We start from the raw sequence: 966,388 nt of genomic DNA on the forward strand, positions 1-966,388 counted from the left end.
TCCAGGGAAGCATTCCAGTCCCAGGGCAAGTGGAGAAAGTGGCCCACAGACATGTTTAGGGCAAGTTTGCCCGGACCACGACCGCGCAGGCCGGCGCCGGAGGGTCTTCAGTGTAAGAGGGCAGGGGGCTGGGGTTGCGTGCGCAGGGAAGACGTGGAGTCCCGGCAGGCAGGCGGCTGGCCGCGAGCACATTCCCCTGTCCTCCCTCTGCGCCAGCCCCGCGGCGTGGGAAGCTCCTCCCAGGCCTTTCCTTCCTCCTCCTCCTCCTCCTCCTCCTGCTCCGCGGCCGCGGGCGAAGGGTGAACGCTGCGGTATTTTGTCCCGAGCGGTGACCCCTCCTCTCAGGCGGGCTGCGGCCGCGGCGGCCGCCGTGCCCTGCCTGTGGCGGCGGCGCCTGTGGCGGCCGGAGGCTTAGGAGAGGCCCAGGCCAGCCCGGCGGCCTGGACGCCGCGAGAGGTGGAGGCCGGGCCGCCGTCGCGCGCTGCTGCAGCCGAAGAGGCGGACGCTGGGAAGCTGGGGGAGGCTCCTCACACCTCCCGCCCTCCGGCCGCCCCGCTGGCCCTGCAGCCGCCGCCACCGCCGCCACCGCCACCGCCACCGCCACCGCCGCCACGGGCTCCCGCCCCGGGCCTGGCAGCCCCGGCCGGGGACGGGGCGCGACGTCCGCGCCCAGAGCCTCCGGAGATGGCGGGCGGGCACTGCGGCGGCTTCGCCGCGGCGGCGGCGGGCAGCGGCGAGATCGTGCAGCTGAATGTGGGGGGCACCAGGTGAGTCGGCGGGGCGGGGCGGGGCGGGGGCTGGGAGCGGGATGCTGCGGGCACAGGTGGGGAACGCGGGGCGCCGCGGGTCCCGAGCCGGGGTTGTCTGTGCTCTGGAAGGGCCTCCCGGGGTGGCCGAGAGCCGGGCGCGCGTGGCCGAGCCGCTGCCTGCTGCGAAAGCCAGCCCCTGAGCCCCTCCCTCTTTCCAGGGTGCGAGGCACCTAGGTGGCCCGCCTTAGCTAATCCCCGGGCGCATTTGAGGAATTTTAACGGGGTCGAAGCCCGGCCTGATGGTGTGGCTGTTGGTGGAGAACCTGCCTCCCTTAGCCGTCCGGCTGGAAGCTGTCGGTTTGCTCGGGCCTGTTTGTCAGGCGTTGCATTTCGGTAGCGGGCGTGCGGTGGGTTTGCAGGACGTCGTTTACTTATTGCCGGTGTCTCGGCGCGGGCGTGGACGGCCGCGTGCAACTTCGGGGGCCTTGGGTCCAGAAACCGCAGCGCGAAGCTTCTTCCAGGAAGCTTTGGATACGGGCTCGGTGCGGCGCCCCGGAGTAAACACGCTGCGCTTTCGCTGTCTCTCTGCCTTCCACTCCCTCTCTGTGCCTTACACCAAGCTTGTCGGCGGAGGGGTGGGGGTGGTGAATGATATTGTCGGTGGATTTGCTACGACGAATGAGTCACTGCTTTGAGAAAAGGCCGTTTGCCAGCTGTTGGAAGGGAGTACCCGGTAGTGGAGTGCCCAGCGTGGTAGGAGATCCGCAGGGAAGAGCTCTGGAATGTGGTGTGCGAGTATTTTGCAGCGCCTAGGAGAGTCTGGATGGTTTCTGCAAGTGAGACTTGTAGCCAGTGCTTTTATTTATATATGCATTTGAAAGGTAGAGGCAGAGGTCTTTCATCTGCCTAACCATTATTTTTTTTAAATGCAAAATGGCAAGTGTTCCATCGTGATAAAAAGGAGCACTGTACTTTAACCCTGAGCATGTGATGGCTCCAGAATGCTAGAGAATTCAACACAAGCCAACAGTGACGGCCCACTCTGCCTCCTTCCTTTCCTCATCCTCTTCCCCCAAAGCAAAACCTTTAAGAGGGTGAGAAAGTAAATTATTGCCAGTATATTAATACCAGTCTCACAGAGAAGAGTTATATTTGCTAATGTAAGAAATAATTTTTCCCGGAAGCCATGGGGAAAATATTGCAGGTAACTTATGGGTGCAGAAATGGAATACCCAGCAATAGTAGACTTTCCATGTGTTAATGCCAAAGAGTAGCAATCTGTCATTTGAAATCCCAACGTTAGTTTCTAATTACTAGTGATTGTTCCTGTTTTCAGGCATTAGAAAGGCAGCTTAGGACTAGGATAAAAATTAAGCAGTAAGGGTAGGTGTTTAGCCTAGCAATTAAGATGCCAATACCTGGATTCAAGCCCTAGGTGCTGTTTCTGATTCCAGCTTCCTGCTCTCATAGCCCCCTGGGAAGCAGCAGGTGATGACTCAAGTGGTGGTCCCTGCCACTCAGGGGAGACTTGGATTTAGTCCCCGATTTCACCTTTGACCCACCCTAGGCCCAATTGCTGTGGGCATTTAGGGAGTGAACCAACAGGTGGGAGCTCTTTCAGTATGTCAAGTAATTAGATAAAAATATAAAAAATTAAGTGGTATTGTTATTTACTGTGTATTGACAGTGGATAGCTTAATACTGAGTGGGACTCTTGTTCTTAATACTGTGATTGGCAGTCATGTTCTGAAATAACAGAAATGAAAAGTCAAGCAAAAATATTAGGATAAAATGGTTTTTAAAGGAATGACGTGGCCTATAAGAAACAGAACTTCTGACACTAAGTGTTCTAGGAATGTTTTCTAGGTTTCCTTTAACTCGTAGACTCGCAGCATTTTAGAACTAGAAGAGATCTAGAAGTCATCTCTGTACAAAATGAAAATTAACATGGTCACTTAAAAGTCAGTGTAAGAGAAAAGAGACTGAATGTCATGGAAGCTGAGGAATTGTGACTGGGAGAACCACATAGGTGTAGACTTCAAGCTCTGAAGGAGAGGGTGGAACTCACAAGGGGGAGTTTATTGGAAGCAGAGAGCATTGTGTTTTTCTGAGTTTTTTTTCTCCCCCCAAGAGAAAAATAAGGTCTTTTTTACTTTTTTCAAGAGAAAGATGAAAATGGACATAGAGAAATTATAGAAATTTCCAACTTTATTATCATTTGATACTGTGATTCAGAAAGATGAGGATTCATTTAGCATTGTTCCTTACACAACGAAAATGGTAACATGAGAGAGACGCAGTATGACTCGATTTGTGATTAAGTCTGTTTAGCTGAGTATGATTTTAGGCCTCCTATGAAGGGTCTCAGGCCAGGACCAGCCAGTGGGGGCTCATGGAGAAAGCTCTGGGGTCAGTTAGCTTCAGTTCCTAGGGTAAAGCTGTCACTAGATCAGCAACCTTGAGCAAAGGATTTCTTGATGCTTAGTTTCCTAAAGTGTAAAATGAAAATAATAGTACCATCCTTATAGGACTTATATATGTTTTTGAAGTAAAATGTGAAATGCAAGGGTTAATGTTACTATAAATGGTAATATTATAGAATAAATAGTTTTGTAAAAGATTTATTTGTAAAGCAGAGTTGGAGAGGGAGAGACAGTGAAAGATTTTCCATCTGCTGGTTCATTCTCCAATGGCTGCAGCAACTTCGTCTGGGTTAGTTGGAAGCCAGGAGCCAGGAACTCCATCAGGGCCTCTCATGTTGGTGGCAGTGGCCCAAGGACTTGGGTATGTTTTGTTGCTTTCCCAGGCACATGAGTAAGGAGCTGGCTCAGAAGTGGAACAGCCAGAACTGAAAGCAGCGCTCCCATGGGATGCTGGTGTTGCAGGCGGCAGCTTAAGGCACTGCACCACAGTGCTGGCCCAGAATAAATAATTTTAATTAGATTACTCCCAGGTTGATTGAGTAGAAGGCAAGTAGCATGGAGTAGAACAGTAGATTGCTAATGTCTTCAGCAGCTTTTTGTTGCTGAGACCAGATTCATGTGACCTCTTTTATTAGTAGACCAGGGGTATGAGATGACAAAAAGATGACTCATATGTGCAAAAGATTATGCTTTTCACGTTATCATATTTCCTAGTTTTCATGAAGTTACATTTGAAACTAGTTTTAGGGCTTTTTAAAAATTGTCTTTTTCCTTTTATTTAGAAAAGAAAAATTGGTGAAATAACCGTGTAGCCTCTAGGCCTAAAAAGTCAAGATTACTAAGTCTACCTCAAAATACTGATTAAAGTTGAAATTGCAGTGCAACTTTAAACAGACTTGTGCAGTTTTCTGTGTAACATAAAATTTGAATTATTAGGAAACTAATTTGCTGGGTAAGCAATAAATATGAAAGGGCCAAAGTTATAAATTATCCTTATTTGGAATTAATTTGATGGCCTCCAAAACTGAATCTTTGTCACAATGGATATTGGATTCTTGAGGATTTTCTTTTATTTCTTTGACCAAGTGAGTCTTCTGTGACTAATGGTAATCTGATCTTTATTTTTTCTAAAGGATCTGTTAAGAAATATGCTTAGGAAAATTTGCCATGTTTTCCTGAATAAACTGTAGGCTCTTAATCAGATTAATGGACATAGGAACTGTTTAAAAATGATTATTTATAACCTATGAAACTAGTTGAAAGTTAACTTCTCTGTGTTCTTTGTAATACACCTTATTCTGGTTTATATGTAGGTATGTCCTTCGTAAAGAAATGATTTTACCATCGTTCCTACCGTAGTTCAGTGGGAGAATGCTTTCTTTACGGATTAGTAGAGTGTGGGTAGGAGGAAGTGGAGATAATCTTTTAATTGTCAATGAGAAACAGGTTTTGCTAATAGTGGAAAATTGCAGGTAGAGAATGGGAATAATGCTGTAAGACAACATTTTATGGAGCAATTCCTGTGACCAACACAGAGGTGATATTACTCAGTAGTTTGTAAAGTGGGTAATTTAGTGATGTCTTTTTTTTTTTAAGATTTATTTATTTATTGAAAGGCAGAGTTGGGGTTGGGGAGAGGAGAGAGAGAGATCTTCCAACTGTTGGTTCGCTTCCCAAATGGCCACGATGGTTGGAGCTGGGCTGATATGAAGCCAGGAGCTTCTTCTGTGTCCCCAACATGGGTTTAAGGGCCCAAGAACTTGGGCCATTTTCTGCTGTTTTCCCAGGCACATTAGCAGAGAGTTGGATTGAAAGTGAAGCAGCCGAGACTCCAACTGGCACTCATACAGAATGCTGGCACTGCAGGCAGTGGCTTTACCCACTAAGCCACAGCCAGGGCCCTGTGACATCTGTTTATCAGCCGTAACTGACTCTATTGTAGCCATAAAAGGCCTGCAAATTATACAGAGGAATCACTGTTTCAGTTGTGTTCAAAACACTGAAATTGAGTACAGTGGTTGGTTATTTTATTAAGCCTTATTTTCAACAGTTACTGTGTACCTGCTAGGTGATAAGCACTATTGTTGGCAAGTCTTCCCCCCGCCCCTATTTATATAAAATGCATTCCTGGTAAGTGTACAGGTGTTTAAGGAATCAAACGTATATCAAGAGATGTGAGTATTTGGTTCCTCAGGTGCTTGGGTGGATGTGCAAAGTTGATAGGTGAGTTGTATCTCTAACACTATTCGTGTCTCAGGGATCACCATGGTTTTCAACCTGGCTGTAGTCTGCAGCTGTTTATTACGCCACTTGGAAGACAGAGAAGGGAAATAGAGGAAATTTGTTGTTGTTTTTTTTTGACAGGCAGAGTTAGCGAGAGAGACAGAGAGAAAGGTCTTCCTTCTGTTGGTTCACCCCCCAAATGGCTGCTACAGCCGGCGAGCTGCGCTGATCTGAAGCCAGGAGCCAGATGCCTCTTCCTGGTCTCCCATGCGGGTGCAGGGCCCAAGCACTTGGGCCATCCTCCACTGCCTTCCCGGGCCACAGCAGGGAGCTGGACTGGAAGAAGAGCAACCAGGACAGAATCTGGTGCCCCAACCGGGACTAGAACCCGGGGTGCTGGTGCCACAGGCGGAGGATTAGCCAAGTGAGCCACAGCGCCGGCCAATAGAGGAAATTTTAAGGTTAGGCTGGATTGAACAAACAGTAAACAAACAATTTGTACTCTTCTGGTAATTCCAGGATACTGATTGAGGTGATGGCAAAGGATAGAAAGGTGATGTACTATTTGCCTATACAAGCTGGGAAACATCGTAAGCCATTTTGGCTGATGCTTGCCTTTGTTTCCCAAAGATAGCATGTGGCAACCAGTGACGCTATTCAGTCACCTTGTGTAGTTGAAGTATGGAAGAGTAATGAAAGTTTAGAAACTGCATGTAGTGCTAGGAAATGAATGTAGGGTGAAGGTAGAGATCTGCTGGGCTGTCTTCTGTGTGAGGTATCATTGTACTTCAATGTCACGTATTAAATGAAATATTCAGAGACCTGACTCTTCCTTTCTTTGTCTTGGAAGTTTGCATCATTTATTGGTGTACTGTGTTAAATATTCCCTAGAATTGGGATCGTGTTGCAGATAACCTCAAAATCGTGATTTTGCCAAGTCCTTTTTATTTATTTATTTATTTGTATTTGACAGGTAGAGTTAGAGACAGAGAGAAAGGTCTTCCTTCTGTTGGTTCACCCCCCAAATGGCCACTACGGCTGGTGCACTGCGCCAATCCGAAGCCAGGAGCCAGGTGCCTGGTCTCCCATGCGGGTATTGGGGCCCAAGCACTTGGGCCATCCTCCACTACCCTCCTGGGCCACAGCAGAGACCTGGACTGGAAGAGGAGCCACCGGGACTAGAACCCAGCGCCCATATGGGATGTCAGTGCGGCAGGCAGAGGATTAACTAAGTGAGCCATGGCGTTGGCCCGCTGAGTCCTTTTTTTAATGAGTGAATGCAACAGTTGCAAATAGCCCAGACTATATATGTAAAGAAAGTGGGTGTTAAATGTGTAATTTACAGTGGAATTACTGTGAGTTCAGAAGGAGCTAATACAGGTGTAGGATAGAGTATTTGAAGTTGTTTCAGAAAAGGTAAATCTGAGTGTATCAAGAAAGATGGGTGGGACTTGATTTATTGGACACATGGGACAGTCCATCTGGGGTGAAGAAAGAAAAATGGTGGAGAGCATGAATTGTTTTGTGGGATATAAGTAAATGCTGTCTTATTATCAGGGAAAACAAGGTTTATGTGGGAAGAAATGAAGTAGGACCTGAAGATAATCTTGAATGATATGCCGAGAAATTGAGACTTGATGTAATGGGATAGTTGTTGATTCTTTGGCAAACTGGCTTGCTGGAAGGTCGTGTTTTAGGAGCATTTTATGGTAGAGAATTTTTTATTTTGTTTAGAGTCACTTAAATCTTAATGATCAATTGAAAGTAGCAAAATTTAAAAATATTAAGTGAAATATAATCAATGATAGCTATACCCATGTAGCAGCTTGCAAATCATTAGACTTATTTTATTTATTTGAAAGAGTTAGACTTGCAAATCATGAGACTTATTTTATTTATTTGAAAGCATTAGAGGGAGAGACAGAGAAATCTTCCATCTGCTGATTCACTCCCCAAATGGCTGTAATGCCCAGGTCTGGGCCAGATTGAAGCCAGGAGCCAGGAGCCTCCTCTGGGTTTGTCATGTGGGTGTGGGGACCTGAGGACCTGGACCATCCTCTATTGGTTTCCCAGGCGCATTAGCAAAGTGGAGCAGCTGGGACTCTAACTGGCACCCACATGGGCTGCCAGCATTGCAGGCCGTAGCTTTACCCGCTACACCACAGTGCCAGCCCCTTAGCCAGCTTATTAAAGCAAATTAACAAATACTGAGATTTCAAATCATGTTCTTGTTTATAATACCAGATCATTTTCAATTACAGATTTAGTACCTCAAGACAAACTCTTATGTGGATTCCAGATTCTTTTTTTTCCAGGTATTTCTTCTAATTCTTTAGTAAATTTTAACACATTTGATTGTTTACCAAAATTATAATTTTGCTTGTCGTTAAATTAACATTTGTATTTTTTGAGTAAAAAAATTGTCAATTTTTTAAAAATATAGAGATGATGTGGTTTTTTGACATTTGAATAAAGAATTAGGACATTCATTCATGCTCATATCTTAAAAACTAACTCTAGATTATTAATGACTTATAGTTTACTGAGTGGAAGAATTTCGACACTTCGAGATGAAACTGGTGCTGTGAGTATATGTTGATATATTTCTAAATTGTATCAGTTAATGCTTACAATGTTTGATCCTTAGTTTAATAGTGACTTAGAAGATAGGAGAGCTGTTATTTTAATACACATTTCTTGTGGTACACTGAGTGTTTGCATAATTATGGAAGAGAATCTAGGGAATACTACCTAGAGCAGTTTTTAAGTATTTATGCTTAGGGTTGGTAGGATATGAGCTTACATTGGCAGTGGAGGCAACAACAGTTCTTTAACAAAATAATTGAACATTTTAAAAAATGACTTATCTATGTATTTGAAAGGCAGAGTTACAGAGAGAGGTCTTCAATCTACTGGTTCAGTCCCCAGATGGCTACAAGGGCTGGAGCTGGGCCAATGGAAGCCAAGAGCCTGCCTCCAGGTCTCCCACGTGGGTGCAGGGGCCCAAGGATCTGGGCTATCTTCCACTGCCTTCCCAGGCCACAGCAGGGAGCTGGATGGGAAGTAGAGCAGCCAGGACTGAATCAGTACCTATATGGAATGCCAGCACTGTAGGCAGCGGCTTTACCCACTGTGCCACAACGCTGGCCCCAATAATTGAAATTTTAAAGTAAATATACAAATATAAATGTTTTTATATTAGAATGGTAAAAAGTTGCAAATTAGGAGACTCCTACAATTTGTTATTTTGGTGAATGACCTTAAGAACTTATGTAGCAGTGGTGCAGTGACAGAAGTGAAGAACTGTAGCATTTCACTGTAAAAAACCTGGCTAATGCCCTTAAATGGCGGTTGCAATGTGCATAACAGCCAAATGAGTAAATTACTGGCATTAATGGTAGTAGAAGCTCCCCAAAGCAAAAAGGCATTATTTTGAAGGTACCAGGTGTTAATTCGTTGTGGTGAGATTTGCAGATGAAATATGACTGTAAAAGCAGATATGCCCGTATGATATTATTCAGAAATCTTCAGTAATAAGATCTCCAGAATATGTGATGTGAATTCATCTTCTGATTGGCTCTGTTAAAAACAAAAGCAGGCACCTCATTGATTGTACATACATAGTTGATTGCAACATAGTTTTATTATTAGCTACTGCTTCCCATTCGGATCCACTAACATATTTTAAAAGATGTTCAGTTTTCTAACTAGATCTCTTGTGACTGTGACTGATTAAAAATAGCGTTGGTATACATTGCTGTAAAGGTTTTGAGTCATGTTTGTCACATTTTTAAGCATTTTCTTTTTCTTGTATTTGCTGTACTTGTTATTCTTTAAAAATGTGTCTGTCTTGTTACCCCTCCACAGTCCTTGAGGAAATTGAGGTGGTGAAGTGTAAATGCCACAGTGTTAGGAGAGTAATATTCTTCTAGTTTTTGTGCCAGCAGGCTGTATTTATTTCTCTTGATTTCCACTGTGTGCATTAGTCTGCCTTGTTTTAATGATTTGCGTGTGAATTACAAATTATATAAGTCAAAATCACTGTCACCAGTGATGATTTGACAATATAAGAAAATATCTCAAAGTAATCAGTGAATTCTAGAATATTTTAGATAGAAATGTTTCTTCAAGTATTACTTTTTCCAGAGGTATCCATAAGGAGATGCAACTGTCCATTTAACAATGGCTTTTCAGAGGTAGAAGACACTGCCGCATTAAATACATACAATATTAACTGCATTCCAGTTTTAAAGGTATGAAAGAGTGAAATCAAGGCAGTCCAGCATTTTAATAATTCATTCCTGAGTACTGTTACAGAGAGTGGATAAGGAGCTTTAAGATAACATGGAGTAACACAAGTCTCCATCTGCAGATATTTATTGACAGAGATCCAGCAGCATTTGCACCCATCTTAAATTTTCTTCGGACAAAAGAACTAGACCTAAGGTAAGAAATGAATTCTTTTTAAAGTAAATTCTTTCTCATAGTCTTGGTTTCTGGTATATTTTATGAAGAAAAAGGATTCTTTTGCCTAAGACTATTGTTGATTAAAAGTTTCCTTAAGCTCTCATAGGTACAGGCTACCATCATCTCTCCCTTTGGAGTACACTGATGCTTTCTGACCTACTGCCCAGCCTTCATTCTTGCATCCTTCCTGTCACATCCTTTCCTTTCCCCATTGTAGCCACAAACTGTCTTCTAAAAATATAAATCTGATGAGGTTACTATTCTGCCTAAAAGCTTTATTTAATGCTATTTTGGATTTCCTCCTGTTTTTCCATATTCTGGTCCTTGCTTAATTTTTCTTACCTCCAAACTTGGGTTAAACCTGGTATGTCTTTACTGTTTTCAACTGATACTGTTACTACCACAGTATTCATTATTCTTACTCCTGTTTTATAGTCTATCTTGATTAGACTTTAAATCCCAAAAAGGCACACTATTCATTATAAATCTAGCACTGAGCTTAATGCGTAGAAGTTCATTGCATGATTTTTGTGTGTGGAATAATGAACGATCATTTAGTTATTTAATCATCTTAACTTGGGTTTTTGTTATGAAGCTATAATTTGTATTTTGTTATCTCCTATATTGTTGAACTTTGACTAAGGATCTGTAGATCCTTATGGATATAGCTTTTAAAAATCTAGTTTATTCTAGCTGCTTCTTTATAATACTGTATGAATGTTGTCTTGTGTTCACTAGAAAGTAAGTTCCTTGAGAACAGTTTTTGGTATGGTCTGTTCTTTGTATTAAAATAGTATTAAAACAGTGCATAGAATCTATACGTAGTGGGTGTTTGCAGGATGAATAAAAGTTTTTTTGGCCTGGTTTTGGTTGGGGAATACATATGTTACTACCTTTTGACTAAAATCATTTTGACCCATCTTGTTTGATAAAAGAAGCCTTAGTTTATTTATTTCCAGTGCCTATGTGACTAATCCGTGAGTACATCACCCATAGAAGGCAGAACTAGTTTAAATATCTGTGTTTACTGACTGCTTTTCTGACAGATTACTTCCATTTTTATTAAGGAGATCTAGCAAAGGTAAATTCTCTGAATGGTACCTTCTCAAAGAAAATGGAAAAGAATAATACTACTAATAGTAAAAACCAAGTAACTGTTCTGAATCTGTTCTTTGCATGAGATTCTTGTATTGCCCTTATCACATGCATTATAATTACCATATTTGCTTGCTTGTCCTCCTCTGGGAATATTGTTTGTGCCCTGAGCCGCCTTATAGCTGGCCAGTGCTGTTCCACTGTTAACACAAAGGGTTTTGAAGTGGAATAAGAAAGTTTATAAGCATACTTATGTTAAACTAGTCATAACCACTTAAACAAGTCATAATCAAATTCATAAGTAATATAATTTAATATTGAAGTTGCATGTCTGTATTAAGGCTAGGAAGTATTTTTAGAGGAAGAATGGATTATAATTCTAAAATGGATCATTAGTATTGTAAATTCTGAGCTTAATTTTACTTTTTATTTTTATATTACTCAACTGTATAGCCATTTTGTAACTTTATCTTCATCTGGATAACTTAGGCCTTCCTAAGCCTGGCCTTTTTTTTTTTTTTTTTCTATTCTGTTTTTAATTTTTTCAACAAATATTGATCACCTAACTGTCTTCTGTAAGTACTGGGCTAGGCATTGTGTGAAGTATACCAAAATAGAACAGAAGTAGATTATGCTTGCAGGGAGCTTGTAGTATAATTGGGGACGTTAAAATGTATAGAAATAATGATAAAAAGTTAAGGCAATTAAAGTCACAAAAGAATGCTTGCTGCCTTATCAGATACTTCTTGGTAATTTGTACTATATATATAGAGCTCTAATCTCATTTAATAAATCATCTGTATGCCACTAGGTTTAAGTAGGTAACAAAATGTGTTCACGTGCAGCTTTTAATTAGACTTTTTCAAATAATTAACAGTATTATAAATAAAGACCATGAAGAGAAAAGTAAGTCTTATAAGTCCTAAGATTGTGTTCATATTAGGAACCTAGTATTTTTTCCATTAGTTTCAAGGATAATCCAAGTTGCTAGTGTTAAAGAATTAACATCATTTGTTTCTTCACAGGGGAGTGAGTATCAACGTTCTGAGGCATGAAGCTGAGTTCTATGGAATCACTCCGTTAGGTACGTGTTCTCTCAGTGGTCTGGTACATTTGGCCCTTGGTTCACTGAACTTGCGCAGATAAAATGTGCTTTCTGTCAGGTCCACATTTTTGGTGAATTCAGTGCCTAGTTTTTGTGGATTTTCATAGTAAAAAGATGTTGTCAACTCCGATGTGTTAACTTAAACATTTTCCTTTTCTTTCCTTATCCTCTAACTAGAGAAAATAAAAATGGAGTACTATTTTTCTGTTTGCATGTACTCTTGACAAGTTTGCTTTGAAATGTTTTCAGTAAGAAGGCTTCTCTTATGTGAAGAATTGGAGCGCTCATCTTGTGGCAGTGTCCTTTTTCACGGTTACTTGCCTCCACCAGGTATTTCTGCTTTATTTCGTCTTTTTAAAAAAAATCTTCATTTAAGCCAGTACAAACTTACAGTTAGGAAACTATTCCTAGAGGGCTTGATTTTCCATGGCCTACTGCTTGCCAGCCACTGTTTTATAGTGCTGGTTGTCAAGACCCTTTTTGTAAAGCTCAAGAGCTCTACAGAGAAATGCAGTGTCACGTCAGCCCCACTGTGGTTAATAAGAAGAGTTCTACCTTTACCTATGTTATAGTAGGCTCGTGAACAGGATTTCATTCTTAAAATGGCTCCCTGCCAAATAAAAGATATTTGGAAGATTGGGGAAACTCCTTCCCATAGCAGTTCCATTAGTACCTAGTATCTAGTACCTAACACATAGTAAATGTATCATGAATGTAAAAACTTGCTGACAGACTGAATGAATCCATTAAGTTAAATATAGAGCTAGGTGAAAATGGAACATCATATGATAAATCTTAATCTTATCAATAATGACATCAAATTTGTTGAATTAGTGTTTCATTTTTTAACTGAATTACATGCAATAAATTGCTGTATTGGAAGATTTTATCTATAATGTTTACATTTTTATGTTTCTTTTTAAAATTTAATAGTTTTAGTTTTTGAAGATGAACTTGGAAATTTTTTCTTCCATTTTATTCTAGGTATTCCTAGTCGTAAAATAAACAACACAGGTAGATCCTCTGCTGATTCTAGGAATGGACTAAACTCCTCAGAAGGTGAAGCCCGGGGAAATGGCACACAGCCTGTTCTTTCTGGAACTGGAGAAGAGACTGTTAGGTTAGGTAAGCAGAGATCACATAAATAGGAAAAGAAAAATATCTGTGTTTTTACTTCTAGATAACATTGAGTAATTGTTTTTAAAGATATGTTTTGCCATTTTTTGATTTATTTATTTGAAAGGCAGAGTTATGGAGAGAGAGAGAGATAGAGAGAGAGAGAGAGAATATCTTCTATCTGCTGGTTAACTCCCCAGGTGGCTGCAACAGCCAAGGCTGGGCCAGTCCAAAGCTAGGATCCCAGAGCTTCATCTGGTTCTCCAACATGGGTGCAGGTGTCCAAGCATTTGGCCCATCCTCCCTTGTCTTCCAAGGCACATTAGCAAGGAGGTGGATCCAAAGTGGAGCAGCTGGTTCCTGAACTGCTGCTCATATGGGATGCTGGCACTACAGGTGGTAGCTTTACCCACTATACCATAAGGCTGGCCTTTCCTTGTATCTTTTAAAATCAGATTGATCATTTGTAGCAAAAACCTGATTTAACATGTAATTTTTATTTAAAATATTTTGTGATTCTCCATTTGCTCTGAATGATTAGTTGAGGGATTGACACTTTTTCTGCCAAGCTAGCAAATATTTTAGGCTTTGTGGGTCATATAGTCAGTCTCTCAGAACTATTCAGCTTTGCTATTGCTATTGTATTATGAAAATGTAGTGGATGATATGTAAATAAATTGTCATGGCTATTAACCAAAACAGACAGAAGGCTGGAATTGGCCTGAGGGCCATAATTTGCCATTCTCTATTTTAGAATGGAAAATATTTCTGTTTTTAAAATCAACAGGATTTCCTGTGGATCCACGAAAGGTGCTAATAGTAGCTGGCCATCATAACTGGATTGTAGCTGCATATGCCCATTTTGCTGTATGTTACAGGTACTGTATAATTAATGACTATGTTCATTTTAAGGGTAGTTTTCAATAATTTTGATTTTATGAAGTTAGACTGAATGGCAGTTTTAATCATATTTTTCCCCTACATTTTTTTTACCTATTTTTGTATCACCTGATTGAAATTTGGTTTGCTTTTGTTTTCACAGCTGATGTGGTAATATTGGTGAAGGCCTTAATGTCTTAAATATGCTCCAGATGTATGAACTGTAATGTTACTCAGATGTATTAAATGTTACTCCTTCTTGCTTGTATTTGGCTTTTGAGTAATTTAACTGGTGTCTTAAGTGAATTTAGGCAGGATTGTGAATATGAGTGCCTTGATTTTTCTCTCTGTTGGTTCAGTTTTGTACTATATAGTAAAGGAGAGCAGTTGTGTTGGTTGCAGCGACCACATTGTTGGGACTGTGGTGGTGAAGCAAGATAGCTGTGGGCAGCAGTGGTGTAGTTTAGTATCTATACTGGGTGAGATTTAAACAGTAGTTTTGTTTTGCTAATTCTTAACATTCAGAAACTAAAAGGTAATGAAAAAGTGTGGTGATCAGTTGTTTTTTTTTTTAAGTCGGGGAAAGGGTAGACGTTAGTTCCAAATCATTGTATGCAGTGAGAAATGGTAATGATAAGGAATTGTACATAAGCACAAAACTGGATAGAATTATCTAGTGTAGATTATGATTCCCTCTAATTTAATTGCAGAAAAATCGAAGACTACATTTTTAAAATCACTGTTGTATTTGGTTAAAAAATACAGCTACAGTAGGTTAAAAAAACACAGAAAAGTCTTCTAAAGTTTATAAATGTGATTTAATCTCAGGTATGTTTTCAAAATCTGTTTATGAAAGGGCTGCTATTTAATGTTAGATGTGTATTTTCATCATAATGGTGAGTACATGCAGACTTTATATTTTCAGTGTTTGTGGATTTTTTTTTTATTTATTTATTTTGACAGGCAGAGTTAGACAGTGAGAGAGAGAGACAGAGAGAAAGGTCTTCCTTCCATTGGTTCACCCCCCCCCCCAGATGGCTGCTATGGCTGGCGCGCTGTGCCGATCCAAAGCCAGGAGCCAGGTGCTTCCTCCTGGTCTCCTATGTGGGTGCATGTCCCAAGCACTTGGGCCATCCTCCACTGCCTTCCCGGGCCACAGCTGGACTGGAAAAGGAGCATCCTGGACAGGATCCGGTGCCCCAACCGGGACTAGAACCTGGGGTGCCGGTGCCACAGGCAGAGGATTAGCCAAGTGAGCCACAGCGCTGGCCCGTTTGTGGATTTTTTTTTTTAAAGCTTTTATTTAATGAATGCAAATTTCATAGATAAAACTTTAGGAATATAGTGGTTCTCCCCCCACCCCCATACCTACCCTCCCACTCTGGTCCCACCTCCTACTCCCTCTCCTATCCCATTCTTCATTAAGATTCACTTTTAATTAACTTTATATACAGAACACCAACTCTATACTAAGTAAAGATTTCAACAGCTTACATCCAGTCACACACACAGCATATAAAGTATTGTTTGAGAACAAGTTTTGCAGTTAATTCTCATAGTACAACTCATTAAAGGCTGGAGGTCCTACATGGGGAATAAGTGCACAGTGACTTCTGTTGTTCATTTAACAATTAACATTCTTATATATGATGTCAGTGATCACTCAAGGCTCTTGCCGTGAGCCTCTTGCTATGACCATACATTCTGTCAGTGTTTAGACAAGGCCATAAACAAAGTGGAAGTTCTCTCTTCCCTTCATAGAAATGTACATAGAAAGGTACATCCTTCTTTGATAGCCCCTTCTTACCAGGGTCTCACTCACAGAGATTCTTCATGTAGGATATATTTTGCCACATTGTCTTGGCTTTCCATACCTGAAATGCTCTCATGGGCTTTTAAGCCTTAGGGGCTGATTCTGAGGTCAGTGTTATTTAAAGTGATTGTCATTCTTCCAAGTCTGCTGTGTGGACTGCTTCCCGTGTTGGACATTCCCTCCTTTTTAATTCTATTACTATTACCAGGCACTTGATGCTATTTATATGATCCACTTAATCCTATTTGTATGTTCACTTTTACACTTAATATGGTTACTTTAACAATTAAGAAGGCGTTTTTACCACCAATTTTAATGGGATTTGGAGTCCCATGACAAGTTTTTAAACTGTACCCTTAGAAGTAAGTTTGTAGGAATGTATGCAGAACTATGCAGCTTTACAGTTACAAACTTCCTCGTCCTTCTCTTATTCCCCCTCTTATTTTTTACTGAGATCTATTTTCAATTGACATTATATACATACGATTAACTCTAAAGAGTTGCATATATAGTATGAAGAGAAAAAATAAAGTGTTCCTCAGCAGTCAAGATGAGGGCTGTTTAAGTCATTGTTTCTCAAAGTGTCAATTTCACTTCTACAGCTTTTGTTTTAGGTGCTTGCTCTGTTCTCACAGATCAGGGAGAATATACAGTATTTGTCCCTTTGGGACTGGCTTATTTCACTAAGTATGAAGTTTTCCAGATTGATCCATTTTGTTGCAAATGACTGGATTTCATTTTTTTTTTTACTGCTGTGTAGTATTCCATAGTGTACATATACCATAATTTCTTTATCCAGTTTTTGGTTGATGGACATTTAGGTTAATTCCATGACTTAGCTTTTGTGATTTGAGCTGCAATAAACATGGAGGTGCAGATAGCTTTTTTTGTTTACTGATTTCATTTCCCTTGGGTAAATACCCAGGAGTGGGTTGGCTGGGTCATAGGGTAGGTCTATATTCAAATTTCTGAAGTATCTCCATACTGGCTTTACCAGTTTACATTCCCACCAACAATGGATTAGGGTACCTTTTTCCCCACATCCTTGGCAGCATTTCTTGTTTGTTGATTTCTGTATGAAAGCCATTCTAACTAAGGTGAGGTGAAACCTCATTGTAGTTTTCATTTGCATTTCCCTGACAGCTAGTGATCCTAAACATTTTTTCGTGTGTCTGTTGCCCATTTGGATTTCATCTTTTGAAAAATGTCAAAGTCCTTTGCCCATCTCTTAACTAGGATATTAATTTTGTTGTTGTGGAGTTTCTTGATCTCTTTGTAAATTCTGGTTTTTAATTTGTAGATTCTGGTTGTTAATCCTTTAACGCTGCGTAGTTTTCAAATTTCTCCCATTCTGTCAGTTTGTTCTTAACTTTCCTGTTTCTTTTGCCGTACAGAAGTGTCTCAATTTGAAGTAATCCCATTTGTTAATTTTGGCTTTGACTGCCTTTGCTTCTGGGGTCTTTTCCAAGAACTGTTTGCCTGTGCCAATGTCTTGAGGCTTCCCCAGTGTTTTCAGTTTGGTGTTGGGTTGTAAATTTAGATCTTTAATCCATGTTGAGTGGATTTTTGTGTAATGTGTAAGGTAGGGGTCTTGTGTCATACTTCTGCATGTGGAAATCCAGTTTTCCCAGCACCATTTGTTGAAGAGACTGTGCTTTTTCCAGGGAATGGTTTTAGCTCCTTGGTCAAATATAAGTTGGCTGTAGATGTTTGGATTGATTTTTGGTGTTTCTATTCTGTTCCATTGGTCTATACATGTATTTTTGTATAAGTACCAGGATGTTTTTATTATAACCGCCCTGTAGTATGTCTTGAAATCTGGTATTGTGATGTCTCCGGCTTTGTTTTTGTTGTACAAGATTGCTTTAGCTATTTGAGGTCTCCTGTGCCTTCATATGAATTTCAATACCATTTTTTTCTAGATCTGAGAAGGATGTCTTTGGTATTTTGATTGGTAACACATTGAATCTGTAAATTGCTTTTGGGAGAATGGACATTTTGATGATATTGATTCTTCCAATCCATGAACATGCAAGATTTTTCTCTTTTTATATCTTCTATTTCTTTCTTTAATGCTTTGTAATTCTTATTGTAGAGATCTTTTACATCCTTGGTTAAATTTATTCCAAGGATGATTTTTTTTTTTTTTTTGTAGCTGTTGTGAATGGGATTGATCTTTAGAAATTCTTTCTCAGGCATGGCATTGTCTGTGTATACAAGGGCTGTTGATTTTTGTGTATTGACTTTATATCCTGCTACTTTAACTAACTCTTCTATGAGTTCTAATAGTCTCTTACTGGAATCTTTTGGATCCCCTATATATATAAAATCATGTCATCTGCAAATAGGGATAATTTGACTTTCTTCTTCCCAATTTGTATCCCTTTGATTTCTTTTTCTTGCGTAATGGCTCTGGTTGAAACTTCTAGGACTATGTTGAATAGCAATGGTGAGAGTGGGCATCCATGTCTGATACCAGATCTCAGTGGAAATGCTTCTAGGTTTTGCCCATTCAGTAGGATGCTGGCTGTGGATTTGTCATAAATTGCCTTGTGTTGAGCAATGTTCCTTCTAAACCCAGTAGTTTTCATTGGTGTTGTATTTTGTCAAATGCTTTCTCTGCATCTGTTGAGATGATCATACGGTTTTTGTCCTTCAATTTCTTAATGTGATGTATCACATTGATTTGCAAATCCATCCCTGTATACCAGGGATAAATCCTACTTGGTCCAGATGAATGATCTTTTTGTTGTGTTGTTGGCTTCGGTTGGCCAGAATTTTGTTGAGGATATTTACGTATATGTTCATCAGGGATATTGTTCTGTCATTTTATTTCTCTGTTGCATCTTTTCCGGGTTTAGGAATTAAGGTGATGCTGGCTTCACAGGAAGAATTTGGGAAGATTCCCTCCCTTACAGTAGTTTTGAACAACTTGAGAAGAATTGGAGTTAGTTCTTTAAATGTCTGGTAGAATTCAGCAGTGAAGCCATCTGATCCTGGCCTTTTCTTTGCTGGGAGAGCCTTTCTTACTGATTCAATTTATGTCTTGATCATGGGTCTGTTTAGGTTTTCTGTGTCTTTATGGCTCAATTTAGATAGGTTGTATGTGTCCATTTCTTCTAGGTTTCCTAGTTTGTTGGCATATAGCTCTTTGTAGTGGTTTCTGATGATTCTTTTTATTTCTGTGATGTCTGTTACATTTTTTTTTTTTTTTTTGACAGGCAGAGTGGACAGTGAGAGAGAGAGACAGAGAGAAAGGTCTTCCTTTGCTGTTGGTTCACCCTCCAATGGCCGCCGCGGCAGGCGCGCCGCGGCCGGCGCACCGCGCTGATCCGGTGGCAGGAGCCAGGAGCCAGGTGCTTTTCCTGGTCTCCCATGGGGTGCAGGGCCCAAGCACCTGGGCCATCCTCCACTGTACTTCCCTGGCCACAGCAGAGAGCTGGCCTGGAAGAGGGGCAACCGGGACAGAATCCGGTGCCCCGACCGGGACTAGAACCCGGTGTGCCGGCGCCGCTAGGCGGAGGATTAGCCTAGTGAGCCGCGGTGCCGGCCCTATTTTCTTTTTCTTTAATTTTATTGATTTGGGTCTTCTCTCTCCTTGTTTTGGTTAGCTGCTCATTGGTTTGTCAGTTTTGTTTATTTTTCAAAACACCAGCTCTTCGTTTTACTGATCTTTTGTATTGTTTCAATTTTGATTTCTTCTTTAATTTTGAACCATCTACTAGCTTTGGATTTGGTTTGCTGTTGTTTTTCTAGGTCCTTGAAGTACATAGATACATTTATTTGGTGCCTTTCCAGTTTCTTGATGTAGGTGCCAATTGCTATAAACTTTCCTCTTAACACTGCTTTTGCTGTATCCCACAAATTTTGGTATGTTGTGTTGTCTTCATTTGTTTCCAGAGACTTTTTATTTCTCTTCTGATTTCTTCTATGACCCACTGATCATTCAAAAACATGTTGTTCATTCTCCATGTGTTTGCATATGATGTAGAGATTCTTGAGTTGTTGATTTCCACCTTCATTGCATTGTATTCCAAGAAGATATATGATATGATTTCAGTTTTTTTTTTTTTTTTTAATTTGCTGAGACTTGCTTTATGGCCTAGCATATGGTCAATCCTAGAGAAAGTTCCATGCAGTGGAGAAAAATGTGCATACTCTGTGGCTGTAGGGTGGGAGGTTCTGTAGATATCTGCTAGGTCTATTTGGTCTTGGTGTTAATTAACTCTGTTGGTTCCTTGTTGATTTTCTGTCTGGTTGATCTGTCCATTGCTGAAAGTGGGGCATTGAAGTCCCCTGTTACTATTGTGTTTGAGTCTGTATCTCTCTTTATTCTGTTAACAATTCTTTTAAATAGCTAGGTGCCCTGTAATTAGATGCATATACATTGATAATAGTTGCATTTTCCTGTTGAATTGATCCTTTAATCATTATATAGTGTCCTTCTTTGTCTCTTTTAATAGTTTTTGTTAGCCTTTTGTCTAATACTAGGATGGCCACATTTTTTCTTTTTCTTTTTCTTTTTTTTTTTTTTTGTTTTTGTTTTTGTTTTTGGTTTCTCTTAGTATGGATTATCTTTTTTCCATCCTTTCACTTTTAGTCTGTGAGCATCTTTGTTGGTGAGGTATGTTTCTTGTAGGCAGCATGTAGATGGGTTTTCTTTTTTAATCCATTCAGCTAGTCTGTGTCTTGTAATTGGAGAGTTGAGACCATTAACATTCAGTGTGACTATTGTTAACTACCGACTTTGTCCTGCCATGTTTCTGTGAATAGCTCTGTTTTTGTGTTTTTGGATTTCATTTGTACTTTTGCTGGGTCATTGTCTGTGTTCATCTTTTATAGTGATGGTCCTGTTTCTGTGTGTAGCACATCCTTGAGCATCTTTTGTTGGGCTGGACAAATAGTTACAAATTCTTTCAATTTCTGTTTGTTGTGGAAGATCCTTATTTCTCCATTCATAAATGAGAGTTTTGCAGGGTACAGTATTCTGGATTGACAGCTCTTTTCTCTTAGTACTTGGAATATGTCTTGCCATTGTCTCCTTGCCTGCAGTGTATGAGATGAGAATCCAAAGTGAGTCTAATTGGGTTTCCTCTGAATGTGATTTGTGGTTTCTCTCCTGCACATCTTAAGATCTGTTCTTTGTGTTTCACATAGGTGAATTTTGCTACAATGTAAGTGGTGAAGTTCTTTTCTGGTCCTGTCTATTGGGAGTTCTGTGTATTTCTTGTTCCTGGATGTCTCTTTCTCTTTCCAGATTGTGGAAGTTATCTGTTATTATTTCATTAAGAAGGTCTTCTAATCCTTTCTTTCCACCCCTTCCAGAATTCCTAGAATCAGTAAATTGGGTCATCTTATAAATCTCCAACCATGATTTTTAATTTTCTGATTTCTCCTTCTTGTTTTGGCCTTTTTGTATTTCCAGAAATTTGTGTCCTAGTTCTGATTCTTTCTTCTGTCTCCTCTATTCTATTGTTAAGACTTTCCATTACATTTTTTATTTGTTCTACTGAATTCTTGATTTCCAGTATTTCATTCTGGCTTCTCTTTAAAATCTCAGTTTCTTGGGAGTGCTTTTCATTTAGATCATGAATTTGGTTATGATTGCTTCTAAGTTAACTATTAATTTTCTGAATTCCTTTTCTGGCATATCCTTGATCTGTTCTTCTTCAGCCTCCATTATTGAAGAATTGTATTGTTCCTTTGGGGAGTTCATAGATTTTTCCTATTCTCACTCAGGATTTTTCCTTTATTCTTTGACATTTGTGGATGATTTAATTTTTAATTGTGGCTTTGAGCCTGTGGTGCGATTTCCCTATGCTATGTGCTGCTATGTGTCTGTGCGTTGCAAGTGGAAGCACACATCTCTGCCTCCTGGAGTACTGTATACTTCTAGATCATGATGGAGGCAGTACCAGAGCTTTGGTGCACTAAGTGCCACCTACAGGCTCACTTCTCACTGGTATGTCAAACAAACTCAGGTTTTCACTGTTCAGGACTACTCTTTGTTTGTAACGGTTGAGTGGTGGGGAGGAAATCACTCTGGAATGTGATTTTCGTTCCTGGGTGGGGGGGTGCTGTGAGGTAGCCCCCGCAATTAATTGGTTTGTACGGAGGAGGCAAATGTGGTAGACCCCTGCTTACACTTGAAACTAAACCATAAATATGACTTCTCCTGCGGGTTGCAGGTTCTGTGGGGAGAGGAGGAGACATAAATGGACCGTGTCGTGCCCAACCTCTCTGCTCACTCCCATACAATTTCTCCTTCTTCCCACTTGGAACTTCAAACACAGTTCACCAAGCTTTCCCACCTGTCACTATCTGCAGCTCCATGGACTTGTGACCTCTCACCTGGTTCACTGGGGTGGGTGGGTGCCAACCTCCCTGCTGGGTCTTCACCACTTCTCCTTCCCCTTTGCTCCCTTACTGTTATCTGAGCAGTCTCTGGTGGACTCCAGGGCTACTCTGTGTAAACTTCTCATGATTCCGTAACCAGCTTGTATCCCCTCTGCTTACTAACTTCCCCTGCACGACTTGGAATGTCCTTTTGCTATACTACTATCTTGGATTTTTAATATTATAACATAGTATAGAAATGACTTTGTTTTTGGAGGGGCGGTAGGGATGACTTAAGTAAGACTAACTTACTGTAGGAATTTTTTTGAGTATTATTTTGAAATTAACATCTTAGGATGTAAATTGAAGGCAGACTTCACTTTAAATATTATATACAAGCCGGCACCGCGGCTCACTAGGCTAATCCTCCGCCTTGCGGCGCTGGCACACCAGGTTCTAGTCCCGGTCGGGTCGCCGGATTCTGTCCCGATTGCCCCTCTTCCAGGCCAGCTCTCTGCTGTGGCCAGGGAGTGCAGTGGAGGATGGCCCGAGTCCTTGGGCCCTGCACCCCATGGGAGACCAGGAGAAACACCTGGCTCCTGCCATCAGATCAGTGCAGCACGCCGGCCACGGCGGCCATTGGAGGGTGAACCAACGGCAAAGGAAGTCCTTTCTCTCTGTCTCTCTCTCTCACTGTCCACTCTGCCTGTAAAAAAATAAAAATAAAAAATAAAAATAAAAAAATAAAAAAATATTATATACAAATATTTATTGATAAGAGGAGATTCTGGGAGAGTTGTAAGATTATAAGTTATCCAAGTGTAACTGCAGAATATACCTTTTGTTATCGCACAGTAGTGAAGATTGCTACTTGTCAGAGACACATGGTGTTGCACAATATTACACACATTGTGTATCACACATTATGAAGAGGAATGTAGGTAGATTTCCCATCTTGTTTGCTTTTGATCGCCATCTTTCTTTGCTTTCAGAGTGTCAGAGATAGCAGTGTGCAGAGTGACCAAGGGGAAGAATGAGTATGTACTAGACTGCGTCGTGCATAGTTAAATCATCCAGTGCAATGGAAATAGATTTCAATAGAAAGGAAAATATTGACTTTATTTTAGAGTGTAAGCTTTTGCAAATTGGTTTTCCCTCAAGTTTTTATATCAGGAAATTAAAAATCTTAACAAGAGTAACACAGAGAATGCCTGAGTGTTCTTCACGTAGAGTCACAGATTTTCTACAGTTAGGTTTTATTTGTTTTAAGATTTACTTATTGGACAGAATGATAGAGAGGGAGAGATGACAGACATCTTTATCTTACAGGTTCATTCCCGCAATGGCCTCTATAGCCAGAGCTGCTCCAGGCTAAAGCCAGGAGCCAGAAATCCATCCTGGTGTTCTCATATGGGTGTCAGGGACTCAGGTACTTCGGCTATCTTCTGCTGCCTCCCAGGCACTTCAGCAGGAAGATAGATCCAAACAGAGTAGTCAGGACTCAAACTAACTGTCCAGTATCAGATGCCAGCATCATAAGCAGCAACTTAACCTATTGTGCCACAATGCTGGCCCCTAGGTTTTATTTTTATATCCCCTCTTCTTAGTTGGGTTTATGACGGTGTTACCTTCACAGGATAGTTTTGTAAATTGCTCCCCTCTTGCAGCTTATATTTCACTCTAGATCTTTATTTGGAATTGACTTTTTTTGGAATTTACTTATGAGATAAGAGATTTAAGAATTTATCTTGTTTTCTTCCAAATGGGTGGGTAATTATGTTCTGATAATTTATCATGAAAGTAATTCTAACTGAATTCCGCAGCCTCCTTTATCTTGCTGTGTGTAGTTGTGTATAGCTGTTTTGGGACTTCTGTGTTCTTTATTTCAATAGAAGTTGAGTTTCAGGATGTTTATAGTAAGTTTCAGGATTTCACAGGCATATCCTCTTTATAGAATTTCTTTGGGGTCTTAGCTAAACAAAGAATTCATTCTTTTCCACACTGTCTTGACTCCAGAATGTTAGTTTACTAGGCTGTTGTAAAAAGGAGTGCTAAGACCTTAGCTTATTACATTTTGTTTCTCTTTTTACATATTTTAAATCTTATGTTGTATGGGAAAAAAGTAAATGTTTCTTTTTACTTAATTATAATTTAAAAACAAGTAAATTCACATAGTTTATTAATAATTAAGTCTTGTAATTGTTACATAGCCACTCTTCAATATGCTATCCTGATTATTTACCCTTCTCTGGATCTTACAATACCCTCATTTACTGTGGAGATAAACAACTTAGACATGTGATCATTGTGAAAGATTAGATTACATATGGTTTCCTTATTTATATTCTCAAATTAATGAGTGGAAGATCACATCGTGCACTTCATTAAATTCAGCATTTCTTCATTGACCTGTCCTGTGTCTGCATCTACAAAGCAGCATGTTTCATTGTTCTTGAAGAATTGACAATCCCTGCTTTGTGCTCAGTCTCAGAGTCCCTAAATGCATCTATATTGCATTTCTATTTCCAAATTTGTATTCTAACACATCCCATCTGGTGCCTAAAGATGATAGTTACACATGGTACAGTGCTTAAGAAACATTAATATGTCTTTCTCAGTGTTGCTTTGAAGGAAATCAGTAATTCTCCAACTAAGAAGATGGAACTGTGTATTTTTATGAATTATAGTTACATTACTATGCATAGTTAAATGAAACTGAAATGTTTTTATTTAGGTCGTTAGGTGACCATTATTTATGAATATATAAGTTTGATTTTTTTTTTTGCAGTGAGTTTGTCAGATAATATGTAAAGGAATGCTTTTTTTCCTCCATCTCTCCCTTGGAAAGCACAAAAAAAGCTTTACAATTTTGTTTGTCGTATTTTTTGAGAGCAACTTTAAAAACAGTTTTTTCATAGTTTAACTCACTATCACACAACTGTTCACATTTTAAATGTATGAAGTCATACTATATAATTAAGTCTGAAAGACTTGAATTTACATGGGTATAAATATTAAAAATTGGCAGGTATATTTATCAGAGAACTTAGATATTATAGAATATTAGCTTTTATATATGGGACATCAGTACTCCTATAAAGTTTTGGGTTTAGATCCTTAGAAACCAATCCTCAGAGAGGTTTTCAAAGCCACCATCCTTTATTCATGAGGTTGTTGGGAGGTGTTGGAATGCATGTGGCCCACTCCCTTGTCTTGGGTTGCCTGGATAGACAAAGTGTCATCTGAAGTACAACCACCAATGGATTCCATGCATGTGGTTTCTATTAATACTAATAACTGAAAGACTAACAACTGAAAATGACTCTGAATGACTTCTCCTACCCATAAAAAATGACCATAATGTTGTTCTTGTGTATGAAGAAACATGAAAAATGCAACCATGTTTTTAAAGTGATTAGAGGGACTTTCTTAAATTATTTTTTGGAGAAATAGAACTCTTACATCTTTATTTCTTTTTTTTTTAAGATTTATTTTAAAAGAGGGAGAGGAAGGAGGGGGGAGAGAGCTCTTTCATCCGCTTGTTCATTCACTAGATGGCCACAAAGGCCAGTGCTGGGCCAGGCCGAAGTCAAGATCTTCATTTGGGTCTCCCCTGTGGGTGACAGGCCTCAAACACCTGGGCTATCTACTGCTGCTTTTCCCAGGCCAGTGGCAGGTAGCTGGATTGGAAGAGGAGCACCAGGTCACGAACTGGCACCCATATGGGATTTCAGCATCATAGGCAGCGGCTTAAACTTCTATGCCACAATGCTGGCCCCAAACTATTATTTTTTAAGTCATTATTTGTCCTATGTATGTAAACATAAAATACACCAGGGATAATACTCTGACTTCATAAATTATGTATCAGCAGAATTTTATATATGATGAAGATGGATAGATAGCTATATTTTAGGGCAGGGGAGGTACAGTGATTAGTATTGTTTAATTGGTAGTGAGTCTACCTTATGTGTTTGTTTTTTCTTAACAGAATCAAAGAATCTTCAGGATGGCAACAGGTGTTTACAAGCCCATATTTGGATTGGACAATTGAACGAGTAGCTTTAAATGCAAAAGTGGTTGGAGGTCCACATGGAGACAAAGACAAAATGGTTGCTGTTGCCTCAGAGAGTAGCATCATCCTGTGGAGTGTGCAAGATGGTGGAAGTGGAAGTGAGATTGGTAGGAAGAGTCTTGTCTATGTTGCATTGTACTGGTCAGAAAATATTTTGAAGTTTAAGAGACAGTGATCCTAAATACAAAAACTAACCTGGATTATAAGCTAGAGCTGCTGCAGGGTCTAGTAATAATGAGACTACCCCGTGTGAGAGGAATGAGCTGATAAAGGGGGGAAAAATCGATGATTTAGAAAGAGGGAATCATTTTTCACCATGTTGTTCCAACTGAAACCTGGTTCAATGTGAGAATGTTGCTCTTCCCGAATCCCACTCAGTGTGGCTGCTTTTTCTTCACCTGTCTTGGGTCACTGGGCCTTAGGTGGGGCAAATAACTCTTCTCATCATTGTTGCTTCTAGACCAGAAATTAAGTTTTGTGACCCTTAATGATCTTAAAAAATTTTCTTCAGAGTCTATGTGTAGGGTTTTGTTTTGTTTTGGTGGTCTTTCTTTTTCTTTCTTGCTTTTTTTTTTTTTTTTTTTTTTGATTTATTTATTTAAAAGAGTTAGATCTTCGATTTGCTGGCCGCAATGGCCAAAGTTGGGCTGATCTGAAGACGGGAGCGTCTTCTGGGTCTCCCATTTGGGTGTAGGGGCCCAAGGACTTGGACCGTCTTCTGCTGCTGCTTTCCCAGGTACATTAGCAGGGAGTTGGATCAGAAATAGAGCAGCCAGGACTTGAACCAGCACCCATATGGGATGCCAGCCCTGCAGGCTGCAGCTTTACCCACTATGCCACAGCGCTGGCCCCTATGTGTAGGTTTTTATCTATTGTTATTTACCATGTTAGAAATGAAACTAAATGTTTTCTAAATACTTCTCAATTTAAAAATTATAATAAATCTATTGCATGATAACATTAAAAAAGTAATAAAATATAACTAACTGACTTTTCCAGCAAAAAAATGGACCTAAGGGATACCTGTAACTGTAGGCATCCCCACCACCACCTGAAATCCCTCTCCTATTCCTCTCCTCCTTTCTCCCTTAAGACTATTTCCAGTTAGGTCACTGAAGCACTATTTTCTAGTTTTGGGTTTTTTTTTTTTTTTTTCATTCTTCTTATCAAATTTCACTGATCTGTCTATAATGATTTTTGCTCTGTTTCTGCAATATTCAATCTATAGTTAATCCTATCTAGTGAATTTTGTTTGAAATGTTAAAATTGACTTGGATTATATTTATAGTTTTTCCCTACTAGAATTTCCTTTTACTCATTATGCATACTTTAGTGAATCAAGCATAATCATCATAACTTTTTATTGAAGTTTTTGTCTTCTAATTCCAGTATCTCAGTCACCTCATTTTTAACTTTTAGATCACATTTTCTTCATGTTTAGAAAGTTGTGGCTTTTTGGTTTTTGAGGATTTTTGGTTTTGTTTTTGTTCATTTTATTTGAAATGCAGAAAGACAGGGGCAGACAGAGAGAAAGATCTCCCATTTTGCTGGTTCATTCTTCAAATACTTCTAACAGCTGAGACTGGGCAGAGCCAAAACCAGGAGCATGGAACTTGATCTGTGTTTCTCATGTAGGTGGCAGGGATCCAAGTACTTGAGTCATCACCTTTTACCTTCCAGGGTAAAAGTAGCAGGAAGCTGGAATCAAAAGCACAGCTGAGACTTGAACTACACAATCTGCTATGGGATGCAGGCATCCGAGGCAGTAAGTTTAACTGCTGCACCAAACACCTTCTCCTAGATTATTTTGATTAGGTTTTAGAGTTTTGCATGATGCATTATGTAGGGGTTGTGGATAGTGTCGCCTTCCTTTAAAAGATAAGAGTTCTGTCACGGCAGATAAATTACTAGAGAATCATCTTGATCCTGTTAGACTTGTTTTAATGCTTTGTTGGGGTAGGTAAACTCTTACAGTTTTATTTCTAATTTGAAGGCATGGTTCCTTCACAAGGGTGTGTTTTTTACGCCCACAGTGCTGCCCTTCTGGTGTCTCAACTGAATTCCTGAGGTGTTCAGGAAGAGCTCTGTACTTTATTGACCTGGGGCTCCTGTTTTCTTGTGTCCCTGGGGAATTCTCATCCTATTCAGGTACAGCTGGGCCTCAGCTAAGGTCTCAGAGACATTCTCACGCAATTTTGTACCACTCTCATCGCCAGCCTGGCACAGTTCCCTCTTCCTTATGCCTTGCCTACAAATTCTAGCCTCCAAATCATTGCCTTCTCACTTCAGGGAAACCATCAGTCTTCACTTAGGTGTTGTTTCCCTGTGATGAAACCATCAGTGTTCACTTAGGTTTTGCTGTGACGGAAAGTATCCTTAAGCAGAAAGCCAGAGCAGATGTGGGGCTTATCTTGTTTACATTTTCCATCTTTAAAGCCCTCTGCTGCCTGTTGTCCTTACCTAACAACAGTTGCCTGCTGTGTTTAATCCAGTTTGTTGTTTTAAATCAGCAAGTAATTTGCCACCACTTACTCCATTATGGTTAGCAGCAAAAGACCTCCCTAATAACTTTAGAAAAAGATTTTTTAGCATTAAACGTTTTTAAATTGTATCACATGGTAATTTACAGAATGGAAATACGCTATGATTTTTTTCCCTTTTTCCAGTTGCTATTTGTGATATACCAGTAAACGAAGGAGATTCCTTGCTTTGTTTTCAAAGACTAACTTGTTGGGTAGCTATGTTATGAGATGGTGCAGTACTAATTTGTTCGTGGCCTTAAAAGAAGCCATCTGTTGTTAAAAATTTTCTTCAGAATTTGACACCATCCAAAGAAATTGTTAGAGCTGGTAAGTCTATAGTAGAGCTCTCCCAGAGGCAGAACTCCCTTCCTTATAACTTATGTAAGTCAGTGCTGCTGGACTGCTGCTGCAATAAGCAATATTTTACTGAGAAGGCCCTTTAAGACAGGAACTTAATCATTACTTAGACTGTGTCTTCCCTGTGGATAGTAGTCAGGATGGTTGAGCCTAAGCAGGAGTGACACATGAAGCTTCGGGAGGCCATTCAGAATGTCTTCCTTGATTTCCCAGAACCTCATCCTTCTTCACTTAATCCATGTAGTTGGTTTCTTGCTGTTTCTGACTTTTTCACAGCCTATAGTACTGAATATTGTTGGCCACACGTGCTGTGAAAAATTATTTGGCATCAAAATTAAAGTACTGGTATCTAGGAATCCTTAAAATTGTATACAGTATGAAATAATAACTTTTAAAGTGGCAGGTTTCTCTCTTAATTCTCCTCAAAGGGCTTAGCTTTTTGTATGCGTTTCATTTTGCTTTTGCATTTTGGTTGACAATTTGGGCTGAGATAATGTGTTCATGTGCATGTTTATATAAATATCCATACATATATATAAGGAGGAAACATTTCTAGCAGTACTTACCAGTCTTTTTTTGTTTTAAAAATTTTGTCTAGTATACATCGTTTTTCTTTCTGCTAGATGCCTGGCTTTCTTAAGATTGGTTAAGAATTTTGAAGGTAGCATTCTGCCACTGGGATTGTATATAGAAAAACAAAAAGAAAACTTAGCACTGGGATAAGATTCAGAATAAGTCAGTTATCTTTTGTGTCTTGTTCTATTAGAGCATACTGTAGTTGGTTTTAGCTGTAGTTTTACATTTAATTTTTTTTCCACATGTGTTCTTCAAGGCCTTTTATATCTTTGTTTTCTTCAGCTAAATTGTAACTTTTCATATTAGCACAGGTGCTTCTTAGGAAACATACCAATCAACCTGATACTTGAAATAGCTAAAAATCTACCCAAGACAGTATTTTATAGGTGAGTTATTGTTTCAGCATAATTAGAAAAACAGAAATTTCCCATGCAATGTTTTTCAGATAAGTAAATTGTAACATATTTAAGTTGAGTATGATCATTGAGACACTTAGTTTGGACTCTTTTGTAGGTAAGATATGTAAAGGGTAAAGAATAATTAGTTTGATTAAAAATGTTGACTTTTAAAAATGTAGAAAGGTAGCAAACAAAGGTACTTTGAGAGCCAGTATTCCAATCCAGTCTCCTGACTGCTAGTGACTCTGCTGAAGAGAAAGAACCATGTGGGGCCGTAAATGTCATAGCGAGAGAAGCTAGAATTCTCTTCTTAGGCATTCTTGAGTCTTTTGCCCTTAATATGGGATGTTTGCCCCTTTACAGCTTCCATCATCTACACTCCCTCGTCCCTTTTCTCAGGTTTCTTGGGTTTGCCTGATCCCAATCCTCCAATTTGCTGAATTCTTATTTACCCTCTTAGAACCCAACTCAGGTTGCTTCTTTGCTAAGATGTAATCTCAAACCCCTTTCCTACTCTTTAAATACCCTGTTCATTCTTCTGTTGTGTTTGCATTTTATAATTGGTGGTTTGTAATTTTTTTCTCTAATAAACTAAGTTCCTAGTTACATACTGTCTTCCCATGCTTTTAAATAGAAGGCTTAATATAGTGCCTTTTGGATTGATTGAGATTACAATGTTGGGAAACAAAGGGTATAAAGTAAACCCCTGAGTAAAAGGCTTGAATGTTTTTGAGTATAATGTGATTTCTTTTTTTTCCTTTCCGCTTATTTTTAGACACATCCTAGATAGATAAGATTGCCAAATCTATGTCTTCAGATTAGCAGTATATGAACATACTACACTGCATGTAAATCTCCCAAGGATTTTATGAAAATGCAGTAGGTTTTCTGATGTAATGGGTCTGGCATGGATCCCAAGATTCTTTTCAGTTTATTAGTACTTTGTTCATTTAAAAACTACCAGCTTATTGTGATGCTAGAATAGGATTGGGGACTGCAGCTTCACATAACAAGGTATCATACTCGTACTGTTATGAGATTGCTTGGGACAGACTCTTCCCTGCCTTGGATTTCATAAGCTGCTTAATGAGCTTCCCCATTTCTGGTCTGCAAAGTGTCTGGCACATAATTAGTGAAAATGAGAATCGGTTTAAATTAGTAACTTTTATGATGTCTTTAATCCAGATTTTGATTAATTCCAAAGGTGGTGACTGACTAACCTCTTTGTTTTTTCATTTAAGGAGTGTTCAGCCTTGGCGTTCCTGTAGATGCTCTCTTCTTTATTGGTAACCAGTTGGTGGCTACAAGTCACACAGGGAAAGTGGGAGTGTGGAATGCTGTCACTCAGCACTGGCAGGTTAGTGTTTTGTTTTGTTTTTTTTTAAAGGTTTATTTATTTTTTACTTGAGAGTCAGAGTTACACAGAGGAGAGGCAGAGAGAGAGAGAGAGAGAGAGGTCTTCCATCCGATGGTTTACTCCCCAATTGGCTGCAATGGCCGGAACTGCGCTGATCCGAAGCCAGGAGCCAGGAGCTTCCTCCAGGTCTCCCATACGGGTGCAGGGGCCCAACGATTTGGGCCATCCTCCACTGCTATCCCAGCCATAGCAGAGAGCTGGGTTGGAAGTGGAGCAGCCAGGACTTGAACCGGTGCCCATATGGGATGCCGCCACTTCAGGCCAGGGCATTAACCCACTGTGCCACAGCGCCGGCCCCGGCAGGTTAGTTTTAATTAAAGCACATTACAGAGGTAAAGATACTTCTGAAACTTATGCTGCTTATGCGTCTTTGATTCCTAAAGAATAGTGGTTTTGGTTTTGAATATACAGAATATTGAATATATTTAGTGGTAAATTGTTTCTAGACACAAATGTGACTGTTTTCCAGAAGTTTGTTACTGTTGTTTGACATTTCTTCATTTCCTTGAAATGTTTTAAATCTCATGTTTTGGGCACAGTAGTCAAGGAACATTTTACTTCTTGAGTGGAATCACAGTCTGTGTAATTTCGAAAAGATAGCCAGCTAAACACACACAAGTTCTTGTGAGGAATAGGAGGTAAGACTTAGACAATGTTAATACCTGATTCTGAAGAAAAGAGGAAAACTAAGAACAGTCAATGTAGAGTGACATCATCAGATTCATATTTTGGAAAGATAATAGTGGTGTCTACATGAAAAGTGGACTGGAGATTAGGGGAGTCTACTATAGCAGACTTCAACAAAAGAAACAGCTTCACCAAGAGAAAGATCATCCTATCTGCTGGTTTACTCCCCAAATGGCTATAATGGCTGGAGCTGAGCTGATCCGAAGCCAGAAGCTTCTTCCAGGTCTCCCACACAGGTGCAGGGGCCCAAGCACTTGGCCCTTCTTCCACTGCATTCCCAGGCCATAGCAGAGAGCTGGATTGGAAGTGGGACAGACAGGACTTGAACTGGTGCCCATGTGGGTGCCGGACTGCGGTTGGCAGCTTAACCAGCTATGCCACAGCGCCAGCCTCTCAAAGATGAGTTTGAGATTTATTTCAGAGACTTCCTAAAATGACAGGACTGGTATCTGATGTGGAGAATTAGATAAATATGTAGCTTTGGACTTTTGAGTTTTAACAATCAAGTGGCTGATGGTATTTTGGTTCGATAGAGAACATAGGAAGAGAAACAGATATGCTGGTGAGTAGGGTGAAGAATAATTAGTTTGATTAAAAATGTTGACGTTTGTGATTTTGGCATCCAAGTACAGGTTTGGGGATATAATTGAGAGAACTCCTTTGGAATTTAGAAAAGTAGAAATGTTTAGAAACAGAGACTTGTAATACAGTAGTTAGGTGATAATTTCAAAAAATGAGAATTGGTTAGAATTTTCAGTTGAGATTGTATTGAGAAGGAAAGAAAAGCCAAAGGTAAAGCTGTGGGGGAACATCAGTATTTCAGGGGCCAACGTAGAAAACCAAGAACCAGAAGGATACATGTGATATGATTGAGAAGGTCCATGGGTTTGGCATTAGGGCATCATTTGAAAATGTGTATTAATTAGATTGTGTTGGGAAACCTACATTATAGGAATTGATATCAGAACTAGAGACCACACATTCAGAGTTAGGTTCAGTACTAGGGACAGCAGCAAGAGATTTCTGACTTGTTTCAGGACTGGAGTTTTAATAAAAGCGATAAGAACGTATATAGATGGCAAGGTAACTGAAATTGTAAGATCAAGAAGTGATAGTAAGGAAGTGCTAGAGGCAAGTTAAAGAAAATCATGACTTAATGTGAAGCGAGAATTGCTGGCAAAAGTTAAGTAGTTGGGGCCAGACATTGCTTTTAAGGTTTTAGAGCTGCAGCAGTTTTCAGCGATGTAGTCAGTTTAAATCACCCGTTGAATTCACTTAAAGACGAAAGGAAGCTGCAAGGGACATCAGTATAAATGTTTAGATGCCAGGAGAATAATGGAGAATTGGATAAAAGTAAGCTGATCCAGGTGCCCAGAGCCTCAGCAGAGGTGATTGGCTGACCTGAGTGACAGCAGGGCAGAGTTATGATAGGTGACTATGCGGTGTGATGGACTTGGGCTGGCGGGAGTATTTTTGAGATCTTGAGTTTCTGAGACACAACAGAAATCATGAGAGGATAAAGGGATTATAATCTGGGAAAAATAGGTTTTATTTATAATGAAGATATTGAAGTCATGCTTATGAAAAACAAAATATTAGAGTGGCCTTTCACATAGGCATAGCAGAAGGCATCGTAGTGGTTGCCTATATAAAAATAATGGGCCAAGGAATGTGGGAAGGACTGGTCTAGATGTATCTAGTGTTCAGGTAGAGGAAGCTGATCATAAGGGGTCTTTTGCTGGTGACAGTTCTATAATGGAGGGTATGATTTGTAATAACTTGCCAAAGTTCTGCTCTTAGATGGGTTACTAGGTCAAGTCTGAGCTTTTAGCTGCTAGACAAATCCACTCTGCCTGTGCTATAAAAATGCTGAAGTCCATCTGGGCTCCTCAAGGCACATGCTTCATTATTACCTTCTTTTGAATTTTTATCTTACATATGAAAGTTAGGGTTTTCAAAGTGGATACTTTTAGTCTCATGCATAACCCAATACTTCTTCCTTGGTATATGCATGAATTGAAAACTGTATCTGACAAAGTAGATTTGCTACACATTTCAAGAAGACCTTGGGAAAATTGAGCATTCGTGTAGCAAACAAGCCTTATAGCCTAGCTAGATGAATTTCCTTGTAGTGTAGTGCAGAGAGGGTAAGTGATGTCTCAGCATCTGATCTGCAAATCTCAACAGACAGTGGTGACCAGAGGCTGCCTCTTATGACTTGTGGCACTGCTTCATTAGGTTCTGATTTGGCCCTTAGCAGCAGTTCTGTCCATAAATAACACAGACAAGACAACCCTTGTAAATCTGGACTCTGATTGTATTATCAAGATTGATGATGAGGTATACAAACCACTAAAGAGAGAATAAGCAAACGTGTGTATGTTTAAGCCAAAAAGCTGCTGTGAAATTTTTGTTGTATAGCAGTTTCTCAAGTCAGTTTCAGTGAAACACGAAAATTTCAGTGAAACACGAAAATTTTGCATCAGCATTGTGTCTGCTTTAGGTAAGAGAAAAAAGTTAAATGTTTCAGTTTCTTGTTTTTATTTAATCCTCCAGCGCACACCAAATTGTCTTCAAAAAAAAAAAGTAATGCGAAGGAATTAATTCATGTTGTCAAATAGGTAACCTAAGCTTAGTTTCTTAACTTGTAGGCATGACTTCCCAAACTGTTCAAGTTTAAATGCAGACTTACACTGGAAATCTAGATACTATGCATTTCATTCTCATGTAAAAGTTTGGGAAGTTAGTCCTGCTTCCTAAAGGGTTGGGGAATTCTCCCTGTTCTTTCTGAGGACTAGAGACACTCGGGCAGTGTTACTGTCTGAGTTACTGCCTAGCCTCCACGTCAACAGTAGAGTTTGAGGATGAAATACTGGCTCTAGCAGCAAGGATTCAGAATGAGTTTGTATGATCTGTTGGGCTGGCCTGGATAAGAATTGGAGAGGTTTTTTTATTTAACTTGTCTGCTTTTCTTTGTAAGGTACCTGTAGCAGGCTTTTTTATTTTGGTTTGGTAATGAGTTTATAACCCCCCCTCATGTAGGAATAAAGTGGACTTTGGAGTCTTTGTCCCACATTTTTTTTGGGGGGAAAAACTGTCCTTAGCATTTACAGGAAGATAGTGAAAGTAACTGACATGTAAAAATACTGTTCAAAATTAGAAAGCAGTACGTATTTGTTTAGCATGAATAGTAGCAGTTGAACCTGCTGCAAAAATCTGGAGATTTAGGTCTGCCTCCGCTTCCAAGAAGATGGGGGAAATTTTGCTCCGTTTTTGATGTGTGGTGGTGGTAGTAACTAAGGGAACCCATCCCTTAGAAACTGAAACAAAAGTATTCAAATTAGCAAAAATTTATGAATGAGTGTCAGAACTCAGATTGAGTTGCTGATCTAGGATTATTTATGTTTCTTGATGCAGATAGAAAACCACATGGGAGACTTTCACAGGAAAAGGCACACTTTTTACTGAAAGGGAGCTTGTAACATTCCCAAATTCATAAACTGCGCCTGGAAGCAAATGAGAAGTTCATCTTCACAAAACATTTTATCTTTTCCTTACAACTTGGAAATGATTGAACAATTAGAAAGCTATTACAGAGGGACCAGCGCCGTGGCTCACTTGGTTAATCCTCCACCTGCGGCGCCGGCATCCCATATGGGCGCCAGGTTCTAGTCCCAGGTGCTCCTCTTCCAGTCCAGCTCTCTGCTGTGGCCCGAGAGGGCAGTGGAGGATGGCTCAGTGTCTGGGCCCCTGCACCTGCATGGGAGACCAGGAGGAAGCACCTGGCTCCTGGCTTCGGATCCGCACAGCGCCGGCTGTAGCGGCCATCTGGGGAGTGAACCAACAGAAGGAAGACCTTTCTCTCTCTCTCTCTCACACTAACTCTGTCAGATAAAAAAAAAGAAAAGCTATTATAGAGTGAATTTCCAAAGTCATTAAAGAGGTAGAGTAAGGAGTAGACTGTAATGTAGGAATAGGAACAGTCAGAAAGAAGAAATTGAGGCTGGGGGCTCTGGTTCATGTCCCAGCTGCTCCACTTGCTATCCAGCTCTCTGCTAATGGCCTAGTAAAAGCAGTGGAAAATGGCCCAAATGCTTGGGCCGCTGCCAATCTTTTTTTAAAAAATATATTTCCATTTTATTGAAAAGGCAGAAACTCAGAAACAGACACATAGGCTGATAAATATTTTCCATCCACTGATTCAGTCCCCAAATGCCTGCAATAGCCAGGGCTGGGCCAGATAGAAGTCAAAAGCCTGGAACTCCAGCCAGCTCTCCCACATAGGGGGTGAAGACCCAATCATCTTGCTGCTTCCCAGGGTATGCATTAGCAGGAAGCTGGAATCAAAAGTGGAGCTGGGGACTCAAGAGACAGGCATCCCAAGAGGTATAATCAGAACTGCTGCAGCAAGCCGGCGCCGTGGCTCAATAGGCTAATCCTCCACCTTGCGGCGCCGGCACACCGGGTTCTAGTCCCGGTTGGGGCGCCGGATTCTGTCCCGGTTGCCCCTCTTCCAGGCCAGCTCTCTGCTATGGCCAGGGAGTGCAGTGGAGGATGGCCCAGGTGCTTGGGCCCTGCACCCCATGGGAGACCAGGAAAAGCACCTGGCTCCTGGCTCCTGCCATCGGATCAGCGCGGTGCGCCGGCTGCAGCGGCGGCCATTGGAGGGTGATCCAACGGCAAAGGAAGACCTTTCTCTCTCTGTCTCTCTCTCTCACTGTCCACTCTGCCTGTAAAAAAAAAAAAAAAAAAAAAAAAAAAAAAAAAAAGAACTGCTGCAGCGAACACCTTCCCTGTCCCAGTCCTCCCGCCCTCCTGCTGTGATGGTTCTAGAGTAGCAGTTGAAGCTTTCCCATAGTGCTGGAGGAATTAGGAGCGTGTACATGACCTGCTTAAGAGAAGTCATTATTTTCAGATTTTACCCAGCTTTTGTTTTAAATTAGAACGAATGTAAATACTTAGTCCACACTTGATGTGTTGTCGGGCATTCTCTTTCCCCTTCATCCGCCTCACTCACAGCTGGCTTTGTCAAGCTTCACCTCTCTGAACCCTTCTTTGGTCTTTGCTCTCTTTCCCCTCTGACATTGAGATAACAGTCCTTCTGCCCTCTCCCTAGAATGGGAATCTAGTGATCATGAACAGGAGAAGGAAAGCATCTGTCTAAATACAGAAAGCAAAGTACTCTTGTAGCAAATATCACTTGAAAAAATTTAAAAGGAGCTGCACTAACGGCTCTTCACGCTTCCCTGGGGCATGAATGTGCATGTATATGTGCGCCTATGCTCTAAAAGTTCATTTTCTAACTAAAACTCAATGTTGGTTGTTTATCAGAAGACTCAATTTTCTAGAAAATCGAGTGGAAAATAGAAATTATAAATGTTTCTAACATCTAATAATTTCACATCAGGTTCAAGATGTTGTTCCTATAACTAGCTATGACACTGCTGGGTCATTCCTTCTACTGGGATGTAATAATGGATCAATATATTACATAGGTAAGTTTCTAGCGACTTAATAAGCTCCTATTTGATAGGATTTTTAAATGAGAAAAAAATGTTTTAAAGTAGATTGTTTTAGTATGATTTACATCTTGGAAACTTTTTTAGATATGCAGAAGTTCCCTTTGCGGATGAAGGACAATGATCTTCTGGTGACGGAACTGTATCATGACCCCTCAAATGATGCTATCACTGCTCTCAGTGTTTACCTCACACCCAAAACAAGTTAGTGCTTCACGAGTTGTTACCGATTTTTGAAGTGTTTGAGAATGTGTTTATATACATTACTTTGTTAAGTGACTTGGTAAAACTAATCAGATCCTTTATTTTTAACTGCCTAGTGCCTAGGATTTCATCTCTATTAGTCTAAAATTTATCCTGCAGTCAAATATGACCAGTAAACAAGCATAATTTAGGTGGGAAATTAAAACTGCCTTCACTTAAAAATCAGGCTTTTAATTTTTTTTTTTTTACCAAGAAAAAGCAAAACTATTCTGTATTGGAAAATAAGCTTATTTCTCTGGAAATTTTTAAATTTGAGGAAAGGATATATGATTTGGAAGTTTAATATAAATTTCATTGCCTTTCAGAAGCCACTGCTATCAGGTTAACAGAATAGTTCTGTAAAGTGTTAAGAATTTTTGTATTCTAGAGTGAAAAATAAACAAATGGGAAACTTAAAATTTTTCTACAGTGAAAAGATTTCAAAGAAATACTGGTATCCATCCAGTAGTACTAACAGGTTTAAGTGTGTCACTTGTACAAAATCATTATTACACTGAATTTATTAGAGGAAATCATAATCTCTAGTATGAAAGAAAGTATATATAAATGCATTTGGTTTAAATTATACAAGATTTTATCTGTATTGCTCTAGGACAGGGGTTAGTAAACCATGAATTGCTGGCCAAGCCAGATTAACAGTTTTGTATAATGTCTTTGGCTGCTTTTATGCCACAGAGACAGTTGAGAGGTTGTGACAGATTATCATGCAAAGTTTAAAATATATGACCTCTGCTTCTTCATATAAAGTTTGCTGACCCCTGCTCTAGAGTGAGGCATGGATTTATTTTTGCAATTTAAAAATGTAGATTAAAAATGAGAAAGTTCTAGAAAGCAAAAGCACATCTTTTGTAGTGGCAAGAACACTTTACTCAGGTGATATGACGTGTTTTCCATGATTTTTTAAATGTGTGTGGAAGAGTAACCGAGAAAAAGGGATACACAGCTTCCATCCATTTGTTCGCTCCCCAGATGCCTGCAGTAGGGGTTGAAGCAAGCTGAAGTCAGGACCCAGGCACTCTGTCTAGGTTTTCCACATGGGTGGCAGGGACTCGAGCATTTGGGACATGATCTGCTGCTGCCTTCAGGCACTAGCAGTAAACTGGATTGGAAGCAGAATGGCTAGGACTTGAACCAGGCACTGTGATAGAAGATGCAGGCGTCCCAACCAGCATCTTAATCTGCTTCACCACAGTGCCTGCCCTGGAGACTTTCTGATCAAGTAGTAATAACTGGAAACGTGAAGGGTTTACAATGCTTTGTAAAAATACAGATTATTGAGCTTCATCCTATCTTTAAATTTGTGGTGGTGGTGGGGTCTTAAAAAATCCATAGCTGAACCTGATATGATTAGCTTTATGTAATTGAAGCATCATATTTAAGTATGATGTAAGCAATGTAATGTGTGTGTATATATGTCCATAGTTCAGTGTCTTGAAGCTGTTAAACAGTATTATACTTGATTATAATTTAGTATTTTGCAAAAGTAAAACAAACGGTCATTCTAATCTAGAAGTAATTCAGAATATTGCTTTAAGAATACTGTTGTTTAATGGTATTCTTGGTGTGGCATATTTATTAATTCCTTCACCATGCATTGAGTCCATACTATGTGAGGCAGTCTGTAGGGTGGATAAATTTGAGTGTGGGTCACATAGAAATAGACATGCAAATAAGTGCAGAATGGGCTTTGTAGAATTGTATCAGGAAGGAGGTGAGTAATGCTAACTCAGAACGAAGGTTAGAAAGGGGCTGACAAAGAAAATAACTTTTTGAGATGGCCAGAGAAATCTCAATATTTCTTTGTTCAGCTGGATTTGGGGCTGACAGAACATTTTATTATAGGAGAGCTTTTTTTTAATCCTTACCTAACATTTCACCTTTCAACTTTTGACCTTATGTAGGCGTCAGTGGTAACTGGATCGAGATTGCGTATGGTACGAGCTCTGGAGCAGTGCGAGTGATTGTCCAGCACCCAGAGACAGTTGGATCAGGTCCTCAGCTTTTTCAGACTTTCACAGTTCATCGAAGTCCTGTTACAAAAATCATGCTGTCAGAGAAGCATCTCGTATCAGGTAATGTGATTCTGTTAGTACTGGTAAGGGCTCCACCTTATATAAAACCTTGTCCTGTGTGCCATCTTTTATATTCCTGCAGATTTATAAAAGCAGTGTTTTATGTAAGAAAAATATTAAAAGAAATGGTAGAAAAGCTTAACTCAAGAAATCCTATGATTCTTTTTAAAGATACAGTTTTTCCCAGTTTTAATATACATTAGTTTATTGGATCTTTTATTATCATTTTGTTCTTATGGCTTACCTTATTTATTTTTCATAAACCTGTTAAAGATTTAGAGAAATTTTCCAATGTTGAATTTTAATGTAAATCTTGTTGATTATCTTAAGATGTAATACTAAAGCTATAGGTTTATATATGTGTTTTGATATTTGATTATCTTGTAGACATTCTACTAATTAGAATTTTCATATTTGAAGAAAATAATATTTTTGTAGATTTCTAGTTCCTTATAGTCATAAAAAGTATTTTTAAATTTAGATAGCTAAAAGATAGTAGTTTTCAAGTTTGTTCTGATAAGGTAAAATTCATTGCATATGATAGATGCTTTTTCAAAGGCTTTGCAATAATTGAATTGTGAGGCAGGTTTATCAGTAGAGCTTGCTTTTTTGAAGAGTCTTACATTAACTCTTGTAGAACATGTGCTGCCCAGCTTAAGGTTTTTATAAAGATTTTCCTATCTTAGTTTTATTTACATGAAGACTGTCTAAAAGGTATGCGTCTTTAACTGTTAGTCTGATTAAACACCAAGTGAGGCTGAAATATCTTATTCAAGGGGGAATGATTATATTTTCATTGAACATCTAGTTGTTTGGGATATAATCACAGTTATGTTTTCCTGAAAAAATTTCTTGAGTCTTTCATATATGAGATTGTCCGAGAGCTCTTTCTTAGACTCTGAGGTGTTGTGACTCCAAGATTTTTCCTTCTGCTTGTGCCCTTCCAGAAAGTTCCAAACTTGTACATCTAGTGTACCTGGCCACACTAGAATTTTTGATGGCTGAAGAACCCCCTCAGTGCACAGTATCATTTACTCATGCTGAGTATCTGAGTCAGCCTTGATTCTCCCCTTCCCTCCCCTCCCTCGTGTATATAATCTGTCAGTCTTTTAGGCCTTGCTAGAGTCTATGTCACAAATGTGATCACTTCTCATTGCTGCCTCCCCAATAAGAGGGTACTTCAGAAGGTCACGATATGATGAAAAACATACATAGATTTCAGTTTTTTAACACCAAAACCAGTGCGTTCTTGTACTGCAGTCTTCATCATTTCTCTTCTAAATTACTATAGTAGTCTTGCAACCCATTTTTTAATTTTGCCTTTAAATGGTACGTGTTCTGCAGAGCATTCCAAAGTATCTTTTAGTAATACAAACCATATGATTCCCACTTTGCATAGTATTTAGAATAAAATTTTACCATAGTCTCTGATTCTTCCTGTTATGGATCCCACCTTTGAAATCTTTTCCCAACTCCCTACACCACTTGTTGCTCATGACACTTTAACCTACTGGCTTTTCTTTCGTAAAAATCTCTCAGAACTTTTGCTCTTATTCTTTTCATTGTTTAGCCACTTGGCTAACCCTCTATCCAATAGTTGTTTCCTCTGACACCCTCTCTATTTGATTTCTTCATTGACTCCTCACTTGATCATTTATGTGTTTGCTTACTTATCATCTATCAATCACTTTGTTCTAGATAAGATCTCCCACCCCACTCTCTCTTCTCAATATTTAGCATAGTTCTTGGCACATAAAAGATACTGAGTAAATGTTGTATAAAGTAAAGCATTTTGATCCTATAGGCAAACACTATTTTGCAGAAGTGACAGTGTTAAAGGTTTCAATACTAATTACTATTATTTTGATGATAATAATGTTATTGTAGGATGTGATGCCAAGGAACATTTGTATTAACATCAGATAGTCCATGTAGGTTTGAAGTTTTTCAGTTTGCCAAGAAAAAGATCCAGTGTAACCAAAAATCTGAAGTATTATCTATTCTCAGTTATATAATTCTGCCACCTGGTGGATATCAACATATATGAACATATAATGACATTTTTCCTATAGTGTTTATTTTAAACCTTAAATAAAAACTTTAGATAACTAATGTAAACAAAACTGCCCAACTGAATCAACCAAAGTACCTAAATTATTTTTCTGTATTTTAGTAAGCTTACCATAAAACAGAGATTCCATTTCTAACAGAGTATGTGTTCAGAAAGAAACCAGGAGTTTGGGATGTATACCTACTTACTGCTGTTCCCAGTAAAACATAAAACTACTTGGAGTATGTTTCTTAAATACAGACTTATTTTATATAAAAATAATGCTCAGCTTTACTGCATAATCTGGATTTTCCTTAAAGTAACTATAAGATATTTCACTAATGTCATTTATGTCGATAATTATTCAATTACTTTGGATGTAGGTTGTTTAATAATTGATTTACATAAGCTGAAAGAATTTCGGTGGTTGGTTAAAAAAGAAAAAACCCAAAACTGATTAACTTTTTTTTTTCCCCATTTAAAAAATATTTTTCTGCTGGTTGATTCCCCAGATGGCCATAACAGCTGGAGTGCGGCTGAGCCAGGCCAAAGCCAAGAACCCCAAATTCCAGCCAGATCTCCCACAATGGTGGCAGAGAGGTCCAACTACTTGGGCCATTTTTCACTGCTTTTCCAGGCCCAACAGCAGAGAGCTGGGTCAGAAGCAGAGCAGCTGGAATTTAAATCAGTTCTCTGATACGGGATACTGTCATCACAGGTGATGGCTTATCCCACTGTACCAAATACTGGCCCCCAGACTTAATTTCAACATCTTCTTAGTCTTTTTATAAAAAAACAAACAAACAAAAACCCTGCTGTAAGTTTAAATCCTGCTATTTTTATAAGGATCCATAGATTTACTTATGTACCTTGTATTTCCAACCAGACATACTTTATTCAGCTTATGGTTATTCAGCTTATGGTTTTGGTCCCATTTTTGTTACAGAGGCACAAATAATGTACTACAGGTTGAACATCCCTAAACCAAAAATAAAATAAATCCCAAAGTTCCAGACTTTGGGAATCAAGAATGCTCAACCAATAAAGGCTGTGGAAAAACCCCAGGATCTGAAGCACTTCCACTGCCAAATGGAACAACCTGTATGATGTGTTAATGTACCTCATGGTGAAAACAGCTCGACTGTGTTTATGAAAGTGATTTTGATTGTGCCTTTATTGTCTAACAGCTCTCTCGTGTTCTCTGTCTCCCATAGTCTGTGCAGATAATAACCATGTCCGGACATGGACAGTTACACGATTCAGAGGAATGATCTCTACTCAGCCAGGTTCTACTCCCTTAGCATCATTCAAAATATTGTCTCTGGAGGAGACAGAAAGCCATGGTAGCTACTCTTCTGGAAATGACATAGGTAGGTTAGATTAATTTGGGGCAGTTAAAATGTAAAGTGATTTTTAAACAAATTTTTAATTTTGAAATTCATAACTTTCTGGAAAAGTATTATGGTACTTTTTATTGTTTAATATGAACAATATTCATCTTATTGGTGTTTGTTTAAATAATGTCCTCTCCATTATTTTCTCCACTTTTGTTCATAACTGCACATTTGAAACCTGAAAATATTTTTCTTTTGCTGATAATTAACTGAAAATAAAAGTTGAAGCTAGAAGAAAGAGCTTATTTTCTGATTTCAGCAAAAGGTACATAAAGTTAGTTTGTATGGCATCCATACATGTGCAGTCATCAAGAGATTATTTCCATTACCCCAGAGCCCATTTGAAAGAATCTCTGCTATATATGTAGTTGTATCTCACTATCTTTACAATCAATCTATAGGACTTGGTTTGTTAATATACCTTTCTGTTCATCTGTATAAGCAGAAGTTATAGCATGAAGTACATTAGAAATAATTGTCATGAAAATACTGAACTTATATTCATCTAGAATTCACCCATAGTAAAGATTTCAAGATAATTATGTTTAAAAACTGTAAGCTACATTTAGGAAAAAAAAGTGTTTGATGATTTTATGCATGATGCTAGGAATTGCCACTTTGTGTTTTTATTTATTCATCAAGTACTCATTGAGTACTTTAGCTCCAACATTAATATTAACTTACAGTGTAGTCAGTAGGGGAAATAAAAAGAAAACAATTGTTTTGCACACTATGCTCAAGGACATAGGGCAGAAAAGCACCCAAGAGATAGCACTAAGATCTATGCTAACCTTCTTCACAACTATGGGGGGTTATATTATCCCAACTTAGTATTTTTAATTAATTTTATTTATTTGAGAGAGAGAATGATCTCCCATCCACCTGAGCCATCAGCCCTGCTTCCCCCCAAGGGTATACTTCAACAGGAAGCGGGAATTGGGACAACAGCAAAGCTGGGACTCAAACCAGGCACTCCAATATCAGGGCCCATCCTCCCAGGCCTCACTTAACAGTGATGGAAACCGACGTTAAGACAGAACACTTCTGAAGTCCTAGTTTATGAGCTCTCATGTAGAGGATGGTGGATATGGATGATTTTAGAAAGGATAGAGACCAAGAGAACCTAACAAGTTTGGAGAATGTCAAGAAGCTCACTGCCTGCTGCATTACAGGGTATGTGGATAAGAATATCTGGACATGAGTCTAGGTGGATAGGCAAGGACAAGGTCACGGAGCGTCTCAAACTAAGGAATTTAGATTCCATCTTGTTAAGTAATGAGTTTCTAAGGAAATTTGAAAGTGATACTGGATTTACATTATATACATTTCATTCTCGAATGTGCAAAAAGACAGCAAGCAATGAAACAAACAAAAAAACCAGGAAGAAGCAATTAATTATCTAGTAAGGAGGAATCATTCAGTAAGACATGGGACAGAAGAGAAGCCTGGAGTCTTTGGAAATGGAGTTATGATGTTATTAACTGAAATATAGAAAGAGGGACTTTCTCAAAAGAAGAGGAAATCAGACTTGTAGATTTACAGTGAATGGGCCTATGGACAACATTCTTTGGTGTGAAGGTTGTACCTTTTGAGGAAGTCATGTTTACAAGTTATCAGCATATAAGAAACAGGGATTTGTACTGGGAAAGCATATATAATGTGAACACAAATGTTTAGAAAGAGGCCTTTAAATTGTGAGATTCAGTCAAAGAAGGCAGGAAGATTTTTTCTTTCCTCTTTATAGTACTGTTTTTAAAGAATCTCCTAAGGAATAGACCTCAGTGAAACTGGAGAGTTCAGGTTCAGGAGGGTAGTATGGGTATAATCTAGATCACAATGAAATATTCCACATGGAAGGTGAGCATGAAAGGAAGTAGTGGTGGAGATACTTGGAAGATAAAGAAATTATTTGATTTATTAAGCAGGTGTGATTCATTAAGATGAACATCATCATCTTATGAACAGTAAATGGAATTATTTTAGGTAAAGAATATAAGAAAGAATTACTAAAATGTGTGCTATAAGTTTTGCATGATAATACTTTTTCTTTACATTGTTGTTTGCAATCTTTCTAAAATATAATAGACTATTTGCATGCCTTCCCAAGTACACTAAAGAGAAAATAATGCAATCTTTGAAAACGTTGCAAGGTATAACTCAGTCTCAAAATGTCTTTGGACATCTGATTCTTATTTTTATAACCAGTTACCCTATAAGAAATCTTAAAAATTTGCATCTGTTAATCTAGTTAATGAAAGCTTATGATTGTATTTTAAAACTGGTGGCTGTTCAAAAAAGTAATACATTCCTTTTTTTTTGGAGTTAGAAGAATCCAGGCAGTCCTCCCAACTAGCAGATGTTTCAGTGCACATTCATGTAGTACTGTTACTGTACAGCCTTGGGCAAATTACAGCCCTAGTGCAGAAAACGTCTAACAGCTCTTGTACCATTGGATTTTATAACTGATTTTTATTTGGAATGTAGTGCCATATTAGACATGAGAAAATTTTTTATTGCTTTCTATGTATAACAAATTTTAATTAGCTGCTTTTGAAATTTTCTGTTTGCTGACCTAGGTCCCTTTGGAGAGAGAGATGATCAACAGGTGTTTATCCAGAAAGTTGTTCCCATCACCAACAAGCTATTTGTGAGACTCTCATCGACTGGGAAAAGGTACTTATGTTCTGAAATCACTTACTGTCCTATAAAACACATGGCAATTCGTGGTGGCTACAGTGATATCAAAAGGCAAACAACCTATTGAGAAGTCCATTCTCATCTGATTGTTTTAACCTAAGATATACATACTGCTTATTCTCTAGCATCTATTTAAGACTCTTAACAATGCTGTGGACAGTTAGGAAGGACTAGGGATAAATATTTCCCAACCCTCCCATACAAATCTGTATGGTATACACATCTCTCAAGTAAGACATATTACAGATTTTCTGACACTTAGTATTACCTCTTGAAATAAAAACCATGAAACAACTACAAGCTGATAAATAGTAACTACAGTTTGCATAATCTTCACGTCATACAGTAAAATACCCATGTTTAATTTCATAATACCTCTTTGATGAACTTTAATATGGAGATAAATTCTCTTTGACAGTAAGGAGCTCTGTCTTCATACATTCTCTTCAGTACTCAGTGTGAATGCCCCCTCCGCCATCTTCCAGTATATGGCACTGCAGTATGCCTCCGCTTTTGTTCAGTTACATGAAGAGCATAGTGAAGCTGATGACAGACTGAGGAACTAAATTCTAATTTTGGTACTTGTATGTAAATTAAACTTAAGTTCCTTGTTTCCTGTGTTCTAGTTACCTTGTAAAATGAGATTTAATTGTTTTGGCAGGATGTCATAGGATAAAATGAGTTAAAAATATAACAAAACTTCTTGCATAGTCTGTCACTACACTAGAAGTTCAGTAGCAGTTGATTTTGTCTTCCTTTTGCACTGAATGAAATTTAGAATTTATATCCTTAACCAGATTGTTTTTAAAGGGAAGAAATGGTAAAGCCTCAAAGTTGCATTGATGTCAAATAAGTGAAAAGTAAAATTCTTGCAATCATTGAAAAGATTACTGATTTTCACTTCAATGTTAGTGATGCTATTGGTGTTTCTAAGATTGCTCAGGTATCTTTTCTTCAACATGACTCATGAGTTAATATTTTAGTGAACAAACCCTTTGAAATTCTCTTTTCATCAGAATTCACTGCATATAGTCATTAGCAACTATTAAATGAATTATTGACTTTATAGTATACTGAAGTTTGACGTTTTTTAAAAGAAATTATATTAGGAGCCTATAATGAAGACACCAAATAGTTAATCTCAAGAAATGCTATAAATTTCTATGATTTCATGGACTTTTCATAGTGAAAAAGCTGCTGAATGTTCATTAAAACTGGTCTTGTCACATCCTTTATCATCTCTCACCATTGTTCAATTCTAATATTTCAAACAAGAGCAGTATGTTATAATTTCTGTATTTATGATTCTAGAACAAAAGCTGTAGATATAAAAATAACAAGCAGAAATTACTTAATAGAATTCAGTAGAAAATCAGTCTTTAATGAATCTGTTTTGAATTAAAGTTTTTGGTTTACAGACAGTTCAGGCTTTTAATAGTAAGAAATGAAATTATTGAAAATGAGCTAGAAAAAAAATTGTACAGGAAAGAGAATTCTAAGGCTTCCATTCCAACATGGGGGAAAAAGAGTAAAATCAGATTCTTTCATGTACATATAAATGTTGATTTGTTTTAAACTGGAAATATAGGTGTTTCTTAGAACCATCATAAGTCAATTTATAAATATTAAAATTAAATGTAATTCACTACATGAAACATACAGAAAAATTATCTTAATAGTGCAGGAAATTTGACAAATTCAATACTCACGATTTTAAAAAATCCTAGTAATAATCATTTAAAACCTTATATGCAATATGAAATACTAAGTTTTTCCCTTGAGATCAGCAATAAGCCTAGGATACCTTATGACTCAGCCATGGAGCTTCAAACAGTTCATGGAGAGGTGTGCATTGTCACTCAGCAGGTAAAGCCACCACTTGGGACGCCCTCATGCTGTATCTGAGTTCCTGCTTCAAGTTATGGCTACTGCAATGCTCTGATCCAGCTTCCTGTTAATGTGCCTGGGAGGCAGATGATAACCCAAGTATTTGGGTTCCTGCCACCATGCAGGGGGACCTGGATGGAGTTCCTGGCTCCTGTCTTCAGCTTGGTCCAGCCCAGGTGTTGTGGGCATTTTATCTCTTTCAAATAAATACATTTTTTAAGTTAAAATTTACAAAAAAAGAGTTAGAGGTCTACCCTCTGCCAGTTTATTTCCCAAATGGCCACGATAGCCAGGGCTGCACCAGGCTGAAGGTAGAACGCTGGAACTCCATCCTGGTCTCCCATGGGAGTGGCTGGGAACCAACCGCTTGGTCCTCCTGCTGTTTTCCCACACGCATTAGCGGGGAGCAGATCTGAAGTGAAATAGGGCCCCTGTGGGATGCCAGCATCACAGGCAGCTGCTTTGCTGCTCAACAGCAGTCACACGGCTGGGCTTCATTTTCTATTCCTATGATGTTTCTCACATTTAGGTGGACTATATTTTCTCTTCCTCCATTTTTCTAACTGCATTTGCCTGTTAACTTTTTTTCTTAGTTTAAGTCCCCTCAACTGGGATAAATAATTCAGTCAAGTACAGTTCATTCACTGCTTATGACTTTGGGAAAGTGATTTACTGACATCCACTGATCTCCCCGTTCATCAGTATAGATAATTGTCCTTTCATCTTTTATGATAATAAGTGAAACAGTTAAAAATGCTCTGAAAACCTTGTCTGTTAATACAGTGGAAGATGCAGTTTCTTCATAGAGCTCTATACTTTTTCTGGTTTTAGATTTTTAAAATTTACATGTAAATTTTCATTGATTTTTTTCAGGATCTAATATGATGTCTGTGCTCTCTTCAGTTTCTTAGCTTCCTTTTAAAGAATTGTTCATGCCCATCAAGGGTTGTTCTGCTTTTAAGGTTAACTTCAACTGTTTGCCTGTATTTGAATTATTTATTTATTTACTTATTTTTTTGAATTACTGTTTTTTGGACTCCAGAAATCCACCCGATTTTGTCCTTAGCTTGCCTTGACTCCTTTAAGTCTGTTTTAGTTGAGGATTCAGCTATAATTTTGTAAGAAATTAATGTCTGATTTGTAAAGTGGTATCTGTTCCCTTGGTTTCTAACTATGCAGTATCTTTTGCAGAATATGTGAGATCCAAGCTGTTGACTGTACTACAATATCCGCATTTACAGTGAGAGAATGTGAAGGATCCAGTAGGATGGGCTCAAGGCCACGGCGCTACTTGTTCACAGGCCATACAAATGGCAGCATTCAGATGTGGGATCTGACCACTGCTATGGATATGGTTAGCAAAAGTGAAGATAAGGGTACGTTCCTTTATGGGATGACCTTGGGCAGGGTAAGCTGTTGAAGTAAGTCATTAAATGAGTGTATGTTTTCCTAAGATGTAGGTGGTCCAACTGAAGAAGAGCTACTCAAATTACTGGACCAGTGTGATCTCAGCACTTCTCGCTGTGCTACTCCTAACATCAGTCCAGCAACTTCTGTGGTTCAGCATAGCCGCCTCCGAGAATCAAATTCTAGGTAGGTTAAAGGGTTGGGTATTACATAAGTTGAATCAGTTGCTTTTAGGAAAATTAACTGAAATGATAGATGATCCAAAAAGCCATATTTTTCAAAGACTTTTTTTTTTAACTCAGGCTTTATATTGACATTCAATTGCATCTTTAAAATTTGACTCAAATTTCTCATCTGTATGCCTGTCAGGTTCTTTTTATAGAAAAATATTTCTTTTAATTTTTGTAAATTGCTGCCAACTTGAATGCCTATTTGACACAGAATTCAAGGAAAACTAGGAAAATACATGACAGCTTAGGTGGTATGTGCTCCTGTTGACTCAGACAATATTAAAGTGATTGCTTTATCAGGGCTAGTCTTATATTTAGATATTAAGTACTTTTACCACAGTGATTTAGCACATTTTTTTTTAATTATGTTGACAAAAAAAAATCTTAAATCTAAGGAACCAGAAGTAAAATACTGATTTATATTCATTTCCTGTTTTAAATATTTTCCCTGCCTCAGCTCTTCATGTGTGAATATATGAACAGTATTAAATATGAGGTCTTCAAAAAGTTTATAGAAATGTATAATATGAAAAGTATAGATGAATTTCAAAAATTCTTATACCAAAATTATCTTTCAGTTCTATTTTCCATTAACCTTTAAAGTGTACTTATGTGTGTATATACATATATACACACAAAATACACAGTACTTGATAAGCATAATTTTATAGAGAAATATGGATTTAAAACACTTTTTATGTTTATATTGGTAGTATGATTAATGATCCATGCTCCTGAAAAATTGCAGCATGAAATCTTAACTGTAATTTTAAAAACTGTATTTCAGTCTTCAGCTTCAGCACCATGAAACCATCCATGAAGCAGCTACTTATGGTTCCATGAGGCCTTACAGAGAGAGTCCTTTGTTAGCAAGGGCAAGAAGGACTGAGAGCTTTCACAGTTATAGAGACTTCCAGACTATTAATTTGAACAGAAATATAGAAAGAGCTGTCCCTGAAAATGGTAACTTGGGCCCGATACAGGCTGAAGTGAAGGGGGCACCAGGGGAATGCAATGTAGCTGAGAGAAAGTCTCCTGGAACAGAAATTAAAAGTTGGAGAGAATCGGATAGTGGATTGGAAGCACCTAAAATAGCTGAAGGGTTTTCAGAACCCAAGAAAAGGTCATCAGAAGATGAAAATGAGAACAAAGTGGAGTTAAGGAAGAAAGGAGGATTTGAAGGGGGAGGATTCCTTGGGAAAAAGAAAGTTCCCCATCTGGCATCGTCACCAAGCACTTCTGATGGAGGAACAGACTCACCAGGTACTGCGTCCCCATCTCCCACAAAGACCACTCCCTCTCCTCGGCATAAAAAAAGTGACTCTTCAGGTCAGGAATACAGCTTGTGAAACTCTCCAAAGGAATTCTTTTGCAGAATTTACATGGAAGTTGTAACTACCCTGGATTTCAGTACATTAATTTTTACACTAAAACTTCACAACATTGGACTTCATTTAGTATCTTTTTAACAGAATTCCCTGGAATAAAGAGATAGAATAACCATGTCTCTTTTAAAGTTTTGGAAATGTTTTTTGGCTTTAGTTTTACATTTAACCGATCATTTGTAAAACAGGAGTCCATTTAGCATTTAACTGTTCTTTGTTGGTTTTGGAAACAGGACCATGTCTTGATAGGATGATGCCCACATAGATGAGTGTCACCTTGGGGCATGAGAACCAACAGACTGCATTCCTGTCCTTGGTTATGCCTGAGACTTGTCTTGCAATGTTATCTTAAGTGAATCACAAAGTTGTCTTTTGGAACATGGCCTCTCTACCCTTACTGTGATTGAAAAGTGTTTACCAGATATTTGATGAGGTGCTATGTGTGTGAAAAAATAAAATCATGTAATTCAAAAACACTATAGACACTGAATACCAGACTCCACTGTATAGTTAGTCCTTTAGGATGATTTTATTTAACTGTGGGTCATTTTCTGATTATTGTTGTTGGGAGTTCTTAAATCTTAGCAAGCATTACCAATATTAGATGTCAAAAGTTTAAATAAACTTGAAAGAAAGTTGGAGCAATTTGTGTGTTTGAAGAGGTGAAATAAAAATAATGATCAAGGGCAAAGCTTTGTGTGCTTAGAAGGAAAAACTGGACCATTACTGATCAGCTGTGTTTTGGAAGCTACCATGTGTACTTTTTTCAGTGTTAATAATCAAGATAATGGTGACCATTTTGTTGCATTCATGGATTTTTTGGTTAAAGGTTTTGGCTGCTGTAAAAAGTGTTATTTTGATTTTTAAGAGCAGAAGAATTTTTTATACTTTTCCCATTTAATTTTCAAGTTTCTGCAAATAATATTGTAAATTTAAAGCATTAAGCATTTATTGGTGAATAATGTATATAGTCCCATTCCAAGAAATATGAGTGAGTGAAGTTGAAATAAATTCTTTGAAGTTTACTGTATTGCTAGTGGTTTCTGACAGTTTTATTATATTTATTTACCAATTAAGCCAAATAAAAATGATTCAGACAACATGTTTTCAGTTACCTTGTTTAAAGTTCACCTCCTACAGGCACAGGTATTTGGTGCAGTGGTTGGGGCACCTGCATCTCTTATCAGAGTGCCTGGGCTTGAGTTCCAGCTCTGCTTCCAATTCTAGCTTCTGCTAATGTGCCGAAGCTTCCCCCATAATATGCATTGAGCTCCAGGCTCCTAGCTTCCTCTATTGCAGCAGTGAACCAACTGGTAGAAGGTCTGTATTTCTCTCTGCCTTTCAAATAAGTAAAGTTTACCTATATAGGTTTATTTCTTTGCTCCCTCCCCATGCCAGGAGAAAGAAGGGCAGGGAGAACTTGATATGTATGAAAACTAAAGCTAAATCATCAATGAAAGAAATTCTTAGGCTAAACAATATCAAAATCACTAAGAATTTGAATTATCCTTTTTATATCCCTCCTCATTATTATAGTTAAATGCAAGTTGGGTGGGCAAGAAAATTAAAGGAAAAAATGGGGTATTTACCCACAATAAAATACCATTAAACAGATTCTGATGGGCCTATTGAGGCACAGTGGGCTAAGCCACTGCCTGTGATGCTAGCACGCCATATGGGCACTGGTTGGAATCGAATGCTCCACTTCTGATCCAGCTCCCTGCTAATGCACCTGAGAAGGCAGCACAAGATGGTCCAATTACTTGGACCACTCACCCATGTGGAAGACTAGGTGGAATTCCTGTTTCCTGGTTTCAGCCCTTGCTATTGTGGCCATTTGGCAAGTGAACCAGCAAATGGAAGATATCTGTCTCTCCTTCTCTGCAACTCTTTCAAATAAATTTTAAAAAATATAATTGTAGAGTAAAATCCCATAAAAAGGCAACTGCCTATATGACACCATCTGTTGTACCACAAGTCAAATCTTGTTTCCTTCACCTGGGAGTTTGAACATTGTTAGAGCAGAGGCTTGAGTCTACTCTGGCACTTAATTATGTAACCTAAAGAAGAGTGTTCTACACCATGGCTAAATTTTTTATACCTCCCTCAAGCTGATTGTGACAAAGGAAGGACAAAAAAACAAAATTATTATGTATGCTCGATGACAAAAACCAATCTTATTATGAAAAGTTTCAAATAATTTTGTGCTTGTTTTCAAGTTTTGTACTGTTACACCACTAAAATAAGTATCATTATCTTCATTTCACAGATAAGATCACTGAGACCCACAGAGGATAAATAACTTAGCCAGGCACAAGGCTCGTTGGTTATTGAGCCAACTTTTGAACCCAGGTCTTCCTGTTTTAAGAGCTAGTGGTCTTGTCCCTGGCTTTCTCATCCAGACTTCATTATCAGAATTGCCTGAGGGTAGAAACACTGAGTTGCCCAGGCCCAATTCCAGTCCCATAGAATTTAAATCTTTGGTGGCTGGGAGTCATATTTTGGAGAAAATGTACCACAATTAATTATAATGTACTTTGGGAATTGAGGAATTATCCAGAACATTGTTTTCTTAAATGGGTGCACTTTTATCATTATTTATTGCATGACGCAGGGCTGTTACTTTCATAGATGCATTAAAACCCACCTTCCCCACGGACACCAAATCATCAAACCTGGCTCACATTTAAATATTTATTAAACCATCTAATTTACATATTTGTGCATTGAAAACTCATTCATAGGTAACAAAACTAAGTTTCTTATTACTGAATTATTCTACCGTCCCTGTTTGATTTATAAGTTTAAGGATGTCTACATGATTTTTACATCATCGTAAGGTACTATAACAGATTCATGTTTAGGTCCTCCATTTAGTGGAAATTACAATAGATCATTTATAAACTCTTACTGTGGTTTATAAAAATGTGCTCTTAATAAATAGTTAACTATTACAACAAGAAATGGAGTTCTTGAGAATTTGACATAGAAATGATTAGACACAGACCAGGAGATTTATAAGATTTTAAGGGTTCACAGAGAACTGCTGGAAGTTTTGATGTGTAAGGGAGAAGTCCTAGGTCAGGAAAAGAGTGCCTGTGCATAACGTAGTGCTCCTGTACCTCATGTGTTTCAGGTTGTTTTACCTCACATGTTCTCAGGGTTACCAACACCTGGAACTTTTACAAGTACTGATGCCTCAGCTGCACCCCAGATCAGTTGAATCACAGTCCGTAGGTTTGTGTCCACACAAATAGATGGTTGGTGTACAATACCACTTAAAATATCAAAACAAAATTTTAGCATTCTCTTCAATAAATACAAGTAATGGGGTTCCAAGGTGGCAGAATAGTGACAGGATGATCCAATTTATGCAGGATGAACTAATAGTTAAAAAAGGAGAGTACACTCAGGATAAAGCTGCAGGAGAGGCATGGTGGAAGACCCTGCCAGAGCAGTGCAGGTGGTCTGGACCCGTACTGAGAGAGCAAAACACAACAGAAGACCCTGCAGACTCAGATCTGGGGAGGAGGACATCCTCCCCAGCAAGCCAGGTGAGGGGGGCTCCAAGGGCCCATGGTGCTACCGATACAATGGGAGGGAGGGAGGGAGGGAGGGCTTTAGTGAACTGCTTTTGGAGTTCTACATGAATCCCCTACAACAGCAGGCAACTGATCACCCAGAGGCATGATTTAAATTAAAAAAGGTGGCAGCACCACGTCTCTCTCCCTCCCCCTGTCTCTGCTGCTGTGGAGACCTGTGGCCAGGTCTGGGAGGAGCTGATGCCATTTTTGGAAACAGGCAGGTGGCAGCCACCCTACCCCCTGTTAAACTGCACCCAACAATAGGGTCACCCTCCACCCAGCAGTTCAGGGGAAGCCAAGGAGGAGGGCCTCCATTGTGCCAGTTGCATGGCAATGGGAGGGGAGGGGAAGTGCCACCTGTGGGACTTTCCTACCCACCCAGCACAACTGATAACCACAGACCTATCCAGAGAGAAAAACCCACCTTCCCCACTGACACCAAATCTGGTTGGGGAAGGACCACAGAGAGACAGTGGCTCTGGGAACACCTTAGTTTCCTTATAGCCAGGACTGAAGACTGGCTAGTGGGGCAAAGAGGCCCCACTGGCACCCCATGACCTGGAGAGCCCTGGGAGCTGAGTCTAAGAAAACAGTGACTCCATAAGAGGAGGCAGAGCATGGCTGGCTTCTGGGCAACAATAGAGCGCTTCTCTGTACTCTCCGAACTCCTCAGTTGCCTATAGCAGCTCCTAGCGAAAGGAACCGTGCTCACAGGAAAGACTCCATAAATCAGATGTACAGTTCATAAAGCAGTGCAAGATGAGTGCTGAGCACACTGGAGACTAACACCTGGGCGTTCCTTGGCTGGGAAGAGAAGAGCTGGTGGCACCAACAGAGGTGCCATTCCTTTCAATCCAGTTAATCAGAGGAGAGCTGCCATGCCCTACTGGAGTCTTTCTTACCCTGGATACTTGCCCTACCCTGGAACACTGAAAAGAGCAACCTGGCCACACCCACCACACACCTCTGGGTATTCACTGGAAGTGTAGATGACCCACTAAGCCACAGAGACATAAATCAAAGATAAGAGCCATCAGACAACAAAAATTCAACAATGCCAAAAAATAAAGGCAAAAATTCAAAAGAACAAGGAAGACACTATGGGCCTCCCAAAAGAATATAACAACATTTCACCATTACATTATGAAGATTAAGAGATTGAGGAAATGTCAGAAATGGGATTCAAAAAACTACTCAAATTACTCAAAGCAATCAGAAGCAAATTCACCAACAAAGAAAACTACATATGGCATGAATGAAAAATTTTCCCATTAAATTGAGACCTTAAAGGAGAAACCACAATGAAATACTAGAAATGAAGAATTTAATAGAACAAATAAAAATACAGTGGAAAGTTTAACAACAGAGTTCATGAGTCAGTCGGAAGAAAGAATATCTGAGCTAGAACACAAATCTAAATTTTACAGTCAGACCAAAAACAATAAGAAATTAGAAAACTAAAAAAACACTGTTGGAGTTCTACAGGATACTATCAAATGACACAGCATGCAGGTTTTAGGAGTCACTGAAGGCATAGAAAGAGAGAGGATTTTAGAAGACCTTTTTAGTGAAATAATAAGGAAGTTTCCCTAATTTGGAGAAAGTAAGGGACATCCAAGTACAGGAAGCACATAGAACTCCCAAAAGACATGACCAAAAAAGATGTTGACCACAACACATTGTAGTCAAACTCTCCACAGTATAACATAAAGAAAAGATTCTAAAATGTGCAAGAGACAAATGCCAGATTACTTTCAGAGGATCTCCAATCCGACTCACAGTGGACTTCTCATCAGAAACCCTACAGGCTAGGAGAGAATGGCAAGATATATTCCAAGTCTTAAGAGAAAAAAAATAAAACTGTTAACCCAGAATACTGTATCCTACGAACCTCTCATTTAGGAATGAAGGTGAAATAAAGACCTTCTAAAACAAACAGAAATTGAAAGAATTTGTCACCACCCACCCAACCCTATTAAAGATGCTTAAGGATGTGGTGCACACAGAAACATGGTCATCACTATGAAAGAAGGTGAAGACAGAAAATCTTCCAGTAAAAGTACTAAGGAAATCCAAAATAAAAAATAGGAATATTTATTGGAAAAATGGCAGGACAAGATTGTTACTTATCAATAGTCACTTTGAATGTAAATGGCCTCAGCTCTCCAGTTAAAAGACACAGACTGGCTGAATGGATTAAAAATAAAACCTATCTATTTGCTGCCTACAAGAAACATCTCACCAAGAAAGATACCCACAGATTGAAAGTGAAAGGTTGAAAAAAGATATTCCATGCTAACAGAATCCAAAAAAGAGCTGGTGTAGCCATTCCAATATATGACAAAATAGTATTTAACATAAAAACAGTTAAAAGAGACAAAGAAGGGCCCTATGTAATGATTAAGGGATCAATTCAACAGAAGAAGTGACTATTATAAACATATGCACCTAATTACAGGGCACCTGGCTATTTAGAAGAAATGTCAAGGGATCTAAAGGGAGACAGACTCCAATACAACAGTAATGGGGGACTTCAATACCCTGCTTTCAGCAATGGAAGATGAACAAGACAAAACCAGCAAAGAAACAACAGAATTTATTAACACTATAGACCAAATTAACTTAACAGATATCTACAGAACTTTCCAACCTACAGACACAAAATACACATTATTTTTACCAGTGCATGGAACTTTCTCTAGGATTGAACACATACTAGGCCATAAAGCAAGCCTCAGCAAATTCAAAAAAACCAAATCATACCATGCATCATCTCTGACCAAATGGAATGAAGTTGGAAATAACAACTTGGGAATCTCTAGAACCGATGCAAACACATGGAAACTAAACAACATGCTCCTGAATGAACAGCAAATCATTGAAGAAATCAAGAGAAATCAAAAAATTTCTTGAAATGAAGACAACAATATAACATATCAAAACTTATGGATACAGCAAAAGCAGTATTAAGAGGAAAGTTTATAGCAATTGGTGCCTATATCAAGAAACTGGAAAGGCACCAAATAAATGAGTAATCAGTGCATTGCAAGGACCTAGAAAAACAACAGCAAACCAAACTCAAAACTAGTAGGAGAAAAGAAATTTTTAAAATTAAAGAATAAACAAAATCAAAAGCAAAAAAAAAAAAAAAAAAACAATGCAAATAATCAGCAAAATTAAGAGCTGGTTTTTTGAAAAAAATAAACAAAATTGACATTCCATTGGGCCAACTAACCAAAGAATCTAGAGAAGACCCAAATCAATAAAATTAGATATGACAAAGGAAATGTAACAAGAGACACCACAGAAATAAGAATCATTATCAGAAATTATGATAAAGAGCTGCCAAAAAAAAAAAAACCCAAAAAACAAGAAACCTAGAAGCCATGGATGGATTCCTGTCACATACAATCTACCTAAATTGAGCCACGAAGACATAGAAAACCTAAACAGACCCTTAAACAAGACAGAAACTGAGTCAGTAATAAAGCATCAAAAACAACAGAAGAAGCCCAGAACCAGATGGCTTCACTGAAGAACTAACTCCAATTTTTCTCAAGCAATTCAAAACAACTGAAAGGGAGGGAATCCTCCCAAATTATTTCTATGAAGCCATCATCACCTTAATTCCTAAACCTTAAAAAGATACAATAGAGAAAGGGAACTACAGACCAATTTCCGTGATAAACATAGATGCAAAAATCCTCAACACAATACTAGCCAATCAACTCCAACAACACATTAGAAAGATCATTCACTTGGTCCAAGTGGTACTTATCCTTGGTATGCAGGGATGGTTCCACATTTGCCAATCAATCAATGCGATAAATCACATTAATAAATTAAAGAAAAAAGCCATATGATTATCTCAATAATGTAGAGAAAGCATTTGATAAAATACAGCATCCTTTCATGCTGAAAACCTTAAGCAAACTGGGTTGGAAGGAGCATTCCTCAACAAAATCAAGGCCATTTATGACAAACCCATGGCCAGCATCCTATTGAATGGTGAAAAGCTGGAAGCATTCCCACTGAGCTCTGAAACCAAATAAGGCTCCCCACTCTCACCATTGCTATTCAATATAATCCTGGAAGTTTTATCCAGAGCCATCAGGGAAGAAAAAGAAATTGAAGGGATTAAATTGGGAAGGAGGAAGTCAAACTATCCTTATTTGTAGATGATATGATTATATATACAGGGGACCCAAAGGACTCCACTAGGAGACTACTGGAACTCATAGAAGAGTTTGGTAAAGTAGCAGGATATAAAATCCACACACAAACATCAACAACCTTTGTATACACAGGCAATGCCACAGCTGAAAAAGAACTAAGATCAATCCCATTCGCAATAGCTACAAAAAAGATCAAATACTTTGGAACAAATTTAATCAAGGATTTCAAAGATCTCTACGATGAGAATTATAAAATATTGAAGAAACAGAAAATACAAAAAAATGGAAAAATCTTCCATGTTTATGGATTGGAAGAATCAATATCATCAAAATGTCCGTTATTTCAAAAATAATTTACAGCTTCAATGAAATACCAATGAAACTACCAAAGATATTCTCAGATCTAGAAAAAATGATGCTGAAATTCAATTTGAAACAAAGAGATCTTGGATAGCTAAGGCAATCTTATACAACAAAAACAAAGCCAGAGGCATCACAATACCATATTTCTTTTTTTTAAACTTTTATTTAATGAATATAAAATTCCAAAGTACAGCTTATGGGTTACAATGGCTTCCCCCACCATAACTTCCCTCCCACCCACAACACTCCCCTTTCCCTCTTCCTCCCCCCTTCCATTCACATCAAGATTCATTTTCAATTCTCTTTATAACAGAAGATCAGTTTAGCATACATTAAGTAAAGATTTCAACAGTTTGCACCCACATAGAAACACAAAGTGAAAAATATTGTTTGAGTACTAGTTATAGCATTAAATCACAATGTACAGCACATTAAGGACAGAGATTCTACATGAGGAGTAAGTGCACAGTGACTCCTGTTGTTGACTTAACAATTTGACGCTCTTGTTTATGGCCTCAGTAATCACCCTAGGCTCTTGTCATGAGTTGCCAAGGCTATGGAAGCCTTTTGAGTTCACCAACTCTGATCATATTTAGACAAGGTCGTAGTCAAAGTGGAAGTTCTCTCCTCCCTTCAGAGAAAGGTACCTCCTTCTTTGATGACCTGTTCTTTTCACTGGGATCTCACTTGCAGAGATCTTTCATGTAGGGTTTGTGGGTTTGGTTTTTTTTTTTTTTTTTTTTTTTTTTTTTTTTTTTTTTTTTTTTTTTTGCCAGAGTGTTTTGGCTTTCCATGCCTGTAATACTCTCATGGGCTTTTCAGCCATATCCGCATGCCTTAAGGGCTGATTCTGAGGCCAGAGTGCTGGTTAGGACATCTGCCATTCTATGGGTCTGCTGTGTATCTCACTTCCCATGTTGGATCCTTCTCTCCCTTTTTTATTCTATCAGCTAGTATTAGTAGACAGTAGTCTTGTTTATGTGCTCCCTTTGGCTCTTAGTCCTATCATTATGATCAACTGTGAACGGAAATTGATCACCAGGACTAGTGAGATGGCACTGGTACATGCCACCTTGATGGGATTGAATTGGAATCCCTTGGTATCTTTCTAACTCTACCGTTTGAGGTAAGTTAGCTTGAGCATGTCCCAAATTGCACATCTCTTCCCTCTCTTATTCCCACTCTTATATTTAACAGCAATCACTTTTCAGTTAAGTTTCAACACTTGAGAATAACTGTGTATTGATTACAGTATTCAACCAAAAGTATTAAGTAGAACAAACAAAAAATAATACTAAGAGGGATAACGTATTAAGTTGTTCATCAACAGTCAGGGAAAGGGCTGATCAAGTCACCGTTTCTCATAGTGTTCATTTCACTTTAACAGGTTTCTTTTTTGGTGCTCAGTTAGTTGTCACCAATCAGGGAGAACATATGGTATTTGTCCCTTTGGGACTGGCTTATTTCACCCAGCATAATGCTTTCGAAATTCCTAACAGTGATCACTTTTCAGTTAAAACTTAAACACCTAAGAATAATTGTGTGTTAATTACAGAGTTCAACCAATAGTACTAGAACAAAAAAAAATTACTGAAATGGATAAAGTATTACATTGTACATCAACCGTCAGGACAAGAGCTGATCAAGTCACTGTTTCTCATAGTGTCAATTTCACTTCAACAAATTTCCCCTTTGGTGCTCAGTTAGTTGTCACCGATCAGGGAGAACATATGATATTTGTCCCTTTGGGACTGGCTTAATTCACTCAGCATGATGTTTTCCAAATTCCTCCATCTTGTTGCAACTGACCGGGTTTCATTGTTTTTGACTGCTGTATAGTATTGTATAGAGTACGTGTCCCATAATTTCTTTATCCAGTCTACCGTTGATGGGCATTTGGGTTGGTTCCAGGACTTAGCTATTGTGAATTGAGCTGCAATAAACATTAAGGTGCAGACAGCTTTTTTGTTTGCCAATTTCATTTCTTTTGGGTAAATTCCAAGGAGTGGGATGGCTGGGTTGAATGGTAGGGTTATAGTCAGGTTTCTGAGGAATCTCCAGACTGACTTCCATAGTGGCTTCACCAGTTTGCATTCCCACCAACAGTGGGTTAGTGTCCCTTTTTCCCCACATCCTCACCAGCATCTATTGTTGGTAGATTTCTGTATGTGAGCCATTCTAACCGGGGTGAGGTGAAACCTCATTGTGGTTTTGATTTGCATTTTCCTAATTGCTAGTGATCTTGAACATTTTTTCATGTGTCTGTTGGCCATTTGGATTTCCTCTTTTGAAAAATGTCTATTGAGGTCCTTGGCCCATCTCTTAAGTGGGTTGTTTGTTTTGATCTTGTGGAGTTTCTTGATCTCTTTGTAGATTCTGGTTATTAACCCTTTATCTGTTGCATAGTTTGCAAATATTTTTTCCCATTCTGTCAGTTGCCTCTTCACTTTCCTGACTGCTTCTTTTGAAGTACAGAAACTTCTCAATTTGATGCAATCCCAAATTTTGGTTTTGACTGCCTGTGCTTCTGGGGTATTTTCCAAGAAGTCTTTGCCGGTACCTATATCTTGCAGGTTTTTTCCAATGCTCTCTAGTAATTTGATGGTGTTGGGTCGTAGATTTAAGTCTTTAATCCATGTTGAGTGAATTTTTGTGTAAGGTGAAAGGTAAGGGGTCTTGCTTCATGGTTCTGCACATGGAAATCCAGTTTTCCCAGCACCATTTATTGAATAGACTGTCCTTACTCCAGGGATTGGTTTTGGATCCTTGATCAAATATGAGTTGGCTGTAGATGTTTGGATTGATTTCTGGTGTTTCAATTCTGTTCCATTGGTCTATCCATCTGTTTCTGTTCCAATACCATGTTTTGATTACAACTGCCCTGTAGTATGTCCTGAAATCTGGTATTGTGATGCCTCCGGCTTTGTTTTTGTTGTACAAGATTGCTTTAGCTATTCGAGGTCTCCTGTGTCTCCAAATGGATTTCAACATCATTTTTTCTAGATCTGAGAAGATGGTCTTCGGTATCTTGATTGGTATCTCATTGAATCTGTAAATTTCTTTTGGGAGAATGGACATTTTGATGATATTGATTCTTCCAATCCATGAGCATGGAAGATTTTTCCATTTTTTGGTATCCTCTTCTATTTCTTTCTTTAAGGTTTTGTAATTTTCATTGTAGAGATCTTTAACGTCCTTGGTTAAGTTTATTCCAAGGTATTTGATTGTTTTTGTAGCTATTGTGAATGGGATTGATCTTAGAAGTTCTTCCTCAGCCGTGATATTGCCTGTGTATACAAAGGCTGTTGATTTTTGTGCATGATTTTATATCCTGCTACTTTGCCAAACTCTTCTATGAGTTCCAATTGTCTCTTAGTAGAATTCTTTGGGTCCCCTAAGTAAAGAATCATATCGTCTGCAAAGAGGGATAGTTTGACTTCTTCCTTCCCAATTTGTATCCCTTTAATTTCTTTTTCTTGACTAATAGCTCTGGCTAGAACTTCCAGAACTATATTGAATAGCAGTGGTGAGAGTGGGCATCCGTCTGGTACCAGATCTCAGTGGAAATGCTTCCAACTTTTCCCCATTCAATATGATGTTGGCCGTGGGTTTTTCATAGATTGCTTTGATTGTATTGAGGAATGTTCCTTCCATACCCAGTTTGCTTAGAGTTTTCATCATGAAAAGGTGTTGAATTTTATCAAATGCTTTCTTGGCGTCTGTTGAGATAATCATATGGTTTTTCTTCTGCAGTCTGTTAATGTGGTGTATCACATTGATTGATTTGTGAATGCTGACCCATCCCTGCATACCAGGGATAAATCCCACTTGGTCTGGATGAATGATCTTTCTGATGTATTGTTGCATTCTATTGGCGAGAATTTTATTGAGGATTTTTGCATCTATGTTCATCAGGGATATTGGTCTGTAATTCTCTTTCAGTGCTGCATCATTTTCCGGCTTAGGAATTAAGGTGATGCTGGCTTCATAGAAAGAATTTGGGAGGATTCCCTCTTTTTCGATTGTTCTGAATAGTTTGAGAAGAAATGGGATTAGTTCTTCTTTAAATATCTGGTAGAATTCAGCAGTGAATCCATCTGGTCCTGGGCTTTTCTTTGTTGGGAGGGCCTTTATTACTGTTTCAATTTCTGTCTCAGTTATGGGTCTGTTTAGGTTTTCTATGTCTTCCTGGTTCAATTTTGGTAGGTTTCATGTGTCCAGGAATCTATCCATTTCTGATAGGTTTCCCTGTTTGCTGGCATACAGGTCCTTGTAGTAATTTCTGATGATTCTTTTTATTTCTGTGGTGTCTGTTGTTACGTTTCCTTTTTCATCTCTGATTTTATTGATTTGGGTCTTTTCTCTTCTTTTTTTAGTTAGTTGGGCCAATGGGGTATCAATTTTGTTTATTTTTTCAAAAAACCAGCTCCTTGTTTGGCTGATTTTTTGTAATTTTTTTTTTGATTCAATTCTGTTGATTTCTTCTCTGATTTTAATTATTTCTCTTCTCCTACTAGATTTGGGTCTGGTTTGCTGCAGTTTTTCTAGGTCCTTGAGGTGCGCTGAAAGCTCATTTATTTGGTACCTTTCCAATTTCTTGATATAGGCACCTATTGCTATAAATTTGCTTCTCAATACTGCTTTTGCTGTATCCCATAAGTTTTGATATGTTGTGTTGTTATCTTCATTTACTTCCAGAAAGTTTTTGATTTCTCTTTTGATTTCTTCAATGACCCAGTGTTCATTCAGGAGCATGTTGTTCAGTCTCCATGTGTTTGCATACTTTCTGGGGTTTCCTGAGTTGCTAATTTCCAGCTTCATTCCACTGTGGTCTGAGAAGCTGCATGGTATGATTCTAATTCTTTTAAATTTGCTGAGACTTGCTTTATGGCCTAGTATGTGATCAATCCTAGAGAAGGTTCCATGCACTGCTGAGAAGAATGTGAAGTCTTTAGATGTAGGATTGAAAGTTCTGTAGATATCTGTTAGATCCATTTGGGCAATAGTGTCAATTAAATCTGCTGTTTCCTTGTTGATCTTCTGTCCGGATGATCTGTCTATTTCTGAGAGTGGAGTATTGAAGTCCCCCAGTACTATTGTATTGGCATCTAAATCTCCCTTTAAGTCCCTTAACATATCTTTTAAATACCAGTGCCCTGTAATTAGGTGCATATACATTTATAATAGTTACATCTTCTTGTTGAATTGAACCCTTAATCATTATATAGTGTCCCTCTTTGTCTCTCTTAACAGTTTTTGTATTAAAGTTTATTTTGTCTGATATTAATATGGCTACACCTGCTTTTTTTTGGTTTCTGTTGGCATGGAATATCTTTTTCCAACCTTTCACTTTCAGTCTGCATGCATCTTTGTTAGAGAGATGTGTTTCTTGTAGGCAACAAATAGTTGGGTGTTGTTCTTTGAGCCAATCAGCTAATCGGTGTCTTTTAAGTGAAGAATTCAGACCATTAATGTTTAATGTGACTATTGATACATAGTGACTTTGCCCTGCCATTTTTCCGGAGATATTTTCTAGTATATGCTTTGAGCTTCCCATGCTCTTTTACTGGTAGGTGTTCATCCTTTACCTTCTTTCATATTGCTGGCCGCGTTTCTGTGTTTCTGAGTGTAGCACATCTTTAAGCATCTTTTGCAGGGCTGGACGAGTGGCCACAAAGTCTTTCAATTTCTGTTTGCTATGAAAGGTCTTTATTTCACCTTCATTCACAAATGAGAGCTTGGCAGGATATAATATTCTGGGCTGGCAGTTTTTCTCTCTTAGCACCTGTGCTATGTCTCGCCATTCCCTCCTAGCCTGTAGTGTTTCTGATGAGAAGTCTGCTGTGAGTCTGATTGGAGATCCTCTGAGAGTAATCTGACGTTTCTCTCTTGCACATTTTAGGATCTTTTCTTTATGTTTCACTGTTGTAAGTTTAATTACCACGTGTCGTGGTGAGGATCTCTTTTGGTCATGTTTATTGGGGGTTCTATTAGCTTCCTGTACTAGGATGTCTCTGTCCTTCTCCAAACCTGGAAAGTTCTCTGCTAGTATCTCACTAAAGAGGCCTTCTAATCCTTTCTCTCTCTCCATGCCTTCAGGAACTCCTAGAACTCGAATGTTGATTTTTTAAATAGTATCCTGTAGATTCCCAACAATATTTTTTAGATTTCTAATTTCCTCTTCTTTTCTTTGGTTTGACTGTATGTTTTCCTGTGCTCTGTCTTCTAAGTCCGATATTCTCTCTTCTGCTTCACCCATTCTGTTTGTAAGGCTTTCTAATGTGTTTGTCATTTGATCTATTGAGCTCTTCATTTCATTTTGATTTCTCTTCACTATCACACTTTCCTGTTCTACTAGTTTCTGCGTTTCATTTTGATTCTTCCTTAAAATTTCATTTTCACAAGAGAGATTTTCAATCCTGTCCATTAAGGATTTCTGTAGTTCAAGGATTTGCTTTTGAAAACTTCTAAATGTTCTTATCATAAATTTTTTGAAATCCGTATCTTGCATTTCTTCTATCTCATCATCTTCATAATCTTGGCTTGGTGTGTTTTGTTTATTTGGAGGCATCATAGTGTCATCGTTGATCTTGTTCCCTCGATTTCTGTGTTTGTTGCTTGGCATAGTTAATTCTTCTTTCGTCACTGTGCTTTTTTTTTTTAATTTTTTTTTTATACTATGTCCGTGTTAAGTGGACTGCCTGCTGTTGGAGGAGCCTTGGAGGCTTGAGATGGGTGTGGCCTGAGAGCTCTGCTTGGTTCTTCCTGGTTACGGGTGTGCAAAGGTGACACCCTCAGGTTATGTGTGGTAAATCTCTCTCTATATATATATATTTATTTATTTATTTATTTTATTTATTTATTCAGGGGGTAAGTAATACCGCACAGCATGGCTGTGCAGAATTGATGGTATTTAGCTTCCAGTCTCTGGCTTCTACCCAAAGAGTCTGTGTAGGCTCCGTTTCTCCTCTGGACTCCCACTGGGTTGCCTAGGCTACTGAATTGTAGTGACTCAGTTCCTTAGCTCTCCCTTGTTTTTATGTAAATCCAGAGAGGGGGCCTGCTCTTTGTCTCTTGCAAACTCTTCAAGCCTTGCAGCCTAGCAACCTTTGCAAGGTTGGCGGAGAGAGAAACCCCCAACCTTTTTTTTCCCTTCTTTCCGGTAGTGAGTCTGCTGCACTTTCCGGCTCCCCTCTAGATTCTGACCCCCGTTTCCCCGCCAATGTCTCGGGTTATTGAGCTCACCTCCCCTTCCAGCACCGATGTGTGGACTCGGAGCCCTGGACGTCCCAACTCTCCCCGCTGGCATCTGTGTGACATGCACTCCCCTTCCTGCACTGGCGTGCAGACCCTGAGGCTCCCGCGGCTCCTGCGGCTCGGCTTCCGCGCGGTGGGCGACCTTGTTCTCCCAGTAGGTCCTCCTTTTCAAAGCCACTCGATCCAGGAGAGTTTCCTCTGCAATATTTTCCTGGTTCTTTTTCTGAGGCTACCGTAACTCCCCTTTTATTAAACTAAATTTTCCCGGACTATCGGTGCGCGCCCTCACTATTCTGCCATCTTGGCTCCGCCCACGGATCTATATATCCTTCCTGTGATCTTTTGGTGAGAGATTTCCTTCATTTAACCTTCTTTCATATTGATGACTGTGTTTCTGTGTTTCTGTGTGTAACACATCTTTAAGCATCTTTTGCAGGGCTGGACGAATGGCCACAAAGTCTTTCAATTTCTGTTTGTTGTGAAAGGTCTTTATTTCACCTTCATTCACAAATGAGAGCTTAGCAGGATATAATATTCTGGGCTGGCAGTTTTTCTCTCTTAGCACCTGTGCTATGTCTCGCCATTCCCTCCTAGCCTGTAGTGTTTCTGATGAGAAGTCTGCTGTGAGTCTGATTGGAGATCCTCTGAGAGTAATCTGACGTTTCTCTCTTGCACATTTTAGGATCTTTTCTTTATGTTTCACTGTGGTGAGTTTAATTACCACGTGTCATGGTGAGGATCTCTTTTGGTCATGTTTATTGGGGGTTCTATTAGCTTCCTGTACTAGGATGTCTCTGTCCTTCTCCAAACCTGGGAAATTTTCTGCTAATATCTCACTAAAAAGGCCTTCTAATCCTTTCTCCCTCTCCATGCCTTCAGGAACTCCTAGAACCCAAATGTTGGGTTTTGTAATAGTATCCTGTAGATTCCCAACAATATTTTTTAGATTTCTAATTTCCTCTTCTTTTCTTTGGTTTGACTGTATGTTTTCCTGTGCTCTGTCTTCTAAGTCTGATATTCTCTCTTCTGCTTCACCCATTCTGTTTGTAAGGCTCTCTAATGTGTTTGTAATTTGATCTATTGAATTCTTCATTTCATTATGACTTCTCGTCACTATCACAATTTCATTTTCTACTAGTTGTTTCATTTCATTTTGATTCCTCCTTAATATTTCATTTTCATGAGAGAGATTTTCTATCTTGTCCATTAAGGATTTCTGTAGTTCGAGAATTTATTTTTGAGAACTTCTTAATGTTCTTATCAATTTTTTGAGATCTGCTTCTTGCATTTCTTCTATCCCATCATCTTCATAATCTTGAATTGGGGTGTCTTTCATTTGGGGGTGTCATAGTGTCTTCCTTGTTCTTGTTACCTTGGCTTTTGCATTTGTTTGGCATATTGGAGATATTCTTTGGTTTTTTCTCGTTATACTGTGACTCTAGATTAAGAAGACTGTCTGCTTTTGATGGATCCTTAGAGGCTGTGATGGGTGTGGCCAGAGAGCTCTGGTTCTACAGGGTTAAGGGTGTGCCAAAGGTGATTCACCCTGATTGTTTTCTTGCTCGCTCTCATTCTCTCTTTCTCTCTCTCTCTCTCTCTCTTTTTTTTTTTTTTTGACTCAGTTGGGAAGTAATTCCACACAGCTGAGTGGAATTGAGAGTAGTTGATGTATGAAATCTGGCCCCTGTGGGTATTGGTTTGCTTGCCAGAGTCAGGTTTTTCTGCTTGGCTAATACAGGGCACCCGCTTTACATATGCAAAATGGCGTGCGCTGCTTTACTTACTTAAAATGGCACCTGCCCTTTGTCTTGCTCGGCTTTATAAGGTGAGTGCAGAGAGAGGCTAAATGTCCGTGCTGGTTCCCCTTATTTATTCGATTTTTTTCTCTCCTCCAGCCAGCCTGGTGAACTTTCCCCAGTGTGCTTTCAGGCCTCATTCTCTGCAGGCTCTTTCTGCCTTTCCCCGCCAATGTCTCAAGTTACCGAGAGGTTTTTGTCTCACCTCCCCTTCCAGCACTGGTGCACAGACTCTGCAGCTCCGGTGGCTCCAGCGGCTCCGGCAGCTCCTGTGGCTCAGCTTCCACGTGGTGGGTGACCTTGCTCTCCCCATAGGTCCTCCGAGTCACAGCCACTAGATCCAGAAGAGTTTCCTCTGCAATTTTTCCCTGATCCTTTTCCTGAGGCTACCATAACTCCACTTTTATTAAACTAAATTTTCCCGGACTATCGGTGTGCGCCCTCACTATTCCGCCATCTTGGCTCCGCCCCACAATACCATATTTCATGATATACTACATGAGTTATAATCAAAATAGCCTGGTACTGGTACAAAAACAGATGGATAGATCAATGGAACAGAATAGAAACACCAGAAATCAATCCAAGCATTTAAAACCAACTTATATTTGACCAAGGAGCTAACACCATTCTCTGGACCAAGGACAGTCTCTTCAACAAATGGTGCTGGGAAAACTGAATTTCCACATGCTGAAGTATGAAGCAGGGCCCTTACCTTACACAAAAATCCATTCAAAATGGATTAAAGACCTACATCTATGACCCAATACCATCAAATTACTAGAGAGCATTGGGGAAGCCTGCAAGACATTGGCACAGGCAAAGAGTTCCTGGAAAAAGACTCCAGAGGCACAGGCAATAAAAACCAAAATTAAAAAATTGGATTACATTAAATTGAGAAGCTTCTGTACCACAAAAGAAACAGGAAAGTAAAGAGGCAATGGACAGATTGGAGAAATTATTTGAAAATCATGTAACTGATAAAGGTTTGATAACAAGAATATATAAAGTGATCAAAAAAACTCAACAACAGCAAAAGAAACAACCAAATCAAGAAATGGGCAAAGGATTTAAATAGATATTTCTCAAAAAAGGAAATCCAAATGGCCAACAGACACATGAAAAGAATGCTCAGGATCATTAGCCATCAGGGAAATACAAATCAAACCACAACGCAGTTTAACCTCACCCCAGTTAGAATGGCTTTCATAAGAAATAGATCTCCCCATGAGTGAGATCTCAGTGGAAAGAAGGGGCCATCAAAGAAGGAGGTACCTTTCTCTGAAGGGGGGAGAGAACTTTCACTTTGATTATGGCCTTGTCTAAATAAGGATGGAGTTTGTGAACTCAAGAGGCTTTCAAAGTCTTGTCAGCTCATGACAAGAGCCTTGGGTGATTACTGACGTCATAAATAAGAGTGTCAATTGTTGAATCAACAACAGGAGTCATTGTGCTCTTGCTCCCCATGTACCCCATGTAGGATCTATGTCCTTAATGTGTTGTACTATGAGAATTAATGGTAAAATTAATCTTCAAACAGTACTTTATACTTTGTGTGTCTTTGTGGGTGCAAACTGTTGAAATCTTTACACAGTATAGAGTTGATCTTCTGTATATAAAGATAATTAAAATCTAATCTTAAGAATGGGATGGTAGAGGGAGTAGGAGATGGGATGGTTTGCAGGCGGGAGGGTATTATGGGGGGAAGAAATGCTATAATCCAAAAGTTGTACTTTTGAAATTTATGTTTATTAAATAAAAAAGTTTTCTATTAAAAAAAAGAATGGCTTTCATACAGAAATCAACAAACAACCAATGCTTAAGAGGTTGTGGGGAAAAAAGTTACCCTAATCCACTGTTGGTGGGAATGCAAACTGGTAAAACCACTGTGGAAGACAGTTTGGAGATACCTCAGAAATTTGAATATAGACCTACCATATGACCCAGCCATCCCACTCCTCAGAATTTACTCAAATGAAATGAAATCAGCAAATAAAAGAGTCATCTGCACCTCCATGTTTATTATAGCTCAATTAAATCTAAGACATAGAATCAACCTAAATGCCTGCCAATGGAAGACTGGATAAAGAAGCTATGGGATATGTTCTCTATGGAAAACTACACAGTGGTTTAAAAAAATGAAATTTATACATTTGCAACAAAATGCATAAATCTGGAAAACATCATACTTAGTGAAATAATCCAGTTCCAAAGGGACAAATACCATATTTTCCCCCAATCCATGATAATGAACACAGCACCTAAAAGGAAACCTGTGGAAGTGAAATTGACACTATGAGAAGAAATGACTTGAATAGCGCTTTTTTTGACTGCTGAGGAACAGTTTTTTATTTCATTTTTTTTCATTCTTTTTTTTCTTCTACTTAATACCATTGGTTGACCTCTTTATTTAACATAGAATTGATCATAGGTATATTAAGTCAATTGAAAATAGATCCCAGTTAAAAATAAGAGTGGAAATGAAAGAGGGAGGAGCTGTACAGTTTTTCACACATTCCCATGGACTTACCCCTAAGGGTAAAGCTAAAAACTTGACTTGGGACTCCAAATCCCATTAATCTGGATGGTAGTAATCCCATTTTATGTGATAAAGTGATCATATTAAATGTGGAATTGATCATATAGATAGGATTAAGTGTCAAATGGAAAACATAAATAAGACCAATTGTCTAATAATAACAATAGAAAGAATTAAAAAGAAAAGTTCCAACATGAGAAGCAATCTATACAGCAGACTCATAGAATGACAAATGCCCTAAACAGCACTCTGACCTCAGAATCAGCCCCTTAAGGCCTTTGAGTCTGGCTGAAAAGCCCATGAGAGCATTTCAGGCATGGAAAGCCAAGACATAGTGGCAAAAAATGTTTTGCATGAAGGATCTTTGTAAGTGATACCCCAGTGGAAAGAAGGAGTCATCACAGAAGGATGACTTTTCTCTGAAGGGAGGAGAGAACTTCCACATTGCATATGGCCCTGTGTAAATAATGTCAGAGTTTGTGGACTCAAAAGGCTTCCATAGCCTTGGCAGCTCATGTCAAGAGCCCCAGGTGGTCACTGACATTAAAAATGAGTGTTAATTATTAAATCAACAACAGGAGTCACTGTGCACTTACTCCCCATGTAGGACCTCTGTCCTTAATGAGTTGTACTATGAGAAATAACTAAAACTCACTCTCAATCTGTACTTTATACCTGGTATGTATGTGTGGGTGCAAACTGTTGAAATCTTGACTTAGTATAGAGTTGGTCTTTTGTATATAAAGTTAATTAAAAAATGAACCTTAATGAAGGATGGTATGGGAGAGGGAGTAGGAGGTGGTACGAGGGTGGGGATGGGAGGCCGGGAATGGGGGAAGAACCACTGTATTACTAAAAGCTGTACCTATGAAATTTGTATTCATTAAATAAAAGGCTTATAAAAAAGAATCAATATCATCAAAATGTCCATACTACCAAAAGCAATTTACAGATTCAATGTGATACCAATCAAAATACCAAGAACATTCTTCTCAGATACAGAAAAAATGATGCTGAAATTCATATAGAAACACAGGAGACGCGGAATAGCTGAAGCAATTTTATACAACAAAAACAAAGTCAGAAGCATCACAATACCAGATTTCATGACATACAACATGGCAGTTATAATCAAAACAGCCTGATACTGGTACAAAAACAGATGGATAGACCAATGGAACAGAATAGAGACACCAGGACTCAATCCAAATGTCTACAACCAACTTATCTTTGACAAAAGCTAAAATCAATCTGTGGAGCAAGGACAGTCTCTTCAACAAATGGTGCTGGGAAATTGGATCTCCACATGCAGAAGTATGAAGCAAGACCCCTCACATCTTACACAAAAATCCACTCAAAATGGATTAAAGACCTAAATCTATGACCCGATACCATCAAATTATTAGAGAACACTGGGGAAGCCCTGCAGGACACTAACACAGGCAAAGGGCTCTAGGAAAAGATCCCAGAGACACAGGCAATCAAAGCAAGAATTGACCAATGGGATTACATCAAATTGAGAAGATCTGCACTGCAAAAGAAAACATTCAGCAAAGAGGCAATCAACAAAATGGGATAAATTATTTGCGAACTATACAACTTATCTGATAAAAGATTAATAACCAGAATATATAAAGAAATCAAGAAATTCAACAACAAAATAAACTACTCAGTTATTAAATGGGTAAAAGACTTAAAGAGATATTTTTCAAAAGAGAAAGTCCAAATGGTCAACAGACACATAAAATTATTCTAAGGATCACTAGCCATCAGGGAAATGCTAATAAAAAAATACCACAATGAGGTTTTATCTCATCCCTGTTAGAATGACTTTCATACAGAAATCAACAAGCAACCAATGCTGGAGAGGTTGTGGGGAAAAAGGTACCCTAATCCACTGTTGGTGTGAATGTAAACTGGTATAGCCACTGTTGATGACAGTATGGAGATACTTCAGAAATGTGATTATAGACCTACCATATGTCTCAGCCATCCTACTCCTGGGAAATTTCCCAAAGGTAATGAAATCAGCATATGAAAAATTATCTGCACCTCCATGTTTATTGCACCTCAATTTACAATATCTAAGACATGGAATCAACCCAAATGCCCATCGACTGAAGACTGGATAAAGAAATTATGGGATATATACACCATGGAATACTACACAGTGGTACATAAAATCCAGTCATTTGCAACAAAATGGCTGAAACTGGAAAATGTCACACTTAGTGAAATATTCCAGTCCCAAAGGGACAAATACCGTATATTCTCCCTGATCTATGCTCTATTGAGCATCTAAAGTACAGTCTGTAGAAGTGAGAAGCAATGGCTTTGAACAGCCCTTGTCTTGACTTTTGAGGAACAGGTTTTTTTTTTTTTTTCATACTATTTGTTGAACTCTTTACTCAACATAGAGGTAATCATATGTGTATAAAGTTAATTGAAAATAGATCTTAGTAATAATAAGAGCGTGAATAGAGAGGGAGGAGGAAGGGTGGTGGGGGAGTAGATGGAGGGCGGACACCATGGGAAGAATCATCATGTTCCTAAAGTTGTAGTTGTGAAATGTATGAAGTTTGTAACTGTAAAACTGTATTGTTCTGCATACATTCCTACAGACTTACTTCTAAGGGTACAGTTTTTAAACTTGCCATGGCACCCCAAATCCCCTTAAGCTGGGTAGTAAAAATAGCATTTTAAATGTTAAAGTGGGGGGGCAGTGCTGGGGTGTAGGGCATAAAGTTGCTTCCTGTGGTGCCAGCATCCTATATGGGCACCAGTTCGAGTCCTGGCAGCTCTACTTCCGATCCAGCTCTCTGATATGGCCTGGGAAAGGAGTAGAAGATGGCCCAAGTCCTTGGGGCACTGCACCTCCGTGGGAAACCCAGAAACAGCTCCTGGCTCTTATCTTTGTATTGACCCGCTCCAGCTGGTTGCAGCCACTTGTGGAGTTAACCAGTGAATAGAATACCTCTCTTTCTCTCTGCCTCTTTGTAACTCTGCCTTTCAAATAAATAAATAAATAAATATTTAAAAAAAAAATTTAAAGTGAGCATATGGATAGGATTAAGTGTTAATGTGATCATATAAATAGGATTAAGTGTTTGGTAATCATAATAGAATTAAAAAGGAGTGAATGCTCCAACATGGTAAACAGTCCATACAGCAGACTCACAGAATGACAACTGCCTTAAGTAACACTCTGACCTCAGAATCAAGCCTTTAAGGCTTTCAGATCTGGCTGAAAATCCCATGAGAACATTTCAGGCGTTGAAAGTCAAGACACTGTTGCAAAAACTGTCCTACATGAAGGACCTCTGTGGGTGAGACCCTAGTGGAAAGAAGTAGTCATCAAAGAAGGATGTACTTTTCTCTGAAGGGAAAAGTACATTGTTTATGGCTTTGTCGAAATACTGAAAGGGTTTCTGGATTCCAAAGGCTTCCATAGCCTTGGCAGCTCATGTTAAGAGCCTTGGGTAGGGCTGGCACTGAGTGTAGTGGGTAAAGCCACTGCCTACAGTGCTGGCATCCCATGTGGGCACCTGTTTGAGTCCCAGCTGCTCCACTTCTGATCCAGCTCTCTGCTGTGGCCTGGGAAAGCAGTAGAAGATGGCCCAATTGCTTGGGCCCCTGCACCCACGTGGGAGACCTAGAAGAGGCTCCTGGCTCCTGATCAGTGCAGCTCTGGCCATTGCCACCAATTGGGGAGTGAAGCAGCAGATGGAAGACTTCCTCACCAACCTCCCTCCCTCCTCCCTCCCTCCCTCCCTCCCTCCCTCTACTCTTTCAAGTGAATAAATAAATTAAAAAAAAAAAGAGCCTCGAGTGATCACTGATGTCATACACAAGAGTGTTAATTGTTAAATTAATATAAAAGCATCACTGTTCACTAACTTACCAAGCAGGACCTCTGTCCTCTAAGAATTGGATTATGAGAGTTAATCATAAAATTTGTTCTTGAAGATTTACTTCATTTTAGTCTATTTAGTGCAGGATATTCTTATGTCTCATAAGCTATATTTATGTCTAAGTGCTTACAAAGGATGTATCATTCTTGGGTCTTTCTTCAAAGTTAATTAAGTTGCTCAAAAAAAAAAAAAAGAATGTTCAAAAATGAAAAAAATATAAATTAAACCTCAGAAAGGTTTACTTTTACGGATTTAAAAAGTATTTTTTCCTTATTATAAAAATAAGCCTTCTGGTTTTCTATTGCACAGTAGGCAAACAATAATTAACAGTAAAATGCTGTATGTTTCTAAATAGCTAGAGAAAAGACTTTGGAATGTTCACACTGCAAAGAAATCTTGAATATATGAGGTAATGGATTCTAATCATCCTAATGTGATCATTAAAATGTACGCATATATCAAAATGTTACATTGTGCCCCATAAATCTGTACAATTATTGTGTCAATCAAAACAAATAATCTAAAAAATATACAAGTAAGGTTAGGAGAGCATTGCAGGAGGTGATGTTCTGAGCAGAAGCTATAGGGCCTCTGTATACTCCACACTTTGGAATTAAAATGTGAGTGATTCACCTAATTGAATTATTATAATAACTACTTCAATGTCGAATTAGATGCTTAAGTGGAGACTGATCTCCCTGGCAGTTTTCTACCCATGGTATTCTTTTACAGTTTTATAATGTTCTTTAAATAACATAGAATGATAAGCATATCTGATTATCTTTTCAAAAATAAGGATGAGTTCTGATAGAACAAAGACATAAGCCTCAGCCATTCTTGCTCATTGCCCAAGAGACAGATAAACATTGGAATGTATTCCTTGCCCTTGAATCCCAATTGGGTCTCATACCCTTTGCCTATATACCCCATCCTGCATTATTTTCAAGGTTCCCAAGGCCCTGCCCAGTTCCAGGAATTCACCTCTGCCTGCTGCCCCCTACCTACCTCACCCCCATCCCTAGCCCTCCTAAAATATAAAAAGGCCCAACCCTGGGGGTCAGGGCCTTCTGCACGTGTTCCGTTAATGTGCACACACGCAATTGGTCATCCTCCTCTACGAACTTATTTTCTCTGAATAAATTCAGTCTGGCTGTAAATTTGTACACTGCCTCCTCTCTGTTCTGCACCTCTTTTCCTAACATCTATGGTAACAAGCTCAGTTTCAACTCGACCAGTGACTCACATTTAAGGAAGAGTCCATCAAGGATAAGCTTCCAAGTGTGTGACTAAAAAGACCACCTGCTCTAGCTCTTAAATAGCACATGTGAGGCGGGCATTCAGCCTTGAACAAAGCTCACTTGTGTCAGCTTAACAACTAATTTACCCAGAATCAATAAACGGGCAAACGAAAAAAACTAAATTAATTAGCCAATCCTGGGTTTCCACATCAGAAAGTATATAAGTTTTGGCGAAAACATACCTATATATCATAATTTGCACAGCCACTGCCAAATGTGCATTACAGATGTGTTTGCTTACAGGAGTTATAACAAAGAGGCAGAACATGCGCTTAATACTGGCCACTCATTATTCATTTAACTAACAGCATCACTGCCAAACAAAGCCAAGGGAAAAATACAGTATTTCTACATTTTCCACAAAATAAGCATAGCAGATCAAGTATTTTTACATCAATATTATCCCTCATTTCAGACAATCAGAATAACAACATTTCTCAAATTTCCACTAGAGAGGAACTATTTCCAAAACAATCCTCTTTTTTTAAGGGACCACGGAATAACAAACAATGATTTTTCAGCATTTATGATGTGTCAGCCAATAACTCAGGAGCACTGGGGCGTGAGCCTGCTTCCCTCACAGATGAGTGTCGGTGAACGTGGTGTGTTCTTTCGTGACCGAGCTGAAACCTTTGATAGCATTCATCAGGTCCTCTTCATCCACATACTGGAAAAGAAGCCAATCATCAGTGGTTACAATCTTGGCTACACAGAGTAGCTGCTGTCAATGGATATTTCTATCACTTTGATTTAAAAGGTACTTAGTATTTATTAAAGGCTTGAAAACCTGTGCTCAACACTGACAGAGTTCTTGCCTTAAATTTATGCTATTGAAAGAATCACATCACAAAGCACACATGAACTATAGACTAACCCAAAAATGTATGTGATTTGATTTCATTAACCTTTCTAAGTCTCAGTTTTCCTCTTCTGTGTAGTGGGGAGATCACACAACATATCTATATGAACAGGTGGCTTGCCAAGTACTAGCACCTCAAAAACTCTTATTGAATCCCTTTGCCCACTGCCTATTACTAGTACTGTAAAAACCAAGTAGAAATGACAACATCAGTAGTTACAGATTGGAGTTGTGTAGTCAGATGATCTTTTTAAGATCCCAACTCTAGGGATACAATACTTCTTAGCTATGTGTCCCTTGGGTAAATTGTTACTGTCTCTGTTCCTCAGTTCCTTCTGTAAAAATAATGATGACAATAGAACCTACCTCATAGAGTTATGAAGATTAAGGGATGTAATCAATCCAAGCTCATGTTGTGTTATGTTAAAATATCAAATTGCCAATTTCCATGTTAAATACAATTGGCAATTATTCATATTTCAAGAAATGATTAATAAAATGCTTAAATAATTGTCATTGAAAAAGTTTAGAACTAAAATGGAATCTAAGAATTTAATAGTTATAAAAACATCAAGCAGGCTTATGATTTTTAAACATACATTATATATACATATAATTATATATAAAATTCTAAACATCCATGAAAGACTGTACATTTTCATTTTTGATGGTGACAGGGTACTTGGAGCCAAATATTTCCTTTTGTTATTTGCCATTAGTCAAGAAGGGCTTTGTGGCAGTCAACTTTTCAGTGAAAGCAAAGTGAGAACTTGGGAGAGAGATGAGTGGGAGGCTAAGGGCTAAAGAAGCCAGCGGTTAAAAGAAGTAGAGATGAATAATTCAGCCTCAGAGGAAAATACAGAGCAGCTAAATTCCTAGTTGGCTGTCTACTTATGAGCCAGTTCATGGGACTGGTTCTCCAACAGACATCTAGATAGATAGCATAATGACAAAGTTTGGTGGCTGGTAAAAATTCTAGCGTTTAAGCCATCTTAGCCACTAGGAGGTTAGATAATGACACAGTTACCTTTGAAAGAGTCAGAGATTTGTACCCAGTGGACTGAAATTATGCAAAAAAGAGGCTCATAAATAGTAACAATGTAATTTATCATGATCTTTCTGAGTTTCTTGAAAAGGAATCATTTTAACCTGTTAAGAAAACACTCTTGGGGCCAGCGCTATGGCTCAGCGGGTTAAAGTGCTGGCCTGAAGCGCCAGCATCCCATATGGGCACTGGTTCTAGTCCCGGCTGCTCCTCTTCCCATCCAGCTCTCTGCTGTGGCCTGGGAAAGCAGTGGAAGATGGCCCAAGTCCTTGGGCCCCTGCACCTGTATGCGAGACCTGGAAGAAGCTCCTGGCTTCTGACTTCAGATCGGCACAGCTCTGGCCATTGCAGCCATCTGGGGAGTGAACCAATGGATGGAAGATCTCTCTCTCTGTCTCTGCCTCTCTCTGTAACTCTGTCTTTAAAATAAAGAAAATAAATCTAAAGAAAGAAAGAAACTCTCTCCACTCAAGAAAAGCAACCTTGGAGTCATTGCTGACACCAACTCGTGTTTCCATAGGACACATCTGCAGTCTTTACCAAACTTGCATGATGTTGGCAAAATGCTTGACTGTTGTGTAGGGCTCACTGTTTCTAAGCTACATAAACTTTCTCTGGAAAGCGTCAACTAAGCATAAAGGTTGCTTAGAATTCCATCAGCCTATATGAGTTTCCATACTTAAGTGGTCACTTGAAGTCTGTCAAAAAGATGGAATCGACTTTTACCAGAATCAGTTCAAAAGTTAACTTTCATACAGGATTAACGCTGAGGACTTATTCTGACTTCTGATCGTTGGATGTGAATTTTGCTTTGTTTCTGAAAATTGTCACCTGCAGTTCTATTCTGGTCTGGTCATCCCTGTGGTGGTGGTTAATAATCCAAGCACCTGTATCCTTCCTTATGATATGAGCCCCTGAGACTAACTTTCAATTCTGAATGACCTACCCTCTGAATCACGATTCCATTCTTGTAAATATTAATAAATGTTAAGCACCGTTTGTTCAAAAAATACTCTTTTCTTCTCCAACAGTAAATCAGTTGTGGGGGGGGAGGGAAATGCACTTTTTTTTCTTTTTTTTAGTAAAACAGGTACTTGTATTTCATGCCTTGTTTTAGGCTAGTTCGAATGTTTCCAGTCCCCTTCTGCCTCAGGTTATTGAAGCATATCCCACCTTGCTTTGTTAATTCATCTATCTGTTTTCTGAGCTTCTGCCATATGTGTGCCAGAACCAGGCAAGGTTTCAGGCAACTGTAGTATTAAACAAGTCCATTCCAACAGTACCGGGTGAGTGAGCGCCCAGAGGGACACACCAAGTGCCACAGGGCGGCACTGAATGAAATGCAGGACGTTTCCTGCCATGGCTTTATCCATATCCCCCTGGGATAGTGCATCACGGATCCGCAATAGGAAATCAACTTACCAGTCCACTGCTGTGGCCCATGATGGTTTCCCAGAGCGAGTCATCGATCACAACTTTCTTGTCCTGAAGGTCCAGGAGCTGGCTGACGCTGCGGTGGAGAGAGCCCTGGGAACAGGTTCGGCTGACTTGGCTTTGACTGGGGATCCGCAGTACAGACAAGCTGCGGTTGCTCCGGATACTCACAGGGGTCCCCGACCGGGGAATTTTGGTATCAGCTAATCCCTGAAAAGAAAGTTCCTCCTGGTGATTAACAGAGAAAACAGACTTGAACTATGACAGAGAACTACTGTGTCTCACACACGGTCGACAGAGAGCATGACTGAAGTTCTACAAAACTTAATGTCTGTGCACTTGTGAACACTCTAGCCTTGGACTCTTGGTGAGGGTGAGCTGATGCATCGACACGTGTGTCAGAGCTCCTGCCCTGGTGCTCTGGCTATCGTTTCTTGGAGGCGGGAGTGGGGGCGATACTTGCTGCTGTGCCAAAGATGTAGTGAGGGGTGCAGGTTGGTCAACAAGTTACTCTCGTCTTGTGAATCAGCATTTCCCAGAGCAGTCAAAGGGAACAGCTACAGAGTTCTTTCCTGGGTGCCCAATAGGTTGGCATGGTCTGTCTTTCACTTTAGAAACCCTGGATATCTGTGGGGAAATGGATACTTCCCTCCATCATCCCTTGTTATAAGGATTCCAGCCTCCAGTTGAAATTAGGTCTTATTTTAACATTAACATCAGAAAGATGAGGTGGGTGTTGTGGTGCAGCAGGTTAAGCTGCTGCTGGGATGCCCCCGCTCCATATCTGAGTATCAGTTAAAGTCCTGGCTGTTCTGCTCCCAGTGCAGTTTCTTGTGAAAGAATTCTGGGAGGCAGCAGGCGATGACGCAACTGCTTGGATCCTGTCACCCATGTGGGAGACCTGGATGGAGTTTGAGGTCCGGGTTTCAACATGGCCCAGTCCTGGCTGTTAAAAGTATTGAGAAGTGAACAAATGGATGGAAGATACTCCCTCCCCCTGCTCAGCCTTTCAAGTAAATAAGAATAAATTTTTTTTTAGAAAACTTTTATTTAAAAAATGAAATCCGGTCATTTGCAACAAAATGGAGGAATCTGGAAAACATCGTGCTGAGTGAAATAAGCCAGTCCCAGGGGGACAAATATCATATGTTCTCCCTGATCAGTGACAACTAACTGAGCACTTAAAAGGAAACCTGTTGAAGTGAAATGGACACTGAGAAACAATGACTTGATCAGCCCTTGTCTTGACTGTTAAGGAATAACTTACTATTTTCTTCCATTTAGTATTTTTTTTATTCTACTTGATACCATTGGTTGAACTCTTTAACTAACACACAATTATTCTTAGGTGTTTAAATTTAACTGAAAAGTGATCACTGTTAAATATAAGAGTGGGAATAAGAGAGGGAAGAGATGTACAATTTAGCACATGCTCAATTGGACTTACCCCTAATGATTCCGCTGGGATCTCATTCACAGAGATCTTTCATTTAGGGTGGTTTTTTTTTTTTTTTTTTTTTTTTTTTTGCCAGAGTGTCTTGGCTTTCCATGCCTGCAATACTCTCATGGGCTTTTTAGCCAGGTCTGAATGCCTTAAGGGCTGATTCTGAGGCCAGAGTGCTATTTAGGACATCTGCCATTCTATGAGTCTGCTGTGTATCTCGCCCCCTATGTTGGATCGTTCTCTCATTTTTAATTCTATCAGTTAGTATTAGCAGACACTAGTCTTGTTTATGTGATCCCTTTGACTCTTAGACCTATCAGTATGATCAATTATGAACTGAAATTGATCACTTTGACTAGTGAGATGGCATTGAAGAGTAAACTTTTTAAAAAATCAGAAAGATAAAATCACTCCTTGATTTGAACCTAGAATGTGCTATGTGATAGAATGTAGCTCTCGGAATGTCTGAAGGTTCTGATTCTGCAGCTCCAGGCAATGCAAACCTCCCCATTTTCACTAGGCAGTCCACATGCATGCAAAAGCTCATGCATTCATGCAGCACACAGAGGTACCTCAACGTGCATGGTGTAACTTTTTAGTGTGACGTTGCTTGACACATCAGATATATCAGCCACAGAATCAAACTGAGAATAAAAGGGGGGCTGTCAGTTCATGTCTGAAACACTTTTAAATAAATTCTTTGTACTTTTCCAATTACAACATAATTATTCTCATACTTTAAAATTTTAAAACCCTAACCCTAACCCTTAACCCTATATATATATATATATATATCTATATATCTGTTTGTATATGTAATATAAACATAAAAGCAGGATACATAAATGACATAAGTAGATGATAGATAATAGAACACTTTTGCAAGTAAAACTTACATGGTTTGGGGAAATTAATTGCTTAGTAGTCTAAGGTGAGTACCAGTGGTATTATTTATTTAGTATTACAGGAGAATGAAAGGATCTTCCAATCATAACTGAACTGCAAGTAAAACCTGCACTTGAACTTAACTGTGGAGTAGTGTACAGGGTGACTGTGAAAAACGTTCATAAAATACAAAATACTCTTGTGTTCCCTTTTGCCCATGCTCACAATTTGTTGTTCAGAGGGGAGCCTTAAATCCTTTGGCCAGGTAGTGTGTGATGTTCCAGGGGTCCCTCACCTGTTCAGAGGGCTGGGGTGCTTCGGGTTCACAGCAGCACTGTAACCAGATCCTGACAGGTGAGAGGCACAGTGATCTTGAGGTGCGGTAGATTAGTGTCTCACTGAGCCACCCAAGGGAAAAGAAAGCCGGTGTGGGGGAACTGAGCAGCTGGATCCAGCTCGTCCCTGTGTAGACCCTGCCCCTTGACGCTGAGTAGATCAGGAGCCTGTGGTCACCAACAGAGATGCTTCATCTGTTGGCCTAATGCAAACCAGGCTCCTACAGCCTGCCCGATTTCTTCTTGTGGTCTCCAACTTTATAAGAGCAACTTGGCTTTAAAATATTTTTAAACAACAACAGAAGAAGACGTCAATACATTTTCTCTACTGGGTAAGATCAAACTGAGAGTCAATGGATTCTGGGGAAAACTTCCCACTGGTCTGGTCCACCCCAGCTTTCACCGCTGCCAACCTGCACCTCCCAGGCTTGGGAGGGGCAGTCTCACTGCAGAGAGAAGCCAGTGCTCTGGGCCAAGAGCGCCCAGCAGCCATTCCTTCTCCTCCTTACCCCTCACTCAGTCTTGCCATGCAGCAAGAGCTGGTCTTTTGGGGGTCACCCTGGTTTTCCGTGACGGTAAAGGCTGTAAAGGAGACAGGTGCACCAGTCCTTTTGTCTACTTGTCCCAGGAGTCTCTGTCTGCCCTATACCCTTTCAGCACTGTAGCATCTAATCAGTGGCCACACCCCACCCCAAACCTGTTTCTATTGGTGTTCAAGCTGTACACACTGCTTACAAGGCATGGTATTGAATTTTTAATTCACTACATGGCATCACTCAAATCCCCATGGATATCAGACTTGCTGAAATGCTGGCTAAAATGGTAGAGTCTTGAGTTTCTTTTCAGACCTGTAGGTACCGCAACTATGTGATCCTGATGCAGAGAGTTCAGGGCCCTCCCTTGGACAAAACAAAGCTTAACAAGACTCATTAAAACCCGATGATGGGTTACATCCAGAATAACATCCCAGTTCCACAGAAAGGCTGCGTTGTTTCTTGATTTCTAAGTTAACCACATACAGAAGATGCAACCATCCTCATCAGGATTATGATGCATGGGCACCTGCCTAGAGGGAGGCGGTCAGGGGACAGGGCAGGAAGATTTAGCACCAGTGAGTTCTGGACACTATTGGCGTGTGGCTAAGTTTTTTCTGGAACCATGCTCCATGCTACAAAGTAGATGTTCCCAGCAGTGCTTGGGAAGGTACCTTCCACTTTCTGCATGCACTCAACAGGACCTGGAGGTCAGTGGACTCATCAGCCAGGCTAAACAAATGTCCCCTGCTGTCTTCACACATCCATGGCTTCTCTCCAGCAGCCCAGCAGCCTTTGCTTAAAGAGCTTGGTCTCTTCAAAGAAAGTTACCCTTCAACAAGGGGTGATTTGGAAGTATCTGCTCTTCCCTGAGCTTCTCATGTCTGTGAACTAAACAGGAGCAAAAGGGAGCTCGTGGCTGGAACAGACCATTCAGTATCCACCTCTTCAAGGAAGACCTTTGTGGAGTACCTATCATGAGCCAGGCACTGCTGTAGCTGCTGGGACACAAGAGTCAATGGCCCACAAGATCCCTGCCCTCAGGGAGCTTATATTCTGTATCAGAAGAGTCAAATGTATCTGACATAGTGTCATGTGGTGGTAAGTGCTTTGGAATAAAACAAAATGTGGGTTCAAGGACTAGGGAATTGTATTTCACATAGCAGGGGAGGTGGCATTGATGTAAAGATTGAGCAAAGCTGAAGTGTGAGCCCAAGTGGGCAGAAGTAGCAAAGGCCCTGTAAGAGGAGCTGTTTGATGGGCTGAAGGGGGGAGAAGGCTCATGGGAATGAGGGGGTGGGCAGGGAAGAAGAGTGGCTGCACTATGAGCCGAGGTCCAGGCTGTGCAGGCTTTGCTACCTCACCACCCCCAAGTCAGCACCCCATTGCCTGGTCCACCACGCCACAGAGCATGGCCCTCAGAGGATGTCTGCACTACATGTGGCTACCAGCTCACACAGACCTCTGTGCACAACGGAAAAAAGATGCTCCCCTCAGGTAGATGCAGCCCTTGGGGTACACAGCTAGAGCAGCAGACTGGTGCCTGGTAAGTATTAGAAACTGGAGCCTTGGGGAAGGCATTTGGTGTAGCAGCTAAGACACTGTGTGGGACATCCACATCCCATGGCAGAGAACTTGGGTTTAAGCCCTGGCTCTGCCCCAATTCCAGGTCCCTGCCAGTGTGCATCATGGAAGGCAGTGGATGATGGCTCAAGGACTTAGGTTCCTAAGTACTTGAATGGTAGACACAGATTCAGTTCCCAAACCCTGGTTTTAGCCTGGCCCAGATCTGGCTGTTGTGGGTGTTTGGGAAGTAAACCAATATATGGAACAGCTATTTGGAAAAAATAAATAAATAAAAGGACAAAAGGGAAGAAGGGAGGGAGGGAAGGAAGGATGGAAGAGAAACCACAGCATTTTCTCCTTCAGGTAGACACAGCTGCAAGTCAGTGTACCATGGAATCCAGTCACCTTTTACCCCTCCAAAAGTGCCCCGTGTAAGCTCCTTCCTGTACCACTCCAGCTGGGGTCACCACCCTGACCTTTGCCTGATATCCTGTCTTGGGAACAGGTTGTGTGGAGCTATCAGGAGCTGTTTGTCCCACAGTGAGGGCCCCTACTGGAACCAGAATTCTCTGGATGACTCATCCTGGGCAGTGATGGTTTCCAGAGCTTCTCAGGTAGGTCTAACGCACAGCCAAAGTGGAGAAAGCTCCAGTAGGGTTAGCTTCCCTTACTGCCTGCATGTAGTCACACAGAACCATCATCTACATCCTTGTTGCTAACATTATGGAAATATTTCCCTTAAAGAAAAACGAGTCCAGTTGGCAGGTATCGTAGACATGGCCTCAAACAACCAAATGTAGGTCCAGAATATTTTATAAAAAGCTTTGTTCCTTTGTTGTCATCATTATTCCTTAAATAATACAGGCTAACAATTGTTTTAAGCATTGCAAGCAATCTAGGGAAGATTGACGTCTACAGGAGGATGCAGGTGGTTATATGCAAATAGTAAGCCATTGTATACGAAGGGCATGAGCATACAGGGATTTGGGTATCAGAAGGCGGTGCTTGAACCAATGTCCCTCAAATACCAGGCAACAACTAGGACTCAACCTGGTGACCAGGACACAGGGCCATGCCTTTACCGACATACCATGTGGGGTTCACCCGGTGGGTAGACACTCAGTGCAGACATCCTTTTCTGAACAGGCACCAAGGGGGGTCTCTCTCTGATGTATGGTTCTCTGTGGATCTTCCTTTGCAGTATCAGGGACAGAAAAATGGCCAACAAGATCAAGCCCAGCACCGCCATGAGCACAATGAACCACAGCTCACTGTAGAACTCTGTGACTTTGCTCTCCGAGCCTCTCTTTTCTCCAGGAGTTGTGAGAACCAGGCCTGCAAAATCCAGAGAAAGCAAAGGGAAACGTTATCAGGCCAGAAAGTGACTGTGTAATGTCTGTTGTTTGGGAATGAATTGGGAGGGAGTTGAAAGCAGTTTGTCTCGTGGTCACTGCTGGCGCTTGAGTGCAGGCTGGGGTAATGGGGCAGTGTTTTGCTGGGTTGGAACAAGAAGCTTCCAGACCTCACTGGCACTCTTGGCCTTGCTATTCAGGGTGCTCATCATCACTGCCGTGGCAAGTCCTGGGAAAGATGACAGTCTCCACTGTCATCTTCGGTTGTTTAGGAACAATTTTTTTTAAAGGTTTGTTTATTTATTTGAAAGGCAGAGTTACAGAGAGGCAGAGCAGAGGCAGAGAGAGAGAGAGAGAGAGAGAGAGGTCTTCCATCTGCTGATTCACTCCCCAGATGGCTGCAACGGATGGAGCCGTGCCCATCTGAAGCCAGGAGCTTTCTCAGGGTCTCTCATGTGGGTGTAGAGACGCAAGTACTTGGGCCATCTTCAACTGCTTTTCCAGGCCATAGAGCAGCCGGGACTTGAACCAGTGTCCATATGGGATTCCGGCAGTGCAGGCAGCGGCTTTACCCACTATGCCAAAGTGCCGGCCCCCAGAAGCAATGTTTAAAAGGGGTTCCAAGGTTGCCTGTTTCATACCATGTGCCCTGGGAGCAAAGTCCTTTTTTGTGCAGTGGGCTGTCCTACAGGACAGGAGCCCTTAATGTGACTGCTACATAGTCACATACATGGCTAATACTGTGGATATCCTAAGTCCCTCATTTCACATCACAGCTTTGTTTGTGAGATGATTTGTGCAAACTGGATTTTGAATCATCAGATCTCTGTTTCCATTGCATTAACAGCCTTAATTGTTAACGTTCACTAACAAGGGGCCTTTATATTTCTTGTCCCATGGCCTCTGTGGACAACAAAGAGCTCTGCAAACCTTCACTCGCGTGTGCTGGGAGAGCTGTGCATGGAAATTCTTCAGCAATGGGATGGCTTACCCTGGATTTGCATCCTTGTGTGGCAAGCTGATGAGATTCTCAGCACATGAGACTCATGCAAGTAGCTCCCATTTTATGAGCTTTTACCTGCTCTGAGCCAGGCCCTATGTGAAGGACTTCCCAGGCATGAAGAAAAGGCAGTGGCAGGATTGTGGGGGACACTGGAACAAGCCAGGGCAGGTAGGAAAAGTCTTAAAGGGGTCACTGTGGAACAGCACATGCCATCAGCTGGACAAACAGTGTTCAAGGGGTCTGGAAGCTCAGCTTCTGCCCACATGCTAGCTGCAGCCAGGGAAAAACCTGTGGGTCTGACTCAGCTGCTACCCAGGCTGGCACAGAGCCATGAGCCAGAGAGCTGCCCGTTGAAAGCAAATGCAGAGGCAGAAGGACAGATAGATGCAGTCCCAAATGCCTGTTCTCTCAGCACACAATCCTTCCCCTTTCCAGCACCTCAAGACATTCACACTCGGGGAAAGGGTTAAATGGAAAGAGTTCAGAAATGGGGTGAAGCTATTTCAGGAAGGGGAAACGGTGACTGAAACTAAACCCTGACCTGGGAGGGGAGGACTACTTTTTGGTAGCCCTAATATTCTACTCAGATCAGCTCTGTGGAAAAAAAGGAAAACAAGCACTGACTCACTGGGCCTCTGCGTCCTCATCTCCAAAAGGAAAGGTTGGAGTTCAAGCTCTGATTAGCTCCAGAGTAGGTCAGACTGTCCTATGTTAAGAATCAGTGTTGTTCAATTCAAAACAAAGAAGGGGTGGGCGTTGGACCTAGCTGTCAAGATGCCTGTGTTCCATACAGAGGACCTGGGGGTGGAATCTGCCTCCATGTCCTCACTCTAGCCCCCTGCTAATGCCAGCTCAAGATACTGCCTTCCTCTACCCATGTGGGAGATCTGGAGTGAGTCTCTGCTCCTGGCTGCAGCCCCCGTTGGGGGCTGGTGCAGCCACGAGGGGAGAAAACCTGCCAATGGAGGTCGCTCACTCTCTGTTTCTCACATAGATGAAGAAATGTTAAAAACACAAGCAAAAAGCTTAGGGTTACGTTTCCTCTGTGGCTGACGCAGGGCAGGAACTCTGAAAACTGATGCAGTGGGCCCAGTAGGCCCCTTGCTCAGAAACGCACAGGAGAGCAGAGGGCAGGCCTGCTCCAGAGAGCAGCAAGGGCAACAGCCCTAGGAACAGTGAGGGGGAAGCGAGCGCACTGCCGCTTTCCTGCTTGGAGGCTGCCTTCAGGCAAAGAGCAGGAGCATTTTGAAAGGGGTATTACAAAAATTAAAACTGACGATGGCTGTCAGGTGGGCAGCACACCTTGGAACGTGCACGGTCCTCAGCGTCCCTCCCCTCTGCTCTGCCCAGGGCCCAGCCTCCAGACAGGACAGCCACTTTTCACAGTTGGCTCCTCTGCCACGGAACCTCAGTTCCTACTCATGAGGCCACCGGGGATTTCTCCTCTTTCAGGAAGTGCTTGAAATCAGGGTGGGGTTTCTGCATCCTTTTGAAGCCCTGTTCACCTTCAGGGACCCCACCACGCATCCAGTGGGAGGTTCATGGTCAGGGGTTGGACTCCAGTGGCTGAGCCTCCATGCTGGAGAAAAGCCCAGTGCACAGCTGGAGCCAGAGTGGGCCCCTCGCTGACGGCTGTAGGAGGAGGTATTGTTCAGTGTGTGGCTCTGGGCCCCTGTGTCAGGACCGCCAGGCTCCCTGATCCGAAACCTCTGCCTGGGGACTAGGAAACTGTATGACAAACAAGCGCATTGAGGAGATTCTGAGACTTCCCTAAATTGGAGGAAGATCGCTACAAGGTCCTGGGTGAGGAGACAATTGGAAAAGCAGGCCTGGGGCAGGCATTTGGCACACTGGTTAAGATACTGCTTATGAAGCTCTCCTCTCAGATTGCAGCGCTTGGGCTGGAGTCCTGGCTCCGCTTCTGATTCCAGCTTCCTGCGAGTCGGCACCTTGAGAGGTAGCAGGTGATAGTTCAAGTTCTTGGGTCCCTGCCACCACATGGAAGACCCAGATTGTGTTCTGGGCTCCTGACTTCAGCCTGGCCCAGCCCTAGACTACTGTGGGCATTTAGGGAGTGAACCAAGAGATGGAAGATTCTCTCTCTTTCTCTTTGACTTTCAAATAAAATGAAAATAAATAACAAAACAAATAAATACAATTGATGAAGGATTATGTTGAAGGTTAAAAAAGAAAAAGGGAAATTAACAACCATGTCAAGTTCTCATCCTAGCAACACACTGTGGAGCATTCCAGGGTGAGTTTCTGTGCCCCTCAGAGCTCGGTTCACCCACTTGCATAAACACTGCAGCGCCAAAGAGCTCCAGGGGGAGTCTTTCCTATCCCACCCAGCTGCTATTAAATAAAATCGGATGCATGATGTGGGGGGAATTCTGTTGGTTCTAAGAACTTTTATATGGCATTCAAACAGGCAAACTCAGGAATCATGGGATAGTAGTTTATTATTTTTACACATTGAAGCTTTTCTTGATAACCGTATGTATGTTGCAGAATTTTAGGACATGTTTCCTTTACAAAAGCATTGTATATAAATGGGATATAGCATTATTTTCTGGAATTTAAAATAGGGTATCAGAGGGCTTGTGCTATGAGGTAGCAGGTAAGGCTGCTGCCTGCAATGCCGGCATCTCATATGGGTGCTGGTTTGAGTCCCGGCTGCTCTACATCCAATCCAGCTGTTTGCTCTGGCCTGAGAAATCAGTAGAAGATGGCCCAAGTCCATGGGGCCCTGCACCCACGTGGGAGACCTGGAGGAGGCTCCTGGCTCATGGCATCAGATCAACCCAACTTGAGCCATTGCGGCCATTTGGGGAGTGAACAGGAGATGGAAGACCTCTCTCTCTCTCACTCACTCCCTAGAAATCAACTTTTTCTGTACACAAAGTCATACAGCGCCATCCTGACAGGATATTTGGTTAGAAGAGTTTAGCCAGCTCCCTGTGGCTTCCCTCTATCTACTGTCTGATGAGTTGGCATCTTAAGAGTGGATTCCAGCTCCTTACGTAATGCAAGTTCCAGTTAGTCTTACTACAGTTCCTTCCATAATCTATGCTACTATATCGGCACAAGCACATACAAACAAACCCATGTATGGGTCTTGAGAAGAACGAGTTTAGAGCTGCACTAAAGGTAATACAAGTATGAGTTAGAAGCTTACCAAATCCAGTAGATGTATCATATTGGATCATTGGCGTCTTAACGCTTCCTTCATCTGTAGTGCAGGTGACCTGGAAAAAGAAAGCTGAACAACAGGAACAACTGGTAAAGGACTTGGGCATTCGGTACTTATAAACAGGGGACCTACTTTCAAAACAGCATTAAAAATTCTGTAAATAGGATTCCAGATCAAGATGTTAGGATTTTACCAAATACGAAAACTCATTGCTCATTAAAGATTGTCAGAAAAAAAGCTACAACTAATATAACTAATAACATGTCTGTAGTAATAATAAAGAGAGCACTTATATAGTAAAGGAAAGAATTCACACACAAATTAGGTCTTACTTTGCATATGGTCTAAATTTGTCCTTTAAAACTGACACACGGACCTTCCATCGAGTGATCAGTTTCTTACTGCATAGGAGAGCTCCAAAGGGATGTTGGAAGGTACATGGTCTGAATTCCTTTTTCAATAGCCAGGACCTGGAGGGAAGTGGCTCTTGAAAAACCACACAGATGGTTGGAGGCCTGGCCAGGTAGAGCCTGGATCTTCCAATTGTCAGACCATCTTCCCATTGCAACAAGCTGCCAGGTGACCAAGGACTGTGACCATGAAAATGGGTAGCCGATTTGTGCTGAGACTTATTGTTAAGTTCCAAATACTCACAGGTGAAATGCTGGCGCATTTACTTCTACCCTTTGCCAAAATAAATAGTATTTTCAAGTAAACTGAAAAATGCCCACTAATTAATTCAGCATATAATTTCAGATTGCTTAAAATGGCTGATGAATTCAATGTATAGTCTAGATTGCTTAAAATGGCTGGGTATCTATTGGTCCTGTGACCACACTACTTACTAGAAAATACTTAACATGAGTGAAATTTTTCCTCATTTCAATTGAAAGGAACACGTAATTAATCAGGGAGAAGAAGTCTGGTCTTATGGGTGGTGGAAGGCTGTCCTTTCAGAAGCTGATATTGAGGGACACCTATTTCCTCTGATGGTTGGAGAAGGTCTGTGTCTTATTGGGTGAGGGGCTCTGTTTGGAGCTGGGGATTGAGCAAGATCCTGGAAGTCCCTACCAGAGTGTTATTTTAAGATACTCATTGATTGTGTGGGTGCCACTTCTCTCAGGGCCACCATCTGCCCTTGGATCTTGGTCTTGTTCCTTCCTGGGGACAGATTGGTCAGCTGGAGGCGGCTCCACTTTGAGGCTGTAGGGTAGCAAGCCGCTCATGGGAAGGAAGACCTTGTTTACTCTGAGTAGTAATTTTTCCACGGGAAGTGGCCACTTAAACCAAGACATTTTCACCATGCACACCCCCTGATCAACTTTCAGATTTATTGTCTCAACTTTCAGATTTATTGACAAGCCACAGAGGCCCTTTCACACGAGAAATGTGAATGAGAAACTAACTTTTGTCCGCTGTCCTTGGTATGTACAGGGTGGTGTCCACGCCGCTGTACACACGCTGGCCTCCGTCGGTTAACACATACTCCCTCAGCGGGCCATGCAGAAGGAAGGTGCCGCTCCAGTTCACCCACACCATAGACAGATTGCTCTCCACCGAGAATGGGGCTCGGTACTGAGGCACTGTTGGGAGAAAGTTGTGTGTTTTCATTATGGTAAAACTGCTCAGTGGGTGCACATATGTGCTTTTCTGGAAATTCATATGAACCAAACCAAACCAAACTAAAGCAAAACCCCAAACCCCCATGCTGTTGGACACCTTCACTTTGCCCTAAGTGTTACAACACAACCAGGATTGGCAATGAGAATTTTTGTGAAATGCTTTTTCAGCAATTTTGCACCTGCTTTCCGAAAGAAAAAAAAAATCAATAGAGTGGTGTTTTATAAATAAAACTATTAACATAAAGTAGAGCTGCTCACTGACATAACCCTGGAGCTCATATTTTATTGCATTTTCCTTCTTTTTAACAGGAAAACTATCCTTAACACTATTAACTACAGTAGATAGCTATTTTTCATATCGAAGCAATATTTATTGCTACAAGCCCCAAAGACTAGATGAAGTTAATGTTTTGTTTTTTTTTTTTTTTTCCCCAAACCAAACTACTTAGATGGTGAATTATGTCCTTTTGGCACCCATTTATTTTTAAAGCTTTTTCGTGAACTGTTTGTTTTCTAAGATAGTTAAAAAGCCTTGCAAACAGCAATTTGAGTATAATAATTCATTGCCCCAACTAATCAATCAACAGCATAGTACGTTAGTACATAATCAAGCTCAGGTCCCCTAAATATTATATCAGATATAGAACAACTCTGCATGTCTCTTACCAATATGTTCCCTTCTCATTTGCAACTCCTTAATAAAACAAAGGAAAACCAAAATTCTTAGCTGAGACTCCTCATTAAATGGAATTACTGGAGAAACAAGTGAAGGGATCCCACATCATCTTGTCAAGTCAGAAGAGATTTATTTCATGAGATCTCATTTTCTCCAAAATAATCAATACATTTATAAAAGCATTAAGATCCATCTAAACACCCAGTGGGCTTTTAAGACAGGAGTAAGTGGTAAGAATAAATTGAATATCACTTTCTTCTTTTAAAAAATAATAAATTCATCTGTTGCTTATGTTGGGACATGTAACAAAGAGTAATTATGCTTTTCCAATCATAAGATTCAACCATAAGAACATATTTGATTTGTATCTTTTGAAATAAGACATTTTCATAGAAGCATAAAAATAAATTTCTGTAAATACAGAATCAGGAGTTAGCAAGCATTTAAATTTCTCTGCTTTCTTTTTTTAAATATTTTTTTTTATTTATTTGAAAGACAGAGTTACAGAGAGAGGTAAATACAGAAAAAGGTCCTCTATCCGCTGGCTCACTCCCCAACTGGCCACAATGGCTGGAGCTTCGCCCATCTGAAGCCAGGAGCCAGGAGCTTCTTTCGGTCTCCCATGTGAGTGCCAGGGCCTAAGGACTTGGGCCATCTTCCACTGCTTTCCCAGGACATAGCAGAGAGCTGGATTGGAAGTGAAACAACCGGGACTAGAACCTTTGCCCATATGGGATGCTGGTGCTTCAGGCCAGGGCTTTAAGCCACTGCACCACAGCGCTGTCCCCTCTCTGCTTCCTAACACTAATCCTGCCTAATATCACAATGAAATTCATTTCTGTTTTTGTTTATGGCTTCCCTCTAACATCTTCCTTTAATTTCCCATAGAATATACAGTAGGTTTCCACTCCTCCTATATAACATAAGAGTGCAAGTAAGAGAAAGCTTGTAAATAGCAAGAAAAATAGGAGTCTTGGAGAATCTGGAGAACTTCCTGAGGAAGAAGTAAGCAATCAAAATAATCAAGAATAAGGGAGTGATGTGATCTCGCTCCAGGGTGCTGAGAAAATGGGAAGAGCTATTGTGCCCCTGGCACTTGGCAAACCTGATCGCATTTAATCCTCAAAGCAATCCAGTAAGGATGGGTTCAGGGAGGACAAAGGTCTTGCCTCATTTCAGAGGCTGGTAGGAGACCAAAGCCCTGCACCAAGGCCTGCTTATCGCTGACGGCAGAGTTGCTGTGTCACAGTCAGTGTACATTCATCTAAACGAGCACAATTTAGCAGCCAATCTTGTGGCATAGCAGGTCAAACTGCCACCTGCGATGCCAGCATCCCATATGAGCACCAGCTGTAGTCTCTGCAGCTCCACTTCGGATTCAGCTCCCAGCTGGGAAAGCAGCAGAAGATGGGACAACGCTTGGGCTTGTGCCACCCACATGGGAGACCTGGCTAGAGTTCCTGGCTCTGGGTTTTTCCAGGACCCTCCTAGTCTTCTGCGGAGTAAACCAGTGGATGGGAGATCTTTCTCTCTTTCTCTGTAACTCTGCCTTTCAAATAAATAAATAAATACTTTTAAAAAAGGTAATACTGAAAATTTACAACTTTTTTGGTAATTTCACTACATTTTACTATCATCCATGCACTTAAGCTTATTTACACTTATTGTATCTAGATGCTGGAGATATATGATTTGTGACTACCCTGGTCTTCCCCACCCCTTGCTTAGTGCTGCCTTGCTGTTAACCTGAAATCAGCAATGCAGGGGCTGTTTACACCATGGGTATTGGCAGGCACTTTAGATCAGGACGTTATTTTCTCAAGGAAGGCCAGTGGTGGCCCACACACGTCACTTCTGCTCTTCCACTGAAGAAGGGGTAATTCAGGCAGAGGGGCCAGGAGGTGTTGCTACTGCTGTTCCATACCCACTGCTGAGTAGTCATGTGATCACCTCCACAGAACACCGCAGAAGTTTCTAAATTATCTCTGGCTTGTCTGCTCTGCTCCTGCCTTCTCTCTTCCAGGGTGCATACTGAGTGATAAGTAGCTTAGTGACGGGAGTCTGGCCTTGAGCTGAAGCAGCTCCCATCCTGTATCAGAGTGCCTGACATCAACTTCCAATCTCAGCTTCTGACCTAGATTCCTGATAATGGACCCTGGGAGGCAGCAGGTTATGGCATAAGTACCTGGATTCCTGCCACCTATGTGGGAGACCAGGATTGGGTTCCCAGCACCTGGCTTCAGTCTGGCCCAGCCCTGGGCATCTGGGAGTGAACCAGCAGATAGGAGTGTCTTTTTCCCCTCAAATATTTTTTGAAAAATTTCTTTTTTAATTTTTTTAATAATTTTTAAAATTTATTTAGTAAATATAAATTTCCAAAGTACAGTTTATGGATTACAATGGCTTTCCCCCCCATAATTTCCCTCCCACTTGCACCCCTCCCCTCTCCTGCTCCCTCTCCCATTCCATTCACATCAGGATTCATTTTCAATTGTCTTTATATACAGAAGATCGATTTAGTATATATTAAGTAAATATTTCATCAGTTTGCACCCACAAAGAAACACAAAGTGTAAAATACTGTTTCAGTACTAGTTATAGCATTACTTCACATTGGACAACACATTAAGGACAGATCCCACATGAGAAGTAAGTACACAGTGACTCCTGTTGTTGACCTAACAATTTGACACTCTTATTTATGGCGTCAGTAATCTCCCTAGGCTCCAGTCATGAGTTCCCAAGGCTATGGAAGTTCTCTCCTCCCTTCAGAGAAAGGTACCTCCTTCTTTGATGGCCCCGTTCTTTTTGTTCTAGTACTATTGGTTGAACTCTGTAATTAACACACAATTATTCTTAGGTGTTTAAATTTTAACTGAAAAGTGATCCCTGTTAAATATAAGAGTGGGAATAAGAGAGGGAGGAGATGTACAATTTGGGACATGCTCAATCGGACTTGCCCCAAATGGTGGAGTTAGAAATGTGCCAGGGGATTCCAATACAATCCCATCAAGGTTGCATGTACCAATGCCATCTCACTAGTCCATTTGATCAATTTCAGTTCTCAATTGATCATACTGATAGGTCTAAGAGTCAAAGGGATCACACAAACAAGACTAGTGTCTGCTAATACTAACTGATAGAATCAAAAAGGGAGAGAACAATCCATCATGGGAAGCGGGATACACAGCAGACTCGTAGAAAAATTTCTTAAAGTGCCATGCAAGGTATTTTAAAAAGCCTTTTTATAATTGGCCATTGCTTGTATTCTTTTCATATCTGTGGATCCAATAGTGAGAATAAGGGATCCTTTTCTCATTAAGTGATTGTCTAACTGTTAGTGACTTCAGTTTTTAAAGAACAGAGAAGAAAGAAATCTTAAATAAATTTATATAAGAAATCTTAAATAATATAATAAATCATATATTAATTATATTATTTATTATATAATAAATTATTTATTATTTGTTATTTCAGCATAGGAAAAACAGTTATCTGACAGAAGCTGAGCTTTATGACTAAAAAGAGAATTGGTTATAACCCATAAACCTCATATACCTGTTCTCTGGCCTTCTGGAAAATGCCCACAAAAAAAAAACCCCGGAAATAATTAACAAAAGCAGCTTAAGAATGTATTGTGAAGGGAATTACAAAATTAACCAGTAGACATTATGAACCATTGCAATTTGCTTTGATTATAGTATGGGAGACAGAGAGTACTGCTTGAATAGTGCCATCCACAAACAGGAGAGGGTTCATATGTACTCACTCATTCATTAAACATTTGGGGAGCCTCATATGCTGTGCCCTGGAGTGGACCCAGCCAAGAGAAAGTGAGAAGCCAAGACTACAGGGGAATGATGGTTGAGGGGAAAGACGCAAGCTCCGTTAGGAGCCTGTCACCTTTAGCTGGCTGTAAGACCAGAGGAAGGTGTACAATAGGAGGCTGGGGGCAGGGGTCTGCATTTCAGAGCACAGGACGTGGGTGGGAGATGACCCTTTGGGGCTCAGCCTTGGGAACTGAAGCATTGGGATAAATGAACCGACTTGAAGAGGGTGGAGAGAAGAATGCAAAGAAGGGAAGTGGAGAGGAAAGACTGGCACAGGAAGCTAGGATTGTAGGTTGAAGAACTTGGGATCAAACAGCAAGCTGCTTTAAAATGAATATTCAAAGAGGAAGGAAAATAGAAGGAGTTTGTCATAGAAATGAGACTAACATCACTTTTCAGAATATTATTTATTTGAGAGACACGGAAAGAGACCCGGTAGAGACAGGAAGCGACAGCTCTCATCTATAATTCACTCTCCAAATGCCCTCAATTGCTGGCCCTGAAGTCAGGAACCAGCTTTCTCAAGTGGGTGTCAGGAGCTCAGTTGCTTGCACCATCTCTGCTGTCCCCCATGCTCTGCATCGGCAGGGAAGCTGGAATCAGGAGTGGGAGCTGGGGATCAAGCGTAGGCACCCCAGTTTGGGACAGAGGTATCCCAATCCTGTCATAACCACTAGGCCAAATGTCCATCTCGAGAAAATCACTTTACAAAAAAGGATTGAAGGTTCAACTGCATTGAATGATCCTGAGACGTCAATGACGGTGAGTACTGGAGAAAAATGCCTACCCGATTTGTCAATAGGGAGGTCAAGGGCACAAATAGGAAGAGATTTTCATCCAGTGGTGAGGAAGTTAGGGTGCACATGGGAAGACAGAAAATGGGCAAGGCACACATAGACTACTCTCTAGGCAAGTTTTGCTGTGAAGGAGCAGAGAACACAACAGGTAATAACTGCATGTTTGCTTTAAGGTCAAACAGAACCAACTTTGAATCTAAGAAGGACACGCTGAAGGTAAGGAGAGCCAAAGGTGACTTACTGAAGGGTGTGGTATCTACAGTCCAGAAAGCAGGTGTATTTCGTATTTCACACAGAAAGTACCAGGATCACCCTTTCTTGTGGCAGGTATAGGTTTGTTTGTCTGGGTGGGAAGGGAAGAAAATTACTGATTTCTGACTCTTCTTTTTTCTGATGAATTACAAAGTAAGGAATTTGTGAAGAATAAATGCTGAGGTGGGTAGGCTTGATTGAGGGCATGCGGGGAGACAGGGTGAGAGGTAGGAGGGTGGAGTGGTTTGTCTTTATTTTTAGACATATTTGTTCGAAAGGTAGAGAGAGAGAGAGAGACAGAGAGAGAGACAGAGAGACAGGGAGAGAAATCTTCCATATGCTGCTTCACTCTATAAATATTCACAATGACCAGGGCTGGGCCAGGCCAAAGCCAGGAACCAGGAACTCCATCCTGGTCTTCCATGTGGAAGGCCCAAGTACATTGGCTATCATCTGTTGTTTTTCCCCAGGCATATCAGCATGGAGCTGGATTGGAAGCAGAGCACCTGGGACTAAATTTGGGATGCTAAACTCTCAAGCAATGGCTTAATTTGCTGAGCCACAATGCCTAGGACTGATAGAGAAGGTTTGAAGTCTGAATTGCAGAGAGACAGAAGAGAATTGTCCAGAGAAACGTAGTAGTTCTGAGGGTGCAGCCAAGCCTGGTAATCTTGGGTTAGGTGCAACTTTGCTTATTAGACATGGAAAGTGGCCAAGTGATTTCAGATGGGGCCTCAGGTCAGGGCCAACTCATTGTCTATGTCCAGATCCTGGTCTATGTGAAAGGTATTCTGGAATTGTAACACACAGTTCATGCACCTGCCTCTATTTTTTCCTTCTGTAAATTTATGTAATAATAATAACTACTCATAGGATTTAGGTCAGGATCTCTTGTTAAATGCTTCAACAGTGCCAAGAGTAAGCCAAGTCCCCTTTAACTAAACCTGTTACAACATTCTGTCATGTCATTGCTCAGACATATTTAGCAACCTGCAAGAGGTATTGGACTTTAGTGAATGCATAATGTGTAATTTGAAAAGTTTGATAATATTCACTGTGCTACATAATATTTTAAGTGAGATTATAATCTGATATAATTTTGGAGGGCGGAAGAAAATTTGTGTCAAATATCCAAAGATTTCAAATATTAAAATATTTGATGTGATAAATTTTGTTTCCAAATATTTAAATATAATAAGATAGACATAGAAACCAAGATTCTTCCCACTGCATTTATCAATTTGGAAGTGCCAAAACCATTTTTTTTCTTTGTTCACAAAGATTATTTTCTAATTACATTTATCAAAGGGAAATACTAAAACTAACCAAAATGTCCAAATAATTCATGCATGAAATATTATACAGCTATTAAACCTGGTTGGTAAAGAGCTTTTTAATGCCATGGGAAATGCAAATAAAATAATATCAAGTATGAAAATTAGACTACAAAATTTTAATTATAGGGGCCAGTGTTGTGGCTTAGCGGATAAGGCACCACCTGTGATGTCGCCATCCCTGCTCCACTTCCAGTCTAGCTCCCTGCTAATGGCCTGGGGAAAGCAGAGGATGACCCAAGTGTTTGGGCCCCTGCCATCCACATGGGTGACCTGGATGAAGCTTTTGAATCCTGGCTTTGGACTGGCCCAATGCTGGCTGTTGGGGTCATCTGGGGAGCAAACCAGCAGATGGAACATCTCCCTCTCTGCCCTCTCTCTCTCTCTCTCTCTCTCTCTTTCTCCCCCTCCTTCTCTCTCTCCCCACTCTCTCCCTGTAACTCTTTAAAAAAATTTCAATTATAGTGTGATCTCAGCCACATAATAAAATATGCCTAAAAGAAGACATTGAAGAAATTGATTATGTCAAAATATAAAGGGTCGTTGCCTCTGAGTGGTGAGATTATTGGCAGAACTGGCTTCTCAGCTCAACTTGTCTAGTTGCACAGCCCCCCACACAGAAGAGTCCTAGGTTTATTCTGATGTTCTGCTGTTGCTGTTTCAGGGTTCTTAATGGTTTTTGAACAAACGACCTCATATTTCTATTTTCCAGTAGCCTCCACAAACAATATAGCTAATGCTGATAAGTACTTACTTTATTCTTAATACTTTCTATATTTGTCATTCATAAACAATAGATAAATATCTTATAAAATTTTAAAAGAAGTTAATTTGTAAAAATGTGAAGAGGCCCCTAGATAATTAGCAGATTGGCCCTTTCTGCACTCAATTGCCCTTTCACTTTTCCTGATGGGCCATGGCTCAATGCTTTTGGAAAATGCCAGAGGTTGTATAATGTAATTTGAAAAGAAAATGGAATGACAAATCTTATTTTAAAAAGTGCTCTATGAGAGGCCAGCATTGTGGCACTTTGGTTAAGCCTCCTCATAATGCTGGCATCCCATAAAGGGCACTGGTTCAAGTCCTGGCTGCTCCACTTCTCATCCAGCTCTGTGATAATGCACCTGGGAAAACAGAAGATGGCCCAAGTGCCCGGGCACCTACCACCCACAATTAGTTCCTGGCTCTTGGATTCAGTCTGGCCTAACCCTGGCGGTGGTAGCATTTGGGGAGCAAAAGAGCAGATGAAAGATCTCTCTCCCTTTCTTTCTCTGTACATCTGCATTTCAAATAAGTAAGTAAGTAAGTAAGTAAGATGGTGTTTGGCATTATATATTGTGATGCCTGGCTTCAAGCCCTGGCTCTATCTCTGATTCCAGCTTCCTGGTGGTGCACACTCTGAGAGGCAGCAGGTCGTGGCTCAATTACTTGGGTGCCTGCTGTCCATGTGGGAGGTCCAGAACAAGATACTGGTTTCAGCTTGGTTCAACTTTGACTCTTCTAGACATTTGGGGAATGAACCACCGAATCAAAGCTCCCTGTCAGTCTGTCTCTGTACTTCAAATAAAATTAATTCACTGATTAAAACTTTAAAAATGTTCCATTTTCTTTTCTTCCTATTCATTAACTTCCTCTAGCTTGGTTTTTGCTCTATCTGCCCTTGATCTCCATGTTATTAAATTCCATAGACATTTTTGTCCAACAGTCCTCTTTATAGATGATGTCTTAGTGCCAATCAATGTAACGGAATAGTCACTCCAGCCTTTCAAAAAAGTGACTTCCCCTGGATTTCATGGCAAGCCTCTTCAGGCTGCTCTCTGGCTTCTGGCAGAAGCCCTTTCTACTTACGTTCTTTGTGCGTGACGAAGCTGATCCATTCAGAAGCTGTGCTGCCCACCTCGTTGTGTGCTACCACTCTCAGCTTGTAGGTGGTATAGGGCTGGAGACCCCCAAGGCTGGCCTGCTGGTCTGGCCCAGCATACTTTGTCTCTGCTTGACTGGGAGTACAGGGCAGGGCTGAATCAGAAGGGCATGCCGCATAGAGTTGGAGCTCATAGCTAGAATGAGAATGAACATTCAAGAAGACGGGCAACAGAATTAGTCTAACCCCTCTTTTTACAACTGGTTTCATTCTGTGAGGAGAGATGTTGTTTTCAGGGAACAACAAGGTCTTCAGAATTTCCATTTAGGGGAACCTGCTTACAGAAACAGTTTCTTCAGTGCTGTCGAGCAGGAGCAAGAGACGCAACCAGAGAAATGCTAAGGAAGCCAACATCTGTATGGGCATCACTCTCCACCAGCCACTAGCAACTCTGCTTGTCGGCACAGGTAAGACGTGAAGTAGCTTCTTTATTCTAACAGTGGTTCATCTCAACATTCAGAATTAGATCCAGGAAACTCTGGTTTAACCACGGAGGCTTCTAACTGTTTCAGCTAAGAGCCAGGAGGTGGAGCACATTCATCCAGTGAATGCACACACATACTGCATTGTCTTATTTAAATACGATCCTAAACTATCATTAGTGAATTTTATGACTTGAGCCCTTTGCAGGTAGTAGTACCACTCAAATTAATTTATTTTGATTTAAATGTTTGTTCAATCAGCAAGTCCTTCTTGGGGGTGTGCTGGGTGACTCTACCTATGTCATGCCTTGCTTTGCCTTATTCATTACCTTTGAGTGACACCATTGGGGGACAGCGGGGGGCTCCACTGGAAAGAGGCCATCCTTGAGGCCAGCGTCTGGATCTGGGGAGAGGACAATCCTGAGGGTGGGGCAGGATGAGTTCTCAGCTCAGCCGTGGGCCCTGTGCTGCAGCAGTTGAAGCAGGTGCAGGCCTCCAGCCCAATGGAGTAAGTTGTGAAGGGCTTCAGGCCATGGAGAGTCTGCTGGGTGGCTAGGCCTTCAGACAGCTGCAGGAGGAAAAAGAGGACTAGATGAGGCAGTGTCCCAAGGCAAGGACAACGGAGACATATTTATCAAGACTCCCACCTCCACCTCCTCTCTATGAACAGAGTTCCGTGCCAGGTGCTCTGGGAGATGCACCAGGGTATTTAGCGTAGTATTTACTCTTAAGGAATTTCCACTCCAGCTGGGGAGGTGTGATTTGCACAGGGGAAGAAAATGTTTAAATTTAGAGCAGTTTAAAAAGTTAGAGGCTACAGAATAGAAATCACAAAACACAATATCACCCCATGACCTCAGACAGATATTAGAAATGGCACAGAAACTATTGATCAATTTCTATGACTCTCAGAACATTGTCTTTTCACAAAACAAAATGCACATTTGAATTATATGTCTATTCACCATTTACTAAGGTAAACTTAGATTCTGCTATGGTTACCTGCATGTCATTTCTGTGAAAAAAAAATCCCATCTCATTGTGGTGCAGCAAGTTAAACCACTTCTTGGGATTTCCACATCCCTTATCAGAGTGCAGGTTCTAGCTCTGACCACTCTGCTTCCTTTCCAGATTCCTACTAAGGAATCTTGGGAGGTAGCAGATGATGGTTCAAGTTCTTCAGACCCTGCCACCCACATGTGAGACCCCAATAGTATTCTGGGCTCCAGGACTAAGCCTGACCCCTGGCTGTTGTGGGCATTTGGGAAGTGAAAAGTATGGAATCGCCCCGCCTCCCCTTCTTTCCTACCCTCCTTCCCTCCCTCCCTCCCTCCCTCCCTCCCTCCCTCCCTCCCTCCCTCTTTCTCTCTGTTGCTCTGCTTTTTAAGTATAAGAAAATAAATACATGTATAAACATTTTTAAAAAGTCCCTTCGGATCAGTGTAGAGTTAGGTATAGCTATTTTAGAGCATGAAAACTCATTAATTCCTCTAATGGTGCTGATTTTTACAAAATATCATAGTCTCTCAATAATCTTTGTAGTAGTATATACTTTTATACTTTGAGCTTCTTTGGAGCAAAGTTGTGACTTCATTGTGGTTTTATTACATAATCTTTGGAAAAGAACTGTTCAGAAACTTGGAATTAATCTTCACACATTGACATAAATAACACATAATTAGGAAGAGCTATTGGTTATTTTAGAAAATGCATACAATGCAGTCCAAATATAAATTATTTTGGTTTATTAATATTATCATTTCATGAGAATGGCTAATCAAGGGTTGATTATATTTACATCATCTATATTTATTGAATACAAAGGCCTCTAGGAAATATGCTAATATCAACATTTAATACAACTTTCGTTATAGGTGAGTCATCTTTTGAAGTTGTATTTTAATGCCTGGCACTCTGGCCTCAGAAGACTTCTCCATACTTGTCCAAATTGCTCCCTAAATTGGTCTAAATAATATATATAATGTAATGCTGAGATCTGCACAACCCCTGATGGAGTTTGTGTGCACAGAGTATTATTATCTCCACTTATTCATAACAAATGTGAGGGTAGCATAGGATGTACCATGGACAAGAAACTTCAGTCCACTGTCTCTTCATCTCTGCGTTTAAATAACACAGAATTGGTCAAGTGGATTATTAATATTTCTTACAGCAAGTGCCTTGGCTAAAATATAGTGTGAAAGATGATTTGCCTTGAACCATCTCTCCTGGTTCCCCACGATGCCCCAACCATGTTAATAAACAGACAATGGAGCCAGAGCTATGCTTACTGGGCCATCCTGCTATTTCTTCCAAAGGACTAGAACCTTCTAGAATTCACGAGAAGAGAGACTGAACTTTTAATGTGTTGTCAGAGATTTTTACATGTCAAAATGAGGATTCCAAGAATAGTCTTCTATTTAGTCTTTTTCATGTTAACATTTACAGACACCAAAAATGATCATCTGTGGGTCCTATATTATGTGCCACCACTCTGTTAAGTGCTTGGCCTACATTACCTAATTCAAATCAAATTCATTTGATTTGCTTAACCCTACAGTCTTGGGTTTCTTACATTTGTGGCATTTTTAATACACCATCTGCATTTCACTCACTGAGAGCTTGCAGTTTCTGTGTTCCCTAACAACTCACCTTTTTCCCAAGGATCTTTGTGCTACCAAGGTCAGTGTGGGCGGGTGACTGAGAACAGAAGAGATAAGGATCAAGAAGAAGAAAATGCAGGGCTTGCGCTGCAGTGCAGGAGGCTTAGCCCAGTCTCTGCCTTCAGCACTGGCATCCCATATGAATGCTGGTTTGTGTCCCTGCTGCTCATCTTCTGATCCAGCTCTCTGGTATAGCCTGGGAAAGTAGTAGAAGATGTCCCAGGGGCTTGGGCCCCTGCATCCATGTAGGAGACTTGAAGAGGGTCCTGGCTCCTGGCTACAATTGGCCCAGTTCTGGCCGTTGTGGCCATCTCGTGTGTGAACCAGTGGATAGAAGACCTTTCTCTCTGTCTCCCTCTCTCTATCTCTGTAACTCTACCTCTCAAGTAAATAAATAAAAAAATAAATAAATAAAAGAAGAAAAAGCAGCTTACCATGCTACTGATCATAGAAGATAAACCAACACTAAATTTTTTACCCCAGAATCCTCTGCTACTCACCACAGTCTGGGTCCCACTGGTGTTGCTGAAGAGCCTGTAGAGGCTGATCACCCCATTGGGCTTCTTGGGAGCACTGATGTTGATCACTGCGTGCGTAGACGATACTGTGTGGACCTCGGGGGCTCTGAGACCTTCTGGCGGGGCAGGCCCTGTTCTACACCATGTCCAGTTACTGGGAGCTTTTCCTGCTGAGTTCACTGCCCAGACCTCCAAAGGAAAATCAACAAGACCAGTCAAAAGCAAGATAGTCTCAGGCTGCAAAGACGCTGACAACCCATAGCAGCCAAACACAACAGAAAGAGAGAATCATTGATCTAGCAACTTGGTACTCACAAAAGGCAGTGGGTTCTTCTTGTTTTTTTGTTTTGTTTTGTTGTTTGTTTGTCTTTTGTCTTTGGCTATGTGCACATAAAAAAGGGCTATTTAGGACTTCTGAATGCAGCATGTTGAATTAAGCCTAGTGAAAAACTACTCATCCTTGTGTGGGAAGTGGAGTGATTTTGTCAGCTTCTGCAAACTGGTTGGATGTGCAGACTACACAAAACTCAGCAATTCTCAAACATTGTCCCCACCAAATCTGCATGAAAATTAAATTTCCTTTCATCAAGGAGGGAATAAACATATGGAAGGATGCATAATCTTATTTATCAAGAACTATTTGTATAATTAAACACGAATATCCTAAAAGGTTGCCTTAGGTCATCATTTGCATGAGTAAGTAATTTGTAGAATGTCAGGAACAATAGACAGAGTAGATGGATGTCTGAGTGTATAGGGTTAAATTAGGCCCAATAATGGCCAACTACACAGTGATCAATCAGAATGATAGATCTAAATGGCAATACAAGAAGACTGTCTGTGTGTTTAGGAGTAGGGGAATCCCTTAGTAAGCTTTCATGTGTAAGTCTAACTTCACAACACTTTTTTCTCATTGAGTGTCTTCTATACTATATATATGTGTATATATATATATATATGTGTGTGTGTATATAATATGTGTATGATGTAACATATATTATATGCACGTATATATTTAAAAATTTTGCTCTGAGCTTTTAAAGATGTCTGGAAAACTGGTTTGATTTTATAGCATACACATTCTAGGCATGAAGTATTAAAAAAGCACATATCGCATTATGAGCTATTTAGAAGAAAACCATCACAGAATACTTTACAGTGAGACAGTTTAGTTTTGTTCTTTCCCTATTTTACATCAGTAATATCTTCAAGTTAGAAAGCGTTGGAAAAATTTTTAACAGTTAGTCAACTCCTATCAGTGCTTCTATTCCATCCCCTCTTTTTTTTTTTTTTTTTTGCCTGATTCCTTGGTAAAATTTCTCACATTGAATTGTTTATAGGTTTCTGTCAAATGTACATTTCCAGCCTCTAGCTGACAAGATCACCAAGGGTCTGATTTTTAAAAGAGACAAATAACCTATTTATATAGCCACACCTGCTCTTTGGAGAGTTCAGATTTATCCTTTCAATATTTGTACAATAATCACTACATCTGCTGAAGCTCTACACTTTATACAGAGCATTTTTAAATGGCTTAGTTAGACCTCAAAAGGGCAATCTGGTAAAGTGAGTGCAGCCCGGACTATCTGCCCACTTTTACAGGTGAGAAAATTGAGGCTCAAAAACTTTGACTATCTTGTTGAAGGTGACCGCAGTTAGAAGAACCGAAACTAGCATTCTGCTCTCCAGCACTCTGTCCAGTGAAATACGCTTTTGACTCTGTGTGTCATCCATATGCAAACCTAAGATATGCAGGATCAGGAAAACTGAATCACTTGTCCATAGGTGAATACCCGTGATTCCGGATTAGCTTGCACGGATGGATAGACACTGTCTTGGCTGAGTGGGGTCCATTTCGACAGCACAGGAAGGAAAGAGCAAGCAACTGTGCTAGCAGTGGAAAAGGCGGGCTAGAGTCTAGGCAAGAATCCAACTGAACTGCTACGGCAGTTCCTTCTGACATGGCCACTGTCAGTCTTCCAATAAGGAGAGTAGGTATAGGAAGCTATTGATGATGAGGAAGGGTCCTGGGCTCCTCACTCTGCTATAGGGCAACCCCAAATATCTTTCCATGGGGTGAGATGGGGACACATTTTATTACACGATGAGTGGCGAGGTTTAAAAAGACACTATTTTGGGCAATGGGATATAAAGTGTAAATGTTGATATCAAATTCTTTGCCAAGAGCAGGTCTTTGGTAAGTGATTTAAGAGCATGTAGAATTTCAATTGAGCACACAATGGATGGAAGCAAAATGAGGAGAAAAGTGCCACAGGTACAATAAAAGAAAAATCCAGCATGCTGCCAATTAGTTACTGGGCACCAATAGGAGATAGCAGGAGCACAGGCATGGGGTACTGGAAGAAACGAGATGAAATAAGAGTACTTCATAGACGGTATCCAGGACTGTTCTGGTCTAGGCTTATGAACATTAACTTTCTTTCATTTTCGGTGAGATGTAGAATCATAAATACTGTTAAGGCTTTCTAATGCTGGTGCTGGAAAAGGTACTAAATTTTATGACTTCCTCTATCGTAAGGGCTTTTGTTAGGTGGGGTCTAGTTCCCAAATATGTTGTGCTCTATGATATTTAGAAAGAGTCGGGCCTCAGTATTATGTATATAGTGTTTTGTTGCATTTCTTCAAAAATAGTCTGGTAAAAACTTGACAATATAACATTCTCCTTCAATCATTGGGAATATATAGAAGACCTAGTGTCTTTTGTCTTTGACAGGAGACTTTCATATTAAATTACTCTTTCTCCTAGATTTTCTTTTTAGTATTCAACCAATTTGAGATCAAAATGGCATTCATATAAATCAACATGCTTATGCAAAGTAGGATCAGCCTATTTACATGAACTCCTGTGAAAATGAAAGCAGTCACAATGAAGAGAAAGCTGACGAAGATAATGAAACATTATGGATCTCACACAGCTTGTACCACAGGCAAAGTCTCTGTATTATCAAACCACCCGGAGTAAAGGAAAACAGAAACTGCAGGACAATCTTTTCTTCTTCTCTTTCTTTCTCTCTTCATTGCCATAATAAAATCTTTTACCCAAAAACCACTGTGGATTTTTGTCTATGCCCAGCTAAGAAAGAGAGAAAGGTTCAGAACAAAACCACTAACAGCTTATGCTTATGGTTTCTACTGAGAAACAATGCTCCAAGACTTAAATCCATCTTTATAGGGAGGAGAAATAGGAAGCAGGGATTTTGCATGGGAAGTTTGGGGCAGTATGTCCTTTCAGTTTTAATGAGCCAATACAAGAATCAAGAAATGAAATATCTTATAAGCAAAGAGCTGCTTACGTTATGCATCTCTACTTACTTCTGTCTACCTGCTGGGGCTCAGAATAGGATACCCCAAAGTATAATGCATTGGTTTGTGACGACTCTGAGTAAAGGACTTTGGAAGGGCTCAGGAGTGAGGCTTCTCTGACCTTTTCCTGCTCTCCTGTGGCTCCTCCTTCTAACTCACCTGAAACGAATCATAGAAGTCACAACTCCTCTCACCCAAGGCAGCTGATAGGAACTGTAACCCCTGTTTCCCTTAAAGCCAGACATAACACTTGGAAAGACGGCTCTCTGGCTTTCTCCCATTTCCTTTGAAACCTTCCTTCCAGAGTGGTCCTGCCCCAAACCTGAGAGAAAGGAATACTGCACAGAAAGGCCAAGAAGAATCTGGACAGAACTTGCTGGGTTTGTCTTGTCAGTCTATTAGGATTAGATGATATACTTTGTTCTAGTCACATTTCTACATATTATCCATTTCTCATTGAATCTGTGCACAGAACTAGCTTTTCCTAGGCCTTTGAATCTTCATTTCTGAAAGCTCCCAGTCACACAAAACCTGTTAAATAACTTCGTTATGCTTATCTATTGTTAACCTGTCTTCTATGGTAGGACCCTCATGCTGGGTGATGAAAACACTATACTACATCTTCCTGCCCCTACATATCATATGTATCATCTAGGTTATCTGTCTATCTTTCTATCACTTATCTACAGCATCTATCTATCGTCTATTTGTATCTCCCATCTCTATTTATGTATCTATCATCTATATATTTGTACTATCTCAGTCAATTATCTATTATTTATTTATAATGTATTACCTATCTACCTACCTTTTATCAAACTGACGAGCCAATCCATCTGGTTTATACCTCAAGATTCCCTAACATGATCATTGAGAGCATCAATATAGTGCCTGGGCTGCTCACAGAAAGGAAGAGTTTTTGGGGAGAAGAGAAAAAAGTATGACTCATAAACCTAAAGGCTGGGAGAAGAAAAAATAGGATATTCTTCATCTTTGATTTATTCAGAATATATGTCTACAGCATCCAGAGTGAGCATATTAATTCTTTTATATAAAAAAATTAAAGATGACTAAGGTTTCCAGAGAAATGCTTATTGTCTGGTCTGGTAAACACTTGCACACATGACTATGACCGTAAGAGTCAGGAATTTCTGGGGCTGGCATTGTGGCATAGTGGGGAAAGCTGCCTTGTGATATTGGCATTACACATGTGTACCAGTTTGCCTCCCAGCTGCTTCACCTCTGATCCAGCTCCCTGCTAATGCATCTGGGAGAGCAGTGGAAGACAGCCCAGGTACTGGGGTCCCTGCATCCATGTGGGAGACCCAGATGAAGCTCTAGCTTCATTGCAGCCACTTGGGAAGTGAACAAGTGGATGAAAAATATATCGCTCTCTTGGTCTTCCCCTCACTGTCTGTAACTCTGATTTTCAAATAAATAAATAATCTTTAAAAAAAAGTCAGAAGAGCAGTTAAAAATGAAAACAAAATCCAGTTGGAATGCCCAGCTTCTGACTTTGGCCTGGGCTAGCTCTGGCCGTTGCAGTCATTTGGGGAGTGAACCAGTGAATGGAAGGTCTCTCTCTTTCTCTCTGGGTTTTTGTATGTGTGTGTCTTTCCTCATCTCTCTCTGTAACTCTGCTTTTCAACTAAATAAATAACTCTTTTTTACCATTTACTTGTTCTTTTTTTAGAAAACTTTTATTTAATAAATATAAATTTCAAAAGTACAACTTGTGGATTATAGCGTTTCTTCCTCCCGTAACATCCTCCTACCCGCAAACCATCCAATCTCCTTCTCCCTCTCCCATCCCATTCTTCATTAAGATTTATTTTTAATTATCTTTATATACAGAAGATCAACTTAGTATATACTAAGTAAAGATTTCAACAGTTTGCACCCACCCAGACACACAGAGTATAAAGTACTGTTTGAATACTAGTTTTCCCATTGACTCTCATAGTACAACTCATTAAGGACAGAGATCCTGCATGGGAAGTTAAGTGCACAGTGACTGCTGTTGTTAATTTAACAACTGACACTCTTATTTATGACGTCAGTAATCACCCGAGGCTCTTGTCATGAGCTGCCAAGGCTATGGAAGCCTCTTGAGTTCACAAACTCCAACCATAAGAAATCTTTTTTAAAACGATGAGAACAATTTAACGCTGATGACGATAGGGTGTTTTCTTCCCTAAGGTTTTGCCAGTGACCATGAAAGAGTTACAGAGTAAGATATCACAGAAAACACAGATGAACTACTTTGCGAAAATGTAAAATAAAATGTTTAACTACAAAATTCTAGAGTTGACTAGCAAAATAGTAGATTAATATGCCATTTTACATTTCTATAATGTATTTTTAACCTCACTAGTGACTGTTACCATCTTTGCACTTGTTATCTGATAAAAAATAAAAGTGTTCTTTTATTTATTCCTTCTTCCCTCAAGACTAATTACTGTATTTTGCCTTAAAAATGTTTAGTTTCACGAAGTGTCAACATCTGCCACTAAGCTGCCATAATCATACTGCTGTAAAACCAATGAATTTAATCATTTGTCCTCCCTTGAAAACTGTTTCCTAGACATCTGGGAAGGGTAGGCTCTTGGTGCAGTGGTTAAGACACCACTTGGTACACTCACATCCTACATCAGAGTGCCTAGGTTTGAGTTCTGGCTCTGCTTCTGATTTCAGCTTCCTGCTAATAATCATCCCAGGAAGCAGCAAGTGATGGCTCAAGTCCTCGTGTCCCTGCCACTCATGTGGGAGACCTGGGCTGAGCTATTGGCCCCGGCTTTGGCCTGGTACAGCCCTGGCAGTTTCAGGAATTTGAGGGAGTGAATCAGTAGATGACAGACCTCTCTGTCTCTCTCTACCTTTTAAATAACTCAATAGGGAAATCTTATTCAAAATATATTCATTGGCCTTGAGCACCAAAGTCATTTTGGGAACCTCCATCAGAATTTCTGGTGTGGGGACCTTGGAAATTGCTCTTTCAACCCATGAGGTACCTTAAAAAGTTTTAATAAAAAGATGTTTATTTTGGTGAAAAAAATTTTGAAATTTATGCATATCCATCTTATATAATCTCTTTGAAGACTTCTCCTTTGCATGGATTTAATTTAAAAATTTTAATTCCATATAATTTTAAATTTCCATCTTTCCAAAATAATTTTTAGTTCCATTTTCCACAAGCAAAGCTTGTTGAAGTATCTTTGTTTTGTCAGGGGCTTCTTGTGCCCAATATTGTTTGAGAAACACAAAGGGTTGTTCTCTGCAGAACCAAATACAGAAATGCAAGCACCGGACATTCCCAATTCCCATCCCCATGTGTCTATGGGGAGTTGTATTCTGTATTACTTTTGTCATTACCTTCAGTCATTCAGATAAACACAATAAGCAAAGCTCTTTGAGTATGTTCCAGTTGCAGTAGTCATAGAATTTGCCACTGCGTGCATCACACTGCCCAACAGAACCCCATGTCATTGACTTGGGAGGGCCTCCAATGCCTTCCAGTTTCTGCTCCAGGCGTCATTTTCTGAAACTCTGAGAATTCTAGAGCTTGGTGGACCCACGTTTTCCCTGCAGCTCAGATGAACATGATTTTCAGTACGCCCAGTTCCTCTCAGCCTAACAGTTTTCCTTCTAATTTTATCCCAGAAGGAAAGAGTCATGGAATGCTATTTGTAAAGGAGAAAGCGAAGGGGCTACTACTTTGCGTAGGATGGTAGGAGGGGCACTGTGACTGCTGCTAACTTTTTTTTTTTTTTTGACAGGCAGAGTGGACAGTGAGAGAGAGAGACAGAGAGAAAGGTCTTCCTTTTGCCGTTGGTTCACCCTCCAATGGCCGCCACGGCCGGCGCCGCGCTGATCCGATGGCAGGAGCCAGGAGCCAGGTGCTTTTCCTGGTCTCCCATGGGGTGCAGGGCCCAAGCACCTGGGCCATCCTCCACTGCACTCCCTGGCCACAGCAGAGAGCTGGCCTGGAAGAGGGGCAACCGGGACAGAATCCGGCGCCCCAACCGGGACTAGAACCCGTGTGCCGGCGCCGCTAGGCAGAGGATTAGCCTAGTGAGCCGCGGCGCCGGCCATGCTGCTAACTTCTCACACAGTAATGGGCCTTCAGGCACTGACACCATTGTGCTCATCATTTTTTTTAAGCACAGTCTCCACACCTGACTGTGGGTTTCACTTCAATGGTCTCACATCTTTCTGCAATAACCCTTCCTTAGGATAGTCTTACTGGAAGTGAAATTTTCATGTAAATTTCAAGGGAGGTGAGTCTTTTTGTGCTTTTGCTTTTATAAGAAAAACATCTCCTAATGGTTTAAAAATACACATATTTTATAATCCTTTTGGCTGAGCAAATGCTTTAAGTCTTGTCAAAACCGAAGGAATCAGTGATGTTTCTCATGCCACCAGCATCCAGCTGATGTTGATTTGTTCATGTATTTGTTATCTTTTTCCCTATAAATATGGAATACATGAATAAGCAAATTCAGCCAGTGGGCTTTTACGAAAGTCTCTAATCTGTGGACTTGTAATGTAAGTGATCCTGACTGTCCTTACCCTTGGAACAACTTGAGATTTTGCTTTGTTCCTGGGCATCTTATTATAAGAGTTACATTCTATATAGCTGTGAACTTCCAGAGGATTAAGAGAGAGATTCTGAACTCTCTGCAACTTCTGTGAGATTCGATACCAAGCATCCTGTGGAATAATGTCATTTTCTTTTTCAAAAAAATTTCAACAAATCTGAGTACCAATTCACAACAAGTAACATGAAGGAAGACAACATCACTGGTAATAAAAACTGGAGGAAGTGACTGCGTGTTTAGTGACTTTCCACATCAGAAATAAACAAAATACCAACCTGAACACTCATGCCAATAATGAATAAGTAGAGTAAACAGGTTGCATGTTAACAGGCAAACAATTAAATGATTTGTTTCCTAGGGGCATGCAATGAGATTGTTATCTTATTCCCACGAGGGAGACAAAGAGATATTAAAAAGGTCTTTCCAATACCTGTATTGGCCAAGGCCAACAGCTAATTCAATAGATTCGATCAAAATCACCGCTTCTTTCACTGCTCCTGATTTATGACTTTGGCTGTGGTTAGTCATCACTCACTGCAGTTTGCTCTCCAGCGCTCATAAATTATGCCTCATAAATAAAAAGATACAATCAAGGAAATCATATCAATTCATCTACAATGCTGGAGTGCTTTTTTTCCCTTGGCGAGCACACTAATGCCTTTTTAAAGAGTGGCTGCTCGTTGGTTTTTGAATAGATCTGACCCGAGATACGCCAAAATGGGCTTTGCCAGATCTGTGGTTAGAGAGATCCATAGCTGAAAAAAAAGCAACAAACCTGACATTGCATGATTACAAGATTACTGGATCTCATGAGCAGCCCGTGGCCTCCATTCATGAAGGAGTAACTTCCCGAAGGGCACTGTCTCACTGACCTCTACCTACCTATCTGGTTTCCTTTCATCCTCAAGTGGACTTTTTCAGCACCATTTTGGTTTGCGTGGCACTTGGCTGATGATGTTAAGTCCCTGTATTCTAGGTTCCCTTCATTATAAGGCGTTGCCTCAAACAAGATGGATGATTTTAACTGGATTCTGGGACCCAGTGGGAAAATGATACAGCAGGACGTTGCCTTCCAAGGTGCAAACCTATTAAGGAAATGACAAGACATCTCCCTTGCTGGAAAACAGTGTCTTCTGTCACTACCGTCTTGCTCTTTGGAGTCGTTCAATCAACATGAATCAGACTATTTCTAAAATAGGAGGAAGGGGAAACTGGCTTAAATATACTGAAGTTTTGGTGGTAATGCCCTTGTAATCATGAATAATGAAAGTCTGGGATTTCTCTCGTGCTATTGTTTTTTCCCTTGCTTAGATCTGCCCTTCCTGCAATGGAAGGTGGCCCATCCAGTCCTCGTGGAGGATGTCTAAAGGTACCATGGACACGTGTAAATGTAACAGTGGGACACGTGTTCCATCTATGCAACTTGGAAAGAGGTAAGGCCAGCCTTCCAAAGCAGTTACGGAATTTGAAGGCCCAGACTCTCTACTGGTTTCTCTGCAAGGCCTGTAGGAAATATGCTAATATTCCTTTATAAGCTGGGAAGGGCTGGATGTACCTTGCAAGTGTTTGCGTCGTTGCCCTTGGCTTGTCGTACTGCCCAGCGAAGACTGGCTGTGTCTCTGGTGTCAGGCAGAAAATGTGACAGTGGAAGTGATCCCACACCTCGCGGCATCCGTTCCTGATGCCATGTACATGCTTTAAATGTTACATATTACACAAAGGCAGGTACTGCTCACATACCTTCCACCCTGTTAAAAAAATGGTGTTCACTACATCCTAACTGATAGTGCACGTTTTCTCCACAATCAGTTGCCAGGTGAGCTAAGATCACAACCACCAACAATGATTAATACCTCCAGGAATGCAGCATCAGTAGCTAGATAAGACTATTATTCGTGAGTTCAACAGACATTGATTGAGTCATTCCTATACATCAGACAACTGTCCTACGAGCTGGGGATACGGCAGTGAACAAGGCTGGAGTTGACATCCTGGTGGGGAGAGGCAGTCGTGAAACAGACACAGTAAAACACAAATAGAACAGATGAAGAGGGGCAGGCATGTGGCTCAGCAGTGAAGTCACCACTTGGGATGCCTGTGTCCCATATCTGAGTGTCAGTTCGTGTTCTGCCTATTCCATTTCCCTTCCAACTTCCTGCTAATGCACACCCTGGGAGGAAGCAGATCACAACTCAAATACTGAGACCCTTCCATCCATGTGGAAGACCTGGATGGAATTCTGGTCTCCTGGCTCTAACCTGGCCCAGTCCTATCTGTTTCAGGCATTTAGTAAGTGAATCAGCAAACAGAAGACTCTTTCTTGCTCTCGCTCTTTCTGTCTCTCTCTCCAGACACACACACACACACACACACACACATCTTTATCTCTATCTCTCTATATTTCAAATAAAATGAAAATAAATATTTAAAAAAATTTAATAAAACAATGAATGATATACCCTACAAAGGGAATGATTTCTATGTAGGGTGATGTATACAGGGTGATAGAGAATGGTAGGCTTGCACAGGAGGTTTTCTCAGGAGGTGATAGTCAAATGGAGATGCAATTGGCAGGAGGTCACTGTATAAAGATCTGGGTGAAGAACATTTTGTACAAAAAGAAGAACACGTGCAAAGGACCTGGGGCAAGGTTCTGAATGAGACTGATTTGGTTGGCTGTGGTGAGTAAGGGTCAAAGAATGATGAGACAAAGACAGAAGGAGACAATGAAAGGCCTCATGGACCCAGGACCCAGAGAGGAGTCTGCATTTTACAGGAAACTAAGGGAGGATTCCCAATAGGGGAATGACTTCATTTGATTTCATTTTAAAGAGATAGCTATATATTGAATATTTCCTATGTATTACTATACAGGATTAAATTTAACTTTATGTACAAGTGCCAATGGCCTAGCCTTTAAATGAACTTACTAAAAGTTCTCAGCAACCCTGAGATACATCCTTTCACCCCAGTTTTACAGATGAAAAAACAGGCTTAGTGAGTTTGAACCACTTGCTGGGTGACTTGGTCACTCGCTGTTCCAGAGCCAGTAAGTCAACAACCAAGATGGCAGCTCCAGTTGTCTTCCCAGGGCCATGGTCTGTGCTCGCCATGGAAGTGACTTGGAGAAGCTGTTACTCAGCACAACCGGAGCTGGGTATGGGGTCAAAGTGCAGACCCGAGTTCTGACTCTGCTGCTTTTGGACTGGGTAACTTGCTGAATCATCCAGGTTTGGCAATCCTCAACTCACAACTATTCTGAGGCTTACACACAGTAACGTTTGTGTATGTTACTGAGGAATGGAGTTTGGGATGCATACACTTACGGATCTGTCATCATGGTTTTCAAAGCCTTCGATCTACACACACATGCGATTGGAGGCAACTGGGAAATAACACTCAGGAGCACAGTCTTTGGAACCTGAATCTCCAAGTTCAAATGTGAGTCCTTCACATCTCAGCTCTATACCCCCGGGCTTGTTACCTCATTTCACAATGTCTCAAATTTCTCTTCTGTTATACAGTATTAGTAATACCAGCTCAAATGGTTGTTAACAGACTAAATTAATGCACACATATAAAGCTCTTAACATGGCTCTTAGTACATAGCAGCCACTAAATAGATAACTGATTATTAGTATATTATTTGAGTGAAAAGACAAGAGAGTGACTTGACAGAGAGTAATTTTGCAACTCATGTCTGGGTTCCACTTAGATAGTATGAATCAATAAGAGGTTGGAAAACCTTTACAACACTCTGAGTTTACCCACAACTCTCTCTGTGTCTTCCTTCTAAGCTCTTCTTCCCCCACAGTATGGAGGGTTGGAATAGAGGAAAGCCTGACTTTTCAGAGATATTGTTTCTACATTCAATTTGTTCACTGGATAGGTTGTCTTATTTGTCTTATTATTAATCAAGATTTCTTCAAAAAGTCCCCAAGCATGAGCACAAGAAAACAATTGGAGCAATTCAATCGATATTTCAGAAAAAAGAATTTTATTTCTAGTACCCATTACAAATATGCCTGTAGGCATCAGGGAGAGAAGTGCATAGTTTCTGAGATGTTGAGATGTTTATATGTGTCTTAGTAATGACCAGATCCATCAACAGATGGATAAATCAATAACAAGACGAAATCTCAGCCATCTTCTTAAAGATCTGAATTGAAGGCACCTGATTTACTTAGATGTGTTAATTCTGTTTCCACTTGTAGGCTGGATTGCTTCCTGCAGACCAAGACAATTACTTAGAATATAATGGAAATATACCATTGGTTCAAGTACTGAAGTGCAACCTGCCTTAAATCTTCAGAATTATTATCAGTACTCCCAGTGTGGGAGCCCAAAGCTTGTCAGGTGATCCCTTAACCCAGAGAGCATTCTACTGGGGAAAGTAGCTCCTGACAGAGGCATGGGGGATGCCTCGTGTTTTTCCCCTAGCCACTCTAGGCCTTTCTCTGGGATACTCCATACCCCAAAGGCTCACTTTTTCAGACAACCCCACCTGGAACATTTTCTCTGACTTCGTTCCAGTTGGGTTTGAACAAAGGGAGAAGAAATTTCAAGGACTTAATTCTCATGCTTCTTCCCCTATGAAACACTGTTGGCCAGTGTTGTGTTCCTTCTGGGTGGTCCAGCTTCTTCCATGGACTCATGAGGCTCTAAAGAGGCTAGCTTCCGGCCATTGCTGTTCCCTGGGTACATTAGCATCCCTCAGTGATTCTCTTGATTCTTCCCACATCTCCATAAGTAGCCTCTTCCTTAAATCCTCTTCCAATTCCCTTTTGAGTATGCCACATCTCAGGGCCCCTGACTGGTGCAGTGGAGAACAGGTTGAAGCATTCACACAGGTACCCAGGACAGTGGGTGGCAGAAAGAGGTCTTTGACCATAAGGATGGAGATCTGGAAGGGCATTGTTTTTCTTTTTATGGAATTGAAGACAAAGAGAGACAGTGCCTCCTCATGTCTCTGGGGAATGATTTTGATGCAGTTTTTTAAGTATTGAGAGGCCACCTGTGCTGCACAAACTCCATCTGGCCAGAGTAGTTGGGGAGTGGTCTCGGAGGCTGGTGTGGCACTAATGGTGTCCCTGAAGAGAAGGAGGCCCTGTCTTCCTCCCTGGGCCTGCTTTGCCATCACTTACAACTTTCAAACATCTATGATCAGAGCTGCATTTTTAGGACTATGTAATTCATGGGCATGTTTCTTTGTCTTGACAACTAAACTCTAGATCCTTCTGCCTCAGTTCTACTAACTAGGTGTACATTTGGAACACGACAGGTGTTTAGTTATGGCAGGCTATTATATTCTCAGTAGGATAAAGGAAAATAAGTAAAGCCCATCTCTTCCTTGCCTGCATGCTTTCAAGGGCTCTAAGATTCAGATGGCTTTGGCACCTTGACTTTTGTGGTCATCTCAGCTGACAGGAACCATTTGTGAAGAGCCATGGAGGCAGCTGGAATTACCCTCTTCTACTTTCAGTGGGAGAAAATTCTCCAGTGTTTCACATTTTATTCCTAGCAAACAAGCATCCAACATGGAGCTAGGAGGCTCATTATGGGCTTCGGTGAAATATCAATCTGGGCCCACGTATGTGAGGGTGGGAAGCAAATCGTCTTCGGGTAGATCACTTGTCTGGAAGGCCCCAAGCAGGTGGGCAACATTTGCAACTTAGGAGAAGCGCCCTCAGGGATTCCAGGAGAGAAAGAGCAAGAACCCAGACAAACAGAGCATGCCGCTGACTCCAAGGGTAGATGCAACATTCTGTGAAATAAAACACCTGATCACAAAACATGATTTGACCCCTGGCCTAGTGGCAGACTTCTGTTTTCTATTCCTGGGCATGTTCTGAGGGCCTTAAGTCTAAGCTGGGCACTCAGGCCCTCAAAGTTTTCGAATGCACTGGCTGAGTGTGCTGCCTGAGTCAGACAATATCAATAAATCATTTAAAACCGTGAGCTGTGGGAATTGGGGATGGAGGGAGCTTAGTTCTTGTGGGAGAAAGTAACCAAACAAAAGCCTTCGTGCTGGTCAGAAATACGTTAGTGAGATTAATACCTAATTAAATGCAAGTCCAAAACCAAACAGAAAACATGCTCAGTAAGTTTTCTGTAAATGTGATATAGAAACTGCTTAGGAAGGGGACAGGGTGATGGGGATAGAAATAGAAGACAAGCAACCTGAAGCAAGTAGCAAGTGACAGAAGAGTAGAATCAAACCATCAGAGCTGGCAGGGGTTTTAGTTATGGGTATATGGGTGAATTATTTTTTTCCTAGGAGAGACTGCAATCATGAGGAGGGTTGAACTGCCTTATTGAAGGGCTGGCTTGTGTTTGGAGCAATTGTGCTTTTGATTAGAGGTTGTTACATTATATTTGTATGGATGATTTGTTACAGAAAAATTCTCTTATTCTGTCATTTTTCCCCTCTTGGAAGAAACTAACTCTTTTCTTTAACTACTGGGGGGCCATGGTTGATAAGGCAGTGGCATAGATCTACTACACAGCAGACACTCAAGACTTCTTCATCCTCCTACTCCACCCACTTTTAACGAGAAAAGTGAGGTTTTGAGAAATGAAGGATCTTGTCCAAGCTATGTGATCCTAACTCAATTTATTCACCTGGAAAACAGGAAAGTTTTGAGCATTCAAAGGGAAAAAGCATAGGAGCTGTAAGTATTTCATAGGTTTAGGGTATTTGTCAGTAGGGTGGTGTGTACTGCACTGTAGCAGCTCTTGCTATTAGAGCATTCCCCACAGATGTCAGGAGCCTTGACTGTATGGGGTAGCCCTGAAACCAGGGCTGCTCAAACATGTTTCTCCATCCTCTGGGTTCAGAGGAAGGGGTGTGGTGCAATAGCATCAGCCAGAGTCCTGCTCCTGGTCGGCTTACGAATTTTGGGAGAGAGAAGTCCTCTTTCCGCTATAAGGTGGGGTGGTGCTATGCTTTGAGTGCATCCCACAAAGGTTTGTGTGCAGACACTTGGTGCCCAGGATGGTAGTGTTGAGGTGGTGGAGTCTTTAAGAGGTGGGGCCTGGAGCAAGGTCATGGGGCATCGCCCTCGGAAGAGATCAATGCCGGTAGTGCAGAATGAGTGAGTTACCTTGACAGTGGGTTGTTAGAAAGTGAGGCTCCCCGGCTGGCGTCGCGGCTCACTAGGCTAATCCTCCGCCTAGCAGCGCCTGCACACCGGGTTCTAGTCCCGGTCGGGGCGCCGGATTCTGTCCCGGTTGCCCCTCTTCCAGGCCAGCTCTCTGCTGTGGCCAGGGAGTGCAGTGGAGGATGGCCCAGGTGCTTGGGCCCTGTACCCCATGGGAGACCAGGAAAAGCACCTGGCTCCTGGCTCCTGCCACCGGATCAGCGCGGTGCGCTGGCCGCAGCGCGCCGGCCGCGGCGGCCATTGGAGGGTGAACCAACGGCAAAGGAAGACCTTTCTCTCTGTCTCTCTCTCTCACTGTCCACTCTGCCTGTCAAAAAATAAAAAAATAAATAAAAAAAAAGAAAGTGAGGCTCCCATATGTGCTTGGCCATTTCTGCACAGGGCCATTTCCTTTTCTAATTCTTGACCCTCTTGTGATACAGCTAGGAAAGCCCTCCACAAGAGGCTGAACTAATGGGGCTGCTCAATCTTGGATTTAAAAAGCCCTAAGTTGCCTAGCCTCAGATATTTTGTTGTAGCAATAGAAAACAGAGCAAAATGCAGGGTTACATAACCACGTAACTAACATCTAACAACTAGGATTGCATTTGTTGAACAGTTTCCTACATGAGGGACTGTCCTAGGTGAGTTCACACATTCATGAACTCATTTAACTTCAAAGCAAGTCTATGAGTTCAGAACTATTCCTATCCTTATTTGAAGGACAAGGAAACAAAGGCACAGAGAGAATTTGAATCTAGGAGTGCCAGTAGTGATTTTCTCTGATTTCTAGGAACAGCCTATGCAGAATGAAGCCAAATAGAGACAAGCTGAGATGAGAGAGGGAGGGAGGGAGGGAGGGAATGAATGATGCCAACATCGACATTTGCATCTCAAGATTCAAAGGCCTGGTGTTCATCCTTTTTCCATGACTTCAAGGAATTCCTCTATTCTCCATATCAGACATATGAGTAGAAATAGAGGGAATTATTACTATTATTCTGTTTCATTTTGTGTAAGTTGGTTTTCTATTACTTTTAACACAATAGTCATGACACGTTATTGAAGGTGTGAGTTTCTCAAGGACACTTATGGAATTCTCATATATAGTAAATGAAAAAATAGGTTTGTTACTTATTTACATTTATATTGTATATATTTATAATTTGAAAATAAACTTAATGGCGAATAAACTAAGCTGGGTTCCAGTAAAAGACAACATTGCTGATATTCCTACATGTCCTTTTTGGAGATGGCAACTGTACTATTATTTTTTGCCTGAAGTTGATTGCACATACTCACTTGCATCAGCACAACTTCAAGCTAAAAACTAGTAGAACATCCTGCTGTTGGGAGTCAGAATTTATTCTGTCAGATTTTGTAACTAGTAGATTGCAAAGGCCATCAAGAGAAGATGTTTGATTAGAATTTCTAAAAATAGTATGCTGTAGCTTACCTCTACTTAGCCCATAGAATCTACAACTGGGGGCTGGCACTGTGGCATAATGGGTTATGCTGCCATCTGTGATGTCGGCATCCCATACAAGTGCTGGTTCAAGTCACGGCTGTTCTACTCCTGATCCAGCTCCCTACTAATATGCCTGGAAAAGCAGTGGAACATGGTCCAAGTCCTTGGGCCCTGAACCCAAGTGGGAGACCAGGAGGAAGCTCCTGACTCCTGGCTTTGGCCTGGCCCAGCCCTGGCCATTGTGGCCATTTGGGGAGTGAACCAGTGGATGGAAGACTTCTCTCTCCCTTTCTTTCTGTAATCTACCTTTCAAATAAAAAATAATAAATCTTTTTTTTTTCTTTTAAAGAATCTACAACTGGAGGGAGCTCCTTTAGGTGAGTGTGATGGGCTAAATGTTCATATTCCCTGATTTATATGCTGAACCTAGTTCCTGTGGCGACAACAGGGGGTGAGGGAGCTTTGGGGAGGAGACTGCATGAATGGGTTTAGCATCCTTATAAAATGAAAAAGGGACTACAGTGACCTCCCTCTCTTCCTTCCACACTTCCCTTCTATCTGTCTTATGAAGGGACAATGAGAAGACAGCTGTCCACACACGAGCAAGTGAACCCTCACCATACACTTGCTCTGCACTTGCCTTGATCTTAGACTTCTCAGCCGTCAGAACTGTCACAAACAAGTTGAAGTCACCCAACCTGGGGTATTCTGTCATGATAACAATGATAATAAAGACAGGCCCAAAGACATAAATTTGCTCAAGGATTCAGCGTAGTGAATAGAAGCTGCTGTCTCTTCTTGCCCATTCTCGCTTGTCATCTACAGTTGGAAAGGCTTTCACAGGGATTGGCATGGGGAAATCCTCATGGTACCCTCCTGTGGACCCCAGCAGCTGCCTTTGGCAGATGGAGTGGGGATCCCCTTCCACGTCTCTCTCGCCACCCTTTCTTCTGTCCTCCATGCGGGAACAGTGTGGTCAGATGGCTGCCTGTGTGGCCTCCCACAGCACCGGCCTCCCCCACGATTGGCCCCCCTGCAGCCGTGAGTCACGGGGTTTCCTCTGGGGCTGACCTGCAGCTTCTCAGTCACCCAGCCATCAGCCACCAAAATCTTCAGAGGCCCTGAGTGTGCGTGGGTGCTTCTCGCAAAAATCTGTCAAAGCAGAGAAGTTTCATGAAAACTAATTAAGTCACTGACAGCATGATTCAGTGAAAGGGGGAGCTGGCAGGCCCTGGCAAACTCCGTGGTGAGTCATTGCCTTAAGCGAGAGTATGAATATGAATGCACAATTACTGTGAGCTACTCATTAGCCTCAGTTCACTCCCCGGAGGTCAACGGTGAAATGTCTTATGGAGTAGACTCACACCCAGGCCCCTCTCCAAGCCTGTGGGCAGACAATTGTCTTAATTTGCTGGCTGAATAATTAGGAACTGCCCCATATAGAACCTGGAGGTTTCTAGGGTACATATTAGGACAGCCCCGTTTTGAAAGGATTGGAGACAGAAAGGAGTATTGTCTGCATGGAAAATCCTATTGGATTTGTAAACATTCTGCTGCACCGAATATGCCTGTAATCTCTGCTTAAGGAAAAGCTCTGGGCACAGGAAGAGTTTTGTTTTGATAGAAGCATCTCATTTTTGTATGAAACATGCACTACAGAGTTGCCTGGGCATTAGATTTTTGGTAAACTGAATGGTATTTGGAATCTCAGAGCACGTTTGCTTTCTTATGGGACTCTGCGCTACTTGGCTCTACGCAGCAACCCATCCTCATGAAACAGACAAAGACACTTTCTAATTTTTGCTATTAATACCTTAGGCCTTTCTGGATTTAGTGAAGCTGATTCTTTAGAGTTTGATCCTTCAGATCACTGGCCAACTGATCTGATGAATTAATTTAGACTAGGGAATGCTGTCTTGTTCTTCTCACATAACTAAATGTTAGCAGCTGCCTTCAACGACTTCACAGAAACACAGAAATGAATATAGTGATGTCAGGCAGCACAGGGCAGTGGTGTTGGGCCACCTCTGACACCCTCAGGGTGCACCAGCTATGGCCACCTACTCAACCACAGAGTGCCACTGCCCTTCTAGTGAAAATTTTGCCAGCTCTGGGAAGTCACCCAGTTCTTCATTTGAGCTCCCTACAAACACGTGGATTACCCCAAAAGCAGGATCTGCAGAAGGGTGAAGTCACCGTCAGACACCGAATGAACAGATGTGTGTAGGACAAGGAACTTCCTTTTTCCAAGGTGACTTGGAGATGAATTGACCCTCAAGTGGATATGAGAGCAATGCACATTCATGTCAAAGAGAAGATGCTCTTTTATTAAAGGGGAATAGATTGTGTGTCTGGCATTGTGGCACAGCCATTTAAACTGTTGCTTATGATACCAGCCTCCCATGTGGGAGCACCAGTTTGAATTCTGTTCTGATTCTGATCCAGCTTTCTGCTGATGTGCCTAGGAAGGCAGCTGAAGGTAGCCCAAGTGTCTGGGCCTCTGCTAGCCATGTGGGAGACCAGGATGGAGTGCCAGGCTCCTGGCTGTGGCCTGGCCAATCTTGGTGTTGCAGCCATTTGGGGAGTGACAAACGGAATAGAATTCTCAATCTCCCTTTCTCTCTCTCTCTCTCTCTCTCTGTTGCTCTGCTTTTCAAATAAATAAATCGCAAAAAAGACAGAGAAATGAATCAGCTTAATATATAACATCCTAAATGATATATGTATGGTTCTCAGGGTCCATATAGATCCAGCACTTATAAAAGCTAAATAAGCCCAATATTTTAATTTGCTTATTTTGGCATTAATTCTGTACTTTTCTTTTTCCTTTTTTTTTTTTTTTTTTTTGACAAGCAGAGTTAGACAGTGAGAGAAAGAGAGACAGACAGACAGAGAGTTATAGACAGTGAGAGAGAGAGAGACAGAGAGAAAGGTCTTCTTCCATTTGTTCACTCCCCTAATGGCTGCCACGGCCAGCGCTGCACCGATCCGAAGCCAGGAGCCAGGTGCTTCCTCCCGGTCTCCCATGCGGGTGCAGGGCCCAAGCACTTGGGCCATCCTCCACTGCACTCCCTGGCCACAGCAGAGAGCTGGACTGGAAGAGGGGCAACCGGGACTAGTACCCGGCACCCCAACCAGGACTAGAACCCCGGGGTGCCGGCGCCACAGGTGGAGGATTAGCCAATTGAGCCACGGTGCCGGCCAACTCTGTATTTTTCAGTGTCACTCTCTGGGGTGGACATGGTGCACAGCAGTCCCCTGAGGGCAAACTTTGTGACACAGAGGTTATGCTATCACTTGGGATTCCCAGATCTCATTTTAGAGTCCCTAGGATGAAACCCCGTCTCTGCTTCCCATCCCTCTCCATGCTAGTGTGCAACCTGGGAAGCAGCTGTTGACAGCTCAAGTGCTTGAGTTCTTGCTATCCATGTGGGAGACCCCAATGAAGTTCTAGGCTCCTGTCTTTGGCCTGGCCCAGCCCTGGCTATTGGAACCATTTATGGAGTGACCCAGCAAATGGAAGATTTCTCTATCTCCATCTCCTTCTTTCTCTGTCATTCTACCTACCTTTCAAATAAATAAAGTTTAAATGAAAGATGCCACATGGAACGCCTACATTCCACACTGGAATGCCTGCTTTGGAGTCCTGGTGATCCCAGTTTCCTGCTAAAGCACACCATGTAAAACAGTCGTGATAGCTCAGTGATTGGGGCTTGATCTCCCTTGTGGCAGAGCTGGATGGAGTCCTGGTCTCCTGGCTTCAGTCTGGCCCAGCCCTTACTGTTGCAGATACTTGGGGAATTAATCAGTGGTTGAATGATCTCTCTCTCTACCTGTCTGTCTCTATCTCTGCTTGCCTTTCATATTAAAAAAGAAAATAAATAAATTTTAAAAACATCATTTTCCATAAAAACTGGGTCTTTGGGCTGATAGGCTAGATTTGTGTTTTTTCTTGGGATTGGTTGATAAATGCAAATTTGTGATCAATTTGTTATAAAAATCAAATTAAAATTCTCATTTAGGTGTGAAACATACGAAGGAGGAATATGCTGTATAGCTGACAGTAAAGTGCTAAAAGAGACAACCCGGCCTGAGATTCTCTATTTGCCCCTCTCTGAAATGTGCCTCCCTTGATTCCTGGTTGCCCTTTGCCCCTGGGCTGAAATCATACTGGAGATAAGACATGTGCTTGGAGTTTACTACTCTAAAAATCCACAGATCATGAAGCCAATATTTAACCCAATGACAAAACCTCATGCCAAAGAAGCCACAACACTGGCTTACTTTTATTATCTTAAGGTACTTTCCTTTTGTTTAATTTGGGGCCAAAGATTTCATGTTGATTCCATCTAGATCTCTCACAAAGGTATGCTTTATTCATAAGGGAGACCACATCAGTGAGAACAGATGGGTCTTTGGTAACTTGACAGACTTCAGTAAAGATAAGGAGAAAGGAAGAAGAGACAGCCATACAGGTCCTGGCTGTTTCTAACAGTGTTCTGTTTCCAACTGTGCATCAAAAGATGTTTTATTCCTTCATGTCATGAACCACAGGCCTCATCCTAAACTCTGGGGGGCCTGAGAGGAAGTTTTAAAATATTTTTTTCTAGATTTTAGAACTATAATTAAAATGTAAATACTGTATTATTTCACAATATCTCAAGCATGACCTGGTTAACTATCTTGTAATAAAACATAACATATATGCATAAAACATATATTCATATTTAAGTGGGATAAGTAAATGCTAGTCAGAAGTCTGTTTAGATTGGGCTTTATTGACAAATGAGTTGTGCCAAACCAAGAAAAATCTTTTAATATAAAGAGATTATTAGATTTGGAATGACAAAGAGGCATTATGGATTTATATTTGTGTATTTCCCTGAACCATTCAAAAATTATTTATTTATTTAAAATATTTATTTATTTATTTGAAAGGCAGAGTTAGGGAGAGAGTCAGACAGATAGACAGACAGACATACCTTCCATCTGCTGGTGCACTCCCCAAACGGCCACAAAGACTCGAGTTGGGCCAGGCGGAAGCCAGAAGCCAGCAGCTTCTTCTGAGTCTCCCATGTGGGTGCAGGGGCCCAAGCACTTGTGCCACCTTCTACCACTTTCCCAGACCATTAGCAGGAAGCCAGAGCAGAAGTGGAGCAGTTGGGACTCTAACAGGTACCCATAAGAGATGCTGGTGCTGCAGGCCATGGCTTAACCTGCTACACCACAGCCTGGCTCCTCAAGAATCTATTTATATATTCAGTCCTGGCTAACTTTATTGGTTACTTTATCCCATACATTATTGCTCTAAAACATACTCTTTTCATGCTTACAATGTTACCTCTAACCATTATACTCCTGGTGACTTTGTGATTTTATTGTTTCTTGTTATGATAAGCTTTTTAAGGCTCAGTTTCCCTTTTCAGAACATTTCTCTAAGCATTGTTTCTGGTGCTTAATGCTTGTATCAATCAACAAGTTTCCTCTGACTGCAAGCAAGAGGAGCAAACCCTGAATTAAGCAGAGGAGGCTTTTTTTTTTAATAGTTTTTTTTCTTTTTTTTTTTTTTTTGACAGGCAGAGTGGACAGTGAGAGAGAGAGACAGAGAGAAAGGTCTTCCTTTTTGCCGTTGGTTCACCCTCCAATGGCTGCTGCGGCTGGCATGCTGCGGCCGGCGCACGGCGCTGATCCGAAGCCAGGAGCCAGATGCTTCTTCTGGTCTCCCATGGGGTGCAGGGCCCAAGCACTTGGGCCATCCTCCACTGCACTCCTGGGCCACAGCAGAGAGCTGGCCTGGAAGAGGGGCAACCAGGACAGAATCCGGCGCCCCGACCGAGACTAGAACCTGGTGTGCCGGTGCCACTAGGCGGAGGATTAGCCTAGTGAGCCACGGCGCGGCTGCAGAAGAGGTTTTATTGGGAGTATATGGATTCAAAAGGACAACTGGAGATGAATGAGAAAAATTTTTAGATTGAGGTAAAATAGTGATTTATTTATTTTTAAAAATTTATTTGGAAGACACAGAGAGAGATGTTCCATCTGCTGGTTTACTCCCTAAACGCTGGCAAGAGCTGGGTTTTAACCTGGATGAATTCAGGACACTGGAGCTCAATCCAGGTCTCTCACATGGGTGACAGGAACCCAAATACTTTGAGCTATCACCTGCTGATGCCCAGGGTGTGCATTAGCAGGATCTGGAATCACTAATGAAGATGGGACTAGAACCTAGACACGCAGATATGGGACACAGGTATCCTAAGTGGTGCCAAATACATGATCTTGAGCGATGGATGGTTTGTCAAGATTTCTCACCTCTGCCTTTTAAAATTCTGAGTCACTCTGCTGAAGATTAGGTCCAAGTGAGACTTAGGGGCTAAATGTGGCTCATGTGTCACCCATCCACACCCCCTCCCCATCCTGTCCCCCTGCCAAGCTCTCGGCTGACAGACAGCCTGACTTGTGGGCTAAAACACTCATTGAACCTGAGCAAAAGGTGAGGGAACCACTGAGAGTGGGGGATGGGGGAATGAGGAGATTGCTTTTATAGGAAGAACGCAAACTGATTTTGAAGGGAAACAACCCAAGAGATGTCTTCTATGGATTTTAAAGTATTTTCAGAATATTATTTCAAATATTACTCTTAATTACTGGCTTTGAAAGGATATTCAAAATTCCAATTTTTAGGCCAGCCTCATCCAAAACATACTTCTTTTTCAAGCACAGATTGACAGATTGGTTGTGTTCCTCTAGACTCTTCTCAACACTCCATAGCTTTCTGGAGTGCAAAAGCCAGAGGTATTTGCTATGAGACTTTATTTTATTCTGTGTTGCTATAATTAATAAGTTATTTCAAAGTGACTTTAAAAAAAAACCTTAATTTTCTAATTATATTATTACTATTACTACTATTATTTATGTTATTTACTTGAGAGGCAGAGAGACAGAAAAGTCCCATCTACAGATTCACTCCCCAAACCCCTACAATGGCTTCTGGTTGATGCTAAAACCAGGAGCCAGGAACTCCATATGGGTCTTCCACATGGATGGCCAGGACCCAACCACCTGCTGTTTCCCAGGGTGTGCATTAGTAGGAAGCTAGAATCCAGGGTGGAGCTGGCACTTGAACCTAGGCTCTCTAATATGGATGCAGTCATTCCAAGTAGCATGTTAACCGCCATGACAAATGCCTGTATACCAAAGTGATCTTTAACAAGGAGTGACTCCTACCAAGGCAACATTGACAGAGGGATGCTCCATAGTGGAAATCACTTCATTAATAAGTAATGCAAGTATGTCACATGGAATCTACAGAGGAAACACAAGCATGCATAATACCGCTCAAGACAATTAAAGAAACAAGGAACATGGTCTTTCCTTCCTCGTTTACTGCTTAAAAATTGCTAAGGGATATTATTACCCTCCTTAAGCCCCACATTTCTTTAAGTGGCTTTTCAAATTGCAAGCAGTTTTTCCAGGCAGGTGCTGCTGGGTGCATACGATCAATCTCAGCCTGAATTGTTCATAATAGATATTTCTTACCTGATACTCATACTCTGTGAAAGGCAACAGTTCAAAATCCAAAAAGGAGCTTGTGCTTCCATTATAGGTTAGCACAGGCTTGGCTTTTCCAGGCTGAGTGGCTATTTGTCTCCTGTACAATTCATAGTACAACACTTTCCCATTGGGCTCAAGTGGTCCTGTCCACCATAGGGAAATAATGGGCTGGAAGCCTCCTGGAGCCGTCTGCACCTCCAGATGTGGAGGCAGCTGCATGACAGGTGCAATCTCAGGGGTCTGCGTAGATGTCCAGTCACTTGATGCACAGCCCTGGGCAGTGCAGGCTTGAATGCGTACCTCATACCTTCAGGACACAAGGCAGAATTTACAGATCAGCACCAAAACTGATTTTCATGGGATGAATCTTTAAAAAGACAAAGCGTATTTTTTAAAGACATATATTTACATTTATTCTTATCTATAACTAACCCTTTTAAAGAATCATAACATCATACTTCCATGGAAGTTTTTAAGCATTTTAAATCCTCCTGGCTTTCTAAACCAAAAGGAAAAGATTCCTGTCTGTTTCAAAGGAGTGGGCATAATTCTTTCCCAAATAAGACTGTATAGCATAAACAAATGCCCAAGCTTCTCTCCAGCATGAGAATTCTGGTCTCTGCAGAATTACTTCACACAGCAATGAGGAATGCACACCTTGGGTATCTGCATCACGCTGAGCAGTCCCGGACTCCTCTTACCTCTGCAGATAGGAATGTTCCCAGGTCAGGGAGAAACATCACGGAGTGAAGGTGTCAGCAGTAATAAATCCCTTCACCTGATACCCGACATCTTAAAACAGGTGCTCTTATGCCACACAAAGACCTTTAGGGGCCAAAGTTAACCCAGCTCCTCACTAGATTATCCATCATGGAGACACCTTATCACCATCCAGTTAAACTCAACCAATCAATTATGTGCTGCCTCATAGCTGGTCCCCGCCACTTGGGAAGGTCTATTTACATATCAGGGACTTTTCCTTTCCAACAAAAGGGGCTTTTGTTAGGACTAAGTGCCTGTGGTGCCAATGACCACTTTTTTTCTTTGTTCTCAGTCTCTGCTGATTTTATGACATCCTAACTGTCCCTCAATCATCAAGCACCCTTTATCTTCCTTTCTTCTTCATTTCTTTTGGTTCCAGCCTTTTCTTGCTTTTTTACCTTCCCTCCTTGCTCATCTAACCACTGTTGTTTTTTTTTCCTCTCACTGTTTTCTGTTTCACTTTTTGGCTTCTTGATCATAACTGTCTTTTCCTTTGTGACTTCTTTCATGTCTCTTTTTTTCTCCTCTTTGCCCTCTCCTTGTGTGCCCACCTCCTCCTCGATGGCACCCTTAATTTATTGGTGAACTAATCCATAGCTGGCAGGGCAGTTCTGACTCATAAGCCATTCTGTAAAGTCAGTCTTGATTTTTCTGCATAGGGATGGCTCATTTTCTGGATTGATGGTAGTAGTTTTAAATCCTGGGTCAGATTACTTCTGCCACTTACGACATTCCCAGGCTACTTCTTACCACTAATCAGCTAGGGGTGCCCAAAGGAAGACACAGAAATTGTTAGTATTTAGTAAACATGAACAGGCTAGGAGAAAAAAAAAAAAAGAAACAAACTAAAAAACAACATGAGCCCCAACTGCACATAGAAATGATATCTTGTTTTGCGTTATCAGTGTCACTTACTGCCTCAATCAGAGTTGATAATGTAGAGATCTTGGTGCACCCTTTAATATCACTGCTAAGTTTATCAAATGAATTGAACTGGTATTTTTTTTTCTCCCTAGCCTGGGGAAAGTGCCTTTCTCATCTCTAGAAAATATTTTTATTTTCTAGAAATCTTCTTGAATAAGAGTTTCAAGGGGGATCAAATTGATATGATTTTTGAAACAGGTCAAGAAGAAACTAGTATAAAATGTAGCTCTGCAGCCAGAGTGGACTTTTTATGCCTTGAATTAGTGTAAGATAAAAGCCAGCTCACATAGCATGTGGATTAGCTATGGGTGATACCTGAGGAAGTTTTAATTACTGTTTAATATTTAATTCGACCCTAAATAACAGTAATGAGTAGATGCATAAGACCATAAATGTTTCATTTAAACAGCACTATATATCAGAGATAATTACAGGAAGGATCAAATCTACATATCAGTAGATAACAATAATCACTGGATTTTACCTGTGCTGCTTGGAAATCAACATTCTTTCAGCCTTTAATTTTTTAAGTGGCTCCGCTCATTTTACTAAATTTTAAGCATAAAACGTCTTTTATTACTCTTCTCTCTGCAGATGTAAGTTACTTAAAATGTGATGGGGAAAAATGCCAAGCCATTCTTTAAGCTAGGGGAAGAGGGCTGAGGGTAAGATTCCTTTGTGTGGAAAGCAATTCACTTCCACGCATGTTCCAGAGCCCAGATGGAACCTTGAAGAAAACATGAGCTAGCAACATGGCACCATGTGAGAAACCAGGAAAGCAGGGTTCAGGGAGTCCTGTGGGGGCCGAGGAGCCTCATTGTTCCTGGAAGAAGTGCTGGGTTGACAAGAGGGACTCTTCCCTCTCAGACACATTTTGTTTCAGTCCAATCAAGTCTGGCTGATAATAGCTCTCATTGATTGGCATACTTTTTGTACTTTAAATTAGTACTTCATTTGCTTACAGCTTGGGTCAGATTGACCCTACTGGGCTTCTCAGAACTATCCAAGGGCTGCAGGTGTTCAAGAAAAAACAGATTTAGGGAACTGACACCAGCTCTGCACTAATTGTCCCAATACTGCAATGAGCCAATGTTTCTGAAACACTGACTCTGCAAACATTGCTTACAGGATTCTTTTTTTTTTTCCTTTTTTTAAACTTTTATTTAATGAATATAAATTTCCAAAGTACAGCTTATGGATTACAATGGCTTCCCTCCCATAACGTCCCTCCCACCCACAACCCTCCCCTTTCCCACTCCCTCTCCCCTTCCATTCACATCAAGATTCATTTTCGATTCTCTTTATATACTCTGTAGAGATTATGCAAGCAACCACTATGGATGGGTAAGTGGCTGGAGGTTGGGGATATCATGCATCTTATGTTTACAGTCATCAGTAGAACTGATAGAGGGTTTACCCAGTAGCAAGGACAGTAACTTGCTTTCAGAACAACACCCAGACAGCTACCTACCTGTGAAATGGCTTCAGTTGCTTTACTACAAATGACTGTGCACCAAAAGAATTATGAGTTGTGTTTATGTGCACAGTTTTTGTTTCTCTTTCAAACAGCTCCCGGATGAACAGGGTATAGTTGACGATATCACCATTTGCCCTAATGGGAGGGTCCCAATTCACTAAGATCTCCTGAGGTCCCCTTGCCTGCAGTTTTGGACGTTCCATCCCAGAGGGTGCTGAGGGGCTAGTTCGATCTTTGACAAGCGAACTCAAGATCCCTCCTTGGCCGTTGTTGGCAGTCACTGTGTAGCCATACTCCACACCTGGAGTGAGAGTAAAATCATGATAGCGAGTCTCTAGGCCACTATATACAAGGGTTCCATCCCGCCTAAGTTCGTAACTTCTGATCTGGCCATTTGGGCTTCTTGGAGGTTTCCAGGTGATTTCTATCGATTCTGAGCCTGTGACTTGCAATGTTGGGGGATCCATGTCCTCTGGTGGGGCCTCCATGGTCCTGGCAGAGTTTGGCTCACTTGCTGTGCAACCTCCATTGGTGCAGGCTACAAGAGAGAAATTGTATTGAGTATAAGGCTGCAGGTGGGAAACCAGTAGGGATAGGCCTTGCCCAGCAAGGTACTCCCTCCCATCACATCTAAGCAAGTATTCAGTGACCTTTCCATTCTGAATTGATGGTGGTGACCAAGATGCATTTATCTGACTGGCACTGATGGTCCAAAGAATTGGAGGGCTGACTCCTGAAGGGGCAGCCTCCAGAGTCGTGATGTTGCTGGGTTTGCTGGTGGAGCAGCCTCCGCTCGTGCAAGCGAGGACTGCATAACTGTAGGTAGAAAAAGGAAGCAGGTCTTCATCAGTGTAATTCAATGTCACGGCATCAAAGCTGAAAGGATGCAGCACAGCATTCCTTTGAAGCCTGTAGGACTGCAGGATACCATTCGAGTGCTCTGGAGGAGTCCAGGAAATCAGTAGTTTTGGGGGGCTCACAGATATGTAGGAGATCTCAGGTGGAGAGAGTCCTTCTGGGGGTGCTTGCAACGTCCTTACTGCACTCCAGGAGCTACAGGTATGCCCTGCTGAATTCCAAGTGCAGATCTTGTACTCACACTGTATCCATGGCTGCAAACCTGTGTCCTCATAGAGAAACGGATTCCTTTCAGTATTATATTCTGTGAAAACAATTTTCTCATCGGCCTGCATTGTCTGATTCCCCCAAGCTTTCTCCTTGAAGCATCTGCGAATCACTTCATAGCGAATTATGTTTCCATTTGGGTTAACAGGCTTGGACCAGCGCAGCACCACGCTGGTGGATGTCACAGCCTGCACCGTAGGAGCCAACTGGGCATCTGGAGCGGCTTGCTGGGTCCACAGAGGCTGGGGCACTGAGTGTGCACAGCCTGCACTGGTGCACGCCTCCAGGGTTAGTGTGTAGAGCGTGAAAGGAGCCAGGCGGCGGAAAAGAAACTGGCGATTCAAGCCCGAGTACTCCAGCAGACCATCACTGAAGATGCTGTATGTCTGGAGGAAGAATAGAAGAGAGGGAACAGTTCATGGCACACGATGCCTTGGTGTGGCTTTAGTCCATTTTGAACCTCTCACCCCATGCCCTGCCCCTGTTCCCTATCTTGATGTCCCTAACTGAGAAGAAGTATTTGATACTAATTTTGAGACTGCTGTCTTTTCCATCTTGCATAGGGTCCTAGGAAGAGGAACAATGTTTTTCTTTGCCTTTCAAAAAAAAAAAATGGTTGGACACTATATGAAAGTATTTATCTAAAAACTCAGGGCTTTTGAATCTGATTCTTTGACTTAAATAGTACTCATGAGTTTTCCTCTACTTTGATTTTGTTGAAGCAGAGAATTAAATTCAAACCTGCTACCTTATGGGTCCTTCATGCTTCTGATTTCATCCTGACTAGTGTGAACAGGATCTATCTACACTGTCTATCTTCTCTGGCCTTTTCTGGGGAATGGAATTTAATGCTGAATCATTTATTGTTACGGGTTGCTGAGGCTGACAATGTGTGTGGATATACATTACATGTATAGATAACATATATACATACATGTATATAGGAGGGAGCCCCAGGAGTTTATGGGAAGGACACATTAACTTTTGATTCCAGTTTTCCATGAACATTTTGAAACATCCTTGTATATCCACATATATAAACTTCAAGGACTAACAGATGGAAAATATACTTCTCTTGCATCCTATAGAAGAATTGATTGCTGCTTTGTTGCGAAGTATTTTTTTGCTCTGGGGACAACCACCAAACATCCCTTAAACAGATGTAGAGTAAGTTCCATCTCTGTATTATTCATTGCTTTTTTGGAAAGACAGGACACAACTTAATTTGGATGAAGATGATTTGGAGCTCTGGTTTCCCCCGCTTTTCCCTCTCACAGCATCCGGGAGACAGGACACACGCCTGTGGATGACTCCCTGCCGTGGCTCCTCTCAGAAGACAGGCACACTGCAGAATCCCTTGGAAACACATCTAGCACAGAACGTTCCCTATGTGGGAGGCTCCTCGGGAAGCTTAACTTAGACTGGATTGTTAATATATTGTAATATTATTTAGGATTAAATATACCAGACTTCTAGAAATTGATTTATATTAGATTACTGTAGTTTGGTGTGCTTTTCTTAGAGGGGTTCCTGGGGAGGTGTGAGGGGTATATTTTCTGAAGGGAGGTTATACCACATAATCAATTTGTAAGCATCTGTGACTCCCTGGCACCCCTTGCTGCCCCTCATATTCACTTGACAGATCTAAATAGCATTAAAGTCAGCTCTCCCTCTACACCCAGGCTCTGAATTGGTTTGGAGGAAAAAAAAAAAAAAACACACTCAAACAGGCTGACTGGTCTCTTTTTAAATTTCTTCTTACTGTAGTTTTTAAATAGGCGATTGCCAATTTGTAATCCTATTCTATTCTCCCATGTGTTTGCTCTCTCGTTTTCCAAGGTGATTATTTCATATCTTCTCCTTTCCCCACTAATTGCCAACACCCTCTTCCCTCCCTCACAGTGGGATGTTGACATAACCACCGATTTCATGGAGAAACAGAAGCTGGTGGAAATGAATGTTTTCATATTATATATTATTACCACTATTTTCATGTGAATCTGGACTTACACTATTTTCCTTTCTTCCTTTCCCTACAGATGAGGCATCTCTGCCTGTATTAAAGCCCTGTACCATTCCCTTCCTCCCTCCTAAAGACTTCCTGTCCATAATTATTGCCCCTGCCCTCTGCATCACTGATTCATCTCCTTTTACTGCTTATTTCCCTTTGTTTCTAAAAGTATTCTCATATCCTTCATTGATCTATTAAAGTTATTTATATTTTTGTTTGAGAAGCAGTAAGAGAAATAGAGCTCTCGTTTGCTGGTTCACTCCCCAAATGCCTGGAATGGCTGGACTGACCCAAAGCCAGGAGTTGGGGACTCAAAGCAGGTCTTCCAGGTGGGTAGAAGGAACCCACTACACAAGCTTTTGTTGCCTCTCAGGGTGCACAATAGCAGGAAGCTGGAATCAGGAGCTGGAGGTGGTGCGGAACCCAGGCATTCTAAGGTGGGACCTGCCATTTTCAACTGCAAGTCCAGACACCTGGCCTTTTCATTGATTTTTAAATAAAACTGCTGGATACACCACAGTCCTCTAGCTGCTGCCCCATTTCTCTGCTTTGGCTTCCCTGTAAGCTGCTTCAATGAGTTGCCATCCATGTTCTCTCACTTGGCATTCTCTCCTCAAGCCATCCCGCCCACCATTCTATCACCCGATCCTTTTGTCTAGATCACAGTGATCTCTTTCCCAAATCCAGGTCACTGCCTTATTTATCCCAGCAGCACTGGGCATATTTTCTTTTCACTTTTTGGGATACTCCGCCCTCCCCCCCCCACCCCTTTTCCTTCTCCGTCACTTGCCTCTTTCCATCTCCCTTGCTTGTTCTCTTCTTCCTCTTGACCTCCAAGTTCCAGTCTGTCCCAGGGCTTGGCTACAGTTTCTCCATGACTGATGTCTTCCAGCCAGGTGGGTATAAATACCGTCTATCTCACAATGATTCCCAATAGGTATCTCAGTGATAGCCTCTTGCAGGCCATCCAACTGCCTATTTGATCCATCAAACCTGTTCATCCTCCAACCTTTTTTTCCTAGTTAATGGCTCAAGGCCACATTCCACAAGTCATCTTGACATGTTCCTTTTCTTTCATATTTCTAAATACATCTCCAATTCACCCCTATTTCTCAGCTTCCCAATTGCCACTCCCATGTGAGCCATCATCAATTCTACCCTGAATTCTTCAGTGGCTTCCAAATTCTATTTGTCTCTTTCTAGACCATTTTCCATACAGCAGTCAAAATAATTTTTTTAAAAACATTTGATCATGTAATTCGTTTGCTTAAAGACTTCACTAATTTTTCATTGCCCTTGGAACAAATTCCAAACTCTGGCGCTGCCCTCAAGGTTGGGCACAACCTGCCTTCGACTGGTCTCTTCTAGTGCCAGCTTTCTCTCCCCTGCTGTGCATCATCCACACTAGCTTTCTTCCCTTTCCTTGAGTACATCAAGTTCATTCCTGGCTTCAGGCCTTGCACTTGATGTTCACTTTGTCTGGAACATTTTGTTCTCATATCTTGACATGACTAACTCTGTCTTGTCATTCAGGGCTCAGCTCAAATGTCAACTCAATTCAAATGATTATCCATTCTAAAATAGCCTGAGCAGGCATAATTACATTATTCTATTTAATTTTCTTTATAGCATTCACCACTCTCTGAAATGTCCTTGTTTATTTACAAGCTTATCATTTGCCCCACCATTCATATACTCCCACACACTTATTCATACACACATAAGGTCTGTGACAGAAGAGACCTTGCCTGTCTTGTTCACTTGAATAGGTGCATGGAACTTAGTAGAAGCTCAATAAATATTTGGTGAGATGTAAATGAAGGTATGAGGAGTCAATATTCCTCTTGTCAATCATACTAGGAAGAAGCAGACGCTGAGATGGGACAAAACACAAGGAGGAGCGTTGGTGGATGTGAGCGGAGGGGCTCTTTTCCCAGATCAGGGCTCTAGGGCTGTGATTTGATATTTTAAAAATTTAAATTACTGATTTGAAAAGCAGAGAGACAGAACGAGACAGACAGAAAGACAGGTCTTCCTTCTTGTCTCTCCTCAAATGTCCAGGAGCTAGGAACTCAATCCAGGTCACCCATGTGGATGGCAAGGACCACCCACCCAAGTCATCACCAGTTGCCTTCCAAGGTATTAGTAGGGAGCTGGTATTGAAAGTGAAGCCTGAACTCAAATCTAGGCTCTTCTATATGAGATGCAGGTTTGGATTTCAAGGTCATGGATCCTAAGGTGCAAGTCTCTTGCCCCAGGGTTGGGGCATTCTGGCCTCTGGCTCAGGGAGGCAGCCTGGTGGACAGAGCTTGCCTCCACTTCTCCAGGCAGGGTGGCAGGCAGCCCACATAAGGGTAGATGTGGGCTTGTGAAGTCTGGTTACCGTAAGCACTGCCATGCCTCTCACAGGTCGTTCAGGGAAACGCTTAGCAAAAGGAGTAGTTTAGGCTTAACTGTGCTGATTGGGATTAACATGGGAGTCTTTGCCATCTTAATAAGGATTGAGAGAGGGGCAGGAAGAGACTACAGCAGCTGCAGGTTGGAGATTCTGCAGTCCCAGAGGGAGACCACGGGGAAGGTCTAAAGAGTGGCCCAAGGCCAGAAGAGGCTGGGGCTGAGGCACAGCAGAGACTGACAGGTGAGTTTCCACACCTCAGTTGAACGTCAGAAAGGGAGTGCAGAGCTAGCTTTCCTGCAAGTGATGGTTCAAAGCATCAGATGTGGGCGACAAATGGAGATGCAACTTCCTTTGTACTCACAGGCTGATGAAGCCTGGGATATAGGTGTGACACTGAGAAGACTCTTCCTCATGGCCACCTAAGCGGGTGGGGCAGTTAGCAGACGTGTTGTCTTGCTTAGAGAGCTCTGTTCAAAGGGCCAACCATGCAAGGATTATGCAGATAACTGAGGAGGATGATTGAGGAGCCAGTAAGAACACAGACATTTAAAGTTCAGTGCTGGTCTGAATTTCTGCCTTCAAATCCCAACCTGATCATTTACAATGTGAGCTTGGGCTGTTATTTAGCCTTTACATGCTTCAATAGGGCTGATGGGAGGTTTGCATGAGATAATCCACGGAGAGCATTCAGCCCAGTGTTGGATTCATAGGAAGCAAAGCACACACACATCCAAGATAGTTTTGTTCTGATCTATGATTAAGAGCCTGGAGGGGCCATCAGAGAGAATTAAACGGGCTGTGAAGGGAGTTTTCCCACAGTGACCTGATGGCATGTCAGGACTCATCTATTTATCGGAAGAACACCAAACATGATTTAATGTGCATGGTAGACATTACCTTAATCACCCCATTGGTTCTCATAGGCTCTGACCACTGTAGTAGCAATGCCCGGCCGTTCTCTTTCTGTTCCACTGTCAAGTTGCTCAGTCCTCTTGGCGAAGACTCTAGGGTTTGAATCAGAGTCCAGGGGCTTGAAACTTCTCCTGCGCTGTTGGCGGCCACAATACCGATGTAGTATGTTGTGAATGGTTCTAACCCAAACAGGTGGGCTTGATGGCTTGTTCCCTGTAAGAAAGTTGACAGATTAGGTTTCTTTTAGGAACTGACAATAATTACTAGGGGGTCGTTCTCTAAACTGCATAGCCAAAAGTACTTCAGTACCATAAATTCTATAGCAGAGTCTCACGTGTTTATTTTCTTGTTGACATCTGATTATAAGCTTTGACATATGTATTGTACGATTTCAGACACCTAGAAATTGGATCAGATAGGATCCTTGCCTTCTCAGAATTGTAACCCATGGGATGTGATATATGAACCTGAAACATCATTCTTGAAGTCAGCTCATGGTGAAAGCAGGTGGTACAAATTTGCATGTCAGAGACTGGGATAACTGCTTACCAAGTGTATCTTAAGGGTTTGGAGATTTAACCTGAACCACCCTAATTCTCTAATCCCCAATATTATTTATTATGAGTAACACTCTCTCCATTTGCCCAATTTCCTAGTGTGTATTTATACCTTACAAAGTCAACAAAACAAACACAAGAAAACAGTAACAAGTCAATTGAACTACACATGTACAAATATGCTTACAAAAGTCTATTATTAATATAAATATAAAATATTCTCATTTATTGAAAGTACTGTAAGTTAAACCATGAAATGTACCTGGTGCAATTGTTACATAGCTCTGATTATTTAATCATTATTTAAAAGAAAATAAAAAGGAGTAGCAGAATTTTTTTTTTCTGCTTGGAGAGCATCATTGAACATATTTTACATAACTAAACTGGAGCTAAGAATCCTGTTGTTTTGAAAGGCTCTAGGGCACTGTTATCTCATCTGGAGTGGATGGATGTGTCTGTTCAACATAGAAGTATGTCTGGAAATAGGGTAGCAGTGTGCGTTTAAGTAAATGCATGAGAGCGCACACACACACACCATTGTGTATCATCACCATTGGACGCAAATAATCATGAGGAAATTTTGACTGAGCTCATAGAATATTTACACGTAATGATGTTGTCTACCTGTGATAGAGTCTCCCATTGTCTTCTTGGAGAAAAAAGGAGGAAAAATGTGTGGTTGGGAGGAAGGAGGAAGATATTTATAAAGAACAACAAAGTGATACATAAAGAAATTTGCCATCATTTGGGGCTATCCAAACATCATATAAAATATATAAAATCTAAAACAAGGGGCAAAAATCAAACTGAACTATTTTCAAGTAAACTGGTTAAACAAAACCCACAACACTGTAGAAATAATTTTCAGCACTATCTTCTCTTATTCTTGGTAATAAATTTCAACCGTGTTAATGTTCCCTATTATGTGTTAAACATAGGAGGAGAAAATACAATTTTCTTTATGAATCAAAGACTTGTAAAGTCCATTTTCCTATTTCAGTAAGTTCCATTATGCTATTACATGCTAACCTCTTGAAATCTTTTAATATTTAAACATTTGCTAAGCGACCAGACTCTGAAACAAATTTTACAGAAATACTAATTTCTCTTTTTTAAAATATTAAAAGTTGGATCATAAATATTTAAAAACTTATTTCTGCACAACATTGGATTGGTCTTTTAGATAAATACAGCACAGAAATAGAATGACCATAATGAATATTAAATCTGAAGATGCCACAAGTTCCGATTACAAACATTCTTTTCTGATAAATGATTCCTTTTCTTTGGAAATAAGGCAAACATGGGCAAGATTAATAATGCAAAAAAGAATCATTCTTTGTTCGGAATATTCAGTAATAGATGCCCAAAATGCATACACTCCAAAGCAAATAGTAATCACCTCTAACCGATTATATATTTAAAAAAAGGTAGGCTATTGGGGGACATTTAGAGATGGCTTTTGTCATAAGAAACACGAAAAACATGTGGACTATAAAGCAAAAACATATGTATATTGTCAATGGCAGCACCTGCTCAATTACAGTTTATTTCAGAGCTGAGAATTCCATTCAGCCCCTAGATGGCAATGCTATCAAACGCTTTTGGTAACATGAGTACTTAATGATTAACAACCAGCATTCTGTCATCCAACACACTCCAGGCAACCATTAAAAAAATAACAAAACTGATTTCATTATAGATTCTTTTAATAAACATTTATGGCTCAGCTCCTTGAAAGCAAGAGTATTCAAAATGTGCGGGCTGAAAACCTCCACTGCAGAATGTGGAAACATGACCTGGTGGTCCCAAGTGGAAGTTCCTGCGTGTATGGCACAGGAAAGGGTTAGAGGTATGTTTCTGCAAAGGGTGCTGTTTTACTTAATCTGGTCTGTGTTTATATGTTTTTAAAGAATGGAAATAACCACATAGTGGGATGCAAGGAATTTCTTTATCATAGTATTGCACTGAGGTAAAGTTTTCATATTACATCAATTTGTTATTTCTAAAAAGCTACCAAAAAATCACATGTACACATATACATACACACCCCTTAAACAGAATTCATTAATAACTTTGCTTTTTGTCAACGATTAGTAAAGGCCATATGCAAAAAAGGTGAAGAAAATGTAAAAATTGCACGACAGTCCTTACCAATTAATTCAGCGACATTTTAGGAAATAGTCTACATTATTGTCTCCTGAATAGATTTCTAACACCAAAGTTCCTTATTTTGGAATCCTTCTGCAAGATCTGGACACAGTTTACTCTTTGGACTGGGTTGCATCTTGTTCATTTATTCAGTTATTTGCTATTTTCTTTAAACATGGAGTATCTGCTTGAGCACTGCAGATCTTCTGTGCTTCATATTCAGTTTCTTCCTTTGGACATACAGCTTTCTGTCCCACTGACTAGGGAAAGTGATCATGGAAACCATTTTTCTCCCTTTCTCTCAGGTGCCTCCTCTCTCCTTCTTTACTTCCTTCCTCTTTGGCCCTGCCTACCACTCTTTCCCTCACTCCCTTTTTGCTATGGAAATTATCTTAATTCAACTCTGTTACTTCTTTGTCTTTATCATCATTATTTTCATATTGCTTTCCTTTGCTCTTCCAATATCCTGAATCTTTTTATCCCGGATTCTGGGCTATCAACATGAACTTGCTTCCATTTTTGTCTCTGTCCATTGTACGTCCATGTCCATCTCCTATTCAGATTTTTTAATTCTAGAAGTACATTAGTTCTTTTTTGGTTAAGAAGAAATACTTTAATAGGGATAATCTAGTCCCTGCAATTTAAAACTTCCAATGAGATTTAGCCATATATATATATATATATATATATATGCGTGAGGATCAGAGGCTGGATACAAATCAGTGCATCATTTTCAGAGACAAAAAGCAAGAATCTCTGGAACAATCTGCTAGTTGAGGATCTACTGGCAATTTAAACTACATTTTCACTTTCTATTCCTAGGGACACATGAAACTACCTGGAGTCTTCAGCTGTCTGACAATTTTACACCATTTTCTCTGATTATTTTTGATGACTTGAAGTGCCCCAAAGGTGGCCATGGGGTCAATAGGTTTATGTAGGTTGAAAATGATCAAAAATTAGCATTGATCTGTAGCTGTCAATAAAAGACTGGTGGGGATACTCCCTGCACAAATGTTTAAACTGCATAAAGCTACCTAACTTAGTCATCTTTGAGTCTATTGATCTGATGATCCAGCAGTTTCCAGAGCTTTCCCTTTGGTCTTTGTGGTGCATTTTCACTAAACCCACTTAGGAATCTTTTCAATTGGCTCCCAGGAATAAACTAAAACAGGGAAGTGTAGGCACAATGTTTTCATCAACAGGATGTTGTGTGTGCTTCTTACATACTGGAAAGAGTTAATCTTCCTGGTCACCATCAACCTCACTCCAAGCCAATTGGATTTCTCTTGCTCTTTTGCCTTTCATTTACTATTCTGCCTATTCTGGGCTCCTCACTCTAAATTGGATGAGTTTTGGATTATAAATCCTTACCAGGTGGTAAGGTTTCTTTTGCATCCTTACTTATCATGAATGTCAAGGACTAGAGAGTAAGGGACATCAAAAGTTTGCTTTTTTTTTTTTTTTAAAGATTTATTTATTTATTTGAAAGTCAGAGTTACACAGAGAGAGGAGAGGCAGAGAGAGAGAGAGAGGTCTTCCATCCAATGGTTCATTCCCCAATTGGATGTAATGGTCAGAGCTGAGCTGATCCAAAGCCAGGAGCCAGGAGCTTCTTCCAGGTCTCCTACGCAGGTGCAGGGGCCCAAGGACTTGGGCCATCTTCTACTGCTTTCCCAGGCCATAGCGGAGAGCTGGATTGGAAGTGGAGCAGCTGGGACTAGAACTGGTGCCCATATGGGATGCCGGCGCTTCAGGCCAGGGTGTTAACCCACTGTGCCACAGTGCTGGCCCCAAGTTTGTCCTTTTTTGCACAGAGAGAGTTTCAGAGGAATGTAAATATATCAACTTCTGAATTCTTTAGTTGAACAATTCAGATACTTTATCATTTTATACAAGGGTTCTTCAAAAAATTCATGGAAAATGTGTAGTATGAAAAAATTATGTATAAATTGCAAAACTTCATGAATTGAAATTTTAATTCTTCTTTCCATGATTTTTTTGGAAGTACTCACATTTTACCTTGTCATAATAATAAAAGAAAGGAATGGTCATAGATAACAGCACAATTTTTCTAGCTCAGGTTATAAATAAAGCATAACAAGTAGTTTAAGTTCTCATTTACCATTTTCTAAAACCAATAGTTTTGGAAGGAGTGCATCTAGCCAACTGGATGACTTTTACAGACTGAAATGCCAACAATTCAACACAAAATATTTTTCTAGATTTCTGAAAGCCAGATAATTTGAAGCATGAGTTCTGCCGGGCCAATTCTCCTTTCCATTTATAAAGTTAATTTTTGAGTTCCTTAAAGATTAATCAAGATATTTATGTCTAGTACTGATTTTGCAACAATCAAATCAGTCCTGATTTGATTTAGTCTCTTCAGAAATTACCTCTTTGCTACCCACTAGCCAAATATCAAACTTGAACACTTATCCATGGCAAATAAGCATGAGAAAGCCTGAAAATATTAACACTGTAAGAACATTTTCAGGGATTTCACTTGCAGACTTCTCTACCCACATATTTCCAAGCGGCTAAAACAAAGACGTTTATCAACAGCACACACGTAGAGACATAGAGGCAGAGTTGCTCTGTAATCAGAGATTCACAGTCCAGCAAAGGTAGAACAGAATATCCTTCAGGTTCATGGCCCATTGTTTTATATGCTTCAAATATGTGTATTTCCTTGGTGGCAGCACTAAGTGATGTGACAGAGCTGCCCAAACAGTTAGTGGAAACATTCAGCATTGTAGGTCTACAGTTCTGCCCAATTCTTTAAACATTTCTGAGCACCTTGTTCATAAGAGACTTTGTAAAGTTGCAGTGGGGACACACAATAGATAACACAGGCTCTTGACTCTGAGAAGTTTATAATCTAATAGCACAGATCAATTATGGGTGTAGATATACACAATTCAATGTGTGGCAGTACTACAGCTGAGTGCCAGGGACATACTGAGGGGCTTTGAATATTTCTAATTTGGAATGGAGGAGGTGAGGATTTGGGGGGATTTAATGGAGAGGAGGCATTTGATCTAAGCCAGCTTGAAGGATGTAGAATTTGAGTAGATGAACATAGGTGCGGGATTGGCAGAAAGAACAGAAGGAAGAAACTGCAGGGTATGCTTGAGAAAAAGCTGGTGGTTTAATGTACCTGCACTGTGGTACATTAGGTGTAGGGGAACAGTGGAATGAAGGCAGGGAAGGGTAAGATTTTGTGTTGGGGTTGAGGAGGACTGTAAATGTCATGCCAAAGTTTTGGGATGGTATTTGTTAGAAAACAATAGTTAACATCAGGCAAAAAGTTTTAAGAACTAATTGTATTCAAAGAGCTCTACAATGCCATTTGAAGGAATAATGGAGGAACTTTGGAATTTTGCCCTATTGTGTTGTAGATCATGGTCAGTGACCAATGGAATAATAAATCCACGAAGAATTAATTAATTCACTCATTGAATTACTATTTAGCCGATAAGTATAGATTACCATTTGCACAAGGTAATAGGAGAGTATGTTGTTAGGAATCAAATTTTTAAAAAAAATCTTTAGTGAATATTTTATGTATTTCAAAGTTTGTAATTATTTTTTAGACATTAGTGCTTTTGTTTTGCTCTCGGTTGAGCAGGTGATTATAATCACTGAACTGAATTAAAACCAATTATAGCACCCTCTGTCCTGACCTACCACCAGAACCACATTTATCTGAACTGTGTTGTTCCTGATTGTGGGGACATGTTTATGTGGAGCCATCCACACCCTTGCCCTAGTCTCTTGTACAGATCAATAGCTACAAGACAGCTGGAAAAGGTTAAGGATACCACTGATGACTGAGAGACAGAATGAGACTGACTCAAAGATGCATACGTGTGTGAAAACATACTTATCTCTGGGTTGTAACGAATGTCATAGAACTTAATTTGAATGATTTCAAGAAAGTATAAATGCATAACCCCTCTTCAGAGAATGATGATGTGTGTAATTATAATTGATTAGTCAGAGCCATTCATTGTAACAATTGTAAATTTCCGACTTAAAATGTTCTGCTTGGGGTATTCACATGTGCACTTTATGCCTATACTTGAACAAATGCACTCAGAAAAGAAGAATGATATGTGAAAAGGAGAAGTATTTTTTTTTCTCTCATTGGAGGACACCATTCATTTGTAGTGAGGGGCAAATGTAAAAGGAAGAGTCCATTCACAGACATTTTCTTAAAAGACAAATTGGCTGTATCAATTCAATCTATAAAGCAAAGCTAAAGTTCTTGCAAAATGAACGATGAGACCTCAGTTACCATAAAAACATTGGGGGGGAAGAAAGAATGGCTTTGAAATGGCTCATTTTTCAATGGAGAAGAGGAAAAAAATTAAATTTGTGGTAATTAAATTTTAAAGTGGCAAATCAGTCACACTAAATATTAAAAAGCAGCACTTCTGATCTATCAAAATTAAAAATGTGCATACTCTGTGACCCAGCAATTCCACTCTGATAATGTATTTTATAGAAATACAGTGAAACAGTACTAAAATACATGTAAAGGAAGTTCATCCCAGCCATCGTGTTGTGGTTGCTCAATATATGATTAAACATAGATTTATTTGGGGCTTTCTATATATGAGACACCCTCTGAAGCTCTGAGGAAACAGTGGAAAGCAAGTGCAAAAAGAGTACTTCTCTATTCAGTTTTGTGTTACAATAAGGAGAAATCGACAATACAGTTGTGTAAGCAAAGACAGAGACTTTAAGGAAGGGAATAAGTTGAATGATGCACTAATTGGTGTTGGGGTTTACATAGTGGGAAGAGTGGGTGAGATTCTTGGTTTAACAAGGGGAGTAAGGAAGATCCTTGAGAAAGTTACACTTAGACAATTATGCAGAAGAAACCAACCACGTGAAGGATTTGGATGTGGGGGGACTTGGGGGAAGAGCAAGAGCAGATGCTCTAAGGTTGGAACAATTTGGTATTTTGTTGACAGAAAGGAGCTAGCATGACTGAGGCCCATGAGTGAGAGGGAAAGGGCATAAGGCAATGCCAAAATCATGGACAGGAGCCAGCTGGGCTAGATCTCACAGGCTAAGGGAAAGTACTGGAGTCTTATTCCAAACTCAATAGAAAATTATTAAAGGCCATTAAGTAGAGAGTAGTGTCACTTGGGTATTAAAGAGATCATTCTGGCTGTAAGTGAAGAATATATATAAGTGATTGTATTAATTTGCTCTGGCTGCTGTAACAAACACTACAGACTGGTGGCTTCAAATGCAGGTTACTTTTTTGTAGTTCCAGAGGGTGGAAGTTCAAGATCAAGGTGCCTTTAGGATTGGTTTTGATCAAGACCTCTTTACCTGGCCTATAAAAAGTGACTTCTCATTGTGTCCCCACATGGCCTCCTCTCTGCCAACATAAAGAGAGAAAGATACATCTCAAGTGTCTCTACCTTTTCTTAGAGTGACCCTAGTCCTATCGGATCAGGGCTCCACTCTTAAGAACTTTCTAACCTCAATTACCTCTCCCTATCTCTAAATACAGTCACATTGGTGGTTAGGACTCGAACATATGAATCTTGGAGTAAACAATTCAGTCCATGACAAGGGTAAAGAGAGGGAGCCAGACACATTAGTAGCATTTTTAAACTCTCCAGGGAGGAGTGATAGTAGCTAAGATTGTAATGGTGGGCTGGTGCCGCGGCTCACTAGGCTAATCCTCTGCCTGCAGCGCCGGCACTCCAGGTTCTATTCCCAGTTGGGGTGCCGGATTCTGTCCCAGTTGCACTTCTTCCAGTCCAGCTCTCTGCTGTGGCCCAGGAAGGCAGTGCAGGATGGCCTAAATCCTTAGGCTCTGCACCCACATGGGAGACCAGGAGGAAGCACCTGGCTCCTGGCTTCGGATCGGCGCAGTGCACTGGCCGTGGCAGCCATTTGGGGGGTGAACCAACGGAAGGAAGACCTTTGTCTCTCTCTCTCTCACTGTCTAACTCTGCCTGTCCAAAAAAAAAAAAAAAAAAAAAAAAAAAAAAGATTGTAATGGTGGTAAGGATGGAACTAAGTGGACAGAATTATAATTTGGAAATTGACAGAATTATGATGGATGGAATAAAGAAGGTGGAGAAAAGAACAAGAATAAAGAGGACTCAAGTTTTAGCCTTGAGATGGAGGGAAGTAGTGGTACCATGCACTGAGATGTGGGAGCCTGGGAGAGGACACGATTGTTAAGTTGGAGATGCCAAAGGACAAATCTATGAATCTATAGTTCTGAGTGGATACTGAATTAGTAATATACATTTGAAAATCATTGGACATGTCCCCCGAATACAGTCTCACATCTCTACTACATCTCAGACTTAACAACTCTCCATAAGATCTTCCTCTGTATTTATCTCTTTAAAGACTTATTTATTTGAAAGGCAAAGTCACAAAGCAAGAAGAGACAGAAGGAAATCTCATCCATTGGTTCACTCTACCAAATGGCTGCAATGGCTTGGACTGGACCAGGCCAAAGCCAGAAGCCAGGAACTCCAACAAGGCCTCTCACATGGGTGGCAGGGGCAATCACTTGGACCATGATCTGTTGCTTTCTCAAGCACGTTAACAGGGAGTTGGATTGGTAGCAGGGCAGCTAGGACTCAAATTGGCACTCTGATATGGAATTGTGGCATGGCAAGTGCTTTCACCAACTGCAATACAGACCCATTCCCTGCCACAAGATCTCTTGATATTCCCTTTTGTGTAGTTGTATTGAAGACTAGAGTGTACAGTGGATCTCTGAAGAAATAGTCTAAGAGAATTATAAAAGAGAGGGTAGCTTAAGCAGAGGAGAGGGCCCAAGACCAAACTCAGTGGCAGAAGCAGGGTAAAGCTGAACACAACAGCAGAAGAGGACTCAATAGAGGCTGAGACATGAGCAGGAGAAGGGGAAGGAAATCAGTAGAGAGAATGTGACCTCATGGAAACTGATAGAAGTGGGTATTTCAGGAAAGGAGGTGTGGTTAGCAATGTCAAAGTAGACTGAAGTATTAAGCAAGAGGTCCAAAGAAAGACCTTTGATTTGGTGGCAAGTGGTCTTGATAAAAGCCTTGCAGCAGAGTGATAGGAACAGAACTCTGACACTGCCTGGGCTGGGGAGAGAACCACGTGTGGAAGCAGAAACAGTGAATATTAATATTTGAGAAGCTTGGCCATAAAAAGGGAACAGGGGCATGGAATGCTGTCTGGAGAGTCTACAGAGCCATACTCAACACACAATGGGAGATACAAGGGCAGATTTTCATCTTGACCGGAGTTCTTCAACAATGAGGTAGAGATTGATGGTGTGGGAGAGAAAAGTAAAATATTTTGAAAACTCAGGGCTTCCTTCTCACTTGCATGTGTAGAACAGGTTCACCAAAGATTCCTGCATGGCAAATGGATATGTGTAGGCTCAGACCTCTGCCAATTAACTCCAAAGTAGCTGTAGCCCCTGCAATAACTCAATGTGTTTTACCCAGAGCTATCACCATTGTATGCTTAGCTCTTGGCATAAATTTGTAACAACAGTTTTATCAAAAAGTGAAGTGGTATATAAACTTACTGTATCTATAAGGATTACAGTAATTCTTCCATTTTATTTTTTAAACTTTTAATGCAATTACTACTTTTGATAAACTGTGCTTCTGAGTGAAGAATATTCAATGAAAAGATCCTGCCTCTCTCCCTAAACCCAGCCATCTAGTTCTCATTCTCTTGGATGACAAAACTTACTAGTTTGCCATTTTCTCATGTACCCTTCCTAAAACAGGTCACTTTTTGAATAAAGATTTTTCTCCTACTATATATGCCTGCTGTAAAGTACTTTGCATGCATTATCTCATTTTTATCTTCACATGAAGCTATGAGGTTGTTGGTATTACTACAGGTAAGGAAATTGAGGCTCAGGGTCACATTGTTGGCAAGCTGCAGGGGTATGATTTTATTCCTGTACCATACTGAATTAAAATACATTTGTTAATTTTTTTTTTTTTTTTTTTTTTTTTTTTTTTTTTGTTGTTGTTGTTGTTGACAGGCAGAGTTAGACATTGAGAGAGAGAGACAGAGAGAAAGGTCTTCCTTCCACTGGTTTACCCCCCAAATGGCCACTACGGCCAGGGCCCTGCACCAGTCTGAAGCCAGGAGCCAGATGCTTTGTCCTGGTCTCCCATGCGGGTGCAGGGCCCAAGCACTTGGGCTATCCTCCACTGCTTTCCTGGGCCACAGCAGAGAGCTGGACTGGAAGAGGCGCAACCGGGGACAGAATCTGGTGCCCCAACCGGGACTAGAACCCAGTGTGCCGGCGCCGCAGGCGGAGGATTAGCCTAGTGAGCTGTGGCGCCGGCCATGTTAACTTGTTTTAATGTTTTGGTCTTAGGAAGAATCCTGTTTCTTGAAAACACTTGAAGATCCCAAAGAGCTTTTGTTTTTGCAATTTCTATCTACCAATATTTACCAACTACAAAATTATAGTTGGGAGGTAGGCATTTTTTACAAGGGTTTAAGATCCTGTGTGTTCTGCTCACACCCTGTACGTGAATGCCAGTGTTTAGTCCTGCATCTGCTTCTGATCCAACTTCCTGTTATTGCATATCCTGGGAAGTAGCAGGTGATGGCTGCCATCAACATGAGAGACCCAGATGCAGTTTCATGCTCCTGACTTTGGCCTGGCCCAACACCAGCTGTTGAGGGCATTTGGGCAGTAAAGTAGTAGATGCAAGATGTCTTTCTTCCTGTCTGTCTCTGTGTCTCTCTACCTTTCAAATAAGTGAAAATAAATAAATACAAATGTTGGAAATTTTAAAAAATAGAATGTTGAGAAATTTTTAAAGATAAAGAATACAGAAGCACCTATTCTACTAAGCAGTCCAGTGATAACATCTTCGCGTGTCATGTAGCCTTTGGAAAATCCTTCTGTAACCTGTAAGAATATAAGAGTGAAAAAAATACACGATGTCATAATTTTAGTACAAACATGGTTTTGATGGCAGATCCCTAGCTTCTGACCCTAGGACTTCATGAACTTTGGGAACCAAGTAGCTATCCTATTACCCCACAATTCCAATTAAAGATCAATCAAATATTTGTTTGAATGTAGAAGTTTTATACTTGCAACTCTCGTATAATATTTATGCTCATGTATAAATAAGGCCTATTAGTATTATTCTTAATTAGGATTTAACCTACAGTCAATAGGACCCAGATAACCTGGACAAGATACAATAATCCATCAACACTAGAATTGCAACTGACTGCCAGGCTCCTGATTCTTATGTACACTGCCTTTTCATCTGAAAATAAAATAATCTGTGCAAGGTAAGGTATCCAAAATACCTCTGTCAGAAGCATTGCTACCTGTGAGAGAGAATGCATTTGAATTTACTAATAGCTCCACCTTAATTAAGCGATGGCTTTTCCACTGTATGTTTGCCGGTTCCCTTGTTTGTGCCTTTATTTCAAGGAAACTGTTTGCATTAGGGCTATGTTTTAATCTTTCTTTGCCTCAGTTTGCTCATGTGTAAAATGGAAACAGTAATATTACTTACCTTTTTGTGTTGTGTAAACTTTATTTAGCCTGACATGGTCATAATAAGTATTAAATGCTAGCTTTTATTACTATTATCCTAGGCATTTGGGAGATGTTTCCTCACATTATATATTTGGTAAATATTTCTAGAATATATGAATGATAAATGGATAAATGTAAAGCAATGAACAACTCACAAGTTATTTTCAGCACCTAGTAACCTGGCTGTATAGATGATATATACAATAGCATTTAAAAAAAAAAAAAGCCATAGCATTATACAGAAAAAAGCTTATCTTTAAGTTTACAGGCACTATCCTTGCAAATGTTTGTTGTGAAAACCTATTAGGTATTGAATAAATATACATGTTAAATACTTGACTGAAAAGGAAATTCTGTCAATTTGCTCTTTAGAAATTTATCTACATAGATAAAGAGGGGATAAAACAGTCTGATTTTTCACTTTTATCTATGTAGCATATAATATGATAAAGCTATTGTTTTCTTCTATATGCTGATATTGAACATGGACAGAAAAAGATGAAAATTCCTTTTGTCAATGATGAATAAAGTGATTCGGTAGTATAGGAAATTAGCATAGAGAGGTTGGTGCTGTGAACCCCCCAAATGGCACTTTCCAGAGGGCCTGGAGCAGAAGGATGCCAGACACTCATTCATCACCCATGAACAAGCTTATCTATAGAAACAAAAAAAGTGAGCAACTTTATGACAATAAATGAAAAAATGTAGATTAAATGGGCAACTCTAGAAAAATGAACAAAATGGATGTAATAATAGATACATCAACTTTTTTTTTTTTTTTTTTTTGACAGGCAGAGTGGACGGTGAGAGAGAGAGAGAGGAAGGTCTTCCTTTTTCTGTTGGTTCACCCTCCAATGGCCGCTGTGGCCGGCGGACCGCACTGATCTGAAGCCCAGAGCCAGGTGCTTCTCCTGGTCTCCCATGCGGGTGCAGGGCCCAAGGACTTGGGCCATCTTCCACTGTACTCCCGGGCCACAGCAGAGAGCTGGACTGGAAGAGGAGCGACCAGGACAGAACCGGTGCCCCAATTGGGACTAGAACCCAGTGTGCCAGCGCCACAGGTGGAGGATTAGCCTATTGAGCTGCGGCGCTAGCCTAGATACATCAACTTTAAAACAGTACAGAGTAAAGCCTGGTGACAACAGTAATCAGTCCCCTCTGAAAGGCTTGGGACCAGATAGTTTTATCAGTAAAGCTTGCTATTATTGCTTTTAATTTAAATCTGTGAATAACAGATTAATATTATATACAAAGTGCTCCAGAAAATGGGAAAATTAGGCAAGATACAAAACTCATTTTATTGCATTAGAATAATATCAAATTAGATAAGAATATCATAAGAAATGTATATTTTAGATAAAATCATTTAGGTGACTAGATGAAAAAATCATAACAGTAGCAAATACTATCTAACAATCTACTTTTTAATCACATTCTTTTTTAAGAAGATTTTTTTATTTTATTTGAGAGTAGAGTTACAGACAGAGAGAGGGCCAGAGAGAAAGGTCTTCCATCTGCAGGTTCACTCCCCAGATGGCCACAATGGCTGGAGCTGAGCCAATCTGAAGCTGGGAGCCAGAAGCATCTTCTGGGTATCCCACTTGGGCCATCTTCTACTGCTTTCCCAGCGTAGAACTGGATTGGAAGTGGAGCAGCTGGGACTTGAACCAGCACCCAAATGGGATTCCAGTACCACAGGAGGAGGCTTAGCCCACTATGCCATAGCACCAGCCCCACCAGTGTATTTAAAATTGATATTATTTTCACCTTAGTCTTTTCAGCTACTACCACCAAATACCATAGACTAGGTGCCTTAAAAACAACAGAAAATAATTGCTCACATTTTAGAAACTGGAAAGTTTAAGATCGAGATGGCAACAGATTTGGTGTGTTGTGAGTACTCACTTCTTGGTTCATATCTTCTCACTAGGTCTTCACATTGTGGACAGGATAAGGGAGACCTTCAAGAACTCTATTAAAAGGTCATCACGAGGGCTGTGCCTTCATGACCTAATCACTTACCAAAGGCCCTACCTACTAATACCATCTCATTGTGGGGTAGGATTTCAACATAGAAATTGGGAGGAACATACATCAACATTTGGTCTAAAGCGATGACTGTAGGATTTAGTCCTTACAAAAGTCAATTTACATTTGATCACCACAATGGACTCAAAAAATTCAGTATACACTCAAGATAAAATTTCTTAACCAAATGAAAATAGAAGGAATTATCCTTAGGCTGACAAACAGCACTAACTGAAATCATATAGCAAAATCACACTCAGTGATAAAACTTTAGAAGTCTTCCTAATTGTAAGACAAACAAGTAAGGCAGATGCTCATTATTGAACTGGTAATTCTATGCAATGCAAGAGGAATGGAGGGTATGAGGAAAGATTATTAGATCTCACCAAATATCCATTTATTTTCCCCTCAATTTCCCAGCTTCTGTACAGCTACATGGGGGTTATGTGACTAACTCTTGTCGATGGCATATGGACAGAAAGGATGTAAGCTATAGTCAGGTCTGGACCTTAGAAATGTCTTGGAAAACTCCAGAATACTCTTCTCCTACCACCCTTTGGCACTGATACAAGATGGAGAAGGGTAGCTAAATTCCACTTTGACTTCTCCCACTTTTATAAGGTGAAGTATTATATTTTGGAGTTGTATTTGCTAACTACATCCCATCCCGTCCTATCCCATCCCATCCTATCCCATCCCATCCCATCCCATCCTATCCCATCCCATGACACCCTATCCTATCCTAACACAAGGTTGGGTTTTTAAGCATGAAGCACATGGTTGTTGACTACCTAAATGGTTCAAAGTATCTTAAAAATAAACTGTTATAGAGTTTGGTACTGTTAGGATCAAACACAGAAATCAATTAAATTTTCCAGGAACAAAGATGATAACCAGATTCCAACATTTATGATCCATGTTAGAGGAAAGCTTGGAATTGGCAGACTCAATATTCTATTCAAGAATGTTCAGTTACAGGAAACTGATGCATTTTGACTGGTTTTAGAAAAAATAGGGGGCAGCAAAGGATAGAAGCCAAGCATATACAAGACAAAAGTTCATGGAAAAGGCATGTTATGCAGAAACTATGCATGGAGTAGCAAATTTTTTGCAGTCAAAATAATTTTTGGTTCCATTTTCCATGAGCCTTTTGAAGTACCCTGCATGGCATGGGCTCTTCAATATGGGGATCTGCTAGAACTTGAAGTTTCTCTCTGCCTCTCAAGGGCTGCATGATGTTTGTCTTCCTTTTCTCTTAAGTTGCTTTCTCTCTGGACTCATTGCCCAGCGTGGATACCAATTCCCAGTCTAAAGAACTTTCCAGCCTTAGGACTCATAAGTGTCTGACCACTGTCTTTGTGCATCTTCATAAAGAGAGGATATGACTAGTTTTTAGCTAGGTTGTGTATTTTCTGGCTTGGGGCTGTTACTGAATAGTAGAATCCACTTATAGAGACTGATGCTCCCTACATCTCCTTATTCAGCATACATTGGACATGGTGGCAGATCTCAGTGATGGGGTGCCATGGGATCCTAGAATACTTCCAATGCGACCCCCTACCTTTGTTCCTTTTATTTAAAAAATGTTAATTTAAAAGACACAGAGTAAGAAAGGACACAGACAGAGCTCCTATCTACTAGTTCACTACCCAAATGCTGGCAACAGGCATGGTTAAACTAGGCCAAATCCAGCAGTCCAGAGCTCAGTCTGTCTCCCATGTGGGTGGCAGAGATCCAAGTACTTGCGTCATCACCTAGAGCCTCCCAGAGTGTGTATTAACAGGAAGCTAGAACTGGGAGTGGAGCTGGGACTCAAATCCAGGTCTTTGATTTGAGATGTGGGTGTCCCAAGCACTGTCTTAATCACTATGCCAAATGTTTGTTCCTATATTTTTGATATTTGATGACAACATGGTTAAAGATTGTGGAAAGACCTTATTTCTTGGGCTTGGTGAAAGCTGTTTATTGATTTTATCATTACTTTTAGTTTTGAAAAAGGCCTGAATCCTCTATTTCAAGTAAATACTACAGAATCAGATAATTTATTAAGATCTGAGTTGGCTGGCGCCGTGGCTCACTAGGCTAATCTTCTGCCTGTGGTGCTGGCACACCCGGCACCCAGTTGGGGTGCTGGGTTCTAGTCCCGGTTGCTCCTCTTCCAGTCCAGCTCTCTGCTGTGGCCCAGGAGGGCAGTGGAGGACGGCCCAAGTGCTTGGGTCCCTGCACCCACGTGGGAGACCAGGAGGAAGCACCTGGCTCCTGGCTTTGGATCGGTGCAGCGCTGGCCATAGCGGCCATTATGGGGTGAACCAATGGAAGGAAAACCTTTCTCTCTGTCTCTCTCACTGTCTATAACTCTCTCTCTGTCTCTCCCTCTCACTGTCTAACTCTGCCTGGCCAAAAAAAAAAAAAAAAAATAAATAAATAAAATAAAATCTGAGTGGGGCTCCTCTCCCTATTTTCTGTAATCCCATTTCTATTAGAACTTATGAGGCCTACGTCCTGCTTTCAAAGTGTTATTCTCTACCTCCAATCACACAGCATGAAGGAGAGGAAAGCATGGTACTTCAAGCAGAAATAGCTAGCTGTCCATCTCTGAACTTCTGACTGTCTTCCAACACCTCTTACCTACTGACTCTCCTAGGTTCTATTTCATTGGCAGTCAAGTAGAAGAATCAAGTCCTAACTTTTATCACATGAAAGTTAGGGCAATGCCCAGAGCCCAGAGCTGCTCAGGAAGCACGTGTGAAGAACTCCCCCAGGCTGCCTCTCTGCACACATGCCCTGCCACGGCAGACACTGCCCCTGTTCAGTCACACAGGGCATCCTGGCTTCACAACTCCCAGGTCCCATTTACAGCATACTCTGCAAAGAGGCCTTATTTTGCTCACGAACTGCCCTTTTCTCAGAATAGACTTCTGTGCCTGGTAACTCCTGATCCTCCTTAGAAACACAAACGTAATGTCACCTCCATTTGGAAGTGTCTTGACTTTTCACAGACACTTGGTTTTCCTTCCTGCTCTTTATGTTCATAGCAGCTTGGCATTACAAGGATCTGGTTACCTGCCTTTTCTCCTTACCAGACCTTGAACTCTTAGAGGACGGGGACTAAGGATACAAAATGTGTTTGGCACCATATGGGTGCTCAATAGATGTCTGCTGAATGAATAAATTATCTTTTATTTAAATACATTATCCTATTGACAATATGCTAGCTGTTTAAAAATTTTTTTCATGGCATATACCTAATTTTTTTGAATCCAGGGTTCTATATATTTAAAAAGTATTTTTTAAAATAGAAAACTATTTTACATATTCCTAGAAAAAATGCTTCTACTATCACTTAGAAATTTTAAATTAAATTTGTTAATATACTTCTTTAGAATTGCATGGAGCTAACTTTTTTTTAAAAATGATATATTAAGCGTTCTACCTTTTTGTGTATATAAGAACTTAATTTTAATGCCAAATCATAGTACAATCTTTTTGAAGACATTTTTAGTGGCAATTAAACTCAACATGTGTAGTAGCAACAGCACCCATAACTCAACTGAGTTGACAACAGTATGATCATCATTGATCAAGTTTGTGCAGGCACAGGAAATAACAAGTGTGTAATGACTGTCACCTACAGCAATTGTAATATTGTTAGACACACACAATTTTAGAGGTGGAGAAATGTGAGAACCTGTTCATCATAAAAATCAATGAGATTTCACTTCCAGTTCTAGAGCACCTTTCTGAACAGAAAATGGTCCCTTATTGTGAAAAGCCAGTGCATAACTTGTACTTCATTTGCTTTACCAAAGTGAACTGATTTGGGTCATAACACTAGTTAAAGGGCAACCGTGACACACACAACACCCTTGTGTAGTGGGACTGGCAATGACCCAAAGTCAATATCAGGCCTAAGACCACCCAAATAATGAAGTGAGGGTGGTAATAAATGGAACACTGAGGATTGGGCTATGTACACACAACAGTTCTGAAAGACACAACTGGCCACTGACTGCAGTCAGAGACTGATGCTGTTCTTCTCAAAACTCTTCCTGGCATAGGTTCTCCATACTTTTAATTCTTTTCCTAAATAATATATTAAAGGATTATATCAGTGAGTTATTTTCAAGGTCATTATATCAAATTGTTTATCTTAAAACAATTGCAGGAAACAGACATCATTACCACCCATCACTTTCAAATAAAGAAACTGAGAAAAAGGTAGCTGAAGCAAATTAGGCACAGCCATATAAATAACGGGGGAAAGCAGAATTTGGTTGGCGGCATTCTGATGACAGAGTCTAACACTCATGATTTTTAACCTGTAGAAGGCAGAAGTCCTTAGATGTCATTCCTTGGCATAGGATACACCCACATCTCCTCTTTAAGAACCAAGGAAGGCTTCCTTCTACTCTTTCACCTTGACCTGTCTACTGTTCTGTTTGGAGATTCAGGCCAAATGGTAATCTCACGAGAAATACAAGGTTTACTTTTCAAAGAAAAATGACTAACAGTTTGGCTGTGAGTTAGGAAAAGCAGGCCTTATGAGATGACATTACAATGGCTGCCAAGACTAAGGGAAAAGCTATTGCAAAGACAGACCATTAAAAAACTTCCACAATTCACTTATCCCTGGCTCCAAAGGGGTTAACTGGTTATCCACAATTGGAACCCAACAGGCTGGGCAGATGTTGATGGCACACTTAAGCAGTTGTGGCATGATATTGAGTTGTTGCTTTGAAAATATTTTAATATAATAGGATTTAAATTTTCCCCTTTTCTTTGGATTTTTCAGTTAATATTGGAATTAAATTAAAGCATTAAGTCAACCAGCTTAGTGCAAAGCAAATTATGCCAGGTTCAGCACTGAGGGTTTCGTTATGGAATATGTATTGACTCAAGCTTATTAACTTGCAAATCCTCTAGTTTTAGATTGTGATCTATTGATTATCTGCTTTTATTTGCGTTTTAAATGAATAAACAAAAAGAAATGATCACGGTTTAGTCATTACACCTTAAGAGAAAATATAGTTAAGCTAAGCATACTTAATTAAACAATAAAAACAACTTTTATTTGTTCTGAGGGCTAGAAGTTGAGGTTTTTGTTTTCATGGAGACAGATCAAAGATTGTTTTTAATTTTGCACAATCATTTTAAATAGACATTTGGAAAAATCAGAAAATGATTTCTCACTGAGTATACAAAGTACACTATGAATTTGGTATTTTGAACGCATTATTGTTTTGGAGTCTATTTCACTTGTTTTACTTTAGCAAAGAGGCAAAAGTGATCTCCTGTCTCATGTGCAGGAGAAAAATTCCCAAGAAGCCTGGGACAACACCTGGGATGAAAGGCAATTTCTCAGAGTCTAGACACTGTAATTAAATCAGGAGTCAACTTAGAAGACTTGAATTCAAGTTCTGGCTTCTTCCTTCCCATTGGTGGGACTTCAGGCCAATTATTTACCTCTTCTGAGTCTCAGTTTCAAACTGTTAAGCTATTTCTCATGGGGTTGTATGAGGACTGAACAATGGCACACAGTAGACTCTCAAGAACCTGATCCTTGTTACTGGCAGCAGCTAAGGATACATGAAAGTCTGCTGATCCCCTAGTCCCGTTGTTTCAATTTAGTTTTGTGCTTTGTTTAAAGTTTTTAGCAGAGAAAAGTGTTCATATTGGAATTTCTGCAGGTTAAACTCATAGCCAGATATTTTACTTCAAATCTTTTAAAAAATTTTATCTGAGAGGCAGAGATACACACACACACACACACACATTCACATGAGGGTGGGAAAGAGAGGAGGAGGAAAGAGAGGAAGAGAGGAAGAGAGGGAGAGAGGAAGAGTGGGAGAGAGGAAGAGTGGGAGAGAGGGAGAGTAGGAGAGAGGGAGAGTAGGAGAGAGGGAGAGTGGGAGAAAGGGAGAGAGGGAGAAAGGAAAAGAGGGAGAGAGGGAGAGAGGGAGAGAGGGAGGGGAGAGAGAGAGAGAGAGAGAGAGAGAGAGAGACACCAGTATAAGTTATCTCCCATCCGATAGTTCATTCCCCAGATGCCCACAATAGCCGAGCAAAAGCCAAGATCCTGGAATTCAGTCCAGGTTGCCAGTAAGGGTAGCAGGGACCCAAGCACTTGAGTCATCACCTGCTGCCTCCCAGAATGTGCATCAGCAGGACACTGGATCAGAAACAAAGGAGCCAGGATTCAAATCCATGCATTCTGGTGTGGGATGCAAGCAGCAAGCATCTCAAACATATCTTAACTCTAGACCAAACACCTGCTCCTTCTCTACTATTATTCTAGCATGGTTTTAGGCACTAAAGAATATGGGAAAAAAAAAAACACAAAGCCTGAAAATTCTGCATTTTATGAACAGCAGTCTATTAGGAATGTCAGACTCAGATTCATGAAACCACCATACACAAATATGGAAATAAAACAACAAAGGTGTGTGCTTAATAAATCTACATAAGTTTAAGAAATCACAAAATATCCCACAGAAAAGGTAGACTTTAAATATCAATATATCTGTAGGAAATGTACGAGATAGTATAGAAGCATTATATAATTCAGTGCAAGATTTAAACAATTAAAATAGCTTAAAGGGGTTGGCATTATGTCAGAGTGGATTAAGTCACAGCTTGCAATGCTGGCATCTCATATGGGAGCCAGTTTGAGTTCCAGCTGTTCCACTTCTGATTCTAGCTCCCTGTTAATGCACCTGGGAAAGTTGTGAAAGATGCCCCAACCACCTGGGCTTCTGACCCCCGTGTAGGAGACCAAGAAGGAGTTCCCCAACTCCTGGTTTCAGCTTGGCCCAGCCTTGGCCATTGCAGTTCTTTTGGGAGTAAACCAGCAGATGGAAAATGTCTCTCTCTGTCTCTTCTCTCTAACTCTGCCTTTCAAAAAAATATAATCTTTTCAAAATACCAAAACCATCAACTTAAAACTTACAGAATCTTAGATTCAGAAGGGAATTTACAGGTAGCAACTTGACTTTCAAGTCTTGTATAGAAACCCCAGAAGGTAGCAGGTGGGGTGTGGAAGGAACACATCCTTTGAAACACAACAAGAAGTAAAGACCAACTTGTTAACGTTATACTTACTGTAACTGCAACTCTGGAATTCTCTGATTGAAAGAATTAGGGAAGAAATGCTTCCATAGCAGTTCCATTGAACTGCACGTGGAAAATTAAGCTTGATATTTGTGTTACTTTATGCTACTAGGCAATCAGACAAGAAATAGAGAGAAAAAGAGCTTAGAGTAGTGGCTGGGGTGGTTGATAAGAGAAAATAGGAATCTTGTTGCATAGTGGAGCTTGGGAAACTGCCCCTCCTCTTCCTTTTGTGGTACCCTTTCCAGGTTACTGGGGAACAGGGCGAGCTTATGAAGAGAAGACCACCAAGGACCACCAAGATCCTTTCTGAATGAGTTTGGTTGATTTTGCCAGCCACTTAATCCCAGTTTGCTAGGGAGTTAAGAGAGAGAAGTCATAATTATTAAGGAACTACTGGTTTCTTAGCTATTGCACAATTCTCTAGACTCTGTTTCTGCTTTTTGTTATATTGTATATATGAATTTACATACTATTGAATATATGATGTGTTGGGGTTGTGGCATTTACTATTTATTCTGGGAGCTACAGATAATCAAAATGAGAGTATGAAAAAAAAAAACAGAGAAATATTAGAACCATTAGAACCATAGAACAACTCCTGGGTTCGAAGATGGGTATAGCTATTGTGAGAGATCTATTTCTTTTTTTTTACAGTGAATGAGTCCTACTTTGGCTACTTGGAATGTGGGGCATTTTTGTAGACTATATGGGAAGAAAAGGAAGGATATTAGGTACTCATGGGGATGGACTGGTACTCAAGGAGGACTTGGCATGTGAAGGTTATGGAATCAAATAACAGATCTGAAAATTGGGAAAATGTCTGCAGTACACAATTCACCTGATGGCTGTGTCTTACATTCCCAAGCAATGAAGCATTTATGTCCTGTGCAGAGGTGTCAAACAGGTGGTGATGACTGGATATTACCTTTCAGAATCCTGGACCAGAAGTGACTGCACATGCTGATGGCTTATAGGGTTGAACTGGTCATACAGGGAACAAATCCAGACTCCGGAGCCTAGAATCTGAGTTTGCATCCTCATTTCAGATTTGATTTTTCTCCTAGTCATCTGCATGCTTCCTTTCCTCCTTTAAGGTTATGCTCCAGTGCATCTTCTCATGAGATTTTCCCTGGTCTTCTTATATTAGGTAACACCTTCCTTCTACCGGCAGGCCAAACCCCTGTTCTCATCCCCTAGGTTAGCCAACACAGCATTCCATGGCTGGCCAACACAGCTCCTCTTATCCCCTATTTCACTTTCTTCTCCACTGGCTTCATCTTATATTTTTTATAAAATTGCCATATTCATTGTTATCATCTCCCCACTAGAAGGAAAGCTTTAAGAGGAAAGGATTTTTTGTGGCTTATTCACTGCCATATACCCACTTGTCATATACTCATACTATTGTCTACACATATTGACTTGATGAGCGGATGGATGAATGAATAAATTAATTTCTAGACCACTTTTAAAAGTGATTCCTGTTAAATATAAGAGTGGGAATAAGAGAGGGAGGAGATGTACAATTTGGGACATGCTCAATCAGACTTGCCCCAAATGGTGGAGTTAGAAACATGCCAGGGGATTCTAATACAATCCCATCAAGGTGGCATGTACCAATGCCATCTCACTAGTCCAAGTGATCAATTTCAGTTCACAGTTGATCACACTAATAGGTCTAAGAGTCAAAGGGATCACACAAACAAGACTAGTGTCTGCTAATACTAACTGATAGAATCAAAAAGGGAGAGAATGATCCATCATGGGAAGCGGGATACACAGCAGACTCATAGAATGGCAGATGTCCTAAATAGGACTCTGGCTTCAGAATCAGCCCTTAAGGCATTCGGATATGGCCGAAGAGCCCATGAGAGTATTTTAGGCATGGAAAGCCAAGGCACTCTGGCAAACAAACACACAAACAAACAAACAAAAAAAAACAAAAAAACAAACAAACAAACAAAAAACAAACCTAAATGAAAGATCTCCGTAAGTGAGATCCCAGTGGAAAGAACGGGGCCATCAAAGAAGGAGGTACCTTTCTCTGAAGGGAGGAGAGAACTTCCACTTTGACTATGACCCTGTCAGAATAAGATTGAAGTTGGCGAACTCAAAAGGCTTCCATAGCCTTGGCAACTCATGACTAGAGCCTAGGGAGATTACTGATGCCATAAACAAGAGCGTCAAATTGTTAAGTCAACAACAGCAGTCACTTTGTACTTACTTCTCATATGGGATCTGTCCTTAATGTGTTGTCCAATGTGAAGTAATGCTATAACTAGTACTGAAACAGTATTTTACACTTTGTGTTTCTGTGTGGGTGCAAACTGATGATATCTTTATTTAATATATACTAAATCGATCTTCTGTATATAAAGATAATTGAAAATGAATCTTGATGTGAATGGAATGGGAGAGTGAGTGGGAGATGGGAGTGGTGTGAGTGGGAGGGAAATTATGGGAAGGGAGCCATTGTAATCCATAAACTGTACTTTGGAAAATTATATTTACTAAATAAAAAAAATAAAAAAATTTCTAGACCAGTCTCTAAAAAGGGTATGGGAACTTTTAGCATGGAGGAGCTGTCAATGCTCACTTCATTTCTTTGCTTTTAGGTTATAGTTATATAATTGATGGCTCCATGCTAAAGGGGCTTATGGGTTATATTGTCTGGCTTTATGAAAACTGTTTTGGAGAGTGGGCACTGGCCTAGTGGTTAATCCAACAGTTGAGACACTCACGTTCCACTTTGGAGCGCCTGGTGTTATACCAGCCTCTGGCTTCTGATCTAGCTTCCTCCTAATGCACACCTTGGAAGGCAGCAGTGATGACTCAAGTAGTTGGATTCCATCCACCCCATGTGGGAGACCTGGATTGTGTTCCTGACTCCTGGTTTCACCCTTGGCACAGCTCCAGGTGTCTTGTACATTTGGGGAGTGAAACAATGGACAGGATCTCTGTCTCCCTTTCTCTCTGCATGTCAAAAAATAAATAAAAAAAGGATACTGTTTTTGGAAACATAGGTGACCTTCAAAATTCCTGAAAGAATTAAAATTCATGGTTCAAATATAACCCTGATTTTACACATATAAATGAAGAACAAACAAATGGCCAGCATGATACTTATTTTCTCTCATCAGCCACAGTATGAGTTATAAACACTAATTATCCAGTCATATTAACTGAGATGGACAAAAAGTTTTGAAATTATCAAGAATACTACTTAGAAAATAGATTGACTTCCAGCATTAATAATGATGAATCTTTCAGTAAGTGCATATTATACTTGCAGGTACTACTGATAGTTTTGGCTCATTAGTAATCAAATATTTTATTGATAACTTTATATCTATTACCTTTAAAATGTCAATTTTCATACTATAAGTAAAGTTCTTAACTAGTAAATATTTTAAAATTTATAAATAAATAAATATACATCTAGTGGAGAAACGTGCTCCAAAAATCATTACTTATGGAAGTCCACATTATAGTCTGAAGCCCACTAAGTTGTATTAACATTCTTTTTCAGCAAAGCTATTATTAAGAAGAAAAACAAAGAATTTTTCCTTTTGAAAAAAAATGAGTGTGATTACTATGTTATGATGAATAAAGCTCTGAAATGAGGACAAGTCACTCACCTACGTTGCTGCCTTGTAGTGGATAAAGCCCAGGAAAACTTTTTGGAAGATAAATACTTGAAGATAACTTAAAAAAAAAAAACTCATTCCCTCGACTAATTTCCTAGTGGGAAGAGCTGACTGTTATTGGTAAGAATGATACTAGTTGTCAGTGCCTGATGGACCTCTGAAGACAAAAGCCCTACAAAATGTGCATGTCACAAAATCATACTAAACCTCTATTATGCACTTGGGCTGTTTTAACCAGTTATACTGTTATTTTTTTTTTATTACTTCTTTTGACTATTGCTCAGGTTGAAGGATTTGATTTAAATTCTCTGTTAAGCTTAAAGACTAGATTGAAGAAGACCAATGCAAATACAAGTGGTTTCAGTAAGATATAAAATATTTACATTGCCTTTCACTGCCGTGTTACTTACAAAATTGGAAATAATCAGTTACAGTGCTAAAGACTGTGTGCTGGGAGGGGAGCAGGGAGCCACAGGTACACAGGGACCTACTTGTCCCCAGCAGGTGCTGTCCAGTTATCATGGTGACTATCATCTTCACAACTGTGCAAGTGCATCTTTCATTGTGGGTGACTAGAAACAGATGAAGAGGAACTGAAAAATGGAACGATTTTCCTCATCTCGTGTCTCTTCGATAACTAGGCAGACTATAGTGCATGAAAGATGAGTGATGCCTAATTCAAACCAAAGCATGCAGCTACCATCTGGGCCTTTTAAAAGTAGGACACAGGAAATGCTCAAATGTATCCCCCAACAGGGTGCAATATTACAGCAGCACAAAGACAACTACAGTGAACTATGGCTACTTCCACACTTGCAATCATTCTGGTACAAGAAGGGGCAAGGATTTTCCAAAGACCTTTGCTCTAGTGCCTTGCAATTGCTCACACAGTTGGTTCTCAGATGGTTCCTGTCTCAGCAGTTATTATGTGACATTAGATGTACCAATAGAGGGTGTGTTCCTTGTGAAAAGAAAGGGGCTCTGCCCGTTCTAGATGGGCCACTGAATTTGAGGGCTCAAAACTGAAAACATTCCTTAGACTAAAAACACCAAGTAGCCATTTCCTTTCATGAACACTGACTGATGAAAAAATAATTGACTTTAAAGTGATGGATTCAGTGGAATCGCTTCTTTCTGGTGCTGCTTCATGTAGACTCTTAATTTTCTGAATGAGAATTACCAGGTTATTCTAAAATTGGAAAACAAAGAACATTAAAACTATATTTTTGGATCTCTGATGGCCAAAGTTCAAAATTTTCTTCTTTTGGAAACCTCAATCATCTTCTAGCCTGCAAAAGTGTGCACTCTATCAGACTGTGTGGTAAAGTAACTGTCACATTGATTTGCAAACCCTCGAGCCCTCACTTTCATCTGCTGATGTACATTTTACAATGAGAGAGAGAAAGAGAGAACCGAACCTTATTTATAGGAATTAATGGCAGGCATATAGAACTGTATAATCTTTGAATGGCCACAAAATGAAAATGCATGAATTAACACATTTAATTCATACATTTCAATGGAATTGTAATTATATAGATAGAGTGTTTCTTAATCCCCTGTTAAGTTCTTCAATATTTGCAAAAGTGAGTATTCATGAGATCAAGTACATTCAGCAGCTTCTCATTTGCTGAGCTAGAGCCTGGAGATGAAGAGAGAGGCTCCCATATGACAAATAAGAAAGGGAAATACATTTCTGGAAAATGTGGCATCAGAACACCCTAATGATGCTAATGATTGCTGGAGGAATTTAACACTCTCTGCCAAACAAAGTCTGAGGAAATACAAGGGAGAGTTTGAAAATAATTTTAGCTTGAATATTCATTCAAAAGGGATCTTTCCATTTACACGTCCTTGCTTCAGTTGAAATTCCAGATACACACAAGAGGAAAATTCCTCCAGATTTTTTTCTGGAATTCATCAAAGATTTTTTTTTTTTGGTGGTGGTGGGGTTCTCTTCATGAATCACTTTTTGTTTTACTCTTTGCTCAGAATTCTTATGAGCCAATCTAACCATTCAATTTATCCTGCCTATTTTGTAATGGATAAATAGCACATACTGTTAATTGGCCACCTGGGGTTCAAAGAGGGACAATATGGAGATGCTGTCTGAACACCATGATGTGCTGACAACGTACTGACCACACTCTATTTCACAAGATTTAAAATCAAGCTTCCTCACCCTAGTCACACCTCCCTCCCCTCGCTCCATTCTTAACTGTCTGTGAGGCTAATATAATTTTTTAAGTGATTTATTTCTACCAGATGTGATCATCCAGCCATGGGGAACTGGATGCACAATGTCCCCTAGCAACTTTAATTTCTGGATATAATAAGCATATATCCCACTAATAAATAATTATTGCTCAGTTAAGGAAAAGATGCCAGGGCTTGTGGTTTGATGACCAGGTAGTTCTGGGCAGAAAGGACAAGGAGACAGACCCTCATGAGGCCCTTACTATGCTTGACCTAATGGTGCTAATTATTATTTCTAAAATGTGGTAGGCCATGCATGAAGAAAATTATGCACAATTTAATATACATGAAATATTTAGGAAGCTACTTTTAGATGTATAGTTAGTTTCTTATAAACCAGAAATCAAATTAGATAAGAAAGATGACAGCATATGTCCAGGAATAGGGCAAAGTCTATAGGATAAAATCCCAAGAGTTATATACCCTGCACCTTGCCAACCTCCCCACCTCCCAATCCCCACCACACACCCACAATAGTTTTCTCACTGGTTCTTTTATCATCTCAAGGGCCAGTCCTGGTTGTGTGTCCTATTGCCCCTTTGCTGTGATTGACACTCTGTTTTTAAGCTTGATGAGTTGACCCCAGGCCATGTCAATGACCTCAAGATAGTGATGACATCACAGGGGTACCTGATGGGGGTCAGGCTGTAGACCACCATTGTCTGAGACTAAATTAGACATCTCCAGCACACTGTTGTCTTTGGGGTGTTATTTTACCATTTCTTTTAAAAATCCTTATGTATTTTCATATTTTTAAAGGAGAGAGAAAGAGAGATCTTTCATTCACTGGTTCACTTTTCAAATGCCCACAAGAGCCAGGGCTGGGTTAGGTTGAAGTCAGGAGGCCAGAAATCAATCCAAGTTTCCCACATGGGTGACAGGACATCAACTTCTTGGGTTATCACCTGCTGCTTCCCAGGTTCATTGGCAGGAAGCTGGGTTGGAAGCTGAAGTGGAACTTAATCCTAGGTATGTTCTAAGTAGCAGCTTACCCAGCTGTGCCCCAACATCTGCTCCTGGGGTAATATTTCAAATGACTTTAGTATCTCAAGGCAGCTTCAGAGAAGGAATCTCCGCTATTCTTCACTCCTAGTGGCCTGCCTCTTGGTCTGTCTTGTGTCTTCCTTCACCACAGCTATACCCAGATGCGGGTCAGCTTTCAGGGGACTATTGTGCTACTAACAGATTTTGCTAGGGAGCACAGGCTTTGGGAAAAGGTTTTTGGGAACAAAGGGGGACCAAGAAAAGAGGAAACGTTTTCTTTTCCTGTTATTTTTGTTTTGTGTTGTTTTGGTTTACACTTTGTATTTCCAGATAGGACCCTATCAACATAAGACACACAACAAGCTCATGTCCTGAAGTCCTTTCCGAAGGTCAGTGTCATCACGATGTACTGAGTGCTGGCTTAGTTCCTGTCTCTCTGTGAGGTGCTGCCTCTCTGAGGGGTGACATCACGCAGGAACTGCTCAGGTCACACAAGGAAAAGCAGTTGGCACCAATCTCTAATCCATGCTTCCTGACCCCAGACCACCTACTCAACAGTTTGCTAGGCATGTGATGGGAATATTTTGATACTTAAAAGAAATCAGTTCTTTTAATATCAGCCCACAGAGACACACTATTGAAATGTCACCCTCTGTCCCTCCTGAAGCAGACTTGTCGCCAGATGATTTAAAAGCAGATGTTTGGACGCTAGTGTTGCGGCATAGCTGGTTAAGTCACTGCCAACAACACCGGTATCCATACGAGTGCTGGTTTGAGTCCTGTCTTCTTACTTCCAATCCAGTTCCTTGTTAATGTGCGTGGACAGCAGGGAAAGACAGCCCAAGTACCTGCGCCCCTGCAACTCATGTGGCAGACCCAGATGGAATTCCTGGCTCCTAGCTTTGGCCTGGCCCAGCCCCAGCCATTGTGTCCATTTGGAGAGTAAGCCAGTAGATGGAAGATCACTCTCTCTGTCTTCTCGCTCTGTAATTCTACGAGCACTCATATGGGATGCCAGCACCGCAGGCAGAGGATTAACTAAGTGAGCTACTGCACAGGCCCCAAATCCTATTATGATTTAAAGCACAAATCTCTCCCCAAAGACTTCCCTGAGCCTTTCTAGTCCAATTGCTCCTTCAAATCCTTGACTCTCATAATCTGCTCCCCTCCTTTGCACCAGGCAAGGAGTGCTATCAAGTTACACAGAATCTCTTTGTCCTACTGAATCATGACTTCTGGTTTTTACTGACATTTAGTTTTTCATAAATAACATTTTGTTCCCCTAACTCAAGGGGCAGCATTCGACACTAGAAAGGATGGACGTTAGAATCAGAGAAATCTGCAACTGTATCATAGCTAGGTGTGGGATCTTAGGCATGTGCATTTCCTCTGAGTTTCCATTTCCTAACTAACAAATTGAAGGCAATACTACTCCATAGGGAGGTCTTTAAGATGAAATTGGCTGGTATGTGTAGCAGAGTATGCCCATAGCACATTTTATGTAGAAAGTCTTCAGCTTAAAAGTTAAAACTGCAACGTATAATCAATTCTTCCTCAATTTATCCGTGAACATACAGATATTTTAAGCTAAATATAAAAAATGAAAAATCTGGAATGGTAATATGGTTTAGGTAGGTACTAGAAATAAAATGCAAATCACCCCTTGCTCATTAAAGATTTTAACAGTCACTCACTCATGTATTCATTGCTCAAATGGCTCAAAGTGGCATTTTCTAGGTGCTAGAAATAAGGTAACAGAGTAAACAAACACTGGTGGGAGAGACAGACAGTAGACCTGATGCGTAAGGAAAACAATGCGATTGATTAAGTTTTCAGGAGAAAAATCAGGCAGGGAGAGTGATAGAAAGGGTGTGTGGGGAGAAGCTTAGGGCACTGTCCTGAGGTCAGCCAGGTGAGGCTTCAGGGAGGCTGGAAGGAAGTGTGGGAGGCGGCCCTGGGGACAGCGAGGGTAGGAGCTTTCCAGGCAGAAAATGCCCTGCTCAACAGCTCCCTGCCCTGACCCCTGTCCTACAAGGAAATAATAACATAACTGGTCTTCATTAATATTCATGCATGCATGCAGATAGGACATGGTTTCGGTTTTCTGTTTGTTATTTCTTTCTTTTTTGGGTTAAAGGGAAAATTCAACCCTGGACTTCCTCCTTTGCAGAAAGGGAGAAGAGAGAGGACATAAAAGGCCCATACCAGGGGCAGCACTATGGCACAGAGGGTTAAGCCACCACCTGCAGTGTCTGCATCCACATGAGAGATGGTTCCAGGCCCAGCTGCTCCACTTCCCATCCAGCTCCCTGCGAATGTGCCTGGGAAAGCAGTGGAAGATGGCCCAAATACCTGGGTCCCTACCACCCATGTGGGAGACCCCGATGGAGTTCCAGGCTTCTTGGCTTTGGCCTGGCCCAGCCCTGGCCATGTGGCCATTTGGGGAGTGAGCCAATAGATGGAAGATTTCTTTCCCCTTTTCTCTATAACACTGTCTCTCAAATAAGTAAATCTTTTCTAAAAAGATAAATCTCTACTAGCAATTACAAATAGTCTTCCTTCAAATTTTATGTCTCATTATAATATACTTTTCCCCCAACTATTACCTTAATAAACTGTTTACAACATCTCAGAAGGCTAAAAGGTTGGAGGGATTGTACAATTTAATAAATTTGTGTTTATTTATCTTACTCATTTGAAAGGCCGAGATACACCAAGGAAGCCAGAGACAGAAAGAGATCATCTGTCTGCTGGTTCATTCTGAAACACTCACAGTAGCAGAACTGAACTGAAAAAAGGAGCCTGTAACTGAATCCAGGACTCCCACAAGTGTGACAGGGCTTCAGGTTCTTGATCATCACCTGCTGCCTCCCAGGTTGTGCATCAGCAGGAGGCTGGAATCAGAAGCAGAGCTGGGGCTCAGAGCCCGGGTCTCTGATGTGGATGCCAGCGTCCCAAGCAGCATTTTTAACCACTACACCAAACATCTGCTCCATATTATTCAGTTTTTAGATACTAAAACACTAGTATTCTTTTTTTTAATAGACAGACAGAGTTAGTGAGAGAGACAGAGAGAAAGGTCTTCCTTCCGTTGGTTTACTCCCCAAATGGCCGCTATGGCCGGAGCTGTGCCGATCCGAAGCCAGGGGCCAGGTGCTTCCTCTTGGTCTCTCAGGTAGGTGCAGGCGCCCAAGCACTTGGGCCATCCTCCACTGCCTTCCCGGCCACAGCAGAGAGCTGGACTGAAAGAGGAGCAACTGGGACTAGAACTCAGCACCCATATGGGATGCCAGTGCCACAGGTAGAGGATTAACCAAGTAAGCCACAGTGCCAGCCCCAACACCTGTATTCTTATGACTGACATGGAATATTTTCAAGTGCCAGAGTTTTTCCAGTATTGTCTAAAGATACTTTGAACAATTTGCAGAAAATGGAATTAAAAGAGAAGTTGATTTTTGTGTAAAATGTTTTGAAATCCATGCAAATGAATGGTCTTCAGAGAGTTCAGGGACAATGTATATTATGAAAAAAACCCACTCAAGGATTTCAAAATGTTTTACATGAAATAAACTTGTCTTTTCATTCCATTTTTCCATGAACATTCTGAAGTCATTTGGTAGGTGTGAAAACATCATCAGGGTTCAAGTCTTACTCAGATGCTCATAATTTTTTTCTGTTATTCTGGAAGCTTTGTGACTATCTTGAGTAATCTTCTTCTTAATATTCTGCCCCAAACTGCATAAATTGCTCATTTGAAAATATGGCAGAAACTGTCCCGGTGAGGAAGATAAAGGAGTCTGTCCTTTGTGTCCAACAACAGAAACAGCTACAGAGGTCAACTTCCATCTTTTAGTTAAGCGCTGGTTAACAATGCACTAGTTAACAAGCTCTCCGCTTCTGCGTCTGTCTGAGGGCTGAGGTCTAAGATATGTGCACAGGCACACAAAGTATTGTGAAGCTTCGTTTAGAAAACACTGCTGTCCGTGGCACACGAGAGAATTAGAATAAAGCACTGGACAGGGCTGTTCTCCCTGGAAAACTTCCAGAGGAGACCATGCTTTTGACATTACAGAGATAAGGAAGAGAGTTTTCAAGACACTTTCTATTTCCATACGAGTTCTTTTGTATGCTGGGTTGCCTGCCATTATGTTTATGTAATTCTGACAGTGTTCTTAATGACACACTAACAGATTGTAAAACACGCTGCTGGCATTTACTTGTTTTTTATATTTTTAAAACAATGTCCTTCATGTAACAGTAGTTAAGCGCGGCAGAAGGACATCATTAGAGCCATGGTTAAACTGTAATTTACACCATTAGGAAGGCAGGAGCAATTTTTATTGCCTGGCAATTTTCTTGCTGAAATATTTGGACCATATGGCTCAATTTGTGTAATAACCTTAATTTCTGCACCCTTCAGGTCTGCCTCCATCTCCCACGGAATGGTAAAATGCGCTTTAGCAGAAAAGGCAACTGTCTATACTTAGAGAGTTGAGATTAATAACATGTCACGTCCTGTTTTTGGTGAAGGAATTCGAACAGCAGCCAGATGGTATCTCTACAAATAACTGTCAGGGGTCTTGATCTAATCAATACAATGTATTAATACATCTCCCTTTGCTGTTTCTCGAGGGGCCGGTGCACAACATCTGGAAAGAGTGGGGGGGCCGCCAAGTCGAAAGCCGATTCTTTTCAGAATCAAACTGAGCCCAATTAATTTTTCATGTATCCTTGATAACTGTTTCATAATGAGCTATGCGTCTTGACGGATTTGGGGTTGGCAGAGCACGCTGCCCCTGCTTTCCATCCCCATTCAGTCCGCTTATAGAAACCAACCCATTAATCAAGCTATCTGGCATAAAACCTGAATCTCAGCTCAGCAAGAGATCAATAACCATCCTAAAAAAACACAGACCCAGCCACTAATGGGCACAGGTATCCAGCCATGACATTAGTAATTGCTTTAGCAAAAATAAAACTCTGTATCATAATCACCCAATAGGAACTTAGACGATAAAATTCATTACTTGTGTCTTGTCAAAAAGTAACATTTACATCTGTTAAAAATATACTGTAATTTTACTATCTAGACATAATCATTATCTTTCAGAGTTAGACAATGCACCTTTCTGAATGGATTGAAACTCTCTGATTTTGTAATGTGAATATTTAATAATCCAAGTATCATATAAAATGTTTAAAAATGAGTTATTACACTTATTTTAAATTCAGAGTACCTAAGGGGCTCCTTAACGCAATCTTTAGCCTGGCCACAGATGACACACAGTGAGCCAGCTCTTCTTAACTCTGGTGTGATGTCAGAAACCTCAGATCCCCTTATATTCTTCGCTTGGCTTAGTGGCAAGATTTACAATTCAACTCATAAATTCTCACCACTTTCCCAAGTGCATGGTTTCATCTCAAATCCTCACTCTTTTATCAAATTCAAGCTACTTATCTTACTTTTCAGTTAGCAAATCTGTTTTGGCTTGGCAGGGATTTTTGCAATTTGGTTCCTTCTGAAAGAAAGACCCAAAGACTTTGTCTGTGGAGAGGAAGTCAGAGCCAAGGTGGAGAGATGGAGGAAACCCATTTACTGCTCGGTAAAACATCCCTTATTGGCTCTTCGACAACAGGTGGAAACCTGTTTGGTCCCTATGAGAGTCTGAGATTTTGATCAGAAAAAATTCCTGGGAAATGCTGCCAAAAAGATAGTCATTCATTGGCTGATCATCTGATCAAACCCTGCCAGGATGATAGAAAGGTCTAAAGAATCATCCAGGAACTTTAAGGCGATGTCGCATTCATCTTTTCTGACAGCATGACTAAGAATCATGATGCCAGTGTTTGTTATGTCAGTTTACAGTTCCATAGGATGAGTGCTGGGGTGGGGTTGGGGGATGACTTAGGACCCTTCTAGGCATTTTTAAGTATTTATAAGTACAGCCAATGACTGCACAATCAAGTAACTGCTCATTATGTTGTAATTTGTCTCTTTTCTTATTCTCCTCCAAGAATACACACGTCTCAGACAGAAGAGATTATTTCTCCTTTGTTTGTATCTATGTAATTTCTGGGTAAGGGGATTCTCAAAAGAGAAAGATGATGAGCAACTGATTAGTGGGAGAGTCTCATAATATTTCTTGGTTTTGATTTTGACATTACATTTGATATATCTTGGTCCTCGGTTGCAAATTACTTGCAATTTTCATATATTCATGAAACTTCGGAGAAGCAATAGCTCAGGTTTTCAACTTTCATTTTGTTTGGTGATGTCCAGTGCAGATAAACAGAAAACACCCTGACAACGGAGCCTTTGCATGGGGCTGCATAACATCAGGCAACAATACTATTTAACAATAGAAAAACATAACAAAATGAGATCTCAGATTTGGGATCCAAAACACACGACATACAGAATATTCAATATGTTTGATTCATTGTCAAAATATTTAAACTATAAAATTTAAATGTTGTGTGACAAAGAGAGAAGACAGATGCTGTTCTGGGGCCTCCGGGTTCTTAGACGGGGTCAACAATGTTAGCAATTCCAGCTAGTAATATCCAGGTAAAGCACTAACAAGATGTTTCACCTTAAAAATTATATTGAGATAAAAAGATTCATTTGCAAACCCATCACATATGTAGTCACAGGTGGTGGGTGTGGGTCATTGCATTTGGATTAAAAAGCAAATGTCTCTCTCTACATGAGAGGTCACCAGCTTGTTCAAGGCAAAGTCTTTTCACTGTTCAGTATAATTAGAATATTCTAACAGTGGTTTCAGTAATTTAAAAATCACAGTATTGTTGTAATATTTTTCTAGGCTTCAGGAGCTCACAATTGTTTGGCCCAATCAAATCTGGGAACACTAGAGAAGTTATCACCCATCAAGGTAATTACTTTCAAGTTGAAATAATTACTCTATCAATGTTAATGGTCTTTCAACTTCAATAAAGCACTCACCTGCCGATAATCACAGCTAACCTCTTGCTCTAATGCAATTCCCTCTCTATTTAGGAGGTTATATTACAGCCGTTACAGTGGTCACTTGTCCTGAACAGCTGCTGAATTTCACTTTGATCGGCTGTGAACCATAAAAAAATTGGTCATCTGTGTATGATTTCCCCCTCACCCATAAGCCCTTGCAGAGCTAAGAAGATGATCTCTTGGCTGTAATAGGGTACTTCAGGGGCGGCCATCTTGTCTCTGGCAGTGGCTACTTTCCACTTGTGACAAGAGCAGAGTAGTTCAATTAACTTCTGCCCTTCACTGCCATTTACAGCTTGCTGTCTCTGCTAAATGGCATGTATTCTAAATTTATGACCTAGACCTGTTGGTGTGTGGACTAGTTCGTTTTTCTTTCATATATTTTTGACAAGGTTCTGTGGGCTTCCTGGCTATCTCAGTAGGCTCCTTGTAACTTGGTTAAAGGCCAGAAAATATCAGCATACCTAACCTACAGGTTAAACGGTCTCCCTACCAATTGCCCCTCGTGTTTTGATGATAGGCTACCATTTGGCATAGGTGAAGTATAGGTACACGCAATTTGGAAGAATCTGTATGATTTGAGAAGCAGGTGTGTGCATGTGTGTGTGGCCAAAGACCTCTTGCTCTGCAATTATGATCTCAGATATGAGGGAATGGGCAGAGTCCTGTGAGTAGGCCGGTAAGCAGAGCTCCATGGAGAGTGGAAATCTGAGGAAAGAGGGCTCTTAAAGGGGCAGATGTGATACGTTACTCTAGAGAGACAAAAAAAAGTATGTTCTTGCTCCAGGGAACTTTGAAAAGAAATAGAATCTAATTCTGCACTTGGGGAATGACTTGGAAATTGACTGTGTAACAGGAGGAAACATTTCAACACGCAAGCTCAAAATTTGTTGCAAGCTGGGAAACACCTAAAATATAAAAACAAAGTTTTTCACTCGTGATCAAATTAGTACAATTGCCTTATACACACCACAACTTCATCTACATATGTTAATTTCTTGGTTTCTATTATTTCAAATAACAGGGTCTCTGATGTTTTACAGTCTTTATATTGCCACTTATAGAGCTTTATACATGCATTAGTTTATTGGCCATTTCAAGAGCCCCGTGAACTACGTAACACTTTAGTTCAGACTTGACTATAAAAGACAGATGAATGATAGGGCATGCTCATTCCAGAAACAGAAGACAACTTGTGTGAAGACCCTCATGTGGACTTCAAGCAAAAGGATTCAAGACATAGTTTGGGGGCCAGCACTGTGGCACAATGGGTTAAGCTGCTGCCTGTAATGCCAGCATCCAAATGGGTGCTGGTTTGAGTCCTGGCTGCTCCACTTCCCATCCAGCTCAATGCGTATATGCCAGGGAAAGCAGTGGAAGATGGTCCAAGTCCTTGGCCCTTGTATCCACATGGGAGACCCATATGAAGCTCCTGGTTCCTGGTTTTGGCCTGGCCCAGCCCCAGCTTTTGTGGCTATTTGGAAAGTGAATCAATGGGTAGGAGACTCTCTCTCTCTCTCTCTCTTACTTTTCCAATAAATAAAATAAATCTTTAAAAAAGGACACAGTTTGAAAGTAGAATTGATAGGATATAGTGAAGAATTGGATGTGGAAGTAAGGAAGAGGAAGTGCTGAAAGATTATCAGGATTGAACAACTAGAAAGATAATGGAACCATTTAATTATATAACAGGATGTAAATTGGGACCATATTCATCTTGAGGAATAACAGCTTAGAAAAACCAAGATAATTCTGGAACTGCTAGACATATCACTGCAGGATTTCTGGAAGGAATCACTTCTATGCTTTCAAGCCCCATCTTCCTCTGATTCATATAAACAACTCATATAAGAGAACATCTGAATTTATGAAAAGCAAATCAAAATGAGAATTTGGCAGAGAAATGAGATCTTTGATTATCTCCTTCCCACTTAGGCAAGAGATGGGGGTTTCTCCATGCCCTGTCTCAAGGCATATAGGAGATACCCAAGAGAACCACTTGAAGTAATTGGGGGTGTCACAAGGAAAGTGAGGTCAGTTTACAGGAGGCTTCTTACTAAACTGGAGATTTAAGAGCAACTTTGAAGAAGCCACGAGGTGGAGAAATGTCTTGTGAGATCCATATGTTATCTCAGAACGCTGGGAAGATGGCTTAACTCCAAAGCTGATACCTGCTTCTTATTCAATGGTTTGGAAGTTGGGAGAATGGCTGAGTCTCACTCAGCATGGTAAGTCATGAAGAGAAGATACAACTGAACAAGTTATTGTTTTTCTGATTGATACATACGTCTTCTGCAGGCCTTGTGAATTCTAAGAAAGAAATGGGTTTTTGTCAGTGGGGTAGGACTTGAGACAAACTGCTTGTCTAGAAGAGGGGACCCCAGAAATAAGAAGGATTATGGGGTAGACCCCTAGGGCAGCAATGGATAGGCATATACTGAATCACCCATAGAGTTTATTGTCTGCTGTGAAGCATGGGATTTTTGATGTTAATATAATACACAAAGAAAAGCCCATGAGGCACTTGCACCACAGAAAACAATGATACATGGATTAGAACTAAATTATTGAACAAAGCTCTTTCCTTTTTGTCTAATTTTCTCCTTTCTTTGCCATGATTTGGGAAAATCAGTTAGAGGAAACTGAAGAAGAAGAAAAATGAATTTCTCTTTCTTCCCACTATATTTCTCTAAACACAAACCAGACTTTGATTTAGATTGGACTTAAAAAATATACCTGAAATAGTCTTGATTACCAGCATTGAGTTGGTTCTTGAACTCAAAGTGATTGGAAAATTACTTATGGGACCTGCCTTAGATTTTGTTGGTTGGTGAGCAAGGGATGGAGCTTTTTGGAATAAAATAGCTGAAGAAAAATAAAGCTCTTTCAACAAAGTAGTTCAATGGAATTCAAAAAGACTTACACAGCTTTTGTGCCCAATGATATAGAGCACAAAGTGGATCTCCAAGATGTATTCAAGACTGGTAGGGTATTATTAGAAAAAGGAATCAAGATTATTTAAGGCTAGCAGATGAAAAGTGAATGTCAAACCAAATACATTGTTATAATAAAAAAATGAGTTTCACTAACAAGAATTCATTGCTTTGTGTGTCATCTACCTATCCATGCTTTATATTTTTATATAACACAAAGAATGACACAGTTATAACAGATGAAAATCTTAGCTTTTAGCACTGATACAAAGAATATGGTAATTGTATTTGTTACCATTTTTTCACATTACAAAGACAGTGATGAAAGGAGAACTTGTGGAGAACCATATCACCTAGGGCATTTCTGTTGCCTAACAAATGGGTCTGCGAAGGGAAGGCTGAGAACCCATTGCTTTTTAAGAACTACAACTAAGTTAAGAGCTTATGTAAAGAGCAGTAATATCTTATGCTATAACAAGCCAAAATGAAGATGGGATTCAAAATAAATTCATCAATTTACTCACGAACTCTCCATAACATGCCAATTTTGAAGTATGTCATATATATATAATATGTATATTGCTATTTATCTACTTAGTAGAAAGGGATTGGATACAATCACATGAGGAAATTTTGAATATCTCTTCCTTGACATTTGAAAGGGAATCTGGCAACTAGAATCTAGAAACTAGAGTTTGTTGTTCTGGATTTTATTTCCAGATTAGAAGCCAACTTTTAGTGACCCATATAATTTGCTTACTCCTCAGCACCTTATGCTTGATTCTACACACAGGATGAAGTACCATCAGTCTTTCAGGGCATGGGGCAAACGTATGATCTGGGCTTGATGTTTTATAACAGTGTGGGGTAAGCAAGGATATATTCAGAACACAGACTAACAGGTAAGCCACCTTTGCCTTTAAATCCCAAGTTATTTCTGCCAGTGCGATGGCAGGTGCCAGTGAGAAAAAGCAAACAAACCCGAATGGTGGTAGCAGTATCGCCAGCCTCGCCAGGAGTGTTCCCTGTAAATACCACCATGGAACTCTTGCATGCCAAGCAAGGCTAAATACAGCTTCTCTCCTGACACTGCACAATTCATCACAGAGCTAATTGGGAAGGGAGTTTAAGGACTTCTAACTAAAGCCTATTTTCATTACTGGAGGGTTTTGGTCTGAAGAGACCCTAAGAATCTTGATGGCTCTCTCTTCTTCTTAGAAGGACCTACTTCGACCCAAAGGAGATAACTTTTCAAGAGGTTGAGAGAGAAGCTAGTGATGCATTAAAACCCACACTCTTTCCATTTTTTGTCACCTGCTGCCTCTGCTGCTGCTGCTGTTGCTCCTGCCAACACATACGCTTCTCACCCCCATGGAGGGCCCCCACTGCCAGTTCTCCATCCACTGCCACCACCAGCAGGATTCATGCCTCCATTGCACCTGTTTTATGTGGCTCTCCCAGCAACATCCACCTGTCTATAAACAACTCTGAGGGGAGCTTGTGATGGCACCACATCATAGGCAATTTATTGGTGGCCCCTTGTGCAGAGATGAGATCCCAATAAACAGGGGACTAAGTGCGGGATATTAAGAATACCTCCTGCAAGTCTTAAAGATTAAATCGCAATGCTGCAATCATGGGGCTGAACCCCACACATCCATAACTGAAAGTCTATTTCCTTTGCTCTGAGAATTTCAGCCAGAATAATCAATGAACAAAAGCATGAAACATTTCCTAGAGAAGGCACAGAAAAAAAGGAGATAGTGAAGCCATTTAGCCATTGTAGAAATTAGAGTTATAGAAAGTAGATCCAGGCAGATATTTAGAGAGATATTTAAAAAGGAGTCATGGAAACATGAGCAGCAAAAACTCAGCAGCAAGAAGCTTCAAAATGCAAAATTCCCAGCAGGGATAGCCCTTGCCTCAGACTGCACTCTTATCTTCCCCACAGCCTCTGTTCTACTGAAAGGCCTGGTCTCGCAGTAGACTTAACAGCTCAGTTAAGTATAGTATTGAATATTGGCATATTGCATGTAGTACTCAATGACTATTTGCCAAGTTTGACTGAATTGTCAATAGAGTGTTTTCCACCCTGAGGGCCCACTTCACCAGAGTAGACAAGTCATGCTCTTCCGAACAGGAAAGGATAGAAGGAGTGGTTTGACTCAGATAAAATGAACAATCTTCCCTGAGGAGAAGTGTAGCATACTGGAGAAGCAGGAGAATCTTTTTCCTTAGACATCTTTCAGAAGGGTTGCACGCAGTCTCTACACGGGGAATGTTTGAAGGGTTCAAAATTCAAAGACAATAGTTTTTCTGATACACACAGGAGAGGTCTTCAAGAGTTAATGGAAGGGGCTGGTGCTGTGGTGCAGCGGGTTAACGCCCTGGCCTGAAGTGCCGGCATCCCATTTGAGCGCCAGTTCTAGTCTCGGCTGCTCCTCTTCCGATCTAGCTCTTTGCTATGGCCTGGGAAAGCAGTGGAAGATGGCCTGGGTGCTTGAGCCCCTGCACCCATGTGGGAGACCTGGAGGAAGCTCCTGGCTCCTGGCTTTGGATAGACGCAATTCTGGCCGTTGCAGCCATCTGGGGAGTGAACCAACAGATGGAAAATCTTCTCTCTGTCTCTACCTCTTTCTGTAACTCTGTCTTTCACATAAATAAAATAAATCTTTTTAAAAAAGTTAATGGAAAACGTGTATTATAAAAAACCAAGCATGGATTTAAAAACTGTTTCACCAAAATGTATTTTTTAACTCCATTTCCCACAGACTTTTCAAAGCACCCTCAAATACATGTTGAGAAATAGGATTTAGAAGAAAAATTAGTTCTTGGTTGTGCTGACCATTTTCTTCAGCATTGTAAGGAATGATCTTTAGAAAAACGAAAGAGTATGGCAGGACTAGGTTGAAAATGCAAACTGTCAGGGAAGGCCCCCACACAAAGGGCCCTGTGACTCTTTCAGTACTGGGCTGTAGGGTTACCTTGCTTCTAGGAACTTTTTAGTGTGATAAAAGCAGAGCCTAGCAGATTAAATAAAGGATAGAGTTCATGGACTCATCAGATACTTTAAATCTTGTGTTTTACAATAAAACCAGCTATAAAGAGATGACTTGTAAGGTCTTCCACAAGGGAATTCCAACAGAACTGTTTGGGGAGATTAAATGATTAGGTTCATACCCCTGGAAACCATATTTTAATAGATCCGAGGTTTAATCATTGCAACTCTGGTGCTTTCAATAAAAGTATATTTAAATTAAGGTGTCTTATTCAGAAAGCTATTATCAAGGGTGTTTCTACATTTTCACAAAAAAATTTTCCTTTAAGGACGAAAGTTTTAACATGAGTTCCAAGGAAATGGTAAGAATCAGCAAGTTTTCCTGTACATCAACTAAGAAAGATCTTCTACACCAGAGAACACAGCTTCTAATGTTTACAATAAAAGATCTAGAAGCAGTAACACAAGAGATCCTGGTATATAAAGGTAATTTATAACAAAAGCAAAGTAAAAATTCCAAAATAAATAAAAAATGATTTATTTCATATTATCCTTTCATTCATGTATTGCTTATTTTTAATCATATGAGAAAAATTAAACCTGAGGGTGATAAAACATTGTATTTTATTTATTTAAAAGGATTTTTCTAGATTTCACTAAAATATATCTTCTCAGTATTATTTAGCTATACTGACAAATGTTATACTCTGTAAGATAACCTTAATGTAAATTAGACTTCCTAGATTTTTGAAGCATACATAATTGATTTTTTATAAAAAATGCATCATGCTGCCTATTCCTTTTCTTATTAATGAGAATTTTTCATATTTAATAATTTCTCACATTTTGAAACTCATACAAGAGGTCTTCAAAAAGTTTATGGAAATTGCATGTTATCTTTTACTTATATTTATCTACCAACTTTTAAAAACACCATTGTATTTATTTCATTCTTTGTTTGTTTGTTTGTTTGTTTCTTTTTTTGACAGGCAGAGTGGACAGTGAGAGAGAGAGACAGAGAGAAAGGTCTTCCTTTTTCCGTTGGTTCACTCCCCCAATGGCCACTGCGGCTGGCGCACCGTGCTGATCTGAAGCCAGGAGCCAGGTGCTTCTCCTGGTCTCCCATGCGGGTATAGGGCCCAAGCACCTGCGCCGTCCTCCACTGCACTCCCGGGCCACAGCAGAGAGCTGGACTGGAAGAGGAGCAACCAGGACAGAATCTGGCGCCCCGACCGGGACTAGAACCCGGGGTGCTGGCGCCACAGGCAGGGGATTAGCCTATTGAGCTGCGGCGCCGGCCTATTTCATTCTTTACACCACAAAATTTGAGGCCTTCCCACCAATCTTCTAGAACAACCTCCTAAAGTTTTGTCTAATGTTTTTGCTACTGAACCTTATTCCCTTTTTACTGTGGCCTAAGACTAATAGGAGGAGTTTGGCATGCAACTCCCAACATAGCAGATCTTTGAGGCTGTAAACCACCACTTTTCTTATTTTTCTTTGAGAGAAATTCTCATCTATGCAATATTATAAAAGAGAACATTGTCTGAGACAAGGACCATCATGTTTCTGTTTCTCCCATAGAACACCAGCCTAGACTGGGCATGAAGAAAGCTCTCAGGAGAAACCAGATAAACCAAACTAAGTTATTTTAAGGATTAGAGCGGGCCAATGTATGACTTTTTATAGTGTTTGCGGCTTTAATACTAGACACACACACATACATATACACATATATATGTATATGTATGCTTTGAGAAAGTAGAAAATTAATATTCTTATTTTATCTGAACCTCATCTTCATAAGGTATAGAGGGACACACTGAATTATTCCCATTGAATGTATATGGAAAGATGGGATGGAAATGAGTCAAAGAAAGATTCACTTATATGCCAGAGGTAATTCAAAATAATTGTAGTCCTCAAACAAGTCCCCAGTGTTCCTCATACCCAGTTGAGCATCTTAGCCCTAGGACCACTTTGCTTCTTTACATAGGTGAGAGACTTTCATATATTTAAGCCCCAAGTGAAGAAAAATGACATCAGTTAAGAAAATGAGTTTTACATATTAACCAGACAACGTGAATCTTGGCGAATTTTTTGCTAAGGACTTACCATCACCGTGAAAGCATGCATAGTGGAGCTGTGAAATGTTGGGTCATCTGGTCTCTCTTGGTAGACTACACGGTACTTGGAGATAACACCATTGGGAGATTCTGGCTTTGTCCAGTTCAGCAGCACTGAATGAGCACTGGTGGGTTGGGCCCACGGGGCTGGCAGATCTTGTGGTGGGGCTTCCAGAGTCTGCACTGATGACCACGGACTCTGTACTGTGCCCTTGGAGTTCTGGGCACTGACCCGGTATTCATAGAGTGTGAAAGGTCTCAGGGTATCTGAAGCATCCGTCACCTCCAGGGCTCCTTCTGACCACACAAACAAAAGACTTTCTTCTTTAATGCCAGCACGACGTCTGAAAGAAAACCAGGCAGGCAACCAGTCACAGCGCACCCTTCAAAACAGGTTTGTAGGTGGAGTGAGAAAGCGCTTTCTGGAAGAATTTGTTAATAAACCCAACTTCTCAACTATTCTCCTTGGTGTCACGATGAATAAAACCAGGTGGAAGAAGAAACCAGAAGCCTGATCCAATATTATTTTTAAATACTTGATTGTAAATAAATATATATATTTAATCAATTATATAAGAATGCATATGCTTCACAGAAAAAAAGAAAGTGCATAAGAAATGTAATATATCTAAAAAGAAAACATCACCCAAATCACATTTTGTTGTATTACCTTTCAGATTTTTTTCCTTAAAAAAACAAAACGCATACAAGGAAACAAGCATTATTTAAATTTTTTAAATAAAAATATATATTAAGCACTATTAATGTATTTCTATGTATTTTCTGAATTTTTGTATATATGTTTAGGTCTGTGTGTGCAATGCACATGTGACTGTATTGGGATTTATTTTTTTGCCCAACTGGAACCATATAATATATAATTATTAGAAGCTATTTATTGTGAGTCTATACTCTTTTATAGTAAATGGATTGCAGTAAGGGTTCCAGTTTAAGTCTGCCTGTATCCATGCTAATTAGCAAGCTTTCAAACTAATTTTGAACTTGGCAATATGACATTCATGGGACAACAGCAACTGGGATGACTGGAGAGACTTGAAAAGTGTTTGCACATTGAGGCTAGCCTTCGTGTTGCTGTTGGGACAGCAGAATCACCATGGAGAAAGCCTAGGCTAGCATATTGGAAGATGAGGAAGTGATCAAAAAGCCTACAGTTCTTATTCTCTTTGACATAATATAATGCTATTTTGCATTTACTTCTAGGATGATCAGAAAGTGTTCTAAATTGACTTCCCACATGTTGCTGGCATCCTCCTCATTTGAATTTTCTCTTCTCTCCTAAAATCATAACTCTTCAAATTCAGGAATTTTTTTCCTATACCTGTTGTTTTATACCAACAAACCTTTAGTAAGCATTTACTAGACATCAGGTCTTGTATCAGAATCTGGGCCAAGAGAGGAAAATAAAGAAGCTCACAGCTGAATGGAATAGAGTCATACTAAAATAACATATATAATAGGAATTTTCCTTAGAGATTTCTAAAGGGCAAAATCAAATTCCATTTAGATACCACCTCCAAACCTGACACAATGCTAAAGATGTTCTTTGAACTGCCTGGGAATGGAATTGCTTAGTTCCCATCTTCAGATTTTGTTAATATCAAATTAAGGCCCATGTATACTCTCTTGGTACTGCATATATAACATTAAAGATCTGTTATAGAAACGGAATTGTTGGTGGTTAGAAGGGCCCCCGATATCTGTGTTTTATCATGAACCATTCTTTGTTCATCTAGAAGTAAACTACTATCCAAATCTGAGAGAAGTTCCTGTGGCACTGGTGGGTAGAATATCTCTGTATTCCCAGCTTCTGAGCTCAGCAGTTGTTCCATAATTGTTTGCAAATGAATGACTCTGACAATTCTACAACTTTTGTTTTCATCTGTACATTTTTGTCTCATCTGTACAATGATGAGTTCCTATCAGGGTAGTCATCTAGGTTGGGGAAGGATGAAACCAAGAGATGGAGGACCCTCCTCCTTCAGCTCATTCTGCAGTTGAGAAGAGAGTGATGAGAAAAATCAATATTTTCCAGTCTGTTAGGAGCATTTAATTAACATACTCTTCAGATGCTGGAAAATTCACATGCTGCCATATCAGATTATCCAGCTCCAGCAAATCCTAAAGGGTTATTAAGAGAAGGGAAACGACAACGCCTTTCACAAAAAGGCAGTGAATGTAAAATCTCTGGCTTTGTGTTTTTGATGATTCTCAAGTTGATAAATGACTATGACCTCAGTATGAGCAATGACAAGCTTCCTGTGGGAGGCCGTGGAGGCCTCACAGATACCTCTCAGTGACCTGCAATTACGGTTCGGCAACCCATCTCATTAGTGCTGCTCCTCGCATGGACCAGATTCTACACTCAGTGTCGGTTTGCAGGGTTTGGCCTTTGTGCTTGCGGCACATATCAGGTACCAGGTGTGTCATTGAGGGGGATCCATTCTAATGAGAGCCACAGGGCTCACAGCCAAGGACTCCTCTCAGTGACTCTTTAAAAGGTGTTTACTAGGAATATAATACAGCAAACAAACCTATGAAATCCTACGAGGAAAATAACATTTTCTGCTTTGGTTTCAACCCTTCTATGACAATTCAGTTGATGTTTATTTAAACTCATGTATTCTCAAATTGAGATGTAGTCAGTCATGGTTTTCACAAAACCGGCATTTTTCTGAAAATGTGAATGGGTAAAACACTGTTTAGGAGATTAAGTATTATGTTAGCCTAAAGTTTATCCACCAAAGCTGAAAGGATGCAGCCTGGTTAGGTATATCTTACCACTATTGAATACTTAATAAATTAATATAACAGAGAAGTAAATGTTCCATTGGCAAGGCTAAAAATTCAAATCTGTTGTATCTGAATACATTTTGAGTAGAAATGGTTGAGTAGAACACAATTATTCCTAATCTATTTAAGATTTAGGCTTCAACTGTTCATTTAACTGGACGCATTTCCTCCTGAGTACTCTGTGTTTAGAGAAATCACATTTTCAGTTCTCTCAGAATAGCCAAATGGTTATTCTTTGCTTCAGCTCATTTGGGAGATACTTCAGTAATGCATATTTCCAACTGGAGTTAATTTAATGTTGCCTAACACTAAGAGGAAAACAAAAATAAGTATGAAAACCAGGAACTCTGTATTTTAAAAGCCACTGATACTTAATGCTGTCTCAACTTATGTAAGTGTTCCTGACTCTCCCTTTCTCCCTCCATTTGTTACTACTTATCTTCAAAAACAATTAAAACAAAATCCTCAAATCTAATGCACTTTTTGTAACAATTTTAAGATTTTGGGGGCCAGCACTGTGGCATAGTGGGTGAAGCCACTGCCTGCAGTGCCAGCATCCCATATGGGCACTGGTTCAGGTCCCAGCTGATCCACAGCCAATCTAGCTCTCTGCTATGTCCTGGGAAGGCTGTGGAGGATGGACCAAGTCCTTGGACCCCTGCACCCACATGGGAGGCTCGTGGCTCCTGGTTATGGATGGGCACAGCTCTGGCTATCGCAGCTGTCTAGGGAGTGAACCAGTGGATGGAAAACCTCTCTCTATCTCTCTGCTTCTGCCTCTCTGTGACTCTATCTTTCAAATAAATAAAATAAATTTTAAGAGAAAAGATTGTGAAGCTGCTACCCCTCATCCCATGAAGGGTTTGAGAATACTCTGAATTTAAATAAATAGCCAGAAACACCTGTCATCAAAGAAAATAGGTTGCACATCCTGGCTGCCATTTAGTTCAATGGCCTTGGACAACCTTGAGTGTTGTCTTCCAGTTTCCAGTTCATTTTGTAAATTGAAGTTATTAACCTCAAAGGGTATAACAAACCTCCCAGAATTCTTGTAAGAATTAAATCAAATAATTCACATGAAATTCACTTGATAAGATATAGTGTGTAATACAAGTGAAGTTATCATAGAAATGATGGCCAATGTTGAGATTTTGAAGACACATCTGCCAGTTCTATAAAGACTACATTGAACAGGCAGCCACTGAGAACAAATGCAGATCCTGAACGAGGTTGCTGGTAGAAGAATGGAAGCATGACCAATTTGTAGAATGTTTTGAGAAAGTGGAACCATTAAGCTTTGTGGCATGAGTGGATGCTCTGGTGTTGGGGGAAGAGGCATCAAAGATCTTCAAAAAGCTTTAACATTTAATCCCTTTAGAACTCCTTTTAGAACTCCTTAGTGATTTGACATGCAACTGGCTTATGCTTAGCATTCAAGACTCACTTTTGGAGATTTATATTTCCATTTTGTTTTCCAGTGCTATAATCAAATGCTTGCCTATTGTTCCTTTATATGCCATGATATTTCATGCTTCTGGTATCTCTTAATTCTGTTCTGCAATGTCTCTCCCTATCCTTTTTCCTATTTTCTTCCTTCCTCTAACCTCACTCCAATTCACCTTTTATAACTTTACCCCAAGTCACATTTTCTAGAAAGTCTTCCCCTTGTCATCTTTGAAACAGTTGTAAGCTCTTTATTTATTCACTTGTTACACTGCATTGTGATATATTGTCCTTTTTTCCCATCTGTAAGGCTATACTATAAGTTCATTGAAGGCAAAGATCCCATCTTAGTATTTTCTGAGGCAGTGACTAACTGGTTGACAAGAAGAATCTAAGTGTCTCCTTGACACCTGATTTTTTCAGAGTTTTTTGTTATTAAACTAGTGTCTTTCACCTCTCAACCTGAGAAGTTTGGTTGTTATGATAGTGCAAATAGGACTCTGAAATCCACATTTACTTTGTCAGCTGGGTCTATTATGGGCTCTGCCGATGGGGGTGGGAAAGAGAGGGAGAGAGAGAAAGAGAGAGAGAGGGAGGGAGGGAGGAAGGGAGGGAGGGGGAGAGGGAGAGGAAGAGGAAGAGAAAGAGGGAGAAATTGATTTTCCATTTTTCACCTTCTATTGCATTTTTTGTTTGTATGTATAGCCTGTCTTACATCTCTTTCTCCATCGGTAATGGGGCCAGGCCCTTATAGATCCTTTTATCTTCCTCAGTGGATATGTACATACAAGGCTGTATGTCTACTTATCTGTCTACCTATCTACCCACCCACCATCTATTTCTTTTTTTTTTTTTTTTTAAGATTTTATTTATCTGAAAGACAGAGTTACAGAGAGAGGTAGAGACAGAAAGAGAGGTCTTCCATCTGCTGGTTCACTCCCCCAGATAGCTGCAACGGCCAGAGCTGCACCAATCTGAAGCCAGGAGGACTTGGGCCGTCTTCTAATGCTTTCCCAGGCCATAGCAGAGAGCTGGAGTGGAAGTGGAGCAGTCAGGACTAGAACCGGCGCACATATGGGCTGCCAGTGCTTCAGGCCAGGGTGTTGACCTGCTCTGCCACAGAGCCGGTCCCCCACCATCTATTTCAATATCTATACCTTAACCTGTCTTTCACACAACACAAATTGAATTACACCAATATTTGTTTGCCTTTGATTCAGTGTTCATTTTTTCTGTTAACTCCATCTGTGTAATTGTCTATTTTATGAAATTATTATTTTTGTATCCCTGCTTGAATGCCCTTCCATACAAAATTCTTCAAAATCACCTCAGATTGTATTCTTTAAAATCTTACTGAAGGTGTGGGCAATTGGAGCAGCAGTTGATGCTACTTGGACTGATTTCATGCCATGTTGGCGTGCTTGGGTTCTAGAACCAGCTGCACTGGTGATTCCTGCTACCTAATAATGCAAACCCTGGGAGGCAGTGGTGATTGCTCAAGGTCTTGAGTTCCTGCCTCCCATATGGCAGATGGAGTCCCAGGCTCTTAGCTGCAGCCTGGCCCAGCCCTGGCTGTTGCAGCAATTTGGTGGGTGAACCAGCAGATGGAAGATCTTTGTCTGTCTTTCAAATAAAGTCAAAAGAAGTTAATAAAAAATTTTTAAAAACGCTTACTGAATGCTGAGAGTGTTCATTTTTCCCCCTATTTTACAGTGTTTACAGCATTTTTGTGTATATTTTTGTCTCTTAGTACCCATTGTTCAAATCATTTTGCCTATTTAAGGAGAAAATTGATGAGAACAATAAACTCTACACAATTTTGTCTCCAGTAAAATAGGAGCTCCTAGTGCTAGGATATCATTTTTGTTACATGTAAAGTCCTAAAACAGCGTCTTTAATGGAGTTAGAAGATGGAAGTGAAGAGAGTTTTGGCATATGCAAGATGGTAGGTGAAGGGAAAGGAGGGATACTGAAGAATCCTTCTGCCAACCAAACTCACTGGGAGGAGGTGGCAAATGCTTCAGATGGCCCGCCCTGTGCCCTGTCAACAAACAAGTTGCAAAACACTAACTTAGATATTGTTCTTCATAATCAAAAACCTGTCTAGGAAATCCCCTTTCCTGTGATTGACACATGCTCAACAACACGGTCTAAAACAACAGGTAGACCAAGCTAAAGTAATCCAGTCACTGGTTGTCCTCAATAGGTTATTTTGTTTTGTGTTGGAAGTCCTGAAGAGCATCTCTCTTTATTAGGACAGACAGTTTTTAATAGGATGCTATAAAAGACAATGTTTAAACAATAGAAGAGACTGATGGAGGGGAAAATGATTTGGGTGGTGGGTGAGAAAAGAGAGACCAGCGTTTTCAAAATGAGCTTGACAAGTTGGCTTCCTGCATTTTCATGAAAATATCTGCATAGGCCAATCCCTGTCTTTGGTTTGAGCTAAATGCATTTCCTTTGGTGGTGATGGAAGACAGAGGAGGCAGATGATGAAGCACAAATTACATGCCAGAGCCTTCTTAGAAATACTGCAGGCGTGGGGCTGTGACTATATGAGAGGGCTGTGTAGGCTGAGGATGAAAAAGAACTGTGTGTCTCCATTCTATTTCCGGCCTTACAAATTTCTGATTTTTTTTTTGCAGCTATCTAAGAAAAATTTGATATTGTTGTTGTCTAAGCACATTTAAACTTCAGCTGAAGTAACTGCCAAGTGATTCATGCCCATGTAGGTGAATATAACGATTGTATCTGGAGCCCCAGTGCGCCATTTTCATTTCACTTTAAATAAAAAACAAAATGTATCTATGTCAGTCAGTGCCCTTCTGGTGTACTCAGAGGTATCAAACAGGCTACAATTATGATTGTGAAGTGATTGTGTCACATTGGAGGAAGGTTTATTGCTTTTGAGTCTGCTAGGCAGTAACACATTCTGTTTCATATTACTCTTTATATCATTGTTTGGCTGTGACTAGAATAATCAAATGCCATCAAATGCTGTCAAATTCAATTTACAGTATTTTTCATTGAAGCGGGCTTTCTGCATTATATTTCCTGTTTTTCCTCTCTCTATAGCTGCCATGGAATAGTCCCTGCAATCACCAGCTTTATTTACAAAACCAACAGAGTGAAGCCACGTCCTGGTCTCTAACAGATACTTTATTTCCCTTTATTCAGGATAGGAATTTGATGTGGTTTTCTCATACAATTAGCATTAAGTAGATGAAAGAAAACTATTTCAACAGGATGGGCATTTTAGAGCCTGCACTAATGTACTCAGCATAAAATGTAAATTCACATTAGCCATTTTTACACGTTCATGTGTATTTGAATCAGAAATATTATTCTTCAAATTAATGTTTGCTGAGAAGAAATTTGGCCTGCTCATTTTCAGTAATGGCATTTACATTTACAGAACGCGACAGTGCTTTCTCCTTTCACCATTTTCCTATAGTGTCTCAGCGCGTGTGTTGCTGAATGGATCAGAATCAAAGGGTTCCAACATTGGAAGTGGTTAGAGGAGGCTGAACTAAGTTTCCCTGTGAGTCCAACAAGAGAAGGCATGGGAGACACTAACAAGGACGGTCTCCACTCCGGCCTACAAGATGGCCCTACCCATTCTTGATACACCAGGCTCTGTGGGCTCCGAGGTCTCTGCTTTCTATCTGATCTCATCCAAACATGTGGTGTAGGTGTGGCATTTTTTTCATCATGTATGCAAGTTTCCAGCAGCAGCAGTCTTAGTCCTCACTAGTTGGTACTTCGAAAAATAGTAACATACTAATGCCCATTCATGCCCTTCAGGAAATAAAAAAATGTATTGGATTCTACAATCCTGGAATAGGTAACATTTGTAAATCACTTAAAATAATAAGCACAGTCCATCTTACCTGTGAATAAAGTAGCTGATGATGACTCCATTTGGTTTTTTAGGTGGCTTCCATTTAACCTCCACGCAGGCTGACCCCAGTGCTGTAAGAACAGGAGAATTCAGGTCCTTTGGGGCTGCTTCAGATGTTTTGGCAAACACCCCACTGCTAACTCCACAACTTCCTTGAGAAAAAAATGAGATGTTTAGTAATTTTATTAAACAAGCAAAATCAGTTACATATGCATACCTTCTGTATGCATAATCTGTATGCAAAATCATTTTGTCTGACAATTTGTGTACATGTTTATTTATTTAGTTCAGACCAGTGCTATACATACTTCTAGCTTTTTGGACATCTACATAGTGAATTGCTTGTGTAAAATCCATCAATTAAATACATATTTATATACTTGCCTAAACTGAAGTTACTCAAGTTTATCGCATTCTTATGAGAAGGTGATCATATATGTCAATTTCACAAATGTGTGTATTACCTACGCAGTTGGTATTAGTAGTATTTTAATGACATTTTATTTTTGCTAATATTGAAACCAATGACTGCTCTTGAAACACACAGGAATAACTTAATTTGAAGTATATTTTTACTTCATAGCAGTTTCAGGGATATGGAGATGCAAAAGTTGACTTGGCATTTAAATCATGAAAAATCAATTTAAAGTCATTTCCATGTTGATCCGCTGAGGACCAGATCATGGAAAGTGATACCCTTCAAACAAAAAGTGCCATGGTCTGGTTTGGAGACAGAAGTGGAAGCACTGACTCACAATTTTTGATATGAATGCAGAACAGCAAAATGGCAGACCTCTAGTCCTCCCCAGCTCCATGGGAACTAGCACTTATTTGGAAACCAAAGTTCCTAAGGACATGTAGAGCAGGAGTTTCAACTACATATAGAGTATAAGATTAGTAAAATAATCTAAGGTTAAGTAAGCTATTTTGTATCCCTATAGGAATTACATCTTTTCCTCATTTAGCACCTATATAATTATATCAATCATCACATACAAGGGTACTCAAAAAGCTCATGGAAAACAGAATTAAAAGATAAGTTTATTTTATGGCAAAATTTCTTTGGAATGTGTGCATTTTTTTTTTACAATATGTGTTTCCATGAACTTTTTGAATACCCCTCATATATATCATATCTATGCATATATATTAATATATCTGTCCATATTAATTTCTGTTTAACATGGAATGGAAAGAAAACAATGTGCAGCTCTCTTGATTGTCATTGTCAGGTTTTCTCTCATAAATCTCAGTTTAAATGTAATCAATTATCCATTTGGAGGGATGAAGGCAATGGAGAGGCTCTTCCTTAAGACAGCATGTGTTGATGTTGATTTCACCGATCACTAGCCTAAGCCATGAAACTCAAGGTGACAATGTATTTACAAGAAATAGGGTTCAAGAAAGCACTGTAAAATTTGTCAGATTCATTGGATGTAATTCAACTTTAAAATAATTTCTCCATTTCCCTTCTTGAAAACAATTTAAATAAAACTAAGGAGAATACATTTTCTATGAAATTTTTGTAATACTCATTTTGTTTTATATTACTGATGACCTATATGTGAGCTAGGTGTTTTTCTTTTAAAGGGTCTTATAAAACAAGACTTTGCAAAACCACCATTTTAATATATTTAAATATTCATGATTTAATGTGCAGAAATGCATAATGCTTCACTCGAAGCCAGGCTTTGATTTTTCTGGGTAAACAGTCCACTACAAATAAGAAATGAAATGTTAGTCTTTGTATTTGTACTGAGAATCTATTCCTTTTTAATGAAAAATTTTTATGAAATACTTTTTCATAAAAGCCAAGGCCAAATGACTGAAAGACTTTCACCGTTCTGACAAGCTTGTATTCTTATCTCATACTGGGTGAATGGAGCCAAATTTTCCAGGAGGGTGGACTGACGATGACCAATGGAGAAGGTCACAGGACTGACATTTCCATCATTGAGTAAGACATTGTACTCCACGGGAATCTGTGGGATGAGAATCCCTAGAGAGAGAGAGCAAAAGAGAGACAGAGAAAGAGAGAGATGTATGTTTGTTATACAGAATAAAAATGTTTGTCCTTTAAGACCCATGTATATTCATAATTTTGTAAAAAAAAAGGCAGATTATTGCTTAAAATAGTGATTAAAATCTGCATGAAACTTGAATTGGAAAGTGTTAGAATGTATATTTCAAAAGTATGAAATGTGCATCACCTATTTTCAAAAAAAAGTATAACAGTTTTATTCAAAGGTATACTGCTTTGGCAAATAAAAATGAAGGCACATTTCACTTAAAAAATATGAGGCAAATAGAAATGGCGTTATATATTTTTCCTAGGCATACTTGCTCTTAAAGTACATAAAAACACAACACCAGTTTTGCTTGTGACAATAATTTTTCTGTAGAGCATTGTGTATGCATCCTTTCTGACACAGATCCTTGACATAATAGCCCATAAAATATCCAAATCAGAGTCACCTAGAGAATCCCCCATGCATTAATTATTGAGTCAGGACAGTCCACTCTGTCAGTGAGACTTATAGACCTTAAGTACACATGAAATTTTGGTCCAATAATTATCATTTTTCACAATTGCTTCCAAAAGAAAAGAGCTCTTGTTTTAGCCTCTTCACAATCTAGTCATATAATTAAACACCTATTAAGTTTTACTTAATTCAAGTAAATACTTTACTTGTTCACAAACAACAAGCATACTTTGCAAAGAAGAGAACAAGAGTTTTAAATGAAGAATATAATGGACTTTCCTGATAAATTTTTTCATTGATCTGAGAATGTATAACACTTATGGGCTTAGCTACCTACCTTTGCTATACTTAAATAAACTTGCCTTTATTATTGAAACAGTGAGATGTACCACTGAGAAAACAGTATAGGACTCAATAACCCAAGGGAGTTGAGCTCTAAAGAATGAAATCTGGTGTTGCTTTTTGTAGAAGTAGGCCAAATGATCAGGGCATAGAAAAATGACTACAATTTCAGGATGCTCAAAATCGTGTGTATGATGGAGTCTGCGAAGGGCCAATCAATTGATTCATTTGTAAAGGTGTTAGATTGTGCTGAATTTGATACTTCAGACTGAGAATTTTTATTTGAAATTGAGAGCATCCTAGTTAAGCTATGTATTACACTTTCCTAACAGCTTAAACTATTATCTTTCTATTGATACCTAAATTCTTATTTCTGGTTTTGAATCTCGCATGCATTCCAGATTTGTATTTTTAACAGCCTACTAGATATTTCTACAAGAATCTTCCACATAGACCTCAATCTCTACAGATACAAACCAGAATTAGTTACATTTTACATTCCCTAAACCTTTTTCCCCCAAATTTTCTCTTCTCATTCAGTTGTCAATAACACCATGCTCATATTTCCCTATACTGGAGGCCTTAGTGTAAGACTGTTAGAGTAGATCATGTTTTCTTAATTCCCTAACTCGTGACCATTATACTTTATCAATTATTTCTTCAAATAATTTTTAGCTTTATATATATATAGTCAGCAACAAGGAGATATTGAGAGAATTAACAGGAACCAACTCATTGGAGGAAGATATCACTGCTGGGAGGTAAACAGCGGATGAAAAACATGATAGGCAGGAGTAGTTGAAACTACAATCGTTGAAGGAGTAACACCAATAAAATCATTTCACTGCGTTCCTGTGCTATCCCAGGCACCACACATTTTCTCCTTCAAAGCCTCAAGAATACAAACTTCATAAAGTTAGGGACTTTGTCCTACTTTCTCCTGCAGTTCCAGTGCCTAGGATTTAGCACAAAGTCACAGTTTAATAAAGGGAAACAGATGGAATGAATCAATTAACCCTTAGGACAACACTGGAAGAAAAATATTACTAGACTTTTTTGAAAAAGATACAAAAACAAAGACTCAGCAAATGTAAGTAACTTGTTCGATATTGAATATTGATTAATTTTGTATCAGGCCCAACTGATACTAAATATGCTTTCATATGCTTTCTATTGATACGGGTTGTTGGATTAGGACAAGTGGGGAACTTGATAAGACAGTTTGGAGAGATGCATGCAGATGGACAGAATAGGTCTTGGCAACTTATTTGATTCAGGGAAGTAAATGATTGACCATCAGACTTGTCATTAAGGGTGTGAGCAGATTAGAAGTGGATTTTTCTTGTTCTGAAGACCAAGTTTCCGAACCTGGACATTGTTGGCTCATGTCAAAGGCTATTCAGAGACAAACAGCATAGTCTCTCTTTGGAATATCACTTTGAGTTGCAAAATTTGGGAAATGCATAATTTCCCTATCTGAGCAAGGAAAACCAGTAGAATTCTACTTTTCTTCATTCAAGAAACTGGATGTGAGTTTTTCTTCCTAAAACACTGCAAAAATTAAAGGAAAAAAAGAAAAGAAGGAAGGAGGAGGGAGGGTGAGAAGAATCATTATATGCTTAAAATTGTGTATATGAAAAACATAAAATCTGTTCTCTCTATATAAATAAAGAAAGAAATTTTAAAAAGAATTTTAGGAGATATTCTTCAAAACCAAGTTTTCAACCACCAAACTCGGAATGTTTTTACTGCTCTCAATAAGAATGCTGTAATTAAAATAAAGTTTGAGAGTTGCATGAAGATAATTGATTATGCCTACAGAGATCATTTGAAACTCAGTTCATTAATGGGTAAGAAAAACCCAAGTATTATATTTGAGGTAAACTATGGAGCAATATAATCAGCCCTCCCCCTGACCCACAATTTCACTAAAAATGTTCTTGGGAGAGTGTCTTGTAGTAAGAGATTGGAAATGAGTCTGGGACCTTCTCAGTTTACAACTGACCTTACAAAGAAAATTTGCTTATGGAAATTGTCATCCAGAGTTTCTTGGAATGTCATAGCATTCCACTCCACATTTTGGGCATTTCTCCTGTTATCCTTAGTTCATAAAACAGTGGGGAAAAATTACTGCTTGCATCCACATATTTAAGATAAAATGGAGAAAGGAAGAACTGCCTGAACAGTGAACTTATTAGGGTTAGCTTGTTTCAGCTCTCTCTTATATCTTGAAATAGAATAGCATATCACTCAGAAGCCAATGAGATTAGCAGAAAACATTTTCCCAAATGAAAAGTTGTATAACATAGTATCTTTTAGAGTAAAACACACTTTGCTGCACAATGCAAAATTTGCATGAATTTTAAGAGAAAAAGCAAGATCTTGATGAAATCTCCAGTTTATGGTGATTGCTGTAGGCTCTGTTTTCAGTCCTCTTTGCTCCTGGTACAGACACGTTTGACAAACACACATTTATGAAAAACATGCCGACATCTAGCTGAACTGGACAAACCACAGGGTGCAGTGAGAGATATCAAGACCTTCCTCTGCTCTTATTTCCCAAATGGCCACTGGCAAGGGACGTGACATCTATGAATGCCACTTTCTTCATTTGTAAAATGATGATTGTAAAGAGTTGTGAGGACTGTAGTAGAAAAACAGACTAATACTTTCCTGTAACATTGAAAGTGGTTAAGAAATGATAGACATTTTTACAAAACAAAAGGGAGAGGGTCAACATAAAATAAAACATAACGCCCACAGTTTCCATGTGCCCTCAAACACTTATACACCCATTTTTCAAAACAGTTGCTATTTCAGTTACAACTATATATTATATTCATTCAACTCAATGTCTTAAACTTTTCAAAAACTTATTTACATTTAATTTGAAGGTCATCGTGGTATGGGATTGTGGGGTTGTGGAGTGGGCCTGGCTGGCCAGGTAGAAGCCAGAACCCATAGCTCAATCCAGTCTCCCAGAGGAGTTTGGCAGGAACTCACATAGTTATCTTCTGCTTCCTCCCATGGTGTACATTAGCAGGAGGCTGGGTTAGAAGTGGAGGAGTTAGGACTTGAACCAGCCACTCTGATTGGGATGATGGCTTCTCAAGAGGCAACTTAATCGCTGTGCCAAATTCCTGTCTTTTAAGTAAATGTCTTTACAATATTTTGTTTTCTAATTTTTAAAATTAATATCTCCTATGAAGATACTAGATGACTCATTCTCAGCAGTAATTTGGAATGTTCTTCCAAATTATCTGAGGCTGTTTCCCTTCAGTCTGTACCTACTGGTCTACTTCCAAGCTTTGAAGCCTTCGAAAGAAAACATTTCCTATAAAAAGGACAGGACTCCCCAAGTCAGAGAACAAAAGGGCACTTTCACTATGTTTCAAATATAGACATAATCTTCATCTAGGTTTAAACACAGCTAGCCAAAGCATGAACCTGGAGAATGTATTTTTCACATCTTGGTTAATCAGCAATAAATGTCCTTTACATCCACCTACGAGGTGTTGAAACAGAAAATGCTCCTGGAAGCTGCAAACATGTCAAACATTGACATGCAGTTAGGAAAGAAGGCCTCCTCCACTGTCATCATTTACAGGGCTGTGACATGAAAGTCTCTGGTGTTCCTGCAAACCCTACACCATCTGCAATGAGTCTGAAATGACTGAGCCCCCTGGTATTCTGATGACTAAATGAAATGAAATGGGCATATTTGTTAGAGTCAGCTGGGAAGCCACACGACTTGGTTAGTTCCCGAGTTCATAAATTTATGTCAGAGCAAGAGGAGCACAGGAAGCTCAAGTGAACCAATTTACCCTAAGTGCAAATGGCAGTTTTGTTATTTGGTGTCAAAGTTACCAGTCGCACAATGACAAGCTGCCATAACACATTTTCTTGTTCACTAAAGAACAAGGGTTTCGTTGGTTAATATTCCTTGCAATGCTCCTTTTCATAATTTACAACAACTAGATGCTGATAGGTTATTTAACATTTATGAAGTTAAGATGTAATCAGAAAAACCCTGATTATCTTTACAAATAAAAAAGTTAAATTATTCAACTTTTTTTTTCTCGGTGGCTTCATTTCACAGCAGGTGCATACTTTACAATGGGACAAGTCAATCAAATAATCCTTTTTAAAAATCTTTTTTTAGGAGCTGGAGCAGGAACAATCCTGAGAGGAAAACTATTCATTTGGTTTGATAGCCTCATTTGCTTTAAAACATGGGTTGTGCTTAACATACTGTTTTTAACAAATTGGTTTAAATTCTCCTCTGTATCAGTAGGGTGTCTTGATTATACCCCTTCGGGGTACAGAAGTGAAACAAACCTTCTTGAACACGTTCAAAACAATTGTACAGAAATTTGAAATAGGCTGTATAATACTTCTCCCTTATTAGTTAGGAGAGACAATATTTCATCCCTCTTTGGCATTTTTGGTATGTACAGAGATATGCCTTGCCGCTTAGTGGGGCTCAGGAAACAATTTCATGTCAGCTAAAGGGACAGAGCAATCAACTTTCTAAAAGGCAAATGAATTACATCCATGAAGGTTTGAGTTAGAAATGAAATGCCCCTGCAGGGATAGTGAATGGATTGCCCTAGAATTACATTGTTCTCATTCATATTTCCTGCATCTGTAGGATAATTATTTTTTAACTTCTGAACTGGATCATAGATGGACCTCAAAGAATAATTTTCTTTCTGCATTGTTGGGGTAGAAAAGTGATGAGCACATATAGATCAGTGGCATTGACCACTGGGTTTGAAGTCAGATCCTTGTGGGTTGGATTTCACATCTGCTTGACGACTGGCCTAGATAGAATAGTGCAGATGGTTTATACTGACTTTTTCTGCTAGCAAATTGGGGAAAACAACTGGACAAGCTTGAGCTACTATGGGCATTAAATGAGATGTGTTAATCTCTCAGCAAAATGCCTAGAGTATATTAGACCTCAATAATGTAAGCTTTATTTATTATTATGCAAAATAAAATACTAATCATGAAAGTGAGTTTCACATTTTCTTTTTCACATTTTCTTCGGAAACTTATTACTGTGTTACTTGGTTATTGTACTTAGGAATACCGAAGCAGTTGTCAATGTCAAAGCATCCCAGTTAATGCAACATGAATGTTTTAGAATGCTGAATGCCAATTTTGACTTTAAATGGGTAGTACCTGATCTAATACCCTGCAGTGTACAAGCTAACTGGATGCCAAGATGCCTAATGTCCATTGAGAGACAATATTGTGGCTAGCTAACCTTTAATCGAAACGTGATTAATAAAAAGCATTTCTATAACTGAGCAATATTAATTAAAGTGAGTTCTCAGCAGAAGAATTGTTGCCTTTTTTTTCTTTAAGTGACTAAGAGATAAATGTGAAAGGAAAAGCACCAGTATTTTGGTATTGTGCATTAAACCTAAATAACTCATCATCCTTCATGAGAAAAAGTATGCGTTAGTGCGATGACATTGTTAATTAGAACATGATTAAGGGCTAGGATAGTTCGAAATAGAGTCATCATCTTGATAAATTGGAAACACTCATTATTATCTTCCGAGTTTAAATAATTTTGAATGTTTGGATTCTTAAACAGCAGGGATATCTATCTCCATTCTTTTACGGAGCAAGCCATTTAAGTTCCATGAAGCATTTGCTTCCTAATTTTCTGTAATTCTTTACCCATTAAGGTGACATATATTCTTCACTCTCTTTAATATAAGTTTTTGTAAACCCTATTCCAAGACTCAGGCTGGTTAAAGGTGAGAAGGACTGTTGAGAAATAATTGACCTTGATTTATATGCTGCCTGTGGATCTGAACAACAAAGGTGGTCATCTATTCCATGCTCATAGAAGGTCTCACCATGCCACCTTTTACTCTACCTAGCACCAGTGCAAGGTAGGCATTAACATCTCCTTTAGCATGGAAAGCCAAGACACTGTGGCAAAAAATGACTTAAATGAAAAGATCTCTGTATGTGAGATCCCAGTGGAAAGAACGGGCCATTAAAGGAGGTACCTTTCTCTGAAGGGAAGAGAGAACTTCCACTTTGATTAGGGCCTTGTCTAAATAAGGATGGAGTTTGTGAACTCAAGAGGCTTCCATAGCCTTGGCAGCTCATCAGAAGAACCTCATGTGATTACTAACATCATAAATAAGAGTGTCAATTTTTAAATCAACAACAGGAGTCACTGTGCACTTACTCCCCATGTAGGATCTCTGTCCTTAATGTGTTGTACTATGTGAATTAATGGTAAAACTAGTATTCAAACAGTACTTTATACTTTGTTTGTGTGGGTGCAATCTGTTAAAATCTTTACTTAGTATATACTAAGTTGATCTTCTATATATAAAGGTAATTAAAATGAATCTTAATGGAGAATGGGATGGGAAAGGGAGTAGGAGATGGGATGGTTTGCGGGTGGGAGGGTGGTTATGGGGGGGAAAGTTGTACTTTTGAAATTTATAGTTATTAAATAAAAATTTTCTAAAAAAATCCCCTTTAATAGATGAGAAATCTGAATTTTAGAGAGATTGTATTGTTTTCCTTGGGCCACAGGTCAATTAAAGAGTAAGGCCCATTCCATATATGAACCAAAATTTTTCCGGAAGGTGAGCAAACTACATCAATAAGACAACATATAATCTTTGGAAAATGTGTATGTACCTGTTTGTCTTTAAATAAAGAATGTGTATGTGTGTGTGGTATGTATGTAGTGTTCAGCTAATGTGGAGGGAGGGTTGAGTTTTAACAGGAAATCAACTGTTCAAACAATTTTAAACAATAAAAAAATCAAAATTTATTAAGACTTGTCTGTATGATACATTGTGCAAGCTTACCATTTTCTTCCTCCATTAATTCAGAAAGCATTTTATGAAGATATGTCAATTAGCTATCATCTGATTTGTAGGTACAAATGATACACAAAAGAGTCAAAATGTTGATTTTTTTAAAGACTTGGAGTATTTGGCAATACTACTCCTGATATTTATCAAGCAATAATTCAGTCTAGTATGCCAGGATTTGGTTGGGAGGTAAGAGAATATTTACAAGCCTTTCAATACTGTCTTTGTAAAAATTTGACAAATGACTCCACCTCTTCTCCCCTCTAACTACAATCTTCCTGCAGCTGGAATCTGGTTTTGTTAAGTCACCCCTACTCCTTCTGGACTTCGGGATGGGCAGGTGAAGATTTCTGGTAACTAATTCCTTCATGGTGTAGGAGATAATGGTTGCCAGGTGGATATTTTCCCTTCAGAGACTCACCAGTTTCCACAATGAATTCTTCTGGTTTTGACATACCCAATAAAGTATTCTCCCATTTGTCTTTCACCAGTGCGTAAGCTTGTTTTTTGGCCCTCTGGGCTTGCAATTCAAAATGTACAGTTGATCTATCATAACTCTGAGAAACTTTAGGTAATAGATGAAAAGTTGGATTTGGATGTGAGAGTTAAGCCAAAGACAGCCAAAGACAGGAAGGAATTGGTCTTAAGAGGCAGTAGTAGAGGACAGACTTGGATTTGAATCCAGGCTCTATTGTGGGACCTTAGATATGTAGTATGACTTCTTCAGGACTCAAGTTTCTTAACTTAACATGAGGATAAAGATATTACCTATCTCTTAGGTTTTCCATAAAAATTGCTTGAAGGCCGAAAAGTGATTACTAAATTGTACATAGTAAGAATTTAACAAATGACAAATACAATAATCAATCTGAAGGTATGTACACGACATTCGCATTCAGTTTCACTTTACTTTTCTCTTGGACATTGTCCCACATTTCCTATACCTTACCCTTTTTACTAGTAGGATTTATAAGCATGAACTAAGGCATGGCTTATTGATAGCATTGGAATAATAATTTGATAGCTGAAAATCCAGCTAATTGTCTGGATAATTTTCTGCTGCCAAGCAATCACACACTTTTTTTTCTGTTTTTATCCCAGCATCTTACCTAACATTATTTTATTCATACTGAACACAAAGCAAAATGTGCATGAAAAAATTCAATCAGTTTAACTACTATTTTGGCTTTGTATATTCAAGAGAAACTGGCTTGATTCATATTTTCAGATAATTATTATAAATGACCAGTTCTGCTTGGTGTGTGTAATACATGGGTCCTAAACTTGGTAGCACATCAAAGTCATGTGCGGGAGCTTTAATAATACCTAAATTCCTTGGCTTCATTCCAGGAGAGTTTTGTTCAGTGAATTTGGGGTTGAAAAGCTGTCTTCACACAAGTTTTCTAAACTGTTCAATATTCACCAAGATTTGGGAATTACAGGGGTGGGTTGTTTTGCCCACTCCCCAGCTCTGCCTAGGATGCAGTCATTTTGTAATGGGAGAAAGAATTATAAATACCTAGACAACTCTGGATTGTGAACAAATAAATGACCTCCACTTCTAACAAGTTTGTTTTCTTTCTGTTTAAAATATATAGTTGTGACTATTTAGGAACAGAAAAATGTTTTTATTATCCAAATCAAAACACAGCATGAGGTACTTTCCAATAAAATCAGCTGTAGATTATACACAAGTCAAAATCATCTGGCTGTTTACTGAGTTCAAAATCCTTCTAGGCACCAGGAAAACAGTTTAATTTAAGATTTTAATCTTTCCATATATTACAGGGTTTCTGTAATGGATTTTGCGCGCCTGAAACTAAAAGATTGACAGGTCTGGATATTATAGATTTATTAACCATTGGTTAAATGGTCAGAGTTGGTGTGTATGCATTTCTACAATATCTCTAAGCTCAACTAGCATGAACAATTTCTACAAAGCCTGAGGTAGGCAAGAGTTAAGGTTATGTTAAACAAGCAAAAGTTGCATTTGATTCTGCAATGAAACTTTCCTAAATGAAAAACACATTAAGCATAGAAATGTGATGTGGAATCTAAAGAAAAAGTGACATGATGTTGGGAAATTCTAAAGAAGTCTCAGTAATTTACTAACCCGACTGGGCAATAAGCAGTTCTGTGATTTTGAAAATGCCAGGTTTAGGACCCAGCAAATATTGGAGCAAATAAATTTTTAAAATGAGTAATTGAAAGCAAAGATTTGTTTTTAAAACACTAATGATCACCATTTATAGAATAATATACAGAACCAGGAAATGAATGCTAATTATATGAATGACTTAATTTAATCTTTGCGACAGCACGATCTGTGGGATACTTCTATTACTTCCATTTTACAGGTGAAGAAAAATGAGACCTAAAGAGATTGAACTGGCTGTTGAAGGTCAGTTATATAGGTGGTACTACTGAAATATGAAGCTTGGCTTTCTTAGTCATCTTATTTGGGGTATGTTAAAAGAAAGATATTTCCAGATCTGCATGGAGCAAGCAGAGAGTCCTCAATCTAGCAGAGGCTATTTGTATGTGCAATGATGTTACAGTAATAGATAATTTGATAGACTGTGACACTTCCTAGGCTCATGGCAAGGAAATCATCACCTTAGCTCAGACTGGATTTTCTCTTATTGTTCTTCAAGAATCTGGGTTGTAGAAGACCCTGGTCAGAATCTGAGAAATCTCCAGTTAATTTGCTGAATCTGGTCTCAGATCGGCTCAATCCAGTCTCACTTTACTTTGCAATGCCAAAACACAGCTGCACTATAAAAATGTCAGGGAGAAATATGCTGAAAGGTCACAAGATAGCAATGCTTTCCCATGAAAGTGAAAATCAATTCTACAAAGGGGGCTCTAAGTTTGTATATCTCTCATGGCAGATTTGTCACTTCCTCCATTGAAATTAAGGACAGAGTTCAAGAGTATTTATGCTCCTAAAACTTAGATATAGTTGATAGTACTTTATAACACATGCTGTCACTGATGATTAGTTATTCCATTATGTGCTGTTTAATTTAACATGCTTTATATTTATTTTAAAACAAAAGTGGATAGAATAATATATATTTCATATCTTAGGGAAATACTTTGTTTTTTGCTTATAAAGCTTGCGGTAAGGTTTCTCATGTAAACATGAGCCAAAAAGACCTTTTAAGCTTTGATTTTATTTATTCTTAAAACTACTTATTTGGAAGGCAGAGTGACAATGAAAGAGAGAAAAAGATCTTCCATCTGCTGGTTCACTCCCCAAACAGCCAAAACAGCCAAGTCTGGACCAGGCCAAAGCCAGGAGCCAGGAACCTCATCCTGGTTTCCCACAGAGGTAGCAGGATTCTAAGTGCTTGGAGTTGTGGCACAGTACATTAAGCTTAAACTTGCAATGCTGCCACCCTATATCAGCATACCAGTTTGAATTCTGGCTGCTCTGTTTTCAAACCAAGTACCTGCTAACATATCTGGAAAGGCAGTGGAGAATGGCCCTAGTACTTGGACCCCTGCCACCCATGTGGGTATTAGGGATGGAGTTCCTGGCTCCCAGACTCAGCCTGGCCCAGTCCTGGCCATTGTGGCCCCCTAGGAAGTAAACCAGTGGACGGAAGATCTCTTCCTCTCTATTACTCTGCCTTTCAAATAAATCAATCTTTAAAAAAAAAAAAAACACCTCTTTATTTGAAAGATAGAGTAAGAAGATTTCACTGTAATTTTTACTCCACAGTGTTAACACAATCAGGTGTTACATGAAGATAATGCTTCTATCAAAAAACAGTATTGCACATAACCATAAGACCAACCCAACACTGACTCCATGACTCCATGGGGGCAACAAAGCCTAGAGAGGCAAAAATTCGGCCACCATAACTGGTCACAATGCAAGGTGTATGGGCAGAGGGAATTATTGCCTTTCCCAATTCACCAGTAACTGGAAAATACAGAGGGAATAAACAGAGCCAGTGGCTCAGTCTAAGAAGTCTTGGGGAAACAAATGTCTAAGGTAATTGTGTCCTGTATGACTTGCCTTGGGTATACAAGAAGGCAGATTTTTAGGCTCTGATATTTGATAAAGAGCATTGCTTCAATAGTAAGGTATGCAAGAGTACAAAAAGTTCATGAGGGCAGGGGATGGTATTGTGATATAGTGGATTAAGTGGGTTAAACCGTTGCCTGTGATGCTGGCATCCCATATGGGTGCTGGTTTGAATCCAGGCTGCTCCACTTCCCATCCAGCTCCTTGATAATGGCCTAGAAAAGCAATGGAAGATGGCCCACGTGCTTAGGCCCCTGCAGCCATGTGGGGGACTTAGACGAAGCTCCTAGCTCTTGGCTTTAGCCTGGCCTGGCCCTGTAATGGCCATTTGGGGAATGAACCAGCAGATGGATTTCTCTCTCTCTCTCTCTCTCTCTCTCTAACTCTTCCTTTCAAATAAATAATCTTTAAAAACAAAGTTTATGGGGAAATGGAATTAAAATATAAATTTATTTGGGTCAAAGATATTGAAATCCATAGATAAGTTTTCATAGGACCCATTTTCCATGAACTTTTTGAAGACCTGTAATGACAATATATCTATGTATGTACATCTCTATCTATATGTATATATATATATATAAATATATGTATTTATGTATTTAGACACTGTGGTTTGGATTATTCTGTTCATATTTATCCCAAAGACAAACTACTTCTGATTACTAACTTCACATTTCCATTCTTATTTTCAATTAAGTTCCTTTAAAATATTTTACACACATGCTTACATACACCTAGGCTTTCTCACTCACACACACACACTCACACACACACACATACGTTTTAGTTCTTTACCTGGTGCCGTCCATGCTGCAAATATGGAGTAAGGCCCAGTTACTGTGACATTATGTGGAGGATGGATTTCTTCTGGTGTCCATGCAGGTGTTTGGATAACGTAGTCCTTGCTAGTACTGCTGCCACCTCCAGTTTTGGCTTCTAACTTGTAAATGTATCTGTATGTAAAAAGAAAGAACTGTGAAAAGGCCATGTACAGGAAACCTGAATGATGAGCAATGATTTTTCTATCCATCAGTCTTACCTTTGTGACAAATTGTAAATTCCTTTATCTCTGTCCTGAAACTTGGACTGGGTAGTCTTTTCAGCATTCTCACTAGACCACCACTATTTTTGCCACTCCTGACTTTATGCTTAAACCTCTAGTAATCCCTAACTTTTCTCAAAGAGTTCAGAAATGATTCAGAGTGTCTGATAGACTGTGGAAGGTTTGAATGAATCTCTTCCAATTTTTTTTGATCTTTTCCATTTTTAAATGGGTTAGAGTTCAGGGTTTATGTTTAGAGAAAGCTATTTCTAAACAGATCTGCTATACTCTACAATAAAACTAAGTTAATCTCTATTCTCTATAATGAAATATCAGTTGATATATTTTGTCTCTGCTGAGAAATGAATGGAAATGAATTGCAATTATTTGAAACTTTCCCCCTTAAAAGTACTTATGTCTGTATATATAGTGTAACAAATATAGAAATTATTATACAAGAAGAAAAGTTAGTATAAAACAAAATTCTTTATATCTCTTATTGCTGGCTTAGGAAGGCATTTTTTGGAAAAGATAATCTGATAATTTTTAAAAGGTTAACATGCTGCATATATGATATAATTAAAATTTTTCTAGCTTTCATGTAAAACAGAAGACTATTTACATATTTAAGAAATTTCATGTAGTGTGAAAAAGAAACAATTTGGATAGTGAATTTGGAATTAATTAAATAACATTTCAGGCAGACACGAATTTTTTTCAACCCTGAAAACTCTGAACCACTTACAGGATGATTGGTACAGTCTCCATTAGTTTACCTGCTGTTTGGCTTCAGATTTCTATCAGTGAAATTCTGCTCTTTGCTGCCACCCAGGAAAACCACAATTCCATTTCGATTCAATTGATACTGAGAAATGAGACCATTGGGCTTTTCTGGTGGAGTCCAATATAATTCCACTGTTGTAGAATTGATGATGATGTGTCGAGGTGTCACCCAAACTCCTGGAAAAGATAATACAACAAGGTTTTATTGTTAGTGCAAAATAAACACCTCACCAGTGTCATACCATCACCCATGAGTTACGACATTTTTATCTGTTGATCAAAAAATTTCACTACGAGCAAAAAACACCACAATTTACTTTGTAGATAAAATATGTAACTGGGTGTACATTTGTGATTTATTATTTTATTTTTGAATTGCCATTAGCTAGTGAATGTCCGATAACTAGTGGTAGAAAATTTCTGCATCTTGTCTATAATATTGAGTGTAATTTATTTATTTTGTTATGTTTTTTAAGCTTATTTGAGAGGCACAGAGACACAAAGAGAAAGAGAGAGAGCTCTCATTTGCTGGTTCACTCCCCAACTGCCTGCAACACCTAGGGCTAAGCTATGGCTGGGCCTGGGAAGCAGGAATTCAATCCAGGTCTCCCACATGTGTAGCAGGAATCACTGGAGCCATCAGTGATAACTTCCACAGTGTACATCAGCAGGAAAGTCGAGTCAGAGGCAGAGTGGGGAGTCAAACCCAGGCACTCCTAACCTGTGGACCAAACATCTATTTCTTCTGAGTGTACCTGAAATCAAGGGCTCAGAGATTATCCAGGGTTTTTAAACTTTGATACCACCCATCTGCAATAAGTAGACATTGGCATCAATTATTATTTGCCTGAATTACACAATTCAACAAGTAAGCCTACTTTCCCTTTACCACTTTACCATGTGCTATGCTTGTATTCTTCCTGTTTCTCTCTGTTCCTTTTGGCCTAATTTGCTGACTTCTCTTCCCTTCCTATACCTCAAACTGATGTGGTGCCTCTGAAACCTAAGCCTGTCCTCTTTTCTTCCCTCTACCTCCTTTCCTCTTTTCCACACCCACTTCCTGCATGATTTCCACTCGGTCTTAGCTTTTAGGAACCATCTGTATACTGATGACTCCCAAATGACCTTCTCTCCCAATACTCAGAAGCCAACTATTTACTACACATCTCCATTTGGGCAACTATATAAAAAACTTCAAATATGGCACTTTTGATTTTTCTGCCTTCAATTGATGTATCTCTGAATCTTATTCATGTATCCATTTTGTTAGGCAATACACATAACAATAACTATTCTTCAGACTGTCATATATCTTTCCCCCAAATATATTCTGTCATTAAATCCTGCAGATCCTGTAAGTTGCTTACATCTTCACTGTCACATTTTTCTCTCTCTCGGACTTCTGTCCTAGCCTCTAAACTGGTCTGCATCCTTTCAATTTTGGCCTTCTCTATTTCACTGTGAGCTCTATAAAAGTATTTATGAAGTGTGGGGCAGGCATGTGGTACAGCAGTTAAGTTCCTGCTTGGGATGCAGTGTCCAGTGTCAGAGTGCCTGGTTCAAGTCCAGTGTCTCTACTTCTGGTCCAGCTTCCTGCTAATTCTCACCCCGAAGGGCAGTAGGTGATAGCTCAGGTACTTGGCTCTCTGTTACCCATGTGGGAGACCTGGATAGAGTTCCAGGCTCCTGGCTTTGGCCTGGCCCAGCCCTGGCTTTTGCAAGCATTTGGGGATTTCATTAGCAGATGGATGATCTCTCTCATCTCTGTTTCTCACTCACTCCCTCTTCTCCTTTTCTCTTTCCTATCACCCCCTCCTCTTTGTTTCTCCGCCTTTCTAATAAAATGAAAAAGCATGTACTTTTAAAAGTGTGTAAAATGTGAATGGGAGCCAGTATAATCCCTGTGAACCATGTAGCCCTTTTGTACTTATTCATTCAACAGAACCCTAATTCTTGGGGATGGCCTGCATGTTCCCACGTATTTTTGGCTCCAGCCCAGCATCTTCTCCACATTTAGAAAATGCCAACCAGGTCAGATTCCTTCTAACCTGAGGATGCTGCAAGTCCTTTCCTATCTCTGGGACTTGCCTCTGCCTGGAACACATTTGTTCCTGACCTCCTGATATTTTTGCATTTTATTCTCCTAGTCACTTACTGTGACACCACTGTATCAGGCTTTCTTTGACTTCTCTCCCCAAGCTTGAACTCGAGTGTTATCTAAAAGAGTCCCAGCTTAGCTCCTCTCTATCAAATCTCCTTTCCTGCATATCGCTCATGGAAATATAGCCATCTTTTTTCTTTGAGATGTTATTTCTATGTTGTTATGACTGCATGGTTCCTTTCTCCCTCCTGCTTCAATGCAGAGGAATCTTCTCTGCCTTACTTGTCACTGTGTCCCTATATTGCCTTACAAGTGACAGATGAACATGTTCATTGCAAAGATGATGCCTACAAAATATTATGTAGGAATTTCTAGGAAATATAAAGACATCTAATATGTGTCTCATTATTTCAAGGAGTTCACTCATCTGTGTGAAAAAATGTACACGGAAATACTATAATTCAAGGTCAAATGTGCAAACCTGCTGATAGAGAACCTGGCATTGAGAAGGATCAAGTGCACCACTTTGTGTTGTCAACTAGTTGTGCTCTGCATAGACACTGGAACTCTCTTCTGGAGATTTAAAAAGCTGATTTCAATGCTAGATTCCCTGTATCAGAAGCTTTGGGTTGACTGCACATCCTATATAAGTTACTTTATAAAGGGTAGGATTTTAACATTTTGAGAAGAAAAATTTTTAGGACATAAAACTGTAGTTTATTTAACACCACCCTGAAGGAATACAGGTAGCTTTCAAAATATATCAAAGTTAAAAATTTTTTTCAGGTACAAAGTATTCCTCAGAAGAAAGTAGTTCATTTTATTCTGAAAGTTTGCTCTTTGGTAGATATTTGGAAAAACCCAAAAATCATGGTATTTATTTGCCTGGGTTTCTCTGCAAGCATCTACTAGAAGACTCAATCAAAGCATCAGAGATCTGACTTAATATTAATTTGTTGATTCAAGAGATAAAATATAAAGCTTTCATTCATAATCTACTTTCTGCAGTCTTGTCTTTCTCACCTTGAAGTATGTATTAAAAATCACCAAGGGGCTGGAAAGCCGTTGCTTAGCTACCAATTTGAACCAATCAAGGCAGCCTGTGGATATGGAGGAGCTAATGAAAGACTTTTGGATTTGTTTCAAGTTTTAAATAAAAGTTGAATTTCACATTTATATGGGCTGGAAAAAAACTCTGTTAAAGCTAGGGGTAACCCTGTGTCCATGGGTTTGATTGATAAGAGGAAGTTCAAATGTGCAAGTAACAAGAAATACCGTGCAAGAACTTGTATAGCAAATACGTAGACACTGTTGTCTTGGACATTCTTGGAAATTCAAGAAATCAAAAGTAAGTCCTAGTTTGGTGAATGGTTTTAATGAGTGCCTGGTAGAGAATGTGTCCCTTTTCCCACAAGTCCAAGTGTCTGGTGGCAACACAAGGCCTTTTCAGCATAATTTCAGCAGAGTTGAAGTAGTTCAAGGGATAAAATGGGTGATAGTGAGGAAAATGACCTAAGAGGAAGGAGTGGGGATAAATTAGCTAAGAAATCTAAGAGGGAAAGGTCCAAAGGTAAACTTGCTGGATCTCATGATGCAATGACTAGCAGAGAAAGAACATACGTACTGGGTTTGTTTTACATTTATCTCAAGTTCCTTGCAATATTATTAATTTCTCAAGTTACCACAAATATCCATTCTAGTTGAAATATCCCAACATTTATTTTGTTTATTTTATTTATTGAAATGGAGGAGAGAGGGAAGTTGGGAGGGAGGGAGAGAGAGGAAGAGAGAGAGAGAGAGCATACGTAGTTCTATCAATTGTTTCACTTCCCAAATACCCACAACGACTAGGGCTGGGCCAGGTTGAAGCCAGGACCTGGGAACTCAATCCAGGTCTCACAGAAAGGTGGCAGGGACCTAAGCACTTGAGACATCATCTGTTGCCTCTCAGGCAGGGTGTGTATTAGCCGGAATGTGGAATCAGGAAGGGAGTCAGGATTTGAACCCAGGCACCTGATGTGGGATGTGAGATCCCAGGCAGCATCTTCTCTGTAATGTTAAATGCCTCCTCCAACCCCAACATTTATGATGGAGTGGCTTTCTCCTGGAATCTGGTGATGGAAAACAGTTTTGCATCATCCAACATCAGGAATGCATTATGTTCCAGAATATTTACTATTAATTAATTAGAAAAAGTATTTCTATGTCACATTTTACCTGACTTTGTGACAATTTCTGTTTCGGGCACAGTGTATGTGAGGATTAAGACATATACTTACCCTTGAAGAAGTTCCTAGAATCATGATAAACAAAGATGAGAGACAGAAAGTTATACTCTGATCCAATAAATGCCTTAAGAGAAGGAAGTATAGTGATTAACAGAGCCCTTAAACTTCTGCCTTGACACAAACTGGGGGCTGAAATGGGGGAGTGGGAGGAAGTGGGTGGTCATCGTGGAAAATTTCCAGAAGGGGAGACATGCCAGCCAGGATTTCAACAAGCAGGAATGGGCTCTATTAGGACATAGGGGAAGGTTAGCATGTGGCAACCTGAGAGTTGAGAGATGGGGAAGTACACTGGGACTGCAAGTAGCTCAGCATGGCTGATATTGGACGTGGATTTTGGGGGAAGATTGAAAAAGTTGACAGATTGCTAGAGTTTAAAACTCAGGGGATCTATTTTTCTTTGCTAAGAAGATCTGGGTTTATGTTTTTTTTCTGGAAGGATACAGAATTTTTTATAGAGATGACTAATAAGAAATATTCCTATCTTGGCAAAAAGATTTGGGATAGGAGATAGGAGACAGGAAAAATGACTAGAGGCAGAGAACTTACTTAGAAGGATCCAGAGAAATTATAAAGATCTTAACTAAAGCAGTAGCAGAAGGGATGAAAAGAAATGTTTTTTCTTTAAGTAAGATTTAAAATGAATATTTTTTTTGCTGAATTGCATACTACAACCTAAAGAGAAGAATTAAGAATGTCAAGGTTTTTTTTTTTTCTTAATATTTATTTATTTGAAAGTCAGAGTTACAGAGACAGAGAGACAGAGACAGAGAGAGAGAGAGAGAGAGAGAGTTTTTTCATCTGCTGGTTCACTATCCAGATGGCCTCAATGGCCAGAGCCAGGCCAGACTGAAGCCAGGAGTCAGGAGCTTCATCTGGGTCTCCCACATGAGCGGCAGGGATCTAAACATTTGAGTCAGTTTCCACTGCCTTTCCCAGACCATTAGCAAGGAGCTGGATTGGAAGTGGCACAGTTGGGACATGAACTGGTTCCCAGATGGGATGCCGGCATGGCAGGCAGCGGCTTTACCAGCCATTTCACAATGCTGGGTCCAAGAATGTCAAGTTTTGAACTTACGTGATATGTGGATGGTGGCACTTGAGAGAGTGAGACAGGAAGACTAGTTGGAGAATGGGGAGGGAATGGAGGGATTACTTAAGTTTTAGAGTGCTAAGGTTGAAGTATCTGGAAAACACCCAAATACAGATATTTAGTAGGCTAGTGGAGTCAATGGCCTTCGATTCACAAGGGTGGCTTTGGTGAGAGCTTTAGAATTGGTTCTGAGCCTTCATTAGGTGATAAAGCCAGTATTTGAAGAATCTGGTGTCTCTAGTGCCAAGAGTAGAGAGAGTATCCAAGGTAGCATCCAGGATCAAAAAAGGGCAGAGGAAGAGGACTCTGGCATGAAACTGAGCAAGATTCTTCTTCATTTCCTTCTCTGTTTAAACATCATTGGTAACAGAGGAAACGTACTAGCAATTTTGCATGATTTAACTCTAAAATGAATCAGAACATTTTAGTGAAGCAAGTTCTAAAAAATTAGAGAGTGATAATTCAGTTTCAACTTTCCTCACTATTTGACTATTAGTACAGTTTTCCATGGGGATGCAACAGTAGAGAACTGTGTTCAGCTTACCACCCAGATTGCCATGTGTGTGAACTTTTCTTCTAGGTTGAAAATAAAGAGACAAAACTGAAAAGAGCTGAGGGTGGCTATAAACAAACACATCTTCTAATTCTCTCCATATCCACTTGGACACTCAAACATGTGAACTTCAAACTGTGTTTGATTTACTTTGAAACTATAGTTTACAATTAGTTGTATCTGGGTTAGTCATTTTAAAGGATCCTTGCATTTGTTTCTACTTTTTGGTGAAACAGCAGTATTTAATGTTACTGCTGATTGGTCACTTCCAATCCCCAAGCTAGGCATTCAAACTACATTTATTTCATGTACAGATTATATGGCATTTGTGTAGCCAAAAGATGGATCCAAATCCACATTTGATCCACAGAGGAAAGGCCCATTTAGTTTATTGTTTCTTTGCATAGTTATTTCTGTTAAAGTATATGAAATTTGAAAAAAAAATTGAAGACATTTCTCATATCACACTTTCCTACACTGTTGAAAGCTTTAATTTCTGAGTCATAAAATCTGAGCCCTTTCAAGAAATGTTGCTGGGAAAATTGGAAAAATAGAGGCATATCTTCAAAGAATTTAAAGATATGGATGTGGTAGGTAAACTGGAATAAGAGATCCGGTTATTTTATTAGGCTTGAATCTCAGCCAAAACTGGTTGATAGATCCTTTAGAATTTATCCATTATCATCAAAGTATCCATTTGATAGTTTACCTTTCCAAAAAATCTACTGCTGGTTTCTTCCTTTCAAAGGAACACTAAGCTTTTTGACATGAAACATTCTTTATATAGAAAACATCATTAGTGAATTCCTGGTGAGGAGCCATATGCCCCATATGTGGAATTTTCCATTTTATTCCCCATTTACTGGTAGGAAGTTCAGGTCTAATATTCTGAGGTACAACAATCCCTTTCATTAGAAGAGTAATGGACAAGTAGTTCAGAACTCTACCATGGTCATTAACATTGTATATCTCTTTAGAAACTTACTCATGCCTCAATTTCCCCACGCACAAAACAGGGTGACAGTTATAAGTTAACAAAATAAGTAGTTGATCACTAGCAGGAGCAACTGAGCACAGTTTTCTTCTGAAAGTAAATGACATCACCCATCCCCCTTTCCAGACCGCGGGGGTACCACTGTGATCATCTGGGTGTGTGAAATTACACATTTTTTCTATGCATTTATTTACCATTAGAAATAAACGTCATTTTCTCAATTTGTTTTTGTACACAAAATATATGTATATAAATTAAAATGGTGTATAACTGCCTTTTTTTACATACAGATCATCTCATTCTTTTGAATGGGTACATGGAATTCTGCAACGAGAGACTACCTGAGTTTACTTAGCAATTCCCTACATGTGGGTATTTAAATGGTTCCCAATGTTTTGTCATTCACTGAAAAACAGTTCAAAAAATACTAAAAAAATTTTTTTTCCTTGTATAGCCTGGAAGTTTCTGCCTTAGATACTGACAATAGAGTTGCTGCATCATGGGAAATTAGCATTTTAAATTTAAAAAGGCGATTTGCTTTTCAAGGTGATAGTCTAACTGCATTCCCTCAAACTGTGTTTGACTGTACTTGTCATCCACTGTTCATTGGTCAAAATCCTGGTCCCTTGTGGTCCATCTCAGAAGCAATCCACTCTATAAAACCTTTCTTGTCCATGGTGGGTTAAACATCTCTTCCTCCTGAGACTAATCGGTACACCTGATTCGTTTCTTCTTTTTGTATTCCCTTCCGCCCAATATTGCATCTTTGCTTAGAGACCTGCAGACCTATCACTTCCACTTGATTGTAAATTCTCAAGGACAGTAGATATCATGGTCAATTTCTGCAGTGAGCACAGTGCTCCAGATTGACTTCTGAGTTTTCGAGGAATTTCACATCCAGCTCTATAATTCCTGTCCACAGAAAAGCAAATTCAGAAGGCTTCAAGAAAATGAAGAATAAATGTTCCTTAACCAAGACTGATGAATGGGAATCTAGAATACCATTTTATTTCATACCTGTTAATTTTCTTCCTTCTTCTTTGTTAGCTTTGACAGAGTTCATCAAGTTCATTTCAACGTGCCATATGAAAATTTCTCCCCCAAATCATGGCTAAGTTTTCCTTACCTTGAGGGGCTGCCTGCAGTGTCTGACCTAGAAAAGGCGCGGTTGAAGTGCATCCAGCAGATGTACAAGCCGTGAGTGTGAAGCTGTAGTTGGTGTATGGCTGGAGACCTAGAAAGAGCAAGCAAGAAACAAAGTACATCTAGAGAGGATTATTTATTATCAATCAAGCACCAGAAGCAACATGCAGGGCTGGAGATATGATATCCAAAAATTTCAAGTACTCTTTAATGAACGTATGAACTTCACAGTTCATGTATTGAGAGACGTTTCCTTTAGCACTGATAAAAAATAATGGATTCTCAGCCTTAGAAGAGACCTTAGAATTCACATCAGCCATCCTTCTCCTGACTCCCTGACATATGTTGTCACTCAGGAGGGCCCTGCCTCTGGGAATGGAGCTGTCTGTCTCCCAAGGCACCCACCATATCGTTAGAGAGCTCTGGAGTACTTCTTCCTTTGTTTCAAAGTCCTTCCTTATGCTGTGGTGAAAGCTTTCTATCACTTCCACCCGTGGGGACACAGAGAACAAATCTAATTTCTTTTCCACATGACAGTGCTTCAAATATTTGTAGACAGGTATCAAATCCCCTTTGAGTCTTCTCCTCTCCAAACTAACCATCCCAGTTTCTGGAATGGCTTTTCATGTGAATAGGGACAGAAAAAAAAAATCAAAAGAAGGTTAGATTCAACAGTTTCTAGCCCCAAGCCATATTTGGCTATATAAAAACCATCCCCCACTCTCTTTAAATTTTGTACTTCTTCACTGTTTGTGCCCTAGATGTACCATCTCACAATTTGGGGGGCTATGTTGGTTTTGTCTTTACCTATAGATCAAGGATAATTCGATGAGAAGTGTTTATTGTTTCTTTTGCATTCAGAATATGCTACAGCATGGTGATCGCTCAATAAGATCTCAAGGCAAAAAGAATGACTTACTTCATTTACCATAGGTGTTGCATATTGTAAAATTTCACCACTCCATGGCTGATGACCTTGGACAAGTTACTTAGCTTCTCTTTGCCTTGGTCTATTGATCTGTAAAATGGGGAATCATCATAGCATGCAGCTTATATGCGAAGATGAAATGGGACACTCAGAGTAGTATTTTATTTTAGCAGATGCAACATTAAGACACAGCAGCATTCAATGAGAAGTGGATGGAGACTTGCCATCTCTTCCCTTGATTCTTGAGAAAGTTCAAAGGATTCTTTAAAATGTTCTTGTTTTTCTTTAAAGAATAGGACTTAGTTTATATGTTCAATAATTGGCTCTGTTATAGCATGAATCCAGTAGTTACTTATATCTCATTAATTCTGAACTGCATATTCACATATTTTATTTTTTTTCAAGGGTGACTCTTCCTCTAGACAAGTTCACATGCTAGCCTGTCATTTATGCAGATTTCTGCTCAAAAGCTCCATAATTTGTGAAGAGTTTGACTACTGTCTCCAAACAATCCACCTACCACTTCCAATTCCCCACGTGACTTTCTTCTTTCCTAGCTTTCTTTGCTGATGTTTGACCATTTTTTCTCTATTGGTTTGTTTCCCTCTCTATGATGTAAGCTTTGAAGGAAGAAGAACTTTGTTCCCCTTACTTCTCTATCCTCTGACTAGCGACAGGCACAACATAGGTGCTTGTTAAATGAAGGAAGAAATTAAGGATGTGATTCACTTAGCATGAGGCACAAGTGCAGGTTGTGCTACAGCAGCAAGGTGGTGCAGCTGGCAATGCTCCAGGATTCAGCCTCTGAGCCCCTTTGTGTTTCCTTATCAGTTTAGTGATAAGATGCAGGTACTTATTTGATTATAATCTTCCATTTGGTTGCTATGGGGGATTTACATAATTTTGATATTTACCCGATTTACAGATGAGGAATATGACTAAAGATCTAAGCTAGACCCAAGTCACATATGTTTGATAAAAGCTTATAGGAAAATGCTAAGATTATAAAATATACAGCTCAAAAGAAAATGGAAGCGAACATCCAACAATGAAAGTCAGAGGTTGCAGTGGCAAAGTGATGCAGCTAATCCTCCTTACTCCTACTGTGAAAGGGGGGTGTTGGCCATCTGATACCTCTCCACCTGAGTATCTCACTTTCTGTTTTAGAAGAGGTAACTTAGAGTGCTTTATTTGTTCTTTACCCCCTATTGTGCCTATATTCTCTGTTCAATGTGGAATACTGCTTGAAGAAGGCCAACTCCACGAAAGTATTCCAAGAGGATGGCAAAACTAGGAGGCTGTGGTGTCTAATCTGACCGAAACTAATCTGACCAAACAGGTCTTTCCACGGGATTCCAAATGTGTCTCTGCCCACAAGCATCTATTTCATTGAACCAACGATTCTTCTCTAGTTGCAGAATAATGATAAAATAGTCATCAAAGTTACTGTAATTTATGAGTTATACAAATTTTTTAGTTTCTTTTTCTGAAACCCGGATCTAAGCATGACTGGTAAAAGTGAAGCGAAATTTACAGGCAATTTGTACTCCAGAGATTTTTTTGTGGAACACTCAGACAAAAAAAAAAATGGCCTCAATTTTCTTTCTCATTTTGTGTTCTGGCTGGCCTGGTTTCAGCATGCAGTGACTGTTGAAGGAAATTTCAGGATGGCGATTAGGGAAAGTTGAGAAAACTTATCACAGAGGTATATGAAGGCTGATTGAGGACCGAGAGTATTTGTAATGAGGATAGTGGCTTAAAGGAAAGTTAATGTGTAAAAACTGACACTGTCATTTCTTCACAACATCTTTCTGAAGTTGTAACATCTTTCTGAGTTGAGTGACATCTTTTTTGCACACAGCCTAGGACTCTAGCACGCAGCTGTTGGGAGGTGATGCAGGGTAGAACAGCTAGCCCCTTAGGCATTTTTGAAAGGCTGAGGAAGGGGTGCCCAAAGGAGACTTACAGGTGTTTAAAGTACCTCACCTATCAGAGGATGGGGTAGGCTGGTGGAGGGCATCTACTTCTTTTGAAGCTATTAGAGTACCAGATTCAAGGCAGGGGAAGGATGGACATCTGAGCACTGAGCAAAACGCCTTGGTCAGGAATTCGGAAGACTTCAAACAGAATTGTCAAACCAAGGAAGAGACATGGTGAACTGAGGAACAGAGACGTAGATGAAAGAACGACAATGATAAGAGTGGGAGTGGTGGGTTTAGTCTAATTCACGGGAAATGTGTTCTCAAAAACTTGTGTTGAGGGGCGAGCATTGCAGTATAGTGAGTTAAGCTGTCGTCTGTGTCATCCTCATCCCATATTAGAGTTCCAGTCTGGGTCTCAGCTTCCCATCCAGCTCCCTGCTAATGCACCTGGGTGGCAGCAGGTGATGGCTGAAGTACTTGGGCCCCTGTAACCATTATAGGAGATCCAGAGGAAGGTCCTAACTCCTGGCTTCAGCTTGGCCAGCCCCAGCTATTGTGAGCATTTGGGGAATAAGCCAGCGGATGGAGATATGCCTCTTTCTCTGTCACTCTTTCTTTTAAATAGATGAAAATAAAAAGAAATATTAAAAAAAGAACTTGTTTCTATAGTTGAAATGTGAGCATATTAGCCAGTTGAAAGGGCCATTTGAGGCAAAACATGAACGTAATCTTAAGGCTCATTTCAACTCATGTTTGCATGTGTGTTTCATGTGAACTCTATCTGCCTTACTTTTTTTTTTTTTTTTTTGACAGGCAGAGTGGACAGTGAGAGAGAGAGACAGAGAGAAACGTCTTCCTTTGCCATTGGTTCACCCTCCAATGGCCACCGCGGCCGGCGTGCTGTGGCTGGCGCACCGCGCTGATCCGATGGCAGGAGCCAGGTACTTATCCTGGTCTCCCATGGGGTGCAGGGCCCAAGCACTTGGGCCATCCTCCACTGCACTTCCCTGGCCACAGCAGAGAGCTGGCCTGGAAGAGGGGCAACCGGGACAGAATCTGGCGCCCCGACCAGGACTAGAACCCGGTGTGCCGGCGCCGCAAGGCAGAGGATTAGCCTAGTGAGCCGCGGCACCGGCCTATCTGCCTTACTTTCAAAGGTCCATTCCTCCTGCTTTTCATAGCAAGACTCACACTTTCCTCAGTGAAGCCAGCGTTTTGGCCACTCTTAGATTCTGGGCTTTATTTAGAGTTGACTACCAATTGAGGAGTGTACATATGACCCAGTCCTGGACCCTGATCCATAGTGCTAGTGCGTGTTAGCAGTTCTGGACTCAGTGTGGAACATAATTCAGGCCAATGAAAGCCACACAAATGCTTTCATTTTAAAAATTGCTGTTGGTTCCCTTTTCACCTTACAGAGTCTGAAAATGGAATGGAACTCAGAGATGAGAAGAAATCATGTCCTGAGAGCTTTTTAATGAGTCTTGCACTTGACTTGTTACCTGCATGAATCAATAAACACCCATTTGTCAAGTGTATTTGCTTGCAAGAAAAGTGTTCTATATCATACAGTTCTTTGATCCTACATGAGAAGAAGGATACACAGCAGACTCATAGAATGGCAAAAGCCCTAAACAGCACTCTGGCCTCAGAATCAGCCCTTAAGGCATTCAGATCTGGCTAAAAAGCCCACGAGAGTTTCACAGGCATTGAAAGCCCAGACATTGTGGCAAAAACAAAAAAACAAAAACCAAACAACAACAACAACAACAACAAAAAACAGAACAAACCTAAATGAAAGATCTCTGTGAGATCTCAGTGGAAAGAATGGGCCATCATTGGGATCCGCAAGAAGGGAAGGCCTATACTTCCAGGAATGGAGAGTGCCTACCCGCACTTCTGGGGAAGTTAATGCAAGGTGTCCTTCGGATCATTGGTTGCTATTCTCACCCTGACTTGTATACTACAGTGTCTGTTTAAGTGTTTACAGCAGGTGATAATGGAATGAACCGAGGCCTTCAGCAACCAGGCAGTCAACCAGATGCTTCTCCATCCTTACATGCCTGTCCCTGCGGAGCCCCAAGATACCCCCAGTGGGCCCCTGTAGACGACGTCCCCAGTCAGCAGGAAGTAGCCAGAGAGACTCGTCACCCCCTTTCCTATCATCAAAAGGTCGGGATGGTAGCTTTGGGATCTGCAAGGAGGGAAGGCCTACAATTCTGGGAATGGAGAGTCCCTACCTGCACTTCTAGGGGAGAAAAGTCCTTGTCAAGGTCCTCGCGGGTGCCTAAAGGTCAACCAGTGAGGATCAGACCTGCCTCGACCTTTAACCCCCATGCCCTGTATCTATAAAAGGAGCCCTCCCAACCTCTGATGTGCGACTCCCCCTGCCTCCCCCCGACCTCTGTTGGGACCAGGGAACCTCGCCTGGGAGCAGAATCCCAATAAAAGCTTGTGAATAATTGATTCGTCCACCTGGGAAGATTTGTTACGTGCCAGACACCTTGCATTGGTAATTTACAAACAGGAGTTAGATTTATAAAAAAGCTATTAAAACTGCTATATGGGTCTATTATGTTATATGTGTATACATATTGTATGTCTACATGGGAAAATTTATTAAGAGTTTTATTTTAATTGGCTTTTAGATAAGATTGCCCATAAATTTAAGGTGCTAAAATTAATCAAAGATACATTTTAATTTGTGTGACCTGAATCTATGTATCATATGTTTTAAACTTGTTGGTAGAAAGAAACTAAAAACATTCTACATGCTTATGCTTAAATTTGCTGGTTAAACAAGCTACACCATGTTAGATATTTAAGAGATGTTTCCAAATATATGTGTTCTTAATATTTATGGAAGGCATTGGACCTTCTGGTAAATGTTTTCTTAAGTTGTTATCTAATGGTTAAAACTGTTTCCTAAGTTTTCATTTGATATTGCTATTGTCAGTAAGCAATCTGCAACTGGCATCCTCATTTCTCTAGTCTAAGCCCAACTTGTTCTCTCATTTCTCTATTCTCTTCAAGGTAGGAAACTAATTCTATTATGAATGAATCTCCAAGATGCAAAATTTGATTTTAGATCTTATAAAAGAGATGGTTAACATTTTTCTGTAATAGCTTAGCTAAAATGAAAGCTTAAATTATAATTCCGCAGCTAGATTTACTTTGCCATCAGCGAAGTAAACAGTAAACAGGAAAAACCTCCCTTTCAGACCAAAGGGAAAGAAAGTTTTAAAGTGAGAATATAGTTTTTCTCATGGGCATTGTCTACCTTAGAAAAACTACTACAGAACATGCCTGTGACTGTAGGCTTCCAGTTTAGGCCCCAAAGATTAGAGATGGGACTTGAGCACCCCCTAGACTTGCATCCTCTGGTCTGCTTTAACAAAAACCAGGAGGAAGAGAAAGCTAGACATCAGAAATGTAGAGACAAGTGGCAGGCCTAATAATTGCTGTTCTGTACAATGATCTGCCTTCAAGGAGACCCAACAGGCCAGTCCACTGCAGTGGCTTTCAATGTGGTAAGCCTGGGCTTCAGCAGAAGTCAGCTTGTGATGATCCCTGGCAGCTCTGTCAGCCTAGAGTTGGATCACTGGAAATAGACCTGCCCTGGAGTCGAAGGACGCCCAGGTCAGAGCCACAGATCTTATTGGCTCTAAGCTGAAAAGCCCTTCACTCAGCCCAGCTTCCAAAGTGACCACTACAGCTGAGGGGACAGCCAACCAGGGTCAGCAACACTGCAGGCAGAGCTGTAAATTTCCTGTTAGAGATGCCACCTGCCTTTACCTGGCTAGCTCTCCTCCCAGGCTAGCTAGGTAATGGAAGTCAACAGGGTGCTTTCCCAAGGAGGTTCACACCTCCCTTAGGATGTACGCTATGTGAAGAGATAGATAGGTCTGGGCCTCTTAACTTACAAGGCCTAAAACCCACCTTATTATCAAGCCCCTTCTGTCAGGTTCTATTTGCCTCTCAGAAAACTTAGTTGTAGCTTAGATAGCACTTTTCTTAGCTCCTCTAATAATGACTCTGTCCTTTGTTCTAGACCCTGTTTAGCCCACTCCTGGGCCTCATTCCTTTGTAACCATAGCCTCTACTCTACCACCAATGGCTCTACTCCCAACCTGTGTGTACTGATGGTCCTCTCCCCCACTTAATGTTGTATGATTGTTCAGAATTTCTCTACAGACAAACCCCTCTACCTGCCAAAGATGAGTGGCTTTTCTTCCAGTCTTGGCTGGGATCACCTTTAAACCACATCCAGCAAACCGTCCCCACAAGGTTCCAGAGACCACCCCCCCCCCCATTTCCTCTCCTCTATGAAATCCTTTCATTACCTGGCTAATGCTACTCTTAGGATCATTGGTTGCTATTCTCATCCTGTTTTTATACTACAGTGTCTGTTTAAGTGTTTACAGCAGGTTGTAATGGAACAAATGAAGGCCTTCAGCAACCAGGCCGTCAACCAAATGCTGCTACAGGGATATACTCTGCTCCCCACCCAGGAGACAGTGGCTTGAGACATCGCCCCCATGCCAGCGAAGAGTACCTTGTCGCCCCATGTCAGCAGGAAGTAGCTCTAAAGACAGATCATCATCCCTCTACCCCTCCTGGACTTTTGGGACTAATGTAATCCCATACAAATCCTGCTTTATAAAAAACAAAAGGGGGGAATGTTAGGAAACTGGCACAGTTTTATCTATGGCATGATCTATTCCCTGATTTTCATCCCAAGCTCTAGCCCCTGCCCCCATTGCTGGAAGCCAGGTGGCCACATGGCCCAGCTACCTGTGCTAGGCTCTACCCCCATCCTAATGGGATTCACTGCTCCTGCTTCCCTGCCGCCCTCAGGCAAAGTTTTAAAGGGGCCTGTCCCTGAACGCGTGGCTCTCTCTTCCTCTGGTCTCTTGGCTCTCTCTCAGCTCCTCTCTGCTCTCTCCTTTCTCTCAGCTCCTCTCATCTCTCTTCTCTCTCTTCTCTCCTTGCTAGCTTCCCTCCTCTCTGTTTCTCTCTTATACTCTCTTTCTCTTTCTTTCCCTTTGCTGCCCCTTCACTCTTGTCTATTGGGTATTCCCCAATAAACCCTTTCCCTTAAAAAAAAAAAAAAAAGAACGGGCCATCAAAGAAAGCAGTAGCTTTCTCTGAAGGGAAGAGAGAACTTCCACTTTGAATATGGCCTTGTCTATATAAGATCAGAGTTGGTGAACTCAAGAGGCTTCCATAGCCTTGGCAGCGCATGACAAGAGCCCCTGGTGACTATTGACATCATAAATAAGAGTATCAATTGTTAAATCAACAACAGGAGTCACTGTGCACTTACTCCCCATGTAGGACCTCTGCCCTTAACATGTTGTACTATGCAAACTAATGGTAAAACTACTACTCAAACAGTACTTTATACTTTGTGTGTCTGTGTGGGTGCAGTCTGTTGAAATCTTTACTTAGTATATACTAAGTTGATCTTCTGTATATAAAGATAATTGGAAATGAATCTTGATGTGAATGGGATGGGAGAGGGACAGTGAGAGGGAGATGGGATGGTTGTGGGTGAGAGGGAGGTTATGGGGGAAAAGCTGCTATAATTCAAAAGTTGTACTTTGGAAATTTATATTTATTAAATAGAAGTTAAAAAGAAAAAAATCATACAATTCTTAAATTATGGCTGTCACCTGTCTAGACATAGGTTAGGAATCTTGTATGTTGCATATGGGGACTATAAGCAGCTGGTTCAGGTTGCAGATTCCACATCATAAATACCTGGAACCAGAAACCAGAAATGCTTCACATTTGAGAGGTGGTTTTTTTGTTTTGTTTTGTTTTAGATTTTGTAATGTTTGCATAGACTTTGCCAGTTGAGTATCCCTAATCCGAAAGTCCAGAGTCCATATTTCAGCTTAAGAAATTTAAGATTTTAAAACACTTTGAATTTTATATTTTTGGACTAAGGACACTCAACCTGTATTATCTCATCTGAGGTGAGTGTCCCATACACAAGCTAGACTGAGTTACAAGATAACAGGAGAGAGAATTAGCAGCAACATGAACAATCCATTATTTATGTGAAGAGGTTTTTACCTTGACTATCACTAGAACAGGAATTGTTACGACTTCCTAAGTAGGAAAACAGGCTCAAAGAATTAACTAGCCACACAGTGAATGAACATTCAGGTTGGGATGAGGCAAACCCATGGTTTGAACACTAAGTCCCACGGTCTTACCACCACACAGAACTACAACTAAAGACACTGAAATTACTCAGTGACTGCCTACCCTCTGAAGATTAAAAAAGCATCTGAAAGATGTTAAGTAGGAGAAATCATTTTTTAAATTAGCATCATTTTTAATTGACAAGTCATAATTACATAAACTGCAGCTGATCTTATAATTAAAGACATGTTGAAAGATTTAGCTCAAAATCAAGTCAATACAAAAACAAAGTAAAAAAACTTAGGATTCTTTCACTTCACTTTTGCTCTTCTTTCATGGGATTCTACACTAATCAAAGATAATTTCTGAGAATTGAAGTTGTTCAATTACATAAATAACACACTAGCTAACATGCATTGAGCTTTTACTTTGAGGGCATGCTCTTTTTTGCACTTCCGTGAGCAATAATACAATCAGTACCTACACTAATTCTATAGGGTGGACAACATTATCTGTTCACTTGACAGATAGGGTAGACACAGAGAGTTGGAGGAACTTGTCTATGATCTGATTATAGAGATAAGAAAGGGTGAGGCCAGGGTTGGAACTTTTGCATTTGGACTATTAAAAAAACAATCCAAGTAGGAATAAATACATTACTATTTTCATTTTGAATATTATCATGAGTCATGTATTTAGGTAGTACAGAACAGCTGCTAAGAGAGGAGTCTGGAGTTAGACTACTGGGCTCTGATATTTACCTACTGACTAACCATGACCATAGGCAAATTTCTGTCCTCCTAGTGCTTAAATTTCCATACCTAGAAAAGGTGGGAATGACAGTGCAGGTTGCTTAAAGAGGTTCAGAAAAACTTAATGGAAGGCAACATCTAAATCTAATATTCTCTATGCTCTGTTTTTCAGGATATGTATTGTTCATATTGTTATAGAATTGCATTACTAATAAGCTTGGCTCAAATTACCTACAGGGAAAGCATCAACTACCATCACACACAGATGATTTACATGAACTGGATGACCTTTCATATATATGACTCTTTAAAATTCAATAAAATCAACACATATCAACTGGAATTTCCTGTCATTTTAAGTAAGCCCCTATTGGTAGTCCTTAAAATGAGATATATATGAAATATTAGCAACAGGCAATGAAAAGGTCACACCAATTGAAAACTACTCATGAATTGATCAGGATGAGAAGAGGGAAATAAAGTGATGTCTCAAAGGAACCATTCCAACTGTAACTTAATCCTAAAGTCGAAGAGTCGAAGGAGAAAAGAAAACATCATTCAAGTGCTCAGCATCGAATTAAAAGAGTGGGAAAGAGCAGTTACAGAGCAGAGAAAGGCAAATGCATGGAGTAAAGCCAAGTATTTAACATTTCAGTACAGTGACGATTACTGGGGCTGCAAATTACCTGAATTTCCCTACAGGGAATCATGTTCTCTTTTAAAGAAAAGAGGCATAATATAACCAAACTCATTACAATTACACTTGCAAGTAACATTACTTCAAGAGTAAATGCACGTTAAAAAGGGGTTGCTAAAAATCTGCCTACGGCTCATAAAAATATGATTTGGAAAACAAAATGCATGTCCATGTAAGTTATGTTTGGTGAACTCTGTAAAGAGCAGCTTGCCTCTAATTTTAATCTTCAGATAAATAGCCAGGAAAAGGTATTTTGTTCATTATAATTTCAGATAACAAGGGCTACTTTAGAGCATTCAGCTAATTATTCCATAGTATCATCTGTTATTTTCTAAATAATTACTAAATTGTCCTAAAGAATATGTAAATTCCATGAGTTCTTTGATCAGCATAGTTGTTTTATGGTTATTTTAAAAATTTTTTGTTAGAGGTTGTCATTTTGGTATACTGGGTTAAGCTACTGCTACAAAGCTGCATACCTTATCATAGCACTGGTTCATGTCTTGGCTCCTCCACTTCTGATCTAGCCCCAGCTAATGCACCTGAGAAAGCAGTGGAGGCTGGCCCAAGTGGTTGGGTACCCACCACTCACGTGGGAGATCCAGATGCAGTTCCTGGTACTTAGTATCAGCCTGGCCAGTCACAGCCATTGTAGCCATTTGGGGAATAAAACAGCAGATGGAAGATCTGTGTCTCACGCTGTGCAACCTCTCCCCACCCCATCACTCCACTTTTCACATGAATAAACAAACAAACAAACAACACTTTTTAAAAAACAAGATTTTGTTGGGTGACTATCAAGTATTATAAATAATCATATAACCAACCTGGCACCAGTTCACTCAAACTCTGTGTTTGGCCTGGCCCACCTGGCTGCCACATCTAGTCCCCGCTGCAGGAATAGTGAAGGACTCCTCCTTTTCCCTCACTTGCCTAGGATCTCACTAAATGATGCTCTCCGGAACATCTCTGCTCATGGAGATTCTCAAGAATTTCCAGCATGCACTGACAGCGCTGACTGTGATGAGTAGAGCTACATCAGGATTCTACTTTAGATTAATCTGATTATAAATAAAAATCTAGATGTCCAAAACTGATGTAGCAAGGCATCATGGAATTACTTTAGAGACATCAAAGGTACAATTAAATTATGATTTGTTTTACATAATTTGATTAAGAGATATTTCAGGAGGTATATACTAAAGTCTCCCTTTGCGATGATCCAAGATGGCTCACTAGGGTTTACCAACACTAACTTAAGCTGCTTTGTGATATGAAGAAAACAAATGAGGGGCTGGTGCCGTGGCTCACTTGGTTAATCCTCCACCTGTGGCGCCGGCATCCCAGGTGGGCGCCAGGTTCTAGTCCCTGTTGCTCCTCTTCCAGTCCAGCTCTCTGTTGTGGCCCAGGAGGGCAGCGGAGGATGGCCCAGGTGCTTGGGCCCCTGCACCCACATGGGAGACAAGGAGAAAGCACCTGGCTCCTGATTTCGTATCGGCTCAGTACCAGCTGTGGCGGCCATTTGGGGGGTGAACCAACAGAATGAAGACCTTTCTCTCTATGTCTCTCTCTCACTGTCTATAACTACCTGTCAGAAAAAAAAAAAAAAAAAAAAAAAGGAAGAATTGCATATCCATGGGTTTGACTGATGGAAATTTTTGACAAAGAAGCCAAAAAAATGAAACAAAACAAAACATAAACAACAACAAAAAACCAATGAGGACTCTGTAGGACAAGAGGAAGAAAGACAGAGACCCTGCTGTAGCCAGGCTCACAGGAGAGCCAGCTGCCAACCATGAGCTGCCATCTTCCCACCTCAAGGTATGAAGAAATTTCCACGTACCCCACCACTCACGGTTTTGGCTGAAAGGAAATTCTACAGTCAGCCACTTACTTTTACTTCAGCCTGGAGATCTGATTGAGGTCTGAGCAACTGCCAGGTGGCAGCAGGGAAGCCACCTTGGTTTTCTTTCCTCCTCTCCCCAACCTGCACAAAACACTGGACTCAGCATTAAAAACCTGCCCAGCATGCCTCTATTCTACTCCTACCAGAACCACAGTCAGAGTCAGGGTAATGTATGGGGCAAAGGACAGATCTCCTGCATCCTGCAACTATGAGAATTTGGGCATTAGCCCCAGAGCTATGCTCACACACTTTACATGAGCCAGGGGATTTCGCCTAGACTTCTGGTGGCTAACACCAGAAGCTGTCCATAAAATATCTGTGCCTATCCTGGGAGATCTGGGTAATGACCCCACTATATCCTGTAATACCAGGAATGTAACAATTCATCCTGAGTTTCTTAGTGCCATGGCAATGTAGGTTCAGATTACATCCCGCAGTTCTAGGACTAGAGCTATTGGTATTGTAGCCACAGCATCAGTTGGACTCCCCTATCAGGATCTGAGGAATGGTCCATCAATCACACAGCATTTGGTACCACAGGTCCCAGCATCACTCAGCACTAAGAACAAGGCCCTGGCTATCACATTCACCAGGGAGACTAATACTGAGCTAACTGTGAGCCAAATATACAAACTCAGGGAAACTCTTATTCATCTCAAAGCTATACTTCTATCCCTATGAAATGCAGCAGTCTAGATTACCGGATCATTTAAAGACACAGCTGACATTGATTAAGAAAAAGAAATTGCTGTTGGGCTCACTTAGAACCAAAGCCAAAGCAATAAACCAAGTGATACCCTGCATTCCAGCTAAACTATAAACTCTTTTCCAATAAAATTTACTCCATAAAGAAGGGACGAATACACCAGAAGGCAGAAATCAATGTAGGGACACAGGAGACACGAAGTAGTGAGGTAGCATTATCCCTCAAAAAGGAACACAATAATTCTTCAGAATTAGATTCTGAAATGAAGGAAATCTATGAAATGACAGATACAAAATTCAAAATAATGATGGTAAGGAAGCTCAATAAGATGTAAGAGTATACAGATGGACAGATTGGAGAAATGAAGAAATCAATGAGTGACATGGATGAAAACATTACTAAGGAGATAGAACTCATTAAGAGGAACTCATTTTGGAGATGAAATCTTCAATCAGTGAAATAAAAAATACAATTGACAGCTTTAGCAGCAGAACAGACCAAGCTGAAGAAAGAATTTCTGACCTCAAGGGCAAGAATTTTGAAATAACCCAATGAGACAAAAATATAAAGAAAAGAATTAAAAAGAATAAAGAGGGTCTACATGAAATATGGGATACCATTAAACAACCAATAGTCCTATTATAGGTATTCCTGAAAGAGAAGAAGGAGGTATTGAGAACCTGCTAAATGAATTAATAGTTGAAAATTTCCCAGGTCTTTAAAACAAAATGGACATCCAGATACAAGAAGCTCAAAGAACCATAAGCAGACTCAAACAAAATATATCTTCTCCAAGCCATATTGTTGTCAAACTGTAAAAAGTTAAAGACAAGGAAAGAATCCTAAAGACAGTAAGAGAAAAGATCAAGTTATATGTAAAGTAAAACAGATGAGATTAATATCAGACTTCTCAACAGAAACCCTACAGGCTAGAAGAAAGTAGGCTAATATATTCAAGGTCTTTAAAAAAAAAACTTCCAACCAAGAATATTATATCCAGCAAAGCTATCCTTTCAAAGTGAATGAGAAATAAAGAGTTTTCCAGAGAAGCAAAAACGGAGAATTCATCATCACCAGACCAACCTAACAAGAAATTCTGAAAGTGTCTTGCATTAGAAGTAAACATGAAAATACATGTCACCACCAAATTTATGAACAGAGTAGGTAAAATCATTTTCCAATTGACAAAATGATAGGCCCTAGTTCTTATCTATCAATACTAATTTGTAAATGGATTAAATTCCTTAATCAAAAGGCTTAGTCTGGCTGGCTGGATTAATAACCAGGACCCCACTATATGCTGCCTACAAGAAGCTTACTTTACAAACAAAGATACACAGACTGAAAGTGAAAAGTTGAAAAAATGATATACTAGACAAATGGGAACCAAAAGAGAGAAGGTATAGCCATCTTGTTATCAGATAAAACAATAAAACAGACTTTAAGTCAAAACTGTAAAAAGATATAAAGAAGGACATTCTATTTTGATAAAAGGTTCTATTCAGCAAGAAGAAACAACATAAATATATATGCATCCAACACAAGACCACCCACATATATACAGCAAATACTTTTAGACCTTAAGGGAGAGATAGACTCCAATACAATAATAGTGGGTGACTCCAACACCCCACTCTCATTTATGGACAGGCATACAGACAGAAATAAAGATACATCAGAGTTGAAACATATTATTGAACAAATGGACCCAACAGACATTTACAGGACATTTCACCCAACAGCTACAGACTACACATTCTTCTTATCTGCACATGGAAATTTTCTAGAATAGACCACATCGTAGGCTACAATTCAAGTCTCAGCAAATTTAGAAGACTGAAATCATTTGATGTATCTTCTCAGACCATAAAGGTATAAAGCTAGAAATCAACAAGAACAATAAAACACTCACAAATATTTTAAAATTAAACAACATGCTACTGAATGGTCAATGGGTTATTGAACAAATTAAAAAGGAAATCAAAAACTTTTTTGAAATAAATGAAAATTAAAATACAACATATCAAAATGTGTGGAATACAGCAAAAGCAGTATTAAGAGGTAAGTTTAGGGGTCAGTGCCATGACCCAGTAAGTTAATCCTCTGCCTGTGGCTCCGGCATCCCATATTGGCGCTGGTTCTAGTCCTGGCTGCTCCACTTCAAGTCTAGCTCTCTGCTATGGTCTGGGAAAGCAGTAGAAGATAGGTCAAGTCCTTGGGCCCCTGCACCTGCATGGGAGACCAGAAAAAAGTGCCTGGCTCCTGGCTTCGGATCGGCACAGCTCCAACCGTTGTGGCCATCTGGGGAGTGAATCAACGGATGGAAGACCTTTTTCTCTGTCTCTCCCTCTCACTGTCTGTAACCCTAACTCTCTCTCAAAAAAAAAAAAAAAAAAAAAAAAAAAAAAAAGGAAAAAAAGAGGGAAGTTTATAGCACTAAGTGCTTACATTCAAAAAAAGAGAAATGTCTGAAGATAAAGATCTAATGATGCACCTTGAAGACTTAGAAAACCAAGAACAAACCAAACCCCAAATCAGCAGGATGAGAGAAATGATAAGGATCAGAGCAGAAATAAATGTAATTGAAACAAAAAAATACAAAAGATCAACCAAACAAAGAGGTTTTTTTTTTTTTTTGAGAAGATAAACAAATTATGTAAACCTCCAGCCAGAGTAAAAATAAAAAAAAAAAAGAGAAAAAAACTCAAATAACTAAAATCAGTGATGAAAGAAGCGGACATTGCAAATGATACCACTGAAATACAAAGATCATAAGAAACTACTATGAAGAAGTATATGTTGATAACCTGGAAAACCTCAAAGAAATGGATAAATTTCAAGATTCATATAACCTACCAAGATGAACTCTAGAAGATACAGACAATCTCAACAGACCTGCAACAAGCAATGAGATTGAAACAATGAACAAAATTATTCCATCAAGGTAAAGTCTGAGACCTGATGGCTTTATTGCTGAATTCTATAAAACATTCAAAGAGGAAGTAACTCCAATATTCTTCAAACTATTCCAAAATGTTGAATGGGATGGAACTCTGCCTAACTCTTTTTATGAGGCCAGCATTACTTTGTTTTTTTTTTTTTTTTAAAGTTTCTACAATATTATTCCAATTTTATTACATCTATGTGTATTGTTTGTGTGTGGATATTGTATAAAACAGATTTGATGCCTACACACAAAATTTTCTACATTTTCAACAATGAATATGTGGGTATATTGTTTTTATATTATTTGGGTATATTGTATTCATACTATTCTTTTTTTTTTTTTTAACTTTTATTTAATGAATATACGTTTCCAAAGTACGAATAATGGATTACTATGGCTTCCCCCCCATACCGTCCCTCCCACCCACAACCCTCCCCTTTCCTACTCCCTCTCCCCTTCCATTCACATCAAGATTCATTTTCGATTATCTTAATATACAGAAGATCAGCTTAGTATACATTAAGTAAGGATTTCAACAGTTTGCTCCCACACAGAAACATAAAGTGAAAAATAATAGATGATTTTTTTTTAATGATGATGAAATCAGATCAGACCTATTGTCATGTTTAATCCCAGTGAGAGTCAAGTTGGGAGTTGATAGTTTCTTTTCTTTTCTTTTCTTTTCTTTTCTTTTTTTTTTTTTTTAACAGAGGATCAGTTTAGTATGCATTAAGTAAAGATTTCAACAGTTTGCACCCCCATAGAAACACAAAGTGAAATATATTATTTGAGTACTCGTTATAGCATTAAATCTCAATGCACAGCACATTAAGGACAGAGATCCTACATGAGGAGTGAGTGCACAGTGACTCCTGTTGTTGACTTTACCAATTGACACTCCTGTCTATGGCATCAGTAATCTCCCTATGCTCCAGTCATGAGTTTCCAAGGCTATGGAAGCCCTCTGAGTTCTCCGACTCTTATCTTGTTTAGACAAGGTCATAGTCAAAGTGGAGGTTCTCTCCTCCCTTCAGAGAAAGGTACCTCCTTCTTTGAAGACCTGTTCTTTCCACTGAGATCTCACTCACAGAGATCTTTTGCCAGAGTGTCTTGGCTTTCCATGCCTGAAATACTCTCATGGGCTTTTCAGCCAGATCTGAATGCCTTTAGGGCTGATTCTGAGGCCAGAGTGCTATTTAGGACATCTGCCATTCTATGAGTCTGCTGAGTATCTCACTTCCCATGTTGGATCACTCTCCCCTTTATTTATTCTATCGGTTAGTGTTAGCAGGTACTAGACTTGCTTATGTGCTCCCTTTGACTCTTAGTCCTTTCATTATGATCAATTGCGAACTGAAATTGATCACTTGGACTAGTGAGATGGCATTGGTACATGCCACCTTGATGGGATTAAATTGGAGTCCCCTGGTATGTTTCTAACTCTACCATTTGGGGCAAGTCAGCTTGAGCATGTCCCAAATTATATATCTCTTCCCTCTCTTATTCCTACTCTTATGTTTAACAGGGATCACATTTCAGTTAAATTTCAACACTTAAGAATAACTGTGTATTAATTACAGAATTAAACCAGTCCTATTAAGTAGAACAGACAAAAAAACTACTAAGAGGGATAATGTATTAAGTTGTTCATTAACAGTCAGGGCTATGCTGATCAAGTCACCATTTCCCATAGTGTCCATTCCACTTCAGGAGTTTTCCTTTTTGGTGTTCAGTCAGTTGTCACCGATCAGGGAGAACATATGGTATTTGTCCCTTTGGGACTGGCTTATTTCACTCAGCATGATGTGTTCCAGATTCCTCCATTTTGTTGCAAATGACTGGATTTCGTTGTTTCTTACTGCGGTATAGTATTCTAAAGAGTACATATCCCATAATTTCTTTATCCAGTCTACCGTTGATGGGCATTTAGGTTGGTTCCAGGTCTTAGCTATTGTGAATTGAGCTGCAATAAACATTAGGCTGCAGACCGCTTTTTTGTTTGCCAATTTAAATTCCTTTGGGTAGATTCCAAGGAGTGGGATGGCTGGGTCGAACGGTAGGGTTATCTTCAGGTTTCTGAGGAATCTCCAGACTGACTTCCATAGTGGCTTGACCAGTTTGCATTCCCACCAACAGTGGGTTAGTGTCCCTTTTTCCCCACATCCTCGCCAGCATCTGTTGTTGGTAGATTTCTGAATGTGAGCCATTCTAACCGGGGTGAGGTGGAACCTCATTGTGGTTTTGATTTGCATTTCTCTGATTGCTAATGACCTTGAACATTTTTTCATGTGCCTGTTGGACATTTGGATTTCCTCTTTTGAAAAATGTCTATTGAGGTCCTTGGCCCATCTCTTAATTGGGTTGTTGGTTTTGTTTTTGTGGAGTTTCTTGATCTCTTTGTAGATTCTGGTTATTAACCCTTTATCTGTTGCATAGTTTGCAAATATTTTTTCCCATTCTGACGGTTGTCTCTTCACTCTCCTGACTGTTTCTTTTGCAGTACAGAAACTTCTCAATTTGATGCAATCCCAATAGTTAATTTTGGCTTTGACTGCCTGTGCCTCCCGGGTCTTTTCCAGAAACTCTTTGCCTGTGCCAATATCTTGAAGGGTTTCTCCAATGTTCTCTAGTAACTTGATGGTGTCAGGTCGTAGATTTAGGTCTTTAATCCATGTTGAGTGGATTTTTGTGTAAGGTGTAAGGTAGGGGTCTTGCTTCATGATTCTGCACGTGGAAATCCAATTTTCCCAGCACCATTTATTGAATAGACTGTCCTTGCTCAAGGAATTAGTTTTAGATCCTTGATCAAATATAAGTTGGCTGTAGATGTTTGGGTTGATTTCTGGTATTTCAATTCTGTTCCATTGGTCTATCCATCTGTTTCTGTACCAGTACCATGCTGTTTTGATTACAACTGCCCTGTAGTATGTCCTGAAATCTGGTATTGTGATGCCTCCGGCTTTGTTTTTGTTGTACAAGATTGCTTTAGCTATTCGAGGTCTCTTGTGCCTCCATATAAATTTCAGCACCAATTTTTCCAGATCTGAGAAGAAGGTCTTCGGTATCTTGATTGGTATTGCATTGAATCTATAAATTGCTTTTGGGAGAATGGACATTTTGATGATATTGATTCTTCCAATCCATGAGCATGGAAGATTTTTCCATTTCTTGGTATCCTCTTCTATTTCTTTCTTTAAGGTTTTGTAATTTTCATCGTAGAGATCTTTAACGTCCTTGGTTAAGTTTATTCCAAGGTATTTGATTGTTTTTGTAGCTATTGTGAATGGGATTGATCTTAGAAGTTCTTCCTCAGCCATGGCATTGTCTGTGTATACAAAGGCTGTTGATTTTTGTGCATTGATTTTATACCCTGCTACTTTGCCAAACTCTTCTATGAGTTCCAATAGTCTCTTGGTAGAGTTCTTTGGGTCCCCTAAATACAGAATCATGTCATCTGCAAAGAGGGATAGTTTGAGTTCTTCCTTCCCAATTTGTATCCCTTTAATTTCTTTTTCTTGCCTAATAGCTCTGGCTAGAACCTCCAGAACTATATTGAATAGCAGTGGTGAGAGTGGACATTCCTGTCTGGTCCCAGATCTCAGTGGAAATGCTTCCAACTTTTCCCCATTCAATAGGATGTTGGCTGTGGGTTTTTCATAGATTGCTTTGATTGTATTGAGGAATGTTCCTTCCAAACCCAGTTTGCTTAGAGTTTTCATCATGAACGGGTGTTGTATTTTATCAAATGCTTTCTCGGCATCTATTGAGAGAATCATATGGTTTTTCTTCTGCAGTCTGTTAATGTGGTGTATCACATTGATTGTCTTGCGCACATTAAACCATCCCTGCATACCAGGGATAAATCCCACTTGGTCTGGGTGGATGATCTTTCTGATGTGTTGTTGCATTCTATTGGCGAGAATTTTATTGAAGATTTTTGCATCTATGTTCATCAGGGATATTGGTCTGTAATTCTCTTTCAGTGCTGCATCTTTTTCCGGCTTAGGGATTAAGGTGAGAGGCCAGCATTACTTTGATACTACAACCAAAGACATGAGACAAAAACTACAGACCTATATCCTTACTGAGTATAGATGCAAATATTCTCAACAAAACAGTAGCAAATCAAATCTAAAACCACATCAAAATGATCAAATGGACACAATCAAGTGGGATTCACCCCAGAAATGCAAAGGTGGTTCAACATTTGCAAATCAATAAATGTCATAAATCATATCAATAGAATAAAGAACAAAAACCATATGGTCATCTTGATAGATGCAGAGAAAATATTTGATAAGATTCACTATCCCTTCCTGTTAAAAAAATAAAAAAAAAAAACCTCCACAAATTAGGTATAAAAGTAAAAATCCTCAAAATTATAAAGGCTATGTATGACAAGCCAACAGCCAATATCACACTGAATGGGAAAGAGCTGAAGGGATTTCCCTTCAGATCTGGAACAAGACAAGGATATCTAGTTGTTCTACTCTCATTCAATATAGTACTGGAAGTTTTAGTGACAGCAGTTACAGAGGAGAAAAGGCACCAAAATTGGAAAAGTGAAAGTCAAATTCTGCATTTTTGCAGATGCCATGATGTTGCACATGGAAAAACCTAAACACTCTACCAAAAATCTGTTAGAATTAGATTGATAAACCAATTCAGTAAAATTTCAGGTTACAAAATAAACATACAATAGTTTTTATATGCTAATGATAGAATCACAGAAAGAGAAGTCAAGAAAGAAACCCCATTTACAGTAGCCATCAAAAAGTCAAATGTTTAGAAATAAACTTAACCAAAAAAGTGAAAGATCCTTACAATGAAAACTGTAAAACGTTGATGAAAGAAATCATCAAGGACACACACACACACACACACACACACAAAAAGAAAAAAAAAAAAAAAAAGGAAAGCTATTCCTTGCTCATGGATTGAAAGAATCAATATCATTAAAATGTCTATACTACCTAAAGCAATCTATGGATTCAATGCAATCTCTATCAAAATACTAATGACATTCTTTACAGAACTAGAAAAACAATCCTAAAAATTATGTGTAATCACAAAAGACCCAGAATACACAAAGCAATCTTGGACAAGAAAAATCAAGCAGATGGCATCACAATACCTGACTGCAAAGCATACTACATAGCTCAAGTAACTGTTTTTAAAGATTTATTTCTTTGAAAGACAGAGTTACAGAGAGAGAGAGAGAGAATTTTCCATCTGTTGATTCACTCCCCAAATGGCCACAAAGACTAGGCTGGGCCAGGCTGAAGTCAGGAGCCAGGAGCTTTTCTAGGTCTCCCATGTGGGTGCAGGGGCTCAAGGACCAAGGACTTGGGCCATTCTCCATTGCTCCCCCAGGCTTATTAGCAGATAGCTGGATTGGAAGTAGAATAGGTGGGATTCAAACTGGTGCCCATATTGAATGCCAGCACCACAGGCCATGGCTTAACCCCTATGCCACAGATCCAGCTCTAAGTAATAATAATTAAAACAGCATGGTACTGGCATAAAAACATATACACAGATCAATGGAATAGAATAGAGAGTCCAGAGATCTCTTACATGCAACCTACTGGTTTTTGACAAAAGTGCTCATATCATACAGTGGATTAAGGATAGTCTATTAAACAAATGGTGCTGGCATAACTGGATTTATATATATATGAGAATGGTTTAGATCCAAAACTCTCACCATATACAAAAATCAAATCAAGATGCATCCAAGACCTAAATTTAAGACCTGAGACAATGAAGTTGCTGGAAGAAAATGTAGGGGAAATACTCCAAGACACTGGTGTCAGGGACTACTTCTTAGACAAGACTCTCAAAACACAGGCAACAAAAGCAAAACTAAACAAATTGGACTATATCAAACTCAGAAGCTTTTGTACAGCAAAGGAAATAGAGTGAAGGCACATCAAACAGAATGGGAAAAATATTTGCAAACCACCTATCTGACAAAAGATATATCACATTATATTAGCAACTTAAAAATCTCAACAACAAAAATCTACCAAGCCAATTGAGAAATGGGCAAAGGACTTCAATAGATAGTCCTCAAAAGAGGAAATACAAATGGCCAACAAATATATGAAAAAATTCTCAGCATCAGTAGTCATCAGGGAAATGCAAATCAAAACCACAATGAGATATCGCCTCACCCCTGTCAGAGTGAATAAAATCCAAAACACAGAGAGTAACGAATGCTGGTGAGCATATGGACAAAGGGTACACTTAAACACTGTTGGTGGGGAAGTAAATTAGGGCAGCTACTGTGAAAACAGTGTGGAGATTCATTAAAAATCTAGAAACAGACTTGCCATATGATCCAGGAATCCCACTACTGGGTATATTCCCAAAAGACTTGAACATAATATATCAGAGATACCTACACCACCACGTTCATAAGAGTATTGAATACCTTAGCCAGAATTTGGAATCAAGCAAGGTATCAATCATCAGATGAATAGATATAGAAAATGTGGTATATGTATATATGTTATATATATACATATATGTATTATATATATATGTGTGTATAATATATACACAATGGAATATTATTCATCTATAAAAAAGAATGAAATTCTACCATTTGCAGCAAAATGGATACAACTGAAGGACATCTGATTAAGTGAAATAAGTCAGACCCAGAAAGACAAATACCACATGTTCTCTCTTAAATATGGAAGCAAAAATTAAAAAAAAAAAAGAGAGAAAGAAAAAAAGAAATATATGTATACCAGTATTGCTGCAAATATAGTTTGGTAAAACTTTTATACTTTTGTCAAACCACTGGGTAAGAAAGTTATACTACTACAGTTTAATTATCTGCGATTACTTTCAATTTACTATATATGAGGAAATGATCATTTTTCCATTCAATTATTGCTTATAGCTGTTGTCTATCTTTCCACTAAACTAGGGTCTGTTTGCTTTTTCCTTGTTAAACTTCTCATTTGGCAAAGTAATAAGCCTTTCTACTGTAATGTAAATGTAAAACATGTTATCTCAAAATCTATTAAAAAATAAAAGAAAGGGAGAATGAAGGAGAGTAGGAGGGATTGAGAGAGGAAGGAAGGAGATATAAACATAAAAAAATTTTCACTTTCATATTTCCTGTTTGTGTCTCACCCTTAACTTACAGTCATTCTCAATGCCCTATGATAGTAGAAACAAAATGTAATTATATTCAAAATGTTCAAATGCATTTTCCACAAAGAATGTAAAATTGAATTGATGTAAAAAATCATAAAATTAAATTTATTTGATATTTGGAAAAAATAAGCTCTCCCTTTGTTTGATGGTTCCATACATCACAGCCTCAACAGCTCCAGGTTCTACTGAGCCCAGCCAGTCTCTTGCCCTCCATGATAAGACATTGCTATTGTTCTTCATATTAATGCTCCAAAAGTTCAGTGCACGTCTCATAATGCATCGACATCAAAATATCCAAATAAAGGGCCTCTCAAGTTACAAATACCAATGAGATAACTTGATGAATTTCAGTTCTCACTATTTGCTACAAGCTAATTTGCATTCTTAATTCTGTATTTTATGTGAAATTCTAGGCTAGAGGTTAGAAACCCCTCTCCATTATCCTAGTGATAAGATTCATCCCAAGAAACAATTACTAAATGAATTATTTCTTTGGCAGACTCTCTTTCTAAATATAGATTGACATTAGAACTATTTACTATAAGGTTGTCTCTAAGGCAAAAACACATTCTCTTGATTTTAGTAAGAATATTTTCATAAATATTCTTCTATAGAATTCAGGATTGTATTAGATTGAGCCACTTCTCTGAATTTTCAAAAAGGGTTTTCTTCTCTCAAAACAAAATGAGGGATGAATGCTTGGTGCAGTGGCCATAACACTGCTTTTGAGTCCTGCCTCTTCTCCAGATTGCAGCTTCCACCTGATGTGCACCCTGGGAGGCAGAAGGGATGGCCCAAGTACATCAGTGCCCTTCCACCCATGTGGGAGACCCTGGCTGGCTTCAGCCTGCCTCAGCCCTAGCTGTTTGAGACATTTGGGAAGTGAACCAGAGGAAGACTTCTCTCTGTCTGTATCTGTCGCTCTCAAATATAAGAAAAAATTAAAATAAAAAAATTTAAAACTTTTTAAAAATACAAACAAAACCTGGTATCAGGTGGCAGCAAAGTCTGATGTTACTATATACATGATGATGAGGAAAAGGACCTTGCAGAGACAAGGCATTGGCTAGACCTGTTGGGAAAGCGGAGTTAGTGACTGCCCAGGTACAGGGCCTTGGGATAGCTGATATTTTAGAGGAAATGACTTTTCTTTAAATATTAGTGTCTAGACAACATTGATTATAATTTTTTCGCATTGGTATTGATCACTAAGTAGGTGTAGAAAAAGGCTATATTTTTTTTCTTTTGGCCGGTAGTCAGGCACAAAGTTTTCCTGAGTTGGGAAAATAAAAATAACACTGTCATATCTATTTTCACAGGCCCACTGCTTGGTGGGCAGGAGTTAGGTAATAGATGGGAAAATGCAGCTGAGATTTTACTCAATGGCAGAGGAAGACCCTGGAGCTGCTCTGAAGACATTGTCACACCCTGGGTGTTTTTTTTCTATTTCAGCTAAGGAAATGTCACCATTATATTCCCACTGTTGGAGACCAGGGCTGGCTTCATAGTTGTGATCTGTACAGCCAAGCAAGCTCCCATGCGTGGAACTACCCCACACTTACTTCAGTGCTCTGCTTTCACCTTCTGGAAATTCTTACAGATTTTTGAATAAGGAGACCTGGATTTTCATTTGTGTCGGCCCTACTAATTATGTAGATTATGCTGCCTGAGATTTAGATGTGTTCAATGGTAGGATTTTCTTTTATTTCCAATCAAAATGAAATATAATCACTTAGACACTATAGCTTACTATTTAATATTTATTCATTCAATAAATATTTTTGAGTATGTTAAGTACTATGACAAATAATAGGGAAGCATGGCAAACAAAAGTTAATGTCTCTGAACTTAAAACACTTAACCTGCTAGTCAGAAACAAAGAAAAAGGATTATACAAAAAACTAACACCATGAGAGCAAAGATGTGATGGAAGCACACAGTAGAACTAAGTAAAAGTAAAATCCCTTTCACATCTTGTTGTATTGATAGTTTAACCACGTTGTCTCTTGTTTCTTTTTCGAAAGTCCTATATAAATGATATGTTTCAACATAAAATTATTAGTACATTTGCTGTTGCTGCAGCCAACACTGTTGGGGTTATGCTATTTGGCACACAGGGTTTTCATTAACTTCTAAGATGATAGGAAATGAAGGTAAATTGTTCTCTTTGCTAATTTAGTGCTGGTGAATCTTCATTTAAGTGAAATGCAATGATGGGCAACTTTTAATTAATTACTTTGCAAACAATTTCCCCAGATTTAAAAGACACAGAGACTCTTATCATACCTGCTGCTAAAGAGGACATGATTAATTCATTTTTTTTCCTAAGGGTCCTGCTAAATTAGTTAATCCTTTTACCTTCTCCTCTATCCCTAAGCCCAATTAGGAGGACCATGGATGATGTCCTGGTAACCCAAAGCTAAACAATGCAGTAACTGACATCCAGATTGTTCTATACAGGACACTGGATGCATTTAGTAAGAAATGATATAGAAAGGTCTTTTATTGACAAGCTGCCATGTGCTGTTTGCATTAGTGAATATGAGAAGACGATGGCTGCTACTCCTTTGTCCCCATGGTATTCAGCTCAGTGAGATAGCAGAAAATGCTTCAGTTTACTTAAAGCATTGATAACACCTCTAAATAATTAACCGAGGACTTCCTGTCTTCAATTACTTAATGCTTTTTTTAACATCTTGAGAGGATTATAAGCAATTTATGGATTTCACATGATGAGTGCATTCGCCACTATTCCCACAAAGCATTTACGGGATCATGTTTCTAAAGCTTTGAGGTAATTAAAAATAAGCATGGAGACAATGGGGCTGAAGCAAGGTGCTGGCTTTCCCTTCTGTCATTTCTAAGGACCTAGATTTTCAGTCTCCAGGACGACTAGTGCTACAGCTTCATTAGTGCTGTGTTGCTTAGGGAATGCCAAGGTTTTGGAAATGATGAGAAAATCAAAACATTTATCCTAGGGAATTCAGCAGCTTTTCGATCAAACATTTACGATGCAATGTGCAATAAATCTGATTATTCTAGTTCATTCCATGAACTCAATAGAACATTCACTCATGTCATAAAATACTTCCATACTGCATTTGGTCAGTCAGCTAACCATGGAACCAAATTTTCCCTGGCAGATAAACTGCATAATACTATATAGATCTTGGGTTTTAGATTATCTAATGCCTAACACCATTCCTGCTCCACAGAAACTGCATTTAGAAGGCTCTGTAGTTGATACGGATTTCCTCATTCAACAAAACACTTCCTCTTTAGTTCTCTATCACCCTAGTGAAATATTTGCGATATCTTTTAAAAATGGAACGGAGAGATGACCAAATGGCTTCTAAAGGCTTTTCCTACTTTATGATTTTGTAAATATTATAATTATGTGGGAAAACTTTAAAATATCTATTCTAAAAAATGAGGATTCCTAGTATCAAGGTGTATATACGAAATCCTCTCTGACTTGGAAATAATGATTTAAAATGAAAATTAAAGAAAAAACTGGTACAATAAAGGTATTTTAAAAATCGTTGCAATTAATTACTTTATAATTAATGAGGTCACAAATCCTATTAGTTTGCACCTTACAACTGAATTTGATTTGGTGGCATGTGAATGTTGGTTTCTAAAAAGATGTAAACCAAGATAGCTGGCCAACACAATTCAAAGCAAATGCTGGTAAAATAGATAAGTACTATAAGAGGACACATTTCTTTGGTTTGTATCTCAATTTATTAGGAAGGGTTTACTGCTACAAAGTCTTAGTGCACCCTTAGCTTGGCTTTTAAAACTCTGTAATTAGCATCCCATTGTCTATTTCAAATTACTCTTTTGATTTCAAAAGATTCCACTGTATCCTGTCTAGGCTTCTGTTGTCATAATTTCTTTGCTTCTCAGTCTTCTCTATTGCTGAGAGCATCTTTAGAGCAGAGACCTTATTTTGCAGTCTTTAACGTGCTATCCTGAACACAGGAAGCAGGAACATTCCTTTTTGGAGTGAAACAGTATTCTGATTTCTGAAAGCTTTGGACACCTGGAGTAGGTCAGTTTTCTTCCTCATGTTCCAAGGTGGTTGTAAAAACATCCCACACTTACAGCAATATGATGAGAATCCAATAAGTCACAGTGCAATGGTTCTTTAAAATGGTCAAGCACTGTACAAAGGGATGGTTTTATTATGTGAAATAACATTGTTTCAATCACTTGGGATGGTTTTCACTTCAAGTGAAATCATACAGAAGGAACTCATTTGACCATTTGAATTGATGAGGGCTTTCCCCAGCCCTGTTACTATTGATTTAGTTCAGGCTCTCCAGATGGGGACTGCAATGTGCTAGTCCACAATACTCATAGACATTAAGCACCTTCTGTAAGCTTACAGCTCTTTTGGAAAAACACTGGAGGTTCTGTCAATGCCTGCTGACTGTGTGGCATGAAAGTGTGCAGTTTACAAGTAAAAGAGGAGTAGCTTATTTTTCCTATGTGTATAGAGTAATCTTGATTGCCTGGAAAAATTGGGCATATTTTCCCAGGTCTTTCTGCATATCTGTGTGTGTCTTGTTCGCTGTGTTATCAATGTCCTTGCAATGTTTGAGATCTAACAGAAGAAGCTCATTCACTTGAGGAGGTCTTGGAAGGACGTGGCTTGACAATAAGGAGACAGTGAAAGTTTGTGAAATCCTGCCCTAATCTCAGAATGTAAGTTTAGACAACTATTTGTGATAGTCAGTAGACTCCCAATAATGAACTAAATTGTTGAAACTCTTAAAGTACTCATTTCTGTAAAACAGGTAATTCTTGCAGCCCCATAGATTTGTTACGAGAATCACATATTAAATGCATTTATGCCCCCAATTTTTACTTAATGTCTCTTGATGAGTTAAGTGCTATGCTAGGAGCTAGAAGTACAGCATTGAACAAAGTAGAAAAGTCCCTGTTCTCTTGGCATCTACATTTGAGAGTGGTTTGTTGTGGGTATCAAAACACAAAAAGCAAACCCCAAGGTGTTCAGGCAGTGAGAAGTCTATGACAAGAATAAAGCGAGGTGATGGGATGGTGGTGTAGGGAAGCCACTCTATCTGCATGCGTCAGAAAGTGCAACCTCTTCAGAATTAAACCATATCAATTATGAAGGGAATCACACTAGTAATTACCGAACATTCTACTATTATACTGCACTACTCTTAAAACTAATAATGCTATGGTAAATAATATAAATAACACAATTACTATTAATTATTATTAATAACAACAACAAAGTGTTCACAGGCAGTCAACCGTCAACTAGGTCTTTGTATTAATTACTGAATTAGAAGACAAATGTTAGCTGCTGGCTGATTTTCCCTGCCTTCCTGTACATTCTTGGCTATCCTAGTGCCATTATCTATGAGTATATCCTCAGGGAATGAAAATGCATCTTACTGTTCATTTGGGAAAAAAAAAGTTAATACTGATGCAAAAACCCCACACATAATGCATATGAAAGCCAAATATAAATTATTTCTGAAGTTATCTGCTGTTGTGGCTTATTGCTGCCAGTGTGGGCTCTTCTATTAGCATGGATAAGTGGGACCTGACCATATGTCAAGAGAACACGTCCTTTGGAAGTGACCTCATATATCAAACACACACCCCTGGGATGCTCTGCCCCCCTAACCGCAGTGACAGACTCCTCCGGTAGGTTTTCCTTTTTTTCACCTGTGACCGTATGTTGCCTCCTGTCAGCGGTGTCAGTGTAGATGAGACCTTCCCCAACCTGCCTGAGCTGGTACTCTTTAATGACGCCGTTTGGTTTCTCAGGGACACTCCAGCTCAGATGCAAAGCCTCTGCACTTGGTGCTGTGATTCTGGGTGGCAGGATGCTCTCTGGAACTCCTTGGGTAGTGGCTGCAACCACCTGAGAACACAGGAATTAAACAGCAATTTTTTATAATAGTACACCAGGTATCCTGATCAATGAGAATGTCACTTTTGTTTTAAAATGTTGTTGTCTGGCCTGGCATATCATTAGCTGGGGCTTTGAGAAGCAGTCCCCTTTTTTATTCTTTCCCTCCCATTCTATTTAAACAATGAAATCTGACCTTGAATATATTACATAAGTCTCAGACTACCATTTATCACAACAGGTTCAACAACAATTTTGACGGCAGAGTGCAGCCCTCAGTTTAAACAAGTAAAATCTGGCTGGCAGACTGTCTTACTAGAGAACTCTTGCTAACTCTCTTCCATATGGCCCATCAGTGTCTTTGCATTTTAACAGCCTGATTTTGTACATTTTAAGCGCCAGTAAATATGGAGCAAAATCCACATCTGAACTAGCTTGCATATAATGTGCTTTGAATAGTATAAATGGGCAGACTTTTCTGTACCCCTCCTGTGATACTTGGGATGACTTTATATTGTCTGCCAGTGTTCTAGAAAAACAATCAAGTGAGAAGAAAACAATGATAAAGCAATCCATTATTTAGTCGATATTATCAAACTATGACTTTTGGGTAAAAACTGGCTGAATTTTTTTTTATAAAAATAACCCTGATTTTACTTTTTAACCAATTATTTTGGTATTTGCTGAGCATGAGCTGTCAATGTGAAAGGCACAGAACTGTTATAGGACCATTCAGAACATAACTTTTGATTGGCCCAGTTGGCTGCCATCTGTCTAAACGGTGGCCAGCTCAGAGATGTTTCTGGGAGTGTGTTAAACAAAAAGTTGCACACATGTTCTGTGGCTGATCACTTTCAATGATCACGTTTTATTTGGATGGTTCTTGAAGATGCTGCTCTCCCAAGGTTTCAGCCACATAACAGAATCAGAGCTGTTCTTTCTGAGTGCTTTTCCAGGACTATTTCTGATGATGTAGGCTTCAATGAGATGGTTTTTCTTTATTTCCCTCTTTAATTGTCTGCTTGTTTCTTCCCAGTCTCCCTGTTGGGTTCTTCTTTAGTCTTCATTTCTGAGCATTCCCCAACACTTGTCATCCACAGTATTAAGTTTTTGTCTTGCTCTCTACTCTCTTTTGATGAACATATTTACCTTCATTGCTTCAAATGTTCATCCGGATCTTATTGTCAACTCCAGATCCTTTTTAACCCAGTTTCTGATGACATATTTTCAGTTAACGTACCAAATAAATATTTGCTTCCAACACTCTGTTAGCAGCCCTCTTTAAATATTTTTTAAGATTTAAAAAATACAATTTTGTTCTTTCATAAAATTTTATTTGAGAGAGAGAGAAACAGAGAGGGAGGGAGGGAGGGAGGGAGCCAGGGAGGGAGGGAGAACAAACTTTCATTCATTGGCACAAACGCTTGTAATAGTTGGGACTGAGCCAGGACAAATCAGGAGCTGGAAACTCAGTTTGGGTCTCCTCCATGGGGGGAAGGAACCTAACTACTACAGCCAGCACTCGTTACCTCATATTAGCAGGAAGCTGGAACTGGGAGCAGATCTGGGACTGGAACCACGTATTCTGATACGGGCTGTGGGTATCCCAAGTAGCATCTTAATTGCTAAGTCGAACACCTGCCACCTAATATTATTCTTTTCATATTTTCCTCTTTTTTATTTGCTCACAGAGAGGCACCACTATCCACAAATTCCTCATACTTATATCTTTTTAAAAAATTCCCAAGTCTTCCCTTTTATTCTAGATTTTGTCCCCTGATATCTATTGCTCCTTTGTGATATCCTCCATTCTGATTCCTAGAGCTGGACTTCAGGTCTTCATTATTTCCTACCAAAGCTTTTCAGAGGCCTTGGAATCATTGATTTTCTATTCCAGGCTCTTTTGCCCTGTGTTTCAAACAGCAGGCGATTTTTGTTGAAATGGTGTTTAAAAACAAACCCCTTTCAGTTGAAGGATGGTTTGGGAATTTTTATGGATTTATAAAAGATTACTGGCTTAGTTCTTTCTTTGATGCTATGACAAAACACCTGAGACTAGGTAATTTATAAAGAAAAGAGATTTGCTTTGGCTCACGGTTCTAGAAGCTGGGAAGTCAAGATCAGGCTGCTGCAAGTGGTCAGAGCTGCAAGCCGCTTCAACTCCTGACAGAAATGGGGAGGGCATTGCATGTGAAAGACAAAACACTAGGGCAGCCTCACTTCATTGGAACTCTCTCTTGTAGTAACTAATCCAGCCCTCTGAGACAACTGGTTTGCTCAGGTTTGTGAGGCCAATCCCTATGAATGAGATGCCTCTTAGTGGCCCAATCACCTCTAAATTGGGGACCAAACCTCAGCATGCGTTAGGGTGGGGACAAATGAGATCCAAACAAGGCAATTACGCTAAAAGCATAGTTGGGTGGGGGAAGAATATGGAAGAAAACATTATCTTGGTTCAAGATCTTATTTGTTTTTTATTAATATATTTCCCTTATGGTGAGCTCTCCTGTCAAGCCTAAATATTAACATCCAATGAAAGGAACACATAAACACCCTCCTTACCTCTACTGAAGGGGCACATTGTTTTCTGCTATTAGAAAAATCACTTGCAAGCTGAATGCTCAAGCAGTCTTCGCATTGGACTCTTTCTAAGGTTGAGGCAAACTCCCCTTACCTGGTTACTGGTGGCACAGCCAGCAACTGTGCAAGCTTTCAGTTGGTATGAATATTCCCGAAAGGGCTGAATTCCCTGTGTATCAGAGAAGCTCAGTGATGTTCCCCGAAAGCATTCGATCCCATTTCGGAGAAGAATGTAGTAAATAATAGGACCTAAGTAAGCAGAGAAATGCTGTACTTCAGTGTCTTATCTAACTATTAACTGTTTGCAAACCACTTACATGTCTTTGTGTTCTGATGGAATGGCATACTGCAGCATTATTTAATTTTAATTTGCTATTAGATGGTTTGCTCAAGCAGTTCTTAATTATTCTATTATGGCAGAGACAGACCCTTGACATACATTATCAGAGTCATTTATGTTTATTTCTTTTCATGGCCAGATTTACTTTCAATATTCAAACTATTTTGCCTTCCGTGAACATGCTTGGTTTATCTGAAAGCAGTTCACATGCAAGCTCAGATTCGGTCCATTTTTAAAAAAAATTTTATTTAGGCTAAAAATGTATCAGGGTAACACCATGAAGTGTGTGACTGGTTGGCACATAGCTGAGTTCCCTCAATCATCCATATTTTCTAGTGGTTGGATGTATGCCAGTTGAATGCAGAATATACTCATTTCAATTCTTTTATGGATTTTTAAGACTATATGTTTCTATGTTTCCAGTAGCTTAATACCATTTGGTTGTATAGGTCTCCTCCAATTTAAGACAATTGTATCTTCAGGGTCGCCCATTTTAGTCCATCGGGGAGGACTCACTCCTTGAGGCACATCTTCTGGTGTGCGGGCTCTAACAGCTTTGCTGTATCCTCGCCCATAGCTGTTCCAAGCAGAAATCCTATACTCATACACTGTGTAGGGCTCCAGGTTCACATCTGGGGAGACAGACAGCAGGTAGTAAAGTTTTTGTTACTTTAATTTTTTTACCATCATATTAAGAAGGAATTTCGAGACCTTTAAACTTTTTTTTATTTGACAGGTAGAGTTATAGATAGTGAGAGAGAGAGACAGAGGGAAAGGTCTTCCTTTTCCGTTGGTTTACTCCCCAAATGGCCGCCACGGCTGGCGCTGCGCCGATCCGAAGCCAGGAGCCAGGTGCTGCCTCCTGGTCTCCAATGTGGGTGCAGGGGCCCAAGCACTTGGGCCATCCTCCACTGCCTTCCCGGGCCACAGCAGAGAGCTGAAATATACTGGTTGCCCCTCTTCCAGTCCAGCTCTCTGCTGTAGTCTGGGAAGGCAGTGGAGGATGGCCCAAATCCTTGGGCCCTGCACCCCATGGGAGACCAGGAGAAGCACTTGGCTCCTGGCTTCAGATCAGCGCACCGGCTGCAGCGGCCATTGTGGGGTGAACCAATGGAAAAGGAAGACCTTTCTCTCTGTCTCTCTTTCTCTCACTGTCCACTCTGCCTGCTTAAAAAAAAAAAAAAAAAAAAAATTAAAAAAAATAGAGAAATATAGATACATTAAAGAAATGCTTGGAAAATAAAACATTTAGACGTGTAATTAGATGTCAATGCTTTAACAAGCTCATGTTCCCTTTCTTTCTGATAGGATTTCCAACATTCTTTTATTGTTTTATTATAAATTTTATCAAGTGTTACTTTCCACTATTTTGTTAATATTACTTAATTAAGGCATCACATGAATTTTAATGTATTCGTTATAAGAAGCAGGATTTAGAAATTATCTTATCATGATTTCATATTAGTGAATAAAAATACATTCATGTTCCACTAACTAGCTATTTCTTTCTCTCTTCTACCAAAACCAAAAACAACCAACCTAATTAAAACAACAAAACCAAACCTGCTGACTTTTTCAGATTGGCAAATATTTTATTAGATACTAATTCATGAGATTCAACTATGGCCCCAAAGTCTTAGATCCATTTTAGGCTTTGATAATGTAAGAAGAATGAATGCTACAAATTTCCTCCAAAAGATTACCAGAAAGTTTTGATTTTTATTTAAATTTCTTATTAATTTAATTTCCTAATTTATTTTGTTGGGTTTGTAGTATTTCTGTATTTGTTTATTTTTGTGTAGTGGTTTCTGGCTATCACACCAAGGATTGGACGCACAGTTTCCTCTCCTTGGCTGTCTGGCTATTGCTCTATCTATGTTAGGTGTGGAGTTCTCAGCCTATCCAGTAGAGTTATCTGAGCTAGATTCTTTCTACATGCATCTTCTTACATCACACTGCACTATTGTATAGAATTAGGAAGAAAATAAAATGCAAAAATTATGTAGCAGAACCTCATAAACCATGAGTCACTTTACAAATACAGAGGATTATTTCTGCCTCCATTTTCATAGGTTAAGAGGCTATCTGCCATTTTTTGCCTGAGATGATGATCCGGGGGTCTCCAGACTTCCCTTTATTCCTGATTACAGACCTCCTGATTAAAAACTATAGTTCTCAGTTTTTTTTGCAACATGATGTGGTCACTTCATCCAGATGTCAACATTCTAGGGAACATGGAAGAGATGTGAACAGTGACTGCACCGTTTTTTAAAGGAGTTTTTAAATTTATTATTGGAAAAGAAGAGTCACACACAAACACAGAGAGCTAAACTAAGAGAGGGAGGGAGGAGGGAGGGGGAGGGGGGAGGGAGGGGGAGGGAGGGAAGGAGGGAGAGACAGAGAGAGAGAGAGAGGAGAGAGAGAGAGGGAATATGAGAGATATCTTCCCTCCACTGGTTTACTCCTTAAATGACTACAACAGCTGGAGCTGGGCCAGGCTGAAGCCAGGAACCATACAGGTACATATAGGCCTTCCACATGTGTGGTTAGAACCCAAGCACTTGGACTATTGTACTCTGCCTTTCAGGCACATTAGCAAGAAGCTGAGTGGAGGACCCAGGACTCAGATCTGTACTCTGATATGGGATTTTAAAGATTTTATTCATAGTAACTTCTAGTAGGCAAAGTGATCTGAAATATGGACCTAAAGGCTCTCATAATTTTACATCAGAGGGTAGAAACATCTCTTCATTTCTGGAGAGGGTTACTGCAAGTATGTCTTGAAAGTACTTCAAAATCTTGACCTTGATTACAAGGAACAAATAAAAATAGAGAAATCTGTAGATGGAAACCCAATAATTTGAAGCTGACAGTCCATGGATTACATCTGTAAAGCAGGAAAGATTGAAAACTCAGAAAATTGTCCTTTATCCTGACACCTTCCTAGTTAAATTCATTGCAATAAATACATTTCTTGCTTGTATACAGTGAGTTAAATCCAAATAATGAAGGGATGGTACACAAAGAGAACTCATTCATGGGGATATTTCCACTTGACAGGGGTGATGAGACAAGTGTCCCAAGCACAGCACACTTGGCAGAAGTGGCGAATTGTGTAATGTACCACAGAAGCCCAGAGGCGAGTGGGCGTCTGACATGAGAAACAAGGAGAACCTGGACCTTCAGCTTGAGAACAATGCTAAACGACATCCCAGGTGGGAGGGACAGCTTGAGAAAAGTTTGGAGCCTTAGCCTGTCCAGAATATGTCACTTAGATGTATTCTTTGTGACTAGATTATAAATGACACACACACACACACACACACACACACACCCCACCAGAAACACATTCTGTACGGATTTAAGGAGATAGACGTACTTAAACTTGGCAGAGTTTCTGAGCTCAGAGCTAAGAACCAGCATTCTGCATATATTCAGTAGGGCAAGAGTGCTTAGAATTTGATGCTTTGAATAACTGTGAAGGTTATTGTTTTTTTTTTTTTTAAATAAGATTTTACTTACTTATTTGAGAGGTAGAGTTACAGACAGAGAGAGCAAGAGACAGAGAAAGGTGTTCCCTCTGCTGGTTCAATTCGAAGCCAGGAACCATGAGCTTCTTCTGGGTCTCCCACATGGGTACAGGGTCCCAAGCTCTTGGGCCATCTTCTACTGCTTTCCTAGGCCACAGCAGAGAGCTGGATGGGAAGAGGAGCAGCTGGTACATGAACCAGTGCCCACATGGGATCCCAGTGCCACAGGTAAAGGCTTAGCCTTCTATGCCACAATGCCAGCCCCAAAGCCATTGTTGTTAAGATAAATGTTCTTCTTGGGGAAATATCACATCTGGATTTACCTCCTCCTTAGGATGAGGCTGACAGATTTTGTTAGCAACCAGACGAGTTCCACCCTTCCTTCTGCCTGCCTGCATGTATAGCAATGTTCATCCATTGCATTCATTTAAAGTTGCCTTCAAACTTAGGAGAAAGAAAATTAAATTCATAATTAATTCACTAGATATATCAGAAAAAACCATATAACCTATGTTCTTTACTCTCTAGAGATTTCTTTAAAATAGTATGCATCTTTTTTTAAACAGACTTTGGGGACAGAACCTTTGGCACAGTGGGTTAAGTCACTGCTTCAGATGTCTGTGTTCCCTATCAGGGTGCCTGGTTCTAGTCCCAACCTGTTTCTTATTAATATGCACCCTGGAAGACAGCAATTGATGGTTCAAGTACTTGGGTCCCTGATTCCCATGTTGGAGACCCAGATGGAGTTCCTGGTTCTGGCTTCTGGCTTCAGCCTATACCAGTCCTGGTGGTTGTGGGTGTTTAGGGGAGTGAATTAGGTGATGGAAGGTTCTGTCTTAAATACTTATGTTTTTGGGATCAGTTTTATGGCATAGCATGTAAAACCACTGCCTATGAGGCTGGCATCCCATATGGGCACCAGTTCCTGTCCTGGCTATCCCGCTTCTGATCCAGCTCTCTGCTAATGGCCTGAAAAGGCAGTGGAAAAAGGTTCTAATGTTTGGGCTTCTGCCGTCCACGTGGGAGATCGGATGAAGCTCCTGGCTCCTGGGTTTGGCCAGATCCAGCACTAGCGATCACCTGGGGAGTGAAGTATCAGATGAAGATCTCTTTCCCTCTCTCTCTTTCACTCTTTCAAATAACTAAATAAATCTTTTAAAATATATTTATTTACTTATTTGAAAGGCAGAGTGGCAGAGAGAGGGAGACACAGTCACATAGAGGAAGACAGAGAGAAATTTTCAATCTGCTGGTTCACTCCCCAAATGGCTACAATGGCCAGGGTTGGATCAGGCTCATGCTAGGAACTGGGAACTCCATCTGGGTCTCCCACATGGGTAACAGGGACCCAAGTACTTAGGCCGTCATCTGCTGCTTTCCCAGGTGCATTAGCAGGGAGATGGATGAGCAGCAGAGCAGCATGGGCTCCAACTGGCGCTCTGATGCAGGATGCAGGTGTCACAAGTGGTGGCTATGCCGCAATACCACCCCCTTCTCCCTGCTTTCTTCCCTGACCGCTGTTGTCTGGTCTTTCAAATAAATAAAAATGTAAAACAAAGAAAGTAATTACCTTGTAACCAGCCGGCCCACAAGTATGATGGAATTTATGATATTCGACTAAGGAGGGATGATGTCAGAGTGAAATAAACTTGCTTCAGCAACTCTCATTCGCCTCGTAGGCAGAGCAGATGACTCACTTTCTGTTTGTTACCTGTGATGGAGTAGGTGTTCACACTAGCCGTGTGCACAGTCTCCTCAGCAGACGAACACGTTTCTTCATGTGACAGCTTCCCTGTGGAGTTGTGAGAACCTCGTACCACGGTGCAAATGTGCCTGGTCAGGTTGAAGTCACATCTGCCACAATGTGCTGTGGCTTGCACAGACGCTGGGCAGAGAGCCCTGCACTCCACGGTTTCCTAAGTCAGGTGGAAGGGGGAAGGGGAAAGAGAAGAGGACTTCAAAGTTCCATTTAGACATACACAGGGGAGATCTTAATTCTTTCAAATAAATTTGTTTTTCAAGTAGTTGCTAATAAAGGTATACCTCAAAAATTTGTACAAAGACACGAAGGCAGTTTGAATACTAGAAAGAGCAGCTACTTTGAAATGACATCAATTGGAATTGAAATCCTAGTTTTCAACTTCCTAGCTCTGTGAACTTGAGCAAGTCACTTATGCTCCTAAGCCTCAGCTTCTTCAGTGGGAAAAACAGAAATTAAATTTACAATGAAGGTTGCTATTGAATCAAGTGTGAAATAAATGCTTTGTGACAAAACACATAAATACTTGAAATTTAGCATATACCACAAACAACAACAGCAGTTACTATTACATACTGTTACTCTGACAACATACCAGGTAATTCAAAATGTTCATGAAAAATGCATGCTATAGGAAACTGTGTTTGTGGGATCCAGTGCTGTGATGTAGAAGGTTAAGCCTCTGCCTGCAGTGCTAGCATCCCAGATGAGTGCTGGTTCATGTCCTGGCTGCTCCACTTCCAATCTAGCTCCCTGCTAATCTGCCTGGGAAAGCAGTGGAAGGTGGCCCAAGTAATTGGGTCCCTGCACCCACATGAAAGACCAAAAAGCTCCTGGTTCCTGGCTTCAGATTGGCCCAGCTCTGGTTATTGTGGCCATATTGGAAGTGAACCAACAGATAGAAGATCTCTCTCTCTCCTTCTTTCTCTGTATTTCTGCCTTTCAAATAAGTAAATAATTATTTTTTAATAAGCAACTATGTGTGGATTTTAATGTTGTTTTGAACCAAAATAAACTTTTAATTGAATTTTCCACAAACTTTTTTAAGTACCATAGCTGGTTTCTCCAAAACCATGGCATTTTAGATAAAATAAAGGCTGTGACATTTGAAAAGTTGTACTCCCTGTGCTGACTGGAAAATTGGATCCATAAGAAATATTGCTCACCCAGGTTTCAGAAAATCTAAATATTTCATAAATATCATTATAATTATTTCTATTTATAATTTCTACAATTCTATTTTTTTTTATTTTTGACAGATAGAGTTAGAGAGAGAGAGAGACAGAGAGAAAGGTCTTCCTTCTGTTGGTTCACCCCCCAAATGGCCGTTATGGCCGGAGCTACGCCAATCCACAGCCAGGAGCCAGGTGCTTCCTCTTGGTCTCCCAAACAGGTGCAGGAGCCAAAGCACTTGGGCCACCCTCCACTGCCCTCCCAGGCCACAGTAGAGAGCTGGACTGGAAGAGGAGCAACTGGGACTAGAACCCGGCGCCCATATGGGATGCTGGCGCCGCAGGTGGAGGATTAACCTAGTGAGCCATGGTGCCTGCCCCTAATTCTATATTTCTATAATTATTTCTATTTATAAATTTTTCGCTGATGAGTATCTAGATTGTTTTATAGTCATTAGTAAATACTAATATGCTCTAATAAGGGGAAATTAAATACTTAGTCATCTCAGATTATAGGAACTATAAATAAGGTAATGTTCACATGATACATAGATCTACTTTGCTTGATTTTATGCATGATGTATTTAAATATTTTTTGCTCTTAAAAATTGATTTCTGTTCAACTTTCTTGCATAAAATAAATTATTTTCAACAAGTTAATAAAAATAAAGCTGCTTCAAAAAACATAGTGGGACTTGCACATAAAAATAGAAAAGAGTACATTTGCATTTGTCTCCATACCCTCTTAAAGCCCAAGAAAATGAGTTAAATATGAGGAGTGCAAGGAAATAGGAAGGAAAATAACATATAGGACAGCACAAAGAGCTTTGGAAGCTGGGAAGTAGATGGATATGTCAGAGACAACACCATGGGCTTAGCAACCTCCATCTCTCCCTCTTCTCCCAAGGAGCATGGGATCTTCAAGCCTGTCTACCAGAGAGGCCCCCTGACCAGACACACCCACGTGCACAGGGTACAGAAAGGATGGAGTCTGGACTCAGGTACGCTCCTTCAATGCACAGTTACCTACTCTCTCTTGCATTGTGATCCGAGGGCTGTTCGTAAGGCATCACGATAGGAGGGATGTAGATGGCTGAGATGCTGCTTGTGGAGGGCTGCCTAACTCACACTGGACATTATGTGAAAATCTAAAATGTGGGGCTGGGATAATGGCGTAGCAGGCAAAGCCGCCACCTGCAACACCGGCATCCCCTATGGGTGCCGATTCATGTCCCGCTGTTCCAGTTCCAATTAGCTCCCTGCTAATGGCCTAGAAAAAGCAGCAAAAGATGGCCCAGGTGATTGGGCCCTGCCACTCATGTGGGAGACCTGAAAGAAGCTCCTGGCTCCTGGCTTTGGCCTAGCTCAGCACTGACCATTGCAGCCATCTGGGGAGAGAAACAGTGGATGAAAGACCTCTTTGTCTCTATCTCTCTCTCGCCCTCTCTCTGGAACTCTTTAAAATAAAGAAATAAATCTTTTTAAAAAAGAAAGAAAAATTAAAAAGCAAATTCTCTTAAAAGAAGGCAATTTTAAGCATTCTCATCACAAAGAAATAAAAAAAAAACACAAAAGAAAGAAAAGAAAAAGAGAAAATAGTAACCATGTGAGGAGATAGAGATGCTAAATAGTTTAAATGTGGAGTTCACTTTTCAATACATACATATATCATACCTGGATAGGCAGGTGTATGTGCATATGTGCAACTTAAATATGGTTAGATTTTACTAGCAATGTAATTCTTTGACAAAAAGCCATTTGGCCACATAATTACCCTACTGTGCTCCCCAGTAATGGACAGGCCAGCTTATGTTCATCAAGCTTTCAATCAGCCTCCAAAGAAAAAATTTTAAAACATAGAAAAAATAACTCAGAGGAAATAGAAACAAAGCAGAGAAAACAAGAAAACTAAAACAGTACCAAATGAGACAATTCAAGAAATCAAGTCAATGTTAAAAGAGCAACATGATCAGATGCTAAAACAGGGTATTTCATGAAAGTATGTATAGTATTTCAAAGCAGGATGCTATGAAAAACTAACAATCAACAAACAAGAAAGAGCCCTTAAAATACAAATTTGATGGCTGAAATGAAAAAAAACAGAAAAGGTAAGGGATAAAGTGAAGGAATATTTTATTAAGCTGAAAAAAAAATGAAGAATAGGTGAAGTACCGCAAAAAGGAAAAAAAAAAACATGAAAAGGTCATTCATTGTAGGAAGTCTAATACACAACTAATTGGTAAAAATAGATAAAAGGGAGCAAATTAGCCATGAAATAATAAAATAACACCTCCTAGGATGGAAGACCATGAGACAGAGGCTGAAAAAGTTCATAAAAACACATCAATAACAAAAACAACATCCACATAGAGGCATATTTTTATGACATTTTAGAAAAGATAAGAAAAATATCTTAAAATGTTTCACAGGAAAAATAACAAGGCTACTTACAAAGAAACAGGGGTCAACAAGCAGAAATGTCTTAAAAACTCTGATTGAGAATGACTTTTTTTTTTGAGTGAACATGACTTTTAATGAATTGCCTATCAAGCCAACTTACTGATCTAATGGAAGAGTAGAATAACAATAATTTCAAATATTAGCTTCTCAAAAAAATTCTACCTTCCAAGCACCTATTCCTAGGAAGGTAGTTTTCCATAAGGAGGGAAACTTGGAGTCCAAAATATAGAAGAATCAACACCAGAAAGGGTTGAAGGAAGTCTGAGTTGATAGCCCTGGAGATTGCTGGACCAATTAGGTAGAAATACTACAGTGATCCCATCCAGACAGTAGCAAAGATGGAAGTCTCTCTAGAGAGAGAGATCTTCAGGAAACAAAACAGAATCCATAGATTGAACTTTACTGCAATTCACTACTTGATTCAGCCCAGAGAAATATTACCTGCCTCATCATAATTTAATCAACCTTATGTGTTATCTTATTTATTGCTATGAAGTGCTTGCTGTGGGCTTAACAATTTCAACAGAGTTAGTTCACATCCTAAAGTGTATGACATCCACACAACAAAGATTGTGAGTTTCCTTATTCAGCAAGCATGCTTCCACTGTGTACAGTCAAGACGCTCAGTACTGGCTACCTTGCAACGACAAACTTTTACATAGCAGATGTTTGTTTTTTAAATGTCAATAATCCTTTCCTAAAAAAATAATGGATTTCTGGAGTCCTGGGTCATGTTTAAGGCATAGAAGCATCATAGCATATAAACATAAGTGAATAGATCCATAAGCCTATTTACTTTTGTGGTTGACAGGGCATGTGCTCGTCTTGCAGTGTCTGAAGGAAAATGTTCTAAACATAGCTAAGTGAATTTGCTGGGTCTAAGAACTCTATCGAATGAAAATAGCAGATTGTGATTGGAGGGGGCCAAAGGGAAGAAGCAGGAATCTCTCTCCTTCTCCATCCACAGTACCAGGAGGTATAAAATGGCACCTTGCAGAGACCCCGGATGACCTGTGCAGGCACGTTCAGCACACAGACTTTCAGTCCTGTGCTAATCTGAAGTGTTAGGTGAAGCTTCCCCGAGAACGGCTAATCATTATTAATTCCTTTAGAATTCATTGCAATAACATCAATCATAGCAAACTCATTCGGTATTAATATGGATGTAATGTGAAAATGAATAATGCACACAGGAGTTTTTATATTCCTATTTTAGAAAAATAGTTATGAACAATGTATTTCTCTTTCCATTGTCAAATCAGCACCTCCGAGAGGTTTTCTATCAATTACCTTCATCACCATTCCAGTTGAAATCTTGTCAGAGCAAACATATTTCAAAGGATTATATCCAACTCCATTACAGCATTTCTGGCTCTTTGGAATAAGTTCAGTCTCACAGCATTTTGCTGGCACTGGGTCATTCTTTTTAACATGTGCTTTAGACTCTCCACTGGAAGCTGAGCAGCATATGGTATCTGACACATTCACATAATCCTGCCCACAACAGAACATCCCTGCAACAATAAAATGTTATATATGAATATGAAATAAAAAAAGGGAGAAAACTGAGGCTGCTATAAAGTGTAGAATAAAAATGTCACACTCGGCCAGTTGCCACACTGGTGCAATACCTAAGGTGGAATTTGCCCACCAAGGTGATTTAAACGTGCAGTGAGCGTCCTTCTTAGCAAGAGCACGAGATGCTAATTAGGAAAAGAACACACAAGTGGAAGTGTTGGGAAATCATTCAGCTGGGCCAAACTTCACCCATGCTCCATAAAAAGAGATTGGGTTTCTGTCATGAAACCTGTTTGCCCAATTTGGGATGATAGCATCTTACTGCAGAAGATGGGTAGTTAAATGTTTGAGAGAAAGAAAGCTTGAGCAACATGCAAGGGAGAATAGATCCTGCCCCTCCCGCCCCTCCCACCCCAACCCCGCCACCACGCATGGGCTCTGGGATAAGAGGTCAGGGATAATGGGGAGATAGAGCCATTCTAGAACTGGAAACCCCACAGTAGAAGCCTTGCAAGGCTTTGCCTAGCTTTTTCTGGGGGACACAGATTTGCCTTTTACCGATGCAGCAGTGGCGGTAACCATTCTTTCTTCACGAGACAGATTTGGCATTCAAAACCAGCTGAGCATGTTCCCTGATAAGGCGCACCAACCAGCCAGTGACTTTTGAGCTTTGCTCAGTTCTAGACCTATCAGTACATATGGCTGAGAGGTTGGAAGCAGCAGCAGAAAGACCTTGCTGGGAGGATCATGAATGCTCACATCTCAATGAAAGACACATGTGCCGGAGAATGCCGACTGACTCTTTTTCTTCCCCATATCAAATTCAGTTTAGTTGCCTGTGTTCACATCATTTGGATATTGCCATAGAAGCGACACAGCAGAAATTTAGACATAAAAGCATGAATAAATAAACAATACTCTAGAGTCAGATTAAGCTAGAAATTAAGGTGCCTATACGCCATGTCACAGTGCTATCATATTAGAATTTATATCCAGTTATATAGCAGCATAATGTGATGAATTATTTATTTTAATTCAAATTTTGTTTATTTATTATTAGTCTCTACTGATAACATAGAGAACTTCAAATTCAAAGTGCCCTGGGGTCCTGAATTGTTTAATCTGGTTCCGTACAAACACCTATATTATAAAAAAACACTCCTAATAACAGACCAAAGAATTTTTAGTGCCTTTTAAAAAAATCATTGAAAATAGAGTGTGGTTTGGCACCAGCCTCAAGGAAGACGTTTATTCATAGGTGGCTCCAAAGAAACTTTTCTTTGATCATTCAATTAAGAAGAAAAAAAACAAATTAAAAAGAATTTATCTGTGATTAATGATACATACTGATCATCACAGATTTTTGACATGCAGTATTTATCTAAACATGACAACTCTTTAAGATAATTGTCTCAAAAGTAACTGTTTTATTAATTATTTTAGTTGTTTCAGTATTTTCTGGAAGAGTTCCCTCAAATGTACTCAGGGCTATCTCATAATCTGAGTCCTGATGATGGTGGGTAAATGTATGTGTACACACACACAGGCACACACACATACACAGAGAGTAAAAGCAAAACCCCACAGCTTCAAATTTTATAATGTTTGTACATTTCTCTACTGCCTTCTGGTTCTTTACTGTCATTTTTTTCTCTAGCAATTTTCTTAAAAGAATTCATGTTTCCATTTTAAAGAGCAATCAAACTCTGAAACCTGGCCCTCTCAGGAACAGAATATTTTCTCTTCCTCTACTCTCAAATTATTTCACGGTTGTACCATGCTTTAAGTAGAAAATCAAAATGCAAACACTGACCCAATTCAAAACTCCTAATCAGTCATCTGATCGCTCTGAGGGACTTTTGACAGGTCAATGAAAATTTTGACAATGAACTGCTTTTATTCCAGAAAAAGAAAGGATGCCTTCTTTCACAAAGAGCCTCATCTTTGTTTTACTGAATTGAAATTTTCAGCCAAGATTTCACCCACATAACAAGAAGTGACTCCCTTTCTAGTTTCTTTAGTAAACCATTACTTCTTTAATTATTATCAACCTTGTTCCAGCGTGATAAATTGCTAATTACTTAATACCCTAATCAGCGTTCATTCTTTGCACAGATAAACTGTGACAGTGCCATTAATTTAAATAGTAATTTCACTTAATGGCCAGAACGGCACACCAGATTTTTATGCAGCATTTTCTGAAGACTGCATCCATCACTGCGATATTCTGACATAAAGATGTCTGACGTGCACTAACTCACTTAGGGAGAGCAGATGTTGCAGAGCAGAGTTTGGTAGTAATTCCCATAGTGCATCACTTCAGCATGAATGAGCTGCAAATTCAGAGACAGACAATCTTCCGAAACTGCATTGCAATAACTTTTGACCCCTACCTAATTCATCACATGTAGCACTTGACTTTTGCACTTTGACACATAGAGTGCACGATTTTAAATATGCCCAAAGAAAAACAAAATAGGTCACGCATTATTGACAGACTGTCCATTCTTCCAGAGGCTCTTCATTAAATTTGTACAAAGGTAGAGAGCTTCTTTGAATAAGATGCAGGTGTTGTTAAAGTGGTCCTGTACACAGTGAATTAGTGGACGTGAAGTTTTCAGATCAAACAGAACATATTGCCTTTCCATATGGCATATATATCTAATGAATGCCTTCCATTGCATTGGATATAACTGAGAAAATTGTGGAGGAAAGAATTTTATGCTCACAACCTTATTACTACTTCAAGTATGTTACCAACATTTCTTTAATGTCCATAACCGAGAAGGAAACATTTATGAACATATTTACCTGATGAATTTCTAAATAGTTAAATCCACAAAGCTTTTACTCTGTGTTTTTTTTTTTTTTCTAAAAGAAGACCAGGAAATATGCACCACACTTTTGAGAGAAAAAGAGTACTAAAATAAAAAAAAAGAATGGAATATGACAAATCATTGTGGAATTCTAGAACTGATGGTGGGGATGACATTTTAACACAGAGAATTTTATATTTTAGGCCTAGAAGAAATAGGGGGAAAAATTTGTTTGTGATTACTCATTCTTAGGACAAATGAAAAGTTAGTGGGTAGAGAATGAAAGAAAAAAATCCAGGTTTGCCTTTACCAGTAGATGGCTCTGTGACCACCACCACAAAACAGAATGAAGGGGCCGACTAGATATGTTCCCCAAGTGCTTCCAATATATTGAATAGCACTTATAGGTTACATTTTCTATAAAAATATCATTATGTTATATGGATTTATATATATATATATATATATATATATATATTATATGGAAATCTCCCTAGGAGGTATTCTTTCAGTGTAGCTCTTGCGCCATGGATTTCTGTTCTTCTTCCCTCTTTGCCAAGCTCCCTGCATCTATTTTACAAAACATCCATTTTACTGGTGGTAATCGTTCATTCCACTGAAGTCAGAGCCCACAACCTGGAGACTCAGTGTTTTGTTCAGAAGCAATTTCAACCTCGAGTTTCATACCAAAAGCTGCATGGACAAAACTCATAATAGAAATAAGGGAATTTATCCCAAAGGAATAGCATGGTCAGTTTCCCATAGCTAATAGGAAACCGTGTCCTCTTTGAATGAATGAGAGGCTTTAATTTTCACCTTTTAATTTAAGAGATATAATCAAGTCCAACTCAAGATTAACGGCATAAACAATAAAAACCATATAAGCAAACACTAAGAAGAAAATGAGTAATAGAGGTTTAAAATATATTCCAAGAAAATGGTGAAGAATACAGATCCACCGGAATGGCAAGCATGACTTTCATCCCGAGATACCTGCACAGCACTCCTACACAACTCATCTGCCCAGAGAGAGCACTAAAAACATAAACGCTACCCCAGCACTTCTGTTCCAACAGCATCTGTTAATTCACTCCATTTATAAAATACATATTGACAAAGACAACTGAACTGGGACCAGGGAGATTTGATTTGGTGTGAGAAAGTCAATTCAATGTGATTTTGTTAAAGGGCTCCTGCAGGCAAATAAAAGAGTTTAAGTAATAAAGTACATAAAGAGATGTTTTACGAGCCAGCCTTGTCTCGTGGCAGGCACACAATGCCAGGCAGGGAGAGAGGCCAGGCTTAGGAACAATGTTCTGAAGGCCAAACACTTGTGTAGCAGGTTTGATGTGTTGCTAGGCTGAGGAGAAAGAGGGGCACATGGCTAGTCTGGGAGGTCATTAAGGTCACAGTCATTGGGGTGACAGGAGCAACCGAGTGGAGACAGGGAAAGGACATGTGGAATCTATTTTCACTGGAACCTGCAGAGAGGTCAAAAGAATAAATACGGATGTTTCGATTGTTTTCCTTTTTGAAGCAAAGTGTCATTCCTTCAGTCCACCGTGATCCCCAGCATTATGTTGGTGCAGGTGCACAGCCTCATGGGAAACTCTAGAGCTCATCTTGGAAGTTGAGGAACGGCACAGTTTTAAAAATGTTGGACCACGCAGGGCATCATGTTAAATTAGGAAGTGATCCAGAAACTAGGGTTCATGGGTGGACTTCAAGGGTGTATAAAGTTGCAGGCACATTTCTGTGTCATTCTGTATATTTTTATGCAAAGTGAGGGTTTATAACTTTCAAAAGATTTTAAAGTGAAGAAGATGGAGAACCATCGCCCTAATGGACTGTGATCTCTGCTCCCCTTCTTAGAGCCCATGCATTTTACTTTATGGCAACGGTGCTCTGACTTCTTTCTCTTTCTTTTTCCTTCACATTTTTTCTATCTCAATATAACAAAACCATTGTGCTTTTGGAGTATCCAAACAGAATCTTAGCCATTTTCATAGTCACATATCACCAAGAACATCTCAGATATAGTCCCTGCACAATGCACATTTATTAAATGAAGGAATATGGCTACCGGCAAATAAAAAAAAAAAAACAGATGAACAAAGACACTAACATTAGACACGTGGCTATTTTAAAACTCTGACATATTCTAGCATAGGGGAGGCAATGTGTTTGCATCACCTCCAATACTATTTTCAGCTACTTTAACAGAGAAGAAGGTACTGATAGTCGCAGTATAGGTTAGCTAATGGCCATGATTTTCATCAGCGGGTCTCAATTTTAGTTTTAGGGTTCCCTTATACTTTTACAAATTATTGAGGACCCAAAATAACTTTTATTTATATAACTCAAAGCTCTGATTTTTATTGTTAGAATTTAAGATAAAGTTTTAATATATATATTTATTAATTTGCATAAAACAATAAAGCATAATACATTAACATACTTAGGAAAAATAAATATTTTCCAAATGAAAAAATTAGTGAGAAGAATGACACTATTTTACATTCTTGTAGGCCTCTTTAACTCCTCATTTAATAGAAGGCAACTGAATCCTATTTGTTTCTGCACTTGATCTGTTGCAATACCACATGCCGTGAAACCTCTGAGAACTCCATGGTAGCCTCATGAGAGACTGAGTTAGCAAGATAGACCTTAAGAACCATTGCCTTAGAGCCCAGCACTGATACACAGCACATCTTCTAATTTTCTCAAACAGGTATGGTATGTAATCACCGGCAGATTCTATGCTGTCTCTCTGCACCCCCAATCATTCGTTAAACCTTTGCAGCATTATGATTATGTTACATTGGGGCTGCTCATCATATTTAATGAACATCGATTCAGTTTGAGTCGGGGAGCATCCAGGGCTTGTCCATGTACAGACACTTCCAGACATTAACAGCATAGACTCTATAGCCATTTGGGTGGAGTTAGAATTCCTTCTTAGCCACATAAGCAAGAGATTCATGGGCAAATCTCCCAATCATCCTTACTGGCAACAGACATCTGATTTCTAGTCAGTGGAAAGTTAATAATAAAAATATTTGCTATTTTTAGGCCTCATTAATGAAAAAAAACTTCTACACTTGTTATTCCATGCTCTTTTCCCTCTGGCAACAGGAATGGACCCAACAGCTACTTACTGAAACATCTGCATGAGTTTGGGGCCCTCAGTTCTGTTCAATCTATAACATTCCATTCTTGGTCCACAAAACTCATGTCCTTCTTACATTCAACATAAAGCCTTTCCATGCTGAAAACTTCCAAAGACTTAGTCCAGCATTAACAGAAGTTTAAACTCGGAAGTCTTATGTTAGGGGTGATGCATTAATAGTGAGTGTTTGATCTGATAATGGCATCTGAGAGGTGGGTCTGGTAGGAGAGCTTAAGTCGTCGGGATGTGAAATGTTATAGAATAGAGTGAAACCAAGCATTGTGTAGTTCTTGCGAGAGAGGTGGTTATTTAAGCTGAGTTCAGTAGTACTCCTGTCTCTGCTTCTGGGATCACCTCTTGATAGTTCCTGTGTACCAACTCTGTCATTGCCAGCTTCCACCAGAATCAAGAGTAATGGAGATACCCACCCTGAACTGTGAACCTTCACGCTGTAAACTGATATACGCTCTCTCCTTTGCCAGAAGTTCATCTCGGGTATTTAGTTAAAATAATGAAAAGATGTTTAACACACTACTCTGTTATGACTACACTCAAGCTGGTGTTGTGGTGTGGCAGGAAAAGCCAATGCCTGGGGCACCAGCATCCCATATGAGTGCCAGTTTGAGTCCTGGCTGCTCCACTTCTGATCCAGCTCCCTGCTAATGGCTGGGAAAGCAGTGGATGATGGTCCAAATGTCTGGGCCCCTGCACCCACATGGGAGACCTGGAAGAAGCTCCTGGCTTCTGGCTTCTGGCTTCAGCCTGGTCCAGCCCCTGGCCGTTGCAGTCTTTTGGGCAGTGAACCAGCAGATAGGAGACTTCTCTCTCTGCCTCTGCTTCTCTCTCTCTGTAACTGCCTTTCAAATAAGTAAATAAATATTTAAGAAAAAAGACTAGAATCCATGGGGAAGTTTCTGAAGGGACTGTGCATCTATACTGGACTCTTAGCCGTGTTATAATGCAATGCATCACTCACTTTCAAAGAAGATTCTAGCAGGTTGGTTTTTGTTGTCTGTGTACTTATTTTTGGTTATTTGGCTGTTACATCTGACAAAGTAAACTTTCTTGTTACCTTATAATACAGTTTCATATACTCTGTGCTATCCATTGGAGTCAATCCTTGAATTTCTGAGGTCAAAAAATCCTAATTAAAACCTACTCCTTTATCCATTGTCACCATTGCCAGGAAGGTTGATAAAAATCAAGAATATGACATGAGAATATCAAACATTTATGCATATGTTATAATCTTCCTCTAAATGTATCATATTGAGATACATTTAGAAATTAAGAAAGTATAGATTCAGTATGGACTCAAATGGATGATTTATAAATTCACAGAAACATACTTATCAGTTTTCAAAAGATAAAATAAGAAACACAGGGTTTTTTTGTTTGTCTGTTTGTTTGTTTGGCTCAAAGAGGGATCTGAATCTTTCCCACAATGAAAGGATAGAAATTAAATTGTGAATAACTCAGTTTAGCATGGCTTACTTATTTAAGGAACATCACAATGCTGAGTCTAGTATTTTCAGTAAGACAGACTAAGATAATTTTTTTTTTGCTTGATTTACTTTTTGCTTGATTGGTGTTGTGTGAAGCCCTCTTCTTAATAGTTTTCATCAGAATTTTATACAGAAGAGAGGAATATCATGTTCTTATATGTGGTATTTATGAATAACACTATAATAATCCATTTAAATAATTGTGAGTTACGTCATGCACAACTCTTTGATGACTTCGTAAAAGAGAATAAACTATGGGAGGGCAGTAGAGAATTCACAGTCCCTTCCGTCAAGATATGGTGATGTCCTGCAATCACATTTAAAGAGGAGTTGGAGTTCCTGTACGTGTTAGTTGGAGGAGTGGATTTACACAAAAGCTAATGAAGCTTGGGCTTCAGGGTCCATTGCTCAAATGAGCCCCTACTGTATCAAACACGGTTATGTATTTTTACAAAATTTGCAAAAGTATAATATTTAAACATAATTTGCATTGGCCATTCCACCCTCTCTGGCCTCTTTAACTTGCTCTTTGCCCTATAGGCCTTCATATTCATTAAAGGATAGTGAAAATGGCTATTTTTGAAATCTAACTAAAGAAAATTTTGGTCTTGGAAATAATTAATTTGGGTCCAGTAGATATATTTTGTGGTTTCAGTCACTTCCATATAAATGTTAAGGCTTGAATATGCCAATTTAGCTGCAATTTAGAAAGATTAAAATCATGAGAAATTATATATTCCTAATATGAAGCCTAAAAAGGGATGCTTTAAGGAAATAAAAACATATAGAAAAAGTAATAATTGAGACAAAAACTATAAAAATGAAAAAATATAATAAATTAGAATTATTTTGACATCAAGAAGAGGATCATTATAAAATAAACTTCGGATCATACTCAAAATGGTAAACTATTAAAAGAAAATGATGGATTTAGACTTGAAGCAATACATATGTAATCTGATTATTTTATATTATAAATTATTAAGAAAGGTAATTTAAAAATACATTGGGAAAAATTACACTGCTTGCTGATTTGCATACAAAATAGTGACATCAATGATAACACACAACTCAAATTCAGTCATAGAAAAAGGATTTCCACAAAACACAGAATCCTGATGTGAACTCAACAAATAGTTAAGACAAGTCACTACAAATCACTTTAAGAAAACTTAAAATTCCCAGAAATCTTAGAAAAACCTTCAGAAAAGATTTCTCCAAAGTTGACAATATTAATATTGCAATTAATATTATAATAATGAGTCATGAAGCTTAAAAATTTTTCTAATCTTACATAATTTAAAAACATAATTTTGATTAATCAATCACTCGAGAAAAGAGAAGCTCCTCTTTCTGTTCTCTCTTAATTATAGTGCATAGCCATTGTCATTTGAAGACGTTATCAGGTACACACCAAGCATGCAGAGGGTAAATGGAAGTCAGGAATTACAAAATATAATTTTTCATACTAGTAGTATTTTTATTTTTCTATAGTAGATTTATAATTTTTATAATTAATTTTCCTCATTTTTAAAGTGAGGTTAATAGTACCTATTTTGTAAGATTGTTGTAAAGATTAATTGAGGTAACAAGATACAAAACTTTGCACACAGCACCTGTTAATAAGTGTTCAATAACAATTACTTCTATAAATATTAGTACTAGTTTCATATGTATAAATAGAATAAGAGTAGAACTGTAATATAAGCATATTATTATAATTTTGCATACTAATAGTTTTTGAATGGAAATCTTTTTATCCACAACAAATGCATCAGGTATACACAAAATATGGGAGATTACTTTTTTTTTTTTTTTTTGCTGTACAATGTGTTTCTGACTGTGTTGGATACAATGAACGTGAACTTTAACTATTCGTTGTAGTTCTAGGGCAAATTTCTCACCCTCTGCTCAGATTGTCTTATCTACTGAAGATAGAAAAGGCCCCTTACCTGGAAGGTGACTGTACAGCACACCCTCTTCTTCTCCACCACAGCACTCTAAATCTTTGCTCACAATCTGTCCGCCACAGCACTGCTGGCCATGGCCATCATGGAGCCTCCCAGCACAGCAAATCTGGTTTCCTGAGGTGGAGTATGGCATTCTGCCACAGCAGGAGTCACCGATGCCAACAGAAACCCGATTGTGCTGTTCATCTGGACAGCATACTTCACCTGTCAAGTCAGGACAATAACAATCATTACAAGAATTAAAAAAATATGCTATGACTCACAATTAAGTTTTATTGTAACCATCTTGCAGATGCCAACTGATGGACAGAATTAGTGAAACAGAATAATGTCATGGAGTTGCAAAAATTTCAACACAACCCAAAATTGTTGTGTTAAACATAGAAACATGCATGTCTGCTCATTCACATATGCCAGTTTAGAAGTAAGTCTATGTTGCCTACTTCCTCTCTTCTAATAAATGTGCATGTTAAGTCTGGTAATGCAGACCATGCAGCAGGATAGGAAAAAATGCCAACGAATACATTCTTGTTTAGTGTGATTTTTTTTAAAGGATAATAGATTCATTGATAAACTACTGACAAATTTACATGGCCTATGATTAGAGTTTCCTTAATAGACTACATTTGTTTCACCAAGCCAAACAAAATACTTTCAATGGGAAGATCCATTTAGTGAAAGGAGATAAAAATACCATGTTCAAGTCATATCTCTGGAAGTCTGGATATCCTATAGGTTAGGTGGCAACAACATCATGAGTTGCTTACCAAATGATATAAAAAATACTGGACAGCAGCTGCTATTGTGGGGCAGTGGATGAAGCAGCCACCTGCAGCACTGGCATCTGATATGACAGCTGTTCAAGTCCGGCTGCTACCTTTCCAATCCAGCTCCCTCACAATGCTCCTGGGAAAGTAGCGGAAGATGGCTCAAGTATTTGGGCCTCTGCCACCCACATGGGATACCCAGATACAGTGCCAAGCTCCTGGCTTTGGACTGGCCAAACCCTGGTAGTTGTGGCCATTTGGGGAGTGAACCAGCAGATGGGAGATCTCTCTCTGTCTCTGTCTCTTCCTTTTTCAAATAAATGAATAAATCTTTAAAAAATATTGGACAACGGCCGGCGCCGCAGCTCACTAGGCTAATCCTCCACCTAGCGGCGCCGGCACACCGGGTTCTAGTCCCGGTCGGGGCGACGGATTCTGTCCCGGTTGCCCCTCTTCCAGGCCAGCTCTCTGCTGTGGCCAGGGAGCTGGAGTGGAGGATGGCCCAGGTGCTTGGGCCCTGCACCCCATGGGAGACCAGGAAAAGCACCTGGCTCCTGGCTCCTGCCATCGGATCAGCGCGGTGCGCCGGCCACAGTGCGCCGGCTGTGGTGGCCATTGGAGGGTGAACCAAAGGCAAAGGAAGACCTTTCTCTCTGTCTCTCTCTCTCTCTCACTGTCAACTCTGCCTGTCAAAAAAATTTTAAAAAAATTAAAAATAAAAAAATAAAAAAAATTGGACAATATTTAACTATGAATTGATGTAAAAAAGCATGTAATAATAGGACAGGAATTCTTAACAGCTATCCCTGAGGTCTTTCCTCTCTATATTCATTAGTCAAAACCCTATCCTTTAGATGAAATGGACAAATAATTAAAACACACAGCCTACTACGACTGAATCATTATGAATAGAAAATCTTAACAGATCTATAACTAGTAGAAGATTTGTTCATTAATCAGCACCCTCCTAACAAAGCACTAGCCCAGATGGTCAATTTTATCAAACATTTAAAGAAAAATTGACAACAATCCTTCTCATACTCTTTTAAGGGGAGGCGGTACTTCTTAATTCAATCTATGAGGCAAGGATTATTCTGAAACCAAAATCTGAAAAATACACTAAAAATAAAGAAAACTACACACCAATATCACTTATGCTACCAAATCTTCAACAAAATATTAGCAAACTGAATTCAATAGCACACTAAAAGGATTATACCACAGGAGCAAGTAGGATTTATTCTTGGAATGCAAGGGTGGGTCAACATGGGTAAGTCAATGTAATACAGCATATTAACAGAAGGAACAAAAAACAAACAAAACATGGCCATTTCAGTTATGAGGAAAAGCAATTCAGGGCTGGTGTTTGGTGTAGTGGGTAAAGCCACTGCCTGCAATGCAGGCATCCCATATAGGTGCTGGTTTGAGACCCAGCTGCTCCACTTTCAATCCAGCTCCCTGTTAAGGTTGTCTGGGAAAGTTAGCAGAGGATGGTCCAAGTCCATTGGCCCTCCCACCCATGTAGAAGACCTGGAGGAAGCTCCTGGCTCCTGCCTTCAGCCTGGCCCTGCCCTGCACATTGTGGCCATTTAGGGAGTAAACCAGGGGATGGAAGATTCTCTCTCTCTCCCTCTCTCTCTTTCTCTCTCTCTAACTCTACCTTTCAAATAAATAAATAAATCTTACTGAAAAAAGGTAATCCTTTTCATTATAAAAATACTAAACAAAATAGGTACAGAAGGAAATCACTTTAAGATAATAAACGATAGAGCCAGCATTGTGGCACAGCGGGTTAAAGCCCTGGTCTGAAGTGCCAATATCCCATATGGGCGCTGGTTCAAGTCCTGGCTGCCTCACTTCCAATCCAGCTTTCTGCTATGGCCTGGGAAAGCAGTAGAAGATGACCCAAGTCCTTGGGCCCCTGCACGCACGTGGGAGACCCGGAAGAAACTCCTGGCTCCTGGCTTCGGATCGGCTCAGCTCTGGCTGTTGCAGCCATCTGGGGAGTGAACCAGTGGATGGAAGACCTCTCTCGTTGTCTCTACCTCTCTCTGTAACTCTTTCAAATAAATAAAATAAATCTTTTTTTAAAAGATAATAAATATGGAAAAAATAATATGAAAAAACCTACATTAACAGAATAGTCATCAGTGAAAGAGAAAGGTTTTCTCTAAGACTAGGAGGAAGATGTTAGCTTTCACCACTTCATTTCTTTCTTTCTTTCTTTTTTTTTTGACAGGCAGAGTGGACAGTGAGAGAGAGAGACAGAGAAAAAGTCTTCCTTTACTGTTGGTTCACCCTCCAGTGGCCGCTGCAGCCAGCGCATTGCACTGATCCAAAGCCAGGAGCCAGTGTTTCTCCTGGTCTCCCATGCAGGTGCAAGGCCCAAGCACTTGGGCCATCTTCCACTGCCTTCCCGGGCCACAGCAGAGAGCTGGACTGGAAGAGGGGCAATTGGGACAGGATCCAGCACCCCGACCGGGACTAGAACCCGCTGTGCCGGCACTGCAGGCAGAGGATTAGCCTATTGAGCTGCGGCGCCGGCCATTTACCACTTCATTTCAACATAGTACTGGATGTTACAGCTATAGCAATTAGGCAACAAAAAGAAATAAAATGCCTCCATATTGCAAGTAAAAAAAATAAAATTATTGGTGTTCTCAGAAAACATGATATCATACACAGAAAACACTGATAAAATGAATAAAAGAATTCAGCAAAGTTGCAGGATAATCACAAAAAAATCAGATGCTGTTCCATGCATAGGAATTATTCATCTGAGAATGAAATTATGGAAATGATTCCATTTAAAATAGCATAAAAAATAAAATACTTAAAAATGAACTCAAGGAAGTAAAACACAGGTATACTGAAAAATATTGCTGAAAGAAACCAAAGGAGACATAACTAGATGGAAAAAAGAATCTACATTCACGAATTGGCAGACAGTATTATTAAAATATCTACACCACCCACAATGATATGTGGATTCAATGCAATCTTTATCAAGATCTTGATGTTTCGCAGAAACAAACAAAATCCTAAAAGTCATGTATAATCTCAAAGTATCCCAAATAACCAAATAATTTTGAAACAGAATGAAGTTGGAGACCTAATACCTCCTGATTAAAAAACAAAATAAAATAAGCAAAACAAAAAAAGGAAAAAATTACAGTAAAAAAGGAAAAATTACAGTAATCAAAGCATTGTGGTACTGGTACCAAGACAGACATATAGATCCATGGAATAAGTTAGTAATAAAATCTCATGCATTTGGTCAAATAATTTTCAGCAAGGTTTCCTAGACCATGTGATAGGCAAAGGACAATTTATTAAACAAATAGCATTGAGGAAACTGGATAGCTATATGCTAACGAATTAATTGAACCCTTATCTATATACTACAACAATTAACCCAAGACTAGTCATAAAAACTAAAATTTAAAACTCTTAGAAGAAAAACGAGGGAGGGGCCGGCACTCTGGTGTAGTGGGCTAAGTGTCTGCCTGCAGCATCAGCATCCCATATGGGCATCAGTTCATGTCTTGGATGCTCCTCTTCTGATCCAGCTCCATGCTAAGCCTTGGAAAACAGTAAAAGATGGCCCAAATTCTTGGGCCCTGCACCTGCATGGGAGACTGGGAAGAAGCTTCTGGCTCCTGGCTTTAGATAGGTCCAGCTCCAGCCATTGTGGATGGAAGACCTCTCTCTCTGTCTCTCCACCTCTCTGTCTGTAACTCTGCCTCTCAAATAAATAAATAAATAAATAAAAAGAAAAAAGAGGAGAAACTTCATGATGTTACATTTGTCAATAATTATTTTGATATGACAACAAAGGCAATAAAAGAAAAAAAAAGATGAATCGGACTTCAAAATTTAAAACTTCCACGTATCCAAAAACAAAATCAACAGAATAAAAAGGCAACTAATGGGAGAAAATACTTGGAAATTATATTTCTGATGAGAGATTATTGTTCAGAATGTGCAAAGAATATTTTTGGGGCCAGTGCTGTGATACAGCAGGTAAAACTGCCATCTATAACACTGGCATCCCATAAAGGTGCTGGTTTGTCACCTGGCTGTTCCACCTTTGAACCTATTCTCTGCTAATCACCTGGAAATGAAGCCAAAGATGGCCTGACACCCATGTGGGAGACCTGGATGAAGCTCCTGGCTTTGGCCTGGTTGTTGCAGCCATTTGGGGAGTAAACCAGCAGATAGAAGACTTCTCTCTCTCTCTCTCCCTCCCTCCCTCCCTCCCTCCCTCCCTCCCTCCCTCCCTCTCTCTGTGTCTCTGTAACACTTTCAAATAAACAAATAAATGTCTTAAAATTATTAAAAAAAACTTTTTTGGTAATAAAAATATCTTCTTTTTAAATAGACAAAGGACTGGGATAGAATTTTTTTTTCCAAAGAAGAAATGCAGGTGGTCAGTAGGGAAGTGAAAACATGCTCAATATTATAAGCCTTAGGGAAATACAAACCAAAATCATATGACATATCACCTCACACCTATGTGAAAAGGTATAAGAACAAAGAAAATAACAAATGTTAGCAAGGATATGGAGACATATGAACTTTTGCATGTTGTTACTGGGATATAAAATTGTATAGGTGTCGTGGAAGAGAGTATGGCAGTTCCTCAAAAATTAAACAGAGGATTATCATATGATACAGCAAATCTATTTCTGAATATATACTCAAAGCAACTGGGGGTGGGCACTGTGGTGCAGTGGGTTAACTTGTTGTTTGAAATACTTATATCTCGTATCAGAGTGCTGATTTCAGTCCCAGATACACTGCACTTGTGATCCAGCTAATGGCCCTGTGAGGAACTGGATAATGGCCTAAGTAATTGGATTTGTGCCACCCTTTTGGGAGACCTGGATGGAATTTCTAGCCCCTGGCTTTGACCTGGCCCAGCTCTGGCTATTGCAGTCACTTAGGGAGTGAACCAATAGATGGAAGTACTTTCTGTCTGCCTCTCTGTCTCTCAGTGTCTCTGTCTTTCCCTCTCTGTGTGGCTCTCTGCCTTTCAAATAAATAACTAACTCTTAAAAAAAAAAGAATTGAAAGCAGTAGCTTGAAGAAACATGTGTATACACAAGGTCTCAATTAGATTCTTCATAGCAATCAAAAGGAAGAGTCCATTGAAGAACAGATAAAGAAATGTGGTCTATACATGCAGAGGAATATTATTCAGCCTTATAAAGGAATGGGATACTGGCACGCACTGCAACATGGAGGAACCTTAAGAATATTATGCTAAGTGGAAGAAGCCAGTCACAAAAAGATAAGTATTGCAGGATTCCAACTATATGAGTAACCAAGAAGTCAAATTTGCAGAGACACAAAGTAAAATAGTGATTGCCAGGGTTTGAGGGTAGGAGTTCACGGGGGAGTTAATGCTTAATGGGGATGGAGTTTCAGATAAGGGAAGATAAAAGAGTTCTGAAGATGGCTAGTGGTGATGGTTGCACAACAATGTGAATAAACTCAATGCCACTAACTGTGCATTTAAAATGGCTAAAATGGTGAATTTTATGTCATGTATATTTTACAGTAATAAAAATGTCCAGTTCCATAAACAGGCAAAACATAAATCCATGCCTGGTCTCAGACACTATTTAAATACCATCTGCCAAGAGTACTTTGGTCTCAGTAAAGGTAAAGAAGGTATCATAGCTACCCAGAGAGCGGAAGTTAGTGTAGCAAATTGTTGCTGGCTAAATGACAAGAGCTTACTGAGAACTTAGATACTTTGACTCAGAAAATTAAAACAGAGATGGCACAGCAGTGGCATAGCAGCTTACACCATTGTTTATGACACTGACATCCCATGTTGCAAGTTTGGGTCCTACTGCTCTGCTTCCGATCCAGCTTGCTGCTAATGTGCCTGAGAAGGCAGTGGAGGTGGCTCAAGTCCTTGGGCCTCTACCACCCATGTGGGAGACCAAGATGGAGCTTTTGTCTGGTCTAGACATGACTATGGCAGCCATTTGGGGAGGGAACCAGCAGATGGAAGATCTCTTTCTTTGTCTCTCTCTTTCTGTAGCTCTGCCTTTCAAATACATAGAGTAAATAAGCCTTTTAAAAAAAGAAAAATGAAAAAAAGACCAGGCCAAATTATCAGCTTTTTATGTTAAGCAATTAGATAAATCAAGAATAAAGATGCCTCTATGTCTGGTCTGCGCAATGGCAACCATCACTATTGTAAGGAAAACAGACACTGAGAGAACCCTTGCTCTGTCTTAGCTAGAAAGATTAGAATTTAAAATAAAAGCATAAAGAGGACAAATGTCGACAGACCAACATGTCTCCCTGAATGTAGCTGCTCTGGTTGATTTGTGACCATCCTTAACCCAAGGAAAGCATTTCTATATTGTCGCTCCCCCTCTTCGCGGGGGAACGACACTAAACCCTGCCTAGGTTTCCTATCTGAGTCACGGCACCATTATGTCGCTCCCCCTCTTCATGGAGGAACGACACTAAACCCTGCCTAGGCTTCATATCCAAGTCACGGCACCATTATGTCACTCCCCCTCTTCGCGGAGGAATGACACAAGACCCTGCGCTATTCTTTTGTCTGCTCGGCCCTCCCCGGGTTTGCTGCTGGTTCTTCCCGGGTTGGCTACCGACCCTTCCACCTCCGTGGAAGGGCGGTTCCCCCTGCCACTTTCCCCACTTCCGCGGGGGAGCGGCACACCGCCGGCCGGCTCTCTCGGGGGCTGCTCAGATGTTCCTCAGGTGTTCCCCTTAGATGTTCCTGGTGCATGCCGTCTCTCTCCTCCTTTATAGTCCTCTTCCACCAATCCCAACTCTGCTACCCACACGCCGAGTATGCTGCTCTCCTCCAATCAGGAGCAGGATCAGCTCCTGCAGGTCATCACTCAAGTTGGCGAGAGCTGCGTAGAAGCTGTTTACTCCTCTCCCAGCACCATATTGTGGGAGAGCAGATGCATAGAATAAGTCTTAATTCCAGTAACTTAGTCTAGTCCGAGTTGCTCCCCACAGTTCCCCCTTTCTTTTTATTTTTTGGCGTTGATACGCGCCTGTCTTCGGTGCTCCGCGGCACACTCTGCCCTGCTTGCTAGAGTTGCCCACAGGTGCTCACAAGCCCTACCAATCAGGCAAACCGAATCCGGGTCCTCTCTTCACCATGTTGTGAGGAGGTTTTTAGGCGCTGATGCGTGCCTGTGTTCGGTGCCCTGCAGCGCATGCTCTGCTCTGCTAGAACTGCCTGCAGGTGCTTACAAGCCCTACCAATCAGGCAAACCGAATCCGAGCCCTCTCATTGCCGTCTTGTAGGGGGAATTATTGGTGTTGATAATGTGCCTGTCTTCGGTGACCTGCGGCGCATAAGCTGCTAGCCGCCAGCAGGTGCTTATCATCTTGCTAATCAGGCAGACCGAATCCAAGCTCTCTCATTGCCGTGTTGTGGGGAGGCCTTATTTTTCTCTATTTCTCTACCTCCGGGCATTCCTATCTCTCCTATTTTACTTCTATCTGCCAGCATTCCTATTTCTCTCATTTTACTTCTAAACTTCTGTTTCTCTTATCCCCGAGGCTTCCCGGCGCCTGCCCCGAGGCTGCTTCTCGGCGCCTCGCCCCGCGGCGGCTTCCCGGCTCTGTGCTTCTCTTATCTGCGCGGCTTCCCAGCTTCTCCTGCACTCTGTGGTCTCTGTGCCCTTCGTGCCTGCACCATGGCCTCCGCACCAGCCCCGCATTCCCTATCTACTCACGCCCCATGCACTCTCCCCACTAGTGCCCCGCGCGCTCTCTCTGCACGCTGCGGCTTCCGCGAATCACACAGCCTAGCTCACGTTTCCGCCACCGGTTTTCAGTCTAAGTTCCCCAGGCTAACCTGACGAAATGCAACCTATAGCTTACATCTGCGCCTTTCGGTTTGGCTTCCCGTCTTTTGCTCCCCGGGCTAATCTGATGGATTCCAACCTAGGTTACGCGTCTCCGCCTCTGGTTTTAGCTTTTTGCCTTTTGCTCCCCGGGCTGACTTGACGAATTCCAATCTAGCTTACGTCTCCGCCTCGGCCTGCCCCCGCGGCTTCATCCTCCCTAACATATTTTTCTCTACCTGGTATGTTTCCTAACTTTTCTTCCAACAACATTCCCCTCTCATTTCTCCTGGCTTCTCCCCACAGTCCGTATCCAAGTCTGTTTGTTCTAGCTTTCGCTTTCACTTTTAATCTCGTAGCTTCCCCGCCATAGTCCACATCTGAGTCTATGTTTCCTCCAGCTTTCACTTTCGCTTTCAATCCTAACTTCTTCCGGCACTTTTTCCATCCGGCTTTTCCCTAGGCTCTTTCTAATCTCTCTCCGGTATTTTCCCACTTTTTCCCGTTTCTTCCCTCCTAGGTTTCCCTATCCGAGTCACGGCACCATTATGTCACTCCCCCTCTTCGCGGAGGAATGACACAAGACCCTGCGCTATTCTTTTGTCTGCTCGGCCCTCCCCGGGTTTGCTGCTGGTTCTTCCCGGGTTGGCTACCGACCCTTCCACCTCCGTGGAAGGGCGGTTCCCCCTGCCACTTTCCCCACTTCCGCGGGGGAGCGGCACACCGCCGGCCGGCTCTCTCGGGGGCTGCTCAGATGTTCCTCAGGTGTTCCCCTTAGATGTTCCTGGTGCATGCCGTCTCTCTCCTCCTTTATAGTCCTCTTCCACCAATCCCAACTCTGCTACCCACACGCCGAGTATGCTGCTCTCCTCCAATCAGGAGCAGGATCAGCTCCTGCAGGTCATCACTCAAGTTGGCGAGAGCTGCGTAGAAGCTGTTTACTCCTCTCCCAGCACCATATTGTGGGAGAGCAGATGCATAGAATAAGTCTTAATTCCAGTAACTTAGTCTAATCCGAGTTGCTCCCCACACTATATAGTTATACAAACAGAAGGTTTTATATTTGTTATGGTTTGAATGTCCCCTCCCAAATTCATGTTGAAATGTGACAGTCATGGCAGCACTGTTCAGAGGTGAGACCTTTGGGAAGTGATGGGACCTTTATCAGGGCAGTGAATTGGTTGTAGGATGAGTTTGCCCTGACTTCCTCTCTCATAGGTGCTCACTTCCACTTTCCATGATGGGATAAAGCATACTGAAGCCCCTCACCAGATCTGTGCTATGCTCTTGGAACTCCCAGCCTCCAGAACAGTGAGCCAATAAAACTTCTGATGTGTACAAATACCTAGCCTGTATTATGCTATTATCACAGCAGAAAATGGACAAAGTCGGTGTCTAATTGATAGTGAAGTGCATCATCTATCCTAAACCCTACTACTTTTCTTTTATGCCTTCCTACAAATAACCAAAATGTCATAGTGTGAGAAATTTCAAATCTGCTTTTGGATTTCTTTGCCCTCTGTTGAATCAAAGACACTTTTTTTTTTTTTTTGTACAGTAATTCTAACCTAGTACATCTGTTCAGAGGAGGTTGACTTCATAAATGAGATACCAGCATTAAATGGTGGACCCGGAAACCTCTTTCTACAACTCCCAGAAGAATCTCTGTCATGGGGCTGACACTGTTAAACAGCCACTTGCTATGCCAGCATTGAATATCTGAACACTTATTTGAGAACTGGCAGCTTGGCGTCCAATGCAGCTCCCTGCTAATGTGCCCGGGAAAGCAGCAGAAGACGGCCCAAGTGCTCAGGTCCGTGCCACCCACATGGGAGACCTGGATGGAATTACTGCTTCCTGAATTCAGTCTGGCCCATTCCCAGATACTGCAATGATTTGGGAAGTGAACTAACAGATGAAAGCTTTCTCTCACTCTCTCTGCCTTTCAAATAAATAATAAATAAATCTTCTGAAAAAAAGAATCCTCATCAATAATTTAGTGATGGCAAAGATGGATTACCCACTACCTGGTGCCTCCATGACCAAAACCAGACATGGAATCTTAATCCAAAAGCCTCTACAGTAAAAACAGTTGAGATATGAAATTCACAAAGAAAGCTAAGCCTTTGAAAGTCTCTAACAATTTGGCTATGTCCTTCTTGAAACGGACCCCAAATTAATCTTTTATTAATGTAAGAAAAAAAGGAGCTATGGAATAACTGTGATCTACTGTATCCAACTATCTTTGGAAAGAAGTCATTATCTCATAATACCTTTTTCATTCCATCAAAATGATAAATGGCTTGTGTACCACTTTGAGTAATATTTAGAAGGCTATTAACAACATTGTACTTCCTCACTCCTCTGTAGTTCCTGATCCTTATACTGTCCTATCTCCAACAAGATTTTACTCTTACACAATTAAGCCATGATCTTCTGTTATGCTCCCCAACAATCCCTTTATTTTTCAACAGTAGTAGCATGTAAAAGACACTAGGGCCTAGATTCTCAACCTCGGCTTTGTACACAATGGAAAGTCTCTTTCTTCTCAAAGCTTGGAAGCTATTCATGACTTTCCATTGCCAATTGCCAAAACCCACCATAGAAGATTGCTGTGATTTACAGTATCAAAAAGAACCAATGAGGATCCTTGTTCTCACAGGATTTCAATGGTAGTTAGAGTCCCCTTAATGTAACACAATGAAAATGGAAACACCTGAGTCCTTGATCTGAAATAATTCATAAAAAAATCATCTTTTGTCATTTAAAGGAGGTCCATTGACCCTCCATATTCTATGCTCCCCAATTACTATAAATCTTTCTGTTTGTCCATGAAAGATTGGATAAGCTTTGGGGATTCTACCTCAGCAGCTCAATGAACACCAAAGACATTATTCTTCTAGTAATTACTAGTTTAAGTTAGTGAAGGTCAGACACCTAAGAAGGGAAAAAATGGATGAGAAGCCAGACAATTTGACCCCAGAACTCATGATCTCACCCACTCACTATTGAACATTAAACTAGCAAAGCACTATGCAGAATTTGTTCTTTGATTAGGATGTGATCATGTAAAATATTACCTGAAATATGGAGTCTAGTTTATGACTAAGACATTTTTGCTTCTTTTTTAAAAATAAGGATTTTTATTGTAATTTTAATGAAGATATATTTGATTTCTTGTGTTCTATCAACATACCAGAAAAATACACTAAATCACACATACAAAGTCATCTCATTGTTAGATAACCCACTATCTCTAAGGATTGAACCCAATATTTAATCATGATAATTCAAATCTTGACTAGTTGAATGTCTTGGCTATGTTCCTATGTCCCACTTTCCCTATTTATAAAGCAGAAGTAGAATTCTAAGGCATTCTCAGCCATAACACGGTGGCAAAAAACAATCTAAATGAAAGATCCTGGTGAACAAGACCCCAGCAGAAGGAACAGGCCTTCAAGGAGGGAGGCACCTTTCTCTGAAAGGAGGAAGGAACCTCCACTGTGATACAGCCTTGACTAAACAAGTTCAGAGTCAGTGAACTCAAGGGGCTTTCATAGCCTAGACAGCTCATAGCAAGAGTCTCGGGTGATTGCTGACATCATAAATAAGAGTGCCAATTGCTAAATCAACAACAGGAGTCACTGGGTACATGCTCCCCACGTAGGATCTCTGTCCTTAATGTGTTTTACTATGAAACTTAAAAACAACACTACTAGTCGAACAATACCCTATACCTTGTGCGGTTGTGTGAGTACAGCCTGTTGAAATCCTTGCTTAGTATATACTAAGTTGATCTTCAGTATATGAAGGTAATTGAAAATGAAACTCGATGAAGGGCGGGATGGGAGAGGGAGTGGGAGAGGGGAGAGCCACGGGAGGGAGGGAGGTGGGGGGGAGCCACAACAATACAAAAGTTGCACTTTGTAAATTCACATTTATTAAATAAAAAAAAACTATATAACAAACAAAAAAAAAAGAAAAAAGAAGAACTTAATACTTTACCCTTTTAGTATTTTTTATGTTCTACTTAAAACTATTGGTTGAACTCTGTAATTAATACACAATTACTCTCAGGTGTTTAATTAATGCTATAACTAGTACTCAAATAGTATTTTACACTTTGTGTTTCTCTGTGGGTGCAAACTGTTGAAATCTTTACTTAATATATGCTAAATTGATCTTCTGTATATAAAGATAATTGAAAATTAATCTTGATGTGAATGGGAGGGGAGAGGGAGTGGGAGAGGGGAGTGTTGTGGGTGGGAGGGAAGTTATGGGGGGGGGGAAGCTATTGTAATCCATAAGCTGTACTTTGGAAATTTATGTTCATTAAATAAAATAAAAAAAGAATTTTAAGGCATTCTCTTTTTATTTTAACTTAATTTAAGGAATATCATTAGGAAAATTAGTATTTCTTATGTGTACAAGCCTATGAATTTTAACAGAAGAATATTCATATAATCAGGATACAAGAGTTTCAACACTTCAAAAATGTCCTTATACTATCTCTTTTTTTAATTTTTTGACATGCAGAGTTAGACAGTGAGAGAGAGAGAAAGGTCTTCCTTTTTCCATTCATTCACCCCACAAATGGCTGCCATGGCTGGCTCACTGAAGCCGGTGCACTGTGCTGATCCAAAGCCAGGAGCCAGGTACTTATCCTTGTCTCCCATGGGGTGCAGGGCCCAAGCACTTGGGCCATCCTCCACTGCCTTCCCGGGCCACAGCAGAGGGCTGGACTGGAAGAGGAGCAACTGGGACAGAATCCGGCACCCCAACCGGGACTAGAACCCAGGGTGCCAGCGTTGCAGGCAGAGGATTAGCCTAGTGAGCCATGGCGCCAGCCCTTATGCTATCTCTTTATAAAGAGTCACACTTTCTTGCCACTCATTACCCTAGACAATCATCAATTTGCTCTTCATGACCTTAGCTTGTCTTTTGTAGTTGTCATTTAAAAGCAATCCCATAGTCGGTAGTTTTTTTGAGACAGTTTTCTTTCACTTGGTATAATGATATCAAACCAAGATGAGTCTGTCAATGCTCATCAAGAGATCAAAATACTGAATGTACTGTCCTGGTGTTTTCCAGAAAGTTTATTGTCAGGTCGCCAAGAAAGTAGTCAGGAGAAATGCTGAAATCTGACACCCCAATCAGGGATCTGAACAAAGTTTTTTAGGAGTCAGAAGGGCTTTGAATCAGGCCAGCATAGTGCTACCGTGCTTTCCTCCTAAGAAAGCAGGAATTCAAAAACTGTGTGATTAGACTCACTGTTAAAGTACAAGATTGAGGAACTTTCAGGAAAAGAATGGGAAACATGATGAGAGATTGTTGAGTTTGAGGCATTAGGGGCAAACACAGAAAAAGGGTTAGTCTGATCCATAAAGGGGCAATCTTTTATTGATAATATATTTTGGATACTTATCAGCATTTTGTTTTTTACTGCTTAGTTGTAGTCCTTTATACAAGAATTGTTCCGGGGCTGGCACTGTGACGCAGTAGGTTAACGCCCTGGCCTGAAGTGCCGCATCCCATATGGGTGCCAGTTCTAGTCCCAGCTGCTCTTCTTCCCATCCAACTCTCTGCTATGGCCTGGGTAGCAGTAGAAGATGGCCCAAGTCCTTGGGCCCCTGCACCCGCATGGGAGACCTGGTTTCAGATTGGTGCAGCTCTGGTTGTTGCGGTCATCTGGGGAGTGAACCAGTGGATGGAAGACCTTTCTCTGTCTCTACTTCTCTCTGTAACTCTTTCAAATAAATCTTTAAAAAAAAAAAAAAAACAAAACACAATTGTTCCATTTGCTCATTAGGGCCATTCCGAATGTTTCCAGGTTTTGGGATTAATGACCAGAGGTATTATAAACATTAGTGCTAGTAGGTTTTTGTATAACTTAATGATCTGGGGTAGGCAGGCAGCTAGATAGGCCTGTGGAGCTGGAAGTACCTGCAAGCTACACCTCCCCACCTCCAGTGTAGTCTTATCCTTCTCCTTGGAAGGAATAGGGGGATGGGGTGGAGGGGTGGGAGATGTGCATCTACTTCATCCCGGATCTAAGGGAGGAATGCCTTAAAAATATGGATATTGAACTCTATAAGCTTTACATGGAACTTGTGGATGTGCCAAATAATTCCCAGGGCGCTTCACACCTATACAGGCATCACTCCTGACCTCACAAATGAGGTCAACAACTGGGAGAGACTCTCCCTCTCTTTCCCTCTCCCTTCCTCCCTTCCTCCCTTCCTCCCTTCCTCCCTTCCTCCCTTCCTCCCTTCCTCCCTTCCTCCCTTCCTCCCTTCCTCCCTCCCTCCCTCTCTCTCTTTCTCTCTCTCTCTCTTCTCTGGAAGACCCCAGTTGGAGGTGCTGTGAGGGTGCTCCTTCTCCCTCTCCCTCTCACTCCCCCCCACCCCTCCTGCTTTTGAACAATCTTCTGTCCCATTCATGATAAACATTTCTCTGTGTGGGGCAACCCACACTCTTGTGTGTGTGTATGCATGCTCACTTTCTCACCTTTGGAATAAAACTGTCATCACATTGTGTACTTTATACATGTCTGAACGTAGTAGGTTAGTCTGGGGTAGAATTAATGAACACTCATGCCTACATCACTAAGATTCATTTCTCTAAGCTAGTTACCAAGGAGTGGTTGAGGCATCCCCAGTTTTCTCTCAAGATATGGATTCCCAGAATTCAGAGGAGAGCTTGCTTAGCCAAATGTTTTTGAAAGGACCCTGGGGGCCAGTGCTGTGGCACAGTAGGCTAATCCTCCGCCTGCAGTGCCGGCATGCCATATGGGCGAAGGTGCTAGTTGAGGCTGCCCCTCTTCCAATCCAGCTCTCTGTGATGGCCTGGGAAAGCACTGGAGGATGGCCCAGGTGCTTGGGCCCCTGCATCCACATGGGAGACCGGGAGGAAGCACCTGGCTCCTGCTTTGGATTGGTGCAGCTCCAGTCATTGTGGCCATCTGGGGAGTGAACCAGCGATTGGAAGACCTCTCTCTTTCCCTCTACTGTCTGTAACTCTATCTCTCAAATAAATAAATACAATCTAAAAAAAAAAAAAAAGAAAAAGAAAGGACTCTGTAAATGGTATCTTTAAAGTAAAGGGAATTTAGTGAATTTTCCATGTTGATGCTATCAGAGGCCTATAAGGAGGAATGAGCTTATTGTCAACAGTGAAGTTCCTGGTTTGTTCCATTCACCTGGGTAAAAGGATTCTCCTATTTAGTCTGAAAAGTACACCGTGTTCTTCATTGCAAAGTTGAACATAAACAAATGTGTTGCACGGTCTAGGGCAGCATCAATTAATTAAACATCTCAGAACAAAATGGCCTTAGAGGAGTGTACATGTCTATGTTGGGGGAAACCAACAATTTTTTTAGTCTTTTTTTGAGTAAAACAAATGCTAATTGATGTACTATTTGAGTCAAATTTCCCTGAATCCTTCAGAATCTTATTCAGTTCCTGACAGAAGAAAAAGCTTCATAAAAAGATATGTGTATTATATCAATGAGAAATAAAACTGATTTTTTTCCTCAAAAAAACAGGCTATTAAACATAAAATACAAGGACCAGTCACCTTCTCATTAACCTCTCAAAATGAATCTATTTCAAGTCTGGCTTGAAAATGTTTTCTCTCTAAAAGCTATCATGCAGTCTAACAGTTAATTGTTATTCTTATCAAAGAATGACCCACATTAACATCTAGTGGGGGGCATTAGCATATTTATAAAAAATTGAGGGATGAACACTCTTGTCTCTGCTGTTCTTTGTTATGGGGTGCTAGGGAGAAAAGTTACTAGGAAAAACTGAAGTAAATATTAGTAAGCAATATTGTGGACTCATCTTTACACATCTCATCCCTGAACTGGCAGAGTACTGATAGGGTTTTAATTGCATTGAGATACAAGATGGTTTGAAGTCACTATGCTTTCTTGCTTGATGTAAACAGCCTTAAACTAGTTAACAAAAAGCCAGAGCTGAGGACAAAGTCACAAGATAATCTCTTCATTTTGGTATACTGAGATTAATGATTGGAGTAAAACACTCTCTTTGATTATTCCAGGAGACTGTATTTTTTCCCTCTTGACACCATGGTAGGAGTTTTCTAATACTGTGAAAAATGAACTACTTAAAAAAGAATTCAAATGTGAGGTTTGTACCGCAGTTTACTAGACATTTTAATGCTTCATTTCTAAGTGAGCATGAACAGGAGAAGACTTCCAAAAAATAACTGGAACAATGAATTACAGATAAGTTTATTTTGGTGGGAAAATTTTGAAATCTATGCACAGTTTTTTCATAATATGCATTTCCATGGACTTTCTAGAGACTTTTTATATATGTCTGGCTGGCAATGAAGAGTTCAAAAATTTCTTTTTAAAGGGTTTTTTATAATATCAATAAATGATTTACGGACTTCCATGGCTTATTTTCACATTGAGGGACAAGTGTTAAATTTTATTTTAAAATAGTAGTACATTTTGATCTTACTTCTCAGTCAGATCCTTAGTTCTCAGTGTTAGGATTCCAAAGTGACAGTCAAATCTCCCAAGTGAACAGTAGTCATATATTTGAACAAGAAATTCTGATTAATTTTAAGAGACAGAAAATATTTTTCAGATCCTTAAGAGTTTGTGGTAAATCAAAATCAAACACTTTAATGACTTATAAATTAAAACATCATTATTTAGTTCTCTGCTAGACTTCCAGAACAGCTGGGCCTCTATTGTCTACCAGTATGAACAATGGTAAAAGCTGCACAAGGAATATCCATTTTATCTCTTTAACTATAATCTTTAAGATTATTGTTTTCAGGGGAAAGGATGATAGGAACCATAGATGAACCTCCACAAATTATTTTGAGAGTAAAGCATTGACTACATTTGATTAATTGCTAGCACTGTTAGCTTTACTATAAGGAAGTGGATCCTTTTCTATAAAATTGCTACTTCCAACAATGTATTTTTGTTGCAGAACAACCCTCCAAACTAGTCGGAGGTGTTGTTTTAGAACCCCAAACCTGGGTCCCCTAGCCTGAAGTGCAGAGTGCCAATCACTATCATCAGGGTGGCAGAAAAAAAGCAGGTGTTCATTACAAAGTATAAGTAAGGAGTAAGGAGCTGGGCTGCTATTGGTTAATTCCGGGGCTCCCTGAAGGGTGAAGGTCTTAAATACTGAAACTGGGGCTGAGAGGTGCATGTTCAGATGGTGTCCAAGTTCCTGATCGGTCAGTGGTGCTCATGACCTTCCTTGGATTGGTCAGTGATGCTGTGTTCTTTAAGGGAATTTTTATGATGGCCGAGTGGGCTTCAGTTGGTCTAGGGGATTACATGTAAGTGGTAGTTACCTTCTGCCTCAGACCTGGAATTTCCCTGTCAAGACCTGGAATTCCACTAAACAAACCTTTCTGAACACTGGCCAACACGGTTGTATCTATTGGAGAAGCAAATGATTTCTTGAATCTGGTGATTAGAACTTTGTCAGGCCAGCTGTATCATTCTCCGAATTCAGCAAATTCCTCTTGACAAAGGACAGGCACGGACCTACCTTTACATTATAGGGTTTTTATTCTCAGTTTCTTACTTGGAGTATCTGATTAATTTGGAATTATTCAATTATGAAAACTTTTTTTTTTTTTTTTTTTTTTTTTTTTTTTGCTGGGGAATCTAGTACAATGGTAGATTTTTTTCTATGAGTTATCAGGGAAAATGATACTAGTTATTTCCCTTGAACATGCTTGCAAAGTATATTCAAGGTATATATTGAATATACTTGTAAAGCATATTAACTACACCTTCCTTTTTTGCTGCAGCATTTTGAAAAAGAGACACTGGGTAAGATGATTTCTCATTTCACATAGCTTGGATTGGATATACTTTTCCAGGATTAAAAAGTAACTGGTCATCTTAGAAATAAAAAACTTTGGAAGTCTAGAACAGTCCTTTAAAAAAAGTTAACACAAAAACTTGTGGGTGCTGGTGTAATGGCACAGAGAGTTAGGCAACACTGGTGTCTCATGGGGTCATCGGTTTGAATCCTGGCCACTCCACTTCCCATCCAGCTCCCTGCTAATGCAGCTGGGAAAGCAGCCAAAGATGGACCAAGCACTTGGGTCCCTGGTACCCACTTGAGAGACCCTGATGGAGTTCCAGGCTCCTGGCTTTAGCCAGGCCCAGCCCTGGCCATTGCAGCCATTTGGGGAGTAAATCAGCAGATGGAAGATTTCCGTCTGTCTCTCTTGCTCACTCTCTCCTTCTCTCTCTATAACTCTGCCTTGAAATAAATAAAATAAATCTTTTAAAACAAAAAAAACCAAGAAACTTGTTAATACTTGCTTTCATGTTCTAGTTAAAGAGGCAGTAAAGTACTCAAAAGAACAGAGTTTGGAGAGACACTCCTATGGTAGCATTTCCGTTCTTCCTCTGAAGGGCACCTCTTTGAATCAGAATATGTTATTGATACTGGTTCCTAACCTATGAACCTCAGACAAAATGCCAATTTCCTAGGTTGTGAACACAATTATGTGTAAAACATTCAATGGACCCAGCCAGAGTCTTGATATTTTATAAATGCCATTCAGTATTAGCCTATTCTTAATTAGATTCACTGGGTGTTGTTTTACATGGTTGGAGTTTGGAGAAACATTGGTAATTCAATAGGCCAAAAGACAGGAAAAAAAAGGGTGGAAAAATCTCTGCTGCTCTTTACTGCACTCTTCCTTTCTCTGTTACAGAATTGTGACAGGAGATGGCAGTGGACTGGGACTCCTAGATAAATGAGATTTCCGCTTAGACTCCACCCAGGAACAATGCATTTGCAGTTGGCAATATAAATGGAGGAAGTGAAGGAATGTTTCATGGAGTGGAACAATGCAGATTTGGTGGTGAAAATATTTAGCTATGTGAATAAAAGAAAGATAGAAAATAAAGGGAATTAATCAGTTCTCCAGGTATATTTCCATTTGCAGTAGCTATAGAAAGCTATGCATTCCTTTTCTTTTAGTAATACCTAGTTATAGCTCAACAAAGCTAAAAGACGAAATGATACTCAAAGCAGGCAACTGGCTATGTTCTTGTGGTTCAACTGTGGGAGAAGCACTTGATATTATTCACTGACTTGAGTCACACTATTGTCTTTTCAGTTTCCCCAAATTGTTGGGAACTCCTGGAAATGACTCTCACCTGGCTGGATTCTGGCATAATACCCAAAGCAGCAGTGATGATCTGGTTGTGCCTCTCGAATTCGGCCACCACAGCACACTCCAGTTGAATTGAAAATGAATGGGATGTACTTCTCTTCACAGCAGCCGTATCCAGGCTGGAGGTCATACAGAACTCCACTACAACACACCTGAAAGTTTGAAAACAGTTTTAAAGAAATATTTAATTTAATTAAATAATTTAATATTTAGATTGATTAAGAGTATTAGGTCACTTTATCCCAAAGTGGTATGCTTATTTTCTCATAATGCTTTTTTCTGAGATATTATTCAGATTACATCGATTTGACAAAATGCATTTTTCAACATCAAATTCCATAAGCTACTTGATACAATGCAGCTTCACTTTTTAGCCTTTAGCCATGCTTTGTGTTCTTTTATAATATTCTATAAATATGAATTATCTTTTGAATGTCAATGCTTCCAATGTAACAATGTTTAGAATTGCAAATGAACAATTTCCTTCATATGTATGTTTTTATTTTAATGATTGTTTAATTTGAAAACACCACATCTACAGAAACTGTCTCTCATTGATCCTTCTTTATTTTTTTAAATAAATTGCATTTTCTTTATAACTTATATGATCACTTATTTATGAACTCAATCTTCAGACAAAGCAATCTCAATATCCAACATTTACATTTGTGTATATATATATATGTATATGTGTGTATATATATATAAATATATCTCGCAGGCCACCACATTAAAAAAGGAAATTTATATGGAAATTAATTTTGAAAAGCCCTTTTAACTCTGTGTTTCTCCAGGAGCTGTGGAAGAAATTATGTGCTTGAACAATCAAATAATTATTTGCATGCTCACTTGAGGTCTGAGAGACTGACACACGCTGTACAGACAACAAATCAAACATTGAATAGTTGCTGAAACATAGCCTTAGAACCTATATTTGGGATAAGTTACATAATTAGATAGATGCCTCCAGTGGCATGCAAAATAAATTGTTATTTAAGTGGTGTGTTTTCTTTTCGTTCCTTGGTACCTCCAGTGTATACTGCATTTGAATCAAGTTCAACACAGAAGTGTAGAATGTAGAGTCTCTAAGTCTTCCACAGCACCACCAACTTAGTACTTCATTTTCAAAAATCATCTAAGGCTGGTGCTGCGGCTCACTAGGCTAATCCTCCACCCGCAGCGCCGGCATTCTGGGTTCTAGTCCCGGTTGGGGCACCAGATTCTGTCCCTGGTTGCGCCTCTTCCAGTCCAGCTCTCTGCTGTGGCCCAGGAGTGCAGTGGAGGATGGCCCAAGTACTTGGGCCCTGCACCCCATGGGAGACAAGAAGTACCTGGCTCCTGGCTTCGGATCAGCGCGGTGCGCCCGCCACAGCGAGCTGGCCGCAGCGGCCATTGTGGGGTAAACCAACGGAAAAGGAAGACCTTTCTCTCTGTCTCTCTCTCTCACTAACTCTGCCTGTCAAAAAAAAAGTCATCTAAAAGCAAAAATTTTGACTTTTCAATTCAAAGTCTATCCTTGTGGTTTCTTAAACCAATTTAAATGAATTTCTTTTGTGGGGTTTAGGTAATAGCAATGAGGATCCAAAGTTTGTCTAATTTCAGGGATACAGTGGGTGATTCCTTCCTCCAATACCATATTCTGAGTGAAAAGCTGATTTTGAAGAGTTAGGCAAAAAGTCGCCTTTATGTATTTATTTCAGGTTTAGGAAAGTATCTTCATCTGGTTTTATATCAGGGACCTAAAATCTTGTAACCTGTTGTGTAATCTTGAAGTATTTGTTAAAGTCCCATTTGTGTAATAGTGTGCTGCTGTACATTTAAGCGATCTGGGTTTTTTCCTTCAGCAAGCTATCTAGTACATATTCTCTTTTGAAATTATCCCTCAAATATCTATTTAGTGATGGGCATTAGGATAGTTTCACTTCTATCCTTTCATTATCAATGCATTGTCAGGTTCCTTCCTTCAGCTATGGGAACCATGTGTTAGAAACATTTTCAAGCAATTACTTCTTTTAGGAGGTCTCCCAAGAAACAAACTAGTTCCTAGTCCTCTAATTCAGTCTTCAAAGTTAGTTGTCTCCAGATACATGAATGGAAATTTCAGTAACTTGCGAGCTGACTCACAGGAAACTCATCTTTACACAGGTGGCCATTCCTTACTAGAAGGTTTGCAAAGCAATTTTTTAATCTTAGGATGCTCTTAGTGTGTTGCCTGGACCAGTGGAGGACACATCATATGGGAACATGTTAATAAAATAGAAATGCTTGTGTTTCTGATCTATTGTATTAGAATCTCTGGGGGTAGGACCTGGGCAATCTGTTTTTTAAGAAGCCTACAAGTCTGATCTCCACTGGGATTTGAGGACCATGGTCATAACCACAGGGTAAAGTTGTTGTAAGAATTTTGGGTCAATTTAGACTGAATATATCAAGCTTTAGGCAAATATGCTCTATTATACTCTATTAATATTTTTCTTCACCATAAGATAGGTATATTTTAATTTAATATTGACCTTTCAGGAGCATTTATCCTTGGATGGTTTTAAAATAAACTAATATTGAGACTTTATCTTTCCTGGTTTTATTCTATTTTGCTTCAATTTCACCACTGCTAGTTTACAGGTAAAACTGTTATCAAATCCATTATACAAACTTAAACTATTATGTTATGTTTTGGGCCAGGATCAGTTTTTATTTTGCAGAAACACATTGTTTCTGCACAGGACAAACTTTAAATCATTGACTCTCATACCGGTACAATTCTCTACTTGCCAGGTTCACATTAGCAAATCCACATTAAAATGATAGAAGCAAAAATTGTAAAAATCCTTAAACAATTACAGTATAAATTTTGTATTTTTCCCAGCGTCTTTTCAAGTTTTCTTTCTCTTTCATGGAAAATATTTTTCATAGGCCCAAATTCCCATACTTTACCTTTCAGAAATTCTAAATTTAATTTTATTTCAGAAAAGTATGTTCATCATATATAAGTGCATATATAAGGATACAAAATGATGTAAAACGTAAGCATAATGACAATTTTGGAGACTCAGTGTCCAAAAGGAAGTACAGTTGGTAACTGTTCTCCATGCTTTTCTTAGATGATAACTTTTAACCATAGTAATTTGTGTTTTGATCCACATTTTTTCAAAAACTCACTTTTAAAATTACTGTGTTCTTTTGCAGTGAGTTTTATCAATTTAAGACTAGCTTAGTCATTGAATGTATGATGTGGTTGACAAATAGGAACATTATTTCATGATATGAAATCTTACCTGCAAACTAAGGATTTCCTGCATAGTTTGTCAATAAAAGCCATTTACAAACTCCTCTGTCTGGCTACATTATTGATCTGATTCCTAAACAGCAACTAATAAGAACATTAATCTACAAATGACCATAATTCTAAAATATTTCTGACAAAAGTGTAGTTCACAGTTACTCATCAGTGTCAGGTAAACAAACACCTATTTGTCGCTGAATGGATTTTTTGGTAAAGAAATTTCATCACTCAATCAATTGCAAATTTGGGAGGTTCCTTATCATTTTAATAAACTCATATTTCCCATGAATATAATGAAAAATGAGGTGGCCAAAATGCTCTTGATGAGAGGAATTTTATAAACATCCTTCTTTTTCTCCATAAGGTCTTCATGAAAGGGTAGTAGAAATAGCAGGAAGCACCATGCTGTAAGAAGTAAGTTATTTGACCTTGAGTTCTTAGTGAGAAAAACACAATTTCTTCTCTGAACAGTTTTTAAAAAAATTTACCTTAGTTTCAGGAGAATAGCAAATGTGTCCACATATATCTAAAGGTTTCTGACACTCTACTGCTTTGCATAGCTCTGCGTTATGGTCCTCCATTAACTTCTGGGTTTGAGAGCATGAAAACAATGTTTTTCTTAAGATATCATATCCAAGAATGATGCCATTTGGCTTCCCTGGAGATACCCAATCAATGTGAAGGGATCTGCAACAGAGAGAGTAATCAATACTTCTGAAAAAGATAAAATTTTACATTCCTATCATCAGCCTCATCTCCTTTTGAATTAATCTCCCAGATTGTTCAGGTCTATTCTATCAATAATTTCTTGACTTAAAAGTGTTCAGCAGGGGCAGGCATTTAGCTTAGCAGTTAAGGCACTGGTTAAGATGCCCATGTCCTATATTAGAGTGCCCAGTTTTAAGTTGCTGTGGCTCCTGACTCCAGCTTCCCGGTTACGTGAACCTTGGGAGACAGGGGTGATGACCCAAGAAATTGGGTTTCCTACCATCCACTTGGGAGACCTGGATTGTGTTCCTGGCTCTCAGCTTCAGGCCAGCTGAGCACAGGCTACTGTGGGCATTTTTGGAACAAACCAGTGATGGGAGCTTCTCTTTCTCTCTGTTTCTCTCTGCCTCTCAAAAAATGAAGTAGCATAAATAGATACTAACAAAGATAAAGGGGCTTATGAAAGTTTGTGGAAAGTAGAATTAAAAATGTGCATTTCCTAGGAATTTTTGTATGTGTGTCTGTATGTACATACACATAGATTTGTATATATTCTAAGCTATTTCTGACACAGGTAGAGTTTACAGTCATATATGTTGCTACCATGTGTTTGAGAATCAATCAAAACTGTTTCAGCTTTTGGGAGATAACACCTGAGATAAGTCCAGTGGACTCTCACTTTGAGTTTCAGAGATAATAAGAAAGTGCCATCCTTTGTGGCTAATCAACAGAACATTTGGTTTGTTAGGCAAAGACAAGACACAAATTAAACATCACTTGTTAGATAGGGTGAAAATTAGAATGTGTGGCAAGCTTAATCCCTACCTCTACCTACCTTCTCCTTTGCCTTAACTCGGCTAGGGCCAGTGATGTGAACTAATGATAGCTACTCAAAGAGATGCACTGGAAGACTGCTAGGGTTTCCCATGAAAGTGCCTAGGGATTTTTGCTTTCTTGACACAACTGTCACTTTCCCCTTTCCTCTTTCTCTCTGCTTAACATGTCTGCAACTTCAGCAGCAATCTTGAAGTCACATGAGAAAGGCAGTAGGCATCACAAAGATGGCACTATGCTATCTGGTCTTGCTGAATCACTGTCAACAACCATCTACTTCTAGAAGAATTTACCTAAGTCTCTGTTGCTGGTGGGTTTTGTTATTTGCAACTTAAGTAAATGTGCAAATTCATAAATTCTAATTTTACTGTCATCAAATGTATTTTATTTCAATATATATTAAGTTTTGACTCAATTTAGATTTCTCCAACAGCTTTTTAACTAATATGGTAAGATATATTTGTGATCAGAAATACAGGAATTGGAGATTCCCATAACAAATACTTTAATATCATTTCATTCTTAAATACAATTTTTGATGTTAAAAATTTAAGTCACAATTTCATTTTAAACCCAAGTGTGTGTGTGTGGTGGGTATTTCTGAGGCTAGGAGAGTTTGATATATACAATGAGGGTATAGCTTCTGACGAACCTGTTACTGCATTTTCAGTCACCTATTCACATTTCATTTGCTATAGTGAATGAGTTCCTATCACAGACTGTTCAGAAAGAAGTAAACCCTAAACAAAATGATTTACTCACAGAACTTTAATTTTGCACTTAGGGTTCCTTGCCAGAAAATCTTGCCTAGATCATACATTTTTACTCTCTTTTTAGTATTTTCATAGTAATCTCTAAAAGCAGGTAGTAGGTAAGGATTTTTAATAAAGTTTCTTATAAAGATTTGAATGTGGTATGTTCTTGCAACATTGGCATAGCAAGGGAAAACATCTCTGCAAAGCACAAAGCAATTGTCAAAATGATTATTTTTTGTTTACTGTTTTTTAAAAAGAGTGGAACTCTGACATTCACATGAATTCCTTTTTTCATCACTCTAGAATTTTCAGCCACCACAATTAATCAATCAATCACACATAGTTATAGGACTATTTTTTTTTTACCTATAAAACATTCTAGTGGATACTTTGGAGAAAAACACACACCAGTCTTGTCCCTATACTTCAAATATCTCAAAATAATTTCCATCGACTACTTTTCTACTTTTCTATAAAACAATATTTTATTTTAATGAGAAATATAACTTTGTAGAACAAATTACTGGATCCTATCAGAATTTCAAGTGACATCACATATTAGGAATTCAATTAAGCCCAAACATTTACATTAAAAACAGCAGTCAAGATAAACCTTGACATTTTAATAGACTGCTAAAATTATTTCATTTTTCTTGGGGTACAAATATAACAATTCAGTAATAAGACTATAGACAGAAAATTGTCACCTATGAGAGAACAGTTTCATAGATGATTTGTATAGTGATTATTATTCTAAAGTCTTTATCTAACTCTCAGAGTTAATTCCATATTCTATAAATACCTCTTTTGTATTCATTTGTAATCAACTGCGGAAAAGACTACATTTAAGTGATATTCAAGAGTGTGACATCCACAAAAGTTGGTGAACTAAAGTGTAAAAAATACAATTTATGGCATCATGCCATTGTGACTTCTTTTTATTGTGCAATGTAACTACTGAGAGAGTATCTAAATCTTTAGTGCAAAATGAATGATTTTGCTTTTGAAAGTTTTAATTATTTGCACAAGTAAATGTTCAAGGAAGAACAGTATATTTAGCACCTGTAAATCTCTCAGTAGATTCAACTGGAGGAACACTGAAAATTCTTTTGGTTTCTGACTTGAAAATGAAAGATATCTCTGAGAAACATGTGCCATTATTAGCTGAATTAATGGTTCCACTGCTTTGATGTTTAAGAGTAAAATAGAAGGAACATTCTTTTATTTTTACTTTTTAAATAGATTTATTTATTTACTTGAAAGGAAGTTACAGAGATAGAGATAGAGGTGGAGGTGGAGGTAGGGGTGGACGTCGATACAGAAATTGAGATGGAGACAGAGACGGAGACAGAGACAGAGACAGAGACAGAGATAGAGATAGTTGATCCTTACCAAATGGCTGCAATGGCCAGGGCTGGGCCAGGCCAAAGCCAGAAGCCTGTAATTCCATTTGGGTCTACCAAAGTGGGTGATAGGGCCCAAGCATTTTCCACTGCTTTCTCAGGTGCATTAAAAGGAGCTAGATCAGAAGTGGAGCAGCTGGGACTTGAACTGGTGCTCATTTGGGATGCTGGAATTGCAAGTGGTGGCTTAACCTGGTATACCACAACACCATCCCCAGAAGGAACAATCATAAACCCTAGGAATGCGGGTTAAATCCTGGGGAATACAACCTGAAGTTTTTGTTGTTGTTGTTGTTAGAGATCTGTACAAATCATAGACTCATATATAAATATACTATGAAATTTCAAGTGGATCTTTTTGGTAGATTTGTTCCTGAAATAATTACTAGAGTTTATTTAGCTCTCAGAGCACTAGAGACTGGTATTTATGCTATCATGCTAAAGCTTCTGATAAAAGCTATCTGTCTATACACATTTTGCTCCATGAACTCATTACGTGTTCAGTCATTCCAGTTGGAGTCAATTCTTTTAAAATCTATCATAATGTTTGTAAAATTGCTGTCCTTGTGTCATTTCTATTTCTTCTGTCCCTACCACATACCATTACAAACACTATCACAGCAGTCATCCTTTCCAATTGTCACTTCAAGAAGTGCAAGACACTAAGGGAGCTAGAAAGAGGAACAAGAAAATAATTTATCTCCTGCTTTTATACAGGAGAAGGCTAAAAATATTACAGGTCAGAAAGAATTATTATGATGAATTAGGGGTTCAAACTGCCATTATAACATTTTATTCTGGTATAACCATTTTGTCAAAATGTTCCTGTTTGGCCAAAGAAGTGAGAAACATCCATATATATCTTCATGGGTTAATCTAAATTAACATAGATTAAATAGCTTCAGATTCCCTGATCATATTTACATAGGTTTTTTTTAGTTCTCTTTAATTTGGTCACTTTTGTGAATTATTGATGTAGCACTCAAGTTATTTGATAGTATTCTGATAATTGTTATAAAAAATAACCAGGATACTTTCAATAAACATAGGACAAAATAAACATATTATGGCCAAAATTTCATTCATTGCTCTCAAGTCATCAAATATTTCATTATCCCACCAGGATGTTAAAAGTTTTAATAGGTAATAAATCAAAAAGCAAAACACATGTCCTTGAGTCATACAGTATATAAAATATACATACATGGAGCATGCGGAATGTTATAGAACAGAGTGAAACCAAGCATTGTGTAGTTCAGGCTACAAGTACTATGAGCACACACAAGTGAAAATCACTATGTTATAGACTAACCAAGGAAAGTGTCTTGGGAGAAGTGGGAGTGAATTTGGATTTGTGAATAAGGTCTTGTCCTAAGATTAATTTTTGGCAAGGCATAGATGAGTGAGGTTTCTTATGAGTCAAGTGTAGATTGTGAAAGACAGCTAGGCTTGAACTACCAGGGCAGTACATGGCTCAAGACAGTAGCCTTCTGGTATGAGGGAGCTCCAGTAGGGACAGTCCTTGGGATATTATGTTCTGTTGACATCAAGGAAATTAACTATAGAAAGCCACACTAGCTGTCAGGGAATTTGGCTATGTGGAGTTCCTCATGGGGACCTTTCAAGGTAAGTGTATGATGGAGAAAGCACCACTTGCTGTTCAGAAGGCTATGATTGTTACCCAGTGATGACAGTGAAATCATAACATTGGGAGGAGCATTTTAGGATGAAAGAGAATGGGAGAAAAATAGTAAGAAGGAAGAAAAGAGCAAGCTATAATCAAGTTAGGATGAGCAAAAAAAAAAAGCTACCAGTTAGAATGTCCATCCTATACCACAGGGCCTAGGTTTGAATCCTGGTTCCACTCCCAATTCCAGGTTCTTGCTAAAGTGTACCCTGGGAGGCAGCAGATGTCTCCCTACCAATCATATGCGGGACGCAGAATGAATTCCTGGCTCCTGCTTTGGTCTGACCCAGCCTCAGCCATTATAGGTATTTGGGAGAGTGAATCAGTGGATAGGTGCCTCTGCTGAGTTCTGCATTAAAATCAATCAATCTTAATCTCTCTCTTCTTCTCTCTTCCTCTCTTTCCCTTCCCTTCCCTTCCCGTGTATCAAATAAATAAAATAAATATCTTGATAGAGATGGAATATATTTCTAAATATTTGATCATGAGTCTTATTACCAAAGTGAGATTCATAACTAAAAATAATTTGAAAGTCATGAGATGTTCCTAAGAGGTATTCAAGAGTTGAGGGAAGGACAGCCGAAAGAGTATGTGTAAGACAATAAGTAGTATATAAGAAAGCACATTTGCTTTCTTCTTTGGGTCTAATTGAATCCAGACCACTCCAAGAACTAGTGATATAATCTAAACTGTTGAAAACATGAACTGGGTGGTGGTGGCAGAAATGGAGAGTAGCAACGTATGTGAGAAGATGCTCCAATGAAAAGACAAAGGCAGTGCATGAACTTTTCAAATTAAAGAAAATTCAAGGATACTTGTCCTTGATAATATGCAGAATGGTGGTGTATTTGCAAAAATGGATGTCAAAAATGATGAATTAGATGACAGTTAACTATTGAGATGCAAGGTAATTGGAGTGATGCTGGATAGCACAACAGAAAATCAATTAGCTACTGCTATATGGGACTAGAATTCAGGTAGAAAACTGGGCCAGAGGTCTTTGAGATTCAGTATGAGTAAAACCATACAAACGTTTGAAGTATCTGCACAGCAGGAGAGTCATTCTGTTGAGGATACCAGGATTAATGAGTGGTTTTACAATGGAAACAATACAAGAAACCAATGAATGTGGAGACAGCCTGGGACAAAAGTGCCAAGCAAAATCAAAATGAATTAGGGGAAAGTGCTGAGAGGCACTCAAAGCCACCTCAGGGCCCAAGGAGGAAGAGAAGGTAGAAAGAGTTTGAGAGAGAAGAGAAGGGGAGGAAACAGATGACAGAGTCAAGAGTGAGCTTTGCATTATGCAAGGTTGCCTTCAATAGACGAGTTTGGTAACCAGAACCTGTTGGCCACCAAAGCCATATTTCCTAAAAGCCAAGGTAGTCATAGGACTATTCACTGGATCTGCACAATAACACTAAATGTACTCCAAATTCTCTGCCAGGGGTTCTTCCCATGTTCTTTAAAAATCTTTAATTTTGCTTTATTCTCTAAAAATGTAAACAGAAAAGTCTGTTTCAAAGTAAGAGTTGTCTCCACTTGTCCATCTTGGAGATGGAGTGAGTGAGCTTAGAATACGATAAACAAAAAGGTGATTTGTCATTCTACCTACAGTACAATGGATTCCCTACTAACCAGGCAAACAAACAGAAAATATGCCCTTAAACTTTTTTTAAAAATAAAATTGCAAAATTATTACTTCAGTTTAAATTGTCATTTACTGGAAAAAAAAATCAGGAGGCGAAATCCAAGAACAGATCTCCTGATCATATAATGTCAGTGTATTGAAAATAGGAGCCCTGTGGTTTTAAACCTGGTGAGCCAAAAAGGGGAAAATATAAGTCCTGACCTCTTGCGCCATACTTTATACAAAATTAAGTAATTTGAAAATATAGGGGAGTTTATGAATTATGTTACTGAGTTCATCTTAATTTACAGAAATTTAGTTTATCCTGCTGTCATAATTTGGTATATAAAAATATCACTGATGTCATTCTGTATCTTGAGGCAAATTGCAAAACAATTATTTGTGAGTGTTACAAAGACATTATACCACAAACTCTCATAAATAACACAGGCCCAACTGATCTGGAACTGAAAAAACTGCCATGGTTCCAATTAAAGGCAATAAAAGACATGATCTGCATTCTCTGGTCCCCCCCCCCCCCCAGGCCTCATGCCTGGAAACCATCCATTTTGGAATACTATCAGTAATGTAATAAAACCTCTTTCTTGTTTATGTTCTTCTCTTAGATTTCCCCTTATGGAGACTAAATAAGTAAACTTCACAGACAGCTCTGTACTCAGGGAAGCTGTCAGCTTTGGTGTCTGTCATATTCCAATCAAAGCTGGAGTCAGCCAGCCATCTTCATCCAGCACAGTCTCTACATTCTCAAGGACCAGAATTAATGAATTAGCTATTGATTAAATTCCACTCTAGCAAATCCACCAAGGCAAATAAATGAACTAACCAGGGCACGTGTAGGCCATGGCCAGACAAGTCCGGGCTATCGATCAGTAGTTAGTATTCTTTGGGGATATAGAAGCAGCTGATGATAATATGACAAGGAAAACACACAGTAGAAGCAGAGTTTGTTTCTGCACAAGGAGCTGATAAAGGTAGAAGGGTCCACCTGATCTTTCTACATTTGTGTGCTGTGGCATCTCTGGTTTATATATAATGGGAACAACATGTGTAAGCCCTAGTACTACACACAATGTTGTGAAATGCAAGGCATAAATTATGGCTAAAGACAAGGATGAGTTGATGCACTCTATGCATATAATCAAACAGGCTGGTATGCAATCTGCATATGTTAGTAAAATATCTGAGAGATAAATTTTACTATTTCATGTTACCAAAAGCAAGCAAAGAATCTAAGAAATGTGTCTTAGAAACTAAATGATTTTTAAATACTAGTGAAGTAAATCAAGCCTACTGATAATTTTCTAGAAGGATTTCTTGTTTGATTTTGCATGTTGCTAATACAAAAGAGATTTTTTAAACCAAAATAGAAACATAATTAACAAGTATACATTGCCAGAAGTATAATGAGATTACACAAACAATAACACACACACAGGAGGCTAAGTGCTTTGGTGTTGGTGTAATTTTGATAAATAGCTTGGCAGTTTAAACCTGCTTGTTAGAACCTCGCCTTTGCACAATGCCACTCTGCTACAATGGATCATTTTAAAACAAGAAAGATTTTACATGCCAATATTTTTTTGTAAATTATTTATATCATGTTCTCTGACTGGGAGGGTCAGAGGAGGAATGTGGCCAAAGGCATTGAAATAAATAAAAAAAAAATTTGGCGGAGATGGACTCCCTATGCTGGCTATTATGGGGTGAGCCTGTTACAACTCATGTCTCCCACTGATCACAACCAAGAGTGAACAAATGACAGAAAGTAGCGATGTGAGAACTCTGAAAAGTGAACACTGGCGGGCAGATCAGAATGGAAGCTAAATTTCGAGAATGAATGTTATAGGGTAAGTTTCCATTTCTCTCCCCTTTCTTTATATCTTTGTTTAAAAAATAATTTTATTTATTTGAGAGGCAGACACTGGTGTGCTTCCCCAAATACCTGCAATAGCCAGGGATGGGCTAGGCTAAAGCTGGGAGCAGGGAGCTCAATCCAGGTCTCCCATGTGTGTGGCAGGGACCCAAATACTTGAGCCATCACCTGCTGCCTCCCAGGGTGGGCGAGAGCCAAAAGCTGGAATTGGGAACAGAGCTGGGACTTGAACCCAGGCACTTTGATATGGGTTGTGGGTGTCCCAAAGTAGCAACTTAGCCACTGTGCCAAATGCCTGCCACTGAAGAATCTTTTAATTTGGTTCTGAGCTATTTCCTTGGCATCTTCCTTGGCTATTTTCTCCACTCTTTTTATTCTGTCCTTTCTTTATGGAATTCTAATTCTTCAAATACTGAATTTTCCAGATATTTTATAATTTTCATTTTTTCCTTTTTTCACATTTTTGACTTTCTCTCATTCAGAGACATTCCTTTAAATTTTCTTTCAAAATTTCGATTCCGCTTTCATACTTCCAGTTTCCATGAGGTTTTCCCCATTTTGATTACCCTTTTTATTCAGTTATTCTGTTTCTCTTTTATGGATAGAGAACTCCTTTTATTTGGCTGGCATTGTATCTGATGATGTAGAATCATTTCTTCTGTTTATTTTAGTCTCTTTTTTCTCTTTAAGAGGAAAGTACTCACCTTTCCACCTTCCAAGAAAACAACTAGAACCTTAAAGATGGGAGGGACTTGTGGATTGGCGCCACTCACCACTGGTTGAGTAGGTGCCAAACAGTTTCCTGTTGGGTGATCCCCACATGCTAATATCTGGAGGTATTTTATTTGGGTTCATTTGTTCTTATCCAGTGAAGAATGTTCAGTTTCCCATCCAGAGGCATTTGTGACAGTCTATTTGGTTTTTGAAATGGAGTTAGAAAAAGTAACCAAGGGTTCCTCCATCAGACTGCGGTCTCGTTTAACCACTGTCTCACCTCAGCCTCTCAGCTGCCCTGTGCCTCGCAGCCCTGACTTCTAAGTATTGGGTACAGTTTCTGTGGGGAGCAGCCCGGACTGGACTGAGTTACTGGAATTAAGACTTATTCTATGCATCTGCTCTCCCACAATATGGCGCTGGGAGAGAAGTAAACAGCTTCCGCACAGCTGCCTCCAGTTCAACCAATAAACTGTAGGACTTGCTCCTGATTGGAGAGCAGCGTACTCGGCGTGTGGGCAGCCGAGTTGGGATTGGTGGAGGAGGACTATAAAGGAGGAGAGAGACGGCATGCACCAGGAACATCTAAGAGGAACATCTAAGGGGAACACCTGTGCAGCCCCCGAGAAGAGCCGGCCGGCGGTGTGCCGCTCCCCTGCGGAAGTGGGGAATGTGGCAGGGGGAACCGCCCTTCCACGGAGGTGGAAGGGACAGTAGCCAACCCGGGAAGAACCAGCAGCAAACCCGGGGAGGGCCGAGCAGACGAAAGAACAGCGCAGGGTCCTGTGTTGCTCCTCCATGAAGAGGGGGAGCGACATAATGGTGCCGTGACTCGGATATGAAGCCTAGGCAGGGCTTAGTGTCGTTCCTCCACGAAGAGGGGGAGCGACATAATGGTGCCGTGACTCGGATATGAAGCCTAGGCAGGGTCCTGTGTCGTTCCTCCACGAAGAGGGGGAGCGACATAATGGTGCCGTGACTCGGATAGGAAACCTAGGACGGATAGGAAACTTAGGAGGAAAGAAGCAGGAAAATACCGGAGAGAGAGACTAGCAAAGAGCCTAGGTGCCGGAAGAAGCTATTGAAAGCCTAGGCAGAGACTCGGATATGGACTGTGAGAAAGAAGTTAGGATTTAAAGTGAAAGCAAGAAGAAACTTAGACTCAGATACGGACTGCAGGTTGAAAGTGAAAGTGAAACCTATAAGAAACTTAGACTTGGATACGGACTGTGGGGAGAGGCCAGGAGAAATGAGGGAGGAATATTGTTGGAAGAAAACTTAGGGAAACACACCGGGTAGAGAAAAATGTTAGGGAGGATGAAGCCGCGAGTGCAGGCCAAGCCATCTTGGAATTCTTCAAGTCACCCCGGGGAGCAAGAGGCGAAGATCTGGAACCAGAGGCAGAGACGTGGGCCGCCAGGATTCGCCAGGTTAGTCCGGGGAACTTGGACTGAATGCCGGTAGTGGCGGAAACATTCGCGGAAGCCGCCACGTGCAGAGAGAGCACGGGGCGTGAACAGATAGGAAACGCGAGGCTGGCGCAAGGCCGTGGTGCGGGCGCGAAGTGCGTGGAGACCGCGGAGCGTGCGCGCAGAGCCGGGAACCCGCCGGCGGGGCGAGGCGCCGGGAAGCCGCGCAGAGCCGTGTAGCTGCCGCGGGGTGAGGTGCCGAGAAGCAGCCTCGGGCGGGCGCCGGGAAACCGCGAGGATAAGAGAAACAGAAGTTTAGAAGTAAAATGAGAGAAATAGGAATGCTGGAAGATAGAAGTAAAATGGGAGAAATAGGAATGCCCGGAGATAGAGAAATAGAGAAATAGAAAGGCCTCCCCTCAACATGGCAATGAGAAAGCTTGGATTCGGTCTGCCTGATTAAGTGAGGCGATGAGCACCTGCGGCGGCTAGCAGCTTATGCGCCGCAGGTCACCGAAGACAGGCACGAATTAACATCAGTAAGGCCTCCCCACAATACAATTAGGAGGCTTGGATTCGGTCTGCCTGATTAGGCGATAAGCACCAGCAGGCAGCTCGACCAGAGTATGAGCTGCAGGTCACCGAAGATAGGCACGAACCAACACTAATAAGTCTCCCCCACAATACGGCAATGAGAAGGCTTGGATTCGGTTTGCCTGATTGTTAGGGCTTGTAAGCCCCTGCAGGCAGAGCAGAGCATGTGCTGCAGGGCACCGAACACAGGCACGCATCAGCGCCTAAAAACCTCCTCACAACATGGCGAAGAGAGGACCCGGATTCGGTTTGCCTGATTGATAGGACTTGTAAGAACCTGTGGCAACTCTAGCAAGCAGAGCAGAGTGTGTGCCACGGGGCACCGAAGACAGGCGTGTATCAACGCCAAAAAATAAAAAGAAAGGGGGATCTGTGGGGAGCAACCCGGACTAGACTAAGTTACTCGAATTAAGACTTATTCTATGCACCTGCTCTCCCACAATATGGCGCTGGGAGAGGAGAAAACAGCTTCTACCCAGCTGCCTCCAGTTCAACCAATAAACAGTAGGACTTGCTCCTGATTGGAGGAGAGCAGCGTACTCGGCGTGTGGGCAGCCGAGTTGGGATTGGCGGAGGAGGACTATAAAGGAGGAGAGAGACGGCATGTACCAGGAACATCTAAGGGGAACATCTAGCTGAAGGAACACCTGTGCAGCCCCCGAGAAGAGCCGGCCGGCGGTGTGCCGCTCCCCTGCGGAAGTGGGGAATGTGGCCAGGGGGAACTGCCCTTCCACGGAGGTGGAAGGGATAGTAGCCAACCCGGGAAGAACCAGCAGCAAACCCGGGGAGGGCCAAGCAGACAAAAGAACAGCGCAGGGTCCTGTGTTGCTCCTCCACGAAGAGGGGGAGCGACATAATGGTGCCGTGACTCGGATATGAAGCCTAGGCAGGGCTTAGTGTCATTCCTCCACGAAGAGGGGGAGCGACATAATGGTGCCGTGACTCGGATATGAAGCCTAGGCAGGGTCCTGTGTCGTTCCTCCATGAAGAGGGGGAGCGACAAGTTTCTACAGATGATAAATCTCTAATCTGCAGGAGAAAAAGTGATCTCTGGATGCATAGGTAAAAGTAAGGGACTCCAGCTTCCAGTCACCTTTTTTAGAATTCCAGCTAAACTTGTAAGTTCAGTTTGAACCCTACCTCCCCCACTCCCCATTTGCACAGTTCTTAAAGTTTCTAAGTACTCAATCTTTCAGATTTTGTGCAAATAAATTATCTTATTTCATCTCATTATTCCTTTCTGATAATATTTCAGTTACAAATTTCTCTACATGATAGTTTACCTCTCGCTAACAAATACTCTCCCCAAACTGTACTGAACTCTCTCTTCTGTTGTCATTTCCTCTTTCATTTTCCTTGTTCTTGTTGTATAACACACTATCAAGTGTTTTGGTTTTAATTTGACATATTTGGGTAAAAGCAATCTTGAACCACGAGAATCTTCTTAAAAGAAAAAAAACATACTAGAGAAGCAGACACATTTGTTTAATTTCTTATAAATCTTAGAGTTTATTTTTAGCTACATACAAAGATATGACCTAAAACCCAGTGTCTTATGCTCACCTGGCCTTGATTCCTGAGGATGCTAGCCAATAAGAATTTTTTTAAAGATTTATTTTATTTAATTTGAAAGACAGAGTTACAGAGACAGGTAGAGACAGAGAGAGAGGTCTTCCTCTCCCAAATGGCCGCAATGTCTGGAGCTGCATCAATCTGAAGCCAGGAGCCAGGAGCTTCCTCTGGGTCTCCCATGTGGGTACAGGGGTCCAAGGACTTGGGCCATCTTATACTGCTTTCCCAGGCCATAGCAAAGAGATGGATCAGAAGAGGAGCAGCTAGGACTAGAACCAGCACCCATATGGGATGCTGATGCCTCAGGCCAGGGCTTTAACCCACTATGCCACAGCGCGGGCCCAAACTAACAAGAATTTGAAAACATTCATCCACTAACCAGAATTCTTCCTTGAGTTTTTCAAGACTGAATTCAAAACATTATATATTTCATGATGCCTTCCCTGATAAGCCTGGGTAGAGTTGGGGTTTTCTCTACGAGCTATTCTTGCACATTGTAAACTTCAGTAGTGTTTTCCACATTGTTCTATAAATGGTTATTTAGGGAAAATGGAACTTGGCAAATTTGGAATCATGCATCACAATCTTTTGTATTACTTTCTTCCTTCTGTATTAATAAACATATGTGCTGGAAGAAAAAAAAAACAGAAATATCTCTGGTGCCACAAAACTTCATATCCCCCTACACAGCAGGCAATCCTGTGGGTAGCTAAAAAGAAATCTATTGAGAAGATTATCAGTTAATTTGCACATCAAAAATTAGATCAGTGTCTATCATGTGTTTAATAGAATATATACTGAAGAAGACAAAATTTGATTTTTGCCAGGAATAGCTAAGAACCCAGTTATTTGAGCTTTTCTAATTATTTTATTCACTAATTGCTAAAATAATACAGGTATTTTTGAGCTGATCTTTAAGAGACCTAAAAGTTTTAATACATTATAGAAGAATCCTTCAGAATGGAAGCATTTTATAATGGGTTGATGTCTTCAGTTACTCTCTGTGTGTGTGTGTGTGTTTTATATATATATATGTGTGTACGTAAAGGGTGATTAATTTGGCTCTGGTAAAAGCATGATATGGGATCACTTAGATTTCTTTCTCTAGCTTAAACTTGATGTAGGAGGATGAATATTTATTTCACTTTTGGCTTTGGAAATTAAATTAAATATTATCATTATTATCATCATCACCCTGTGATAAACTATAAAGGAAATCACTTTCAAATGATGGTCATTTCTAAGCAACCAAAGGATACCAATGTGTAAAGGGATTCTACTAGGAAAGCGATAAAAGTGGTCGTGGTTATCCAAAGAATACAATTTATTTTATAGTTATCTTGAGCTATAATGCAATCTGTTATATATAAATAAAAATTTTCGAAGAGATTGTTAGAAGGCAGTGTCATTCTAATTAAAAGGATATTTTGCTTCACAAAAAGATTCATAAAGGGATACATTTAAATAAGGGAACACTCTTGTGCCTTCAAATATTTGTTCAAGATGAGTAAATTAGGGAAGTAAGTCTGGACAACCAGGAAAATGATGATTAAGTGTTAGTGGATGTCAGTGAAGGCTAACACATCTAAGAAACAATATAAAAATTTGATTTACAAATACAGCAATTTATGAATTGAGATCGTCATCACTGAGAGGGTATCTTCATTTTTTTATTTTCATTTCTGATGATCAGAGTTCTTTAGAGTAACTGACAGAAAAAAAAATCATGTACCTTGATGTGATATTACGAATTGTGGGTGCTAGTATATCGCTTGGAGTATCTTCTACAGTGGTGATTTGAGTTCCATTGCTTTTCACACAGGCATACTTTGTGCAGACTTCAACCTGTAAACGTGAGTTTAGAAACCAATAAATCCAACTGTTTTCAAAATGAAGACTGACAATAGATTGAATCCCACCTACCCTCATTTCATATGAATCTCATATATTTCTCTACAGCCTCTTGGGATCTAATAAATATTCATTTTTGATGTGAATTGACTCCAGGGGGATGAGCTCGGAGTGCAGAACCAGGTTCAGGACAACGGTGTAGTGATTAGAATGGTGATATTTTGTCTCTGGTTCTAACCATATTAATCTACTCAGAGCACAGTCAAGGAATGGAAGATGCTCAAGTGACAGCTTGCAAGCATAATAGGTTATCACTGCATACTGCTCTCTAGATCTATAACCAAGGAGTGTAATGATGATATCGCCTGGAAGTCTTGACATTTTACAACAAATGGCCTAAATGCTAATGTCTAATGGAAGAAAAATGAAGCCCAGAGAAGCCTTCCAATATGGCTGAGCTATTTTATATCCATTTGCTCCAGCTGCAATTGTATTTTTACCTTAATCACAGCAGAAAATCATCATTCACCCCTTTAATTCTGCCACCTACTCTGAATAAAAACTGAGGAGGATGGAATAACTAAAGATTAGAAATGGGGTTCATCAAGCATTTATAACACAAAAGGAACACATTCAGCAAGAGGGAGAAGAGATGAATACTCAGAAGACTGCTGGTGGAACATTACAAAAGTGACATCGTCCTGCTCTCAATGATAGGATAAACCGAAGAGCAGCTGTACTTTTTACAGTGCTAATTTAATTTCACCATCTAACACAAAAATGGAGGAGGGGAGCTAGATGCTGATGACTCTTGAACAATGATTCCAAGCTTTGAACTGAAGTAGTTCTCTGAGTTTTACAATATTGTTTGAAGAAAGACAAGTATCATTTTCCTTGTATTTAGCAGATACACCATTTTATTCCTAGGGCAGTGTGTACCTTGCACCTGAATGGGAGCTGAGGCACACATATGTTCATAATACTCTAGGTTCTATGATTTGTTTTATTTTTTGATCTCATGTAATCTTTTAAGGGAATATTTAGTAGATATTCAAAGAGTATCAAGGCCCTTCATTCTGAGTGTGCCTAATTAAATGTGAAATGACCTAAAGGCAGATGAACTTGAAATATAACTGTGTATTAGAATTAGAGGCAATGAACTTTATATATATTAGAAAATACTAGACTATATGATACCCAATGCATCAGAACCAATTCAATGAATTTATTATATACCTAATATGTATACAAATAATTTTATGGACTCTTTACAGTTTCATTTTAATAAGTTTGCAAACAGAGGGGACACAGAAATTAGGAAATAAGATGATCTGGTAGGATTTGGGATATCTGATTTGGGCTTTACCACACTTTATTGCCCTCTAGTATAAACATTAAACTTAATTTTAAGATTTAAACTACTTAGGCATATTTAATATTTCTCCAGAAAGCTTTTCTCTATATTTTAGAGAAATGTAACAACATTCTTCTTCCTTACTAACATAATATTTCAAGTCTATATATTAGGGGGCACATTTCTAGTGTTGTAACTATATGTATGACATGTGAATGGGACATAAATATAAGAATTTACTATATTTATACTAAAAGATATTACATTGAATAAAAATTAAAACTACTATGTATTTATTTATTTATTTGACAGGTAGAGCTGTAGACAGTGAGTGAGAGAGAGACAAAGGTCTTCCCTCTGTTGGTGCACTCCCCAAATGGCTGCTACAGCCGGCGCTGCACCGATCTGAAGCCAGGAACCAGGTGTTTCTTTCTGGTCTTCCATGTGGGTGCAGGGGCCCAAGCACTTGAGCCATCCTCCACTGCCCTCCTGGGCCACAGCAGAGAGCTGGACTGGAAGAAGAGCAACCGGAACTAGAACCGGCGCTCAAATGGGATGCTGGTGCCTCAGGAGGAGGATTAACCAAGTGAGCCACAGTGCCAGCCTCTACTATTTATTTTCAAAAGGGATATATAAAGCCCTTTGCTGAAAAAGTTAGACACTTGAGGGCATATGTGTCTTAAAATCAATAGCTGCTTTACTGATAAGATTAGCATTGAGAACCTGTAAAGTATTGGGTATCCCAATTTAATAATTACTATAAATCAAGTCAAATCATTTTTGACATAATTAAAAACTACCAAAAATTGACATTCAAATTTCAAGAAATGCAACAGGATCTATCAACTGTAGCAATCTCTGACTTCAAATAGCTTCACAAATCATGGTTATCAGGAATAAGAACATCTCAAGCACTAACAATAAAATTCAAGCAGTGGGTTCTACTTTGGCATTTTGTCTGTTTCCTCGCCCCCTCCCCAACCTGATCATGATACAGCCCACTATAGACTCAAACCAGTAGGATTGGTGGAAACCTTTCCCCCAGACCAGCCTGAAACATTCTAAAGTCGACTCTTGCTCCAACGTTAGAATGCTGAGCTGCACATATGCTTCAGAACAGCCACTGTGTTTGCTTCCAGGTTGTTTTGAGTTTTACTAAAGCAAATGAATAAGCTGCCTTTTGAGAACTCAGGCTGTTTTCTCCACTTGGGCTCCAAAGAGGGAAACACAATAAATCCTCCATTACCTTTCTATACTAATCTTATCCACACAGCTATCTCTATTTTTAGCATGATTTTTATTTTATAATTTGACCTATAGCTAATTTAATACATGGAATAAAAATCAGGAGCATAAACATCAGTCCACAGGTTTCATCCTAAGATAATTCAGACAGGTTAATGGAAAAAATGGAATGCAATGAAAAATAACCACCATGCTGGTCTTCCTTTATTAAGCATGTAGATTGGCATACACATGTAAACACCATGTTTTATTAGGAAGCCAAGTATAAATATATATTTTTATTAAGAAGCCAAAAAATTATATGCTTTCTTGACTATGATTCAAGAGTAGGGGTGCCTAAGAATTGTTTGCAGTCACATGATCATGTATATTTCACCCTCAAATGTGAGAAAACAAGTTTGGTTGTTAAATGGACAAAATCAATGAAGAGCTTCTATAGTCAAATACAGGTTCTGTGCTTCATGTTTTCTGAAAATTATTTATGGTAGTCATGAATTCTAAAAGTGGTATAGTTTATTTAAAATTTCACTAAATTGCCTTCCCCACAAATTTGGAGCTTCTGAAATACTGCTTTTATCACTCATTTAGCCTATCTATATTTTAGCATTCTAATGAGATTCAATTCCTTGAGGAATTCAAGTCCTTGCTTTCTATGCCCTAGTATTCCTTATATTTTTTTTGCCACCTTTCAGGTCAATAGACCCTGAACAGATCTCTGAGCTGGCATTCAGGTGGTCAATACGCTTTCTAAAATGATGTGTTAATTTATCACATAATTGCATATTTCTCCAGGGCAGAGTGCACTGGCCACAAAAGGTTGTCAAAGAGATCCAAGGGCAAAGAAGTTTAAATACAACTGCTCTCACATGGGTGGGAGATGTTGCAAATTTGTTGAATGATGAATAGATGTGATTGCACTTGTATTACTCTCTTCCTCAGACAACAGCTTTAATATTTTGTCCATCATTTTTTCATTTATGTTTCCTGTTGCATTTAGAATCACAGAATCCTGGAGCAGATAGAATGTTTTAAGCTGTCCAGTCCATCGCTTTACAAAGAGAAATTTGGCACCAAGTGAGGTTCTGTAACTCCCTGAAGGTACTAAATTAGCAAATAGCAGAAATGGGAATAGAAAAATCATCTCCACATACATAGGCTGGCTCTGGTTTTGATATCAGTGAAAGGCCTCGAAAAATGCAAACTGCTCAGCAAGATTTATTTAGAATATGTAATTAGCTTAATTTTACCAGTGAAAATGTCACCCCCATCCTCACCACCATTATTTTCCATATTACCATTATCCTTTCTCCAGAGACTCATGTGTTTGCCTACAGCAAACAGATTCAATTCTGATCAATTTCCATCTTTGCTCTCCCTTTGCCCACCAAATAAATAATCTGTAACCAAGACAGAAAGTTTCCACTTAGAGACATGGCTTGGCATGTTTTATTTAACATATCCATAAGCTTAACCATCAAAAAACAATGTTCTAACCTGAATGTCATAGATAGTGAAGGGAGACAGGCCTCTCAGAATAAATGACCCAGGCACATCCATTCCAGTCTTGTAGAGCTGATTATTTACATAGACAGAATACTCAGTGACAACACCATTTGGGTTTGAAGGAGATGTCCAGATGACACGTACAGCTGTACTGTTGATGATGACAACCTCTGGAGGAGGCATGCCCTGAGGCTCTGGAATTAAAGGAAGAAACTGAATAAACTCCAGCTGGCTCTGAAAAAGCACTTGTTAAACTAAATGCAGATTAGTATTTAGGTTTAGCAAAGGGTTCCTTGCTTATCTGGCTTTCCTCTGATGAAGTTATCACAGTCTGTAGTCCTCTGTAAATTGGCTTATTATTCTCTCAGTTAGAAACCATACGAATTGGTAGTGAAATGCTTTATATCACCAGCATAGTGTTAATCTTCAATACTATGTGACCAGTGGGATATGATGATAAATTATTCACTCATCTGCATTACTAACACATATCTATTATTTGTCTTTTTTCCCATCCCTTCACTCCATACCTCCCAGGTCGGGGACAGGGAGGGAAGGAAAAAAAATTTGCTCCTTAAGCAAAAAATAAAACTCAAATACATTGAGGCTGGTGGAACGTGAAAAATCATTTGATGTTACTAACTTGTAACTCAAGCAATATGAAGCAATAATGCAATATTGTCATTATGTAAATGATTTTGAATGTTGATTACCATAGGTAATGATGAAATCTAACATTAGAAAAAAATCTTGCTTAGCGTTAAATTACACAATTATTCAAGCATGTCAGAAATAACTACGCGAAGACCTATTTTTATCATAGGAACCCATCTTAACTAGTTGAAATATTGTCCTTGCGATTCATCCTATTTTATAAACAAAAGGTGTTGACCTTTGGCACCTCAAAGGGAAATGGGTTCCCCACTTAAAGAGCTCTGCTAATGACCTGGAACACTTGCTTGGGAGGTAATGATATTATAATGTTTATAATGAGACTTTATAAAGCCAAAAAGATTAGAAAGACCATTCCAAATACATTTCAGATTCACAAGTTGCTTCCCTTGCTTCCTCCCCCTTGCTAACTGGCTTGGAAATGAGTCATTGGCAATTTTTCTCAGAGGATGAACTTCCACCTACCACTTCTGGTGACTCAGAACCCCCCCCCCCCCACACACACACACCACCACCATGCTTGACTGTTGTTTTGAAAAGCATACTGTTTCTGAGAGCTAATCTTAGAGAAAAATTTCAAAATGTCACCATGTATTGATGTGAATTTAGCTCCAAACTAAGCATACATTGAAAAGCACAGGAACAAATTGGGCTAATATCCCATTATGAGAGCCTTGTGCTGCTCTCAATGGGACCACTTATTGATCTGCTACTTGATGACAGCGAGCACTTAAGCATTTTAGTTCCAACCCCCTTCCCACCCACACCGGAAATTTCATAATGGAGGGATGACTGATCTCAGCCTCAGTAAGAATCAATCAATTTCACTCACATCTCTGAAGGCCAGCATCCCTCAGAGTCTGGACTCACCTCCATCGCAAGTGGTTGCATTCAGTACTGCACTGTGGATGCTGTGTACTCCATTGAAGACAGAGAGAAATATCCAGTACTCTGTGTTTGGATTTAAGTGGCCAATGACATGAGAGCTGACATCCCGCAGGAGTCTGAGTGATTCGTTTGAGGTAGCAGAACTCCAGAAGAGTGTGTAATATTCAACATCACCTTGAAGGTCCTGAAAAGCTGTAACAATAATCACAAGACATTGTAGATGTGGCTCATCTAAAGGGGCCTAAGGGGAAAAGACAGAGAGCAACTCTGTCATTAGCTATTTCTAGAATAGGAAAAAAGAAAGCTTATGGAACTTTGCTTTGGAAAGGTTAAAGAAGTTTCTAGGGTGGGCATTTGGCCTGGTGGCTAAAATGCTGGTTAGGATGCCTGTGTCTCACATTGGAGAAGGTGAGTTCCTCACCTGGCTCCAATTCTTGACTCCAGTTTCCCATGAAGACATACCCAGGGAGGCAATGGTCATGGTTCAAGTAGTTGGATACCTGTACTGTTTCCATTCCCAACTTTGCCCAGGTCTAGTCTAGACCAATGTGGGCACTTAAGGAGTGAACAAATAGATAGGAGCTCCCTATCTGAATCCCCGTCTCTGTTTCTCTTCTCTGCCCTCATCTCTGTATCTCTGATTGTCCAATAAATAAATAAAATTTAAGCTAAGTGAAAAGGTTTCGGAATCTTCATTGTGATGGTGTAGATGATGGCAGTTTTTCTTTAACAATTTATCTCATAATTAATTGCATAGCATCATATATAGGAACATAAACATTTAAATCTTTTTTTTCTTTTATTTGACAGATAGAGTTAGACAATGAGAAAGAGAGAGACAGAGAGAAAGGTCTTCCTTCCCTTGGTTCACCCCCCAAATGGTTGCTACGGCTGGAGCTATGTGCATCCAAAGCCAGGATCCAGGTGCTTCCTCCTGGTCTCCCATGCTGGTACAGGAGCCCAAGCACCTGGGCCATCCTCCACTGCCTTCCCAGGCCACAGCAGAGAGCTGGACTGGAAGAGGAGCAATCGGGACTAGAACCCAGTGCCCATATGGGATGCCGATGCCACAGGCGGAGGATTAACCAAGTGAGCCTCGGCGCCGGCCCTAAACATTTAAATCAGTTAAATAATTTCATTATGCTATTTATAATTATTCAAAAATCTTAAATCTTTGAAAACTCATGCAAACAAGGTACATAAAGTAAAAATGTGTAATACATGGAACAATTTATATTCATAAGTGACATAATCCTGGATAGAATTCTATATTAGTACAAATAAGGATATTTCTTGACATTGGTACTCAAGGCCTTTCTTTAACTTAGTAAACAATTCATAAATGGAAACTGCAGTGGTGCTTAGGCTATAGGATGATATTTAAATTGCTATTAAGGCTCTCATCCTTTTCTCCTAGTCAAATACATTTCCACAATGTAGGCAAGCTCTTAAAAGATGCCAAAATCAATTAGTAACTCTGCCAAAAATATATTTTACCAATTCATCAACAAATCTATTATTTTTCCTACTTTTCTAACCAATTTACTTTTTCCACATTTTCCTAACTTTTGCTGTGGAATAATTACTGTAAGTAGAGTCCTTGATTAGGATATGAGCAAAGAAGCCTCACAAATTAGCTACAAGTGATCAATCTCCTCAATTCTGATTACATCTTCCCTTTTGTTTCCTGTTGCTTATACTTTATTCTGTGCTCCTGTGAACCTCTCATCATCCCATTTTGGTTTATCTTATTTTACTTCTGTGTTTTATATTAACTATCACATATTAAAGAAAGCACCACATTTGTCTCTTGGGGATTAACTTGTTTCACTAAGCATAATGGTCTCTAGTTGCATCCATTTTATTGAAAAAAAAAAAAAAACCCAGATTTTATTATTTTTGTGGCTGAGTAGTATTCCATCTCATAAATATACTACATTTTCTTTTTCCAGGCTTCAATTGATGGACATCTGGGTTAATTCTATATCCTAGCTATTGAGAATTGAGTTGCAATAAACCTGAGGGTACAAATAACTCTTTCATATGTTGATTTCATTTCCTTTGGGTAAATTTCCAGGAGTGAGATGGCTAGGTTATATGTTAGGTTTATTTTCAAATTTCTGAGGAATCTCCATATTGTCTTCCATAATGGGTGTACTAGTTCACATCCCCACCAACAGTGCATTGGGGTACCTTTTCCTTCATTCTTTGTACTAAACCCTGCTTCTCATTATCTGTTCGTAATATTGATTTAAAAAGAAGACATCAAGCAAGCATATGCTTTAAGCAGGAGCTAATATACAGTTCTACTTACATCAATTTCATGTTTAAAGACCTTATGTGGAATCATTACCTTGGTTTGTGTTACAATGGGGATGAAGTGCTAGAGATTGTCAAATTATGCATCAAAGCATCTCGGCAGGGATGGGTGTTTTACCTAGTAGTTAAGATGATAGTTAGAACACTGCATGCCATGTTGGAATGCCTGGGCATGATTCCAGGCTCTGTTCCTCTCTTCAGCTTCCCACTGGATGTAGACCCTGGGAGGCAGTAGTGATAGTTGAAGTAAGTGGGTTCCTGCCACCCAAATGGGAGGTCTGGATTGAGTTCCTGGCTGCAGGTTTTGACTGCTGTGGCAATTTGGGATGGAAGCTCTCTGACTCCCTACTTGTCAAAGAAATAAACACATAGATAGCAAATAAAAAGGTGTTTAGATTTTAAAAAGGAAAGCTTAGTAGCACTCTGTGAGAATGAAGAGGGAAAGATGGCATTTCTCTTATGGCTATCGAAGTGCTGTTTCTGTAAAATTGGAGACCCCAGTATATATATGGCTATATAAAATATTACAGTTTTGAGAACTAATGACTTTAAGGGCCCTTTCCTATGGTTTGGCTATGGTTTGAGTATGTCTCCCAAATATTCGTGTGTTGGAGCTCTGGTCCCCCAGCACGGCAGTATTAGGAAGTGGTAGAACCTTTGGGAGACCAGGGCTAGTGTAAGGTAAGTAAATCATTGGGGGAGCTGCCCTTTGAAAGCAATAATGCAGTTATTATAGGACTCCTGTTGGCTCCTAAAGAGCATCTTGGTATAAAAAGTGCAAGGCTGACCTCTGAATAACTCTGGCTTCCTGCCTCCATGTAAGCTTTCCCTCTTACATGTGATCCTGTGATAATGCCATCTGCCATGCTGTGGGATAGCCAGGAGACACTCACCAGAGTCCCAACAGCCTGCATATGGTAAGCTCATAAACCTCATTCCTTTAGAAAGTATCCATCTCAGGTATTTGGTTATAGCAACATAAAATGGACTGGTATGCTCCTTTACATGAAGATTTTAAGGGTCTGGCATAGCATAAATGCTAAGTGTTCATTTTTATTTTTTCCTAAGCACATTACTGCTTTCATTTTATTTCTAACAATCCTTAAAAGGGGGTAGGATCCTAGCAAATTTGGAAGAGTTTGTATTAACAGACTTTAAGAATTAATTTGGAGAGCCAGTGCTGTAACGTGTTAGGTTAATCCACTGCCTGCAGCGCTGGCATCCTATATGGACGCCGGTCCTAATCCTGGCTGTTTCTCTTCAATCCAGCTTGCTGCTATGGCCTGGGAAAGCAGCAGAAGATGGCCCAAATCCTTAGGCTCCTTCTCTCATGTAGGAGACTCGGAGGAAGCTCCTGGGTCCTGGCTTCGGATGGGCCCAGTTCCGGCCATTGTGGCCATTTGGGGAGTGAACCAGCAGATGAAAGATCTCTCCCCTTCTTTCTCTCCCTCTCACTGTCTGTAACTCTAACTCTCAGTTAAATAAATAAAAATCTTTTTAAAAAAGAATTAATTAGGAAACCTCTGGAGACTAAGATTTTCTTTCTCTGATATCACAAAATATAAACACATTTAAAAATGAGATATTATTGTCAGGAACAGCTATTCATATCATTTAATATTTTCCTCATTGATAATGTTAGTTCAGTACAGTAAAGTCATTGTTGTTTTCTGTGCAAAAGTTCTTTCTATCATTAGAACTGTTTTGGGGGTTGGCGCTGTGTTACAGTAGGTAAAGCCGCTGCCTGTAGTGCCAGCATCCCATATAGGTGCTGGTTTGAGTCCCAGCTAATCCACTTCCAATCCAGCTCTCTACTATAGCCTGGGAAAGCAGTAGAAGACAGACCAAGTCTTTGGGTTCCTGCACCTGCATGGGAGACCTGGAAGGAGATACTGGCTGCTGGCTTTGGATCAGCTCAGCTCTGGCCATTGAGCCCATTTTGGGAGCAAACAAGCTGATGGAAGAATTCTCTCTCTCTGTCTCTTCTTCTCTGTAACTCTGCCTTTCAAATAAATAAATAAATAAGTCTTTTAAAAGAGAACTGTATTCAACAGTTTGCACCCACGCAGATGAGAGGGTATGGGAGATGGGATGGTTGCAGGTGGGAGGGAGGTTATGGGGGGAAAAGCTGCTATAATCCAAAAGTTGTACTTTCGAAATTTATATTTATTAAATAAAAGTTAAAAAAGAGAACTGTTTTCTACTGATTCAAAATTTTGTTACTCGTTAACTGTGGCTTCTGCAGTATGATGGGAAGTATTCTACCCTTGAAGTCTATGCTGTATTTTAGTTTAAGTGAGCAGGCTGATTATAAAGTCAAGCCCTTAAGATTCAATATTAATGAAGTGCTTTCAAATTCTACTTACGAATATAAATGGATTTTTCTTGGATTATTACATGTGCCTAATATCTCTTCCATCAACTTCCAATTAACATATCTATGTAGATACACTACATATATTAGGACTTACTACTAGTTCAAGATGAACAAATATCACATATCAATCTCCAGATGCACATTCTTTATCATGCACTGAATGCCAACCTTTTTGAAGTGGAACAAAACAAACTGTCCCCAAAAGCATAGGAAAAGATGATAATCCAGTTCCATGGTTTACGTCTTACTGTGTGACATACAGCAAGGCTCTTGTAACCAGAGACAGGCAGTACCTCCAGGCAACAAGGGCCAGATCTCTGCCCTATCCTGCCCTGCTCTTTGCCAACACCTGTTTCAACACTTCTTCATTCCTGTGGATGTTACAGGCCAAAAGAAAACAACAGAAGCACATGTATCCTTGTATTCCCAATCATTGCATGAGAAAAGTTCTGGCCAGCACATGCATAGGAATATGCTTTTTCATTGTTCAGATAAGAGTCCTTAAACTTCAACGGGCTGTTCCGAAGTCACTGAACCAGCTAAGAAACAGAAGATACATCCTTAGTTCAACAGACCAGCACAAAATTAAAAGCTGCTGACCTTGAATTTACCTCTGAGAGAGGAAAGCTGTTAAAACTGAAATAGCTGGAATGAGGAGGCAAGTAAATTTCATCTTCCCTACCTATTAAGAAAAGCTGGGTTAAATGTATTTCTATTTTCTAAAAGACGAAAACATGCTACAAACTTGTCCATAGCATAATAGAAACATTGTCTAGCACCTTCAAAAGCAGATGTGTGTATATGAGAATGTGTATGTGTGTTACTTCTACGAGAATGAAATGAAGGTTTCATGCAATGTTGAGAAGTACTTCCCAAAACAACAAGGGGGACGTGTTTTAATGAAAAAGAAGCCTTTCTGAAATGGGTGCCTGGAAGCATAAACAACAAACACACACATGTGTGGGGAGCAACTCGGACTAGACTGTTACTGGAATTAAGACTTATTCTATGCATCTGCTCTCCCACAATATGGCGCTGGGAGAGGAGAAAACAGCTTCTACGCAGCTGCCTCTTGCCAACTTGAGTAATGACCTCCAGGAGCTGATCCTGCTCCTGATTGGAGGAGAGCAGCGTACTCGGTGTGTGGGCAGCCGAGTTAGGATTGGCGGAGGAGGACTATAAAGGAGGAGAGAGACGGCATGCACCAGGAACATCTAAGGGGAACATCTGAAGGAACACCTGTGCAGCCCCCGAAAGAGCCGGCCAGCGGTGTGCCGCTCCCCCGCGGAAGTGGGGAAAGTGGCAGGGGGAACCGCCCTTCCACGGAGGTGGAAGGGTCGGTAGCCAACCCGGGAAGAACCAGCAGCAAACCCGGGGAGGGCCGAGCAGACGAAAGAACAGCGCAGGGTCCTGTGTCGTTCCTCCACGAAGAGGGGGAGCGACACACATGAAGACAGAGATGTACAGGGATCCACCTTACATAGGACAGGAAAGCAAGGAAATTCAAAAAGCAATGGCAGAATAAAAATCTGCACTGAAGGCAACAAGGAGCAGAGCTAAAAAATGCCCAAAATAAAATAATGAAAAGAAAAATGACCACGAGGAAACCAGTGAGAGTCAAAATTAGAGACAATGAGGACAGAGAATGGAAAAAAATAAGAATAGAAATATTTAAGAATTGATGATAAATACTGACTCTTTAAAGAAAATAGTTATATCAAAACAATTTTTATAACAACAATCATAATAATTTATAAACCAAACTCTGAAAATGGCAGGTAAGAAAGGCAAGGAAAATAACAGCATATGAAATTATAGAGTACACGTAAAATTAAAAAACAAGGAAAAATAGATAAAGACATCACCAGCCACAAATAGCATTAGTAACATAAAATAGCACTTATATTTTAAAATATATTACAAAAGATAACCACTGTGGCAAAGACTCTGAGAACTCACCAATACTAATGCTGTTCTCATTTTTAATTAGCTACACTTTGTTGTCAGGGCCTCTTGCAGCTGATTGAGGTCATGTGATCAGTTTGTGCCATTTTTGGAATGAGGCGGCAAGGAACAATTGGTCATTTCTGTCTCTAGTTTTCCCACTCAGGGGAGGACTCCAATGCCTGAGGGGAGGGCAGGCCCACTAGATTGGAGGAGTTTAGGTGCATAAATGACCCACATCAATTTAGAACAGGATAAGAATGCAGTTATAGTTCAGGTTTTTGTGTTTGTCCCATTAAATACAATAGAAAACACTGGAAGAGTTATGGGAATGGAAATTTTCAAGCTTGTTTCATTTGAGGCTTCTTGAGTTTGAAATGGTTTTGTGGCAACTAGGTGAATGTGGAACTCACAGCATGAACATGTGAGCTAGAGCTATATAATTGGGAGTTAAGGCATGAATACTGGCTTGCATTTGAAGCAATGGGAAGGAATGGAGATTTCATGGGATATGTAGTAAATATACATGGATTGGGAAATATCTTCTCAGATATTCTCAACCTGCTACATGTAACCACATTTTGTGGACCACATAAATATGAGCAGGTATTGCTGAAACTAGCATAAGAGGTCAGCCTCTAAGAGTTGAAGGTCATACCCTGTGGACATGAGTGTTGCTATTAAACACTATTTTAGGTGTTGTTCTTCATTCATTGGTCAGACATGTGGTCTAAGCTGGGGCAAATTCTTACATGTAGAACATGCCTCTCTCTTTTTGAACAGATGCTCAATAACTTAAAACAGTTGGTAGATGGTATATTAGTCTGCTCAGGTTGCCATAACAAAATACTGCAGACTAAGTGGCTTGAGTAATGAAACTGAGCTCTTATAGTCTGGAGGCTGCAGGTTGGTCAAGGCCCATGATCAAAGTGCTGGCAAATTTGTTTTCAGGTATGGGGTCTCTCCCTGGATTATAGACATCTGCCTTGCTGAGTCTTCATATGGCTTGTTCTCTGCATGGGGGGGGGGGAGGGAAAGGGAAAGAAAAGGAGGGAGAGGGAGAGAGGGAGGGGGAAGGAGGGAGGAAGAGGGAGAAGAAGGAGGGGGAGAGATCAAGAGCAAGCTCTGGTGCCTCTTCTTACAAGGACACTTCCCTTTGGAATTAAGGCCCCCGGGCCTTTTTGACCTCCTCTGACCCTGATATCTTCCTGAGAAGTTCCATGTCCAGTACAGCTACACTGGGACTTAAAGCCTCAGCACACGGATTTTGAGGGGACACAAACATTTGAGCTGCAACAGATGGGTGGGTGGAAAGCTCTCCTGCAACATCACTTAGATTATGCTCCTTCCATACTCTTGGATAAACTTTTTTGGAGATTATTTTCAATGTCAGTTATATACTCTAGATCTTTTGCATCAAGCTCAGAGGTCAGCAAACATTTGACATGAGTCAAATCTGGCCCATCATCCAGTTGTTACAACCTCAGAGTGAGGACCAATTTCTCCATTTTCAAATGGTTGGGGGAAATTTTTTTTTAAAATAGTCATTTGTGATGTGAAAATTCTATGAAAATCAAATCTTGCTGTTCTTAATAAAGTTTTAGTTGGGGGCAGCACTGTGGCTCACTTGGTTAATCTTCTGCCTGCGGTGCCAGCATCCCATATGGGAGCCGGGTTCTAGTCCGGTTGCTCCTCTTCCAGTCCAGCTCTCTGCTGTGGCCCGGGAGGGTAGGGGAGGATGGCCCAAGTGCTTGGGCCCCTGCACCTGCATGGGAGACCGGAAAGAGACGCCTGGCTCCTGGCTTCGGGTTGGTGCAGTTCTGGCGGTAGTGGTCATTTGCGGGGTGAACCAGCAGAAGGAAGACCTTTCTCTCTCTCTCTCTCTCTCTCTCTCTCTCTCTCTCTCTCTCTCTCTCTCACTGTCTATAGCTCTACCTGTCAAATAAATTAAAAAAACATAAAGTTTTAGTGGAACACAACCATGCTTATCTAAGAATTATCTTTTCCTTCATGTTTACCACAATTGTAAGGTTGGGTAGCTTTTTTCAGAGCAAAATCTAAAGTATTTCCTATGCATCCTTCTGCAGAAAAGTTTGTTGTCCTGATCTAGATCAACTCCAGCAAATTCTTCCATTCAATAGGAATTTGTCTAGTACTGAATTCTTCAGTCATCTCTCATTAACAGGCTCATTGGGAGGTAATTTTCTCCAAATGTAAAACCTGAAGGACCCTATTAAGATAATTTTATGATAGAAAGGTTGGTCTTGCGCACAGATTCTCCAAATTAGAGTGTAATTTTCCAGTTTCTGTGGTGTAGAGCTCTGTGGCATCAACCAGCAGTTCCAGAAAACCTGAGCTGATCGAAACTGCCCGAGAACATCCTTTACTCTGCCTGAGGGTAATATTGCTAACTCGAAGAAAGGGGCAGTGATCCAAGTCAGCCTCCTTAGTTTTCCCAAGAAAACATCTCGTGTCTTCTCTAGAGTTTATGCAACAGTCATTAATAAGTAACTGCTCTTTTATAAATCCCTATCTACCTTCATCTCTCATTGTGTTCCAGCTCCTACCAGTGGACTGCCAGAGAAAACTGTATTTAGAGATTCCATAATAGTAGTATCAATTATTGATCATTCTATATTAGGCTACAAATGCAGGATAATTTCTGTCTTTTAAGTGAATTCATATGGAATTGTGTTAGCTAAGCTGCTGTAAGCAAGAATCCCCAAAATGCAATGATTTAAATAAAATCAGTGCTAATTTATATCTCACATAATAGCCTCAAAGTGAATGGAACAGATTGCAGTCCAGGTGTTCATTCAAGAACCCAAGTTCTCCTGTGGACTTGGAGGTCACTCATGCCTGAATAGTTAATGCAGAACATGGCCACACCCACATTCTCCATGAGGGGAGGGGAAAGGAAAAACAGACAGGCACACACCCAATGTGTGAGCTAAGCCCCCCAAAGACACTCACGTCTTCATGTTCTGTTATTGGAATTTCACACAGCCATACTGTTCACAAGAGAGGCCAACAAATATTATTTCTAGATTGGAGGACAAGGCCATCAGTAACAGGACAAGGGAGAGAATTGATACTGTCCAGTAGGTAGTAGTGTCTATGTTTATGAGTAAATATATACCAAAGTCCACCTTTTGAGAAGCCAGGTAGTTATTTAAAAAAAAAAAAAAAAAAAAAAAAAAAAGATTAATTGGGGCTGGCGCTGTAGCGCAGTGGGTTAACACCCTGGCCTGAAGTGCAAGCATCCCATATGGGCACCAGTCGAGACCTGGCTGATCCACTTCCAATCCAGCTCTCCCTATGGCCTGGGAAAGCAGTAGAAGATGGCCCAAGTCCTTGGGCCCCTGCACCTGTGTGGGAGACCTCCAAGAAGCTCTTGGCTCCTGGCTTCAGATTGGCGCAGCTCTGGCTGTTGTGGCCAGTTGGGGAGTGAAGCATCGAATCAAAGACCTCTCTCTCTCTCTCTCTCTGCCTCTCCTCTGTCACTCTGCCTTTCAAATAAATAAATAAATCTTTAAAAAGATTAGTTAATTAATTTGAAAGGCAGAGCGACAGAGACTTCCGCCCTCCGGTTCTCTGCCTAAATGGCCATCCCAGCCAGAGCAGGGCCAGACTGCAGCCCGAGCCAGGAGCTCCATTTTGGGTCTCCCACATGGGTGGCAGGAGTCCAAGTCCTTGGGCCCTCTTTCACTGCCTTCCCAGTGCCTTAGCAGAAAGTTGGATTGGAAGCGGAGCAGCCAGGTCTCAAACCAGCACTCCTATATAGGATACCAGTGTTGCGAGGGCCTGGCCTGCTGTTCCACAAGGTAAGTTCCTATACATTTTTAGGTATCTTTGACTTACTAGTCATGCTTGTATATACTTGTCATGCAAAATAATATCCTAATAGTATGTTAAATTTGGCTTCCCTTTTTTTTTTAACTTTCATAAGATGAATGCTGTTGAACACGCCATACCCATTTTAGAAGAACACCTTACACCAATACCAAACGAGGATTTAAACACATACTAGTTTATTTAACATTCATTATGACACTTTAGGACAGTTATTATTATTCCCATATTTCACACTGGGAAACTGGGATTTAGTGAGCTTAAGTGGCTCGTTTTAGGTCATAGTTCTAGAAAATATTGGACCTGGAAATTTAATTTAAATCCTCCTTATCCCCAAATTTATTTTATTTTATTTTATTTTATTTTGTTTTATTTTATTTTATTTTAATTTATTTGACAGGAAGAGTGAACAGTGAGAGAGAGACAGAGAGAAAGGTCTTCCTTTTCCATTGGTTCACCCTCCAATGGCCGCTGTGGCCGGCGTGCTGCGGCCGGCACACCACGCTGATCCGAAGGCAGGAGCCAGGTGCTTCTCCTGGTCTCCCATGTGGGTGCAGGGCCCAAGCACTTGGGCCATCCTCCACTGCACTCCCAGGCCACAGCAGAGAGCTGGACTGGAAGAGGGGCAACCAGGACAGAATCCAGCACCCCAACCAGGACTAGAACCCGGTGTGCCTGTGCCACAGGTGGAGGATTAGCCTATTGAGCTGTGGCGCCGGCCCCCCAAATTTATTTATTTTTATTTTCTTTATTTTTTTGACAGGCAGAGTGGACAGTGAGAGAGAGAGAGAGAGAGAGAGACAGAGAGACAGAGAGAAAGGTCTTCCTTTGCCGTTGGTTCACCCTCCAATGGCTGCCGCGGCTGGTGCGCTGCGGCCAGCGCACCGCGCTGATCCGAAGGCAGAAGCCAGGTGCTTCTCCTGGTCTCCCATGGGGTGCAGGGCCCAAGCACTTGGGCCATCCTCCACTGCACTCCCTGGCCACAGCAGAGAGCTGGCCTGGAAGAGGGGCAACCGGGACAGAATCTGGTGCCCCAACTGGGACTAGAACCTGGTGTGCCGGTGCCGCAAGGCGGAGGATTAGCCTATTGAGCCGCGGCGCCGGCCCCAAATTTATTTTTAAAATAATTTCTTCATATGGCTTCACACAGTTTTGTTATAGAAAACTTGAAGTAACGTGGAACTATGAAAATACATGGAATCGAATCAGCAACAGAACCGGGGTATGAAAGAAGACTCAGGAAAGAACTCTGATGATGTCCTTATTTAGAGATGAGCAGAACTGGTTGGTGAAATATGAGAGTAACGAATAGCAGAGGAGCACGTCAGGCCGTGAGCCATCATTCACAGTGAACGAAGAAACAGGGTGGTTTGAGAAGAGAGCACAGGGCTGGGTCATTATACTTTAATTAATGATATGAAGAGGAGAACATCGGTGGAGCACATGGATTACAACAGGTGCACAAGTGAGTGAGCGAGAAGGTTGTGGAAAAGGTTGGCACGTCTGTGAGTATTTGATAAGTGGATGTTGGGTAAGAGAGCAGAGGAATAAGGCAAGACAACAGAGGTGGGTGCTTTTTTTTAAAGAGGTGGAATTTATATGTATTTCCACCTAAAAATAAATTCAGACAATGTCAGGATTTCTTCTAGCTATAAAATCTGGAAGTTGCTGAGTAGTGTCAGGATGAGACACACACTTTTTCTGTACACTGGAACTTCTTTTTTTTGACAGGCAGAGTGGACAGTGAGAGAGAGAGACAGAGAGAAAGGTCTTCCTTTTTTCCCTTGGTTCACCCTCCAATGGCCGCTGCGGCTGGCATGCTGCGGCTGGCGCACCACGCTGATCCGATGGCAGGAGCCAGGTGCTTCTCCTGGTCTCCCATGGGGTGTAGGGCCCAAGCACTTGGGCCATCCTCCACTGCACTCCCTGGCCACAGCAGAGAGCTGGCCTGGAAGAGGGGCAACCGGGACAGAATCCGGCGCCCCGACCGGGACTAGAATCTGGTGTGCCGGCGCCGCAAGGCGGAGGATTCGCCTAGTGAGCCGCAGCGCCGGCTGAACTTACTCTCTTAACAGTGACAAATTCATGCTTTATAAATTTTCCAGTGAATTCACTGAGATATTATAATGCAGCAGTCAAGTCATTTGTGTTTCCAGTGTCCAGGTCAAACAAAAGAAAACAACATGTGAGAAATATTTGTGGGAGGAAGGAAGGAAGGAAGGAAAGAAAGAAAAGAGGAAGGAAGGAATAAGGACATTTGGAAGAGAAAAGGAGTGAAGATGAGAGAAAAAGAGGAAAGGCAGACAAACAAGATTCTACAACACAAGAGATGCACTGCCAAGAATGGCACAAGCTCTTGACAGACTCAAATGAAGCACATTTGGATGATTTTCATTTCCTTTTTTCCAACACTGTCCCACCTCTTCCAGTGTTTTTTTTTTGTTGTTGTTGTTGTTGTTAATTTCTAATTAGTTTTTAACAGATTCAATGTGCTGTGTAGCTACAATTCTAAGAACATACTGATATTACCTTCCTCCCTTTCCCCCCAATTCCTCCCACCCTCCTTCCTTCGTCCTTTTTTAAATTTTTTGAGATATCATATTTTAAATTTATATTACAGTAAATAGGCTTAATATTTCCCCCAATAAGAAGTCCAAAAAGTAAAAAGTAAAATGACACTAGTTTAGTGGGATTATGGACAACTGTGAAAAATAATTGAATGGAAAAATGACCACTTCACCCATATGCAGTAAATTTTAAAGTAATCAGTGTTTTCTTATATTTTTCTGGTTATCACAGACCTATTAGTGGGTCAGTCTCAGAGGGTGTGATGCCTCTATATTGTACTCTCTTCTCATGAGCATTTTCTTATTTGTTTTTACTTTACAGTGAGCAAAGTGGGAAAGACACTACAAAATTTTTCTTGATAAAATGTTAATAGTCATTATGGCTAAATGCATGAGAAATAGAAAATCTGACGCTTAAGCCCTAAGTTTGGGTTTAGTAGCTGTTACTTACTAAATGTAACCTTCCCTAAGTAATAGGTTCTATTTTCTTTGGGTTTTCTGAAGATTATCTGAATAACTATTGAAGTGAGAGTGTTATATATCTCTTCTTATAGATATGTGAATTTAAAAATATTATTTATTTTTATTTATTTAAAGTGGGAGGAGGAGATATATACTTCTGCTGGTTCATTCCTCAAATGCTAGTGAGGATGGGCCAGGTAGAAGCCCGGAGCCTGAAATTCATTCCAAGTCTCCCACATGGGTGGCAGGAACCCAACTACTTGAACCATCAGCTGCTGCCTCCCAGGGTGTACATTAGCAGAAAGCTGGAATCGGAAGTGGAGCCTGACTTGAACCCAGACTCCAATGTGGGATATAGGTGTACCAAGTGTCTTAGTCCACCAAATGCCTACCCCAGTGATTCTTTTAGCACCAACATAATCTATATTCAATTTACTTTATTGATATGAATCTTTCTATTCATCTATCACACAAAGCCAAGGTTAGAACTTCATATCTCTATTGGGACCAGGAAGATGGGGATGAGGTACCTGTCCAAAGAGGCAACTACACTCAGTGCAAGCTGATTTTTCCTTCCAGAAATGTGGGAATCATTTCATGCAATCATTTGATATGTCAAGGAATTCATAAACTATCATCTTTTTGCGGAATTTTCTGATTGTTAAATGTTGAAAAAATAGGGTTTTCAAATAATACAGGGAAAAATGATGCATGGAGAACAGAGAAAGAAAATATGGTTGCTGTGTATCCAGGGGGTGATGTGAGGTACAGGGCCTCTTTCACCCCACATTGCAGCACCTGCATGATGCTAATGCTAAGACCTGGCCCTTCTGACGTTCACCAACTCACTGTCAATCTGTGACTGCTTAAAGTTTCCTAGAAACAGTTTGCTACAAAAATGAGGTACACATGAGGAAGGTTCTAGTAAGCAATGTGCTTTTAAAGAACAATTTTGGGGTTTTTGAAAAGCAACTTTAAGAAGCAACTATTTCTAAATTTACTGATGATTTTCAACTACAAGGTAGTTTCCATCTTCAGTTTTGTGCCTTTTAGCATATTAGATTATGTGTCAAAGTTTCCCCACCAATCTGGAAAACAATTTAAAGTTGAAACAAAAATAGGTGGCCTTTTCACAGAGAAATGGCTGGGTAATTTACTTAAGATAGCAGGTTGCACAAAGAAAATGATAATGCAACAAGCTTTTGCAGATCTGACCCTCTTCTGAGAGTTAACCTTTGTGCTCACAAATAGTTATCTGAAAAATTTCTAAGGTATGAATGGAAATAACAGCAGATTGTATTACCTACATCCTGAAGGTCAGAGGTTCAGATTACTGAGGTAATGAAACTTCAGTGAGCTGCTTCAAATCTATTAGGTTTGTCAGTTTTTATAAGCACCCTGACTTCAGGCATGCAATTATAACATAAAGAACCTATCTTGGCAAAAATTCAGCAGCCAGATCTTAACCCAACTATTCAAATGTCAGATGATGGGAGAGGGGCTACTTCTGGGAGTGGGTGTTTAAGATGAATCAATTGGTGAGGTGGAGGAGGGAGAGGTGTGAAAATATATTTTACATACAAATACATCTCCAGAGAGAAAACTGTACTTTTCCCAGAGATGGTGACCAGAACCATGAATTAACTTACATTCCTGTATGAAGATGGTTTGTGGGGGTCCCAATTCAGGTGCCACAGAGCATTAAAAACCTGCAAACTTACAAAAACCAGAGGGTGATGGTTTTTGGTAAAAGATAGATGACCATAAGCAGTGCTGATTTTCATTTACAATTAATGTGACCTAAGACAGGTGACAGAATATTGGGCCAAATTCAGTCGTGTATCCTGAAAGAGCATTTCTCCTCTCAGGCTGTAAAAAACAAGGCTGGATCGAAATCATCTGCCCAACCAGTAGTACACTTACATCTTTTTATTTTTAATTTTTTTAATTTTTAATTTTTAATTTTTTATTTTTTGACAGGCAGAGTTAGAGAGCGAGACAGAGAGAAAGCTCTTCCTTTTTTCTGTTGGTTCACCCCCTAAATGGCCGCCACAGCTGGCATGCTGCGCTGATCCGATGGCAGGAGCCAGGTGCTTTCTCCTGGTCTCCCATGCGGGTGCAGGGCCCAAGGACTTGGGTTATCCTCCACTGCACTCCTGGGCCATAGCAGAGAGCTGGCCTGGAAGAGGGGCAACCGGGACAGATTCGGCACCTCAACCGGGATTAGAACCTGGGGTGCCGGCGCCGTAGGCGGAGGATCAGCCAAGTGAGCCACGGTGCCGGCCCCTTACATCTTTTTATATAACAGTAGATGGTTACCTTACTGCATACATTTCTCCGTCAAACAAAATGCTTCAGTCAGTCCTTTCCAAACCAGGTATTTCTCAATATTTGATCATATGCTAACAGGTTTTGATTCAGTTAACTGCCCGATCTCAAGTAATACCTCTGAGAACAAGTACAGCATGTATTGCTGTGGTAGAGTCAGAATATTTTTTCTAGTGGTCGTAATGGATCACCACAAATTAGCAGATGCTAAATGCTACCCTACTGACCAAGTAGCTCTGAAATTTCAGCAATGACAGCTTCTAAAGTTGAAGGGACCCGTTAGATCTGCCCCTGAGCTCAACCAGATGCTATAATGAAGCGTTCTGAGTGAGGCCAGGCCCAGTTCTGCTTTATTGAAGCCAGTCTTTGTTTTTTGATTTCAAAGTGGAATTTTGCCCACAATCAGCACTGAAGGTGATTCGTTTAGAAAGATCTTCCACATTATTACAATGCTATTAAATAGTTCTTGCTAATGAGTGATGAGTTTAAGATATGAGGGGACAGAGTTGTAGGGAGGAAGGTGCACAATATGACACTGTATCAGATTCATTTGATACAGATATTTCTACCACAACTTCTGGAAACTATGCTTTCCATGCAAAGAAATGGACAAAGGGAGACAGGCCTGGGAAGGGTGGAGGAGAGAGGGTTTGCCACCCAGGAATGGCACAGGGACTTCGGTGACTCAGCTTGTTTGAAAAATAGTGGCCATTTTTACTTCACTTGAATAGTAGTAGTCACCGGGCAAGTACAGACCTGCGATGCCGACTTACTTGGTTTATCCCACGTCACGAGGATGGCTGTATGGTTAAGAGCGCCTGCAGTGAGGTTGGCTCCTCTCTCCGGAAGGCCAGCTAGTGTCGTCACAGTCGCTTCTTGGCTGGCAGTAAAACCCACACTGTTGTGTACAAAGAGCTTATACTCATACGTTGTAAACCTAAAATGTTGGTTTGGAAAAGAAAGTACAGAAATTTCTATTTTACAGAAAACCAAATATAGCAATTCCTTTTTCTTCACCAAACGCAGTATTTCCTCTCCACCCCCACAGGGCTGTTTCCTGCTTTCCCCTAGAAAAACATCATTTGCTTTCTCCTTCCTTACACAAAACACACCATTATCTTTTGTAACTCTGGCCTGAATCGAAGGGTAAGGAAAACATTTTATTAGGAATGCTAAGCAAATATTGCCGTTTAAAACAAATGCGGTTTCTCATTTTTCTCATGCTTATTGTTTTCAGAAGTGGTGCGGATTACAGCTCAATTCAAAGACGCAATTACGCATCTGGCAAGCTGCCAGCTTTCTCGCTGAATTCGATCCAGACGGTTTTACGCTCTTCTTTTGGGAAACTCATTCATTTTCAAATTTTCAAATATCAGAATCCCTCATCACTATTTCTTCTCATACCTGTGCTCCTTTCCCATAATCTCATTGTCAGACAGATAAACCTCTAAATGAAATTGCAACTGTGACTAAAATGTACAACATTCTTCCTGCTAAGAGTTTTGCTCCAGCGAGCTGTACTTTGCGAAGACATTACTGGAGGAAGTGCTGTGGAGAGTGAATATTACTTTGCAGAGGGACAAAAGTGGGCAAGGAGATGCGATATGAACGGGACTTTCCAAGTCATATCATAAATCTGGGACAAAGGAAAGCCACCGATTCTTCGGCCTTTTGCTCTTTCAGGCATCAAACTATCGGGGCTTCCTTGTTTGGTTCAAAACTACACGGGTAGGAAAACACTACTTACAGACACGGTCAGGCTATGATGGGCAATGGCCTAGACAGAGACACTTGATTTAACATACCATGCAACCCATGCCCATCCTGGGGCCTCCAGGACTGGGCAACACTGTCCACAGATCATCACCTTTCTTGGGTGTATTAGATGATTAAGTATCTCTGATGCCCTCAACGCAAGGCCCCACATTCTTTTTCTCAATACTTTACAACCTCTGCCACTCACCATGAAAAGGAGATGGATACCATTGACCACAGCCATGTCCACATTCTCAGTCTTCGGTTATCACATGGGTAGAAGTCTGCATGTGTCACCCTGTTTCCCACTCATGGCCCAGATGTATTCTTGCAAGGCTCTGCCTCATAGTTAGGGGAGTTACTTTGCTATATATTGTAACTATAGGCAAAGACTTAGTGACATTTGGAGGTCATTTATCTATTTCTCTTACTAAGAGCTAGCATCAGATCTTCGACATTTCGACATCTCTCGGCTTCACTGTCTCTTTTTCAGGTGTGATAATTACCTTTTTTTTTTCTTTTTTTTCCTGCTGTAGTGGGTTGAGTTGTGAGTTGTGTCTCTCCTCTCCCCCAGATACATTTCCCAGACCTAACCTTTGTTCCCTTTGAACATGAGCTTACTTGAGAATAAAGTCCTTGCAGATTTAATCAAGTTGAGACGGGGGCTTTAAATCCAATGACTAAGAAAAGACGGGACTTTTGATGGAGACAACAGACACACAAAGGGAGATGATACCATGAAAAATAGAGGAAGAAATTGGAGTGATGCTGGCATAAGCCACAGAACAGCTGGAGCCACAAGAAGTTAAGGGACAACAAAAGACTGTTCAGAGCCTTGATGGTCTGGCCCTGGAGCAAACCCGATTTGGGACCTTTTCATCTCTAGATCTGGGAAAATATACATTTCGGTATTTTACGAACCCAGTTTGTGATATATTATTATAGTAGCCCTAGGAAACTAGTACCTATGCTGTTTGGTTAAGTACTAAATAGTTCATGTGAACAAGACAACTGAAAAAAAATAATATATCAGGCATTTCTACATTTTTAACCTATTCATTATGATAACCCCATAAGATGATATTATAATACCTATTTGGAAAATAAGGCTCAGAGTTAAATAACTTGTCCAACTCATGGGGCCAATAAGTAGGAGAGTTAGGATTCAGATACAGATGGTCTTATTCCAGAGACTGCCCTTTTACCACAAGGCTATATTGCCAACATAATAATAATGATAATAATAATAATAATAATACTAGTAATAACAATCACAGTGATGATCTGCAGTTTCTGTACTTGGATGACGTCATGTCACTGGGTTTGACCTTTGAGTTCTTTTTCTAGCAGAGGGGACAGATTTCTGCTTACACATCCAAACAGTCCAGCCGAATCTGCTTTGCAACTGCTAGAATGAATATGAAGGATGGTGCGTCGGGGTTAAGAGGGGAGTGAGTGTGTGGCAATGGAATGAACTGAAGCTAATGGCTCCCATGGGCATTGAACCCATGACCTTGGTTTCATTAGCTCGCTCCCTGGGTAAAATGCTTATAATTATATTTTATTTCATAAAATGGCTTAAAAGAAATCTAGCTATAATTTTGGATGCCTAATCTCTTCTATAATATTTGAATTTTTCTTCTACATATCTATGCTATTATGCAAATAATAATCTTTATGGCTTTGAAGTGATACCATTTTTGATGCTCTTTTTGACAAGTCAAATCACAGCATCAGGTGGCACTAAAATAGTTAATTGTAAACAAATTATATAGGACTGGCCCAGTTCTTAGGGTACTCTAAGAGAGTTCATGGTAATTCAGAGATGGTGAAATAAATTTTCCCAGAAGAAATTGGCCATATTGATAGATGCCATTAGGTTGCCTATTTCCTAAATCATACTCAAATTTAGAGTAAGTGGTGGGTTTAAAGTTTATCTTACTTTAATAAAATGTGTTATATTTTACAATTTAAAAATGACACTCTGAAAACTTAAGGGGGTTTGCCTAAATTTGTACAGCTAGTTAATAGCTAGCTGAGTCTCTAGAGTCTTAATTCCTAATATTAAATTCTTTCCACTATTTATTATTTTACTTAAGAAATTAGCAGGCATTTCATGGTTATGCCAAATATATATCTTTAGCATTTTCTTAAATTTTCATTACATTTTTAAGGAAATGAGATCTTGAATTCTCTTAAATGAAAGACTAAAATATATTCCTTTATTTAATAAGGATATATACCTGTGATTTGTCTCTATATGCATTGGTTTCTATTCCAGCATGTCATATAAAAAATGATGTATTAATTGACTTGGTGTGCTTTTTCTGCTCTCTCCATTTACATTGCTTTTAAAATGGACTTAAGTGGGAACTGGCACTAAACGTAGCAGGTTAAGCTACCACCTGTGATGCTGGCATCTCATATGGCCACTGGTTTGAGACCTGGCTACTCCACTTCTGATCCAACTCCCTGCTAACACACCTGGGAAAGCAGTGGAATATGATGCAACTGCTTGAGTCCCTGCCACCCACATGGAAGACCAGGAAGCTCTTGGCTCCTGGACTTGGCCTGGTCCAGCCTTAGCCTTTATAGCCATTTGAGGAGTGAACCAGCAGATGGAAGATCTCTCTCTCTTTCTGTAATTATGTCTTTCAAATTAATAAAAATCAATATTTAAAAAAAATTTAAAAGTGGACTTAAGTTTTGATTATTGATATAAAATAGAACATTCCATTAATCAAATGTGTTTGAAAGAAAATACTATATTAATTTACATTATATGACAATGCTTATGGATCTCAGTTAATATCTTCCCTAAATACTATTGTGTTTCCTAGGTGCACTTAGAAAAATGTTCCATTTCAAAATCTGTAGGAAACAGTTTTTGAAAACTTCAAAGTAGGAGGGGCGGAGCCAAGATGGCGGAATAGTGAGGGCGCGCACCGATAGTCCGGGAAAATTTAGTTTAATAAAAGGGGAGTTACGGTAGCCTCAGAAAAAAGAACCAGGAAAATATTGCAGACAAAACTCTTCTGGATCCAGTGGGCGTGAATCGGAGGACCTACTGGGAGAACAAGGTCGCCCACCGCGCGCGAAAGCCGAACCGCAGGACGGAGCCGCGGGACTGAGCCGCGGAAGCCGAGCCGAGGGACGGAGCTGCGCAAGCTGCAGGGTCTGCGCGCAAGTGCTCGAAGGGGAGTGCAACAGCAGGGAGACTTGGGAAGTCCAGGGCTCCGAGTCCACACATCGGCGCTGGAAGGGGAGCAGACCTGCGTGGAGAGCGTGGGAGCCCACAGTTCGGGACATCAGCGGCAGACTCAACACACCAGCGCTGGAACGCGAGGTGAGCCGAACCTCAATAACCCGAGACACCGGCAGGCAAGCGGAGAGAGGAGACTAGAGGGAACGACCCCCGGGGCGGGGGGGACTTCACCAAGCTAACTGGAAGAGAGAGAGAGGGGAAAAAAAAAAAGGTGACTGGTATGGACACGGGTTTCTCTCTCTCCGCTCACCTCTCAAGGGCGAGCAAGACAAAGAGCAGGCGCCATCTTGGACATACGTCATAAGCAGAGCGACCTCAGGTCTGCACCGGCCCTGAGCCTAGCAGTAAAACCTGACTCTGGGTGGGGTGAATTAACAGGAGATTAGGACTTAGTAAATTTATGGTGCTACTGAACTGAGACTGTGAAAAAAGAGACGGGGGGGGGGGGGGGGGGAGAGAACTCACGGAATTCACGTGAGCACTCTCCAGAGACGCTACAATTCCGTAACTTTGGCAACCCAGTGGGAGACTGAAGGAGAATTTGAGCCCACTCTAAGGGCCGAACAGATTCCCTGTGTGGTCCTTGGGAAAGAGCTTCTGATCTCTGGCTCCTGTGGGTATATCATTTGCCTGCTAACTACCTCCAACTTTGTTCAGCTGTGCAGAATAACTTCCCTGTTGAATCAAAAAAAAAAAAAAGAGAGAGAGAGAGAGAGAGAGAGAGGTTTACCACGCCTAACCTGGGAGTGTCACCTTTGGCACACCAAACAGAGCTCTCAGGCCACACCCATCTCAAGCCCTAAGGCTCCATCAAAAACAGATAGTCCACTTAATCTAGAGTCATAGTATAACAAGAAAAAGCACCACAGTGAAGAAACCAAATATCTCCAATATGACAAATAACAAACGCAAAAACCAAGGTAATAAAAACAAGGAAGTCACCATGAAGCCCTCAAATGAAAAAGACACCCCAATTCAAGATTATGAGGATGATGACATAGAAGAAATGCAAGAAGCAGATCTCAAAAAATTGATAAGAACATTAAGAAGTTCTCAAAAACAAATTCTTGAACCACAGAAATCCTTAATGGACAAGATAGAAAATCTCTCTCGTGAAAATGAAATATTAAGGAGGAATCAAAATGAAACGAAACAACTAGTACAACAGGAAACTGGGATAGTGACTGAAGTGAAGAATTCAATAGATCAAATGAAAAACACAATAGAGAGCCTTACAAACAGAATGGGAGAAGCAGAAGAGAGAATTTCGGACTTAGAAGACAGAGAACAGGAAAGGATACAGTCAGACCAAAGAAAAGAAGAGGAAATTAGAAATCTGAAACATATTGTCGGGAATCTTCAGGATACTATTAAAAAACCCAACATTCGGGTTCTAGGAGTTCCTGAAGGCATGGAGAGGGAGAAAGGATTAGAAGGCCTTTTTAGTGAGATATTAGCAGAAAATTTCCCAGGTTTGGAGAAGGACAGAGAAATCCTAGTACAGGAAGCTCACAGAACCCCTAATAAACACGACCAAAAGAGACCCTCACCACGGCACGTTGTAATTAAACTCTCCACAGTGAAACATAAAGAAAAGATCCTAAAATGTGCAAGAGAGAAACGTCAGATTACTCTCAGAGGATCTCCAATCAGACTCACAGCTGACTTCTCATCAGAAACTCTACAAGCTAGGAGGGAATGGCAAGATATAGCCCAGGTACTAAGAGAGAACAACTGCCAGCCCAGAATATTATACCCTGCAAAGCTATCATTTGTGAATGAAGGTGAAATAAAGACTTTTCATAACAAACAGAAATTGAAAGAATTTGTTGCCACTCGTCCAGCCCTACAAAAGATGCTTAAAGATGTGTTACACACAGAAACAAAGAAACACGGTCATCAATATGAAAGAAGGTAAAGGAAGGAAACCAAGGAAGGAAAGCTCACAGCAAAAGATCACAGGGAATTCAAAGCATATATTAGAACTTATCTTTGGCAAATGGCAGGGCAAAGTTACCACTTATCATTAGTCACATTGAACGTGAATGGCCTGAACTGTCCAGTTAAAAGACACCGTTTGGCTGATTGGGTTAAAAAACAAAACCCATCTATTTGCTGCTTACAAGAAACACATCTTTCCAACAAAGATCCATACAGACTGAAAGTGAAAGGCTGGAAAAAGATATACCATGCCAACAGAAATGAAAAAAGAGCAGGCGTAGCCATCTTAATATCAGACACCATAAACTTTACCACAAAAACCATTAAGAGAGACAAAGAGGGACACTACATAATGATTAAGGGATCAATTCAACAGGAAGATATAACAATTATCAATGTATATGCACCTAACTACAGGGCACCGGTTTATCTAAAAGATTTGTTAACGGACTTAAAGGGAGACTTAGACCCCAATACAATAGTACTGGGGGACTTCAATACTCCACTCTCAGAAATAGACAGATCAATAGGACAGAAGATCAACAAGGAGACAGTAGATTTAAACGACACTATAGCCCAAATGGATCTAACAGATATATACAGAACTTTCAATCCTACAGCTAAAGATTATACATTCTTCTCAGCAGTACATGGAACCTTCTCTAGGATTGACCACATACTAGGCCATAAAGCAAGTCTCAGCAAATTCAAAAGAATTAGAATCATACCATGCAGCTTCTCAGACCATAAAGGAATGAAGTTGGAAATGAACAACTCAGGAATCCCTAGAGCATACGCAAACACATGGAGATTGAACAACATGCTCCTGAATGAACAATGGGTCATAGAAGAAATCAAAAGAGAAATCAAAAACTTTCTGGAAGTAAATGAGGATAACAGCACAACATACCAAAACTTATGGGACGCAGCAAAAGCAGTGTTAAGAGGAAAGTTTATATCAATAGGTGCCTACATCAAGAAATTGGAAAGGCACCAAATAGATGAGCTTTCTATTCACCTCAAGGATCTAGAAAACCTACAGCAAACCAGACCCAAATCTAGTAGGAGAAGAGAAATAATTAAAATCAGAGAAGAAATCAACAGGATTGAATCAAGAAAAACATTACAAAAAATCAGCCAAACGAGGAGCTGGTTTTTTGAAAAAATAAACAAAATTGACACCCCATAGGCCCAACTAACTAAAAAAAGAAGAGAAAAGACCCAAATCAATAAAATCAGAGATGAAAAAGGAAATGTAACAACAGACACCACAGAAATAAAAAGAATCATCAGAAATTACTACAAGGACTTGTATGCCAGCAAACAGGGAAACCTACCAGAAATGGATAGATTCCTGGACACATGCAACCTACCTAAATTGAACCAGGAAGACATCGAAAACCTAAACAGACCCATAACTGAGACAGAAATTGAAACAGTAATAAAGGCCCTCCCAACAAAGAAAAGCCCAGGACCAGATGGATTCACTGCTGAATTCTACCAGACATTTAAAGAAGAACTAACTCCAATTCTTCTCAAACTATTCAGAACAATTGAAGAAGAGGGAATCCTCCCAAATTCTTTCTATGAAGCCAGCATCACCTTAATTCCTAAGCCGGGAAAAGATGCAGCACTGAAAGAGAATTACAGACCAATATCCCTGATGAACATAGATGCAAAAATCCTCAATAAAATTCTCGCCAATAGAATGCAACAACACATCAGAAAGATCATCCACCCAGACCAAGTGGGATTTATCCCTGGTATGCAGGGATGGTTTAATGTGCGCAAGACAATCAATGTGATACACCACATTAACAGACTGCAGAAGAAAAACCATATGATTCTCTCAATAGATGCCGAGAAAGCATTTGATAAAATACAACACCCGTTCATGATGAAAACTCTAAGCAAACTGGGTTTGGAAGGAACATTCCTCAATACAATCAAAGCAATCTATGAAAAACCCACAGCCAACATCCTATTGAATGGGGAAAAGTTGGAAGCATTTCCACTGAGATCTGGGACCAGACAGGGATGTCCACTCTCACCACTGCTATTCAATATAGTTCTGGAGGTTCTAGCCAGAGCTATTAGGCAAGAAAAAGAAATTAAAGGGATACAAATTGGGAAGGAAGAACTCAAACTATCCCTCTTTGCAGATGACATGATTCTTTATTTAGGGGACCCAAAGAACTCTACCAAGAGACTATTGGAACTCATAGAAGAGTTTGGCAAAGTAGCAGGGTATAAAATCAATGCACAAAAATCAACAGCCTTTGTATACACAGACAATGCCATGGCTGAGGAAGAAATTCTAAGATCAATCCCATTCACAATAGCTACAAAAACAATCAAATACCTTGGAATAAACTTAACCAAGGACGTTAAAGATCTCTACGATGAAAATTACAAAACCTTAAAGAAAGAAATAGAAGAGGATACCAAGAAATGGAAAAATCTGCCATGCTCATGGATTGGAAGAATCAATATCATCAAAATGTCCATTCTCCCAAAAGCAATTTATAGATTCAATGCAATACCAATCAAGATACCGAAGACCTTCTTCTCAGATCTGGAAAAATTGGTGCTGAAATTTATATGGAGGCACAAGAGACCTCGAATAGCTAAAGCAATCTTGTACAACAAAAACAAAGCCGGAGGCATCACAATACCAGATTTCAGGACATACTACAGGGCAGTTGTAATCAAAACAGCATGGTACTGGTACAGAAACAGAAGGATAGACCAATGGAACAGAATTGAAATACCAGAAATCAACCCAAACATCTACAGCCAACTTATATTTGATCAAGGATCTAAAACTAATTCCTTGAGCAAGGACAGTCTATTCAATAAATGGTGCTGGGAAAATTGGATTTCCACGTGCAGAATCATGAAGCAAGACCCCTACCTTACACCTTACACAAAAATCCACTCAACATGGATTAAAGACCTAAATCTACGACCTGACACCATCAAGTTACTAGAGAACATTGGAGAAACCCTTCAAGATATTGGCACAGGCAAAGAGTTTCTGGAAAAGACCCGGGAGGCACAGGCAGTCAAAGCCAAAATTAACTATTGGGATTGCATCAAATTGAGAAGTTTCTGTACTGCAAAAGAAACAGTCAGGAGAGTGAAGAGACAACCGTCAGAATGGGAAAAAATATTTGCAAACTATGCAACAGATAAAGGGTTAATAACCAGAATCTACAAAGAGATCAAGAAACTCCACAAAAACAAAACCAACAACCCACTTAAGAGATGGGCCAAGGACCTCAATAGACATTTTTCAAAAGAGGAAATCCAAATGGCCAACAGGCACATGAAAAAATGTTCAAGGTCATTAGCAATCAGAGAAATGCAAATCAAAACCACAATGAGGTTCCACCTCACCCCGGTTAGAATGGCTCACATACAGAAATCTACCAACAACAGATGCTGGCGAGGATGTGGGGAAAAAGGGACACTAACCCACTGTTGGTGGGAATGCAAACTGGTTAAGCCACTATGGAAATCAGTCTGGAGATTCCTCAGAAACCTGAAGATAACCCTACCGTTCGACCCAGCCATCCCACTCCTTGGAATTTACCCAAAGGAATTTAAATTGGCAAACAAAAAAGCAGTCTGCAGCCTAATGTTTATTGCAGCACAATTCACAATAGCTAAGACCTGGAACCAACCTAAATGCCCATCAACGGTAGACTGGATAAAGAAATTATGGGATATGTACTCTTTAGAATACTATACTGCAGTAAGAAACAACGAAATCCAGTCATTTGCAACAAAATGGAGGAATCTGGAACACATCATGCTGAGTGAAATAAGCCAGTCCCAAAGGGACAAATACCATATGTTCTCCCTGATCGGTGACAACTGACTGAACACCAAAATGGAAACTTGTTGAAGTGAAAGGGACACTATGGGAAACGGTGACTTGATCAGCATAGCCCTGACTGTTAATGAACAACTTAATACATTATCCCTCTTAGTAGTTTTTTTGTCTGTTCTACTTAATATGACTGATTCAATTCTGTAATTAATACACAGTTATTCTTAAGTGTTGAAATTTAACTGAAATGTGATCCCTGTTAAACATAAGAGTAGGAATAAGAGAGGGAAGAGATATATAATTTGGGACATGCTCAAGCTGACTTGCCCCAAATGGTAGAGTTAGAAACATACCAGGGGACTCCAATTTAATCCCATCAAGGTGGCATGTACCAATGCCATCTCACTAGTCCAAGTGATCAATTTCAGTTCGCAATTGATCATAATGAAAGGACTAAGAGTCAAAGGGAGCACATAAGCAAGTCTAGTACCTGCTAACACTAACCGATAGAATAAATAAAGGGGAGAGTGATCCAACATGGGAAGTGAGATACTCAGCAGACTCATAGAATGGCAGATGCCCTAAATAGCACTCTGGCCTCAGAATCAGCCCTAAAGGCATTCAGATCTGGCTGAAAAGCCCATGAGAGTATTTCAGGCATGGAAAGCCAAGACACTCTGGCAAAAGATCTCTGTGAGTGAGATCTCAGTGGAAAGAACAGGTCTTCAAAGAAGGAGGTACCTTTCTCTGAAGGGAGGAGAGAACCTCCACTTTGACTATGACCTTGTCTAAACAAGATAAGAGTCGGAGAACTCAAGGGGCTTCCATAGCCTTGGAAACTCATGACTGGAGCATAGGGAGATTACTGATGCCATAGACAGGAGTGTCAATTGGTAAAGTCAACAACAGGAGTCACTGTGCACTTACTCCTCATGTAGGATCTCTGTCCTTAATGTGCTGTGCATTGAGATTTAATGCTATAATGAGTACTCAAATAATATATTTCACTTTGTGTTTCTATGGGGGTGCAAACTGTTGAAATCTTTACTTAATGCATACTAAACTGATCCTCTGTAAAAAAAAAAAAAAAAAAAAAGAAAAGAAAAGAAAAGAAAAGAAACTATCAACTCCCAACTTGACTCTCACTGGGATTAAACATGACAATAGGTCTGATCTGATTTCATCATCATTAAAAAAAATCATCTATTATTTTTCACTTTATGTTTCTGTGTGGGAGCAAACTGTTGAAATCCTTACTTAATGTATACTAAGCTGATCTTCTGTATATTAAGATAATCGAAAATGAATCTTGATGTGAATGGAAGGGGAGAGGGAGTGGGAAAGGGGAGGGTTGTGGGTGGGACGGTATGGGGGGGAAGCCATAGTAATCCATTATTCGTACTTTGGAAACGTATATTCATTAAATAAAAGTTAAAAAAAAAAAAAAAAAAAAGAAAACTTCAAAGTAAATGAATACTTACGTTGAATCTATAATGTAGCCAGTTAAATCAATTGTAAACCTATTTAGGATTATTGGGCTACTGCAGGAGTCATTCCCTAAATGATTCATTTATTTGGGTCTATCCTCCAGTCTTCTTCACCCCTAGCATATGGTAACATTTGTTGTGTTATATACACAACTGTGGTGTTTTTCTTTTTAAAAGATAATATATTAAAATCTTGTTTATGGAACAATTCTCATTTCAAAGTTTAGTTGCTATTACCCAGAGGAATTGGAAAGCTAGATTTTCTTTAGATGATGCAAGTTTTAATTTTTTTATTTACTGAATAGGTAAATGTATAAGAGCATGAAGATGATTCATAGTTACTAAAGCAGTCGTTATCAGGTCACATGTAATTGGTAGGCTAGTGACCCAAGAGTCTATCTGTCCAATAGAGAAATGATCCCTACTGAAATTTAGCAAAGCGCTTTTTAAAAAAAATTGAAAAAATTATATTGCTCTTTCATATCTGAGACACCACCATTCATTCAAAAATATCTATCGAATATTAACAATATACCATATGATAAACAGAATAAACCTGATGTTTATGGAGTAATATCAGATGAATTAATTTTTACAGAATACTGTTTTTGAATAACATCCAAAATGTTAATTCACTTGTCCTTTTTCATTTCCTTTTTGAATGCACTTTGGAGAGAGCATCTAGTGTAACCTTATCTAATCAGGGGAGTCTTCACAGAGGAGGGGACATTTGGGCTAGGTCTTGATGACAAGTGGTATTTGGTGCAGTGAAGGCGCTTGTCCAGTGAAAGACATTTATTCTAGCACAGAATGAGTGAAGGCTTGTATCTTAAAAGGGTCTGATGTGTTTGGAGAACCAATAAAATTCTTTAGTGCAGCTGCAGAATGCCTCAGGTTATTTTCATCAGAATTAAAAATGTGTCAACTTTATTGATGTCCTAACAGAATTCATGTGTCAATATTGTCACCAATATAAATCATGCTTCTGAAAATGCAGGCTATTTAGTTGCTTCTTCCACTAACTCTTCCTCATATCTGTCACAATCCAAAGTGTGCTTTGGGACATCACACAAGCCAGGATTTGAGAAATGTTGTGTAGTATACTCCTTCTTACACTTCAATCCTTTTTCTGAATAAATAAGCAAATTAATGATAATGCAAATTGTTTCCATTGCTTAAATATGCAGTTCTTAGAATTTTCCATTAGTGGCTGGTGTCTATTCTTTCAGTCTTATATTGATTCTAAAAATAATAGTGAAGATTTTTGCTTTTGTAATTGAAGAGTGATGTTCTTGACACTTAAAAGTTTTTATGACTTTTTTTAGATTCTATGTGAAAGCTGCAACTGTTATTATGTTTCAGTGTCCATTCCTACACTACCAGAATGTCATATATGAAATAATTCTGCTGTAATTTCCATCTTTGTTTTATTATCTCACCAACATTAGACAGAAACACAAAGAAAACAGGTTTTTTTTTCTTTAAGAAAACACCAGAATAAAGAAGCCTCCTGTGACAAAATGCATCCTTCCAGATTTAAAGGCTCATTTTTCATGAAGTAACATTTCATATGATGACACTTAGAAAAAGGAATATATGTAGTAAATTCAGGACAATAAAATAAAATCCCAGTGGAGAAAAAGCAACTGTGACTCTATCAACTTAATCTGAATGTGATATAGAGACACTTTCATGCACTTTGAATCAGGGAACACTGCTAAGAGATGGCACACCAGTGTTGACAGAAGTTGGCTTTCATTCCTGGATCCAACTTTTAATCACACTTTGATAGTAAGGAAGTGTGGGGAGCAACGGGGAGCAACTTGGACTAGACTGTTACTGGAATTAAGACTTATTCTATGCATCTGCTCTCCCACAATATGGCGCTGGGAGAGGAGGAAACAGCTTCTACACAGCTGCCTCCAGTTCAACCAATAAGCAGCAGGAGCTGATCCTGATTGGAGGAGAGCAGCGTACTCGGCGTGTGGGTAGCAGAGTTGGGATTGGCAGAAGAGGACTATAAAGGAGGAGAGAGACAACATGCACCAGGAACATCTATCTGAAGGAACACCTGTGCAGCCCCCGAGAGAGCCGGCCGGCGGTGTGCCGCTCCCCCGCGGAACTGGGGAATGTGGCAGGGGGAACTGCCCTTCCACGGAGGTGGGAGGGACGGTAGCCAACCCGGGAAGAACCAGCAGCAAACCCGGGGAGGGCCGAGCAGACAAAAGAACAGCGCAGGGTCCTGTGTCGTTCCTCCGCGAAGAAGGGGAGCGACATAATGGTGCCGTGACTCAGATATGAAGCCTAGGCAGGGTTTAGTGTCGTTCCTCCATGAAGAGGGGGAGCGACATAATGGTGCCGTGACTCGGATATGAAGCCTAGGCAGGGTTTAGTGTCGTTCCTCCACGAAGAGGGGGAGTGACAAGGAAGAAACTGAAGGGATCTTCCTCATCTCAGTAGTCATTGGAGAAAGTCTTCCTTCCAGGCATCCTTTCTGGGCAGAGGTAACAATTTTTTACTTAGTAGTTACAACTCAAATCCACTTATATTATAGGAATACATAGCATGGAACTGGCCTAGCTTTTCCACAGGGCAGAGAAAAAAAATTTATCAGCATACAATTAATCATTGAAGAGCCCATGAGAGTATTTCAGGCATGGAAAACCAAGACATTCTGGCAAAAAAAAAAAAAAAAACAACAACAACAACGACAACAACAAACCTAAATGAAAGATCTCTACGAGTGAGATCCCAGTGGAGAGAACGGGGTCATCAAAGAAGGAGGTACCTTTCTCTGAAGGGAGCAGAGAACTTCCACTTTGACTAAGACCCTGTCTAAATAAGATCAAAGTCAGCGAACTCAAAAGGCTTCCATAGCCTTGGCAACTCATGACTAGAGCCTAGGGAGATTACTGATGCCATAAACAAGAGCGTCAAATTGTTAAGTCAACAACAGGAGTCACTATGTACTTACTCCTCATGTGGGATCTGTCCTTAATGTGTTGTCCAATGTGAAGTAATGCTATAACTAGTACTGCAACAGTATTTTACACTTTGTGTTTCTGTGTGGGTGCAAACTGATGAAATCTTTACTTGATGTATACTGAATTGATCTTCTGTATATAAAGAGAATTGAAAATGAATCTTGATGTGAATGGAATGGGAAAGGGAGTGGGAGATGGGAGGGGTGTGAGTGGGAGGGAAATTATGGGGGAGAGAAAGCCATTGTAATCCATAAACTGTACTTTGGAAATTTATATTTACTAAATAAAAGTTAAAAAAAAAATAAAAAAAAAAAACAAAAATAAAAAATATTCAGAAAAAAAATTGTGTCTGTACTACACATGAGTAGATGCTTCCCTTTGTCACTATTTTCTAAACAATACAGTATAACAACTACTTATGTAGTATTTACATTGTATTAGGTGTTATAAGTAATTTGGAGATGATTTAAAGTACACAGGAAGACGTGCATAGGTTTCATGCAAATACTAACCATTTTATAGAGGGGACTGAAGCATCTGCTGATTTGGTATCCATGAGAGACTTGTGGATACAAGGGAGGGCTGTGGACGCCAAAGGGAAGGGCCATTAAAGACACGTAAGCATGTGCTGAAAGCTCACCCTCATCCCTCTTCTCAATTTGCAGAACTGCTGGCCAGCCCCTCACAACGCCAAGGTGGGCCATGGCAACATCTGACCAATAAAGATCACTTCCTTAAACAGAGAAACCATGCTGCCCTCTAGGAGATAAGTTCCCAGCGTTTTCCCTGATTTATGAGTAGCTCCCATGGGCTACAGAGACACTTACGTTTTTGTGCTTACCAAGGGGTAGGGAAAAGGGGGAAAAGGACTTTCTCACAATAGGAAGCTCATGGTGTTTACTTTGAATGTTAAGAAGAAATGAAAGAAGGTACAAAGAACATCTTTGCTACTGCTACTAGAAATCAACAAATGCCTATAACATTCAACATTATGAGGCTAGTCAAAACTTCCTTTCAGCACAATTTTGTGTATACACAGTTCCTTTCTAGAAGCAGCTCTCCTAGGTATAAACTCTGACTCTTCCCTTCCATTAATTTGTGGAGTTTTAACTTCATTTTTTCCTTAATCTCAGATTTGAACCTCTCAAGAATCCTTGAGGTTGGGTGGGGATGGGAGGTGGACATTGGAATTGTGGTTAAAGTGTGACTTGGGACACTCATATTGCGTATCAGAGTGCCTGGGTTTGAATCTTGCCTCTGCTTCCACTCATATGGGAGATCTTGATGAATTCCTGGTTCCTGGCTTTGACCTGGCCCAGGCCTGGTTGTTGTGGACATTAGGGGAGTGAACCAGTAGATGGAAGATTTCTCTCTTTTTGTCTCTCTGCTTTTCACTTACAATGAAAATAAGTAAAGACAAAGAAAAAGAAAAGAATCTTTAGAGGAGTCACTAATATTTCAAACTAAGTTTCTGATCATACTAGTTCTTTAATATATTTTTCTTCTTCAAAGGAATAAAATCAATTTTCTGAGACTTTGTATTTCTGTTGAATGTCTTGTGGCTAAACTTAGAATGAGTCATGTTAAATAGTTTCTGCTCATTTTGGATATTTTTATATTTAATGCACTCAGAGTTAACACATCATAGAAAGCCACTTTTCTAATTGATTTTCCTAGACAGAATTGTGATGATTGCAATTAATATGCAAATCACACTCTGTGTGGAGGCAAGGATGAGAGAGCTCCTCCACCAAACTGAAGTATTGGAATGAGAGGACTAAGTTACATTCACCCTTTCTCCTTTACTTTTTACTTATTTATTTGAGAGGCAGAGTTATAGAAAAGCATAAAAGTGCTCCCATCTGCTGGTTCATTCCCCAAATGCTTACAACAATTTGGGCCAGGCCAGGCCAAAAAAGCAGGAACCAGGAACTCAATACAGATCTCCCACATGAGTGGCAGGGCCCCAACAACTTGAACCATCACTGCCGATTCCCAGGGTCTGCATCAGTGGGAAAGTGGAGTCAGGAGCCAGATTCAGGAATCAAATCCAGGGGCAGGGGCCAGGTGTCACAGTGGGTCAAGCTCCTACTTCAGATGTCCACATCCAATTTCAGAGTGGCAGTTTATGTCCTGGATACTCAGCTACTAATCCTGGTCCCTGCAAAGGCACTTGGGAAAACAGCAGGCAATAGTTCAACTATTTGAGTTCTTGCCACCCACATGGAGACCTGAATGGAGTTCTGCACTCTTGGCTTCAGACAGGCCAAGCTCTGGCTGTTGTGGCCATTTGGATAGTGACTCAGCAGATGGATGATATCTCTGTCACTCTGCCTTTCAAAAAAATAAATACAAAAAAAAAAAAAAAAAAAAAGAAGGAAAAAGGACTCATACCCAGGTTCTCTGATATGCGTCATAGGCATCTTAAGTGCCTGCCCTTGCATTCATCTCTTGTTCCTATCACAGTGCCTCTGCATAAGTAAATAAAAGTAAATTGATGAATAAATGAACTTCTTCAACGGAAGAGATAAGCATACAGGGAAGCTGAAGTAAGAATAATGATGAATGGAAAATACATGACAATTGTATAATGACCATGATAAATTTGACTGAACAATAAGGATTTACTAATAACTGACCTTTGTTGACTTAGAAAGGTGGCAATTTCACATGGTTCATGCTGTTGCTAGGTCAGATTTATGTGCCGCCCCCCTCCAGAGAATCTTACAATATCTATAATGTTCTTCCTCAATCCCTTAAGATGGGCGGGAGAATTTTCCTTAGTTTTGCTCATTCCCCAAAGAGAGTAACACTACAGTTCATGTTCTTAAGGCACAGAGAAATCAAATACTCAACCTTTTACTGAGTTAACGTATTTTTTCATTTAATGAGTATTCAGGATCCTAGTGTATGCCAGGCACTATGGTTGGAACTGAAGGAAAAAGGAAAGCAAAACTCCTGCCTTGTGGTAGATCTGATTTATAAAGTAGTGTCCAGAGAAGTAGTCAGGCCTGTACATTACAATGATGAGAGATAGTTAAAGAACCGGTTATGAAAATCCATTAAAAGGAAGCTGCTTCAGACCAGGGAGACAATGAGTAGGAAAGCCTTCCTGGAGAAAGAAACATCTAGAACAAAATTTGAGCGATAATGCAGTCAGACAATGGGGTGTACAAAATATCACAGGTTGGAGGTGTGGAATGTATTGCAGATGTGGCTTGGACACAGAGGCCCCAGGAAGGGAGCTGTGGGAGACAAGGCTAGGATTATAAACAAGGTTAGAGGACCCTGACTAAGTTGTGGGTTTAGATACAAACTGACTTGATGGGAAAGTTACTGAAAAGTAAGAATTTTTCACACAATAGCATTCATGTTGTTAGCAATTCAATTACATTACTTAGACTCATGGAGATTTAGACGTTGTTTAATTCCATCCAATCACTTCATTTTTATGAGCAACAAAAATGAAGCCCAGAGAAGGGTAGTCATTTGTCTGAGGTCACAAAGCCAGTTCTCCAGCACAGCATGAAACAGAACTCAGATTGGCTAATATTCTCCTGAATTACTTTTTCACTTCTTTGAATTCTATATTAAATTCTTTCGCACCCCAATCCTGTTTACTAAATATTTTTTGTGGACTGAATCAATGACTTATGGCCAATTACTTTACAGAAATGGTAGCAATAGCAAGGATTTTCCAAATGCCCAGGAACTTCCTAGGTTTCATATGTGTTCAATATTTCCAAATTCCTCTGTTAAATTTCATGTCTGGATAGAGCTGTGGCACAGGCAATAGGTGAAGGCTCAAACATCTACAAGTTTGACTTCAAAAGGCTTATTGTAAGCACGCAGTTAAGATAGCAAACATTAAACATGCTGACTGTTACAGTTCCATGATTAATGCCACAGATAATAACCAAACATGTTCTATTGCATAACTGATAACAAGCTCACACAATGAAGACACTAAGATACTTTGAACTATTCAACATGCCCAAAACTAAATGCCAGCATTTGTTTTTATAGTTTTTGTAATCTCACCTGCTAAGACCCTTATCTTCATAAAACCACTGAGTTCCTGAATAAATATTGTGCCACAGATTTAAATCTTCTGGGGGATTTGATGCAAGTGGTTGCCGGGTTTTACGTCTCAGAAGCTCATATCTAAAGCAAAAGACAAGCAGGAACATCAGGATTATCTCAACTAATGTTATTACCAAAATTCAGGTTGTTTTGTGGTATGTGGTATGACGTATGTGTGCAAACATAACAATTCCATCTTAAGTTTTCAATTATGAGGGCTTTTCCAGATAAACTTTTTTTTTCTGGCTCAAGTTTCATATATTGAATTATTTTAAAACAATCAGCTACATTCACATTTTACCATTATCAGCCAGAATGATAACATTTTAGATTCCTTCTATGTCAGATTTGCCAAATATTTATTGCCAGTTTCACACAAAGTAGAAATACAAAAACCTTATCGAGTTAATGATTTCTTAAGACTTCTACCATCAATACTTAATAAACAATGATAACACTGTATTATCAACTCTACAGTCTTGGCTAACCATCAAGTTCAAGTGGTTTCAAAGCCCTTTCAGGATCACAACTCCTTCCTTTCATCTTATCTCTCTCCCTGATCACATTATTTACAAATGTTCCAGTCATAAAGCCATGCTGTAGAAGTTTGTTGTGTTCACTTTAGAATTTTGGAACATATTTGTGTGAATGATCAGGGTAGAATATGCATCAGGTTTGCCCAACAGAATACAAATATATTTGGAGAATCAAGAGAAGGATTTGGTAGAGTCCAGAGGGGAAGGGATTGCTGTTGCCAGAGTTGTTAGTTCTTCTCATTAGCACGGTGGTTTGTCTGCCTTGATGTGCAATGATGGTTCCATGTCATGCTGTAAAATGTAATACTCTCTGGAAGTTACTGGCTGAGGCAGATACAGGAAGGAATTAGCTTAATGCTCAGGTGTGAGTAAAAGCCTCCTTCCCTACTCTTAAAGAGGTAAAGACCAAGGCAAAATTCAAAAGCCTGGTTACCTTCTCTTACCTCAAATTCGGTCCGTTTGGCTTGGATGGTGGCTGCCAGGAAACCCCAACGTAGGATTCGCTTAGCGGAATCACAGACAGTGGGCTCACATCCTGAGGCAGGGTGGGGTGGGTGGTTACGTAAGTAGGTAGGCTCTCTGTGCACCCTCCTAGGTACCCGTTACCCCCCGAGCAAGCAACAATGGTGACAGAATAATTAGTGAAAGGAATCAGGGGAGTAACAACTTGGCTTAAGACTGAGGCTGTAACATTGGTTACTGTGACGTGTGGGTCTGGCATGCGGATCTCATAGCTAAGCATGTCCCCATTCTGGATGAGTGGAGCTTCCCAAGTGACCTGGAATGAGAGAGAAACTGAGAATCAGTGTGAGAACGCAGGCACAGTATAACGGAAGCCTGCAGGATCTAGAATTCTGTGCTGTTTCCTTTGCAGCAGGTACATTCAATGCGCTTACTCTCAACTGAGCCATTGTACGAAACGGTCATGACGGGGCTGGGATCAATTAGCAGGGCACCAGGACTCCAACGAAATGCTGTTTCCTGGGTTTGGCTTGCAGTCTTGGTACCTTCCAGCTCTGTCAGACGAATGCACACCTTAGTGATTCATCTCCCCTGCAGGTGTTCCGAGGAACACAGAGCAAACACATGGAAGAAATTCACACATCCACATGCATCAATAGGGCAGCCGCAGGTTTTGATTGTTTTCTTGTGTATAACTCAATTAAGTAGAATATCAGAACTCCTTGCTTTGCACTGTTAGGGTGCATGCTAAATAAGCTGCTTTTGGGAGGTGTGTGGGGGAAGAGAAATCACCACGTGCTTTTTCTGACACGGTACAATTCAGTTTCTGACTCTTATACGGAACTGAGCAAGTATAGCAATAATAGCACATCCCATTTTCAGATATATGTATATAAAGCTCTTAAAAAGGTAAGCAAAGGCAGATCATGAACATCAGAAAAGAAGAGAATTTTGTCACGGATGCTGTAATGTCTCAAGTTTCTTTACTTTGCTGCTAAGTTTTGCAAGAGCATAGTAGTAATATAGTCATGTTCTTGCAGAGAGGCTATTAAAAAATCACTATCCTGTTTTACCTCTTTTATTGTTGCCTTGCTGTGTCCCTTAAATAAATATATACCTCACAGTATGTGTTTTATTTTCTATGTAGACTATAAACTTCCTCTGTAAAAAAAGTTACTTATTTTTGTTTATTTGAAGGACAGAATGACACAGAGAGGAGAGAGAGAGAGAGAGAATGAATCTTTTTTCTGCTGGTTCACTCTTCAAATGCCTCCAACAGTCAGAGCTGGACCAGGCCTGCAACTCCATCTGAGTCTCCTACATGGCTGGTGGGGACCCCAGTACATGAGCCATCATCAGCTGCCTCCCAGGGTTCACATTAACAAGAAGCTGAATCAGAAGCAGAGAAGTCAGGACTCAAACCAAGCACACTGATATGGGATGCAGGTGTCCCAGGCGGCAGTTTAACCAGCTGTGTCACAACACTTGCTCTGACTGTCGGCTTTATGACAGCGGAACCTAAAATGCATGTTCACTTTGGGCCTTGCACACAGAAGTACTGTTGAGTAAGCAGTTGTAGTTATAACTTGTTAGGCTATATTTCTCCTTAGAATACAGTTATTTTGAAACATTAAACAATAGATTTCAACAAAGTTATTTACTGATATCCAAATTTATAACTACATATAAAATTAAAGTCACAAAGGAATCATAGAAAAATTACCATTGAAAAGAACTGACCAAAAATTCTATCTTAAATCAAGAGGTAGTTTCCTTTAGAAGCATAACCTGAGATTTTTTCAGAATATTTTTAGTAATAGGCGGTGACAAAGTGAGCTCTCAGCACATGTGAGTTGGGCAGTATTGCTTGTTGATTCTCATGGTAATTTATAATTCACAAGGGGTCAATATTGACCCAACTGTTGTTATGTGGCCTGAAACTATTGTTAATCTTGAAAGCTTCCTGTAGAGTTCCAGGAAGGGAATTTTGTGAGGAAAGAAATTTCAAATGTGTTTCTTATGAGCAAAGAGGATTTGTCTCAATACAGAAATTGTTCCAGAAATCCAAAGCAAGAAACATCATAGAGCACACATAGGTTTCTATTCATTATTGCAAAGGTACAATGGTCTTCTTGGCCTTGAAAAACAAGTCAAGGTCAAGCTCAGGGTGTTCCCTGGTCCTACAGCATGAATGAGAAAAGAAGAGCTATTATAGCTAACTTCCACTTGACTGAACTAGGAATTCACAACTTCTTTGCCTCTCAAATCAGAATATTCAGGTTCAGGTCAGAGCTTGGCAACACTTGAAAGAATTAAAACTTAGGAAATAGTCTGTGTTACTAGTTGAGCTAACAGCGAATTGATTTGGAACTTGGTATTGAGGCTGAGAAAAAGCATTCATGAGATAAAACTTGAATAAGATATCTACCAGCAGAGATTAAGGGATTTGATGTAATGACTCTGGAGACAGTCATTTGAAGATCTAAAAAGCCTATTTCCTCCTCTAAAAATGTTTACATCTAGAAATTAGCTGTTTTTCTCATTTTTAAAAAGGTTATAAGATTAGAAAAATATCTTTTTGATAGCAGTGAATTAGAAGAAACAAATCTACTTATACAGAAAAATTTCAGGAATATATAAAACAATATTTTATAGCAATATGGAGAAAGACACTTTCATTAATGTCAGTAGGCTAAGAAAAATGGTTGTCTAATTAGATCACCCTCCTGAAAATATCCTGGAGCCATTATTAAAAATAAATTATTAAAAATAAAAATTAAAAAATTTTAAGGAGCCAGTTAACTAAATATTATATTCTTTTCTTTCCTGTACTTTCAACTGTACTTAGTATAGGTGTGGCCAAAATGCATGATTCAAAATGTTCAGTTTAATTCCCTATGACCTTTTACATATCCATGAAATATAGCGAGGATTATGAAATATTATTGTAGCTTCTTGGCCTGAAAGGCAAGAAATGTGTTCCTTAGTAATTAATTTTACAACAAAACTTATTTTTTAAATTTTTTTTAGTTTATTTTACAGATAGAGTTATACAGTGAGAGAGAGAAAGGTCTTCCTTCCATTGATTCACTCCCCAAATGGCTGCTACAACAGGAGCTACGCTGATCCAAAGCCAGGAGCCAGGTGCTTCCTTCTGGTCTCCCATGCAGGTACAGGGACCTAAGCCCTTGGGCCATCCTCCACTGCCCTCCCAGGCCACAGCAGAGAGCTAGACTTGAAAAGGAGCAACCGGGACTAGAACCAGAGCCCACATGGAATGCTGGCACAGCAGGCAGAGGATTAACCAAGTCAGTCACGGCACCTGCCCAACAAAACTTATTTTTTAAAATGTAGCCATCTTCACTTTATTTCTTTCTTTTTTCTTTTAAGATTTATTTATTTATTTGAAAGGCAGAGTTACAGAGAGGTAGAGGCAGAGAGAGATTCCATCTATTGGTTCACTCCCCAAATGGCCACAATGTCTGGAGCTGGGCTGATCCAAAGGCAGGAGCCAGGAGCTTCTTCTGGGTGTCCCACATGGATGCAGGGCCCCAAGGACTTGGGCCATCTTCTACTGCTTTCCTAGACCATAGCAGAGAGCTGGATTGGAAGTGGAGCAGCCAGGACTCAAACCAGTACCTATATGGGATGTGGGCTTGCAGGCACCAGCTTTACCTGCTATGCCACAGTGCCAGCCCTTCTCTCTTTTAACTAAATAAAATAAATCTTTAAAAATGAGTTTTGGGGGTTAGCACTGTGGCATAGCAGGTAAAGCTGCTGCCTGCAGTGCCCACGTCCTATATGGGCACTGGTTTGAATCCTGGGTGCTCCACTTCTGATCCAGTTCTCTGCTATGGCATGGGAAAATAGTGGAAGGTGGACCAAGTTCTTGGGTTCCTGCACCCATGTGGGAGACCGGGAAGAAGCTTCAGGCTCCTGGTTTCAGATCAGCACAGCCCCAGCTGTTATGGCCATTTGAGGAGTGAACCAGTGGATGGAATATCTTTCTCACTGTCTCTCCCTCTCTCTGTAACTCTACCTTTCAAATAAATAAATAAATATTAAAAAGGAAGGAAGGGTGGGTTATACAGAGAGATGGAGGGACAGACAGTGAGCTTTTCCATCAAGTTCATTCCCAAATGGCCACAACATCTGAGTCTGGTCCAGGCTGAAGCCAGGGGCCAGGAGCCAGGAGCTTCTTTCAGGTCTCTCACGTGGGTGCATGGCTATCCTCTGCTGCCTTCTCAGGCACATTAGCAGTGACCTGGATCAGAGGTGGAGCACTTGAACTGGACTTGAACCGGACTTGAACTGGAGCCCATATAGGATGCTGGGGTCTCAGGCGGCAGCTTTACCCACTATGCCACCACTCTAGCCCCCATCAAAACTTTTAATAGAATTACAGTTTTATAGTGGAAATAAAATGTTTATTTCATAGATAACTTGCTTAACATGATTTTTTGAGTGGTTCTTAATATTTAGATCTCCATTTCTTTGTTTGGTTATATTTTCATAAAATAGGACAAGTAGATAACTGATTAGAGAGCCACCGACTTTTGCCAACCCTTTCAGATCCTTAAAGAATTGTTCTAGAAAATCATGGCACCATCAGAATTCCACATTATTAAACAGAAACTTAGAGGTATAGGTTAGTTGATTAGCTTTAGGCTCAGAAAGAGCAACACATATAAACATTGTTAACTGACTGACTTCCTGCTTGAATTCCATCAAACTGTATTTAAGAAGTTTATAAGTAAATAAGAGTACCAAGGTATTTCAAAAAGTTTGTATAGCATCATGGCTTAAGCCTGCTGCTTGTGATACCAGCATCCCATATCAGAGCACTAGGTTGAGTCCTGGCTACTCTACTTCTGATCCAGCTCCCAGCAAAGTTTCTGGGAAAGCAACAGAATACGGCCTGTGTTCTCAGGACCCTGCAACCCATGTGGGAAGCAAGGGTGAAGTTACAAACTCCTGGCTTCAGCCTGGCCCAACTCCAGCCATTGTAGCCATTTGGAGAGTAAACCAGCTGATGGGGATCTTTTTCTCTCTCCTTCTGTCTTTTCCTGTCACTCTTCCTTTCAATAAATGGTGCTGGGAAAACTGGATTCCCACGTGCAGAAGCATGAAGCAAGACCCCTACCTTACACCTTACACAAAAATCCACTCAACATGGATTAAAGACCTAAATCTATGACCGGACACCATCAAATTATTAGAGAACATTGGAGAAACACTGCAAGATATCGGAACCGGCAAAGACTTCTTGGAAAAGACCTCAGAGGCACAGTCAAAGCCAAAATTAACTATTGGGATTGCATCAAATTGAGAAGTTTCTGTACTGCAAAAGAAATAGTCAAGAAAGTGAAGAGGCAACCAACAGAATGGTAAAAAATATTTGCAAAGTGGAAGTTCTTCCTTCAGAGAAAGGTACCTCCTTCTTTGATGGCCCGTTCTTTCTACTGGGATCTCACTCACAAAGACCTTTCATTTAGGTCCTTTTTTTTTTTTTTTTTTTTTTTTCCATAATGTCTTGGCTTTCCATGCCTAAAATACTCTCATGGGCTCTTCAGCCAGATCCGAGTGCCTTAAGGGCTGATTCTGAGGCCAGAGTGCTGTTTAGATCATCTGCCACTCTATGAGTCTTCTGTGTATCCCACTTCCCATGTTGGATCATTGTTCTCTCTCTTTTTTATTCTATCAGTTAGTATTCGCACGTGGGTGGCAGAGACCCAAGCATTCAGACCTGCTTTCCCAAGTACATCAGCAGGGAGCTGGATGGGAAGTGGAGCGGCTGGCATTGAAACTGTGTTCATGTTAGGAGTCAACGTCACAGGCCGAGGTTTAACCCATGGCACCACAATAGCGGTCCCAGTAAAGAAATCTTGAAAAAATGTTTCTAGACAGATAGAACCAGAAGATAAGTATTCTTTTTTGCACAAAAAGCTTTGAAATCCACACAAGCTTTTCAAAATATTAATTTCCCATGAACTTTTTGAAGACCCTTCTGGATGTATGAAGGTGATCTAATGTGCTGAGAATGGACTGAGGATATTGGTCCTTCATATTTATGTCAGCTATGCCACTGAAATTGGGTGGCTCTGAGGAAAATATGTAACATCTCCAGGCTTTGGGCTCCTCACACCTATTGTGGAGACACAATCCTGGCTTCATGTTTAGACATTCCACTGCTTAATTCTAAGACAGCTTCATCAATCGAAGATACAATGCACCACAGGGAAAGAACATGTGTAAATATTTAGTTTGATAGAGCAGTTCCTCTTAGCAACTGACTCCTTGGCAAAACTCATACAGAAAATGATTTACAACAAATGGCTCTTAAAATGAATATTTGCCTTCAAAATATCCTCCTTTTCTCATTATTAATGTAAATTTTAATTTTAGATGTCTTGCTTGTATTTCTCAATCAGGCACAGTACAAACATGAGAGAAGGAAAAATCAGCAATGCCTCTCTGATTCCTCCCTCCACAGCCCCTTCTTAAGGAGAGGAAGTTACTGCTTGGCATCTATTCTTCCACACCTTCGAATGCTCATACAAATAAGGCAGAAATTTTGATACACTTGCAAGTTTTTTTTCTTTCTTTTTACTTTCTGTAAACAGAAAAAGTGTATTTCATATCTGGTATGTTACAACTGGTATTTAGCCTTAACCATAGTTTATGGACACACTTGATCATATTTTATTTGCTTTAATATGAAATTATTTTCATGAAAAAATTATTTAGTTATTACCTATTGGCATTATCTCACTGCTAAAAACAGTATTTGAAGATGTATGCAATACATACCATTGTATTTATTTAGCACTGGATAGATTACCAAGGAGTACAGTGCAAAAAGTAAATATGTGTTTCACTTTGATCTTTACCAAGAGATTCCTTTCTGAAAAAGTTGAGGTAATTCACATTATCACAAACAAGGCATGTGTCCATGATCTGTATTCCCACAAACTCTCGATATTACTACTGTTAATTTTTACCAAAGTACTTATTTCTGACTTTTTATTCTTTTTTAAGCCTCCTCAAAAGTAATCAAGTTATTTCATAACAATGTATAATTATCTTTTTTCAAATTTTCATTACATTATTTTCATCTTATTTGAGAGAAAGAGTGCGCGAGAGAGACAGAAACAAACAGCAAAGATTTCCTGTCTGCTGTCTGTCTCCCACATGGGAGGCAGGGACCCAAGTACTTAAGCCATCACTGCTGCCTCCCAGGGTTTGTATTAGCAGGAAGCAGAGCAGTGAAGACTTGAATCAAGCACTCTGATCCAAGATGCAAGCATCCCAAGCAGGAACTTATCACTGCCACATTCCCACACCCTTTTACTTTAAAATCACTGAGTTCCTTCTTTTAATTTAGAAAGGGACCCCTCATCTTTAAATTGCATAAAATTCTCATTTGTTTTCTTCCACACTTTCTATTTTTTTAACATGAACATTTTAATTCTTTGAAAATTAGTTTTGACAGAGGGATCTATTTTTGGGTCCTTAAACACGAATAGCTAGATAGACCAGTATCATTTTATCAATAAACCACCTTTTCCCAGTGTGATAAATGCCACATCTACAATAAGTTTCCACAAGACTTGTGTCTAGGTCTAAACTCTTGAGTCTCTTCCATGTTCTACTACATGTCAATATCATATTGTTGGAATATAGTGCCTTTAGACAAGTTTTGTGTACTACAGAAAATATAATGCCACATTTTTTTTCTAGAACTTTTTTTTTTACCATTTAGTCTTCTGTTTATATTTTAAAATAATTTTGTCCAGTTTGAAAAGCAAAAGAAAACAAAAATGTTACTGGCATCCTGATTTGAACAGTCAGGTTTATTTGGCAATTTTAGAAGGATTGATTTTTTTGTTGTTGCTGTTGATGGAATAAATCCTTCTGTCCAGGACAATGGCCTAGTCCCCATTTGTTGCAGTATAAAGTACAGAACTGCATGGATGCCGGAACCAAATTGCTTGACTATGATTCTAATTCTTATTCCTTATGTAATTCAACCTCTCAATTCTCAGCTTTCCTTCTGTGAAATGGAGATAACAATACCACTTATCTGACAGGGTTGCAGTAAAGATCAAATGAGAGCAATTTTTTTGGAACAATGTATACATTCAATAAATATTACTTGCCATTGTTGTTTTATTTCCTCCATAAGATATTTGTATTTTTTATTTGTGAGTTGATTTAAGCAGCCGTCAAAAATTAGTCCATCTTTAAAAACTGATGAGAATTATGATGAAGACTCAACTCCTTTTACTTTGGTTTGTCGCAAAGCCCACACACGAGTGGCACTACATGCAGACAGCAGAGCCAAAGCACACAGGGACATGGTCTAGGTGGCACTCTCCCTCCTCCTGGTGCTGAGGCTGGTGAGTTCAGCTGCCTGAGCTGGGTGAGGACCCTCTTGCAAAACAGGAGCTGGGGACTGCAGGTTTGCTTCATTTATCCTGCTTAAACTGTGAGAAAGTTGGCAAAGGCATCAGGTTTAGAAAATGCAAGACCACTATAATAGAAGCTTTCTGCAGCAGTACTGTTGTAGAAGTTTCTCTACATTTTACTTCTTATCACTCCTCAATTCTACTCAGACACTCAGTGCAGTGACATGCACACTAAATCTACCCAACTTAAATATCTTCTTACCTTGAATTCTTTTCAGAAATCACTGCTGAATTTACAAGTCCAGTTTCTGCATCTATTGACCAATGGGCTTTCTCCTTTAATGGACTGATAAAGGAAGTGTGTTGATAGATTTCCTTAGGTTGAACCATCCTCCTTAACTTTCTGGAATCAAATCTAATTTGTCCTGGTGTATCATCTTTCAATAAATTGCTTAATTTGGGTAATATCATCTTTGGAAGTTCTAGACTGATATGCAAATGTGACAATCGTCTTTAGTTTTACTGGACTATATTTTTCAGAGTACTGTTACCAACTTTATAGAAAAAAAAGTGCACAGCTTTCACTTTTCCAGTTGACACAACCTCTCTGGCATCACACATATATTTTCTTTGTAATCAAATAAGATTTTCAGAATATGATTGATTTTTGCTGCTGCACTCTCTAATCTTCCTTTTTTTTTTTTTTTTAAAGATTTGTTTATTTATTTGAAAATCAGACTTACAGAGAAGGAGAGGCAGAGAGAGAGACAGAATCTTTGACTGCTAGTCCACTCCCCAAATGGCCACAATGGTCAGCACTAGGCCAGGCCAAAACCAGGAGCCAGGAGTTTCATCTGTGTCTCCCACACAGGTACAAAAGCCCAAGGACGTGGGCCATTTTCCACTGCCCTCACAGGCACATTAGCAGGGAGCTGGATCAGAAGTGGAATAGCTGGGACTTGAAGTGGTGCCCATATGGGATGGAGGTGTTGCAGGTGGTGGCTTCACTCACTATGCTACAGCACCGACCCCAAATTTTCCTTTCTTATTGCTTAAATCTACACCAAGTCATTTTATCTCTTTTTATACGTATTAATGTTACTTTGGATTTGTTTGCTTGTTGACCTAAAGATGTGTAGTTTCTCTCGCTTTCCCTTTTAGACTGTAATTCTTGCGTCATTGTATAAAGAGCACGGAACAGAGGAAGTAGGTGGAATACTAGCTCCACTATCCCCTCCCTATCAGCGAGTATTCATTATTCCTCCTAACCTGATTCGTTCTTTCCCTCCAAGTCTTTGTCACTTTCAGGCATATAAGATGCTGATTTGTTTGTGTTCTATCTAAAATGTAAGCTCTAGCATGCCAGGGACTTTATTTTGATCTCTATTGTAACCCCAGTGGCCAAAAGAAGCATTCGTGACGATTGTGTCAATGTCACTAAATGGTAGCACTGAAACTGCTACTGATGTTGCTAATCTTATTAACAATTTTCTTCATTTAATATATACTTGGAACAGCTTTTCATGTGAAATGATGAATAAATTTCATAACCAAGGCATTGATGACTATCCTTCTGTTATTCCTCATAAATCTTTTATTTATTTATTTAACAGAGTTAGTGATAGAGAGAGAGAGACAGAGAGATAGGTCTTCCTTCCGTTGGTTCACTCCCCAAATGATCGGTACAGCCGGAGCTACACCAATCCGAAGCTAGGAGCCAGGTACTTCTTCCTGGTCTTCGATGCAGGTGCAGGCGCACAAGCACTTGGGCCATCCTCTACTGCCCTCCAGGGCCACAGCAGAGAGCTGGACTGGAAGAGGAGCAATCAGGACTAGAACCTGGCTTCCATATGGGATGCCAGAGCCGCAGGCGGAGGATTAACCAAGTGAGCCAAGGTGCTGGCACCCTCATAAATCTTTCATTTTGACTTTTAAATCTTGTACTCTGCAAAGAGAAGTCTTTGTTTTGCATCATATACCTCCACTTACCAGGTAAGCTGTATCACAAGAACATGTGCTCTGGTAAAGTATTAAGATCTTTCTAAGCGCCAGCTCTGTGATTAATCCTCCGCTTGCAGCGCCAGCATCCCTCTCACTGTCTGTAACTCTACCTCTCAAATAAATAAATAAAATAAAATAAAAGATCTTTCTAAATATCATATGAGCCAATAGAACTACAGCATACCTATGTGATTTTCATTCTATTAAAATACACGTCATCAAATACTAGATTCAGTTGAATATTCCTGCTGTTTCTCTTCATTGACAACTTTTTTGTTTCATGGTTATAAACTAATAATCATTTTTGTGCATTTAAAAAAAGTCACTAGTATACAATGGCCTTATATTTCAAGTACTTTCTGAGAGACTTTTAAATTTCTGACCTAAGATTACTCCCGCTTTGTGGGCGTGAGATGACAGCCTGTGAGAATCACTCCTTTGGCCAAGCTAATGTAAACTTCTCATGCAAGTTGTCTAGTCATGCCTATTGCTTTCTTGCTGGATATTACAAAGGAGGGCAAAAAAATGAAAAACAGGCCAGAAACTTGTTCTAGACACTTTTTTTTTTTTTTTTTGACAGGCAGGGTGGACAGTGAGAGACAGAGAGAAAGGTCTTTCTTTTGCCGTTGGTTTACCCTCCAATGGCCGCTGCGGCTGGCATGCTGCAGCCGGCGCACCACGCTGATCCGATGGCAGGAGCCAGGAACTTATCCTGGTCTCCCATGGGGTGCAGGGCCCAAGGACTTGGGCCATCCTCCACTGCACTCCCTGGCCACAGCAGAGAGCTGGCCTGGAAGAGGGGCAACCGGGACAGAATCTGGCACCCCGACCGGTACTAGAACCTGGTGTGCCGGTGCCGCAATGCGGAGGATTAGCCTAGTGAGCCGTGGCGCCGGCCTGTTCTAGACACTTTTGATCACTGTCTATATATGCTGAATCAAAGAGCATTGTGCACTGAGTTATTATTCTTCCAAAACTACTTGCTTTTTTCTAGATCTGCTTTAATCAGCATTGCATAATTATAATATTTTTGTTAGAATTCAGAACAGAGTGTGTTATGTGGCTTTGTCTGTGTGAAGGCACTGGGTTTGTTATTTTACATCCTATTGATTGGTTCTGCTACCAAAGTTTTCCAGAATTCCCCAGGGATTGACAAGAAGTCTCCTCTGGAATGATGAATAACTCTAGATTTGTTTGGATTTTTTGTTTTTAGTTTTGTTTTTACTTTGATTGAAGCTTAAGACTTCCTAATTCATATCACATGTGATGAATTGTAGATCTTATAATTAGAAAATAATTTCCTTTTAGTGTTTTAATAACATAAGTCTATGTTCTTTTGTTATTTCTATCCAATAGGTGTGCTGCTTTCACTGTCTCATCCTGAAATGAATAAAGATTTTTTTCATTTTCAATTATCTTTATATACAGAAGATCAATTTAGTATATACTAAGTAAAGATTTCAACAGTTTGCACCCACACAGAAACACAAAGTATAAAGGAAAAATAGCTTTTAGTTTGTAGCGTAAATTAAATTTCCTCAACAATTTATACTATTTAGCATCACCTAGTGTTCACTTTTGGTGAGGAAGAGAGAATACACAACATAGATCCAAGTAGTAATTTCAACAGATGAACTTTGCTGTTATGCAAATGTCCTTTGTTTTGTGCTCTGGTGAGCAAGCTACTGCACCAATGCTTTTGGCAGTCGTACAAGACTGAATCCATGGAAGCATGTGTGTATTTACACAAAAGAGGCTTCTAAGCTACAAAACTCCCTCCTGTTTGGTTATACTAATTTCCCTTGAATGAAGTTTGTATGCCAGCCAAAACAATGGTAGTTATCCTGTTCTCTAGAGTTCATTCCCAATAGAATGAGGTGAATAATTGAACACTTTCTAGATAACCCAGGATTGTGGTATTTTTTATTTCCCTCCCTGTCACTTAAATTCTTTGATTATTAAAAAATGCCAGAGTCTTAGTCATTGGAACTTTTGCTAATATGCTAATCCATTCCTCCATATTTTCCCATCTCGTCTCATTTTCTGATCTATTTAAATCTGACGTGGTGGTTAAGCTAAGCATCCCATTGTGGCATTCAAAATACTTCAGGTGTGCAAGGCAAATGGAAGCATCTCGACAATATAATTAGGGGGATACAGGGAGGAATGAAAAACTGACATCGAAGTCAAGATAGTTTGGGCCAAAGGCCAAAACCCAGTTTCTCCAGTGAATGCCTAAAACAACAAATGCATTCGTTTTGTCAGTAGATGGCTCTGTTCAACACAGAGTCAAACCAGGGTCCATTCCTTCAGTGTGCAAAAGGAAAGAGCACTCTGGATCTTACCCTGGCTGCATCGGGTCCAAGAACATGCACTGCAGGTGGCTGTACTCCAGCGGGTCGTGAGGGTCTCGTGGTGACTTCCGCCCAAGCACTGCTGTTGGTGCCTCCATTCATAGTGCTCATCAGCACTCGATATTCATATTGTGTCCATGGGTTAAGAGAAGGAGTCTTGTCAATAAACCTCATGGAATGATTTCTTGGGAGAGTAACCAGGGTGGTAACTTCTTCCTTCCCTTTGAGTCTTCTCTCAATTGTGAAGTTCTCCACCAAGCCGTTGGGGTGGGTGGGGGGTTGCCAAGCTATAATCACCGATGTCGGAGTATCAGAGAACAGTTCCGGACTCGGGATGCCTTCTGGTGCCCCTGGGAGTGTCCACACAGTCTGGGACTCTGGTGAGAGGGAACACCCTCTGGCTGTACAGGCTTCCACTTGAAACGTATAGGCTGTATATGGCAGTAAATGAAGCACTGTTGCACTGGTGACATTCCCAGGAGCCCTCAAGCACAGATGGCCACGTTGGTAAATGCTATAGTGGGTAATGACCCCATTGCATTGCAGAGGCTGCTGCCAGGTGACCAACATTGTCCTCGACTTTATGTCCAGAAGAATCGGAGGGTCTATAGGCCCAGGTTCTATAAAGGAGAAGAAATCCAAGAAGTCACTCCCGTAGCTCCTCAAAATACAGCTGAAACAAGTGACAGGTCTCCTCGTACAGCATGGAGACCGAACAGTTGGCAAAGGTCAGTGGGTAAACAAATAGCCTACCATCAAGGCAAGGACCATAGCTGCTGGCTGCTTTGCTCATTCATCTTTGTGAAATACTTGTTGAATATTACTGAGTCAAAATTGCCACTTTCTTTTCTAAGGTGACTATTGCTAACAAGCAAAACCTTCACAAAGATTTTTGGAAATAAAGGTATTAGAAGAGAAACAGACAAGGAGGCTTTTAAACCCAAGTTCTGGCTTCTGCTACAATTTTTTCTGAAAGCCCCAGTAACTAATTATAATCAATAACACTATCATAACAAACCTGCGTATTTTACAGCCCAGTAAAATCCTTCGGCATCTCTCATTATATATTCCATATTATACTTGGTTCTGTTTATCATTCTAATCCATGTTTTGCAATTTATCTACTCCCTGTTAATATTATAGGTGATTTTTTACTGTGACTGTGACAGAAGCTGCCGATTTAGCTCTTTCACCTACTGATAAATAAACAATGCACAGATCTGACCTTTAGGTTAACAGGTTTTATGCTTGCTCCACTCAGCACTCTAACTGATTCAATTATCATAAAGGTTCAGGAGGCCCCATGAATACTGAAAAAGGCCCACCATATGCCTGCATAGGTGTTGTGGAACAGCAAATATTCTGCAGCCCTCCAGAGAAATTCCTTAATTGTAAATAATTTCACCAGGCGACACAATCAAGTCACCTTGAATGCAAGCCCCTCTGCCTGCGGAGGCAAAGTGTTATTTAAGCTTTACTGGGCTGCATTAAATTCTGCAATTTGAAGGGCTGTTAAGTTTTTCAATTGAAATTTCATTTAAAATGCAGGTGCTTTTTATTATATTGAGGCTTTACTGCTCTCTAGGTACAAGCAAGAACATGGTGCAATAACACAAATCTGGCTCAATCACTGATCAGTAACAGCTGTAATTCCAGAACATTTAGCATTCTTATAAACCACGGGCTGAAATCTATAAATTGCTACAACAGATCAAGAAAATACTGTGGCCCCCTTTTCTGCCCACAGGAGTTTTGACATTTATGAGATTTTTCTGTGAACACTGGGTTTTATTGAAAATCTTTACAAAAAGATATACTTGGATTTAGTAATTGTTTAAAGCAGCCTTGATGATGTGAGTGTGTGGACGAGACTCAGGGTTACCTCCAAGGCTTGCGTTTTAAACGCAGGATATGGCTTTGCGAAGTCAGCGTCCACATTAATAGTTCGTTAGCGGAACATGCTTTCACACAACAGGATTCACGTGTTGGTCACCCACTGGACTGGCGGAAGAAGCACACTTGTGGAGGAGGAAGATGCTACAGTGCACTGACCCTGAAATCAAGCCATTTCTGACAATTTGCTAATGTACCCAATTTGAAGAGAGAAATCCTAAAAGAACAGTGATTTAACGGAATTTTCCATTTTAGTCTGTTGTGAGCTATTATTGTAAAGCCTTCTTCAAACCACTGTGACTTTTTTTCTTTTGCTCTCTGGTATACAGTAGCAGCAATAGCAGCAGCAATTATTAGATCAAAATGGGGATATAGCTCCTTTTCTTATTTATACTTGTCACCTAGATTTGGCTATTTCTCCGAGAAAAGCTAGTGCGAGACTTGTAAGATATCAATGTTGTTTTGAAATCGAAAAAAAGTAAATCCTCTGAGATCGGGGTTCATAAAATCAACGGTGGAGATTCAAGTCTTTAATGTCTAACCCATCTCACCTTCTTTCCCCCAAAAAGAACAACATACACTTATAAATCAAAATCTTTCCTATTAGATTTTCATCAGGGTCTTGCATAATTATTCCTCATATGTGAACTATCAAACTGTGAGCTTCTTCTGGGAAAAGAAACAACACGGGTGCAGTTTGTTCTCTGCAGTGAGGGGGATAAGCCTTTTATTTCTCCTGAATACGATAGTGTGATAGGTGAACCTCCATGATAATGAGATGAACTTGCACTTCAAATCCTCACAAACACAGTCTTGCCTTAAAGATGATCTCTTATCCTCGGGAAGAAGAGATGTTCAATTTCAATTTCATGATCCCCCCACCCCCAACCCTGCTTAAAAGCCGGCATACATTTTATTAGCTTCCCACTCCGGCTGGGTACACTCCCTGCTCTTGTTGCAAAAGGCTCCTTCAACTCGTGATTCAGGCCAGGAGCCTGAAAGCAGCTTAATTAGCTCCTTTGGCTAGGGAAGTGTTAAAACCTGACTCCTGGCACTCTTTCAATTTAGTGCTTTAAAATGATAAGCCGAATCATCTAATTCTATATACAAATCAACTGGCCTGCTACTGCATGGTTGAAAGGGTCACCACAATTATGTAAAACATGAGTAATAACTATAATTGGGGTAGTTTGCTAATACAATAAAAAGCTCTGAACATGAGAAAAGTTATGCTCACAGCAGTAGCTATCACTTTCTAAAGTAAGAATTCATGGATGAAATGACATGAAAAAGATGGTTATAAAATTTTAATGGAATGATAAAAGGCAAAAGTCAGCCTCTCAGCTGAATTCTTAAAATCCCTATATATCACAATCAGCTCCTTAACTGTAAAATCAATGTGGAGTATAACATGTTGTCAATGCGGCTGTCACTGGAGGGGAGACTGGGAAGTATGACAGGCACACAGCTCAGCTGGCCAGTGATGAAAACACAAGTGTACAGCCTTCTCCGTGGGTGTAATTGTTTAGAGAACTCCCTCATGGAGCTGGGAACGGGAGCAGCCTTTCTGCTCCGATCACAGCTTCATATTTCAGATCATTTCATTACAGCATTAATAACAGAAAGCCGTTTCAATTTTGGCAAATGAAATTATCTTTTATGGGAAACTATTTTGCTCATGAGCTTCAAAAGTTCAGCCCCAGCCTAAAACAGAGCAGTAATTTGATAACACCAGGGTCTGTTTACTTCTACACGCAGGTGAGTATATTGCAGAGTATGTGTACACAGGGGTGTGTGTGTGTCTGTATAAACAGTCCGACTCCCAATTTGAATGTGTATATAAGGGGGCTTCAAAAAGCACGTGGAAAGTGGAGTTCAAAGAATTTTGTTTTGGTATAAAAATGTTTGAAATCAATGCAGATCAGGGTTCTTCAAAAAGTTCATGATTGCATATTTTGCATAAACTATGCATAGATTTCATTTTTTTCTGCATCAAAATAAACATCTTTCAGTTCTATCTTTCGATGAAACTTTTGAAGCTCTCCTAACTTTCAGCGGTTTTTGTGGGTCTTCTACATTTGTTTGCTATTAGAATTATGCGTGATTGATCAGTTTTCCTGTTATGTTCTCAGTCTTGCCCCGAGCAACTTTTTACCATTCTAATTAAAAGCTCACTCAGTGAGTTTTAAAGGCTCATTTCAGTAATATTAACTCCATAAATTTACCAATGAATTAAAAATCATAGTGGCACATATAATTATATAAAATGATCCTTTATATGTTAATTGTTAATGAAGCCTTTTGATTATACAGTACTGATATGTTTAGCAAAAGAATAGAGCAATGGACACTGTCTTCTCTATAATCATGAATTCTTTTATCAATTTATTATTTAGGCCCCCAGCTACTTTCCCAAAGAATTTCTGACAGCTCAAAATAAAAGAACCAAATGTAAGAGGATTGATAAAATAAAGGAATATTAATCTTATGGTAACGAAGAGAGTACAAGAGTTGTGTCCCAAAACAGATGTTAAGAACATGCATAGCAGTTTTGCACAAAAATGCACCTTCAGCTTTTTGACAACTGATAAAAAAGCAAATGGACCGTGTAACATAGGCACCATTCTTTAACGTGAGGAATTGCGGAGGCGAGAAAGATGTTGGGATTGAGAGGATCCTGCTGGGTGGTCTACAAGGAGGAGAACCAACCTCAGAAACACGTTTCTCCTCTAGGAGGGCGGTAGAGGATGGGGCAGGAAGTAGGTTTTCACTTCTAGAACTGGGACATAGTGTGAGGTGAGCAGCAGCGAATGTTTCCTTCAACGTTAGGGGCAGAAAATAAAACATACTCATGAGGGAATTCTTAGAAGGCAGAAAAAAGTCCTAAGACATTACGCATCATCATATTCACCTCTTGTATTTAGACAAAGCTTCATCAGAATTTTTCCAAACATGGTCCATACACTCTAGTTACAGAGGTCATAGCTATGCTGCCACAGTAGGTTTTGCAGACCCCGAACAGCCCTTTCTCTCTTTGTACTTATTTTATCTGCTTGGAAAAGAGGAGTTTCAGCTACATTGTCAAAGTGAGTAAGAAAACATAATGAAAAGAACCTTTGTGTTATTTTAGCATTACAGAATGTTCTTTTATGGGCAGGTGCTATATAAAATCCTATAGGAAATGGCTATAGGATATTGGGAATCACCTATATTTCTTGTTAATAGTAAGCAGCTAGCAGACTTTAGATTTGAGACTCTCTAAGTTTCTGCCATCTACTATAATGGATGGCAATTAGCACTGGGTCATTGTCTTTGGTCTGCTAAGATTTTTAAAATACTGACAGTTTCATTTTTTTCTCTAAGTTAAAAAACAAAAATAGTTTGCTAAAGCATTTAGTGAATGGTCAGCAGATAGCCTTTTCTGGTTAAATGAAAGAACAGAAACACAGTTACTGTCCAAATGTCTTGCTTGTAACAGGCACCCAATCAAATAAGAAATAATCAGAAGGTGGCTATCATAGATTTATTTTTTGTTCATTTCTTAAACTAGACATAGGAAAGGCTGAGGAAATCTTGATTGTTTATTATTTGAATTTTTCAGTGCCTGGATATAAAGAACACAGAAACAGGGAGCTTTATGTGCCCACGTGAAATGCAAAAGCTCAGAAGAGAAATGAAGGCAAGACAGAACTTTTCATCAGTCCATTCATTCTTCCAAAAAATTTTCTGTTGGTCACTTTAGCTTGAATACATAATAAAATTTTAGGGCATAAAATAACACAAAATCATAACATTTTCTCTTATTAATTACAAAAATGTACAAATTTGGGAGAATTTATGTGACAGAAAAAGTATGTAATGACAAATGCAGAAAATTTGCTCTCAAATTCAGTGGATAAAATATGTTACTTTTGATCGTGGATTTTCTGTTAATGTAAGTGTAGATAATCACAAAACTATTTGAAATGATAAACATGTCAGCATTCAGATGATAATATTTAAAGCTACCAGGAAAGGTATTTGGAATGGAGAAAGCACCTTCATTTTAAAATGTTCCTATTTTCCTCTTGCATAGAACTCTCTTATCATAAGGATTCTTACTGAGACTTTAATTCTGAATACAAATTGTAACAAGATATTTGTAAAGTAATAATAGTTTTAACATTTAACATTTAAATACTCTTAAGAGCACATGTACACTTTTTCAAATCACTTGGAAATACCTACTCTGGAATGATCTTGATCAATTTATCAAAATTCACACCACATTTTTACTTCCCCTCCTCACAATGAGGATTCAGAGTGCTTTACTCTCATTATAGGCTGTAAGAATAAGAACAGAAAACGCTTTCCTCTTGGGTTCCCTTTCTGTGTCCCACCCCACACCCCTCATTTTGAAGAGCACATGGTTTGGGGCTAGCAGAGGGCTCTCTGATTAGAGCATTTGTAAACGAGCCAAGACAGCCAACGCTGAATCAAAGCGACAGCCAGCAGCCTGCCTCTGACTACAGCAAAGGACGAGGGTCACTTTGGGGATTTCCCTCCAATACTTTTGCTTCTCACCCTAGGCCTCCTAGTGTCATACCCAGAGGCTGGAACTAGTGACGCAGCACCCTAAAAGCCTTCTCTGTGTCTCAAGTATCAGTGGCTGCTTCCTACAGTGACTGATTTTCTAGACCAATGGTGATAAAGTAAATTTCGAATTTTCAATGAAAGTGAACTCCAAATATGTCTATTTCCTTACCTGGTCTTGTCCCCTGAGGCAGGATATTCTGGCACTGCACTTAGTGGGCAGTGCCTTTCCTGCAGACTTACCCTTATAGGTGGCTCAGCTCTGTGGCCTCTAACTGCAGTTTTACCAGGTATGCCCCTTGCCAGACAAAGGATGCCGCAAGGGAAGAAAAACGTCAGATTTGTCCTTGTCAGTTTCATTCCTGGTATACAGCAGGTACTCAGTTGATGTTTGCTTGGTTGATTTTCATGGATTTACATAAACTCTTTCGAATCAGTATTTCCACTGAAACTTTCAAGGCACCTGCTGTGTATCAGATTCTACATCAGGTACTGGTGATGCCAAGATAGGTAAGACAGAGCTCTGGTCTTGAGAATTTCTAATTCAGAAGGGCATACTGACCATGCACAAGTAATTACAAACCCAAATTTGAAGAAAGCAATGCAAAGGGAAGGCTTCCCAGGGGAGGTGACATGTGAGCTGGGGCTTGATGAGTGGGTAGAATTTTGACAGCCAGTGAAAGAAGGCTGATCTGCTCAATCTAGGTTTCAACTGACATTGCAAAGTCTTTCCATCTTATTCCAAAGAACCTCTTGTTTGTAAACTGCAATGGGAATCTCAGGGGTGAATGAAGACTGCTGAGGGTGGAAAGTAAAGCAGGGCCTAGATTATAAGATAATTTCCCTCATTGCTGCATCTGCTGTTCAGAGTACAATTTAAAAAGTGGGGAAAATAGCAAGATCTAATCCCATACATTAATACAGAATGCGAATAGTACTTAAAATCTCATTATGTCCTTGGTAAGGTATGTCTTCTTATCTTTTAGCATGCTCTAGTCAGAACTCATGAATAATCAGTCTGCTAGCAAAGTAACAAATGAATGAAAAAATCTGTAACTAAGCCTGAAGAATCAACTGTTCAAATCCCATCAATGTTATTTAATAATGCCTCTTTATAGTGGTTGAGAACATAAAGGTGAAATTTTAAACTCCAAGGTTAAGGAAATGATCAAATTTTTAAAAATATGACAACTAATATACTTTGGAGTCAATTAACCTTTGTTTGGTTTTTTATTTTATTTTTTTGGAGGGAGCAAAGTGATTTTTAGAAAACAATTTTAACTTCATTAGTTGATCTCATTGCTTGTCTATATCCTATATGTTTGTCATTAAAATGATTGAAATCACCAACTCTTTCACATTCAATCTTATTACCTAGAAAACACTGAGAAAAACAGATTACTCGACCTTTACTGGTCTAAGTTATCCAAAATTTTTAGGAAAAGTTGGTTCAAAAACATACACCCTTTCTACCAGCTACAATTTCTGCATTCACATACCTACCATACATGAGATAATCATAAATGAGCATGAGAGAGAACAATAATATAACCATGAGTGGCAGTTATTTCTGTTTTAAAGATATCAAAAATTTCAGTTGCTACGCAAGTGCCTTCATTTTCTTAATCATACACTCCCAAGTTTAACACAATCGTAATGCATTTTTACAAGCTTCAGACATGGCAGAGGCTTGGACTGCTTGCTGCACATAAAAAAGTCGCGTGTTGTTTGTGTTTATCTGGTTGCAAATAGTTGAACACTACACTGACCAAGTTGGCTGGAACAAACATCTTTTATTAACACACGTTTAACAGGATTTAAAATATTCATAGGAAATGTGCATTATTATTATTTGGCATCAGCACACTAGATTTTTAAAAATGCATGGAACTGAATATCGGTGGCACACCAATGTAAATGACAAATTATTTGAAAAAAAAAATCTATTAAAATTCCTCACAGCCCTTTTCTCCGTCCAGGAGAACTTCTCTCGGCACCTGAGCATTTGTGTCTCTGCTGTAGCTCATTTCCTGTCTAGGTTTCTCTTTCTGGTTTCAGCTGTGTCACAGGCTTGATGAAAATCACTGTCTTGAAATATCACACTAAAAATATTGCCATTGGTGACCTATTTTGGCACTAGGAAGTTTGAGCGTGTGGCTGATGCAGAAAGGTGCCTGTTGATGATATGAAATTTAAATGTGGGCATGAGGTGACTTCTCTGTTTCAGTCTGTAAGATGATATGTGGAATTTCTACATTGAAAATTGCACTTTGGTGAGCAGGAGGTGCTGGTCAGGATCAAGTATGACGTGCAATTCTGGCGTGAGCTGTCAGCATGGGTGGTTTTATAAGCAATGCTTTGTAGTCTTGACAGAAAAACTGCTTGTGCCCAATGCCAATCACTCAGTCTTTGTCAACTCAATTGCACATCCTTTCAGAGATGGAATCCATCTCCACTGACATCCAAAATATAGAGTACACTGTCACCACATCTCAGGGGTGAGCACGTGGCGGTAAGTTAACCTGGAGGGTCACAGGGCCAGCTTCCGGCTCCTTGCTAATGTGTCCAGCCTCACAGAGCCCGTGCAAAGCAGCGGAAGGAAGAGTTCCTCATTTCAGGCAAAGGATTTAAACAAAAATCATGGCAGAGTTTGATACCTACCAAACACATAAGATTAAGTGTAACTAAATCTTATGTGAGGAAAATGAAGGGTTAATACCACTCACTTCAGACACAGGCCTTTCAAAGACATAAAGATGGCAGGGCTCTGTGCATTAAAATTCTGACTGCACACAGTCTGAGATAGGAGATGGGAGGTAAGTTTTCTGAACAAAGGATGCTGTGCTAATTGGCACTTGGCAACATTTTTGGATTTTGCTTTTTTATATGCCATCTTCCTGCTCGAAGACAAGGAGGTCGTGGCCAACATTCCGTAAGGATTGTGGGCTGATTGCCTCTGAATATTCCATTTTTTTTTTCTGGGGGAATAGAAATGTTTGTGGGGAAAAAAAAGGAAAGTCATTTATTTCTTCCTCCAATCTGACACTCTATTGAGCCATCATTTCTGCAGTAGGGGAATAATTATTTCTAGATGATCTTTAGTGAGTGTCATCAAGTATGCTGTTCCATCTAAGAAGGAGATTTAAACTTCAGTTATTTTTCAAAAAATGTTTCTTCAAAATTCTATTGTGAATGCAAACTCTTCAGTTCATAAATCTGAACGCCGTTGGTGACCATGGCATCAGGTTCCCCGGAGTGTACGTAATGCTCCCCTAAAAGACAGCGCATCAGTGCTTTGCAGGGCCTTGGGTGCCGTTTATTGTACTGCGCTGATAATTTACTAAATGGTACCCTTGAGACTAAAAACACTGCATTTGCCCTTGTAAAGTACCTAACTTGCTCCCAGGGAGTGATTATCAATTGGGAGAAGTGGATTAAGTATTATAGATTATTGTTCATAATGATTTTTTAAAATAAAACTTTAAAGAAAGTGGCTTATTCTAATTCGCTCTCATCTGATGTCTTATCTTCAATAAAATAATACAATTAAAGGTAGTAGAGAAATAAAATGATCTAATACACAAATGCTGTTGTCTCAGAGATTGTACCTTTGTATTAATATCTAGACTTTTCAAAGTCACTCAAGTCCTCATTGGATATAGAGCCAGAATGGCAATTGGCCAAAATAGCAGCATCTCCCAAGAAGACTGTGATTAAAAGACTTGACAAGATTAACCCTAAAAACCTCACTGTTCAAAGATACAGTGTCCTCATTCACTCTCTATGGCCTGATTTAATTGCCAACTTTTCTAAAAAAAGAGCTTCCATGTATATGCTTCCATAGACATAATTTGTATAAAACCACACATAGCCATGTGTTTCTCAAATACAGCCTAGTAAAAACATAATATATGCAAAAGAACATTTTTAGTAAATACTAGACAACCAGTTGCATATAGCAATCTAAATCTGCTCTTTATAATTCATACAGAATCACTATTATCAGAGTATACTTCTTTATCTTGGAGATTGTCTTTTGGGTATGAGTAAAAGTACAACAGACTCCATTTCCAAGAAAATGAATATGGATGCTCTAAGTATACTCATAAATTAAGGTTCATATTTCATTTCCCCAACTTCCAGAAGTCCTCCAAAGCAGAGAACCTCAGTCACAGAGCAGAGGATGACAACCTTTCTGTTTCAGGGCATGGAAGAATACTCTGCAGGACAGGTTGAGGCCAAGCCATGTGGATGGCAAACTACTTCAGCCTGTCTCAAACTCTTCTCTGAAAGCCCACAGTTTTCTTCTCCTGGAGTGATCTGACTGCCCTGAGGGTCTCTGTTGCCCCAGGAAAGATCAGTGTTCCTAAATGATGAGAAATGAGAGAGGCTCATTTCTTTGCTCTGAAAAAATTGAAGACATTTAAGATGCTCTAATGTAGAAGACATTTGGTTGTGTATTGTTCAGACCACTTACTGTCCTCTGCGGTCATGAACGAGATCCAAGAACTATGTGCACTGCCAAATCCATTGGAGGCAACCAACCGAAACTCATACTCTGTGTACGGCTGAAGATCTCTCACTTCATAGCTTAACGATGCAGAAGGACTGGAAAATAACCTACATGGGGAAGGAATGTTAATAGGGAAGTGTTAGATATTCAAAGAAATAACAGTAAAACATGATTGCAAGAAATTTCAGAAAATAACATGCATTTAAGCATTGCAATTTTATTTCCTCAACTTCTTTCAAATAAGTGGCCATTTGGCTGAAGGTTTGTAATCCTGTGTTTGTATGAGCTGTACATTCTACTAGTATACAGACTGACTGTCATGTACAATTTGTAGAATAGGTCGTTGTAATTTTTTAGCCACAGTGAAGATAACTTTCTGTTGGTTTCAGGTTCATGTTCATGAAAAGTTTTGTGTGAAGAACTCTTACTCTAAATGAACTCTACTATATAAATGAAATCTAGAGAATATACTCTGTCTCTATAAATGAAAACAGAATTTTTTTGCGAAGCAAATAATTGTCATTTAGCTTGTTTGCTTGTTCTTGTTCATTTGGACTTCTAATAGGTAACCAGTACTTGTTGTACATAAGAACTAACCAAGTCTTTAAAAATTTTCTGTGTGAGTTGTGTAACACAGCTGATGGGAGGGCAGACAAAGTAGAATACTCACTCTAACAATCTGTGGGTGGAGGAGCCAGGCCTCATCTGGAGTTGGTATCTGGGAGAGCCGGGAGCGTTGTTCCGAGCTGGTGTAGACCAGACAACCTGAAGACTGGTTGGAGTGGCAGATGAAAGCCTGGGAGGCAGCACGCCATCTGGAGCTGTCAAAAAACACAGATGAATTAGAGCAGAGAAAACTGTGGAGAACATATGCTGGATGGAGTCGAAATGCTCCATATACTGGAAAAACTGTTCCTCAGGATCAACAACAATGTTCAACATGGTCCATTTAATTTAACATTTTCATTCCTGAACTACTCTACTTCCTTATTGTTCACCACAACACAATGACATTGGTAGTTTCTTCTTAAAAGCCAGCCCCCCACGCAGCAAGACAGATGAATATTCAACACATTCCCACCTGTACTTGTTTGTCTAATGGAAAACATGGAGGGAAATTCGTGACGCAAATATTAAAATACCTTTTTAATTTAACTATTTGTGTAAAAGATGGAGCAAATGAACACTGGAGCAATCCAGATCTGATATCCCTTCCATCAGTATCACCCACGGTCATCTTAGCAACACCACTATGCTTGACCGTGGTTGGCTTTGTTTCCTTTTGGAGGAAGGGAAGCTTGCTAACAAGGTATGCTTTTGGAAGGATAAATACAAATAAGTGGCTGAAAACAGCATAAGTCAGCCTTAATTCTCAGTCATGAAAGTACTAAAACAAATTTGCTTTACCTCAAATGTTTTATACAGTTTTCACTCTCATAGTGCCTCTGCCCATATTCAAATGAATTGTATATTAAAGTATACATGTCCCTTTTTTTTCTGGTATAAGTTGAAACTCTTGGAAAAATCCAACCTGAATTCAGTACACTGGCTTGATATAATCTAGTGGGGAAATGTATTTGAATGTTCTAGAAGGCCTAACAGGAATGAATGACATTAAAGTGTATGCTACTCAATTGACAAGATGACCCTGGTTATCAACTAATTAATTTTTCCAGCAGATAAAATGGGAATGAACCTATCATATCAGTGTTTATTTCAAAGCTAGCTAGAAACTCAAAACAAAATTAAGCAAAGCTCTGTGGCTTTAGAAAAATGTTGTGACTCTGTTCCCAGGTTTTCTGATATTTATACAATAAAGATTTTTCCCTTGTAGGATTGGTGTGAAATCAGAAGTTATTTAAATTAAGCACCTTACTTAGAGCCTGACAATTGCTAATTTAATTGTTTCTGTTACTACTGTATTGTAGCAACCTGAACTTCCCTTTGCACGATTTGATCATCAACACGATTTGTTGGGAACAGTCTGATGAGTCTAAAGTAAGTTCCTCCTAATGACCACACAGTACTTAAAACCATCACTGAAGAAGGAAAAATGATGAAACTCATGAAAACAAATGAGAGATCAGGGTCCATTTTAAACATTATTTTATATGTGACCTTGTGTGGTATGTGGCTTTAAAATACTCCATAAATCAGGAGAAGCTGCATGTGAGTAATGAGGCTGTTGAGTGACCAGTGATGAGAGAGGAAGCGTTAGAATGCACATTTCTTCAATCTGTTGTAAGGGTTTTGAGGTCAATAATTCATTCATTTGCCAAATAAACATTTACTGAGGCTCCCCTCTGGGCTAGGTCCTATTCTTCATATGGAAGAATAACAGATCTGGGTAAAGTAGTCACTGTCCCCACCCCATTGGAGCTTACATTTAAGTAGAGGGAGCCAATAATAAACAAACAACTAACAGAACATGTTAAAGGATATGAGACATTGATAAGTAACCTGGACAAAATAAAGCAGTGTAGAGGAATGGAAAGGGATAAAGAGCACACAATTTTAGTTACTAGACAACAATTTGGATTGGGCAGGAAGATTATAGAAAGGACAAGTGGTTAGCAGACATCTCAGCCAAGAGCCTGATGGCATGGGGGCCATGATCATTTCTGGAGGGACAGCAATCCAGCCAGCCAGAGCAGGAAATGCAGAAGCTGCAGGAGGGGAAAGTGCTGCTTGTGTTTGAGAACTGGTAGAAAGGCCTGAGTGGCTGGAGCAGTCTGAGGAAGGAGGGATGGAAAAGAAAGGAGTCTGGACAGACAGGCAGGGTCAGCATCAAGAGGGACCTTGGAGTCACAGAAAGGACTTTGGATTTCATTATCCAATGGGTGGGAGCCACTTCAAGGTTCGAAAAAAGGAAATGATGTGGTCTGGTTCTAAACTCATAATGACCTGTGCTAATTGGGGTCAGTGGTGGGGTGTGTATGGCTAACAGATGGTAAGGTAGTTAGATGAGGCCAGTGTTTGCAGTCTAAAGTCTCAGGGGAGTGGTGATGTCATTACTGAGATGAGGAATACTTAGGAAGGGACCGAGTGCTCTATTTTGCCCATGTGACATAAAAGACGTGTTATAAATTTTTAGTGGTGATAGAGGACTAAGTTTCAGACAAGAATTTGGATAGGCGTTTTGAGCCAACTTGTACTATGATATTTAAAGGCTGGGGTTTGATGAAATCAACTAGAGACTAGAGATAGTGAGTTTATAAAGAGATCTTAGAACAGAGCCCTGGAATCTACCAAAATTTTAAGAGGCCTCTATAACAAAGAGATGGAGAAGAAACAGTCATACTGGGTAGGGGAACAACAAAGAGAAGATGCACACTGGAAGCCAAGCAAAGAAAGTACTTCAAAAAGGAAGGATTGAGCAACAACTTCCAGTGGGATGGGGGAATATAAGATCAACAGAATAAGGCTGGGAGTTCAATTGCACGTGGCCAAGTAGAACTGTTGGGTGACATTGCCAAGAACAGATGTAGCGCAGTACCAGGCATGGTGGCCTGATCAGACAGGGTTGAAAAAAGAATGAGGGGAGGATTGAGTGGATCTAGGAAGCATACACAATTCTTTTGAGGGCTTTTAAAGTTTTTGTAGAGTTATTTATTTATTTGAAAGGCAGAGCAACAGAGAGGGAAAAATGGGGTTGAAGGAGATCAATCTTTCATCCACTGGTTCAATGCCCACAACAGCTGAAGCTGGGCCAGGCTAAAGGCAAGGACAGGGACCAGAAACTCCATCCTGGTCTTACAGATGGGTGACAGGGGCCCAAGTACTTGGGCCATCATCTGATGCCTTTCAGATGCATTAGCAGGGAGCTAGATGGGAAGTGGAAAGTCTGGGACTCCAGTTGGCACTCCACTCTGATTATTATACAGTATCTCAATTAGAAGCTTAACCTTCTTCTCCTTAAGGCCTACTCCTTAAAGGAATTTTTCCTGCTGGAGAATAGAAAATGGGGCAGCAGCTAGAGAAGTTTCTAATATGAAAAGAAGGTTCTTTTTGAAGACTGGGATTCATAGCATAGATGTGGGCTCATTGGCAGGATCCAGTAGAGGTTGGGGGAAATGATAATGTAGCAGAAGAAAGAATAATTACTGAAAAAACTCCTTGGGTGGGGAAAAGGAGGCAAGACAGTGTGCACGTGATCTGAAGGGAAAGCCAACGCACACTGCAGCAGACAGAGGCCCCCACTGTGTGGGAGTGAATGCAGAATTAAGTGAATGTAGAGTTAAGATGCAACCAAGTGGGTAGATTGGTCATGGGATAATAGCAAAGATAGCTTCTGATGATGTGAATTTTCTTGCTGAGCAAAATACAAGCAAAGGCATCAGCTCAGGGCCACAATGTGCAGGTGAATTGCTTGCCTGCCAGGAGTGGAAGTGGGATGAATAGTCAAAAACGCCCTGACTAGGAAATGCAGTACAATTGCTGTCCAGGACCAACCATCCAACAACTTAACTCTAAATCTTTGGTTTGGAGGACATTTACTGCTAAAGATTTTTAAACTGCTATCTTATCTGGGAACACAGTTTTAATGATGCAGATTTCTTATTTGATGTATCTACTTCAATTGTGTTATAGTAAGTGTAGAAATACAGAAAATGCAGTACAAAAACATAGGCAAAAAGTAAAGTGCCCATATGAATGTATAAGATATAAAACCGTGCTCTTTATTTATCTTTCGGTCTAGTTTTTCTTCATTAAGGAGTATAATGTCACCGACAATCCAAATTAGTTCTCAGAGTCAATATGAAAAAAAGTTTCTAATGTGTACTAAAAATATTAATTTTAAATAATTTTTTTCTTACTTAAAAGTAGAGAGGGATAGAAGGAGAGAAGGGGATTTGGAGAGAGACAGACAGAAAGGCAGATAAATAGAAAAAAGGAATTTTTTTTCATTTGGGTTCATTCCCCAAATGACTACAAGCCCGGGCTGGACCAGGCAGAAGCTGGAAATCCCAAACTTAATTCAGGTCTCCCATCTGGATGGCAGTGACCCAAGTACTTGAGCCATCATCTGCTGTCACCCCGGTACACATTATCAGGAAGCTCGGAAGCAGTCCCGGGGACTCAGGTCCAGGTACTCTGATATGGGATGAGACTAGGCAGCTTAACTGCTGGCCAAATGCCTGCCCTCTGATTTTTTTAAACTGTGTTAATAACTGCCTAACCATATTATTAAGAAAGGAGGCTGGCGCCGTAGCTCACTTGGCTAATTCTCCGCCTGCGGCGCCAGCACCCCGGGTTCTAGTCCCCGTCGGGGTGCCAGATTCTGTCCCAGTTGCTCCTCTTCCAGTCCAGCTCTCTGCTGTGGCCCAGGAAGGCAGTGGAGGATGGCCCAAGTGCTTGGGCCCTGCACCTGCATGGGAGACCAGGAGGAAGCACCTGGCTCCTGGCTTTGGATCGCCACAGTGCTCTGGCTGTAGCGGCCATTTGGGGGGTAAACCAATGGAAGGAAGACCTTTCTCTCTGTCTCTCTCTCTCTAAGTCTGCCTGTCAAAAAAAAAAAAAAAAAAAAAAGGAAGGAGAGGGTTGTGCAAAAGTTGGCTTCAAAATAATAATAAGGTAACAAAACAATACACTGTGTTAAATGGGACACACTTTGATTATATAAAATTGAAGAATATATCTGAACAGAGTGATAATCTGAAATTATTTATGTGTAACTGCTACTCATTCTGTATGCTTTCAGTAACACTGAATTCTGGAAACCTTTCTTTCCCCTCTCTTTAACCCCTTTTATCCTAGATCAACTCTCTAGAGGCTCCTTAGCACCAGAGCAATAACTGGGATTCAGCTATAATTCCACCCCTGGTTTCTTAACCGAAGAGCCCTGTATCTATCAGTGTGATATATTGTCTCCAAGATGCTCTGTTGCTCAAAAAGCTTCTCTCAAGTTTAATATGACCCTCACGGGGCAAACACTCCACAGACAACCTCCTGAATCAACACATCTTGTCCAGTAAATACTAATTCTACATGGCACCTGGATAAAACAGCTCCCTCCATCTATAAATTCAACAGAAGGGAGTTTTTAATAAAATTTCAAATGTAACCTTCTTTCCAAGGCAAAATTAATACAAAACATTAAACAATAAATTAAATCACTGACTAGTCATTGCACTAGTCTAGCTGGTATCATTTTTTGAATATATGATTTTGTTAAACTTTTAAGCAACGTACGCAGTGGATTCTTTGCTATCTTAAAAAAAAAAAGAAAAAAGAAACAGAAAATGACTTATGCATGCACCAAAACTTCACTTTGTGCAGATTTACAGAACTCTGGGGGTGAGCTGTATAAAGCAAAAGAGAGGCTTTTTTCCCCATGTAGCTGGTGACTATCAACACATGGGGACCAAGAAAGTTTGAGGAAGAAAATTATTCATTGCACTTCCCTTATGCATCAATGTCTTTCTCAGGGGGAACACTCCAGTTGGTTAATATTGCACTGTGTGTTTTGCATGTATGTTGAATAAAATGCTGCATTAAAATATGAAAGAAGTCTTTAATGTTTTGTCTTAAATTCAAGTCCATGATAAGAAACACTGAATACCACTGTACAAGGTTCTTGCTGGTGGTGGGGAAAGGGCAGAATACGTTCAAAGAGGGGTAACAGAATCGATTTTATACTCGACAGGTAAGGCACGATGATAATAATTATTAAAAAAGATAGTATATAGAGCACAAAAGAGATACAAATGCCTTAGGGATTCAGAAGTTAAACTCTCTTCCAAGGGTGCACTGGGCCTTGCCTGTCAGAGGATTACAGCTTGCAGAAGTAGTGCCTTGGGGCAGTAGTAGATGGTTCGGCCAGGTTAATCCTGATCTGAACCTCATTCCAGTGCTTTGAGCTCCCATCAACTCTTCCTTGGCGCACTCCATGCAGATGTGATGTTTCTTGCTAGGTTCACTTGGAAGTTGTCTGCTGTTCACCCGTAACTCCTGCCTTACTTCAGAGCTTAGATTTTTAACATCCTCATTTAGGTTTCTTTTCTAACATCAGAGGAACCATCGGCTTTTATCTATATGCCTCTGTACTGCATCACTGAATAGCCTGGCGCATATTCAAAAGTCTTGTATTACACATTTCCCCATCATTTTCTGAAACAGTTACATATGAACAAGGGTTTTAAATTCTAGTTTCCAGAATGGAAAATTAAAGTTCAGACACATATATTGAGTCATTGAGTCATGAACAAATTGAAAACAGAAGGCAAGACTTGATTTCCAGTCACTAAACCATATGTCATTTAAAAAGATATTAATTATGAGGAATATGCAGATGTGCTAACAAATGGACAGTCAACCTTGAGCACAAGGATGCACAGACAGAGCTGCGTGAATAGTAACAAGTAGGTTAAAACAGTTTGAATGCTCTCAAATAGTCTCTCCGAAGAGCTTTTTCAACACATACTGTGTGTCAGGTTCTTCAAATAATTATTTCCAATCCTCAGATTGACACTCCAAAATTGTAGTGTTATCTCTTTGTAATATACATGAAGAAGCAAGGCTCAGAAAAATCAAATATTTTATCTCAAATCACATAACTGGTTACTGGCAGAGTGAATGAGGATTCAGTTTAAGATTCTGTTAGGTTCAAAGTCATGGTGCTCTTAATTCTACAACGTGAAACCACTGGTTATAATAAGTGATTTATAATGTAGAAATAAATATAAAAGCAAACCAGTTATAATATTAAACAGATAAGTTTCAATAAAGGTTGGATTTATTTTCTCTGCAAGTCATATTTGTAAGTCGTACTTTCAGGGTTTATTTCTTTATCCCAGCAGGGACTCTGCCTCTTTCTGATTCCACAAGGAACCTCACACACAACCACCAGGGCTAATTTGCCCATTCCCAGGATTAGTCAAAATGAACAGAAATTCATCAAAATGAAAAATGGAGAAGTCTTCATGTTAGTAAGAGAAATACGCTTTTAAAATGTAACTTATCTATAGGTATATCACTGAATTGATCTTTGACCATAGTGCTTCAAAAAGAAAACAAGTCATCAACTTTATTCTCTCACAACATAAAGGACTCTTGCCTAAAAATACCCCAGACAGGTGACTTCTGAGTTTCTGCTTCTGCACACTAGTGGTGGGGAAACAGTTACCCACTTTTCCAGTTGCTGCATCACATTATTGGATGCTTCTCATCACTGGAAAACTCTTTCTGATGTAGAACTAAAAAGTATATCACTCCTATAAAACTTACAGCACTTTTTTTTTGTCTATATAGGGTCCCTCTGAGTCAAATGGGTGTTGATCATCTGAATAATTAGCAGGAGGTAACTGCAATGTGGTAGGCACAAATTGGGACTATCCTAGGCAGCACTTGCACGTGGCTGGCCGCACTACAAACACTGCACCCACTAGGATCATATCTGAGCCCCACTAATCTCTATCACTAACATTCATAGGACAGAGCTTCTGATCTTTTTAAGCACTTGCCTTCTTCTTGACTAAATTTCCCCATATCAGATTAAACATCTCTTCACCTTCCAACACGTTTTTAAGAAACATGAGATCTCAACCAAGATCCAGACGTGTTAACAGATTGGGATGTATTCCATTTGGATTATATCCCTATAAAAAACAAGATGCCGGCCGGCGCCATGGCTCACTAGGCTAATCCTCTGCCTTGCGGCGCCGGCACACCGGGTTCTAGTCCTGGTCGGGGCACTGGATTCTGTCCTGGTTGCCCCTCTTCCAGGCCAGCTCTCTGCTGTGGCCAGGGAGTACAGTGGAGGATGGCCCAAGTGCTTGGGCCCTGCACCCCATGGGAGACCAGGATAAGTACTTGGCTCCTGCCATCGGATCAGTGCAGTGCGCCAGCAGCAGCACGCCGGCCACAGCGGCCATTGGAGGGTGAACCAACGGCAAAAGAAAGACCTTTGTCTCTCTCTCTCACTGTCCACTCTGCCTGTCAAAACAAACAAACAAACAAACAAAAACAACAACAACAAAAAAAACAAACCATGATGCCTTATTCTAAAGGGTGTCTTGTGCATTCATTCAGACTAGACCACAACCCAGGGAGACACTGCTTTTTCTACCTTCAAGAGATGCATCTGAAATCTCGCTAAGTATCTTAATTTTGGCTTGCCTTCTCTTGGAATTCATCAAGCTCACTGGGTTTGGCTATACAGGTGGTTCAAAAATGGTTATTTGCATAGTTAAAAGTGCCATATCACTATTAAACTATTTACTCTCTAAGTTTAAGAGAGTCCATGATCAAAGATCAATTCAGTGGTGTATCTATAGATAAATTATATTTTAAAAGTACATCTATATGTCTCTTACTCCTCCATGCTTGATTTCATTGAATTTCTGTTCATGTTGGCTAATTCCTGAGAATTCACACCAGTAGTTGTATGTGAGGTTCCTTTTGGAATGAGGTTCCTTGTGGAATGCTGTGCTACAGAAATTATGCATGGCTGGTCTTAAAGGAATGTTAAGACAATAATTAAGGAAATATCAGAGTGCTCAACACGGTTTCATTTTTGGAAGATGTCCTGTAAAAATAGATGGATAAATGAAAAAAGAATGGAGATATGAGTAAGTTGGTAAAAGGAAGACCTACAAAAAGCAGTATTTCACCTATGACCCTAACAATTGTTAGGATCCAGCTCATATTTCCTATCTGCAAATAAATTACAAAGAAAAGGAATGTTTTTCAGCAAAAATGAGATTAATCACTTAGAGGCAATATCAAATTAAATCTGAAATACAGCTTTAGGATACATTCATTGTGTTATTTGGTTCTCTCAATGTCCTATTTCACTAATGTAAAAACTCAGCTTAGAAATGGCTCAGCAGCATGTCTGATGTCAATGGCAAGTAAATGGCAGTCTAAGGTTTCACACGTCTCTTGTTTGCAAGAGCATAGTTCGTCTCTTAACATCAATTTGAATCTTAAATTTCAGTCTAGCCATTGTTTTTTACCATAATGCACCAAAATGATGCTAATATAAGTCATTTGAGAACACAAATTGTGCTTTTTATTTTTGTAAAATTTAGAGTACTTAACTAATGTGGTAGTTCATTAGTCATGTAATAAACAAATGATAAAATGTACTTCCTTCAGAGCTAAATGGAACCCCTTTTTAAAATTATACATTTTTCTAATTGTTAATATATTACATGTTTATGATGCAAAATTTGAAGGTTACTAAATAGATGAGAATTATCCATAATTGCACTAATAAGAGATAGCCATTGTTAAGCTATTAATCTCTCCATTTTCTATATAAGTGTATATATTTAATTTTTAAAGAAATTAAGCTGAATACTAATCTATTATGAAGTAAAATCTGATTGTCATTATATTATGAGAATTTCCAATACTGTTAAATGCTTTCTGTCATATAACTTTTAAAAATAATTTCCTGTAATGTTTTCACAGGTGTAAAACATTCACTTTACAAAGCTGATATTGATAGATATAGAATGATATTGGTTAAGTATTATAAATAATATCCTGATTATTCTAATAAATACATCTTTAGTATGCTTTTTGGACTTGTTAGTTGAATAGAGATGAATGTTATAATATTACTAGTTGATAAACTGATTTTAAGCAAGTTGAATTTATACTTCTATTACTAATACACAAATAGCCCATTTCCTAGTTTCCTTATGAAAATGGAATATTTTTATATTTGTATGTACTTTTTTACTTTATGTACATACATATTTATGTATGTATGCACATACATAGTTTGAACCTACATAATTATAATATATATATAATGCAACTATCATTAGATACAAAATTATATATTATAAATGTAGAACATTATTGCATATAGTTTATATAAAATATATATAACATCATTTATGGAGTCATCATATATTTAAAAGTCATCAATAATATTTTTGGTATTATTCTATGATTCCTGGGAATATAGTCATGAACAAATTCAAACTGGTTGATCAAGAAGAGCAAGCTGACCAAATGAAAAATGGTGGCAGTAAAAAGATTCATATTTGTCAAGGGCTGAGACAAGGGAAGATGAACTCAGGAAGTAGGGGATGTACAGAGAATTTTTAGGGAAGTGAAACTATTTATTAAGATGTTATAATAATAGATGTATGTCAGGATATGTCCATCCAACCCACAGAGTATACAATACCATAAATGTACCTTAATGGACTTTGAGTGGATAATGATGTGTCAATATGTGTTCATCAGTTATTGCAAATGCACCACATGTGGGGAATGTCAGTCATGGAAGAGGTTGTACATGTATAGGGTCAAAGAGTATATGGGAACTCTCTGTACCTTCTGCCCAATTTTGCTGTGACTCTAAAATTTGCCCCCCAAAATGAAGTCTGTTAACATTAAAAAAAGAAATAGAAGCATTTCTAACATATGAGGGTACAGAATGAGGAGGTAATTAGCAGGGGACTGGGGCAAAGCTGGTATTGTAGTGTTAGAGAGGGAAGGTCTGTCTTATGAGGTTGTATTTGAGCAGAGATGTACACATCTCTGGGGTCACCACAACTCAGGCTGGTCTAAGGCAGGAGTGTGCTTGACATGAAGCAGTGTCCTTAAATACAGGGAATGAGGCAGAAACTGGAAGGGAAAGAGTGCATGAGGAACTGGGTTTAGAACACACGTGGTAATACAAAACAGGAGAGAGGGATTTCAAACTTGGCTTCTAAGTTTCTAGTCTGGCCAACTGAGGGTCACTTTTTTTTTTTTTTTTTTTTGGTCTGAGATGTGTCTAATAGGGGAGGCAGAGTTGGTAGGGAAAGGATTAAGAATTTTGTTTCCAAAATGCCTAATGTGTTTTCAGAAGGCTGTTGGATATTTGTACCTGGAGTTCTTGAGACTCTTTGGAGCTGAGTATATAAATAAGGGAAATGTCAGTCTATAGACAATAATTAAAGCCCAAAGACTATGATAGCAATATACTGCAAACCATTAGGCTTAGTGAAATAAGCCAGTCCCCAAAAGAAAAATACCATATGCTTTCTCTGATCTGGGGTAACTAATAGACCACCTAAAAGGTAATCTACAGGAGTGAGATTGACATTTTGAGATTCAATGATTTTTGGCAGCCCTTCTCTCAGCTGTAGAGTGTTTTTTCTTCATACTATTTGTTGAACTCTATGTAGTGTAGCGCTAACCTTATGGGTATAAAGTCAACTGAAAACAGATCTTGGTAAAAATTAAGAATGGGAATGGGAGAGGGAAGAGGACAAAGGGTGGGAGTGTGGGCAGAAGGGCGCACAGGGGGGAAGTATGACTGTGTTCCTGAATATACAGGAAATACATGAAATTTGTGTACCTTAAATAAAATTAAAAATAAAATCTGCTTAGTGGCCATTTGACATTTCTGTTTCCAACGTAATTGTTCATGCATTTTGTCCAACAAAAATGATTTTTCATCTTTGATAAGCTTTTTATTCTGTCACATAATCCTAAACATTTCATACTGTTGCCACTTTCATATTTGAAAGTACATTTAAATGTACTAACTGAATTATCTGGTTATCAATTTCTTATAATATTTTTTAGGTAGAGTAATTGAATAACAAAATAAGCTTGTCTGTAAATTGGTAGAGCCAATTCACCTACGTTCAAATTCTCATTCTCTTATAGAGCAAACAGCTTAACCTATATGTGCCTCAGTTTCCTTGTTAAAGAATGAAGGAGAAAAGTGGTACATACTTCATAGAGTTGAGTTGGGAGGACTAGACAAACTAATATATTAAGTAGTATATACTACATATACAACACAATAAGTGCGTATGATAAGAATTATTAAGTATTCGACATTGTCATGATCTTCAACTTCCTCCAATATCTAGCATACGTTCCTAGTATGACTATTACATCATAATCACCATCATGGTTTATTCCAACTATCTCTCCTTAAGTACCTATCACCAAGTTACTTAATGTCTCCCACTAATACAAACAAATAAACAAATGAAACATTATTGCTGGGTTACACTGAAATTACTAGTAGTTGCAAATTTCTAATTATTAAAAAAATAAGATCCAGCATTTTGGAGCCAACATCACAAGTTCAGTGTCGACAACCCAGCCCATTTTGTAACTAGGGGCTAACAGCTTCACTGATGACTCCAAGATTCTTTACATAATGGTGAGGATTGCATATATGATAGCAATTCAAAATGTTGGAGAACCGTATGTTCATAGTTCATTTTAAGTTACTTGAGTACTATTCGGTACATCAGGGTTTGTTGTTTCTCTTTGTAACTTTTTTTTTTTTTTGGGACAGGCAGAGTTAGACAGTGAGAGAGAGAGAGAGAGAGAGAGAGAGAGAGAGAGGTCTTCCTTCTGTTGGTTCACCCCCCAAATGGCTGCTATGGCCGGCATGCTGCGCCTATCCGAAGCCAGGAGCCAGGTGCTTCCTCCTGGTCTCTCATGCGGGTGCAGGAACCAAGCACTTGGGCCATCCTCCACTGCCTTCCCGGGCCACAGCAGAGAGCTGGACTGGAAGAGGGGCAACCGGGACTAGGGACTAGGACCCGGAGTGCCAGTGCCGCAGGCGGAGGATTAGCCTAGTGAGCTGTGGCGCCAGCCAATTTGTAACTTTTTTTCTAGCTGTGATTTTAGTGAGCCCTCTCTAGATACATTGTTTGTGATAGTAATATTTATGAGAGAGCACTGTCTAATCCTATATTATTTTGTGAACAATTTTAATTCACAATGTTTAGAAGATGGATGCTCTGATGATATTCATTATAGAGCTTAAGTTACCTAGCCGTTTAAATTTTGATCAGTTCAGTAACAAATTTTTTCCTCATCAATTAGATGGGTCATAAAATCAAATGACCATCACATTTTAGGCATAACTGCTATATTAGTATTTTGAAGGTCTTTTTACTTATATTTTGCTATTAACATTCAATCTAGATACTATCAAATATTTCTAAAACATTAACAATTTATATTCAAAATTTCTCTTAAATATATTTTCTATGATTTTCAGCTTACAAATGAACAGGATTAGAGAGATTAAATACACTCAGTCTGGGGTTAAATTAGGGTACTATGGTTTAGAGGCAAAATTTCATTCTGAGAAGATAACACAGCAGTGTCTACAACCTTCAGTTCTGTAGGGAATCTACTTTGTCAGTTCCAGAAACTTCTAGCTCACTACCTCAGATAGTTGTAGATAACCAGGTAACTAGAGTGAGTTCAGCAAATATTTTTTTGTGAATGAAAGTTGAATAAGTTTTGAAGTTCTGGCAAGGAGTTTAACTTTGTCATGTTAAGAGTTATTAAATAAATTAGTGATTCTTACTATTTTTATTAACTGCTCTTTGACAAATGCCAACACTTTGATGCTCATTTGTAAAGATAATACACTAAAACACCAAAGTTAATACTGAGTAGTTAACATATTCAAGGCTGATTGCTTTGTATATATTGTAACATTTCATCCTCACAATAGTTTTACATATAAAGTGGGAGAGAGGACATGAAGGAAACTGAAGTTTGATGAGACTAATGATTTGCACAGAAACACACAGCTGATAAGCAGTTGAACTGCTATTGAAATCCAGCAACTGCCACAGAACCCCAGGTCCAAAGCATTTTGCTATGCAGTGCTAGCAAAAGTGACCTGGCCAAACTAGACCTTTCCCCTGCATAAGTACAGATACGGTTTTTCTCTTCCTGTGAGCCCACAGGAGTCTATACACACCAACCTGGAGTGTGGTGACTGCTTTCAAGAATGGAGAAATAGCGCAACTAAGAGATTTGTATGGAAGCAAGATACTTATAAGGATACAAAAAAAAAAAAGTATGATTTATGAGCTTGCTTGAGAGAAGAGGTTTAAAGAAATTTTCTCTTTTTTAGTCTCTCTCCCTGTGTGTGCGTTTAGTAGTTTTTCTGTCTCTTATCAAGCCTCCTTTGGCTTCAAGCTCCTAGAAAGGGCTCCATAGTAAAACAGAAATATATGAAACAAGAACTGTGAATTTTTAGGGCTCCAAGCTATGGAAATGATGCATTCTCAAAGTTGTCACTAATGAAGTAAATGAGCATTTAGAACAAAAGCTCTAAGAAGAAAGACTATGCAGAAAATGAAAATGTTGTTAAAAAATCCATTATTTACTTCTTATTTCAGAGACAAAATGAAACATCTTCGAGAACATTCCTGAATAAAACCTGAAGTTGGTGCACTTTTCTCTGGTCTTTCACTGACTGATTTGGGTCTACACTTTTAAAGGAGACCTAAAACATCATCATTATTTCAATGGTGTGAATATTCATCAGTCAATATTGGTACAAATATTTGTCAAAATTTCTATGACACCCAGTGGGCAAATCTCACCTAGCTCTAGTAATTATTCTTCCTGAAAGCAAAAATGGCCCCTATGTTCTCTAAGAATGTTTAATTAGAATGGAAAAGAGGCAAGGATTTCCCCAGTTACAGTATATAATAGGAGTAATAGAGAAAGGGGAGGGCAGGGGTGGGTCAAGGGCACCAGAATAAAAGACAGAGCTGAATACTAATTGCTATTGACCATTCTGAGAAGTAAAAGATTCCACTTCACATTAGCATCCTTAGGAACAAGGCAAGACACATCTACCTCAGCCTTCCTTTGTGGTGTGAGATTAAAGAGTTGCTTACAATTACTCCAGGAGACAATGTCAGTGAATTTGTTCACCAGGAAACATCAGACAGACTGAAGTCATCCTCTGTTAATTTTGAAATTCCCCAAAGCTGTGAATGATGTAGCTCAGAGTACTCAGGAAAAACAGGATTTTGAATTTCATTAGATACACTGTTTGCTCAACTCGAATGTGGAACTGTCACTTTGTCAGACTAATTGGAGGCCCTGAAGTTGGTGGTCATAATGCCCAGAAGAATTCTCCTTTTTATTATATCTCTAACTATCAACCAAATTCATTCTGTTTCCTTCCAGAGACTTCCTGGATTTAGATATGCTATTCCCAGACATGTGAATTCCTCATAGAATCCCTAACTCGATTTCTTAGTATTTCCATTATTTTTAATATCATTGTATTCACCCAATTAATTTCCAGGCAGCAAGGATTAAATTTTTTTTCTTTGAGTATCTGATTCGGTGAGCCCTTTGTATATCTACAATTGGCAAAAATAATTAAAAACATACACAAACAAAAATATTACTCAATTAATTCTATCCTATGTTTACATCAAATATTGTTCCTTTGCTTCATTTTCAATAGTTCTCTGAAGAACTTAACCTTTGTAAAATTAAATAGATATGCTTAGTAAGGTTAATAAATAATTTTAACAATGAGTAAATTCCAGCTGGGGTCAAAGCCACTCTCTTTAGAAAAAGTGAATTAAATTAACCCTTGTTGAATTCATCTAGCAAGAACAATAGCAAGGGGCTGGCGCCTTGGCTCACTTGGCTAATCCTCTGCCTGCGGTGCTGGAATCCCATATGGGCGCCGGGTTCTAGTTCCGGTTGCTCCTCTTCCAGTCCAGCTCTCTGCTGTGGTCCGGGAGGGCAGTGGAGGATGCCCAAACGCTTGGGCCCTGCACCCGCATGGGAGACCTGGAAGAAGCACCTGGCTCCTGGCTTCAGATCGGTGTAGCTCCGGCCTTAGTGGCCATTTGGGGGGTGAACCAACAGAAGGAAGACCTTTCTGTCTCTTCCTCTTAATGTCTGTAACTCTATCTGTCAAATAAATAAATAAATAAATAAATCTTAAAAAAAAAAAGAATAGCAAAAGAAAAAAAATCACTTATGTGGTAAAGAAAATAAAGTTTCATATTTTAGAGCTGGACTCTTTATCTATGATGTCATTGAGTCTACTATTCTAGGAAAGAATCAAGTACCTGGATATTATATGATCTTTGAATAGCTAACACAATTGTATTCATTTTATGACTGAGGAATCAGACGGAATTAGTCATAAAAGTTATCTTAACAATGGAATTGGATCTAATATTCAAGTTGATTAATCACTTACTCAACTATTAGCTGGATTTAGCCTTAAAATTCTGTTTCTATAAGGGGTTTTACCTCCCATCCGAAATGCATATGCTGACCTTCAGATAATGGGATCTTTTGAAGTGATTAGGTCATGGGGGCAGAGCCCTTATGACTGGGCTTAGTGTCCTTGGAAGAGACCAAGAGATGCCTTTGCCTCTTCTGCCACATGGGTTAGAGTGAGACGACGGCTGTCCATGAGGGAGCATTTCCTAACCAGATGTTGAATCTGCTCATAACTTAATCCTGGACTTCTCAGCCTCCAGAACGAGCATCTCTGTTCTCCGCAAGCTGCCCAGCCTATGGCATTTCGTTACAGTAGTCTGAATGGACGAAGACAGTATCTCTTTCTGCAAGAGGCCATTAATTCCAGATTCTCTATTAGCAAAACACTAGTCATTAACAATTTAAATGAAATTAAATCAATGAAGTGATTTCGGCTTATAAGCAATTCTATCAGTTTTGCCTGAATGAAGAAAGCACCCCATAATTCCCAAACTATGTAATTGGATATATATCCAATTATATACATATATATATATATGTACCCATATACATATATATATATATGTATATATATATATATGAAATTCATTCTGGAATGTGGACAGTTGGCTATTTTTTAAATGATTATTTGGTCTATTGCATAGGCATGACGGAGTTTTCTTTCACTTAAAAGTTTAGTTATAATGCTTCCTGTATTCAGGAATCTAAACTCTAAAAAGTGGAGTGCTGACCTGTTGCTGTTTAACCTTCTCACACACGGGGGAAGGAAACGTCTGTGTGATGCAATGCCCGTTATTGTGTGTACAGCAGCATGCTGTTTGCATTTCAAGCATTATCATTCTTAATCTCCTCAGTGTCAACCCTAAGAGATGGTTCCTATTATTTCTTCCTGTTTCACAAGTGTAAAAGCTGAGGCAAAATATGATCATATCACTTGTTCAAGGTCATTTGGCTAGTAGGAGGGGAAATTAAGGTGTGATTTTAAAATCCGTGTTCTGAATCAGTAGTATAATTTGCTCACGTGGGCATGAGCCGTGGTAGGTATGTATGTGAGTGTTACAGGTAAACAGGACAGATAGAATGTGGCACTTTCAAGGATATCACTTCTGTCCTCTGGACTATGGTTTTATCCTCCCAAGCAACATCTCTTCTCATATTTTATCAGCAAGTAAGAATTTGCAAATGTTACCTTTCCCCCAAGAAAGTAAACATCGACAAAAAGCTAAAAGTTAACCTTAGATGATCAATAATATTTTGCTTGACTATAAAGCCTAGTGACAGAAGAAATGGAAATTTAATCCTTTTTGTGACAACCCCTCAAATATATTTAAATCTTACAGATTTTAAAGTGGTTTGTATGTATTCACTAGTTTCACAATAAGACAGTATCTGGCCATGTCACTGTCAGACACAGTAACAGAATTACTGTATGTTTTATTAAAAACCTATTTTTTTTCTTTCTCTCATTCTCCCTTTTTATCTAAAACCTAATTTAGTTGTTGTTCCCTTAGGTACAAAGTACACAGTTCATAATTCATTTGAAATAAAATGTCAGTTTAGATTCTTGCTCTTCTTTGATAAATGAGGAAAAAAACCCATGTACATTTCAATTTCTTCAATGCCAGAACTATCAGGAACAACCCCCTGTTGTGCTTCTCAAAGACTGTGGTGTTAAATTAAACATCAAGATTCAGAAACTGTGAGGAAGGATATTTCCAAGACACAGAGAACAAATACATGAGTCAGGGCGAGACAGTTAATGCTTTTCCAACCAGTCAAGTGATACCTCCTAAAGAGTGTCTTTGATCCTCAAATTATTCCTCAGTTATAATTTAATATAGCCCAACCAGTCTGCTGTTTTCTTACAATTGCTTTTAAGAGAGCTGTTGGGATTATCAAGACAAATGTTTATGGTTTTGTTTAATTTTCAACCCAATAGTCCCAATCTAATAGTTCTGCATGTTTTGTACTGTGTATATGTATCTATCATGCTATATTGTGCTTTATATTCTTTGAGCAAATAGTTGAGCACCTGTTGATGTACCAGATGATCTCTGTGGACTCACATCCTTTACCCTGAGTCTAAGCCCATCGGAAGGTTCTGTGATTATAAATCTCTTTTTTCAACGAACAAACAGGCTATCCCCAAGCTCACATACTCAGTAAAGAAGATGCAGGGGGCAGTAGGTGGTGGATAAGCTGAATTGTGAGAATGTGACAGCTAGGTAATCAATGTGTTTGTAAAGTCAACCATGTGAACAAGATTCAAATCTTCTGTGGTCATGAACTCAGCTTCAGATTTTGGAGAGGGGCATGTTCTTCTTTTTTGATGGCCCTAAGGACACAGGTATTTACTCCTAAGATCTTTCCAGAGAATGAGTTCTTTACATATTCACACTGTTCATACTGCTGGGTCCTAGAACATTCCACTAGTGAATGAGTGCTCTCACCTGATTGTGGGTTCTTAATCTGTTCATAGAAAACTGGTTTTATATAGGAATAAAAGGGTTCGTTCCACTCATTCATCAGGTTCTACAAATATGGATTTTCTTGCTTTTTTCTTTTAATGAGGTTCTTTATCCAAAACTAATAAGATTAGATACATTAAATCTCTTTTGCAGTAGTGTAAATTATGTAGACTCAGAGGATCACATCTATTCATTTCTGTTGTGATATAAAGAGCATTAACAAGGAACTGAATTTTAATATAGACACATTATTGTTAGTAGCTAACAATAATGACACCATCGTTATTCACCAATATTTTGGGGGTAAATGTATTTTAACAAGTTCTACTGAAATTTTCTGTCCCACAATTACACAAAAGCTTCTGCAACAGCTAATCAAATCTGAAAATCTAAATTCTCTATTGCAAGCCAAAGAAAGAAATATGTATTATAATGCACATGTCACTTCAGAGCTAAAAGTACATTTTTTTTTTCAGAAAAGCTATCATTCTTTTCTCTTAAATAGTTACAAATGAGGTCTATTTCAACATTCCTTTCCTTTAATTAAGTTTATTATCATACTTCATGTGAAAATATGGAAGAAATTGGTGGGAAAATAAGCACATAAAACCATCCTGGGAAAAGATGGATATACATTTATACACTGAACGTACACTATGTAATGTTGTTTCTGCCTAATGCAACTTTGTAAGCTTGTAAGATTATCTGCTTGGCCTCAATATTTTTCTCTCAGATCATGTAACTAACTGGGGTTAATTTGCTGGTCCATTTGTAACAGTTTCTTTTCTTTTTGTAATTTTTATTTATTTATATGAAAGGCAGAGACAGCAAAAGAGCTCCCTCCCATTACTGGTTCACTCCCCAAATGCCAGCACCAGTTGGGAAGTAGTACCCAGAGCCAGGGCCTCAGACTAAAGGTCTCCCACATGGGTAGCAGGATCCCAATCACTTGAGCCTTTACCACTACCCCCAGAGGATCTGCATTAGCATGAAGATGGAGTTAGGAGCCCAAAAATATTTAACCCAGGCACTCCAATATGGGATGTGGACATCTTAACTCCATCTTTACCACTAGGCCAAATATTTGCTCCATGCAACAATTTTTGAACACCTAATAACTCAACTGAACAATACCTTTGAAATATTTGACACTGCTCTAGGGACAAACCATCTCTTCAGACCCTCATTCAGGCCCACCAGGTCTGTGCCAAAAGAGGAAACGAATGGTTCATGGAATGTGTTTCAAATAAGCAAAAGCATGCAAGGGCTGGAATTAGGCTTGTGTAGTCAGTCTCCAAGTCTGAAAGTACTCTCTGCTTTTTCTCCTTGCTAGACCTTGATGTACTAGTTGCAAGCCAAACTCTTCCTCAACTTCCTCATTTGTAAGTAGGGATAATTATAGCACTTTCCTCTTGGAGTTCCTGAGAAGCAAATGAGTTAGTATATGAAAGACTGCAACAGTAAGTGCTAGCTTGGTATGTGTGATCACTACATGGAAAAGCTCTTTTTAACAAATCAAAGATTACATGATCTTAATTGTACTTTTCCAACTTGAGCATGCATGTATGCAAATGACAGGAGGAGGGTGGGAGATCCATGAAATCAAAGATTGCCTAATCTCACCTTCAAAAATTTCAGATTTAGTAGGTTGAGGGTGGGGCTCAGAAATCTCCTTTTCTGTCGGGGACCACGCAGCATGTGACCTCTTAGTTGAGAGACAGGGCTGGACAGGCCAGACCTGATAGTACTGATAACGCAATCTTGTGTGACCTTGTGCCTTAAGGCCTTGTAACCTCTCCCCTACTTGCATTAGCATTGCAGCTACAAGATAAGCCCCTCCTCCTTCCCCCTCCCGATACCCTGCCTCGATGATATATAAGTGTGTGGTTGAAAAATAAAGTCGCAGCTTGATCGGCACCTGTCTTGCTGCCATCCTTGTGTCTCCTGTCCCTTTCATTTCTCCTTCTAGGTGCTCGGCCCCAGTTGCTGTCCCGCGGGACGGGACAACTGGCGCCCAACGTGGGGCTCGAGTGCGGCCCTTGGGGTTCGAGTGCCTGTAAGATTGGAGGAACGCCGCCTTCCAGGAGGAAAACTTGGATCCAAGTGATTGTGCGACCGGCTTGGAACTGCCCACCCGAGATCATCAGCATCGGTCGACGCTGCGGAGTGAAGACGGCGCAAGGTAAGTGACAGCCATGGGACAGGCATTATCGTCACGGGAAATGTTCATTTCAGGTCTCAGGGAGGCCCTCAAGACACGAGGAGTTCGGGTTAAAAATAAGGATCTAAAGGCATTTTTTGAGTACCAGGGTCACTCTCAGAAGGTAATGCCCAGGCAGATGCTGCTACAAGGCTTACCTTCCCCACAACTGTGGGATCAGTGCAGGAAGCTCAGAACTCAGAAGGTAATGCCCAGAGAGATGCTGCTACAAGGCTTACCTTCCCCACAACTGTGGGATCAGTGCAGAAAGCTCAGAACTCAGAAGGTAATGCCCAGACAGATGCTGCTACAAGGCTTACCTTCCCCATAATTGTGGGATCAGTACAGGAAGCTCAAAACTTGCATAGGTTGCATCACTTAAATGCTCAATCTCTCCGTTTGTTTTGTAAAATTTCACGAGAACAGGCTCATGAAATAGTCAAAAGATGCCCCTCATGTGTTACAAGCCAACCTGTACCGCATTTGGGAGTCAATCCGCGTGGTCTTCTCCCTAATCAACTGTGGCAAATGGATGTCACACACTTCCCAAAATTTGGCAAACTAAAGTATCTCCATGTCTCTATAGACACCTATAGTGGCTTTGTCTTTGCCTCCCCCCACACAGGAGAAGCTGCTAAGGATGTTATCTCGCACCTTATCACAGCTCTTTCTGTACTGGGAAAACCTGTTAAGATTAAGACAGACAATGGTCCTGCTTATGTCAGCACTAAGTTTAAACAATTTTGTGAGGCGCTCCATATTAACCACATTACAGGAATTCCCTACAATCCACAGGGACAGGGAATCGTTGAAAGAGCCCATCAAACACTAAAAACTTGGCTCACTCGGCTTGAAGCCACTTCCTTGTCTTTTGCCTCTCCCCGCGACCGATTGAATCATGCGCTCTTTGTGCTAAACTTCCTGACCTTGGATAATAATAATCATTCAGCTGCGGACCGTCATTGGCACCCTTCCCCTGATACGGCTCCGCCTATGGTAATGTGGCGAGACCCCCTCACCAGTAGCTGGCACGGCCCAGATCCAGTACTCATTTGGGGACGTGGCTCAGCCTGCATCCTGGACCAAAAACAATCGGCACCAAGATGGCTACCTGAAAGATTAATTAAACAAGTTAATCCACCAATTCCTACAAATAATGATGTTGTTCCAGAGCCTGTACTTGGCCCTGAGAACGCCTTTTCTTTATACCCACAAGAATGAAACGACCTGGCTGGACGCTACTGGGACTCATTACAGGACTCCTTATTATTGTTGGAATTGTTGCCATTGTTGCTATTTGTGTATCTTATCTTCTCTCTATTCTCTCCTCCCCTGCTACATTTCCTGAGGGCTCACTGATTAACCCCTCCAAAGGGCCCTAATACAATGGCCCTCAGCCTTGCTCTCCTGATGATGGCAATCTACACCATCCATTGGGCTCCACCAGTCTTTACAGGGCTTGACAACCCTCAGGGCATTCAAAAATACCTTCAACAGCATCACCCTTGTACCTGCTCAGGGGGCATAATAGATCCACAGGACTAGGAATCGCGGTCCACAAATATAGAGAATTGTCCCAACAACTTATTAATGACGTGCAGACCCTATCCACCACCATTCAGGACCTTCAAGATCAAATTGATTCCCTAGCGGAAGTGGTTCTACAAAATCGTAGAGGCTTAGACTTGCTTACTGCTGAACGGGGAGGTATTTGCTTGGCTTTACAGGAAAAATGCTGTTTTTATGCTAACAAGTCCGGCATTGTTCGTGATAAAATCAAGACACTTCAAGAAGATCTGGAGCGTCGTCGATGTGCCATGGCTGAAAATCCCTTTTGGACTGGATGGAATGGACTGCTTCCCTATTTGCTACCGCTTTTAGGCCCCATTGTTGGGTTGCTTGTTGTGCTATCTATAGGTCCTTGTCTCCTCAATAGGCTGATGACCTTTATCAGACAACAAGTAGATAATTTAGCAGCCAGACCAATTCAAATACATTACCAAAGTCTGGCCATGGAAGATCCCATGGAAAACGTTATCTCTCTCTCTGGCCGGTGAAGTCTGGCCAGTGAGGTCACAGTCCCTCCAACAACTGACTCTCCCCTTCGGTCTGCTGCTGCCCCAGTCGGGAGCCCAGGAAGGGCCCCAGGCCTATCAATAAAATGAGCAGTAAGCCAATGACGGGCACCTTCCCGGAACCTCACCCACCTAAGACAGGAGTCCTTGGGGACTGGCAAGGATATCCAATGACGGGTAAGAGGTGATGGAGCCCCGGGTCGATTCCTAAGACAGGCACTGCTCACTCATCATGCTTGGCCTAACCGGTAGCCATTTCTGTTTAATTGATAAGAAAGGGGGATATGTCGGGGACCACGCAGCATGTGACCTCTTAGTTGAGAGACAGGGCTGGACAGGCCAGACCTGATAGTACTGATAACGCAATCTTGTGTGACCTTGTGCCTTAAGGCCTTGTAACCTCTCCCCTACTTGCATTAGCATTGCAGCTACAAGATAAGCCCCTCCTCCTTCCCCCTCCCGATACCCTGCCTCGATGATATATAAGTGTGTGGTTGAAAAATAAAGTCGCAGCTTGATCGGCACCTGTCTTGCTGCCATCCTTGTGTCTCCTGTCCCTTTCATTTCTCCTTCTAGGTGCTCGGCCCCAGTTGCTGTCCCGCGGGACGGGACACTTTTCTAGCAAGTTCCCAGAACATGCTAAGGCTGGCAGATACATCAGCATATTCTGTGGAGTTGTATTTATGAAAACCTAGAAGAGAAAATCTTCTAAGATCTAATAGGCAGCAAATCTGGGAATCCAGAATAAAGATGTAACTTGAGGAAACACATTTTAAAAAACTACAGATGAGGCATAAACAGTCACAAGGTGCTAATAAAAATTCCCTAGAGAGTGGGGCCACTGTTGTGGTATAGTGGGTTAAGCCACCACCTGTGATGCCAGCATTGCATATAGGCCCTGGTTCATGTCTGGATGTTCCACTTCCAATCCAGCTCCCTGCTAATGGTTTGGGAAAGCAGCAGAAGGTGGCCAAAGAGGTTGGGCTCCTGCATCCATCTGGAAGACATGGAAGAGGTTCCTGGCTCTTGGACCTGGATGTTGTGGTCATTTGGAGTGTGAAACAGCAGATCCTTTCTTCTCTCTCTCTCTCTCTCTCTCTCTCTCTCTCTCTCTCTCTTCCCCCTCTGTAATTCTGCCTTTCAAATAAATTAATTTAAAAATTCTCTAAAGACAAGAGACTAAGGTTGTAGTTACATGGAACCCCTCAGAGCAGATTTCTGGGAAAGAATCAAAGAGCAGAGGAAATTGAGCTGGCAGCATCTTCACAGTGGAGCCAATTAGTGCTCCTCAGTTTGTGAAACGTCAGGAATGTTGAGCTTCTGGCGGCGCAGGCAGGACTCTGTGCCATTCTGGAAGACCGTGAGCAGCATGTCATCTTCCTTACACTGGAAAGGCCCGTGGCCCTGAGCATGGAACTTGTATATTCAAAGACAAATTGAGCAAGTGGAACTACACCACCTATTTTGCCCTCAGGACTTCTGCATCTCAAGTTTAAATATGAATGGAGTCATAGACAAAGTCATAGAATAATTTTGCTCTGAGGTATTTTAAAGATGATCTAGTTCAGTGTTTTCCCAACTTGAGTATGCAAGGAGGAGGGCGGGAGATCTATGAAAGCAAAGATCGCCTAATCTCACCTTCAAAAATTTCAGATTTAGTAGGTTGAAGGCGGGGTTCAGGAATTTCCCTTTCTAGCAAATTCCCAGAACATGCTAAGGCTTGCAATCAGGGATGACACCGTGAGAACCACTCATCTGGTTCATGTCTGCCATTTTTAAGATAAGAATCCTACATTGTAGCCACATAAAGTGACTGAAGGGAGATGAAACAGATAATTAGTGCAAGAGTTGTGGCTAAAACCCAGTGTTCTGAGATCTGCAAATAGAGAAGATTCTTGCTGTCTAGATGACTGCTGAATGAGAAGCACCTTCACAATGGATTCATCAATTTTGTAGGTATAAACTAATAATCTCATTCCCCATCTGGTTTGCTTCTTGAGGATCCCTCATCTGAAAGCTGAGACAAAAGTCAGCACCTATATTGAGCTGCCGAATTTTGGGATGATTTTCAACAAGTTATGAAGCTGCTCTAAATGTCTCTACTCTTTTCCTTTCTTTCCAGCATCTTGTGGTTTAAATGCCTTTATTTTCAAGCAGCTAAAAGCCTAGTTTATAGAGGCTGAAATTAGGAATGAGGATAATTGCTCCTGTATTAGAAAAGACAAGGGAAAGTGCTTATTTTAGGCAGCATTGAATTCAAGGGGTCAAATGATGTCACTAAAATACAGTCTACCTTCTTCTCTAGGATCTGCTCTCTGGTGAGTAGATCTATGGTATATTAGAAATGTCAGCATCACCACTTGTGAGCTCTTAGCCATTATTAAGTAAAACCAGAGTCACTGGAACACAGCACTGCTATATTGCAATAACTGATCTGATAATTGAGACAGCTATTAAGTATCTAATGGGTAAGTAGCATATACAGCATTGGTACATGGGATGATTCATGTCCTGGGTGGGACAAAATAGGATGGTGCAAAATTTCACCACACTACATAGAATGGTACTTTAAACATACAAATTATAATTATTGACTTATGGAATTTCCTTTTTTGTTTTGTTTTGGACCTTGGTCAACCATGAGTACCTGAAATTATGAACAATGAAACCACAGACAAGGGCGGGGGGCAACTTTGGTAACTATTATTAAATTTCTGCTGTATACCTGAGCCAAAATAAATGGTGAGAGAGATACAGAAAGAAAGAAGGAGAGAGAAAACAGAAGAGGAGGAGTTAGAGGAGAAGCAGGGAGAGAGAGGGAAAGGGAGAGGGAGAGGGAGAGAGAATCAGTTATAACTCTTCTATAGCCATTCATCCATTCATTCTATCTGTATTAGTTTGCTTTTCAACACTGTAACAGAATACCTTTTCTCTTTGGAAGTTCAGGTTTTCAGCTTTGGAAGTTCAGGTTCTGGCCTGACAAGAACAGTGGTAGCTTATACAGAAGAAGAATCACATGGCAGGCCAAGGAGCAGAGCCCAGCTTGGTTCTTACAACCTGCCCTCCCTCCTTGTAAGAACTACATTCTTAGGGCACATTCCCAAAGACCCAAGATCCCTCACTAGGCCAACCCCTAAATATCAAAGGGATTAAGTTTCTTCCCTGTTAGTACAATTAAGGTATGACTTTGGGGCTTAACATCTTGCATAAGTCTGAAAGCCAGATCATGTTCAAACCATGGTACTATCCTTGCTTGGAAATTATACTCAAGTGGATAAGAGGGGATCCCTACATGAAATACTTAAATAAAAGGAGGCAGCATAGGTTCCAAAATAACCATGAGAATACGAGGAGGAAGGATGATCTCAAAAAGCATCTGCTAGATTTCCTCCCATTTATAGTTTACTTTGTCCTAAGTTAATTACTAACCGTGACCATCATAGTCGGTTATAGCGAATAAGCCCACTCTTGTAATAATCTATTCTTCATCAAGTGTTTATAGGGCTAGACCCTTTAGACTTCAGTTGGTCTATACCCTTTTAACATTTTATAGATATACAACTGAGATTTTCTTGATGAAAAGAGATTGACAATACAGTCTCTAAGAATTTAAGCTATCTCAAGAATTGTCTCACTTTTGTAAGAGTATTTATGTAGGCAGGTAAATGCTTACAAAATTTTATGCAAGTCAGGCATAAAGTCTGTCTAAGATAAAAGAAGGAAAAAGAAAAGAATAAGATATTATTTTAAGAAATAATGCACAAATTTCTTTAGGGCGGCATAAAAATTCGAGTATATTCAAGTTGCTTTCAAACTGCAAAGCCAGTTAAGACAGACATGACTTCTTTTAAACCTTAAAGTTATAAACCTTTCTTCTAAGATAAAAAAATGGAAAGGAGACTTGTACTTACTCTTTTAAAAATACAATTTTTTAATATCAATTGGAACTGAAAGGAGCAATACTTCTCACTCCTGTCCTCTGGTAAAGCAGGAAAAATGTGATTCTAGTTATTATTATTATTATGTTTTTGGTCTCTGCCTTGCCCCAGGATGCTCTAAAGAGAGCACTGGATTGTATGTGGGGTGTGTGTATGTTTCTGTATAAACCACATGAGAGTATGCAAATGTGGAAAGCCGGCAGCCCTTTGCTGGAGGCTTCTGGACTCCATGGTAAGTGTGCTTCAAAGTTCCCTTCCTTCTTCTCCATGGCTCAGAAGTTATTCCCTTTCTACAGTGTTTTTATAAGCAGGAAGTTCATTGTCAAGATGGTGAATGTGAACAGGGAAGAAAATTCCCCAAATCACACAACAGCAACTTATCTCCGTCTTTGTGATATGTAATTTTACAGACAGACACACGTACATAAATGCACACAGCAGGGTAAGCAATCAACTCCAAAAAATGAAGGCGAAAATTTTCACAAAAACTTTGGGGCACATGTTTACGACAGTCATAAACACTTCGGTTCCAGTCTCGTAACATGCTTGGAAGAAGGTGTGGGCTAAACTAAATGGCCTGCTATGTGTTTTCAAAAGTACAGTATTTATTTTATTAAGAAGTTAAAAAGCTTTTATTTGGTGAATCCACCTGCTTTATTACCTTCCATGGGGTTGATTTTTCCAGAGGAAAAATAGCAGCACATTTGGAAGATATATACTGAAGTAAAACATTATGCACAACTATGCTAAAGATTCATATGAACTGGAGGTACTATAAATAGTGTAGCTGTTAATATACTGAAGGTAAAGACAGACCATCTGTGTGTGGGGTGCAGTGCTGTTGTTTTAAAGGAGCCCGTTCCTCACCGTCCTGTATCTTCATTGTGGCTTTTACATTATAAAAAGCAATTAATCTCCTCTGTGCTTTTCCTCTATGAATACAATAATATACCATCTTAGTGTACTATTTCATTTTCCAACACACAGTGTTTTTTTTTTTTTTTTTTTTTACTTCTATTCCTTTGTTGAAGAAATCCTCTGGCCACTGGCATGCTGAAGTTTCTACTTATATTTGTAAGTAAATCAGAGGGGACATGGAGAGGATGAAACCAGAGAACCCTGGCTGATGGGCACTGTGTTTGCACATGGCAAGCAGAAGTCCACATCAGCACCTTCTATTGTTTACAAATAAATAAAAAGAACCTCAAGCTTATAATGACAGGAAGATGCAAGTATTAATTAACCTGATTCTATCAGTCATATTGTATACATTTATTGAAATCTCATATTGTACTCTAAAAATATGTGAAATTATTGTTAGTCAAAAAAATTTCAAATGTTTAAGGAGATAGACATGTTAACTAATCTTATTATCATTTCATGTCACACACATGTATCAAATGATCACATGCTACTCCATAATATATACAATTCAAATAATTAAATAAAAATAATTTTAGAAATTAGTTGTCATTTTTGTCCCTTTAAAAAATAAACAATAGCCAAAAAAATCACATTGTCTGAACTGTTAACTTTTCTATTGAGTGAATGTGAAACAAAGTTTAAATTCCAAAATTTAACTTTTAAAAAATAATGTATTTGAAGACAATCAGAAAAATATTTTTATAAATTTCAAATTCCCTCTTTTTGCTACTTTAACAACATTATGAAAGTATTTATGAATAAAATATATAGACAACAAATAAAAATAATCATAAAATTGTATTCAAAAAGTCACTCAATATGAATACAGAAGGGAATTCTATTAAGAAAAAACTGTGGCATTGTGGCACAGCAGGTTAAGCCGATGCTTATGGCACTGGCATCCCATAGGAACACTGGTTCCTGTCCTGGCTGTTCTACTCCTTGCTAATGTGCCTAGGAAATTAACAGAAGACAGCCCAAATGCTTGGGCCTGTGGCACCCACAGGGGAGCCACGGATGGAGTTTTGGGCTCCCGGCTTCAGCCTGACACAGCTCTGGTCATTGAGGCCATTTGGGGAGTGAACTAGTGGATGGAAGATCTCTTTCCCATTCTCTCCCTCTCTTTGTAACTCTGCCTTTCAAATAAATAAATACAACTTTAAAAAAGAAAAAAAAAGTGTTGCTTTTCTGCCCATTGAAATCTCTAGTCAGTCAATGGGAATTTGACATAGAAACCATTTACTAGTTAGGATCCAGATGTCATGAGGTGGGAAAGGGATAGGAAAGCTATTTTAAGAGGAAATCTACTTCCCATCCTTCCTGATTAATTTATCGTCCAACACACATTGTGCTACCCCTTGGTGGGGTTCCTGGTCGGGCCAGATTGATGTTTGCATTCTAAGGGTGCAAGCACGGGGATGCCATCAGATGAAAACGTGAAAAACACTCGTTTTCCACTCGCTTTCTGTACACAGCATTTTCCAGCTTACAAGGGCCAAAAGAAAAAAAAGTCTCAATTGGAAAATGGAACAGCAAGTGGCTGAGCACTAAATGATCCCCAAGACAGGACTGAGTTAAGCACCTCACATGTATTGTATTGAGTCCTCCAAACAGGTGTCAATCAAGTTGGAATTACCACTCAGCAAGTGTCATGAACGAACAAACTGTGGTTCCGTTATAGTTGTGGATTTCCTCAGAGTCCCGCAGCCAGCGAGTGAAACAGGTGGAATGAAATCTGTCTTAGGAGTGGGCATTTAGCCTCACAATTAAGCTGCCTGGTTCCCCTATCAGAGTGCCCAGGTTTGATTTCTGATTCTGGTTCTTGACTCCAGTTTCCTGATTATGAAGACTCTGGAAGGCTGCAGTTGTGGTTCAAGAAATTGGATTCTTGCCACATATCGTAGAGGCCTGGCCTGCATTCCAGAATCCTGCATCCAGCTCAGAGCCCAGGAGGTAACTGGGAAGCGAACTAGCAGATGGGAGCTCTCAATCGTGTCTCTTTCAACTAATTTTTTAAAGAAATGTTTTTAAGAAATTTATTTATTTATTTGAAAGGCAGAGTTACAGAAAGAGACAAGAGAGACAGAGACAGAGAGAAAGAGAGAGAGAGACTGATTTTCCATCCACTTGTTCACCACCCAAATGGCCACAATGGCTGGGGCTGGGCCAGGCTGAAGCCAGGAGCTTCTTCTGGGTCTCCCACCTGGGTAGCAAGGGCACTGAGCATTTGGGCCATCCTCTGCTGCTTTCCCGGGTACATTAGCACATCTAAAAGGAACCATTCACCACTATTTTGCCTCTGTCAGTTTCTGATTTTATGATAACACATTTAGGAAAACACACAGGTTCCTCAAGCTGAGTACTTTTTTGTGAAGTTTGTAAATCATACCAATTCTCATCAATTTAAAGAGATAAATAACAAGTTACTTGCTGTTAGAGAATAACTGGATTAAGTCTACAAACTAGAGTGGCTCTGAGTTCCTTTTACCGCTTCGGCAGAGCAGTCCAGCAAAAGATAAACAGAATAAAATTATTCCTTTTGGGAAAAATATAAAACTTTCACAAAAAATCTGTCTCCAGTTCGTCAGTATGGAATTTGTCACTAATCATTTTAAACTATGCCCTTTTATGCTTCTTCTGTCTCTCTTAGCTTTCTGAGTAGTTCTTTGATGTAACAAAGACAGTTTCAGACAAGATTTCAGTTCAACTGGAAAAAAAGGTTTAAGTCTGGAGGCAAAATGCAGTGTATTTAAAATTTATATACTTTATAATGCCTTTGTTCTGAACTTGAAGATCCTGCAAAACTTCTAAGCTTCTTTGCCTTCCTCCTCTAAGCTCATTTGTTCTTCCTTTGCTTATTATCATGCAACTGTTACTTTAACTAGTGGTTCCATCATTTAACTACATGCACAGTCATGGCTGACCCTTTCTGATCAATTGCCAATCCATACAGGTTTGACTGATAAAAGAGCCAATTAGATTTAAGCAAATTAAGGGACATCACCAATGTCAACCACTTATTAAACTGAATGCTGAATTCCATGCATACAAAACACTAATGCACTGGGCCCCATTAAGCGTTGAAATCCTAACCCCATTAGTAACTCCAGACCTTGAAGGGATAAAGGCCACAGGAAAGTTTCATATTTATGGATTAACATTTGGATTCCATTTTTATTTTTTTAATTCTTTTCCTAGAACTCTTGAACCTGTACCATAATGCTATTCAAGAGCTCAGATTAAATATATTCGTCACTTCTATGAGTACCTTCATGCTAAATATGAGCATTATGCTATTACAAATAACCCACAAACATAGTAATTGTAGAAATAAAAAAAAAGCCTGAGTGCATAGAGGTAGGTGAGGATGTGCTATATAATTGGAAAAAATAAGAAACTCTTCCAGCTGTGCAAATCATATTTAAAATGAATCCTTAAAATTTTTATCACTGTCTGTCCATACACTGAGCTATTGGTTACATCAACTCCCTTGCTTTAATTGTTATCTTCCAACAACTTGAGTTCATATTTTGTAATCATATTTTATTCTCATCAGAAAAAGAGTTAGCTAATAAAAATATGAAACTTCATAGCCATCAACTAAGTGATGATGTATCATGGAAAAATCCTTCATACCTGTCCCCTTCTCTCTTCTTTCTATATTCCTATATAAACTAAGGAATTTTCATCCTATGCTTATCTGCAAAAAGTAACAGCTATGAGGGAGAGAAAGAATAATGAATTGGCAAAACTTGAGAGTATTTCCAAACTCCAATACTCTTGCCCACTTTACGGTATGGACTGCCAATTATATCTGCACAGCCACGGTATCCCTATATTGAATCACGATGTACACAGAAGGTCTCATTTTCACAGCTGGTACTAAATATGTTTGCTCAGGTAGAGATGAGGACAGGGCAGGCCTTGGCAATGATAAGCTTGCAATGTAAAACCAGTAATTAAGCTATCTTGACAGATTTATTGATTCACTCATTCACCAATTATTCATCATGCACCTACCGTGTTTCATTTTGGCCTAAAAAGTGAAGATAAAAACATGAATAAGAAATAATCTGTTGTGTAAGATCTTATAAATAGTGATTGTGACAGTCAGATTAAACAGGCAATTTCAGAATAATATGATTGTTCTCTGGGAGACAAAAGGGCCCTATTACAAGGCATGAGCTTCTGATGGAATGATTTCTAAGATGAAACTTGGTCAGATCAGAGGCATAAAGGGGGGATTTTCAGACTATATAGATAGCAAATATTTCACCAAGAAAAAAAAACAGAATTTGTGTTTTGTCCAAATTTTCTATTATTATGTTTTTAAACCATACTGAAACACAAACACAGCTAAGGGTGTTATCATTAAAAATCTTGCATAATCTGGCATGGAAAGATGCTAAGAATTCAACACCACCAAAGAAGAGATCTAATATTGAAATCAAGGAAATGGCAATAATGATAACCATCCAAATATAATGGAAAAATAAATAGCACACAGAACCTTCTCCATCCATAGGTTGGTTCGCTTCTGCATATCGGTTCATTTATTATTCATTTCAGTTTGAAACACAGTTCACTGGATAAAGGCATGGAAGATTTCTTTAATAACTCTCAGTACTAATTTAATTCTACTTAAACACACATATTCTAGTGAATGCCACATGCTTTTCGGCATGATTTTTATGTGTAAATCAGGATAATATGTTTTCAGGTCATTAAGTAAAAGGAAGCATGAACTAAAACCTATTTAATCAATGAGGTATCACCTTTAAACTGCCACAAGGTCATAAAAAAGATAATTTCAAAGCGATCAGTTTCCTAATTGTAATCAACAACAATCTAATGATGAAAGAAAGTAGGGCCTAATGTCTATAATAAACTTGAGCAAACCTGTGTCTATCTTTAAAGACATTTACTAGCTCTTTTGGTGAAGGTCCATCTCTGAAATTCTGAATTTCGAAGTACATTAAGTGAATGATTGAATCAGGCCCCAAGAGTCTGGGCTGAAAAGCATTATGGTAATGACACATATAAGCATTGACGGAGTAGAGATGATGATAAGCCTCAGTAACACTTCCCCTCTATTCTATGGTGTCAATATAAAACAATGTTCTGGCTCCTTCCCACCAGCACAGTATTAACCCTTCTACTGACAGACATATCCGTGTAGTGTGAATTGAGTTAACAATAGGAGTTGGCTATTTTTAACTAAATCATCATATACACATACATAACAGCACATGATTACATCACACATTGCTAAATATATGAACAGTTAAGTTATTTTATGGATGTATCGTAAATTACTATAAATCATAAACCATCCCTAAACCAATGTAAATGTCATAAAGTGAATATATAATTTATTAAACATCCCCTATATCCTGTTAAGAAGGTATTTTTATGCAAATGAAAATCTCCACTACATCAATGTGCTGTCTAAGTGTTGTCTAAGTATTGTGTTAAGAGGTTGCTTGAGATGCGCATGTTCCTTATCAGAGTTCCTGGATCTGAGTCTGGCTCCACTTTGGATTCCAGCTTCCTGCTACTGCACACCTTGGGAGGTGTCAGTGATGGCTCGAGTAATAGGGTTCCTGCCACACCCAGGAGAAATCTGGAGTGAGTTCCTGGCTCCCAGTTTTAGCCCAGCCTGATCCCGGTCATTGAGCATTTGGAGAATGAACCAGTGTAAGGAATTTCTTTATCACTGTCTCTGCCTCTCAAATAAATAAAGAAAAAAATTTCAAATCCCCATTATAGCACTTATTACTTTTTCATTTATAAATATGAATAAAGGTTAATATATACTAAAATTTAGAGTCATCACAATTATCTATCACTTTCAGCATGTGGGTTAGAATGAAAAATAAAGATCTGGACACCTAGGTTTTCTTTTTTCTTTGGTTCGTTTTGTATTATGTTTTGGTCTCAGTTTTTAAATGAGCATCTATATAAATTCAATTCATAAATTTTTATTATTGGTTTATGTCATGCGTAATTAACTTGAGTAGATCAGCCCCCAAAGTCCTTTTTAAGCATTCTTTCCTTCTTAAGTCAGGTGGGATCTGCCATTTAGAGTTTCAAGTGGTTTAGTAAACATCCATTCATGAATTCTAATAATGTCAAAAAAGGTAGACAAAATTGAGTGGTTTTCATAATATTCCAGGAAATGGATCTTTTCTTGGGCAGGAGGTGTTCCATGCACAGCACAGATTACCCCTTCCTTTTCTCCAGGTATTAGGTATTTGATGCTGTTTAACTCTTTGCAATGGGAAGGAGATTCATCCTGTTCAACAGCCTGCTGATTACAAGGTAGCCACATTCTCCCTGAGGCCAGAGCACACTGGTTTCTGCAAGCTGGACGACAAGGCAAGCAATGGATATCCTAGAACCTTCTCCTTTGGTATTTGCAGGAAACATCCAATCCTGAACACTCAATTGATAATCAGGCTCTTACTATTTTGTCACATCTGAGCTGCTCAAGGATCATTTATACCAAGTTGAGAGAATTTTCTTTTTAGCAGTTAGTTCCCAGAAATTGTTAAAGCAAGGTTGGAACTGATTACGATCAAAGTAATGGCAATTTTGAATGAGTCAGGTTAATTTTTAATGCAAATATTTAAAGTAAAAATGTTCATACTGTATCACATTTCAAAAATGAAAGTGGCACAGATGAAAGGCAATCATTGTGATATAGAATTTAAAGATATTTTTGCAGTGGTTTCAGTAGATTTTTCCTATCCTGTCTATTACCTGCACATTGACCTTTTCTGCTGATTAGAAAGGCTTATGTATACATCGAACTGCTTCTGTAAAAAACCAGGAATGACAACCATTTGCAATAGAAAACTAAAGCTCGAACTTAAAATATACAACTTGAATCTAAGTGAAGTCTCAAGCAAAAACTATTTCCCAACCTTTTTTTTTTTTTTTTTATTTGACAGGTAGAGTTATAGACAGTGAGAGACAGAGAGAAAGGTCTTCCTTCCACTGGTTCACTCCCCTAATGGCCGCTATGGCCGGCACTGCGCCGATCTGAAGCCAGGAGCCGATGCTTCCTACCGGTCTCCCACGCGGGTGCAGGACCCAAGCACCTGGGCCACCCTCCACTGCCTTCCCGGGCCACAGCAGAGAGCTGGACTGGAAGAGGAGCAATTGGGACTTGTACCCGGCACCCCAACGGGGACTAGAACCTGGGGTGCTGGCGCTGCAGGCGGAGGATTAACCAAGTGAGCCACTGCACCGGCCCTCCCAATCTTCTTAACATGCAGAAAGCCAGAAATATAAATGCACGTGTGTGCAGCCTATATATATACAAACACGGTGGGGGATGAAAGAAGTCTTAATAAAACAAGAAAAGAATGTCAATAAAAGCATCACCACAAAACACAACAACTACCAAAACAACCAGAAATGCAATTAAGCCTCTAAGTCCTAAAAATATTAATTCCAACAATAAACAAGATGTTCAATGAAGACTTAGTTCTAGGGCATTTATATAAAATTAAATAGCTGACATTTTTCATAGACTTACCCCCCGGAGGCATTGCAATCTTTATAGGATCGCTTATCAAGCTGCCTTGGCTGTTTGAAACATTCACTTGTACAGTGTAGTTAGTAAAAGGAACCAGTCCATCAATGAGCACCCAAATGTTGGTCTCCTCACTGCTGTGCATAATTCTTGTGCCCCTTAAAAGGGTGTAGTTGCCACCTGCTGATTAAAAAAAATATTAAAATTAGTACATATTCAAGGATTCATGCCTACTATTATTTAATCATCTTCTTGGATTCCCAAATATACTCTACTAAGTAAAACTATAAACTTTGCTTCCTAGGAGACATTCCTTTGCATACTCTTGATTTTACAACCTTGTGAACAAAATGGTACATGGGTCAACATGTCCGACTCATTCAGCACGACAGTCAAAATAAGTTGATCAATATTGTAAGATAGAATAGTCCTGTATAAAGTGGTAGACTTTGATACATGTGTCATGTATTCCCTATATCATCATTGGAAGTATTCTCTGCCCTTTTTGCCTGGGAGTTAGGTTGCTTTTTTTTCTGTCCAATGCTGCTTCAAATCAGAATTGGTCAGAGCATCCTGAGAAGCAACTGGGTTAGGAGCTAATCAGAACATCTATTTTTTTTTTTTTTTAGCTCTATGGGAAAATGCAGAAGTTATTTGGCTGTCTAAAGACTCACCTTCAAGGTCTGCTCAGCCAGGTCCCAACACCACTATCCTTTCAAAGATTTAGCAAATCCATCCTCAAATCTCAACACATCTAGGATACAGGAAAATTCTGCTGGTAACAGTGTTTCTCTCTCTCTCTCTAACACCACTTGGTTATGTTCAAGGTTAAGAAGACTTAGAATTAGTGTTAAAATAAGGGCTCCAACTGAAAATTGTAACTTTTCTTTCACTTTCAACATAAGACACTTTCCTGAAAAGTTTATATGAGGCAATTTCTGAAAAACAACTTCTTAATTTTAATCAAATTTCAGAAATGTAATTATTTTAATTTTAAAAAAGATTTATTTTTATTTATTTGAAAGACAGAATTGCAGAGAGAGGGAGAGACAGAGAGAGAGAAAAAGAGGTCTTCCATCTGTGGTTTACTCCTCAAATGGCTGTAACAGCTGGAGCTCAGCTGATTGGAAGCCAGGAGCTTCTTCTGGGTCTCCCATATGGGTGCAGGGGTCGACGGACCTGGGCCATCCTCCTCTGCTTTCTCTCTCAGCATTAGCAGGGAGCTGGTTCAGAAGTGGAGCAGCTGGGACTCAAACCAGCGCTCATTTGGGATGCCAGTACAGCAGGCTGGGGCTTTAATCCACTGTACCACAGCACTGGCCTGAGTTATTTTAATTTTTATAGGTTTATTTATTTACTTAAAAAACAGAAGGAGAAATAGAGAGAGAGACACAGAGAGATTGTCTATTGGTTCACTTCCCTAAATGATTGGAACAGCAGGGTCTGGGCCAGGTAGAAGTCAGGAGCCAGGAATTCCATCCTAACCTCCCACAATTTGACAGGGGCCTAAGTACTTGAGCCATCCTCTGTTGCTTTCCCAGGGACATTAGCAGGAAGCCTGACCCAAAGCTGAGCAGCTAGGACTCTAACCAGCACTCCAACATAGGGTGCAGGTGTCGCAAGTGGCAGCCTAACCCATCACACTACAAAGCCTGCCCCTATAATTATTTTTAGAATACAAGAAAAAAGAACTAATAATACCAAGATTCACTTAAGATGACCTTTATTTGGAAAAATGCTTTTTTTATGAAATGTATGCTTAATACTTTCTATACAAATTCTGCTTATGTAGGCCAATGTTTGAAAACAACAACACAGGGTATTGGATTTCAAAGGCAAAAGCAAACTTACCTGCAAGATCTCTAGACACTGATACCATATTTATTGATTCAATGTTTAAAAAGTAAAAGATGGGCACACATTAAAGCAGTCTTTCACTGCAAATAAATTTTAATGGTTGTAATTTTTACCAAAATATATTTTAACATAGTTGCATAGCAAAATATAGTACAAAGTAAAGAACATAAATTTGATGGTCAGAGTCCTGCATTTGATTACATCTTTGCATTTTTTGGTAATGTGCTCTTTGTTAAGCTACTTAATAACACGAACCTCTAGCTTATTCATCTGTGATCTGAGAATGATAATATCAATGTTGCAATATTACTGTAAAAGCTAAATGAGATCATCTGTTTACCATATTAAGCATTTAATACTTGCTCAGTCACAGAAGCTAGGAACCATATAACTGTGTTGTGATCCATACAACTGATATATTCCAGACAAACATTTAGAATTGGAAATTAACTAAGAATTATACACCTTGTGTTTTCTCAGTAGTAGGTATCTACATGTCACTATGAACTAATAATGTATTATTAATCAAAATTGTAAGCCTTTCTAATTAACAAACAAGGCTGGGGCTGGCACTGTGGCGCAGTGAGTTAAAGCCACAGCCTGCAGCTCCAGCATCCCATATGGTTCAAGTCCCGGCTGCTCCTCTTCCAATCCAGCTCTTTGCTAATGGCCTGGGAAAGCAGTAGAAGATGGCCCAAGTCCTTGGACCCCTGCACCCACAGGGGAGACCTGGAAGAAGCTCCTTACTTCTGGCTTCGGATCAGCTCAGCTCTGGCCATTGCGGTCATTTGGGGAGTGAACCAGCAGAACGGAAAGACCTCTCTCTCTCTCTGACTCTACCTCTCTCTGTAACTCTTTCAAATAAATAAAATAATTCTTTAAAAAAACAAACAAGGCTAATTATTCCTCAAGTTACACTTTAAACTCTGAAATTAATGAAGATAAAATAATATTAAAGATTGTCTTATACCTAGTTATGACATGGCCACTTTCATGAAATGTAGTTTAAGCAGACAAAAACTTTAAAATGCTTTTATAATAATTTGTGGATAGAGAAATAGCTCAAAATTTTATTTCTGCAAAACACATAGTTGTAAGTATTTTCCATGATCTGAAGAAGTCTCTAGTAACATACAATAATTTATTGCTTGGGTCTTAAAATTGGCACATTCAAAGGAGTAGTTTATTCCAAAGGGAATAAATGGTACTTCTGAGCTAAAACATGGGAATAATAACTTCTATTAATTTAAAGCCAGATAAGGACATATTCATAGCTTGAAGAATTATTTCAAGGTCTTAAAATGGAAATACATAATGTTCTCCTATATATGTATAACCCCAGATTAGTAAGAAGTTCTAAAATCTGCAAAACAGCCTTTGATAAGTTCTTAGGCATTGAAAAGATATTTTAAATTTATACTATTTTGGCTTTCATAGGTTCCTTAGAGCTAGTCAGCTTGATTCAGTGGAAGGATATTGAGCTCCAACTGCATGCAAGCAGGAGATTTTGCAAGGTGCAAATGAGAATACGCCCCAAATGTATATGACTTGGTTCCGGCACTCAAGAAACCTAGTTATGATTAAATATGAGTCCCTTCTAATCATTTTCTGAGAACAATTACATTGTTAGCATCTGAGATCTCTCTATGTTCCCAGGATACTTAGCTTCTTGGTAGCATTTTCAGCTAGAGTTGAAACAACTGCTGCTGTTGTCATATGCCCAACTGTAAAATTTCTAAAAGGTCAGCTTATCCTACAGAGACGCAGGCAGCTGCTCAACTGGCTCTGAAGTGGTACAACAGTGCACACCGTATATAAGGTACAAAACTGTAAAATGGTGAAAATCCGAAAATGAAGACATGGGAACTTATTTTTACAAATTTTCAGCCCAGTGCTAATATAAGGCCAGGGAGTAAACATTATGATTATGAATTAGGCAAAGTTTTCTTTCTTGCATTTTGTTTGTTTTTGAAGCAAATTTTGCACTGTAAAACAAACACAATTGCTAGCTTGGAAAATGGCATGACAGGTAGAAATATATTAAGTATCACTTTATTCTAAGTTTTCCAGATAACAACATTAATACATGGTAATTATACAATTAGTTGTAACATTAAGTTCTAGTTATAGAACAATGATTACTCAGTAATTATAAGAAGTATATAATTACTCAATAATTATGAGAAGTGTGCAATTACATAACCATTTTGCTCAGCTCAGAAAAGAACTCATAGGTCTCCTGGAAGCATGCAGCTGGGTGAGGCCAATGTTCTCTCACCTCCACAGAGTTCAACTCAGATTTGCAGCAACTGACAGAATTTCAACCCTCAATGACATTCCAGCATCTCCAGATTCAAAACCAAAGCTGGATCCATAGATTGCACCTTTACTCTTCCTGCACCCTCCCCATCGTTCATCTCTTCCTTTAAATTTTACCAATTGGGGTTTCTAGGGATGGGGGAAAGGTTCTTAAACTGCAAGTCTTCAGATTCCCTCTCTGCAAAGGGTTATGCTTTACCACTTTTCACAGCATACATTTTGTTTTCAGTGGGCTGGAAAATGCAGCCCAGGTGACTCAGCCTCAAAAATAAAGCTAGAAAAATGCTGAAGTGATAAGCATTTCCTATCGCAGGTCACCAGTCGTGTCTGGTCCACCTAACTTTCATCCTATTTGTGAGTCTAAATGGATGGTGCAGGTCTGTTTCAGTTTCTGTGTTCTGGAACCACACTTCCCCACTCTCCCGGTCCCATATTCAGCTTCAGAGATTTTCAGTTCAGTTCCTCTTGTCCACCCTCTGCAGCTTGGTCTGACTTTGGAAATCGCACTAAGCTCTGCAGAATGGGGTGGTCTACACTGGCACCCCAGGTTTCACCTACATCCTCATCACTGGAGTGTACGTCAACAAACAGTCACATGTCTGGATTCCATCTCAGATCTAGGGAAGGAGAATATCAAAAGGGCAGGGACAGGAATCACTGGATGACTCTCCTTCAGTATGCTGAAATTTGAAAACTATCGATTTAGGGGTTGTTTAATCTATATCCACGTAGGTCTTAAAGCAATGATCAAAATTCATTTCTGCTGCTTCTAAAAGTAACTAGATCACATTTGACATCCTTATTAATGATGCCTTTAGACTCTAGCTTTGGGCTATAAAATATTTACTCCATCAGTAGAATAATGCATTCAAAAGTCAGTGTAGAGCTGGTATTTAAACCAGATCTGTCTTGGCAGACTACAAAAATATCATACAGTTGTTAGATGCATAAAAACATTTTTAAAAATGAGTAATCTCATTGCACGTCTGAGATCAATAACTTCAGATTATGATTTAAATATATTCTTTCTCTCTCTCTCTATCTCTGAGCTGAAGAGGGAAAAGGATTCTTTGTATATTGGCCAACATCACACATCAAAAGAAAAAAGTAAGTTTTATATAGATCATGTAAAAATTTTAAATAAACTCCTTACTGCTGTTTCAGTGTATTCTACATTCTAAAGGGTTTTTGAAGAGGTTAATTTATTCAGTCTCACTGTCCTATTTTATTTTGAAGAAAAAAATGTTAAATGCAGAAATAGCCAAACAAAACTACATATAGCCCACAGATTTGACTCCAAAAGAATCTTTCCTTGAGCTTTCAAATATGATGTTCAACCAAAATGTTCACAGCATTAATGCCCATTTTAAAAGGTAAAAATTTTGTTTTATTTTTAAAGATTCATATTTGTTTGAAAGGCAGAGTTGCAGAAAGGGCGGAAGAGACAGAGAGAGAAAGGTCATCCATCTCCTGGTTTACTTTGCAAATAACTGCAATGGTTAGGGCTGGGTGAGATGGAACCCGGAAGCCTGGAACTCCATCAGGGTCTCCTACATATGTGCAGGGGCCCAACAAATTGGACCATTCTCCACTGCATTCCCAGGTGCAATAGCAGGGAGCTAGCTCAGAAGTGGAGAAGCCAGATTTAAACTGGAGCTCTTCTGGGGACGCTGGGGTCACAGGCAGCAGCTTAACCCTCTGCACCACAATGCTGGCCCCCAAATTTTATTTTAATATACTTATTTGTTGAATATTAGGGTATTTTCCATGCAATTATTTTTAAGTAAAAATCAGCATAAATAGATATTTTCACATATATGATTCAAGGATGCATAAATGATTGCTGTCCCAGGAATACATCCTACAGGGCTCTCTAGATTGAAATAACATATGTGGGTTTCCTTTCCCATTCTTGTTATAATCATTGTCACAAGAATTTTAATGCACCATATATTCCATAATTTTTTTTCCTCTGTGCTGTACTGCTCTGACCTTTTCAATATTCTATAATTTGACTGGCTGGCCATTTCAGTTCTCTCTTTTTTACAGCCTTATTAACTTCTGGGAAAGAGGTGAAATGAACAGCCAATCAGAATACCTAATATTGCAAAGGTCAGAGTAGTCCTATACAGTATCATCACACATGGAATACTGTATGCCAGGCATTAACATCCTGATATCTTATTCATGTGACAAAGATTGTAACAAGAACAGAAAATGGCACAACATGAATCCGTTCTCATGACAAAGATTATAATGAGAAATGACAGCGAACAAACCAAACTGATTCTTGTTACCTTGTGAGGATTTTACATGTCAGACCTGGTCCTGCTTTGAGTTAGCCTTTTTCTGAATCCAATTACACCTTGTGGTAGAAAAGGTGTTAACTAATTTTACCACTTCTTGCTGTAAAAAGCAAATGCTCTATTGTCCCTGTATTGAGGATTCCACTCAGTGTTGCTCAGACCCATCTCAGTATCACAAAATTCTACCAATACTAAAATCGGAAAGACATCAAATGGGACACTGCAGACAAGGATGAAGAGGTAAATCAGCACTCTAATGATAGCCAAAAATTGTAGGGTATTTGAGGTATCTTAAATTAATTTATTCGTCTTTAAGATATCATTTTATACACACACACACACACACACACACACATATTATCAAAGCAGCAAGAATGCTCTCCATCTTCCATCATTCTAAGAGATCTCAAGTTGGTGAGCATTTGTAAGGTTCCAGATATTTCATTAAATATACAGTCAAGGGGATCTGTTCCTAGCCATCAGTCTTTGCCAGTGCAGATATTGGTGTATGCCTGCATGGATGTTTCCTCCACAGAGGCTTTGAAAGAGAAGGACATAAGTAGCCTGTGAACCACTGAGTCCTCTGGAAAGGATAGTGCTCTATTAGTGCACCATCTTTCTCTTCCTTACTGTCACAATGGTAATAGTGATTTTAAGTCATTGTCATCTAGTAAAAGCAGTATTTCTTTGACTCCCCTTGATTTTTGGTTTTCTTTATTTATTTGAGAGTCAGAGAGAGAGAGAGAGATGCAGAGGGGCAGACAGAGAGAGCTCCAATCTGCTGGTTCACGCTCCAAATGTTTGCAAATGGCTGGGCTAGGTCAGGTTGAAGATGGGAGCTGGCAACTCAATCTAGTCTCCCATGGGGGGTGGCAGGGATCCAGTTACTTGATCCATCATTGTGGCCTCCCAGGATCTGCAGTTGCAGGAAGCTAGTGACTTCACTTTAAATCTGGCATTTTGCTAAGATCACAATTGCAGTTTGGGAAATTAACAGAGTATTTCATAGAATATTTCATCAACTCTCCAAAAGACCCTTCAGAATTATTTGCCTGGAGTGCACTCATGCAGGAGCCAGGACAGCTCTCTTCACACTGAGGATCTTTGGGTTTAATCTGCTTTGACTTCTTTAAATATGTGAATAAGAGTATGCCTAGCGTATACATAGCTGTCTGACTGTTTCAAATCAGTTTCTTAAGTCATTTGGTGCATTTTTTAACAATAAACTTTATTCTCTGTACCACGGTCAGATGTTCCTAAATGGATTTGATTTTGTTAACATCAGGAAGGAATGATAGGGCAGAGGGATATGCAAAATCTCTATGTCTTCTGCTCAACATTGCTGTGAACCTACAATTGCTCTAAAACATAAAGTCCATTTCAAAAGAAACAAGTGTGCACTCAAGCACACATGCATATATAGGGTAACTTCAGAGATCTATTGTTAACTGTGTCAAATTCATCACCCAGGTTGTAATCTGAAATGTAAGATTTCTTTTTCTACTTTGACCTGTTTTTCACCATTTGGGAAAACTGTTGATTTTCCAAATGAACAAACTGTTGCCATTATCTCTCCCAGATAGGGGTGTTTGGGCACCTGAGCTGCCATAGGAAGCGACCTCTAGCTTCCAAACCAAAAAGTGGACACGAACACGACTATTTTATCACTAGAAAATGTTTCCATCCAGAGATCTGGTAGAGTTTTACTAAACGCAGAACACACAGAGACCTTGGTGCTCCTGTGAGCAAATGGATAAATCAGCTCTCATGACGGATCCCAGATCACTGCCCGTTCTTCATTTAATGAAATACTTAAGTTCTTTTATTACTGGGAAACACATACTTGAGACCATCCCTTCTTGGAAGAACAACCACTTGGGGAAGACAGTGCTGGGGTGAAAACTATTTCAGCTTGGCTGTTGTCTTCTTCTTCTTTTTTACTTATTTATTATTTAAATTTTTTTTGACAGGCAGAATGGACAGTGAGAGAGAGAGAGAGACAGAGAGAAAGGTCTTCTATTCCGTTGGTTCACCCCCCAATGGCCGCTGCGGCCAACGCGCTGCAGCCGGTGCACCACGCTGATCCGAAGCCAGGAGCCAGGTGCTTCTCCTGGTCTCCCATGTGGGTGCAGGGCCCAAGCACTTGGGCCATCCTCCACTGCACTCCCGGGCCAGTGCAGAGAGCTGGACTAGAAGAGGAGCAACCAGGACAGAATCCGGCGCCCCGACCGGTACTAGAACCCAGTGTGCCAGCGCCGCTAGGCAGAGGATTAGCCTATTGAGCTATGGCGGCACCGGCAGCTGTTGTCTTCTACCTGTTATTCTTATGTAGTCAGAGAGTTGGATGTTTTTCTTTCATCTAATGATATTTCAGGCTATTATCACAAACTTAGCCAGCTCAGAGCAACAAACATTTATGATCTCATAGTTTCCATGGGTCACAAGCCTGGGCTCAGCTTATTGAGTTCTCTGCTAGGAGTCTCAAAATGTGTTGCCTAAGACTGAATTCCCATCTCAAGGCTCTAATGAGATTCTTCTTGGCAGAATCCCCTGCCAGTTTCTGTGCTTGCTGGCAGCACTCACTTCCTTGTGATGCAGATAGGGAAGTAGTTTGGAAGGAGAAGCCACCAACTTTAACTCCGGTTGCTCTGTCCAAACCTCCCCACTTCTAGGCAGTGGAAAAACCTCAGCTTCTGCACTCTGTGGCTTACATACTGGCTATATGTTACGAACATGGTTGCCAAATGCTTCCTCACAATGACTTTTAGCTCATTTTCAAGTCATTGTAATAACAATTGCCATGGATGACATATCTATTCCCACTATGCACCTGATACCATGACATTTCCAAATTTTCCAAAGAAGGGTGAATAAATGGGTAGGACTCAATCCCTGCTCAAACTCCACTCCTTAGGAACATTCAATTAAGTGCTGCCCCTGACATGGTCCCTTGTTCCTGACGTGACTCCCTGCTCTCTATGCCTCCGGTTAATCCAAAGGGGTGGACCAAACCTTGTGGAGTGCATGTATCTCCTGAGCATGCCTATGTTCTTTCTTGAGTATGTGCTTTCACTTCTCATGCCGATAAATCTGCTTCTTTGCTGGTCTTTACCTATATCTTACCCTCAAATTCTTTCTTGTGTCAGAGAAAATAACCTGGATCCAGCCATCCCATGGCATCTGCAGGCTGTCAGGAAGGACGGTCTCAGTTTCTTGTGTTCACAGCTCCTAGCTGCTTGCTGGCTGGACGTTATCCTTATTTTCCCCTTCATGTGGGCCTCCCCAATAGGTCCACAGGCTTTATTAGAGGAAGAGAGTCTCCTAGCAAGATGGTTACAACCTTGTGTAAAGTTACCACCATGGAAAGGACAGCCCACACTTTTGTTATATTGTGTTAGAAGCAAGTCACACTGAAGTGGAGGGGATTACATAAGAGGATGAACAGCAGAGGTGGGGATACACCAATGCCCTCTAAGAGTCTGTTTGTACAGTTTCCACATTGCAGGCATGAACCACTCTGCAAAAAGAGATTGCTAGCATTAGCTGTGAACTTTGAAAATTTCTGTTTCTAGAGAAAAATGAACCAATTAAGTAGCATCACAGAATCAGCCTTCAAAATATCAACAAACTGGAAACAAACTCAGAGAACAACACAAACAAAAAGAGCCAAACGTTCTGCAGGCACAAATGTACAAAGGAAAAGGAATAAATTAATGGCACTGACTTTGAAATCTAACAACAGAAGAAAAAAATGGTAGATTCTTGCTCAGAGTAAAACAGTCCCCTGTTCTGCTCATAGAGGAAGGAATACAAACCAAGACAATCTTCAGACTTCTTCCAATTGGAGAGAAATGAATTAAATGGAGACTGCATAGATAGGAAGAGTAGCCAGGAGTTGAGGGCTTTCCTGACAATTCTTAGAACTGCTGAATTCTCTTATGATAATTCATTTTTCCCTTAATTAACTAAGTTTTATTATTGTTTGCTGCCAAGAAACCACCTATAAAATGATGTTCATCATTTGTTAACATGGTTTACTATGAATAGTAGTGTTTTAGCAAATGTTGTTTTCCTAAAATATATGAATTTCTAAATTACAATTCATAATTTTTGTAAAATCAAAAGAATCATGAGAGGATTGAAATATCCAGGGAAAATATATAAATTATATTTTAATTTATAAACAAATTGTGATAAAGCCAAAGGTATATCAACTATAGACTACGACACAAATTTGGTCAGTTACTTGTTTTTGTAAATAAAAGTTTATCAGAACAAAAGCACTTCTTACTTCTAAGCATTGTTATATTCTATATGCAGAACTGAATAATTATGACAGAGAAAATACGGTTTGCTAAGCCTAAAATGTTTATTTTGGCCCTTTACAGAATACACTGTCCAACTTCTGAATTAAACTCTTATAGATATTACCTCTTAAAAATGTTCTGCCTTCGTGAATGAAAGGAGCAATTAGCAATTTCTGGGTTGATTCTCTTGAGTAAATGTTTAAGAGAGGAAAAAGGTGTGGGGAAAGAACACTTTGTTGATCTAGCTGTGTTGCATCACGGTACTACCTTCACTAATGCTTTGAATATCTTTCATCATTTAGCAATTATAAATGCAAATCACTGATCAGGAAAAGGCAGGGGGGAAAAGGGTGACAGATAGTCCTCTAATTCCACATAGCCAGGAAGTTTGGCAGGGGAAATTCAAGTGCACAGCTTGTGTAGTCACTATAGCTACTATTCTAAAGACCTAGTAAGAGTAACCAAACAGTAATTAATGACTCCTTGGTTGAAAGGAGGAGGAGTTCACCCTTTCAATGGCTTCTAAAAAATTTTTTTAAGCTTTGAAAGTCATGAGCCTTTCAGAGGAAAAGCAGAGGAAGTAATTTGCCCAGAACAGGAAATATCTCCTTCCTACACATCCAGAGAAGATAAGTAAATGGTTAAAAAATCTTGAAGTATTTGCTGCAAATGGCAAATACATTGTTAATATCAGCTTTGGATTTGTGTTAAGGAAAAAAAAAATTAGACAAGTGCACCAAATATTGCCTTATTCTGAATATTTAGAAGTACATTACTGAATTACTTAATTGTGCCTATGCAAAAAATTTGGCTTAAGAACCAAGAACAGGTGGCCTGAGTCAGAGGCATGAGAACTACAATGTGGTACCATGAGTCCCCAAATAAGCATTCAACATGTAAAGGATCATAAGACAAATTTGTGTGTAAAGCACAGATAATTTGATATAGGATGTTGAACCCCCTGAATAAAAAGTTAACCAAATTCAAGTTGAACTGTCGTTCTATTTTAAATCTCCCAGATGGTGGCTCTCCAGCCTGGATGATCATGGAAATAAAAAGAACCAGCCTGGATTCCTTCAAAGGCATTCTATTGACCTCAGTTGTTTTCTTTTTGTTATCCTGGTGTGGGTTGGCTCTAAAATAAGTGTGTTACTCTGGCAAAAAGATCTCTGTGAGTGAGATCCCAGTGGAAAGAACAGGTCTTCAAAGAGGGAGGTGCCTTTCTCTGAAGGGAGGAGAGAACCTCCACTTTGACTATGACCGTGTCTAAACAAGATAAGAGTCGGAGAACTCAGAGGGCTTCCATAGCCTTGGAAACTCATGACTGGTGCATAGGGAGATTACTGATGCCATAAACAGGAGTGTCAATTTGTAAAGTCAACAACAGGAGTCACTGTGCACTTACTCCTCATGTAGGATCTCTGTCCTTAATGTGCTGTACACTGAGGCTTAATGCTATAACGAGTACTCAAACAGTATATTTCACTTTGTGTTTCTATGGGGGTGCAAACGATTGAAATCTTTACTTAATGTACACTAAACTGATCTTCTGTAAAAAAAAAAAAAAAAAGAAATTATCAATTCCCAACTTGACTCTCACTGGGATTAAACATGACAATAGGTCTGATCTGATTTCATCATCATTTAAAAAAAAATCATCTATTATTTTTCATTTTATGTTTCTGTGTGGGAGCAAACTGTTGAAATCCTTACTTAAGGTATACTAAGCTGATCTTCTGTATATTAAGATAATCGAAAATGAATCTTGATGTGAATGGAAGGGGAGAGGGAGTGGGAAAGGGGAGGGTTGTGGGTGGGAGGGACGGTATGTGGGGGAAGCCATTGTAATCCATAAATCGTACTTTGGAAATTTATATTCATTAAATAAAAGATAAAAAAAAATACAAGATAGGATACTCTTCCTGAAGGAGCAAGTAGCTTGAGGTATAGGAGGTGTGAACAAAAGAGATCAAGCAATGTATGATGTATGTTGCTTAAGCAGGAAGGGCACTTCCTTTACATTCTGGGGCACCTCCTGATAAAAAAAAATAAATAAAAAAATAAAATAAGTGTGTCAAAGCAGATAAAAATCTCCATCATGAGACCTAGTTAATCACTTACCTAATAGCACACACCAATGCAGCTGATAGCCACCCTTTTAATAGTTTTTTTTTAAATTAGAAAGAGTAAAACTATGTTCAAAACTTGACTCCACCTTCTGAAAAATACTGAGAAATTTGAACAGTTTCTAAAATAAAGTTATACCTTTTAAGTCCCATCTTTTAATCCTTGCTCATACTTCGAGCTTCTACTTGCAGTATACAGATGAAGATTATTATGTTTTATAAACATGTTCATAACTCACAGATGCCAATAAGAATACTCAGTTCTTCAGAGAGATGATCAGAAAGAAACTGGCCAAAAAGCAGACCTGGGGATCTCCAAATCCATAATCAAATATCTAGATTGATTGTGTCACTTGCACTTGTATTGATTTCAATTGGAGTAGCTCACCCAAGGGAATAATAAAAATGTGGAATAAAACTGATTTATGAGAACAAAATAAATCCTTTTGTGAGTGGTAATGAATTGGTACTATTTAACCCTTTCAATCACTGAGAGAAAAACTATTTATTTTTTAAGAATGCTGAGCTAGCCAAAAGAAGTCATATCAGAAATGCCAATACTGCCAAGTGCCGTTACGCTAAGCTGTGATGCTGGGGAAGAAATGCTGCTGTAAACGTGATGGAAGGCATTGCATGACGAATGACATACTTTTAACTTTCCTGAGCCAACTTCTATGTGTTATCCCAAATGACGGGCCTGTAAGTCCGCAGTATTGTGGAGTCACTCAATAAATGTTTATTGCACTTATTTACATTATTTGTATGATCGTTGAAAAGCAAGAGAAAAATACATAGGTTTTTTCCCTTAATATCGGTGATGTTCATTTTACGCAAAATTTAGTATATAAGAGTTAAGCTAAGGGATAGCCCAAGGATAACAAAGATAGTCAGCAAAATTTGGCACAAATCCTTGCCTCAAGGAGAACTGGAGGGCCCAGAAAAAAAGGAGATGATTTGTACATAGAACCAAACCTCTAAAACTATGATGTCCAATACCACAACTATTCGCATATTGCTATTGAGTACTTAAAATGTGCTGGTGTGGCTGAGGAATTGAACTTCTAATTTTGCTTAATGTTCATTAATTTAAATTACAAATTGATAACTTAGTTACTGGAAAACTTTTAAATATATTGGAACAACTTAGTAAGCAAATCTACTTTCTCAACTGAAAATTGTATGAAACTTAAGTATATAATTAAATGTCTGATAGAATATGATCTGAATTGAAGGTCATATACTTAAGTATAAAATAAACATAGATTTAATATGAAAAAGTATAACATATAATTGCTAATTTTAATATTTTGATTACATGTTGAAATGATAATAGTCTAGATATATTGAGTTAAATGATACATGATGAAATTAATTTCAACTGCTATTTTTACTTCTTAAAGATGTGTATACCAGAAAGTCAGAATTACATATGTAGTTTACATTATATTTGCATTGGGTAGTGCTATTTGGATGTGCTGAAGGAAAAATTAGAATGCATAATTAATTAATTAAATTAAAATGCAGGTTCATTTTCTTCTTAAACCAATGCAAGAGAATCTTTTTGTTCAATGATCTGCCTATATATAGTCACATAAACGGAGATGAAATTCTTATCCCAGGAATGTACAGATCATTCTTAAAAAATCTGATTTCAGAACTGGTACTTGGAAAGGAGTGTTACAAGGAATGAGTTGATTTGTTATCAGGTCTGTCAATTTGGCTTGCACTGTCATGATATTTAATGAAAGCATATGAAGGTAACTTTATCCACCAGCATAAAAAGGCTTTTAAAAAAATTAATACATTTTAGTATTTACAATGAAACATAATTTAATTTAGTTTGATGGTACCAAAATTATTATAGCATAATAATTTTTCTAGTATGATAACTTTTGCACATATGACATATATAGTAAATCATTAACCAGGAAACAGGATACAAATCAAAAAGATAATAAGAAACTCTATTATCATAAAGAAATAAATCACTGGGAAAAGTGAAATTGAACACTTTAAGGGATTCAAGTAAGAACAAGATGACAATAAACAATACTTGTAATGGGTTGGGCTTCTAAAAGAATCCGAAGCCCAAGAATTTTAATATCCTGTAAATAACAAATTCAGGCCTTTTGTTCCCAAGTTCTCATGATAGTTGGAGGTTTAAGGATCTGTTATTGCCAAAATTCTTGGCAATAGTTTTTCTGTAAAATTAGACATGCTACAAACTATCCCTTTCCCTTTTTCTTTTGGCGTTTTTTTCTTTTGTCTCATTATAAGAGAAATACTTATTCATTGTGAATTTCAAATCTATCAGAAACTGTGAAGAGACAACCTAAAATTATATAAAATCTCAAAGTAATCGTTATCTTGCTAATATTTTGGTGCATTTTGGTGTGTATACCTTCATGTTTACTCACAGGTATCCATCCTCATCTACTGTCATATTTTATACTATTATACTATATATATATATATTTTATACTATTTTGTAGCTATAATAATATATGCTCTTATTAGTAAATATGTAACTGCATAATCTTTTTTGATAGGTTGACCACAATGTATTCAATCCATATAGCCATAATCTTAATTTTTGTGACATAAATGTAGCCTGTCAGGAACAAAATTTTACAAATATTTTGTGTAACTATATGATTATTTCTTTCCAAAAATTCCAAGAAGAAAAATAATTGGGTTTTTTAGTGGATATGCATGGATGCATATGTTTTAAATTTCTTTAACAAGTTTTTTAATGTTCTCAAATAGATTATTGGAAACAAATAATTTGTCAAAGAGTTTGGTTGTGGCTTATTTAAAGTAATCACATTGTATGGATTACATTGGTGACAAGGGACTGGAATTAGAACTATTTTGTTCAAAGTGAAAGTGTCTATCCTATCAATGTGTTATGTTCAGCTAAATTCACATAACTGAGGGGCTGAACTTGCTTTCTTTAACTGTAATGACACCTATGTTTTCTGTCCTCATGGAGCTGCAGAAATTGATCAAGAGATCTATAAATATTTAAAGAAAGTTTTTGGTGAAAATGGCATTTTTTAAAACACTGGCATGATAACAATGATTCTTTTAATACTATAATAAAACATATGGTGTCTGTCTTTTAGGGACTGACTTCACTAAGTACAATGGTTTCCAGTTGCATCCATTTTGATCTGGGGTAACTAATAAAGTACCTAAAATGTAATGTATTGGAGTGAAATGGACACTTTGAAATTCAATGATTGTTTACAACCCTTGAATCCACTGTTGAGGAATAGTGTTTTTTTTTTTCTTCATACCATTTGTTGAACGCTTGACTTAGTGTACGGTTAATCTTTTGAGCATAAATTCAACTGAAAATAGATAGATCTTTCTAAAAATTAAGAGTGGGAATAAAAGAGGGAGGAGCACAAAGTGGGGAGTGGGGCAGGTGGGAGGGTAGGGTGAGAAGTATGATACATAAAACTGTACGTAGGGGGCCGGCGCCGCGGCTCACTAGGCTAATCCTCCACCTTGCGGCGCCGGCACACCGGGTTCTAGTCCCGGTCAGGGCGCCGGATTCTGTCCTGGTTGCCCCTCTTCCAGGCCAGCTCTCTGCTGTGGCCAGGGAGTGCAGTGGAGGATGGCCCAAGTGCTTGGGCCCTGCACCCCATGGGAGACCAGGAAAAGCACCTGCCTCCTGCCATTGGATCAGCGCGGTAGCCGGCCGCGGCAGTCATTGGAGGGTGAACCAATGGCAAAAGGAAGACCTTTCTCTCTGTCTCTCTCTCTCACTGTCCACTCTGCCTGTCAAAAAAAAAAAAAAAAACAAAAACAAAACAAAAAACAACAACAAAAAACAAACAAAAAAAACCCAAAACTATACATAGGAAAAACATGAAATTTGTGTATCTTAAATAAAATTTTTAAAAATACTATAAAAATAAATTAACACAATCACAATAACAAAAGTAAAATACTTGGACATACCCGTAACAAGAAACATGCAGTCTTTATGAAGAACAAATCTTTACTGTGAGATACAGTATGTCTAATTATATGGAATCATGACACATTTCCAGATGAGAAATCTTTGAGTGCATACATTCCTCAAGAATTAATTTATAAGGGAAGTCCATTAAAATATTAGTGGCAGTTTTTCAACTCAATTTAATATTCAGTTGTAAGAAAAAATGTATGAGAAGAACTAGAGCTTTTTTTAACTTTTCTTTAATAAATATTAATTTCCAAAGTACAGCTTTTGGATTACAGGGACTTTTTCCCCCCATAACCTCCTTCCCACCTGCAACCATCCCATATCCTGCTCCCTCTCCCATCCCATTCACATCAAGATTCATTTTTAATTATCTTTATATACAGAAGATCAATTTAGTATATACTAAGTAAAGATTTCAACAATTTGCACCCACACAGAAACACAAAGTATAAAGTACTGTTTGACTACTACTAATACCATGAATTCACATAGTACAATACATTAAGGACAGAGATCCTACATGGGGAGTAAGTGCACAGTGACTCCTGTTGTTCACTTAACAATTGACACTCTTATTTATGGCATCAGTAATCACTCGAGGAGGCTCTTGTCATGAGTTGCCAAGGCTATGGAAGCCTTTTGAGTTTGCCAACTCTGATCTTATTTAGACAAGGTCATAGTCAAAGTGGAAGTTCTCTCCTCCCTTCAGAGAAAGGTACAGCCTTCTTTGATGGCCCATTCTTTCTGCTGGGATCTCACTCACAGAGATCGTTCATTTAGGTTGTTTTTTTTTTTTTTTTTGCCAGAGTGTCTTGGCTTTCCATGCCTGAAATACGCTCATGGGCTTTTTAACCAGGTCCGAATGCCTTAAGGGCTGATTCTGAGGCCAGAGTGCTGTTTAGGACATCTGCCATTCAGAACTAGAGATTTTTAACAAAAATAAATAATAAGCTTGGAAGAGAATACAGTAACATTCCCTTTAAGATACAAGATATTTTCTAAATATTTACGATGTTGAAAGCAGAAGCATCAAGTCAATGCAACGGTGATTTAGAGAAACAAGCATAAGGAGAAGCAATAAATAGCCCAGAAAAAGATACTGTTGTATATAGAAGTTTAAATCTGAAAAATTAGCAAAATGAAGCAGTATGTATTTTTCAACTCTGGATGGTAAAAGCATTTTTTACAATATTTAAACAAGCAAAAATTTAATTATCAAAAATCCAAAATGCTACTTAATAAATCTCACAAACAAATCAGAAAAAAAAATCTGGCTATAATATTTAAAGTTGTAATGACTAATAATTACTATTCTTAATATTTAAACTATTGTAAATATAAAAAATTAAAACTTCTGAAAGCTTCTTAGCTACATATATGAGATACAAATAAGAAAAACAAACAACTAGGTAGCATATGGAAAATGTCTGATCTCAACTGGAATAAAAGAACTGCAAATTAAAGAAACCAATCATTTTTATCTATCAAGTTAGCACAATTACAGACGGATGAACATTTGTACACTTTTAGGGGGCATATGATTTGACGTGATCTTTCCTGAAAGTATTTTGCCAAGGCATTGGAAATGTCTTGAAAATATTTCCAATCTTCAATTAGGGAATTCTTTTTTTAGCTATACATATCTTATTATTATTATTTTTTTTTTTTTGACAGGCAGAGTGGACAGTGAGAGAGAGAGACAGAGAGAAAGGTCTTCCTTTGCCGTTGGTTCACCCTCCAATGGCCACCACAGCCAGTGCGCTGTGACCAGTACATCACGCTGATCAGAAGCCAGGAGCCAGGTGCTTCTCCTGGTCTCCCATGGGGTGCAGGGCCCAGGTACTTGGGCCATCCTCCACTGCACTCCCGGGCCACAGCAGAGAGCTGGCCTGGAAGAGGGGCAACCGGACAGAATCCAGCACCCCGACCAGGACCAGAACCTGGGGTGCCGGCGATGCAGGCAGAGGATTAGGTTATTGAGCTGCAGCGCTGGCCACTGTACATATCTTATAAATATAAATAAGTGTATGTTGGGGCCTGTGTTATGGCGTAGCGGGTTAAGCAGCTGGTATCCAATATTGGCACCCATTTGGGTTCCTGCTACTTCATTTCCAATCCTGCTCCCTGTCAATGTACCAGAGAAAGCAGTGGAGGATGACTCAAGTGCTTGGGCCCCTGCACCCATGAAAGACATTCATCAGAATCTGTTGGCTCCTGGCTTCGGACCAGCCCAGCCCTGGCCATGGGGGCAATTTGGAGAGTTAACCAGTGGATGGAAGATTTCTCTCTGTGTGTCTCCCTACATCTTTCTGTAACTCTAACTTTGAAATAAAGTAAATAAATCTTTTTTTAAAAAGTATATGTTAATAATATTCTTTCTCAGTGTAAAACTAATACAACTAAGTATGCAACAAAAAGGGAATAGTTAATACATTTTGGTGTATCCATGTGATGGTATATTGCATGCTTATTAAAAAAGCTTTTTATGTCTGATTTCTTTCTGGTATGAAACCTAGTTATGAAACATAATGTTGAATGTTTACATGTATAAATATAGCATGATCTAATACACTATACAGGCATATACCAATGTATACATATATGTATATTTTCATAAAAAAGAGAAATGTCAAAATGAATATGACATACATTTATAATTGGTATCTTTTAACAAAAATATCTTTGAAAGAAAAAAAAAAACTCCAACCAAAGCCTACAGGTAATCAATGTAAATAATAATATCTATTTGTGTAACAATTGAAAAGGTAGTAACAATTCTTGGGAGTTATTTGAATTCCATGCCAAAGTTTTAAAATAACCAGCTGGAATCTCCATGAAGTAGCTCCTGCCTAAATTTCCAGTCTCAACCTTCACCATTCTCTACTTCATTCACTCAGTATGAGACACACTGAGCTTCTCTGATTTCCTCAGATCTAACCAAGTTTACTCTGCTCGCATCCTGCACAAATGCCATTTCTTCTGGGATCCGCTTCCCTTTCTTCTTTGGACTGGCACCTAGTCATCTGTTCTGGTTACCCAAGTGTCATTGCTTGAACACGTCTTTCCTGACCACCCAGTTTATACTACGTTCCTTATTATGCAGTATTTGAGGCTGTACTTTTAATCTTTATTAACATTTGAAATTTGAAATTTTCATGTGATTATTTGGTTAATTTCTGTCTCCCCCATAAACCGCAATTTCTTTCAGTGCAGACAGCTTGTTTCCTTAGTTCTCCACTGTGCTCCTAACACCTATCATTTCATTTTCTCTATGAAACAAACTAAAGACATGCCTGTTGCATGTACATATGAATGAGTGAATTTACATATATCTAAATGTAATTGGTGATTTCAGATTTCTGCTTCTCAGGTATAAAACTTCAACAAATCCCAAACGTATATGACTAGGAAAAAACCATCAAAATTATTTGCAAGCCCATTTACAAATAAAAAAAGTCCAAATTCTCTGAAAAGTATATAATACTTTTTTTCCTTAATAGTCTGCTAGTCTTTAGATTCTAAAGTAATTGAGTAAAGTAACTCACTGATCATAAGGACTTCACACAAAACGTGGGGAATGCTAGTTCAAAGTGGTCTATTTTTAGTATACAGAATGATGTTCTTAGGTGACGTAGGGGGTTGGAACTTAAGGTCTGTGATGCCCATAGCTCTACACAATGGTGAGGATCCAATGGCGAGGTCTGTCCTCAGTCCCTCACGAGAATTCAGAAATGATGGAAAGAACCTCCCTGCACATCTTAGAGCCTGCAGAAGAACATGGGCCCCTGATGGCCAGGTGTTCTCTGTTTTCCTATGACACCTCTTCCTTCATCTCCCTCTAACACCAATTCATGGCTGACCCTTATCCAGTGAAAATCTCCTCATGCAAAATTCAAATAAGTTGATATAATGGTTATAGTTTCAGCCTGTAAATATCTAAAAACTGACTCCCATGTTGCTATTTATTCAACAAACAGCAAACCCTGACCATGAGAAAGCAGGCAAAAACCAGGCTGGATTTCCCAATGTCCACTTCGTCATGTGTGTACCAGAAACCCCAAGATAGCCCATGGAGAGAGTACGGAGATGGCCTGGGCAATTTCAGATGCTTCACATACTTTCCCTTTCGCAAAGGCGATTTTATTTTAAAAATTATTTAAAGCTTCCAAAGACTCTCTGTAGAGTCTGAGATATGAACACAGAGGGTTGGAGACATCTACAATCCTGCCTCTCCCCTGCTCGGCGGTTGCATGCCCTGACTCAGTGTGCAGCTCAGGCTTACGATTTGCATTTCATCATTACGTTGTCGCCTCAACACACACAACAGTCTACAGTATGCACTTGTTCATTATGTCAAGAAAATAGCCAATTAGATATCAGACACAAATTCAATAAGCTGCTGTGTGAATGTTGAGAACAGATGAGTTCTTAAATAAGTTTGATAAATTAAGGCTTAAGTCCATTCTTGTGGAAGAATATGTCCTAATTATACATTTCTATAGCTTTATTAGCCATGACATGATATACAATCAGAAGTGTCAATATATTTAGTGGCTATATATTCTATAGCCAAATGTTTGAAATGACACATATTTTATTACTGCCTATTCATATTTTCACCGACATCATGGCAATAATTTCTAATCCAGATCAAACTTCTAAAAAAATCTCATGTAATGTTATTTATGCTTCCAGATGTGTTGAGATTTGATGCAAAGGTATAATACTTGTAATGTCTTCATTTCCTTTTTTGTATAAGAGATATTTGCTTCCAAAAAAATGGGGGTTGGGGAATAATTTTCTCTACTTTGCCTATATGCTCACTGCTTTTCAGATCACACTTGCTTTAAACTTGAGAATGATTTTCCATACTCATCAATTAATATCTCTCATGCTGTTTTGGAAGCAACATCTGCAAAGGTGGGGAGTGAGACCCATGGCTATTGTTCTGAACCCGAAGATTGCCTTACTGTGATCCTCATGTAATTTTTTAAAATAAACTATAAGGGATGGGGCCGGCACTGTGGCGCAGTGCATTAAGGCCCTGGCCTGAAGCGCCCGCAACCCATATGGGTGCTGGTTCTAGTTCCAGCTGCTCCTCTTCTGATCAAGCTCTCTGCTATGGCCTGGGATAGCAGTAGAAGATGGCCCAAGTCCTTGGGCCCCTGCACCCTTATGGGAGTCCTGGAAGAAGCTCCTGGCTCCTGGCTTTGGATCAGCGCAGCTCTGGCCGTTGCAGCCATCTGGGTAGTGAGCCCGCAGATGGAAGACCCCTCTCTCTCTGCCTCTACATCTTTCTGTAAATCTGTCTTTCAAATAAATAAAATAAATCTTTAAAAAGAAAAAACTATAAGGGCAACAAGTGAACAGGGCTGGAGCTGTGGTGTAGCGGGTAAAGCCACCACCTGCAGTGCTGGCACCACAAATGGGTGCCAGTTCAACCCCGGCTGCTTCACTTCTGATCCAGTGCTGTGCTATGGCCTAAGAAAGCAGCAGAAGATGGTCCAGATGCTTGGGCCCCTGCACCCTCCTGGGAGAACAGGAAGAAGCTCCTGGCTCCTGGCTTCTGATTGGATCAGCTCCAGCTATTGCAGCCATTAGGGAATGAACCAGTGGATGGAAGACCTCTGTCTCTATCTCTGACTCTCTGTAACTCTGCCTTTCAATAAATAAATAAATTATAAAAAAATGTATGTTAAAAAGTAGTACAATATCTTTACTGTGTAAGTGGTTGGTGAATATTTATGTATGAAAGACTGTCACCTGCCGATTTTTTGACTTTGAGTTTTAATGTGCATACCTTGGGTTTTTAAGATGGGATAGAGCTGTACTGTCACTGACTTTTCCTTCTAAAGCCATGTACCCTTAAATCAGGATGAATGGCTCTAGAAGGGCGTGGACCAAGGAGAAGCCGCCCTCCGCTGCCGCCACAAGATGGGCATCACACTCCTCGGTCTCCACCGCTCCTGGCTTCAGCCTACCAAAAGCACTTCATCAGATCTCAGCCGCACGCGCACTCCTGCTGCCTGACCCTCTCACTCATTACGGCGAAATGAATTCAAATTGCCTGAAAAGAAGCTGCCTCTTTTATCTTCCCGCTGACTGACAAGCAACTACAAAGTTCTCCGACGGGATTCCAAGTTACAAGCTGTACTGCATCACCGGAACAATTCCCCGACTGGCGGGTTTCCCCAGAGGGCAGCGTGTCAGATATACTGCACACCTTGCAAGCGCAGCTCTGAAAGTGTACATCTCCCTCCACACTAAAACAGGCAGCGGGGACCATAAAACAAAGCTGTCCCTCTCCTCACAGCATTAGCCTTCCTGCACACTCCCCACGTATCATTATTCTCTTTACCTCCCCAAGAAAACAAATGCTTCTGCATCTCCTAGTTTTTATAAAACACAGTTTACTCTGGCAGGAAATGCATGCAGAGCCTCGGCTTGTCTACAAAGGTCTCTGCATTTCTCCAGATAACCTTGAAGGATGGACTGCATTTTTTAAAAAAGATTTTAAGAGGTTTATAGCATTTGACAATACCTACACCTTCTTGAGTATCCTAACTCCTGCAGAAAGAAAGCCTATTGGAGGTGCTTAAGGTTAAGGTAGTTAAAGACAGGCACTCCTCTAGTTTTAATTCAGCAATGCTTTCTTCACTGATGCAGTTCCAGCTCTCCTTCCGTTTCTTTTATTTCTAGATGGGAATTGCCAAGGGACAAACAACGGAGGACGGACTCCAATTACACAAGAAGAAAAACAATGCTCAGAGAATGGGGGTGGGGAACCGTCACATCTGAGCTCTATTTTTCTACTTTGAAAAATCCTATTCTGTCATTAAAGTACCCTACCGCTTCTAGAATTTACCATCCTGGTGAAAATTCCATGTCCCTGCTCCCTATCTATAACCTCAAAAAAAAAAAAAAAAAAAAATCCCAATTGCCCTGCTCCTCAGTACTTCCCTAACAGCATCCTTATGTCTTGCTATAAGCAGTCTTTTATTTTTCTGATCATGCCCATTCAGTTTCCTTGTCTGCTTTGCACCAGCCAAGGGAGTTTGTGTTTGTTTGATGACCTAGCAACTGCTATGCAGCAAAATGCAGGTAAAACACGAGCAGAGGTCGGTGCTGTGATGCAGTGGGTAAAGCTAGCATATGGACAGCTTTACCCATAAAGCCCATATGGGCACAGGTTAGAATACTGGCTGCTCCACTTCTGATCCAGCTCTCTGCTATGGCATGGGAAAGTAGTTGAAGATGGTACAAGTGGGAGGAGACCCGGAAGAAGCTCTTGGCTCCTGGCTTCGGATCGGCCTAGTTCTGGCCACTGAGGCCATCTGGGGAATGAACCAGCGGATAGAAGATCTCTCTCTCTCTCTCTCTCTGCTTCTCTGCAACTCTGCCTTTCAAATAAATAAATAATAAATAAAATAAAATGAAAAAAAAAAAACCTTTCCATGGAAAAATTTCCAATAGTGAAAAAAAAATTCCAAAAGAAAAAGGCCTCAACCAATTAAACACAACAACAAACACCCAAAAACCCAAACCCTCAACAAGTTAGGCTTTTCCTTAAACAAATAAAGAAAAAGTCATAAAAAAACGAGCAATAAGGAAACACTGCACAGGTCACTGAAAGCGTTTTCCTGGATAATCACTGAAATTTCTAAAAGGCTCTTCCGTGGCTCTGCTGGACAGGTTGTCTCACACTCTCCTCTCCCAGCCCTTCTTTCAAGCCAGAACCGCCGCGATCCCTCCAAACAACATCACTCGGGAATCACCTGTGTTTACCACCATGTTTTGAAAAAATTCAATGAAACAAAACCAGATACTATTGTAGAAGATTTAAAAACTGAGTTCATAAAAAAGGAAGAATGGGAAGATGCGCCATTCCTAATATGACCCCTCAGAGATAAAATCGATACTTTTTTCAAATTTCTATTTGCCCTTTCAAAAATAGTCTTGAAAATTGTCTACGTTTGTTTTAGGTTTTTGATTTTTTTTTTTTTAGGACCATCAGGTCTTGGAACAAGGCAGGCATCTGATTAATGCTAATTTCACCACTTGTTCCCTTTCTTTCTTTCTCCCCCCTTCCCTGTTCTTTCCTTTCACCTGCCCTTCGAAAAGATTCATTCCTGGCTGTTGGCATCCACTCCGGGGGGAAGAAGTCACCTAAACCTATTTCTTAGATCTCTATGATTAGGATGGAACACTTTCAGATATCCACAAAATGATTCGTTCTCCCCAGTAGGAATTTATCCACCTGCTTTTTGTTTTTATTAAAATAGCAGTTTCTGCTGCTGATGCTGGAAGATCATTTTCGTTTACCCTGTTTTGTGTTTTTTTTTTCCTCAGTAATCTGCATTCTTTCTTTCTCAAATAAGTATCTTTATTCTGAGTCACAACACAAAATAGGGGATTAGGAGAAAGAGGCATTTGAAGAGAAAAACTAAGCTGCAATCCAGTTTTCAGAGCAGGTGAGAGCTAACAGTGCACAAAGGATTCAGCAATTAGCACACCCTGGTGCTTTGCCTTAGATACTCAGACACAAAACAATCTGTCATGTTATCAAGCAACGAGATCACTTCCCGATTCATTCAAAAGGAAGGATAATGAAGAATTGAACAATTCACAGAGGACTGCGCAATAACTGCTGAAGAAAAAAGCTGGCTATGGGTACTAGGACATAGTATTGCCTGCTAAGAATAGCATCACTGTGGGGATCTAAAAGAAGTCTGGCAGCAAAGAGGCTGCCATTTGTAAAAACATATATATTCTATAGGATTTCAGTATTTCCTTCTTGTCTTCATAAAGGCATTTTTTATTTTCCTTCTTGACAATTACATGTTTTTTTTTTTAATACTTGTAGTTGAGACTGCTTTTACAATTTTATAAAATAATTACATAACCCTAAATTTTCATCACACATTATTTTTATCTACTGGTTAAATAAGTGAAAAAAGTATTTACAATTTTAAAACACATGTCATATAAGCAAGGTTTTTATTGCTATGATGAAAAGTATTTTAGCTTTTTATTCCTACATTAACATGTCTGTCATTAAAAAATATTCAATACATTTTGTAAGGAATTAGTAAGACTTGTTACCAAGGGTTTACACTGTTAGCTCATTCATATATGTGAAGAGAAAAGAATACTGAAGATGCCATGAACTGAGCACAGGGAGCTGGCTATTCACCTATGCAAGGTGAGTGAAACACTCTTGAGAGTCACTGGGTAAAACACTTATTCCAGGTCAGTAAATGGCACCCCTAGACCCCAGAAATATTAATTTACATATGTTTATCACCACTGAATGGATGATTCAAATCAGTTAGAATCCCAGAGAGCTAAGTACTACTCCTAAATTCATGGTGGAGGTGAGCATAACAGGTTACAGTATATGCCAGTGTGGGTTGGGAAGTCTGTTAATTTTTGCCATTCATGTGTGTTCGTGCTTGCTTCATCATTATTCATTATGTTTTATATATCTCAGTTATTGTAATCTATAATTTAAAAAGGGGTAAGTCTAGTTTTTCCAAAATCTTTCCCCAGTCAGCTCAATTTTACTTGTCTATCAACACCAGGTTTCTTCCTGCCTCACACACTCAAGAAAGACTTGCCAAGTGTTGCCTATCTTTTGTTTGCAAGTTCTATAAGGGCACAGATCCTTTGGGTCCAACCTTTGGGGCCATTTCTATACCCCAGATTGGGTTTATTAAAAACCATATGACAGTCTAATTAATCAGGTTATGATTTTCCACCTGGTAAAATTTCTGTACCTTAAGGAAAATGACAACAAATCCTAGTAACATAATAATCACGAGTGTTTGTAGTGGTTAGGTGAATACACATATAGAAACATGAAATTATGGCTTTCTGAAGACAGGTACCTAAGAGTGATGTTCATTTATTATTTGAAAAAGTAGCTCTTCTCAGGTAATTATTACTATAAAATATATATTTTATAATGATCTTAAATTACAACTAATTATGTCAATGAATAAACTTAATGAAAATGTCTAAGATCTATATGAAGAAAACTTTAAACTCTTGAGACCGAGAAGATAAATAGAAAGTGTGATCATATTGCTGATTAGAAAAGTCCAATATCATAAAAATATTAATTTTAAGTTACCTATAAATTCAGTTCCACACTTATATAAACTAGTATCAGGACTTCTGGGGGGAATTTGAAATGTATGACCATTACTAAAAAGAAAATCAATGAGAAAGAATAGGTAGCAAACTTTCATGAATATAATGAGGGAGATAAGACATACCAGATGTTAAAATATATCCTACAGCTTTAATAATGAAAATACCCAACACTGTAAATAAAACTACAGAGCTATCCCAATATTTATGAAGGTAGAAATTTATTTTTAAAGATATTAGTGCAAAATAACATGGATTATTTAATAATTGGTTTTCAGACAATGAGATATTTTCTGGGGAAAAATGGGGTTTTCTTCCTAAATTACTTATGATAGTATATATCCCAAATGGATTGGACATAATTCTACTGGAATAATAAACCATTAAAGTGCTGGACAAAATAATAACAAAGGGAAAAATTGCTGTTCATCAAACACATTTTCATAATTTATATATACATATAAAGAGCTCCAAAAGCTCATTTGAAATGTAGTGAAAAAGACAGAAAGAATTCATAAAAAAAGAAATACCAACTGATTGAAAACATATCAAAATATGGTCAAACTCCTAATAAGAGAAATATATACTCAACATACTTTGAGATATATTTTTAGTATAGCAAATTGGCAAAGTTTGACAACACATTCAGATGACAATGTTATCAAGACACACATACTGCCATACTCCTCCAAGTAGACTAAAACTGGTTTGGAGTAAAATTTGATGGTCTTCTAAAGTTAAAAATTAATATTTACTTTGACCCAGCAGTACATTACAAAGAATTTATCACGCAAATATATTTGCAAAAGTAACAAGTATAAAATATGCATTTATTAAGGCATTCTTTGAAATAACAAAAGACTGGAAATAACTTGAATATATATTAATAGTGAACTGGTTAAACTGATAATGATATCACCTGTACATCTAAGATATTATGAAGCTATATAAAGAATGAGCTCTGTATGTATCAAAATGACAAAGTCACTGAAATTATTAAGTTTAAAAAAGCATGGGGCAAAACAGTATGTCATTTATGTTAAATGCTGTATGTGTGGGAAGAAGGATAAGTATATTTGTGAATATTTATATGTATTGGCTTATAAATTTCTAGAAGGATATAAGAAATTGAGCATACTAATACCTTCTGAGAGTATAGAACTGCTTATTGTTTTTAACATTTTAAATTTCAATTCATGGAAATATAATATCTAATCCACAGGAAATCACTTTAAGAAAACCACATCTTGATTTGTGCTACTTCGCTTGCTGTTACAAAACCTGACGCTGACTTTGTAAAGTGTTTAGAGCAGGATCTGAGTTGACTTGTAGAACAGGGGGCCTGTGGGACTGCCTTTCAGAGACAGCCCCATATCCTGCCCTGTAAAATTGTGACCCAGCTGCAAGCATATTTATTTTGAAGCAAAGCTTGCTTCCTTCCAGCTGAATTTTCCAATCTTATAAATTCTAACCACCACCTCTTTAGCAGCCATCACAGGAAAGGATGAAATACAGTTATTCATTATGTCAAGGAAATAACCAATTAGCCATTAGACAATTCAATAAGCTTTGTATAAATCTAGTGAACAGATGATAACTTAAATAAGTTTGATGAATTAATGTTTAATTCGTTTCTTGTAGAGCTACATGGACCTCCCTACCCTCAGTGTAAATGTCACCCCGCTGCTGATGGGTGACAGAACAAGACACTGTTCGAAATCCTTTCACTTAACAGTGATTGCGAGAGTCCTGGCGATGGTGAACCAATGAAATGCATTTCCTGGGGCCCATCCCAAGATGATCCTTTCGCTTCCACCCTCGCCCCCTTCTCATCCCAGAGTTCAATGCACACCGCCAAACTCCTTAAGTCAAATCTTGTAATTGCTTCCAATTTGTCTGTTTTGCTTTTGGCAATTAACACACTGAAATGTTATCATGAAGGAGTTCATCTCATTTATAAGACCAGGTTTTCCCTCCACTAAAATATGCAGGCACTCTGTTCTTTATTACCAGCAGGAGATAAATGGCTGGTTTTCGTTGCTGAAGAATATATAATGGTTAAAAAGTCACTTTTTTCCTCCAGCTCTACATAAATCACAGAACTAGTCAATATTTAATAATGCTTGCCTTGGTCTGGAGTCCCTTGATCACCCCTGTCATGTGTAATAGCTCCCTCACCGATATCTTTGACATAAAAGCCCAGCTTTACTGCAATACTAACATGTAGAGGGTCATTACGGATCGACATTTACCTTAATCTGTGACTGCCAACCATGAACCGATAAATTCCAGCAGATTCCACTGGGAGAAATCAGTAAACTTCTCAGTGGAAAGAACTGAAGGAAAATTCTGCCGAGAACAGAATACATTTTCTACAAGGGCTGCTCTGCAAATGGGTTCTGACTTTTGAAAGTTCTCTTGCTGCGTAGCTTTGCAACATTTAATACCGTTTTGATGGTTTGAGAGACGGGATGACAACCGAAGATGACATGACTTAGAAGGCAAGCAGAAATTTTCTCTGCAAAAACAATGCAAGATTAAACACAAGGGGGAATATAGCTCTTGCATTATTCACCCAGCTGCCTTGGCGGAAATAGCTGGGCTGTCATGGGTCCGGCCTAAATGTTGCTTCTTTTTTCAAATCGATCATCACTCCTTCACCTCATAATCTTACAAGTGCTTCACAGCAGAATACATCACAGCCCTGATTGCATACAAAAGAGACCCTCCAGTCTTTGAAAGCATCGGCTCCAGCTCTGACACGCGCTCCGCCGATGGGCCACGCACTTGCCAATGCAAGCACAAACAGTAACACCCTCTCCAAACTGAGAAAAGTCTGCCTTCTCCCTTCCTCACCTGCTTTCATGCTTCTAGGATTTTATTAACTTTTAGGAATGGTTATCAATAATTCCAAAACTAACTTCTTAAAGTCTGAGGCATCTGATTTTCTCGTTGACAGCATGAGCGACTCTATCCATGATAGGGCATATTTGCTACTAATTTTAAAAAGAAACGCGGAAGACATCTATAAAACTAGAATGACAACTTCTGGAAAATGATCAAAGGAAGCACTAAATAAAAATAAAACTAAAAGATTTCAAGTACTATATATACTTGCATTTTTCTATGGTAGGGTTTGCTTTAAATAGGTACCCTACTATCACAGCACCTGGTATATTGATTCAGAAAGTTTCTGACAACATTTTTACAGAATCTCATGTAATATAACTTAAGTCCCGTTAATTCATTATATAACACACACCAGAATTACTAACTCAGTTTGGAAATATTGAAATGGTCACCCAAAATAGCTTATTTAAGGTAGATGGAAAAGTTAAAGCTCAACTCTGCAGGAATAATGTTTCAACTCTCAATCAGTTTTTAGGAAAAAGGAAGAATATATTGAAGCCCTACCACATCCACTGGGGATATGTTCCAAAACTATGGATGCCTAAAACTAAAAAATTACAGGATCCCACAAATACTGTGCTGTTTTCTATATGTACATCCCTATAATAAAGATCATTTTCTAAAATTAGACATGGTAAAAGGTCAACAACAAGGACTAATATGAGAACAATTACAACAATAGACTGATAAATACTGATAATGTTATATGAGGAGCTGGCGCTGTGGCATAGCGCGTATAGCCACTGCCTGCAGTGCCGGCATCTTATATGGGCACCAGTTCTAGTCCTGGCTGCTCCACTTCCAATCCAGCTCTCTGCTATGGTGTAGGAAAGCAGTGGAAGATGGCCCAGCTCCTTGGGCCCCTGCACCCAAGTGGGAGACCCGGAAGAAGCTCCTGGCTCCTGGCTTCAGAGCATCTCCAACCGTTGCGGCCACCTGGGGAGTGAACCAGCGGATGGAAGACCTCTCTCTCTCTCTCTCTATGCCTTTCCTTCTCTCTCTGTGTAACTCTGACTTTCAAATAAGTAAATAAATCTTTTTTAAAAAAATGTTATGTGAGTTGGTCTCTTTCTCTGGAATTTTCCATTTAATATTTTTGAACTATGGTTGACCTCAGGCAATGAAAACCTCAAACTTGAGTGTACATCCTAACACCCAGAAGGGTTTGTTGGAACCAAACTAGGATGTGGCTGCGGCGGCAAATTCACATTCCCACTAACGTGTCCTGTGTGGCTCTTCCGGCTACACTGGGGCTGAGAACTGTGGTCCAGACTCCGAGTCAGTTTCTTTTTAGGGAATTAAAAAAAGGGATTAAAAACCATAGCTAAAAGAAAGATTTCAAATGAAAATAAATCATTTTCTAATGCTATTTCAAGTTTTAAAACTCATAAACAAATTACCTGGATCAGCATAGAAAATCCCAGTAAAAAAGACCGAATACGTCAAGCGACCATGAGGATGAAACGGTGCCTCCCACCTCACGTGGGCTTCCCGGGATCCACGTGTTTTGACAAACACATTTACTGTTCCTTCAGGGGGAGCTTCCAGAGTTCGATTTTCCACCTGTGAGTATAAAAAGATTTATTTTTGTTTGCAAATAAAATAAGTACATGCTTCGCTTTGAGCACATTTCTTCAAAGAATCTCTTTTTGCTGTGAAGTAAACTATTTTGACAGTAGCATCTTGTATGAATGCCTCATTTTGTCAGCAGGATCAAAGCACACCTCATGTTTTCTTCCTCCTGCTGTTCAAGCTTAGAATTTGAGCTCCTGACCGGGGCTGTTGTTTGTGATTTCCAGAATATGTGGATCAGCTCACACTAAGATCCTGCCTGTGGCTGCGCATATCTATAAACCACTCCTAGGACTGCTGGAAAATGATGTTTATGTGATTGCAAATGAGAGGAAATGCATATAGTTGATTTTTGTAAATTCCTGACCTAGCAGTAGACTTCTGGCTTTTGTAAAAAAGGCAGACTAAGCATTCTGATTCTCACACACACACACATACACACACACACAGCTAGGATGCTATTAGGTATGTAAAGACGGTATCATGCTGACATTAGGACATAATTGCACCTGTATCACTCCATCCCTAACATATCATCACAAAAGGAGGTGATATCATGTTAATTTAAGAGCCCAGACAGAAAACACAAAGGGATGTATTATTTGGAGAGAAATATTCTGGAATAAAATGTAATCTCAAAATACATAAGGGTCAGAGAGCTCTCAATTGCTCTGTAAGTAAAATGACTAAGTGACCCACAGGAAGATGAAGCTGGCAAAGAAGTAGAAAAGACTCCAATTTTTTTTTTCCATTTTTTAGCCACTGGCTTAAACTTGGAAAACACTACCCTTAAACTTAGAGGCACCACTTGTAAATATTTGATCTTTTATGATTTTTTGACTGCATTGATTACTTTGACTTTATTCTCAAAGTCTGGCAGGCTCATACCTCACAGATAGGTGATCAAACATGAAATATTCTTAGGCAGGCAAATGTTCTCCATTATGAAGATTTTATTCATTATGGTGATTATACTTTCCCAATTGGGAAAATAAATGTAAAAAGGATAGACTGTTAATTTTTAATAAGTATGGAATCACAATATGTTTTATTTCCTTCAGATAAAGGTTATAAAAAACTCATCTGGGCCGGCACCGTGGCTCACTAGGCTAATCCTCCGCCTTGCGGCGCCGGCACACCGGGTTCTAGTCCCGGTCGGGGCGCCAGATTCTGTCCCGGTTGCCCCTCTTCCAGGCCAGCTCTCTGCTGTGGCTAGGGAGTGCAGAGGATAGCCCAAGTGCTTGGGCCCTGCACCCCATGGGAGACCAGAAGAAGCACCTGGCTCCTGGCTTCAGATCAGCATGATGCACCAGCTGCAGCGCGCCGGCCACGGCGGCCATTGGAGGGTAAACCAACGGCAAAGGAAGACCTTTCTCTCTGTCTCTCTCTCTCACTGTCCACTCTGCCTGTCAAAAAAAAAAAATTCATCTGTAACTTCTATCCACTTTTACTAATCTAATAGCAACATCTAAAAAATAAAACAAGCTAGACTGGCAAAATATCAATTCACAGTTTTAATATTTCTTAACAACATAGTTTCATTATATCTCTCTATATATAATAGTTCAAATTATTATGCAGAAAAATTATTTTAAAGGGTTGCAAATAAGGTATAATTATAAATGTCAAGGAATTATTGGCAATTCCAGATAACTATATTAGTAGCCTCAAAAATCTAGTTCATACAAAATCATTATATCTTTTTTTCAATTTCCTTAAGTATCTGGATAAAAACTCAAGTTTTTACTCCGCATTAAATTTTTAATTATACTATTTTTCATTGGCTAAATCTTTTTATCTTTAATTTTTTGTTTATTTACTTTGCCTTAAAAGGAATATTAAGGAATAATACTCAATAAAGTAAATGTTACATTGGCATTGATTTGGAAACTTCCCTTGACACAGAAAAAATATTTGACAACAAAAATGAAGTATAAATATACAAACATTTTATTTTATTTTTATTTTTTGACAGGCAGAGTGGACAGTGAGAGACAGAGACAGAGAGAAAGGTCTTCCTTTGCCGTTGGTTCACCCTCCAATTGCCGCTGTGGTTGGTGCACTGCGGCCGGCACACCGTGCTGATCCGAAGCCTGGAGCCAGGTGCTTTTCCTGGTCTCCCATGGGGTGCAGGACCCAAGGACTTGGGCCATCCTCCACTGCACTCTTGGACCACAGCAGAGAGCTGGCCAGGAAAAGGGGCAACCAGGACAGAATCTGGCGCCCCGACCGGGACTAGAACCCGGTGTGCCAGCACCGCAAGGCGGAGGATTAGCCTATTGAGCCGCCGCACCGGCCAATATACAAACATTTTAAATAAATTTTCATTCCTTAGAAAATTCATACTAGGAACACTTGAAAACAAAGATCTTTAATTTTTCACACTAACCCCTTTTAAAAGCTAGACATCATTTTCTTTTGAAACAGTTGTGAGACCTGAGACTTAGTGAAGGAAGTGTATTTCTCAAGGAAGCCCACAAAGATTTAGAGCAGACTTCCCACAAAAGATTGTTTTTGACTGTCACACAGATTACCATTAAGATTAAGATGTCTAAGATAGCATATTTAATTGCATATTTTCAAAAAAATTGTGAAAGTGTGTGTGTAGGTGTGCATGTATCTGGTATATTCATCTGTATAAGCATGCCACCACCAAAAAACCAAAGAAGTTTTGAAGTTTTTTTTTTTCTCAAATAAATCTTTTACTTAATAAGTGCAAATTTCATAAGTACAACTTTAGGAATAGAAGTGATTCTTCCCACCATACCTGCCCTCCCACCCCCATTCCTACCCCACCTTCTCCTCCCTCTCCCATTCCCAGTCCCATTCTCTGTTAAGATTCATTTTCAATTAACTTTATACACAGAAGACCAACTCTATACTAAGTAAAGATTTCAACAATTTGAACACACACACACATACACACACAAACTGGTAAGTTTTATAGTTAATTCTCATAATACAACTCATTGAGGACAGAAGTCCCATGTGTAAATCCAATTTCCCAGCACCATTTGTTGAAGAGACAATACAACATATCAAAACTTAAGGACTGGAGCCGGCATCCCATATGGGTGCTGGTTCGAGTCCTGGCTGCTCCACTTCTGATTCCACTCTCTGCTATGGCCTGGAAAAGCAGCACAAGATGACCCAATCTTTGGGCCCCTGTACCCACATGGGAGACCCAGAAGAAGCCTTGGCTCCTGACTTTGAATCGGCACAACTCCAGCTGTTGTGCCCAATTGGGGAGTGAACCAGAAGATGGAAGACCTCTCTCTCCCACTTTCTCTGCCTCTCCTCTCTCTGTATAACTTTGACTTTCAAATAAATAAATAAATCTTTAAAAAAGAAAGAAACTGGAAAAGCACAAAATAAATGAGCTATCCATGCAACTCAAGGATCTAGAAAAATAACAGCAAACCAAACCGAAAATTAGTAGGAGAAAAGAAGTAATTAAAATTAGAGGAGAAATCAACAATATTTAAACAATAAAATACAAAAGATCACCAAAACAAAGAGCTAATTTTTTTGGAAAAATAAACAAAATTGACACACCATTGGCTCAACTAACCAAACAAAGGAGAGAGAAGACCCAAATCAAATAAGAGATGAAAAAGTAAATTTAACAACAGACATCACAAAAATAAAAAGAATCCTCAGAAATTATTACAAAAGCTATATGCCAACAAACTGGGAAACCAAGAAGAAATGGACTGATTCCTGGACACACACAACCTATATAAATTGAGCCATGAAGACACTGAAAACCTAAACAGAAACATATTTGAATTGAATAGTGAAAGATTCTCCCAACAAAGAAAAGCCCAGGATCAGATGGCTTTACTGGTGAATTCTAACAAACATTTAAAGAAGAACTAATTCCAATATTTCTCAAGCTATTCAAAACAATGGAAAGGGAGGGATTCCTCCCAAATTCTTTCTATGAAGCCAGCATCACCTTAATTCATAAATCCCAGAAAAGACACAACAGAAAAAGAAATACAGACCAATTTCCCTGATGAACATATATGTAAAAATCCTCAGCAAAATTCTAGCCAATTGAATCAAACAACACATCAGAAAGATCATTCACCCAGACCAAGTAGGATTTATCCCTGGTATGCAGGGATGGTTCAACATTCACAAATCAATCAACGTGATATATCACATTAACAAAGTGAAGAACAAAAACCATATGATTATCTCAATATATGCAGAGAAAGCATTTGATAAAATATAATATTCCTTCATAATGAAAACTCTAAGCAATTTGGGTATAGAAGGAACATATATCAACACAATCAAGGAAATTCCTGACAAACCGATGATCAGTATTGTATTGAATGGGAAAAAGTTGGAAGCATTCTCATGGAGATCTGGAACCAGAGCAGGATACCCACTCTTGCCATTGCTATTCAATCCAGACCTGGAAGTTTTAGCCAGAGCCATTAGGCAAGAAAAAGAAATCAAGGGGATACAAATTGGGGAAAAGGAAATCAAACTATCCCGATTTGCAGATGACATGATTCTATATAGAGGGGATCCAAAAGACTCCACCAAAAGACTATTGGAACTCATAGAAGAGTTTGGTAAATCAGCAGAATTTAAAATCAACACACATAAAATCAACAGCCTTTGTTTATACAGACAATGCCACAGCTGAGAAAGAACTTCTAAGATAAATTCCATTCACAATAGCTACAAAAAGAATTAAATACCTTGAAATAAATTTAACAAATGATATTAAAGATCTCTACAATGAGAATTATAAAACATTAAAGAAATAGAAGAAGATGGGAAAAAAAAGGAAATCTTCCATGTTCATGGATTGGGAAGAATCAATATCATCAAAATGTCCATTCTTCTGAAAGCAGTTTACAGATTCAGTGCAATATCAATCAAAATATCAAGGACATTCTTCTCAGATTCAGAAAAAAATGATGCTGAAATTCACATGGAAATACAGGAGACCTCAAATAGCTAAAGCAATCTCATACAATAAAACAAAGCCAGAGGCATCACAATACCAGATTTCAGGATACACTACAAGGCAGTTACTATCAAACAGCCTGGTACTGGTAAAAAAATAAAAATAGATGGAATGACCAATGAAACAGAATAGAAATGCCAGAAATCAATCCAAACATCTACAACCAACTTACATTTGACCAAGGAGCTAACACCAATCCCTGGAGTGAGGACAGTCTCTTCAACCAAGAAGCTTTTTAATCATTTAATAAAACGATGACCTTATAGTTTTACATGTCACCCTCAAGAGGGTCCCTGGAGAAATGATCCAATAAATGTTCCAAGACAAGATCCAGTCATAACATTCTCAGTCTTAGCATCTACTAGCATTATTTACCATTGGATAAATGTTGTGTGGGGAGGAAGCAAAATGATTTTCCTATGAAAAAAATCATCACATTTTATTATAGAGACACAAAATGTGAAGGGTTTCTCTTGTATGGAAAACATTTAAAAAGCCTTCTTTGATGAACCCTTGTTGATTTTTTCATTATTTCAAAAACTTAAAAAAGCCCAATTACTAACACCTGAAAATTATATCAAATGCATTGAACATTGTTTTCTATATTAGAATTTCTTTAAAAGTCAAATGCACTGTTTAATGGATAAGAACTGAACAAACCCCAGGGAATCTTTCTAAAATGGATCCAGAGCAATTCCTTCTGAACCACAAGAACAGATAACAAATTATGGCCAGTGCAGAAAAACAAAACATATTAAGAATATGGGATCCTGGTATGCATTTTTATTTTAAAAATACTCTCTTTTATCAAATTTATCCTTTTTTCTTTTATTATAATTATTTCCCTTTATTACAATCTTATGAGTAAGTTTTGAAGAAGAACAGACTACATCCACAACTAGGAAGCATATTTGTCATAGAAAAAATTGAACATCATTTCCCTGAATGTGGTTAACAATGGTATTAAATATGTAGAACAATGAAAAAGAACAGGTTTCTCTAAGAATCAAAATTATCCTTAAGGAATGTTGTTGGGTGAACAAAAAATTAGACTCTTTCAGTTATTCTTTGATTTCTGCCAGCAAAATATTTAAGAATAGAAATGACATATTTTTATTTCAATGAAATATTTCACTTAAAAAGTTATGACATAGAGCTTTAGTAAAGAATCCTTTTAAGAGAAATGCAACTGTCATGACTACATTTGTCTGAATTTTGTTTAATATCACATTATTATTTAATGATAGCAAACTCCGGCTTTTAAAATTGATTCAGACTTCTTAAATCAATAAGTCCATATTGGGGCCAGCGCTGTGGCATAGTGGGTGAGGCCGCTGCTTGCAGTGCTGGCATCCATGTGGGCACTAGTTCTAGTCCCGGCTGCTCCACTTCCAATCCAGCTCTCTGCTGTGGCCTGGGAAAGCAGTGGAGAATGGCCCAAGTCCTTGGGCCCCTGCATCCGCATGGGAGACCTGTAAGAAGCTCCTGGCTCCTGGTATCTGATCAGCATGGCTCCGGCTGTTGCAGCCAATTGGGGAGTGAGCCAACGAATGAAAGACCTCTCCCTCTGCCTCTCCTTCTCTCTCTGGGTAGCTCTAACTTTCAAATAAATAAATAAATAAATAAATTCAAAAAAATAAGGACATACTAAAAAGAAGCATCAACAAAAAGGAGCTGCATCTATAATACCTTCCATGATTGTAACAGATATCCAGGGCTATTTAAAAGACTTACATGTGTAATCTTGGAAGAGCACAGTATGCACTGTGATTGGCCAAAAAAAAAAAAAAAAAAAATAGACATTCTTGGCAGCATATATTTGACTTGTTCTAAATAAAGTCATTGTTGTTCAATCCCAGGGATTAGAGATGGATCACTGACTAAGGAAAAGCATTTGCATAGTGCATATACGATAAAGAACAATACTGAGATTAGAAAATAACTGAGCTGCAGTCAGGATTGAGTCTAGAATGGATGAGGCTGTAGCAGAGTAGTTTTACAATCCAATTCTGTCTTTCCCTGCCCATCACAGCATTGTGGCATTTGATTTCTTAAGGTTAACGTCCCCTACTATCTGCTCAGGACTCAGATCAATAAACATGTCCCCCTTGCTTAAAGTTACCAGAACAACAGGAGACAGTGTGGAGCCAATTTAGCAGCCAGAACCACAATTTGAAGTTTATAGTTAGAAAAAGTCTAAGTTTCAAGCACATGGGCACATGGGAAATGTTCTTTTGTTTCTTTTTCTTCCTTTCTCTCTCTCTCTTTTTTTTTTTTTTTTTTTTTTTTTTGAATGGAGAAGCAAACCTGGCCTATTGCCATGGCTGCTTTTAAGGGTAAGTGTCCATCAGCGGGGTCTGGGCTATAAAATCCTTAATGGCAATAAAGACTGTAGCTCAGCTCCACCGACGGATGATGTTAGCTGCTTGGAAAGCAACCAATCTCTGAAACGAATGTGAGGTGGGATCACAAATGAGGAAGCAGCAATTAAAGTATAGAGCTGTTTTTCAAGGTAATATTTATATAATACACTCTTCAATGAAGACCAAGTGCAGTCAAATGGTAGGGAATTAGCAAACACTGCCAAAAAATATCTAAAACTAATGAGTATTTCCTTTAAGAAGAAGCTAAATTGAATCAGACCAGAAAAATGCACAAAGCATAATGCAATGTTTTCAAACTAAAGACTGTCATGGTAGTCTGACAACTATGTACTATTAATTGGAGTTTTTAAATTATATTAGGAATAAAATACACAATTTTGCCAAGATTTCCACTGCTAATGAAATATAGAAATACATTACAGAATTCCAAAACGTGGCTATCAAAAACTGATGTTAATGTAATTTTAAACATTGTTTTTATGATGCTGTATCACATTAATGAGAGGAAAGCATTTTATTGTAATAGATGAGGTAAACTCAACCTTGTAATTGATTAACCTACTGGTTGTTGAGCAATGTGCAATTGCAACTTTCAATTATGCTTACTTTGTAACCATCAACATGCTAGTCATTGAGCCTGTTATTAAGAAGAAAAATACCCCCTTCCAACATGTCCCTGAATTGGGAAAAATTATATGGATGCCTACTATGCCATCCAACTTACCTTTCTTTCCACAAAAAGCACATTCTGTTCTTGACTAGACTTATGCATAGCCATGAAATTTATGTTGACCATAAAATCTTAGAAACTCTTAACTGAACTTTTAAAAAGAAAAATCTCCTATCCCTCTAACTGTGCAGAGAGTGAGTCAGCTCCACTTACTCCTTACTTGATATTCAGTGTCATCTGACATTTAATACATTCCCAAAATGTAAATCACATACTCACCAGTGGGCCCAGAGCACAACCTTTGGCAGTGCATGCTTGGACTCGGAAGGAATGTAAGCTCCAAGGAGCAAACCCATAAGCATGACAGCTGAGTTCTGAGGAATTGTGAATTAATACACCATCCAGATATAATCCATAACTCGTGATAACACCTGGGAAGATAATAATTGGCTTTTAGCATGACTACTAGACAATAGCAAAGAATGTCACATCTCCTTGATGTGATTTCTAGTGTCATGGAATCACTGAATCACAGTTCTGGTATTTCTCTTTGCCTAAACTCTGTCTCCAAAGGACAAAACAGGCTTTACCTTTGAATATTAAAGTGTTAAGCTAATTATTATAGAGACAGAAATAGAACCCAATAGTTCCAGTAGGAGAATCTTTCAATTGCATCACATTAGCTGCTGTCATTTATATTCCAGATCAAAAATGAGTAAATGCAGTACATTTATAATTTTTATTGCTTTCTAAAAAGATATTATTAATAGATGTGCTCCAGAGGTAAAATGACCTTATTTGTTAAAGTATTATATATTACTCATGGTGATCAGACACTGTTCTAAGAACCCAACACGTACTCACTCTTTTTTAAACCTCTCCTCATAGACTTTCTATAATAAAGGCAGTATTATTATCAGTATTTTATAGATGAAGGAATTGATATGTAACATGGTCAGGTCACCCAGCTGTCTAATATTTGAGTGAAGATTTGATTCTAGGAGGCTTGACCAACAACCCTATGTTCTCAACTGCAACATCAAATCACTTACATCTAAAGCCTTGTATTAATTGTACAAATTGCATTCCTGATACACACTCTTGTGACTTGGAGAAACAATGTTTTCTGGTTTTAATGACCAGTTAAGGTTTGTTTCAGAAGTCATGCATTTTTTTTTTTCATCCAATCAGCTAGTTGGAATATGAGAGTTGGGATGGTTATTTGATTTGCTCAATCAAAATATTTTCATGAAAAAAGAGTTAGAGATTGGCATAGCGAAGGGTCTATATTCACCAGAAGCATAAAATCCCCAAACTGACTTAACAGTCTAGGATGAGAAACAGCTTTACACACATGCAAAATTGAAATCTCTCTTGAAGCAACTGCACAGTGGCCTCTCTGAGCATGTTCTTGAGGATTTTTCTCATTTTTTGGGTCAGATAGTCTTCCTACAGGACAGAAATTGGGTGCTTCTCCCCTATCACATGGGACAGCTTCATCACAGCATTACATATTTATCCCGTAAGTAGTCAAGGTCAGTGAGGAAGTTCCTGATGCTCAACTTCTCTGATGCCTGACTCTCAGTCTTGTAAACCCAGGGCTTTGGTCTTGCTCATGCCCAGAGGGGAGATTCAATCTTTATGCATCATCACATTAGAGATAGCATTACTCAGGGAACCATACCACCAGGAGCCCCTTCCCCAAACGTGAGGGAACCGCTCATCTCTAGACCTGTTTACAGCTGTTTAGCAGTGCCATCATCTGTGAATTTACAGAATGTTGCATGCAATGTCAGGATATCCTTCACAATGTTGCTTCTAATCAATAAACATATCTATTCTAAAGGAGTAGGACAGCGAGCCAACACCCATGGACATCACTCATCTTACAATATACCTCATCAAAACACAGCCTAAGAGACTGCTGGAATGGCCTCTTAAATTCCACATCACAGGACAAGCAGAACAATACCCTGAGGATTTGGGGTTTCTACAGGATGCTGCCATAGACTTTAGACTAGGGACCAGTATTTGATAATGGTTTTTATATAGTGAAAAAACAAGGGACTAGAAAGTAAGGGGAAGAAGTCAGCAGGTTTCCTTCCACTAGTATGCAAAATATGTTTGCTTTCTCTCTTCACACAGAGAAATGCTTACATTATGGGTGGTAACAAAGATACTGCTAAATTAGAACCTGAGACTATCCTCTGACATCTTGGAGTCCTCAGGTGACTATCCCATCAGGCAAAGAGAGAAGAGAACTTGCTCCCTGATGGCAAGCTGACACTCAGGGCATTCTCAAGGGCATTCCTTTATGGGACAAGCTCCGATCATAAATATTGAAAGACTGCAGCAACCCAATAAAGACATTACTCCTAATGACACAGTCTTTGCAGTGATGAAGGCTTAGGCAGTTCCACTAGGCAAAGAGTCCCAAGTGGAGACGAGGTCAAAGGGTGAGAAGTTGTAGACATCAACCACACCTTTGTAGCTATTTATAGAAACAAGACCTATAGACACTATCATGTATTAATTCTTGCTGATTATATGGATATTTGTATATGATAATCAAGTTTATTTTCCCCTTTTTCCTATTGATTTATATGAAGAAAATTACTGGGTGTGGGGAGCAATCCGGACTGGACTGAGTTACTGGAATTAAGACTTATTCTATGCATCTGCTCTCCCACAATATGGCGCTGGGAGAGAAGTAAACAGCTTCCGCACAGCTGCCTCCAGTTCAGCTAATAAACTGTAGGACTTGCTCCTGATTGGAGGAGAGCGGCGTACTCGGCGTGTGGGCAGCCGAGTTGGGATTGGCGGAGGAGGACTATAAAGGAGGAGAGAGACGGCATGCACCAGGAACATCTATGGGGAACATCTAAGGGAACCCGTGCAGCCCCCGAGAAAGCCGGCCGGCGGTGTGCCGCTCCCCTGCGGAAGTGGGGAATGTGGCCAGGGGGAACTGCCCTTCCACGGAGGTGGAAGGGATAGTAGCCAACCCGGGAAGAACCAGCAGCAAACCCGGGGAGGGCCGAGCAGACGAAAGAACAGCGCAGGGTCCTGTGTCGTTCCTCCACGAAGACGGGGAGCGACAACTGGGTGTTAATTTAAAGTTTAGTTTTTGAGTTGCAGATTTTCCAGGTGAGTTGTGTCTGAACTAAAAGGAATTAATATCTCTAACATGTGAATATAGTGATGGAAGGTGAGAGTGTCTTTGTATTGCATATTCTTCATTTGCTCAAAGCACAGTAGGACCACGTTAGGAAGAAGCAGCGGTAAAGTAGACACGTGTGCATGAAGCTGAAGGCCCAGGATGGTTAACTGATGCCACTAACTCACATCTACATTTCTACAATCTATGCTGTACTGCTGAGCCTCAGAGCCCACAAACCACATTTCCAAGTCCCTTGCTTGTTGACTATAAGATTTTGCTGGTGAGAGGCCCAGTAAGGAGAACAGGAGCAGGGATGGAAAATAAGCATCTACCTGCTGGCTGCAGGAGTTGAGGCCTCTGATGATTACTGCTACATCAATAGAGGGGGGCAGTACTGTGGCCCCAAACTTTGCAGAGAGTGAAGCATGTCTTCTGCATTTTCATCCTCTTTAGTAGCGGGACAGGGATGACACTTGCCTCTGATTGGGCTGGTATACCACAGTGGTTCAGGTCAAATGGGTAACTATGGCAGCAAACAGCAGGTCCCTATCCACTGCACTGCCTTCACCCCCTGCCAGTGCTCACCACTTTAGCCTCCTGTTCTTCCAGCCATGCCAAAACCTCTGAAACCAGCCTCTTTTATAAGCATCCTCAGCCTTAAATACCTATCATATTTTCTCCTTTACCATTTGATCCACATGTTCTGCTAGGATTCAGACATTTTTTCAAATGTTCAATACAGCCACTGCTGTGTCCCATCTTCCTCTTGGAAGATGACTTCATCTAGTTTATCTGTTAATTTCATTTTCTTTTCCCCCCACTTTTCCTGGGGGAAAAGACTCTATTTTGCTATCAAGTACCATTTAAAATTCCACAAAAAAGTACAGTTGCCAGTATCTGTTTTTCCTTTATTTCTAGAGTAACCACCTACAGTAACTCTTAACAGTGTTTATACAAAATACTTGGTTGAATGCCATTTAACACTTGACACACAAAAACATAAATATATTATAACTGAAAAATGAAACATATATTGAAGAACTGACTAACAGTAGAAATTTTAAAGGAAGGAAAAAAAGAATATAATTGCAGTAATAGTAATGACAAAGAAATTATTATGTGCCAAGCAATCTAGGAAACAATCATTTAATCCTCACCAAAGAAATCCTAGGTGCAAATAACGTGTTACTGAAGCTCTTACAGAAACCGTGAGACCCTTAAATTGTATCTACTTGACCTGCTTTTCAACTGAAATAGAATGTACCCAAATCAATATTTCCCTTTTCCTACATAATTGGGGAACAGCGAATTTCTTTTATGTTAGGATTATGTGCATAATATCTCATTTATCTGACATATTGGGAAACGAGATATTTTACAGAAGTTAATTTTCATTATAACTAAATCTCCTCCCTTAAGAATGAACTTTAAAATCTTAAACCACATTTTTTGGAGATCTTTCTAGTAAGTACTAAACACTAACCTGTCTCCACACAGAATTAATTACTGAATCATTTTGCAAAGACTCAAAAACTGTTATTATGGACCTCAAAGACGACACTGTGTCATTCCGTTATGTCTCAGGAACTGCTGAGAGAGGGGGCTCTTCCCCACTCCTTTCCCTGCACATCCTTAGTGACCTTACCAATGCTCCTGTGTGCTTCTTAAACTCTCCATCTTCCCTCAGGGACAGTCTCTCCAAAGTTACTTCTTCCTGACTACCTGTCTACCTCACTCTAGCAAGTCAACCTGTAGTAATCTATGCAGAAAAACTAGATAAGCATGACACCTGGAACTGTGGCTATGGAAAGAACAGTAACAGAGAGAAGTCAGATAGTTAGATGAGTACATGGCCAATGAGCCAAAAATGGAATTAAGTGAAACTTTTCACAGTTAGTGCAATGGCTCAGAAACCTTTTAGTGTCCAGGATGTACCTGAACAGAGAGTGAGAAGCAGATGAGGGCGAAGTCAAACCTCATCACACGATGAGATGGGCATTTGGCCAGCAGTCAACACGCTTTGTTGGGACACCTGCATCCCCTATTGAAAGGCCTGGGTTCCAGATTTAAGTTTTGCTCCCAATTCCAGATTTGTACTAATAGAGAGCCTTACAAGCAACAGGTGACAGTTCAAGTCATTGAGTGCTTGCTACCCATATGGAAGACTTAGATTTTGTTGCTGGAACTTGGCTTCAGGATAATTTTTTTTTAAAGTCAACTTTACCACAAGTAAACATAAACTCACACACACTCACACACACACACACACACACACACACTCAGCCAGCAGTCTGTAGGTAACAATATTTGACAGCATAGATAGCAATGGCTAAGGGATGACTTATAGGATCAAACTGACAAAGCAATGAACATGGACAAGAGTGAGTGGCTGCCCTGAAAGTCATTCTTGGCACTCCACTTTGCCTCATCTCCCACAGCAACTCCACTGCCAAGTCCTGTGGACACTGCATTCCAAATTGATCTCTACTCCTTTCCATTTCCACAGTCTCCTCTTTCAGTCTGACACGAGCTCACACCTGAGGATAACAGCCACAAAGCCGTTTTGAAGCATCATGCTTCCACACAATTCATGCTTAATTCTACAGCCAGAGGATGTCTCACAACTCCTATCTGCTCATGCCACACCCAATCAGTAGTTAACCAGGCCTTCGTTAAAGTGAGTGCTGCCTCTGCCCAATCAGAAGGCTAGGCCCAAATGTCAGCGTGTCCTGTGCATGGAAAGCACTGGTAATGCTGGCTTCTTTGTGTTTTCAGTCTTCTGGTGCAGGTCTTGTGAACTGATCACCACCACATCTCATGATGCAGGACACCCTCATGGTTTAGAACTGGTGTCCACAGAAGCCCCCAAAAAGAAGTCCGATGTTAGTATACACATTTCCTTTGATCTTGTTTGGACAAACCCATTAACTGTAAAATCCTGAGTTAAGGACCCAAAGACAAGCTTCCTTGTAAACGTGTAGACAACAAGAGATATCATGAAGAAAGAACATTTCATTATTTTTATCAAGACATGAAGGAAGATGTTCTAAACTATTGTCTTATTAGTAGAGTTTTTGATAAAAATAAAATGCAATATAAAATATCATATAATTAAATTCTAAAACATACATTCAGTAAGTCATAAGCCTAAATCATCTATTAACACAACCATTTAAATCTCGATGACCTCAGATTTCCAAATTGAGTAACAAAAACTAATGCATATGATGTAGTAGACATTTTAAACTGGAGTTTAAAAGGATGCTTTCCCAATTTAACTGAAATACAGGTCATGTATGAATAGCTTTGGGAAAGTAAATGGTAAATTCTTGAAATGCAATGTAAGTATTTTCAAAGTTATAGAACACTTAAAATAATTTTTAAAAGTTATTAAAATTGCTCTGATAATTTACTTTGGTCAGACAATGGGCTGCATGCTTTATTTTATTTCCTTTAACATGAACAAGCCATGAAATAAGAATTGTTATTTGCACTGTTATACAGATGAGGGAATGGAGTCTTGGAGAGGCTAAATTATTTTTCAAGGCCAAAAAATATCAATGTGGGGCCTGCATTGTGGCATAGTGGGGTAAAGCTTCTGCCTGCAGTGCTGGCATCCCATATGGGTGCTGGTTTGCATCCTGGCTGCTCCACTTCTGATACAGTTCCCTGCTAATGCACCTAGGAAAGCAGCGGAAGATGGCTCAAGTGTTTGGGCCCCTGCCACACACATGGGAGACCTGGAAGAAGCTCCTGCCTCCTGCCTTTAGCCTGGCCAAGCCCAGGCCATTGTGGCATTTGGGATTGAACCAACAGATGGAAGATCTCTCTCTCTGTGCCTCTTCTTGTTTGTAATTCTGCCTTCCAAATAAATAAAATTTTTAAAAATATGAATACATGCACAGAAGCCAATCACCTCACCTCACTGTTGTGCCTACTCCTGTTATGCATTCCTGATCTAATTTTCTCTTCCAAATTTTTAAGAATTCCACTCATTACAAACATGTTCTCATCCTAAAAACAACCAAGATGAGCCTAAAGAAAAGAATAGTAAATACTTATTGAAAGTATATTTCCAGTATTTACTTGATGTTTTGTAGGGCAAAAAGAGTAAAACACACAAATTGAGAGAAATAAGAAAAGGGTTAACATAGGTATAATTTAAAAACAAAAATTCAAGGGTTAAACAGGAAGGATAAACACCACTGAAAACGGTATGCCAAACAAATGGCATATAATGAAGTCACAGGCAGTAGCAACAAGAGCTTTTTGTTTTTTAAAGATTTATTTATTTATTTGAGTGGCAGAATTACAGAGAAAGGTTTTCTATTTTCTGGTTCACTCTCCAAATGGCCACAATGGCCAGAGCTGGACTGGTCTAAAGCCAGGAGTCAGGAGCTTCTGGGTCTCCCACGTGGGTGCAGGGACCCCAGCACTTGGGCCATCTTCCACTGCTTTCCCAGGCTGTAAGCAGAGAGCTGGATCGGAAGTGTAGTAGCTAGGACTTGAATCCCATGTGGGATGCTGGAGCTGCAAGCAGGGGTTTAATCTACTATGCCAGCACTAGCCCCAAAAGAAGCACTTTTAAAAAATTCTTTAGAGCGGCCAAGGGTTCTTACAGGGCATTAAAGTCTTCTATAGGTCTTGCATGTGATAAATCTTAGTCCTCCATTAAGGTAAAAGTGAAAAGTCCACGATTTGAGAAGATATTCCTGGTGGGAAAAATTAACTTTTTCCAACAGGCGCAAGCAAGAAAGCACAAGGTTTAGTAAAGATAAACTGATTAGACCAACATTTGTCACTGTTGTCTTACATGGGAAAGATTTAACTGAAAACAAACATTTAAAGGGGAAATTGAAGTCTTGAACACTCTAAGGAGTTGGTAGTTTATATTGACAATTTTACGAACTTATTCAGAGACATGATGAAGTCATAAATAGAAGCATCAACATAGAATCACACGGACACTATGGGAAACGGTGACTTGATCAGCATAGCCCTGACTGTTAATGAACAACTTAATACATTATCCCTCTTAGTAGTTTTTTTGTCTGTTCTACTTAATATGACTGGTTTAATTCTGTAATTAATACACAGTTATTCTTAAGTGTTAAAAATTAACTGAAATGTGATCCCTGTTAAACATAAGAGTGGGAATAAGAGAGGGAAGAGATGTATAATTTGGGACATGCTCAAGCTGACTTGCCCCAAATGGTAGAGTTAAAAACATACCAGGGGATTCCAATTCAATCCCATCAAGGTGGCATGTACCAATGCCATCTCACTATTCCAAGTGATCAATTTCAGTTCACAATTGATCATAATGAAAGGACTAAGAGTCAAAGGGAGCACATAAACAAGTCTAGTACCTGCTAACACTAACCGATGGAATAAATAAAGGGGAGTGATCCAACATGGGAAGTGAGATACTCAGCAGACTCATAGAATGGCAGATCTCCTAAATAGCACTCTGGCCTCAGAATCAGCCCTAAAGGCATTTGGATCTGGCTGAAAAGCCCATGAGAGTATTTCAGGCATGGAAAGCCAAGACACTCTGGCAAAAGATCTCTGCGAGTGAGATCCCAGTGGAAAGAACAGGTCTTCAAAGAAGGAGGTACCTTTCTCTGAAGGGAGGAGAGAACCTCCACTTTGACTATGACCTTGTCTAAACAAGATAAGAATCGGAGAACTCAGAGGGCTTCCATAGCCTTGGAAACTCATGACCGGAGCATAGGGAGACTACTGATGCCATAGACAGGAGTGTCAATTGGTAAAGTCAACAACAGGAGTCACTGTGCACTTACTCCTCATGTAGGATCTCTGTCCTTAATGTGCTGTACATTGAGATTTAATGCTATAACGAGTACTCAAACAATATATTTCACTTTGTGTTTTTATGGGGGTGCAAACTGTTGAAATCTTTACTTAATGTATACTAAACTGATCCTCTGTAAAAAAAAAAAAAAAAGAAATTATCAACTCCCAACTTGACTCTCACTGGGATTAAACATGACAATAGGTCTGATCTGATTTCATCATCATTTAAAAAAAATCATCTATTATTTTTCACTTTATGTTTCTGTGTGGGAGCAAACTGTTGAAATCCTTACTTAATGTATACTAAGCTGATCTTCTGTATATTAAGATAATCGAAAATGAATCTTGATGTGAATGGAAGGGGAGAGGGAGTGGGAAAGGGGAGGGTTGTGGGTGGGAGGGACGGTATGTGGGGGAAGCCATTGTAATCCATAAATCGTACTTTGGAAATTTATATTCATTAAATAAAAGTTAAAAAAAAGAATCACAGATAAAATAGACTGAAAGAGGGGAAAATAACATAGTTAAAACTACCAAAAAACAAAAACATATATAATGCACAGAGCTGTGCTGTTTGACTGTGGTATGGTATGATAAGAACACTATCAGAATAAGGAAGGGTCTACCTTTATCAGAAATGGACAATGACATTAGCAATGAAAAACTCATAGACATTTGATGCCAAAGAACTCATTTCTTCGTATTACTGACTAAAAGAGGATTGGTTTTCAGCAACAACAAAAGTTATGCCCTGTGACAGTATTATCCTGTATTCCAACTGTAGCAAAGTGAAAACCTCAGTTACATTGTTATTGCACTATAGCTTCAGAATATGTGTGCATTGGGGAAAACTGAGTTATTTCATACAACCACATATGACTCTACAAGTATCTCCAAATGCAGTAATTAAATACTCTTCTGTACGAATTGCCATTGTTATATAACAGGTTAAGCTTGCAGTGCTTGACATACCATATAGGTGTCAGTTCGAGTCCTGGCTGCTCTACTTCTGATCCAGCTCCACGTTAACATGCCTGGGAAAGCATGACCCAGGTCCTTAGACCTTAGGCTCCTGCCACCCATATGGGAGACCTGGAAGAAGCTCCTGGCTCCTGGCTATGGCCTGGCCCAGCCCTGGCCATTGTGGCCATCTGGGGAGTAAGCTAGCAGATGAAAGTTCTCTCTCTCAACTCTGGATAAATGAAATAAATCTTTTTTAAAAAAATTTCCTGCAGGGGAACATGACAGAAGAGAAGAGACAAATGCTTGAAAGTGAGGAATTTCATACTGAAACTTAACAATCACATTAGTGGCTCCATCAGGTATCATTTAATCCTCAGGGGGGAAAAAACTTGATAATGGAATGGGTATTAGTTTTTCTTTACAGATGAGAAAATATACTTCAGAGAGGCTAATAACTTGTCCAAGAATACACAGCTAGTGAGAGGTAGAGTTACAGTTGGCACGGACGCAGTGAGTCCTACGGTACATAGGACATTCTACTTGACAGTTTTTCTATTCCTATTTTTTGACATTTAAAAAAATCACAAAATAAAACATAGAAAAGCACATTAAACATAAATATTTTATTGACAAATTAAAAAGCAAAAACACATGTAATAATCAGGTAGATTAAAAAATATGGAGGGGGTGTCATGGTACAGTTGGTTAAGATGCTGCTTAGGACCCCTGTATCACCTTTCAGAGAGCAGTCTGAGTTCCGGCTACTCCATTTCCACTCCCGTTTTCTGCTAATACATCACAGCAGATGATGGATCAAGTGCTTGTCCCCCTGCAACCCACATCGAGGACCTGGACAGAGTTCAGGGCTCCTGGCTTTGGCTTGGCTGAGTCCTATCATGGGCATTTGGAGACTGAAACAATGGATGAAAGATCTCTCTTCCTCTCTCCCTCTCTCTGTGATTGAATGTGTGTATGTGTGTGTTACTCTGCATTTCAAGTAGAGGAAAATAAAGAAACATATTTTAGAAATAGAATACTCCCAGCATTCAAGCAATCATCCATGAGTCCCTTATTGCTACCCTTTCCATCCCTTGCAGATAACAAGGTCGACATTTTAAGAACTATGTCCTTGCTTTCCTAACTGATAATGTAACCCTAATAAACACAATTAACTTGTGTATGATTTTCTACTTTACATTAATAAAACCACTCATGTATTATATGAGGACACTTCAAAAAGTTTATGACATTTGTGTATTATGAAAAAAAATTGCATAGATTTTCAAAATCCATGCCAAACAAAATAAACTTATATATGACTTCTATTTTACCCACTTTTTTTTGGAATGCCCTCATACCATCTGCCAGTAAGGTAGCTACAAGAAAATAAAACCTTATTATGCTATATGATAAAGAGCCTCAGGTTCTTTAATCCAGTTCTATGCAATCAGTTCTTCAATGGCCAATCCACAAAAAGGATACTTAGTCTCCACTGGCTGTTCAATGCAAGCATTTCCAAGTTTATCACCTCTCTCATTCCATAATGATAGATTTTTAAGGTGTTTAATTTTCACAGGGAAGCTGAATCATAATTGTCCATAAAGCACATCCACTGGGATATATATATTTGTGCCTCTTCATCATGTTATGTCAAATTGTATTTTCTGAGGTGCTCAATAGGTTGTCATATAGAACCAAGGAAATTCAATACAAGTACAATACGATGTAAATTTAATACAAGGTATCTCTATTTACACTGAAGAACTCTGTTTACTGTAAGAATTAAACAACAATGCTTTAGTGTATCATAAAAATAACATGCATTGTGAATATAGATGCTCCAAACATATTTGTTTGTTTTTTTCCAGTGCCAATGGCAATATGAATATCAACGGAAGGTTCCCCTAAGGTCCAGATGATGATTGAATGTGGCAGATATCTCCCTCTGTGAATACTTGATCCTTCAATTAAAAAGGAAAAGAGAGAAGAGCTTTCACCTTGTGGAATAATGCCTTATTACTGTTATGCTCTCCTAAAAATGGAATCAACAGAATCTAAAAAAGACTGTGCTTGGGAAATTCTACCTGACAAACTGATTGGAGGTGTTTCATAAAAGTTACACAAGGTTTGCTCAAAACTGTCAGGCAGTTTTCCTAAGTGATTCACTGAATTCCATATCCATTTCACCTATTAAAACAGCATTTCCAGGAAAGAAAATAACTCATATTTTGACTAGTTATAATAAAGTTATTTCAAAATAAAAAAGTTTTAAGAAATTATTTCTTTAAAACCAGGGAAAAATCAGAACAGAGATCTTATGAATTTTGAGTAGTGATTCTGAGAACAAGACACTGAACAAGGAACTAAAAAATGTCTTTTTTTTCACATGACCAGATGGAATCCTACATTATGAGCATTTCTACAAAAAATAGAGACAGAATAGGGTAGTGAATAAAACCAAAAATTTTGTTATTCAAAGCTTCTTTTATATTACATTTGTACTTAACGAGGTGCATTTATTTTGAGTAGTTTAAATTATTTAATACTTATGAATCTGAATATCTACATGTGAACACTGGGATAACAATATCTACTTCATGGGCTAGTTAAATAAGGTGTCTAGTAAATGGATATGAACTGTAGTTATTGTTACTATTAGTGTTACCAGGAAATCAAATGCTCATTTCTATGTGTGCATGGAGTACTTAATTAATACTCATGCCCACACCTTCATGTATATAAATTATAAAAATTTATTTCTATTGCATCATTTGTTAATATGAAGGATAACATATAGACAGTGTGTATAAAAGCGCTATATAAACTGGCTTCTCTGCCGCCCATACCTGAAATAATGGGTATGCTCAAAAAACTGAATTAAGCTTTTTTTTAATAACTTGCTATCATCTTTGTAAGTCTATACCAGTTTCCAAAATCTACAAAAACAATTAGTCTCCTAAAGTTTTCCTGTTCTTACTTACACAATTGCCACCTCTTGATACATAGCCACATATAAATTCTTGCAAAGCTGTGACAATACAAAAGAGTGAATTAGGGACAGGCTAGGGGCTATGGGTTCCTCATATACCCTTCATTTCTCATGAGGCCCTGGGATCCTGGTCCTCTCTTAATGTACCCATTGTGACATTAACAAATCCTGACTGCAGTAATAATATATCTTTTCATATCAATACATCCCAAGCAGATACAACTCTGTGTGGTATCTCTCTTCAGAATATCTACACATTACCAGAATATCTTCACATTAGCTGATGAAATCTCAGCTAAGGAACTGAGTTTCTTAGTGTGTGCTTTAAACCCTCAGAAGGCCAAGAAGGAGATTCCCCTCCACTAGTTTTGAAATCATCCCACTTAATTTGCATAATTGTCAGATGTGCATTTATGAATGACTGCATGTGCTTCTCACCTCAACACAATGTCTTATGATTATTCCCATCATTGGTAAACAACTCATTCAACAGCCTTTTAAAACCCATCAACTCTGTGATTGACACTTTGTCAAGGTCTGGGACCACAGCAGATGACAAAAACATGTGATCCCTGCCCTCAGGTGGCATGTACTTGCACAGGGAAATTATTTTACATAGAGTCACTCAGGAAGAGAGGATAGTTTTAAGAACTTACAACTATTAATGAAGGATAAGAATTTCATATTCTATATTTTTACTTGGTGTTTTTTAAAAAAACACACTTGCTAATTAGCTTATCACTTTTAAGTGACATTGCAGTGTTAATTTAAATAATGAAGAATAAGTGTGGCATAGTTAGATAACCATACCATTTTAGCAAAGTAGACTTCAGGTACCAGGAAAAAACATATTTCAAGATTGTAAGGCCTAAGCTTCTAAAAGGGAATACGGCTCATGAGAATTTAGAAACTCTCAAAAGCATAATTCTAATTATGATATGCAATTGTAATCCACACAATACAGGTCACCAATTTCTTAGACAGTAATCCTTCCTGCTACTTCTCTTTGATGGCTAATGGTATTACAAAGGAAGAGTCAAGGTCCTACATAATAGAGGATTCTTTCATAACCTCGACTGAGCAGTAGCTCTTTATAGAGGATTTTAAATCCTACCTGAATTTCTAGAAGGGAAAGAACACCTTTGCCAGAGAGAACATGGGTGCAAAGGACTCTGATTAGAGAGACACAGGGCTGCAGTGTCATACCATCACTTTTGCAGGTATGAGAAGCAAGGGACTAGAATTAGGCAGGACATATTTGAAAGGGAGCAAAGCCTTAGGTGTGAATCAAGTGATAATGAGTCGGTACTTAAAGACTGTACTTGGCAGACTGAGGCGATTATTAGCAAGCAGCACTATTTGTAATAGAAACATGGTAGGAACTTAAATGTCCATCAAGAAAAGAGGGGACGGGGAAGCTGTGGTTTCACTTAGAGGGCATCAATTTTGCCCTTTGAAAGAATGAGATCAAGCTACACTTAAGTGCATAGGAAAAATGCTCCCACCATATTGTTAAATGAGAAAAGTGAGTCCTAATACAGACCAAATGGTCTGATCTCATGTTTAACAAATACCTATTTTATGCATCTGCCTTTATGTGATTATTAATTAATACATTTGTGTTACCTTGCTGTAACACAATCCTTAATTTTTTGCCCCTGCCTGAAAAGTTTATAGTGTAGGCCAGCACGGTGGCTCACTTGGCTAATCTCAGCCTACAGCGCCGGCACCCCAGGTTCTAGTCCCAGTCGGGGTGCCGGATTCTGTCCCGGTTGCTCCTCTTCCAGGCCAGCTCTCTGCTGTGGCCCAGGAGTGCAGTGGAGGATGGCCCAGGTCCTTGGGACCTGCACCCGCATGGGAGACCAGGAGGAAGCACCTGGCTCCTGACTTTGGATCAGCACAGCGCCGGCTACTGCGCGCCAGCTGTAGCGGCCATTTGGGGGGGTTGAATCAACAGAAAAAAGAAGACCTTTCTTTCTCTCTCTCTCTCACTGTCTAACTCTGCCTGTCCAAAAAAAAAAAAAAAAAGTTTATAGTGTTTTATTCCACCTTCTTTATATCATCAGTATTTTATAATGCTAACGAAATCATATGAAATTCACCATATTCACTATAAGTGTATGGTGTAGTATTATCTACAGGCGTATTGCTGTGTAACAGATCTCTAGAATATTTTATTTCGGAAGATGGAAACTCTACTCAGTGGATAGCAACTCTCTTGGCTCCCTTTCATACAGCTTCTGGTACCTTTGTCTCTGCTTTCTGTTTCCATGTATTTGGCTACTATAGATGCTTCACGTGCATGGAATCATACACTATTTGTCTTTTTGGGACTGGCTTGTTCCATTTGTCATCATGTGGCCAAGTTTCACCCAGGTTATAATATGTGATAGAATTTTCTTGTTTTTAAGGCTAATATTCTATTGTATATGGGATCTTCTAAAAGTTCATGGAAAATGCATGTTAAAAAAGAAGCTGCATGGATTTCAAAAATTTTTGTACCAAAATAAACTTATCTTTTAATCCCATTTGTCATGTATATGCCATAGACATTTTGGTTGCTTCCACCTCTTGGCTATTATGAATAATGGTGCAGTGAACACGGTGGTACGAATACCTCTCTGAGAGTCTGTTTTCAATTCTTTTGGATATGCACTAAAAGCCACAAATCTGGATCATATGACAACTATATTTTTAATTTTTAAGGAAACCTCGTACTATTTTCCATAGCAACTGCACCATTTACATGCCTCCCAACAGTACCCGAGGGTTCAATTTCTCTACATTCTCACCAGCATTTGCTGCTTTCTGCAAATTTGTATTTATTGATATATTCATTTCATTTGAGAGTTAGAGAGAAAAAGAGAAAAAAGAAAGAGGCAGAAGGAAGTAGACTTCCTATCTGTTGGCTCACTCCCCAAGTGCCTGGGACCCAGAACTTAATCCAGGTCTCTCACCTGTGTGGCAGAGACCCAAGTACTTGAGTCTTCACCTGCTGTTTCCCAGGGAGAACATTCTCAGGGAGGTGGGATTAAATGTGGAGCTGGGACTCAAACCCAGGCACTCAGATGTGGGACACAGGTATCTGACACAGTGCCTTCACTGCTGTGCCCAAGACCAGCCCCATCTGCTGTTTTAGGTAGTGGCAATGAATGCATGCTTACCTGAGCACCTATTTCGTTTGACATACTATTCTTGGAGTTACTGGTATAGTAGTGAACAAAGAAAAACAAAACAAGACAGGAACAATTCCCTGAGCACATGAAGCATGTGTGCAACCAATGAGCAAGCATCCCAGCTTGGAAGACAATAAAAGAACTGAACCCACAAGGACAGAGGCTGTTCTCATGGCCCCTTGGTTCAGTATCATCACCAGTCTTCAGAGAAGGAGTGGATCATTCAAATCAGAATCAGTTATGAAAAGCAGAGTCTGTTTGCTAAGTAGTGCTGGCTAAATGCTACCAATTGCTTGATGGGCAAGAAGAACTAAACACTTATATCAAAGTCTTTCTATAGGTTTTATATTTTGCCACCATCTAGGCTTATATGGAAAATATACGTAGCTCTCATTCCAGAAAGCTTAATTATTCTCAACCAATATTTTTCCTTGTTTTTTTTTTAAAGTTCTAATGAAAAAAAATCTGCTTTGGTTCACAGCTAGCAGGATCACAATTTTGGAGTCTGAGTGCACAAAACCAAGCAAGATGTACCTGTTACAGGTGATCACAGATCATATGCATGTGCATCTCTGGACCTGCCAACATCTTAATGGAGATGCACTCCCACAGCCCAGAGGGCTCCTCAGGAAGCTGATTCTCCATGCGCTTGGTACCTGGTGCGTGCCTGACTGTGTGAGCATCTGTTTACATGGATGTTTCCCTCATGGGACTCGGATACCCTGCAATCAAAGACATAGCAAATTCATCTTGATATCTCCTGTATATGTATCAATTGTGATGGCACCTAGGAGGTCATCAACATGTATGTTCTGAATAAACAAACTCAGATTTCCATAAGGTATATAGAGGCTACACAAATTATCTGGGTTAGCAAAGATATCAGTAGCTCTCATTAGAAGAGTATAGTCCAGGGGTGGTGCAGTGATAGAAGTCGGAGGTGACTTGAGGGTGGTAGTCATGAAGTTGGGCTTCTGGCTGACACAGTGGTTTGTATGAATGAGTGAGAGAAGAAACACAGGAGAAAAAGTAGGCAGGCAGAGTCCAGAGAGAAATTAACTCAGGTATGTTGAGTTTAAGAGCTTGTAGAAATCCACATGGAAGCATCCAGAAGGAGTCTAAGCAAAGACGGCTCCCTGGATAGGGTATTAAATGCTTATCAGCATGTTGATGCCTATAGCCTGGGGAGATCCTGAGTACTCAAAATATTCGTGGTAGAATCCTAGAGTCGGCTTCTTCAATAAAGATTGTTTTAATGATCAGATGTGCATGGGAAACAAAATTTAAATCATTTGAAGGGTTTTTATTAGTAACATAGTAATGAAGTCTATTAAATCCTATAATTGTATTATTCTTCTGCAGCATAGTCAAACACTAGAAAGCAGGGCTGGAATTGTGGTGAAGCGAGTTAAAGCCACTGCTCCCAAAGCTGGCATCCCATATCAGAGCGCCTCTTCAAATCTGGTTGCTCCACTTCTGATCCAGCTTCCTGCTAATGTGTCTGGGAAGAGAGCAGAAGGTGGCCCAAATACTTGGGCCCCTGCCACCCCCATGACAGACCTGGATGGAGTCTCTGGCTCCTGGTTTAGGCCTGGCCTAGCCCTTACTGTTACACACATTTGGGGAGTCAATCAGTGGGTGGCAGATCTTTCTATCTCTCTCTTTCTCACTCTGCTTTTTATAGATGTATATATAGAGAGATAATCTCAAAAAAAAAAAAAAAAAAAAAAAACAAACAAAACAAAACTAGAAAGCAACCACAATGTAGCATATGGTGTAAAATGAACCCTGACACCCAAGTAAGCAGGCTTGAATTGAGTTCCAGGCTCCTGGCTTCAGGCTGACCCAGCCCCAGTTATTGCAAGCATTTGGGACATGAATCAGCATATGGAAGCTATCTGACTGCCTCTGTGTGTGTGTGTGTGTGTGTCTGCACTTCAAATAAAATGAAAAAATATATAAATAAAAAATTTCAAAGAAGAATTTCTTTAACAATAGTTTTGGTATTTGGGAGGATTGGTGGTTGGGGGGCAGGGAGGGGAGTGAACCCAGGACAAGAGGCTTTTCCATAATCATGTTCTTCCTCTCCTAACAATGGACACAGAAATGAAACAATGAAAACTTGGAAAAGGGGAGAGAAGCTGTAAAGAAGTCATTTGGTTTCTTGTTCTTAACAAAACTACTTTTTAAATATCTAACAATTGGTGCTTCAGTAAAAACTGAAAATTCTACTGTGGCTGAACACAAGAATTTAGAAAGTCATCAAAGTGTTAACACAAACCTCAAATACCTTCCAAATTCCTCTTGTTCAATGGACTTATTTTAAAAGTAAGTTATAAAGCGGCTTGCACATGCCCAAAGCCTAACAAAGATCTTTGAAATGTGGCAAGAGTATCTGTAAACAATCAAGAATTCTGAGTGTATTCCTGCGCTCCAGTTACAAGTACCAACTGGGATGAAGGAAGCACTCTGCTATGCAAATCATGCAATAGCATTTAACAGCAAGCCCCTTGGAATAAATCATTAATATTTTCATTGGTACCTATGGAATAGATTTCTTTGTGCAGCAAGAAGTGTGACAAGATTTTTGACTGCTTAATATAGTATCAAATAGACATCCATTTATTTTTTATTAGGAAATGTGTAATAGTACAGGATAACTTCAGTAGCAGAGATAATCACTCACTCTAATTATTAGAGCTCTGTTCATTACCTCAAATATATCTATGCATTTGCCAAAAGTTTAATTAAAATGAGATGGCTGGAATAATTAATATCATAGTAAACATAAGACAAACTAATAAAACTGCAATTTTTTCCTTTATTCTTTTTGGATACGCTCAAAGAGTCTGCTTCAATTTTCAGTAATGAGTTACATAAAATAATTTCTATGATATAATAAGTCTCCTTGATACTTGTCTCAGAAAAGAAGGAAATCCAATGTCATGCAAGTCTCTATTGGTGTGAAAAAATAGCACTATGTTGTCTGAATCTTAAATATATTTCCAACAAATGAATAAAGCAATTCTACTCAAAATTATTAAAAACTCTTCATAATGACATTTCATTTTAATGAAATTTAACTGTCTAGGTTAAGTCACTAAATATACAAAGATGCTTATGTATTGCTTAGAAATGCATACAATCCACTTTAAAGACCTGTGAATGTGTGGATGTTTAAGGTATGCATAGTTTAAAAACTCCATGTTGGAATACTTAGAAAAGGTATAGTTAAAAACACAGAGTTAGGAGTGTCCTCTTTTAAGATGAACTTATTAAATCCAAACATTTTGCAACACGGTATGTACATGAACTTTCCACCTCTCTGCTTCTCCAAGGAAAAACGAATGGCCGTCGAAAACAGAAAGTCATTGAAACCACAATGTCAGGCCTTCTTTGGGAATCCTCGTTTGTTCTTGTCACCTCTCCAGGAGCACAGGAAACAACAGGATGCAGTACACAAGAACTATCAAAAGGGAGCACTTTTGAGCCACCAAAATTCTGAGTTAGCTTAAAAACCACAATCTTCCCAACTACAGACAATGATACTATCTCAGGTATTTTATGTGCTAAAATGATCATTAAAAATTAAGCACCACATATAAGCTGCCATTTAGAATATTAATTTACCTTTGCTAATCATCTTTTTAACTTGAGGCTAAAAGAGTTCACTTACCATTCGGATATTCGGGTTCAGTCCAGGAGATGTTAAAGGAGTCAGGTGAATATGAGTGGGCCTTGGGAGTTGGCACACCCTCGGGAATGTTCTCATCGGTTACAGCCTCACTGGCCTCACTCACTGTGCACCCACCACCTGTGCAAGCCTGAATAAACAGAAATGCAAAAAAAACATGGTTTACTCTGGGTCTACAACCTTTACATGCACAAGAGAAATCATAAAAAAAGTTCCGATTTCTTTTACATAACTCTCCCTTTACTCCCTGTAATAAATTTGTGTCACCACTAAGGCTTGACATTTAATTAGCTTGCTTTTGTTTTAAGGACACGAGATGGTATCTCCAATAACCAGACAACAATCCAGCATGTATGCATGTATGAATTCAGAGAGGCCCTAGAGACACAGGGCATGTAGAAGTACTGAGCGGGTACGTAGACCTTTAAAATTAGCCTTGTACAAAACTTCCTGGAATGCAATAAACTCAGGCACACACTCACATGCATACACTCACACACACATGAGCAAATTACTAGGGGCCAAAGACTTCTTCACAACAGAAAAGTGGTTTCTTTGGCTCAATGTCTAAGACGCTACTTGAACACCTGCATCCCATACTGGATGCCTCCATTCAATCACTGGTTTCTCCCACTTCTGACTCCAGCTTGCAGGTACTGTGTACCCAGGGAGGCAGAGGGTAATGGATTAAGCATTGAATTCACTTGCCCTCCACTTGGGAAACCTATATTGAGTTCCCAGCTCCTGGTTTCGGTCTGGCCCAGCCCCCGCTGTTGCCTGCATTTGAGGAGTGAACCAGTGGATGGAAAACTTCATCCATCTCTGACCCTCTCTCTGTCTTGGTCTCTCTGCCTTTCAAATAAATAAAATAAATAAATTTCAACTTTATTTTAAAAGGGTGATTTCTGGCATAGTGAAGGTGGGGAACATCATACAATGGTCTTTTCCTTAGTATAGCATCACCAATAGGTTTATAGCATAACACCAATATTAAATAATATTTCTTATCAGTCAATCAATATAAAGCAGTTGTTGAGTGAATATTGAATGACTTAGAGAGTCAAATAATTTATTTCTATGTCAGAAAAGATGGGCTTCATTAGAACTTGGCTCCAAACATGAAGTGATCACGGAACTCCCTGCTCCCTACTAACCTATCACTGATGCTGGAACTGGTAACACAAGTGATCAAGAGACACAGAGACAACTGTGAACACTCTCATAATAAACTTCAGGTAGTTACTGAATTTACTAGACAAGCCCTCCACCAGGGAATGGGGACATACATATAAGGCTACATTCGCTAGCAAATACTGCCAATTAAAACCTTAAGTAACAATGGTATTTAGAAACTGTCCTTAAGCTTTGGTCAGTATCTTTTAAGATGACAGCAACAATGGACATGTGGAGATTTCAGACTCTTTCAAAAAACCACTAAATTTTATCAAAGTCCATAAGAAAATGAAGGACAACATAAAAGTAGTTATTTAGCCAATTTTCATGGAAAATAGGTATCACTAACATGCAAAATGAGAGCATTTCTTTATTACTTTAGGACTGTCCATTACTTTTTAATTTGACACAGAGGGAATGATTTTCTTTTAAGATTGATTTATTTATTTGAAAGGTAGAGTTACATAGCAAGAGGGAGAGACACAGAGAGATGGGGAGAGAAAGCAAGCGAGAGAAAGAGAGAGAGAGATCTTCTAACTACTAGTTCACTTCCCAAATGGATGCAATTGGTCAGTGCATGGCCAGGCTGAAGCCAGGAGCCAGGAGCTTCATCCAGGTCTCCCACTTTCGTGCAAGGGCCCAAGCACTTGGGCTATCTGCTGCTTTCCCAGGTGCATTAACAGGAAGCTGGATCAGAAGCAGAGGAGCCAGGACTTGAACCAGCCAGAGACCAGTGCTGCAGGTAGCAGCTTTACCTGCTGCACCACAGTGTCAGCCACAGAGGACATGATTTTCTGATACTTAACAGTCAATATTCCTTTCCTTAAAATTAGTGGGTGGATCCTTTCCTTAAAGTTAGTGGGTGGATTACTGTTTTTTTGTTTGTTTGTTTGTTTTTTGTTTGTTTGTTTGTTTGACAGGCAGAGTGGACAATGAGAGAGAGAGACAGAGAGAAAGGTCTTCCTTTTGCTGTTGGTTCACCCTCCAATGGCCGCCACGGCCAGTGCGCTGCGGCCGGCTCACCACGCTGATCCGATGGCAGGAGCCAGGTGCTTCTCCTGGTCTCCCATGGAGGGCAGGGCCCAAGCACTTGGGCCATCCTCCACTGCACTCCCTGGCCACAGCAGAGAGCTGGCCTGGAAGAAGTGCAACCGGGACAGAATCCGGTGCCCCGACCGGGACTAGAACCCGGTGTGCCGGCGCCACAAGGCGGAGGATTAGCCTAGTGAGCTGCGGCGCCGGCCTGATTACTGGTTTTTAGGTATGCCTTTATTTTAAAGTTTAATATTACTTGCAAAGTTGTTACAACTAGTTGCGGATTCTTCATTGTAGTTATAGACAATAATTTATTCTCAAAAAAAAAAAAAAAAAAAAAAAGCTCAGTTGCAGTTCCCATGTTCAGAATACAGCAGGATTTCTCATCAGGTTAAGTTTCAGATGGGTTAAATTGTGGCCTGTGCATGAAACTGCAGTAAGGTTGAGGACCTGATTAATCTCCATGGGTTTTCTCTAATTCTAAGTGGTGGCATGTGCATATATGCAAGAGAAAACTCAGGTTCCTCCTGAGAATGGAATATTTGCAAATCAAGAGGAATCAGTAGAGCATGTAGCCAAACCCTGACTTAAAGCTATAGGACATAGCACTGCCATCCCAGTAAATAACTGCTGGCAGATTAATGTCGGGAGATTAAAGAAAAACAAATACATGGTTCAAATGTGCTGAAAGTCCACCAGAAAACATGGCAGAAAAAGAGACCATAAGAGTTGAGTCATCAAAGAAAAATTAATTGAAGAACATTTTTTACAGTCCTGGTTGGGGGTGGGGAGGGCTATAAGGAGAGGATATCTATCTGGTTGCATTTTCTAGATTTTTCCCTTAGGGTACAAAAAATGTAGAAACATCTTACATATTGGGTTTTAATTCTGATTGTCTATTTGTCACTATTCATTTTCCTTATTTATGTCCTAAAAAATTTCTCCTATTAACTCTCCCCCAATAAATACTGCACTCTAGGGCCAGGTGTTGTGGCACGGCTGGGCAAGCCACTGCTTGCTATTGCTTGTATCCCTTTTCAGAGTGCTTGTTGGAGCCCCAGATCCTCTGTTTTCCAATTTGATTTCCTGCTAATGCACCTGGTTAGGCAGCAGATGATGGAAGACCCACGTATTTGGGTCCCTGCCACCCGCCTGGGAGATTACATGGAGTTCCTGGCTCCTGACTGTTGCCTGGCTTACCCCAGGCCATTGCAGGTATTTGAGAAGTGAACCAGTGGATGGAAGATCTCTCTCTCTCTCTTGCTCTCGCTCTTCCTCTGCCTCTCTGTAACTCTGCTTTTCAAATAAATAAATAAAACTTTAAAAACATGTGGCAAAGGAAACATTGCATTATAGTAATATATTGTCATTTTTAAAAACAATGTGAATTAAAATTGACTTTGTTTTGAAAATTGTATGTTTTTTCCCTGTTTTATTTTTGAGATAACATATCTTAAACTTACATTATAGTAAAAGGCATAATGATCCATTAAATAAAGAGTTCAACAAATAAAAAGTAAAAAGAAAATAGCTCAGCAGGAATATGGGCAAGAGCTGCAAATGAAAATTTCATTCGTAGGCAGTAAATTTTAAAATGATCACATATCATTAAAACTATAAAAACATTCCTGGGTTTGAAAGGACTTTTCTTTGGACTGGATCATCTGAGATCTGAAAACTAATGACTTAACAAAGGAGCCCCTTAAAATATCTCAGCAATGTGTGGGATAATTTTCCCTACAGTGAACCAGTTGATAAGTCTGCAGAAATCACAGCACTGCCTGTAAGTTATTTGATTGTTTTTTGGCCATTTTTCCCCTTGGGCTTTAGACTTGCAGGGCCTGAGTAAGCCATGCAATTGTGTTCCTTTAGTGAGGAAACAAACATTCATAAAGTTGGTTTCCTTTGGTCTCTTCTACTGACATCATTGTAATGAAATGGTACCAATTGGTCTCCAGTTTGACCTGCCTGTACCAGAGGCCACTGCCTTCAAGAGTTGAAGGCTGATTAAAATTCTGGTTTGGAAAAAATAAACAAAATAGTGAGATGGATGAAACAAAGTCTGGAAGCCATTAAAATGAGTTCTTTCAATCCATCTCCTATAGTGTTTATCAGCTATGGTCATTTTGCAAAGTTCACAAAGTCATCATACTACCCAGGAATGAGGAGTAACATTTGATCTTAAATAGAGGAGATTCAATTTAGTATAATGAAATGCATGAGTCATAAAAGTATATCAATTATTTCTGAAATCATGACTATTAGAGAGATCTAAAACTAGCATTCTCTTTTCCACTTGTTTATCCTCTGTTAAGTAGAGGCTGGGAGTATGAAGAATGCATCCAGCATATATATATATATATATATATTTTTTTTTTTTGGACAGGCAGAGTTAGACAGTGAGAGAGACAGAGAGAAAGGTCTTCCCTTTTCCATTGGTTCACCCCCTAAGTGGCCAAAACGGCTGCGCGTTGCAGTCGGTGCGCTGTGTCAATCTGAAGCCAGGAACCAGGTGCTTCCTCCTGGTCTCCCATGGGGGTGCAGGGCCCAAGGACCTGAGCCATCCTCCACTGCACTCCTAGGCCACAGCAGAGAGCTGGACTGGAAGAGGAGCAACAGGAACAGAATCCGGCGCCCCAATGAAGAAAAACAGTAAGACCACTTTATTCATAGGATCTTTTGAAAAGTTAAGTCCATTATTTCTAACAATCTTTCATGGTAACATATGTAACATTTAGCACTCATCAAATGCCAAGTGGCTAGCAGGAATGTGAATATTATCAAGCAACACTGATCTTGATACTTGCTTGTATTCATACTTTGCTAGCTTCCAGTCTTTAATAAAATCTATCACCTGTTACCAAACTTCAAAACTCTTTATTGAACATAGCAACGTGTTACACTATTTCCTGGAGCAGAAAGAACATGTGCTCTGATGTTTCCAAGCAATGTATTTAATTCACATTGAAAATCTCAGTTTTTATGCAATAAATGTACTTGGCTGTCACTCATTCATTCATTCAGTCAGTCAAGAATGGTTTGCTGAGCTTCCAGTGTCTACCCAGCACTGTGTTTGAACCTGAAGATAGAATTTTGAAAGATGCAGTCTATGTTTTAGGAGTTTAAAATCCAATCAAACAGGGGAAATTAAATGAAGCCACATTAAAGAACATTCCTGCCTCAGGCCTGGAGTAAATTACAGTCATTCAAATCCCCATATTTCTCCCTCTATTCCAAAGGCCACTTCAAGGCTTTGTTTTCTGTCTGTTTTGTTTTCCAGCACTAGGTCAACACTCTACGACAATGTATAACAGCCATCCGACTTTACTGAGAACCTGATCTTCATTACTAATCCAATGACCTTGAAAGCTACTTATTATGTTGAAACTGTGAAATATACAATGATTCCTCAATTAACAAGGATGAACCTAAAATGTTCTGGTTCATTTAATTTACTGCTTAACAGAATTAAGTAAAAACAGAAACAAAAACAAAACAAAAAATCTTTCTGTTGAATACTTTCTGAAAATACATTAAAGTATGTTTGCCCTATTAAATAGAGAGAAATTGAAAACAGTGCTAGGGGCAGGAGTTTGGCCAGGTGGTTGTGATGCTACAGAGCACAGCCACAAGGATGTGTCTGAGTTCAAGTATCACCTCTTCTCCCAATTCCAGCTTCCTGCTCACGGGCACCCTGGAAAGCAGCAGGTGATGACTCAAGTAGTTGGGTCCCTGCCACCCATGAGGTAGACCTGGACTGGGTTCCCAGCCCCTAGGTTTGATCTGGCTCAGCTCTTGACTTTTCAGGCTTTAATGGAGTGAACCAGCAGGTAGGAGTTTGTCCCTCTCCCACTCCCTCTCCCTCTCCCTCTTTTTTCCCTCTCCCTCTCCCTCTCCAATAAGCAAATAGTAAGTAAAATCTAAAAAGAAAAGAATTTGAGCAAATTCATTGCCTTAAAAAGAGGCCAAACACTTACACATTTTTGTGATATCTTGAACCTACATTATTCAGTGACAGATAAATATCTCTGACTCCACAGAATATTTTTTGTGGGTGCCCTTTTACATCATAGAATTTTAGGGCTCAAAAAGACATTAAAAATCATTTAATGTTTTAATTTTAGGCTTGAAGAAAATAAAACTCAGTATGGTTGAAAAAATTGGCTTTAGGCCATATAATTAGTGGCAAGGATTTGAATAAAAACTCAAGAGAATAGTCTTCTAAACTATGGTTTTTACTTTTCCAGCTATTACAGATTTATAAAATATAGGAACTCGAGGTCTATTTTGATTGACTGCAAAAATATCCTAATAATTGTAGAATTTTTTTCAGGTCATTTGCCTCCTTCTGATGAAAACCCGGAGCACGATAATTTCTGTTTAATTTTGGTTGCTTCTTAGCAATTGAGACATATCTCGATTTTAATATTATTATTATTTTGAAAGTAGCACGGATTTATGTGTTCGCCTTTGCAAGTCAGGTTAAACACATTTCTTAGGTTTCTTTGTGTGATAAAACTGTAAGCAAAGGAGCCATTTTATAAGCGTGCTGGCTGTGCTGAACACCTAGGCACATGGAATCGGCTGTGAACAGGATTTTCAGCATTGTCTGATTGCCCTTGTTTGGTGGTGTCAAGTCAGACAGTTAACAGTAGTTGAATGTGGTTTATTTTCTTGTGGTATAATATTTAGAGCATTCAAGAGCATGTTAAGTAAAATGAATGCATACACAGTGTCTACATAAATGTAAATTTATTCATAATCAAGAGCAGAATATTTTCTATGGCATTTATCAAAGCAAATATCCTTATATAGGAATTGCTATAAAATGAAGAGTGTGTTTAAAACAAATAGGGACAATCTCATGTTTATATTCAGTTATTTTCAGATGTGCTATTAAACTTAAAAAAGATTATATTTCATAAAAAAAACACAAAAGGAACTACTGAGTATAAATTTCACAGTAATATCAAAGTCTTTTAAAAGACCTTTGTATAAAAGTGCTATTTTGCATTAAAAATGTTATTGTCTTTCTGAAGAAACCTCTAAACCATGTTGATTCTGCTGTTTTATTAAGTGGACTGCTCTTCTGAGATAGAAGCACAGGGTAAACCAGAATATCATAACAATCAAGAATGTTTGGGGGTCATTTAAACTTTCATTTACAAATATAAGATATAAATTTTCATACCATTTTCATTCATTTTAAGTGAATAGAAGCTCTACAGGGAAATAAGCTTATTAATCCAAGCATTTTAGAAAAAATTCTAAATAATTATCATGCTCTAAAATAACAAAAATAATACTTGCTGATAACTGCGGACTACATTTAGAAAAATCTACGGACTCAGAAGATTATTCCATTGTTTTACATAGTGTAAAATAAATGTGTAGGTATTAGACCAATAGAATTCATATGTGGCAAATGAGTGAGGTGAGTTTTCAGTATAAATACGAATACATGGAATTTTGGAGCATTTTGCTTTTTAAAAAAGATTGATTTATTTGAAAGGCAGAGTAACAGAGAGCTGAAGAGAGAGAGAGAGAGAGAGAGAGAGAGAGAGATCTTCTATCTGCTGGTTTACTACACAAATGGTAACAATAGCCACATATGGGTGTGGCCAAAGCCAGGAGCCAGGAACTCCATGGTCCCCCACATAGGTGGCAGGGGCCATCTTTCTCTGTCTTCAGTGGCAGGAAGCTGGGTTGAAGTGGACAGAGTAGCTGAGACTTGAACTGCACTCAGATATGTGATGCCTCCTTTGAAGGTGGCAGCTGAATCCCCTGTGTCATACACTGGGCTTCAGTTTTTGCTTTTTTTTTTAAGTTATAGAGGGAGAACGAGTGGGGTTAAGGGAAGGGAAGAAGAAAAGGAAGGGGTGGCAATGTGCTAAGTGATATAAACAAGGTCACTTACTCCCAGCTTGATGAGATATTTATGACCAGGGAAAAGGTGCTGCAGCATGTGATCCTGGAAAAGTTCTGTGCTGTTATAGATGACATCCCACATGGCAAAATCAGGGGCATCATTTGAAATATATAATATATAACGTTCCAGAATTCCATTTAGTTCCCTTGGTTGTTTCCACCTGGGAATGGAAAAATATGACACAATCATCATCATTCATTCAAGTCCAAACTGAAATGTGCAGGATTTCCAAAGGATACTTATGGGCTTGGATCCATGTAAAAAACACAGTGAAAGTTCAAAAGAAATTTAATTGAGAAAACAACCAAGCATTTTCAAATGCCTGCTCTGAGTGACATAAAGAAAAGACAACATAGTCTGTCCTCCAGCTACCGTATTTTGAATTCACTTAAAATACACAACTGCATGAGAGGATACTTGATTTTGGATCTAACCATAAAACAAGCACTGGGAGAAGTAGAACATCTGGAACTTATGATATATGAGTGGGAGAGAGGGAGAGAGGGAGAGAGGGAGAGAGGGGGAGAGAGAGAGAGAGAGAGAGAGAGACATAATTTTTGAAAAACCTAGCAATCTAACACAGATTACTGTGTAATTATAGAATTCAGAGAAGTTGGGGATTGGAAGGGTTGAAGAATCAGTTAGGACTTCTGGAATTAGGTGAAACACTATTGCAATACATAAAATTTTACATTCAATACAAAGTTTTAGACGGGAAGAAGGAAAAAAGAGGGTGTTCCAGATGAGGGTTACAATCTATCCGAGGGAATAAGAGGAGCACATTGCGGAATAGACAAGAAATTTTTAAATTGAGAAATATGTATGATGGGAAATATTTTTCAGTTAGTAATGTGACTCAGGTTAAGGGCACACTGAAAACTCATAGAAAAGTTTAAACATGGAACAATGTACATGATATGTGTGCTGTGTTTTTCAATTTGAATAAATGACATAATTTTGTATAAATTCTTTTTAGGTGAGAAAAAACAGACTAATACAGACAGGTGTGGGTGAATATTAACTGTTAATAAGAAAAATCTATTAGAGTTTAGCTGAGTACTACAATATAGCTTATATCTCATGTATTGGGAAATGGACAAGAATCAGTAATGTTAAATAATTTGAATATGTCTGTATGTGCAAGGCAATAGGGAATAATAAGTTCCTGATTTATACTCAAATAGAAAAAGTAAATGTACAGTATATTCAATAATTTCAAATCAATAAAAATAATGCATCAAGTGTACAACACCCAAGACAGACACATAAGTGGTCAATTTCTCTCTTACTGAACTTTGCATAGCCTCTGTGTACATATGTAGCTCAGCCTGATTGCACAAAGACAAAATGGAAATTAAGTTGGTAAGTGATAATCAAAGGTTCCCAGAACCACTGAACTAATCACTTCTATGCATTTAATCACAATAAAATTAATTTTATGTCACAAGTCCTCTCCTGATTGAACTCACTGGGATTCTTGCATGAACCAGTGTGTGACTGAGATGTCTCGACTTACTGTATGTGAATCGTTCTGGAATCCAGGACAGTCAGAACCGGGGACTCCACATGCTCTGGCGGCAGCTGCGCTGTGTGCAGCGTGACTTGGGCACTGTTTGTACATCCCACGGGTGTGCATGCGCTGAGCAGAAACTGGTGGGGTGTAAATACCCCTAAATCTAGTGAGTGGAGAGAAATAAAAATCTATTTACCATCAAAACTTTTACTCAGGAGATCTCATTCCTTCACATCTTTGCTTCTGAGAACACTTGAAATTTTAAAAGAGAACCAATAGCTATCCAAAATCAGTAGCAAGAAAGTATAAGGTGTTTTATCCCTAATGACACTGTGGTTCTATTTCAATAGGCAAATGTCAGTAAAGCTCTGGTTTTGAGTTTTCATCTTAACAATTTGACTGTTTTATTGAATACCTATGACCACATAAGTAATTTTCTGAGTTTAGTCTTAGTTCAATGGCTCTGTTTAAAAATGAGATATTTAAATTATTTTAAAGTATATTTGAAAACAATAGAAGCTGATTTTGAAATGCAACAGATAGCTTGTAACAATGACTCTGAGCTTGTAATTTCAATAGCCAATTTCTTTCTTCTTAGGTCCAGCTCACCAACTACAGTATTTGACCTTCAAATTATCCTGATTCGGTGCAGATCTCCGTTGCCTTCTTAAGATGTCCCTAATACTCCTGGCTACCACTACAGCACAACATGGAACTCTGGTCTTCTCCTCTGTCTCCCACAGTACCTTGTACTGGCATTCAGCATAACGTTCAAAAAACAATAATTATTTGTTTACACAAGCATCTGATCCACATCATAGGAGAATGGTTCTACATCGTTCGCATCCTCAGTATCTAGTACAATCCTGAGCACATTGTAGGTTTTAAATGTGTATTTTTTCAACTTTTATTTAATAAATCCAAATTTCCAAAGTACAACTTTTGGATTACAGTGATTTTTTTCCCCTATAACCTCCCTCCTACCTGCAACCATCTCATCTCCCTTTCCCTCTCCCATCCCATTCTTCATCAAGATTCATTTTCAATTATCTTTATATACAGAAGATCAACTTAGTATATAGTTAGTATCAACTTAGTATATACTAAGTAAAGATTTCAACAGTTTGCACCCACAAAGACCACAAAGTCTAGAGTACTGTGTAATAGTTTTACCATTAATTTGCATAGTATAACACATTAAGGACAGAGATCCTACATGGGGAGCAGGTGCTTAAATGTGTATTTTTTTAAAAAAATAAACATTTAGGGGGCCGGCACTGTGTTGCAGTGGGTTAAATCCCTGGCCTGAAGTGCAGGCATCCTATATGGGCTCCGGTTCTAGTCCCAGCTGCTCCTCTTTCGATCTGGCTCTCTGCTATGGCCTGGGAGAGCAGTAGAAAATGGCCTAAGTCCTTGGACCCCTGCACCCACATAGGAGACCCGGAGAAGGCTTCTGGCTCCTGGCTTCGGATCGGCGCAGCTCCTGCTGTTGAGGCCATCTGGGGAGTGAACTAACAGATGAAAGACCTCTCTCTCTGTCTCTACCTCTCTCTGTAACTCTTTCAATTAAATAAATCTTAAAAAAAAGAAGAAATAAAAAATAAACATTTAATTAATGAGAAGATATAGGCACCCTTCAGCTAGGTATGAAAGATAGCCATGAGAGTGGAACAGTATCTTGCTGGAAATAATCTGTCCCTCCTCTGAACTTTACACCTGTCTACCTTTCCAATGGACACCACATTCCCTTGCATTAGAATAAACTAACCTGTAATTTACTAATTACTGCCATCAACACTTCATATTTAAAGGTACTCAGAACTCTAACCTAAGTTCAGCCAAGATGACAGCAGCTGTACCACATGCGTATAAGTGAGACAAAAATGGGTGCCTTCTGTTGCACCAACATTCCATCAAAGTTTAGAAGTTAAAAATCATGAGAGCATTGGCCTCAGATTTATACCAAGAGAGCATAATCACTGCATTGTTTAATGAAGGGAAACTTCAGACAATGAACAATTCCTACTAGCAGGGCCAGTCTTGGCCAAAATTATAGCATGGTTGCATGCTAACACATTGGATCTGCCATTCCTCTGTACTCATCTTCTCCCTCTGATCTGCAGAAACTCAGTGAAATTTCTCTCTCATCTATCCCATCACTCTGAATCCCTTGTATCGACCAAGAATAATCTTTTGATTCTCCCAAATAATAATCTGCAGTGACCTTTCATTGTTCTTAGAATGAAATCTAATAATGGTCAGTGACATCCTATTTGAATGAACACACACTTTCTCTTCTCCCACACATATGACATATTTCTGTTCCTGAAACTCTGCAAGCTCACTCTTCCAGGACTTTGAGGGGTACTATTCCTTCTAATGAAATCTATTTTCTCCCTTGTACCTGGCTTTTTTCTCAGCCTTCAGGTTTACCTTCCTCAATAGTCAAACCACAAAACCCTCCATCATCCTCAGATTCTCTCTATCATTTCACCTAGTACAGTCCCTTACCATAATTACCAAAGCAATTCATATATTACCATGTCATTCATTTCCTAACTATATATCCTGCCAAAAGAATGTAAACTCTTTAAATGCTGAGATATATTTTCTATCATATTCACCATGATATCTTGAGGATTTGTGGGATGACTAATTGGAGTTTTATTTGTTGAATAATGAATCAACAACACCACAGGGAGATCTGTATTCCCCATACCCACATTTTTTCTCAAAAATAGAGTAATGTCTAGAAATGTCTAAAAATCTCTGAGTCTTTTTAAAAAAAGAATATAGTGGGCTGGCACCGCGGCTCAATAGCCGCGGCACAGGCACCCCAGGTTCTAGTCCCGATTGGGGTGCCAGATTCTGTCCCGGTTGCTCCTCTTCCAGTCCAGCTCTCTTCTGTGGCCCAGGAGTGCAGTGGAGGATGGCCCTAGTCCTTGGGCCCTGCACCCACATAGGAGACCAGGAGAAGCTCCTGGCTTTGGATCAGTGCAGTGCATGCGCCAGCCGCAGTGGCCATTGAGGGGTGAACCAACAGAAAAGGAAGACCTTTCTCTCTGTCTCTCTCTCTCACTGTCCACTCTGCCTGTCAAAAAAAAAAAAAAGAATATAGTGGACATAATTGCCAAACCAATCAAGGGATCTGTAATTTTAAGGTAAAAGAAATTCACCATTAAAAAAATAAACAAGAAAAGGGCAATGTTGCACCTGTGTGATACACATAATTTTCAAGTACTAAAAACAAGAGATAGCATTATAACAAGATTTTAACTGTGTCTTTCTTAGGGTGAAGGCAAAAGAGATGATTTAGACTTTTTAAAGTTAGATATATTTTTCAAATGTTCTATGATGTCATGTGTCACATAGATGGAGAAAAAATAATCAGAGTTTATCAAAATCTATTCATTATTTAGAAGGCTATATGCTCAAAAGCTAGTTAATGCATGCCCTATTACATCTCCGATGTCATACTTCTTTCCTCAATGACTTCAGCATTGGCTCGCTTGCCTTTTCAATCATAATCCCCTTTTTGGCAACTTAAACTTCCTCAATAATGACTCATCTCCAAATCTGGCTTCACTTTAACTTCCTCAAATGCAATGCCCTTCACCTCTGCTTCATTTATTCAACATTCAGTATAGTTACATGCACTACTTGATCATCTTTGGAACCATGTCCAAGATTTTAAATCTAAATCTACGCCATGCTACCATAAACTTGCTACTTCTCACCTCTTTGTCACATCCATGCCACAGCTCCTTTGCCCCTACAAAATATCCAGTCTCTGGTACCTGCCAGTCTAATAGAATACTGGCAATAGTCGCATTTTCCTTGCTATGGAACCATAGAGAGAACACACACACAGAGATGTCAGAGTTCAGCTATCATGTTTAGGAGAAACAGGAAGTATGTAGTCTTCCCCTTTCCCTATCTTGGATTTTTTTCAGGTTGATGGAATATAGTTGGAAAGAATCAGAAAAAAAAAAAATGTCAGTCCTTTTGAAGGAGACCCTAATCCATTTCCAAGGTAGAATTCTAGCTTGGGGACAAAACTCCAGACAGAAAAAAAAAAAAAAAAAGAAAAGAAACAAAGAAAAGAAAAAGAAGAATGGTATCTTGGTCCTTAGAAGGATCACAGAAAACCTTGTAAATTTCAATTCCCCAAGCGTGAGGTGGAAGCAAAGAGGACCTCTACTGGATCTGAAGGGATTATCTCAAGAGTGATCCCTTTGCATAGGGGAAGAGAGTGCAATGGAAAGCCACACTTCAAACTCTGAGGATCTGTGTAAGACATGATTCTTTCATGCCATCAGTGGAGTGAAGAGACTCTCCTCCACAATAAGGCGACTGTGATTTATTTACTATGAGGTTGTATGGGATTAAGTCAGATATTAAGTTGTGTTACAGAAATAAAGATATAAATGTACATAGAGATGGAGACATAGATGTCGTGAAGACATTTATAAATGTCACATGTCTGATCAGTATCATGCCTATGCTGATAATATCCATACAACCAAGATTTCCAGGGTATGCAGCATTTAATTTTTTTGCAATTTTTCTTTTCAAATAAGTTAATTCACAAAAGGAAGTAATTTCTTAGGCTACGTTTCTAGTTTGGGAAATGTGACTGCTATGCTATTGCTACAATAGGAGTTAAGGGTTTTCCTTTGGTTCTAAAAATCTGAACAGTGCAAAATCAATAGTGTAAGGAAAAAGATCAAGTACTTTTTTGACTTCTGTGTCATTCTTCTTCTTGTACTGTTCAATCTTAAGTGGATTGTTCTCAACATATTTACATAAGAAGAAGCGTCTCTAATGTCCTTTGAATAATGAGGCCTGAAAAGAAGAGGCAAGATCCTGACTTGACACATGGTAGAGGAAGTCGCACAGGTGGTCTGAAAGGAAATCCTTGATTAAATGGGAGGAGATGGCAAAGAAAATTGAAAGAAATATTATAGAAGAAAATAGGAGGTGGCATCAGGTCAAGGGGCGTGACAGAATAAAAAAGGAACAAATGGGATGGGAGATTTTTTTAAAGAGTTAATAGTGGCAGATATTTGGCCAAGTGGTTAAAACACTGGTTGAGGGGCTGGCATTGCAACACAGTGAGTTAAGTTTAAGCCTGTGATGGCGGCATCCCACATGAACACTGGTTCAAGTTATGGCTTCTCTGCTTCTTTCATTCTTTTTTAAGATTTATTATTTATTAGAAAGGCAGAGTTACAGAGAGATCTTCCATCTGCTGGTTCACTCCCAAAATGGGCACAATGGCCAAGGCTGGGCCGAAGCTAGGAGTCAGTAGTTTCTTCTGGGTCTCCCACATGGGTACAGGGTCCCAGGTGCTTTGGCCATCTTCCTCTGCTTTCCCAGGCACATTAGCAGGGACCTGGATCAGAAGAGCAGTTGGGACTCAAATCAGCACCCATATGGGATGCCAGCACAGCAGGGAGTGGCTTTACCCACTAAGCCGCAGCACAGGGGCCAGTTCTGCTTCTGATCCAGCTCCCTACTCACGCACTTAGGAAAGTAGCATAAGCTGTCACAAATACCTGGGCCCTTGTCACCCATAAGGGAGACTTAGATGGAGTTCTAGGCTTCTAGCTTTTCCTCGGCCTACGTCAGGTTCTTGTAGCTATTTGGGGAGTGAACTAGGGAATGAAAGATCTCTCCCTCTTTGTCTCTTCTACTCTCTCTCTGTAATTCTGACCTTCAAATAAGTATCTATTTTTTAAGAAAAGTAACAGTCATGATGCACGTGATCCTGTTCATAAACTGCTCTAATTCTCAATTCCAACTTCCAGGCAATGCAGACGCTAGGAGGTAGCAGGGAATGGCTTAAGTAGTTGGATTCCTGCCACCCACATGGGAGACTTGGATTGAGTTACTGGCCCTCAGCCAAGTCCTGGCCTCTGCAAACATTTGGGGAATAATCCAGCAGTTGGAAGCTCTCTCTTTCTTTTTCTCTCTCAGTCTCTCTGTGTGTGTGCCTCTGTTTCTATTTCTCAAATAAATAGAAATAATAAAGAAAATACAAAAGCCAATAAGAAGTGAATAAGATTACAGGGCACCATGGCTAACATATTCTTTGGGAGTGAAACCAGAAACAAAGCCACCAATTTAAAATTTAAAGCAAAGAATATGAAGACAACTCTTGCCTCCTTGCTTAACTGCAACTGATTTGGTAATATGTCTCTGCAGATGTGATTAGGCCTTTCAAGGCCAATGTATTGGATCAATGGATTCAAACAATTGCAGGTATGTACACAAATCTGAGTCATGCAAATGGAGGGTGGGTGAACCCTGAAAACATAAGGCCACTGTTTATCAGAGACCCTTAGCAACAGCATCTTGTTTTCCATTTGCTTGATTGCATGATTTGCATAAGATCAAATATAGGGAGTTGTGGACAGGGAAAAACAGATCATTCTAATATGCATTAGAAATGGATCCACAGCATTATCCCCAGACGTGTTACAAGGAAATGCATCCCTGTGCATGGAAACCTCACCGATTACTGTCAAGCAAACTATAATTTACAATACTGGCCATGAATTATATGCGATTTTACGATTGATTTCATGCTGCTGTTCAGAGAACTTCATTGATCTCAATTTACAAAATGAACCAATAAGTAGGCAATGATTTTTCTTTTAACTCCTGGTATAAAGTGAGGAATTTATATCTTCTTATTTGTATCTTCTAATAGAAAATATAGAAGTATTTCCTGCTTCTTTACAATCTAATGTATTTTATTTAGTTCTTTTTCTGGTAACTTCCTTTTATTTCATGAATGAAAAACAAGTTTTTTATTTATTTTTATTTTATTATTTTTTTTCTGACTGTCCTTTCTCCTCCCTGTGTATCCCTCACACAAAATATTACCTGGATGCTTAAAAACTTTGGACCAATCCAGGTAACGACCGACTACATCTTCTGTCATTTTTTTTTTTTGCGTTCTAACTTGAGAACCACTGCCGGGTTAAGGTTCAGTGAGAACACTGCTTAGGCCACAAACCTAAGAGGTGGTATGGAAAAAGTATATGGATCAAAGATGCCTGGAAAGCAAAGAGCAGTGTCAGAATGCATGTGGGGAGTCAGATTGCATTCATGCCTGTCATTGTGTACACCTTGCTCCATCCATAAATGTGCAGCCTATTTAGTTACAGTAAAGTCAGATCTTGGGCTTCTAATTGAAAAAGTCAAAGGTTTTATTTAGCCTGAACATCCTTGCTGTTCTGTTCCTCCTCATAAAATCCTTACCTTGTTGCATGTTTTCTTTGACCAAGTAAGCAATTAACCATCGCCAAGATCCAATCCTAGTCTTTCAAATTAATTGACAAGGCTGGTATGAGTTTGCTCTGATAAGGATTCAAATATAAAGCTGCACCTGGGGATGGCACTATGGTGTAGTGGGAAAAGTCACCACCTGTGGTGCAGCATCCCATAAGAGTGCCAGTTTGGGTCCTGACTGCTCCACTTCCAGACCAGCTCTCTGCTAATGCACCTGGTAAGGCATCAGAGGATGGCCAAAATGTTTGGGTCCCTGCGTCCATATGCGAGACCTGGAAGAAGCTCCTGGCTCCTGGCTTCTGCCTGCCCCAGCTCTGGCTGTTGTGGTCTGTGGGGAGTGAATTTGTGGTTGGAAGATCCCTCTCTCTCTCTCTTTCCCTTTCAAATACATAAATAAATGTTAAAAAAAAAACTGGATCTAACTTACATTACTACAGTCAACAAATTCTTCTATTTGTGCTTATAATGTTTCCTACCACGTGAAAGAAACTCACATCCCTCCCTTTCGTCAAAACTCTGCTCAACATTCACATTATCCATAGAGCAGCTCACACTCTGTCAAGTTGCCCTCTCAATCAACGTCCCGTGTAAACACCCTTTCACCAGTGCTCAGCATCCGTGGTATCAGTTCTTTGAGAACAAGGATGCATCTTCTTCTAGACATCTGCTGTGACGCCTGATACTTTGAACATGTTCGATTAATTGCAATAGGAACATGGACAATCAGGAAAGAAGGGCCTGGTCCCTCCATTGAGACTGTATCCCGTGGCATGTGGTAGAGGAGCCCAGCCTTCTGGGAGTTGTCAGTCACTGGGTTGGAGGAAGAAAATGAACCAAAACTGTCAGTTGTGATAATGAGGGATGCTGCTTCCTCATTTTCCTCCTTTCTTTGGTTGGTTTGAACAAAAGGCTTCCAGGAAAACCTCCTCAGGCTGACAGCATTCTTAGACAGCTATCTTAGAGTCTTTTTCCTGAACACTCCTAGGACTCTATTTATAATAAATTGTAGTATATTGAACTCAAGGATGCTTTCTATAACTTTTATAATATAAACATAAAATAGTACTCCTCCTTCTTCTCTCCCTTTCTCCGCCCACCACACACACACTGAAATCCTTCCCACTTACCTACCTTGCCCTCTGGACAAGACAAAACATCAAATTAGGAAGTCAGTAGCTGAATTTTGATTTTAATGAATGCTTTGAACCCAGAAAACAAGAGGACAATCAAGGTAACTTTTCACAATTATTTAAAAACACTTGGCTGTTAAAATTTGGCTAAATCTTTCTTACAAAACTAGAGATTTTTCTCTGAGATTCAGGTGGATATTTGCTATCATAATATTCTTTAATTAGACTTAGGAATTAGTCACTATTTTATAAGATATTACTCATGCAACATATTGTCCAGCTACAGAAGTTAATAATGAGAATAGTAAGTGTCTGGCTACCTGTGGCAAGAAAAGAATAAATTTATTAATCAGTGATCCATATAAAATATGATGTAAAGGCAGGGTGTTAATTCAGTAATAATAATGGCTATAATGCTATCAGCTATTATTTGCCAGGCACTGTTAAGTTCACTGTTATAGTAAACTAAACTGCAAACACATTTCAATGAAGACACCAATTAGTCTTTAAATATTAATCCTTACTCCTCTTTAGTCCTCTACTAAACAAAGTAATGGATATTTTGCCTTCAAAGGCCAAGATACCTCTTTTGGGTGGTGAGACCCACACATTCTTCTTTGGCCAATTCTCACATCACCCTTAAGATGCTATTTAAAGGCCGGCGCCACGGCTCACTAGGTTAATCCTCCGCCTTGCGGCACTGGCACACCGGGTTCTAGTCCCGGTCAGGGCGCCGGATTCTGTCCCGGTTGCCCCTCTTCCAGGCCAGCTCTCTGCTGTGGCCAGGGAGTGCAGTGGAGGATGGCCCAAGTGCTTGGGCCCTGCACCCCATGGGAGACCAGGAGAAGTACCTGGCTCCTGCCATCGGATCAGCGCGGTGTGCCGGCCGCAGCGCTCCAGCCGCGGCGTCCATTGGAGGGTGAAGCAATGGCAAAGGAAGACCTTTCTCTCTGTCTCTCTCTCTCACTGTCCATTCTGTCTGTCAAAAAAAAAAAAAAAAAAAAAAAAAAGCTATTTAAATACCACCTCCTAGAGGAATCTCCCTCAAATTCTTCCTGATTGAATTTATTCTTCTTTCATGCTTTGCTAGCAGCCTTTTTACCCCTACTGTAAAACTCAATATAGATATATTATATTATTAGGTACATTTGTCACTATTTCTTTAACGTAACTCCTAGAAGTAGCAATTCAAAGTCAAAGGGGTATCACTTGGTGTCCTGATGAGGGAACAGATAGCAAACTCAACTGGGACTATTGAAGACAACTCTGCGGAGGAATATTTAAACATTCCTATAGAAGAATAGAATATTCATGAATGATAACACACCTGGTGACCCACTCCTGTGTTAACCCTGAAGTCACACCATGCTTGGAAAAGGGCTCACTAGTTCCCTCTAGTGGAGGACTATAGCCCCTGCCCAGCTCAGTTTCTGGAGGCACAGAGACTGTAGAATAAATCCTCCAGCCTCACTTCCTCCTTTCTGTTGATCACCTTTCTCTGCTTCCCATTACTGGAACCCAAAGTGAATCCAGAGGCCAAGGCACAGAAGGTGGGAAAGAGTAGTAAGCAGATCTGCAGGATGGAGAACACCCGGAACAAAAGTGCAGCACTCATACCAGCTATGTAGGAAAGAACCTTTTTTCTAGTCTCTTCATCAATAAAGGCAAACCCAATTTTTTTCTCTTTTTTTTAACTTTTATTTAATAAATATAATTTTCCAAAGTACAGCTTTCGTATTACAGTGGCTTCCCCCCACCATAACTTCCCTCCCACCCACCTCCCATTTCCCGCTCCCTCTCCCATTCCATTCACATCAAGATACATTTTCAATTATCTTTATATATATTTAGTATATATATTAGTATATATATTTAGTATATATTATATATATTTAGTATGTATATATTTAGTATATATTAAGTAAAGATTTCAACAGTTTGCACCCACACAGAAACACAAAGTGTAAGTACTATTTGAGTACTAGTTATAGCATTAATTCACATTGTACAATACATTAAGGACAAAGATCCTACATGGGGAGTAAGTGCACAGTGACTCCTATTGTTCACTTAACAATTGACACTCTTGTTTATGGCCTCAGTAATCACCCTAGGCTCTTGTCATGAGCTGCCAAGGCTATGGAAGCCTTTTGAGTTCACTGACTCTGAACATATTTAGACAAGGTCATAGTCAAAGTGGAAGTTCTCTCCTCCCTTCAGAGAAAGAGAAAGGTACCTCCTTCTTTGATGACCTGTTCTTTCCACTGGGATCTCACTCACAGAGATCTTTCATTTAGGTGTTTGTTTGTTTGTTTGTTTTGCCAGAGTGTCTTGGCTTTCCATGCCTCAAATGCTCTCATGGGCTCTTCAGCCAGAACTGAATGCCTTAAGGGCTGATTCTGAGGCCAGAGTGCTGTTTAGGACATCTGCCATTCTATGAGTCTGCTGTGTATCCCGCTTCCCATGTTGGATCGTTCTCTCCTTTTTAATTCTATCAGTTAGTATTAGCAGACACTAGTCTTGTTTATGCGATCCCTTTGACTCTTAATCCTATCATTATGATCAGTTGTGAACTGAAACTGATCACTTTGACTAGTGAGATGGCATTGGTACATGCCACCTTGATGGGATTGAATTGGAATCTCCTGGCACATTTCTAACTCTACCGGGCAAAACCAATTTGTAAAAATGTTTACAAATTTAATACATGTGTGGCAGTTTTTCATTTATTATTATTATTTCTGTCACTGAATTTGTCTTTCAAAAACACATTTTTGTCTAATTGGCCCATATCTAATTGAGTTAATTGTTAATAACTCAACACTTTTGGATATAACACATAACACTGTATCCATTTATTATGCCATGAAAATAATTACTAAATAAACATACTATAAAATATTTTGTCCTAGTCTGTCAATAATGATTTAGTGCTGCTATACAGATAATTTAAATAAGTATTCAATACTATATGGCAAAACTTTGCTTCATTCTTCTAAACAAGAGAATTATAACAGGAGATGACATTTAAATTGGAAATTGTCTAAGTTTTAAAGCAGCAGAGACAGAGGGGGAAGATATTGTGAATGGGGAACATTGACCAAAGGTATTATAGAATAATTGAATACAAGCCTGGACAAACATGTTCAGCTTAGTTCAACATAGTTCAGTTTAACTGGGACACAGGAGACATGAATGAAGAAATGGAAATAATGGTAGCAACAAAGAAGGCATAGGCAGCTTAGGAGAACTATTGGATGCCAGCCTAACTTCACTTTGTAGTGATGAATGCTAATAATGAAATGAGTAGGCTGGAAACATTTGTCCAGTCCCATTTCTGCCATTAGTTGTCCGAATGAATGTGGGCAAAACACTTGCTCTCATTGGATCTTGGTTTATTCATCTGTAGAAAGAGAAGCCTGTGCTAGATGCTCTTTAAGGCTGAAATCTGGTATTTCTCCATTTTTCTGAGACAATGACATTCAGACACTATGATAAAAATTTTACTTCTTAGATATTTGCTCTGATGGGTACAGAGGCTGGGAGAGTATCACTTGTTTCATTCAACATAGAATGCCCTTGCAAATTAATTTGGAATGATACACTTACAGGTAGGTTGTCCCTGATAGATCTACATACAAGAAAAAAATGTGTAAAATGAAACAAAGAATTTACAGAATTTAAATGTTAGGATGTAAGTAAATATCCTATAAGAAGTATGTTTTCCCACCTTCTTATAAAAATACAACGCCTCATATGGAACTACTGAATTTTTAAAAGCTGACTTATTTTTGAGTATTGCAAGTATAAATTAACAGCTTGAATTTTTGTGTCCCCTAATAGGACTTCTACTAGATTATCATTGAATCATTTCCATAAAATGACTGAATTTTCCTTTTAAGACAGCAATTTTCAAAGAACACTGTATTGACATTTCTATAGGAAAAGCACTCATAAACGCTCACCCTGTGGTAGTGAATATCTTTTTTTATTTTTGAAATAATTTATATTTTTCTGATTATTTGAAATAGAAATAATGCATCTGTGATGGTTATTTTTTTTTTTTTACAGGCAGAGTGGACAGTGAGAGAGAGAGACAGAGAGAAAGGTCTTCCTTTGCCATTGGTTCACCCTCCAATGGCCGCTGTGGCCGGTGTGCTGTGGCCGGCGCATTGTGCTGATCCGAAGGCAGGAGCCAGGTACTTCTCCTGGTCTCCCATGGGGTGCAGGACCCAAGCACTTGGGCCATCCTCCACTGTACTCCCGGGCCACAGCAGAGAGCTGGCCTGGAAGAGGGGCAACTGGGACAGAATCCGGCGCCCCGACCGGGACTAGAACCCAGTGTGCCGGCACCGCTAGGCAGAGGATTAGCCTATTGAGCTGTGGCGCCGGCCTGTGATGGTTAATTATGAGTCAAGTTGGTAAGACTAGGGTGCCCACTAGTTTGGTTAAACACTTGTTTAGATGCTGCTGCAGAGTTATGTTTTAGATGAGATTAACATTTATAGTCAGTAGCCTTTAAGTGAAACAGATTACCCTCCATAATGTGGATTGGATTCAATCCAATCAGTTGACAGTCTTTAGAGGAAAGATTAACATTTTCCAAAACAGAAAAGATTCTGCCTCAAGGTTATATAACCACAATTCTGCTGGTTTCCAGCAGTGATACAGAAAAGACGTTTGTCTCTGTACCTGGTCGCTGGCACAGAGCTACTAAATCCTTGGAACTTCCTGAGAGATAAGGATGATAGGAACATCATTTGTTCTATCTAGTCAGCTCTTGGAGGGCCCCGCAGATGACTTCAAATTGGAGTCTGGTCCCTAGAAAGACCAAACCTTGACCAAGAAGGGGTGGAAATTAAGTTAATCACCAATACCCAGTGACATCACCAAGCCTGCCTGTGTGACAGAACCTCCGTAGTAAACCACATTTGCCCCCACACACTGGCACTCTCATACCTGTACCTCTCATCTCACCTACAGCTGGGATGTACCTGGAGAGATGGGATCACTCTCCTTACTGCCGAGGCTGGAATCCAGGTTAGGGTCTGGAGAACAGCCTCTCTCTTCTCTGCCACTGTGGGGAGCAACCCGGACTGGACTGAGTTACTGGAATTAAGACTTATTCTATGCATCTGCTCTCCCACAATACGGCGCTGGGAGAGGAGAAAACAGCTTCTACGCAGCTGCCTCTTGCCAACTTGAGTGATGACCTCCAGGAGCTGATCCTGCTCCTGATTGGAGGAGAGCAGCGTACTCGGCGTGTGGGCAGCCGAGTTAGGATTGGCGGAGGAGGACTATAAAGGAGGAGAGAGACAACATGCACCAGGAACATCTAAGGGGAACATCTGAGGGAACACCTGTGCAGCCCCCGAGAGAGCCGGCCGGCAGTATGCCGCTCCCCCGTGGAAGTGGGGAAAAGCGGCAGGGGGAACCGCCCTTCCACAGAGGTGGAAGGGACAGCAGCCAACCCGGGAAGAACCAGCAGCAAACCCGGGGACGGCCGAGCAGACGAAAGAACAGCGCAGGGTCCTGTGTCGTTCCTCCACGAAGACAGGGAGCGACAGCCACCTTCACGATTCCTCATCCCTTGCCTCCATCTTCCCAATTTCTTTGACTATTTTTGGTTAGTTTTAAAAATATTTTTAAGAATTATTGAATCCTGGGTACAGAGACTGAGGAAGGGAGTCATGATAAGAGATCCTGGACTCTGTATGGTATAAATAAAGAGAGAAAAAAAGCCTAAACAATAGGATTGGGGGAGGTTCTGATTGTTAAACATATCCTTGTACTGACAGGATAGTGTACCCAAACCCAGGGGAAAGAGTAATCTGGGGACCAAACACTTACAATTGGCATCTTAAATGAAGGTAGTCTTTTGGCCAGGACCCTTAAATCTGTAAGTGTGGGAGCCAGCATTGTGACACACTGGGTTAAACCACCTCCTGCGATATCAGTATCCTATGTCAGAGTACCCGTTCAATTCCTAACTGCTGTGTTTTGGATCTAGCTCCCTGCAACACATGCCTGGGAAGGCAATGAATTATGGCCCAAGGACATTGGTCTTCCATTCACAAGGGAGACCAATATGGTGTTCCTGGCTTCTGGCTTTGGCCTGGTCCAGACCCAGCTGTTATGGGCATTCAAGAAGTAAGCCAGCAGATGGAAAATCTCTCTCTTTAAAATAAATAAATAGGTAGATAGATAGATAGATAGATAGATAGTCTTTAAAAAAAAACAGTAAGTTTGACTCTATAAAGTAAATATCTGGAGTTACTCTAGATAGAAACTATCAGAATTGATTTGAAAATGCATGACACCTAGTTGGTTAAGTTGAAATTGTAAAATACCCACATATTTGGTGTCACGAGGAAAAATATCTCTCACTTTTCCTGGAGAATTTTGGACTCAAGACTAACATCATTTTCACTGTCTCCAATCTGCTGACCTGCTCTATAGATTTTTGGATTTCAGACTTCTCAGCCCCTACAAACACATGATCAAATTCTTTAAAACATCTCTCATTCTCTACAAAGAGGAATTCATTGACTTTCTTGCAGGATTGTCTCTAATTTTTCTGGAGAACCCTAACAGAACATTTTGGTAGCTCCCAAAAGGAAGACCCTATCTTGAGTGCAGCATATATTTAGGCTGTTCATCTAGTTAAGTGGGTGACCAGCCCACCAAAACCCTACTTGCATGAGAACTGGAAAGCAGCCTTCTAGGCACTGGCAGGTGCGGGTGGTAGTCATGGAAGGGAGGGAACGCATCTGTGCATACTATTGCTCCAGATACATTTAAATATTGTAAGGCAACAGTTAAAAGGACCCAGCGGGGGGGGGGGGGGCGGTGCCATAGCTCACTTGGTTAATCCTCTGCCTGCAGCGCCTGCATCCCATCCTGGTTGCTCCTCTTCCAGTCCAGCTCTCTGCTGTGGCCCGGGAAGGCAGTGGAGGATGCTTGGGCCCCTGCACCCGTATGGGAGACCAGAAGGAAGCACCTGGCTCCTGGCTTCCAATTGGCGCAGCTCTGGTCATAGTGGCCATTTGGGGAGTGAACCAACAGAAGGAAGACCTTTCTCTCTGTCTCTCTCACTGTCTAACTCTATCTGTCAAAAAAAAAAAAAAAAAAAAAAAAAAAAAAAAAAAGGACCCAGTAGGATCCCGCTTTTATTGAACACTGGAAAACCTTTACGAGAATTCACCATGAAAGAAGCAGGAACCAGGGATGATACCCTAATTCGAAGAAGAGAGAGATCATTTCAATAACTTTGTGTTTGTTTACTCACATTCGTGTGTGGAGTAAAGACATAAAGACCTATTGGGGGTGGGGGGAAGCCAGAGCTGTTACACAGCGGGTTAAGTCACAGCCTGCAGTGCCTGCATCCCATATGCATGTTGGTTCAAGTCCTGGCTGCTCCTCTTCCAATCCAGATCTCTGCTATGGCCTGGGGAAAGCAGTAGAAGATGGCCCAGGTCCTTGGGCCCCTGCACCCACGTGCAAGGCCCAGAGGAAGTTCTTGGATCCTGGCTTCAGATCAGCTCAGCTCTGGCTGTTGTGGTCATTTGCGGAGCAAAACAGCAGAATGGAAGACTTCTCACTCTCTCACTCTACCTCTCTCTGTAACTCTTTAAAATAAATAAAATAATCATTAAAAAAAAAGACCTATTGTGTTTAAGCTCTTTAAGATACTAGAATGCACTTAGCTATATTCTTTTGGGACTCACCTAAGAAAAAGCAACGAAAGGGTAGAAAACTACTCTTCCACTCCTACTCTTAACAGAAGGCATAGGATGTAGTTGTGACAGCCCTACTTGGCAGAGTAGTCCTGGTGCCCAGATAGTAGGGAACCCTGGCTGGGAACCTATTCTACCAGGCATCACAGTGATAGAGACTCAGGTGCCTAGTGGAGTAAAAATGGAAGAGTAGCAGTGCTCCTAATGCCAAGAGATAAAGGTATTTATGCAAGGTGGGGCCATGGAGGTACTCAGTGGAGTAACTGTGAAACTCAGACAATTGGAGTCAGGCTTGATCTTAAGTGCAAGTGAGAAAACCCATATGGATTCCCTAGAAATGCATGAGGATTAGTTTGTGGGGGGCAGGGATCATCTACAGCAGGGGAAGGCAATGAGCCAGTGAAATATGACTATTAGAACTAATGAGACTTATTTGTACATCCAGACTAATGGGATCTGAGAAAGTTTGAGATAAATCCATCTATATTTATCTATTCAACTATTCATTCGTCTTCTATCTATATTGACTTCAGGGTATAATCAATTGGGACTCATTATCTCAAATCTTGTGCTTAGGTTAAGGGCTCTGTAAATTTTTAAAGCATAGATTTAGAAAAGTAAGTAAAAACTGGTATGGTTTCTAGGCAATAAAAGAAACAGGAGAATTTGGTACATTTTCCCTTTTTATATAACCCCAGACAACCTTCTCTCCATTTCCTCTAAAAGAAACTCAAACCAACCTCTAAAACAAAAGAGAAAACAGCATAGATTAGAATAAGATAAAGTCATTGACTTTGAAGAGGGAAAACAAAAATCTGTTTGGGTAATAGCACATATATATATACATACATACAAATTATATTTTTACAAAAGTTGGGAAATATGAGATATATATATATATATACACATACAAAATATCTGAATCTAGGATTGCTTGGCCATATCCAAACACATCTGAAATATACATTAACATTCCATCTTGTTATAAATTATGGGAAGGCATTCATAACATAATTGTACAATTTGTTAACTAAAAATAGTGTTGATAAAAGTGATCATGGTCTTATTTTATTGTGATTTGCATGTTCCTAGTTTTTCAGGAACCTAGTTCTCTAAATTTTGAAGGTACTATATGGAGGCATGTTATTAAAAAAAGCTAGTACTGCAAAGAAGATTAAAAAATGAAAATCTAAAGTCTATGTCACATTCTCAGCTCATGGATCTTAAACTTCTGAGATAAGAGATTGACACAAATTGAGATTATGATAGATTTCACAGGTAAAGGTGGTATTAGCTGGTTCTGAGTATGATTAATAACCGTTTAATCAATTTTATTGTTTTTTCTTTGATGTTGTTTTTAAAGAAAGTTGAGATCCTTTACAAAAGCAAGAAGGCAAAACTTTAAATACTACTGGATGGTATAATGGTGTAGGGAACCATGACACAACAAAAACAAAACATAAGAAATCAGCCAACACTGAGTGTGAGTTTAGAGTCCTGATTTATATAAACATAAGTGAATTGCTAAAGCCTCGGAACTGTTTCCTCATGTGTTAAAAAATAGTATTAACTGTCCCATGTACATCTATAATTATTGTGCAGATAGTGTAAGACAAAAGGCCATAGAAGCATATTTTAAAGGAGAATGTATTACACAGAAACAGCCATTATCAAAAATAGCAAAAGCTATTTAATTGGTTTTTTAGACACCACTCTCATAACTTCTCCTAGACACTGGTAGTAAAATACTTTTTTGAATACTTATGTAGTGATCTAAAAGTTTTTTTTTTTCAGCTAAATCAAAAAAACATAGTTTCTTGCAAAAAGAAACATACATAGTAAACCGAATACTCATATGAAGAAATAGAAGTGTCATTTTTTTTGTCACTCCACAAATATTTGCTGATCAACTACTATGTGCATCTTCTATGTATTGAAGATGCTCAGAGGAGCCAGCATTGTGCTCAGAATGCTAAGCCACCACTTAGAAAGTTGGCATTCCATTTTAGAGCACTGGTTCAAATGCCAGCTGTTCCACTTCCAATTAGGTCCCTGAGAAAACAGCCCAAATGGCCCACGTGCTTGGGTCCCCGTCACCCATACGGAAGACCCCAAATGGAGTTCCAGGCTCCAGGATTCTGGCTTGAGTCCGGCCCAGCCTCAGCCATTGCAGTCATTTGAGGATTGGACCTGCAGATGGAAAATCACTATCTGTCTTCCTTTCTTTCTGTCACTCTTTCAAATAAATACACTAAATCTTTTTAAAAAGAAAAGGTGCTGGGGTCTCTCAGATAACAAGATGTACACAAGAAACTTTCAGTGATCTCCTGAATTACACATTGCTTTAGGTTTCTTTTCTGAATTTCAAAGATGCTACATATTATTCTGTATAGTTTGTTATTCTATACCGGTGATGCTAAACCACTTTGTATTGCTTCAGAAAGTCACCAAATAAAATGATAAAACGAGCTGGGGTGAATATTTGTGAAATTATAAATTGTAGTGTTACCTCCTATTGTGGATACTGAACCACTTATAAGAACTAATTCAGGGGTGAATTAAAGTTTCACTGATTAATAATAAACTGCAATGAGGACATTAGCATCAAAGTAGGTATAGACAGAAAACAATATTGGAGTTAACATTTTTATTATTATACTCGGCCCTAATGTTTTCAAGCTTTGAATGTTTTATCATATTACACTATAAGTCACAAAAAATCATGAGAGTATTGCTAAAATATAAATCCAGATATTCATGTGGACTCTATGCCCAACAAAGAGAGAAATAAATTAATATGTACCCATTTAATTTGTCTTATGGCAAACATCTTTCTTTCTCTAAATTATATTTGGTATAAAGCCACATAATCACTGAAATAATATGAATTTTGTTAGACCTTTCATGATAGTACTTTTACAAGTTTTGTATTTCTCTTCCTGACTCACATTCTGATATGCTTCTTAAATATTGTGATTAATGCTTGGTTAATGTTAGTATTTATGAATTTATTTATACCATGTCTTATAAAATAGCACAGTTATTTACAGAGATACAGTAAAATACACAAATACACAAATATACAAAATACATATAAAATGAAAGGTAATTTTTATAAAATGTTTCTTTCAGAGGAAGTTTCTCATAGATGCTATATTTGAGAAAGTTCTACCCGAAAGTTTGTTGGAGTTCACTTTGCACTAAATGTATGTAGCTTTATGAAAACCATTTAGCTGATTTATATTTTTAAAACCAAGCTTAACTGAATATCCATGATCTAGCTGAGGGGAAATCTCTTGAAATTATCTAGATAGTCTTTTTGACACCTAGTGTTCCAGCTTAATAGAATTTATGACTTGTATCCTCTTGATTTTTGCATAATAGAGCTACACAAGTGGCAGAAAGCGACTTTCTCATCTCCTTACCTGAAACAGATATTCAATAGATCTTCAAACATTTGCATATTTGGTAGTATATCCCTAGGAGTTGCCAGACTTGTATACTCTTTCACCATAGAGAGATGGAAAAAAAAGTAGGTAGGGCAACATAATATTATCATTGCAAAACAGCCTTTTAAAGTTGGGATGTATGAGACAAGCTTTCCTAACTCTACTGATTTTCTTTTTATTTTTTACTTTTACTCTTTCTCTTATTCTAGTCTAGAATGCAAGTGGGAAGTATAGTAAGTTTTTGGGTGGGATTTTCTGACATGCAATCATTTAAATTTGGACCCATTCACTAGTAATCATCCAAAGTTTTCAACTGACAATAAATCACACATTTCATTTTTAAAACATGCACCAATATTTTGACTATAATTACATGGAATTACTTATTCACACTACTATTTTGAATATTTTATTTTATTTTTAAAGATTTTTTTTTATTTGGGAGTTAGAGTTACAGACAGTGAGAGGGAGAGAAAAAGAGAAAGGTCTTCCTTTCTCTCCCCAAATGGCCGCAACAACTGGAAGCCAGGAGCCAGGTGCTTCTTCCTGGTCTCTCACGTGGGTGCAGGGGCCCAAAGACTTGGGGCATCTTCTGCTGCTTTCCCAGGCCATAGCAGAAAGCTGGACTGGAAGTGGAGCAGTCGGGACTAGAACCAGCTCCCATATGGGATGCCGGCGCCACAGGCGAAGGATTAACCTACTGTGCCACAGTGCTGGCCTCTATTTTAAATATTTTAAATAACTGATTTTTTACTGTAATATGATTGAAGGATGTTTAAAGTATTTAGAAAGCACCTCTCAGAGGTTCTGCTTATGAGCTTTACAACGGTCTACGTTGTACAGAGAAGCAGGAAGCCAATAGTAGCCAATGTATGCCTAGTACTGGGGCATATGTCTTTGCCTTGATATTGATAGCTTTAAGTCAGTCTCAGATAAAATACTGCATCTCTGAATAGTCCCACTAGTCTGGCATTTGGACAAATTCTGCACACAATGACATCTAATTTTTGCATAATTAAAAAAATCTATTCACTTCTTTCTGAAAACAATATTTACTGTTCTCCTACTCTGAATGTACATTTTCACATGTCTTCAGGATGGAACATCAAAGATACAGTTCCTGCCCTCAAGGAATGCAAGATTTAGTAAGAAAGCCAATTAAATCAATTGATCAATAATTCTAGTAGACTGTGTTAAACAAAAGAGAGAGGGATACACAGAAAGGAAAACTGTAAACATGTGTCTACATGTACCAGGCCAATCTTTAGATACTACTATATTATTCTAGCTTCATTATAATACTCAATAAAGATGAATCAATGAACAAGTGAATGAAAGAACCACAAATCAACACTCATGAACAATTTTGCCCCAAAGGCTCACATATATAGATGTTAAATTTTTACCACCTTTATGAGCGATTCTGTACAATCACTACAATACATAGATCTACTGTGACGGACTGAGTGGTGTCCCTCCAAATCCCTGTGTTAAACGCTAATCCCCAGTACTTTAGGATGTACCCATTTTTGGATATAGGATCTTTAAAGAAATAATCAAGTTAAAATAAGGGCATAGAGATAGGCCTTAATCCAATCTCAGATATCATTATAAGAAGAGGAGATTTGGACACACAAAGAAACCAGAGATGTGTCTGCACAGAGAAAACACCACGTGAGGACACTGTGAGAGAGCAGGCATCTGCAAGCCAAGGAAGGAAGCCTTATCAGAAACCACACCTGTGGATGTCTTGATCAAGGACCTCTGCCTCCAGCACTGTAAGATAATAAACTCCTTTCCTTTAAGCCACTCAGCCCATAGTACTTGTCATGGCAGCCCTAGATAGCTAATATACCTAACACTTCTGTGAATGGATTAAAAGGATATACTATTATGTCCGTGTTAATTGAAACTTGGATGATATGAGATCATGCAGCTACAGTCATAAACATGCAGAACTTTACTGATTTGGAAAATTCTGTCCCCTCACTTATCCATATGACACTCTACAGACCTGTATTTTCCACATTTACCTCTCAGCTTGTCACTGCACATTACTAGACAGTTCCCATTTAAAATCCGGAGGCTTGCTTTAAATCTTAAAAACTGAAGCTAACATCTCAATGAGACATTTTAATTGACATGTTTTCCATAAGACTACATTGATAACGTGATGAAGCTATCTATGTTGTATTAATATTTTGAAGCCACTGAACATTATCAATCATTTAAAGAAATTTCCTATCATTTTATTTTAAATCTCTAGTTAAGATTTGTGATTTGGGAGTCAGAACACTATCTGAGTACCACAGTTGTAGTTCCAGTTATGCCATTAACTGGTTGTATGATTCCAGGCAAATCAAGCAAGTTTCAGAATCTCTATTTTCTCATCTATAAAATGGAGATTTTTAAACTGTTATACATAATTGGGTAATTTAAGGACTGTTAAGAGCTGGTACTGTAAAACTTTTGAAAGTATAAAATCAAGCAAATCATCAGAAAATATCTATTGTTGGTGTGATGAAAAGCTTTTTACATCTAAGGAAAGCACCTTGATGGAAAATATTTCTAGATTTGGCTGTAAGTTTAAGGCAAAATTGCCTCCATTTAGAAATCTCTATAAAGTAAAACAATTTGACAGAAATAGAAAAAAATTGAATAATGATTCGATGCAAACAGTAAATATTCTCAATTTCTGTTAAAATATTCACAGAATAGAAAGAATATACTTTAATTAATGTAAAATATTAGGAAATTAAGTTTAAGCAATTAAAAATGCACATATACAAAATGTTTTCCATAGAACAATGTTGAGACTGCAATGTTTATCATGGAGAATTTTTAAAAATAATTAAAGTATTTTGATGAATTGTTTAAATATATTACAAATTATTACATAAAATACAGTTTAGCCACTTAAGGAATTACTTAGAAAATAATGATAATTCGATAATAAGCTCATTATATTATAAACTCGCGACTCATAGGTTCCATTAAGCTTACTACTGTGCTTTCTGAATTTCTTCGTGCATAGAAAATACATTTTCAAATATATATGTTGCATATGTACAAATAAATGGAGATGCTGCACTTAAGCTATTTAGACTTTTGCTATAAAACTAATACCAGGAGTGTAATGCATTGTTAACACCACTAGGAGGGTACTGGGATGATGTCCTAATGCCAGTAAAAAATACCAAAAGGAATGGCCTCCCTTCAGTACAAAAACATAGAGGAAGAATCTAAATAGTGATTTTTTTTTTTACTTTGGAAGAGAAGTCATGCACTGACAGATCTGAGTATATAGAAAATACAAAAAAAAAAATAATCAAGAAAGTAGAGATTCAACTTTAGGAAAATAGATAAAATTTCAGGGAAATTCTCAAAAGAAAGCATACAGATATCCAGCAGAGTTGGGTGATTTCCAAGGATACATAATGATAAACAGCATTCAGACACACACTATATAAATATATATGTATATGCACACATGCGTTTCCAATATGCGTACAAATATATAGTACGTATGTGTGCATACATATGTACACATATTTTGCAAGGTTTGCCTTTGTTGACAATAATATTCTAATAATATTGGTAAGTGTGTGAATGATCCAAATGTTAGAACTGTAAGAGTTACTTTTTGGCATTGCTCCACAGGTCATCCTAAGTTCTTCTGGGGCTGCATCTTACTTTCTTGTCTTCTCCTATTAACCAAATGCTACCTCCTTCATGACAAAGTTGGGAAAATGATCCAAGATGGCACAATCAGAAAATGTCTTCAGTATTTTTCAACCTGGAATGGTTGTGAGGTTTCCGAGCCATTAGGGTATGAATTCAAAGTTACTGTTGACCATATTCCCAGTTCACAGAGAAAACCCACCTGTCTTAGGCAAAGATCAAATAGTTGGCATTCTATCACTGACAACTGAAAGTGTCAGGACTTGGGACAATTGAATATATTTACCTTATAACAAGAATGACTAATAATCACTGTTTTTTAAGCATTCAAATCATCTAAGTTTTTAGCAATGAATAAAATCAAACATACTGTACCTGTCTGATTGAAGATTGCTATCCAGTACCTGTGCGAATGAAATGAATGCTTCTTTTCAGTTTCAGTATTGACTTGACTGAGAGAAGCAATCTAAGCTTCCCTGGGTACTAATACTTTTCTATATAAGATACAGAGATACTGAATCAAAGAGAATTCATACAAATAACAAGTGGAATTTATCTGTTAGGGAACCAAAGGATCCATATAGACTAAAAACAATGAAAAATATTGACAAAAGAGATGAGGAAAGAGTATTTTGAATTTAATCTCCCCTATTCATTTCTTCTTATATATCCAATGTAAGTTAATTCCCCTGGTACCTCTGATATCTGTGTACTGGGTTTGTCTCCAAATCATTTACAACCTTATAGGCTTTAATATCTCGCTGCCTTTATTTTTAGAGAAAGGACACCATAATCATCTGAGAATGCAGGGTCTGCAAAAGGTACTCTCCTATGAGGTTTGCTAAATTTCCTTAATCGGATAGAAAGACAAAGACTAAGCTTATCCAGATGTGGTTTTATAATGACGTCACTAGGCTTTACTCCATATTTGAGGTCCTAAAATATACAGTTTTAGGCTTAATATCTCCAACAAGGTTAATGGAAATCTGTACCAAGGGTAAATACTTTAGCAGATTGTGTCATCAGGAAATATTTAAACACTATTTAAAAGGATTTAAAATAAGCAGATTTTATTTTACACTGACAAATGCACAGCAATATAATACAATAGAGCTGTTAACAAATAAACATAATGCTTTCCTCTCCTCTCCTCTTTGTTCTTTGCCATCTGTACCGTTAAGTCCAATTAGCTTCTTGCCTTAAAGTTCTAACCTACTTGTCCTTTTGCCTACCCAGTGGAGAAGAGAGCTAGACAGCTATGCTTTGACTATTCTGAAGTAATATTTCAATTATTTGTTTCCTAAACACTAATTAGTTTATGCTGTTTCCCTATTGAAAATCTTTCTGTGGTTCTTCATTGCATAAGAACAAAGTTCAGCCAACTCAAGGTACCTTAGCACCACGGGTGACTTGACTTCCACCTGGCCACTCACTACTGACCGCTTACCCAGGGAAGCCCAGCCATATTAATGGTGCCCTGTTTAATTTTCACAAAATGCATTTCTGTAGCACTATGTCTGCTGATTCTTTTCCCTCAGCCCTTAGGTATCTTCAGTTCTAAAACTCTGCTCGAACATTCACTTCCACTTTAGCTTCCAGGTGGAATTAACCACCTCTTTTATGGTTCCCACACCTGTTCCTGCACTCGCCTTAGGCTGGATGGTTTTCCTTTATTTTTATTTTTATTTTTTATTTTTTTGACAGGCAGAGTGGACAGTGATACAGATAGAGAGAGAAAGGTCTTCCTTTTCCATTGGTTCACCCTCCAATGGCTGCCGCAGCTGGCGCGCTGCGGCCAGCACATGGCGCTGATCCGAAGCCAGGAGCCAGGTGCTTCTCCTGGTCTCCCATAGGGTGCAGGGCCCAAGGACTTGGGCCATCCTCCATGGCACTCCTGGGCCATAGCAGAGAGCTAGCCTGGAAGAGGGGCAACCAGGACAGAATCCAGCACCCGACTGGGATGTGTGCTGGTGCCGCTAGGCGGAGGATTAGCCTATTGAGCCGTGGCGCTGGACGGCTGGATGGTTTTCCTTTTTTTTTTTTTTATTTTTATTTTTTTATTTTTTTTATTTTTTTGACAGGCAGAGTGGACAGTGAGACACAGAGAGAGAGAAAGGTCTTCCTTTTCCATTGGTTCACCCTCCAATGGCTGCCGCAGCCGGCGCGCTGCGGCCAGCGCATCGCGCTGATCCGAAGCCAGGAGCCAGGTACTTCTCCTGGTCTCCCATGGGGTGCAGGGCCCAAGCACTTGGGCCATCCTCCACGGCACTCCTGGGCCATAGCAGAGAGCTAGCCTGGAAGAGGGGCAACCAGGACGAATCCGGCACCCGACCGGGACGTGTGCTGGTGCCGCTAGGTGGAGGATTAGCCGTCCGTGGCGCTGGACGGCTGGATGGTTTTCTATTTAGTTCTATCTTTGTGTCTAAGCAATCAACCTGGGAATGATTCAGGGAGAATACTAAAGCATGCTCTCTTTGTCATATATGTAATGTCTAACCCTCAATATATGTTGATATTCAACAAATGTTTCCTGAATTAGATTGAATATAGAGACTTACTTACAGATTTGTTACATTAAGATCTTTATTGTAGCAATAATTGTATTATTTCTGCAACTAATTGCATGTGTTGATCATATACTTTCACAAAAGCACTATTCTAATTATTTTTACAGCATTACCCTAAATCTCTGAAATAATTACTGCAATCCCTCTTATACCAAGAAACTAGGCATAGGAAAGTAACATGGAAGGGAGGAACCACATCTTCGTGATTTTGCCTCTGAACTGAGAGGTAGGAAGAATTCAAAGAACGACTTGATGATTTTCACCTCTATGCAATTCCTCTTGAGTGTGAGTGGAACTGGTGAATTTAGTGTGCTATCCTCTCATTATCTCCCTTTGTATGGCAAAAATGAGAGGCCCCACCTAATTGCAAATCCTTAGATAGCTTGTCCAGTTGGTGATAGATGCCAGAGACACAAAACATCAAATCCAGCAAAGGTTCTCTGAAATGGACAGGACCATGCAAAACGACAAGAATGGCCTGTAGGATTGAGAGCAGTCCCTGGCCAGAGCCAGAAATGAAAGGGACATCTCAGAATTACCACTACATGGAAGTGGACTCTAACAACAATCTGAATGAGTGTAGAAGGAAATTCTTCCCCAGAGCTGCCAGATGAGAGCTCAAACTGCCCAAACACTTGATTTTGGCCTTGTGCAGGTCTAATGAAGAGCCCAGTCAAGCCTGTCAAAAGTTCTTACATATAGAATTGTGTGCTAATAAATGAACCTTGCTTTAAGCTGATTACTGCATCTCTTTTAGTTAGATGTAGACATGAGGTTCAGTTAAAGCCACTGGAATGTAAGCAGAAGTGACCCTCACTTCCAGACCTGGCCCACAAAGATCCCCAACAATGAGCCTCCCCTCTCTCCTCATCCGCAGTAGCAGTACAGGTAACTCCAGAGAAACCTCAGCACCCATGTGTTCAGTTTGCAGGAGTGGAGTACCATTTTTCTGCCAAGGGCCCTGTGGGATATTTATAGCATTATTCTCAGCCCATACAAAATTATTAACTTACAAATTAGCCTGCTATACATTTATTGAATTTCAAGTCTTGCCTTTGGCTGCCTTGGCAGGTCCAGATGGAATGATTCTGTGGGCCATATATGGTCCATGGGGTGGACGTCCCCCACCCCTGATCTAGGTTTACCCTAGCTAATACAGAAAAGGTTTCATGAAATCTGAGAACTCAGGGAAGATCCATGATCTAGCCGCGTAAAGGACTGAAAAGAGCACTCCTGGCAGAGAAAACAGCAATCGTATAGGTCTGGAGAGAGGAAGAGGCTTGGGCACAAGGCTCCCCACCCCCTTTTCTGTGGTAGTCACCATTTCCCATGGTAAACTGCAGCCCAAAAATATTAAGTGAAATAAAAAATAAGAATGGGAAAGGGAGAGGGAGGAGGAAGAAGGGTGGGAGTAGGCGTGAGAGGGAGGTAGGGGGTAAGAATCACCATGATCCCAAATTCGTATACATTAAATGCATGAATTTTGTATTCTTGAAATAAAATTTAAAAAATAAAAATATTTATAAAAAATTCCAGAAATAAACAATGTATAAGCTTTGTAGAACTTTTATTATAGTATACCAGTATAATTTTTCTATTTTATTATTTATTAGAGTTAATCTCTTACTAGACTTAATTTATAATTTATTACAGGCATGTGTACATAGGAAAAAACAGTATATATAAGTTTTCATTCTATCCATGGGCTTTGGTATCCACTGTAGATCATGGAACACATATCCTCTACTGATAGGGGGACAAATTATATTTCAAAAATCAAACAAAAAGACCCAGAAAAAAAATCAGAATAGCACCATAGAAATAAACAAGAATTAGGAGACCAATATGAGCCAGTTAAAGTAGGTAATTATCAAACAATGAATGTTACATGCCAACATAAAGAGTTTCAATTTTAAGAGTGGATATGAGGGGCCGGCGCCGCGGCTCACTAGGCTAATCCTCCGCCTAGCGGCGCCGGCACACCGGGTTCTAGTCCCGGTCGGGGCGCCGGATTCTGTCCCGGTTGCCCCTCTTCCAGGCCAGCCCTCTGCTGTGGCCAGGGAGTGCAGTGGAGGATGGCCCAGGTGCTTGGGCCCTGCACCCCATGGGAGACCAGGAAAAGCACCTGGCTCCTGGCTCCTGCCACCGGATCAGCGCGGTGCGCCGGCCGCAGCGCGCTGGCCGCGGCGGCCATTGGAGGGTGAACCAACGGCAAAGGAAGACCTTTCTCTCTGTCTCTCTCTCTCTCACTGTCCACTCTGCCTGTCCAAAAAAAAAAAAAAATAAAATAAAAAATAAAAAAAAATAAAAAAAAAAGAAGAGTGGATATGAGGGATGAAGGAGAAGTAATGGGAGATTAAATCCAAGTTTTTATTTTGGGCACAGGCAGATCAATGCTATTCTTTCTTAGGATGGCAAACTCAAGAAAATGATCATATTGATGGTGCATGGCAAACAAAGCTATTCTGTTTTAGATGTGTCTGCAAGCCAAGGAGCACAAACAATGGCCAGCAAACTACCAGAAGCTAGGACAGACTTGGGACACATTCTCCCACACAGCCCATAGCAAAAACCGACCCAGACAACACCTTGATCTGGGACTTAGCCTTTAGAACTGTGAGGCACACAACTTCTGTTGTTTATTATCCCTTGATATGGTAGCCCTAGCAAAATAATACAAGTAGCTTAACCAATAAATATATGGATTTGCTATGTATTGACTGATTAAAAGAAAAATTCTAAGAAGCTATAATAGCCTACCTTATAAAAACTGCTTATAATGTTTGGCATATTTATTATATCTGAATTGTGCAGAAGTTATTTACTATAAATCACTAATTTACTTATTATTTTAACAACTTAATTCAGTTCAATTCAAATCAATAAGCATTTAAGGGATACTGTGTCCTTATTCCTATAAACACAATAGACATAGTGTAGGTACTATGGGGATTATGAAAATGAGTACAAATTGATGTGACTATACCCAATATAAGTATAGTCTTATTTTGAATCAATGTTTACCTCTTATAAATTAATATTGGAAGAAAGAATACATTAAAATGGCAAATGTATAGGGAAATTATATGGAAGCACCTGTGAATCGAAGAAAAATGTGGGAATTGAGATAGATCATCAAATATGTATAATATTTTAGTAATACTATGAAGGATAACATACTTATTACTGGTTGGAAGGAAATGAATAAATAATCAAATGAATTAAAATATCAAAATGATGAATAAGACAAACTAGAAGATAAGTTTTGACTGGTAGATGCAGTCACATTCTTGAAATGTCCTTCCCTTACATCAATTTAATGACATATATTAAAATTGGGGAAAAACACTATAAAAATGCTGATTTCTAATATTAAAACTACAGACTTTTTTAAAAAAAATTTTATTTATTTATTTATTTTGACAGGCAGAGTGGACAGTGAGAGAGAGACACAGAGAAAAAGGTCTTCTTTTCCCATTGGTTCACCCCCCAATGGCTGCTGCGGCCGATGCGCTGCGGCCAGCACACTGCACTGATCCGAAGCCAGGAGCCAGGTGCTTCTCCTGGTCTCCCATGCGGATTCAGGGCCCAAGCACTTGGGCCATCCTTCACTGCACTCCCGGGCCCCAGCAGAGAGCTGGACTGGAAGAGGAGCAACCGGGACAGAATTCGGCGCCCCGACTGGGACTAGAACCCGGGGTGCTGGTGCTGCAGGCGGAGGATTAGCCTAGTGAGCTGTGGTGCTGGCCTATAGAGATTCTTAAAAGTGGAAAATAATCCCTCAAGGAAAAGAAAATACTAGGAAAATAATCACTATTAATACTTTGCTCTATGTCCTTACATAGACATGTGTATATGTATAATATACACCCATATATGTATATATATATACAAATATGTGTATACATATACATATTTTGCTAGAAGAGGCTCATGTGTTACATTCTAACAGTTTTTAATATATCCCACATTGCATATTTATCCATGGCATCCAAAGCTATATTGTGGGGAGCAACTCAGACTAGACTGTTACTGGAATTAAGACTTATTCTATGCATCTGCTCTCCCACAATATGGCGCTGAGAAGGGAGTAACAACTTCTACGCAGCTGCCTCTCGCCAACTTGAGTGATGACCTGCAGGAGCTGATCCTGCTCCTGATTGGAGGAGAGCAGCGTACTTGGCGTGTGGGTAGCAGAGTTGGGATTGGTGGAAGAGGACTATAAAGGAGGAGAGAGACAACATGCACCAGGAACACCTGAGGAACATCTGAGCAGCCCCCGAGAGAGCCGGCCGGCGGTGTGCCGCTCCCCCGCGGAAGTGGGGAAAGTGGCAGGGGGAACCTCCCTTCCATGGAGGTGGAAGGGTCGGTAGCCAACCCGGGAAGAACCAGCAGCAAACCCGGGGAGGGCCGAGCAGACAAAAGAACAGTGCAGGGTCCTGTGTCGTTCCTCCACGAAGAGGGGGAGCGACATAATGGTGCCGTGACTCGGATATGAAGCCTAGGCAGGGTTTAGTGTCGTTCCTCCATGAAGAGGGGGAGCGACACTATATGGTCACACAAGATTCTTTGTTGGACATTTTGAATAATTTGAGGAGGTGGGATAGACAATATACACAGGCCAGTGATTTCCTGCATTAGGAAATCACTTAGGGCTGGCACTGTGGTATAGTGGATTAAACCAGTGCTTGCAATGCAAGCATCCCATATGGGCTCTGGGTTAAATCCCAGCTGCTCTTCTTCCAATCCAGCTCTCTGCTATGGCCTGGGAAAGCAGAAGAAGATGGCCCAAGTCCTTGGGTCCCTGCACCTGTGTGGGAAGACCCAGAGGAAGCTCCTGTATCCTGGCTTTGGATTGGCTCAGCTCCAGCCATTGTGGCCATTTGAGGAGTGAACCAGAGGATGGAAAACCTCTCTCTCTCTCTCTCTACCTCTCCTTTTCTTTCTGTGTAACTCTTTCAAATAAAATAAATAAATCATTAAAAAAAGAAACCACTTAAATGATGCATTTCTATAATTACTCCCAGATTTGTGTTTGCAATCTCTGATTTTACAAATCTTCTAGCGGCATTCTAAAGGCAGGGATTCAACAGTGACACTATCTTAGCAATTTACTCAAAGTCAGAATGTTCAGGATATAGATACAGGAACACAAAAGATTCTTTCATTAATTCATTCTTCCTTCCACCTCCAAAAGAAGCCAGTGGGGTGACAAGAGAGAGCCTACTGTTTGACTCCACTCAGATTCAGTACAAAAATAGCAAAGATCATTGATGCTGCTGACAGGCAGGAAAAGTGGTCAAGAGTTGAGGGCACAAAACTGGGGACACCTGAAGATTCATTATCTTCTGCATCTTGACTTGGGTGCTGGCTCCGTAGATGTGTTTAATTTGTGAATATCCATCCACTTTTATGTCAGAAATTATAATTCAATGTAATATCTTTTAAAATATAAATTAAAAATAATAGCACTTTTTACAATGCTCAAAACAACAGGTAGCTTCCATTTGTTAAGCTCTCAATAGGACACATTCCATCACTTTTCTCAGTATTTAACTCTGCCTTTTTAGTTGAATGGAGTTAGGTTAATATTCCTGTACAAATATTCAAATATAAATTTATACATATTTTATTCTTCAGTAACAGGTGCACTGTAGAAGCATCTTCGTGGAAGAATGATGCTTTGGCTGTATTGTTTATGATTAAGCATACTGATTGTTAAATATTCTGTCCAGGTTATTTCATTTCATTTGATATTTTCTACATAAACATGACTTTTGAGGGAAAGTATCTGCTGTTGATTCAACCAAAGGTCTGATATCTAGGTACACCTTGAATAACTATTTTGGATTATTTGTTTATGGAGTTGTTAGATTCCTTTCCTAGCTTCAGTTTCCTTTAACTTTATACCATCAACGTTTCTTAGACCTCTCTTGATTTACTGCTCCATGTCTATGACATGAAAGGGTACTGTATGATTTCCTTAGTAACAGAGAAGCCAGATGACTCATGACGAAATCATGGTCTTACCTGAAAACCCTTGAATGCTCAGCTTTCTGAATATTTGGGCTAACAGTTTACAGCACAAACCCATTCATAGGAGTCCCCTTAGTAATATTATATTAGAGGAATATTTTCAATGCATAGTATTGTGAGATTCAAAAATGAACATTTAAGGAATATATCTAGGCTAAGTGAAGTTTTATTTTGGTAAGAAAAGAACTACTGGAAATCATCAGTGTGAATGAATATAATTTAGCTGAAATTTGTAGAGTGTTGATAAGGTTCCTTATAATGCTTGGTTAGAAGTGCCTAACCTTTAAATGCCTTTTATTGTGCCATAAGCAAATACAGCTTCTTATTCAATAAATTTCTCATTGTAAGACTTAAGTGAGTGGAAGGTTTACAATGAGCATTTCTATTTTGCTGTTCATAAATGGTTCATTCTGACCTTGGCAAATAAGATAAAAAAAATTAACACTTTTAGTTGGTTAAAGATATAACTTATCACCTATTTGACTTCACTAGAAATTTTCTGCTTTTCTTCATTCTTCCCTCCCTCTCTGCTACCCTCATTTCTCTGCTCTTTTCTCCTCTCCCTTCCTTTATCCTCCCTTTCTCTATTGATCCCCTCTCTTCCCTTCCACCCTCTCTTCCTTTCTCCCCTTTCCTCTACCTTCTCCTCTCCTTCTCCTCTCCCCTCCCCCTCCCCTCTTCTCCTCTGCTGGCTCGCTCTCTCTCTCTCTTTCTCTCTCTCTCTCTCTCTCTAACACACATACTCACATACTTCTTACATTGCCGTGAGCCACGTCTTACTGCCTCTCTTGTTGATAGAAGCCCAGATCATAATGGAATAGCAATGGGAAGATGTTAGCAAAGGCACTAGAAATCAGCCACCCTTATTCAATCCTAAGACTACTACAGATTAATTACACAGCATGGTTTGGTGTCAAAGTTCTATTTTTTTTTTTTTTTTTTTTTTTTTTTTTACAGAGTCCCCATTGGTCTTCCCTTTTTGAAGTTCTAGTAGTCATCAACAGCAAATGGTGTAGGGTGAGTTAATAAAAAAAAAAATTCATGTTAAAAAAAAAAACAAAACTATTCTGAGGCATCACTCTTTCCTTCACAGGTAGCACAACTCACACAAACTTCCTTAACTTCCTTGCTGTGTTCCTCATATACTTTTCCCAATTACCACCATCTCACTGTTCTTTTTTCTAAAAACTTTGTAGACTTTTCTGAAACATCTCAAAAACTTCTTAAAGATTGCCAGTTTCTGGTAGGGTGCTCATTTAAAATGAGAATGATCTGGTTGGCTACAGTTTGGATAGTCATCATCAATCAGGATGCTATCTGGCCTGAACTTGGAAACAATCCTGGTATGTTGAACAGTCTCAGAAAGAGCTTTCTTTTTTCTGCCTATTTATGAACATAGAGTATACACTCGTCTTTAATGGCCCACAATAGCTCTGCTAGTGATATCAATACAGGTCCCTCAATCTTTCAATAATGTTTTTAATCATAAGCTTTAAAGCACAATTGTTTTTACCTCGAAAATCTTAAAAATCTGTTATGGGGCAGAAATAAGAGATTAATGGAGATCTTGCAAAAAAAGATAAATGGCACCACCAGAATACCACAAAACAGGGGAAAAATTAATTGAACCGATACTTTTGATAAATATTTATTTTTTGCAGAAGAAAAATGCATACTAGTTTAAGCTGTCATTATACTAACCTACATCCTATTTTTCATATTATTAGTAATACATAATGTGGTAGTTTATATTCAAAAATAAAACTAGAATGTATATACCTCATGTATTTATCCAGAAATACACCAAGGTTACTATGGTTACGAAAAATCCATTACCTTTGAATACAGAATGAAAAAGTTTGACTTAAAGTGTGTGCTATTTATTATAGCAAACATCAACAGCCTTCGGGAGGTTCTCTAACTGGATTCATTTTTCAGTGTCAGAACTGACCCACCATACTACTTGCTTATGGCCTATGCAAGGCAAAAAATTTGAACTGTATGCATTTTTAAATATATTTAGTACTAACTCAAGGTGCAGGAATGCCTTTGACTTTTAATGCTTCATATTTAAGAGAAAGAAAAAAAATTCCATCCACCTAGATGGCTAAGTGGCTTCTGAATTGAAATGCATCCACTTTTATCCACACTACCATGGCAGCAAGATGCATTTGCTAAGCACAACGGGAGAACATTGGTACTATGTGGAGACCTAAAAGGAAACTACAAGTGGAGGAGGAGCGAGGAAAAAAATGTTGACACCTTGAATATTTAGGAGAGGACATTAAGCTGTTATTAAGGAAGTTTTTGATAGTACAGAGGGCTAAGGGTTTTAAATATGCAGCTGATTATAACCAGCAAAAACAAAGTATGAAGCACAGCTCCTGAAGGCAATTCAGAATTATCTCTTTCCCTTATTAAGTTTTTGTTTATCAAGACTGATTGGATGAATTAAATAAAGGATAAATGGCTAATAATCATACATAAAGTAGTCAGTATAACAAGCAGTTAAAATGCAAATAAAAATAAAATATTTTCTCACTTGTGAAATTGTCTAAGATTTAGGATTGTAACATTCATTGCTAATAACTTTTTTTTGAAATACTGTGACAATATATATCAATGTATTCTGTAAAAGTTCATTATTTCTGACTTAACTTTTCCCTTATAGGAACCTAGAAAATAAATTATTTATGTATAATATTTGTCATAACGGTTAAAATAGGGATAAATTAGGAACTATTTTCAGGGGCCAGCATTGTAGCATAACAGGTCAAGCTACCACCTGTGATGCCGGCATCCCATATGGGTACAAGTTTGAGTCCTGGCTGCTCTATTTCTCATACAACTCCCTGCAAATGCTCCTGAGAAAACAGTGGAAGATGTCCCAAATCCTTGGACCCCTGCCAATCATGTGAGAAACAAGGGTGAAGCTGCTTCCTGATCTTGGCTTGGCCCAGCTCTGTCAGTTGTGGGCATTTGGGGAGGGAACCAGCAGATGGAAGATCTCTATCTTTCCCTCTCTGTCTTTGTAACTCTACCTTTCAAATAAATAAAATAAATCTTAAAAACAAAACTTGCTTCTTCATGGTTAAATACATCAATGTAATCTATAAAATGAAATATATTATTAAAATATTTCACAACAGTTTTAGAAAAGTGTTTAATGTTGGAGAATAGTCATAATAAGGGACTATATAAGGATGCAAAATTGTTTATAGGTTATAGTCCAATGTTGTTACAAAGAATAAAATACCAAAAGGAATTACATCAAATATTAAGAATATTATCAGGCTGGTGCTGTGGTGCAGTGGGTTAAAGCCCTGACCTGAAGCGCTGGCATCCCATATGGGTGCCGGGTCAAGACCTGACTGCTCCTCTTCCAATCCAGCTCTCTGCTATACCCTGGGAAAGCAGTAGAAGATGCCCCAACTCCTTGGGCCCCTGCACCTGCGTGGGAGACCCAGAAGAAGCTCCTGGCTCCTGGCTTCAGATAAGCACAGCTTTGGCCATTCCAGCCATTTGGGGAATGAACCAGCGGATGGAAGACCTCTCTCTCTGTCTCTACCTCTCTCTGTAACTCTTTCAAATAAATAAAATAAATATTTAAAAAAGAATATTATCTGTATGGTGAGATTATCAGGTATGAGATATCTGTGTGTTTAACTTATCTTCAGAAAACATATAGTACTATTATACTTAAAGAATAGTATTAACTGTCTCCCTCATCTAGTTCACAGCATCTTCATCTCTCAGTCTTTCTCTGAAATATAGTTCAGAAGTATGCAGATCCATTTTAGGGACCCTAAACTGCCACTATTCTTGAAACCAACAGATCTCATGAATAAAAGTTTCATCCACAAACCACTACAGCACAGAAGGGCCAGCAGACCAGATGCTGTGGCAGAAAGACAAGCAATGAGTACCAACAGCACTGTAGGTACAGATCATGTTGAAACATGGCACAGATCAACAGTGTCCATTTCAATGATTAGAGTATTTCCTTCCAGCATTTTCCTTGACTGGTTTTAGATAGAAAGATTCTCTTTCCCACTCTGTCTTTTCTGTGAGTCCTAGTGGACAGATTAATTTTGGACATATAAAGACCTGAATTTAGTGTAAATTAGGTATAAAATCTGAAGAGTATAAAGGGTTCTTAAAGCCTGTTTTATTCAATTCTTCACACAATTTGGGAATTTCTGGAAAAGTCAGCATTCAGCCAGTGCTGCAGTAGAAAACAAATTCTTTATGGTACTATTAAGGACTGAATTGTGACCCCCATACACCCAAAATTTATATGTTCAAACCCTAACCCTCAAAATAATTATATTTGGAGATAGGACCTTCAAGGAGGCGATTAAGATTGAATGAAGTTGTAAGAGAAGAGACCTCATGCGATCTGATTTCTGTCCCCTGTAGGAAGAGGAAGTGACACCACCGTGTGCAGGAAGGATCCTGTGAAGGTGGAATCTGCAAGACAAGGTGGGAGGTCTCCGGAGCAACCAAACCTGCCAGCACCTTGATCTTGGACTTCAGTCTCTTGACTGAGAGAGAAAAAAATCCCATTATTTAAGCCTTGCAGGATGTGCAATTTTGTAGGGCAGCCCCAGAAGATTAATACAGGATTTCTGGGGTTTATAATTAGGCTCCTGTCTGTCTTTCAGAGTTATGGTGAGGAAAAATAAAATGAGTTCAACAAGCAGAAAGTAGAAAAGCGTGAATCTGAGACTAGATAGATCTACATTTGAATTGGTTGCTGCAATTGCTGATTAGATTTGTCTTTACTGATTGGGTTTAGGGCTTAGTTTTGCTAGCTAGAATATTAGAACAATTATGTCCATCTATGGACTCTTATTATCTTTCTAGGCTTAGTGCCAATGCTTACTCATGAGCTATTTATGGATGAAAACACCAAAATGTTAGGTGCTTATGAAAAGTGAAGAAGGCCATGGGAAAAAAATGCTCTGGCTGATATTGGAGATATGCTCTTCATAAAACACATGAAGATTGAAAACTATCAAAGAATATACTGCCACCATAGCAAGAAAAGGTGGTTATAGGCATTTTTAAAATATTTCACTTTCTTTAGTTTATAGGTGGGGCATACACTGTACTAATCTACAATGGTAGCATTTACCATTGTGTCACACACAATCCATTTGATTCAATCAAATAAAATACAGCATTTCCAATTGTTTTGTAGCTGGTATCAGAAATCAACGTGAATTCTTGCCTCCCATCCTTCCCACGATGCTGTTTTTCTAGCTTCTCACAATGTCACCTTCCACCACTTGCACATTTTACAAATAACCTTGGTCCATACTTTGAGACCTGCTACCAGCTGCACTACTTCCCTCAGGACCAAGGGAGCATTTGATCTGCACATGGAAAGGATGTTGGTTATTTTTCCACTGATTTCCTCTGTCTTCTGTCTTGCTTTCTTCCATACCCACCTCCCCTAGTCTCTGTCAGTACACTTGCCTTTTTCTAGCTTGTTTCATTATTCTCAGGGGTCATCTGACTTCATTCATTTGTTCCTCCAACACTGTTTATTGGCTGCTCACTCTATGATAGGTCTTAGAGGTGCAGGAATAATTATGACAGTCAAGGGTATGTCCATATGATGCTTGTAGCTTAGTAGGGCAAACCAACAAGCAAACAAGCAGCAGTATTCAAGACAACATAAACAAAATAAGTGAAGGGGGTGATACCAAGGAATTCTGTGAGCACACAGGGGCATGCCTAAGTCATACTTTAGAAGTCAGAGAAGGCTTTGCAGAGTCATGTCTATTCTAGGCCTAAGAGTGATATGATATCCCATCATGCACAATGATCTTTCAGTACCATATAAATGCTCTGTGTAATGCAAATATCATGTTGATTCTTTGGTTTCATTATTTCTGAAAGAATTTCTGTAGCCTATAACCTTTAATTCTGCTAATGCCATTAGAGGTACTTAGGGTGAGAGTAATCCAGTTTTTTGGTTTATAATGCAAATTCAGTTGTTCTATTGGAAGTGACAATTGTAACTTCTCTTTACTGAGTGCTAACAACATATTACATGTTTTCTATATACTCTAAGTTCTTCCAAGTCCTGAAAAATGTAGGTAGTCCCATTTTCCAGATTCAGAAAGTCTCAGAGAAGTTGAAAAGTAACTTGTTGTGAGACCACAGTCTCTTCAGCACAAATTGCTCAGTACTGTGAGCCTACCACGTCACAGGCTGTGTGACCTAGAGTAAGTTACTAAACTCTTCTTTGTCTCAGTTTCCCCCCTTACAAATGAGGCTATTAACAAAATCTACCACGCAGAAGAAATGTCCTATTTAATAAAGACAAATAAAATATAGGAGTAATAGTCCTTGTCTATTTAAGGTTCTCAGACAACAGAGACAAGAAAAGGTCAACCTCAGAATGCAACCAGATGAACACATGGTGCTGTGCACAAATGCCTCATCCTGGCACCTGTGTGCGTCCCTCTGATGCTGAGAGTACTAATACAGGAAGGCCAGTGTCTGGCCAATTCCCTGTTATGACCTTAGTACATGGCATTAATGCGAATGAGTGAATACATAAATAATTAATTTTACCTCTATCTCCAACTTGTTGTGACCTTTCACGAAGAACTTAATATTTCTAGGTCTTAGCTTTTTCATCAATGCTTGATTAATAAAGTCTCATCTGAGAGTCAAATATAATTCTTAGAGTAATAAGAAATATATAACCATGATAAAGATTATACAAATATAAACATAGTACAGATACCAGAAAGCATGCATAATCCAGGCCTCTTTTGTTTTGAAAGTTTTTCAACAATTTACCTCATTTGACTGAGGTGTTGTTATACTTTATAATAGGATCTGGGCACATTTACTATATTTCTTTTATAATGGGCTAAAATTCAGACCACACTGAGTCCTGATTCTGTGCTGTAAGATGATTCTATGCTCTGAGTATTTGACAGCAGGCAACCCATGTGGCTGTGGAGCATATTCCCAGTAACAAACTTGATGCAAAGGGAGACAGTGAGTGTGCCTCTACTTTAATCTCATCATCTGTAGAAGGCAGAGCAGTTGTGTGCCAAGCTCTTTGTATTCAAGTATTCCCAAGGCTCCTTCCAAAGCATTTTAGAGGGAAGGATTTAGGTCAGGAAAGTGGAATCCATAGTGGAGAACATGACACAGGACAACAGCCCTCAGTGAAGGGAGAAGGAAACAACATGAGCGACTTCCCATTTATTCCACTTTGGCTCCACCGAAGTCTAATATGACCATGGAAATCTTTCTATTAGAATGGTTAACAGGAGAGGAAAATACAAAACTCAATTTCAAAAATCATGCTGTCAGATAACCATAAATGAAAGTTCTCTAGTACACACACACATAAGCTATAACTATTAACTGACAATGATGGAACACTTACCTGTGACTGTGTAGTTCTGTCCACTGCCTGAATAGACCAGATTCCCATCCATGTACAGGGAGTACTGAGTTATGATACCATTTGCTTTTTGCGGTGGATTCCAGGAGAGTAACAAAGAATTGGGAAGGGATTTGGCTACTGGTGGCTGAACCTCTTGTGGGGCTGTGGGGGAATAGGAGTCTAATTTTAGTTTACTTTTCTAACTTAAACTTTTCAGACCCAAACCAATAAATCATGGGATAAACCTGAAATCTCATGCATGGAAACGTTCCTGATTCGTGGGCAGTGTATCAGTAATTGCATTAGGAACAATGCTAAGTAACTGTCCTGAATTTATGAGAATTTGCATTGGTGATGGATGGGGAATACTTAAAACTAGTTCACTTGACTGATATTTGTGTTGCTTCATCAAAAGTATTATTAAACCATAATCTCTACATGGGGATGTGCCTAGTGATGCAAATTGAGCAGGTGCAGTTTCTGAGCCTTGGGTAACTTATGATCTAAGATGGGCAGTGCTGGCAAGAGTGGGTCATAAAAGATACGTTTAAAAAGCTCTGTGTAATTACAAAAATAGCCAGAAAATCAAGTTATTTAACTTTATGTAAAAATTCTATACTGTCTAATTTTGGAAAAGGATCTGTTTGTTCATTTTATACAGCAGTCAATGAGGTAGAGCCATAAAATTTAGTATTTTTTTTTTTGACAGGCAGAGTGGACAGTGAGAGAGAGAGAGACAGAGAGAAAGATCTTCCTTTTGCCATTGGTTTACCCTCCAATGGCCACCACGGCTAGCGTGCTGCGGCCGGTGCATCGCGCTGATCCGAAGCCAGGAGCCAGGTGCTTCTCCTGGTCTCCCATAGGATGCAGGGCCCAAGCACTTGGGCCATCCTCCACTGCACTCCCAGGCCATAGCAGAGAGCTGGCCTGGAAGAGGGGCAACCGGGACAGAATCCAGCGCCCCGACCGGGACTAGAACCCGGTGTGCCGGCGCCACAAGGTGGAGGATTAGCCTAGTGAGCCGCGGCGCCGGCTGGAAATTTAGTATTTTTAAAACTTGATGGCAAACACTTCAATCATTTGGTAAACCATAAATAACTCCATGAAGAAGCTGCAGTTGGGAATTCCTGAAATAATGGCAAGGAAATGTGATCCAAACAAATAGGGATTCCTCTGGGCAAAGCTGTGAAATAGGAGTGAAGGGTTCCTGGCAAAATTTGGACAGAGGATGTAGTGGACATAGAGGAAACAATAAGAAACATAGGATGCCTCACCCCATTTGGAGGCTGGTGGAAGTATGTATACCAGGGGACAATGATGATGTGTCCCCACAGAAGCAATGACACACTGAGAAAAACAGACTATTATTGGTGGACTAGATAGAGACACTGCTAAGAAAATGCTGACCATGGGTCACTCATCGCATGGTCCAGGTGAAGGGTGTTTGGTTAGCTCAAGTGCAAAGTACAGAGTCCCAAGAAGAACTACACAAAAGGCTTTGTCCTGTTGCTGTCACAAAGGCCTATGTCTTCCTTTCTCTTACATATCTTTTGTGCAAGTGGTGCTTGGTAAAGGTTTTAAGAGAAAGAGTGGGGGTGGATGCATGGATACCAGGAAAGATAGAAAGAGCGAAACTAGCTGACTCTTTTTCCCTAAAGATCAAGCTTTTAAATCTCCTAAATAACTTTACAACCAGACAGCATAAGAAATGTGCAATTGCTCTCATCCGTGAGAGAGAAATACGAAGCAACAATGCTTCACATGTTTGGAGAGCTGTTATTTCTTGAAGTGATGCATTCTGATGCTTGAGCAAAGCCTTTACTTTGGAGTACTAAAATATTTTCTCTTTCTCATTGCCTTCTTAACGTATGCTTTCTGAAACATTAATTTATGCCAACAGTTTGCAAGTTCCAAGTACAACAAAAGTGTGACTGAAGTCAGAAAGAACTGAGCAGTGGTTAATAATTCCTCAATTGTCATTTGGAGGTTCCATCACACTGAAATAATTGTTGCCTGTGCTGGTGTTTAGCAGTTAAAAGAGACCATGGAAATCAACCGTTTGATTCTCAATTTCATACTGTGCCATACAATCAATTCTTTTTAGTCAGACTGTCTCTAGATTTACTTCTGAGCCATAGTAAAATGAGGAAGCTTTCATTAATCTTTCAGATGCTTCATATTAATGACAAGGCTCTTGCATGAACAATGTAACAGCAATTAAAAAGCCCATTAATCTGCATTACAGCTATTAAAGATGCATGTCATTAAAGGGTATGGAGTTTGATTCATTTTCGCACCCCCCCAAAAAATGGAGCAATTATGGCCTGGCAATGCACTTTGTCATCAAATTAGGTTGGGGTTTTCCAGCAAATGGCCTTGCAGCATTTAGCTCTTCTCCTATTTTATTATTCATGACTGAAATGTGGAAGTCAAGACCTTTGAAATTACTTTACCTTCTTGTGGAGTAGAGATGTTCAATGCATGTGAGCTCTCGGTACAGCCAGCCAAAGTGCATGCAGTTAGGGTTACTGCATAGTTTTTGAAGGGTATCAAGCCTGTCAATATGCCTATAATAAAAGGGAGACAAAAGGGAAATGCATGTTTACCATAGCATCTATGAAGAGCTGTGTGTGTGTGTGTGTGTGTGTGTGTGAAAGAGAGAGAGAGAGAGAGAAGAAAAGTAGAGGGGGGAAAGACAGACACAGAGTCAGAGAGATAGGAATTCAGAATTATGCTCTTTACTTTATTTTCCTGTCTGTCTGCTGACTGCACAATGAGATGATTCATGAGAAAAAATTGAGACAAAATGTTGTTAAGACAACTATAAAACAGTATTTGATGTTTCCCCTATTAAAAATGAGGAGTTCCACATATGGTTCATGAAGCAAAGTGCAATGGATCCAATAGTTAAGATGCATATTACCTCATTCCAGGATCCGAGACCTCCTGCAGACACAAAACTATTTAATTTTCTTTAACCTAGCATTTTTCACCCATATTTAACTAAGGAGTCCTTTTCATGTGGTATCTATTAACACACTTTAGGAAACACTACTCCCAAGAGTGGCTTCATTATTTTAACAGTAGGATACACATATATAAACCATTTGTTTATGTTGCAGCTAACAAATATGCAAATTAACATAGTCGAACAATTAGCAAATTAGATAATCATGCTTTTGTACTTCCACTTGCAAAATTATTAGTTTATTTAATTAAGACACCTGTCTGAGACAGAAGTGTTATACATGGAAGTGTTGAATTAACTTGACTTGGTGGTGGATATACAAGGTTTATTCAGCAATTAAAAGTACCTGTAGAAATGAAAACACATTGTGTTTACTGATGTTCATAATCAAGGCAGGAGTTTGTTATTTAGGTAGTTCTCAAAATTAAAGAGGTCTCGATATACAATTTGTGCAATGGCTCAGCACTGTTTTTCCCCGGTTTTCCAAAGCGGTCTTTAACCCCAACCACAGATTGTCATCATTCATTTAAAAAGATAGTCCCACTCATATTATCCCTTTATTGATTAAGCCTTCAATAGCTTACTGAATATATTATTGTTTTAAGGTGATTGCTTGCATCATTCAGAGGCAAACTTTAATACACATGTTTCCATATGTCCTCTACCCAATAGAAAGCTTAAAAAGAATTAAAGGAGCAAAGAGCCAGGATGGAGACCATAAGCTATTGTTTGTTTTGGCATCACTCTCTTGCCCTTGGATTCCAGTGCTGCCTTTAAGTCTTCCTTCCAGCAGCTGCCCAGACATCTCCCTGGGCCACTGAACCCTCTCTGCTATGCTTCCACATGAAAATACCCATCAGCTTGGCACTACCGGCTTAGCTCATGGCCAAAGACAACAGCAAGCCAATGAACTAATAGGCATACACATGTGACCATCTTGTGCCAAACTCATCTCTCTAATCACAAAACCCCCTTGTGTCATAACCTTCTGCTCTCCATCCTTTCTGCCACTGTGAATGTCCTTGTCTTCAAGACCAACACCCACGTTCTGAGTTCACTTTATTTTGACAAGTTATTTCTTTTCTCTGTTATGTCTTAAAAGCAAGCATCATCACACACAGATTCTCATCACACAATAGTATGGTGGCAGAGTGTCAACGCTTGGGCCAGATGGCTGGGGTTCAAAACTGCCAGTTCTGCTCCTGATTGGCTGCAGGAGCTCAGGCAGGTTGTTTAGACTCCGTGTTCTTAATTTCCTTAACTGAGAACAGATAACAGTAGTCCCTGTCTTGAAAGAGATGGGGATGCAACCTGGGGATAATGTAGAGTTAGTGTGAACATGAACCACCTTGCTTAGTAATATACAGAACTCATCATGGAGCTGTATAAGCAGTAGAATTGTTAGTTCAAGCCATGTTAAAACTACAACTCAGCTTCTATGACTAACTTTTATCTTTTAAAGATCATTCATGATTCCTTAGATATCAAGCCAAGTAAACCTTCCTTGCTCCTTATCCTCCTACACTGCCTGGACTTTGTCGTCCCTTAGCTTCCTTCTAACACTGAATCTTCCTGGATTTTCTCCTAACTATTGAGATTGCTCTTTCCTTTAATTGACTCATGTGGCTTGCATTCCTCTCATAGGAACTAGATTTTATTTCACAAGTCTGAGTTCTTCTTTCCTTTTCTATACACTTGCCTTTGTTATGGCATCAAACCTCACCTCTCAGTGATCACATTTCCATCCGTAGGCTTCATATGTCTTCCAAGCTCTTTCTCTGCTATTCTTCCTGCATGCCATGTATCCCTACCTGGATGTCCCACTGGTATCTCTCACTCAACATGCCATAATGCATACTCAACATCTCAAACTGTCAAATGCTTTGTTTTTCTTAATGCCTCTTCCATGATCCCCAAACTGCAGGCTCGAAACTAAGGGATCATCATAAAATATGTGCTAGCCACTCTATCTCAGAACATCTTTGGCATTTGTCACGTCCTTCCTATTACCACGTTGGAAACTACTGTAAACTTCCAAATAAGATAACATGCATGTTTGAACCAGCAGAGTGCTACCCTAACAAGAAATGAAAGAATCCCCAGATAATGACATTTTTAATCCTAACGTGGGCAAGAAAAATATGTTGGAATATGAGGTAAGTTTCCTTTGTTCATCACGTTATTTGGCACATGTGAAAAGCAGTGCCTCGTATGGATAAGAATGATTTTGCCAAGGCATAGGAATATTGTATCCAAAGAGACACAGTGGTTTTGTACACAGGTTGGTGATCTGACATACTTAGCATGAGGATGTGTCAGGCATCCAGGTGACACATAAAAACAGTTCTACTAGTTTGCAATTTTGCAATAATTTAATCTGAGATGTTATTTCTTCCCAAATCATAGCTGAAGTTCAATGGTGAAATTCCAGTGTTTATATAAGCTTATTAGGAAATGTATTAGTGTAGACTTTAAGAAGAATCATATCAAGCCAGATACTGAGTACACACTCACTAAATGATCATCAGTGTTTTGTTTAACCTTTCTTGACTTCAATAAAGGTGGTACTTTGTGTGTATATATTTATCATAAATTTCCCTTGCTAATTCCCAACCCCCTTTTAAAATCCAGGTAATACTCTTTTCTGTAAACTTGTTTCTGTAGCTGTGCACTTTGGTAAAGAAGTTTACCAAACTGTATTGCATGCCACTGAAAAATCCAAAGATTCTTAAAGAAAGATGCTCGAGAGAAACTAGATCATCTTTCGGGCCATTTATCAAAGTGGTCACATTTCCCATTTCAAGTCAGGTGAAACAATAATAAATGCTGAGAAATGAGAGCTGCAAAATAGAAATAGAAAAAAAAAAGGAGAAGAAAGTTAATGTTTTGGTTCTTGGCAACTTTGGATCCCAGACGGAAGGTTTGAGATGGTTTGAAAATCATACTTTTAAAATGCATTCTATACTTTCTGAGGCTGAGTGACATTTCTTCCCTATTTCTAGAGGAGAAAGGACTGGCTCTTTTAAAAGTCTCAAAGTTTGTCAAAACGGCTGGATAGTTTTCCCTAAATACAGGATTATTTCCCTAAATTAGGATAATTTACTGTGGTGAGAAGAGCAGTATTATGATTCAGCATCTTCCCTTGTCTAGTCATGTGAAAATTAAGGATTGGGGTAGAGGAAGGGGCTGGTCAACCTAGTGGTCTTCACAAAATAAGGAAAATAAAAAGTCTCCCTAACATCTGGGAAACACAAGTTATCTCTAGTGTCTCAATATGGAGAGTTCACCAGGATGGTTAAAAGTTGATGCTTATAAATAGTTGTACTATTATCAAAGAATGAGGACAAGCATGTTCTATTCAAGACTAAACAAAGGAGACCTTCTTGGCTATATACTTTAAGTTATTATTCTAATGGGCTTAAGCGTCAGAGTAGCAGAGTAGCTTTAAGTGTCACAGTAGCACTCCAGAAAGAAAAAAAAGAACAATAGTACTGCTAGTATAATATAATCATAGTAAAACACTTATCAATGTTTCTTCTGTATGCCTCTAGAAAAGGCATTATTATAAAACACAAATGGTTTTTTTAAATGTTTGAGCTAGAAGGACCAATGATAATACATTAACTTGTAATTAATACATAAGGCAGAACACTTGCATACATGCCAAGTGGACAAGGGAATTTATAAAGTCCACACTTCTCAAAGATGATAGAAGGCCTGTATAAGATTAAAGACAAATAAGAAAAAATAGGGTAATCATTGAGCATTTGTTTCAGATCAGAAAGAGAGAGAATTTTAGGATTGGCTTGGACAGAAACCTTGTTTGGGAGACATCTAAGGGAAGTCTTTTTTCTTTTTACTCGAGAGTGCTCCTGCCACAAAGCAGGCCAGATGACCTCTCAAATTTCCTTTCAGCCACAAACTCTGTGAAATGAGAAAATGGTCCCAACCATGTCAGGAAACCTGCCAGTCTCTCTTGATAATGGAAGAAGGCAAGTTGAAAGAAAAAAGTTGGAAAAAAAAAAACATTCAATAAGCATAAAGTAAGCCTTATTGATGTCTTAAAAGTGTTAGTATCCCATGAAACACAGGAACACTGGTATCTGGATCAAAATCATTGGCACCAGAAGGGCCATAACTCTCACTGCTAAGTGATAATGCATTTTGCATTAATGCTTAACATTGAGAAATCCTGACATGCCCCACCAAGGGAGTTTTGAAGTCAGTTTAGTAGATTTCCTTTGAATGGCGGCCCTGTGGGCCACAGTGGGTGCTGAAAGTCCAGGCTGAAAGAGCTGGGGCAGGATCTTGAGGAAAGAAAGGACATTTAAGAGCCAGCCTTCCCGTACATGGCTCCAAATTCTGTGCCTGAGGATTTCAACATAGTAAAGCGGGAGAACCTTAGCCTGGAGAAGCTTGAAACTTACAAGACTTTGCAGTGTTTGAGGGAATCCCTTGTATGCACAAGCCACGTCCTTTTACTGCTTTCCTTATCCTGCAACTGTTACTCTGGTTTACCAAAAGTAGGCACTTGATGGTCGACCCAAAAAATGAAGATTTTCACCCTCTTAGCTCCACTCAGCTTCTTCCTGCCCCTCCTGCCACTCCATCCCTTACAGGAGCCAGCAATGTAATAGGCACTGTTTCTTTTCAATGATAGATTATTGTCTCCAACACTTTCTTTCCTTTGCTCTCACCTCAAGTTTCAAAGGAGCCAAAGAGAAATATTAATAATCGGAGGCAGCCCGACTACCTAGGAGAAAATCATTGTGGAACTGACACCAGCTGTGCGAGCCTTTGTGTCTCTAATAGGACTCTGTATGCTGAGAAGCAGAAAAAACAACAGAGGAGTCGCTTTGACGTTGAAATTCCCTGATTAACTCCTCTGACTAAATGCAGACAAGGATAAATGCTCTGCCTGGAAACGCAGCCTGAGACACGAAGCCAAAGGGCATTCTTTCTAAAGGCAAACACAGTTTGGAGCAAAAAAAGGGACTCCGTCTCTATTTACACACTTCAGCAGCCTCCTCCTCCCTCCCGCACCCCACCCCCAGCTGCCAACCTAGGTGTTTGGCCAGCATCCACTGTAATCTGTTCTCCTTCATTATGTTAATCTGTGGGCGGAAAGATTTCTGTCATCTCTGAATCGCTTGTACAGCAATGGTAAACACCTTGGCCTGTCTGTAATTGGACAGGTGTCTGCATTGATGTCACCCAGCTTTTAATTCAATTAAAGAACTGGCTGCTCTGCTCTCATTACCTACTCATTTCCATTGCACTTTGAGTCTGCCGGTGAAATCTGCACATGGCAATTGTCTAGCCCGAGTCTAAAGTCAGTGGTCCCCCTCTCAAAGGTCACGCACCATATTTCAAATGGACTCCATCAATCCAACAGTGTTTTCATGTTAGCAGAAGCAACTGGAATCATATGAAGAATTTCCAGTCCTTCTTTTCTGGCTTCTCTCTCTCCCTTCTTCCCTCCCTCTCTCTGTGCTTTTAGATTCTTAATACCTAAGCAGTGTCCTCTAGGCGCTGGCCAGTGATCAGGGGCAGCCCAGCAAACAGAAAAGCTGTTTCCAACTTCCTCTCCCCAGGGCTTTTCCCCATCTCAAGAGAACTCATCAGACTACAATGCTCTTATTTATTTGCTGGCATTTCACATTTGGATCAAGAAACAGGGTGGGCAGGAGCAAGGCATTTATTAAGAGGGCCATCTGGTAAGGGATCCCGCACACGCAGAGCTGCTACCACTACCTGGAGACATAATGGAAGAACCCAGTTTTTTAAAAGAAAAGCCAGCGAGAGGAAAGAGAGCAGAAGCAAAAGAGCATTTTCTTTTCTGGCTCAGGCTTCCACTGCAGTCCTAATAAATTCTAATTTTTGAGTATACATCCCAAATCAACCCCAATGGACGGATTAAAGACAGTAAATCAATCCAACATGCCATGCTTTCTGCCCACTTAAAGGGATCTCTGAAAATAAATTAAAGTTCTAACACAGACATTTTGACACAGTGACCCCATGAAACTGAATAATGACATTTGTTAAATATGGATGGAAATGTAACGGTCTAATAGCGATCTGGAAACATATCCAAGAGGCTTCTGCCCTGGTTCTTGGTAGCCTAGGAAGGTGGGATTTGTTGTTGTGTTTTTGATAATATTTTAAACAAGAATAAGGCTCTCTAATATTTGAGAAACAAAAGCCAATTTCCACTTTACTCAACAGATGGAAGAGTAGGTTTACTCCAAATGTAAGTAGTCTGTTAGAAACTTTATGGCTAATGTTTCATCCATTTAATCTGCTTCCAGTGGATTTCCTGACCTTGTTTATAACTTCTAATAGGGAACATGACAGATCTAAGACCTTGGGTCAAGGATTTTGAGAGGAAAAATAATTTTAAAAATTACTTTAGGGGCTGGCACTGTGGCACAGTGGGTTAACGCCCTGGCCTGAAGTGCCAGCATCCCATATGGGCGCCGGTTCAAGACCCAGCTGCTTCACTTCCAATCTAGCTCTCTGCTATGGCCTGGGAAAGCAGTAGATGGTCCAAGTCCTTGGGCCCCTGCACATGCATGGGAGACCTGGGAAAAGCTCCTGGCTCCTGGCTTTGGATCAGAGTGGTTCTGGCCGTTGCCACCAATTGTGGAGTAAACCATCTGATGAAAGACCTCTCTCTCTCTCTCTCTCTCCTTCCCTCCCTCCCTCCCTCTGTCTCTCCTGTCTGTGTAACTCTGACTTTCAAATAAATAAATAAATCTTTAAAAAAAATTACTTTATAAGATGAAGGGTCTAATCTCAGAACTAGAGAATGGTTTAAACATGATTTTAATTGACTTCAAAGCATTACTCAGTTAAGATTCTTCTAGAAGGCTTACATCCAACCTCAAATTTTAAATCAAGTCCTTAGTGGTGAGAACTACAAAATCTGGCATTTTCAGTCTAATTTTGTGTAAGTTTGAAGCCATGCACTTGTATTAACTCCTCATGGATCCTTGAAAATCATTGGGACTCTCTGGACCCAACTAAACTGGCAGACAGGCAAGGCCACATAAGGAAAAGGAAAAAAAAGAGAAATGAAAGTCAGCCCTGTTGACCAGGACATCTCCTGCTGATGTCTCTTGGGATACCTCATTCTGCAGAGGGGGCTGCTGGGCCAGATGTAAAAGGTGTTGTTCAAGTCTACACGGCTAGAAGGCAGTAGAGTCAAGATTACAAACTGTGTCCTCTGGATTCAATATCATCAACTCATGGGGCTGGTGTTGGGGCATGGCAGGTTAAGCCACCACCTGAAATGCTGGTATCTCATATGGTCACAGGTTTGAATCTTGGCTGCTTCACTTTTTTTTTTTTTTTTTTTTTTTTTTTGACAGGCAGAGTGGACAGTGAGAGAGAGAGACAGAGAGAAAGGTCTTCCTTTGCCGTTGGTTCACCCTCCAATGGCCGCCGCGGCCGGCACGCTGCGGCTGGCGCACCGCGCCGATCCGGTGGCAGGAGCCAGGAGCCAGGTGCTTTTCCTGGTCTCCCATGGGGTGCAGGGCCCAAGCACCTGGGCCATCCTCCACTGCACTCCTTGGCCACAGCAGAGGGCTGGCCTGGAAGGGGGGCAACCGGGACAGAATCCGGCGCCCCGACCGGGACTAGAACCCGGTGTGCCGGCGCCGCTAGGCGGAGGATTAGCCTAGTGAGCCGCGGCGCCGGCCTGCTGCTTCACTTCTGATACAGCTCTCTGCTAATGTGCCTGGGAGAGCAGTAGAAGCTGGCCCAATGCTTGGGCCCCTGCACCCACATGGGAGACACAGAAGCTCCTAGCTTTGGTCTCGCTCAGCCCCAGCCATTGTGACCATTTGAGGAGTGAACCAGTAGATGGACAATCTTTTTCTCTATCTCTGCCTCCAACCCTTTATTTCAAATAAATAAATAAATCTTTTAAAAAAATCATTGATTTTATGTTATGATCCAAACCTTATTTTTATGAGAATAAAATTTATTGAAAAAATCTTACCAAAAATAGCATACTTTTTATAGAAAATATTCTATTGAAAATGTACCTTAAAATGTGATCAAATGATAAAATTTATTACTAAAACATGCTGTATACAAACAGAGAGTAGCATGCTGGCCCCTCAAAATGAGTATGCATGCCTACAACACTCCTTTATAATAGCGACTGATTCATAAGAAAAGCTATGTGTATGTATACATTATTTAACATGTTAGACTTTTATTTTTTGCTCCATATTTATTCACATGTATAGAATCTTTTCAATTGCTTCCAAATATAATCAAAATACAAAATAATTAAAAAGGTGGAAAGCAGAAAATTGGGATGTCTATTCCTTTTCTTTATTAAATCTGTTGCATAACTTATTTTTATTAAGTATTATAAGAATTTTGGACATTTCTACTTGATTATTACTCTATAGCAAAATTTATATATATGCATGATTTAAAATTTTTTTAAATTTATTTTTGGTTTCTTTGAAAGGTGGAGAGAGAGACAGAGACAGAGAGTAAGAGATAGAGCCAGGATCCTCCATCTTCTAATTCATTCTCCAAATACCCACAACAGCAAGGGCTTGTCCAGGCCAAAGCCAGGAGCCTGGAACATTATCCCATCCTCGTAGGTGGTTCATGTGGGTGGCAGGGACCCACGTATCTGAGCCCTCATCTGCTGCTTCCCAATGTATCACCATCATTTTTATCCATGGTATAACTGACTACCAAAAAGAAATACAAGTCCTGTACTGTAGATTCTTATTGCAAAAAATAAATTGAATAACTTGCAAGAAAAAAACTATCTCTGAATATTTCACAATGTGCAAGTAGTTCAGCTACATTATGTATTCAGGAGAGTTAGACAAAGCTATTAACTCATCAACACTGCATTACCTAATGAAATTCTTCTACATTAGCTAAGCAGGAACATTACATCACTTCTATTTTTAATATTTATGTCATAGGCCATCTTTTTGTACTATGCATTTTTCAGAGAATTTTTTTTTCAAGATTTACATTTAAAGAAATAGTTTGTGACAAACTACAAATACAGAATTCTAATTTGTGGAGTACTATAAAAACTGGCAGAGACTTCCTCAAAATTAATCTTTTAACAATACCATGATGACTTTCTTTTTTTCATTTCTCCTGATGTTTACTTATTGTAGCGGAGACTACTAGACTACTAATTGCTTTTTATTTTGTATTAGATTCTTCAGTAAAATAAAAAGAATTCTTAGCTGAGCAAATGGACGCTTTAAATTAGGACATTTCCCATCAACCCCTGCAGCTAAATACAGTCATGTACTGAAGCTTTGACCATAGAATACAACCAGGGGTAGAGGGACAACTTTTAAAATATGTCTTCAAAGTGACTGTGCATATCCTGCTTTCAACATTCCTCCTTCCTCCCGGATGGAAGGCAAACTGGACGGCTGAAGCTCAAGCAGCTGCCTTGGACCATGAGGCTTAAACCCTATCTCTAGGGATGCCATAGCAAAAACATGAAGTGCATGGGTACCCAGCACTGGAACATTCTGCCTCTAGGTTGACAAATTGTGGATATCTGTTATGAGACAGAGAAAAATTTCATCTTGTTGAAGACAACACTATTTTAGCTTCTCTGTCTCTCAAGTGAAACTAGTTTAAAATGATAAACCTAGGTCTTCCCCCATAAAACTTTATTTCCTACATAACATTATACCTTAGAGAGAATGTTTGAGCTATATTTTGGTGGTATATATAAAAAATTGCATAGGTAGTATCTAGCACTAGTCTGGAGCACAGGAGATAACTTTTATAAATATATGAATATTTTCTGTTAGGTATAATTGTCAGCATTGCAGCAATACTAGCTTCCATTGTTTTAAATTTCAAATACACATAGTGCTTGAGTTTCATTATGAGGTATGAGTTTTAGAATCAATCTTTAGATTGTATTTACCATACCAGCAGCATTTTTCCTATTGGGAAAATGTGTATTAAGTTCCAAATATGTGTCACAATTGTGATTGTTCTATACATCATTTCATAAAGTTAGAAAACTAGAACATTGATGACAGCTTAGTAAGAGCCAGTAGTTTAATACTCAATCCAACTCAGCCTAATAAAACAATATTATTATTACATTAGCTCTGGGGCTAGCACAATGCTGAATTTGTTCATTTATTCCTTCATGCATTCTTTTTATAGAAGTATATTGATCCTACCTTGAGGAAGGAACTGAGTATGATTTAAAAGAAATATAAAAGTTGGGGCCATCACTGTGGCATAGCAGGTAAAGCCACCGCTTGCAGTGCTGGCATCCCATGTGGGTACCAGTTTAAGTCCCGGCTGCTCGACTTGTGATCCAGCTCTCTGCTATGGCCTGGGAAAGCAGTAGAAGATGGCCCAAGTCCTTGAGCCCCTGCACCTTTGTCGGAAGGTCTGGAGGAAGCTCTTGGCTCCTGGCTTCAGATTGGTGCAGCTCCATCTATTGTGGCCAGTTGGGGAGTGAACCAGCGGTGGAAGACTCTCTCTCTCTCTCTGCCTCTCCTTCTCTCTATGTGTAACTGTGACTTTCAAATAAATAAGTAAATCTTTTAAAAAAATATAAAAGGCTATACATGCCCTCCAGAAGCTTATTGTCTAATCAAGAAATAACATGGAATAAGGCTGTTTAAACAACACTGGAGTGAGAATCTTCAGCTGAGGGACCACTGTTCCGGTGCAGCAGGTTAAGTTGCTGCTAATAACACCAGCATCCCACCACAGAGCACGGGATAGAGTCCCTGCAGCTCCCAGCTTCCTGCTGATGCACTTGGCTAGGTAGCAGAAGACGGCCCAAGTACTTGGCCTCTTATCACCTTTGTGGGAGACTAGGATGCAGTTCTTGCCTCCTGGCTTTGACCTGGCCCAGCCCTGGCTGTTGTGGCCATTTGGGAAGTTTTGCAGCAGATGGGAAATCTCTCTGTTTCTGCCTCCCTCTGCCATGCTGCCTTTCAAATAAATAAATAAATAAGTAAATAAAAAGGATTCTCAGCTGAATAGAAAAAAATGGCATGACCTTAAGTTGCAGTCATCTCTCTGCAGACTTCTCACTAAGTATGATGATTTCACATATAATGCGTGTGTGTATATATGTGTGTGTGTAATATAATATATATATGTAATCTGTACATATGTGATATACACACATACAAAGCCATACAGAATAGAACCTTGCTGGTGGAATAAAAGCTGGGTTTAAGTTCCAAAGTCAGGCATGAGGCCAAAATAACTTGTGATTTAAAGTCCCCTTGACAACTCCTTATATGGCCCATAAAGTATAGTACATTTGGTTTTGTGTATGCCTCTAACTCTTCATTAATCAATGGTTCCTTAAGGTTCTTATTCTTAATTCTCTTTGTAGGCATCTCAACAATGAGTTTCACTCCTTTGTCAGTGGTTTGGGAACCCAGAAGTTATTCACATATTCTTTCCAGTAAACAGATATTGATAGTTTCAGGACTGGACAGCATTCTTTGTTGGGGCATCATCTGGTAAGTTTTTCCTATTGCTTTTCCATGCCTTATCCACTTTTCTCTGAATTTAATAGACATCTTACACCATTTCTCCTTCCATTTTTTTGTCCTTCCTTCTTTGCTTTTTCATTTTTTCTTTTCTCCTATAAGTAGGGAGCTTCATGTCTTCCTGCCAGCCATTGCAGGATTGGGAGATGGGGTGGAGTGGGCTGATTAGCCATGCAGAATGGCACTCTGTCTGCAGACCTAGAGAACAGGAATCTGCATTCTTCCATGATCCCCAGGCAAGTGTCACCTCCTGTGCACTGGGCACATTCAGAAGCGTTGCCCTTGGGGGTCAGAGGGCCTCCTTATACCACCTCTATTTCTTCATTTGCCCTAGCAGCCTTCTTACAGCAAAGCTGCAGATACAACAAAGGAGGAAAGAATTCAACCCTAGCAGGTGAAAATGACCCCTTCTCAGTGACCATTCCTTGACACAGAGTTTTTTCAATGTGTGATCCATGTACTTTCTGCAAAGGAAGCAACTGGAACACAGAATAAAATGTAGATTTTAAATCCTCGTACAGAATTGTGTGAGGGTACCCAAGAACAGAACTGATAAGCAATTTGGGAATCACCTCATGACCCATCGAACTGAGAGTCCTAATTAGTAGCAGGAGTAAGTGTGGATGATAAAGAAAAATTAGGTATATTTTCAATATGTTAACCATATTCTTCAGATAAATTTTGAGGTCTACTGCATGTGAGGACTGAACCAGTTTTAGTGAGAAAAGCATTATTATTAATTGCATTATAAATTGTCTCATTTTTCTACATAAATTTTCTACATAAATTTTGGGGCACTGTTGATCTGCTAAATTACACAATGTAATAAATACTATTATTATTTATTCTACCCAAGAAAGGAATATAACATCTAGACTCTATCTTAATGGAATGTAACAACAGAATTGAGAAAACATTTTCTATGTATCAATTATACCGCTAGCATCATGCCGGGCCTATACTAATTATACCTATAATTAAATTTGAAGGCCTAAATGTCTTTAAGAAAAAGATAATCATATATGTACAACTTCAGGATATTCAGTCCAGACATAATTTCAAGTTGAACTGTGAAGTTACTTTCTGAGCAGCCCTCAGCCTGAGGGGAAATGCCAGGCAGCTCAGGGCAGCTGCTTTTCAGGCAAGCAGGGCTGAGGGAAAATCCACAGAACTTACTCAGAGTTCATTGGAACCCTTTGCAACAAGTCCATAGACACACAACAGTGATAAGGATAGGGCTCTCTACCCGGAGGCTCTGGCTAAGAAAGTGTACTTTCAGGAAGTCCTCGCTGTAAATCCTGGAGTTAAGAGGGCTAGAATCCAGAACTTGTGACCCAAATGGGCCTACCTGCTGCTGAGTTGGGGCTGTTAACCCTGGAAATTTCCACTGCTACTGAAATTTTTCTCATTTAGTCCTCTGGCTACCTAATTCACAAAGAAAAGATTCTGTTTCACTATTCTATTCTTCCAGTTCTCTAGGTTGATGTTCATTTTTTAATTACTTTTTTTTTTTTTTTGCTGTCTGCTTTTTGCAAGTCTGATCTTAATTGCCAATTTCTTCCCGAGACTTGATTTTTGTTGTCCTGTGACATTCCTTTGCTAATGTTATTTATTTGCTTTTAATCTTATTCGTTTTATATGTGCTTTTATCTTTTTTCAGCCCACATTTTTTAGTTTAGTTGGGAGATAGAAATTGTCACAAAAATTTCTTGGTTGGGGGTCTGGGGCTGTGGCATACCTGGTTAAGTTGCCATATTAGGTACCAACATCCCATATGGGCACTTGTCCAAGTCTTGGCTGCTCCACTTTCAATCCAGGTCCCTACTAACCTGCCTGGGAAAGCAGTGGAAGATAGCTCAAGTGCTTGGGTGCCTGCAACCACATGGGAGACCTGCATGAAGCTCCTGCTCCTGTCTTTGGTCTAGCACAGCCCAGGTTGCTGAAGCCATTTGGTGAGTGAACCAGAGGATGGAACACTTCTCTTTATCTGCCTATGCCTCTCCTTCTCTTTAGCTCCACCTTGCAAATAAATAAGTAAATTTTTAAAAAGAAACAATTTCTGGATTGAATTGAATCTTGACCACTGGTGTCAAACTCTTGTTTCTAGTGGTGTTTACCAATTCTGACTGCACAACAGAATTATCTGAGACTCTTTTAAAATACCCATGCTGGCCAGTGCTGTGGCTCACTTGGCTAATCCTCCGCCTGCAGCGCCGGCACCCCGGGTTCTAGTCCCGGTTGGGGCGCTGGATTCTGTCCCGATTGCCCCTCTTCCAGTCCAGCTCTCTGCTGTGGCCCAGGAGTGCAGTGGAGGATGGCCCAAGTGCTTGGGCCCTGCACCCACATGGGGGACCAGGAGGAAGCACCTGGCTCCTGGCTTTGGATCAGTGCAGCGTGTCGGCCGTAGCGGCCATTTTGGGGGGTGAACCAATGGAATAAGACCTTTCTCTCTGTCTCTCTCTCTCTCTCTCTCTTACTGTCTAACTCTGCCTGTCAAAAAAAAAAAAATACCCATGCTGAGGAGTCATTCCAGACCCATTAAATCATCAGACTGCAGCTGGGGCACACAGGCATCCGTATTTCCAAAGCTGCCCAGTGACTTGCTGAGAACCTAGAGTGGTAAAATATCACCTTATAAGAATTCCAATAAGATGACCAAAGTTTATAGAAACCTGGAAGTGTACCAGACAAGGACAAGTGGACCACTAGAAGGAGCATCCCAGGAAAACTTACTCCCCATCTAGGTGCTAAATGCCAGCAAGCTCCCAGCACTCCCACTTTGCCAAACCCTGCAAAGAAAGGCACAGAGGCTGCAGGACTGCTGCAAGGCCAAGGCCAATTTACTTCTGTTGACCCTGTCACCACCCCAGTGAAGGTTATCATTAGCAGCAACCGATGCCCAGTGAAAGGATTTGAAAACTATCTGATTTTGCTGTGTAAACATCCAGACTGAAGGTAAGTTTAGGAATGTTGCAACTGAACTGTGGAGTAGAGATTTGGGGGTGTATTTAGCTGATTGAGAAATGGTAACTCAAAAGGAGAGCAAGAATTTGCCTGCAAATTTCAGAGAATGATCTTGTTCTAAGGAGGATTTAACTTACGAAATAGATAGAGTTCAGAAATCAGCAGTAGTATGCTGGAACTAAGATAGAAAAGAACTTGAGATGCATTAAACAAGAGAAAGAAGGTGAGTGGAATACAAGAGAGATGAAGATGCAAGTTAGGATATTGAGAGGCAGGCAGAAATCAAAGGGAGTTGGATAAAATGAGGAACAAATTATATAAATGTCTTAAATGGGACAATTAAAAATTATCCTAGGATAGATGCTTGCCACAGCAGTTAAAATACTGCTTGAGACACCCACATCCTATAACTGTGTTCAAGTGATGGCTCCACTTCTGATTCCAGCTTCCAACTGCTGTACATGAGGGAGGCGGCAAGTGATGGCTCAAGTACTTAGATTTCTGCCACTCATATGGGAGATGAGGACAGAGTTTTTGGTTTCTGGCTTTGTCTTGGCCCAGGCTGTTGCAGGTATTTGTGGAATGAACTGGCATATGGGAAATCTTTCTCTGTTTTTGTCTCTCTGTCTCTCTGCCTATCAAATAAAATTTATATAAATAGCATAAAAATAAGCTGAGAAGTTTCAAAAAATAGACAGAAAATCAGAAAACAAAAAGGGAAACAATTATGAGGCAATAACCTGGAATTCAGAAAATGTAATTCAGAGATTATAAAGACAGCTATTAAGTCATTGAACATTTACTATGTGCCTGCTTCTGAGCAAAATATTTCATATAGACAATTCATTTTTTTAAAAAATGGTTTATTTGGGGCTAGCTCCGTGGCTCACTTGGTTATTCCTCTGCCTGTGGCGCTGGCATCCCATATGGGTGCTGGGTTCTAGTCCCGGTTGCTCCTCTTCCAGTCCAGCTCTCTGCTGTGGCCTGGGAAGGCAGCAGAGGATGGCCTAAGTGCTTGGCCCTGCATCCGCATGGGAGACCAGAAGGAAGCACCTGGCTCCTGGCTTCGGATTGGTGCAGCGCCGGCCATAGCAGCCATTTGGGTGTGAACCAATAGAAGGAAGACCTTTCTCTCTAACTCTCTCTCTCTAACTCTATCTGCAAAAAAAAAAAAAAAAAGAAAGAAAAAAAATTAAACATGTTTTATTTAATGAAAGGCAGTGTAACAGACCGAAAGAGGTGTTGCATCCGCTGGTTCACTCCTCAAACAACTGAATTGGCCAGAGCTGAGCCATGCCAAAGCCAGGAATTAGTAATTCTATCTGGGTCTCCCATGTAGGTGACAAGGGTCCAAGTCTTTGGATCATCTTCTGCTACCTTCCCAGGTGCATTAGCAAGAAGCTGAACCAGAAACATAGCAGTAGGGACTTGGATCAGAACTCTGATACAGGATATCAGCATCAGAATTGGCAGCTTAACCCACTGTGTCACAACACCAGCATCTGGTATATCAGTTTTATCATTACAACAATCTCATAATATAAGAAAGATTTTTAATACCAAATTTACAGGTAAGGAAACTATAATAAAGGAATATATTTTAAGATTCTTTAAAGATTGATTCATTTATTTGAAAGGAAGAGTTATAGAGAGAGGGAGGGACAGAGAGAGAGAGAGAGAGATCCTCAATCAGCAGGTTCATAATCCAAATGGCCACAAGGGCCAGAGCTGGGCTGGTATGAAGCCAGGAGCTAGGAGCTTCCTCCAGGTCCCCAGTGTGGGTATATGGGCCTCTGCATTTGGGCCATCCACCACTGCTGTTCCAGTCACATTAACAGGGAGGTGGATTGGAAGTGGAGCAGCTGGGACTTGACTTGAAACAGGGTCTGTATGGGATGCTGGCTTTGCAGTTGGCAGCTTCACCTGTTACACCACATTGGCCCCAGGGATATATATTTAAATGCATCTATGCTTCAGCTAAGAAGTGATATAGGTGGCATTTGAGTGTAGATTGATTTGATTCTGTAAACTGTGTTCTGGATTGTTAAACAAAGGAGGACACATGGGAAGAAACTACTGCTTTTCACAAAACTTGTGTTCATATTTGCATAACAGCAAATTTTCCAAGCTGAAGAAAGACCCAAATTTGAAGAATGAGAGAGTTTATTATATAACAGGAAAAAATTAATGAAAAGAAATCAATACATTTTCTGATAACAATATAACTTAATCAGCAAAGGACCCTGTAACAACCAATAAAGCTAAATTGCTTTGTATATCTAGGATCAGCATTATTTCAAATAAATATGATGCTAACAAGCAAAATTATTTAAAAAGTAAAATCTCAACAAAAGTCACATAAGAAATGTGAAAAAGTAGCTGGTGCCTCAGCTCACTACGCTAATCCTCCACCTGCGGCGCCGGCACCCCAGGTTCTAGTTCCAGTCGGGGTGCCGGATTCTCTCCTCGTTGCTCCTCTTCCAGTCCAGCTCTCTGCTGTGGCCCGGGAGGGCAGTGGAGGATGGCCCAGGTCCTTGGGCCCTGTACCCGCATGGGACCAGGAGGAAGCACCTGGCTCCTGCCTTTGGATTAGCGCAGCGCACCAGCCATAGCGGCCATTTTGGGGGGTGAACCAACGGAATAAGACCTTTCTCTCTGTCTCTCTCTCTCACTGTCTAACTCTGCCTGTCAAACAAACAAACAAAAAAAGAAATGTGAAAAGGCAGTTACCCTCACAACCAAGAGCAAAACTGCCCACATTCACTTATTCTGTTTCTTTTTTTTTTCTTTTCCTCTTTATATCTGTTATTTCAACCAACAGTCACCAATCAATCTCTAGGCTCTCAACAACTCCATTGCTATGGCTTGGAAGTGGTTTGTCTTCACTAAGGTCTGTGTGCTGCATCCTTGGTCCCCAGGATGGCAGTAATCGGAGGTGGTGCAACCTTGCAGAGGTGGGGCCTGGTGACAAATCTCTTGGTTCCTGGGGGCGCTGCCTTCAGTACAGAATTCTAGTCTCCTGGATCAAGGTGGGGGAGAGTGTAGAGAAGCAGACTGATTGGTTCATATACTATAAAAGCTTGAAACTGTCAGCCTTTCTCTGGTTTCCTGTTTGAGGTGTGGCCGCTTCCTCTTTTATGCACTCTCCTCATCTGCCACCTGTCATGGGGTCCTCATAGGATCTTGAGTCATTCTGTATGGATTGGCAGTCTCCAAAGCCCTTGGAGCAAACAAACCTCTTTGCTTAAAAAGGTAATCTGCTTCAGGCATTTCATTATAGCAATGAAATCTAACTCATAAATCCACTAAATCCATCTTTCTCCCTCTCTACTTTCTCTCTCTTTCCATCTCACTTTGAGTGTCTTTTCCATTTCTGTGACATTCTCTGACCTTGCAAGTTATCCAAGCTGGTTTTGGTGTTACTCAATGATCCTGACCCTGCACAACCAAAGTCATCAGGAAACATCAGAAATCCCCTTTAATTGTTAATATTATTTTTTAAAATCTTTTTCAACTTTAATTTATTTGAAAATCTGAAAGACAGACAGTCACAGACAGACAGAACTCTCCCATCTGCTGATTCACTCTTCAAATGTCCACAATGGCCAGAGCAGAGACAGGCTGAAGTTAAGAGCTCAGAACTCAACCCCATCAGGAAGAAAAAAAATACAACTAATAGATATATTAGGTAAGAAGGAAGTAAATGAAATCCTGTATAATAATTATGTTTCTTTTAAAGTGTTTAATTTCATCTAGAATACAAATCCAATGGCTGAGTGGGAAGAGAAAGGGGGGCTTGGGAAGGTCTCATGTATTTTAAGGAGATTGGGGCAAGGAGCTGTTTACAGAAATACAGTGAGCTTGATGTCATTACTGTGTGCCCATTTGCTAGTGGGGATTGAGAATTTTTGGTGATATTGTCTAGCTGCCACACATAACCAGGGAAAAGGCAATCTGTAGGCTCAGTTAGGCAGGGTTCTTGTCAGGTAGGTAAGCTAGGGAACAATGAAGAGGAGGCTGGGATCTGAGGGTTGCTTTTTTATTTTTTCTAAAATTGGTTATGTATTTGGGCTGCAGATTTCAAACAAGGAAGTCAAGTGTTTTCATTCAAGGGAATGAAAATAGATATGCTGGAAAGATATTTAATTCTCTTCTAACATCCATATGATTATTCAAATTACAGGAGTATTTCACAGGGGAATTTTTTTCTATCACATGTGATGCATTTATTTTGAGAGGTCAAACGCTTGTGTTTAGCTTTTGATTTCTGCATGCTTCCACGTTTTATAAAACTGGAAAATGTTGTCTTGCTGCACGCACAGGAGTTTGATTGTGAGATGTTAACTGAAGTGTATATTTCACTCTCATCATTTTATGTGGCATGCTTCTCTGTGAGAAATTGATTCACCAATTTGCCAGTCAGACTGCTGGGGCCCTTATACTCCTCCACCTTGAGATAATTAGGTTTAATCAGCAATTTTACAACAAATAATGGTGGTGTGAACTTGGGCTAGTCCCAAAGAGTAAATAGCTGCATGGTAAAATAGTTAAGCTGGTCTTATATGAGTCTATATACATAGAAATCCCCCAAAGATATCTGTGGAGTTGAAGGGCTACAGCCACCTGTGACCTAATCTCTTGGAGATGGAAAGAATATCAACCTTGTAATGAAATAATCCATAGGAACCTGTGCTTTCACATAATTGTACTTCTCATCACAGGAAGATACAGGTTCTTACCAGGGTTGATGGTGGTTGTTTTGAATTTTTTAAAAAAATATGTTTATTTGATAGGCTGAAAGACAGATATGAGAGACAGAGAGAGAGCACAAGAAATCCCATCTACTGGCTTACTCCCCAGTAACCAGGACTGGGTCAAAGCCAAAACTAGGAGGCAGAACCTCAAACCAGGTCTCTCATTTGAGTGGCAGGAACGCAGATACCTGAGTCATCATCACCATCTCTAGAGTCCACACTGGTAGAAAGCTGGACTCAGGAGTTGGGAATCAAAACCAGGTACTCCCATGGTGGGACATGCGGGCATCTGATGCAGCATCTTAACCACTAGGCCAAGACACCACCTCCTCCCTCATTATTTTTAATGAGGCAAAAATAATATACATATATTTCATGTATTTCAGGAAAAAAAAAAAACTAGCCAAATGTTTTTATTCAAGATCAAGACAGAAAGGAAATAAAAAGATCCATTCCATTAAGAAATCACCTTTACCTGAGAGGGCGCTGGTGTTGACAAATTCAGCACTGGCAGCAGGCAAGCCAAGTGGACGGGGGTCCTCCTGGCTGTAGGCTTTCAGGATGTACTTCTCAATCACGCCTCTAACCACAACAGGTTCATCCCAGGTCACCTCAACGCTATATCCGTTTATGCTGCTGACTCTTGAGGGACTTGGCACACTTGGTGGAGCTATGAAAGAATTAAAGGGAAAACAGAGAACATAGTAGCTCTGAGAAGACTACTGCCTCTATTCACTTTTAATGGCTGCAGTAAATCAGACTCAACCATTAGCATAAATACAATTTATTAGCGTTGTAACTTTTCAGCATTGATTTAATATGACTGCACATCTTGAGCCATTCAGCTTAAGCGGTATTTCAAAACCATCAAAACTCCATCGACATAACATTCTTTTAAGTCTAGTCCAGGTTTTCCAAAAACATTTAATGTATCCGACATGTTTAAACATCACTCATAAAGAAGGAGGTGGATGGTAGGCAGATAACAAGTTCAAGCAATATAATGATGTACCCCTTTGAAGCAAGATAATTAGACTGTTATTATACATAGGTGTTTGACACTTTTATATCTTCAATGTATTAGCCAAAAAAATCTCACAAGTGTGATTGGGTTGTACTTGAAGGGCTGCTTCCATTTTCCAAATTCCAGTGTGTTGCAACTTAATTTTTAAAAAGCCAAAAAGTTCTACCAGATCTAATATAGAGGATACACTCCTAACTGCATCTGGGGTGAGGAGGGAAACTGGTACCTTCAAGATTCTACAAAACCATTTTCCCAGACATTTTGCTCAGAATATCTCAAAGCAATAACACAAAATCAGAAGGTTTAAAGGGATGGCAAAAACCACACTTGTAAGTTGAGCACCCTAATTTTAAAAATCCATAACCTTTAACTATTTATTAGATATTGCTACGGTTCTGGTAACAACTTCATCACAGCTGACTGCACTAGGGACACAAAGAAAGAGCCCAAGGAACTCTGTGGCAGGATGATGGATGAGAAACCGGCTCGAACTGCTCCTGGAGCCTTGAGCCCTGTCAATGGACAATCACTCTGATTGTCCCACATCAAATATCCTCCTCCTCAGATTTCACTCTTCAGACCCATAAAATAGGACAGCTTTAAGGGAAACACAGCGAACGTCCATGATGAGAGGAAACAGAGAGGAGGAACCATTCTGTGCAGTTAAAACACCATGGGCACCACATGATCAAGTTGCAAGTGAAGGGACAATGGGAGCAATGTTGATTTTATTTGTTCTGAAATGTGGTACAGGGCAAAGTAAGAGCTGTCTAACAGATGGTCTTCTCATATGGGACAGAGCAAAACTGACTCAAAAATAATTAAATAGTGCAATTATTCTCCAGCCCTTGGGAGCATGTAGCTGCTCTGTATTGTGGTCAGATTGTAAATATGAATTTATGGCATAAGACTTCGTGGTCAGATCATGGCTGTAAATTCAGAACCCTATTTGTGTACTTTCTCAGTGGGACTCACAATGGAGTCTATTAAGCCACGCAAGCAATGCACTTTCTAGACACCTATTTATGTTGCTGAGTTATCCTCAAAGCAGGCCTGATAGTATATTTGTTTATAAGGTAGAGGAGTGTGAAATAGGGGCAGAGAACATGTCAGTAACAAATGAATATTTTATGTCGGAGCTTTGTCCTAGCTTTGAAGTTGGAAAGGATTTTTAAGAGATCCTTCAGCTTGTTGCCTGGCTATAAATGGATGATCACTTAAATCATCCTGAAAAAGCATCGCATGGCCCTCCTCGGCAAAATCTGTAGGCAGCAAGCCTTGAAGATTATGCTTAGTGGCCCACCTCAGTACTCTATTATTTCAGATTAAGAAGATCCCTCGAAGATTGGCTGGTGTGGGTAATAAGTATATGGGAACACCGCTTAAAAGCATCATCTTTAAGCATATTGCTATTTTCTAGGCAAACTTTCTTCCAGAGACATGGGTGGCAGCTATTTGGAGATTTATTTGACTTTCTGACAAACATTTGACCCAAAATGGCAGGACAAAGCTAGGACTACTGATTCACAGAACTCTTCATGATGCATGCCTTCCTGGGATGGTATTAGATAAGAATATGTTGTGGCCACAGTCAGAGGAACAACACATTTCTAAGTCAGGTGTCTAAGATTAGACCTGATCAGATTTGGTCTCCTAGTTGTCAGCCTTCTAATCAAAACTATTAAATCAATAAGCAATTTCTGTCCCAAGAGGGTTATTCTAAGATCATAATGGTCTACTGTGTGGCAAATATCAGCAATGCTGTGATAACAGACATGTCTGCTTCCAACAGGACTGGTTTTGAGCATGCTCCCAGCGAGAGTGGGTTGAGGGGACGCCCCCTCCCCAAGTCTGATGGTAACACAGACCTCTGGCCTGAGCTTCCTGGCATCTATGTAGTCTGAAAAGTTTCCTGTCCTCAGACACACTGTGGTGTGTGGAGTCTGCTAAAACCTTAACACAATCGAAGTTTCCTTTCTTCTGTAGCCAACGAGGAAAGAATGGTTTTTGAGCAAATATTTAGTAAATTGTTGATTGGTTAAAGGTTTTAGTCATCGACAGATGCATTTTCAAACCAAAGTGTGCTCTGTTATTAGTACAAAAATGCTAGTACCTCAATGTAATGGTCTTTTCTGTTTTTCATATGTACAAACACACACAGGTGAGGGCACGGATACACTGGAAGATAAATAATATTTACCTGTTCCTGTTGTACGGCCCCGACTCCAGTCACTACACACTGAACCTCCTTCATGCGAGGCTACCACTCGATACAGGTATTCTTCAATGGAAAGAAGAATTAGCAACATTACAATCTTCCATATAGAGAGCAGTGGGGTCAGGGACCGGAGGGAGACACGCCACGTTTAACCGGGAGGACCTTCGTGTTACCTGTGAAAGCCTGAAGACCGCTCTCGGAAACACTGCGCTCTGTTCCCCGGTAAACCAGGATGGAGTTGTTTCCCCCGCAGTTAGCAGCGCTGTCAGGTGATAGGCATCCGTCCAGATTGACTCTGACAGCGCTGCTGGACACAGATGCCAAGTGAACAGCAGCACCCCGTGTAAATTCAACATCCTTCATGCAACCACCGAAACCTAGCAAACAGTAAGGGATTAGTATCACATAAAGGGCTTCAGTCATTAATTACCAATCATTTTCTATCCTCGGGAGCGCTGCATTTTGGGAGCAGGAATGTGGCTAGGTTCAATTGTAAAACTTTCAAGTCTTGCTTGCGAAATCCTTTAGGTTTCTCTTGCTTGTTACCAGGCTGAGTTGTTAGAAGCAGTTTGATTTCTATGCTTTTAAAACCCTATTTGCGGTAAGAGGAATTTAACTTTTGGGACCAAAAAAGCATTTATTTGAGCTCTTTAGAACTACATTTTCTAAATTATGTTTCTTCTTTTGAAATAAAAGTTAAACAATTATACATAATGGTAGGGAGTACTCAAATGTCCCCCAGTTCAGGAAAATCAAATTACTATATAAATCAGTGTTCAAGTGCCAAAAACTAATGTGAATTAGCATGATTATTCAACACACTCATTGGAGGAAAATGCACTCTGAGGGTTTCATGCAGGACAGCAAGAAAAAATAATTTCAAAATGTATTAGAATTCTGAGACATTCCCATGAATTACATAGTAATCTTTTTTTATTAAAAGCTTACTTCTGTATTTTCATTTATTTGAGTGGGAGAGAGAGATCAAACTTTCATCTGCAGGTTCACTCCCCAACTAACCACAACAGCCAGCACTGGGCCAGACCAGCTCCAGGCACTCCATCCAGATCTCCCATGTGTGTGGCAGACACCCAAGTACTTGAGCCATGACCAGGTGCCTTCCAAGGAGCACATTAGCAGGAAGCTGGATAGGAAGCAGGGGTGGGACTTGAGCCCAGGCTCTTGGTTTGGGATGTGAGCCCCCAAGTTTCAGGGTGACCCACTGTGCCACAAAGTGCACCTGGCCTAATGATTATGTCTGTGGTATAGAATTTAGTCCCAGTTAAATCAAAGTACAGAGGAACTTTTACTGTGCTCTACAGTCTTCACTGAGTTTGTAATCCTGAATATACAAAGTGGCCACCAACTGTGCATTCACATTAGAATCATGGGAACCAAAATTCCAATTTGGCCATAGCAAGACCATGGCATGAAACAGAATGAGTATGGCCACACCGGTAACCTTCAAACAGCCACTAGTCGGCACAGTTCTGTGACGTTTAACACAGAATGTGCATGAAATGAATTTGGAACATTCCCTACCTTTTTGTTAGAGAATAAACCCCCAAAAGCATCCATCCAGCCAGGGAATAGCTGTGGCTTTAAATTGCTTGTTATTCTGAGTAATGAGAAATCAGCTCAATGAAGTTTGGCAAATCTCTGCTCAAAACACTGCAAACCTGGGACAAACCAGAGTGTGTGACGCTTCTGGGGTATACCCATTCATTTGTTCTGAACAAAGCACTGCAAGTTTGAAAAGTTTCAAGCACATTAATTGCTATTTTCAAGTCTAAAATGACCATATTGTTTTTTCTAGTAGTTTCAAAGATTTTTATTTTTTTACTTATTATACAGAGACACAGAGACAGAAATCTTCCATGTTCTAGTTCATTCCTTAAATGCTCACAGCAGCCTGGGGTAGGTCAGGCTGAAGTTCTGGTCTCCCAGATGGTTGGCAGGACTCATATATTTGAACCATCATCTGCTGCCTCCCAGAGTTAGCATTAGCAGGAAGCTGGACTCAGAAGCAGAGTCAGAACTCAACCCTAGGCACTCAGATACGGGATGCAGGTGTCACAAGCCCTGAGCCCAACTGCAGCATCAAGCACCCGCCCTTGGTCTTCAGTGTTTATATCTTCTAACACATAAGTTGTAGCCTCCTTGCTTCTAAGTGTTCTTTGCTATTACTTTAGGCTCAGCTGATCAATATTGTTAGTCAATTTTAAACATACTATAGATATAAATAATTGGGGTGGATTAAATCTAAGCAATGAAACTCAATATAAAAACATTTGCCAGAAAATTCAGAAGTAAAATATCCTATTTTTTTTTTAGCAGCAGTTTTCTGATAGCACATAACTGAGTTACCTAACTTCTCCATATCCTAAATTTTCTACAGTGAAAGGAGAACATTGGAAAGGCAACTTTGGCAAATACATGAGTACTATTTTTAGAAATGCCGTTATTGTTTGACAGGTAACAGGGTTTCAATTTGCCAGAAGAGTCCTGGAGATGGATGGTGGTAATTGGTGCACAACCATGGAAACACACTGAATGCCACTGAACTGTGCACTTAAAAATAGCTAAGGTGATAAATTTTATATTATGTGATCTTAACATAATTTTTTTAAAAATAAAAATAATAAATGTCATAAAAGTTAATTTTCAAGATGGTATTGTAAATTTGAGAAAGGCCACAGAGATGTATTCTTCCTTCATTTTGCAGATAAAGAGAAAGGTCCAGAGAGTTCTGAAATGAGGTTGGTAAGTGCTAATCCTCCTAGGGAAATGTTCCTCTCGCCTCAGGCCCTGGAGGTAAAAGCTGTACAGTTCTCACAGCCCCCTCCCCGTGCCCCCATGCTATCTTTTTGGCTGAGACCAAAGAGTTTGGTCAAATGAAGCTTTGTTCCATTCTGTCAACTCTGCACCACCAGAAACACTCCCAGCTACCTTCAAAATTTGAATGGGATATGAGGAACAGAAAAGACTCCTCCTTTTCTTGCCCCCCTGACTTACTGAGAATCACTCCCCAGCTCCTGTAATTCCCACCAAGCCCTTGAACAACTAAAACATGGTCCAGAGCTCTAGGCTGACAATCAGAGAGACAGTAGCTGTTCTTCCAGGGGAGGCAGTCTTGCACCAGGGCCCTGGGATTGGCAGGCAGACTGGGAGCCAGGATCCACCTTCTCCCTCTTTACTGGGAGCTTTGAGCACCTGTGACACCATATGCCCCTACCCAGCCAGCCCAACCTAGATGTGACTGTCCTAACCACAGCTCTTAGAAGATAAACTCCTGGCATCCGAGGGAGTACATCTTCAGCACATTATGTTGCCCCACAGTTCCAAAGCAAAGAGGAAAGTTAATTTTGCATTTGATTCAAAGGAAAATTACAACATTAATGGATAAGAAAAAAATAGCACTTATATGACCACAAAATAGAGCCTCTAGGGTAAAAAGCGCTAATTAAGAAGCACAAAAAAGGAAAAAAGAAAGATTTTTAAGACTATTGATAGTAGATTGAAAGAAATACATTAAGTGAACATGAGTCATTTTAATTGCAATTGACTGAATGCAGGCTGCCTCTCTGGACTGTGAATATTCTCCAGGATCACTGAATAGGACATGCGGCGCTCATATAGATCAGTGTCGCAAAGCATCTGAGTCAGACTCTTAGGGAAGGGGGGCATAAAACCTGCATTTTTAATAGTCCTTCCATATGATCCCAGTGTTTCTTGAATAGTGATAATCAGAGATAATTGTGACTTCTCTTGTGTTCTAGCTACCAGACTTCAGTTTGCTCTCAGTGGTTCGAGATGCCCTGCCATGCATGACACTGCAATGATAAACATTTAGCTTTACCCATGAATAAAAAGTCTTTCCGTTATAGGCTTAAACATAGTGCAAGGAAAATGATTCCCCTTTGGTCCCTGTTGAAGTTTCAAACTCCCATCATTATTATCCTACAGCACCAGTTTTAGCCATTTCTCTAAGTTCATCAGTAGTAATTTAGGTATAATTCTAAAGCACAAAAACAGATATGCTGGCTTTTCTTTTTTTTTTTTTCCATAGATGTAAATAGGATCAAGCAATCTCACTCACACAAAGGATTTTCAAGTTCTTCCTAACCTTAGAAATCTAAAAACCTGGAGAAGCTCCTGTACGAATGTAATATTTTTAGCTGCTGTTACATCTTAAGTGCCTTGAAAATGTCATTACTGTCTTACACCCCAGTTATTCATTAACTCCTTACTACTACCCTTCTAAAGTCTCCTTAGAGCTTGCCATATATTTCCTATTCAAAGGCATTTAAATCTTTATGTACTTACCAAATAGGCAAAGACTGCTTCATGGAAATTTTAACTATTCATGGTATATGGGTTTTGAAATATGTGGATGGCATTTTCTGCATAGGCCCATGTGTGGTCACCTGTCAGAAGTTACAGTGCTTCCCCCACATTAAAGAAAGGTGTATTGACTGATGCCCACAAATGAGATCACCTGACTGGATTTTGACACATGGTTGCCTGAAACAAATTTACTGCTTTGCTGACTGCTTACTAGCTGCATGATCTTGTCAAGTTACTTTCCTCTCTGATCTTCAGTTTCCTCATCTGTAAAATGGAGATATGAATAATGATATCGAACTCATAGCCTTGTTATGAAGAAATGACACTTGTCCTCTTGCAAAACTCTCAAACCCATGCCTGCCACACTGAATGCACTTAGATATTGTTAATCTTTTTAACTTATATTAGTCAAATGCTGGCTAGGGTTAGCAGTAATGCACTATTCCCTCCTCTGATAGCTATTAATCATCAACTCTATATAATAAAGTTTTCACAATTGTATTTTTGGAATTCAACCTAATCATTTCTTTCATGTACTTGTTCTGCATGAAAACTCTACTGGAAAAGCATGGAGGGAATCAGCAGGAATGCAGAGAAGAAAACAAAACTAATGAATCGCCATTTTCTTCTCATTCTGAACATCAGCTTAATTTATTTTTTCATCTGTAAATACACATAGTGATCAGTACCCAAAACAACTAAAACCGTATGTGCTTTTGATGAAAACATATGAGGAACTATATTTGTGTGCATCATATATAATATATGCATGCAAGAATGTGGAATAAATATATTGAGTATAGATAGGATAATGGCATATACTTTAGGGTAGCATACAAATCAATTTGAGGTGTTCTGTGATTATTCTATAGGGCTAAAAATTCTCAAAAACAGGGAGAGGAGTTTGAAAGATATGGCTTTTAGCCTACTGCTGTATCTTGAAATACAGCATCACCAAAACCTGGTAGAAACAGCGCTGTATATATTTGTGAGTTTTACAAGTTTACCTTGTTCCAAATTCAAGTGTTTGTATGAGTTCTGCAGCTCCTGTGGGATGCCTCCCACATAGACAGGTGAATTCACGTCCAGTCCCTGTGGTCTGGAATCTGGCACACACTTCATCAATTCATTCATGCTTATTGACAACATGGGGCCTTCCTTTTTAATAGTGACTTTATTCCATTTCCCATCACAATAGGACAGTCCCAGCCACAGATCTACTTGTGTAAGGGCAAGACTGGTATTTAACCGGAAGCTCAGTAGTCCACTCTTCAGCTCCATCTGGATGTCATATTAAAAAAGAAAATAGGTGTATAAAAAAGAATTCAGAATAGCAGTTTATGAGAGAACTGAAGGTCGATTTCTTGATGAAAGCAAGAAATTTCTCTGAGACCATTCTATAAAAATGTTCTACTTTGTCCTATGCAGCATTAGCGAAATACAATAAAATAATTTACAGGCTTATAATTGACATGAAAAATGCCATATTGAGTCAAACAAACTCATAACAGTAATGATTATTCTATGTGATGCAATATTATGTAGGCATAAGATTTCTTCTTTTCCTGGTGCAACATAGTTAAAAAGATTAAATCCTTGTACAAATGACTGAATGACTGAAAAGAACAGAACACTTTGAACCATGACTCTATTTTTGAGTTTTTAGAAAATGAGAAAATACTACTTTATATATTGATCTAATTTTGGGGAAAATATGACAAGACAATAAGAAAATGAAATGTCAAGCTTGATTAAGCTTATTTTACCTGGTTAGTGAACTCAATTTCAAATTTGTAAGATATATTTGATTCAGTATTTCAGTTTAATTCTAAATCCCTAACTAACCTAATTGCTTTTGTATGTATTCTTTTAGATTAATATACCATTTTCTAATATCAATAGATTGTACTCAAATTTTCCTAGTAAAGGAAATATATGCTTTTCTTCAAAATGTTACATAATTAATTTACATACCATATTTTGATTTTATTAGAAGCCAAATAAGCAAGCATAAAACCCTTGAAAATTTGAGATTGTGTCAAATAAAGCAAATGAAGCCTTGCTTGATAAAAATTATTATGTTTTCCATATAAATATCATCTTTGTGAAGTACATTAGGTAAGTAGTCATTATTTATCTATTCATTGAATAAATGTTGAGTCTCTATGTTCCATATACCTGCTACTCCAAGATAAACACACTGCCAAATAGCAGAGGTAAACATATGGGGGTCAATGCAATAAGCACAGAATGGGAGGGGGTACCATGGGAACTGAAAAGAGATATGCTTTTTCCTCCCTTGGAATCAGAAAAGATTTAAAGTAAGGTTTTTGGAAGTGTCTAAGTTTCACGGAGGGTTCTCCAAGGCAGAGATTAACATATACAGTGGCATGAAGACATTAAGTTTAGAGAAAGTCACCAATTTAGATAAGGCAGAGGTTATACATAGAGATAGGATTTGAGTTAGAAAGTGATCATATAGAAAGGATTAAGTGTTAAAAGGGTTATATAAGTAAGATCAAATGTCTGGCAATAATAATAGATAGAATTAAAAGGGAGAAAATGTTCCAACATGGGAAGCAGTCCACAAAGCAGACTCATAGAATGACAATTACTTTAAACAGCACTCTGACCTCAGAGCCATCCCTTAAGGCATTCTGGTCTGGCTGAAAAGCCCATGAGAACATATCAGGCATGGGAAGCCAAGACACTGTGGAAAAAAAAAAAAAAAAAAAAAAAAAAAATATATCCTACATAAAGGATCTCTGTGTGAAAGACCCCGGTGGAAAGAAATGGCCACCAAAGAAGGTTGTACTTTTCTCTGAAGGAAGGAGATAACTTCTACTTTGCTTATGGCCTTGTATAAATACTGACAGAGACTGGATTCAAAAGGCTTCCATAGCCTTGGCACTCATGTCAAGAGCCTCAGGTGGTCAGTGACATCATACAAAAGAGTGTTAATTGCTAAATCAACAACAGGAGTCACTGTGCACTTACTTCCATGCAGGACTTTGGTTTTCAATGAGTTGTATTATGAGAATTAACTGTAAAACTTGTTTTCAAACAGTTTTGTGTGTGTGTGTGTTCGTGTGTGTGTATGTGTGCAAATTGTTGAAATCTTTACTTAGTATAGAGTTGGTTTTCTGTGTATAAACTTAATTGAAACTGAATCTTAATGGAGAATGGGACTGGAAATGGGAGAGGGAGAGGAAGTAGGGTGGGAGGGCAGGTATGGTGGGAAGATTCACTGTATTCCTAAAGTTGTACTCAAGAAATTCGTACTCATTAAAATAAAAGTTTCTTTGGGGAAAATAATAGAAGAAATGGGGCATGGAGTATATGGAAACTGTCTCTTCTGTAACTTTTCTTAAATCTATTTCAAAATAAAAAAAATTAAAAAAAGAAAAAGAAGAGTCTTCCCAGATATGCCAATGCCTAATTTTGAGTGATATAGGGGGAAAGTTCACCTTTTCTCCTGTTTGTCTATTACCAGAACTCATATGCTTTCCACTGTTACTTTGTACCAAACATTCATGCTCTGAGTCATAAGAATTACACACTGGAAATAAAATCTTGACTAGAACTGAGGAAGCCTACTAGAAAGTCAACACAATTGTGAAAAGCATTTGAAATAGACTAAAATAAGAAAATAATGATGCTGCAGAAGACTGGATCTAAGAAGTATTTTAAAAGCAACTCATCAGAACCTGAAGAATAGGTGAATGTGTTAGGTGAATGAAAAAAGAAACCAAAGGTATTCATCAATTGTTTGGGTAACTAGGGACCATCATCACAATATGAAAAGCATTCCATTTCAAGAAAAGGCTCTGTATAGTGGTTGTTAATGATAAGGAAGAGAAACAAATTCATTGTAGATATATCGAGTTTGAAATGCCAGAAGAAACTTTTTTTTGAGGAGGAGGATGTTGAACATGAATATACCTACATTTAGGGTAGGCCAGTGAAATGGAGAAAGTTCATGACAAAATAAATAAGATTATCTAGTCAAGCAACAAGAGTAATAAGAAAAAAAGGAGTGTTCGGGAAGACCAATGTTTTAAGAAGATAGAATAGAATCAATTCTGTAAAGTAAAAATGATCTTAGAGAAGCTTGAAATATTTAATGGAAATTAAGAACAACTAGTATGTTGGGAGTAACACTTTTTATAAAATAAAAAAGGAGGATGATATATCAAAATTCAGAAAGATAAGCGGTAAAAATTCCCTAATAGGGTAGGAAATGTAAGAATCACTGGCAACTATCAAAAAACTACCGAGTGCTGTAATAGCAAGATCCCTATCTGTAGTAATTTTGAAGACTGAGATGAGTTGAGAAAGTGGAAATAACAGAGTTCCTACCTTCAATGCACTTGACTATATAGGGAAGGGAAACATAACACAGGAGGTTTCAAAGTCAAAAAAAAAAAAAATAAGATATATGGAACTCAATCTTTTTATGTTTTGAGGGGTAAGACCCAACACTCTGGGAAGAATTGAGGTTACCATGAAAGGATAATTTTTAGAATAAGCTTGTGTGAAAGAAGGGATAGACACTAGAGGATACACAACCATCTTTACTTTAGATGTAAGGATGGCAGTTGTACGTGCTTTCCCCTGAGTCAGGAGAGCATGAAGACAGACTTGGCACATAGCCAGTTTGTAAGAAGAGAGGTTAGAAGTTGGGGAGATACGTTTGTTTTATTTGTGAGAGTGAGAATCTATCTGAAGGCACTGATGTGGTGTTTTCTAAATCTTGAAATTCTTTCACTGTCCACATCTAACATGTCTGCCATTTCTATAAACAATAAATATTGTTAAATAAAAGGGTTGCTAAACTCAGGGTGTCACTAGTCTTCATACGTTTACTTAGTTCGCATTTAGTGCTGATGATCTGGCTATTGGAACTGAAAACTGTGTGGGTTAACTGATTGAAATGGTTATGGAGTTAAAAATACAAGATCAGAGCCTGAGTAGAAGAAATGTCAATAGCTGTTTTATGACATCTAAGATAAGGAGGAAATGAGTTATAAAGAAAGGAGATTAACAGTCAATGGTCTCAAAGTGTTAGTGAAAATGAGAGAGAATGAGAGAGCTGGAAGGATATGACATTGTATTTGGAGATTTAAGATATTATCAGTAGAAAATTTCTAAGGATATTAAATTCCAAGGGATAGCTATGTATTCTGAAGTTACTCAGGATAATAGAGTTACTGAGGAGTAATCTGTGGGCAAAGTCCTCCAATGTCCAAGACCAGAAAATAAGTTCTATGATGATGTTTCCTTTGTAAGGGAAGTACTAAAAGAAAGCACAGCACAGAGTAGGCACTCAATATACATTTGCCTAAATACAATGATTTTAAAAAATACAATAAGGGGGCTGGCCCTGTGGTATAGTAGGTTGAGCTTCTGCCTGTAGTACTGGCATCCTAAATGGGCTCTTATTCTTGGGCGGGCTTCTTTTCTGATCCAGATCTCTGCTAAGCTGTCTGGAAAAGCAAGGGAAGATGGCCTAAGTTCTTGCGTCCCTGAACCTACATGGAAGACCTAGAAGAAGCTCCTGACTCCTGGTTTCAGAACAGCCCAGCTTTGGCCACTGCAGCCATTTGGGACGTGAACCAGCAGATGGAAGACCTTTCTCTCTGTCTTTCCCTCTTTGTGTAACTCTGCCTCTCAACTAAAACAAATCTTTAAAAACATAAAGCTTGCATAAAGTTAACAGTACTATTTAATATAGTGGAAATTTACCCTATTTCCAAAGACAATGAATGCAGGAAGATGGGGAGGTAAAAGAGGACACAAGAGGATTGGGAACCTCCAGTGGAAGCATGTGCTATGCCAGAGGAGCCAAAGGATAAAATCTTTGTAGCTCCCACAGCTATGCATATAAAGATGATTGCAGAATTCTTGGTGTAGGTCACCACAATAAGGGCTCATTCACATATGCTCTTATTTATTTATCTAATAATATTGATTGAGTGTGGAATAAAGGCTAAAGGTTAGGTACTGAGAATACAATCATAAAGAAGAGAGACAAAGTCATTATATTCATAGAGACAGATTCTAGTAGATGGGGAAAACAATAAACAAGAGAATGAATAACTACCTTCAACAACAAGTTCTTTTTTTTTTTTTTTTTTTTTTTTTTTTTTTTTTTTTGACAGGCAGAGTTTGGACAGTGAGAGAGAGAGACATAGAGAAAGGTCTTCCTTTTCCCGTTGGTTCACCCTCCAATGGCTGCCGCGGCCGGTGCACTGCGGCCAGCACACCGCGCTGATCCGATGGCAGGAGCCAGGTACTTATCCTGGTCTCCCATGAGGTGCAGGGCCCAAGGACTTGGGCCTTCCTCCACTGCACTCCCGGGCCACAGCAGAGAGCTGGCCTGGAAGAGGGGCAACCGGGACAGAATCCGGTGCCCTGACCGGGACTAGAACCCGGTTTGCTGGCGCCACAAGCGGAGGATTAGCCTATTGAGCTGTGGCGCCGGCCAACAACAACAAGTTCTTAAATAATACTTTAATTTGCATTTATTTGAAAGGCCAGAAAGACAGAGAGATATATTCCATCCACTGGTTCACTCCCAGTTGCTTGCAATGGCTGGGCATGGCCAGGTCAATGACAAGAGTGGGGTATTCAACCTAGGTATCCCACAAGATGTCAGAGACCCAAACACTTGAGCCATTATCTGTTGCCTCCCACTGTGTGCATTAGAAGGAAACTGGAATTGGAAGTGGAGCCAGGACTCAAACCAGGGACACTAGTATGGGATGTGGGCATCCCAAGTAGCAACTTAACCACTGTATAACACTCTCACCCTACAAGTAAACAGTACTTTAAATAGGCAAGAATTCAATATCATTAAAGGATAAATTCCCATTAACCATATTAGCAGAATTAAAATTATATACAGAAAGCAAAAATCTTTGAAGTAAAAATATCTTGGAGTCCCAAAATCACAAACATGTATTTTATTGCCTATCTGCCTAAGTATCATAATCTGAGGATAAGATGTTCATCATTTCTTTGGATTTTATTAGGTCTTTAAAATAACTTTTTAAAAATGAGCATTTTGAATAAAGTACTTATTTTTAGTATCCAACTGAATAATTAAAGACAAGTAAAGGCAGTTTCATTTGTCCATTATATCTAGAGAAATGTACAAAAATATTTGTAGCAGACTTATTTGGCATACAAAAATCATGGAACCAACCAGTACGTTCCTGATAAGGGAAGAGGTATTTGACACAACCCTGGAAATGAACACCTACACAGAAGACAAGAATGACTCAGAAACAGCTTCATGGATCTCAAAGTCATTTTTTGGTATTCATGTATGACATTCAAATTACAAAAAAAATCCATGAGAAAGATAAACACAAAATTGTGATTACACATTACCTTTGGAGAGAGACAGGGAAAAAGAAAAGGAGAGCACCTATAGGTAGATGCAAAAACCCAATATTATTTTAGTTACTGGGTTAGGCGATTCATTGTATTATATTTTATTTTATAAATGTGTAATGTATATTATATATAGAAACCATATCAAAAGACAGTGAAGAAAACCATTTTTAAAAAATTCAGTGGAACAGTAAATTTAATTTTCTAAATTCCTTATATCAAGTATGTTTGCTTAAAGTTAAAATTTTCACAGAACTGTCATTTAAAAAATTATCATGATTCAAAAATATAAAAAGTTTCATAGCACTTCAAAACTAAAATGTCTTGGGGAAAAAATGAAAACAAAGGTGAAACTGTAAAGAAATCCCAACCAAATATAATAATAATGATAAATGGTTCATCTTTTTAAAAATTGGGTCTGATACTTTCAGTCAAATTTAATGAAATTAATTAACGTACAGCAAGAAAATCAGGTCCATCTTTGTTGTAAACAAAAAGAAGCAGTCCATTTAATTGGTCAGTTCTGAACTTGAAGGAAATCTCAAAGTTCATTCCACCTTGAAACACATTTGGATTAAGTTCCAGGAATCCTTTAAAAATAAGAATATGTACAGTTAACAAGTGTAAAGGAATATGGTCAGGATTGTCATGGTATTTTAATACTCTAGAACATGTACCATCATTGTATAAATCTCCCACAAGAGAAGATGCAAATCAATACTAACTCCCTCTTGTAATTGTTTGGAAGTTGTAAAATAAACTTGATATACCTTATAAAAAGAAGCAGTTTGCTATCTAAATCATGGAATATTCTGATTTCTGTAGAATGCTAATGTTTCACATATGTATTAAGAAAAAGTGATTGCTCTGACCAGAAGAAATGCTCATAAAGACAATGACAAAAGAGCAATGAGAAAGTGTGCAGACCATGACGCTGTTAGCATCACATGCCTCTGTGTTCTGAAGGCAGATTAAGAAGCTTAACAAACAATTGACTTAATTATAGATGCAAGAGGCCAAGATGGGAGAAGAACCCATATCCATGTTCTCTCGCACCTGCTCCTAGATGGCTGTCAAGACAGAAAGGTAAGTGGGAGGTGGAAGTTATACCATGGACACATGTTACCTTTTGCTGCAGCCTTTGGAGCAAAGGTGGTTCTATTCTATTCTCTAGTGCTCTCTCAAGGGCCTACTTAACCCATTACATAGTTGAACCTTCACTATTAGGAGTATTATTCATCTATATAATGAGATAAATAGGTATTTGTGGATCAACCTAGTAGACAAACCCCTTCAAAACATCTTTCTAAGTAAAACTGTGTTCTTATTTTGAAACAACTGACTTCCAAATGGATATTTGTGACATTAACATACATATACTGAAAACAGCATGGGCAACCAAAGATGTTGTGTAAGACTATCACATATATGTGAGTCTTAGGATTTGAACTACATGCCTAGATTTTTGAGGACATATTTCCATGCATCATGGCATAACTAGATATTTTTGTGATACCAGGTTCATACGAGGTCAAAGTAATCAGACAAGAGAGATTAAATTATGCCAAAGATAGAGAAAGAGCATGCTAAGTGATCAGTGGTGTCTATTCAGAGCTTACCTGTTCCCAGGAACTGGGCTCCATCGTTTAATGAAGTGGGACATCCCTCCCAGCTGTTATACACATTGATTTGCTCTTCAGAACTCTGCCAATCCAAAGGTTCCCAAGTAGCTGAAGGATTGTAATTCTTCATAAAATAGACATCCTTGAGGCAGCCCACAAAACCCTTTTGGATTATCTCTGCAGGAGTTGATAGATACCAAGAAATGCACATTTTGAAAGATTCTTTTCAAGCAGTAAATTTTATGTGCCATTAAAATCAAAGAAATAGTCACTCTCATCCCCTATTTATTGCAAGACTCCTAATGATTCACCATGCCATAGGCTATGGTAAATGTTAGCTGTTATAAATCTTTACCTCTGGTTCAGACCCAGCATATCTGCAGAAACAGAGATTTAAGCAGGATCTTTTATTTTGTACTACAAGGAAGAAAGTTACCTTTTAAAAGATTTTTGCTTATTTTTATTTTCTAATTAATTAATTTGAGACACAGAGAAAGAGAGAGAGAAAGGGAAAGAGAGAGAGAGAAGGAGATAGAGAGAGAGAGGGAGAGAGATGCCATCCAATGGTTTACTTCCCAAATGCCTGCGACGACAGGGGCTGGGCATTGTCTGAAGCTGGGAACCTAGATTGTAATCCAGGGCTTCCATGTGGGTGGCAGGAAACAACTACTTGATCCATCACCACTGGCTCCCAGGGTCTGCAGGAAGCTGGAGTCCAGAACTGAAGTCCAAATCAAACACAAGCAGTTGGCTATGCCGTGCAGGCATCATAACTACCAGGCTAAACACTCACTCCAAGAACACTGCCTTCCGAATACACAGACATTTCATCTGCCACTAGCCTTACAAAGTAAGTTCTGTAGCAACTTTAAAAAGTAAGGTATGAAGGAAATGTTTCTATGAATCTGTAATTTATAGTTCAGTTCTGTTATCAATATGAACCAGTATGTTGCTCAAATGAATCAAAAACATGATTTTACTTTTAAGAGGTTATCTAATATTAATCTTAAAAACTGGAGTTCTTTAGATCATGTGGATGGAGGGGGTTAAATAGAGAAAATAAAGATGATGGAGGGGGCTGGAAGAGAAAGTGAGTAAATGGGAGAATTACAGACAAAGCAGGCTAAAAAAAAAAGAGGGAGGACATGTGGCATCGAGGTTGCATTAAAGCAACCTACAGGTACAAGGCTGTGCTCTCAGCTTTGAGTTTACCACTTGCTTCTGGGGAAGGCATGCAGTAGCAAAGTCTTAAAAAGCCAACTGATACACATGGAGCCTATCTATTTGTAACAAAGAGATATCCTCTATAGATAAGCTACTTGGAATCAAGATATGTTCTTATTCTGATACCTGGACCTACCATTACCTGGAAGCACAAATTGGTAAACGCTTTGTGTGTGTGTGTGTGTGTGTGTGTGCTACCTATAAATAAAATATGTTCATCTGGGCCTTGGCATATTTGTAACATTTGCGTAGCTATATTTAACTTCCTGTGGGACGGGGGGAGGTGCCCTACCACTCTGGAACTATTAGGGGTGTAGCTGAAGGATGATTTTTTTTCTTCCTAAAGTTTATTTCATTCATGTTAGTTTTCATTAGTTTCATTTTAGTGTCTTTTTGTTGTCTTGTCCTAAAAATATGGAATTTACTTAACAATACCTCATTATAGCAATTTGGCATTAGCTTGGAATTATATGCTCATTATTATTAACCCTTTATTGTGGCAAAGACCACATTTGACTTACTTATGAATATCTAGGGACTCGATGAGTGCCTGTCACATAGTTCTCAGGGAATGTCCTTCACCCTACTTAGAATGTAAAGCAAGCTCATACTTTCTCATTTAAGTGCTGTTTGACCTTCAATTTAAAAATATTTGAAAAATCTATTACAAATCCTAAGATAATATACCTCCAACTGAAGTTAGTGTAATTTATTTCAGAGGTTTAATAGACTTCTTTTATAAATCAAGAACTGAGTACTAACATGATAAATATAAATGATACATAATTTCTTTAACAAAGACTTAACGGGAATTTTTGAGAAATTTATATGTACAATATAGCATGTACAAAATATAACGTGAGATAGAATTATGCAAATGGATTATTTTGTAAGTTTGAGTGATAATAAATAATTCTGTACCCCGCTGAACTCACCAGGATCCTTCCTGAGGATGGTATAGCCTTGTGGCAGCCCTCCCACAAATACTCCTGTGTTTTCTCCAATAACAGTGCTACCATTCAGGGAGGCTGAGGAACCTGCAGAAAGGGAGATGAGAATCCAGCTTCAGCAGGATAACTAGTTCTACTAGTCTAACAAATAGTAAAGCCCTTTACCAAGACTTGGGACATCTCTTTCGGTTCTTCTTTTACTTCAGTCTGTTCTGGGTTATTTGTTTCTTGGGTTCTTCTTCATCTCAGTATCATGATATCATAACAACCCAGACTTCCTCCCTTCTCCAACCTCTTCCTTTCTCTACCTACAGGGAATCCACAAGTCTGCTAGTGTGCTGGGCACCAGGCTCAAAGACCAGAGTGGCCCCTGGCTCTTGATGGTGTTGTACAACAATGTAAAATCCCCATTAAGATTTCTAACTTCAGCTTTCTTTAAGAGGAAAGAAAATTTTATTTTTTTCCAGAACCCAATCCACTCTAACTAACCCGTTACCTCTGGTCCCTGGGCTTTAAATACCATCCTTTGCTGACAACTCCCGATTTATATTTCCAGGCTGGACCTCGTCACTAAAGTCAGATGAGGGTGCCCAGCAAGCAGCCTGCCTGATGTCTCCACTTGGATATGCCATAGACAGTTAAGATTTAACATGTTCAAAGGTGACTGATGAAGTCTCTATCCAAATCATCTTCTGCTTCCACCTTGCAAAGTTTTGGCAGCATTCTTCAAGTTGTGAGGACCCAAACCTGGTAGTGACATTACATGAGGGGCCAGATGGCAACTCTGTATACAATTCAGCCTCAGGTAGTCACAATTATTATATACATGAGTGTTGTGCTCCACTGAAACTTTATTTATAAAAGTAAACATAAACTGGATGTGGCCCCAGAGTGGTTGTTGGCAGCCCTTGCTGTCTCAGTCTCATTTCAAATACTGTTAATTTGATATCAAAGGTATAACTAGAATAAGGCGACTTTGTGTGATATCCACAGTTATCTCCCTGAGTCAAATCACCTTGACTTTCTTGCCTGAATTGTAACAGAGTTATTTCAGAAGTATATTAACTAGTCTCCAGGTTTTCACCTTCATCTCTCCTGAAATTTATTCTCAACAGAGCAGCTGGATCAATCCATTAAGAGAGAGAAGTCCTATCTTGTTTCTTCCCTCTCAAAACTCTTCAGAGACATCCCCCCTCAGAGCCTTTATTATTTGGCCCCCAAATGCCCTCTGGGACCTATGCTGTAACACTAGCCCTTTCCTTAGCTGCTCCCTGGCTCAGAGCCCTGATACCTACTGTTCTCTTGGTCTGAAACTTTCTTTTCCTAGATATTTGCATGGTCTACTCCTTCATCCCTTCAGGTCTCTGCTCAATTATCACCCAACCGAGAGGCCTTCCCTAACAGTCTTATATATAATTGTAACACTCCTTTCCAACACAGATATGCTACACTGCATGCATACACACACACACAGACACACACACACCCCTTTCCCTCTCTTTCTATATTTGCATTATCAGAATTTACTACCATGTGATATGTGTTTAGCATTTACTTATTTTGTCTTCTGCCTTCCATTCCCCATCTCTCCAGGGTTTCTCCAACATATTTGGAACGTAATAGGTGCTCATTAAAATTACATACTTCTTGAATGAATTAATAGAAGTCTCTGTCATCATACAGGCACACTAATTCTTTTATAATTACATGAAAAATGGTAGATTGGAAAGAAAACAAAACTTAAATCTGAAAAGACAGGATAGGTGAGTGAAGAATGCTGGCTGTCAACTGTGTACCTGGGAGAAATTACAAAGCTCTTCTAATCTTTGTGTTCCTCACCCCTGGATAACTGCCTTGCTCTACTTTAATTGTCTTCTGGGGGGTCAAAAAGACTGTGAATGAACATAATTACAGAGAATTCTGCCTTTTTTTTTGTTGTTTTACTGAAGTCCTGCATGGGTGAGAAACTGGCTGCCAGACTTCATTATTTCAGCAGCAACCAAAGTAAAATTTCTACAGCAGTTCAGATGGATCTGAATGGAGATGATGATAATATAGTGATAGAAACAAGAGAAAAATATGGTAATACAAGCATACCAATAGAACTATTTATATTTATAAAAATACTTACCTGTATACTGTCCATCTAGAGTGATATGGCCAAAAGCTTGATGTCTAATAGCAATTATTTCATGCCATTCACCATCACTATACTGTTTACCGTTATCATCAGTTGTGGTAACTTCCACAGATGACTCCTTAATGAATGAATACGAATGAATGAATGAATGAATGAATGTTTACACCCACACACACAGGTATATTTGTTACAAACCAATTTAGCAATTTCAATGTTATGACCTCAATGCAAACATGCATATGTTTCAAACAGAATTCAAAATTAAAGTTGATGTTTGGAGTCATTTTGGTTTTTCTGCAAAGTACTTCTCACAACACTACAGCATTCAGATCTCAAAAAACATTCCTTTAGAATAAGAATTTCACACAAGGGCACTTACATTTTGAGTATCTACTTTCATCAGAAAGGTAATATATTTTCTATTCTAACTGTTTAGATTTTAATGGTACAAATATGAAAATCAAGAAAAGATTTTACAACAAATAAAATACTGCTAAAATTGGCTCTAGGTGCAATGTTGTGGCATAACAGGAAAAGCTGCTGCCTGCAACACCAGTTTCCTGTATAGACACCTGTCCGTGCCTCAGCTGCTCCACTTCCAATCCAGCTTCCTGTTAATAGCCTGGGAAAAGCAGTAGAAGATGGCCCGAGTGTTTGAGTCCCTGCCACTCACATGAGAGACTGGATGAAGTTCTGACCTCCTGATTTTGACTTGGCTCAATGCCAGCCCTTTGTGGCTATCTGGGAAGTGAAGCATCAGATGGAAAATCCCTCTCTCGTCTCTCTCTCTCTTTCTCTGTAACTCTTTCAAATAAATAAATAAAAAAAACTTTTTTAAAATTTGGCTCCAAAGACAGAGAACTGTTAGGCAATTTAGTTTCTTTTAACTTCATTAAACTACTAATAACAAGAAGGAATGAGAGTCACTTTAAAAATTAGCCAATTATTAACACATTAAACATAGCATGTGGTTAAACTTACTATATGATGCTTTGTACTTTAAAATCTAACATCTGTATCTGTGGCTAAGGAAATTATATTGTAGTTAAGTACAAATTCTTAAATGAATAAAATCTAGGAACTGGCAGGTACCAAGAATTGAGATTGACAAAAAGGAGGCAAGGGTAAAGAAACAGAGAACTAGAAGAAAAAATCTGCCACCCTAGTGCTGTCAGTTTACCGAATCTTAGTTCAATATGTCATGGTTAACACAATTGTAAACTTTTTAATATTAATAAGCAAATAAGACTTGAGTAGAAGAAATTTGAACTTCGTATGTATGACATTTACAACTACCATCAAAGAAAAAAACACAAAATTTTATTCTAAATCTTCTAAGTGCAAATAATAAAAATGAGACTGGGCAAAATGTTACAATTCAAAAAAATTTCCTAGAATGTTTCACCAAACTCTTGTTTTTCCAGAAGAGAGAACTGGTAATTATCTGATATAATATAGTTGAAGACTGACATTGAAAGAAACAGTGTTAATCATACCATGTTAAGCACAACGTTTCTGATTGTATTTCCCTAAAGCAGCTACAGTTATATCACATGTCCATTCTACACATTTAATTGGCTCCTGTCTGGCCTCATAAAAAGCTTGATAGCATATATGACATACTGAATTTCATGTTATCAAAGTAAAAAAAAAAGCTTTTAATTTCCCATGAGTATGAGCAGGCTTCTTCTCACATGGATGATATCCCAACTTTTATGGACAACTCAGCTAGAAATACGGCAATTTGGTAAGTTCATTTTCTAAGCCTTGAATTTTTATAGGTTGATTTGCCTAATGTATATTTCTTCTATTTACTTTTTTATTTTGTTCAACCCTATTTCAACATTTTAATATTTTACAAACACACATTTCATTATCGTAGTTTAATAATTAAAACCAGAACTGGTGTCGTGCCCAATTAATGTGCCCTGGTAGCATGCCCATTAGTTTTTCCATTAGTGAATTCAACAATACTAATGGGATTACTAGCATGGGATGCTAATTGGGCGTGACATAAGAAACTGGCTTACTTCTTAGCATACTCTTGCTAATGATGAAATTAATGAGCATTTTATTAAATGCTGTCTCATCAAAGTGTACTTAGTTAGCGTTAAAATTGTTACAAACGATGCGGCATTCTAAAGATCAGGTGTCTGAGTAAGTGGTTCTTCATATTTTGTTTGGCAACAGTGTGAAGCATTAATAGTTCTCTACATCAGAAATCACTTTTATTGGAGACAAATTCAAGTGCAAAACCTGCAGCCTCACTATGCCAAACTCACTTTTCTACAGAGAAGAGCTTAGAATACTCATATTACTCTTTGATGAAAATTTTAAGACTCTCTTCCACCACCAATACTAGAAGAATTATTACATGATATAGTCTGATGTCATGTTTTCGATTTTTTCTTTGTTTGTTAAAATATCCAAAATATCAAATAGATGTCATTCATAATTACTTGGAAACTTGTACTTCCACAGCTTCTGTGAAAACAGAATTTTCTCTGAGTTTCCTATTAACACCACTGAACATAGAATGTTTAACTGATACCCAGGGGTCATTACTGGACAATAAAATGTCATCTGATTAAGTAGATTTAAAATTAAAATTAACTAAATAAAAATGGTGTGATTATAGGTAACTGTTAGTGACTTAATAAAAAATAGCAAAATTGTGCTTAACATTTCTTTATTGTGTCTCTTAACAATGGTTCCAAGTATTCAGTCTATATTATACAGCCACAACTTCAACTTTAGATTTTATAAGACTCTTCCTCCTTCTAAACATTTATGCAACAGAAAGCATTGGAAAGTTGGAAGAGAAATGAAATACATTTTTAGCTGTACAGCCTTTCTGTAGAATAGCCCTGTTTTATATAAGGAATACATTACTTAAGTTTATTGAGATATTTTTAAAAAGAGCAAAGTAGAAGGTGATCTCAATGTGAAAGAAAGTAATGAAGCAAGAGGCAGCTACGGGTTACCTAAAAATGTTATTTCCATTATTTTAAATTTATTTTGAATGGATTCAGGAGAAGTAGAAAAATCATCATGCTGGGGCCAGTGTTGTGGCACAATGTGGTAAGCCGCCACCCACAAGGTCGACATCCCATGTGAGCATTGGTTTGAGCCCTGGCAGCTCCATTTCTGATCCAGCTCCCTGATAATACACCTGGAAAAGCAGCAGAAAATGGCCCAAGTGGTTGGGCTCCTGCCACCCACTTGGATGGAGACTTGGATGGAGTTCCAGGTCCCTTGGTTTGGCCTGCCCCAGCCATAGGCATTTGGAAAATGAATCAGAAGATAAATGGTCTTTCTCTGTGTGTATTTCTCCCAGCCCCAAAGGTAACTCTGCCTTTCAAATACATAAAATAAAGCTTTAAAAATAGTTATCTTATTGTTTTCTGATGAAAGTCAAAATAATAAGCAGACAAAATAAATGAAAACTAAATTGTAATATAATCACTACAAAGACGGAAATTTTAACCCAGAAAAATTATCTTCAAGTTTGAGTTACCATTTTAACAATGGTTTTTGAGTCACTCAGTCAACCAGTAGATATTTATTAAGCATCTACTATTTTCCAAAAACTGTAGTAAGTTTTGAGGATGTCTTTGTGTACAAAACATAGACACATGGGCCGGCACTGTGGCACAGCAGGTAAAGCAAACGTCTACAGTGCTGGCAGCCCATATGGGTGCCAGTTCGAGTCCCAGCTGCTTCACTTCCAATTCAGCTCTCTTCTATGGCCTGGGAAAGCAGCAGACGATGACCCAAGTCCTTGGGCCACTGTACCCACATGGAAGACCCAGAAGAAGCTCCTGGCTCCTGGCTTCGGATCGGCACAGCTCAGGCCATTGTGGCCACTTGGGGAGTGAACCATCGGATGGAAGACCTCTCTCTCTCTCTTTTGCTCTTGCTTGCTATCTCCTCTGCCTCTCTGTAAATCTTTCAAATAAATAAATGTTAAACACATAGATACTGCACATGTGTCTGATAAGACATATTTAGCACATAATTGCTTGTGAGATGAGTACATGAGGTATTCACTAGATAACCTCATTCTCATTTAAAAATGAAAGGAAAGAAACTGTCCTAAAGTGGTACCAACAGAATTTAAAATATAAATACTTTTAATGGCAAGAATAACATCAAATCCGTTGCTATACTCTTAAATGTGTGGTGGCTCCAACTCTGTATCAGAAGCCACATTCATGTTCCTACCCCAAAGGAGAGCAAACAGTAGACGATTTTTCAAAATGCTCTCTGTCCCTCAATTTCAACAGCTCTTTGTCTAGAAATAAGTGGAGCATCATCATGAAATCGGCAAATCAGTCCAGTTAACCAGCACTGTTGTATAAATTCCTCAAAGGTAAGCAAGGATGTAGGCTTTGCTAGTTTGAACTTCTTGGTTCATAAACTCATACAAGTGGCACCATGTCCACTGAGCCCCTAGTACAGTATATCTGTTTAGTGCTTTTCTTCAAATGTATCCACACAACAGATGCTTACTTAACAAAAATAAACTTTCCCTTGGAAGAAAACACAGGCAGCTTTTATCTTGTGGAAATAGATTGTTATTCCAGATAAAAAATCATTTGCCAGGCAGGCATCATTTAAATGTCTCACTCACCTGAGCCCCCAAGTTTTGACTATAAAATATTTATTTGTACTTGGTTAGCATCCATCAGCTATGTAGACAAGTTAATATTTGGCCATCCAGGGTCCAAATAGAGCAACAGGGAAAGCTAATGGCTGTGATGGATATTCTGGTTAATTCTGTGAGAGAGAAATGTAGGCAGACAGAAATGATGGGTGATGCCCTGAACTGTGTTACACCAGCCTGTCTATCCGATTATCACAAAGAAGCTGGAAAAGATGAGACCTGGCGTGTTTCATGGCTGACCTCGTGGTTTCATAGCACTGTGGCTGAGTACAGAAACCATTGTTTGACACTGGTTACCCTCTTATTCAGCAATCTTAAGGCATCACATCCTTTACAAGAAACAATGCTCATATCCAAAGAGATGAAGTCATGCTTCAGGACTGGGAAAGTCATTTTTGGATAGTTCTCTATGTTTAGAGTGTGTGTATGCATGTGTGTGTGTGTGTGAGTATGTGTATTAAATGTTCTATACCTGTGATGAACAACCTATGGCCAGTGTTCTACTGAGTGGTATGCTGTATGTTTCTCATTCCTGCGTTCCCAGTTTATAACTGCATATTGTGCATGGAGCGTCATGCATTCCTAACAAATGTTCCACCTAATGAAAAAAAAAAGTAAATTCAGTGCCAGTTCTCTCTAAACCACTGTGTGACTGCAGTTAAGAAGCTATTTCTGGGGCCGGCGCCATAGCACACTAGGTTAATCCTCCGCCTGCAGTGCCAGCATCTCATACAGATGCCAGTTCTAGTCCCAGTTGCTCCTCTTCCAGTCCAGCATCCCATATGGGTGCCGGTTCTAGTCCTGGTTGCTCCTCTTCCAGTCCAGCTCTCTGCTGTGGCCTGGGAAAGCAGTGGAGGATGACTCAAGTGCTTGGGCCCCTGCACCCGCATGGGAGACCTGGAAGAAGCACCTGGCTCCTGGCCTCAGATTGGCATAGCTCCAGCCGTTGCAGCCATTTAGGGAGTGAACCAATGGAAAGAAGACCTCTCTCTCTGTCTCTCTCTCTCACTGTCTGTAACTCTATCTGTCAAATAAATAATAAAGCTATTTCATCTACAGCAGAGATGAAAATGGTTCTTACCTCACATGGCTACTTCAAGAATGAGATGAGATCAATAATGCAAACCTACATTGTATAATTTACTTTTAGAATATTTCTCGCTTTAAAATTATTTTATTTATTTGAAAGGCAGAGAGAGAGAGAGGAGAGAGAGAGCAAGCAAGCTAGCTGACAGATAGAGCTCTTCCATTTGCTGGTTCCACTGCCTAAAAGCCTGCAACATCTGGGGCTGGACCAGGTGGAAGCCAGAAGCCAGGAACTCCACTGGGCTATCTCACATGGGTGGCAGGGAGCCAAGTGCCACCTCCCAGGGTGCACATTAGCAGGAAGTTGCAATCAGGAGTGGAGCTGGGACTTGAACCCAGGTAGTCCAGGGGATATGGGTGTCCCAGCTGGAGTTTTAAATGAGGCACCAAATGCTGCTCCTTTGTATACATTAAAACTCAATTGAAAAATGGATATAAGATTAACGCTTTTCTCCATGTGGCTTTTTCACAGTTATCCCCAGATATCAGCAGAGTGAAGGGGAAAAAGCAGAACCAGATTTTTCTTCCTCAGTGCCATTGTTCTATTTTACTATACTGTTTCTTTTTCTGACTTTGAGTTTTTACAATTCAGTGTTAGGTCTCTGTTTTCACCTTATTTATTTGGATATCCGTTGAAACATTTGATACTCTCAGTAATTAACTTATTTTCCTACACTTAAAATCAAACATTTTCTCTGTTTATTTTATGGAAATAAGACATCAAAATGATCTATTCCCATACTCCAACCGTCACTACTAAGCTGATACCTTTAGAAACTCTCAATTCATTTATCTTTTCTTCTCTTTCAACTCTTAGAAATTTTAGCAACAAATGATTATTAAAGGTGTTTTTTTGTCCTTGCTACATTTTTCTTCTATTTCAAAGAATCTTCTTTGGCACTATATAACATATTTCTGGTTAGTCTGCCATTAAGTATTTAAGTTTAACTTAATATTGATAGACATTATTAACCACTGCTTCTTTTCAGACATTTGACTTTATTGCTTCCTTTTGGCTAGATGCCTGGCTGGAATACTTCCTTCCAATTTGGAACATAGATGAGATTTTTTTTTCTGGATCTCTGCATAATTGTAAAGACTTAATTAATTATTTGAAAGAGTGACAGAGATAGAAGGGGGAAAAGAGGAAGGAAGGGAGAGAGATATCTCCCCTCCGCTAGTTCACTCCTGAAATGGCCACAACAGCAAAACCCAGGGCATCTTGAAGCTAAGAGCCAGGAACTCCATCCAGATCTTCCATGGGAGCAGGGTTCCAAGCCCTTGGGCCATCTTCTGCTGCTTTCACAGGTGCAATAGTAATAAGCTGTACTGGAAGCGGAGCAGCTGAGACTCCAGCTGGGACTATGATAGGGGATGCTGGCTTCACAAGCTGTGGCTTAACCCACTGCACCACAATGCCAGTCCCAAGGATCTCTGGATATTAACACCCATCTTTCTTTCATGTTGAAAAGCAATATAGCATCATGGTTTTGGAAGACGGATTGCCTGGGTTAAAAGCCTGTGTGTGTAGGTATGCCCATTTATACATAGAGAAAGCACCAAATATAATGACTGGAGTCCTTCTAATAATGCCTCAAAGAAATGTCAGCCTTCACTGGAACTAGATGAGCCTTTTCAATAAATGTACAATCAATTTTTCCTTACAGTAGTATTTTCTTCTTACATTCCACTATTTTCTTTTATTCTTCTTTTTCTTATCTGTGTGGTTTTTGCTCTCTTCCTTAATGTCTTCCTAATGGTGGTAATAGTATTTATATTTTTAATGGTTTATATTTTTATATTTTAAGAAATATTTTCAGGGGCTGACACTCTGGTGTAGAATGTAAAGCCACCGCCTGTGGTGCCAGCATCCCCTGTGAGTGCCAGTTTTAGTCCTGGCTGCTCCACTTCCCATCCAGCTCTCTGCTATGGCCTGGGCAAACAGTGGAAGATGGCCCAAATGCTGGGGCCCTGCACCTGCATGGGAGACCTGGAAGAAGCTCCTGGCTCCTGGCTTCAGCCTGGCCCAGCTCCTGCCACTGCAGCCATTTGGGAGTGAACTGGTGGATGGAAGATTGTCTCTGGCTCTCTCTCTCTCTCTGTAACTCTGCCTTTCAAATAAATAAATCTTAACAAAAGAAATTTATTCAACTTTATCTTCTGGTCTATTGATCTGAGGCTCTCAATGCCTCATTTTCAATTGAAAATTTTCATTTTCCCGCATCAGCACGTGGATGTGCTTTCAGTCATCATCGGCCCACCCATCTGTGACGGCTCTTGCTTTGCTCTCTCTCTGGCTGTTGGGTCGACTTAAGTGAGCTGCTCTTTCTCTGAGCTTACTCATCACCCAACTCTTAGCATTCCTGGAGCAGCAACAATTCCAGGGGACACCCAGAAATCCTTGTACTTGAGGATCTTCACTGCAGGAGCCAGGGTGTTATTTGGCCTCTTTTGAGACATCAGGATAGTCTTTGCACCCCTGGTCTTTCAGTTGCCTGTTCATAAAGCAGCAAGGTTTCAGCAGCCTCTCGAGCCTGGCACAATGCTTAGACACACTCGGTCAGTACAATGTTTATTATTCTGCTTTTCACTACTATAAGAGACTACCTAAGGCAAGTTAATTTATAAAGAAAATATATTTTATTTAGAACAAAGATTTGGAATGTGAAGTCTAAACAGCTCTAGCGATTGCAGGTCATCAAATGACAAGAGATGGCAAGTGAAAGGCCATATTCTCTCTCTCTGGCTCTTCTTATATAGCCACCAGAATTCAATCATGGGGGCTATACTCTTGATGCCCTTACCTAATCCTAGTCACCTAACAGAGGCCCGACCTCTAAATGCTACAATCAGGTTAAGTTTCCACTCTCTTAGTAATTCACAATGGGGACTACGTTGCGGGACATGCTCAAACCACACCCAAACCATAGAGACTTGCCCTTCCTTTCCAAAGGGAGTGGGTCTCCAGGGTGCATGAAGCTGTGAACCCCACCCAGAGTTCTCAGCCCATGATCCTAGATGATGTAAATTTGATAGAGAGTTGGGCCTGCTTTACCAGTGTAAGGTAAAACATTTGCTTAGCAAGCATGCTTTATGACTATATCATCAGTTTTCAGTGAAAGACCTGAGGAAGTGGAAAGCAAAAAGTCTTCTACTTAGACTTACTCACTTCTCAATTACTCATAAGCCCAATACAATTTCTAATATCAACTACTCATTAACACAAGTTTGTGTTAATTAAAACAAAGACATGTTGGATCACTCTCCCCTTTATTTATTCTATCGGTTAGTGTTAGCAGATACTAAACTTGTTTATGCGCTCCCTTTGACTCTTAGTCCTTTCATTATGATCAATTGTGAACTGAAATTGATCACTTGGAATAGTGAGATGGCATTGGCACATGCCACCTTGATGGGATTGAATTGGAATCCCCTGGTATGTTTCCAACTCTACCAATTGGGGCAAGTCAGCCCGAGCATGCCCCGAATTATACATCTCTTCCCTCTCTTATTCCCACTCTTATGTTTAACAGGGATCACATTTCAGTTAATTTTCAACACTTAAGAATAACTGTGTGATAATTACAGAATTAAACCAGTCATATTAAGTAGAATAGACAAAAAAAAAATACTATGAGGGATAATGTATTAAGTTGTCCATTAGCAGTCAGGGCTATGCTGATCAAGTCACCATTTCTCATAGTGTCCATTTCACTTCAACAGGTTTCCTTTTTGGTGTTCAGTCAGTTGTCACCGATCAGGGAGAACATATGGTATTTGTCCCTTTGGGACTGGCTTACTTCACTCAGCATGATGTGTTCCAGATTCCTCCATTTTGTTGCAAATGATAATAAAGGGGAGAGTGATCCAACATGGGAAGTGAGATACTCAGCAGACTCATAGAATGGCAGATGTCCTAAATAGCACTCTGGCCTCAGAATCAGCCCTAAAGGCACTCGGATCTGGCTGAAAAGCCCATGAGAGTATTTCAGGCATGGAAAGCCAAGACACTCTGGCAAAAAGATCTCTGTGAGTGAGATCCCAGTGGAAAGAACAGGTCTTCAAAGAGGGAGGTGCCTTTCTCTGAAGGGAGGAGAGAACCTCCACTTTGACTATGACCGTGTCTAAACAAGATAAGAGTCGGAGAACTCAAGGGGCTTCCATAGCCTTGGAAACTCATGACTGGTGCATAGGGAGATTACTGATGCCATAAACAGGAGTGTCAATTTGTAAAGTCAACAACAGGAGTCACTGTGCACTTACTCCTCATGTAGGATCTCTGTCCTTAATGTGCTGTACACTGAGGCTTAATGCTATAACGAGTACTCAAACAGTATATTTCACTTTGTGTTTCTATGGGGGTGCAAACGATTGAAATCTTTACTTAATGTACACTAAACTGATCTTCTGTAAAAAAAAAAAAAAAAAAAAAAAAAAGAAATTATCAACTCCCAACTTGACTCTCACTGGGATTAAACATGACAATAGGTCTGATCTGATTTCATCATCATTTAAAAAAATCATCTATTATTTTTCACTTTATGTTTCTGTGTGGGAGCAAACTGTTGAAATCCTTACTTAAGGTATACTAAGCTGATCTTCTGTATATTAAGAAAATCGAAAATGAATCTTGATGTGAATGGAAGGGGAGAGGGAGTGGGAAAGGGGAGGGTTGTGGGTGGGAGGGACGGTATGGGGGGGGGAGCCATTGTAACCCATGAGTCGTACTTTGGAAATTTATATTCATTAAATAAAAGATAAAAAAAAATTAAAACAAAGACACATCTTCAGGATCTTTGCTTTAATTAAACAAAGACGCATTTTCAGGAAAATGTATGCATTTTCAGAAAAATTTACGCATTTGCTAACAAGGCCATGAGTGAGTTGATGTCTACATAGCCTATTCTCTTTGGTGTCTCTGTTCCAGCTGTACCGAGTTACCTCAATTTTTTTTGACAGGCAGAGTGGACAGTGAGAGAAAGAGACAGAGAGAAAGGTCTTCTTTTGCCGTTGGTTCACCCCACAATGGCCGCTGTGGCCAGCGCACCGCACTGATCCGAAGCCAGGAGCCAGGTGCCTCTCCTGGTCTCCCATGTGAGTGCAGGGCCCAAGGACTTGGGCCATCCTCCACTGCACTCCTGGGCCACAGCAGAGGGCTGGACTGGAAGAGGAGCAACCGGGAGAGAATCCGGTGCCCAGACCGGGACTAGAACCCGGTGTGCCGGTGCTGCAGGCAGAGGATTAGCCTAGTGAGCCGCGGCGCCGGCCTATGCTTTTTTTTGATCAGCTTTTCTACATTGTTTTGCACCTCAGTAAAACGTCACAGTTATACTCTGAAAAATAACACGCTTCATTTTGTGCCGCTATAATACAGAGCATACCACACTTTTGCTTGATAACATTCATGAGCACCTTAAGTGGTTTACTTTATTCCATATTATTTTATAGGCACAGTTATATTTAAATTCAAAACTATTATAGTACACAACATCCTGCTCAATAGTACCTGACAACCACTTAAGTAGTTGCTGGTGAAACAAGAAAGAAAGGAAGAATGAAATAAATAGAAGGGAAGGGGAAAGACACTACTTTTGTTCTTGAAGAAATAAAAAATAGATATATATTACAAAGTTTTAATCTGTAAAAAGCTGCAAATTCATTGTCAAGCACATACATTCTCAAACTACCTATATTTGAAATTTAGCTCTACTACATTATGTGGGAAAGTTGCATCATTTTTTCAAGATTTTTTTTTTTTATTTGAAAGGCAGAATGAGAGAGAGAGAGAGTCAGTCAGTCAGTCTTCCATCATCTCGTTCACTCCTCAAATGGTGGCAAGGACATGTACTGGGCCTGGCCAAAGCCAGGACTTCCTCCAGGTTCCCCAGTTTGGTCCAGAGGCCCAAGCACCTGGGCCATTTTCTGCTGCTCTCCCAGGCACATCAGCAGGGAGCAGGATTGGAAGTAGACCAGCCAGGACTCAAACTGTCACCCATATGGGATGCTGAAATCTTAGGTGGTGGCTTAACCCATTATGCCACAATGCTGACCCCATGTCACATTACTTTTCAAGTTCTATTTTCTTCTTTAGTAAAATGGAAATAATAATACTAGTTCCCTGATATACTTTTGATGAGACTCAATGGTGAAAACATAAGCACTTATCACAGTACCTGGTATTAGCTACAAATACAAACTTGCATGAGTGCTCATTTACCTGCGGATCAAAAAGAAAATAAGGCCGTCCATTCTTTAACTGAAGTGCGAAATACTCCTCCTGATTGCCAGGTGATGCTGCAAAGACAATCAAACCTTCAGGCACCCTTGTTCGAAAGCTGGCCTTGATGCCTGGGGAGACAAATGCAATCAGCAACTCAGTGCTGGGGTTTTGTTGATTCTTTCTGATAAATGTACATTTACTTTCATTATTATTTATGACACAGTGAGTGCAGTCAGGAAAGTATACAAAGCAATGTACTGGGCTGGCCCCAGTCATTTGATTTTAAATATATCCCATTTTAAATGCCAACCGTTACTTGTAAACTTAAATCTTCACACCTGCTAATCAATATATCATGAAGTTTAAATTTATACAAAACTCATCAACCTAAAAAGATACATTGTCAACCCCAAACTGGATACTCTGAGTATCAACGTAAAAACTTTATAAGAGGGTCATGAAAATAAATAGGTTTTTTTATAGAGTGAAAGAAACATAGGGTGTTTTGTTTAAAATACTTAAGAAGTTTAAAGAATCAGTCCAGTGACAGATGCTTAAATTGGAAAGTGCTGCCATGAAGTGTCTTGGAAGAGATAGTTTCTTGAAACACTATCCTGTAACCAAATGGTCGACAGCCTTCCGAAATTCAGGGTCTCCAATGACTGTTCTCTGCACAGGACGCGTATTGCTGTTTTCTCATAGAAATGTCCAGTACAGGAATCTGGGGCAACATGTGGCAGTCCCATAAAGTCCTTCGCACTACCACAAGGCCCGACTTCCATTGTACCCAGGACCCCAGTTACTCAATACATACCATGGAACTCTTCCAATGTGGAAGAGTTTTCTTAATACATTGAAATGGAAAAAGATATCATGTAGGAGAAGACGGAAAACAAGGTTGTGCTTAGTCATCACTCAGTGTCCACAGTGGGTAGATTCCTGGACACCTTGCAGATGCAAAGATGCTCAAGTTCCTTCTATAAAAGGCTTCAATATTTGCTTATAACCTACACGTCTCCTCCTTCCACTTTAAGTCATCTCTAGATTACTTACAAGACCTAATGAAATGTAAATATTGAATAATAGTTGTTACACTGCATTGTCTATGTGAGTTCAATAAAGATGCAACCATCATAGGCCTAACTTCATAGTATATGCCAGATAACTAAACATATTTTTTATCCATGTCTATGGAATCTGCAAATGCAGGACCCACAGATAGAGAGAGCCAGCTACACATTTAGAGTGAAGTTTATTTAATATCAGCAAAGGCAAGCTCAGAATATGGGCTTCAGAATATCCACAAAGGCAACTCAAGTTTGTTCTGGCCTTCGTAGCTTCAGTATCACCAGTTTACACTCTTGGATACTTGCAACACATTTGTTCCTGCCATTTGATGTCTTATGGCCACTTAAGCTCATTTTTTTTTTTATCTGGTTGGATGCTGTGTTCCTGCTGTGACACTTAGTGCCTTGCCCTTTCTGGCCCCTCTTCTCCATGGAGTAAGATTGTTTACCCCAACTAATTAAAGCTACTGGCTTTAATTCTCTCATGTCTCCTAATATGTAGATTGAAAAGCCTGAGTCACCCATGTGAAATATATCCTATAGGTAAGTAAGAGAAAGACATTAAAAATCAAGTAGAAGACAGAAATGAGATACTCAGATTCAGGATTAAGGCACCAAAACTAACGGTGGAGCATGTGGGAGATTCAGATAATTTAGCTACAGAGAAACAAGGGAAGAGATCACTGTGCTTTTGAGGAATAAGATAATAAGGATTTTAATTAAGGACAAACAAGTAACCACATTGACTGAAGAGTGGGGGCTCTGTCCATATCAGAAAAGACTAATTCAGACGTGTTGATATGAGATGATGATGTGGAGCAATCTTTTCACCAGTTATAGAGGGAAAGGCAGCAATATTAGCAGAAACAGAACTGTGAGAATAGGAAGAAGATAAAGTTCAGTTTTAGGCATTTTGTGTTTACGCTAATGATTAGAAGCCTATCACCTGGAAACAAGAAATTAAGTCTCAGAAGACAAGATGGAGATAGAAGAGTAAATTGTTTATCACCTACCAAGAACTCAAGTCACAGAGATAAACATAGAAAAAGAACCTTTGGGGAAAGTGCCACGTTTAAGGAAAAAAAAATTATAGACAAAAATGAATTTAGAACAGCAAAGACAATATTGTAACATGGAAGGCTAAACAGAAGAAACAATTAAGAAAGCAGTGTTAGTTAGCTGTGTCAACACTTCCTATAAATCCAGAATAATTAGAATGGAAGTAAAGTCAATGGAGCTGGAAATGGCCATCTTTATCCAAAGGATTCTGGACTGAGGGAATGCACCATAAGGGTGTAGATGTAAAATACTCAGATAAATTTGACATAGAAAGAAATGGCAGACACAGAAATCTCATTTTACTGCCTTCATTTTTTGATCTTATATTTGGTATCATATACTATACTTGAAATGATTGCTTTAGAATTATCTGTGATTACTTTAACATTTACTGTATATGGATGAAATGGTCATTTTTCCATTCCATTATTGTTTATATTCATTGTCTATCTTCCCACTAAACCAGAGGTTTTTTTTTTTGTTTTGTTTTTTACTTGTTAAACTTCTTATTTGGTAAAGCATTAAGCCTTTATACTGTAATATAAATTTTAATGATGTTATCTCAAAAACTAAAAAAAGAAAGAAAGGCGTAAGGAAAGTGAGACAGAGAGAGGGTGAGGAAGGGAAGAAAGGAGAGAGGAAGGGAATATCATTAAATTCTTAGAATTGTATGTATGAACTACATTGAATATGCTAAAAACTAATTAAATTAAAATAAAAACCCCAAATATTAAGCAGCTCCAGGTTATTGCACAAAAGTAGCTATATTTTGGGACATGAATGCAATAAATCTTTCTACGAGGGTGTTCAGAGGTATCTATGCAGCAGCAGAGAGGAGAGTGAAAGCTAGGATTTGAGTAAAGAAGGTAAAATAATTGCTCAATTACAAATGTACAATTGTACAAGTAATTATACAATTACTTGTCTGTAACTCAAGAGAAATCAGATGAATGAAAATGAGTGACAATGGACTACTGGAATATTATATCAAGTCACAGTTGGAAATGCTTTAATATGCTCTCCAAAGAGTATGAAACTGTGTATTTTTTAAAAATACATTGAGTTTTTCAGTTTTATACTTATATAACAGATTCACTTTCAGTGCAATGTAAATATAATACTTTTCATAGATCAAGGATAGTTTCTTGTTGAAAAGGGAAAATTCAATATAAAGTGCAGTTGGACTTGTGTATGGTAGACCCCCTCCCCCCAGCATTTTAGAATAACCCAATCATGTCAGTTTTCTCTTTATATTAGCAAAAAAATAATAATTTTTGAGTGGACTATATGAGAAAATTAAAAATGCATATGTTTACAAAAAATGTTCTTGAAAATTATTGCTATAGACATAGATAAATCCTATCTTTTGAGCCAAATGCTTAAAACTTAACATCAATATTATTGTACTAAATTCATAAATGGATACAAATGTATAATTGTTCAAAGTCTTTAACACTCTATTTTCCTGTAAAAATGTTATATATTTCTAAATCCTCTAATCTATTGATTGAGGCTCAGCCATGGCGTTGATCACAGAAGATTTTAAATGCAGTTGTATATCTGTGCTTAAGGCCCCATCTTCCCCTGTCCTCAGAAATATGTTTCACCTTGTCAGCTGGAGCCAAGCAGTACCAGAACATTTTCTGGTTTACATGTTTGTAAGGGGTTGGGCATTTGGCCTAACTTGTAGAACACTCAAATCCCACAGTGGAGTGCCTGAGCCTGAAAACCGATTCCAGCTCCTGACTCCAGCTTCCTGAAAATGCAGACCTGGAGACACAGTAGTGATGGGTGTAAGTCATCGTGTTTCTGCAACCCACATGGGAGATCTGGATTGGGCTTCTGGCTCCTGGCTCTGGCCCCAGTTCAGCCTGTTGAGTATATTTGGGGTATGAACCAGCAGATGGGAGCTCTCTGTCTGCTTATCTCTCACTCATACAAATAATAAATAATCAAATGTGTGTGCTACAATGGGCAGAAAAATGAGAAATGTATGCATTACATTTGCTAAATTTAGATTTCACAATAAACAAGATGGAAGGAAAATTCAAAGTTCAACTTTTTTTTCTAGTGTTATAGAAATAATTGAGCATTTTTTATCTTAATATTTATTCATTCATTCAAGAAATATTTAAGGAAAACAATTTGTTCAGCGCTGTTCTAGGTTATTGGCATACATAGATGTGTTAAATAGACATGCATGGCCTAAGATTCTAAAAATCTTAAGATCCGAGTGCTACATGGAAATTTCTTTCATGTAAGTGTAATTAAATTTAATCACTAAAATAGTATACTTACAGGACCATTAAATACCATTGAATGAGTTTTTTTTTTTTTTTTTTTTTTTGACAGGCAGAGTGGACAGTGAGAGAGAGAGAGAGACAGAGAGAAAGGTCTTCCTTTTGCCGTTGGTTCACCCTCCAATAGCCGCCGCGGCTGCTGCGCTGCTGCCAATGCACCACGCTGATCCGATGGCAGGAGCCAGGTGCTTCTCCTGGTCTCCCATGTGGGTGCAGGGCCCAAGCACCTGGGCCATACTCCACTGCACTCCCGGGCCACAGCAGAGAGCTGGCCTGGAAGAGGGGCAACCGGGACAGAATCCAGCACCCCTACCGGGACTAGAACCCTGTGTGCCAGTGCCGCAAGGCGGAGGATTAGCCTAGTGAGCCGCTGCGCCAGCCAAAATAAGTAGAGTTCTTAAGCAATAAAGATAAAGCTTAATATAACGGTGACTTTTGTGTAATAAAATAAAATAAAAAAAAAAGTTGAAAAGGCAGCCAACAGAGAGAGGAAATATAACAATCTGATAAAAAGATATACACCCCCCCCAAATAAAACATGAAGAAGAAACACAACATCATGTCCTTAGACAAATACAAAATGTCATAATACTAAACATCCACCAGAATAGCTAAAATGAAATAACAAATACAAATTGAAGACAAATGGACATACACACACACACACACAGGGATGTTAAAAGTTCATAGAAAATGGGCCGGCACCGCGGCTCACTAGGCTAATCCTCCACCTTGCAGTGCCGGCACACCGGGTTCTAGTCCCGGTCGGGGCGCCAGATTCTGTCCCGGTTGCCCCTCTTCCAGGCCAGCTCTCTGCTGTGGCCAGGGAGTACAGTGGAGGATGGCCTAAGTCCTTGGGCCCTGCACCCCAAGGGAGACCAGGATAAGTACCTGGCTCCTGCCATTGGATCAGCATGGTGCGCCGGCCGCAGCGCGTTGGCCGCGGCGGCCATTGGACAGTGAATCAACGGCAAAAGGAAGACCTTTCTCTCTGTCTCTCTCTCTCACTGTCCACTCTGCCTGTCAAAAAAAAAAAAAAAGTTCATAGAAAATGAAATAAAAATCTAAATTTATTTTGGTGTAAAAAAATTTCCAAATCTATTTATAGTTTTTTGGTAAGGTTAATTTTCCAGAAACTTTTTGAAGACCTCTTATAAGTGTGTATATATATGTATATGTATATATAACATATAAATGCAGGGGCCGGCGCTGTGGCGTAGTGGGTAAAGCCGCTGCCTGCAGCGCCAGCATCCGGTATGGATGCAGGTTCGAGTCCTGGCTGCTCCTCTTCCGATCCAGCTCTCTTCTGTGGCCTGGGAAAGCAGTGGAAGATGGCCCAAGTCCTTGGGCCCCTGTACCCACGTGGGAGACTCAGAGGAAGCTTCTAGCTCCTGGCTTCGAATCTGCACAGCTCTGGCCATTGTGGCCATCTGAGGAGTGATCTGGTAGATGAAAGATCTCTCTCTCTGCCTCTCTTCTCTCTGTGTAACTCTGATTTTTAAATAAATAAATCTTTAAATATATATATATAAAATACATATTTAACATGAAAATAAGTATTGACTAAAATATAAAATTCATATTGTGCAAATCATGTATTTCTAAAACTATATCTACACATATAAACACACATATGTAGTGCTCATAAGCTACTAGTTAGAGTATGAATTGGTGCAACCACTTTCAGAAAGCTATTTTGCAGTATTTATTGTTATCCTCATAACTTCCAAGTATGAACATATCTTTAATCCAGTTATTTTCCTCCTAGATATATATATATATATATATATATATATATATATATATATATATATGTTGCTGTGGATTCATTCTGAGAGGAGGAGCACAGTAGGGGCAAGAGGCGCGGAGTCACCACACAGACATTGGAAGTCGGATGAAAGTGGGCCAGAGGTGAGCAGCCCGAAGACTCATTTATTTCAATTGGTACAGCAGCTTATATAGCCAAGGCAGCCAATCCAGTCAAGGGGTGGTTTATGACCTAACCAATCACAGCCTGTTGCCAGGCAGGCTCCATTGCCAGGTGGGTTCCAAAGCCATTCCTAAGTAACTGTTGCTCACTTGCCAGTGGCCATCTTGGCATTGCTTTCTCATTCCACCACATATATACACCTCCAAAAAGCATAGGAACAAAAGCTTAGGTACAATTAGGTTTATAGCAACCCATTTCATTATGCCATCACACTGAAACACAAATGGCCATAGCTATAAAAAGCAATGAGAGGGACACAAACTATAGCCATATTCAATTACTTGTATGATTCTCAAATATAATACAAGGTAAAAGAGGCTAGGCACAAGGAAATATATACTCTATGACCCCATTTATAAAAAGTTCAGACACAGAAAAAAAAGATCAGACTATGAATTTAGAAATCAGTACATGTATAATCCTACCAAGACTTTAGAAAGGGCAAATGACAGGGCTTTTGGAGATGCAATGTGTTCCACTGAATAATTTGGTTGCTAGTTAATGCTGAGCTCTTTGTGAAATCAATCAACTTATAAACTGATGACTTTTGCACTTCTACACAAATGTTACCATAAGAACAAAAATAATCATTATAAAACCCTATAGAACTATAGACGCAGAAAGTGAAGATCCTCCATAGACCTACCTATAACCCTCAGAGAAAGTGCTGCAGCCATTTGGCATATATTGCAAACCACCCCCACACACACACATGTGTACTCACATTGGTATGTAGGCTGGTATTCATTTTCTCTTTGCTGAAATTGGACTAAATCACATAACTATTCAGCAGAGGGTTTTTGTTTCATATAGCAAATATCTTTCTACCTCAGTTCACATAGATATGAATTTTCTTATAAACTAAATGCATTTACTATAGTGAATTTTATTATTGCATTGTTGTACTGGAAAAATATTTAATTAGTTTCTCTTAACAGGAATATTGCCACAAAATTTTCTTCATGCATAGGTTTTGGCTGTAAGATATGTCAATAAGACCAAAGGTTTCAACATTTCATAGACATTGTCATATCACCTTTCAAAAACTAAGAACTGGGCAGACACTTGGCTGAGCAGTTAAGAGCCTGACTGGAACACATCCACCCCATATCAGAGTGTTTGGTATGAGTCCCAGCTCTGCTCCTGACTCAGCTTGCCACTAATGCACACCATAGGAAGCAGGAGGTGATGGTTCAAGCAGTTGGATTCCCGCTACCCATGCTGGTGATCCAGACTGACTTTCTGGCTCCTGAATAGGTCCTGGTCCACCTCCAGCTGTTCTAGCTGTCTGGAGAATGAACCAGTGGATGAGAGCTTTTTCTCTCTTTCACTCTTCTTATCTTTCAATAAAATCAAAAAATAATTTTTAGAATTACTAATTTATATGCTTTTCCACAGTATGAATGTTTATTTCCCCATTGACCCAAAATGAACATTCCATAATCTGATTTGCCAAAAATGAGAATTTAGTGTCACTTTTTATATTATTGCTAATAGTAAAATTCACTTTTTGTATTATTGCTAGTGGTAAAATTTCCATATATATGTTAGCCATTAGCACTTATTTTTCTGAAAATTGTGCATGCATATCATTTGCCCAATTTCAAAATATCTATTTTTCTATTTCCATATGATTTCAGAAGTTCTTCATATGTAGTGCAGCATCATATGTTGCAAAGAATCATTTTTTTTTCTCCTGGATAATTGTTATTACCTCCCCTGCTTGTTCTTTTTCCAACCCTGATCCATCTCTTTTCCTTAATCCCCTATGTTATCATCTATTCTAAAAATAAACTAATTCCCCCCAAGGACAAGTCTCAGCAGTCCTTGCCTCTTCTTGATACCTGCCAACGGCTTCCTGTTTTACCCCAGGTAAAAACCTAAGTCTCCACAACAATCTATGAGGCTCTCAAGACCCGGGTTCCCACTATGCCGCCTCTTCCTTTTCCCATTCTAGCTACCTCTGAGCCTTTGTAACTGCATGCCCTCTAGCTGAAATATCTTTCTCACATCTCTGCATGGTTTGCTACCTCTCCTTAATTAGTCTTTTCTCAAATTCCATTTCATATCAGCACAATTAACAGTTATAACCATATTTCCCTTTCTCCAAAGCATCACTATCTCCAGCAGGTGCTACAGTTGTATCATTCATTTAACTTACTCCACAACTCTACCCCGTAGAATGTCAGCTTGGAAGAGTGCCTGATCCATTCTAAGCCCTCTTAATTGTGGAATAATTAGACGATGATCCTTTGTCTAGAGATGTTTCAAATACTAATGTGAAGAAAGAATGTAGATCTATCATTAATAATTATATATTGATCACATATTGAAATATTAATAATTTAGACATACTGGTTATTTAAACTTAAAAATGTATCTTCTAGTTTCTTCTATGCCTTTTAACCTTTTGTTGTTTTTCATTGTCCTATACAATAAAACAAAAAAGTTAAAATATTAAGATGGTTTTTTTCATTTATTCTGGAACTTGTTTGTGAATTAGAAAGGACTTTCCCACCCACAAAAATCATAAAAAGGAGTATCCAATATTTTCTTCTAGCATATTCATGACCTTTGTTTCTAACATTTAAAAGCTTAGCACTCCATAGTATCATGATGACAACCTATTGCGAATATTGCCCCATTCCTATAAAGATTCACTAGAAGGAGACCAAATAAAACCACCCATAAAAACCCAAGCCTCCAGTCACTCGGAGAGAGAAGATACTGAAATCTTCAAAACATGAAGTGGAGACTAAACACTGGAAACCAGTGGAGCCAGTACCAGAGTTCACACTGGAGTCCAGTGTGAGGTGGAGAAATGGATAGAAAAGGGGAGGCAAGGACCTGACTGAGGCAGAAATCAGGTAAAACTCACCCCCTGAATATCAGTCCCTCTCACAGTGAGAAGATACTGAGAACAAGTTCACAACCTGCCCAGTCAAAATGCTGGCAAGTGGATTATTCAACAAAGGAGTGTGAAGGGGCACAGGAATAGCAAGGGCACTCTGTGGAAGGCACAGCTTGGGGTTGGAGTGGGAGGCACTTTAAAGGGTTATACCTATTAGAGTCTAAGAAAAAGGCAAAAGGAAATTAAGAAATTGAAGCAGAAAGAAGAAAGGTAAAAATCAGAAAACACACAGCTCCTCCTACCCCTGCTACCCAGAAGGCCACAAAACTAGAAGACCCTGTCTTTCCAGGAAATAAAAGATTGTATGTCTTTCCTGACTTAAACCCAAAAAGAAGCCCAAAACCTTCATCCTGGCTGACATACCCTATTGCAGAGCCAAGAAAATGCAAAACATTTCAAAGTGAATGAAATTGTCATGTGATATCCATAAAAAAATACTACAGCAAGAAAAAGAAAATAAAAATGGAAACATTTTAGCTAGCAACTCTGCTCTCTAAAGTCCAAACAGGGAGAACACTGGATTATAACTCCCCAGCATGAAGAAGTTACTAAAAATCATCTATTGGGGGCGCCATGGCTCACTTGGTTAGTCCTCCACCTGTGGTGCCAGCATCCCATGTGGGCACTGGGTTCTGGTCCCTGTTGCTCCCCTCCCAGTCCAGCTCTCTGCTGTGGCCTGGGAGGGCAATGGAGGATGGCCCAAGTGCTTGGGCCCTGCACCCGCATGGGAGACCAGGAAGAAACACCTGGCTCCTGGCTTCAGATCGGTGTAGTGCTGGCCATAGTGGCCATTTGGGAGTGAACCAAAGAGCCAAAGAGGGAAGACCTTTCTCTCTCTCACTGTCTATAACTCTACCTGTCAAATGAAAAAAAAAAAAAAAAGTATCTATAGGGCCCAGTGTTGGGGCAGCTGAAGCCATCACTTGGGAAACCAGCATCCCATGTGGGAGTGCCAGTTGGCTCCTCTACTTTCTATCTAGTTCCCTGCTAAGGCACCTGAGAAGGCAGTGGATAATGGCTCAAGCACTTGGGCCCCTATCACCCACATGGGAAACCAGAATGGAGTTCCTCACTCCTGGATTTGCTGTAGCTCAGTCTGGATATTTCAGCCATTTAGAGTGAACTAGACAATCTCAATCTCTCCCTCATCCCCACTTCCCCCTCTCAGATGCTTTGCCTTTCATGTAAATGATATTTTTTTAAAAAGCAGCTATAGGTGTTTTGAAAATCTATTTTTTTTTCTTTTTCTTTCTTTCTTTTTTTTTTTTTTTGACAGGCATAGTGGACAGTGAGAGAGAGAGACAGAGAGAAAGGTCTTCCTTTGCCGTTGGTTCACCCTCCAATGGCCGCTGCGGCTGGCGTGCTGCGGCCGGCGCACTGTGCTGATCTGATGGCAGGAGCCAGGTACTTATCCTGGTCTCCCATGAGGTGCAGGGCCCAAGCACTTGGGCCATCCTCCACTGCACTCCTGGGCTACAGCAGAGAGCTGGCCTGGAAGAGGGGCAACCGGGACAGAATCCGGTGCCCCGACCGGGACTAGAACCCGGTGTGCTGGCACCGCAAGGCGGAGGATTAGCCTATTGAGCCGCGGCGCTGGCCAGTATTTTGAAAATCTAGAAATCCACAGATGTTTATAGGCAGAAAAAAAAAAAAAAAAAAAGTGAATCACATACAAGAGAGAGAAGTCCACAGAAGTTCTGACGACCAAGCTGGAGGGTGAAGGATAAATTATGATTTACAGTTGGACAATGAAGTGAAAGGTGTTATAGGGCACCGAGTGACATACATAGATGAACATTCATGGAACAAAGAAATAAAAGTTGGAGAGAAGGCACCTTCCCCAAAGTCGCCCTAGTCCAACTACCAGCAGACTTTCTCGCTTGTTGATTTTTCAAACTACAAGCTTCTGCAGTCAGCCAAGTTCCCTCTCTAAATCTTAGAGGGAAGTATCAAACCAAAGTGTTAAGAGGAGGATGAAAGGCATCAGAATCTAGTGTTATCACTGAACTCTCCTTCAGGTACATTAACAGAATCCACTGATCTTTCCGCTAAAGATATGACAGACAACACACCTTTCAAATCCCGCTAGAAACCATATGAAATAAATAAGTACGGCCTGAGGTAAGAGTTACTTATCCCTGATCCAAAGCATGTTCTTTGACTCATATTCTACACAAAACTCCAAAGTTATAACCAGAAAGATATGGCAGTTATTTTAAAAAAATCTATTAGAGATAGATCAACTTTATTAGGTGATAAGATTTAATTGTTCAAAGAATACAAATGACCGCTTAAAGCACCATGAAAAACACACCAATGCCAGAGTTGAGATATATTTTCCAGGAAATTAATGGGGATCCACAGAATGTAGTTTCTATGTGTAAGCTCCTGAAATTTAAAAGAAGATCGTTATATAAATATATTGTTTCCTATTACCTAAATATAATGTTTTCTGATTCTTTGACTCATAAAAACTTTGCTATCACTCTGGCCTCAGAATCAGCCCTTAAGGCATGCAGATCCAGCTGAAAAGCCCATGAGAGTATTTCAGGCATAGAAAGCCAAGACACTCTGTCAAAAAAAAAAAAAAAAAAAAAAAAAAAAAAACAAAACCTAAATGAAAGATCTCCGCGAGTGAGATCCCAGTGGAAAGAATGGGCCATCAAAGAAGGAGGTACCTTTCTCCAAAGGGAGGAGAGAACTTCTACTTTGACTACGACCTTGTCTAAATATGATCAGAGTCGGGGAACTCAAAAGACTTCCATAGCTGTGGCAACTCATGACAAGAGCCTAGGGTGATTACTGATGCCATAAATAAGAGTGTCAATTTGTTAAGTCAACAACAGGAGTCACTGTGCACTTCCTTATTCCTCATGTAGGATCTCTGTTCTTAATGTGCTGTACATTGTGATTTAATGCTGTAACTAGTACTCAAACACTATTTTTCACTTTGTGTTTCTGTGTGGGTGCAAACTGCTGAAATCTTTACTTAATATATGCTAAACTGATCTTCTGTATATAAAGAGAATTGAAAATGAATCTTGATGTGAATGGAAGGGGAGAGGGAGCGGGAAAGGGGAGGGTTGTGGGTGGGAGGGAAGTTATGGGGGGGAAGCCATTGTAATCCATAAGCTGTACTTTGGAAATTAATATTCATTAAATAAAAGTTAAAAAAAAAAAGCTTAAAAAAAAACTTTGCTATCAAATACCCTTTCCACTTCCTTCCCACTCAATCCACCCACATGGAGATGGTTTCAAATTGCCTGGTTAGTACTTTAGGGTAAAATAAAAGCTCAGTTGTATGTAGATGTAAACTCTGGCTGTGTAGGTTAATTTTAATAATGTAAATGAGTTTCTAAATCAGAATACCTTTTTTCTTTTTAGTTGACTGCCAGTAGGGGGTGCTATAAACATCTCCATTCATAAAATATTTATGGCTAACCAGCCCTAAAAATACATGAATAACGACTGGTGCTGTGGTGCAATGGATTAAAGCCCTGGCCTGAAATGCCAGCATCCCATATGGGTGCCGGTTCGAGTCCTGGCTGCTTCACTTCCTATCCAGCTCTCTTCTGTGGCCTGGGAAAGCAGTGGAAGATGGCCCAAGTCCTTGGGCCCCTGCACCTGCACAGGAGACCTGGAAGAAGCTCTAGGCTCCCGGCTTCAGATGAGTGTAGCTCCGGCCATTGCGGCCATCTGGGGAATGAACCAGAGGATGGAAGACCTCTCTCTCTTTCTCTCTCTCTGTCTCTACCTCTCTCTTTCAAATAACTAAAATAAATCTTTTAAAAAAGATACATGAATAAAATCTTTATTGATTACACTTGACCAAACAGCAACTGAAAACTGAAATAATTATGAATGTTTTGAATTTGCACCTAACCTCCAAATAGCTTACTGTGTATTAGAAAAACAGAGTTTTGGTATCTTATTTATTGAAACATATAATTTCATAATTTTTAAGATTACTTAGCTGGCTAACAGGAAATAATTTGGGAAACTTTAGATCAGTGCTCTAAAAATCACATTGGAAATATGGATCATGTTAAAAAGCAAGGCAATGCTAGAGAAAAATGACAATACACAGTTTTAATATGCAAAAAGTTTTGAGAAACTATTTAATCCTAATATTTGTAAAACAATAATCTTTCATCTTTTAAAGGTAGTCTATTTTTTCTTTAGAACAATTAAAAACTGTGATTATCTAAGTGTAACTCATATGAGTGTTAGTCATGTTTTGTGGTCCAAAAATGATAAAAATAGATGGAAAAAATATCTACCGGATACTTTCTGAAACATCCCACACTATGGCCCTAGTCCCCCCCCCCCTTTTTTTTTTAAGAATTGTTTTATTTTATCTGAAAGGCAGAGTTACAGAGAGAGGAAAAGAAAGAATGAAGATTTCCACCTGCTGATTCACAAACCCAACAGCTACAAAGACTGGGGCTGGACCAGGCCAGAGGAGGAGCCTAGAACTCCATCGAGGTCTCCCAGGCCGGCCCGTCTTCCACTGCTTTTCCCAGGTGCGTTATCAGGGAGCTGGATCAGAAGAGGAGCAGCCAGCACTTGAACCAGAACTCACAGGATGTGATGCCAGCATGCAGACAGCAGCTTACCCCACCGTGCCACGACAACAGACCCAAGCTCTGATTTCAGAACAACAGGTCTGAGGTCTCTCGTCTGAGACAGAGGCAATGAACTGGAGGGTCCTAACACCTGGTAATAGTATGTGAATTTATAAGTTCATGCAGTAGAATTTTCATCTAAGTGTCTTTTTACTTCTAAGTTCATTGAAAGATATTTCTCCCATATCTGTTCTACTTAATATGACTGGTTTAGATCTGTAATTGATGCACAGTTATTCTTAAGTGTTGAAAATTAACTGAAATGTGATCCCTGTTGAACATGGTGGTGGGAATGGGAGAGGGAAGAGATGTATAATTTGGGACATGCTCAGGCTGACTTGCCCCAAGTGGTGGAGTTGGAAGCATACCAGGGGATTCCAATTCAATCCCATCGAGGTGGCATGTACCAATGCCATCTCACTGTTCCAGGTGATCAGTTTCAGTTCACAGTTGGTCATGGTGAAGGAACTGGGAGTCAAAGGGAGCACATAGACAAGTCTAGTACCTGCTAACGCTAACTGATGGAGTAAATAAAGGGGAGAGTGATCCAACATGGGAAGTGAGATACTCAGCAGACTCATAGAATGGCAGATGTCCTAAATAGCACTCTGGCCTCAGAATCAGCCCTAAAGGCATTCGGAGCTGGCTGAAAAGCTCATGAGAGTATTTCAGGCATGGAAAGCCAAGACACTCTGGCAAAAGATCTCTGCGAGTGAGATCCCAGTGGAAAGAACAGGCCATCAAAGAAGGAGGTACCTTTCTCTGAAGGGAGGAGAGAACCTCCACTTTGACTATGAGCTTGTCTAAACAAGATAAGAATCGGAGAACTCAGAGGGCTTCCATAGCCTTGGAAACTCATGACTGGAGCATAGGGAGATTACTGATGCCATAGACAGGAGTGTCAATTGGTAAAGTCAACAACAGGAGTCACTGTGCACTTACTCCTCATGTAGGATCTCTATCCTTAATGTGCTGTACATTGAGATTTAATGCTATAACGAGTACTCAAACAATATATTTCACTTTGTGTTTCTATGGGGGTGCAAACTGTTGAAATCCTTACTTAATGCATACTAAACTGATCCGCTGTAAAAAAAAAAAAAAAAAAAAAAAAAAAGAAATTATCAATTCCCAACTTGACTCTCACTGGGATTAAACATGACAATAGGTCTGCTCTGATTTCATCATCATTTTAAAAAATCATCTATTATTTTTCACTTTATGTTTCTGTGTGGGAGCAAACTGTTGAAATCCATACTTAATGTATACTAAGCTGATCTTCTGTATATTAAGATAATCGAAAATGAATCTTGATGTGAATGGAAGGGGAGAGGGAGTGGGAAAGGGGAGGGTTGTGGGTGGGAGGGACGGTATGGGGGGAAAGCCATTGTAATCCATAAGTCGTACTTTGGAAATTTATATGCATTAAATAAAAGTTTAAAAAAAAAAGATATTTCTCAAGTTCCTTAACTTCCTTTACATACTTTACAAATAGATTTGCAACCACTGTTAGGCCAAATAGTTTCTTTACTTGGAAAGGATTTGGGGTGGCATTTCTGAGACCAACTAGCTTTAGACAGATCAAAAACAGCAACCAGGATGAATACTCAATTTGAAATTCTTCCATCATGGCTCTTCATCTGGGTATTTCTTTGTAGGCTGTTCATTTTGATTATATAGTAAGGGTATTACTGCATTGTTACATTTTATAACCAGTTATTTTTTTCCCACAGATTGTGTTTACATTTTTTAAAAAACATAAGATGGCACCCAGTTTTATTTTGAAACTTTTAATCTTTTGTTTCTTTCTTTTTTTTTTAATTTAAAATGCAGAGAGAGAGAGAATCTTCTATTCACTAATTTCACTTCTCAAAATGTCTGTAGTAGTTGGGCCTGGACCAGGATGGAGTCAGGAGCCAGGAACTCCATCAGGCTCTCCCTTGTCGGGGACAGGGATCCAAGTACTTGAATCATCCCCTTTACCTTTCAGGGTGCACATTAGCAGGAAGTTGGATCAGAAGTGGAGTGGGAACTAGTAGCAGGCACTCCAATATGGGATGCATTCATCCCAAGCAGTGGCTTAAACATCTATACTAAATGTTCACCCTGTGTTTTTAAATGAAGATATTTACCCCAGCCTTTTAGAAAAAGGGTTTCCAAGCCAAGAATTTTTAATATTTTTTCCTGTTCACTTCTTGTATTATTATACCTAGTACTATATTCTATTTGTAATTTATTTTTCATATAAAGACAGATAAGTTTATATCCTAAGTTTTCACCTAAATGTTTAAAAATTTATTATGGAACACATTGTCTGAGGCAAGAACTTTATTTACTTCTGCATTTCCATATCTTGAACATTGGCCAGTACATAACAGAGACCCAAAAGTTCTTGGTGAATACATATTTGGATTTTTGTCTTCAGCATATTAAAATACATTCTCCTGGGGGCTGGCATAGTAGGTTAAGCTGCCACCTGCAATTCTAGCATTGCATATGGATGCCAGTTCAAGTGCTGGTTGCTCTACTTCACTTCCAGCTCCCTGCTAATGAGCCTAAGAAAATAGTGGAAGATGGCCCAAGTGTTTGGGGCTCTGCACCCATGCAGGAGACCTAGATGAAGCACCTGGCTCCTGGCTTAGGCCTAGTCCAGTTCTAGCTATTGGAGGCATTTGGAGAGTGAACCAATAGATGAAAGACCTCTCTCTCTGTAACTTTGCCTTTCAGATAAATAAAGAAATATAAATCCTTAAAATACTTTCCTGGGTCAATCTCTTTTGCTTTTTACTTTGTTCCATTGGTATTTACAGCAGAATACCATGATATTATTATTTCATAGTATTTCTTACATTTAACAATTTACTCAATCTTTTTGATTTAAGCTACTTCTCCATTATTTCACTTTTATCTTATTATTAATTATATTTCCAATTTCTCTTTGCCTTAAATAGGTCCTAAGTGTATCTTATTAAATTTCACTGGTATTACATTTAATTGCCATTTGAATCAGATTTGTTAATGCTAAGTTATACAAAAGATATGCACTTTGTGCATTTATTTATAAGTAATCATTGTACTATATTTTTATTATTTATAATAGGCTTTGGTGTTCATTTTTTGCTATAAACTTGTTTTCTGGAAAAAAATTGATATTTGCCTATTTCTTTTCAATAATTTTATCCTGTTTCCATCTTTAAACATGAGCTATATTTTGCATAATCATAATAAAAAAACAGTACAGATGATAGGCGTTATGTTTTTGTCCCTGATGGAGTATCATTTGGTATCATTATTAAACCATTAACAAACATGTTGATTGTTTTAGTCAATTGTTATTTATTGTCCTGGGTATCTATGCTTTTAGCCCATTTTTCATACATTTTTATTCTTTCAGGATATATTTTGAGAATTGCTATTCTGTGACAGTTAAGCAAAGTAAAGAAAAGTATAACAATTTTCAATTTTCTAGGAAATTTTAGACTAAACCATGGAAAGAGAGAAATCAGGGATGTTTTCCAAAATAATTATTTTGAGTGAGTGATAAACCACGGAGAAGATATCCCAGTAAAGAGAACCACCAATGTAAACATTTCATCAAGAGCATCCACCAAACGGAATGCTGTAAAATGCCACCAAGAGTCCTCAAAGAACAGCTCAGATAGGCTTCTCTTCTGGAGAGCTTTAGCTTGAACTACACATGTAGGACTACAGGCCTGTACAGGCACAAAACTGTTAGTAAGGAGACCTGCTTGAAGTTCCTGGCTCCTGGCGTGACAGGACCCAGCACTGGCTGTTGCAGTCATTTGGGAAGTTAACCAGTAGATGAAAGATCTGTCTTCTCTGCCGCTCTCCTTATAAATAAATAAACTGATAAATATTTTTTAAAAGTTTTGTAATCCATATATATGAAGTGTCTTCAAAAAAATCACATAAAATGTGTGTTATGAAAAAACTGTGCATGGATTTCAGCTTTGCTTTTTTGTACCAAAATAAACAAAGCTGTTTTTGAAAGGCAGAGTTAGAGAGAGAGAGACAGAGAGAGAGAGAAAGAGAGATATTGATTGATTGATTCTATCTTCTGATGCACTCCCCAAATGCCAGAAGCCCAAATCCAGTCTAAATTTCCTACATGGCTGTCAGACAATCAAATACTTGAGCTATCACCTTCTGCCTCTCAGTGTATACCTTAGCGAGAAGCTTGAACTGGACGCCAAGGCACTCCGATATGGGATCCAGGCATCCCAAGTGGCATCTTTAACCATAGTATTAAATGCCTACTCCTAGACTCAGCATTTGATTCCATGTTTGCATGAGCATTTTAAAATACAATCATATTTTTCTATCTGTATCTATATGTATGTATATAGATATATATATATGTATGTATATAGATCTCTAAGAATCCTTGTATATCTCTTTCCCTTTCTATCCCTCTCCAAATTAATTCTCTAAATTGCCTATGCCCAAGATACTTATATAACCATTACTACAAAATCAAGATTTCACAAAACTCAAGTATATTATACAGAAGGTATTATTACTCAGAATGCTTCCATCAACATCCATTAGTAGTAAGTCTTCATCACTCCTTTTATAGGAATTCCATACTAAATTCCAGTTTAGCAGCTATATTTCATCTATTACATGAATACACTACACTTTTTTATTTATTTATTTATTTATTTTTTTGACAGGCAGAGTGGACAGTGAGAGAGAGAGACAGAGAGAAAGGTCTTCCTTTGCCGTTGGTTCACCCTCCAATGGCCGCCGCGGCCAGCGCGCTGCGGCCGGCGCACCGCGCTGATCCGATGGCAGGAGCCAGGAGCCAGGTGCTTTTCCTGGTCTCCCATGGGGTGCAGGGCCCAAGCACCTGGGCCATCCTCCACTGCACTCCCTGGCCACAGCAGAGGGCTGGCCTGGAAGAGGGGCAACCGGGACAGAATCCGGCGCCCCGACCGGGACTAGAACCCGGTGTGCCGGCGCCGCTAGGCGGAGGATTAGCCTAGTGAGCCGCGGCGCCGGCCACTACACTTTGAGACCATTTTAGAAATATTTTTGTCTCGAAGTCATGATATTCTAAAATGTGAGTGGAATGCCATTTAATTTTGTCATAATATAACTGTACTATGACTTTTAATCTTTATATAAAATATTTTGCCTATTTTATAGAGCAAAAATTAAAAAATTCTTCATGCATTTTGGTTTCCTGAACTAATATCTCTTACCTTGTTATCTTGTAAAATGGCCAATACTTTAGAAGCAACTCTAGCAAGTAAAGCATTTAAGTTTAAAGAACAATGTTAGTTACGAAATTTGTTTATATTATGGGATGTTTGTCACAATTTACTGTCTCTATCAGATTTTAAAAAAATAAGCTTTCTCTAATATATGTATAAAACACATCAGCTCTAGTCTTACATATTATACCTCAAGGAAAAATCTAGGTTCATGTATATACTTGTATAAATACACACACATATACATATATCTTATATACAGTTGCACATTTACATTATATCTCATAAAAATAAATTTATACTTATTCATATTAAATAAATGGGATTTCAGAAACATTTGAAATATACTGAAGTTGGCAGATATTTCGCTTATTAGTTAAGATACCTGTTAAGATATCGGCATCCATTATCAAAGTAGCTGGGTTCAATTCTTGGCTCTGGCTGCTGACTCCAGCTCTTGTTAATGTGAACCATAAGAGGCAAAGGTGATGGCTCAAGTAATTGAGTTCCTGCCACTCCTGTAGGAGACCCAGATTGAATTCCTGGCTCACAGCATCCTACTGACCTAGTCCCAGCCATTGCTGGTGTTTGGTAAATAAAGCAGTGGATGGGAGCTCATTTGTATGCTCTCTCTCCTCCCCCCAACTCAAAAAAATATAAAAAACAATATATATTAAAATATATTGTATTTCATTTTATGAAATAAGTCTTGCAGCATTAGTACAATTGCTGAGTGTCCTTGATCTTGGAATGATTTCAGTAGCTTCTGTGTGAAGCCTAACGGTCCAATGGTCAAAAACAGCCTACTTGGGGAGTTTTATGCCAAAGCCCTCTCTGGTAATAACCTCAGCGTATCCCAAGAAATTGAACCCATATCACACTATTTGTGATTTCTTTCAAGCAATCTAGGGTTAAAAAAATTTAAGAAACGTTATTCCTGCTCTGCTTAAAAATAACATGCCATTATTGAATTCTCAATATTTATCTCAACTTTCCTATATATATATATATTTTTTTTTTGACAGGCAGAGTGGACAGTGAGAGAGAGAGACAGAGAGAAAGGTCTTCCTTTGCCGTTGGTTCACCCTCCAATGGCCGCCGCGGCCAGCGCGCTGCGGCCGGCACACCGCGCTGATCCGGTGGCAGGAGCCAGGAGCCAGGTGCTTTTTCCTGGTCTCCCATGGGGTGCATGGCCCAAGCACCTGGGCCATCCTCCACTGCACTCCCTGGCCACAGCAGAGAGCTGGCCTGGAAGAGGGGCAACTGGGACAGAATCCGGCGCCCCAACCGGGACTAGAACCCGGTGTGCTGGCGCCGCTAGGCGGAGGATTAGCCTAGTGAGCCGCGGCGCCGGCCTAACTTTCCAATATATTATTACAGTCATGTCAGGGTTTTATACAAAAGAATGCTACCTTCATGTAGAACGGGATACAAAAAACAGACACAGATAAAATTTCAATATTGCAACAAACAAACAAAAATAAAAAACAAGCAAAACACCAAGAGGTAGGAGCTTCCTGGGGATCAACATCTGATCCTGTACTGAATGTCAAGTGTAGCAGCATAGTCTTGTCATATTCCTTCTCATCTAAATAAAGGCTGGTTGAAGAGAGATGTCTCTGAGGGTTTATGGAATCTGATTTAGCCTAACCGTGAAAATGACAAAGCCCAGGCCATTCTGACACCACCCCACCCCACTTTACCTTTCTTGCCGGAAGTGGGGCTACACATCTGTTGCCTGCCTATAACTTCCTTATGTTCGGCAGATTGGGGAATGATCAAATGTTTTACTAAAATGGTATTTCAGGAGACCTTCTGGAGAGAAAGGATATTTAAATAAAATGAACTAGTCTTCCCTTTACATACCACAGAATACCTAAGCCAAAAGTGTGGTCAGACAGCAATGCTTATCTCCAAACATGTATTTTGAAATATCAAGATTCAGGGGGCTGGCACTGTGGCATAGCGGGTTAACGCCCTGGCCTGAAGTGCCGGCATTCCATATGGGTGCCGGTTCTGATCCCGGATGCTCCTCTTCTGATCCAGCCCTCTGCTATGCCCTGGGAAAGCAGAAGAAGATGGCCCAAGTACTTGGGCCTCTGCACCCACGTGGGAGACCTGGAAGAAACTCATGGCTCCTGCCTTTGGATCAACGCAGCTCTGGCCATTGCAGCCATCTGGGGAGTGAACCATCTGATGGAAGACCTCTCTCTATCTGCCTCTCCTCTCTTTGTGTAACTCTTTCAAGTAAATAAATAAATCTTTAAAAAACAAAAAAGAAAATATCAAGCTTTCAATAAGTACATATTGAATGAATGAAACAACAAAATCTTACCACTGTTTTAGTAGCCTTAAGGCTTGTATATAATCCTTTTTATTGTTAAAAAGTGAATTGTTATATGTAACTGAGTACACTGAACTACAACTTAATTCTATTTTATTTAGTTCACACTAATATGGGAATTAAGAATAGTTAAATTTGCTGATTAATAAATTCTTGATACTTTAATCATTATGACATTAAAATATTGGTAAATTCAGTTCAAGAAAAACAAGTAAAACTTTTAAAAATCAGAAAAATTCGCCTTTTAGCAGACAAACCTATTTATACTTTTAAAAAATGTTTTAGTTTATATAATTGTATTTTATCTCAATTTAAACCACTTTTGCATAAGGAATTGGAAAGGGAGGATGGTTAGGATGTGAGAAAGGTTATCATGTACCTGTGAGAAGCCCCACGTGAGCACCCATGGCCCTCAATCTGCTAAATGAAAGGCAACAGCCTAGCCCTCAGCCTCACCTCTACTGTGGGAGATTGAGAGGGTTACAACCACATCGACATGAATGTATCCCAAAACTCTGCTGGAGCTATCGTACTGCCCTTTGCCATTACTACTGCCTATCACCATCACTTGCTGTGGTACCACCCTTTGCTTTTGGACACACTGGTTCATGCTTTCAACAGCCCTTTAAGAACCTCAACACAGACCCTTGGATTACATCTACAGAAAAAAAGGACATTTTCCCACATGTATTAAAGCCTTGTCTGTATTTAACATCGGGATAAAACAAAATGTCTCATTTCTGAACCAGTGATTAGAAACACTGTTAACAGTGACATGAGTCTAGGATGCCACAAGTCTGCACAGCTTCTTAGAAAAAAGGACTGGCTCATGCTGGAAATCTGTTTCATCACTATAAGAAATGAAGAAAAGATAGAGATATTGTGTGGAAAATAGATTCTGTTCCATTTCATTTATTAGGATGATTTTACATGAACTATTCAAAGAAAGCATATTTATAAGACGAAGCTCTCCAAAACTCCACCACTAAATAGTCCAGTAATCACTAAGTAGCCATTTATTCAATTTGGTAATGGTCTGATTAAATAGTTCTCTGGTACACTAAAAACCATAGAGGTGAAATAAAACATTAGAAGCAAATGATTTTACCCAATGGTGCATTTTCTCTGTTTCTAGGTGCTCCCTTTAAAAAATAAGTCAAAAGCTGATATATTTCTGAATTTAGTTGATGAGCTCTGCATCAGTTGGATAATCTAATATAAGGAATATATATAAAGACTAGTTTTCCAAAGCAGTAGGAGTTTTAAATATGTTGCTGTAAATTTCTACTGTGATTGAATTACACTGATATGAATTTTGGTAAATAAAGTAATTCTACAGAAATATGGACAAGATGCCCAGTTAAACAAAACTGAGTACTTGTGCCATTTCAGTGCATTCAAAGAGGCTCTTCTCACTACAATCTTCTCGGAGTCAATAGGAAATTTGTTGGTCCCACAGATACAGTCCTGATACTAACCACTAACAGTGTCATCTGTTGGGGGCAGGGCTTGTTGATAAGCTGCTTTCAGTGGTGCTGTTTTGTTCACAACTATTGAAATCCTTAGGTTGGAAACAGCTTCCTTCCTCCAAAACAGTTCATTCCAGACTCAGATACCATGATGGATTTATGTTTCTTCCTCAAGACCAAACCAAGAGGCTGGCGCCATGGCTCACTTGGTTAATCCTTTGCCTCCAGTGCCGGCATCCCATATGGGTGCCAGGTTCTAGTCCTGGTTGCTCATCTTCCAGTCCAGCTCTCTGCTGTGGCCTGGGAGGACAGTGGAGGATGGCCAAGTGCTTGGGTCCCTGCACCAGCATGGGAGACTGGGAAGAAGCACCTGATCCTGGCTTCGGGTTGGGACAGCGCCATCCCTAGCGGCCATTTGGGGGGTAAACCAATGGATAGAAGACCTTTCTCTCTGTCTCTCTCTCTGTCTATAACTCTATCTGTCAAATAAATTAAAAAAAATTTTTAAAAAAAGGCCAAATCAAGAACCAGGTATTTAATGTATATTTAAGCTATTTTTGTTGAAAAAATTAAAAACATTTTTCTAATATAGATTTAGAACAAGACAAGCACAAGAAAACTGATTGGCATATTTTTTGTCTTACAAGATTACACAATCTAGAAATGAAAATTTTGTTTCAGATAATAGAAATGATTCAAAATTTGACTGCAAGGTTAAGAAATGTCATTTAAAATTTAGGATAGCCAGTAAAGCACATTATATTCAATGGAAGGGAAAGGGGATTTTAATACAAATATCCAAGAGGGACGAAAAGACAGAAACATTTTTATAGTTTTAGTTCCTAAACCATTTTTAAATATTTTATTATTTAACATATAATATTTGATAATTTTGTTAAAATACATTGGTTTGCTGGTCGTATCTGGTAAAGTATACAAACATTTCCTTTAAAATGAACAGAGTGAAAAGAGGCAATAATTTTAACTTTCACAGATTTTGGAACAGATCCTTTTATTATTTGGTATAGCTAATTAAGTTTATTAGTTTAAGAAAAAACTATGTATTATATTGGTCAAAAGATTAGTATAACTTAAATATGATTATAATGTAAGACTAATAATGTTATGCCAACATTGCTAAAAATTTAACTAGGTTAAACAGGATGAGTGAACTTATATTTATAAATGATAAATGTGTAAATAAAGGACTAAATACAAAAATAGAGAATATCTTATGCACTAAATTTTAAAGCAACATGAACAAGGAAACCACCTTGACTTAAATTTTTTTTTTCTATTTTAAAATAACCAATTTGATACCTGTTTTCATTTCATTTTACTTTTTTTGCCACCCTATTATACTCACCACTGGTAAAACAAACAGGACATTTTAGCTTTAATCTTCTTACTACATAACCCAAATAACTTCAGTCATGTTTGCATTAATGCTGCATTAATCATGTTGTTGCGTATTAATGAGTTTTCAGGCTATGCTAATTACTGTCATAGATTCTGCAGCAGCCCATTAAATATACAAATTACAGAATTAAAGAGCCAGAGCTCTTCATGATTAATCTCTAAATGGGGAAAAACTAATGATGTCTGTACAAAGTTTCTCTCTACTTTTGGCTGACTGAGCCCAATGAACAATCAATTAGACTATTTGAGGAATAAGAAACTCACATATTACAAAATTTTATATAGGTGCTTCATTACAACAGTGTACATTGCTTTATACTTCATAAAAAAATTCTAAAGTCTTTGTGTGCCTACCACCCTAGATTTTGGTCCCACTGTCCAATATTCAACATAGTTTAGAATAAGGGACATTTGTACTGAATTTATTCCAATGAGATTGAATGTACCAAAAGGGCATGATGAAAAAGCATTTTCATCGAAAAGGACTTGCCACAGAGGAGATCTGCAATACAAAAATCTTAATGAACATGCAGTGTTGTCACAAGAACAAAGCCACAATGCCTTGTTACCTATATGAAGTCTGCATCATAGTGTGGAGTAAAACTGTGTAGTTTAGCAGCTCAGATCTTGAGTGAAAAATGTACTCAAATTATATGTTTTTACATGGTGGGCAGGTGGTATGAATACTAACTACAAGCCTAAGAAGAAAAAATATAATTCTTAAGCATAGGAGCAGGTCATGGTAATACGCTGAGACTCAAAATGCATCAAGTATAAAACGGATGGGTAGAAGCTAAAGAATGAGGGCTTAGGGATAGGAGTGGCCTAGAAAGATGTGGGCTGAAAGAAAAGCAAAGCAATAGGTGAAGCTTGAACAGCCAGACTGATTGGTACAAGAGATGTGTTCAGTAGAAATGAAGAGTTCAAGATGAGAACGGAGATGGACTTCAGTCTCAGAGAACACCCTGGCAAGAGCCTTGTAGCAATGCAGGTTCCAGGGTACTGGGCTGGTTTCCAGGAACATAAAGGGAATCAATTATCAAAGAGAAATAAAAATGGGAGTGAGGGGTCTTGGGTTAGGGAAGGTGTAAGACCCTTTGTCAATATACAGATCCGAGGCCAGACTCTTTAGCCAGACTGAATTTCTGAGACTCAACTTATGTGTGTGAATCTCCCCCAGGAATTCAGCACTGGCCTGAGGGAACAGAGTAGGCAGGGCCCAAGAGTGGAGGTTAAGTATCACTCAGGAAAGAGAAGAACGATAGAGCAGAAATCAGAATTTTTCAACCTACTGCTATACAATTAAATTATAGAAAATTTATTCCTAGCGAGGTAAAACTCTTACTAAATTTTAAAAAAATCAAAGGCTCAAAAAGAAAGCAAACTCATATGACAATAAACAGCCTGACTTTTGAAAGAACCATCTTCTCTTTGGCAAATAGCCCAGTTGCACAGTTTTCTTGAGCACAGGAATTCAACAACTATTGAATGACATACAGAACAATACAAGCAGAATAGGTCAGGAGTAAGTCATTAAGTCCTGTAAAAGAGAGCTAAGCAATTTAAGTATCTGTTGGTCATGCTCATTAGCCATTGGGTGAATTTTGTTCATGACATATGTCCAGGTAAACTGATAAGTCTTTTTCTCCAAACATTTCTAAGAGCTGTTGCAATTGCTATACCTGAAGGAAATAAGGCAATTTTCAGCCCCATAAACAATCAATTACGTATTCATTGAGGTATTTTCATTGTTTCTATTTTCAAAGATGTATTTCTCACATGCTTTCCTTTTTTCCCTACTATTGGGAGTCTTTAAAACAGGAAGAGCTACCATATTTCCCACATCATTTGTTTTTAGATCAGCTGTTACTGTGCCATGCACAGATTGGAGATTCACTCAATGTAGGTTACTTAGAAACCAAAGTGCAAAATTATTATAATGAATAACATTCAGACTTAGGAACTTGAGTGAGTGTACTTCAAAAAGTTCAAGAAAAATGGAATGAAAATATGTTTATTTTGGTGCAAAAATCAAACTCCATTAATAGCTTTTTCATAATATGCATTTTCCATGAACTTGTGAAGACTCTTCATTTCACATACATACACAACAGACAAGAGCTAGAGCTTGGGTAACCAACCCAAATGTAAGTTAAGCACCTAAGGAAGGTACTTTTTCTGCTGTAAAGGCATGGCTTGTACAAAATAGAAATTGGCCTTATTTTTTTTTTCTTAAAGAGAAGCAGTACAGTGACCCCATAAACTTATGCTCATCTCCTCTGTTAAATGACTGCACAGCTATAAACCAGGCTTGACTAAGTTCTATAAAGAAGACCTTCTCAATATTCTAGATTTCCTTGCCTACACAAAGGTAAAACATCAATCAGAGGTGTTCTATGTATCTTTTAGGCTGAATTGCTGATGTTCTGGATGGTAATTTAAATAGAAACCTTTTGTCGTTTTAGCAGCAATTGTATAAACACAATGTTGCCCAGGCAGAGAGTAATTAAATTGATAGAGGAAAGAAATATGACTTGAACTGGATAAAATACAAATACATCAAAATTAAAGTCAGTGTAATGAGCTGAAACACTGCAAATTTAGACAACAGCACATTAGCCAAAGCACAGAAACTCCTCTCAGGCAGTATCAAAACTGACAGGAAACACAAGAAGTTGGAAATCCTGCAGCAAGCAAGGAAGTATATTGATTAGGTAACACATATACTGAACAGAATAACTTAAAAAACAAAAAGCTAATGAATAGGCTCAAGAAATACAATAGGCCAAAGTAGAAATACAACAAAAAGAAGAATGGGTGGGAGCAACACCTCCAGACAGAAATACAAGAGAAAGCAAAGACTCAGGGAGAAAAAAAAGAGCAATTTGTCAGAAACTCAGCCAGAAATGCAAGCCATGGCAGAAACATAAGATCAAGATAAGAATATATTCAACCTTACACAAAGTTTTAACTCAGAACAACAAACTCAGCAACAAATCTGCCAAATGCTAATGATTCAAACAAGGAAGCAATAATTGAAAATAAGAAATATACCACATCTCACCCATAATGTTCCCCATGCCATTTCCCCTAATTATTGTTGACATGGTGACCTTCTCCTGAAGGGACACACCAAAACCTCAGTGTAATTAAGGGCTACTGTGCAGGGAAGGGTTTTCCCCATTTCTACTGTGGATGGGAACATCCCATTATCTGGCATCTTCAGGTGACAAAGCATTGTGCATATGTGCATTTGTAGTTATTGCAAGCTGATTCTTTTCAAAACAAAGCTATTTTAACAATTGTCATAAAATTTTATCAAATGCATCATGCATTTCCTTATTTTCTAGAGTATGATGAATCTATTCCAATGCTTCTGCCATTCATTATACCCACATATAACCCACGATGCTTACACTGTCTTAAGTGAACTTATGCTTTCAGGTGATCTGGAGTCTTACTGTCAGAATGGCTCTATCCACATAAGAATCAGTATGTCTAGGTCCTGGGTTCCTGTATCTCTTTGCTATCATTAACTCAGCCCTGTTTAAAGAACGAACAAATCCCCCAAAGATTCTGTTACCTAGAAAGATCATTAAACGTCATTGATGTCTCCAGCAACATTGCATCTCCTTCTATCAGCAAAGTCCCTATCAGCTCCGTTCCACTCCCCCACATTGTTGTAAGCTGTTAACTTACTATTACTAGAAAGAAAGAAAATACAATTTTCTCTAAGGTAAAAGAAATTAGGGTGCGCACATAGAGAAAACTAGGGAAATGCTATAGAGCAAAATGAATGAAGAACTATGAACCAGGTAGTGTGTATGTTGTAATAGGTAAGTTTTCAATATTCATCTTGATTATACACTGGGCTTCTTGGTCAATAGCACATTTTAAAACCATATTCAAAATAGTTTGAGTTACAGTAAAAGTAGTCCCTGGATAAGCACATTATTTTCTGCTGGGTTATTTTTCCAATGGTTCCATCTCTTCTCTTTATCCATGAGAAACCAAATTTCTGAATAGAGAGATGTGTGGGAAAAATCACATAGGCTGGATTTCCTGACTACCAATACAGTCTCTGTCCCTTCTTTAAAGAAATCACTACATATTTTTTACTCTCCATTGCCTGATCTAGGGAATGAGGGGTGGGACTGCCTAATCTCTTCCAGGATGACTTAATTCAATCAGCTTTTTGGCATCATGTATACATAATCTAAGAATGGTCTCAGTCTTTCATCACTGCAAGACAGTTGCCAATTTAACTGACTCAAAGAACATGGATTATATTAGGCTAATGTTTGCATCTTTGAAAATTTACATTTTAAAATTATGTTTTGATGCCTTTTTCCTCTTATTGAATTAGAAATGTAAAGATTAATAATATATATTTAAGTTTCAGAAGGCTTTCTCTGATAGTCCTAGGGATGGTTGGAGATGTACTCTCATGAAAGCAAATGCCTACTGTGTGGCAAGCATCTCTAGAAGGTCTTGTATCTTCCAATATATAGTTGTCAAGCATTGTCCTTATGTCAGACATTATTCTCATCCCATGTATCAATCATTCTCACAATAATTATTTTGACTCAATCTTGTATAGAAGGAACTTGAGGCCAAGAGAGACTATAATTAACAGAGATGTTACTTTTTTTTTTTTTTAAGATTTTATTTATTTGAGAGGTAGAGTTACAGACAGTGAGAGAGAGAGAGAAAGGTCTTCCTTCCATTGGTTCACTCCCCAAATAGCCGCAACAGCTGGAGCTGCACTGATCCGAAGCCAGGAATCAGGAGCTCCTTCCTGGTGTCCCATGTGGGTGTAGGGTCCCAATCACTTGGGCCATCTTCTACTGCTTTCCCAGGCCACAGCAGAGAGCTGGACTGTAAGAGGAGCAACTGGGACTAGAACCAGTGCCCATATGGGATGCCGGCAATGCAGGAGGAGGATTAACCTGGTATGCCACAGCAGTGGTCCCCTAGAGATGTTATTTTTAATAAACACACTAAAAACAGGAGTCCCTCTTTCTGAAAGATTCATATAACATTAATCATGTATTTGATCTATGATTATATTACCAATCATGAGAAATCAATTTCTCTTAAAGCTAAGCCTCCATCCCAGGTAGTATTTCATAGGTTCAATGTGTAGGAATAGTTACTATTGAGGAAACAATTATTTTCATTATAATAACCCAAAGGCATATAGGAAATGAAATTCATGATAATGTGATTGCCTGGAATAAGCTCTGATTTTATAATGCATGTTTGATAAAAGTTATTCCATAAAAATTTTTTTTTTTTTTTTGACAGGCAGAGTGGACAGTGAGAGAGACAGAGAGAGAAAGGTCTTCCTCTGCCGTTGGTTCACCCTCCAATGGCCGCCGCTGCAGCCGGCGCACCGCGCTGATCCGTTGGCAGGAGCCAGGATCCAGGTGCTTTTCCTGGTCTCCCATGGGGTGCAGGGCCCAAGCACCTGGGCCATCCTCCACTGCACTCCCTGGCCATAGCAGAGAGCTGGCCTGGAAGAGGGGCAACCGGGACAGAATCCGGCGCCCCAACCGGGACTAGAACCCGGTGTGCCGGCGCCGCAAGGTGGAGGATTAGCCTATTGAGCCACGGCGCCGGCCCTATTCCATAAAATTTTATAGCTCTTCCCATGCCAATGTTTACAAATAGCACTACAAAGAACAAAGTGTAACAGCTATGGATGTGCATTTCCATAGAGGCAGTTTGCAGTAAGAAATATTTCAAATGCTTCAAACAGTCCAAATTGTAATTGTGAACTTCCCAAGAAGCACAGGGATCAAAGCATTATTGCCAACGGTATATATCAAAACAATAAATGGGAAGGAGTGGCCAGAGCCACGGCTCACTAGGCTAATCCTCTGCCTGCGGCGCAGGCACCCCAGGTTCTAGTCCAGTTGGGGTGCTGGATTCTGCCCTGGTTACTCCTCTTCCAGTCCAGCTCTCTGCTGTGGCCCGGGAAGGCAGTGGAGGATGGCCCAGGTCCTTGGGCCCTGCACCCACATGGGAGACCAGGAGAAGCACCTGGCTCTTTGCTTCAGATTGGCGCAGCGCGCTGCTGTAGTGGCCATTTAGGGGGTGATCCAACGGAAAAGGAAGACCTTTCTCTCTGTCTCTCTCACTGTCTAACTCTGCCTGTCAAAAAAAAAAAAAAAAAAATGAGAAGGAGTAAAAGGAAGGAAAATGCTTGAGCTTCTTAAAATATCATTGGCCGGGCTCTTTCCAGGAAGTACTCATTAAATGATAAGATACAGAGGAAAAGTGTTTCCTTTTGGGAAAGTGAGAGCAGTTTCTTCCACATTCCTGTAGATTATATTTCCTGAAACTGAGTTTGAAAGGTCACACTATATTGAATCTCATATACAGATCCATTGAGATGTCTGTTATTGGATCCACTTCATCTGTCCAGGGCAGCTTTGGCAATGCTTTCTCTTCTTTATCTGATTTATTTCATGAGGAAACTCTCAGGGCGATGTTACCACCTCTATTGCTGGCATTTAGACAGAGACCTTGCTAATATCCATCTGTGCTGCACACCTCTCACAAAATAACCAAGAGTGATTGGGGAAAATTACCTAAATGATGCATCATTTCACAATCCCAGAGTAAAAGAATTCAAACAAAGAATCCATGGATCTAAATATCAATGAGTAAAGAGTTAGTATTAAAAATTAAATTAAAAGTGATTGTAACAAAGTTGTCAGTTGCCCCTCATTCTTTTCTTAATTTCATTTCTGCTTCTTTTCTTGGAGCTGTTACAGAGCATCATTGTGGCAGAAGAATGATCAGACAGTAACTGTCAACGAGATTTGCTATCTATATTGTAAAAAAAAAAGATGCTGAATCAGAAGTCAGTGTATTTTTAAACTTTTTGTAGTTGTCAACTCAAAAAATGCTATTCAGGATGAATAACCTCTGAGACTCTGGAGAGAACTTCATTGTAACCTAGAAATGAGATGGGATGTTGAAGGTTGATAACTTTAGGTCCAAAAAATAAAACCTTGAGTATCGCACTGAAGAGAGTCAAATGAATTGACTATCACTAGGAGAACTTAGAGCTTATAAGACTGAAGCTTTCCAATTACAATTTTTCACAATTTTATTCTTCATGTGTCTTGAGATAATATTACATAGTTGAAATATCATTGAATATCTGTATATGCTAAACATTAGATTTGCTTCTAATTTATTTGCTAGTAAAAATAATTACATGATTTAGATGTTCTTTCCCCACTTTTAAAAATCAGTGCACTGAGGCTTAGACAGCTTTATTCTCATGATATAAAAGATTCAAATCTATGTCTTCTGAGCCAATGTTAGCATTTTTAAGGCAACAGACTATTAAAAAATTAATGTACTATTTTGAGATTAAGCTTCCACAATCACAATGCAGTTCCTATCATTCTCCTGAGCAAACATTAACCAGGGCCCATTTGAGACCAAATTAGATGGAAACACCTCTTCCTATCTATCTACCAAAACTTCTAAATTATGAGCTTTCCCACATCATCTCCTACCAATTTCCCACAAAATGTCAAAATGACCAGTCAAGGACCACTGATTTATAAAAACTGATTTGTTTACATTTTCTCAAGCTCGCTCTTATATTTCTCCTCTTAATGCCCTTAACCCATGATTGTTCCTTGCCTCAGATTTTCATGCTCAGTCTATTTGTATCTTTAAAAATGTACCCGTTCTGTGCAGGTTATTTCACTGCTCTTTTCTTTTTAAAGCCACTTCTGATCATTTTAATTGGATATAACTTATTATTGATAATAAACATGTTTGTTGATATACATGTCAGCATATATATATATATGTGTGTGTGTGTGTGTGTGTGTGTGCTCTGAACATATTCATTACTTGAATCCTCACAATGGTTCTGTCAGACAGGCATGGTAACTACCATTATCACCACCACTTTGCACAAAATTAAACTGAAACACAGAAGGTTGCAAGAGTTATAAGAGGTCCTGGACCTGCTAAAATGGCATTTGGATCTAGGTGCCATAGAGTTCAGTTCCAATAACCAGCCTACATATCACCTTTTACTTCTGTGACTGTGATAAGATATTTATATCATTTCTTTTTTTTAAAGATTTATTTATTTGAAAGTCAGAGTTATACAGAGAGAGTAGAGGCAGAGAGAGAGAGAGAGGTCTTCCATCCGCTGGTTCACTCCCCAGATGGCTGCAACAGCCAGAGCTGCGCCAATCTGAAGCCAAGAGCCAGGAGCTTCTTCCGGGTCTCCAACGTGGGTGCAGGGGCCCAAGGGCTAGGGCCATCTTCCATCTTTCCCAGGCCATAGCAGAGAACTGGATGGGAAGTAGAGCAGCTGGGACTAGAACAGGCACCCATATGGAATGCCGACACTTCAGGTCAAGGCATTAACCCGCTGGGCCACAGCACTGGCCCCTATATCATTTCTATATTACGTTCATCTCTCCCCCAACATTTGAGAGAAGAGGCATTATCTTACTGTCCTTGTCCTTGGAAAACTGCCCTCTCAAAGAAAGGAATTAATTTTACTTCTCTTCCTTTCTCACATTTAGGATATTTTTGGTTGCTTACAGTTTTTTTCATATTTGAAACTTCTTGAATGCCAGAAATTTGTCACACATAATTTTGTCTGTATTTTACAAATATTTGTAGCCTTTTTAGTACTGCATATCTAACAAATTCTCCATCGCTTTTTATGAATAAGGTTGATTTGGGGAGTGAATATCATGAACCTCTGCAGAGAGAACCCTTGGCAAACACCACTGAGATGACACTCATTTCTAATGCTTCTTGTTTCCATCCATGGTCTTCATCCTCTGTATTTCTCTCAGTTCCCACCAGCGGCCACCAAGATAACTGTACTCACTGCATTAATAGAGCTAAAGGCCATGATGGCCATTGCCTAGGAAGTTTCCCCTGCTTTGGTTGAAGAAACGGAGGCAAACATAACTTCATATGTTTAAATGGTGCCGATGGCCTTGCTACAATCCACACTTTATGAAGTTGTCCAAGTTGTCCTCTGCTAGCCCAGGAAATCACATGGTGATATTCCACTTAGAAATTTCCTCTTTTGGGACAAATGGCACTTCAGACCATCTTTTCCTCTCAGAATAAAAGCCTGCTTGCAACTTCTTATAATCCAGAAAAAGCAGAATGGCTAGTCCAAGTGAAAATGTTAAAGACTGATAAAAGCTTAATGTGATTTTTCTCCCCGTGGGATAAAAATTCATTTTTAATAGGGAAAACCTAAATTCCCCAAATGTTGATATGTAGAGCCCTGCTGAGTGCAATGTTAAAATAAGTGCAATGGTGGGGTTGCAGATGAAGTAAAACAGTTCCAAAGTCAGTGAAGGTTAAAAAAAACACTCATTTTCAAAATTCATAATAAATATCTGCATATTAAATGACCTAAGAATGCATTAAACATCTTCAACAAAATAACCATGAAAGCAACAAAAACCTGGCTAACTTTATATAACACAGTATTTCCTAGATTTATTTGAAAATATTAAATATATGTTGCATTCAGACAACTGTGCCATGGGAAGAATTGAATATACTCAGGGATATTTTGTGGCAAGAAGATTCTGTCTATTCCCAGGAACAGCTGAATTCATACAAAAACATTGACAAAGGCATAAGTCATCAGTGATGGGGTTCATGAAAGAATCCAAATTGAGAAGCTGTATTAAGCAGGATTCAAGGAAGTCAGAGTACTGGTGCCTGGCTCCAACTCTGTGATTACTGACTGCTGATCACTTCCCTCAACTGAGGAATCAGGTGAGGGAAGAGAAAACATTGAACTCAGGCAGGGAAATACAAAGCCATATTTTTTTCCTATTAAATGCTCCAAAATCTCATTATGTCATTAACTTAAAAGGGAATTAAATTAGCACCTAGATCTATTTTTCTTACATTTTGGAGAAAATAAAAATAAGAGGCTATTTCTTTCCAGGCTTTGTGTTGATTTTCATTTTATTGCTTAAAATATGAATGATTACCATGTATATGTCTCACTAATTCAGAATGATGATAATCAGGAAATCTCTTTTCCTTTTTTAGTAAACTCACTGATAGCTTAATTCCCTTTTTCTTATCCCTTTCACAGAATTGTGGATTTATGGAGCACTGAATATTATGATTGATTACAATATCTGTGTTATAATGAACCAGATGATTGGATCTATCATGTTGCTTATAGGATATGTGCTGTGTATTGTGTTCTTGTGTCTTGCAAGTGAACACTAATGCTGGTTTGTTTTCAATGTAAGAAATACTGAGTAAATAATTAGAAACAAAGTCTGTTTTCTATGCTTTACAAAAACAGCTCATTTGGTTCTGAGATTATTGTACCTAACCTGTAAATTCAGAAACTCATTTTCAAACTGAAAGAAATAATATAGAATGTACAACTTTTAAAAATCCCTCTCATATTTTTATTTTTTAGAAAAAAAATGAAGGGGATTATACATATAGTTTGATACCAGGGTGAATATCTCACACAAATATTTCTGAGAATATATTTCAATAGATATAGTTAAAAGAAATAGGGATTTTAGAAAGATGGATTTAGGAAACAATAATTAGTTAATACAGAAGGGATAGCAATTCCCAAGTAAGAGAATAAGGCAAAGAATGCTATTTAAAAGAACTAAAAGGCAAATCCTGAAATTCTGGTTGCGTCAGCTATATTGGTCAGTTTCATAAAGGGATGTCATGAGCAACAAGTATTTAAAGATTCTAAAGATTATATAGTTCATTTGGTTTCATATGAAACTAACTTTGTCAAATCAACTTAAAGTCTATCTTTGAAGGAGAGGAAAAAAAAAACAGATAAAAATTATCAACCAGGTGAACAAGGTTTTCATACTGAACTTTTGTCAGTCAATGCAGTTCAGAGTCAGTATTTATGGACAAAAGAAGACACTTTGTCCATAAAATGGATTTAATTGTCTTCAGAAATAGCCAAACATGTCCATAAATCATTTCTTGACTTGATTATAATTAAAGAGATACTGTAGGAATTTTTAAATTGAGGTATCGAGAATGGATAGCAGAGAAAGAACTATACGAAACAAGCTGAAGGGTAAATGATCACAGCTCAGTAGCACATTGACATGTAACTTTTAAATATATGGAGTTCTAGGAGCCAGGAACTTTATCCAGTTCTTCTACATGGATAGAAGGAACCCAAGAGTTTGGGCCATCATCCACCGCCTCCTGGGCACATTAGCAGAAACCTGGATTAGAAAGTGGAGTAGTCGTAAATTTGAACCAGGTACACTGATGTGGGATACAGAAGTCCCATGAAGTGGCCTAACCTGCTGCAAGGCAAGGTTCATCTCAGGCATATATCTTTAAATAATTTGATTTACCTGTGATTCTCTGGCCAGTAGGATTTGAATTCTCAAATTGGTAATGTCACAATCTAGTGATTAAGAGAATTGCAGTTCCTTCAAAGGAAGAGATACTGAGAAGAGTACTGAGAAAGAGTACTGAGAAGACATGAGCAGCAGTTGTAGTCCACTGATAGAATAAAGCAACAAGGGAACTCGGCCATCAATATATGCCTGAGAGCCCAGTGCACGCACTATTACTACTACCACTACTACCACCTGTACAATTATCAGCAAATTATTCATCTCTTCAACCTAACATACATTTGAAGAGGGCATAAAATGAAAAAGTACAAATGAACAATTTAGTATGTTGTCCAGATATAAGCTATTTTACTTGGCATAAGATTTTTTTTTGACAGGCAGAGTTAGACAGTGAGAGAAACAGACAGACAGAAAGGTTTTCCTTTTGTTGATCCACTCCCCAAAATGGCTGCTATGGCTGGCGCACTGTGCCAATCCAAAGCCAGGAGCCAGGTGCTTCCTCCTGGTCTCCCATGTGGGTGCAGGGCCTAAGCATTTGGGCCATCCTCCACTGCCTTCCCAGGCCAAAGCAGAGAGCTGGACTGGAAGAGGAACAACCAGGACAGAATCTGGCACCCCAACCAGGACTAGAGCCCAGTGTGCCGGCGCTGCAGGTGGAGAATTAGCCAAGTGAGCTGCAGCGCCAGCCTTAGCATAAGATTTTAACAGTCAAGAAAGTACAATGTATGTCCAGTGACTAGCTTCCATATACACTCAACCCTCTTCTCTGCTCACATGCAATTTCACTCTTACTGTGACTTCCAATCTCAGTTACATTAAACTCATGCTGACTAAACAGCCAGCTATTATCATGATCAACAAAACCCTCATAGAGTAGAGCTAAAGGAAGATATTTACGATTATTTATAATAATTCCCACATTATACCATAAGGCAAACGTACTGAATGGGAAAGTGACTGTTGTCAATGGAAGACTTTCCCACTAGTATTACATACATATAAAAATAACTGCACATGATTGGCACATACTCAGTGATGTATCCATTGATCTTCTAGTAACATTGAATAATACATGGATCATATGTTAAGTCATATCCATGAAAACAACTACAAATAGCAGAAAAATAAACAATTAGAATTTGTGTTTGTTAGGTTTCTGTATTTATACTCCAAACGTGATTTCCTTAGGTACTGAACAATGAGTTTTCATAAAAGCTTTCATTAATGGTTGGCTTTTAGTATATTCAAGAAAAAATATACATGAAATTCATCATTCTATGTATTTTGTGTGATTACTTTGTCATATTGTAATAGCTGTGAAGATAATTGTGTATCTTTGATTAGTGTCAAATAACTCTCTTGCATATTAATGCCCTCATAAAGTCACACAGGAGACAGATGAACAATAGGTCTAGTTGGTGAATTGTGGTGATTACTGTAAATGTACAAAAATCAGCAGGAGTTGATAATGAAACTATTGTCATGAGGCTATTAATGTCTGAACCCAAGCATTCTGAGGGAAACTTAAAACAATATTGCTATGCTACCCTACAAATATAAGAGATATCATGGTAAAATAAATTGTCCAATTAATTATGTTGCATTTCCAGGATGAATTTCAGATAAAAACACACAGCATCTTTGATTAAATACTAGTTATTAGAGCTTTTGACATGTCATCCAATTGCTTCAGTAATCATACTGTGCAATGCTGTGTTTGCAAAATCATAATTTTCTATCAAATAAATTAAATGTAAGGAATTACACAGAGCTGTTTATTCCTCTTCTTGATAAGGTTATCTTTTCCCATATCAAATTGATCCTTACTTTCTCATCAGTTAGGCAGAGTAATGGTTTTGGAAAAAAATGCATCCCCCCAAAATTCATATGGCAAAGATCTAACCTCCATTACTTCAGAATATGACTTTATTTGGAAATAGTGTCTGGGCAGATATAATGAGTTTAAATAAGCTCACACTGGTGACTGGTATCGTGAGAGAAAGAATACGGGATGAAAAGACAAACACACAGGAAAAACACCAGGCGAACCTGAAGGCAGGGACGAGGATGGTGCTCAGAAGCTGAGGAACATCAAAGACCGCAGCAGTCACCAGGAGGCTCGGAACACACTCTCCATCCCAGCCCTCAAAAGGAACCAACCCTGCCAACATCCTGATCTCGGATTTCTAGCCTCCAAAACTGAGACAGAATAAATTTCTACTGCTTAAGCCATCTAGTTTGTGGTGCTTTCTTGTAGCAACTTTAGCAAATTAATACTTTAATAATGATAATAAGCACAAGTTGTGTTAAGCGCTGTCATATAAAACATGTGCCTTACACAATTATTTTTAAATTTCAACATTAAATACCTCAAGATAATAAAGGATGCTCCAAATATTCACGGAAATGGACCAAAGTAAGTTTTTATGTTAGTGCCAAAATATTTGAAGTCTATAGTTTTTTAACCATATGCATTTCCCATGAACTTTGTGATGATCCCTTGTATATGTGTGTTTCACATACTTTATGGCATAAATATATAGCATAAAACTTGGAAAACAAAGCATTACAGATCATGCCCAAGAAATCATCATATGATTTATTTTCGACTAGAACACCCATGAAGGTAGACTGAATGACACTATGGGGAGTGGGGAGAAAGGAGACTTTATAATGCATAGGCTGACTCAAAGCTGCACGTCAGAGCGCACAGTTTCAACTGTCAATTGCTGATTCAACTCTTTGAAAACTGTTGGTGTGTACAATATGTTTCTTTGGACTGGCAAATTATGACCATTTTGAGATATCACAGGGTCAGACCACTGATCCATGTTTAAATAAGATGTGATTATTTTGCCTTATTCATTTTACTTAAAACATTTGAAGACAATAAATTATGTTTATAAAATCAAATTATACTAGATCATTTACCAGAGCAATCTTTATTGATCAAGCCAAGTTTTCAACATGAACAAATTGCTAATATGTTTGCTTTATATCAATTAAAGAGGACATACTTTGAATTTAAATAAGGATAAGATGAATGCTTTTTTATAAACAGGACATCAGGCAAAATGATTATAGAATATTTCTGTATTTACTGTAGTTTCCTAAAAACAGCTTCCCCAGTTTTTAGCATGAAATATAGAGAAAATATTGTATCAGAATCAGATTGTGTGTGTATATGAAAATCAGTCTCATGATGCTACCAGGCTACAAGTGTTTGGAAAACAGATTTGATATATAACTATTCTTTGTGTGCTATTATTTATGACACTGACTGGTATGTAATAGACTTCTTCGCAAACAGTTGTTCAAGAGAGCCAATCAGCACTTCTATTACTTAAAAATGCAGTGCTCAGTTGAACAGAGGCTCAGGGTGTTGAAAAGCTTGCAATGGTGAAACTGAAAAAACTCTTATCTCTGTCTTAGGTTAAAGAATCATTACTGTTAGGTGGTTGGGCAGCTCTTGTTCCTACTGTACTCTTTTCTCATGGCTGCTGAGCTTCAATTAATTTTATCCTCAACCTCCCTGAGGCTACTGGAAGATGATCTTCCCACAATGGTTTTTCTGCCTCTTATTTTTCCTGGCATTTTTCAGTGTACCAAGTCTTCTCTTTTGGCTCATCTTTGTTTTTATATTGACCTTTTTATTGGCTTCTATCTGATCACTTGAGGGACTTTTAATTTTTATTTGACCATGTTCTGGCAATAACATGTAGATATTATATCATCTATTTTTCCCCAGCTTCTGGGTCAGGCTGGGATATCCTTCTGGCCATGCATCAGATAACCATTGCCCAGAAAGATTTTAGGAAGACAGCTCGAGGTTGGAGTAACAAAGGGTAAAACAGACAGGAAACCAAGTGGCTGATTGGCTTTCCTGGTTATGATTCAATACAAATAACATTTCAAAACATGTCTATGGTTTTCTTCTTGCTGAACTAAGCTTTAGCTTTTATGTCCCTCACCCACCTTACCAAAAAGTGTGGCTACCTTTGTCAATGGCACCACTCTTATTTTTAGCCATCTTATTAGCTATTTATGTTTGTCAAGTTTTGATTATCTTCACCCTCCTTTATTCCTTCATCTGCTCAGTTCCAATATTTCACTGAATTAACAAATGCTGAGGAATGTCAGCCAAGGTCAGGAAGCAAATGTGGAAATTCTATCCTCTGTATTCTGTCCATTTTTGCTTAGAGTGGACTCTTAACTTGGCTGAAATTGTTCCCAAGGGTTTACATTTGCCCATGTCACCACTTTGGAGCAAAATTCATCTCCCATACCCTAGGCACAGGCTGTTAAAAGTCTTGAAGTTATAATGGACCCTTGAGTCACAGCTGACTCAAGGTGTTGAATTTTTCTTCCTCTTTAGAGGGAAAAAAGAGAAACATTTATTTTCTTTCCTTCTAGTTCCAGAACTACATGGCAGTGTATTGCTATTAATGGACAGACAGACTGTTCAGTATGCTTGATGAAAACACTAGTAGCAGTCACTTTTTTATCTCCTGGAAAATAATCAAAGTAAGATTTTGAAGTAGAAAAGACCATAGTGGTGATGTTTCTTTAGCCTTCTTAACATGCACTTCTAAATAGATCCAGGTCATCAAGTTCAAAAGCTATCAGCAGATTTTTGATAATATGATCCTGTTGTTCAGTACTTCTCCCAAGTTATAATTTACATGATCTTCCAATTTCAAGTCCTGCCTAAAAAAGCTCTGCAAGCTCATGCCTTATCTCTGGACTCAGCCCAATTCCTGGAATTTGTCTGTGTCTCTCAGTGAAATACTTCATATTGCCTCCAGCCACCTCCTAACTTCTAAGTCTTCAGAGCATAAATGGGAAGAAATTCAGTGTGAAAATCTTCCTTTAAATAAACACAGTGCACACACACACTCACAACTCATTAGATGATCATTAACCAACTCTATGAAAAACTCAACACAAGCTTCCTTCAAACAAGGGCTTCTCAAAGGGCATGTGAAAAGACAAAACAAGGAGGTTATCTCCAATCTTTATCAAATGTGGGCAATACAATTTGACTTTCTTAATATGAGGTTCGAAAAGAACAGCTTCATGATCAGTTTCAGGAAAATAAAACCTTTGTATTAGTGGAAGAAAAAAATAAATGACATGAATTTCTGATCATCTCCTGAACTTCAATAGAATGCAGTTCTCTCAAAGGCAATGCTGTTGTCCGTTAGGCTCTCCAGTTATATCACAGTGCCAGGCACATTGCAAATGCTCAATAAATACATCTGAATGCAGATAAATACAGAATATTGTACTACCTAGACTTCTTAAGGCTAAGGATTGTGTTTTCTTTTGCTTAGACATCTTTGCTTTAACACACAGCCTGATACTTCATTATTGGTAACTATTTGTTTAAAAAATGAATAAAATCTTCACATGTGGTTAGACCTATGAGTATAATCAGGTCTGTTTGTGTCAAATCCTCTCTGCCACAGAAGTACAATTAGATTTCATGTTTTAAATTCTAAAATTATCTGTTAGGGGACCATTGTTGAAGTGCAGCAAGTTAACTCAAAGCTTGAAATGCCTGCATCTCATATTGGAGTTCAGGTTCAAGTTCTGGCTATTCTACTTCCAATCCAGATTCCTATTCATGTAGCTAGGAAGTCCATGGAAGATGGACCAAGTACTTTAGCCTTGAGTGGAAAATGTGGATGGAGTTCTGGGCTCCTGGCTTCAGCCTGGCCTAGTCCCATTTGGCAAATGAACTAGCGGATCAAAGTGCGCTCTCTCTCTCTCTCTCTCTCTCTCTCTCTGTGTGTGTGTGTGTGTGTGTGTGTGTGTGTGTTTCACCCTTTCAAATAAATCAAGTTTTATAAACAATGCCTTGGAAGGCCACTGAGGAAGAGAACATACAAATTGGTCAGGCCAAGAAAAGCCCATAAATGTGTTGCTCTCCCTGACATACTCTCAAAGTGACATCTGTCAGATCAGCCTACTGTCCAGATCAGGGGCCTCCAGGGATAGGGCACAAGACAGGTACATTTTCACTTGAGAGAGGCAGGCAATTGCCCCCACAGTAATCAGATGGAACAGCAGGCCTTGGGAAAGAGCCTGAAGAGCAGGTCCAGGCTGTCGGGGGTGGGCAGGTTGGCTACAGGCTCCTGAGAGAGGGGTCACTGAGCAGGGTTGTGGAGATGCCAAAGGCACAGCTCTTGCTTCCAGTTTTTCCTGGGGTTGCCTCTGCTTGCACAGCAGTGATTTCATCAGTAAGAGCATATGTCTTTCCCCCACAGATGAAATAGAATTGCTCCCTTGGGAGATTTACTCTTTGCATTTTAAACTTTGTGATGAACTTAAAAAAAAAAAAAAAAAAACAGGGGCAATGGGGGGCAGAGATATCCCATCTACTCAAATTATAGTTTGCCTTCTCAATCCACCTGTATAATTTGGCAAATAGACTGTCACTTGGTGTGCTGCAAAAGTAAGACAGACTATATTATGCAACTTACTGCAACTCCAATTAAGATTTTTACCATTCTGAACCTGCAATACAAGCTCAGATAAAAACAAAAATTAGGGCCCCTTGATGTTGCACACAGTGAGCCCAGAAGCTTTTCTGGATCTTCCTGCTGCAGCCTTCCTGCAGGGACCCTGCTGGGGGCCAAGGAAGCTTTGTACAGGAACCAAGGCTCCCTGTTGAGCATCCTAGGAGTCTACAGAGGCTTCTTCTCCTCTAAAACTCCTCCCCTCCTTAGTCAGCTCCACACACTAAGGGCATTTCCAACCAGCCTGCCTCCTGATTGCTTTATACAGTTTCTGTGCATCGTTGAGGGGATCCAGCATGCCTTCTCACACTTGCACTCACATCCAAGGAAAGTGGAAGGCAGGCAGGCACATGCACGAGCACACCTGCACGCACACACACACACCCCTCTGCCATCTGATGGTTCACTCTGAATGTCTGCAGCAGCTGAGGCTGGACCAGGTCAAAGCCAGGAGTCTAAGATTGCATCCAAGTCACCCTTGTGGGTGGCAGAGATTCAAGTACTTGAACCTGCTGCCCCCCAGGGTATAGGTTAGCAGGGAGCTGGATGTGGAAGTGGATTAAGGACTGGAACCAAGGCAGTCTGACCTGGCAAACGGGTATCCCCAAGAGTCATCTTTAAAAAAAAAAAAAGACTTATTTAATTGAAAGGCAGAGTTACAGAGAGGGAGAAACATACACAGAGAGATCTTCCATCCAATGGTGCATTCACCAAATGGCCTCAATGGCCAGGGCTGGGCTAGGTCCAAGCCAGGAGATTCATCTGGGTTTTGCATATGAGTGGCAGGGGCCCAAGTACTTGGGCCTTCATCTGCTGGTTTCCCAAGTGCACTAACAGGGAGCTGGATCAGAAATGAGGAAGCCTGGACTCAACTGGTACCCATATGGGAAGCCTGCATCACAGACACAGCTTAACTCACTATGCCACAATGCTAGCATCCCAAGAGTCATCTTAACCACTGTTTCAAATGCCTTCCTCACTCTTAACATTGCAGTGGTCTGAAAATCTACAACTAGATTTTGAAGTCCTTATATTCTTAGAATTTAAGTGGGAATATGTTATGCAATGTTTTATATAAGTGTGTGTGCATAATACTTTAAATTTCAAGGGTATATCAAGATTATTATGCATGGGGCTGGCGCCACAGCTCACTTGATTAATCCCATATGGGCACAGGGTTCCAGTCCCGTTTGCTCCTCTTCCTGTCCAGCTCTATGCTGTTGCCCAGGAGGGCAGTGGAGGATGGCCCAAGTGCTTGGGCCCCTGCACCCGCATGGGAGACCAGGAGGAAGCACCTGGCTCCTGGCTTCGGATCGGTGCAGCACCGGCCGTAGCGGCCATTTGAGGAGTGAACCAATGGAAGGAAGACCTTTCTCTCTGTCTCTCTCTCTCACTGTCTATAACTCTACCTGTCAAATAAACAAAAGATTATTATGCACAATATTACTTTTGTTCATATCCCAGACATAACATACAAATGAAAATATTTGTTACTCCATCTGTTACTCACCAATCACTGAATGTCTATATCAGTCTAGTAAATTTTAAATTCTAGAACAAGGATACTGCTTTTGATCTTGGGAATATGAAATTAGGGAAGCAAATGAGGTGGGGTTAAAAAGAAACTATAAAGAAATTATCAAAATGAAACAGTGTACCAAAATGATGCAAATTTTCCCCAAAATTATTGCTAACTTAGTTTATAGTTTATTTTTTTTGAATTAGTCAAGGTGCGCTCACCTGTAATTTCTTATTAGCTCCTCCTGATAATCTTGGAAGAATTCAGAAGATAATTTGATTCTTTCTCTAGATGAGGAATATGAAAACCATAAAGGGGAAAATGGCAGTGACTCCACTACTAATTAATGGAAGACTATAGGGCTTCACCATGGTACACTGAGTCCAGAGACTACAGTAGGTTTAGCCAAAGTGCTGTTTTGATTTGTCAAAATACCCAAGTGTTTTATCAAAACATAGTGATTTGTCAAACTTCAATACCAAAGTGTGAAATTTATTTCACAGTTGTAAATAGAAGACAAACAATATGCATCTAAATAATTTAATTCTATTTCTTATTTAAGAAAATCACTAGTAGATCTACAAAATATGCATTGACAGATTCTTACTTTATGCAATCAGTATGAAGAAAGGAAACTCATGAAACATATTTGTCACTTTAAAAAAACAAACAGATCAAAGACTTAATCCATTCAATCTTATATTCTTCATAATGAAGTTCAAATGACAAATAAGAAGGTACGCAGGTATGCTAGAAACAGATTGAAAAAAAATCTTTTGCACGGACTTCTAAGTCCTGCTGGTCTGGTTCTGGACCATTTCCTAATTTTGTCTAATCAGGAAGAAAAGTCACACCATTTCAACTCTCTGAAATTCCATTCTCTCAGCTGTAAAAGCAGCCAATCCACCCTATTTCTTAAAAATGTCCAGATATCAGTAAGATAATATATGTAAAAGGATCGTGAGATATGCCAACATATTTTATTTTATTTTTTGCAAAGGTAAGCTCTTAAAACAATTATTCCCCTGCATCCAGGTCTGACTTATTTTCACCTTCCAGTCCTATGCAATGCTAACTTGATTCAGTCTCCACAGCATAATTACACCAGGAATCACAAAATTTTAAATATTTAAATTTTACTTAATCTAATATTTAACCTGAATTTCCCCCCAAAGCTATTATTTCCTCAAGTACCTTTGCTGACTACTGAGAAAAATAGGTCCCTCTTCTCCTTGTAACACCTCTTTCTGCAACAGTAAACGGCTACCTTGTTCCCCTCTGTGCTCTTTCCTCAAGATTGAACATTCTCAGGCCTCCTGGCCTGTTCTTCCAGGTCCCGTTTTCAAGGCCCTCCATCATTTTTTGTTGCTCTCTTTTGAAGCCTCTGCCAAACTCCTCTCTCTTTTGAAAAGTGTGCCTTCCCAGATGGAACACGGCACTCCAATCGAGGGCTCAGGATTGCCAAGTGGAGCCCAATAACTGCCTTATTTATTGTATCCTTGACAATTCTGCTAACACAACACAGGGCAGCAGTTGCCCTTCTCAGTTGTTTGTTTTGTTTTTTTTGTACAGTATCACACTATTGATTTTTTCTCAGACGTTAACTAGCATAAATTAAAGCTCCTGAGGACAAGAATTAGTGAAAGTAACTTACTAATCTTTCAGTCACAGTGCCTGGGGAAGCATTTGATAAATTTTAGGTGTTTAGTAAATACAGAGTAGGTCGATGGATATGACTTGCTTTAAAACTCTGATATGATGAAACATATATACGATCCTTGTTTGTGATTAAAATGTACCGAACAGTGGAAAATCCACGTCTGACTCCTAAGGGATTACTTAAAGACTCCAATAAAATTAGCTTTATGAAAGCAAGTAATTAGAATGAAAGGGGAGTTTTACTGAATTTTATTTGCATAATATAGCTCTTCAGTTAACATGAAAGTTTCTGGAAACTCTACCAGAAAAGCAGAAACATGCACCATGAAACTAATGACTGATGAACTTAAAATCAATTACTGTATGTGATATGATAGATGACCTTATGGAATTTAACTGGACTGTCAAATTTGCTTAATATTTGATTTTCCAGGGCCAAATGCAGATAAAATATGAAATGATTTGGCAAAGGCAAGGACAACAACGCAGGACGTCTTGATCTGCTATTGTATCTGATGAGCAGAAAAACCCCAGCCTGCTGTTTTCACTGTCACCATACAAGCCAGGAACGCAGGAGCTACCTCAGGACTTCCTTTAGGGGGAAATAGTAAATGAGAGCAATAAAGTAATCTCTTGCAGATCAGGAGATAGAATGTAAAGGGATCAGAGGTAGCCATGATACCTTTTATCCTCTAAATATTAGGAAAATTTTATCTTGTCAGATTAGCTAAGAATCTGTTGCCACAATGTTATTAAGAACATATTAAGCATATCAGTAACAATGCAACTAATCTTCCGTAGCTACTCACATGAGAAATGGCCCATAGTTTAAATACAGCCCTTTTGGAGAACAAAGAGTAAGGGGTTCCTCCAGGAATTTTAAGTATCCCGGAACAAGTTGTATATGTTCAGTTGTGTGTTTTTGATTTTTGGTTTTGTTTGTTTTACTACTTGGAAAATACTCTTTCACAAGACTTTTCATTGAAAATGTATAGAGCTAAACTAACCAAAATGCATTTCAGCAAACCTTTAAGAATTGTTGACTAACATAAATGCCTATCATTTAATAATAAATCCTAATAAATGACTTTTTTAATTTTCAAGTATGTATAAGGAATTTATATTATGCTAGGAATTATAGGAAGGACTTAAAATTATGAAATACATTTTAAAATAGTTTAATCAGAAGAGCTATAAAAATAGTGAAAATACAACTGCCTATTTTCAGTTTTGCAGCGAGCAGACCACTGAATAACACTCTAATACTTGTGACCATTACCTAATTTGTGAATTACTCTATGACACACAACTAGTTGTTTATCTTATGTATCAGGATCTAATTTCCATTCATTTGCTGGTGGCTATTTTTTAAGTGAAGAATCTCTGGTTGCATATTCAGATCAACTACCTTTGTCTGAATAAATAATAAAGAAATCATTTAGAGATTTCTTATCCACAGATAATGGTGTGTTCTGGAAGTCCAGAGTGGAAATACAGTCCAGCCTAGGAAAAGTCTTGGACAAGGAGTGGGAAAGCCTTCAGAAATGTTCCATTTCTCATCTCTGCTGCTCACTGACAATCTACAGTAGCATTTCTCATCCTCTCCCTGCACTGTCTCCATCCATCCATTCACTCTACTCTCTCCACTCTTACTGCCACTCACCCCTGTCTAGTTTACTTGTCTCTCCCTCTCATTTTAAATTCTTTATACATTATATTCAAGAGATAGGAGAGATGGACAGGTTGGCTCTGAATTCCAGTTCCAAATTCCTATGAGAACTGGGTCAGTTCTACATGGATCAGGTATCCATGGTTGTCCTAGCTGTGATCATTACAGCCAGTACCACCCACAGTGCAAAGGAGGACGCCACTAGGCATCTCCTAGGTGGAGGCAGGGGCAATGTGGTAAGAAAAAGGGGTGTTTAGGTGTTAGACCAATGAAGGATATCTGAAACAAATGCTACATGCATGCCTACAACTCAGATGTTTTTTTAAGCTAAATCTAATCAAGTATTTGAGGGTTTTTAAAAATGTTGGTTGCTTGATTTTTGTCTATAGCATATCACTGGCAGAAAATTAGCAGAATATTATAGTGGTTAAGAGTATTCAAACAGCCGTGGTTTCTATCCCCACAAGACTTGTAAGAGCACAGACCAAGGATGCTGCATTCCAGCCACATCTTCCTAAACCAGTAGAATGTCCAGGTCATAACAGACCAACAACAGCAACAGTAAGAATGAAGTAGAGAAGAAATTAAACACTTTGGAAAACAATTGTTAAACAGTGCTAATGTCCTTTCTGGAGGCATCATCTCTTAAAAACTTTCATTGCACATATGCTATTTAGATTAATATTAATATTCCTTAATATATTTCTTACAGATGCCCACATAACACAGATAATGTTGCATATTATATATAAGTTTAAAAAACTCAAAATAGGATGGATATTCACTGAAATTTTTTAATGTGGCATTAACAGCTCTGGAAATTAAAGTCCTAATTTACACAGTTTTATGAAGTAAACAAGGACAGAACAGCATCAGATGTGGCTGCTGCTTGCTGCCTCCACTCAACACATTTTAACTGAGTGTCAAATTGATTTTGCAATCCTTAATTATATTTCTCTAATTTTTTCTGACTACTGAATGTAGAAATATGCAAGAGATAAGTTTGCAAACTATTTTTTCTCACAATTAAACTTAATAACCTGGCATATTAACACCAATTATGACTTATGGAAAATACATCAGAGAAGTACAATAGCCAAACCAAGGACTGGTCAACTGAATATTCAAGTTTGTATGTCAAATTCCTTCTGATAATGAAATAACTGAAAAAATACACAAATTAGAGTTTTCTGTTTGCAAAGAATTCCATCTGGGGGCCAGTGTTGTGGCACGGCAGATTAAGCCACCATTTGAGACTCCAGTATTCTGTATCAGAGTGCCAGTTCCAGTCTTGGCTGCTCTATTTCTAACCCAGCTTCTGTTAATGCATCTGGGAAAGCAATGGGTGGTGACCTAAGTGCCTGGGTTCCTGTCACCCTTGTGGGAGACCCAGATGGAGTTCCTAGCTCCTGGCTTTAGGCTGGCCCAGCCCTAGCTGTTGGGACCATTTGGTAAGTAATCCAGCAAATGGAAGATTGATCTCTCGGTGTGTGTGTCTGTCTCTGCCTGTGTCTGTCGCTGTGCCTGTCAAACAATTAAACCTTTAAAAAATTTTAACTTTCCATCTGAATGTGAAAGAAACCAAAAGAAACCCTATCCTACAGAGAAAAAAGTACTATTTTATAGAAATTTTACAAGTTTTGTGTTTTTAGCAAATTTAAACTCACTTTTTCTATGCATTATAACTTGAATGGATGTAACAGGACTTGGCACCCTAAACTCATGCAGATGTTTGAACCCCCAAATTGTCAATTAACAGTTAATGAATTAAGGCTAATAGCTGATAGATTAGAGTGGGGATTTGATCCAGTTGCAAGGACTAGGTGGTGGAAACAGTGGGAAATCTTTAGGTCATCAGGAGTTTGCCCTCAGAAGGTAGTTTTGCAAAGGGTTCCTTCAGTAAAGTGATCTGGGTCTAACTTCTCTCTGGGCTTCTCAGTTCACAAAGCAATCTTTCCTCTATCCTCCATACCTCCTCCATCAAGGTGAGTCTCTACCAGATGCCAGACCATTGGTGCTATGCAATTCTGAATTGTGAACCTCCGAACTATGAGCCAAGATCAATGCTTTCCCTACCAACACATTCCTTTCAGGCATTTTAATTAAATTAGCAAAAACCTAAGAGAAACGTACTGTATATCAATGTGTTTTCAGCAAAATTTGAAGCATTGGGCCTCATGGGTTCATACACTGCTTCGGTTTCTCTTTAAAGGAACCAAGGACCAGTAAATTAAATAATATAAAAATTGGTTGGTTTTTCTCTAAACAAGGTTAAAGCGATCTGTTCATCAGAGTGTAAATCGATTAGTCTCATGTGAATTTTGCAAGAATCACCAAAAGAACCTTTGGTTTCATCAGCTTTACTGAGGTATAATATGTGCCATAAAAGGCATCCATTTAAATGGTACAACTCAGCGAGTTCTGACAGAGGTACATGCCTATAATATCACCACCGTAATCAGTCCTGAGCATTTCCATCATGCTTCCTTCCCAGCCCCAGACCAACCTCCTTTTTGGCACTATAGATTAGTTTGTATTTTTAAGAACTTTATATTAAGTGGAGTTATCAATACACACTCTTCTGCCTTCTTTACTCAGTATATGAATTGAGATTTATTCACACCGTTTGGGTCCAGAGTACCCCTCTTGGTATTGCTTAGTAATATTCCACTGTATGGATGGATAACACCACACTTAATCTATCCGTTCACCTCTTGCTGGATATTTTAGTTGCTTCCTGTTTGGGGCTGTGGCCAACAACAGGGGCACTGAGAAGAGTTACATGAATAACATTTGTGCAGTCAGATTTTTTTACTTCTCTGAGACAAATATATTTGAGAGGGATGTAGTAGGTGTGTGTTCAACAGAGTATATCTGGAAATCTAGTCCAAATGTAAATTCTTAGCTATTCCCCCAAGGATAAGGATATAATAGAACTGTGATAGTATTCAAAACTTGATTTTATAATCACTTAACCAGGCTAATTCTTACCAAGAAGTTCCTCTAACATTTTGTGAGATATTCTATTGATAAAACTAGTGGATGACTGAATTAAACAATGCTTTGAGAATTTGCAGAGTCACTGCTGTTGCATGATTTGGCACCTTCTTCTATTTTAATCTCATCCAGCACTGCTTAGCTCTTGTGCTCTATGCTCTGGCTGCATTGGATTCTCCCAGTTTTGCTTGGCAGTCCATGTGTTTATTTATATTCCACAATATCTCCCACTTCAAGGGATGTAATATACATGCCATTTGCTCTACCTAAACTTGACTTCCCCTTTGCCTAACTAACCCAATCTGCATTTTTCAGACTATAAAGCTCATGAGAGGCCTTCGTTTATTCTCTAGTCTGGTTTGAGTATGTTCATTATCTATTACAGAAGTTTCTCACATCTTAGTCTTGGACTCTGCAAGACTAATTTCTTTTAGGAAATTTTTGTAATTAAACTATACCATAATAGAATGCACTGGTTATTAGGGGATATGTTGGTCAACATTTACCAAGTAAATCTACATTTATAAACATTTCTCAGACTAGTAATATATAGAAAATCTCCAGAATCTCAGAAGGTTCCATTGTGCTTCCTTTCAATTATCATTCCACCTTCTGAATTCTGCACAACTGATTAATTTCCGGTTTCAGAAATTGATATAAAGGAAATAGCAGACTCTTCATTGTAGCTTCTTTTGCTCAGTAAGAAGCCATGAGATCTATCCATGTTGTCTTCTGAAGCCACAGCTGGTTTATTTTTGTTGCTATACATTGTCCATGGAATTAATACCTTACAACTTATTGTCTTACTGTTGGTGGAAATTTGGATTGTTAACATTTTAGGTTGTTAGGAATGAAATTTCTAAATGCTTCTATCAGCACTGATTCTGCTGATTTTATTTGAGAGACAGAGACAGATAGACAGGAATATCTATTCAAATGGTTCATTCCCCAAATGCTCATGATAACCAAGGATGGGCTGAGGTCATGAGCTGGGCACTCAGCCTAAGCCTCCCACATGAGTGGCAGGAACCCAGTTACTTGAGCCATCATCACTGTCTCATAGGATCAAGACACTGAAGTGAGGAGTTAGAGGCAACTGTCAAATTCTAGCATTTTGTTAAAAGACATGGTATACTAAGTAGCATCCTTAACCCTAGGCCGAACACCTGCCCCATCTTATAAGTTTTTATATTCAATGCTTTTCTAACATTAAGCTCAAAATAATTTCTAATTTTCATTATTGTAATTTTATTACCTTTCATTTAGTGAATTCTAGATTAATTTCATAGTTTTCAGAGAATATATACTATGTCAATTAAGTCTAAAAATTTCATGAGATTTGCCTTATGACTCAGGTTATTACCTATTTTGTAAAATCATTGAGTATGTGTACTCAAAAATGTATATTATGTAGTTGTTGGAGATAATATTTTCTATATGACAATAACATGTCACATTCTGTATATAAATAATTCTTCAATATACTAACATTTTATCTACTTTTCTATCAAATTAGGTGGAGATTTACATCTTAGTTATGTATGGAAGTTTTTCTATTTCTCTGTTTATTACTCTAAACTTGAACTTTATATAAGTGTGAGGGTATTAGTAGTCAAATCATTCAGGTTTATGTGCCCCCCTTTTTATCTTTTTATCAGTATGAAGTTTTCTTCATGATCTGTAATAACAATTATCTTAAAGTCTATTTTGTCTTATATTTATAGATCTTATCCAATCATTATTTTCAGAGCTCATCTTGATATTTAAATTGTGTCTTCTATAATTAACTAACAGAGGAATTTCAAAAAGTTAAAATGATGTTAAAAGAGAAGTTTATTTCGATGCAAAAAAGTCTGAGATCCATACATATGAGGTTTCCTCAAAATATTCATGGAAAAAGCATATTATGAAAAAATGATACATAGATTTCAAACAATTTTTGCACTCAAATTTTTATGTTTCATTCAATTTTCCCAACTTTCTGCAAGTATCCATACATACGGAAAAATATTCAAATCAATTTTATAATTTTGGTGCTTAGATTGCCCATTTACAATTAATGTGATTACTATTATTGTGGGTTTATGTTTATGGTAATGGTATTTATTTATTTATTATATATGTTCTTCTTTTCTCCACCAGCTCCCACTCATTTTTGGCTAAAACATTGGTTTACTTAATAGTCATGTCTTCTCCTGTAAAAATTTTCAGTAATTCTTTTCGTTGCTATCCTAAAGATCACAATATGAATTCTTAATCTGTTACAGTCTACTTTATAATCACATGACTTCACAGCTTAGTTCTAATATACTCTCTCATTACTTATGACAAAATAATGGATGCCATACATTTTTCTTACATATGTTATAAACTTTATAAAACTTAATGACTTTATTCCTTTTATCATATGCATGCTAATTTCTATTTACCTCCATATTTTCTGTCCCTGGACATTTGCATCCTTTCCTGCAACTCTGCACTTCCTTGTGAGATCCGTTCCTATGTCCCAATGATGTTCTTTAATTAATTTTTATATTTTATATTATTTTAATTATCCATATTTTTAAGGTTTATTTATTTATTTGAAAGAGTAACACAGAGAAGGAGAGGCAGAGAGAGAGAAAGAAAGAGAGAGAGAGAGAATGAGTTTCCATCCGCTGGCTCACCCCCTAAATAGCTGCAACGGCTGGAGCTGCTCTGAAGCCAGGAGCCAAGAGCTTCCTCCAGGTCTCCCATGTGAGTGCAGGGGCCCAAGGACTTGGGCCATCTTCCACTGCTTTCCCAGGCCATGGCAGAGAGCTGGATTGGAAGAGGAGCAGCCGGGAGTCGAACTGTGCCCATATAGGTGCTGGCACTGCAGGTTGGGGCTTTAACCTGCTGAGCCGCAGCACTGATCCCAATTATCCATCTTTTGAAGATAATGTTTTTCAACTCTAATTAATGAAAACATTCTATTTCACCATTAATGAAGAACATTTTCCCTGAGTACAAAAATCTCAACTTCCAGTTTTATTTTGGTATTATATTTAACATTTTACATGCAGCATTTTATTGTATTATGACTTTCATATTTTTCTTCATAAAAAGATATCATTCTTATTTTGTGCTCCTTTGAAGGGAGTAAATCTCCCCACCCTCACCATTATTTTGTCATTTCCTTTAAGCAATATGACCACAACATATCTAGATGTCACTTTCTTTAGCTTGCTAAACTGGTAAAACTTTATGCGAAGTGTTTTTCCTTTATTATATTTTGTAAATTCCTGTCCATTATTTCTGCACTATTCATTCACTCTTGTCTTTCTGGAGTCCTCAAGTATATCTGCATTCTTTTTGTCTCTTACAGTATGTTCTTTGTTGCTATTGTCCATACTTTTTTTTTTTTTTTTTGGACAGGCAGAGTGGACAGTGAGAGAGAGAAACAGAAAGAGAAAGGTCTTCCTTTACTGTTGGTTCACCCTCCAATGGCCGCTGCAGCCAGCACACCACTCTGATCCAAAGCCAGGAGCCAGGTGCTTCTCCTGGTCTCCCATGTGGGTTCAGGGCCCAGGGACTTGGGCCATCCTCCACTGCACTCCTGGGCCACAGCTTAGAGCTGGACAGGAAGAGGAGCGACCGGGACAGAATCCGGCACCCCGACCGGGACTAGAACCCGGTGTGCCAGCGCCACAGGCGGAGGATTAGTCTATTGAGCCACGGTGCCGGCCCATACTTTTTTCTTTCTATAGTTCAGATTGGACAATTACTATTGATCTCTGAGTTCTCCAACCTTGATTTCCGCTATATCCAGTTAATGTAAAACTCAGTTTTCTCTTAATTTCAGATGTTTTACTTTATGATGCTATGTACTCATTTATTATTTGACAAATCTCAAGTTGGGGTTGAAGTACTTATCTTTTCCTTTTGCCCATGTTGTCTTTACTTCCTGTACAATATCAATTAAACTTATTTTGAAGTCCTTGTCTGCTAACTTCAATATCTAGAATGATCTATATATCTGCTTATATGGATTATGAATGCTTCATTGTTCTTCATTTTAGGGATAATATATAGTAAAGGTTCTGGATTATATTATCTCTTAACAAAAACTGTAAAATTTTGCTTAAACATTCAGTAGAGTTACCAGATTACCTTGATTTTACTGAGTGACATCTGGCTTCATTTGGGCAAATAAATGGCAAACCAGCCACAGTTTTGTCAGTGCTTTGACAGAAAGTGAAAGCTCAGGGTGTTGACAGAGGTTCTCCATTCTGCTGAGTCAACTCTTAAGGTGCATCTTCCAGCTTTATGTTACCAGTAAAATCTAAGCTAGGGCCGGCGCCTCGGCTCAATAGGCTAATCTTCTGCCTGTGGTGCCATCACACCGGGTTCTAGTCCCGGTCGGGGTGCCAGAATCTGTCCCGGTTGCTCCTCTTCCTGTCCAGCTCTCTGCTGTGGCCCGGGAGGGCAGTGGAGGATGGCCCAAGTCCTTGGGCCTTGCACCCACATGGGGGACCAGGAGAAGCACCTGTCTCCTGGCTTCGGATCAGCGCAGTGCGCCGGCCGCAGCGGCCATTGAGGGGTGAACCAACGGAAAAGGAAGACCTTTCTCTCTGTCTCTCTCACTATCCACTCTGCCTGTCAAAAAAAAAGAAAAAATCTAAGTTAGCTCCAACTACCAAGTAGATAATTTTTTGCTAGGTTTCTCATGATACCATACTAAAAGCTGGCTAAGGACACAAGAGAAGATTTGTAATACACATTTATTAAGTTACTTTTCAGCATTGGGCTTCTCTGTGAGAACTTCTCCACCAAATGGAAGCCACATATGCAGCCCAAATTCCAGCTTTTACCTTCTCAAGTCACGGTCTGAACATCTCTGTTTGAGCCCCACATTTCTACCTCTATCATTCAGAAAATACCTTCGAGATGAAAGCCGGAGTAAACATGTAGCTCAATTAGTTTGCTTCCCTTCACTCAAACACAGTCACTCGGCACTGTTGCTGTAAAAGGGCTATAAATATTTTATATATTTTTCCAACTTCCATAGCTGTGTAGGATAATAAGTTCAATACCATATACTTTATTACAGGCGGATTGGAATTCCATTAAGTTTCTAATTTTAGTTATTTCAGTTCTAGAGTTCCTTTTTTTTTTTTTTTTTTTTTTTTGACAGGCAGAGTGGACAGTGAGAGAGAGAGAGACAGAGAGAAAGGTCTTCCTTTGCCATTGGTTCACCCTCCAATGGCCGCCGCGGCCGGCGCGCTGCGGCCGGCGCACCGCGCTGATCCGATGGTAAGAGCCAGGTGCTTCTCCTGGTCTCCCATGGGGTGCAGGGCCCAAGTACTTGGGTCATCCTCCACTGCACTCCCTGGCCACAGCGGAGAGCTGGCCTGGAAGAGGGGCAACTGGGACAGAATCTGGTGTCCTGACCGGGACTAGAACCTGGTGTGCCCGCACCGCAAGGCGGAGGATTAGCCTCGTGAGCCACGGCACCGGCCCCTAGAGTTCCTATTTTAATACATTTTAGTTCATTGTTTAAATTTACATATTTTACTTTCTTGACAATATTAACCATAGTTATTTTTGAAGTATATCTGGACATTACACACAGATACACATTTTATTGTTATAGACATTGTATAAAGAAGAGTGGACTCTGGGACTTTGGTTGATGTCATCAATTTTAGCAAATATTTAAATATTTTTGGAAGGAAGATAAATTTGATCCTACCAGTAGTTGAGATTAAGACTGTATCTCAGGCTCAGGGAAGGCTAGTCGATTTATGATTTGTCCTTACTGCTATGATTTCAACTAGTCCATGGCATGTGTACAAGATGTCACTTTCCTAATAGACCCTGGACTCAGAACGTTTTGTTCAAGTCATTTTTTTTTTCTTGCCCTGTGTAAGATTAGAATTAGCAGGCCAGTGCCATGGCTCACTAGGTTAATCCTCTGCCTGCGGCACTGGCACACCGGGTTCTAGTTCCAGTTGGGGCACCGGATTCTGTCCCGGTTGCCCCTCTTCCAGGCCAGCTCTCTGCTGTGGCCCGGGAGGGCAGTGGAGGATGGCCCAAGTCCTTGGGCCCTGCACCTGCATGGGAGACCAGGAGAAGCACCTGTCTCCTGGCTTCGGATCAGCATGGTGCGCCAGCCGCAGCGTGCCGGCTGCAGCAGCCACTGGAAAAGGAAGACTTTCTCTCTCTGTCTCTCTCACTTTCCACTCTGCCTGTCAAAAAAAATAAAAAAATTAAAAAGATTAGAATTAGCAAAATAATAAAAAAGAAAAAATAATGATAAATAAAATAATTACAAAAGGATCTTCCTTGCTTCTGGGATTTTGATGCCACAATTCCTCAACCCCATAGTTGCTCAACGTGGTCTTTAAATGACCACATTTTTAACAGAATTTTTCCAGGTTCAATATTTTCCCATCAGGAAAATTTTTATGTGCTTTATAACTGGATGTAGAAGTCACTTGTAATTAGTTAGTTATATGTTTGATGCATGATTTTACTACAGGCTGTAAATTCCCTAAGGTTGGGGACTGAACTTGTTTGACTAATATTCTCTTTACAATAACAATCACTCCATGTGGCTGATGGGGTAAAATTGTAAAAGAATTGTATATGGACTAAATGAATGATTAAAGTCCTTCATTTAAATATGTATATAGAAAGTGGAGCCAAAAGTTTGAAATACAGATTGCAGAAAATAAAAGTGGAAACCTGGTAAGAAACACTTACTTTCTAAACATTTATTTTTTAAAAAAATTAATAACATTAATAACATCAATATAGGTTTTGGTAGGTGATAAACTGGACATGCTGAGTCTTATTTTTCCAGATTTATTATGGAGAAAGGAGCAGAAATAAAATTATGTTTATAACTGCATGTTCAAATTCAAATGTAGCCACCAGAAGGGCATAAACAAGATGTAGAATCTGTAAAGCTTCTAGAGAAAGTAGAAATGCAAGAAAAAAAAAACCCACAAAGATCTTAAGTAAATAAAGTGAAGTAAATGATCTTCAGGCTAAGTGATAGAGAAAGGTCATAGCAGACTATCATCAAAATTTATGTGGGTTAGCCACATAAGATACATGTATGGAATGGGAAGGTCTATAATTGAAGTCCTGAGTGACATAATGCTGAATATACATGCATTCATAAAAATCACCACTAAGATACTGTTTGCCAATCCTTTATAGTGATTCCTGCAGTGAAACGTTGATTTTACAGAGGTGGAGCCTCAGGCTGGAGGAGCAACATGTGCGAAGTTGCCCACCAGCATGTTAAGGAGCATGATTGCAGCTGGGGATGCCTGAATGCAGAACCATCACACGTGACCGCCACCGTGGCTACCTTCTGACCAGATGCCAACATCAATACCTCCATTGTCCTTGAAATAGAATTCAATCAGTATGATGCTGTTAATCCATCCATAGCATTGATCACTGTTGTTTATAAAGCACTTTCAAGATTAAAAGTGCTTTTTATTGTACTGTATATGTTTATTATGACTGTCATCTTAAACCTATTGCAATAAGCCCTAATGATATGTATAGGTAAAAGTGTCAAAATATTCATTAACCTCAAAATTTAATAAGGCTAAAGAGATCTTGTATCTCTGGGATGTGTGACAACCTTGTTTCCGACAACACAATGTGATAACCATAACACAGGAGAAACAATTCCTGATACAGCACTCTAGCTGTGACAGTCGCTGAAGAAGTCACTTCCCAGCAACTGATGATCATTGATAGAATTTTATTTTTGCTTCTAGTATTACACAGCTTAGAATATACTGTCTTTTCCATCTAATGCCAATAGACTGAACAAATGAAGTTATCACTCTAAACTATCAAGATCCCTAAAACGGTAGCTTTCAGAAGTCTGTAATGTTTTTTAACACTTACTGAATCTCACCATTAAGAAATTCTTATTGTCAAGCAATGTTTCTTATGGATTATCCTTTTCTATCACTCATTTAATCAACTCTTTATTCAACATTTATTGAGCATCTGGAGTGTGTCTTATGCTGCACAAAACAGAAATGCTAAAACTGCAAAGAAGACAGTTATAATTTCAGTCTACTTAGGAGCCAGGTAAGTGAAGAAGACATAGAATGGGGGTGGAGTGGGGTTACCAGGAGACCAGAGGAAGATCTAAGCTAAAGCTTCAGTGATGAGTAGCAATTAGGAGACAGCAAAGGAAAGGTCTTGCCAGTAGGGAAGGGCTTGCCAGGCAGAGGGATGCGTATGTTCAAAGTGTTGGGCATCAAGCATCTGGTACTCAAAGACAGACCTTGAGCTGGAGAGTAAACCAGGAGGCAGGTGGGTGGAGAGAGGAGCCTGTATATGTATATGTTTATTGCAAGGCAACTAGGTGAGCAGACAAGAGGTCAGGTAGGGCATCTCACTGGGAAACTACGGAAGGATTTTAGGCAAAGGAACAGCAAGACCCAGTAGTTTGAAGCACAGCAAACCATAGCCAGACAAACCTACAGCATAGATTAGGACTGGGCAGGGGTCAAGGCAGTGAGGCCAGCAGCAGTTCCAAGAGATGTATGAGAGGAAGAATGGCTGAAGGAGGAATACTTGATGGAACAGGAGGGAGAGAGTGAGGAGACACACTCAAGGCTCTTCCCAGGTTTCTGTCTCAGGCAATTGATAACATTCACCATGGACACTAAACACAGAAGGAAAAGGTTTCAGGGAAAGAAAGCAAAGAGAAGTAGGGGCCGGTGCTGTGGCACCATGGCCTAAGCTGCTGCCTGCAGGGCCAGCATCCCACAGGGTCACCAGTTCTAGTCCCAGCTGTTCCTCTTCCAATCCAACTCCAGACTAGTGACCTGAAAAAGCACTGAAAGATGGCCCAAGTTCTTGGGATCCTGCACCTGCATGGGAGACCGAAAGAAGCTCCTGGCTCCTGGCTTCAGACTGGCCCAGCTCCGGCCATTGGGGAGTGAACCAGTGGATGGAAGGTCTCTTTCTCTCTCTGCCTCTCCCTTTTTTCTGTCTGTAACTCTGCCTCTCAAATAAATAAAGTAATTTTTTTTAAAAAAAGGGAAGGAGTAACTGACAGAAACATCTACATTGTTTTTCAACTTTGTGCTTGTAAGAGAGAGAGGATCATTGAATTATTCCCATAAATTTCCTCCAAGGCGTTACTCTTCCTTCACAAAATTTCCCTAGAAACCCCTTTGCTGTGGGAATGCTCTGGCTGCCCCTTGACTGAGACGACTCAGGTGGCCTGAACGCCTAAGCAGGTGTTTCTCTTCCATCTTCCTCTGCACACCTCTCTCTCTTGGAGTTGCACTTCAGGTTGAAGAATTTCCAAGTGGAGAGACTGTTTCTCAGGCAAGAGAATACAAGCAACTGAGCTTCCTTTCTTTTAGTCTCCAAACAAGGGTGTGACAGTTATGGCCACAAACCTCCTTCAAGACACACACACCCTGCCAGTGTGGCCTGCATGTGGACCTGTCGCCACTCCAATGGAACTGTGCATGCACAAGTCTGCAGGGCATGTCTTCAGACCACAGAAATCCAGTGCTGAAAGACCTAACTCTTGACCATTTTATTACTAGAATACCCTGCACTTGGACAATGGTATTAATAGAGTGAGGCCCTCTGAGTAGAAACAAATTTAATCTTACTCTACACCCTGCTCTTGGAGTCATATTTATCCTGACATAAAAATACTCATAATTCTTTACCTGCTTTAATTCTTCCAGCAATATATTTACAAAATAGCTTGACTTATTAAATCAAAAAGGAGTTACCTTCAGAAGTGCTAGCCCCATTGACGAGTTCTCTGCTCAGAGTTCCCCTTTCTTCCCAGACTGAGTAAGAAAGGAACTAAAAGGAATCCGTGTTATACTGATGCAGAAGGTAATTAAGAGATGACTTTTTATTAAGCTATGATGCCCTGAGAAGATTCTGAAATGCCCAACATATTAGAAGAAAAAAGCCACTGATAGCTTACATCAGTTTACATAGAGACTATGTAAAAAAAACCCTGGGGATGTGGTAAAAAGTATGTGTCTATTTGTGTGGCATGAAAGGGAATCCATGTGCAACTTGTATATCAGGGGATAATACATCTTTGATAACAAAAGAAATGGGAAGAACAGATTAAAAAAGTGTTAGCAGCTAACAAAAAGTCTATTTCTGTGCAAAGATCAACATATAATATCAGTGTGCTCAGTGTCAGCTCAGTTGACTAGCCATCTAGCAATCATCAATATTGCAAAAAAAAAAAAGCAATATTAATGAAATGTATTTCAAAATGAGCCATTTTAGCAGCCAGTCTTGTGATTTAGCAGATGAAGCCCATATGGGTGCTGGTTCAAGTCCTGGCTGCCCTACTTCTAATCCAGCTCCCTGCTAATGTGCCTAGAAAAGCAACAGAAGAAAGCCCAAGTGCTTGGGCCCTAAGAAGCTTCTGGCTGCTGGCTTTGGCCTGGCTCAGCCCTGGTCATTGCAGCCATTTGGAGAGTGAACCAGTGGGTGGAAGCTGTTGCTCTCTATCTCTCCCCCTCTCTCTCTGTAACTCTGCCTTTCACATAAATAAAATTTTTATAAAAAGAACCACTTTAAAAATGTTAGGGTTCAATAAAACAAATGTATTCAGAAATTGGTCTTTATGATTAATTTTGTGAATGAGAAAAAAGAATGGAGCTCTTGAAGCTACCAATGTCATCAGTTCATTAAGAGGTACTTCCTAAGCACATACTTACACCTCTCTGCTAAATGCAGTAAAAACAAGACAATTGAAATATTGACTCTCAACATCCCTAATTACCATGGGTTAGTCTGACTTCTTTTCATTCCAAGATGTGCACTGGGACCTTTGGCCTTCACAGTACATACAGATGAATTCGAGCACACATTCTCATCTCTTCTCCTACTGTCAGTTAGAAAACAGGCCAAGACTCATCCTTGAGAGCCATTTCTCCTTCCCTTTGACTTCCCATTCCACATTCTGACTCTTGGCTTGATTTTTCTGTATCATGATTGCCCGTATGTTACACTGGTAGATCCCAGGGTAGACTCATCTATTTGTTCTTCAACAACTATGGCCGACATTTAACTTCAAGGGTTAAGTTAAATTTGTGATTTAAGTCTGCCTTGTAATGAATTAGGGTTTTGTATGGCTCTTTATGTGTGTGTGTACATGTGTTTTTTTTTTTTTTCATAAAAGCATTTTGTGGCAAAAATTACTTGCTCCCACTCCAAGGAAAACAAATACTGGGACACCAAGGGTGTTGAAGGTCAAAATTAATATGCTTTTACTAATTAGTCTATCTGAAGAAGCCTGCTCTACTTGCACCTTCACTGTAACTGCTTATAATCAGCTTTCTTTTAATGAAGTGCTTAAATGCCTAATACATTAAAAATAATAATAAATAATAAGTCATAAATATCACAAAGTAAAATATATAAAATAAATATTTTCAAAGAATATTGGTTGGGGGAGGTTATAGTTCTCTGTTCATACTTTGGAAATTAATTGCATTTTGTATACTAAAGCGTTTTAGTTTAGCCATTTTGGGGATGGTGAAAACCACAAGACAAAAATATATGACAACATTTAGTGTCCTTGAACAGCATTATTGTGAAGAGACTGCAGAGTTCTCATCTGCAAGATATTCTACATCAGTAATCACATTTCTCGTGAAGACAAATAAAAGGGAATTACATCCAGGTGCACATGTGCACGCATGTCCCCAGTGGTTTGCTACAAAGATCTCCCCAAAGGCAGTTCCTGATTTCTGGGCAGGGTCACCAGTAAAGGCAATTTAAAAGGCTGGTGTGATTGGCATCCAATGCTACAATAGTCATTCCTTCCCCCAAAATAACCATGGACTTGTTTTTGCTAATAGGAAACAAAAAGTGACAAGGAGAGGGAGGGTCACCTTTGGGATGCCAATCTGAACAATATTTTAGTGCTGTTTTTGCAGGTTCCACTCAAATTACTAGAAACACAGGGAAAGAACTAAATTATTTGTGTAAATCAAGTAGATTTACTCTACATTCCTGAAAAAATATGAGCATGATTTTTCTCCAAAGAAACAATGCTCTCTCCTTCTAGATGCATCAGGAAGAGGATGCTGTGATTACTATTCCTCTCTTGAAAAAGAAAGTATGGGCTGGTACTGTGGCTCAATAGGCTAATCCTCTACCTGCAGCGCCGGCACACCGGGTTCTAGTCCCGGTTGGGGCACCGGATTCTGTCCCAGTCACTCCTCTTCCAGACCAGCTCTCTGTTGTGGCCCAGGAGTGCAGAGGAGGATGGCCCAAGTCCTTGGGCCCTGCACCCGCATGGGAGACCAGGATAAGCACCTGGCTCCTGGCTTTGGATAAGCACGGTGCGCTGGCCGCAGCAGCCATTGGAGGGTAAACCATTGGAAAGAGGAAGACCTTTCTCTCTGTCTCTCTCTCTCACTGTCCACTCTGCTTGTCAAAAAAAAATAATAAGGAAGTATGAATATACTTCACAATGTTCACAGAAAGTGAAAATAAAAGATAAGTTTATTGGAGTGCAAAAAATTTTGAAATCTACACATATGGATTTCTAGATTTTCTTGCACACCAATAAACTTATCTTTTTTTTTTTTTTTTTTTTTTTTTTTTTGACAGGCAGAGTGGACAGTGAGAGAGAAACAGAGAGAAAGGTCTTCCTTTGCCATTGGTTCACCCTCCAATGGCCGCCGCGGCTGGTGCGCTGCGGCCGGTGCACCCCGCTGATCTGATGGCAGGAGCCAGGTACTTCTGGTCTCCCATGGGGTGCAGGGTCCAAGTACTTGGGCCATCCTCCACTGCACTCCCTGGCCACAGCAGAGAGCTGGACTGGAAGAGGGGCAACTGGGACAGAATCCGGCGCCCCAACCAGGACTAGAACCCCGTGTGCCGGTGCCGCAAGGCGGAGGATTAGCCTACTGAGCCGCGGCGCCAGCCTAAACTTATCTTTTAATTTCACTTATCCACAACTTTTTTGAAGAACTTTGTATTGTTAATCCCATTGTAACTGGGAATCTTTACAACATAGGTACTTGCATAATTTCTAATTAAAGGATCAAGAAACTATATTGGATTTGATGCTGCTTTATTCCCTGTGATATAGTCCAAGAGCTGGATATCCATTTTTGTTGTTGATGATGAATTCATTCCATAACACTAAATTTTTAAGATGGAAAAAGAAATCTAAATTTACATTAAGTTGTAAATACAATGTTATATGAAAGAATCATAGCAAATCCATCAGCCCAAAGATCTAGGGATTTTTAAACTCACAAATATCTTGGCAAAAATCTCCATTTTAAACTTTGGGATCTACTTAAATATCCCATATTTATAGAATTAGAATTTTAGAGATTAGAAACATTTGTCATAGAATATAACCCTCAGTTTGATAGATGAGAGAGATTAGATAATCAGAAATATAGTCTTGAGAATGTCTCAATACTAGGTAGCTTAACTATTTTCAATAACAAATTAAACATCACATTGTAATACAGAATATTGCATGTTATGCATACCTCATTATAATAACATTTAAGAACATATAGATTGTATATGTAACAGTAAATGGATTAATAGAATACTGATTTTTAAAACTGCAGGATATTCTTACTTACAAAAGTTCCTGTATTATAGTAGGGGCTTGATAAACAATTGTTAAATAAACAAAAGCTAACAGTTAATATTTAATGAGTGTTAAATAATCTATATGACAGGCAATGTAGACTGTCTCTTTAATCTTCACCTATCTTTTAGATACCATTATTATAAGTGGGAATATTATGTCAATTTTAAATAAAACAGAGGCATAAAAAATCAAATGGTTTGTCTAATTACATTTGTGCCTATATAAATCACTAACAATGCATTCTTCCTGAAGATTAAAGTTTTGAACGAACACTTCTATCTACAAAGAAGAGGGAACAAAGACAAGTCCCCCAAAAAAGTTTTATCTGTTTCATTATTCTGCTCAAAGATAATTTTTGACAGATTTGATTTACAATATTAAGTCCAATAATTTCCAATATTAAGCAATGTTGTATTTTAGTACATTTATTTGTATGCATAAATTTTTCTAATATTGTATACAGTAAAAATATATAAAGCAAATATTGAAGAGGGTTGAGTGACAGAAGCAATGTTTTTCTTGTATTTGAATAACAAAATATTTTATAGCTTTTGCCATGGGCACAGTAAATAGGCAAAATTTCCCTTTTAAAACCAAACTAAGGGAGAGATAAGAAGTTTTACGAATGACTTCAAAATTTATAGTCATGTTGGAAAAGGTGGTCATCATGTTTGATTCTAGAAGGGCATTGTCTTATCTCACTAGAAGAACACTGGCATAACATGTCTACGACCAGATTTCTAGCGTAGACCACCAAAGATTAGGGATGAGGTTGAGCACCCCTTGACTGACATCCTAAAGGCTTGTTCTGTGGTCCACTTTAACAAAAACAAGGAGGAAGAGAAGCAAGCTAGGCAGCAGGAGCAATGTGAGGATAGGTGATAAACCAATTAATAACAGCTTTACACAGTGATCTGCCATCAAGGCGTCTCAACAAGGCCAGTCCACCCCAAGTGCCATTGGTTTTCAATGTGGGAAGCCAGAGCTTTGGACAGACAGCCATCATGACAGAAGCCGGCCTCTGAAGAGTCCTGTCAGCTCTGCCAACAGCTGGGCCACTGGAACAGAAGTGCCCCAGGATCGAAGGACTCCCACGTCAGTGCTGCAGACCCTGTTGGCCCTCCCTATGCTGAAAAAGCCCTTCACTCTACACAGCTTCCAAAGTAACCACCACCATCTTTAGGAGGCAGTCTAGGGTCAGTAACATTACAGGCACAGCTGTGGCCACCTATTGGATACTAACCTATTCAGGCCAGCTAGGTAATGGAAGTCAACAAGGTGCCTTCCCTAAGGAGGTTCACATCTCTCTTATGATATCTCTCCCAGTACCCCATGTGACAAGGTAGATAGATCTGGGCCTCATATGCCTGGCCAGATCTTAGTGCCCAATGATTATTATCAATCCCCTTCTGTCAGCTTCTGTTTACCTCTTAATGGGAAAACTCCCTCCTGGTTTGGATAACACATTTTCTAATAATATTAGCTGTCCTTTGTTTTAGACCCCATGTATTTAATTTGCCTGTTAGGTTCATTTTCTCCAGACTTGAAGCAATGAAACTCTAGATGGCTATGCACATCAAACCTCAGATGGAAGCAGTTTTTTCAACCTGGTACTGTAGCCCCCTCAAGAGATCAGCTCCTGCTGGAACCCTGTCTTGACCACAGGTCCCTATTTCACCCCTACTTGGCTCCAGGAATTAAGAACAGTCCTCCCTCTAACCCCTAACGGCAGCCCGGGTTTCTAAAAGCAGAGGGAGGAAAAGAGGGAGCCCAGGACTAGAAGCAGGCCAGACTAACTCCATCTCACCACACCCCGCGGCATGCACACGCTAAGCAAAATGGGAGCCTGCGGGCATACACCTGTCTTCCCCTTAACTGGACAGGACTCTGGTTTTCCTATTTCCCCCCTTGTCCTCCTTGTCTCAGTCATCATTTTCATCATGAACAATGTCTCCTTTTTATCCTCATAACCATAGTGCTCCTATCCCGACCATGTGTAATTAACATATTTCAAAAGTTCTTACAGGAACAAACGACTGCTATTTTCCAAGCCATCATGCAGAAAGAACACAAGACTGCTCTCCTTCCATCCATCTGATCCAGGGTATAGATACCCCCACCCCATGTAAGTACCCCGAAACAGCAGGAAGTAGCCAGAAAGAAACCAGTGTCCCATCTCCTTATCTATATTCAGAGTCAGAATTGATGGAACAAAGTCATAAGCCTCAGCCATTCTAGCTCCTTGCCTGAAAGTAGATAAAAGAGGAATTTACCCCTTACCCCTGCATCTTCTAAAATCCAGAACTTACCCCTTATCCCTTTCTTCTCAGAGATCTATTCAATCTCTCACCCTGTGTTGTTCCTCACCTCACCCACTGCATTCTTTCTCAGGTTTGGAAGCAAGTGCCAAACTTGAAAAACCCATACGTAGAAACTCACCTCTGTCACCCCCACCTCCCCTCCAAACCCCTAGTCCACCCTCAGATATAAAAAAGCCCGGCCTGCTGAGGACCGGGCCTTACCACGTGTTTATTCTGTGTGCTTGCTGACAGTGGTCACTCACTCCTGAGAATTTATTTTCTCTGAATAAATTCATTCTGGCTACAAGTTTGTATCCTGTCTCCTCTCTGTTCTGCACCCATTTTCCTTACAACAGTAACACGTATTTCTCATGACCATGGAATGAGTTATGAATCATTTCAAATAATAACATGAGAGGTGAAATCTGATTTTTTCAAATACAAAGTACAAACTGTAATATGTATATATATATATATAATTGTCTTAGTAGAATTGATCTTCTTTATTCAGAAATCATTTTAATTGAAGTGTGACATTTTGAATTGGATAACTTAAAACAAAGAACAACTTTATCTTCGAACTACATTAAAATACAACTCATATTATCAGAGGCCTAAAGGATTTGTTCATTATATTTGTTTCAAAATATTAAAACTACACAAAATACAAAGGAATAGAGTAGAAAACAAGGACATGACCCATTAGACCATTTAAAATAATCTCATTTAAATTTCAAACAACTAGCTTCTAGTAACACTCTTAAATTGATTGCAATGGGAAAAGAAAGAGTTATCCCCAAATATCTTTGAGGACACAAATACATAAATAAATAAGGATAGTACTGCTCACTGTGTGTTGTGTGAAAATTAACTGAATGGCAAATCCCAAAAGTTTAGTTGTGCTAAGTATAGACATGTTGGGTGATAATTATTTCACCTCTCATTCTTATTAATCACTCTCATGCTTTTTCATTCTAAACATTCCAAAGAGCAGTCTACAAGGGCTCCTTTTCCTTTTGAGGGGAGCACTGGCCTCTGTATTAGAAGCCTCCAGTTGCTGTTGGCCCCATGACATTGAATAGCTCTGTACCCTGAGCGAGCCTCAATTCCTCATGCACTATGATGGTAAAGATAATGACCTCATTGCAGTGCACAGGGAGTGAATAAGAGAATATGCAGATAAGGGAAACCTAAGACTACACACTTACCTCTCTGCATTTAGGAAAGAAAATTTCCAGAAAGCCACTGAATTGGTTTTTGAAAACCTGTTCTAGGCCGGCGCCGCGGCTCACTAGGCTAATCCTCTGCCTAGCGGCGCCGGCACACTGGGTTCTAGTCCCGGTCGGGGCGCCGGATTCTGTCCCGGTTGCCCCTCTTCCAGGCCAGCCCTCTGCTGTGGCCAGGGAGTGCAGTGGAGGATGGCCCAGGTGCTTGGGCCCTGCACCCCATGGGAGACCAGGAAAAGCACCTGGCTCCTGGCTCCTGCCATCGGATCAGTGCGGTGCGCCAGCCGCAGCGCGCTGGCCGCGGCGGCCATTGGAGGGTGAACCAACGGCAAAGGAAGACCTTTCTCTCTGTCTCTCTCTCACACTGTCCACTCTGCCTGTCAAAAAAAAAAAAAAAAAAAAGAGAGAAAACCTGTTCTAGCTCATTAATTGGGTAAACTTACTTAAGCCGTGACTCATCTCAATTATTACCTTTCAACCAAAGCTAATAATTAAGCCAAAGAGTCAAACCAGCAACTTCATGCAGACCTGGTTATTTTCAACCTTAAAGGGAGCCTTAAAAGTAAAGCCTGGCTCCCAATAAAAAGGAAATCAGCAATGTACCAGAATGTGCCTGCACGTAGAAAGCACTTCTTATTCTCCGGGAATCACCAAAGCTCCAGGGAGCAGTTCAAACCAAAGTTGTGATCTCCCTGTCTTGTCCTTCAAATGATGTGTACTCCAAGCACATTTTCTGTGCAGCTGGAAGCTTTGTTATAGACAGAAGGATCCTGCTTAGTGAGGCCAGTGTTTATGGCCTAACTTTTTTAAAGAGGAATTTGGAAAACTTCCCAGACACTGCATCTGCCCCTAGCCCTTGCACCTCCGAGTAGAAGGCCGGCAAGGGAGACAGCGAGGACGACTAAATTTATTAGCGGTGGACGGGCCACTCTATCTTTCACCGAAACAACAGTAGGTGATCCCATCAAAAATCTGTCGGCTGGCTAGACTTGCAGCAGCTTCGCCTAGGTGAATGGAAATGGATGCTATTTCCTGGAAGAAACACATCTCAAGCCAAATGTTCAACCAGAGAAGGAATTTCTGTTTCTATTTGAGAAAAAGGTTTTATTATTATCCATGCATTCCATTTCATATGCTTTTTTTTCCATTTTAACAATATTAAGCAGAAGTTGAACATTTTAGGGGAGTCGAATGGTTCAATTTCTAATCCTCAGTGATGATTTTGATGACTGGGAGGGTAGTTACACATGCATTAATCTCAATATATCTCAGCTACAATATAATCATGATTCATTACAAACATACATCAGCAGCCAGTCTCATGGAAAAGCAAACTATTTACTGTTTTAGGTAAAAATAAAACAATGCTATTTGAGCTGCATTTTATGGCTCAAATTCCATTTCATTGTCCTCAAACTTGGCAATATTTTAAAAACTAGCTATTTTCTCCAAAATAACTTTCCACTGGTTAAATGAATACTTTCATGAGCTTACGGAATAGTACATATCTTATATTCTATATTTTTCTAAAAAATTGGAAAGGTGAAATGTGTGCCATCAATACAGATTTCTATACTTATACTGAAATAACATTATTAGGAACTGTAATTCATAGTGGACTTCTAGAATATTATAATACTTGTAAAGTCAGGTGTAGAGTGAGGCAAGCAAGGCAGGGTTGTGCAAGTGGAGAGTCCAAATCTGTTTTCAGTTAAAATTTGGATGAGATTATGAAGTGTTTCACCTTGACTTCTGTACATACTGCATTACAGTGTAACTTACATTAACACGAACTTTTCATGGCTTTAAATTTTGTGCCTAGAGCAAGAGATTCACTTGCTTTACCATAGCCCTACCCCCCCAAAAACCATGTTTTCCCTGAAATTATTTTTTCCTATAGTGCTTTCCACAGAGCAGAGAATATTAACAGGTGTTATACTGAAGAAAAAACATAAAAGAAAAATACATCAACTATTGATTAGGGATGTTTAAAGAAAGTTAAATAGCTTTCTTACAAATCTTTTTAGAAACTTTAATAACCTGACCAACTTCGAGAAACTCCAGCAGGATGGGCCATTCTCAGACTCATTCACTCAGAGAACTCCATGAATAATATTCTAGTAAAGTGTTCTGAAGACCATTTTATGCACGTATTTTGCTTCAGTAAGATTGCTGCTCCTCATTTTTCCTTATACTACCTTTTTTCTCTAGAATATTAAAAGTATGCACATGTTGACATAATCAGACTATAGCTATTAAGGGCTAAATTAGTATTTCTATAAGTACGGATAGTAAAACTGTATTATAAAAGTATATCAAATTAAAGGAAACATCCCTGGGCTTAGCATCTCTTAAATAAAAGGGATGTCACACACTTACCAGTAAAGTCTGTATTGATTGGGTGGGTGGAGCTGGGAAATCTATAATACCCATTTCCTGTGAAACGAACTCCTTTCATCATTGTGGCCATTGGTGCTGGTAGAGATGACTCTCTCCTTTCCAGCTGATAGACAGGAGAAGGCCCATTTAGTTCATCAGGTGGAAACCACCTCAGTTGGATTGTTGTGCTGTTTATTCCTTCAACCAGAGGAGGCCGCAGCTGGGTTGGTGCTAAATATTAGAAAGTACTTGTTACATTCAAAAATTTGGTTTCTTTCTGTAGCAATAGTCACAGATACATAACACATACATTTATATGCACATCACACCATCAAACTAGTTAAGGTCTCAAGTATCTATATGATTCTAGGAATTAAAAACATAATTATGGTTTATCATAAATTGGATATAAACAAAATTTAAAAAACAAATAACATAAAATTCTTCTGGTAAAATTGGTTTGACAAAGCAATTTCTCAATGTTTTCTGGGGTCGCTCTATCAACCAGATTCCACAATGCCTGCCATCTATGCTTGTTGGCCTCTCACAGCTTCCCCTGCCCTGGAGAACTCTCCTTGCCTGAGTGGAGTTGTCTCATCCAGGAGCTGCAGGAACAGTAAGTGAAACCTGCAGCCAATGACTTGCACAGGTCACAATATTTATGGACAGGGAATAAACTCAGTGCTACAACTCACAGAGGTCGAGCAAATAATGGAAATAACTGAAATGGGCTAGCTGGAGAGATTACAGGGCTTGTGGCATCTAAGCAGAGCTGGGCAGGGGTAATTGTCAGTGATTGGTGCTAACCATAGGGTAATGCATGAAAGATAGCAATATTGTCTTTTTTTTAGTTTTTCTTTTTAATGTAGAAGTCTTTTAATTTTAGTTTGACAGCAAAATGGAGAAGAAGGTATAGAGTTATTATATATCTCAAGACTCCACACAAGCACAGTCTCCCAATATCAACACCCAACAGCCACAGTTGATGAACATACACTGATGTGTCATTATCATCCAGAGTCCACACTTCCCATTAGAATTCTTGGTGTTTCAGATTCTCTGGGCTTGAGTAAATGGATAAGGGCTTGAATCCATCATTATGGCCATCCAGGGTATTTTCAATTCTCCATCCCTCATCCTACCCCAAGTAGCCATCGATCTTTTTTACTACGTAGTTTTGCTTTTTCCAAATGTTACATTGTTAGGATCATACAGTATGTAGGCTTTTCACGGTGGCTTCTTTCACTCAATCATAAGCATTTAAATTTTTTTCATGCATTTTCATGGCTTGACAGCTCATTTCTTTATAATATGGAATAATATTCTATTATCTGGATCTATCATAGGTTATCCATTCACTTACTGAAGAAAATCATGATTGCTTCTAAGTTTTGGCAATTTTAAATTAAGCTGATATACACAAGTGTGTAGGTATATGTGAGGACTTAAGTTTTCAGCTTCCTTGGGTAAATATCAAGAAATATGATTCCTGGATTATATAGAAAGATAATGCTTAGTTATATAAGAAACGAGATTATGCCTAGTTTGTAAGAAACTATCAAGCTGTCTTTCAAAGTGGCTGTACCATTTTGCATTCCAACAAGCAATGAGAGTGCCTGTGGCTCCACATCCTCCCCGGCCATTACGATATGCAATGTGCAGCACTTTTTTATATACTTCTTCAGAGTATCATTTTTATGTATAATTTTCTGTTTTTTTGAGGTTTGGAAATAAAAATACTTGGAAACATAGATGGAGGCTTCCCAAAAGGGAACAAGCCTGAGCTTTCAGTGGTTTACAAACACTGATCCAGGCACATTGGTCTCCAGGCAGCTTCTGAAGCCTTGAAGGAGCAGGAGCAACCTTGGCCCTGAGTGACCCAGTCTGAGCCCTGGGGCAGGAGGTTCTCTGTGCCCTCACCTACACTGGGACCTGTTGTACTCTGAGGCCCTGGGACACTGGCCGTTCTTGGGACTAAGATTTTTCCTAAGACTATAGTCTTGGAAAGGGAATCAGAGTAACAGCTGAGTTGTTGAATATGAAGGTAATGTTTTGGTTTGAGTCTTTTACTTAAATAATTGATTTTGTGGACTGATGCTCATTAACACGCTCATGCTGTTGGCTAGATTTGAGGGTGGGAATGAAGGAACAAATATCACAATCACCAAGCCCAAATGCAAGTGGTGGACTTCTAATTTACACTTGTGTTAACACAGTCTTAAAGCAGACACAAAGTCGTTGCTTGCTTCAATAAATATAAAATAAAATGATGTGAATGCAAGAATCAGACCCCTTAAATCATAAAAAGGCATTCACCTTAAAACAGCTTTGAGCAATTATTATTTGTTGCTTTTTAGACCTTGGACAGCTTTCCAAAGAGAAACAACCAGTTATGATTCTATTTTAACTTCAGTACAGAAGAGAAGGCAATGAGAGAAAACCTTACTAATTTGGAAAGATAATGAACAATTATGTTTATTTTCTGCAACTGCAACCCATGTGATATTTTTCTATATGTATAAATCTGTAAATTATATGCATGATTTCTCTTAGCATTCTCTGCCAAAAATCAGCCAATTGGTGGGTTCCCAAAGATTTCTTTCTACAAGCTCTGATTTCATTTCAAAATAATCCAAAACAAAATAAAAGCTTAAGCCACCTAGAAATCTTCTCTCTCATTAAACTTCTCTTCAGAGTCTAGAGTTCTATGTTGGTATTAAAATTACAGGAGGCCATTCTTGGCTATGAGCTTCATTGAGGAAGAAAGGTTGCCAAAGAATGTTTCAGTTCTGGGCTCAGGGATGCAATGAAAAACCAATTATGTAGCTTTTTTATGGCATAAAATTTGATGCTTACAAGCTCAAAAAAAATTCTTTTTAGATCTTCTGCTTTCTGTATTCCTTCTAAGATTCTTTATAGTATTGGGACACAGAGACCTGACCTTTCTAAGTTGAAAAATATCTAACCCAGAACTTTTGCCAATGATGCACATTTTCAAACTGTTCAGAATCTTTGCTCTGTTATGGAAATAGTTATAAGAAGAATGGATAAGTCTCCTGAAGTTCTTAATAACTCAAAATGCCATTGTTGTTTAAAAGTGGCCTCTTCTTCAAGGTCCCATTGTTTGATATCTGATATAACCCCACTTACTCCAACTGCCCAGCTGAATGGGGATAACCATAAAGTTTTGCCTTATCTATGTTTTCAGAACCCTTTCTCCATTGATAGCATAACCCAAAAATTACTTTTTTAAAGTGATTTTATTTATTTATTTGAAAGAGTTAGAGAAAGGGGGGAAGAGAGAGAGTCAGACACAGGGTAAGGAGGGGAGGAGTGGGGGGAGGCTAGGAGAAGGGAGGGGGAGGGGAGAAGGGAGGGGGAGGGGAGACAGGGGAGGGGAAGGGGGAGAGGGGGAAGAGAGAGATTTTCCATCTGCTGGTTACCTCCCCAGATGACTGCAACATCCAAGGCTAGGCCAGGCAGAAGCCAGGAGCCAGGAGCCATGAGTTTCAAACAGGTCTCCCTGCCACGGGTGTCAGGGGCCCGAACACACTAGGCCATCTTTACTGTTTTTCCCAGGCCATTAGCACGGAGCTGGATGGGAAGTGGGACAGCTGGACACAAACCAGTGCCCATGTGGGATTCTGCTGTTGCATGCAGGGTTGTACCCACTATTGGACAATGTCGGCCTTTCCCAAATCACTTTTTAACAGAAACATGTATTTTTTTTTTTTTTTGACAGGCAGAGTGGACAGTGAGAGAGAGAGACAGAGAGAAAGGTCTTCCTTTTGCCGTTGGTTCACCCTCCAATGGCCGCCGCGGCCGGCGTGCTGCGGCCGGCGCACCGAGCTGATCCGATGGCAGGAGCCAGGAGCCAGGTGCTTTTCCTGGTCTCCCATGGGGTGCAGGGCCCAAGCACTTGGGCCATCCTCCACTGCACTCCCTGGCCACAGCAGAGGGCTGGCCTGGAAGAGGGGCAACCGGGACAGAATCCGGCGCCCCGACCGGGACTAGAACCTGGTGTGCCGGCGCCGCTAGGCGGAGGATTAGCCTAGTGAGCCGCAGCGCCGGCCCAGAAACATGTATTAAGAGTTAAAAGCAAAACAAAACAAAAGGAATTCTAGTAAGTCTACAGTTTAAAAAACACCTTCTGAAGTTGAGAACCCACTTTATTTTTCAATTTTAGCAAAATGGTTACAATCAATAAGGGCATTCTCACACAGAGAGCCCACTGAAATTAATGCTGCTTAAACTGTCACACATTGTGAGCATATCTTTTGAGTTCACAGGGGAATTATCCCAACAAGCAATTACACCATTCTTATTCAACATAGAAAACAGAACTTGAGCAAATTTTTTATCCTCTTGCTTTAAAAAAAAGAAAAAAAAAAAGAAAACAAAAAAAAAAACTTCCTGCTGGTGTGTTGTTCAGTTTCCTGTGGAGAGTCAGTGGAGCTTTTTGAAAGGGTAAGCACCCCAGTGAGTCATTCTTTTAGAGATCCTCCAAGACCAGAAGGCAGAATTAAGTGAAGTTGTCAATCAATTAAACTAGACTGGTCACCCACACAAGTAGAATGAGGAACAGAAAACCAGATTCTCCTGAACTATTACACACACACATAGACCAAGAGAATCAAGATTGGGATGATGAAGACTTGCTTGCCGAATTATCAAAGTAAAGGGGCTACAGGTATGAGTAAATATGGTCTTTAAAGATTTGGTAATTACAAAACAGTATAATAAGAAACAGCACTGAATAAGAAGGACTCTGAAGGCTTTGAGATTGTATTTTAGGGGGCCAGCATTGTGGTGTAGCGGGTTTAGCAGCCACCTGGTTCAAGTTCTGGCTGCTCCATTTCTGATCCAGCTCTCTGCTAGGGATCTGGGAAAAGCAGCTGAGGATGGCCCAAGTCCTCGGCCCCCTGTACCCTTGTGGGAAATCTGGACGATGCTCCTGACTCCTGGCTTCGGCCTGACCAAGCCCCATCCATTGTAGCAGTTTGGGGAGTGCACCAGCAGATGGAAGATTTCTCTCTTTCTGTCTCTCCCTCTCTCTATGTAACTCTGTCTTTCAAACAAATAAAACAATTTTTTAAAAAAAAAGCTAAGTGTACAGAAGTACTGTATATTTTTTACAAAGTTCTATATAAATACAAGGCACTACTGTTAGTAACCAATAACGTCTTTCAAATTACATATTACGAATGGATACAATTCATCTATATTCAATATCTGTATGTATCTACTAAGAAAATCCTCTTAAATATAAAGCATAAAATGGATCTTCAATATTCATCCTTTCAAAGAATAACATACAATGTCTATTTTCACTTGGGATAAAATTACAATGGTCTTTTCTTTTTTTTCCAAGAGCACAATAATCCAGGTTCCAGTCTGTCTTCTATTTGTATCATTCTTTTACAAAACACTCTGACAATATACAGTCTTCTTTATGCATTGTTATTAGTTCATAATCTGATTAGCAGCATGTCATTGTGAATAAACTCACAACTGTAAAATTTTTGCACTGGATGTTCTGAGCATCAGAGGATAAGAACTGAAGACTGAACAGCAACTCTTACTGAGGGACTGGTCTTTAAAATCCAGCCACTTCATTCATTTTCAAGGAATCACATATTGCAACTGTCCAGCTGTCCCAGTATGTTAAAACTCCATCTACTTTCTAGGATAAAGGCAGGAATCCAGGAATGGACAGCCTTTCCACATTTCAAGGGTGCATGAGGACTGGACTAACCTAAGATATCCTTAGGCAACTGTCAATAGAAAATTAGTTTTACTTTTTTCTCATAGTTGCTAAAGTATGCCAAGAAATGCAATTTGCCAAGCAGCGCTAGACCTAAAAACAAAAACCCTGCCAAAGGTTACTGGGACCAAGACACAAACAAGAAGTCCAGGTCACGAAGCTGTGATTTCCCAGCTGGCAACTGCCCTGCTGCAACCACCTGCTGGCCAGCGACCAGAGAAAAGAATTCTCTCCACAAATTCTTGGGGCACTGAGTGTTGCCCTGCTGGCAATTCTCGAACTGGGGGAAAGGGAGAAGATATATTTTAGCACTTCCTTCTTTTCCTACTAACTGTTTCCAGGACAGGATATGCAGAGAAGAACTTTATCTAGAAAGGAGAAAACATAGGCTACATACTGACTCAGTTTGTATTGATGGGATCTTGGCTGCTTCCTTCTTTGGTCTCTCTGTTCTTTGGTCATAGCTTTTGTTAGAGAGTGACAGGCCCAGTTATGGCTAGGATCTCCTCCATGTTCAAAAATCCATTTGTTGGGCATTTTAAAGCAGTGCTTCTCAATCAGCAAGCCATGACAGGGCGCTGGATGGACTGATCCACTGAGCCTTCAAGGAAGCCAGCAAGAGTCCCTCAGGCTTATCCACTCCAGCTCTTAGGCACCTTGCTTCTGTACCCAAGCAGGGCATACAAACACTGAGTTGTGATTTTTCTGTATGTTCTGTGGCATAAAGGTTAGTCAGCACTGGTCTGAGAGAACTTAAGTGAACTTGGCGGACTCTGATGATCAATGATAATTTGCACATAACTGGGATTCTACATGTGAAGAGGGAAGAGGACCCATTAGTTTCGAACTGCACATATAGTAGCCATGATGACAGCAACCACAGTTCCATAAAGTTCACCATTAATAAAAGGTAGTTGCTTGGACTGTAATTATGGCATTCTTGCTACCCAAACTTGAAGCTTTTATGGGGCTTATGCAATTAACTACTTAAATGCATCGTAACACTTGCTTCTCTGACAGCAAGGTATTGATTTTTTAATCATTTCCAAGTCTCCTCCAGCACAAATAAATGTACTACAGTTACAGTTAATGCACTGTGTACATGCATTAAATGCTGGTGTGACACAATTTATTATTTTGTGATATATAGAATTCAAGTCTGCCTTTTCAGAAAGTAGCCTCACTGATCCAACATCACAATGGGAACCACCACTGTCCTTGAGCCTCCAAATTCTGTAACTCAAAAAGCTAGAGACCTGTTTTAATAGGGTACTCAGGCTTTAAAAAAAAGGAAGGAACATTGAATATAAATCTTTTATATATGTCAGTGTGGGAGAAAATTTAAAATAGTCTTACAGAGAAGATACAGTTTGTATTTTCCTAAAGGTGTCACTGTGGGACCTACAGCAACTTGTTTGGATGAATTTTTCCTATTTCCTTATAGTTTTTTAGGGTATATCTGCCAAAATATTTTGCTTCCTAGGGCCTTATTGACATAGGTAATTTTTGCATGTTTTAATTATACTGTTTTATAATTTACAGGATATATCACCAGTGCTTTATAAAGCTAAGATAGTATTTTAAAAGTGTGATGTCTCCATACCAAAGAGCCCAAAAGACCCCATGATAAAGTCACATATCTAAAAACAAACCCAGTGGACTGGGTCATTGCACATTTCACACACACACACACACACACACAAACACCCTTTCCTTGGGTGCACACATGCACTCAAATTTAAAGTTGGTGAGTAAAGAGCAGTTAATTTTGTTTTGTTAGAAATAATATCATTTTAGTTTTAGCATCTAAGACAGATGCCAGCATTTCACTCTGAACAGATGGTAATTCCGTCTAATAGTGCATCTCTGTATTAGTAAGGTCTGTTGTGTATACAAACAGTAATAAACACTAGGTAAGGATCAAAATAAATTTTAATTGTTGACATTAAATTCTGGCAGGCACAGTTCTAAGGCTGCAATATTCCTTTTTCAAGTCTGTCAGATTTACTAATGCTGCAAAAGCTTTTCCACAAGCTGCCAGGTTCCAGTTCCAATTAAAACATGTTTGCACACAACCAGTTATCAGTCCTCAACTAGGATACCTGTTCTCACACACAGAAACAATTCGTCAGGAATGACACGGAATTGCTGCTACTGCCTATGCGATCATGTGCCAGTGTTTCTTCCGCGGTGCGCCCAAAGGACTCAACATTTAATTAAGAAATGAGTAGAAAACGTTAGGTCCGATGTTTACATGAAGAGCCACTGTATTATCCTAGCCACTTTCCTACCCTGCTTGGGAGACATCCCCCATTGAACTCTTTTTGATTCTACTTGCAAAGCCGGGCATTCCTTAACTTCTCTGGAAGTGACATCATCCTTTCATCTTATTTGTTTTGCCTGAGTCTGAAGGATTTCCCGCAAATCACCTCTAACATCAGCTGTGCTTTCCGTGGGCTTGCTGTGGATCAAGTGTGCCAACAAATACAGATTTGGTTCTCCAAAGGCCTCCAGCGATCTGGTGGTACAAGTGGTAGCCCGTATTTATTTTGGGAAGTTGCCATGTTTAAAACAAAACATTAAAATAAAAGTCATTTTGGCATTCAGGTGACGCTTCAATAACAAACATGCTTTGCAATCATATTTCTTTAAAAAATGGGTGTATTTTTTTAATCATGAAAAATATATTGCTTCCACCATATGGGACAACCAACGACTCACCAACCGATTTAAGATGCAGCATATTGAGCTGACCATATGTTACAGTGCTGTTGAATGGCTGAGTGATTCATGCCCGTCACATTCTAGTATATCAATTAAAGCTCCTTGAAGTCTGCATGATTTGTGTCTCTGTTATTAAACCCTGCTAATTCATCCCACTTACACATCTGTTATAAATCTCTAGGAGTGCTGCATGATTCATGGCAATCTGTGAGCATGCTACAGCAAATTCTTCTCCTTGTAATTAACAGTAAATTGTTTTACTGCCATGCAATGAATTTTTCAGTTATATTGCAAATGAACTCCTAAATGTGCGGTTCTTTCCTAAGAACTGACTTATATCATTAGGCAATTAAAAAGTATTGCTTTGAACCAAAAGCTTTTAATCAAGAGAAATATAACTTAAATATCGCTTAAGAGCCATGGAAATTTGACATGTGGGTTCCAAGTGTAAAATCATTTCTGTTGAAAGAGCAAAACAAACAAACAAACAAACAAAAATCTTCAGTGCACTCAGAATTTCACTGACGCTAGGACGCAAAACTGCAGCAGAAAAACACTCGGTGAGACAAGTTTTTGCACAGATACTGTTTATCTTTGAAGTTCCTCAAGTTGTCTATCATTACCAAATTTCTCAGACTGCTTTACCCTTCTCTCATTATAAAACGGTGCCTTTCTTCTTGAAATAAATAATTGGATAATTAGCTGAGTTGAATCATCAGAGGATTCCAGGGCTGTTCAAGTGTTCTTGTCAAAGGTGAAGCAAATTCATTTCAGCTTGCTTCTGCAGCTCTTTGCCCAGGCTTTGATTTTTCCCCCACTTTCTTGGCAGCAGCCTCAGATTCATGAGTCCATACATCAAGTCAGTAGTTTAACAACAAATGGAATTAAATTCAAAGAAGGGAAACTAATTGAAGGACAGCAACAAAAGTGTTTGGTAATGTGCTTTTTAATATGGCATGCCACATTTGCATGATAATTTTTCCTTTTTAGCATGGAGCAGAAAGTGACTAGCTTAATGAGGGATTATTCAAGACAGGAACGAACAAAATGCATTCATAACTAAGAACAAAGATTGTATTATGAAACGAAAACAGGCAACCTCAGAGAAGTAACTGGATGATTGGTTTATGCATTATGAATAAAAAGATAGAAAAATATTTATATTAGTATTCACTAATGACTATATATACAAGATTGTTGTAATTAAAATTATAAATTAACATATTAAGAGTGCTTGTTTAATCACTCTGGGTCCTAGTCACAATGAAAAGACTTATGTACCTGCATGCAAAACAATGTGTGTGTGTTTTCAACCTAGCAGCCAGCAGCCTATACATTTTACTTGGGATTCAGAAAGAAAACTTAATGCACCACTAATTACTTGCTGAATGCAAGATGGGCAATTCTCAGCTTCCAGTGTGGAAGTCAATGTATGACAGGCAGAAGAAATAACACACTGCTCACCCAGGTATGGATTTCCAGAAGGAATTCCTCCTAAGAAAGCTTGAAACTGGACTCAATTCACAGAGGTTGGACATGCACACATTGCCTACATTAAGAGGTAATCTTAAGGCGAAGTATGATAGGGATTTAAGAGGGCCCAGTGCATTGGCTCATTACCCTCATTTATCCAGAAGCCCCACCAAAGTCACAATGGCACTGCTTCAAAACCCTGCAACACATAGCTGCGATCTGGCCCTAGGAGCATGTGTCTCTCCAGTGAGTTCCCAGACTCTGTCCTGGGAACCGAAACTGAAGGGGTAACCGCACTCAATATTCCAAATGCAACGCACCCACACACATCACACATCTATTTGAAAAAAATGTTTAAGCCAAGAGAGTCAATTACAACATTCAAGTTTCTTAATGAAACAGACAGATAAACCTTTACAAGTATCTTTTCGATTTCTGCAACAGAGATTTAAAGAAATATGTCTTTACATGACCAGTGTTTCTAAAAGACTCACTACCACTTCCAATACTCTTCTTGACAAGTCTTGAATAGTCATTGGCCTCTTTTGATTTCTGATTATAAGCTCAAATACTGTATTACACTTAGGAAAGAGTGAAATGTCCACAAACACATGGGGATTCGTAGCAGTAATATACACCCTCCAAACTGCTGTGTTGCCATGAGAAGAAAGCGCAGGGGGAGTCATGAAGCCGCAAGGCGGCTTGGATTCTTTCCCACTTCAGACTGTTGACTACTCCACAGCATCACCTTTCACATTGCTGACCACTGTGGCTTTACCACAAGGAGTTCCACCCAGATCTTTGATCTTGGGAAAATTTTAGGAAAAAATACTACTCATCTACTGAAAAAAAAAAAGAGGCAAAGGGATATTGGAGCAATAATTAGTGGGATTTTTCTTGTATGCAGATGAAAACAAATAAGCTCTGTCTCACTTATCTGAATACACCTGAAAATGGTGCACTTTATAATAAATCAAGCTCTAAGCAAAAATTATTTGCCCTGCTTTTGTCATGTAAATGTCTTCATTTTCCCCTTGACAGATGAGGACTCTGACAAAATACATTAAGGGATTAGGAATTTTTTTGTCCCCTTGAAAAATACTAAAATAATTTTCATTTCAGGAAAGAGAGAATTTAATTTGGGGGCAAAAGTTAATGCATTTTTTTAAAGTGGAAATCTAATGGAAGGAAAATTTTGGCAAACCCAAAGCAACAAACAAAAACAAAGAACCACTGCTTCACCTAAGCATCCTCATTAACTTATTATCACCCATACCTTCCACTCCCATGTACGTGCAGATGATTACAAAGTCTGCATCACTGTGAAGTTCCAGATTCGCATGTTCTGCTGCTGGCTGGTTATAACTGCCAGGGATATCTTTCTACCAAATGATCAAACTTCAGTTCATTTGTTTATTTTCCTCATATGGTCCTTATTCATTCTTCCCACTTTATTTTTGTGGCACCCCATTGTCTAGAACATTTACTACCATCTTGAAGTCTCCATTCTTCTGAAGCTGTGGATTTCTCCTCTGTGGCACCACTGGAATTCCTTGCACTCTTCTACTATTCTGATTTATTCCATTATTGACTCTTAGACTCTCAGTACCCATTTATACCCTCTCTTCTAATCTGTTACACATTCTACCACCAGAGGAGTCTTCATAAATTCCAGCTTTTCTGAGAGCAATACCTGGAACAATATTGGCCTCTAACACTATAACTGGCACATGGTATATGCACAGTGAATACCTGCAAAAATCTTTAACATTCCTTTGTGGTTCCATCTTTGATGCCATCTGATGAGACAATTTCCCAATCTCATGAAGCAAACTCTCCCTCCCATTTCCTTGGTGTCCACAAAGCTTTCTTTTATGCTTTCCCACAGTGTTTTGCACATACCGCCATGGTGTTAATCCTACCTATTAGATACTGACTTCTTCATTCAAACATCATATGAACTGCTTTGGAATTGCCCCTAGTGCTCTAAAGAGTAAGTTTTAAACAGACACTTATTGATGTGGACACTCACAATAAAATACAGTAAAAACATGTTTGGGTCATATTATTAAAAATTGATATTGCAATAGCTGGCGCCTTGGCTCAATAGGCTAATCCTCCGCCTAGCGGCGCTGGCACACCGGGTTCTAGTCCCGATCGGGACGCCGGATTCTGTCCTGGTTGCCCCTCTTCCAGGCCAGCTCTCTGCTGTGGCCAGGGAGTGCAGTGGAGGATGGCCCAAGTGCTTGGGCCCTGCACCCCATGGGAGACCAGGAGAAGCACCTGGCTCCTGTCTTGGGATTAGCATGGTGTGCCAGCTGCAGCGGCCATTGGAGGGTGAACCAATGGCAAAAGGAAGCCCTTTCTCTCTGTCTCTCACTGTCCACTCTGCCTATCCAAAAAAAAAAAAATTGATATTGCAAACAACAAATTTGAAATTTCTGTTTTTCAGCAAAATATTCAAATATCTATCAATTATGAATGAGCTACTTCTTTGATAACAAATGAAGCTATCTGATATTAAAACATGTACTCATGCATACACTCCTTAATGTTAGAACTTGCTTCTGCTACTTATAAGAGGCTACTACAAAAAGTTTCGGGAAAAATATATTTTAAAGATGAGTTTATTTCGCCACAAAAATTTTGGAAATGCATTTGTATCTGACATTTCCTTAATAAGCACCAGAGAACTAAGACTTGTTTTATTGTTTAACAGAAAAACTTTGATTTGAAAACATACTAAATGTTAATTGGGTTATACAGGTATTATTAATCCACATAACAAGGTTTGTATATAGTGAATTAGTTCTTAGTAAAGCAAACAAAAATGATGCAAGGCATTTTCCACTAAAATTATACTTGATAACAAGTTTTTATTTAAATTATATAAACTGAAGAGTTTCTCATTAATTATAAACTATCTAATAAAGGCAAAAATAACACAAGGAAAGCCACATAATTCTTGGCTATCCTCAATGGGGCAGGAATGGGTAGACCAAATCACAACAAAGTTAGACTCAGGGAACTGTTTCCTGAGGCTCTAATAAGAGGCCAGTTGAATGCTTACAATTATCCGGACACTGGCAGGACCTCAGCTGGTGGTTGAGACCCAAGTCACTCTGCATCTAATTATAACTCTGACATGACACAGCTGCAACTCACAGCTCCTAGGTCACCTTTCAGTTAATGTCAAATTGGGTAGAAGCAAGTATTAGTAAGGAAGTATCAGAGAACAGAAAAACAAAAATTGGGTCCAAAGTAGAGAAAGCCTGAAACTTGTGTATGTCTATAAACATGCAACATCTTCATTTATGTCCATTAAAATTGTTTACCTGCTGCCAAAGTCCGTCCTGCTCCAGAAGCACTGGTTACACAACCAACTGAATTGCAGAGAGAAATAGTGAACTTGTATATCCTATAAGGTTTCAGTCCTTGTACCACATAAGACTGCTCTTGGGGGTTAGCAGTGTACAGCAGCTTTGAAGCCAAAAAAAAAAAAAAAAAAAGTAACAATATTAATCAGACAATAGATAACCACTGTGAAAAATATAACTTTGGCAGTCAAAGTTGCATGAATTCAGACAGAAGGAATTATTTTATTAGAAAAAAGGATTTTTTTGAAGCGTCTCAACAAGCCAGGATTTAATTGATAATTGTACAAGCACACTGTTTTATGAGGTAATAATCCAGCGCCTGAGTGGATAAATGAGGAAACCAAGTTATTGCCTCATAAAGCAGCGTGGTGGTATGGTTATTGTCACCAATGGTGGAGATTAAGCTGGTGACATTGTCATTGTTATCATGAAAAACACCAAAACAGAACCATGGGGTTGGCCAACAGAATTCCAGTACAGCAATGCCCACATGTTACTAGATGGAACTCTGACAGAGCGATGTCACCATGTTAATCAATCCATTCATTTTCTTTTTTAAAGAAAAGATCAACAGGGAAAAAGATAAACATGTAACGGAGCATCCACACAAGGTCAATTCTCAATTACTTTTCCCATACAAATAAGCACATACAGATTAGATCAAAGAGTTGTATTTCTGAAATAGTCTTTATCATGCATTTTCAAGCAAAAATAGATTAAAGACATTATCAGATATAAGATGGAAAGGAACTCCACAGTCCATAAACAAGTAATTAAACAACTAACACTCAGAGTTGGCCCCATCACTATAACTATAATTGATCAAAAGCAGTCTCTAAATTTACTTAGGTTGTGGATACAAAGGCCATTAGAAATTATATTCAGAAAAAAAGGTCATTAAGATAGAAAATACAACACCAAATGTACATACAAAACTACTTTTCTTAGATCTGCTGACATGCATGCCGCATGATCGTGTTTTGGCCGACGATGGATCAGTCTATATATATAACGTTGGCCCTATGAGATGATAAGGGTGCTGGAAAATTCCAATCACCTGGTAACATGCTAGGTGTTACAATGTCATAACACAACATAGCAGTCACATATTTGTGGTAATGCAGACATAAGCAACCCTACTGCACTGCCAGTCATATAAAGTGGAACTTACACCATTATGTAGAGTACATATTACTTGATAATAATAATAAATGACTATGCTATTGGCTTGTGCTCTTACTTTCCTTTCTCTAGTTATTTTAGACTGTACTCTTCCTACTTAGTAAAAAAACAAAAACAGGCTTACTATAAAGCACTACACCCTAGAGCAGCCTCCTGAATTTCCTGTTGAATATGTCTCTTGAAGGTACATGAAGTGAATGACCTACACTATCCAGGCTTGTGTGCATACACTCCAGGATGTTCACACACCATAGAAAGCAGCTCACGAAGCATTTCTGAGAACAAGATCCCTTTTGTGAGCACCGTGTGCCTACATACTTATATAAAATAAATTTTATAAGTAATTATAAAGATATAATTTTAAACTTCAGTAACATTTGGAATAATTTTCTGGATATTTCCCTTTAGGAACACAATAAAAATCATTTGGAATATTTGCCTGTGTACTGGCTTTCAAATTTCATAACCTAAAATGCAAAAGAAAAAAAAATCAAGAAAACTAAATATCAAGCATTTTTGGAAAAAAATGTGGTGACCAAATACAGAAATTATTATAGTAAATTTATCCTCTATTTCATAATATGTTAGATTCATGAATTGCTTAAGCTAAAAGATTATATTGCATTAGTTATGTTTTTATAACAAGATAGTTATTTGGGACCGGCATTGTGGCACAGTGGGGTAAGGTGCTGCCTGTAATGCCGGCATCCCATATGGGCACTGGTTCTTGTCCCAGCTGTTCCTTTTCCTATTCAGCTCCCGGCTTATGTACTTGAGAGGGCAGTTGAGGATGACCCAAGTGCTTGGGCCCCTACACCCACATGGGAGACCTGAAGGAAGCTCCTGGCACCCAGCTTCAGCCTGGCCCAGCCCTGGCTGTTGTGGTCATTTGTGGGGTGAACCAGCTAATAGAAGATCTCTGTCACTACCTCCCTACCCCCTGTACCTCTGCATTTCAAATAAATAAATAAATATTTTAAAAAACATTTACAAATGAGTCAACGCTTATATCCAGGCTAATGGAAAAGTACAGAAGGAACAACAAATCGCAAGGCTTAGAAAAAAAAAAATGCCATTCTTGCTGGTAGTAGATTGAAGACTGTCCTCCCAAAATCCATGAGTACCCAGAACCTCAGAATGTAACCTTATTTGGAAATAGGGTCTTTGCAGATATAATTAGTCAAATCATTCTGTATTTAGGGTTTGCTTTAAGTCCTTTGACTGAGGTCTCCATCAGAAAAAATGACAGGGGTACACAGACTCAGAGAAAAAGCAGGAACGGAGGCAGGGATTGGAGTTCTGCTGTCAGAAGCCAGGGGACATCAGATGCCCCCTGGAAGCTCAAAGAGCCAAGAACAGACTCTCTGCTGGCACCTTAATTCCTGACTTCTGCCAGCCAGAGCTGTGAGAATAAACTCTATTTCATGTCATGGGAAACAAACCATGGGAACACAAAGGCCGGGCCTCTGGACGCAATCTGTGACAACTTCAGAGATCATTCAGCTCCATAAACACCCCAGGATCGGCTGAGTCCTTTCTCACTGTTGCATCAGAGTTCACTTCCTATTGAGCTTTATGGTGCTTTCTCTCTACACCACTTTACATGAGTTGTTGCCGAGGGCATCCCCCAAACAACTGCCTTCACTCAGTCTTCAAACACAGAATTCATTTCAAGAGAACCTGACCTATGACAGTGAAACCAAGAGTAGGCCCAGGAAGGAGATTATTTTGGAGCTGGATCACCCACCAATCTGACTGGCAATAAGGACCCTATCCCAGGAGGGAAAGGTAGAGTGTTGAAAGCCCACAGAATGCTCCGTGGATCAATTCTTAAACTTCCATTGGCAGTGAACTGGGTTGAATTGCCAGTGGAAGGTAAGCACTGGTTTGATCAAACTGGTAATTATAAAAACTATTTTCAGGAAAGTAGTAGATTCTAGAATCCTATGACTATTCTTCCTGGTTGATACTGAAAAAAAAAAAAAAAAGAAGAAAACCTGAGGGTAATTGACCACCAATTATGTTCTTAAAACTGTATATATAAAATTTGTTGCCCTCATATAAATTTTTAATTGAGAAAAAGCCTCTTTGAATGGTTCGTATTGTGGAACAGTGGTTAAGATACAACTTGGGGGAGGGGGCAGCGCCGTGGCTCACTTGGTTAATCCTCTGCCTGCAGCGCCCACATCCCATATGGGCGCCAGGTTCTAGTCCCAGCTGCTCCTCTTCCGGTCCAGCTTTCTGCTGTGGCCCGGGAAGGCAGAGGAGGATGGCCCAAGTGCTTGGGTGCCTGCACCCGCTTGGGAGACCAGGAGGAAGCACCTGGCTCCTAGCTTTGGATCGGCTTAGCTCCAGCCGTAGCAGCCATTTGGGGAGTGAACCAACGAAAGGAAGACATTTCTGTCTCTCTCTCTCACTGTCTAACTCTATCTGTCAAATAAATTTAAAAAAAAGATACAACTTGGAATGCTTGCATTCCATATCAGAGTACCAGAGTTTGAGTCCTGTCTGCCTTTCCAATACCAGATTTCTGCTAATGCACACTCTGAGAGGCAGTAAGTGATGGCTGAAGTAGTTGGGTTCCTGCCATCCATGTGGAAAACCTGGATTGAGTTCAGGGCTTCTGGATTTAACCTGGCCCAGCTCTGGTCATTGTGGGCATTAACGGAGTGAACCAGGAGAAGGAAGTGCTCTCTCACATCTCCCTCTTCCTCTCAAATAAATAAACAATAAATAAACTTTCTTTTTAAAGGGCCCCCTTGACAGTATTGGTTTTCTGTAGCAGTAATATAAAATGAAATTGATTGGATACACTAAAAATGGAAGGAATGCAGAGGTCTTGGTAAGATGTGTTACAGAGATTGGTAAAGGAGTTTTAGGAAGATTAAGGAATTTGTTACATCAGTGATGTTTTTAAAAGTCCAAGACATCTGAGACACATGAGGAATGCCCTCCCAAGTAAAGAACAAAAAGTTGTAGCTTGTATTCTCTACCACTAAGAATAAAGCACAATGTATCCTGGACATCCTTGTGTTCTGAAAGTAGCATAGGCCATGCCTGGGAATACCGTTGTGACTAAATGTCTGAGTCGCACACAATGTTGCCCACTAAAATTGTACCCCTGAGCAGAAAAGAGTTCTGTAGCACCAGTTCCAGGCCATGGTGCAAGAAGACATGCACTTGGAACATAAAACCTAGTATATCCTACGGTACTCTAGGTATCTATGGTGAAGAATGACATTGTGAGTCGCTTATGGAGAGAATCATACGTAGATACCTAGGTTCTGGAGCAAGGGTACATTGTGTGCCACTAACTAAATAGCTCCCAACTTGTTATCAGACTTCACGAAAAGCAGAACGTCTGACCTTCGAACACCAAACACTCATGCAGTCAGAGCCACATTTATGAACTGGGCTCTTTTGTGACATGCTAGGTCTTAGGGTTGGGTGGGCCCAATGTAAATGATTATAAAACGGAAATAAATAACTGGAACTGCGTATAACCTGAGCCAAAACCCACAATCACTTTATGCAAACCAAATCCATGCAAGGTCCCTTGAGAGCTCAAAGAATGGAAAAAGTAAGAGTTCATTCCATAGAACATGTTGTCCTGGATATGGATGCAAATCAAAATTGAGTGGCTGCTGCTCCATGATCCCACTCAGTTGCTTTTGAAAAACAGAAATTCAGAAATCCTCTCGATGGATAAAACTTCAGGCAATGTATCTGGTCATCCATCTAGAATGGAAAGCTAAGTGTCTCAAAGTAAAATATAACTGGACTTTCTGAACTGGCTGTATTGCCCATGGTAATGAAAGAAGAGAGTCTGGAACATCAGAGTAGGAAGTCTAGGAAAGAAAATTGTGGGTTGATCTATGGGAGCAGGTATGAAGTGTGAAGATATCTTTGTCTCCAAAGAGGCAAGGAATAATCAAGCACACAGAGTGGCTTATCAAGTTGCCATCAGCAGCTTCTGTCATTGGTTACCCACACACTGGCAAAATGGGCTAATAAGGCATAGCAGCCGCCATTATCAACTGGAGAGAATAAGAACCTCTCATTCTCCAGGACTGTTGTCTGTGTCAAATGAATTCACCATGGACACAGTAAAGCTTTAGAAGCTGTTAGCTATGATTATTCTCATTACTGCTAGCTGGTAATGAACTACTAGAAGGTAATATGTAATTGTATATCCCAAACTGAAGATATATACAACTTTTATTAGCAGCTGTGATAATTTCTATTCTTTAGAATTTTTTCCCATAGAAATAGAAACATATAAAGCCTTTTATTCTGTTATTCCTATCTTCAAATGAACTGATACAATATAAATATCAACTATGGATTGTGGATTGGTTAAATACACTATTGTGTGTCTAAATAATATAATAGTTTTCTGTGACTGTAATCAATTTATTGCAAAATATTTAAGGTTATAGGATAAGTCAAAAAATCAGCTAATTGGAAATAAATTAAACCAATATTTTTTTCTAATATAAGAAAATATGGAAAAAGTGATGTACATACACAGAGACTCGTACATATAACACTGTAAGAAAATGTCTCATTTAATGGATATATGGGTAGATTTCTGTTGTATAATTCTGCAAACTCAGAAATTGTTGAAAATGAAGCTGTAATTCAAAACTGACAGGACATCAGTTAAAAGTAACAGTACCTTGGAAAACACCACAGGGATAGATTGTTGAGGTGACTCTTCAGAAATCATATTGATGTTATACTCCAAAACTTCTCCTCTTGTATCATTATCTGCTGGTCTCTCCCAGGAGACATTGAGAGAGTATGAAGAAAGGGGAAATACTGACGGAGGCTTCATGAACATGGGTGCTTTCAAAGACAACAAAAACAGCAACGTGAAAACAATGAATGCAGTCGTACATATCTTCACAATAAAATCACATGTTGATTTCGGTTTCTAAAATATCCCATTTCTTCTAAGATATTCTGATGTGAAAAACTTGAAAACTACACAGCTGTAGGTAAATGCCACTTTTTAGAAATGTAATCTGCAAAAATACCTTCTTTGTATAGTCAGCAAAAGTATTTTCCATTTATAAAATGAAAGTCTTAGAGGAACTTCCCGTGTTCATCAAGATAACTAGTGAACAGTCAGGAAGGTAACCGCAGATCTGCATGTTTGAAAGAAGGCACAAAACAGAGACTCTCAAACCACAAAGTTTGAAACAACTCATAGTGAGGTACTGGATTTCCCACACTAAGAACTATTTCCCTGAGTCAAACCTACACAGTTGAGGGGATAGTACTCTTCAGAAAACGGTACATCTAAAATGTTCTAAATAACCCCAAGGAAATTTTGAAAGTTTTCAATAAATCTTGATAGAAATGTTCAGGGTACATACACACCATACATTTCCCCCTGCCATCCTTGAGATCTTAATGGGGATTTTAAATGTGCTAACCAAAGGTGTATTATCAAAGGACCTCATCCTACTTTCATCAGCCAGTGACCCATAAGATTATGAGGGTCCAGGATTGCAGTTTCACCCATTACTTTTCATTTCTGACCTTGATCTTCCCCTTCCAGAATGCCATGCCTCATCACTTGTGCTATCATGGCCCGATTATTTGTCCAAGATGGCTGCTAGTCATTAAGAGATGCTCAAGCACAAAGCACATTTTATTCATGAAATGATTTCCTTGGACATCAACTTAAAGCCACCCTCGCCCTCCACAGTCCTAACTGATCCAGCTGAGGTCAGGACTTGGTTTTCTTTGGTTCACCATGCATTCAGATCACAACAAAAGCATTCTTCTTAAAGGCTCCTCAAAGTTGCAACGCATTCAATGTAAAGAATAAGGCAGACGATGAAAAATGTCTCATTTGCCTTAATGATTCTATTTTGAGAAAATTACAGATTTTCATCCTCTTTCTTTACTGTTATGCCAAGTGTTTATACAAGCACACTTGGGATTTAGAGCTTAGGGTGTTTAGGATTCTGTTATATGCAAGTGCCATCTTGTATTTAAACTATTTTTTGGAAAGATAAACAAAAACAAAAGCAGATTTGTGAAATTGGTAACAGTTGTCTCTTCTACTGAACACAAACTGTGCTAACTATGGAGCAAGAAGAGACAAGGGGTGACTTCACTTCAGGACAGAAAAATCAACTGCTATTTTTGGCAAACATTCCCCCAAAGACTATAGCTATTTAAGTCAATTTCACCCTGAATTAACTGCTACAACATTTACTATTTCCCTTAAAACTTAGTGCAAGTACGTTATGACCTTGAGTTATTGGAGTAACTAGGCTATATATTAATTTTTTTCCCTTGGCCTATGTAAGTATATAATTCTTGCTTTGCAAAATGTACTTAGGCACTTTTGACTTTCATTTAAAGCAGCGCTTTCATTCATGAGTTTGACAGTAGAGTTCAAAGCATTAGTCTTTACCTGCTTCTCCTGTTTTCTCTGAGACCCAGGCAGAAGACACACTACCAGCCATATTCACAGCCAAGACTCGAAACCCGTATTCTGTGTATGGCTCCAAACCAGTGACGGTCGTCATCGTTTGAGGAGATTTTAGTGCATTTTCATTGGCTGACTCTGCAAATGGGTGAGGACTGAGCCAGCCACTGCTCTGAAAAACGCGAATTTCTTCAGTTTCTTCAGGAGGACGTAATCTTTTCATATACAGTTCATATCTTATAATTATTCCTATAAAGGTCCAACCATGAATTTAGGTCACTTATCAGACAAAGGAACTATTTGGGGTAGGGTGGGGACAGATCACATGAAGACTGCTGGATTTCCATTATTCTTCCAACTAGATTATCTGTCAATTTCTTTAGTAATCTAGTTGTAGTAATTTACTAATCTATATGATAGGTGCTTACAAAAGACAACAAATGTTAGCTGGATGCACACATAAAATACTGTTACAGACAGATTTAGGAGAAAAACAAACCCAATGGATAACTGTATCAAAACACAACAGCTATAATTAATCATAGAAAAATTCAATCTTTTTCAGGATGTTTGGTCACAATTTCTACTAAGAATTGGCAGTTCTTGGGAATTTGGTCATCTTACCTCCAATTATTACATTATCATATATGGGGGTGTTTATCATTTTTATTTTAATTTTTAATTAGTTTTAACAGATTCAATGTAATTTGTAAATACAATTTTAAAAATATAATCATATTTTCTTCCTCTTTTCTTCCCTTGCTTTCCCTCCCACCCTCCTTTCTTCTCCTTTTCTTTTAGTTTTTGACATAACATTTTAAATTTGCATTACAGCACAAAGACTTAATACTTAACATGAGCCCTATTTGCAAAATATTATCATTAACTTCTACTCAATTTTATCAAATAACTTAAAAAGCCTGAGGAAAGTGTTTTTCATAATATGTACATGATACAAATTACAAAAACTACACGAATATGTATCTGGCCTATATAACCAAGGGTTCAATTTTATGAACACAAAAATTAACTTAATGGAGTCAGCTAGCTAACATGCATATTTTTTGTATTATTTTACAGACTTTTCTCGCTTAAAAGAGAAAATTTACTGCTTATTGGTGCCCTAACTTGTGACTCAGTCAAATATAATGCATTTCATAAGTGAGTTTCAAATTATAAACATCATTTGTGTTATGGCAGATGTCATTAAGAGCAAAGATAATATTAGCCTTTTAAAGAGCAATTTAATTGAATGGAATTTGTTATTAGATTAGAAGGAATAACACTTGTTCCACTAACCAGGACAAACAGTATCCTATGTCTTTAGAAATTGTTTCTCAGTTATTATAACACAAAGTTATAAAAATCAATACAGTAGCCAGACTCTCAGTGCACACTTCCAAATGTCTATATGCTCACGGATGCTTTGTCCAAGAAAGAGAAATCTAAGCTGTGAATCCTTACCATTTGGTTCTGTTGGTGGAGACCATTCTACGTGAAGTTCTGTGGAACTGATTTTCTGTACCTCGGGTGGGCTCAGCCTTTTGGGAGGTGCCTGGGCCGTGGTCACCATAACAGGCAAACTGTGTAAACAGCCCCCACTAGTACAGGCCTGTACAGAGAAACGGTACTTGGTGAATGGAACCAGATTCCAGATGGCAGCAGAGGTTCCATTGCCTTCATAGGGAGCGCATGGCTGAGTAGTACCCAAAGGAGTACAAGACAGAATGTATTTCTCTATAGGACCAGAACGGTTTGAGAGTGCAGTCCAGGAAAGTGTCACAGAGTCTGAGCTAACAGGAATGACATAGCTTAAGTTCAAGTTTCCCTCTGGAACCCCTGGTTTCGTCCTGTAAGTGACAGCTGCACTCCTTGTTGAACCATGCACGCTGGTGGTCTCGATGTAATAGGAATATGAGGTATATGGCGACAGGGCAGTATCTGAGAAGTATTGAACACCTGGAATGAAGAGATAGAAAAGTACACAACTGTCACATTATATAATTAAAGAATCAAATTGCTTTTGTAATATTATATTATTTAAAACTGTATGAATTGTGACAATCTACTCTGGATTCAGAATATGTTTCCTACTTTAAAAATTGAAATAAAGAGGACATTGGGTACTTTTGTTATTCAGTACAATGTGAGAAAAGTGTTATTCATAATAAAGAGCGTTTAGAAGTTTTAGCTCTTGCTTGGCTCTGTGTAGTGTCCTTTTGATATAACGCATAAAAGAAAGTTCTTGCAGTGCTCCAAAACATAAAAGCAGAAACAACTCTTTCCTCTATATTACTGGTTTGCTTATGAAACAATAACACAATAAACGAAGGATCAGCTCAACTACCAAGAGCCAGATCAATTCCCTGGCCAGCATCTTGACTAGAAATTCTGTTGAAAAGAAATTCTCTTTTCTGACCTATGGAAATTTTGTGAAAGTATAAATGTTTCTTTTTTTGAGCTTTTAGAGACTTTCCTAAAAATCATCAATTAAGAATTTATATAAGAGAATTTCTGTACAAGCAGGACTCCTATACATGAAGCAGTGTAAGGGCGAAAAGAATGAGGTGGGAAAAAAGAGTGATCTTCGTTTTTCAAGAAAGGATAAGAAGTGGGCATTATCAAGCATGGGTGCAAAACTCACCCTTTCCTAAGAGGCAGCAAGTACACTGTAAGACTGTGGAAGAGAAATGCCAGAATGGCTACCACCTGCTCCCTCATGGGACAGTGTCAGGGGGAAGGGAAAGGAGGGTTCCATTTCGCTAAGATACCATCCTGAAGGTCCCAGCATACTGACATACTTACAGTAGCATAGTTTCATGTTCAGATTCTAACTCACAGGGATTTTTGGTTTCCTAAATGCTAAGGATACTGTGTTTAGAGCCCGAGGACATACTATGGGACCTTTCATGGCTGGGGCAGAGTAACCCTTCAGCTCCTGGAAAACTCAAGGGTGGATGTAGGACATGGGAAAATATTTTGAAAAGTTCCCAGCAATATTAAGAGCCTAAGGCAGTCTAAGACAGCAGAGCATTCAGGACCGACCAAGTTGAAACTAAATGTGTTCATCAGCTTCATGCATCAGAAACTGATCCCATGCAAATGCCACAGGCTGAGATGAAGCCAGCTATATCTCATAGATTAGCCAGCATCCTCTAAAGGACCTTCTGCAAAGGGCCAGGAGAAACTGCCCTTTCCCCAGATGTCACCATGGTAGTTGAGGGAGGGGGATAATTAAAGACCAAACACCACGAGTGAATATCTGAATGTAAGGTGAGTTTTTCATTGTTTATTTTATATATATATATATATATAATTACAAATTCTTCATGAAAGTATGTTGGCTATCGTATTAGAATCTTCATACTATTAGAAGTGCCCTTTCTCTTAATGTCCTAATTGGGCACAAAAACCATAGAGTAATTTGCATAGGGAAAGTTTAATAGAATGATGATTTACCACAAAATACACTTCCTAAATGCTAGATAAAACCTAAGAATATAGGAACCTAAGGGACAGGGAGAAGTTACTAACTTTGGTGCTAAGGCAGAACGCCCAATGAAAGAACATACCCAGAAATCCTCATGGTGACATCTAGACTTCTTTGGAGATGGAACAACTGCACTGGAGAATTTTTCTGAGGCTCCATGAAGGCACAACCCCCTGGGACCTTGCCCCTCTAGTGCCTGAGGTGCTGGGCCACAGAACTCACTGAGATACCATGCTCCAGAGGACAGGGGACGTGCACAGAAAGAGGTACTGCATCCTGGAAGCCACTGGGAAGGGACCCTCTGCACTGACTGAGGAAGCTGCCTTCCTACAAGTGCCGTCAGTGGAACTGGTGGGGACTTCCATGCGTCCCCTGGGCTTCGTGTGCTGCAGAACTCACTGCTCGCTTGCATGATATCAAGTAAGCTTCCCTTTGGGGGCTGGAGGAAAGCTGCTCAAAGGTGATATATCTTGCTGGCATTCTGCGGAGAGGGACACCCCAGATCCTGGTAGAGAAACCTTTGCTTCCTAAAGGGTCATTCCAGCACCCTCTACAGATAAAATTGAACAGTACACCAGCTAGAAAAAGATAAATGTTTATAGCTCCAGTTCCATTATCACAAGAGTCAACGAAGAGTGGATTTAGAATTCAGAGGTAATAAATTGATAAGTGGCACCAGCATACACTAAAAAAAAAATTGAGACCATGGTCCTTAGCCAAGTTATTAAGGCACATTTGCTCAGGAAGCATGTGAAATTATTTATATCTATTTATAATAGAACAATGTTTAAATAAATTAAAATGCAACATCTTAATGTATTATAATATTCTAACATTAGTCTATTACATTAATGGGATTCTAATAATATACATTCAAATCAATAGTGATGAAGACCATGTAGCAAATTAAGAAAAACATAGAATGCAAAGGTACATATACTTGATTATAAAAATAATCAGGAGTGCACATAACCCCAGAAAATTTACAAAATGAAATTAATGATTACATTAGAATACTTTAATTGCAATGCCTAATTTTTCATTTAAACTTCCTTCAGTGGATAAAATACTTTAATAATAAAAAGATATATAAATGTCAAAAAGTTACTGTTTATACAAATTATTTTCAAGAATAGCATTAAAGAAATGCTAACAACAATACCCATAAACATGTTTTAATTTCTCTACAAGTATATTTAGTGTCAACTAATAAAAAGTATATTCTTATTGAAATCTAATTCATATTAGTGTGTTTCTATGTTGTGAAATCGAATCAGGGAACCATTATCTTCTGAGAATCTAAATAATATGGGAACATCCAGATTCATATTCTTAATTACTTATCTTTGCTATATCATAAAATTGAAGTACTTTACAGAACTAAAAGATGTTGCTTTTCAGCGTTTTAAAGAAGTATCCTCAGTATGCCTAACTAGGGCAGAATTGAAAGAATATTATGAAATCTTGGATTTTCCTAAATGCAAAAGAAATCTAGTCACAAGTTCCTATGACAACACTATATACATATATATGGATATGTATTGAATATGTAAGCATTCATATATTATATGCATGCTTCTATATAGTTGGGGGTATTCCAAAAGGTTCATTGAAAAATAGCATTAAAATATATTTATTTTGGTGCAAAAAAGTCTGAAATCCATACATAGTTTTTTTACAATACACATCTTCATGAACTTTTTGAAGCCCCCTGATATGCATCACTCAAAGTACACAAAAATTGTCAAAATATTTTATGCATGCAAGGAGTTTTCAAAAAGCTTGTGAAACATGCATATTGCAAAAAATGCATGGATTTTAAAAAGATCTTTACAGCAATATAAGTTCATTGAAAACAAACAAACAAAAAAAGGTGAGGGTCAACATTGTGGCACAGGAGGTAAAGCGACCACCAGTGACATTGGCATCCCATATGGGTAGCGGTTCCTGTTCCAGCTGCTCCACTTCCAATCCAGCTCTTGCTAATGACCAGGGAAAAGCAGTGCAAGATGGCCCCAGTGTTTGCGTCCGTACCATCTACTTGAGAGACCTGCATGAAGCTCCTGGCTTCAGCCTAGCCCAGCGCTAGCCACTGAAGCCATCTGGGGAATGTACCAATGGATAGAAGATTCTCTCTCTCTTTCTCTCTCTGTATAATTTTTTCAAAGAAATCTTTTTTTTTTTTTTTAAGTTTTCTTTTGGGAGGGGTGGGGGAGGGGACCAGAGTATTCCTATCTGCTGGTTCACCAAATGTTTGCAAGGGCAAGGACAGGCCCAGGAGAAAGGCAGGAGATGGCAACTCAGAGATCCAGCTACTTGAGTCATCACTGCTGCCTCTCAGGGTCTGCATTAGCAGGAAGCTGGAGTCAGGAACCAGAGCCAGGTATTGAACCCTGGTACTCAGATGGAGGATGTGGTTGTCTTAATAGATGTCTTACCTGCTAGGCAAGATGTCTACCCCTAAACTCCTTTTATTTTCCATCAACTTTTGAAGTACTCTCAAATACCAGCGTATCATGAGCGTTGGATAGATTCTCTGTTGGCCCAGAGAATTCCATAGCATAACAGGCTGGATTGAAAAAGTTTCCACTCTAACAAAGAATTCTATAATGGTCTCAACCAAATGATTAAACTTGCTGGGAAGACAACAGTATTAATTTTCTTTGAAAAGTTCAATGATTCTCCACCTATAATTCTGAATGCCTTTATTTAACCCAAAGATTTGTGTTCATTCGACCGAATAGAAGTAGTAGTGTTTCCTTTTCATATTACGCATGCTAGCCATGCACTGGAAATAGAATACTGAACATGAGGGTATTATTAGAATGATACAAAGTTCTGACAGTGTTAACCAATCGTTCTTACCGTTCAGATGCCATCATGCGGATAATTTTCACATCATTAATTACAGTGATTGTCAAGAAATGCCAGAAGTGGCATTTTTAATGAAAAAAATAAGGCTTTAGGAAATAATACTTTGTTTAATACGATTATATAAATGTCTGATTAGTGAATGAATACACATTTATTATATAAGAAACCACTATTTGGATTCTTTATCAGTGTACTCATGAAAAAGAGCTAAAATATTGTACTCATAATGTAATGTTCTATAAAATAGACATGGCCTGTTATTATTAAAAAACATCCCTTTAGATTGAATGGTATAAGGGATAGGTTTTAGTTTTTTTATTATTATTATTGAATTAAGCTGTATAGAAAATAGGGTAAGCCTAATTCCCAACTTCAACCAGTGGTACTGTCATAATCAAAATCATTTTCGGTATTTTTACAACTCTCTCTTCTTCTATCACAAAAGTTTAAGTTTTGGGACACCTGGATCATGCTGGTTTTTGGAAGAAAATAAACATTTTAGTAGCAGGATTTTAGGATGCTTTGCCAACATGGCAGATGTAGACAGATGTTCATTTCCCTTTGCAATCTGCATCATGAAGTTCAGAGTTTCCATTAACTTCAAAGAAGACTTGGAATATTGAAGAGACATTACAATTAAAATAGAAAGTACTGGTCATAATAAGCTAGGAGCAAGACATACAGAATTAGGTACAAAATACGACCTATTATTATATATGCAAAATAAAACTGTTATGGTGGAATCTTAAAGTCAACCATTATTTTAAGATAAGGCATCCTTCTAACCATTCTAAGAAATGTTACTGAAAAGCAGTGTGTTGACAGAAGTTTATTTACATTTCTAAATAATTACACATGTTAAACTAGAATTTGGAAAACTGGATATTAAACAAAGAGAACAAAGTATAAATCTGAATTGGAATCGCTGTTCTCAGCTTTCTTAAGCTAGCTTCTAGCTAAACAACACTAGAAGCAAAGAAAAACAAAGAGAAGGCAGAGAATGAATGATGTAAAAGTTTCCATTCTATTTCTTGATTCTGTCTTGAGGAAAACTGCACCTAAGATATTGGAGTAAGTATTTTTTAAAGACTATGGTTTCATAATGGTTTGATTTCTACAAGCTCATTTGACAACTTCATAGAAGTTACAGGTACAAAGACTTCTTTCTTGACTTATCCATATTTGTATCTTTTATAATTCAAGTTCTTGCTGCTGTACTTCATTTCTTACATATAGCAGCATATGCATAAAGATACATTATTTTCTTAAATGTTAATATTCTATTTCTAGATTTAAGAGCTAGTTTTTATCTGAGAATTTTAAATATTGAGTCTATTAGAACTATTTGATACATTTTGTGTAATATTTACATGCAGAGAAAATTTAGATGTGCTTGTTGTAAATCTTCCCATTTTTAATGAAAATTTACAACTCACAAATTTGTAATATTTTAATTACCTTTAATAATATGTCATGAACAACCCATCCATTTATATGTAAATGAAGATATAATTTTACAGGCTATCATGGCCTATAATTTATTTAACAATACACCAGAATTCTGGAATGCTATATGCTATCATTTATTCAGACTGTTGAATATATGTATAGCTTCTATTATCTTGATATAACAAATGATATAATTATGACATCTTTTGTGATTTTGCGTCCATTTGTAGCCATTTGCTTGAAAGAAACTCGTTAAAGGAGGTTTGTTGAGTCAAACAGTGTGAAAAGAAATGTTTTCACATATTTCAACAGTTTATCACACATGAAGAGCTGTACCAATGAGCCTGCACAGACACCCCAGCATGCCATCATCAATACTGGATGGGGCCATCTTTTTTTTTTCCTCTTTGGGCATTTAATAAGCATTAAGTGTTTTTGTCAAGTAATAAGCATCTTCTTTTCATTGCATTTCTTTGATTGCTAGTGAGATATATAATTCTCTCTCTGCTTGAAACATTCTGTGCAACGCAAAGAAAACCACAATGACATTTATAGTCAATGTCAAAGAACTTAACTAATGTATCAATTCTTAGAATATTATATTTCTCTATCACCAGACATTGAAACTCACTGTATGGGTATTGATCTTCAGTTGTGTAGATTTCAAAACCATCCCTGAATAAACTGTAAGTAAGCCGATGGGCATTTGGAGAATCAGGTGGGCTCCAAGACAGATTGATAGCAGAAGAACTTTGAACTTGTCCTCTGGGTGGAGGTTGCTGAGATGGAGCTAAATTACAATGAAGAAAGCATTTATTAGCAAAAGCAATCAATAAACATATATGTAAACTGAAGTAAGATATTCAGCAAAAAGGCCTGTCTGATTCAGGATTACTTTATCAAGACGACATGTGGTTTACCAAGATATTAATAAACAAAGGGTATGCAACATGAGTTCTCTGAAAGAAAGCTTTTTATCTGTAAGCATCAACTAAATTTGTAGGTCAAAGCATCTGACATAAATACAGTGGAGGGAAAAAACCACAAGAGTTTACATTAGGAATTTATTTTCCTTTCTTTTTTAGAAACCATCCAGTGATGCAAAACATGTTCTACCTGATTAATTTAAAAGTTTATGTAAGATCTATTAGAATTTAAAATTTAAGTAGCGTAATTTTTAGATTTTTTTAAGAGGAAGTTTTCCATTTCATTAAGCATTTGCCTTATCTTGCTTCACAGTGTACAGTGTAAAAGAAAGAATATTATTTGATGATATAAATAGCTATGGATGTTAAATAATCTAAATATAATTATGAAATAATTTAAATATGCTATGTGAATAAACAAATACTTATTAGAAGTGCTGTTCAGAAGGAAAATGATTGCTTATCAGGGACACTGGACCATTCATCTACTTTAGTGATATTTTATATAATGCAAATATAATCCTATATCATGAAAAGATCATTTTCTGTCATTGTAAATGCTTAGTCTCCCTAGTTTTGAGAGCAAATTTTCTTTCTTTCCATAGAACATAGAGATAAAGGAGAAAAACAACAACTAAATATTTTTATGAGCAATCAAGCACCTGTTTAGTTACCCTCTTCTTGTTCAAACAAGATTCACAATTCTTCATCCACTTAGAGAATCATAACCTACTCACACCCTCATTAAAGAAGATAACAAGGCTATAGATTGCTGTTATTTTGCATTTTAAACCATTAATCCCTTAGTTGAGACATTTTCAAAAATCACATGCACAAATAAATTCATCAATATCACTACTTTTATGTGAAATATCTAGTCACTTGGTAACCCATTCAGGGTCCCAGAAGAAAGATCTCTCAGGAGACAGACACAATTCAATTAAGTTACTTGGGGAGAGCTTAATAAACTATCTTCAGAAGTGCAAGCAGAAGAAATGGTGGAGTGCTCTGAACATGGTAACAACAGAGCTCTTTTATTATGTATGTCAGGGATTCTCAAGATGACCCTGACACCTAGACTAAATGGTTCACCACAAAGATTCACAGGACTCATGGCACAGTCCTATCAGCAGTTGGGATTGATTATAGCAAATGGGACCAGAATACAAGCGACAAAGGGGAAAGGCATGGCAGTGAAGTGCACGGAAAACCAGGCACCAGCTCCCAAGCATCCTATTCCAGTGATATCACACAAGACATGATAACACCCCCAACAGTGCGTTGTGGAAACACTTGTAGTGTTACTAACTAAAGCTGCCCAGTAGAAATTCAGAACTAAGTGATTTTACGAGGGTTGTTCATATAGGCTATCTGCATGCAAGAAAATTCCAGTTTCCCACAAAAAAAAAAAAAAAAAAAAAAAGAAAGTAAGCATAAACCATGTAATTTTTTTTTGCAGAGGGGAGGATAGAGAGGGAGAGACAGAAAGATCTTCCATCTGCTGGTTCACACCCAAAATGGCCACAATGGCCAGAGCTGGGCTAGCCCAAAGCCAAGAGCCAGGAGCTTCTTCTGGGTCTCCCACGTGGATGCAGGGGCCCAGCACTTGGGCCATCTGCTGCTGCTTTTCCAGGCACATTAGCAGGAGCTGGATTGGAAGAGGAGCAACAGGGACTCAAATCAGCATCTATATGTGATGCCAGCATGGGTATCACAGGTGACAACTTTACCAGCTACACCACAATGCTGGCCTCTAAACCATGTAATTTGTGTAAACAATTAAATAAACAAAAAAGTAGGCATGATGATTTACTTGTTTCAGTTCTTGTAAAATACAAGTTACCAGATCCCAACCAGGGACCAATTTTATAAGGAGGCCTTTCTAAAAACAAGCAATCAAGCCTGCTATATTAACTCTTCTCTGATCACTATCTGCACCCTGAAAGGGGACAACAGTCAGAGACAGAAAGGGCTGGATGAAGAACATGCAGAAGCTGTGACCACTCCTGGGGGGACAGCCAGCCCAAAGTTGTTCCTACACTGCGACATCAGACTTTCCTTTCTGTCTGCTCTCTAGATGTCTAGTGACTTCTTCCTAGTAGCTGGCCAACTAATCCAAAGCCAGAAGGCAAGTGAGCCACAATACTGACCAAATAAGGTCACAGAGGATAGAGCAGGGTTGTAGTAGTGGAGAGAATCTACCCTATACACCAGGAAAAGATTTTTCAACCAACAGAGCTATTGCTAATTCATCAGTACTCGTGATTGACACACTCCATTTTAAAAAGTATAAAGCCCATGAGAGTATTTCAGGCATGGAAAGCCAAGACACTCTGGGGGGTGGGGGGGAAACCTAAACGAAAGATCTCCGCGAGTGAGATCCCAGTGGAAAGAACAGGTCATCAAAGAAGGAGGTACCTTTCTCTGAAGGGAGGAGAGAACTTCCACTTTGCTATGACCTTGTCTAAATAAGATAAGAGTCGGTGAACTCAAAAGGCTTCCATAGCCTTGGCAGCTCATGACAAGAGCCTAGGGTGATTACTGAGGCCATAAACAAGAGTGTCAATTTGTTAAGTCAACAACAGGAGTCACTGTGCACTTACTCCTCATGTAGGATCTTTGTCCTTAGTGTGCTGTACATTGAGACTTAATGCTATAACTAGTACTCAAACAGTATTTTTCACTTTATGTTTCTGTGTGGGAGCAAACTGTTAAAATCTTTACTTAATGTATGCTAAACTGATCTTCTGTATATAAAGAGAATTGAAAATGAATCTTGATGTGAATGGAAGGGGGGAGGGAGAGGGAAAGGGGAGGGTTGCAGGTGGGAGGGACGTTATGGGGGGGAAGCCACTGTAATCCATAAGCTGTACTTTGGAAATTTATATTCATTAAATAGAAGTTTTTAAAAAAGTATAATCAAACAGTACTTAAAGATAGCATTTCAAGAGAACTGAATATGAGATACAAAAAATTCCATCTCTTATGCATATACTTCCCAAAGGCAACATATCTGATTCTAGAGAGGATAATAATGGCCTTATGTTTTTTAAAAAAATATTCAAACCGGATGCATTATCACTGTTCCTATTTTGTCTTTTTCTTCTTTGGAATTTTCCTTGTTATAAGAAAATGACCATATTATCCTACTTAGATATCCCCCAAGAGTCATAACCATCTCAAACCAACACATGAGAAGAGAATTGTTCCTGAACAGCACCTTGCAGCTTTGATTTCAGGGATTTGCCCTATGTAGTGTGCTGATGTTGGTGGAGCAGACAGTGTTTCTCACCTTCTTAGTGGATTTGAAACTTAGGGTTTTATATCCTATTGTTCTTGGAGAGCCACAAAAATTTATAAGCCACCTTATAACACTCTGAAAGAACCTCGCGAGTGAGAGAGAGAGAAAGAGAGAGAGGGAAAGGGAGAGGGAGAGGGAGAGGGAGAGAGAAAGTGAGAGGGAGGGAGAGGGGGAGGTTGGTTGGTTGGTTGGTTTCAGGTCTTTGTCAAAGGGTATAGAAAATTATTGGATTACATGGAAATTTCCTCAGTAACACGACTTCTTCATACATATAACATCTTCCCAAATGCTTAGGTTGATCGTGTGGTATGACCATTTCTAACTACAATCTTGTCTGACTTTACAGTGTAAACAAATAGTACCTCTTTGGCATTTTAATGAGAATTTCCATGGACCTGAAAGCTCAAGTAGTTCCCTGTCACTTTAAGAATAAAAATGAAATCCTGGGCATGAGATAGCTTGAACCCACCTCTTTTGTGCTCTGAGTAGAATGCTGAGAAGAGGTTCTTCATTAGATTGCCAAGAATGGCCTTTGCACATGCTAGACTTTCTTTGTAGGAAAAAAAGTACAACCCTTTGCTGCTAGATCCAACTGGTGGGGAACCATTAGCTTTAATCCCAACATGAGAACTTTGGCAGTTGTATTATAGTGAATTATTGGACTCTCTGAAACTGTTCTCATTTATAGGCAGAGAACCTCAATGTCTACTTCTCAGAGTTAGTTTGAAGATAAAATGTATGAATGTATATATGCATATGTATGTACATATATAAATGCAGGTACATACAAATTCTTGTTAAAGGTAATGATTCAGTAAATATCACCTTTTTCTATGTCCTTAAATTATGTAGCTAAGTCTTCCTTAAATCTTACATCACAAACATCATTAAAGGCCTCTTTTGAGATACATACAGAAAAATAATGATATTTACTAAGCTTACATTCTATATTAATATCCTAACAGGAAAGTGATCACACATACCCTGCATTGAACTCATAGGTCTGGTGCCAGAATGCCACTGGAAAGCAAGTACATAGTTAAACATAAATGAACAGTGACTGGAAATACTATTGCAGACTAGAGGTTGCTTGTGAACATGGAGTAAGTAAATGCTTGCCTTGATCAAATACCAAGGAGATGATGGGACCATATAGAACAAAGACAGCTGGAGGGGGCTCCAAACATCTAGACTCTTTATATTATCATCTCAATCTCCTAAAAGTAGAGCACTGTGAATTATGAACTATATTCTTAGGAAGAGAAATTAAGAGAAGACAGTTATGAGAACCCTTGGGATGTACCTGTTTCTGTTCCCCGCCACAGCATCTCCTTCCTTTCTCTCCCTCCCACTGGCCCTCCCTTCTTCCTTTCTTCATCTCCCTTTTCAGCCAGGGCACTGGCCTGGGAGTGCCTAGACTCCCTCTACCTCTGTGTTGTGCATTCCTACATATCCCAGGAGGATGAGCACCAAGTCCACACTCAATGAAGGGTATGCCCTACGCCTATGAGTCCCACACATCAATTCTACTCTTTATTTTGTTCAGAAAATTAGTGATGTGCAATGCCCAATTACAGGAGAAGATGAGGTCATATAACTTAGCTCTTAGTTCAAATAAGTAGGTGATGATTCCTGAGGAAAAAAAATGCATGTGCCTTCCATAGGTGAAATTTAAAAAATAAAACAACTACCAGAAAACTGCCAAAGATATTTTAAAGAAAAATTTGAAAAAATTTTCTGGTTATAGAAGTATGAGGAGTTTGGAATATAAACCTGGACACAATTGTAACCATTTCTGGGACACTGAAATAAAAGACTGACTGGAAGTTCAGAAAATTTATTCCAGACAAACTAGGCAAGCTCTGAGTAGGCACTTCAGGAGCCTAGGGCCACTCTCTCATCCCTACTTCAATTTTTTGGTATGCTAGCTTTACCATAGAAGGGCCAGCCATAAATACCAACAACTTTGGTGAAAAGGGGGACTGACTTGGAAGAGGGGCAAAAATTTATAATTTTGCCAGCTGACAGTGGCAGATCCAATTGGAAACCATGGAAAACTCACAGATCTGCCTTCCTGGGATATGCTCACAGTTGAATGAATTGATGAATTTGCCAGGGAATAAACAGGTTATCTTGGACACAGCAGAGGCTTGGAAGGGTTACTCTAAGCTCTGCACAGCTCCCTGCTCCCTGAGAAACCGTGGATATGTTGTGAAAAGAGAGCCAGTGAAAACTGAAGACAATTGAGAACCAAGCTATAACTCTGAATGCATTCCTTAACCCATTCACATGTTGATTGGTGGAAGCCAAAAGTTTTCCAGAAGACTGGAATGATTTGACACAAGGATTGCCCAATTGGCTGATTCAAACATGGGGTGAACCCAGGAAGCCAAGGTGAAAGTAAAAAATTTAAAATTTAAAAACTGATTAGAGATAGCAGACACTGGACACACCGGAGGAGAAAGTTGTCTACAATTTAAGCCTACAAAAATTACTAAAGACAGTCTAGTAACCTAAATAATTTTAACATAAAGCTCTAAGAATTCAATGAAACAATGAATCAATTCATTTAAAAAGTCAATAGAAAAGACCTAATTGTCCCTAATATTGAGGGTAGTAAACAAAAAGATCTGCCATCAAGAATTTTATATCTAGAAGAAAGTAAACCATAAATGAAAAGATAGTGAAAAAAGAAACAAAAGCTGGAAGAAATCATTACTAGCAGATTAGTCCTCTAGAAGTGTATATTTTTTTTTTAATCTTTAGGCTGAAAGGAAAAGAGAGCACATCAAATCCTAGGAGAAAAAGGAACATCAATGGAATAGTAAATTAGCGGGTAAATAGTAAAGGATGGGTGTGTGTGTGTATGTTAGTTTTCTGTTCTTTCAAATTATTTGAAAATTTTATTGTTTATTTATATTCATGTATAATAAACTGATTTAGCGGGGCCACATGCCACATGTCAACAAGTTAACATCAATAATATTTAAATATACTAGCAATTAATCTCCATTATCAAGAAAACAGTTTGGGGACCAGCATTAAGATGCAAAACTTTAAGCCACCACTTTGCCAGCATCCCATATTCCAGTGCCTGTTCAAGTCTCAGCTGCTTTGCTTCCTATCCAGCTTCCTGTTTATGAGCCTTGGAAAGCAGATGGCCCAAGTACGCAGGTCCCTGCCATTCTTGTGGGAGACCAAGATGGATTTCATGACAGCTAATTTTGTCCAAACCTGTCACAGAAAATTGAGAAGTGAACAAGCAGATGGAAGATCTCGCTCTGTATCTCTCTTCCTTCGATGATGTTAACTCCTTACCAGATAAGTGATTTGTACATATTTTCACCAGGTTTGTGAGCTATCCTTCCACTCTTTTGACAATGCATTTTGACATACAAATTTTTTAAGTTGAATTTATTGATTTTGCATTTTGTGCCTACATTTTTGGTGTGATATCAAAGAAATTCTTGACAAATCCAGCATTAATACATAATTTTTTTACTATTTTTTCTTCTAAGATCTAAACGCCTTGTATTACTACAATAGAATATTTTAGGAAACTAACTTTACAAAGTGAAAAGGTTTATTGAGCCCACAGTTGTGGAGGTTCAAGTCCAAGATTGTATAGTCCCATTCGTTTGGCCTCTGGTAAGGTTGGTAGATATGGGCACATCATAGTGGGACATGTAGGAACAAATGGTCACATCTTGAACTGGAGCAGAAAGAGGGCAAGAAGCAAGTAGGTCCAAACACAGATTTTTACCAGTGTATCAACTCTCTTGCAAAAATTTCAGAGGTCACATGAGAAAGACTTCATGCTCTCACTCGCCAAGGAATCTTCCACTAAGCCCATCTCTTAAAGGTCCTACTAACTCACAATAGCACCATTCCAGGCACTAAGATTTTAACAAATGGGTAGTTGTGGGACATTCAGCATTCAAAGATAGCAGGATCCTTGAAGTTTCAAATGAATTTTTCTATAATTTTACAAAAAAATGCCATACGGATTTTGATGAGATTGCACTGCCCTTCCCTGCTGAAAATCAATCAATTTATCTATCAATCATAGATACTATTGCTAAACCACTGACCCTTCTGGGGAAGTAGAAAATACAGAAAAGTTTTAACCCCACAGTTCCCAAACTGTGTAGAGGTACACCATGAGGCTTTTATAATGTTCAAGGAAAACACATGCTTGGCATTTTTTGGGCACAGAGACAGACACACTAGCCCGAGGTAGTTCACATTTTTTTTTTTTTTTGGTAGTCAGAGTGGACAGTGAGAGAGAGAGAGAGAGACAGAGAGAAAGGTCTTCCTTTGCGGTTGGTTCACTCTCCAATGGCCGCTGCGGCCGGCACGCTGTGGCCGGCAAACCATACTGATGCGATGGCAGGAGCCAGGTACTTATCCTGGTCTCCCATGGGGTGCAGGGCCCAAGTACTTGGGCCATCCTCCACTGCACTCCCTGGCCACAGCAGAGAGCTGGCCTGGAAGAGTGGCAACTGGGACAGAATCCAGTGCCCTGACCAGGACTAGAACCCCGGGGTGCTGGTGCCGCGGTGCCGGCCTAATTCACAGTTTCAACAATAGGTAACACTCTGCTCCTTTTCAATGATATCATGTCTTTGGTAAGCCAACTGTTCTGGCTGGCCATTGCCAGGAGAAGCAAATACTATATGGAAACCAAGCTAGAACAGGAAAGAAAGCTGGTTCTCTTCACACTCAGTCCATAGCTGGCATTTTCCTGCCCCTCCTTACCTATCACCATTTGTCACTTTGGTTGTCTATGCTTCAACTAGAATCTTCTCTAAGTTGTTTTTCTTTAATGAATTACCTCTGCTGATGCTGTGCTTCTCATTCTACACAGTGCTTTGTAAACACTATTAAATTCAAACCTAAAACAAGAGTAGTAATAACCACAAGTAGTTGGGGGATGTGCGTCATAGTAATGGTCACAATTTTTAAAGAATCAAAAGAAATATATACAAAGAGGAAAAATTAAAGGTGTGAAAGTTTTTTAAATTACAACAAATCAAAACACTTGGAAAGTCAATAGCGTGTTAAGGCCAATGAAAGAAAAGCATGAAACTAAAAGTAAATATCTACCAGTAACAAATGTGGGCTATGTTTCTGGTGACCAATCCATTTTTCGCTGAGGCATAACTCATGACTCAGCTGTAAGAAGATATCGCAAAAGTAAAACAGGTGTCAAAGTTTTCAGACAGAAGGAATATCAGACCAATATAGAAATCACCAAGATTAGATGTGTTGCAGATAAAGATGCCATGATTGTGTTAAAATGGTAATCCATAACCCACATCTAAAAGGAATATTGTAGTTTACTTGAACACATATCAGTGAGTTATATAGCTAAACAATTGTTATCGTTTGACTGTGATTTTGGTGTCTTCCAAACATTCGTATATTGAAGGCTTGGTCCCCAGGGTGATGCTATCAGGTATTGGTGGAACCTTGTGGAGGAGGTGTCTTTTATGGGCCTGTCCTTAAAAGGTAACTCTCATGAGAATGTTGTTACAAAAGCCTGAGTTTGGGCCCAGCACCTCTCTCTGCCTTGCAGTTCACCATGTGATTTTTTTTTCCCTCTACAGACACCAGATGCCATTAGCCCTAGGCCTTTCCCTAGGGCCAAACTTTAACCTTATCATTTGGATTGTAAACTGTAGAAATGATGAGCTAAATAAAACTCTCTTTACTTCATAAGTACTCTCCCCCAGGTCTTTTGTTACAGTAATGGAAAGCTAACTAATACATCCCAGAGTAACAGATATTAACTAAGTGGTCAAGGAAATACACATTTGGATGTAGACTGTATTTAAACACGAAGGCAATTATGATAGTCCTTTCTCAAGAAAAACCAAAGTAGCTCCAATTTTACTTACACTAAAATCCATAGGGATGAATGAAATATGGGATACTGGAAAGAAATTTCACAGGGACAAAATCTAAATATGTCTTGTTAATTATTAGCTATATCCTGCCTCCTATTACTTCAAAATCTAGTAGGGATGCTATGAGTCCAACGATCTGTTACTTCTTTCTCCCTGCCTCCCTCCCTCTGTTGCTCTCTCTTGAATGCAAATAGCGGAGGTGCAGGGGTGGAGTCTGTAGTGGTCAGTCACAACACATGCTGCTTCCTAGCACCTGACCACGAATGTCTCAGGACACCCAAGGAGAGCACATGCAGAGCGTGCTATGGAGGGCTGTTACCACTTGTTCCCAGCAGTCATTTCTTAGGAATCATGAGAAAGATAATGGCATGCAATGGTATTTCAAAAAGCTTAGGTTAAGTTTATTTTGATTCAAATTTGTTTTTGAAAAAATTCACAGATATGAAGGAATTTTAAGAAGGTTTGGAATTGTGTACTATGAAAAAGAATGCATGGACTTAAAAAATTGCCCCCAAATAAACTTATATTTTAATTCTATTTACCACAAACAGTTTGAAGTACTATTGTATGATCTTGAATTAAACAGAGAAACCACCGATATGCTATGAAATTGTAGGAATGCAAGTGATCTTGAAAGGTCAAGTCAAGGCACCAGAGAGTGAGTAGAGACTTCAAAAGTTATAAATGTCAAAATACAAACATGAACAATGTTTAAGCAACTAACAAAGCCGAAAGAAATATCAATTATAGAAGTAAATAATATACTGTTATAAAGAACAATAATTGTGAAAATACGTATGAACAAACTGAATAGTACCCAGAAAATTAACCTTATGATTATAAAATAAACTGAAAGTATGTCACTGTACAATCTAAAAGAAAACATAAGAAAGGAGGCATAACTGGAGGGTGGCAGTGTGGTCAGGAGGGCGGGTAAGGTGGGAAGCATCACTATGCTCTTAAATCTGTATCTATGAAATACATGAAATTTGTTCATGTATTTCATGCATAAAAATTTTAAAAATAAAAATGCTCATAGTAAATAAGAATGAATCTTCCTGGTCAAATGGCCCAGAAGTTGGAGATCCCAAATCTGAATGTCTGGGTTCAAATTTCACTTAGCTTCCTGCCTAAGTGCACCCTCAGAGGCAGCAGATGATGGCTCAAGTAGTTTGGATCCTGCCACCCACGAGAAACCCAGATTAAGTTCTCAGCTTCTGGCTTTTGGTCCAAATTTGGCTATTGGGGGCATTCACAGAATGAATTAGGGAATGAGGGATCTTTGTCCAGCTTTCAAATTACTTCATTAATTAATTTTTAAAAGGAAACATTCTCTTTTAAAAAAAATAATAAATCAACCAGGGCTGGCATTGTGGTGCACCAAGTAAAGCCACTGCCTTTGATGCTGGCATCCCATATGAGTGCCCATGAGTGTCCTGGCTGCTTCATTTATGTTCCCACTCCCTGCTAATGGCCTGGGAAAAGCAGCACAGGATGGTCCAAGTGCTTGGGCCCCTGCACCTACATGGGAGACGCAGAAGAAGCTCCTGGCTCCTGGCTTTGGCCCAGACCAGTGCTGACCATTGCAGCCATCAGAGAGTGAACCAGCTGATAAAATTTTCTCTCTCTCTCTCTGACTTTCAAAATAAATAGATAAATCTTTAAAAAAAAATAAAAGAAAACCTTACACTTTATAGAAATTCACCTGGAAATGCCTTTGCATGGGAGGGTGAACAACCATTTCAGTTTAACCAATCCTGTTCTGACTTTAGCACTGAAAGTCCAGTGTCCTGGGAAAACCAGAACTGCCGTCACCTGACTAGTAATTTCATTCCAACAAACCTCGGTAAACTCCTCACTAAAAACATAATCATTTTGCCAATTCCAATTCTTTGACAAAGGAATAGTGCAAAAATTCCACATAGTATAATTTTCTCAATTCTCACCTAACTTCTCCACATGCCACCTAGGCATATCAGACGGGTCCTGAACAGAGAAAGAAAACAATAGGGCACTATTCCCTGCGTGCTGCTGCATCACACACCAGTAGCGGGCCAAAGTTTACTTACTTTTGCTGCAACCCAATAGATTGTTGACATCCAAGTGGCTTGCTTTGGGAACGCAGGTATCACACTTTGAGCCAGTGACAAATTGTTTACAGAAACATTGGCCTGTGACCAAGTGACAGGTTTCATTCAAGGCTCCTGAGAGATGACAATTACAAGGCTGACATCTGAAAACAAGACGAATAAACCATCAAAGAGAATAGCATTTTGATTAATAATTCATAGCATAAGTTACACCTATCAATAATATTGTGCAGTAAGATGGTGTGCTTTAGCCAACAAATTGAAAAGGATGCTTGAGCCAAATGAAAAAACAGAACATATCTTTATCAAAATGCTACCCTTAATAAAAACTGTATGACACTTTCTTTCTGTAAACTAATGGCCAAATAAAAACATTACGTTGCTTTTTTTTACCTGTCATGATACAGATGACAAATTAGTTTGAATACCAATTGTTCCATTAACAATATTGCAAATGTTTCTTTCTTTTAAAAGCATTTCTGCTAAAATCTAAAATGTTAGACTGGGTACTCATAAAATTATCTTTTCAAGTAACTATCCAATTACAAAATAGGAAACTGGGGGTGAATCAGTCTTTTCCCTAAAAAACATTTATTTCTTTGAAGATGGAGTTTCTTTAAGAAAATCACTTGAGGAAGACAGGTTCAAATATTTTTGAAGCTTTAATATGGGTGATATCGAATTTTCTGTTTTATGTCATTAGTTCATTTTTCCAGGATGGTGGGAGCATAGAGCATTATTATGACTTATGAAAAGATGTTAATGATATAAATATATTGAGATAACTCCACTGCAACTTAAATTCTTGGAGCCCAAAGTTGCCTGTAAAAATAAAAGTCCTGGCATGCAGGGAGACAGACACTGAAACTTGCTGCCTGAGACTGAATTATTCAAACACTTAGCCAAGGCCAATGGCACTGATTAAGATAAACAATTTTTGTGCCATGAAGTATGAGAGATGAAGAAACAGCACAGGTAAGCAGATGACCCACAGTTAAACAGGGACTCTCCGTGTGCTACATTTATAACAACACTAAATGAATTCACCTATGTGTCCTAATAAAGATGCTGGTGGATAGAGTTACTTTACTTCACTGCAATTTTTACAGTGTGATCTCTTGGGTAATCACTCAACACCCTTAAAAAGGCCGATAAAAGCTAGGACTGCCAAATAAGCTGCAAATTTGTTTTATGGACTAATATCCCCTTGGGAATAAATAAAGTACAGTTTCTCCTGCAAACCACCTTACTGTAGTTTGCCCTTTTATGGTCAAAATAAAAGGACATTTTCCCCCTTACCAACAACTAGATTAGGCCCTCTATCTCTATACATTACATCAGCATTGCATGAGAAATAGATTTTGCGTTTAGGCTAAGTATTGGAACTAAAAAAAAAAAAATCATGCAGTGGAATTAAAACAGAATTAGAGAAGGAATGAAATACTTGATTTGCTGTTAATTTCATTATATGGTATTACTTACAGTACATTGCAAGGAGGCTTTTAATGTAATATTGGCAACCATAAATAAGAGGGAAGCTTCTCCAATGCCTGTGTGTGTGTGTGTGTGTGTACATACACACTACGGCACCATTCCTCTGGAATAAGTCTCTTGAGTATTTCAGTTTTTATTACCATTCACTCATGAGACAATCATACTCGCTTTAAATATAGTACATTTAGAGTAATAGTTTCCAGGGTATAACATAATTCCTTTCCTTGATGTAGTTCTATTTTCTTCCAACCAACCACTACACACATAACTCCAAGTCAGTTATGTCAATATCTATGGGATATTAAGTTCCAAGTCCAAATGGAATAAATAAATCACTTCTTAGGCAAGCAAGAACTGTTGTGAGTAATTAAATGTGTCTAGTCCTAGCTTTATAGTCTATAATCCCAGCTACTGTTATATTCAACTTATTTGACTTGTTATAATTGACTTCGGTAGGAGAGAATTTTCCCTAAATGAGTTCATCGGAGGAGACTCTTCTGAATATTGTGGCTTGTTTCTAGCCCAAAGGACTCTGGGGATAGTTTTGTAATTAAAGTTAAAGTAAAATGATTCCTGTGAATTTCTCAGCCACTGAAATATAATTTTAAACATTTCCAAGAGTTCTTCAGCCAATAAGCTACAAGTTTGATGTCATTGTATAAGTTATCCTTCCTCGAGAGTATCTTCTAAATGAAATATATTTCACTTTTATTAAAACAAAATTATACATAATAAAGGAAAAGACACTTTAAGCTTAGGAAGGGAAACACCAAGCTAAGTTGAATTGTGATATTGATTTTGCCAGGATAAATTGTTTTTGTAATATTAATATAAAGAAACCTTTATTACACTGACTCTCCTGGTGCAGCCAGAGCTTCTCCCACAATCTGTTTAAAATCTTCATTTTTCACCCTTATGGGAAAACCTCACTTGCTAAATGGATTTCATAAAAAGCAATCTGTCAAGATGTATATAGATAAACAATTTGTGATGTTTATTGACCAGTTCATTATGGTAAACAAAAGAGGAGTAAAGCATTGCTAATCTCTGCCTGCACTCTGCTATTATGGTTTGTTTGGGCCCCTATGGAGCTCACTATTTATGAGATAGAGTAGAAAAGAAGTTAATTGGCCTCTGTCCCTTGAATCACAAATCTCATCTATTTTCCTTTCCTGGGAGTTTCTTCCAATTGTATGAAAAAGAGTCATGCCAATTATTACTACTGCAGAAACATGACCATTAATGAAGGGGAGTATGTTTCAATAGTGCATGTCATTGTTAGAAACTCCTTTATCTGTAGGAGGGCTACAGTAGGGAGTCCAGGGCTATATTCTATGATGTAGATGTCTTTATCAACGTTCTTCTTTGCATACCCTTCTTCTGTCTAGGGCTTCAACTCAAGGGACCATGAACGGATTTTAGCAGTTATTGACAGAATAACATCCATGGAGGGCCAGTTATATTCCAGGGCTGCAACGAATATCAAGGAGGTGAAGAGGAATGATATACAATTGCCCCCGTCCTCAAGGAGATCACAATCTAATGTGAAAGAAAAAATGCATTAATAATAAAGATTATGCAGACACGAGGCAACTGCTTAGCTTGGTGAGACAGGCACTTGGGCTGAATTTTAAGAGATGAATAGGAATGAGCCAGGCAAATCAGAAAGAAAGAAAAAAAGAAAAAGGGAAAAGAAAGAGATGTTGTGAAAGTGTAAGCCATTCAGAATTTGAGGATTTAAATTCATAATGATGAATGGTGATCAATAAAGCTAGAAGGGTAAGCAGAGGTTAAAAAAAATAGCTAAGTTAGGGCTAAGGTAAGACACAATATAAAGTGGGTAGGTGTAGCCTTAAGAAACATCCATTATATGAAATTGGAAGGTAGGATAAGGTGATAAATTGAAAAGAGAAGGGAAGAAGGGCATGTAGTTGCTCTTAGTTTTCTAATTCGCAGAAGAAGAATGATGGGGAGAGCATTCAACACAAAGAACAAAGGAGGAAGACATCTCAAATTGCTAAGGAGTTTCATACAATTATTATTGATAAATAAACAAAAGGCTTAAAGGAACATTGGAAAAGTTGGGCAAAGAATTTTCTTCCATCAGTTCCTAGCACAAAGGCTGATTCAGAATAAATTTTCATTAAATACTGTGAAATAAAGAAAATGATCATTAATACAACACTAGGAAAGCTATAGACTTGGGATAGGACAGCAAAGAAAAACCTAATGGAGTTTGTAGATCCAAAGCAATTTAGATCTTTTGAGCCCTTTTGCATCTTTTGCATTGGCATAACTCTGTCCCTCTGGCTAACTTCACCTGGAAGGAACAGACAGCTTTTCATTAAGGGCTAGACTCTGCTCAGACTCCCAAGCCCACAGCTCTCAGTGCAATTCACTTGCACAGGATTCGGTGAGGTCTGAAGTGCCCTCTAGAGGAGCCTGGGTTTTCCCCTGGTTAAGAGTTCATTTCATCTCCACAGAGAAATAAGGGCTCATTGAGGGTCTTAGTTTTCCTTTTATCACAGCACTGTAACGCTTTTATCATAACATCTGTTGCTCTCGGCACTGGGATCAGAAGTACAGGAGAAGGATTTAGGGCTTTGGAATCCACTCTGAATGTACAAGGCCATACACACATGATGGCTTACTGAAGAGGAAATTGGACCGGCATTGTCTCATCTGGAAAGCCTCACTGGAGGATTCCTGTCCACCATGAGAATTCTCATTCTGCACAGCAATTTGTGGAGAGTTGTGATAGGACATCATTAATATGCCTACCTTACAATTCTGACTTGCCTCTTTCTGATGCATTTTATTTCCTTATCTTAAAAGTATTTTTTAGGGTACTCATTTTTCTTGGATTATCATAAAAAGATGACACTCACACTCACATGATTAAGTCTTCAGAACCCTCAGTTTTTTAGGGATAGACTAAGTGGCGGGCATCACTGATTATAAAACTGCCATGAGGGACTGGCACTGTGGCGCAGTGGGTTAACACCCTGGCCTGAAGCGTTGGCATCCCATATGGGCGCCGGTTTTAGTTCCAGCTGCTCCATTTCCCACCCAGCTCTCTGCTGTGGCCTGGGAGAGCTGCACCCACATGGGAGACCTGGAAGAAGCTCCTGGTTTTGGATTAGCACAGCTTCGGCCTTTGCGGCCAATTAGGGAATGAATCAGCGGATGGAAGACTTTTCTTTCTCTCTGCCTCTCCTCTCTCTGTGTAACTCTGACTTTCAAATAAAATAAATGAATCTTTAAAAAAAAAAAAAAAAACTGGCTGGTGCTGTGGCTCCATAGGCTAATCCTCCACCTAGCAGCGCCAGCACACCGGATTCTAGTCCCGGTCGGGGCACCGGATTCTGTCCCGGTTGCCCCTCTTCCAGGCCAGCTCTCTGCTGTGGCCCGGGAGTGCAGTGGAGGATGGCCCAAGTGCTTGGGCCTTGCACCCCATGGGAAACCAGGAGAAGCACCTGGCTCTTGCTTTCGGATCAGCGACCAGCCGCGGCGGCCATTGGAGGGTGAACCAACGGCAAAGGAAGACCTTTCTCTCTGTCTGTCTCTCTCACTATCCACTCTGCCTGTAAAAAAAAAAAAAAAAAAAAAAAAAAAAAAAAAAAAAAAACCTGCCATGAAGTTGATAGGCATTATGTTGAGAAATAGTTTATACTTTTTTAAAAAATTTATTTTAAGACACAGTGGCATGGAAGGAGGGAGGGAGAGAAAAGAGATCTTCCATCTGCTGGTTCACTCCTCAAATGGCCAGAACATCACCAGTTGGGCCAGATTGAAGCCAGGAGCCTGGAACTCCATCAAGTTCTCCCACATGGTATGGTGGGAAGAATAACTATATTCCTAAAGTTGTACTTATGAAATTTGTATTCTTTAAAAATAAATTAAAAAAAAATCTCCCACATGGTGGCAGGGGCCCAAATCTTGGGCCATCTTCCACTGCTTTTCCAGGTGCCCTAGTGGAGAGCTGGATCAGAAGTAGAGCAGCCAGGACTCTAACATGCTCTGATATGGGATGCCAGATGCTAGTGTCACAAGCAATGGCTTACCTCACTGCCCTACCATGCTAGCCCCTCTATTTTTACTTTTTTTTAAATTTCACTTTTGCAGTCTTTTTGAAGTCCCCTTGTATTATATTACTCTGGTAGTCTTGGAAAATGTGTATTGTAAGAATTATACATAGATTTGCAAATTTTATGCACCAAGGTTTTTCTTTTCCTTTCATTGGATTTTTTTCATGAACATTTGAAATATCTTTATTTCATGTTTTTGTAGATTACATGATCTCTATTGTAACAACTCTGCTGCTATAGCAGCCATAAAAAATGTAAAGAATGAAACTTATCATGCTTGAGTAAAATCTTACATAAACATGTGGTAGGTCAGATTTAGTCCTGAGACCAGATTAATAAACTTTGTTTTAATAGGCTGAATTATAACCACCTCCAACAATGTTCTAGTCCTAATCCACAGAACTGGTGACTGTTACTTTACTTTATAAAAGAAAATTTAGTAGGTGTGATTAAACTAGAGATTTTTAAATAGGGGAGATTATCATGGATTATCTAATAATTTACAATGTTATCACAAGGATCCTTATGAGGAAAAACAAGAAAATGAGAGTTAAAAATAAAGGATGTGGCTGGCGCCACGGCTCCATAGGCTAATCCTCCACCTTGCAGCGCCGGCACACCAGGTTCTAATCCCGGTCGGGGCACCGGATTCTGTCCCGGTTGCCCCTCTTCCAGGCCAGCTCTCTGCTGTGGCCAGGGAGTGCAGTGGAGGATGGCCCAGGTGCTTGGGCCCTGCACCCCATGGGAGACCAGGAGAAGCACCTGGCTCCTGCCATCGGATCAGTGCGGTGCGCTGGCTGCAGCGCGCCGGCTGTGGCGGCCATTGGAGGGTGAACCAACAGCAAAGGAAAACCTTTCTCTCTGTCTCTCTCTCTCACTGTCCACTCTGCCTGTCAAAAAAATTAAAAAATAAATAAAAAATAAAGGATGTAAGGAGATAAGAAAAAATGAGAAGAAAGCAAGCACTACTCTGCTGGCTTTGAAGATGAAGGAAGGAGGCTGGAGCTAAAGACTAAGTGGTCGCCAGAAAATTCAAGGAAATTGATTTTTCTCTTAGAGTTTCAAAAAAAAAAAAAAAAAAAGAGGCTCGCAGACATCTTGATTTTAGTCCAATAGAACTAATTTAGGACCTCTGACCTCCAGAACTATAAGATAATAAATCTGTATCATTTAAAGTCATAAAATTGTAGAAGTTTATTACATCAGAAACAGGAAGTTAATATACCTGATCAAGTGGAAAATCCAGAACTGAAGCACAGAAATCCTAAAACCTAACCTTGTGTTATTCCTATTACATTACATTAAATAAGTGCTACTAACATATAAAAAATGACATTTCTTGCAGGATCTTACATAATCTATAATAAGAAAGAATATGTGATTGGTAGCCATGGGAGACAGCAAAATCTGCAGATCTTTTTCAAGAAACTTTATAGTTTCTTCCATCAAAAAGTAGTTTATTTCTCAACTACCCAAAATAAATACTTCTATCCTATCCTTTAACAATCTTTTAATAATAAAAGATCTATAATCTATTATATATTCTGGAAATTAATAAAATAAATTTATATTTGTAAGAACCTTCTATAGTGCCTAGTTGAAGATACATTCAACTGACTTTAGCTGGCTTCTTTATTTTTAAAAATATTTTAACAACAAGCATAGTTATTTTCTCATACTTAGTATCTTTTTTACACTTAGGCTATGAGTGAAGTTTTTCCTTGAATAAACAAAAATTTCTTATGCCACATCAAATCTCATATATTTTGGCCACCATTGTAACACAATTTCAAAATAGCTCATGTTAGTATTTATACAACAGCAAACAGAAGTCAACAAAGATATTCAAGAATACTTTCATTCAAGAAAGGAATGGAAAGCATAAAAGAATTCATTTTTATACCTTCTCAATAATCAAACATAAACTCAAGCATGTGATGAAAGCAGAGAGCTTACAAACAGAGCCAGTTGCTTGGATGACCCCTTCTCTATTTATTAGTCACCTCTTATGCACAGGCTGCAGGAAGGGGGGGAGTCATCAGAGCAGCACAACTCCAAGCAGTCTGTTGTCTCTGACCTTAAAATATGTATATAGTCAATTTTCTCCAGAGGTGGTGCTTTTGTGATTTCTTTATCACTCTCTCTCCCTCAGATGCATCTCCATTTCAACTGAATGCTTATTAAGTTTATTTACTTATTTTTTTTTGGGTGGTCTTCTGAAGGATTTTTTTTTAACTTTTATTTAATGAATAAATTTCCAAAGTACGGCTTATGGATTACAATGGCTTCCCCCCCATAACGTCCCTCCCACCCGCAACCCTCCCCTTTCCCATTCCCTCTCCCCTTCCATTCACATGAGGATTCATTTTCAATTCTCTTTATATACAGAAGATCAGTTTAGCATACATTAAGTAAAAATTTCAACAGTTTGCTCCCCCATAGAAACACAAAGTGAAATATACTGTTTGAGTACTCGTTATAGCATTAAATCTCAATGTACAGCACATTAAGGACAGAGATCCTACATGAGGAGTAAGTGCACAGTGACTCCTGTTGTTGACTTTCTTCCTTGGAATCCTCACTGGTCATGAGATACACTCTCTTCCTTGCCTGGAACTCTGGAGGTATAAGTTATGGAGAGTACTCTTCCCACTCATCTGTGCAAATCAAGCCAGACTGTCATTCCTCTTTCAGAAGTTCTGGGTCTGAGACAGACATCAGTGTGCTGGCCTCCCAAGCTACAGGAGCCTCATGTTACACTCCAAGGAATCTAAAACGACCTTCTAAAAACTGGTCTTAAGTGGAAAGCACACAGACTCCTCCATTCTGCCAGTGAAACATGTGCTCGAAGTCTATCTTTTCCTTAGCCCACTTATCTCTATTATAGCAAGCTAGATACCTTGTCCTTGATTTGTTTTCAGCTAATTTATTGTTGGTTGTCCATACTTTACAAGTTCTGCTATTGTATACACCAAGCTTGAAGGTTGAAGAATGGATGGGAAGGAATAAAAATGAAGGAGCAAAGGCAAACAACTCCTGTTTTTAAATGTTAGGAAGCAAATGAAGAGAGGAATTAGACAGTAGCTATCAGGTCTCATGAAGCAGTGCAGAGACAAGTGAAGTAGTTTTTAGGATGTTGCAGAGGACTTTATTTGTACACTGCTACGGTATGGGCAGTGGAGAGAGAGTTAAGTTTAAACGAAGGGAGGACTTGATGAAGCAAAGTTTGAAGGGAAGATGGTGATGATGAAGAGGAAACAGAAAGCGAGAAGCAAGAGGAGAAAAGCAAGAGGGAACCACATCAAGAGGAGGCAGCAGGAGAATGTTAAGCAGAAAAACTCTTAGATTGTTTTAAGACTAGATATAAACACTAAGACTGTGCACCATCATAGAAAAACTGGAGATAGATGATAATCTGTGGATATCTTTTTCTAGTTCTGTTTTTTTCTATGAAACACAGGGCTAGATTTTGGCAAGTGCACTGACCTGAAATAAAGAAAGACTGGCAGTAGGTTAAAGGGTGACATAAGTGCAGCGATGAGAAGTATATCCATGGTAGTATTTCCAATTAGCACTGGTACATGGTCTTTCTTCAGGCCCTCGCAAGCTCAGGGCCTGAGCAAGGCAAACATCCCAGGAGCTGATCCTTAATACAGCAAAAGGGAGAGATCTTGCTTGTAAGCACCTAGCTCACATCAATCAGAATTATAATGTTTTTTCCCTAGTCTAAGAGTAGAAGCCAATGAAGTTAGGGAGGGGACTAATCAGAATAGGACTACTTAGGAATACTGGACTATGGATTAAGGAACGGGTTAGGAGAGGGTTTATGGATGAGAGAATTGGGAAGATGTGATATGCTCATAGAATATTTATGGAATTAGAAAGAATTGAAAAGTAGATAAACTAAAACTGACCACAAAATCCAGGGTGCAGCCATGGAAATTGGCTGCTGGAATCGCAATTAAGTGAATAAAGAGGCCAAAGAACCACATCGGTCATGTCAAAGTAGTTTAAGGTAATGGCAGATGTTGGGGACGAAAGGGGAAAAATACCATCCCTTAGATATTGTACTCAATAAATTAAAAGCTGGAAGTCTGACAATGAGAACAAGGACAGAAGAAAAGTCTTGACACTCCAAGAAGAAATTTATAATTCTTAAAAAGTAGGCCCCCCTCTCAACTAATCAATATAATATATGCCAGGTAGCATGTAAGGGGATTCAGTCTTATTTACTTAAAACATACGATGAATCTTTTCACTTAGAACCCATACTTAATCTAGATGTCTCCATCTCCTTTAGAAACCTACACAGTTTTTCAATTTGGTTCTCTCTGCTAGACACAAACCTGCTTTCATCCATTTAATTTGATTGAAATCTGCTTTCTTAATTTTAGTCTTTTTTTCTTTTTTTTTTTTTTTTTTTTTTTTGTTGTTGTTGTTGACTGGTTAGACAGTGAGAGAGAGAGAGAGAGAGAGAAAGGTCTTCATTCTGTGGGTTCACCCCCCAAATGGCTGCTACAGCCGGTGCTGCGCTGATCCGAAGCCAGAAGCCAAGTGCTTCCTCCTGGTCTCCCATGCGGGTGCAGGGCTCAAGCACTTGGGCCATCCTCCACTGCCCTCCCTGGCCACAGCAGAGAGCTGGCCTGGAAGAGGAGCAACCAGGAGAGAACCAGCTTAGTATTTTCCAATTACATAGTTTACACCAACTTTGTTGGCTCCTATTGTTTCTCATCAATTTAAATATTTCAAGCTACCTGTTAACCTAATCAAATCCCACTGCCAACCAGGCCTACTGCAGTGTTAGGTGATAGGAGACTTTCCTGTTAGCAGTTCTTGGTCCTGGGTAAAACTGAGGTGGGGAGTGAGATGGGCAGATAATGGGGCAGAAAAGAATGGGGTAGAAGTCAGCCTTGAACTTGTGAAACTGAAGGGTAGCAGAAGTAGTGTGATGAAGGAAATCTGGTTTCACTTAAAAATAATAATAAAATAAAAAGGAAAAGGAAGTTATGTATGTATTGAGAAACCTGAGACAGTAAGATACTACTTGAACACTGAGTAGGGTTGGAGGTAGAGAATTGGTGATAACCTGGGAAGAATAACAAGGGGGATCATTAAAACAAAAACTGGGTGAGAGATTGCCACAAAATGCCACTGATGAGCACGGGAGTTAAAGGAAAACAGTTGATCGGAGAAGGAGATTTTTCTCTTGGTAAGTGTGGTCAGCATTATGGAAAAGATGAGGAATCCAACAGAGTGGCCAGGAGTGTGATAAACCAACCCAGCAGTTCCAACTGGAAAATACGGAGGATACTCTTTCAGTGAAAAGTGTATATAAGTACAAATGGCAGGCACCAGCATTGTGGCTTAGCAGAGAAAGTCACAATCTGCAACACCAGTGGCCTCTATGGTCACAAGCCCATGTACCAGCTGTTCCAATTCCAATCCAGCTCCCTGCTAATGACCTGGGACAAGCAGCAGTCCAAGAATTTGGGCCCCTTCCATCCACATGGGTGATCTCGATGAAGCTATTGAATTTGGCCTGGTCCACCCCCGGTCATTGCAACCATCGGATGGAAGATTTGTCTGCATGTGTCTCTCACTCTCTGTAACTCTCAAAATAAAGAAATGCATCTTTTTATCAAAAAATGGAAGTAGTACTTGCAGAAACTGGGTATAATTTCACTATGAAAATTCTGATATTTCATTTTCTTTAATATTTACTGTGTCACATGTTTTCTACATTCATTCAGAGTGCTTTAGTCTCTGTGGGAAAGAGTATTAATGCTCTCAGGTTACCAAGATAACATTCCTATGAAAATAGAAATGGAAAATCATGGATTGCTTACCATCTATATTTAATAGCTAATATATACATGTATATATTAATGAGAACAAAAATATTTTTTCATATTTTAAATAATATTTCTAATTTTTTTGATCAAATTGAATTTCAGAAAAGAAAGCCATAATGAACTAGTTCAAGTTCTTTTTCAGTAATTACCCTCTTATCCTGTCCACACTCTAATGGAGGTGTTAACAAGGAGTTTAACAGCCAAAGGGCAGGCAATAGGGGGCAATGAGTTTAAAAGATTCCAGAGAGTCTCAGTCCCTGAATATTAAGCAATTATAAACACCAAGAAACAGATGTGACTGGTTTTGTTGTATTTATTCTGAGTTCAGTATGCAAATAGCTACTTAGGAACAGGGACAACAAAGAATTCACAAATGCAGTCTAAAACCTATGCAAGTTCATGATCTGATCCACACACATACATGGAATTTGGTATTTAGCACATGTTCAAAAATATAGGAATGAGTAAATGCAAATTCCTGAAGATGCACAGGATATAAGAAATAGAATATAGGGGCCAGCATTGTGACATAGCAGGTAAAGCCATAGCCTACCAAACTGGCATCCCAGATGAGTACTGGTTCAATTCCAACCTGCTCTACTTCTGATCATGCTCCATGATAACAGCCTAGGAACAGCATTAGAAGATGGCCCAAATGTTTAGGCACCTGCCACCCTCGTGGAGACCCAGATGAATCTCCTTGCTCCTGGCTTTGGCCTGACCCAGTATTGGCCATTGCAGCTGCCTGGGAAGTGAATCAGGTCTCTCTTTCCTCTCTCTTTCTCTCTCTCTCTGCTTCTCTCCCTCTTTGTAACTCTGACTTTCTAATCGATCAATCAATCAATCTTCAAAAAAGGAACTGAATAGTCATTTTTCAAAGGATGAAATTCAAATGGCCAACAGACACATGGAAAAATGCTAAGGATCACTACCATCAGGGAAATGCAAATAAAAGCTACAAAAACTACAATGGTTTTCTCCTTATCCCACTTAGAATGGCGACCATCAAATAAATAAATAAATAAATAAATAAATAAATAAAAGACTGGCGAGGATGTGGTGAAATACTCTAATACACTGTTAGTGGAAATGTAAGCTAATACAACCATTATGGAAGACAGTAAAGAGATTCCTCAGATATCTGAAAATAGATCGACTATATGACCCAGCCATCTAACCCTTGGGAATTTGCTCAAATGAAAGGAAATCAGCATATGAAAGACTTATCTGTACCCTCATGTTTATTGTAGTGAAAACAATGAGATGAAAACAATAGCTAAGAGATGGAATCAAACCATATGTGCATCAGCTAGTGATGGGGGAAAGAAAATGTATGCATACACTATGGAATCCTACTCACCATAAAAAAGAATGAAATCCTGTATTTTGCAACAAAATGGATGCAACTGAAAACCATTAAACTTAGTGAAATAAGCCAGTCCCAAAAAGACCACTATCATATCTTTGCTCTGATATGTGGCAGTTAACATGGAATACTCAAAAATTTATAAGAATGAAAAAGACACCTTGTGATAGTGAAGTAGGCAGGCATACAGGTTAAAATCGATTAGGTTTGTGAGCTGGAAGACCACACCTTTGCCACGCCCCTGTGTGACCTCACACCCTGATACCTTCACCACACCCCTGTGTGACCTTATGCCCCTGCTTGGCCACACCTGGGTGCCCATGAGCCAATCTGGTTAATTAACCACTCCCCTTTGGAAGTGGGTTAAAAGCCTGGGACAAGGTGTGTCCACGCCCTGCCCTTCTCTTTTCCCTGGCCTCTTGCCAGGAGGGGGCTGGCTGTAGCCCTTCACCTCCAGGTCATGTGGCCTTCAGGCCACCTGCTCTAGGTTTCCTGGCCTAGATGTTCCTCCCCATGGCTGGTTCCTGGTGCTCGGTATGAACCCAGAATTACCTCTTTCTCTTAGATAAAGCTCTCACTCTCCTATGCATCTTTCGCACTAAATAAAAGCTTAAAATGTACCATGCTGCCTTGTTTATTTATGCAGGTATTTAGAATTCTTCTCTAAATTTTAGGCAAGAACCCTCTTGGGCTTATTAATATTGGGGATTTATTAATAAGCATATGGTGATATCGTATGGCACCCCAAATTCCAGTAGCACATGTGGCACCCCAGATAGCACTTCTGGGGAACTTTAAGGGGCCACATGTTTGATATAGATTTTAGGGGGTCATCTTCGATTTCAATAGGATTATTGTTTTTAACCCTTGTTTATCCTCTTTTGGAACTGTGGTCTTCCTACCTTTTACTTATTGAATATTATGATTAGTGGTGCATTGAGTCTATGATTATAGAGTAGACTTAAATTATGTTTTCAAAAATTAAAGGAAAAAAAGCAAGGAAGCAGGAAGGTTTGGAAGGGAGAGGGGAGGTGGGAGAAGTGGTTTCCTTCTTAGAATTGCACCTATGAAAAACATGAAATCTATTCTCCATATATTAATAAAAATTTTAAAATAAAGAAAAAAGAAATATCAAACACTATGTACCTTTGAAAAGTAATCTTTCAGATTGTACTCACACACTGAAAAAGAAATCATGACAAAATGCAAAGATATATTTCTCATCTGTTTGTGTTCAAATCTAAATTAGAAAGGTAAGGAAAACACAAATGTATATAATAAACTAATATATAAACAATAAATTCAGGTGCCATACAAAGAAGGCATATACAATATTTGCCAGCTATTATATGTTTATGTATAGGGGAAGTATTTTCTTCTAAAGATATACCTTAAAGCATTTATATCTACAGCCAGATTATAACAATTTTGAGAGAGAAAATGGATTTTTATGTTTTCAATATTCGCAGACTCTAGTACAGGGCTCATCAATCAAAAAATAGCATTCCATTCCACTCTAGGAAATATACAAATATCACCATTATGTTTAATAAATGCAGATGTCAAAAAATCAAAAATATAACTACAAAAGAACACTTTAGATAAAGATTTAAGACTGCCAAAAATTACTGCTTGCAAAGAAAGAGTAAATGCAACTCTAAATAAATAAGGTATCGAATTAATAATTCTTACAATGATTTACCTTCCAGTCTGGGGATCAAATCCAAAATAATGATCTTTACATTGGTCACAGGTTTTCCCAGTAATGGAAGCATCATGGCAGGTGCATTGCCCAGTGAGGCTATCACAGATGGGATTAACTGCACCAGTTGCATGACATGAACATGGTAGGCAGCCAGTGTCATTGCCTGGAGCAATATAAAAACCTAGAAATAAAGAAATCAAGAATCTTTACATATGCATTTCAACCTGTCTTCTTTGAAAAAAAGATAACAGTTTGGTTACATCAAAAAAAATAAAAATAAAAAAAAGAAAGCAAAAACATAACACTCTATCATTATCTTAATATAAATGCATAGCTCGTTTTTTTTTTTTTTTTTACAGATTAAGGTTAAGGGAAAGTGACAGAGAGAAAGGGAGAGAGAGAAAGATCTTTAATCTACTCATTCACTCTCCTAAATAATCATATTAGCAGGTGTTGGGCCAGGCCAAATCCAGAAGGCAATAGTTCCATGATGGTTTTCTACATGGGTGGCAGGGGCCCAGGCACTTGGGCCAATTTCTACTGCTTTCCCAGGCATAATAGCAGGAAGCTGGATAGAGAGCAGAAGAGCCAAGACTTGAACAAGCACTCCAGAATGAAATGCTAGCATTGTGGGTGGTGGCTTTATCCATGGTGCCACAACACTGGCCCCATATACCTGTTCTCCACGTGTGTGTCAATCATGACCAAAGAAAATTTGAGTAAATAACTTACATAACACTAATGTGTCTCCCATGCACCTGAAATTCAATGCATTTAAACATGCTCCATAATCTTTCTACTAAAAAGTAGTTCTCTTCTAACCATATTCACTTCAACAAATAACATCATCATCTACTCAATTGCTTAGTCTAGAACCCCAAGACATCTTTGGTAAGGATGGCCAGATAAAATAAAAGATGCCCACTAGAATTTCTGATGAATAATTGTCTTTTTCTAGTAAAAGTCCTATAGAATACAATGTTTGCTTCTGTGAAAAACTTAAAATATAAATTTAACTGAGCATTCTTGTAGTATGCTAAAACTAGTAACCATTGAGTTTTGTATTTCTGTAACCCTCTACATTCTGCCAATTACTAAGTCCTATGGACACAGCCTCCTAAGAATTTTCAGTCTTCCAATCTCCATCCTCATTGCCACCTCCCTAGTGAAAGTCACTGCCAGGTTTTTTTTATTGCTAACATTATGTTCCAGAGACTACAATATCGATCTCATTTAGTTCTTAGAGCTACACAAACAACTATTATTATTGTGTCTGCTTTATAGACTAACAAATATCAGAACCTAGGTTCGAAGCCACGCTGCTCAACTCCAGAGGCTATCTCCATGGATGATAGTGCCCCCATTCTCTCTCTACAATCTATTTTTCACAGCACAGCTGGAATAGTCTTTTCCATAGTGTACTTTGAACATCCCATCTCTCTTGATATCTATTTAATGACTTCCTTTTTCCCCATAGGAAAAAAAAAAAAATCCAGATTCTCAGCACCACCTCCAACTTCCCAAGCTGGTCCCATGTACCTCGGTAGCTACATCTCAAAGAGCATCCCCATCTCAGTCCTACTTCTTCCTCTTCTTGAGACTGTTCACAGGCTATCACTGCTGCAGTGGTCTTGACCATCTCACCTACTTCTCTCATTCCTATCTGAGCCAGTCTTATGACTCCCTGAGAAACAACCTTCAGGCCAGGTCATGTGTAACTGCCACAGATTCACAGCTTATTTCTTTTAGTGCTCATGAAAATTATAATCAATATCATTCTCACCAGGGTGTAATCTCCATTAGTGCAAGAATCTCATCGGTTCATATCATTGCTGTTTCCCTAGCATCTAGGGACAGAGTTTGGCAAAAAGTAGGCACTCCATAAAATATGATGAACTATTAGAAATGGCCCAGATTTTCCAGGTCAAGTCCAAGCTGCTCCACTTCTGATCCAGCTCCCTGCTAATGAGCCCAGGAAAGCAGTGGAGGATTGTCCAAATGCTTGGGACCCTCCATCCATGTGGGGGACCAGAAGAAACTCTTGGGTCCTGGATTCAGCTGTTGCAACCATTTGAGGAATGAAACAGTAGATAGAAGATCTCTGACACTTTCTCTCTCTGTGTGTGTCTTTCAGATAAATAGATAAATCTTTTTTTTTTGTTTTAAAAAAGCCCCACATTATTAAATAAGCAGTAAGTTCCATAAGTACTATATTAATAAAACTAAAACATAAATTAAGACTTTATAAATGCTTAAAACCCCACAAAACCTCAAGATTTCACATGAATTCTAAAACCCCTTTCTTATAACAGGAAAAAATTACAAATATGGGAGCAGGCATTTAACCTAGGGATAAGATGCCCCCACCCCACATCTAAGTAACTGGGTTTGATCCCCATTTCTGACTCCCAACCAGAGCTTCAGGTTCAAACAAACCCTGGGATGTAGTAGTGAAAACTCACATAGTGAGTTCTGGCTACCCATGTAGGAGACCTGGATTGAGCTTCTGACTCCTGGCTCCATTTTCAGATCAGCCTTAGCCATTATGGGCATTTGGGTAGTGAACTAGAAGAAGAGAACACACACACACACACACATAGAATCTCTGTCTCTCTCTTCCTGCCTCTCATATTAAAAAAAAAAAAAAAAAAAGACTCAAAAATTGTCGCTCCCCCTCTTCGCAGAGGAACGACACAGGACCCTGCGCTGTTCTTTCGTCTGCTCGGCCCTCCCCGGGTTTGCTGCTGGTTCTTCCCGGGTTGGCTACCAACCCTTCCACCTCCGTGGAAGGGCAGTTCCCCCTGCCACTTTCCCCACTTCCGTGGGGGAGCAGCATACCGCCGGCTGGCTCTCTCGGGGGCTGCTCAGGTGTTCCTTCAGATAGATGTTCCCCTAGATGTTCCTGGTGCATGTTGTCTCTCTCCTCCTTTATAGTCCTCTTCCACCAATCCCAACTCTGCTACCCACACGCCGAGTACGCTGCTCTCCTCCAATCAGGAGCAGGTCCTACAGTTTATTGGTTGAACTGGAGGCAGCTGAGCAGAAGCTGTTTCCTCCTCTCCCAGCGCCATATTGTGGGAGAGCAGATGCATAGAATAAGTCTTAATTCCAGTAACTTAGTCTAGTCCGAGTTGCTCCCCACAAAAAAATCTATTCAAACTCTTTAAACTCCCTTGGACCTAGAAGTAGACATCAACAGTTAAAACTAGAAAGGCACTGACAATTTGAATATTGGAGCAGGAATGGTCTTGATGTTGCGCAGTATATGTGCACGGGTGGGTATGTATATACACATGCACACACACATGGAGGCTCATACAAGCACATGCAAAATGCAATGAATTTTATTGAAACAGTGAGGGAAAGAGATCACAGAAGGATTCTAATGAATCAAGTTACAGCAAATAAAACTGAAGTCAGTAACTGTTATGATCACTATTTTAACATGTATAAATATCAGTGATAGAGAGACTGAGCACAAAAGGAACACATTCTGTGATATTTATTCTGTAGGGGAAAACAAACAGCAGCTAAGATTCTCTAAAACTCATTTGAGGCTCTGGCTGAAAACAAGCCATTCTTTCATCACCATAACAATTCGTTTATTCTCCATCTCCTGGGCCCTGAATATTTTCTTATAAAGCTTCAAGAACTATAAAACAGAAAACAGTATGCTTCATGAGAAGAAAAGCAAGAAGTTCAAAATCCAATCCATTCAGTTTGACAGAATTAACAAAGTGTCAGTTTTTATGCTTACAGCTATATTATGTTACTTACTTCTTTGTATCTTCTGACAGCAATTTGCCTTATAAATTTCCAGTAATAGAATATATCTATGCCAATTAATAAATATTCTTGTACCTGATTCATCATGTGATCAAAGTCACCAATTTAGAAGGTTTCTACTTTGGAGTCAAGGCTACTGTGGTTGTAATAATTTGTGTTTTTCTTCCTGTGAATGTACCTATGTCCTTAAAATCACGAGGGCATCATGAATGCACTAACAGCTCGCCAATTTGGATAAATTACCCATTAGCACGGATACTTAGAAGTTGAATTAATTTGGTCTTACAGCAATAGCTTTAAGCGACAGAAAATTTTAGAACAATTAAAGATAATTTATATGAAATTATTAAATAAATCTGTAAACAAAAGGGGGTGCATTTTGATGCACCATGTTGGGTAGTCCAACTTTTTAAGAATAGCGAATGCCATAGAAAAATCAGAAATGTAAGCAGAAAACAAATCAAAAGTGGTGTTAGAGCATCTAGCAGAGGTAGGGCTTCCAGGAAAAGACATTGGAGTATGCCTTAGGGTTAATTCCCCCCTTCTCTCAGGAGCATTAGAAAGGTTAATCCCACCAGTATTTTAGTTGTCCTATTTTTAAGCAGTTCTAATTAGGGTGACTCAGGTAACTTCCTGCTCCAAGATTGCTTCTTACCTGAATGTGCCTAATTCTAGAACATTACCTCTCCTTTTATGACCTCCAGCTACAGAAAACATTTTCCTTTCCCTCCTGATTAAACTTCAACTCCTAAATAGAACTTAAAGATAACTGATCTTAATTTCTTCTTTAGCTCGATACAATTCTGATCTGCCTCCATTAGCTCCACTTCAAGTTCCACATCTTTGTATCATTTCATCTGATCTTCTCAAGATTTCTTCCAAGGAATGATACTGTTCCCCATTCTTAAGCATAGTCGTTAAAAGAACATTACTACCTTGCATTATGTAGCGCTCACAGTTCATATATTATAAACACACACACAGAGCACAAAGAAGCAAACTAGTTTATTACTTTCCCCAGTTCTAGTTCAGCTAAACTCCTGGTCCCAAAGGAGAAAAATCTCACATGGAAAACAATGTGTTATCCAGCTAAAGCAGAGTGACCCACACCAAACAATAGTGTTGCTTTAGAGAGAAGGCTTACAGAATCCATACAGCTCAAAGATATTAGCAAGGCTGCTGGTCTTGTCTCCTGCCATGGCTATTTGCACAAAATAGTATCTGTCCTGGGCATCAAGAGGATCCCATTTCCCAGCAATGTCCCTCCTGAGAACCATGAACAACTAGGCTTTGCCAAAGTCTTCAAAGGGGAGAAAGAAAACAAGTTTCACCTCTAGGCCTTATTCCGAAAAGGAGGGCAATGCTGAGGGTAAGCACTAATTATCAGCCATTTGGAAGACACTGCTCTCACTTTAAGCCAGAACATGGACATGATATTAAGAGAAAAGTCTAGGGAGAAATTTGTAGCTCACCTATACCTGCAAAAAAAGACTTTTCAGCATCCAGTATTTTCAGGATGAACTGTAGTCGCTGATGGTAGTATTCAGGTTAAATAACTTTACTCTAATTTGTTTTATAAAAATAATGCTGTAATTATTATTCCTAATGTTGACAAAATGTTAGTAAATTTACATTAATATTATTGATCTGAAAGTGTAATTTCTATGAGAAACACGTTAAACTCCTTTTCCATTAAATGAGATGCTTTGAGTGCCCTGGTCTTATTCCTTCATTCTGGGTGGCTGTTACCTCCTCAAGTACCTTCTCAATTCCTGTCTACTTTTACAATCAGCTGATTTTCTCTATTAAATTTATCATGCCTCCAATTTTTCTTTTTTTTTTTTTTTTTATCTTTTATTTAATGAATATAAATTTCCAAAGTACGACTCATGGGTTACAATGGCTTCCCCCCCCATACCGTCCCTTCCACCAACAACCCTCCCCTTTCCCACTCCCTCTCCCCTTCCATTCACATCAAGATTCATTTTCGATTATCTTAATATACAGAAGATCAGCTTAGTATACCTTAAGTAAGTATTTCAACAGTTTGCTCCCACACAGAAACATAAAGTGAAAAATAATAGATGATTTTTTTAAAATGATGATGAAATCAGATCAGACCTATTGTCATGTTTAATCCCAGTGAGAGTCAAGTTGGGAATTGAAAATTTCTTTTTTTTTTTTTTTTTTTTTTTACAGAAGATCAGTTTAGTGTACATTAAGTAAAGATTTCAGTCGTTTGCACCCCCATAGAAACACAAAGTGAAATATACTGTTTGAGTACTCGTTATAGCATTAAGCCTCAGTGTACAGCACGTTAAGGACCGAGATCCTACATGAGGAGTAAGTGCACAGTGACTCCTGTTGTTGACTTTACCAATTGACACTCCTGTTTATGGCATCAGTAATCTCCCTATGCACCAGTCATGAGTTTCCAAGGCTATGGAAGCCCCTTGAGTTCTCCGACTCTTATCTTGTTTAGACACGGTCATAGTCAAAGTGGAGGTTCTCTCCTCCCTTCAGAGAAAGGCACCTCCCTCTTTGAAGACCTGTTCTTTCCACTGGGATCTCACTCACAGAGATCTTTTTGCCAGAGTGTCTTGGCTTTCCATGCCTGAAATACTCTCATGGGCTTTTCAGCCAGATCCGAGTGCCTTTAGGGCTGATTCTGAGATCATGCCTCCAATTTTTCAAGAACTAATCCTTCACTTTACTACTTCTCTATACTGTACATTTATAATATGCACTTTTCCCTCGGTATTTTATTTACATAGGAAGTCAGTTTCCTTGACTAAGCCATAGATGCTTTAAGATATTTTGATTGTATATCTTAGAGTAGCATAGTCCCTGGTGCATAGGAATTTATTAAATAGATATTTACTGAAAAAGATATTTGAATGAAATAGATAGCTGAATGGGTGGATGGATGGGTCAATGACTGTTTGCTCTTAAAATATAAGATGATCTCCTTAATAATGAAAAGGAAGGAGATAAATACACATCTGTGAGTGATAACAATGATTGATCAGAGGGACCTAACCTATTAGGGAGTACAGCAAGGAATGGATATGAACTGGACACAACAAATTTACAATATGGGACTTGTTATCTCAACAACTGGAACAGATGTACAGGAAAGAAGGCATGTCCTCAAAACTATCTTCTATTTATAGAAAAAGGATATAACAACATGCGTATACAAAAGAAAGGGTTCTATTGCACTCATCTGGATCTCATGCTGATGGAAATATCCATGAAAGGCTCTCGTAAACACACTCTCCAAGAATCAAATCCAATAAAAACAAAGAAGATAAATAATGACAACTCTGATTACCACCAGAAGATTATAATGAATACATTTATATATATATGTATATGACTATTCATAATTCACAGCATCACTTTAAATTCTGTTTTCACTTTGCCTTAATATTTATCAAATGGATGTTCTGACGACTTTTTCCTATGGTATTCCAACTACCTCCCAAATTTCCCCAACTCGATTCCAGGACTCATCCTTTTGTACATCCCTCTACTGAGTTAGTTTCTAACTCTCTGATCACCGCAGTGTGCTGGCATGCTGTTGATTTTCATTTTATGCCTATTACTTGGATTCTGCACAATTGAGAAATTCCAGGACCTACAGCAAGAAACCAGAATCAAGGCAGAAGATGAACTAGAGAGTTGGAGAAAGGAACAAACACTTGGAACAGTACTATTTTAACCTACCTTCAAAGACTTATTGAGTAGCTATTTAAAACGAATACCGAGTTATTCAAGAAAATGTTCCAGTTTTTTCAGAGTAGAGATTCTAGGGTCTGATCAGCATGGATTTGTCAAAGGCTCCTATATTTAATTAATTTAATTTCTTCATTCTAAAATAGGAACAATAATGTCCACTTAATTATAAACAGTGTGCACAATAGCTGGGATTTTATAAGAAAAGGTCTATTACAGGGCCTGACACTCAGTAGACACTGAAAACATTAGGTGTGATCATTATACTGGTTTTTAAGCAGCTTTCTGTGAAAGTAGCATTTTTCTAAAAGAAGTTTAAATAATGAGTTGCTAGGGAGCTTCTTTTGATCCCCCAGATGTCCCTAAGATTGTAGCCTGAATTTCCTACGGCCAGATTCTTACGATTTACCAAGGAAGAGGTTCTTATTCCAAGATTCAGATCTCTCTGGGGAAAGCATGTTAACCTAGAAAGTTATTTCACCAAACACCAGGAAATGTGGCATAATTGGGTCTCAACTGTGAAGCACTGATCTTTAATGGAATATCAGCTGCCTGGTTCCAATTCCATTGGCAAGGCCTTGCATGCAAGTCTGGATTATGAGCTCATTACTTAACAACTCTGATATGGTTCCTAATGAAACAAGACACATTCTTTTACATTCTAATAGTCTGTATGAATTATAAAATAAAGCCAAAAGTAAATACCAGAGGGAGGCATAAGGCATTGTCCTATTAGTATGAAACATGTCATAGGGAGCTGTTTTCTTTATAAATTAGCCTTTATTTTATTCTGAAGCTGCCGAGTCCTCCATAAACCCTCTCTGCCTCTGGATCTCAAGGACAAGGGTGGGTCACTGGCTCAGGAAGCCTTGACATTCCTCCCTGCCTCTCCCGGCCTGGCCTCTGATTAAGTGCCTGCTGCTGAACATTATGAGGTCAGCGGCACTGAGAGAAGGAATCGGGAAAACATATTTAGTGCTATATTTATTAGTGTGGGTATGTGTACATTCATATATGTACACACACTCCAAATAATTTTAAATTAAAGCATTTTTAAAATACTTAATGGAGGTTAAGCAGCATTTTTAACCTCTGTTCAAGTTATTGAATGGCATATTAAAACCAATGTGGCTCTAATGTACCTTCTAATGTGCACTGCTGCTTTAACAAATTGCCTATAAATTTTAGTTGAATTAAGCCTATTCCTTGTACATTCATAGTAAGGTTAGGTTAATAATACATGAGATTTCATTATATGCACCTTCCTTAATAATGTTTTTTAAGAAAGTAGGACAAGAATCTATGTGCAGTAGTCTACCAGAGGCCCGTAATATTTACACTCACAAAAGTAAGGCAAGCATAACTCCTTAGGCTCGCTCAACCACTCCCTCCTACCCTGTACTTCTCCCCACATGCCTCAATGCTCTCACAACCACCATGGTGTTCAGACATTTTCCTCTCCCACTACATGATGGAGGAGTCTCAGGTGTGTCTAAAGTGGTAGAATGAATATAGCTTTAGAACGCAGCCGTGTAAACGGCATACACACTACAAAAGTGGCTACTGGGAAGCATCTGTTTCTGATAAAGATACTTTGAGAGAAAGGTTTCTCTTTCCAATATGAATTCCACTGTAAGAAACTATAAAACCAGAAAACAGAATTCAAAGTGGAGAAACATATGAACAAAAAATAGCCCTAAAGCATAATTTCTCCTCTTTATATGCTATGCATATGTTTATAGCATACCTTGTTTTTAAAAAATAAACATTAGAACTGTTGGCCACTATTTTCCTTTCTCCTTGCAGGTTGAATGACACATCCTCTCTAAGTGGAGTGAAAGGAGCACCCCAGGCATTTACTCTGCCCATACCTAAAAATATATGAATGCCACTGAGGTACATTTTAAACATCATTATTCAATCATTGCGTATACACAGAGCAGCCATGGGCCTATGTGCCTAGGATACATCATGGAACAATTGTGAAGAATAACAACAGAACTTGTTGGCTGGGGAGGAAAAACATGATCAGAGATCATGGACATGATAGGTCCTGGGGGCTATGAAAGTCCTTTAACTTTGTTTATCCCCTCAGTGTAGTGCAGAGTGAATGGAAGGATGACAGGATCTGACTAAGGTATGAAAAGCAGCATCACTGTGGGGCAGGCACTGTGGCATACTGGGCTAAGCCTCCACCTGTGGCGCTGTTATCCCATATGGGCGCCGGTTCATGACCTTGCTGTTCCTTTTCCAATCCAGCTCTCTGCCATGGCCTGGGAAAGCAGTAGAAGATGGCCTAAGTGCTTGGGTCCTGCGCCCGCATGGGAAACCCAGAAGCTCCTGGCTTCAGACCGGCCCAGCTCCAGCAGTCTCTGCCATTAACGGGTTGAACCCGCAGATCAAAGACCTTTCTCTCTCACCCACTCTCTCTGTCTGTAACTCTACCTCTCAAATAAAGATAAATAAAATCTTAAAAACAATGTATGAACAGCACCACTTGGACTGTAGGTTGATGAGTGATTAATAGTCCAGAATAAACAGCAAGGGGGCTTAGAAAATGGATGAACTGAGGGTGATAAGAAGTGGTTAAAGTTTGGATTGTGTAAAGGTAAAATGAGTGGGATTGATTTTGATAGGTGAGACATGGGTGGTGGAGAGTCAAGGATGGCTGCAAAGATTTGCTCTGAAAACATCACAGAAGAGAAAACAGTAGTCAATATCAGAGGTTAACAAGAAAATAAAAGGACTTGACATGGAGAGGCCACCAATGAACAACTTAATTCAGTTTGAACAACTCTGGAAAGAATGGTGTTGTTAATCCCTTTCCCAACCAGTAAGTTGTCTCTCTCACATCTTGAGAGATTTCAGCCAGCCTTCTCACTAGACATTTAAACAGCAGGTGTAGAGTTGAAGTGCTCAGTGAACACAGGGATTACCTGTGATGACTGACTTTAGATGTCAACTTGGCTAGGCTTGGTGTCTAGTTGTGCGGTCAACATTGGCCTAAATGTTACTGAAAAGGTGTTTTATAGATCATAAGAATACTAATTCTTAACCAAGTGGGCCCACAGAGTATCCAGAACAATCATTTAACTGTGGCAGATCATTATGAAATTAGGCCTCCATGGCTAGGAAATTCTAGAAGGTTACTAAGGGAAGCAGAGAGGGGAGGATAGAGGGAGGGGAAGGGGGAGAGATGTAAGAGTAGGGAGTGGAATGAGGAAGCAGGAGATGAGAGACAGGTGAATGATTGATATTGCTAAAACAATGACAAACATATATAAATTTTGGGTGAAAATTTCAGACAGCTCTTTGTATTTAGATACTTCCAAACAATAAAGACAATTTCAGACATTTAAAATTCTCACAAAAATCTACATCCCTCTACATTTGGTTTCAGAGGCTGCTGGAGCATGTGTTCTACCAAATACACAAATAAAACAATGAAAGAGTACATGGTAGATCCAGGAAACAGACGAGGCAACACAGGAGACCAGTGAAGGAAGCACCCAGTACAGCTGCAAATGCAATGTCTCACAGAGCTGTGCAGCACAGCTGAAGGCCAACTGCTCAAATCAAACAGGAAATGGGAAGCTCTGGAGGCTGCCAAATCCAGTGAGAAAACACGACACTGACACATTTCTTGAAAGGAGCTCCTTTGGAGAATTTTGTTTTCTAGAACTATCTAAGAGATTACTAGAAACTTAAGCAAAGATAATTAGTTTTTCAAGAAAGGAATCAAATATAACTAGTATTTTGTAGTGTGCTTTCAAAGTAGATTTATGTAGTCATAATAAGTAAACTTTGAATACTGTGTAGGGGGATAAGAAGAACACATATTCTATAATAGGAAGACAGAAAATGTCTAAATTTTAAAAATTAAAATGGAACAATGTATGTGACTTAGAAATAGACCCAGAGAGGACAGTTAAAGAAATTGAAGGTGGTTGCTCTGAGCAGGGAGCTTCCTGGGAAGATTGGGTGGGTCACTTCTGTTTGACATCATGAGCCTTTACATTCTGATATCTAATACTGAACACATTTATACTTTGATTAAGCAAATAAATTTAAGAAATGGAAAATCACACTTTCATTTTCTTCTCTCTCTCTCTGGCCTCCACCCCCTAGTCTTCTCTCTGCCTTTCTTTTTGGGGTTTATCTAGTATATTTTTATCTTCTTTGGAGAATAATTTCTTAGCTGTTACTTGCTTAAATACAAATGTCACAAAACTCCTTTCCAATAGTTCATGGCAATTTGCTGTCTCTTTAAAAAGTATATAATATGGGTATTATCACTAATAACAAAAATAATTATATTTAAAATATTCTCGCATTTAATTTACTTCTGCATTTCTCTTAATTCTCTTAGTGTTTCAATGTATTGAGAACAAGAATTATTTCATTCAACTTGCATATCCACAATGATGACATAACTCCTCACAAATTGCGGGCACTCTGTGAGGGGTTTGTTTAATTGGAGACACTGGGTAATAACCAAGAGATTGAACAAGGGACTCTCATTGCCATGATTTTTTAATCAAGCACTGATATTCTTAAAAGGAAAAAAAAATGAAAAACAAAACATAACAATTTTCTAAAAATAAAACAAAGACAAAAGCTTCAGGTTTTCTTTCTCTTCATTATCCCTCATATTAGTCCACTTTTTGTATCCATTCAAATTGACCACCAATGTACTTTCATGCTATGTGAATATAAACTTGGATATCCATTTTAACTTACTGGAATTTTAAAAAAAATATCTATTTGGAAGGAAGAATCACCAAGAGAGAGGAGAGATGGAGAGAGAGCAATCTTCCGTCTGCTGATTCACTCCCAAAATGGTAGCAACGGCCACAGCTGGGCCAGGCTGAAGCCAACAGCCAGGAGCTTCACCTGGGTCTCTCACGTGGGTGCAGGGACTCAAGCACTTGGGCCATTTTCTGCTGCTTTCCTAGGCACATTATTGAGAAACTAGATTGGAAGTGGAACAGCTGAGACTCATACTGACGCCCACATGGGACACCAGTGTCATAGGCAGCAGCTTAGCCCACTACACCATAATCCTGGCCTCACCTTTTTAGAATTTTTTTTTTTTTTTTTGACAGAGTTAGACAGTGAAAAAGAGAGAGAGACAGAGAGAAAGGTCTTCCTTTTTCCGTTGGTTCACCCCCCAAGTGGCCGCTACGGCCGGTGCGTTGCGGCCAGTGTGCTGCACCGATCTGAAGCCAGGAGCCAGGTGCTTCCTCCTGGTCTCCCATGCGGGTGCAGGGCCCAAGGACTTGGGCCATCCTCCATTGCCTTCCCAGGCCACAGCAGAGAACTGGACTGGAAGAGGCGCAACCGGGACAGAATCTGGCGCCCCGACCAGGACTAGAACCCAGGGGTGCTGGCGCCACAGGCGGAGGATCAGCCTAGTGAGCCACGGCACCGGCCCCTTTTTAGAATTTTTAAGCACTCAGAACCAATGTAGGCATTGTTGTGTGTGTGTGTGGGGGGGGTGGAATAGATAGTGTATTTGGTAACCACAACATCTTGAACTCTAAGCAAGAAAGACAACTGAGTCAAAGATCCACAGAATATCACTACTTAAATTATGTCTGAATTATTGTAAATCTGCCTATCAAGATTTAAACCCAAAATATTATTTTCTGCTGCAAGTAAAACATCTTCTAATTAGATTAATGGATGAATCGACAAGAAAAAAATTTCTCAGTGAGAGCAATCTCTATCAGAAAATAACAATCCCAGTCATTTCTTTGATCATGCTAGCTTTTCATCATCTCCAGAGGAGCACTTGTCCTAGGAAGGGACCTGGGAGAGTGACTCAAATGGTAGTGGATCAGGGCATTTAAGAAAAAAAAATAAAACTGAGAAGAGAATAATTGGTTCATGTATCTCCTTTGGGCTCAAGAAGCCTATTGGCTATTAAAAAAACATTTGCTAGGGCTGACTTTGTGGCATAGGTGGTTAAGCCGTCACTTGGTATGCCCCTCATCCAATTCTGGAGTGTTGGCTTGAGTCCTAGCTGTACTGCTTCCAACCCAGCTTCCTGGTAAAGCACCTGGGGAAAAGCACTTGGGGGACTCAGGTAGTTGATTCTTCCCACCACTGTGGCAGACGCTGATGGAGCCCAGCCCTGGCTCTTACAGCCATCTAGGGAGTGAACCAGAAGATGGAAGATCTCTCTCTCTCAGTCACTCTTCTTCTGTCATGCTGCCTTTCAAATAAATAAAGCTTTAAAATTTTGTCTAACAATTAGAACTAACCCAAAAGTGCAAAATTCACTGCCATTGGAAGCATCTATTTAGCAACTGACTTATTTTCTGCCAGCCAAATTATAATTGTAGAAGATTCCTACAAAAGCCAAGTCTACTAATTGTCCTCAACATCAGTATCTTTCTTCTTCCTTATGCCAGTGGCCTCAAGTTTTCAGCAGGCAGGGATATTCTGCGAGCACATCTAAATGCCAGACTTTCTTGCAGAAATACACATACATACAGAGCATTTCTGACCAATGGGATGTGAGTAAATTGATTTGGGCACCTTCAGATACTACCTGAAAGATAAAGCTGCCCATCATTGGCCAGACAATGACACTTGGAGGAAAATACATAGAGGAGGGTGGAGAAATGCCTTCAGAGGGACAGTAAGTAGAAGAAATGGAGCTGCCAAGCAAGTGTTTTGGCTCTTCGTCTAGTACCTTTACTACTAAATACTACGCTGTGTGCTGTTGCTTTTTTTATTAAACAGAAATATTTTCATCATTGTTAATGTTCTTTATTCATTGGCTCCCTTTGTAAACCCATTGGTCTTCAGACAAAAGAAACCCAATTATTGAAGTATTTGTAATAAATATGTATAATTTCTTGAACATCCGCTTTTCTTCAAAGGCAAATAATAAAGCATAAAAATACATAAACCTGAATTATTAGTTTTCTATAGACTTGAACTCAGTCACATCCCAATACACTTATGCTTAACATTGAACAAGTATTTGTGGTTCACTGAGTGATGGAGGATTATCGGCAATATTTGAACAGAAAAAAATTAGAGGACATCAACCACACTGAAAAGGATGCCCGGATGACTATACAGTACTCCAAATTGGGAAAGGAGAATAAACCAAAGCACCGAGATATGACAGGTGTAGCACCAGTGAAGTGGCTGCAGGCACTGAAGAAGGCATGTGAATCAGTGACTATCAGAAACAAAGACAGAAGCCTGGACTGGATCCAGAGGACAAAATTCCTAATGGCTGGCCTATTTGGGACTCAAATTCTAAGAAAAAGAAAATAATCATCTTAGGAATCTCTGTAGGAGAAGTGTTGTTAGAAGTATTCTGCCAGTACTTCCAGTGCAGAAAAGAGACAGAGACCAACATGAGAGAAGGTGGCTTAGGATTGGCACTGAAGAGTTCATTACAGAACGGTCACAAAGAGAAGGAACAGCTAAGTCTGCATCTCTCCATCCCCTTTAAGCACACAAATGAGAAAGTCCTTTGTATGATGTAGATAAAGAAAATGCTTATGAGGCCAGTGCTGTGGCATAGCGGGTAAAGATGCTGCCAGCAGCGCTGGCATCGCATATGGGCACTGATTCGAGTCTCAGCTGCTCAACTTCTGATCCAGCTCTCTGCTATGGCCTGAGAAAGCAGTGGAAGATGGCCCCTGCACCCACATGGGAGACCTGGAAGAAGCTCCTGGCCCATGGCTTCAGATCAGCCCAGCTCCGGCTGTTGAAGTAAGGGAGCGAATCAGCAGATGGAAGACCTCTCTCTCTCTGCCTCTCTGTAACTCTACCTTTCAAATAAATAAATAAATCTTAAAAAAAGAGAATGCCTATTTCTGTTGTGTGTTGATACTGGATTATTATGGCTACTTCAACATAGCATACAAAACATTCAGTAAAGATCATAGGTTTATTATGAATTTCAGTCCATTATCTAGACATTTGATAGGTTTACAAAATTCCTGAGTGATGGGCTGAGTCTTCTTTTGAAAGGCCTAGGGTGATTTTAGAGTTTCATCCAAAATTAGGATCATATATATTTATTTATATATGATTTTATATGTATACACACATACATATACACACAATTAAAGTCCAATGAAACCCTCCATACAGTTTAACAATAAATTACTCTAAAGGTTTTAACATTTAATATATTAGGTTTGTTGGTTTACTAAGGGAAAAACTGATATATAAGTCATGGTTATTTGATCATGCAGGAGACTGAGTATGTTGTTTCCAAACTTGGAGATATTAATAAGAAGTAAAAGAGAAAAAAAAATCATCTTAGGAAACCAGAAAAAGGTAACTGGTTGCAAGTTTGGAAGGGTTAATCTGCAGGTGGCAAAGTACAAAGTGCTGTGGCTGTCAATCAAGTTGTTCAGTAATCTTGCAACAACCTAATGAACTCTTAGAGATCTTCCCATCATCTGGCATATATACCACCTTGCCCCTACCTGATGGAGTGGCCCTAGAAGCCAAGCTCATTTTATGTGATTGAACACCCCTGGCCACAGTGAGTTTCCTCCAAGTTATCCACCAAACAAACTGTGTTAGTTAGAATTTTCCTCTTGAAATTTTAGCCACGAGGCAGCAAATAAGTGTCTCTGTGGCTGGAAGTAAAATTTTAAGCAATAGGGGGCCAGTGCTGTGGCACAGAGGGTTAGGTTGAGGCTTGTGGCACCAGCATCCCATATGGGTGCCAATTTGAGTCCCAGCTGCTCCACTTTTGATCCAGCTCTCTACTATTACACCTGGGAAAGCAGTGGAAGATGGTCCAAGGGGTTGGGTCACTGCACCAGCATGTGAGACCCCGAAGAAGCTCCTGGCTCTTGGCTTCAGCCTGGCCTAGCCTCCATCATTATGGGAATTTGGGGCGTGAACCAGCAGATGGAAGATCTTTCCTTTTCTCTCTCTCCCTCTCCCTCTCCTTCTCCTTCTCTCTCTGTAACTCTGCCTTTCAAATACATAAATCTAAAAAATTTATTTTATAAAACTTGTAGGCAGTATCAGTGGACATGGAGTGGCCACATAACCATGAAGAAAGATAGAGAAAGGCAGAGTACTCTACTGCAGAGGGAGATAGAATATGAACATATATGTATTCATAGAAGATTTCTGGTTCCTCAGTCCTGACTACATTGCTCCATATCCTTAAGCTTTGAGGATATTTACTTATAGTATTACCCACATTTATATTCAAAAATGTGGAAACATTTTTGATACTTATATCTGAAAAATACTGAACTCTTCTTCTATGCCTTCCTGTCTCTTCAGACTTGCTTGTTACATGACCAGTGGAAAGGACAACCATGGCTCTGCTCTCCTGAACTCGATTCTCTCCTATGTGAAGAAGACATTGTTCTAGCCCTTCCCAGGCAGAGAAAGCACCCTTTTGGATTTGTATCTTCTTCATTTTCACAGGTAATTCAGAGCAGATTTTCGTTACAGAAAGTTAAGCATGGCTGTTAGAGAATTGATCAGTATATTTATCATGATATTATGATGAATTCTGTATAAATTACATTATTTTATTTAAAATCTATGAAGACAAAGAGAGACTGACAGATAAGTTCTATTTTTCCTCCTGTACAGAAACAAGTAGAAAAGTTTTTATGCAAAGAGGTTAAATACTAGTCAATTTTGCAAATATGATGGCACTTAAAAATAACTCTAGATATTTCTATATAACACCTGGACATTTGATTTCCCAATAAAAATATTTGGTCAGCCTAATAAGAAATTTGGTATTATGTGAATATTTGGCATTGTATAGGTAATCCACTCAAGTTTCCCTTTCTCTAGAAATAAAGATGTATTCTTCCTGTTCATAATCACTTTCCAATTAGTAAATAGGGATTTATTTCAAGTTGAGAAATTAAGGCTCAATGATGAAATATATAGGTTCTCAAAAGGTTCGTAGAAAATGCATATTATGAGAAAAACTATACATGGCTTTCAAAATTATCTGGCACAAAAATAACTTTTCTTTTAATTTCATTTTCAATGAACTTTTCAAATCTCCTTGTGTCTGTGTAAGATAATGACATAAATATAACAATGGTTTTGGAGAGAATTTTCTTAGAAGCTTCAAATCAAAAACAGAATAATTTCATGTTATAGAATAACAAAGTAAATGTCATTGTGAGCTGAAAATATAACAAGTTTCTCCCTTACCTGGTTGACAGTGATTACACCTTCTTCCTTGACGATTAGGCAAGCATGGGCACTGGCCAGTGACTGGGTCGCACACAGTCCCAGGTAATGTCCCCAAGGAGTCACACTCACACATCTGGCAGCCTTGAATATCGCTAATGGTCAGATTGTACCTGTGGGGCTCACACTGGTTACAGTGCCGACCTGTTACCCCTGATTTGCAAGAACATTGTCCTGTTGACTTGTTACACAGCAGAGAACCATTCTCTGTCCCAGTCTCATCACAGTTACAAGGCAGACAGAGAAAAGAATCGTTTTGCTGTAGGTAGAAATATCCGTCCAAGCATTCATTGCACTGTCTCCCTCCAACGTTGGGTCTACAGAGGCACTGCCCTGTTTTGGAGTCACAGTCCGTCCCAGTGACTGAGCCTGCTGTGTTGCAGTCACAGGCCTTACAATCGGTGACGTCCAAACCATAAAAGTTCTCTCTGCAGGTGTCGCACTGAAGTCCTCTGGCTTCTTTTTTACACTCACACTGCCCAGAAAGAGGATTGCAGAATTTGTTCACTGAGCCATGGAGGTTACACTGGCAGGGCTCACATCCATCATCATTTAAACTTCGAAGAAATTTAAATCCAAAATTGCAATGATCACATCGAAGCCCTGAAGATAAAATACAATTTAAAAGAATAGGAAGGGAAAATGATTCCATTGAAGATAGGTAAATCACAAACAATGCTACTGCAGACACTTCATATGGACACAAAATTCTGAGTGTTTTCTCACAAGCAATGCCACAGAAGGCTATTTGGATACTGAAAATACAATGGCAATACTTAATTTAGCTCTCATACACAGCTTTGTTTGCAATTTTAGAAAATTTTAATTATTTATTACATAATGCAATGCAAATTGCTTAATGCAACTGGTTGTTCTATTATCCATATTGGAGTTCTTTTCCATATTAACAAATATTAAAATCATTTTTAAAAAAGAATGTTAATTTAAATGTATAGAATTGCATATTACCACATAAATTATATTCCTTGAAATCAGAATTCCCCAAACACATTTAATAAGATGTTCAGCGGGGTTACAAATTGTTAGTTCCACAAGGAGAATAATTTCTAGAAATATAATGTGTACAGCCTGGTAACTATAATAATGTATACTTGAAAACTGCTAAGAGATTAGATCTTAAATGTTCTTGCCAGAAAAACATAAGTATTAGAGGTGGTGAATATCTTAATTACATTGAATTAATCATTTCACAATATATAAGTATATATCATCCATGTATATATCAAAACATCATGTTGTACCCTTTTACAATTTTTGCTTATTGTCCTTTAATAAAGCTGAGTAAAGAAAAAATAAAACATTAAGCTGATACGTATTTTGTGATAATAACATACTCTTGCTTCTGAATATCATACTTTCAAATAATTATTATGAATAAAACTGATCTAATTTTTATTTTAATCCTTTTGTGTGCTCCTATATTTTATCATTTTCAGTTAATATAAATTATGCTCTTCTTGGCTCATAAAGCAATCACATGGCTTGTCATATTGTGTGATTCAGAATATACCTCTTAAACACTAAGTAAATTCTGTTCTTTATATCACTTTTACTTAAAGGAGAACTTATTTACATTTTCCAAATGGAGAAAAATGTTTTGTCATCTAAACTTAAATCTTCAACAACTTAGGTTAGTCTCCTAAAGGGTATTACAATCAAAGGAATAAAAAAGGAATTTAGAATAGTAAATGTTTAGATGCAAAATGTTTCCCTGAGATAGTCTTCATATATTCATGAATTTAAATAGCTGACTACCTGGAATTGAATCAACTGAAACATTTATTTCAAGCTACAAGAGCAATAAAAAATATTAGTCCTAAAATAAGAGTCAAAAACACATTGAGGAACTCATATGTAGAAAAGCATTTCCTAAAGTGGAAGGAAATGCGTAATATGTATGTATATATATGGATAAAAATTCAAGAACTCCAATAGAAGGCAAGTTCTTTAACAGTGATGAATGACTCACCTAAGGCATATCATTTAATTTCAATAAGGAAAATAAAAAAGGACCACTATTGCTGCAAATTTTAAAAATAACTGTATTGTTAACAATAATTATGACTCATTTTGAACTATTAAAATTGGTCTACATGGATTCATATCATATCAGTTTTAAAAATATGCGCAGTGCTTATTTGAATATGCCATACATATTCCTGACAGGTAATCTATTCCTAACGATACTCAGGAAGGCCTACAGGGCATCACATTCAGTGTTAACAAGTACAGGCGAGTTAGCACACTTGGCATTTAATTCACATTCTTCTCCCTTTTTATTCTAGATGAATGACCTACTTTAATAAAATTATTGGTGCTAATGTATTTTACTGGTGATAGAATCATTAGTAAGATTTAACAGTTTTGTTAACTCTAACAGTTTGCTTTCTGAAGCATATACAATATACATTTGTATTTTCTGTTTTTCCCCCTTCATATTAACAATGTAAAATTGAATAAGGTTACTTGCTAACCAAATTAGGACAATAAATATAAATGTATATAAACATATATAGATATCAGGTTTATGTTTTTGCGAAGATACTAAAGCCACAGAAATAACTCTAGAAATAATTGTTCATAGTACTAAAATGATATAGTCATCATATGTTCTTGCAGAAAAGTATACGGAACAACCAATAGGTAAATAACATGACAAATTCTATGTAAATTTGGATTTTTTCCCTTCCTCAAGCTCTGGAATCTAACCACCACAGGAAATACTCCCTTAATATAGAAAAGTAGCCCTCTCATTGTATGTTTCACATTAAAGAATAAAGGATGCCACAGAGACTGAATTCAAGTCTTATGAATTAATTTGGCATCACAGATAATATATAAAAAGACGTGCTTCTTTTGAAAAGCCAGTTATTTCATTCTTGCTAAAAAGTTAGTTTGGATATACTTGAAATGCACAAAGATAAGGCATGTCACAGATTCTGACCCAATCTTTTTTGAAGTCAGAGAAATCTCATGTAATACCATCTAGAGCATCCATATTCCTTTTTATTAACGTGAATTGGAATGCTTTGCTAACTGAAATCCATAACATGATAAATGTATAACTAAAAATGTAAAACATGAAGAATTAGATTCAGGAATTACATGACAGAAGTGAAAGCATTAAAGGTAAGTTCATGTATACGCGTGCAAATAAATGTATGTGTGTGTGGTCACTGCTGCGCATGTTTTATTCCTGTAAGGCACAGGTCAGTATTACAAAAACCATGAAATACTCAGTGACTTGAATGACAATAGAAAGGCAAAGGTCTTTTTTAAACTTCCTATACGAACCAAGATAGATTCAGTTACAATACTGGACTCACTTCATCAGGAAACTTTCCTCTCATAATATTCTCATATATCAAAATTTCAAAGTGCATTATGTATATAGTGTGTTTTGGGCACTTGATAAATTTTGTCCTTATGTGGCGGTGGTTCCCCTCAAAAATGTTGGATGTAATAAATTGCTATAATCAAATCTAATTTCTGAAAAATACCTGTGGGAGTAACAAACAAAAAAGCACGTCGTGTATAAAAAAATGATAAATAACACCGAAGGTAGCTGTTTATTATAATCAACTTGGCAGTGAATTACAAAATTAAAATTATGTGGCCCTTTATAACTAACCCCAGCAATATACATGATCTGTGGAATTATGTTGACTTATTTTGCATTTCATAGGAACAGTTCAAAGAAATATAATAGAAAAAAATGGAAAGATTTATCACAAAGCTCCCTGTAGCAAAGAATATTTTGAAAAAAATCCATTTATTTTGGTCTATTAAGAAAACTAGCATGGAAATGATTTGCTTAGAACTCATTAAGTATAAAACATTTTGAAAAAGTGCTAATTTTCTAAAAGAAACATCTATGCAGTCAGCAAATGATATTTTTCTGTGACTTATTAGTATTGAACCATGTGAACTAATGCGGCTACAGAATAAAGGAAGTTCTAAAGGGTTGATTAAACTAAGCTTCAAGCTGTAGTTTGATAGAAATATTAATTTAATCATTTTTAGACAGTTAATTTCATCCAAATTGTTTTTTTTTCAGCCTGCCTTGAGCGAGGAAATTTGCTTTACTCTTCAGTTAAGAAATCAAATAGAGAATTTTATTCCAGATGGTAATAGAGATGTGACTGTAAACTTTTGCATTACACATACCAATAACGTTTGCTTTGCACTTGCACTGGCCTGAATTTTGGTGACAGGTAATATCTCCATCCACTGTCCCAGAGGTATTGCAGTTACAGGGACTGCAGCCATCAGGATCCAACTCTTGTAGATTGTAGAATCCATTCTGGCACTGATTGCACTGTCTGCCAGACACATGTCTCTTACAATTACATTGGCCTCCAATCTAGAGAAGATAGAACATTTTGTAGAATGATGAACGTATCTATTTTTAGATAATTTGCTCATTAGGTACAAGACAGGGAGGGAGGGAGAGAAAAAAAAACTTTAAATGTTAAATAGACAAGAAGGTAATAAGGTATTTTTCCTCTTGACACAAAACATGGATGGCTTCAGCAGGGTGCATATATAGAACTGAATGGAAATAAACTCCACGGAAGACAGCAGTGAGTAAAATGGAAAGGGAGAATTAAGCATAACAGAGTATACATATATACAAAGAAATCAAAATATAGAGATGAAAAGACTAAAAAGTAGTTCATTTGGTTTTGTTTTATTCCTCTCACCTTACTACCTGGTTGACCCAGACACATTTTATATACGCCAGGTGTTTAAACTAAGAAGAATCTTTCTGTAATAACATCGTCCCATCAAGGTTTGTATAGTGTGTTAAGTTTTTTGTTAGTAGCATCACTTATGCCTACTGATATTAACCTTAATATATTTTTCTTACACAACTCCCCCTTCAGGAATATTCAGTAAACCACTGATATTATTCTTTCATCATACTATGACTGTTTGGCTGATTTATATTATGACAAAATATACAAAAACATTACGCCGGCGCCGCGGCTCACTAAGCTAATCCTCCGCCTAGCGGCGCCGGCACACCGGGTTCTAGTCCCGGTCGGGGCACCGGATTCTGTCCCAGTTGCCCCTCTTCCAGGCCAGCTCTCTGCTGTGGCTAGGGAGTGCAGTGGAGGATGGCCCAAGTGCTTGGGCCCTGCACCCCATGGGAGACCAGGAGAAGCACCTGGCTCCTGCCATCGGATCAGCGCGGTGCGCCGGCCGCAGCGCGCTGGCCGCGGCGGCCATTGGAGTGTGAACCAACGGCAAAGGAAGACCTTTCTCTCTGTCTCTCTCTCTCACTGTCCACTCTGCCTGTCAAAAAAACAAAACAAAACAAAACAAAACAAAACAAAAAAAAAACATTACTTGTTTTAGAGCATTTGAAAGCAATGTAAAACACTGGGGCCGGCACCGTGGCTCACTAGGCTAATCCTCCGCCTGCAGCGCCGGCACACCAGGTTCTAATCCCGGTCGGGGCGCCGGATTCTGTCCCGGTTGCCCCTCTTCCAGGCCAGCTCTCTGCTATGGCCCGGAAGTGCAGTGGAGGATGGCCCAAGTGCTTGGGCCCTGCACCCGCATGGGAGACCAGGAGAAGCACCTGGCTCCTGCCTTTGGAACAGCACAATGCGCTGGCCGCAGCGCGCAGGCTGCGGCGGCCATTGGAGGATGAACCAACGGCAAAGGAAGACCTTTCTCTCTCTGTCTCTCTCTCTCTCACTGTCCACTCTGCCTGTCAAAAAAAAAAAAAAATGGGTATGCTTTCTCTTCAAGCTGCCATCATCAGAATAAAATTACACAAAACATGCAATGGTCATCCACTGTATACATAGATAATATGAGGGTACTTCAAAATGTTCATGGAATAATAGAATCAAAATATGTTATATTGGTGTGAAAGTTCTGAAATCCACACACAGTTTGCACATAGCATGCATTTTCCTTGAACTAGTTGAAGCTCGCTTCCACTGTTAGTACACAACAGAGCTAAAACTTACTTGGAAGAGGACACATGTAATGAGATGTAAAATAAAGATGAGAAACTTAATAATAACTCAGGGATGTAATAGAGAGCTGTAGACACAGACTCAAATCTCTGTTAACAGTCAGGAGTGGCCTTTCTTCCGCTCATTTTCCTTCACTTGATCTAAAGCCACAATTACAGGTATGGTTTCCACAGATAGAAGTATCCTACATGTGGGAAGACATGATTTGATCTACACTGATTTCAAGGTATTAAGAACTATCACAGGAGTTTAGGATTCAGTTGCAAGAATTTGAATGGAAAATAGCTTTAAATGAAACTATTTAAAAAAAATCTATCATTCACTGCTTCATTTTTCCCTATCTGAGAAATAGGAAGACCTGAAATCATTATTTTAAGATCAGATAATTTACATGAAATGATGTAAGATCTTGAAAATTAAAGCATTATAAATATACCAGATGTAATTGTGGATAGCAATGAGTCTCAATACTCAAAACACATGCAGATTTGTCAAATTGAGCAACACTATGCATGCCTCCTCACTCCAGCCTGTGTTACCTACCCCCAGCTCCCATCTAACTCCATAAGAAACCAGATAATCACTCACGATAGGAATCTGATTGGCAGCGCAAAAATAAATGGTGCTTATTTGTCACATACAGCCATGGTTAGCACTCTGATCAACACTAGGATACCTTCTTTTCATTTAGACCTTTTTTTTTTTTTTTTTTTTTTTTTTTTTGGTGATTCACGTGTGTTATTTCTGTTCTCCAAATAGTTGACAAGAAATGTAAGGGGTTGGGCATCTATTATATTTCTGTCAAGGAATAATCTAATACTTTCCCTGCTTGTAAAAGAATGGTCTTTCAAAACCAAGGAAGAGTGAAAAAGAAATAAAAATGCATTCTGTATAAAAACTACCTTTTATATATTTTGTTACATTATTATACATGCGTCAGATGGAGCATCTTTACCTCCTGAAACCTAAGTAAGACTGCTGGTAACCTTAATTCCACTCCTTCTGAGGGATAGAAGTGCTGCTTAAGTATATAAACTTTCTATATGGGTGAATAACCTCATAGTCACCCTGGCCCATACTTTTTGCTTGACTCCTGAGAGCACTGCCCTGTATCCTCCAGTGGGAAAACTTGGCCAATGTTTCAAATTCAAGGAGAATATTTGTTAAAAAAAAAAAAAAAGAAGAAAGAACATTTGCCATTCTATGGGTCTGCTGTGTATCTCACTTCCCATGTTGGATCATTCTCTCCCTTTTTTATTCTATCAGCTAGTATTTGCAGACACTGTTCTTGTTTATGTGATCCCTTTGGTTCTTAGTCCTATCATTACAATCAATTGTGAACAGAAATCGATCACTGGGACTAGTGAGATGGCATTGGTACGTGCCACCTCGATGGGATTGAATTCGAATTCCCTGGTATGTTGCTAACTCTACCATTTGAGGTAAGTCAGCTTGAGCATGTCCCGAATTGCACATCTCTTCCCTCTCTTATTCCCACTCTTATATTTAACAGCGATCACTTTTCAGTTAAGTTTCAGCACTTAAGAAGAATTGTGTATTGATTACAGTATTCAACCAAAAGTATTAAGTAGAACAAACAAAAAAAAATACTAAGAGGGATAACATATTAAGCTGCTCATCAGCAGTCAGGGTGAGGGCTGATCAAGTCACCGTTTCTCACAGTGTTCATTTCAGTTTAACAGATTTCCTTTTTGGTGCTCAGTTAGTTGTCACCTATCAAGGAGAACAAGTGGTATTTGTCCCTTTGGGATTGGCTTATTTCACTCAGCATAATGTTTTCCAAATTCCTAACAGGGATCACTTTTCAGTTAAAATTTAAACACCTAAGAACAATTGTGTGTTAATTACAGAGTTCAACCAATGGTACTAGAACAAAAAAAAAATACTAAAATGGATAAAGTATTACATTGTACATCAACCGTCAGGACAAGAGCTGATCAAGTCACTGTTTCTCATAGTGTCCATTTCACTTCAACAAGTTTCACCTTTGGTGCTCAGTTAGTTGTCGCCGATCAGGGAGAACATATATTTGTCCCTTTGGGACTGGCTTAATTCACTCAGCATGATGTTTTCCAAATTCCTCCATCTTGTTGCAAATGACTGGGTTTCGTTGTTTTTGACTGCTGTATAGTATTCTATAGAGTACATGTCCCATAATTTCTTTATCCAGTCTACTGTTGATGGGCATTTGGGTTGGTTCCAGGTCTTAGCTATTGTGAATTGAGCTGCAATAAACATTAATGTGCAGACTGCTTTTTTGTTTGCTAATTTAATGTTCTAACAGCACTCTGGCCTCATAATCAGCCTTAAGGCATGTGGTTCCGGCTGAAATGCCTGTGAGAGTATTTCAGGCATGGAAAGCCAAGACACTCTGGGGAAAAAAAAAAAAAAAAAAAAAAAAAAAAAAAAAACCTAAATGAAAGATATCCACGAGTGGAAAGAATAGGTCATCAAAGAAGGAGGTACCTTTCTCTGAAGGGAGGAGAGAACTTCCACTTTGACCATGGCCTTGTCTAAATATGATCAGAGTCAGTGAACTCAGGGGGCTTCCATAGCCTTGGCAGCTCATGACAAGAGCCTAGGGTGATTACTGAGGCCATAAACAAGAGTGTCAATTTGTTAAGTCAACAACAGGAGTCACTGTGCACTTACTCCTCATGTAGGATCTCTGTCCTTAGTGTGCTGTACATTGAGATTAGGAGAGAGAACACGAGAGGAAGGAAGAGGAAGGGTGGGAGCATGGGTGGGAGGGAGGGTAGAGTGGGAAGTATCACTATGTTCCTAACTCTGTATATATGAAATACATGAAATTTGTACACCTTAAATTTAAAAAATACACAAAAAGTCAGATAACATGCTCTCTTTCCATGCTCATTGATAGAATACTTCCATACTAACTCTAGGTTAACATATTGATCTTATTTGCCCAACAAAATGTTAGCAAAAACAATGTAAGAAGAAGCTTGAGAATGGTTATACATCTTGTATTCATTCTCTTTTACTGGACTTAAAACTCTCAGATCACCTTGTGAACAAGCTCAAGCTGTCCTGTTGGAGCGTCAGAGGACAATGAAGAGAAACAAGTTTCCAGCCAACAGATGCTCCTAACACCACAATTACATGCTTGCTAACCACCACATATGTGAGTGAGGTCTCCCTCAGTTATCTAGCTACCAGTATTCTCACCATCTAACCACAGAAAATGAGGCAGTAACCAAAACAGCCACGCCAATTCAGACCAGCACAAAGCCAAACCATAGAATTGTAAATACATAATTATTAATGTGTTAAGCCAGTAAAGGAAGTCACACAAGTTAACAGATATGATATTGACTACAACGTCAATTAAATTTCTGTTCGTGCCAGATGCTGTGAATCTTTTCTTGTTGAGTGCTAGATATTTTAGTGTTCTTACAAATATTCCTGACCTTTGATCTGGGATGTAATGAAATTACTTGGGAACAGTTTGTTCCCTGGAGGTGTTGTTCTTAATATTTATTAGGTGGCACTGCAGCAGTTCTCCATCTAATTCTCTGGAAATCGGGAGTTTTCTCCACTTGTGCTTCGCAAATAGGCACTATTCCCTGTTTTGTGTAAATACAAAGCCCTATTACCTAAATTCCTTACAGCTTGCATTTTCTCCTGCCTCAACACATGGAATGATCAGTAGTGAGCTGCATATTTAAGGAAGATAATTTGAATATCTATGGAATTACCTCTTTTCCACTGTTTCTCCTCTCTGCAAACTCTAACCACTTTGGATTTGCAAAACTCTTGCCCCCATCTATTACAACTTCCAGCAATTGGAAGACTCATCTAATGTATTTCCTATCTCACAGGGAACACTGTCATTTCTGCCTAATAGCCAAGGTCTTGCCAACAATTGTTTGATATATATTTTGACCATTTTTTTGTCATTTCAGGTGGAAATATAAATCTAGTAGATTTACTTGTTTAGTTGGAAGTAGAAATCTCAAAATGACTTTTTGACTCAATTTTGGAGAAGATGAGATGACAAAATCCAGAGAATTTCCATTAGCTGAATCACAGATGGAATTGCATTGGAAACTATTCATTTGGCTTTTACCATAAACTTCAAGTTCTGAAACCAAATAACACAGAGCTCCAAAGAAGGTTAGCAAAGATACCTTTGCACATTATACCAGGGAAAAGGGATGTACCAATCAAAAATGCCAAGCTGACCCTCCGCTGCTCAAGAATCATCTTCTTAAGCAGCCAAAATTGGAGCTATAAACCACCAATCACTCCATCAGCACATTTTCTTAAACACAAATTCTGAAATGTAGCAGAATTTGTACAGAGATTGGCAGAGGTGCAATGTACAAAATGCTCAGACGTCTAAGAAACAGCATGAGGAACAGAATTCAGAAACATACTGGCTTCTCTGCCTGTAAAGTAAGGGAGCAGATTCATTTTCATGTGGCATTGATTCAAGCACTTTAAATGTACACATTTTTTGCTTCATAAAAAAACTCACTTGAAACAAAAGTTCTTGCCTCAATCTATGTTACCACTAAGTAATATGTTACTATCCAAAACAGTTAATTAAATTATGATTAAGCTGATCCTTAGGTATATATGTGAATATGGTGGTTTGTGCTCAAGATGATAGAAGTAAAGGATAAGCATATTGTATATCTTTGGCTATCTGAAAAAGGATTGACCTTGCTAGAAATGGTTCACTCATGTAATAGTAAAGAGAAAACAATCATAAAGAACAATAGGAAAGGAGTAAAAATAACAATAATGTGATTATTTTGCTCAATAAAAAATGTAGGTAATAATTATAACTATTGTCATGAAAACATACATTTAAATAGTTATAACCAAAAGTAAGAGTATTTTTGCAAAATCCAGATGAAGAATTTGCCTATTTCCTCTTTTTCCCAACACTATAATAAAATAATAAGAATCTTTTTTAAAAAACTATAATCCAAAAATTGACTGACATCAGTAAGAAAAACAATAGGGAAGTAAAAATCGTACTATTAATTTCAAGGGCAGAAAATGTGAGGAAGACATATGAATACTGACAATATTCTTGACTAACCAGAGAAACTAAAATTTCCACCTGAATTGGATTCCTAAAATAAGGAACTGAATTTTCCCCTAGAACCCCTTAAAGTCTTAAGACATGGGACAGTAAAACATTGAAAAGAAGATGATGTAGGCCTTAAATTAAAACACAAAATCTCAACAGGGAGTGATTTTGAAGCCTAAGGACAATGGGCAGCGGCTGGAGAATGTCTTGGGTGTCCCAGTTTGGGGAGGACTTCAATAGACATCTAGTGTGGAGAAGCCTAAGAATCATCTAAATAATATAATTTATACAACTCCTCTCCCCAAAACATTATTCAGACCAAAATATCCAAAGCTGAGAATCATGGTTAGAGGAATTCTATTTAAAACATATTTAGATTTTCAAGTCTTTTCAAGTCCATACCCAAATCATATCTACCCCATAATGACATTCATTTTGTTGTCAAGAGAAATTGAAATTAACCAGTTCCATTTCATGAGGTCATCAACAGCTTATAAGTGAATAGAAATGGAAGTATCAGGTACCAGTCTAAATATACTGCCTCTGCTCTACCAGCACCACCACTTCCTTCTTCTGCAAGGCCTCTAGTAAGCTAGGAGCCATCTTACAATTTTCATTTTGAATTCCTTTTCAAGTATTACTCAAAGACACCGGGAAGTTACATGAACTAAAGAAATCCTTACATAACATGGATGAGAAATTCAGCATAAAAAATACAGATATTAAAGAAAAGTCAAACTGAAATATTAGGAATGAGGAAATCAACTTGTCAAGTAAATACTACAGTGGAAAGCATTAACAACAGGCTTGGTGAGGCATAAGAACGAGTATCTGAACTAGAAGACAAGTATTTTGAAATATATCCATCAGACAAAAAATAAAAAGAGAAGGAGGGGGCTGGCACTGTGGCATAGCAGGTAAAGCTGCAGCCTGCAATGCTGGCATCCCATATGGATGCCGGTTCAAGTCCCCACAGCCCCACTTCCAATCCAGCTCTCTGCTATGGTCTGGAAAGCAGTAGAAGATGGCCCAAGTTCTTGGGCCTCTGCACCTGTGTGGGAGACCAAGAAGAAGCTCCTGGCTCCTGACTTTGGATCAGCACAGCTCTAGCCACTAAAAGGAATTGGGAGTGAACTAGCGGATGAAAGACCTCTCTCTCTCTCTCTCTGCCTCTCCTTTTCTCTCTGTGTAGCTTTTTCAAATAAATAAATAAATCCTTTTTTAAAAATGAGAAGGAGGTGGCAGAAGAATTAGCAAAAACAGAAATAATGTTCAGGGTCTATAGGATACTACCAAACAGCCAAACATATGTCTTAGGAGTTTCTGAAGGAATGGAAAAACAGAATGACTTAGAAAACTTATTCAATTAAGTAATAGAAAATTTCCCTAATTTGGAGAATTATATAGACATCCAAACCCTGGAAGCACATAAAACCCCAAAAAGACATGACCAGAAAAGATCTTCACCATGACAAATTATAGTCAAACTTTCAAAAGTATTTTAATTTAGAAAATTTTCTAAAATTTGCAAGAGAGAAACATATTACTTTTAAATGATCTCCAATTAGATTGACAGATTTCTCATCAGAAACTCTTCAGTCTAGGAGAGAATGGAGAGATATAATCTAAGTGCTAAAAAAAAAAATCAACCCAGAATACTGTACCCTGTGAAACTCTCAGTTATAAATGAATGTGAAATAAAGATCTTTGAGACTAACAAAAATATCTCCAAGATAAACAAAAATTTAAAGAATTTGTTACCACCTGGTCAGTCTTACAAATGATACTTAAGGATGTACTACACACTGAAACAAAAAAAGATAATCATCATCATGAAAGAATTTGAATGCAGAAAACCTCTAAGTAAAAATACAAAAGAGACCCAAAACAAATTATATGAATATTTATGGAAATATGGCAAGCCCTAGTCAATACATAGCAGCAGTAACTTTGAATGTAAATGGACTAAATTCTCCAATTAGAAGATACAGGGCCTGTGCCACAGCTCACTAGGCTAATCCTCTGCCTGCAGCACTGGCACCCTGGGTTCTATTCCCGGTTGGGGCACCGGATTCTGTCCCGGTTGCTCCTCTTCCAGGCCAGCTCTCTGCTGTGGCCCCGGGAGTGCAGTGGAGGATGGCCCAGGTCTTCGGGCTCTGCACCTGCATGGGAAACCAAGAGGAAGCACCTGGCTCCTGGCTTCGGATCAGTGCAGTGCACTGGCCGCAACGCGCCATTGTAGTGGCCACTTGGGAGGTGAACCAACGGAAAAAGGAAGACCTTTCTCTCTGTCTCTCTCTCTCTCACTGTCTAACTGCCTGTCAAAAAAAAAAAAAAAAAAAAGACTAGTTGAATGGATTAGAAAATAAATAAGACCCATCTATATGCTGCCTACAAGAAACACACCTTGCCAATAAAAATAAAAACAGAATGAAAGTGTAAGAATGGAAAAAGTTATTTTATCTAATTTATTGGTGATGATTCTATTTTTTTAAAATTTTAAAACTCATTTTATTATCAAAATAATTGGCTTCTTATTAAAATAGCCCAAATTAGGATATTCCATGTATTTATTTTTTTAACTTTTATTTAATGAATATAAATTTCCAAAGTACGGCTTATGGATTACAATGGCTTTTTCCCTCCCAATTTGTATGATAATGTAATTTCAACTTAATTTAAAATTACAGGCTCAATGCTCCACTAAATAAAGAGTTTAACCAGTAAAAATAGAAAGATCACTGCTCATCAGGAATATAGACAAGAGCTATAAACAGTAATCAAATCCCAAGATGTCAATTTTATTAATATACTTTAAGAGGTTTTTTTTTGTGTGTGTGTGTGTGTGTGTACTGTATATATTAGCTACCACAAGTCAGAGAAAACATGTTTGTCTTTTGGATCTGGCTTATTTCACTAAGCATAATAGTCTCCAGTTCCATCTTTTCTGTTGCAAAAGACAGAATGCTATTCTTTTTATGGCTGAACAGTATTCCATCATGTAGGTATATCATATAGCTTAGATATTATGAATTGTGCTGGAGCTTTTATGAACATAGAGGTACATGTAACCCTTCCATATGCTGCTTTCATCTCCTTTGGATATATTCTTAGGACTGGGATAGCTGGGTCATATTGTAGATCCATTTTCAGATTTCTGAGAAATCTATATTGTCTTCCATATTGGTTGTACCAGTTAACATTCCCACCAACAGTGTATTGGGGTACGTTTTCCTCTACATCCTAACCAGTGTTTGTTATTTAATTTCTGGATGATAACCATTCTAACTGTGGTAAGGTGAAACTTCATTGTGGTTTTTGTTTGCATTTCTCTGAAAGTAGTGTGCCTGACCATTTTTTCAAGTATCTGTTTTCTATTTGAATTTCATCTTCTGGAAAATGCTTGTTCATGTCTATTGCCCATTTTTTAGCTGGATTATATATTTTGTTGTTGTTGAGTTTCTTAAGCTCCTTATATACTCTGCATATTAATCCTTTATCAGATGCATAGTTAGCAAATATTTTCTATTAACTGGCTCTTTACCTTGTTACTTATCTCCTTTGTGGTGAAGAAACTTCTTAGCTTGATGGAATTCCCTTTGTCTATGTTCTTTTATTTCCTCTGCTTTTCGTGTTTCATTCAAGAAGTCTGCCTAGACCAATGTCTCACATTCTCTCCTTTATGTTTTCTTCCAGTAATTTTACAGGTTTCAGTTCTTAGGTTTAGACCCTTGGTACACTGTGAGTTGATTTTTATTTAGGATGTAAGGTAGGGTCTTTTTTTTTTTTTTTTTTTTTTTTTTTTTTTTTTTGACAGGCAGAGTTAGACAATGAGAGATAGAGACAGAGAGAAAGGTCTTCCTTCTCCATTGGTTCACCCCCCAGATGGCTGCTATGGCCGGTGCACTGAGCCAATCTGAAGCCAGGTGCTTCCTCCTGGTATCCTATGTGGGTGCAGGGCCCAAGGACCTGGCCATCCTCCACTGCACTCTCGGGCCACAAAAGAGAGCTGGCCTGGAAGAGGAGCAACCGGGACAGAATCCGGTGCCCCAACCGGGACTAGAACCCAGGGTGCCGACACCGCAGGCAGAGGATTAGCCTAGTGAGCTGCGGCTCCGGCCAAGGTAGAGGTCTTACTTCACATTTCTGCATGTGGAGATCCAATTTTCCCAACACCATTTGTTGAAAAGAATGTCCTTTCTCAAGGAAAGTTGGTTATAAGATGTGTAGATTAGTTTCTGGGTTTCAATTCTGTTCCAATGGTCCACATGTCCAGTACCAGGCTGTTATGATTGCAACTGCCCTATATTATGTCTTGAATCTGGTATTGTGATGCCTTTGGCTCTACTTTCCGTATTTAATATTGTTTTGACTATTTGGGTTCTTTTGTGTTTCTATATGGATTTTATGATTGTTTTTTCTAGATCTGTGAAGACTGTCCTTGATATTTTGATTGGAATCACATTGAATCTGTAGGTTGCTTGGGTAGCACAGACTTTTTGATTATATTAAATACTACAATCCATGAGCAGGGATGATTTTTCCTTTTTTTTTTTTGTTTCTTTTTCTATTTCTTTCCTTAATGTAGAGATATTTCACATCCTTGGTTAAATTTATTCCAAGGTATTTTAAATTTTTGCAGCTATTGTGAATGGGACTGATCTAATTTATTTCTCAGCATGACATTTTTAGTGTATACAAATGCTTTTGATTTTTGTGTGGTGATTTTATACCCTGTAACTCTGCCAAACTCTCTTATGAGTTCAGTAGTCTCTTAGTGGAGTCTTTTGGTTCTCCTTTAAATAGGATCCTGTCATCTGCACACAGGAATAATTTGAATTCCTCCTTTCCAATTTACATCCCTTTTGATTTCTGTTTCTTGCTTAATAACTCTGGCAAAATCTTCCAAAACTATATTAAATAGTAACATCCTGAGTGGCCATCTGTGTCTGGTTCCAGATCTTAGTGGAAGTGCTTTCAGTTTTTCTCCACTCAATATGATACCGGCTGTGAGATTGTCATATATTGTGTTGACTGTATATTCCTTCTATGCCCAATTTAAAATTTTCATAATGAAAAGATGTTTTGCCGGCACCGTGGCTCACTAGGCTAACCCTCCGCCTTGCGGCGCCAGCACACTGGGTTCTAGTCCCGGTTGGGGCGCCGGATTCTGTCCCGGTTGCCCCTCTTCCAGGCCAGCTCTCTGCTATGTCCAGGGAGTGCAGTGGAGGATGGCCCAAGTGCTTGGGCCCTGCACCCCATGGGAGACCAGGATAAGCACTTGGCTCCTGGCTTTGGATCAGCGCGATGCGCCAGCCGTAGCGCACCGGCCACGGCGGCCATTGGAGGGTGAACCAACGGTAAAGGAAGACCTTTCTCTCTGTCTCTCTCTCTCTCTCTCACTGTCCACTCTGCCTGCCAAAAAAAATAAAAAAAGAAAATATGTTTTATCAAATACTTTCTCTGCATCTATTGAGCTAATCATATGGTTTGTAGTCCTCCATTTGTTCAAGTGATATATCACATTCATTATTCTGCGTATGTTGAATCATACCTGCAGTCCTGTTCTGTACACCCATGGATGGCTACAATAGCTGGGACGGGGCCAGGTGAAGCCAGAAACCTATTCTGGGTCTCCCTTAAGAGTGGTAGGATCTCAAGTACTTGGACCATCCTCCATTGTCTCCCTGACACATTAGCAAGCAGCTGGGCGGAAATTGGAGAACCCGGGACTGGAACTGGTAATCCAACATGTTATGGTGATGTCCCAAGAGGCAGCTTAACTGTTGTATCTTTCCCTGGGTAGCATGTGCAGGAGGTGTAATGATAGATACACAGAAAAAATAAGCATATATAACAAAGGAATTATTGCACATAGGAAGAATGAAAAAATATGGATGTTTCAGATAGAGTTGATGTGATTTTCTAATGGATCATATATAGACAGTAAGAGAAAGAATCCAAAGATGATATCATGGCTTCTGGTCTGAGTAAATGGAGGCATAGAGTTGTCATTAACTAAAATGAAAAGATTTTAGATAAAACAGACTTGGAAGGGAAATAAGACCAGTTTGGGACACATTAAACTTGAGAGATATGTTTCATGTCATGTCATGTACTTTTGTAAATACGAGTATGGATTTCATTTAAACATTGTCATGCTTATAGATGATTTATAAAGTAAATATCCTCAAGGGGATGAGTGTGGATACAGCAAAGACCTAGAGAATTCTGGAGGACTCTCCAAGTAAGTGGCTGGGGCAAGTGGAACAAAAGGCATAAGAGAAAGAGGGACTGGCCAGGGGTTTGGCAGTAAAACCAGGAGAATGTGGCGTACTGGCATCCAAGTGACAAGGGAATGATCAACTATTTCTAATGCTGTTTATACATCAGATAAAATGAGACAGACCATGACTTGGGCTTAAAAAGCCAGAGGTCCTTGAAAACTTTAACAAGAAAAGTTACAGGGTAATGAAGGACTGATGGAAACAGCTTGAGGAGATAACAGGAGAATGGAATTTGGAACATTTAAAAGTTCTTTAAGGACTTTTGCTGAAAATGACAGCAAGAAAATGAGTCAATAACTAAAGAACGAATTGTGATCAAGAGTTTTCAAATGGAAGACAGAGCATATCTGCATGCTAAAAATAAACACTGAACAGGGAAATACACATCGATAATGCCTCACCAGACACCATGATCTCTCCTTCAGGAAGGCAGTCTCTACGCATCTGTAACAATTTTCTATTCTGAGCTCCTCCAAATTAGAGGATTCTTCCTCCTTCTGCTATCTTACAGAATTTATTGCTTCTACCATTATGTAATTCCTCAACGCTTAACATGTATTAAAATTATTATAAGACTATCAGAAAATACTTCTCTCTAGTGTACCATTAGCTACCCCAGGGGCATAACCTTTTGCAACTTCACACCACCCATTAATCCACCTGGGTATTTTACTGTAGTGGATGCTCTACAGCAGGATAATTTAGCAAATGAACCTTCGATTTCTTATAGAAATCCTAAGCTTACAACAATAATATCAACAAATTTTAAATACTTAGAATACCGCAGGCATAATGCTGCAACATTTTAGACATGCTTTCCCTTTAGGAATAAATAATTCCATGAAGTATTATAGTTCTATTTTAAAAACTGACTTTTCCAAAATTATATGGGGAAATCAGACACCGTGGTGCTATATAGTTGTGCGTTTTGCTACTGAGTCTTAGAATTTAACTCTCATGTCCAATGTCCTTCATAACTGAATGGTATCAATTCCTTAACCATTTGAATTATGTGCTATAGTTACTAGCCACAGTATAAACAATACTTTGTGAACAATCTAACATATCTTAGTCTTCATTACTTTATCTATAAAATGAGCACAGATCTGTTGACACAATTAACTGAGATTACTAACACAAAACTTCTCAGCATAATTTCTGGATCATACTAAATTACTAAGTGCTTGGTACAGATTAGGTATAACTCATATTCCAGAACAAATATGACTGAGAGACATTTTCAACCCTTCTAATGTAGTCTTGATGGATATTGTACAGGCACTTGCAAAGGGAAAAGGCTAATCACTTGCAGCCTGTGCAAACATTCCAAAGACCTGGAATATTCCCTCTCTCCTTTTTAACTGAGAGGGGCAAATAGAATGAGAGCGAGAACACTCCCATCTGCCAGGTTACTTCCCAAATGCCTGCAAAGGCCAGGGCTGGGACAAAATAGAACCTGTGAGCAAGAGGCAGGAACTTAATCCAGGTCTACCATATGGCTTTCAGAACCTCAGGTGCTTGAGCCATCGCCATTGTCTTCCACAGCCTGCAATAGCATGAGGCTGGAGTAAGAAGCAAGAACAGAGAATTGAACCCAGGCACTCCAATATGGGACACAGGTGTGTTGACTGGTGGCTTAACTGCCAGGTCAAACACCCAGCCTGCCCTCTTTTCTGCTCATTGTCTCCTAGCTGCACAGGCCCTGTTCTAATCTCCAACACATCACAGAAGTTCCCACCTCATAATATGTGTGTAGCTTGCTCACTCTGCCTGAGTCTTCCCCTTTTGATTTGCAGAGGACTAACTCCCTCACCTCCTTCAACTTCCAAATCTTGTCACTTTTTCACCTGCCATGACTACATATATAAAGTTGTAATTCCCTGCCTTAGGATGGTACTCTCTTGGGGCAGGCACTGTGGCATAGCGGTTAAAGCCACTGCCTGCAATGCCCACATCCCATATGGGTGCCCATTCAAGTACCAGCTGCTCCACTTCAATCCAGCTCTCTGTTATGGTCTGGGAAAGCAGTAGAAGAGGGCCCAAGTCCTTGGGCCCCTGCACCCATGTGGGAGACCCAGAAGAAGCTCCTGGCTCCTGGCTTTGGATTGGCACAGCTACAGCTGTTGCAGCCAACTTGGAAGTCAACCAGCGATGGGAGATGTCTGTCTGTCTGTCTCTCTCTCTCTCTGCCTCTCAAATGAATAAATAAATAAATCTTTAAAAAAAAAGATGGCACTTCTGAGATCTTTTACCTTGTCTGATTACTTCCATGGCACTTAATCAATTTACATTTATTATTACATCCTCCCTTACTGCCCCAAACACATTAAAATATATGTTCCACAGTGACAGTTTTACTTATTTATAAAAAGAATTGAATCTTAAAAAGATCAGGTTATTGAAAGCTATAATTATTCAGTGACCAAACACCCAATTCACTTGGCTTATGATAAACTAAATATCTAATATTTCAACATTCCCAAGGAAAGTTATGACAATGGCCCATATCTGCCAGCTGAAGACATGGCAGAAGAACCAGCCAAGCAACTCAGTAATTATTTTTTGAATTTCTCTAAACAGCTAACTAATGTTAGCTAATGGTTGCTACATGTTGGTTGCCTTTGATCAAAGAATTCAATGAGGACTTTCCACTTAGGATTATAAAGCAAAAATTGGCTTTCCCAGGATATGAAGAAATAATGGATATATGCAGTCAATTGGGTGACAACTGTCACAAGAAATTTAGCAGCAATGTTAGTGACAATAGAAAAGAATAAGATCCTGCAATAATTCCCCTTATCTGCCTTCTTCTCTAGTTTCTAATTTAGGAGATGGAATTCTACCAGGGTGAACTCAAGGCATCAACAGTATCCATTCATGATTTGTGTGTTTGTGTGTATATAAGTAGCAATTCTGTGCTTAAAAATATGAAGCATGATTTCAATATTAATAAATTATGGGAAAAACATCAGTATTTATCAGGGGTTCTCTAATGGTCACTTTAGTCTCAGTAATTTGAAGCAACACTTTTAAAACAGCAAAAATATGTCTTCTTAAGCACTCTTTTGGCTCATGGTAGAGAAAACCTAATGTCCTATAGATTAGATCTTCTCACAGAACTCACTAAAAGCCAATGAGGTAATGTTGATATTGCCAAACAAAGAATTTGAAAAGCAAACTCAAAAATTTTAAGAAGAGGAAGTCTCCCCTGGAAATGAATTGAATGTACAGGGTTTTTGTTTGAACCGAAAGGCATATAAATGGGGACAAAAAAGAAATATTTAATCCATAAACATATTTAGAATGTTCCCTAATATATAACATCATAGACTTTTTAAGAAATCATTTAACTCTCATTCTTCCTTGGGGAACTCATTCACTCAAGTTGTCAGTAGCAGATGTTTAGTCATATACCACTTCATGGCACAGACCTAATGCGTTTCCTACTCCTATGCTAGCAATACCACCACCTTCTTGAGAACTGCCATGGTTACCCAGCAGTTGTATACCAAATGAACCTATGAGTCTGCTCCTCTTTCCTCATCTAATGCATATAATGCTATCAAATTTACTTCCATCCACCCTAATTCCGATAAAGACTGTCCTGAGGCATTCTGAAGCCAAGGTGGTGAGAGTGACATATGTTGGATACCAAAAAGATAAGGCATTTTCTGTAAAAGCATTAAAATCAATCAAGCTAACAAAAAAATGTTTTGCCTTTTATTACCATCCAGGACCAGCAATTTTGAACAGAACAGTCTTTGTGCTATCATACTCTTCCTCACTGGAGTATACTGTTTCAGCTGCCCTTGCCCTACTTAGAACACCTCTGTGTCACTCCCATATTCAGTGACATCCAGGAGTTCCTTATTGCCCATGCAATGAGGTCTAAGTGCTGTGATGTGGCCCCAACATATCACATTTCTATGTCTTCTAGCTGTATTTACCTAACAAGCACCATGTTCTTAGACCGTAAAGCAATTTAAAGAGCTTTGTGGAGGACAATGCAGGAAGAGGAGAGTGATATTGTAGGCACAGGGAATTTGATACCTGCCACGAATCTTACCTTTTCACTGTCTATGCAGTGTCATGTTTCCTGCAAATAATAGTGGCTTTACTTCTTTCCTGATGGTCACATTTTAATTCATTTTCTTCTTCAGTTTGCACTACACTAGACCTCTGTTATAATTCTGAGTAAAAGTTATATAAGCAAACAACCTTGCTTCATTCCTAGTCTTAGGAGGGAAATATCTATTATTAAGAATTGTGTTGAGGCCCGTGTCCTGGCTCTTCTACTTCCAATCCAGCTCTCTGCTATGGCCCAGGAAAGCGGCAGAAGATGGTCCAAGTGCTTGGGCCACTGCCACCCTTATGAGAAAACTGGAAGAAGCTCCTGGCTCCCAGATTTAGCTTGGCACAGCCCCGGCCTTTGCAGAAATTTGAGCAGTGAACTGGCAGGTGGAAGATCCCTGTCTCTGTCCCTGTCTTTTCCCCCTCTCTCTCTGAAACTATGCCTTTCAAATAAATATTTTTTAAAAAAATTGGTGTTAGCTGCGGATTTTTTGTAAACGATTTTTTCAGTTTAAGGAAGTTGTCTTCTATATCAAGTATACAGAGAGTACTTATGAAGAGTTTTGTGTTTTCTCAATAACTTTTGCTATCTATTGAGATGATTATTTGGGATTTCTCTTTTATTCTGTTTATGTGGCAACCTGCATTAAATGATTTCCAAATATTAAACTAACCTTGCATTCCTGAGATAAATTCTAATCAATCATGATTGATTATTCTATTATCTGTTTTAAGACTCAATTTGCTAATATATTAAGGCATTTTGTATCTATGTTCATTTATGGGATATTGTTATAACTTTTTACTGTTTTATCAGGTTGTGAGATTAGAGTTAGGTATTTTTCACCAAATGTGTTTGGAAGTATGGACATACTTCAAAATTTCACAGAAAATGAATATTGTGAAAAAAGCATGAACTTTTAACTTTTTCTGCACTAAACCAAATTTATGTTTAAATTCTGAATTTAATAGTTTATAGTCACTTGATATATATCAGGACTAGTACAATGTTGGTCACATACTAATAGCCACATAATATTTGATTTGTGACTGAATTATTTAATATTTTTATATCACTGAAAAATTTTTAGGAAGTATCCAATATGTGAGTTGAAGTAGTCACAAATTTTATTCACTTTTGTCAGGGAGTTAGTTATGTCTCCATGAATAGCCCTTTAGAGACTACCTACCCAAATTATTCTCCATTCAAATACACACACACTCATACACATATACACACATATACACACATTTATACTTTTTAAAATATTTGTCTCAGTCAAGTATACATGCCAATTTCAAATGATGAAAAAAATTTTGAATATGCAAATGCACATTCAACATGCTTATGATATTCTGAAGTTGAGTTGTCTGACTCCTATTAAATATCCCAAAGAATTAAATTCCCTAAAGGTAAAGTCTAAGAATCTTCATTTTAAAAAGATTTGCTGGTGATTATCATGGAGACTAACATTTGAAAATTACTGCTTTAAGTGCTTGTACTCTTCACCAATGCTCCATGTCGATCAATTCCTAGGAACACAGTCTCACTCCTTTTTCTTCTAAGTCATCCGCAAGCATCAAAGAAACATAGATTAATTCAATACTAAAGTATTTATACTACTCCTTTATGAAATCATTTATAAGATATGTAATTATTTGCATCACTGTTGGTGCTTATAAGAAAAATTACATGTAAAGATTCTTCAAAAAGTTCACAGAAAATATGTATTACAAAAAATGCATAGATTCAAAGCTTTTGCATCAGGATAAATTTGTCTATTAATTTTTTGCATACTTTCTGCAGTACTCAGTATGTATGTATCTATTGGTCTCAGTTTACATATCATATTCTACCCTATATGAGCTTGCTCCACCCTTGATGAGGATCTTGAGAATTTCCTAGTATAGACACAATGACTTCCTTAAGTTTCTGCCTCTCCAGAGAGGCTACCTTTGTAGGTACTCATTCCACTACAAAAATAAATAAATGTATCTGCAGTAGATTCTGCCACATATAAATGTCATGAATTGGAGAATGCCAGGTGAATTATGTACATCATAATACTTGTTTCCATTTAAGTGTTTTGTGATACTGCTGTTTATCATCTTGCTCAGCTGTCGAAAATATTCATTTGAGAAGAAAAGCTTCTACACTGGTGTAAAACCAAGGTGTCTTTTCTTTTCCATTCTACAATGCCTGTCATTTGTCAGGCTGGTATATTTTTTCAGCTCCCCTCCCCCTCCAGAAAGCATTTCCCAGAAACTGCTTTCTAAATTTCCTCCCCATAATCTCTAAGGAGTGTGCAAAAAGGTAAAATTCTGAAGCCTTCACAAATAAAGCAAACGTAAGAATGGGATACATTTTTTCTCAACCTTTTGAGTGTTTCAGACGGAAGGAGTGTAAAGAGGTTCCCCACATACTGCTGTTCCCAGCAATGCTTACATACTTGAATGGTTTTAAGAGGAAGCAATGTAATTATAGTCCTTCTAGTTCTCAAAGGGGTATAATTTTACATTGCATCATCTTTTTTTTTCCTCTGCTGGTTTAGGTCTATTTCACTCTAAGATTCTAAGCTATAACTTGTAAAAGATGCACTGGGTTAAATTAGAGGGCTGCATAAATGTCAGCTGAATGGCAGAACTACAGAGTATGGTCTTATTGTAATTTATGGCAAAATTAATACAGCAGTTATTAACAAGATGGTGTTTTGACTTTGTTAATATGAAAGATCTTGCAGTATCATTTTTCAAACATGAATAAATGTATTTTCCATGTCTATTATTAATGTATATACTTTTAGGAAAGTTGACTTTTTTGGTTTTACAACCTTTCGTGTTTTATTTTTAGTGAAAGTGATAAGTTGCCATCAATGTGTAGAATAATGCTTGCTTACAAGGATGTTAGTTAATCAAATCAGAGAAAAGATAAACTACAGCTATATTATGGGAAGAAGTTATCCATTTTAGTTAATAAGTAAAATATCCAAATCAGGCTTTTTAAAAGTAGCTTTACAAAGTATCCAAATTTGTTAGATATGCGTATAAAATAGTATGCTGAATATTTGTTATACATTAAGCACCAAGGGAGGTAGATTAACCCTTTAGCATCAAATAAATCTCCATTTGATTATTGTATTGGTCCAAGAAATTAATTCATTTGCCAATCAATTAAATGTACATCATTATTTCCTAAATTTTAGGAATTCTAAAAAATATTTAGGATTAAGTTAACAGGACTTGGTATATAGTATTCCACAAACAGATGTATTTCCTTTCTACTGTTTTTTTAACAGGCAGAGTTAGAGAGAGAGAGACAGAGAGAAAGGTCTTCCTTCTGTTGGTTCACTCCCCTAATGGCCGCCATAGCCAGCACTGTGCCGATCCAAAGCCAGGAGCAGGGTGCTTCCTCCCTGTCTCCCATGCGGGTGCAGGGACCCAAGCACTTGGGCCATCCTCCACTGCCCTCCCGGGCCACAGCAGAGAGCTGGACTGGAAGAGAAGCAACCAGAACTAGTACCTGGCGCCCCAACTGGGACTAGAACTTGGGGTGTCAGTGCCGCAGGCAGAGGATTAACCAAGTGAGCCACGGTGCTGGCCTCCTTTCTACTTTTGATAGTATACGTAATATCCAGTTTCACAGTCTACCATGGGTTTTCACGTATATCTAAGGCATTTCTAAGGTATATCTAAGGCACTATGCGCAATGTTGGGACACATGTTTAAGACTTCATTTCTCCAACCTCAATCTGAGCCTGACCTTTGGAAACTACAAGTTTTGAATTACTGCTCTGCTTCACTGTCGCTTGCATGATCTTAGAGGAGTTGCATAATTTCTTTGAGATTCAATGTCTCCAGCTGAACAATGGCTAAATTAATAATTCCTATACCAACTTTGGCTAAGATAGAATTAATTTGCTAAAGCGCTTGCCAAAATTATTTGCACAAAGGAAGTATAAAACATCTGGTCCACATCAGAGTCTTCATGAATTTTTACCAGTATACCAATCTCTTTTATGCATTTCAAGATGTACCCCCTCTATACATGGCACCAACATATGTAGGCAGATCAAAGTGGAGGTCAGGTCCTTTGGTCCAGTGTAAGCTGAGACATCCCACAACCATGGAGAATATTGAGGAGGCTAGCACACTAACACACTCATGACCAGTTTGTACTGGATTCTGAAAGTGTTCCTGCCTCTGGCAATTGTCAATACATTGGTTTGGCAGGACAGAGAGGAGGGAGTCTGACTACATTCTTTTCCCAAACAAGTCATTAACATCGAAAACTATACACAAGAGGTCACTATAATGTAGTAGATAATTTTTAAAGCACATTTCTTATATATATAAGTACCTAGTCACCTACCTATAAAAACAAAAGATATTTTCATGTATTAATCCTAACCTCAAGGATTCTATGCAGCCAATGATGGTTGCTCTTGCTAAATATCTTAAAATACTCATATTTTGAAACTGTCTTCAAATCTATGATTACTAAGCCTCATTTCATTTTATGCTGTATTTCTCTCCCAGCCCCCCCTCTAGGATCATCCGTGTTGGAAAAGCTGTGATTGTGTTCACATTCCTTTGTTCCCAGTGCCTTTCTCTCAATTTTGTTCATCAACCTGCGTTTCCCCCTCATACGCAAGCTGTTTCTTCTCCCACACAGTGTGCTGTTGTGATGTGTGCTTCCACTGGAGCCCCTGCTTCTATTCAATTGTCTACTCTCAAGCAGGCGCTGCCACTGATGGTCTCAACCCATGGTGTTGAGGGGGGCTCTGTTCTCACTCAACAGAGGCTGCTCCATTCTACATATAAAAGAGATGAGAATGTTTCTCTCACTCTAGAGCCAACCCTGTCACATGGGAACAAAGAGATGGCAGGATCTCCAAGACCCAGTCTGCCTTCAATGCACACAACTGTATCTGAGGAGTGGCTATCTTCCAGCCCCAAACCAGCTGCAACGAACAGAATAACAGCAAAACAGAGATATGCCCCTTCTGGACCAAGGCTTTTTAAAAATGGCAGTTGTTTCTCTGTATTGTCTTTTCCTTTCCTACAAGAAATCAGAGCCAAACAATGGAAGGAGCTTGTCTCCCTGAATTGTCACAAGGAGGTGAGCCAATTGCAACTGACAACAGCAGCCTTGGAGGGGTTATGGAAGAAACTTGTGTATTGATGTGTCACTAGACATTTTGCAGTACTTATTACATCTGTTCAGTCTATTCCTGCTGGTACAGTAACAAGACAATGGGGCTTCTATCAACATCCAGTCACTAACTGATGCCTCTGTCAACGCTTACTACTGAAGGTAGCCTGAAATGCCCGAGAGGTTATTATTTGGCCTTGGGATGAGTGTGTTCTCAGTTAGATCCCAGACTTGCCCAAACATGGGGAACACAACTTAAGCAGAGGCTGGGAGCCTCACTCAGAGCTCCTTCAACTTTTACTTCCAAGCAGTTTGTCACATCCTGGATTCTCAGATGGCTCCCTCCATTCTAGCCTTTCTGTCAAGGTCAGATTCATTTTTCTCTTCTTTTCCAATTTATATCCTAGGATCTTGATCCCTATTCTTGTGAATTTGGTCCACCACAATCTCAGGATAATCAATCATTTCTAAGCTAATTCTGAGTGCCTGACTACATGGCATGGGCCCAGAAATCGATGTCTCTATTTGAGCTAGAAGTAAATGGTCCACCTTTTGTATCCCTCACCATCTGAATGCACGCAGCCATGATCCGTACACCATGCTATTCAGGAACGAGCTCCTTATAGACAAAGGAAACTTTGTGCTAATTCTCTTCTTTTTGTACACTTTCATATTGGAAACATGCGAAATGTAAGGAAATAGTATTCTGAAAAATACATATGATGACTTTTGTGATAATTAGTGACTAATATGTCATTCTGAGAAGGTGGCATTGAAGTACTGTGGAAAATGGCACATTATGCAGAAAAATTATACTGTCTCAAATTTTAACGTGTTTCCTTAAAAATTCTCATTATGTCAAAATCATCAATATCATGAGTGGAGTCCCTAATTCCTTATGATTCCGTAGTCCATGGATTAGAATCAGGAATACTTATTTCGTTGATGCCTTCCCATTTCAGGAAATTCACTTCAACTTCAGTCCATTCTTTGTTAATCTGTTTTAATGTCTTTTAAATATTTCTCCCTGTTCTGGCATCAATGCAGCCAGCCTAATGCTTTATCAGACATTATAATCAACATTCTTCTTTTTATATAATCACAACTATAATTTTAGTTTCTATCCAACTTTTACTTTTCATTATTGCCATTTATTTCCACCTAAAATGGCTTAAGTTAACTCCCCTAATTTTGAGGACCAGTGCTTAGGACACAATTCAATCCTCTTTTAACAGAGGCTCAATGGTGTGGAAAACTTTGAAAACCCTTTGAAGATGGGATTCAGAGGATGGAACAGAGTGAACCCACACCTGACAAAGTGGATGCACATGTGCCTAAAATCACTCACAACTCTCACTCCTCCACACATATATCTAGATCTGCCTTCTTTTATCTGTCCATCTTAGATAGTATTCTAGCTTCATGGTTATTTAAAAGCAGTCCACAAACTGCAATCACAATCAGTCTCCTGTTCAGATTTCCTGAATTCGAATCTTCTTTTTCAAAAGACATGCAATGCATGGAGGGAGAGAATAGAGCCCATCTATTCCTACCTTGGGTCAGGAGCAGACCGTCACCTTTAGAAATGTGCACTTCAGGTGTGTTCACAGATTCTTATCTAGGTCCCTCAACGTTCATAAAAAGCCTATGCTAGTTCTGGGGCTCTATCTGCTTCTTCTGCACTTCCTTCATGGCAGATGAGGGAAAGGGGCAGTCAACCTCCAACTCAGGACACATGCCAAGGACCTCATACATGGAGCTCAAAAACAAGAAGAAACTAGAGGGACATCCTAGGAAGCTCACATTACATGAAGGTACAACAAAAAGTTCATAGAGAAAAAAAAAAAAAACAATTCAAAAGATAAGCTTGTTTGGTGCTAAAAATCCCTTTGAAATCTATGCATATGAAAGGTCTTCAAAAGATTCTTTAAAAATGTGTATTATCAGAGAGAGCATCTGTCATAGCCCTGCTTGACACTCTCCACCCATGTCCCATTTCAGAATGCCTGGGTTTTATTCCTGGATTTGCTCTCAATTCCAGCTCTTTGCTAATGCACACTCTGGGTGGCAGCAGGTGACAGGTCAAGTAGTTGGGTCTCTGAAGCCACATGAGAGCCCCAGATTGAGTTCCCATCTACTGGATTTGACTTGACCTATTGTGGGCATTTGGAGAGTGAACTAGCACATGGGAGAGTGTTTATGTTCTCGTTCTCTCTCTTTCATATTTTTTAAATGTATGCCATGATAAAAGTAGGCATAGATTAAAAAAAATAAACTTTGCACCAAAACAATCTTATGTTTAAATTCTACTTTTTCACATTTTCTCAAGTACCCATGTACCATGGGAAGCAGCGTAAGATGGCCCAAGTTCAAGACTGAGTTACTGGCTCCTGGCTTTGGCCTAGCCCAGACCTGGCTGTGGTGTGCATTCAGGGAGTGAATCAGTGATTGTAATATCCTACCTATCTCTCAGTCTCTCTGTCATTCTACTTTTCAAATAAGTTATTTATTTAAAAAATGCAGAGACAAAAGATCAAAAAGAAGAAGGGAGGAATAGAAGGTGGTAAGGAAGAAGGAAGAAAAATACAAAGATATCTCCTACATACAATATAAAGGTGAACACAGATGCCCTAAAAATTACATGGTAGCCCTAGGGACCCTAAGGACTCTGTATGTTAATACAGAGAGTTCTTAACTCCTTACTCATAATGGTTACCTTCATCTTCTGCTTTTCTTAATATTAATATTATTATCATGCTTTAGATCGTCCCTGTGCCTTGTATTTTCATTCATATTTAGGATTCAGTGACTCAGAGCACTAGTTCATGCCATTCTCAAGATTTTGGCATTCACATGAGGAAGAATTACATTATTTCTTATGGAAGAATAAGGCAAACATGCCACAGCTTATGAGATTAGATTGAGTTTCAAATGACAAGTGCCACAGGGAAAGTTCCTTTCCAGAACAGAGAGCACACAACAGTCACTCAGGCCATTCGGGGCTGGCTTGAGTCCTAAATTACTACAACAAAATGAGACTTGAACTACTGCCTAATTTCCTTGCATGCTCCCTAATATTATTAAGGATTGCAGTTGCATGAATTTTAAAAATGTCCTTGAATTCAATTTTACAGTTTATAATTCTGACACTGTTGACAACTTTTTTTTACTGTGTATTCTGTTATCCCACTGAAAATGACAGTGAACATTTTTTAGAAATCTTTTATCACATTATTTAGTCAAGGTACACTTGGCACAATATTTTCACACACAACAATACATACACTTAGACTCTGTTCTTGAAAACTGAGAAAATACTAAACTATGCAAGTGACTTACAGACAGGCAACATGGAGATTTTAAATTTGTCATACTATCAATTTCGTACATTCACACTCCTATACATAGCTCTCTCTGGATGCATATCAGATTCAATGAAATTCTGTTTTTTCCAGTGCTAAAAATGATCAACAAAGCCAATTTGGAAGGAGCAGAAGAGTGACTTAAAAAAGGAAAAATGTTTTCAAAACAAGGAGAAAGGAATCAACACTCAGTGCAGCAATGAATCTGTCACTTAGGATGCTGCATCCCGTATTGGAGTACATTATTCTGAATCCTAGCTCTTCTACTTCTCTTCCAACTTCCTGCTAACACACATCCTGGGGCGCAGCAGGTGATGACTCAAGTACTTGTGTGCCTGCCACCAGACTGAATTCTGGTCTCCTGGCTTTGCCTGGCCCAGTCCTGCCAGATGCTAGCATCTGGGGAGTGAATCAGAAGATGGAATATCTCTCTCCATCCTTGCCTTCAAAATGAAATGAAAAAAATGTAAAACAAAGAAAAATATTAACAACTTAAAGTTTGTCTTTCCTTTTATACATTTTGAACATTTCTGCATGCAGAAAATATCAACTTACAGAAGCATCTTTAAGTAAATCAAAAAAAGCAGTAACTTTCTTCTGTCACTCTATCTTCCCTTACTCTCATTTCAGACTTAAGTCTTTGTTGCAGCAAATACTAGTCCTTGTTTTCTGTTCCTATTGAATAATAATCCATCTCATGGTTCATCTACATTTTATTTATCCATTTGTTGGTGGATGGACATTTTGATCATTTCTACCTTTTGACTATTATGGATAATGTGGCTAAGACATTCAAGTGTAAGATTTTGTGAGAAAAAGTTTCCACTTTACTAGGTGATGCATCAAGGAGTGAAAATTCAAAGTCACATGTTAACTCTAGTTAAATATTCTGAAGAATACCACACTGTTCTTCAAAGTGAATGTACATGTTACATTCATACCAACAGTCTATGGAGGTTTCAACTGTTCCACAACCTCACCAGCTCTTGCCTCTGCCTATCTTTTCAGCAATGCTAATGACTGTGAAGTGATATCTCCTTGTGGTTTTGACTTGCATCTCCCTGATGACTAGTGATGATGTGGATCTTTTCATGTGCATGTTAGCTAGTTATGTAGTTATGTAGTTATATCCATTCAGATTATTGACCTATTTTTTTTTTGCTTTTGTCTTTTCATTGTTGAATTTTTAAGGTTCATACTAAAGAAAAAAATATCTTAACAGATATGTGCTTGTAAATATTTTCTTTCGCTCTTTGCATTGTTTTCTCACTTTAATGCTGGTGCCCTTTAAAATAAAATGTTTTTAATTTTAATGAAGTCCAATATATATATTTTTCCTCTATTGCTTCATGTTGTATATAAGCATTATTGGCTAATCAAAAGACACAAAGATTTACATCTACATTTTCTTCTAAGAGTTTTATGGTATTAGCTCTTACACGCAATTCTTCTATCCATTTTAAGTTAACCCTTTTTGCATATTGCCTAAGATAAAGGGCATGGGTCTAACCCCACTCTTCTGCATGTGATACACAGTTGTCCCGGGATCATTCATTAAAATAACCTCTTTTTCCATTTGATTCATCTTGGAACTTGTGGGGAGCAGCCCGGACTGGACTAAGTTACTGGAATTAAGACTTATTCTATGCATCTGCTCTCCCACAATATGGCGCTGGGAGAGAAGTAAACAGCTTCTACACAGCTGCCTCCAGTTCAGCTAATAAACTGTAGGACTTGCTCCTGATTGGAGGAGAGCAGCGTACTCGGCGTGTGGGCAGCCGAGTTAGGATTGGCGGAGGAGGACTATAAAGGAGGAGAGAGACGGCATGCACCAGGAACATCTAAGGGGAACATCTAAGGGGAACACCTGTGCAGCCCCAGAGAGCCGGCCGGCGGTGTGCCGCTCCCCTGCGGAAGTGGGGAAAGCGGCCAGGGGGAACCGCCCTTCCACGGAGGTGGAAGGGACAGTAGCCAACCCGGGAAGAACCAGCAGCAAACCCGGGGAGGGCCGAGCAGACGAAAGAGGGGGAGTGACAGAACTCTTGTAAAAAACCATTTGATTATAAAAACAAGGATTTACTCTAGATTCTCGGTTCTATTGCAGTTATCCTTGTATCTATTTTTATGATAGAACCACAGTGTTCTGATTACTGCACTTTTATAATAAATTTTGAAACTGGAAAGAGTAAGACTTCCAACTTTGTTCTTTTTAAAGATAGTTTTAGATGTTTTTGACTACCTTATATTTCCATATGAATTTTAGGGTCCTTTTGCTAATGCAAAGAAGCCATGTGGACTTTCAACATTGAAATTGCATGAATTTCTAGAACAATTTGAAGAGTGATGTCATCTTAAGAATGGTAAGTTGTCTGACACAAGAACATGGTCTTTCCATTTGGGTTTTCTTTAGTTTAATGATTTGGAGTTTTCAGAAAATAAGCATTTCACTCTCGATTCTATTCAAAATGAAAAATTATTTTCTTAATCTTATTTTCAGTTTGTTAATTATGGATACATAAAATACAATTGATTACAAAATGAGTATACTTTTTGTATTAATCTTACATTCTACAACCATTTTGAACTCATTTATTAGTGTGTCTAAGTGTTATAGACTGCTTATAATTTCTGTCTGTAAAATCAAGTCATATAAGATAGTTTTACTTCTTTCTTTCCAACTTAAATGTCTTTTACTTCATTTTCTTGCCTAATTTCCCTGACGATAACCCACAGTGGGATACTGGACACAGGTGGTAACAGGGGACTTTGTTGTATTTCCAACCTGAGGGGAAAAGCATTCCATTGCCCACTGAAATATTTGGTTATGTTATTTTTAGCTATTCACTTGTTATTTTGGCAACTTTAAATAACATAATAATATCTATTGACCTACTACTTGAAAGATATAAATATTGCAGCAATGTCACTTTATTATATTTCTTTTTATTTGTCACAAATCTATAATTATCCATCTATGTTCAATTTTATTGGTCTTTCATTTTGTAGCCATTATGTCTCACAATCTTTATGAGGTGAACTTTGTTCTTTGTTTTGTGAATTTTTATTAAAAACTTCTTCCCTGGGAATTTTTAAGATGTCTGAGCTGGGATCCAGTGCTCTGGTGTAGCAGGTAAAGCCATCAGTTGCAATGCTGGCACCCCCAAATGCACACAGGTTCGAGTCCCAGATGCTCTATCATCGATCCAGCTGCTGGCTAATGTGACTGGGATAAGCAACAGAAGATGGCCCAAGTGGACGAGCCCCTGTCATCCACTTGGGAGACTTGAATGAAGCTCCTGGCTTTGGCCTGGCCCAGCTCTAGCTGTTGTAACCATTTGGGGAGTGAAGCAATGGGTGGGAGATCTGTCTCTCTGCAACTCTTTCAAATAAATAAATCAATCTTTAAAAATTCAAAAAGCAATGTCTGAACTGTCTTATAGCAACATTAATTCCTGATATTAATATGACTCATTTCATCTATTTTTGCATATTTATTTTAGGTTACTTTGAAGTAATTATAAATTTTAAAGATGTTACAAAGGTAGTATAGAGGCATTCCACATACTGTTCAGCTGGTTTTTTCAGTGTTTATGTGTTATCTAATTATAGAACAGGATCAAAACCAAGAACTTGATATTTAAGAAACATAGATATGTGGATCTATGTAATTTTATCACATGTGAACATTTGTGTGACCGCCACCACAAACAAGAAACAGAACTGCTCCATCATCACAAAGATGATCATTTCTACTCACATTCACCTAGTTTCCTCTGGCATCTACAAATCTTCTCTATCTGTATAATTTTGTATTGCAAACCCTGAATAAATGGCATACAGTATATGATTTTCAGAGACTGATTTTTTTCTTCATGCCAGTAATTTTTTTTTTTTTTGACAGGCAGAGTGGACAGTGAGAGAGAGAGAGAGACAGAGAGAAAGGTCTTCCTTTTGCCGTTGGTTCACCCTCCAATGGCCGCCGCAGCCTGCGCGCTGCGGCCGGCGCACCACGCTGATCTCAAGGCAGGAGCCAGGTACTTCTCCTGGTCTCCCATGGGGTGCAGGGCCCAAGCACTTGGGCCATCCTCCACTCTACTCCCTGGCCACAGCAGAGAGCTGTCCTGGAAGAGGGGCAACCGGGACAGAATCCGGCGCCCCGACCAGGACTAGAACCCGGTGTGCTGGTGCTGCAAGGCGGAGGATTAGCCTAGTGAGCCGCGGCGCCGGCCCCAGTAATGCTCTTGAGAATTACTCAGGTTGTTACACGTATTGTTAGATTTGTGCTGTTGGGTAGTATTCTGTAGCCTGGATGTATCACTTAAAAATAAACACTTATTCACCTGATAGGAAACCAACTCGCTATTTCCTGGTTTTGAGTACTACAAATGAATTGCTAATAAAATATGTGTATGTGTCTTTTGCGAACTAAGTTTCATTTTTCTAGTTTAAGTGACCAGGAGTGCAAGATAAGTATGTATTTAGCTTTTTAAAAACTTGCAAATTCTTTTTTCGGAGTCATTTAACATTTAACATTCCCATAAAATAATATCTGGTTTCACTTCATCCTCAAAAGTAATTGGTATTGTCACTATTTTTACATTTAGCTGGTCCAACAGTTACATTATTTTATCTCATTATAGTCTAAATTTGCATATCCCTAGTGGCCAATGTTGAATGTCTTTTCGTACGCTTATTTTTCAACCTGTATATCACATTCAGTGATATTTATCATTTTTTGCTATTTTCTAGTTAGACAGTGTTTTTATACTTTAATTTTCCTTTATTGTTTTAGCCTTGAATTCTTCATATATTCTAGATATTATTTCCTATATATGTGGTTTGGGAATATTTTCTTTTCACTGTATACACTGTATAGCTTTCCTTCCTTCCTTCCTTCCTTCCTTCCTTCCTTCCTTCCTTCCTTCCTTGAGAGAGAGAGAGAGAGAGAGAGAGAGAGAGACAGAGAGAGAGAGAGACAGAGAGACAGAGAGACAGAGAGAAACATCTTCCTTTCCTTTGGTTCACCCCCCAAATGGCCTCTATGGCCGGCGTACTGTGCAAATCCGAAGCCAGGAACCAGGTGCTTCCTCCTGGTCTCCTATGCGGGTGCAGGGCCCAAGCACTTGGGCCATCCTCCATTACCTTACCAGGCCACAGCAGAGAGCTGGACTAGAAGAGAAGCAACCAGGACAGAATTCGGTGCCACAGCAGGACTTGAACCCAGGGTACCAGTGCCACAGGCGGAGGATTAGCCAAGTGTGCTGTGGCACTGGCCAATCTTTCCATTCTTTTAAAAAAATATTCATTTATTTATTTGAAAGAAGAGTTACAGAGAGGCAGAGAAAGAGAGTGAGAGTGAGAGAGAGAAGTATCTTCCATCCACTGGTTCACTCCCCAAATGGCTGAAACAGCCAGAGCTGGGCCTATGTAAAGCCAGGAGCCAAGCACTTCTTATGGGTGCCCCATGCAAGTACAGGGGCCCAAGGACTTGAGCCACCTTCTACTTCTTTCTCAAGCCATAGCGGAGAGTTGGATCGGAAGTACAGCAGGCAGGACTCAAACGGGTGCTCATATGGGATGCTGGCACTGCAGGAGGTGGCTTTACCCACTATGCCACAGCGCTGCTCCCTATCTTTCCATTCTAAGAGGTTGTCATCGAGAGCAAACGTTTTATTTTTTATGAAATACACTATTTCAACTTTAAAAGATTATGTGTAATAAAAATATTTTTAAATTTGTATTTACTTATTTTCATTTTATTTGAAATGCAGTGTAAGACAAAAACAGAGCTTCCTTCCACTGAGGCACTCCCCAAATCCCTGCAGAAGCCAGAAGCTAGGAGCCCAATCTGAGTCTCCCTGTGAGTGACAAGGCCCAAGTACTGGATCCATTGCTTGCTGCCTCCAAGAGTGTGCATTAACAAAATGCTGAATCGGAAGTAGAAGAGATGGGCACTCCAATATGGGTTTGTGGGTATCCCAAAGAAGCAAATTAACAGCTGTGCCAAATGCTTGCCTCTAAGAAGCCATTAGGAAGCTTTGCAGTCCAACAATTTTCTTATCTTTTTTTCCCCTAAAGATATATTTATTTATTTGAAAGAGTTACACAGAGAGAGAAGAGAGAGAGAGAGAGAGAAGAGAGAGAGAGAGAGAGAGAGAGAGAGGTCCTCCATCCACTGGTTCACACCCCAATTGGCTACAGCATCCAGATCTGTGCCAAACTGAAACCAGGAGACAGGAGCTTCTTCCAGGTCTCCCATGGGGGTGCAGGAGTCCAAGGACTTGAGCCATCTTCTACTGCTTTCCCAGGCAATAGCAGAGAGCTGGATGGGAAGTGGAGCAGATGGGACTTGAACCTGTGCCCATACAGATGCTGCCACTGCAGGTGGCGGCCTAACCCACTACACCACAGTGTTGTCCCCTCTTATATTATCTTTTAAGAGTTTTGTTCCCATTTTACATTAAAATCTGTTTCTTTTTGGACTCATTTCTGTAAATATGCAACTGCCAGAGCATGATTTGTATAAAAGACTACCCTCCATTTTATTGCTTTTACATTTTTGTCAAAAGTTGGTTAACCATACTTCAATGCAGTTATATCTGGTTTCCTTATTATATTGATTTGCTAATACTATGAAATCCTGATTACCATAGCTATATGATAAGCCTTGGAATCAGGTAAGATGATTCTTTTCATTTTTTTCCTTCTTTTTTTTTTTTTTTGAAATCATTTTAGCTATTTTAAAACTTACATATAGCCGGCGCCGTGGCTCACTAAGCTAATCCTCCGCCTTGCAGCACCAGCACACCGGGTTCTAGTCCTGGTCGGGGCGCCGGATTCTGTCCCGGTTGCCCCTCTTCCAGGACAGCTCTCTGCTGTGGCCAGGGAGTAGAGTGGAGGATGGCCCAAGTGCTTGGGCCCTGCACCCCATGGGAGACCAGGAGAAGTACCTGGCTCCTGCCATCGGATCAGTGTGGTGTGCCGGCCGCAGCGCGTCAGCCGCAGTGGCCATTGGAGGGTGAACCAATGGCAAAGGAAGACCTTTCTCTCTGTCTCTCTCTCTCTCACTGTCCACTCTGCCTGTCAAAAAAAAACAAAACAAAACAAAACAAAACAAAAACAAAAACAAAAAAACAAAAAAAAACACCTTACATATAAATTTTAAAGTAATTTTGTCTACTTCTACAATTCTGACATTTTAAAATGAAATTCCTAGGATTCCCAGATGGCAGAACACAGAGGGAGCTTACTGCTCTAGCCTAGGGGAAGATAGGTTAAAAAAGTGGAGAGTTGGATCCTGTGCTGTTGCCTAGCCAGTGAAGCCACCACCTGCAGTGCTGGTGTCCTATGTGGGCACTGATTTGAGTCCCAGCTGCTCCGATTCTGGTCCAGCTCTCTGCTGTGGACTGGAAGGGTGGTAGAGGATGGTCCAGGTTCTTGGGCCCCTGCACCCACATGGGAGACCTGGGGAAGGGGGATCCTGGCTGCTGGCTTCAGATTGGTTCAGCTCCAGCCATTGCGGTCATCTGGGGAATGGGTCAGCGGAATGAGGGTCTCTCTTTCTTTGCCTTTGCTTCTTTGTAACTCTGCCTTTCAGATAAAATAAATAAATCTAAAAAAAAAAAAAAGTGGACAGACTGTAATCTCAGGGAAGAGTTAGGGAGAAAACGGCAAAGGAAATACCACACAATTTAGAGGGACACTATGGACCTATGTGGAGTGTGTGGATGCACACAACTCAGGACCCAGCAGCCAAGAGCCGTAGCACCATCTTTGGAGAGTGAGCTGAGAACAGACTGATGCAGCCCAAGCCACTGGTGATAAAGCTGCAGGAAAAGCCTGTTGTGAGTCTGGCTTGGAGTCCTGTGAGGGATAGTGTACCTGTCAACCTAGAGAAAACAAAAGGGGGCACTTTTCTCTCTCCCTGACCACTGGGCACCAGTGTCCTCTAACTAGCTGTGAGGGGCAGGCATCATTTGGACATACTAACAGCTGCACCAGCTCATGTCTGCATACCCAGCAACCAGCCAAAAGGAGACGTCTGAGTCTGGCTGGGAGAATTGACATGGGACACATGTCATACCCAGCACATGCCTCAGGGTATTCGCTGAAAGACTAGACACTCCAGTAAGCCACAGAGGCATGGTCCAAAGATAAAAGCCATCACAGGGGAGAAAAAAAGTCAACAAGTATCTCCACAAATGCCTGAAAATAAATGCAGCAATTCAAGAAACAAGAATAAGGAAGATAACATGATGCCCCCAAAGGAACACAATAACACTTCAATACTAGAATGTGAAGATAAAATATTTGAAGAAATGCCAGAAACAGAATTCAAAAAATTGATAGGATTACTTAGAAATAGTCAGAAACAAATCCTCAAATTAAAGAAATCCATACATGACAGAAATGAAATTTTTCCCATGAAATTGAGATTTTAAAGAGAAATCAAAATGAAATATTGGAAATGAAGAATTCAATAGAACAAATAAAAAATGTGGTGGAAAGCCTTAACAACAGACTCAGTGAGGCAAAATAAAGAATATCCAAGTTAGAAGACAAATCTCTGGAAATTTTACAGTCAGACCAAAGAAATTAAAAAACTAATAAACAGTAAAACAGTGTCTGAGATTTATGTGATACAATCAAATGACCCAATATATGGTCTTAGGAGTTCCTGAAGACATGGAAAGAGAGAATGGGTTAGAAGGCATTTTTAGTGAAATAATTACAGAAAACTTGCCTAATTTGGAGAAAGAAAAGGACATCTAAGTACAGGAAGCACATAGAATTCCTAATAGACATGACCAGAAAAGATCCTCACCATGAAACATTACAGTCACACTCTCCACAGTAAAACAGAAAGATTCTAAAATGTACACATGAGAAATGCCAGATTACCTCCAGAGGATTTCCAATTAGACTCACAGTTGACTTTTCATCAGAAACCCAATAGGCTAGGAGAGATTGCAAGACATAGTCCAAATCTTCAGAGAAAAAAAAATGTCAACCTAGAATACTATACCCTGCAAAGTTCTCATTTATGAGTGAAGGTGAAATAGAAACCTCCCATAACAAACAGAAATTGAAATAATTTGTCACCACTCATCCAGCCTTACAAAAGATGCTTAAGGGGGGACCAACATGGTGCCCTAGCAAATAAAGATGCCATCTGCAGTGCTGGTATACCATATGGGCTCCAGTTTGAGTCCTGACTGTTCTACTTTCAATCCAGCTTTCTGCTATGGTTCGGGAAAGCGGTGAAGATGGCCCAAGTCCTTGGGCCACTGTGCCCGCATGGGAGAACTGGAAGAAGCTCCTGGATCCTGCCCTCAGATCGGCACAGATCCAGCTATTGTGGTCATCTGAGGAGTAAACCAGTGGATGGAAGACCTCTCTCTCTCTCTCTGCCTTTGCTTCTCTGTAACTCTGTCTTTAAATAAATAAATAAACTTAAAAAAAAAAAAACAGTAATTTTGTTTTAAAAACAAAGAAGCTTAAGGATGTGCTACACGCAGAAACATGATCATCACTATGAAACAAGGTGAAGGAAGAAAATCTCCCAGTACAAAGGAAAACCAAAGTAAACAATAGGAATATTCATGGAAAAATTGCAGGTCCAAGTCATTATTTATCAATAGGCACCATGAATGTAAATGGCCTCAACTCCCCAGTTAAAAGACAAAGACTGGCTGAATGGATTAAAAAACAAAACCTACCTATTTATTGCCTGCATGAAACATATCTCACCAACAAAGATACATGAATACTGAAACTGAAAAGATAGAAAAAGATATTCCATGCTAACAGAAACAAAAACAGAGCTAGTGTAGTCATCCTATTATCAGACAAAATAGACTTTAATACAAAAACTGTTAAAAGAGACAAAGAAGGGCGCTATATAATAATGAAGGGATCAATTCAATAGGAAGATGTAACAATTACAAATGTGTATGTACCTAATTGCAGAGCACCTGGCTATTTAAAAGAAATGTTAATGGATCTAAAAGGAGACATAAACTCCAATACAATAGTATTGGGAGGACTTTAATACCCCACTTTCAGCAATGGAAAGATCAGACAGAAAATCAGCAAGGAAACAACAGAGTTAATCAACACTGTAGACCAAATGGGCCTAACAGATACCTACAGAACTTTTCATCCTGCAGTTGCAGAATACACATTCTTCTTACCAATGCATAGAACTTTCTCTAGGATTGACCACAGGCTAGGCCATAAAGCAAGTCTCAGAAATTTAAAAAAGTCGAAATCATATCATGTATCTTCTCTGACCACAATGAAATAAAGCTGGAAATCAACAGCTCAAGAATTTCTAGAACGTATGTAAACTCATGGAGACTGAACCACATGCTCTTGAATGAACAGTGGCTCATATAAGAAATCAAAAGAGAAATAAAACTTTTGAGGAAAAATCTTTTCTCATACTATTTGTTGAACTCTTAGTTAATCTTATATGTATATAGGTAATTGAAAATAGATCTTAGTAAAAAGAAGAATGGGAATATAGAGGGAGGAAGAGGAATGGTGGGAGTGTAGGCGGGAGGGTGGGTATAGTGAAAAGAATCACTAAGTTCCTAAAATTGTATTTATGAAATGCTGAAGTTTGCATACCTTAATAAAATGTTTCTGGGGGGAAAAAGGGAAATTCCTATAATAACCTCGATATTAATTTGGGGATAATAAACATATTTACGGTATTGAATCTTCCAATCCAATAACATTGGAATAGCTTTATTTGAATCTTTGCATTTTAAGCCAACGTTTTGTGAAATTTAGCATAAAGTAATCAATAATTAATATTTTAATGTTTGTGTTCACATGCTCATTATTAACACATATAAATATAGTTAATTATCATATATTGATCTTATATCTTAAAAACTTGTATAACTCATTTATTAGTTCCAGAAGTAAGGTTGATTGATTTTAATTCCTTGGGATTTTCCATGTAGTTCATCCTTTCATCTGAAAACAGGGACAGGTATTTTTTTTTCTGTCTGATAAATAGGCCTTTTATTTCCTTTTCTTGCTCTGCTGCGCTGGCAGGACCTTAAAATTTTAGGTTATAAAATTTCAGGTTAAAAGGTTATCATAAAAGACATCCTTGTCTTGTTCCTGATTTTAGGTGGAAGGAATTTAGTGTTTCACTTATAAATAGAATGTCATCAGAAGGTAGCTATTTTTGATGGATATTCTTTTCAAGTTGAGGAATCTCCCGTATTTCTAGGTTTTGAGAGTATTTATTGAGAATTTGTATTGAATTTTGTCAACTACCATTTTCACATACATAATTAGGATTTCTGTCTGTATGCTTGATTTACTCTTTTTTTAAATGATTTATGTATTTGAAAAGCAGAGTGACATTAACTGTTTCAGTCCCCTAAATGACCAGAAGAGCCAGGTCTAGGCCCAGCTAAAGCCAAGAGCTAGGCATTCTCTCCAGGTTTCCCTATAGCTGGCAGAGGCCCGAGTACTTGGCTCATCACATGCTGCTCTCCCAAGTCCTTTAGCAGGGAGCTAGACCAGAGGTGGAGCAGCTAGACTCAAGCACGCACTCTATGGTGGGATGCTGTCATCACAAATGGTGGCTTAACCAGTTATCACTGCAAAACTAGCCCATTGATTGACTCTTACATCATTATATAATATCTTCATTTCCAGAAACTTTATTTGCTCTGAAGTCTGTATTATCTAATACTTACATGGCAATCCTTGATTTGCTCCAATTTCCACATGGTTTAATTTTTCCACCTTTTTCCCCCAAGTCTACCAATATTATTACATGAGATAAATTTTTTGTAAACAGCAGATGATGGGGCACAACTTTGCATTCAATCTAGTAATCTAATAGGCCAATTATATTTAATATTATTATTGATATGTTAAGGCTTCATTTTTCTGCTACTTTATTTTTTGGATTTTATTCTGCTTTTCATTTCCCTATTTATTTGTTCCTGCCTTTGTGTGGCTGACATGAACATATTTTAGAATTCCATTTTGATTTATTTTAGCTTTCCTGAGTATATCTTTTGAGGGGTTTGCTTGGTAGTTGCTATGGTTATTACATTATATGTACATAATATAACAAAGTCTTTTTTTTATTTACCAATTCATTAACTGTTGAAAATTCTCTTTGCATCCTTTTATCCTGATCATTAAATATAGTTGTCTTAAATATTCCTTCTTTTCTAAAAAAAAAAAAGAAAAAAGAAAAAGATTTATTTATTTACTTGAAAGCCAGAGGTTAAGAGAGTGAAAGAGACCTTTTACCCAGGAAATCATGCCTTAAATGCCCACAACAGTCAGAGCCAAGACAGGCATCAGCCAGAAACTTCATGTAGGTTCCTCCAGTGGGTGGCAGGAACCCAATTAACATTCACTGTACCCTAGGCATATAAGCAAGAAGCTGGACTGGGACCACAGAGTAGCCAAGAATCAAACCACACACTCTGATATCAGATGCAGATGTCCTACATGGTGGCTAAATCCACCAAATTGCAATGCCTGCCCCAAATATTCTTTTTAATATATTGAGAACTACATGAGATGGGGATGTAAACTTTGATTCAACCATTAAACATAATTTAGAAAACTCTAAAGGAAACAATGCATTTATACATAATTTAACTCTTTGTGAGATTTTTTCTTGTTTCCTGATGTTTCAGCATCTCTTCTTTTATTATTGTTACTTTCTTTTTAGAATTCTTTTTAGCCAATATTCAGGGTAAGTATGCTGGAGACAAATTCTCTTAATTTCCTCTCATCTGAGAATGCCTTGATTTCTTCTTCACTTTTCACTGCTATTTTTACTGAATATAAAGGTCTGTATTGAGATTCTTTATAAAATATTTTGAAATACAGTATACATACTTAAATGCACATCAGTGTAGAGATAAATAAATTTTTGTCCTATGATCACACTCATAACAAATAAAGAATAAAATATTACTAGTACCACGAGAGTCCTCCAACTCTTGAAAATGTGTCAGCTCTTCCTAACCACCACAGAAAATCATCACCATTGTTCAATATAGTTAGGGATGTTTTAACCAGAGCCATCAGAAAAGAAAAAGAAATCAAAAGGATTAAAAACTGGAGAGGAGGAAGTCAAATTATCCCTGTTTGTGGGTGACAAAAGCTTTTATTTAGGGGAAACAAAAGACTCCAGTAAGAGACTACTGGAACTCAAGAGAATTCAGGAAAGTTTCAACACACAAAATCAACCAAAAAAAATATCAATAGCATTCTTATACACCAACAACGCTCTGGCCAGAAAAGAAATTATAAGATCAGTTCTATTCACAATAGCTATAAAAAATTTAAATACCTTAGGATAAGTTTAACCAAGGATGTGAAGGATATCTACAATGGAAATTACAAAACATGGGGCCAGCACAGCAGGTTAAAGCCCGAGCCTGTAGTAACAGCATTCCATATCATTGCCATTTTGAGTCCCGGTTACTCCTCTTCCCATCCATCTCCCTGCTGATGCACCTGGGAAGCAGCAGAGGAAGGCCCAAGTCTTTGGGCCCCTGCACTCACATAGGAGACCTGGAAGAAGCTCCTGGCCCCTGGCTTCAGATTGGCTCAGTTCCAGCCACTGTGGCTATTTGGGAAATGAACCAGTGAATGGAAGACCTCTCTTTCTCTGTCTGTCTATAACTCTTTCAAATAAATAAATCTTAAAAAAAAAAAGAAAATTACAAAACATCAAGGAAAGAAACAAAAGACAGAAAAAAAATTCCATGTTCATCAATTGGAAGAATTCATGTCATCAAAATATCCATACTACCCAAAGCAGTTTACAAATTCATTAGGATCCCAATCGAAATAGGAAGCATGTTCTTCACAGATTAGGAAAAAAAGATCCTGAAATTCATGTGGAGACACAAAAGACCCTGAGTAGCCAAATCTATCTTATATAATAAAAACAAAACTGGAGGCATCACAATCCCAGATTTCAAGACATATTACAGATTTCAAGACATATTACAGGGCAGTTACAATCAAAACAGCCTGGTGCTGGAAAAAATAGATATGTGTACCAATAGAACAGAAAAATCCCAGAAATTAGTCCATCAATCCATAACTAAACTTTGACCAATGAGCTAAACTCACTCCTTGGAGAAAGGACAGACTCTTCAACAAATGATGTTGAAAAACTGGATTTCCATAGGCAGAAGTTTGAAACAAGACTTCTAACTTACACCCTATATAAAAATCAACTGTCAATGTATCAAGAATCTAAACCTATGACATTAATAAGGTAAACATGCAAGGACATTTGCACAGGCAAAAACTTCTTGGATAAGACCTCAGAAGCACAGGCAATAAAAGTAAAAAGACAAATGAAATTACATCAAGCTAAGAAATTTCTGCACAGCAATTTACAAAGTGAAAGAGCAACCAAATGAAAGACAGAAATGTTTGCAATCTATGCATCTAATAAAGGATTAACATCCAAAATAAATATGGCAGTCAAGGAACTCAACAACAAAAACAAAGCAATCCATTTCCAGTGTGGTTTCTGTTATCCTATCTCTTGGTGGCCATACCTACTAAAGTCACTCTACTGAGGATTGCCCCCCCCCCATTATTAGGTTGGATGTCAATACTGCTACACATAGTCCAAGAGGAAATGAAAAATTATATCACTCTAGGGGTCGGCACCACGGCCTAGTGGATAAAACTGAAGCTTACGGTGCCACCAACACATATGGGCGCTGGTTCAAGTCCTGGCTGTTCCATTTTCAATCCAGCTCTCTGCTATGGCCTGGGAAAGCAGTAGAAGATGACCCAAGTCCTTGGGCCCCTGTACCTGCTTTAGAAGACCCGGAGGAAGCTCCTGGCTCCTGGCTTTGGATTGGTGCAGCTGTGGCTGTTGTGACCAATTGGGAAGCGAACCAGCGGATGTAAACCTTTCGCTCTCTCTCTCTCTGCCTCTCCTCTCTCTGTGTAACTCTGACTTTCAAATATTTGATATATATATGGGTGTGTGTATATATATATGTGCATATATATTTTCAAATATATATTTTATATATATATTATATATTCATATATATATATATATCACTCCCATCAAAGGACTTTCTAGGTAGAGCAGACTGCACCAAAGCTGGTATGAGAGGCCTTAGTTTTCTTATGATTAGAGGTAGGGACAGGGAAGAGTTCATGTGAGCAAGCAGAACTTAAACTTCACACCATCACTCAAGGAAAAAAATGTATGGACTCCATGCAGCAGAAGGAGAAAGGGAGGTGGGATTTGAAAGCTGCTGATTGACTCTTTATTATAATGTCCTAGTGATCTTCCCAAATCCTCAGTAATGGATTAGCATTTTAGAATGTAAGATTATTATCTCTACTGTGCAAGGCGACTCTCTTGCTGCCTTTGATTTTTACAAGTGTTCATGATGCAGACATCCTCATGGCAAAAAAGTGTCAAGAAATGCTGAAAGCTAACAGAAGGAAACAAGACCTCAGTCTTGTAGCTTCAAGAAGCATGAGTCTGGGGCCAACATTGTGCTTTAGTGGGTTAAAAACCACTTGCTACTTCAGCATCCCATATTTGAGCACCAGTTTCAGTTCCAGCTACTGTGCTTCCAATCAAGCTCCATGTTAATATGTCTGGGAAAGTAGTGGAGAATGACCCAAGGGCTTGGATCCTTGATACCCACGTGAGAGATCCAAATGGAGTTCCTGGCTTCTGGCTTTGGCCTGAATCGGTTACAACCTGTTGGTGGGTGAACAAGTGGATGACAAAAAAACAAAACAAAACAAACAAACAAAAAAAACCTCCCCACCTGTGACACTGTACCTTTCAAATATATATAACTTTAAATAAATAAAAGAAACTGGAAAAAATAAATGGGCAGAGGACATGAACAGGCATTTTTCAAAGACTGAAATTCAAATGACCAATAGACACATGAAAAAATGCTCAATCTCACTAGCTATCAGGGGATTACAATTAAAAACCATGATGAGGTTTTACCTCATCCAGATAAAATGGTTATCATTCAAAAATTAAAAAAAAAAATAACAAATGCTGGCAAGAATGTAGAGAAAAGGCTAATCCAATACAATGTTAGTTAGAAAGTAAACTGGTACAACCATTATGGAGACAAGATGGAGATTCCTCAGAAAACAAAACTGATTGACCATATAACTGAACCATCCCACTCCTGGGAATATAGCCAAAGGAAGTGAAATCAGCATATGAGAGTTACCTGCACTCCCATGGCTATAGTGGCTCGATTCACAATAGCTAGAATATTGAATCAAGCTAGATATCTGTCAACTAATGACTAGATAAAGAAAATGTGATTATCTCTCACATGGACTATCACTCAGCCATCTACAAAGAACAAAATCCTGACATTTGCAACAAAATGGAAGCAACTGGAGATTATTATGATAAGTGAAATAAGCCAGACAGACAAAGACAATTATTATATGTTGTCTCTTATGTGTGGTAGTTAATAGAGAGGAAGAGGATTAAAAAATGTGGGTGTCAGATCACTTGGTTACTAGTTACAAATATTGCTTCACTGAATCATATCATGTAAATGATAACACACTCTTATTTCACACATTGACAACAAAGAAATGGAGGGAATAGTAAGGACTCTTGGGAAACTTGTGGCACTTTGTTCTTAATTGGGTGTTGGTTATGTGTGTGATCAAATGACAAAAAAAACCTCATTGATCTTTACAACTAAGTACATTTCTTGGTACATATACTGTATTTTAATCAAATGTGTTTTTCAAAAAAGAAAAATCATCTCCCATTCAAAGTGATTATCTCCTGTAAATGATATGTTTCTTCTCTCTGGTTTTCAACAATTTTTCCTTTCTTCAGTTTTCAGTAGTTTGTTTATAATATGTTTGAAGTACATGTCTTTTTGTTTCAATTGTTATGGGTTTGTTCATCTTCAATTCATAGGTATAGGAGTATTGCTAAATTTGTAAATTTTTCAGACATGTACTCAAATGCTTTATTACCCTAACCCTCTTAACCCTCTATTTTTTCTCTTTCTAGGACTCAAATGACAAGAATATTAGATTCTTTGTTATAATTCCATAAGTCCCTAATTCCCCATTTATTTATTCACTCTATTATCTTTCTATTGTTCAGATTAAGTAATTCCAATTCTATCTTCAAGGACACTTATCCTTTCCTTTGTGTCTTCCATCCCACCAATGATTCCCAATCTTTCAATTCACTGAGATTATTTTCTAGTTTTGGCATCGCATATTTTAATTCTAAAATTATCATTGGGTTCTTTTTTATACCTTTTATTTCTTTAATGAGACTTTTTAAATTTATTTCAAGTGTATTCTTAATTTCTCTTCATGACTAATTTCTGATGGATATTTTCAACTCTAACTTCAAGGTCATGTTAGTCTTGGTACTGTTTATGGTCTTTTCTTATTTCATTTCATGATTATCATGATTCTTGGTCTGACAAGTAATGCTTTTTAATTGAAACCTGGACAACTATAGGTTGTTTTTTTTCTTCCAAGATTTATTTTATTTATTTGGAAGGCAGAATTACAGAGAAAGAGAAGATAGAGTGTCGCTCCCCCTCTTCACGGAGGAACGACACTAGACCCTGCGCTGTTCTTTTGTCTGCTCTGCCCTTCCCGGGTTTGCTGCTGGTTCTTCCCGGGTTGGCTGCCGATCCCTTCCACCTCCGTGGAAGGGCGGTGCCCCCTGCCACTTTCCCCACTTCCGCAGGGGAGTGGCACACCGCCAGCCGGCTCTCTCGGGGCCTGCTCAGATGTTATCTGGATGTTCCCTTTAGATGTTCCTGGTGCATGTTGTCTCTCTCCTCCTTTATAGTCCTCTTCCACCAATCCCAACTCTGCTACCCACACGCCGAGTACGCTGCTCTCCTCCAATCAGGAACAGCTCTTGCAGCTTGTCAAGTTGGTGAGAGGCAGCTGTGTAGAAGCTGTTTACTCCTCTCCCAGCGCCATATTGTGAGAGAGCAGATGCATAGAATAAGTCTTAATTCCAGTAATTTAGTCTAGTCCGAGTTGCTCCCCACAATAGAGACAGAGAGATCTTCTATCTGCTGTTCACCCCCCAAATGGCTGTACCAGCCAGGGCTGGGCCAGAAAAAAGCCAGGAGTCAGGAGCCTTTTTTCTAGGTCTCCCTTATGAATGCAGGGGCCCAAGCACTTAGGCCATCCTTTGCTGCTTTCTCAGGCCCATTAGCAGGGAGCTAGATTGGAAGTGGAGCAGCTTGGACTCAAATTGGTGCCCATATTGGATGCCAGCATTGCAGGCAGCAACTTAACCCACTATGCCACACGGTGGCCCCTACAAGTCTTTGCTAAATTTTCTGTTTTAGCAGCAGTCCTTTTAAACTCTTCTACTGGTGAAGAGAGACTGCTGCTTCTTTTGCCAGGCAGGAGTAGAAATGCAAGTATTCCACTGTTTCCACTGTCAGTAAGCAGTGGTGAGTCTCCTCCTGGCAGTGGGCAGAACAGGAAGTTCACAGTGTCCATTAAGCCTCTAAGAATACCCTCTGAGTGAGAGGGGGGGGATTTCCTCTGTTATAGGGAATCTCAAAGAATGCCTGCATGAATTGAGAGGTCGCATGCCCTGAAACGCCATTGCCCTGAGTATTCACTTTCATGATCCCACCCAAGAATTAGAGCCACTCCATGAGACGTAGGGAGAGGGATCTGCAGCCAGTAATGTGCAAGAGAGGTCTGCACTGGTTCACGAGAACAAATTCCGTATATTTCTTACCAACTCCATGCTACGTGACATCTCACTGGTGGCTCGAAATGAACCATGGTGGGTTTTGGCTTTCCTCCAACACTCAGTTAAATAATTAGAGAGCCATCAGGAACTGTCTACCACTCTGAATGGGATGGACTTGATAGAGAAGTTTGAGTTCACAAAAATCAGGTGTTAAATTATTGCACATGTGAGTCGCGGAAATGAGAGACAAATCTGCTGCACTTTAATCCATATGGTTTGTGACATTAAAATGAGATTCTGAGAAGTAGAATTTTATTTCACAGTCTTTTAATACTATATACCAAAGTTACTTAACCTTAGATGTTCATGGGGGAAAAAACACTGTTTTTAAAATGGAAATTTTACATAATGCTCAGAATACAATAGAAATCATTCTAAATAATCTAAGTATGAGATCAGTTCTCAGAATCTCTATTTCTTCAACAAATATTGATTTGATGCTTGTTATATGACTGGAAGCATTCTGTTAGAAAAGCAAGAAGTAAACAAATAATATCATAAAAGCTCTAATGATAAATAGATGGCATGATGCAAAAGGCAGTGAGTTTAGAATGTTCTGTATTTGAGAGATCGGCAATATCTCAAATGATATATTAAGATCTCAGCTGAGACTTGAATGACAAGCAAGGAAGCCAAGCCAAAAATTCAAAGGAGATATGTAACAATGAGATATAGTCAGATTTGAGAGAACAGCCCCTCAATATCATAAAATAAAAATAGAAGTTGTCTTTGTTGATTATTCTTCTGCTCGTCAACTTTCCAATGAAGCATGTAATGCTGTTCTATTAACACACTATGGTTACTATGAAAGTCTTTAAATCCATATTTTGCCCTCACTTACATTTGTATTTTATTTTTGGAAAGCCTTTTTTGATTGCATCCTGAAAGTAATATAATAAATATTGCCTTGCACTTATTATATCCACTGTAATTAAAAAGAAATGTTGTGGAACTAGATTGTGGTTTATGTTCCTAGCCACTGTACCCTTAATTATTTATAACATGGCCTGTAATTATTAAAAACTAATACAATCATTGAATTGATTCTTCCAAGTAATTACCCTTTCACTATTTTTATAATTTTCACCTATTGTTATTACCAGGACAGGTAGTACCTTCAGCTGAAGACACCTGATTTAAATATGGGAGCTGCAGCTTCTGCCCGGGTAGGAGTTATGGACCCAGGTCCATGAGAATCCATGTTCAGATAGGTGAGGCATGGATGTTTGAAATGTAGGTAATAAAAATGTGCTTAGATCATGATAATCCTTTCTACTTTGATTTAAGAAAGAAAGAAAGAATATGAAATTTAGAAGCAGGCTATCATAGTTTTCATTGAGTCTATATGCAAGTGACTTTGGCTATTCTATCTTCTAAAGAAATTTTAAAAACACTGCTCTTATTTGTTATTTATTAATATTAACTTACCAGTAACAACAAAAACACTCAATTAACATTGCAGTTTACTCTGGACCCCCACCCTCCAATTTGTTTTGACACTTGTAAAGTTAAAAGGAAAGAAGTCTTTCTTACATTCAAGGGACCACTTAAGTAACCATATGTTTCATGTTCATACTATCAATGCATAGGAACACCACTAAATATATAAACACACAGAGAAGACTTTCTGTAAAACAGAGTCCTCAATTCCACTGGTAGCATATCTTAGAATTAGTTTCTGGAAGAGTAATTACATCCTTACCTTCAATACCAACAAGAACTCACCTGATCACAAAGGAGGCTACTGTTTCTAGTGCCAACTTTATCACAATCACAAGGTTTGCAAACATCGATGGCTGAAGGATCTGCACCAACTTGTCGGAAAGAGTAATCCTTGCACAGCTCGCAGTGTCTTCCTGTATCAAGGAAAGGTTATGCATTATGACTTCCAATTCATTAAAGTCCACCACATAATTCAAAATTAAAGACTGTATTCCTTTGAGGGAATTCTATAATTTTCAGGACATCCATTTTAATGCACCTTTCGTCTCTACCTGCCAATTTAGTGATCCAGAGCATATGAAACAATGAACCTGTTACAAACTGTGCTTTACTTCATTAAACTCCCATCTGTTATATAATATCATACTTCTAGAAAGCTATACCTTGTAGGGGCCCATCGATTTTAAAAGAGTTTGTTTCTAAACTTAAAACTTTATTTCATGAGCCAGGCACTTAATCTAAATCAAATATGAGAAATTTCTACCTAGGTGGTATGTGATGCTTATATAGCTGGAAACAAGTAGGTATGTAGTAGTAGAAATATTTTTCCAGAACTAAATCTTGTAACATGGCATACTGTTCTTAATACAACTGATTATCCTGTAGTTTTCATGAGAAAAGCAAATGCTTCTTTTAGTGGTCATCATTTTTCCCTCTAAATATCAAAATAAAAATTCTCTACATTTAGCTATAACTAATAAATTTCATATTAAACCTTAGAACAGTACAACATGCTAGCTGTATCAGGTAATTTTTACTGTTTACAATGCATTCATTGGAAATTTTCCCTTGCCATTTTAAATATAAAGAAACTGAAACTACAAGGAGCTTCTAAGTGAATGTGAATAGCATACGAGTATAAGACTGTTGAAACAAAACTCGAATTTATCAAGTCTCCCTTTAAACATTTTGCATTCTGCTCAGGTGTCAATGCAAGTGGCCCAGTATTAGAAGACTGGAAATAATCTAGTGAAAATTCATATTCTGATGGATGGTGGCTATGAACTAATTAAAATTAAATGGATTTATAGTATTTCTAGAATATTACCATTTACATATGCTGATGATGCCTAAATCTCCATCTCTAATCTAGAAATATCTATTTTATTTATCATTCAATAAGTATTTATTGAATGATTACCAAGTTCCAAATAGTGGGCTAAGTGCTAAGGACCTCAGTATTGAGCAAAACACACAACACATATTGCCTCACTCTCCCAGAGCTTCCTTATGGTCTATGGATAAGACTAATCTTAATTAATTAATACCAAGAATAAATGTACATTTACAGCCTGTGATAAGCCTAAGGAGACACTGAAGTACATAGATGATTTCAATCTTTCTGCAACACCACAAAAAGCTTTTATTGAAGAAAGGAGCTTTAGAATTGTACTTCCAACTGCCCACAAAAGACCTGCTCTGTGTCCCTTAGAAATACAAAGTATGTCCTAAACAGGACTTGTCATTTCTGCCTTGGCAGGATCTTCCTGGGTTTCTTGTCTGAATGAATGTGTCAATTGTGATCTCAATGCTCAAGCTGGAATATCAGAGATCAGGTTAAGACTCTTCCTTCACTCGCCTACACTCTGCTCACAAAACACTCTCTCATTTTTCCATCCCAAATATCCCTTGGCTCCCCTCTTCCTACCCACACTACTTCAGTGTACTCTGACATTGTTCCTCAGCTGAGCTACAGCAGCACCCTAATAACTGGTTTTTCAAAGCCACCTTTGACCCTCTTCATCTCATCCTCCACTTTACAAGCAAATGCAACCTTAAAAACTGAAAAGCAAGTTATTGCTGTTCCTGTTTAATACCCTTTAAGTGGTTTCATTGACCTTAAGCCAGAAGCCAAATTCTTTATCATGATTTACAGAAACCTCTATGATCTGTTATGTCCTTCATTTTTACTCTCTCTTCCTACCATGAACCATTTGTCTTTCGATCATTTTTTCAAAGATGCTATGTTTCTTTCTATTCTGGGCCATTGAACAACCTATTTCCCTTACTAAATACTTTTGTTGAGCCACTGAATTCTCTTTCATCTCACTATTTCACCTGCTGAACCCTTCCCGTAGTTGCCCTATTGCAACCACAGGATGCACTGGTAAGACAACGTTGGAATTATTCCTTGAGTAGTAATTACACTACTTTGCTACTATACAATGATGCAAAGACAGAAAAATTGGTTATCACACTCATCTTCATGTCCCCAGTACCTAGCCAAGTTCTAATGACATTTCAGGTCATCAATAATTATCATATAATTTACTTCATGCTTCATAGTAGCACCTTCAAACCCATTAGACATGAACCATTATATTTTACAAATTCAGATGTTGCTTATTTCTGCTCATCTTCAAAAAATAGTAATATTTGATGGCTAGCTGAAATACTTTGTGGCTTTAGAACAGGGCATTGATTATCATCGTCTTAATTAGAGTTTTTATTTATTTATTTATTTTCAAATACTTATTTATTTGAAAGTCAGAATTAGAGATAGAGGTAGAGACAGAGAGCGAGGTCTTCCATCCGCTGGTTCACTCCCCAGATGGCCACAACTGCCAGAGCTGCTCCGATCCGAAGCCAGGAGCCAGGAGCCTCTTCCAGGTCTCCCACATGGGGGCAGAGGCCTAAGGATTTGGGCCATCTTCCACTGCTATCCCAGGACATAGCAGAGAGCTGGATCAGAAGACAAGCAGCCGAGACTAGAACCGGCACCCATGTGGGATGCCGGCGCTTCAGGTCAGGGCTGTAACCCACTGTGCTACAGCGCCAGCCCCTTCATTAGGGCTTTTAAAAAGATCATTCCCAGATTATCAAAGTGCATGCCAAATCCAAATGGATATAAACATCTTCATGTGAGAATCTGGACATAATACAAGATAAAAGTGATGCAAGTAAACTTCCTTTAAGGAGAGATATATATTCAAGCTAAGAATTCTCAAGTCATCTTGAATATATTTGAAGATTAATCAATGGTATGAATGGTTTATTTTAAATAAAAAAAACTTGCAAAAATATATATAGGCAGGCATTCAGCCTGGTGGTTAAGACGCTAGGTAAGATACCCGTGTCTCCAATCAGCGTGCCTGGGCTGGTTATCTAGCTCAGGTTCCTGACTTCTGCTTTCTGTCAATGCAGACTCTGGGAGGCAACAATGATGGCTCAAGTCAGTAGGTCACTGTCACCTGTGTTAAAGATCTGGATTGAGTGCCCAGCTCCCAGCTCCAGTTTGGCACCGTTCCACCTGTTGTGTGCCTCTCCAAAGGAAAAAATAAATAAATAAAAAGATGCAGCTTAGAATTCTACTTCTGAGAAATATCTAATTATTTGACCTTAGGCATCTCTGATGAATCAGTGTACATAGCAACAACACGGTTTGCAACACTATGCATTGTAGATGGACGCAGACAGTCCACAAGGGCCAACTCAGCCATTCCTCTGTTGTTCATTACCTGTAGTGTTATGTTCACAATCATCACAAACTCCTCCTCCCCCTCTCAGGTGATCCAACGGAAATGGGTCTATGGAGATGTCATAGTGGCAGCTTCTGGCATGGCTATTGCACCGACAAGGCTTACAGTTGAAGGCGTGAACTTGATCACCGTGGCGGAAAGGCTTGTCGTTATAAAGAGGCAAGCACCGATCACACTAACACAAATAAGAAAGAGAAAGCTGTGAATTTTCTATTTATACACCAATCACTTTTACTAAATGTAAAGCTAGGGTCTGTGAGTTGAAGCTAGGAAGCATTATATTTTGAACACAATGCTTTATAAATAAGAAAAAAAAACAAAAATGTTATAGGTGTGGTAGATCTAAATTATGAAAGTGACCATGCAATTGAAACAATGCAAAGCAATCTCAATAATTAATGGGAAAAGTTATGATTGTTTCAAAATCTAAAAACTTGTCAAAACATTACAAACTCCCCTGTAAAGGTGAATCATCAGCAGTAAAACAACACGTTTAGTACTCTGCAATTTAAAACTTTATAAACAAAACATTATAAACTTGAAGAAATTTTTTCTTTGTAAAAACCTTACAGAGTGCTTTTTTTTTTTTTTTTTTGACAGGCAGAGTTAGACAGTGAGAGAGGGAGAGACAGAGAGAAAGGTCTTCCTTTCTGTTGGTTCACCGCCCCTACCCAAATGGCCACTGCGGCTGCCATGCTGCGGCCAGCTCGCTGCGCTGATTTGAAGCCAGTAGCTAGGTGCTTCTCCTGGTCTCCTATGCAGGTGCAGGGCCCAAGCACTTGGGCCATCCTCCACTGCCTTCCTGGGCCACAGCAGAAAGCTGGACTGGAAGAGCAACCGGGACAGAATCCGGAGCCCCAACCGGGACTAGAACCCGGGGTGCCGGTGCCGCAGGCAGAGGATTAGCCTAGTGAGCTGAGGCACTGGCACCAAATGCTCTTAACAGTGCATGCCTGTCTGCCATTCTATTCCTTATCATATTAAACAAGGGTCTTGGTGCCAGCACTGTGACTTTGTGGACTAATCTGGCACTGCTATGCCAGCATCCCATCCTGGAGCACTAGGTTGAGTCCCAGCATCTCCATTTCTGGCCCAGCTCCCTGCTAATGCTCCTGGCGAGGCAGTAGCAGAAGGCCCACTTACTCAGCCCGCTGCAACCCACATGGGAGACCTGGAAGTTCTGGACCCCTGGCCCAGCCATGTGACTATATGAGGAGTGAACCGGCAGCTGGAAGATCTCTTTCTCTCTGTCACTCTAATTTTCAAATAAACAAATAAAAATCTTTAAAAAGGAACAGGCATCTTTTCTGTGTTTTGGCAAATAGTCATGTTGCTAAGTTTGGATCAGCTTCCGCTGTTTTAACATTTGTGCTTTAAGTGTTGTGAAACGTGGCTGAGAGTTCCTCTGCCGTGAAGTTTTTTGCTGGTATCACTTTCTCCAGGACATCTTCAGTGTATTAAAGATGACCTTTGGGATGGGCATTTGGTGCAGCTTCAAGATACCTCTTGGTATTCCTACATCCCAACTCAGAGTGCATGAGTTTGAGTCCCAGCTCCACTCTTTATTCCGCCTTCCTGCTAATGTGGACAGCAGCAGGTGAGTTCCAGCCCCCCACTTCCTGTTCATCTGCCTTTCAAATAAAATGAAAATAAATGACCTTTCAACACACAAAACTACTTCCCTCATTTAAATTCACCTAAGGTGTTGTGCAGGCATGCCCAGGGTCTCCCCAACAGTGCAGTGACTCCACTCATATTCAGTCTACGCTTCACCTCCCCTATTGTCTGTTTAGCACCACTTTAACATTTGTTGGCCAGTTCTCTTTTTTGAAGATCCTTACTTGGGGAGCATCATTTAGGTTTATCACAGACAAGGAGACAACCACATGCTTCTCTGAGAATAACCTGAATACGGATGTGCAGTGACCAATCACCACAGACTTCAAAAGAGAAGATCTGATTGGTCACTTATGATGTGTGCACCTGTCATTTATATGGTAATTTGTGAGCTGAAGGAGCAGCAGCAAAGTTTATGAAATCAACCATAGTAATAAACCACAACAGGAACTCGATCCACGCTGTTGGAGAATGACAGCATTTAACTGTCATTCACACATGTAACAATTGTGCACGCAGACTTCCTACAAAGCTCTATAAGAAGAAAAATTTTACCAAAATTGTGCAACATACCTGTTATCTACTGGAAAAAAAAAACTAAAGCCAGAAATATTTTAAAAAGCTAATGATTTTGGACCAAGCACTGTGGCATAGTGGGTAAAGCCTTTAGTGCCGGCATCCCATGTGGGCACCAGGCTGCTCCTCTTCTGATCCAGCTCTCTGCTGTGGCCTGGGAAAGCAGTGGAAGATGGCCCAAGTCCTTGGGCCCCTGCACCTGCGTGGGAGACCCAGAAGAAGCTCCTGGTTCCTGGCTTCAGAGCAGCCCAGCTCAAGCCATTGCAGCCATTGGGGAATGCGCCAGCAGATGGAAGGTCTCCGCCTGCCTGCCTGCCTCCCTCTCTCCCTCCCTCCCTGTCTTTATCTCTCGTAACTATGCTTTTCAAATAAATAAATACTTTTTAAAAAGAATGATTTTAATTTTCCAATATAATTTGTGAACATAACAGAATTTTTTTCTTAGATGCAACTGATGAATTATCTAAAATGAATTTGGGATAGTTGTAAGTATCCTTTTATAAAACAAATTAAATAAAAATAGAAATCACTAATTTAACTACCAAACATTGTGGAAATATTTACATGAAATAATTTCTTACAAAATGTGGATGTTTTTCAATATTAGAAATATATATGTATATTGAATAGTGTTACATAGACCCATATCATTAAATGTCAAGGCATTTTAATGGATTAACTATCGTATTTTAGAAAATAACACTCAAGCATTCTGAAATTATTACACATTTACTTTTTTACAATTTAATTTGGATGGGAGTATGGATGTATCAGAGTAGTTTCTTAAGAAAATCATAAGAGATGAAATCTCATTTTCAAAGAACATAAATGTTTAAAATTTTAAAAAATATGGCCAAATTCCATGTAGAAAAATTCAACTCATTTATTCTCCTACCAGCCATACCTGAGATTAGAACAGTTATTTTTATCTCTTCACTATTTTGGTTTTATAAAATATAGTAATCATGTTTTAGTATGCATGTCTTTGATAAAAAGTAGAGCTAAATATTTTCCACCTAATTCTTCATTATATACAGTTTTTTCTGAGAATGTTATTTATTTTTCAGTGAATCTATTTTTATGATTTTAATGGGTTTAGAATTGTCTTTTGGTCTGCGAAGATTTAGTACAGAATTTTCACATTGGAATTTTTTTTCTACTTTGTTGTTCAGATTCATCAGCAGAATAGCTAACTTATGTGGAATGGTAATGATGATAGGTATATTTGTCTTTATTCTGATTTAATAGAAATCTCTTTAATAATACAATTTGTATGGTTATATAGATTGTTGATTTTAGGTAGAGAAGTTTTATCATCTTAAAGAAAAAAAATCCCTATTATGAGACAACCAATATGTGTTTATGTTGAAAAATAAGAAATACACTGTCAATTTTATTAAATGTTCTGATTTAATTGTTTGACCTATTGAAGTGACAAATTGTGTAATAAGTTAATAGGTTAGTTGAAATCTATACTTGTAATCTTAGGATAAATTCAACATAATTAATGACAAATAATGTTAACTAAGAAACTTTTGAGCTTTGCATTTGTATTAACAAATGACAGGCCAGCCTTTAGCTCAGTTGGGATGCCCACATCTCATATGAGAAGACCTGGATTCAAACCCTAACTCTCTTTTCGAGTCTAGCTCCTGCTATGCACACTAATATAGACAGTAGGTAGGAGTTCAAATACTTGGGTCCCTGCAACCCACATGGGAGACCCAGCTGAGTTCTTGGCTCAAGTCTCCTGTTTGGTACAGCCCTGGCTATTGGGGACAATTGTGGAATGAACCAGCAGATGAGAGATAACCTTCTGTCTACTTTTAAAATAAATGTATACTTTATATATACATATATAATATACAAATATATGTAAAAAATGAGATTGCTCTATGTTTTGTAAAGGCTAAAAAAATTTAAAAATTTTAAGTTTTTTTTTTTTTTTCTTTGAAAGGCAAAGTTACAGAGTGAAAGAAAGAGACAGGGAGATCTGGCTCACACCCTAAATGACCACAATGACTGGAGCTGGGCCAGTCCAATGGCAGGCACTAGGAGATTCTTCCAGCTCTCCCATGTGGGTGCAGCAGCCCAAGCACTTGAGTCATCTTTCACTGCCACCCCGGGCACATTAGCAGGGATCTGGATGAGAAGGGGAGCAGTGGGGACACTAACTGGCACCCAAATGGGATGCCAGCATCACAGCAGCTGCTCTATCTACTACCCCACAATGCCAGCCTGCAAATTTCAAAATCGTAACAGGTCATCTGTATGTATTTGTGTTTTTAAAGTTAATCTCTGATTAGAAAACTCTCATTTTGTACATAAACTAAAACATATTATGTTTTGTCAAATTATGTTTCAGATGAAGTAGGATCAAAATATATAATAAATATAATAAATATTCATAGATACACAGCCATAAAAAGAATTAAATTCCAAAGTTTATATCAATGTGGATGGATATTATGTTAAGCTAAATAAACCAGGCACAGACAGAAAAACATCAGATGATCTCACTACTATGTGAAGAAACTAAAAAAGCCACTTCCATAGAAGAATTATAGTGGCTCTGAGAGGTGTGGAATATGGAGGGAGGGTAGAATGGATAGGAGATGGTTCACTGATGTAGTTAGATAGGAAGAGTAACTTCCAATCATGTATGCTTGGCCACAATTAGATATAAATTTCAAAATAGCTACCAAAGAAGACTTTTGATATTTTTCAAGGCAAAGACATGATGATTAAACATTTGAATACATGTATTGAAAAATAACATTAAACCAGATGAATATATACAATTATTATGGCAAGTAAAAGGTTTAAAATTTTAAGATGGTCCCCACATATACCTGTTTCTATGCAATATTTCACTTGTATCTATTGATTTTCTATTATCTAGAATGTCCTTGCCCATGATCAGCTATATGGAGGAAGGTTAATCTGTAGAGTGGAGCAAAGAATGATTTATGAACAGAATTCATAACCAAAATTTGTTTCTGGTTAGTTTTGTCATTTGTAGTTTCAAAAAGCAGAGGAGGGCTTATCTACACGTAGATCCTAGGAACCATGACATATCATTAGTGGATAACCATGTCTTCCCTTGGTTGCCATATGTGTGAGAGAGACATGCTCTAACTGAATAAATGAAAGAATAGATGAACTCACTTTCTTACCTGAAGGAGAGAAATGAACTCATTGAGGTCACACACAGGACAATTAGTCATGATCCAATCAACCTCTCTCCCAGTATTTTAAAAACTTTAAAAACTTTACTCCATCTACAAACTTTGTCCATGGGCATAATTTGCATGAAAAACAGTGCCCTAAGCATGATTCAGGCTTTACTTAAAAATAGGCTTGTTGTAGACTGAGCATGTAGCCTAACAGTTGGTACAGCAGTTGAGACAGCTGCATCCCATGTCAGAGTGACTGGGTTTGAAGCCTGGCTCTGACTTGACTCCAAACTAAAGCTTCCTACTGGTGTGGACCCTGGAAAGCAGTAGTGATGGCTCAAGTAGTTGGGCTGCTGTGGGTGTTTGGAGAGTGGGACAGTGGATGGGAGAAATTGACACTTTGTCTATTTTTTGGTGTGTGTATTTTCATCTATCTCTCTTTCAAATAAATTATATATTTTCCTTAATTAATTATATGCATGTAATTTTATTATTCATTATGTATTCTTGCTTAAGTTAGTGAAAGTGATTATATGGAACCTGTTGCCATATTAGAATGACTTCAGATGCAGTTTGCTTCGATCAAATAACTGCTTGCTTTTTGAGTTCGGGATTTTGTCAATGTGTATTAGTAGAATGAATCTAGTGAAGATTTCCCTGATATCTCTATAAAGGCAACATTCTTTTCTTATGATCTTTAAAAATCTCATTTGAGGTTTTTCCCTTATTGTTTATTTTAAAAAATAATCAAAAAGCTGTTTTGCAAGTAAGACTGAACTAGACTAGATCTGTCAATGCTCAAAAGACATAATCATGGTGTCCTTAGTTTATAATAAAAGAGGAATTTTGTCACTGACATAATGGAAGGGTTTTGCTCCTACCAGCTTCTTGTTATAACAGGTGACTGGCCTTCCTCTTCTGGAAAACAAAAAATCTAAAGAAATATGGAAGGATGCTCTGTTTTCCTGAAGAAAACAAGCATAATTTTCATTTTAAAACTCTAAAATTGAGAAATTTTAAAAATTATTATTAAACTGGAATGACAAGGATTTGTAGAAGGATCAACGCCAATCCAGGTAGCAGAGCAGCTTATTTATCCACGTCCACGTCTCTTCAGAACAGCATACATATAATTTCCCTTCACCACAAAACACAGCCAGCAATTCAGAAAAGTAATATCTTGAAACTACTTAAAGAATATTTTTGTAATGAGATATTGTTGTAGTGATGAAAAGGAAACAAGCTTAGTACTCAAAAGTAAGGAAACAGTTAAAGTCACATATCTTAAAAAATAATGCATTTATAAATAAAAATACAGAAAAATACTCATAATACGGTTTGAATTTTAAAACTAAGATTAAACTAACATGTAGAATTTAATCCTATTTTCCAGATAAAAGTAGATTCATCTACAGATATGAATATTGAGGTAGAACGTTAAGAAGATAGAGACACATGATATGGATGTACTTATAACAACAATAATAGAAGGTCTCAAAGTATATAAACTATTTCCCAAGGGTGTCGATGAGCAAGCAGGGTTACGGATGACTTTTACATATCTTATAATTTCATCTCTTTACAGTGCACATTTATCACTAATACATTAAAAATTGAGCAAATAAAACATAACTGAATGGTTATAAGAAAGTTACACATTTTTGTGTCATTTACATGTAACATTTTGCTAAAAAAAGCTAAGAAAATTAAAATTTTTAAATTACATAAAGATGAGCAAGAAACTACAAATAATTTTGTTTTTGAAAAAAAATGTAGGCTAAAAGAGTTTATTAATTATATGTAACTTGTGTGGTTTTGAAAAGACTGTTTTCAAAATGAGATTAATGCACAAAGCAAATATTTTAAGATATGACAGCCTACATTTCTGTCTTAAATTTGAGTTAAAACGTATACAACTAAATGACATATTGATTCCTATATTTTGGGTTTTGAGCCTAAGGGTGATGCTGTGTTACTATTCCTTTGTTTGATTTACAATGACAAAGAAACAGAAGGAATACTTTGCAGTTTAGCTTTTGATTACAAAGTTTCATGACACTATTAACTTTTTGGCCCCATCACTGCATTTCTTCACAACTCCTTTTAGATGATACAAAGAGGCCCATGACAAAAGGGGAGAAATAATAACAGGTAAGTGTATTATGGGTAAATTTGGGAATTTTTTATAATTTTATCTATATTTTCTTTTTTTTAAGTTTTATTTATTTATTTATTTATTTTTGACAGGCAGAGTGGATAGTGAAAGAGAGAGACAGAGAGAAAGGTCTTCCTTTTGCCATTGGTTCACCCTCCAATGGCTGCCACAGCTGGCGTGTTGCGGCCAGTGCACCAGGCTGATCCAATGGCAGGAGCCAGATACTTATCCTGGTCTCCCATGGGGTGCAGGGCCCAAGCACTTGGGCCATCCTCTACTGCCTTCCCCGGGCCACAGCAGAGAGCTGGACTGGAAGAGGGGCAACCGGGACAGAATCTGGCGCCCTGACCGGTACTAGAACCCGGTGTGCTGGTGCCGCTAGGTGGAGGATTAGCCTATTGAGCCGCAGCGCTGGCAATTTTGTCTATATTTTCTATTAATGATAGTAAAGTCTCATTAAAATCTGAAAATATGTGTGCGTCATATTTTATGCAGCTCCAGAGTCAAATGGTTTTCTACTTAATGTTTTCCCAATCTCCCGTTGATCAATGTCACTTTCAATTAAGTTTCCGTTTCTTCTGTAACAATTGGATTCCCCCTGATATGTCCCTAGATGCTCGAATTATAAGATTAGAAAATGGCTATATCAGAGTCCAGGACCTTTATCACTGATTCATTTAAATACTTTCATTTTCATAGCTTCTTAAAGGCTACTAATCAACTCCACTAAGAAGCAGCCAAATACTTTGACATGTTCAGGTTAAAAAAAAAAAATCATACAATCCTTGAATCTAGAAGACACTGATGGAATTGATTTTATTACATTATATTCTAATAATACACAATGACATTTCTCTCTTCTGGATCACTAAACTGGAATTCAATGTTCTTTTGTTACTATTACAGATGAGCAAAGACAATCTTTCAAAGATAATCCCCTAGCCCAAAAGCATTTGTGTCAACTCTACTCCGATCAGTCTCAATTTTGATAATTTATTTCTTAATACTATCAAATTTACAAAGAAACTACAAACTTATATAAAGGAAAATTTAGTTATTTAACAAGAGAAAGAACTCATTTAATCACTCACTAATTAACAACTGTAAATGCTTATCATGTATCATTGAAGAAAGGTATCTCTCAGTCAGAGATACCCAGTAACTGAGATATCACTCAGAGATACCTGGACCCATGGAAGGTAGAGGGCAGGGAAAGGAGACGTCTTTCAAGGTCCTCACAGTGAGCTCTCTATGCTTAATAGATGCAATGCCCTTCGAAAGTTTATTTATTTATTTATTTATTTATTTATTTTTGACAAGCCGAGTGGACAGTGAGAGAGAGAGACAGAGACAAAGGTCTTCCTTTTCTGTTGGTTCACCCTCCAATGGCCACTGCAGCCGGCACACCGCGCTGATCCGAAGGCAGGAGCCAGGTACTTCTCCTGGTCTCCCATGGGGTGCAGGGCCCAAGCACTTGGGCCATCCTCCACTGCACTCCCGGGCCACGGCGGAGAGCTGAACTGGAAGAGGTGCATCTGAGACAGAATCCAGCGCCCTGACCAGGACTAGAACCTGGTGTGCTGGCGCCGCAGGTGGAGGATTAGCCTACTGGTCCTCGAAAGTTTATTTCATAATGAGGACTATGAGTCATCAGAAGGAACTTATTTTGTCCTCGATATGTATAGGTTAAGAAAATGAAGAAATTAATGATTTGTTTTTCAATTATTTCAAAGAACAGGAAGAAATTCTTTAAAATGCTTGTTTCTAAAAGCCACATGTGGAAAATGTATACAAATTCACCAATTCATAAGCCAATGAAATATTCATTTATTTTTTATTGAATCTACTATCTACCACATAAGCTAAAATTTTAGGGGCAAAAGGATAACTATCAATGCTTCCCTATTCCAGTTAGCATTTATAGATAAAAGCAAATTGCCTATACATTTAAAAACATTGCAGATATGATAGAATATTATACTTTATTTACTTAACAGTTTTCATTATTGTATTCTGAGCTTTCTGAAGCAGTACTAGATTTTATTAAAGAGTGAATTCTAGCATAATGCCCAAAATTATTGTAATTTCTCAATAAATGTCTACCGAAGGAATGAACAAATGAATTCATGGATGATTGTATAAACAAGTTAACATATAATGATGCAGCAAGAACTCATTTTTGTCAGTGAATTCATTTCCCTTATTACTGGCTCTAGGAGAGAGAGGGAGACAGGGAGAGTGAGAAATTTTTCCCGTTCCACCCTCAACAACAAAATACCTCCAGATATATTTTCCTAGACAATACTTTTAACATTATGAGAATAGCTAAGATACACAGTGTCATGCCTAAGTGCTTTATTACTACTTGACTGAATCTTTACAACAACCTATGAAGTAGGAGTTGCAATTATCTTTATATTATAGAGAAGGAAACTGAGGACTAGAAGAAGTGCAGCATCGTCCCAAGGTCATTCACTGCCATGTAAATTAGAATGTAAAAATTCCTGAACACAGAAATGTTTGCTATTTTTTTCTTCATTACTGTGTTCCCGGTGCCTAGAAGACAGGTAGCCCACAGTAGGTGCTGCATTTATACATCCAGATCTCTCCTTCAGAGTCCTTGCTCTGAATCATATTATGCAGCTCCAGGAGTAGAGAATAGCCTGGGGTGGGGGGTTGAAGGCACTCACTGTGCTCAGTTGGCTCTGGCTTTCTTCTCAGCATCTATGTTGCACAGCAGGGCGCTGGAAACCTAAGAATTGAGTCATTCCACTCCTGGCTAGAAAATTCAGAAACATGGAGGCAGCCCTCATCCTGGGAAACACAGGAAAGCACCCTGCTTATATGTGAGAAATTATAAAGTGTTTTACTTTGTAGAGGTCAGTATAGTGCTAACTTACTGAACTCACAGAGGCAATGTGAGAAACTGGTCCCAGATAGCCTGAAAGGACTGCGGGCCCCTAGAATGTCTGTAAATGTTTCCTTTCTCATTAGAATTCAGCCACCCAAGTGGGAATATATAGAAGCTTAAGTCTCTGATAAGTTACTGTTCTTAGGCTCTTGTCATCGTTTCTCCTTTCCTTTCAAGGTGGCAGGTCATTTATAATATAAATGATGCAATTTTAGTGTAATTTCATTGTCTACCAGATATACATAAAACTTTAGTTTACTTGCATAAGTTTTCCCCATTTGATGTTTTCCTCAGTAGCTCTCTGCTCCAGTGGCAAAGCTAATGTTAGACAATCTTGGTAATTTATTATTAATTTTAAGTTTGGGAGTGGGGAGGGCACAAAGCTCCCAACTGCACAGAGAACCTAGAACAATAACGGCTCAGTGCTTTGCACATGGCAGGTGATCAATATATATTTGGTGAATACATGAGTGAATGACTTAATAGACTTGGCATTTACAACATGTTACAGGACTATACCTTAATGTGACTGGCATTTAATTGAATAATAACATTAAAGATTAAAAAGTAAATGCCATATTTTACCCATGGAATTTTGCCTTTGCAATGAAAACAATGATCACGTATTTATCCTTCAATGATGTATTCCTTTCTCAGTAATGCTCTTTCCCTGGCTAGAAATTCTTGTACAATTCAGTATCCACAGTCACGATATACTTACCTATTCTAAAGGTACAAAAATAACATAAATTAAATAACTACTAATACTGTTGTGTAATATTGATCAGACATAGTTGATAATAATCTACTCAATATTTTCAACTACTAATAAATGGTAGCTATTTTTAGAAACTTAATTTTTTCTTTTGAAGATTTCTAACAGAAGCAATGAAAATAACCCATGGGCAAAGTGAAATGGAAGATTATAAAAATCATTCCATAAAACAAATTTTAGTAATACGTGAAACAAAATTGATATTTGTAAAAATACAGACTGTAGGCAGGATTTTTTGGATAACTTGAGTTGGCAGATTGTCGATTTATAAATTTAATTGATAGTCTATGAACTTTTAAACACAAAGCTGTGATTTTATGCCTTTTATATATAGACCTCATGGTGGGTAGTGTTTGAGATGAACAATTTACATTACAGGCCCTTAACTCTGATTTGTTAATTTTCAATACTGTATGCTGTGTGATATTTAACTTCCACTTTGGCCTACATGTCCTTCTTTATTACTTCCTCCTCTTTATATATGAGAATTGCTCAGGAAACTAAAAAGAAAAGACACACCTAGACACATCAGGTTCCCCAAGAGTGCAGGACGATTGTAAGGTTGGTTCAAGTTTGAGGATAAGGGCCAAGACAAAACAATTCTATTTTATTGCAGTCATAATTCTATTTATTTCTTAGAAAATGTGACCTAGAACAGAAATCATATTTGTATAAGATAATCTGAATTATTATTTTAAAAAACAATTCATGGAAGAAAAACTGGATTCATTGTACAAATATGTTCTTTAGATATAACTCTGCAAGATGGTGAAACCCATATAGTTGCAAAGAGGTGTTCTGCACTTGTCTCCATCAGAAGAAAAGAACCAATTCAACAAGGAAGGGGTGAATTCTAAGACTGACTGAGGGAGAACTCTGGATACCAGTAAAGACATGACAAGAACTCTAAACAGCACACAGATTCAGAAAGCCCATAAAGAAAGAGATGGGGAAGGGAGGTGAGAGAGAGAGAGAGAAACACTGCAATTGTTCCTCTGGCTTGCAAATGGCAGAGGTTTCCATATTTCTGAAAAGGTTAGTGAAAAAGCGCAGCAAAATCCATCATCACTGCAAACCATCAGCTATAACCACCAGAGAATTCCACAGTCCTCAGAGGCTTTAAATCTTGGCTGGAAAAATGACTAGGATTCTAGCAACTTTTTCGCTCTAAATAAGGAACCTACATTGGATCTCCTCCCCTAATCCCCAGAACCCAAGACTACAGTACAGCCACCACTAGAATTCATTTTGCTTTAGGGTCCCAGAAACAGTCATCAGCACCACCAGAAGTTCCCAGAGCCAGCATGCACCCCATGGTTCAGAGGCTGAGCTCCTCAGCTGCAGGATTGCACTGAAGAAATGCCAGAGTCACCAATGCTCACCCTAGGTGACCTCAGGAAGTTCTCCACATCTCATAGTTCAACACTGGTAGCTATTGGTACCAGACCCAACAGGACCTCAAAAAGTTCCTCTCACACGACTGCTAGCATCATGCTTGCAGAACACAGCAGACAAGGTCTGGAGCTAGCCTGGCCAATCTTACAAAATCTGGAGAAAGCCCCTTTGTAGTTTGTGGCTCAGCATCCAAGGTTGATGAATACAAGCCCCAGGGTCAACCCTTCTTGTCCCATGGGACTATTTAAGTTGCTATCCATGTTTCACAGGTTCAAGCTCACTAATGCCATTACACAAGCATCAGAATCACCTCTGCACTCACCCCTATAGGACTTGAGGATGGACTCATCCACGTCCTGTAGCTTCAGGAAAATGACTGTCAGTGCCACAGTCCCAGTACCACTTATGCTCCTCCATGGCACTTGAAAATGATCCAATCTGTGTCCTTTAGCTCTAGGACAGTATCTGTTAGTGCCATAAGTGCCAGTGTCATACATGCTCACAAAGAAGGGTTTCTTGTAGGGCTGACCAGGTGGTGATGAATTTTGTCAGTTTCTGATTGTCTGGTAAAGACTATTTCTTCCTCTGTTTCTGAAGAATAGCTTTGCTGGGTATAGAATTCTTGGGTGACAGTTTTTCCTTTCAAGATTTTGAATAAATCATCCCATTTTCTTCTGACCATTAAAGTTTCTATTGAAAAATCTGCTGTTAGCCCAGTTCTAATGGGTATTTCTTTATATGTAACTTGATTCTTTTCTCTTGTTTTAAGAATTCTCACTTTGTCTTTGACTTTTGATAGTTTGATTATGATATACTTCAGATAAGTCTGGTTTGTGTTCTTTGAGCTTCCTGAATCTGGATGTTCATAATAAGTTTTGGGAAGTTTCAGCTATTATTTCTTTAAATAGGGATTCAATGTGTTTTTCCTTCTCTTCTTCGTGCATGGCATCTCATAGGTCTTATAGGTTTTCTTGATTCTTCTTAATACTTATTTTCCACTAATGGGTTGATTATGTTTAAGGATCTCCAATCAAATTCAGAAATTTTTCTCCTCCTTGATCTATTCTATTATCAACACTCTCAGTTGTGTTTTGTATTTCTTTTTAGTTTTTAGCACAGAAATTTCTGATAGATTTTTTTTTATGATTTCTACCTCTTTGTGAAATTTCCTACTCATGCATGGTTTGCCTCCTTCTTTGAATGGTATCTTATATTTTCTTATATTTTATTGAGTTTCCTCAGGATTTAAATTTAAATTCTTTTTCAGGTATTCTATAGATTTTCTTCAAACAGGATCTATTTCTGCAGAATTATTGTGTTCTTTTGGAAGTGTTTTGTTTACTTGCTTCTTGTTGTTTCTTTTGTGCCTATGTTATAACTTTTGTATCTGGGATAAAAAGTTACTTCATTTAGTTGAGATATGGGTGTCATTTGAGTAGTTACTTTGCTTCTATGTGAGCCAAGAGGTTTAGCCTCCATTTGATTTCTTTTGCTGTAACTAACAACAGTAGTGCCTATGTTCTAGAGTGAAGCAGTTCATGGACATAATGTATAACTTTATGATAGAAACGGGCTTCCAAAGATATGTGTTTTCAAGCCCTGCAGAGTCCAGCTCTGATCACAGAGGAAAGTGGAACAGCTGGGACTTGAACCGGCACCCATATGGGATGCCAGCGGCTTCACCTGCTATGCCACAACACCAGCCCCTTCTGTATAATTAAAATTTAATTGAAAAATGTAAAGGTTCTGTAATGATCCACCATGTCATGCTTGGGAATTTACCCAAAGAAAATGAAATCAGCATATGAAAGAGTGATCTGTACTGCCATGTTTATTGCAGCTCAATTCACAATAACTAAGATATGCAATCAATTCAGATACCTGCCAACAAATGACTGGATAAAGAAAATGTGATATATATATATATATATATATATATATATATATCACTCTCTCTCACACACACACATATACATATACACATACATATATACACTATGGAATATTAATCAGCTGTCAAAAGAGAACGAAATCCTATCTTTTGCAACAAAATGAGTGCAACTGGAAACCATTATCCTTAGTGAAATAAACCAATCCCAAAAAATACAAATACTATGTTTTCCCTAATCTGTGGTATACCTAATAGAGTACCAAAAAAAGTAATGTATAATTATTTGCAATCTGCATAAAACTATTCCTATGCATAAACTGTTGAGAGAAAATGGCTTAAAGTCTAAATGAACTTAATTATTATCTTGTAACCACATAAGAAATATTGCAATGTTGTACTGTCATGGGTTTTATTTCCTTGAAAGAAATTATGAATGACTAGTTGACAATAAAAAATAGTTCTCACATAGGGTCCAGAAATTCTACCACTTGGGTATCCATCAAAAAGAAATGATACAATTTTTTGAAAGAGGAATCTGCACTCCCATATTTATTGTAGCACTATTTTCAAGGCATGGAAAAAGTGCCCTTTGGCAAATCACTGGATAAAGAAAATGTGATGTGTACACACACATGGTTGACTCTCACTTGTAAAAAAAAATAAAAAATGAAATCTTATCATTTGCATTTTAATGGATGAAATTGGAAGACATTGCGTGAAGTAAAATAGCCAGACACAGAAAAGTATGTGAACACTAAAATTAAAGAAAAAACAATGATCTGAAGCAGACAGTGATCCTAGGAGACGTGGCTTGGTAGGAGACCAGTAAAATGGGATGTGGTTGGATAATGGGAACCAAAACAGACTGGAAAAAGTTCTTGATGTTCAATAGCACTGTGAGATGCCTACAGTTAACATGAAATATTATATTTTTTCTGAGTATATAGAAGAGAGGATTTTGAAGTGTCCATTCATAAAGTGATGATAAGGAGAGGAAGAAATTAATTACCCAAATTTGATCAGCACATGTATACATTTATCGAAATATCACACTATATACAATATACAAAATTCATTGCTAATAAAAATTTTTTAATGTTTAAGGAGATGGACACACTAATATGATTTGATCTTCACATATTGAATATTTATGCTCCTTTATTATGCTCCTTCAATATTTTCAAATACTTCTATCTGTAATCAAGATACAACAGCTGTTATCTGGCATAATACTCCACACATAGCAAGCATTTAATAAATATTTGTTGAGTGAATAGAACTAGCAAATGATTAATCTTCACAGTAGAACCTACACAATAGTCATGTAGTCATCATTACATACTGAATAGTCATCTCCACTCTGTCAGTAGCCTGAATACTTAACATAGATGAAATATTCTTGATAGCATAATACAATGTATTTTATAAATATTTTGGAATCCTCATTATAAACAAATTTATAAATGATTTAAAAACAAGTAACTGTGCTCTCCTACCACCCAACTTAACAGCTCTATTAATAATATCTGAATTTAGTAATATTCATTCTAAATCATTTCTTGATATTCACACTTCATGTTTATGTGTCATTTAGTATAACAACATTGTTTTTGTATGTTTTTAGAAATTACATACATGGCATGCTGTGTAGGCATGCTCTAAAACAAGGTTTGTGCGCTCATCACTGTTTGAGTGATCTAGACATTTTCAATCCATGGCAATATTCATTCTTATCTGCTGCTACCAGTGTTGCATTGAGATATTTGCAAATTGTTTTGAAACAATGTCAGCACCTTCTAGTGAGTATTATGAGTCCCCAGTTGCTAGTAGCAGAAATTTTCAGAATTTTTTATTTTTGTCAATGTATTAGCTATAAAATGTGATCTCATAGTTTTTATTAGTTTACTGATAAACAGTAAAGTGACAAATTTTCCTAAGTATTGTGACCTTTTACATTGCCACTTCCATTGCCACATCTCTTCTGTGAATTTTCATTCTTTTGTGCAGTCTTCAATTTGTTTAATTTAAAAGTTAACATTGTCAGTTATGTGTGTTGCTAATGCTACCTGCTAATCTGCAGGGTTTTTTTTTCTCCCAAAAATCATGGCACTTAATGTTTAAAAGTTTCTAATTTTAATGCAATCACATTTACCAATTTTTCTTTACAGTTTACACTTGAATCTAGAAATCAGAAAGATATACTATATTTTGGTCAAAATTTTTAGTTTAATATTTAGATATAAATTTTGCTAGGAATTGATTTTTGTTTTTGGTACAAGTTTGAAATTCAACTCTTCATATGCAAAATAAATTTTCCTGCTCATATAATTATTAAATAGTCCATTATTTTAGCCACATACATGAAATGAGAACTTCTATGAGTGAATGTTCTATTCATCCATCCTTGAATTAATATCTTATTTTCTTCTATTTTCAAAATAAGACTTGCTATCAATCTTCCCTTGCCCCTTATTGTCTTTTTCAAATATATCATTGTAATTTTTGCCCCTCTAATCATGAAGTTACAGAAAAATGTTACAGGAAAATACTATTGGTATTTTAATAATTATGGGAGGAATTTGTTGTACTTATAACTGGAAAGAATAACACATTTGAGATACTAAATTTTTGTATATGTATTCATGATGTGGTCCTATAAATATTTTTAAAGAATTTTTCTCTATGTAAATCTCTTAGTATATTATCCTTCAGACATAACTAGAATCTCCTTAAATTAATTTTCTGTTCATTATACTGATATATTAGAAGAAACATACATCTAACATTTATCTAGCTACCTAATGGAACTCTATTATTAATATTTAATAAATTTTCTGTAGATATTCTTTCATTTTTACTTCTCAATCATCTTCAGATATTTGCAATTTAGTTTTTCTTTCCAGTTCTCAAGTTTTTATTTTTCTTATCCTATTTAGTGGGCTAGAACCTCCTGTACAGTGTTGAAAAATGGGTATCCTTTTCTTATTCTTGATTTTAAATAGAATGTGTCAATGGATCCATCATTCTGTGCACTGTTATTTCTAAGAATTTATCAGGCTGAAGAAGTATACTTTAAATTAAAACATGCTTAAAGCTTTTATCTGACTAAATATTAAATTTTATCAATTTTTTCTGAATCTACTGAAGTGATCACATATTTTTCCTCCATGTGTTAGGGAAGTGACCAAAGAAATTCAGTCATCTTAAATCATTCCGTTATTCATAAGAGAAACCCAATTTAATTACTATATAATATTATTTTTGTACATTTCTAGATTCGATTTGCTATTACTTTAAGATTTTAAGGTAGATTTTACAAATAAACTGGGTTGTTAAATTTCATTTTTGTACAACCTTTGATTTTGTTTACTGGCCTCCACACTTACATGGGCAGATTCAAAATAAAGGTCTATGCTTTCAAATAAACCTTGACATATAGTATATATTAACATTTCTTTTTTTCCTACCCTATCCTCGCCACCAACTTCTAAGAGAATGTAAGCTTTTCAAGAACAGAGATAACTGTATTTTGCTTATACTGTAGAAGTAGTGCACAGCACAGCAGTACTCAATAAAATTTTATTGGATTAATAAAACATTAATAAAATTAGCTCAAGATTTCCCTGTTTTTTATTTTCCTCACTAGTTTGCATACGACTGGATTGAAAAGAGGTCAGCATTGTGGCACAGCAGTTAAGCCTCTGCCTGTGACATTGGCATGCAGCATCCCACGTGGGAAACACTGATGGAGCTCTGAGCTCCTGACCTTCACCTGGCCCAGCCGGGGGTGTTGCAGCCACTTGAGGAGTGAACTAGTGGAGGAAAGATCTCTCATTCTCTCCCTCTCTCTGTGTCTCTTTGCCTTTCAAATAAATAAATAAATCTTAAAAAAAAAAAAAAAAAGACTGGGGGGCCGGCGCTGTGATGTAGTGGGTAAAGCTGCCTGCATCCCATATGGGTGCCGATTCTAGTCTTGGCTGCTCTACTTCCAATGCAGTTCTCTGCTATGGTCTGGGAAAGCAGTGGAGGATGGCCCAAGTCCTTGGGGCCCTGCACCCATGTAGGAGACCAGGAAAAAACTCCAGAACTCCAGATCAGCCCTGCTCCAGCCATTGCAGCCATTTGGGGAGTGAACCAGTGCATGGAAGACTACTCCCACCCTCCCTCCCTCCCTCTCCCGCTCTGCCTATCTGTAACTCTGCCTTTCAAATAAATAAACAACCCTTTAAAAAGAAAAAAAGACTGGATTGAATCAAGGCTTTTATCCACCCACAATATACTGATATTACAAATTCCATTTAATTTGTTGAGACCAGCTTTATGAATTAGTCCATGCTCATTGTTCCTTAATTTCCCATGCGATCATTATAAGAATGTTTATTTTCTCCTTGTTGGATACAGGACTATAATATTTCAAGTTTCAAATTAGATCAATTCTCAATTACTGAGGAAAAATATATGCTCCTATCTGTACTTATAAAATATTCACTCATTCAGAAACAAATGATTAAAGTTAATACTCTATAGTATACATACATATACTATATATAATATAGTATATATATGTATATACTGTATATAAATATATTGTCCCATGTTACCCAATCTGTTTCTCATTGTTAAATCTTAATGAGGTGTAGTTTAAGGCAGACTTATAAAACTAATAAACAAGGACTGTGCTAGAATCTAGCATTTCCTTTTGATTCTTAGAATGTTTATCTTTTGCTTCTATTATCTTTATGTTGTTGTTTACTATCAACTTTTTCCATTAGACCCTTTAGCATATTAAGCACAGTTGCTTAAAGTTCCTGGTGTGATAATTCCAACACCATTGCCATATCTGAGTCTTGTTCTAATTCTTTTTTTATTATTATTATTCATTTGAAAATCAGAGCTACACAGAGAGAGAAGGAAAGGAAGAAACAGATAGATCTTTCATCCCAAATAGCCAAAGCCGGGCTGATCCGGAACCAGGAGCCAGAGGGTTTTTCTGGGTCTTTCATGTGGGTTCAGGGGCCCAAGGACTTGAGCCATCTTCTACTGCTTTCCCAGGCCATAGGACAGAGCTGGATCAGAAGAGGAGCAGTCGCCCAGTGGGATGCTGGCACTGCAGGCAGTGGCTCTACTCCCTATGCCACAGCACTGGCCTCTTTGTTCTAATTCTTAAAACATCAATGATGTACAGGGTAGAAGAAATTCTGGTAAACAGGTCTTTAGAGAGGTGGTGGTAGTGGGTCCCACAGTGTTTTAAGTTTCAGAGTTTAGTGAGCCTGTACTTCCGAATTATGAACTTTGTAAGTCCAAATACACCTTTGCATATGATGGAGTTATGTCCTGAAAAATCCAAGATAAGGTGAAGATACCACAAGTCAAGAATGCATTAATCTATCTAGCCTACTGAACATCATAACTTAGCAATACCACACTGCAGAGTTTCAGGTATCTCCCCATCATGATCACTGGACTCCCTGGGTACTGCATCTATTGCTACTTCCCAGGATCATCAGAGGGTCATCCCACATATTGCTAGCTCAGTGACAAGAGCAAAAATAAAAATAAGATGTCTACCAAATGCATGTTGCTTTTGTATCATCATAAACTTATAAAATCCTAAATCAAACCATCTATGGCTGGGGCCACTCTCACCCCCAAGTTCTGACAGCGTGCACTTGAGGGGACTGAAACTGGGTTTAGACTGTTCTTCTTCTTTTTATTAAGATTTTATTTATTTATTTGAGAGTTAGAATTACAGGCAGAGGGAGAGACAGAGAAAAAGGTCTCTAATTCATTGGTCCACTTCACAAATGGCCACAATGGGTAGAGCTGAGCTGATCTTAAGCCAAAAGCCAGGAGGTTCTTCCAAGTCTCCCACAGGGGTGCAGGGACCCAAGCACTTGGGCCATCTTCTACTTCTTTCCTAGGCCATAGCAGAGAACTGGATTGGAAGTAGAGTAAATGGGACACAAACCAGCACCGATAAGGGATGTCGGTGGAGCCTTAGCCTACCATGCCACAGCACTGACCCTTAGTCTTTTATTTTTTTTTTTAACTTTTATTTAGTAAATATAAATTTCCAAAGTACAGCTTATGAATTACAATGGCTTTTCCCTGCCATAACTTCCCCTAGTCTTTTCTTCTAAATACTGTTTTTAATGACCATTCAATGATGGTATTTCTTACATTCTTTCCTACATGCAACATTCTTGTTATTTAGTAAAGTCACTTTCTATTTATATACACATTTGCTGATCTATTTGTTCATTATTTGTTCTTGCACATCAGGCCTTTTGGGGGAGACAATGTATTTCATTATGAAATATATAATTTAAATATAAATTTAGTGATAATCTACGGGTGATCTTTTCAAAAGTATTTAGAACATATTCTTCCTTGTAATTGAAAAGCTAGCTACAAATACACCTCTTAATTTGTCAGTTGACTTCTCTCTGAATGTCAATGGATATCATCTACTGTCCCCTGGTTTCCATCATGGCTACTGAGCAATATAACATTTGTAGTTTTTATAAATTCATTTCTTATGATTTGCCTTTTTCTTTCTGGTAGCTTTTAGTACCTATTCTTGGTCTTTGGTAATCATTAGGCTCATCATATGACACCTATGTATGTGTTTCTTTTACTTGTCCTATTTGGAATTAAGAAGAATTATGTCATTCCTCAACTTTGGGAAAGTCTTTGTTCTTGTGCCTTCAAGTATTATCTTCCATTATTTTTTGTATTTTTTTTGTTCCTTTGGTAAGGCTATCTTAATGTATCTCTATGCTCATAACCTTTTTTCATGTTTTTCAACATACTTTTAAAATGCATTTATGCATATACCTATCTCAGGGAAAGAACTATTGCAAGTGTTTTTTTTTTTTTTTTTTTTGACAGGCAGAGTGGACAGTGAGAGAGAGAGACAGAGCGAAAGGTCTTCCTTTGCTGTTGGTTCACCCTCCAATGGCCGCCGTGGCCAGCGCGCTGCAGCCGGCGCATCGTGCTGATCCGATGGCAGGAGCCAGGTACTTATTCTGGTCTCCCATAGGTGCAGGGCCCAAGCACTTGGGCCATCCTCCACTGCACTCCCTGGCCACAGCAGAGAGCTGGCCTGGAAGAGGGGCAACCGGGACAGAATCCGGCACCCCGACCAGGACTAGAACCCAGTGTGCCAGGGCCGCTAGGCAAAGGATTAACCTAGTAAGCTGCGGCACTAACGCAAGTGTTTTTCAAAGAATAATAATATCCACCATGTGTCAGAGAGGAAATGAAGTTCTCGACCTTGACTCAAATGTACATGAAATAGATTCTTACCTGAATACTAGTTTATGAAAGTAAATTAACTCACAAGTATTATAAAAATATAAAATGAAACTCACTTGTAGTAAAATTCTTCTGTGACTAAATAAGGGAAAAAATAAGCAGTGGTAAACTTGATATATAATACAAATATGACACAAATTAGTCCTGATGAGTCATGCTTTTGGACATCAATGTTGTAAAGGAACATACTCTCTAAAATAACAGGAAATCTTCATTTACATAATAAGTAATGTAGAGTGTGATATTGGCACCATTCAAGTTATTGAGTGGTAGGAAGGCTTATTATACAAAATGTTTTAAGCTGGCTCTGTTATTTATAATACTAACAAAAATGTATATTGATAGTTTGATTGTAGTTAATTCATAAGATCCATGATTAATGTTATAAAAGGGTCACAAATTAAAGCCAAAGAATAAAGGAAGTATTCATGGCTACTAATAAATTGCTCTGTGAAGACTTGGCTACCCTTGCAGGTAGTGATGTAACAAAATGATGAAAGAATAGCTAAGTAGCCAACAAAGTGCCGGTGCTTGGCTGAGGCACTGATCATTGCATCATTCTTGGCCAGAGCCCCTGAGAGGTGAATATAGCTATTAAAGGAAAATGAAAACTCCTAAGGATGCAAGTTTCAAATGTTATTACTCTTCTTAAAACTAGATTCCATCAAGAACTAAGTTATTTTAACAGGTAAATAAAGTTCTAGACAAGAGAAGAATATGAAAGAAGCTGTAGATATGGTGTACCTATTGTAATCATGGTATTAGACATATAATATACAAACTAAACCTTCCCATTCCTAGGTTACATTCTGCACCTATGAGCTTAACACACACTTTTCAATAGCTGTAACGGAGTGGTACCCAAGTAGACCAGAGGTATTTTATTGCAGTCAAGCTATTAACACAAGTAGTTACAGAATAATCTCTTTTTGAGAGGTGAAGTGGGATTTAAATACATATTGAATAACCCCACAAAATAAAATGTTAGTGTAGACAAAAGTAAACTCTAGTGGCATAAAGCAGACTGGTGGCTTGCTGGGACTGAGAGTGGCAGGACAGCCCAGAATACAAAGCCCTGTGAAAGAATGTGACAAGGGAAACATTGTATATCTTGATTGGGGTGATGATTCTACAAGGGAATATCTTGTCCAAAACTCATCAAATTATATGTTTTAATGGGTATATTTTAATACATGCAAACCATACTTCAGGAAAGTTGATTTAGAAAGAAAACAACTCTAGTTTTGTATGATATACCAAAATTGGTAAAAGGACTACAAAATCTCATTGTATTATATCTTACAAACACCCGAGTCTACAATATTCTCATGACAAAAAAAAAGTTTACTTAAAAATGAAACTGTGTATACATGTAACATTGTCATTCGTATAAAATCTATCATTTAAAGTGTTTCTGCTTTGTGAGGTATCTAGTAATTCATGTCATTTCAGTATCATAAAATCCTGAATTCTATTTCAAAATGTTTAACTCTGAAAGTTAATGACTAGTATTTAGTCTTTTGGGTTTGTTTTACCCTACATCAATCCTAATGAAGCCCTATAAATTAATTTCTCATTGCTTCATTCATTCTTGGGAAGAAATATAACAAGTACTCGAAAAATATTAATGAAATATACCATTATATTTATGATACCTATCACAGTTTAAAATCAATCTCTTAAGGTTGTCAATACAATAATCAAATATATCAGTGTTCCTAGTTGAACAGTACTGAAGAGTCTCACTAACTGTTCCTAAGGTAGACATTTTGGTATCATAAAATGCTGTGAAATAATTAAGCAAAATTACGTTCATATCAACATCAGCAGAGTTTTGAGTAATGCATTTTCTTCCATCATTTTCCTGGTTGGTTTCTATTTGTTTTGAAAGGATAATAGAAACAGAAATTAGCAATGGGTAGGGATACAGCAGTAGAGAGTTGGTTTCCCTATATGTAATATAATTAAAATGATTAATCATGCATTCCGCCTACCAATGTCTCAATCTATCAGTAAGATTTCCTTTATATAAGGTCCATAAACTCAAAAGACCCAGACGACTGGGGAGTATGAATGATTTCTTCCAAAAATAAGGCTATAGGAAGTAAAAGTGAATGGAGTAGCAAGCCAAAGCATGACACTGATGTAAGCAAGGTAACCACTTCCGGAGTCAGCCAATGGTTACCACTGCAGAAAAGGACACAGAAGACACAGTGTTGACTATATTTTGATTAAGAGAGGTTTTTAAAAAGTCAAACTCTTATTGAAAATTAAATGTTTGTTTAAACACTGCTACTACCTATGGAATAGCAGTGTAATAGTGACTTGATAAACAATTGAAGAATGTTTCATATAGAGAATTCCCTAGAATGGCAACCTCTTCCTGAATTCACCATTCTACTCATTTCTCTCAACTTCATTCTTTTGCACTTCTGTTAAACCCACTTTCCCATAGAAAAGACAATTGCCAAGAACTGGCATATTGTCAAGGCTTACGTTTTCATTTGTTTGCCAAATTGTTCTAATATAATTCACAGAAGCTCTGTTTATTGAGTAATATTATTAAATGGTTAGTATAATACTGTGAACTGAAGACATTCTTTTTGGACTATATCCCGGTCTTTAAAAAGAACCTGGGTTCCAATAGGAAATGAATGGCTTATATTGAAACATTATTTTAAAGAGTAAAACAATGTAAAAAATTCTAGCATAAATATATTTTCAAATTACTGTAAGGCAATTGTTCTCAGACACTTAGGTCCCTGCAGCTATTAACATACTTTGAAAAAAAAAAAAGAGAGAGAGAATGCCATGCTTATGAATGCTTTTATGAAAACAGTTTTCATTTTCTTTTTTTTAAAGATTTAGTTGAAAGGCAGAGTTACAGAGAGAGAAAGGGAGCAACAGAGAGAGACAGAGAGCGAGACAGAGAGAGAGAGAGAGAGAGAAAGCACGTGCGAGAGAGAAAGATAAATAGTCCATCTACTGGTTCACTCCCCAAATGGTTGCAACAGCAAGGGCTTGGCCAGACAGAAGCCAGGAGCTTTATCCAGGTCTCCTACATGAGTGCAGGGGCCCAAGCACTTGGGCCATCCTCGCTGCTTTCTTAGGTACTTTAACAGGGAACTAGATTGGAAGTGAAGCAGTAGGGATTCTACCCAGTGCCCATGTAGGATGACGGCATCCCAGGCAGTGGTTGTACCTGCTATGTCACAATGCTGGCCCCTCAGTTTTCATTTTCAAGACACTGTTGAAAATATTTGGAGCTAAAAAATTATTCAACTAAATAGTATATTGACTTTTTCCCTTTAGTTGCATTTACCATCAATTATGTATTTATTGCTTTTTAAATTTATGACTAAATTCATAAATTATCAAAATATGCCAAGGAGGAAAAAAAGTCTGCATTTAAGTTTTGTTTTCAAGAGATACTTACTGTCTAAACAAGAAGCTTTAAAATGTATTCTCAGCCTAAATTATAGCTAATTAGTTGACTAGTTCAGAATCTAACATTCACCACCTGAGACCAAGTCTGAAAATCCCAACTTGACTTCAGAAACCAATCATGAGCCTTAATACATTTAATGCCTCTATATTTAAGGAGAGGCATGAAATCATCTAAGAATCATAAAATATTCAACACTATACTGTGAGTGATTAAAAAGAGAGAAAGAAAAAACATGGGACAGGACATCAAGAGGAAGAGATAAAGGGAAGACTGACTGAGACTGCCACAGCAAAGCAAGCTCAGAAAAAGTATAACAAAGTTCCACCCAGACCTTAGCTTACTAGATACATTGAGTCCAAAGAGCCCTGCTACACTCATCCCAGAGAAATTTTTATCTGTGTTACTAATGGGTTTGGGTATGGAGGGCAAGGTTAATAAAAGAAATAACTGATTACAAGCAAAGGAAAGATCCATCCATCTTACTGGATCAAGAGACTCTAAAAACAATATAAATATCACTTTAACTTTGAAATCAATGCTTTTGGGGTCTTCTACAACAAACACCTAGCCTGCCCAACATCCTGAAGAATTTTTGTTTTCCTCTAGCAGTTTCATAGACCTGGACCTTACCTTGAATCTTTTTTTCAACTTTTAATTAATAAATATAAATTTCCAAAGTACAGCTTTTGGATTACAGTGGCTCCCCCCGCCCCATAACTTCCCTCCCATCTCCGGCTCCCTCTCCCATTCCATTCATATCAAGATTCATTTCCAATTAACTTTATATACAGAAGATCAATTTAGCATATATTAAGTAAAGAATTCAACAGTTTGCACCCACACAGAAACACAAAGTGTAAAGTACTGTTTGAGTACTAGTTATAGCATTAATTTCCATTGTACAACACATTAAGGACAGAGATCCTACAAGAGTTGCCAAGGCTATGGAAGCCTTTTGAGTTCGCCGACTCTGATCTTATTTAGACAAGGTCATAGTCAAAGTGGAAGTTCTCTCCTCCCTTCAGAGAAAGGTAGCTCGTTCTTTCTACTGGGATCTCACTCGCACAGATCTTTCATTTAGGTTTGTTTGTTTTTGTTTTTATTTTTGTTTTTTTGCCAGAGTGTCTTGGCTTTCCATGCCTAAAATACTCTCATGGGCTCTTCAGCCAGATCTGAATGCCTTAAGGGTTGATTTTTATAAAAGGTAAGACATATGGGTCTTGTTCTATTATTCTGTATGTGGATGGATATCTGATTTTCCCAGTACCATTTATTGAAAAGGCTGCCCATTTCCCACTGTGCATTCTTGGCACCTTTGTCAAAGACCAGCTGATGTATCAACAGGCTCTATTCTGTTACATTGGTCTTTGTGTATGTTTTTATGTCAGTGCCATGCTGGTTTGCCTACTATACTTTTGCAGTATATTTTGAGATCAAGCAGTAGGATGTCTCTAGTTTTGTTCCTTGTGCTCTTGGCTTGTTTTAGCTACTTAGGGTCTTTTGCAGCTTCATGTGAATTCTAGAATTTTTCTCTTTCTGTGAAGAAAGCCATTGGTATTTTGGCAGTGGCTACATTGAATATGTGGATCACTTTGGGTTGTACAGGACATGTTAATAATAATAATTATTCTAATCAATAAATACAGGCTCTCTTTCCATTTCTTGGTGTCCTTCTTAATCACTTTCATAACTAGTTTTGATTATAAAGATATTCTCAGCTAAATTTATTTCTAGATATTTTTGTATCTGCCTTCTTGATTTCTTTTTCAAATAGTTTATTATTAGCATAAAAATGCTACTAGCTTCTGAACATTAATTTTGTATCCTGCAGCTTTACTGCATTAGTCTTAGTATTTTTGATTGATTCTTTGGGGTTTTCCATATGTAAGATGATTTCACCTGCAAACAGGAACAATTTGACTTCCCCCTTTCCAAATTCAGATGACTATTTCCTTCTCTTGCTTAGTTGCTTTGACTAGGGTTTCAAATACTGCATTGAATAGAAGTGGTGAAAATGGGCATCCTTGCCTTGTTACAGAAAATGGAAGAAAATCTTGAAATTGTTTCCTAATCAGTATGGTGTTAGCTGTGGGTCTGACATACATGACCTTTATCATACTGTTGTATGTACCTTCTATACTTAATTTCTTCAGACTCTCTCTCAGAAAGGAATGATTTTGTGGCTTTTTTTCTGCATTATTGAAATGACCACATTGTTTTACTTTCTTTTAATTAATATGGTGTATAACATTTATTAATTTGTCTTTGTTGAACCATCCTTGCATCACTGAAGGAAATATGATTAATTCAAACTAGAAGACTTTGGGCTGGCACTGTGGCGTAGTAGGCTAAGCCTCTACCTGTGGTATCAGCATCTCACATGGATGCTGGTTCATGTCCCTGGCTGCTCCTCTTCCAATCCATCTCTCATTTTTATGAGATTCAATGATTGTTTACAGCCTTTACTGCTGAGGAACAGTGTGCTTTTCTTACTATTTGTTGAACTCTTTCATTAGTGAAGGGTTATCTGATACGTATAAAGTAAACTGAAAATAGATCTTTGTAAAAATTAAGAGAGGTATTAGGAGAGGAAAGAGGAGGAAGAATGGAAGGGAGGGTAGGCTGGAGTGGGAAATATCACTATGTTCCTAAATCTGTACATATAAAATACTTGAAATCTGTATAACTTAAATAAAATTTTAAACAAATACTGTTCTAACCTCTCCTTTAAATGACTGACAGGTAAATGTCTTAAGTCATATCAATTTTTGTGCATGTCATGTAATGGCTATTAATCTTATTTTCTTACAAATTAGCAGGCAAATTCCTCAAATATCATTTTCTGAAGACCCTAGACTACCTCCTGTGATTCTTGGTACAACTACTGCTGTTTCTGTTGCCCGTTTCATGTCAGGTGTTGCTCACGTTGGTGCTGGACATCACTGATACCAACTAATACCGCTCTTTTTCCATTTACCTCTTATTCCTGAAGATGCAACCAAATGCTCTCCTGAACTGTGAAACTTTGACTGGCTATGTGACAAACATCAAAATGGCACAACTCCCAAGTCGTCATTTTATTCTGTAGTTTTAAATTCATTATTTAAAATTTGATATCTGGAGAAAAACTTACCTTGATAGATACAAATCAACACATAAAGATCATCCTGTGTCCTAATACACTTTATTTGCACTGACACTTTGTATAAACATTCTTTAGATGTAGGAATCAAAATACTTTTTGTTTAGTTTCAGGTTATTCAGACAAAAATTATTTTATGAAATATAATACTGATGAAACCATTAAAGAAAAAGGAAAACAAAGGGAAGCCTTAGGCTTTCATACCAGCTCTAACTCGCCTGGTTGCAATCATTCTGAAAAGCATTTTTCAACTTTATTGATAGCTTTTGTTTTTCTCTACAAAAAAATGTTCCCTGGAATAATGGACATTCTGGCTCATAACAATATTTACTTGATTATTTACTTATTATGTTTATATTCAAATATAAATAACTAAATATGTGCATTCACTGTCTCTATGCTTAACTTTTCTAAATTTCCACATAAAAAACAAACTCACATGAAGTCCTTCCGTGAAGCTTTCCTGAGAGCAGAGGCATCTATACGGCTGGCTGGTGGTGTCACAGACATCAGCATGACCATGGCACTGACACCTGTGAATGTGAGCATCACACAGCTCTTAAGAATTCTGTAATTGATACAGTTATTCTTAAGTGTTGAAACTTAACTGAAAAGTGATCCCTGTTAAATATAAGAGTGGGAATAAGAGAAGGAAGAGATGTACAATTTGGGACATGCTCAATCGGACTTGCCCCAAATGGTAGAGTTAGAAACATACCAGGGGATTCCAATTCAATCCCATCAAGGTGGCATGTACCAATGCCATCTCACTAGTCCAAGTGATAATTGCTCTTCACAATTGATCATAATGATAGGACTAAGAGTCAAAGGGATCACATAAACAAGACTAGTGTCTGAAAATACTAACAAATAGAATTAAAAAAAGGGAGAGAAGGATCCAACATGGGAAGCGGGATACACAGCAGACTCATAGAATGGTAGATGTCCTAAACAGTACTCTGGCTTCAGAATCAGCCCTTAAGGCATGCGGATCCAGCTGAAAAGCCCATGAGAGTATTTCAGGCATGGAAAGCCAAGATACTCTGGCAAAAAAAATAAATAAATAAATAAAAATAAAAAATAAAAATAAAATAAAATAAAATAAAATGACCTAAATGAAAGATCTCTGCAAGTGAAATCCCAGTAGAAAGAGCGGGCCATCAAAGAAGGTGGTACCTTTCTCTGAAGGGAGGAGAGAACTTCCACTTTGACTATGACCTTGTCTAAATATGATCAGAGTTGGCGAATTCAAAAGGCTTCCATAGGCCGGCGCCGTGGCTCAATAGGCTAATCCTCCACCTTGCGGCGCCGGCACACCGGGTTCTAGTCCCGGAAGGGGCGCCGGATTCTGTCCCGGTTGCCCCTCTTCCAGGCCAGCTCTCTGCTATGGCCAGGGAGTGCAGTGGAGGATGGCCCAGGTGCTTGGGCCCTGCACCCCATGGGAGACCAGGAAAAAGCACCTGGCTCCTGGCTCCTGCCATCGGATCAGCGCGGTGCGCCGGCTGCAGCGGCGGCCATTGGAGGGTGAACCAACGGCAAAGGAAGACCTTTCTCTCTCTGTCTCTCTCTCTCACTGTCCACTCTGCCTGTCAAAAAATAAAAAAAAAAAAAAGGCTTCCATAGCCTTGGCAGCTCATGACAAGAGCCTAGGGTGATTACTGATGCCAAAAACAAGAGTGTCAATTTGTTAAGTCAACAACAGGAGTCACTGTGCTCTTACTCCCCATGTAGGATCTCAGTCCTTAATGTGCTGTACATTGTGAACTAATGCTATAACTAGTACTCAAAAAGTATTTTTCACTCTGTGTTTCTGTGTGGGTGCAAACTGATGAAATCTTTACTTAATATATACTAAATTGATCTTCTGTATATAAAGATAATTGAAAATGAATCTTAAGCCTGTGCCGCAGCTCACTAGGCTAATCCTCCACCTTGCGGCGCTGGCACACCGGGTTCTAGTCCTGGTCGAGGCACTGGATTCTGTCTCGGTTGCCCCTCTTCCAGGCCAGCTCTCTGTTGTGGCCAGGGAGTGCAGTGGAGGATGGCCCAAGTGCTTGGGCCCTGCACCCCATGGGAGACCAGGATAAGTACCTGGCTCCTGCCATAGGATCAGCGCAGTGTGCTGGCCGCAGCACGCTGGCCACAGCGGCCATTGGAGGGTGAACCAACGGCAGGGGAAGACCTTTCTCTCTGTCTCTCTCTCTCTCTCTGTCCACTCTGCCTGTCAAAAAAAAATGAATCTTTATGTGAATGGAAGGGGAGAGGGAGCGGGAGATGGGAGTGTTGCGGGTGGGAGGGAAGTTATGGGGGGGGAAAAAGCCATTGTAATCCATAAGCTGTACCTTGGAAATGTATATTCATTAAATAAAAGTTAAAAAAAAAAACAATAATCGCGTGAAAAGATGTTCAGCTTCACTCATATGAAGTAAATTTTAAAATAGTGTCCAAATCAGTAAGGTTAAAAAAAAAATCACCAACCCATTTCTCTGCATGAACCCAATAGGGAACTCCAGCATGTCCAACCAACACAAAATCTCTTTGTAGTTACTCATGCAAGCTTAATGAACCCCAAAATACAAATAGGGAAAGAACTGTCATTAATATCCAAACCACATTGAATTGTGAAGGTAATGTTCAAGTCACTTTGTAACTGGGGTGAGGAGGTGTGGAACTGGGAACACCCACAAAAACCATATGGCAAATTTGTGAAGGGGGCATATTTACTGGAACTATTCAAAACACAATCAAGAAGATACATGATGAATACCAAAATGAGTTAGAGAATTTCAAATCTCCCCATATCTTTCAAAGTTGTACAGTGAGTACTTAACGGTATCACCTTTTCATTATATTATCACTTAATAAATAATTCTCACATATTTGTATTCTGCTAAAGATATATCAATCTTCTAGAACAACTCTCTCTAAATTTATCTTATATATCCATTTTCATATTAGATACCAAGCTGCCCTGGTTTTACAGCTATCAATATTTTTTATCACTGTGAGTCATATTCTGTTATGATGGGGTATTTATAAATGTCTTAGCACAATTATTCCGCATGGAAATTTGAAGTCAGGTAGACAGGGTTCACACTTACAAACTATCTGGCTTCAACTCCAAACCTAGTTCCATCACTTTGCTCTCCAGAATATTTGAAAATTCCATTTCAGAAAGAGCCAGGTAAAATATCTGACCATTATATCTAAGTCAGATTCAGAATATCATAACTTCTAAACTCAATAAATTTTGAAAATTTATTTCAAATCCCTCACCAAAAATCAAAAGTAGGAAATAATTTCAAAATGAGAAGCTTGGAATTTGGCTTGCTCTAAAATCTTAGTCAATGTATTTTTAAGGAAGTATCACAAAAATCTTGTTGAAAATAAATTTATAGATAATTGCATTCCAATTGAAATCTCAGTAATGAATATTACCTCCCACTGATGGTGATTTCATCCACTGCGTAATATCTGTGTCTGAGGTCAACAGAAGGCTCAGATGTATAGTACTGCCCTTGAAAATGAAACCTTATTTGTGTGGCTTTTACAAATTCTTGAAGAGATGGGGTATTATAGAAGTCATTATATCCAGGACGATAATTTGGTCCAGGAGCCAAGGTGCTAAATGTGACATTACCATGGGAATATGGAGGAAAACTGTTGACAAAAGAGATTTAAAACCATGAAAGACTATTCAAATTTTTACAAAACACAAATCACAATTTTGAGATAATATTACACAATATCAATAAAAGATTAAATACTACATACTGAGAAAACAAACACATATCCTATGTTCCATAGACAAGAAATTCAAGAAAATGACAAAAAGTCATACTAAAACATTTCCTTGAGAATATAATGAAAATTCTATTAATACAGAAAAAAATATTAAACAATCAAGAAACTAGATGGCAGAACACCAGTGAAATTGTAAACAAGAGTTGCTCCAAAGTTTTTCTAAAAAAATTTTAAACATACTCTAACACACCATTCAGGGAAGAGACTTAGGAGAATCTGCCTCAAGAAAGTTGATTAGCAAATGGTTATGAATGATATACTACTATAGTTTAGTGATCATATCTTTTTACTTTTCACATGTTGAATTCTTTATTTGGTGGAGCATTAACTTTTTGACTGTAATGTAAATTAATGCAAATTCAAAATGTTAACTCAAAAATTCAGAAGATTTTACAAAAAACAAAGAGAGAACTAGAGAGGTTCAATAATGAAAGTATTATATTCTTTGAAATATATCTATGAACTACATTATATCTAAAAAATTATATATTTTTTACAAAGAATATGAAAGCAGAATGATGTCTCTATCAGCCCAGTGACTTGGCTTACCCATAAAATAACTATATATCAATATACCTGACAAACACAAATACAAAAATCCTCAACAAAATGCTAGCTAATCAAATGTAATAGTATATCAAATAGATCATCTACCCAGGCCAAGTGGGATTTATCCCAGGGTGCTTCAACATATAGAAATCAATAAACACAACACATCACATTAACCAAATGAAGAATAAATACTATATGATTATCTCAATAGAGGCTAAGAAAACATTGATAAAATACAACATCCTTTCATACAAACAACTTTAAAAACTGGTTATGGGAGGAAAATACCTCAAAACAATCAAATCAATAAATGACAAACCCACAGCCAACATCATGTTGAATGAGTGATAGCTGGAAGCATTTCCATTAAGATCCAGAACCAGACAAGGATGCCCACTTTAACCATTATTATGCAATATAGCTCTGTAACCAGAATCATTTGGCAAGAAAAACAAATGAAATGGATATAAATTAGAAAGGAGGAAGTCAAATTACCCCTGTTTGTAGAATACATGGGCCATTATATAGAGGAACCAAAAGACTCCACTAAGAGACTATTAAGATTCATAAGAGAATTAGGCAAAACAGTGAGATATAAAACCAACAACAACAAAAAAACCAACAGCATTCTTATATAACAACAATACTCTGACTGAGAAGGAACTTGAAAGATCAGTCCCATTCATAATAGCTACAAAAATTTAAGTAACTTGGAATAAATTTAACCAAGGATGTGAAAGATCTCTACAATGAATATTACAAAACATGAAGGAAAGAAATAGAAGACACAAAAAATTAAACAATTTTCCTTAATCATGCCTTGGAAGAATTCTTATCATCAAAGTGTTCATGGTACTCAAAGCAATTTACAGATTTAATGTGATCCTAATCAAAATACCAAGGACATTCTTCATGTATCTAGAATATAACAATCCTAAAATTCATATAGAAACACAAAAGACCCTGAATAGTCAACAACATTTTAAACAACAAAAAAGAAAGCTGGAAACATCAAAACAGCCTACTACTAGCACAAAAATAGAAATGTGGACCAATGGAACAGAATAGAAACTCCAGAAATTAATCCATACATCTACAACCAAATAAGCCAAAATCACTCCTTGGAGGATAGTCTCTTCAACCAACAGTTTCAGGAAAATTGGATCTCCATTGGCAACCATGTGGAACAAAACTCCTGCCTTACACCCTATACAAAAATCAATTCGCAATGAACCAAGGGTGTAAACCTACAATCTGAAACCATCACATTACTGTGGGGAGCAATCTGGACTGGACTAAGTTACTGGAATTAAGACTTATTCTATGCATCTGCTCTCCCACAATATGGCGCTGGGAGAGAAGAAAACAGCTTCTACACAGCTGCCTCCAGTTCAACCAATAAACAGCAGGACCTGCTCCTGATTGGAGGAGAGCAGCGTACTCGGCGTGTGGGCAGCCGAGTTGGGATTGGCAGAGGAGGACTATAAAGGAGGAGAGAGACGGCATGCACCAGGAACATCTAAGAGGAACATCTGTGCAGCCCCCGAGAGAGCCGGCCGGCGGTGTGCCACTCCCCTGCAGAAGTGGGGAATGTGGCAGGGGGAACCGCCCTTCCACGGAGGTGGAAGGGATAGTAGCCAACCCGGGAAGAACCAGCAGCAAACCCGGGGAGGGCCGAGCAGACGAAAGAACAGCGCAGGGTCCTGTGTCGTTCCTCCACGAAGACGGGGAGCGACAATTACTAGAGAAAAACTTAGGGATAATGCTGCAAGACATTGGCACAGGCAAAAAATTCTCGCATGAGACCCCAGAAGTGCAGGTAATAAAAGCAAGGCAGAGGCAAGTTGAGATTACATCAAACTAAGAAGTTCATGCTCAGCCACAGAAAACCTCAGCGAAGGAAAGAAGCAGACAACAGATTCAGAGAAAATGTTTTCTAACTACACATTAGATAAAGGATTAATATCCAGGATAGATAAGGAGCTCAAGAAACTCAACAACAACAACAACAAAAATATAGTTAATAAATAAGTGTGCAAAGGACATGAACAGGTATCTCAAATGATGAAACACAAATGGCCAACAGACACATGAAAAAACTGTCAGGCTCACTAACCCTTAGGGAAATGTAAATAAAACCACAATGAGGTATCACCTCACCCCCTTAGGATACTCATCACCCGAAAATCAAAACAACAAAAACTGGCAAGGATGTGGAGATAGAGGTACCCTAAAACATTGTTGATGGGAAGATAAACAGGTCAACCATTACTGGAGATGCTATGGAGATTCCTCAGAAATCTAGAAATAGATCTACAATATGACCCAACCATCCCACCCCTGGGAATATACCAAAATAATGAAATCATTGTATAAAAGAGTTACCTGTACCCCCATGATTATAGCAGCTCAATTCACAATAGCTAAGATATGGAATCAATCTAGAATATTACTCAGCCATAAAAAAGAATGAAATTTTGTCTTTTGCAAAAAAAAAAAAAATGGATGCAACTAGAAGCCATTATGCTTAGTGAAATAGGCCAGAATAAAAAAGATAAAGATCACATAATTTCTCTGATTTGTGGTAGCTAATATCTACAGTACAAAACAAAATTTAATATATTTGAGTAAAACTGACATCTTGAGATTTGATTATACTTTATAGAACTTGTATATATTGCTTTCTACTTTTTACTTATTGAATGTTTATTTAGTGGGCATTAGGCTTGTGATTATAAAATAAATTAAAAATGTTACCACAAAAAAATAAAAAATATATAAGGGAAAAGGAGAGAGGAAAGTATCATTATATTCTTAGAATTATATCTATTAAATGTGTGAAATCTACTCCTTTTATATTAATAAAATTAATTAAAAATAAAAAAGAAGGGGCGAGTGCTGTGGCGTAATAGGCTCAGACCCCATCTGCAGTGCCATGACCCCATATGTGTGCCAGTTTGTGTCCTGGCTACTCCTCTTCTGATCCAGCTCTGTGCTATGGCCTGGGAAAGGAACAGAAGATGACCCAAGTGCTTGGGCTCTTGCACCCACATGGGAGACCTAGAAGAAGTTCCTGCCTCCTGCTTCAGATCAGATCAGCTCCAGCTGCTGCGGCCTTTTGGGAAGTGAACTAGCAGATGGAAGACCTTTCTCTCTGTCTCTCCCTCTTTCTGCCTGTAATTCTACCTCTCAAATAAATAAATACATCTTTATTTTAAAGAGACAAACATAAAGAGCCGGCGCCGCGGCGCACTAGGCTAACCCTCCGCCTTGCGGCACCGGCACACCGGGTTCTAGTCCCGGTCGGGGTGCCGGATTCTGTCCCAGTTGCCCCTCTTCCAGGCCAGCTCTCTGCTGTGCCCCAGGAGTGCAGTGGAGGATGGCCCATTGGAGGGTGAACCAATGACAAAGGAAGACCTTTCTCTCTGTCTCTCTCTGTCTCACTGTCCACTCTGCCTGTCAAAAAAAAAAAAGAGAGAGAAACATAAAAAAGAAGGGAATGGAGGGAGAAAATTAGTATAGTCATAGAATTATATCTATGAGCTACATTTGGTTATTTATTTATTTATTTATTTTTGACAGGCAGAGTAGACAGTGAGAGAAAGAGAGAGGAAGGTCTTCCTTTTTCTGTTGGTTCACCCTCCAATGGCCACTGTGGCTGGCATGCTGAGGCCGGCGCACTGCGCTGATCCAAAGCCAGGAGCCAGGTGTTTTCTCCTGGTCTCCCATACGGGTATAGGGCCCAAGCACTTGGGCCGTCCTCCACTGCACTCCTGGGCCACAGCAGAGAGCTGGACTGGAAGAGGAGCAACTGGGACAGAATCCAGCGCCCCGACAGGGACTAGAATCTGGTGTGCTGGCGCCGCAAGGTGGAGGATTAGCCTAGTGAGCCGTGGCGCCAGCAGTTATTTATATATTAATAAAAAATTAAAATTTTTTGAGGGCTATCTCCACCAACCCAATGAGTTGGATTACTTACAATTTATTATTAACATATCAGTTTATTAGAATTGCTTTAAAAATATTCATACTTGGGAAGCTGAAGACAATTGACAGAATCTGGATTTTCCAAATTTCCATTGTTCTTCATTCCAAAAGCACTGCAATTTTTAGCAAAATATTGCCAGTCCTCCCAATCCAAATTGTCATTCTTCTTCCTTTGAATCTTTATTGCTGTTGGTTGTGGACTAAAGAACTGAATGATAATATAAAACACCTGAAAAATGGATATGTTAATTATTATAATTGGAATTTTAAGTTTGACCCATCAGTATAAATCAAGCTCTGGACTTGTTAGATTCAATAATAATGGCTTACTGCCTCTTCATTATAATTATCAAATATTTATTGGACATCCAGAAATGTCATAACCCCATAGTACAAGCAATATATTCTATAATTGTGTATTAGTCCTTCTTCTCAGGGATTTTATAGATGAAAGTACAAATTAACACAAAGTTTGATGTAAAGACAGGACAAAGGACGTTACTTCTATGAAACAAATGTTCTATGTGTTCTTAAGGAGTTATTTGGAATAAGCACCACAATTTTTATTTATTTGTGCTGCTTAGTAACAAAATGAACATTTCCAGACTTCACAAAAATTATTTTGAATCAATTCTCTAGAAATCTAAGCCCTGAGTATTATCTTTTAGATATTTTTTACTTCAGACATTACAAGGCACTGCTTTAGTGAGGTTATGTTCATTTATGTAGCTTAGTTTTCACCATGCATTGGGTTGTACAAGAGTACATCAGAGGTTCATGGATAGGGCTGATGTTCCAGTACAGTGCTTTAAGCCACCACTTGTTGTACAGGCATCTCATATCAGAACCTGTGTTTGAGCCCTAGCTACTTGATTTCCAATCTAGCATCTTGCTAAGTAGCCTACGAAGGCAGTGTAAGATTTCCCAATTGATAGGGCCTTGCAACCCACATACAGACACAAATGGAGTTTCAGGTTGCTGGCTACCACCAGGCCCAGACCTGGTTGTTACAGTTGTTTGAGGAGTGAACCAGCAGATGGAATATCTCCCTCTGATTCATTTTCTGTCACTCTACCTTTCAAATAAATAAATTTTTAAAAATATTAAATCATAAGTTTATTTTTAAATACGTATGTATGTATTTATGTTATTTGAAAGGTAGAGTGACAGAGAAAGAGGAAGGAATAGGTAGGGGGAGAGATCTTCCATCCAGAGGTTGACTTCCTAAATGGGCACAACTGCCCACACTGGTCCAAGAACTCTATCTGGGCCTCCCATGTGGGTGGCAAGGGTTAAAGCACATAGGCCATCTTACACTGCCTTCTCGGGTACATTAGCAAGGAGCTGGATCAGAAGCAGAAATGGCACATGAACCTGGGTACTCAGATATGGGATGCCAGCACCACAGGCAGCAGTTTAACCTGCTGCACCACAATGCTGGCCCCTAAGGATACACACATTTTGTGTAAACAAATTTTGCAATCTGACTATAACATGCATCTTCCAGAAACTTCTGGATGACCTTTGGATGGCTCATTGCATGCATGGACTTCAAAATATTTTGTACCACAATAAATATCCTTTATATCCTGCAAACTTTTAGAAGTTCCTTAGATGATATCTCCAAACAAATATGTCCAAGGAATAATTCCAGGTACTCATGAATATGGCCTTATTTGGAATTAAGGTCTTTGGAGATATAATTAAATGAATGAGCTCAAGATTACATTATCCCAGATTTAGGGTTGGGCCTTATAAAGAAAGAAATGGGGAAATTACCACACACAAAGAAACAAGAAGGACTCATGTGAAAATGAATGCAGAGATTGGAATTATGCTGCCAGGGGTCATCAGAAGATGGAAGAAGCAAGGAAGGATCCTCTCCTGGATCTTTTGGAAGAAAATAGAGCCCTGCCAATAACTTGACTTTGTATTTCTGGTCTTTTTAACTGTAAGAGCACAAAGTCATTGTGCGAAATTACTGAAGCAGCCACAAGAAACTAATATACACCATTGTTTTTAATTACCTGATACTGTCCATTTTCCAAATCTATTGAAATGGTCACTCCTTGGTTCATCTGGGTAATGTTTGTAAACACATGTGAAACCCACGAGGTACCAATATCATTGTCATTGACAAAAGAGAGAGGATGGGCTTCAGAATTGAGACGTAACATTCTATCACGGGTGGTGTCTTCTGCAGCATTAGGAATGCAGAACCGCTGCAGCCAAGGGTGGATGCGAGGATGGCTACCAGGGCAGCGGCAGTGTGACTGGATGTGCAACCTTTTCAGATCTCCGGAAAAAACTTCTTGAATCTCTCTATAGGAGAGAGAGTGAAGACTATTAGAACAAATAGCTCAACAGCGATAGAACTTCTAAGAATTGTCATAAATGGGTATCATTCTTTTAGTGTTTTGATGAGCATCAAATCAGCTTTAATAATTTTCTGAATCATAATAAAATAAAACTCTTTTTTGGCCAAATAAACATACTCATTCAAGAGAATGTTTATCAAAGCCAATACATTTTTAAAGATAAATTTTCACATCAAGAAACTGCAAAAACCCTTCTCTGATTATGAAGATACTTATTTAAATGCAATAATATTCCAATGCACCTATGATACAGAAAAATATCATACACTTAAGTTGTTAAACTAACTTAGCACTGAGCAAAAACAGTAACTTATTTTAAGTAATGAGAGTTACAGATCAGGTCTCTAATTCTTCCTCGGGAAAAAGTAAGAAAGCAAGAATCATTTTATCTGCTTCTATCTCAGGTGAAGGGACTGAGGCCAAGGCCACTTGTCAGTGGTTTCCTGTGACTCATCAGCACAGATTCTGGCTCCTAAAATGCTTCAATGGCTCAGATCATATAGCAGCTGCCAAGAGTCAAAGAACTGCCAATTCCAGGCAGATGTATTTAATTTTTCCATTAAGGGCAATAGACCTGTTCTAGATCAGAATTAGTCATTCTATTTATAGGCATACTTCCACATCACAGGTTCCCAGACATTTCGGATGCCAACACTAGTAACCAAGGTCAGACCAGACTTCCTCTGAGAGATCCCAGCAGAGTAATGGAGGAGACAGACGGCCTTTCCATTCACTAAATCACATGAAGTGATATCTACTTGAAATTTCATTGATATTTGCCAGTGGATACAAGGTTTTAAATGGGACCAATTGTCATTTCCCAATATGAATTCTTTTCCCTCTAGGAAAATGTCATTCCCAAAGAATTATTGCAACTTTGTTTTTCCACATTTTAGACAAAGGTGATCTAAAAGGTAGCAAGTCTATTGGAAGTAAATCTCCACAGGACATATGTTGGTGTTATATCACCCTTTATTCAGGCATCTTCTGGTTACGCAAACTAGTGAGAAAGGATGCCCCTGTTGATAATAGATCTGTCACTATTCACAGGCCTGCCTCAAGAGCAAGGCATCCCCAATGTACAATAACTAGTCCTGCCCCTGGGAAGTTCACCACCCCACTATACAAATCCTGACCCCGCCCCTCCCTAACAAGACACAAACACTCTTCCTCCCGAACTGTACTAGAAGTAAATATCAGCTCATCCACAAAACAATATACAGACTATAAGTTGAGCAAGAAATTTTGGAAACTATCATCCACAAAACAATATACAGACTATAAGTTGAGAAAGAAATTTTGGAAACTATCCTAGAATTTTACTTGAGTTTTCTCAACATCGTAAATCTATATGCCTTTAAAAAGCCCTAAGAAAGATTCCCCATCTACTCTCAAGATAATGAAATACTTCATTAAAGCTAGCTCAAGTCTATATAGTTATCTGTTCACTGAAATAGAAAAATATGTAACAAAAATACTTCAAAATCTCATTCATCTTTTTTCCAAGTCTAATAGCCTCATCTCTTAAGACTTTCCCATACATCAAAATAATCATTTTCATTGTTCTACATTTTCTAGTAGTTTTAAATTCAACAAACAACTATAAAAGGGAGATATAAACTGTTTAAGTATCAGAAAATACTTCATATAGAATGCTTAAACAGATGTATCCCAAGTTCTATGGGATGCTCACAAATTGAGTTTTCTTAGAAAAATAATCCTTTGTAAAGTTTGATCAATTTCATATTATAAGGAGTTACCTGAGAGAGCAGCACTAGTGGATAATAACTATAGACCAAACCGAAGCAAACACTGTAAACATTAATTAGGTGAGATTTGCCCTATGCTGTAAAGATGAAAAATGCTATGTTCTTCACAGTAGTCTTATTTAAGTGAATTCAGCATTTATCCTCACACTTCTTGAGGTTCATAATACTCTATCTGCTTACCTATTTGTAAGTGCCACTGAATAAAATCGAAAATCTTGCATTCTTCCAACAAACTGCTCAAAACCTGCAAAATACATACATACATGCATATATATCATATAAATACACACACACACACGGTATGAGGCATCTCAGTTTACAAAGCAATGGCTAATACTCACATAACAGCCCTTTAAAACAATAAAGCTTTAAAATATTTTGATATGACTGACCTTTCAAATTTGTACTAATCAATATATATTTTGCTAGTTCCGCTTGATTAGCAATACTAACTAATTATTTCCATAGACATTGCAGAACTTAAATCAAAGTGATAGTCTGCCCAGCTTATTTATTGACATAAATTCATGACTTTTTCATAAATCACTTTTGCAAATTAAAGTTCTCTCACCAGTTCATACCTCTCTATCTTATCAGGATCTTTTTGGATTGCATTTGCTTCCAATCGCAATTTCCAAAGCACTGGCATGGCCAGGAAGCAGGCACTGCCACCCCACTTCCCACCTGTGCTAGCTACAAGCTCCAGAATAATCTGTTTGGGTCCTCTCTAAACTTAGATTAATGATTGGCCTTGAAAATCTCCAACAAATGAGGATAAATTGAAGACCTCCTACTCATGGGTTCTGACTCACATATTTCAACAGAATCCAAGAGTTCAGTCTCAACATTCATCACCTCAGGAAAATTCTTCTAAGACAACCAGGACCAAAGACCAAACTACAGCAAATTAGATGAGCTTTCAAGGCATAGGTAGGTACCAATATTAATCCACATAAAATTTATTTTATTAATTTATGTAGCAATTATGGATTTAGGATTTTTTTTGGACAGAGTTAGACAGTGAGAGAGAGAGACAGAGAGAAAGGTCTTCCTTCCATTGGTTCACCCCCCCCCCCAAATGGCTACTACGGCCAGCACGCTGCACTGATCCAAAGCCAGGAGCCAGGTGCTTCCTCCTGCTCTCCCATGTGGGTGTAGGCACCCAAGAACTTGGGCCATCCTCCACTGCCTTCCCGGGCCACAGCAGAGAGCTGGACTGGAAGAGGAGCAACCAGGACTAGAACTGGTACCCATATGGGATGCTGGCCCTGCAGGCAGAGGATTAACCAAGTGAGCCATGGCGCCGGCCCTGAATTTAGGATTTTGATAACACAGTAAAGCCCAGAAGGCTGAGGACAGAAAAAGGTAAAAAAAAAAATTACCATCTCTGAGTTTTTGTTGTTTTCAATAATGAGAAAAATTGGTAAAATGGCAAAACTCTGAAAGTTTCAATTATGGATATATACAGGAGGATGGGATCTGAAGATTATACCAAATCAAAAGTAAATGTTTGTAGTACATTGACCTGGGTCCAGGACTTAAAGTTAAACAAGGTAAGGAATTGTATAAGGAAGGACATATTGTTCTTAGAGACAGGAGGAAAGATGAGGAAAAAAATACATCTGAATACAGCTACATCCTTGTGTGCTTAAGTGCTTCTGTTAAGTGTACAGAAGACAAACTGAGGAAAACCACTCCTCACAGTATGACTTTGCCTTGGGAGGTAAAAGGTAATGTCTGCCAAAAGTGAAGGAAGCTAAATATGCTTCTTATTTATTCTTCATCTTCACCCATTCCCACCCAAACCTGTCCTTCTCATGACATCCATCATATCCCATCCTGCAGCTTCACAGACTAAATGTTTAATGCCCCACAACTATCAGAGTTCCTGAGGCTGAAAGTTCCACACTTCATTTCGCCTCTGTTTAAAATCTTCCTGTCCCATCCCATCCTTCAATGTCTCAACTTTGAAATATGTCCTGTGGGACACTTGCTCTGGTCCATGGTGGCACTATGAGCTCTTGATAACTATACTCTTCTCATTCTGTTGCAAAAAATACCTATTTACTTCTCTAACTTGCTTATGAAACATGAAAGGACAGGAGAGGAGTAAACATTCATGGAAAACAGAATTGAAAGAGAAGTTGATTTTAGCACCAAAAATGTTGAAAATCATGCATAGTTTGTTCATAAAATCCATTTCTCATAAACTTTTAGAAGATCTTTCATATTAAATAAACTTCCCTGGCAAGACATACAGTTTAGTAATTGGTCGTATTCACTGGTCCATTTCTAGCTCGGAGCAAAGTTCCTGGCACATGATAAATTATTCAGTAAATATTTAATAATGAAAGGAAAAGGAAGGAGGAAAGCAGAGAGGAGGGATGGTCATTGTAAAGTGGACTTAAGGAAGGTGGTAGAGATCTGTTACGGTTGCTTCAGAAAATAGGAGAGGAAGTTGATACGTGAGAAAGGAGAGATAGAGGGGTACTAATGAAGTCAATTTTTTAATTAGTAAAGATAACAATACACATTTGTGGGCTATCGGGTGATGTCTCAATACATGTATTCAATGGGCACTGATCAAATCAGTGTACTTAAGAAACATTTTGAGATCTCTGAAAACAGAGATTTTCACTCTCACTGAAACAAGCTCATAAATTACATGGTTTCCTCAAACATGCCAACACCCTAAGAGAGATGTCCAGTGATTAGTGATAGACAGAACTGCGAATTTTCAGGAACGAGCATGAACTCAGGATACAAGGGCATAATTCCAGTTACAGAGTGTAAGTGGCATACCACAATGCTTAGTGAACAGGACGGTAAAACCTGATGACAGGTGTTGGGTGAGCAGTAAAGGGCTACTGGTCATTTCATTGAGCTTAGAGAAGAATGTGGTGGAAATGAGGAACCAGGAATTTGAAAGAACTGTTAACATTTACCTTTGAGCCAGCAAGAGACACACAGAAGTTGAGCAACACTGATGGTGCTTTCAGCATCTCTGGGGCAGCAGGAAGGTTCCTAACACACTGAGAGCATGCTCTACCCGAGGAAGTCCCCACCCCCAAAAACCAAGTCAGTATTCTAGACTGACCCATGTCCCTAAAAAGGACATAATGAAGTCTTAACCCCTGGTTTTGTGATGGTGACTTTCTTTGGAAATAGTCTTTGCAGATATAATCAGGTGAAGATGACATTTAGAGCTGAATCATGACTTTCAACATGAGGGTATTTTCATTCTTTCACACATGTATTCATTCACATCTCTATTAGTAGGCTATAATGTGTCAGACACTTTCATGGGTGCCAAAGATGTATCAGTCAACAACTTCTTCTGTTACAGAGCCTGCATTCAAGTACACAGATTAACATAATCCGTCATTTATGTAGTAGGCTAAATCAAAAAGCCAGTATAAAATCAAGTCAAATCTGAGAAAACCAGAGAACATGGTGGGATCTTATTGGAGACTGTATGTGCAAGAGAGGTCTCATTGAGATGATGACACTGATGGGGGAAAGGAAGCAAACCTCACATACATCCAGGGACAAAGTATTCAGGCAGGTTGACTTCACTGACCCCTAAAGTAGTGCACTCAGCATATTGCAGGAGATGCAAGAGTCAGCATCATGGAGGAGTAAGAGCAGAGAGAGCTATTGGAAGGTTAGGTCTGGACAAGGAACTGGCTGGGGAGGACAGAGGTGTGCATTACTAAAAGCCTAGTTGTCTATTGTGAGGATTTTAATTTTTGTATTTTTGTGAAATGGAAAGCCACTATAAGGTTTTGACTATAAGAGTGACACAATCCCAGGTTTATTCAAAACTGTTAGGGCTGCCATGCAGAGGGATAAGGATACGAGCAAAAATACCAGTTAGGAGGTGATTACAGTTATGCAGGTAAAAATGAAGGTAGTCACAGCAGGGTGTTACAAGTGGAGATGGACTTTCCAGAGATGACAAATTAGAATTCACTTTCTATATTTTAAAAACAGTTAAAGGGAAACTCTGCTGCAGATGGAGAATGAGATCTATTTTATCTTCCATAAAATAGACTGGGTTTTATAACCTTTAAAAATGATTTTAGTTTTAAATTTTGAAATCTATGATAAGACAATCAGGCCACTGCTACAAAATTTATATTTGAAGGAATATTTTAAAGAAAAGAGTTACAGAAAGTTTGCCAAAGACCTACAGTCACTGGGAATCACCCATTGCAAACAGGGGATTTATGATGACAGGTCAGGGCAGAGGATGCTATGAGGTATTTCAAGGACACAATCATAGGATAGAATATACTCATGCCTTTGATAGTGGCCAACTTTTTTACAACAAATATTCATTAAAATAAACATTCCATAAAGAAGCTCCTCTTTGAAAAATTATTCATATGGCAAAGAGAGGTCTAAATTATATCATTTGGAAAAAGGAATTAGACATTACTCATATAAAAAAGACCTCATGATTGTCTAGTAATGACTAGAAAGAAGCAGTGTTGCATTATAATGGGGTGGCTGCAGCAAGGTTAGTTAAATGGAAAAACTATGAATAAATAATATATATATATATATATCAAGGTAAAAACTGGTTTGCAATAAGGCTAAACAAGCAAATGGCACACCAATTGGAAAAAAATATATTTGCCTCTGTTTGCATGTAACATGGTCATCTATATAGAAAATCTCAGTGAATCTACATAAGAGCTACTGGGACTAATAAGTGATTCAGACAATTTTGCATGATACATGTTCAATATATAAAAATTAATTCAATTAGTATATACTAGCAATGAATTGATGTAAATTAACTTTAGTTACTGTTTATATTAACATTTGAAGCATGAACTACTAGTTGTAAATCAAAGAATGACAGTGCTCATATGTTAAGTTCTGTGAGACACTGAGGAAACAAGTAGAAGACTGTCGTCCGTAACGACAAACTAAGAGTAACTGAAGATGTCCTGTGCATGACAACTCTGAGGACTCTGGTCAACAGTGTTAAGTCAATGTTTTCAGAACTCTGAATATAATCAAATACTTGTAACACTGAGGGAAATGTTTAATTTTAAAATGGCTAAATATTGGTAAGAACATATTCTCTGGCATTTTCATTTCCCCAAATCCCATCTTCCACCTCTCTACTGCTTAGTGGAAATTTCAAAAACAGACTTTTATAAGCGAGAAAACCAGCAGCCACCGGGAAGAAAAGAATCAGATTTGAGCTCTTCGGAAGTCAAATCCTTGCAGGGGTGGGGAACATCCATCCCATGGGCCATAGAAGGCCTGTGAAATCATTTGTTCTGACCATGCCAAGGCAACCACAGGCAGGACCGAAAATTCAATAAATCTATAGCAGGCTAATTTTTAATTTGATGATTTTGTATGGCTGTTGAATGATGTTATAAATATCCAAATGGCCCTTTGCAGAAAAAAGTTCTTCCCCACCCCCACAGAGGATTGTCATTATTTGATGTATCTAGCAATGCCCTTGAAAAACCTCATTAATAAGGCTAGAATAGATTCAGTGTTTGCCCAGTGGAAACAGCCTATTCCTGGGAATGTTTATTGAAAACAATTAATGGCAATTGCTTAACATTGCAATTGCATGAAGCAGCAATAACAGTTGGGGAAACAAAAAAAACTTGAAAGGGGAAGCTGTAGAATGACAGTTCCATAAAGGTCTTTCTGAATCTCTGCCATGTGCTGGGATTCTAGAAGGCTAGGCACATGCAATCATGTGTCAGTTCACTTTAGGTTTAAACTTGATGGGTTTATGGAATATCTAAAAACCTGGAAGACAATTATTTTGAGTATATCTTCGAGGGTCTTTCCCAAAAGATCAGTATGCGAGTCTGAGTGGACTGGGTGCGGAAAAAAACACACTCAACATGGGCAGGTACCACCAGATGTCTGGAGCCAAGACAGAATAACTATGACAAATTGGTCTCTCTGAGAGCTTGCCTCATGCCTTGGACATCAGAACTCCAGGTCTTCGTGCTCCAGGATTTATACCAATGGCCCCTCTGCTGAGTACTCAGACTCTTGCCCTCAAACTAGGAGTAACACCTTTGGTTTTCCTGGTTCTGAGGCCTTCAGTATTAGACAAACCATGCTCCAGGCATCCCATGGTGTCCAGCCTGCAGTTGACCTGTCATAGGACTTCTCAGCAACCAAGAATAAAATACCCTCAATATATATCTATATACATATTCTGTCAGGTCTCTCTAGAGAACCCTAACACATCCAGACATGCATAATATCAAGACCTGAAAAGGACCCACGCTTGACCTCTAGGATCTGTTGAAGTAGGAAGTCTGAAGTCAAGCCAGAAGGAAAGAAAGATGAGTGATAAAGGAGTCCTTCAGGCTGAAATAAAAGGATATTAGACAGTAATTCTAATCCATATGAAGAGATAATGAGCACTCATAAAGTTAACTAGATGAGTTAATATAAAAAAGTGTATTTTTAGTTGTAATTTTTTCTCTTATTTTAAAAGACAACTTCATAAAGCAGTAATTACACTACTGCATTAATGGCCACAGAAAGTAAAAAGATGTAATTTGTTTGACGATAGCAACACAAGGAAGGGGAAGGAAACAAAATTTGTACTTGCAAAGTTTTTGTAAAATATTGAAATTAGGTTAGTATTCATTTAAACTAGATTTTTATATTAAGATGTTAACAGTATGTGTTGGGAAACCACTAATAAGTAACTAAAATATAAAATAAGTAATAAAGGATTGAAATGGTATGCTAGAAAAATCAACACAAAGAAGACAGCCATGGAAGAACAAACAAACAAAAAAAAAACATAAAATACATAACACATATAGAAAAGAGATAGCAGAGTGACACTACAAAACCTTTCCAGTAATTACATTAAATTTAAATGTTTAAACATTCCCATCAAAAAACAGTTATTGACAGAATGGAAAAACAAACAAATAGACATTACCCAACTAAATGCTTTCTACAAACAGGTTTAAGGTCAAAGGATGGAGAAAAAGATATGTTATAAAAGAGTAACTATAAAAAGAGTTTGCATTAGTATCAAATAAAATACTTTAAAACAAAAAAAATTTTACGCAACAAAGACATTTCTGATAATAAAAGTGCCAGTCCATCACAAAGATATGACAGTCATAAACATATGTGTATAAAACATATGTGTATAAAACAGAATTAAAGAAAGAAAAAGGCAATCTTTCAGTAATGTAGAGTTTACTACCCTACTTTCAATCATTGAGAGAGCAATTAGCAGTTCACCAGGGCAATAGAAGAAAGAACGAACTTTACAAATGACTTGGCTCTATCACACATGTATAAAACCTACCACCAAACAATAGGAAAACACGTACCTTATCTCAACCACCCAAACATTCTCCACTATAGGCCATATATTAGATCATAAAACAAATCTAAATAAACAAAATTATTGAAATCATACAAAGTATGCTCTTGTATTATAACGGAATGAAATTAGAAATGAATAGCAGGGGTTGGGGTTGTGGTGCAGTACATAAAGCCACCACTTGCAACATTGGCATCTTGTATTGGAGGGCAGTTTCAGGCCCTAGCTGCTTCAGTTCTCATCCATCTCCCTGTAAATGCACCTTGGAAGGAAGCAGAAGATGCCCCAAGTACTTGAATCCCTGCCACCCAGTTGGGAGACCTGTATGGAAGTTCCAGGTTCTTGGCTTCAGCCTACCCTCACCAGGTTGTTGTGGACATTTGAAAAGTGAATCAGTACATGGAAGATCTGTCTGCCTACCTGTGTGTGTGTCTCTTTCTGCTACTCTACTCTTTGAACAAATATTTTTTGAAAAAATAAATAGCAGAAAAAAATTTGTGATGTTGACAAACATGTAAAAATTAGAAAATACATCCCTAATAATGCTAATAACTGCATCAAAGAAAACACTCACAAGAAAACTAGAAAATCATTTGAGATGAATGAAAATGAATACAGAACACCTCTGAGATTCAGATAAGCAGTATTTAAAAGGATACTTATAGCTGTAAATACTTATATATAAAAAGAAACCTGTCAGATCAATAACCTAACCTTCTACCTTAAGAAACTAGAAAAAGAACAAATTCAACCTAAAGCAAGTAGAAGTAAGGAAATTATGAAGAATGGAACAGATACATACGAAACAGAAACTAGGAAAGCAATAAATAAAAACAAAATTTTCATTCTTTGACATAACCCATCAGTTTGACAAACCTAGACCGACCAAGAAAAAAGAAAATACAAGTTGTTAAAATCAGAAATGGAAAAGGGACATTATTACTCACCTGACACTGGAAAGTTTATAAGGAATCCTGTGAACAACTGTATGCCAAAATTAGATAACCTACAGAAAATTTATAAATTATAAGAAAGACACAAACTACTAACATTGATTCAAAAATGGAAAAATCTTAATAGACTTATCACAAGTAATGAGGTTACAGTAGCAGAATTTTAAAAATTCCCTTAAATACGCAGGCGCCGCGGCTCACTAGGCTAATCCTCCGCCTAGCGGCGCCGGCACACCGGGTTCTAGTCCCGGTCGGGGCACCGGATTCTGTCCCAGTTGCCCCTCTTCCAGGCCAGCCCTCTGCTGTGGCCAGGGAGTGCAGTGGAGGATGGCCCAGGTGCTTGGGCCCTGCACCCCATGGGAGACCAGGAAAAGCACCTGGCTCCTGGCTCCTGCCATCGGATCAGCGCGGTGCGCCGGCCGCAGCGTGCCGGCCGCAGAGGCCATTGGAGGGTGAACCAACGGCAAAGGAAGACCTTTCTCTCTGTCTCTCTCTCTCACTGTCCACTCTGCCTGTCAAAAAAAATAAATAAAATAAAATAAAAAATAAAAAATAAATAAAAAATTCCCTTAAATAAATTCCAGGACTAGATATTTTTACCAGCAAGTTCTACTAAACACTTAAGGATAGAACAGGGCCAATTCTTTACAACCTCATTCAAAAAATATAACAAAAAGAACCATTCTCCAAATCATTTTTAAGGCCATTATTACCCTTCTACCAAAACCAGTAGACAGCACAAGAAACCTACAGACTATTATACACTAGAGAGATGTGAATTCATCTATAGAAATCTAATTAACCAAGTATAGCACTGTAAAGAAAAATACCATAAGCAAAATACAATTACCCCAAGAATGAAAATCTGACTCATCACTGGAAAATCAAGTAATATACAATAAAAGATATGTCAAAGAGTTTATGGAAAAATGAAAGATAAATTTATTTTGGTACAAATATTTTCCAATCCATGTGTTTAGTGATATACATTTTACATGAACTTTTTGAAGACTCCTCCTCTTGAAAGAAAAAAGAATAGAAACCACATGGTCATCTCCACAGATGCATTGCCAAACTCCAACGCTGGTTTACAAAAACAAAACCAGCAACTGGCCATGAAATAAGGGAAATTACTCATCTGATAAATTGTTAAAAATTGACAGCTGACATCAAAATGAATGGTCAAAGATTAAACGGATTCTCCTTAAGATCAGGAATAGATAACAATGTCCACTTTTGAAACTTCTATTCAACATTTGTCTAGCGGTACTGCCCAGGGAAATTAAGCAAAAAAAAAAAAAAAAATGAACTACATATTGGAAAGATAGTACCTGAAGTTTCTCTAATATTCAAATCCCAAGAAACCCACTAAAATCTATTAGAATAAATGAGTCCATCAAATTTTAGGGTACAGTATCAATATACAAAAATGAAGTATATTTCTAAACATTAGCAATGAAGAATCTGAGAATGAAATTATGTAAGGTCTACTGTACTTTGACAAAGTAGCAAAGAAAAATTAACGGAAAAAAGATAATCTTTTTGGGGCCGGTACCATGGTATAGCAGGCTAAGTCTTCACCTGTGGTGCCTGCCTCCCAAATGGGAGCTGGTTTGTGTCCCAGTTGCTCCTCTTCGGATCCAGCTCTCCACTTATGTCCTGGGAAGGCAGTAGAAGATGGCCCAAGTGCTTGGGGCCTTGTACCTCAGTGGGATACCAGGAAGAAGCTCCTGACTCTTAGCTTCAGACTGGCCCAGCTCTGGCCATTGTGGTCATTTGGGACATGAGCCAGCAGGTGGAAGATCTTTCTGTCTTCCTCTCTCTGTGTCTGTGACACTACCTCTCTGCCTTTCAGATCCACTCATCCAGTATTTAGTGAATAACTACCATTTGATAGGTAATCTTCTGGTTTCTGGGATATGTCAGGGAGTAACGCTTTCAAGAATTATTGCCTTCATAGAATTTACATGCTAAAAGGGAAAGTAGAAATAAACAAAAATAAGTAAATTATGTGATATTTTAAAGATGGTAAGAAATATGGGGAAAATATAGAATACCATGATAAGAATTAAAAATGAGGAATTTAAACAGGCTGGTAGAGAAGGCATCTGTCAGAACGTGCTATTTGTGCAGTCCTGGAGTAGGTAAAGGAGTCGGCTTCCTGTACCTGGGGAGGTAAAAGTTCTAAACTGAAGGAATAGTCAATGGCATAAATGCCCTAATATAGAAATATCTTCACATATTCAAAAAACAGGAAAAAGACCAATTTCTGGAAGACAAAGAAAAAAAAGGCAACAATGGTAAGACATAAAACAAGTGAAACAATTGAAATTATTTCATTTAGTCTTATAGAACATTGTAAGAATGGCAAGTTTGACCTTGGTGAAAGGAAGAATGATACAGCATTTACAGAAGAGAATTAATGTATTCAACTCATATTTTTGTGCAATTTTGTACTAAGAACAAAGAAGAGAGCCAGGGTGGGAGCTGCAGAAGGCATGCAAGAGCAGCAATGACTACTTGGATTGGGATGATTCTAGTGGAGATAGTGAGAGGCAATCAAAATTTGATATATCTTGAAGCTAATAGGATTTATTTATTTATTTTTTTGACAGGCATAATTAGACAGTGAGAGAGAGACAGACAAAGGTCTTGCTTCTGGGAAGGGCCATCCTTCACTGCCTTCCTGGGCCACAAGCAGAGAGCTGGACTGGAAGAGGAGCAAGTGAGACAGAACCGGAGCCCCAACCAGGACTAGAACCCGGAGTGCTGGCACCGCAGGCAGAGGATTAGCCTAGTGAGCTGCAGCACCGGCCATAGGATTTATTTTTGACACATATAATGTTGAATATGAGAGAACTATAACTGGCAAGGATGATTCCAAGATTTTTGCTCTGACCTCACTTGAGATCAGGAAGAATATTGGAAAGGCAGTATGTGATTCAAAGTGAAAATTCCATTAAAAATTTCAGTTTTGGAAAATGTAAGTTTAATTTTGAGGTATAAATGAAACAATCAAATAGAGGTTTCTGGAAGCTAACGCATATAACGGGCTGCAGATTAGGAAAGAAGCCTGGAGGTAAAGTCAAATAAGGAAATCAATCATTTTGAGGATATTTAAAGCTATGAGACTGAAAGTGATCTTTAAGGGAGTATGTGTATGTATGCATAGATTTGGAAATAAAAGAGTAATTGCCAAGAAAATACAAATGTAATGAAAATATCAACATATAGAAAAATCTAAGAAAACCTTAACCAGCAAAATTACAAAACAACGCCTATGCACAATTCAGTCAATATAACATGAAAGATAAAAAAGAAAATCTTATTCTTCATTATTGTTGAGTTTCTTGAGCTCCTTATATATGTGGGATATTAATCCTTTAACAGATGTGTAGTTTGAAAATATTATTCTATCATTCTGTTGGTAGCCCTTTACTTTACTGTTTCCTTTACCGTACAGAAGCTGCTTGGCTTTATGAAATCCCATTTGTCTACCTTTGCCTATTTGCCTGTGCTTCTTGGGTCTTATCCAAGAAGTCTTTGCCTAGGCCAATGTCTTACAGTGTTTCTCCTACATTTTCCTCTAATAATTTGATGGTTTCAGGTCTTAGATTTAGATCCCTCATCCATTATGAGTTGATTTATGTATAGAGTATAAGGTAGAAGTCCTGTTTCATATTTCTACAGGCAAAGATCCAATTTTTCCAACACCATTTGTTGAAGACTGTCTACAGAACAAGCTATCCAGTTACAAAATAGGCTAAGGATATGAATATGCATTTTTCAAAGGATAAAATACTAACAAACACATGAAAAGATGCTCAGGATCACTACCATCAGGGAAATGCAAATAAGAACCGCAATGAGGTTTCACTTCACCCCAAGTTAGAATGACAATCATATAAAAATCAAACAATGACAAATGTTGGTGGGGATATGGGGAAAACGGCACCCCCATACACTGTTGGTGGAAATGTAAACTAGCACAACCATTATGGAAGATAGCATGGAGATTCCTCAGAAATACAAAAATAGATCTACCATACAATCCCGACTACACTATTGGTAATTTAATCAAATGAAATGAAATTAACATATGATAGTGTTAGCTGTACCCCTATATTTGTAGCAACTCAACTCACAATAGCTAAGATATGAAATCAACCCAGATATCCATCAGCTGATGACCAGATAAAGAAATTATAATACACATACACACACACACACACAAATGTTGGAATCATAAGAGGAGTGAAATCCCTAAGAGTAATGAAATCCCGTTTTTTGTAACAAAATAGATGCAACTGGAAACCATTATTCTTAGTGAAATAGGCCAGTCCCAGAAAGACAAATATCATGTTTTCCTTGATTTGTGATAATCACAAATAATATTCAGAGTATAAAAATGTAACATATATGAGTAAAAATGACATCTCTGGGATTTGATTATTGCTTATAACTCTTTTCTATACTCTTCAGGAACAGTGTTCTTTCTACATGCTTAATTCTTTATTTATTGGAGGGTTAAGCTTATGATTATAAAGTAAATTGAAAATAGGCCATTGTAATGTTTAAAAGAAATAAGAAAAGGATAACAGAGGGTAGGAATCAGGGCAGTGTCATTATGCTGCTAAAACTGTATATATGAAAGACATGAAATTTGCTTTGTTTATGTAAATTTTAAAAGTAAAAAATTATAAAGATATTATTCAAGTTTGAAAACAAAGGAAACTCTCAAAAGTATCAAGAGGAAAAAACATACTCGTAACATACAAGGAAGCATTAATATGAATGATGGCTGATTTCTCATCAGAAGCAATGAAGGCAAGAAAAAAATTAAAATCTTTAAAGTCTAAGATAAGTAACAATAATAATTAATATGAAATTTATGAGAATATTTCAAATAGTTGAAAAATTAAAAAAGACATTTTGGTGTTCAGAAGATACGATATCTTAAAATCATTTATGGAAAACACAGTCTGAAAAAACTACTCAGGGGCTTCAAAATTATTTTGCACCAAAATAAATTTATCTTTTAATTCAATATTTCAAATTTTTTAAAATATTCATTTGTTTATTTGAAAGGCAGAGATGGAGAAAGAAGTCTTCCATCCGCTGGCTCACTCCCCATATGGCTACAACATCCAGAGCTGGGCCAATCCAAAGCCAGGAGCCAGGAGCAACTTCCAGGTCTCCTACGTGGGTGCAGGACCCCAAGCATTTGGCACATCTTTTCCCAAGCCATTAACAGAGAGCTGGATCAGAAGAGGAGCATCCAGGGCATGAAAGGCTCCCATATGAGATGCCAGTGCCACAGGCATAGGCTTAACCTACTACACTACAGAAGTGGTCCCTCTACAAACTCTTAAAATACTCTAAAATTAACAATGAGAATATCCTCCAAAAGTGAAGATAAATTAAAGGAATGTATACAGATACTTAAACTATTCCCTTCAGCAGAATGAGCTACAAGCAATGGAAAAGGAAGTGCTTTGCTCTGACTAAAAATAATATGAAGGGGAGCCCAGGATTTGTATAACATAATACTTAAAGGGCTAATCTTTAAAAAAGAGAAAGAATATATCTAGACAAGATATAGCATTTTCAAACATCTGCTTTGTTACTGATCTAACTTGAAATTTCTTTATTACCTCACCCTGAAAAAAATTAAATTTGAAATCAAAAAAATGGAATATAGCCCATGGTCACTATCTTAAAATACCTGGGTTTCATAAAGTCAACAAACTTAAATACATCAATGAAAAATATTAAGAACAGCAAAATTGTATTGAATACCAAGCAGGAAACAATCATACATTATAAATAAGTTTGAAGCCTCGAGAAGGGGGCCAAGATGGTGGTATAGCAGCATGATGTTGAGTAAAGGGAAAACTGGATTGCTAGTGAGCAGAAGGAATACAAGCCAGGGGCAGAATCACAAGCGGTTCATGTAAAGTGGCCCAGCAGTCCACCAGAGACTGCTCAGATCCACTCTGGGGGAACAAAGAGGAGGGAGAGGCCGTGGATATACAGTGAGGCAGCAGCATAGGAACCAAGTGAGGAGATTGGTTCACCGACCTCACCCACCTCCTACGCAATGATCCAGGTGAGGGGTGGCAAGTTCACAGAAGTGCGGGCAGTGAAGGGTGGGGAAGCTTAGAAAACCATGTTTGCAGCTCTAAGCAGGAAGGAGAAATTGTTGGGGAAAGGGTGGAGAGGTTGGACAAGCCATGGTCCTTCTGTGTCTCCTCGCATCCCCCAATCTGGACCTACAGCTGATGGGGAGAAGCCAAACTGTTTACATTTTTGAGTGGAAGCAGGGGGCACACATATGCCTCCTGCGCACACACCCATCAATTGTGGGGCCTCCTCACAACATGCCCCACCTGAGAACAAGGGTCACAACATTTCAGAGTGATTTCCTCCCCACTACGCAAGCTGTACAACAAGTAGTCCTAAACAGTTAAAACCTGAGCTCATTTTACGCACCAGTGAGAAGTGTTACTGGCCCCAGTAGGTGGGGCTTAGTGCACCAAAGCCTTGGTACCCATCTCCATCACAATCTAGAAGTCAAAAGGGCTCCAGGAGGCAGGGCTGAGTGCTTCTACTTGCAATACACAGACACATAGCAGTTAACAGCAGAGGGAAAGGAATTTAAAAATAAAATCAACCAGAAATCAACTAGATATATTGAAGAACAAAGGAAAAATCCTGAATAAGAGTAAGGAAGACTTTATGAACTCGTCAGAGGAGCAATACAAATCCTCAATAATGGAGGCTGAAGAAGAGATGGAGGATATGACAGAAAAGGAATTCAGAAAATCAGTAGCTTACTTAGAAGCAATCAGAAACAAATTTACAATCTAAATGAAAAGTGCTCCCAAGAAACTGAGATTTTAAAGAGAAGCCAGATGAAATACTGGAAATGAAGAATTCAATAGACCAAATTAAAAAAGCAGTGGAAAGTCTTAGCAATAGATTGGATGAGACCGAAGAAAGAATATCAGAACTAGAAGACAAACTGCCAGAAATAATACAGTCAGACCAAATACAAGAAGAAGAAATTAGAAAATTAAAATCTCAGTTGGAATGTTACAAGATTCTATCAAATGCCAAACTAAATCCTAGAAATTCTGGAAGGTGTGGGAAGAGAGAGGGTTTTAGATGGCCTACTTCCTGAAATCATAACAGAGAACTTCCACAATTTGAAGAAAAAAAGAAACATCCAAGTACAAAAAATACATAGAATTCTCAAGAGACAGAACCAGAAAAGAATTTCAACACAACACATAGTAGCAAAACTCACTTCAGTAAAACACAAAGAACAGATCTTGAAATATGCAAAAGATAAATGACAAATCACATTCAGAGGAAATCCAATTAGACTCACTCTGGACTTCTCATCACAAACCCTACAGGAAAGGTAACAATGGCAAGACAGATTCCAAGTCCTAAGAGAAAAAAACTGTCAACCCAAAATACTGTACCCTGCAAAACTCTCATTTATGAATGAAAGAGAAATAAGGATCTTACACAACAAGTAGAAATTGAAAGAATTTGTAACTTCTGGCCCAACCCTACAAAAGATGCTCAAGGATGTGCTACACACAGAAACACAAACAGGAATATCACTACAAAAGAAGATGAATGCAGAAAATGACCCAACAAAAGTACAAATGAAATCCAAAATACATAAACAAGACTACTTAAGGAAATATGGCAGGGAAAAGATGGTATTTAACAATAGTCACACAGAATTAAAATGGTCTCAACTCCCAAGTTAAAAGACACAGACTGGCTAAACGAATTAAAAAAGAAAACTTAATCTACCTTTTACCTACAAGAAACATATGTTACCAACAAAGACACATGCAGACTGAAAGTGAAACGATGGAAAAAGATAATCCATGCTACCAGAAACCAAAAAAGAGCTGGTGTGGCCACACTAATATCAGACAAAATAGACATTAATACAAAAACTATTAAAAGAGACAAAGAAGGACACTATATAATGATTAAAGGATCATTTCAAGAGGAAGATGTGACTATTAATAAGGTATATGCATCTAATTACAGGACACTTGGCTATTTAAAAGAATTATTAAGGGATGTAAAGGGAGATACAGATTCAAATACAATGGTAACAGGGGACAAGACTACACTTTCAGCAGTGGACAGATCAACCAGACAGAAAATCTACAAGGAAACAACAGAGTTAATTTACACCTTAGACCAAATAGACCTAGCAGATATCTACAGAGCATTCCACCCTACAGCCACAGAGTACACATTTTTTTTTTCTCCAGTGCATGGAACTTTCTCTAAGACTGACCATATGCTAGGCCATAAAGTGAGTCTCAGCAAATTCAAAAAAATCAAAATCATACAGTGCATCTACTCAGGCCACAACACAATGAAGCTGGAAATCAACAATTCAAGAATCTCTTCATCATATGCAAACACATGAAAAATGAACAACATGTTTCTGAATGAACAGTGGGTCATAGAAGAAATCAAAAGAGAACTCAAAAAAATTACAGGAAACAAATGAAGACTACAATACAACATACCAAAATTTGTGAGATAAGCAAAAGCAGGGTTAAGAGGAAATTTTGTAGCAATTGGTACCTACATCAAGAAAATAGAAAGGCACCAAATAAAGGAACTATCTATGCACCTCAACAATCTAGAAAAGCAACAGTGAATCAAACCCAAAATCATAGAAGAAAAGAAATAATTGAAATTAGAGAAGAAATCAACAAAATTGAAACAAAAAAAATGAAAGAGCAGCAAAATGAAGAGCTGATTTTTTGAAAAAAATAAACAAAATTGATACACCATTGGCCAAACTAAGCATAAAAAAGAGAGAGAAGACCCAAATCAAGAAAGTAGAGATGCAAAAGGAAATCTAACAATAGATAGCACAGAAATACAAATAATCAGAAACCACTACAAATTGCTGTATGCCAACAAACTGGGAAACCTAGAAGAAATGGATAGATTTGGAAATGGCGCTGCAGTGTAGTGGCTAAAGCCACTGCCTGAAGTGCTGGTACCCCATATGGGTGCCAATTTGAGTCCTGGCTTCTCCATTTCCTATCCAGCTCTCTGCTGTGGCCTGGGAAAGCAGTAGAAGATGGCCCAAGTGCTTGGGCCTCTGCACCCATGTGAAAGACCCGGAAGAAGCTCCTGGCTGCTGGCTCCAGATCGGTGCAGCAATGGCCATTGTGGTCAATTGGGGTGTGAACCAGTAGATGGAAGATCTCTCTCTCTCTCTCTCTCTCTCTCTCTCTCTCTCTCTCCATAACTCTGACATTCAAATAAATGAATAAATCTAAGAAAAAAAAAGAAATGGATTGATTTTTGGGCACATACAACTTACCTAAATGGAGCCATGAACACACAGGAAATCTAAACAGACCCATAACCAAGAGATAAATTGAATCATTAAGAAATACACTTATAAGAAAGAAAAGCCCAGGACCAGATGGCTTTACTGCTGAATTCTACCAGACATTAAAAAAAAAAAAAACAAACTTCAATTCTTCTCAAGGTATTCAAAGCAATTGAAAGGGAGGGAATCCTCCCAAATTCTTTCTATGAAGCCAGCATAACCTTAATTCCTAAACATCAGAAAGATACAACCGAGAAAGAAAAATTGGCTGGTGCAGCGGCTCACTAGGTTAATCTTCTGCCTTGTGGTGCCGGCACACCGGGTTCTAGTCCTGGTCGGGGCGCTGGATTCTGTCCCGGTTGCCCCTCTTCCAAGCCAGCTCTCTGCTGTGGCCCAGGAGTGCAGTGGAGGATGGCCCAAGTACTTGGGCCCTGCACCCCATGGGAGACCAGGATAAGTACCTGGCTCCTGCCATCGGATCAGCGCAGTGCGCCGGCTGCAGCGCGCCAGCCGTGGTGGCCATTGGAGGGTGAACCAACGGCAAAGGAAGACCTTTCTCTCTGTCTCTCTCTCTCTCACGATCCACTCTGCCTGTAAAAAAAAAAAAAAGAAAGAAAGAAAGACAGAAAGACAGAAAAAAGAAAACTACAGGCCAATTTCCCTGATGAACATAGCTGCAAAATATTCAACAAAATTCTGTCATTCAAATCCAACATCAGAAATATCATTCACATAGACCAAGTGGGATTTATTCCTGGTGTGCAGGGATGGTTCAACACTCACAAATCAATCAATGAGACACATCATATTAACAAATTGAAGAACAAAAACCATATCTTAATAAATGCAGAGAAAGCATTTTACAAAATACAACACCCTTTCATGATGAAAACTCTAAGCAAACTGGGTTTAGAAGGAACATTCCTCAACACAATCAAGGCAATTCATGACAAACCCACGGCAGCATCATATTGAATGGGGATAAGTTGGAAGTATTCTCTCTGAGATCTGGTAACAGGGATGTCCACTCTCACCATTGACATTCAATATAGTCATGGAAGTTTCAGCCAGAGCCATTAGGTAAGAAAAAGAAATCAAAGGGATACAAATTGGGAAGGAGGAAGTCAAATTATCCCTATTTGCAGACAACATGATTCTATACAAAAAGGATCTAAACGAGTGACTACTGGAATTCAAAAAGTAGCAGAATATAAAGTCAATATACAAAAATCAGCTTCCTTTGTATACACAGAAAATGCTATGGCTTACAAAGAACTTCTAAGATCAATCCCATTCACAATAGCTACAAAAACTCAAATACCTTGGAATAAATTTAACCTAGTATGTCAAAGATCTCTATGATGAGAATTATAAAACATTAAAGAAAGAAATAGAAGAAGATACAAAAAATTGGAAAAATCATCCATGTTCATGGCTTGGAAGAATCAATATCATCAAAATGTCCATTCTTCCAAAAGCAATTTATAAATTCAATGTGATTCTAATCAAAATACCAGAAACATTCTTCTCATATCTAGAAAAAAATGATGCTGAAATTCATATGGAGGCATAGGAGACCTCAAGCAGCTAAAGCAATTATATACAATAAAAATAAAGCCAGAGGCATCACAATATCAAATTTCAAGACACACTACAAGGCAGTTATAATCAAAAGAGCCTGATACTGGTACAAAAACATGGATAGACCAATGGAACAGAATAGAAACCCCAGAAATCAATCCAAACACCTACAACCAACTTTTATTTGAACAAGAAGCTAAAACCAATCTCCAGAGCAAGGATAGTCTTTTCAACAAATGGGCTGGTAAAACTGGATTTCCATATGAAGAAGTATAAAACAGGACCCCTACCTTACACATACACAAAAATCCACTCAACAAGTATTAAAGTCTAAATATATGACACAAAATATCAAATTTATTCAGAACATTGGGGAAATCCTGCAAGACATTGGCACAGGCAAAGAATTCCTGGATAAGACCTGAGAGGCACAGGTAGTCAAAACCAAAATTAACAAATGGGATTGCTTCAAATTGAGAAGCTTCTATACAGCCAAAGAAACAATCATGAAAGTGAAGAGGCAGCCAACAAAATGGGAGAAATTATTTGCAAACTATGCAACTGATAAAGGATTAATTACCAGAATCTACAAGAGATCAAGAATCTCCAAAACAACAAAACAAACAACTCAGGTAAAAGATGCACAAAGGACTTAAAACATTTTTCAAAAGAGGAAATCCAAATGCCAACAGACACATAAAAAATATTCAGGATCACTAGCTGTCAGGGAAATGCAAATCAAAACCACAATGAGGTTTCACCTCACTCCAGTTATCAGAATGGCTCTCATACAAAAATCCACAAACAACAAATGCTGATGAGGATGTGGGGAAAAAGGTACCCTAATCCACTGTTGGTAGGAATGTAAACTGGTAAAGCCACTAAGGAAGACAGTATGGAGATACCTCAAAAATTTGAATATAGACCTACCATATGACCCAGCCATCCCACTTCTGGGAATTTACTGAAACAAAATCAGTAAACAAAAGAGTTCTCTGCACCTCCACGTTTATTACAGCTCAATTTACAGTAGCTAAGACATGGAATCCACCTAAATGCCATCAACCAAAGAGAGGATAAAGAAATTATAGGATATGTACTTTATGGAACACTACACAGCAATTAAAAAAATGAAAGTCATTTGCAACAAAATGGATCAATCTGGAAAACTTCATACTTAGTGAAATAAGGCAGTCTCAAAGAGAAAATACTATATTAGATAGATCTGTGACCTAAAATGAAAGCAGTAAAAGTGAAATTGACACTTGGTGAAATAATGACTTGAATAGCACTTGTCTTGACTTCAAGAACCATTTTTTATTTTTATTTTATTATTTTTTATTTATTTTTATTTTTTTCTTCATATTATATGTTGAATTCCTTACTTAACAGAGTTAATCATATGTATATGTAAAGTCAGTCAAAAATAGATCTCAGTAAAAATTAAGAAGGGGGAAAAGAGGAGGAGGAAGTTTGTAACTATAAATCTGTAAAACGCCATCTTAATCATTAAAGTGCTCATATTTTGTGTTAAAGTGAACATATAGATAGGATTAAATGTTAAAGAGATTATATAAATAGCATCATGTGCCTGGTAATAATAATAGACATAATTAAAAGGAGGGAATGTCCAACATGGGAAGCAGTCCACAAAGCAGACTCCTAGAATGACAAACCTTTCAAGTAACACTCGGAACTCAGAATCAATCCTTAAGGCGTTTGGATGTGGCTGAAGAGCTCATGAGAGCAATTCAGGCATGGAAAGCTAAAACACTGTGGCAAAAAATATCCTAGATGAAGGATCTCTGTGAGTGAGACACCAGTGGAAAGAAGGGGCCATCAAAGGATTTACTTTTCTCTGAAGGGAGGAGAGAACTTTCACTTTGCTTATGGACTTGTCTAAATATTGACAGTGTTTGTGGTCACAAAATGCTTCCATAGCCTTGGAAGCTCATGGCAAGAGCCTTGGATGTTCACTGACATAATAAATAAGAGTGTTAATTGTTAAATTAATGAAAATGAATCTTGATAAGAATGGAAGGGGAGAGCGGGAAAGGGGAGTGTTGCGGGTGGGAGGGAAGTCTTGTGGGGGGGGAGCCAATGTAATCCATAAGCTGTACTTCGGAAACCAAATTCATTAAATAAAGTTAAAAAAAATTGTTAAATTAACAATAGAAGTCACTAACGTACTCCCCATGTAGGACCTCTGTACTTAACGAGTTGTACTATGAGAATTAACTGCAAAATTGTTTCTCAAATGGTACTTTTTATGTTGTGTATGTGGTTGGATGAAAACTGTTGAAATCTTTACTTAGTATAGAGTTGGTCTTCTGTATCTAAAGTTAATTAAACTGAATCTTATTGTAGAATGGGATGGGACAGGGAGTAGGATGTGGTACAGGAGTGGGGGTGGGATGGTGGGTATGGGGAGGAAAAACCACTATATTCCTAAAGTTGTACCTATAAAATTTGCATTCATTAAATAAAAGCTTTGAAAATAAATAAATAAATAAGCTTCATAATAATCCTGAAAACTAGGTATATAAAATACATTTGAGCAGTGAAGAAACTGGATTAACAAATTTAATTCTTTGCCAAAATCACGTGGGTTTTAACAAGCATAGCTGAGATTCAATCCCAAATTTATCTGCTTTTAAATCTCATGGCTTACTTCTCAGGCACTAATCATTACAGCAATAGCAATTTGTGTATACAGTGAATTAAATGTCAAGTGTAGATTTCTGTTTCCTCAAACCATGTGCCAAGGACACAAAATAAGCAAAATTGTGAAGCCTACACTTGAAACTACATAAATTGGGCCTCTCTGGCTGAACTTTGGTTACTTTGAAAGAATATGCTATAAAATCTTTCCTTTTTCTACTTTTTACAAAAATATTTCATAAAATAACATAGTTTACTGAAAAAATTACAATTGTTACAAAAGGAAATTTGAAAATTGTTACCTGCAACACCTCTCATAGATTTATATTAACATTTTGAATACTTTGTCATGTGTCCTGTCCTTCCAGATTTAAATAATATGTATATACTTAACATCACACATATGCTAATTTAAGGAATATTTTATGTATTCTTCCTTTTTGAATGTAATAACACATCAGGAAACCATTGTCTTGTTTCTAGAAAGAAACCCATTTTGTTTGAAATGAAACACATTTAAATTCCCTTTATGTACAAGGAATTTTTAAAAGGTTCATGGGAAATGCACATTAAGAGAAATCCATGCATGGATTTTGATATTTTTTGCACCAAGATAAATGTATTTAATCCCATTGTCCACACATATTCTGAAGTATCCTATATAGTATTACATCATAGATACAAATTATATTTTATTTAATCAATGCCATTTTGAAGTTTTAAATGAATCCTAATTATTTACTACTTTAAAAAATTCTACAGTGAACATTTCTGAGTGTATGTTTAAGCCATTGTCTAATGAAATCCTTGAGACAATGCCCTTGAAGTAGAATCCTTGTGTTACGTGGCTTTCATATTTTTGCTTCTGATAGTCTGCCAGGTTACCCCAGATTCTCTTGAACACTGGTATCTCTTTTTTATCTTTTGCCAAAGTAAGTACAAAATGATAAGCATTGTTGGAATTTTAAATTGTTTATTCTTCCAATGATTCAAGCGTGCTAATATTCTCCTTTAGTGTTTCTATACATAGTGTGTTACTAATAGAAGCCTTCCACAGTTTTGCAAGCATTTGTCTTAATCATCCTCTTCTACTTCTTGATCATATATTTTATATTCAAACTAATTCATCACCATTCTCATGGAGCATGGTTGTAAGGCATGCATTTAACATTTTTCATATGACATACTCAACAAATTATTCTATAATGTTGCTAGATAGCCTTATGCAATGATATAAAACCAACTTTTTAACCGGACCTCTGGTTTTAACCAATACCTTATTCCCATGCTCTTATTCTATTTTATTTACTCATCTTAAGCCACTGATTTCTACTTTTCTATTTCTTTTCATCTAATTTAAAAAAAAAAAAACAGTCTTCAGAAGAATTTTAGCAGAAATAAAAGGAAAATGGACTTTCTACACCTGGGTAAATTTAGAAATGTGTATTCACTAGACACTAGTAGAAGGTAAAATTAGCAACTAAGTTCCAAATTAATGACAACTATGTAGGTTATGACACACACAAAGTGGAAAACCCAGAAGGGGAGCAAAGTTGGAGTTAGCTTTAAAATAGTACCCTTTTATTCTCTACTACTTTGCTTTTATAGGTATTTAACAAATGTTTATTGATTCCTTAATAACCAGTGGCCTTCTTAAAAAAAAGTATGACACAAAATTGAATGCACAGTGCACATATTCTCACCCTAATGAGAAACCAGATCTCTGTTAATCAGCCTACAACTAAAAGAAAATGTTCTCAAAATGAACACACATTGACTGGTATTGGTTATCTAAGGTGTTTCTATTTGCATATTTAAAAATCACTCTGACTAGTATGGACAGATGAGAGTTCAAAGAAAAGCATTCGTTTGGTTCACAGATTAATTTCCTAGAGAAGATAAAGACAAGTCTCACTGCAACAGAAAATGTCATTGGCAACACATTTTTCTAGAAAGTACTTCCAGTTAGAGCTAAGACTCAAAGGAAAAGCTCTGTGATAGTCTACACTCATATGGAAAGTTGCTACTTATTAGCGACAGAAATATTGAATCAAGTTAAAATGAATCAAAGGAAAACAAAATGAGGCATCCTGGCCTGCTCAGGGCCCTGACTTGGTATGCCTGTGTTTGAGGCAGCGTCTTCCAAAGCAGAGATGGACTGCGCGGCAAGGGATGCTTCAGCTCACAGTCATCTCCTGCACGATTACCTCTTCTGAATGAAACCATCTTGGATGTGGACAAAACAATGGAGGACAGTGACTTAATTTTGTGATTAAAAAAAGGAGCAAGGGAGAGAGAAAGAAAATGATTTATAATAAGTCCACAGGAACATTCTGTATCTATCTCTTTTCTGATTAGAGAGGTGGCATGGAGCCTGGCTCATTAGGCAGAAGTAATGAGCCAGTCTACATGCCACCTCTAATTAGAGAAAAGATACAGTAGATACAACTGTACCTATAAATTGATAGAATAAAGATAAAAATTATTTTACAATATCCTTTTCTTCCTGTAGCTCTCAGATGCCCAGAATGTTAAAGATAAATTATAATAAAAATGAAATACTATTTGAAATAAACCCTTTTCCAATTATATGTTTTTTAATCAAGAGTGAAATTTATTGTTACATGGTTTAAAAATAATTACCTTCAATCCATACCACCCTTTCGAAGCATTAATTAGTATAGTTAAGTAGAATGGCAGCGGGTCATTCTAACACTGCAGTGCATAGTGGACAAATTTATGGAACTCCTGAATACTTTGAGCAACATTTGGTGCAATAAAGCATTTTTAGAAGTACTAATAGGGATTAAATATTGAAATAAGGCTCACAAGATTTAATGTGTTCTTTAAAATTTCTGCATGCAGAGTACTTTATAAAAGTCTCCAATATACTAATTACTGAAACCTAGTTTCTAAATATAAAGGTTCATTAAATTATCGCTTCTTCTCATAAGTTTAACTTGATCTAAGAGCATACACAAATTATTGTGATACAGTCTTTCACAGATATTTTCTCTTTTGTTATGTATAATATTCATATGAAAAACTAGTATTATCCTTACCTTCTTGTTTCGCCAGAAGAAAATAGGTGTTCAAAGAGGTAATAACAATTACATGTTTACTTTGTGACTAGCAATATGTTCTAAGCATAGATTCTTTTATGCCATTTTTATAACATCCCTATGAGTTACGTGTTAAAACACCATTTAATAGATTAGCAGAAACTCAAAGTTAGTAAAGATCAAGTGAATGCAACTAGATTGAATTCAGCGCCTGGTTTGTTTGACACCAGAGTCTGGAAATGTAACCATAGAGTTTTATATGTATTTAGACATCAAAAACAACTTATTTTCTTTTTTTAAGATTCATTTATTTACTTGAAAATCAGAGTAATAGAGAGGCTGAGGAAGAGACAGAGACAGAGAGAGAGAGAGTCAGTCTTCCATCTGCTGATTCACTCCCCAAAATGGCCACAATGGCTGGAGCTGGGCCAATCAGAAACCAGGAGCCACGAGCCTCTTCTGGGTCTCCCACATAAGTGCAGAGGCCCAAGCATTTGGGCTGTCTTGTACTGCTTTCCCAGGCCATAGCAAAGAGCTGGATGGGAAGTGGTGCAGCCAGGACTTGAACTGGTACCCATCTGGGATGCCAGTACTGCAGGTGGTGGTCTTACCTGCAATGCACCGGCCTCTATTTTCTTTCTTTAAATTAGGCATGAGTGGTGGGTATTGTGGTGCAGCATGTTGAGCCATGGGTGAAATGCCTTCATCCCATCCTGGAGTGCTGGTTTGAATGCCAGGTACTCTGTACTTCCTACTCAGCTTCCTGCTAATGTGCGTGGGAGGCAGCAAATGTTAATCAAATTTCCCCTCAGGATGGAATTCCTATCTCCTGGAATTGACCCAGACCAGTTCTGACTATTGTGGGCATTTGGGGAGTGAAACAGCAGATGGAAGACCTGTTTTTCCCTGTCACTCTGCCAAATAAATAAAATAAATCTTTGATAAAATATTTTTAAAATAAACTAGACATGAGTCTAACCCAGGTCAGAGAAAAAGGAAACTGAAATTTGTCATTTTCAAAATTAGTAACAATAACACACACACACACACACACCCATGTGAAAACCCTAAGATCATGTCCATTTTAGGCATTTAATGCACAAATTTGAAAAGAGCTGAAAGGATTATGTAACTGCAACCAATAAAATTAATAATGAATTTAGCAAGCTCAATATAACATTTACTTTTTTAAAATCATAATCACAAAATTAGAAAATGACTTCAAAAATAATACTAAGTTTAACCAATGGGCCAAAAAAATACAGAACACTAAAAATATCAAATGCTGGTGAGGATATGGAGCCACAGGAACTCTCATTCATTTTTGGTGGGAATACAAAGTGGTACATCTACTTCGGAAAACAATTAGGCATTTTTTACAAAATTAAGTAAATTTATCATAAGATTCAATAACTGTACTTCTTGACATTTACCCAAAAAAGTTAAAAAATGTCTTCAAACCAAAACCCGCACACTGGAGGATGCAAGATACCTGAACAGGTAAACGAGACACTAACTTTGACCATGGGAAGATACCAAAAGAATAGGGGAGGAACTGCCTTTCCAGGGTACAGTTGGAGAGAACTTTTTGGTGGAAAAGCTACAGAAAGGAGAGAGACAACAATGAGCAGTGAAGACTGTTCAAATATGTAGCAGCCTGAAAAATGCCGCCAGTGACTCCAATACCTGGTGGGGATGCCATCATCTCAGAGAAAGATGACAAGAGTCAGCAGCCCCCGTGTGCCACTTACAATCTTGTCTGAGAGAGAATCTTGTGGTCCCCACTGACTTTGACTCCAGCCTAGAGAGCTGACAGAGGGCAGAGTGCCCACTAAATCCTGTGAAATGAAAATCTACTGCTTTTCTCCCCTCCACCCACCAAGGCAACTATAGGATAGGGGTAGAAGGGAGGGAGGGCCATATTCCCTGAATAAGGCAAGTAGAGGGTTCTGTGGCCCACACGCCACTGATGGATTTTGTATGAGGAAGAAAAATGAAATCCCCACTAACTTCAAGTCTAGCCTGAAGAGTTGTCAGTGGACAGAGTGGCCAGTAAGTGACATGAAGGAAGGGCCCATTGCTCCCCTCTCCTTTCCCACTTAAGCACAGGACTCAGCTTTCCCAGCTGGAGCACTGACTAATCTCTGTTGGGCAGGTGGTTGGCTCCAGTGACAGGACAGCTTTCCCCATGGAAGGGGAGGCTCAGAGGGCGAGAGTGGTCCCCTTCACTCTCTGACTGAAAAAATCCTGTGGCTGTGTGATGGGCTGAGAAAGTGAGAATGGCATGTGGTGTGGCTGTATCTTTGTGTAACTACTGGGTCTAATTCTGGAAGCTCAGAACTCCATGCATGCTGCAAAGAGTAATCACAGAGGGTTCCACACTCATGCTGTGGAGCACAAAAATTCTTCATGTGGTTTGTGCTCCTGAGAGTGGAGTGTTTGGGCAGTGTAAGCTCAGCCTAAGAGGTTGGGTCACATTGGCACAGAGAAGGACTAAGACTGTGAACCTACCAACCAGCATGTTCACCCCCTCCCCACTACTGACATAAGAGGAGATCTACCCTGTTCAATTTGGATATCACTCTGAATTCTCGCCCCACCCACAAATGCTGGTCAGTGTTCCTTGTCTCCACCCTGCACACAGCTCTGGATTTCTGCTAAAGGCACAGGCATTCCAGCTAGCCATAAAGGCACATTTCTAAGAATAAATTCTTCAGAGGGGATCCAACAAGTATTTCATCAGATGCATAAAAATATGCATAGAAATACAAGAAACATAAACAATGAAGACAATGTGACTCCCTAAAAGGAACTTAACAATACTTGAATATTATATTGTGAAGACAGGGAGATTTGCAAAATGCCTTAAAAGGAATTCAAAAGAATAATTGTAATATTACTCAAAAACACAGAGAAGCAATTACATGAGTTTAAGAGAAATATATATATGACATGGACAAGAAATTTTGCAAATAGGTAGAGATAATAAGGAAAAATCAAACTGAAATATTAGAAGTGAAGAATTCAATATGTCCAAAAACTACAGTGGAAAGCCTTAACAACAGACTTGATGAGGCAGAAGAAGTATATTAAAATCAGAATACAAGTCTTTGGAAATATCTCAATCAGACAAAAAAAGTAAAAAAAAAATAGTAACACTAAAAGTAGCATTGAGACCTATGGGATACCATGAAACAATGAAATAAACATAAATTAGGAGTTCCTGAAGGAATGGAAAAACAGAATGGCCTAGAAGGTTTATTTAGTGAAATAACAGCATAAAATCTCCCTAATTTGGAGAAAGAGGTGGACATCCAAGTACAGGAAGTGCTTAGAACCTGAAGTACACATGCTCAGAAAAGATCTTCAAGACAACAAATTATATTCAAATTTTCAAAAGCAAAACATAAAGAAAAGATCCTAAAATGTGCTAGAGAAAAATGCCAGATTACCTTTAAAGGAACTCCAATTAAAGGACAGCAGATTTCTCATCAAAAACCCTACAGGCTAGGACAGAATGGTGAGACATTTTTCAAGCTGTTAAAGATAACAATTGTCTGTTAAATCAACAACGGGAGTCACTGTGCACTTGCTTCCCATGTTAGACCTCTGTCCTTCATGAGTTGTACTGTGAGAATTAATGGTAAAACTTGTCTTCAAATTGTACTTTATACTTTGTGTGTCCATGTGGGTGCAAATAATTTAAATCTCTACTTAGTATAGAGTTTGTTTTCTGTATATAAAGTCAATTAAAAATGAATCTTACTGGAAAATGGAATGGGAGAGGGAGTGGGAGGTAGGATAGGGGTGGGGTAGAAGGGCAGGAATGGGGAAAAGAAACATATATCCCTAAAAGCTGTACATATGACAATTTGTATTAAATAAAAACCTTAAAAAAAGATAGCTGTCAATCTAGAATACTGTACCCTTCAAGCTGGAATTTATAAATGAAGATGGAATAAAGATCTTCTAAAACAACAGACATTTAAAGAATTTGTCACCACCCAGTCAGCCAGCCAGCCTTAAAAACGATACATAAGAATGTACCCCACACAGAAACAGAGAAAGATAATCATCATCATGAAAGAATTTGAACGCAGAAACCTCCTTGTAAAAGTACAGAGGAAATCTAAAACAAACAATAGGAATATTTGCAGAAAAAATGGCAAGAATGAGTAATTACTTATAACTTTTTTATCAATAACAATTTTGAATGTAAATGGCCTAAATTCTCCAATTAGAAGATAGACTAATTGAATAGATTGAAAAAAAAGAGACTCATCATTTTCTGCCTTGTAAGAAACATATCTCACCAAAAACACAGACTGAAAATAAAAGATGGAAAAATATATTCCATGCAAATAGAAATCAAAAATGAACAGGAGAAGCCATCCTAATAGTAGATAAAATAGACCTTAACACAAAAATTGTTAAAAGAGACAAAGAAAGGTATTATGTAATCTTTAAGGGATCAATTCAACAGGAAGATGTGACTTCAGTAAATGTATATGCACCCAATGATAGGGTACCTGGCAATTTAACACAAATATTAATGGATCTAAAGGGAGGTACATGTTCCACACAGTAATAATGGGGTACTTCAACATCCCACATTCATCAATGGACAAGTCAAAAAAAATGGACAAAAAAACAGTAAACAAACAACAAAACTAAAAAAAAAAAAAAAAAAAACCTGTCCACTAATGTTTATAGCAGTTTTAATTATAATTGTCAAAATGTGAAAGCAACCAGGATGTCCTTATTAAGTGAGTGCATACAGTGTGGTACATCCAGACAGTGGGTTGTTATTCAGTTCTAAGAAGAAATTGCTATCAGGTCATGAAAAGGCAGGGAGGAAATGTAAATGCTATTACTCAGCGAAAAAAGCTAGTCTTAAAAGGCTGCAAATTGTATAAGTTTGACTATTTGGCACTCTGGAAGAAAGCAAAACTTACAGAGATAGTAAAAAGATCAAGGTCTTTCAGAAGTTTGGATGGAAGGAGGAAGAAGTAGAACTCAGAGGATTACGAGGGCACTGAAACCACCCTGTATGAACTTTGATGGTGGATGCTCTTCATGGCACAACGTTAAGAATGAAGTCTAATATAAACTCCAATGTAAATGGACACAGGGTAATAATGATGTGTCAATACAGGTCCTTAATTTTAACAAACATACTATTCTGGTAAGTAATGTTAATAATGGAGAAGTCTGCATGTGTAGGAGCAGAAAGGGTATGGAAACTCAGTATATTCTGCTCAGTTGTGCTGTGAACCTCAAACTGGTCTAAAAAAAAAGTCTATTTTAAAAATATGTAGGGATAAGTCTAACAAATGCAATAACTCTGTAGAGAAAACTAAATTATTTTGGAAGTTAAGGAATACATTAAACTCATGGGTAGGAGACTGGATGTTAAATGTCCATTCTCCCAAAAGTTGACTTGATTTAACCTGCAACATCATAAAATTGGGGAAACTATAATTTAGAGACTTAAAAGGTATTTCCAAGTTATATAGGTAGTAAGAAGTGGGGAGATAGACCTCGGTGCACACCAAGGTGTAGGGAACTGTGCCATCGGTCAATTGCTCAATAACATAGATACTGGTATGATAGATGATTTATATAAAAAGATATAGGTATATAAAAGATACAGCTTTATATATAATAATTGCTGATAATAAATAAATATTAGAAATAGCTTAAATGCTCACTAAAGGAAAAGAAATCATTTTAAAATGTGCTAGAACTACACAATTGAACAAATTCAGCCATTTTAAGTGAAAACATATCTAAATGAGAATATATAATGACATGAAATATTGCTCATAATATTTAGAAAGGGCATATCAGAATATTTTAAAATTTCATAAAAATATAATTAAAAGCTAACTTTATTTCAGCCAAAATCCATGCGTAAGAGAGGTTTTCAAAATTCATGGGAAAATGATGTATTATGAAGATAATTATAAATGAATTTTTTTAATTGTACAGATAAGACATCATGTAAGTCCATTTTGCATGAAATTTTTCAGGTAGCTTCATATTTATTTTTAGAGATTTTAAAGAAGGATATATAATTTCAGTTTTGGGAAACACTATACATGTAATCCTATCTCTAGCTTTAAGTACTAAAAATCCACAAGAATATAAAATGTTAAACTGTATCTATCCCTGAAGATGGAAAGATGAAAAATGCTTTCTATTTCAGAGTTTCACACTGCTTAGATTTTCTTATGAGAATAAATAACATATTTCCATTTTAAAATGTAAGCAATTTAAAGATCATTGTACCTGCTATTTCAGATTATTCTAATTTTAACTTTTGCTGTTTTCAACATGTAGTCTGTATTACTTTCTTAAACTGTATGGCCCATTTGTAGCATTGGAAAATATGAACAACATAAATGCACGTTATTACATGTTGACATTATTTCTTAGATTCTAATACTCTACAGTCTACTTTAATAATCCCCTACATTAAAATCTAAACAAAAAAAAAGTCTGTGATATAGTATGGTACATATTGTTCTTACTTATAAAAGCTATCAAAATAGAGAAACATTAATTTTAAAGCTTCCCTGGTAAAGCAGACTGAATAGTCAGCCCCAAAAGATATTTCCACCTAGAATTTCCAAATGCAACCATATTTGGAAAACGTGTCTGTCCATAGAACCCTTGACTACAAGATAAGATCTGTCCTGAGTCCCACGACAAGTTCCCTTATAAGAAGACAGGAGAGAGAATACTCATATAAAAGAGACAGCAGTACGGCCGGCGCCGCAGCTCAATAGGCTAATCCTCTGCCTGCCTGCGGCACCGGCACACTGGGTTCTAGTCCCGGTCGGGGCGCCAGATTCTGTCCTGGTTGCCCCTCTTCCAGGCCAGCTCTCTGCTGTGGCCAGGGAGTGCAGTGGAGGATGGCCCAAGTGCTTGGGCCCTGCACCCCATGGGAGACCAGGAGAAGCACCTGGCTCCTGGCTTCGGATCAACGCAGTACACCGGCCACAGCGCGCCAGCCATGGCGGCCATTGGAGGGTGAACCAACGGCAAAAGGAAGACCTTTCTCTCTCTCTCACTGTCCACTCTGCCTGTCAAATTAAAAAGAGGCAGCAACACAAACACAGAGGCAAAGATTGGAGCTAGGAGGCTGCAAGTCCAACAATGCTGAAAACAGCAAACAGCAACTGGAAGCAGAGAGGCAGGGAACAGGCTCTCCCTCAGAGACTCCAGAAAGGGAAACAATGCAGCTGAACCCTTGGCTTCAGATTTCTAGCCTCCAAACACTGAGAAGCAATAAACTTCTTTTGCATTACATTGCCATTAAGTTGGGGGTAATTTATTACAGAAGCCTCAGGAAATAAAAAAAATTTAAAAAAAAAAAGCAAAATAACTGAATCAAATAAATAGCATTCTGAAGTCAGTATCTTACCATTTAAACTCTGTCCGATTTGTATGGAACCAGAAGCCAAATCTATAATTGAACCACTTAGAGTTCTTGTATCAAAAGCAGTATTATCCTCCTCTAATCCATTGATAAAGAAGTTGACTTTTGTCTGATGCACCTGTAAGAAATTACCACTATTAATATCACAAGTGCATAAGCGTTTATAATAACTACTGATCAACAATCTTTGTCAAGTTGATTTCCCACCTCTACAATTTCTTCAAAAAAGTTTGGAAGACTGTAAATAATTTATTTCAGCAGCTCAGTGTTATCTTTTTGTATTTAATAGATCTAGACAAAAGCTATATGCTTACATGCACTCACATATGGGCATAACTGTTGTCCATATGATTATCATGCCTTTATAAGTTTTATAAGGATAAGTTTTTTCTTTACATACCAACTACAGTTGTTACATCCATATACAGAAAAAAAGCAGAAATTAATACGATCTGGAGAAATATTTAAAAACAGATACACCAAAAATGAATTACATGTGGATGCAATTAAATTTAAATTACTAGCAAAAATATTCCTCATAAGTATTTATTTAGGTGTTAGTATCCGGCTGGTAATTTTAACATACTTTCCCAATATAGACCAGCATAAAGATTTGTCAATCATATTTCAAATGAATCAGTCAAGGAAAATAATAATTGCCAAATTAGGAATTAGTAAATGTTTACCATAAATGCCCAGGGAATATTTTTTAAAAGCCATGTGATCTGATTTTCTGGGCAAAATGTCCCTGTAATAGCTGATATTATAATGCAAAAGCAGCCATAAATGATATGTAAACAAATGAATACAGCAGTGTTCCAATAAAACTTTATTTACCAAAAAAACATGCCCAGCAGATTTGACCCACAAGTTGTAGTTTAAAAACCTTTAGATTACACCACTAAGTTATGGAATTTTTTGTTTGTATGACATGATCTTTGAATAGACAATTATTAAATTTATGCAAAATACCTCAGTTATTAGCTGTGAATTACATGATTACATATATTTTCAACTGGCCAGCTGTTTTGATACCAACTTCAGTTTCTACAGTCTTTCTGTTCAAGTGCTAACTTCATGCACAAGTAATCATTGGTACTCCAATTAGTGAAGGAGATAAAAGGGCAAACAAAAGACTTTAGAGGAAGGATTGAGAGAAGGGATGAAGAATGAGATTTAAGGGCATGCAATTGAAATGTTAACATCTTAATAGAAATATGCCAAATCATACCATTCAAAATGGTTTTCTACTAAGGACTTTGAACGGTAGCGATGTATTTATATAGGTTCATCAGTGGTAATAAATTTTCCACTCTGCTGCAGAATTCTGATAGCTGAGAAGGCAAAAGGTATATGAGCATAGGACCTATGAATTTTGCAGTGAGCCTAAAAATTGTCTAAAAATAAACTGTGTTTTTCAAAAATGTTTTCCTGTTAAAAAAGATTTCAATAAGAAGTTTCTGAATCTTGATGTTGTCAACCAAATGTTGCCTTTTTCAATGAGTAGCTTTGAAAAGTTACGTTTGAGTCATTATTGCATGTGCTGAATAATATATTTCTGGATCGTCTCTGTGGGACTCGCCTCTCCAAAACCAGTCTAGGCTCTGATAGCTTTCAATAATTATGTGAATTGCTTCCTTAAGAACACTTCAATTTAAAAAAGAATTAAAAACAATCTGGAGGGGCTGGCATTGTGGTGTAGCAGTTAAGCCACTGTCTTCAGTGCCCACATGCCACGGGGGTGCCGGTTCATGTCCCAGCTGCTCCTGTTCCAATCCAGCTCCCTGTTAATGCACCTGGGAAAGCAGCAGAGGATGGCCCAAGTGCTTTGATCTCTGCTCCCACGTGGGATACCCAGAAAAAGCTCCTGGCTTCAGTGCAGCCTAGTCCTGGCTGTTGTGGCCATTTGTGCAGTGAACCAATAAATGGAATTTCTTTGTGTGTCTGTCTGTCTGTCTCTCTGTGTAACTCTGACTTAAAATAAGTAAATCAATCTTTAAAAAAAAAAAAGCAAACGACCTGGAACATAATGGTTTTCTCCATTCTAACCCATCTGCTTTCATTTATCCCATGTTCTTTCTTAAGTCCATTGACCCAGTGTTGCATTGGACTTAATCTTAGAACAAAACTGTAATAGACCTACTAATACACCAGTTCCTCATGGGCCTGGATCTTTTCCTCTATGCAGGGTAGCAAGGATGAATTTTTTTTTTTTTTGCATTCCATTTTTTACAGCCTGTTACTGTCATTTGATGTTTGACTGTTATCATTATAAAAGATACAGGCTTTTCTGCTTTGTTATTTGTAGCATTATCTCATGTTTTACAACATCTTTGCGCAACATGCAGGCACATGAAATATAACTAGTGAAAAGTTCTCGGTGGTATTAATGCATAAAAAAGAATGTGGTTCCATCTCTACTGTCTTTACCGAGCCAAAAGCTGATGAACAGCCAATTTTCCTTTATCACATTAGCACAGCCATGAGGGAAACACATTTGTTCTAGTCAGCTACACTAAAGATACTATTACCAATCTAACATATACATGTTTTATATCAGCAGTATTCTCAGAGCATGAGAGAGCCAACAATATATTAACACTAGCATGACAGTTTATTTAAGAAAAGAAAATTGTCTCTGTAGAGGGACAGAAGTTAGAAATGTATGGCTAAAGCTCAGTGCCACTGGTCTAATAAAGGCAATAATTCTTAGGTTTTCTTTATAGCAGGTAACACTCCTTTGACAGTTCTGTCATATCATTCAAATAAAAATGTTGTCTTTTACAAGTTTAAGTGTACCTTTATTTTGAGTCAGATAGAAAGCATGTCTTTGATTTTCTGTATTCACTGTATTATATCTGTAGCTGGGAGTTCAGGACCTTTTTTTATTCCTTTTTAATATCAACTCATCATGCATTTGCTTAGAAGAATTCAGTGTCACTTGCAGTGAATTCCAGAAGAATGTTTTCACTTTTTGCTACTTAAAACATGATTAATGAAGATCCCAAGCCACTCTGCTGTTGTCCCCTCCCCTGCCAACCACCTTTCTATAAATAAGATTAAATCTTCTTTGGTTTTCTGCACTGTGTTTTATGATCCAAGATTCTCCAAACTACTTTACAATTCTGATCTGGGGTCCCATCTCACTGAAACTGTGAAGCCTGGGGTGGCGTTCTGCAATAGTTCATTCTGATGATCCCCTTGCCAGTTATTTAGGGGAATAGGAATATATAGGATGGAATTTCTGATTTGTGCAAAGAAAAGCTGCTACTAAGTAAACACCACCTATCTCATGCTCTAGCCCTGTGTGGATTAGAGTAACTTGTGTGTGTTTATTGGTGTGCCTTGAATGAATGAATTGGCACAAGTAGTAACACTGGTAGACAAGTCTTTAAATCTCTCTCGTTAGAGATCCAAAAACACTTTGGAAATCAGATATAAAGGAGGAGGCCATTCTCAGGCTCTTGTTCTCTTGGAGTTTCATATTTTACTTTAATCGCTTTCTTCATCAAAGTGACATCTTTGTGATAGGTTGTACTCATGTCTTTGAGTAAAAGAGTGCAGTAGATTAAAACAAAAGTAGAATTTATGAATTATCCTTTTATTCTTATGCCTGCATAGTGGGAAGTACAATTAAAAAGTACAGAAACTCATACAATAACTGAGTAGTCACCATGGGAAATATATAATCATGTCTACTTGGACTATAGGAATGGGCCACCATCACCAGTCCCACTGAAATGTCCTACCTTTGTTGCTATTCTACTGCTGCTGATCACCAATAGCCAAAAGCAACTGCTGACTCAGGATGGAAAATAAATAGGCAGACTATGTTATCTTTCTTATTAGACAAAATCTTTCCCATTACTTATATCCTTCTAATTTAAACTGAATTCAATAAAACACCAATTCAGTACCCACAGGACCCTATGAGTCACACCAAGAAAAGTAACTCATGATTATTTCTCTCAAGAAACTTGTACCCATAACAAAAGAATAATTGTTAATTTAGTAGATAGTGTTCAAGTCACTATAAATGAATAAAGTTATATTTTAATTTAGCTACTGGATCTTAACGCAGCCAATGAAATGTTATCGTTTTCAGGGAGTAGCTTTGAGAAGTTATATTGAGTCATTACTATGTGCCCTGTATGACATGTTTTTGGATCTTTTCTGTGGGCTTGCATCCCCACATCCAGCCTACAAGCCTCCTAAGAAGGTCAGTTTCGTTAATTTGATTGATGTCATTGTAAAGCAAAATCATTTTAACCATTGTGTTTACCACATTTTAAATAGACACAACATGAAGTTATTTGGCAATATACTTTTTTTTCTTTAGGGCCTCTTTTATTTTTTTACCCAGATATACCTTAAATTCAACTTCATTCTCAAAACATGATGATTATTGATGTAAGCATATATAATAGTATTTGGAATGCTAAGAAATTCAAACATAAAACAACCCTGATATGAATTGGAAGAGAAAACTCTGTGGAGAAGAAAAATCTTTGACTTTAAGAATTAGCAATTTCCCTGAAATAGAAATTTATAAGTGAAAAAAGAATTGGCATAAAAGATTCCACTATTCCATCTATAATTTTTAAACATAGGTACTTTATTCTGAAATCTCTGGAAGTTTATTTAAAATAGCACATCTATGGTGCATCCTCTTCCTGAGAACACATGCAATCCCCGCCCTACACTATCTGCCCCCAATTGCTCATGATCCTAAACTTCACCTTCTGAATTGTTCTCTCTCTAATTTCATTTACCCTTATTTATAACTTCACCATCAGTCAACCTCCAATCTAATTATTTCTCCATGGTTTATTCAAGTTATTTCCATATGGGCATTTCTCTTAAGTTTTAATATTTTTAAAAATATGTTTCTCAAGTCCTATATCCCCCAATACTCCTTTGTCAACTAGTTTAGAATTATAAAAGTAGTTTTCATTGATTGGAAAATTAGTATGTCAGATGTTTTAATTTTTTTTCAGAAACACACCAATTTAATTTATTGTAATAAATCATAACATCAAACATGAATTGTGTTTGCAGGATATAGGAACCCTAATCTTTGGTTTTTGTAGAATAAATTTTAATCTACCTTTAACTCTCTCTTCATAGATGATGAGAAACAGGACAAATCAAGAGATTCACCAGGCTGCAAATGTACCACACCTCGTTATCAGCAAAACAGGATTTGTACCAATGTATCTGGCTTCTGGGCCTGTTCTTCCACCACTGTTACAGGCTGATCTTATTCTTCCACAATTCCTATGTTGAAATTCTCACACCTGGTACCTCAGAATGTGACAACATTTGGAAACATAGTCTTAAAAGAGAGAAAACAAAGTCATTCAGGTCTGGATCCAACATGATTTGTATTCCATAAGAGGAAGAATTATCACAAAGATATACACAGAGAGACCACAGAAATCTCATGGAGCACAGGGCCATCTTCTCGCCAAGGACACAGAACTTAAGAAGGAACCAAGCCTCTGGATGCCTTGTTCTTCAACTTGTGGCCTCCAAAAATTGATAGAAAAATATTTCTGTCCTTATGCTACCCAATCTGTGGTACTTTTTAATGACAGCTCTGACAAATGGAACCACTATACTTACAAGACTCCACCTGAAGGTATCTGCACCTCAGACAAAATGAATATAGAAATTAATTTGAATATTCATCTAACATAGTTCATTAAAAATAGGTATACAATCAAAATGTATAATGTATGAATGAGTAAATGAAAGTTTATCTGGGGGCCAGCGCCGCGGCTAACTAGGCTAATCCTCCACCTAGCGGCGCTGGCAGACCGGGTTCTAGTCCCGGTCAGGGCGCCGAATTCTGTCCCAGTTGCCCCTCTTCCAGGCCAGCTCTCTGCTGTGGCCCGGGAGTGCAGTGGAGGATGGCCCAAGTGCTTGGGCCCTGCATCTGCATGGGAGACCAGGAGAAGCACCTGGCTCCTGCCTTTGGATCAGTGCGGTGCGCTGGCCACAGCGCACCAGCGGTGGTGGCCATTGGAGGGTGAACCAACGGCAAAAGGAAGATCTTTCTCTCTGTCTCTCTCTCTCACTATCCACTCTGCCTGTTAAAAAAAAAAAAAAAAAAAAAAAAGTTTATCTGGGGAGAATGTTAGGAAATACTGGCAAGCCGGGGAGCCAATGGGAGCATTTCCTGTTCCACTCTGCCGTAGTTGACGGCAGACAGGAGAGGCAAATTGCTCTCTGCCTGAGGATGCAAGGAAGGTGAATTGCTTGCTTTTAGACACAGGTGCATCCTATATCATTCAGCAGAGAGAATTTCTGATTAAAACAACTGAGTTTTACATCATATCAATACCGTATCTGTGTGATTTGAGCTAGTTACTCTAACTCAGTCTCAATTTTCAAATTTTTTTGTATTAAATTTTGTATTAAATTCATCATAATCATGTGAGAAATTATTGAAGCAATGTGTGTAAAGTACAAAGTGTAGTACCCAACTTGTAGTGTTGACTGAATATTTGCTGTTGTGGGTATTTTTCATATGGTATTTGTTGTAGTGCCTGACACATAATGGATGGATAATAATTGGTGTCTATTACTATTCTTTCTGGATGTGTCCTCATCCCTTTTATCTTTAAAGCAACCCAAGGCAGGTCAGTTATTAACCCAATTTAAAGATAAGGAAACTGAACCACTGAAAATTGCAAACAAAAATGATTCAAGGTAACACAGAAGGCTGACACAGTGAAGAATTAGTTTTATGTGGCCAATTTTAATTAGCCAGTTATATCCAGTTAGTGTTTTGAAGTAGCAGCCATTTAGGTGTCTGAACCTATCAACTGAGCCTTTCTTCTATACTTCTACCCAGGGATGCTTCAGGCCCCATGTCAATTCTGCTCACAGTAAGAAGAGTAATACACCCAGCACATTTCTCTCCCTCACGGTATCCCGGCACTGCACTGGACATCCTCCTTAGATCATCCACTGGGCTCCTCAACAGTGCTAGTAACCCTCCTTACCAAGGGGGTTACTGAGGCCCAGGGTTCTCCTTCTGCAGAACTGGGGAATGCTTTCATCTCTGAACAGCCTTTGCTTATAAATGATTGGTCAAACTGAAAGCATCTTCTTATATTTTCACATGTTAAGACCCAGCTATAAATACTGAGAACACACTATACAGAAGCAATCCCTTTGCTAAATGAGAATTTACTTCAATGTAAAGAAAGATGTCGTTTCTCTCCAAGTCTCTCTCAGCATGTGTGTCATTTCTGGAATGTTCTAAATATGACATGGTTTTTCATCTCACTCTTCTTAAAATGCAGCTTGAAATATCACAATCTCTAGATGTGACCTGACCTGTTAAATCAGTATTGGATTATCCCCTTAAAACAATTCAGAATTGTTTGCATTTGGTTTTGTGGAACTAAGTTCAGGAATTTATATTTATCCATGTTATAGTTCATCATGTTAGATTCAGCCCATTGCTTCAGGCTGTCCAAACATTTTGGATGCTATGCCTGTCATCAATATATTTAGCATCCCTCCAAGTTTTAGGTCATTTGCAACTTTGATGAGCACACCTCATGTGCTAAGAAGACACTCGATAATACTGATTGACTAATTGATATCTCCAAAATAAAATCACCAACACAATCCACATTTTACAATTCCAAGCAGTAAAGAAATGGTGTCAGTTTCCAACAGTTCAAATGTTTCAAATGAGAATTCTTCACATAATTTTCAAAGTGGTTTTTCTAACAGTTTTTATATAATTATATTTAAAATAGGCTATTAAATATCCTATAATAAACTATTTTTTGGTCGAAGGACATGTCTTGTTACTTTGCTCCTGAATGCCAAGCACACCACTCTGCACAAAGGTGTTGACAGCTTTTTTTTTTTTTTTGGACAGGCAGAGTGGATAGTGTACCGCGCTGATCTGATGGCAGGAGCCAGGTGCTTCTCCTGGTCTCCCATGGGGTGCAGGGCCCAAGCATTTGGGCCATCCTCCACTGCACTCCCTGGCCACAGCAGAGAGCTGGCCTGGAAGAGGGGCAACTGGGACAGAATCCGGCGCCCCGACCGGGGCTAGAACCCAGTGTGCTGGCGCTGCAAGGCGGAGGATTAGACTAGTGAGCGGCAGCGCCGGCTTTAATCAATCTTTAGCCAGAGGCTAAGTTTATTACATTTACACCCTGGGTAGGATTTGTTGTTCTACCCTTGTTATCTGTTACAGTTTTCCAAGCTGCTACCTCATGAGGGTGAGCCCCTACATTTGAAAAAAAGAATTCTAGTAGTTTCTTTGGTCACATTTTGAATTTTGGAATAAATGAAACAAGGAAATCAAAGATCTCTATGATGAAAATTATAAAAGAAAGAGATAGAAGAAGATACAAAAAATGGAAAAATCTTCCATGTTCATGGATTGGAGGAATTAATATCATCAAAATGTCCTATTAAAAGCAATTTACAGATTCAGTGCAAGCCCAATCAAAATATCGAGGACATTATTCTCAGATCTAGAAAATCAGAAGCTAAAATTCATATGTAAACAGAAGAGACCCTGAATAGTTAAAGCAATCTTATACAACAAAGTGAGATGCATCATATACCAGATTTCAAGACATACTACAGGACAGTTATAATCAAAACAATAGATTGCAAAAAAAAAATAGATGTATAGATCAATGGATTAGAATAGAAGCTCAAGAAATCAATCCATGCATCTTCAACCAACTTATCTTTGACAAAGGAGCAAAAATCAATCCCTAGAGCAAAGACAGTCTCTTAAACAAATGGTACTGGGAAAACTGGATCTCCATATGCTGAAGTATGAAACTAGACCCCTACATTATACCTTACATAAAAAACCACTCAAAATAGATCAAATATCTAAATTTAAAACCTGATACCATCAATTACTAGAGAACATTGGGGAAACTCTGCAAGACATTGGCATAGGCAAAGACTTCTTGGAAAATACCCCAGAAGCACAGGCAAGCAAAGCCAAAACTGACAAATGGGATTACATCAAGCTGAGAAGCTTCTGCACTGCAAAAGAAACACTCAGCAAAGTGAAGAGGCAACCAAAAGAGTGGGAGAAAATATTTGCAAACTAAAAAATTGATAGAGAATTAATATCCAAAATCTAGAAAGCACTCAAGAAACTCAACAAAAAATAAGCAACGCAGCTAAGAAATAGGCCATGGACTTGACCAGGCATTACAAAAAAAAAAGGAAATTCAAATGGCCAACAGAGACATGAAAAAATGCTCAGGATCACCAGTCATAAGGGAAATGCAAATCAAAACCACCATGAAGTTTTACTTCACCCCAGTTAGAATGGCTCCCATCCAAAAATCAACAAACAATAAATGCTGGTAAGGATGTAGGGAAAAAGGTAACCTAATCCAATGTTGGTGGAAATGTAAACTGATTCATCCAGTGTGGAAGACAGTGTGGAGATACCTCAGGAATCTGAAAATAGATCTTCCAAATGACCTAGCAGTCCCATCCTGGGAATTTACCCAAAGAAAATGAAATCAGCAGATTTGAAAGAATTATCTGTACCCCCATGTTCACTGTAGCTCAATGCACAATAGCTAAGATATGGAATAACCCAGATGTCCATCAACTGATGACTAAAGAAACTATGGCATATATACACTATGGGATACCATGCAGCGACAAAAAAATGAAATCCTGTCTTTTGTAATACAATGGATACAACTGGAAACTATTATTTAGTGAAATAAGCCAGTACCAAAAAGACAGATACCATACATTTCCCCTGATCTGTGGTAACTAATAGAGTACCTGAAATGTAATGTAGTAGAGTGAAATTGACATTTTGAGATTTGGTGATCATTTATAGTTCTTGTCCCTACTGATGAGGAACAGTGTTTGTTGTTGTTGTTGTTGTTAATACTATTTGTTGAACTCTTTAGTTAGTGTAGGATTATTCTTATGAGTATAAAATAAACTCGAAATAGATCTTTACAAAAATTAAGAATGGGAATAGGATAAGGAGGGAAGAAGGGTGAGAAAATGGGCAGGAGGGAGGGTTAGAAGTTCATCAAAAATATTATAAAAATATTTTATATATGAAATCTGTATGCATGAAATTCACATCACAGTTGCTCCACTTCCAATCTAGTTCCCTCATAATGGCCTCAGAAAAGCAGTAGAGGATGGCCCAAGAGCTTGGACCTCTTCCACCCATGTGGGACACCTGGATGAAGCTCCTGGCTCCTGCATTGGTTGCCTCAGGCCTGGCCATTGCAGCCATCTCTGACTCACCCTGTCTCTCTATAATTCTGACTTTAAAATAAATCAATAAATCTTTTAAAAATGAATGAATAATGAAGATAGACAGTGTTCCTATCCACAGGCTCATTTCCAAATGCCTGCGATCTCCATACCTAATCCAAGATCCAGGATCGCAATTCAGATTGCCACAGTCAGTGGCAAGTACACAATAACTTGAGCCATCATTGCCTCCTCTCAGAGTCTGCATTAGCAAGAAGTTGGAATCAGGAGCCAGATGTGGGTGTCCAACCAAGTACTCTGATATAGGATGTGGGTATCTTAAACTGTTAGGCTAAATACCTACCCCTTCACAAACTTTCTAATTTACCCTCATATATATGATGAGAAAACAGTCAATTGTTGGATTTATTGTTGATTTCCTAGTGAATCAGGATAGACCAATCCCATTTTCCATACATACTGCCTAGTAATGTGCCACGCACAGTCCCAGGCATAAGAAAGCTTCGGGTGCACAGATGGTAACATTTTTCTCACTCAGTTATCTCAATAAATCATTGATGCCTTTTCCTATCTTACCACAGAGAATAGATAATTCCTAAATGACTACCTGAATTAGCTGTTAAGCACCTTAGTAAACCTTTTTAGTATTTGTACCCCAATAATGGAGGAGTTGTTTATTTGCTTTCACTACAATTCTTAAATCTAAGTCAACCTATTTTGGCTTCCACATTTTTGAAGAAAACTGCTTATGTTACCCTTCACTAAAAACCAATAGCATTTTAAAAAATGATTCTTTTGCTTCAACATTTCTTGAGTGCACAATGAAATGTTAAGTATGATGGCATACATAAAGAGTGTATAAAACACAGAACTTTTATTTATAGAATTCACAACACGTAATGAAAAGAAATATAGAAATACTTTCAGGCAAGACATATAGTGCAGTGGTTAAACTGTCACTTGGGATGCCTGCATCCCACATCAGAGAGCTTGGGTTTGGGCTTCTGTTCTCCTCCAGATTCCAAACCCCTGCTACTGTTTCCCCTGGGAGGCAGCAGATAATGGCTTTAGTGGTTGGGCTCCTGCCACCCATGTGGGAGACCTGGATTGAGTCCCCAGCTCCTGGACATTTGGAGAGTAAACCAACAGATGGTGGCTTTCCCCATTTTTTTGCTTCTTAATTAAATAAGATTTAAAAAATAATTTCAGTGCAAAGTGACAAATGCATACCTTAGATGATTTTGTGTTGCTAAACAGAAATCAAGAGACTGAGTAGTTTATGAGGAAAGAGGTTTATTTAGCTTACAATCCTGGAAGTGCAAAGCCCTGGAACCAACATCTACTGTGTTTCTTCTAAGGGTCAGGGACTGGTGCCTATAGGTGGAAAAGTGGAAGGAGAAGCAGTGCCATGGGGAAGAGAAAGTAAGGGTACCAAGCTCCATTGACAGCTAACTCATTCATGTGGATGGATTCCTCCAGACCCTGGTGCCTCCAAAGCTTCCTTACTTCTCAACACTGTCACATTGGAGAATGAAACACAACAAACCACACTCATAACAGAGCAATGCAATAAAATAGACATGGAGGTTGGTGGTTGGCCCAGCATTTAAATCCCTGCTCAGGGCTGGTGCTGTGGCTCACTTGGTTAATCCTCCACCTGCGGCGCCAGCATCCCATATGGGTGCTGGGTTCTAGTCCCAGTTGCTCCTCTTCAAGCTCTCTGCTGTGGCCCTAGAGGGCAGTGGAGGATGGCCCAAGTGCTTGGGCCCCTGCAACCACATGGGAGACCAGGAAGAACACCTGGCTCCTGGCTTCAGATCGGCGCAGCGCCAGTCGTAGTGGCCATTTAGGGAGTGAACCAATGGAAGGAAGACCTTTCTCTCTTTATCTATTACTCTCATTGTCTACAACTCTACCTGTCAAATAAATAAATAAAATAAAAATTTAAAAAAAATTCCCTGCTGGGTACACCCAAGCCCCACCTCCTTTTTGAAAAGATTTATTTATTTGAAAGTTAGAGTTAAAGAGAGAAAGAGATTGTCTATCTGTTTCAATCCCCAAAGGGCCACAGCAGCTGGGCCCAGAGCTGGGCCAGCTTGAAACCAGGAGCTTCTTCTGGGTCTCCCACGTGGGTCCAGGAGCCACTTGGTCCATCCTCCACTGCTTTTCCAGGTGCATCAGCAGGAAGCTAGATTGGAAGTGGAGCAGCTGGGCCTCAAACTGGCACCCATATGTGATGCTGACATAGCAGGCAGTGGCTTTACCCACTATGCCACAATGCCAGTCCCACCAAAACCCCTTATCAGAGTGCCTGCTATACTTCTGACCCAGTGTCCTGATAATGGGTACTCTCGGAGGCAGCAGGTGATACCTCAAGTATTTCTGGCTCCTGACTTCAGCCTGGCCCGCCCCTGGTTGTTGCAGATATTTTGGGAGTGAGCCATCAGATGGAAGATCTGTCTGCCTCTCTTTGCCTTCTGAATAAAATGATAATGAAAAATTAAACTGAATAAATGCTTAGGGGAAAGAATGAGAAAGAGAAACATCATGTTGGACATTTCTGTTCCTAAATATTTCTCCACTTGCTCTGTTTACTTTTCCTATTCCATCCACAATACAGTTCAGGTAGTAGTTTCTAGATTTTATTATTTAAAAAAATCTATATACCTCAAAATGATGGGAAAGTCCTAAGGACATAATGAGTCATGACTCCTAAATTCTGTAATGTATATTTGCTATTTTTTTAACTTTTATTTAATGAATATAAATTTCCAAAGTACAGCTTATGGATTACAATGGCTTCCCCCCATAACGTTCCTCCTACCCGCATCCCTCCCCTTTCCCACTCCCTCTCCCCTTCCATTCACATGAGGATTCATTTTCGATTCTCTTTATATACAGAAGATCAGTTTAGCATACATTAAGTAAAGATTTCAACAGTTTGCTCCCACACAGAAACATAAAGTGAAAAATAATAGATGATTTTTTAAATGATGATGAAATCAGATCAGACCTATTGTCATATTTAATCCCAGTGAGAGTCAAGTTGGGAATTGATAATTCCACTGAGATCTGGTACCAGACAGGGATGCCCACTCTCACCACTGCTATTCAATATAGTTCTGGAAGTTCTAGCCAGAGCTATTAGGCAAGAAAAAGAAATTAAAGGGATACAAATTGGGAAGGAAGAACTCAAATTATCCCTCTTTGCAGATGATATGATTCTTTATTTAGGGGACCCAAAGAACTCTACTAAGAGACTATTGGAACTCATAGAAGATTTTGGCAAAGTAGCAGGGTATAAAATCAATGCACAAAAATCAACAGCCTTTGTATACACAGACAATGCCATGGCTGAGGAAGAACTTCTAAGATCAATCCCATTCACAATAGCTACAAAAACAATCAAATACCTTGGAATAAACTTAACCAAGGACGTTAAAGATCTCTACGATGAAAATTACAAAACCTTAAAGAAAGAAATAGAAGAGGATACCAAAAAATGGAAAAATCTTCCATGCTCCATGGATTGGAAGAATCAATATCATCAAAATGTCCATTCTCCCAAAAGCAATTTATAGATTCAATGCAATACCAATCAAGATACCGAAGACCTTCTTCTCAGATCTGGAAAAAATGGTGCTGAAATTTATATGGAGGCACAAGAGACCTCGAATTGCTAAAGCAATCTTGTACAACAAAAACAAAGCTGGAGGCATCACAATACCAGATTTCAGGACATACTACAGGGCAGTTGTAATCAAAACAGCATGGTACTGGTACAGAAACAGATGGATAGACCAATAGAACAGAATTGAAACACCAGAAATCAACCCAAACATCTACAGCCAACTTATATTTGATCAAGGATCTAAAACCAATTCCTGGAGCAAGGACAGTCTATTCAATAAATGGTGCTGGGAAAATTATATTTGCTATTAAAACAAACATTTTCCTATACCAGCACATCCTAAGCAACCATATTAGGAAATTACCATGAATACTTTACAACCCTCATTTCTTGGAGGCCATTCAAGTTTTGCTAACTGTCCTACAATACCCATTACGGCAAACAAATCCAGCCTGCAACTACATGTGTGTAGTCATCAAGACTACTGGTTCTTCTACAATCTGAAATAGATCCTCAAGCCTTCCTCGACTTTCGTGATCCTACCACTTTTTGGAACACCATAGCCCATGTGTTTTGCAGGTTGCCTCTCAGTTTTAGTTTGTCTCCTGCTTCCCTATAGTTACCTTCAGGTGAAATAGTGATCTTATTACATCTTATCATTTGTTCCATCACTAATGCAGTTACCTTTAATAATTTGTGTTAATATGGTATGCACAGGCTTCTCCACTATAAAAATACAATTGTGTCCTTTGCAATTAAAAAAATGTTTTGAGAAGAGATAGTCTATATAAATATCCTTTTCACTATTAAGCTTTCAGTGTTTGCATTTATTTATTTGTCTATAAAATGATGAATCTGTTTTATTCAGTAGGATTTAATAAATTATGGTCAAGATATAACACAATACTCATGCTGCTTCACATTTGGACAGTGGAGACCTCATAAAACTGGACTGTGTCATACTAACATGTAACATAATTCTTAGAGCATCTTCTTGCTTTTTGGAATAAGATGCTACAGACTCATTTTGTCCTATTCTGCCTTATACCTGAACTCAGTCAATTATCCAAGGAATTCTGGCTCCTTTTACTGATGGGACTTATTTCAAAACAAACAATTGGTGTCAGGTATACCCTAACAATTTAGATGCTCCTTTTCCTCTCAATGTACCATGGTAGGAAATATCCCTATGATGATGATTGCAGATAAAATAACATAGATGTATATACAAATTTACTTCTGTATTTCCTCTATATATGTGTCTGTACAAATATGGTGGTGTTTCAATAAATATGAAAAATATTTAAAGGGCAAGTTTGTTTTTGGACAAAATCTTTTTAAACCCATTCATAGTTTTTTCTTCATTATAAGTATTTTCCATGAGATTTTGGGAGACCTATCATACACACACAAACACACATACACGTAGAAATGTGATTATACAAATACCTTAAATTCTAAACCAACACCTTTAATTCATTCCAGTTTTTCCTCTTTCCATTTTGTAACCCTCTTCTCTGAAAGGGAGAAACCTAGCTCTTCTTATCCTCATTATATCGATTAATTCTCATATGTCTAATCTAACTCTATTATACCAGTTATAATTAAACTACATAAACTCTATTATATAATAAACTTTATATATAATCAACTTTATACTATATATTGTATTATATAAATATAATAAACTCTATTATTCCAGTTGCCATGACAGCATCCAATCCCAAAACAGGCACTTCTCTATCACATCCTACTTTCAATACAAACTCTTCATTTCCCTATCACTCCTTATCCCATTCTTCTTTGTCCTTTTTTGTTAGATTTTCTTCTTAGACCCATAGCATTGAAGTGTCTCAGGGTTCAGCCCTGGCACATCTTTCCTTTTCTGCTCTACACTCCCTTGGTAATATCTTTTCTCCTGGTTTCAAATACCACATTGCAATAATACTCCCAACTGACTGTTTCTAACTCAGATTTCTATTAGAGATCACCATATCTACCTTTTAAAACAACATCTCTTCTTGGGAGTCTAATAGAAATAAAAGCATAAATCCTCCAAAGTGCAGCCAGGCTTTCATACCTATGCTTCTTGCCACTTCAGAGTATCTGCATCATGGCTCTTCAAGTTGCCAAAATCCTGAGACTACTCCGTAACTCCTCTCTCCCTCATTCCTCTCATCCATTCCATCAGCAAATGCAGAGATCCTACTATCTATGTGTATCCAGAATCTACTATGCCCATCACTTCTGTTGCAGCCCTGAACCACACCACTTCCACATCTCCCCTGAGTTTTTGGAGTGGCCTTTTAACTACTGTCCCTGATTTGATATTCATTGACTTTCAGTCCAGTCTCAAGTTAGCAGGCCAAGAATTCCGACTAAAACACAATCAAGTGATTCCTTTACAAATAGAACTCCAATGATATCTTTCTCTGGGCAAAAGTTGAAGTTCCACAGAGCACTGGCTCCTTATCACTTCTTGGGCTAATCCCCTATTCGTATGTTCCTGTGTTCTCTCATCTACTATACTCCCCTCCTTGCTGTTCTTTAAACATTCCAGGTGCTTACTTGCCTCAAATCTTTTCGTTTTCTATTCTCTCTCCCTGACACTAGTCTTAAAGAGGTGTGCTAGCTTAGTCCTTCATCTCTTGTAGATTTTTTTTTCAACTATCATTTTAGCAAACCTTCTCCTAGTTACCTCATCTAAAGATGCAACTTTCCAGTTCTTAATCCTCTTTCTTATCAGATTTTCTGATAAGAAACTCAATCTGGAACTCGGTCCAGGCTCCCTTGTAGATGGCAGTGGTCCAAGCACAAAAGCCATCATCATCTTGCTCTCCCACAATGCATTAGCAGGAAGCTGGTTCAGAAGCATAGTGGCTGGGATTTGAACTCTAATATGGTCTGTGGGCACCCAAGTAGCAGCAAAAAGCTGCTAAGCTACAATGTTTAGCCTAATAAAATGGAATTTTAATCTGTTGTATTTAAAACCCTCTTTTCAGTTTTATTCAAGTCTCCTCTGATTTTACTTAATTTCATTACTTTTCAATGATAAAATTGCATATCATTAAGTCACATTATGTCTGAAGCAAGATAATGAAAATAGAAAGCATTGGATTTCTGTTTACACTTCCATAGAGTAAGCCAAAACCATGCTAAGAGACATGAACACACTGCTGATCCCAAGTCAGAGGGTCATTCGTCAAGCCTTCAACATGGAGAAAGATATATAGAAAATCATTTCTCTGCACAGTCCAAAAAATAAACTTTAGGCCAGTCTTCAATTGACATCTTAAAGATCCAAAGCAGTAATTTGTAAAGAAACAGAGCTCTGCCACATAAACAAGACAAAAGTCAATAATCATCTCCTCTTTGCATGAGTTACATCTGCTAAAAGCTTAAACAAGGGTGGAAGATGCCACTGAATAATGAAGTATTTATTAATTTTAGATTCATAAAAGAAATGCAAGCTTTTCCATAAATCCATATGTGTGCCTTTGGATTATTATTATTTTATTTTGCTTCCCTAGATACTACTAGGCAAAGTTTATTAAAAAATAAGTCTTCTAAACTAAATTTTAAAACAATACTTCTTAAGCAAAAGGAAAGATACAAATCTTTTTATCTGCCTTTAGAAACATAAATCATGAAATCTGATGTGAATTGCTTTATTTTTGAAGACATTTCAAAACTGAGAACAGGGGCTTCCCTAAAGCTAGTGGGACTGTAGCTGCTTACTGGTCAGTAGTGGAGAAGCACACATATATTTCATTTAGTTTGGACAAAAGATGACCTCACAAATATTCATTCTTTTTAAGGTTTTTGCTGCTGATATTCCTATGGTGACATTTAACACATTCTTTTCTCCTTTTACTATTTTTTTAAAGATTTATTTTATTTTGCTTGAAATTCAGAGTTACACAAGTTACACAGAGAGTGGGAGAGAGAGGGAGAGAAAGTAAGTCCTCCATCCACTGGTTCACTTCCCATTTGGCTTCAATGGCCAGAGCTGAGCTGATCCGACACCAGGAGCCAGAAGCCTCCTCCGGGTCTCCTACACGGGTGCAGGCGCCAAAGGACTTAGGCCATCTACTGCTTTCCCAGGCCATAACAGAGAGCTGGATCGGAAGTGGGGCAGCTGGGACACAAACTGGTGCCCATATGGGATGCTGGCACTGCAGGCAGCCGCATTACCCTCTAAGCCACAGCACTGTCCCCAGAAATAGTCATTCTTATAAAGCAAGGATATGTGACCCCTAAACACAAAAGTAGCTATTTAAGGGTAAAATGTAGACTATTCCATTTTCTTTTACTCCCTTCACAACAGTAACAGAAAGAGATGAAGTCATGTGATGATTTCACACAAGATAAGTGAATATTTTTGTGGTCATATGAAAATCTATACTGGCAAGTGGGTTGCCATGTTTCAGTTGGGCTCTTCAGGATAATATTAATTTTTAATTCATATTTATGCATATTCAATTCTTCATATACCTCCCCAAACCATTTTCTCTCAGATAAGCAGGAGCTGTCAACATCTCAAAATTTGGTAGAGTGCATATTTAGAATATTTCTTTTCTCTTCACCAAGCCCAGATTAGCCTTGTCCACAGGTCAACAAGTCTCAAAATTGTGAGGTCCAGGATAAAAATACTTGGTGTGAGAAACATTTGCATGTTTATTTTACTCATTACAAAGAAAAATAATGAGATTATAACTGTTTCCAGTATACTGTTAGGAAGAGTAATTAAGGATCAAGGTGGATATTAAAGAGCAAGATAATTAAAAGTATATTGTCATTTTCATTGCTTTAACTAAAATACCTGAAAGTAGTCACTGAGGAAGTTTGATTCAGGCTTTCAGTTGAGAGGCTCAGGGTCTATGTCAAGTGGCCCCATTGTTTCAGGCATCTTATTAGGCTGGAGGGTGGGATAGGGGAAATCACTTGCAGAGAGAGAGAGAGAGAGAGAGAGAGAGAGAGAGAGAGAGAGATCCAAGGAGCACACTGTCTCTCTGCCTCCTCTGTTATCTCTCCTTAAAAAGCCATCATGATTCAATCATAAGATTCTACCCTTGCAATCTAATCCAACCACTTACCAAAGGCCCCACCTGCAGATACCTTGATTTGATCAAGCCTCTGCTGTAATCCATCAACCATTCACACTGATCTAGGAATTGTTAACATGAAACTTTTTGGATTCAAATATCTGTGTGAGTCTGGGGAGCCAAGTATTGCTTAATCCACAACAAAAATAAGAGTTACTTTGGTTGTGATATCTAACATGAAAAAGAAAAAAAAAAGAATTACTCTGGTTGTACTATCTAATAAGAAAAAATCAGCATGATATTTGCTGTATCTCACATACTTACCGTTCAGCATTTTTCAGATGCTTTTTAGCTCCTAATACTTGTCACAATGGATGTGTGCAAATTAGGACACTTTGACATACAAAGAGGTATAACTAGGTGGTAATTTAGCTGTACCTTCCACAAATTCATCTTTGAGTTACAGTTTACAAGTTCTCAATTTCAGGTGAGATCTCAAGGACTTCTGAGACTGTTCTCCATGACTGTGTTGCAGGGATGAAGAGAAGTAGGATGAATTGAGTTTATGGTCAATCTGATCTTAAAGTGACTGCTGTCATCTAGGGGAACACTTTACCACCCCACACAAGTCTGAAAAATCATCCAATAACTTCATATCATATTTGCCATTTCAATTCTTTGGGCATTGTTTATCTTTCAATGTATTTTGTGTTTGTTTACTTTTTCTTCCCCTGTCCCTCAACATGTGAGCAAGCACATAGTCACATTCATGCCACATTCACTGTGAATCAGTTCACCAAATTAGCCCAAACACTCAGAACAAAGACCTATAGCTTTAGAGATAGGTTTGAAAACTTTAACATAACTTCGTTACATAATTTCTATGATTTGTACCCATCCATTCTATTTTCTTCTTCTGAAACTCCCATTAGGTGGACATTGGATTTGTCAATATGTTTATATCCATGTGAGACTGGATCCCATAATTGTGAGGTAAGAATAGGTTTCAGTGCAACTCATTTCTTGGCAAGAGGACTCTATTGCATCTGGTTCCATCCACTACTTTCTGATGGCCCTAGAGCCCACACACAATCTGTGCTGCAAACTAAGATCAAATGTCTATATTACGAGATGTCTGATCTTGGGGAAAAGCATGATAAGTAACCCAGGCTCCAACTGCTGTTTGTTATTTGTACCCTCAGGAGCCACACCCGCAAATCCCCATTCCTGTATGCTGTCAGCTCTGTGCTTGCAGCACCCACACCACAGCACTGACCTCTGCTGCCCCTTTTATTTATGGGTTCACTCTGGTTGTCTTTGCCAATCTGATGTCATCTACTTTCTACATTCAGGATTCCTTTAAAAGTGATAATTGCATTCCTTGCTGCACCTTAACCAAAGTACTATTTTTGATCAGCTGCTAATGCCTAACCAGGTTAAAACTGTAAATCCTTTTCTCTAGTCAAAGATCTAGTAAGCAGACCATAAGAAATGAATATAGGTATTGTCTCAGTGCTTATTCATAATGCACTTGAAGCCATATCAGAATTCCACTTTACCACTAGGCTTTCACAGTATCAAGAATCACTGTCTAAGTCATTTGCACCATCATACCAGATAGATGATAGCAAGTTGTCGACAGATTTCCCAAGGATTTCTCTGAGGAACTAGAGATTTACAAGGGGGAGAAAGTGTCATTCCATCTGAATCCAACCATTACATCAATTGACCTGAACACTAGAAAGGTTCTATTTCTCCAAGGAAAATAAAACAATTGAAAAACTTGAGTATCCAATCAAACAAATTACATTCACCTCCCTAGAGGGGCTATGCCACTTATGCTCTAAGCAGAGTTTAGTAGGAACAGATGTCTTAATGGACAAGTTTATCATAAGATACTGCAAAAGAACAGAAATCAAAATGAATAAAATAGAAATATATTAGAACCATGGAGCCATACAAGTGTAAAAACCAGGACTTATTTGAAACAATATTTAGTATGAAGTTAAATTCAAGTAGTGTCACATAAAACTAGATATCTATTGAATTAAGAGGAGAGTTGATAAGAAATTACAATTTTATGTCAGATTTTCATTAACAATCACAAAAAGCAATTAATCTATTAATATCTGCAGATGACACTGAATTTATAAGAACTGCAAAAGCAGCTGGCATCAACTTAAAGGAAAAATATAAGAGGTTAGATTTTGGGAAAGAATGAAGAAAAAGATTCTTTTGAGTCAAATGGAAAGCCATTCAGAACACACATTTTGAGTAATGTCTCTTTTCAACTCGATCAAAATATTTATGAATGTCATTATCACGATCTATTTTCTGAAAAGCAGCACTGTTCTGGGCATCAGGCAGAATACAGAGCAAAAACTATAAAAAAAAATCAAAGAGACCAGAAATGTCAAATTCAGAAAAAGCCTTTCTAGGGAAAGTGAAGAGAGTCCAATGTTTGGGAGTTTTTTTTAACCTAGATATGAAAATTTTTAAGGCATGTTACTTTTAAAGAAATTCTGGTTATCTTCTGGGCAATAAGAGTTCAGAAAAGGCTTCATTCAGTGAATATATCTGGAAAGAAAAAAAAGAATACCATTGAATTCAGGGTGAGACAATACATAATAGAGAAAAAACAGAATCACTAGTTTAGCTTCAGCCTTTAAAATTAGACAAAAGAGACCACTGAGCTATATCACCAGCATAATTGGAAAAGATTACAAAGGAATAGCCAATCATGGAAAAGAGAATTTTGTTCAGGTTAAAGAAAGAAGGTTTATAAGCAATTTAGCAAACTGGTAAATGTTCACCCTTCCTTCAGAAGGTATCTTGAGCTAGTCATTCTATCACATACACTTTTTCTCAACATCATCTTTCTGTTAGTATACTTAATTAAACATCTGCTATGCAATAGATATTTTGCTATGGCCTTGGCGCTCGTGCGCGCACACACACACACATATGTATATGTATATACATATATATGACTAAATTAAAGTAATTGCCTTCAATAAATTAAGAAATTTATCTAGGCAAAATCTACCTATTGGTATCAAATAAAATCTCTCCACTTATTAAAAAAAAGGTCATATAACCAGAGATAGGAAAAAAGTGTTATAGGAGCAGAGAGGAGAGGAAGTTAGAGGGCTAGGTACTAAAATGTGTGGAAAAGAAATGGGATCAAGAAAAACAAAGTTGCAAAGCAGAAGAAACTGAACAAAGAACTTGGATGAAGACTATGAAGCACATGGTTTGAGAGACTCAGCAAAATGTTAAAGTTGAAGACCCAACAGAAAGGCAACAATGTTACAAATGTACAGACTAATAACTTCTGAAGAGTCTTGAACATCTTCCTAAGGAAAGAGAATTCATTCTCTAGGAGGGCAGAAACAAAGGTGAGCACAGAGTTTATTTAAACGGTGGAAGGATGTGATGATACCTGTGTATTCTAAGGGAAGAAGTTAACAGTATAAAGATGGCTTTGGAGACAGAAGTAGCCAAAAGTGTTTGGAGGCAGGGGTGGGGTAGAAAGAGAACAACAAGAAATGTGTTGTAATTAACATAGCCAAAGTTAATGAAGCCTTCTCTTTCTAGACAAAATTTGCAGGCCATATAGTAGAGAAGTTTGTTTAAAACTTATGAGTGATCTCTGGGTTGAGTTCCTGGCTCCCTGTTTCAATCTGGTCCAGGCATGGCTGTTGTGGGCATTTGGGGAATGGATCAGTGGATGGGAGACTGGTGGATTGATTAAGATCTCTTTGTCTCTATCTCTGTCTCTTTTTTAAGTAAATAATTTTAAAAAACTTTAGGATGAACTTTACTGTTCTCAAATTAGTACAGAATTTCAACTTTGTCATTTACTTGCCTCATAAAAATGCTTTCCCCTTTGCTTTTGTCCTGCAATATATTCTATTAACACCCATCATCAGGATCCTTGCAGGAACTTTCAAGCCACTTGTCCTATTTCCAGCCTTATTCCAATATTGGGTGATATTTCTTCAATCATCCACTTTACCCATTCTTCAAAAAGAGATATTTATTGAGAGTTAAACACATTGCAACACACTACCAAGCCGCAAAGGGAACAACAATGAACAAGATTAAGAACCTCAGCCTAAAGGTTCTGCAGTCAAGCTGGAAGACAGGAACAGAAACCACTGAGTTAATTGTTAATGATTTCACAGAAACCCTGAGTGCATCTTCATTCAGATTTGGAGACCACAAAATTCTTCCTGAAGAACTTGATGCCAAATGTGATGAAGAAGTAGATTTGGAGTAGGCATTTGGTGCAGCAGTTAAGAAGCCCTTTGGAAAGCCTGCATCTCTCACTGGAGTGCCTGACCCTGAGTTCTGGCTCCACTTCCAGTTCCAGCTTCCTGCTAACATCCTTGGAGGCAGTACTGATGGCTCAGGTGGCGGTTTCTTGTCACCCAGGTAGGAGACTGGGATTGAGTTGTGGGCTTCTGGTTTCCACCCAGCCTAGCCTTGGCTATTAGAGGATTTAGGGGGATAAACCAGCAGATGGAAAATTTCTACCTCTGCCTTCCTCTTCTCTTTCTCCCTTTCAAATTAATTTATATTTTAAAAATTAAAAGAAAAAAGTGGAGTTACTCTGAAGAAATAGCAGAGGTATTGAGCACATGCAGTTGCATGGATGTAAGATGGATGCATTCGGCAAGGATGATAGGTACAAGAAAGGACTCGTGGTCCATGTGGTTATGCAGTTATCAGAGCTGAATCAGGGTCTTTGTTCTAAACTACGGAGTCTTACAACTTAGAATAATGATGCTGGGATTTTGAAAGCTCACTTACGGCACTGTGGCAATATGAATTTAGGAATTCCAGATTTAATAATCACAAGTATAAAAATACTACTAGGACTCATGATTGCTAATGAGGCTTCCCAGGGAGAGTATGTGGGATGAAAAGTGCACAGTGGTAGGCAAGGATCCATGACGATATCAAAGTAGAGAGCCTGAATAGAAGAGGTTTGAGGTGGATGGGCTAAGATGATGGATTAATGGGCATTTGAGTATACACAATCTTTTGTGTATCCAGGATATATAAAGTAAGAAACTATGCTGGTCTCTAGTCTTACATGATGAAACACTGAAGGAAACAAATGATCAATATATAAATAAATGACATGAATATTCAGCTAAGAAAATCTTACCATATTCCCAAGAAAACAAAGATTAATTAACAACAAGATACATGCTGGTAGTTTTGGGATTTTAAGGACAAATAATTTAAGAATCCTTGAAGGAGGCAGGGAAGAAGGGAATATAATTATGTCCTTAGACTTGTATGTATAAATCATATTAAATCTGTTAAAAATTAATTAAAATGAAAAAAAATTCAGATATTCATAGTGAGAAATAATTCTCAAACTTGTCTTAGATTTCTATTTAGAAATACAATGCAATATATTGAGTACTCAGAAGTGAAAGGGGATATTAAAAGAATTCATCATCATCCAAGTCATTGTTCATGAGTACAAGTGTTTGAAAGATATTCTCAACTACACAAGGATTCAGAAGGTATATCATCAGTCACATTTCTTTTCAGGAAGTAGAAATATTGTCACCAAATAGAAGACTAAATTCAAATTAAGAAATCGGATAAGTATATTCTAAAAAAAATGCTGAATGAGTATTTAATATATTCAAATATTATAAATAACTTTCTAAGTAACTATTATGAAATACTATAATACTTAAAATAAAAAGTAACATTATTTTATTATGATGATTCTGTTATAACATACTAGGATAAGAATCCTTATTTATTCCAACAGACACCGGAACTTGGGAACAGACAGGATTCTGAAGGCAAAGATGTGATAATTCTCTTACTTTCTTATGGGAGTTAACAGTTTCATGTCCAAAATTATGAATTGAGAAGTATAAGCTTAAATTATTTTTACATATGGACATTAAAATACTCAATAGTATAAATAGAATAAAATACTGGTACTCTAATATTAAAATACTAATAGTATAAGTGGTATAAATTATTCAGTAATAGAAATAACAAGTTTAATACCTTTCAGATGTTGTTCACAGGGAATTGGTTCTACCTATATTAAGAGTTCTTAGTTACGAATATAAGTAGAAACTCTTCATTAAAAGAGAGAGAGGGAGGGGAAGAGAACATACTATACAGGTATTACTCAGAAGAAAAAAAAAATATGGCTGGCTACGAAGCCAAGAAGTGGTGAGATATGCACAAGACAGGATATGAAATGCAAAACAAAACAAAACAAAAATACAAATTGGGGAAAATGAAAAATCTAATTCCCTCCATTGGCAAGCATATGAGAAGCAAGCACCCAGATTAACTTTTTTTTTTAATTTATTTTTGACAGACAGAGTGGACAGTGAGAGAGAGACAGAGAGAAAGGTCTTCCTTTTCTGTTGGTTCACCCCCCAATGGCCGCTGCAGCTGGTGCACTGCATCAAGCATACTACGCTGATCCGAAGCCAGGAGCCAGATGCTTCTCCTGGTCTCCCATGGGGTGCACGGCCCAAGCACCTGGGCCATCCTCCACTCCACTCCCTGGCCACAGCAGAGAGCTGGCCTGGAAGAGGGGCAACCGGGACAGAATCCGACGCCCCTACCGGGACTAGAACCTGGTGTGCTGGCGCTGCAAGGCGGAGAATTAGCCTAGTGAGCCACGGCGCTGGCCTCCTAACATAAGTTTTTAAAAGACTATTTTTCCCAATACAAGATGAAGGAAAAAGGATGCCAACTCTGCATCTGCACCACCTCCCCCATTGAGGCACTTGAAGAATGAAAGATGAAAGGAAATCAACCAGGGACAGAAAACAGCAGCATGAGAATATGGGAGCAGACACCAGGCAACTGAGAGCAGGCAACTGTGGGTTAACAAAGGATTACGAGGTCACCTGTTCCACAGCCTCACTGGTACTCTGGGGCGAAGGTACTGGCAGAGACAAAGTTCCTTTTGTCTTAAAGAATAAATGAAAGACTGTTTTCACCAGACCTCCTCTTTTCTATGAACTTTCAGTTGTTTCCCTTTGACTATTGTAAATTCATTCACATTTCTATCATCCAACACTAAAATTCCCTCAGATTATCATTTTGTTACATTCTTTCTTATATGAACTTTAGTAAAAGAAATCACCCCATAATTTAATCATTTGGGGAAGATCTGATTAACATACAATACTTGAACAGGTTTGTGGCGTATAGCACAATATTTTATCACATTCACATAGCCTAGTAGTCAAGCCAGCCAAAAGGCTTTTCCCTTTCCTCCTTTTGTATGTGGAGCCCACCAACTCCTCTTTTCAGTCATTCATACACTTTATAATACATTAGTGAGAACTACAGCTAACCCTAGAAATTCCTACTTGCATCTCACTGCATGTTGGTTCTCTTAACCCAAACTCACTCTCCCTTCTCTCCTCTCATCCTCCCCAATCTCTGGTCATCATTCTAAGTTGTTTTAACTTCCACATACAAGGAGAATTTGTGGTATTGGCTTTATATGTCTGGCTTATTACATAATAATCCTCACTTCCATCTATTTTGCTATAAATATCAAATTTTATTCTTGATATTGCTGAGTAATATTTCATTGCATATATATATTTACATAATACACACATTTTCTTTATCCATTCATCCATCAATAGACACTTCTGTTGATTCCATATCTTGACCATTTTGAATAGTACAGCAATGAACGTGAGAGTTCAGGCATCGCTCTCTTTTTTTTTTTCTTTTTTCTTTTTTTTTTTTTTTTTTTTGACAGGCAGAGTGGACAGTGAGAGAGACAGAGAGAAAGGTCTTCCTTTTACCATTGGTTCACCCTCCAATGGCCGCCGCGCTGTGGCCGGCACACTGCGCTGATCCCATGGCAGGAGCCAGGTGCTTCTCCTGGTCTCCCATGGGGTGCAGGGCCCAAGCACTTGGGCCATCCTCCACTGCCTTCTCGGGTCACAGCAGAGAGCTGGCCTGGAAGAGGGGCAACTGGGACAGAATCTGGTGCCCCGACTGGGACTAGAACCCGGTGTGCCTGCCCTCAAGGCGGAGGATTAGCCTAGTGAGCTGTGGCGCCGGCCCTCGGGCATTTTAGATTTCATTTCAATACCAAGAAGTGCAAAACCAGTCATGTGATAGATCTGTTTTTACTCTTTTGAATCATCTTCTTACTGCTCACCACCACAGCTATAATAATTTAAAATTCTAGAAACCATATATAAAAGAGTTTTCTCCATATATTTGCCAGCATTTGTTACTTTTGGCATTTTGAAAAAAAATATTTGACAGCCAGAGTTACAGAGAGAGAATCAGGAGAGAGACCTTCCATCTGCTGGTTCACTCCCGAAATGGCTGAAACAGATATGGCTGAGTTAGGAAAAAGCCAGGAACTTCTTCCAGGTTTCCCACATGGGTGGCAGGGGCCCAAGCACTTGGGTCATCCTTCACTGCCTTCCCTGGCACATTAGCAAGCAGCTGGATTGGAAAAATGGAATAACCAAGACACATAGCAGCACCCATATGGGATGTGGGCATCACTAGTGGTGGCTTTACCTGCTACACCACAACATCAGCCCCACTTTGGCTTTTTGATAATAGCTGTTCTAACTGGATGACATGTAATTGTGGTTTTGATACACATTTCCCTGATGACTAGTGATACTGAGTATTTTTTTCAAGAATGTGTTGATGATTTGTATTTCTTGTTTTAAAGCAGTAACATAATAATTTATCACTAATTGTATCTACTATCATACATTTAAATAATTGTACTGTTCTTTTTAAAAAATTTGTGTGGCTCAGCGGGTTAACACCCTGGCCTGTAGTGCCGGCATCCCATATGGGTGCCGGTTTGAAACTTGGCTGCTCCACTTCCAATCCAGCTCTCTGCTGTGGCCTGGGAAAGCAGTGGAACATAACCCAAGTCCTTGGGCCCTTGAACCCATGTGGGAGACCTGGAAGAAGCTCCTGGCTTCATATAGGCACAGCTCCGGCCATTGCAGCCAACTGGGGAGTGAACCAGCGGATGGAAGACCTCTCTCTCTCTCTCTCTCTCTCTCTCTCTGCCTCTAGTCCTCTCCTCTCTGTGTAACTCTTTCAAATAAATAAATAATAAATCTTTAAAAAAATAAAAATTTGTGTAAAATTTTAACATAAAAACTGCATATATTTATGAGGTACTTGCTATGTGATTTTCATTATATGTATATATTGTTTAATGTCTAATCAAGGTAAATATATTTATCTCTTCAAGCATTTAACACTTCTTTATAGTGAAAACATCCAAAATCTTGTCTTCTAAATTTCTTTATAAAGGAATATACAGGACATTAACATTACCTACAGTCACCCTACTGTGCAACAGAATCCCAGAAATTCTTACTCCTGTCTATAGTCTCTCTAAATAAACCTTTCCCCAATCCTTTCTCTCCTGTCTGTGGTAGACACCCTTGTATTTTTAACTTCTATTAGATCACCTTTGTTTTAGACTGCATTTGTGAGTGAGCTCACACAATACGTATCTTTCTTAACATTATCAGCTCCAGATCCATCCACAGTATTGTGAATGTCATGATTTCATCCTTTATAAGGCTGAGTAGTCTTCCACTGTATATACACACTACATTTTATCCTTTAATCACTAAGTGACTTAGGTTACTTCCATTTCTTGACAAATGTGAACAGTGCTGCAATAAACATGGGAATAGAAATGTCTCTTCAACAGAAGGATTTCATTGCCTTTAGATGTATACTCTATCATGTGGTAGTTCTATTTTCATACTTTGAGGAATCTCCTGTTTTCCACAATGGTTGTACTATTTTATTTTCCCACCCACAGTGTACAGAGGTTCCACATCCGAGCTAACACTTTTTGTTTTGTTTTCGTCCTTTAGATAATAGCCAATATGACTGGAGTGAGGTGGTATCTACTAGCAGCCATTTGTATTTTTTATTATGAGAAATGTCTATTCAGATCCTTTGCCATTTGCTTTTAGTTTTTAATTTCCATGTATAGTGTACATAGATATTAATCCTTTCTCAAGTACATAGTTTTTGAATAGTTTCTTCTGTTATTTTAGTGTGCCTTCACTCCATTTCTTTTGCTGTACCAAAGCTTCTTTCTTAGCTTAGTATGATCCCATTCATCTATTTTTGCTTCTGTTGTCTGTGATTTTGGGGTCTTATCTGAACAATGGTGCTTATGCCAATGTTTGATTTATGTCCCCATTGTTTCATTCTAATAGTTTTATAGTGTAAGGTCTCATATTTAGATCTTGGAATCATTTTGAATTGATTTTTATATAGAATGAGAGGCATCAAATTCAAATCTGCTATATATTAAATCCAGTTTTCCCAGCACCATTTATTTTTTTCTCTTGTATGTGTTTTTGGCATCTTTTTCAAAGATCTCTTGGTCACAGATGCATAAGATATTCCAAAATCTCTATTCTATCCACTAGTTTATGTGTCTATTTTTATATGAGTGTCATACTGCTTTGGTTACAATACCTCTGTATTATGTCTTGATACCAGGTATTATGATGACTTTGGCTTTGTTTTCTTCAGGATTGCTTGGCTATTCTATATCATTCGTGCTTCCAAATGAATTGTGAGGTTATTTTTTCTAGTTCTATGAGGAACGTCATTGGTATTGTGATGGGGATTGCATTGAATCTGTAGATTAATCTTGGTAATATGGACATTTTGACAATATTGATTCTTCCAACCCATGAACATGGCAAGTCATTCCATCTTTTTGTGTCTTCTTCAGTTGCATTCACTGGTGTTTAATAATTTTCATTGTTGAAGGGTTTCACTTTCTCAGTTGAATTTAATCCAAGGTATTCTTTTTGTAGCTACTGTAAATGAGATCATTCTTACAGTATCTTACTCAGAGAGATCATTATTTGTATGTAAAAATGCTACTGATTTTTATATGCTGATTCTGTATCCTGCAACTTCATTTAATTCAATTATCACTACAATAGTTTCTTGGTGGAATCTTCTGGTTTCTTGCTATCTAATCAAACACAAGTAGGATAATTTTACTTATTCCTTTCCTAATTGCAGGCCTTTTCTTTCTTCATCTTCCTTAATGGCTCTGATAAGAGTTCCAGTACCAGGCCAGTGCCATGACTCACTTGGTTAATCCTCCACCTGTGGCACCAGCATCGCATACAGGTGCTGGGTTCTAGTCCCGGTTGCTCCTCTTCCAGTCCAGCTCTCTGCTGTGGCCTGGGAGGGCAGTGGAGGATGGCCCACCCACGTGGGAGACCAGGAAGAAGCTCCTGGCTTCGGATTGGCACAGCATGCCGGCCGTAGTGGCCATTTGTGGGGTGAACCAATGGAAGGAAGACCTTTCCCTCTGTCTCTATCACTCTACTTGTCAAATAAAAAAAAAAAAAGATTTCCAGTACCAAGGCTGGCACTGTGGCATAGCGGGTAAAGCTGCCACCTGCAGCACCAGCATCCCATATGGGTGCCAGTTGGAGTTCTGGCTGCTCCACTTTCAATCCAGCTCTCTGGTAATATGCCTGTGAAAGCAGCCGAGGATGACCCAAGTATTCTGGACCCCTGAAACCACATAGGAGGCCCAGATGAAGCTCCTGGCTCTTGGCATTGGCCTGGCCCATTCTTGGCCATGGCAGCCATTAGCAGAGTCAATCAGTGAATGGAAGATCTCTTTCTGCCTCTCCTCCTTTGTAACTCTGCCTTTCAAATAAGTAAATAAATCTTTATTAAAAATTTCCAGTATTATATTGAATAAAAGTGGTAAAAATAGACATCCCTGATCCTAGAGGAAATGTTTTAGGCTTTTCTCCATTCAGTACAATCTTGGCTGTGGATTTACCATAAATAACATTTATTATGTTGAGGTCATCAAATGAATATTCTCACCGTTGTGACTTTCACATTCCAGCTACCAGCCTGGAATTATTATCTCCTCAATTCTGCCTCCTGAAAATTTTCCAATCAATTCTCAGCTGAAATTCTTTATAATCCAAGAAGAATACCATAATCAGAGAAAAAATCACTCCCTCTCAGCAATTCATATTTCTTTCCCCATAAATGTTATAGTCACTAGTGCTAATGTTTCATCTTTTCCACTAATTCCTTGGACCAAGATTCTATTTAACTCATTTTGTCATTTCTAAAACCTCTTGTACAGAGTTGGCATTCAATTAGATCAATTTAATTGTACAATTATAAATAACACACAATGAATAGAAGTCATCAAAAAATAATAACTCTTTGTTTATGCTGTTGCAGCCTTCTGGGAATTGCTTAAACACTGACTCTATCATTCAGCTTCTCATACTACAAAAATTGTATCACAGAACAACTGGAAAATTCTAACAAGTCATAATGGGGTTTTAAAGTAAGATAAGAGGAATTACCTAGTTTCCTTATTTTATAAAAGGAGAAAAACAATACAGGGTATGAAAGATTCAGAATGTATCAATATTATACTTTCATTATAGCAATAGGATATAATTTAGAAACTACAAAAATTCAAAAATAAGCTGAATATTAAGGATGCTTATAAAACTAAGATAAAACTGATAAAGAAATTGGTTATAAGAAAGACAGGTTAAAGGCTTATCACTTACAATATCTAAAAGTTTGTTTTCCTAGGCTTTGGAGTAATAGACTTCAATGATATTTTGGCAATAAAAGCAAACTATGAAATCCATTTTTTAACAATTTAGTTTAGCTAACCAGATGAACATGTCTTTGATACAGACCAAATTTTTCTGCATGAAATATTCTTTGCTGGTTAATTCAAAACAAATACTTTTGATTTAGACATTTTTCTTTAAATGTGGAATATTTGTAATAATTAAACACAAAAACTTGGATCATAGAATTTATTTTTTTACAATATACAGTCTCTAGGTGGGCCAGAGTACTTTATAAATTAATTAGGTAGATACTGGCAGTCTAGTGACTTCACTAAGCAAACAGAATCTATTAAGTACTCAATAATACTCTTTATAGAGCCACAAATGTTAAAATCTATTTCATAGTGACATTTCCAAATTGCATCACAGAGTTTTTAACACCAAGTTCCACCAGAGACAGAAATAAAGGACCTTATTTTAACATTTAACCAGAAAGGACATCTCTATCTGTCCTCCTGTCCTCTCCCCTTCCCCACAGTTACACTATCTGAATTAGGGATGAGACAAAATTCTGGTGTGGGAATTCTACTCAAATATCTGCTTGAATAGAATCAAGATCTCCTGACCCTCAAACCTTCCGTTACCTTAACCCTCCTGACAATCAAGTGCCACATGTCAACTAGTTTCCTTAGCATTAATAAAATGGAGACAGGTTAGGTCTTGACCCAAGACTTGATGACATTCTTTTATGAGCAAGTCACCTGGCTATTTTGAGTTAAAAACAAACATTTGATTAAGATGGCAGAGTAGGGAGTATAGGAGAAGATAGTTTTTAAAAAATGGAAAGATGGGTGGTGCCATGGCTCACTTGGCTAATCCTCTGCCTGCAGTGCCAGCACCCTGGGTTCTAGTCCCAGTTGGGGCACCGGGTACTAGTCTCGGTTGCTCCTCTTCCAGTCCAGCTCTCTGCTGTGGCCAGGAGGACAGTGGAGGGTGGCCCAAGTGCTTGGGTCCCTGCACCCACATGGGAGACCTGGAAGAAGCACCCAGCTCCTGGCTTCAGATTGGTGCAGCGCCAGCCACAGCGGCCATTAGGGGAGTGAACCAATAGAAAGGAAGACCTTTCTCTCTGTCTCTCTCTCACTGTCTATAACTCTACCTGTCAAATAAAAATTAAAAATAAAAATAAAAAAATAAAAAGTGGAAAGAGTTCAGTCTCAGGGAAGAGTTAGGGAGAAAACAGCAGAGGAAACTCTACACAAATTGGAGGAACACAGTGGACCTACATGGAAGGTGAGGAGGCACACAACTTAGTACCCCAGCAGCCGAGACCCTCCACACCAGCGTTGGAAAGTGAGATGATACCACACTGTAGCAGCCCAAGCCACTGGTGAAAAAACTGCAGGAAGAGCCTAGAGGGAATCTGGCGTGGAGCCCCCATGGAGGATAGTGTACCTGCCAAATTAGAGGAGAAAAAAATGAAGGGGAGCACATTTTCTCTCTCCCCAATCACCCTGAAAAGGCATCTTGTAACAAGCTGACAGAGAGAAGGCACTATTTTGGACACATATAACAGCTGTGCTAGCTCCTGCCCATGCCTAGTAACCAACCAAGCTGAGAATTCTGAGTCTGGTGGGGAGAACAGACAGAGGGCTAGGTGCTTCTGACTGTGGGAGGCTTGTGTGCCAGGGCTGTGAAAACACTGAACCTGCATGGGAGAACACAGAGTGTGGCTGGGCCATTGGAAGTCACTGGGGGAGGCTCCACATGATCAGGGCTCCCTAGTTCCCTGGCGTGGGACATTGCTGGGGAATCTGAGCTTACCCTGAGGACTGCACAGATCCTTTGTGTGGTCCTTGTGGCACAGCAGACAAATAACATACTCACCTGGGCTAGTGCTGTTACTGGTCTCCTTTGAGGTGAGGAGCTCAGCTGAGTCTACACCAACAAACAAGAAAAAACCTCCCCTCTGATTAAAAAAAAAAAAGGAGATTGACCATGCAAACCCTAGAGCACTGAACAGAGCTCCCTGGCTACACCCACTACAAGACTCTAGATATTCCCTGAAAGCAGACACTCCACAAATCCACTCATAGTCCAAAGATAAAATCTCCACAGTGAAAAAACAAAGAAGAAATCAATAGGTGTCTCCACTAATGCCAGATAAAAAATGCACCAATACAAGAAACAAGAACTAGGAAGACAACATGACACACCCAAAGAGCACAACACTTCAATATTAGATTTTGAAGATGATGAGATTGAAGAAATGCCAGACAGGGAATTCAAAACAATGATCATAGGACTACTTAGAAGTAAGCAGAATCAAATGCATGAACTAATGATATCCATACATGACATGAAAGATAATTTCTCCTATGAAATTGAGATCTTAAAGAGAAATCAAAATGAAATCTTGGAAATGAAGAATTCAATAGAACAAACAAAAATACAGTGGAAATCCTTAACAACAGAATGGATGAAGCAAAAGAAAGAATATCCAGCTTAGGAAAAAAAAAAAAAAAAGCACGGGACTGGTGTTGTGGCACAGCAGGTTAATGCCCTGGCCTGAAGAGCTGGCATCCCATAAGGGCACCGGTTCGAGATCCAGCTACTCCATTTCCAATCCATCCCACTGCTATGGCATGGGAAAGCAGTGGAAGATGGCCTGCACCCACATGGGAGACCCGCAAGAATCTTCTGGCTCCTGGCTTCAGATCAGTGCAGCTCTGGCCGTTGTGGCCAATTGGGGAGTGAACCAATGGGTAGAAGACTTACTTACTTTCTCTCTCTCTCTCTCTCTGCCTCTCTCTCTCTCTCTCTGCCTCTCCTCTGTGTAACTCTGACTTTCAAATAAATAAGTAAATCTTTAAAGAAAAAAAAAAGCACAGAAAATTATACAGTCAGACCAAACATATGAGAACAAATTAGAAAACTAAAAAACACTGTTGAGAATATAGATGATATAATAAAATGACCCAACATACATTTCTAGGAATTCTTGAAGGTATGCAAAGAGAAGAAGGAGTAAGAGTCCTTTTTAGTGAAATAATAAAGACAATTTCCCCAATCTGGAGAAAAAAAGAGACATCCAAGTACAGGAAGCACATAGAACTCCTAATAGACATTACAGAAAAGAACTTCACCGTGACACATTATAATCAAATTCTCCACAGTAAAACATAAAGAAAAGATACTAAAATGTGCAGAAGGGACACATCAGATTGCTTTCAGAGGATTCCCAAACAGTTTCACAGTAGGCTTTTCATCAAAAACCCTACAGGCTAGGAGAGAATGGTAAGATATATTCCAAGTCTTATGAGAAGAAAAAAAAAAACATGTCAACTCTGAATACTATACCCTGCAAAGCTCTCACCTTCATAGCAAACAGAAATTGAAAGAATTTGTCACCACCCACCCCACCCTACAGAAAATGTGTAAGGATGTGCTTCATAGAACCACCAAAACATGGTCATCACTATGAAAGAAGGTAAAGGAAAGAGAACTACAAGGAAAAGCACAACGGAAATTTAAAGTAAAAATAAATGAGTATTTTTTGAAAAATGGCAGGGTAAATACAATATTTATCAATAGTCAATAGTCACCTTGAATGTAAATGGCCTCAACTCTCCAGTTAAAGGACACAGACTGGCTGAATGGACTAAAAAACAAAAGAAATCTATTTGGTGCCTACAAGAAACACATCTCATCAACAAAGATGCGTGCAGACTGAAAGCAAAAGGATGGAAAAAGATATTCCATGCCAACAGAAATAAACAAGCCGGTATAGCCATCCTAATATCAGACAAAATAGACTAACACAAAAACTGTTAAAAGATACAAAGAATGACACTACGTAATGTTAAAGGGATCAATTCAACAAGAAGATGTCATTATTATCAGCATATGCACCTAATTACAGGGCACCTAGCTATTTAAAAGAAAAATTAAGGGATCCAAAGGGAGACATAAGGGCCAGCACTGTGGCATAGCTGGTAAAGTAGCCAACTGCAGTGCTGATATCCCATGTTCACATCAGTTCAAGTCCCGGCTGCTCCACTTCTGATTCAGCTCTCTGCTATGGCCTGGGAAAGCAGTAGAAAACAGCCAAGTTCTTGGGCCCCTGCACCTGCCTGATTGACACGGAAGAAGCTCCTGGCTTTGGATCAGCAAAGCTGTGGCTGTTGCAGCCAATCAGGGAATGAACCAGCAGATGGAAAACAGTGTGCTCTCTTGCTCTCTCGCTCGCTCGCTCTCTCTCTCTCTCTGCTTGTCCTTCTCTCTGTGTAACTCTTTCAAATAAATAAATAAATCTTTTAAAAAAATAAAGAGAGACAGAGACCCAAATACAATAGTAATGGGGGATTTCAATACCCCACTTTTAGCAAAGGACAGATCAACGAGACAGAAAATCAAAGGAAAAACCAGAGCTAATCAACACTATAGACTGATCTAATAGATATCTACAGAACTTTTCATCCTACTAATGCAGGATGCACATTTTTCTCACCAGTGCCTTGAACCTTCTTTAGGATTGACCACATGCTAGGCCATAAAACAAATCTCAGTAAATTCAAAAAATCAAAATCATACCATGCATATTTTTGGACCATAATACAATGAGGCTAGAAAGCAGCAACACAGGCATGTCTAGAACATAAACAAACACATAGAAACTTAACAGCAAGCTCCTGAATGAACAGTCGGTTATAGAATAAATCAAAAGAGAAATCAAAAAATTTCTGAATTTGTAGGCAAATGAAGTCTATAATACAACATAAGAAAACTTAAGGGATACAGCAAAAGCAGTATTAAGAGGAAAGTATAACAATTTGTGCCTACATCAAGAAAATGGAAGGGCACCAATGCCTGTCAAGGATCTAGAAAAAGAACAGCAAACCAAATCTAAAACTATTGAGAGAAAAAAATAATTAAAATTAGAGAAGAAATCAAGAAAATTTAAAACCAAAAAAAAGCAACAGAAAACATCAGCAAAACAAAGAGTTTTTAAAAAAAATAAACAAAAGGGACACACCTCTGGACCAACTAACCAAATGAAAGAGAGAAGAGACCCAGATCAATAAAATTAGAGATCAAAAAGGAAATGTAACAACAGACACCAGAGGAAAAAAAATGATCAGAAATTACTACAAAGAGCTACATGCCAACAAACTGGGAAACCCAGAAGAAATGGAGAGATTCCTGGACACATATAACCTAGCTAAATTGAGGCATGAAGAACATAAAACCTAAACAGACCCATTACCAAGACAGAAAATGAATCAATAATAGAGACACTCCCAACAAAGAAAAGCTCAGGACTGGATGGCTTTACTGCTGAATTCTGACATTGAAATAACTAACTCCAATTCTTCTCAAATTATTCAAAACAATTGAAAGGGAGGGAATCCTTCCAAAGTCTTTCTATGAAGCCAGCATAACCTTATGTCCTAAACCCAGAAAAAACACAGAAGAGAATGAGAACCACACACCAATTTCCCTGATGAATAAAGATGCAAAAATCATAAACAAAATTCTGGCCAGTAAAATCCAACAACACATCAGAAAGATCATTCACCTGGATCAAGTGCGATTTATCCCTGATATGCAACAATAATTCAACATTCACAAATCAATGTTGATACATCACATTAACAAACTCCTGAACAAAAAACATATGATTATCTCAACAGATGCAGAGAAAACATTAGATAAAATACAATACCTTTTCATGATGAAAACTCTAAGCAAATTGGGTATAGAAGGAACATTCCTCAACACAATCAAGGCAATTTATGACAAACTCATGGCCAACGTCCTACTGAATATCAAAATGTTGGAAGCATTTGTACTGAGATCTGGAATCAGACAAAGATGTCCACTCTCACCATTGCTGTTCAATAGAGTCCTGAAAGTTTTAGCCAGAGCCATTAGGCAAGAAAAAGAAATCAAAGGCAATCAACTTGGGAAAGAAGAAATCAAATTCCCTATTTGCAGATGACCAGAGTCTTTATATAGAGGATTCAAAAGACTGCACCAAGAGACTATTTGAACTCATAGAAGAGTTTGGTAAAGTAGCAGGATATAAAATCAATACACAAAAATCAACAGCCTTTGTATAGACAGACAACACCACACCAGAGAAAGAACTTCTAAGATCAATCCCATTCACAATAGCTACAAAAAAAAAAAAAAATCAAATACCTTGGAATAAATTTAACTAAGGATGTCAAAGATCTCTATGGTGAAAATTACAAAACATTAAAGAAAGAAATGTAAGAAGATACAAAAAAATGGAAAAATCTTCCACGTTCATGGATTGGAAGAATAAATATCATCAAAATATCCATTCTTCTGAAAGCAATTTATAGATTCAATGCAATACCAATCAAAATACCAGACACATTCTCAGATTCAGAAAAAATCTTCCTGAAATTCATATGGAAACACAGAAGACCTCAAATAGGTAAAGCAATATTATACAACAAAAACAAAGCTGTAAGAAACACAATACAAGATGATTTCAAGGCATACACAAGGTAGTTATAATCAAAACAGACTGGTACAAAAACATGGATAGACCAATGGAACAGAATAGAAATGCCAGAAATCAATCCAAACATCTACAGCCAACTTATGTTTGACCAAGGAGCTAAAACCAATCCCTGGAGCAAGGACAGTCTCTTCAACAAAGGGAGCTGGGAAAACTGGATTTCCACATGCAGAAGTATGAAGCAGAACACCTACCTTACACCTTACACAAAAATCCATTTAAAATGGATTAAAGACCTAAATCTAAGATCTGATACCATCAAATTATTAGAGAACATTGGGGAAATCCTGCAAGACATTGGCACAGGCAAAGAGAAATTGGAAATGACTCCAGAGGCACAGGCAATCAAAGCCAAAATTAACAAATTGGATTACATCAAATTGAGAATCTTCTGTACTGCAAAATAAACACTCAGCAAAGTGAAGAGGTAACCAAAAGAATGGGAGAAATTATTTGCAAACTATGCAACTGATAAACGACTAAAAATCAAAATATATAGAGATCAAGAAACCCCACAACAACAAAATAAACAACCCAGTTAAGAAATGGGCAAAGGACTTAAACAGACATTTGTCAAAAGAGGAAATCCAAATGGCCAACAGACACATGAAAAAATGCTCAGGATCACTAGCCATCAGAGAAATGCAAATCAAAACCACAATGAGGTTTCATCATACCCCAGTTTGAATGGCTTTCATACAGAAATCAACAAACAACAAATGCTGCAAAGATGTGGGGAAAAATGGACCCTAGTCCACTGTTGGGAATCTAAACTGATAAAACCACTATGGAAATCTGCTTAGAGATATCTCAGAAATCTGTATATAGACCTACCAATCCGACTCCTGGGAATTTATCCAAGGGAAATGAATCAGTATACAAGAGTTATCTCCATGTTTACTGCAACTCAATTCACAATAGCTAAAACATGGAATTAACCCAAATGCCCATCAACTGAAGACTGAATAAATAAATTATGGGATATGTACTCTATGGAGTACTGCACAGTTCTTTAAAAAATTAAATCTGATCATTTGCAACAACATGGATGAATCTGGAAAACATCATACTTCGTGAAATAAGCCAATCCCTAAGGGGCAAATACCATATGTTCTACCTGATCTGTGAGAACTAATAGAGCACCCAAAAGGAAATCTGTAGAAGTAAAATTGACACTTTTAGAAGCAATGACTTGAACAGTGCTTATCTTGACTGTCGAGGAACAAGTTTTTTTTTTTTTTCCTTAATGGAGAGTGGGACTGGAAATGGAAGAGGAGGTAGGGTGAGAGTAGGGGTGCGAAGACAGTTATGGTGGGAAGAACCATCATATCCCTTAAACTGTACTTAAGAAATTTGTACTCATTAAATAAAAGGTTTCTTAGGGGGAAAAATACAAAGAATATAACTTTGTGTTACAGCAAAAAAAAAAAAGTTAAAAGCAACAGATTTCCATAAACTTAAATAAATGGCTTAATTATAACCATTATTTTTCCCAAAACAAATCTAATTTTCATGTAAGACAAGGATATCCAAAACGTGGCTCCAAATTGAGAAGGCCATGAAACAAGTATACAGGAAAAAAATCATCCTTCTTCTAAAAACTGAAATGTCACAAGGTCCTCCCTTCTTGGGTGCTCATAAAGCCATACTTAGGGGGCCAATGTAGTGGCATAGAGGGCTAAGCTGCCATCCGCAGCATCGGAATCCCATATGGGCGCTGGTTCAAGTCCTGGGGGCTACACTTCTAATCTTATACCCTGCTAATGTACCTGGCAAGGCAGTCCATATGGGACGCCCAGGTGTTTGGGCTCCTGACACCCACAGGGGTGACCTGGAAAACGCTCCTGGCTACCAGCTCTGGTTTGACCCAGCTCCAGCCTTTGTGGCCATTTGGACAGTGAACCAGCAGATAGAAGATCTCTCTCCTTCTCTCTCCCTCTCTAACTCTGCTTTTCAAATAAAAAATAAACAAATACTTTTTAAGAAAAAAAAGAGCCATACTTAAGATCTTCTTAAAGATATCCTCTTTTGGCCGGTGCTGCAGCTCACTAGGCTAATCCTCCGCCTTGCGGCACCGGCACACCGGGTTCTAGTCCCAGTCGTGGCGCCAGATTCTGTCCCAGTTGTCCCTCTTCCAGGCCAGCTCTCTGCTGTGGCCAGGGAGTGCAGTGGAGGATGGCCCAAGTGCTTGGGCCCTGCACCCCATGGGAGACCAGGATAAGCACCTGACTCCTGCCATCGGATCAGTGCGATGCGCCGGCCGCATCGGCGCCAGCCACAGCGGCCATTGGAGGGTGAACCAACGGCAAAGGAAGACCTTTCTCTCTGTCTCTCTGTCTCTCACTGTCCACTCTGCCTGTCAAAAAAAATAATAAAAATTAAAAAATAAAAAAAAAGATATCCTCTTTTGCTGAAAATCCATTAAGTGCACTTGTTTAGTGATGCTGCTTTTGGTTGTAGCTATTAGTAAGCAACCAACCAGTTGCTTTGTTGGTAGTTTTTATTTTTTTAAGAAACCTTTCTGCTCTTTGTGTATTACTATTAAGACTTACAGCAGAAATTGCAAACACGCAAAGGAATTCCAAATGATTTAAGACCCAGAAGATAAATTTCTCTTGTGAACCTAGGAACAAGAAAACATACCACTTTTAACATAAAAGCGCTTTCTACACATGTCATGAGGCATTTGCACATGGCCTTTCCTCAGTCAGCCCAAAATGTAAATTCCATGTTAACAGAGAGAAAAATCAAAGCATGACACTGGAGGACAAGCTAGCACCACAATCCGTCTGCATAACACCTGACAGAGCAATGGCAGCTGTTCGGCTGCCTACGCCATTGGCTGAAATTCCTACCAAGCAAACCCTGCTGCTGCTTCTACAGAGAAACCCCTGCCTGTTTTACCTCAGTATGCAGGTTTTTCCTTGTTTTCCAATAGGTATTCTTCAAACAGTTCACAGAATATGGAAACTACCATACTGAAAGGCAAATCAAGTTGTATCTTATATAAAACTCCATATAATGTCTGTATAAGAATAGTAAATAGAAAACAACAGAAGCCAGACAAAAAAAAATTAGTAGGTATCAAAGTGGCAGGCATTTAGTTCAGTGTTTAAGACAGCAGTTGAGATGCCCATGTCCCAGATGGATGTGTCTGAGCTCAAGTCGTGGCTCAGCTCCTGATTCTAATTTCCTGTGGGAGACAGGGATTGAATTTCCAGGTTCCAGCCTCAGGCCCAGTTGAAGGCCAGTGTGGGCACTTGAGGAGTGAACCAGTAGATGGTAGCACTCTGCATGTATGTGTCTCTGTCTGTCTTTCTGTAGGGGGAAAATGCTATTAATGAACACATTTTTTTGAATATCTAGTCTAAGTAAGCAAGGAGATGTTCTTGAATGAAATGGAAATGTTTATAATTATTTGATTAAGGTAAATATTTATATTTATTTAAAATATTTAAAAATGTATAAATTTTAAAATTTAAAATCCTCTCTTCCCATCAACCAATTCTCACATATGTAACAACAATAATAGGGCCAAAAAAAGTTTAATGGCAAAATAAAATACCTTGAATCCTAAATAATAAATAAATGCTACCATTTATTTTTCTACTTGTGTTTTCAGACTCAGATGTTACAAAGTAGAGAAATGAAAAATCTCTTTTCAAAGGAAGTAAGATGAAAGTATTGATCTAGCTTTGTCCAATATACTATCAAGAATGTAGTTCTCGGGGCCAGCGCTGTGGCGCAGTAGGTTAATCCTCCTCCTACAGTGCCAGCATCCTATATGGGCGCTAGTTCTAGTCCCAGCTGCTCCTCTTCCAATCCAGCTCTCTGCTGTGGCCTGTGAAAGCAGTAGAAGAATGCCCAAGTCCTTGGGCCTGTGCACTCTAATGAGAGACTGGAGCCGGCGCTGCGGCTCAGTAGGCTAATCCTCTGCCTTGTGGCGGCGGCACTCCGGGTTCTAGTCCCAGTCGGGGCACCGGATTCTGTCCCAGTTGCCCCTCTTCCAGGCCAGCTCTCTGCTGTGGCCAGGGAGTGCAGTGGAGGATGGCCCAAGTGCTTGGGCCCTGCACCCCATGGAGACCAGGAGAAGCACCTGGCTCCTGCCTTCGGATAGGCATGGTGCGCCGGCCACGGCGGCCATTGGAGGGTGAACCACTCTCTCACTGTCCACTCTGCCTGTCAAAAAAAAAAAAAAAAAAAAAAGAGAGAGAGAGAGAGAGAGAGAGAGAGAGACTGGAAAAAAGCACCTGGCTCCTGGCTTCTGATTGGCAGAGCTCCGACTGTTGCAGCCACTGGAGAGTGAACCAAAGGACAGAAGACCTTTCTCTCTGTCTCTACCTCTCGCTGTCTGTAACTCTACCTCTCAAATAATAAAATCTTTTTAAAAAAAAAAAAAAAGAATTTAGTTCTCCACATTTAACCACTTCTATAACATTTCTTCAAAGAATTGCTTCTAATTATAATAAAATAATTTTATCTTAAATGTTATATTTCAGGGGTAAATTAACCTGCTATTTATTAATTTCTTAACCTGTTTCTTTCTTCCACTTCTATGCTTTCCACTAATTTCTAAAGGAAATTTACATGCTAAAAAGATCTATAGCAAATGAAACAGAGAGAAAATACACACCTTAAATAATTAGCCTATTTTCTGCAGTAAAAATATCAATCTCTTAATGAGAAAAGTAAGATATTTCTAAATGCACTACAATTTGCCTCAAACACATTTTTATTAACAGAGAACTGAGAACAGATTTTCTGTATATCTTCTCTTCAAACCCACTGGATATGATTTAGTCTTTATTCTAAAATATAGCCAAGAATTTCTGGTAATGCTCAGGTATCAGGTGGACAAAATAATAGTGACTTACATTTACATCTTGCTTCTCAACTGTCAGTACACTTACTAGCTGTCAGTAAAAGAGAAAAATAAAAAGACTGTCAGCTTTTAGAAAAAGAAAAAATACGCCAGTAAATGTAGAGAAAATAATTTTGAAAAATATTTCATATACTTCAGCATGAGTTTTTCTCCTGTGTGAAATGTATAACTACATAATTTGAGTTGTTTGATGTCTTAAAATTGCATATTCTAGAAAAGATGGAAATGCCTGTGTAAAATGTTTGCTTTAAAAATCACTATGTCCAAGCTAGATTTAGGCTGATGCAAACAAAGCTGCCAGTCACCTAGTCAAATAAATGGATGCCAAACTTTGCAGTGTTATTTGAGTAGAACAGGAGTCTTAGACTATGAGATCTATTTATCCCTTAAATTTGCCAACTGGCATCTTAATGAATTTAACATAGCGGATAAGTTGAGAATACCATAATGATGAATGAATTCATATCATCATTGTACCTCTTTGTGAACATAAAAGCCAAGTCTTATTTTTCCATCTAAATATTCACAAATCACTATGCTTTTTTTCAATTTCATAATGTATTGGGTTCTATGCATTCTATTATTCACTTAAAACATTTTAGATTCTATTATATTAATTTTAGAAGACAAAATATTCTTGAAGTAGATAATGTTATACTTAAGTGTTGAAGAGAACTGATGCCATTTACAATTAACAAACAAGATAATGATACAGCAAACGATGTGGTAATATTACCCCAGTGTTCATCATCAAAAACCACATTTTAAAGATTTTGAGATTAGAAATATAAGAATTCCCCCACCACTTGGGCATTTTCCTGCACTACAGTGTTGCAGTTACTCATCAAGGAGATTCTGTAAAATTAATTATTCCTCATTGGACTCAACTAAATTAAAACTGGGTGCATGCAAGTTATCTTTATCAAAATAATGAAGTTGAAACATTACAGCATTCTGTCCAGAGATATCAAGTGGACTGACGAGAATATCAGCTGTGAATATATTTAAATAGATTTACGCACACCACATTAGGGGAGGTAAAAACAGGATATGAAATAAACATTAGGCATCAGCTCCAAGCTCACTGTCAAGAATACGCCCAAGCTCCTAACCACAGAGTTCAGCTGAAGGTAACTAACTGTCAAATGTAATCTGTGCAAGTGAATATGCTTAAGCTGAGCTACGAATCTACCAAAATTGCTTTGGTCTTATTGACATTCAATTGCAAGAAGTTGCAGCTCATCCAGTCCAATGGACAGTCTGACAACACTAAAAGTGCTTCCAGTGACAGAAAGCTTTAAATATAGTGCAACTATCATCAAAATACACATGGAACTAAACTTCATGATCCTCTCCAGCATCTTTTGAAATTGGTTAGTCAGTCATCAACTGGTCATAGATGCCTCTAGATGTCATCACATTGCTCTAATATCTGCTGGCTTTCTCAAGTTAACAAATCATTATTAATCTTTAAAAAATAATGAATTTATATTTGATTGACAGGTAAAGTCCTCCTGGATTAGTGTAATAGTTTCTGTTGCATTTATGCTTAACCCTACTTCTTCACTTGGCAGATCTGCCTTTTTTCTTCCATTTGAGCCTTGCCCCAGTACATCTTAATAAATAATAGCCAGGCATGCATGAAGAAATCCAGAGGGTCAATTTTAAACAATGCCTTGCAGATATTTTTTGACATGTATTGAGTTTGCATAAGCACTGCATCTTACCAACAAGAGAACTAAGGTGAGTGAGGTTAACTGACTTGCTTAGAGTTGTTTCCCGCTGGGCATTATGACCTCTGGAGCAGATTCTGCAGATGCCCATATGCTTTTGTTCCAGGTCTTAATCTTATATTGAACAAATTTCCCATCCATCTCTCTGTGTGTGAATATTTTCCACTGAGAAAAATGTGTTGACTTCTAAACTGCTTGTGATCCTTGGCTCATCTTTGTTAAATATCCTCATTTGTGCTGTGTCTCAGTGGTTTATCAGCCTTTATACTTAGGGTAGTTGACATGCTGATACATGCAAAGCCCCTGATTTGATGAGAAACCAGTTGATGTAGGTAGGTGGATGGGTACCTGAATTTTTAACATGTTATGTAAGTACAGTCCTGTGCTTCTATATAGATTATGGTCCAAATTAAATGGCACTGCTAAGGACAAATCTTCACAGGATGTAGGGCAAATATATAACTTTGTACACGAGGGGGAATAAAAACCAACTCACAGTGCTACAGTTTCCTGAACACTCACACCAGTCCCTTCTTTAGCATTACCCTTCATCTCCTCTTGTGAAACCTCTATTACTCCCTTCATACCTTGAACTATGAAGCTATATGGAAATAGACTATGATCTAATGTTTCAAAAAGGATAGGGACAAAATTATCTCAGTGCTAAGGTTTCATTATGGTCAGAACTACATAAAATATGCATATAAAACCGTAAAGAATTACCTTCATTTTAGAGCAAAATTAGGGGTTGGTTGGGTTTCTCTTTTCTGCTTGATTTTCTAAATATTTGAAGACATTGGTTGAAAATCATTTATAATTTAAAACTATACTTTTACTTTTTAGTCAAAAATTACTTTCCACAAATATTTCTACCCAACCTCACATTGATATATCTTTTCTCCTATGCAGAGCTTCTGTAAGTTAGACACCATAGATTCATAGTAACTTCAAAAGCATCGAAACTGGTAAAGCATCTTACAGGTATCAAGGTGCGTTATTTCCTGTCAGCCTGTTACACATCTCTCTCATGGCAATCACCAACTTGGAACTCTGGGCACAGAAATCAACTACCAAGGATTCTGAAAAGTGAACCAAAGCAAGAGATTGTGGAGGGGAAAACAAACCTAGAGAATTAAAAACTTCTGATCTGTCAAACACTACTGAAAATGAGAAGACAAGCCACAGACTGGGAGAATATTTGCTAAACAGGTATCTCATGAAGGGTTTGCATGCAGAATAGTACATCAAGAATCACTAAAATGGTTGAACACTGCCTTTTTACATGGGAATATATAAACAAACACATCAGTAATGAAGATGCATGAAAGGAAGACAAGTACCTGAGGAGATACTTATCATTATCTATCATTTGGGAAATGCAACTCAAACACAATAAGTTAACCACTAAACATGAGTTGGCAGAATGGCTAAGTAAGAGCATCCACCATACCAAGTGTTAGCATGGATAAAACGCAACTGTAATCTCACATGTTGCTAGTGGGGATGCAAAATTGACAGCCACTTTGAAATAATGTTTGGCAAATTCTCATGAAATTTTAACATATGTACCAGCAATCCTACTCCTGTACATGTATTCAGAAAACAGGTCAGAGGTTAATAGGGGGTGGAGATGGAAATAACTTTAGAAAGATAGCAGAGAGAATATTTGATGTTTTAGGACTCCTCTCTGTGCTGGCTGAAGAGTGGTTACACATAAGTATACATTTGCCAAAATTAAGAGAATTGTTTGCAAATAAAAGTACATTTTGCATTATGTGTATAATTTTAGTGAACAAAAAAATTTTAAGGACAAAAAGCTCCACATAAATATGTGAGTGTGATAGTTTTGTTTTACCCATTTAAAACCTTCATAGGAATAGAGTTAAGAAACTTTGTAGAAATGTCACTTACATGTCTGAATTGTCAGTGGCAGAAGGTTTTTGTCAACCGAAGGCAAATAACTGGTCTAGACATTTTCAATTTTAGATATTTTTAATTATAATCATCTGGTCTTTTACCCAAACACTATACCACCCTAAAACAACTCCAAGACTTTGGAAAAAAATGTTTACTTTTACAAATAAATGATTTCCTAAAACCTTGTTTTTTTCATGCTATGAAGACTATCTTTCTCTCTCAAAAACAATATTTCTAATGCTAAAAATTCTATATACTTTCTTTGAGAAGAAATTTTGTTCAACATAATTTTTTTTTATTACAATGAGAGAGAGAGAGAAAGAGAGGCCTTCCTCCCATTGGTTAACCCCCCAAATAGCCTCCACCACGGCTGGCGTGCCGCACTGATTTGAAGCCAGGAGCCAGGTGCCTCCTCATGGTCTCCCACGTGGGTGCAGGGCCCAAGGACCTGGGCCATCCTCCACTGCCTTCCCGGGCCACAGCAGAGAGCTGGACTGGAAGAGGAGCAACTGGGACAGAACCAGCGCTCCAACCAGGACTAGAACCTGGAGTACCAGCGCCACAGGCGGAGGATTAGCCTAGTGAGCCATGGCACTGGCCTGTTCAACATAATTTTACCTTAACTTGTATATTTTATGTTAAATATATAAATAATCCAAATATTATTTAGCCTCTGTAATACTATTCAAACTTAGAAAAATGGCAGTTTGCCCTTTTATACTTTACTATTCTTTTTAATGTTTATTTTCATTTGTTTGAAAGGCAGACAGAAAGAGAGAGGTTGGTTGAGGGGAATTTCTTCTATCTGTTGATTCATTCTACAAATACCTACAACAACCAGGACTGGACCAGGCCAAACCCAGGAACCAAAAACTCCATCAAAGTCTCAAACATGCGTGACAGGAATTCAAGTACTTGGACCATCATCTGCTGGCTCCTGGTTGCATTATCACAAGGCTGGATCAGAAGCTCAGAACAATCAGTATTTGAACCAGGCACTCCAGTATGGCAATGCATCCCCAGTATTGACTTAACCTACACCACAATGCCTACACATTGCTTTCATCTTCCTAAAAACATGGCCACCAATTCAGACTTCTTATTTCCAAACTTATCAATTATGTGTCATTTCAGAATTTTCTTGTTGCAGATATATATTAAATTTTATGTTACGATAAACTTCTCAGATACTTCACTTAAGTATAATTTAACCTTAAATCCAAGCCTTCTGTGTACAGATATTGTATTAAAACTCATCCTTCTAAGAAATGGAGCAGCCAACAATGAGAATCTATGGCAGCTTTTCTCAACCAAAGATGATTTTATCCCCAGAGAAGACATTTGGCGTTGTCTGTAAAGAGTTTTGAAAGGGGAGAGGATGGTGGTAGGTAGAGCTTAGCAGATTTCCCACTGGCCTCCAATGAATAGAGAGGCTACAGAGGCTGCTAACCATCCTACACTGTATAAGACAGCATGCCACTGGAAGGAAGTATCCAGTCCAAATTGTCAATGGTACTAGGATTGAAAAATCCTGCTACAAAGCAATTAATCTACCCATGAATGTGCACTGTTGAATGAAAAAATAAGAACAAAATCACAACTTGGGACAATTTCTAGGCTTATCACTTATTCTGTCTCAACTACTTCACAAGTACAAATACACACACTACCAAATCTGTCATTTTTTCAATATCAAAGACCAGTAACCATGGCTGGTACCATGGAGTAGTAGGTAAATTTGCCTCCTGTAGCATCAGCAACCCATATGGGTGCTAGTTTGAGACCGGGCTGCTCCACTTCTAATCCAGGTCCCTGCTAATGTGTTTGGGAAAGCAACAGAAGATGGCCCATGTGTTTGGGCCCCTGTCACCCATATGGGAGAATTGGAAGAAGCTCCTGATTCCTGGCTTTGCCCTGGCTGACCTCTGGCCATTGAGGCCATTTGGGGAGTGAACCAGCAAATGGGAGATCTTTCTCTCTCTCTTCCTCTGTGTAACTCGGACTTCAAATTTTCAAATAAATGAATCAATATTTTAAAAAAGGATCAGTAACAATACTCTATTTATGAAGCCATAAGATATGACCAGTTTAGGAAATATATCAAACATTTATTATATAGATGTAATATGTATTAAGGAAACAAATCCATACAAACTGAGTCTTAGTGGAAGGAAATCTTGAATCAAAGACTTTCTGTATAGAAGCACAGTTCTAGTTTGTAGTATCTGAAGCTTGGTTCAATAAGGCTACTTAATTCATTTTTCTTTATGCAAAGTCTAAACTCCTATGTGAATTTTGTGATTCTTTTTGAAATATTATTGAAGACCTAGATTTAGAAGTATACATTCCCCTTGGAAATTCCACCGTACATTTAAAAAGTGAATTACCTATAGTGCTGCTCAGTTACACTGATGTTAATTTAAGACAGTATATCTAATATGTTACAACAAAAATTAACAACAGTTCCTAATTAAAGATGTTAATTTGGATAAGCTGTAATTAATGGAAGAATTTTTCCTTGGTATTTTAACTATGATCAAGCATTACTTATTATTTTAATCACTACATGAACCAGTTACACATGGCAAAAATGAACATCAAACTACATATAAGAACACAAAGAACTCCTATTCATAAGATCTGCAAGTTATAAAAGTGATGGCTTTTGCTCCACACTGACTCCACTTCTCCCCATGCTTAAACCAAATCAGACACAAACTATGGTGATGGTGATTGTTACATGAAGAGACAAGACTTGAGGGTCCATAAGCAGCTTCTCAACATCTACAGCTGCTTCTGCAGAATATAACTGCCAAAATTAATTGAAACAAACTGTAAAGAAAAGTATAAATTGTATTATCTCCCCAAGCTCCATTCTCATGTTTAATATGAAACATTAGCAATTTCTCTTTCCCCTGAAGTGTCCCTAGCCAGGTAAATTAGCTGAAATGTTGACACATTGATGCCAAGTTAAATGTTGCCCTTGCATCAAGTCTATATTTCTAATTGAGAATTAATCTTCTTACTTGTGCACATGAAAGAAATGGCTCTCTGCCAGCAGTGGCAGTTGCAATAATCACAAGCAATAAAGGACACATCTTGTTGGTCTTTCTAGTTATTTTACATGTATCCAGTGTGATATTTAAATTTAGTTCAGAAACAATTTCAGCCTGCTTTCTAACTTCAATTATGATAAAATAATTGCTGAAAAATGTTAAGGGAATCTGCAAATGTTCACCCATAGGCTCCTCACAAGCACTTTACAATTAGGTAGTACACCTGACTGCTGTTGCAATTAATGTCAGATTTTTATTTGTGAATAAGACCATGTCTAGCTTCATCAGAACTGACTTTGCAATATCTGACCAATATATCTTCTCCTTCTTCTCTTTCCCACACCAATTCCTTTCTTAAAAATTTTTCCTTTCCTGCCACCACATCAGTGGATGTCCTTTAAATAATGAAGAGTTTATAACCAATGGGTATTTTGCAAGGATAGAGAGGGTACTTTAGAGCATTCTGTGACCTCCAGTTTTGGCAAAGAGTAACCTTATTCCTTACAGAAAATTTCTCAATGGCTAAAAATTCCCAAACATGATAACAAACAAGTACAGGATGACTCCATAAATAGGGGAACAGATGAAAATCTTAGGGACTTTGAGACTTGAAGAATAACATGGAGTCAATCCCATAGATTTGCATATAAGCACACATATCCCAGACAAAGCGTTCCAGAAACCTCTACCCTATAACTACCAACAGACACAGATAAAATAAGCTCAGAGAAAAATCTGTTCCTCCTAGATAAAGAACCAGGGAAATGTTGGTCTAAAACAGAAAACCTATCAGACAAAAAGCACCTGCCCTACTTCAGGAGAACTACAATGGAAAAACCATATACACACATGCACCCAGTCTTGGTTCCAGCAGAGCCATCAGGGAGCTAACATTTCACCCTACCCTCACCTGGCAGAAGCAAGCCGTGGTATCTGATTCCTTTTTGCAGTGGCATTGACAGGGCGGAGCAGGGAGCTCATCTTCCCTTCCCACCAGCAGAAGCAGTCAATATTCCAATTCCCCTGCCCAGTGGTGCTGACAAACCAAACAGGGAGCTGATCTTCCATCATCCACTTGGCAAAAGACAATTCTCCAATTTAACTGTAGGGCTAGTTTGCTAGACTGAAGAAGGAGCTTATTGGCCAGCCCTTTTCTGGTGGAAGTAGTTGGCACTCTAATTCCCCTCACCATGTGGTACTGACATAGTGATCAGGGTGCAGGTCCCCATCCTTGTTCTGCAGAAGTCAGCTATGCTCCACATGACTAGGGTTGTGTCATCTCAGTCAATGTGCAAAGCAGGGGCAGGTAGCATTCCACTTTCCCAAATCCAGGGCAAGACCCTATCAAGAGCTGAAGCTCACCATCCGCTCAACAGTAACAACACTGTACAAGGAAAAGTCGGGGTGGTCAGCACTTACATTCTCCCCATTTCTGGAGTCATTTGGGGCTGAGCCCACCACACAGGAACAGGCGGAATGAGTTGATGTGTATCATAACTCATCTGTACCCTGGTTTCCACCAACTGAGCAGGGCCTAGTGAGGAGCTGAGCCCCCATTCTCACTGGTATTAGTGGGAGTAGATGAGGTAGATGAGGTAGGGCAGGCGAATGTTCCACCTCCCTCTTCCCTATCTTATAAACTGGACCCAGTGGGAGTAGAGCCTCCACACATGACATCAGTGCAGCAGAATATGGTGAGAGGAGACAGGGTGACCTGACACATTACTCTCTCCCTCCTTCTGATGTTAACAGGGACTAGCAGGAAGCTGAGTTTCCATTTCTACCTTGCAGCAAAAAGTAATGTGAATCAGCCAAGAGCTGTCCCTCTCCTGGAGTAACATGGCTCAGTGGGGACCTAGGGATTTATCTCCACTCAGAGGAAACAGGGCAGCACCAGACGATGGCCCACTTACAATGGGAAGGTGTCACAGGAGAAGTTCCATGTACCCCACCCATCCGCTGCAGTGTGAGTCATTGCTCCACTTTTTGGGGAGCTGAATCAGCCTACACTCCCACACAGCTATTGTGACACCTCTCAACATGGAGACAGCCTGCCAATAAAAATGAAAACAAAATTGTGTCCAGACTCTCATAATCCCACAGCCAAAATATCTAGAAAAGAATAAAAACCACTTGTCATGCAAAAAAAAAAAAAAAAAAAAAAAACAGAAAAATTACAAGTTGATTAAGAATAGCAAATCAACAGAAAGCAGTGCTGAGATGAATCAAATATTGGAATTACCTGGCAAGGATTTTAAAAGTAGATATCATAAAAATGCTTCAACAAATAATTGTGAATTGTGTGAAGCAACAAGAAAGTGAGAGCCATCTCAGCAATGAAATAGAAGTTATTCTTAAAAATCCAAGAACTAAAAAAGAACTAAAAAAAATAAACACTGCCACAAAGAAAAAATTCATGTTATATGGATACAAGAATAACACGGAGATAACAGAGAACAGAATCCATGAACATAAAGGTGGTTCCAGAAAGTTTACAAAATCTGAACAAAAGAAAGTTTGAAGAGAAAATAATGAAGAGAGCCTCAAGGACCTGTGGGACAACAACACAAGAGCTAACGAACATGTTTGTCTTCAGGGTTCTAGAATGAGAGCAGCGTGCACCAGTGAAAAGATTTTTAAAGAAATTATGTCTGAAAAATATTGCAAATATGACAAAAGACATTAATATATAGATACAAAATGTTGATATATATCCCATAAAATAGGATGCAACCAAAGAAATTCACGCCAAGGCATTCAACATTAAACTCCTAGAAAAAAATGAGACAGAAAAAAACCTTCAAAACAACCAGAAGAATGATATAAAACTTCTAAGTGAATATCAATTCAAATGACAGCAGATTTCTCATGTGGAAAAATGGAGGCTACAGGTAGTAGTACAACATTTTTCAAATAATGAAAGAAATTGTCAATTGCAGATTTTAAATCCTGCAAAAATATCCTTTCAGGAATGAAGGGCAAATCAAGACACTGTCAGATGAATGGGAACTAAGAGTATTTGTTGACCTCAAACCTGCTCTTGAAGAATGGCTAAAGGCAATTCTTTAAAGAGAAACAAAATGATAGCAAAAGGATTAGAATTTCATAAGGAACAGAATATAATGAGTATAATTAGAGGTAACCATATAGATTATCCTTCTTTTGAGCTTATTAAATAATTTGATGGCTGAAGCAAGAATTAAAATACTATTTCATTTGGTATTTGATGTAGGTAGAGGAACCACTCAATCAGGGTGGGTAAAGAGACCTACGTGGAAGTAGGGCTTCATCAGTGGAAGTAACATGACAACCACATCAGACTGCATCAGGCAATGTGCTTTCATATCCAGAGCCATTCAAAACATGCCAAAAGACATACTCAAAACACTGAGTATGAAAATTTGTTCAACTCATCCATAGTAAGGAGAGAAAACAGAGAAACCAAAAACAACAGGAAGAAATGTGAAACAAAATTAGAGACATAAGGATGACAAACCAATTAGAAGCTTAGATGTAAATGGTCTTCATATGTCCAATAAATGATAGACTGGAAAAGCAGATTATAACAAAAATAAGAAAAATGTGACCCAAAAATATGCTATCTTAAGAAACTCACTTCTCATATGACAAAATAAGTTGAAATTAAAAGATCAGAAGAAGAAATATCATCCAAACATGAATTAAAGGAAAGGAGTAGCTGCATTAATATCAGAGAGCATAGACTTTAGAATAAACAAAATATCTAGAAGTAAACAAGGGCTTTACCCACTGATAAAAGGATAACTCAACCTGGAAGGCATGTGATTATAAATGTATGTGCATCTCAGAACAGAACTTCAAAATACATGGCACAAAAAACAATAGAGCAAAAAGGAGAAATAAACAAACCTACAATTAGGATTTCAATATTTTCATCAGTTGATAGAAATTCTAGAAAGAAAATTTACAAGTATAAAATAATTTAATAACATGCAATTTGTTTTTACATATATGAATTCACTTGTATCAAATCCAGTGGTTTTTGTTTTTGTTTTTTTTTTTTTTTTTTTTTGACAGGCAGAGTGGACAGTAAGAGAGAGAGACAGAGAGAAAGGTCTTCCTTTTTGCCGTTGGTTCACCCTCCAATGGCCACCGCGGCCAGCGCCGATGCGGCGCCGATCCAAAGGCAGGAGCCAGGTGCTTCTCCTGGTCTCCCATGGGGTGCAGGGCCCAAGCACTTGGGCCATCCTCCACTGCACTCCCTGGCCACAGCAGAGAGCTGGCCTGGAAGAGGGGCAACTAGGACAGAATCCGGCGCCCCGACCGGGACTAGAACCTGGTGTGCCGGCGCCACAAAGCGGAGGATTAGCCTAGTGAGCCGCTGCGCCGGCCCTCAAATCCACTCTTAAAGAATAACTATAGAAAGGTCTTTAGCTATTTAAACAAAGATAAAGAGAAAACATATATAGCTTGTTTTATATATATTTATAATAGCATAATACACATTAATTTCAAGTCCTCATTGAAAATTCACCGAGACAAAATGCATCCTGGGCTATTTAAATGCAACAGCAAATTTTTAAGAATTGAAATACTACATTGGGGCCAGTGTTGTGGCATAGCGGGTAAAGCTGCTGCCTGCAATGACAGCATCCCATACAGCTGCCAGTTCGAGCCCTGGCTGCTCCACTTCCAATCCAGTTCTCTGTTATGGCCTGAGAAAGCAGTAGAAGATGGCCCAAGTGTTTGGGCTCCTGTACCTCCGTGGGAAAACCCAGAGAAAGCTCCTGGCTCCTGGCTTCGGATCAGTGCAGCTCTGGCAATTGTGGCTGTGGCCATTTGGGGAGTGAACCAGCTGTGGAAGAAGCCCCTCCCCCCACCCCACCGGGCTCGCTCGCTCTCTCTGTCTCTCTGTCTCTGCCTCTCCTTCTCTATGTAACTCTGACTTTCAAATAAACAAATCTTTAAAAAATAATATAGGAGTGAGTTTTCTGACTCTAATGAGTTCATATCTGACACCAATAAGAGAATCATATTTTTCAATTTCCAGTGCTTGGAAATTAAATAATATATTTCTAAATAATCCATGAGTGAAAGAAAAAATCCCACATTTTTTAAACATTTATTTATATCTCTTCATTTTATTAAGGGCAGAGATGGAGAGAAATCTTTCATCCTCTGGTTCACTTCACAAATACCCACAACAGCCAGAGCTGTGCCAGACCGAAGTCAGGAGCCCAGAATGTTACCCAAGTCTCCCAAGTGAGTGGCAGGAACCCAAGTGCTCAAGCTGTCATTTGCTGCCTCCCAAGGTGTGCATTAGCAAAAAGCGGATTCCAAGTGGAGCAGCTGGGACTTGAACCTGGCAGTCTGATAAGGAAGGTGGGTATCTTAAGCAGCAATTTAACCAATGTGCCATACTTGTTCTTTGCCACCCAAGTGGGAGACCAGATAGAGCTATGGGCTCTTGGCTTTGGCTGGCCCAGTCCCAGCTATTGCATGAGTATGGAGAGCAAACCAGGAGATGGAAGGGCATAGGTGTGTGCTCTCTCTTTCCCTCTCTTTCAAATAAAAATAAACTTTTTAATAATAAAGGAAAAGAAGTTGGAGGATTTTTATGAAAAAAATGAAAAAGACATGTGCCTAACTCAAGAAACTAGGAAATAAAGAGCAAGTTGAATCCAGCAACATATAAAAGGAATTATATATCACGGTCAAATGAGATTCACATCAGGTATATGAGATTGGTTAACATTTGAAAATCAATCAGTGTAACCAATCACATTAACAGAATGCAAAAGAAATATCATATGATCCTATCAATTAAAATCGGAAAAGGCCTTTGAAAAAATCATTCATTTATAATAAAATCTCCCAGAAAATTAGGACTTGAGGGGAACTTTCCCAACTTGATAAAGAATACCCACAAATAAAAACAGCTATAGCTGACATCGTACTTGATGGTGAACGATTGAATTCTTTTTCCCTAAGATTGAGATCAAGATGAGCAGATAGCTGCTCTTTTCACTCTTATTTAACCTAGCATTAGAAAGTCTAGCCACTGCAATATGAAAAGAAAATAAAAATCACACATATTGAAAGTAGAAATAGAACTGCTAATTCAAATGACATGATTACCAACAACAAACTACAAAAGAACTCCCAGAAATAAGTGAGTTCAAAAAATTTTTATCAATTCTCAAGTTAATATGACAGTGTATTGTAGTAATGATCATACACTTGCTGTAACCCTCAGAATCTATTAATAAATTCTGAAGAAAAGCTTTGAAATACAGGATCAATCCAAAAAAATTAATAAAATTTCTATATTCTAACAATAAATATGTGAAAACTTCAATTTGAAACACAAAGCATATTATAATGATTCTGAAGTAAATGAAACACTTATGAATAAGCTTATGGAGGCATGGATAGGACCCATATGTTGAAATTATAAACTTCTAATAAAATAAGCCAAAAACATAAATACATAGAGATACTCATACATGCTAGGACTCAACATAGTGAAAGATTTCAAATCTCTCCAGTTGTCCTGCATGTGTGATGCAATTAATCAAAGTTGTATTAATAAATGCTCAATAATATTTTTGTTAGCATAGACAAATTTATCCTAAAATGTATATACAAAAACATAGGCTCTGAAGCAGCATTTTAAACATGTAAATGGAAAAATAAAGTAGCAGCTATCCCTCTATCAGATATCAAGGCTCACAGTAATTAAGACTATGTGGTATTGATGCAGGATAATGGTTTGATTAATGGGAAAAAAGAAAATTCAGAAAATGGTGAACACATAAATATTTACCTAATTTTTGACAGATATGCAAAAGCAATTCAATGGAGGAAGGATAGATTTTATAATCAATGTTCCTGGACCATCACATTATACACTGGCAAATAAAACAAAATTCTCACTTTATACAAAAAATAACACAAGGAGAAGGCATTTAGAACAACAGTCTGGATACTGATTGGAATGCTCACATCATATATTAGAGTGCCTGGTTCAAAACCCACCTCCTCCACTTCCAATCCAGCTTCCTGCTAATGAGCATCCTAACAGGCAACAGATAATGGTTCAAGTGCTTGCATCCTCCCCACACACATGAGAGATTCAAATTGAATGCTAGGCTCCTGGCTGCAGCCTTGCTCAGCCCTGACTATTGGAGGCATTTGGGGAGTGAACCAGTAGGTGAAGGCATCTGCCTCTGTTGGTCGGCTAGTCAGTGTCTTTCTATTCACCCTCCCTTCCTCTCCCTCTCCTCTCCCTCTCCTCTCCCTCTCCTCTCCCTCTCCTCTCCTTCTCTTCTCCCTCTCCTCTCCTCTCCCCTCCCTCCTCCCTCCCTCCCCCCCCCTCTCTGTCCTGTCTTCCAAATTAAATGAAAACTGAAATAAAAAATTTTAAAAAGTTCAAGATGAAATGCAGGCTTAAATTTAACAATATAAAATACTAAAGTTTTAGGAAGAAATGTTCAAGATTTAGGACTAGGCAAGAGTTCATTGCCTTGACACCAAAATTATAAGGCATAATAGGAAAGATACATTAGATCACAACAAAATTAAAACTTTTGCTCTCAGAAGAGCCCCCACTAAGAAGAAAAATGACAAGCTACAAGCAAGCAATCCAATTAGGAACTAAGCAAGAGGCATGAAGGTCATCAAATAGGACATGCAAATAGAAAATGAAATGATGCTCAACATCATTGGTTTAGGCAAATGCAAAGTAAAATCACACTAAACACCTATCAGAATGGTGAAATTTTTTAAAGTGATAACAGCAAATACTACTAAGGATCTGGAGAAACAAGATCACTGGGAGGATTGTAAATAGTATTTCAATTTTGGAAAAGAAAACACTACACATGGAACTGCAGTACACCCCAACAGATACACTAGGGCATTCTGGAGAAATGAAGGCATGTATTAACAAAATTCTTTATACAAACATTCTATCACATTCATTTTATACTGGAAACAACCCAGACATCCTTCAGTGGGTAAGTGGTTAAACAAACTGTGGTACACTCACACCACAGAATGCCACGTTAGCAATAAACAACTTAGATGATGAATTTCCACAGAATTTTGTTGAGTCTAACAAAATCCCAGGATGTTACATATTGTATGACTTCATGTATATAACATTTTGAAAAGGAAAAATTTTAGAAACAGAATACATATTAGTGGTTGCCAGAAGTTAGTGACCTGAACCCAGAGTAGGGAAAAGATAAAAGTAGATGTCACTCTAAAAGGCCACATGAGGTTCTTCTAATGATGGACTTCTTCTGTATCTTAACTGTGGTGAATGAAATAAATACACACACACACATACAGAAATATAAGAAAAAATACAGAGAAATCTGAATAAGATGGGCAGATTATACAGCGGTAGTTCAAAAATTCAAGGAAAGTGTACTTGAAAGAAACTTATTTTGGCGCCAAAAATACCTTAAAATCCACACATAGGGTTTTTTCATATTCTATGTTTTTACTTTTTTTAATTTATTTTAAAAAGAAAGAAAAAACAAGAGCAAGATCTTCCATCTTCTGGTTCACCCTTCAGATGGCTGCAACAGACAGGACTAGGCCAAGCCAAAGCCAAGAGCCACGTGGATGGCAAAGACCTGAGTACTTGGACCACCTGCTGTTTCCAGGCAGCTCAATAAGGAGTAGAGTAGACAGTACTGTGACAGACACTCAGCTACAAGATGTCAGTGCTGCAAGAGGTACCCTAACCTGCCCCTCATATCAGTGCCCGTATGCCAGTTGCTATAGAGGATGATTGTTTTTCAGAAGTTACTAACGAAAGATACATGGAATTTCTCCACATATTTTCTCAAAAATGCCTGTGACCAACAATTGTCTCAAAAAAAAAAAAAAAGTCTAACTAAAAACAGATGGATATGCCTACAGCATAGGTGATAGTGACGGTTTTATGGACACATATTTGTACATATCTTCAAACTGGTTAACTTGTATCCTCATATATTCAACGTATACAGATTTTTGTATGTCAATCATATCTCAATTAAGTGGTCTTTTAAAAACAAGTAAACAAACACTACTATGTCATACCTCTCCAAGTTCAGTGCTCCACAGTTTTCAAAATATCCCAGAATGGTTACATGTAACATTTTGACCAAATAACTAGAATAATACAAAGGATTTATATCCCATAAAATAAACAGTGGATAATTATATACCATGGATCCATAATCGAAATTCTCTAGGTTACCTCTACCATAGTAAAATTGGCAAGGGCTTCCTACCGTGGCAGTGAGCTTTGTCTCCAAATGCCTCACCCAAGTCACATGACCTCAATCCCTCCTTCTCTTTTCCTCCTTTCTATATTTCTTTCCTGCCTCCCTCCCCTGGTTAATAAAAATGCAACATCACACACTAAAGTAATTCAATTATTTCTCTATCTCTAGAATACACAGATGAATTTTCACAGGAAAGCAGAATGATATAACTATAACCTAAGGGCATGCTGTATATAAATGCATAGCTTATAAATATCAAATAATCACTGGAAAATTCATTCATCAATTAAAGCCTTGTATTCTTTGGAAAGTATTTTTTGAAAAATTTTAACTATCCTGTCTTCACCTTATAACTTAGTGTCTTGCACACATACCCTTATGTTACAGCCAGAATGACCAGTTGTACAGAATATTTTCGAATATTGCACTTAAGAGAAAAAAATATCAAGGGAAACAGTACCAGGAAATAAAACTATTCAAGTCCATGTTTAAATAAAGTCATATTCTCCATTCCATTATCAAGTGAAACATACCATAGGCCAAATTCTGCCCTAGGTTATATACACGTGTTCTCTCTGACTTCAGTGGGAACTGTTCATGTATAACTGAAGGCATCAGTTAGCCCTTTGGGCACAAAAATGACTACCCACAAAAAAAGCAAAAATAATCTAAATCTTATTATATTTGGCTTTTAGGTGAAAATGATATAATATAAATGACAATTCCATCAAATAATATAGGTTTTAAAAACCACTACTATCAAATCTTAACCATTACAAATTTGATGAAATTACCATAGTGGCATTTTCAAACTTACAGATTGTTGAAGAAATAAGTGGACACTGGAAAATCTTCATTTTATAGCAATTTTCAATTTTAGTAGTGTGTGTAATAAATGTGCACTATGATATTTGTATACAATTTCCCTTTTATATATATTTTACATTTTATAGCTATTGGCTGAGAATCTGCCAGCTCTAGCAGAAATAAGTATTTGCTAAATTCTTCTTCAAATATCAGTTTCCACATTTAAATGTTAATTTATTCATGGCTTGCTGTCGATCTTGATTGGAGGTGCTTCCATAGGAAAGGTCTCACTGAACTTAAATTTTTATTATGAGTGCTAGTGTGATAACATTCAGACTTATGGAAAGTAAACAGCATAATGTGACATGAGATGGTATTTCCACATGCATTTTCTAAACAAAAGTGGTTTTTGCATGTATACATATATTATGTACAAGCTAATGGCCCTACAGTGTAATAACAATTACTTAATAGACTGAATTAGAAGCAGGTGAAAAGAAAAAATCATGGATATCTATTGGGAGAGAAAACTAGTTCTACGCAAACCTCTAACCTATTTTTCAGCCTTTTTGTCTAACACATGAACACATTTGTTTCTAAATAATTCAGACTCAACACTCTTACTGACACTGTTCATTATACTCATCTCCCAAGTACTATTGCCTGCCCCTCCTATACAGAATCCCATCCTTCATTCCCTTCACCTATCAAAAACATATTCATCCTTCCAAAGTTTGCTCATGTTCCACCTTCTTTCTGCATTTTTCCTGACAGATTCCAACTGGAGTTGATTATTTCCTGCCTTGAACCCCATTTATTTTATTTTGTAACACACGTTTGACTCTAGAGAGAGAAAGAGAATGCTTGTACCCCACCCTAGACCAATGAATATATAATGCACTATGGGCACCAGAACATTTTTTAATTTTCTCAATATTAATGATTTCTGTAGTCTAGAATTATTGCCCTTAAGTCTAGTTCACATGTGTTTTTTTTCAAAAATCTGATTATTGATTAACCACTGTTTGGTACTGTGGTTAAGTTCCTGCTTGAGATGCCTGTATCCTATATCAAAGTGCTTGGGATAGATTCCCAGATCCTTTTCTGATGCAGTTTCCTGCTACCTGCAGAGGTAGCAGATGACCCATCAAGTAGCTGGGTCTCTGCTCCCCATGTGGGTGACCTGGATTGATTTCCTGGCTCCAGGCTGAGGCCTGACTTAGTCTCTCTCCCCTCCCTCCATCCCCCCACCTCCCATCAAATACAACAAAAATAAAACTAACATTTTTTAAAATAACTTATTCTAAAAATGGGATTTTCATACATTTGTGGGTTTTTTGTTTTGTTTTGTTTTGCTTTTGTTTTTGTTTTTTTGTGGGCAACTGAAACCACTCTCCATGAAATCATTCAAGTCAGAAAGCAGGGATTCACACCAACAGCTCCTTTTCCTTTGAACTCCACATTCCTCCCATCAGTAAGCCCATGGTATTAATTCTGTCTACACTGCTCTCAACACTCATCACTTATCAGCATATTTACTATTATAATCACACTCCAAGTTATACTCATATGTGACTTGGATCATGAGAGTGCCCCAATAACCCTTATTCTTGTCTTCAAGCAAACTGTCCTATCTTCCCTGCACTCAAAGTGATGTGTAGGAGAAGATAATCTGCTCATGTCAGACATTTCCCCTCCTTCCCTTCACTCTTTTCCTATCCCTTACATAAAATATTTCAATATTTGCAAAATCTTCACATGTCCAACAATGCTCTTCAAAATACAGCTTCCTCCAGCTGTCCTATCATCCATACCGCTCCTCTTTGCCTGCTATATCCTAGCCACTGGCTTTTTAGTCTCTCATTTACAACACATTTCCTTGCACAAAGGAGCATGTGCACTCTGCTGTGTGTGTATAGACTGTTCCCTGCTGTCTTAGCCTAGTTGAATCCTGTACATTCTTTTGAGCACGTATGATTATCAGTTGAACTGCATCCCCCAAAAACACGTATTGAGATCCTAACCTTCAGCATCTGCAAATGTGACCTTACCTCTAAATATAGATAATCCCAGGTTATGATAGGTTTATACCACAACGAATCCATCATAAGTCAAAAATGCATTTAATATAACTGACCTACTAAACACCATAACTTAAATGAGCAACACGACACAATGTAGAGTTTCATGTTCTCCAGTGATCACACGACTGGCTGGGAGCTGCAGCTTACTGATGCTGCCTAGAAACACAAGCAAGCAGCACATCTCATATTGCTAGCCCAGGAAATAGTGAATTTCAAAATTTGAACTTTGATTTCTACTGAATATGCATCACTTTCACACCATTGTAAAATCATAAGGTCAGTAATTCCAACCATTGAAGCATCTACAGTGTCATTTCACATCTCAAGTTGAGTCCTACTGAATCAGGGTGGACCCTGATCCAATATGAATACTGTCCCTGTTAGAAGGAAAGACCCGGATTCATGAGGGGAGGAAATGGCTGAGTAATGATGGAGGAAGACGTTAGAGTGATGCAACTACACATACAGGAGCACCCAGGGTTGCTGGCCAATACCAGAAGCTAGAAGAGACGAGGGAAGATTCTCCCTATAAATTTCAGAGGGAGCACATCCCTGCCCACACCTGAATTTAAGACTTTTTCCACACTCCAGAACTAAGAGATAATAAACCTTTGTTATTTTAAACCACCCAGTTTTTGATGATTTTTAGGGTAGGCTTGAAAACTAAATTCTTTAATATAACTTCTTCAAGGAAGCTTTCCTGATTGCTAGTGATTTGATCAAACCATCCTTCACATGATTCTGTAGCACTTGCCACAGTCATCATATCGTTTTTGCTGCTATGATTATTTAGCTGTCTTTTCTTTCCAATAGACTATGAAGTGTTCTTGCAGACATTTTCTCTACATATTCAAATTGACAGTGGAATCTAAATTGGCTGGGTTTGTGTCTATTTCCAATTTGCAACAGGAATCCACATTTTGAAAAGTCATATAATTTTCTAAGGATTGCATGATTTTTAGATAAAATATCAAGAATTGGGGTCGGTGCTGTGGTGTAGTAGGCTAAGTCCCTGTTTGTGGCATCGGCATCCCATATGGGCATCTGGTTCATGTCCTGGCTGCTCATCTCCCAATCCAGTTCTCTACTTATGCCTAGGGAAGCAGTGGAAGATGGCGCAAGTTCTTGGACACCTGCACTTGCATATGAGACCCAGAAGAAGCTCCTGACTCCTGGCTTCAGATGGGCACAGTTCTGGCCGCTGCAACCATCTGGATAGTGAACCAGCAGATGAAAGACTTTCTCTCTCTCTCTCTCTGCAACTCTGCATTTCAAATAAATAAATAAATAAATCTTTTAAAAACCAAAATGTGCAATTAAGTATAAAACTACATTTGTTTCATAAATATGACTTTTTGGTTCTTGCATTTTGTGTGGGTGTGATTTGGTTGTTGTTTGGGTCAAAGAACTGTGAAAACTAATTACTCTTTGGATCTACACAATGACTTTGTTCATGGCAATTTATTATTTTGAACTTAAGTTCACAGAAGCATGAGATTGCAATTATAAGCATGTAAATTAAAGATCTAAGGCTCATTTTTTTCATCTCTGTAATGGGGAAATTTAAGTTAATATCATAGAACTATCATCAGCCCCTAAAAAGCATCGAAATGTTTAATGTAGTATGCATAATTCAACTCTCAATAATGGGAACTATTGTAACTTTTTAACAATTATTCTAAAAAACTTCATTAATTCTAATGGTCTTAGTTTTAAATAACTCAAAAGCAATATTTAACATACATAAAACTATAGATAAAATCAGTAAAAATTATTTAGGGAAAATATCATTTGGGTACTCTTGGAGCACAGGTGGAGGAGTTTGGGATGATATTTGGGACATAGTTGTTTGTTTTGTTTTGTTTTGTTTTGTTTTGTTTTTTTTGACAGGCAGAGTGGACAGTGAGAGAGAGAGAGAGACAGAGAGAAAGGTCTTCCTTTTTGCAGTTGGTTCACCCTCCAATGGCCGCCGCAGCAGATGCGCTGCGGCCGGCGCACTGCGCTGATCCGATGGCAGGAGCCAGGTATTTATCCTGGTCTCCTATGGGGTGCAGGGCCCAAGCACTTGGGCCATCCTCCACTGCGCTCCCTGGCCACAGCAGAGAGCTGGCCTGGAAGAGGGGCAACAGGGACAGAATCCGGCGCCCCGACCGGGACTAGAACCCGGTGTGCCAGCGCCGCAAGGTGGAGGATTAGCCTAGTGAGCCGCGGCGCCAGCCTTGGGACATAGTCTTCTGAGTTGAGTGAGCAAACTTCCACATGTCTCCACAAGCCATAGAGATGTAGAACGACCTTTTTTAAGGAGAGGAGAGAGAGGAGAGGAGAGGAGAGGAGAGGGCAGGGGAGGGCAGGGGTAAAGCAAGAAAAAGAGAAAGTAAGAAAGAGAGAGAGAGAAAGAAAGAGAAAGAAAGAGAGAAAAAAGAAAAGAAAGAGAGAAAAAAAAAGAGAGAAGGGAGGGAGGGAAGGAGGGAGGGAGGGGTAGAGAGAGAGGGAGGAAGGAAAGAGAAAGAAATAGAGGAAGAAAGAAAGAAGAAAGAAATGATTCCTATTTAATAGGAGATGAAAAGTCACAGAGTATCATAAATCTATGTGTATATACATAGTAACATAAACTTACAGGGATTTACAAACTAGTGGTAATGTGCATAGATATACACAATAGCAGAATCTTCTGTGAATATCCTATAGCAATAAACTCACATGGATATAGATATTCACATATGTATTAATATATGTAGAAATATATTATGGCAGGAAAAGAGGAGGAAATAAAGAAATTTTTACCTTGATACCAACTCAGCAACTAACAAGTTATATGGTCCAGGGTTTAATATCTAAGAGTAAAGTTATAAGGTACTTTTTAAAATTATGCAAATGCTGCTGATTAAAATAAACTAGGCATAGTTTTCAAAATTTTACATCTAAGATAATCTTTTAATTCTATTTTCCTACAAACATTTTGGAGTACTTCTTATAACGTCTAATTCAAAAACACGAGTTTGACTCTTCTTTTTTCATTTTTTTGTTTTAATGAGTACTTAAAAACATATGTACATGTATGTATTTTTATAAATATTTATGATACTATGTGATGTATCAATACGTTTATTTATTGTGTAATGTAATGTTCAAATCAGGGCAAATATATCTTTCTCCTCCAACATTTCCTTGAGATGAAAGCATTCAAAATCCTCTCAGATTTTTCTTAAAGAGCTTCATTACATTGTCATTATCTCTGTTTATCACGATAAGAGAAAACCAAATCTTCCATCTGATTGCCACTTGGTCTTGATCTTTCAGCAGCTAGACAAGATCATCCCAGAGATTTCCTCTGTCTTCCTGTGATTTTCCGGTATAAGAGGAAAACTACAGACTGATAATAAACTCAGGGAGAAATTGGGATAAAATCGCCTCAAGTGCCTTTAGAGTTGCAGGAGGTCAGAGACCTCTTCCTTCTGAGTGAAAAGCCTTTATAGAGCATGTACATGGGCATACATTCCAGAGATTAATTGAAAGACTTGGTTTATCTATTTCAACAAACGTTACTTAAATTGCATTTTCTCTTCCTCCAGAATTATCAATAGTCTTCCTTTCCTGGATTGACTACATAAATCAAATGAGAATACTTCATGAATAAGCTATGATTATGAAGCTTCTATCATTCATCTATTGATTCCTAAAAGTTTATTTACCCATGCATTTTTTTCTTCATATCAGAGCTGTTCTTTTTCACACTACTGTAGCTAGACTTACCTGTGGCTATTATATTCACAATATATCAAAGAAACATCAAAATAGCATAGAAAATGTGAACCTGATTGCTAAATCATTTACTGGGTTCACAGTATAATCTCTGCTTAGCTTCAAATTATAGTAATTTTTATACTGATGATTCTGTTGATACTATTTTTCCTATTAAGCATGTGGGACAAATTAAGGGCAAAGAATAGTTTCATAGGAAACTGGGATAGTTTTTGAGATTTCTTTATTGTAACTGATACATTAAAAAACAGCGCACATGTGTATGTAACAGGTAATATTTCTAGGTACCGAAACATTGTGTCATGTTCAAATTTTGGTCAACATCTACCTTCTCAAATATTCATATCTTGGCCAGCGCTGCGGCTCACTAGGCTAATCCTCTGCCTTGCGGCGCCAGCACACCGGGTTCTAATCCCAGTCGGGGCGCCGGATTCTGTCCTGGTTGCCCCTCTTCCAGGCCAGGGAGTGCAGTGGAGGATGGCCCAAGTGCTTGGGCCCTGCACCCCATGGGAGACCAGGAGAAGTACCTGGCTCCTGCCATTGGATCAGCGCAATGCGCCGGCCACGGCGTGCCAGCCGCGGCGGCCATTGGAGGATGAACCAATGGCAAAGGAAGACCTTTCTCTCTGTCTCTCTCTCTCACTGTCCACTCTGCCTGTCAAAAAAAAAAATATTCATATCTTTATATCCCCTCCTCAAGATATTTGAATGTAGAGTACTTTATTGTCTATTGTTACCCTGTTACACAGTGGGGCATCAGGATTTCAGTCTGTTATGTAGCTACAACTAAAGGCAGTTAATTGACCTTTTCCTCTCCTTTTCTCCCTCCAACCTCTGCCAGCCTCTGGTAATGACCATTCTTCTCTCACATTCTATGAAATCACTTTTACTTTCTTTTTTTTTTTTTTTTTAATTTGTCAGGTAGAGTTTACAGACAGTGGGAGAATCAGACAGAAAAGTCTTTCTTCCGTTAGTTCACTCCCCAAATGGCCGCAATGGCTGGAGCTACGCCGATCCAAAGCCAGGAGCCAGGAATCTCCTCCCAGTCTCCCATGCGGGTGCAGGGGCACAAGGATTTGGGTCATCCTCCACTGCTATCCCAGGCCACAGCAAAGAGCTGCACTGGAAGAGATGCAATCGGGACTAGAACCCAATGCCTATATGGGATGCCAGCACTGCAGGCGGAGGATTAACCTAGTGAACCATGGTGCTGGCCCCCACTTTTACTTTTAAATGATATGAAACTAAATGAATGTAATCCCAAGTTATTTTCTACCAATCCTAAAACAATGCCAAAGAAAAATGATTGTACACATTTCAAAACAAAAAGACTCTAAAAGTGGTATCTTAACTGCTGCTTGTGCAAATTCAATATAAAAATGAAGCTTCAAGAAATCTGCTATTTTCAGTGTTCCCTGTTTTATAATAAGTAGTACAAATTTATTTTTCCAGTTTTTGTGCAAAAATGATATAATAAACCCCAGTTTGATATAATTTGCAATAGTTCATATATTAAGCCCCAAAGTGAAATCCAAATTGACAGTGATGTCAGAGTCAAGTCTCTGGATGAATATTAACTTAAAAATGAATCATTTTCCAACTGGTTGAAGATTCAAAATGCTAGTTATGAAATAAAACCTGTTAGATTCATGTCTTCAACAATATTGGGGCGGGTTATTTTGTTTAGGAAATTACATCTCTAATGTTCAGTATGTCTGGCTCTGCTCACATTGGAAACTTTTTTCTGATTTGGGGAAAACAGAATTCTGATTTTACTGATGGGAAACATACTGATTATACTGCCTGAGATAAGGCAAAGCTTAGATCTGTTCTTTAATTCTACATCAACAGGCATTCAGAAGCTAAATTCTGATTTCTGAGTCACTCCATAACAGAGGTTATGATTCTTTTTCTTTTTTTGCACACACATAGAAAGGCATGCCATATTTTGAGACCATATTTGAATATGGGTGAATATATGAATATAAGGTAATTTCACATTTGCAATTTGAAACTTGATAGTCCCAGATTATTAATTAGGTGTTCTATCCTATGCCTAGAATGAGAGAAGTCACTCAACCCAAAATCATACATTGAATATATTACATAACAAAGCAACTACAAGTCAAAATTTATAAAAATATTGTCCCTGGGGCCAGTGACATGGCATACTGGGTTAAGGTTGCAGCTTGTGACAGACGCATCCCAAATTGGAACCCCATTTCAAGAGCTAGATGCTCCACTTCCAATCCGCCTGGGAAAACAGCAGATGATGGCTTATATACTTCTGTCCCTGCCACCCTTGTGGGAGAAGCAGATGGAATTCTTAACTTCTGGCTTTAGCCTGTTTTGGTCGTTTGGAGAGTAAACTAGCAGATGGAAGATCTCTCTCACCTCCTCACTCACGCTCTGCCTTTCAAATAAATATTTCTTAAAAATATTTTTGAGCAAATATTCTTTGCATGTATGCAACAAAAGACTAGCAAGTTGTATGTGTCTATAAATTGATCATAAAATCTACAAAAAATGTTTCTGTAGAAATATCAGACTGCATGGGGGGACAGCAGGAAAAAGCACTCCATACATGGAATGAGATCTGTCACTTGCTTTCTAGACAAACACAACTCTGCAGCTTTACACTATTTTGATCAACTGTGTCTACCTCCACACTCCACTAACTTTTTAATGTAAAATACACAAAGGCTTCATATATTTCACTTAGACTAGTCTTCTCATCACATAAATAGGGAAACTGAGCCAACTGACATTCTTAAGGCTACAAAGGGGCAATCCTTGAATCAGATTCCGCAACTCCAAGACTTTTATCCTTCCCAATAGTTCTTATAACAGCTTTTAATGGGCGAACATGTTTTTAAAAAGATTTCTTCATTTATTTGAAATGCAGTTAGAGAGAGTACATTTCTTAATAAACATCTATAATATGGATTCTTATAAATTTGCAATATCTTGAACATACTCAAACTTGTGTCTGATTTAAAAAACCTATGCATACCTTGTATTTAGACTAAATACTTTTACTTTTCATTTGCTTGGTTTTTTTTTTTTTTTTTTTCCTGAAAGGCAGAGTGACAGAGTGAGAGAGAGATCTTCCATCTATTGATTTTCTCCCCAGAAGCCCAAAAAAGCCAGGGGTGGACCAGACTGAAGCAAGAACTTCGTATGGGTCTCCCATAAGGATGGCATGGACCCAAATACTTGGACCAGGATTAGCTACATTCCAGGGTTTACATTAGAAAGAAGCTGGAAGTGGAGGCAGGACTCAAACCCAGGCACTCTGACACAGGATGTGGGTGTCCCAAATGATGGCTTATCCATTGTACCACAAAGCCTGCCCACAATTTTCACATGAATGAATTCAGAGTAAATACTACTAGAATAAATGGCTGATATCAATGGTTTTTATAATAGTTTATGATTGATTAGTTTGGTAGTTTTAATATAAAGAACTTGTCAAAAATAAATAAAAGTACAAATTGAAAAGAACAAGTTTTCTCTTGATATCAAAGTGTCAAGAAATAGAGAAGTCTCATTAAATTATAAGTATTTTAACCTTTTCTTGAAAGAAGAGAAAAATTTAAAGATTTATAAAGAAATTCTGCCTAAACTAGGAAACGACTCAGATTTGACATGTATTGAAATGATAATGTTGATTTCAATAGGCATCCACAGAGCATTTTTACTCCCAGAAGTGTAACTCAATCATGGTTACCCCTTTTCATTTAGATTTAAAGTTTCTTTGTAAAATGTTCAGTGTACTACTATCTACCAAAATTCAGCATAGTTTCACAGGCAGGGCAAAACGAAAGTCAAAACAATGTTTTTTATCATTGTTGATACAAAAATATGCAAGAAGCGTATCTTTTGCTATCTTCCTTAGATTGTCTTTCTTTAGCAGTTTGCTGCCACACTTTCAACATTCAATTCTGGGGGCTGGTGTTGTGGCATAGCCAGTAAAGCCACCACCTTTGACTGGATGCTCCACTTCTGATTCAGCTCCCTGCTAAGGCAGCTGGGAAACCAGCAGCAGATGATCTAAGCATTTGGGCCTGTACCCATGTAGGATACCCCAAAGAAAACCCTAGCTTTAGCCTGGCCCAGCCCCAGCTGTTGCAGCCCTCTGTGGGGAGTGAACCAGCAGATAGAAGATCTCTCTCTCTCTCTCTCTCTCTCTCTCTCTCTCTCTGACTTCCAAACAAATAAATATTTCAACAAATAAGATTAAAAAATAAAACTTAATTCTATTGCATCAGTCAGTAGGTAGAATAGACAACTTCAAAATAAAAGGATCCTCCATCCCACTACTAAACAACAGATAAGCAGTCAGAGACTGAAACCATCACTTGCTATAGCCATAGGCAGTGTCTTCTATCAGACACATACTACTCTCTTTCTGTTCCTTTGATCCTAGAGGCATGGAGACCTGCATATGCTAAACTCATATCCTGAGAACACAGAATACACATGGCATGGTGTGCCAACTGAATATTACTTTGTTTACACCTTCCTAAAATTAATCAGGGTTATCTCTCTGCATGAAAACTTTAAATTTATTCCTAGGACTTTAAAAATTAATTAATTATTTGAAAGAGAGAGAGAGAAACAGCCAATTCACTTCCTAAATTCCTACAATAGCTGGGCCTGGGCCAAGCCAAAGCCTGGAGCCAGGAACACAATTCAGGTTTCCCATGTGAGTGACAGTAACTTTAACTCTTAAGCCATCATCTCTGCTTCTCAGTGTACACATTAATAGGAAGCTGGATCAGAAGTGTAGCCAGAACTGAAACTCAGGCATGCCAATATGGGATGAGGGCATTCCAAACAGATTTAACCACCACCATGCCAAACGTCACTTTTTAAGGCTTTTAATACATTGCTGTTGGCTGGCGCTGCAGCCCACTAGGCTAATCCTCCGCCTGAGGCGCCGGCACCCTGGGTTAGACTAGAGTCCTGGTCAGGGCACCAGATTCTGTCCCAGTTGCTCCTCTTTCAGTCCAGCTCTCTGCTGTGGCCCGGGAAGGCAGTGGAGGACGGCCCAAGTGCTTGGGCCCCGCACCCGCATAGGAGACCAGGAGGAAGCACCTGGCTCCTGGCTTCAGATCTGCACAGCACGCTGGCTGTAGTGGCCATTTGGGGAGTGAACCAATGGAAGGAAGACCTTTTTCTCTGTTTCTCTCACTGTCTAACTCTGCCTTTGCAAAAACAAAACAAAACAAAACAAAAAAAAAATTGCTGTTCTCAATACATGGCAAAATTTCCTAGTTATACTCAGGCCAAAGATAGGTTCAAAGCACATTTTAATTGTTAAGAAAGGCACTGGGCCGGCACTGCAGCTCACTTGACTAATTATCCACCTGCGGTGCAGCACCTCGGGTTCTAGTCCCAGTTGGGGCACCGGTTCTGTCCCGGTTGCTCCTCTTCCAGTCCAGCTCTCTGCTGTGGCCCAGGAGGGCAGTGGAGGATGGCCCAGGTCCTTGGGCCCTGCACCTGCATGGGAGACCAGGAGGAAGCACCTGACTCCTGGCTTCAGATCGGTACAGCGCACTGGCCGCAACGCACCAGCCATAACGGCCACTTGCGGGGGTGAACCAACGGAAAAGGAAGACCTTTCTCTCTGTCTGTCTCTCTCTCACTGTCTAACTCTGCCTGTCAAAAAATAAACAAAAAAAGAAAGATACTTATACGAAAATAATGCTTAAATCCAAACAATAGTCACAAGACCCTCCAAGGAAATTAGGAAATCAACTTGCTACCTGCTTTGTGGTGGAAAAACAAACAAACAAACAAAGCACAAAGGAAATTTTCATTAAATACTTGAATATGCAAACACCCTCTAATGTGAGTGGGGGTCACACAGGCCACTAGCTGCGAGCTCTGAGAGCATGTGCCAATAGCAGCTCTAGTTTGAAAGGCAGGGGTATCCTCTTGGGTATATTGGGCCATTCCAATGTCCTGAAGAAATGAAGAATAAACTGTGCCCCCATTCTGAGGACTATAAACACCAGACATCTCACAGCTCTCTCAGCCTTTAACAGATCCTAAGCTCCTACAAACTGTGGCTGACAACTACAATAATAATATAACACCTTTTGAGTGCCTCAAGTGTAAAGTTCACTAGTTCTAAGGTCACTATTTGAATGCAAGAGCCAAATTTCATTCACATCATCGGATGCTATCAGAGAAAGACAGCTGTAAAAATCAGACAGGGATTTTAACACAGCCATGACTAGTAAAATTAGGACGAGATGACAAAAGGGACCTTACACATTTTTAAACAAAATAAAATATGTTAATCAAATAAAATAAACATTTCCTGAGTCATTTCCTATTACTACAAATAGCATTGATTGTCTTTGTGTTCTCATGAGAGTTTTTACATCAGTTTTTTGGGGGGTAACCAGTATACGAAGAAATACATTAGGTCATTTAAACATTTTTCTTTAGTGATCATTTATACACACCTGCACTCTAAAAGATACGGCTTCAGATTTTGTGGGTGGATGCCATTTAAAGGAGAGAAAGGAAGACAGATCCTTGTGTTTAACCAAATGTTAAATATTTTTTATTTTACTCACCTGCACACTAAGATGAATCCATTTCTTCAGAAGAATTCTCTCCAGTGTCATTACTTTTATTGGAGGCTGCAAACCATTTACTGTGCGATAATAAAGCATGGTCTCTTTCTCAGATATTGTAAGTTTGAACACAATCTGCCCATCCACCGTCTTTTCTATAACACACCTTAGGAAGCAACCAGAAGAGAGAGAAAAGGTCAGCATCCAACCAAAAAGACATGCAAAAGCATTGAGCAGTCACGGTGGTGGTAAAATGACCCCAAACTCCGCTCAAAATGGTGCCCTACGAATAAGTGCCTGAATGTCATTATATTCAAAGCTACCTTTATTCCAATGAAGAAGCCATTTTTATTTCAATAAAAAAAATTGAATTCTTATTTACAATATATTCCCCAGAGCTTCAACACCCTTTATTAGAGATCCATGATGGAAACTAAAGTGGTTGAGTCATTCCACAAAACTAACATTTAATCTACTGGCTCATTAGTTCCTCTGCTATTTCTTTCATGAGAAGTGGTTACAACAAACTACATCCCACTTGAGTACTGAGTCATCAGTGCAAATCTGTCTTTTTCTTCATCTTATTTTTTTTTTAATGTAAAGAGAATTTAGTGTCCATGGAAGGCTCTATATTGCTAGCCCTGAAGTCAGAATCAGTCTATTTAATTCCTACGATGAAATGGAGAATGAACAGCTATCTTCTCTACTTCTACCATCATCAACCAGACACAAGCCAAAGACAGCGTCTGTGAGTTGACTGGCTACCTCTCTGTGAACACATAGCCCAAACAAGACACCAAAATATTGTCAGTGATTCTGGGTGAAAGGTCATTTAGTTGTCAAAGAACACATGAAATTACACTGTGATTAAAGAAAAAATAAGAGAATATTTAGAAAATTGCTAAGTCTCATTCAGGCTAGTAACATTTTTTAGGACCACTTCTATCTTTATCTTGTTGGCATACCTTTCACATCCTAGATCCCTTTGTTTACTTACAGTTCTCTCCTCTGTGAGTATGCCTAATTCCACAACACTTCTTGCTACTCAAGGCTTGTTAAGAGGTCACTGTTCCTCCTTACTTAACCTAGTGCTGTCCAGATAACAGCACTAAGAGATCTGTCTTCTCCAACAGATTATCAGTATTCTAGGACAGAAGCATGAGTGATCCACAGTAGACCCTCAAAAAAATGAGTGATCAGATTCACTAGGAAGCACCAACGAAGCAAAGGTAAAGTGGGACCAGCCAAGGACTACCACTAAAGTTGTTTCTAAAATTTCCTTAAAGATTGTGTCGTTCACAAATCACTTCTTCTCACCTGTATCTATCTATTCCTTGAGTTGGAAGGTAGAAATAAGGTTGGGGAATGCTAATAGTAACCCTTTTACTACCACTACTTTGATATATTTTGTACATATGTTAGATAATTTGTGATAACATTTTTAATTTAGGCAATAGATTTAGTTGATAGTGTTTTCATATCAAGTAGAAATAAACATTCTATATAAGTTCTACACAATTTTTTCAACCCTCAGAAGTTGAATATTTCTAATTCACTGGAATAAAAGAGCTCCCTTTATCCTCTGCCTCCAAGCCTAAAACTATTTAAGTTTGATACCACTCATTTTTCTTGAATCTAAATCTACAAGTGAGAACTTGACCATTACTCAAGAACGTATTTACCAAACACAGACTTATTTCCCCAAGCTTACTGAAAATGCATTTCTTAATATGTTATTGATTATCTTCCTTGCTATTTTGTTTGCTTGTAAACATACTAGCTTTGGTAGATAATAAATGTGAGAGGAAGGCAGGTAGCAAAATATTTAGGAACTGGATTTATTCTGCTCCTGAATAAACAATAATTGGATAATCCATGTTTTGTTTGTTTTACTTATCTAGTGCAAACACCCTGAAATTTCCCCAATTCCCATAGGTATTTTAGTTTTGAGAATGGAAATAACCTTGATACAGGGAACTATCAAAACCAAATGCTAACACCTCTATAAATACTCCTGTTTTATTTATACAAAATGATGACAATAGAAGATGAATTTGGTACAGATACAAGGGGTCTTCAAAAAGTTTGTGGAGAGTGCATATTATGCAAAAACACTATTCATGGATTTCAAAAAATTTTGCACCAAAATAAAATTATCTTTTCTTTCCATTTTCTATGAACTTTTAAAAGTCCCCTCTTGTTTCTGTAAGCTTGGAAAAATATTTCATTCTAGTCCTCTTTGTCAAGAAACAATGTTTGAACAATCTTTGGATACTAGTAACATAATACTTGTTTGGATTTATAGAAATTTCAAACAGTAAGAAAACTATTTCATTTTAGGGTAGATACAGAAACTTCTTGGGATAGTGGTTTGCAATTATATTCACTCCAAATTTCAAATAAAAATAAGCCAACTTGCACTTGGCAAATTGAAACTAAACACCAAAGACATTTGTGTTATATTTGTTTCTGATATTGACAGACTTTTCTGGGGTGTTTCACAAGTTTTTGAGAGAGTCAGCCAACACTCTACAAAGACTACATCCCAAGGGGAAGGTCCAAAAACCCTCCAGGATACCAAGGAGCAGCAAATGTCTCTAAATACTGTTCTACTTATTTAAAATGTGCAGACTCGCTCTAAATGTTCAGGAAGAAAAAAATATCAACTAAAAAAAAAAACCACTCAGGATGAAAAATAGGTGATTCAAAAAACTAACAAGGGGGGTCGGTGCTGTGACGCAGCGGGTTAAAGCCCTGGCCTGAAGCACCAGCATCCCACATGGGCGACGGTTCTAATCCCAGCTGCTCCTCTTCCAATACAGCTCTCTGCTATAGCCTGCGAAAGCAGAAGATGGCCCAAGTCCTTGGGCCCCTGCACCCACGTGAGAAACCCGGAAGAAGCTCCTGGCTTCGGATTGGCACAGCTCTGTCCATTGCAGCCATCTGGGGAGTGAACCAGCGGATGGAAGACCTCTCTCTCTGTCTCTACCTCTCTCTGTAACTGTCGTTCAAATAAATAAAATAGAGCCAGCACCGCGGCTCACTAGGCTAATCCTCCACCTGAGGCGCCGGCACCCTGGGTTAGACTAGAGTCCTGGTCAGGGCGCCGGATTCTGTCCCGGTTGCCCCTCTTCCAGGCCAGCTCTCTGCTGTGGCCCGGGAGTGCAGTGGAGGATGGCCCAAGTCCTTGGGCCCTGCACCCCATGGGAGACCAGGATAAGTACCTGGCTCCTGCCTTTGGATCAGCGCGGTACACCGGCCGCAGCGTGATAGCCGCAGTGGCCATTGGAGGGTGAACCAACGGCAAAGGAAGACCTTTCTCTCTCTTTCTCTCTGTCCACTCTGCCTGCCAAAATAAAGAAATAAATAAATAAATCTATCTTTTTAAAAAATAAACAAGGAATGATGGTAGCAAAGCTGGACTCCAGACTCATGGGAGGCATTTGGGTCAAGATCAGCAGCATAATAGATTTGTGGAACCTCTCACGCTAACCTGTATTTTCCATAATTAATCAGGAGGTGAATACACCCTCTAGTAAAGAGCTAAATGCTTTATCTTGGCAGAGAGGGAGTGCAATGCATATGTTCTACTCATACTATTGAACATCTTCTGTGAGTTATATGCCTCTTCATGGAGAAATAAGGATGAAGAAACACAGTCCTATGTCCTCAGAGATCTATCTGCCTAATGGAATTTTGTACTCTAGTAGGGACAACTGTTTATATGAACCTAGCCCAAAAGCCAAGCAATTCATTGGTATTACTAAGACCCAGGCCTTAAAACATACCAAACTTGGTGTGGCTAATCTACTAGACAATAAGTGATCCAGGTGGACTCACTTCTGCCTGCATGGAAGCTACTTTGACACACTCTTTGCATTGTCCACTTCATCAATAGGAAACAGAAATTTCCAGTGTAGGAAACAGCTGTTTGGATTGCAACCTGACCAGGACAGACTCACCGAGGAGTGAGTGCTCGGCTGTGGGGCTTCTGCAGTGTGAGGCGTCCTTCCTAGCCTTGGAGTTCAGGTTGTACTAATCTTCACGACTAAGTGCTTTTTCAGGCTACTAGGAAAGTTTACACCCACGCTACTACTTACATTACACCTGCTTGCTCAGGTTTCAACCACACAGCTAAAGTAAACGACGCCGCCAGTCTTGGGGAAGGAGGAGAAGAAAAGCAGTTCTTGCGATTTCCAAAAATGAAACTTGTAGAATTGCTAGGAGAGCGAGGGCGCACATCGTTCTTGTCGGCTGTGATGCAGCTGCGGAGGCCCGCTGGGAAAAGGGCAGCGTAGGTAGGGGCTGAGGATCTGTATGGACAATCCTGAATACAAAGCCGCTGGGCACAGAACTGAATACTTTCCGCAGTGGCAGAGCTATGACAAAACGTGCTCCGTTCTGGGAGTCCACATGTGGCTTGGCTTGGCACAACTGAAACATTCTTGAAAGCTCCCACATTCTCCAGCCTTGGGAAAAGACCCCGTGAGTCAGCCAAGGATATTGACGCAAAATAGCCAAAGATCAATGTTTCAATGACCTGAAACAAGAAGCCGAAGCCCATTGAAAGAGCCAGGCAATTCATGTTTACAACAAAGCATTCTTCTCCCGATAAAGCCCTCCTAAATAAATAAGCAGGCCCACGTCGCTCGCCAGCAACACTTCAAAGCAAGGGACTTCAAGTAACGTTGAGATACTCCATTTTCGGGAAACCTCACACACGTTTTCACACGGAGGTGACTCCAAAGATGTTCCTAGCAGCGGCGAAGACATAAGTGGCAAGCAGCTGGTGTCTGAGAATCAAAAACAGAAAGTCAAGGGAAAGTTGTTGTGTCTTTAAAATTCAAGTTCATCCTGAGCATGAAGACTTTGGGCCCCTGAGTAGGGACACAGCTCAAAAAACATCATGAAGCACATTGCTGATGGTAAAACACATTTATTTTCTGGGTGTGTGTGGGGGGGTAATAAATCTTAAGCTCCTTGGGCAAAGAAAACACTTTAAAAGTCCACAGGACAACCAAGTAGGTATTTACAAAAGAACTTCAAAAAGTTCGTGGAAAAAAATGAAATCACAAATTTATCTTGGTGCCCAAAATTCTTAATTCATGCATATTGTTTTCATAATATGCAGTTTTCCATGAACTTCTTCATGACCTTCTGTATTTACAGCTTTCAAAATTTACGTATATATGTATATATATGGCACTTACACGTGAGTATATCTAACTGTATGAAGTGCTTCTAGATTTATATTCATACATAATTATTAATAATATATTCCAGCACACAGTAACTTGGGGTTGCTCCTGCACCCTATGGATTTAGCACAAGCCACTCAATTTAACAAGGTAAAGTACCTGATAGAGTTTCCTTATATATGCATCCAATGTTGTAATCCTGAGCTAACTTGCAGGTGCCTGCAGTAAAGCTGCCAAGGCACTTGGGCCTTCCCCTTATCCCAGCATGTGCAGCAACTTTAAGCTCACAGTAAAGCTGATTAAAATCCCAACACCATCTGTCTGTCCAATGCCTTAATAGTTAGCACACATTTGTGTTAGTGTTTCCTCTTATGACTACCTATTTGTAAGTTAAATATGGATTTCTAATACTGTGTAAGTAATTGTATTGATAAATAAGCCGAGTTACCATTTCTTTATTGTGTGTCAACCAGTCCCTCAGTATGACAAATGGCTCTTCACACAGGACCACCGTCCCTCGTTGCCTGGCAACGCTATCACCCCCCCCCCCCGCGGTTACTCTTGGTACTTAGGGGACAGTTCAGGAAGCTGGAAGGAAGACTTGGGTGCCCAGGTAAAGTATTCTGCACAGCAGTTACCTGAAACAGCGCTGTCTGCTTGGTGGCCGGCCTGCAAATGAGCTCTCTGAGCTCCAAGCTTTCCGCTGGTACCTTGGTCAGTGGGAGGGGCCTGGATGGGGCCATGCATGCATAATTTTAAAGTAGCAGTACACCTTATCCTATAATCGCCCCATCTGCCCCTCCCCTTTTCTGCTTTTGTGAATCTCAATCCACTTAATTCTGCAATCAAAATGAGCTGCCACTGTGAGACAACAACACAATAAGTGATTTCCAGTGCTCTTGCTGTGTTAGGGATACAACACTGAATTCTAAACTTTGATATATCAATCTCATAGAACTTTGGCCTATTGCTCAGAATCAGTCCTTAAGGCATTCGGATCTGGCTGAAGAGCCCATGAGAGTATTTTAGGCATGGAAAACCAAGACACTCTGGGGGGAAAAAAAAAAAGACATAAATGAAAGATCTCTACGAGTGAGATCCCAGTGCAGAGAACGGGGCCATCAAAGAAGAAGGTACCTTTCTCTGAAGGGAGGAGAGAACTTCCACTTTGATTAAGACCCTGTCTGAATAATATCGAAGTCGGCAAACTCAAAGGGCTTCCATAGCCTTGGCGACTCATGACTAGAGCCTAGGGAGATTGCTGATGCCATAAACAAGAGTGTCAAATTGTTAAGTCAACAACAGGAGTCACTGTGTACTTACTCCTCATGTGGGATCTGCCCTTAATGTGTTGTCCAATATGAAGTAATGCTATAACAAAGTACTGAAACAGTATTTTACACTTTGTGTTTCTGTGTGGGTGCAAACTGTTGAAATCTTTACTTAATATATACTGAATCGATCTTCTGTATATAAAGATAATTGAAAATGAATCTTGATATGAATGGAATGGGAGAGGGAGCGGGAGATGGGAGGGGTACGAGTGGGAGGGAAGTTATGGGGGGCGCAGAAAGCCATTGTAATGCATAAACTGTACTTTGGAAATTTATATTTACTAAATAAAAGTTAAAAAAAAAGAAAACAAAACAAAAAAAGAACTTTGGCCTATTGATGGACATTTCTCCAACCATTTGGTGGTCACTGTAACTTTTGCTCCAAAATACTCTCATTTGAATACATCTGCTTTTTTAGACTGTGGGGAGCATCTGATTTTATCTGCAGAGGGTGGGTTTGGAAAATACAGATGTTAATTAAATGACAGAAACAATGACATTGGCAACTTTGTTGCCACCTCATTGAATATGAATAATTGTGTGTTCATGTGTACACATTTGCAGTCAATTCTTCATAGTTTCTATTATGTCCGTAACTCTCTTCCTAGAGGAGAAATACTTTAAACAATTGATCATTCTAGCCTTGCTTTTGTATCTTAAAAATAGAAAACTTCCTCAGGAAGCAGCTAGCCTCATGATTTTTTTCTTTCATCGTATTTATAAAAATGTTTGGAAATAAGAGAAATGTTTTCAGTGGTGCTTCTTGTCAGTAAGGCAGTCAGAGACAAACTCTAATTGTGTTCTCTCAGGTTCTCTTTAATTCCTTTACCCTGAAAGAGGCAGAAACCACAGTCCTTTTATACATGAACTTTATCAACTGGAACCAGATGCTCCCACAGGAAAAGTTCTTCACCTTGTGTCGAAGTATCCTGTTCCCTGACTACTGATTATCGCATTCTTACAAGGGCATTTTTAAATGAAAAACAAATTTAGGGGCAGGCTTGGCACATGCTAGAGACTGCACTTCAGATGCCTCCATTGCATACTGGATGCTTAATTTGGGACCCGGATCCTGTGCTTCCCATCCAGCTTTCTGCAGGTGCGCACCTGGGGAGGCAGCAGGGGATGGCTCATGTAATGGGTCCCTTCCACTCACACTGGACCTGGATGGACCTCTTGGCTGCTGATGGTAACCTAGCCTAGCCCTGTTTCTTGCAATAGTCTAGAGAGTGAAACAGTAGATGGAAGATCTGTTTCCATCTCTCTGTTTGTGTCTCTGCCTTTCAAATAAAGTAAAAATAATTGTAAGAGCTGAAACAAATTTATAAACCCAAATTTAGTGTATAATCAGCAAATAATATTTTAATGCATCAAAGGTTTGGGGGACATGTTTAAAAACAGACATACAGGACAATACAGAACATAGTGAATTAGACAAAATAACTATTCAGATCTGTCAGAAAAGGTGCAACCTCTTTTTTCAAACAAGTTACTTAATGTCTGACTTTTTTTATACCTTATGAATCTATGAATTAATTTTCAATTTTAGTGCTTCAGTGTATTATTTTGGTCACCATTCTGGGGATAAAAGTGCCCCATCATACAAGAGTTTCCAACTTGTTCTAGGAAGTCACGACTCAAAATGGAAAATCTGGGCCAGCGTTGTGGCTCACTTGGTTAATCCTCCTCCTGCGGTGCAGGCATCCCATATGGGCGCCGGGTTCTAGTCCCGGTTGCTCCTCTTCCAGTCCAGCTCTCTATTGTGGCCAGGGAGTGCAGTGGAGGATGGCCCAAGTGCTTGAGCCCCTCCACCCGTGTGGGAGACCAGGAAGAAGCACCTGGCTCCTGGCTTCGGATCGGAGTAGCTCCGACCATAGCTGCCATTTGGGGGGGGGGGGGGGGATGGTAAACCAACGGAAGGAAGATCTATCTCTCTGTCTCTCTCTCTCATTGTCTAACTCTAGCTGTAAAAAAAAAAAATCAAAATGGAAAATCTAAGATTAGCAACTCTGCCTGTAATTTGCAGAGGGAAAAGGGGGATTAACATATCACTCAACTTTTGTAGTACAGTACCATGAATGCCGAGAAGTGAATTAGGCACCAAGAGTTCCATCACACATATATAAGTGCCAGGAAAGTAAGTATAGAAAAAGAAAAGAGAGAGCAAACTAGGGAAAACTTTAGTGACACAAGTAGCCATGTGCTCATGTTGTATTTCTGTGCATTCACTGGATAGCTGCCATCTGGACCCACTTGACTGAGGCTACAGGGTCTAATTTGACCTCACTCAATTAGTTGGTTTGATGTCAGTTGGAGTGAAAGCCATGGGTGTCTATTCTCAGCCCATTCTGCTAATTGTATAAAAATTTCCAGCAACGTAAGAGGGTAGTCCTTAAGTGATGTTAGGTATAAAAATAGAGGCATAAACTCTAGACAGTACTTCTCAACCTGGGTTCACATTTGTGATGGAAACCGACCAGAACAAGTCACATGACCCAGCACAAATTCAAGGGATGTGAAACAGGCTCCACTTCTCAAAGAAGGAATGGCAATGTTACATGGCAAAGGAGTTCACATGACAGGAATGGTTAGAACTTGAACCCTTGAGCCCATTTTGCAGTCTCCTACAGAGCTGCTAGCAACTTCTTTTGTTGTTGTAAAGTTGTCATGAATCAGAATTTGTTTTCAAAAAGTCAAGAGAATGGTGATTTAGATACACAGGTACAAGCAAGTTTCCCTCACTGTGGAAAAGCTGAGTACAATAAGCTTAGTTTCTCAAGTAGTTGAGGCTTAGTTTTTATTAATGGACAAACTTAAAAGATGTACTCTGTTCTTGATTTCTTGACATCTATGAATTTACTACTGAAGTTGGCCAACCTTGGGGCTGGCACTGTGGTGTCGTGGGTTAAGCCACCACCGGAAACACCAGCATCCCATACGTGCCTGTTTCATATCCTGGCAGCTCCACTTCAGATCCAGCTCCCTGCTAATGTTCCTGGGAAAGCAGCCAAGGGTAGCCCAAATACTTGGGACCCTGCACCTACATGGGAGACCTGGGTGGAGCTCCTGGCTCCTACCTGTCCCAATTCTGGTGGTTTTAGCCTTTGGGGAATGAGCCAGCAGATGAAAGATCTCTCTCTCTCTCTCTCCCTGTGTTTATGTCTCCTTCTCTCCTTGTAACTCTATCAGTCAAATAAATAAATAAACATTTTTTTAAATTGACCAACCTCTTAGATACTGATCAAGAAAAAAATAGTGTATGGTAAGTGATGCTAGGTATAAAAACAGAGGCATGAACTCTAGACAGAATGACTGCAAATACAAAAAAAATGCACGTTGGAAAATTCAACCTTTTCCAACCTAAACTGATTCAAGAAGACAGTTAGAAATAACAGAAATGCTCATTGACTACAGAATACACAAATAACTTGTGGTGTATTCATATAATAGAATAAGCATTGAAAGACAAATGTACTACTGCTACAAGCAACAGCATGGACAAATCTCACAGACATTGTGGTGAGTGAGAGAAGCCAAACAAAACCAAGAACATGCTCCATGATCCCATTTATAGGAAATCCTAGTATAAGCAAAGTTAATCTTTGATGATAGAAGTCAGAATAACACACTCCCTTTAAGGCAGAGAATAAAACAGGAAAGGGTTTGGGGAAGCCTGCAGAGGTTCTGGGACTATTCTGTTTCTTCACATTTCTTGAAGTGGTTGGGTTTACTTAGCTGGATGCATCTGACAGCAATTCATCAAGATATACACTTCAGATTTATGTACCTCATGCAAATCATACCTCAATAAAAGGAAAAATAAAATTTAATTACAGAGGAAACATTAAACATGAAAAGCTGTATTCATGAAACAGTCTGTAGCTACATTGCCTCCTATAAGCAAAACAGTGTGTTTAGATAGTGGTGTAAATCAATTATACCACATTTCTGGGAGAATATAATTCTAACTTTAAAAATCACTCCTGCAATTGAAGAAGAGACAGTAGTTCCAAAATTACTTCCTGAACACTTATAAACTTGACACTAAGAGAAACAGGAGAGACTATAAGAAATAAAAATTCCAAACAACTATCCTCCTGTACATAAATGAAAAAGAAATCCAAAATGAAACAAATGTTAGCAGAATCCAGGAATGTATTAAAAGATTAAGTTTCAGGAGCAGGCATTTAGTCTAGTGAGTAAAACACTGCTTTATATGTTTGCATCCTGTATCAGGGTGCGTGGGTTTGAGTGATGGCCCTGCTCTTGATTTCAGCTTCATGTTGCTGCACACCTAGGGAGGCAGCAGGTGATGGCTCAGGTAGTTGAATGGCTGTCCCGCATGTGGTAGGCTTTGATTCAGTTCCCAGTTCCAAGCTTTGGCCTGGCCCAGCCCTAGATATTGCAGGCTTTTGAGGAGTGGGTCTGTCCCAGCCCCATCTGTTACAGGCATTTAGTAAGTGAACCAGCAGGTAGAAGCACTCCCTCTGCCTCTCAAATAAATCATTAAAAAAAAAAAGATTAAGTCTCCTGATGACATTGGGTTTATTCCAGATTTGTAAAATTTATTTTTGATTAAAAATATGTTGAGGCTGATGCTGTAGCACTGTAGGTTAATCCTCTGCCTGTGGCGCCCACATCCCATATGGGCACCAGTTTTAGTCCCTGCGGCTCCCCTTCTGATCCAGCTCTAAGCTATGGCCTGAGAAAGCAGTGGAATATGGCCCAGAAGCTTGGGCCCCTGAATCCACATGGGAGACGCTGAAGAAGCTCCTGGCTCCTGGCTTCAGATCAGTGCAGCTCCAGCCGTTGAGGCATTGGGGAATGGACCAGCAGATGGAAGACCTTTCTCTCTGTCTCTCCTTTTCACTATAACTCTACCTCTCAAATAAATACATAAAAAATCTTAAAGAATATATAAATGTAATTCACTATGAAAATACAAATATATTAAGAGTAAAAATAAATAAGATGGTATATTTAAGACCAAAGATTAAATAATTTATTTAGGACCAAAACACTTAATAAACTAAAAACAGAAGGAAATTTCTGGAACTTGACATAGGTTATTTTAAAAAAATGGTTAACATCATAAATAATAATTTTGATAATAATCAGCATTTTGTTAATGTCAAGAAAACAGGTTATCTAGATAACATTTTGGTGGTCAGTGAACTAAGATAAGAAAAATTTATACTAAACTGTAGGTAGTATCCATGATTATCCAATGTGATCTGTCAATAATACAATCAGAGGACAATTATTTGACCAAAGTATGAGAAGAGCAAAGGCACAGATGGCTGATGCTGCTCTTTCGTGTTCTACCAGCTCATCCTATTTTTGTAGGCACATACTACATGACCCATTGTCACATTAGGGGTGGCCATGGGATTGCTTTAACTAATGAAATGTGAGAAGTAACATGTGCAACAACAGGGTAAATCTACAGATACCTATGTGCAAGTATACGGTTTCTCTTTCAAAATTGAAATGGGAAGAATAAGGCATGGTTGGACAATTGTAAATTCAGGAAATGAAAGCCCTGTAAGAAATAGGAAGGAGAGTGAGACAAAGAGAGATACTAGAGGTAAATCAGGAAGCTGCTACAGAAAGCAAGAGTTTGTCAGCCAATGTTAGGAGGTTGCTCCTGAAAGAGATGAGCAAGGCAAGACCACACCTTAGAGAATCAGAGCCACCTAAGCTGGGTGGTCCTGGTTCAGATAGCTATGCATTAAATACGTGTCAAGGATATTTAATGAGGTGAGGAGACACCACTTCTTTACTCCCCCACCCCATACAATTTCTTTCTCTTTTAAATTACAAAATATATGACCACTGTAGGGAAAAGATAAGATTTTTTTCAAGCAACATGGAGAGAGGAAACTGAAGGTTGCAGTTTCCTGCCAGGATCATTTATCCATTATGCCCCCACTGCTAGCATTTTGACCCTTTTCTATATACAAGAGATGCAGAAAACAGATCCAAGGCTCTGAAAAAATATTAGCAATGTGCTCCCTATTTAAAAATTCTCCTCTATCTTCCTTTGCAATCTTCTGAACCAATACAATTCCTAGCAATGCTTAAATTTCAGGTTGCCAATTAAATCACTCTTTTCTTGATGAAAGCAATAATTCTTACATTCTCCTGTTTCTAAATTCTTGCTAAGGCTGCTAAAACTACAAGATATCTAAGATTAAATTTCCAAGAAATGGTACATGAGTAACAGTGACACATGTCACTTGTGGGTGGAAGTTTGAAGAGGCAGCGCAGGGGTGGTCCTCTGTCCCTGATGTGCTGATCATGTTGAGACAGAACATGTGTCATCCAGGTCTCTGACTACAACACCCAGAACACTCACAGGACTGTAAAGGACATGTGGCATGAGCAACAAATAAACCCATGTGGTGTCCAGCCACTGAGAATGTAAGATTATTACAGCAGGGACTGTCCTATGTGACACACAGGGCCTGCTGCATTTCCTGATATAGCTGTACTTTCCATGGGAAAACTGCTGGCACTCCTATCAATCGCATTAAGTAGACACTAACTGAATAATCTACATGCATAAAATGTATCCCCTTCAGTTAGCTGGCAGGGCTGACCTTGTAGACTAGAACCTTCTGCTTTTCATCCTTGAAAGGGAGCTATGGTGTCCTTAATTTCTCAGTTGAATCTGAGCAGTCAGTAGTTATTTGGCCCACGAGAGGCTACAATCACTTCAGTAATATTGGACCCAATTAGTTTGCAGATGCATATTAAGAAAAAAATAACCTTAGTCAAAATCTTCTCAGACAGGTCTTGGATATGGAGATAATTCTAGCAACCAAACCTCTCCAGTAGAGAGAAAGCACCCAGACCAGAGCCTAGAGTAAGAAGATAGCAGGTACAAGGACAGTTGGAGCAAGAAGAGCAAAAAAAAATATACAGGTTGGTAGCAAGACAATTCACATAATAAAGGAAAAAAACATTGGCAGGGTGGCTGTTGGTGAACCCGTCTTACTCCCGGTCCAGTAGCCTCTCTTAGAGTATACCTGGGGAGTCTCCTTTTACACTCTACCTTTGGACAATAGGGGTCTCAGGCTGACACACCTTAAATCTAGGATTGAGATGCCCTGTAAGGGAAGTTTCTGCCTTTTGATAAGCCACGTGGTAGAACTAACTGATGGGGTAGCCAGAGACTTGGCCTTGGGAGAGGGGACCTGGAAGGCTCAGAGGGTACCTGGGAAGAATTGTTTCCCAGGTGGAAGAGGCAGGCACTGAACAAATGCATAAGGCCAAAGCCTCCTTTCTCATTCATATTGCTCCTCCCCTGTCTTCTGGAAGAGCCAAGGAAGGTGGTAAAGGCACAGTATGTTCTAAGGAGGTTTCAAAAACAAAAAAAGATAAAATTAGAAGAGAGGATTATGTACCTTCCATCACCCAGAGCATTAAGAAAGGGAAATCAATTCATTGGTTAAGAATGAGAGCTCCAGGGTGGCACTGTGGCAGACTAAGCTGGCATCTGCAATGCCAGCATCCTGCATGGGCACAGGTTTGAGACCCAACTGCTCCACTTCCAATCAGCTCCCTGCTAATGTGCCTGGGAAATCAGTGGAAGATGGTCTGAGTGCTTGGGCCCCTGCACTCATGTGGGAGACTAAGATGGAGTCCCAGACCCCTGGCTTCCACCTGGCCCAGCCCTGGCTGCTGAGGCCATTTGGAGAATGAACCAGAGAATGGAAGATAACACTCCCTCCCTCTCTGTCTCTCTCTGTCTCAGTCTCTCCTCCTCTATCTGGGACTCTGCCTTTCAAATAAAAAATAATAATAATAAAGAAGGGAAGCTCCTTGGGGAGGCGTTGTGACACCATGGGTTAAGCCTCTGACTGCAATGCTGGCATCCTATACAGGTGCCGAGTCAAGTCCTGGCTGCTCTACTTCCAATCCAGCTCCCTGCTAATGGCCTGGGAAAAGCAGCAGAAGACGGCCCAAGTATTTGGGCCTCTACACCCATGCAGGAGACCCAGATGGAGTTCCAGGCTCCTGGTTTCAGCCTGTGTAGAGAAATATAATTCAGCCCTTTAATGTAGAACTTACTAGATTCTCAGATATTTCTGGAAATTTCTGAAGTATTAAGAAGCATAAGTAATTTGAACAGCTTCAATGATTAATTCAACATCTAACTGCTAGCAGTTCTCATTCATTCTATTGCCTTGATCAAAATTTTTGAGCATGTATTCTTACACTTTGTAAATTATGCAAACTCTTAGATGATCCAAGATTGTATTTGCTGGAGGTATAAAAGCCCCAAGTTGATACTTCAGGTACACCTGGGACCCAGGGAAAACTTGATACTTTAGATAGCATGTGGCAGGCCATCTAAATCCTGTCTGTTCCGTCTTCTCAGTTTGGGCACGGTCCCATACTAAGCCTGGCAGGTGAATTCAAGAGTGGCTCTCTAGGTCTGAGCTTGGCAGTGAAATAACAGCTGCCAAGCAGTATGGGACAGGTAGCAGCAGGCAAGTTAATGGCTGGTGAGCAGGACAAAGAGGTGGGTGTGGGTCTGAAAATGAAAATGACACAATGCGGAAGACAGCAGGCAGGTACCGCACAGAACTGAGCTCAAGCCAAACAGGCAATCGGCAATAATTAAGGGTCAAGTTTCTACAAAGCAGTATACTTCTAGGAATGACATGGACACTCTTTCACTTTGTGAGAATGCACTGGATTGCCTGTAACTCACAGTGTGTGGTTTCAAAATGTTTTTCAGAGAGCGCTACTGTATTGAAGGAAGAAGCTTGATGAAGCAGGTTCAGGAAATAGAAAGCCAAGCAGGGAGTTAAGTGGCGTATTTAGTCCAGAAACACAATCCACTTTAATTATATTCAAAATAGTCTTGGGAGTTCATGTTTAGCCCAGTGGTTAAAATGCATGCATCCCACATCAGAGTGCCTGGGTTCAATTCCTGGCTCTGGCTTTATTTATTTATTTATTTATTTGACAGGTAGAGTTATAGACAGTGAGAGAGAGGCCTTCCTTCCATTGGTTCACTCCACAAATGGCCACTACGGCCGGAGCTACTCCGATCCGAAGCCAGGGGCCAGGTGCTTCTTCCTGGTCTCCTATGCGGGTGCAGGGTCTCAAGCACTTGGGCCATTCTCCATTGCCCTCCTGGGCCACAGCAGAGAGCTGGACTTAAAGAGGAGCAATCGGGACTAGAACCCAGTGCCCATATGGGATGCCGGCACCGCAGGTGGAGGATTAACCAAGTGAGCCACGGCGCCAGCATGGCTCTGGCTCTTGACCCCAGCTTTCTCCATGCAGACATGAGGAGGCAACAGTGATGGTTCAAGCACTGGGGTCCTGCCACTCACACTAGATACCCAAGTTGCATTGTTGGCTCCTGGCTCCACCCTGGTCCAGCCCTGTTCATTCCAGGCAGTAAAGGAGTGAACTAGTAGATATGAGAGCTCTCTAACAAATAAAATTAACTTTTAAAAAAAGTCCCATGGAGTGAAAAACAAATGTGCTGCTTTTAGAGTGAAATAGAGGCCATAAATGTGATAAAGGCAACAACAACATTTTTTCTTGGGAAAAAAAGGCAAACATCAAGTGTTTGACAGCTTTTTGTTTCAAGTGAAGGAAGATCATATGGTATATGTTATATCATCAGACTCGAGAAAGTTCTTTCATTTTTCCATGTAACTTACTTAATACAGTTTCTTAATATCAGTTTTTATTTTTTTTAGGTTGAGAAGACAAAGGCTTTCCAAGAAAAGAGCAAGAATGTAGAAAATGAAAAGGCTAGTAAACACTCAGAAAAATAGTTGGCGACTTAGTTTCTCAACCACAGGCAAACATTCATTCTCAAAATCACTAATACAGATTACTGGAAAAAGGTTTTACTGAAGAGGTAATAAGATATGCATGAAGTGACATGACACTCAACTGTGATGGTGCTAATGACTATTAGGACATAAATCAAAGACCATATCTCCAAATGACCAAATCTCTTGATTTTTACCTCATTCCATACCCATGAATGTATTTAATTTCTGGATACAATCAAAATTGTCATAGAGAAAGGTATTAAGGGCCATGGGTATGAGAGAAATCCCTTTGAATGAGTAACAATACAAAAAAATGTTAACTGAGTCCATAGTATGTGTCATCATCGTGTTTGTAATACTATCTTATCTATTCTACGTAAAGCCCTCAAGTAATTATTAATACTCTAACTATTCTACAGATGAGGATGCTGAGACTGGGGTGGTAAATAATTTATTAACAACTGGCCATTAATATTTAGGAAGTAAACACAATTCAAATCAAGCTCCAACTAAATCTTCACAACAATGCCAAATCAACCCTAAAAGGAGCAATGTCAGAGAATAATCTAGAATGCCGTAAAAATGATTGAGGTGCCAGGGTAAAAACAGTTCCTGGTATTCAGCAGTTACTTACTGATTAATGAACAAATACTGTTCTAAGGAAAATCCCAGTGTTGGCTCTGCTTTGAAAATAATCAAGTATTGGCCGGTGCCGCAGCTCACTAAGCTAATCCTCTGCCTTGCAGTGCCAGCACACTGGGTTCTAGTCCTGGTCGGGGCGCTGGATTCTGTCCCGGTTGCCCCTCTTCCAGGCCAGCTCTCTGCTGTGGCCAGGGAGTGCAGTGGAGGATGGCCCAAGTCCTCAGGCCCTGCACCCCATGGGAGACCAGGAGAAGCACCTGGCTCCTGCCTTCGGATCAGCATGGTGTGCCGGCCATGGCGCGCAGGCCGTGGCAGCCATTGGAGGGTGAACCAATGGCAAAGGAAGACCTTTCTCTCTGTCTCTCTCTCTCACTGTCCACTCTTCCTGTCAAAAAAAAAAAAAAAATAATGAAGTATTTTTATACTCTATATTAGCCATATATATGGAAAAGATGTGATATATGTCTTTATGGGTCTTATTTCACTAAGCATAATGGTGTCCAGTTACATCCATTTTGTAGCAAAAGATGGGATTTCATTCTTTTTTATATATCAGATCATGTATATATACAATAGTTTCTTTATGTAGTCATCAGTTGATAGACATCTAGGTTGATTCCTTAACTTAGCTATTGTGAATTAAGCTGCTGTAAACATAAGGATATAGGTAACTTTCATATGCTAATTGCATTACCTTTGGGTAGAGTCCCAGGGGTGGGATGGCTGGATCATATGGTAAATCTATTTTTAAATTTCTGAGGAATCTCCATACCATCTTCCATAATGGTTGTACCACTATAGATTCCCACCAACTGTATATCAAGGTACATTTTTACAAAATAAAAACAAAAAAAAAATTAATGTATAGGAGTAAAATTGACACTAAGGCCACAGAAAAGGTGTTCTCTGTTACTCAGTTGTGGGACTGGTCACCAAAATTTAAAGAAAACAAGAATGTGGTATACAAATGATCCATTCAGAGCAGGGTACAGTTCAAAAGAAACAAGTAGAATGGGCAAAGGCTGCAGGAAATAGAACAGGGAAGAAAATGAAGTACGGGAAAGAATTGCTTGAAGAATTCTTGTGAAATTATCTCTCTAGGTGCTCACTCAAAGAAAAGGCCACCTGCCCATCCCAGCATGCCCAATCCAATCCTGATATATGTCCAGTAATTAATAACGATCTGTTAACTTGATAGATGAGGGGAAAGTGTTTGGGATAGCAGTTAACTTATTGCTTGGGATGCCTGCATCTCATCTCAGAGCGCCTGGTCTGAGTCCTGGTTCCTCTGCTCCTCATTCCATCTTCATGCTAATGCACTTGCTGGGAGACATGAGATGATCACTTGGGTACTTGGGTACCTGCCACCCATGTGGGAGACCTGTACTGAGCTCTGAGCCCCTGACTTTGGCCTGGCTCAGCCCTGGTTATGCAGGGATTTGGGAAGCTAACCAGTGTATGGAAGAGCTGTGTCTGCTTGTCTCTCTGTGTGTCTTTCTCTCTACTCCTCTTTGTAATAAACTTTTTTAAATTGATGAATGGGGGTGGCAGCACTATGACATAGTGGGTAAAGCCACTGCCTGCATCACCAGCATCCCATATAGGCACCAGTTCATATCCCAGTTGTTCCACTTCCAATTCAGCTCTGTGCTAATGCGCCTGGGAAAGCAGCACAGAATGGCCCAAGTACCTGGGCCCCTGCCACACACATGGAAAACCCCAAAGAAGCTCCTAGCTCCTGGCTTCAGCCTGGCACACTCCCTGCTGTTGTGGCCATTTAGGGAGTGAATCAGCAAATGGAAGACCCCTCTCTCTCGCTCCTTCTCTCTCTGTAACTCTTTTAAATGAATAAATAAATCTTTAAAAATAAATAAATATAATATAATATAATGGTTGAAAGAGTGAACAAATCACCCAAGTTGATGACACCGATTGGGTTAACCCACATTCTGGGTTCTCCAGTTTGAGCTTTAAAGCAACATACAAAGCCACAAACAACCACAGGAGCCAATAACTCAGAGCTCCCCAGGACATCCACAAAAAAGGGAAAGGGATGAAAAAGACTGGCAGGTATGGGATTGGGGTGGGGTTAGAAAAGCCAAAGAAAGGGTCAGAAAGGAAAAACAGAAAGAGTTTGAAACAAGCTAATAAGTATAAATTAGACTTTTTAGAAACTCAACCTTCTATCACAAAATCTAACTCCTATGGATTTCCCATTTCAACTAAAAATGTAAATAACATTTTGATCATAAAAAATCCTTTTGGGTGTGGTAAAATTTACTTCTGAGTTTCTTATCTGCTATAATGGTTTTTTCTGAACCTTCTACATTGACTTCAATAAATATTCAAGAGCTATATTGTGTTTTAATAACAAGTGATATAAATAACCTTTTTGTTCCCTACTATTTGTAAAAGCCATTGGTCTTCTTACGATTTATTCTCTTAGAATCATTAGAACTGAATTTTTCAAAGTTGAATAAGGAAATCTTGTTAGGTATTCTTGAGATGATATTAAGCATGTAAGTTAATTTGTTAAGAATTTATAGTTTAAAATGTTATTCTTTCCTTCCAGAAATATGGTCCACCTGTCTATTCAAGACTTCTTTTAAATTCCCAGGAAAAGGAATTTAAAAGTAACTCATATTTCTTATTATTTTTTAATATTTATTTATTTATTTATTTGAAAGAGTCATATAGAGAAGAGGCAAAGACAGAGAGGGAGAGAGAGAGGAGAGAGAGAAGGGTCTTCCATCTGCTGGTTCACACCCCCATTGGCAGCAATGGCTGGAGCTGTGCTGATCCAAAGCCAGGAGTCAGGATCTTCTTCCAGGTCTCCTACATGGGAGCAGGGGTCCAAGGACTTGGGCCATCATCTACTGCTTTCCCAGGCCATAGCAGAGAGCTGGATCAGAAGTACAGCAAGCGGGACGCGAACCGGCACCCATATGGGATGCTGGCGCTTCAGGCGGCGGCTTAACCTGCTATGCCACAGTGCCCGCCGGCTCCTCTTATTATTCTTATGCAATTTATGTGCTTCAAGATTATTACAAGAGACCTAATTCATTTCATTATATTTAAATGTTTAAATGACTATTTAAATGTTTAAATTATTACTGTCATATAGAAAAGGTCTTCTGATTTTTGTAGATTTATATACAAAATTTATAAGTATATAAATGGTCACTTTATCAAACAATATTAAATTTTCATTTTTATAGATAAATATAACTCACAATTGCAGAATACCAGTTCTAATATTGATAATAAAATATTACTTTCTACTTTCTTACTGTTATTGATGTTATTTATACTTTATACAGTTTCATATTTACAGAAACATCCAGAACAAAATTTTATAATAAGGATGACAGCAGGTACCATTATCTCACTCCTTAATGTAATATAAATTCTCCTTGCACTGTTGGAAAACTATAAGGCCAAGACACCTAGAGTTTAAATGCAAAAACCAATTCATTGTTTAAAATGTCAACAATGTGTTTTTGTATTCCTAAGATGTTATTTATATTGCCTTTGTAATTCTTCATATTTTGAAAAGATTATTCATTTTTTCTATTTTGACATAACATGGAACATACTTTAATCATTTATGGAAAGAGAACCCCTACTTGATTGTGATGACTTCTTCCTTTTGAAAAATAGCCAGTTACACTAGGACTTTATATTTTACATGTATACTTTATGTTTATATTCATGGTACTAGATGGCAATTCTTATAACATTACTATGTTTTTGTTTTGTTACTTTACTGAAAAAACATCTGACAAGATTTCTTTCATTGCTTCTGTTCTGGAACAATGTATACAGCTTAGAAATGATATGTTCTTGGAAAATTTGGAAGAACTCAAAACAAATCCAGTTGACCCTGATACTTTTGGTTGGTGAGGGGTATAATTATTGCATAACTAAAATCATCCCATGTTACTGATAAATTTCCTCTGGCATGATTTTACATTTGTATTTTTCATAAAATTATGTATATTATCAAAATTTTCAAATCCATTAACATAGAAATTGACAAAATGTTCTCATAATTACACCCATTACTACATATTGTTAGGTAGTTTTCTATTTTTCTTTATTGGAATTTACAGATCTGTGTCTATTTTAAACACTAGTTCTTAGAGGAACTTGTAAATATCCTCATATTTTTAATCATTTTCTGTTTTTTCTTGTTAATTCTACCTTCTGCTTTTCTTGGGCCATTTGACATTGAATATTCAAGTATTGTTCATTTTAAATTTAATATTGTTACTATTATGCTGGCATGAATCAGTGTCAATGACTAACTTCAAACTAGGCTTTCCAATATGACATATGGACAGGTGATGACTGGAGTGACTGAGTCCTTGCAGCCCACAAGGGAGACTTGGATCGGGATTCCTGTTCCTCACATTTTGACCTGCCCAGTTCTAGCCACCGCAGACATTTCTGAAGGTCATTAAGAAAATGAGATATAATATAAAAAATGGGAAAAATTCTTGAACATGCTATTTATAAAAGAGATCAATAAAAATATGAATTGCCACTCAATCTCCTCTAGGATCAGAAGATTTTTACAAAAAGTAACAACAGAGCTAGGTGTTTGGTGCAACAGTTAGGACACCACTTGGGACACCCGTATCCCATTTTGGACTGCCTGGTATGAGTCCTGTCTCCACCACTTCAGATCCAGCTTCCTCATAATATACACTCTGGAAGGCAGCAGAGAGCCCAGTAGGGACCCACTTGGGAGGCTGAGACTGAGTTCTGGGCTCCTGACTGTTGTAGCCACTGGAGGAATAAATCAGCAGATGAAAAAAATCTGTCTATCTGATTTTTAAATAAAATGAAAATAAAATTTTAAAAGACAGTTAAAGTAAAAAAAAAATCAACAATAATGCACCTCAACCAGAATGAATAAATCTGAATAGATACACAATATTAATTATGTGTAAATATGTAATACTACTGGAAAGTTCATACACTGCATTTGCAATGGTAAGTTTAAATTCAACAGAAATACATGCATATGTAGATCCAAAAATGCTTTTACATGTACTAGAATGTTCATGACAATCTAGTCATAATAGCTAAAAACTGGAAACTATCATATATCCATCAACAATAGAACAGATAACGACTTGTTGAATATCCATATAACGAATCTCTATGCAGCATGCAGAAGGAACATTGTCAATTATATGCAGTGATATGACTGAATTGCACACACATATCATTGAGTAACCAAAGTCAGACTTAAAAGAGTACATAATCTAGATTGTATTTATACAACATCAAAACAACAGGCAAGACTAATCTCTCGTGGTAAGGAAGCAGCATAGCAGCAAGATAAATTCCTGAATGAAGGTAGATTTAAAAGGGATGGTGGGGAAAAGAGGTACAAGGCTGAAGGAGGGGAATTGCTTTGGAAAATCTATAAATAATGTTTTTAAAAAAATTATTTTGATGCAGGTTACAAAGTATGTTTAACTTGTGAAAGCATATATTACATATATATAAAGTATACTTAACATTTGTATACATATATAATTCATCAAAATGTTTAGAATAAGGAAGAAGCCAATCAGATAGTATGTGTATCTGCACCTTTCACAGGCATTGAATTATACCTTCATTTCTCTCTACTTTCATTCTTCCTGATCTTGATGCCCTATTTTGTAGAACATATAGAATAATTAATTTGCATGTTTGCAGTATAAACTGTCTTTCAGACAAATTTACTGATATACAAATTCAAAATAATGTGACATCAGTCCGATTTCAAAGCTTTCAATACTGTAGTTCTGGTTGTTCATCACACAACTTCCCTGTTCCTAACGTAGTATGTTGCTGCTTCTCCCATACAGCGGGTGCATAGAATTCTACTGGAAGAGTACCTTTCATATAGAATCAAAGGTGAATAATCTCCCAAGGCTTGGTACATTGCAGCAGGACCAACATGTATTTTGTCAATTTTGCTAGAATGGCTTAGGAGTTAAACTTTCTGAGATTTACTACAGTACAGGAGAAGTCTGCAGTCATATTGAGTTCACATATTTTCCTTGTCATGAATTAGGGTAATGATGTTTTGGACATTTAATAAAATAGTGTTATCATTTGTCCTCAGCACTTTAAATTCGATTTTTAAAACAATTTTTGTCTACTATATTCATGTTTATTGTAGTCTAATGGGCTCTTTAAAAATAAGAAACACCTACTCTCATGTAAGTGGTAATGAATAATCTTCAAGTCGGCAGTGATCGTGTCTATGAGACCAGAATCTATCCTATAGGGGTCGCAGCCATATTATACAATCTCTCTAAAAGTTTATTTACCAGTCATTAATATAGGAATGCCCTGCTTTCCAGGGAGAAACTAAGCAAAATAGACTGCTACTTAATCCAAGGCATCACTCTCATTCTCTTTTGGGAGTCTAGCCTCTCAGTTACTACAGACCTTCAAAATGCCACAGCTGCTATATCTAGAATTTCCATCATTTATGAATTTTCTGATGCAGCTCAAATAAGAGATTCCAGAGTACACTGACTTCAGAAAGACAAGTTACAGGGTGGGTGACCCTTCTGAATTGATTATTCTTCCACAAAATTTACTTTCCCTCACATCCTTTTCTCCCCAAGTAGCCAATCTGTTTGTTTATTGTCTCATGGGAAGGATAAGATAGGGCAGGAAAGGGTAAGGGGTAAAAGAGCTCTCTTTATGACTTGAGTTTAAAAAAGCCTAAAGCGTTTCAGGAAACAAAGAGCTCACTAGAGAGTCATAAAATGTTTGTGGGCAGGAGCACTGAGAATTGTAAAGAGTAGGGATCCCTGCTAATGTTTCCCAAATCTTCCAACTGACGCTGCTGTGGACATATGTCGGGACAGATGTTGTGCTGGGAGAGTTAAGAAGAAAACAATGACCATTTAGAGACCAGAAGATGACAAGGCGATGGGTCATGTGCTCTGACTTCCTAAGATCAGTTGATTAAGAGCACAAATCTGTGCCCAGTTTTTGGGAAAGCACCACAAAATGGACAGGCTACAGACTGAGTTCAGAGCAGGGTCTGAATCCTTACAGAGGCTGCCCTGTGCCCTACAAAGGCCTTAAGCCAAACAGACTGCTTTCCACACCCCAAAGTATTGCACCAAAACTGAGGCACAAGGTATGTGAACTACAGCACGCTGGAAACAAGAGTCAAGGAGGAAACCGAATGCGTCTCATCATAGAGACCCAATGCTCCCCCTAGTCATTGTCTCTTACTAGATAAGCCTCAGAAAACTTGGCTATAATTTTGAGAAAAAGCTGAGTAGAAATTAAATTAAGAATAACAAAAGTGTGTTTCTTGCATTCCTTAATTACAGACCTTGATAATACAGCAGCACTTCATAACCGTCTACTCAATGACCTATCAGACTCTGATTAGCACAAGAATAGAGAAAGGTAGGAGGAAATTAGAGAATTAATGTTTCATGAGCATTTGTAAGCACCAGACCCTGGGCTAAGTGCCTCACATACATTATTTTATTTATCCTGGATTTAAAATAATTAAGATCTAGTAAGAGAGAACCACTGTGATCTCAGGTTTTACATATTAAAAAGTTGAGGCTCCCAGAAATAACTAGTGATAGATGGAGGATTCCAAACCAAGACATCTCTCTTCTGATGTGCTCAAACCTAAGCTACATTGCAGAGCTTGTCAAATTTCATCACTCCTCGATAGCACCTCTCAAATTATTGCCTGCATTCCAAAAGAGCAGAAACATGGTGTCTCCCCAGAACCCCTCATCCCATTATTCTACTATAATCAGCAATTCACTCTGCTAATAACACCAAGGCACTGCGGCTATCAACATTTTCACCCCTTCTGAAATCTTATACTAAGAAAACCTTCTTGCTGTTCAAACCTTCATTCTTCCCACCTCCTTCTTAGTCCCATACCTGTATCAAACCCACATCAGGAGCTCATGAAGACTATTCACCCTTTTATTACCTTCCCTTAAGATCTTTAAGATCACCTGGCCACATGGCCCACTGCCACCATAAATCTGTGACTCAGCATCACAAGAGGGCTCCTGAACACTGTCCGGCAGTATTGATGTTTATTATTACTCAGCTTCCTCTTGTGTCAGCCATGCAACAATTCCCCAACCTCTCTGAGCCCTCCAAGGGCCCGCCCTCCCTTCTCTCCTAGCTGATGATTGAAGCACACGCCACACTGCACAGGTGGGGCCATCAATAGAAAACTGCCTTCCATCCCAGCAGATGGCCCCTTCTTTGTTACTACCTCTCCTTCTCAGGACAGAACTGTGGCTCTTTCCTCTTCACATCTAAAATTGCATTTCATTTTTTCTAGACTTACTACTTGAAATATGCCTGTTAACATTACATCTCCAGCATTGTCTTTTCTGGTTCTTTTCTTTTGCAAATCTAAAATTTCTAAGCACATTCTAAAATATATGTGTGTGGGTTTGAGTATGTTGTCTTTGCTGTGAGCTGTGTTTTGTCTCTCTTCAAACTGTGAAAATACTGTATTTGTTGTCTCCACATCCTTAACCCTTACTCCCTCTTATTCCTATACCTAGTCCACTCCATCGAAAATGCCCCCCTAAAATCATAACCAAAATCCAATTGGTCAAACTCACTAGGCTGTTGTCAGTTCTGTTTCATTTTCAACTACCAACCTCTGTCAAATTTAGTACTGTTGCCTTTTCCTACTTTCAAAAATAGCTTCCTCACTTAACTTCCAGATCTCATCTCCTGCCATTTCTCAAACATTATTTTTTTTCTTCTAGCTCCTGGCTGCAAACTTGAATCACCTGTGCTAATCTTAAAACAAGCTGAGGCTGTGGTCCCTGTCTGAGTTGAAATAAATAAGTCTTTTGAAGTGGAGCCCAGGCATCACTATTTTCTCCAAAGTTTATAGGACGATTGTTATGGACAAGAAGGATTAGAGGCCCATGTTTTCCAGAAGCAAGGATTTTCTTTTTTTTTTTAAACTTTTATTTAATGAATATAAATTTCCAAAGTACAGCTTATGGATTACAATGGCTTCCCCCCATAACGTCCCTCCCACCTGCAACCCTCCCCTTTCCCACTCCCTCTCCCCTTCCATTCACATCAAGATTCATTTTCGTTTCTCTTTATATACAGAAGATCAGTTTAGCATACATTAAGTAAAGATTTCAACAGTTTGCTCCAACACAGAAACATAAAGTGAAAAATACTGTTTGAGTACTAGTTATAGCATTAAATCTCAATGTACAGCACACTAAGGACAAAGATCCTACATGAGGAGTAAGTGCACAGTGACTCCTGTTGTTGACTTAACAAATTGACACTCTGTTTATGGCATCAGTAATCACCCTAGGCTCTTGTCATGAGCTGCCAAGGCTATGGAAGTCCCCTGAGTTCACTGACTCTGATCATATTTAGACAAGGCCATGGTCAAAGCGGAAGTTCTCTCCTCCCTTCAGAGAAAGGTACCTCCTTCTTTGATGACCTGTTCTTTTCACTGGTATCTCACTCGCAGAGATCTTTCATTTAGGTTTTTTTTTTTTTTTTTTTTTTTTTTTTTTTCAGAGTGTCTTGGCTTTCCATGCCTGAAATACTCTCATGGGCTTTTCAGCCGGATCCGCATGCCTTAAGGGCTGATTCTGAGGCCAGAGTGCTGTTTAGGTCAATAAATTTGCATTTTTAGTAGCAGTCCCAGATGATTCCCAAAAGTGTTGTTCAAGCACCTCACTCTATGAAATATAGGAATTTATGTCTATTCCTTCCTTTTTAGAATGCCTTCTAGACTTATCTCCCTAGGTGATAGAATCACCTTAAACTTTCCGTGTCTGGGGCTGGAATTGTGGCTCAGTGGGTTAAGCTTCCACTTGTGATGCCAACATCTCATATCAGAGTACAGATTCAAGTCTCAGCTGTTTCACTTCCAATCCAACTCTCTGCTTATGTATGTGGAAAAGCAGATGATTGCTCAAGTACTTGGGCCTCTGTTATCCTTACAGGAAACCAAGATGGAGTTCCTGCTTGCTGTTTGAGGCCTGGCCCAGTCCTTGCTATCGTGGCCATTTGGAGAGTGAACCAGCTGATGAAAATTTCTCTCTCCCTCTCTCTCTCTTTTGCTCTGCCTTTCAAATAAATAATTAAACCATTAAAAAATAAACCCTACCATGTCTAAAATGAAATGCATTCCTCACTCCCTGCCATACTGTCCCCAAATCCTATTGCTATCTTAATAAAACACTTATTATTTGAAAAACTTGAAAAGCAGAGTGACAGAAAGGGAGGGACAGAGAGAGAGACAGATCCATCTTCCATCTGCTGCTTCATCCCTCAAATGGCCTCAACATCCAGAGCTGAAGCCAGAAGCCCATAGCCCCATCTAGATCTTCCAAGTGGGTGGTAGGGGCCCAAGCACCCAGGCCATCTTCCATTGCTTTCCCAGGCACATTGTCAGGGAGTTGGATGGAAAGTGGAGTAGCCAGGATTTGAACTGGCACTCATAAGGAATGTTAATGTCCCAGGCATTATCTTAACCTGCTATGCTACAGCACTAGCTCCACTGCTTATCTTACTAAGGTACTTCAAAATGTTGCTGGAAAATAGAACTCAAGATAAGTGTATTTTGATAAAATTTGAAATCCATTCATCTGAGTCCATGACAAATGCATGTTATGAAAAAAATCTGCAAATGGATTTTTAAAATTTTAACATCAAAAAACTGATTTCTAAATTCCATTTTCCATGAAATTTTTGGTATCCTCATATATTCCTGCTCTGTTAGTGGCATCATTATCTACTCTCTAAGCCAAGACAGAAATATTTGAGCCAAAACCTTCCTCTTCCAGTTCTTCACATCATATTAACCAATACAATCTTTTGATTCTATGTAAGAAATACTCCCCAAACCTCTTCATCCTTGCTATTTTCAGACTTTTACTGAACTCATTGCTACTGCTTCATCAGTGTTGTCTTCACCTCCAGGTTCTCCACATTCCTACCAGAATGAACTTTCTATTAATAAAGTGCACACCAATAACAATGGATAGCATCCAGATCCATTTCTAGTAAAGGCCAAATGCTGCTAAAAATTATGAATGTCAAACTGTTTAATTCCTTACAGCAGCACTTTACCATAGGTACTGTTATTATTTCCATTGCACAGATGAAAAACATGATAAAGAAATGTGCTCAAATTCCAGACTTAATAAGCAGCCAAGCTGGGAATTCAGGTTCAGGCACATATGCTCTTAATCACGCCACTACAATGATGTTTGATTGCATTGTTTTCCATCCTTCGGGACTTGGCTTCTTCTATCTCATCCACAAAGTAAAACTAAGACTCTCTTGCACACATACAATGTCCTTCAGATGGCCCCTGCCTCCAAACCCCTACAACCTCATCTCCTGCCCGCCCCTTCTATGCTCTGCTTGCAGTCATACAGTAACCATCTCCATCAGCTCTAACACTCATATGCACTCTGCCCGCCTCACCTCTTGCTCCTTCCCTCCCACCCCACATCGGACCAAGTAAAGCCTAATCATCGTTTTTGAAAAAAGTTCAGATATTGCTAGTTCTGTAAAACTGTTGCCGATGTTTTCAGGAAATAGCTACCAGTTCATCTTGTAGCATTATTCTTTGAATTTCTTTAAAGACAAACAGCACACTATTCATGGTACTAGTCTGGATTCCCTGGAATAGTGTCTGTATCTGTTTCCTACAGCTGCCACACTGAATTACTACAAACTTTGTGGTTTAAGATGACAGAAATTTATTTCTCACAGTTCTGAAAGTGAGAAGTCTAAAATCAAGATGTTAGCCAGGCCACACTCCTCCCCAAGACTGGCAGAAATCATTTTGCATCCTTCCAGCTTCTGGTGGCCCCTAGTGGTGGTGTTGGCTGTGACAGTGCAGCTGCAATCTCTGACCTTGTTTTCATAGGACCTTCTTCTGTATCATTTCTCTAAGTCCTCTCCTTTCTTATAAAAAACCAGTCATTGGATTTAGAGTGCCCTCTAAATCCAAGATGCTGTCATTTCAAGATCCCACATGAATTACATCTGCAAAAAAATCCTGTTTCCAAAGAAGGTCCAAGTCTGAGGTTGACATGGACAGTGAGGAAAGCACTATTCTATCCACTAAGTTCCCCAATAGACAAGAAACGCTTATTGATTATTTGGAGAATAGAATGAATATGTAACAAAGGAAAGAAAGGGCTTATATCTGAATATATAGAATTATTTTGCTCAAAAATAAGACAAATAATCTAGTTTTTTAATGGGTAATAGAGTTCAACAAACATTTTAACAAAAAAAATGCAGATAAAGAAGGATATTAAAAGATGTCACATCATTAGCCTTTAAAAAGAACACAAAATCCAACTACCACAAGACACTACTATACACAAAAAAGAACGCATAAAAATGTAAAAGATAAACAATGCAAAGTGCTGCAGCGGAGCAACTGGAACTCATACAGAATGGTACAACCATTTTAAAAAACCACAAACAGTTGCGCTACTTCTACTAAAGTTAAGCACACACCATACATCTTGGCAATTGCACCCTTGATGCTTCCTCAAAAGACATGAAAATATATCACACACAATTACCTACATACAAATGTTAATAGCAGCTTTATTCTTGGTAAGCCAGAACTGGAAAAAACCCAAATGGCAACTAATGCATTAGTAAACAAGCAGTGGCACCTCGGAGAGCTGGATAGTCCCCAGCAATGGAATAGCATGGACTACTAATGCACATAATGTGGACCAGCCTAAAAAAAGTACCTCAAATGGAATAAAATGGGAGCAAAAGACTGAAGCTGAATTGTCTCATTTGTATATCATGAAAAAGACTAAATTGTAAACACAAAAATCAATTTGATTACCCAGGGATGTGTGTGTGGAGAAAGGACTAATTGCAAAGGAGCATAAGGGAGATTTTGGGATTGAGAAACATCCTCATCTACACCTCGATTGAGGTGGTGGTGACATGATTGCGTATATTTGCCAAAACTTACTGAATTATACATTTAAGCAGGATACATTATAACTCAATAAATCTGACTCAGAACTGCAAATGACAAACTCAAAGCAAAGTAACAGATTCAGATCCTGCTTCTTGGGATTAACAGGAGCATGACCTTAAACAGGGTCACTAATCTTTTGTTTCTTTATAAATTAAATGGAATAATAATAGCCAAACTGTATCTCAGAGTTGCTGGGAATACTAAATGAGATGGTACATGTGAAAGTGGTTAGGACAGTATCGGGCAGATAATAGGAAGTGCTGACTAAAATTAGCTATTATTATCACTTGAACATAAAGGTAATAAATGAACTATAAAATCATGGAGGAAAGAAATGAAAATAAAGAAGAATTAAAAGAAAAACAAGAATTTGAAGTCTGAGCTACAATGACTATCAGAATCCTAGAGAGTAGATGTCCCCCTTGCCTTCACTTTCTCCTTCCACGATATGGCAGATCTCTTCTCGGTGAATCACTCACTCACTATCCAGAATTGATCATCCACCAACTCTGGGACATAAGCATTCCTCTGAGGCTGTTTCTTGACCTTGTAGCCATCTTGACTGGCCATCTCATCTCTCCCAGCTGAAGCCCCTGCTGTTATTCAATTAAGCCTGGATTCCAGACCAGAGGCTCCCAGACAGAGAGTCCCCAGCCCAGATCTCCTGTGGGCAAAGCACACAGCTCACACAGGCAGAGCAGAGCAGCTAACAGTTGGATTTAGAGCTTTCTGGTTCACCTTGCACCGCAGGCAAAAAGCAATGTTCCTTTGGGTTTGCAGTGTCTGGATGGAGTGAGTCATTTAGTCCCATAAGGTAAATAACATCACATTTTAAATGGAACTCATTAAATACATTTATAAAAACAATTAAGATATTTCAGTAACAACACAAAGCATTTATGCAACTCATAAAATATACTATTTTACTGATTACTAGCCTTCAAACACAGCTCTGAAATAACACATTTTTCCTTGGTCTATTGATTAAAGAACTAGGACAAGTTGCAAGCGAATTTCAGCACCTGTTTAAATATTTTCTGAGCATTGTAGGCTATTTTTTAATATGAGATATATGATCCAGTCTCACTAACTAACAACATATCTTCTACAATCATTAAAAGATTCAGGGAGAACAAAAGGACGATATATGTGGTGGCATATATCTTTTAATTCTTCTTTATTTTCATTTCTTTCCTCCATGATTTTATAGTTCATTTATTACCTTTATGTTCAAGTGATAATAATAGCTAATTTTAGTCAGCACTTCTTATGTTTTCTAGAGGAAAACAAAAAGAAAGGAATCTTGAGTAATTATAAAAACTACTTCCTACAAATACACAAATTATTTAGTGTATAAACACATCTAAGCCAATAATTCCATAAGTTTACTCCTTGCTGCCACATACACAGGTGGAAACCTTTCCTCCTCTCGATTTCCATGATACTCATGAAATGCCTATAGCATACCACTTTATGATGATTCTGTGCATCTTGTGAGACCTTGAGTATTAAGGGAGAGGCCAGAATCCTACTGTTGGCTTGCTGGTTGTCAAGTTCTGAAGTTCTGAGTTCTCAGCTTAGCTCTACCACTTAACTAGATATGGATCATTGAGCAAGATACTTAACCTTCTATCCTTCTGTTTTTCTGTTATTGGGAGAATCAACTGAGAAATCTAAGTGCCCCAAAAATGGAAGCTACAGATGCTAAGTAGTGCTTTTAACTTGGGGGCATTTAATGTTAGCAATGATGCTAACATTTTCATTTTGCCTTGGCCTCTGGGAAGCTTACAAATTTCTCTGCCCATCTCTAGTAAGTGCCACTGAATGGACTCAAATGGTAAACATTTCTGGGTGCAATTGTATACTTGGTAATAGTTGTTATTTTACTGCCCACATTTCTCTTTCTCTTCAAAATGCTCCCATTTACTTTTTACAACAGATTTATTTATTTATAAGGTTAGAGCGACAGGAGGAGGGAGAGGGACAAGAAGAGGAAGAAACAGAGACCTATCAATCTTCTATCCAGTGGCTCATTCACCAAATTGTCACAAAGAGCTGGGACTTGGCCAGGCTAAAGCCAGGAGTCAAGAACTCCATATAGGTCTCCCAATGCGCATGGTAAGGATTCAAGTACCTGAGCCATTATTTGCTGCCTCCCAGGCACATTAACAGGGAGCTGTATCAGAAGGAGAGTAGCAAGGACTCCAACCAGTTTCTCCAATGTGGGATATAGATATCCTAAGTGGTGGCTTAACTCACTACACCATAATGGCTGGCCCACCCCTTCTTTGACATGTTAGAGGTAGGGGTGTGTGTGTGTGTGTGTGTGTGTTACTTCATATCCTCTGTGTAATACATTGAAAATAAATATGTTAGTTAATTATTTTTAAAAATTGTGTCTAGCATCAATAAATAAGTTATCTAATGATATAGGTACTTTAGACTATCTCCACAGTAGATAGGAGACTAGGATTCAGAAATTAGAGATAATTCTTCAACACCATTGCACTTGTGATTCTCTCACAGCTCCAACAACACAGGAAATGCTCAGTGATACCATTCGGTGGAAGGGCACATTTCTCATTGTATGTGTGTTGTTTTTGTCTTGACCAGTAAGAAACCACGTAATTCTCAGAACAAGAAAAAAACTCATGAGCTCGATCTAAAAACAAGGAATGCACGTAGTGTTCACAAGAAGGCTAACTCAGAGCTGAGTAATGGATTCCTCAGGTTCCATGGGAAACAAAGCCTCACCTGTAACTTTACACCCTGACCATATAATGGCCTTTCCCTCCACATTCCAGTGTATTAGCTTTACATTTCTGGATAGGTTCCTATATATGCCTTTACCAAAGATGACCATAAAATCAGCTTTTGAATTAGTCTCAGAAAATAGATAATGAGTCAGAATAGATAGCGAAATGGTCTGCGGGAGCCCTGGTTTCATAAACAAGCTCAAAATACAACTAGTGCTCTAATAGAACCTAAATAGCTATCATTTGTCTCGGAAAGGAATAATAAATTAATGGTGTATGCAGCAACCAGATTTATATACATTAATGTCCTAATTTATAAAAAAACAATTTGTATAGGAATGGGGAAACAGTGCAAGGCATTTCTTAATTTGCTCCCATGATCTCATTTCCCTTATTAGCATGTGTTATTATTTGTAAAATTAATTGATTTCCCTTTTTGTGCCACACGTTCCTTGATTCTCTAGCAGGGGCAGCAGCTGCTTTCTGGGTCCTGAAAGACACAGTGGGCCAGCGCTGACGGAAACGCTGACGAATGACTCAGTGCCGGTAAGTGCTGCGATTTCCCCTCACAGCTCTGTCAAATGGACTGGGCAATGGCGAAAAAGCAGGCCCTGCTATTCTCAGCCCAGCTGACGATCTGCGCTAAATTGTCTCAAATGTGGGGATCTGGACAAATGCCCACTTGGGACTGAGTGTGACACACCTGGTGCTTGGAGTAGCACAATAAATCCCAGGAGGGGGAATAGTTTTCAAAAAGGAAGAAAATGAAATCTTTTAGTTGCCCAGGATTTGTGTGATTTTCCTTCCCCACTACCTGTCCCTACTCCTCTTCCTTCTTCCATTTGGACAATAATCTCACATTCTCACCTTGGTGTGTTTACAAGCTTTCTGCCTGTGTGCATGTTTGCACAGCAAAGCTGGGCCATTGCTACTGCTTTGAAACTTAGGATATAGAGCAATATTTATATGATATTAATCGAGATAAAGATATGCTTACCATAAAATAATAGCAAAAACCACTTTCTAAAAACAATCACCAAGCACAATTGTATCCTAGATACTCACCCAGCCAAGTTGAATTTCACAATCACATTAAATCAGCAACCAATGGAGAATGCCAAGTCACTCTACGAAGTGAGAATTCCAGACTAACAGAAAACACAAACTGCATTCTATAACTAATATGTGATATTTCTCAAAGTGTCCTAGTGAAGAAACAGCCAGTCTTGTTTCTCCCCGGCCTTCTCCTATCTGGTTGTTTTGTAGTCTCCCTCTTGTAAGTTTGAGCTCCCCTTCAGATCTTACTGTACATTAATGTTCCTGAAAATCCCACCTCTACTTTTTTCATCTCAGATATCATTTATAGTCTAAAAGTTCCAGAAGCTGTAACCTGAGTTCGCCCCTCTTCCCTGTGACTTCTGGGCATGCAATCTAACAACCTACAGGACATCCTTAGCTAAAACCTATGCAGGCCGGCGCTGTGGCTAACTAGGCTAATCCTCCACCTTGCAGCGCCAGCACACCAGGTTCTAGTCCCGGTCAGGGGGCCGGGTTCTGTCCCGGTTGCCCCTCTTCCAGGCCAGCTCTCTGCTGTGGCCAGGGAGTGCAGTGGAGGATGGCCCAAGTACTTGGGCCCTGCACCCCATGGGAGACCAGGAGAAGTACCTGGCTCCTGCCATCGGATCAGCAGCGGTGCGCTGGCTGCAGCACACTGGCCACAGCAGCCATTAGAGGGTGAACCAACGGCAAAGGAAGACCTTTCTCTCTGTCTCTCTCTCTCACTGTCCACTCTGCATGTCAAAAAAAAAAAAAAAAAAAAAAAAAAAAAAAAAAAAAACACCTATGCAGATTCTTCCTGGACCTCTTATCAGAAGCAATTGCTCAATTATTCTACCCTTAATATGCAATGAGTCAAAAATATCTATTGATTCTCTGCTTCATATCTAGCTGCTTCTCTCAGTACTGTTTGCAGCATAAACAGAATTCCCCTTGGAAACTCATCAGCAGACAATGCATTGCTTCTTTAGTGACCACCCTGACCCTAGTCTATCAGGCAACAGAGGTTTCTTCCATCATAGCCCTGTATCTACGTGTGCCCTCCTGGTTAGTCTCCACTGATCCCTCTCTGTCTATAAGAAAACACAGACTGCCCCCCATTATCATTCTGTCTATTCATTCATTTACTTAAAAAATGCCCAACACTTGCTAAAAACTGAACATTCATTAGGGAGTCAAATCCAAGGCCATGCCTTCTTTGAGGTCCATACCTTACCCCACCTTATAGCCTCTTTTCCTCCCCTTTGCCATACTGTACCCCTGTTCACACTGCACTTCTCAAAGTTGCCTAAATGTGCTCTGTATTTTACATTTCTGCATCTTTCACATGCCCTAGCTCTCTATCAGAAAGCTAAGCTTCTCTCTTTTTCTCTGAATTATGAATTCCTAATTACACTTAAAGACCAAAGTTGTATTCCATCTTCTTGAGAAATCTTTCTGGGCTCTTCCAGAGATGGTGGACCCCTCGTTTGGAGTCACTGGTAGGGTTTTATTCCTATACCAACATCCTTCTGTTAATCAAGTTTTATTCAACATCTACAATGTAGCCAGCAACTAAGTGCAGGAAGATTGATTGCAGTTTTCTGTTTATTCATCTTTATTTATCCTCAGAACCTCACACAAAGGCCACCAATTATTATGACTTTTTTTTCTAGTCTTCATAAATAAAGGAAAGAAGTTTGGTCAAGTGAACTGTCCAATCCTGATAGCAGAGGCAAGAAAAATGAATCTAAAATAACCCCTCCTCCCAGCTCTTCTAAATAAGGGAGAAGCTAATGTTGCCTTTTGACCATTTCTAGTATTCTTATTGCTGTGAGCTAGATAGAAGATGAATAAATTTCCTAAACAGAAAATCTACAGTGGGTAAATATATTGATTGACTCGAGAACTAGAAGAGAGCATTTTTTCACATGGACAGATTTGATATAGTCTAGGAAAATAGTGAGTTTTCATATAATTTACTCCCACAGCTAAGGATTTTGTGAGCACCTCTCCAATTACACTTTAAGATGTAAGTATGCAAGATGACCTCTTCTGACCATATCAGCAGTAGCTGTCTAATTCTCAACATGCCACTTCTTGAAAGAACATTAATTCTTACCAATGGCTACTATTCAGAGAGTAGAATAAATGTCTCCATGCTCTCTCAGCATAACTCAGGAAGCTGACAAGGTATAGCATCTTCTACCCAATTTCGCCCTTGCTGCCTACCCCCACACCACCCAAGTCCCTCTCCAAGGTGCCAGTGTAAAAGCTGACTGATAACATTCTGTGTTCTTCACTAGGAACCATTCTATTATGATCTAAACCTGGGCTCCTTCACAGTGCCGCTGGAAATCCCATGAGCATCTATTGCTGCATCACTCAAATACCAGTGGCTGGGGATTCTGCAGCAGAGGAGTGGAGGCACAGAAAGAGGCTCTCAGGGGGCATTTGTTTCATGCACAGCCATGAAGCCAAAGTCTTCCTGGCTGCTTTTCATACACGGGTTCATTCTTTGTTTAAAAGATGTGGCATAAGGCTTCATGGGTACACAAGAACTCAAGCTGTTGGATTGTATAGAAAGGAGGGAGGTATTCTGTCGGCATTTGAGATTCTCTTTTAAAATGTGATCAGACATTCATATACACATGCAGACTTTCGTTTTAATCAGCCTTATGCAAATTGCATATTCATCTAGCTAGACATAGGGCAGGCACTGTTCATGGAGATAGGGCCTCACATTACAGGCACAATGCTGGTGAAAGGAAATCTTTGGTTTTAAAAAGTCCTGGAGGCAAAAAGAAACAAGTTTTTATTTAAAAAATACAATTTGGGACCAGGACTCTTGAGGAATCATTTGTAGCTGCCCAGTATGCAGCCAACCAATCTTTTAGTGCTTATTTTAAAATATCAGTGTAAATGCCACCATAACATAGCACACAGCTTCCACTCTCTCATCGCCCCTGTTTGCTGCAATGGTGCTGCTTGCCTAACCAAAACACAAAAACTTTTAGTTGATTATAAGTGAGTCATATTTCCATGCTAGCTTATTTTTGACATCAAATTCCCGGGTAGTCAGGACTATTTTTGCAGATGAATATGCTGAGTGTCATTTCAGAATCCTTTTGTCAAACTCATCAGTATCATGCTATATGCCTATAGTGTTCACTAGTGAAATGAAATAATAAAGCATATTTATTCACATATTTTATATTTTTCTACATAATAAAAGAAACTCAATTTTCATTATATGCCTATCTTTAGTCAATGATCAGCTCTCTTGAATGCCCTAGAAAACATCAAATCTATGTTTAGTCAATTGTGATCGTTTTTATTAATGGTGAATTCCTTTAACATTCCTACCACAGTCCTATTTCTGAGTCAAAGGGAATGTTAATGGGATTATACAGCTTTAGTTTGATCTCTGTATTCTAGTATTCCACCACATGGAAAATTTGGGGAGATACGCCCAAAGTATAGTCAGTCTTTTATTTCACCTTCAGAGTACTCACTGTTTCTGTTAGCACCTGATAATCATCTCCCAAAATAGGCTATGGCCTCTGTTAAAGAGAAGAGTGTCATATTCTCTGTTCATTTCTGAATTTCCATTACCTGGATTCACAGCGATGGCATAAAGAATCATCTGGGCACAACAATAGTATTTTAAAAACAATGAGTATTTTGAGATATTTGAGCCCTATTTTTTATATTTTTGTTTAATAAAGTGTGGATAACTGAGACAGGCATTGTGATACAGCATGTTAAGTCAGCACTTTGGCCACTCACATCCCATATCAGAGTACCTGTGTTCAAGTCCTGGTTCCACTCTCATCCAACATCCTGATCTTGACCTCTGGGGGCATCAGATAATGACCTAAGCACTTGTGTGTCTGCAAACCACATGAGAGACCTGGAATGAGTTTCTGGCTCCTGGCTTTAGACTTCTGTGGGCATTAGAGAGTGAACCAGTGGATAAAAGATCTCTCTCTCTCTCTCTCTCTCTCTCTCTTGCTCTCGCTCTGCCTTTCAAATAAATAAAAATAAACTTAAAATGCTAACAATTCAGTAGTTAAACATTAGATTGCTAACAAAAATGTAAATAATCGAATAAAAATTTAAATGGAAGGGAAGAATATAGTTCAGAATTAAGAGAAAGGGTGTGAAAAATTGAAGGTTCTGTAATACACAATTAAGCAATATCATTGAAGCAGGACTTCTACAGGTCAGAGAGACATGACTACAGCTATACCCTCTTCAGCAACACAGCAAGCATCGCACACCTCACCTCCCTAACAATCAGCCAGCAGGGAAAGGAAGGGGAGAAGAGAGAAGCGGAGGGGAGGGCAGAGGAGGGGAGGAGAAGTAGGTGTGGTGAAATGATACTGTCAGGGATATTCACCGCCCTTCCACTCCTATACTCTGTCTATTTCAACCCTGCCTCATTTCAGGAGTGCCCAAGCTGAAGAAACACACTTGGATCACTGGACAAAACCATCATCATATTTTGAAGGTTTATTTTTTAGTTGTTTGAAATGCATATTCACATACGAAGAGGGAGAAACAGCAAGAAAGAGAGAGAAGATCTTTCATCTGCTGGTTTACTCTCCAAAGGACCACAAAGGCTGAGGCTGGGCCAAACTGAAGCCAGAAGCCTGGATCTCGTTCTGGATCTCCCATGTAGCTGGCAGGAGCCCAGGTACTTGGGCCGTCGTTCATTTCCTTCTGAGGCACATTCGGCGGGAGCTGGGTTGGAAGTGGAACTGCCAGGACTCAGTACAGGAAAACGGCATCCCAAGTGGCAGCTTCAGCAGCTGGGCCACAAAGCCAGGCCTAACTCATCATCATCCTGACTCTCACATCAAAGTGCTTAGTCTATGTGTAAAAATCTTTCTTATAAGGACAGATTTACAAGAATGTGCAATCATACAGAAAGCATTTTGTATTGTACTTCTCCAATTTCAAATCCCCAAGCCAGATACAGCATGATCCTCCTCCCAGGAGGGGAAGGTTACAGAATTGTAAGGGACAAAAGAGGCCCTGGTGAGTTTTTATTTATTTATTTGAAAGGCAGAGTTACAGAGAGGCAAAGGCAGAGGTAGAGAGAGATCTTCCATCTGCCGCAATGGCCAGAGCTGGGCTGATTCCAAGCCAGGAGCCAGGAGCTTCCTGGTCTCCCACACAGGTGTAGGGGCCCAAGCTTTCCCAGGCTATAGCAGAGAGCTGCACCGGGAGAGAAGCAGCTGGAACTTGAACTGGTGCTCATATGGGATGCCAGCACTGCAGGTGGCAGCTTTACCAGCTATGCCACAGCTCTGGCCCCATCCCTGGTAAATTTTATCACCTAAGAGTAAGGGTGCAAGGGTGGGCATTGTGGCTTAGTAGGCTAAGCCTCTGCCTGTGACACTGGCATCCTCTAAGGGCACCAGTTCATGTCCTAGCTGCTCCTCTTCTGGTCCAACTCTCTGCTTATGACCTGGGAAAGCAGTGGAAGATGGCCCAAGTACTTGGGTCCCTGTACCCATGTGGGAGACCTGAAAGAAGCTCTTAGCTCCTGGCTCCTGGCATTGGATTGGCCCACCTCCAGCCATTGCAGCCATTTGGGGAGTGAACCAGTGGATGGAAGACCTTTGTCTCTGTTTCTTCCTCTCTCTGCCTGTAGCTCTGCCTCTCAAATAAATTTTTAAAAACTTTATAAAAAAAAGAGTAAGGGTGCCTTGGGGCCACTTAGGTGGAGCTTACATAAGTACAGGAGATCCTTTGTTGAAATGCAATTAGACCAATGGAAGTGAGGGCTACTAAACAGAAAGAAAGTTCAATTGGAGAAGACAGGGACAGTACCCTCCCCCAGGGACCTTACCTTCACCCCCACAAATCTCCAGAAGACCAGAGACACAAGATGCATTCCTCTAATTTCCCATTCCTCCAAAGGAATTATGTAAATGCTGAGATTTGGTCTATGTCAAAAGAGGCGGGTGGAGGGAAACTTGAGTTCAGGACAAGGAAGTCACGAGTATAGCTGGGAAGATCAGATGCCAGGCAGAACTGTGGCCACCTCAGCGGATGGCGTCCTGAGCAAGCATCTCTGTGATGGCCTGATGCTATCTATCTACATAAGCCCCAGAATTCAAACGCCACTTGTGTGGGGAGAATGAAGAAGGGGAATTTTTGAAGCAACTGAGTTAAAATCTAAAGCAACTGAAAAAATCTGGAATTGACTAAAACAAGTGCTGACATGAGGAAGAGTGGGGAGTCAATCAAGAGCTCAGGGGGGGGGGCGGAGCTTGACAGGAGGACCAGGAAACCTTCACATCTACTGGAATGTACTGTAACTCCACTGGCAAACTACACGCTGGGGATGACAAGCAAAAAGGATACTAAGCAATCTCTAAAATGTCATGAGAAGAAACAAATACAACTTTAATGCATTTTATCTAAACTGGAGTCAGCCAAAATAAAGGAGGTAGCAGAATGCATTGTAGACACAGAGGTGACCAGTAATTTCCTAGAAAATATAGTTTAAAATCATCATTAATGTTACATATCAAATGAAAATATTATATTACTACTTAAATTTAGTTGTTCTTTCATAACACAGTCACCGGGAAGGGAGAAGAGATTATTGATCCACTGTATTAACATGTTTAAGGAGAGAAAGATAATTTGAAAAAAAATTTACTGATGCATAAATATTTATACATAATTTTCATGCAATTATTACTTTTGTTACTAAAGAGTCAGAGTATAGTGGTTATGAACGTGGATTCTAGAGTCAAATTCTAGCTCATTCATGACCTATGTGAGTCAGCATCAAGTTGCTTACCTTCTTGATTTACCCATATGTGAAATGGGGATAGTCACTGTACCCACAGCTTGGGGGTACTGGTAAGAGTAAATAAGATAAACGTAACAAAGCACTTGGACCAGAGTCTGGCACACAGCAGGCACTAATGTCATAGCTTGTGCATTTTTTCTTCTTGGTAGTAGGATTAGTATCATCTAGACTCAATATGGTACTTTATAGCTTAAAAACCATATCTACATACATTTATCTATTTTAATCTTTGTAACACCCCTGAGAAGCAGGGGATATTGATCCTTATTGTTAAGGTAGAGTATTGAGATTTGCAGAGATTGTAAATAAGAAAGCAAGGATTTGAATCCAGATCTAAGCTCTTGCTACATTTGCCTTCTCAGCTACATCCCACATGGATCATTTTCCTTTTAAGGAGATAGCAATGAGCTCCACTTGATCCGGAGACAACTAGATGTAGAGATCTGAATCACTGCTGATGTGGTATCAGAAGTGGGCAAGGACAGCATGCACAGGATCAAGCAGTGAGTGACATGGTCACTTATAAAGACAGCACCCTCGGGGTCTCATCCATCCATGCTGACAAAGCCACCTCAGGAGGAGCGGTTGCAGAGTGCACACAGCAGCCTCACTTCTGCTGACTGAAAGGCTAGACAAAGGGACACCATGTTACTCTGTGCATGGAAAGATAAATCTTTCTGATCATTGTAAATGTTGTTAGATAAAATTTACAGTGGCTGTGTTTCAACTAACAATTGAAACTGATGGCATATGTGGGTACCACCAGTGGAGGAGATGTTTGAAATAGGAGCTTTCCAGAAATTTTAAGACACATGGTCATGGAAAGGACATTTGGTTTCTATAAGGTACATAATTCAGGACACTGTATGTCATTGGGTTTTTCCTTGTGTTGAAACAGTATCACCTGTGTGGTTGCAAATTAGGATTTTTTTTAAATAAGAAATTAGTCTTAACTTGATCACTTGGTCACTTACCTGTTCTCTCTTGTTCTATGTTTCAGCCTGCCTCTTCAAGAAGATTTAAAATAGCAGGAAGGTTTGCTGAGTATTCTACACATCATGAATGTTTCAGGTGTTACCTGGAAACAAAATAAGAGCTAAGCATATGAGATCAGGTACTTGTTATATCTGAAAACACAAAACAACACAGATTTAAAAACTGGACAAGAGTAAATAGCATTTTGAACAATGCCCTAAGAAATGCCCAAGGTTAAAACGCTGACAGCTCAAAGAAATATGGAGGCCAATATTTGCAGAGATTATACTAAAAGGTAATGGAAATAATCCTCACAATTAGATAATAGGGCCTTTCCATATTAACATAAATGATATTTTAAAATGGAAACATTAAGCCATGGTAAGCATAAGCTTCAATATTAATGGGGCACATAAACAGAAAAAAATGGTTTTGTACTGTTTAATCTCAAAAATTGTTTAATGAACCTTATCTGATTATAAAAACAGCACAAGCAACTGTATTAGACAAATAGGGCATTAAAAATACTGCTAACTGGTAAGCAGCTTGAAAATATCTAAATGGATGTATTTTTAAATCAAATTTAATAGTCACTGAAGGAATATTAAAGAGATGTCCCAGATATGGCTATGACATTGGCAAAAATGAATATGTGTAAGAAAGTTAAAGAAACACATAGCAAAGCAGCTAGAACAAGTCACAGAGTGAAAGTTAGGAACCTGGTTAATTCAAACAAGTTGTGATTTCTTCAACTTCAGATGCATCAATTCGCAGACCAATAAAAATGTTGAATAGGACAATAAGCTTTAAATGCATAATTGCAACATCCTAATACTATAAACATGGTCAAATGCTTTTTTTTGGGGGGGGGAGATTTGGTTGATTTTTTCTTAAGGGTCAGTTCTTCCATTGAACTGGAGAAAGCTTTACAAAGCTTCTGTAACAAACAACACTTAAAACCACTACCCTTCCTTCCCACCACTCACCTTAACTGTAACAGTCATAACAACTAACTGATCATCCTTTATCCTACAATATTTGAGTATTGGTGGAGGGTAGTTTGGTGAAGTCACTTCCTGACCCTCATAACTACTCATTTACCTGCCCGAATCCTTTCTTATAGTGTTTACCCTGAATTCAGCTACTAGGTGTGGTCTTTCTAGGCCTCAATTCCATAACTCATAAGCTGTACTCTACCTCAAAGGTGGTTGTGTAACAAAAAAGGTAATCATGTCCCAGTAAGCACATGACTGGTAGGGCCAACAAGGTCACCAGTGTCACTTGTTGTTATTCACTGCCTCACTAGTTCCTGGGCTTTACTAACCTACTGTTTCCAAAGGTTCACCCCATACTGACATCCATCTGGGGATCTCCTAACTTGGGCTGTGCCTCATCAAATTGCTCTCCTACTATTGTGGTACTAAATCACAAATATGCATGCATGTTCAATTGTGATTGGAAATATACAAGATTAAGTATGTCAGAGCTAGTCCTAAAGAACCAAATAAATACTCTCCATTTGTTTCTCTCCCAACTGCAAAATTAAATGTGAACAACATCAGTGCATAATTCTGATACTTTAGGGCTACAAGAGAAATCTGACTGCTATTAGTTGGTTGGAGTCTGTGCCAATGGCACCAGCTACTGCAGTATTAGCTTGCATGTATTCAGTTCAGTTCCAAAGGTGGATACCAAGAGAAAATGGTTGTTATAGTTGCAAAAGGATTTGGAATCAAAAAGGATCATGGCTTTCCCTGCCATGGATTTGTTAAGTTTTCATCAGGGAACTGAATTTTCCCTTATATGTTCTCAAATCAGATAGCCATCTTTATGAATCCATTTTCCAGTGGGGAAATAGAAATGAAGACTAGAAGAGAGGAGCAAGAAACATAGCGGCCGGTGCCATGGCTCACTAGGCTAATCCTCCGCCTTGTGGCGCCGGCACACCGAGTTCTAGTCCCGGTTGGGGCGCCGGATTCTGTCCCAGTTGCCCCTCTTCCAGGCCAGCTCTCTGCTGTGGCCAGGGAGTGCAGTGGAGGATGGCCCAAGTGCTTGGGCCCTGCACCCCATGGGAGACCAGGAGAAGTACCTGGCTCCTGCCATCGGATCAGCGCGGTGTGCTGGCCGCAGCCAGCCGCGGCAGCCATTGGAGGGTGAACCAACGGCAAAGGAAGACCTTTCTCTCTGTCTCTCTCTCTCTCTCTCTCACTGTCCACTCTGCCTGTCAAAAAAGAAAGGAAGAAAGAAAGAAAGGAAGAAAGAAAGCATCAGAGGTAATCCATTGCTAACATCTAGGTTTCCTAACACTTGAGTGAGTGCTGGGAACTTCTCCAGTATTTGCTGGAAGCACTCCAGTTGTACTATGTCAACCACACAGTTGTACTATGTCAACCACACCCAATAAAAATAGACTGGCACATTTATTAAGACCAGTACTATTTTATCATATTGCTCTTCCTTTTCCTTAGGAACCCCTTAATACCTAATAATCCATACCAATGTTTAATATCAGGTAGACATTGAACATTTGCCATATTACAGGTACCATCTTGAAACAGTTATGTTTGCAAGGGTTGAAAGAGTATAGGACAAAATGAAGAATGCTCTGGGGGGCTAGTCAACAAATATGGTAATCTGTAATTTCCAACAACTACACCATGGGATTCCATCAGTGCAAAAACCTCTGATTTCCAGCTATGAATGGAAGAGCTGAGTTTTTACTGTTTAATCCATCTCAGAAGCTACTCCATGTGTGAGCCTATTTGTTTCTTTTATTCTTGTTCAAATTCTTTTTGGAACACAGAAACTACATGAAATTATTTTCTTTTTGATATTAATACTCTTACCTACATTACCACTGACAGAAAAAGGAAAAAAATAACAGAGTGCTCAGCAAACAATATGTGGGGGCAAGCTCCGTTACTACTCCCAACATACAAAAATAGAAATGACTGTTGTATTCGACTGGCCAGGTTATTGGATCCTTTCTTCCTTAATTGACAATTACAGTTACAATGCATCAAGAGGCTGCACGATAAATATCAGCACTCACTTGATCTACCAAATACATTTGTTTGGGAAAATATAAATGACAAATTGACCTTCAGATTAATAGCTACCGTATTGCTAAAGTACAAATCACTTTTAACAGCCACATTACTTTAGTAAAGTGAAGCTTGCTAACTGCTCTTTAATTAAGTACACTTAATGACCTTAAGGGGATTAGTAGTCTTGTCTGATAATCAATAAGCATGGCAAGATTGCAGTCTCATAAACTGGGGTGGGAGAACCAAATTAATCTACAAAGATTAGTTCTCCCTGGGTTTTTTTTTCTTATAGTTTGATTCCACCCAACACTTCAGAAATTCATAATCTCAGGCAAGAGAACATACCAGTATTTCATTTATTCTGAAGACGTTTACTTATTTCAGCAAACAAGGTTATAAAACAATCCAAAAATCCAAATAGCAAATAATATCTCTTTTCCTGCAATTCATGGCTAATGCTGAAATAAACTTCTCTGCCCAGTTTGCTCTGATTGCTTCAAGGACTAGAACTAGTGGGGCCACTGTAAGGCTCAGATTCTTCATTTGTTAAATGAAGGATGAGGAAGAGAATTCAAAGAACCTTAATAGTTTTAGCATTTTATATTTTAAAAAGATAAGTAGCTCAGTCTTATACGTTCAGACACTAAACTTCTGGATTATCTTTTGCCTTCATTTGGTGCTATACACTCAGCAAAAACAAGTGTAGGGGATCAGGAAAGACTATTTGAAATGCATTATCAAGGCAAAACAAAACAAGTTAATCAAAAATATGCTCAGGATTTGATGCAGCATGGTGTGGGGTGGGAGGATGGGGACAGGAAGAGAGAAAGGATTAAGCAAAATCTGTGAATAATAGCTCTGGAGCCATAAGTACTTTTTCAATGCTTGGTTCTTCTACTTAAAAATTGAAATAGACTTTAGACAAATCAGTCTTCCCTTTTTGATTCTCATGCCCTTGGAAAATGGAGATTATCGTGTATATCATGAGAATTATGTTGAGAAAATGTCCTGTGTGTGGATCCCAATACATTTGCATAGATGTTTGCTTAGTAGACAGCAATTCCTTTTCCTATCCTATTCTCTAAAGTTTCTGGGTGATCTATAGATCATATAAAATTTAATGTTTGTATGTAAAATTACATGTAGTACATATTCAATAATGAATTCTACACTTGTATCTAAATAGCCATCAAATCCTTTGAAAACAGGACTGTCATTTTTTTATCTATGGCTTTTTGACAGTAAGAATAGTACCTAGCACACACAATATGTTAAGAGTCATTTAAGGGATATATTCAATGGTAAACCTTCAATATCAGCTGTTCAATGCCATACTCAAGCTGCCAGGGAGAGAACCTAATTTGCTAAAAATAATACACAGGATTTAATTTTTCTTTAAATATGTTGGTGTTATTATCATTTTTATGAACATCAGTTTACATATAAAAAGTATGTCCTAAGGATGGTGCAAAGTAATTTTAAATATGAAATGTTAATCACAAATAAAATGACATATCTACGTATAGTGTGCATTCAAACTAGATTTGTTTTTCCCTTAGGCTATTTTTGGAATCACAATTTAACTTATCCATTATTATAAATATATGTGTATACCAGTTATTACCCAAGAAATGCTAGTAAAACTAGGTGACTTAGAAGCTGAAAGAATGGGACAACCAGGTAGTCAGCATGAGATCACTATCTATTCATTAGAAATATTAAGACGGTGTAATAACAGAGACATTTGCAGGAGAATTTCAGCAACTTCAAACCTAAAAACTAAAAACAAAAACCCACTGAATTCCTATTAACATTGCTGATATTTCAAAAATCAAGAAATCCTTTACTAAAGATCCATTATTTAACTTCTTAGAGCTAACAATACCAATGACCCTTCTATATGTCAAAATGCAAAAAGTTCTTGATCACAAATTATCTGAGCAATGGAGGGAATTCTCCCATAGACTGTAAACAATGTTAACAGTCCCCATATTCTGAGTAAGAAATCTATCCTTTCTGAAATTCTTATGTAAGATAACAAATTTCTAGCTTTGCCAGTGCACATCACTGTCTTATATTTTTAGATATCATTGCAATCTCATTTTTCCCACTTCCACAAAAGTAAATAAAAAGGTCAACTTGCCTGTAGCAGTCTGTTATAACCTGTGAATGCTGAATCCCACTGCATTGGTCTCCCATTAGCTGTGTCTCGGCAAATGTTTCTGAAACCTTGTCCTCAGCTTGCACACAGGTGCCCCCTTCCAACTCACCACATGGGAAGGGTTTGGGACACCTGCAGACCTACTACGGGCACTTTCTGCAGCTCTTGTTCTGATCAGTGAACACATTCTTCAACATACACCCATGGTTGATGCTTGTGGACTGTCAGTGTCCCATGGTGTCCTTGATGATCTGAACCAGCAATTGAAATATACAGGTAGCTTAGAAGGTCATCAAGAGGTCCTATTCTCAGAACCATTAGCCATCACTAAGTCATCTATAGAGTATTGGGTTAATAGAGTATTGGATCTTTGCAACTTGCAAAGTGTTTGTTCAACCCTTTTCTCCCGAACAAGCTGACCTCAACAGCAATACATTATGGTAGGGCATGAGATTTTCTTAATCTATGTTTTTCTGAATTGCTATTGCCATTAAAACAAAAAAACAAGCACCAACCACTTACACTCATTAAAAGTGTCCTCAAAGACCCTAGCAAGGAGATAAAATAATAAAATTACCCTTATTCCCACTGTGCCTCTCTAGTAAGCCTATGAATTCACTGTCCCGGTATAGTGAGAAAACTTCTCCAAACTTTCAAAAAGCTGCTAAATGAAATATACATTTTCAAGGATAGGATCTCATTTTTGACAAGGCTGAAACACAATAAAAAGAATTCTATAATTATAAGTAGGATATTACTATTGTTACACTATTTGGTTTTCCAGGCATAAGGAAATGAAGAAGGGAGGTAGACAAGTCTTGGGTTAATTCAGTTGAAGAGATTTACATCTGCTAAGCAGTTCTTGCCCCTTCTCACTCTCACACATGGACCTGTCAGAGACCTGAGAAGCCTGCATTATTAGCAATATATCCATGGCCATGACGAAAATGCAGTCCATTGGGGAAAGTACTTACACAGGACCTGGGGCCAATCCTTATAAATATCCTTTCAAGGAGCTCTTACAAGACTCTTACAAGAGTTTATCTGTATAAAGCACCCACCATGATATTTAGTATACAGCAGTGATTTTTAAGTAGGCACTTCATTTTCCAAAAATTGAAATGGGGCACCTGTGTGGCACCGTAATTAAGACATCCACATCCCATATCAGAGTGCCTGGCTTTGAATCCTGGCTCTGCGTCTGATTCCAGTCTCCCACTAACGTGCACCCCCAGAGGCAGGAGATGGTTTATGTACCAGGATTCCTCTCACTCATGTGGGAAACCTGGATGGAGTTTCTGATTCCTGCCTTTGACCTGGCCCAGCCCCAGCTGCTTCACACATTGGGGAGTGAACCAGAAGATGGAAGATCTCCATCTGCCTTTCAAAAAAATGTTAAAAGCACATAATTTAGTGGTGCCCATGCCCATTCATCTGATTTAGTTTATGAAAGCAAGCATGGTCCAATGAGACCCAAATGCAAAGCATAGAAGATTCAGGGAAGAAGACTTCTCTCCTGGGGGCCACATGGAACAGGACTTTGCAGAGATCAAAGGAGCAGCAGATGTCTCAAGGGAATTTTCTGAGACACCAAATACAGGATTTTTAAAAAATCATTTGTCTCTATGCTAGCCCTGAGCCTGGGCAAGGATATTTAAGCAGAGAGCAGTCAAGTGTTAGCAACATGAAATTACAAACTTTACCTTGAAATAGTCAAGCTTCCATTTCTGTTTCTGCCCGACTGTGTGGTTCTCTTTGTCTCACAATGGCATTGGAGGCGCCGACAGTAGGAGAGTTGACTCAAGGCACATCGGGAGAGCGAGCGGCCCTGCTCCCCGAGTTTCTGGTGGATGCATTGAGAAACTGCTTTGGAATCAGGTTGCAGATGCCTTCTGCCATAGATTAGGAACTGGGGGCCAGACTTGTGAAATGCTCAGCAAAGAGCATTCTTTTAACGTTTTTATTGCCTACAAAATGCCAGGAGAGTTTCCAAGTAAGAGCAATCACTGTTAAAGAAAATAGGACATAAAATAAACTGTTATTACCTACAAAACAGCTGTATTTCCTTTTCTTCCCAGAGAAGCACATAAACCCTCCGTATACTCTGACATGAGGAAATGTAATAGAACTTTTATTTCTGTAAACACTAGATATTTGCTCCTTGATAAGTAACATCTGAAAAGGAGTTTTTGCTCAAAATTTTATCAGCTGTTCCATGATTACAAAATCAACCAAAGGATCTCACAAGTGGCTCTGGTCCATTCTCTCTCTCAAACAGGAGGAAGCTATCAAGGTTAAGTGCAAGTGTTTTCCTTTAGAACAGGTTGAGGTCCAATCCCAGTTCTGCCTCCTAGACCATATGTGACCTGAGGGAGGTTATTTCTTCCTCTTTAGCGTCAGTGTTCTCATTGTCAAAGAAGGGATAATAATAGCACCTACCTCATAGGTCTTGAGTATTAAATGAAATAAAATATGTAGTGTTAAATATAGCATTTGACCCTTCAGTTGCACTAAATAACTGGTAGTGACCATGCCAAAACTGCCCCTGGCAAATGGTTGTGTCATAATTTTTTAATATCTCAAGGGAACTGATGAAAATGATGATAATATTTTTAATTGCATGTTTTCCTTTTTCATTTTTTTAGACTCATTGCTTTTCCTGTTTGCCCTGCTTGAATGCTGTGAATACATGGCCTTCTCCTTGCTAATCCACACCTGCATCACATATCTAGGATCACAGGATTTTACACCTGGGATAGGTCTCATATATACTTTAAAGCAACACTTTGTTTTATAGATAATGGAAATGAGTGTTGAAAGGGTGACGTGTCTTCTGAAAAGTCACAGGTATAATCCTCAACAAGTGTCCCGATGTTCTGGGTCCTGCCCCAGTGCTCCTTCTGGGTAAAACTCATTGAACTGGAAGCTGATGCTCATCCTCTGCAGCCACTGTCCATTGGCATGAATTCTTCGAGCTGCTCCTCATCTGTCACTCTACCCTTTTTATGGTACTTGCTTAGCACATTCTAGGCTTTCTGGCCATTCTCACAACTGGAAGATTCCAAACTAAATATATTACTCTATTTGCTATCTAGTTTCAGCAAGGATTACCAAAGGATCATTTCCTGAGGCCTGATTTTCTCTATGGTGATATAAACTCAAACAATCTTCTCTGAACCCTTTCCTGGGCATCCCTGGTAAAGATTACTTTTCTCCATTGATCTCCCACAGCTTCAAATATGAGGGTACTTGAACAATTCCACAGAAAGTGAAATTAAAAGATAAGCTTTATTTTGGTGCAAAAAACTGAAATCCATGCATTTCAAGGGGTCTTCACAAAATTCATAGAAAGGGCATACTTTAAAATGCTATGCACGGACTTCAAAAGGCTTTTGCACCAAAACAAACTTAGCATTTACTTCCATTTTCATGCAGTTTTTTGTTGTTCCTTGTACATGTTTGTTTGATCCCTTCCTATTGCAGTGTATGTGCTGCTGAGGTGAGCCTTGCTCCCTACCTGAATTCTGAGTCCCTGGAGAGTCAGGGTCATAAGGCCGTATACTCAGTCAACATCTAATAGATCTCCAGGAAGAGCCACCAAGCATTCTTTTTTTTTTCTTTCCTGTTTGTCTGCAAAATATAAGAGCTAGAGCAAGAGCACATTGGTGACTGGCTCTGACTTTTGGGAAGTAAATGAAAACAAGGAGAAATTGAATTTTGGTTCTTCCTCCTCTTAAAACCCTAACTGGCTATAAATTGATGTAGCAAACTATGTTGTTTTTCTTGGTATGTCTTTTCATTCCATGAAAAAAAGAATATTCAAGTACAGTATTTGACTTAAAGATTTCATTGGTGCTCTAACATATTTATCAGTGAATAAAGAGAATTTCCAACATCCATTAGTTATGCTTAATGATCAAATATTGATTTCAAGAACAAACAAGCAAAGAATAACATTATACCCAGAAAGCTACTTAATTTCCTGCAGTTTGTAAATAAAAGCTTAATATGAAAGAAAGAAACTATTTCCCCCTTTTTTTCTGGTTTCCCTTATTGTTATCAGGCTTTGCTCACTCATTGATTCATTCTTGGAGGCAACTTGGGCTGATGGATAGAATACAGACGTGAGAGTCACATGGATCCAGATAAGGGTCTGGACTCTGCTTTCTGCATGAACTTTCTTCATGTTCTACCCCAAAAATGGACATAATAACACAGCTCCCACAGTGATTCTGAGATTGATAGAAAAACCATGATTCCTTTGACCCTTTTATTCATTTGTATAGGCCCCATTCTCCTTTCATGTGATTAAGTTTGACCCTGCCTTCTCCTGAAGAAGGCCAAAGAGATGTGAATCTGATGTGAAAAAATTCCTACATTAGTTATGCCACTTTGAAATCAAAGATATCAAATTTTGAAAATGACTTTCTGGATGCCGGCGACGCAGCTCACTAGGCTAATCCTCGGCCTTGCGTGGCTGGCTCACCGGGTTCTAGTTCTGGCCCAGGCGCCGGATTCTGTCCTGGTTGCCCCTCTTCCAGGCCAGCTCTCTGCTGTGACCCAGAAGTGCAGTGGAGGATGGCCCAAGTACTTGGGCCCTGTACCCCATGGGAGACCAGGAGAAGTACCTGGCTCCTGCCATCGGATCAGCGCAGTGTGCCAGCCACAGTGCGCCGGCTGTGGCGGCATTTGGAGGGTGAACCAACGGCAAAGGAAGATCTCTCTCTCTCTCTCTCTCTCTCTCACTGTCCACTCTGCCTGTCAAAAAAGAAAAAAAAAGACTTTCTGTAGAAATTAAATTGGCAAATAAAAGAGCCGTCTGCACCTCAATGTTTATTGCAGCTCAATTCACAATAGCTAAGAACTGGTATCAACCTAAATGCCCATCAACAAAAGACTAGATAAAGAAGTTATAGGATGTACTCTATAGAATACTATACAGCACTAAAAAAATGAAATCCAGTCATTTGCAACAAAATGGAGGAATCTGGAAAACATCATGCTGAGTGAAGTAAGCCAGTCCCAAAGGGACAAATATCATTTGTTCTCCCTGATTGGTGACGACTAACTGAGCACCTAAAAGGAAACATGTTGAAGTGAAATGGACACTATGAGAAACAAGGACTTGATCAGCCCTTGTCCTGACTGTTGAGGGACAACTTACTACTTTATTCCTTTTAGTAAATTTCTATTCTACTTAATATCTTTGGTTTAACTCTTCCATTAACACACAATTATTCTTAGTTATTTAAATTTAATGGAAAGTGATCCCTGTTACATATAGAGTGGGAATAAGAGAGGGAGGAGATGTACAGTTAGGTACATGCTTACTTGGACTAAACCCTAATGGTAGAGCCAGAAATGTGCCAGGGGATTCCAATTCAATCCCATCAAGGTGGCATGTACCAATGCCATCTTACTTGTTAAAGTGATCAGTTTAAGTTCATAATTGATCAAAAAGATAGGATTCAGAGGGATCACATAAGAAGACTGTTGTCTTCTAATACTAACTGATAGAATTAAAAAGGAGAGAATGATCCAACATGGGAAGCAGGATACACAGCAGACTCATAGAATGGCTGATGTCCTAAACAGCACTCTGGCCTCGGAATCAGCCCTTAAGGCAATCAGATCCAGCTAATAAGCCCATGAGAGTATTTCAGGCATGGAAAGCCAAGACACGCTGGAAAAAAATAAAAGACCTATATGAAAGATCTCTGCGAGTGAGATTCCAGTGGAAAGAACGGGCCATCAAAGAAGGAGGTACCTTTCTCTGAAGGGAGGAGAGAACTTCCACTTTGACTATGGCCTTGTCTAAATAAGATTGGAGTTGGCAAACTCAAGAGGCTTCCATAGCCTTGGCAACCCATGACAAGAGCCTTGGGTGATTACTGATGCCATAAACAAGAGTGTCAATTGTTAAACCAACAACAGGAGTCACTGTGCACTTACTCCCCATGTAGGATCTCTGCCCTTAATGTGTTGTACTATGTGAATTAACTGTATAACTAGTACTCAAACAGTACTTTATACTTTGTGTTTCTGTGTGGCTGCAAACTGTTGAAATCTTTACTTAGTATATACTAAATTGATCTTCTGGATATAAAGTTAATTGAAAATGAATCTTGATGTGAATGGGATAAGAGAACGAGTGGGAGATGGGATGGTTGCGGGTGGGCGGGAGGTTATGGGGGAAAACCGCTATAATTCAAAAGTTGTACTTTGGAAATTTATATTTATTAAATAAAAGTTTAAAAAAGAAACAAAAAAAAGAAAATGGCTTTCTGTAGAACTTTATGAAGTTAATCTTTTGGTTGGCCTTGTGTCAGAGCAGGTAAAGCTGCCTCCTGCAATGCTAACATCTCATACGGTTTGCGTCCTGGCTTTTCACTTCTGCCCAGATCACTGCTAATGGCCTGGGAAAAACAGAAGATGGCTGAAGTGCTTGGGCCCCTGCTACTCATGTGGGAGACCCAAATGAAGCTCGTGACTTCTGGCTTTGGCCTGGCCTAGCCCTGGATGTTGCAGCCATATGGGGATTAAACCAGAGGATAGATGACTCTCTTTCTCTCTCTCCATCTCTTTCTGTAACTCTTTCAAATAAATAAATACATACTTTTAAAAAAAAAATTAATCTGAAATAATTCACTTTGTGCCTCTCCAATTCCACTGGGTAGATTTTCAACATGTTACAGAAGGTTAGATGGTGCCAGAATTATTTCCAGGTAGAATACCTGTACTTTTTTTTTAAAATTTTATTTATTTGACAGATAGAGTTAGACAGTGAGAGAGATAGAGAGAAAGGTCTTCCCTCAATTGGTTCACCCCCCAAATGGCTGTCATGGCCTGCACCACGTAGATCAGAAGCCAGGAGCCAGGTGGCTTCTTCCTGGTCTCCCATGTGGATGCAAAGGCCCAAGCACCTGGGGCATCCTCCACTGCCCTCCTGGGCCACAGCAGAGAGCTGGACTGGAAGAGGAACAACTGGGACTAGAACCCGGTGCCTGTATGGGATGCCGGCGCCGCAGGCGGAGGATTAATCAAGTGTGCCATGGTGCCGGCCCCACCTCTACTTTTTAACGAGAGTTAAGAGAACACAAGCCTTAAACTGAACGGAAGATGTGAGCAGAAGGATGAGAACAAATTCCCCATCCGTAAAAAGCATCTGGCAGAAGGAAAACAGTAACAATTCCAGATGGTAGCAAGCTCCGACACAGGCCAGGGAATTCTCCATGGACAGAAATGCCATGCAGATTTTGTGTGCGCGAGCACAAAATACAGTCTTTAAAAATAAGAAGTGGAACTTTGTGGCTGGGTAAGAAAGAACTAGAATTTAGTTAATGTTAGAATAATGAAGACTGCTTGGTAGGGCCGTTCGTGTATTTCTTTATATCTACGCTTTCTCTAAAAGTGTATGAGAATGATAGGGTGGATGGCAGTGTTTGCCTGGGCAATTACATTGGGAGTGTGACAGTGCTACTGGGAGTCGAAAGAACCAATCAGAAAGGCAAACAGGCATGGCATCCAAATGGTTTACATGCTAGCAAATACCGTACAATTGGGAGATCAACAATTGACCTCGCATTGCTATCATTCAGCAAGTGTTTGGTGGATCCCTTTGTTTAAGGTCTTCTGTACCATTAGGCTCCCCCTCCCTCCTACCCTCTCCTCAGGGAAGTTAACTGCTGCTGAGTTTCAATGCCACTACTTTTCATTCAAGGCTGCCTTCTTCAGCCTACAAAAAGCTGGATTAGGGCTCTTCTGTTACGCTCCTTAGCAGCCAGTAATTCTGCCTTGTAAGAGCTCACTATTTAATCTTTCACTCAAAGCCTGTCCTCCTCGCTCTGACCCAGTCCTGCAGGATTGTGGAGAATATGTTTACTTTCTTACACATTCTTCCCAGAAGCCACAAGACCCAACATGTGATGGCCTTCCAATCTCTACTTCTTAAGTAAGTGCAGCCGTGTTTTAGGCTCATGTCATGAACAGTGATGAGAAAAAACGAACGGAAAAACAAAAGCCCTGCTTCACAGTGTGCACCTTCCATGAGGGGAGACAAGCAGTAAACAAAACAAATAGACGCACTCGGTAGAAATGCTCATACTGACAACTGCTCTGGAGAAAAGCAAAGAAGGAAATGGTACTGGTAAGGCTGGTGCAAAATGTACCATAAGAAAAATGTCATAAAATATATTAGAACAGAAGGAAAGGTGAAAATTCATGACTAAACATCTAACTCAAGAAGTTAAAAAAAAAAAACAAAATTGAATATAAGAAATGAATAAAAGATGGAATAAGAACAGAAATTAACATAGCAGCAATCACTTAACTGAGGAGGAATCAAAAAAATTCAAGTTTGTTCATTGAAGCAACTGTTAAAATTCATATACCGTGGAGAGATTGATGAAGAAGTAAAAGGAGGATGTACAACTAGCCAATGTTAGCAGTGAAAAAGGAACTTGTCAGGTCCTAATCGCTGGACCTTGTAAATGTTACCTTACTGGGAAAAGGGGTCTTTGCAGATGTGATAAAGGATATTAACGTGAGGAGATACTAGAATACCCTGGCACTTTGATGCTATCACAAATATTATTATAAAATACAATAATCAAAACAGTGGAACAATCACACAAAAACAGACACACGAACAACAGGACAAAATAGAGTTAGATATAAATCCACACATTTACAGTCAATTAACTTTTGACTATGTTTCTAACAATGTACAATGGAGAAAGAAATGTCTCTTCAATAAATGTACTAGATTAACTGAATTCTCACAAGTAGAGGAATGAAACTAGATTTTTACTTATAGTATGTTGTGTTTTTTTTTGTTTGTTTTTCTTTTGACAGGCAGAGTGGACAAAGAGAGAGAGAGACAGAGAGAAAGGTCTTCCTTTACTGTTGGTTCACCCTCCAATGGCCACTGAGGCCTGCGCACTGCGTGGATCTGAAGGCAGGAGCCAGGTGCTTCTCCTGGTCTCCCATGGGGTGCAGGGCCCAAGCACTTGGGCCATCCTCCACTGCACTTCTGGGTCACAGCAGAGAGCTGGTCTGGAAGAGGGACAACCGGGACAGAAACAGCGCCCCGACTGGGACTAGAACCCAGTGTGCCAGCACCGCAGGCGGAGAATTAGCCTATTG

The 966,388-nt window shown here is 39.0% G+C and overlaps 2 protein-coding genes across 10 annotated transcripts; one reads left to right on the top strand and one right to left on the bottom strand.

Moving 5' to 3' along the window:
• The first annotated feature begins 336 nt into the window (after positions 1-336).
• On the top strand, positions 337-52,173 carry KCTD3 (potassium channel tetramerization domain containing 3). Of its 4 annotated transcripts, none has more exons than XM_051820562.2 (18): positions 337-767; positions 7,657-7,710; positions 7,934-7,979; positions 9,768-9,841; positions 11,983-12,041; positions 12,312-12,392; positions 13,047-13,187; positions 13,966-14,056; positions 26,198-26,388; positions 31,376-31,491; positions 37,646-37,733; positions 37,845-37,961; positions 39,923-40,093; positions 43,358-43,513; positions 46,114-46,210; positions 49,313-49,497; positions 49,576-49,714; positions 50,546-52,173. In XM_051820562.2, the coding sequence occupies exons 1-18, from the start codon at positions 685-687 to the stop codon at positions 51,105-51,107; spliced, it is 2,451 nt and encodes an 816-aa protein (XP_051676522.1). In that variant the 5' UTR covers positions 337-684; the 3' UTR covers positions 51,108-52,173. The 4 variants fall into 4 exon arrangements, with proteins under 4 accessions (XP_051676522.1, XP_051676523.1, XP_051676526.1 ...); XM_051820563.2 differs by having other exon boundaries at positions 544-767; positions 49,582-49,714; XM_051820566.2 differs by lacking the exons at positions 337-767; positions 7,657-7,710; positions 7,934-7,979 and having other exon boundaries at positions 12,240-12,392.
• Positions 52,174-68,105: 15,932 nt separating this feature from the next.
• USH2A (usherin) lies at positions 68,106-916,346 on the bottom strand. Of its 6 annotated transcripts, none has more exons than XM_070055318.1 (73): positions 916,253-916,346; positions 914,517-915,209; positions 910,417-910,582; positions 838,181-838,313; positions 805,930-805,993; positions 803,630-803,924; positions 801,647-801,831; positions 796,698-796,919; positions 793,699-793,792; positions 764,836-765,031; positions 761,381-761,511; positions 715,079-715,274; positions 710,852-711,493; positions 693,140-693,323; positions 678,617-678,780; positions 667,043-667,201; positions 660,063-660,557; positions 658,584-658,847; positions 656,829-656,998; positions 650,927-651,071; positions 637,631-637,861; positions 567,905-568,035; positions 555,927-556,053; positions 553,781-553,882; positions 551,619-551,798; positions 550,459-550,589; positions 543,609-543,882; positions 538,428-538,631; positions 538,237-538,317; positions 535,488-535,682; positions 515,231-515,344; positions 512,778-512,939; positions 473,463-473,622; positions 471,935-472,106; positions 463,792-463,939; positions 444,293-444,444; positions 435,798-435,960; positions 404,448-404,624; positions 368,981-369,131; positions 368,275-368,417; positions 357,324-357,952; positions 344,551-344,885; positions 343,530-343,652; positions 324,995-325,158; positions 308,355-308,564; positions 306,804-307,006; positions 302,592-302,704; positions 288,151-288,349; positions 284,363-284,531; positions 264,546-264,767; positions 254,876-255,099; positions 249,906-250,110; positions 245,099-245,296; positions 244,419-244,573; positions 241,558-241,756; positions 212,648-212,755; positions 204,489-204,672; positions 203,466-203,623; positions 190,787-190,945; positions 188,936-189,098; positions 180,781-181,135; positions 137,425-137,652; positions 130,988-132,504; positions 127,816-128,137; positions 103,730-103,936; positions 100,896-101,134; positions 100,072-100,280; positions 91,119-91,295; positions 89,698-89,781; positions 85,258-85,502; positions 81,421-81,492; positions 79,393-79,614; positions 68,106-76,733 (listed from the first exon to the last, which is right to left on the bottom strand). In XM_070055318.1, exons 2-73 carry the CDS (start codon positions 914,999-915,001, stop codon positions 76,644-76,646), a joined length of 15,675 nt encoding a protein of 5,224 aa, XP_069911419.1. In that variant the 5' UTR covers positions 915,002-915,209; positions 916,253-916,346; the 3' UTR covers positions 68,106-76,643. The 6 variants fall into 6 exon arrangements, 5 of the variants coding, with proteins under 5 accessions (XP_069911419.1, XP_069911418.1, XP_008266648.3 ...); XM_070055317.1 differs by having other exon boundaries at positions 404,448-404,627; XM_008268426.4 differs by lacking the exon at positions 81,421-81,492 and having other exon boundaries at positions 404,448-404,627.
• Between the last annotated feature and the right edge of the window lie 50,042 nt (positions 916,347-966,388).

Source organism: Oryctolagus cuniculus, chromosome 13 (assembly GCF_964237555.1).
Source record: "Oryctolagus cuniculus chromosome 13, mOryCun1.1, whole genome shotgun sequence".
NCBI classification, from domain to species: Eukaryota; Metazoa; Chordata; class Mammalia; order Lagomorpha; family Leporidae; genus Oryctolagus; species Oryctolagus cuniculus.

Excerpts from the sequence above, each read along its gene's own strand:
- KCTD3 (XM_051820562.2), top strand. The coding sequence starts at position 685 with ATGGCGGGCGGGCACTGCGGCGGCTTCGCCGCGGCGGCGGCGGGCAGC. Across the intron at positions 12,393-13,046 it reads CGGTTACTTGCCTCCACCAG|GTATTCCTAGTCGTAAAATA; the intron begins GTATTTCTGCTT and ends ATTTTATTCTAG. Across the intron at positions 46,211-49,312 it reads CTCTCATCGACTGGGAAAAG|AATATGTGAGATCCAAGCTG; the intron begins GTACTTATGTTC and ends TATCTTTTGCAG.
- USH2A (XM_070055317.1), bottom strand. The coding sequence starts at position 915,001 with ATGAATTGCCTGGCTCTTTCAATGGGCTTCGGCTTCTTGTTTCAGGTC. Across the intron at positions 307,007-308,354 it reads TGCAACCACTTGCGATGGAG|AGCCTCAGGGCATGCCTCCT; the intron begins GTGAGTCCAGAC and ends CTTTAATTCCAG. Across the intron at positions 190,946-203,465 it reads TGCAGCATGGACGGCACCAG|GGATTCTCATCCCACAGATT; the intron begins GTAAAGAACTAA and ends CTCTCTCTCTAG.